Below are 1028221 nucleotides of genomic sequence, written 5' to 3'. Positions count from 1 at the left end.
CCTTCGTAATAAACTAAGAATGAAAAGCTAAAAAAATAAACAAAATAAACTGTGCTGGCTTCTAACTTGAAAGTTGCTAAACATTCAGTAAGGGCAGGCACACAGGGGCATGCTTATTTTTCTGTCTCTTGAAGTAACACAACTAGAAGACAGCAAATCAGGGACTTCCCTGGTGGCCCAGTGGTTAAGACTATGCGCTCCCAGTGCAGGAGGCCGGGGTTCCATCCCTGGTCAGCGAACTAGATCCCACATGCATGACTCAACTAAGAGTTTGCATGCCACAACTAAGGAGCCAGTGAGCCACAAGGAGCCCACGTGCCACAACTAAGGAGCCCTCCCGCCTCAACTAAGACCCAGCGCAACTAAATAAATAAATAAAACAAATATTTTTTCAAAATCCAGTTAAGGGCTCCCTTGGTGGCACAGTGGTTAAGAATCCGCCTGCCAATGCAGGGGACACGGGTTCGAGCCCTGGTCTGGGAAGATCCCACATGCCGCGGAGCAACTAAGTCTGTGTGCCACAACTACTGAGCCTGTGCTCTAGAGCCCACATGCCACAACTACTGAAGCCCGTGTGCCACAACTACTGAAGCCCATGCATCTAGAGCCCGTGCTCCACAACAAGAGAAGCCACCGAAATGAGAAGACCAGGCACCGCAACCAAGAGTAGCCCCCGCTCGCCGCAACAAGAGAAAGCCCATGCGCAGCAATGAAGACCCAATGCAGCCAAAAAGAAAAATAAATAAATTTATTTTTAAAAATCCAGTTAAAAAAAAAGAAGACAGCAAATCATGCCCATGGCTACCAATAAAATATGCTAAAAGGAGGCACCCACCTTTCATGGGTTATGCGGCCTCCTCTTTGTGACTGAAAGTCTCAGGGCCACCATGCCCTTCTGGACATTATCTCTCAGACTGGGATATTCTTGGAGATCTATGAGGGTGGTGTTTTTTTAATTAATTAATTAATTTTATTTTGGGCTGTGTTAGGTCTTCGTTGCTGTGCACGGGCTTCTCATTGCGGTGGCTTCTCTTTGGTGCGGAGCACGGGCTCTAGGCGCATGGGCTTCAGTAGTTGTGGCACGTGGACTCAGTAATAGTGGCTCGCGGGTTCTAGAGCGCAGGCTCAGTAGTTGTGGCGCACGGGCTTATTTGATCCGCGGCATGTGGGATCTTCCCGGACCAGGATCGAACCTGTGTCCCCTGCATTGGCAGGCAGATTCTTAACCACTACGCCACCAGGGAAGTCCAAGATCTATGAGTTTTTAAAGAACTTTGGCAAGAACTTTTAAATGACGTTTTTTCATTTACGTGATAATCATGAAAAGCTGATGTGTGTGCATTTGGGGTGATCTGGACAGTGCCCCCTATTGTATAATTCCTGGGGGCAGTGTCCACACTGTGCTGATTTGGGCTTCAGGAGAGCTGTTCACAAAGACAGTGATGTGAAGGGGCCTCCAGAGCAGTGCTGTCCTCTGCTTCTGCACCCTGTTGCTACCTTAAAGCCATCGACTGCATGAGGTTTTAGTGCTGCATCTGCATTTGATTCATTCATTCTACAAATGATTACTGAGAACCCTCTATGGTGGGCTCCATTTTAGGAGCTGGGGATTCAGGCTTGTTCTCCTTAAGACTGTGGTCAGTTGATGTAACAGATAATCTAAAAATAGAGGTTTAACCAAATTGGGGGGGGGGGGGTTCTGTTTCTCACGTAAAGCGGAGTTCAGAGTCTAGGGCTCATGAAGCTGCTCCAGGAAGTCATCCAAGTCCAGGTTCCTTCTGCAGGTCTGCTGTGTTTCCAGTACAGGGTGCAGCTTTTATTTCCATGACTGCAAGATGGAAGCAGCATTTCCAGGAAACAGGTCCACATTCCAGGGATGAAGAAGGGCAGAGGGCAAAAGGCCAAAGACAGAGAATCAGAAGAGTCGTTTCCTTTAAAGAACATTTCCTGAAGGCCCACCCAGCTTCTTCTGTTTACCTCTCATCACTTGGCCACCCCTGACTGCAAAGGAAGCTGGGCAAATGTGTATTTTAACAAGGCATATTGCCACCCCCAACATACTTTGAGGTCTGTTAATAAAAAAAGAAGGAAGGGAGGGAAAAAAAGAAGGAAGGTAGGAAGGAAAGAAGAAAAGAAGGAAGGAAGAAGAGAAAAGAGGGTAGAAAGGGAAAGGAGAAGCAAGAAAGGGGAAGGAAGAAGGCATTTGGGTAGGTAGCCAGGAGTATTTGCCACAGTAGTGAAGAAGATGGGTAAGATGAGATATCTGCCTTCAGGCAGCTGACACTCTATTAGGGGTGACAGATGACAAATTTTCTTTATTTTCTTTAGCAACTTAAGTGCTATCACATCCAGATTAATTTCTAGTCACATCCAGATTAACTTGAACACATTCAGGATTTTTTCCCTTATTTCTCACTACTGTTAAATCTAAGCCCTGGGATTATGGGCTTCACCATTAAATGGGGAGACAGTATCTATTTCCAAGCTTCTATTTGGTCTGTGCTGGCCTTGGCAGTATTGTGCAACTGTGTAATCCTTGTCTTCTGTTGTCAGCATCTACTCCACACTGGCTGAGGTGACTCTAATTTCTAAATGCACAGTCCAAGACTCTTTCTCATTAACAGCTGCAAAGCTAGGAGCTGTAGCAGCCATTTTGTGACCATGAGAAGACCAAACAAACTAATAATAATAATAACAATAACAACAAAAATGCTATATGCTATGAACAGTGGAGCAAAAAAAGAAAAAATAGAAAAGACTGACTCCGTGTTGCCATCATTGAGTGGCTGAACTACCCCTGGAATCACCTACACCTGGACTTCTTAAATAAACGTTTTTTAGGTATAAGCCAGGGTTATACAAACTTTTTCAGTAAAGGATCAGATAGTAAATATTTTAGATTTGTGGGCCATTTGGCATTGACAGCAGGAAGAAAACCTGACTCAGTTAATATTTTTTCAACACATTTGCTATTGTCTTACAATCTTCAGATCAGTCTTTGAATGTAAAATTCAAGACTTTATTTGTCCTCGTTTCCAGTTTCCTCTCTCTTTTCCCTTAGGCAATTATAGCTTTGTGTCTTTTGGGGATTTGGGGAAGGAAGGGTGAAGGAATGTGAAGTAATCAATACTTCAAATATCATCCCATCATAGAAATGAACAAGATAATGAGAGGCTGTTATAAGTGATATGAATGGAATACGCTCCTTGGTTAGGAAGTAAGTGGGGGGGGCGGGCGGGCAGGGAGGACTACCTTAGATAGGTCATGTGGGAAGGACCTCTCTGAGGAGGTGATACTTGATCTGAGACTTGAAGAAAAGAAAATGCAAGCCACGTGAAGGATGAAGCAGGGGAGGTGGGGGTGAGGGGAGAACCAGGGGAGAGGGAATAGCACGTACAATGGCCCGAGGTAGAGAGCACTGAATGCATTCCAGGAACAGAAAGGAGGCCAGTGGGGAGGGTCTAGGAGGGGAAGAAGAGAGTGGGACAATGTGAAACTGAGGAGGCAGGCAAGAGCGCTGTTAACCAGGGGGATTGAAGACATTTCAGTGAGGAAGGGAAATGACAAGATATGCGTTATAAAAAGACCACTCCGCTGTGGCCATATAGGAAATGGATTGAAGAGAAATAAGAGTAGAAGCAAAAAACCAGATTGTTTCCACAGTCTAGGTGGTTTGTGTTAGGGTGATGACATTGGGAGTAGAAGTGGACTTAACGAAGATACGTTTTGCTTTCTTTGTACACGTATCACTACCTGGCGTTTTCTTATTTGCTTGCTTAGGGCCTGTCTCTCCCCTAGCAAGTAAGGACTTACTGTTTAACTGACTACTGCATGGCCAAATACCTCAACAGTGTCTGGCACTAGAAGGAGTTGGAGGGAATTTTGTTAAAGGAATGAATTATGATGAAAAAATAATAATTTAACCCCCCCACCCCAAAATAATAATTTAACTCCAATAGTGGAGTTTTGCACATTTTTTTTTCTATAAAATATGTTGGAACAGTACTCAGATCAGGAAACACTAGATTATAGGGGCCATGAACTCCCTTAAATTGTATGGTATGAAGTATGTGTACGTTGAGGGAGAGACAAAAGAGAGAGAAAGAAGTATTAGTGTGCAGACACACATGCACTTTTCTGAGAGAGGGATCATAGCTTTCTTCAGATTTTCAAAGGAGTCCTGGACTTCAAAAACAGGAAAGGCTGTACTCTGGCTTGAAGCATTAGTGGGCAATATTCTAATTTATTGCTAAACATTTCCACATCCTAAGGGCCCTTTCCTCACATGCTAACTGAAATGTTTCTTTCCTAGAATAAGCAGTTTCCTTCCACTGAGTAACAGCCAAGTCATGACAAGTCCCGGTGCTCCACGTGGTCAGACAAAGCACATGGTGATCTAATTTCCCTTTTTCAATAGCCTTGGGAACTGCCATTTGTCTGAAATGAGAACAGTGACACCTGCTGGTTTCCCTCAGGAACTGCCACCTTAGCCACTCGTGGTGAAAATTTCAGAAACATCCCAAACATATGCTCAGAAAACACAAATTGCTTTTTCCCCTTTCGAGCAGAACAGGGTTTATTATACACCATGTGTGCCTGGACCTGATGGCCCAAAATGGCGGCAGTAAAGTTTCAGGCAACAGGACGAGGGAAACAAGAAGGCAGCACGTAGGTTCGGACCCCTAAGGAAGTTCCCTGAAGTTACCCTACAAAAAGTAAAACTTTTGCTTACCCACTTGGCCAGGATTTAGTCACATAGCTCTTAGGAAAGCTGGGAGATGTAGTCTTTATCCTGCAAGAGCGGCTGAGCCACTAAAAATGGTTATTAGGGGGCAACTAGCTATTCCTGCCACAGATTATCCCTTCGACCTATGCAAACGCACGCTTCTTACCACAGAGTAGTATATTCACCCTTCCCCAAGGGTGACACCCCAAATACCCATCCCCTTACTGCAGTGCGCCAGAAGTCCAAGACATCTGGGTCTACAGTTCTTCGCAAGAACAAATGTTATTTTTTCACTGTCCAGCAAACAATAAAAGATGTTATCTGCTCCAATACACCCATTGTAAAATGGAGGTGCAGGAACAGAATCACAATTCAAAAATGGAACAAAATGGAAATTACATATTGTCATTGCGTATCAAATACCACTCGGCGGGAATCTCAAGGTCTCCCTACGCTGGCAGTAGAATTTGTTCTTTGGTTAGTCCATGGGGCAGCCCCTGATTCTACTCTTTGGGGAGAACCCCTTGTCCATTCTTCCCAGGAAAGTTCTTCATTTTCCATCATCCTTCCGGGCTACAACTGGAGCTGCACAGCATAGCTTCCAAAGCTCACACACAGCAGCTTGCCTAGAAGGGTACCTGTCTACACCTGTTGTCAATGTAATTATTAAAGCTTCCCTTTCTCTCTAAAAAGGACTCCACTTTGGATAATAAATTAATCTTCATTCCTGAACTCAGTTGACAAGGAACTGTATTGTGCCAACCACGAGCTTGGAAGAGGACCCCAAGTTTCCGATGAGATTGCTGCCCCAGACATCACCCTGAGTTTAGCCAGGTGAGACCCTGAACAGAGGACCCAGCTAATCTGTACCTGGACTCCTGACCCATGGAAACCGAGATAATGAACTTGCACTATTTTTAGATGCTAACTTTGTGATAATGAATTACACAGCAATAGAAAACTAATACACCTTCTCAAACAATGGGATTGGGTGGGAAGGCAATACCCTTACTTTTATCTGCCTTCAACCTTGCCTGGTTGATGTCATCACTTTGGACCTGCAATCCATAAATTACCAGTGAGAGAATGAATGATCCTGACAATCAGGTTCGGTGGACTTGGGAACATTTTTGGATCGGTAATTAGTGGCTGGCAATCCTTGCAAGATTTGATACCGTAAGAAATTTAACTGGGCTTGGCTCTACACGCATCTCAGAAGTGGGAGGAGGGATTAAGTACAGCTGTCTTAATCTTCCTTCTGTCTTCCATCTCAGCTTGTAGAGGAGCTATCTTCAGCCCTAGGGCACAGGTCACCATTCAGAATCTTCCTTGTCATCTTGCCTGTTATTAAAGCCATGTCATTCTACTTCCCGAGGTATTCAGAGACAAGCATTTCTATTTTTTGTCATGGCCCAGCAAGGGTCACCAGCTTTTCAGCCTGCAATATCTGTGCCCTATGGAATCTCCCTAGCCAGTGGATCAATACTCCCTTCCTCTAGGGAGTTATTTCTGATTGTCTCAGGATTGGGAGATGTCAGTGGCATTTGGTGCCGGTAGGCAGAGGTGATAACTGCACCACAGAGTGTAATATGAACATTGTACTGTATTCAAATGTCAGTAGAAGTCCTGTTGATATACTCTGCCTCTAGCCAATGCCATGTGTTAGGATACCACTTCTGGTACCAAATTCTGTGTAGGATGAGAAGCAGAAGTGATAAAAAAAAAAAAAAAAGCCTCAAACAGAAAACAGCAGTGGCTTAAACAAGTTCCTTTCTCAACAAGTCCAATTAGGCAGACCAAGACCGGTAAGGCTCTCTCCATGTCAGGGACTCAGACTTCAGAGCATCTGCTTTTCAACATTCTATTGGACTCTTAATTACTGTGTTGTAGGTACTCATTAGACACTAGGAAAAGTAACCATTTGCCAAATATGTTGCAAATATGTTTTTTCCTGTGGGTAGTTTGTCTTTTCACTTTGCTTAGAGCATTTTAAACTTACAGAAAAATCTTAATTTTTATGAAGTCCAATACATTTTTATTTTATGGATTCTGAAGGTTTTGTCTTAGAAAACCTAAGAAAAATAAGAGTATTTGTCTAATACTCTATTATTCTGAAATTATTTAGAAATTGTTACCATGATTTATTCAAGAACTTTCATGATAGTTTACACCAATAAAACTTTGATCCAATTTTAACTTGGTGTTAACTTGTGGGGGAACGGATCCAATTTAACTCGTTTTCCAGCTAGCCACCCTGCTCTCCCAACACCATTTATAGAGTTAATTCATCTTTACACCCCTGACTTGAGATGCTGCCTTCAAAATCAGGACTGGGTATAAAATTTTATAAAATGTTTTACTGAAAGGATTATGTGTGTTCTCTCCTTTAATATGTTATTGTAGTGAGCTACATTGCTAAATTTGCTAACAAGGAACACACACTGCATTCCAGTGACAAATTCTACTTGGTCACAATGTAGTATGCTTTATTATTGTATTAAGGAATTTTGCCTTTAACTTTACAGGGAAACAGGGAAATTTCATCAACAGTTTTCTTTTTTGGTTCTTTTTTATTTAAGGTTATGCCAGGCTCATAAAATAGATGTCCATCTATTTGTATAACATTGAAATAATCTGAATATGGAAAGTTTGATAAAATTCACTATACAACAATACTGATCCAATGACTTTAAAAAGAGGTATTAGTAAACTTCTTATTCAACTTATTCTATGGTTATGACCTTTGACATTTTATTACCTTCAAACTGAGTCCTTTCATAAAGTCCCAAATGTGTCAATGTAAGTTGTATAATATTTTAAATGACCAAAAAAAGGATTATGCTGTAATGAACACCTATATACCTACCACCCAGTTTAGGAAACAAATCTTACAGACACAACTGAATCCCTCTATACTGTTCCCCAGCCCCACTCCCCTATGTTCCTCCCAACACATATACTATCCTGCTTTAGCTTTTTACTGTATACACTTGCTGAACATAAAACAATACACACACATACACACACACGTAGTTTCAGAGGTTTTCAACTTACACTCAAAACTGTACTTACCTTTTTGCAACTTGCTTTTTTCTCTCAATATTTATAATCTGTTGTATATGATAAGCTCTGGCTAATAAGTTTTTAAAAGCTGTATGCTACCTTGTTAACAATCCATGGTATCTGTATTCATTCTTTGTTACTGGATATTTAGACTGGTGTAAGATTTTGCCAAGTCTCTGTCATTTCCTTTTTCTTTCTCCTTCGTAAAGGGGCCCCAAAGGGGAAAGCGGTGCAAGCAGGATTTTCTTCTCTTTAAATTTTGCCTTTTCCTCATTTGAGATACTTTCAGTGTCCTGAACACTGATCTGTATTTTCTTGTGCAGTCTAAAAGAACTAAAGTCTTAGTGTTTACTATACTTAAGAGACCTGTAGCTCCTTGATATTCCTCTTTAGCGGTCTTTTGGGAAACAAGGGGCAAGGCCTCAATTTCAGGTAGAAATCTGGAAGAGAACTGCATCAGCGTTCAGATTCTACTAAGTTAGCAAGTTAGCAGCACAAAACTTGAAGTCAAGGAGGAAGGCAGTGATTTTTGTGGTTTAGTCAAGAAGACTTTAAGGGGTATCTTTTAGTAAGAGAACTCCTTGGATATTTATTTGGTTTAAGAGCTGGGCATTCTACAAATTTCCCGAAGAAATCATCTTCTAAGACATACCAACCAACTTTGTTTCCTTAACAGTCTTCTATTAATCAGACAGCTTTAAGTTCATGTAGTGAAGATGTTATTAAAATGAAAGGCTGGTTTGACATCTGTGACACATGTGCTCTCTAGTCAGTTTGCAACAAACAGTTAGTTCTCCGATAGTCACACTACAAAAAAAAAAATGAATATCGAGTTTTTAACACTACATGTTACAACTAACATTAAACTAACTAGTACAATTTTCTTAGATTATACCAAAACTAGAGATAAAAATGCTTTAGTATCTTATTAGTCATACTCCAGTTTTATAAGAACACATTTAAAATTTTACCCTTTGTGTTGACTTCATTTTGTACTGTGAAATGTATAAAGAAAGAAACAAAGTCAGATTTCGTTTTCAACTGGATAACGCTATTTGACCTATGACATACCAGAGAGAGTGATATGCTGTTATCTGTATTTTGATGCTTCGATGAAATACAAGAGGATGTCCTGCCTACCAGTTACATGCATAGTTACAAAAAAAAAGTGTGAAGTACAGTTTAAACTCGTCCTTTCCAGGAAAACTTCCTTGGCCTGACATCCCTTTAGAAGGATGTCTTACCTTTAACTTACCTTTGGTAAGTTAGGCTTGAAGTGCATCTTGTAAACAACCTTAAAGTATTTTACACACCTTCCTAAATAGGCTCAAGGTGTATGAAGATTCTGATCCCCTCAACCCTAGGACAGCTGGCAAGCAGACTCATCTGTTTCTCCCAGACTGTCTTAAAATTACCACCATTTTTCCATACAAGTTATGATGTGAAAAAATTAGAAAACACTGTTATAGTACCATGACTACCTTGTAGACTCCTTTAAGAAACAATTTTATATTCTCCTGACTCTACAATGCCTAGAACAGTCCTCTGAACACAGTGTGATTAATCTTGAATGACCTGACATTAATTTCTAATACCAATTAGGCCTTAAAAGTTTAACTGGTTATTTTAATTAGTGAATATTTTGCATATTCTCTAATAGCTAGCATTACTAGCCAATCCTACAATAAAGCTTTTGCATAATATGCAGAAAGTGAAATTTGAAGATGCCTATACAAAGAGCCTTGTTAAAAAGTTTTCAGTTTCAGGCCCAAAACACTACAACTTAGGAATAGCATGGACATTGTGATTCTGCTTTTAAATAATCTTCCGTAGAGAAGTGAACAGAAATACACCCTCTTCTTAGGAAATTTAATAACATACATGCATTACCAAACTCCTGTGTCTGGCAAAATATGCCTTTATATTTTATAACCACCAGTTGGCAAAAGCGTAAACTGATGATCAGTATGGAAGATATTTTCAAAGGATCTTGCATTATCCCGAAGTTTCTGGTGTGATTAAAAGTCAAAAATGGTTTTAATCACATAAAGGGCCACCCCAATGCTAGAGAATTATCTGTAATTGTCCTTAATTATTTTCCTAAGAATTTCACTTTCCAAGAACATTTTTTCTTCCTAAAGGAAGTGTTTTTTTTTTTTTTTTTTTTGGTCGTGCTGAACAGCATTCAGGATCTTAATTCCCAGACCAGGGATCGAACCCATGCCCCCTGCAGTGGAATCTTGGAGTCTTAACCACTGCACCACCAGGGAAGTCCATCCCAGAACATTTGTAATGAACCAGAACTTCCAGGATACCATTTTAATGCTCCTGTCCCCATTTTAGTTTCCAAAATCCCAAATGAGGAAAAACCTCATAAATACCTGTCAAATGTATCACGTCAGAACATTTACTTCTATCGTAATTCTTGACTGCAACATCCACAGCAAGCCCGGGCTTCATGGCTCCTGAACTCCTCTCCTCTCTGACTCAGCCAGTCACCCCCTTGATCGTACTTGTCAAGACAGGTAAGTCTAACTCCTCAAATTCTCAATTTTAAGCATATCACTCTAACCCCTACCTCCTACATTTCCAGGTCATTCCTTCTAAACATACCTATAATACATTGATGGTGCCACATTTTCACTATCCCTCCTCTCCTCTCATGTCTGCACTTCCCCGCTTACCTAGCTGAAGTTTCCAGGTTATCATTAAAACCCTGCCCCTCTTCATGAGGGCAGTCAGACTCACTTGGTGAAACCACAGCCTTGGTTAAATCCAATTCACCTACTCTGTGCCTGCACTCATGCAGTGTTACATGGCTGAAGAAAAACATTCAGTCATACTTAGTGGTCTCATTAGATCATCACTAACTTTGAGTAGTCCTTCATTTTGCCTGGCTATCAAAGTATGTTTCCCAGGTCTGTCTGCTCCCCCATTCTTCTGGTCCAGAGCACTCCTCTACCTCCTATCTCCAGTATCTAACTGCTACATGATATTTCCCCCTTGAAAACCAAGTTCCCAGGCCTCCCCAACCCTGAATCTTCCCCAATTTCTCAACCCCCAAATGTCCTTGACATCCCTCACATTCCACAACCAATCCTGGCAAATACACTTGCTTTTATCTTTAACATATATCCAGATATCACTACCTCTACAGACTACAGCTACCACCACAGGCCAAGCCAGCTTTCTCTCTCCACCGGATTCCTGCAGCAGCCTCCTAATTTCGTTCTAATTTTGCCTTTATCTCCACACTTTGGCCTATTCAACACAGTAGACATTACGACTCCTATTAAAAAGACATCCTTGAGTTTTAGGATACTTTGTGTTTCTAATCTTCTTCCACTTTAATAAAATGCTATTCTTAGACTATAGAAGACGAAGTCTATAGCACAACCATTATTTCAGACTGTACTCTAAATTATTTTGATAAATATGACCTTTTACATGCACATCACCTTAAAAACAATTACATAAGAGAACAAACGTATGGACACCAAGTTGGGGGGTGGGATGAATTGGGAGATTGTGACTGACATATATATACACTAATATGTATAAAATAGATAACTAATAACCTGCTGTATAAAAAAATAATAAAATTAATAAAAAATAAAATAAAAACAATTACATATATTTTTACAACAGCATTCTAGGTCATAAAACAGAGCCAAAGAGATTTACCTTCAGGGGATATAATCCCATGATAGCCCAGTTGACACGATTAAGCTAATCAATTAAAGATTCACCTAGTGTTTAGTTCAGAATCATTATCAGACCTTTGAAAATGTGTTTTAAAAAAGAGAATAATTAACACTGCTAATTCATTTTCTTCCAGAATCTCAATATGACAAAACTTGTATTTTAAAACTAGAAAAAATGATTTAACCAAAAATGTCATAATTTCATATTATATTCTCAATGCTTTCAAAGCCCAACTGTGAGTTTTAAAAAGAAATTAAACAACATGCTTTGAGAGAATTTTTAAAATCTATACAATTCAAGCTAATGAAATATTTTATTGTACAAAATAAAAGTGGTGTTTTTTAAAAAAACACTTCCAGGCCCAGACATCCGCAGGAGTATGTGAGGAAAGGATTCCACTGGAGTATAATAAGCAATACTCAACTGAATGAAACCACAAATCCACCCTCCCTATAGTAAATACTAACATTCACCACAGGCTTGAAATTCCTGTACCATCAGTAAATGTATTTTTTAAAATATTACAAACATGCTTATGATGCATAGGAAGATGGAAAAATTTAGACTTAACTGCACACCACATGTACTCCCAACTTTTCTAATTTACAACCAGTTAAGAATCACAAATATCCAAAGAAAGTATTTTAAAATAGTATATATGATTCACTGGTAAGTGATTTTTATACTCAAATAAATAGTATAAAATGAAATGTTCTCATTTCATTTTAATGTCACATTGAATTTTAGTACTTTTCAATCCAAGAAAAAAATAAACTGAGACATGGTCATGAGTTCAGGATTATATATATTACAATTTGCCTTGTTATAATACATTTGTGGCTTTATGATAAAAATAACTCAGGGACATATGGAATCCAAGCTAATTTGCATAACTGTCACAAGAAAAAAGCATTAAATGCATTTCTGAAATAAGTATTTTCATTTAATTCAGAATCTCAAAACAGCATTAGACCTTGGTCTTTTTTAAAAAAAGTTTAGTTAAACACTAAGCTAGCTAAATAACCTTCTTGAAAGGTTTAAACACAATTGATATAGAAAATGCTTTCCCTCTAATCTCAATCTTACATAAATGAAAGAGGTAAGGGGGAAAAGGCAGACAATTTCTTTAGCAGCATATATGGCTAAATCCATCAACCACCTTAAACTAGAATGTCCATTATTGACCCCATTAAAAAGAACTGGGCATATATCAAAAGTTACCCACTTCATAAACCAAAAGACAATAATTTTAGGGTTACGGTAAGTAAAATATTTTTGAAACACTTCAAAAAACTTCTGACATTAAACTAGAGGAATCATGTCTTCATTGTAAGAAAGAAAGGCATAAAAGAAAGTAAAAGACATTTAAACTAAACTGATTTTCAATCTTCTTTGAACAAAAGAAATAAAAAATAACGGTTGATTAGCTAAGCTCTGTGCTCTAACCAAACTAATTAATTACAGTGATTTTAAATGGCAACAGCCCATCTGACTGGGTAGCTTGACAGTTCTGAATACTTTTGCAATGATTTTTTTTAAAACGCAAAGACACTAAAATGATCCGGTCATGCAATGTTCATCTTATGCATTCTGCATCTCTTTGCCAATCTTGTAGCTAAGGATCTTGTTCCAATCAATCTTAGTGCGTGTAACTGGCAACTGTCGACGTAAGGCTTTGAAAGTAGTGTCCGACATTGTCTGATAATTCTCACTGATGGCAGTCTATGAAAAACAGTAGTTAAAAGTTTAAAGAAATAAAAGGAACAGAACAATGTATAAAACACACAGATGTTTTAGGAAACATCTTTGTTTAAGCAGTCTGTTTCACTGTTTTTAAAAAGCCAAATAAAAACCCCAATATGGTTTTAAAAGCTATTTATAAAAGCAGCTAAAAGCTTATAATCATTTTGAATAATTAAATTTAATAAAATGAAATTATGAATTATATTTACTATCTGTGTGTCCTCATTTTGGATCTATTTTACTATTTCTCTCAGAACAATTTCACAAATTACTGTTTGCAAGGAGTGGAAACGTGTCCAATACACAAATTAAATGCTTAAATTCAAGAGTGCAATTTAGAAGCAGGTAAAGAATGTAAAAGAGTACAAAATGAAATATGATCTAAGGAGATCACATATAATTCAAATGCTTTGGGAAATACCTCCTAAAGTAGAATTTCCAATCAGAAACAAAATAACCACTTAAAATCTTGGCCTATTTTGACCAATACTCAGAAATTACAGTTAGCTAAAACTGAGTTTTAGCTACATTTTCACAAGTTTGCCCTTGAACTAAAACAAACAAAACACACACAAAAAAGACTGTATCTTATTATAGTGAAACAATGAAAAAATTCAGGCTTATGATTGAAATTAAAATTTCAGTGCCATTATTTACAAGCAAATATAGATTATACAATATTTTTGAAAATCATACCTGGTATTCATTTTCTGCAGCCTCTACAATCTTTATAAATTCTTTTGCTGTTTGCACCTCATTCTGAATGAAAAATAAAATCAAAAGTAAATAAAATAGTAATTTAAAACTACACCACTATTACTTTTAAATAGGTATGTCAATAGATGTATGGTTAATGATTTCTTATAATTTAATAAATAACACAGATGGATATTATGACAAAGGGAAAATATTGTAAGATCAATTATTCTAAATTCAAGGGGAACTAGGCAAAAATGTTTTAAAAGTCTACAGAATGAGCACGGCTTTAGTGTTTCACTGGTTAAGGAAAGCGAAATCTTAATAGTACATGTTGATGAAAAATTCAATTATAACACTTAACAGCATTTCAAAAATCTTTACGGGTAAGATGTTAGTCACAGATTTCTAGTTAATGACTATATTGCTAAATATTTACTGAACAATATTTACCATCATAATGATACATTTAAAAAATATTACCAATTAGAAAAAGCATATTTTAAAGTTTAAGGTGCATTTTTTAGTGTTTAAATATTTTCTGGAAAAAATTAAAAAAAAAAATTTTATATTGGAATTTTATTCCGATATAATGCATTTCTTTGCTTCTTTCCTAACACTAAAAGTTAACAATTGTTGACGTAAAATTATCTAACACCTTACTTTACGTATATTATTTATATATATTTACATATGTATTTATATAATGGGTACATTTTTTCTATCCAAAAATAGTAAAACAACAATGAAAATCCTCTAAGATAAAGTGAAAAGGTAATTCCTAAAACACTCAGTACAAATTGGCATATTAGTCAAGTTTAATTACTATGACGAGATCTCACAACTCCACAGTCTATAATTTTGTAGACAAATCTCTCTTAGGAAGACTCTTTACTCAGTGTAAAACTCCTCAAAGAATACTAAGTATCTTGTTACACAAATAATATTACACATATACTCACAATATAGAACTATATTGAGTGGAGACCAGACATTAGTAATTATCTTTCCTGGCAATTTTGCAAGAAGAATACTACTTAGCAAGAAAGCAGAAATCACCTAAGTGCTAATGAAAACTTGAAAAAAACCAAAAAAAAAAGAAAAGAAAATCCAAAAATCCCACAGCTTTCACTTCTTTTCAGGTAGCATCTGGCCTAACACACTCACACATGTTTCTTAACATTAAATCAAATGCTTTCTTTTTTTTTTTTTTTTGTGGTACACGGGCCTCTCACTGTTGTGGCCTCTCCCGTTGCGGAGCACAGGCTCCGGACGCGCAGGCTCAGCGGCCATGGCTCACGGGCCCAGCCGCTCCGCGGCATGTGGGATCTTCCCGGACCGGGGCACGAACCCGTGTCCCCTGCATCGGCAGGCGGACTCTCAACCACTGCGCCACCAGGGAAGCCCCAAATGCTTTCTTAAATTAAAAATAAAGTTTTAAAAACATTTGTAAGTTAGCTAATTTTAAATATTAGCAGTTGATGTTTATAATATACTAATGCTTTTAGGTATACAACACATTTGATAAACAAATGTTCATCAGAAATGTCACTGTTAACATATTATAATATCTTTGGGACAAAAAAATTCTGCAAAGAAATACTTGCATGTTCAATGAGAAGAATGTGTGAAAAGACCTCTGCAGGGAAAAAAAACCAAGTTCAAAATTTCCAGAATTTGAAAGCTGAACTTCAGAAAAACTTCATTAAATCATACTCCAAATAGAGAAAAAAAATACAATACGGTTTAAAAGTTAAGTACAGGAGCACAGATGTAAATTTAAAAGCTAAAACTATAAAATTCGTAGAAGAAAACACTGGAGTAAATCTTCACGATCTTGGGTTAAGCAATGGTTTCTATTAATATTCCAAAAGCATAAGTTACAAAAGAAAAAATAAACTGGACCACATCAAAACTGGTATCTTCTGTTTTGCAAATGATACTACCAAGAAAGTGAAAAGACACACAGAATGGGAGAAAATATTCGTAAATCATATATCTGATACAGGACTTCTATCAGAATACATAAGCAACAATTACAACAACAATAAAAACACAAGTCCAATTAAGAAATAGACAAAGGATCTGAAAAGACATTTTTCCAAAGAAGCTATTCAAACGGCCAACAAACACACAAAAAGATGCTCAATATCATTATCCATCAGGAAAATACAAATAAAAATCACAATAAGATGCAATTAACAGGGGCTTCCCTGGTGACACAGTGGTTAAGAATCCACCTGCCGATGCAGGGGACATGGGTTCAATCCCTGGTCCAGGAAGATCCCACATGCTGTGGAGCAACTAAGCCCTTACGCCATAACTACTGAGCCTGCACTCTAGAGCCCACGAGCCACAACTACTGAGCCTGAGTGCCACAACTAGTGAAGCCCATGTGCCTAGAGACCAAGCTCCAAAACAAGAGAAGCCACAGCAATGAGAAGCCTGCACACCGCAACGAAGAGTAGCCCCTGCTTGCTGCAACTAGAGAAAGCCGCGCACAGCAACGAAGAACCAAAAATGCAGCCAAAAATAAATTAATTAATTTCTTAAAAAAAGATACAATTAATACCAACTAGGATGGCTATAATAAAAAGGCAGACATAAGCTTTGGTGAGGATGTGGAAAAACTGGAAACCTTATATACAACTGATGGGAATGTAAAAACAGTGCAGCAACTCTGGAAGCAGTCTGGCAGTTCTTCAAAAGGTTAAACAAAGAACTACCATACAACCCAGCAATGCCACTGCTATGTATACATCAAAGAGAAATTAAAACAATGTCTACACAAAAAAACAGTATACACAAAGGTTCACAGCAGCAAAAAGTAGAAAACACAAATGCCCATTAACTGATAAATATATAAATAGAATGTGGTATATGGATTATTATTTGGCTACAAAAAGGAATGAAGTACTGACACATGCTCTAACATGGATGAACCTTGAAAATATTATGCTAGGTGAAAAAAGCCTGTCGCAAAAAATCACATATTGTAGGATTCCATTTATATAAAATGTCCAGAACAGGAAAATCCAGAGTCAGAAAGTAGATTCATGGTTGCCTAGGGCTGAGAGGGGTTTGGGGGAAGGGCTGGTGGGAGGGAACGGGGAACGACTGCTAATGGATACAGGGTTTTTGGAGGATGAAAATGTTCTAAATTACATTGTGGTGACTGTTGTACAACCCTATTAATATAATAATTTAAAAAAAAAATTATACTTTAAATGGGTGAACTGAATAGTATGTGAATTGTATCTCTTTAAATAAAGCTGCTAAAAAAAAAGTTAGGTACCAATTTCCAATTACTTACCATCTTTAATCTATCTGAAAACACTTTAATCTGAAGCAGAAATACTACTTAAAATGTTAATTCCAAAACCGCTCTAGTTGTATAGAAGTATTAGGCTGTTTAAATTTTATTTTGGAATTAATTACTTACAGACACTGTTAGGGAATCTTGTATATCTTTATGACTCACTAGCTGAACATTACCATCTTCATAATAATGAACCTATTAGAAAAAGAAATTACAGAAACCATATTACAGGAGTTATCAAGATCCTCATGGCTTCAACAATCACATCAATGCAGATGACTACCGATTTCAGCTCTAACCTAGTCTTCTCTACTGAGCTCCTGACCTTAAACTCCAGCGAGCCTCTTCCTGCCCTTAGGCTAACGAGGAACTAGGTAGCAGTTCCTGCAGTTACTCAGGCAAGCCCTCCATTGACTGGACTGCTGCACATTTCTACCTCATAGATGTTCTACTGGTATCTAAACTCAAGATTTCCAAAATCAAACTCACAGTATTATCTCCCAACACCACTCTTGTTTTGTGTATTTCCACCAACCATTTAATTCCTCAAATTCAAAGACATGAATTTATTCAATAAACATTAACTGAGTGATTACTATATATGACTGCTACTACAGGAAGTTCTAGAGACACAAAGCTTTTAAAAAGACAGCCCCTGACCTCATATTTCAACACAACACAGTAAGAGGTACGTACAAAGTACATTAGCAATACTCCAGACTCTCTCTGAGACATAAAAAAGGACTTCAGAAAAGAGGTAACACTGTACTTGGGCTTAGTAAAATGAGTTTAACAAACTAGGGAAGGTGAGGAAACTGAGCTTAGTAGAGAAGAGCATACTTTAGGAAAGGCCTGCAGGCACTTAGGACTGGAATGTGTGCGAGTTTGGGGAGTAGGAGCTGTGGCTGGCGGAATATACAGGTAGGTGACAAGTCAACCCTGGGCCTCCTATGCCATGCAAATATGTCTGGACTATCTAGTAGGTGAGTGTACCACTAAAATGGTCTCAAGTGGCAAGTAACATATCCAGATTTAAATTTTTAAAAATCACCTTTCTTGATGGCAATGTAAAAAAGTGGATTAGGAGATGGCAAAGGGTCCAACCAATCAACAAAATAAAGTAACCATTATAAACCAGGCATCATGCCAAGTGCTGAAGACAGAACCAGCCAATCCTGGCTCTCAACAAGCTCTGGCCCAACAGGGGCACATCTCACATCTCAGAAATCATCCAGGTGAGAGCTAGAGGCCTAACTGAAGGAAAAAATAATGTCAACAATAATGGCTACCATTCAATAAGCACTTTATGTCTGGCTCTGTTCTAATCATTTTGCCCATATTAACTCATCTTCAAAAAATTGCATGAGCTATTTCATTGTTGCTGTTTTCTTTTTTTTAGCTGATGAGGAAACAGAAAGAGCTTAAATGACTTCCTGATGTCATACAGCTAATAACTGGCAGAGCTGGGATTCAAACTCAGGCAGTCTGGTTTCAGAATCCATGCTCATAACCTCTATTTTCTAGCCCCTAAACGATAGCCACACCAAGACATACAAGTAATAGGATAAAAGACTAGAAATAATGTATGCTGGAGTCAAATGATAGAGCAGTGCATCTGATTCATTTTTATTCCTTTATGGCTCTTAGCATAATACCTTTCATGATAGTTAAGCAACAAATGTATTGAATAAATAAGTGATCCAAGATACAAAGAAATTAGTCAGTATTCTTCTTTAACTTATTTAGTAATATTCATATTTAAATCCTCTTAGTTATCAAATTTCTTCTATAGAAACATTTGAGCTTACACTGAGTCAATTCTAGTGGGTTTCATATAAGAAGCCAAATATGAGTACAGAAGATACTTAAGATATATGTAGTATGTACATGTGTTAACATATATATATACTTATACATCTATACACACACATATATTAATATTATACCTCACTCAACTCCACTCCAATTCAAAAGACAGAACAGCACAACTCAAACTCAGAAGATGCTTGGATGAACAAATTGTATGAAGAGCAGACCAAATGGTAGCATCTAATTTTAGCTGTGTTTTTAGAATCTGTCAGCTATCCTTGCAGATTTCTGATGACTAGGAAATGAACTGCAAGGTTATTTAAAAGATGAAATCAGCACTACTTGTTTTTCCCATTACCTCAAAACAAAGACCTGGAAAAGAAACAGTTATTGAGTACTATGAAAATGTAAACATATGAATTAGCTGCTTCTATGCTCAGAATCATCTAGAGATCAGCAAATTCTTTTTACTTCATACCTGAATTTTCAAGATGCCAACCACCTGAGTGGTTGAAGGAGTGATTGTAAACTTCCACTCTGACCTCCAACGACCATTCCTTAAAAATAAAAACAGCCGCTATAAATAAGGTAGGGAAAATAATTTGAATAAATTTTAAGTTCCAGATTTAAATTTCACGCTACAGTATGAGAGAGTGTGGGGAATGGATGCTGGACATTCTTTTTTTTAATCCCTGAAATATTCAAAAGAATCAAGAGGTTACGTTCAGTTATGAGCTACATTTAATCTTCATCCTGCTGATAAAAAATGACCTATATAATGGATGCAACCTCAGAACTCTAAAGCTAAGGCTTAAAATACAGTTCAAAACTACATCAGTTTTCTGACTTACGCTTTAATTAAGAAAAAACTGAATAAATGTTCAGATTACCAGGGGCTTTCACAAGTTTACCATCCAGTGAATGATACAAAGTCCTGTAATTTTAAAAGAATAGATAGTAATGCAATATTCTTAAGGAGATTTTGATATCTGGAAAGAGAAGGGCTTTAAAGGGTTATAATAAGCATCAGATTTTTTTCCCTTTTCCAATTTTAGACTTAAAGTTTCCACATAAAAGGCACATACATCCTCCTCCTAGATCCCAAAATGAGTTTTGGTATAAAATTGATACAGATTAATCGTAAGAAACTGTGAAGTGACATTACAAACAAGCAACAGGCATGTTATTCATTTTTGTCTCCTAGATAATTAATTTTATCCTAATTTTTTCCTGACAGCCTTTTCATAGCAACTCCTTTTCTTCTGACCTCTATTTGCTCTTTTGCATACTAAAGACATATTCTGATATGTAAACTTATACCTGTTTTTTTTAAAACAGTATATATTTCTAAAACAGTCACAGAGCTAATGGATCACTATACTGGCTTTGCTACAGAATTATTTCTGGGTTCCCTTCAATATTCTTGCAGTCTGCCCAATCACAAAAACCTGCAGAATGATAGCACTCTCATACTTAAAGTTAACACTTATCATTTGAAAAGTACTATTATTAGAACAATGTATATGTTCTACAAAATAAAAGATAATTTTATAACATGTTTTGATTTTGAGTGACTTAGCCAAAATTATCCATTGAAGCTTGACTGGAAAAAGAACTTAGATCTATTCATTTTTATTTCATGATTCCAAAAGAAGTTATTCCTTTTATTTAGGTATTACTATCAAGCACTGGTGAGTTCTAAGCATACACATTTCTGATTTATAGTGACAACATACATATATCACCACTGATCGTGAAAATTAAAAAAAAAAAAGGAAAAAGGAATTCCAAATCAAGTAATCATACCAATTTGAGACCTATTTCAAAAGATCCTTCCAAAGGCATTACTATATAGTAATAGTAAACTGCACTGCATAGACAGTACCCTTTCTTTCATCAATGGAGTAAACAGTCAAGATGTCCTAGCCTTTAATTATATTCTTCCCTTCTCTTCTATTAATGCTTTAATTAGAAATGTGTATTTATTCAACAAACATTTATTGAGCCCTCAATACTGCTAGATGTTAGGGAAACAGCAGAGACCAAGAAAAGAATGTCCCTAGTGAAATCTAAGAAATGACCATGACTAGAATCTTGTGATTTTTATGCTATCTGCATTTGAGGTGAACTGAAGTAATTTCCTTGTACCAAAATATTTAGATTTTACTGAGGTTATTGTGATATGTGATGTCTAGCACTTTGGAATGTCATAAAAAATTATCTTTTCCAAAAAGTGTAAGTGATTTTTAGCTTCAATGATATAATGTTCATAGTGGTAGTTTAGAAAAAAAATTCAGATATGTGAAGTGAAACAGACTAGAAAATTCAAGGACATCATTTTCATTATATATGCTAACACTCAAACTGTATTTCTGAAAACTAGTAAATTTACTATTTTATTTTATATATATATATTTATATATTTTAAACTAAAACTTAGTAACGAGTTCAATCCCAACAAAATTGATTTTATTATATATATCCTGGCACAAACAGCACAAATTAATAGCAATTTTGTGAAGACTTATTTCTTAGGATACTGGTAAATTAATGCTACAAGTTTTTAGGCCAAAAATGGAGAAACTACATCTATATCAAGGCCATACAAGTGAGTTAATACAACAGAATATTTAGGAAACTGCAGCTTGTCATTAAGGCCTATGTTTACAAATAGAATTTATTTTCCTTCAGTGATAATGGATCTCTTTCCTCCAAAAGTTCCTGTAACCTGCCTCTATTCCTGTGATGGTTAAGTAGTGGAGCAACCTTGGGCCATAGACCAAAGTGGTCCACAGGGGTTACTGATACCTGCTACTCTACCCTTAACAGCACCACCAACCAACTCAGCTAACAAGTCAAAGACTAATATACTTAAAAGGTAAACACTATGACCATACTTACTCTGATGGCCTTAGAATGTATTATCAAAAGTGAGGATAAAAGTAAAGATTTCATTCAATTCTGAATTTATAAAGTCTTGGAGAGCCACAGAATTTTGTAACAGGAGATATCTCAGAAATAGTCTTGTCTAAGAATAAAAAGGCCCAACAACTTGTTAAAGTGCAAATCAGTGCTTTGGGGAGCTGGACTTTTACAAGGGATAATCAAATGATTTGTATAAAAATTGTAAGGCATGACTGTAATTTGCCTCGCTGGACAAAACATATCATTACTTCCTCACATTGGCCAACCAAGCAGAAAGCAATCCACACGAAAACATCTACTTCAGAGTCACCAAATTCACGTACCAAAACGCGATCATTCTTCACTTTGTAAGTACATCTGCCTTCCTCCCCCATGTAAGTCTCATTCAGGAACAACCCCTTCACAGAATGGGCATATGGGCCTGCCAACTGGTCTGCTCACAGGCACACGTGTTCCCTCAGAATGCTGCTTGCTAGTCTAAAAACACCCCATGCTCTCCCACCTTCTTTTCACTGAGTGTCAATAGATTTACTGCCACCTCTGAAAGATCAGGTTGATTACGGAACAGATATTTTTCTTATATAAAAAGGCTGAAGTTTTATAGTATATTGTTCTTAGTCAATTATACAGAAACAAGGTATAGGCCCAATCAATAAAGAACTACAAAGAGAATAAGCAGTATCAAAATTCCCCAATACACAAATTTTTAACTTACCAAAAGTTTTTTGCTTGAAACTGATGGCTTTCTATGCATGCAATAATGGTCTGCTGTCCATCTATTTTTTTACCATATACCTTGTTGGTAAAGAAAATAAACACAAGAGTGAATTTAGGGCCACAGAATGTCCAACTTTAAACATCTACAAAATACTGAAAATTGTACAGCATTTTGGCAAGAACATATAAAAGAATACAAAGTAGGTCATCATTCCAATACAGTAGCTAGAGAAACAAATACTTAAATATGTACACCTAATCACAGATTCTTAGTGAATCATAAAATAGCTCACAATTAATGAAGTACAATTTATTGGAAAAAAAAAACTGTACTCTCAAAATATGCATAAACATCCCACAATCTCAGGGGTTGCCATTTCTCTAGACATTTAAAATAAAAAAGTAGTGAGATAGAAGTGAGAAAGTTAATTTACTTACAACTAAGAAAGTTCACTAAGAGAATGCCTGCAATGGTATGGTGATGTTATTTCACCTCTTGCCAACTGCTTTAAAAAAGTAATGAATAATTTGTCTTTCGATCCCCTGGGAACAAGTAAGGACCCTCTAACTCAACCTCACCACCTTATTCTTGAGGTATTCTTCCAAAATAATCCTAATCAACACGGTTATAATTCAAAGAACCTGTAAGGTATTTTAGGTTATGTTGCTATACTTCTCAAATAATTATTGAGAGCTAGATACTTAAGGCGACCATATGAATTTTTGTCCTAATCAGGAATCTTCTGAGTGAAATGAGGTGGCTATTGGTAATACTAATAATTATGTTGGGACAGCAGGTATAAACCAGGATGTATGGTCATCTTAGGCTGGAGAGGTAGGCAGAGGCCAGGTTCACAGGGCCTTGAAAACCACGTTCAGAAGCCTGGACTCTATCCTAAGTGCAACACGAAATCTTTGAAGAATTTCAAGCAGGAGATTTCATGATCTGATTTGCATTTCAAAAGATCACTGGCTATGGAGAAGATCACAGAAACACAAATGTGGGGGACTAAAAAGCATAGCTAGGCACAGGCTATGAAAGAAAAAAAAAGTACTCCTACTTTCTATCATATTTTATCCTGAAAATAAAAAATAGGTTAAACCTATGAAAGAACCACATTTAAAACCTTAAGAAATTTGATTATAAAACACACGAGGACAAGAGTTCACTTCCAAATAATTTTATTTGTTCTAAGGTTTTGTAATTTAATGAAAAGAAGTTTGATGTAAACTTAGGGAGATGAGTCATGAACATGAAATTAAAGAATCTCATCATATCATGTTCCTCAAATCAATGTATAAGAATTACTACTTGGATTTAATTCAAGGTACAACCATTTTTCCATTTTTGACTATCATAATACATTTACTATTTAAAGTTTCTTGAAAAAAATAGTAAACATTCTTAGAAATATTTACTTCAAAAAAAGGGAATATTAAATTATAAAATGTCCACTCTGTAAGTTACTATAAATTTCAAGATATCACAAAATCACTGTCATATTTACATAATACAAAAGAAAAAAGTGCACACTGGATAACTTACAGTGCAGACCCCATTTGGATAATGTTCTTTTACATAAGCTCGCAGAGCAGCTTCTACTGAAGTTCTCCAAGATTCAATTGCATTTTCTGCTTCGTATGGTCTTGGATCAGTTGCTTCCTTTCTTAAGTGATCAAATTTGAAACAGATTCTGTTTTTTGGATCCAAAAACTTTCCATTTCCCAGGTCACCATGTTCTGTAATCAATACCTTCAATGATGCAATGGATTTTGGGAAAAAAAAATTTTAAATAGCATTTAAATACTGATATATTATACATTCACTTGAACTTTTTCCTTAAAACTATAAAATAATTCTATTCCAAGCAACTGGTTTAACTATATGGCCCAAGTATAATACTTCAAATGAGTAGACTATAAAGACAATGAGCCTGCTCTCACGCAGCTCAGATCAGTGGATCTGATTTTCTCCCAATATAACATCCAGCTACCTGGTGGGGGAAAAAAAATCCATTGTCTAATACCCTACTGGAGTCAGGTTTTGTTTTGTTTTTGAGAACTATGGACAGTCTCCAGCTCCTCAAAACTAAGGAACTGGTAATAACCTTCACTGAGAACGGTTACAAGTGAATGTTTTGTTTTGTTTTGTTTTGTTGGCTGTACGCGGGCCTCTCACCGCTGTGGCCTCTCCCGCTGCGGAGCACAGGCTCCGGACGCGCAGGCCCAGCGGCCATGGCCCATGGGCCCAGCCGCTCCGCGGCACGTGGGATCCTCCCAGTCCGGGGCACGAACTCGTGTTCCCTGCACTGGCAGGCAGACTCCCAACCACTGTGCCACCAGGGAAGCCCCAAGGGTATGTTTTTAATCCACTTAGAATCCTCTTCGGTGTGTCCTACATTACTGCTGGGCCCACAATCTCATCTACTGTTAAGTGCCTGCTGCTTCTTTTTATTAAGATAATCACTGACAGTTGTTTTCAACTGACTTCCAAATTTTAACAAATGTAATTTCTTCATTTATGTGCATTTAAATTATACACGCATAAATTTGACGTTCTGTGCTTTCTTTTAAAAAATTTCACTCTTTTTCCTTCTCATGCGACTCTCCCAATCTTTGACTCTATACCTATGTCAGGACTCCCCCACCCCTTTGATGTAAATTATGCAAACACAGGATGTACCCTTCTGAATTTTTTTCAGTCATATTATCCTACACAGATAAATACATACACATCTATATATACATACACACACATCCAGGGGTTTTTATTGGCCACTGTTCTACAAGAATGGAACGAAAATGCACACATATTTTTCTGCATCTGGCTTTTTTCAACATCAACACTTTATAGAAATCCTTCAGAGTCAACTGGTAAACCTCTCATTATTCTTTTTCATGGTTGCATACTATCCCATGATGTGGGTATAACAATTTATTCTGCCATTCCACTACTGTTGGACCATCTCTTTATTTCCAGGTTGTTCTCTTTTTGGGAGGAGGGACAGGCACATTAAAAATGTTGAAGTATTATTGTACATATATTCTAACATACTAATGTTTCTATTTCCACTGGATGCTTCTATTTTTCTTAGATAGATTCTCAGCAGTGAGGACAGTAGGTAAAGGGTTTGTATATTTTTAATTTTTAATACATAATTAGACTGCTTTCCAGAAATGGCTGTGACAATCTACATTTCTGCAAACAATATATGAGATGCTTCCCTTCAAATTATCACCATCAACAGGTATACAGATCTTTTTTCAGTCTGATGAGTATAAAATATATCTCATTACTTTCATTATATTTCTCTCGCTCACAGGTCTAAATATCTCCAAGTTTGTGGGCCATTTTCTGTGAGCAAATATTTTTTAATATTTTTCATCTGGGTGGGTTTTTTTATTACTAATTTATAAGAGTCCTTTATTTGAGGTATTTGTTTTATTCTACAGTTAAAATAATTGATATGTAGCAAAATGTCCATCTTTTCTTTTATAGTTTCTGGGTTTCCAGTCTTATTTAAGATGGTTTCCTCTGCCCTTAATTATACATGTAGACTCTTTTCTCCTAAAATTCTAGTCATTTTACAAATTTTTAATCCACCTGAAATTTATTTCTATATATTGTAAGACAGAGGACTGGTTTAACTATATGGCATATGTAGTTGACAGAAACCAGTGGTACCAATACCCTTTATTATATGTCTGTCTAAATTATAACCTTATCATGTATAAAAATATTCATATATTTTGGGACTAAATTCTGGCTTGATATGCTGCTTTATTGATCTATTTGTCTACACAATACCACGCTGATTTGACTTTACATTGGTTGTAAAGCACCTTCTGCTATCTAGCAATGCAATTGTCTCTCACCACTCTTACATTTTCTTGTGTTTCTTCAAGCATGTTTTTCACATAAAGTTTATGAAAATTTTGACCAATTAAAAAACTATCAGGATTCTAATCAAACTGCATTAAATTCATATTTTAGTTTTTAAATAATTTAACTTTCTACCTCAAAATGGAATTCAGCGTGCTCTTCCATTTGCTCAGAACCTGTTTTATGTGTTTCAAAATAACCACCATTTTCTTCACAATCCTATGCATTTCTTGTTAAGGTTTATGTTCAGTATTACCACTATTTAAAATGAAACTCCTCCTCCTCCAACCACTACTAGTGTAAGTCCCTACTTGCCACAATAGAGGAAAGTTAATGCATTTTGTACACTTACCTTAAATTCAGCCATCTCACAAAATTCTGTTAAGTCTAATAGGTTATTTTGGTTGGGAGGTTAATTTATGGGAGTTTCTCACTATTTCTAAATATATAAATCATGTCACCTAAGAGTTTTCTGTTCTTTTCCAAAGCTTTAAGAGTTCTCATTCTCTTGTCTTATTTGCTATACTTCCATTTATGATAAATAATAATGGTGATAAGTTGACATACCTGGCTAATTTTCTATGTTAACTAAAATTATATTAGTGTTTACAGTTTGATATTTACTACTGTTTTTCGTTAAACAGTATATTATATTTAAGAGGTTTTCTTCTATCCCTATTTTACTTAGGGTTTTTGTAATGAGGATTAGCTGCTGGAGTTTTCAAATCCCTTTTCACTGTCTATTGATGTATCATAAGGTTTTTCTCTTTATTTGTTGATTAAGCGATAAGAGCAATATATTGCCTTACATGGAACCACTCCTGCATTCCTGTAATAAATTCTATTTAGTCTTGGCATATTATTCTTTTGATATATTTCTGGATTCTGTTTGTTAATATCTGTTTAAAGTTTTAAAACCTATAGTCATATGTGAGATTAGTATAGTTTGCTTTTTTTGTTTTACATTTATTAGGTTTAAGTATTAAAATTACAGTAGGTTCATAAAATGAGTTTGAGAGCTATCCGACATTTTAAAAGGATGCATCCCCGGATCCAGCAATTCTTTTAGGGATTTACCTTAACAAAACAATGGTCCATGTGCCCAGAGGTACAATGATATTCAGTACAGCACTGTTTATAACAGTTAAAAAAAAAAATCAAAAACACAAAATCTCCCAAGGAAAAAAATTTAAGAGCTTCATGAAATGAAACACTACATGCCTTTATATGTATGTGTGTGTATACACACATGCATAAATCTATCTACCTACCTACCTACCCACGTTTACTTTTTCCCTTCAGTTATAAGTCATCTTCTGTCTGGTCTTTCTTTTTCCCCTATAACTACGAGACTACATATTACATAATGAATAATGCCAAATGCAAGCTTTAATATAATTTGCCACTGAGAACTAATTGTTACTACTCTCTCTTATGTTTTACCTCCAGTTCCTTCTTCATATTGTTTTATATAAATTGTGCTTCATGTAAGCATTATAGAAACACAATCACTGTTCAATTACTAGTAACTTTAAACCAAAAAAATAAAAACTAAGAATGCTAGTGACTTTTGGGGCTTTTCTTTGCTTAGCAAGTCCAACTTGTACTTTGGAAAGAAAAGATTTAATAATTACTAAATGCTAAGTTACTCACATGAAGAACTGTAGAATTCCGGAGCAACTAAATTATGACATAAATCTTACTAATATAAACTCTAGATTTTGGATTAATATAGGATTGATTTTTTTCCTATAAAAAACAAGAAAGTAGATTTAAAGCAATTATCTTCTAAAATCTTAAAATAATTACATTTGAATATTTCTAAAAGGAACTTTCTGCTAATAGCATTATTGGTCTCAACAAAAGAAACTACATTTTCAATTACTTTGCTCCTAAGTGGCTATGATTAAAATGAACACTTTTTTTTTTAACCTTTAAACATACCACTTCACAATTCTTGCAGGATACACTAACCATTATAAATGAAATAAAGAATATCAGATCCTGTGTTTATATGAAACATACCTGATCTTCATAACCTTCAATTTTTACTGGAGTAAACTGGTCCAAGTTATATTGTGCAAATGCACTAAAAAAGAAAAGGGTCAATTATTTAAAATTACGTATTTAATGTTCTCAAAAAAATCACAAACAATTCACTGTCAAATAAAAGTCTCCTGCACTGCACATGGCAAGTTAAATAAAAATGTAATTCTCTACTACTGATCTTATATTAGGTATAAATATTATATAGGTATGGCTTTTTAAAAACTGGAGAATGACATCCAGCTTTCAATGCTTAGCAAAAAAATTAAATCAGTAAATATAATCAGTCCTTTCCTTCAAAACCCTGAAAGTAAAGGTTAGCCACTTATAAGACATATCCAACTATTCAAGTATATACTAACATTTAGTATACAACATACCGGGAAACAGAGTAGGTGCTGTGAGAGATGCAAAGAGTAATTAGACAGATCAAAGGGCTTACAGTTGAATAGGAGCTATGATAAACATAATATAACACAAAGCAGAAAGTACCATAAGAGAATGACCAATAAACATCACAGAGAATATATATTTTTAAAAACTACATTCTGTTGAGGCAAGGGTAAGAAGAAAAGAGAATCAGGGGTGATATCATAATGGAAGTGATACTGAGAAATGGCCTTGAAATAATAGGTAGGCTCTCTGGTCTTGCAGAAATTGGAGGGATGAGAAGAGTAATTCAACTAGAGGGACCAAGATGAGCAAAATACAAGAGGAGAAGATAGGTTAAGTCCAACATCATAGAAAGCACCAAGCTCAATGCCTGGCACATAGCAGGTGTTCAGTTATATTTACTGCCTTCAACTGAAAGGCCCTGTACGATGGAAAAATTACTTCATTTGGGAGGCAAAGCAGAATTACAGAAGCTTTTTGAGAAAAGACAGCCGCGAACTACTTCTGAAGATTAATTTGGCAGCAGTGTATATGACAATTGGGTGGTGGAGCAACTAGAGCCAGAAAAGCAGTTGGGCTATCATTAGGCAAACATCCATGTTAGAACAGCTGAGAGTCTGAACTAGGAAATGGTGACGAGATAGATCCAAGAATAAAGCCTCTCTCTACTCTCATATGAGTAAAGAATAATGTATTACATAATTACATAATACATTTGTAGGAAAAACTCTCATAGCACAAAAAAATTACCTAAAAAATAAAGATCACACTGTATTTTATTAAGTCTATAACCTAGGAAATTTCTTCCACTTACTAGGAAAGATACTGAGAATTTTTAAATTTAGGAGTACATCTCTAAATCTAATCTACTTGGAAGCTTTTCAGATTACCCTGGATGGTAACATGTCCACTGAATTTTTAGGTGTTAGCTACTGAATCTCCTCGAGAGAGGAGATTGAGCAAAGCATTACTGATGAGTTAACAGGAGACTAGTAAATGTAAAAACAGCAAAGTAGGATTAAATTCCTAGCTGTCAAATTCCTGACACTGCATGTCAAAAAAAGATGGGGGTAAATATAGAAACATATGGAGGGAAAGGGAGATTTCTTTATTCATTAAAACTGTAATTTTCCTAGGAATAGCCCCAGCATACCTAGGCAGTTACTATCCCTTAAATGAATTTATCTCAAAAGTATGTTTGAGATTAAAAAGTATTCTAAATCACTTAGAATTTAGGGTTCCCTTTCCAGTAAAAGACATATTTAAATAATAAATTTAGATAGTAATTTGGTCTTGGGTCCTTTACTGCTCATATCAAACCCCGTTCATCTATAATCTGGGAGCGGGGTAAGAACAGGAAATCTGAAAAGAAGACAATGAATATGAAATAAGTAAAACTGTATCTTAAATGCTCAAAGCAAGTTAAACAGGTGACAATTACGCAGTATGGCAGGAAAGGTACTCATTAACCTAGGAGTCAGATTACAGAATATCTAGGTTTTGTTCGAACCCTGATATTAGCTAGTATGGGCCCCACTTACCATATCCACAAAAAAGACGGGTTTGAACTAGATGACTTCCAAGTCCCTTCTAGTTCAGAAAACTTACTCCATTTACCCACTCATCATCCATTTACCTACCCCTCTACCCATGCAAATATTTAGGTGTTAAGCACTCTATTAGACACAGTGAAAACAATAATTTCTCTGCCCTTGTAGAGTTCTGTAGCCCAATCACCCATTTCTAAGTCACCTGTTCCTGTATTTAGATTTTTTTTTAATACCCTTTACCATTAGTCATTCACATCTTATACTTTTCACCATGTGTTTCCACATCATCTCTCTTATTTACTATTTGAATTGCTTTCATCATTTAAACTTAGCTCAAAAACCATCTCTAAATAGAAATTTTAAATTTCTTCCTTTGGGCTCCAAAGGTCTTTGGTATGCCTCTATATTTTATTTCAGGTGGCCAGAAATTCAACATGTCTGACTCCCCATTGGAAAATCCCTAAGAGGTTTATTTGTCTCATCATCACAGTGAAGTCTGGCATTCATACGTCTGTTGAATAAAAGGTTATTTCTAGATATTTCAAAGTTTTCTAGACTTGAGAGTACCAAGTCTTCAGTATGCCTAATTTTACTATGAAATACACTGAATTTTATGCCCTTCAGTAAAGATGTCCCATTAGAACCACTTTTAAGAATAGCCATGTTTTCCCCCCCCTTACAAAAAGACAGGAAGAGGAATTTCTCAAAAATAAATTTAAAATTAAAAGAGTTAAAGCAACAGGAAAAAGGTGGAAGAATGGAGGAAAAGAAGTACACAGAAGGAGCTGTACTTGTATAAAAGAAATTCAGTATCAAAAACTGCAATTGAAGAAGCAATAGGACTATGGCTATGCACTTACTCTGGTGAAACTGCCACTAGGACACATTTTAAATGTTTTTATAATGCTTTCCAAGCTTATGTTATATAGGTCTGGACAGTCTCAATGACAGGTGATACATTATCTTTTGAGGATGAAACCAGGTTTGGAGGTATTTCAGAAGTAATTCAGAACCAAGTCAAGTGAACAATGGGGGTAACAGCATGTTTGTTTGAAAATTATTTCACAGACAGGACACTGTGAACCAGAGTAATATAATTCTAAAGTCAATCAATGATTTAAGGTGTATTTCTGTACTTCACAGATAACTTCAGATGTCTGCAAAATGAATCTGAACAAAGAGTTTTGAGAAATTCTTCTGTACAAAGACCACTACTGAAGTCAACTAAAAGAATCAATTCTTTCTATTCTTGTTCATCTAGTTAGCAATCACTTACTGAGACTATAACAACATGCAAGAAAACGTGAAGATTCTACTGAAGGTTTTGATGTTTTTTGAGGTCATACTATAAACATCTTGTTTTATCATTAGGTGCTGATTTCCTCAAAGACTAATCTCCTTAAAAGATCAGAATATCAGGCATTTAATGTATATACCTCTTGAAACACGGACCAAGACTGTCCCTGAAATTTGGTTCATAATAAAAGAGAAATATAGCTCACATTCCAATTATTTTAAAAAGAACTCCAATTTATTTAAATGTAACAGTCATCAGATAAATACTCCTTTGGACAAATAAAATTTCAATGCTTTCATCATTTTTTATTCAAATGTGTAACTGTTTCATACCACTTATATAATTATGAATATTTTTCTGACCTTCATTAAACTTTACTCTGCAGGGGAAAAACTCTTCTTTCAAAAAACAACTTTGTTACAAAGCAGAAACTAACACACCATTGTAAAGCAATTATACTCCAATAAAGATGTTAAAAAACAAAAAACAAACGAAGTTTCTCATTTCCTTAACTTTAAAAAAATTCACTAATTTTTGCACCTACATGAAACAACCTACACATTTATTTACCACAGAGAACTCAGAGGAAAAGGTTACTTTGAAAGTACTGGGGGGGGAGGGGAAGATTGCGTAAGAGTAAAACGCGATCACCTTCCTCCCCACAGATACATCAGAAATACATTTACACGTGGAACACCTCCTACAGAACACCTACTGAACGCTGGCAGAAGACCCCAGACCTCCCAAAAGGCAAGAAACTCCCCACGTACCTGGGTAGGGCAAAAGAAAAAAGAAAAAACAGAGACAAAATAATAGGGACGGGGCTTCCCTGGTGGCGCAGTGGTTGAGAATCTGCCAATGCAGGGAACCCGGGTTCGAGCCCTGGTCTGGCAGGATCCCGCGTGCCGCAGAGCAACTAGGCCCGTGAGCTGGCAGCTACTGAGCCTGCGCGTCTGGAGCCTGTGCTCCGCAACAAGAGAGGCGGCGATAGTGAGAGGCCCGCGCACCGTGATGAAGAGTGGCCCCCGCTTGCCGCGGCTGGAGAAAGCCCTCACACAGAAACGAAGACCCAACACAGCTAATAAACAAACAAACAAATATTAAAAGAATAGGGACGGGACCTGCACCAGTGTGAGGGAGCTGTGAAGGAGAAAAGGTTTCCACACACTAGCACGTCCCTTCGCGGGCGGAGACAGCGGGTGGCGGAGGGGGAAAGCTTCGGAGCCGAGGAGGAGAGCACAGCAACAGGGATGCGGAGGGCAAAGCGGGGAGATTCCCGCACGGAGGATGGTGCCGACCGGCACTCACCAGCCTGAGAGGATTGTCTGCTCACCCGCCGGGGCGGGGGTGGGGGGGGCTGGGAGCTGAGGCTCGGGCTTTGGTCCGCTCGCAGGGAGAGGACTGGCGGCGTGAACACAGCCTGAAGGGGTTAGTGCACCACGGCTGGCCAGGAGGGAGTCCGGCAGAAAGTCTGGACCTGCCGAAGAGGCAAGACACTTTCTCTTCCCTTTTTGTTTCCTGGTGCGCGAGAAGAGGGGATTAAGAGCGTTGCTTAAAGGAGCTCCAGAGACGGGCGGCTCAGCGCGGACCCCAGAGTTGGGCATGAGACGCTAAGTAAGGCTGCTGCTGCCGCCACGAAGAAGCCTGTGGCAAGCACAGGTCACTATCCACAATTCCCTTCCGGGGAGCCTGTGCAGCCCGCCACTGCCAGGGTCCCGGGATCCAGGGACAACTTCCCGGGGAGAACGCATGGCGCACCTCAGGCTGGTGCAACGTCACGCTGGCCTCTGCCGCCGCAGGCTCGCCCCACATCTGTATCCCTCCCTCTCCCCGGCCTGAGTGAGCCAGAGCCCCCGAATCAGCGGCTCCTTTAACCCAGTCCTGTCTGAGCAAAGAACAGACACCCTCAGGCGACCTACATGCAGAGGCGGGTCCAAATCCAAAGCTGAACCCCAGGAGCTGTGCGAACAAAGAAGAGAAAGGGAAATTTCTCCCAGCAGCCTCAGGAGCAGCGGATTAAGTCTCCACAATCAACTTGATGTACCTGCATCTGTGGAATACCTAAATAGACAACCAATCATCCCAAATTGAGCAGGTGGACTTTGAGAGCAAGATTTATTTTTTTCCCCTTTTCCTCTTTTTGTGAGTGTGTATGTTTCTGTGTGAGATTTTGTCTGTATAGCTTTGCTTTCACCATTTGTTCTAGGGTTCTGTCCATCCGGTTTTTCTTGTTTGTTTTTTACTTTTTTAAAAAATTATTTTTTATTTTAGTAACTTTATTTTATTTTATCTTACTTTATTTTATCCTCTTTCTTTCTTTCTACTTTCTTCCCTTTTATTCTGAGCCGTGTGGATGAAAGGCTCTTGGTGCTGCAGCCAGGAGTCAGTGCTGTGCCTCTGAGGTAGGAGAGCCAACTTCAGGACACTGGTCCACAAGAGACCTCCCAGCTCCACGTAATATCAAACGGCGAAAGTCTCCCAGAGATCTCCATCTCAACACCAACACCCAACTTCACTCAACGACCAGCAAGCTACAGTGCTGGACACCCTATGCCAAACAACTAGCAAGACAGGAACACAACCCCACCCATTAGCAGAGAGGCTGCCTAAAATCATAATAAGGCCACAGACACCCCAAAACACACCACCAGACGTGGACCTGCCCACCAGAAAGACAAGATCCAGCCTTCTCCACCAGAACACAGGCACTAGTCCCCTCCACCAGGAAGCCTACACAACCCACTGAACCAACTTTAGCCACTGGGGACAGACACCAAAAACAACATGAAATACGAACCTGCAGGCTACAAAAAGGAGACCCCAAACACAGTAAGATAAGCAAAATGAGGAGACAGAAAAACACACAAGCAGATGAAGGAGCAAGGCAAAAACCCACCAGACCTAACAAATGAGGAGGAAATAGCCTACCTGAAAAAGAATTCAGACTAATGATAGTAAAGATGATCCAAAATCTTGGAAATAGAATAGAGAAAATGCAAGAAACATTTATCAAGGACCTAGAAGAACTAAAGAGGAAACAAGCAACGATGAACAACACAATAAATGAAAGTACTGTTGTTACAAGTTCATAAACATTGTATGTTTTCTTTACTTCCGTAAGACTTTTGTCAACATGCTATATGCTATTGTAAAGAAAACTAATTTTAGTTGGGTATATAAATAACTTAAAAAGTTTTAAAGAACTTAGGAATAAGAGGCCATTCACCCAGAAACTAATAACTAAAGTCAAAGATATCAAGTAAACTGATTTTTATTATGTACTTTAATATAATACTTAATGGGTGGAAGCAACCCGACTGTCCACTGACATGTGAATGGATAAACAAAATGTGGTGTATATATATATATATATATGTATATAAACACACACACACACATTCAGTGTTAAAAAGGAAGGAAATTCTAACACATGCTCCAACGTAAATGAACTTTGAAGACATTCTGCTAAGTAAAATAAACCAGTCACAAAAGGACAAATACTGTATGACTCCACTTCATACATTAAATAGAATATGGTTCACAAGGGCTAGGAGGAGGGGAGAATGGGAAATTATTGCTTAAAGGGTATGGAGTTTCAGTTTGGGAAAATAAAAAGTTCTGGAGATGGATGGTGGTGATGGTTACACAAATATGTGTATGTGCTTAATGCCAAGGAACTGTGTGCCTAAAAATGGTTAAAACGTTAAACTTCATATTAAGTATATTTTCCCCACAATAAAAAATAATAAATACAAATTGCTATTAAAAGATAAAAGTGGGCTTCCCTGGTGGCGCAGCGGTTTAGAATCTGCCTGCTAATGCAGGGGACATGGGTTCAAGCCCTGGTCTGGGAGGATCCCACTTGCCACGGAACAACTAGGCCTGTGAGCCACAACTACTGAGCCTGTGCGTCTGGAGCCTGTGCTCTGCAGCTGGAGAGGCTGCGATAGTGAGAGGCCTGCGTACCGCAATGAAGAGTGGCCCCCGCCTGCCACAACTAAAGAAAGCCCTGCCATAGAAATGAAGACCCAACACAGCAAAGATAAATTAATAAATTCCTACCCCCAACATCTTCTTAAAAAAAAGATAAAAGGACATAAAAGACCCCTAATAGCCAAAACAATCTTGAGAAAGAAGAACGGAGCTGGAGCAATCATGTTCCCAGACTTGACTTATACTATGAAGCTACAGTAATCAAAACAGTATGGTGCTGACACAAAAACAGATACATAGATCAATGGAACAGAATAGAGAATCCAGAAATAAACCCACACACTTATGGTCAATTAATCTATGACCAAGAAGGCAAGAATATAAAATGGAAAAAAGACAGCCTCTTCAATAAGTGGTGCTGGGAAAACTGGACAGCTACATGTAAAAGAATGAAATTAGAACACTCCCTAACACCATACACAAAAATAAACTCAAAATGGATTAGAGACCTAAATTTAAGACCAGACACTATAAAACTCTTAGAGGAAAACATAGGAAGAACACTCTTTGACATAAATCACAGCAAGATCTTTTCTGATCCACCTCCTAGAGTAATGGAAATAAAAACAAAAATAAACAAATGGGACCTAATGAAACTTAAAAACTTTTGCACAGCAAAGGAAACCATAAACAAGACAAAAAGACAACCCTCAGAATAGGAGAAAATAGTTGCAAACGAATCAATGGACAAAGGATTAATCTCCAAAATATATAAATAGCACACGCAGCTCAATATTAAAGAAACAAACAACCCAATCCAAAAATGGGCAGAAGACCTAAATAGACATTTCTCCAAAGAAGACATACAGATGGCCAAGAAGCACATGAAAAGCTGCTCAACATCACTAATTATTAGAGAAATGCAAATCAAAACTACAATGAGGTATCACCTCACACAGGTTAAAATGGGCATCATCAGAATATCTACAAACAACAAATGCTGGAGAGGGTGTGGAGAAAAGGGAACCCTCTTGCACTGCTGGTGGGAATGTAAATTGATACAATCACTATGGAGAACAGTATGGAGGTTCCTTAAAAAACTAAAAATAGAATTACCATATGATCCAGCAATCCCACTACTGGGCACATACCCAGAGAAAACCATAATTCAAAAAGACACATGCACCCCAATGTTCATTGCAGCACTATTTACAATAGCCAGGCCATGGAAGCAACCTAAATGCCCATCAACAGACGAATGGATAAAGAAGATGTGGTACATATATACAATGGAATATTACTCAGCCATAAGAAGGAACAAAATTGAGTCATTTATTGAGACATGGATGGATCTAGAGACTGTCATACAGAGTGAAGTAAGTCAGAAAGAGAAAAACAAATATCGTATATTAACGCATATATGTGGAACCTAGAAAAATGGTACAGATGAACCGTTTTGCAGGGCAGAAATTGAGACACACATGTAGAGAACAAACGTACGGATGCCAAGGGGGGAAAGCAGTGGGGGGGGTGTGTGTGTGATGAATTGGGCGATTGGGATTGACATGTATACACTGATGTGTATAAAACTGATGACTAATAAGAACCTGCTGTATAAAAAAATAAATAAAATTTAAAAAAAGACCTAAATGTAAGACTGGAAACCATAAAACTCCTAGAGAAAAACACAGACAACACTCTTTTACATAAATCGTAGCAATATTTTTTTGAATCCATCTCCTAAAGCAAAGGAGATAAAAGGGACCTAATTAAACATAAATGCTTTTGCACAAAACAGGAAACCATCAACAAAACAAAAAGACAAAATGAACGGGAGAAAATATTTGCAAATGATATGACTGATAAGGAATTAATATCCAGAATAAATAGTTCATACATTCAACAGCAAAAAGACACATAGACATTTTTCCAAAAAGGACATACAGATGGCCGACAGGCACATGAAAAAATGCTCAACATTGCTAATCGTTAGGGAAATGCAAATCAAAACCACAGTGAGATACCACCACACACCTGTCAGAATGGGTATCATCAAAAAGAACACAAATAACAAATGCTGGAGAGGACGTGGAGAAAAGGGAACCGTCCTACACTGTTGGTGGGAAGGTACATTGGTGCAGCCACTGTGGGAAACAGTATGGAGGTTTCTCAAAAAACTAAAAATAAAACTAGCACATGACCCAGCAATTCCACTCCTAGGTATATATTGGAAGAAAATAAAAACAATACTTCAAAAAGATACATGCACCCCAATGTTTGTAGCAGCATTATTTACAATTGCCAAGATATGGAAGCAACCTAAGTGGCCATCAACAGATTAATGGATAAAGAAGAAGTGGTAAATATATACAATGGAATACTACTTAGCCATAAAATAGAATGAAATTTTGCCATTTACAACAACATGCGTGGACCTGGAGGGCATTATGTTAAGTGAAATAAGTCAGAGAAAGACAAATACTGTATATCACCTATATGTGAAATCTAAGAATACAACAAACTAGTGAATATAACAAAACAGAAACAGACTCACAGATATAGAGAACTAGTGGTTACCAGTGGGGAGAGGGAAGGGGGGAGGGGCAAGATAAGGGTAGGGGATTAAGAAATACAAACTATTATGTACAGTATAAAATAAATAAGCTACAAGGATGTATTGTACAACACAGGGAATATAGCCCGTATTTTGCAGTAACTATTAATGGAATATAACTTTAAAAAATTGTGAATCACTATGTTGTATATCTATAACATATGTAATATTGTACATCAACTATACTTCAATTTAAAAATGGGAAAAAAATAACAGGAATTTAAATCAGAAGCAAAATCAGGTATGTCTAGAAGTCTGTTGAACCTCTACCTTCATTAGGATTAACAAATTTACTCAATAAAGCCTTACAAACATTACAAAAATAGAATTAGAGCAAATTTCCCCCATCAGTCAGGACTTCACATTTTGGGTACTACACTAAGATGAAAGTAGGTGACTGGATGATACTGAACACTCTTTGTAAGGCATCTAAACGTTTAATCTCCTCATTTTCAAATGAGTAATGGAGTCCATTAGCCTAAAATACAGGTCCACAGGCCTTATTTAGGGAGGTGAGAGAGGGAAAGAGAACCAATTATTTCTCTGAAATCTTAAGATAGTTGTGGCAAGTCATGATTGTGGTCATTGGTCTAAAGATGATGTACTAGGATTTAGAACTGCTTAGTTCTTTGAATCACTCACAAATCTAATAAATACTTATTAAGTAAATATGTGTCAGATACTATGTTAGGTATTTATGGATGAATAAAATAAGCTCCTAACCCTCAAAAATCTATTTCTTTTTACTGAAGTACAGTTCATTTACAATATTTCAGGCGTACAGCAAAGTGATTCAGTTATACATACATATATATATTCTTTTTCAGACTTTTTTTCCATTATAGCTTATTACAAGATACTGAATATAGTTCCTTGTGCTATACAGTAGGTCCTTCTCAAAAATATATTAGGATCAAGCATTTAACAGAAAGTAAAACCTGCATAAAATTTAAAGTATCACAATTTCACAAATCAAAGTTTTTAAAATAATTTTATCCAACTTTGCAAATGTCAAAATACAGTATTGAGTATATAAGCCACTGCCAAACACACAATAAATAGAGAATTTCATGTTATAATTGTGTCTCTATATCCTGTGATGAAAAATATTTCTCCTCTAACCTAGTACATACATATTATTACATATATTTGAACTTGATGTGCAAATATCTATTTCATGGATTAGTACCTAAAAACCACTTTTAAAATATTTTTTCCCATGTCACTTTAATTATGTTAATATAATGCATAATACTTACTGGGCCGCTCCTTCCCTGAGAAGATTATCATTATTAAGCAGTAACCGAACATCTGCAAAACAAACATTATTTTTTCTATATTACTATTTTCCTATATTTGAAATTTCTATGGAATGAATTTAGGTTATTTTAGTCATGTGTCAGTATCCTACCCACCCCCCAAAACATATATGGGAGATCAAAATATCACTGTGATGACCAAAGTAACCACAAAAACATATCATGGTATTAATAAAAAAAGAAAAGATTTTGGTAAGGAAATAGCAGATGGAATGAGATAAAAATATATGTTATTTCATACTCTTAATAGTCAATGCAGGCAGACTATAACATGTCTCCAAAGAACTAAAGTGGAGATAAGCTACACCAAAAAGATGGTGTGATAAGATCTGCGGAAGACAGCACTATGCCTCTCAGTCTGACAATACTATCATGAGTTTCAAATGAATCTGCTCTATGGAAAAAGTGATTAAACAAGAAACAGCTTGTGAATGCAGTACAGATGTAGGCATTTTGTTTCTCAGACAGCTCATGTTCAACAACAGATGAATGTGTTGAGTTAGATATGGATAACTACTTTATTTGATTTAGTAATCTCACTTTGGTTCTGATTCTTAACTCTGTCCTAACTTCAGTCTCAACTATGTAGACACATGCCTTTTAATCATTAAAACACAACTTTAAAACTACAATTTTAATTGGAAAAAAAATCACATAATTTCACCAACAAACAAACAAAAATCTACCCTAGTCTTGATGTATTTTCTTTCATTATTTTCCCTATACACTTGGCTGTTTTACATAATTGCTATCATAAAGTACATGTAACAAAGTATCCTAATTTTTTTCATTAAATGAAAATAACACAAATAACTTAAGTACCTTCTATTAAGAAACTGGTTAAATGTAACATAAACAGACAATAGTTCTTATAAATAGTGTAAAATTGGGCATCCAACAGAAATAATGTAGATAGGTATTTATCAACTTGGAAATATATACATAATATAATAAACAAGAAGGGGAAAACCCAGCATGTACAGTATATTTATGCAATGTTATATATATGTGTCTAAATTGAGAAATGTTGGAAGTATTTCATTCAAACAGTGGAGAAGAGAGGGTAGAATTTTGTGTGATTCTTAGATTCTTTTTTGCTCTTTGGAAATTTTAGAATATGAATCATTTTTACAAAAATAATAAAGCTATTCCAAAAAAATATATATTGCCTATTCACATACCTCTTTTTAGCAGTAAGTCCCAATTTAAAAAACAGTATCTGGCTAACCACTAAAATAATACTAATTTGATTTCTAAATTAACTGATTTTAAACAATGGAAGCTTCTGCCTAAAAAATTAAAACACAGATATTTACAATTATAGGTATTCTTATCTCACAAAGTAAACTGGGAATTCGATTTGATAAATATGATTATTGTATCTTCAATATTTAAAGCATAATCATTAACAGCAGTATTGCATGGTAGGTAGTATATCTTTTTCAGTTCTACCTAAATGGGAAAATAATTTAAAAGCAACGTCTACATGATCCAGTTATCTTTACTCTGGAAAAAAAGTCCAAACTTCTATCATATGAAGAATACAGTGAAAGAAATAGAGAATAATTTGAATAAAATAAAAACTACTCTTAAGAAGGGATGTGGTTTCAAGTCAGACCACACATCAGAACAATGCGTGGGTGGGAGTCTTAATAAAAAATTTTTTAAAAGTATACATTTCAGAGCTCCAGCCCAGATAACACATCAGTTCCTGAGAATGAAGACCAGAAATCTATGTTTTAATGATTCTTACATAGCCAATCTAGGAAATAGCATTTGGGAACCACTGATCTGACAAGATTTTATGACTCTGAAATTCTAAAATTTGTGGCTTCAATGGAATCATTCTGATGTGGCTTCAATGGAATCAATCATTTTGTATTATCAACAAAAATAGCATGAAAATAACCAAATGCATATGAGATTTCCCTCTCAAATACTTAACTCCTTTCTCACTCTAAAATACTCCCTCATTTAAAACTTACATATATATTCCCATTTCCATTCCACAGTTCCAGCCCAGGTCTACTGAATGGCTCATCCTGAATGCCCAAGTCCTTATCCAAAATGCCTACTGTACGTCAACACAGAACATATCAACTCAACATCAATTTCCAATGAGACTTAGAAAAGCAATTTCTGGGACTCATACATTCTTTCAGGGTCTTTCTGATTAACAAATCTGTTGGGCATTTAATTCAGGGTAAGAATAGTAAGTGAAAATCTTTTCTTAGAATTATAATTTATTCCTGGCCCTATAAATTGCACGGGAGTTTGGGGGCTACTGACTTTAGCACAGTTTCCCCATTATCAACTTAAGTTAAATGCCAACTTTTGACCCTATGGAGAAAAGACTATCTTCTTTAATGCCCCAACCATCAAACGTATTAACCTGTATTTAGGTTATAAAGGCTGAATATTAAAACAGAAGTTAAACCCTATAGGAAGAAGAAATACTTCTGAATTCTCCCCAATTTCCCAATTCATTGTTTCAGATTTTATGGTTATCTTGAAAGGAAGAATATTTTAACTTCCAGATTTTTCACAATATAGACTGCCATTCTTCCTCTAAGTGTAGCTCAGTGGTTAAATTTTTAAATGTATAAAAATTACCTATGTAACTGTATGTACTAAATCATATATTAATCTTGTCTGTGGATGATTTAAGGGATTTTCTAGGGTATTTTAACTTTATACAATTTTTGCCTCATTTTTTGACTTTCAAACCTAATCTTTTCTGAGGTGAGATTCCATTATATCTTATACTATGAATGAAAATGAGAGATTAAACTTCTCAAAAAACAGGTTTAAATAGCTTACTCTGGAGTAAAATGTTTAAAAAATGAAACTGAAGAGCACTGTATAAATTAGTTTTAATTTAAGACATAGTGAAAGCCAAATATATATGAAGTAGAAATTACACATTTAAAGTACTTGTGGTAGATTATTCTTAAAACTGCTTTTAAAAAGTTTTGTATAGGGCTTCCCTGGTGGCACAGTGGTTGACAGTCCGCCTGCCGATGCAGGGGACGTGGGATCATGCCCCGGTCCAGGAAGATCCCACATGCCGCGGAGCGGCTGGGCCCGTGAGCCATGGCCACTGAGCCTGCGCGTCCGGAGCCTGTGCTCCGCAATGGGAGAGGCCACAACAGTCAGAGGCCCATGTACCGCAAAAAAAAAGTTTTGTATAAAAATCACTACAGGTCATTTTCTGCACAACTATTTCAACCACTTCATTCTGTTAAAGAGGAGCTATTGTTACAGTTTTTACAGCAACCAGGAGACTATGTTGTATTTAAATTTCTCATCTATGGGTGAATAATTATAAAACTGTTTGCCAGTGAGGTGTGAGGTTTAAAGAAAGGTATACTGTGAACTGATTTATGAGATATAATTTAAATAACAAATTGTTTTTACATGTGATGTCATCTTCTAAGCCCAGGAAACAAGCACAGTGAAACAACGTTCCTCCCTTCTTTTTTGGCTGTTCCTATTAATCAAGTAGGCTTTTCTTTAAAAGAAACATAAAAAATGTATTTCACAACTCCAAAAAAAAATTAAAATTAAAATTTTCTTGTCTTTTAAAATGATTTAATGTTATTCTTTAAGAGGGTTAAAATTTGCAAACATAATTATCATATGTCATAAACACATTATATTCTCGACCTTACAAAATCCAGATTGACAAAAATTTTCACTGTAATTCAAAAAATACAGATTTTTCTACCCACTCCCCTTAACTTAGTTACTTTGGTTATGTAACTTATTCTTTAAAAAAGGAGTGCTTGACATATCAAGGCGTAAGTGTTATGAATTAAACACTCACCATTAAAAACCTCATTAAATTCTCCAGGAGGGGCATGAATGATGAATTTTGCTGCTATACGCACCTAAAACAGAAACAAAGATATAAATGTTCCACAGCATAGGCCTCTGCTAAAACAACCAAAAACCATGCAAAATTAAAATACTTCAAAGTTCTACTGAAAATGGCTTAAGAAGATTTTAAAGACAGTGACATTTTTTCACTCAAACACCCTAAGTTTATTACTGTTTTAATCATTTAATATAATCACAATGCATAGACTGAATGCAGATAAAATATACGTATAACTAATGCATTTAAGTATTCAAAGCTGCCTATATATAAATATTTTCTTATAAGCAAATTTTTCTTTTAAACTAAAATGGAAAAGAATGATCCATCAAGAAAATTTCTATGTGTGAGGAAATAAGATGCGTTTAGGTACTATGAAGAAAATATATTGTGTGTCCATACAGTCACAAATGTGCATGTCTATAAAGTCACAAATTAGTTTAAAAAAATGTAGAAAGGAAGAGGGGAAGAAAGGTCTAAATTCAAAATGTTTTGAACATGAGATCTGACTAGATCTTAGGAAATTTTAGTTCAAAAATAATTGAGAGACAAAATATCAACACGTATACTGACAGGTATATTTTAAGAGAATAAAGGCTATATTAAAGAGATTAATCACTAATGACTATATATGAGAGTTTGATGACATGCCCAATATTATAATTTAGTGAAGAAGTTCTGAGTATTTATAATAGTTTTCCAATCACTATACAATAGCCTCCAACTCAGCTGATCAGTGATCTTGTCAGAAATGGACATTCATGAGCCTTACCCAACCAAATGAATTAGATTCTGGAAATGAGGCCCAGAAAACACTATAAACAAGCTTTCCAGGTGATTTTTAAAATACACATCCAAGTATTCACTGAATTAAGGGACCACACATGACAAAAACAAAGGCTTTATTTCATATTGTCCACTTTACTAGCACTGTCGCTGCTCTGATGTAGAAACTAAAAATAATGGAAAAGGAAATAGTTATATATGTTTGCGTATATATGTTCTATGTGTGTGTGCATGCATCTAAGTACACATATGGTTTTCAGAGGAGAGACACAGATGAAAAAGGGATTTACAGTTAAAAAGAAGATGTTCCTAGCTAGAGGCCACATATGTGACAAGGCCAGTTAGAAAACTGTTAATTTAAAACAAAAAGAAAAGCTTTTGTAGTCTGGAACACCAAAAAGTCTGAAGCAAAACCTACGACTGTTGTTGGATACCACCGAGAGATTACACTGATGAAGATGATAACAAAAATGGGATTATTTAAATTAGTGTTTACCAAGCACTTTACACGGATTATGTCATTTACTCTTCAGTCATCAGACTGAATATACTGAATATACACTTTATTTACTACATTATGCTGCTTCTCAGATTTAAAACAGTTTTGTTGAATGGGTAAAATGCTCCCACCAAAAGATGAACAGGGCAGAATGTGACAGGGTGGCCACCAACAAACTGCCAAAGTATAAACATTTTTTGGTATTTAAAATGTCAATAGCAGCAACTTAAGGGAAATAAATTCTTCCCAAGACAGAAAAAACCAGAGTTCACTCAAAAAGAAGTATGCAACCTGAATAGTCCTAGATCTACTAAAGAAATTGAGTTTGTTGTTAAAGCATTCCAACAAATAAAACTTCAGGTTTTCTTATAACAGGCATTTAAGGAAGAAATATTACCAATTCTCCACAAATTATTCCAGAAAACAGAATTGAAGAAACTTCCAACTTATTTTAAGAGAATAGCATTATCCTATACCAAAGACTAAAATACTACAAGAAACACAACTCACAGACCAAAACCTTTCATAAACACAGAAGCAAAAATCTTCAATAAAGTATTAGCAAATTGAATCCAACTATATAGAAAGGATAACACATCATGACCAAGTGGAGTTTTTCCTAGAAATGTAGGGCTGTTTCACTATTTGAAAAGCAATTCACAATATAAACTGATTAAAGATGAAAAACCAAAATCACCTCAATAGACGCAGAAAAATTATTTAATAACATTCAACAACCAATCATGATAAAAAAACTCTTAGAAAACTAAAAAGACAATGTCTTTAATTTGATAAAAGGTATTTACAAAAAAGCCTATAGCTAAGATGATCCTTAATGGTCATGACTGAACGCTTGCCCCTAACATCAGGTAAGAATGTCTGTTCTCATCCCTCCTGTTCAACATCACAGTGAGATCTTAGTGCAATAAGGTAAGAAAAACAAATGAAAGTCATTTCATAAATAAAATAAAACTTTCTACTTGAGGACAACATGATTGTTTACAATGAAAAATCCCAAGGAATCTTAAACAAACAAACAAAACTACCCAATAACCTATAAAACTTAGGTACAAATCTAACAAAATATGTAGAGGACTAATATCCTGAAAACTACACAAAACTGATGAAAGAAATCAAAGAAGATCTAAATAAATGGAGAGACATGTATGTTCACGGATTGGAAGGCTCCTTATTGTAAAGATAACAATTTTTCCCAAACTATACTACAGATTCAATGAAGGCCCAATCAAAATCCAAGCAGGATTTTTTGGATACACGTCAACAAGCTGATTCTAACATTGATGTTTCCTATATTGTTATTTTTCTATGTTTGAAGAATGCAATGAATGCAGGCTATTTTGGCCATGTATCAAGATTAACACTCCCTCCCCGCAAATGCAAGCAAGATCAAGAAATCACTCTGATGCCCAGAACAACCATAAACACACACATGAACACACACCATGGTATTAAAAAAAAGATTTTGGTTAGGAAATGAGAGGGAATGAATATTATTTCATACCCTTAGCAGTAAATGCGAAGTAGCAATGGCAAATGAAATAGAATAGCCAAAATAATTTTGAAAAAGAACAAAGTTGGAGAATTCACACTACCTAATCTTAAGACTTAATATAAAGCTACAGTCATATATGGATCATAATGGAATAGAAGAGAGAGCCCAGAAATAAACCCACACACCTACGGTCGATTAATCTTTGACAAAGGAGGTAAGAATATACAATGGAGAAAAGGCAGTCTCTTCGGCAAGTGGTGTTGGGAAAGCAGGACAGCCACATGTAAATCAGTGAAGTTAGAACACTCCCTCACATCAAACACAAATATAAACTCAAAATGGCTTAAAGATTTAAATATAAGACATGACACCATAAAACTCCTGGAAGAGAACATAGGCAAAACATTCTCTGACATAAATCATACCAATGTTTTCTTAGGTGAGGCTCCCAAGACAAAAGAAATAAAAGCAAAAATAAACAAATGGGATCTAATCAAACTTTTAAGCTTTTGCATGCAAAGGAAACCATAAACAAAATGAAAAGACAAACTCGGAGAAAATATTTGCAAATGATGTGACCAGTAAGGGCTTCATTTCCAAAATATACAGACAGCTCATACAACTCAATAACAAAAATACAAACAACCCAATCAAAAAATGGGCAGAAAACCTAAATAGACATTTCTCAAAAAAAAGACATACAGATGGCGAATACGCACATGAAAAGACACTCAACATCGCTAATTATTAGAGAAATGCAAATCAAAATTACAATGAGTTACCACCTCACCTCAGTCAGAATGGCCATCGTTAGAAAAATCTACAAATAATACAGGCTGGAGAGGGTGTGGAGAAAAGGGAACCCTCCTACACTGTCGGTGGGACTGTAAATTGATGCAGCCACTATGGAAAACGGGATGGAAGTTCCCAAAAAAAACTAAAAATAAAGTTGCCATATGATCCAGCAATCCCACTCCTGGGCATATATCTGGACAAAACTATAATTCGAAAAGATACATGCACCCCAGTGTTAACAGTAGCACTATTTACAACAGCCAAGACATGGAAAAAACCTAAATGTCCATCAACAGATGAATGGATAAAGAAGATGTGGTGCGTGTGTGTACATATATACATATACACACACACGCGCGTGCGCACATACACATGGAATACTACCCAACCATAAAAAAGAATGAAATAATGCCATTTGCAGCAACATGGATGGACCTAGAGATTATCATAATACGTGAAGGAAGTCAGAAAGAGAAAGACAAATACCATATGATATCACTTATAGCTAAGTGAAATTAAAGTGAAACCATAAATCTTAAAGTAGAATCTAAAATATGACACACAAATGAACTTATCTACGAAACAGAAACAGATTCACAGACACAGAGAACAGACTTGTTTTGTGGTTGCCAAGGGGGAGGCGGAGAGGGGAAGGGATGGATTGGGAGTTTGGGATTAGCAGATACAAACTATTATATACAGAATAGATAAACAACAAGGTCTTACTGTATAGCACAGGGAACTATATTCAGTATCCTGTAATAAACCATAATGAAAAAGAAAATAATAAAATAAAAAGTAAAAAACAAAAAAAGCTATAGTCATTAAGACAGAGGGATAGATAATGAATGGAACAGAACTGAGTCAAAAAATATACCCTGCATACATATCGCCAAATGATTTTTGACAAAGGTGCAAAGGCAATGCAATGTTTAAAGAATATCTTTTCAACAAACGATATCCAAACAATTAGATATCCATGAGCAAAAAATAAACTGCAATCTAAACCTTACCCCTTACCAAACAAATTACCTCAAAATGGATTATAGCTCTAAATGTAAAATATAAAACTTAACAAAAAATTAAAAGGAAACAGAAGAAAACCTTCATGACCTGGGGTTAGGCCAAAAGTTATTAGACATGATACTAAAACCATGACCCATTAAAAAAACTGATAAACTGGACTTCACTGGAATTAAAAACTTATGCTCCATTACAGACATTGTTAAAAGAATGAAAAGACAGCTACAAACTGGAGAAAATATCAGCAAATCACATATCCAATAAAGAATTTGTATCTAGAACATATACTATCAAAACTCAACAGTAAGAAAACAGTGAACAAAAGACTTGAGCACACTTCACCAAAAAGGATATGCAGAAGACAGATACATGCACAAAAGGATGTGTAATATCATTAATCATTTAGGAAATCAATATTAAAATCATAAAATACCGCTATATACCTAATAGAACGGCTAAAATAAAGAAGATTGATAATACCAATGTGAAACAACTGAAGCTCTAATACATTTCTGTGGCAATGCAAAATGGTACAATTGGTACCGAAAACAGTTTAGCAATTTCTTATAAACACACACCATATGACACAACAATCCCACTTCCAGGTATCTACCCTATGTTCCCACAAAAATCGATTGAAAATTGTTCAAAACTAGAAACTATCCACAACCTAAATGTCCACCTATGGGTGAATGGATAAACAATAATGTGTCTATGCAATGGAATACTACTCAGCAATGAAAAGGGACAAACTATGAATACATGCAACAACTTGGATGAATCTCAAAAGCCTTATGCTGAATGAAAGAAACCATTCTCAGATGGTTACATGGCAATGATATAAGATACCATTTACATGACATTCTCCAATAAACAATATTTTATAGCAATGGAGAACAGATCAATGGCTGCCAGGGGCAGGGAGGAGGAGTGGGGATGGGTGTGAACACAATGGGAGAAATGAGGGAAAGGAAGAAAATTGGAGAGTTTTGGGGGGTGATGGAATTACTCCATATCTCGATTTTGGTAATGGTTACATACATCTACACATGTGTTGAAAGTCATAAAAAAAAAAGAGAAGGGGGTATTTTACGATATGTTAATTAAAAATATATATTTCATGTGTTTTCAAAATTATTTTCTTCTGGGCTTCCTGGTGGCGCAGTAGTTAAGAATCCGCCTGCCAATGCAGGGGACACGGGTTCAATCCCTGGTCCAGGAAGATCCCATATGCGGTGGAGCAACTAAGCCTGTGCACCACAACTACTGAGCCTGCACTCTAGAGCCCGCAAGCCACAACTACTGAGCCTGAGTGCCACAACTACTGAAGCCCGCGTACCTAGAGCCCATGTTCCGCAACGAGAAGCCACCGCAACAAGAAGCCCGCACACCGCAACTAAGAGCAGCCCCCACTCGTCGCAACTAGAGAAACCTGCGCGCAGCAACAAAGACCCAATACAGCCAAAAAAAAAATACATTTATAAAAAAAATTATTTTCTTCTAAACTGTTTAAAAGTATTATTAAAATCAAAAATGAAAATATAAAAAATAAGTGATTTTAAAAAGGCGAGGGTGGAGTTGGGAATGGAAGACAGTCATACTAAATATACATTGGCATCTATTATGTTTCCATAAAATGTCTTAATTTCCTTTGTTCCCTTATTCCTCCCTCTCTTCTACTGGGGTAAATGTTAGAAAGCATTTAAAACAAAGTCTTAATCACTACCACAGGCAACAAATAAAAATTGTGGTAACCTGTTGATGAATTTATCAAATATTTCTTTTGGAAACTTTTAGAATTTTGAGGAAATTGTTTTCAACACTTCTAATGACTTACACCCTACCAATAAAACTGAAAAAATTAAAGTACTGATAGCAAGCAGTATATATATATATATATATATATATATACAGTATAGCATATTTAGTGATATGATTAACTGTTGAGCTTTAAATTTTTTAGTTGTTTCAAAAAAAGGTACATATCATTTAGACTTTTAGTCAGTTCTATTTTGGGTTTTCACCTAGAAAGCAAAAATGCTCTATAGTTTTATCTTACAGACTTGTTTGCCCTTACTATTGCACAAAATGCATACAGTAACCAAAAAGAGTTAAGACTGCTCACAATATCCAAAATGAATGGTGGGTCAAAAGAAGTGCCACTGAGGGTTGAGAAGTCATGGGAACTGTCTGGCTGAGAACCCAAAACACAACTTGGACTTTACCAGCTATGCCCGAAGTATCTTAATCTGGTCTTTGTGAATTTCACAAGCTAAGAAGAATCTGTTTTTTGGATTTCTCAGGTGCTGAAGAAAAGAAAGTGTCCACCACAGCAAAGGCTTAATTGTCTTCCTGCGAAACTGTTCAATCATCTGGGTATTTTCTAAACACTGCTACAGACTGAACATTCCCCTACATCCATCCTTCCTAGCAGACATTTTTTTAATTTTAAAAATTATTTATTCTAGCCACTTCCAAATCCAAGAAAGAAAAAAGGTTACACAAGTTAACACATATGGAGCTATACTCAATTTACCCCTGGGAATACTATCATTTTTCTGGATGAGCCCAGTGAATTATTAGATACATCCCTAAGGCCCACAGCAAAATCTCCTACATTAACCACCGTCTTCCTCCACGTGATATTATTCGAAGTCAAGTCCTTCTAAATTGGAGTAGGATTCAGGAAAGAGTTATTACTTTTTTTTTTTTTTTCCCCGGTACGCGGGCCTCTCACTGTTGTGGCCTCTCCCGCTGTGGAGCACAGGCTCCGGACGCGCAGGCTCCGCGGCATGTGGGATCTTCCCGGACCGGGGCACTGCGCCACCAGGGAAGCCCAAGAGTTATTACTTTTATTTTATTTCTAGACTGTAATTCTAGATTGCGAGAGGGAGGATACCTTGGTTTTGTTGGGAAGGTTTGGCTAGATGGGAGATTAACTCTTACCTATGTCAGTGACTGGCAGTTTACAGGCATACTTCATAACAATCACATCAAGAAGAACAGTTTTAAAAAGTTAACCTGAGACTGCCCTGGTGGCACAGTGGCTAAGAATCCGCCTGCCAATGCAGGGGACAAAGGTTCAAGCCCTGGTCCAGGAAGATCCCACATGCCACAACTAAGCCCGTGCGCCACAACTACTGAGCCCACGTGCCTAGAGCCCGTGCTCTGCGACAAGAGAAGCCACTGCAATGAGAAGCCTGCCTGCTGCAACGAAGAGTAGCCCCCGTTCACCGCAACTAGTGAAAGCCCGTGCACAGCGATGAAGACCCAACATAACCAAAAATAAATAAATAAAATAAATAAATTTATTTTTTTTAAAAGTTAACCTACTAATATAGAGCTAGAAGCTAAAAGAGCTATATTTTTTCTTTGCTTTCTCTAGGATCCAAACATTACTTGGTATAAAACATACAAAAAGATAAACATAACATAAAAAGTATGTTCCACTCTGTTGTGCTTCTTGGAAAAAAGCAGATACTCTAAAGTTACTTATGCAGAAGACAAAGCAGTATATTCAAAACAATATCCAAAATGTTAGTATACACTATCTCTGAGAAAAAGTAATTTCTGCCCGTCAACTTTCTGAGATAACACAAAAATACTACTAAACTTTTTGTTTTGTACTTTTTCTTATGGGCTACAATTCAAGCAACAAATTAAATAATGATAGCAACCCACAGAATAAAATAAGAATCCATGAGTCCATATTGACATAAAGAAATGAATGAACAAACGGGGGGAAGCTCTTCATTACAGTAGAATTTCAATTAATGTAGAAGGAATGATTGAATTAGAAAATCACCTGGGGTGACCAACAATGGTAATTGTTGCAGGCAAAAATCATCAAGAGATGCTAAAATTAATGGGTAAAAGTCTAAGAGCATATTTACACAATGTGAATGAATCTTTCTACATGATACTTAATTAAGGGATAAACAGTAACTTTATATTGAGGAAACTTGCCACACCACCTTTACCAAATGACCTAAGTTATCATAATAGTAAAAACTGTGCCTCCTAGTAGGATGTACTGAGGATACAACATCACTTGTTATGCTCCTGCCAAAACTTCATAGGCTGATCTAATCATGAGGAAACATCAAATAAACTGAAATTGAGGTACAGTCTACAAAATAACCATTTTGCACTCTTCCAAAGTGGTAAGGTCATGAAGGACAAACAATGCTGAGAAACTGTTCCAGATTAAAGACCAAGGAGACACTACAACAAAATTCAATGCGATCCTGGATTAGATCCTGGATCTAATTGGAGCAATTGGTGAAATGTGAATAGGGTCTGTAGATGAGACAATAATGTTGTATCAATATGAAATTTCTTGATTTTGATAATTGTACTGTGGTTATATAAGAGACAGCCCTAAACACAGTGAAGTATTTAGAGAGTGGGGAAAAATATTCCTTCTCTACTCTTAAATTGTGGGGATTTTCTCTTACATTTTTCCTAAAGTTTCTTCAAGTTTTGCTCTTTGAATTTAGGCCATTAATCTATATGGGACTGATTTCTGTATATGATGTGGGATGGAGATCCATTTTTTTATTACATCGTCATAAGGATAAATAAGCCATCCTAATGCTATTTGTTAAAATGGACTTCTTTGTCCCACTGAACCAAATAAATAAACAAATAAAAGAAAGAAAAAAAGGAAAGTAACTATTTTCAGTACTATTTTTAAAGTGTGAATTACTTTTTTTCAGTCTGGGACATGAAAAACACATCATAATTTTTAATAAATTCCAAAGATAATTCTGAAAAGTGTCTAATGAATTTAGTAGTCAGCATTCAGGTAGTAACTGCAAAAATGTAACTTCCTCAAGGAACTTCTGAATATTCAATAATATCAGTAGGCAGCCCTATACTCTAAACTTGGTAGGTAGTTTTTGTTGAATCAATGTTGAATCAATCTATAAGCAAGAATAAACTCTCATTTATTTAGGATGGTCAGGGAATATAGTATTTTAATGAAATGAGCATTCTAAGAGTTATCACTAATGGAATTCTGTATGTAGACAGTTAATTTTTAAATAATGTACATTCAAAACCATAAAAACTTATGCTAATATAAGGAAGCAGTAGAGTGTATGATCTCTGGAGTCAGATTGAATGAGTTGGATTTTCATTTCTACTACTCATTAGCTACGTAAACTTGGGTGAATATATTAGTATGAGCAGTAACAGTAGTAGAGAATAAATATATCTGCATTAGTATAGTTCAGTATTCCTAAAATTAGCTCTGGAATACAGGCATTTTCACACTACACGTGAAATGCTTCTTTGTGCCCTACAGTGGTACAGCTGTGGCTTACGCCCATGCATTTCTGTGTTTTCTGCAGTGCATTCAGTTCCCACATGCCAACATCCTTTCTCCTCTCTTGGAAATCATCCCTTCCCTCTGTACTCTGCTTACCTCAAAAACCAGTGGTAGCAAAACAGGAGAAAAAGCCAGTTCCTAGTTCTGTGGTGGCAATGTGCAGTTAAGATCTGGGTTTTCATCTAAGCTAAGACAAACCATCTGTACCCAGATTTTGATTTAACTTCTCTAAATCTCCATTTCTCATAGGTAAATTAAGGGAGATGAAATATATCATCATTTCTTAACCTTTTAAAACCCCTGTGGTCTGTTAGATAAAATATCATCTACAGTTACTTTCCTAGATGGCTGTTATTACCTTTAATTCATGAAAAGAGAAAACAGAGATCCAGATTTGGGATTTGAATGAATTCTTCAGATGAAGTCCAAGGCTTTTCAGAGCCGCCTCCCAATATAGCATCTTTCTATGATGGTTCAGAAGAAACAACCAAAATATCTGGGTAATCTCATTTACTTCCACTGCTTCTATTATCACCACATAACAATAGCTCTCAAATCTATATACCTATCACAACCTCTCTCAAGATCAAGATCCATTTTTCTAAATGTAACTCATTTATTAGAAATCTCCATTAAATGCCTGACTGTCTCACCCAAACCTACTCCCTCTGTTCTTCATAAAATTATCGGCACCACCTACATTCAATTCCACATTTCTCCCTTTCTCCCACAGTCAGCCACATTATCGAGTGTCTGTCTGTCTTGCTCAAATCCAATCTCCTTTTCTTTGATTCTATTTCATTCGGACCCATTCCCTTTCTGGATTGTTACAATAACTGCCCTGCCTCTAATCTCATCTTTCTCCGAAAGTCATTTTCCACTCTGCCACCAGATTGATATTTTTCAATGAAAGTTCCGATCATTTTCTTTCCTGCTTAAAATCATCTAATGGTGGCCCACTGCCAACAAGGTAAGTCCAAAGTCCTTAGCATGACATATAAGGCCTTTCTGTATTCAAAGGCTGTAAAAATGTACTGTTAACAGCATAAACCCTAAATAAGACTGTGTGTACTCAGACTACAGCTCCACTGACTTCTACCTATAGGACCAAAAGCAAATTAAATTCAGTTTCCTCACCTGCAGTAAATGAGGTAATACATTTAGAAAAGTACTTGGCACAGAGTAAGCACTCAATTAACAGCTATTACCTTTTTACTCTTTCTGCTACTTGATAGCTCCTACAACCAACCCACGCTTTTTCTCATCCCACCTATACAATACTAGAGCCTCACCACTCCATTCAGTCTTTCAGACAAGAACTCTTCTTTCATGCCTCCATATCACTGCATGTATGTTTTGGCCACCTTTCATCTACTGTGACTAAATTGTACACAGCAGCAGAATATCTTAAACTTTGCAAATTGTCAAAGAAAAGGTCACACAGAAAGGAAAACTCAAAGGTCAAATTATGCTATTAAAAACTTCTTGATGTATTATTCAATACAGCAATCATTAGCATACACTTCTGATAAAAGATCAGTACTACTACTGAGAACTGTAGTATAAGGCCTAAAATTAAAGCCCAGTATTACGTGTGCCTTGACATCTGGGGAAAAACGGAAGGACCTTGAACGGCCTAACTGCAAGTTCCCATCCTCAATCTCCTCCTGCAGATAAGGTCCCTAGCCAGACAACCCTCTTTATTACAGGGAACAGGCACAGTTCCTGCTCATCCCTGAGTATGGGGCTTCAGTTCCCTGCCAGCCTGTGGAACTATTCAAACTAGCCAATCACATCCTCCTGCTGGAACCCTCACTCTACCTTCTTGATACTACAAAGCTTGCCTCCCTTGGCCTCTGCTTGTTCACTCTGTTCCCTCCACTGTGTCCCTATCTCCTGGGCTGAGTATTTGTATTAATAGACTGCTATTCACCGCATCTTTCCAATGTCAGGTGCTGTGTGTTCAGCCATCTCCATAACCCTACAGCAGGAACCCCTCCCTCACCAACAGAGCGCAGAGGAGGCAAATAAACCGGATCTCACTTATCTGTGAAGCTCAAATTTAAGATATAACTGGGGACCAAGAAGCAAGGAACTCAGTTATTTAAAATATATTTTAAGCAAGCAAATAAGCTGATATATAGTCCCAACATTAGAAGGGCATAAGAGAGATTCTTCGTATATCTTCCCTATTTTTATTTCAGACATAAATTCACAAGTGTGCTTATCTAGTTTCCGATCCTCCATGTATTTGAAGGGAGGAGGGTAAAATTTGACAGTTATATTTACAACATTAAAAAAAAGGGAAGGAGCTGAGTCAATCTGACAAAGGCTGCAGAAAACAACGTTCTTTTATAGGAACAAAAAAATTACAAATCAAATCTCTTGAAAAAAGAGCTCTAAAATTCCTAGGAAATGAATTTTTATTTAAGAATAACTACAAGCTTACATCAATAAACTTCTCAGATGAAAATAAAGATCAAGATTTTCAATTATTGGATGATGCAGATTAAACATTTCAAAACCTCCAGACTTACTGCAAGTCTACTAAGTGACTAACTGGGAAAAATCTTGTGTATGTGGCCAGTGGAGTGGAAGATGAATTTCAGGCTCTTCCACAATTTTAGGCAACCTTCCTCCACTCTTCTCTATTCCTTGGCCTACAGAGAACGCCTTGCTAGTTCAGAAATAAGAAGATAAAGTTGGTTTATTAAGTAGTTAGAAAGGGTCTCTGATGGAGCAAACTAGAAGGCCTGAAAGTGAAATGGACCTCCTCTAAAATGACCACTGTGCCATCGTGGCAGTTTGTGACTGCTCAGACTTCTTTGGATCAGAATCCTCACAAACATCTGAAGAAAATGGGCAGAATTCAGTTGTAAATCATTAAATCGTTCAGACAAGGGAAAACGTAAGGACAGTCACCTTTCCATATCAGACAAAGTTGATTCCACTATTCTTAGAGAGAATTTACCAAATCCTTTCCCTACGAAAGGAAGGAATGCTATCTTCTCCACTGAGTAAAAATACAGTTCACTCGGGCTTCCCTGGTGGCGCAGTGGTTGAGAGTCCGCCTGCCGATGCAGGGGATGCGGGGGACACGGTTCGTGCCCCGGTCCGGGAAGATCCCACATGCCGCGGAGCGGCTGGGCCCGTGAGCCATGGCCGTTGAGCCGGCGCGTCTGGAGCCTGTGCTCCGCGGCGGGAGAGGCCACATTGGTGAGAGGCCCGCGTACCGCAAAAAAACAAAAAACAAAAAACAGTTCACCTTTGATAATCTTACAAGAAATTGTCTCCTGCTTTCCACTACACGTTACTTTCTTTTTGTGAATGTCAGCAGATAGTCACCTAGGATCAGAAGTGTCTCAAATTGCAGTGAAAAAAGTACTATGTTAACGATGGGAAGCTGCCTGCACAAATTGTTCCTCATGTGCTGCAGGCAACAGAGAGGAGCTGGTGCCCCTCATATTGTGTAGCGCATCTTACAGCCTGAGCCAACAGAGAGCAATCAGTTTCTCTACACAATTTTCAATTTGATTGAGACCAGGTGATGAGCAAAGCAAGTAATACTGATGAATTATGTGGCATTTGCACATGATGTTGGACCAATATGTGTAGAAGCCAAACTACCACAGTGATGGAAAGAGATTAGTCACGATACCCAGAAAAAGGACTACCTGTGGCTAAATCCTGTGGAGTAACGATGCCTTACTTTTCTAAAGAAGTTCCCAAGTCCTTGGTTCTTTTTTTTTTTTGCGGTACACGGGCCTCTCACTGTTGTGGCCTCTCCCATTGTGGAGCACAGGCTCCGGACACACAGGCCCAGCGGCCATGGCTCACGGGCCCAGCCGCTCCACCGCATGTGGGATCTTCCTGGACCGGGGCACGAACCCGTGTCCCCTGCATCAGCAGGCAGACTCTCAACCACTGCACCACCAGGGAAGCCCTCCTTGGTTCTTTAAGTGCCGCAACAGATGTAAATGGAAGATAAGCACATTTGGTATAAGAAGCTGTGATCAAAATCCTTGGTAACATTATGGCATAGACTGATGATCCAGACAAATATCAACAGAATACTGAATTGCTGCTTTTGGTCCTGGGTGATCCCTCAGGAAAAATAGGTTCCTCAGAAAGAACAGATCCCTCAGAAAGAATAGAACACATCAAGTGTTTTTATCACCCTGTGCTACCTGGACTATAATTTTAGGACTACACTCTTAAAATTTACAATCTTATCTTATACCTACACTGCTGAGTAAGACTGAAGAACTTCTCAGGGGAGGAGAACAAAGGGAAGGTGGGCTGAATGCAAATAAACTCCATATGTAGCTTTCTGCCTTGCAGTCCTTCATTCTGTCAGTCTTTGCATTACTGTATAGAAAGCATCTTTCTCAAGTAAAGCCAAGCTTCATGGTGAAATGCCAAAGATAGAAGTGACTAGATTCCCTTGGCCTTCATTGCCTCTTTAAGATATGTCTGTTACTGGAAGATGTGAGCATCTGGCAGTGCTACTTCAACTTTATGATTACCAGCTAGAACAGGAAAGTACAACAAGGTGGGGGAATTTACCACAGGTTGTCAATCAATTGGCACAATTTATAGAAGCTGTTGACAAAATTAATGTTACTTCAACTACCTGTGTCTATGAATTCTCCAGATTTTTCTGATGCTTTTGCTGGGCACTGTAAATTGGCAAAATTTTTACCAACACGAAGGTAAAATCCAGGAGATTTTGACTGTCTGTAGAAAACATTAATTCTTTAGCAAAAAATGGAGTCTTCACCAAAGCAGATATAAATATATTAAGCTGACAAAAATTTTAAAAAGCTTTGAGCAACTAAAAAAAAGGGGATAAAAGTATAAAAAGCAGACAGTGCCTGTGCACAAAAGCACATGCACACCACAAAAAATTGCTATCTGGAACCATTAAATCTAGAGGCGAACAGCCCTGCACTCTACATTAGCCCCAAAGTATACTGCACTGGGAATACTTATACTAAAAATTATTTGTTGTTTATCTTAAATTCAATTTAACCAGGCATCCTATATTTTATCTGAGAACACTGCCTACAACCCCTCTAATTTCCATACATTGGACATTTTCCCACATAGTTATCTCCTCCATGATCAAGGCAGGAGACACTAGCACAGAGATTTCCCAAATCTGGATGCCTGGTTGATTTGCTGGGAAAGCTTCTGAAAAAATACAGATTCCCATGTTCCATTCCAGACCTACTGAATCAATCTCCAGAGGACTGACACCTAGAAATCTATATTTTTGAAAATCTCCCCACCTGATTCTGATAGGCTGCCAGATATTGTACCCACTGCCCTGTAAGGGACTGTATGTGCAAAATTTGAGGCATTTGGTCCTCTGAAGAAAAGAATCATAGGTCTCACCTGACTCTCAAGGAATGTGATTCCCAAAAAGGGTCACTGTCTTAGAGACCAGCAGTAAAGTTAAAAAGAGCTATTATGAATTTTTCTACTTCAACTACAAGAATTATTTGACATTGTTTCCCATAACTCTCTAAAAATTCCCTATGCCTTTTTGAGAGTTAAAAGTAAAATAAAAATAGAAAAAATACTTTTTAAAACTCGATCATTATTTAAATAGTTTATGATCAAGTGATCATTAATTGCATGTCTGTGTTATAGACTAATTTATTTTAATCTGAGTATACGTAAAAGACGTAATTTGTTTTGATGTTTTCCTTAAGAATTTTTTTCCTTTATAATTATCATTTTGAATAGTAATTAAAAACAGGGCCCATATCACTTAATCAACAACTAGGTCATCCACTGAATTCAACAACTATTTCTTTAAATATGTTTTTACCATTTATTTAAAATATTAAGAAATCTATGAATCCAAAGTAGGCATTATTAACTGAGAAAGTTATACAAACTATTATTTATATTTTCAATTTTTTTCTGTCCTCTGAATCATTCACCTCAGCCCACAAACACTCCTAAAGTTTTTCTATCTAAAAAAAAAAAGTATCCCTAAAATGAAACAGTAGGAAAAAATGAAGTAGTATCTACTCTTTCTCTTTGGTTTCATTACTGAATTTTTTTCAAGAATGATTTATACTTTAATAGGGGAAGGCGATTAAGATGTACAAACTTCCAGCTGTAAAATAAATGAGTCACAGGGATATAATGTGTAGCATAGGGAATATAGTCAATAATATTGTAACAACTTTGCGTGGTGACAAATGGTAACTAGACTTATCGTGGTGACCATTTTGTAACGTATAAAAAATATCAAATCACTTCATGGTACACCCAAAAAGTACACCCCAAACTAATACAATACTGTAAATTATACTTCAATTTTAAAAAGCTTGAAAAATTAATTAAAAGACTAATATAGGGGGAAAAAGTAATTTATACTTACTGTCTCCTCTTCTTATCCTTTAGTCAACATTTATTGAGCACCTAATACAGTGAAACTCAATCCTGGTGGCACATTCAAACCATCTGGGAAACTTTTTTTGAAAAAAGTACAGATGCTCCAGGCCTCACCCATGAGTCAAGCCTGTGCATCCATGTTTGTTTATAAACTCTCCAGTTGACTCTTATGTGCAACCAGAGTTGAAGTCACTGATAATAATATATGCCACACACTCTACTGCAATTACAAAGATGAATAAGACACAGGGCCTGTCCCTGAAAAACGCAGGAAATAAGAACATCAGGAAACCTATTAAAATGGGTAAATGTTATAACAAAGGTATGTACAAACTGCTAAGGGAACAGAGATAGGCAAGAATACAAAAGAAGGTGAGGGAGGTCTTTGAGTATGGTAACTGAACTACAACGTACACAGACTGAAAGGCCATTAAACTGCTCTCTTAAAGGCCAGCAACGATCTCTAGTCTACCACTTAAAATAGTTGGCCTCATCTACACCAGTCTTACCATACGCAAGATACAGATAATAACAAGGTTGCTCTGACAATTGAGAAATTAATTAATACAGTAGATATTGGCATACAGGAGATATAATTTGTTTCTCATCCATTTCTCTTAAAGCCAAAGGCTCTTCTCAATTCTATATTCCTTTTTAATCTCTCTGCAATACTTCACTGCTCCTTCTGGAAATTCTCTTCAAGTTCTGTGAGATGAGCACCTACTCTGTGCTAGGTATACACTTCTACTTCAAAGATCACTCCTCACCTTCTAGTTTCTCTCCTTCTCTTATGCCTTAAATGAAAGTATCCAAAAGTATATGCTCTCTGCCCTCTCCTCCCCTATGTCTGAACTTGTTCTCCTAAAAGCTATTCCAATCTCGTGGCTTTAACCCAGAGAGGATTTCCAAATCTATATAATCTCTGGGCCTGATCTCTTTCCAAGCTCCATTTCTACATCTCCCTATCTGCTACGCATGTTCACATAGACATTCTGCTAGCATCTCAAACTTAGTAGAACCCAAACAAAATTCACCATTATTCCCCCGAGCTGTGCATCTTCTCTCCTGTGTGTTCTTTAGCTGTTAGTGGTGGTTCCACTCCCCAGTCAACCAGATTTTAATGTTCAGTTACCGCTGATTCTTCCCTTTCTCTACATTCACTCACCATGTCTTGTTGATTGCAACTCTGAAATGTTAGCAATCATTTTTTTCCTCCGTGTCTTGTAAAACTACTTTAAATCTGGTCCTAACACTTAACTCAGTTTCCCAACTGGTCTCACTAGCTCCAGTCTGTCTAGACCCGTGGTTCTCAACCAGGGGCGATTTTGTACTACAGGAGACATTTGTGACTGTCGTGACTGCGGTGCTACTGGCATCATGTGGGCCAAGGATGCCCAAACATCCTAAAATGCACAGGACACCCCTACAACAAAGAGTTATCTGGCCCAAATGTCAATAGTGCTGAGGCTGAGAAAATCTGTGCTGTTTAACAGCACAATTCATCTTTGCATCTCTTACTTGCAAAGTACTTGAGATATAACTCATATTTCCTGCTCATTCCCACTTTTCTGTTTTTTCTTCCTGTGCTGTGCTCTCTGACATGAGCTTGTACCTCAACTGATATCTACCATCCTCCTAGGCAGAAGTAACTTTTCCATCTTCTGAATGTCCATGGACTTATTGCTTTTTGACCCTGTATAATATATATGTTACATATGTCTGATTCATCCTTGAATCTGTAGTCTTGCACTGTGTCTACCAACCAGGTAATCAAATCACCAACCTTCAGTGAGTCTAAAACTTAATCTATAGAATCATTACTGCTATTCACAAATACTGCATTTCTCTTCTTCTTCCCTGCCCCCTCTGAAATGAGGTTTATAGATATAACTTGCTTAAGCTAATTGAAATCTGAGCAGAAGTGCAGTGAGTCTCTTAGTGTGTGTGTGGGTAGGGGGGGAGCTTTAAAACCCAGTATGGTATTCATTGCATTTCTTTCCCACTGGTGTGGGGACAGTGATAAAAAGCCTAAGACTTTTTTGGGGGGCGGGGGGAGGAGAGGTAAATTTCACATGCTACATTTTGTAAATTTAAGGTGTACAGCCTGTTACTTTCATACATTTATATAACCTAGTATGATCGCGACTAAAGCAATATTTATCACATCACTGTAGTACAATGGTACTGTCTATATTCATTATACTGTGCATCAGATCGCTATGGTTTATTTACTACTCATTACAAGTCTGTACCCTTAAACACCATTAATCTTATCCCTCCCACCCTCCATTCTCTGGTAACCACCATTTTATTGTTTTTTTAAACAGGTTTGACTTTTTTAGATTCCACATATAAGTGATATTGTACAGTACTTGTCTTTCTCTAACTTATCTCACTTAGCACAAGGTGCTCAAGGTCCACGTTGTTGCAAATGGTAGGATATCCTCCTTTCTCATGGCTCAATAATATTCCATTGTGCATATGTATCATATCAAAAAGCCTACGTTTAGACTGAAATCCTCCAAGAGCCTACAACTATGTGACTTTGCGGAGCAGGGCCCTTCTGCTGCTGACCCACACTAGACACACACAGAACGAGTGAGGAGATGCCACGAAAAGCCCCCACCACTAACGCCCTCACGTTGAGATTTTAGTTTGTTTGTTATTGCATTATATCCTTGCTTACCCTGATTCACAATCAATGAAAGATGCATAATTTCATGGGTCACTAAAAAAAGGAAAAATGCTACCTGTATCACAAGCCATGATTGTACAATGCAGCCTGATTTCAGAGATCTTAAAATATGGAAAATGATGAGTAGTGAAATCAATGAAATATGGTATATTTGGTAAATGAATAAATGTAGGGGTAGTTTTCAAAAATTAATTCTATTCATTTTCAGTAGAAACATTATGAACTAAAATGTGCAAGAGAAGTTCTCAGCCATAGGGTTCACAGTAGAGCATGTAAATAAATGTCTTAAGAGAAAGAATATGAAGACTGTAGTTCTACCCTTCAGAATAAAATTAATGAAATTCTCCTTTTTTGACAACTATAAGTGGTTCCATGGAACCCCTATTTTCTTTGATATGCATCAATCTCTTGCAATAAATTACTGCTTCAGGCAATTAAGCTTTTAGGTCAGGACCACAGGTCAAGTTTTCCCATCATGCTTTTCAACCTTAAAAACTACTTTGTACTAAGCGTTTTTATTGGGTTGGCCAAAAAGTTCGTTCGGATTTTTCTGTAATATATACCATGTTCTTCTATGTATATAGCCACCTTTATTTTAAGTAGAAATGACTCCCCAGTGCACTGAGAATGTACTACAAATTTGCTTTAGTGTGCAAAGTCTAAAAAACTCCACTAATGCTGCAGCAGCTATCAAGTTTCTGCTTGCTGTAGGAATTTTTACATTTTATTGGTGCAATGACAGAATTCATTCACCTACAGAATGAAATTAGGAATGAATAATTTCTACATTAATCGCTTACTGGTTGAGTTTACTTTTTAGTTAATAAGAACACTACTGATTTTACATTAATCATGATGGAATATAATGGCAGCTTACATTGCTTTTATCAATACATACAAACAAAACTTCTGAAGCCACATTATGATTGTGTGTGGGGGAGAAGTATACAAACTGCTTATAATTTAGCATGTGTAAGTGATTTGAACCATAGCCAGTATCACCACCTGCACCTCAAGGAGCACCAGGAATTTCATTTAACTACCTAAATCTTTAAAATCTGTAACACTACTTAGAAGTGAAAAATGTAGGCATACTAGATTTTCCCTCCAAAACTTACCTTTATATGCTACTTCTTTTCATAAAACTGTTATTTTTTTCTTAATTTTGTAAATTCATTACTCCTTTGTTCATTCACTCACTGAACCACTGTACTCATCACATACATTGCACTGACAGATGCTAAAGATGACATTTCTGCACTAACGAATTCAACAGAATACAGGAAAAAAGACAGGTAAACAGATAACTACTATGCAAAACTGTATTCAACATTAATGATGTGTTTCAGCGTTCAGGAGAGAGAGAAAACAGTTGTTCAGGAGAGAGAGAAAACTAGCCATGTGATCTGAGCTAAATCTTGAAGGAAGAGTAATTTTTCATCTTTCAAAAAAGGGGATAGATCGGGGAGCAGTACCAATGCTCAAAGCAGGTAAGTCATGAGCAGAGAAAAATAACTAAAATTTATTGTGTTTACTACATGCCAGGCAACATGTGCACTTATAAAAGTTTAATGGGGAATATAATTTGTTATATCCCCACATTTTAGAGGAAACTGAAGCTGCTGAGAGATTAAATAATTTACTCCATGTGCTAGGCATGGACTAGCATGCAGGTCTCTTTGAATTCACAGCATGATTAAATAACAGTATATATTGGAAATGTCAGAACTATTTAGGTTAGAATGGAATACAAGGACATGAACACCATTTTCAAGAGTTGGGCTTCCTTGTAAAGGCAATGGAGGATGCAGCAACTAAAAGTTTGGGAGTAGAAAAATGATAGGAAGATGGAGGGATTTGTCTAGAAAGTTTATAATAAAAGTCCAGCAGTGGCAAATAAAACAGATATGAGTCATTCTTCTAACCTTACTTTTCCTCCCTTAGCTTTGTTTCTTCCTCAACTGTGTAGTCACAGAACAGGTACAATCAATTTGCATTCTGTTCATACAGTACAAGTTTGTTACTAAACAACAGTAGTTCATAACATAAATTGTTAATCGTCTGTCAATTGAGAGGTTATAAATCAAATATTAATATAAATGAACTTTTCAAGCAAGAAATAATTTCTGTAAGACATATTCTGATGGAAGTGACAAGGTTTGGAAACTAAGTGTAAGGTACAGAGAGCACAAGGAAGAAAAAAGTTAAAGCTGAAGTTAAAAACCTGGATAACTTGAATAATGGGAACAGAGTCATAAAGAGAAATATGAGCAGAAAGAGATGGGTATCTGCCCTGCTTTGTGTAGGGACAGAGAGGAGGGGAGTTTATGAATTTACTTTCAGGCAGGTTCCATCTGAGCATATCTCCTTAACTGACTTCTGTGGAAGAGGACCAGCAGATAAAAATGTGTGACCAGTGCTAAGGGGAGAAGCAGGGCTGAGCTAGGTACTTGAGACATCTGCAAAGATACAAAAGCTGAAGCTTTGCGAGCGGATCACTACTCACTGGGGGGAAGGTAGAAGAGGTTGGTGGGGGGCGGGGGCGGTGGTAAGGTGTCTTCCAAAGCTTCAAGTGACTTCCAGGATTTCTCACTTAGAGAGCAGTTTGGGAATAGTTCTTATCTGAGCCTTATACCACAATTTCATATAATTTCAATCACAAAAAATGCTTTACTGTACAGTGCAGCTGACCCAGGAGGGGAAAACATGAACTGTTCTAACCTAGAGTTTCTGTAACTATGTAAAAAGGTCTGTAGGACACACCACGACAAATGAATAACTAAACAACTTCATTGTGCTTCTTAAGATAATTTTATTTCCTACTAACCCAGTGGCCAAAAGTGAAAAGGTTATTACATTTCATACCGGTATCCTCAAAAAGCAACTGTATATAACTGAAAAAAGCAAAGATATTATTCTAGATTAATTTCTAAAATGCTTCCTACCACAGGACATATATGAAACTACACCAACAGCATAAAACTTTTAAATGTGTCTTTTTTTAGAACTTTGTTCTAAAACGATCAAACACAAATTAAATTTAAAACCCAACACTATTTAGTGTTTGGCATTTACAATTTCTATTAAAAACAAAGAGAACTATTGTTTCTCCCTTTTCCAAATTAAGCTGTCAAATTTAACACAAAGAGGTAAATCCAGATAAGGATTCTATCATCAATTGTTAAGAAGTGTAATGTCACAGAGCATCAACTTTGGATTCAGACAAACTCAGGCTTAAATACCGCCTTTGCACTTCCTACTTTGGTGTCCTTCCGTGAATTACTTAAAGCTTTTAAAAATTTATTTTACTTATTTGTGCAATGGTAATAATCAAACCTAGCTCAAATTTACAACAAATTAACAAATGTATTGTCTAACTGAACCAGGCATATACAAAGTATGGTACTACTAAGTGTTAACAGCTTCCCTTCCTTACTTCCACAGTCAGTAATGGAAATTCCAAGAGCTTTAAATTAAGTATTAAAAACTTATTTTTGAAAATTACAAACAAGGTGGCAGGAAAAGTAAAATGATTTAAATATTAGTTTAAAAAATAACACCTTTAAATCCTATTTCTGATTCTATATGCAAGGTCCTCCTCCCAAGAGATTAAAAAGAACATTTAAATAAAGTGACAAGACTGTTAGAATTTCACTTTACCAGTTACTTCAATTTAACCTCACAGTTTGGTTAATATTTTTCTTAAATTACTAAAAGATGTGATCAGAAATTTATATGCAAAATATCCACAGAATAGTCTTACAAAACTCGAAATAAAAACAAACCCACAAAATTCCTTCAAATTGGAGTGTTCATTCATTTACTGTTAAAACATGGTGTTGGGCGAGCATAGAGAATAAGACCCCTTCCCACCCAGCCCCACACCTTTATGGAGCTCAGTGCCCTGAGAGTGCCGGATGACAAGAAATCCTGTCATATCATTTTGAAAAAACTTTGCTATTTTAGGTCTTTACAACACATGGCAGGCCTATATTAACTCCCACACTGAGTACTCTCTCCTCAGCTAGATTTCTAGCCACTTGAGCTACTAATCACCACTTACCAACAGCAGAATAAAAAACATGACAATCCCTTTAAAAAACTTTTTAGTACTACTTAATTTTAAATGTGTGTGAGCACCTGCATACATTTTCAGTTACCCATTTATGGTTATTTACCAATATTACACGTGTGATTACTGCACAGCAACTTTTGTGTATACAGGGATCTGCCTACCAGGACTGTGGATTATGGAGAATCTTGCTGCTCTCCCCATTTTGTCGTTTTATTATCACTTTCACCAAAGAGCACAGAGGTAAAAAAGATTTCCGGAACTGAAGATAAGGCTGACTGCTGCACGTTCACATCGAGAAGAAGACAGAACATGACATTTCAGTACAAGAACACAGGATATAAAAACACTTGGAGCAGAGCGTTCCAACCGAAAATACCCGTAGGCTTACATGAGGATTTCTTAAACACCAGTTATTTTTTTGTGTTTCATACATGGCTTTACTGCTTTGGAACTTAAAAATGAGCCCTGTTAAATTAAGAGTGGAGTCTTCGAAAACTTTAACTATCTTATTCATTGTTATGTCAGTTACTTCTGAGTTTGAGAAACATCAAGGACCTGTGCAGGAAATACTTAAAATTAGGAGGGTACCCCTGTGTCCCAAAACACACTCTGGAGAATGGGGCCTCACAGAGGCCAAGGGAAACCGCGAATAAGAGAGATCCAGTTCAATGATCAGATTTCTTACTTCAAATGCCTGAGAACTTAAGTCGTTCATCTGGTTCTAATGCTGTCACAGCATCTAAGATACAGTAGAAGGAGTTCCACAATCTCCCCTCTTCGGAAGAAGTCCTAGCAGGACCACGGGGCGCTACCAAGTCGGCCCCCAGAGCGGCTACTGCCAACAAGAGTAGCAAACAACCGTGGGGAGGGGGGTGTCTTTTTATGAGCAACTTCGTTGCCTACAGCTAAAACCGAAAAAGAAAAAAAAAAAAAAGAGAGAGAGAGACTTCCACGACTAAAGGAAAAAAAACGTAGGACCCAGGAAAGAAAGCAGTTTGCTTGTGGGAGGATAGATTAGAAGAGAGAAGTCAAGGTCTGCTTCCTAAGCAATTTTTCCCCCTTAGCCCTCACCCCGGCCACCCTCTCCGGCCAGGCCATCGGGCTGAGTACTGTCCTTGGGCCGCTCCCAGGCCGGGACCCAGACCCCTCTGCAGTCCCCGACCCTGGCGCAGGGCCCCCGTGGCCCATGCGCGGGGAGAGGGTCCCCAGCGGCCGCCGCCCTCCGCGCCCCCGGCCCCCGCCCGCCGCCGCCGCCGCCGCCGCCGCCGCCCAGCTCCCGCTACCTATTTTCGGAGCACACACCCTACAAGGAGCGGAGCGAGCAGGCCTGGCGGAGACCTGCCCCCGCGCGGGGCCTCGGGTGACTGACAGGGGCAGGCACTCGGGCGCAGCGAGGAGAGGGGAAGAAGGGCAGCCGGGGGCACCGACCAATGCCCTTCCCCGGCGGCCAGACTCCGGGCTGATACGGCGGGGCTCTACTGGCTTCCCGGACCGATGGGCTCTGCCGCCCCCGCGGCCCTTACCTTCTCCTCATCAGACAACTGCTCCTCCAGATCCGCCATTTTCCTTCTGGCGACAAACCGCGGCGGCGGCGGCAGCAGCGGCCACCTGACTTCCCCCTTTCGGTGCGGTCCTCCGCGCCGCGCGACCCCGACAAGGGAGGGGCCCACAGCCCCGGCCGCCGCGCACGCGCCCCGTGAGCTCCGCCTCCCTCCGCCCGCCTCACGGGGCCAGAGCACGGCTGTGCGCGTGCGCGGGTGCCTCCGAGGCCCAGGAACCGGGAGGAGTTGCTTACTTCCGCCTGAGGCAGGCTTGTCGGTATCCTGAGTCTAGGATTCCTTCCCCACCAGTGACCGTATGGACCCAGTCTGCGATGAGTACATGCTGAGCCCTTGATTATACTCCCATCAAATCCTGAACTCCGCCAGCTAAAATGTGAGAAAGTGCACAAATAGCTTTTAAACATTCTGGTTTAAAAAAAAAAAGATTACGAGAAAAATATTCGGCCTTCTTTAAAATATGCACATACAACCCAGTACATAATTGGAAGATGTTCTGGATATATTCATTAAAGAAATAACTGCTGGTCCTTTATTGTGTGTGGGATACTGTGTTCGCTTCTGGAGATATACAATGTTAAGTAAAAGCCAGAGAAACCTCAGTTCTGAAGAAACTCATTGTCTGTTCCTTAAACGAACATATTAAGAAGTTGGGGAAGGCTCTGCACTATTGCAGGGGAATAAAGAGTTATGTTAAACATAGATCGTACCCTTCTGAATAGGGTTGCCAGATTAAATACAGAAAAGCCCAGTAAAAGTTGAATTTCAGATAAACAATGAACATATATTTTAAGTATAAGTATGTCCCATGAAGCATTTGAGATATACCAATTATTCATTGTTTTCAAACTTTATTGGATGTCTGCTAATTTTATTTGCTAAATCTAACCCTACTTCTGAATCTTCAAGTTTAGCAAGAGAATGAAGATGTAGTTAAAGCTGTATATATGAATTGGCTAGGAATCTTGTTAAGTGCAGTTGCTGATTCAGCAGGTCTGGGATGTGGCTGAAGAATCTGCATTTCTAACAAGCTCCCAGGTGGTGCCAGTGCTACCAATCTGGAGACCACAGGTTGAGTAGCAAGACCTTAGAGCTCAGATAGGAGTTAAGATTTTAATCATTTTGTTGTACACCTAAAACTAATACAATGTTACATGTCAATTATATCTCAATTAAAAGTATATTAAATACAGACTGGGAGAAAATATTTGCAAATGATGTGACCAATGAGAGATTAATTTCCAAAATATACAAACAGCACATACAACTCAATAACAAAAAAACAAACCAATCAAAAAATGTGCAGAAGACCTAAATAGACATTTCTCTAAAAAAGACATATGGATGGCCAATAGGCACATGAAAAGATGCTCAACATTGCTAACTATTAGAGAAATGCAAATCAAAACTACAATGAGGTACCACCTCACACCAGTCAGAAGGGCCGTCATTAAAAAGTCTACAAATAGCAAATGTTGGAGAGGGTGTGGAGGAAAGGGAACCCTCCTACACTGTTAGTGGGACTGTAAATTGATGCAGCCACTGTGGAAAACAGTATGGAGGTTCCTCAAAAAACAAAATAGAGTTGACATATGATCCAGCAATCCCACTCCTGGGCATATGTCCAGAGAAAACTCTAATTCGAAAAGATCCACGCACCCCAACATTCACAGCAGCACTATTTACAATAGCCAAGACATGGAAGCAACCTAAAATGTCCACTGACAGATAAATGGATAAAGCAGATGTGGTTCATATATACAATGGAATATTTCTCAGTCTCATAAAAGAGAATGAAATAATGCCATTTGCAGCAGCATGGATGGACCTAGAGACTATCATACTAAGTGAAGGATGTCAGAAAGAGAAAGACAAATACCATATGATATCACTTATACGTGGAAACTAAAATGTGACAGAAATGAATTTACTTACAAAACAGAAACAGACTCACAGACATAGAAAACAAACTTATGGTTACCAGGGGATAATGGGGGAAGGGATAAATTGGGAGATTGGGACTGACATATACACACTACTATATATGAAATAAATAACTAATAAGAACCTGTTGTATAGCACAGGGAACTCTACTCAATAATCTACAATGGCCTATATGGGAAAAGAATCTTAAAAAAAAAAGAGTGGATATATGTATAACTTACTTTGCTGTATACCTGAAACTAACACAACATTGTAAATCAACTATACTCCAATACAAATTAAAAAAAAACAAACTTATGGTTACCAAAGGGGAAAGGGGGTGGGGGAGGATAAACTAGGAGTTTGGGATTAGCAGATACAAACCAGTATAACCAGGACCAGCAACAAGGTCCTACTGTATAGCACAGGAGACTATATTCAATATCCTGTAATAAACCATAATGGAAAAGAATACGGAAAAGAATATATATGTATAACTGAATCACTTTGCTGTATAACAGAAACTAACACAACATTGTAAATCAACTATATTTCAATTTTAAAAAGTATATTTAAAAAAGACATTATTCAGTAGAAAATGAGACACTTGGCAAGTTTTGAACAGTGACATGACACCATCAGAAATATGTCTAGCAAGATGAATCTGACAGCTGCATGTAAATGACACATGTGAGACTACCTTAAAGAGCTCAAATAACTGTTCCTATGTAAAACTTTGTTATTGAGTAATCTATTGAATGGTCATGGTGTGCAAATCACTGTTTCTTGTGGATGGAAAGCAAACAGAAGCCATGCTACTAAAAAGCTCATAGTCCGTTAGGGGAGAGAAAGGAAGGGGAAGCTTGCTGACACGTGCAGGCAAAAGCAGGTGTCCTGTTAAGGGTAAACCGTGCAGAGAAGACATGACAAAGAATAAACCACACCGTTTGGTCAAGGACCTCACTGGATGTAAATAAAATGTTTACTTTTTACAGTTTAAAAACAATTTCTTCATTGATTTCTCACTGCAGCCTCCTGAAAGAAGGTATGTATCAGCATTATTATACCCATTTTAGAGGAGAAAAAACTGAGACAAAATATTTGTCCAAGGTTGTACCTAAGTGACTAAACTGGGATTCGACCCCAAGCATCATATTCCGTATCCCATGTTCTTTCCACTTTGAGATCTTTCTTTCATCCTCTCTAAAGCCTAGGCACTCTCCACCAAATAAAACTGAATGAAGGTGATTACTCTCCCATCCCATCAATTTTCTTCACCACCACCTACTTCATCAACAGTACTTCTGTTGTGTTTTGTTTTGTTTTTTGGTTTCTGTTTACTCAGCAACGCTTAATATTAATAATTTGTACTCAGTGGGTACTCAGTAAATGTGTTGCTTGACTAATTGCTGCTCTCTTCCTCTAGAAACCTCACCCAAATCTGGTAATGTCTGGTAATAATTTGAGTCAGACTATGTTTATAATTGTAACCTTGGTGATACTTTACATGGGTTCCCCATAGTGACACAACCAGCAATTATGTATAATTTCTGATAATCCTTCCAAAAACCTCCCAATATAACCCTCTTGATACAATTAAAAGGAATTGTAGAATTCACATAATCTAGGAATTCTAGGACGATTTCAAGCCATCACACAAAATAGGTACATATATGGAATGACATTATAATGGCTGCAGGTAGAAATGCTCTGGTATTTTTTTTTTTGCGGTACGCGGGCCTCCCACTGCCGTGGCCTCTCCCATTGCGGAGCACAGGCTCCGGATGCGCAGGCTCAGCGGCCATGGCTCAGGGGCCCAGCCGCTCCGCGGCATGTGGGATCTTGCCGGTCCGGGGCACAAACCCGTGTCCCCTGCATCGGCAGGCGGACTCTCAACCACTGTGCCACCAGGGAAGCCCTGGTATTCTTGATAATCAGTTATTTTATGATGAAGAGAGGAAAAAAAAAAAAACATTTTCCCCTTATACAATTCTATCTACTAAGAATTGCTACCCTTCTTTAATTTTTTTTTTTTTTTTTGCAGTACGCGGGCCTCTCACTGTTGTGGTTTCTCCCGTTGCGGAGCACAGGCTCCGGACGCGCAGGCTCAGCGGCCATGGCTCACGGGCCCAGCCGCTCCACGGCATGTGGGATCTTCCCGGACCGGAACACGAACCCGTGTCACCTGCATCGGCAGGCGGACTCTCAACCACTGCGCCACCAGGGAAGCCCTCTCATTTAATTTTTAAACTCACCTGTCTTCTACTTGTTAGTGGTGTAATCTTGACCTTCCCAAATATCTGCACCAGAAACTGATTAAAAAAAAAATTCTTCCCTTTTTAGTGTTTGTTTTTAAATTATTCATATGCTTCTTAATCTATTTTCCTGTGGATGTGATCTGTGTCCTCAACTAATTTTAAGCTTGCCAAGGTCAGAGGTTACCTAATTTCATAGAATCACAATCCTAGAATCCATCTAGTGCAAATCTCTCATTTTACAGGTAAGTTGAGCTTTGGATAAATTAAATGAATTGATAAAAATTGCAATCTAGCTGATTTTTTTTTTTAAAGATGTTTTTGATGTGGACCATTTTTAAAGTCTTCATTGAATTTGTTACAATATTGCTTCTGTTTTATGTTTTGATTTTTTGGCCAAGAGGAATGTGGGATCTTAGCCCCCCGACCAGAAATCAAACCCGCACTCCCTGCACTGGAAGGCGAAGTCTTAACCACTGGACTGCCAGGGAAGTGCCTGATACTATTTTAGAACCCAAGTGTCCTTATGGTTAAACTCATGTTCTTAGCTTAACACACACACACACACACACTCATGTATAAATATGTATAATCTAAATATATATCACAATCATATAATGTATAATAGAATAAACATCCTTTAAGTATCAATGATGAACTACTAAATAGTTGCACCAGATATAGATTTGTGTAACACCATGTTAAAACTAATATCCATAGTTTTAAAAGTATGGCTTACCTCACTTCTGAGAAAAACTGCCAGTGTTAGACAGTGTTATTTGGTTGTTAGTCTTTCATGATCAATGAACACAACTGGTCTCATATAATGTCCTTTATGGCAGTAGAAAAGTGTTAAAAATCATGTATATTTTCAAAGTAATTGCTAAGTCAAATAATTGCCTGAACTATTTGTTACTTGCAGCTGTGTGTGTCCTACCTGTAGTCCATTTCCTCAGATGGATTTGAAAAGGTCTATACAAGTGGAACCCTTGGAGAAACCTGACATGGATCATTCCAGAAATACCAAGGAATCTTTTTTTCTTGATATTGCAACTTTTTTTTTTAACATCTTTATTGGAGCATAATTGCTTTACAATGGTGTATTAGTTTCTGCTTTATAACAAAGCTCTACATATACATATATCCCCATATCTCCTCCCTCTGGCGTCTCCCTCCCACCCTCCCTATCCCACCCCTCTAGGTGGTCACAAAGCACCGAGCTGATCTCCCTGTGCTGTGTGGCTGCTTCCCACTAGCTAGCTATTTTACGTTTGGTAGTGTATATATGTCCATGCCACTCTCTCACTTCATCCCAGCTTACCCTTCCCCCTCCCCGTGTCCTCAAGTCCATTTGAAGAAGCTGATTTTTAAATTCCTCCTCCTTCCTGAATATGTTGTCCTTCATAATTTTGTTCCTACCAACCTCACTAAACCCTCCTCTTCCACTGCCCCAAATGCAAATGTCTCTGAAACACACAAAGCTATTTACTTATGCATCACATTCTCTCAGGTCTCTGCAGAAACTCTTTCTGGAATGTTCTTTGCCACTGCATATCCTTTTAAATTCAGTTCAGTTATCCCTTTTTTCCATGAATCCCACATTGAATCCTCTGGCTAAAGCTAATAATTTCTTTTTCGAGATTCCAATGGAAAGTTTTCCATGGATTTTTGCCATGTACTCTAGTGGTAAGATGTACAGATTTTATAATCAGTAAATCCTGGGTTCTGATCTCGGTTCCAGCTCTAGTTAACTGGGCAATTTACTTTGGAAGCTTCGGTTTCTTCATCTATACCTTGGGAGTAACAATGGTCCCTCCCTCATAGGACTGTTGTGAGGATTTAATGAGATAATACAGGCAAAGTGCTTAGCACCCAGCACAGGCATTAGCAAAGGTTTCAACAAATGTTAGCTATAATCATCATATTATAATACTAATCCACTCCTTAAGAACATAGCCTGTCTTAATTAGCTGTCTGATAAATACAGAGTCTGGCACATAAGTGCTTAAAAAAATTATTGTTGGAAAGCATATTGATTGAAAGACTCTTTCATTTCACATCCCTAAATGGGAGCTAAAAAATTGAGCTAGCCACCCATGTGGGGTCTAGAGATTGCCCTAAAATGTGGCTCTGGGACTCCAGAACAGGAAAACAAACTTCTTCCTCAGCAACCCCCAAATCATACCTCCTACTCTTTACTACTCCATTATTTAGTCGCCACTTAAATATCTAGTTAATTTTCTGCTCTTTAATTTCTCTGTTACTGTAAGTTCAAGCCTTCAGTATCTTCACACAATGTCCCAAATGAGGTATAGAGCATGGTGACTGACCAAGGTGGTCCTTTACGGTGAGGCAAGGAAATACTAAAGCTTCTATTTATTTACATTTACTTAATTATTATTAAGATGTCAGATATACAAAAAAAAAAAAAAAAGCATGTTTTACCCCTTGTAGATCCCATTCCCTTTCTTCTTCTTCCCATGGGTAACCACTAACCTGAATCTAGTGTTCATCATTCCCATGCATGTTGTTTCTTTTTCAACACAGGACTGTTTCTTTTTCATCTTTTTAATCCACTTAATGTGGTACCTAATTCAAACAGTATTTATGGAACAAATTAATAAGTATGATTTCTTGCATGGTCTTAAAAACAACATGGATAAAGAATATTAGACTAATTTCTCACTTTAAAAAAAATCTCCCTATATGACAAACGTAAATTATGGGGCATGAGTAAAAATTAAGGCAGACCACTGACCTGGAAAGATGAACCAACACAATGAACAGATTTGCTAGTAGCAAGTAAAAGGAGGGGTCCGACATCTTTGATTTTTTTACCCTTTATGTCTGGTAATACTTTTAACCCTTATTTGGACTCAGTAATAGCAGAATAACAGTATAGCAGAAAAAGAAGCTTGTCATTTGTGTTTCCCCAAGCCACACCAACCTACAATAAAACTGTACGCTGACTCAGGTCTAATCCAAAGAACTGTAGGAGTATTTGCCCAAATTACTTCCTCTTAGTTCTCTGGGGGTACCACAGTGGTTCACGTGCATTCAGAAATGTTTACACTGCCGTGTTCCTCTGTCTTTTGACATTGGCCTTTACCACCTCTGCTGCTCTCTATCTCATCAGAACTCTCCCAGTGTTGTAGCTCTGGCATCTTTTCTGATGCTCCCCCATGGGATGTACGGCTCAGTGCTCGTGTCACCTGATTTTCCTCTTCCTATGACTTTAGATGCAGCCATTGCAGGTAGGTGTTGGATGATCCCCAGCCACTGTCCAAGGCTGTGTGCTGGGGTATTCAATTTTCTGCAGTTTTCTCCGGAGAGCTGCTTCCGATGGATAGAGCTGTAGCACACACTGGAAGTGCTCTGACCAGATTCCCTCGGATCACTTTGACTATTTCTGTACTTCAGTGCTTTTTTGCCTCCACTTCACAGAACTTTCAATTATTCTTTGGAGGACTGCTCTTGTGCTACTGTGGCTGCCGTGAAGCAGCTCTTAGCCAACGACTGTCAGATGACCGAGTATGAAAACCCAGCTCCCTAGCCTCAGGTCACAACAACTCTGAGGTGTAATTTACCTTCCAGATTCTCCTTGAGGGAGAAGGCCAACCTCTACTTGCCTCTTCCCCCTTTCCTGGGAGTGACTGAGGTATTATGGAAAGCTTTCCAATTAGGAACAGGAGAACAGCAATAGAATAGAAGTAAGGTTTTACACACGGGGGCACTTTGGGGCTCCAGATTGGGGATGGGAGGCCAATTATCAAACTTAGAGCACCTCATGAGGGTTGGGATACCCTTGAATATGAACCCCAAAATATTGATTTGGAAAGACTTTAATCGATTCTTGCCTCAGTAAGATTAGCCCTAGGAATACAGAATTAATTTTGCAGGTGACTTTAAATGTGGAGAGAAAGCCAGGAACTTACCTGACATGGGTCTGACACTGTGCATAACAGAGAGGTGGAGAAGAGAGAATTTTATACTGCGGGACATAATCCATGTCCTAAAGTAACTTATGTTCTGGTTGTGAAATGCTAGACTTCAATATATAAAAATATGAGTCTACAATGCAATGTGATGAGTTCAAAATAATTGGCATGGATGAGAAATGTTTTCCTATATGTATGAGATTAGATGTAAAACATATTAAAACAGTGGATGAAAGGAGGAAATAGAGACTACTTTTCTACTCTTTGTATTTCTTAATCTGCCACACTGCCTATCTCATGACTGAAGCGTGAATTTAAGGCATATTACAATGTTAAGCTATTAATACTTATTTTTAGTTTAAGTCAATACTTCCAGAAGAAATCTATATTCTAAAGATATATACATGTGGTTGCTTCTATGAGTTCATATACTAATCACTTCTTAGATGAGTTGGCTTATTTTAGAAAAGTTTCCTAATTTCACAATACTTGACATAGTAAGCCAAAGTAAGAGATTAATGTACAGCAGAACATATTAGAATAGACTGTTTTGAGTGGTATTGAAGAAAGGGATGTCTGCTTCTTGGGAGAGTAATTTCTTTTTATAAGAAAGTTTCATATTTTCAGCCTAATATTTCTGTATTTTAACTTATGGGACAAATAGTTGTATGATTTCTGCCAATTAGTGAAATCATTCTAAGCCTCAATTTTGTCATCTGTTAAAAGGGAAACAAAAGTAATACCTATGTCATTGTGTAGATTAAAATATGTGTAAGTGTTGTACACTTTTAAAACATATAAATCACTGCAATTTGTCATTCATAGTCTGATGGAAATTGAATTCTACTCATTCATATTCACTGTGACAAGCATAATGAATATATAAAATATTGCCATGTACATATATACAATGGAATATTACTCAGCCATAAAAAGAAACGAAATTGAGTTATTTGTAGTGAGGTGGATGGACCTAGAGTCTGTCATACAGAGTGAAGTAAGTCAGAAAGAGAAAAACAAATACCGTATGCTAACACATATTATGGAATCTAAAAAAAAAAAAAAGGTTCTTAAGAACCTAGGGGCAGGACAGGAATAAAGACGCAGACGCAGACGCAGACGTAGAGAATGGGCTTGAGGACATGGGGAGGGGGAAGGGTAAGCTGGGATGAAGTGAGAGAGTGGCATGGACTTATAAATGCTACCAAATGTAAAACAGATAGGTAGTGGGAAGCATCCACATAGCACAGGGAGATCAGCTCTGTGCTTTGTGACCACCTAGAGGGGTGGGATAGGAAGGGTAGAAGGGAGATGCAAGAGGGAGGTGATATGGGGATATATGTATATGTATAGCTGATTCACTTTGTTATAAAGCTGAAACTAACACACCATTGTAAAGCAATTATACTCCAATAAAGATGTTAATAAACAAAATATTGCCATGAATGTTTAACTTTTGATTTAAACAAAACATTAAAAAGATATTTCTCCCAGTTTGCTTTGACATTGTCCTACCTTGTGTCATGGACAAAAAGGCCTTATGAAATATAAGAAAGAGTATTGGCTTAGAATACCCAGATTTTGGCCCGTTTTTTTTTTTTTTCACTTAAAAAAGTCACTTATCTTGGACAAGTCTCTTAACATCTTCATTCTATTCAAAGATTCATTGTGAAACTTGCATGAAATAATATATGAAAGGTGCTTTGTAAAATAAAAAGTGCTGGATGAATGTAAAGAATTATCATTAAAGTACATTATATCTTGTGATATCAGTAACCTATCATTCATCTTTCTTCTGGTTTTGTCTCTAGTGTACTCAAGTCCAATAATGCACGAGTCCTTAAAAAAATTTATTGTGCTTCTATTATATATCAGCACTTACTAGTTATTGGAGATGCAGCAAAATAGACATGGTCCCTGACTTCACAGAGCTTATTATTGAGAGGATCACCTCAGCATTCAACCCTCAGATTATAATAGGCATTTTTACCCTCAACATATCCTATTTCTTGAGGCACACTGTGCTCCAATCTGGACATGTGCCTCCCCTTTTCAGGGCCATAGGTAACATCTTGGTGTCTCTCTTTCTCATTCTCCTGGAGACTCCTTTAGTACTATGTGTTGAATCTGTTTGAGATCTCCTATTTTGTGTCAGATCTCCTATTTTCTGTATCCAATGATTTCCTCTTTTTTTCATTTATTGTTGTATTCGTAGAACATATTGTCCAGAAGCTTCCTGAGAAAAGGGATATAGAAGTATAGACTGCACATGAGGTAAAATTTTACAACTGTATATATCTGAAAACATCATTATTTGACCCTCACACTTGATTGATAGTTTGGTTGTGTATAGAATTCTAGATTGGAATTCATTTTCGTTCAAATTTTTTAAAGCATTTTTCCAGGGTCCGTAGATTTTTTTTTTCTTTTGGTTTATGACATTTTCTTTGTCCTCAGTGTTCTGAAATGTCAAAATAAAGCGACTTTTGTGGCTCTGTTTTCAATTATTTTAGTGGGCTCTGTGGGTCCTTCCAATCTGGAAAGTCATGTCCTTTAGTTCTGAGAAACTTTTAAAATTATTTCATTGATGATTTTCATTTTTCCACTTTCCCTGTACTTTCTTTCTGCAACTCCATTTATTTGTACATTCCACCTCCTGGATTGGTGCTCTATTTTTGTTTAATCTTTTCTTTTCCTGTATTTACATATCTTTTCTTTTTTGCCCTACTTTTCAAGTAACAGCCCCGACTAACCTGACTACCGAGTTTTTCCTTTCATTTGTTATCTGCTCATGTTAACTAGTTTAGTTTTATTTTAGGAATATCTGATTGGTATGTTTTGTGATTCTCATCTTCTTTTGGTCAGAAGCCCCAGAACGGACTCTTCTAATCTTCTGCCAGAAGAGGAAAGGCCTGGATAATAGTATTTTAGAAGCCAAGTAGAGGAGAAAGGCTGGGTGTTTCAGCATTCACCATCCAGATGTTCCTTTAATTCCCCTCAACTATGCTTGGTATCCAGCCGTCCAGAATCCCTTTACTTTACCCTCCCCAGAGGATAATTTTCCACACTTCTGCCAGGGTGGGGAAGCAGCACAGACTAGGGGAGGGGACCAAAGGATGTACCTGCTTCTTAAACAGCCTACAGCCGGTCCTTCTGATTTCAGGTCCCACTTCACTCCCATTTTCAGAAGGACTTGGTGCTATCAAGTCATGGACCCTTGAGGATCTTGTGGGTACAAATGAGGCTGATTCTTGGTTTTTGCCACCACCAGGATTTGTCTTTTTGAGGTCCTCAAATCTGCTACAATCCTCCATATACTTTCTAGCCTTAAAATTTCTGGGGCTTTTGTATCTTTTCCTTTTTTCCACATTGTTGCATGTTTATTAATTAAAAAACAAATCCTTTTAGTGACGTTTTGTCAGGGAGGAAAAACTAGATAAATGTGTTAACTTTACGTATTAACTTTCCAATCCACTTACTATACTGTAACTGGAAAGAGAATCCTGTTTTGGTTTCAGGGGTGCAATATCTTATCACGTGAGGATATGATCCAGTTTTGCTTTTGTTTTCTTTTTTAGTTTTGCAAAACACTGTATTTTGCAAAATACAAATCTGTTAGAAGCAAGGTTTATACTCTCCATTTTACCATAGGTTCTGCTCCTCCCTCTTGTCATTTCACACATTATCTGTCCAGTCCCTGAGGTAGTAGAGTCCTCTGCCTCTGCCTTGTATGTTTTCGCATCTCTAGCTCACGTCTTACCACACTTCCCTCTTTCTCTCAGCTTCACCACACTGGCTTTCTCTTGGTTCTTTGTAAGCCCCACAATCACTCTTCCACTGGGCCTCTGCATGTGCAACTCTGCTTGTAACCTCTTCTTTTTCCTTTTTTTTTTTTTTCTTTTTCCTCTTTAATGCTACTCTTCTTCAGATCTCTATTCAGTTGTTTCTTCTATCTTCTGACCTTCCCAACTAGGCCAAATCCCCACATCATAGGCTCTCCCAGCACCATGGAGCTGTTTTACGTTTCTTTGGATGCTATTTGGTTGGTGCCCACTTCCCACGACTAAATTATAAACTTCGTGGGATAGGATCTAGGTCTGTTTTGTTTCCTGTGGCATTCACAGTGCCGAGCACAGAACATGGCTCAAAGTAGGTACTTAATAATTATTGATTAAATGACTAAATAGAACTGATACCTTAAGGATAAATAGGACTGATAAGATGAGAACTGAGGAAAGAGTCCTCAGACCAATAAAACATATGATGGATATGTCTGTTGGACTTGAGGAAGTGAAAGACAAGGGCTGTGTCCAGAGCCATGTGAACTAGGGGAAGCGGTGCTGGGTGAAGCTGGAGGGATCAACAAGGGCCAGATCACAGGGGGCCTTTTAATCAATGAAAAAACTTCTGGACTTTTTCTAAGGGCAATGAAAATTTTAGTAGGGGAGTTACATACTCCAGATACTATGTGGAGAATGGGTTGGAAATAGCAAAAGTGGACAAGGGTAAGCCAGTTAAAAGGTTATTGCCCAAGTCGAGGAAAGACCTGATGGCTTAGACAGGGGGAAAGTTACTAAAGATGGAGAGACATATCAAAGGATATTTTAGAGCGTACAACATTTGATGATGGATTGAATTTGGGGAGTGAAGAAAAGAGAATTGTCAAAAGTGACACTCAGCTTCCTGGTCTGACCAACTAGGTGAACATGGGTACCATTTACTAAGGTGGGAAAGATTGCTTAGCCTCGTGGCCCCCCACCCAGGTGTCTGAAAAAGCAAAAATAAAATAAAAAAATAAGTCAGAGGGGATGTGGTTGGAAGGTAAGTGACACTCACTAGTCTCCACTTCCCTGAGGGGTTTCTGGTTACACAAGGATTTTGCTCCCTCACAATCTCATTGGTTAACTACTCTCTGTGTCTCCAGTTCAAGCTTGCAAGAAGGAGAACCTGATTGGTAGTACCCGTCATCTTTTCTGGGTAAAAGAACTCATTCCATGTGGCCTCACTGTCTAGTCTTAGGAGCCTTATTCTGGCCAGATAGCTGGTGAAACATTATTTCTGGGTGTGCCTATGAAGTGTCTCTGGAAGAGATTAGCATTTGAATCAGTAGACTGAGTAAAGATCTCCCTTGCCAGTGCAGGGGGGCATCATCCAATCCATTGAGGGCCTGAATAGAACAAAAAAGGTGGAGGAAGGGCAAATTCACTCTCTCTGATTGAGCCAAGACATCCATCTTTAATTTTTTTTTCTTTTTGCGGTACGCGGGCCTCTCACTGTTGTGGCCTCTCCCGTTGCGGAGCACAGGCTCCGGACGCGCAGGCTCAGCGGCCGTGGCTCACGGGCCCAGCCGCTCCGCAGCATGTGGGATCTTCCCGGACTGGGGCACAAACCCGTGTGCCTTGCATCGGCAGGCGGACTCTCAACCACTGCGCCACCGGGGAAGCCCAAGACATCCATCTTTTTATGCCTGTGGACATTGGTGCTCCTGATCTTTGGGCATGCAGACTCAGACAGAGCCTTACACCATTGCCCCTCTTCCCCTTCTCAGGCATTTGGGCTGAATTATACCACCAGCTTTCCTGGTTCTCTGGCTTACATTTGGCAGATCAGCAAATCGTGGGACTTCTTGGCCTCCATAACCACAGGAACCAATTGGCATAATAAATAAATAAATAAATACATGTATATAGAATATATATATTCTATTGGTATGGTTTCTCTGGGAACCCTAATAGAGTCATATGTAAAAATTTCCATTCATTGATAAATGATAGCAGTGATTTTCATCTTGGATAATAATCAACTATACAATCCTTTTGTTTGTTTGTTTTTAATCACAGACAAGGCCTATTCTTCAAAGTGTAATAGTAATTCTTCTGGTTCCTAGTACAGTTCTGTTAAAGTAATTCATAGGAGGAGTCTCCTGATTAAATCCAGTACTCACCGGAGGTAAAGGTAGCCCAAAGAATGTACAAAACTGCAAGGCACATTTTAATCAAGTTTAATCTTCTCTTGCCCCTAGCCATCCTATCCTAGAGCTAAAGAGAGCTCTTGAGTTTCACTTTTACTTCTCTGGAAGAGATGGTGATGAGTGCAAAAGAAAGAAAAAAGTACTTGAGTGCTTACATAATTTGAGATGTGTAAACCCTGGAATGTTCCAATCTTCTGCTTAAGCAAAATACTAAATTTATTTTTGTTAATTTTAGTGAAGAAACAAGAATATATTAAAAAGTTATGAAACTCATACTGATGCCAAACTAAACATTGTAAATCAAGGCAATAGCTCCACTGAGGTAAAGTGTCTTGCAGTTTGGATGTGCAGTGGGTACGGATCTGTGGACTAAGGTAGTGGTTTGCGCAGACAGGCTCAGAAGAATTTACCGCAACTCAATTTTGTATGCAAATCAAGGAGGCAAACTCAGCAGATCTGAGATGGGAACAAAAGATTGTGATTCTACCCTTACAAGTCACAAAGGAGGTTACATTTCATAAAAATTATCCTGCATTTTACTGTGCTTATCTTCATATATAAAATCCTATTGTGAGGTAAACAGAGAATGTTGAGGAAGCTGAGATTCTATGTTCTTAGAACTTTTTTCTATATTTTTTGACTGCAAATTCAGAATTGTTTTTACTAGAGTCCAGAGCCTACTGGGAGATAAGAAAGGTCTTCTAAGGCTTTCTTTGGGTAGGAGGAGGCTGGAGCCTGGGGTGTGAGACACTGAGGGTACAGAGGGGAAAGAATATAGAGCAGAAAGAGGAAAAGGAAGAGTTCCCCGCCCCCCCACCCCCCCCCCCCCCCCGTGGCTCATAGAAAAGGGACACTGCAGGGGAACCAGAATCTCCGTGGTTAAAGGAAGTCCAGTGCAGGCAGAAGCACCAGCAGCCTGAAAGATGTTTAACTCTAGCTTGACACAAATCCCGAAGACCGAAGACCTGGGAATCCATGCCCAAGCCTTGGGAGAGGTGTCTGTACACAAATCCAAGATGCAGAGTGAAGGGTGGGGGGGCATTGGCAGCAAGATGATGGCTAAAATGAAGAGTTGGTCGAGCATTGTATTTTAGAGCTTATCTTTAAAAAGTGTTTTCTCTAAGGGTGCTATAAAAGAAAATAAACAGTGGAATAAGATGGTAACTAGGGGAGACCTCTCAGGTGGCCAGGGACAACTTCTCTGAGGAATGGCATTTGAGCTGAGGCCTGATGGGTGAAAATGAGCCGGCCAAGTGCATGGGGATGGGTAGCAGGAAGAGGGAAAGAAACACAAAGGGAAGAAATGGGTCAGTTCTGGTTTATACTCTAATAGTACTAAGTAACTTTCCCTCATAGCTACTGAACAAGAGGAAGTGTGAATAGGTATAAGAGTATTGGAGACATGGGTAGAATTTAGTTTACATGGACCGAAACATGCAATAAATTCACTTGTGACATTTTCCTACTCAACATTCCATGATATTTTCTTATCCCTCATCTTGCTTGCTTTGTGCCAAACACACTTCTGACAAAACTTTGCTTTGTCTTATAAGGAGCCTTAGAAATGATCTAGACCAGGTGTTTCTGTAAGGCCAACTGGCCCGAGGCAGGGGAACACAATCAGATTCACAGGTTGCATCAGACCGAAATTCTCCGGACCACCCAGTTCCAGAAACTGCCCTGGAGACATTCCGGACCACCCAGTTCCAGGAACCGACCTGGGGACTTTGAACCCAGCCCAGCCTTCCCGCCTTTCGAGGGGCAGGACCAACGGTCCCCCAGGATACCCGAAAAGACCGCCAAATAAGGAATACCCTGCGCCCTCCCAGATTCACCACACCCCTTTCCCTTCTTCCCCTATAAAATCTTGCCCAACCCTCGCCCGGGTGCGACTTCTCTGGCCCCTTTCTCTCGGACCAGTGAATCTCGCCCTGGAGCGCTCCCTAATAAAGCTCACTTGAAGCTTTCCTCTGTTTCGTGGTGGTGCCGTTTGTTAAGATACAGTTTCCAAAGCTGACTGCAGTTCAGAATTACCTGGGGAATCTTGCTGAAAAGAGATTCTTCAGGTCCTGGGAGGAGTTCAGGCATCTGCATTTTGAAGCACCTCATGTGATTCTGATGCAGGTTTAGTACCCTAATCTTGACAGTAATTTCCAAATGGTCCAGCAAAACCTTGGTTCCAGGAGATGTTATCAGTGCTCTAAGAATAAAGGATTCTCTTGTCAAATAAGCTTGAAGAAACTTAGATTCTTCTCTTAGCATTTCACAAACCACCCTAGGATAAAGGCTCTGGGACATACTGAAGTGCCTAACAGCTAAACAATAGGATCGTATTAGATGTTTCACCCAGAATAGTTCTTTGTAAACAAAAGTATGGACACCAACGATCTAGAAAAAGTCTTATTTAATTTCCACAAATATATGTATGTTTATTATTACATTATAAATCTTATTAACTCTAACTGGGAAAATGCTCCTTCAGTTAGGAAAGTAGTCCCAAAGAAGGCATCTAGTCCTAGTTGCAGGTAGAGCTCTGACCAGCCTCACAGCCGGTCCTGAATGCCTTCCTTACACCTCTGCTCTTGTCCTTTTTTCAGGCTCTGTCTAAAACCTCTATGCTGTCTCTCAAATGTACACTTCTTACATGTTTATAAAGCATCTCCACCTGGATGTCCTAGGCTTACTGTCTATGATTCTGACAACTAATTCCAAAAAGTGGGTTATTTTCTCCACACTACCAGGCTATTCTTCAGTGGCTGGGTGTCCCACCATTTAACTCTGACACTATCTACCCAGAGACTGCATCAGATGCCACAGGTTAAGGGCTTAGTCTCACAAGACTACTCCGACTTCAGATGCCAATTGCAACTACGTTTTCACCTGTGGTTCTGACTGACTGGCTATAAATTAGAGGTTCCCATGACCCTCTCCTCAGGTTCAATTAATTTGCCGAATAACTCAGGAAACCAGTTTACTCATTAGATTACCAATTCATTACAAAGGATATTAAAGGATACAAATATACAGCCACATGAAGAGAGACATAGGCTGAGGTCCCAAACGAAGGAGTTCTGTTCCTGTGGAGTTGGGGGCCGGCACCACAAGCTCCAAATCCTGTTCCTTTGGGCTTTTAATGGAGACTTCAGTACTTGGGCAAGACTGATTAAATCATTGGCCATTGGTGATAGAACTCAATCTCCAGCCCCTGTCCCCTCCTCAGAGGTGGGGCTGAAAGTTCCAAATGCTCCAGTCACAAGGTTGGTTGCCCTGGCAACAGCCTCCATTTGATTACCTAGGGGCTTTCTAATAGCAGCCTCATTAACGTAACAAAAGACACCTTTATCACTCTCCTCACTAAGGAAATTCCTGGGGTTTCAGGAGCTCTGTGCCTTGAACAGGGACAAAGACCAAGTATATATTTCTTACAATATTATAGTATCACAGTCTCTAAAACAGAAAACAAAATTCATGTTCCCTCCTAGTTGCTCAGTATGGTTTCTCTTCTCAAATTCCCCAGTGGTGGCAGAGACTACTACTGTCCTGAAGATGTAAATCTCAAAACCGTTGTAGTAGCCTTTGCTTCCTCACCTGTTGGAAATTCAAATTCTGCTGCCCATCATCCTTCAGTGCCTCAGTGTTATTTCTTCCTTCCCATTTTTACTGTTAATGACTGTGCTTTTTGTTCTCCTTACTTAATGCATAGATGATTTAAATAACCTCCTACTGGAATTTTCACTGCATGTTTTCTCCCCACCAAAATGGTGGTAAAATACCTTGTTCCCCTGCCAGGTTATTTAAAAATCTAGACTGTTCCTAATGACCTGTTGGATGAAGAAAGAACATTTAAAAATAAAATCCCTTAGTAAATAGTCCCACTTGCCAGACAAACTTCTCACGTCCCTTGCAACAAGCTGCACTCTGTTCATGTTCCGCTTGACTTGCTTTGTGACATTGCTATGTTTTCTTCCATTTCTCCAAAAGCCCTTCTTACTCTCAAGTGAAATTAGCTTAGACCAGTGGTTCTCAAATTTTAGTGCCTATCAGACTCACCTGGAGGCCTTGTTAAAACACATGTTCCTAGGCTCTACCTACCCCCAGACTTGCTGATTCAGTAGGAATCAATAATTTGCATTTCTAACAAGTACTCAGGAGATACTCTTGCTGCTGGCCAGGAACCACGCTTTGGGAACCATTGACTTGGACCAACGGCTCTCAGCCTTGGGTTCCACAATAGAATCATCTGGTATAGTGGATGTTGTGATGCTCTCTCTGTCCAGATCTCCCTTCCAGGACTAAGACCCTTGTTTCCCCCAGATACTGGGTGTGTTGGTACTGATGTGCTTCACAACTGAATTCTCCTATGAGAATTGTCCTTGTACATACTGTGTGTAACTGCTACCTAGATCAGGATTGAAAAATAACAAACATCTCTAGCTCCCTAGAGAGCTCTGCTGTGTCTCCTTCCAGTTTAGTCACCAAAAGATGATGTGGATTGCCATAAATTAGTTTTATCTGTTCTTAACATTTTAAATAGAATTATTCAGGATATACTCTTGTTTCTGGCTTCTTCCACTCAGCAAAATGTGAGATTCACCCATTTTGTTCTATGTATCAGTAGTTCATTCTTTTTTATTGTGTGTAGTATTCCACTGTATCAACGTACCCCAATTATTTATTCATTCTCTATTGAGGGACATTTGCACTGTTTCTAGTTATTAGGTATATTCATTGCTAATATCTTCACCCAGTCTGTGGTTTGTCTTTTCACTCTCCTTTTCACTCTCTTTTAACAATCAGAAAATCTGAATTTTAATGAAGTCCAAATTATTCTTTCTTTTATGGTAATTTTTCAAGAGATGGTGACTTACTCATCTTTGTTTATACACCCCAGCACCCACTGCCTGACACAGGTGGTGCTCGATAAACACCTGATCATATTTGATGAGTTTAATCCATCTTTCCCAGATCATCTCAATTTCTAATCATCTCAATCATCTCTATTTTCTCTATGAAATCATTCTTCACCATCTTATTCCCAATAGCATTGTCTTTCTCAGAGTATTTTGCCCTGTAAGTGTTTCTCAATTGCTTTGTTTGTATCTTCACCCTAACCAGTTTGCAAAGCTGTTAATATAGAGAATGTTTAAGGGGAAACTTTATTTTCTCTTCTTCCTGTTTCTGTGAGGAGATTAGCCTCCAATCTCTGGAAGGAATAGTTTTGGCGTATTATTTCTGCCTCTTCTCTCCATTCTCTCATTTTCCCTCTCCCCTGTGCCCCTTCCCCTGAGAAGTAACTAATACACTTGGTGAGCTGGAGAGAGTTCAGTGGACATCTCACTCTGTGGACAGTTGGACAGTGAAAACCAGGTTTCCTTAATTTCTTCTCTTCCTCTAGTTGATACACACATTGGTAAGCATGCTAGGGCTCTGCTATGGCCTCTTCCTCTTTGTAGTTAGCCAACTAAACTTCTCCACCTGCAACTGGTTGGGGACGTTATATTCTTACAAACCTCTAGGTTCAGGGTGTCAAAGGCTCTCGTGACCCTTATTCAATAATTGAAATAAAACAATAAACTGAATTGATTGCTAACCATAGTAAAGGAGGCACAGTCTCTCCAAGCAGACTGCTGATAAAACTGCTGATGGCGTTTTATAGGGCAAGTGCAGAGTTCAGGGATTGGAGGCTTTGCAGACGTTTAGGAGTGAAGACATCACCTGCGGAAGCCTGGTTACTTGGATGTGGCTGCTGTTGATTGGCTGTTGCTGTGGTGTATTTATCGGGGGTGAGTCTGTGACTGGCTGACTTTTGAGTAAGGGACTGACACTGACTGGCTGGTTTGTAAAAGCCGTTTACCAAGGTGAGCTGTTGATGGGTTGAACAGGTTTTAAGCAGGTTCTGAGTGCCACCTATTGCCTTGGTATAAGACAAGCAGGGCCTTTCCCAGGGGTGTGGAAATTTGTTTTTATTTTCCCATTCAGCTTCACCAGTAATAAAATTGGTATTGTCCTTTTATCATCTTCAGGCTCCTGTGTACATTTTTTCAACTGGTTAGAAGCTGGAGAGAGGAAGACAGTGACTAGTACTCCCAAACCTCCCCAGACAGAGAGGAGTGGGGTCTGAAACAGGCCGCATTACAGCTGGACGGAACTTGAGAGTTCATTCCCTTTAGAAATCTTTCGAACATTTTAAACAATGCAACCACTTCTTCAAGAAGAAAACTTAGATGAAGCCTAATATAACCTGCGGGCTAGTGTCCACATCCCCTTTGTCTAGGACACAGTGGGAAAGCAGAAGTTTTGGTCTTACATCCCTGTTAAGATGGTTACACGGAAGCTATTCTTTGGTGTCTCTCCATCTTCTGTGTTGATTCTGGCCCTGCCTGCACCACAGCTCCCTTTGCTGCTGGTCACCTCCTGGAAGCTCTGGGCACTGGCCCTGGTGGGATGTGGTGCCCTCGCCTGGGCCCAGGTTGGAGAGGAGAATGTGGTGATGTTAACTGTTGATTCTACTGCGCTGTGCCTTCAGCCTCTGGAACACCATTGTGCCGGGTGGTCAGGTGTTCAGACTTCCAACACGGACAGGAGGAGTTAAAGAGCCTTTTCCGGAGTCCAGTGGGGAAAGCGCCATAAAGGCAAAACCTCTCTAAAGAGTTCCCTTGGGGCTTCCCTGGCGGCGCAGTGGTTGAGAATCTGCCTGCCTATTCAGGGGACACGGGTTCGAGCCCTGGTCTGGGAGGATCCCACATGCCGCGGAGCAACTAAGCCTGTGAGCCACTACCACTGAGCCTGCGTGTCTGGAGCCTGTGCTACTCAACAAGAGAGGCCGCGATAGTGAGAGGCCCGCGCACCGCGATGAAGAGTGGACCCCGCTTGCCACAACTGGAGATAGCCCTCGCACAGAAACGAAGACCCAACACAGCAAAAATAAATAAATAAACTCCTACCCCCAACATCTTAAAAAAAAAAAAAGAGTTCCCTTGAATTCCATTCCCACTTCCTTCCTGGCTCCCCTGCCCTCAGCAGTACCTCTCTACCTGAGCTGCTACCCTCCAACTAAGGAAATCCTCAGTGACTGTCAGGCATTGATCTTGACCCAGGGGAAGACTTTTCTCTGTGCAGCCTCAGCTCAGTATAACTGAATCATCTGGCCTTGTCCTGTGCTTCACATACTTCAATGTGCTTATAACTCACTCAGAATCTTGTGAAAATGCAGATTCTGATTCCTAGGTCTTGGGAGGGGCATGAGAGTTTGCATTTCTAACAAGCCCCGGGCTGATGCTGTTCCTGGTGATTTCCCACTCCAGTTTGAACAGGAAGGATCTCATAACATGCTAGGCAAGGGGTTCATCAGGACAGACAGGCAGGGCTGCCAACAAGACCAAGTTCCATGACACAGTCTCTGGGGATTTGGCCCTCCAAGGGGAATCTGGGCTGGGCTGGGGCTCTGTACATCAGGGCTGTGACCTGTTGCTGTGGGCTGTAAGCCTCAGGGCTGCATTACGATATTAATGGGCTGCAGGTGTGATGGCCTTTGTGGATAGCTTCCTTCATAAAAAAATGTTAAAAATTACATTTTATGATTGTGTTGGTGCAAAGATGAATATCATCCAGGCTGAATTTGCTATAGAATGTAAAATGAGTAAACAGAAATCTCAATTAAATAGTGTTGGGAAACCAGAAGGGGGCGCTCTCACACCCTTGACATAGCTGAGTCCCACAGGAAGAAGAAAGACTCCTCTTCTTTCCTGGCAAGGACTCGGCCAATGAGAAGCAGGAGACTCTTTTTTTACTCTAGCCCTCCCAGCTTCCTCCTTCTCTCTATAAAAACACTTTCCTTCCCTTGCTTTGTGGAAACTTGCACGTTGCTTGCCATGGTTGCAGACCCTGAACTGCAATTCTCTGCTGATTCTGAATAAACCCATCTTTGCTGGAGAAATATCTGGCAGTCTGCTTGTGTAAGGTCAACAGTAATAATGTGCATATACTTTTCTTCTGATTTTAAAAGAAATGAAAATGAAAACATTTCGGTGGGGCCCTAAAAGTGTCACGGGCCCTCGGCACTGTGTCTACCGTGTAAGTCATCCCTTGTGGGCCTGCCTACTGGACCAACCACACACATCTGCCATGAGAAAAGTACTTCTCAGACATGGAGCTGTCTAGATTCCCAAGAAGGATAAAAATATTTTCTAACTGTCTTAAATTTGTGAAGCATCTCCCTTTCTGTGGCACTACATTAATATCTGGCACAGGAGTTAATTCAGTTTGCTCATTCCCCTCCTTGCTGCTGTCCAAATTGTGCTCATTTGGATTTGTCATGAATTAAAGGAAAGGGTATAATACTTTAACGGCTGCGCTCTTAATTACAAAAAAAGGAGCTTTGAGGCTCTTGCTCTGGGAAGAACTTGATTACATTTTTAGACAAGGGCCTGTGGTTCTACTGGTGTTTTGTTCTTATGGTTACGATAATATATAAAACAGATGCAAGTAGAGCCACTTTGGCTGACATGGGGGCTGGGGTCTCACCTGCACAGCTTCTCCTCCATATACCGCCCCCCCACCCGCACTGCTCTGGGAGGCCTCCGACACCTCTGAGGAATACCACGACTCTGCAGAAGCCAAGTTGGGAGCCACCAGTTCAATCCACAGTCTTCACCACACTTTACCTATAAGGAACCACAGGGCCAGAGTGTGGGACTGTGTCTTCTGTTTTTTTTTTTTTTTTTTTTTTTTTGTGGTATGCAGGTCTCTTACTGTTGTGGCCTCCCCCGTTGAGGAACAGGCTCCAGATGCGCAGGCCCAGTGGCCATGGCTCATGGGCCCAGCCTCTCTGCGGCATGTGGGATCTTCCCGGACCGGGGCACGAACCCGTGTCCCCTGCATCAGCAGGCGGACTCTCAACCACTGCGCCACCAGGGAAGCCCATCTTCTGTTTTTTAAATCATAAACTTTGATGTGTTTCCAGGTATTAGAACTAGCCTGATTATTCTATAATCACAATAGAATTAGCCTGCCTATTAGCTTGGAGACTTGCCTTCCTTCCAGACAGAGGAATGGTTAGTCACTTTGTTACTCTGAATGGTTTTGATCCCAGAACCACACCCTGATTTCCTGGAGAAAAAAAAAAAGACCGGAATGGAATTGTCAAGGCAAACAATGCCCTGCTACCCAGGGAGAGATAATAATAGCACATAGGTACTTAGAACAACTCAGGTCAAGTCCAGTTCTAAACACTTGACTCGGGTTAACCCTACAGGCTTTTGATGGTGGTGCTATGAGGTGGGTGCCGTCTTCTTCATGATTAAGGCACAGGGAGTTTCAGTATATTGTCCAGGGTCCCTGGTTACTCAGTTGTGGAGTCAGGCCACGGACCCAGACCCTCTAGGGTCTGGTTCTTAAACCCTCTGTTATAGGGATAGCTCTGAAAGTTCCCATTCCAGTATTGACATTTTCTGCCTCAGAGAACAGATTTTTTTTCCCCTTTCTTTTTCACTCAGCTTCTGCTGCCTTTGCAAGAAATTGAGAAATCTTCAACATCCTTCCTTGTCTACTGATACTATATGTCTTACTCTCTCAAAATCCACCTGCAGACAAGAACTTCAGGTCATGATCCTAATTGTTTCATAGTTTTGTACTCACAGGGAGTGATTGTGATATAGAACAGCCTTGTGGGCTCAGGGTGGAGCTCCTGGGGGCTGCTATGGCCTCAGAGTGAGAGCCAGGGTTTTGCTGTCTCTGGTTCTTATAGTCCTTGCCATCTTGTCACCTCACAGCCTTCAACACCAAGACACACCCTCCATGTCTTGATGCTACATTGGCATCCCAGCACTGAACCCTCCCAACTTGACCAATAAGTCACTCTGCAGTTCTGCCCTGATAGCTGTGCAAGACAGAGGTCTTGTCACCACTGAAATTGATGCTTTCCCATCTCTGGGAGGCAGTTGAGTGTTCAGACGGAAGATAGTCTCTGGGACCAAACTGCTTAAATTCACTGATGGTCCTATTACATGCTTGGAGACACTGAGTAAGTGATTTAATTCACCCATGCCTCAGTTTTCTTATCATTGTAGCACCTACCCATTTAGCTGCTGTGCAGAATGAGTGATCCAACATACATAAAGCACTTAAATAAATGCCTGGTTCATAGTGACAGACTAATAAATAGCATTTATTGTGATGAGATGATTGGCAGTAGAAGACAAAATGATTCCTTGTTATCATATGAGCATTATTTCAAGACAAGAATTCTTTTTGTTTGTTTGTTTTGCGGTACGCGGGCCTCTCACTGCTGTGGCCTCTCCCGTTGCGGAGCACAGGCTCCGGACGCGCAGGCTCAGCGGCCATGGCTCACGGGCCCAGCCACTCTGCAGCATGTGGGATCTTCCCGGACCGGGGCACGAACCCGTGTGCCCTGCATCGGCAGGCGGACTCTCAACCACTGCGCCACCAGGGAAGCCCCAAGACAAGAATTCTTGAGCTGTCTTTCACTATCTTATTGGACCCCCTTCTGTTGTATAATCAAAGGAACACAGATCTCTCAGACTCAGAATAAAAGTCCTCATCCACATTTGTCCCTTACAGTTGGTGGGGACAAAGCAGAGGCCCAATTTTCAGCATTAGCTTCCTGGGAGTTGTCAAACTAATTCACCGCCTGACGCTGACTCCACTCTGTCTGTTAATCATGGTAGTTGGGGTAATATTACCCAATCACGTCTGATTCACTGGTTTCACCTCTACCAGCAGAAAACCCACATATTACTCTATGGACACTCCTAACTCAGTGTTCAGTTTTCTTTCACATCCTACCTCATCACATTAGGTTCCTGACTTTGTCCTGTCTTGTCTGAGATTCGGTACCACTTCTAAATGATTCCCTTTTACAGCTTGGCCTTCCTGCCTTACCCATTTTTCTTTTCTTTAAGATATTTTTTTATTGTGAAAAATATCACACATAAACCAGTGTTGTGGTGGACACTGTGATGTGCTGCTTGGTCCCTTTCAGGACCTAGTCTGAAAGGACCTAGTCTCAGTTGCTAGAAGCATGGCCAGCAAAATGCCCTCAGTTTTCAGTCCCCCATGTGAATGGCCTCAGCTGAAGAGAGCTGCTTTGCTCAAGGTCAAGACCTTCTTCCAAGGGTGGCTTGCATCCAATGACTACTCAATGACTACTCAATAAAGACCTGTCCCCCACCACCAAATCACGATAACTTTGGAGGGCCATTCCCACTTCAGAACTCCCTAGACGGTTGGCTGAGACCTCCACTAAGACTGCATTGCAGATAACTTCTTTCCCATCCATCCTGCTTCTTTCAATTCCCTTCACCAGTTGTTTGTTCCAAGGACACTGCCAAATAAATCTCTTGCATGATAATCTCCATCTCAGCGGCTGCTTCCCAGGGATTCCAACTTGTGACATGTGTATAATGCTTTATACACATTTATAAAGCATTGTACACATGTTGCTTTCCAAACTGTACTCTTTGGAAGGAAGTCACAATGCTATGACTACACAGAGGGAGTGGGTAGTTATTTTCCACCTCGTTAAGGGAGGAGTAGTTATATAATTATTTGGAATTCTTCTGCATGAGAGATTTGTCTTTTCTCCCCCAGTTTCTTTATTGATTAAATCCATTGTTTATGTTAGTATCAATTTATGGATTAGAAAATACTTTGCCACTGCCAATGCCACTATATTTTATTGCTCAAATTGTTCCAGCTTTGTTCATTGGGAAGTCTTTCAGTTCACTCTCTTGTTCCTCCTTACTGTGTTCTGGTGTGTGTGTGTGTGTGTGTGTGTGTGTGTGTGTGTTAGCGCTTTCTTGCTTTCTATCACTACAAGATGTTCCAGGCTCATCTTGTGTACTTCCTGCCCCAGTCCTAGACTCAGCCATTTCTCCAAAGAGATCTAGCTCCTCTTTTTTTTTTTTTAATTTTTATTGAAGAATGTGTTGTATTGCATTCTTGTATTAGAAAACAAGACCTGGGAGCTGGGTGTGCAAATAGAGTTTTTTGATTACCACTTTTTCTATTTTATGTGGGCTGAGTCTAGAGTTAAGGGCTAGCTTTTCCTAGGGCAGTTAAGCTAAACCTGCTCATCACACACACAAAAACTGAATCCTGTGAAACAATATACCTACTGGGGTATCATATTGATTAGTTGTGCTTCTATCAGAATATAGGATGGCATGGATAGCAAGTGAAGTTGTAAAGAGTTTTGAATCCTGCAGTTCCTCTTCTTTCCATAGAAATAAATATTCCTATTGACTAGTGGTCTTCAGTGTTGGTTGTACATTACAATAACTTGGGAAGAGATACCTATCTCTGCCCTCAGAAATTCTGCTTTAATTGGCTTTAGGGGGAATAAGTATTTTTTAAATGTTCCCCAAGTGAGTACAATATGCAAATAGAACTGAAAACCACTGTTGTAAATCATGTGCCAATTATTTGGGTCAAAATGATTATGATTTTATTTTGTATAAAGTGTGTTTATTTTTAATGATTATTCTGTATTTATCAAGGTAAACTGAGATCAAGAAAGCATACATAACAGCCATGAAAATAATAAGGCATGTCTTTTCTCAGTTGCTTCTCTTCACTAAGAGGTTGCCTTGCCCAATGATCCTGAAAATGAACCAGTCATTTCCTCAGCGCGTCTATGCGCTCTTCCTTTCTTCAGCCTAATAGGCTTTCAGTTTGCCTCTTTTATTCTACAGTATGTTACTTTTAGCATTCTATGTTCAATTATGATCTCTCTTGTTCGAGATCAAGTGAATTACACATATTCAGACTGTCTGGTTTTTGTTTTTTCACTGAATTAGGAGTATATTTTAGTGATAACAGGGACACTGATCATCTCACATTCATCTGAAAAAAATCCCCAAAAGCCAAAAATCTCCTTCCTAGGCTGACTCCATAGGTGGTAAATGGTAACACTTGTCTCCGCTCTTTAATTTATGGCCTAAAGTTTCATTCACTTAACCCTACTCTCCTACAAATCAAACCACCCAACAAACTCTACAGATTAACTGGATGAATCATTTCCAGGCTGGTGGAGTCCTGTGATGATCCTCAGAATCACTGTGACAGAGGCCAGAAAGGTGACTAATGGTTAATTACTAGGTGAGTAGAGCCTTTCAGGAAGTAATGGACAATTTCATTACAGTGATGTTTCCTTTGACATTTTTGGCTTTAAGTATTTGGCATCAAAAGGAAAAGCATTACTAATTCAAGAAGAGAAACTGTCCTTGATGAAGAGCCTGAAGAACAAGTAACACTTTCAGAGACTTTCTACACCTGGAAAAATGTGTATGATATTTGTCCTAATGCATTCTGTTACATACTATGTCATTCAAATACCTCTAAAACTGTGGGCTTTGAAATCACAATGCCTGGGTGTAGATATTTGGCTCTATCACTTATTTTGGGCAAATTCCTTAATCTCCATGAGCCTCAGTTTACTGATCTGTAAAATGGGGGTAATAATATTAGGCTAAAATATGAAATTGTCATTTTTATAGGTTATAGGCAGTCAAATATCGGCAATTTCCTATGTTAAACTTGATAATTCCTAGTTCATAAGGTTCTTGAGAGGATTACTTGAGATAATGACAGTCAAATACTTGGAACATTCTTGATACTTAGCAGGTGCTCAATATATACCAGTCATGATTAATATACACTATTTTATTCTCTGCAAGTTTTGAACATGTAACATAACAATTTAGAAAAACTACTGTTATCATGATTAGACACATGGATGGTCAGTCCACTTCTTGCTAGTCATATATACCACGAGTTTAACTTAGTCCTTCCTGAAGTCAAGAGAACAATCAAATCAAGGCCTGGAATAGAGGTAGAACAGCACAATGCTTCATGGCAGGATTTGAGGAGCACCAAAAGATTTCACTCACCAAAAAAGATCTCCCTGACCATCCCAACCATTTAAATATCCTCAACATTTATTCTTTTATACATCCACTAGCATTACATCCACTAGAGCCCACTTAAACAATTCAAATATCTTAATTACATAAACATATATACACAACAAGAGATTAGTGAGAAATTCATCAAAAAACAGAGAGGATGAGGTAAAAATGAGAAGTGTGAAGGACCAAAGTCGAACTTTTCACTTGTCAAGATGGCATCAAGCCAGCTCTTGGCAGCGATAGCCTCAAAAGCTCTTCTGTCTTATGACAGTACTTTGAATTCATTGTATAAATAAATTTTTTGGAAAAGAAAGGAAGAAAAGAAGAAAGGACAAATAAAAAGCAAAGCAGGGCTTCCCTGGTGGCGCAGTGGTTGAGAGTCCACCTGCCGATGCAGGGGACACGGGTTCATGCCCCGGTCCGGGAAGATCCCACATGCCGTGGAGCGGCTGGGCCGGTGAGCCATGGCCGCTGAGCCTGCACGTCTGGAGCCTGTGCTCCACAACGGGAGAGGCCAGGCCACAACAGTGAGAGGCCCGCGAACCGCAAAAAAAAAAAAGTAAAGCAAAAGATTGCATCTGAAATGAAATTTTTAGTAAGGGTTACAGAGTGGTATTTGATTCCATCCCTCTTGATTTTATGCAGCAAATAGTATTTGTGTACAGTGATTTTGAAAAAGTACAGTGATTTTGAAAAAGAAGCCATATATCAGTAAATGATATATTTTTTTCTATTCAAACAGAAAGGAAAAATAGCCTTGCTGACCGAATGAGGGTAGATTGATACACACTTTAAATGACTGATTTACAACAATTATCATCAGAATCTGCTATGTCCTTGATGACAAAAAATCAAACACTAACAAACATTTTCCTCTTCCAAAGAGAATTCAGGGCAGTACATAAATCTTGCAATAGAAAACTGTTTGGTTTACATGTTTGGAATCTACATGTCATTTTTTACTTTCTGAAAATCTGACAAACACAGCCAGCAGAATAATGAGAATAAATTTTTGCATGGGAGAAAATTTCCTAGGTGCTTTTAACAGGAATTTTATAAAGATTTTAAAAAGCTTTATTTGTACCTCTTCCCCTCTCCTTTCCATTTAGAGAAAATGGAAACACTAACATTATTATTTTAAACTTAGTATTCCTATTTTCACTCTTTCCCCACCTTTCTCCTTATTATTAGGCTCACTCATGACATTTTTGGCAAATTAAGTGTCTAAATTATTCCTTACAAATAAAGTGAAGTAAAAACAAATAGGAAACAGCTCATCTAATTGGGCAAAGAGCAAACTGGAGTTGTCTGGAGGAGAAGCATATCCTCAGAGGGCCATCTGTGCTCCCTCATTTTTCTTCCCCTCTTAACTTGATTTTGCACAGTTTCCCTGCTTAACCAGGAGGTTTTCAACTGCCATATGACCTACAGCCAATACTGCAGTACTTATCTTTTCTTCCTATACATATAACTTGTCTTTATAACACAGCATCTTACCTGCACCCCATCTACCAGCTGCTTGTGGGTGAAGTTAGGTAAGAGCCTCCTGGAGTCTTCTGTGTCTTCAAGCAGCTAGGTTTCCTTGGATGCCATGACATCCTGTGCTCTGCCACTTAGTAGCTGCGTGACCTTGGGTGAGTAACTTAACATCCTTGTACTTCAGTTTTCCTTATCTATAAATAAGGATGATAAAGTACTTGTCTTATAGGGCTTTTGATGAGAAAATACTTGTTAAGCACTTTGTAAATGATGACAGAAATTATTATGATAATGATGACAATGAAGAAAATATTCCTGGACCACTTAAACAGATTTTCAACTATATCTCTTAATTTGTCTGGGTCCCAGGAGTGTCAGTGGAGAGAACCTGGCTCATGGCCATATTTGGTGTTTAGTCATATACAGAAATGTTTGATGTACTCATGGGAGGATGGGTTTAGGGAAACCAGATTAAAGGGAGGGCAATGGGATCTCTGAAATAAAAATCTTTATAAGGGAGTAGGGAGTTTGTCATGCTTAGGTCACTTGGGTCAAAGTCCGAGTTAGAAGGTAAAAGAAGGTTCCAAATACAATGTGTGGCTGCATGTGAACCTACCCTGGCCTAACGTCAACCCGTCAGACTGCTATGTATGAAAGAATTATATCTTTAGGGGTCCAAAGAACTCTGCTGTAGAAATCCCTCCAAAGAGCTTAACAGGAAAGAGGGAAGAAATCATTAATTGGTCACTGCCTTCTGGGAGCTCACAATCAAGAATAGACATACATGTAAGGGAACTATAGATGGAGCAAAAGAAACATGAATGTATAAAGTATTGATCTATTTACATGATACGTAAATTAAAGGTAAAGGTACTTTAGAAATGGAGCCCATATGATGAGTGCCATAAGATTACCAAATGAATATTAGTTATGGTGAAAGACAGATGTCAGCTCTCATTTGGAAGCAATGAGCTTGAAACAAATTTATTTTAGAGCTTGGGACAATTTTATTTTAGGGCTTAACCTATTTTAGCTTATCAGTGGAGGCTGGATCAAGGGAAAGGATCCCAGGTCTTATGGGTTGAATTGTGTCCCTCAAAAAGATGTGTGGAACAGTGTTCACTGGAGCACTATTTACAATAGCCAGGACATGGAAGCAACCTAAGTGTCCAGTGACAGATGAATGGATAAAGAAGATGTAGCACATATATACAATGGAATATTACTCAGCCATAAAAAGAAATGAAATTGAGTTATTTGTAGTGAGGTGGATGGACCTAGAGTCTGTCATACAGAGCGTCAGAAAGAGAAAAACAAATACCGTATGCTAACAGATATATATGGAATCTAAAAAAAAAAAGGTTCTGATGAACCTAGGGGCAGGACAGGAATAAAGACACAGATGTAGAGAATGGACTTGAGGACACGGGGAGGGGGAGGGGTAAGCTGGGACGAAGTGAGAGAGTAGCACTGAAATATATGAACTACCAAATGTAAAACAGATAGCTAGTGGGAAGCAGCTGCATAGCACAGGGATGTCAGCTTGGTGCTTTGTGTCCCCCTAGAGGGGTGGGATAGGGAGGGTGGGAGGGAGGCATAAGAGAGAGGGGAAAAGGGGGTATATGTATACGTACAGCTGATTCACTTTGTTATACAACAGAAACTATCACAGCATTGTAAGCAATTATACTCCAATAAAAATGTTAAAAAGAAAAGTTAAAAAAAGAAAAGATATGTGGAAGTCCTAACCCCTAGCACCTATAAATGTGATTTGTCTGGAAATAAGGTCTTTGTAGATGTAATTAACTTAAGATAAAGTAATTAGGATGGGTACTAATCCAGTATGATTACTGTCTTGGAAGAAAAGGAAAACATCACATGAAGAGAGACACACAGGGTGAATGCCGTGTGATGATAGAGGCAGAGATTGGAGTGATGCAGCTATAAACCAAGGAACACCAGGGATTAACGGCCACCAGAAAGAGGCAAGAAAGGCTTCTACTCAGAGCCCTGGAGCACAGCCCTGCCGACACCTTGATTTTTGTACTTCTAGCATCCAGACTGCGGGAGAATAAATTTCTGTGGTTTTAAGCCACCCAGTTTATGGTACTTTGTCATGGTAGCCCTAGAAATGAATATACTCAGGTATGCTGTCGGCAGTAAGTACTGTCACCATCAATTTACCACTAAAGAGTGTTCTTTTTAGGCAGCTTAGTCATAGCTTTTTTAAAAGTCATTTTTAAAACCTTGAATGTGCCCTCATAAATAAATTTTCAGTTAATAGTTGCTCTTGATAACCATGTCAAAATCTACTCTGTGTATTTAGGTCTTCTGCCCATTTTTTAACTGGATTGTTTGTTTTTTTGATATTGCGCTCCATGAGCTGTTTGTATATTTTGGAGATTAATCCTTTGTCTGTTGTTTCATTTGCAAATGTTTTCTCCCATTCTGAGGGTTGTCTTTTTGTCTTGTTTGTGGTTTCCTTTGCTGTGCAAAAGCTTTTAAGTTTAATTAAGTCCCATTTGTTTATTTTTGTTTTTATTTCTGTTACTGTAGGAGGTGGGTCAAAAAAGATCTTGCTGTGATTTATGTCAAAGAGTGTTTTTCCTATGTTTTCCTTTAAGAGTTTTATAGTGTCTTGTCTTACATTTAGGTCTTTAATCCATTTGGAGTTTATTTTTGTGTATGGTGTTAGGTAGTGTTCTAATTTCATTCTTTTACATGTAGCTGTTCAGTTTTCCCAGCACCACTTATTGAAGAGGCTGTCTTTTCTCCATTGCATGTTCTTGCCTCCTTTGTCATAAATTAGGTGACTATATGTGCATCGGTTTATCTGTGGGAATTCTATCCTGTACTATTGATCTATATTTCTGTTTTTGTGACAGTACCATACTGTCTTGATTACTGTAGCTTTATGGTATAGTTTGAAGTCAGGGAGCCTGATTCCTCCAACTCTGTTTTTCTTTCTCAAGATTGCTTTGGCTATTCAGGGTCTTTTGTGTTTCCGTATGAATTGTAAAATTTTTTGTTCTAATTCTGTGAAGAATGCCATTGGTAGTTTGATAGGCATTGCATTGACTCTGTAGATTGCTTTGGGTTGTATAGTCATTTTCACAATATTGATTCTTCCAATCTAAGAATATGGTATATTTACCCATCTATTTATGTCATCTTTGATTTCTTTCATCAGTGTTTTATAGTTTTCTGAGTACAAATGGAAGACCTAAATAGACATTTCACCAAGGAAGACATACAGATGGCCAAGAGGCACATGAAAAGATGCTCAACCTCACTAATTATTAGAGAAATACAAATCAAAACTACAATGAGGTATCACCTCACGCCAGTCAGAATGGCCATTATCAAAAAATCTAGAAACAATAAATGCTGGAAAGGGTGGGCACTGTTGGTGGGAATGTAAATTGATACAACCACTATGGAAAACAGTATGGAACCTCCTTAAAAAACTAATAATAGAACTATCATATGACCCAGCAATCCCACTACTGGGCATATACCCTGAGAAAATCATAATTCAAAAAGAGACATGTACCACTGTGTTCATTGCAGCACTATTTACAATAGCCAGGACATGGAACCAACCTAAATGTCCACTGACAGATGAATGGATAAAGAAGATGTGGCACATATACACAATGGAATATTACTCGGCCATAAAAAGAAAGAAAATTGAGTTATTTGTAGTGCGGTGAATGGACCTAGAGTCTGTCATACAGAGTGAAGTAAGTCAGAAACAGAAAAACAAATACCGTATGCTAACGCATATTATGGAATCTTAAAAAAAAAAAAAAAAAAGAGGTACTGATGAACCTAGTTGCAGGGCAAGAATAAAAACGTAGACATAGAGAATGGACTTGAGGATGCAGGGTGGAAGGGGGAAGCTGGGGCAAAGTGAGATTAGCATGGACATACACACACTACCGAATGTAAAATAGTTAGCTAGTGGGAAGCAGCAGCATAGCACAGGGAGATTAGCTCGGTGCTTTGCAATGACCTAGAGGGGTGGTATAGGGAGGGTGGGAGGGAGGCTCAAGAGGGAGGGGATATGGGGACATATATATGCATACGGCTGACTCACTTTTGTGTACAACAGAAACTAACACAGTATTGTGAAGCAATTGTACTCCAATAAAGATCTATTAAAATAAAATAAAATAAAAATAAAAACCATGGCAACAGCAAAAAATCTATTCTGTGTCTGGCAAAGAGACTCTATTTAAAAATTTTTTGCTGGTCAGCCTTTAGTCTCTCCGTTTACACTGCCATTTATTTCTACCTCAAGTGTGTTTGGTCTTCAGTTGCCCATTCTAATGTACCTGCCATTTTAATCTTCAGTCCGCTGCATGTTGGGTCTATTCCATCCTGGTGTAGTAAGTACAGGCAGTTCTGTGTTCATGTTGTTTCTTATGTTTCCATAAGCAAAACATTTCATTACTGTGGGTCTCCCTTCTAGTTCTGACATTTTAGAAGGAGTTCTTGATTTTTTAAGGTTTTCTCACACTTTTAATGAAAAAGCAAATGTAGGGTGGTCTCATTCAGTCAGGTCCCATGTAAGGCATTATAAATGAAGCCTACTCCAAGCTAGGAACCCTATATTTGCTTTTAACCTTTGATGCTTTTGCAGGTCATTAACTTACGAGTTCTCACTTTGTCACTGCAAGATAAGCATAAAACAAAGACTGCTTTTCTTTGGAGACTGAGAATCATCTTGAGCCCCAGAGACTCTTAAGGCTTAATTTGTAAAAATTAATCAACAGAAACCTCAATTAAATACAGTTGGGAGACCAGAGGGGGTGCTCCCGTGCCCTGCAATGATAGTAAAGCCCTGCTGGTAGAAGAAAGACTCTTCTTCCCTGGAAAGACTCAGCCAATGAAACAGCACAGACTCTTGGTTTACTATAGTCCTCCCAGCTTCCTTTTCCCCTCTATAAAAGACTTCTTCCCTTACCCTGCAGGAACCTGCCTGTGGCTTGCCATGCCTGCAGACCCCAAATTGGGATTCTCTACTGATCCCAAATAAACTCCTCTTTGCTGAGAAATATCTGGCACTCTGTTTCAGGTCAACAAACCGTAACTCTTATCAGGGTGTCCTTTAGGAAGCCATTGCTCTGGTTCTTTCACATGCAAGTTTTCATCACATCTGCTATGTAAAAATTGAGGCCTGCTTTAGTCAAAAGTAGACTGAATTTTGCCTCCAGTTGTTCTTCCCTTTTCAGCCTTCCTTTTCTACCAGCAACTTCTTACCCCTTTTACCTCTTGAGAGCTGGTTTCTCTTTGAAAATCTGACAAACTAACACAGCCAACAGAGTAATCAGAATTAATTTTCACATGGGATAAATCTTCCTAGGTGATTTTTAACAAGGATTTTAATAAATATAATATGCTAACTTTAATGGTAGGAAGAACAGGCCTTAAGAGGTAGGGAAGATTATTTTCTGTTTTGTTTTGAGCAGGAGAGACCTCATGGTACAGTTTAGATGTACATCTTATATTAGGTTTTCAGATATTTTTAGAGGATAAAAGTAGAAAAAAGAGGCTTGTATTTATAGTGTGCTTTTCCAGTTAACACTGACTGTCCAGTGCAATGGTTCTAGCATTTTCAGGCTCCACCAAAAGAACATCAAGCATCTCCCTTCCTTTTGGTGTCTGCTCCGTTGCTCTGTATTTCCAAGGAATGTTAGAAGAATAGTCTAATAGTCGGTTCAGGAATTCCAAAACAACCCAGAGCTCGGTGTACTCGGTTCAGGAATTCCAAAACAACCCAGAGCTCTCATAATAAGCAGAGTGCTGGCTATTTTTTCAATCAAAGCAAGAATAAGATGCGTGCAAAATAAAAGATTTTGTTAGCTGGCCATTTTCAAAGTGGCAAACGGAGGGGAGAGGCACTGTGCTGACAAACAGTTCTCAAAACTGTGTGATTTCCAAGTCTTGGAGCTTCGATCAAAATTATTAAGCAGGTTTTCAGAATATATAATTTCTATTTTTCCATCATTCCTTTCTGGTAAATACTGAAGAGTAATAGTGTATGACATCTTTTATTGATGCTTTTTAAATGATGATTTGGAAACACAACTTATTTTTTTATAATGCATGTTTGTTGGGTTGTTGAATGCATTTATTTTTAGCTTCTTCGCTTTTCTCTATCAGCAAATGTTTATTAGTGACATTTGATAGCATTCCAGGACGAGTGCTAGAGGTGCAAAGATAAAACATAGTTTCAGACCTCAAGGATTTCACAATACTGTATCAAGATAATAAATAATTATCATATTGCTTGAAAAGTAAAATAACAAAAGTATGTGTACGTTAAAGAGGCCACACAGGACAAAAGGACCAATGTGGATTTGGTAGACTGGAGAAGATTTTGCAGAAGAGGAGATCCTTGAGTTGGGTATTAAAGGCAGATCATGAGTTTAACATACAGATGAGAAGTGTATAGGCCGGTGGAAGGCATTTCCAGAAGGAGGAATAGTCTGTACCAGAGCAAAAAGGCGGAATTTGGAAGCCATTTGAAAGTCATTTTGGAATGGTTGGAGCACAGGAGCATCTGTGAACTGTGATGCACACAGAAGGCAGGGGCCCAATCGCAGAGGACCTTACTAAGGAATCTAAGAAAACGTGGAAATTCTGAAGGCTGTTATCTGAAATGTGTGTATTGGAAAATTGGATATTGGATTTAAGAATGATGAAACTGGAGGAAGATAGAACAATTAGGAGACTATAATGTTAAGGTAAATAATGATGAGATCCTGAGGTTAGGCAGTAGACATGTGTGGGAGAAGACAAGATAGAAATAAGAGATGTTTAAGAGACAGAATTTAACAACTAGTTGGGCCTTGGGAAAGAGAAGAAAAGGCATTTAGGTAAAGCAGAAGGAATGGGTTAAGTAGCAAAAACTGAATCAAGAGAGGATGATATTCCATAATACCTGAATCTCAGCTTTGTTCATGGGTAGAGCAATAACAACTACTGTTCACTCATTCATTCACTCATTTGACATATTTTTGGGAGTCTGTTGTATGTCAGCCTCTGTCTAGGTTCTAAGGGTATAGAGATGAATAAGGGAGATCTATCATTGCTTTCCTGGAGTCTATAATCTAGTGGAGGGGAGACAGATATAATACAGAAGGAAACATATAGATAAACAAGATAATTTCAAATGGCTATAAATAATAAAAGAAAATAAAGCAGGGTCATGTGATAGCGCATGACTGATGGGGTGAGTGCTATTTTGGACTGGGTGATCACGGAAGGTCTCTCTGAGAATGATGAGAAAGGACCAGACATGAAAAAATCTGATGCAGAGAGTTCTAGGCAGAGAAAAAGACTAGGGCAAGACGCTGATGGGGAAACAAGCTTCGAGGAAAGAAGGAAGGCTGGTGAGGCGGGAGAGTAGTGTGCTACAGGGGGTGAGTGGAATGAGAGCGGTTGGAGAGGAAGCTGAGGCTCAATCATGTAAGCCTTCATGAACCATGGTAAACAACTCAGGCTTCATTTTAAGTGCAACAGAAATCCATTGAAAGATTTTAGACGTGAAAGTGATGTGACATGATTTATTTATTTATAAAAATAAATTTATTTTATTTATTTGTTTTTGGCTGTGTTGGGTCTTTGTTGCTGCACGTGGGCTTTCTCTAGCTGTGGCAAGCAGGGGCTACTCTTCGTTGCGGTGCGCGGGCTTCTCACTGCTATGGCTTCTCTTGTTGCAGAGCATGGGCTCTAGGCGAGTGGGCTTCAGTAGTTGTGGCACGTGGGCTCAGTAGTTGTGGCTCGTGGGCTTAGTTGCTCTGTGGCATGTGGGATCTTCCCAGACCAGGGCTCAAACCCATGTCCCCTGCATTGGCAGGCAGATTCTTAACCACTGCGCCGCCAGGGAAGTCCCATGACATGATTTATGTTTTCAAAAGTTCATTCTGGATGCCATGGAAGAATGGATTGTAGTGGAATCTTGGAGACCATTTGAGCAGTAGTCCAGTAAAGCAGTGATGGGGTCTTGGGGTTTGGCAGCACAGATGAAACAGTTTGTGGATATATTTTGGAAATAGAGTTGATAGTGTGTGCTGGAAGGTAGGACTTTGGTAGAGTACCATTGGGTGGATGATAACACCATTTTACTAAGATGGCAGAAGACTTGAGGAGTGGGGGAGGTCAAGAGTTCTACTTTTTATCTGTTAAACTTGAGGTGCTTATCACATGAAGATGTCAAGGAGGTGCTGAATGTATTACTTTGGAGTTCAGGGGAAGATGGAAATTTGGGAGTGTATAGATGTATTTAAAACAATAGGAGTGGATAACATTACTTTGGAGAGAGTGAGGCCACAAAAGAAAAACGTTTCTAGGACTGAACCTGAGATATTGAGTTTGAGCTGGGAAAAGGATCCAGCAAAGGAGACTGAGAAGGAGCTTTCCATGATATATATAGGCAGGAAACCAGAATGGTATGGTGTCACTGAAGCCAAGAGAAGACAGTTAATCAATGAGGGAGAAGTGATCACCTGGGTCAAATGCTGCAGAGAAGGGGTGCAAAACTGAGGACAGATTTAACACCACTGATGATTTGACAAGAGGAGATCCAGTGCAATTGTAGGGATGGGAAACTTGATTGGAGTCAAGGAGAGAAACGAGGTATGAAAGTAGAGGTGGTGTCTTTCAAGACATTTTACGGTGCAGTGAAGGTAAAGGAATTTAATGTTGCCACTATTCGCTGAGCACCATCCTGTGCTAGGCATGTTTTGCATATATTATCCATAATTTTCACAACAACTCTACCAGGTAGGTATTTTAATTTTCATTGTTTAGATAATCAAGCAGAAGATGAAAAGAACAAGAAACCTTCTTAAAGCCACATAACTTGGTGATGAGAGAGCAGGAGTTCAAGCCCAGGTCTGTCTTGGTCCAAGTTCTATCTCATTCCAGTTCGTCATATCCCCACCAGAGTAGCAGATCACTCCATAGGCATAACTTTCCAGAACCTAAGAAATCCCTCCCAATTTCTGGCCCAAAATATTCTTCCTGAAAATTACAATGCTCCTGAAATTTCACTAATAGGGATTTTAAAAATCCATTCTTGATAGTTTTCAGACTTGTTATTGATTAAAATGTCAACAACCAAAGGAAAACTAATATGCAACAGCTTAATGTGGATTCCTATGGTTTTAAGTACTGTCAAGACATCCCAACTTTTTTTTCTTCAACCTAGAACTTTCCTTTGTGCTCTGGGTTCACACTTCCAACTTGACATTTGATTGCCTTACAGGCATTTAAAAATCAACGTATCCCAAATGGTAGTCTTGACTTCCAGAACCCCTCTTCCAATTCCCCACAACAGAGCAAGTAAATAGTGAGATAGTCCTTTCAGTTGTTTATTGCAGAAACCTCGTAGTCATCTTCTAATTCTCTTTCCTTATCCCTCTCATCAGATCCATCAGGTTATGCCGGTTCTGCCTTTAAGGGAGACCTTAAATCTGTCTTCCCTTGTCCATCTTCAGGATCCCACCTTTACTTCTACTACACCATCCAAGATGGGTCTCTCCTACTCTACCTTCTCACTTATTGCTATTAATTTCCTTCTAGCACTTATGCTGTGCTCTTATCATTTGGTTTAATTTTTGTTTACTGGTTTATCTTTTGTTTATATCTCTCCTCTAGAATGTAAATTCCATAAGGACAGGGACTTCATTTCAATTACATTGTATTCCCATTGTTTATCATGATTAGCACAATGCTAGGCACATGGTAGATGCTCAACAAATATATTAGTACTTGAATGAAAAGATGGATGAATAAATAATTTCCATGTGGTTGGCAGGGACTCAAGGTTAGGAAATAGCCCCAGCCAACTGTGGTTGGAAAAAAAATGTGGCAAAACCCACGGCCATCAAATTCAGGCTCTCCAGTGGTTTTGAGGCACAGAAGCAAATGGGGTTGGCTCCCTGCCAGTGGCACACTTTCCTTCTCCCTCTCCTGAGTGAGCTGTGCATTACTCTTCTCTGACATGGCAGTAATACAAACAACAGCTTATTGTTTGGTAGTTCACAAAGCACATGCAGGTATGTTACTTTCATAACCTGCGAGATGGGGACTAGATTTTACAGATGCGAAGTTTGAAGAATAAGAGAATATGTCATAGAGTTGCTAAGAGCTGAAACCAGTGTTGGGCCTGCATCTCTGATTCTGGGTCTCCTATGCATTCCACATGCTACACTTATATTTTCTATCTACAGGACATCATCCCCACCTTCAAAGTACAGCAATCTTGCAAGGTCAATGCCAGGTGATCTTGCCTAACTATAAACCCTTCTGTTGAAAAGGGACACCTACTTTAGAATTTTACCTAGGATGCATCTTGCTCATTTCTAAAAACTAGGAAAGAAACCGAAAACTGTAATGATTTATAACTTACTGAGATTTTTACATACAATGATCTCAGTCCTCAAAATGACCTAGGGAAATAGGTAGAATAGGTTTATTATCCTCATGTTCCAGATAAGTTATCTGAATCTTAGGAAGGAAAGGGCTCAGGGTTACCCATTTACAGAACACTGATTAAAAGCATGGATTCTTGGAGGAACCCTGCCTGTTTGATTCCTAGTTCAACTATTTATTAGCTATGCAATCTTGGGCAGGTTCCATAACTCTCTGTGCCCAAGTTTCCTCATCTATAAAACAGGGATAATAATAGTATGTACCTCATCAGGTTATTGTGAGGATTATATCTGTTAATCCATGCAAAGCATTTTGTGTAGTGTCTGGCACATAGTAAGCTCTCAATAAACACTGGTTATTAAAAAGTAACTGAGCCAGGCCTTGGCCCTATTTGTCTGGCTCCAATTCTAGTGGTCTTCCTATCATTCAAGTTAGTCCGCATCTTAGAAAAACAAGTCGAAATAGATTTCTTTTGAAATGCTCTTTTCAGGAGCATCTGAGCCAAAGATGTCTTGTTTAGATTTTTACTTAACTCGTGACTGGATTGCGGAGTAGTGATAAGAACTTAATGTTGTTACATCTTATGAAATCACTGCATAGAATGTAATTTGGCAGAGGGTATGCTGAGGATCCTAATATAAACATAAAGAGTTGTTCTTTTTCATTTTAATTTTCTTCTCCAGATTTTCAGATCTGGAGCAAATGTGCCATGTCTTTTTGTAATGAAACATGCTCGGATTTACTGGGCGTCAAAAGAGAAAACTTCTCTTTCAACTTCAAATATTTAACACAATATCACAGGATGCCCCAACTATTTATTACTTTTCTGTGTGTTTAGGGCTGTATCCTAGAAGAATAAAAGGCTGGCACATTAGATTATACATTACATATGAGAATATTTTTTGCAGCATCGTTTCTAATACTAAACAAAACAAAACAAAAAACCTGGAAACAACCTGAATGCCCAGGAGGAAGGATATGATTAAGTGAATTTAGAAACACCCATTCTAAAGAATATTAGGCAATAAAAAAGACTGAGCTATGTACTAGAGGAATACCTGTGATATATTGCTAAGTGAAAATAAATCATGTTGCAGATTATGTACATAGAATGATCCTGTTTTTGTTTAAAACCTCTAAAGTCAACATATACGTATATTTTTCAGTAAGTATGAGAAGCATGAAGATATGAAAGTGACAGTATCTATTGGAACAGGGTAGTACTGGAGAGGATTGCTAGAATCTGCAAGAATGCTACTTTTTAAAAAACTACATCTGACATTATTTTACACACAGGAAGCATACATTACTTATGTAATAAAAAGTCTAACAAGAACAAATTAAAAAAATGGTTTTCTTTAGCAGTGGCCAACTTACACATTCACTCTCCTGAAGCCCACTGAGGAAACATTGATTAGATGCCCAGAGGCACCCAGCGGTGAAGCTGTCTATCCTGTTTAGAAATCAAACCTCTGACCTTGGTCTCAATAGTACGAAGCTCCAAATGAATTAATACCCCCTGTTTATACATAATCATAGCAAATTGTAAAAATATACACTGCTACAGGATCACATCTGTCCTTAATTAAGCATGAGTTAATTATTTAATTGTTAGCCTCCCAATTCATAAAAGTTATGATACTTGAATTTCAGTATATTGTGAAGCTAGAACTATAAAATCTCAACCTCAGGTATAATAAATGTAATTGCCTTTTTTCCGCTGATTTACCGGTGTTCTTTAAAATTTGTGTTTGATGTCATTTAAGCCATATCTGCTATTGTCACAACCGACTATAGGTTTCAAATTAGTAAAGTCTTTGAAATATGACTCTGCTCAGCAGAAAGGAATCTGCAGCACTTGGCATAAAGATTATAATCTTTGGCCTTTCTGTGGCAAGATTTACAACTGTGACCTTAGGCTCTACACTCTTTTGGAGTGTAGTCACTTTAAGTTACCAGTGATGATTGCTTTGAGTTACTAGGTCAGTGTGAATTGCCTAATATAATGTCAGATTCGTGCTTGCCAAGGGCTGGGCAGTATTAGGGACATGAAACAAAGTGAATTTTAATGTCTGTAGAAGGCAGTGCTCTGATATACGAGTGGCATCAGTAACAGTGAATTTCCACGGCAGGAGACTTTTAACACCAGTTCTTAACCTCTTCCATGCTACTCATTCTTTAATTCATGAAATATTATGAGTTCACTTTTAATTAGGTGAAAAAGTCTGAAACTACCCAGTTAAAGAGATAAAAAGAAAGAGTTAAAAGCTAGCTCTATCTTAGAGCCAACCTTTTCCCAGTACGATAAAAAGAGAGAGTTGTATGAGGGATGATGCAAAGCTGCAAACAGTGCCCTCCAATTCCGTTAACGCACCACTACCTAGAAGTTGAACTTAAGCCTTGGTTCCGCCGCAGTTCTAAAATGAGTACTTTGTTTAAAATTCAGAACTATATCTGGATGACAAGCAATACAGGCGGTGGAAGAATTTGCTTTTTAGTAGTCAGAAGTTGCCTAGTTTTTAACGGGAAGTCGCGCACAGTATCTGAAACCAGACCTTTCTTTGATACACTGCACTTAAATATGTTACAAACACTAGATGGCACTCTAGGGTCACTTTTCTAGTGTCTTCCTCCAGTACCAAGTTCCTTCAACCTTAATTCCCTCCTTTAAAAAGAGCAAACATGCTATTTAAACAAAGGTCCCTGTAGTTGCTCTGTAGTTCTGTTTTTATATTTATAGTCATGTAATCAATATGTTGGAAGAGTAATTAATTTTTAACCTCAGTCCACGGGGAGATCAAATGTTAGTGGAGTTAATGGATGGAACAGACTTCATTATTCTAAAGTAACACTAATGATAAGGCAGGGAAGAAAGTGGAGGGTTGTAAACAATTGTGTCATCAAACACCATCATAAAGCAACAGTGCAATGTGAGCACTGGGTGCTGACCTATTGTCACTCTCCATCAGTGCAGCTGCAGTTTCCACTTTAGTTAACTAGACAAAATTGAAATCGTCTCCTAATAGAGCTTTTAAAATATTTCCTTTTCCAATCAATGCTGTTGGAGTTATTATTCCAAATGACAGTTCTGATTTTGTTGCCCCTCTGTTTTGAAAGCATTTTGTCATTCCCCATTCCCTAACACCTTAAGGTGATATGAAAGGCCTCTGATGATTTGAGTCCTCTGTGCTCCTGGAGCATACACCCTAGCTCCAGGAGAGCCATGTGAGCCTTCAGCCACAATATTTTTCCAGTGCTATGTGCCTGACTGCGTATTATGTTCTTCCAAGAGAGGTAACAACCCAGTGCCGCTTCTGTACTGCATCATATCTGTGGGCACGGAGGGTTCTGGATGGGCTCGTTCACAGGACAGGAGTGGGGTGGCACGGCCAGAGATGAGAGGCTGGAAGCCAAAAAGGACAACACCCACACTCTTTTATCCTGATTGTATCCTCCCATCACCCAACCCCACCTTGGAATTTCCAAGCACTTCCCAGAATCATGAGAGAATAAGAAAGATTGTTATGTTGCAGGCAGTGGAGGCTTTCAGTCAACCAGGCACCAAGGCCTATTATCAATAGACATATTATTATGTCTTTCCCAAATATTATTATGGTCAAATGAATCTCTCTTGTTCCTTAACCATTCTTGTACTTTGCTGACTTCTTTGCTGATATGACTCTCTCCATTTGGAATATCCTTTTCAGGTCTATCCATCTGGGCCTAATTCACATGCATCTTCTTTTACAAAATCTTCTTTAGCCCCTACACTGTTTCTTATACACTGTTTAACCAAGTGCCTCATACAATGCTGACAGTCCACAATGTTAAATTTACTGAAATTAGATAGAATTAGATAGAATAAAACTGGATCAAAGGACCCAGGGTGGATGGCTGTGTCTTTTTCTTGGATTAATCATTAAAAGAGGATGATTAAATGGTTTATTCCATAAAAAACACTGGTTGATACTGGTCTTGTAGACACACTGTGTAAGAAACTATTAGTTGCCTATCAACATCCATTCTCCCCTTATTCCTTAACAGAATTCTGGTTTTTAGCTGGGCCATTGCTGTGAAAAAATAAAGGACGACATTTCCCAGCCACCCCTTGCATCTAGCTGTAGCTCTAAGGCTACATTCTGGCTGAATTTAGCAGTAGAACAGTTTTGCAGGCCTTTCAGGGATGTTCTTAAAGAATGCTGATTCACATGGACATAGAGAACAGACTGGTGGTTGCCAAGGGGTAGGGGGTGGGGGAAGGATGGAGTGAAAGACTGGGGTTAGCAGATGTAAGCTTTTATATATAGAATGGATAAACAACAAGGTCCTACTGTATAGCACACAGAACTATATTCAATATCCTATGATAAACCATAATGGAAAAGAATATAAAAAAAGAATGTGTATATATATACGTGTGTATAACTGAATCACTTTGCTGTACAGCAGTAATTAACACAACATTGTATATCAACTATATTTCAATTAAAAAAAAGAATGCTGATTCTGAAACTCAGGAAGCCATTTGCACCACAAAGGAGACCTTGAGGATAGAAGCCATGCATGGGGATGGCAGAGCAGAAAGACTAGAGCCTGGGTCCCTGACAACATCTTGCAGCCTCCATCCCAGTCCTCCACTACCTGTCTCCCAACCTGTTTTGTGTAAAAGAAGGAAACTCTTTTCTCATTTAAGCCACATTGTTTTGGGATTTTCTGAACCTAATCCTGATGCACAGAATCTAGATTAATTGTGGACCATTACTTTTTTTGTTTTCGGGGATTTTCTCTAAGTATGATAATGATCGTATAAATTTATCATCTAAGTATGAGCAGGAGTTGGGGTGCTCAAAGTGAACAGGTAGATGCAGGATGCACAATTTTCCATTTCAAAATGAAAGAAGACAAGCTTGAATATAATTTGTTAATTATATCTGGATGGTGGGAGTGGGTGTGCAGGGAGAGGGTTAAACAAAATGGAAGAAATTAACAATTGTTGAGGGTCTTTACCAGCTAGTAGCAAAACATACATACTTTTATTTAATCTTTCCAGATGATAACTTTGCATTTTATGATGAGGTAACTCCTTCTCAAAGTCCCTGACCTCTAAACACTGTAGTGCCCTGAGGTTCCATCCTTGGCCCTCTCTAGCTTCCATCCCTAGATGACCTCATCTGGTTCCATAGCTTTATACCACCAAATGTTGATGTTTTTGCCTCTCCAGGCTTTAGACCTACATATTCAAATGTCTACTTGGCATTTCCACTTTTTTGTCTAAAAGGCATCTGAAACTGACTTTTCTGAAGTAGAACTCTTGATCTGACCTGTGACTCTCCCCGCTTTCTCTCTCAGTAAGAGGGGACACCATCCTTCCAGTTGCCTCAGCCAAAAATACAGGAATCATCTTTGATCATTCCCTTTCCCTCCTTACCCACATATAATTCATGAACACGGTGCATTCATTTTATCTTTAAAATGCATCTCGGACTTCCCTGGTGGAGCAGTGGTTAAGAATCCGCCTGCCAATGCAGGGGAAACGGGTTCGAGCCCTGGTCCAGGAAGATTACACATGCCACGGAGCAACTAACCCCGTGCGCCACAACTACTGAGCCTGTGCTCTAGAGCCCACGAGCCACAACTACTGAAGCCAATGCACCTACAGCCCGTGCTCCGCAACAAGAGAAACCACTGCAATGAGAAGCCCGCGCACTGCAACGAAGAGTAGCCCCTGCTCACCGCAACTAGAGAAAGCCTGCGCAGCAACAAAGTCCCAACGCAGCCAAAAATAAATAATTTTATATTTAAAAAAATGCTTCTCAAATCTATCCGCTTAGCTCTACTTCCAATCCCTCTATCCAACTTCAAGCCTGCCCTTATCTCATGCCTGGCGTTATTCAATGGGCTCCTGCTTCTCTTGCATTGCTACAATCTATTTTCACTCTGCAGCCAGACTAACCTATTAAAAATAAATCATGTTCTCTCTTGCTTAACACCCCTCAGTAACTTCCCATTGCTGTTAGGATAGAAATCTAAGTGGTTCTTGCTTACATTTCTAACTCTGCCTCATACCATGCTTCCCCTTCAACATATTACTGCCGTGCAGGTTGGTTTCCGGGGCCTTCAACAGGCAAAGCCTTCTTCTTCTCCAGAAGCGGACTCTGTACAGGTGTCCTCCCTGCCTTGACTGCTCCGCACCAGCTGTTCACACTGTGGGCTCCTCTTCATCTTCAGGTCTTAGCTCATGTTTTGATTTCTTAGAGAGGCCTTTCCTGATCCCCCTGTGCCAAATAGTCATTTTAATCTTAATTTTATTATCCTATTTGTTCCTTTTGTAGCACTTATAACAATTTGAAATTAACTTTTGTATATCTATCTCGGTGCATCTATGTATCTATCTATCTATCCATCCATCACCTATCTATCTACCTATCTCTATCATCTTTCTTTCTCTCTACTTTGGGATAAAGGCCCTATGGGGGCCACAGTCTGTCTAGTATACCCTCTGCTGCATCTTTCCTTCTTAGGACAGTGTGTGTTACGTAGAAGGCTCTCAATAACATGTTAAAATGGAATAAGTGGACAACCATATTTGTTTACAGGCAAATGGTGAGTAGATGGCAGAGCTGGGATGGGAACCTGGTTCTTTCTTGCTTTCAACCCTTATTTATTCATTACAAGATCTTCCTATCAGCCAACCAGGACTCAAGAGTTCTTCTCTCTGGGCTTCCTTGGTGGCACAGTGGTTAAGAATCTACCTGCCAATGCAGAAGACATGAGTTCGAGCCCTGGCCCTGGAAGATCCCACGTGCTGCGGAGCAGCTGGGCCCATGTGCCACAACTACTGAGCCCATGTGCCACAACTACTGAAGCCTGCACGCCTAGAGCCCATGCTCCGCAACAAGAGAAGCTGCAACGGTGAGAAGCCCACACACCACAACGAAGAGTAGCCCCCACTCACCGCAACTAGAGAAAGCCCGTGCACAGCAACGAAGACCCAACACAGCCAAAAATAAATAAATTTATTAAAAAAAGAGTTCTTCTCTGAGCAAGACTATTTTATTAAAGCAAGGACTATTTTAGCTAAATATAGTGAAGAACTGCAGTAATAATTTGGTTCACTGTGTTTACTCTATATGATTTTACCTAAATATCACAGGTGCTTTACTTTTATATTTTATTTGAATTATTTAAATAACTGCCTCAACTCTCATTTTTCTTTGCTATCATTTATTATTCTTTCTATGTATGAAGAACCATTTCCTTTTAAAAATAATGTTGTCCATACCCTTATGAACTGGTTAATTTTCTTTCCAACATTTTCTTTTGGGCTGTGTAGATATGACCTAACAGCCACCACAATAATGCTGTTATTTCAAAGGGTAAAGACCTTTTTTTCTTATAAAAAATTGAATGCAAAAAAAAAAAAACCCACCTCATATAGTGTGAGAATGCCTGTTTTTCTTGGTCATATTTCATTTCCTTAGCAAGACTATTTTCTTCTGCTTTCCATTGTCAGCAGACAAAAAAGATACAATTAAATCAAGGAAACCTGGCAGAGCCGATTTTGGAAAATAAAGTGAATTCATTTTCTGATTTGAACAAAGAGCAATTTATTATGTTGGAAAAACACTGCCGTGATGAGATTCAAACTCAATGTGTCTCATGTTAGCTCAGGACACCACTTCAGATCTGCATTTGTGTTTATCTTTGAGAAGGGGCAGTGATTTCACCCCAAACTTTAAACTCTGAAGAGGACGTAGAGTTGTTTAAGGGTCAGCAAGCAATTAGCACCCAGAACCTTTGAGCGGAGGCTGGGGCCAGATTTGCAGCCTTCTCCAGTCCTGAGCCGTTTGATTCTAGGTACAGATTTCTGTAAACAACTCCAGCCATTCTGTTGGAGCAAATGAAGCACTAGGGTTGGTTAGAGGGAATTTTATGAATCAGATGAGTTCTAAAATATATTTAAAATTAAAAATATATTTTAATGAATCTAATAACCATAATAATACCATGTATTTGTATAAAACATTATATCATTTAATATTAACAACCAGCATTGTGAGGTATAATTATCTTCATTCTTTATAGACAGGAAAAGTGCAACTTGAAAAATTAAGGGACGTTGAGAGTCACACAGATAGTAAAGTCAGCTGGGACTAGACTAGGACCCTGTTCCTAGTGTCACGCTGGTATTACTAAAAAGGATGAAGAAAACTAGCGTCTGTTTTCATAACTTTTTCCTTCACATATTTCTAGATTGTGCCAAACTTTGGACCTGTTTGATGGTAATTTTATTCTAGCACCTTCCATGTAGAATCTTTTTGTGGAGAAAGGCAGGTAATTAATAATAATAATGAAGATGATAGTAAAAATCAAGGTCCCTATAAATATTACTGCCACTTCATTAAACTTTTGACTGTATCATTTCATTTAATCCTCACACAATCTTATGAGGAAGCCACTGTTTGTATTTTCATTTTACAGATGTGGAACTGAGGCTTAGGGGGGTTAAACAACTAGTCCAAAATCACGTCACTAGTAAGTGGTGGAAATGATGAAAACTTAGAGTGTCTGATTCCAAAGTGTGTCCACCTAAGCTCTACGCTATAGCACTTCTATCCAGAATAAGGGGGTGGGGGTGGGGGCTTGCCAGGTCACTGGGCCCTGAATTATGACTGGATTAAGTCAGTAATATGATGTCAGCCGATTCAGGTTTCCACATGTGGCCCCTTATGAAACAGACGAAATTAGGCTGGGCATGCTCCTGCCAAAAGGACAGTTGGAGTGAAGCAAAGTAACCTGCTACAGTAAACAGCCCATCTCTGTGCTGTATGTTTACCACGTGTAAATACAGTTCCACTCAGTTAAAAGTTGTCAGCTGAAATTCTGAAATAACCCTCACAGAATGCTGCTTATCAGGAATGGGTGTTTTATTTTTATTACGTAAGCTGAAACCTTTATAACTTCCAAGGAGTCTAGTTTTGAATATTGCAAAAGAGAACTAGAATTTTAGAAAAATGTAATGTTTTGTTGATTTTTTTTAGTATGTTGATTCTGCTTTGTTAAATGGAAATAAATAAGTAAATCTGTTCTTTAATTATTTTTATTAAGAGAAAAATCATTGAAATCTATTTAAATAAAGATTGAGAAAATATTTAGAGAACATCAGTTTGAAGGGACACCAAATTATCAGCCAGCTAGGGAGTGGGGGGAGCATGGTCCAAATAGCTCAGTCTAGCCCTCTTTACTAAAATCAAAAGGGGGATTTCAGTGGAATTTCAAAGTCACAGAGGTTGAGAGACAGTTTCCTTGACTGGGGAGATTATGCTGAGTAGTAGTTTGGTCAGTAAAATGGAGGCTTGTGAAGGATGTTCTGAAGTGTCTGGCTTAGTTTTAGAACTAATGCAGGGTGTAAATTTCTGCAAGAATATACATGAAAGTGTTAACATCAGTTACACTTAGGGAGTGAGAATGGAGAGTGTGGGAGAGTGGTCAGAGGATATTTCCTGTCCATTTTGTATGTTTTTGTAAAACTAAAATTTTTTTTCCATGAGGATATATTTTGTAATAAAAATAAACAAAACAAAACGAGACATAGCAACATAAAGACTTGATGCAGGGAATGTCTAGGAATGGGCATAGGTTTTCAAGCAGGAAAATGACATAGTCAGATATATAATTTTGGCAGCTGGTTTTAGATTATAAGAGTCAGTATGGAGAGGGCAGAATAAGGAGGTCAGTTGTTAGAATAACCTTGGAATAAGATGTTGAGTAATGACTTCTAAGCCAACTATAATTTGGAGGCAATATTCTAAAGCCCACATGTGGAGGATCCACATTTTCTTCACATCAGAGTAGTTAAAATAAAATGATTCAAAGTAATCATAATTTAAAATTTGATATGCTTGCACTAGAGGGAGTTACATTTTTATTAAGAGCTTAAATCTCTGTCAGTATAACAATCCTTAAGCAAACATATCCTCAGAGTAAAAGTAGGAGAGAGATGTATGAAAAAAAAATATAAAGGATATATTACAACTGAATAGAAAAAATGAATAAGAGCAGCACATGACTCATTAACTTTTTTTTTCCCTGTGAATCAGGCAGGCTCGATGGTGGCAGCTCTGTTTTTTTACTTTGTCATTATAAGCATTCGTTTACTAAACTAACAGCATTTTATCAAGCAAGACTAATTCCTGAGAGCATTACCTTAGCCCATTAGCTTCCAGACAGTCATTAATTCCTATGACATGTCTTGGGATGAGATCATTATTATTATCATTATTGTTTTATCAATTAAGTTCATTTTCAGAAAAAGTACCTATGTAGTTTTAACAGTGGGTATTTTGTTTCTGAAACATGTTTTTATAGTATCTTTGTGATAGTGATTTCTTGCTTTACCCATGTGTTTCCATAGATCTTTTGGCTACCACTGAAGCTAGTTTAAATTCCTTACATTTAATTCTCATAATCTAACAAAAAATCAGAAACAGGTTTGCAAAAGTATCCTGATAGGATATTTGGGTTTCTCTGTATTTTTCTTTATTGGTACTTCTGAAGTAATCTCTAAAGGTGATCATGTGCCTAACTTCAGAAGTGTGGGACAGGATTTCACAAAGGCTCTGAATTTGGCATTTCTTGTTTACAAGAATTGTTGCCACTGATGAATATGGTGGTTGTTTAGTCACAGTTCTGTGGAAGGGAAGGCCCTGCTTGACTATAATGGAAAGAGCAGATGTCACCGTAACAGTGGCAAACATCAAAGTGATGGCTTGGGTTGGCAGACAGCAGTCTGTCCATTACCACTTTCCAACACTTCTAGAATTAGAGACAGAAAGAAAACTCATAAAACAACTGTGAAAAGTATAAACAACCAAGAAAGGTAAAGGAAAATGAGATGAAATATGGTGCTTAAAAATTCCAGGCTGCCCAATAAAAGCAGGAACTGATGTTACAGACTCCATGGACCATGATGGGGAACACAAATGGTTTGGGGAGTCAGTGAAAAACGGTTCTGACGTGTTTGGATGCCAAAGATTTTTAAAGTTGATCTCTTTTGGCTTGGTAAGATTTTATGCATTTTTGTCGTTCCAGCCCAGAGGTCTAAGGATTAGTGGACGTTTCTGCCAGCCTGGAACTCGTGTGGTGGAAAAATATGTACCCATGTGACAGTGAAAGAGTGAACACATAAAGACAAAAGGCTTCTTTTCAAGAAAAGGATAAAAATTAATTATCATTGTAATTTGGGACCAGTGCTTCAAAATAATGTTAAATTAGTAGTTTACTTAAATTAAAAATTTCCGTTTGTGTATCCTAAATATGGCCATTTTCATCTCAGAGTTGCTTCCTTAATGCTAACTAGTTTTTGTGGAATGCTTAACCAGGTAGGATTTAACTGCCCAGGAGAGTGGGACTTGAGCCCTATTCTAAATTGAGTTATATGGAGAACTAGCTCTTTGTTAAAAAAATAATAAAGGATTAGGAGCTATTTGGATGATTGATGCTACTTTTATATGGAAATAATGAACTAATTAATTCCTATCAGTTTTTTAAAAAAACCTATACCTTTAGTGATAAGAGGGAAAACACACTCATCAGAGTAGCTCAGAAGCATGCAATGGAAAAAAGGGTGAAGACAGAAGTACCTTCTGTTTCTAGCATTAGTTAAATATTTGCCTTGATGCCAACACAGTACTAGTTAGATGACAGGATAGTACGTTCTATTAATGATGGGCTTTTCATTATCGTAGATATGCTTTTGCAATTTTCCTAGATTTCTGCTCCAGGGTCACATGGTAAGTCAATAGTAGTTATAAACCTCTCAGCATTGTGATCAATACCTTTGGCTGACGTAATCTAGACCTCTGGTGTAATTTACAACAAAGGACAGTTTGGGCGAGCCTCTATTTTATTACTTTCAATTCACCAACTGAAATATTTCACTGGTTTATGACTGGAGTTATTTCCAAGTTTTGATAGATAGGGAATTGAGATAGTCCTGAAGAAAAATGTCAGGTATGAAGAAGAAAAACACTTTATGGAATTAAAAGCAATAAGCATTTCTTCCTTTGGGGCATAATGTCTGCATACCTTTCTCCTGAAATTGTCTAAAGCACCACAAGAGTGCATCCTACGTGTCTGCATAGTCAGCTATGTATGTCTAGTCATCCAGATGGATCATAATATTAACGAAGTATTCCTTATCTCCCAAACACTACTTTTCCTGAGTTTGAATAATCATTAACCACCCATTTGAGCAAAGCAAGGAACAGTAATACTCTCAGTGATACTCAGTATTTCTCAGTAATACTGAGAATTGGGATTCCTGTCCTTGTGCCTTCCTGCAACTTTCCTATAATTTAGACAGGTTGTTCTTTTCCATGTCTGTTGTGAATTCTAGGTCTGAAGGCTAAACAAGAAACAAGGAAACTAGTCATTGGAGAAGTGATTAAAGGACTAATAGAGAGTTTGGAGAAACAAGAAGGGATAGAGGTAGTCTTTGGGTGATCGGCACTAAGAGGAAAGGTGCCACCATCTTGTCATTGTTTTGTCATGCTTCTCAGCCCCCACCTGTACTGTCGTATCAATATTCAAGGACGAGGTAGAATCACAGCTTTATTTCCACTGTATAAAGCTGGTATGACGTGAGGGATGGGGTAAGAATTTGTATTTAAACATCTGTAAGGTTCCTTTCAGGCTTCATTTCCCTTTCATCAACTGCAGGCTACATTTACATGGGCTTTTACTGAAGATAATAATAATATCACAATTACTGAGCAACTATGGTATCCAGGTGACTATATACACTATTTTTTAGTCCTCGTACAACTTTGTGCAGTAAGTAGGACTAACCTACATGACAGACAAAGAAACTTAGGTTGAGAGAGGTTCAGTATTTTGCTCAAGATAAGTCAGAGCTTGATCTATTTGCTTTACTAAGAAGCTTCACTTGGTATGTTTAAACTGTGATACCCGCCTTGATTTCAAACTATTTTACAAAGCTATAGTAATCAAAACAGTATGGTATTGGCATAAACCTGTCACATAGATCAATGGAACAGAACAGAAATCCCAGAAGTAAACCCACGCGTATATGGTTGGTTAATTTTCAACAGAGGCACCAAGGATATACATGGAGAAAGGATAGTCTTTTCAATCAGTGGTGCTGGGAAAACTGGACAGGCACATACAAAAGAATGAAACTGAACCACTATGTTACGCCATTCACAAAAATCAACCCAAAATGGATTAAAGACTTGAATGTAAGACCTGAAAACGTAGAACTCCTAGAAGAAAACATAGGTAGTAAGCTCCTTGACATAAGTCTTGGTAATAATTTTTTGAGTCTGGCACCAAAAGCAAAGGCACCAAAAGCAAAAATAAAAAGTGGGACTATATAAAACTTAAAAGCTTCTGCACAGCAAAGGAAACCACCAACAAAAGGGAAAGTCAAACTACTGAATAGGAGAAAATACCTGCAAATCATACATCTGATAATGAGTTATATCCAAAATATACAAAGAACTCATACAACTCAGTATCAAAATAACAATCCAGTTAAAAAGTAGGCAGATCTGAATATACATTTTTCCAAAGAAGACATATAGATGGTCAACAGGTACATGAAAAGATGCTCAACATCACCAATCATTAGAGAAATGCAAATCAAAACCACAATGACGTGTCAGCTCACACCTGTTAGGATGGTTATTATCAAAAAGACAAGGGGAAAAAAAAGGCAAGAGGTAACAAATAATGGTGAGGATGTGGAGAAAAAGGAACCCTTGTTCCCTACTGGGAATGTAAATTGGTGCAAACACTATGGAAAACAGTATGGGGGTTCCTCAAAAAATAAAAAATTAGAACTACCATACAATCCAGCTATTCCACTTTCGGACATTTATGCGGAGAAAATGAAAATTCTAACTCAAAAAGATATATGCACTCCCATCTTAGCATTATTTACAACAGCCAAGACATGGAAACAATCTAAGTGTCCATTGGTGGATGAATGGATAAAGAAAATTATATGTATATATATAATTCAGCCATGAAAAAGAAGGAAATCTTGCCATTTGCCACAACATGGATGGACCTCAATGACATTATGCTAAGTAAAATAAGTCAGACAGAAAAAGACATATGATCTCACTTATATGTGGACTCTAAAAAAAAACCTCTAAATCCCAAAACCAAACCACAAATAAAACCCCAGAAAAAGAGCTCATAGATACGGAAAACAGATTGGTGGTAGCCAAAGGGGATGAGGGGGTGAGAGAAATAGGTCAAGGGGTCAAAAACTACAAACTTCCAATTATAAACTGTGAAGCCTCTTCTAGATGGTTTACAGATCTAAGAAAATGCACAGTTCTAATATTCACTAACTGTGTAATACTGTTTGTCTCTTCAATTAAATTCCTTGGAGGGGGAGAGACTGTTTATTTGTAAATCTCCATTACCTAGTACAATGCCTGACATACGCAGATGCTCACTACGTATTAGTGGAATTAAATTAAATACTAATTAATTTCTTTTACATAATGTTAACTTGTTTCCTGAACTAAACTGGGTAAATTAACAATGCAAGACGTCAGCAATTAAACAGTTAATGTGCTTGTACAGGTTTTGTATCCTTTCATCAAATTTCTTTAAGGATGCAATCTCCTGTGTAGGTCAGAGAGAGCAAAAATATAATTGATGCCTACACTGTAGAGTGAAAAATCCTGTGGTAATTAAAAATACAGAGCATCAAGCAAAACTTTGTAAAGGGATATCTTTTTATCCCTCTCTCCCTAGAAAGATTCCCTTCCACCCCCCATGTCAGTGATTCACCAAACATCATGGGAGCTACCTGGGTAACTCTGTATCTGTGGTGGCTTAAAGTGATTGACTGAAGACAAGAAAATCCTGTTTCAGTAGAGCACTGTTTGACGACATGCTAAAAAAGTGACAGACACTTGGGATATAAAGATGACAAGTTCTTGTCCTTCTGGGCATGGGGTCTGATTGAACTTCCTATGGAAATGCATCTCTTGGAGGGGAAGGAGTTTGACTGGGTACAGGCGTTAAATTCTCTTTCACTAAAGAATCAGCCCCCACAAAGTAGTGCCTACTTTGTAGGCACTAGTTTAAACTCAGACCTTTTTTTAAAAAAAAATTTCAGACTGCCCCAAAGCTTAGATGACTGAAATTTCACCTTTGAATCCCTTTACCATTACAAGAATATTCATGGATATAACCTGAAGGTAGTTGCTCTAGTCCTTGGGGGCACCTGAAGAGTGGGAACCTGTGTAGATGAAAAGAGTAGTTTTAAGGGGGTAAGAAGGTCTCTCTCCTCCAACACCCAACTAGCTATCTCTGTGCCAACTGTGGGGTTGCAGCTCCATTGTCATGTCTTCTGGTCCAAGGATGCATCTTGCTGGAGAAGAGGATCAAGCTGAAGTAGGGGCCAGGTGCTCCAGCAGTTGAAAGGTTGTCAGGGAAATGTTAGGTAATTCAGCAGCGCAGGGGAAACCACCCTTAGAGAGACAGACTTCCTGAGAATCAAGGATGAAAATTCTTTTAGATGTCTATGCATTAACTTGACTAACACTCTCATAAATGGATGAGTTGGTATAGTCAGATGAAATCAATCTTAGGCTTCCTCTGTCATTATGTAAATGGAGTAGGCAATCAGGCATGACTAGCAAAAACCAACTCAGTATACAAGATGATACATCACTTTAATTGTACGATTTATCAGAACAACAACTATTAACATACAAAGTACCATTCAGCTCAACTGCAGGTATAGGCAGTGACAAGTATCTAATTCTTCGAAGAATCACTTAACTCCCACAATCTGTCCAGACACATTAACCTAAGGACACGTTTATAAATAGCAAACATGATTTTCACATTGTAGCTTTCTCAAGCATATATACAGGTGTGCAGTCTTGTTGATGGGTTGATTACATAAGCGCTATTCTCGATGTATTCATTCTCTTACATCGGTGGAGACAGTTATTTCTTTCTGCAGAGTGGATTTTTTCTTCCTCACCATCATTTACAATATTCTGTGAATCAGTATTACTCTTTACACTTCTGAAATAGTAATATTTGAATTGAAGTATCACTGCAGTACAATTCCTTGTGTCTTCTGATAAGTTCCACCATTGTCAAAGAGCTTTTGGTTGTAATCACTCTCTCTCGCAACAAGAGCTCAACTCTACTATTGGGTTTTAGCATAACACAACCCTCTTTATAGCTTGCTGTGTTAACCCTTGGCTTCAAGTCCTGATGATGTAATGAGGGTGGGGTGTACTGGCAGTCAGTACATTTCCTTATCACTATTTACAGCCATTTAAAACCATGCTGTTATTAATCCAAGTCCGACATACCTTTTCTGAAATGTTCACAGTGCAGTATTTTTGTGGCCTAACAAAAGTTTTTTTACATCATTAAAAATAAACCTTTTTATAAAAATATAATACTTTAAATGTTTACATCGACAAAACCAGTTAGAGTATACTGTGCCACATGCATTATACAGTAGTAAGCACAAAATCTCACAGAACAAAACATCACAAAAGTCCCGACCAGAGTAACTGTTCATCCAGGTGAAATGGCCAGAACTTTCAATTGCCTTTTTTTTTCCCCTAAAATATGTTTTGCTTAACACAAAACGTCCTAATGCAAAACTGGACTCCTCCTGATTTTATTGTCTCCAATTGTTTGTGGGGTGGAAGGCTGCCACCTGAGAAAGAGGCTAATATTCCCAGTCCATCGATTCTTTCTCGGCTCTACTTATGAGCCATGATTGGAACCAATAAAGTTTTAGTCAGACGTATTTTGCTTTAAAAACATGCTGAGTTACCTTTAAAAACATTTATCATCACAAATTACTTGTTTCATTTTCAGAGTCATCATTAAAAAAAAAAAAAAAAAACAGACAAAACTTCTAAATGTCCACATCCAGATCAGAAAGGCATCATTCTCAAACAGTTGATTTTTAAATGACAAATATTTCACTGTGACTAAGCTATTTTATGAAAGCCTTAACGTTGTCTATGTACATATGTAAATATTCCTACTAATTTATAAACACATTTCATGTCCTGCTGTTTTGAAATGTTGACCGTGTTGTCTATGGATAGTTCTCCAATAAAAGGAATGTGTAGACAAAAATTTAAAAGGGAATGTTTACCTAATGGGCAAATGACAACACCAGTAATAAAAAAATGTGTTGTTCATACAACACATAAAAGTTATTTGAAACGCTTTAAGTCTAAATGAGTGGCCTGGTCGCAGGGCTGCCATGTCTTTCCTGGACATGACCACTTCTTTTGAATTTTCTGTGATCAAGAAGCCCTCAAAATGCATTGCTTCAGTTCCCCATATGAAATCAGGTGGGATCCCGATTTTTAAAAATTTCAACCCAGCATTCAGGTTTTGGCCTGAATGTGACAGGAGCGTCATCACAGTTGCAGGATTGCTGTTGGTCACTGGCCTGTGGGACCAAGCTTCTGGCTCCGATGCTTTGTCAGATGAGAAATTCCGTAGAATCCAGTCATTTTAAATAACAATATAAGGTCCTATAATAGTGCAATTTTGGCAAAAGCAAATAATACCTGGTGGCCTTTCAGTGGCCAGGCAGTGAAAAAAATATTGGACAAACTGTGGACTGTTGTTTGGACAGTTCAGTAATGCTTCTCAGAAGGGGGCTGGTGGTACAGGTGCCTCCATCCATCACGTATCCCCCTCGCCATCAACATTATCTTGTGATGACAACAGAGAAGGATATGGAGCGACACATTTGACATTCACGTATGTAGCGTTCACATGGACATAGTGTTCCCCAATGAAAGCAGAGAATATCGTTGATATCCTGGAGACCAGTTCAGAAAAGGATGGGCGCAGTTCAGCTTTAGGGTGCCAGCATTTCAGCATCACTTCATACCTGTTTCAGAAAGGAAACAATGCTGTAAGGACTCTGAAGGCAAGTATTTCTGTAAAAGAAAAGAACGTAAGAGCTAAAGAAGATCCTGTTGGAATTCTTACTTACAAGGGATCTGGGCAGTACTCAGGTTGTAGGAGCCTTCTGCCTTGCAACAAATATACTGTTATATCAAAGGTGTTGACATCAGGATAAGGTGGTGCTCCTCTTGTCATCAGTTCCCAGAGGAGCACGCCAAAGGACCACTGGTCAAACAAGGGAAGGGAGAATCCAGGTGAGGGAAGGGTGACCACACAAATATGAAAGGTGATCAGCAGGTCTTCATAACTAAACTTGGTTTAGTGTATTTAATACTATTGCTGTTTTGGGCAAAATCTTCCTTAAAGGCAATCAGTAAGCTACATAATTATGACTCGTTTAAACCAGAATTGGATAAAGTTTAGATTACAAGTAAATGTAAAGTTTTCAAAGTCCACATGATGACTAACATTTCATCAGTAGTTTGTAGAGTGCATTTTCCAAGTTCTCTCTTACAGGGTCAAAGCATTAAAACATTTCTATCCTCCTTTTTTATAATAGCTTCACTACAATTTTAGATTATTAGTAAAGAAGAAAAGACAAGGCTTCCAAAATTTAAATGTGTGGGATTTCCAAATGAATGTAAGTACTCCTTAAGAAATGTAACCATATCTAAAAGTTAATGCTAAAAGAGAAGGTCTAAGTCAGTAAAAGTAAAAATCCATATTAAAAATCAGAAGTAATAAAACTGTTAGGCATCAAGGCTCTCAACTGAAAATGAATTTCAATAAAATATATTTTGAAAATGTTAAAGGAGGAAATTAATATAAAACAGCTGTAACAGTACTTTACAGGATGATCACAAGGCCACAGAGAGGTTGACTGATTTGCTAAAAATTCCCCAATAAATCTGAATTCACACAGGGATGAACATTTAAGAGTTCTTGACTCTTGGGTCTTGCTTGGTCTACTAAACTTCACTAAGTATGCAATTTCTTGATTTAGAGCACTCTCCTTGGAATAGATCAGGTCATACATATTATCTCGCCCTGGACGTGTGCCAAGGTGAGAATGACACAATGAGAGTAAGTCAGCACGTGTGGGTCACCGAGGACCAAGGAAATCAGTTCTCCCCTAGCAACACTTCCAGGACACTCACAGACCAAGAAGCACATGGCGGCAGGAATGAGGCACTGAGAAAAAAGAAGCTAGGAGGGCAAAGAGAATACAGATCAGACATGCAGGGCAGGAAAACATAACACTGAGAAGCAAGTGTAGCTTGTAACACTCAGCAAGAAGGAGAATAAAGCTTGTGTTTCTGAAAGAAAGAAACCAGGTAGACACTGTGGTTGCCGATACAAATCTCCATTAATGACTTTTTCCCTTTGCCCGAGTGTAAGAACCCTTTAAGGTCACTGACTTCCTTGATCCAAATAGAGAAAACAAACTCCTTCCCAGGTGGGCACTAGATAACTTTGCCCTTCAAAGTCAAAGTTTTCAACGCCTAAAAATCTTATGAGGCACTTCTGACAACTTCATTGTGTTAACCTTCAAGTTCCAGAATTTGCATTAGAATTTAAATCAATTTAACAAGTATCTACTGATCCTTGATGATGCACAAGTAGGTCACTGTTCAAGTTACTGGATAGGCCCCAAGGCTGATTTAACAGGGTTAAGAGTATTATGCAATTAACTGTCACATAGAACAATAAGATCTAATAACTGTGATACAGAGCAATTATAGAAAAGAGGTACAAATGTTGTGAAAAGGCAAAGGGATAATAGTGGGGTACTGAGAAAGGCTTTAGGAAGAAAGTGACAGTATAGCGGGTCTTGAGGAACAGGGAGAATATGTTAAATAGATACGTGTATTGTAAGGGCAGAAAGAGTGTTCTGGATGGAGGGAGTGGGCCCAGGGGTAAGAGTACTTGTGTGTTTTTTTGAACCATAAGGACAACAGGTCACTCTTGATGTGTGGAGTAGATGAAGGGACGACGGATAGATAAGGTTGAAAGGGGACCATGTTTTTGAATGTTGAATGTGGGTTAAACTGAAATAGATGGGATGTGACTGGGGTCGAGCTCCAGGAGATTGCATCTGTAAACACTCTGCTTTAGACAAATAGGGGAAGCCGATCCACAACATGGAGACCAGTTAGGAGCTTTCTGAACAGGAGTAGGTGAGGGCTGCTACTGTTTACTGGCAACACAGAACCTTATGAGACTGAACTCCTGAATTGGAGTGGTGGGAAAGAGTACGTGTCATCGAATGAGCCTGGCATGGGTGGGTGTCATGCCCTTTAAAAAAAAGATTGTCTTATTTAATCTTTATCAACAACCCTGTAATGTAATCAGTTTTGTAGATGTTTTAAGGATGAAGAAACCAAAGTTCTGAGAGGCTGATAACTGGTGTGTGATCAGGTTTCCCTAACCAACAGCCTAAGCTATAGGACGCCTGGAGGCAAATTTGCAAAAAAGGGGAAAGAGTTGGATAAGTTTATAAGGAATGATAGGGCTTGGACAATAACTGGGTATCAGAGGAGTGTTGGAGGAATCATGGGACAGAAGAGGTGAGAGGGAGGCAGTTTCCATGAACAGTCTGCATTCCAAACTCCCCATAACGGCTTGGACCGCCAGGCTCGTAGCGGGGAGGGGCAGTGAAGGAGGAGAATGATGCTGACCAAGAAGACAGAGGCTGATGGGGGCCAGGAGAGGGAAGGGGAGAGAGAGACAAAGGGAGGGGGTGGTGTACAATACCTGTGCGTTGAGAAAGATGGATACAACATTGTAAAGCAACTATACGCCAATAAAAATTAATCGAAAAAGAGGAAAAAAAAAGAATGATGGAAACAAGTCAGTTTAAGCTTCAAGACAGGAGAGCGCTGCCATTCTTGCTTATTGTGTGAATGGTCAAGTCTTTCTGAATATCTGAGCACCAGCAGTGAGCTCACCTGAAGAATCTCTGCCTCACTTTATCAAAGGTGATGCTCAAAGCAGTTATTAGAGGTGAGAGATTGTTATAAGCTATAAAAAGTGATAGAAAGGCACACTGCCAAGGCAATCAAGGAATAGACACAGCCAAATTTGAGCATTTGAGAATAGGTAAATTGAGATACAACACAATTTATAAAAAAGCACAACTGATTAAAAAAATGGATAAATTGATAATATTTAACAACTGGTAAACTGATAACATTTTCAATAAAATTTAAAACTTCTGCTCTTTGAAAGATACCATTAAAAAAATGAAAAGGCAAGCCAAAGACTAGAAAAATATATTGGTAAAAACACATATCTGATAACATGTACCTGTATGCAGAATATATAAAGAACTCTCAACTCAACAGTAAAATAACAAACAACCCAATTTAAAAAACACCAGAAAATAAATTCTGAAACTTAAAAAATGGGGAAAAGACTTGAGTAGACGTTTCACAAAAGGTGGAATAAGGATGGCAAATAAGCACATGAAGAGACGTTTAACATCATTAGTTATTTGGGAAATACAGATTAAAAAGAAAATTAGACGCCACTACAATCTATTAGAATGGCTAAAATCCCACATACTGAAAATGGTAAATGCTGGTGAGGATGCTGAACAACTAGAACTCTTATATATTATTGTTAGGGATATAAAATGATACTGGCACTGTGGAACAGTTGGCAGCTTCTCATAAAGTTAAACATACACTTAACTTACAACCCAGTAATCTTACTTCTAGATATCTACTCAAAAGAAGTAAAAATTATGTTCACACGAAAACTTTTAAGCAAATGTTACAGCAGTTATACTTATGTATAAGCAATTGCCTAAAACAGGAAAGAACGCAAATGTCCTTCAAGCAGTGAATGGATAAACACAATGTGGGACATCTGCACAATGGAATACTACTTAGGAATAAAAAGGAGTGAATTATTCTGCTATGGAAAAGAGTATTCAAAAAATTAAAAATAAAATTACCATATGATCCAGCAAGCCTACTTCTGGGTATATATATTCAGAGGAAATTAAATCAGTATCTAGAAAAGATATTTGCACACCCATGTTCACAGCAACATTATTCATAGTAGCCAAGAGACAGAAGCAATCTAAATGTCCATTGACAGATAAACGGATGAAGAAAATGTGGTATATACATACAATGGAGTATTATTTAGCCTTAAAAAAGGAAATCCTGTCATATGCTACAACATGGATGAAACTTGAGGACATTATACTAAGTGAAATAAACCAGTTACAAAAATACAAATACTGTATGATTTCACTTATAATGAGGTATCTAAAGTAGTCAAACTGTTAGAAACAGAAAGTAGAATGGTGGTTGCCAGAGAGGCTGGGGGGAGGGGGAAATATGGAGTTGTTCAGTGGATACAGCGTTTCAGTTTTGCAAGATGAAGTTCTAGAGATCAGTTGCACAGCAATATGCATATAGTTAACACTACTGTACTGTACCTTAAAAATGGTTAAGATGGTCAATTTTATGTTTTTGCCACAATGAAAAAAGGAATAACTACTGATACATTGATACTACTGATACCTCTCAAACACATTATGCTACGTGAAGGAGACAGACTCATATTTACTGTATGATTCCATTTATATGACATTCTAGAAAAGTTAAAACTATAGAGACAGAAAACAGACCAGTGGTTTCCAGGTCTTAGCATTAGGGCAGGGGTTGAATACAAAGAGGCACAGGAAATTTTCCGGGATGATGAAACTGTTTCATATCCTGGTCGTTGTGGTGGTGAATATACAACTGTATGCAATCTTTAAAACTTAAAGAACTGCACAATAAAAAGGGTGAAGAATTGGTATGTTGCACAATGGTGATACCATTAATAGAAATAAAGAAGTGAGGCACTGACAGTTGGCAGGAAAGAATTTGACTTTGAACATGGTAGATTTGTGTTGCTAATGAAAATATCTAGGAAGAGAGATTCAAAGGGGACCCTTGATGGGAATGGTTGAAATCGTTGAGAGAGGCTGACACCTGGGGACCAAAATCCTGGGGGAGAGTTGTGTGTAAGGCTGTGAGAGAAGAAAGAGAAGCTGTCAAGGTAAAGAAAACACAGCCTAAAAGCAGGAGGAAAACAAGATGGTACAGTGTCCCCCGAAACCAAAGAAGGAGGAAATTTCAAGAAGGGAGGAGTAGTTGACGATATTAAACACTGCAGAATGGTGAAGCAGGATGAAAAAGCCAGTTGGTTGAACAACTGAGAAGTCAGTATTGACTTTAATGGAAGCATTTGTACTAAGTGTGAGACACTGTGTAATACTGGGTATGAATAACTGCACATATAGAGACATTCCAATTTTGTCGGAAAGGGCTTCAAGAGTATTCAGACTTTAGCTGAACTCCATCTGGCATTTGCAAGACAGTACACCTTTCTACAAACAGGCAAGTTTTTGCTTGTAGGTCTCAACATACATAAGGTTTATTACATGCTTTTGGAAATGTTCCATGTCAACATTCAAAAGATTGTGCTGTCCTGGAAATGAAACTTTATGCAAATTTATCCATGCAATCAATAACCATTTTCCAAAGCAGCACTGTATGGATTACTCAGGTTCACCCTTTATGTAGTACAGTATAGTGGCTTTGAATAAGAGGGAGAAAGACATAGCACTTCGTATCTATAGAAGCCTGTGTAAATTTCTAGTCAAGTATCTGAGTGACAGCTGTTTTATAAGAAGTGCTAAACCTCCCTGCAGTGTGCGTGTATTTTTGTGGAGATAGTAGTGTGTGTACAGGGTTGTCAAAAAGCTCAGAATCCCAACTCTTGCCTTGAGCATCCAAAATTTCATCAGGCTTCTTTTGTTTTAATAACTTTGCTGAGGTATAATTTATATATCATAAAATGTGCCAATTGTAAGTGTACAGTCGAGGATGTTTAGCAAATTATATATAGTTGTGCAGCTATCATCACAATTCAGTTTTAGATCAATTACAACACCCCAGAAACTTCCCTCATGCCTGCTGGTAGTCAATCTTCGCTCCCACCTTCAGCCCCAGGCAACCGCTGATCTGTTTTCTGTCTCAATCTTTTGCCTCTTTCTAGAAATTTCACATAAATGGAATCATTCAACGTGTAATATTTTGGGTCTGCCTTCTTTAACTTGATACAATGTTTCTGAGGTTTATCCATGATGTAGCATGCATCAGTGGTTCCTCTATGTTACCGAATAGTATTATTCTGTTGTATAGATATACCATGTTTTATATACCCATTCGCCAGTTGATGGACATTAAAATCGCTTCTGGTTTTTGGACATTATGAATAACACTACTGTGAGCATTCATGTGCAAGTCTTTGTGTGGGCATATTTTTTCAAGTGCTTATTAGCTAGCTCTTCATACATCTCCGTGGTAAATATCTACGTAATCTTTTGCCTATTTTTAAAAAATGGGCTATTTTGTCTTCTTATTGAGTTGTAAGAGCTGGTTCTGGCTCTCACCAGTAGTCAAGTCTGGATGAAATGTATGTTCTTTGAGGATGAGTTAATTCTCCCTACCTTATGCCTTCACTTGCCACCATCATTAATGTGTCCTCAAGCCTACCTCTCTAGCACCTGCTTTTTTCATCTTTTTCAGAGTCTTTTAGGATCAGAATCCCAGGCATTAAGCTCTAGCATGGGCTATCACATCCTCTTACCAATCTTATCCACCCTGAAGTCCCATTCCTCCACCTTGTCCTGTGATACACCTGCTCATTGAAAAGACTCCCAGTCACCCTCAACTTATTCTCTAATGACTCCCCCACTTCCTCAGGAACTGAAACTCTGCTTTCACTTAAAGACCACAACATCTTTGAAACTCTTACCAATAGAGGCCACACCTCTCTTTCTTGCTGATTCACAGGGAGGAGGCAGATGACTTCCCGCCTCCTAACACTGCACTCAGATCCCGGTCCCCTATTATACCTTAAGAGCTGCCAACCCTTTCTCTTTTGCAATCTATGTCCTCCATTAACGTTATTTTCTCCCAATCTTGTTTGCTGATGTCACCAGTTAACACTTTTCCTGTTTTCAGTTGTTATCCTCAAGGACTGAGACATTAACATTTTTCTAACTCCACATATCATAGTCCTCTTGACTTATTAAAGGCAAATAGAATATTCCATCCACCACCCAGGCTCCTCAGCACACTCTGGACCAAATCACTTAGGTCACTCAGCTTCCAAGACCTTTCTTGTGCACTGAGTAGCAGTGGACTCTGCTGACCATATCCCATTACTTCTTGAAACTTTCTCTTCCTCTGAGTCTCCCACCTCTCTCCTTTTCTCCCTTACTTCATGTATGTAGGTTCCTCTGAATAATTGTATTTGGACTTTCAAAAGCCTATTTCCAGCCTTGTCCTCTGCTATGGATTGAACTGTGTCCCCCCTTTCCAAATTCATATGTTAAAACTCCAACTCCCATTGTGATGGTATTTGGAGGTGGAGCCTTTGGGAGATAATTAGGTTTAGATGAGGTCATGAGGATGGGGTTAGTGCCCTTACAAGAACAGACACCAGAGAGCTTACTCTTGCTCTCTCCCTAGCATGAGGCACAGTGAAAAGGTGGCCATGTGTTTTCCTCACCGGAAGCTGACCACACTGGCACCCTGATTTCCCACTTTTACCCTCTAGAACTGCGAAAAATAAATGTCCATTGTTTAAGCCACCCAGTCTGTAATACTTTGTTATGGCAGCCCTAGTTGACTAAGACAACTAAAGAGTTTGTACAAGCTGCAGATCCACATTTCCAACTGCCTGACAGACACTTCGCCTGTTTGTCCTACTCCCAAGTCAAACTCAATATGTTCAAGGTTCAATTGGTATTTTTCCTCCTAAACCGGCTTTTGCTCCTCTGTTTCACATACTTGTAATTGCACCAGTATATAACTTTGCTCAGCTTTGACTTTCATCAATTTCTTGCTAAATATTGTTGATTCTACCTCTGAGATGCCTTTCCTTCCAACTCTTTTCTGTTCTTACAATTTCTATATTATTTCAAATTCTACCTCTCACTTTGTCTTCCTGCATCTACTCCTCTCAAAACATCTTACAGAATGAAGAAAGGCTGTAGTGTAATCTGATTCACTTTAATGTTTCCACATGGCCAGAGAATAAATTCCAGACTCCCTAGTTTGCTTTCCAAGGATCTCTATGACCTACTATGAAAATATTTTTCTCAATTTAGTCTCACAAGTTCCCTTTGCGCCTTCTATTTTTGCTGAATCACTGCTGCTTACTGTTTCCTTAGAACTTTACAGATCTGTATACTTTCCTGCCCCTTTGCCTCACCTGGATTGGCATTTTTTCATTGTCCATCATTTCCATCCTCCTTTAAGGCCCATTTCAAGCACCACCTCCTCCACCAGGTGAAAGGGCAGTGTGGTAGATTTGGCTGCCCAGGTGAGTCTGCCCATGGTCTTGCCTACCCTCATAGCTCAGGTGCACGCCTTTAGCAGCTTGTTCTGTGACAGGAGGATGACCATTGCAGATAAAGGAGGGCACTTTTCTAGCTAGGCCCACACTGCTAGACGTGCCTCAGTTACAGCTTCTTCTGCCCTTGAGCTATGAGTGGCTGGACTAATCCCAGTCTACTTTGTGTGAGTTAGTGACGGACATGCCTTCCCATTCCTGCTGAGCAAAAGCTCCTGGAGGACAGGGTTCATATCTGGTTCAGCTCTGGGCTTCCCAAGGACTTAACATGCTATTCTTCTGGACAAATGTTTCCGAATAAATGAATGAATTTATGGAAACATACTATGGGTACCTGTTAGACAGTCAAGCCCGTTTTTACTTCTGAAGAAAACTGAAATTAGTGGTGCTGAAGGTATCTTTTTTTTTTTTTAATTAACTTCCTGGGACTTCCCTGGTGGTGCGGTGGTTAAGAATCCCACTGCCAATGCAGGGGACACATGTTCGAGCCCTGGCCCGGGAAGATCCCACATGCCGCGGAGCAACTAAGCCTGTGCGCCACAACTACTGAGCCCACATGCCACAACTACTGAAGTCCGCGTGCCTAGAGCCCATGCTCCGCAACAAGAGAAGCCACCGCAATGAGAGGCCCATGCACCACACCGAAGAGAGGCCCCTGCTCACAGCAACTAGAGAAAGCCTGCGTGCAACAACGAAGACCCAACGCAGCCAAAAATAGAAATAAATAAATTAATTAATAAAAAATTAAGTTCCCATAAAACTACTAAAAAAGTTAGGTATGAAAGTAAAAGAGGAGGTTGGGGTGATCAATACATTACCACATCTGACTTGGTGGTAAATTTCTGAGTTTGCAGGCTCTCTAAAGCCATCCACTTCACCGGCAGTTTTGCACCTGTTTTGTTGTGTACGCTATAGTATTCCTTATCATACACGTCTCTGGCAAGGCCAAAATCAGCAACTTTGACAGTGAATTTTTCATCCAGCCTACAGAAAGAACAAAAATTATTACTGGTGGCTGAAATAGAATAATTTACAGTGATGCTGAACCTCTAAAGATTAGAATAAGGGACTTCAGTATTTGAAATCCATAACTTCTGAAGGGAGGGCTTCATCTGGCCTGTTTTGACTAACACTAAATTACAATGGAATTCTTGACATTTCCATTTTAAATTCAACAGACCAAGGAAAGAGATTATAAATGATGCGGCATAAGAAAATCTTTTTTGCTTTCATGTAGATCTGGAGAAGTAGTAAAATTGGCCACCCTCCCAGCTTTCCTTGGTTGCTAAATCGAGTATGCCAACTGACTACCCAAAGCAATCACTAATTTTCACTTGCCAGCTTATTAGCAATACTTAGTTTTATGGGGGAGATATGAGAGGGGACTGTTATTTTCCTTTTTCATTCTCAGTGGGCGAGGCTAGTACGTACAACTCTTATGTTCCGCCAGTGAGGTAACAGAGAAAAACGATACACAGTAAAGCATCTAGGAAAACAGCAAGGTTCAACAAAAATCAATTTCTTCTATCTGAGGCTATGTACCTTTTGTTTAAGCTGGCTTTTATGTTGTTACATTGACCAAAACCAAGGTAGGAAATTAATAGCACAGTTCTTTCATTCACACGTACCATGAGCCATGAATCAGTGCCATGTAAGGGAAAGCACAAATCAACTACAAACTGTTGACTGTTGTATTATACAGCCCAGGCAGACAGACACAAATAAAGTTCTTTGTATATTCATTCCCAAATACCATTTTTGGTAGGGTTTCTGCAGGCTGACTTCAAATCCACTCTTGGGAAGTTACAATATGTTGGTATTTGTGTTACCAGCCCTCTCCTTTTCACTGCAAAATGCTGAAGATCAAATTCTCCCTCCCAAAAATTAATGCAGTGTGAAACCACAACACTGGGGGCCATGGGTGGGAAGGAAAAAGAAAAGCAAGAGCACACAACAGCTGTTTAAGACCCCCTCTGGAGAATTCCTTTTAAATTCTGTTTGATAAAGCCTGAAAGCCCCACCTACATCCCCAGTGCTTACATATCGATTTAAAACTGTAACGGAACTAACGGACTTTTGCATGAGAAGAGAAAACATCCTCTCTAGCCTTGAACAGTGGAAAACAGATTCCTCCTTGTCACTTAATTTGGACTGCAGGCACAGAGATTCTTCTACTTACATACAGTTTCTTGCAGCCAAGTCTCTGTGGACAAACTTTTTGCTTGCAAGGTATTTCATGCCTTTGGCTACTTGAAGACCAAAGCCAATAAGATCTTTCACAGTGGGGTTCTGTAATCAAAGAGAATTGGAAACGCATAAACTAAGCATTTACTGTTCTAGCTATGAGCTCAGAATTATGAAATGTTTATAAGAATGACCTTGTTTCAAATAATAACTTGTGCCCTGTTGATAACAGCAATAATTTATTAAGTATCTGTTATTTGCAAAGTACCAGGCTAGATGTCTTTATAAACTCTGGCTAATCCTTATATACTCACGTCTGTGATATGGGCTCCATTTTCCAGATGGGGAACTGGAGGTGTTTTAAAATGTAGGTTTTATTATTATTTAGGTGTGGTAAGGCCAGCAGATGGGAACAACTGCCATCGAAAAGGCTGTTACTCACAACTCCCAAGAGAAGGAGGCATGCCATGTCATACAAGGCCACTCAGGGAAGCACCAGGGTTGGTTAATAAGGAGGCAGAGGGAGCAAGGGGAAAACACAAGCAAGAGTCTGTATTGTGGTTTCTGTGGGAAGGAATGGGTGAAGCAGGCTTAGAATTGGCTGGTTTGAATAATTTCAGTGGGCTCTGGGGTATAGGGACTGTCCCTAGTAGTCTGGTACCTGGTCTTGAAGTGATCAGGGCAGGTGGATAATGTCCCAGAGTGTGAGAGCACTTTAAAGGAGGTGGCTGGGGTATGGGCTCTGGAGTGGTTGGTTTGGTGATGAAAGGCATGCTCTTTGAAGGTGAGTTGTTTAATACCTCTGGGAATTTGCTAGTCCTGGGAGGGGCAGTCTCTCCAGGGTCAGCATGTCCCCACAAGTCAGAGCATCAGAAATACACGGTTAATACAAGGATGTTCCCAGAAAAATACATCACCCCAAACCACTCAGATGCTAAGTTGTGGAGTTAGGGTTTTAACCTAAATCTGTTAGACTCCAAAGCCCACACTGTAGTGAAATCAATCACATCAGAAGCCCTCCTACTGGTACTGAAGCACCAGTGGCCTGGACCCAACAGAGAACAGGAAATCTCATTCTCCATAAGCTCAACACACAAAATTGGATGGACAGAGTAATGCCTTTAGTACCTATGAGAACTGTATCTGAAATCACATAGATGTCACTGTGGCTGATAGCCCTACTGGTGCCTGGCCATCAGGAACAGGATATCTCTTCTTCAGCAGCCACTGTGGAGTTTGTGAACTTAAGAGGCAGACAGTGGGGACTCTGAAAGGAGGGCTACAGCCCTCCTTAATGCATACAGCACGTGGAGAGGCCATTTCCTGTGTTTTAGGCTTCTCTAAGACATATCTGTTAGTGGTTGTAATAAGTATAGACTCCTTGGACTATAAAAGGCCATGATACTGTATAATAGGAAATCTCTATCATGCTTTAACCCCGGGGGAATAATACCTAGAGAAGATGGCATATCCAACCAGATGAACTCATCAGGGTAATGGCAAGAGTTAGAGTGGAAAAGTGGGTATGGTAAGGCCAAAGCTCTGTGCTTTGTAAGGTAAATTCATCTTATTTGCAAAAATTCACTGCCAGGGAATATTTTATTCTTTTGACTGAATGCAAAATATTTCTTTACTGTCCTAGAGCTTATTTCCTCCGAGAACCTGACCTCATGTTTATGAAGCTGTTGATCAAGAGTAAAGCTACTCCGTAACTCCCAAAGAGGCCTGATCACAGGAGCCAAGAAGCAGCCAGGGGCCATCTGTGACTTCAGTTCTGGAGACTCCTTCTTCCCTCCCTGGTCCTGGCCTGGCCATTGTTTGCTCAGCCTTTAGGAACCAGCATAAATGTCACTTAGAAAACCCTCATTTGCAAGCATCTAAGAACCTCTTTTGTAACCCTGAGCTCATTCATTCAACAAATAGCTCCTGAGAGTCTATGTGCCAAACACTATTTTAGGTGTTACTGCTACAGCAGTGAACAAAATTAGCTACCCTCATGTGCTTGAATTCTAATGGGATATGTGTGTGTGTGTGTGTGTGTGTGTGTGTGTGTGTGTGTGTGTGTATACATATATTATTTATTTATTGCCTAGTAGAGCACTGTTCAATAGAAATATAATACAAGCCACATATGTAATTAAAATTTTTCTAATAGTCACATTAAAAAATTAAAAAGAAACAAGCAAAATTAATTTTCACAATATATTTTCAACCCAGCACATCCCAAATATCATTTCAACATGTAATCAGTATAAACAGTTATTGATGAGATATTTTACTTTCTTTTTTTATACTAAATATTCAAAACCTGGGATGTATTCTATACTTACAGCACATCTCAGTTTGGACTAGCCACATTCACGTGTGGCTTGTGGCCACAGTATTGGATAACTCAGGCCTAGTGTATGATATGAGGGTAAGTGTGATGAAGAAAAACAAAGCAGCGGAGAGGAGCAAGAAAGAGGGCATGAGGGTGTGGTGGTCAGCTGCAACTTCAGACAGGTCAGGGAAGCTGCATTTTGAAGATGACATTACAGCAAAAAGCTGAAGTTGATGACTGAGATATGTGGATATTTTGGGGAAGAGTAGTCCAGGCAGAGAGAATAGCAAGTGCAAAGGTCCTGAGGTAGAAGAGTGGGTGGCAAGCTTGAAAAATAGTAAGAGACCCATTTATAATTAATTTTCGATGTATTTCTTCCTTCTAGGGTTAAAACTCCTTGAAAGCTGAGGCTCATTCTGGCTCTACGTCTCCTGTGTGGTACTTTTTCTGGCATATAGTAGGTACTCAAAGATGAGTACCTATCCAGCAGATGGTACAGCAAGGATGTTGCAGTGCAGGTAAGAATCACTGCCCCCAGGAGACCCTTCTAAATATCACTATCTTCCTACTAGGATAGAGGATTTTGAGGAACCAGCGAATTGAATTGGCCTCTGTCCATTTGAATGGTGCAAACATTTTATATGTGCTTCTTTGGCTAAAAGCTTTTAAAAAGGTTCAGAACAGGCACATTTTGGAAGACTCGCTGGCTTACAGCTAGTTCATGAATTAGTAAGTTTGGTAATATACTTACGTGAGTCTCATTTCTAATGAAATTTCGAAGATCCCCATGTTTCATGTATGGTAGGACCACCAGTGGAGACCCCTCACTTCGAAGGCAGATTCCCAAGAGCGAGAGAACATTGGGATGACTAAAATCTTTCATGATGATTCCCTCGGTCAGAAATTGGGAAACTTCTCCTATGTCAGTGATTCCTGAGAAAGCCAGCAGTGGAGACATTAACCTCATTACAGGGACAACGATTACTTTGTCAAGTTCAGAGAGGGAGAGCAATGGAATGTAAAACCATTGGGCTACATCTTGCCCTGATGCCTTATCATCAGAGTGTTTCTTTACAATACTTCTGAGTGAATGATGTCACCTGTGCTGCACTTTTTTTTTTTTTTTAATTTTATTTTTGGCTGCGTTGGGTCTTCATTGATGCGCGCGGGCTTTCTCTAGTTTTGGCGAGGAGGGGCTGCTCTTCATTGCGGTGCACAGCCTTCTCATTGCAATGACTTTTCTTGTTGCGGAGAATGGGCTCTAGGTGTGCGGGCTTCAGTAGTTGTGGCATGTGGGCTCAGTAGTTGTGGTGCACGGGCTTAGTTGCTCCACAGCATGTGGGATCTTCCCGGACCAGGGCTCGAACCTGTGTCCCCTGCATTGGCAGGTGGATTCTTAACCACTGCACCACCAGGGAAGTCCCTGTGCTACACCTTTAAGTCACCACCTGTACCTGTTTTTGTAAGAGTCTAGCAATCTGTTTGTCTCATGCAGAACCATAGTTTGTCTCTTACAGAAAAAGGAGACAGAAGCAGGCCAGTCCATTTCTGTAGTGATTGTCTAGGGCAGGGGTTGGCAAACTTTTCTGTAAAGGGCCAGATAGTAAATATTTTTGGCTTTGTAAGCCTTATGGTCTCTGTTGCAAATACTCAACTCTTGCCATTGCAGCGCAAAAGCAGCCACAGACAATAGTGGCTGAGTCTCAATAAACTTTATTTATGAAAACAGGCAGCAGGCCATAGTTTTCCAATCCCCGGAGTAGGAGGATTTGAAGACCAAACGTTGTCTATGGTATCTAAGTAGACTATTTTGTTATAATAGTTTCTAATCATTTCCGGATAGAGATCCCGAGGGCCTGACAATAGTCAGCACTAATAAAGAGTTAACAACCTTTAATTTATTAATCTGATTAGTATCAGTGTCAGTGATGATATTCTTCTACAAATGCAATGCATTCCAAGACCTGGAAGTCCATCTGGACCAAACAGAGATCAGCACACACCAGGGACAGAGAAAGATTTGTTGGCATTAGGACTGTTCTGAGTACAACTGGCAGGGGTACTCTTTAGTGAGGCAAACTTATTGACAATTATACTTAATCCATCACAGTTTGTAGTTAGATTTCATATAAACTGTCCCTTTAATTACCTTGTGGTTAGCCTTTCAAAAAAATGAACCATACAGAACACTGCTCAGCATGGAGATTTATGTTTAAAAAAGCTGAAATATTTCTGGCAATAATGTATCTTGTAAGAAAACCTTTCACGTGCGCATTGAATGCTTATTAATTCCAATATAAATCTGTAATATATCTTGTTAACATTTTTTCAGGCTGCCTCAAACTATGAGCAGAAATTTAGAAATGGGGGTAGAAAAGGCAAGCACACTGACCTGACATGTGAGACCTGTCAGCAAAGGTGGAGCCAGGAAAGCTCTAGTATGAGGAGTATATTGGGTTGTACAAGACAGTAATTTATGCCATAATTATGGCTCTGGGTCATTAATAAAGTCTTAGTTTATGTTTGGAAGCATTCCATGTTTCTTTTCTCTTTTTTTTTAAGCAAAGTTTAATAACATGCATACATGGGAGAGACCCAGGAAAACTGAGTAACTCCAGCATTCCCTGCTTCTTAAAAAGAGTATGCATTCCATTTTAAAAAGATTTTCTCAATAGCAGATAATATTAAAAAATATATGTCTAGCACTAAAAGAGGGTAAGTATCACTTGTTAAGGAAGTACATTTATGTGGAATACCTCATTCACCAAAAATGTGGATAAATGAGATATTACCACATTTACAATTTTTCAATTTTCTGCTGGCATATTTTTTTCCTGTTTTCTTATTTCATCTTTTATTTTTTTGATGGAAGTCATGGTTAAAAAATAATTATAGTAATGTCTTTGGGTAAAATGAGTCATTATTACTGTATGTGCCAACATGCTTCCCATAGTTTCCATAAATATCACTTGTAAAACAAATATTATAAGCCAAACATACTTAAATGATACTTAGGCTCATCCAAGAACCTCATTTCTCCTTCATTCTTACTTATGAGGGCTCTGAGGGATAATTTCTGAGGAAACATTTCAATAAGAATTTTTTAAAATAAATTTATTTATATATATATATATATATATATATTTTAAATTTTTGGCTGCGTTGGGTCTTCGTTGCTGCATGCGGGCTTTCTCTAGTTGTGGCCAGTGGGGACTGCTCTTCATTGCGGTGCGCGGGCTTCTCATTGCGGTGGCTTCTCTTGTTGCGGAGCATGGGCTCTAGGCGCACGGGCTTCAGTAATTGTGGCTGCAGGCTCTAGAGCACAGTCTCAGTAGTTGTGGCACACGGGCTTAGTTGCTCCGCGGCATGTGGGATCTTCCCGGACCAGGGCTTGAACCCGTGTCCCCTGCATTGGCAGGCAGATTCTTAACCACTGCGCCACCAGGGAAGTCCCATCAATAAGAATTTAGATCAAACGAATTTTCAGGATTAGATCCATAATTCCAGCAGCTGCTGATTTTTCCACAAGGGAAAGTGTAAATCAACGTTTTATTATGAACTATTTATTAGTTTGCAAACCACGAAAGTGTACTCCACTGTTAAATAAAATATAACTTACTATTCAAGGATTTCACAGCACAGTGAATTTTCTTATCATCGTTGTCCAACAAAGTCCCATGATATACACACCCGAAATGTCCTACATGAAAGAGGGAACTTGGTTAGTGCCACATTACTTTTAATTGTACGATATTATTTATTAAGCTCTTCATGATCTTCATTTCTCTTTTTTTCCTACATGGAAAAAAAGTGCATTGTTTCTTATGCTTTTGATTAACAATACCACTATTTGTGTGTGTTTGTGAAATATGTATACGTAATTAATTTCACCCAAAGATACAAGCAATATGATTATTTAATACATGGCAAATATTTAGGTGATGTAACTGTTACTAAAGGTTAACATAATAAAATATTCAACCACAGTGGAACCACTGAAAACAGGAGTAACATCTGCCTCGTAAAAGAAACATTAGTTTTAAGGATCAAATAACATCTTTTAAATATAAAAAATGAAGTTTTACCCACATAAAGAAATACAATAAAATAAGCTCCCTATATTCCAATAAACTGAAATGAAATAAAAATGTCACCATTAGAAATAAGATTAGCATTACAGAATAAGGATTTCCCCCTTTAGTCACCAGTTAGTTTGTAATCCAGGTTGGCAGAAACTGAAAGGCAATCGCCCAAATGAAGCAAATTCACTCTGAGTCATTTCATCTAGTTCTCTGGTTTTAGCCACATCACTTTCCCAATGGTAGCCTTTCATCCAGTGGCAGTAATTTTCCCCAGAGGTGCCAAATGTCTGATAGCTGTGTAAGTCATTAAGTTGTCCAGCTGGCCAAGACCCCCTGAGTGCCTAGCATGTGAGTGTTGGGCATTAGTCTACTCTCTTGTAATGCAAAGATGACTAAATAAATGCTCTTGAGGGCTCACGTTCTACTGGGGAAAGCACATAAATAAATAATAGTTAATACTTATAGAATCATTCATGATTTTTACTTTATAAGAGAGATAATTGCCATTTTTAGCACCTTTCATGATAAAATACTAATTTTACAATATGTAGAATTAGAACATAATTAGTGAAGCCACACACTCTAAAACTGGTACAATTACTAGGATTTACAGGCTGGTAAAAGAACTATATATTACTCTGATGTGAAACACGTTTGTTAACAGCGAAGCTGCTACTTGGGAAGGGGAGCATGCTAAGGATTAAAATCTGGAGTATGCGATAGAGGAATGTGTTGATGCTTTCACAGGAAAATGGGAAGGCCTCGTGAACACAAAAGGCAAATTGTCCCATCAGCTTCTTCTGCATCATGCTGGCTGATGTCTCTGCTACCTCTTGCAGCGCACACTGAATAAAGAGGGATCAGAGGCCATTCAGTATTAAAGGTAAAAGCTTTTTAGAAAAAAAGGGAAGAGTGGAGTTCATTTCCTGGCTTCCGGTTGGTTTCTTTTCCTGCTCAATATTTCCTCAAATACTGTACACGCTAGCTGTTATTGCTGCTCTGGCTGGCTTATTACAAATATTCATTCCTCTTTGTATAAAGAAATTGGAGTGCATTGTAGTGATGACGTATGTTGCTTCAGATCAAGGGAAGGCTATAAATTCCCTGTCTCCTGATGCTGTCCAGCAGTATACAAATTGCTATAAACCAGGACTTCATAGAGTTAGTCACTATTCTCAGGGTAGAGAAAGACTGGAAGGAGAGAGGAGTAAAAATATTGGAACTTAACAGAATGATTTTTAGAAGGAAGTAAAAGGCACGTTTCAAGAAATTATAGTTGTCATTATGAAAAAGGTGAGGGAGGAATGTGATTTATTTCTAATACGTTTGGGAGATTATCAAGTTGTCTCCATGCACAGGGACAAATCCCCATGGATGTGATTTGCAGGGCTGTATGTCTGCAGAACAGAAATCAAGTGCACTTGTTATCACTGTTCTGTCAGTTGCTTTCACCATTGTCTAATTCCTAATCTGCAAAGGCAGAAGATAAAATGCTTACTGGAAAATCGTGTTTAACAAAAAGTTGAGTGGAAATACTTACCTCTTCCTATGACTTCATTGAAATGCACAATCAGGCTGCTTGGCCCAATCACTACGTGCTGAACTGCCTGGACCAGCTCTGGATTTAGAGCACTGAGGTCAATGTGGACAGTATTTTGCAGTAATGGACTGGATATATCAGAGTCCCCACTAGTTAGGATGGGGGATAGGTCTGTCAGAGGATACTGCACTTGTCTGCATGACCCATTCTGAGATGAGTTAGGAAACTGGTCTGCAAGATAAAGCAAAATTATTAGAAACAATAGTGAAACCTCACTTAGTGGGGACTGTAACAGGGGCAGCAAACTGAATTAATAACAAAACCAAAGTTTAAATTTAAATTTAAAGAAATAATGGTTGTATCATTGAATGAGGCTAGGAAAAACCCTTACAAAGGAATTGGTTTAATAAAATTGGGAAAAGATACAGGTATGCGTGTGTGTGTTTAAAAAAAAATTATTGATTCTCTTGTAAGAATATCAAGCAGTAACTTTGAAAGCTTGTTTTCCCTCTTCATTTCCTTAGACATTTCTCTTTTTAGGTATAGCAAAAACCCAAGCTTGAGATTTGTTTTTTAATATACTATATTCGTAAGAATGCAAAGCAGCAAAAATAGTAAGCAACTGCCTGGCCCCCACAAAAATCCAACTCAACTATAAGAAAATGAAAAAAGATGCCTTTTGAGAGACAAGTGTTTATTAATGGAATGAATTAGTATTGCTCAAAACCTATGTGGATTCCTGGTCAATGAAAAATATGTAAAGTGAAATATATATCTATATCTCTCTATATAAATATACACCCATACACACAAACGACTAGAAATATGCAATGGCTAAAATTTCAGAACTGAAAGTTTTTCACATTTGTGGTAAGTTCTCCATACTGTGGTGATGGCAGCAGATCTAGTGTTATCACTCTTTAGAGAAAGCAGATTAGAATTGGGTTAGTGTGCCATTCTCATTGCTTACTTGAGGACACTTGGAAAGGGATCAGATCAGCATTCCTTGTAAATTGATCTTTATAACCAAAACGGTAAGAGCCTCAAGCAAGGTTCCCTTTTTCTAGGTGAAACTTTTCCATTTCAGGGGTAGGGAATTATGGGGCTGAGAATACATTTCTTAATGCCAGATAAGGCAAAAAAGCCACCAGTTGCTTCACCCTTTCCAAAGGGAATGCATACATGTCAAGGAGAGGGCATTATACTGGCAGCAACTGACTTGAAGACTAACTGGGTATTGAAATGTATTAGTATATAACACAGGGAGAGGGGAGAGGCTTATGAGGGGGTCCGCATTAGCACAGAAAGCTCCTTTGCAAAGGAGCAGGAAAATCAGAACTTAAGAGAGGATCATTAAAAAGAAAGTTGATGGTACCCTAAGTATTCCTAAGCCCACTTAAACATGTTTAGTATCTGCCACGTTGGAAGTTTGGTTAATACATCAATTTGGCCAGAGCAGTAAATTTCAACAGTGGTTCCAGAAAAGCTTTGGGACCACCTGTAGTTATAGTAATCACTAGCTGGAAATGAGACAGATGCAACCTTAAAAGAAGGATGTAGAACATCAGGGGAGTGCTTGAGATGTTGGATGGGTAAGGGAAGGAAGGAGCCTAGCTGGGTGTCTGTTCCTTTAATTCCAGAGTCCGGGTTTCCAAACCTTTCCTAGGGGATGGAAATGCGGATGAACCTCTCTAAACTCAGTTCCTTTGTCTTCACTTCTCAAACCTTTGCACCTAGAGATCAGGGTTCTAAATTTTCAGAGGTGCAGAGATTAAGGGAAACCCTTGATGAGGCACAGGAAAAAATCCTCTGGCATAGAAATTGTACTGACCTTTGGGCTAAGTTCAAACATACACACAAACCAATTTAAACCATCAGTGTGTGATTCTGGTCTGACACACAGAGAATTCTAGGTCTGCATGAAAGACTGATAAGGATGCTGTCCCCACCGCACACAGAGAGAGAAGTTCTGTAGGTGCCTCTTTATTAGGTGCTGGCTGTGCATTTCCTCATTATTCTATCTGGATAACTTTCTTTTGCCTATTTTATTTTTCCATATCTCCAAGGAGTAGGTTCAATGTAGGAAAGAGGATGAAACTCAAGCTTCTCAGCAATGATGACAGAGGTCTGGTGAGTAATGAGGTTGAAGGAAGATTAAATGTGCTTCTTTAAAAAAAATTGCTTGCGAATTTTAAAGATCTCAAATTAGAGCCATTAAATGTGAATATAAAATAATAAACAGATCTAAATTTCAAAACTATAAACTGGATTTGATTTGTCCATGTTGTTAAGGGCTTGAATTCTTAAAGGTAAAGGGAGTCATGTGGGAAAAGACAATATTAACAGTGTCTATAGAACATCTCTATAGAACTAACATAAACTTGAAAAAGTAAGAGGCAGTAAGTGTTGAAAAAGTTAAAATGTTAAGTGACTCATTGCTCTTGTACTTGTTTTGATGAGCAACTTCTAAGTTCTGCAGTATCCTCAACTGTCTGTGACTCATTTTATTTATCCACTGGTAAATATTCAACCAGGAAAATGCTTGTACTTGACTCACGTCCTGTAACTTCTAAAGATAATGGAGCAGATACAATACAGACATTTTGCTTTTACCAGGAGATTTTAAATAAAACAATGTGAAATGCTCTGGCTAATCTGACAATTATTAGGTCTAATGTTTTGCAAAACAGATGATGTTAACCCTCCCTTTTAAATAGCATAATTGAAGGTTTTTATTGGATAAGACTCAAAATATATTCAAGTCCTGGGATGCTGTGGGTAAAAAGCTGAGTACTAACAGTTCATTGAGAATCCTTCAAAGGAGGGCTAAAAGTATAATTTAAATGTTTGAGGATCAACGGGTAAAAAAATGTAGCTGTACCAACTTCTATTTCAATAAATATACGTTTCCTATCTTAACTCTTCCTGGGTTGTTAAAGAGAGCTTCACAATTTTTTAGCATTGCACTCAGATGATAAACACCTTATCTTTGCTCAAATGATTTTAAAATGAACCTTTTTGTGAGAACAGAGCTTAAAGACTCTAAAAATCTCATATAACATGTAAATGAGTTCATTTTAAAATAAGAGCCGTGTAACTCTGTGTCAAATTAAATACTTCTTTGGCCAAAGAAGAGGTGAATACTTCTTTTATATTTTTATGAAAATATAAAGGCAAAACCAAAAATAAACAACAATGCCACACAACCCACTGAGGTATATGTATAGGTATTTCTCAGAACAATAAACTGAAGTATACCTTCTGGAAAAGTAGCTCGGTAGTCTACAGATTCATTTGAAACCATTTCTGTAGTTGGGCTTACACTTCGGGCACTTACAAGCCTATCCAAATGAGGAGTGTGTACTCTTGCATCATAGCGAACTAATTCACTGCCCAGATCTTAAAACAGAAAGAGAGAAAGAGCTCGTTAAAGACTTGGCTATCATGGATCCCAGTAGTCTTTGACCCAGTGACCAGAACTCATGGGTTTTATGGATTGCATAAGACCGCACACATGAATCTATGACAATTTTAAACTGTAAAGACTGTATTCTTAAGGCAACTCCTTTAAAACAAACAATAACCAAAAAATGTACCTTTAATTTGCTTTCTCTTTTTCAGCCACAGGAAAAGCCCAAGTAATAATAAGAGTATTATTGATATTGAGACAACACCAACAATCAGTCCTGTGAAATTCTGATCTGGTTGAACTATCACTTTTCCAAGGACGGTTGAAGAAATTGCTTGCTTCCACTAAAAATGACAAATAAAAGTCAGAATTTAGTCATGATAGATACAAAATACACTACACAGTTGAATCACAGTCTCCCTGGGCTCAAAATACTACCTGGTTATTACCGTTCTAGAAGTAGCATAACTGCTTTCAGAGTATTAAGACATTCCTCAATTCTGTTTCAGTGTTCAAATAATTAGGGGCTACTAATCACTTAAGTACTTACATTATGCATAGCTGCTTGTACTTATAACTAGGTATTAGGGGGTAAAAAGATAAAAATCAGTCTCTGACCTTGAGGAACTGAAGTATGAAAGGGAGACAAACACAAAAATAAATGATTATAGTACGCTATGGTATGTACTGTAGAAGTATGAACATATAGTAAGAAAAAGAGACAACAGGACATTAATTCTGTCCTGGAGGGTAGGGTAGAGGACACAGGAGACTCCCCATAAGTAGTAATCATATTATTATTATGATGGGATAATAAAGTCTCAGAATATTTTTATTTCAGTTTTGATACATAGAAGTCTTTGACGTTCCTTCCAGCTCTAACATGGTATGATTTTTAGGATTTCTGGTCGTTTTAATTCCAAACTCTGATCTCATGATTCAGCCTTCTTTTTTTTTTTTTTTTAAATTAATTAATTAATTAATTTTAGTTTTTTTTGGCTGTGTTGGGTCTTCATTTCTGTGTGAGGGCTTTCTCTTGTTGCGGCCAGCAGGGGCTACTCTTCATCGCGGTGTGCGGGCCTCTCACTGTTGCGGCCTCTCTTGTTGCGGAGCACAGGCTCCAGACGCGCAGGCTCAGTAGTTGTGGCTCACGGGGCCAGTTGCTCCGCGGCATGTGGGATCTTCCCGGACCAGGGCTCGAACCCGTGTCCCCTGCATTGGCAGGCAGATTCTCAACCACTGCGCCACCAGAGAAGCCCCAGCCTTCTTTGATTTTTAAATTTTTTCATACATTCCCATTTCATAACTTTTTGGAAAACTTCAGGAACCCTTTAAAAATCACACATTCTTGGATAAACAAAATGTGGTATATCTATACAGTGGAATATTATTCAGCCTTATGTGGTGTATCTATACAGTGGAATATTATTCAGCCTTAAAAAGGAATGAAGATCTGACACGTGCTACAACATGGATCAACCTTGAAAACTTGCTAAGTAGAATAAGCCAGACACAAAAGGACAAATATTATATGATTTCACTTATACGAAATGTCTAGAGTAGGCAAATTCATAAAGACAGAAAGTAGATTAGAGGTTACCAGGGGCTGGGGAAGAGGAGGGATTGTGACAGTACTATTGAATGGTTCCAGAGGTTCTGTTTAGGGTGATGAAGAAGTTTTGGAATTCGACAGTGGTGATGGTTGCACAACACTGTGAATGTAATTAATGCCACTGAGTTGTACACTAAAAAATGATTGAAATGGCAAATTTTATATGTATTTTACCATAATTTAAAAAATAATGTTATATACCTAAAACCATTGAACTGTATACTTTAAATGTATAAACTGTATGGTATGTGAATTAATCTCAATAAAGCTGTTAAAAAAAAAAAGAATGAAAAAAAAATCACTCACTCCGGTTCCCAGTTATATGATTTAGCTGTTTACATGAAAGAAGTTACTATAAAATAGTTTAATTCTTATTTTACTTCATCCAGTGCATACATATTCTTTTACTTATGGGTCTCTGCATTTGAGATCACCGTAGCAGGCAGTAGCTTGTTGGCTCTGGCCTCTTGGAGTGGTGAGAGGTGGGGAAAGGGCCCTATTGAATGTGTCCTTATCCCTCCTGAGAATTACAGAAAATTTCGGCAAGAACGTGGCATGATGGAGAGGAGCGTGTCCAGTAAGGACTTTTGAGGTCTACCCTTTGAAGCTTGGGAAGGAGACAGTGCAACAAAAACCTCACTATTTCTAAAATAACAACTAAGAAGCAAGACTGAGATGATGAGCTAAAGCCAACAGACAAATGAGCTTTAATGATTTATGTCAAGCCTGCAAGTGACATAATTATGCTGGCATCTTTATTTACATCATGAGAGGAAAGCAGGAATCCCACCTCTATATTTAGTTCGCTGTTCAATTTCAGCAGGTCATTGGGGACCGTACATAAAACGGCTTCAGAAAGTGACTGTATATTCTCACAGCTCTTATTTCCAACTTTTAACACTTCACCTTTAACTGCTTCAGGGTCAATATCGTTTCCCTGGAAGAGAAAAAGAAAAAGGAGCTTGTTAACACTTCACAGTTTTGCAGGAATGCAAACAATTGTGAAGGAATATAAATATACTGCAAACACAGGCCATGTTGTTTACCAAGGCACATGATTTTCTGACACTCATTTTTTTTTTTTTTTTTTTTTTGAGGTACGCGGGCCTCTCACTGTTGTGGCCTCTACCGTTGCGGAGCACAGGCTCCGAACTCGCAGGCTCAGCGGCCATGGCTCACGGGCCCAGCCGCTCCGCGGAATGCGGCATCTTCCCGGACCGGGGCACGAACCCGCGTCTCCTGCATCGGCAGGCGGACTCTCAACCACTGCGCCACCAGGGAAGCCCATGATTACATTATTTTGAACAATTATATAGTTACATGAAGGCGTTAAAAACATTGTTCAATTTGACATATTTAGTTAATTGAAGTCACCATTAGGTATTTAAAATATCACTGTTTTGCTGAAGAAACCAATAATTAGCCTTGGTAAAGAAGTGGCACAATTTCTCATATGAAGACTTAATGAGTATGGCTATTTATTTATTATTTTAAAAATTTAATTATTTTATTTTTATTATTTATTTTTTGGCATTGGGTCTTCGTTGCTGCACGTGGGCTTTCTCTAGTTGCGGCGAGGGGGGCTCTTCTTTGTTGCGGTGGGCGGGCTTCTCACTGCGGTGGCTTCTCTTGTTGCAGAGCACGGGCTCTAGGTGAACGGTTTTCAGTAGTTGTGGCTCGCGGGTTCTAGGGCGCAGGCTCCGTACTTGTGGCGCACGGGCTTAGTTGCTCCACGGCATGTGGGATCTTCCCGAACCAGGGCTTGAACCTGCGTCCCCTGCATTGGCAGGCAGATTCTTAGCCACTGCACCACCAGGGAAGTCCAAGTATGGTTATTTATTAAAAAGTCATTATTTTGAGGGGAGAGAGATATCAAAACTTATTAGCATTTTTCTTAGGGACAAAGAGCAGCCAGTAACAAATACAGTACTGCTCCTTTGTTTCCCACTTTGTTTTACATGACCTTTAACACTTGGCAAACTAGTTTTACATACATTGTCTCATATGGATCTCGATACATTGCTAGGTCAAATATTATTCTCGGAAAAGAAGCTGGAAGAAAATACTTCTTTCTAACATGAATTTGGAGTTAAAAAAAAATGGATATAGACAAACTCTAGCCTTACGATATTTCTAGAGGCAGTATGTGTACTCCATTGAACCAGGTCAGCCCCACAGGGCAAGTCAACGTAGAAGCACATAAATCTAATAAGTCACCTTGGGGCTTCAAATGACAACTTGTTGGTTAGGACTGAGGAGGGCTAAGGCATTGGCTCACATACTGGAGGAAATTCAGGGAATGACAAAGGAAAGAGATTAAAGAGCTGGAGGGCTTGATTTATGAGGGAATGACTAAAATGTATCTTGCTTGCTTAGATAATGATGAAGGCTGGGGGAAGGGATGAACATACTGCGTTTACATTTCCAATACTCCTTCTTTTAGGCTCAGGGCTCCCTAGGATGTTGCATAAAAGCTTATCTAAAACAAAAACAGGTCACAAAGCTGAACAACGAAACCCCTTTTCATTTGTGCCTACTAAGAAAGCATAATAATTAGTGACTTACATAAGAAATTAATATCAGCTTTATATGTATAGTGATTATTTTATTTTTTTAAAATTTATCTTATTTATTTATTTTTGGCTGCGTTGGGTCTTTGTTGCTGCGCGAGGGCTTTCTCTAGTTGCAACGAGCGGGGGATACTCTTAGTTGCAGTGCACGTGCTTCTCATTGCGGTGGCTCCTCTTGTTGTGGAGCACGGGCTCTAGGCACGCAGGCTTCAGTAGTTGTGGCGCACAGGCTTTGTTGCTCCGCGGCATGTGGGATCTTCCCGGTCCAGGGCTCGAACCCGTGTCCCCTGCCTTGGCAGGCGGATTCTTAACCACTGCACCACCAGGGAAGCCCTGAATAGTGATTATTTACAAAATTTACAATCCAAGATATCAAAAAACTGATACTGGAAGCCCACTACTATATAACAGAGGGGACCAAATCAGGAAAAAAAAAAAGGTATAGGCTGGTTTTTGTGATTTAAAATAAACATAGCTTTATCGAGCTGTGGAAAAAAATGTTTATGTTTAGAAATTTTATTATTTACTTTTTATTATTTAATATTAGCTATTATTAAATAGTAGAACATATTTACAAAATTGGATTAGTTCTTCAGTCATTAAAACAGTAATACATAGGTTTTTAAATAAAGCAAAATAAAAGGAGCTTTCTGGTCTTTAATCCCCTACACCCATAGAGCAATTTAGAGTTATAATTATCTCATTTTATCCTGCAAAGACACTTCCCTGAGGTAGGTATTATGGTCATTCCTGCTTTACACATTGAGAACTAAGGTTCAAGAAGGGACTTGGTCGTGAAGCAAATCAATTCCATTTAATACAAATCTACTTACCATCTACTACTGTGTGTTAGACAAAACTCTATAATATAAAGATGAGTAAGAGTTTCTTCCCCTCACTGTAATGTTTAAATGAATATATTTCTAAAGTGAAAAACTGTTACTCCTCTGTCATATCAGGATGTCCCTTGTCCATTTCCTCTGAACTCTGGCCAGGTATGACATGTTTCTATCTAGGACTCAGGCCTGGGAACCCATGTCTGAGCTGGTTACAGAGCAGAGCAGATAGGAGTGGAAGTGGGTAGGATTTGAAAAATAGCATTATAACAGGCAGGGTCTTGCAAGTTTTCATGACTCCAGGGGGCCACAATGTTGAGTCTGGGCAAGTCAGTTAAGGCCATGGAGGGGATGGTAGCAGGACTCAGCCAGGCCACGGTCCAGGGAGGCTGGCAATAGAAAGTCAGTGAGGTGGGGTGGTGGTGGAGGGACATTTCCACTTTATCCAGAGGATATGAGCCCCCTCAGCTTGGGAACTAGGCCAAAGAACCATCACAGAAAGCTTTAAAACTAACTCCACAGGACATTAACAGGCATTTGGGGAAAAAAGTTCCCAGGTCTTTTGAGGAAAGCTGGATGAACCAAAATTAAATTGGTTTCTTCATTGGCTACTTGGGGCACTGGGAAACCACAGGTGCTGTCTATGTGCCCTGGAATATGGGTTTTCTTCCCCCACAGAATGCATATTAAAGTGTGTAGCACAGGGAAATACAGTTGACCCCTGAATAACGTGGGGGGTTAGGGGCACTGACCCCCGTGTAGTTGAAATTCCACGTATAACTTCACAGTCAGCCCTCTGTATCTGAGGTTCTGTAACCACAGATTCAACCAACCATGGATCACATAGGACTATAGTATGTATTTATTGAAAAAAATCTGCGTATAGTGGACCTGCACAGTTCAAACCTGTGTTGTTCAAGGGTCAACTGTACTAGTTTATGAGCACCATCAATAAGAATAGGTCTTGACACTGGACCAAATGACCTCTAAGAAAACAGCCCTTCATTTCTACCCTGTCTGGAGACAGAACTGGCCTCACGGTGGTTGTGAATGGGTTTGGGCCTACAACTGTAGGTATCTTAGTCAGAAGTGGGAGGAAGACAAAACTCTAGCTGGCTCTGGGCAGCAGGTAGACTGAGTTAGCTCAGAACTACTCTCCCTTCTAGATCCTTCTGATGCCCAGAAACTGACACAGGCCTCTAGCTGAGCTCTCAACCTTCGATCTTATGCTCCTAGTATCGTAGCCTGAGCCCCTGTTCCCTGACTTAGATGATCTTCCTGCTGCTTTTCCTGTTTTAACCAACTTCTCCAAACTGGACTTCTGAAGCATCTCTATTACCATGTATATCTATATGCTCCAGAATAAGATGAAGCCCCAGGGCAGTGTCAGGCAGTCCTAGTTCCAGCATTAAATACTGTGCTTCTCTAGTTTCCATAAAATATGATCATGAACAAAGAGTCATATAAGATAATTAGGAAAAAATTCAGGGCTTCTTTCAACAGAATTGACTTTTAGATATTTTTAGAGTTTAGAGCTATTTCACTTAAAGGATTGTACAGCTATCCGTATACCGTATGATAGAAAATTTCTCTATTATGAAAGGTATTTTGGTATTCATGAAATGAAAGTTAATATGAAAGCCTTTGTAATGTAGTGGAAAGAAGACCAAATTTGGAATCAAGAAATTTGAGTGTGAGCCCTAGTTATGCTGTTTGCTCCCTAGATGACCCAAAACAAATTACCTAATCTTTCTAAACATCTGTTTACTTATCTACAAATGGGGATGATTATCACTGACCTCCCAACCTCTCAAGTCCACATGAGTCTCAAATGAAACAATATATGTCAAAGTACTGTGTTAACTAAAATTCCACACAAATGTGAGCTGTTGTTGACATGAACACCGTACCTTAATGTGTACTCCTAAAGAGATGTCTACTTCTTTTTTTTCCCATAGATTTGTTTATTTTTTACTTTTGGTGGCATTGGGTCTTCGTTGCTGTGCACAGGCTTTTCTCTAGTTGCGGTGAGGGGGGCTACTCTTTGTGGGGTGCGTGGGCTTCTCATTGCGGTGGCTTCTCTTGTTGTGGAGCATGGGCTCTAGGTGCAGGGGCTTCAGTAGTTGTGGCTCGCGGGCTCTAGGCGCACGGGCTTCAGTAGTTGTGGCTCGCGGGCTCTAGAGCGCAGCCTCAGTAGTTGTGGTGCACAGGCTTAATTGCTCTGTGGAATGTGGGATCTTCCCGGACCAGGGCTCGAACCCGTGTCCTCTGCATTGGCAGGCAGGTTCTTAACCACTGCACCACCAGGGAAGTCCCGAGATGTCTACTTCTGATGGCCACTGTCCACAGCTGGTGCCTAAGCCTTGGATATAAACTACCTCCCACATTAATAGGGTTTCTGATTCGTCCTGAGGAATGACTGATCCCCGATCTCTATTATGTTCTCTTGATCCAAACTTGGCTGACCCTCTTGGCCATGGTGTAATCATTACACCAACTATTGACTAAGCCAATTCTCACAACTAGGGCTGGAAACTATCGCAGTCTCTTTTTAGCCAAGGAATTCTTGTATGCATGGCTGCTTGAGGAGCACGAACTCTTCCTGGCAACAAGAAGTAAATCTCACTCTAAACACAATTCTCTCCATAGTGTTTTCACTGACGGAACGCAAACATACTTCACATTCATGTTTTGAATGGTAATTGAACAAGCACAACATGAAATAAAATGACACCCTTTCTTTTGATAAAAAACAGTTCACTGCTTGTCCAGAAGAGGCTTTTTCTTTTCTTTTCTCTTGCTTTATGTTTCTTTGTTTCTGCCCTCAGAGAGGCAGAGGTTTTAATGTGATCAACTTTAGAAACTGATAAAGGGTTAAATTGTTATCACACAAAGATTCTCTTATACTAGATTTCCTCTTACACATATGTAAAATGGAATATGGGAGAAGACTGAATCATGACACCAAAATAGTCCCCCAAAACTGTTCCTTTTTTCCCCAGATTGCCACTCTGTGACATGACAGGTGCTAGACCCTTGTTAGAGAAAAGAATCATTCTGTATATAGGCAAGAAAAGAAAGTCTCTTGTGTCTGTTTCCAGAGGCCTCTTGGGCCAGGTTGGGAACAGCATTGAAAGGCTGAGGATTATGTCAAATCATACTTTTCTTGGTCCAACAATTTTGTAGGACATTGAATAATGGGTATGTAATTTACAGAAAAAGGAGTTTTCTCCTCCATATAAGACTGCTTGAAAGGGTAGATAAAGAACCATTCTTCTCTAATCCTTCCATCATAGATACAGGAACAGAAAAATAGAGTTTATCTGGGTGTAAAAATATTTGCAAATAAACCTTTGTTTTCATCAAGAAAAATCAAATGGAATCTTTCAAATGGCAAACACAGTAATTGTTGAAAGCAAAAGGTCACACTAGATTAATTTTATTGGAAAAAAAAAGAAGTGATAAAAGCTCTTTCTCCCTTTCTAAAACTAATTAAAGAAGCAGATGAAAGAACTCTGCTATGGTAAACATGCTGTTCGTTGAAGCAGGCTTCCATTTAATTTCACGCTGGGCTTGCTTAATTATTGTACAAAACACAGTTGCGAGGTTAGTAAACTTGTATGAGTATGAACATGTGCATGGGTTTAGCTGTAGATAAAATCTTGTTGAAAAAGCAGAAAAATTTTAGTAGAAACATATTCTTACTTAGATGGAGATGGTCTTTGGGAATTTATATTACATCTAAACAAGGACTATCGTATTACTTTGTGTTTGTTCATATTTGCATTCAGGCTATCTTTCAGGGGGAAAATCCTGCATGCCTAAAACATCATGTTGAAGCATAAATATTTTGTTGCTTCTAGAGACTGGGGCTACAGATAATTAAAGTTTTGATCATTTTGCCTCTTTTATTACTATTTGAAGTAAAAGTGACTGAAGCAACATAAAAGAGTTGTATTCTAGTCTTCGTTTTGCCACGATTTGATCACTTGTCAAACCACTTAACCTCTCTGGGTTTTAGTATTCTTTGTTTGCAACAGGCTGGGTTAGAAAACATGATTTGCTATTGTCCAATCAAATTATATTTAGAAGCTAATATATTTCTGAGGTAGAGGAAATCCAGCTCCATTTATAAATCAGCTTAGAGATAACCACACCCAGATACAAAATTCCAAATTAGAAGGAAGTACAGAACTACAATTGATGCGTTTACTTTCATGACTCTTACCTTTTATCTTATAATGAGCACATTTAGGTGTCCAGGGAAATATATAACGTTGGCAGAATAATACATCATAGGCAACTTTAATGGATTTGTGTCTCACATTTACTACTTTTTAATATATACACAAGAAAGAGTTTTTAAATGCTTCATTAAAAAGCAGTTCGTGATTATACATACCTTTTAGTCTTATGTCAAAAAGATTTGTTTCTCAGAGCTTAGATATTTGCCGATGTAGTAGAAGATAATGACCAAGTACAATTTTATTCACATAGCTATGAAGTCAATTAGGTGCAAGTTGATGATTTGAGAGATGATTTTAAGCATTTCTTACCTTAATTTCCAGTACATTTTTACTGCCTATTGAGATCATCACTGGCTTTTCAAAAGGCTTAAACACAGGATTATGTACATAAATGAGATCAAAGTATTTGGAATGCATCCCATCTAACATGAAAAAGGCTTTGGTTTTCAGGGGGAGTTGTAGGTTCAGCTGTTGTAGTGAAGGAGTTGTACAGCAGATTATCTCCGAATTAGAGCGATGCTGACATGCCTATAGTAAAACACAATTATCCACTGTAAACAGAACATAGCTTGACAACATCAATAGCAACTTTCACATTTCACTGTTTCAGACAATCAATTGAAAATGTACAATTTTGAAAAAAATCTACATTTAACTTCCTAATGTTGAAGAACACATTTCTGGAAACATGACAGATGTGATTCTCTAAACAACACGGTCTTTTTTTTTTTTTTTTAACATCTTTATTGGAGTATAATTGCTCTACAATGGTGAGTTAGTTTCTGCTTTATAACAAAGTGAATCAGCTATATGTATACATATATCCCCATATCCCCTCCCTTTTGAGCCTCCCTCCTACCCTCCCTATCCCATCCCTCTAGGTGATCACAAAGCATCGAGCTGATCTCTCTGTGCTATGCAGCAGCTTCCCACGAGCTATCTATTTTACATTTGGTAGTGTATACAGGTCACCTTATTAGTGTGTTTTAAGCTATCAATTACTGAGTGCCAGGTCCTGTGCAAAACACTTTAGTACAAGGTTGGTCTCATTTGATTCTCACAATAATCCTATGAGGTAGGTGCTACGATTACACACATAATTACAGATGAAGAAACTGAGCTTTGCAAGCTGATGTCATCAGACCAGGTCACACAGCTCTGAGTGGCAAAGCAGGGAACATAAATCCTAGGCCACTGACCCTAAAATTCACATAACTCCCACACTGGATGGCTTCTGGCTCACTTTGTATTCTCTACTGATAAATCTTTTCCTATGCTATTTTACAAAGGCTCTGTTATTATTATTTCATGCCCTTTCATCTCTCATTTCAAATCTTCCTCTTTGTAATTCTGATTTATAGAAGTTTGGAAAATGTGGTTTCCTCTTGATTGTGCTTAGACTAAACCACCAACACAAAGTGGCACATTTAAGGTTAAATGTTTGCATTTTTTCCCCCAAGGAAAAGACAAACAAGCAACAACATCCCTCATATTTCCTTTTCTTTGACAAGTAGAGTTGGAGATAAAACAATTACTTATGCCCACAATAGAAAAAGGACTCAGGATATACATAAAAAGCACAAACAAAATTGGATATTTGATATTTTCTTTTAAAAATAATTTAAAAAATTATCCTACATTAAAAAATGTGTTCTATAAGCAGATAAAGAAAACTGATAAATAGATATAATATGAATAAAATATTACTTAGTTTTGTATCAAATCCATATTATAATGCTAAAAGCTATTCTATCATCTTGAAAGAAAGGAAATGAACAATTTTACTGCTATTACGGTAATTCTCTACGTAACAAGAAATTTGAAAACTATACAATAAACTGCTGGCTTCTGGGACATAATGCATATTAACAAATTAATATGCATTTTGTTAAGAAGGTGATTAGTATTTTTATTTTAAAATATTTGAGTTCGTTAGGCTTAAAAATTATTGTGGCTGGATTGGTATATCTAAGTCAAACCTGACTAAGAGTTTTTCTCTGTTAAATAATGAATGGGTTCAATTCATCATGGTCAGCTTCAAATTCTGTAAGAAGCAGGGAACATGGAAGGAACACACGTCTCTTTAAGAGGTTTTTCACAAACAATAGTCAAACAGACCCACTGAATTTTTCATTTCTGTCCAATTTGAATGCATTGTTCTATTGTACTAATATGTTTGTGGCTAAAATAAGAGAAGTTTACATTTCCAGATATGTAAACAGATAAGATTTAAATCTTCTACCATTGTTTGAATCTTCCTTGGCACATCTAGGAGGTTTTAATAACTATTTGATTACAAATGAATGAATGATGCCATATGTCATCATAATGCTGGTGAGGAAGAAGGAAGAAAACTTAGCCATTATTTCAGTAACGCAGGCTCGGTGTGAATTAGATAAACTAATAAGTTCTCAGATTTCTACTTTAAAAAGTCACATGCCAACACCAAAGAGGGTTACTGTTATTTTTATAGGTTAATGAAAAATTGCTATGCCTGGCTGTGGAGAACCGATGTCCTTTAAATTAATAGCGGCGGTATTCTAACTTTGTTTGTGGCCATGTGCAGGGATTGGTTTCAAAGCTCTCTACTTCATACGGTGACTCCCTGGAGTACAATCTCTCAGAAATATTATAAAAATCTAATAATACTCTTTAGAGGTGATGCAATGTGGCTGATTGAGAAGGTCAAGAAAAATCTCATTTGAGATGACCTTATTGTTTGGTGATTTGGCTTGACATTTTTAGCCCCAAATTGGTTTTTGTAATTAAAGCACACTGTGGTCTTAGCCTTCACAAAATATTGGATGGGAATCTAAAAGGAAGTGCTGTAATTCAATCTATTGCCTCCCCAGTTAAGCCCCTGCTTGAGAGGGGGCACTTAGAACTTTCATTCTAAGTTGCGTGTACAAGTCCAACTAGATTATGGATATTTTATATCAAAGAAAAACAACAAAAATATGAAATCTTTGTAAATAACTCCAACCTTCCTAAGGTCTGAAGTAAAACTACCATTTTCATGTGATGTCCCAAAATTGTTAGAGCACAAAATAGGTCAATCACTTTTAAGGAGGAATTCAGTTAAATTCTGATTGACCTTGCAAATAAAAGAAAAAAGGTGGAGAAATACCAAACAACATACACAATCTAGGACATAAATATTCTAACGGTCTTTCTCATTATTTGATAACATGCTAACCAAGGCACAAGAGGAATGGTAAGAAGCAGGGATGTGTAAGAAAACACTGTACCACTTAGGAAGACAAGGATGCTGTGGCAAGATTAGAGGCTTTACCCAAGGGTTTTATTAGAGCAAAAGGGTTGATGTTCTATGGGATATTAAAAAAGGGGGGATAGGGAAATGCAATGGCCTGAATGATTGCATCCTCCCCAAATTCATATGTTGGAAGCCTAATCCCCAGTGTGACTGTATTTGGAGATGGGGCCTTTGGGAGGTAAGTAGGTCATGAGAGTGAAGTTCTCATGATGGAGTTAGTGCCCTCATAAGAAGAGACACAAGAGATCTTGCTGCCTCTTTCTTTCACCTCCATGTGGGGATACAATGAGAAGATAATCATCTGCAAACCAGGAAGCAGGCCCTCCCCAGACAGCCAGATCTGCTGGCACCCTGGTCTTGGACTTACCAGCCTTCAGAACTGTGAGAAATAAATGTTTGTTGTGTAAGCCACCCAGTCTATGGTATTTTTGTTATAGCAGCCTGAACTGACTAAGACAGGGAATGACGTGGTTTGCCCTTGTACTGACTGTCTTTAAAAAACACTGCCTCAAGTTGATAATCATTATTTGTGTCTAAATATTATGTGTGTGTGTGTGTGTGTGTTTTATAATGTTAGCCTGAGACTAGATAATTTTAGTTGTTGTATAAAAAATACTATTTGACCCATGCTGCAAGGAAGATAACTAGCAAACATTAAAGGCAAAACTGAAATGTCTCTGCTACCCTGAAAGCTGGTGGCAGAAGCAGAGATGCTGAGCTCTAAGCACAACTATCACTCAGAGGACTTACCACTGTAAAGTTCCTTCCTGCTTCGTGCACATTTATTACCATCCTCAGGATACTAACTGAATTCAGGTTTTTTCCAACACCTGTTATTGTGCTCCCACCACTGGCAAAATAAAATAGGAAAATAGCAATATTGAGAGGTTCTTTCTCTATCAAGTATTTTAAGAGAGAAATTAAATTAAATCACACGTACTGACTGCAAGTTATAGCCACAGCCAAAGTCAAATGAAAGTTCAGTGGTAGTTTTTCTTTGGCAATAACTTATTTAACTTGAAAATGTTTTAAAAGTTCATATTTCATAAGCTGAAGAAATGTATTTGTCTTTTTATTCACAAAATATGCAAAAGAAATATTTTTTCCTGTCTGAAAAAAATACAAAGGAAAAATGAACTTAACTGTTGTTGCTAGACTGATAGAATTAACAGAAACAAGGCAGACTGAATTGGGTCCAATGAGATATTGATTCAGAGGGAGTCTGGTATAGGGAAAAGCTGTGTGTAAAGTAGGCAGGGCAAAAATACACTGAAGAATGAAGAGAAAAAGGTGATTCCACTTTTAGGCACTAAGGTTAGTATAGAATTAAAATGTACATAATATAAGTGCATAAATATCAAAACTATGATGTCCAGCTAAACTGTTTTAATGAAATCTATTTAGAATAGGATAAAATGGCATGAACTAGCACTGATAAGGTCAAATTGTACTCAGAGCCTGAATGTAGTTTTCACTCCCGAATTGGAAAGGTAGCCTTCAAAAAAAATGCAACAGTATCAAATCCAGAGATAAAACTGTCTTCCTTTTGACTATTTGACAGCCAGTCATACTCATGTTCATTATTTTCTTATACCCATCAGAAGCTTTTACTTACCTAACAAAAGATTTGGTGGGATGTATTTCATAGACAATGGGGTCTTCCCGGTAAATGAAGCTGTTCATCTCTCGGTTGGCTAAGTCAATTTTCAATTTAATAGGAAACTCAGTTGGAGTGCTTTGGGCTGGGGTATAACATTCGAGAATACTATCTGAAACACTGAACAAAAAAATTAAGAAAATGGACCTTTGCTATTAGAGACACACATATATTAGAATTATATACATAAATCAAAAGGGTATCAGTCAGTGGCTCCTAAGTGGGAATTTTCTGATGTGGTCTAGAAAAAAACTCTTTCTAATCTAGAAATTGTAGTCAATTTACAATTGACTGGATCCCAAACTTAGGTCATCCTTGACTTAGAAATATTTGGGATTTTAAGCAATTTTAAAGTATCCTTTTGGCACTTGATTAAACTGAGCTCTCCCAAATCTAAGAAGCAGAAACATAACTTCCTAATCCAATCTCCCTCATGCTTCTCACCTCCTCAAAGTGATCTGACCTAACTGTAAATCTTGATGGAAATGTTTATCTTAATTTATTGTCAATTACCAGAATCTCACAGCTTATAGCATAGGTGGGATACTAAGCATAACAATAAAGAAGGTGGATGGGAAGACAAAACTTAAAAGTGGAATTAATAAACCATAAGGGAAGGGTAGAAAAATCAGCAAAAAGGAGTAGATGGATTTGGGAAGAGAAAGTTTTGTAAGATGGAGAGTAAATAATAAACATCTTGATTTTTCGTCACAAAAGAAGAACAATCTTTTCTTGATTTGTTAGGTATACATATTAATCCGTCTTGACTGATGCAACAAAAAATAAACTACAACACCTTTTTAAAGTACATGTTTTTCCACCAATTGAAATGTGTCTAGAATTTCCACTGTTTAGGTGCTTTCCAGTTAATGTAAGTAAAGTGCCACCAGTTTTAGGACCATAACTTGGAGAAATACTTGTTATTATAGGATCCTGAATGAGAGATAGAAACAAAACAAAATAACTTGTTAATTTTATAACTCTAAGTAGATTAAGTAATAATTAAATATCCTAGTTCATGAGAAAATTAATGCCTAGACTTACCACATAGGAAAATGTACTATAATGTACGGTCCCTCGACTGTTTGAAATAACTATGGACATATTGAAATGTTCATTCATTGCAGGACCAACTGTGCATTTCAACCTGAAAAAACAAAGTTTTATATGTTATAAATCCAAAGGCATTTTCTGGGTTGGCTGTTTTATATTATGGGCCATTATCTCTAAACAGTGAGCTGACTACTCTAAATAGCAAGCAGAGTTTACAGGTAAGCATTAGAATTGAAAATTGCATAATTCTGTTTCTGTACTATTATGCTAAACTTTATACTGACTGTCTCGTATTATTCATACAGACAAAACAGGAAATGTTAAACCTCATCAATGCAGACCTCACCAATTGAAAAGTTCATTATAATATAATAATATACAATTATAGGCATAATGTTTGGCATACTTAAGATGGAGAGATGGTGCTTCAACAGCATATGAAACAATGGGCTGATTACAACTAAGCAGAATCTCTTCTTTAAATTATGTCAAAAGATAACATTTCGGGCTTCCCTGGTGGTGCAGTGGTTGAGAGTCCGCCTGCCGATGCAGGGGACACGGGTTCGTGCCCCGGTCTGGGAAGATCCCACATGCTGCGGAGCGGCTGGGCCCGTAGGCCGTGGCTGCTGAGCCTGCGTGTCTGGGGCCTGTGCTCCGCAACGGGAGAGGACACAACAGTGAGAGGCCCGCATACCGCAAAAAAAAAAAAAAAAAAAAAAAAGATACATTTCTGGGTTACACGTGTTTATTTAAGTTACTTAAAAAATGATGAAATTGTGATAGGCTTTCCACAGAATTATTTTTGAATTAGTAATCTTATTATAATCCTAAAAAGTATAAATATAATTTGTTTTATTAAATAACTTTTTAAAAAAAAATTTTTTTTTTATATAGCAGGTTCTTATTCGTTATCCATTTTATACATATTAGTGTATACATGTCAATCCCAATCTCCCAATTCATCCCACCACCACCACCTCCCCTGCCACTTTCCCCCGCTTGGTGTCCATACATTTGTTCTCTACATCTGTGTCTCTATTTCTGCCCTGCAAACAAAAGAGGATGAATTATGTTTCACTTTTACAGGCTCTAATTTACAATGCAATGAGCAAGAACTTACAAGGGGGATTTCTAGAATGAATTTGTTTTGCCATTAAGCTAAACAAGTGTGACATTATTTGATGTTTTGGCCTCTGTAAAATGAGTAGATTTAGATCTTTGTATAACCCTGAAAGGAATTCTACTAGGTATAAAATAAGCACTTGAAAGAATAGGTTCAACTATAAAACTTTAAATGTTTGGTTGTTTTTACTACATAACTAAAAATTTCTGGGTTCTCTGTTCATTATGGGATTCAGATCTTATAGCAGTTACATGTAGAATACAGTAGAACAGGAACAGGTCTTGAATCATGACAGCTGAGTTTGAAGGCCTGTTCAGCTCTTACCCTCTGGATTACCTCTGCTAATCTACACTCCACCTTTCTGAACATCTTTGTAAAATAGGGATAACATTGCTATTTCCCAAGATTTGGGAATTGTTATATGAGATACAATCCCTCCATTACAGTGCCAATAAATATCAGGTAAATATAAATTTAAACTTATCATAAACAACAAGTCTCAAAAGTGTGATTCAGCTGCTTCATTACATTTCTGAGGTTTAGAAAGTGAATTTAGAAGAGAGGGTCCATATTGAGTGGTTTCTGATTTTTATAGAAAAAGCTGTTTGAGACTCTCTTTATTTGAAGACTTTAAAGATGGAACGACCCCAAACAGTGCTATTCTTTCAAATCTACTCAATTTCTCAAGAGTTGTTACAAAAATACTTGAAAAACTCCCAGATGCTAGATTCTTCTTTTCTTCACCTGAGTAATGTCACCTTTCTTCTTCCGTAATCCTGGTGAGTAAACAGTTTTAAAAACAAAACAAATCCTCAAGGGGAGTGATGGGCCAAGACCCTTTTTAACTCAAGAGATAGACATTTGGGGAGAGTTTTACAAGATTCATTCAAAGACAAAACCCGTTTTCCAAGCACACCCTGGCTAAGCGATTTCATGTCCTTACATGTTTATCGTGCTCTCACTTAAGGTCAAGGTGCAGCTCTCATTTCCAAGGAGAACTTTGGTTTTCTTCAAGTCAAATTTATTATTCCTCTTGAATCCAAAGTCCCAGCCACATATGGTCAGCGTTGTCCCTCCTTCAAGGGGGGCACTAGTTGGGAAAACCTATGAGGACAATATAGAACTTAAAAAAACCCAGTATATTATTATCTTTCATAGGTGTGGAAAACAAAGAAACAAACAAACAAAATATGTATACTCAAAGAGTTTGAAATCCTTCCCTTCTCCTATTATCTAAAAAAAAATGAATTTTCACTATAGGAAAAAGGGTCACAAATTTCAGAGAATCTGGAACAAACATTAAAACTATCTGACAGGCTGATGAAGCAAGCTGTTTTCAGGAGATCCAGAGATGGGAAGGAGAGCAGATTCAGCCTGGGTGGGGATGAAGGGCCCTCTTGGGCATAGACACACTTTGGGCCTAGACTTTTACATGCTTATAACCCCTCCATGGGCCTTCAGATTGAACTCTGATCAAAACTCCTTTACAGGCCCTAGAAGCCAAGCCCTAATATATGCCTTGGTCTGTATGCCAGGTGGGTGTGCGCTACATTCATGTTGCTATGGTATTCCCCACCCAGAGGAGAAAGTCACACAGTAAAAATACCTCTTTCTGCACCCAGTGTTTTCATAGCTGCATTTATCAGCTATCGTAATATCAACCACATATATGATATTCAATACATATCTGCCATTCATTCATTCACTCACTATAAATCATCTACTGCAGGCCAGGTATCAACAAATGAATAAGTGAACCCATTCCTTTATACTTAATTCACATTTATTACTAATCTGTCACTTTTATTTTTTCTTTAAATATGGTCACTATTTGATATATACCAGCTGGTTAGTTGACAAACTAAATGATGTAATATTTAATATATTCAATATATTATTTCTATTAGAAGTACATAAAAACAGAATTGGAGAGCCCCACATGAGATCTGTATTGTAGCAATGTTTCTAATTATCTCCCTTGGCATCACCGTACATCTCATTTCTAGGACTGACTTTTTTTCCTCAGGCTCAGTATTAAATAAGTAATAGCTTCCTTTTATTATTGCAGGCTCATCTTTGGTGTATTAAAAGTAAAACCTGGGCCTCCTTGGTGGCGCAGTGGTTAAAGAATCCGCCTGCCAATGCAGGGGACACGGGTTCGAGCCCTGGTCCGGGAAGATCCCACATGCCGCAGAGCAACTAAGCCTGTGCTGCACAACTGCTGAGCCTGCGCTCTAGAGCCCGTGAGCCACAACTACTGAGCCCATGTGCCACAATTACTGAAGCCCACGCGCCTAGAGCCCATGCTCTGCAACAAGAGAAGCCACTGCAGTGAGAAGTCCGCGCACCCCAACAAAGAGTAGCCCTGCTCGCGGCAACTACAGAAAGCCCGCACACAGCAACGAAGACCCAACACAGCCCAAAAAAAAAAAAGTAAAACTTGAATTCATTAATGAAAATTTGGCAACTGTGATATAAGATAGCATTAGGCTCTTATGAAGTCTATACAACAACTATTCTTAGGCTAAAACTATTAAAACAAAACAAGTTTCTATGTTGAAAATAAGCTTCTCCTCAGCAGCAGCTTTGTGACAATTGAGAAAGGAAATGCTCTTTTGGGGGGACATATTGTAAATTGTGCTGTAAAGTACAATGGTGGGAAAACACAGCACCGCTACAGAGGCAACTCAAAAGCCAGTAAAGGTATCTGCTAAAGACAAGTTAGTGAAAGTGTAAAAGTGATTCTTTTACAATTTAGAAGAGCTTTTAGCAAAATACAAATTTGCAAACATTCCCTTCCCTCCCAAGTAAATGACCACAAACCAAAGTCACACCCTTGTTGCCAAACCCCTTCAAAAGTCTTAGCTTAATGCCCTTACAATAGCTATTTTACCCATGAAATCCATTACACAGTTGTGCCTTTCATGAAAACTTACTTCGCCCCTGTCTAGCCAAATGAGAACTGCTAGAAAAAAAAATATCTGTTTATTATTATGTTAGAAATCCAGGAGGAGGAAAAAAAGACATCTAACCCTCCAGGACTCTCTTCAGCCTGAGGCAGTCACACAGCTGCTGTTTCCTCTTTTAATGAGGAGTCTTGCCCACTGAAAAGAGCCCAAGGCTGATGTTGGCCTGATCCCCCTGTCTGGATTCCCCCCTTTCTATGTAAAAATTGAAGTCTGTCACTCCACATTCATCATCACTTTCTATATATAAGGCAAAGCGATTGGGTGATGATTTCAGAAAGACACGGAGAGTTGTTTGGTTGGTGTGCTGGCAACAGAAAGAGATACTATAAAACCTCTGCTAGATCATCAGGATTTGAAAAGCCAGCTCTACTTAGCTTTCCTCTCCTGGCTGAAATATTAGAGGGGGGCATCTGAGCTTTTCTGCCTTAGCTTATGGGGTAACGTTCACTCTTCCAGGGGAAAAGGAAGGATGCAGTCTTGGACTACACACCCTTGGACAGAACCAACAATGCGCTGGCAAACTCTGAGTTATCCTGAGGGTAGAGAAACTCTGTGAGAAGGAAATGAGTGTCCGGCATAAAGCCACAGAGGCTGTGTCTGGATATGGTAGAGCTAGCCACAAAAGTAGCTACTGTCCTTTCACAGGTGAAAATGATTTAAATGATCATATTTTCAAAACCCATTAGGATATACATGAGAAAGTTAAAACAACACCACTACCACCAAAAACTTTGGAAAATTAAAATTTGTCTCTTCAGTAAATGTCACTAATATATTGGTGGCAGTATATTGCAGGCGTGAGATAAGATATCTCAGGTCCCTCATTAGATATCACTGTTGCTTCTTATCTGAGTCTTCTGATCAATTAATAAACTGTTTTATTGTCTCACTGGGACTGAACTCTAATCCTACAAGAATGACAGTTTTATCCTAATAAATTCAGAATATATTGGAAAGTGCTCTTCCTTTTCTGAAGCATTTTTCATTGCTCTCTAAGTACAAGATCAGATAACATGTTTGAAACAAAATAATGGGCTTGCAATCCTGAAATATTTCATATGTGGAACTGCAAAGAATTTCAGCCACTGAACATCATGTACCTTGAAAAGCAGATTGACTTAACATTTATTGGAAAGTGAAACTCTACACATTAGCTGGGTTTTGTGCCTGCAGCGTTTAAGACAGATAAGAAAAAGATGAATAATCTGTCTTATTTTTTGCAGTAAGAATGCTAAATGTCATGCTCTAGTGCAGCATGAAATCTTCCTAACAACTATGAACCGAAAGGGATTTATGGACTCAGCTGCATTACGTTTTTTCTAACTGTAGCACCCAAGCCTCAGTGAATCGCGCAGGATGCAGTCCAACCTTTTAAAAATTTCCAGCTAGAGTGCTGGAGTTAGGGAAGGTGTGGGGTTGGGGTGGGATTCAAATATTATGGGAGATTCTCTGGTTCTAGAAAATTCTAAAATATTTACTGTTTTTAACCATTTTAATATAGCTTTCATTACTAATAAAAGGAAGTACATGGGTCAAAATTAAATGTTTCATTTGTACAAGTTCTTAACATGCTCTTTATTTAAAACATCAGCTTGGCTGTTTTTGAAATGAAATTGTGATTTAGTTGCACACACACACACACACACACACACACACACACACACACACACTCCCCATATCTCTTTCATGGAATAGCTGGATTCAGAGGTCTGGTGTCTCAAATTGCCACGGCTACGTGTTTTAAAACGTATAAAACTGCATGTGGTTTTTAAAAGCATATTAAACACACAAAAAGTGCATAAATAATACAGTATAGATTTAAATTTGTTTTCTTAATATCTCCTAGTTTATTCTCGAGCTGATCAAGCTAAGTCTTAATAACTGTGTAACACCTAACATACAATGATTTGGTTTAAAACCCAGTCACCCGGTACAAATCTTTCCCCAAACCGTAGCTAAATGAAAACAGCCATGCTCTTGGGGGTGGTTCCTGTTCTGACTCGTACACTTTGTTTACTTGGGCTTGAACCAAGCGACCGACCAAGACCTTTAACTTGAATCTTTCACAGGAACCACTTAGTACTAAGTCCAACTGTTCCACATGCAGGCAGAGAAAATATACACTGGGTCCTCACCAGGGAAGTAGCTTCAAGCAAAATGTGTCTGGATCAAGAAAAAAATTTAAAAAAATTGCCATGAAGATTTTCATAGTGCCAAACACATGCTTAAGTAAATAAGGCAACAGAGAGTTAGAGAGTGTGGCTACAACGTCATGGCTGAAGTCCACTTCTAGAAGCTCAGTTCTCTAAGAGCAGGAGGCACTTCTGTCTTGTCTGGGACTGTATCTCCCCATTGTCTAGAAGAGTGTCAGCTGTGTGGTATGCACTCAATAAATGTTTTTGGAATGGATTAAATAATGAATTGGCTTACAGAGTATAGAGGTTACTGTAGTCATCAGCTGTGCTTTTACTTCTCTTCCAGGAACTTTGAGAGAAGGCACACAGTCACCCATTTGTCCACCATCCACTTGCTTCCCACCTTGCCCTGAGAGGTAACCTCTAGACTCATCAGTGATGAGACAGCCATCATCTATGTGTCAGACAGAACGAAATCTCCTGTTTTGCCTGCTCCAGCATGGCTGGGATCTCTAGCTTGCACGGTCCAGGTTAGGGTTCTGGATTATGCCATGAGTGGATCCCCGTGTGTGATGAAGGCTCATGCATGGGCACCTGGTAGATAAAGCAGCTGGTGAGGAATCAGAGAATGGGCAGGCCAGAAGGGAACAGCTCCCAGTGTGAGGAAATGGAGAGCAGTATTGCTCTCTAGCCACCACTCTTTTATTCACATAGCACTAAGGGAGAGCAACTGCCCAAGGAGAGTGTGAAGCAAGCACTTCAAGTGCAGGGCCTAGGGGCATGTGCCCAAACACCACTCTAAAGGAAAAACCTGGGGGGTAGGATTTCCCTGGTGGTCCAGTGGTTAAGACTCTGTGCTTCCAATGCAGGGGGCGTGGGTTTGCTCCGTGGTCAGGGAACTAATATCCCACGTGCCACGTGTTGCGGCGAAAAAGAAAAAGAAAAACGTGGAGGGAGATGGTGCTTGGGCTGATGGCTCACAGTTAAATGAATACATTAATTTTTGAATTTTTCCACCAATGGGATTTATGATTTCCAAAAAACACACATGACAGCTGACAGAGACTTCTACCTTGTAGATTGTAGGCAGACAGGTCTCTTGAGTCCATGTTCCACCAGGGCATTCCTCCAATCGCACACATTTATCATGGCACCAGCCACACTGCACAAAGGAAGGGGCGGAGAGGCACTGACTGCAGGACTGGAAATGTTCACAGCCCAAGCCATTCAGTGGGATCTTGGTGATCTGTGAAGACAAGTGATGGAAAGAGCTTCCAGAGGGTTTTTTTGTTTGCTTAATAAAAACTAAATACATCGAAGACACATATAAATATAATTTTACAGAGTCTGACAGGGATAGCACCTATGTGTGCTAATCGTAATAATGCTTACGTGATTAAAATAAAAAAAACAAATTTCTTCCTTCCTTCCACTGTTGGTGCATATGTGATAAAAGTTACCATTACTGTCCAGTGAACACAAGCATTACCATGCAATATTAGAGGTCCTATTTATTGGGACATTTTGCTCTGTCTGAGATGATTTTATTTTTATTATTTTATTAAAAAATTTTTATTGGCGTATAGTTGACTTACAATGTTGTGTTAGTTTCTGCTGTACAGCAAAGTGAATCAGTTATACATACACATATATCCACCCTTTGTTTGATTCTTTTCCCATATAGGTCATTACAGAGTATTGAGTAGAGTTCCCATGCTATATAGGTCTTTATTTTCTATTTTATATATAGTAGTGTGTATATGTCAATCCCAATCTCCCAATTTATCCCTCAAGAGTATAAATTAAGCTGCTGGAAAACACACTTGAAGCCCGGGGAAATTCTAAGTAAGTTTACATATCATTCTGGCATCAAAATGCACCTCCTCTCAGAGAAAAGGGATTACTGGCCAGTGTCAGATTCCAAGGTACACTTCAGGGTTTATCTGCCCGCACTAGAGTTCTGCCCTTAGGGCTGTAATTCTCATTCTGCGTGTTTGTTCTTCTCATTGAGAAATAGAGGACAAAAGGAGAAGTTCACATCATGAAGAGGACCTAACATAGGTCCAATCTTCCCCGAGTAAAAATTTAACTTGATTTCAGAAGATCTCTGGAATACTCAGGAAAGTACTTGATAGAAGAGAGGCGAATTCAGACGAAGAGAGAAGTTAAAAAGGACCAGATGACACTGGCTGTAAATATCCACTGAGGAGGAACCACATTCATGGAACCTCCCTGGGGAACAGGGCTTACCTTCTTCCCAGTGACAACGAGTGTATAGCCATTTTGGTTTAGCGGGTTCTCCACAATTGCTTCAGGAGACACAGGGTGGGAATCCAGGAGAAAATTCACATGTGGGGTTAACGATCCTGATCGAGAAACCACAACCTGAGGAACAAACCAGAAAGCACCCTTAGTCCAATAAGCTCAGTTTAAATATACTGTCAGGGGAAAATGTGGACGATAATGGTAATACCAGATTAGACGAGCTCATGGGTGTTTGAACTATAGGCCCAACAGTTCATCTCACTGTAAATCAATATGACATCTTCTAATCTCCTGCCTTGAAGACAATTCATCTGCACCCCCAAGACAGAGTTTTGCCTATTATCTTTTAATGATTTCTAGGGAAGGAGATCTTCCAGTCAATCAGCCAGCACATGCAGACAAATCCTCATGATTGTATTGGGAACTGGAAGAGCCAAGCACAGAAGACCTCCTTTATGCTACAAGGATACTGGATTATTTTTTTAATGTAGTCTCCTGACTCACCCCACTGAGCAGCTTCCCTTGATGTAATGGAAAGGGTAGTGAATGGGAAGTCTGGAGACCTGGATTTGGTTCCAGCTTTGCTATTCTTAAGCCATATGTATAGATCTTTTGAGGTCAAAATAGGCCCTCAGCTAACTTAGAAATGGTGTGCTGTCATTTCTTACAGACCATTGTCCCATCATACTTTTTTACTTTGATTATAACTAAAGTTCTGCTTCTTGGCCTGGTGTTACAATAAGGTTTTAACAATGCCTTGGAAATGAGGTTTGATGACTGGTGTGATTCTTGCTGTTAGGTATTTCTAATTTGGGATGGTTCTCAGTTATATAATTTCCATCTGCCCAGCTGCTAGAACCCAGTAATAATGAAGTCCAGGTATAAAATCAGATGACTATCTGAGATGAACACTCAGACTATAGGAGAGTTTAGGAGCACTCAGAGGGACTCTCATTCTTAAATAGGGCATAAGGTTGTATCTACAGGAGGGTACAGGAGGCTGAGCATAGCTCTGGGCTTGGAATTGACTTTGTGAAGTTGCCTGACATCCAAATACCCTTTTACATTTCACTGAAAGTGCGTTTATTTGCCATGTGTTTGAAATCATGGGACAAACGTGGGCAGCTGTGAGATTAGGATTAAATAATAAATAACTACTCCTTCTACCTCAGCTTTCTTATCCATAAAACGGGAATGAACTGCGTAGTACTCTAACAAACACACAACATACAAATGTTTTGGGGAACCAGTAGTAAATTTTTTCTTCAGTATAATAAAGGAGTCAAGTTGCCTGAAACAATTTGGGAAGATTCCCAAAGTCCCTAATTTGCTCCCAGAGAGTGGACTGTTGATAGAGAAACCAACCACGCTCACACAGAACTATAAAAATTAAACACCATGACATTTTTTTTCTAACATTTGTTCTATCCCAAACACTCAACACTTTGAAAACAACTCCATTAAGCAGGGTGGCTATATTTGCACAGAAGTTAAGTGACGGATCGAAGGTCATTTGGTCAGAATGGGAAAGGATGGAAACTACTGTTATTCCTAAATTTAGGGCCAAATAGTTATTTGTGACTTTTGTAAGGAAGTAAAAAGAAGTTCAATTACCAGTCCTACCTCCCTTTGGGTGCTGGTTACAAGCAGACTATCAGAACACCAAACTTCTGTCCCAAGTTATCCAGATTTCAGTTAACCAATTTTTCTATCTTGACGTACTTCTGGTGCTCACCACCTTTTGTTTTTCCTACCCCTCACTCCTCCCTGCCCCCCAGTTTTTTCATATTTCCCTGATTGTTGTCAATCACTTCAAACTGAAAAGGTGAAAAAAATTTTCATTTTCTCACACACAAGTAAAAACCAAAACAATACACCAGCCTCTCTTAATAACCTGACTCTGTTCTCTGCCTCATTCTGTGCTTTCTACTTCACTGGAGATCATTCATCCCTCTGAACCTGCCTATAGGTATTTGCATTTTGTTTCTGTCTCTCTTATACCTTCCATTCTATTCAGACCTGCTACATAACAGTCACCTCCTCCTACTGTTTTGTCTCCTATCTTCTTGCTCTCTTTAATATCATTTCCCCTATCTATAATAAGAAATCCCTTCTTAATTAATAGGTCATCATCTTTGACTTTATCAACTATCTTAAGCCCATCCAAATATTCATTTCCCAGAAAGGATTAACATTACTCTTTTCATAAAGGAGCTCTTTGCACCTCTGGAACTTGGATAGATTGATTTGGTGCATTACCAGTTAAGACTTTTTGTCTGAAGAACACCATATATGATGGTAACTGAGCCTTTAAATGGGTATTTTATTTACTCCTCACAATAATCCTACAGGGTAGGTACTATTGTTTTCCATAAAGAAAAGATGACAGAGAATCTCAGCTAGAAAGTACAAGAGTCAGGTTTCCAAGGAGCTTTATCTCATGCCAGAATCTGTTTGCTTGACCTCTTTTTAAACACTCAACTGATCTACTCTTGGAGCACCAGAGTAAATACCAATAAAAAACTTGAACTCTGAGCTCCCAAGAGCCACTTATGAGTCAAAGCATTAAAACAAATTTCACAATATATTTGCCTTGCCAAATACTCCTTGTTTCAGTAATCTTGGCTGCACAAGTTAAGTGTGCCTAAGGAGAAAGACTCCACATCTAACTAGTTTTTGACGGCACAGAGGAAATGTTATTAGTACAGCTGGCAAGCTCAACTTTTGATCATGAGCTAGGATAAGTGTGGCTTGTTATAGAAAAAGGAATGAACCAGAGAAGACAGGAAGGCTGTGTGGAAAAGTGAGACGACTGCTTAGAGTTTCAAGCAGAGGTCATATCACAGATGCAGATACATTTTTAGTTGATCATTAGCCCTTTCTCTGGAGGGATACCTATTGCTATTGTTTCTATCATTAATTCCTCACTTTCTCTTATTGCCAGAATTCTAAATGAGTGGGTAACCACTTTAACTCTCAAAATACTCCCGAAGCAATGTTTGCAAGAAGTTAGGAGTTCCTTTTGGTTGTCATGGAGATATTTCTAAGGACAGAACAGAATCCAGCATTTAAATTTAATTCTTATGATAAATCACCTGGCAGTCTTAGGACAATGAGCAAGAAATAGAAGACTGGCAACTATCTTTTGAGTTTCTACTGTGACAACTAATCTTTAGTGTTTAGTTCTCAAAACCATTTTCTTTAATGTTCTTGAAAATACAAGACTAGGGTGAGGGAGTAGGGAGGAATCTGAATTTACTTGACTGTGGTGGCTATGATCTCAAATTACCTGGGGAAGGACAGGGGAAGAAATATATGTAAAAATAAAATAAAACCTTGTGGCTAGGGCCCTAAATTCATGACCCTGAACAAAGTAATTCTATGTAATATATCTATAAATACATAAAGGCCAGACCTCTTCACCCCACAGACAGAGTTCTATTTTTTATTTTTATTTTTTGCATTACACGGGCCTCTCACTGTTGTAGCCTCTCCCGTTGCGGAGCACAGGCTCCGGATGCGCAGGCTCAGCGGCCCTGGCTCACGGGCCCAGCCACTCCGTGGCATGTGGGATCTTCCCAGACCGGGGCACCAACCCGTGTCCCCTGCATCGGCAGGTGGACACTCAACCACTGCGCCACCAGGGAAGCCCCAGAGTTCTACTTTTGATTAAACTGTTATAGAATTTAATTTTCTTTAGGAAGGATGAATACAATTTAACATGAGATACTGTTTCTCACATAACGTGAGATACGTGGTTTTTCTCCTCATTTTTTTAAAGTAGACAATTCAGTGGTTTTTAGCATATTCACAGATTTGTGCAACCATCTTCACAACTAATTTTGGAATATTTTCATTACCTCAGAAACCCCACACCCCTTAGCCATCATCCACCCTAGCCCGTCATACCCTCCAGTTCCTGGCAACCACTAATCTACTTTCTATCTCCCCAGATTTTCCTATTCTGGACATTTCATGTAAATGGAACCCTACAATATGTGGTCTTTTGTAACTGGCTTCTTTCACTTAATGTTTTCAAGGTTCATCCATGTTAGAGTATGTATCAGTACGTCATTCCTTTTTATTGCCAAATAATATTCCTTTGTATGAATATACTATATTTTATTTATCCATTTATCAGTTGATGGACATTGGGTTGTTTCTACTTTTTGGCTACTGTGAATAATGCTGCTAGGAACATCCAAGTCTAACTTTTGGTGAGAATATATATTTTCACTTCTGTTGGATATATACCTAGGAGTGGAATTGTTGGGTCTTAACGGTAACTCTATGTTTAACCTTTTGAGGAACCGCCAGACCATTTTCCATATGGGATGCATAATTCTACATTCCCATCAGCAATGTATGAGTGTTCCAATTTCTTCACATCCTTACTGACATTTGTTATTTTCTGTTTTCTTGATTATAGCCATCCTAGTAGGTGTGAAGTGGTACTTCATTGTGGTTTTGGTTTGTATTTATCTGCAAAATGTTTCCTTAAATTAAGTAAAAGACAAGTTTACTTCTGAAGGTTCACAGCCTTCCATCCATTCCTCCTGCCTGAGACTGACACTTGGGCATCACCTGCTCAGCCTCCCAACCAGTTCTCTGAAGAACATACCTCATGGTCAGACTGGACTTTTGTAAAACAGAGATCTAGAGAGGCTGGAGGTGGGGGAGGGGTAGAAGAAACAAAAATGGATTCTCACTAGGAGAAGCAGAGTGGGAGATGCAGCACATTCCCCAGTGAATTGAGAGAGGGAAAAAAAAAATGTAAGTGTAGGAGATGACACCATTAATAAACAAACTGGGTTATAACTGGATGTGAACTTACAGATCCAGGAAATGAGTCTGATTTCTCTCTAGTTTCTAGTACAGATCTGGCACATAGTAGGTCCAAAAGGCATATCTATTGCTTAAACATATGAATAGACTGAAATAATAAGCCTACGTAAGCCTTGATGAAGGGATGGTTTTTTTTTTAATGCTTCAGACATTTAGATAACCTTCAAGAGTTTGGTTTGCATTTTCAAGGTATGGTTTCTGATGCCTTTTGCAATGTACTGAATATTTGTGTCCCCCCCCCCAAGTTCCTATGTTGAAATCCTAATCCTCAGTGTGATGGTGTGAAGAGATAAGGCCTTTGGATGCTGCTTAGGTCGTGAGGGTGAAGCTCTCATGAATGAGGTAAGTGCCCTATAAATGGGACCCCAGAGAGTTCTCGTGCCCTCTTTCCACCACGTGAGGACACAGTGAGAAGATGGCAATCTGTGGACCCGGAAGCAGGCCCTCATTAGACTCCAGATCTGCTGGCACCTTGATCTTGGAATTCTCAGCCTCCAGAACTGTGAGAAATAAATGTTTGTTTTTTTAAGCCACCTAGTCTATGGTAATTTGCTACAACAGCCCGAACTGACTAAAACACCAGCTATAGGTGTATATCTTAAGTATGTGAGAGAAATCGGTATTTGTTTAGAAAGAAATCAGATATAAAGAGTTTTGTTTCAACCAAGGTAAACATCTAATTTTCTGGAATTAAAAAAATGAAACATAAGAAGTGGAAATTGCTGATTGGTGCTGACAACTCAAAATTAGAAGTAGTAAAACAAAGTACCAGGTGGCAAAAGTTGAATTAAATGAAACTTTGCTCTGTTCTTTCACTCTTTTTTTGGTAAGTGGGCACAAGAGCTTCTATACCAACCTGACACTATAAAGGCCAGGGTATGTACAAAAAGTAAAACAATTTTTTTAATGATTATAATACCGATGTGTATGTGTGTTTCAACTTTTTGAAATGAGTCAGAGTGAGTCAAAATGAGTCAATACCAAACTGAGAACTTTGTAAAAAATTTCAAGCATCTAAAAACCAAATAAGCTAGTAAATTTGTAAAAATTAAAAAAAATCCAATACTTTCAAATCAGTATTCCAAATACAATGATTGTGGGATTCGCCAATCTATATATAGAGTATATCTGTCTGAATTTTGAAAAAACTACTGATAAATATATTTTCTGTTTTAAAATGTCTCTCCATTTTTTCAAATAAGCACCCAAACAAGAAATTCCAGTTATTCCCTGCTACCAAAAAACCCAAAACAAACAAAAGGTTAGCACTTTCCCATGGTTTCAAATATGTATGGTGTTTTAAGTTTCTATGCTATAAGAGTTTATAAGATATATATATTTCAAGACCATGCATTAATTCATTTTAGGAGACTATATACGAGCTGGGCTTAATTTTTTGTTATGGACATAACTCTGAAATTATTATTTACAACAGGTACTTTTTCTCCCAAAAGAAATTTCAGAACCCATGAAGTATATTTTCCTCTAAAGAAATATAGCAAAGCTACCATTCTTTAGAGATGTAACTAAATCAATGATGTGCACCTTAAAAACAGGCAGATGATATTTTTATCTGAGCATTTTATAAAGGAGACGGGTAAGTTAGCAATTGCTGAAAAGGAATGTTCAAGTTCAAGCTTTGTTTGGCTGTGTCTCTGCAGGCTGCTCACAGCACTGATGAGTTGATGATCTGTGTCTACATAGTCTAAAATAGCAGTAATCCCAAATGAAATGTATGCTGCAGGCTTCGAGCACAAAGCACTGACATGCCATGATGGCAGCACAGGAACTGAAGAAATTTAGAGACAGGAGGTCAATAGATGAATCGATTCTTCTTACTAGAAGTGAGTAATTATTGTCAAGTTCACTGATTACTAACATAATCCTTTAAGTGATGGTCATAAGTAATGATCATGAGCTAACGATGTCTTTTTAGGTGGTCCCTACCTCTTGAAGTTTCTTGCTTAAGACCAACTAGTCCAGTTAAGAGGCACAAGAGAAAAGGGGTTATGGGTGGTAACAGCATCAAGGAATTGGGGAGAGGGGAAAGGGTGATGGGAGAAGAGCAAGGATAATGCCAAAGAACCTAATGAAATCTGTGACAGTGCTCAGGCAGTGGCCACTGTATATAGACAAGGCAGCTGCCCAGTGAATGTGGAGCTGAACTTGCAACAAGTCTTGAAAGTGCCTCCCCACTCCCACCCCACCCCCATCCACTTGCTCTCCCTGGCCTGACAGTCATGCACAAATATTTTAATAACGATGCTTGCATCTAGAGATTAAAGGCCTTATATAAGTGCTGTAAAAAAAAAATCAAGCAAGCATTGTTTTTGGATGTAGATTAGATGAGGAGCTCAGAAGGGGAGATGTGGGCAATCCCTGTGATTAGTCCTGTGATCTTCATGAGTATCCTGCTTCCCTCTCCCATGTAGCCCTGCACACTGTGCTCATGTTCCCCAGCCTTGTTCTTTTCTACATCCGCTCTGCCTCCAAAATTCATAAGAAGGCGTGTTCTTACTGTTTACTTATACTATCTCAAACATTGCTTATCATATTATTTTACTTCAGAGCATCCCAGAGTGATCACACAAATAAAAACTGTTTTTGAAATCTATATCTACACTGACATAGCTCTACAGATAGACTTGAATGTATGTACACATTAGTATATTTAGACATAGCTGCACCTGTGTAAGTTACACGTTTAAATGTTAAAAACATGTCAAAAATGTCTTCTCTTCCATACGTATAATATTGTTAGCTAAACAATATAATTCTTTCTAATCAAATAACCACTGTGAAATACCTGATTCACTTTGCACCCGACAGCTGGGGCTGAAGCTTGTATTCCCAGTCAGAGTTGAACATAAGCACAATAGGAAAGGCAGAAACAGCTGCAAACTCTTGGGAGAAAACATTTGCAAAGCAACTTTGCCTTTAGGCTTCAGGGTAGGAAGGAAGTAAAATCATTTTTCTATTCCTTTTCATGTATGGCAGCTGTCTTTGGGAAAATTATGTCCCTTCTATATTGTAACAGAAACTTCATAGTATTATTAAAACATGGGTTGTAGAAACTTAGGCTTGGCCACAGATTCAGCACTTCAGTGCAGTCAAAACATTTACAGAACTTGGCAGGTTACCGCTTGGATAGATTAAGCTGGATGGTCCCCAAATTTCTGCTGCACTCCTGACTCCGCCTCCACTTTATTTGCTGTAAACAAACTGGGTTTCAGTGATGTTGACTCTTTTATCCTTTAAATGGTTGAGGTTTATTTACATAAAATTTTACTAAGGAATTCTTCTGGGCAAGTGTCAGAGAAAGAGATCCTCTCTTTGTGGGTTTCAGTAGCCCTGTGTTTTTTATGTCTTTGTTTTCTCTACTCTTCGTGTCAGATACATGTTTTTATTTCCCCTACTGAAATTTCAGTTCCTCAGAGGCAGGTTCTGTGTCACTGCTTCCTTTGCTGCACTTACTTGCCTAGTAAAGCAAAGTTAGTACCTTCTTGATACATATTTGATGAATTAAGAGCCACCTGGTTTAAAAAAAAAATCAAGGATATCAGTGCTTTTCATAAAATAAATATCTACTCATATACTTATTTTCATCTTTGGTGTTATGGATGCAAAGGTGTACTATGGCTTCTTTTATGAAAATGCTGGGAGACAAGAATAAAACATTTGTTACATTTTTAATAGAAATGTTAAAGCATTTCTATTATAATGAGACTGATGTATATAACATATCACTTGGGTTGTGAAATCTGTCACACAGTAGAATTTACTTAGCTATTAAAGCAATCTATCTAAAAATGGAATTCTTTAGAATCTGGAAATAGGCTAGGAACCTTATGATGTGAAAAAGTGTCAGACCTAAAGTGACTGTAGAAAGTTTATTAATATGGAACTGGATTGGTGAGGTATTAGACAATTAAGAAAAAAAGAAAAGCAGAAAAAAGATAAAGGGAAGCAAATCAACATAGTGAACACAATAGGAATTCAATAGAGGAATTCAGTCATCCTCCTTTAGATTTTTCTTGGAATTCTACAGAATAACATCAACGTGAACTAAAAACACATATAAACATCACATAACAAACACATTTTACAAGGATAATAGGTACGATCATATTTCAAATATGTTAGAGTGCTTGTCTGTGTGGGAGGAGACTGGGCATCTCTCCTTCACATTTTGAGGAGTTAAGGACAGCATTGAATGTTCTGAAGTGGGTGAATAAGAACACTGGGCTGGGGGAGTGGGAGCAAAAGTGTAGTTAATTGTGAAGCAATAGGAGGAGGGGAGACCAAGTGTGGGATTATTTAGATAACAGGATCTACAATATATGATTCATTTTGAGGTGGGAAAGTTGTATTTACACGTTTCATGATTTTGAAAAAATTCCACCATGCCCACTAGTAGAAGAAAAACATTTGATCAGTACCCAGACTGCTATAAGACAGTGTATATTTGTTAAAGAATACAGATAGAGAATGTACAGATGGGCAAGTCATAGGAAAACATCATCGTCCTCAATTCGTTTACTAAAAGTCATTGCCGGACTGGGCTGTTAATTATGTCAGATGATTATGAAATAAACATCCTTCTTTAAAAGAAATTTCTAGTCTTTGTGGAAAGTCAACATTTCCAATAGATACCATCGTCACTGTGCCTTAACCAAGAATCTACTAATGAACTCATGTTGAAAGCACTACCAATAACTATTAAAGCAGCAAAACAGACCCAACACGAGAGCATTTTAATTTCTGCAAAGTGCTAGGCTTCTTGTATCTAGGGGACACGATAACTGCAAGTCTGAAATGTGAACTTTTACTGTATGGAAATACTGTTGCTATCCATTAAAGGTATTTCTTAACAAAATCCGGATCTTTTTTTCCCAGTGTTTGCACTTTTTTGTGTCTGACCCCATCATTTTGCAGAATCAGGAGAACTGGAGTTACAATGGGATTTTGATGATAACGTCCCTTCCTAACTCCTGCCAATATTTCTCAATGATGTGAATGTTTCTTCTCATGGAGACGCACGGTTCACACAATAGCTCTCTTTTGATCCGTAGCTTCCCTTGAAATAGGAAAACATCGCCTGGAAGCGCTTTAATTGTTTCATTTTATTTTCCAATCATGTGATAGAAATCATGAATGGAAAAAAAAACCCCAAACCGTTCCAGGCAAGAAAATTAAAGCAACCACATTTAAACTGAAAGCTTTAAGAATTTAACAACGGAAAATAGGCCTTACACTTCATAAAAAGTGGACCAAGCTTCATTGTTTTGCTTTCAGTCTATGCCTCTAGCTTCCACTGTGATTCTCACTTACAGTATTTGCAAACACCTTACTGTAAAAAGAGAAGGAAATTAACTGCATAACACCGGATAAAACAGACACAGACACTCTCAGAAAGTATGTACCTGCATGAATCGACCCTCTGACGTTCCAAGATTAGCGATGGTGAGGTCTCCTTTAATAAAGGTGGATATAGATGTTAAGAGGACTTGGTTGAACTGGCCCATGAATAAGTCAACGCGCTGCAAAGCTGTGGTAAACTCCGTTCGGTATTCATCACTGCGCACTTCGCAGCCCGATGAATTTCTCAAAAGTGTCTGGAATAAAATATGGTCATAGAATTAATGTGAGTCCAGATGTGAGCAAGCTATTAAGAAACCTTTTTGGTGTGTCTTTTTAGAGCTTGGAGGGAATGGCAAGGATAATAGACAGTTTGCAAATAGACAAATAGTCCCAGAGAGGCAGAAACAATTCTAGTGACCTAAATGACTCTAGTACCAGTAGGTGCTGCTGTGAATATACAGACTCTAAAACCAGGGGCAAATCTTTCCCTCACAGTTTGTATCATGGTTTGATATGTACGTACATAAAAATGGAACTTAGCTGGTGCTAGTAAAAGAAAAACAAAACTATGAATGTTTCAGGCCTGGACATGAAGGTAATGCTTCTAGCAGGCAAGTCCAATGAGATGAATATCAACTCGAATAATCATAAATGTCAGAATCACACTAGGACATTGTATTTTAAAACGTGTTCCTTTGTGCATTTGTGCGCAGTGGGGTGGTGGGGATAATTCATGGGGAGGCGGCAGAGCACAGACTCCAGACCTAGGTGCCTGCATTGAACCCTGGTCCTTAATGGTTACTCGTTGTATGTAATTTCTATAACCTCCCTGTGTTTGTGAAATTCATGTTATGTCTGTTATAGTTCCTCCATTTGTAAAATTGAGAGAATTACAGAAATGTACTTACCTTACAGAGCTGTTGTAAAGATTAAATGAGCTAGTTTACAGAAATCTCTTATAATAGAACCCAGCACAGAGAACACAGAGTATTTGTCCTCATTATGGTGAAAGGCTCCAAAAATGTAAAAGTTGTGCATCCAATGCTTTGTTAACCAGCTAACTAAAAGGCAATTACCACTAAATCAGGTATTTATCTTTTAGCTTTAACTTGAAGTGAAAGGCTTTAAAGAACGTTGTTCGCTAATACATGACAATTTAAGTACTATGGATCCCTCCCTTCACCTTGACACTTCAGTCTGCTGGTCTTCCTTCTACTACTTCTCAGATTGTAACATTTGTCTCCTTTGCAGGACCATCCATGCTTGCCTGTCAATGTTAGAGTTTCTCAAGACTCCATCCTAGGGCTGCTCCTCTGCTCACTCACTCTTCATACTCCCCACCCGGGATATCTCAGTTTTACTCTATTTAGTTGACACTCACATTTGTACCTCCAGGCTAACTTGCTCCTCTGAGCTGACTGTGCATTTATCAAACTGCCTATGAAATCTGAACTCAGATGTCTCAAAGACCTCAGGCTCAACATGACCAAAGTAGAAAACACAATCTTTCCCCATGCCTGACCTTGTGATATAATGCACCCCAGCAAATGGCTGCACCATTTCTCCAGGTGCACAAGTCAGAAATCTAAGTGTCATCCGTCATTCCTCCCCATACACAGTCCATCACCAATTCCCATCAATTGCACTTTCTAAATATCTCCTGGGTCTCTACAGTTTTCTCTATCTCTACCACGGCAACCTTCATCGAAGGCACCTCCATCCTTTCCTGAACCATGACAATGGCTTCTTAACTGGACCTGCCCCGTCCAATCTCATCTAATCTCTTTCTAGGTCCATTCTCCACACTGCAGCCAAATTTTCTTTTTAAACCACAAATCTCATCATGTCACTCTGCTTAAAACACTGAACATTTCCCCGCTGCTCTTCGGATCAAGGACAAAACTTTTAACATGCCCCATTGGATCCTGCATCATCTGGTTCCTGCTCAAATTCTCCAGACTCACCCTGCGCTGTGTTCTTCCTTGCTCTCTATGCTCCAGTGAGCTGGCCTTCTCTTAGTTCTCTAAATAGCTATGTGTCCTCCATGACAGGGCCTCTGCACATGCTGTTCCCTCTGCCTGGAATGCTCCTTCCACCTCCAATGCCTCCTTCAGATCTCAGCTTGTCATCAGTTCCTCAGAAGGCCTGCCCTGACCCCAATATCTAGGTCAAATGCTTCTATTATAGACTGTCATAATACCATTTACTATGTGAAATAGCACTCATTATAGCTGCAACTACTATTCGCTTGTGTGATATAAGAGTGATGTGAGACTTCTCCCAAGTGGCTCCCTGTCTTTAGGGACCCTGCTTGTTTATCACTATATTGCTAGTAGTAGATGAAATATCACACATAGTAGATGTTTAATAAATACTAATTGAATAAATGAACAAGTAAGTAAATCAATTATGGGTAGATGGGGAATGAGTGTGAAGATATGAACCAATATTACTAAAGCTATTTTTTTTTTTCAGGAATAGGGATAGTTTATGAGTTTATAAGGGACAAATGGAGTGACTGCCCCCGACTGTCCTGACAAGATAATTGCAAATTGGTAACTTTGGGGAAGATAATGGGGGCAAGAAGGTGTATAAAGAAGACAAAGTCTAACTTGAAGAAAGAGAGAAACAGCTCAGTTTTACACATCTTTGTATGTAGCTACAAGTCCAGGAAAATGATTTGAAGATTAGAGATTTTCTATTATTGTCCTATTATATTTGTAATAATCAGAAAGTTGTTAGAGCATATTTCAAACCAACTTAGTGCTTAAGAACAAACTGAAATAAAAAATTTAGTTACCCTTATGTAAAATAACCTTACTCCTTAATGTCAAACTTCTGTCACATAGAATGCAAAGTTCTTACATGTATTAACTTTTATGGTTAAATATCACCTAACATCCTGTTTTATACAGCAACAGCTACTTTTTTATTTTAAATGGTGATACGTTAGCAAACAGAGAGTCTCAGAGATACTAAACCTATGACTTTTAATAAGATGTTCTAGTTCTAGACATTTTTTGATATATTTATGAGTGCTATTTTACTATTTAATTGGAGACTTTTCTTTACTAAAGTGCTATAGATTGCTCTGAGGAGTAGCAGATAACTGAGATGTACTGTCAGTTCAATAGTTACCAATTAATTGGTAATTAAGTTTCCATTGGTGATCAATCATCCATTTTGCAGAGGGTGCTAGAACCAGGGAAGCTTCTTAAAGGAGCAGAGGACATTTTTAAATCAAAGCCCTTCTGAAGTATTCCGTTATAGAGGTGGCTGCTCTTCAGAGTCAGCTTCTGTGATTTTGTTCATTTCTTGTTCTCCCTTTTTTCCAATGTCTAGGTGGCATTCTGGGAACTTTAAAGCCTCAGACTTGACTTGGGGTCCAGTGCTGGGTGGAGATAGGATGGATTCATCAGCATATAAAACAATTGGCAAATTGCGGAGTAGAGTCTTAGGTTGTAAACTAGTAGCAGCCTACTATCAACAAGAGTCCAGCAACTGTCTCATTTATCTTTTATCCCCACTGTGTACACTGCCTAGCACACTGTAGGTATTTAACAACTGCCTGCTGAAAAATTAATGCAATTATACTCCAATTTGCAAAGTAACCAGGCATAAAGCTCATTTGCCTACCCAGCTTGCTTTGTGGTCTGCCTTGCTGAATAGGGCAAGCTGGAGAACAGAGGTTTAGATGCATCTGAGTGTCTGCAAACCTGCAGGACCTCACTGATCTTTTCTAAATGAAGGGAGAGAAACAGGACCAGAACTTTAGCTTCTATGTGTCTGTTTTCTCACATGTAGGGCTTAATAAGTGTAGAACTCTGCATCAGAGTTAATGCAATATTTATATTCCACACTTCAAGGCTTCTCCTTCAGGAAACAGTAAGGTCTCTAAATGGTACTTCCTCAAGGACTGAGAGGGATTCCTGTCCCCCACCCCCCCACAAACAAATTCCAAAGTATAGAACACTGAACAATGTTGGAATAGGATGTACAGAGCTCCTTGATCTTAAAAAATTGTGCAATGGAGCCGAAAACCAAACATCATGTCAGGGTCAAGTGGCATTCAAATTTCAGAAGCCAGGGGACCCCAACCTTTTTCTTTTTCATTTTCTCCTCAGCTGAGATCTGCAGGAGAGGGGCACTAACTTCGAGGAAAACGTAACATTGCAGTGTTCACTGCAGGAGAGGGGGACTACTCCTTGTCTCTTCCTGCTGAGAATCCTGATAAACTCGACGCCTGGGGTCAGGGTGGCAGGAACTGGCTTACAGAGCTGCGGGCTGTCGTTATGCTTGAATAGTTAGACCTTTAACTATTAGAGGGAGCCTTGGTTTAAACTCTCAGCATTGCAAAGGTATCTTGTAAATACTCCATCTGATTCACCATGTCCCTTACAGGTAATGAGTGAATGTGTTTGTTGCTCATTTGTGCAGGAAAGATGGGGTGACTTCTCACCACTTTACACACAGTTCCTGGTGTGATGTTGGAGTGGGACTGCGTCCAGCTGGAAGAACAACTACAGACCCACTGCCAGGGGTCTCCTTGCCACTCGTGCTTCTCTTAAAGCCAAAGGTCTCGTGTTTTGGGGTAAAAGTGAACGTATCTGGTGAAAAGCAGTTCTCTGGTACAACAGCTGCTTTGGGGCATTGCAGAAGAGCCTACAGAGAAAGTTTCCCCCCAGCACCAGTTGAGGAGCCAGACTAATGCTCTCTCTTTGGTAACAAAGGGAGGAAGAAGGAAGGAAGGAAGGAAGGGAGGGAGGAAATCAATCTTTACCCTGCACCTACACTGTGCCAGGCACTGAGTTGGGCATTTTCACGTACAAGCAGACTCACAGCAGCCCTGTGAGGTTTTATCACACTGAGTTTCAGGAGGAGACGCAGGGCAGCCAAAGGTGGTGGCCACAGGTTCACACTGGAACAGGCATTCGAATTTAACTCTCTCTGACTCTCAAGCTCATGAATTGCTTTTGCTACTGTTTACTATTCTGGGCAAAGTTCCGAGAGTTGTACAATTAGAAAAATGGAAAGGGCCTTAGAGACCATCTTACTCCAGTCCCTCACTTTATGTATGAGAAACTGAAAGTTAGGGAAGTTGTAACTCTAAGAGAGTTGGAATCACTTAACGAAAGTTATCATTTAACACGTAAACCCACAACGCTTCAAAGAAGGAAATGTATTGATAGATTTGCCCACCCCTGATTCCTCTTCTGAGAGAAAGGCTGGAATTAATCATTATTTTCTGGACCATGGCACAGAAATGACCACTAGCATTTTGGGCTGCTCTAGTTAGCATGGCTCTCAAATTTACCTCTTTGTCACCTATTTTGGTTAATGAACATTATTCCATCCCGGTCACTCGAAATTTCAGCCATCACCAACTCCTCTTTCTCCAGCATCTCTCACATCCAAGCAGTTGCTAGGTCTCGCTCAACTCTGTCTGCAGTGTCTCTCCTGTGCAGCTCTCCAGCCACCCCTGCACGCCTGCCCCAGGATAGGTGTTCCTCACTGGTCCTCCTGTCTCCCATCTCATCTGCCTTGAAGCAGTTACTTCCTTCTTCAAAATTTTAATTGCTTCCCAAAGGCCTGCAGGAAAAGTCCAGTCTCCTTAGTATGACATCCTAACCTGCCTTGATTAACATGCTCAGTCTTTTTTCCACTAAGGCATTAAGATTTTCCATTAAGATGGTCAGGTGACCATCTAGGACACCATGGGAATCTCAGAGTGACTATCCTGACACAAGACCCTTCCCATTTTTGGATTCTTGCATTTACTTTGGCAGCTGATGGTCCCCTCCCGCTGGCCACTGACACCCACTCCCTGCTCACGTAAACCTGAAGGCTGGCTCTCTCCTAAAGTCTCTCTTTACGATGTCTTTTGAATGACAGAAGTAATGTGTTTTGGGACTTCCCTGGTGGCGCGGGGGTTAAGAATCCGCCTGCCAATGAAAGGAACACGGTTCGATCCCTGGTCCGGGAAAATCCCACATATCGCGAAGCAACAAAGCCGGTGCACCACAAATACTGAGCCTGTGCTCTAGAGCCCGTGAGCCACAACTACTGAGCCTGTGTGCCACAACCACTGAAGCCTGTGCTCTGCAACAAGAGAAGTCACCGCAATGAGAAGTCTGCGCACCTTAACAAAGAGTAGCCCCCGCTTGCTGCAACTAGAGAAAGCCCGTGAGGCAACTAAGACCCCACTCAGCTAAAAAAAAAAAAAAAAAAAGTAATGTGTTTTATTGGATGGGGGAGGGGAAACAGTGACAAAGAATAAGAATAGTGGATAGTTCAAGGGCACAGGAAGATACCATAGAGCTCTAGATACTTGAGTCAAGAGGGAAAAAGAAATAAAATCATCCAGTACAATACGTTGTTTAGGTTATACACATGTGTAGCACAAGTAAAGGCAAGGGAAAGATGAACAAACAATTCACAATTGCCGCTTACCCACTTTTCTGGGGCAGGAAGGTAGGAATAAGACTGGGTGCGACACATGAGGCCTTCAAAGGCATTGGTAATATTCTCTTTTTTCAGCTTCGTGGTAGAGAATCAGTATCTGTTTTATTTTGCATACACACTCACAATACATACATGTATATAGTACATTATTCTTTTGTATATATTACTATATCATTATAAAAATAAATTTTAAAGAAAACAGTGAATAAATGGGAGGGAAGAAAGTGAAGAGAGCCGATTAACTACTCTCTCCACCCCAACTTTTTTTTTCTTTAACATCTTTATTGGAGAATAATTGCTTTAAAATCGTGTATTAGTTTCTGCTTTATAACAAAGTGAATCAGTTATACATATGCATATGTCCCCATATCTCTTCCCTCTTGCGTCTCCCTCCCTCCCACCCCTCTAGGTGGTCACAAAGCACCGAGCTGATCTCCCGGTGCTATGCGGCTGCTTCCCACTAGCTATTTTACGTTTGGTAGTGTATATATGTCCATGCCACTCTCTCACTTTGTCCCAGCTTACCCTTCCCCCTCCCCGTATCCTCAAGTCCATTCTCTAGTAGGTCTGTGTCTTTATTCCCTAGGTTCCTCATGACAATTTTTTTTTTTTTAGATTCCATATATATGTGTTAACATACGGTATTTGTTTTTCTCTTTCTGACTTACTTCACTCTATGACAGACTCCAGATCCATCCACCTCACTACAAATAACTCAATTTCGTTTCTTTTTATGGCTGAGTAATATTCCATTGTATATATGTGCCACGTTTTCTTTATCCGTTCATCTGTTGATGGACACTTAGGTTGCTTCCATGTCCTGGCTATTGTAAACAGAGCTGCAATGAACATGTTGGTACATGACTCTTTTTGAATTATGGTTTTCTCAGGGTATATGCCCAGTAGTGGGATTGCTGGGTCATATGGTAGTTCTATTTGTAGTTTTTTAAGGAATCTCCAAACTGTTCTACATAGTGGCTGTATCAATTTGCATAACCATCAACAGTGCAAGAGGGTTCCCTTTTCTCCACACCCTCTCCAGCATTTATTGTTTGTAGATTTTTTGATGATGGCCATTCTGACCGGTGAGTGTAGATACCTCGTTGAAGTTTTGATTTGCATTTCTCTAATGATTAATGATGTTGAGCATTCTTTCATGTGTTTGTTGGCAATTTGTATATCTTCTTTGGAGAAATGTCTATTTAAGTCTTCTGCCCATTTTTGGATTGGGTTGTTTGCTGTTTTGATATTGAGCTGCATGAGCTGCTTGTACATTTTGGAGATGAATCCTTTGTCAGTTGCTTCATTTGCAAATATTTTCTCCCATTCTGAGGGTTGTCTTTTCGCCTTGTTTATGGTTTCCTTTGCTGTGCAAAAGCTTTAAGTTTCATTAGGTCCCATTTGTTTATTTTTGTTTTTATTTCCATTTCTCTAGGAGGTGGGGCAAAAAGGATCTTGCTGTGATTTATGTCACAGAGTGTTCTGCCTATGTTTTCCTCTAAGAGTTTTATAGTGTCTGGCCTTACATTTAGGTCTTTAATCCATTTTGAGTTTATTTTTGTGTGTGGTGTTAGGAAGTGTTCTAATTTCATTCTTTTATATGTAGCTGTCCAGTTTTCCCAGCACCACTTATTGAAGAGGCTGTCTTTTCTCCACTCTACATTCTTGCCTCCTTTATCAAAGATAAGGTGACCATATGTGCATGGGTTTACCTCTGGGCTTTCTATCCTGTTCCATTGATCTATATTTCTGTTTCTGTGCCAGTACCATATTGTCTTGATTACTGTAGCTTTGTAGTATAGTCTGAAGTCAGGAAGCCTTATTCCGCCAGCTCCGTTTTTCTTTCTCAAGATTGCTTTGGCTATTAAGGGTCTTTTGTGTTTCCATAAAAATTGTGAATTTTTTTGTTCTAGTTCTGTGAAAAATGCCAGTGGTAGTTTGATAGGGATTGCATTGACTCTGTAGTTTGCTTTGGGTAGTATAGTCATTTTCACAATGTTGATTCTTCCAGTCCAAGAACATGGTATGTCTCTCCATCTATTTGTATCATCTTTAGTTTCTTTCAACAGTGTCTTATAATTTTCTGCATATAGGTCTTTTGTCTCCTTAGGTAGGTTTATTCCTAGTTATTTTATTCTTTTTGTTGCAATGGTAAATGGGAGTGTTTTCTTAATTTCACTTTCAGATTTTTCATCATTAGTGTATAGGAATGCCAGAGATTTCTGTGCCTTAACGTTGTATCCTGCTACTTTACCAAATTCATTGATTAGCTCTGGTAGTTTTCTGGTAGCATCTTTAGGATTCCCTATGTATAGTATCATGTCATCTGCAAACAGTTACAGCTTTACTTCTTCTTTTCTGATTTGGATTCCTTTTATTTCTTTTTCTTCTGTGGTTGCTGTGGCTAAAACCTCCAAAACTATGTTGAATAACAGTGGTGAGAGTGGGCAACCTTGTCTTGTTCCTGATCTTAGTGGAAATGGTTTCAGTTTTTCACTATTGAGGATGATGTTGGCTGTGGGTTTGTCATACATGGCCTTTATTATGTTGAGGAAAGTTCCCTCTATGCCTACTTGCTGCAGGGTTTTTATCATAAATGGGTGTTGAATTTTGTCCAAAGCTTTCTCTGCATCTATTGAGATGATCATATGGTTTTTCTCCTTCAAATTGTTAATATGGTGTATCACATTGATTGATTTGCGTATAATGAAGAATCCTTGCATTCCTGGGATAAACCCCACTTGATCATGGTGTATGATCCTTTTAATGTGCTGTTGGATTCTGTTTGCTAGTATTTTGTTGAGGATTTTTGCATCTATGTTCATCAGTGATATTGGCCTGTAGTTTTCTTTCTTTGTGACATCTTTGTCTGGTTTGGTATAGGGTGATGGTGGCCTCATAGAATGAGTTTGGGAGTGTTTCTCCCTCTGCTATATTTTGGAAGAGTTTGAGAAGGATAGGCGTTAGCTCTTCCCTAAATGTTTGATAGAATTCCCCTGTGAAGCCATCTGGTCCTGGGCTTTTGTTTGTTGGAAGATTTTTAATCACAGTTTCAATTTCAGTGCTTTTGATTGGTCTGTTCATATTTTCTATTTCTTCCTGGTTCAGTCTCAGAAGGTTGTGCATTTCTAAGAATTCACCCATTTCTTCCAGATTGCCCATTTTACTGGCATATAGTTGCTTGTAGTAATCTCTCATGATCCTTTGTATTTCGGCAGTGTCAGTTGTTACTTCTTTTTCATTTCTAATTCTATTGATTTGTCTTCTCCCTTTATTTCTTGATGAATATGGCTAACGGTTTATCAATTTTGTTTATCTTGTCAAAGAACCAGCTTTTAGTTTTATTGATGTTTGCTATCGTTTCCTTCATTTATTTTTCATTTATTTCTGATATTTATGATTTCTTTCCTTCTGCTAACTTTGGGGTTCTTCTTTCTCTAATTGCTTTAGGTGTAAGGTTAGGTTGTTTATTTGAGATGTTTCTTAAGGTAGGATTGTATTGCTATAAACTTCCCCCTTAGAACTGCTTTTGCTGCATCCCACAGGTTTTGGGTATCGTGTTTTCATTGTCATTTGTTTCTAGGTATTTTTTTGACTTCCTCTTTGATTTCTTCAGTGATCTCTTGGTTATTAAATAGTGTATTGTTTAGCCTCCACGTGTTTATATTTTTTACAGATTTTTTCCTGTAATTGATATCTAGTCTCATAGCGTTGTGGTCGGAACAGATACTTGATACGATTTCAATTTTCTTAAATTTACCAGGGCTTGATTTGTGACCCAAGGTATGATCTATCCTGGAGAATGTTCCATGAGCACTTGAGAAGAATGTGTATTCTGTTGTTTTTGGATGGAATGTGCTATAAATATCAATTAAGTCCATCTTGTTTAATGTATCATTTAAAGCTTGTGTTTCCTTATTTATTTTCAGCTTGGATGATCTGTCCATTGGTGAAAGTGGGGTTTAAAGTCCCCTACTATGATTGTGTTACTGTCGATTTCCCATTTTATGGCTGTTAGTATTTGCCTTATGTATTGAAGTGCTCCTATGTTGGGTGCTTAAATATTTACAATTGTTATATCTTCCTCTTGGATTGATCCCTTGATTATTATGTAGTGTCCTTCTTTGTTTCTTGTAATAGTCTCTGTTTTAAAGTCTATTTTGTCTGACATAAGAATTGCTACTCCAGCTTTCTTCTGATTTCCATTTGCATGGAATATGTTTTTCCATCCTCTTACTTTCAGTCTGTATGTATCCCTAGGTCTGAAGTGGGTCTCTTGTAGACAGCATATATATGGGTCTTGTTTTTGTATCCATTCAGCCAGTCTATGTCTTTTGGTAGGAGAATTTAATCCATTTACACTTAAGGTAATTATCGATATGTATGTTCCTATTACCATCTTCTTAATTGTTTTAGGTTTGTTATTGTAGGTCTTTCCCTTCTCTTGTGTTTCCTGCCTAGAGAAGTTCCTTTAGCATTTGTTGTAAAGCTGGTTTGGTGGTGCTGAATTCTCTTAGCTTTTGCTTGTCTCTTAGCTTTTGCTTGTCTGTAAAGGTTTTAATTTCTCTTCCTAACCTGAATGAGATCCTTGCTGGGTAGAGTAATCTTGGTTGTAGGTTTTTCTCCTTCATCAATTTAAATATATCCTGCCACTCCCTTCTGGCTTGCAGAATTTCTGCTGAAAGATCAGCTGTTAACCTTATGGGGATTCCCTTGTGCGTTATCTGTCATTTTTCCCTTGCTACTTTTAATATTTTTTCTTTGTATTTAATTTTTGATAGTTTGATTAATATGTGTCTTGGCATGTTTCTCCTTGGATGTATCCTGTATGGGACTCTCTGTGCTCCCTGGACTTGATTAACTATTTCCTTTCCCATTATAGGGAAGTTTTTAACTATAATCTCTTCAAATATTTTCTCATCCTTTTCTTTTTCTCTTCTTCTTCTGGGACCCTTATAATTTGAATGTTGTTGCGTTTAATGTTGTCCCAGAGATCTCTGAGACTGTCCTCAATTCTTTTAATTCTTTGTTCTTTATTCTGCTCTGCAGTAGTTATTTCCACTATTTTATCTTCCAGGTCACTTATCCGTTCTTCTGCCTCAGTTTTTCTGCTATGGATCCCTCTAGAGAATTTTTAATTTCATTTATTGTGTTGTTCATCACTGTTTGTTTGCTCTTTAGTTCTTCTAGGTCCTTGTTAAATGTTTCTTGTATTTTCTTCATTCTATTTCCAGGATTTTGGATCATGTTTACTATCATTATTCTGAATTCTTTTACAGGTAGACTGCCTAGTTCCTCTTCATTTGTTAGGCCTGGTGTGTTTTTGCCTTGCTCCTTCATCTGCTGTGTGTTTCTCTGTCTTCTCATTTTGCTTAACTTACTGTGTTTGGGGTCTCCTTTTTGTAGCCTGCAGGTTCGTATTTCATGTTGTTTTTGGTGTCTGTCCCCAGTGGCTAAGCTTGGTTCAATGGGTTGTGTAGGCTTCCTGGTGGAGTGGACTAGTGCCTCTGTTCTGGTGGATGAGGCTGGATCTTGTCTTTCTGGTGGGCAGGTCCACATCTGCTGGTGTTTTTTGGGGTGTCTGTGGCCTTATTATGATTTTAGGCAGCCTCTCTGCTAATGCATAGGGTTGTGTTCCTGTCTTGCTAGTTGTTTGGCACAGGGTGTCCAGCACTGTAGCTTGCTGGTCATTGAGTAGAGCTGGGTCTTAGCATTGAGATGGAGATATCTGAGAAAGCTTTCGCTGTTTGATTTTACTTGGATCTGGGAGGTCTCTTGTGGACCAGTGTCCTGAACTTGGCTCTCCCACCTCAGAGGCACAGCTCTGATGCCTGGCTGGAGTAGCAAGAGTCTGTCATCCACACGGCTCAGAATAAAAGGGGAAAAAAAGAGAAAGAAACAAAGTAGAAGATAAAATAAAATAAAATAGTTATTAAAATAAAAAATAACTATTAAAAATTTTTTTAAGTAAAAAAAAAAAAAAAAAAGAAAGAAGAGAGCAGCCAAACCGACAAACAAGTCCACCAATGGTCACAAGTGCTAAAAAGTATACTAAGAAAACAAAACTAAACAAAAAAAAACAAAAACGGACTGACAGAACCATAGGACAAATGGTAAAAGAAAGCTATATAGAGAAAATCACACACAGAAGCATATACATATACACTCACAAAAAGAGAAAAAGGGAAAAAAAAAAAAAGTCGTTGCTCCCAAAGTCCACCTCCTCAATTTGGGATGATTCATTTTCTATTCAGGTATTCCACAGATGCAGGGTACATCAATTTGATCGTGGAGAATTAATCCGCTGCTCCTGAGGATGCTGGGAGAGACTTCCCTTTCTCTTCTTTGTTTGCACAGCTCCCGGGGTTCAGCTTTGGATTTGGCCCCGCCTCTGCGTGTAGGTCACCTGAGGGCGTCTGTTCCCGCTCAGACAGGACGGGGTTAAAGGAGCAGCTGATTCAGGGGCTCTGGCTCACTCAGGCCGGGGGGAAGGAGGGGTACGGATGTGGGGCGAGCCTGCAGCAGCAGAGACCAGCATTACATTGCACCAGCCTGAGGCCGCCGTGTGTTCTCCTGGGGAAGTTGTCCCTGGATCTCAGGACCCTGGCAGTGGCGGGCTGCAAGGCTCCCAAGAGGGGAGGTGTGTATAGTGACCTGTGCTTGCACACAGGCTTCTTGGTGGCGGCAGCAGCAGCCTTTGAGTCTCACGCTTGTCTCTGGGGTCCGTGCTGATAGGCGCGGCTCACGCCTGTCTCTGGAGCTCCTTAACGCGGTGCTCTGAATCCCCTCTCCTCGCGCACCATGAAACAGAAAGGCAAGACAAAGTCTCTTGCCTCTTTGGCAGCTCCAGACTTTTTCCCAGACTCCCTCCCAGCTAGTTGTGGCACACTAGACCCCCCTCAGGCTGTGTTCAGGCAGCCAACCCCAGTCTTCTCCCTGGGATCCGACCAAAGCCTGAGCCTCAGCTCCCAAGCCCCACCCGTCCCGGCGGGTGAGCAGACAAGCCTCTCGGACTGGTGAGTGCTGGTCGGCACTGATCCTCTGTGCGGGAATCTCTCTGCTTTGCCCTCCGCACCCTTGTTGCTGCGCTCTCCTCGGTGGCCCCGAAGCTTCCCCACTCTGCCATTTGCAGTCTCTGTCCGCCAAGGGGCCTCCTAGTGTGTGGAAACCTCTCCTCCTTCACAGTTACCTCCCACTGGTGCAGGTCCCGTCGCTATTCTTTTGTCTCTGTTTTTTCTTTTACCCTACCCAGTTATGTGGGGAGTTTCTTGCCTTTAGGGAGGTCTGAGGTCTTCTGCCAGCGTTCAGTAGGTGTTCTGTAGGAGTTGTTACACATGTAGATGTATTTTTGATGTATTTGTGGGGAGGAAGGTGATCTCCACATCTTACTCTTCTGCCATCTTGAAGCTGGAGTCCACCCCAACTTCTTGATGTCCTAAGCAGGCTTTTCTCAGCTCACAGGAGCTCACAATAATGGTGTTAAATAGCATCTGCATGGTGGATCATGGTTTTCAAAGTACATTATCTCATCTGATCCTCTCAACAAGTCTGTGAGTTGGGTTTGTTATGATTATCATATTTCTACAGATGAGGAAATTGAGGTTCAGAGAGTTGAGAGTAACTATCAGAGCTTGAATCCAAGGTGTTGATTTCAAACCGTGTCTTCCTTATACTGCATCGTGCTACTTACTTACAGGCTCCTAAAGTATTTCTGAGGCAAATGCACACTCTAGGGATAGTCTAAGGACCAGGGAGGGAAGAAAAACTAGCATGCCTACTCGATAGGACTGGTTCTACCCCAGCTAGGATTTGATGAGTCCCATGAACTCAGGCAAATCACGTGATCTCTCTCGGTCTGAGTTTTACTTTACTTATTTAACGAACATTTGTTCATAGTGTGTACAATGTGTCAGACATGGTTCTAAGCACTTTCCAAATATTCACTCACTGAATCCTCTTGACAATCCTAGGAGGAAACTGAGGCACTGAAAGGTCACACGACCAGCAGTGGCAGGACAAGACTGCTGAGTTGATGACCTAGGTCATCTGGCCCTAGGGTCTTCACTACTACATTAGGCTACCTACTTCTTGTCTGTAAAGGGAGAGGTTGAGAGAACTGATTTCAAAGTTCTCTTCCAGCTCTACCATGCTGTGGCTCCATGGGTGACTTTCCAAAGTCCCCCTGGGCTTGGAATCACCAGACTGCCACCAGCCCACTGTTGGAACAAATGATTGCTCACGATGTTTAAGATGCCATGAATGATCACTGTCCCCCAGCCACCAGAGGCTGCTTCAAAACACAGATTCCAGATACATCTGCCTATTCTATAAGAAGTTTTGAAAAGCATTTAGCTTTGCAAGGTTTATCCTCTTCTAAAATAATTATGTGACATCAACTCTGAGAACCAATGGTAAACATTCTGTTCTGTTTTTCTTTAAACTTGTTAAAGACTTGCTTCCTTAACCTAAAAGCTTATATACTGTCATAGGGCTAAATAATAGGAATTACTCTACAATTCATAAGCCTTGAAACAATAGTTTAGTTTTTCTTCACCTTTTCCCGAGCACTGGACATATTTTTTTAACCTGACTCAGATGTATACTTTTTTTTTTAATGAAAAGAAAACCGAAGTGCTATATACCTCAATGTATTTGATTCAAAATGTTTCCCCTAATTAAAATTATGGTGCATGCAGTGAATATGCAATTACATTTAATTCAGTATAATTAAGGATGTGATATATATAAAATAGTGATTCTTCTAATTGATCTACAGGACAAATTTAGCTCATCTATAGATAATTTAAACCAGTCTTGCAGATAGACTTTTTAAAATGTACTATCTTGTGAGATCTTTGACAGTTCACTCATACCAGCTCTTCCCTACTTGCCCATGACTAAATTAACAGAAGCAATTTAATATTACCTTTATTCATAATTATACTTTGTACAAATTCTTTGGACATGTAATAATGGTTTTCAGGGGGATACATATTTCAAAATAGAAAGTCCCTCTTTGCCTAAGGCTTGACATATAGTTGGCTAAAAATTCAACTGCTTTAATTTCAGGAACTCCACTTTGCTTATTTCCCTAAATTTCATTCATGTGCTCTCTTCTCTTTGTTATATGGGACTTGGAGGCAGGTGGTGTGGAACTGACCGCAGGCAGAGACACAAAGCTTTGAACTTAGGGGTCTGCTTATGCTTCGTTCAACTTCTCTCAGTCTGTACTCAGATGTCTAAGATATTAACACTGAAGCCTGGATTCTTTGTAAAATGCAGAATCTCTCTGGCAGAGCAGGCCCTTCCCTTTGGGGTCTTTAATGCAAGGCCAGACTATTAGGATGCTATGGTCAAACCCTAAGAATGTGACTACATTGTTTTGTGCTATGAAGAGGATGCCTGATGTTGGCCTTAGCCATGATTTAAAAGAAAGATGCTTCCTCAGTATTTTTGCTGCCATGAATTCCCCTTGATGAAGTGATCTCGCCTCATGGCTTCAACAACCTGAAACCTCAGTTGGAGTTCTAGCAGAGGAGCAAAACGGGGGATCAGTTAAAGAAAGGTTGATTGTCTCTAGGAAGGAAAAAAGGGCATCCTCTCGGGCTGTGTGTAGAGCCTCAGACAGTCATGAACGTAGCATAACCAGGCATCTGGCTAGCCAGCTGCTGGCTCAACACTGGTGATTCACGAGGTGATGTATGCTGCCTCGTGATGACCTAACTTCACACACCCAAGCGCATTCTCTGTTCTGAGGACCAGCCCAGTCTCTGCAATTGCCTTCAGGCCAAGTTTGAATGTACCATTGATGACATTGAAACTCATCATTTTTCTTTCCAAACTGACTCCCTTTCTAGCTTCCTCTTTTTTTTTTTTTTTAATGGGAGTATAGCTGCTTTACACTGCTGTGTCAGTTTCTACTGTCCAGCATCTTGCTTCCTATTTCTATATGGCATCAATAGCCACCCTCTCCCTAAGCCTCAGGTATCAGCCATCTTTAACTCTTCTTCTTTTCCTTTATTGTTTATATCCACTTACCAACTCAAAAATTTTTCTACTGAATTAAAGGAAATCTCATACTTAGCCTCCGAGAGTCTGATTTCCTTGATTCCATAATCTCCTTCCTCAAGTCCACTTCTTAGTCATGTCCATTGGTAATCTCACAAGCCTAGTGGAGAAGAGCATGCGTTCAGGGATGACCCTGCCCTTATTGTCTGTGTGAACTTAGAGTGGATACTTAGATCTCCAAGCCTCAGTTCTTCACTTGTAAAACAGAAAAACACACACCTATCTAATAGAATTGTTTCCAGGTTCAAATGAAATGAATCCAGTGCCAGCAGTATATTAAATGGTCACTTCCTTCCTTCATTTAGTCATTCGAAAATATTTACTAACCCTGTAGTAGGGTGAATATAGAGTTCCCCCGCAAAGTCATATATACACCTGGAACCTCAAAATGTGACCTTATTTGGAAAGAGGATCTTTCCAAGTAATTAGTTAAGAATCTTGAGATGAAATTGTCCTGGATTTAGTGTGAGCCCTAAGTCCAATGTCTGGTGTCTTCCCAAGAAAAGGAGAGGACACAGAGAAATACACAGGGAAGATGGCCACGTGAAGATGAAGGCAGAGATTGCAGTTATGCTGCTACAACCTAAGGAATGCCTCGAACAACCAGAACTGTAAGAGGCAAGGAAGGATTCTTCTCTAGAACTTTTAGAGGGAGCACGACCTTGACGGACATCTTGATTTTGGACTTTTGGCCTCCAGGACTACGTGAGAAGAAATTTCTGTTGTTTTAAGCCACCAAGTTTGTGGTCATTTGTTGTGGCAGCTCTAGGAAAGTAATACAATGCCATACCACAGTACTGTTCTGGATAACTGGAAGAATACAGAAGCAAACAGAAAAGGCCTAAGTCTATGCCCTTGTGCTTAATAACTTAAATAGTTATTGTCATTATTTTTTGTTGGTTGGTCTAATGGGTCTTCATAATACCTAGAAGGACAAAGTCCAAAATTCTTATTATTTAGATTAGGAAAATAATCTAAAATGGAAACACTCACACCCATTTAATAGAATTATTTATAGATAGTAAGGTCAGACTTATTATCTGTCCACTATTATTTTTCATTATTCTCTAAAGCAGGGATTGGCACCCTTTTTTTGTAAATGGTTAGGGAGCAAAAATCCTAGCTTTTGAGTGCCATTGGGTCCCTGTAGCATATTTTAGTTTAGTCTGTGTGTGTGTGTTTTTTAAACCTTTTAAAAATGTAGGGGCTTCCCTGGTGGTGCAGTGGTTGAGAGTCCGCCTGCCGATGCAGGGGACGCGGGTTCGTGCCTCGGTCCGGGAGGATCCCACATGCCGCAGAGTGGCTGGGCCCGTGAGCCATGGCCGCTGAGCCTGCGCGTCCGGAGCCTGTGCTCCGCAGCGGGAGAGGGCACAGCAGCGAGAGGCCTGCGTACCGCAAAAAAAAAAAAAAAAAAAAAAAAGTAAAAACCATTCTTAACTTGCTGGGTGTACAAAAATAGGTCATAATTTGCCAACCCTAGCAAATGCTTCTACCTATAGTCCAGCCTGTTCCCTCAATATCCCTTGAAGGCACTGTGCACATAGGGAGACAAGAGGTAGACACACGAAATAGCTAATAATGCAAAGTACAGTATAAAGAACACTGTTGATAGATAAGTTCTGAAAACACAGGTAGTATAGGCTATAAGATTAGATAAGGATGAGATCAGAGTGGGCTTAAACAGCTGGGGAAGGCTCATGGCAGAGGCTAAAGTTGAGCCTGGTCTTGATACACGGTAAGAGAGAAAAACTTGGAGCAGAATATATTTTATGTGTATGTGTGTATGGACTTACATACACATGTGTACAAATGCATGTATAAATAAGTGAAATATATATATCCATTCTCCTCATGAGATATCCTTAGGATTCAAATTCTCAGAATTCTACAATGATAGGGGCTTTGGAATTCCGAATGTTAAAACGTTTGCTTCTTTATCATCATTTCCTAAGGTGAATCAGATCTAAAACAGACCAAGTCCATGTGGTTTTGGTTAGCAGCCTTCACATTGCCCTTCAATCACAATCAGGAGTGACGGAGTGATTCATAGAGAAAGTTGTTCTCAGTGAGGCAGATTTGAATGCTGAGTGTACAGAGGTTTTCTGCTTTTCTTTATTCAGTTAACAGAAAAAATTTAATATACTTACTCATAGAAATGTAAGAGATACTCAAAAGACAGAACACCAGGTACCCTGCACTAATCAATAAAACAGAAGCAGTTCCTCCTGTAGAGTGTAAGAGCCATGGTCTATTTGTGTGTCTAACAGTGTCACACTCAGCAGAAACAGGCTGATGAATGTCTTAGTGGAAGGCCAGGAGAGGTGAAAGATGGATGAAACCAGAGTCCTTCAATTGTGCCCCAATATGTTGTTTAAACCCATGAATGTATTCTAGCCTGCCATCGCTGTCATCACCTCTTATCCCTTCTTTCCATCTTATCATTGTGCAGTGAGACTCTTCACTCCTCTTCTCCACTTGTTCTTGCCCAGAACTGTTTATCAGGAACCTCAATCCGTGGGCCACCCTTCTCACTGGCCAAGGTCCCTGAGGCCCTTACCAAACTCTCTTCTAATTTTACTACAGCTACATCAAGTCCAAGCTCAAGAAAGTTTCTCTCTGTACCAAGCATGTACTTAGTGCCCATGAAGTGGTGCCACTGTGGAGTCTAATTCTGTGGCCACAGTAAGGGTGGTATTGAAAAAGACGTTCAGGCTCAACTTCCTTTCCTTAGCTCATACATTTCTACTTGAAATCATAGACTGGTGGTCAGTAGTGAAAATCTATGGATTCCAAAAGCAAACTTCATGGGAGGGCACTTCTACTGGTACCACTGCTTGAGCAATGACCACCAGAAGGCATTGCCTAAGTCCCTCTTACAGACCGTGTCACCCACTCAAAGGGGAAGCTCTGTTGAAAGGCTTGAGAAAGCCTTAAGGAGCACAGAGGTTACTCTGTCTTTCTCTTTTTAATGGCTTTAATTGTGTTTTCCCAATTTTGACTAAGTACGAAGCTCTGGAATTTCTGTCTATTCACTGTCCTTATCTTCATCTTTTCTTCTCCTTTCATTTTTCTCCTTTTTGTTCTTTGATTCCTCTTCCTCCCAAACTGGTGGATGGAGGAGAGTGCGTGTAAGTATGAACGTGTGTGTGTGTGTGCGTGTGCGTGTGTGTGTGTAAGGAAGGGGGCATAGGTTATGGTGAATAGAACTTTCCAGAATTTCTTCAGTGCTCTTTAACTCTTGGAAAGTCCCCAATTCTATAAATTAGTTTTCAGGGATCTGGGGGAGAGAAAGAAAAACTGTTTTATCTAAGATTATTTTTGCTAATCAGCATTTTATTATATTATTTGAAATATGAGGATTTGTCATAACTAATTGCTCTTTTGATAAATATATATTTTGTTCAAGCTATTCTGTTAGGTACCAGAGGTATGGAGATAAAAGCTATAGGCCACATCTTCAAGGGGCTAATGAAGGACCAGTGAACATATTATCAATACTATGAAGTATGGTAAAAATATGATAGAAATAAACAAAGGGTGCTAACTGGAGTACACAGGAAAGGCAGCTTATTCAGAATGAGGAGTTAGGGGAAAGCTAGAGAGGAGTTTCTGGGGAAGAAAATGCCTTAATGGGTTGCAAAAAAATAGGGAGAAAATGTTAACCTGACAAAATGAGTGTTAAAGGGAATTTGAGGTAGGTGAAATAATATGTGTTAAGGCAGGGCTGTGAGAGAGACTGATGGATTCTGGGAACTGCAAGTATGATAGGTTGACACATATCAAATAAGGGGTTAATGTCCAAAATATACAAGGAGCTCATACAACTCAATAGCAAAACAAAACACAATTAAAAGATGGGCAAGGAACCTGAATAGACATTTTTCAAAAAAAGACACAAATGGCCAACAGGAACATGAAAAATTAATCATCAGGGAAATGCAAATTAAAACCACAATGAGATATCACCTCATACACATTAGGATGGCTATTATCAAAAAGACAAGAGATAGCAAATACTTGTTAGAATGTGAAGAAAAGGGAACCCTTGTACACCTTTGGTGGGAATGGAAACTGGTACTGCCAGTAAACACTATGAAGGTTCCTCAAGAAATTAAAAATAGAACTACCATATGAGCCAGCAATCCCACTTCTGAGTATCTATCCAAAGGAAACAATACCATTATCTGTAAGAGATACTTGTACTTCCGTGTTCATTGCATAACTATTCACAAAAGCCAAGACACGGAAAAAACCTAAATGTCCATCAATGGATGAACAGATCAAGAAGATGTGGTATATATGCATATATATACAATGGAATATTATTCAGTCTTAACAAAAGAAGGAAATCCTGTCATTTGTGACAATGTGGATGAACCTGGAGGGTACTATGCTAAGTGGAATAAGTCAAAGAAAAACAAATGCTGTGTGATATCACTTATACGTGGAATAAAAAAAAAAGTTGGATTCACAGAAACAGAGAGTAGAAAAGTGGTTGCCAGGGGCTGGGGTGGTTGGGGGAATAGGGAAAGACTGGTAAAAGGGTACAAACTTTTTTTTTTAATAGATCTTTATCGGAGTACAATTGCTTCACAATACTGTGTTAGTTTCTGTTGTACACCAAAGTGAATCAGTCATATGCATACATATGTCCCCATATTCCCTCCCTCTTGAGCCTCCCTCCCGCCCTCCCTATCCCACCCCTCTAGGTGGTCACAAAGCACCGAGCTGATCTCCCTGTGCTATGCTGTTGCTTCCCACTAGCTATCTGTTTTACATCTGGTAATGTATATATGTCGATGCTACTCTCACTTCGCCCCAGCTTCCCCCTCCCACCCCGTGTCCTCAAGTCCATTCTCTATGTCTACGTCTTTATTCCTGCTCTGCAACTAGGTTCATCAGTACCATTTTTTTTTTAGATTCCATATATATGTGTTAACATACAGTATTTGTTTTTCTCTTTCTGACTTATTTCACTTTGTATGACAGACTCTAGGACGATCCATCTCACTACAAATAACTCAATTTTGTTTCTTTTCATGGCTGAGTAATATTCCATTGTATATATGTGCCACATCTTCTTTATCCATTCATTGCTACAAACTTTCAATTAAAAGATAAATAAGGTCTGAGGATCTAATATATAACATGGTAACTATAGTTGATAACACTGTATTGTAAAATTGAAATTTGCTAAGAGAGTAGAAAAAAAGAAAAAAAAGAAAGAGTAAGAATGAGACAAAAAAAGAAAGTTGAGAGTAGGGTAGGGTGGCAGTGGTGTGCTTGATCCATCTTGTACCACCTTACAGAGCCAACTGTGAACATTTCTTCTTAACTCTTATTCAGTGACTTTACCTTCTTTGCTTGAAATTGGCTTGGGGGGGTATTCACACCACCTAAACCGGTAAACATTACAAATCAGGGGCTTCTACTCCCCCTGACCCCAGAGTTAAACATTTGCCAGAACACCACTGAGTGTGGGGAGCACCAGGCAATAGCCAGGGCCAAGCTAAGAAACCCTTTGAATATCATACTAGAGGGTGTGGATTTTACTCAAACCATTGGGGAACCTTCAAATTATTTTAAGGGATGCAGTTACATACACGGGTTGGCTTTCAAGAAATATTACTCCAGCAGCAGTCTGGAAACAAACAGATTGCTTGGGGACGAGGATGGAGTCAGGGAGATCTAGCTTTATCTTATTGGTATTGTTTTCAACACACTAATAAAACAAAAAACCTGTAAAGGATGATAATATACAATTTTCCGTTTTCTGCTTTGTGTATATGCAGAAGGCGAGAAGAAGTAAAGATTTTTAAAGTTCGTATTTACTATGAATGAGATCAGGTTTTCTTCTGGAGAAGTCATAGAAGAAGCAGACTTAATAAGATTGTGTTAATGAAGAATGTTGAGATAGGTAAAATGATTTCTTTGGAAATATTATTTCTGGATTAAATAGGTGTTGTTAGGTGCACCCAAAGACCAGCAGCTGGTATGGTACTTAAGAAGGTCTTAAATAAGGCTAGTGCACAGACTGAGAATGTCCACATGGGTTAATGAATGGGAGAGGTTGTGAAAACTATTACTTAATCCCAATTGAGAGTTTCCTGAGCCACTGGGGAACTGAGTTGACGTTGATAGACAAGAATAAGGTTAGAAGGAAACAGAGCATTAAACAAACAAAACAAACAATAGTTCAGTTTGACTTGTGATTTACCTGGAATTTAGAAAGCCTTGCTAGTAGCAAAAAATGTAAAATGAAGCTATGTCAACATTTTTGTTAAAATAATTGTCCAGCCATTCACTGGAACAGAGACTTTATTATATACTGGCAGAGAAAACAGAAAATTTGACTGTTTCTTAACTAGTTCTTGAATACTCAGAATACAGAGTATTAAATAATGCATTGGGAGCATAACAGCTGGTTCTGAGAGCCCAGAGACTGCAGAGAAAGCTTTAATAGCTAAAGCTCACACAAAGACTAAATTAATACTTACTTATGAAAATTTAGGTGTTTACTTTTCAAATCTTTAATAATCCTTTTTTCATGAGTTGATCTTCATTCAATTGGATTGTTATCTTATCACCAGGGTCAAAAGATACTCAATATCATATAGTTTACACCATGGTTACCCTAGATCCTGTAATAATTTGGATTTTTTTTTGAAAATAAAGAACTTTTTGTTAGGTGTGGTAAAGTCCTGGTGTATACTTTTCTAGGATCTATAACTGTGCACAAAAGGTGAACTTCAAATTTTCAACACTGAGGTGAATATGTTTTCCTGTGCAGAATCCACTAAAAACAAAAGGAGATAGGAGAGGAGGCATGGGGGCAATTATTGCACCATCATATCACATACCCAGGATCATAAAAAGTACTGTTTGCCTAAAAGTCTGAAATTGCTGCTTATGTTTTCATAAGCATTTGATTCTAAAAAAGTATCTAGATAGAAAATACCATAATCGTCAAAATTTGCTCTATCATTTTTTTTTTTTTTTTTTTTTGCGGTACGTGGGCCCCTCACTGTTGTGGCCTCTACCATTGCGGAGCACAGGCTCCGGACACGCAGGCTCAGCGGCCATGGGTCACGGGCCCAGCCGCTCCGCGGCATGTGGGATCTTCCCAGACCGGGACACGAACCTGTGTCTCCTGCATCGGTAGGCGGACTCTCAACCACTGCGCCACCAGGGAAGCCCTGCTCTATCATTTTTTAAAGCAGGCACATATTTTAGTCCTCTTTGTACATGTCAAAACACTGTACTTTGACCTTTCAATGTTTTTTGCTTTTTTTTCTTTTTTTTTTTTGAGATGCTGCTTGGTCAAGCACAGTGGTTTTTTTTATTTTTTGAATTTTATTTTATTTTTTTATATAACAGGTTCTTATTAGTTATCTATTTTATACATGTTAGTGTATATATGTCAATCCCAATTTCCCAATTCATCCCCCCACCCCCCGCCGCTTTCCCTGTTAATTACAAGTAATACCTACTATTGTTAAAACACCACTTACATATTACTCATCATTTTGCAAACACTGACTAGGATCCCTACTACTGGACCAGTAACAGAACTGATCTTGTGCTTTGTCTGCCCAATTCTACTTGGAATCAATAGTTTTCCTATGACTCTTCTGAAATGAGAATGAGTTTAGTTGAGAGTATGAAACACTGACCGTTTTTTTCCACATCAGCTCTAGATAAACACAATGTAACTGGTGTTTTTCAAATTAGAAATACTTCTCAATTACTCTTACTAATATATTGACTGATTCTTGTTTACCATGATGTTGAAGTTACAAATAAGTTTATATTTAGTGAATCATCAGGAATATTATATTTTATTATAAATTCCTCTTCTTTATTAATTTAATTCAGTTCCTTAAGGATCACTTAACTTCCAGGATCACCTAACTTGACCTCATACTTGCCTCTGTTATTGCACTGTAGAACATTTCCAGAGTCTTGGACCTTCTCATATTAGTGACTATGAAGAAAAATAATTTCACCTTCCTATTATTTCTGAGGTTTCGTATAACTCCTGCTCACGCTGTACTCTTATAAACAATCTCTTATATTCAAGATTCTGGTCACTTTACTGGAAAATAAACAGTCCTCTGCCTGTAATTACAGCCTTCAGGAAGGGGCAAGCCAGTGACCTCTGTGACTTTAGGCACAGGAATAAGCCCTGAAGATTAAATGCCTCCTATTCCCTCATCTTTTCCCTTGGCAAACTCTACTTCATTCTGGGCCAAACAAATGTGAACAAAGTGAAGAGAGAAAAAGGTGAGAATTTCTTTCTACTCTTCATACATATTTTTTGCACCTGCATTTCAAATAAATCTTTGTGGCTTGTGGAGATGACAAAAACAATGCTTTCTGTGATCCAGTCACAAAAATATATTTGCAGATTTTATCAAGGACTTTTATCCAAACACTGCAGCAAATCAGACGGTCTCTGTTTACTGTGTAAATATATATACATATTTTTTGGAAAACAAAACTTTTTGTCAAAATCAACACTAATGTCTATGATCTGCAAAGCACATGCTTAGGTACAAAAAAGCATGACGAAGTGCCTAAGACCTTAAACCTATTTAGATATTTGCAGGATTAAATATATATAGATAAACATGAGTGTAACAAAAGAGAAAGGCAAAATGTGTCTGCAGCTAGAGATGCATTAAATCAGCATAAAGGCGGTACTAACCAGAGCGCATGCCCCTGTACATTCAGTAGGTGCTCATGACATCCTCGTGAGTCCTGGGAGCACTTGCCTCTCACTTGGCCCTCTAGGCCACATGATTCTCATGAGAAGGAAATGGTCTAAAATGGATGTAGTTGTGTAGAGGACAGTCCACAGATGTTGAAAGACAATGAGACTCAGCATCACATTCCTTTGAATTCTATCAACTTTTATAACTTTGACAGTTTCAAAAGACCTTATTTTGTGTGTTTTCATAATTATATGACTCTTTTTTTTTGGTCATAGGACTTACTGGTAACAGGACAATCCCTTCCATCCCTAAGAAACACAGGTTTTTCTGATGAGTAGGGTCCCAAGTGTTGGCCACAGAAGACTGAAGCGGGGGAGAAGAAAGAAACAACTTTGATTGATATAAGAAATTTCTGCTTTCAAAGAAGGTGATTAAAGTGATAGGCTATGACAGGCAGTGAAAGTGAGAGCTACCTAAATTATGTCCTTAGCTTCTAGAAATTCACACATTATCTTCTTCACACTAAGAATTACTTAACGAAAAGTGACTATTTAGAAATCAAAGAAAAGACAAAGTTCGGAAACACTGACAACTTTTCTAAAAAAGATAAAGTGTTTAAAAAAGTTAAATTCTCCAGCACAGTTTTACCTCCTGTGATACATTTCTCTAAGTTTAAAGTAATATGCATTCACGGTCAGAACCCACTTTAAAAAGCTGCTTAAATGCCACAGCAAATAGTTAAGACCTCGAGCTTATGATATAGATAAAAATTAGTTTGTTAAATACTGGCTATGTACTTGACCATGTAGTGAAGACATAACTGCTTTTTTTTTTTTTTTTTTTTGCAGTACGCGGGCCTCTCAACGCTGTGGCCTCTCCCGTTGCGGAGCACAGGCTCTGGACACGCAGGCTCAGCAGCCATGGCTCACGGGCCTAGCCGCTCCGAGGCATGTGGGATCTTCCCGGACCGGGGCATGAACCCGTGTCCCCTGCATCGGCAGGCGGACTCTCAACCACTGCGCCACCAGGGAAGCCCCATAATTGATTTTTTGAGCTTTATGTAAGTTAACTTTTAGCTTCATGAAAAAGTTAACTTTCACCTCCTCAGGGTGGCCTTTTGTGACTATACTACCAAATTTAGATCTTCCTCCTCATTTGCATTCACAGATGTTTATTTCCCTCGCATTATATTTCATGAATTATTATGATGTATTTGTTTGCTGGTATGACTGATTGTCATCTCCTCCCCAGTAGGTTTGCTTCAAAAAGACAAGAACCAGGCCTATCTTACTCACCATTGTAATACCAGTAGGTTAGACATTCAGTAAATTCCTGTTGAATTTCTTGTTGAATCTTAGTTGTCTGAATAAATCCTTTCCTCTGTCTCTTGCTGAAAATGATGATTACAAGTTTCTGGCCATTTTATGCACTAAATAAAATGGTTAGGATTCTAGCACTTGGCTTAAACTAATAAGATGAAAGAACAAGCATGTAACGTAATTAGCTTAAATTAAATGGAAACTATTGCACGTTTTATTGTCAAGATAATTTTTAGAGATATTCGTTTTTGCTATTGACTGCTACTGCATTAGTGCTTGTAATCTGCTTAGTGCATTAGCACTAAATACTATTGATTCACTCAGAGCTAACAGACCAATTTAATCTTTGCATTTTTCCCATTTCCTGAGTAGTACTTCACCTATAGTTTAGTTAGCAGACTGGTTGCTAGATGCAAGTGTTAATCAGATTTTAAATTTAAAATGTCATCAGAAAATTTAGTATCCTACAGATTTATATTTTCTGGTACATGGATTCAAATTCTAGCAAATCATGAATAAGCCATAGATTTTTAGAAGACAACTAAGCAAGTTTAATTTTCATAAAATCAGCTCTAGAAAAGAATGCTTCACAAATCAAAACTGACCTTAATTCATGCCTTTAACTTACAGCACCATTGGAAATATCACCATTTTAATGTCCTTCGGTTGATGAACATTTTGGTGATTTACCCAAATCAAACAACTGAAGTCAGACTTTAGCCTGAATTCAGAATTGTTATTTTTTGTTTTATAGTTATATACTGTTCATAAAACACCTTCCCCTATGAGTGAACATCAGGAATAGTTAAAAGAAGCCTTTGCCCTATATTAGCATGCATTTTTAAGATATTTTTCTGTCCTCTTGTTGAAAAACTAGAGAATATTTTTGAAGTATAGAAGGTAGACACACTTCATCTGCCCCACCTTAGCCTAGGTCTAGGGTAAAGTGCAGGAAACGTCTTTTCCAAGGACTTTACTCAGCAAGTCATTCATATGCAAATGAACCTGCCCGGACCATTTTAGTTAGAAAAAATATATAATTATCAGACTGGAATGTAACCAGGATCCTAGAATCACTTACCACATTCACTATTATATTAAAAAAAAATAAAAGAGTTTTAATGACTTCAAGAGTAGCTGAGCCATCGGTTTCATTTCCCTGATAAATGAGCCCTTTACAGTCCTCCCTGGATGCTGGAGATATGACTTACAGCACATATCTGGGCACTGAGTCATCCTGGATGCTGGGTGCCCACTGATTCAGTATCTGTGCCAATCTATGAATAAGCAACGGCAGAAATTCCTGGTGGATTTTCTATCCAAATTCTGGCAGCTCCTCATTTTTCTTATTAGAGTGAGGAGATAATAATGCAGGGCGGGATGCCATCAATGAGATAGAAGTCTGAAGTAAGGGTGTAACACCCAAAATTTGATACATTATTTGGAATAAAAACTCCATTATTACTCAAGGAGCTTAATATTCTTATCAAAATGCAAGATCCCGGGCTTCCCTGGTGGTGCAGTGGTTGAGAGTCCGCCTACCGATGCAGGGGACACGGGTTCGTGCCCCGGTCCGGGAAGATCCCACATGCCGCGGCGCGGCTGGGCCCGTGAGCCATGGCTGCTGAGCCTGTGCGTCCGGAGCCTGTGCTCCGCAACGGGAGAGGCCACAACAGTGAGAGGCCCACGTACCGCAAAAAAAAAAAAAAAAGCAAGATCCCATATGCTTTCAGAAGTCTCTAATCATGTAGTAGTACGGCAATGAAAGTATGTATCAGAGCTGTGGCTTCAAAGTTTTATTAACACTTCAGCTTTTCAAAGACCCACTTTAAGATTTATTTTTTTGCCCGAACTCCTTATTGTTTGTTCCACTAACTTTACCAAATGAGTCTCCATGTAGAAATCAACTACTTAACACAGATCACACCACTTGCTTCAAAGGATATTAAGAAAAATGAATTAATTTACATATTAGCATGTCTTATCATATATGATAATATAATCCACACGTTAAACTTATTTACATTTTTGGCGACAGTTTCAGCATTAACTGTGTTTCTTTGCTTAGTTTATTAAAACGTCATGTCTTTGCTTTTTCATTCTTTCCTGGGCTGTACCTGTGAATAAACTATAAAATGGTTTAAAGAAGGGTTAGCAGGAGGACGAGAAAAAAGCAAACGGCTTTAATGGCTCGCTCTGTAACATGTTTTCTAACACCCCCAGGGTGTGCCCTGTGATCTCAGAAAGTGTTATAAATTCTGGAAAGAAAATAATTCAAAATTCCTCTTAATAAACTAATGCAATATGGCACTTTTCATGGGATGGATAGCATGAAGAATTCAAGTAAATAAGTTAGGGAGCAGCGACTCCCTGAGCCTGGGAGACAATAAAGAAGAGTTTACAGAAGGAAAGGAATCAAGTGTAAAATTAATGAATTTCTAATTAATTTTTTTTAAGTATATTGAATCCTTAGACCTCAAGGATTTTCTTTCTTGAAAGATTTTGCTTTGTTAGCTATTACATTTGGCATATGGCCAAGATATTTGGTGTTTAGAATGAAGAATCCTCAACATTTTTCATATAGGATAACATTCTCTCATTTCGAAGCACAGGAAGTAAAAAACCCTGAAATCTGACTTCACATTTTTCATCCCTAATACAAAATACGTTCTCTTGAGAGTGCTAGACTGTTTAAATAAGACATGCCAAACCAGTATAATTACATGGATGTTATTTGTAACGTTGACTCCACATTCCCAGTTCAAATGGTGTGGTGTGGGAGATTATAGATATATGGCCTATAAAGAGTTATAAATCTTTGTTTATTTTATTAAATATTATGAGACATGCCCTGAGGATGACAGATCAATAATGGTCCTTGTGGTTTCCTGATGGAAGGCTGCAATTATTTTCTTCCATTACAACTTGAATGTAACCCAATTTTACTCATCTATCATCTTTATAATAGTAATAAAGAAACATCACTGTATGTTTATTTTTATGCCTATTCCTATTATCCCTTGTTTGCATCTTGTTTTGATTTTGTTTTCATTCAAAATTGTTCTAATCATTTTACTTTCTTCCTTTGATGGTTCTGAGTGGTGACCCTTTAACTTTGGCACTCTTTAAAACGGAGATGGAAAATTACTACTTTAAGTTTCCTTTATTTTGGGAAGCAGTTGGCTACTCTTTGAATTAGAGTATAAATGATGTTTAAAAACAAGGAAGCTTAGTACAAACAACCTGTGAGGTTAACTTTTTCTAAAACTGCATTATCTGCAAATTCTTGAATGCATAAGATAAATTACATTAGCATAGTATCTTATAGTGCCATAGGTAGTTAGAATTGAAAGTCAGGTAAAGGAGCACCTTACACCTTTTAGCTTGACTATATAGCACAATTCTGATTTAGCTGACTTTCTCTTCACCCTCCAAACCACCACCACTCCCATATCTCCCTTTTTATTTTTCTTTTGGAACTACTAAGTGTTAAGGAGGACTTACACAAATTAAGCATTATGGAGGTAGGTCCCTCATAAGTTAGTGGGGGAAGTAAAAGACCCTCATGAGCAATAGAACCAGAATGTGTCTCTTCCAGGAAACAATCCAATAATTTGAGTTTGACTTTCTTTACACAAACAACAATACAATAATAGCTGTTAATTATTACGTGCCAAGGACAAAGTTACAGCCTTTTAAACATTATTGTACTTGTCCACACCATAGTCCTGCATGGAGGAAAACGGGTTCAGTGAGTTTAAATAATGCCCTCATGGTCAGGCAGATAGAAAATCATGGGGTACAAGTCTGAACCCAGATCTCTTTAATTTCAGTCTTGTTCCATTAGGCTATGCTGCCTCCCAAAGAGATAAATTTATGGTCATCTTATTGTGCCAGGTACTTTATATTTATTATCCCACATTTTTACAAAAAGGCTGAGAAGTAGGTATTGTTATCTGCATGTTACGAATGAGATTGAGGCTCTAAGAATTAAGTAACGTGGCAGAAGTTACACAGCTGGTACGCAGGAGACCATGAGTTCCAACCTGGTGAGTCTGGCACCAAATTACATGCTTTTCCCCTACAACTGATCAATCACTGGTCATAAGATGACCAAGATATTGGTAAAAATATTTGCTACCAGTCTATTTCTATTCTTTCAAATGCTTATATGTAGAAAAAATTTTGGTAATGGGATTGCAAGAAAAAGTATAATGTCGTAACTATATTTCCTGGGTAGATGAGAGGTATTTCAAGGACCCTTTTATATTTCAACTTTGATTAAAAATCTTTCCAAAATGTATAACTCCACTTCTCTTAGTAAATATAATTTAGGGAACAGGATCTTTGTTGATTTGAGGACAAAAAATTCCCTTATTCAATATTCATTCTTATTTGGAAGAAACTGGGCTAATGTGTACTGATTCTAGTTTTTTCCTGGAATAATTGTCATGTTACTAAATCCCGTATATGATACTATTGGAGATTCAGTTAATGTGCTTAAAATAAATTTTTAATAGTTTATCCCCAAGTAGAAGGTGAGGTTTTCTTATGCTCAAATTTGGGGATTTACAAAGTCTCCAGATTATGTGGCATTTTTTCAGTTACTCTATTTTGAATAATGTGCTGTTTAGGGAACATACATTAGCCTAAAACAACTTCAATCACGATTAATTTAGGATGCTTATAGAGGTTAAATGATGAATGGGTACAAAAAGGCGGTAAAGATATTTAAGACTGAAGATTTAATTATTTGTGGGTGTAGAATCTCATAATCCTAAATGTTGGAAATCACCGTGAACAAACCCTTTAGGAATCACTTTCAAAAGCAACATAGAAAATGGTTACACTGCAAAGATCAAGAAGAACAACTAATAATCAACACTGTATTACATGAATGGATATCTGTGGCTTGGGATAAGTTTCCGAAAACAGCATCATATGTGGAATTAATGAGTTCTGAAGCACAAATAACTAAGAGGTGAAGATGATCTGCTTTGGAAACTATCAGATGACTCAAAAGACGGTTTTAGTGATGTCATCAATATAAGAAGTTGTACATGAAGAGTTTGCACAGATCCTTTCATAAAATGTGAGAGTGGAAAAAGCAACATAATATGTGATCTAATATGTGATCTAAGCAAGTCAGGTCTGATACACCTGTTGGACCCACAGAATCTAAAAGACCCTTTCTTGGTCCTCTGTCTGATCCTGTGATAGAGACACATTTTGCGTAGGGTGGAAGCTCACGGAAGGCCAGAAAACCCCTGCTGCTGAGAATGTGCTCTCTAAGTCCTCGGAAGGTTACTGTTGCAGTTTTCTTAACTTTGTCCACGGAGCACACAATGGTCCCTCCATAAAGATCTGACTGATTAGTTTTGTTAATAACGAAACTACAATATATGTATCTATTCACTAAACGTTATGCCAAAATAAAAACTTAGTTCCAAGAAATTGTCAGAAGGGTCACCTGATATCTTTGCCAAGACAAAATGGAGTTGTATTGCTTAGAGTATTTCCAAACTTTTTTTTTTTTTTTTTTTTGTGGTGCGCGGGCCTCTCACTGCTGTGGCCTCTCCTGTTGCGGAGCACAGGCTCCGGACGCACAGGCTCAGCGGCCATGGCTCACGGGCCTAGCTGTCCCACGGCATGTGGGACCTTCCCGGATGAGGGCACGAACCCGTGTCCCCTGCATCGGCAGGCGGACTCGCAACCACTGCGCCACCAGGGAAGCCCCTCCAAACTTTTTTGATCTTGTAAATCATTTTGTTTTTGTGTGAGTAACAGCTCTAGGTGCCTTCATTTTAAGATGAAGCTGGGAAATGACTGTATGCTGACTATTGGAACAATCTGAGGTCTTTCTGTGGCGGGTATATGAAAACTGATAACGTGGGTAGTTTCATTCTTGGAAGAATTCTGACCTTTAGTAACCAGAGAAGATAAACAGGCAAATAAATAGAAGAGATTGGAAGGTATCTGTCTCTGTGGAATTTGGCTAGTGTAAAAGTTGCCTTCCCTTGTAAGAAGACTATGTTGGCCAGTTCCACCTTGTTTCCCACAAGAATTTTTGTGATGGGAGTGATAACAGTTTCAGGTGTGGTTGGTGCATTTTGGGCATTTTTCCTGGGTGATAAACCTGCCCTGAATTTCATTGGGTAACCCTGCCTTCTTGTTCCCTTTGGAACACTAAAAAAGTCAAAGGGGTAGGATAAAGTTCAGCTGTGTTTTGAGAATTTCTAGAATTGATAAATACTTTTACATCTGGGGGCTGAAATGTACAAAATAAAACAATGAGATAAGATATCAGTATACCCTTGTAAGGTAAAGTCTCTTTAATTTTTAACAGAACAAGATTTAAATAGCAAAGTCGTGTGCTTTAGAGGCTCTGAAGGAATTCCCAGTAGACTCTTTTTTAAACTTGTTTCTGAAGCAATTCATTGGATGCAGGAAAAATGTTTTCTCTGAAATGCTATTAATATTACACTTTTATGTCCTAATTCCCAGGTTTCTGAAAGTCTCTTTGTTTCCTTTCATTCTTTGTCTTTTCCAGTGAGGAAAAGGGACAGCCTCATGAGCAATCCCATTGCTTCTTACAGATTTTGCAACATATATTAAATGTATCCAGGGAGAAATAAGTCTTAGTTGGGATATATATGTATGTATATTATGTATATTCATAGACTTTTGAGAGAGAAGAAAGTTATGTCTTTAGTTCACTATAAGATGGATTCATTTTCTCAGAAGCACTTTTCTAACTTTATAAATAAATTACTTAAGAGTTTCCATCTGGAGAAGTATCCTAGACATTTCAGCAAAAGTGAAACAAACGTTTCTGAATTATTATGCCCTTGTTATCCATCTGCAAATTATATACTTTCTTTTATCAAGGACATGTTTAATGTTCTTCCTGCTTGCAATTATAACCTTTACCACTTAGACTGAAAACTGCTAGAGTAAGTGAGATGTACATTTTCAAAGTCAAATTGTCTTTAGAAAAGCTATAGAATTTGTTCATCCAGTTATGATCACTAGTGGTCATTATGTTAGGAGGCATAACCAGGTCTGTATGTTCAAATCTGGGTCCCCACCAAGAAAGCCCAAGGCCACAGTGGACTCCCAGTTTGATGCTCTTCCTCTAGCACCAAATGATCTGAGGACTAGCAGGATAAATCCTCTGGGTATAGCTGGTAGCCTTTACTATATCTAAATCGAAGCAATAAAGAATTTCCCTAACGATCACAGGGAAAATATCATTTCATGTAAGTACAAACAATCATCAATCGAGAATATTTACATCTATAAATATCAAATGCCAACCAGGTAAAAAGCAACAAATTAGAACTTGGTAGACACCTGCCCATTCAAGCACGAAGTTTATGTATTAAAGTCAAGATCCAAAGTATGGATTTGAGAGCAAAAATTTCCTCTGTAGTTTTCTAATTTATTCAGAGAGTATATTAGTGCATTTAAAAATGTTTAATTTATCAACATTTTAGAAGAGTTTTTTTGTTTGTTTTTAGTGAAGTTTCTTTAAGTAATGCCAAGAATAGAGACTGTTCACTCATATATCAGTGAGCGAATGGGATCTCATTAAAAAAAAAAAAAAAGCCTTCAAAACCTAAAAATTAAGCATCTTATTCTAAATGTTGTAAAGACTGCATGGCATCTCAATAATTGTGCTTTACAGGAATTGCTGTTGTGTTAAACTTTATGTACATCTGACCAGAACTACTAAAGCTGATATGAGAAACAAGGTTAATAATCTGAAAAATACTGGCAAACCTGTAAACCCAAATTGTAAAAGTATTTTATATTTTCTTTTAGTTATCACATTAACTTTTTCTCAAGCTATGATTCTACCTTTAAATGAAGATTCAATTTCTAAATTTTCTTGGAGAGAATTGGCAAATATTTGGATAAAGACCATTTACCAAACACCAGAAAGCCCTTTATATTCTCTTCTAGACTGATACCTATTATGACTTGTACCTCATAATTTGTAAGTAGGGAACCTGTATGACTTACCCTATTGAAGCAGTGGTCGTGGTTGGGGCCATAAAAATGCTGGAGACATCTCACATTGTTTTTGTTGACGATCTTGTTGAAGAACTCATTGACATATTTGACAGGGAACGCACAGACAGCAGAGCGATTCATTGGTTCGACAGAATCTGGTTTGCTTTGTGCAAACACCCCGTAGAGAATATCATCATTCAGGTTGGCACCTATTTGCTTAGCGAGCTGGGTCCCAGGCTTACTGACATACGCAGCTTGGAGAATATTAAACACTTCCTCCCTTGTGGATCTCTTTCTTCTCTTTTCTGTGAGAATACACTCCAGAGGCATTTCCATGTACGAATGCAAACCAGAGTCTACGGAACAGAACCTGATTATTCTTGTGTGAAAAGTCTGAGCATCTAGAGTTTCCCGTTGGACCGTCAAAAAGTAAATAAAATGGTTGCTTTCAAAGGCGTGGACATACTTAATGGGGTAGGAATCTCGGAACTCAGGTAGAACATCAATATAGGATTGGTCTGTCAAAAACTTAAAACCATCTTGCGTTTCCTTTAGTCTTCTCACAGATATCGAATGCAATGAATGATCTGGAAGGTAAGAAGAATTTATGGTATTGCCCACGAAGAAGTTGATGAATCGATCCTTTTCAGACAGCAGGACTTTGGTTCCCAGGGCACTCACCACACAGTCAGGACATTGGCTGGGCTCTTCATCTGCCTGTGGAGAGTACATGCAATGAACCTCCGACTGTATGTTAGCAGTATTGTCAGGTGGAAGGACGTGTCGCTGGCAGGTCCCTCTGTGGACACTGCCGCAGCTAATGAGTTGGTCATCATAGTACGTGTCAACAAGCAGAGCCATGTTGATGTTATCTTTCCAAACACCACCTGATAAATTGGCTTTGTGGCTGCAATTCTGACATGGGAAACAATCTGGGTGTTCTAGCACAGGCCCAGTCTTGTACTCAGCAACCTTCTGAAGGTCTTTGTCATTTAAAACGTAAAGGTAGTTAATGGCACCGAGGTAAATGTGATGCTTGTGGGAAACGACATTCTGAATGGGTGTTTCTGCTGTGAAGTTAGGAAGCTGATACTGCATGTTCACATTCATCTTGGACTTTACTAGTGCCTCTTTACACTCCCCATTGCTCTTCTGCACCAAGGTAAACAGAAGCACAAGGATGCCAGGTGCAAGCACAGCAGGGGCCTTCATGGTGAGAAGTTTATCTGCCAAAACATGTTTAAGGCAAGAGCAGTTTAGTTGTCATTAGAAACAAAGAAGAAACTGAAAGAACTATACCAGTTAAACTATTAGAAACAAATCTTCCTAACTGGAATTTTTACATTGAGTGAAAACAAAAAACTCTAGCTGGTTTCACATAAAGATGCATTGTGCAGTTGGACATGACTCTACATAGTCTAATTTTAGAACTCAAGCCATGAACAAGTAATTTTAGAGAACCATTATGAGATGCAAACAATGTTCTGTTCTGTAACAGCAACTAGGTTAGACTCATTCAGCAGCGAAGTCAGAAAAATAGCAAACTTCTTTCTTAACCTTTTGCTGGTTGTTTAATGTGGTTTAATATCTGTGGTTAATGACTAGGTTGATATTTAAACTTTCTCAGTTAGTCAAGTAAAGGAATTGTGGTTCAGATTCATTTATTCTACAAGTCACAGCAGGCATTGTTTCCTTGGGAGCATGTAGAATTACTAGGCTAAATTTAGCTTCCTTTTGGTGGAAAACAATCATAAATTCTAGAAGCAATATGATCACATGCTGTTTATAGGATTTTGTGTGCAGAGGAAAGGTATGGTTATAATTTGGCTATAACTGACCTATTGTTTTGGATAGACAAATGCTTAACTTAATGTAAGATCACTGGGAATGTAAAAACAGAAAGCTAAAAATGTATAAAATAAAATATAATCTTTAGGGCTAAAGTCCTAGAGTGATTTCTCAGGGAAAAACAACATATTGTTCGTTACCAAGTCAAAAGTTATTTAGTTAAAAGAACATTATTTTAACATTCCATTGTATGCACACGGACAGTATTTCTACTAGGAAGCATAAGTGGATTTGTTAGTCAGGTTTTAAAAAGTTAAGGTGCACAAGTTATAAACATTGTGAGTTCTACTTATAACAGCTATAGGCAGGGTTAGAAAATAAAGGCCTTAGAGAAATAGAAACCAAATAGTTATTACTTCTTTCCCCCTTTTGAAAAAATACATAATTCTGACAGGACAAAGGGAGCCTCTAAAAACATACTGGGCATTTTAACTATGCCAAAGACTAACTCTAGGTCCACAAAAACACAACAGAATTCACTGTGCACGGCTCTGTGCTTACACTGTGGGAAATGGGACATGGCACTTACCCTTCAGTGAACTTACAGTGGGGTTGAGAGATAATACATATATGCAAATTACTATAATACATGGTATTATAATTTCCTGCATAGCAAAAACCAAATGTTAAAAGCATCAAGAGAGGAAGGCATGGCCTGTACTTAGGATTACTATGATCATGAGAAATATGGACAAGTCCAATACATTTCAGGTCCAGAAGACAAAGACAATGTCTGTTTGGTTCATCACTCTATCTCAAGGACTTGATATAGAACCTAGAACAGAGTAGGTGTTCAATAAATATATGTTGAATAAATGAGTGAATAAAAATTAAACAATAAGTTCAAAGTCGCAGAACAGATAAGAGTAGTAGCCAGAGATTAAAACCAAATTTACTGACTCCAAAATCAAAGATAATTTTACCCTACCAAACTGATAGGAATTATAGGCATTATTTAAGAGGTAATAGAAAGTCACTGAAGGGTTTTGAGCTGGAGAGTCATATGAGCAAGGTTTTACTCTAGGAAGATTGATCTGGAGGAAAAGTGGCTTAGAGCAGGGAGAACCTGGCAATGAGAAGACCAGATGACAGGCATTATAGCCCATAACCAGGTAGTAAGGGCCAGAAGCAAGATGGTGGCCCCAAGAATAGAAAGGAAGGGATGAATGAGAGACATATTTGAATAAATAAGATTGGACATCTAAACTGGTGGAACACAAAAGAGAAGGTAAAGATAAGCAGCGTCATCTGGGAAAAAGTGGAACAAGTCACAAACTAGGGTGGTCAGTAGGAGGAAGTTAGGCTAAAGATCAAGGAATATGATAAGCTGGTTTTGAACATGTTGAGTTTGATGTGTTATTGAAATGAGTGAAAACGTTCTACTACAGGAATGACTAGTAGGTTTTACATTGTTTCCAGCAAGCAGGTTATCTGAAGTGAAGAATGAAGATTCCAAGCAGACAGCATATGTGCCAAGCAACAGAGGAGAATAATGAGAAGGATTTTGAGGAGAAGCCTGCTCTTACTGGGAAAGTGGCACAATTGGTCTTGGGTGAGGTAATATCCATCTTAGATGAGACAGAGGCAAGTATAAGCATAAGTGCCAAGTATCTGCCATCTGTGCATTAGAAAGAATGAAACTTCAGGACTTGATCTTAGTGGGGCAATTGGGATTCTAGTTGGAATAGAAATAAACTTTGCATGTTATCTGCACAGAGGAGATGGTTAAAACCAAGAAAGAGTATGTTCATGGAGGGAAAAGGTGAAGGAAGAGAAGACAAATGAACCAGATCTCGGAGAATACGCACATTGGAGAAACTAGTGAAAGAAGCAAAGAAGGTAAGTTAGTTCAGGGAGGCGTCATGAGAGCCAAAATTGCACTGCGTCACAGAAGGCAGGCGAGGGCCTCAGGAAGGTGGATGTAATCCACACAAAAGCTCCTTGTTGACCTTTACAAGAGTAGGTTCAGCAGATTCAACAGTGGTATCAGACCACTAAATTGCAAGGGTACATGTGATGAGGAAGTAGAATGTTTGTCAAAGGAAGGACAAGCAGAAGGCAATATCAGGGTTGAGAGGACTTTAAGTTGCAGGAAAGACGTACACTTATTTGTAGGTCTCTTTTTCTTCTACTAACGTTTGTTGGGTATCTACTAAAGGCCAGGCACTGTGGTAGGTCTTGGAACCCAGAAACACGGTACCTTTCCCAGGAAGCTCACAGTCACTTGGTGGAGGCAACGGGTTGACAGAAATTATGGGAAGGTGTAGTAAGGGCAGCCAACCAGACTGGAAATGAGGCTAGAGCTGAGTCTTGAAGGAGGATGAGGAATGGAAATTCCTAGTGGAAGAGCAGTTTGTGCAAAGATATAGTGGCAGGAGAGAGTATATGATACAATCAGGAAAAATGCAAGTAGATGGGCCTAAAGAAGCGGGGAAAACAAAAAGAGAAAATGAGGGAGATAAAAATTGTTCAATCAACATTCCAAGGGATCAAAAAGAGGCATTTCCAAGAGCCCTGAAACATAAGAGAAGTCACTCTTTCTGAGACAGCAGGAGAAGATGAGAAGTCACATAAAGATATAGGGACATTTAAGGAGTTCAGGGAATATGATCTCAATGTTCGAAAAAATAAATTAGGGTATATGACCATCTGCTGAAATTGATGGTTACAGAGGAGTGACCAGGGACTTCAGGGTAAAGGAGGAGGTTTAGAATATCTACAGCAGGGTATGCAAACTGAGGTCAGCAAGAAAGAAAGGATTGTATAGTAGCTCTGAGGGCTTCCTGAAGACACAATGTATATGACTTCCTCTTCACATTCATGAGATATGGAAGAAACCCAAGAAAGAAGGCCAAGGACACAATGATTTTAAGGATCCAAATGAAGACATCTGATTGAGGATATAGGCTTTAAAGGCTACAAAATTATAGTTGGACCAGAGGGCAAAGCAGAGCTTCAGCAAGGTATAAACCATATAATAATAAAAATAACAATAACTTGTATTGAGTGTTTACCACGTGCCAGGCATTCTGCTAGACCCTCTGATATACTCTCTGTAAACATCCTGTGAAGTAGGAAGTATTATTATTCTCCATTTCTAGATGAGCAAACTTGCCAAAAGTCACACAGAACCAGATTCAATCCCACGTCTGACTGACAGGAATCTGTCCGGGATGTTGAATGCTTCACTAACACTGGAGCAGCTTCCTGAGCTAAGAGGGAGAGTGCACTGGAGCAGAAGTTAGACAGAGCTCTGGTTCTGGCCCTTTCCCTCTCTAGCTGTATGACTTTAGGCAATTCATTCACCTCTGATTCCCAGGGTCCACTAGCCTCACATGACTGCTTTAAGTATCAAAAAGAGATCTTATCCTTGAAAGCACTTTGTTTGTTACATAGTGTATACATATGTGTGTGTGTATATACACACTTAAACATGTCTAACTATATGATTGTTACATATGTGCATATATATGTATATATATGCATAAACTTGCTGTTTTTGAATGTAAGTCTCACTATTTTAAAGTATACTAGAAAAGTTTTGGCACTGGTAGGGGGAATAACAAGGAGTAGAAGAAAAGGATTTGGGACAAGTTGTTCTATTACAAGACAAATACAAACTACAAACTACAAATATGTGTCTAAACCTTCTAGAATACATTATGCAGAAAAATTAAATGCACTTCTCAAAATGCTATCAGTGTATCTTCTGAAATTGGGAACATTAGCCTAGTACATAATTTATCACTGTATTTTCTCTAGGAAAGATAATACGGGAAGAAAATAAACAAACTCCCATTGTCAAAAGAAAAAAAAGCATTGCAACCAATTTGCATCTTAGTTGATGCCCATTAATGCAGTGTGGAGTGAGAATGACTTTTTTCTTCTAGGCTTTTTGAGGGAACCTTCAACATGATCTTAAAAAAAAAAAATCTGAGGTATTATGTTTAAAAAATAAGTTTCCTATCTGAAGGTTCGTACATGTCTTTCATGGTACTAATCCTCAATCAACTAGAATCCAAGAAAATGTACAAACTGTTATCTCATTTGATGAGATGGCAAATCATAAGAAAACCAGTAGGGAAGGAGAAAAATTTTTTCTATTTAAGGAAAAAACCCTGCAGAATAACCCTGGAGTTAGTAACCCAGTCTCCTATGCTTTCTTCATATTCTCTTGATAGCAAGTGGTGACGCCATTTTTCAGGTTGAGAAATCAAAAAAATGTTAATTAAAAAAATTTTTTTTATTAAAGCAAAAATATAGGACTAGGGCCCATTGTCAACAATAGAATTTTTAATTAAAATATGGGTTCTGTTTAACCCTCAGCTAACGAGAAAACTTAAACATCCTGTTTTATTAATCATTCCAATTAATTGAGGCCCTTCCCTGTTAACAATGGTGTGTGTTGGTCAGATTAGATCTTCTCCAGGAAATGTTTGTGTCCCTCACAAGGAATGGAGGAATACTTTGGGAAATATCTGTTGCTGAGCTATGCACACTGATGACACTGCCAGTTAACTGAGTGACAGCTGAGTGATCAAGTGCACAGGCTCTGGAGACAGACTGCAGGGTTTGAACCCATTCACTGTCTGTGTGACCTTCGGTAAATTTTTCTGAGCATCTATTTTCTCATTTGAAATATCGGAGTGATTATAGTACCTGTCTCACTTATGATGGTTACTCTGAGAATTCAATGAGTTAATGAACATAAACCACTAGGAGCAGTGCTTGGCACAATAAATATTCTCTATTATTGCTTGTTCATGCCCTCAACAAATAGTTTTTGAGCATGTACTGTGTTCCAGATACTGTGCAGAAGATATGAAAATAAATAAAGCATTTTCTAATTGTGAGATGAAGAGGCAGACAAACAGACTACAGTTTAAACTCAACGTGGAAATGTCTATGGGAGCCCCTCAAGGGGAACTTACCCAGGCTAAGGGAGTCAGGCAAGTTTACTAATCAATCAGACGTAGTCCTTTCCTCACCATGCATTCCCAATACTGAAGCTCAGCATGGCGGGCGAGTGGGGTGGAAACCTGAGTTTTGGTTGTGGCAGTGCAGCTGAATGGTTGTATGACCCAAAGCCAGTCACCCAACTCCTTTGGCCTTAGCTGCTTTCTTATTTGTAAAATTACAGTGTTGAACAAGTTGTGTGCTGGAGGCCCCTGGAACAAGCTAATGACGGCTTAGCGTACGCATCTCTTCCCAACCCGTGTTCAGTGACCTCATCTTGGTTGCTTGAAATCAGCCTTGGTGGGAGTATTTACCCCATAGAAGTTGGCAAACACTAAAAATCAGGGCTTATTTCCCCCCTGGAGGGATGGTTGTTAAATACTTACAAGCATACCCCTGGGTTGAACCAATGAACGCTGAAGTATTTTCCAACTCCAATAATTTTCAACTCTGAGATTGTTTTTCTACGTTTTACTCCAATGCCATTGAACTGGCATATATTGCTCTCTCTTCTCTATCTATATCATCTGCCAGATCAGGCTGTGTGAGCAATTTTCATATTTATATTGGGAGTGACTCCAGAACTACTTTCATCTTTATGTATTTTTGCCTTGATACATTTATTCCTGTGATGTGCTTGGATCAGGCTTTACAATATAAAATGTCTTTTTACTGTTTGTTTTTTCTTTCTTTCTTTCTGAAACAGCACTGGCCATTTAACCAACTTTGAGTTCCTTACTAAAAGGAACATGTAAAGATGATTCAAACAGACTGACTAATTCATTCTCTTAAAACGTCATGCACGTAGCAGGTGAAACTGAATCACTCATAAAACATTTCCGTATTTCTTTTCAGTTGATAGTTAAGATAAACTCACTGGCAAAACATTTCCTGGGAGTGATTATCTCAGTGGCACCTTGGTCATTAAACTATTGGTATTTAGGGGTATTTCCTTTAAAGAGGGCTGCTCTATTAGCTACAAATACCAGCTTAACCTAATGGTAAGACCACATACTCAACTCTGTCTGCCATCTATCTACCTCTAGTTTTCTCATTTAACTAGCTTACATTGGGCTTTTCATGCCCTAGAAATCTAGAAATACAGTTAATTCTCTAAGAGTTATTGAGTAACTACCTGTGCCTAACACCACTACTACTGTCACCATCATTGCCCTCATCAACAAAAACCTGTCTCAAAGCATATACCTGTGTTGTAAGCAAGTACTGATGGCTCATGAAAAAACACAACAGGTGTCATGGAATAGCTTTTTAAAAGAGAGGGACTTTCAAAACTTTGACACAGGTAACTCTGCTTTCCTTAGGAACTGATTTTTCTTAGAAATCATAATATTTTATAACTATATATATAGGTAGTACTTTATAGTTTACAAGATGCTATCAACTACATCACCTCTTCTAATCTGAACGTTTTCTTAGAAGGTAAGCATTACTCCCATGTTTTCAGGGTAAACTGTTTCAGGGGAAACTCCCATGTTTTCATGACAAAACTGAGATTCAAAGAGGATAAAATATTATCTAAAATATGATAAACATGCAAGCTAGTTCTTATAAGTGTATTTCTAATTTTTTTAAGTATGATGCTTATTTGAGCTGTTTCAAATTATTTGAATTTCCTGGAAAAGATTTTTGTTCTAAAGGCACAATATTTTGAAAACTTTTTCTGCATTTACCTGCCCAGCCCCTGCTCTACTACTGGCAACTCTTTTGAAAACTCTCCCCTATCTAATGGGGCTGTCAGCCACCTGGCTTATCTCTTCCCCACAAGATGAGCTTGCAAACCAGGCTGGCCTTTTAGTGAATTCTATTCCTTTGACCCAGAGCTTGGACAGGGGTGAGCATGTGACTAAAGCAAGGCGAACCAGGGTCTTTTGGGGTTTAATATAGATACTGGGAGGGGACCTCTCTCCCTCAAAAATCACTAGCACTAAGAATGATATTAACTTGTACTGTCTGATGACCATCTTTGTCACTGTGTGGAGAAAGCCTGCCTGAGCATGAAAGTGACCCAAGAGGCAGGGGATCCTAGACATGAAGAAAGGCAGGCCACTAATGCTATTGTGTAAGCATCTGCATCCACCATGTCTTCAGCTAATGAGAACCAGTAAATTTTTCCTTTCCTCCTTTCTTTCTCTTTCTTTTTTCCATCAGCAGTTTCATTGTGATTTTTTAAAAGATTTTAATTAATTAATTTTTAAAATTAATTAATTTATTTTTGGCTGCTTTGGGTCTTCGTTGCTGCACGCGGGCTTTCTCTAGTTGTGGCGAGCGGGGGGGCTACTCTTTGTTGTGGTGCGCGGGCCTCTCATTGCAGTGGCTTCTCTTTGTTGTGGAGCACGGGCTCTAGGACTGAGGGCTTCAGTAGTTGCAGCACGTGGGCTCAGTAGTTGTGGCTCACGGGGTCTAGAGCGCAGGCTCAGTAGTTGTGGTGCACAGGCTTAGCTGCTCCGCAGCATGTGGGATCTTCCTGGGCCAGGGCTCGAACCTGTGTCCCCTGCATTGGCAGGTGGATTCTTAACCACTGCTCCACTAGGGAAGCCCCTCATTGTGATTCTTTTATTCCTTGTGCCTGAAAGTCCTGACTAAACAATGTCCACTCGAAGATTCTACAAACTTGTGAATTCAAACACAAAGTCAAGTGCATAAAAGCAACTTTATAGAAAACATTCAAGTAATTGGCAAAGACAGTTTCTTTATTTACTTGAATAATTTCTTTAAATATTTCACTTTGCATTTGGAGATATATCTACTAGTTAAAATTTCTGAGGTACTACACCAGCTTTTTTCTGCTCTATAGTTTCAAATTCTTCTACAATATTTACTTAACATAATCTCAAGATAGAAATAATGTATCTAAGTGAAGAGTCAAAATATAAAAACTAGAAAACATTTCAATCCTGCTTATAAGTGTATAAAGGATTTATGATGATGGAAAATGGCCGAGGCCCCGTATTAAGGAAACTGCAGTCATAAAAACAGTCATGGCTAAATTCTCCAGGAGGACTTGCCAGAGTGAAATCCTAAGGAAAATTCTTAGCCCTTTCTACATTTATATTATTTCCATTAATTTGAAAAGTAGGCCCATAAAAACAAAGCTAAGGAGAGAAGATTCCAATAGGAGATTCCTGATGACATTTAAAATACTGTATTTATAAACACTCACTGCTTATGAAGAGTCATATTATATCACATAATATTAATCAAATATTTGTGAGCTCCCATTGCATACCATGCCCTTGTCTAAATACTGAGAGTTTCTACCCTCAAAAAGTATACAATCTGTGGATTTGAACATAGCAAGATAAATGCTAAAAATCTAAATATGTAACCTAAATTGAAAAGTGACAGATCTACTGGGCTGTCGAGAAAGCAAATTTTAAAACATGCCTTGTTCAACATTTGATTCCTAGGCCTAAAGCTTTAACACTTAGTGTTATCATCATCAAAAAACCTAAGCTGGGCTTCCCTGGTGGCGCAGTCGTTGAGAGTCCGCCTGCCGATGCAAGGGACACGGGTTCGTGCCCCGGTCCGGGAAGATCCCACATGCTGTGGAGTGGCTGCGCCCGTGAGCCATGGCCTCTGAGCCTGCACGTCCGGAGGCCGTGCTCCGCAACAGGAGAGGTCACAACAGTGAGAGGCCCGCGTACCGCAAAAAACACAAAAAATGAAAGAAAACCTAAGCTGACTTTAGAAAGATAAAACAATACATGTCCAAAATCCCTTCTAATGTAGACAGACACTACCTTGACAATGATTTCTAACAGTAAGTCAAAAGGACAGAAGAAGTCTTCAGGGTTTTTCAGCCCACACAACTGCTCATTTATATGACCACATTTAAATGATTCAAAATACCCATGAGTTAATCTTATGCCTAATATTTACAGACTAGTTTGCTTAACAACATTGTTCCCAATAACTCATAAGCCTTCTGGAGAACAGGTGGGTGTAGTGGAGAGAGCATGGGCCTTGGTGTCATCACACTCTGATGTGATGTGAATCTGGGCTTTACCATTTACCTACCTTCTGACTCTGAGTGTCAGTTTCTTCATCTAAAACATGGGGATAATAATGGTACACATCTGTGGGTTGGCCAGGAGTGTTAGAGATGAATTATGAGACACTGGCATTCAATTATGCAGTATACACTGGCATCCAATAAATGTAGCTATTATGCTTACCCTCCTAAGTTGTGTCTTAGCCAGTTTCTGCGTACCTTCATCAAAAATGAGGAACTTGGCACAGTCTACTATGTGAGCCCACTCCAAATACTTGCTATTTCATCACCTTGGCCCTCTCATCTACAGTTTAAATAGTGTTATTTCTTATTTTCCCACCCTTTGGCCATCTTGTGGTTTTCCTCTAAAGCTGTTTCAAGTTCCTGAAGTCCTTCTTAAATTATCCTCCAAGAGATATGGGGATATATGTGTATGTATAGCTGATTCACTTTGTTATAAAGCAGAAACTAATACATCATTGTAAAGCAATTATACTCCAATAAAGATGTTAAAAAAATAAATGAAATTAAAAAAAAAATTGTCCTCCAAGACATGGTAAGGGCCTTCCATACTAACGAAGAACAACAGATAAGGAACCATTACTTTACCTCTTTAAAGAAGAGCAAACCCATGCCCCCACTGAGGTTTAGGAAATGAATATATAGGATGCTCAGTTAAATTTGAATTTCAGATAAACAATGAGTAATTTTTTTAGTATAAATATGTCTCATGAATGTATATTATATGACATTATGAGTTGTAAGCAAATGGAGAAAAATAAGGGAATAATCACCCTTTTTACTAACAGAACTTAGATTGAAAATATTTTGGCCAAACCTATTTATCTGTTGGAATAGAACTGTATTTTTAAGGTTTTTGTAGCACATGTATGTTGCAAAACTGCATACATTTTTTTTGTCGTTGTTGTTGCTGTTTTGATGCTGTGTGTCTAAAACATGCTGTTTTCAAAGTGGTTATCAGGGTAACCTGTTCCTAACAGGTGGTTTTAAATATCATGTGAAGGTACAACTATGTAAAAGGAAGATTTTTTTTTTTCTACTAAAAATCAAGGAAAAGATTTGTGTGCTTGTAGAGAAAAGTTATAGTGTATATGGCAACCTGTCACTGACATTAATTTCTGAAACAGAAAAAGTATTCCTATATTAATATGTATACTTTATTTATAATAAAAAGCTTATTAAAATTCATATATAGGTCACTATAGGAGAAAACAAGTTAAACATGGTACAAAAATAATTTTCATGTGTTATAAATATTGTTTTAGCAGCTCCTTTAAACATTTACTCTTGATTTTTATACAAATGTTGCTTCTTTGAGAGAAACCTAAATAGTGCTCTTATTCAGATTCTTATCTAATATTGTATCCCTTCTTCCAATAAACATTTTAAAAGTTGAAAATGACTGAATCATAGCACAAGAAAAAGCCAACATGCATTTTCTAGTTGTCAAACATGATCAAGATAATTGTCCAACTCTGATATGGTAACAGTAAAGATAAAAACAACAGAATTCCATTATATTCTCAAGATTATCCCTCACACAGTCATAATCTGTTAGTAAATATCTTTGTCCTTTTAAGAATGGCTGAAAGTATTCAACTTCTGGGAAATAAGAATAAATGGACATTTGTTTTATCATTGTGCATATTGTAAGAAGTCCTGTTCAGAAAATACATTGAACTGTCAGTCTTGATTGATGGACAGGGTTTTGTCCCATTAATAAGCCGTAGGTCAGATAAGAATGTTTCACTGCCCTTGAAAATGTGAAGATTGAACTTTCAATGTTAAGAAAGTGCTAAGATTCTTGAAATCCTATAAAACTATTCAAAAATATTTTTCAGCCTAATGGATAGATGTAATTTTATAATTCAGATCGTGTAGAAGTGCTACCAGATTTTATTCAATTAATCCAGGAACCCTGAATAACATGAATCCACAAATCACATTTGAGAAACATTTTTCTAACTACACAAATTAAAATAAAAATGAAAAAAAGCCTAGCAACCTCTTCCAGTTGCATTCAAATACAGGGTTTGAACAGGATAAACCTGACTGAATGGTCAGAATGTGAACCACAAAAGGGAGACACAGAGAGGAAGCCGGTACATCACTCATTAATAAATCCGACATTTCCCTCCCTCAGTGTTTGAAAATGTCCTCGGCATAAGGCACGGTGAATTTCAAATGGGAAGAACTGTGCTCAGGATTGAGTTTATATAACTGATCAATCTCCTCTGGTGTTACCCAAAGCAGAAATCAAATGGCTGCAGAGAAATGCTGGTGGTTAGTGGACCCCATTCGTGTCATGGCCGCTGTCACGTAAAGAAAGAGAAATCAGCATCCAGGGAAAGAGAGAAAAAGAGGAGACACATGAGGATGCCAAAGGGCAGGCTGTGACCCTGAAATATGGAGTGGTCAAGCAAGGGGGGCATTCTCCTCTAACACTATTTGCACCTAGCTCTTAGGGTGTGGCTGAATTTTATTTTGCTCACATCTGAGAACTTTTCTTCGAAATCAAAGTTAACTAGTAGACTCTCTGTCAGTGAAGTGAACTAGGGACCCTTTTCAAGGTGAATTTTGTCAGTATATGATGTTTTCTTTTCAAGCAAAGTAGAAAAAAAAACTTTTAGAAATCATGAAAATAGTATGAATGGAAGAAATAACAAAACTGGCCATATTTTGTATAGATGTGGATTCCTTGGGTGAACATAATGCAATTCTAACAGTGTTGAGAGAAAAATTAAAAGCACATAAATATCACGACGTTGAGATCAATATGTAATCAGAGAATAAAAGAACCAAATAAAACTTTCTACAAAAATCTTAAATACTTTAAAATGAATAAAGAACGCCAAGCAAAGCTATCTTCATAAAAACAGAGCAGTACAGAAAAATAAGTACAGAATCCAATATCTAAAACTCTGGATCCTTGAAAAATTGATAAACTAAAAGGTTAGGACAACTTAAAAACAACTGTGCTCAGGACTGCATTTATCCAAGGAAAAATAATCCAGGGTGTGTGTGTGTGTGTGTGTGTGTGTGTGTGTGTGTGTGTGTGTGTGTGTGTGTGTGTGTGTGTGTGTGTGTGTGTGTGTGTGTTTAGGGAGAGAGAGAAAGAGAGAAAAGAGAGCAAGGCATTAAAAAACTTTTTAACCATATAGGTGCTGCCCACTGGTTGGCAGTCCCAGCCTCCTGGCACATTGTCCTCTAGTTGTGAACTCCAGATGGGTGCACATCTCTGGAGGAATACAGGGAAGGAGAGTTAACTACAGCAGACAGAGGCAGGGCCAAGTAGTATCCCAAAGTGAAGATATTACTTGCAGGATAAGCTGGAGTTGCTCAGGCACAGTGGAGACGGGACAGACACTCTGGACTGAGAGACCATACATGCAGGCACGTTGGGGAGAATGTGCAGGGCTGGTCAGGAAGATGTAACTGGCACAGAGGCTATGTGGGCTGGGCTGGGTGTGGATGAAGCCAGAAGGTTAGGCTGGGGCATATCACAGAAAGTCTTATGCATCCTATTGAGGGGCCTGTACTCTTTCAGTAGTGGAGAGGCCCTGGGAGGTTTTAATCAGGACACGGAAACCAGAATACTTATAACTATATATTAGACAACTTTGGTGACAGTGTGGTGAGTGGACTGGAGGGGAAAGGAGCTACAGGCCAGAAGACATAACGGAAGGTCACTGAATCTTCCAGGCACTAGAGGATGAAGACTTACAATAGAGTGAAGACTCCCAGATCTGCATCCTCATCTCTTTAGCTCCAGAGAGTCCAGAAATCCATCTCTCAAGCATCAATTTTGTATGCTCAACAGCTATTCAAGACTAAATTTGACAAATATTTATTGAGGAGCTAATATGTGCAAGGTGCTTGGGGGTACACCAGTAAACAAAACAAACATTCCTGCTGTTGTGGAACTTACTCTGTAGCAGGTGCTCCAGACAACAAATACATAAAACAATTAAGTCAATCTTGTACTATATTAGAAGTTGATAAGTAAATGTTGGAAAAAATGCAGGGCTCCATGTGAAAAGTATTTATTCTATTTGTTAACTGTCCTCAACAAATAAAGAAGTTTCAGAATGTGAAAAAAAAGAAGTTGATGAGTGTTATAGGCAAAAAAAAAAAAAAAAAAAGCAGCATTGGGGGATCAAGAGTGCCTGGAGGGGAGGTGGTGGAAGAGGTCTGTAACTTTGAAAAACTGGGAAGGGGGAGGAGCTTCAAGATGGTGGAAGAGAAAGACATGGAGATCACCTTCCTCCCCACAAATACATCAGAAATACATCTACATGTGGAACAACTCCTACAGAACACCTACTGAACGCTGGCAGAAGACCTCAGACCTCCCAAAAGGCAAGAAACTCCCCACGTACCTGGGTAGGGCAAAAGAAAAAGAATAAACAGAGACAAAAGAATAGGAATGGAACCTGAACCTCTGGGAGGGAGCTGGGAAGGAGGAAAGGTTTCCACACACTAGGAAGCCCCTTCGAGGGCGGGCAGAGACTGCGGGTGGCAGAGGCGGGAAGCTTCGAAGCCACAGAGGAGAGCGCAGCAACAGGAGTGCGGAGGGCAAAGCGGAGAGATTCCCGCACAGAGGATCAGTGCCGACCAGCACTCACCGGCCCGAGAGGCTTGTCTGCTCACCCGCCGGGGCAGGCGGGGGCTGGGAGCTGAGGCTCGGGCTTCGGAGGTCAGATCTCAAGGAGAGGACTGGGGGTGGCTGCATGAACACAGCCTGAAGGGGGCTAGTGCGCCACGGCTAGCCGGGAGGGAGTCCGGGATAAAGTCTGGACCTGCCGAGGAGGCAAGAGACTTTTTCTTGCCTCTTTGTTTCCTGGTGCACTAGGAGAGGGGATTAAGAGCACCGCGTTAAGGAGCTCCAGAGAAGGGCGCGCGCCACGGCTATCAGCGCAGACCCCAGAGATGGGCATGAGACACTAAGGCTGCTGCTGCCACCACCAAGAAACCTGTGTGCAAGCACAGATCACACCTCCCCTCCCGGGAGTCGGTGCAGCCCGCCACTGCCAGGGTCCCATGATCCAGGGACAACTTCCCCGGGAGAACGCACGACACGCCTCAGGCTGGTGCAATGTCACGCCTGCCTCTGCCGCAGCAGGCTCGCCCCGCATCCGTACCCCTCCCTCCCCCGCGGCTTGAGTGAGCCAGAGTCCCCGAATCAGCTGCTCCTTTAACCCCGTCCTGTCTGAGGGAAGAACAGACACCCTCAGGTGACCTACATGCAGAGGGCGGGTCCAAATCCAAAGCTGAACCCCAGGAGCTGTGCGAACAAAGAAGAGAAAGGGAAATTTCTCCCAGTAGCCTCAGGAGCAGCGGATTAAATCTCCACAAACAAATTGATGTACCCTGCATCTGTGGAATACCTGAATAGACAACGAGTCATCCCAAATTGAGGTGGTGGACTTTGGGAGCAATGATATACATATATTTTTTTTTCCCCCTTTTCCTCTTTGTGAGTATGTGTATGCTTCTGTGTGTGGTATAGCTTTGCTTTGAACATTTGTCCTAGGGTTCTGTCTGCCCGCTTTTTTTGTTTGTTTGTTTTTAGTATAGTTTTTAGCACTTGTTATCATTGGTGGATTTCTTTGTTGGTTTGGTTGCTCTCCACTTTCTTTTTATTATTACTTAAAACATTTTTTAATAATTACTTTTTATTTTAATAACGTTATTTTATTTTACTTTATATTCTAGTTTGTTTCTTTCTTTTTTTTCCTCCCTTTTATTCTGAGCCGTGTGGATGACAGGCTCTTGGCGCTCCAGCCAGGCGTCAGGGCTGTGCCTCTGAGGTGGGAGAGCCAAGTTCAGGACACTGGTCCACAAGAGACCTCCCAGCTCCAAGTAATATCAAACAGCAAAAGCTCTCCCAGAGATCTCCATCTCAACACAAAGACCCAGCTTCACTCAACAACGCTACAGTGCTGGACACCCTATGCCAAACAACTAGCAAGACAGGAACACAACCCCATCCATTAGCAAAGAGGCGGTATAAAATCATAAGGCCACAGACACCTCAAAACACACCAGCAGATGTGGACCTGCCCACCAGAAAGACAAGATCCAGCCTCATCCACCAGAAAACAGGCACTAGTCCCCTCCACCAGGAAGCCTACACAACCCACTGAACCAAGCTTAGCTACTGGGGACAGAAACCAAAAACAACGTGAACTACGAACCTGCAGCCTGCAAAAAGGAGACCCCAAACAGAGTAAGTTAAGCAAAATGAGAAGACAGAAAAACACACAGCAGATGAAGGAGTAAGATAAAAACCCACCAGACCTAACAAATGAAGAGGAACTAGGCAGTCTACCTGTAAAAGAATTCAGAATAATGATAGTAAAGATGATCCAAAATCTTGGAAATAGAATGGAGAAAATACAAGAAACGTTTAACAAGGACCTAGAAGAACTAAATAGCAAACAAACAGTGATGAACAACACAATAAATGAAATTAAAAATTCTCTAGAAGGGATCAATAGCAGAATAACTGAGGCAGAAGAATGGATAAGTGACCTGGAGGATAAAATAATGGAAATAACTACTGCAGAGCAGAATAAACAAAAAAGAATGGAAAGAATTCAGGACAGTCTCAGAGACCTTTGGGACAACATTAAATGCACCAACATTCGAATTATAGGGGTCCCAGAAGAAAAAGAGAAAAAGAAAGGGACTGAGAAAATATTTGAAGAGATTATAGTTGAAAACATCCCTAATATGGGAAAGGAAATAGTTAATCAAGTCCAGGAAGCACAGAGAGTCCCATACAGGATACATCCAAGGAGAAACATGCCAAGACACATATTAATCAAACTATCAAAAATTAAATACAAAGAAAAAATATTAAAAGCAGCAAGGCAAAAACAAATAACACACAAGGGAATCCCCATAAGGTTAACAGCTGATATTTCAGCAGAAATTCTGCAAGCCAGAAGGGAGTGGCAGTACATATTTAAAGTGATGAAGGAGAAAAACCTACAGCCAAGATTACTCTACCCAGAAAGGATCTCATTCAGATTTGATGGAGAAATTAAAACCTTTACAGACAAGCAAAAGCTAAGAGAATTTCAGCACCACCAAACCAGCTTTACAACAAATGCTAAAGGAACCTCTCTAGGCAGAAAACACAAGAGAAGGAAAAGATTTACAATAACAAACTCAAAGCAATTAATAAAATGGTAATAAGAATATACATATCGGGCTTCCCTGGTGGCGCAGTGGTTGAGAGTCCGCCTGCCGATGCAGGGGACACGGGTTCGTGCCCCGGTCCGGGAAGATCCCACATGCCGTGGAGCGGCTGGGCCCGTGAGCCATGGCCACTGAGCCTGCCATCCGGAGTCTGTGCTCCGCAATGGGAGAGGCCACAACAGTGAGAGGCCCGCATACTGCAAAAAAAAAAAAAAAAAAAAAAAAAAAAAAGAATATATATATCGATAATTACCTTAAATGTAAATGGATTAAATGGTCTAACCAAAAGACATAGACTGGCTGAATGGATACATAAACAAGACTCGTATATATGCTGTCTACAAGAGACCCACTTCAGACCTAGGGACACATACAGACTGAAAGTGAAGGGATGGAAAAAGATATTCCGTGCAAATGGAAATCAAAAGAAAGTTGGAGTAGCAATTCTCATATTAGACAAAACAGACTTTAAAATAAAGACTATTACAAGAGACAAAGATGGACATTACATAATGATCAAGGGACCAATCCAAGAAGAAGATATAACAATTGTACATATTTATGCACCCAACATAGGAGCACCTCAATACGTAAGGCAAATACTAACAGCCATAAAAGGGGAAATCAACAGTAACACAAGTATAGTAGGGGACTTTAACACCCTACTTTCACCAATGGACAGATCATCCAAAATGAAAATAAATAAGGAAACACAAGCTTTAAATGATACATTAAACAAGATGGACTTAATTGATATTTATAGCACATTCCATCCAAAAACAACAGAATACACATTCTTCTCCAGGATAGATCATATCTTGGGTCACAAATCAAGCCCTGGTAAATTTAAGAAAACTGAAATCGTATCAAGTATCTTTTCCGACCACAACGCTATGAGACTAGATATCAATTACAGGAAAGAATCTGTAAAAAATACAAACACATGGAGGCTAAACAACACACTACTTAATAACCAAGAGATCACTAAAGAAATAAAAAAATACCTAGAAAAAATGACAAGGAAAACAGGATGACCCAAAACCTATGGGATGCAGCAAAAGCAGTTCTAAGAGGGAAGTTTATAGCAATACAATCCTACCTTAAGAAACAAGAAACATCTCAAATAAACAACCTAACCTTACACCAAAAGCAATTATAGAAAGCAGAACAAAAAAACTCCACAGTTAACGGAAGGAAAAAAATCATTAAGATCAGGTCAGAAAGAAATGAAGAAAACGATAGCAAAGATCAATAAAACTAAAAGCTGGTTCTTTGAGAAGATAAACAAAATTGATAAACCATTAGCCAGACTCATCAGAAAAAAAAGGGAGAAGACTCAAATCAACAGAATTAGAAATGATAAAGGATAAGTAACAACTGTCACTGCAGAAATACAAAGGATCATGAGAGATTACTACAAGCAACTATATGCCAATAAAATGAACAATCTAGAAGAAATGGACAAATTCTTAGAAATGCACAACCATCTGAGACTGAACCAGGAAGAAATAGAAAATATGAACAGACCAATCAAAAGCACTGAAATTGAAACTGTGATTAAAATTCTTCCAACAAACAAAAAAGCCCAGGACCAGATGGCTTCACAGCCAAATCCTATCAAACATTTAGAGAAGAGCTAACACCTATCTTCTCAAACTCTTACAAGATATAGCAGAGGGAGAAACACTCCCAAACTCATTCTACGAGGCCACCATCACCCTGATACCAAAACCAGACAAAGATGTCACAAAGAAAGAAAACTACAGGCCAGTACCACTGATGAACATAGATGCAAAAATCCTCAACAAAACACTAGCAAACAGAATCCAACAGCACATTAAAAGGATCATACACCATGATCAAGTGGGGTTTATCCCAGGAATGCAAGGATTCTTCAATGTAGGCAAATCAATCAATGTGATACACCATATTAACAAATTGAAGGAGAAAAAACATATGATCATCTCAATAGATGCAGAGAAAGCTTTGGACAAAATTCAACATCCATTTATGATAAAAACCCTGCAGAAAGTAGGCATAGAAGGAACTTTCCTCAACATAATAAAGGTCATATATGGCAAACCCACAGCCAACGTTGTCCTCAATGGTGAAAAACTGAAACCATTTCCACTGAGATCAGGAACAAGACAACGTTGCCCACTCTCTCCACTATTATTCACCATAATTTTGGAAGTTTTAGCCACAGCAATCAGAGAAGAAAAAGAAATAAAAGGAATCCAAATAGGAAAAGAAGAAGTAAACCTGTCACTGTTTGCAGATGACATGATACTATACATAGAGAATCCTAAAGGTGCTACCAGAAAACTACTAGAGCTAATCAATGCATTTGGTAAAGTAGCAGGATACAACATTAATGCACAGAAATCTCTTGCATTCCTATACACTAATGATGAAAAATCTGAAAGAGCAATTAAGAAAACACTGCCATTTACCACTGCAACAAAAAGAATAAAATATCTAGGAATAAACATACCTAAGGAGACAAGAGACCTGTATGCTGAAAATTATAAGACATTGATGAAAGAAATTAAAGATGATACAAATAGATAGAGAGATATTCCATGTTGTTGGATTAGAAGAATCAACATTGTGAAAATGACTATACTACCCAAAGCAATCTATAGATTCAATGCAATCCCTATCAAACTACCACTGGCATTTTTCACAGAACTAGAACAAAAAATTTCACAATTGGTATGGAAACACAAAAGACCCCGAATAGCCAAAGCAATCTTGAGAAAGAAAAATGGAGCTGGAGGAATCAGGCTCCCTGACTTCTGACTATACTACAAAGCTACAGTAATCAAGAGAGTATGGTACTGGCACAAAAACAGAAATACAGATCAAGGGAACAGTATAAAAAGCCTAGAGATAAACACATGCACATATGGTCATCTCATCCTTGACAAAGGAGGCAAGAATTTGCAGTGGAGAAAAGACAGCCTCTTCAATAAGTGGTTCTGGGAAAACTGGACAGCTACATGTAAAAGAATGAAATTAGAACACTCCCTAACACCATACACAAAAATAAACTCAAAATGGATTAGAGACCTAAATGTAAGGGCAGACACTATCAAACTCTTAGAGGAAAACATAGGCAGAACACTCTATGACATAAATCACAGCAAGATCCTTTTTGCTCCACCTCTTAGAGAAATAGAAATACAAAGCAAAGTAAACAAATGGGACCTAATGAAATATAAAAGCTTTTGCATAGCAAAGGAAACCATAAACAAGACGAAAAGACAAGCCTCAGAATGGGAGAAAATATTTGCAAATAAAGCAACTGACAAAGGATTAATCTCCAAAATTTACAAGCAGCTCATGCAGCTCAATATCAAAACAACAAACAACCCAGTCCAAAAATGGGCAGAAGACCTAAATAGACATTTCTCCAAAGATATACAGATTGGCAACAAACACAGGAAAGAATGCTCAACATCATTAATCATTAGAGAAATGCAAATCAAAACTACAATTAGATATCATCTCACACCGGTTCGAATGGCCATCATCTAAAAATCTACAAACAATAAATGCTGGAGAGGGTGTGGAGAAAAGGGAACCCTCTTGCACTGTTGGTGGGAATGTAAATTGATACAGCCATATGGAGAACAGTATGGAGGTTTCTTAAAAAACTAAAAATAGAACTACCATACGACCAGCAATCCCACTACTGGGTATATACCCTGAGAAAACCATAATTCAAAAAGAGTCATGTACCAAAATGTTCATTGCAGCTCTATTTACAATAGCCAGGACATGGAAGCAACATAAGTGTCCATCAACAGAGGAATGGATAAAGAAGATGTGGCACATATATACAATGGAATATTACTCAGCCATAAAAAGAAATGAAATTGAGTTATTTATAGTGAGGTGGGTGGACCTAGAGTCTGTCATACAGAGTGAAGTAGGTCAGAAAGAGAAAAACAAATACCGTATGCTAACACATATATATGGAATCTAAAAAAAAAGGTCATAAAGAACCTAGGGGCAAGACGGACATAAAGACACAGACCTACTAGAGAATGGACTTGAGGATACAGGGAGGGGAAGGGTAGGCTGAGACAAAGTGAGAGAGTGGCATGGACTTATATATAGTACCAAATGTAAAATAGATAGCTAGTGGGAAGCAGCCGCATATCACAGGGAGATCAGCTCGGTGCTTTGTGACCACCTAGAGGGGTGGGACATGAAGGGTGGGATGGAGGGAGACGCAAGAAGGAACAGACATGGGGACATATGTATATGTAAAACTGATTCACTTTGTTATAAAGCAGAAACCAACACAACCTTGCAAAGCAATTATACTCCAATAAAGAAGTTAAAAAAAAAAACAAAACTGGGAAGTTGCCTTTTAAGTGAAGAGTTGGAGGAAGAGAGGACTTAGCCATCTAAATACAGCTCTGCCTGGTGTGTCTGAAGCACAGCAATGGGGCCAGTAAGCCTGGACCTTGGTGATTAGAAGATGAGATCAGAGAAGACAAAGAATCGGATCAGGCAGGGCCTTGTAGGCCACTGTGAGACCTTGGCCTTTATCGGAGTGAAATATGAAGACACTGCAGAGTGTTGAGCAACGGATTGATTATATTTGAATGGAATCACCTTGAGTGGGTGTGGGAGATTGCTGGTGGCAGGGGGCTGGGATAGGGCTAAAATGGAGAAGTGAGGCTGTTTGGGAGTTGGGAGGCTGCTGTTAATAGTGTAGGTAAATGATGGCAGTGGCCTAGGCCAAGAGGAAGGAATAAGTGATGAGAGGTGGCTGAATTCTGGTTATATTTTGAACGCAGCTAAAAGGATTTGCAGATGGATTTGGAGATGAGGTGTGTGAGGAAAAAAAGGAGTCAAGAATATGCCAAGGATTTTGGCTTTTGTAACAGGGAGAATGGTTCTGCCAGTTACAAAGGAGCTGGAGGGTGGAGCAAGTTTGGCAGAGATGTGTGAAGATCAGTAGTTTTGTTCATGTTTGACATACTTTTTAGACATCTAAATGGAGATGTTTACTTTGCAGTTGGATATTTGAGTCCTGAAGTTTAAATTAGGAAGTTGTCTGCATATCAATGGTATGAAAGCCATGAGACTGGATGAAACCACCAAGGAAAGGAGTGTAGGGAATGAAGAGAGGAGAACTGCGTGCTAGGGCTCACTGACGCCAACAGGCTGGGGAGAGCAGGGTGACCAAGAAGGAGCAGTTGGGTATACCGTCTGGCACCTCCGTCTACTCCCATGAAACTTGTTCTCCCATTCCATATCCTATCTCGGTGCCGAACATTTCCCACATTTCCAAGACATCATGCTTGACTCCCACCTACAGGTCTTTTAAATATGTCCACCTGCATCCATCCCCAGGGCAGCATCACTTCTTACCTGGATTATTACAACAGCTTCCTACCTGGTCTTCCCTCTCCATTCTTGTCCCTGATCATCCATTCCCCAACGTAACAGAGATATCTTTTTAAAAAGACAATCTGATTATGTTATTTTTATGTTTAAAAACAGTTCAACTCCTTAGCACAGCTTAAAAGCCATGCATGATTTGGCTTCTGCCTAATTCTCCAGCCTTGCCACTTGCCATCTCCTCCCTAGAAATCTAGGCTCCAGCCACCCTGTCCTTCTTTGAGTTGTTGAAGCAAGCCATGTGTTCTTCCACTCTGGGTTTCAACACATAGATCCCTCTTCATGGAACACGTCTGCCCTCACCTTCACCTGGTTAACTCTTACTCTCTCTTCAAGTCTCATCTTAGGGAACATTTCTTCTAGGAAGCCTTCTCCAATGCTTCTCTTGCCCTCTAGGAAGGGTTTATGTATGTGCTCATACATCAAACCTGCCTCTGCCTTATCTAGACTTTATAATGTTGTGTTGTAATTTGCTTATTCATACTTCCCACTAGACTATAAGCTCCATCTTTAGCCCCTGGCATACTGCCATTACATGGCACTTGGTAAGAATTTGTTGAAGAATAGATAATGGAATGAATTAATACATGAAAGAATGATCCTGAATAAAAACTCTGGCAGTATGGATATAACAGAAAGAAAGGACTAGATTAGAAATTTATGTGACAATGATGCAACATCAATACTGACCATTGAGGAGACTGAGAAATCAAAGATGGCTAAAAAATGTCTACCTTGGGTGTAATAAACAAAAGTAAGGAAAGCAGGCAGAGAAGAGTTTTGGGCAAAAATAATAGTTCAGTTAATAACTGAGTGTCTGTTGGTCATTCAAGTGGCAGTGTCTTTAAGGTGACTAACAACATGGGCACAGTGGTTTAGAGAGAAGAGGGGGTTAGAGATAGCAATTGGTGAACCATTGGTCCATTAGTGTATTTGAAGTCATGGAGGTAAATGAGATCACCCATGGGCATGTTCAGTAAGAGAAAGGAGGGATTCAGATGGAACCCTAAAGACCAGAATCTAAACTTTATATCTAAAGGCTGAAGGAAAGGTTTGAGTGGTATTTCAGAAGCTTGAGAAATTTTAAGAAAGGAAAAGCAAGATGTATAGTGTCAAATCTCATAGAGGGGTCAAGTGGGATAACAGAAGTGTCTGTCAGATTTGGCAATGAGGTTTCCAGTGATTAGAGTGAGGATATTTTCTTGGGAGTGGGGAAAAGACTGCTTGAGTTGAATAAGTTAAAGAATGAATGATAGTAGAAAAAATGAGATAGTGATCTTCAAGAATTCTTTATTTAAAGGATAAGGCAGAAATAGGAGTGAATACTTAAGGTAACTGTATATTAAGGATCTTCTCAGGGTGTGTGTTTCTTTCTAGAAGCAGCAGGTTGAGTAAGGGCTGAATGAAAAAAGGCGATGGAGATTTTAAAGATGAGAGGGATTGGCAGGGAAGGTGGGATAGATGGAGCAAGGTGTTGGAAGATGTGGGGAAGAATGGGATCAAAACCATAGGCTGAAAAGACCATTTCATCATTTGACAGAGAAGCAAGGAAGTAATAACGGGTGACACAGAAACTATTCAGGCTTCTGTTTGCTCTCTAAACTATGAGGGAAGATACTACACTGAGAAGAAGGGGAGCCAATGAGATTCAAGAGCTTGAGGGAATAGTGGAAGTTTGTAATCATTGTGGTGGGAAAGGGTAAAAATGAGACTAGAGACAAGTAAACAGATTTGCTGGTAAGAGAAGCAGGTGCTATGAATTGGCCAAAATGGGCAATGACCAAAACAAGAATAAAGTTCTCTTGAGATAATACTTATCCTAATGCACAATGCTCATTTTCATTGAGTATCTAAACAGTCAGCATGGCAGATTTGGGGATTAAATGGTCCCATAATCATAACCTCTGTAGTGAATCCTTTGTAATGTTTATTAATTCATCAGATCTATGAACGTTTATTAAGAGGAAACGCCAGCATTTGATTATTTTTATTTAAAAACCATTATTATTGAAATCTGTAAGGAATAACTTCAGGGAAAAGAAAAACATATTGAAACAGATACTCTGTTCTCTTTTCAATAAGACCAACAGTCTAAAGATGTTAAAGAAATGAATCAGATATAATAATTATCTAAGTCTGAAAATGAAAACCCATTTAGGAATTGTGAGGGAGCCTTGATCCTAAATACAAGTCTTGTTATTCATTTAGAATCTTTAATAACATTTGGAAAGCAATTAATCAAGTTATGACACAGATTCAAGAGCTGTCGCCTTTCATTGTCATTAATGAAACTGGGGATCTATCTGCACTTTTCTGGTGATTTAAAGAACAACTTTTTGGTAAGCTATTTGAAGACTATAAGAATGTTTAAAGTCATTGGACCTTGATGTACAAATTTCAATGAACAATCCAAATGTGTGTTAGTGAGACTGAAATAAAATTTAGAAGTATCTTAATTTTGACATGACAGAAAGTGAATTTTAAGAAGTCCAAAATGCATATTCATTTCTGTTAGGAGAAAGCTTTCTTCTGTCAACAACCTTTGCTTTGATTGCTTCTTTATATAATTCAATAGAACTTAAAATATTTTACTGTACACTTATACTCTCAGTTAAAAAAAAAACAGCTAGGGTAATATTTTAGGTCCAAAGTTTCACACAGGCCCTGAATGATTCTATTTGTCTGCTGTCTTTATCTTAACTAGAGAGTGGTCAGGCCACGAGCTCAGTTTGGACAGTGTGCCCTTCAGCAGGAGCTGGAGGGATTCTGCCTGAATGTGAGGCCAGAATCAGATGACAGCTGCTCACCTAAGACTCTCAGAGTAGCAAAAAGACAGGAAGTGAAGGCAGGCCCTGATATAAGCTTTCCTTAACTCTTTAGACTACTGTATAAGTTTAGAACATGAGAAGTACAATTCTTACGCACACTAAAGCATGAACTCTGTACAATCAAGACCCAAAGAAATGGTCTCAAGATAATATCCCCAAGAAAAGCTAATATACATACACTGCAGATGATATCCAAATGGAAAATAATTATTGATATAGTTTTAAGGGCCATAACTTTTGATCCCAACAGTAGCAAATGGATTATAATGCCCTGATATGCTAGAAAATTTTAGTCATGAAAATGGTATAAAACATTTGTAACCTGGGTTTTTCTTTTTTTGCGGTACGCGGGCCTCTCACTGCCGTGGCCTCTCCCGTTGCGGAGCCCAGGCTCCGGACGCGCAAGCCCAGCGGCCACGGCCCACGGGCCCAGCCGCTCCGCGGCATGTGGGATCCTCCCGGACAGAGGCACGAACCCACGTCCCCTGCATCGACAGGCGGACTCTCAACCACTGCGCCACCAGGGAAGCCCTGGGTTTTTCTTTTAATACTGTGATTCCTTCTGAGAACACGGAATTTCATTTACAGTGTTTTTGAGTAGCTAAAAGAGTGCATAGGACACGCCTCTGACACTCAGAATAGAAGTCCCTCTTTTTCTGCTACATATTCCTGCTATTCTTACTGGTAGCTAAGGGTAGGATAGACTAAGAGGGCTGATTTAGAAATGGGTAGATGATAGCCTAGTTTCTCCCAGAATCAAACCACCTGTGACAGAGTTGGAGGAGGCTTCGACTTTGCTTATCATGTGCCTACCATTTTCCTGTGAGCTTTCCCTTGATTCCCCACTCAGTTTTGACCAGCCTTTTTCCTATTTGGAAGGTGGCAGCCTGATTCCTAATGGGACACTCTCTTCATGACTTGCAATGCACCCAAATCCATGACCCTTAAGCGTATCCACCCACCTCTCCATTCCTTTAACCTTGCTGACCCATTACCCTGGCAAAACCTGCAGGTCTTCTCCTTCATTATCTACTTCCTATATTTGTAGCATGAGAGTTATCAGAAAAATGTCTTAAATTGAATTACATTTTGCCAAATGTACAAATACATTGGAATACTCTGTACATTTTCCAAATGTACAGAGGCATTTGACTGCTCATTTATCAAGTTGTGAGACCTTTTAATTAGAGTTTAAAAAATTCTCTAAATGTAAATGTGTACAAACACATGGATATATAATTATTACTGATGGTTTGGTCAACCACTGAAATTGAAATTAAGCATGTGAAAACTACATAAATAAGTTACTCCTTATACAGTGCTATCTACAATTAAATTTCAAAACAAGTTTTAATAATAATATATGTATTCAGCAGCAAACTTTCAGATTCACCTAAGAAAACCTCCATTTCAAGACCATAATAGCACACTTTTCCTTTTTGTTCCCACCAACATATAAAAAATTGAAAAATTCTGGCACCTCAGTGTCATAAAGAAACAACACACTTTTGATCAGGAAAGGTTTTCTGGGGACAAAATGTGATGAGTTGTTAGAAATTCACAACATGATATCAAGGAAAATGTCAATGACCATGCCTTCTATGCCTTCTAAATACTACTTTCTTTTAGAGAGGAGTTGCTGTCTCCATAGCCTTCAGTACTCTAATCATGTGGATTTCAATTGCACTTAAAGCTACATATTTATTTCAAGTCTATATGGGAAGTCTAGTTACCACAAAATACACACTCACAAACAGGAAATCTAACTACAGTAAGAAGGTGTTTTTTTTCCCCCCACACAATAGAGTTCAAAGATGTGTCATCTATGTAATCTGGAGCAAAACCCAACACCACTATTATTGTTGAGTACCCCTCTCTCCCCTCCTATATTATGGCAACTTATGATTATATCATTATGTTTTCCAAGCCTGTTTGAACTTGCTGCTCTTGCTTATAGATACAAATGACCTGCCCTTTTCTGTGCAAAGCTTTCAATCAGTAAGCATGTCAAGGTGGGAGGAAGGATGGCAGGAACAGTAAAAGGGAAAAAAAAATCAATTTTTAGAAAGCATATGGTAACAACTGAATATTTAATCAAATTAGTCTAGAAATTCCTTCCTATTTTCAGCACTGTTTGCAAGGCTGTTGTGTCATGGTACAGAATGAATTTCAATAAATGTCATATATTTAGTTAGATGGCTTATTTTTAAAATTTGTTGAACCAGGTCACTGACTCAGAATAGATCTCATTCCAAGACATGACAGATGGATACTGATACTGAATAAAAAGATTGACATTAGCTGGAAGGTTCTGGGCAGAAGAAGAAGTCATTCATTTAACATTTAACAAAATATTTACTGAGTACCTACTGTGTGCCAGGATAAAATGATAAACATTTGGACTTTATATTATAATAGAAAGAGGAGTTGTTCCAAAATAATTTCCTTGGGGTTAATAAGGATTACAATGGAATACCAATAGTGAGCAAGGTCCTTAAAAGTACTTACATTTTTCACATTGCATCAGAAAAATGCATTAGTACTCATTCAAACATCCATTTTGTTATGGTTGCAGGATTTTAGACCTAACTCAGATTTTTGAAGATGCTGTTTACTAACCCTTAACAAAAACCAACTTCCTATTTTTCTGGAACAAAAGGGGCCTTACATGGTTTCAAAGATTTCTTAGACATCAAAGAGCTTAGAGAGACATACAGTTTATGGGTAATGATTTAGGATTTAGTGAATCAAAAACACATGGATTAAATTTCCTTTAAAAGACCCCTAGGTTTAAATTTTAAGAGGTAAAATGTTGGTCTAAACACACATTAGTCCCCAAAAAGCCAAAATTTATTTTTAAAGATAGTTTGAGCTGTCTTATGGACCTAAAACTTGGCTGGGTTTTACTTTCCCACATGATTAGGCCTCAAAGGAGACAACCTGCCTTCTGCTCAACAAATTTACTCCACCTCTCTCATTTGTGAAGACTACATTACTTCAAAGGTCTCTAGCTCTGAATGCTCTTCTTGATATTTTCAATAAAATATTAAAAACCAGAAACAACCCATGGTCTTATCAAACAACTGGAGTACATTTTAATTCCTCCAAGTCAATTATGTTTTTTTTTAACATACAACTTTAAAATTGGACCTGAGATTCTAGGTGCTAGGTTCAGATTTCCAGCTATCAGAGAACAAGAGATAATTTGAAAACAGGAAAAGGCCACTGATCTTAATATGTGCACTGTTTCATGACATATTATTATATTTGCATTTAAAATAGTAGGAAGAAATACAGTACATGATCTTCCGTTCTAACACAATGGCTTTCCGGAAGGCCGCTAGCCTGGGTATTTCACCGAGTTTTTAGGATTAAAGGAAACAAGTTAGTGCACAACCTGTGAGCTTTTATTCCTTTGGAAAAATAGACTGCAACACTGATCTAATGGCTTTTAAAGGGTACTCAAAACCAACACAGTGCACGTTTTGAATTTCAGTGGTGGAGGAATAACAACTGGTGAAGTCCAGGCAGCTCTTAGAAATCAAAACAAAACAGAGAAAGCACCAGCATTCTAAACGGAGAGTTTATTCTGAATGAGAACCTGGAAATGAAACAGGAAATCTACATATAAAGTTATGATGAATTTAGATTTCAGGAAATTATTGCTGCAGTTTAAGAATGAAATGACTACATTACTCTTATAGTTTAGAAATATACAGAGTTTGATAGAACGTATGTGGGTTGATGGGTTTAGGAAAATAAGTATGTGCCGATAGATGATGAATTTTCCAGTGAGGAAAAAAGGCTGAGAACTCTACAAGATAAAATACTTTTCAGAAGCAGTCCTGGGGCTTTTGGGCTGTGCCTGATGCTGAATTAAACAGCACCTGCGGGTGAAACAGGGGACCACTTGGCAGGTATAGTTGTGGCCAAGACTGTAAATCTGGCCTGCAAATATTTTGTCTCTCTAGCTCAAACAATTTTAAAGATGCTGAGTCAACATGTTAAAATTGAGAGATTTCTAGCTTCTGAAAAGCTGAAAGACACCACCACATGGGCCCGTGCCACTCACTGAGCCTCACGGCAACTCTGATGATGCCAAGCAGTGGCTGCTCCCCCTTAGGCAGGACTTTTTCTGAGCAGGTTTTTGGTCCCAGTTTTTGGTTAGTTTTACTCATTTAGGTTACCTGTTTGCAAATCTTCATACAGGATATAGACAAGGCATAGGGGGAAGAAAGAAAAGAAGAAGAAAATCCAACACAGTGGTTTAACACTGGAAAGGGAAAAGGAAGGAGAGAGAGAGAAGGCAAAGAAGTACACAGCAGACAGAAGCTGTAAACCATCAGCAATTGTCTCCTTTGCCGTCTCCAGATTTATACTATGAAAGCGATCTGTGACAAAGCCACGGGTATTAGTCTCAACAAATTCCACTGGGTCAGGGTCATTGTGTAGAAAATAAGAAGGAAAATTGTATGAATGGAGCAATTTCCCTGATCAAGGATGGGGTGTGGGGATGGGACCAGGTAAATGCAAGAAAATTCCATGGTTCTTTTCTTTCATTGCCCTCAAACCAAGGGATGTGGGCCTCGCCTTCATCTTCACCTTAGAGACTGTAATGAAGTATGGCAGGCACTGTCCAGGTACTTCCCATAAAAGACCAGGGACTCCACGTACAGTTGTGCAGGCTGTGCATTGCACAATTCCAGAGATAAAATATGAGAATGACACTCCCAAGGAATGCGAAGGAGAAGCTCTGCCTTATTCTTTCATCTCCTTCAGGTTCTAGCTCAAAGGCCACCTTTGAATTAAGGCCTTCTCTGACCCCACTACTGAATTTTTCAGTCACCAGCCCATTATTCCCTCTTAGCCTTGACAGTCCGTACTCCTCTTTCCACTTTATGCTTCCTGATAGCTCTCATTACTTCACATACATCTTATTTACGTGCTTTTATTTACTGTTTGCCTTCCTCATTATAGAACAGAGCATCATAAGGCCAGAGACTTTTGTCTGTTTTATTCTCTGCTGCATTGCCAGAGTCTAGAATCACGCCTAGTAGGTGCATAACAAATTACCCTGAATGCCTAAATCCTTAGTCACATTCTTAGAGTACAGGAACCTGGCTTTCACTAGAACCTGTGATTCTCTGACCATTTTTCATAATTGCTTGGGCCAGATTTCCTAATAATCCTTTGTTATATTAGAATAAATACATTTCAAATCCTATGGACCATTATATAATCTATATGGCTAATAAACTTTTATATAATTTCTATTTGCCCTATAGCTACATAATTTATCATAGAAATTTAAAACAACAGGAGTAACCTGTATACTTGCACAAATTTATACAATCACAGGAGAAACATGTATACTTGGGTATGCAATTAGCCAGTTCATTTTTTTTTTTAATTTCACTGTACTCACACCTCCTGTTACAAATGCCACACGAGTGATTTTTCTCTCAATTATATTTTACAGCTTATAAAAACACATTCTTCATTTTGTCCCTTGAAAAGCAAAGTAGTCAGATTTTACTGGATGTTTTTATTGAAACAAATCCCAAGGGGAATATACTAAACTGTTAAACACAGCTGAAGAGATATCTGAGAATGCGCTTTCTGATAGAAGGGTAGATTACAAAATTACTCACAGCTCTTAATCTGATAATAGGAGAATGCCCCACACATATGAATGGAGCTTTTTCTTGGTATGCTTTACTACAAAAAGAGAAAGGGAGAAAAAAAGAACTGGAGAAACAGAAGGTGAGAAAAACTCCGGAGACTAGAAATGTTACAGTCATCATTTATCACTAACCTAAGGATCCCAATGTACGCCTCAGTGCAAAATGCTTCAAAGAGTTAAACTTCCTTGATGGCTGGGCAGAGGCTGTGGTGCTGTTGAGACAGCATGGGGGCTAGGCTCATGCACAGGTTCCCTGTCTATAACATGGGGAGGTTAAGATAGTGAAACCAGCCTTGCCTATTCTGTAAGGTTGTTGCAGTATCAGAAAGATGATATACTCAGAAGCAGCTTCAAAATTTTAAGAGTTAAGTTCCAATCTTTTGATTTAAAAAAAATTTCTATTATTTAATAGCAAGTGGGATGGTGTCCAAGGCTGTCACTCTTTTGTAACAATTACGGACCTTGATTCCATTTTGCACGAGATTTATTTATCTGAATATCTAATTCTTCAAAGGCAGATATTTCGCTTCTTCCTTTCTAAAAATGTTCCTCTAGTACCAGACACATATGATGTTTAACCTACAGTTCTTAGCTATTTTTGCTGAAGCAAATGTGGGCCTGGCAGCAACTCTGTTAAGAACAGGGAATCAAAGTGATCCTGAATTGACATTAGTTAGTATATCTATCATTTATTACTAAGAGGTGACTATTTGTTTTGCACTGAGCAAAGCCCATGAAGAAACTCTGCCCTGAGGGCTCAGAGTCAAAGACACCAGTTTCAACATACACCAGAGTGAGGTAAACTCCCTGGCACTTGAGTTTCTGCATATTTTCTCCCCTTAAGGTAGCACAATTAGGAAATTCAGTATCCCATGAACAAACATAGCAGCTCAAGAAAAATATTGGGGATGATGGGAAAGGAAAGCGTAGATGATTCTGGTGAGACTAATGACAGTGAAGAAAACATGAAATTAGAGGGAAGAAATGGGGGCACAGAAAGCTTGGAAGCAGCTCTGACCAAACCAAGGGGAAGAGATGAGGGGGAAGGGGGCAGAGAGATGGGAGGTGCTCTGAATTTGTAGGGAACTGTTACTCAACATGGGTGTGTCACTATAGGCACTAGTGCAGCCACTTAGAGAATGTTGTGTGTCCTGAGAGAATGTTAGCCCTTTTGAATTATTCACTTTGTTTTGAGATGACCACATTTGAGAAAAAGTTTATTTGAGGCTATCATATAGACGTGCAAAAGGAAAATCAGACTAATGCTATTTTGGACTATTTATTTTCTTTTTTAACCAACAGCTAAGGAAATTGATTTTTGAAATGTATTTCTTAGTCTAATTCTCCTTGGAACAAATTTTAAAGAATTTCAAGATTATAGTGGGTCATAGTCTTAAAAGGGATTTATAAGATAAGGGTTTTTCTGCTGCTTAGAAAAGTGTCATTTTTCTTTTATCATAGGTTTAAAAGGCATGAAAATATTAGTTACAAACTTTCATACTAACTGGCTATGGTTAATCTTATACATCTTTATCATTCAGATAAACCTCAACCACTAATTCTGAAGTCATGGAAAGTACATCTAATGTAAACCTCTACTGTGATGTATTAAGAGTAAAGCAATCTTTGAAAAACCAGTAGTCAGCAGATCATCTTCTAAATGCCATAAATTCCATTATGTTAAAATCAAAATATATTTAGGTTAATAACTATAGGTTTATGCACTGTTAAGTTTGAAACCTGAACAGAATTTTTAAAACACCAGTAAATTTTATAGGCAATCAGCCACATTTTTGGTACTACAAAAATTTCTTATGAGTGACGTAAATTTTACTTGTATTATTCAGCAACTCAAAAAGAATGAACACTGAATACACCACAGACTTGCAGTCTACAATTGGAACCAAAGCACCTCACTTTCTGTTCCATTATGGAAGTTTACATGTTAAAACAAAGCCCAATAAGCTTGGAGCCAGAAAGAAAAACTATGTACCTGTAAATAATCCAAGCACCACTTACAGTTTACATAAAAGCACAATTTATGTCCTAGAGGCACAGAGAAACGTGATGTACATCATTTTCAGATCATCTTCATGCAGAAAAAATTCATTAGTCAGCTATAATAGTTTAGCTGTAAAGGAAAATGTTTTTCTGAATCCATTTGCATGGCAATGTGCATGTGTCTGCCTGATGGAAATGACAAAATAAACCTCCACCCAACTCTACAAAATGTGAACAGTGTTCTTAAAATTCAGGAGAGGGTCCAGATAGTCTATATTCTCTCCAACGTCAGTTTTTACAATCCTCTCATATTCACCGACCGTCTTAACTTGTCAATTAAAGTATCCTGATTATTTTGCCTAAGAGAGTTGACAATATTTCATTCTGCCCCAGGACTCCTTTACACATAAAACTGTGATAAGGTAAAACACACTGGGCAGAACTATTCATGCATGAGCCACAGGAACTCTCTCCAACTGCCAAATTAGTAAATGGCTCTTTTAAAACATAAAAGGTATGAAATGAGAAACAGTACTTTGGAGTAAATTCTGCATTGTAGATAGTCTGTGAAAATTCTTTCGTTCGTGCTTTAATTATTGGGTCAGTAACAGTCGTAGCCAGATTGCCCGACCTCTGGTTCTAATCTATTTCACCTAATAAGACAGATGTCCTCCACAGAGCCCCAGCAGAGAGATAAGGTAAGATTGAAAACGATAGGTCACAACAAGCCCTGTGTATTTGCCAGAAATTAAGAATTCAGACCCTCACAGAAACACCTGCCCCTTGGAAGGGGCCCCACGTAATACAGATATAAAGCAAGGATGGGAACAAGGAAACTGCTGGCTCGAAGCTTGCTGGCCACATCACCCTCCGTCAGGGTGACCGGATCACTTTTGAGTCAGATCACAGCCTTGAAACTTGCTGGGCCATAACAGTCATACACCATCGCCCACCCCTGCGCCCCTCTCCTGAGTCACACAGGTGGCTGTCAGAAGCAACCCCCTAAAACGAAAAGCCCCATTCTAGTTTCGACCTCGCCCCTGGGGCCACAGCTCTTTAGTTTCTGAAGCCCCTAAACTCTCGCCCACCTCCCGGGTCTTGCCCTCTGGAACAGCAGTCAGGTCTCTTAGGGGAACAAAGAGCAGAAGGGCAGGGGCGAAAGACGGGGTGCAGGATACGAAAGGGGCTGTAGTTTTTACCTTGCGGCGCCCAGGAGCCGGCGGAGGAGACGTCAACCGGGCAGGGATCAACCGCGTAGGGATCAACCGCGTAAGGACCACCCGCGCGCTCCGCGCCTCCCTGCCTCTTCTCAGCAAGTCAGCTGTCGCCCCGCATCTGGCTCGCGCCCTCCGCTGGGCTTCGCATCTGGTCACAAAGCGCTGTGGGCGCCGGGGGCGGCGAGAGCCTCCGGGTCACCTGTGGCCGGGCCCAGCCGAACGCCCCGTCCTCCCGCCGGCCGTGCTCCCTCCGCCCCTTCCCACCCGCGTTCCCTCCGCCCCTTCCCACCCGCGCGCTGCCCGGGCCGTGACTCAGCCGGGCATCGGCGCGCGCGGCCCGCGGCGGCCCGGGCGCGTCCAGCCGGGAGGAACGGCCAGGAGACCCGACTCGTGCTCTCGTCCGCCCGCCCCTGCACGTGTCCGTCTGTCTCGTGCGCTGTCCGTCCACCTCGTCCACGGGTCCAAGGACCGCTGAGGTGGGGACTGGCAACAACACCCTGAGGGGGAAATCGGCCCCCGCCCTTCCTGCCGCCCGCGCGCCGCGCCGGGCCCCGCGGGGGTCTCGTTTCCTCCGCCCCTCCCCCGCCCACAAGGTGAAACTTTCTAGGTGGAGTAGAAGTTTTCTCGCCCTGGCCGCGCGCACTCTCCTCCCCACCAGCTCGGGCAGTTTGAACTTAGCACAGCGGGAGATAAGCGGGACCGAGTCTCCCCCTCCTGGTGCCCGTGCAGCCAGCGGCCCTGGCGCACCGAGAGTACTAGGCGCGCACACGGCGCCCCTCCTCCCCCCGGCGCGCTGCCGGCGCGAAAAGCGCGAGGCTCTGCTGTGAGGACCCTCTCCCGCGTCTCGTCTCGGCTAGCAGCCGGGCGCTGACGCGGGGACGCGGAGATTTGGCCGCCACACAAACAAGGAATTCATTGTCAGGGATGGAGGTAGGAGTGGATGGACGAATTGTCCCAATGATTTAATTATGCAGCGATTATCCCCGACTGTAATAACTGAGATTTCTGGAAGGAGAAACAACACAGGAGTTTAACCCTGAGGAAACTTGCTGTTTTAACTTTCTCCCCCCCCTCCCCCGTTCATAGCAGGAAACAGGCTGATTAAATAACAAACAGCAGTGAGGAAGCCCAACTGCGCAAAAGTTTAATTCTTGAATGTTGAAATCTTATGATATTAAAAAAGGTTGGGGGTTTGGTGGATTGATGTGCGTTAGGGTAGCTTTTAATATCTCACGTGTCTGAATATAAAAATTGGCATTAACCTTCAAGAGGAAATAAAACGCAGGTAACAAGCTCAGAGGAACAGCTTCTCCTGTGAGGACTTAGCAGCTCTCCTTTCCTACTCTCTCAAGGGCTGGTCAGATAATGGCGGCTGTTAGTGAGAGTCAAGGGGCGAAACAACATTTACTATGTGGATTCGGGAATGACCACAGAATGAAAAACAGAAAGTATAGTTAGGATAGTTACCGTTTTCCTGAGAGCTTCTTATCTGCCATGAACTACACAGAGCACTATCAACCCTCAAAAGTGATTACCTCATAAGTCCCCAGTTTTGTGGAAAAAGAAAGTTCTCGTTACATAATACTAGAGCCCTGCATGGATCCATTTCTAGATGAGGAAACTGAGTGCCTAAGAGTTCCTAAGAGGGTCACACAACTGGTTAGTAAAAGAGGAGTGATTAGAACCCAGCTATCAAATCCCAGCCAGGTGTTCTTCACACTGTGCCAAGAGGCTACAGGCTAGCAAGTTTGCATAAACAACCCAGTCCTACTGAAGACTTCCTCATATCACCTGACACAATTTAACAAGGACTACTTCACATTAAAATGCAAATTTACTGGTTGAAGGGCACTGGTCCTATTTTATGGACAGATCCGTTATATATTTGGGTTCAGGACCAACTTTAAATAAAAGGTGAATAAACTAATGAATTTAGACACACACACACACACACACCCACCCACCCACACCTAGCCATAGCTGTCCAAATGAATTAGAGTGTTGTTTCTATTTTTTCTGTTTCCTGGTTTCCATAGCAATATGTTAACTGGATTTTTAGATTGCATTATGTAGTTGCTGTAACAGGTTTTCTGAGTTTGTGTGCTAAGATAAAAATATAAAAGAAAAAAATTACAATTAAAGTGGTAGACCCAGCAAAGCCAATGCAAACTGGAAAATAAAATAGCTTATAAATCCACATAACCTATTCTGTATTTTCAGCCCTGAAGTTTCCTACTTTCTAGTTACTGACAAATTTCAATTCAGTTTTGAAACTGGATTAAAAATTGTCTTTTTGATTTATTAACCATAAATAAGGAGAAAACATTTAATAAAAATAACGTAACTAAGAATAACGTAACTAAAAAGTATCTGAGTGTGTGAAAATCAAATAGTTTTTACACACTACTAGATAGGTTTCCCTTTCAGGGAAAGGGTTAGAAGTATAATTTCACATGTTTGGTTTTGGATAGAAGCAGATACTTTAAAAAAGCAATAGGAATTCTACAATTCCATTTCGGTTTTGTGGCAAACTCTAATTGTTGCTGTTTAACTTTCCTTGGGTCCATGGCATGGGTGACATGCTGTATGATGAAGTTCTGTTGGTATTTTCTGAAAGAAACCAAACCCTTGTGGCTGACGCTCTTGGCTAGCTAGGCCAGCACCTGTTCCTAACTAGATATTCCCTTGCTTCCCTCCACTCTTAGGGCTGGAAAGGAGAAATACTTGCTTTCCCAGACTCCTTTGCAGTCAAACATGGCCATGTAATGGCACTCTGGCAGTGAGATTAAGCTGAAGTCTGTTTTCTGATTAAAGGGATGTAATAAACTTGTGCCACTCCTTCCCACTTCTTGCTTTCTTGATTTTATGTATAATATCCGGCAGAGAGCTAGCTAGCTTGTGACCATGAGGAGAGAAGTTGGCTCTGACACTGCTGAGCTGTAGCACCAATGCCAGTAGACACCTGCTTCCAGATTTCTTGTTTTGTGGAAAAAATACTCATTCCAGACACTGTTAGGCAGGGTTTCTGTCACCTGGGGCCAGCAGCCTTCAAAGCTGATGTACCTCTCAAATGGGAAGCAAGACATCTCCAAGACTAAGTCTAGCACAGTAGTTAAGAGTGTGGGTTTTAGAACGAGACAGCCTGGATTTCAATCCCAGTTCTGCTGCTTGCTAGCTATGTAACTGTAGGTCAGTGGCTTAAAGTCTCTGTGCCATATCTGCAAAATGGGGAAAATAATAGTGTTATTGTGAGGATGAAATGAGAAGCTATAAGTGAAGCGCATGAAATAGTGTCTGGTAAAATATAAGTGCTCAAAGGCATGAGTTATTATTTTCCATGTATTTGTGAATAACACATAGTGCTAAACTATAAAGAGGATCCCATCTCTTAACCCTGAGGTAGGCCTAATGGTAGCCATGGTCAAGAGGGAGAGGAACAGCTGCTCTAAATCTGCTCTAAACATGCCACATCCTTTCTGCTCTTCCTTCAACAGATACCAATTCGGATCTTTGATGGCACTCTTTAAGTTCATTCACATGGCACTGTTTTTGAAACAAAAATGAAAGCAACCTTCTTAGAACAGCGGCTTCTTGCTGGCAACCTGTGGAAGGCAGGGCCCACAGACATGCACAGGCCCATAGAATGCTTTTTAAAAGTTTGAGTTGTGTAGACAGAGGATATGTTCTGCAGTTTGCTGTTGTCTTCCCAGTGGTTTGCCATTGTTCTCCCATCTTCTCTTGTAATGCATCCAGCCTACCTCTGATCTTGAGGTCACTTTCTTAGGCATTAGGATTTGTGTCCCCTCTCTTATTTATTCTTGGATTCTCTTTGTTCTCCTCCCTTCCCCGGCCCCAATGCCCCTATTACTGTGCTTATGGAAAATGTGTCTCCAAAATGACAAGAAGAGTTCAGGTGATAGTTCCTCAGGTCACCTCTGTTGGCAAATACAGTTTGGGGATATAGGACTCCTCTTACCTTTTTAGAGATACATCATGCAAGTTAGAATATTGAAGATTCTGGAAATTCACATGGAAAAACAACAACAGAACAAAAAAAACCCCAAAACATGCTTTTTTTCCTCTTAACATGTTCAGTAGCAATTTTCTATAAAATTAGTTCAATAGGTAACGTATTTTGGGAAACCTTGCCTTAAAGAATGGATATACCAGCTACAAAGGGTTAGAAGAGGGCACTTTCAGTATGAACTGCTTTTATGTTGATTTATATTGGTCATTTGTTTGTGGCTGGGCTCTCTAAAAATAAAACATGCAATGTTAAGTTATCTAAAAATATAAGTAAGCATATTCAATATTGAGGACAAGTACAAGACTGCTAGGCTCTTGAAGTTACAAGTATCACGATTTTAATCGGAAGGTCTAGGAGACTGGAGGCAGAGAAATTGAAAATAATTTACCATCTCCAACAGGGTGCTGCAATTTTGTTAGTGATTTGGTTCATTTTCACATCTGGCTTATTGCCTCTTTCCCCAAATCAGGCAAAGGTATAACATACTTCGCTCTCATTTATTAAATGTCTTCTATGTATCAGTCATGTCTTTGAGTTCTACTTAGGTCCTCATAACAAAAAACTCCAGCATGGGTGTTATCCTTCCCAGTTTATGTCCAGGGAAATGAAGCTCAGAGAGATCATGTAACTTATCCAGGGTCACACAACAGGCCTAAGTCTGTCTCTTTCTAGAACTCTGCACTTCCCCTTGCAGCCATTATAAACTGTCCATGGTCCTATGGTGAATGATGCAGTTCTTAACGTGGGGCAGGATAACTTAAGGCTTCCTTTAATTTTCCCTTCTTTTCCATCCACAAAGTCAGCCACAACCTAAGACACGGCCACCCCTCTTCTTGACCCTTGGGGACTGGATGTTGCCATGCAGAATAAAGGTGCTGACACCACCTGCATTGTTGGTCTATAAAACACTACACAGGTTGGATCATGGGTCCTAGGCAGTCTGGATGGCCTACGTGGTGGACTATGGGTGCATAGGGCCAAGACCTCCCACTGTGAAAAGGAACAGGAATACCCTCTCTCCAATGTCTCTGTTTTCACAACTCCTGAGCTCTCCTTTGGGGACCTGGGGAATGTGAGAGAGAAGGGGAAGCACCAGATGACAGAGAGCCAGGAGTCCTAAGAGAGGGTCTTTGGAGAGTCTCTTGTCTTTTCAGAAGATGAGAAATAAAGACCAAAACTTGCAGAAAGTCCCAGAAGTCTGCCCTCATAATTCTTTCTATCAATACTTTCCTCCCTGAAACTGTATTAATTTTTTTTTTCTTTCTCTTTTTCTCTCCTCACCTTTCTTCTCCTCTCTTCTCCTCTTGTTTTCTGTTTTTTACCTTGTGGTAAATTGGTAAAAGCATTTTGGGAAAGAAAACAGGAAAAAAATCTTTTATTTTTATACAGCGTAGTACAGCATTATTTCCCAACTATCTTATCCATTTCATCTGTTAATCTAAATGGTTTGGCACTAATACAAATGGATTAACCCATCTTGTGAAATAATGCACTAAAAAAAGTGTTTCCTTCATTGATCAACTTTTCTTTATGAATAGCCCTTTACAAATGTGTATGTGTGTTTGTGTAATTACTGCAATTCTAGGCTTTACCATTAACTTGATGAGGGCTTTGGCGCTTAACCCTTGTGGATCAGTTTCTTCAGCTATAAAAACAGTTCCAAAGTCTGATGAAAATGACTTAAAAAAATTAAGTATCAACTAAAATTTTACTGAAACCAGTAAGTTTGGAGCAAATATAGCAAACAATTTACTAATTGTATTATATATAAGGGGACATTATATTAGAAAGAAAGTACTCCAGTGTGTGGTTCTTATTAACTACTGCCTTGTTCAAATATGATAAAATTCTTTTTTCTATTCCAATGACTGACTGATTTAATGACTCAAGGATAATATATTTAGTGAATCCAAAAGTAACTTTGGTGATTTAGAAAAGGCTACAATATTTAACAGTTTAAGCAGGAATATCTAGGTTTTAGTGACATTGAAAAATGATAGAATGTTTGAAAGGTTTAATTAGAGTCACTGTAACTATTACACATAACTAATGTATTCTGATTTATAACAAAGATGGTTCCAACACTTTTGCACTGGCCAGATTTTTACCTTTTGTTTAACAACCTCAGAGTCTAAGCATAATTACTATTAGTGTATGTACGTGGAAGGAAAGGCACTAACTCTGGATTAACCTTGGTTTGCCAACAAAGAATTAAAAAAATGAGAGCACAGACAAATGGTGACCAGTCAGAGGTCATGTTCAGAAAGTCAGTGGTGATGCAAACTGCTTCAACCTTGCAGTTTTTTGGTCTATTATAAACATTCATGCCTTTACTTACTTTGAAAAACAAAATCCAACCAAACTGTCCCCAAAAGGCAATTGCAAGCTAACCTCTAGACAGAACAGTCAGAACTAATAAAATCATCTGCAAACATTCTGCTTGTGTTGAAGGAACTTTCAAGGAGTGTGTAACCTGAATTAGAAAAGACATCTTTTAAAGCTTTCCCTGAAGTGTCTGGGCCATCTGTTTTGGCCCAAGCTCCCCATGTTAGAGCTGTTATCAAGTACTGTTGGCTCTCCCATTGCTACTGTTAACAAATGGATTTGTCACCCCAAAGTTAAGAAAAACCAGATGTTTCCTTTGTTGTTCTATATTCCGATGGCAGGTCAAGAGGCTGTTTAAACAGCACCAGTGAAATTGAGATTTAGAAATTGAGATCTTATTAATCTCGTCAGTGAGGTCATATGATTTAGGGCTGTTTCAAGATTTAGACTGAATTTCAATATTTCGCCATCCACATATACTGGATTACTTCCAAATTAATTAGTTCTTTATAAATATAAACCTGTATTTTATGGGAATCAAAATTTGTATGCAAGAAGTTATAAATATGGAATAAAATATTTAAACATGTCAGGTTTTGTAATCCATCAACTAAATTTCTAACCAAATGTTTATTGAGCCCCTGCCATGTGCCAGGGAAGTGCTAGTGTCTGGGGCTACAAAGATGAATGAGATGTGGTCCTTAACACTGAGGGGCTCATAGTCTAGCACAGAAAACCGGCATGTAAATTAGCAGACCTGATACAATGTGGCAAGTGCTAAATACTGTTAGGAGAGTGTTATGGACTAACTGTGGAGATCAGGGGGAGGTGAGGAAACATGGAAGACGCTGCAAGGGAGGCCACATTTGAGCCACATGTGAAAGGATGAGCAGGAGTTTGCCAGGTGACTGTATTTACAGGGTGATGGAGGTGAGGAAGTGAATCCTTAGCAGAGGGAGCAGGCACACAGGCTTAAAATAATTATATATTCAGCATTCTGCAAGTAGTTCAGAATAGTTGGGAGCACAGTGTGTTTGGGACAAGGGCAGGAAACGAGGCTAAATAAATAGGTGAGGATCAGAATATGAGGCATCTTATATACCACACCAAGAAAGAAAATCTGTGTGGTAGGTGATAAGGAGCCACTAAAATATTTTAAGTAAAATAATTAGAATTTTACATTTTAGACAGGCCACTCTGGCTTAATTTAGGGTTTGGAGCAGGGTGAGTTGAAGGCAGGGTGGCAAGAGGGAAAACTATTTCTTTAATGCAGGGGAGCAATGATGTAAGTTTGATGTAAGGCAGAGACTCTTGGGTGCAGGACAGAGAGGAAGGTTTGATAGATGCCTTGGGTGTGGGACACACAGGACCACGTAGAAATAATAGAAATTGAGCGATATTCAGAAAGGTTGCTTTTTATTTGTTTACTTTTTGTTATTTAATGAAAATCTGGGACACGATGACACTTTCATTTTGGACTTGTTGAGTTTGAGTGTTTGTATGTCCCTGCACAATGAGTTGTTGGAGGTCTGGTAGTTAAGTCAAAATACCAATGTGCCAGATTGTTCTATTGTCTACTTGGTTATTCTGGTAACTACGTTTCTCAGACTCTCCTTCTCCATGTAATTCCAGATTGGAGTTGGCCTAAAGGTAAAAACTGTGTGAGTTCTGGGACGTGGAAGAGAAGCAGCGGTCATTATATTCTGAAGGTTATCGTCAGACCCAGGGGTGCTGCTGGGTGCCAGTTTGTTCTTGCTCTTCCCGCCTTCCTGATGCTGGCCTTGCCCATCAAAAGTGACCTCAGGCCTCCACCGGACGCTTGGCTGACAACTCAGAGAGGTGGCAGCTATGAAGGGCCAGCAACCTTCCATAGCCTTCGTGGTCTCGTCCCAAGAGCAGGACGTACTGGCTCCCTGCAAGCTCTGACACGTTCGTGACATTTTTTCTGCTCCTTCAACTACATTTTTTGGATCTTTATCTTCCCAGCTCTTCCCACAATCGTGTAAGTACTAATTCCTATTATAAATTCCTTCTTCCGTATCACTCATAGTGGTTCTGCTTCCCAGACTGAATCTTTTTAAAGCTGCAACCAAAGTGTATTTTGCAACAGAACTCCTTGTAAAAAGCACTACATTTAATACCTGAAACTTATCGTTTGAAGTTGTTTTGATTTTGAGAGTTTGTTTTTTTCCTGACTTCTCGATGGTGATCACTGGTGCAGAATGATGATCTTACTGTGTCTAAATAGGAGAAATTGTCAGGATAACTAAGAGGAATTTCAAGAAAATTCAGCATTTCGTTCTTTTGCTTTTAAAAAAAATCATCATCATTATTATTTGTATGTGAACATTTTAATACAATCTAGTGCTCTAGAACTGTCTGGACCAAAGAGAGCCAGGCATGAAGATCTCAGGTGCCTTGGAGACAGGGAGGGAGGACCAAGGCAGATTGTGGCAGGAAAAGAGGTTTTCTTCCTGCTGGCAAGTGGAGCCATTGTTGGGGTGAAGTGTGTGGCGTGTAAGTTCTTGTTGGAAGAACAGCTGTGGAACAGAGGTCCTGATGCTATTGGCTCAATGAGGATCCCATCATGAGCAGCTCAAGAACGGGAATGAGAGGAAGGGGCTGTCCAAAACTCTGGAATAAGCATTTGGGTTGCTCTTCTTAGACCACTCCTGCCCTGGGAAGAGGGTGGAGTTTAACTCCAAGGATGAAAACGAAGAGGTATTGACTTTGTTGTCAGTTATGGGAAATGAGAATTGATCTAGAAAGGTGTGTGCCCTGGTGAGTACTTTTTTTTCCCCCCTGCTTTTTTTGCCTTTCTCCAAAGCCAGCAAAGGAGAACATGGGTATCTTCTATTGCAAGAAGAGACTGGCAAAGGAGGCAGTGTCAACAGCCTTGTCAGCAAAGGCAGTGGTATTGGCATTATTTATTCCTCTGGTGGGAATGACCTTCCTTCTTTTATTTGCACGGCAAACTTTGACTCATCCTTCAAGGTCCAAACCTAATGTTGGAAGGCTTCCTTGACTGGCCCTCTCCCACTCCACCTTGTCCCACACCCTGGGCAGGCTGACAGGTTGCTTCATCTGTTTTCCAGGGGCACTTCATACTCCTAATTTAGCATATCTCACACTGTATTACAACTCATCTTTTTTGTTAACAGCATAACCGCATGATATATTAATTTATGTGATTTTTTTCTATCTTCTCCTTTATGGATCAGAAAGCAGTAATGCAAAGAAAATGAGAAAAGCTGTCAGTGGGGCCAGGGGGAGGTAGGAGGTTTTACATCTCTTAGACTGCTGTACATTCAGAAGGGGCTGCCTTGCTGCAAATACAACATAACCTGGCTTTGCATTTGCTTGGTTAGGCAAGACACCAGAAATAACACCCTTTTAATCCATTTGCCTAAAATCCTTGGTATCTCTGTATTTACAAAGTTTTAAAACTGCATAAGCAATTCTGGAAATTGGACTATGTCCTCTGCATGCTACTGTGCAGGCATGGCAGGCATTGGAGACTGTGCTCTGGGGGCAGAGCCTTCATATGCAACCTGCTTTATGGGTCTCATGACCCTTGACCCATGCCTTTCCCTTCTCTTGGGAAACGAATAGGATTTGTTAATTAATAATCTTTACCTTCTCTTGGGAAACAAATGGGATTAGCAAATGGTGCCAATGTTGATTATTCTTAAGGAAGTCACACTGAGATGGGTGTCTCCTCCCCAAAGGGCGTAGTTAGTATACGTACTGCACGAAGGGGGAGTCATACAATATGTGCAAATTCTTGGACAATTTTTGTCCAGATAACATGCTTGCTAGCTGTTTTCTATCAGATACTCGCAAGGTATCCACTACTTAGTGCTGAGGAGGCAAAAATGTTGGGAATTGGATGTGTCCATTAAACTTATCACAAATGAGGTAAAGTGTGTGACTAGAGGGTACAGTCTTGTGGGCCTGGGGAAGGAGAGTTGTGCCTGGATGTCACCCAGGACTCAGAGTACACCTGTCCCTTTGATGTACTTGTGATCATGCCCATGACCCCTGGCTGTGGGGTGGGGAGAAGCCCTCTTGCCACCTGAAGGCTAAGTGAGCCATGACTGCTAGGGTTCCTGTACTGCTCAGGCAGGTAAGACTCCATCAATCTGTGTTTGTCTCTTGCGGTCCTGAAATTACTTTCTCATTATAATGAAAAGAAGTGAAATGAAACCTGACCTAGGAAGAATCCCTAATTTTGGCAACATTCAAAAACATGTAGCGAGGGCTTGGCTTTTGAAGGACAGCACAATCCTTCTGAAAAGGTGCTAATACACAATTTGCTGAAAAGTCTTTCATGGTTATATGATTCAAGTCCCATGGGGCTTGTCTGGGACTTGGTCACTGGAGTGAAGTAACTTAAACAGAAGTCCTCATGAGGAATTGGGCACAGCATAAGGTGCTGCAGGTCAGATAGCTCAAATAAAAGATTTACTTATGTACCTGTGATGGCCATGGTAATGTAGCCAGAGTATCTGAATTAAAGTTGAAAGGGGAAAGACAAAGGTAAAAATTAAGAGGCAGTTCTTTGTGTCAGGACTAAGGGATGAAGCAAGGGCACATCCTAGGCATGAGCCAAGAGGGCAGCAGTGGGATGACTGGCATTTCCATTACCTCTCACCTGTTTCCTAGGTCCTCTGTTTTCCTCTTTCTTGGTTTACTCTTTCATTTTTGGTGCAACACTTCCTCCTGTACCCTCCTGAAAAAGGGTGCATGTGGTTGGTGCATGTGGTATGGGGACATGTGATTGGTAACCCCAGATTGGTGGTTACCAGAGGGACAGAGGGTTGAGGGGTGGGTGAAATGGGTGAAGCAAGTCAATTATATGGTGATGTATGGTAACTAGACCTTTGGTGGTGATCACTTTGTAGTGTATATAGATGTTGAGTTATAATGTTGTGCTCTTGAAACTTATGTTAATACCAATTTTACCTCAATTAAAAAAAATTAAAGGGGAAGAAAGAGGATGCATGTGACGAGAATTTTTTGAGACCTTGCAAGTCTAGATATGTTTTTATTTTACCCTATTGCTTGATTGATAGCTTGTCTGGATATAGAAGTCTAGGTTGAAAGACAAGTGTCCATTATCTTCTAGCTTCATTCTTGTTCTTGAAAGTTTGATAATTTTTTACCTGATTTTTTTCTCCTCCTATTCATTTTCTCTGCTATCTCTTCTGGGACTCCAGAATTGAGATGTTAAACCTGTGGGATTTATCATATAATTTTTTTCATATGTATACAAAATATATATGTATATATGAAATAGATACCATGCCCCACATCTTGGCATCTTTGAGGATTAACAAAGAGGTCAGTGTGGACAAAGAAAAGTAAGTGAGGAAAACAGTCTCAAACATATTTATCTTAATTATTTTAAATAAGTCGAGGTCTTAATTTAGTAAATGATCTTTGACAAGAGAAGTAGAAAGAAAAAAATTTTTTGGTAAATATATTAAATTTTCTCTCTTGTACTGAATATTATCTGTTTCATCTTTAACTCTGAAAATTTGCTAGGGTAACTTGCTGGGTCACTTTGGATGAGTCACAACCTGTGCGTTTTCATTTCCCAGATAAAACAAGCAATTGGGTATGTGTAATCTTCTATATCACATTTGGCTTTAAAAGCTGAACTTGCATTGGGTTATCTCAATACTAATTAATAATTCTGTTGAAAGAAGGGGCACAGAGAGGAAGTTAAACTTAAGTTGTTTAATACTGGTGCTCATTCAGCATCTCAGGAGAAGGGTTGGTTAGAAGAGACTCACACCTCTAAGGTTCATTTTTATTTTTTTAATTTATTATTTATTTATTTATTTATTTATTTATTTATTTATTTAACATCTTTATTGGAGTATAATTGCTTTACAATGGTGTGTTAGTTTCTGCTTTATAACAAAGTGAATCAGTTATACATATACATATGTTCCCATACCTCTTCCCTCTTGCGTCTCCCTCCCTCCCACCCTCCCTATCCCACCCCTCTAGGTGGTCACAAAGCACCAAGCTGATCTCCCTGTGCTATGTGGCTGCTTCCTACTAGCTATCTATTTTATGTTTGGTAGTGTATATATGTCCATGCCACTCTCTCACTTTGTCACATTTTTAGATTCTAAAGTTCTTCTATATTCATTACATTCAAAGAGAAAAAGATCACAGATGCTACTCAGCCAATGTAGTTCTCATTTGAAGAATATAAATGAGGTTTTAATTTAGCTATGATCATTTTAAGTGCACAATTAATAAAACATTTGGAGCATTTAATGTACAATTATATGGCATAGCTCACTATCACAAGCATTGAATGAGTACTCTTTGTAATAAAAAGTGTATGGAAGAAGTTCTTAAAATCAAATCCAGTCTCAGGAGTTCGTACCCACACTTTTTTTTCTGGCTGTGCCATGAGACATGTGGGATCTTAGTTCCCTGGCCAGGGATCTAACTCTTGCCCCCTGCACTGGAAGCATGGAGTCTTAACCACTGGACCGCCAGGAAAGTCCCTGTACCAAACACTTTTAATGTACATATTGCAAGCTGAAAAGAAGAACAGTATTTACTCTGACCTCTTTCCAAATTTATATTCTATTACTTGGCTCTCTGCATTCTACTTTATACTACTCAGTATGTTTTAGACTTTCATATGTCCTGGCTTTGTTTTTGTTACCTGGAATCCTTCCATCACTACTGTCCACCCTAAGACTCCAAGCACCAATATCTTACCCATCCATCAAGGCCCATATAAAGTATTTTCTTGCTTAAGCAACCTTTCCTGATTCTTCCAAGAAACTCAATTTTTTTCTCCTTTAAAGTTCATAGCACACTTTTTTTCTTTTTTTTTTGCGGTACGCGGGCCTCTCACTGTTGTGGCCTCTCCCGTTGCGGAGCATAGGCTCCGGACGCGCAGGCTCAGCGGCCATGGCTCGCGGGACCAGCCGCTCCGCGGCATGTGGGATCTTCCCGGACCAGGGCACGAACCCATGTCCCCTGCATCAGCAGGCGGACTCTCAACCACTGCGCCACCAGGGAAGCTCCTAAAGTTCATAGCACATTGACTGTACTTTTCTAACGATACTTATGTTATTCTCCCTGGAAATATACCTCCTTATCTTCCTTTTTCATTGTAAGCTTCTTGAGTGCAGAACCCATGTCTTGCTCTTCTCCATATCTTCTACTATACTCAGTAGAAGACTCTCAATAACTGTTGTTAAAATGAATTTCATATTACTCATATGTAGACAAAAGTCTATAGTTTTATTAAAAAACAAACCAACAAAAACTTTCTAATCTGTATTGGAAAACATGTATATGTATCCTTAAAAAGTGTTATATCCCTGGATAAAGCTATTTCCCATTCTATCATAAATTACTATCATCTTTTCTATTCCACCTTTATTATTAGCAGAGACTTTCCATGTTTATCAGGTTTTGATGATGAGAATTCTTTTCCTTGGGTAAGTCATTAAAGTTAAATTTGATATTCCTTTGGAAAAGTACCCCCCACACCCCTGCAACCAAATAAAATAACCCATAAGTTTAAACTATTAGCTTTGAGATGGCTTTCGTTAGTTAGCTGGCTTAAAACTCTAATGTTTTGAGTGCGTCAGTCCACAGGAAAGGGTGAGCCAGGTGGAATGGAATCCCAGTTCCCTCTAGCCTAGCCAGGATAAATGTCCTAGGAGAAATTTTCCAAAAATTTGTTTTAAGTTTCTTGTGATTTGGAAAATGAGCAGCTTCAAAAGATCTTTCGGGATATTGTCCTATATCTAAACTTTGGATTGCCTTTATTCTAAGGGTTTAAAAAAATCTATTTAAGGAACATTTTGGAAAGATCACTGACGAAAGTCTGAGCTAAAAGCCATTGGTTCATATATCATTAGTCTTCATGCTGTTTGTCATCAGTAAATCTTGTATTGGATACTTGTCCAGTCCTATAAAAATAAATAACACGCTTGCCTTTATTTCTATATTTTAACTTCCATTAAAGTGAGGCTTAGACCTCATTTTTTTTCGGACATAGATCAGATTACAAGAAGTAAGTGTAATGTTAAAGCTTTTATTTAGTGACTGAACTAACCTTATCTGCCTCTTTAAAGGACCACGGTTGTATTTCCTTATGTATTTGGAAAATTAGTTCAAACATACAAAATGCATATAATTAATTTCTCCAATGAATAACAGTTTTGGGATTTTAAGTATTGTCAAGATGTTTCATGTCATACTGAGAAGTTAGCTCTTTGGATAGTGTATTCACAGTATTTTACCATATTTTTATTATTTATTCATCACTATAACTCTAAGATAGGTCGAGGAAGTACACATAACATACATTCATATATAATTTGGTTATTTTATTCAGAGAAATCTGATATGTGCTCTCCTTTCCTGACACGTGAAATGAATAACTTTTTTTAACAGCTGTTCTCTTCAAATTTAATCTAGAAACAAATGGCATCAAGCTTGGTGCTAAAAGTCTATCTGATGAGAATCTTTCCAATTTTATTTTTATATTTAGATTTATAGATAGAAAATTAGATATCAGTCATTTAAATTGAAGGAGCATTTTCAAAATAAAGTGTTTCTTTTTGTGTTTGTTTTAGTAATGTGACTCTGCTTGAATTGAATATAGGGTAATAATCACTTGCCAGCCTAGAAGTAGCTAAATACTCAATTTTCAGATTAACATTAAGTTTATAGTACTGCCCATTTGATGTCATTACGAGGCTGAAACCACGTAAGCTCCATATTGCTTGATCGTAATGTTCATCTGGCTTCCTGCCATGTAAATGGATGTATTAATTCTCAGTTCTCAAGAGTGTTGTGAAGTTCAGTTAATTAATGTTTATAAAAGCTTCTTGAGATTGTCTGCTGAAAGATATTATGTGCATTAAAATTATATAAAAAGCAAACATGTAGAGCACTCTAGAAACTGTTGCTTACAGATGTAGAGAACAAATGTATGGACACCAAAGGGGGAAAGTGGCAGGGGGCAGGTGGAGGTGGTGGTGGTGGGATGAATTGGGAGATTGGAATTGATATATATACACTAATATATATAAAATAGATAACTATTAAGAACCTGCTGTATAAAAAATAAATAAAATTTAAATGATAAACAAATAAAATAGAAACTGTTGCTTAGCCAAGATGAAAGTGCCCTGAATATCTATTAGCCATGTCTGAATCAATGACTTCTGGTTTCTTTATTATAGTATTTCATGACTGGTACATAAAGATGACTTAAAGATGCATCATCTCATTTCATAATTAAGAATTCTTTATGAAATTTTGGTCAGAGAGGTTTAGGTAAAGCATTTGTCTGGAGTTCATTCAGGCAGAAAATTCAAATCACTGATCTCATATATAGTAAAATGTTAGCTGGAAGATTCATTCTTGCTCCCAAGTGAGTGCTCCTGTGGTAAGCATACTAGTTGTTCCCCAACTTGTAATCTCCATTTCTCTCTCATAACAATAGAATACCGAATTTTTTTTCTGGGCACGTGGACATCCCGAATGAAGTCTACATATTGTCCACCTTTCTTATAGCTGGATGTGGCCTGTAATAACTAAGTTCCAGCCAATAGAAAGTGAGCAGAAGTGACCTGTGAAACTTTAGGTTGCATCCTGAAAGGGAGGGCATGCCCTTCTTTCATCCTATTGCTTGGAATGTAGATGTGGTGACAAGCCACCTTGGACATGGGGGTGAAGAAAACAGCCTAAAGATGGAGGAATAACAAGACAAAAGGAACTTGGGTCCCTGAGCAACTTGCAGAAGAGAGCTGCCAAAGCAGCCGTATAATGCCTATTTGTGAATGTGTTTAAGACATTATTAGCTTGAGTCTTGGTTATAAACCACCTATTATGTCCTAACTTATGCCTATCTTTACAGAAAGCAAGAGAACAAAAAAGTGATTCAATTTTCAGATCTCACACCAAATTGCCCACTCATGGATCAGGTCTCATTGAAAAATCAACTGTAATTTTTATTTGTGTGCTGGGTACATTAAAAAGTTTTAATTTGGGGGTGTGACTCCTCATCCTGAAATGGATAAAGAAAAATGTCTTTAGTTGTGCCTCCAAACAGGCTAGGGAGCTCTGCTTTGAAATGACTTCATCCTCTGAAAGCCCTGAACATTATACACGTAGTAAAACTGAAAGAAAATATTTAAACTAAAATTATACAATTCTGATACATTAGACAGATAAACCATCCTGACTGACCATTGCACTCTATCCTGCTCTGTCTTATTCTTTTGTTTATCAGCTGGGTGGTTTAGTGGCAGTAACTGATTCCTCTAAATGGTAAAACCCAACAGAGCTAGCTGTACATTGTTAGAAAAAATAGGTGATCTTTATTCTAAATTCCTTCAGAGTTCAAAAGTTATTCAGAGTTCAGGAAGGAGATACTATTGTATCAAATGCTTTTCAGGTATAGTTTTCATTTGCTTCTTAAATACTTTTTGCTTTCATGTGAATGAGGAATATATATACCCTTCTAGATATTTTTTACCAAATATTTGTGTCACTGGCTCTGTGCATATAGCATGATAAACTACAAAGTCAAGTACTAGTAATAAACACAGTTTGGCTTATTGTACTAAATAAAGATAGGCGGCATGTTCATGATATTTATATTCACAATATTTGACTACTAAAAATTCATTTGTATTTACATTTCATTAAGTCATCATTAATTTCTTTCACTGAATGTAACCTATTGCTGTGTAACAAACCACCCAAAACTAAATGGCTTAAAAATGTAACAGTTATTTTGCTCACAAATCTGAAATTTGGGCAGTGTTCAGAGGGGACAGCTCATTTCTGCTCCATGAAGCATCAGTTAGGACAGCTCAACTGAAGGTAAAGGATCTACTTATGAAATGGCTCCACTGAAATGCCTGGCAAGTTGGTGCCAGCTCTGAGCTGGAGGTCAGGAGGGCTATACACTAGTGGCCTTGATTCATTTCTCTGTTGGCCTCTCCACAGTGCTGTTTGAACTTCCTCCTAACATGGTGACTAATTTCCAAGAGTATGTATTTGAAAAGACAGGAAGAGGAAGATACCAGCCTCTTAAGGCTTGGGCCTGAAAACTGGCACAGCAGTGTTTCTGCCATGTTCTATTGGTCAAGCAGTCACAGAGCCCACTCAGATTCAAGAAAAGTGGCACAAACCTCATGAAATTGAACTGATGATTGTCAAAAAAAATTGTGAACATCTTTGATCTACTCTAGTATTAAACATTTTAAATTAATAATGAAGACACAACAACAGAAAGAAAAGTAATTAAGATAACAAGCAGTTGCATTCACTCTTCCTATAAAAAAGTGACAAAACACTGTGAAAAGAAGTAATAGAATGGATTGGTGAGTGTTCAGAAATGTTTGGAATCTTGTATTCCAGTGGTTCTAATCTTTTTGAGCACATGATATCCAGAGAATAGCAGAAATTTTAGTGACGATATGTGGCAGACACAGATGGTTGCCTACCCTGTGCCTACTCTCTGCTTCTTCCTTACTAAGAGAAAGTAGACCCTACAGTCTACTCTAGATTTCTTTAAACATGATGTAAATAATCTTGTATGTGGGTAGGCCACAGCAGTTGAGTTTCTGTTGCATAAAGTCAAATCCAGTTTCTAGTGGAATTATTAATCTAAAAAAGTCAGCAGTAATTATAATATAATGACTGCTAGTGAATAATCGTATACCACAGGATCTGTAAAAGCATTCACAGACTTGCCTCTGTTCACTGTGTTTCTTTATGAATGGAGCTGTTACTGCTTTGGCTGCCTTCTTGCTTATACTTATGAGGGAGAGTTTTGGCATGTTTAATAAGCGTGGGCTCTTTGTGCCAGCATTACATTATGACATGCTTCTTACTTCTTATTTGCAGCATATTTAATCCTCCTTTATTATGGGCAACATAGTCTACTCAGCAGAACATTCCATCTACTAGTAATATAGTTGTTTATAGCAAAAATAAATTTGATGAAGTGCTTGCAGTATGTCAACGATGGAACCATTTTTATAACTGATGAGGTACAATTTTGGCTAAGTTTGAAGATATTTTATACTACATTAATTTTAAGAGCTATACCCAAAGAGTAGAGTAGTATCAATAAATGAACATATGTTCGAAGTATTTGACTACTAGAAATTCATTTATGTTTACATTTGGATATGGATTTGGCTGCTTAAACAGAGACCAAATAACAGCGGCTTGAACATGATAGTTAATTTTTCTCTCATGTAAAAGTCTGAGAGGTAGGTGGTCGGGGGAGGGAGGATAGGCAGCTCTAGTTCACCAGGAAATTCAGGTTCCTTCTATGTCACTGCTAGGCCATCTCTAGGCTAGAGTGTTGTCATTATCCACATGGTAAAAGATGGCTCACTACCACCATGTCCATATTATAGACTTCAGGAATGGGAGAAGTTAGATGCAATGGGCAAGTAGCCTCCCTAAAGAATCTGATCTAGAAATTGTCCACATCCTTTCCAGTTACATCTTACTGGCCATTTTTTTAACAAGTTGCAACCAGCTGAATGGTCTGTTAGAAATGGCTCTAGGTGGGACCCCATTTGTCCAGCTAAAATGAGGAAGTCCTACAACTTAAAAGAAGAGGGGAAATGGATGCTGGATGACAATTACCTGCCACTTTTACAATGAATATGTCATCTGCATTCAGAGGAGGGATGGCCTATCATGCTGGCCCTGTTAGGCTTTTGGCTTTTATAAGGAGATGTTAAAGTGAACACTTGTAGATCTGGTATTGAAATCCAGTGAACCTGGCCTCAATCCGCATTGTTTTTTGCTCTTCAGTTCTCATTAATACCAGTTAGCTTACAATTGCCTGATTTCCTTTTATTCTTGGCTTCTGGATTCTTCACATTCTGTCACTGTCTTGCCCCACTGCCATCTTGACTGAAACTTAACACTCTTTGCTTTCAATGTGTATTGAAATACCCAAAGCAATTATGAGTTTAGCAACTCTACTGAGGACTGGGGGTGGTGGTAGGTGACGAGGGATCACTTGTTCACAGAACCTTCCACCTGTTCAGTAGCTTTTGCTCTCCCTTATTTCCTTTCCCACCTCAGCTCTGAGGTGAGTTCACCCACTCATTTCCAAGTTGTCCTAAAGACCTCCAAATTCCTTTTCTTCTATTAGACAGAACTATTTTCCTATTCCTCTGAGGCCTTCACAGCCCACACTGAACCCTTCTACCCCAACCGTTATTCTCAGCAAAAGTTGTTTTCTCCCTTAAAGGAATTATAGTGCCATTTGTTGAAATAATAAGTCTCCCTACCTCATTATAAAATGAAGCCAACTTCTGCATTTGCAATAAAAATGTTGCTGAGGGCATTGTCCATTGCATCATGCAATTTCCCCTCTATAAAGCACCACAGCAGAAAATTCTTTTAGATTTCAGTGCCAGAAAAAAATCTGCTTCTCCTAAAGCATGCTTCTTCCTTTCTGATAACAAGAGCTATATAACTTATCATGCTTTCTGAACCATACAACTCCAGGCCAAATTCACAGCTCTATCATTGCAATAATGTTAAGCATAGGATTAGCATATTTGTATTTCCCTCATTTGCTTGGGCCATTATATGTCTATCACATTGGTCTTCCTTTTCTTATAAGCCATTTCAAATCCTTTAAAAAAATAAAGATAAAAAGTAAGTTGATTGTTAATAACTAAATAAGCAGCTTAAAGGTCATTTAAGGCAATAGTGTGCAGTATTTTTGACACGCCCCCCCACCCCCTGCCACTACTTAAGGCAAAAGGGTCTGTGGACCACTTACCTTCCTCACTTCTACTTTCTGAGGGAAAAATAACTCAGTGAACATGCTCCCTTTAGATTTAAGAATGAAAAATTTAAAAATTTAACATAGGCTAACTCACGTGGTAGTCTGTACCAGACACTTCTGTACTGTTTTAGATCCCTTTGACGTCAGTTGTCTCCAAGAGTCTTTGGTCTCTCATTCCACTCACTGCATCTTGGTAAGGGTTTCAGCTGATTTCAAGAGAGTACCGCTCTCCTTAAAACACCTCTCCTTACACCTTCCCATGCACTACTCATCTTCTGCTCTGGGGCTTCCTTGCTGATGGTGAGGAAGAAGACACTATGGGGTCTGCTTGGTGCCCACATATGTGTGACCTAGAAATGAGGGGGAGCTAACACCCTGTAGTTAGTTCTGGGCCACTCACTAGGCAAGAATTCCAGACCATCCAAAGCTGGCCAAGAATGAGTGAATCTAGAGTGGATGGTGAAGGGGGGAAGATAAGATGATGAATACCAATTATGGCCTTATGAGACCAGCAATCGATGTAGGAACTGAAGCTGGTTTCACTAATTTTCTTGCCGTAAGTCTCCTGCTTTGCTGAACTGCACTCTGTAATAAAGTAGTTGCACGTGTGCTTTAACTTCTGTCTCTGCTTTCCAAGGAACCTGGCTAAGACTATGGTCTTTGGAAATTGGTCCTTGGTCCTATATACAAATGAAAACCTATAGAGGTGCGTATCATTCCCCTGTAAGAGACTAGGAAAGATTTTTGTCCTTTCTTGGCTCATGAGGAGAATCCTCATTGCTCACTCACCAGTGGACCATACACCATTCTCTGAGAACCACTGACCCATAGAATTTTATCAAGGATTGTCCCATAGTGCTTTCAAAGTTCTAGAGTTGGAATTCTTTGGACAATTTGTATAACTTAGTTTTCTGACAACTTTGGTTGATGAATTGTATTGGAAAAGTATTGCTGAAATATCTAAAATTCTCAATAGAAATTCCAAGAAGGAAGGTAGCTCTGGGGCAGCATTATTATTGTTGTTTTTGTTGAGGACAAGTTATCACATTGGAGCTGGGAATGAGCATAGATTGGTAAGGCAGGGTTGGAAGTCTGGATTGGGTTAGTTAAGACAACATTATGAGTGAAGTTTATGGGAATGATCAGAATTAAGAAATCATAGAAACTTGGGTGAGACTATAACAGATGCTCTGACATGAGATCAGTAGTCAAGGTCCAGGAAGCAGTCCAGGATTAGAATTCAGGAATAAACAAAGCCACAGGCTGAGGTGATGCACCTGATAAAAGTCAGGGTAGCAATAAAGGCATCCCATTAGGACACTTGGAAATTGAGACAAGATCTTTAGACAGGCCAACCTTTTATAGAGTCTTTCTAGAGTTCCAGAGAATTAGTGACCCAGGGTCTGAGGCTTGAAATCTTACGAAGTACAGCAATTCCCTACACAAGGAATTGTGAGAATTTTAAAGAAAAAGAGTTTCTTTACCTTCTGGAAAAATTTCAGTAACTTAGAGTAGATCCTGTCAAAGGGAGGGCAATGCAGAGTATGCACAGACCATGCTTTGTCTTAGCCTTCCTTTCGTCTTTTCTGGAGCCCTTGGCTTTTTATTTCCGGCTTGTTCTTTGAGGTGCAGACACCTCTCTGGGGACACAACATGGTAATTGCTCAGCATTTAGTTCTGACATGAACTAATTTAAGGTAAGACTGATAATGATCTGCTTTCTTCTTGGTTTATATTATAAACTGTCCTCCATCTGCTCCTGGCGACTCCTGCTAATAGGAAGTAACTTGCCAGAATAAATGGGAAGCATGCTACTGTTTTAGAAGACAGACTGATCATCTATAGTATGAATTATTATTTCTTGTCAGAAGCAAAAAGCATGGAATCCTTAGATTCTAAGGGAGAGAAGAACTTTCCTTGTATATTCTTATCTTGTCTCCTTTAATTGTAAGCGTTGCTAATTATTCTACCCATGTGACAGATGAGAAAAGTGATGCTCTGAGAGCTATACACATTGTAGAGTTAGTAAGTACAGATTTGACACCAGGTCTGTCAGTCTCCAAAGCCTGAGCTGTGTCACTATGTCAAAGGCCCTCTGATTATTTTTATAAGTTGTCTATGCACAAATGACAAGAGAATCTTTATGGAGTTTTCTTTTTGAAAAACTCACTCTTTTATCACTACTCCAAAATTAATGTGCATTTGATTTGGAAGTTCAGAAAACACTGAAAAATTTAAGTGAGGCAATATCAGTGAAATTGTTAAAATTATTTAGTACTGTCTATTCAAATATTGATCATATTTAGACAAGAAAAAGGACAAAGCCCCTTAAAAACTAATTTGGTTTTAACAGAAAGTCATGTTGTAAAGTGTAAGGTCTAGCTAAAGAAAAGTCTTTTTGTATAGTGGGAGCATTCATTAGAATAGGAAAAATAATGAGGATATATATGTTCAGTTTAAGGGAAGAATCATGAAGTCTTGGTTAACAGAGGCCTGAAACGTCTGAGGGACCCTACTACTGCTGCAAGCAACTTAAACTCTTGGAAATTTAATCACAAACAAGCCCTACATATTATTAATAGAAGCTACCACAATAAACTGACCTCTAGGGCTTTATCAGCAAATCCAATCCTATGTTGGTATTAGAAATGTCCCAGTTAAAAACAAACCGTATCTAATACCTTTTGTAGCATTCTTTCTGATCCATAAATATCAGCGGTCTGCAAATATAGTTTGGTCTATTCTACAGTAAGAATGAGTTATATCAGATGCTTTCTAATCCAGAGAGACTGAACATGAAAATGAAGTTAGGGATATTATAACAGATGCCTCATTCTTTACCTGTATTAAGAGAATATTTTCTTTTCCATATCTTTAAGAGTAACATAGACCCCTATTTTTAACATAGAGCTCATTTCATGGTTCAGTTATATCATGTAGCAAATCATATCATCAGCTACCTTAAAGTGTATATAGAAATATTTAATATTACACAGATCAGCTGTAAGAAATAGATGGTTTACATTTACTACTGAAAGTCTTTTGGTTCTAATCATGGAAATTTTTTCCCCAGAAAATGTTGCTAAACATTTTGTGGTATAACTTTTTAAAAATAATCCAATAAAAAACATGGCATAGCATACATAAGGGGCTTCTTTATTAGAAAGTTATTTAGGGAGTTTTCTTTAAAAAAAATTCCCAGAAGGGAGACAACTGAAATGACCTGAAGAACACATGAATAAGCAAATGTTTTTAAGGAATTCTAGGGAAAAAAGCTAACGGATAGGTTATTCAAGTGTGTTAATTATTCTGTAGTGAAGATTTCTTTTTGAAAAATGATAACATTCAAGAAGAATATTAGGATTTATTTATATTCTTTTTTCTTTTTTACAATTTCCAAAGATTTTTCTATAGTACTTATCCTGATGTAGGTCAAAATATTCTTAAAAAGTCAACTTCGAATGGCATTATTGATTTTTTTTTTTAACCATGTCAAAAACCAGTATTTTCTGCAGGTTTTCACAGGGTGAATGAAATCTATAATCTAATTTAAAAACATCTATAGGAAACAATTTCAGGAAACTAAAAAATTTCATTAAATGATACTGTACCTTAGCAGAAATGTTGTACAAAAGTGCCTCAATTGATGAAAATATTTGGGTATATGCTATTTTGTTTAATTACTTTTTTAATTTTTAATTTAAGATGAAGTGTTTCACTTTTAATTCTTACTGAAAATCTTTTAGAAATGTATTCACAATCTTTACTGTCATGGGAAGTACAAAAAGTGTATTAATCTCCTTGGCCACTGTGAATTTCCAGTGTCTGATATTGATCTTTCTGAATGTCAGTAATCATTGTCTGGTCAGAGATTGGGATGAATATATATATAATTTCAGCACATAACCAGGGAATTTATTATTTGACTAAATCCTTCATATAAACTTCCTTTCTTAAGATGTACTTCTTTTTCCTTTTCATCAAAATAGAGTTCTAGTAATGGTTTGGGACTGGAATTGTTTAATCAGGGGCTTAAAAGCCCTGATAGTTGATGGATAGATAGATAGATAGATGTTTGTTCAAATAGGATTTTACTGTATTCTTGATGGGATTTTGGTGAGTACAGGACTAGACTGCAGAGGCCTAGTCCATACACTGGCAGTGATTCACTCAACAGGGTGTAACTCCCAGTTGGGGAATGGATAGGAGGAAATGACCTGGATGTAGAGATGGGCCTTGAGTGAGGGTAGTCTGTTTAGCATGCAAGCACTGTTGTAAACTCTGGCTTTACTTTGGAAATAGGAGTTCAAATATGGTGGGATTGCTACCACTAGGAAAGTTAACCAGGTGGACAGTGGTTGATTGGTTCTGAAAGACTTGTATAGTGGTGCTTGTGAGTGGAAGATACAACATGGGGAAGGAAAGCTAGGAGACATTAGGGCCCATACATATGAGCTGGATTTAGAAAAGGGTCCCAGTGCTAAAGGGGGACTGGGAAAGTAAATAGGATCACCAGATGTGACTGTACATCACATCTGTTACACCAGATGTAACTGTAAGTAGTGAAAGGAGATGACAGTGAACATCTTTTCCTCCTGCTCCTAGTTATGGAAATACTGGAAAAAATGTATATTTTAAATGTAAACCAAGCTTGAAAGAAAGAAAATAAAAATCCCTGGTGCCAGAAATGAGGAAGGAACATAAAGTCAGATTTGCTAGGAGAAGAATAAAGCCATAGAGGCTCACAGGGATTTCCCAACCAGACAGATTTGAAAGTTGGGACTAGAGTCCAGTTCAGAGACAGGAGATGGGGGCCCAGTGAGACAGACACTGGGTCAGTCTCCTGCATCAATGGAGTCTTAAAGGGCTGCTCTTTGTATGAAATGGACTACAGAAACTCCACCCTCTGGGACATGCCTGAGATGGGTTGGGTAAAAAAATCTGCAAGGAATTGGAAACTTAAGTCGGCACAAACAGGTGTGAGTCCTGAATTTATAATACTCTCAGGGTGCAGGAATTCCAAATAGGGAAATTAACATCAGTATTGGCACTAGAACTCATGAACCTCCCAGGTCTCTGGAAGAAACAGGAGTGGAACAGCTCTTAAAGGATCATCCTACAAAGCAGAGCACATGGGAATTAAAAAATATATTAGAAAACAAAACGCCATGAGGGAGAGAGAACAGCTGCAATAACCAGGAGAATTTGCACTCCAAGAACTAGAGATTATAGAATGATCTGAAACATAATAGGCACACTAAAAAAGCTAAAAGAGATTAAAAAAGAAAGAATAAAAAAATAAACAAAGTGCTATAGAAAAATAAAAGGCATGGGTATAAAACACACATAATAAGTGAAATGAAAACTCAAATGTTAAGCAGCAGATTAGGCCCAGCCAAAGAGAGGATAAGTGATTTAGGAGCTATTCTGAAAAAATCAATTAGAATATAGCACAGGAAGATAAAGAGATATAAAAAAAATGATGAAGAGAGATGGGGGAGGCCCCGCATAGGGATTTCAGAAGCATAATATTGAGATAATAAGAATGAAGTTGTATGATTGAAAATTTTCTAGACCTCAAGCAAGACAGGAGTCCTCAGTTTGATAGAATACTAACATCTGAATGAGATAAATGAAAAAAAATCCAAATCTAGTCTCCTCAAGAACAAACAAACTCTTAGAAGCCACCAGGGAGAAATAGAAAAAAAAAAAAAAAACTTAAAAGAAATGACATTTAGACTGAAAGCAGTTTTCTCACTGAAAAACTAGATTCAAGAAACAATGAAATGCATTTTTAAATGTTGAAGTAAAAAAGGGGTGGAGTGTATTTCTTTACTGCTTGATTCTGAGCTCAGCTGTGCAACTTGCTGTAGCCAGTAGAATAAAGTGAAAACGACAGTGTACCAGTTTCAAACCTAGGCCTCAATTGTGAGTTTTTTCTGTGGTAATGCTATCGCCCTGGAGAAGAACATGCCTGAGCCACCCACTGGTCCCAGGAGGAGGATGAGAGCAGAGCCACCCCAAACTGACCGTGGAGGAGATAAGCTGACCCACAGATTCATGAAGATAAATCACTGCTTTTTACGTTCTTGAGTTTGGGGATGGATTATTGTGTTATTGTCCTATTACTGATGTAACAAATTAACACAAACCTAGTGGCTTAAAACAATACAGATGTATTCTCTTACAGTTTTGGATGTCCAAAGTGTGTCATATAGGGCTAAAACCAAAGGGTTGGCAGGGTTGCTTTTTCTGGATGCTCTAGGGCGGAATTTGTTTCCTTGACTTTCTAGCTTCTGGAGGCAGACTGCACTCCTTGGCTCATCCTTTCTTGTGTCACTCCACTCTTGTTCTGTTGTCACATCTACTTCTGTTGTCAAATCTCTTTCTACCTTCCTCTTATAGGAGTACTTGTGATCACATTTAGAGTGCACCTGAGCAATCCAGGACACTCTTCCCATCTCAAGAACCTTAACTTACATCTGCAAAGTCCCTTTTTCCATAAAAGGTAACATTCACAGGTTCTGGGTATTAGGGTGTGGACACTTTGGGGTGTAGGCATGATTTAGCAGACCACAGTTGTTATATAGGGTTTTATTTTAATTTTTATTTATTTTTTTCAGAGAATCAAAGTTTAAGAGACTTACTGGGCAGAGATCAATACGGAAAGAACAATTAAAGGATGTAGTTAATAGATAGCATTAGTATAGTGATTAAGCACAGGGATTTTTTAGACAGACTGCTTTGGTTCAAATACGAGTTTTGCCACTTTCTATACGTGCAAACTTAAGCAAGTTACTTACCTCCCTGTGAGCCCTGTGATTCAGTTTCCTCATGTGTAAAAATGGGAATAATGATGGTAGTACCTACCTCATGGGCTTCTTATGAGGATTAAATGAATTAATATTAGTAAAGTGCTTCAAACATTTATAAGGCTTTTTGTAAGTGCTATCTAAATGTTTGTTAAATAACAAAATAAAAAGGAAATAACCCAGAATAAGGGAGTGGGATAGATGAATCATTTCACTACCAACCTGGTAGCAAAATTTAAAATACCTGACATCAGCAAGTGCTGGAGATACTGTGGGGGAAATGGGAACTCTCAGATGTAGGAGTAGTTGTATAAATTGATCTTACTTTCTAAAGCAATTTGGGGACATCTAATTGAATTGAAGTTAAGCCTATCCTACTAGGCAGCAATTTTGGTATATACCCAAACAACCCCCTAACACATCTGCACGTGGAGACCCACGAGGACTGCCACAGAATTTTATAATAGTGTTTGTGATAGGGACCCTGTCTGAGATCAGGTTCCTCAGGAGCAGAGTCTGAGACAGCCCTGAAGATATATGCCATTTTTTGTGGGTGTGCTCACTATGAGGGAGTGAGGAAAGCAGGGGCAGTGTGGAGAAATGCCAGCCAGATTGTGGTCTTAGGTGAAAAAGTCTAGTTTTGGTCAGATCCATGAAGGGCTCTGGGACATAAATCATATCAAAGAGTACCTCCCTTGAGGTAAGGGGGTTGTTTTGTACACCATGCCTGGCGTGTGTGTATGGGGTGAGGTGTTGTCATCTCCAGGGCAAGGTAGCTCCTGTCAGCCAAGAGGGATTTCTGGATAAAGGGGTAGCTGTGAGCTGTCAGCAGTCAACCCTTAGAGTAAGCAGCTGGGGTAAATGCACTGTCTGGAAGAAAAGGGTGGGACACTACAACTCCCCTAAAAAATGTAATTCAACAAAACCTAATGTTTATCAATAGGAGAATGAGTAAAAAATTAAGGCATACGCATGCAGTGGAATTCTATATAGAAGTTAAAATGAATGAATGAAATTTACATGTTTAAATTTACGTTGTTAAATCTTGAAAGCACAATGTTGAATGAAAAAAGCAAGTTGAAAAATGGTACATGTAAGTTGTATCATTTATGTATATTAATAACACACAGAAGAATATTTATGTGTTACTATGGTTGCACAATATGTAGTAAAGACATTAAACTGTGAATTCACATTGACTTTGTTAGGATAGTAGTCACCTTTCAGAATGGAAGAATAGGAATGAGATTAAGAGGGATACAGATGAGCCTTCAGCTATATCTGTAATGTTTTATTCAATATGACACAATGTTAATATTTTGTTAAGCCTTGAATTGGGTACTTTTAAAAAATATTGTTCTCTTCAATTTTCTTTATATTTGAAATATTTTATGAAAAAGAAATAAGAGAAAACAATCAAAGGAAGAGGACCAGATCTGTGGGCTGTGCCAGTCTAGAAGGGGATTGAGAGGGTATAACTGAAGCCCTTCTTTCACATAATTCGGGCTCCTGGCACCCAGCTTATCCATCAAGGAGATTGTGGGTGCCCAGAAGCTATGTTTGGGCTTCTAATCATATCTTGGCTCTAGAAACACTGAATCAGGAACTAGAAAGGCCAAGACTTAAATGGTCAATCAGTGTATCAACTTCAGGGAGCTGAACTGGAAAAAAAAGGGAAAAGCATAATAAGATAGCAGTGTAATGACAATATCTTGAATAGAAATGTTTAACAAGTATCCTTAATATGTAGCAAACAATGTGCTAGGCTGGGGACTCAATGATGGATGACACTGCTGCCACCTTAAGGGAGATGAGGGTCAAGTGGGAATCTTATAAGAAAGGAGAGCCTGGAATCAGGAACATCTTTCCACTGGAGGCTAACAAATATATTTGTGGCAAGTGTCCTTTGTTTCTGAATTAAAAATCCCCAAATGATTTCTGTGTAACTTGAGTCCTCTGAGACGTTCTGTGAAAAAAGGGGCTTTAGAGTCAAACATTTGAGCTCTATGCCATATTCCCTTCTTAGAGATTCACAAGGCAGTTAACACAGGAAAATTATCAAGATGAGTTATGGAGAAGAAACCTGTAAAGAAACTTTGCATCGCCCCAAATTATTTGACACCAAAATGAATTTTTCGGAGGGGGAGGGTAATGCATATGACTCTAAAGTAATGCCTATGACACTAAAGGACTCTTTAGTGTTTGGTAGAATTCACTTTGGTCCTATGTATTTACATTATTATTTTCCTAACTTCCTTGAAATGTTTCTAAAAGGTTTATTTAAAAAATTTAAACTTTCATTCCATTATTTCTATTTAAGTGTTTAATATTGTGCTTAGGTTTAGTATAGTTATTTTGTTTGATTTTGTAGAAAGAATTAAAGCCATGAAGTTTTCTCCAAGTTATTTTAGGTCTTCAAAATAACAGCAAGGCAGGGGCTTCCCTGGTGGCACAGTGGCTGAGAGTCCGCCTGCCGATGCAGGGGACGCAGGTTCGTGCCCTGGTCCGGGAAGATCCCACATGCCGTGGAGCTGCTGGGCCTGTAAGCCATGGCGGCTGAGCCTGCGCTCTGCAACGGGAAAGGCCACAACAGTGAGAGGCCCGCGTACTGCAAAAAAGAAAAAAAAAAAACAAAAAACAAAACCCAGCAAGGCAGAGCATTTATGATAGGCATATAGACCATTGTACTTTCTGAAATTTGATTTTATTGTACCTTATTAAATGTCTAGTATAACACTCAGGCTTTAGTCTTTTGAACAAACATATCAATAGCCTTAAATTGGACTACCATGCTGAAATATATCACTGTGTCACACCCATTTGCAGCTATCCACTTAATTGCATCCTATAAAATGAACCAGGAGGTATAAGTTTACAAACATAACATCTGAGGTGGTGGTAAGATTAGAGTTAAATAACATGTGTAGTTTAAATTATCAATATAAAGCCATGAAGGGCTGTAATTTTAATATACTGCTGACATGGGGCACTTGAGAATTAATGTGCATTCCCAATAAATATTTTCAGTATTAGTATTATATAATACAGCTTCAGTTTTATATATAATGCTCACATACACATATTTTTTTGCATCTTTTGCTGGAGCATGGGAATATTCAGCTTACATATTGTCTAAGTTTAAGGAAATAATAAAAACATTTCACTCCATAGGATTATCCTTGGCACAAAATGGTTGCTTCATGACTATTTTCTATGTGGTTAAAGGTTTTTTCTTGTTTGATTAATCTAAACCCACTCCTCCCAGAAATTTCACTGAATTAATTAAATATGGGATATGAAACCAATTTTTGTTTAATGAAATGTACTGTTATTTATTTTTTACTTATTTTTATTTATTTATTAATTTGCACAATTATCTGTTTTCAGTCTCTCAAGTTTCTCAAGTTAGTGAAAATTTTTCTTGTATGTGTGTGACCTTGGGTTTGCTACTTATGAGCTGGGTGACTTTGGACAAGTTATTTAACCTTTCAATGTCTCTGTTTCTTTGTCTTTAAAACAGGGATTGTTGTTGTGACTATTAAGTTAATGTAATACATGGAAAGTGTTTAGAATACATGAAAGTGTATGGCACATAGAAGTATACCATAGGTGTTAGCTGTTATTACTATTATTCTGAGTGTACACTGGGAGACTGTAAATTATTAGCAATACACTGTTACTTCCACCAAAATCTACAATCACAGTTGATCATGATTAGATGTATTAGCCTAACTCATAGAAACAGCCTAGGTTAGATGTTATGCATAATTGCTTATTTGTTTATTCATTTTTGAAGGAAAATTTATATTAAGAAATTGGGTAGGTGTTTAAGTTTGGACAGGAAGGGAAGGCTATTGTTGGTTAGGGAACACAGATACTAAAAATTCTCCTACTTCTTGGTCTGCTTAAAGTCTGTACATTAGTTTCTAGTTAGTATCAAGAGTTCAAGAGCCCCATAGCTTACACCTGTACTTTCCTCATCTATCTCCTTTTATGTTTAGCCTTGTTTCTATCTCTCCTTAATAGCTGATCCCTGATTCTCTTCTATCCCCTGCTGGCAAATATACCAGTAGGCAGAATCAACAAGCATTGGGAGGCAGCTGGGGGTGGTGATATAGGTGAGGGCTGTGTAAATGGTATATTGTAGGCGAGAGTAGAGCTGGGAGAAATAGGTTGCCTTCTTTTCATCCTCCCATTTAAACCTCTGAACTTAGCAAAATGTTTCTTCATATATTTTATAGTCATCCTAAGTATACATAATTTTGTTTGTATTTTCAAGGCTATACTCTTAAAGAAAAGGCAGACAAGTTATACAGAAACTGCTCACTGAACTTTAAAAGAAATTAATAAAGTGAGACTATCACTTAAAAAAATAGAACAATGAGTAGAAATAGTGATAGCTATTTTTAAAAAATATACTGTATTAGGAAATGAGTTGCAATGTACACAAATATAAAAAGGAACCATAAAAATATTTCTTAACATATAATAGGGAACATATTCCTTAACTACATATAAAAGGGAACATATTCCTTAACTAAGTGGAAAAGAAGAAAAACTACAATTGGATTCCTAAAATAGTATGTATTTGGATATACTATGCATCGATTGTGTCATAAATATATACTAAAATATACTAATATATTAACTTCAGGCCTTTGTTCAAGACACCATAAGAGTGTAGAACAGAGCTTGGGACAAGAGTTAAAAGGGGTGAAAAGTTAAAATGTTCCAATCCTTATACTTTCTTTCCAACTTCCATTCTAAACATATTGAGACTAGCGTAAGGCAGGAAGTATACATATTAGAAGTGGAAAGTCACGCTAGGATTTGGAGGACTTGGCCCTAACCTGTAAAATAAAATATATTAAGATATTTATGTTCTTTAGCATTTTAATAATAAACTAAGTAACTGTAGTGATATAAGTTACCAGTCTTGAGGACAGAGGATGGAGAGGTTACTGAATGTGTGTGTGTGTATGTGTGCACACACACAATAATAGAGGTATTTTGCAGCTAAGGGGGAAAATATACATTAGCAAGAATGTAAGTCATGGAGAAATTCACATGACAACAGTTTAAAAACTGTAATTCTGTCAGCACAAGCAATACTGACCTAGATTCATATTTTATTCTTTATAACCAAACAGCTGACCTGGGTACAAAGTCCTATTCAAGGTCATTGGAAACTTTGAACGTGGATTGGCTCCAGGGGGACATTGGATAACATAATGATTGTCCTCCTGAGTGCCAGAAGTTTAGTAAGATTCAAAGCTGGTAAATATATTTTTTTTACAGAAACTCAACTCACTGTTTCTTACCATTGGGCTATTCCAAAATTTACATTTTACAGATTAAAACAGTGACTACGAAAAAGACATAGTACAGAGGCCATAAGTATGAGCTTGCTCTTTAAAACCCTTGAGAAGCTAATTTCCATGTCCAAGATAATGTTTCAAAGAGATTTCAACATGTTTTCTTAGGAGGACAAGATTTCAAAGAGGAAAATTAGCAAAGCAAGGTAACTGTGATACTGCCATCTGGAGTTTTCAATTAGCATTTCTGACTAATACTTTGGCAAAATTACTGACAAATATTTCCAGAGTTGAGAAATAATCTTGTGGCACTTTCTGTTCTTATTTTAAGGACACTAAGGCAACTAATAATAATAATACAGAGGGGTTTGCAAATGTCAGCTTTCTGGAGTGTTCTGTTTTTATTATCATGTTTAGTTATCCCATATTGCTTGTATGTAAAACAACATAACAGTATTTAGAACCGGTAAGGGAAATTATTGGCCCAAAACTTTTAATTCAATGACTAAAGTTTGATTAACATATACAATTGTGTAAAAATAGACATATTAGACCAATGGATGATTTAAAACATTATTATTGGATTTTAATTTTTAAAAGTGAGTATTAGCAAAATGAAATGAGCTAAATGGGCAAAATGAAAAACCTTAGAAGCACAGATTGAAGAACTGGAAAGTGCCTTAGGGATCAACGTTTCCATTCGCCTCATTTTACAAGAGAGAAATCTGAGGACTAGGGAAATGAAGTGACTTTCCTGGGGTCACATCAAAAGTCAACAGCAGAGCTGTGATGGTACTCAGATCTCCTAACCTCCTGGCTATGCTCATTCACCAAGAGTGCTTCAAAGAATGTTTGCAACATTTAGTCACAGTTTATCTTTTGGTTAATTCCACACTTACTCCTATTTTTGTGGCTGTAAAAATAGTCCAGAGTAATATGATTTGCTCCAGTTCAAACAGATATTAAGAAAAACGGTAAAGCTTTCGGTAGTCGTACTTCTCATGTGTAGTTCTTTATGTGTGTACATATATATTTGTGTGTGTGCATATGTGAGTGTGTATGCGCAACCTCTTATTCACCATTCCCAAATCCAAAAAGCTCTGAAAATTAAAAGTTTTTTCATAAATTTGTGACAAACTTCACGGGTGGTGAAACCTGGTGTGAACTAATGTGAGATTACTTATAGACTTCATATATACCAGAGAGTGTGACTCCTCATGCATTTCATTTCAGAAATAGTCATATGTTTGATTATAGTGCACTGCCCCAGACTCTGGATATGATGTATAACACAGCCTCCATATAATTTATTACATTTTCAAATCCTGAATAATTCTGAATTCTGGCCCCAATGGTTTTGGATAAGTGATGGTGGATCTTCAATTTATCTATAATGTATTTTCCTTATATTAGCTTAGACAGTTTTGGCTTATAGTCAGGCAACTCAGAAATCCCTTTCAATATATGATTCCTTTTGGTTCAAAGTATATGAACCAAAGAGAATTATATGAGATAATCAGAGTGCTGTCTATGTGGGAGTAGGATATAAAAATAAGGAGCTTAGTTTCACCAATATTATTTTGGTCAGGATGCCCAGGATAAATTTGGTGTTCAAGTGAGGCAACTGCCTCATCCTGGGTTTCTGATAAAATTATCTGTGTCTTTTTCCTTTTCCTCCACCTTTTTGTAACCTGTATTTTATGGTCTCTTTTTATATATGTTTCTTTATTCTAAGCTGCATCTAATGTTAGTGTATATGTGGGGAATGAATTAAAGATTTTCTACCCCAAGTCTCATAGTAACTCTGTGTGCTATCATCTACTCAGTAGTGAAATTGAAGACTAATCAGTCAAATAATGTCTATAGATTAGAGTTTAGAACGTGTATGCTGAGTTTAAATGGATTAGAGTTTAAATGGATTTGACCATATCCCACATGATGTATTCTTCCTTTATATTAAACCCTTATATTTAACCAAAGTCTAGATAAGCTCAGTGTCCCGATGAATCTGTGCTCATCCGGAACAACATTGACTGCAGAGTCCTTGGTACTGGATCTCATCCCAGTTGGAGTTCCAGCTTGACCAATGGCAGATGGAAAGGAAGGGGCAGTCATTAGGGCAAACTCACAACAGGGCCAGCCCTTTCCTTGTTTGCAGGAAACTTCACCAATTGAAAATTGTGACCTGTCAGATCACAATTTTGTGACCTGTCAGATCACAAAAAGCCTGTAGACACACACACACACACACACACACACACACACACACACACACACACACACACACACACCAGGTGGATAAGAGTTGACACTATCTTAGATTTTTCCATGCCCTTATTCAAGATCCTAAAAGTAAATTTTATACATAAAAGTCATGCTTTTGGTGAGCATTGCTCCCATCATAATTTTGGACGTATTCATAGAGACGTAGATTCACTTTCTAGGCAGTCAACTTAAATGTAAGACATTTGCTGATTTCACCATATGCATATCTCAAAGAGGAGGGTATTCCCTCTTTTTGTGAATGGTCCCTATAGTATGGTAGTTGCTTAGATTGTATTATTTAAAGGGACATGTGTGACATAATCCAACACTCTCTCTTTGTCCCTGGATCAAAACGGAAGAGAATAGTAGGATCAAATGGAAAAATCCTGGACCAGGCAGGAATCAGGTCCCTCCCAGATGCACCATGACCTAGCTGTGTGACCAAGCCATCAGCCTCTATGGGACCCAGATTCCTCTTGTATAAAATGAGAGGACTGTACCCTGTTTAGCTCTAAAGTGTTACGATTAGAGGTGAACATCAGTAGGGTCATAGTCTCTTTTGGATCTTTACTGAGAGGAGCCCCCTCAGGTAGCAAGTTTCTTCCAAGTATGGGACAACTTTTCTTTGCCTGAGGAGAAATTTTTAAGCATGGAGTTCTGAAATGGCTGGAGGGGAAGGAAGAGGCTTGCTGATAAGCCCAGTTCAAGAGTTCCTAAGTGCACGCATTGTAGTCTTGTGGCTACTGAATGACTCAGGGGAGGAACACGTCATAGCAGTCAAGCCTGTGACTCTGCTTGGTTAACCGACCTACTGGATGACTGGATTCTGCATCTTGGAAGAGTTCGTGAAAGTGGCCATGCTGAGCCTGAGGACTGGAGAGGAGCAGTCAGAGTGGGCACTCTGGGCAACTGCTTTGTGGCAGAGCCAGCTCTGTCTAAGAGAGGTGGGAGTGGGGAGCTGCTAAGTGAGGAATCATATAAAAGAGGAATTTATGAAAAAAACAGGATAGTAAGCTTTGTATAAGGGATGGGTAGAAAACTCAACTACAAACAATTATAAAAGAGAGTAAATCCCTTTAAGGAAGAACCCATTTTATAGATTTCTTCAGATGTGATTCATATCCATTGGCTAATGAGTAGCAATGGACTGATTAATTTATTTCCTAAAATAATAATAAAGGGTTTACCAAGTACTATTGACAGCCACTCTGGAAAATGCTTTATATCCACTAGGTCTTCTAATCATCATTATAACCATGTGAAGTAGGAACTATTGTTTTCATTATACAGATAAAAGAGACTGAGGTTTAGCGGACTCAAATAATGCCCAATGTCACACAGCTAATAAAATAGGGGGATCTGAGATTTGAACCTAGGTAATGTACTTCTGCTATACTGCCTTCCTCTTCCTTGTTTTCAGAATATTAGAGGTAGGCTATGGAGTCTATTCCTTTCTCCTCTTCTCTTCTCTTTTTCTCATTTTAATTCTCTCTTTCACTCTCACTTTCTTTCTCCTTCTCCTTGTTCCCTAATAGCATCATCATAAAGTGGGTTGACTGTGTTGTTGCAGGTTGTTGTTGTTCTCACATTTATTGGAAAGATAATTGTAGGAAGTCTTTTTTCCTGTACATTCTTAAAGATTATTTCCAGTTATTCCACTGGAAAATGTAAAATTGAGATGCCAAAAAAATTGCTGAAGTCAATTAATAGAAAGTTAATTTTCCATAAACTAACCTCAACCGCACCCTGTTCTTCATCATTACTATCCAAAAGATTTTAAGGGCTACAGACCAAGGTTAGCTGTTATCACAATAATTAAAATATTGTTAACTCATGCTCCTCAGAAACAAAATTGAGATTTATGCTGTCATTTATATAAACAAGAAGATGTGATGAGTTATTTTTTCTATTCATCAGAGGAGAAAGAGAATAACAAAGCCATAAAGCCTTCTTCTTTTCCTCCAGTTGCAGAGGCCCTACTCTCTGTTGGCTTTCAAGATAAGGTAGTTCTACTTTGAGTTCCCAACTTGCATAGAGAGAGAATATCCTCCTGATATAAACCCTAGAAACTCCCTGGCTTCATAATTGTGTTTGGGTTAGTTCCAGGCATCACCGTTTGTGATGAAGGATGCTGTTCCCTCTCTAGAATCAGGCTGTAAAGCAGGGGCAACTAAACCACTAGGCCAGACAGTTGGGGTCATAGCTAATGAGATGAGATCCACAGCCACAATCTTGTCTGTGGCGATAGACTGCAGTGATACCTCTTGTAGGTTTCATTGCTATTGTTACCAGTTCCGATCTTGCCTAGGGCATTGTGATTCTCCAACTTGCTGAGGGAAAATTCCCACCTTCCCCTGCTTTCTCTCCCTGTCCCCAGCCCCTTCAGTTCATTCACAGAGCCACTTCTTTGGTCCACAAGCCTGATCCAGGAGGGCAGGGCTGGGCAGTCTGCCCTTAGTTCCATCATAAACCCATAACCATCATTCCCATCTGACTCCCATCAGCCAGAATATTGGACTGAGCTTTACTCTGCCTCCCAAGTAACTTTATTTTAGTTATCTGTTGCCTTTTCCTGTCTTTGGGTCTTGATTGAAACCATGTTGGTCTGTCACAGTCTATTTCAATAATTTTTAATCTTAGGGAAGGAGATTGAACACTAAACATTTCTTCCCAGAGTGCCCTGCTCTTGAACCTTTATTCCTCTAGTGTCCCTCTCAGTATCCCAACTTCTTTCACAGGGATAGAAGAAGCTTCTGGATCCCAGATCATGCACAGGCAGAAACCAAGACCCATACCTCGTGCAAATCTCCCTATATACCTTCCTTCACCAACACTTCTAAGCCAGGTTGGATGTTGCTCTAGGTCAATGCCAGGCCTCTTTTCCAGGCTTGTAGGCCCCCCTGTAGGCTGCACCCAGGTAAGTGGCATACTTGCCACAGTGTTCCCATGTTCTTTCATTCCTTTCTGGGCTTTGTTACAGCAAACCCCTTTCTACCAAGATTTTAGGATAGAGAAGTTATGGTGTAGATTATGGATTAGTTCCCTTGGCCTCCAATTCCAACCTCCTTTTGTCTTGCCTTCCTGGGCTACGAGTGTTGGAAAACTAAATACTCAGTTTTCCTAGTTATCTGGTCAGAGGTGGCCATGGGACACAGTTCTGGCAAAAAAGATGAAGCAGAAGCTGGAAGGATTTCCTTTCCTTAAAAAAAAAAACAAGGCCACAAGAGGAGTAGGTTTTTTACTTCTTCACCTTTAACCCTGTGTGGAATATGGGCATACTGAAGTTTCTTAAGATCATTAGAGAGAGAGAGAGAGAGAGAGAGAGGCAGACACAACAGACAGGAAGGGAAGATGAGAGAGAGAAGAGAAAAAAGAGAGAGAGAGAAAGCTACAGAATAAGGATGTGAAAGCAGAAAGATAAAAGGATTCTAGATACTTGCTGACCTAGGCAGCTACATCAGCCCTCAGCTTCCCACTTCAAGGATTCTTGTTACAAGAAAAATAAACCATTTAAACCACCATGATAGAATTTTCTGATACATGCAGCCAAATGCTTTCCTGATCAATATAATGGGGATGTCAGGTCAAATGTGTATGCTTACTTGTTTCCATTCACTTTCTCCTTCATCTTTGCACACATCATAGGACTCTTAGCTCAGGGTTTTTCTTCTCTCCTGTGGTGATAGTTTGAATTATTGTGCAGCAAATTTCACTCTCTTCCTTTCCCAATGGGGGCAGAGTATACTTCCCTTAACTTTGGAATATTAGTAGACATGACATGGGCAGAAGCTTTAAATATGCTGTGCAATGTGGCTGGCCTCTTGCATTCTGCTGATCCACTATGAGAAGAACATGGCATGGCTAGCTGCTGCCTCATTAGCCTGAGCCCTAGAATGAGTAGACATGAGCAAACTTGAATGGACTTACAACCTGGAGCACAGCCCAGCTGGACCTCAGCCTGAAGTACAGTCACCCAGCTAAGCCCAGGCTAGATCAGCTGAATCATAGTTGCCTTCTAGGCATCAAGAAGATGAGAGTGAGTTCTTATAGTTGGAAACCACTGAGACTTGAGGTGGTTTGTTATTCAGCACTAAGGTAGCCATAGCTAAGATGTCATGTAGGAAATACTTCCCTTAAGATATATCCTGAACTTTCTTCTTTTGGCTTAGTGAAACTAAAGGTATCAGTCAGTCAAACCAGTCTCTTGGTATGTAAGGAGGAATAAGTAATTTTTTAAAAGTTTCACTGTCTCAGCTATGCTTGGCTTTAATGTTCTGATCTTACTAAGAACTGAAAATGTTTATTTTGGGAGTCAGTATCTAAGCGTAGATTCTTTCTTCTCTTTTCATTTCTGCTAAATAGTTCTAATCTACCCCCAAGGCAAATAGATGCCTTTGGCCAATCAAGGAGAAGTTCAAGTAAAATGAAATATAAATTGAAGAAGCACATTACAATTTTTATTGTTACTGGTTTTTGCTTTCTTCTGCTTTTTAACTCTTTGGTGGCACTAGTAGAAGTCTTTTAGTCAGCAAGCTATGGTGTGCAGGCCAAATCTGGCCATCTGATTTTGTACAACTATAAGGTAAGAATGGTTTTTACAAATGAATATTTGTAATTGATTTGACGATAGGGGACTCTAACTTTGAACCTCAATCCAATGAATTGTTATTCCCCCCAAAATAATTTCATTTTTCTCATTAATAGATCTGTATTTGAAAAAAATGTACTTAATTATTATCACTATATTTTGAATTTTGCCAATAAAAAATATGTGGAATGTGTTTTCTCTCTTGTTGTTTAAGTATCCACATATTATCCTTGATTTTGCTTCTTGTCTCACAAAGGCTAAAGTATTTACTACCTGGCCCTTTCCAGGAAAAGTTTGCTGACCCCTGTCCTAAGGTCTTAGGCTTATAATTGCTATCCTAAGAGAGATCTCTGTTCTGCATGTCCGAAAGAGACAAACTCTAAGGTGAGCAGAGGCTAACTCCCCTTCTCTTTCTGTCATTGACAAAGGACAGTCTTTGTTTCTAGAGAAATTTTAGAGAAAAATCAGTGCCAAACAGTTTTCATAAATTTTTGTGTGCTTTTTTACTATTCTTATAAAAGCTTTCTTCTGGAAAACCTAAACAGGATTGCATAGATACTCATCGGGCTGATGCTCACACTGTTCTGCTAAGGAAGTTAATGTGTACCCAGCTAAATCATGTTTAGAAATAAACTCCAACTGGTTTATTTAGAAATAAACTCCAGGCCTGGTTCAGATCACTTAAGTAGAAATAGTTGAAAGAGCACCTGAACTAATTCACACTTGGAATTAACCTCTTTTACTTGTATTTTTCATCATCACAACATATAACTTCAGGTAATCTCTTTTGTAGCTGTGACTCTTTTCCTAACCACTGTTCATACTTTATCACTCCAGTTAGTTGTAGTAATTACGAGGTGTGCTCTACTTTAATTTTTCCTTAATTACTCATATTTCCTTTTAGTACTCCAAACAGTGAAATGTGTTTTGTTTCCACTTTTCACATCATACATAGATCCATTTGAATGTACCTTGGCCTTTATTGTGATGAAAGTAAACATTTTTTGTTTATCCTTTTAAAATTATTGTTACAGTTATTTCACAGTTGATATTATATAGGTTGGTTGTACTGATTTGGTGCGTGCATAATCATAGAATTTCTTCACATTCGAGTTTTTAAGTTTTTTACTGAATAAATATTTTTTAGAGCTGTGTTTATTTTCCTGTTGGGATCTTCAAAAATCACTTGTGATTTACATTTCATTTTTATTATTTCACTTTGTTAGCATCTGTTTGATAATAATCATAGTACTTCCTATAATAACATTTCAGTCATTCCAGATTTGCCCACTACTCCAAAGCAGGCTGGGAAGTCTACCAACCATGCCAAGAAGTCTCTGTTAGAGGAGAGAGTTGGGGGTGAAGTTAATAAGCCTGCCCTGACATTTCCCAAGAGCTTCTCAAGGGTTCTGTGCTCTCAGTCTACAGAGACTGCAGTTTTGATCCGAAGGGAAAAATTGATTTAACTCCTGCATTTACATTTTTATGATGGTATCTTTAAAGCCTATTACCTTAATAATACCTCCCATATGCCCACTATTTTTCAGAGCCAGCACTCCATGCTTGTATTTTGTAATCAGATTTTCTTTTTGATTCCTGTCATTGTTCATGGACTTCTGAAGTTTTCTGCATTAGGGAAAGCTTATGCATGTAAGGAGCTGAGCACAGAGCTTGACACCTACCTAGTGCTCAATAAATGGTAGCTGTTGCTATAATTTGATTTTATTTGGCTTAAAATCCCTATGCATTTTTACAAAAATTCATTGAGATTATTTTTACAGTGAAATTCAAAAGTCTGTGGTTGGTAAAGTTCTGTATTTCTCAAGACCTCTAACTGGGGAATGCACTAATATCACTCTAAGCATGAAAGAGAATCGTTCTGATCACTGTTAAATAAATCCTTGCACAGATTTATTCTTGCCTGGATCTGTTCTATAATAAAAATAGGTTATTTTCAAAAAGCTGCTTGTTTAGAATACCAATTTCTTGGGCCCAGTGTGTAGCTGAAGTGTTACTCTGTATTTATGCATTGTGGGTAAGAATTAATTTTAGGGGATCTCTGTGGTGGTGCTGAAGACTACATAGAAAGGCCCAGAAGGAGGCTCATGCTTTTTCTGGATGAGAGAAACTTTTCCCAAAGATTTACCTACTTTTGTCAAGTTAGCACTGGAATCCCAGGAATCCTGGATCTCAATTTACTTCTGTAATCACAAGTTTACATGTCCTTTTATCGATGTCCTGGACTGTAATTACAACTTGAAAAAATCACACAAATTAAATTGCAATTGAAAAAAATATCCTAATTAATGAAAATATTCTGCTAATGAACTACAAAGTCAAATAATAAATTAGTCTCAAGGAGTGTAAGGAGTTTGGTGATATTATTAACTTTTTACTTCCCCTTTGTGGTATCAAAACAGCTCAGCAGATCAAACCCAAAGAATACTTGCTAAATTCATCTATTTTGGTAAATAGTTGACGCTCCTGCTTGTCTTTTTGTTGTTGTTGTTGAAGTATAATTGGTTTACAATATTATATTAGTTTCAGGTGTAAGTGTAGTAGTTCAATATTTTTATAGATTATACTCCATTTAAAGTTATTACAAAATAATGGCCATATTTCCCTGTTCTGTACAGTATATTCTTGTAGCTTATTTATTTTATACATAGCAGTTTGTATCTCTTGATCCCCTACCCCCATCTTGCCCCAACCCCCTTCCTTCTCTTCACTGGTAACCACTAGTTTGTTCTCTATATCTGTGAGTCTGTTTCTGTTTTGTTATATTCATTTGTTTGTTACATTTTTTAGAGTCCACATATAAGTGATAACATAGAGTATTTGTCTTTCTCAGTTTGACTTATTTCACTAAGCATAATACCCTCTAGGTCTATCCACATTGTTGCAAATGGCAAAATTTTATTCTTTTTTATGGCTGAATAATATTCCATTGTGTGTGTGTGTGTGTGTGTGTGTGTGTGTGTGTATGTGTGTGTGTATATATATATATATATACACACCACTTCTTCTTTATCCATTCATCTGTTGATGGGCCCTAAGGTTGGTTCCATATCTTGGATGTTGTGAATAATGCTGCTATGAACATGCATATATCTTTTCAAATTAGTGTTTTCATTTTCTTTGGATATATACCCAGGAGTGGAATTGCTAGATCATGTGGTAGTTCTATTTTCAGTGTTTTGAGGACCCTTCATACTGTTTTTCATAGTGGCTACACCAATTTCCATTCCTACTAACAGTGTTCTCTTTTCTCCACATCCTAGTCAACGTTTCTTATTTATAGACTTTTTGATGATGATAGCCATTTTGACTGGTGTGAGATGATATCTCATTGTGGTTTTGATTTGAATTTCTCTGATGATTTGCAATGTTGAGTATCTTTTCATGTGCCTGTTGGCCATCTTACAAGTGAGGTATGGTTAGGTTTGAGTCCAGGGGATACCTAGCATGCAGCCCAGTGGTCTTCAGCAAGATCATTTTCAGCAAGATTAGTCTTGTCTTAGTCTACAAGAAAGCAATTTATTTAGCAATCAGAATAATTTACATGAAGATAAAAAAAATAACAAATGGCCATAAACATCACCAGGAAAGCTTTATTGGAAACTCCCTTGGAGATAAAATACTCACTAGCCCAGCAAATGGTCCTCTAGTTACTAGCTGTTGTGAAAACAGCTAATATGTATATGGGTGGCTTGGCACCCACTTCTGCCACATTACTGAATGAAAATTAGCTCAAGTCCCATGAATTTCTTAAACTATGTTGCATGTGAGAAACCATTTTTGTACACTGGAGCAAACACAGGTCATTGTTTATTCATTTAACAAGTATTTATTTGAAATATACTCTGTGTCAGGCACTGTGATAGAGGTTAGGAAGTTAGCAGTAAATAAGTCAGATAAAAATCCTTGCCCTCACAAAGCTTACAATCTAATTGGTCAATAGTGTAGTAAGTGCTGTGTTTGGGGAAGTTCAGATTATCATATGACCACATTTGTAATTTAAAAAGATGGATCTGCTCTGGCTGATGACTGGATCCAAGTGTTGGGTGGTTGAATTGCTGGCCAGGGGGCTCTTATGGGCATTGATTTTTCCCAATATTTTGATTCCAAGTGTGGATGGAGACAGGACGTCCAAGATTTTGGTGAAAAGGGAAAGTGACTGCAAGCTGGTAGATAATAGTAACCAGGATAGGTAGCAAAATGCCGTGAGCCTCAAAGAAGTTAGAAGGTTCCCAAGGATACTGACCCCACCTACCAACTCAGCTTGAGAGGGTATAGGGAAAGCACTGTTCTCTCTGGCAGGCCAGGAGGTGGAAGGAATGTTTAGTGAGGAGGCTGGTGGACTTTGTTAACCACTGAAAAGAGTTCTAGGGGTAAATGAGGTTTAGGGGACCCATGGAAGATGTGGGAGGAGAAGAGCAGCAGAATGTCGGGTCAGTGGAGAGGAAGAAAAGAGTATGTTGGGGGTTGTGTCCTGGGGCAGACAAATGATTGGAGAAGCTTTTTTCTTGGAGGGTGACTATGGTTTGCAGGAATGTGAGGCACAGGGACCCTCAGATCCCTCTGGAATCACTGTGGGGGAGGGTGTCAGTTGAATTGCACTTTTGAGGGACATCTAGTCTTACTTGGGAGACTTCCCACTTCTTTAAGCTGTCAACCAAGGTCTGGATGGATTGTGTAGGCATAGTGAGTGGTTAGCAGCCATGTTCGTCTGGCCTCATGTGATAAGGAGCTTGGAAGCAGTAAGAGTCCTCCATGACAGTGTGCAGGGTGGGGATGAGAACCCAGTAAATTTTGTCTAAATCTTGCTGATGTGGTAAAGTTCAATCTGAAAAGATCACCATTGCTTATGCTTTTCTTATTGGTGCCTGTCTTCAAAAAGGGATTAGAAGAATCTAATAATTTTCTCCAAAATTATGAACTATTAAATAATTAAGGGTGTAGGGGGGAATCTGTAAGCAAGCACTGGGGAGGAGGAAGAGATGGATAAAAGCTGTGAAGGGAAGGAGAATATTGGGAAAAGCAGCATAAAGCTAAGACAGAGGAGCAAGCAAATTGCAGGCTACCTTTATCAGTCATTCTCTGTGAAAAGGTACTCTACGTGAAGTCCAGATTGGTACAAAGCTGTGGAGGAAATGGAGGATTAGGGCAGGTTTATTCCCAAAGCTTCCACACCCCTCCTAACGCTGCCTTTCAGGTTCACATACCATGTGTTGCAACTTCTTTAGAATGTCCCCAGAAGTGCTGTTGGCAAAAGTAGAATCACTCAGGATTGGGTCAGTCTCTGTGGCCTGAGTTGAGTTTTTCATGTTTTTATCCTTTCTTTTCTAGGCTTTTGTGCAGGGGAAAAATACATAGCATGATACTCAATTGCTAGTGCTAATATTAAGCATCTTGAAGTAGATGAAACTCTGCCCTCTCCCTCCTTTCCCCTTCCCTTCAACTCAGGAAATGGGTTGGCTGGGCAATGTTTTGCAACCTTCATCCAGAAGCCTTGGGTGTGACAGGCTACAGAGACGTGACTTGAGATCCTGGACAATTGCTTAAGGACTATGTTTACTTACCAGTGAACCCATACTTACTTTCTGGTCACATACTGTGACTTTCTGGTCACAGTATTAATAGTACTACTACTAATAATAACTAATAATAATAATAGTGATAACTCTCTCTACATGCTTCATGTGGAAGGCACTGTTCTAAGCCTTGTGAATTTTAGCTACAATATAAGCTCTATGAAGACTTAGATTTTTGCCTCTTTTATTCACTGTGAATGGCACCTGGTTCATAGAAGGCAATCAGTAAATATTTTTTGAGTGCAATTATTTATTACATTATCACCACAATCATTTGAGGTAGATAATATTATTGTCTCCATTTTACAGATGAGAAAACTGAGGGACAGAGTGGTTAAGACTGCATAGCTAGAAAATAGCAGAGGCAAGTTTTGAACCAGGCAGAAATGTGAAAGCACATTTTGCAAAAATGTGAAAACAGTTTACATAATAATCACAAAAGTAAGTTGGGTTGTATGCAAAATGGAATGCACTTGGATAACCTCACTTTTGGATAACCAAGCATTCAACAAATTATATTGAATCCTTTACCATATTTTTGCCACATAAAGACTATTAATTTAATAGTCTTTAGTTGTTGCTTTTTGAAGTAACTTACATTTTCCACACTACCATTTTGAATTGTGAGCTATTTTTCAGCCCTTAAGAATATACCTCATTTTGTTAATCCAGATGGCATTTCTTGAGACTGCCAAAATACACAAACAGCATAAAAATATTAACATTAAATTAAGATATTTTTAAGGGAAAAATATCTTCCCCCTTCTGAAATCTCAATAATTCAAATTCTGGAAACCTAAGAATGCAAATCATCAGCAAGTTCACCTATTGGTCATCAGAAGGACATACTCTTTTAAAGTATCATATTCCATAACACACACCTGATTTCCAAAAGTGTGGAGAATGAGAAGTTCTATGCTTTTCCATATTTAGAAGTTTCCAAAGACTACATCATAGCAGATGTTATAAGTAGCATTGAAAAGATGAAGTAATTAAATGGCCCTTCTTTATAGCTGAAATTAAAGATGAGTTTAGTGTGTTCTTAGATAGATGAACGAATACCTGACAACTCAGTTCTGATACCTCATGGAACAGTGCATCTTTCAGGGCACGCTTGTCATCAGATTTCTTTGAAGCAACACAAAACAGTTTGTAAAATGATTTAAACAAACATGGAAACATTCAAGAACGATCTTTGTTCTTAGCTCTAGGATACAGAGATGAGAGGTACTGTGTCTGTCCTTCAAGTAACTCATATCTAGACGGGAAGCAGAAAGGAAAAGTGAACAGAAACGTAAAAAAAACCCACATCATAATAAAAACAGTGCAGGTACTGATTTAGTGGGGGAAATGCCTACAGGTTTCTTGGTGGAGATGTCACCTGAACTGAGTTTTGAAAGGCAAATCCAGGCATTTCTAAGATGGAACACTTAGTAAAAGTACAAGGTAAGAAGGAGGAAAGCGCTGGCAGGAAACTGCCATTACCTAGGTATTCTGGAGAAGTCATCAAGAGCCACATTGGGAAGGACCTTGCCCAAATGCAGGAAGACTGAATTTTGTCCTAGGGATAATTGAGAAATAATGAAGGGTGATCAGCTGGGGAGGATAAGTTAGTTAAATTTGCATTTTTAGAAGGATAGTTTATTGAATATTTGTTGGGATAATATGAGAGACTAGCTGATATTTTATTTTGTCCCTGCATTTTCCCCTTTCTCTACTGTTTGCCTGCCTCAACCTGCCAAATTCAGACTGCTGTTCCTGTCCTCATTGCCTTAGAGTTGTAGCGAGAAATAAAGTACCAAAAGTCTAAGAAACTCTGTCTCTGAAACCTAAACCTTTTATTGAAAGTTTCAGAGGATTTGTGGAAAAGGTAAAAGGAGTTTAAGAGGATACAGCATATACTCAGGATGTCTTGGCCAGAAACATGAAGGGCTGAAGATTTTTTCTAAAAAGATTCTAACTCTCTGTGAGATACTAAGTTATGTTTTGTTCTCCATGTATTTCTTTCTCCTTTTCTATTTCTAGAAGGTGGCCAGGATTTTGTATTTCTTGTCCTTAGGGAGTTTTGGGTCTTAGCATCCTAAAATAGGGCTGCCAGAAGAAATAAATCTTACTGGGATGACACCTCACCTTGTTAAGGGGGTGGGCGGAGTAGGGAGGCAAGTGGTCCACCAACCTGGGAAGGGATAGAGGTCTTTAGCGCCCATTTATACCTGTGCTCCTTTCTTTTATAATGACCTAGGAAGCTGTACAGTTTAGGAGGGGAATAGGGTGGGGTGCCCTTAGAAAGTTGAACTCATGGTAATGGGTCTACCAGCTTCAGCAAAGATTCCTATGCTTTGGGAGAACTAGCTGTGCCACCTGTCATCAAGGGATCATATTTTAATCTACATAAAACTCTTGGGATCATCACACAGTCCTGGAGTGAAGGGTTGGGGAGACTAGGAGAAACTCAGTAGCAACTACAATTAAGATTTTCTGCTCAGAGTTAGATTTAATCAGGTTTTAGGGAAAATAATTTGATATTTTATCTGCACTTAAATTGGGGTCAAAATTCACACCCACTGCACATTATAGAATGATTTCTCTGGTGTCAGAAGAAGTACTCAAAAACATCTGAACTGGAAGGAGGGGACTTGTGCCAAAAGGTAAACTAAGAATGACAGGGGTCTAAATGCAGACAGGGACTCTGGGACTGGCGAGAAGTCAAGATCTGAGAGAGGCTCAGGAGGTGGAATTGAGATGGGGAGGTGTGTTAATCAGGCTCCAGTCAGGAGACAGAAACTACACAATGATTTGAACAGGGAAAGTTTAATATAAAGAATTATTAACTTATAACAAGGGATTAACTACTAAGGGGTATAGAAAACTCTAAAGAATACAGGAATAGCAGATATAAGGAGTAGCCACTGCCCTTGGGGATGAGGCAGAGCACCCGAGGAAGGAACAAATTTGGAAACACTTCCATTCCTCAAGGCTGAGATTCAGGTCTCAGCAGAGAGGGGTTCTGTAGCCCACTGATGATGAAGAAGTCTGCTTCAGTACAGCAGCCTGAGGCTGGCAAGCAGAAGAACATTTGCTCTGATAAAGCTTGCCATAAAGCTGGCTTCGGTGCTGGAGGAACTTGTTGGGAAGCTGTCTGGAGGAGTGTTGCTGGGGAGCCACTTCATGACTGACTTCGCTGGGATGCTGGTTATGGCACCAGTGGAAATCACTAGAAAACTGTCCACATTGAGGCTGCTGAAACTCTCTGAGGGTGAGCACCACTGTGTGTCCCTCACACTCGACAGGTAGCAAAGGAGCAAAAAGAGAAAAGAAAATGAGCCAGGAAGAGAAACCCCTTCCTTCTGCAGTGTCCCTCCATTTCCCTCCACTGACAAAGCTTACCTTTGGGCCAGCTTGCAAAGAAGAAGTGTTCACAGGATCCAGCTTCAATATCACAAACGGAAATGAAGGATGGATTTAGAACTTGAAGGCAAGAGGCACGAGGTTGGGGGAACCTCTAAGACGATGTATAGGTTTTTGGTTTGAGTGATTGAGTTTATGTTGAAGCTTTTCAGTAAGGAAGGAATAGGAGTTTGGGGGGAAGAATTGGATGGATTCAGGTCAAATTTTGCATAACAGTAAGATTGCATGTTGAATGTAAAAGAAATACGACTGATCACTGAAACATGAGAATACCAATATTTTAGGGGTAGGTGAGGGAGAGACCCCTATGAAAGAAACTGGAAGAAGGAAGTTTATAGGGAGTACAATTAGGAGGGAGTGGGGTTATGGAAGCCAGCAGAAGAGAGATTTAAAGAAAGAAAGGAGGGGTGAATAGTGCCAAATCCTACCAGTTAAAAAAAAGTAAAAATAAGAACTGAAATGTGTCCTAAGATTTAGGAGCTAAGAGATCTTGTGTAGAACCTTATCATTTACAGCGTTAGTGCTAAAAATAGATAAAGGAGTAAGGGTCATGCATGTTGAACTAGTCCATACTATAGAATTTTGTGAGATGGAGAGATGTATAAGATGCTATGACTGTTTTCAGAGAACTTACTTTAGAAATGGAGGAAAATACGCAAAATATACAAATAACTCCAATACAAGGTGTACTTCAGTGAATGCTGTATGAAACTACAAATGAAGTGTAATTCGACTATGCGGGAGGGGGAGCTTGTTGCATGCTGAGAGTATCATGAGAGGCTTGATTTCGAGGATGTATTTAAATTGGGCTTTGCAGGATAGGCAGAGTTTCAGGAGGCAGGGAATGGTACAAGTGAAGGTACTGAGGTGGAGAGGTGCAGGATGGGCGGGGGGAGGTTGTGAAGTTTGACCTCTGTGTGATATGTCTAATGGCAAATATTGAGGGTACTACAGGAAAGGAGGCAGAAAAAGAGGGATATTTATATGGCTGTTGACCATTTAATGTATACTCAGTAGGCATTGGAAAGCCAATGAAAGTTAAATCAGGACTTGACCAGCACTGTGCTTAGTAAGATTGCTGGGGACAGATGCATGGAGGACTGATTGGATGAATGACAAAACGGAAAGAAATATACCATATCAGGAGGCTGCCAAAGTAGGCAAGGGACTACCCCAGCCCAGGAACCAAGAGCTTTAATTGGGGAGTAGCTGAGGAGGTGGCTCAGAGGAGAACTAAAGGGGTTCTGCAAATGACAAGAAGTAGTATTGAGATGCTGGAATCTGGTCGAGGGGGATGTGGAAAAGACACAAGAGTTTACAGAGATTGGTCCAAGGAACGGTAATACTATTAGTCACCATAAGAAATGGAGAAGAAAAATATGGGTAGTTTGGGTTGGGAGGAGCTTTAGTTCTGGACAAATTGAGTAATTTTAGGAGATTAGAAAATTTTGGTTCTCATCTTTCTAGTCTTTAACATAGTAGCTACAATCCATTGGGTGTTTATATGCTATCAACTGTGTGGAGGGCTTTGAGAATGGGCTCTCACCTAGTTCTCAGGACTACCTGTGATAATATTTTTTCTGTTTCACATGTAGGGATGTAGAGACTTAGAGAATCTGTTATGTGACAGATGTCCTACAGGGCTAGGTTTCAAGGTCATGTTTCTCTGTCTCCACACCCAGGCTCTGAACTATTACATAAGACTCTACTTGTGCATATGTCTCCTTCCCTTAATCTACTAACTTAATTCCTGGTGACCAGGAATCATGTCTTGCACTGCTTGATAGCTCTCAGACTGCTAAGGACAAATTGCTCAGTTTAAGTATTCAGTTAGTATCTGTTGAATGAGTGAATGCTGAAGTCCACTTAATGGTCCCCAAAGGGCTCGAAGAAGTGTGAACTCCCATATTTACCAAATAAATATGTGCTTGGACTTAAGAAAATACAGCTGGTTAACTCGGTTGATTTGAGCATGATACTAATGAGGCCAAGGTCATAGGTTTAATTCCCTCGTGGGCTAGTTCACTTTGCAGTATTTTCATGCTCTCAATCTTAGACTTTCTAGCAAATACGAGTACATACACATGGTTCTAAGGGAACCAGCAAAAGAAAGGAGAAAGAATGAATCAGTGCAAATCCATCACTACTTTTGGAAAAACACCTTGAATAATATTACCTATTTATGGCTGGTCACCAGTGTCATTTATGTTTACATATGAAGAATTGCTCATAATTATTATGTGCTCTGCTTGAATTCGTTATACTGAAGTCCAAATTAGTACATGTGCCTTAAATATAAGAGAATTTAATAATTTAAACAAAACACTATTAAAATTATTTGCCAAAGAATTTATAGCAGAAAGAAACCGCTCTCGGGTCACTTAAAAATTAATTTGGTTTATACGTAAGAACACCTTTACTAAGTTAAGTGATATATTCCTGAATAGTTTCCTAGTCATTGTGATACAAGAAATTTGCTTTTGGAATAAAAGAGGAAAGAAAGAGAACTTTGGGGACTGATGTATTACGGTGGAAAGGTTATGACGGCTGTTCAGGGCAGATATTCCTTGAATATGTGACTTACTGTCTGTGTGATTTTGGTCAACTTACTTTGTCTCTCTGAGTCTCAATTTTTTGCCTGTCAGATAATCCTATGGACCCTACATGGTTTTTCTGTTTGTATCTAAATGTGTCTGAAATGATATATGTAAAGCATGTTGCATACAGGTGATCTTAAAAAATATTGTTCCCTCTTCTCTTTCTCAGAACTCCTCAGAGTCTCTCTGAATTGTAAGTGGTATGAATAATTATATTGTTGTAAATAAAATGGTAGCATTTAAAAAATCTGCATTATCATATTAGCATCAAGTATATCTTTTAAGAAGTTGATAAATTTTTTCGAGAAATTTTTATTTTAGTTGGTTTGTGTTCTCTGTGTGAAGTATTTGTTTTAGAAATAAGGAAGTACAACTTCATGTAATCGTTTTGCCTTTTGTTTGGCAAAGGTGTGTTTTATTTTTTTCTGAAGTAGTATAAATGGAATTGCAATTAAATTGGTAGATCCTTTGAGGAACAATAACTCTTCTCAAAAGGGACTGTGAAATACAGAAGTTTTCATGCCATTATCTGCTGAAGAAGATCATATCGTAACCCATGATACAGTGGAGAGTTTAGTTTATTCCCTATCTGTAAAGAACAGACTGAAGGATCAGGCATTATGTTTTCTGGGGTCAACTACCCTATTTATAGCACCAGTATCATTCTCCCCAAGAAACAGGCAAAGGGGCATCTTTGTAAAATTAGATTGGTCTCAAACACCGAAGGAAAACATAGTGATTAATGTAAGACTCAATTCTTCCTAAATAAGGTATTTGGAAACATTCATAGAAAGGAAGGAATCGGCCCACATCTACCTTTGGGTACCAGTCTCTCTAAGGTTTCTAATATGCTTCCATTCTGTAGCACAGAACACTCACTGTACTGAGCCCTTAGGCTCTAAGTGGTATCTATTAATCTCTGTTACTCATATTCTCGTTTTTCTGACTGATGTTGTACTTGTCTAAGGAAATTTACCAGAAGAAAGAATAAAAATGTAGTATGTGGGGGGGGGGAGGGATGGGGACAAATATATGAAATAGATGGAAGAATCAGAAAAAAAATCAAAGTGGAAGCATTAAGATGAAGAATTTATGGAGTACAATTTGTCATGAGTTGTATTGACCAATAAAGAAAATGAGAAGTTTGTGGATTAATATTTTAAACTCATAGCCTGAATTAGAATCCAGCAAATCAATGCCAGGAACCAGCAAATGTACTTAGCAATTAGCAGGAGGGGGAAAAAGTGAGCTAGTTAATCAGCTTTGGAACCTACCATGGTTCAATTTTGCATTCTGATTAAACAGTTTCAATCTTGTTGTCATTTACTTTTAAAGTGCTGGTACGAGGAGTTTGCTGTAAATAGCAGTACTAATTGCACAAACTTGAGCCAAACACAGATACTGCACGCTGTGTGTATTTGTCTTTCGTTGTGTAGATCTGCCAATGGACACGCTGCTGCTGCTCCTACCCTTTCCTTTCTTGGGCACAGCACACCCAAGAAACGTTCTCTGGTGTGTACGTAGGTGTGAATGTGTGAGTGAGTGTGTGTGCGTGTGTGTGTGTATAGTATGTGTGCATGTACTCTTATAAGTGAATAATAGTACAGACATTGAAAACAATTCCCTTTCATTTATTTCTAGGTCTTCAACTCTTTTTTCCTAAATGTGAAAATCTACTGTGCTAGCCTAATGAGCCACTACATCCTGGTATTACTTTCATTCTTTTATAGATGGCTTTCGTTTCTCTTCAGTTTCATTATTTTCACTAAAAGGGTTAGCCATTGCATTGCTGTGCACTCCCACCTCTCTCAAGCTTCTGCTTGTCACTGAATCACTGAGTTATAACTGAGAGAACCCTTTATGCTAACTCGATGGAATTGCTGATAATTGGGGACTGGTATGTCAGTCTCAGGTTGGGGCAAGACCGAAACCTGGGCTGAAACTGAAAAAGGCATAATCATCTAAATCTAACTGCATGTATACTTCCAGGAAATTCTTGGAATGTGAATTTGGTAAGTTATGAAAAGAATTGTAAAGAAATGGTTTACACACATCACATACCAACTGGCAAGAGATGAAGTAGCATTCTTTTCCTTTTTTAAATTGAGCTTACTAAAAGTATTTTCATAATGTGGACTAATTTCAGCCCACTGAAGATGAACATACACATGGGTGAATTAACACCAAACCTCGTTTTGACTATTGACAAGGAAGGTGCCCCTTTTCCTGCTCCATCAGGGTAAAGGTTAAATTTACAAAACAAATGCATTAATTACCATTTATTTCAAAAGTACTTTATTTTATTATGGTGTGCAGCATTCATCACCTAGACAACCAGCTCCTTGGGAAGGCCATGCCAATAAAAGAAAGTCTAGATAAAGCTCAGAAGTCAATATCGAGAGTACAGCATCCAAATCAAATTAAAGAAACACTGCTGAGGTTGCCAAACATTTGACTTGTCTATTGCGTAGGTCTCAGACACCAGGGAACATGACATCGCAGAGATTTCTTTTTGATATACATATGTATCTGCCTTAAATGAACTGTCTGTGTAGTGTTTACTGGGTCCAGAATAGAGTTCTCTCTGATTGTTAATAAGTTCAAATCTTTGACACTACCTTCATCATTTAATTGTTTTATTTCCCCTTAGTGTACCCTGGGATCATAGAGGAGACTCCTAACAAACACGTCTGGGCACAAAAGAAACACTGGGCTCATGAAGAATAGCTCTTGCTATTCTGCTCCCTGGTTGCCCTTCCTGAGCAGCCTGCACACCTGCAACCTCAGCTGGGAGAAAGGAACATAGCTTTTCCCAGTTCATTTGTTACTAACTAACAGTGAAGCCGAAGCCTGGGCAGTGTGATAATCTAAGGCACATGTTTAGGCAAATGAAATATAGTCTTACACGGTTTTCTTATTTAACTGGGACGGTTAGGTAATCCTTTTTCATATTCCCGTCCTCACTCTAAATAAAGATTATCTGAGAGAATCACAAGTAGTGGGAAGGGAAATCAGGGCTGAAAATTTAATTCTCCCATCCCAACCTCACATATAATTTGAACATGAGTCATTGGACATGGAAGGGACGGTGGCATCTGTTACGTCAGACACATCATCATTTATCAGGGGTCTTCTGGCTTATGTTTTTAGTTGCATTTGAGATGCTATTATTTTGAAAAAATTAGAGCTGCCAATGAGAAGGGCAGGTTTTTTTGAAAAACAGTTATTTTGGGGAAGGCTGTGTTTTGTGACTCTGAAATCAGTAATTCAAAAATAAGAAAGTTTTTTCCCCCTAGCCATTCCTATATGTGATCAATATGTGCAGTTTTATCAGGAATATCAGGTCTTCACATGAAAGATCTCCACAAAGACAAACATTCAGGAGAGCATCTCTGTTTCTCTTCATTTTATAGAGCTAGTTTCATGTTGGTGTTCTTAAATGTGCAAGCCCAGACTGTGTATAATTGAATGAATTAATAACTTATACTTTTAAAAAGTCAAAGCACTTAATTTTACTCCTTTTTATTCTTTCTTTTAAAGATTATCAATAATATTTTCTAAATTACCTACTACATTTAAATAATCCTCATTCAGAAGCAGTTCTTTCATTGCTATCCATTAGCTTTTTATATATATCTTTTAGTCATCAAAACATACGATATACAGAAAGTAGTTAAAGTCTTTTCTCCATGCTCAGGTCCTACTGCCTCAGTAGTATTTTCCACAGAGGGACACCCACCCTCTGCTCATTTATCCATTAATTTCTCTGTCCTATGGCTCTTTCCTTATTCTTCCTTTGTAAAATTATTTTGGCCATCTGCAGTAGTTCCTTACTTGACCAAGAAGTCCAGAGTGAAGGTAAGTAGTGGGTGGAGGGCACTGGATAGTCATGGAGCCTTACTAAATCTTTACCATGGTGGAGTGACCATTGCCCAGAGTCTTGTGGGATGAGAACTCTGGTTTCAGCTTCCAAAATTGACTTAGCAAACCTTACCCCCATAGAAAATGTCACCAGAAAGTGATGCTTATTAACTTGATTAAGTCAAACTGCAGTGAGATATGGAAGAACATGGGGTGCTGGATACACTTTTCTTCTGGTCAATGTGTTCTCTCTTTAAGGCAAAGTGTGAGGAAGCCAAGGTACCATCAACAGGTTGCATAGTGAGCCTGGGGCAGGAAAATGAGATGCAGGTTTTGTTATTGATCTTCACAATGGGCATGTATATTCTTGGTCTGGGGAAAGCATGTGTTCATGGGCCAGTGTTCCTTCTTCCTATGGGTAGTGCTTGGAGCTTGGATGAGTACAGCCACTATATGTCTCTGTGGCTCTTTTTCATCTCTGCTTCATTAGCTGATTCCCATCATAATATGTCCCACTTTATGCCCCCCTTACACCTTGTACATATCCCTACACCTTAACTGTTTCTTATGAATGGTCTTTCAGTACAGTCATATCTTCACATATATGGGAATCGTTCTATCTTCTGAGTTATTAGAAGCAGATTCTATAAAGGGTAACTAATTTAACTTATAGAAGTCTCATTTGTGATCTTATTTCCATGATTTCCAAGAGAAATAATGATTGTCATAGGTTCCTCCTTCCCTTATTTGTGCTATCCCTCATGTGATGTCATATAGTCAGAGGAGCATAGATTTTGCAGTCACAAATTTTCAGAGACAAATTTCCTTTCTGCCTCAGGCTAACTATGAGATCTCGGGTAAATTATTTATACTCCTGAGCTTCAGTTTTTTCATTAGTAAAATGGATTATAATAATAACTACCTTTTAATGACTTGAGCAATGTGGCTAATTTCCACGTTCTTCTGTCTAGTCCCTATCGTTCTTCTGAGGTCCAGGACTCTGTTACCAATTGCTTACTAGGAAACCCTACATGGATGTCTTACTAGAAACACTACATATCTCACTGGATGTCTTCAGAATATTCTGAAGGTGAATCTTCTCTCTCTTCAACTTGCTTCTTTTTCTGTATAATGGGATGGTAATAGGTGCTGAGTGGAACTTATTTCAAAATTGTGATTAAAGTTCAAAGCTGGAAAGAGAAGATTCTAAGTAGTCCTCATTCTAAATGCAAAGAGCATACTATTGTAGGAGTCAGGCGCTTTCCCTCAGGGCTTGACGAATGGTTTCACTGAATCTGTTGTGTGCCCAGCCCTCTCCAACTCCCCAGCCTTTCACCTGCCTACATCTCTCTCCAACCTCTTTCTCCATCTTTGTCCTAGAAGCAAAAGAATAGTGTAAAATTTGGTCTGGAGCCATAAAGTAAGGAGACTTCTGCCTCCACTGTCCCTCCTCCCCACCCTAAGACCAGAGGAGAAGCACAGGAGATGAGGGGTGGGAGACGTGTGTGAAACAGACGTTGAAACAAACACCCTAACCTCCACCCCAAGCTTCTGGAGCTGCAGGTCTAAGATGACATGGAGAGAAAGGGGTATTCAAAAGAGCTCTAAATCCATCTGATATTGAGGTGTCTAAATTACCAGGACTGAATTTAAAGAAGTAGAATAGAAAGTGTTGGGGAAAAAAATCAGATACCGAGTATTGGAGAGAATATGAAGCAGCAGTCTTTCTAATATCTTGCTAGAGGGAAGTGAATTGATAAACTGATTTGGAATTATCTCATGATGTTGAAGATATGCACACCCTATGACCCAGTAATTCTATTCCTATATATTTATCCAAGATAAACTCAGGAATATGTGCACCAGGACACAGGTACAAAAATGTTTGTAGCAGCACTGTTTGTAGTAGCAAAAACAAACAAACAAAACTCTGGATTACAAAAATGTTTATGGCAAAAAAAAGGGTAAATGAATGGCAGTTGTTCACACAAGAGAATATTATACGGCAGTGAAAATGAATTAATTATAGCTATATCCAAAAATGGTCATGAATAGTAATAATGTTGAGTTAAAAAAAAAAAAAAGCCAGACCTAGAAGATCGTGTATAGCTTGATTACTAAACTAGCATTTGCAATACATTATTTTTTTAATCAATGGAATGATAGACATAATTTGGGATAATAGTCATATCAGATAAGAGGAGGCAAGAGGTAGAATGGGGAGGTGAACATAGATGTAAGTTTTGTCACTTTTAATTCTCCAATTGGGTGGTTGATTTACGGGTATTGATTACATGATTAATAAATGCATAACAGGGACTTCCCTGGTGGCACAGTGGTTGGGAGTCTTCCTGCCAATGCAGGGGACATGGGTTCGGGCCCTGGTCCAGGAGGATCCCACGTGCCGCGGAGCAGCTGGGCCTGTGTGCCACAACTACTGAGCCTGTGCTCTAGAGCCTGCGCACCACAACTGCTGGGGCCGCTGCGTCTGGAGCCCGTGCTCCACAGCAGGAGCAGCCACTGCAGTGAGGGGCCCGCACACGTGGCGAGGAGTGGCCCCCGCTCTCTGCAGCTGGAGAAAGCCCTCGCACCGCAACGGGGACCCAGCGCAACCAGGAATGAATAAATACATTTATTTAAAAAATGCATAACAAATAAATAGAGGGCCATGAATCATGATAATATTTAATGAAACAAGTATTATGCTTTTTCCAATGTTGTACTCCTGAAGTCCATTAAAAAATAAATAATAAGAAAAATTATGAAGTGGGGTGGGGATAAATTCAGTGAGAATGAAAGGTGAGTGACAGACCATAGCTGAAGGCAGTTATTGGAAAAAATTAAGTTGTTGTAAGTTTATTCCCCAACAAATTGAGACTTCTCAATAAAATATTTTCAATTGCATGAAACCACCATTCTTCCAATTGCCTGGGTTTTAATCTGAGTCATCTTCTTTGTTACCATTATCCAGTCTAGTGAAACCACAGGTCATGACCCAACAGATTATGAAATCAGTTTAGTGGTTTATTCTCAGCTTTTAAATAAAGAAAAGAAAGCGAATAAAAAATAGAAAATATTAGTGTGCATTAAACGTAGTAAGGGATGTGTTTCTGTGAAAACTTTGTCTCATTTATGCATGTGTATATGTGTTGAATTACGATATAATTAGAGGGTGCATTAAAAAAGTTAGTGGTGGCCAAGTTCTATAGGTCCATTTGTAACAAACGTGTTCTCTCCTTCATTCTCACTGTCTCCACCTTTGGGCAGGTCCTCCACTACCTCACCTGGATATAATGGCCTTCTAACTGATATCTTAATTCTAAGCTATCCTCTCTTCAGTATGCCATAACCTCTGGAAGAATCTAGCTAAAACGCAGTTCTGATCATCACTTCCTTGCTCAAAATCTTTCAGTTATTTCCTTTCAGTATTTGCTGAAGTCAATACAGAGCACTCCACCCTGTTAAAAACCCTCTGAAGTGTAGTCCAAACACACTCTGTAGACTTACCCACTGATACTCTTCTTACTGAAGCCTCTCTAGATAACTTCAATTTCACAATATTCTTGTAGTATTTTTACGCTTTAACAGTAATAATTTAAATACATGTTTTATTCTACTATTGTATTCGAGTTCCTTGACATCAGTACCTAGAACAGTGCTTTGTACACAGTAGTTGTCCAATAAATATTTGTTCATGTGAGAAATAGAACTTGTAATACAGTCTTGGATTTCTATTTATTTATTTATCTAATTTATTTTTAATACAAGAATGTCCATAGCAACTTTATTTATAATAACCAAAAACAAACCAGATATCTACCAATAGGAGAATGTACAAACATACTGTGGTATATCCATACAGTGATTGCTTCTCAATGGCAAAACAGAATAAACAACTGATATGCGCAATCACATGGATATATCTCAAAAACATTACGGTGAATGAAAGAAGCCAGACACAAAGAGAGTGCCTTCTCTGATGATTCTGCTTTTATGAATTTTTTGAACAAGCGAAACTAATCTCTGGAGGAAAAGAAATCATATCGGTGGTTGCTTATAGTGAGGTGAGACAAGGGTTTACTGGGAAGGAACATAGGGGAAATCTAGGGTCATATAAATGCCTTATTGATAAAGTTCAGGTCACATAGTTGGATACATATGTCAAAACTCATTGAAAGGATGGCAAAACTATGTAAATAGTAAAAAGATCAGTGGTTGCCAGGGGTTGGGGAGGGAGGAGGGATAAATAGGTGGACCACACAGGATTTTTAGGGCAATGAAAATACTCTGTGTAATACCATAATGATAGATACACGTGATTATACATTTGTCTAAACCTACAGAATATAGAACACCAAGAATAAATCCTAATGTAAACTGTGGACTTTGGGTGATTATGTGTCAATGTAGGCTCAGTTGTGATGAATGTACCACTCTGGTGGGGAAGGTTGATAATGGTGGAGGCTATGCATGTGTGGGGGTAGCGGTTGTGGTAGATGAGAACTCCCTGCACCTACCTCTCCATTTTGCTGTGAACCTAAACCTGCTCTAAAAAAATAAAATCTTTAACAACAACAACAAATAGCCTCATTGAATGGTACATTTAAGATTTGGACATTTGGTTTATATTAAATTTTCTTTAAAAACGTTATAAACAAATATTCAATTATAATTGATGGTGTACATGCTGAAACACTTAGGGAAAAGAGTATTCATGTCTGTCACTTACTTTGAAAGGCATCAGAAAATAAGATGGATTGATGGGTGAGTAGAGGGATACATGGATGGATAGATAACAGATGAAGTAAGTATAATAAAATGTTAATGGTAGAATCTAGTTGGTATAGGTGGCTACCATAAACATTTTCAAATATTCCGTAGTTTGAAACTTTTTATAATGAAATCTCTAGTGGGGGAGGAAACAGGTAGAAGAATTTAAAATGCCTCTGGTTTATTTCCTTATTAGTAGTGGATTTCTCTCTTTCTATGATGTGCCTGCCTTTATGGTGCCAGGAAAGATGGGAGGATGGGATATAAGAAGTATATTCAGAAAAGTGGAGGTGGGGATAAGGTGGGGAATGTTGAATGGGGAGGGCTGGGGAGTCAGATGGCAAGATTGTTGGGGAGTGTATCAGTCGGGGTTCAAGCAGAGAAGCAGAACCAGTAGAAAATTATATAAGGAGGTTTATTGCAAGGTATTGATCTAATGAAATTTTAGGGGCTGATTAGGCAAATCCTAAATCAGTAGGGCTGGCTGTCAGGAAAGGCAGGCTGGAAATTCTCAGGCAGGAGCTGATGCTGCAGTTCCTGGGCAGAATTTCTATTTCTGTCTCAGAGTTCTTAATGGTCTAAAATTTGAGTTATTTAATTAATGAGAACAGTGGGAAATCTTTAAATGAATTTACCCAGTTATAAATTCTCAAATTTGCTCTTTATACAATTATATTAAATGACTTGAATGCAATTGTCATCTAACTTTCCCAATTATTGATAATTTACAGTGCACATAGCAAAAGTTATTAAAAATGAGAAAAACTTTAAAAAAAGTTATAGTGGATGTTGTGTTTACATAGGTAAAATAAAGTACAGAACTGGCCAGGCTATAGAGAGGAATTTTGTAATAGCTGGAATCAGAATGAAGAAACTAGAAAATTCCTCACTCTTGTGGAGACAAGTTTTCTGAATATGCTTAGCTATTTGGTTATGTAAAGTCCCAGTAAAATATCCTGCCTAATATATGTGAAAGGCAAATATACATGAGTTTTAAAGTAAAAAACCTCTTTGTACCATGCTTCTTTTGTACTCTATTAGAGATATTCTAGATTTGGATATTCTAGAAATGGAATCAGCATCTCTCCAAGCTAAAGAAATAGAAGCGTGCTCATAAATTTAAAGGATCAGGCAGATGTTCAATGAATATTCTGTTCTCTAAATACCTCTTTTTTAAAGTTTCATTTATATTATTTTCCTCTCCACAGTTTGACTAAGAAAAATCTTTAAATGATAAACTTCATTAAACATAGGGTTCTGAGATGCCCCAAGTTTACTTACCACTTATACTGTCTAGTTTCATTGCTAGAGTTTGTTTTCCCCTTTCCTTAACAAGACAAAGGATGCAGAATATTTCCCATATGAGACTGTGTCAATAGTCCAGGACGTGAAAAATAACTTAGAATTTTACTTGCCACACCCAAAGATTGTTTACTAATTTTTCCATCCATTTCAGGATGAACTTTTAAGGTGTATGTAACAGAACTGGGTGCTCTGAACCTGACCTCTTGCATTTCCTCCAGGGGAGAGCTGTAAAAGAATGACATGATCTACTAGATCTCAGATATTTATGTTCTAACACATATATAATTTTAACTTGTGGCACATAATGGCTCTGTAAGAATGTTTATCTTTTGGACCTTTGATGATGCGAACTTTATTGTGATATTTCATAAAGTCGCTGCTTTCTCAAGTTTCAAGGGATAGCTCCTCATTCTCATGTGCCAGAATTTGATGAAAGTTAATAATTTCTGTGTATTCATCAGGTTCACATAATTATACAACTTCAATAAATAATTAACAAAAAATAAGGTACAGAACTAAGACAAAATTACAGAAAAATGCAAGTACTAAAATATTTTAGGTGAACTAGCATTTGCATTGATGCACTTGTTTCTTTTTAACTTACCCTGATTGACTATTTATTTGAACATCACTTTTTTTCATTTTGCCTAAGTAGGAAAATATCTAAGATTTTTCATTGTAAAGTTATTACTAATAACCCCAACATTCTTTTCTTAACAAACAGTAACAGAAGAATAGTGAAATAATATAAAATAAAGACAGAGAATCTGGAAACCCATGTTAGTCCATGGTTTGGACTTTTCCAATCAAGTTACTAAGTGATTAAATAAATACTGAGTAGGAAATTTGAGCTAGATCTTGCACTCCTTATTCAAACTCAGTGGTTGTGACTAAAAGCAGTAAAATGCCCAAAATTCAGCCAAGGAAAGAAGATTCTGGAAAAACAAGGTCCTTTAAAAAAATCTCTGATTTGGTTTATCAATTACAAAATCACCAAGAATTGGCTGTATTTAAATCCTATCAATCGTGAGCTTAAAAAGAATTAACTATGTAGTCTACTTGTTTTTATAAATAATTTTCAGTTCTGTTAAGTAAGATTTTGCAGTTTATGTGGTAGCATTTCAAGGGTTTTTTATTTTGGTTTATATGAAAATTTTCCAAATGGTTTCTAGGCACCAGGGTTTTCAATTAGATAAGAAATTATTTAGCTACCCAGTCTTCCTTTTGTCTTTTGAAGAAAAATAAACATTATCGAAAGGCCTTTGGTAGGTATTTTTATACAGACATTAAAATTTTTTCCAATTCTGTGTTATAGGCCAGCTATAAGTCAAGCTATTTCAGCTAATGAAATTTGCTTTGATCAGAGGAGGCCAATCATCCTTCAAAGCATAGTATTTTGAAATGCAAGTAAGTGCCTAATAAATTGAGGGTGCTGCAGTAAGCAGCAGATCAAAATAGAGGTTGATGTTTCATTAGATCACATTAATACCTGACAAAAGGGATGACTACAAATCAATGGGGAAGCCTGCTCCTATGTGGGTCTGTGTAAGGGGAAGGCAGACTTTCTCCTCCCTCTCCTTCCCCACCTCTCTCCCACCTTTCCTCTGTCTCTTTCTTTTTTTCTCCATTCCTTCATCTGTTTCCCACTTTTGCCAAAGTATTTTAGACTACAGAAGTAGTGACTTAAGGCCAAGTATTCTTTATTTTTTATAGATATTTAGAGTGCTACATATTTCAGTGGGTGATAGGACAATAGTTGGTAGAGAGAACACTTTAAAAATAAATATTGGGACTTCCCTGGTAGCACAGTGGTTAAGAATCCACCTGCCAATTCAGGGGACACAGGTTCAATCCCTGGTCTGGGAAGATCCCACATGCCGCGGAGCAACTAAGCCCGTGCACCACAGCTACTGAGCCCGCGTGCCACAACTACTGAGGCCTGCGCGCCTAGAGCCCATGCTTGGCAACAAGAGAAGCCACCACAATGAGAAGCCTGCGCGCTGCAATGAAGAGTAGTCCCCCTTCGCCACAACTAGAGAAAGCCTGTGCACAGCCAAAAAAAAAAAAAAGAAATATTATAATAGTTTTCATAACTACGTAAAATCTTTTATACCCCCCCGAAATAAATATGTATCTATTCTCTCCTGAGGAAAGAGGCTTTAAATAAATGTTTTCGGAAGATGCAGATTCCTTGTGGAAAATTTCAAATATGACTTTTATAACAAATGACATATCTTCTCATTCAAAGAAGGATCAGATGACCTCGGCAAGCAAGATTGGAGAAATTCTTATACTTCTTTGACACCAGCTGGGTGTCCCAGAATTCAATTCAATTCTGACACTAACTACAAGGAGTTAATAGCACAGTCCCACGAGAGTGCCCTCACTTTAGACACCAGCTATAAATGGAGTCCCCAGGCTACCTACACTTCTGCCTGGTCAACTACAAATTCAGAGGTTCCTATGACTGCTCCTCAGGTTCAGTAATATGCTAGAACTACTCATAGGATTCAGGAAAGTTCTATACTTACAATTACAGTTTTATTTTCAAAGATACAACTCAGGAACAGTCAAATGGAAGAGATATACAGAGCTAGGTATTGAGATGGGTGGTCCAGAACTTCTGCACCCCTCTGGGCATGTCACCCTCCCAGTACCTCAATGTGTTCGTCAGCCAGGAAGCATCTCAAATCTCATTGTTCAAGAGTTTTTATTAAAGGTTCATTGTGTAAATGTGATTGATTAAATCATTGACCATGGTGATTGAACTCAATCTCCAGCCATTGTCTCTTTCCCAGGGGTTGAGGGGTGGGGCTGAAAGTTCCAACCCTCTAATCATGTACATGGACTTTCTGGTGAGCAGCTCTCATTCTGAAGCTATCTAAGGGCCCACTATGAGTCACCTCCTTACCAGCTCAGGTATAGTAGAAAGGGGTTGGCTATGAAAAACAAGACACTCCTATCACTCAGGAAATTCCAAGGGTTTTAGGAGTTCTGTGCTAGAAACCAGGGGCAAAGACCAAATTATGTGTTTTTTATTATACCACAGACATACATCCTGTTTGTAGAGTCCTGGTGCTGTTTCCTCTCTTAGATTTTAAGGCCTAATCCCTTAGCTGGCGCCACTTGAGATCAGCTTCAAGTGAGGTGAGGTGAGGTTAAGTTGGCCTGAGACTTAAGGCCACGGTGGGAGGGGGTGATGGGGAGGTGCTGGGCTGAGTGGTGGTAGTGGGAGGGCTGTTGATACCAGTACCTGCCTCACAGAGTTGTTCTGAGTGTTGAGTTATACATGTGAATTGCTCAGAACAGTGCCTGGCAGATGATGGCTATATAAGTGTTGGATATTATTATTATCTTTTTTGTTATTATTATCACTACTCTCTTTATTTTGCACATGAGAACACTGAAGCTCAAGAGGTAAAGTGAGTTGTGCAAAGCCCCAGTGGCTCTTACATACCTGAAGCCCAGGTATAAGCCACACTTCCTGGATAAGAATTGGAAGTGACACTTATAAGAGCTGGATTTCATTTGAGGGTCTCATTTAGCCCATGGTTTAAGAGGTTACAGAAACTCACATTGTATAACACTTATATACCACACCACATGCAGAGAGCTATTCATGATGGGGTTTTATGGCTGCTCTTGGCGTGTACGAGGCATTGAAGTAGTGTAATCACCACGTTTGGAGCTCTGTAGTGGAACAAGAATTTTCCTGTATTGACTATTAGAATCTCATACTAAAAGCCAGTAACTTGGACTGTGGTGTAAATGAGTCTGTGATGATAGTAATTTAATGGGAAAGTTATACTGGAAGCTAAGTTCCCTTTCAGCTGCCTTAAATTTTACCTTTATTGTCTCATTGCCTTTTGCATCTGAGCTTGGCAGTTAATGGTCTCTGTAATAAATTCAAAGAGGAGAGTTTAAAACAGTGGGGGCTGAATTTTCCTTTTTTGGTGGCTACATAAAACCTTCATAACCATTATTACTTAGGTTCTGCCCTAGCAGTTTTTATCAACTGGATCCTTTGATCTTTCTGGCCATATAATTAATAATTTACTAATTAAAATTTGGATTGGGTGCCAGTAGCAGATCGCAGTTTATGCTTAAGAATTTGAAGTCTCTTAGATGTTTCCTCTTTTGTTCCTACTTCCCCTTACCAACTTCTAAAGCTACAAAAAATACAAACTCCAGGAAGAGTAGGACTTATATCTGCAACCTCTTATTTTGTGATTCTTGAACTTAACTTCAAGCTCATAAAAAAACACTGAAAAGTGGGAGCTGCCTTGGAAAACATTTTTGCCTGAATAAGAATGCTTTAAAACTATAGCTCTACTTAAGAGGAATTGATAAAGAGGTCTTCATTATTAGCGTGCTAAATATCGCAGCTGTGTGCAGTCCATAAACCTTTACCACTTGCCTCAATCCTTTGCCTGATTTCTTTAATGCACAGCAATACGTGAAGTTGGAGCGAGAGAGATGATGCAGCCAGTCTCCTTTTGGCTGCTTTGATTCTGTCTCCTGACCTTCCGAATGGATATGAATAGCTCTAATGCCCCTCCCACTTTCTGTTCTCTTTCCCCTCTCTTTATCCTTTCCCTGTCAGTAAGGGATATGTGGGCAGATATCCTGGTTTCTTTTTTATCTTCACCTCAAATATTGACAAAATGTAGTCTCAATTAAAGAAAAAAGCTATAGATCAATCACACAGACTAGCAATCTTAAAAACACGGCTTACTGAAAATAAGGACCATTGTAGCCTTTTTCTCAGATTACCTTTAGCTAACTGACTCTGTCCCTGGAAAAATCACCACAGTGTTTTGTCTTTATTGGATGTCTATTTGTAAATAATTTGCCAAAAAGTTATCTTGCATGCATGAAATAATGTGCTCAAATGTTTGGAATTCATTGGGACAAAGATGCACTCTAAATCAAATTAATCACTGCTACCACAGGTAACATAATTTTCAAACTGAAAGCTGGTCTTTCATTCAGGCATTACACTTCCACCACCTCGAGAGACCATTGCTGAGCAGCCATAACAGGCAAGATCCTGAAGGGTTGCTGTGGGTGGAATGAGGGAATATAAAGCATGATCTCTGCTCTGAAAAGACCTAGCTGGGAAGACTAGGAAACCTTTAATCATAACACAGAATTAATGTGAGGATGCCAAAAATGTTCTGAGTAGGGATGTGATTTACCGGTATGAGGAGACTTTTTCAGGGGAGAAAAGGCAAAAGATGTTAAGCAGAAGGTATTGCAGAGACCACAAGTTTCAAAAGCTGCAATTTTCCTGTATCAGCCAAGGTGCATGGTTGCAGGCTCCTCTGTCCATCATGAGGAGGAGGAAGTTCACTGGACTGATGTATATGTTGAAATGGCTAGATATAAAATTTAAGTTGTGTTTTTGTGATGCTACTCTGTGTGATTGATCCATGGCTTTTTTTTTCTTTAATTAGGACTATTATTTTATCAAAATTTGAGGGGCACACATGCCAACACAGGAATAAAGGGCCAGGCTTGGAAGAGGAAGAAGCATGGGAATTTGGAGGTCTGGGTTGGAAAGACCATGGTGTATTAATCAGGATTTTCCAGAGAATTTTATATATCTATCTATATCTATATCTATATAGATATAGATATAGATAGATATAAAATAAATCGAGAGATTTAGGGGATTGACTCACATAACTATGGAGGCTGGCAAGTCCAAAATCTGCAGGGTAGGCCAACAGGCTTAGGAAAATACTGATGTTGCAACTTGAGTCCAAAGGCGGTCTCCTGGCAGAATTCCCTTTTTCTCAATGGGAGGTCAGTAGGCCTTCCACTGATTAGGTGAGGCCCACCCACATTATGGAGAAGTGTGCTTTATTCAGAGTCTTTTAATTTAAATATTAATCTCATCTAAAAAATACCTTCACAGAAACAAATAGAATAATGTTTGACCCAGTATCTGCCTACCATAGCCTAGCTAAGTTGACATATAAAATTAACCATCACAAATGGCAAAATCCTCTGCAGATGTGGCCTGGTTAGCCTGCCATGGATGAGATCTGTGAGGAATCTGTCAGTCAAGGATCAAAGTCCTGACTGGCCACATATCAGTCATATGTCCACCTTCCCGCTACAGCAGGGTGAGGAGAGGGAGGCTCTTGACCACTGGTTTCCATTGTGGGAGCTGGCTGTTCCTTCATCAAGAGGTTTCACTTAAACGGAGACCAAGTTGCTCAGGGGAAGGGAGGTGATAATCTGGACAGCTGAAGAACAAACACCTACTCTGTTTCTTTGCTGTGTGACCTAGTGTTCCAAAAGTTTTTGTATGTAATCTATTTTTTCTTTGAATCCTCAAAAGCCATGTATCTTGTTATTTATTCACTTGTTTATCATTTAACTCTCTTCTCCAGAATGCAAGCTTAATGAGGGGAGGGATCTTGTCTCTTTTCTTCACCACTGTTATCTCCAGTACTGCCTGACACATAGTTGGTGTTCAATATATATTTTCTCAATAAATAAATACATGGATAAATGTTTGACTATGGATAGTAGACAGTCTATGCTGTAGACTGAATGTTTGTGTACCCCCCAAATTCATGTGAAGAAACCTTATCCCCCATATGAGGGTATTTGAAGGTGGGGCCATTGGGGAGTCTGATAGGACACTAATCCCCTCAGGAATGGGCTTAGTGCACTGATAAAAGAGACACCAGAGAGCTCCCTCTCTCCTTCCACCATGAGTACAGAATAAAAAGATGGCCATATATGAACGAGGAAGTGGATTCTCACCAGATATCAAATCTGCCAGTGCCTTGATCTTGGACTTCCCAGCCTTCAGAACTGTCAGAAACAAATTTCCATTCTAAACTACCCAGTCAATGGTATTGTTACAGCATCCTGAATGAACTAAGACAGTCTGTAAATAAATGTATATGGTTACAAGTCTATAAATACATATATAAAGTTATATGTCCTGCTTGACTTTAACTGCTTGCTACTGTGATAGAGAAATGATGAAAATAGGGCTATCAAAAATTTTATCCTTATGTTTTAGTTGCACAGAACCAAGAGATTTAATAGTAGAAGTTCGTTTTGTTTGTTTTGTTTCATACCCATAAATTCATACACATATACAACACATATGATATATGACACTCCATATATGTTAAGAGAACAAGAAATACGAAAGTCAATTCCATATTTATGGGTCTTTGTCTTACACTTCATAGATTTTTCTAATCTTTTCCACAGTTTGGACAGTTTCTCATCTCTTGTTCAGTGATATCTGTACAAAGGAGGCTCTTTAGTAAAAGTCATGAATGTAACCTAGACCTAGGAGAAAATTGTTTTTGCCTCAAAAGAAAGTGAGAAACATCAGTAAGATACTGATAAAGCTTCTTCCAGATGATCAGTGTTTTTCACTAAAGAATGGTTTTTATGTTTTCCATGGCAGAGAATTCCACATCCAAATGTTCCACCGTTGCCAGTAAAGGTTTTCCCAGCCCAGCATGAGCAATACTCAGTTAACAATACCTAGCAATGTGTATATTGAGTCCCTCAGCCAATATTTATAATGGAGAGACTTACACTTGGATGACTTATGCGACAGAATACACTTTTCAGCATTTTGTTGCTGTTTGTCTAGGATGATCCAAAACCTTCCTTTTTTAGAGCCTTTGATCTCTTAGCCCTCCTGATTAATTTCCCGTTATCTTTTGCTGCATAACAAATCACACCAAGCTTCTGGGGGTGAAGGGGGGTGAAGCAGCAACCATCTTATTGTGGTCACTGATTCTCTGGTCAGGAATTGAGAACACAAGCAGGGATGGAGTCTTTGTCCTTTGATGTCTGGGACCTCAGCTGGGAAGACTCAAACAGCTGAGAGTGACTGGAATGGCTGGGGGCTGGAAGACCCCTGTAATCCAAGGTCCAAGAGGCTAGTACAGTACCTACCAGTGGCCTCTGCATTGGCTTGAGCTTCTCACAGCATGGTGGCTGCATTCCCAGGGGAAGAACCACAAGAATGAACGGTCCACATTTTGAATCTCAGAAAATTGTTTTCTTTGAGGCACGTGTTATTGTGGAATCAGACATGGGTTTGAATCTCTATTTCACTGTCTAGCTGAAAGAACTTGGGTATGTTTTCTCCTTTCTCCTTCCCCTCTTCTTTGTTATAACTTCAATTTTTTCATCCGTGTTGGGAGAGTCTGGCAACATGGGAGGCAAACATTTTTCTTTCTCTGTGAGATGAATAATAACTATTTTGGAATAGAGTAGGTAATTTTGTAATTTTGCATAAGGAGCCCAGAAGACTCCAGGGAGAGAAAGGGCCAAGATTACTTACTGTCCACACCCCTCCCCGCAAATTCCAATTTTTCTATGATTCAAATTAGCAAATCTATCACAGTGGACCAGGGTTTCCTAGAGCAAGGCCAGGGATGGGGATAGGTGATATGACTCCCAAAGTAAAATAATGATGAGTATAGAAAGAGAGAACCACTGGGCAGGTCATGATCACTTGTTCAGGGAATCGAAGGGGAGCTTGCTTTAGTAAGATTTCTCTGTGAACCACTTGAAAGGGCTGCAAGGTTGAGCCTGAGCTGCTTTGGCTTGGAGTCTCAGTGACTGTACTTTGTACTAGGAGAGAGGAGGACAGATACCTTCTGCTCTTCCTTGACAGAGCTCAGGGATGTGGAGCATGGTGGTGGTAGAAGTACAACCATGGACAAAACAGGAACAATGCCCTCTAGCGCTGGAGGAGAAGCCCTTGGTCTGCCCACTCTGTTCAATGGCCTCTCATTTTTGAGGCAGCACCAGGAGCACTGGTTTACTCTGGAGCAATGTGCTTCTGGTGTCAATTATGAGATTCCCCAGCCTTAATATGGCTCTTCTGAGTTGTAGCTCCAGAGATATCAATAGGTCTGGACCTTTGAATATTTTAGATACTGACCAGAAACCTTGAGCGTATCAGAGAAGAGAGTGTGAGGGTGGGTGAAAAGGGACAGGAGGGGATTAATGTGCTGTCACACCTGTGTAAAATTTACACAGGAAACCACAGTTACAAATGTAAAACATAACAAAAATACCAACTGAGGGGCTTCCCTGGTGGTGCAGCGGTTAAGAATCCGCCTGCCAGTGCAGGGGACACGGGTTCCAGCCCTTGTCCTGGAAGATCCCACATGCCATGGAGCAACTAAGCCCATGCGCCACAACTACTGCAGCTCGCGTGCCTAGAGCCTGTGTTCCACAACAAAGAGAAGCCACCGCAATGAGAAGCCCGCGCACGATAACAAAGAGTAGCCCCCATGCGCCACAACTAGAGAAAGCCGGCACACAGAAACGAAGACCCAACGTAGCCAATAAATAAATAAATTTATTTTTTTAAAAAAACAAAAAAACAACTGAATCTGTTGTTGTGAAGACTACATAATAAAAATAAATATATATGTAAGGTGCCTAACACAGTAGCTGATCTCCATTAGGAACTCAACATTGTTTCCTTCCCATTCTCCTCTCATCTCTCTCTTCTGTCTTATGGGAGGAAAGCATTGGTTTGGGGGTCAGACAAATCTGATTTTTGAATTCTGACTTTTTATTTGTTAGCTGTGATCTTGGGCCCATCTTTTACCTTTCTGAGGCTTGGTTTTGTCATTAGAAAAATGATTCAAAAATAATTATTTTACAAGTTTAGTAAAATTAGAGTAAAATTATAAAAACTGAATAAAATGATACTTCCACCCCTTTTCTAAATCTTTCTCGTATCTCCCCTTTACTACACACTCAACAAAAATCCATGGCCATTTTATAGTTCCAACTTCCAGGGGAATTTCAAATGCATTCCTCTCTACTTTTCCTGAGTGGCACTATCCTTGACAAGGATTTCTTTGGGACTGTCCACGTTTCCTAGACTGAATTTCCCCAAATCTCCCTGACTGAACATAACGGGTCATACTCACTTCCTTCCTTTATCCAGGAACAAGGTCACCTCCTGTAAATTTTGGAATGTGTCCATTTGAGGCCTACTCTGCCTTTTTTTTTTTTTTTTTTTCATTTTTGCGGTACACGGGCCTCTCACTGTTGTGGCCTCTCCCATTGAGGAGCACAGGCTCTGGACGCACAGGCTCAGCGGCCACGGCTCATGGGCCCAGCCGCTCCGCGGCATGTGGGATCTTCCCAGACCGGGGCACGAACCTGTGTCCCCTGCATCGGCAGGCGGACTCTCAACCACTGCGCCACCAAGGAAGCCCCCTACTCTACCTTTATGTTTATCACTCAACTTCCACCTTAGAGGAACTAGAGAGACCACAGGATTAAGCTTGAGGGTTTTGTTTTTGTTTTCACTTGGATGGCACAATGTATTATTATCTTCAGGGATGCTAAAACAATTAGGTATCCCACAAGGAGCATGCAAGTTCTCGGCATATGCCACAGTCAGTATTTATTGGGTGACCAGGAGCTGAAGGGCTCCCTATGATCATAGTACTTAAACCTAAGAGCTCAGATTAGCCTCAGAGTTTACCTGGCCCCAACCCCTGCACTCAAGGGTTTCCTTGAACTGAGAGCAACTCCACTCCAGATTCTAGTGTCTCATAATGATATAAAATTCACTCAGACTTTTGAGTTCTCTATTTGAAACCCTTGAGTAGTTTTAGAGCTTTCCATAGCTATCCTACCGTTGGACTAGATTTGTTATGCAGCATGTTATTGATACTAATGGGCATTCATCTTCTGCATTTTTTCTAGCTCCTGTACAAATGCAACTACCCTGAGATAGTACAGATTGCTGACTTATCCAGGCAGTTACTCGGTCTTTTATTTTGGTATTGATCTCAATGAAGAGTCTTCTAAGTATTCAAATGAAAGGTTGTGGTGAATGAAAGGTGTGAGAATGACATTAGCATGACATACACTGCCTTGCATTGTGAATAGATGATTTCATTATTTAGGCCTGTTATCTCGGTACTTATTCAGAGCTCAATTTCTGAAAAGAACAATACACACACACACACACACACACACACACACAGAGAGAGAGAGAGAGAGAGAGAGAGAGAGAGAGAGAGAGAGAGAGGGAGAGAGAGAGAGACCAGGCAGCAGGAAACCTGTCCACTCTCCCCAGTCTTCTTTTTCTGACACTATGACTGAAAGAAGAGTGTCCTGTTGATACAAGGGACACAGGCTTTGAGGTCAGTCCCATTTTCGGGATGTTCTGGATCTCTTATGTGTTAGTAATAGTGATCAGCTGAAGGTTATTTAGGACCCCCCCCCCACACACAATGAGGACTTAATTAATCTGTAGATTTTAACTCTCCAAAGGGGAATTGGAATAATAATACCCAAATGACATTGATTAATAGATCGTTATCACCTGGAAGAGAAGTTCCAGGTGGTACCATGCGCTTTTGTCCTTTGCCTGGATCTCAGGAAAATAAATAGGGACACATTGGATAAGAGAATCAGGAACCAAAAAGGTACTGAGAGGAGTGATGAGCCAAGTTTCACAGGATTAAAGGAGATGGTGATAAATGTAAAAATCTGTGCTTGGGTTCAAGAACCTGATTATAAGGGGATTCAGACAGGCATGTCTTAGCAATGTCATGTGTGGGAAAGTCTTTTGTGTCAAGGGATGACAATGCGGCAGCCACGTAGAAAGTAGGTAAACAGAGGGTTTGGTCCTGATTTGCTCGGAATTGGTCACAGGATGACCGTCACACATTACAAACCTGGAGAAGCAGAGAGACAAGCACGTTGAAGCATGCTCAGAAGGATTAAGGTGGCGATAGGGCTTGAAATAAAGGAAACCAGGGGTTCTTGGACTGGGAAGAGAAGACTCATGGGCATATTAGTGTTCCAGACACCAGTCTGTTAATGTGAATGTTTAATTTGACTTGTTCTGCTTGGCTCCACGTGGTTGATGATGAAAAATGGATAGAGTGTCAAGGTGATAAATATTTAGTTTACTTTAAGAAAAGGTGTTTCATAACTAAAGAGCTAATGGGTGATCTGAGAGTTGGTAAATTTTCTGTTATCGGGGGGATTTACTCAGAAGCTGAAAAAATCAATTACAGTAGGGATTTAGGCATAGGAAGCATGATTGGACTAATAATCTCTAAACTCCTATTGAAGTTGGAAATCCTGAATATATGATTCTAACACTTACTTGCCTTACTGAACATTTGTTTACTTGTGAAACATTTGAATCACCGTGACGAAGAAGGTCCAAACCCAAAGTTTTGTATATGAGATTTAAACATTGATCTGGGTAATTTTAGCCAAAGATTATTGGTAGTTTGGAACGTGTAATGGGATTGTATTTTACTGTGATGGTTCTGAGTTCCAATTCTGGTCCAGTCATTAGTGAACTCTGTAGAAGTGTGCTGGAACTGGCTCGTACCAGCTTGTGAGAGTTGACTGTGTGCATTTCCTCCCAAGTTTGTGTTCAAAGACTTCATGTTGGCAGCTTGTAATTGGCCATACTGGGAGTACTTACAGCATGGGAAGTGGAAAACACTACAAATCAGGGTTTTTTCTACTCTCTAGAAAGCTGGTTGTTAAACATTTACCAGTAGAACCATTAAAAATATATTTTTATGTGAACTCCAGTGTATGAAACAGATATACAACGAATGAAGCTAGCGGAATGGGGCCATAAGCCATACCCACTTAGCTTTCCCTCTTGCCAGGGCATGTCCTTCCCCAATAAAAGGCTCTAAGGCTCCCCTGTGGCACCCTATAACTCCATGGAATTTAAAAACTTCCAGAAAAATGATCCTTTTTACTCACTCTATGACTGTATTCTTTTAACCATTATTTTAATTTTCCTAGATCTAGGAATACAGACATAAAACAGCAGGGTTTCCTTCAGTTTTATAAGACTGTCTTTAAAATGCAGAGCCAAAGGTATCAGTTTGAGAACATTGGAAATCTGATTCCTATAAATACAAGAAGAAATGCACATAGGAAATAGTGAGTTTCCTAACTTTGTAAGTGTTCTTAATGTAATTGTGGGTTTTCTCTTGTAGTGCAGGGCTAGCCCAATGTGTAGTCATAAGTTTATGTGACTACTTAACCTTTCCTTTAGCATGTTACCTTTTTCTTTCTTCGTTAGCTAGAAACTTGATGCCTTGAGGGAATAAGATTTGGTGGAATATTGTAGTGTGTGGAGGAGAGGATATGGAAAGGCAGTTTTAAATGATCCACAGACTTTTGCATGGGCTCCTAAAAAACAGTGAGAGGGCATTAAAAGGATAACTCCCCAAGGGCAAACTTTGTCCACTTTTTTTTTTTTTTCTTTTAAAGAAGGTGTTGGGGGTAGGAGTTTATTAATTAATTAATTTATTTTTTGCTGTGTTGGGTCTTCGTTTCTGTGCGAGGGCTTTCTCTAGTTGTGGCAAGCGGGGGCCACTCTTCATCACGGTGCACGGGCCTCTCACTATCGCGGCCTCTCTTGTTGCGGAGCACAGGCTCCAGATGCACAGGCTCAGTAGTTGTGGCTCACGGGCCTAGTTGCTCCGTGGCATGTGGGATCTTTCCAGACCAGGGTTCGAACCGGTATCCCCTGCATCGGCAGGCGGACTCTCTACCACTGCGGCACCAGGGAAGCCCCTGTCCACTTTTTTTTTTCTAACTGCATGGCTTGCTTCCTACAGTACCTGAAAATGTCCCTAGGAGGATCATTATGATCATAGGATCATAGGCTGTTAGGCAACTGGAACATAAGTCTAGGCATCTAGAGTGATATGCTTGAGGTGACCCTGATGTTTCCAGAGTGTCCATACATCAGAAAATAGTAGCACGCATGGCATGATCTGCTGCAAAACTTATCAAGTCTCAAATCAACTTTATCGCTGATTGTGGAATTCCTGTTCTCAAATGCTAAAGTGATATCATCTGCCCATATTTTGGTTTGAATATTTTCATCTGAATTTCTCTGGTGCTCTGAACTCTGATTTCTTTAATCTCACCCTTCCCATTTTCCCCAGAATTAACAGTGGGTTCATGGGTTCATTTTCCTTTCAAGGTCTTCTAATTCTATTGCCTCTTTCCTTGACTTTGTACCCTGATTTCCCTTATACCAAGTTCTCATCTTCAGAGGGAGGAGCAGAGTCGTGGCTGGCTAGATTGTAGCCCTTATCTCTACCTACACTCCTTCCTGTTTCCTTCTCTTGCCAAGCTTCCCTCTTCTCTCTGCCCTTCAGTCCCTGAGCTGGCTTTGAACTCACAACCTTTTCTGCCACATGCTCCTCATGTTAAGCCCCTGTCCTAATCTGCTTTGCCATGGACTGTCTCCTTCCTCTGCCTAAATCCTTCCCTAGTGTCCTTGGTCTTCAACCTGCTATATTGTCTTCTGCCAGCTGGGGCTAGATCTCTATTTCTTGACTTACATTTGTGTCTTTTTCCATAAATTATCTAAAGGAGAGACTTTCTATATTTGCACTGGAGCTATGCCACCTTTCAGATATTCAGCACACAACATAAGGTGAAGTAAGATGCCACCTTAAGTCTCTTTACAGTGAAGAAGCATTGAATATTTTGGTTTCTTCTCAAATGCAGAGAAGAACAATTAAAGATTTTCCCAAATAATTAACAAAAATCAATTTAGTAAATATTATTCTCTTCTTAGAACACAGAAGTAGGGACCAACTGATTATATTGCTCTAATCCGCAGGGACAACCAAGTCAAACAAAGCTACTTTACCATACAATATAATTTTGAATGAGCTTTGGAAGACAGATAATTTTTTATCAAACCTGTGATAACTCTGTGTTTATCAGGTTTAACTTTTCAAATCTAATGATGTGACACCTAGTGTTAGTTTTGAGTACTGCTAAGTATTTCACATAAAGTGTATTAAGAGTTTCCATTTTAAAAATTTCATTTAATTTCTTTATATACCTTATGAGATTTATTCAGGTTATGATATAGTCTCAGGACAGATATAGCTTACTCTTTGGTATTCAAATTGCAGAATAGGATTTGAAGTCAGAAGGCTGGGCTCTAGATGTGGAGCTGGCTAGCTCCTGTGTTCTTGTGCAAACTATTTTCCTCTTCAAGTCTGTCTGAATGCCCTCATTGGTAAAATGAGAATGATGAAATATCTTATTTATCTATAGGCCCTTTCAAACTCTAGTACCCTGTGAGATATCTTTTTAAAGCATTGGATATGTATGCCAACGCCATTTTGAAGCTTGGTATATGTTCACCCAATAAACTGGCAAATAAAACAGTTGTTAGTTGGAGGAGTATTGTTATTCTTTTGCTTAAAAAAACCTGATGTTACAAGTTTTAACAAAGAAGTAAAATAGGATTTTAATGATTTATATTAACACTGTCTAATAGAGCTTCTGTGATGATGAGAATGTTCTATATCTGCTTTGCTCAATACTTGGCACTTGAAATGTAGCTAGTGAGACTGAAGAACTAAATTTTAATTTTATTTACTGTAACTTAAATTTAAATAGTCACATATGGCTAGTGACTGACATCTTTGACAATACAGATTTATAGAGTGTAGGAAATATGGGAACTTCTTGATGAATTTGGGGTGGTATTCACCAATATACTTACTCTTGTTACTATATTTCACATTCACCATCCTCCCCCTTTTTTTTCTTGCCAGAATTAACCATACAAGTGCTTTAGGATTGATTCCATAATTGTATCTTCCCTCATGGTTTCAGTTATGTAGGTCTGGTTTAATTGAATTAAGGTAAAGCAAAGATTTTTTTTTTTTGATTCACAAACAAGGATTAAAAGATGCAAAAATAGAGAACACTTTGTAACACTTAGTAAGTGTGAATTTCAATGCCTAACCCCTACAGTTATTTTTCTAAAGTAATTTTCTGCATTTGAGAGTTCAGGTTAAAAAAAAAAAAGCTTAGGAGTCCCATGAGCTATCGAAATATATGCTTTTCTTCTTATTATGGTGTCTACAAAGAAATAAATACTTGACAATTTTTAAAAATGTTATTTAACTTAAATTTTAGCTTTCTTAAAATCTATTCTGAAAACACTCAAGTATTTTGAATAGAAACTTCATCCCATTTTATTCATTCCAAATTATTTATCATTAGGTATACTTCCTTTTGTGCTCTTGCAGTTAAAATTAAGCCCACTCAACTAACTCTTTCATTAGTGTATAATGTCTTGATTTCTATTATTGGCATCATAGAAGATACTTTAATTTAACCCCTATTGCCAGATAAACAACTCCAGCAACACACACACACATACCCATACACATAGACATATACATTACACATACATATTCACAAACACATATACGTATACATTCATACACACACACACACACACACATTTTTCTAAGATTTAAGATGACTGGGAGCAACTTAATATATTGTCATTGAAAAGACCTCTCTAACAAGGAACATATGCATAGGAGGATCTGGTCCAAAATAAGTAGAAAAATGACATGTGACTTATAAAAGTTGGTTGTAATATCTATGTGTTTTATCTTTTCCATACCTAAGCCTGCTATACCCCAAATTTCTGCCTTACTATAAAGTTACTTTGCAAAAACTTCCACCTTGCCTCTCCCATATGTATGTACTTTGAACATTTAAAAATGCAAAACTCTTCTATTTTTCTGCCATCCAATCAAAGGATAGCACTTATCTATCCTGAGTAACAACAGGTCAAAGCTCAACTAAGTGTATTTTTTACAATATTATGAAAAATAATGTTTTCAATACTGATTACAAGGCAGTACAAAACCCTGGACTGCCTTCTGAAATGAAGGTTGAACTTTACTTATGAAAAATTCAGCATTCTGCATGTGATTTGAGTTCAATTTCTTTGAAAATGATAAGCTTCTGTAAATTTATTAAGTGTGTACACACTTATAATGTATGTTTTCAGAATGTGTGATTAGACAGAATGTCCTATTCTGCGATCATTTTAGAAAAAAAGAAAAGCTCCACATATCTACTTTTACTTTGCCACAGGAAGCACGATATGAGTTATCTCTTGTCTCTGCCATATCAAGTAACCACATTTTGAAAATCATTTTATTAGCTTGAACACAGCTATTCTATATTCATCAAAGTGGCAGATGAAAACTCCTTAGTAACAAGTATTTCCAGATGGAATATTGCTGTGACTGAATATTCTACTAATTTATTCCATTCAGTCATTTAGATACTTATCTTTATTATAAAAGTTAATAATATTTGTGACATATTTTTCTTTTACAGATCCTGCTTAAGTTATTAAATTCCCTGGTCCTAGAGCAGTTTAGCTAGCTTTCTATCATAAATGCACAGTAGATGGCAGTCTATGCACTAGAATTCACAGAACATCATCTTAAACCCTTAACTGCAGCTTTTTAAAAATCTGCATTTTGGAAATTCTGTTGAAGTTTCACACAATGAGGTTGAAAGTCAACTTTAAGCTACCTCCTGATTCATTTTTGGCCTTCGAGAACCATTATAAATGGAACATATATTTGCTTTTTTGTTTCATTTTGCTTGAAAACAATTTTGGCACAAAAAAACAGGAGAAATTATTAAATTAAAGTGTCCACAGACACTGAAATGATAAAGTCAATAAGCCAATTTTCTGTGAGTTTTCTTGATTTTTTAGAAAGGAGCAGACTAGAGGATGAGATTCCAGACCAAGATCTGTCCTTCTAAATGTGACCAGCAACATACAGTATGATACTTTGTTCTTCTAGAAAGTTTCCCCTATGTGTTGAAGACACAATTCACGGGTAATTGTAGGAAGAGTTATTAATGTTCAGTACTGAAAATTGGCTAATATAGGGTTCCAATATGATTTATCAAAAGGGAAATTTGAAAAGAGAGAGAGAAAATTATAATGGAATGTTTTCTCCCAAGGGACAGGAGTTTCCAAGAGGGCCTTTGCCTTGGGGGCTGTTCTTGCCTACCTCAAAAGACTTGGGCAAGGTAAAGAACCTATCCCAGTCCTCTGGAGAGCAGAGAGGAAGAATCACTGTTTCCAGGAGTCAGTGCATTCAGAGCATCTATTGTGAGTTTGTCAGAAATAAGCAAGTATGAGGCTGCTGGAGGTGATGAGACGGCTGCTGCTGGTGGGTCAGAAGAAGGGTCAGAGGAGGGTCAAGGAGAAACCTTTCTTGGACAGAGGATTTGGGAAGTACCGGGTGGCATCACTGACTCTGTGTGAAGCCAAGGGCTGAGTGGACTGATGTAGAAGAGCATGTAGCAGAAAATAAGGAAAGGTGAGAGGAGGTGAAATCAAGTGTAAGTCTTCACACGTGACGTCTACTTGACTTTGAATGCTCTTCTACCCTCCACTTTGCACTGGCCGTCATCTTCTCAGTCTTCATGTGTCAGCGTCACAGTCAATATTTCTTCAATAAATGAATGAATGGATGATCATCCAGAAAAAATTAACATTCTAATCCCAAGAGTTTGAAGGTACAGCAGAGACTGCAACTACAGCTTTGGTAGTGGTAGCAGGGGAGAGCTCTTCCATGGGAAGGGTAGCAAGCTCTCATCACCCTGAGAAAAGCCACAGAGATTCTATAAGGAGGCATGGAGGTCAGGTTGAGAGCTTAAGAAGAGATCAAGGCAATTCTATGTCTGAGTATTTATCCAAAAGAATTGAAAGCAGGGTTTCGAAGAGATATTTGTATACCCGTGTTCATAGTAGCATTATTCACAATAGCCAAAATGGAAGTGATTCAAATGTCCGTTGACACATGAATGGATAAACAACATCTGGTGTGTACACACCATAGACTATTATTCAGCCTTAAAAAGGAAGGAAATTCTGACACATGCTACAACATGGATGAACCTTGAGGACGTTATACTAAGTGAAATAAGCCAGTCACAAAAAGACAAATACTGTATGATTCCACTTAAATGAGATACGTAGAGTAGTCAAACTCATAGAAACAGAAAGTAGCACGGTGCTTGACAGGGGCTGGGGGAGGGGGAAATGAGGAGTTGTTGCTTAATGGGTACATAATTCCAGTTTTCAAGATGAAAGTTTCTAGAGATTGGCAGCATGGCAATGTGAATATGCTTAACATTACTGAACTGTACACTTAAAACTGGTGAAGAAAGTAATTTTTATATTATGTGTATTTTACCATAATTTTAAGAATATTAAAAATAAAAAAAAAAGAGGATGGTGCAAGGCAGAGTGCTTCAGCCAGCATCTGTATCTACCTTTTCCTTGGGGCTGAGATAGTTCAGCCTTGTTGAAATCTTAGGGATTTAAGAATTTTAGCACAATACTCATGCCACCTATTCTCTAGTTGGGTCTTGACCTTATAATATTACCTTCTTGAATTCCAGTTTTGTTAACGGGTTCTTGCTTTCCTTAAAAAGCACTGGCTTAATGTCTCTAGGGCTGCGGTCTGCCTTGTTCTTACAGTCCCTTCTCTTGTCAAACTTCATCCTTGTCCAGGAGTGGAGCCTAACCTTGAGACCCTGACTTCCTGCTAATTGATTTCCTTAAAGATAACTCTTGCCTGCATTGATTTCCCAGATGCTCCAAATAGGCTGACCAACCATCCAGGGTAGCCCCGGACTGTCTCGGTTTTAGCAATGCAATTCCCATAACCTGGGAAACTCCTCAGTCCTGAGCAAGCTGGGACAGTTGAGCATCCTACGTGTAACTGTCCTCAGTCTGTCGGTGTGTTCTTCACTGTTGGACCCTCCAATGCCTGTCCAATAGCCCTTAGTGGAGGCAGGGGTGAGCCTGGCCAGAGTGCCAGCTGCACAGCCTAGAGTTAGAGGCAGTGCCCAGAGCCATACCTAAAGCAACTTGATACGGAAGGACACAGAGGATGAGGAAAAGCTTAAGTATTTGGAAGGTACTGAAGTTCAAAACTGGGAAGCCAATAAGAAGATATTTGGTGCTAAGAGCTAACATTTAAGAACTATGCTGAGGTTTAGACGTGAATTAACTAATTTAATCCTGACAGCCTTATAATACACATACAGTATATCTATAGACACTGTGATTATCACATTTTATAGATGAGAAAACTGAGACTTAGAATAGGTAATTGGTTTTGCTGGACTTTTAACTCAGGGCATCTGATTTTTAACCGGTCTCCCAGGGAGCTTTAAAACAGACTGATACCCGGTTTCACACCTAGAAGTCCTCATTTAATTGGTCTGGGATGAGAACTCAGTATTGGGATTTTTACAAACTCCCCAGGTAGCTTTAATACGATTCCAGAGTTTAGAACCACTGCACTAAAGCCTGATTTTTAAATAGCTACTTGATTCCACCTTCCTCAAGTCAATGTTCAGAAGGTGGGCAGAGCTGGGGAAGTTGGATTGAGAGCAAGGATGGAGTCATGAGAAAAGGTTCTCAGCTGATTACCATGAACACAGTCACATGCTATTGCTTCCTTCTGTTGGCTACTGGTGGTAGGTGAATCAAACAGGCTTAGACATCGGTGATCAGGACAAATGCCACTGGGGTATTTATTGCCTCTTGACCTCTTCCCCTGATGTCATATTTACTTATACACAGGCTGGATGCCCCCGACTCTGTACCTGACCTTCACAACTGGGCTGGATCAAAATCAGGCCCTGGTCTCTTTCATAATTCCTGTCTTATAAAAGTTAGACTGACTTAAAGAGAAAAAAGACACTCCTCTTTTTTCATCCAACTCCATGCTTTTTGCCCTATGAAAAGAGACAGAACAAAGACGTAGATTTTGAGATTTTACTTGGGATGGTAAGAATTTACCATTTCCTTGGGAAAAATGTATTAGTTATACATGCCTAAATGAGTTATTTATAAGCCTGCATTCTGTTATCAGGTAGGTAATTCCTTTTGTTATTTTCCTAAAGAACTTCAGCCAGGTACTATGAAAACAGAAATGGCCACACTTTGGGTAGACCACTCAACCATCCATTAATATTTTTTTAGGCAAGAACTAATTGAATCTACCATGCTTCCCGTTCCACAAATACTGCTCACACACCTCTGGGTGTGAGTGCTTCCTGGAAACCAAATCTTGTATAATGGCCCCAGAGCATGGTCCATCTATAATCACAAAAGCCGGGTCTTACAAAGGCCCAACTTCATAGAAGTTGGCTAAGAGTCCAGTTCCTGTTGGTGGATGCAGGAGTTGCCAGAAACTTCATTCTGTCTTCAGATTCAAACTTAAAAAATAGCGGTTATTTCAGATTTCCAGTAACTTTCTGTTTCCTAAAAAGTTAACATTTGAAGTGATATACTGTGGTGCTGGTAGAAACACAGGGATAGGTTCACTTTCTCTTGCTTGGCTTTCTTGGACAGGACAGGGATTTTGAAACAGCCTGCTGGAGTGCGGGTGGGGGGAACATCCCTGGCCATAGGACAGGGTGAAGCCCTGGGTAGTATTTGTGAGTGTGGCCTCAACAACACTGGCTCTGACCACTAAGTCAGGGATCAGCAAACTGTGGCCACAGGCCAAATTCAGCCTGCCGCCTATTTTTTCCCCATTAAAATAGAGTTTTATTGGAACACAGCCAATGTGTGGAATGGCAAAGTTGACTAGTTGTGACAAAGACCATATGTCCTGCAAAGCCTAAAAATATTTACTATCTGGCCCAGAAAAGGTTTGCCAACCCCTGCACTAAGTTATTCACAGATTTAGAAGAGATTGGGTTGAAAAATATTCAGTTTGTCTCTGACCTCTTTTGGGGGTCAAGACCAAACCAAAACAGGCCACCACTTGGCTTGAATGTGGCACCTCTGCAATTTGTAGTCAGCCTCTCAAAGGCTATTGGCAGTGAGACATAATGCTGTCTGTGGTCAGTACTAACAGTTTTTTGTTTTGCAAATACTCATTATTAAAGTAGGCTTATGTTTTTCAGAAATCATTGGAAATTATAAACTAGTGTTTGGTGCAATTTGGGTTTATGCTCTAGTGAAAAAAGAGCTTATTAGAGGCCTCCTGGAAAACTTCTAGGACTGTCACTTTTTTATTCAGCCTATAAAGGAATGCTCAACTGTTTCTTTTATTATTATTATTTTTTTGGAATTCTCTTGTCCCCTTGGGTCTTATTGTTCTCATATATTTTTTAAAACTAGTGAGTCAGAGCCTTGCTACAATGAGAAAAACGTTCGGTCTCACAGGCCTTTGCTAGCGTGAGAGATGGCGTTGAGGTGCAAAGATGTCACTGGACAAACTAAATATAGGCCAAGCAAAGCACTCCCAGGCCCATCGTTTCTCTGTAAACGGAGGCCTGCTACGTGTCATGAGCCTCCTCCCCCTTTCTTTGCCCTGTGCCTTTTGCACTGCTCTGAGGAATTTTTCTCCTCAGGGTGAGGCTGATGAAATGTTCCTAAATTCCCTGAGGACACACAAAACTGCGCGAGCGGCATGAATTCTTTTTTGGAGGAAACAAGCTGGTTCTGGTGACCAGGCACAGAGTCCGGAGCCTCAAGACACCCTGCTAGCACAAGTTTTCTTCCCAGTTCTTAAACTAATTTGCTGTTGCATTTGGATGGCAGCACTTAGCAGCTAAGTGTGGTGACACCATAGGGTGGAACTTTTCAATTTGCTTCTTTGTATAAGTGAGTCCGGACTATGTAATTTACAGCTTAAACAATGAGAATATGCATTTCTAAAAACATGCAGATACTAATGGGGTAAAGTCACTTGGGAGAGGGAGTGAACAGTGCTATATTTAGACCAAAAAGGGATTGTACAGCTGATTTTAAACTTCCTCACTTGTCTGAGGCTGGTGGGCTTAAAGTCTGCTTGGTGGTCTACGCTGGAAGGTAGAATCCTAATTTCATGACCCTTCTTGTGATTGATTCCCCAAATCTCTCAGCACAGAGCCTAGACCCCATCCTGGAGGAAGGGAGATGCCCTAGCAGAGGGAGAATACAAATCCTTGCTTTGCCTCTGACTCACCGCATGACTATGGAAAATTCTGGTTACAAAACATGGAAAAGTGCAAGTTTTTTCCCTTGTGAAACAACTCCTTGACAGTGTCTCGCAGCCATCTTACACACCCCATATGTCTAAAACTACCTCCTTTGGCAGTCAAGAAAGCTGGGACCTCCACAACTGCGAGGAAGAGGGGAGCAGGCTGCAGACAGCTGGGGTAACCAACTTGGCTGTGAGCCTAGCCTCTCTCATGGGGGGGCTGTGTTGTTTAATGTAGGTGCAGCTGCTGTAACAGATAAACCCTGAAATTTTAGTAGCTCAGCTTTAATTCCTGTAAAAGCCCATTAGTGCTGGAGAGTGGGGTAGGGTAGGGTATGGCGCTTTCCTCCCCACAGTCTTTGGAGGACCCAAGCTGAGAGATGCTCTGTCGTTTCAACACGTGGTTTTCATAGATGCCCTTAGTCTAGACATCCAGCCAAAAGATGGAGGAACATATGGGAGTTTTTTATGGCTCAGACCTGGAAAGAGAGCACATAATTTCTTCCTAGATTTCAGTGCCAGATCTGAGTCACATGGCCACTGCAAGAAAGGCTGGGAAATTTGGTCTAGCTGTGGGTCCAGGAGGAAAGGGAAAAAAGTTTCTTGCACAAACTAGCCAGTCTCATGCACAAACTACGCCACCTGATGGAGAGGAGTCTCTAATGCTTTATCAGAGTCCATGGAATTAACCCTGGAGCTTACTAGGGCAAAGGTGCTGAATTTCTTCAGTTGGTTGGAGTTGAGGAATACAGAATTACATACTCCCTTTTTCTCTTTCTTTGAATCTAGTTGACATTGTGGTTGAGTCTCCAAGGTTTATTTCACTACGGATCTAAACCCATCTTGGTAATTATTTATTTATTTATCTGGCCAGACAACTTGACAGAGCCAGGAACTACCTTGTGAATCTGCAGCTGAATGAGTGATGAGAAAGTATGGAATTACCAGTCCACTTGGTAGTCCTGTGGAATTGTTCCACACTTATGAGTAACACCTCTCACAGGTGAGACATTCCCTGCCTAGGATATGGAGATGCCTTGGATCTGTCCATCTTAGCTCAGTGAATCCAAGTGACCATGGAACTTCAGCAAATCCCCCTCCCTTCATGGTGGCAGGGTCCCAGTATCTGCATTTCAAGGTACAAGGGTTTTTTTTTTTTTTTGTGGGAGGAGTGGAAACTTCTCTGTCTCACTCTGCCCAGCAGCAGGGCAGGCTAGAAGTGCCAAGGAATTAACACCTGCCACTTCCACCCCCCAGCCCCAGCAGCAGGCTTCAGCTGAATTGGAAATTGGATATAAATGCCTGCTGTCTTGCTCCTTGGGTGGGATAATTCTCTGGTGTGTACTGTACCATTTACCTGAGTTTCCCATGTACATAAGCTGACCATGGTAACTGACTCATAGCTGTCTTCATTTCTCTGTATCACTTTCCTAACTCCCAACCGATGTTCCCTGCTCTTCTCAAACAAACCATTTGCAAGTGAATTCTTGTCTCAGTGTCTGCTTCTGGGAGAAAGCAAACTAAAACTCTACTATTCCAGAAAATAGCCTGGGCTTAATGAGAGGGTTATTCTGACGCTTTAAAAATAATGTTTTCCCAGGCAGATATTTTGGGATCATGGTGGTATTTGCTCCCAACTTTCTTCTCTAGCTAATTTTAGTAGGTACTTGGCAGTTTCCCATTAGAACTATCTTTTATTTTATTTGGGACCCAAAGAAAATTTATCTCCATATAAATTATGATAGTGGCTTAAAAGATTTTTTTGGTATTATCCTCAGTAAGAAATACGCTTTATATTGCAACTCACTACACACACATACCCACACTCATAAAAGTGAAACAAGTCTTACTGAAGTCATTCTATTACCCTTGCTATGTGTGATCTACTCTGTTATTTCTATTCTACCCTATCTTACCCCATCCCATGCCGTCCCATTCCATCTCATGCCTTCCTATGTCATCCCATCCCATCCCATCCTGTCCCATTCTATTCTGTTCTGTTCTATTTTCATTTAAGAATGAAAGCCATTAACCATTAAATCAGTTTTACAATTCTGTGATAGATCAGCACTCACAGTTTGAGAAACACTAGCTGAAGGAGACACCTTTCAAAACAGATACTGGCATAACAGGATTCTTAAAGAAAGAAAGTTCAAGAAGAGGATTTGCAAAACTGTTATTCATTGTCCCTCAGGATAGCTGTGCAGTGACCTTTGTTGATAGAATCCACCATTTATTAACATCCTCTGTTCCTGGAAGAAAGAAAAAAAATCAATATATTGCAGCTACCAGGATTCTCCATGTGGGGATTTTTGCAGGTATCCCCATTCCAGCGAGAACAAGCACTGTGAGGTTAAATGGAACAAATAGATAACTGGAAACTGCGAGGCTCTTGAAAGTTCGGAACAGTACGACGGGGCTTGCACTTGCTTTTAAGAATGGGTCCAGTGTTTTGGCTGGGAAAACCAGGAGCAGGGCATACACAAGCTGTGTACTCATCATCATCTCACATATATGTGGTTATCAATAGCCAGCCCTGTGATTCACCAGAGACTTATTTGTATAGGAGACTTAGAGGAAAGACAGCGAAGGGGAGCTCTGAACTCTAAGGTTAAGCCCTATGACTGGGAAGAAGCAAGAGTTCAAACCTCTTAGCCATCCAGGAGAGAACTCTTCAGAAGGGAGAGCAGTACTATTGTAGTCTCCGAGTTACTTTATAATTCTTTAGCACTAACAGAGGGATATGTGTGTGTATGTTTAGAGTGGATAGTGGTGGATAGTTAACTTCTGAAATACTGGACTAAGGAATTTATACTCCGGGGGTAGTCAACTAGCATTGAAAAACCATAACCTGCAATCCTATTAAAACTTTATCTCCAATAAATACAAGAAGGTTTGCTAGTTTGTGTAAGGGATACTAGAATGGTTTTTCATTGGTGAAAGAGTGGTGATCGAGTTATGTGGATTAGCTGGAAATGTTGTACATGCATTGCTGCCTTTGTATGAACATCAGGGAGTAAGAATCTAGAGAGAGCCTCATAGGGGCCTTCTTGGACAGGTCTTCATTCAGGTTTTGTTCAACAGCTTAACACAGGATCCTGTGGCTTGACTTCTGACCAGAAATTTAGCTGAATTCTTCACTAGGACACTGATGCGTCTGCCTTGAGTGACCATTTTATACATAGATAGTGTTTCCTGGGACTTCATTGCTCATGTCAGGTTATCTAGTTGTTTGGGGGCCTTATTGTAATGAGTATTTGAACAGGTGGCTTCTTTGATCTGATATGTGTTTTCAGTATAATATATCACTTGGTAATGGATTGTGGGGGAGGATAATTACAATTCTCACCCATAGCTACTGGAGGTGACCGATATCTGCCAGAATAACCTAAAACTCATGAGCAACCAAATTTGCTTGTCAATTCCTTAGGTACATGCTCTTGATCTAAGAAAATTGTTTGAGGGTTGAAGAGAAACAGTGGTTTTTGAACACAGCCTAGTGAGTGTAACTGGGCTTGTTTCCAGTTCAGCCCTCACAGTTCTATGGAAATAGAGGCTTTGACGAAGGGTGGGTCAAAAAGCCACCTCACTATGGCCTCTATAAAAAATGTGGAGTAGAAGGAAGCCCTGCTTTGAGACACAGTAATAAAGTTGATAGCAGCATGATTTTTCTTCAAAACACAGGATATGAGTAATATTACATTTCTTTCCTTTTCCTAAATAAATTTAAAATGCTCCAAGCTCCCGTTTAGCCTGACTGGTAGAAACGTCAAACCTTGTCATGATAAGGTCTTTTTTGTTGCCATGCGAATGTCCTGAGGGTCTCTTGTACTTGGTCTCCAAAGATCACAGCTGACGTAGTAGTCAGTGTTCAGATTTGTACCATTCCATATCCTTCTCAAACTCTTCCAAAAAAAAAAAGATAAATAAAAATAAAAAAAATAAAAGACTCAGATTTGTACCATTCCTCACGGCTGGGGGTTCTCCTGGGGGACTGAGGTCATTGCCAAGGCCAGGAGCTAGGTGCCCAGGGTCCTGCCTCTTTAGGAACTTTAAGATCCCTTCTGAGGTCCTGTCACATATCGAGGCACTGCAAGACATCGGGAGAGGGACTCCCAGTGCTTGTGGAGTCTACACACAGCTGCTGTCTCCCTAATCTTGAAGGATACTGTCCAAATTGCCTTCCAGTCTTGCTTTTTCCATTCCTTTCACTTCTGAGAGGAGCCCATATAATCATTCTTCAGGGGGACCTTTAGAAACACAATGTGAAATCTCCTTCTTGGGGGAGTGGCTGGGAAAATAATTTGCCAATACATTTTTTTTTCTACAAACACAGATCCTGTAACATAACCCTGTTGTGCCAACAGCCACATCCAACAATGTTGAGAGATGGGTGAGAGGAATAGCTTCAGAATTGTCACTTGAAGCCACCCAGTAAGCAGGGTGTGACCTTATGAGATAGGAAATGGCGGAGAAAAAACGGAATTCAATTTAAAGTGGAAGAAAGTAATTTGACCTTTTTGGAGGGCACATATATGTTTTTCCTGTGTTTTTCCTGTGCAAGAAAGTACATATCCAATCATTTGCTAATAGCACAAGCACCATTACTATGATAATCATTATTCTTAGATATTACTTAAAAATAAGTAACTTTTAAACCTTTGTTTAGCATTATATATTGTCACATTATAGCATTGTATATATAGCATTATATATTGTCACACATGTGATCTTATTTGCTGTTCACCACATCCTGGGAAGTGGGCAAGGCAGATAAGATTCCCTCATTTTGCAGATAAAAAAAGTCAAGTGTTTTTTATGCTAACTGAGCTCCAAAGTATATCAGGCAGTAGGCAATTCAGTGGGATTAGAACCCAAGTAGATTGTTTTTCTACTTGACCACTCTGCCCTAAGCTATAACACTGGGATTGAAAATATGGTTTGTAGATGACTTATTCTTAAGCAAATCAGTTACTTTTAAGTGTATCTTTCAAATTAGCCACAAAAGGCTTTCCTCACAATATCCAGAGAATGATCAAATTCACTCTTCCTTTAGATCACATATTTAATCCCAACTCAGCCAAGTTAATGATTAGGTATTGAATGCTTCCAGTACTCTGCAGCTGACAGCTGTTTGGAGGGATGTGGTTTTAGGAAGGATTAGGTAGTCATTCATTCATTCAGAAACATTTGAATAGTAACTACTATGTGCCATGCATCACTTTAGACTCCAGTGCTGCTCTGTCCAACATAGTAACCATGAACCACAAGTGGTGACTTAAATTTAAATTAAATACAATTTAAAAATTCAGTTCCTAGTCACACTACCACATTTCAAATGCTCAGTAGCTACATATGGCTGGTGGTTTCTATTGGACAGTGCAGATACAGATTTTTAGAGGAAGAAAGTTCCTTCAAGTGCTTTCCATTTATTATACTGGAAATAGAGCATTTCTATACTTGAAGAAAGTTCTATTGTATAGCACTGTTCCATAGTGACAGAGATGTAAAGGGATCAGACTGGGCCCCTCCATTTTAAAAACATAATTATTGTATGCCTGTAGCACAACAGAACATATCATGGTAAGTTCTATAACAGAGGGTCAGTTCAGTTTAGCAGATATTTATTGTCAGTCCTTATGCTGACCTCTGTGGCCATACTGATGGCTAAAAATTGGTCTCTGCCCCCCAGTAGCTTACAGTTCAGTGGAGATATGAATAAAATGTCTCAAGGCCTCGAGGGCAGAGCAACTGTCTCTGCCTGGGTAAGTTACAAGAGGAAAACACAATTATGCCCATTTTTTTCATATTCTCTATCGATGAACATGCCTTGTTTCCTGAACAACACAGAAAACACTTTAATAACTATATTATGTAATAAGCAATTATTATAATTTTGCATTGACATTCTCAAAGCACTGGACTCCCTTTGCTCTATTTTACAAATGAGCCTGGACCATAGGGTGGGAACCATGACAACTCCCAAATTCGCTTGGCGACATTATTCGTAAGGCAGGCTATTAGACCTCATCCCAATGATGCTTCTCTTTGCACTCTGCTGCTTAAAGCTGGGAGAACCTTCCTCCCATCTCCTCCTCTACCCACCATGGGTCAGGTGCAGAAGACATTTATGTTTAACATGGTCCCAATGTACTAAGAGTGGCCAGCAGTGATCTTTTATTGAAATTTCTGACAGCGGCTGTTTTGTGTCTCTTCTCCTTTTATCATGTGTCATTTAAATTTGTACAAATAATGAAATAGTTGTCCTTTAGAGTAAGATAAATCCTCATTTAATTTGAGGGTAGTGGCTGAATATTAACTGTGTTTTCTGAGACTTTTATGAAAGAGACTCCTATTCACTGGCTGAATTATGGGGGGAAAAGTTCTCCATTGCCCTCTAGGGTTAGTGCCAAGGATTTAACCCTTAGGTTCTTTCCTGACTGGCATTAATATAACTCTACAGAAGGAAGTTGCCCAGGAGTGAAAGCACAGCATTGTTGAGACACAAGTCCATTTCAAGCTGATTTATTCCATTTAATGAGCTGGGGTAGTTCCTTCTTCTAGTTGTGCCTGTGTTTCTGTCTTTACAATTGATACTGATTCAGCATTTGTTGCCCTTGCTGTATTTAGAAATCTTTGCAATCTTAATTGTTAAAGAGAGACCAGGCTGCCTAAGCTCTCAGAAAATCTGGATTTATTTCTTGCTCCACCAGTCACTCATTAAGTGACCCTAGGTAAGTCTTTTGTCCATGTTGTTTTATTCTTTCCGTATGTAGGTTACGGGACACCTCCATTCCTATCTCATGGGAATATGGAGGACACAGATGTGGAAGAGTTTGGAAGATTAGAGTTTTATGGATATTTAGATTGTAAGAGACATGTTTGCTGGTTTGCTGGCCATATCCCTATTTCTAATTAGCTTCCCTTCCTTCCATAACCCCTTGAATGGATAACCTTTCAAACCAGGTGACTCTGCTGCCATAGCTGTCACTGATAGGATTAGAATGGACAACAAATGTAGGAGAAGCCAGTCTATGATCTAGGCTGAGCCAGTCAGATGTCCCTCCTCTAGTATGAATATAGAGACAAGAAATGGAAGTCGGACAATGATAGGTCCTTGAAATAAAACATCGGGTAGATTTTGGACATTTTGACTCAGTCCATATTGATAAGCACAAGAAGAAATATGGTTTATGAAGACAGGCAAGAGAATGGCTAGGATGTGTGTTTATATATATATATATATATATCTTTATTGGGATATAATTGATTTACAATGTTGTGTTAGTTTCTGCTGTACAACAAAGTGAATCAGCTATATGTATACATATATCCCCATATCTCCTCCCTCTTGAGCCTCCCTCCCACCCTCCCTATCCCACCCCTCCAGGTCATCATAAAGCATCGGGTGCTATGCAGCAGCTTCCCACTAGCAGCAGCTAGCTAGCTTCCCACTAGCTATGTATTTTACATTTGGTTGTGTATATATGTCAATGCTACTCTCTTACTTCGTCCCAGCTTCCTCTTCCCCCACGACGTCCTCAAGTCTGTTCTCTACGTCTGCGTCTTTATTCCTGCCCTGCCACTAGGATCATCAGTACCGTTTTTTTAGATTCCATATATGTATGTTAGCATACGGTACTTGTTTTTCTCTTTCTAACTTACTTCACTCTATATGACAGACTCCAGGTCCATCCACCTCATTACAAATAACTCAATTTTGTTCCTTTTTATGGCTGAGTAATACTCCATTGTATATATGTGCCACATCTTCTTTATCCATTCATCTGTTGATGGACATTTAGGTTGCTTCTATGTCCCGGCTATTGTAAATAGTGCTGCAATGAACATTGTGGTACATGTCTCTTTTAGAATTATGGTTTTCTCAAGGTATATGCCCAGTAGTGGGATTGCTGGGTCATATGGTAGTTGTACTTTTAGTTTTTTAAGGAACCTCCATACTGTTCTCCATAGTGGCTGTATCAATTTTTATTCCCACCAGCAGTGCAGGAGGGTTCCCTTTTCTCCACATCCTCTCCAGCATTTATTGTTTCTAGATTTTTGATGATGGCCATTCTGACCAGTGTGAGGTGAAACCTCATTGTGGTTTAGATTTGCATTTCTCTAATGATTAGTGATGTTGAGCATCTTTTCATGTGTTTGTTGGCAATCTGTATGTCTACTTTGGAGAAATGTCTGTTTAGGTCTTCTGCCCATCTTTGGATTGGGTTGTTTGTTTTTTCGATATTGAGCTGCATGAGCTGCTTGTAAATTTTGGAGATTAATCCTTTGTCCGTTGCTTCATTTGCAAATATTTTCTCCCATTCTGAGGGTTGTCTTTTTGTCTTGTTTATGGTTTCCTTTGCTGTGTAAAAGCTTTAAGTTTCATTAGGTCCCATTTGTTTATTCTTTATTGTATTTCCATTTCTCTAGGAGGTGGGTCCAAAAGGATCTTGCTGGGATTTATGTCATAGAATGTTCTGCCTATGTTTTCCTCTAAGAGTTTGATAGTGTCTGGCCTTACATTTAGGTCTCTAATCCATTTTGGGTTTATTTATTTATTTATTTAATTTATTATTGTTTTTGCGGTACGCGGGCCTCTCACTGTTGTGGCCTCTCCCGTTGCAGAGCACAGGCTCCGGACGCGCAGGCTCAGCGGCCATGGCTCACGGGCCCAGCCGCTCCGCGGCATGTGGGATCTTCCCGGACCGGGGCACGAACCTGTGTCCCCTGCATTGGCAGGCGGACTCTCAACCACTGCGCCACCAGGGAAGCCCTTGAGTTTATTTTTGTGTATGGTGTTAAGAAGTGTTCTAATTACATTCTTTTACATGTAGCTGTCTGTTTTTCCCAACACCACTTATTGAAGAGGCTGTCTTTTCTCCATTGTATATTCTTGCCGCCTTTGTCAAAGATAAGGTGAACATCTGTGTGTGAGTTTATCTCTAGGCTTTCTATCCTATTCCATTGATCTATATTTCTGTTTTTGTGCCTGTACCATACTGTCTTGATTACTGCAGCTTTGTAGTATAGGCTGAAGTCAGGGAGCCTGATTCCTCCAGCTCCATTTTTCTTTCTCAAGACTGCTTTGACTATTCGGGGTCTTTTGTGCTTCCATACAAATTGTAAAATTTTTTGTTCCAGTTCTGTGAAAAATGCCATTGATAATTTGACAGGAATTGCATTGAATCTGTAGATTGCTTTGGGTAGTATAGTCGTTTTCACAATGTTGATTCTTCCAATTGGATGTGTTAAGAAAAGCAGGTAAGGTACCCTGAGACACTGGAAAGAATGAGATAGGGTGATGGAGTGAAGGGTTGTTTAAAACTTTCTATTTCCCATGAGGTTTGGCTCTGTTTTAGGCATTTTTACTTTTTAATTTGAACCACAGTCTCATGAGATAGGAGGCATTATGACTGCTGATTTAGGAGAACATAGTTATGTGACTTATCCAAGGTCACATAGTTGGTTTTGAAGTTGGTTGAGGATTTTTTTTTTTTTTGTGGTACGCGGGCCTCCCACTGCCACGGCCTCTCCCGCCCTGGAGCACAGGGTCCGGAGGCGCAGGCCCAGTGGCCATGGCCCACGGGCCCAGCCGCTCCGTGGCATGTTGGATCCTCCCGGACCAGGACACGAACCCGCGTCCCCTGCATCAGCAGGCGGACTCTCAACCACTGTGCCACCAGGGAAGCCCTGGTTGAGGATTTGATTACAGTTCCCTGCTTCTAACTTCAAAGTTTTTTCTGCTACAGTATTTCTTATTATTTACATTCATTGTTGTTTAAGGTTGAAGGTGAAATAAGAACTAAAGAAGTTGTTTTAGTCCAATGTAGATACTGAAGGCTGATATTTTATTTGTAAGTTACCTGAGCAATATTTGATGTCATCCCAGATATTTGTCCTAATGCCAAAACCTCACTGTTAAATTTGTTTCCTCCTCAGGATTATAAATGACGCTCCTAGTTTTTTCCTATTCATCCCACTCAAATTATTACTCATTTCTGTAAGATCTGGAGTATGAGAGTTTACAAGGCTATTGTATATTTTTTCATGGTTTTGATAGATATTTTCTGAGCTTGGTCATCTCAGTTTAGCTTGGATTTTCAAAAAAATATTATTAGGACATATTTGAGTAATAATCACAAAAGCAAGCACTAGTCTTTCATTTAAGATCTAAGTTGCTATAAAAGATGTATTTATTTCATCAAGGCAGTGGTTTTCAAATTTTCTTAGTGATGGAACTATTTAATCAAATAAAATATTATGCTGAAAATTAATATGAAAAGAAATTTAAATGGACCTTGTTTGTTTGAGGGAAAGTGGTAGATACTGTTCCTCTCATCTCTACCCCTAGCCCACCTCTTTTCTCTTAGGGTATCTATCAGTACTTCTGACTTCTATAGTTCTATATTCCACAGTTTTAAGGCCACTATACTAAACCATAAAATTTATTGTCAGTAATTTTTATTTTACAAAAAGCTATTTTCTCAGAGAAAAATAACAAAATATTAATTCTAAGAGTCGCTTGCATTGGTGCTTCACTGAGCTTCCTTGAAGACAAAGGCCTTTGTCCTACCCATTTTGTCTTGCTTGTTTTTCTATTTTCTACTGTACCAAATAGTTGCTTCCTGCGAAAGGAAGAAAACGAACAACTATGTGAACAGAACCTTGGACTAGGGAATATATTATCTACATGACTTTTAACCATTTACTGTCTTTTTTCCCCCTTGATGACACTATTTTAATACTGCCAAATAGTATTTCCCTTTTGCAATTTCTCCCAAGAACATAGTGAGTTTCTCCGTAAAGAAGAGCTTTGGAGCTAGTAGTCATGGGTGTTAAATTTTCTGGGAAACCTTGAGTAATCTATTTAACCCCTCTGAGCTTCTGTTTTCTGATCTCGAAAACAGAGCAGTGGCATCCAGTTGACTTAGATAAGGTCACATAAGCCATAGGGTTGTTGTTAGGAATATTTGTAAAATGCTTAGCATACTGCTCTGCCTTATGTGCTCAGTAAATGAAACCTATTTTTATTTTGAGGGCAATAGGAAAGGCAATGAAGAAAAGGACAAAAATCACAGTGAAAATGCAAAGTCAGCGTCAAGCCAAATTATATCCATCAATGTGAACATTGTGCTGTGTATTTCACAGAGTGCTTACTTGTGTTATACAGTTGATAGAAATTTGTTTTAGAGTTGGCGGGTAACTAAATCTCACCTTTTCCAAGTGTTCATGCAATGTGATGAAGAGCTTAAAAAATATCCTCTCAAAAAGGACTTTGACTAATGCCTGAGATAGTTATTATCTCATTAATAGTTAGCATGATATTAATACAAATGCAGTAGAGGAGTAGGTTTCTTCGTTGCCCATTCATAGAGTGGCTCAGACTGGCAGCTGTTACCTTTTTTTAATGACTGCCTTCTTCCTGCTGCAAGTACCCCACCCTTTATGCCAGTTTCCACATGTTTTTCACTTGTTCTGTTAAAATACTAGGTAGATTATAGTTTTTTCCCTTTGACATATAAATTACTCAACTTTCTATAGCGTCAAATCTGTCACTCCAGTTGATTTTATTCATTTTCCCCTATCTAACTCTTCCCACTCCTCCCTCATTACAATAATAAAATTTCTCTTCCTTACTTGTAACTTTCTAGCTCTGTAGAAGTTTGAGTGACTCATCACATAGTGGAGTTGATGAAGTCAACAGCTGCTGGAAAATCATCTTTTTCCTTAATAACTGTATCAACATGTGTTTGCCATTATTCAAGTAAGAAAAACTGTATATATCAAATATCCATGGTAGTCCTTGCTAAAATTTTCATAGGGGAAACTCATGTTTTAACATATCAGAGTGTTCAAATGGGTACAATAGAGAAAGTTTCAATGGGGGAACAAAATCATGGAGAAAAGAATGAAGTTGGGGAAGAAAAACAAATGGCAAGTATGTTGTTGGTAATGCTATAATTTATTTCACAACAGATTAGGTGACCTTCTTCATGACACTATTAGCAGTAAAGCAGAAACTTGGCACTTCATGCCTTCATATTTTCCATCCATCTATCCAGCAATCTATCCATCTAACAAATACTAATTGAATGTCTATTATGGTAAAAATCTCTGCTTCATGCAGTTTGTATCCTAAGGGAGGTAAAGACAAAAAATTATAAACCGAAAAATAAAATAATTTCTCAATATTATGTGCAGTGAAGGAAATAGGCAAGAGGCTAAGATAGAGACTAACAAGGGAGGACTTGCTTCAGATAGGGAAGACATGGAAGACCTCTCTGAGGAGTGATATTGAGGCTGAGACTTAAAGGATGAGAAGGAGGTAGGAAAGTAGAGAGGAAGGTATAAGAGCAGTCCAGTCTGATTGAACAGCTGTGCAAAGTCCTGTGACGAGATGGGACTTAAAATGTTCTTGGGAATGAAAGATCAGTGTGTCTGGAGGACAGGTAGTAAGGTGGTGGTGCTATGAGCTAAGATGGAAGAGACAGGTAGGGTCTGGGTCATGTAAGACTCTGTGGGCCTTGGTAAAGGGATTGGATTTTATAATGAATACAATAAGAAGCTACTGGAGGGTTTTAAGCTGTGTTATGTTTCTACGTATGTGTGACAGTTTGTGTTGCTGTGTAGCAAAATGACCAAGTGAGTTAGATTAGGGGGCAAGAGTGGAAACAGAAAAACTAGCTAGGATAGTTCAGGATTTAAATGATGGTTGCTTACATGGAGGTAGTGACAGGGGAGATGAGGCAAGAGTTTAAAAGCACTGGAGGTGGAACTGACAGAATCCTATGAGTTAATGATAAAAGAGAAACCGTCCTAAGAAAAAATTGCTCAATGACATATAAGTGATATCATATGATATTTGTCTTTCTCTGTCTGACTTCACTTAGTATGATAATCTTTAGGTCCATCCATGTTGCTGCAAATGGCATTATTTCATTCTTTTTTTTGGACACAGCAGTGAATTTATTTATTTAAAAATTTTTTATTTTATATTGGAGTATAGTTGATTAACAATGTGTTAGTTTCAGGTGTACAGCAAAGTGATTCAGTTATACATAGACAAGTATCTATTCTTTATCAAATTATTTTCCCATTTAAGTTGCTACAGAATATTGAGCAGAGTTCCCTGTGCCATACAGTAGGTCCTTGTTGGTTGTCTATGTATTTTAAATAGAGCAATGTGTACATGTCAATATGGCTGACTAATATTCCATTGTATATATATACCACATCTTCTTTATCCATTTATCTTTTGGTGGACATGTAGGTTGCTTCCATATCTTGGTAATTGGAAATAATGCTGCTATGAAGATTGGGGTTTGTGTTTCTTTTCAAGTTAGTGTTTTTGGTTTTTTAGGATATATACCCAGGAGTGGAATTGCTGGATCATATGGTAGTTCTATTTTTAGTTTTTTGAGAAAGCTCCATACTGTTTTCTACAGTGGTTGTACCAATTTACATTCCCACCAACAGTGTAGGAGGGTTCCCTTTTCTCCATATCCTCTCCAACATTTGTTATTTGTGTTCTTTTTGATGATAGCCATTCTGACAGATGTGATGTAATATCTCGTTATGGTTTTGATTTGCATTACGTAATGATTGGTGATATTGAGCACCTTTTCATGAGCATGTTGGCATCGGCATTTCCTCTTTGGAAAAATGTCTATTCAGATCTTCTGCCCATTTTTCAATCAAGCTGTTTATTTTTTTTATGTTGTGTTTTGTAAGCTGTTTATATATTTTGGATATTAACCCCTTATCAGTCATATCATTTGCAAATATTTTCTCCCATTCAGTATGCTGTCTTTTTGTTTTGTCAATGGTTTCCTTTGCTGTACAAAAGCTTTTCTTTAAAGTCACTACACTGATTCTTCTTGAATAACTTTGGCATAACTTTGGCCAAGATCTGACATGCTGCCACGGTCAAAAGCATGTCTCCACACTGCATACGAGAAATGGATTTACTGGGTAAACACAAATGCCAGCCTGGGTTACTAAATAATCAGCCTCAGTGCTTGCTTGAGAGCCCAGCAAAGGGAGGGACTCTGTTAACAACATGAAAGGAGTTTCAGGGGGAGAGAAATTAGGAGAAGATCCCTTTGCAAAAAATGTTTTTGGAAGCTGTGATGGTTAATTTTATGTGTCAGCTTGACTGGAGTACCCAGATATTTGGTCAAACATTATTCTGGGTGTTGCCATGAGGATGTTCTCGGATGAGATTAACATTTAAATTGGTAGACTGGGAGGGCAGACAGCAGAAGCAAGAAGAACTACAATCCTGCAGCCTGTGGAACAAAACCCACATTCACAGAAATACAAGATGAAAAGGCAGAGGGCTATGTACCAGATGAAGGAACAAGATAAAACCCCAGAAAAACAACTAAATGAAATGGAGATAGGCAATCTTCCAGAAAAAGAATTCAGAATAATGATAGTGAAGATGATCCAGGACCTCGGAAAAAGAATGGAGGCAAAGATTGAGAAGATGCAAGAAACGTTTAACAAAGATCCAGAAGAATTAAAGAACAAACAAACAGAGATGAACAATACAATAACTGAAATGGAAACTACACTAGAAGGAATCAATAGCAGAATAACTGAGGCAGAAGAACGGGTAAGTGACCTGGAAGACAGAATGGTGGAATTCACTGCTGTGGAACAGAATAAAGAAGAAAGAATGAAAAGAAATGAAGACAGCCTTAGAAACCTCTGGGAAGACATTAAATGCAACAATATTCGCATTATAGGGGTCCCAGAAGGAGAAGAGAGAGAGAAAGGACTCGAGAAAATATTTGAAGCAATTATAATCGAAAACCTCTCTAACATGGGAAAGGAAATAGCCACCCAAGACCAGGAAGCGCAGAGAGTCCCATACAGGATAAACCCAAGGAGAAACACGCTGAGACACATAGTAATCAATTTGGCAAAAATTAAAGATGAAGGAAAATTTTTGAGAGCAACAAGGGAAAAACAACAAATAACATACAAGGGAACTCCCATAAGGCTAACAGCTGATTTCTCAGCAGAAACTCTGCAAGCCAGAGGGAGTGGCATGATATACTTAAAGTGATGAAAGGGAAGAACATACAAACAAGATTACTGTACCAAGCAAGGATCTCATTCAGATTCATTGGATAAATCAAAAGCTTTACAGACAGGCAAAAGCTAAGAGAAGTCAACACCACCAAACCAGCTCTACAGCAAATGCTAAAGGAACTTCTCTAAGTGGGAAACACAAGAGAAGAAAACGACCTACAAAAACAAACCCAAAACAATTAAGAAAATGGTCATAGGAACGTACATATTGATAATTACCTTAAACGTGAATGGATTAATGCTCCAACCAAAAGACACAGGCTTGCTGAATGGATACAAAAACAAGACCCATATATATGCTGTCTACAAGAGACCCACTTCAGACCTAGGGACACAGACAGACTGAAAGTGAGGGGATGGAAAAAGATATTCCATGCAAATGGAAATCAAAAGAAAGCTGGAGTAGCAATACTCATATCAGGTAAAATAGACTTTAAAATAATGTTACAAGAGACAAGGAAGGACACTGCATAATGATCAAGGGATCAATCCAAGATGAAGATATAACAATGATAAATATATATGCACCCAACATAGGAGCACCTCAATACATAAGGCAACTGCTAACAGCTCTAAAAGAGGAAATCGACAGTAAAACAATAATAGTGGGGGACTTTAACACCTCAATTACACCAATGGACAGATCATCCAAACAGAAAATTAATAAGGAAACACAAGCTTTAAATGACACAATAGACCAGATAGATTTAATTGATATTTATAGGACATTCCATCCAAAAACAGCAGATTACATTTTCTTCTCAAGTGCGCACGGAACATTCTCCAGGATAGATCACATCTTGGATCACAAATCAAGCCTCAGTAAATTTAAGAAAATTGAAATCATATCAAGCATCTTTTCTGACCACAATGCTAAGAGATTAGAAATGAATTACAGGGAAAAAAATGTAAAAAACACAAACACACGGACGCCAAACAATATATTACTAAATAACCAAGAGATCACTGAAGAAATCAAAGAGGAAATCAAAAAATACCTAGAGACAAATAACAATGAAAACACGACCTTCCAAAACCTATGGGATGCATCAAAAGCAGTTCTAAGAGGGAAGTTTATAGCTATACAAGCCTACCTCAAGAAACAAGAAAATTCTCAAAAAACAATCTAACCTTACACCTAAAGGAACTAGAGAAAGAAGAACAAACAAAACCCAAAGTTAGCAGAAGGAAAGAAATCATAAAGGTCAGAGCAGAGCTAAATGAAATAGAAACAAAGAAAACAGTAGCAAAGATCAATAAAACCAAAAGCTGGTTCTTTGAGAAGATAAACAAAATTGATAAACCATTAGCCAGAATCATCAAGAAAATGAGGGAGAGGAGTCAAATCAATAAAATTAGAAATGAAAAAGGAGAAGTTACAACAGACACCACAGAAATACAAAGCATCCTAAGAGACTACTACAAGCAACTCTATGCCAATAAAATGGACAACCTGGAAGCAATGGATAAATTCTTAGAAAGGTGTAACCTTCCAAGACTGAACCAGGAAGAAATAGAAAATATGAACAGACCAATCACAAGTAATGAAATTGAAGCTGTGATTAAAAATCTTCCAACAAACGAAAGTCCAGAACCAGATGGCTTCACAGGTGAATTCTATCAAGCATTTAGAGAAGAGCTAACACCCATCCTTCTCAAACTCTTCCAAAAAATTGCAGAAGAAGGAACACTCCCAAACTCATTCTATAAGGCCACCATCACCCTGATACCAAAACCAGACAAAGATACTACAAAAAAAGAAAATTACAGACCAGTATCACTGATGAATATAGATGCAAAAATCCTCAACAAAATACTAACAAACAGAATCCAACAACACATTAAAAGGATTATACACCATGATCAAGTGGGATTTATCCCAGAGACGCAAGGATTCTTCAATATACGCAAATCAATCAATGTGATACACCATATTAACAAATTGAAGAATAAAAACCATATGATCATCTCAATAGATGCAGAAAAAGCTTTTGACAGAATTCAACACCCATTTATGATAAAAACTCTCCAGGAAGTGGGCATACAGGGAACCTACTTCAACATAATAAAGGCCATATATGACAAACCCACAGCAAACATCATTCTCAATGGTGAAAAATTGAAAGCATTGCCTCAAGATCAGGAACAAGACAAGTATGTCCACTCTCACCACTATTATTCAACATAGTTTTGGAAGTTTTAGCCACGGCAATCAGAGAAGAAAAAGAAATAAAAGGAACACAAATTGGGAAAGAAGTAAAACTGTCACTGTTTGCAGATGACATGATACTATACATAGAGAATCCTAAAGATGCCACCAGAAAACTACTAAAGCTAATCAATTAATTTGGTAAAGTTGCAGGATACAAAATTAATGCACAGAAATCTCTTGCATTTCTGTACACTAATGATGAAAAATCTAAAAGAGAAGTTAAGGAAACACTCCCATTTACCACTGCAACAAAAAGAATAAAATACCTAGGAATAAACCTACCTAGGGAGACAAGAGACCTGTATGCAGAAAACTATAAGACACTGATGAAAGAAATTAAAGATGATACCAACAGATGGAGAGATATACCATGTTGTTGGACTGGAAGAATCAATATTGTGAAAACGACTATACTACACAAAGCAATCTACAGATTCAATGCAATCCCCATCAAATTAGCAATGGCGTTTTGTATGGAACTAGAACAAAAAGTCTTAAAATTTGTATGGAGACACAAAAGACCCCGAATAGCCAAAACAGTCTTGAGGGTAGAAAACGGAGCTGGAGGAATCAGACTCCCTGACTTCAGACTATATTAAAAAGCTACAGTAATCAAGACAATATGGTACTGGCCCCAAAACATAAATATAGATCAATGGAACAGGATAGAAAGCCCAGAGATAAACCCATGCACCTATGATCAAGTAATCTGTGACAAAGGAGGCAAGGATATACAATGGAGAAAAGACAGTCTCTTCAATAAGTGTTGCTGGGAAAACTGGACAGCTACATGTAAAAGAATGAAATTAGAACACTCCCTAACACCATACACACAAAAAACTCCAAATGGATTAGAGACCTAAATGTAAGACTGGGCTCTGTAAAACTCTTAGAGGAAAACATAGGAAGAACACTCTTTGACATAAATCACAGCAAGATATCCTTTGATCCACCTCCTAGAGTCATGGAAATAAAAACAAAAGTAGACAAATGGGACGTAATGAAACTTAAAAGCTTTTGCACGGCAAAGTAAACCATAAACCAGACGAAAAGACAACCCTCAGAATGGGAAAATATTTGCAAGTGAATCATCGGACAAAGGATTAATTTCCAAAATATATAAACAGCTCATGCAGCTCAATATTAAAAAAAAACAAACAACCCAATCCAAAAATCGGCAGAAGACCTAAATAGACATTCTCCAGAGAAGACATACAGATGGCCAAGAAGCACATGAAAAGCTGCTTAACATCACTAATTATTAGAGACATGCAAATCAAAACTACAATGAGGTATCACCTCATACCAGTTAGAATGGACATCATCAGAAAATCTGCAAACAACAAATGCTGGAGAGGGTGTGGAGAAAAGGGAACCCTCTTGCACTCTTGGTGGGAATGTAGATTGATACAGCCACTATGGAGAACAGTATGGAGGTTCCTTAAAGAGCTAAAAATAGAATTAACATATGACCCAGCAATCCCACTACTGGGCATATACCCAGAGAAAGCCATAATTCCAAAAGACACATGCACCCCAATGTTCATTGCAGCACTATTTACAATAGCCAGGTCATGGAAGCAACCTAAATGCCCATTGACAGACGAATGGATAAAGAAGATTGGTACATATATACAATGGAATATTACTCAGCCATAAAAAGGAACGAAATTGTGTCATTTGTAGATATGTGGATGGATCTAGAGACTGTCATACAGAGTGAAATAAGTCAGAAAGAGAAAAACAAATATCGTATATTAATGCATATATGTGGAACCTAGAAAATGGTACAGATGAACTGGTTTGCCGAGCAGAAATTGAGACTCAGAAGTAGAGAAAAATCATATGGACACCAAGAGGGGAAAGTGGCAGGAGGTGGGGGTTGTGGTGTGATGAATTGGGAGATTGGGATTGACATGTATACACTGATGTGTATAAAATGGATGACTAATAAGGAAAAAAAAACATAAAAAAAAAATTGGTAGACTGAGTAAAGCAGATTGCCCTCTCATGTGGGTGGGCCTCATCCAATCAGTTGAAGGACTGAATAGAACAAAAAGACTGATCCTTTCCTGAGTATGAGAGAATTCCTACTGCTTGAATTCTTTTGTACTGGAACATTGGTTTTGTCCTGCCTTTGAACTCAAAGTGAAACATCAGCTTTTCCTGGGTCTCAGCCTGCCAACTTTTGGACTGGAACTACACCATCAGTTCTCCTGGGTCTCCAGCTTGTTGACTTACCCTGAAGACCTTGAGACTTTTTAGCTTCCTTAACTTGTATGGACCAGTTTCTTACTCCTTAATCTCTCTCTCTCTCTTTCTCTATATGTAGTTTCCTAATATATTCATATATGTATATTTCATATATGTATTTCCTATTGGTTCTGTTTCTGTGGAGCACCGTGACTAATACAGAAGCTCTTAATGTAAATTTAGCCAAGGCCAAAATAAATTATTTCTGAAATGTGCATCTTAAAAAATTCCAGTTAAGAAATGGCAAAAATTCAAAGCAAAGCCCCCTCCCTGAATGTATCATTTATCAATGGAGAAAGTTAATATCTATCACATAAAGTTGTTGGGAGCTCAAATTAGGTGGCATAAGACAAAACATTGAGTAAACTGCTAAACAAATATTTCTTATTAATTATAACTTTCACCTGAAGTAACTCATGAATGTTGATGGCCTTAGAAGAAAGAGCCCAACTAAATGTGGAAAATGTGGTCTTGAAAACTGGAAGACCACCACCCCCAAAAACATACTACAAATATGTACCCACACCATGAATATGCTCATTACACACACACACACACACACACACACACACACACACACACACAGAAATCAACACATACAGACCTGTTTTGAGGAAAACTAATAAAGCTGACAAACTGTTAAACATTTTTATTGTGCAGACTTATAACTTTACAGGACATGCAGGATAAAAAAGTGTAAAATATCAGTAAGCATATAAAATTTCAGCTGTCTTTTGGACCAGCACTTGATTTGTACAAGGGACTAAGCATCTATATAGAACAGACATGTCTTGGGATACACAGTTTACAGATTGAATCACAAAGCAATTTCCCAAGTGATTTTCCTCATATAAAGATAAAAATATCTTTGCACTTAAAAATATTTCAGTATAGTACATTTTCAGTTATGTACACAGTTTAAAAGTAAAACTATGTCCATGCCAGTGTCTGTTTTAAATGCAAAAAACCTAAGTAGGTAACAGGTTGGCAATTAAAGTGTCAGGAGAACTGGAAGAGGCCAAAAAACAAACAAACAAACAAAAAAACAAGCAGAATTCCAACAGTTGTATGGAAATAAAAATAAAAGCATAACTGAAGGTTAAAAATAAAGTCCCCCTGGGAAGAATCTTAATATGAGCAGGAGGAATAAAAAGCTTTTTGATGTACCAGGCAGCTTTCTGTATGACTCAGGTTTACAGGTAAAATTCCTCAGTTTGAGTTCAGAAGAATTTGAATTTATTCCAGCAAAATTACCTCAATCTTTTATTACTGCCTCCTCCCCCATCTTCTCTCTGAGCAAAGTGATGCTTGGATTAGGTCCAAAGCTCCTGGCAGGGGGAGGGGCCATGTGTCACAGCATTACAGACAGTTGCAAGTGCTTTACTTTGAAGAGGTCACATTTGCAACAACTCTGACAGTCTCACACAATGGCCTCCATTTTATGAGCCCTTCCCCAGAGGCCCACTGATCAGCTGAAAAGGGAACACAATGTTCAGCCACTAAACCACCCCAGTGATGGATTAGTTTGGAGTCAGGAAAGCGTGATTATTCTTGAAAATAAACGAAGCTGAATAGACATGCTGACCTCATTCAGCTGGTGAGAGACGGGGACAGTTGGCTTCTACTCCTGCCAGCCCAGAGAGGGCTTGGCCCCATTTATCCACCTTAATTCGTTTAATGGGGCTGATGTGGACCATACTCGATATGGGTAAAGATGTTGTGTCAAGTGCAGACATGAACTTCATCTGATTCTGTATCTCAGAGTCAGAAACAAGTGTGAAGAACTAGGTAATGGATTTTTCTAATTTTGGTCTTCAGGGAGGCTGCTGACCTAATGAAAGTTGGTGAGGTGGACCCTATTTGAAAAGGAAAACCTGAAGAACAGGAAGGCACTTAGGTGTCACCATCTATATAACAAATATTCAGGCACAGAAAGTATCACAGGTTAAAATTTCAGGAGAGTAAGGCATTAGTCGGATCATGTGCAGATTATATTTTCTAACTTGATAAAGATCACTAGATTCCACTGGATCATTAAAGTGAATGGCAGCAATTCACCAACAGTTCAGAGGGAAGAGTTGTTTGAAAACTGCCCACATACCTGTACACTCAATGGCAATAGCCTGGAATTCTTCCCTTACCATAAAATGATCAACATTTTAGAATAGGCAGTTGAGGTTGTTAGTTCTTTTTTTTTTTTCTCCTCCTCAGTTCTTCATATTTCTCTCAAATTATCTTTCAACGATAGGCTCATATCTCAGCCAATAAAACAATGATCCAAATGTAAGGAAAATATTTTAAGTGGGTTTTAAAAATTCATACCCCCCCAAAAATAGAAGACATAGCTCAGAAGAGACAAATAAAAGTTATGAAAACTGAGTGATTTCTTTGCTCTGAACCAAGAAAATTCATTCATATATTGTTGCTAACAACTTGAAATTGGCACCAAGAAAATTAAAAGGGAAAAAAAGAATCGGATATACTTCTATCCTTGAAATGTCATTTATATTTCTTTCTGCGTGTTGATGTGGATATTGCTGAATATTTTGCCAATAGACTCAAATAGCGGGTCACAGAAGGCGTGGACGTAGATGGAATAGACACGGCTGATGCACTGAATCTCAATCAAGAAACTCTTAATGCACGGTACAACTGCCCAGATGTGCAGAAAAGAGAGAATGGCAAAGTAAATGCCCCAGATGAGTGCCATTGGGATGCCAAAGAGGGCAGACAGCAAACGGTAAAACCAGTACTTCGTCACAGTGAAGGTGGTGAAGCTGGCCTTCCAGATGCCATCGAAACTGTGTGTCCCTTCTGGTTCTGCAATCACATCTTCAAAATCAATCTAAAAGGAAGAAGTGACAGAACATGAGCATGAAATAGAAGAAGAAAAGAAAAAAAAAACATTTCTGAGTATGCATAAATATATATTAGCTTTTATGTACAGGTTCTGTGTAAGATGCTAAAAGGCACCCAGCAGCATAAGCCTCGCTTGGAACTTGTAGGAAATTCAGAGATTTGGGCCCCACAAAAATCCCTAGGAGTGGCATCAAGGAGATTTTCTAACATGTCCTCCAGGTGCTTCTTTGCTGTGTGAAAGGTTGAAAACTGCTGCTCTGAGGGAAACTAAATGGATATGATAAAATTCCTGCCTTCAAGTAAAACCCAGCAACATGGATAAGTATACATGGCACTCAATAAAATGTAAATGACATGACCTAAGTTAATTGACTCCAAGACAACTACACACACAATGTTAAATGGTAGTTAGTTCATAACTGATTATCAACTCTTCAAACATTCAACTGGTAGAATATCTTCAGGAAATTAGATCATCGTGAGCTCTGAGGATTCAAGAAGTCTTCATGGGGTGGTGGGACCTGAGCAGGGATTGGAAAATGGAGTATGATTTGGAAAGGAAGGAAGAAGGCATCTTGAAAATGCAGTGAGCAAGGCCCCAGGAACAAGGAAGGATGATACAGTGAGTGTCACAGGCAGATAGACCTGTGTGGCCATGGCTGGAAAGATGGGTTGAGGCCAGATTCAATTTTATTTTATATACAGTGGGGGTCTATTGAAGATGTTGGAGTGGAGGAATACAGCCACAATCAATGCAATCATTTATCAACATGAATTTGATATCAGTGTCCAGCCTGAGAAAAAAGGAAGAGACTCAAGGCAGAGAGATTCTTGCTGTATCTCAAGTTTGAGATGGTAGGGCCAAAACTGGAATAGGCCATGAAAAAGAAAAAAGAAAAGAATAAATAATGAATTTCAGGATGTTAAAGGAAGAATCCACAGGACTTAATTACTTCAAGGATAGGGAGAGAGAAAAGCCTAAGGTGAGCTTTGAGCTTTGAGCTTCAGGTTTTCCTGCTAGAGAGAGCAGAGGTGACATTAAAAGCAAGAAGAAAATTAGGAAGGCAGTTAAGAAAATGTTAAGAGAGAACTTAATTTTTGAATTGAGCAAACAGTAAGGTTTTGAATAAGGACAGATGCAAACATCAGTGATCCACACCTGTACTAGTCCCTTTTGGTGGCCACTAGGAAGTAATCAAATGAGTTTGCAGTCACATAGCACTTAATAGTTACCAAGTGCTTCTACATGCATTGTCTCCATGTGATCTGGGATTTCAAACCAATCTGGGAAGGTAGGTTGTCATTTTACAAAAGAAGATACTTAGGTTTAGAGAGGTGAAGGTGACTTGCTGAAATCAAACACAAAGCAATGGTGGGGACAGAATGCAAACTTGGCCCCTTTCCCAAATAGCGTTCTCTCCCACAGTATGTGTTCACTTAAGCAATTAATTCCCAGGAGCTTTTATCCCTCTGGAAGGATTATATAGACTAAACTGAAGCATAGGGTAAAAAAATTACCACCAAAAGAATAGGACAGAGCCAGCTTAACTGCTTGGTGGTGGCAGCAATATGAAGGGATCTAATGTAGTTTGAAATCCAAACAAGTTGATGACTGCTAGCAGCAATCCAGCTAATCTCAGGATTAGGGAATTAGGACTTGGGTGACTCCATGGAGCCTCTCAGTGCCAAGGAGCCACTTTTGATTCAACACAACAAAACCTCTTTCGTAAAAAGTACGTAATACTTACCAATAGTTAAGGTTTATTTTCTAGAACATTCTGTTTCTTGATCTGTTGTCCAATGTCCTAAGAATATGTAATATATAAAAATGGTATGTCCACAATTATCTAAATGAAGCTAAGTAAATTTATTGTTGTTCTAATGTTTTCTTTCTTCATTTAGATCTAGACTCAGAAGTAAACATTTACCTGTGTGTTTTCAAAGGCTGTTCTAAATATGTGGCAAGTCAGATCAGTCCTTTAATGAAGTTTCTGTGCAGTTTACTTGTCTACTGTGGGGTTTTGCTCAGATAATGCATTTTCCTAGAGCTATTAAAAATAAAGCCCTGCTGTTTTCCTTCATCCAACTGAAAGGTACCCAAAGAATTGAGTATTTTTTAAAGATGACCTTATTTTGTAAGAGGATTTGGTGAAGTCAGAATGAATGCGCTAGAGCAGGTGTTCTTAATCTGAGTCAAAGGATGGGCAGTGTTGGTCCACGAATGCCCTGAAGTGGGTGCATACATTTTGAATGTACAATAGAAAAGGGTCCATTGCTTTTTCTTAGAAAATAGTCTATTACCAAAGAAGGCTGGTAAGCACTTTATGGGAACAGAGGATTCCTATCTCTTTACAGAACAGAATTTAAGCACGTCTGCCTAGAGATTCTTTTCCAAGGGAATGGATAGTTACTAACATTTGTTGATTGGCTATCATGATCAAACACTGTTCTCATTTAACTTACAGCAACTCTGTAATTTATTATTCCCATTTCATAGAAAAATGTAAGGTTTAATAAGTTGTCCAGGTAAATAAGAGGTGGATTTGAATTTCTAATCTGGTTTGAAAGATACCGACTCTTTCTTCAATACCACATTGCTTAAAAAAATATTTTTCAAATTTTCTCTAAGACGATTATAGTATTTCATAATTAAATGGTACATTAACAAAAAAGAGTTTATTGAATTTAACCCTTTGGTAACTGTAAGAATTCCCACAGTGTGGTCTCTGAGGAGCGTGTTACGATGAGGTCATACACATATATACACAATTGGTCCTTAGTGAAGATCTATGAACATATGCATGTGTGTAAGATTTCTCAATGATAAGTTAATTTTTCTAAACATAAATATAAATGCTTTTTTCAATGAATATTTTAGAAATTCTTAAGCTTTATTTTAACTTGCTTTGATTATTTCAAAGCAAGTTTAGTGTTTTTTAATGCTTTCCAGAAACTGCAGTGAGCATGATTTATTTATCCTCAAATATCCAAGTAAATTTAGAGCAGGTCTCCAGGGGTGGACAGCAACATGACAAAACTAACATGTTATATAAATATATTTAGTTAGTTGCTGCTTTAGTCTTAAAAACTTTAAGTGGCTTAAAATAATATTAAAAGTAGAACCAATTAGATGCAGCTGAGAAAAAAAATAAGGCAGGTTAAGGAAACACAATGAAGCCAGAAATAATGTTTCGTTTCTCTCCACCTCCATTTCTGCAGCAGTAATAGTAATAGGTTTTTGTGAAGAGAACATGAGAAAATTTATGCAAAGTGCTTAGCATGGGGATAGAGCATTGCAATACAGTAAATGCTTAATAAATGGCATTAAAAAAGTACTTGCTCTGGGTGACTAAGCTTTTTAATTGCAATAAGAGAAACTATCAGCTGAAAAGTATATGGTGGCTGTGAATTCAAACCTCATCAATGCTTCAAAAGAGCTAACTTCCATCTGTAATCATCTTTAACACAACCCTCTGAGATGCGTGCTCTTATTCTCATTTTACATATGAGGCTACTGTGGGAGGTTAAGAAATTACCCAAGGACACAAGGATGATAAGTGGCAAAACTGGAACTTGTCCTACCCCAAGTTTGACCTTTTTCTGCTTATGTATCCCTAGGACTGTAAGCTCTTCCAGTAGCCTTAATTCGCTTAATTTTCACCCATATAGATATGCTTTCTAAAACATTCACATTTTGATTATTAAAGGAATTACTCTTGTTAATGTTTCCATTTTAAGTTAGGACATCTAGTAACTAGGATGTTTTGCATTTTTGGTACTGATTGAATTTCCATGGCCCTGAACATTATGTTCTCACAATCCTGGGCACCTAGCCAAGGACTCTTTCTAAATGGCAGATAAGGAAACTGAGGCACGATTTAAATGGGCCAGGCATTCTCAAGGTCCCAAGTGAATCAGTGGAAAGGCTGAAATTAGAACTGTAACTTCCTGATTCCCAGGCCTAGATCCAGCCCTGCCCTCCACATAATTTCCCTAGGAACTTACATCTCTCTCCCCAGGTCCCTTCTCTGCCTACCCCATTCATATCTCTAGGTCTCTTTTAAGTCTCTCACTGTCTTCTAAGACATAGACTTGAAATGTATCTCTGTGTGAGGTTAGGAGAAGTGTCCTTTTCTCAACACTAATACAGACATTTCTGTACATTTATCTAGGGTGAAGAAAACTGGAGGGAATATTTTGAAAAATATCCTTATTGTACATTTTGATATGTATTCATAATGCACTGAACCCAACAAAGTTCTGTTAGTAATCAGTCATTCCATCTAAAGGTAGTTCACAATTCCATCCGTCAAAGCATAGTTGCTTTAGCAGATTCATAGGTATTTAAAGCTGAAGGAATCCTTAAAGAAAAGGAGTCCCATTTGAGATAGAGAAATCGATGGGCAAAGCTGTCAGATGACTGGATCAAGAATACTTTCCCACTTAATGGCAGGCACAGGATTGGAATTCAGACTTAGAAACTCTCCTAGGCTCTTCCACAGCTGTCTGCTGTCACCATACATCCTCAATCATCTGGATGCTACATTCTGTAGTCAATGTAAAAGGCAGCTAGGCTTGTATGTGAATTTGAACATCACTGAATGAATGATGATGCCTGTTTCTGACAATCTCCAATGTGCTCATCGTTCACATGCATCATTGGTTTGATTTTATCCCTTATCAAAGCTGTCACTCTGGCGTCCCGTTCCCTCAGGGATATGCTCCTCTTATCCCTCTATAGGAGGGCAGGTCTTGCTCAGAGCAGAACTTTATCTGCTCACCTAGATTTGGAGCAGAACAGCAGTTAGAGATTTGCTTTTAAACAAACACAAAAACCAAGACATGCAGGTGCCATTTAGTTTCTTAGAATGGGATGCCTCAGATGAGGTTGAACAGCTTCTCCAAGAACTGATTTTCTGTTCTGTGATCTATGGAACAAGTTGCGCCTCTGGCCCGAATCATTATGCAGACTGCAAGATCAAAGACATAAATATGCTTCAGTGATATTTCTGTGTCTTAATAGATGCTTTATAAGGAGTCAACGGTTTATATAACTAGATTTTTATAAATGACATTAAATACTTTTGTGCAACATTGACTTATGATGCTATAATTTTGGAAATGTAAGTTAACAAAAATCTATCAGCAGATGTTCAAGAAAAGCAATCTGTCTCATTGTGTTTTAATAATAGCTGGCTAATACAGTAAGTCTCAGAAGATTTCATCTTGTTAAATGTATGCAATGGAAATATTTAAAAAACATTTTATATGTACACAGGATTAAAAAAACATGGGGTCATTTTTTGTCTCAAAATTTGGACATTTTATTTATGAATAAGGAATTTTCAAGAAGGAAACTTTAAGTATATTTGAGATTTAACAAGCAATGATGCTTGCCTTGTCTGTTTCTGTGGGAAAATATCTTTTTAGACTTTTGTCAAAATTGTGAAAAAATCACAAAATTGTGATTGTATTGGATATAAGGAGCACATAAATAATAACAAACAAGATGTTTACAGAAGATGTGTGTTGCCTGCTCTAAATCCACAGTCCCACTTCTCTGCCAAGTGAATCTCCGTTTATTCAGGTCTTGGAAATAATTCTTTTATCTCAGAGTTAAGTTATAGTTGGTTATAGACTTGCCAGGGTAATCTTAGTCTCCTTGGTGAGTGGTCAGTTTAGAGTAGACATGTGACCCAATTCTGGCCAATGAGATCTAAGTAGAAGTCTGCTGGGCAAGACTTCCAGGAAAGCTTTATCTTCCTTATGAAAAGAAGCAGAGATATATGGTGTGGCCCTTTGCCCCTTTCATCCTACTTAGAAAATGATGTATTGCCTTAGTGTAGAGAAGTCATCTTGTGATCATGAGGTGACATGTATAATTAAGAGAATAGAAGATGCTGCTTTTGCTATTACCGAACTACTGAAACAATGCCAGTAGCTGTCTGCCTCTAGACTTCTCCTTATGCTCTTATTTTTAAGCCACAGCTCTTCAGATTTTCTATTACCTATAGCAGAGAGCATTCTTAAGTGATATAGTAACTAACACTCTTTCCTATTGTTGGCATAGTAGGTGTACAGCTCCTCATATAGAAACCTGAATTCAACTAATAACCTCAAAATATCTTTTCAACACTACTAGACTCTACCCCCAGAATGTACTCCTTAACCTGTATCAGAAGAGTTTGTTTTACATTAACATTTAGTTTTAGCAAAGTGTAAGTAGGATGATAAATTGACTATGAAAAAGCAAATTCATGTATTCTGTGATAGCATCTAAGATGACTCCCAGTGATCCCCCCTCCCCCACTTCTTGGTATTCATGCTTTGTGTAACACCCTCCCCTTTAGTGTGGGCTGGATTTATTGATTTGCTTCTAAATAGTAAAATGTGGCAAAAGTGATGGGGTGGTCACTTCCAAGATTAGGTTACAAAAGACCATGGCATCATCTTGCTTCCTTTCTTGCTCTCTTGCTTGCTTGCTCTGCTGGAAGCCAGCTGCCATGTTGTGAGCGGCCCTATGGAGAGGTCTGTGTGGAAGTTAACTGAGGGAGAACTCTAGCCAACAGCCACTGAAAAACTGAGTCCTCAATCCAGCAGCCTGGGAGGAACTGAATCCTACCATTGGCCATGCAAGTGAGCTTGGAAATGGGTCTTCTCCTAGTCGGGCTTTGAGATGACTCCAGCCCTGTCCCCTGGACTGCAGCCTGTGAGAGGCCCTGAACCAGAACTACTCGGCTAAGTCACACTTGGATTTCTGACACACTGTTAGATGGTAAATATTTGTTGTTCTAAGCTACTAAATTTGGGGGTCATTTGTTATGTAGCTAGAGATGACTAAAACAAACCATCTTTATTTTGATGATCATGTTCTATTTTCTATTACATTGCTCTTTTTTCTGTTAGATAATTTAATTTTTAAGCTTATAGAAAAATGTATATAATGAATGTACATAAATATCCTGGAATTTGGTCCTGGAGCAAAGTCTAGAAATATATGAGAAGGAAATGCAGCATTTTCAACTTTCTACAATTCATATCAAACTGAGTATTAGAAAAGTTTTAGGCAATTGATAGTGCTATCAGCGCATATCCATAAAGTGCTTGGCTTTCTACCCAGATATGCACCAAGGACTAAGAGCTAGCTCCACCTGGAAGACGCATCACTGAATCTTGACTTCTGAATATAATGTCTTGAATGCACCAGCACAGGGGTAGTGTTGCAAAAGAATCAACTGGAGGGAGGATGCTTGTTAAAATGCAGATGCTCAGGCCCATTTCAGACTCAGATCACACTCTCTGGGTTGGGGCCTGGGGAATCTTATGCAAATGATTCCTAGCGAATGACACATCCATTTGGATTTAGTGACAACTTCTTTTTGTTGCCGGTACTCTTTCCCCTCCATGCCTGGAAGCCCTAGTCTGCTTCCTGCTTCTTTCTGGAAACTCCTCATGTGCTGGCTGGCATCTGGAAGTTGATGGATAATGAATGAATGGAAATTCTCTTGAAAAGCTATTCCTAATTTAAACCTATAAATATTTATTATTGGACAAGGATGAATGACTACTATTTATTATGAAAAACACAAAAACTGGCAATAGAAATCCTGATTTATTTTTCATGACTCTAAACCCAGTATAAACAAATGAATGTTTTAAAAATCAAATACGTACTTCTAAAATCCTAACACATGAACCAAACCCACACATACAGAAGGAGGGTTGAGACTAATTTCAAACTCCCCTCAGTGTTCTCTCACATATTTCCAACATGTTGAACAGCCTTTGAAGTCAGTGAAATAAATGTTGTCCATGAGTGTGTGGGTGTAGAGAGGGCTGAGAACCAGCACAATTAAATGTTACCAGAACACAGGAACTTTGCTCTAATGCCTATGTGTTTTCTCAGGGGCAAAGGCAAAATACCCATTTGTTTACTGGGCTGAACTAGCACCACTGTAGGAAAAAAGCTGCAGTGTTCTTCCAGCCCCGATTGAAAAGAGGAGGCCTGGACTGTATTCTTAATGCTTATGATTGCTTGGATTTCCAGAGGATCCACACACGGTCCTAGGAAAAATGTAAACCTGGGGTGGGAACATTGAAGTGTTCTTGGGCTGCTTTGGGGTAGCAGGTGCTAGGCAACTTCACCTTGTGGGAGAGCACAGGATTGCCTGAAGGGAGAGGGCTGCATTACTAACCAGGGTTTCAAGCTGAAAGAGGACAGAAAGGTGGGTATATACCTACCTCTGAGTGAGAGAAGAGGGCTGGGTGTAGAAAGAGGGGTGCAGAGGGAACCTGCAGTCCCTGGCCTGGGCCTCTAGCTGGGACCCTTGAGTGTCTCTCTTTGGATTGACCTCCCTGTTGTTGCTTCTCAGACATTACAGAGACCTCAGAATAATGATATTTTATACATATAGTGTCCTATTTCACTCATCTGCTTCTCTTCACAAACTTGTGAAGTTCTAGGTTATCTTCATAACAAGAAAGGAAAATAGTCTTTTATTTCCCCAATAAGGAAAGGTCACTTAACTAATAAATGAATGGATCAAACCAGGACCTAGGGTAGGTCTGTATCTGTTGTACCCATCTTGGTATCCTCCACAATTCCTAGTAGTACTATGCACACATTAATTAGCAAATATTCCTTCAATATGTATAATATTTTAAAGGAGCTATAAATGTCCATTGAAAGAATGTAGGCATACATTAACTATCATATTATCTACTATGAATTCTTTTCCAATTTCACAAGTGCACTTTTATTTATCGATATTTTTGGTATCCCATTTTATTAAAAGAGATGTTCTTTTCACCATAGCTCTATAATACCACGATCTGATCAAAATGAAGTGTAGGGTTGGTTATCATTTAAGTTACTTGAACGGCATGGAAAGCCTACAGAGGAGGGGGCAATTCAAGCTCAGAAGTCTTCAGCTTTAAGGAAGAATGATTTAGAAAATATTGGTTAAAGCATGTTGTTGCTTTGTTGGGTTTTGCCTCAATGATCTGAATAACTACAGTTGTGTAGATCTGGCCCCAAAGCAGGGGGCACGCACTGGAGTTTGTTGAGGAGGGGAAGCAGGGGTGGAAGCAGAAGTAGCAGCCCAGCTCTTCGGGGAATCAGTAGAGCACACCAGTGGGGAAGAGATAGAGTGAGGAGAGTGAATTTGTTCTTTGGTGTCTCTAGTCTCCACTTTTCCTCATGTTTTCGTGTGTGTGTGTGTGTGTGTATGTGTATGTGTGTGTGTGTGTGTGTGTTTCCCCAGTGCAGGAGGCCTACATTGTAATTTGTACTTTAGAATGAATTTAGGTGACTATGTTCTTTTTCCTGGCAGGGGTATAGGGGGATGCACAGAGCAAGGCAGAGCATCATCTCCAACTGTCCTTTATTGTGTCATTAATGGACTTAGGGCATGAGTGTGGCGGATATATTCTGAGGCAGAAGAGTTGTACAGAGGTTTTGGAAAAGCAATGACATACATTATAGAGTACTATATGCCTCAATTGGTTCATCACATCCTGTATGTGAGGACCTTCAAGGCAGGTGTTATTTTCCCCATTTTACAGACCAGGAACTTGAGTCTCAGGGAGGTTGTAATCAGTGACTGAAACAAACGCAGGACTTAGGTCTCTTGGATCCTCCATCACACAACTCTCTTTAACCCCACACCAGTCCTTATTCTGCTTATGAAGCCCTGCTCAATCAGAATCACATAGGAATTTCTGAATCCACGTGCTCTGGTTGCTCTCCCTTGCCTGCAACCATGCTTCCCATCCAAACTAACAGATAATGCTGCCCTGACTCAGCATAACCATTTCTACCAGGACAGGGCATGTGAATCCAAGCCAGAGGATGTGGCTGGCCTCCTTCTGCTGTCAAACCTCCATGCTCAGCATTACCCTCACTCTCCAGCAACCAAGCTCTTCTCTGGTCAGGACCCCCTGAGTCATTGACCATTGGTTACGAGGGTCCCCATTGCCTTGTCACCTCTCTGTGGCTTTTTCTGGTTTACCATAACATTGTACCTTTCCCTATTCCATTCCTGTAGGGCCAGTGGTTCTCAAACATTAGTCCACTCATTTCTTTGTTAAAATGCAGATTTCTGGGCACTGAGATTCTGAGTCGGTTGTGTCTGAGAGTAGGGTCCTGGTGTCTGTACCTCCTCCCTCATTTTGATGCAAGTGGTTATAGGTAAGACACTTCGAGAAAGAAAAAAAAAACTGTCTTAGGCTGTCTTAGCTCTCTGCTAGGTGAGAGGATCTGAAAAATCTAACACTCAGATCTGAGTGGGCATGATATTAAGTTAGTTACTGTGTTGCTCTCTACTGTTGAAAGGCAATATGGTACCCTGCTTGATAGCATGAGGGCTGCTTTGAATCTCAGCTTTGCTAAGCTACTAAACCTCCCTGTGCCTTAGTTTCTTATCTGTAAATTGTGGGTATAATGGTACATACTTCATAAGATTATTCTGTGTATTAAATGACTTAACTTATGCCAAATATTTGGGACAGTGCCAGGGGCAATGGTCAATACTACATCAGGAGCTTCTGGCCCAGGCACCCAAACCAGGAGAAGTGGGGAAGTGTCAGGGATTTCAGTAGCAGTGTTGGGAGGATGGAGGAGCTATCTTGGAACAGGAGAACCTCTTGGCATTCCTGAAACCATTTTGTGCAGGTGGGTGCTTATTTTCCATTCTGCCATTAAGCAAATAAGAAGGATTAGCTCATCTCTTGCATGTGTGTTAGCCTTCTGGAGTTTATTGTAAACATGAGGCATACATGCCCTGGGGGAGAAGATGCTCCAGCTGACTGAGTGACCGGATGTGTCTCAAAGTGGCAGCAACATCAAGCAGACAAGACTCTCTTTGCTTTAGATTAATTCCTTTTTGCCTTATTCTTCCTTTCCTTTTGCCTTTCACCTGAAGGCAACCACCAGGTTTTTCCATCTTTTGCTCTTCTTAGGAGGGAGAATAAATGATCCTTGGGTTTGTATTACACTTTGAAAATTTAAGTTAAATTTCCCTGCTCTGATAACAAAAATATACACTCCTAGTTTACATCCTGTTATGCATTGAATTGTGTTCCTCTGAAAAAAATACGATGAAGTCCTAATCCCCAGTACCTCAGAATGTGACCTTATTTGGAGACAGGGTCTTGTAGATATAATTAGGATGAGGTCACACTGGTGTAGAAGTGGGCTCCCCATCTGAGATGGCTGGCATCCTTATAAGTAGATGGTAATGTGAAGACACAAGGAGAAGGCCATATGATTGATTTGAGTTATGCATCTGTAAGCCAAGGAATGCCAAAGATTGCCAGAAAACCAGAAGCTAGGGAGAGACAAGGATGGATTCCCCTGCAGGTTTCAGAGGGAGCATGGCCCTGCTGACCTTTTGATTTTGGACATCCAGACTCCAGAACCATGAGACTGTAAATTTCTATTGCTTTAAGCCACCTAGTTTGTGATACTTTTTAAGGTATCCCTTGGAAACGAATATACATCCTTTTGAAATTGCTAAAAACTGTCCTTGATGATGAGATGATTTGGGGATTCCAGAGCATTTTCATACCTCCTTGAGTATGCTGTGCACTCTTTCTTCTGGGGATCCCAGTCAGGAACCTAAAACCACATTTGGTGTACCTAGACCAATTGGCCGTGAGCCTTCTTCAGGAATCTGGAACTATCTCTCCTGTCCACATGGCCTCACATTTTCATTATTACAAAAAGCACCTAGTTTCAGGTGGCTTGGTACAAAGCAGGCTACATATCTTTTGATTCCTTTTTCTTTTAATCTTCAGTCTTCTGGTATTGATTTGGTGGCACTTGTTGATGTTGAATGTTACCAAACAAGTGACATGGAACAGTTCACAGTGTAAAAATAGGCCAAGCAAGGGCCAGTGATAGGAGCACTGAGACTAGAGCATTGAACTTGAACAGAGAGGAGCCATACCTTGGGGGCGCTTATGTTTGTCATCCTTGAGGAGAAATAACTGCAGCCCTTCAAAGTGTTGGAAGCTTACTTCTCAAATAGAAAGTCCTGTATTGTTTAATGCATGGAAATCTTATTTTATCCAAACATACAATGATAAGGATTCATCCAGAGGGCTCACTTTCTCACAAAATTCTGTGTTTACACTTGGGAGTTTGTTATTCTTTAAACTTCTGGGCATGTCATGGGAAAAATATGAATGATCACTGCACTAAAGAAAATAAAAGCTCTTTCCATTCTATCAAAGACATAAGAGACGGAAATGTCTTCACTGTTTTCAAACTACCCATTGGTTCACATAGACATTTGTTTGAACCAGAGCTTTTTAAACACTCTTAACTTTTTTTCAGTTTCTACAACTCACTTCCTGATGGCAGAGGTTGTTTCCTACCATTCACTTAAGTCAACCTAGTGTTACTAATAGTTTTCGTCTTACCTCACTGCTTGAATATTTTTCCCTCCAGTGCTTTAAGTCTGTTTATTAAACAAATAGAAAATTAATGAAATAAATCTCTGTAGGTTTGAACATTGCTTGGCTAGTGAGGAAAAGGATTTACACTAGGGTCCTTGTAAGGTCTAAGCAAGGATAATCACAGCCCATCATGTGGCTCCCAAGACATAGCTGCCAAGCTCTACCACAGGGTTACTCCATCTGGGCACTTGTTGGCATTTTGGGCCAGATAATTCCTTGTTGTTAGGGTGAGGGTGCTGTCCTGGGAACTGTAGGGTGATTCTCAACATCTCTGTCGTCTACCCACCAGATGCCAGTAGCACCTCCTAAATTTTGACAACTAAAAATGTCTCCAGACATTGCCAAGTGTCCCCTGGGAGGGGGAGCAAAAAATAATCCCTGGTTGCAAACTGGTGCTCTAGAAAATCAGAATACAATTTGCTGAGACAGTACCTGAACTTTAGAAACATTTATAGCCTAGAATGCATGCATATTTATTGTAGGCACTTTTGGTTTACAGTACTGTGGCCTTGTGAGTTCATTCATTCCTTCATTCAGTAGTTATGAAATACCTACTTTTTGAGGATGGAATAAATGAACCAAGCAAACAGAGCCAGGATAGGGTCTATGAGCTGGCTACGGGTGTCACTGAAAAGGGGACAGTGCCAATAAAATAGACATGGCCTCTGGCTGCTCAAGCTTACTTTTAGGGTAATAGAGGAAGTCACTTTCTTGCCCCTCCCCAAATCACTAACCTCTTGAATTTAGACCAGACCATTTTTTTCATCCCGCCTACCCCAAACTTATTTAATGGTTTGATTTTGTATGTGTGTGAGATTATTTCTGCTACTAGACTGTAAACTCCCTGGAATCTAGTAGATACTAAATTAATATTTGTTGAATAAATTAGTGAATGCTTCCATTTATTAAGTTATATTTCTCTTTCTCCTATTTACAAGAGCACAAACACGATAAAATCTCCTTTAGGAAAGAAAGTTCTGAATGTGTTATTATCTGGCCAGGGGCTAGTGATTGCATTTATTGATTGCATTCTATTATTCTAACCCAGTCATAGTAGTTTTGGTAAAAGAATGATCAAAAGGTGAGTAATGACAGGGAAGACAGATCTATTCAGTTTTTGTTTATCATGAAATTTGGGTTCATACCTACAGATTTAGGTTTAGATTTAAACCTATAGCTTAGCTTAGGGAGCTGATGAGCTCCCTGAGAATGTTCAGGGGGTCTGGAATTCAAACAACCTCATTTTTACTTTCAGATTCATACAGCTGGGGTGCTAAATGATGGGATTAAAATCACATAGGGTCCTAAATTCTGAACTTTATATGGGTCAGAGAGAAACAGACTCTTTATAGCTGGGTAATGGGAAAATATGATTCAAAGTAATAGTGCTTCCGTCCTGTAGTTCTTAGTCATCTGATCCTATTGCTCACAGTTGGGCTGTTAAAAGAACTTCAGAAATGTGGCCATATATGAACTAGGTGAATTTGATAACTGTCGGCACTCAGAAAATCTGAGCATTTTCTATTTAGCTAGACATTTTTAAGACCATTGCTCTAACTAAAGCTGCAAATAATTATGAGCTTCTTTGTTATGTGAACTAAGAGAAATTGGCTGGTTACAAAAAATAAAAAACAAAAATTACTGAAAGTTTGTAACCAACTTTGGAACTGATTTTCTGATCCATCTTTGAACACAAACAGCCAGTTTGGAGGCAAGGGCAGTAAAAGGAAAGACCGCAGAGTTCTGAGCCCAAATGAGAAGGGGAAATGAACTCCAGCTCTTGATCTTCTTCAGGACCAAATATTTATTTGCAGTATATTTGCATTCAGATGCCATCTGTTGATAGCTCAGTATTTCAAAGATGATTTAGTTAAGTCCCACAGCCTTAATATTAAGCGTAAGAATGACAATTGGTAAAATCTAGGAAGAAGGTAATAAAAATAGTATTGATGAGGGGGTCCTCCACCGTTATCTCTGCATGGACTTTTATACACGTTTACAGCGTTCCACACTTTTATGAATACTGGTTAACTGGAATCACAGAATTTTAGAAATATAAGTGACTTAGCGATCTTCTAGTTCAACTTATTGATTGTTAGATGAATAAACTGCTGTCCAAAGGGTCCAAGTGACTTTTCCAAGGCCCAAGGTAACACTTGAGGTCAGTGTCCAAGAGAGATCTGGAATTCAGGTTTCATCTGAGGCTCAGTTTCCCCATCTGCTCTGAGGAGTGATTGGCATCAGTAAAGCACTTCTCAGTGAGTTTTCTCTTCTCTGTGCCAGGCCCTGGAGAAGTGTGGGACACCTGCCATCCTTAGGTCCAGTGAAGTTTCCTGTGGCCTCTGCACCATTAGGAGAAAAACCAGTGCATGTTGTCAGCTCCATTCCTAGTATGCCTGAACCATGAACCCAAGTGAAAAAGAGGGATAGGGATGATGTTCTGACACTCTAACCTGCTGATCTTCCTCTTGGGGAGAATAGAAAGAATGAGCAAAGGAAAGGGAAAAACACCAGGACTGAATTACATAAGTGACATGAGATTTATCCCACATACAAAGTCTATCTTTTTTTTTGGTAATAGGAATTTGAGTGATAAATATGATATTCTAATAAAAATTCTAAGGACTCTGCAGGATGAGGACCTAGAGAAGTAATAATTTCCCCACTGTAGCCCTTACAGTCCTGAAAGTTTTGTCATGATACACAGTTTTATTATTAAGAAATTCTGTGAGTCGAAACCAGACTCAATTCCAGCTGTACATTAGCATCACCTGGGGAGCTTTCCAAAGAGAAGAGAATACATAGGCCTGGGCCCCATCCTAGACTAATTCAATCAGAATTTCTAGGGATGGAGCGTGTACAACAGTATTTTTAAATGTTCTCCAGATGATTTGTAGCTAGGGTAAAGGACCACTGGTCTAAAGTCACAAAACAGCCACCCTTTGCAGAAGCCACACTCTCTCATGAGTTTAAATCACAATAGGGATTTATACAAGCTGCAAAATTGTGTGACTATGCAATGTGTAGGAGGGATTGGATGGGCAGGCTTGCCATAAAGATAATGTTTCATACTGACCTTTTGGTACATACAATGCATGCATTTTGTAGTATTCTATTTTCAGATGTTTACCACTTGCATTCTCAACCACTGTTAACACAATGCCACATCAACTCCTCTTTGCCCCCAAACAAACCAGGTATCCTGCAGGAATAGAGGAAAGTGTTCATACATATGCTTGTGCTTAATTATGAGACTGTGTCAGTATTCTTATACACCAAATTGTAGCTGTAGAGGTAGAAGGATTTGAGAAGCTACATAGACAAGTAATTTAACACACTACTCTTACAGAACAACCTCTTGTGACACATTCTTCGGATTAACTGCTCTTATTACTTGGAATTTCTTCTCCCATGTAACCTAACTTTTCTTTTTTTTTCAACTAACCCCTTCCTCCTTTTTCCTTGTCCTGAATGGTGATTGTGTCTGAGCAGTATTTTCCTTGTTAAGTCTCATAAGAACCTAGCAGTAACTAAAGGCAGTTGTCATTTTATGTTCACTTTCAACTCTTCTAACAAACTGCCAGACAAAACAGTCCCTCCCCAGCCCTACCTGGGTGTTTCTCTTCATCTCTTATCTCCTTCCTTTTGCTCTTCCCTAGGATCTTTCCAGCATCTCTACCTCCTTATAAGATCAAAACAGATCCTATATTTAATAAGTCTGACCAATAGCAAATAAAGTAGAGAATCTTGTCTGTGACATTTTTGTTTTTTTTGGATTAATTCTCCTTTTGATTCCATTCATTGTGCTTCCTTTAAAATATCATTAAATTATTGAGATGTTTAATGTTCAGACACAATTGATAGACTTAGTTTTGGTCCCCTATTGCTCAAGGGGTGTGGAGCATGATGGATTCATTTAAGGGTGTGTTTACAATAGTGATTCTCACCCAGGAGATCTTGGTCCCTTAGGGGCTGTGGAATTATTACAAAGGGTTTCCATATCCGTTGTGTTTACCAAGCATCTTGATTTTCCACATCACAAGCTCCCACAGAAATGACAACCCTCTCCTGATATTTTCTTATTTTTCATATATTTACCTATTTGTTTCCCGCTTAATAGCTATACGTTTTATTCCTAGTCTTTTAACATTATCTTACTTTGTATTGGTTTTTATCTTATTTTTATGGGCTATTTGTAATTTGCCAAAAATCACTTTGATGTTATTTTTTATATATGTTAATAAGGTCATTGTAATTGGTGTCATTTGTAAGTTGAGAGTCCTCTTTAACTTGTTCATTCCAGTCATTGATAAAGCATTAAATGTGCTACGACTGTGGTCTTGGCTGTATATTAGATATCAGTCACACCTAAAATTCACATTACACATCATCACCCTTTTTTAATGGCAACTTTCTAGTCCTACCTATGCTTAACTGAATAATGACCCTGATTTCCTATACTTAGCTTATTGATGAGAAAACTATTTGGGGTCAAATTGACACATCTTACTCTTATCCTTATTATAGTAAATCAACCTCCTATCATGGGAAATGATAGAAAGAAGCATATCTGGAAAAGGAGCTAACATTCATTTCACTTGGTCCAGACATCAATAATGAAACAAATGATGTCTGACCCCTTCTACAAACATTTAAGTGTTTTGCTTGTTTTTTGTTTTTATTCTTCTGAGAAGAGATCTGAGATCTCTGACAGACCACCTATGAGGTACAAACTTCTATGCTTTTGAAATAGTGGATACCACATCCCAGCTAGTAAAATCTCAGATCTCTGTGTACTTAATATCTAGAAGTAATAAAGCGCAAGAATAGGAAGAAGAGGCTTGGGTTTCTCAAAGCTGTTGTCTCCTTTAGGCTTTGAGAAAGGTTTTAGATTTTTCTTCAGAACTGTCTCCGGACCTAGTCATTTCTCTGATGTTTGCATTTGTCCAAAGGTATATGGGGAGTCTGACAGGGAGTCCTTCTACCCCTCTCTTGGCAAGGGAGCTCTCATGTGGCCTGAGACCCAACTCTCAGCCTTCATACTTCTGGCCCCAGGGGGCAGTGCCAAGCAGCAGCAATGGCATCTTTTGGCATTCTAGGAATCTGCTTGCCCTGCCTGCGAGATACTTAGGAGATTAGCCTTATTCTGCAGGCCCTGGGAAGTCATCCAGGTGCCTCAGCCTGCTTATTGGAAAGCTCAGGAGAGATGTATCTATGTCCTCTTCAAACTGGAGATTAAAACATTCTAAATAATAAATTTATATACATATTAGAGCAGGTTGTCTCTTTACCTTAGCAAACAGAGTGAATGTTTTTGGATTTCTTTCTTAATTATTTGGATATGTTTTTCCTTATAAGGCTTTAAATGTGGCAGCTGCAGAGAAAAGGAGCAAAGGAATACACTCAATGACATAATCCTACTGTCTTTTAGCTCACTGAAGACATTCAATTACTTAAAAAAGAAATTTCAGTTTCTTTTCAGCAGATTCAATTTGGCATCCATTTTCTTTCTTTCTTTTTTTTTTTTTTTTTTTTACTAAAGTACATGCATATTTTTCTTTAATTGGTCTTTTTGCATGTCCACTTTTCCTCTAGACATGAAGTTTTGTTTTGTTTTTTTTTAACATTTTTATGGGAGTATAATTGCTTTACAATGGTGTGTTAGTTTCTGCTTTATAACAAAGTGAATCAGTTATGCATATACATATATCCCCATATCTCCTCCCTCTTGCGTCTCCCTCCCTCCCACCTTCCCTATCCCACCCTTCTAGCTGGTCACAAAGCACCGAGCTGATCTCCCTGTGCTATGCGACTGCTTCCCACTAGCTATCTATTTTACATTTGGTAGTGTATATATGTCCATATATACACTACCACTCTCTCACTTTGTCCCAGCTTACCCTTCCCCCTCCCCGTGTCCTCAAGTCCATTCTCTAGTAGGTCTGCGTCTTTATTCCCATCTTGCCCCTAGGTTCTTCATGGCCATTTTTTGTTTTTAGATTCCATATATATGTGTTAGCATACGGTATTTGTTTTTCTCTTTCTGACTTACTTTGCTCTGTATGACAGACTCTAGGTCCATCCACCTCACTACAAATAACTTAATTTCGTTTATTTTTATGGCTGAGCAATACTCCATTGTATATATGGAGTATATCATATATATACTTCTTTATCATAATAAAGAAGTATATATACTTCTTTATCAATTCATCTGTCGATGGGCACTTAGGTTGCTTCCATGTCCTGGCTATTGTAAACAGAGCTGCAATGAACATTGTGGTACATGACTCTTTTTGAATTACGGTTTTCTCTGAGTATATGCCCAGTAGTTAGATTGCTGGATCATATGGTAATTCTATTTTTAGTTTTTTAAGGAACCTCCATACTGTTCTCCATAGTGGCTGTATCAATTTACGTTCCCACCAACAGTGCAAGAGGGTTCCCTTTTCTCCACACCCTCTCCAGCATTTGTTGTTTGTAGATTTTTTGATGATGTTGGCATCCATTTTCTGACAACAGACTCCGTGTGGGGCCCTGGGTGGGCACTGGGCAGCCATAGTCCTGGGGCCACCAGGGGCCACTGTTCTGTCTTGAAGGACTTGCATATGATGTGGGAAGAGAAGAGGGGAGAGAGGCATGGGGATAGAGAAGCAGAATGCTTAGAGGGCTTTGATACATGCTAAAATAGAAACAAAAACAGAATGTGGTGGGAGCCAAGAAAAGAGATGACCAGTTCTGATGAGGGCAGTCAGGGAAGGCTGACAGAGGCCCAGATATCTGAGGTGAGCCTTGGTGGATGGCTGTGGTTCTGTCAGGCAGGCTCTGGTGCACAAGGATGCATGGCAGGATCCATGCATAGTGCAGAGTAAGTGCTTCCTAAATATTTGCTGAATGGCCTTTCTAGGGAGCACCCATCTGAGAATGACTCTCATTCCTACCTTTATAACTAGAATAATAGGCTTACCCAAAATATTTTGGTGAACTGGTGGTTATTAACCATTTTAGACAAACAATTTCTCTCCCTACTAAAAAGCCTGACACTTAAGAACAAGTGAGAAAGACGGCTCTGTTGACCTAACCAAAATAACTGGCAATGAAATCCAATGAATGCAGTTGCATTTCCTTGACACGTTTTGGTATGCCCACTTCCAGCTATATATTATTATTACTAATATAGAAAAAAACAGTAAGCCATGATTGATGGAACATTTTAATTGTTCTTCTGAGAGATTAATGGTACGTTGTAAAAATGCACTGTTCCTTACTTCTGGTATTTGTTTTTGAGAACAAATATGTAGTTATTAGGGAGGAAGTCTCATAGAAACTACTTTCAGGATTAAATAGGCATTTCTCCCACTAGCATAAAACTAGGATTTTTCTCAATTGTTTCCTATTTTTACAATGTATTGTTGTAATGGCACGAATATCTGTAGAAACTGGACAGAAAAATCGAGAACCTTAAATGAAGCTATTAGATGCAAAGTGCCTGTCAGGACCTGCTTCATTTTCTCACACCTAGCCCTCCCTGCACATCCAGGCAGGATCAGCTGCAGCCCAGGAGCTGTGGCCAACCTGGGCAGTCAGCGTGCTTTAAAGACTCAGGTAATTCAACACAAGCCAGCGTTGCAGCTTGTCTGGTCCTGAGTGTGTGTTCCACTTCTAATCACTGGGACACATCCCCACTTTGTACCCCACTTCTGTCTTTGGGATTTGACCCTCCCTGCCTTGTTGGGAGCTCACCCAGCTTGCATATTTCTTGAGGTGTGTGGGGTTTTATCTTGGTCTTTACGTTGGTCCTTCCTCCTCCTTTCCCAACTCACCTACCAGGATCTAAAGTCTGACCTTAGAACTGTAGGCCTGTCACTCCCAAAACAGACCATGTCTGGAATCTCCCTGCCGAATGCTGCTCAGCCACTCTGAGAACACAGTCATGTCTTTCCTCACTATGGAGACACCACTGTCTGCTTGGATCATGATCTATTACAGAGAGGCACTGGAGCACAGTGGTTAAGAACCCTGGTCCTGGGGTCTAACTGTCTGGGTTCAAATTCTGAGTGTACCATTTCCTACCTATGAAATCCTGAGCAAATGGTCAGGTCTGAATCTCCTTATCTGCCAGATGAATATAACTGAAAATGATAGCACCTCCTCAAAGGGCCGTTGGAGGAGTAAGTAAAATAATCTGTGCCAGCAAGCTAGCCTGTAGAAAGTGCTGGAGGAAGCCTTCCATGTCCTGTTTCACTCCCACCTGCGCATTTGGCATCCCTTGGTTTGCCCCGTTGCACTGAAGTTAGCCCTTTCTGTTAGCAGATGTCATATCTCATCAGGTCACTTCCTGGCCTAAAAACACCTCTGTGGGTTGCTGTGGCCTACACAGGGACAGGTGCTTTGACTGGGCACAGAAGGTCATGCGGATCTGGCTCCTGCTTGTGTCCCTTGCTCTGGCTATACTGACCTGCCACTGGTGCCCAGAACATGTTAGGTGCCCTCAGGTCTTTGTACCTTTGCTCCTGCTGCTCCCTCTGCTGGCATCCCTTTCCTGCCACACATGCCTGGTGCTCAGCCTTGGAGATTGTTGAGAACTCTCTGCTTTGTGTCCAACTATAGCGCATCCCTAAGTTACAGTGACCTCACTCAGATTTGTTTATATATTTGCTTTCCTGATAAACTCTTCAGGGCAGGAGCTGAGAGTTAATACTCAATCAATGCCTGAACCTGATCGTGTCATCAGACATGACAGCACCGTGCAAAGCAATGGATGTGGGGGGCTCCTGGAGTTGGCACGTGCAAAGCCCAGTCCAGCACAGGGTGGGTGGCAGGGCAGGGAGAAGGAGCCTTGTTGTCCTTTCTTTGTCTTTGCTTCTTTTCCTCCCAGTTTCCTACTTTCTCACTTGGGTTCAGAAATCAGAATCTTTCTCAGTTCTTCATTATAAATGAGAAACCGTAATTGTGTTTGATGCCTACATCAGTGAGATGACCCGGTGTAATCTCAGGATGCAATTTATCTTTTTACATAGAATCTATCAATGTCCATTTGTATTATAATGTCCTTGCTGGGCTCAAGAAAGATTTAAATACTGAATGCACCTTTTAAAATTTTCACTTTTAAATTGCTATGAAATAATATATTAAGCACATACATACACCATCAAAACTTATTTAAGCCTTCTCAAAATTAAAAATGCCTGCTTCTTAATTACCTAAATAACTAACAGTGGCTAAAGGGAAGCTCAGTTGTGTCTTTAGGAATATGTACTTCCCCTGCTATGAAATAATGACCAACAAGAGACATCTTCTCAAGGTTTAATAAAGAAAACAAAATGTATTTTATATCTAAAACATCAGCATAGGAGAGGCAGGAAATATGTATTCTGTGCAGGTGTAAATCTGTTCTACCAATTAAATTCCCTTGGTAGTTGCTCAGTACATGGATCATGCAGATTTCCTTTAAGACAAAATTAAAAGCACTTCCCCACTCTAAACAATGGCTCATGTGAAAGCATGCCATTTTATGTTTCCTGGACTAACTGAAAAAAATTAAAACTATTTTAAACATTTTAATCTTTGATTGAGTAGTTGACAAAATATGTGATGGAAGGATGTCAGTTTCATTAACCCTGTGTTGCAGGGAAAGAAACTAAGGTCTGAGGGTAGAGTAGATTGGCACTTAAGAGCAACTCCTCCAAGTTACAGTACAGCTTGGTGGCCAGTGAAGGATAGGAGAGAGGTGACAGTGGAGACTGGAGAGGAAAGAAAAGCATGACATTCTTAAATGGAAATTTTGCCCATTTTGCTAAAAAAATAGTGCAAGTAGGGACTTCCAATGTATTTCAGGTACAGGAATCAGTGACAGGTCATTGCCAATTCATTCATGACCATATTATTTTTCTTCCAAACTGGGACAATTCTGAGAATGAAAGGGGCATTGTTAATAATTAATTATAATTAATAATTAAAAATAATTAATAGTTATTCAGGATAGCTATTGACCATTATTAACTTGCCTGCATGGGGCAACCTAGAACATATGGCCACCCCACCCCTAGGCCACTCTGAGGCTCTAAGCTTGCAGTGGGCTGTAAGCCCAAGTGGCCTCAAGGGATGGAGGACCACTGAGCAAGGCTGACTTGGGAACCCTCTATGGTGTTTCAGAACTCCTTGGCAGAGTTTAAACTGGCCTAACCTTCAAGTGTTCTTCTGGCAGGAGGAACATCTAGAATTACATAGTGTGACTGAACTGTTCTCTTAGGGTAGAACCATTCAAGTGTATATCTTTAAGCCAGCCTTGGGTACAATAATTTCTAAACCTGACTTCACAATCTAGGGAGCTTAGAGGCCCTAGATTAGGCCCCATCCCTAGATACTCTAGTTTAGTAACTATGTAGTGGGCCTAGGCATCTGTATTTTTAAAAATTCCTGTGATGATTCTGATGCTCAGGTGAATATGAGAGCCCTCTTGGGTTTGTAAAGAGGATATGAGGTTTTAAAATGGTTGAAAATTTTAAATTTTCAATAGGATGATTAAAAGTCAAGCAACAATATGGGAAGGGAGAATATTAGAGAAGAACTGAAATATTTTCTATAAGTTAATTATAATTTTTATAGGACCCAAACAGGGGCAAATTGTTTAAAAAATATATGTTCCTTTGGTGTTTTCCTAAATAAAAGTGGTACATTGGACTCTAAAATATATATATATATATATATTACATGTTTTATATATGTATATATTATAAATATATGTTCCTTATTTTCCCCTAGCCTTACTTACTGGCTCAGGAACAATTCGAGGCATTAGAGATGAGGCATGTTTTAAACTATGCCCTAAAGATTTTAAGATTTTACCATACAGTAGAATTTGGTAATGGAATTTCAGCAAAAGTTTTCAAAGGAAACTGCAATGAAGAGAGACAAGGAAGATAGTCATAAACTCTTTGTGGGCAGTGCTCATATCTGTCTTTGTTCCATATTGTAGTGCATGGCACATAATAGATATATAGTAATCATTTATTGAAAGGTGAATGGGTTTGGGAGGGGAATGCTATTATATGAGAATGACTCTCATTCTTTTCTTTATAGTTAGAGAAACTGAAGCATAGAAACGTAAAATAGCTTGCTCAAAATATTTTTAAGGCTGGTATTTATTAGCTTTGATTAGTTAAACAAGTTTGCTTTTTGCTTATGAGCTCCACTCTCAGGGACTGCTGAGGAAGAGAAATCTGTTGCCCTGACATCCTTCCCCCTCCTTCCTTGGTGTCCCACACATATGGGACTAGACACTTTCTAGTTTGGCCCTTAGGTTGAAACCAAAACTGATCTGATTACTATGTACATGCCTTTTCTTGATTTTTAAAGAAACAGAATTTTGTGTCTATATATTTAAGAATTGTTAACATTCAAGTTTTAAAAAAGAAAGTTAACAAAAGTCACAAAAATTCCTTTTCTTGGCACAGTACTCTTTCTACTCTGTCCAGGTGCCTCTGAGCACCTGTGGTTAAGCATATTTCTAGGGGCTAAGGGCTACCTTTTTAGAAAACTTCTTTTAACAAAAGTATAGCATGCAAATCTTTTTCTCCAGGGCCTTAGTGTATAGTAACTTAGATAGTATACATAGGGTCCAGAGAGTGGAAGACGAGTGTGTGTTTCTTGGCCTAAACCATCTTTGTATGAAAATAACAGCCCTACCCTTTTCCCGCTGCAAATCTGGCCAGGAGGATCATGAAAGGGCCCAGGAGCCCATAGCCCAGTGCACACAGCCCTATTCTTCTAGGGATCAGCGCACTCTGGATATTTCATCATAGAGAACAATAACTTACGGTTAAAAGTAGGGCAAACTAAAAAGCAGTTTAATTTAGAATATGAAAGTGTCTGTTATTTTATGAACTTGAGTGGGCAGGATGCATAAGCAGGTGGTTTTTGAAGTTATTGGACTTTCCAGATGCAATAGTTTGCAGCTGCTCTTACTTCAAACCCCTTTAAAAGGTAGCCAGCACTGCTGTCGATTGGAAGAATAACCCACATCATGAACTTTTTCATAATTCAAGAATATTTGGTGTATCTTATCTTAAATTTTAATAAATAATATGAAATTTTATTCAGTTGGAACCAAAGTTGAGCTAATTCTTCAAGTTTTTTGGACAACAATTTGGAGGTGGAGAAAGAAAAAATACTTTCTTTTAATAAGCATTTAAAAGGTATGTCACTGTTGACTGAAATTGAAAGTGTTTCAGATGGTTATGAATGAATAATGTCCCCCATTTTAATATTGTTATTTGCTCAGTGATGTGAGAATAATTTCCCACCACACATGACCATAGTGCTCTTTTACAAGCTGGGGATTCTGAACTCCATGCATATTCTCATGTGTGGCAGAGTATTAGTCACCATCTTGTGAGGCTATCTCCTAAACAAACAAATAAGCAAAACCAATTCCAACAGAAGAGACTATTAACATGGCGCTGAGTGCTTTGGGCCAGTCTGACCTTTTAAATCTTATGCTTTGATTATATCAAGCAAACATGAAATTTAAAATCTCTGTTATATTAATATTAATTACTAATTGCTCTAGAATGCTTTATAGTTGAAAGGGATCATGGCGGCATTAGGCCGTTATTTTGAAACCCAAACTGATTACCCTGCGCATCCCTTTTCTTGACTGCTAAAGAAAATTTTGTATCTGTGTATATTTAAGAATCATTAATTCAAATTTTAGGAAAGAAAGATACAAATGCATATTTTTATTTTTAACAAAGATCTCCTCTCAGATGTACTGATTTGTCTCAGAGCTAGGCTCAGAATCATCTCAGCTCATTTCTCCTCTCATGACAATAATCCATGAAAATCACATAATCTTATCTATTCATGCCTTATGTTATATTTCAAAATATCTGTGAAAACGTAGATAGAAATTTAAACTTTTTTAACCCTTAAGTTTCTCTTAATGTTAAAAAAAGGAATTGGGAATTGGAGGTTAACCTGGTAACCATTACATTCTCTTCCAATTCTAAAATTCTGTCATTTTGCACCTATATGGTTTTATTCCCAGTGCCACCGCATATTGTTCTTCTCATTTCATGTCCAGACCATGATGCAATTACATCGTAACTGTTTGCTCCTCATCCAGACTGGCTATCTTTTATTATATCCTGTACCTTAGCCAGTCATCTTCCAAAGAGCCCACCTTCATCATGTCATTCTAAGCTTGAAGTCTTCTTGGCTTCCCACTGCTGACATGATAAAGTTCAAACTTATCAGGAGTACTGGATTCAGGATTCTATCATCTGGCCACGATCAGTCGTTTCATCTCTATAACCTACCACTATGCCACATGAACTCTAATTTCAGTCAAAATGGGCTGCTAAACCTTCCAGACTTATGCCCTGTGTGTGACATTCCCATCTCCATGCCTTGTCATTTAGAATTACCTCCTGTACTTTTCTCAGCTATTTGCATTCCATCTGTCGATTATGACCCAACTCACATTGCACCTCCTTCATGCCCTTCTCCATTAAACTATCTATAATGCATCCTTCTCTCACCCTAATGCCCTATCCAAGTAGGGTCTCCCTAACACTTAATATCAGTACCATTCACTTTCAAAAAAACTTTATTGAGGAATAATTGACAAATATAATATTTAAAGTGTACAACATGATGACTTGATATACATCCATATTGTAAATGATTACCAAGATCAAGATAATTAATGATTCACTTTTAAATAAACTTTTTATTATGCAATATTCAATACTACTTACTTTTGATTTATTATAGTATATATTTGGTATATTTCCAAAATGATAATGAGAAACCTTATGATAGAGACTACATAAAAACACATGCCAGTTGAAAAAGAAAGTGAAAATTCAAACCCATATGTGAGAGAGAATAAGTAACACGGATTAATGAAACTTAAAAATCTAGTTATATGTTTCCTGGCAAATAAAAAAAGGACCAATTAGATAGCATTTGGAAGTGACTTACTGTTGTGATATTGTGTGTGTGTGTGTATGTATGTGTGTGTGTATTTTTAATCTGTATGCATCTTGTCTTCACTAACTCTAATCTTTGTGATTTCTAGGACTTATTTTAGGAATTACACTTTGTAGTACGTAGCACAGTGTCTAGTCTAGCATATGATGAGTTTAACAAATTGATTGATGGCTAATGTGATATCAGAACATAAATTTGAAGTCATTTTCTTTATTAGAAAATCAAAATAGTACATAATAAACATATGAATGAAATGTGAGCATAAGAAAACATAGAAATCTCAGAGGGAGAATGGACAGTCTGAAGGTATGACCATTTTAATTAGAAGAAATTTAAAAAAGCGTTCATAACTTACTCTTTTTTTTCGATAAATGTCTATACAGACATCTCATAATATGGTGTAGCAAACCTTTAGTGAAATAAGAAACCAACTTTATTGGAACTAAATTGTTCAGTCTAATTTATGTCATTATCACTAGTGGAATAGGTGATAATACTCTACCTTCTTGAAGTATAAAATCACAACACATCCATCTTCTGAGTTTTCTTCCCTACCCTAAATAGCTGTTTTATGGGACTAAAAGGATACTGTGCAGATACACTATGCTGCTCCTCACACTGTACATCAGTGTTTCATTTCATCTCCATCTACAAGTTTCTAAACTTGATATGGGGACATTTTTAATATAGAGAGAATGAACACTCTAGTCCTCTGCTGTCCAATAGTAATTTCCATGAAGGTGGAAGTGTTCTAAATCTGTGCTGTCCACTACGGTAGCTACTAGCCTTAAGTGCTGAGAACTCAAAATGTAGCTAGTGTGACCGAAGACTGTATTTTAAATTGTATTTAATGTTAATTACTTGGAATTTAAATTGAAATAGCCAAAAGTGGTTAGTGACTATAGAATCGGACAGAATTGGCAGCTTTTACAGAGCTGCTTGCTTTTAGAACAGACCTTTTCTTACCTGATTTGGTAACTCTAACAGTAGATTCAGTTGGCCACTGTTTCTTTATTATCATGTGAAGTTTTAAGCTACCATGCATTAAGCGTGACGCTTTGGGTGTCTTTATTATTTTAAGAAGTCTGTGTAATCAAAAGTAAAATTTAGAGAAATTTATTATTTACTGTCTCGGTAACATGGAGAGGATCATCACTGTTTCTATCCTTAGATTTGTGCTTGGATTCAAAGAAAAAAAAATTATAAAATAGGAGTCTCCACTGGGTGTAGGCCCCCTTTCCTGGCCCTACTGGCAGATGTACTCTTTGCATCTCTCTTTGCAGGGCATTCTCTGAAGGCCTCTTTAAGCAAGACATCTGAATAAGTGGGCCTACCAAATTCTTCTCGAGGTAGATTTTTTTCTGTCTGATTGTCTTGTTTTGCTCACAGTTCTATGAGCAAGTGGGTGGAGTTTGCTTTCTCTAGGCCAGCAGAAGCTTGTTCTAACTCTTCCTTTTAATTTCTTTAATATGAGGATCCCCACACTTGCTCTTTGAAATGCTATTATGTGAACTATTTCCTCTAAGTCTGTTATGCCTTTTTTCCATTTGTGTTGAAGTCTCTTTTCCCACTGGGGCCTTTCTTTCTCAACTTAGTCATGCTATGTGTGGAGACCCACATCTACACTGCTGGCTTCTCTGAGTCATCCTGGGAGGTTCACTTGCTTCAGGAATCCCACTCAACGCTGCAGTGGAACAACAGGGAGGCCCTAATGAAGCTAGGCCCTTCTGAAATCTGCATCTTTTCCTGGCACTTTTCCTTCTTGTCCAAAGCTACATGAGAAGGGAAACAAGCAAAAATGCCCTTTCCTCCTTTAAGGCAATGTTTTTAGTAAATAGTTTTTAGCAATTCTAATTTCCAGTTTATAAGCTATTTTTGTTATTGCTGCTGCTTTTAAATATTCCATAATCTGGTTAGTAGAAAAGCCTGCTAAGGCTCCAATTTTCCTTTTTCCTCCACCAGCAAGCCAAGAGAGTCAATTCTGACAGTTACATTTTCCTTCCAGTTGCAGATTAAATTGTTCCCCTTTTTGAAATATATTATTCATAAATGTGAACAGTCTCTGAACTATGGCCCCTCCCATCCTGGATAGGAGGCTGCGTGGGCGGAAACTGCTCATCCACCCCATTGGCTGCTCTGGGGGTCTTCACACTTTAATCTTCCAGGCCAGGAATTTCCTTGGTCATCCCCCTTCCTGAAAGAAAACCCTCTGCCAAGGATGGCTCAGGCCTATGATTTCCCAATCAAGATGGGTTTAAGCAACAAATTCCTCTGATGAGATTTGTTCAAAGGGTCAAAGTTGAGTAACATAATCATAATCAAAAAGTGACCATCCAGTCAGATCTAAGTTTAGCCAATACCCATTCAGTTAACCTATTTTTAATCTCACCAAGCACATCCTTAAAGTATGAAAAGGAACTCCAACCTGAACATCCCATTAGCTCAGGGAAGGCTTACCCAAGCAGTCACTAAAGAAGCAACTTTCCACACCTAACTAGAGGTCTATAGGAGAAATCAAAAGGCACATATTATTTTGGTTGTGTAACTATGCATAGCTGTGTACAACAAGCGCCATGTTTTTCCAGTTAAATACCCTTCATATAAATATTAAATATTTGATTCTATTCTGTATATATATGTGTGTATAGATATACATATATATATACATACACACACATATATATATATTTCATCTTTAGTCAGAAGTGTTTCTACCTACTTTGTTATTTTTAAGAAAATCACTTCAGGTTATCTTAATTTTAGCTGAGGGAACCTGCTCACTTAGTATTCCGGTTGTCACCTTTGGCACAAGACCTTACCAAATGATCTCACTGCTTAATTCTATATACAGTGGAGAGCCACCCTTCACTTAGACTTTCAACCTGAAAACGGAAAAAGGGTGACCTGCAGCGCAAACATCTCACCCTCTCAAGGAGTGTGGGGCTGTCTCTTGCTGAGATCCAGAGGTTCATTTGCCAGGAGAAGGGTGCAGTTAAATGAACTCTTACAAAACTCAAGTTAGCTAAATTCCAGCTGAACTAACCGGCAGGAGTGGGGAGGGGAGATGTGACATTTCTGACAACCGCGGGAGTTCCCGCACATCAAGCCCAGAAAATGGTGAGTGTGTGGCAAAGACAGGGAAAGATACACAGGCTGCTGGCCAGAGGAGAGCTGTCCCAGCCCTCTCAGTGTCTTCTCGGGGCACATCCCTTCCTTGCTGGCCGTCTCACCTTACCTTGACCACGTCGTCGTTGAGATGCTTGGGGTCGCGGTTGACCAGGTCGATCTCCTTGGTGTGCGCGTCGTACATTTGCTTCTCGTTCATCTCTTCTGCCATGGCCTTGTTGTTGGGCTTGTAGATGTTGCCCTGTTCCCGGATGGGAACAGTGTAGAGATGTCCCTGCGGAGGGCGGACGGCCAGGAGGGGGAGGGTGGCACCGGCGGTAGGAAGAAAATTTCAAAAAGAAAAACCGGCGATCAGAAAAGTCAGCCTAGTAGCGCGGCAAACCTCGAGGCTCAAAATCGAACTAACCGCTTCGGAAGCGGTGGCTCCGCGCACAGTAAACTCCTTGGAGCCGCAAGCTTTTTAAGAGGATCGAGGAGAGGACACCACACCCCTCGGTACCAGGCAGGGAGCTCCTGCCTCCCCCGCCCGCCACCGCCAGGGGTCAGGGCAGACCCCGCCGTGCGGTCCGCCCCGGCCTCAGCCCTGTGCACGCCCTGCCCGCGGCACCCCGCGGAGACCCCCGCAGGGGAGAGGACCAGACTTCCGACTTTTCTCCAGCCCCTCTCTCCGCCACGCCACCCTCTACCCGAGCTCTTCACCTGTTCCCGTCCCTGGCCTCCATTTCCCTTCTCTCCATAATCCCTTCTAGCTTCATCCTTAAGACCCAGCTGGAACCCCCCGACCCATGGAACATCCTCCGCACCTGTCCGCGTCCCCCACCCTCCCTTTGCAGTCTCTGTTCCTGCGCAGCTCCCACCACTCCCCTGGTGCTCACAGTCCCGCATCCCCCATCTTTGGGTCGAGCCAAGTGTCAGACCCTCCTAAGCTCTCTAGAACGGTATCTAACCTGCACAACCCCCCGACCCACCCTCAGGTCACTCCTAGGCTGCCGGCCGGTCGCTGAACGGCGGCTGAGTTTGGGAAAACGAGGTCTCGACACCCAGGCGGAGACAGAGCGCCGAGAGGTGGTTGGAAGGGCGGGGGGGGGGGGGGAGTGGTAGTTAGGGGGAGGGGAGGTCCGCTCCTCTCCAGACACCCCTGCCAGGCGCCGAGATGCAGGAAGAGTTCTTGAGGTGGCCCAAGAGCTTTGGAAAGTGCAAACAAGACGCGCGCTGTCGCCCCGGCCAGCCGGTTCAGGCGCCTTGTTCTTGTCCCCAAGACTGCGAGTGAATGAGCTCCCACCCTCTGCTCTGGCTCTCTGCCTCCCAGAAGACTGGGGCCGGACCGTGGGGGTCCCGCAATAAGGCAGTGCCCCTGAGCCATTCAGAAACGCGCCCTCGGTCTGGCAGACCCAACTTGAGGACCCCGACGACCCCCTTCTCCGCGATCCTCTAGCTTAGGGGCTCCCTTGACCCCCTTCCTAACAGGAAAACATAAAACATTCCTGCCTCCTCTTCACCTCCCCGCCCAGACCCATTCCTCAGCAATGCCAGGGGAGAGGAGTGCTCCGACGTCGAGAGAGGGCTGAGGCAAGCAAAGCAGTCGGAATATTTGGAGTGGGTGATAGCAGAAGCAGCACATCTTGCGCGCCGCGATACCGGAGCACACCCACCCGAGCCTACCTCTGAGTCTACGTATTTGCCCCCCGACATTCTGGCCCGTGGCTGGATGAAGGCTCTGAGGAGATTTCCCTGGGCTGTGATTTAAGGGAACTGAGAAAGGAAGATCTTGTATTGTATGGGGGTGGGGGGGTGGGGAGGCTCTGGCGGGGGTGGGGGGGGCGGTGGCTGGGAGGGAGCCTCCTGGCTCTCCGCCAAGGGTTTGTTCTGCTCGCGGTTGGCCGGGATGTGTGCTGCGCCGGGTCTAGGCACATCCCCAAGGTTTTGGCAGCAGAGGGCGGGGAGCGCTCGCAAAGAGTAAAGAGCAATGAGAAAGCGTTTTCACCGTCTGGGCTGCTTGGGCAGATATTTTAAACCTGGGGCAACATTTTTCCAACTATAAGCCACTGAGAGGCGTCCGGGCAGGGGAGCTAATGTTTTCGCAGTGCATCATCCCAGCAGGGGTGGGGAGTGGAGGAAGTCGACTGCCTGCAGAGATGCCCAGTATGGGCAACCGAGCTTCTTAAAGAATTCTGCCCTGTTCTAAGCCTTTTCTTCTCATCGCCCACGTTCCATCGCTGCTTAAGACACAACTATCTCCCTGTTTCACAGAGGAAGGGATGAAAAATGACCCGGAACCTTTAGGTGCATTTCACATCTAAACACAAGGAAGGAATCTGTGTGGGTGCGTGTGTGGTGTGCTTTTGGTGACACTGGTTTACATCTAGTCTGTGTGGATGGAAATTTGGAGAAGCAGGCATGCAGAATTTAACATTTACCAACCGCTTCTGAAATGTCTCTCAAATGCTTTGAAATAAGAAATACAAATGTTTAACTCTTCCATTAATTTATTACTTTTTCCCCCCTGGAACTAAAGAAACAGGTGATGCCATATTTACAAAATACATAAAATATTTACAATTGTACAAATATTTAATTGGAGTTTCAAGTTTACCAGAGAAGATTCTTTTTTTTTTTTTAAGTGCTTGGCTGTGAGTTAGAGGAGGCTTAGTTTTTCTAGTAATTGATTAGAATTTTTAAAAAAGTTGTTAGCAATGAAAATATTTTATCTGTTCCTAAATCGGGGTTTTCTTTACCTTATTATAAAGTGGCACAAGATGAATTGAGCAATAATCAGTCATTTTACTTTGGGGCAATAATAAGGAGATTCACTATCCTAAAACGGAAAGGACATTTTGCATTATGTTCCACATGCGATCGAAAGTCAAATTATGATTTGAAATGAAAAAGCTGGTACTATACCTGAAAGGGCACAGGATACATTAAAAATACTGGCAGTCTAGAAGAGGGAAAATGGGGATGGACACAAAAGGAGGAGGAGAAAGGGAATTAGAGGATGGAACTCCTAGAGTTGATTATCAAGGTGGAGAGAAGACATAAACATATAAAAGAGAATGACAAAGCACAGGTTTTTGTTATTGTTGATAGCAGAAAGGCAATACAGTTTTTGGAGAAAAAATCAATTTCAACTAGATGGCAGAGAAAATGTCACAAATGTTGGCATGACTTTAATTATGCTGACTAGTCATCATTAGAATACTAAAGATCTTCCCAAAGTTGGGTTTTCTTAATTTTACTTCTGCCAAATTGCATTTCTAAATGCTTTGAACAGATTACATGTTAACAAACATAATATTCTAGAAAAGGGAGGTGTCAGGCTCAGTGTGTTGTGTAGTGCCTAGTCTACCTCTAATGATTGCGAAAAGATTGCTATTCCTCTAACTCCTCCTTCATAAAAATGTTGGCTGCAAAGCAGTTGAGTTTTGTTCTATGGAAAAATGTGGAAGCTGTTTCCCATCTTTTGTTATTCAGTCTTCAGCTGCAGTGAGTAATCTTGACTGTGAAAAAAGTCAACAGGAACAGGGAGAGAGCATGTCCTGCATTCCAGCAAGGAATGGACTTTGTGGGGAGGCCTGTGAGTGAATGCTTAACTAGCACTCAAAGGAGGGAAAGCAGCCTCCCTGGGGAAGTCCACCCCAAAGTCAGCACAGCACATGGAATCATAATGATCAGTGAAGCGTTGTCAATGCCAAAATGAATTCCTAATGAGAAGAAAAACCACAAACTCTTCATTAACCTGCCCCAACAAGAAGCTGGCACCAAAGAGAAACAGATCATATTCTGGTTATAATAGCTGATTGGGATAATTGGCTCCATCCAACTTCATGAGATACAAAGATCTCATGATGAAGATGAAGTAGAACACTGTTAGCAGAGATTTGAAATGAATAGATGATGTAAAGAGATATATATATTTTTTGATACCCACAGATATAACTTTAGGCTTAGAGGCAAGTTAATAACTTCTCCAAATCACTTACTAAAAAAAAAAAAAAAAATGGGTAAATGGCAACTCATTTGCCCTCTACGTTTTTTTTTTTTAGGAAGCAGCCTTAAAGGTCAGCTCATGCATTATATGTTACTATATAGAGAGCTGAAAGGACACAGGTCATCAAACCAGCCGTCTTCGAAATAAGGAAACTGAAGTTTAAATACATGAAAATGATGTGTTCTTAAGGAGTTTTGTGGGGCAATGAAACATTTTAAAATTCATAAATAACTATAGCACCTGTTAACAACTTGCGGGGCCTGGGATTCTTAAGTAGTGTAATGAGGACGGCTGTGGCAGTACTGTGACGTTTGTTGCCTTTCGTGTTCTCTCATCTCTTTCTCTAGGCTCCCTAACCCCTGAGCACAGCTTCGTCTTCCCATCCCTTCCACCCTAGGTCCTCTTCATACTCTCAGCTGGCTTCATCTCATTCCCACTCCAGGATTAGGAGTCTAAGGTTTGACCGCTTATAATGATATGAAGGTTTAAAAAAGCAGTCATCTTTCCAAGATTTCTCAACACTCAGAAGCTTGATACTGCCCAAATGTGCCTTTGTTGATGAGTTCAAAAAAGTGAGTGTAGCTTAGATTATAATAAGAAATATCACTAGGTGTGATATAAAAACAATTTAATAACTAGTATGGCAGAGCCACCAAGCAGTCATTCTAGGCTTGAGTCACAGCTCTGGAGCTGTGCCTTAGTGTCCTGCCAGCTAGCTGCTGGCTTATTGGGAGTTGGGGGCCCTTGGGAGAAGGACAGGAGGGGAGGGAGTACATTTTAGAGCAGTGACTATTTATACACAAGTACATAAATGGCAATATTTTTACAATCTGTGTTTCAGCTAGTATTTACCCTGTTTTCACCATCACCACCTCTCATACCTTCCCCTATTCACCCTCATAACCCAGATCCCATTCAGGCCTTCTTCCCATACCTGCCATACCTTCTTCCATACCTTCCATTTTATACATGGAAAGAAATGGCTTTCTAGAAGAAGACTTTGCCTCATCACCCAGTCCCTTCCTATCCCTGTTCTGGTTTGAAGGCCTCACTGGAATCTTCCTCAGTTTGAGGAATTCATTGGTCTTTACATTTTGACTCTCTTAAATGATTTTTTTCTATTTATTTTCTTAAAAAAAAAAAGGACAACTATTTCTACATCTTAAAAATCTGATCAAGATGGCTGAAAAAGTATTCTTTTTATACTGTTTCTTTAAATTAACTTTACTTTCTTTATTTGTAAAATGAAAAATGTAATTGACGTCTACCCAAGAGGGGTGCTGTGAACATTCAATGAGGTGATGCATTTAAACCACTGAGGATACTGCCTAAATCAAAACAGATGCTAGGGTTAAGGAGACAAATTTCAGTCCACAGATTCAGGATTGAAATAAGTGTATTTTCTTTTATAGTATTTTTATTGTAAAATAGTTCAACCATCTAAGATATACCAAATAGTGTAATGAACGCTCACCATAAGCCTGATCAAATACTTTTGTTTTGCCTGGTTTGCTTCAGATTTTTAAAGTGGAAAACATAGATATTATTCTGGTCTCCTGTGAGGCATAACTTTCTCTTTTATTAATAACTGAACTTAATTTCTTTTACAAACCCCATTCCTTCAGGTGGCAGAACCTTCACCTCAATCAAGTCCTAGTTTCTTCCATTTTGTTAAGGTTGTATTGCATCTAAGTTCCAGGGGCTTATTGCCAAGGAGTCTCAGGGTGGGTCTGTGGAGGAGAGTCTCTTCCTTAGTTGTACATCTTGGATCTGCTGATAGGTACATATCCTGTCTGTCATTGGTCTGTTCAGGATGCTGCTATAATGTCCTCATGCTGATTCAATATGACCCTTAGGGCTAGAGACACCTTTTGCTACTTCTGTCCTTTTCTTGGGGCTCTGTGTAAGTCTGATGAATCTGGGTGGGCAGGCCTGATGCAGCATCATGGAGCCTCCTATGGTAAATGTGGTGTAGAGAACAGAATAAATGCCCTACCACCGTGCAGAGGAACTCTAGAGGGTTGCTATCTCTACAGGCCCTACTCAGAAGCAGGAGGCACAAGTACCTCTGCTCTCAGATCCTCTTTTATCTGGGTTCATGCTAGGGATACACATGTGTCAAAAATTACTTTGTTTACTTTCCTAATTTTGTCTCCCTTGAGCAGGAAGCCTTGCTCATATATCACTCAATTTCTTTAATGCCCTGAATTCCCCCAGGACCAAGGCTTTTGGAATCAAGAGAAGCCTTATCTCTGCTTTTTCGTTGTAATAATCCTTCCCTAGGTATGGTGGAAGGTGAGGTAGGGGAAGGCTCCATGGGCATCCAGAAAAGAACATCAGTAAACATTTCAAAAGTGTCATCATTCACTAGTTTTCCTCTTTCCCTTGGAGGGGGAATTAGATGAAGCTAGTCAAAAGGTACAAACTTCCAGTTATAAGAGTAATAGAGATGTAATGTGTGAGTGATAAACATAATTAACGCTGCTGTATGTTATATATGAAAATTGTTAAAAGAGTAAATCTTGAGTTCTCATCACAAGGAAAAACCTTTTTTTCCTATTTCTTTAATTTTATATATATAGTAAATGATGAATGTTCACTGAACTTATTGGGATAATCATTTCATGATGTGTGTATCATCATGCTATATACCTTAAACTTATGTAGTGATGTGTATCAATTATATCTCAATAAACTGGAAGAAAACATAATCCTGGTAAGATTTTGCTGGTGACATATAAGATCTATCTGGTTTTTCTGAATTATAACAAACCCTCAAATTCAAATTCCAAATATGTAACTTTAGAACTTCTGCCAACATTTACATTTCATTGATAGCCTTATATTAAGGCTTATATCCTTCTAATTAGCTCAAAATATTGATGGTGGAATAATATCTTTAGGCTTTAGCTTTTACTGTATCAGTTTACTATATAATTTTCCTGTAAAATCTTTGTTATTCAAGACCAAATCAATCTGACTGGTTATTCAGTATTATTGAAATAAGTTTAATTCTTGCGAAAAGTTTTGAGTAGGAAATCTTGTGTAGAAAAGTACAATTCTTGTCTGTGTCCTAAGTAAAATTGGTAAAAATATAGTTGTAAGTACTAAATCAGTACAGATGACTATGTCTGAATTCACAACAGCTAATTAAAAGCAAAAGATGCAGTGAACTGATTCTTTGTCATCATATATCTAACACATATTTTAAAATTGAATTTTAGGGTGTATCAATTATTGCTACAATAATTCAGCACAAATAAAGTACTACAAAGCTCAGTGGTTCTAAAGAACAACCATTTATTTTCACAGATTCATGGGTTGGCTTGGCTGGGGCTCAGCTGGTCTAGGCTGGGATGGCTGGGGCAATTCTGCTTCCCATGGCAGGCCTGTGCTGGCTCTGCTCCGTATGTCTCTCACCCTCCTTGGACCAGCAAGCTAGTTAGGGCAGGTTCTTCTCATGCTCCAAGGAGCAGCAGAGGCACAAGAGACAAGATAAAATGTGCAAGACTTCTAGAAGCCTACACTTGGAAATGACATACTGACACTTCTGTCCTGTTCTGTTGGCCAAGGCAAGTCATATGACTCAGCCCAAAGTCAAGGGACTGACAAGTAAATCCCACCAAGATGAGTCCAAGGTGAGGGTGTGAATGCAGCAAGATGTGAGAAGCCCAAATCTACATCACCTGTGTGTGGTCTTCAGCGACTGGCTTTCAATTTTTCAAGTTTTAATCTAATTTCTGCGATATACCCTTTGCTATCTTTTATTTCATTCTCAGAAAGCTTTACATATGTTTTAAAAATCTTTGTATTAAACAGTTGGTAACAACAATAACTAAATCTCTTAATCTTACATTAAATGCAAATTTTCTATATGAGGATTCTCAAATACAATGCTTGACAGAGGGCCTCAGATCAAGGGGCCCAGCAGGTCACAAAATAAATTCTCTTGGCTTTAAGCAGAATATGATTTTCAAAGCAGCTGACAATCTACCTTACTTTCAAAAATTAGGCCATCTTATTGTCATCGTCATTATTATTGTTCCGGATTTAGAATTCAATATGATGAAACTTGTGATTTTTCCTTGAAAATGCAGCGAAATTTTGTCTCTAAGAGTAGGTATTCAAAATCTACAGACTTCCTTTTTCTTTTATATGTAAATTTTTCCTTGAGTTTTTCCCCCATAAATTACATTAAAAACAAAATCATAATACAATCTGATTTGTCAGCGTACAAGTAAATCTAAATATTGAGAAAATGCTAAATGTAAGCAAGCACAAATCACTTTGAATTCTTTCTTATTTGTGCTAAAATTCCAGGTTCAGTTCATCATTTCTTCATGATAGCAGTGCTCTACCTACCTTGACTATTTTAATAACTGGATAATAGCCCTACCAAAATAATTGTTCCAACATTTATTAAAGAGAGGAAGTCTTAGTCCAAACACTGATATAATCAAGGAATAATATGTTCAGAAAACGTGAAAAGAGAGGTAAAAATATCAACATTTGGCTCATTTTGTTTTTTACCTAGGTAGATTTATATAAATAATAAAAGTAATGCTAATTACAGTCCTAACTAATCCAAGATTGAAAATGTTTAATATGAGGCTCGGGCATAGCAATGTTTCAGAAAAATTGGTGTCAAGTGGTGAGCCAGATTGCTACATTACATCTAGTTGAGAGAAGCAGAATTTTAGATATGTGGACGATGACTACATTTCCTTCTATTCAAGTGAAACAAAATTCTGATCACCCTTTATAAATATGGAAACTCCATAAATCTTATTCAAAGTGTGACTAACTCTCAGCAAACCTAATAGGACAACAAAATGTAATATAATATATATGAGATAAATGGCATTTTATAGTATACTAGTAGAGTGTTTGAACAGCCTACAAGTAAATCTAAATTTAGAACATCACATATTTTATTTTAACAAATAATTAATTTAAAAATTCTATTTTAATGAAGTGATAAAGAACAAAAATGGTAGTAGTCCCTGAATACTACCATGAAATTGTAAGGAGATATACACTGTAAAACTTTCATATTTTTCTTAAGTTAATGTAAATATTTGGGAGGAGTCCTTTACAAAAGTCCTTTGTTTTGTAACCAACCCATCTGGCTTTGTCAGAGCTCCATTATTTAACAAAGGAAACTCTCTTTCCTTTTGGCCCTTTCCCTAGTAAATAAACTATTTACCAGGAGTTGCTTTTACCTGGGGGAAATTTATGTCTACAACCACTCCCTTTGAGGCAACAATGCTTAATCATAAAATATTTCACTCTTCAAAAAGTATATATCAGTTCATATTGACCATTTATTAAGTGGTCTGGTCTTTATAGAGAACTTTACTTTCTTATAATTATATATTGAGTATATTGAAGGTTTTTTTTTTTTTTAACCAATTCCAGGGAAAATTTTGGTCTGTAACATGAGCTTTTGTACATACTGGAGGATGGGTTTAATTCGGCACTGCTGGCTTTGCTGTCAATCAGTTCAACTTACTTCAGAGGGAATGTGAATGTGTTTTAAACCTAGTATGGGGGATTATAGTTATGGGACAGACTGTAGAATCTTTCTTTTCTTTTTTCTTTTTTGATTGTGTTGGGTCTTCGTTACCGTGCACGGGCTTCTCATTGCGGTGGCTTCTCTTGCTGAGGAGCACGGGCTCTAGGCCCGGGGGCTTCAGTAGTTGTGGCTCTGGGGCATGTGGGATCTTCCCGGACAGGGCTCGAACCAGCGTCCCCTGAATTGGCAGGCAGATTCTTAACCACTGCGCCACCAGTTAAGCCCTAGAATCTTTTCAGAGCGTCAAATAATCTCTCTTTCAGTTTCTTCTTTTCTCTGTCTTTAGCTACTTCATCTTCATCTCTCTCCATGTCTTACTCAAGCTAATTACTAGGGCCTTGCTACACAAAGGGACCTGCAGCCTCACCAGCAGCATCAGCTGGGAGCTTGTTATAAACCAGAATCTCAGGTCCAATCCCAGATTTATTGAATCAGAATCTGCATTTTAACACGATCGCCAGGTTATTCGTATGCACATTAAACTTTGAAAAGCAGCATTCTAGGGGAAACTTGAAAATGCTTATTCTCTGAAGGTGTTAGGGAGGTGTTAGGCAGAAGCTGGGCAGGGAGTGAGTGTGCGCACACGAGGGTGGGCCAGTGAAACCCGTGGGCCTGGCACATGATCCCAGACCGGCTCCGTTGCTTGGTGGCTCAGTCTGTATGTCCCTCAGTGGGTGCCATCATGGCGGACGCTACCAGTCAGGTGCTCCTGGGCTCTCGTCTCACCATCCTGTCCCAGCCACTCTTGTATGTGAAGGTGGGATATGAGCCTCTTCCTCCAACAGTTGGACGAAATATTTTGGGGCGGCAAGTATGTCAGCTTCCTGGTCTTTTTTGTTAGGCTCAGCACATTGCAAACATCCATGGAAAGTGTGGGTTGTGCACAGGCTTAACTCCAAGACTGTGTTCAGGGGTCCTTGGAACTGTGGTCCATGGTAAAGTTTTACAACATTACCAGTAGTGTGACAAGGTTGAGGAGTCATGATTTGGAAATGTACAGAAAGAAGTTTCATCTCTGACCGAGTTATCAAGGAGACAACTGGAGAGATGATGGCTTCTTCTGCTGCTACTCTAATCACTCATCCCTTTCACGTGAGCACCCTGAGATCTATGGTACAATTCATTGGCAGAGAATCCAAGTACCATGGACTTTGTGACTCCATAGTAACTATCTATCAGGAAGAGGACATACTAGGATTTTTGTGGGTGTTATTCCTCGCCTCCTAGGTGACATCACTTCTTTGTGGCTCTGTAACTCAGTGGCCTACCTCATCAATGTCCTTGCACCAAACGGTGGGGTTTCCCCTATGAATGAAATGAGTTATTCCCTAGCTGTCACAGGATTTTTTTGCCAGTGTGTTGATCTATCCCTTTGTGCTTGTCTCTAATCTTATGGCTGTCAACAGCTGTGGGCTTGCTGATGGATGCCCTCCTTACTCCCCAATATATACTTCTTGGATAGATGGCTGGTGCCTGCTACAAAAAGAGGGAAATATGAGCCGAGGAAATAGCTTGTTTTTCCAGAAGGTCCCCTTTAGGAAGACTTATTGTTGTGACCTGAGAATGTCAATTTGAAGATGTGGGACAGGGACAGTGACATTTCTGTAGTCCCATATACACAGAATTATGGGAGAGAGTGTTGGTTTCTATACAGTGTGGAATGCTTTTTATTAAATAATCATTCAGTCTTGGGAAAATGAAAAAAAAGCAGAAGTTATGTCAGCAAATAAACTAAAAAACAAAACAAAACAAAAAATCCTCATATATAAGAACCACGGATGAAGAAAAACCTCCACAAATACATGCATAACAGAGCTTGTACATCATCATAGGAAGAGCAGTAGTAAGGCAGCCTGGATGACTTACAGGGAATCCCAACTCTGAAAAGGAAGTAACATACTATTAAAGAAATATTTGAAGGAAATTGAAGGAAGCATCATTTAAGGGGAAACCCTACAGGCTAAGTTGTCCAAGTTGCTTACAGGGAACTGGCAGTTCTTTCCATTTCTATAAACTGAAGTCTTCTTGGGATGTGAAATCAGGAATTACAAACTGGACAGCAGCCAGGATGGGTTTTTGTTGTTGTTGGTTTCTTTTTTTGCTTTGTTTGTTTGCTACGAAAGGAGTTGAGCTGTATTAAATTCTCCCATTAGCCACACCCAAAACGTGTTGGCTGTGGCAAGAGCTGAGGCAGCACTGGCCTTAGGGAGGGCTTCAAAGTAGCCCAAACCCACCCTGCACTAGAAGCGTGTCATGCTGGGCCAACTTCATTGAAGATTTTAAGACTGGGAGGATTTTCCTTTCCAATTCTGAATATTTCTTCAACTCTAAGAATCATGAAATCATGGAAATCTTTACATGAATCCCTAGTTCATCATGCAGCATAGAGACTGCCTGCATATGATCTGTCTCATCTTTCCAAAAGTTCTAACATGAAAAGTAGTTTATGATCTTTTTTGCCATTTCCTCTTGTTCAATATATTTAGGATCACAATTCTTTTTGCATGTGCCTACTCTAATAAAATTATCACTTAAGATGACCCCACTTAGTCTTTCTCTCTCTCAGAAAAAAAATAGTTTTAATAAAATCGTTCTTTGTACAATATTTTTCATCTTTTATGTGGCCCTTTACTCACCTTTAGAATAAATAATATCAACAACTCTGGCTCTTTTTCAGGGGTCTATTTTCAAATTTATAATCATCATAAGATCTTCCTCTTGTCTAAATAAAATGTACATAAATAATTCAGTTGATTGCTCACTTGTTTTTTCTATACGATAAAATTTTTTTTTTGATATTTTATTTCCAATGCTTTGATCATGGCCCTCCCTCACCCCTTCCGCCCTCTTCATGGCCCCTGCACACGGAGGCTACCATGAAATTGATCGAATATGCTAGATACTCTGTGGAGATTTCATTTAGTTTATATTACCTAACCCTAAATAATGTGTGCTATTTCTGTGACTGCCTCAACACAGTCGTATCTAAACTGGGAAGGAAGGCTTGCTTGTATCTTACGCTTTTTATATATTCCAGTGTGATGACTTCTCATTTTCCATATGGCTCCCTATTATGATATTGACTAGTTTATCACAACTGCTTTGTGAGAAACTATGTATGTAAAAAATGTTTGTTTTTGCAGACATGTTCATTTGGTGATTTCTTTATTTTGGTGCACTATTTGCAAAGTTTCAATCAGAAAGAATATTAAACTTTGTGAGATCATTTAAGACAGAGTTCTAAAGAAATCAAGATCATGTGTGATCCACTGAATTTTTCTTTGTCTTATAGCAAAACATTGTAAGCCTTCACCCTTCAAAGCCATCTAAAATATTCAGTTCATTGGACTGGATGAGAGCAGAGAGGAGGAGAAAGAGGGAAGGAAGAGCAGAAGAGTGGGTGGATCTCTGCTCGCCATTGCCAATAGTGGGAAATATAAACACCATGCCCTATGATAGGTGTTCAGCATAACTGTTATTGCAAAGCACAGACAGCATTACTATATTAAAGTGAATGAAAAATTAGGGGAAAATGAGTGTGGGGATCACAGTACTAGTTATCACTGTAGAAAAATGTTTGTTAAAATTTTATGTGTGCAAAATGGAATACTATAATGTTGTTCTATAATACCACCTAATATCTTAGTAAAAATTACATATATATGTAACTTTTACTAATATACATATATACACATGAATGCTGATAATGTGTGGAGACACATACACTGCTATTGCAATTGTAAATTGTACAAGCCTATTGAAAAGCAGTATGACAATATACAACCAAGCCGTTAATATGATTGTGTACGCCAATCTGGTTTTTCTGTTTTTAAAATTTCTCATGAGCAAATTATCTTATTGGAGGAAAATAAAATTATATATGGTTTTCCCTAGAATTTTCAAGGTAAAATAAATGACAGTAGGATTGCATAACATATTAAAAGCTGTACAAACTGACAAGAAATTTCCAACCAAATGAAGATATGAAATATGGCCCCTATATCGAAAGGTATATGCTTAGCCTAACGAGAAATTATTACTGTAATTATTAAAATTTTACATGTCTAGGTGTTTAGTATTGAGGAGAAAGACCATCATTGTGTTTCTGATACATAATAAGAAAGTTTTTGTTAAAGGTAGTACAATTTTATGAAATTTATAAAACATGGGAATAATAGCATGTGAAAGATAATTTTCTTTTAAAAAAATTTTTTTTAAGATTTTTTTTTGGTGTGGATCATTTTTAAAGTCTTTATTTGAATTTGTTACAATATTGCTTCTGTTTTATGTCTTGTTTTTTTGGCCCTGGGGCATGTGAAATTTTAGCTCCCTGACCAGGGATAGAACCCGCACCCCCTGCATTGGAAGGCGAAGTCTTAACCACTGGACTGCCAGGGAAGTCCCTGAAAGATATTTTTCTGACATTAGCTGGAGTGTTAGGGCCTAGGGCACAGATCATACAGGGAAGGAAATGGTGTGCTCAGGAAAGTAGAGAATAGGGCTGGGGGAGGGCTCAGGGATCAGAAGGGGGCAGAGTGAGGAAGGTACAGGGAGCCCAGATACCAGGTTGTAGGGCGCTCCCACCACTGAGGACTTTGTACTGACTCCATTTATGGGAGAAAGGAAAGAAAAAAGGTGCTTCTCATAGCAGGAAAGATGACATGACTGAACAACGAATAAAAAAGAAGATTTTGGTCGGAAGGCAGAATTAGTCATTAGAACAGCCATACCCACATCCTAGAAATAGCCGATAATCTCTGTAGTGATTAAGAGCCTGAACTCTGGTGTCAGACTCTCTTGGCCCAGATCTTGACTCCCATGTGATCTTGGGAAAATTCTTCAACTTAAGGACATCAGTTTTCTCATCTGAAAAACAATAATAGAACCCACATCATAGAGTTATTGTGCAGATTAAATAAATGCCCAGCAAGTAATAAATGCTTAACAAATGGAAATGTTATTATTTGTACCAGAGATCAGGATTCTCCCACTGTTGTAATGCATGAAGGATTCCAACTGGTGTCCTCCTCAGTAAAAGAAACATGTTATCTTTGCCACCTGCCTCCCTGGGAAATGCTGTGTTTATCCCTGCAACTTTCCAAATGACTCCTTGTTTCACTGTCCCAGTTAGCTGAGCCAGCACTTGGCTGGAACTGGTGTGCCATTCAGTTAGAGGCAGGTCCTGCCTCCTGCCCTTCTCTCCCCTTTTGTTACTGGCAGGTGCTCGATGACAAGCTACTCAGAGGCAGGGAGAGAAAAGAATGCTCCAAAGATGACCTGTAGCTCCTATCTCTTCCTGAACCATTTATGTCTGGGAGAAATATTTGCCTTTGGTTACATGCTCTTTCCCACTCTGAGTCATGTCTCTTCCTTTCTTTCATCATTCTCCACCCCTACCTTTTCCTATAATGGCAAAACAACTTCTCCAGCTGTGCAGCCAAGCTGAATGACCTGACACGTCCAAGTGCAGGCAGATAGGTGTCTGTCCTATTTTTGGATAATTGTTGAAGTGGTGTCCTCTGATTTCTCTGACTGCTGCATGGTCTTCTTTCTTTGCCACAGATACACGGCAACAGTCAACAGCACAGAGAGGTGAGGTGGAAGAGAGACAGATGGTCACAAGTTGTAGTACAGTTTTCATTTTAACTTTTGCTCTTCTGCCATTTTCTTTAGGGCACCGGGTTCTAGGAGAGCCCTCATGCCCCCTCCCAAGGCCCTTTTCATTTAACAAGATATAAGGAACTTTCCTTTATGGTCTTAGCTGACTTCAACTCCTTCCACCCTGTTCAGACCCCTTCGCTAGGGGTTTGAACAGAGGTGTCCAAAAGCAAAACTGTGAAGGGTAAAGATTGTGTCATTGGAGCCTCCTGTTCTCCCTTTTCTGTCTTGACTTTCACTTTGGTGGCGTGTCTTTTAATCAGTGTAAGATGCTCTCAGGTGGCACTCCACTCAAGGCCCTCATGCTAGGGCCCCTTATATAGTTTTCAGCATCCCCTTCTCAGATCATCCATTCACAGTGAAGTAATGGATGTCTACTAGTAGACTGAAATGTTACCTCACCCAAAGGTATCATTCATTTAAACAAGCATCAAGGTGTAAGGCTGCAGTGGGAGCAGTTCAGATATAGTCTGGAGAAAGAAGCTGAAGAGTGGGTGCAAAAATGGTTTTAAAATACAACAGGGTGCCTTCTTTTGCTCATTTGGCAGTAAACAGGGAGAAGAAATTGGGAAGATTAGCTATGGAAGCCGAAATTATTTTTATTCCTAAAACATATAACCTAGATATCTAGTATATCCTTATCTTCTGCTCCCTCCTCCTTCAATTCCTTCTCTTGTCCTCCCTACATACACATATACCGTGAAGGAAGGAAATATACCAAATCCTGATTTATGATAAGTTGCATTAGTGGTGCAACATTTTCATTGCAACACTACCTACTTTTTTTTTATCTGAAAGTAATATGTAATCTTGTAAAAATTCTTTAAGCTCTTGTTATCTTAAGTAAACATTCAAAAATGATGAAATTGCAAGCTAAAGAAACTGGGCCATTATTTATGTGATTTCTCCACTATGCTATTTAATTTGTCCTGGATTCAAGTGAGACAGTGTATGGGACTGTGTTTTCTAAAATGTAAAACTCGATAAAAACAATGTTTTAGTATAAATTTCAAAATGGGAAATAGGATAGTAAAAGAAATAGCAACATTCTAAAATGCCAGAGAGAATGTTTCCAAACCAGTTTTAAGTACTAGCATTTCCTACCCCTGAAGCCGTGAAAATAAATTTCAGGCAAGAAAATTGAGAGTAAAGATAGGCATTACCCCAAAAGATGAAATATACTTGATATGCTTTACATACATTTTCATTTTCCCAACTTAATGATTCATGAGTGAGAAAATGATGAGAAGGAAAATCTTATTAGGATCAGTACTTTTCAAACCCCTCATGCAAATGAAGAAAATTATGATGTCAAAATGTGATTCCCACTCCAGCTCTGCAATCATCCCAAATTTTCTTCAATTATTTATTCATGTAGTTGTTCATTCAGAAAATATTGATTGACCTCACTAAGTGCTTGGCACCATTTTAGAACCCCAGGAAACAAAGATGAAGTCATATTTTTGGTTCTCAAAGACCTAACCAGCAGTCTAGTGGGGTTATTTAACAGGGTTAGTTTTACCATGTGGTAAGTGATAATAGGGGTTTGTACAAGATTTTATATGAAGACATAGAAGAAGCACTTAATGTGGTGGGGTTCTGGAAACAGGAAGGGTTAGACAGGCCATGAGGGGAAGAGTGATGCTGCCATGGACAGGAGAGGGCTGGGCACTTCAGTGAGGGCTGCAGAAGATAGTTGCTGAAGACAACAGTGGGTTGATAGTGAAGGCCTTGTGAACACTGCTCAAGAGTTTGGATTTTATTCTAAGGGCAATGGCATATAATTGATAGTTTAAGCAGGGGAATGACATGGAGTCTTCATGAGATCACTTCTTTTTTGAAGGGGAAGATGGATTGGAAAAGATCATATTGAAGCTGGGAGTGAGACCAGTTAAGAGGCTGTGGCAACTAGGCAGGCAAAAGATGAAGATGGCCGTGATTATGGTGGTATAGCAGTGATTTGGGTAGAAAAATCTATAAATAAAATAAATTGTAATTAATTTAAAATAGAGTAACATATTATTGGGGGGAAACTGTCACAATAATAAAGACTTAGAATTGTTGTAAATCTAGGAATCCCTGTCATGAAGAATCAAAGCCACATACAGTCTCATAATTAACAGAACTGTGAAAAGTGAATGCATTAATTCCTGTGTTTATAGCATGCCAGTCCTTTAATTGATAAAAAATTCATGATTTTAAAAAATGCCTTTAAAAAAATTCCTGGACTGAACAGCAAGATTGCATATACATGCATGTACATAGCCAAGTCTTCATTCTACAGCAGTCACAGGAAACAATGAGATGGGACGCCCCTAAGAGATCCTTGAGTCTAATCCTCTCATTAAAGATAAGAAAACTGAGACCTTGAGATTAAACCATTTGCAGGAGGTGACACACCTCAGTAATGGCAGTGCTGAGACAGGAATCCAGATGCCTGACCTGGAGGGCAGGGCTCTTTTCACTAAACTCCAACAGCTTCCCAAGAAAGGTATTTAAATAAATTCATGGGATGTAGACAACTATTGAAAAGAGGGACTTTTAAGTTCTTCACAACTTTAAAGAGCACTTTAAAAAGCTAAACGCATGTTTTATTATTGGAGATTGGTCATTTTTCCAGATTAACTCACAACAAGAAAATCTATGCCAATATCAGCAACTACTTTTCACATATTGACTTTCCAAAAATAATTTTGGACTCTGGTCTGGCTTCATGGTACTGGTATGCAAGAACATGTGACTTATATTGTTTTATTTTCTTATTTAAAAAATTGAAAACAAAAATATGAGTTTATTTAGCATTAGCAAGATACTTTATTTCATGAAGAATATGAAGTATGGTTGGTTTAAGAACATGCTATTCTATCATATTCATCAAATGATAGAAATGTTTATAGGGAACCTCTTAAATGCTGGGAAAACAAAAAAGTTAAATTACCAATCTTGTAATTTTCCACAAATACATTCCTGAATAAGCAATAACTCATGTATTTTTATATATTATGAGTTTTTTAAATAAGGAAAAATTAGTTTTAAAATGTTCTTTATTGATGAGTTTGACATGTAGTAAAAGCAATAAACACATTTTATGAGTTTTTAAAAAGTTTATTATGGATACTGGGAAAGTCCCATCATCACCCACCTCTTCCCCACCCCCAAATAAAAGAACCAACATATTTGCACATGAAACCTGGATTCACTTGGTACAAAATTTCAATCTTTGAAATAAAATAGTTAATGGCAAATCTCAATAAAAAGTTATTTTGAAAATGATCAACGTTATTCAGAAATAAGGAAATCACATATTCTACGTTTTGCAAGTTAATAGGTTTTGTTATATGACTGTGTATATATTTTGGCTTTAAAACTTGCCAATAACTAGAAGATAGAAGCTCATGATTTATTTAAATAGATATTTTATTGATCAAATACATTTGCCCAATCAACATATCCAAATATTTTTTAAAAACATCTTAAATATAAGGTATAAAGTCATGAGACTTATTGACCTTTTTAACTAACTATATAGTAACATCTATATAGTCAAATGAGTAGTAATGCTTGAAGTTAATGATCATGAGAGTGTTTTCTAAGGATGAATGGCCTAAGGCAGCTTTGAAAAATCTCTTTTGTAGCTACCTTCAAAAGGATATGAGTTTCATAATCTGATCATTCATTTGCTTTGGTCCCCAATAGTATTCCAGTACAGTCATCCTGTATATTCACCAGCCTTAGAATTTGGGAAAATAAAATTAATCTTCATTGAATGAGGAGTTGTCCTCTATGAAGATATTCAAAGGAATGTTAATCCGAGTTCTAATAGTAATTCTGAAATTTGAGCATTTATACACTTTTAAGATATGCAAATTATAGTTAACCACTCACATCAGAGACATCTTTTGTACATGCCTATCATTTTGCAATAGAGATTTTTAAAACAACAGTGACTCATAACACTGAAATAGGACTCTACAGTTCAAAAATAATAAGAATAATTTTATACTGTGTAACAAGACTCATATTAGATAACATCTTGAAAGTTTGCAGCTGTTAGTTTTTAATTTATATATACGTAGCTCAGTAGCATGGACCCAGTAAATTGACAACTCTCCTGAAATTACTATGTGAATTACTGTAGTTGAAATTGTACTTAAGTGTCAGAAATAGCCTTTATTTTAAAATGTTATTAAATAGCAGCAATATTACTTGAAGGTAAAGCGAAACATTAATAGGAATGCAGAATACAGGTTTAATTTCTAATTACAAGACAGAAAGCATCTCCTAGATGAAATATCAGTTGGGTTTGTATTAAGATCACAGCCAGATAAACATCAGCCATAAAACATTTCAGGATTTTGCTTGGAAAAGTTAGAAAGAAAAGCCTTGTATATCTCTTTTCCATTCTATTACCAAAGAAGATGCATATGCTTACGTAATCAAGAGAGTGCAATCTCACCAGTGAAGTTCCTTGTGGAAGACACATTTACTCCTCCTATATATTAACTCAACAAGATAACAAATATAATGAGTTCTTTAAAGCAAATATAATGAGTTCTTTAAATCTGATTAGAGAAACATTTACAATAAGTACAAAATATACAGTAAATTGAAACATCTTGTTAAATATGCCTGTAGGTTAACTATGCCCTATTTAAAGGAACATACTTTCATGAATCTATTTTCACATTTGTTTTATCATATTTGAGAGCCCCTATCATCACTGTATACTTTTGTTACTGTAATTTCTAGAATCTTTGTATTATCTTATCTCTAAGTATCCCCATGACTTTACCTGCAAAGGTAATTTAAAAAGTATTACTTCCAAAGTAAAAGAAAAATAAGAAATTCCATATTTTTATGAGCAGTTGTACACAAAACTATTGTAGTGTTTGAGAGAAATGTCCCTTGATCATTATAGATTCATCATTACAAAATGTATACTCACATACTAAAGCAAGAACTGTCTGCCTTCAAAATTAAGTGTTGCCAACCTACTGAGTAATTCTGGTTATAAAGTTAGATATGAAATCCTTGGCTTTTAATATAGAAAAGTATTATTTGAAAAGATCTGAAAATAAACATTTCTACATGTGGTTGCCCATCTTAATAGCTTTCTTAATTTGAACGTTTGGGGAATTAACAGAACAGTAGTGCCTTTATGTTATAACAACAAAGAAGTATTACAGTATCCAAATCTCTGGACCTGGGGTCCAAGTATTCAGTCATGGCTCAGTTGCAGGCTGACAGAAGAGAAGCTGCGTCCTACGCTCCTACACAATGGGGCAATGACAACATCTGTCACGCTCTTCCATATTGTCTGCACTGAAGGCAGGACCATTAGGCAGGTCTTTACAAAAGGCATTATAATCCTGGAATGGAGGAAGAGAGATGTGTAAAGATTATTAGTGTTACCAAATAAGGCCACTGACTATTGCATATGCATGAAAAGATATAACAATGGCCCAGTTCACCTAAGCCGGATTAAGCATTTGAAACAAATGAACAGTGACCCACATCATGATAAGATGCACAGAAAATATGTTGCTTAAAAAAAATAAACAAGAATGTACATGATAAACACCAACATTCTTTCTATTGGTAGCAGGCAATCTAAAATAGTAAAGCAAAAGATAAACAAAATAGTAAATTTATATACCTGATCTCTGCCCCTAAACATTAACCTGCCTAAATCTTCATATGTCTCTGAGGTCCTACTTCCTGGTAGCTTTTCCTGTTGTCTCATCCCACTTCCTCCCCATTGGACCAGGCTGGGTTGGATACCCCTTTTTTGTGCATCTAAAGTACTGCAACAAACTTCTTAATCCTCAAATTTACCAAAAGATATCATAATGGATGCTAACTGCTTATATTTCTGTCTTTCCTATTAGAATGTAAGCTTTTTAAGTTAGGACATCCTTTACCCTTAATAAATGTTTGAGCTGAAGTGAATTTAGTATTCTCATATGCTTTATATTATTAATTTTCCACAGTAATTACACACACTGAAAAAGGTTGTGTAGTACAGTTAAAAGAGCCCTTCAATTATGTCAGAACTCTTAGACAAGAAAAACTAGAGTATCCTAAATTTATTTTTTCTTTATGCCTTTTCTTAAGATAACCACATATTTTCATATTTCTGAGGCTGGTTAATTTTTTCTGTAGTCCTCTGAATAATGTTCTTTGTCATAGTAATGCTTTTTGGGCACAAAAGTGTTTGTGAACTCTCAGGCATTGTTGGAGGGCTTCAATAGAATTTTTATTATTACTCGGGTGGGCACAAAGAAGTAAGGTTGATTTTCTTGGTTTACTATTAAAATGTGACTTAAATAAAGGTCTGTTGTATTTAGCCCAAAGTAAAGAGAAGATCAGGCATTTGAGTGATTGAGATATTTTTAGAATACTGAATTATTCATATTGACTGCCTGCATAGATTATATTTATCTTGTGTTTTGTTCCAAGTGCTAAAGACTTGAAGCAATTTTTTAAAGAAAATTAATTACTAGGTGTTTCAGAATTACATAGTTGAACAGAAACCTGAATGATAGCAACTTTTAACTTCTTATCCCATTATGTTTCTCACTTGATATGTGGCCTTGGGCAAATCACTACAAATTAAAGTAAGAATAGGAAATCTTATAGACCAGCTATCAGGATTAACACTTATTATGCATCCCTGACAGGTCCATATGATGCTGTCATTATAATGAATAATAAATAGAACTATTTTGAAGTCAGAATATATAATGAAACAATTATGACAAAATAATCTCAATTTGACTTAAGTTTAGTTTGGAAAGCTTCCTAGCCAAATTCACTTCCCTCAGAATATAATGCACTTTCCATTCTTTCTTAGGCTGAGAAATTTTCTTTCCCCTAACTCTTTAGATCTCCATGTCCTAAGAGGGAATTAAACACAGGACAAAAGTGCAGCAAAGTGCAATTGCCCACATTTGAGGACTCAGTTCATAGGATGTGGTGAACTCATTTTATTTTCTTCAAGTTGTTGTTCTCTCACTTTGGATCAGAGGATCCAGTGATCCACTGACAACAAACTTAAATTGTATTATCAACATCCCAGTTAGTTTCCTTTCTGAAACTCCAGGCAATTTGGAGTGACCCAAAACTTGGTTGGGGCTCTATGTGACCAACCAAATATTGCTTAAATAAATCTTATAATTAGCAAGATTATATATTTATCCATTGGATAATAAATCCATTAGAACTGGGACTTTTGTTTAGCTTTGTATTAACTATAGTTCCATAAGACTGCCTTGTCACAGCAATTTGCTGTATTAAAAAGTTTTCTGGGAAATGAGACTGCTACTACTGAATTTCCATCAGTTGGACCATTTATTTGAATTGCATCCCAGCAAAAATAAAAGGTAGAGGGGTCCACGCCACATTTCTTTGGTATGATCCACTTATGACCAATAACCTGTGGTTGCCAAATGGCATATACCTCAGTTTATGGTATGGACTCAAACCAATTCACCGGTCCCTAATGACCTGTACTTCTGGCCTAGGATCCAGCATCACCAGACTGAGTTCTGAGTGTTTTGTTTTTGTTGTTTGTTTGTTTAAATAATCTAAAGTCAGATCCATTGTGACCATGCAGTGTGGTTCAAAGAACTTATTACTGCATATTTTCATAGCTTTTATCACCAAGAAAAAAAGTTTACTCAAATGGGTTTGCTCTTCTATAAGGCCTCTCCTTGATCTGGTCTTATTGTGTCACTGGAATGTGATCCATTAATGATAAATCTATTTTATCAAGGTATAAACTAACTTTTAAACATTTTTGTTTGAAGTTATTCCTCTACTTGCAGTCACAGCTGCCTGATGACAAATGTATGACAGTTAAATATTAATGTCCCACATGAATGTAATTTGAAAAATAAGCTATAGTTAAGTAATACATTTTCTGTGGCTGAAAAGGAAGTGGTTTGATGATTCACCTCTGGAAGCACTACACAAAAAACATCTCCCATTCTCAGGAGAGCCAGGTGGAGAGAAGCATCATTTGGTTAATTGTAGTTTTACTTATATCTCTCCGCCATTTAGTAAATGGAAACCTTTTTGTTGTCAGTTATTCCACAAGTGCTTTAGGAAAGCCTAGCTTTGTTGACTGGCACTCTATGTTTCCAAATAGCTTCATAGCCAACATTTCACAATATGTTATGTGGTCACTCAGTTTTTCACATTTTGGAAGGTGAGAAAATGGACATAGAGTTTAGATGACTGGTTTTATTCAATTAGGAATCCAAAATTTTATGCACTGACTTGGGCATCTTTAAAAAAAATTCATGTGCTAATGTCAAAATATAAGCTTAACTATATATATCCTTTGTTGATCTGCTCATGTAAGCAGGCAAAGATTTTCATTCCTCTGGCAGTTTTCTGGCACTTTCAATATAGTTTAATTGTTTACAGTTTTTAGTGATCAAATTAAATTGATGTTTGTTATTTATCCTTTACTTGTTGGGTGAACTTCAATTTATCCTTTAAAAGCCTTTGTAGACCCTTTTCTTTTTAAAAGCCTTCCCTGTGCTTCCCTCCTCCACAGATCTAGCTGGGTTGTCCTCAGCAGCCACCTCTGTACCTAGCCAGTTGTCCTGATGTGCTGTGAGTAAGCTGAAGGCAGATCTTGCATCTTATTCATTCTGGGCCCAGTGCCCAGCACAAACTAAGCACTCAATAAATTTTCTTGGTTGAACTAACTAGCTAGCTAACTGACTAAAGAAATTGATTCAGATGGTAAAGGGGAATGGAGAACAATTTCATAACTTCTAACAATGAACACAACATGTATTAGGGTGTGGCAATACCATATAAAGTGATTATGAAAGACATGGAGATATCTGGGGTTATACATTTCTGCAGGACTGCCCTAAAAGACAAGCTTGGCAATTGTTGCCATACAGGGGATAATCTGAATGTTCTTCCTCTCAGAATAAAGTGGACATTTTTAAAAACAACAATAACAAAACTTCTTGGTAAAATATGACATTTCCTTTTAAATTTTTTAATGCTTAGAAATGTTCTCTATAGCTTTATGATGCATTTCGTGTGTGAATAAAGTTACTCAAAATGTCCCAAAATGTCCAATAGGTTTCTATATTTATTTCCCCTTTTACTAGATGCCACTCCTGTTGGTGCCTCATAGGTGAAAAAGTAACTTGGAAGCCTTCTCATTTCATTATCCTGCAGTTTGAGTTTCATTCATTTGTGCTGGGGACCCCTTCACCTTAACTGCACACATCTTGCCTCTCCTCTGTTCTCATCCTTGCCATTTGCCAGTGACAGGATTGGAGCTGCCTCTCCATAGCACTGCTTAACCAGGTCTGACATCCCTCTGCAATGATACTGTCACTGGCATTCTGCTCAGAGATCTCTTTTGTTTTACCCCAAGCACGGGTGGTGACTGAATAAAAGGTGATGAAAGAAATAAGAGCCCTGCCCAGAACCATGGGCACAAGTCAAAACAGGGCCCTATGAGAGAGCAGCCTGTGGCTGGAAGCATGGCTTCCAGATCTCCACCTCCACAGTCAGCTGGGCTATAGCATTTGAAGGAAGATCACACCCGTGGACAGAGGGACCTTCCTTCTTCTGTTTAAACTCCTAACCCAACCTACAATTCTAAAGAAAGCACACTACCCTTCAAGGCCTCCCAGTTCTTCTACTGCGTTCAGAGATGATGCGCCTTCTTTCGCCTGCAAGCCGGCCTGGGAGAAGGGGAGGGCAGGGGGCAGGTGGCAAAGAACATTCCTACGTTTCAGAAAGCCGGCCCACCCCAGTGTGCCCCTTCTCACCAGATGTGCAGACAGCTGAGGATGGCAAAGAGAATTCCCGCAGCGAAAGCCAAGGGAATGGCCAGGAATACCGTCAGGAACTTGTAGATCACGTATTTGCTGATTTCAAAGAGAGCGTGGCTGCAGATCCACACTTTGTCAGAAGAGTGCGTAGACGCGGGCTCTGCAATCACATCCTCGAATCCCACCTGCGGAGACAAGACTCAGAGATCCTGAACTGTCGCCCAACCTGCCTCTCCAGGATACGGGAGAGCTCGGGGTGGGAGAAGCAAGAAAGAAAGACTTGGCTGCGGTGCCCCACCTTCTCTTAGGGTCATGGTGGGCGGACAGGAATTTGGCTAAGAATTCCTGGCTACTCAGGCGGCCCCACAGAGGGAATCCGGATCCCGTACCCTGCGGCGCTGACCCAGTGGCGAGGGTGGGAGTTGGGGTCGGAGCAAGTTAGAGGGGGCACCCCCACTCCCAGGCCTTAGCGGGGACTTGGGTCAGCCTCAGGTCCAGGGTAGGGCCCGCCCCAGGCTTCACCTTGAGATGCGAGTTGAGCCGGTGGGGATCTCGGTCGCTGCCTGGATCCACGAACTTCTCGGGGTCGGCGTAATCTACGCTGCTGTGGCGGCTGTAGGAGTCCTCGTCCATGAAGAGCTGGACATCCGCCTTCTCGGTCTCCAGCCCCATCTCAGCGCTTGGTGCGCGGCAGCTGCAGCCCGGCTGGCGCAGCGCGGCTCCCGGCCCGCGCAGCTTCGCCTTCCCGTTGCGCTCGGCCCCGCCCCGCCTCTCTTCGCCTCGCCTCTCCCAGAGCGGCCCGGACGGCGGTAGCTTCCCGCTGCCGGCTTCTGCTCCCGGGCCCGCGCGGCCCGAGTCCCGCCCCTCGGCCCGGCCAGGGGGCGGGGGCCGAACGCAGCCCGCGAGATGGCTCCCTCCCCGCGCACCCTGCCGCCCGTCCCTGGTCGGGTTCCAGTCCGGCCCAGGCCAGGAGAGGGATCAGGGGGATGTCCAACCAGGCAGATCCCGGCCCTGCCCAGGTGGGCGAAGCGCGTCTCGGGGATGAGGACCCGAATTCGGCCCACAAGGGGCAGGAAGGCTTCTTGGGTCACATTGGGGCAGGAAGGCTTCTTGGGTCACATTGCACGACACCTAGAACTGTATGTGTAAGAGCCGGCAGGTTGACCCAGGGATAACGGACACACTGCAGCGAGGCAGCTTGGTGGTTAAGAGCGTGGAGGTATCGAATATGAAGGCCTGTGTTCACCTGTAGGCTCTACTGTTTACCTTGTGTGCTCCGGAGCGAGGTACCGAGCCTCTTGGAAGCCTCCTTATAAGGAGCTGCCTCCTTGTAAAATGGGAGCAGTGGTGCTTGCTTCACAGTGTTGTCCCGTGAGAATTAAATGAATTAATTCAAGTAAACCTCTTACGTGGTCCCTACACACAGTACGCTTCCAATCAACGTTGTTACTGCTGCACTGTGAGATAAGCAGCCATAACACACCTGAATGCCAGGCAACCTTGCAAGTGCCAGGGGACCCCGCAAGCACATCAGCTCTTCAGCTATCCCAGTACCCAGAGTATGTGAGTCAGCTGGAGGCACCATGAGAATATGAAACTTGGTACGTGAGCCTCCTAACCCCTATGGGTTTGCATCTTCAGACCATAAGGGGAGGTCTGATTTTTTTTTTTTTTCCACTCTCTCTCTAAATTATAACTTACTTTTCCTTTGGATCAGATCCTGTTGAAAGATTTCAGGTATCTCTAAGATGCAGTCACATCTGCAACTACCTTGTAGGAACCATGTAAACAAACCCCTATCATAAAGCCACACTGCAGTAGATGAACCAGCCTGTGAACTACTCACACAAACGCTTTCAGAAGGGAGGAGCTTGCACGTTCATAAAGGGTTTAAGGTCTGGTGGACTTACACATGGGGGAGGAAAAGCACCTAGTGAAAATTTGCTGAAAGCAAAATAATGAGTCCTAGACTTGAGGGGGTGCCTGCAGCTTGCTCAGAGCCTAAGGCATAGTAGGCACCCCGTAGGTATTGCTGAATACAGGAACTCACTGCACATATCAAATCCCCTTGTGTGAACTAGATTTGAAGAATTACTTCTTCTGAAAGAAAAAGACTATTTTTGAAAATATACGAAAAAACAGCAGGATCCGAATTGGAAAAATACTTTGGAGCCAAAACTCAATAGTCTAATAATTAAATAAAAAGTTTACGTACTGCTACTACTGCGTATGGATGGCAGTGTTGTAACGCTGTAGAGTGTTAACATAGTTGAATGTTATGCAAACTTTGCTCCTTCTCTCCCAGAAGTGGTTCTGCTTGCCCATTCCCTTATTTCTTATTTTCTTTCCCAATTTTATCTATGTTCAATTAATTCCAAAGTGATGACTTAGACATTCTGCTTATTGCTTTTTCTATATTTCTCTACTTCCTCTATTCACCAACGCACACTTGACTCTGAGAGTTGGGACTTTTCTAGAGTTGTTGCCCAACAACTGTTTATCAAAGTGAATAGAAAAATTAATCCTTAAGGAAATCCGTTATATCAATTACCAGGAGATGGAAAAGAAGAGAGAGTTTACAGCTAAATAACATTTTGTACAAACTTATTTTCCTCAAACTTAAAATTCAAGTTTCAAGTTTAAGATTTCCAGATGTTTCATCCAAAGAAGAAAGTCATTCCCATAGTGCTAGAGTGGGCTTAAGCAGTGGCTGAAAATCTGGCGTTAGGGCTTCTTTCCTTATCCTTCTCTGTCCTCTTGCCACATTTACATTTCTAGTGGGATTAGTAAGACATTTGCAATAGTTATCACAAGTAATTGACTCATTTTTTCAGGTGGCAGGGAGAGGAGGCCAAAAGGAAGGTAAAATTAACTTGGTTTTAATGGGATAGCTTATAGATTCATTTGTAAAATGGTAGGTATCGATGAAAAAGTGTCTCTAAAACCTAAGTTAAAAGAAACTCATCCAGACTCATCTAGATTTGTTGTATTTAATGTGGAGCTTAAAAGAGAACAATTTATTTGTCCATTTGTTTACAAATTTCTCTCTCCCCCACCCCTTCTCCTTTGGTAACCATAAGTTTGTTTTCTATGTCTGTGGGTCTATTTCTGTTTTGTATTTATTTAAGTTCATTTGTATCTTTTTTTTTTTCAGATTCCACATGTAAGTGATATCATACGATATTTGTCTTTGTCTGGCTTACTTCACTTAGTATTAATCTCTAGGTCCATCCATGTTGCTGCAAATGGCATTATTTCATTCTTTTTTATGGTGAAGTAATATTCCATTGTATATATATACCACATCTTTATCTATATAACTATCAATGGACATTTAGGTTGCTTCCTAATCTTGGCTATTGTAAATAGTGCTGCAGTGAAGGTTCTTATTTGGATGAAATTCTTGTCCACCTCACCATTCTAATACATAAAATTTTTTGAGATGAGCTGTAACAATGATTTTGCTTATCTTATTAGTAAATGCTTAGAAAATCTTAGCTACTATTGTCCTCAAGGAGTTTAAACCAGAGTGATTACCACAGCAAGTAGTATCCTGCTTCCTCTAAGTGGGAGATCTACCAGAAAAGGGGGAAGAGAGGAGGTGGGCGGGAGCTAAATGGCTGAGCACTCTCTAGGATCTTCCATACCACAGAATAACTCTCCAGTAAGCTCTCTTTAATTTTTTAAAATTGCCCTATAACCCAAGGAACTAAAAAATTTCATAACAAATCCCATACCGGTGCATTTATTTTCTGCACTGGTACAAGAGGGCTGATTTTCCAATGGTTATTAATATATTTGAAGAATAACAACTTGATAATGTATTAGTATTTTTGAGTAGGATAGTTTATAACCATTTTGTTCGTCACCTTTCTCAGCATAGTGTCTAAGAAAGAAGGTTATATTTCTGGTTCCTTGAAAATTGTGTGTGAATACTTTTATGAATAAAAATATCTATTTTTCTCTTCAGTTTTTAAATTTTTTCCAGATCACATATGTATATATATATATTCCCTCTGTATGCTTACATACAACTTTAGGCAGGTTCTGTTCAAACGACCTTTGTGAAAACTGGTTATTAATGAAAATAATGACTTCTTGATTTCACTATTATGGTTTGATCATATTTAAAGCATTTGGATTAGGCAGGGTTTCTCAGCTTCAACACTATTCATATTTTGCACCAGACGATTCTGTGTTGTGGCGACTGTCCTGTGCATTGCAGGATGTTTAGCAGCATCCCTGGCCTCTACCCTCTAGAGGCCAGTAGTACTCACCAGTCGTGAAAACCAAAAATATTTCCAGACATTGCCAAATGTCCCCTGGAGGCCAAAATCACCTTTTCCCTCCTTTCCTGGGGTGAGAACATTGGATAAGATACTGCTGAAACAGGTCTTCATGTGAATGGGAATAATTAAGCTCCAGCTGTCTATTTACAAACCCATGCTTAAAGCTCAGAATTGTAATACCAATTTGTCAGAAACTCCAGGGATTTTTAAAATTAACCTTAAGGATACTTGTTTGCCCTGTAAAAATTTCAGAACTTATTATCATCAGTTAAATTGCAGATTTTCAATATAATGCTGGTATTATTTGAGGGATGTACATATACCTCATTAAGAGACCAAAAAGAAACAACTGCTAGGCCCTATCTACCTTGCAGCCTCCTACATTTTCCTTACAAAGGCCAGGGCTGTTTGAATGATTATAGCTGGAAAAATGAGATTTGGGGACTTCTTGATTCCATCTTAAGGCTGTAAAGCTTAGTAATTTTTGACACTCTTCAGCACTTTTGCAAGCTTTAGGTGACCTTAACTGAGAAGTTCATGGATTTGTTGGTGGAACAGCTAGATGGTTGCTTACCAAGTCCTTTAAGCATCCCTTCCCAGAATTGTTTGCTGGCAGCAAGGCAAAGCCTGAGAAATTTGGAAGACCTGCAGTATCTTGCATGAGTCATTCTCTTTGTGGATAGTGGGCTTTGCATAAACTTCCCTCCATAACTTCCTGTCCCGTACTCCATCTTCATTCATGTATCTTTTCATCTTCTCCCCCCTTCACCCCTACTCTCCAATTATCCCCTCCCCAGGGCCCCCACAAAAAAGTTTAAGGGAACAGATAAAAAATGTCTGTTATTAAAATTATTCAATAATTAACTTTTGTGGACTGGTGCCAGAGAGTTGTATGGTATTTAATAAAAGCTTTTTCATTTTTTTTCTTACCTATCACTTGTTTCTGTTCACATTTTGGGTAAAATTAGCCTTTACCAGCAAATTCTGAGTGAACCAGCAAATTCTGAGTTTAGTATTAACGCACAGTAGCTAGTTTGTAATTGTTGCCAGCTTAATCTTCTGGCTGTTTCAAATAGTACCACCTCTGGCCATAACCTCTTTTCATACACAAGAATTTCCAGAATTAACTTTTGTTTGGGAATACTTAGCTATTAGAAATAGACGAGGAAGAAGGTACACTCCTGAAAAGTCTATATTCATGACTAGAACCGATAGGATCGTCATTCTATTCTCATTCAAAACAATGCATGACAATTAATTTTGGATTTTTTTTATCCTGTCTTCCATAAATAAAGGATGTTCCTGTTTAATCTTTTGAGCATCCCATTGATTTCTGGCATACTGTATGTATAAATAAGACATCTCCCCAGGACTTTGGTATTTTATCTTTCCAGAACATGAAGTAGGCACTAAGTGTTGGTGAGCACTAACTTTCAAATGAAACTCTTATTAAGTACAACTTCCTCTACATTCAAATGGGAACATATTTCTGCATAGTTAAATGTTTTTCAAATACCAACTGAAATGTGCACAATAAGATTACTAGTTATCAAAACAAAAGATCAAGAGGTTGTTTTCTTAATTTGGGGTTTTATTTTGGACAAAAAAATATTTTAGTTCAATTTGAAGCCTTTGTTTTCTCTAGTAATTCTTGTTTTTGCAAATGTTATTCTACTTTTCATTTAGAGTAAATGCCAACTTTTAAAAATGACAGTGAATTTACATTAGTCAAAAGTATGGGAAGTTTTTTGTCTGCTTGTTTTGTTTGTTAGTTTTTGTTTTTAATAAATTTTAGTCTTACTGCATATTTCCAAAAGAAGAATAAAGACAAAAACACAGAATGCCTTCTACCTGGTTCTTGTAAATTACTGCTTTGGTGTCTGTTAGGTGAACTTTAATTCTTGCGAGAGTCATCTGGGAGTCAAGAGCAAAGGGAGGGCTTCCCTGGTGGCGCAGTGGTTGAGAGTCCGCCTGCCGATGCAGGGGACACGGGTTCGTGCCCCAGTCCGGGAAGATCCCACATGACGTGGAGCGGCTGGGCGCGTGAGCAATGGCCGCTGAGTCTGCGCGTCCGGAGCCTGTGCTCCGCAACGGGAAAAAAAAAAAGCAAAAAAGCAAAGGGAATCCAATTGCCTGGGGCAGATGGAAGACTGGGCGACTGCCAAGGGGCTGGGCAGAAGAATTTTTAGATTATATTTTCCTATCAATAAATATCTGGGAAGAATTTTGTTTCCAGAGAGTTTACTAAAAGAATGTCTATTTTTGTTCCGTGGTTACATGAAACTGTAAGGCACATTTCTACACTACATAAAGACATGAAATAAATTAGTCAGTTCAGGTGTCTGTATCCATTCTTTCTGGGCCACTGGAGCCTAGTTAGACCCTCACTGCCTGCCAACTGCTTATTAACTTCCAGGTTCCTTGTTAGAATAGGGAGAGGATTGGATCCAAATATAGATTTTAAAGTTACTTTATTAAATTCATTACCAGTAGGACTATTGACATTCTTGTATGTCTGAATAAGGTAATTCTTCTCTAGTTAAATAATTACTAAATGAATAAATGTATTATTTCAAAAGCAACTTCAGTAGATGTTTGCATTTTCTTAAAAAAAAAGATAGGAATTCTTTGAAGCATTCAGAACATTCTCATCATGCTAACCTCAAGAGAAACAACAAACTTCATTGAAATATACACAGTTTCCTGTAACATCTGTATTTATGTCACCATCTCACTTTGGGGATATGATAACAATTATTTACCAGATAGGTAGAGTGACTATTTTCCCCTTAATAATAGTAAGTGAATATAAAAATCTTGCTTCTCACTTATTATCAGTCTATATATATTCACATAATTACACATTTTACTAACAAATACGCTTTTTTTCCTTTTTAAATAATATTATGGTCATTGGAAGCTCTTGGATAAACAAGTCACTGAAAATAAACTTAGATAGTAAAACACTGTGGTCCTGAAAAACTGCACACTACTTTATTTGGAAATAGTAGAATTTGCAGAATGTTGCTGTAAAGGGCATGCTACTCAAATTACTTGGTTCTGAAGACTCTTACTATGAAAGCAAAGTATTTTCTGAAGGAGTAGAGCACAAATAGCTAAATGTTTGAGCCAAAAAATAGAGTTATTATTTTACTGTCTTGGAAAAGCGTATCCAATTTCACCATGTATGTATTGCAAGTCTTTTTTATTAAAAAGATAGCATAATAGAAGAAGCAAGAGGTGACAAATAAAAACTGTTTAGGCTTAAGTTATTTTTAGCTATAGGATGCTGATAATCTATAAGAGTTGGACTGTCCTTTAGGAAAAGATTAAAATGCAGTTAAATTTCTTTTAGGTGTAGGGAGATGTTTTGGGCTATTAAAACCTACTTTAGAAGTCTACATTCCTGCCATGGATCTTATTTTCCCCTAAGTTTCTTCAGTATTTTCTTGTTGGTTTGTTTTTTCCTGCCAGAGAAAGAGCTTCCATGACAGAACTGTTTTCCTTTTTCTCCCCTTTCTTCCTCTCCTTCCTCTCTCTTTCTTGCTCTCTTCCTTTTCAAAGTGTTATTTTCCCCAGTCACAGTCTTACTAACAATATCTCAGGGTTGGGAAGAACTTTAGAGGTTCTAGACTAATGATCACCCATCAATGAATCTTCATAAGTGGCATACAGGCTCTGTTGGAATAGTTAGCAATGGGGAATTTATAAAGCAACCCAATATGGTTGTTATAACATTCTTCATCATATGTGCCAGGGTCATCTATCTACCTAAAATTCTCCCTCTCTCCCTCCCTTCCTCCCTTCCTTCCTTCCTATTCCTTCTTTCTATCTCTTTCTTTCTTTTTCTTTATCTCTCTATCATCTTCTGACTTCTACAGATAAAAAAAAGTGTGAAATGTCAGCTCTTGAAGTATTTGAAAGTAGTTTCTGAACACCAACCCCTGTCCCTACTGAATCTCTTTTCTAGCTAAACAGATTTATTTCCTTCAGTTGTTCTTCACGTGTCACTGTTACCAAATGCTTCTTATAATTTTCTTATTCTCTGGACCTGCTCCATATCTCAAAAACCACACTTAAAGTATAACACTTGGTCTGGGGTCTGAGCAGTGCAGGGTAGAGCAAGAATACTATATTACCTTCTTCATATTGGCCACTAGACTGTTTTGATGTTTTTGGCTACTCTCTCCTAGTGCTGATTCAAATTAATCCTATTGGATATTGAAATCTCTGAGTCTTTCATACTCATTTGTATTTTGGTTAGGTCACACTGCTAGTATGAAGTAATTAATGATTTGAATCTAAGAGGATGACTATATTATTCCTATTAAATAGTGTCATGCTTTGAGTTATTTTCTTATTTTTGACTGTTTTCAGTGTCTTAAATTACTGTTAAACCATGATTTTGCTTATACCTTTTTCCAGAGTCACTGATAAAATTTTGAAAAAAGCAGGGTTGAGAACCAAGTTATGAAGCATTCCAATTTAATGGCTATAAATAGAGATGATTTCTAAATTTATAGCTCTAGCTGTTGCTGTTTCCAAGCTTCAAATTCATATATCCTTCTGACAACTTTGACATTTCACACTTTATATTTCCAAAAAACTAGATGTTGATGTCCACCCCCATATCCAACCCTCTGGTCATTCTCATCACACAGTTGGTCAAACTCAAAAATTATGAGTCAGCTTTATTTTCTTCATTTTCTTCACTGCTTCCTTTCCCATCAAGTCTGTTAGTTCAATCTTCAAAACCAGTGCTTTCACTTTCTTCCATTTTCACTTCCCTTCCCTGGTCTAAGTTCACGTCTTAACTGAACCATCTCAACAGGCTCCATGTTTGATTCTGCATCCACTCTTCTCCCAGAAATTGCTTTCTCCACACAACAGCCAAAGGATCTTTTAATGTAGAACTACTACATGATCCAGCAGTTCCATTTCGGGTTATTTATCTGAAGAAAACAAAAACACTAAATCAAAAAGATATCAGCACCCCCATGTTCACTGCAGCATTATTTACAATAGCCATGACATGGAAACAATCTAAGTGCCCATCAACAGATGAATGGATTAAAAAACTGTGGCAAATATATTCAGTGGAATATTATTCAACCATAAAAAGAAGAAAATCCTGCCATTGGCAAAACATGGATGAACCCTGAGGACATTACGTTAATTAAAATAAGTTAGAGAAAGACAAATACTGTATGATCTCACTTATGTGTGCAATCTAAAAAGAAGAAATAGAACTTGTAGATACAGAGAAAAAATTGGTCGTTGCCAAAGAGGGTGGGGAGTGGATGAAATGGGTAAAGGGGGGCAAAAGGTACAAACTTTCAGTAATAAATAAATAAGTTCTGGAGATGTAATGTACAGCATGGTGACTATAGTCAATAATAATGTATATTTGAAAGTTGCTAAGAGAGTAGATCTTAAAAGCTCTCATCACAAGAAAAAAATGTGTAACTATGTGTGATGATGGATGTTAATTAGACTTACTGTGAAAAAATGCATAATTTAATGAATATTCTTGTTGAAGTATTTAATGAATATTCTTGTTACAAAGTACAATATATACACAGCTTAATATATATACAGCAATATATATATATATATATATATATATACCAAATCATAAATATGCAGCTCAATGAGTTGTCACAAGGAAAACATACCCTATAACCTCCACACAGATCAAGAAATAGAACACTACCAGACCTCAGAAGTCTCTCTTGCCATGTCTCTCACCAACTTCATTTCCTTCCCAAAGTAACTGAACTTTAACATGATGCATTAGACTTGCCTGTTTCAAATTTTACATAAAAAGAATCATACATAAAACTTTTTTTGAGTCCAGTTCATTTCATTAAACATGACTGTGAATAGTACATCTTTGTTATATAGAGGAGGAGTAGTTTTTTTCATTTTCATTTCATCTCATTTCATTGCTGTATAGTGTTTCATTATATGACTAAACCACAATTTATTTATCCATTCTAACGTTGATGGATATTTGGGTTGTTTGCTATTAAGGGCTGCTATGAATAATGCTGCTGTGAACATTTCTGAATATGTCTTTTGGTGCAGATATGGACACGTTTCTGCTGGGTTTATATCTAGGAGAAGATTCACTGAGTTAAAGGGTAATTTATGTTCAATTATAGTAGATACATCGAATTTTATAAAGTGATTATACTAATTTATACTCCCACCAGCAGTAAATGAGAGTTCTAGTTGCTCCACATCATCACCATGTGTACCTACAACTTTGAATTTAAATAGCAAAAGCATTGTAAGAATTAGATAATTCAGCAAGAATGAAGAAAATATTAAGATTGGCAACATCAAGAGTAAAAAGTGACATATCCCTGTGGTTATTTTAAAATCAGGAGGTAGATGAGAAGCAAACCAAGTACTGGTTTGAGACTGATACTCTTTCTGAGGGGTGGGTCACTGGAAACCATACAGGGGCCAAAATAATCAACCTAGCTAAAATGTCCCTTTGGGGAGTGGGAAATGAATTCTTATTCACTGTACTTGCTTCCTGGGAAGGGATAATATCAAGTGTTAGGGGAGTACCTTGCTTTTACAAACAGTCTTTTAAAATATCTTATGAGTAAGTGAGTTATTTTTCTACAAATATGTTGACACATCCAGTATTGCAATTCTTCATTTACATTTCCATGACTTCTTTATTTCTCTTGTCTTTGTTGTCTCTTCAGTCTAGTTGCTCACCTGGTTTTTATCTTCCTCAAACATCTATATTCCCTTTTAGCTTAACTTCATACCACTTTAAAAAAATATCTAAATCTGTAGCACATTTACAAATCTATAATTTTGATGTCCAGTAATGACAGTTGAGAAGTACTGATCTAATTCCTTGATGATCCTGATTAACCTTCATGGTGTAAAGACAGTGTTAGCATCTCAGGTCCAAACCAAAACATTTTTGAGAGTGAAAGGGGGGCACTGTTGATAATTATATTAGAACAACCAGCAAAGACAGAGATTGTCATGAGCAAATTGGGACCTATTGCCATCCGAGCTTGATAACAATCTTCAGATAATCTTGCCTTCCCATTTCCTGGTCTATGGATGGTGGACACTGTAATTTGGTTGCTTTAAAGGAGATCTAGGAAAGGAGAATCTGCCCCCCACCCCAAAGTATCATGTAGTAGAAAAAACATGAATTTAGGGTTAAGTTTTAATTCCTGTTCTAAAATCATTATCCATGTAGCTTTGTTACTCAATCTCTTTTATCCTTGGATTCTTCAATGAAAAATGCAATGATGTAAGAATGAACCAAAATGCCAGAGAAAGTGTTTAAGTCTGTCATTACCAGGAAAGATACTCAATACATATTACTCTTCAAAGGGAGTCAATGCTTGCAAATAAGAAGGTAATCAAAGGGAGAGGAGGTGGCCTCATACTGAATACGGTCCAATTCTCTCATCCAACGTATAACTCTTAATATTGTATGTATCTTTCATATTTTTCTCCAAATACTTTTATATTTGTTTCTAAGAACTGTCCTGTGGTAAAGGCAGGGCAATTTTTATTATACCCATATTAGAGACAAAGAAGCAGAGGCTCAGAGATGTTCATAGTTTTGACAAAATTGCCATGGTTATTAAATGTTAGGTCCAGGATGTAAACTCAGGTCTCTTGCATCTTGGTCTAGGACTTTTTTTTTAACATGTCTGGCTCTTCCTGCCTTTTTCAGGTGCATGGATGGGTAATTAATTAACTATGGTCCCCAGGCTTGAGATAAGACACTGGTTTGAAAGAAACCATTTAATAAAATATTTAAGGTATATTTGCTTGTATGATATGCTTTGCTTTATTTTTTGACACGAGTGAGGTGTTGATTATAGTTCTGGAAGCAGCTAAAGGATAAAAATCACTAACTTTTTATTATTTGCATATGTGTCACACATTTTATGGTTATTCTAAAACAAGTTCTGCAGTTGCTTTTCCCTGAATACTAGAAACACCTCAGATATTTTTCCATCAACCGTCTATTCAGTGAGAGTATTATGCTCTGGGAATGCTGATATTACATCCAAAATACAATTAATAATTTCAATCTGTGATATAAAGCACATAAATTATTTCAAAGGCAAATGAAAAATAAATCAGGGCCCGACTATGTTTTAGCATTATTTTCCACCACATTCTTCAGCTGATAGTATGAGAAAGCTAGAGTTAATCCTAAAACCTTTGGAGCTTAATAGTCAGGACATTGCTATTCAACAACAAAAGAAAGAAGGGGAAACAGATGGACAATGTTCCAAATCAATGGGAGTGGCTCATGCTTCTTCAAGGGGAGTGGACTGACCCTGAGCACAGGGTGGGATGGGGCCACCCACATGGCTGCAGGTTCAGCCCAAATAGTTCTAAAGTGCCTCAGAAAACACTGGACTAAAAGAGTAGAAATAAGTACATGTCTTTGTATGACTTGAGAGAATGGTCCAAAAAGAAGATAGAATCCATGTGGAAAAAATTTAGACTTCCTTTTTAAAGGAAGCTTCCTTTTTTAAAAAAAGTAACAGCTTTATTGAGCTATAATTCACATACCATACAATTTACAAATTTAAAGTGTACAATTCAATGGTTTTTGGTATATACACAGCATTTTGAAACCATCACCACAATAAATTTTAGAACACTTTCATCACCCCAAAAGATATTCTTTGCACATTAGCTATTATCCCCCAATCCCTCCATCTCCCCAGCCCTAGGCAACCATGATCTACTTTCTGTCTCTGTATATTTGCTTATTCTGGGCATTTCATATAAAATAATTTATACAGTATGTGGCCTTCTGCGACTGGCTTCTTTCATTTAGCATAATATTTCCAAGGTTATCCATGTTGCATTAAACATCAGTACTTCATTTCTTTTTATTGCTGAATAATATTCCTTTTTACTAATATTATCTATTAATTAATTGATGGACATTTGGATTGTTTTTCCTTTTTGGTTATAATGAATAATGCTGCTGTGAATATTTGGGTACAAGTTTTTGTAGAAACATGTTTTCATTTATCTTGCATCTATACCTAGGGGTGGAATTGCTGGGTCATATTGTAACCCTATATTTAGTATTTTGAGGAGCTGCCAAATTTTTCCAAAGTGGCTGCATCATTTTACATTCCCACCAGCAGTGTAAGAGTGTTCCAGTTTCTCTACATTCCTTTTTTTTTTTTTTTTTTTCCCGGTACGCGGGCCTCTCACTGTTGTGGCCTCTCCCATTGTGGAGCACAGGCTCCGGACGCGCAGGCTCAGCGGCCATGGCTCACGGGCCCAGCCGCTCCGCGGCCTGTGGGATCTTCCCGGACTGGGGCACGAACCCGTGTCCCCTGCATCGGCAGGCGGACTCTCAACCACTGCGCCACCAGGGAAGCCCAGTTTCTCTACATTCTTACCAACACTTGTTATTTATCTTTTTGAATATAGTCATCCTAGTGGATGGTAAGTAGTATCTCACTGCTTTAGTCCTCTTGAGATGCTGTACTAAAATACCATAGACTGGATGGCTTATAAGCAACAAACATTTGTTTCACATATTTCTGGAGGCTGAGAAGTCTAGGATCATGGTGCTGGCAGACAATGTTAATTGAGGGCTTCCTGGTTCATAGACAGCTGTCATTTTGCTTTGTCCTCACATGTTGGAAGGGGCTAGGGAGCTCTCTGAGGTCTTTCATAAAATCACTCCCATTTTTGAGTGTTCCACCCTCCTGACCTAAGCACCTCTCAGAGCCTCACTTAATACCATTACATTGGGCATTAGGATTTCAACATATGAGTTTTCAGGGGACATAAACATTTAGACCATAGCACTCATTGATTGGCATTTTTCTGATAGCTAATTATAGATTTCATTTTTGTCCAGAATGTTAGCCAATATATATGCCCTTCAGGGGCAATATTGGCTAAATATTACAAATCCCTGCATATTATCTCCACTGTAAAAGTTCTTTGTTCATTTCATGTAATTCCTATTCCATAGTTATGTCTTTCCCTTGGACTTGTCATGTGGCAATTAAGTTATAGTGTGTTTATTATATTGCATTAAATCGTATTTATATATTGTATTGTTATAGGGTATTGTCTTATTAGTTACATCTTTTCTAGGGGCACTATATAATTTTCTCCAGGAAGACTGCAACTCTCAGAGGATAAGGTCCATGCTTCTCGTTTATTTTGAGACCACTTCATGATTTAATACAAAGTTGAGCATGTAGTTTGCACCCACTAAGAATTTGTTTATTGACTAGTTCAGCTGATCGCTCATTTTTGCTAGGCTAGTTTAAATGAAGTCTTAAAGCTAAAAAGATGTAAATGAACCAATATTCACAAAATGTAAACTTCATCAAGTATTGGGTAATTAGGATTTTACCAAATTAATTTTTTAAATTCATAGCTTAACAGAGCTTGATAATTAAGTACAGTAGCATCCCTAAGATAAGAGGATTGGGGGTGATTCCCTGTGGAGGTGAGGGTGTTGCACAGGGGCCCTGTGCTGCTGTTTCATAGAGTGATGTGGGGAGTTTTCTTCATCTCTATCAGTCAGACAAATAGAACCACATCCACAGATTATACTGGGAGGCATTTGGAAGCTTAACAAGGCGTATGTGAGTAAAAGTGGTTTTAAGGGTATCAGTTTTCATTTGTTCAACTTCCATATGTACTCTAACAAAATTGATTTGCTTGATAACTCATCTGTTGTTTTCCATTCCCACTTACCCTTTCAAAGTTGCTCCTTTTCCATGTCATACCAAAGAAATGCAGACCTCTCATCCATCTTGAACTTATCACGCTGCTGTGCTCAGTGCTGTAAAAGCCTCTGGAGAAGAGAGTGGGGAAGGGACAAATTCAAAGTATTGGTGTTAGCAGTCTTCTTCAATCAAGAAGCCATAAGCACTACCCCTAATTCATCTTATTAAGATAAACATTTCCAATGCATTTTTCTTTTTATGTTTAGTAATTACTCACCAAAATTTGTGAAACATTTACACTGTCTTGATCAATTATTTACTACTAATACCTTTAATAGTAATTATTATTATTTATTATTATGATGTAATTGTTATAGCAATACCTCATTCCAGAAGGAAACTTATAATTCTTAGATGTTTAAAATCACAGGCAATAAAAATCAATTTCAATTTATAGACATATTTTTGTAGCAAAGAAGTATGCTAAGGTGGTCAAAAGTAGTTTCGAGCATAAAACAATTACTTTAAAATCATGTTCTATAGATGCTGAAGGGGAAGCCACATGAAATAATCTTCTCAAGAAGAAAAAGGACAAAGACAAATTTTTTATAATTAAAGAAAAACTTGTCATGTATTTGCTTATTTATTAATAAAATAGATGATGGTATCAAATTGATGATACCTATATGCCATTGGCTACATTTAAAACAGTAATGTTAGTATTTATAATATTCTGGAAATTTCTTTCTTTGCAGCTATTTAAACTGTGGTGAAAAAGACTTTTTATGTGTCAACCTAGAAATTTACAAAGTTTTTCTAAACTTTTTCATGGGGTATTGAGCAAAAAAAGAATAAAGAGAAGAATATTGCTATGGTTCAAGGTAAGGTACTTTCCAACTGCACAGGCTTCGTTTTTGTAACTTCCTTTCCCCATTATATTAATTTTGGTCCTGATTTTATCTGAAAAATCTGATGTTGGGGGAGGGTGAGGGAGGAAACAGAGCAGCAGCTGTCCAGTCTGAGCACATTCTGCTGCTGGAAGTCATCCCAGAAGATGCTCCTCAATGATTCCAGTGTGATGTGAACCAAGTCTGCTTTCAAGACCTTCTGAGAAGGCCCTTGATCTTTTCCGCTCAGACTGATTTTCACAATTTCTTAGGGTTTTTGTCAAAATATTAAAAGCATTTAAAAATATTTTCAAGTTAAAAGAAAACCCTCGTTATGTCTAAATTATAGAAGGTAAAATTTCAGAAAAGTGGTTACATTTAAACATAAGAGCGTTGCAAGTTGGTAAGTGTATTGCAATGTTTGATTTGGCGGCTGAGGAGCAAAGCTTTAACTGAGGGTAGGATTTTCATCTTTTCAAGCCAAATATGGTCAGTTTTAAACTCCTGACAGTGTCCATATATATATGTCTCTCTTAATAGTTTGACTTGGATTTATCACTCATACAACTCAGTCCTCCATGTGGCAAAATGGGGTTTTCCTGCCTTTGACCCTTTCTTGTGGTTCGGCACTTGCCCTGCTCCCTCTGGGGTCCAGGCTCACGAAAAAGTAAACTAATAGGAGGGGATCCTTGTTTATCCCCATATAAAGGGATTTGCAAGGCATAAGTGAAGAAAAGTATCTTAAATTGCTTTGCAAACTCTACAGTGCTTTCTAAGGGTTACCTTTATTACAAATAGCCCAGGGGTTCCTTGAAGACAGCAACCATACCTTAATGAACTTCAAATTTTTCACATCTAGCACAGTGCTAGATATACAATGTGTAGTTAATTTATGTTTCCTGAGTAAATTTCAGGTTTTTTCTCAGAACCTCAAGTTAATCTGGGCAGCTTTGAGGGCAACCAAATAGAATTAATGTTCATTGAGTGTCTACTAGATACCTTTTTTAGTATGAAGGTACCTCAAGTGAGAAAATTCCTAGTGTCATAACTACTTGGCAATAAGAAACTCTGAGAGTTCATACTAGGTTAATGTTGGGCCTGCTGGACTGGGAGAGGCTGAGAGAGATGGGCTGGCTATGGAGCTGGAGGTGTACCAGATTGAGTCCTCTAGGAACGGATGCCAAAATGGCATTATATACTAGATGTGCAAGAGATTTATTGGGGGGAACACGTGTAAGAGAAAGAGGAAAGGAAGAAGAGTTGCTTAGGAAGAGTCTCAGACTGCAGCAGAGTTATAAGAAAGCTTGGGCTGGCCTCAGCATCCCCATGCTCAGTCATTGGCTGGGGGCAACCAGTGGAAAGTGTGGTCTCAGCAGGAACAGGGGGGTGGATTCAGAAAGCAGCAGTTAGGGCCATCTATCAACTATGTTCCCCATAGCAAGAGATCTGAGTGGTGCATTTTTCAGGGCCACAACAGGCTTTTTGTGTGGATGGAATTAGAAGAAGTATTCCAAATTACATTGACAGGAGGCTGAGGCAAACCTGGTTTAATCTAGCCAGCTGATCCTGAGAAGTGGGTAAAGAAACAATTAGTAAGGAAGAATGGTAATCTGGAAGCACAGGTTAAGGAAGAGCCAGTCTTTTGGGGTTGAAATAAGTGAAGTAGGGAGTGAGTAGAAGAGACTCATGAGTGTTTTATGCTGAGTGAAGTTAATTGAACAATGAGATGCAGAATATACTTAATTATATAGAATTTGAAACTTCAGATTATTTTCAATGTGTCAGAATGATTGTGCATTTAAAAAATGGTTGATGGAATGTGCTGTATTAGAATCTGGAGAAAGGTCATCAAAGAGCATTAAAAAGGGGAAAGATCACAAATCTATCCCAATAGTATGAGAAAAGAATTAAGTGGAAGCTTGGTGAAGAAAGTCCTAAAAAGTTAAGGGATGTGTTTTGTTATTTCTGTCTTTTAATGTTCCTGCTAGCATTCACTTGTACTTAGTTACATTTCTTAGAAAATTATAACATATCTTTTATATTTTGTTGACTTAGAAACTTATCATCCCCTCCTTTTAAATTATTTGCATATGCAAGTTTGATCACATACCTTTGATTGTAACATTTATGTACTCCGGTTGTGACAAATGATTTTATAAGGCAAATTTATCTAATCATACGCGAGAACAGGGGATTCCCTGGTTGTGCTCTTGTCCTCCCAGTTCCTGGAGTAATTGTGTGATGACCTATCTTGTCGTAACCTGATCTTATCAATTAAATTATTTTGTTTTTTAGTGTCAATGTACTAAGCTTACTCACATTTAGGAGAAAATATATTATCATAAATTTCCATTTTCTTGACTTACTGAAATCAGTGGTGAATAAATGACAATAGTTTTTTGGGAGTTACTGTTTATCAAATTGTGGCTAACATTGATAGAAGAAGTTTTATTTAAAAGATTTTATGTGTTGTAAATTTTCTGTAAACAGTGTAAATGCTTTGCAAAATTGATATTAGGCAGTCTTCTTCATATTTTACATGGCATGGTAGATTCTGGTATTTATCTACTTTAATTATCGGCATTGTAGAATTTATTATGTGGTTCTACGAAAGTTATTTTCTCTTACATATTTTCTACATTTAAAAATCTTCTAACTCATGCATTATGTAACCCATTTTAATCAGTTGTATTAAAATGACACCTGGGCTTCTCTGGTGGCGCAGTGGTTGAGAGTCCGCCTGCCAATGCAGGGGACACGGGTTCGTGCCCCGGTCCGGGAAGATCCCACAGGACGTGGGGTGGCTGGGCCTGTGAGCCATGGCCGCTGAGCCTGCGCGTCCGGAGCCTGTGCTCCGCAACGGGAGAGACCACAACAGTGAGAGGCTCGCGTACCGCAAAAACAAAAACAAAAACAAACAAAAAAATGATGCCGTACTGAGCATCTAAATTGCTTATTCTAAGTGTCTTAAAATGGTAATTGAGATTTCCACAATGTTAAAAGGGTACACATTATGAAATATAAAATATGTAGGCATCATTTTGATGGCCTCTGAAATCTCGATGAGTTTTAATGCCCTATTATAAAAGTGTCTTTTTCACTGTCTAGATTGGGATGCAGGTGGCTTTTTGTTTTTCCCCAAGCTCTGAGTCTGGTTGAAGAAGGAGTCATAGGAAATGGGGTGAGTAGAAAAATGGAAGGGATGACATGGTATATGTTCCCAGTCTGGCTCTTTGGACAAGAATTGAGACCTTGGAATTAGAAGGGAAGAACTAGAAGGTGGAAGAACTGTTTTCTTAAAAGATGTAAAATTCTGGATATATTGGAGCTATTTTGGTACTCATTCTTTCAGGCTCTTTGTGGATTCCAGTCCTGCTCTGATATCCCAAAGATTGATGGCTTTGAGAGCTTCAGGATTCAGCACATGGCGCAGATTTTGGGTTAGTGGGCATTATCTGTGGGTGCATTCAGTGAGGCTCAATGAAATGGGAGAAGAAAGGACATTGGATGCCACTAGGTGACTAGAGCTAATGAAAATAGCTATTGGTCAAATGGAAATATTGGTGGCCTCCATTTGGGAGTGGTAGAAATAATCAGAGATCACTTTAAATAGGTTAGCATTTTTAATGGAGCTATCACAATTTGTGTATGTATATGTGCATAGATACACCCTGGTGAAACAAAGTGGTGTCCAGTTTTCCCAGCACCACTTATTGAACGGCCGTCTTTTCTCATTGTATATTCTTGCCTCCTTTATCAAAAATAAGGTGACCCTATGTGTGTGGGTTTAACTCTGGGCTTTCTATCCTGTTCCATTGATCTATATTTCTGTTTCTGTGCCAGTACCATACTGTCTTGATTAAGGTAGCTTGGTAGTATAGTCTGAAGTCACTGAGGCTGAATCCTCCAGCTCCGTTTTTCTTTCTCAAGATTGCTTTGGCTATTCAGGGTCTTTTGTGTTTCCATACCAATTGTGCAATTTTTTGTTCTAGTTCTCTGAAAAATGCCAGGGTAGTTTGATAGGGATTGCATTGAATCTGTAGATTGCTTTGGGTAGTAGAGTCATCTTCACAATGATGATTCTTCAAATCCAAGAACATGGTATGTCTCTCCATCTGTTTATATCATCTTTAATTTTTTCCATCAGTGTCTTACAGTTTTCTACATACAGGTCTTTTGTCTCCTTAGGTAGGTTTATTCCTAGGTTTTTTATTCTTTTTGTTGCAATGGTAAATGGGAGTGTTTCCTTAGTTTCTCTTTCAGATTTTTCATCATTAGTGTATAGGAATGCAAGAGATTTCTGTGCATTAATTTTGTATCCTGCTACTTGACCAAATTCATAGATTTGCTCTAGTAGTTTTCTGGTAGCACCTTTAGGATTATCTATGTACAGTGTCATGTCATCTGCAAACAGTGACAGTTTTACTTTTTCTTTTCTGATTTGGATTCCTTTTATTTCTTGTTCTTTCCTGATTGCTGTGGCTAAAACTTCCAAAACTATGTTGAATAATAGTGGTGAGAATAGGCAACCTTGTCTTGTTCCTGATCTTACTGGAAATGCTTTCAGTTTTTCACTATTGAGAATGATGTTGGCTGTGGGTTTGTCATATATGGCCTTTATTATGGTGAGGTAAGTTCCCTCTATGCCTAATTTCTGGAGGGATTTTTATCATAAATGGGTGTTGAATTTTGTCAAAAGCTTTTTTCTACATCTATTGAGATGATCATGGGGTTTTTCTCCTTCAATTTGTTAATACGGTGTATCACATTGATTGATTTGCATATATTGAAGAATCCCTGCATTCCTGGGATAAACCCCACTTGTTCATGGTGTATGATCCTTTTAATGTGCTGTTGGATTCTGTTTGCTAGTATTTTGTTGAGGGTATTTGCATCTATGTTCCTCAGTGATATTGGCCTGTAGTTTTATTTCTTTGTCTGGTTTGGTATTAGAGTGATGGTGGCCTCATAGAATGAGTTTGGGAGTGTTCCTCTCTCTGCTATATTTTGGAAGAGTTTCAGAAGGATAGGTGTTAGCTCTTCTCTAAATGCTTGATAGAATTCGCCTGTGAAGCCATCTGGTCCTGGGCTTTTGTCTGTTGGAAGATTTTTAATTCCAGTTTAAACTTCAGTGCTTGTGATTGGTCTGTTTATATTTTCTATTTGTTCCTGGTTCAGTCTCGGAAGGTTGTGCATTTCTAAGAATTTGTCCATTTCTTCCAGGTTGTCCATTTTACTGGCATATAGTTGCTTGTAGTAATCTCTCGTGATCCTTTGTATTTCTGCAGTGTCAGTTGTTACTTCTCCTTTTTCATTGTTAATTCTATTGATCTGGGTTTTTTCCCTTTTTTTCTTCTTGAGTCTGGCTAATGGCTTATCAATTTTGTTTATGTTCTCAAAGAACCAGCTTTTAGTTTTATTGATCTTTATTATTGTTTCCTTTATTTCTTTTTCATTTATTTCTGATCTGATCTTTGTGGTTTCTATCCTTCTGCTGACTTTGTTGTTTTTTTGCTCTTCTTTCTCTAATTGCTTTAGGTGTAAGGTTAGGTTGTTTATATGAGATGTTTCTTGTTACTTAAGGTAGGATTGTATTGCTATAACCTTCCCTCTTAGAACTGCTTTTGCTGCATCCCATAGGTTTTGGGTCATTGTGTTTTCATTGTCATTTGTTTCTAGGTATTTTTTAATTTTCTCATTGATTTTTTCAGTGATGTCTTGGTTATATACTAGTGTATTGTTTAGTCTCCATGTGTTTGTGTTTTTTACAAGTTTTTTCCTGTAATTGATATCTAGTCTCATAGCATTGTGGTTGGAAAAGATACCCGGTACGATTTCAATTTTCTTAAATTTACCAAGGCCTGATTTGTGACCCAAGATATGATCTATCCTGTAGAATGTTCCATGAGCACTTGAGAAGAAAGTGTATTCTGTTGTTTTTGGACAGAGTGTCCTATAAATATCAGTTAAGTGCATCTTGTTTAATGTATCATTTAAAGCTTGTGTTTCCTTATTTGTTTTCAGTTTGGATGATCTGTCCATTGGTGAAAGTGGGGTGTTAAAGTCCCCTACTATGATTGTGTTACTGTCTATTTCCCCTTTTATGGCTGTTAGCATTTGCCTTATGTATTGAGGTGCTCCTATGTTGGGTGCATAAATATTTACCATTGTTATATCTTCTTCTTTGATCTATCCCTTGATTATTATGTAGTGTCCTTCTTTGTCTCTTGTAATAGTCTTTATTTTAAAGTCTGTTTTGTCTGATATGAATTTTCTTCTGCTTTCTTTTGATTTCCATTTGCATGGAATATCTTTTTCCATCCCCTCGCTTTCAGTCTGTGTGTGTCCCTAGGTCTGAAGTGGGTCTCTTGTAGATAGCATATATAAGGGTCTTTTTTTGGTATCCATTCAGCCAGACTCTGTCTTTTGGTTGGAGCATTTAATCTATTTACATTAAGGTAGTTATCAATATGTATGTTCCTATTACCATTTTCTTAGTTGTTTGGGGTTTGTTATTGTAGGTCTTTTCCTTGTCTTGTGTTTCCTGCCTAGAGAAGTTCCTTTAGCGTTTGTTGTAAAGTTGGTTTGGTGGTGCTGAATTCTCTTAACTTTTGCTTGTCTGTAAAGGTTTTAATTTCTCTGTCGAATCTGAATGAGATCCTTGCTGGGTAGAGTAATCTTGATTGTAGGTTTTTCCCTTTCATCATTTTAAATATGTCCGTCAGTTCCTTCTGGCTTGTGGAGTTTCTGCTAAAAGATCAGCTGTTAACCTTATGGGGATTCCCTTGTATGTTATTTGTTGTTTTTCTCTTACTGCTTTTAATATTTTTTCTTTGTATTTAATTTTTGATAGTTTGATTGATATGTGTCGTGGCATGTTTCTCCTTGTATTTATCCTGTATGGGACTCTCTGTGTTTCCTGGACTTGATTAACTATTTCCTTTCCCATATTAGGGAAGTTTTCAACTATAATCTCTTCAAATATTTTCTCAGTCCCTTCTTCTCTTCTCCTTCTGGGACCCCTATAATTTGAATGTTGGTGCGTTTAATGTTGTCCCAGGAGACTGTCCTCAATTCTTTTCATTCTTTTCTCTTATTCTGCTCTGCAGTAGTTTTTTCCACTATTTTATCTTCCAGGTCACTTATCTGTTCTTTTTCCTCAGTTATTCTGCTATTAATTCCTTCTAGAGAATTTTTAATTTCATTTATTGTGTTGTTCATCATTGTTTCTTTGCTCTTTAGTTTTCTAGGTTCTTGTTAAACGTTTCTCTGCATTCTATTTCTGAGATTTTGGATCATCTTTACTATCATTACTCTGAATTCTTTTTCAGGTAGACTACCTAGTTCCTCTTCATTTGTTTGTTTTGGTGGGCTTTTATCTTGCTCCTTCATCTGCTCTTTGTTTCTCTGTGTTCTCATTTTGCTTAACTTACTGTGTTTGGGGTCTCCTTTTCTCAGGATGCATGTTCATTGTTCCCATTGTTTTTGGTGTCTGCCCGCAGTGGCTAAGGTTGGTTCAGTGGGTTGTGTAGGCTTCCTGGTGGAGGGGGCTGGGGCCTGTGTTCTGGTGTATGAGGCTGGATCTTGTCTTTCTGGTGGGCAGGACCACGTCTAGTTGTGTGTTTTGGGGTGTCTGTGACATTATTATGATTTTAGGCATCCTCTCTGCTAATGGTTGGGGTTGTGTTCCTGTCTTGCTAGTTGTTTGTCATAGGGTGTCCAGCACTGTAGCTTGCTGGTCGTTGACTGGAGCTGGGTCTTAGCTTTGAGGTGGAAATCTCTGGGAGAGCTTTTGCTGTTTGATATTAAGTGGAGCTGGAAGGTCTGTGGTGGACCAATGTGCTGAACTCAGCTCTCCCACCTCAGAGGCACAGGCCTGACACCCGGCTGGAGCACTAAGACTGTGTCAGCCACACAGCTCAGAAGAAAAGGCAGAAGAAAACAAAGAAAAAAGAAAAATAAATAAATAAAGTTATTAAAATAAAAACTAATTATTAAAAATAAAAAATTAAAAAGTAATTAGAAAAGAAAAGAAGAGAGAAAGAATAGAGTAACCAAACCAAAAATGAAATCCACCAATGATAACAAGTGCTAAAAACTATACTAAAAAAACAAACCAACCAACAAACAAAAAGACAGACAGACAGAATCCTAGGAGAAATGGTAAAAGCAAAGCTATACAGACAAAATCACACAAAGAAGCATACACATACACACTCACAAAAACAGAAAAAGGAAAAATATATATTTACCATTGCTCCCAAATTCCACTGCCTCAATTTTGGGATGATTTGTTGTCTATTCACGTATTCCACAGATGCAGGGTACATCAAGTTTATTGTGGAGAAGTTCTTTGTGGACATTTAATCTGCTGCTCCTGAGGCTGCTGGGAGAAATTTCCCTTTCTCTTCTTTGTTCGCACAGCTGTTGGGATTCAGCTTTGGATTTGGCCTCGTCTCTGCGTGTAGGTCGCCTGAGGGTGTCTGTTCCTGCCCAGACAGATCGGGGTTAAAGGAGCAGCTGATTAGAGCGCTCTGGCTCACTCAGGCTGGGGGGAGGGAGGGGTACGGAATGCGGTGAGCCTGGGCGGCAGAGGCCAGCATGACATTGCAACAGCCTGATGCGTGCCGTGTGTTCTTCCGGGGAAGTTGTCCCTGCATCACGGGATCCTGGCAGTGGGGGGCTGCACAGGCTCCCTGGAGGGGAGGTGTGGATAGTGACCCGTGCTTGCACACAGGCTTCTTGGTGGCTGCAGCAGCAGCCTTAGTACTTCATGCCCGTCTCTGGTGTCCACACTGATAGCCCATGCCCATCTGTGGAACTTGTTTAGGCTGTGTTCTGAATCCCCTCTCGTCACGCACTCTGAATCAATGATCTCTTGCTTCTTAGGTAAGTCCAAACTTTTTCCTGGACTCCCTCCCGGCTAGCTGTGGCGCACTAGGCCCCTTCAGGCTGTGTTCACGCAGCCAACCCCAGTCCTCTCCCTGGGATCTGACCTCCGAAACCCGAGTCTCAGCTCCCAGCCCCAACCCGCCCCGGCGGGTGAGCAGACAAGCCTCTCAGGCTAGTGAGTGCTGGTCAGCACCAATCCTCTATGCGGGAATCTCTCCACTTTGCCCTCTGCACCCCTGTTGCTGCGCTCTTCTCCGTGGCTCCGAAGCTTCCCCCCCACCCACCCTTCATCTCCGCCAGTGAAGGGGCTTCCTAGTGTGTGGAAACCTTTCCTCCTTCACAGCTCCCTCCTAGTGGTGCAGGTCCCGTCGCTATTCTTTTGTCTCTGTATTTCCTTTTTTCTTTTGCCCTACCCAGGTATGTGGGGAGTTTCTTGCCTTTTGGGAAGTCTGAGGTCTTCTGCCAGCATTCAGTAGATGTTCTGTAGGAGCTGTTCCACATGTAGATGTATTTCTGATGTATGTGTGGGGAGGAAGGTTATCTCTACATCTTACTCTTCCACCATCTTTAAGATCTCCTCTGGATCTCCAAGCTTAATGTTTAGTCAGAGGTGACTATCTACAACCAGTTATAACATGACAGTAAATGGTTTTTTGAAATATTCAAGTAGTAATTACAACACATTGCTTCAGGTAGCAATTTATAAAAGAAGTTGTCATATAAACTCCACCTAGTCTGAGTCTGTACCCATATAGTCCCACCCGGGAGTAAATCCTATATGAGGGGTATGCTAAAATCGAAGTGTCAAAGAGCAGCTCTAACCTCCCACAGTAAATAATTCAGAAACTGAACAAATTAATGAAGCAACTGTTTCTAATGTTCGGAGAATAAACAGCATAGAATTGTGATCCTTGTAAGAAAGGAAGCAACTGTGACCCATACAATCTTCTTGGTTCTCTGCCTGGAGTCAAAACCAAGGGAGGGAACACAGGGGTGGAAACTCAAACAGATCCTGGAAGGCTTGCTAACTTGAGAAGATGAAGATCAGAGTCTGGGGAGGCTGAGACAGCTGGAAGTTACAGGGCAGAGTTTTGGAAAGGGGGCATTTATAAGAAAAGAAGTCCATAAATCTGCATGGGGTCACCTCTAGTTTTCATTGAGTACTAGGCTACCCACATAGAGAATAAAGCTCCACAAAGATGGAGAAGGAATGACTATGGGTCTGTAAGAGGAAATATTCAGAGCTCACAAAGGGCAAGAAGACATTTGAGCTCTGGCCATCCAGAATGGAGAGTTCTTAATGATCATCTGGGAAATTTAATGCAGACCCCAGGATTCCTGCCTTAGAAGTAAGAATGAACCAACATTGGAGTGGATGCTGTTGTTGACCCACCCTAGCAAAATGTATAAATAGACCTCAGAGGTGATGGAACACGAAAATATGCTCAAAAGCATTAGTCATTAGGGAAATGTAAATTAAAACCACTATGAGGGCTTCCCTGGTGGCGCAGTTGTTAGGAATCCGCCTGCCAATGCCGGGGACACTTGTTCGAGCCCTGGTTATTTAACTCTGTACAGGAAGAATGCAATGCAAACACTTAACAACATAACACTCACAATATCCAGCATCCAAGAAAAAAATTAATAAACAAGCCAAGAAGAAGGAAAAGGGGACCTTTAGCCAGGAAACAAATTAGTCAATAGGAAAAGCACGAAATGAAGGTGTTATTAGAATTAGCAAAGATGTTAAAAACATGAACACAGTAAGTAGAGAAATGTAAACTATTAAAAAAGAGGCAAATGGAATTTATAGAAATAAAAATGTGATACATAAAAATAAAGAAATGATGGCTCCAAATTTGATGAAAATTATGAACCCACTGGTTCTAAAAGCACAATGGACCGAAAGCAGGATGAACACACTCATGCTAACATAGTTACATCAAGGTACACCATAATCAAGTTTCTGGAAACACTTGAAAAGAATATTTTAAAGGCAACTAAAGAAAAAAGACATTAGATAAGAGAAATAAAGATAGAAATTACAGTAGATTTGTCATTTGTAATTATATAAGCCAGAGCAGTGGAATGACATTTTTATTTATTTATTTATTTTTATTTTTTGAATATTGATTTAATTTATTTATTTGGTTGTGCCGGGTCTTAGTTGTGGCTTGCCAGCTCCCTGGTTGCAGCACATGGGCTCCAGCTGTGGCATGCGAACTCTTACTTGTGACATGCGTGTAGGATCTAGTTCCCTGATCAGGGATCAAACTCGGGCCCCCTGCATTGGGAGTGCAGAGTCTTAACCACTGCGCCACCAGGGAAGTCCTGGAATGACATTTTTAAAGTGCTAAAAAAAAAAAAAAAGCCTTCAATCTAAAAGTCTATAAACAGAGGCATTGCTCCTCAAATAAGGGCAAATAAGGACAATTTTCTGAAAAAAATTGTTTTCAGCAGAGGTGAACCACAATAAAAGTTAAAGGAAGTTTATCGTGTGAAGAAAAAATGATACCAATGGAAATATGGATCAATAAAAAGGAATGGAGAGCACTGGTAATGCTAAATATATGCTTAAATATAAAGACCTTTCCCCTTAATTTTTAAAAGTATTTAATTGCTTAAAGTAAAAATAATACAATGTATTTTGGAGTGTATAACATACATAGAAGTAAAATATATAGTAACAATAGCACAAAGGAGAGGAGGGAGAAGCAAAAGAAGATATGCATATGACCAAGACATACACGAAAATATGCTCAAAAGCATTAGTCATTAGGGACATGTAAATTAAAACCACTATGAGGGCTTCCCTGGTGGTGTAGTCGTTAGGAATCCGCCTGCCAGTGCAGGGGACACTTGTTCAAGCCCTGGTCTGGGAAGATCCCACATGCTGTAGAGCAACTAAGCCCATGCACCACAACTACTGAGCCTGAGCTCTAGAGCCTGCAAGCCACAACTACTGAAGCCTGTGCACCTAGAGCCTAAGCTCCACAACAAGAGAAGCCACTGCAGTGAGAAGCCTGCACACTGCAGTGAGGAGTAGCCCCCACTCGCCGCAACTAGAGAAAGCTGCACGCAGCAACAAAGACCCAATGCAGCCAAAAATAAATAATAAATAAATAGATAAATTTATTTAAAAAAAAAACCCACTATGAAATACCACTACACACCTGCTAGATTGTCTACATTTACAAAGACTGCCCATACCAAGTGCTGGCCCAGATGTAGAACCATTGAAACTATCATATATTGATTTGGGCAATATAAATTAAACAGGCACTTAAATTAATCACTTAAATCAATAACAATCACTATAAATTAAACAAAAATAAAATAATCACTTTGGAAAATAGATTGACAGTTTCTTAAAAGTTAAGTGTACACTTACAGTGTGATTTAGAAATTCCACTCCTCGGTTTTTACCCAAGAGAAATGAAGTTCACATAGACTTGCACATGAATATTCATAGCAACTTTATTCATAATAGCCAGAAAATGAAAATAACCCAGATGTCCATCCATAAGTGATTGATAAACAAATGATGGTATATTTATAACACAGAATGCTACTCATCAATAAAAGGGAACAGAGTAATGGTGCAAGCAACAACACAGATGAATCTCAAAAATACTACACTGAGTGAAAGGAACCAGATTCCAAAGAGTACATACTATATGTTTCCATTTATATGAAATTACAGAAAAAATAGAACACTAATTTAGAGTGACAGAATACAGGTCAATGGTTACCTGGAAACAAGGTTTGAGGGTAGGGGGTTCATTGATTTAGAAGTTACACAGGAACTTTCAGAGATGACAGACATATATCATATTTTGACTGTAGTGGTTGTGTAGTATATACATTTATTAAAAATAATTAAAATGTATACTTAAAATGGGTACCTTATATATATGTAAATCTTACTCAATAAAGTTGATTAAAAATATGTCATCAGCTCTCTCCCCTCACTCCTCACTCTCGTGCTGCGAAGAAAGACCATCTGCAACCCAAAGGGAGAGCCTCACCAGACACTGACACTGCTGGCACCCTGACCTCGGACTTCTAGTCTCCAGAACAGTACATCATGGAATGCAACTCATCTCAAGCTAGAAAAGCACAGTCCTTTCAGGATTTCAGCACCCAAATGAGAGTTGTGAGGACAGAAATTGGAGGTGGACCAAGGCCACATACTGGAGTGAGCATAAGCAGAGCACAGAGCATCATACTTGGCAGGGTGTTCCAAGAGTGATTGTTGGGAGAAAACCAAAAACAACCCAAAAGCACTGGTTGCACATGACTTACATAGGTGTGGAGCCATGTGGCTGACAGGATCTCGGTGCTCTGGCCGGGTGTCAGGCCTCAGCATCTGAGGTGGGAGAACCGAGTTCAGGACATTGGACCACCAGGGACCTCCCGGCTACATGTAATATCAAGCAGTGAATGCTCTTCCCAGAGATCTCCATCTCAACGCTAAGAAACAACTCCACTCAACGAGCAGTAAGCTACAGTGCTGGATACCCTATGCCAAACAACTAGTAAGACAGGAACACACCACCACCCATTAACAGAGAGGCTGTCTAAAATCATCGTAAGGTCACAAACACCCCAAAAATGCACCACTGGATGCAGACCTGCCCACCAGAAAGACAAGATCCAGCCTCATCCGCCAGAACACAGGCACCAGCCCTCTCCTCCAGGAAGCCTACACAAGCCACTGAACCAACCGTATCAAGTATCTTTTCCAACCACAATGCTATGAGACTAGGTATCAATTACAGGAAAAAAGCTGTAAAATATCCAAACACATGGAGGCTAAACAATACACTACTAAATAACCAAGAGGTCACTGAAGAAATCAAAGAGGAAATAAAAAAATACCTAGAAACAAATGACAATGAAAACATGACAACCCAAACCCTATGGGATGCAGCAAGAGTAGTTCTAAGAGGGAAGGTTATAGCAACACAATCCTACCTCAAGAAACAAGAAATATCTCAAATAAACAACCTAACCTTACACCTAAAGCAATTAGAGAAAGAAGAACAAAAACCCCCCAAAGTTAGGATTTCTTTCTTTAGGAAAGAAATCAAAAAGATCAGATCAGAAATAAATGAAAAACAAATGAAGGAAACAATAGTAAAGATCAATAAAACTAAAAGCTGGTTCTTTGAGAAGATAAACAAAATTGATAAACCATTAGCCAGACTCATCAAGAAAAAAAGAGAGAAGACTCAGATCAATAGAATTAGAAATGAAAAAAGAGAAGTAACAACTGACACTGCAGAAATGCAAAGGATCATGAGAGATTACTCCAAGCAACTATATGCCACTAAAATGGACAACCTTGAAGAAATGGGCAAATTCTTAGAAAAGCACAACCTTCCGAGACTGAACCAGGAAGAAATAGAAAATATAAACAGACCAACCACAAGCACTGAAATTGAAACCATGATTAAAAATCTTCCAGCAAACAAAAGCTCAAGAGCAGACGGCTTCATAGGCAATTCTGTCAAACATTTAGAGAAGAATTAACGCCTATCCTTCTGAAACTCTTCCAAAATATAACAGAGGGTGAAATTCTCTGAAACTCATTCTACGAGACCACCATCACCATGACACAAAAACCAAAGATGTAACAAAAAAGAAAACTACAGGCCAATATCACTGAGGAACATAGATGCAAATACCCTCAACCAAATACTAGCAAACAGAATCCAACAGCACATTAAAAGGATCATACACCATGATCAAGTGTGGTTTATCCCAGGAATGCAGGGATTCTTCAATATATGCAAACCAGTCAATACGATACACCATATTAACAAATTGAAGCAGAAAAACCATATGATCATCTCAATAGATGCAGAAAAATCTTTTGACAAAATTGAACACCCATTTATGATAAAAACTCTCCAGAAAATAGGCATAGAGGGAATATACCTCCACATAATAAAGGTCATATATGACAAACCCACAGCCAACATTGTTCTCAATGGTGAAAAATGGAAAACATTTCCACTAAGATCAGGAACAAGAGAAGGTTGCCCACACTCACCACTATTATTCAACATAGTTTTGGAAGTTTTAGCCACAACAGTCAGAAAAGAAAAAGAAATAAAAGGAATCCAAATCAGAAAAGAAAAAGTAAAACTGTCACTGTTTGCAGATGACATGACACTGTACATAGAGAATCCTAAAGATGCTACCAGAAAACTACTAGAGCTAATCGAAGAATTTGGTAAAGTAGCAGGATACAAAATTAATGCACAGAAATCTCTTGCATTCCTATACACTAATGATGAAGAATCTGGAAGGGAAATTAAGGAAACACTCCTGTTTACCATTGCAACAAAAAGAATAAAAAACCTAGGAATAAACCTACCTAAGGAGACAAAAGACCTGTATGCAGAAAACTATAAGACACTGATGAAAGAAATTAGAAATGATACAAATGGATGGAGAGATATACTATGTTCTTGGATTGGAAGAATCATCATTGTGAAAATGACTATACTACCCAAAACGATCTACAGCTTCAGTGCAAATCCTATCAAACTACCAGTGGCATTTTTCACAGAACTAGAACAAAAAATTTCACAATTTGTATGGAAACACAACAGACCCCAAATAGCCAAAGCAATCTTGAGAAAGAAAAATGGAGCTGGCGGAATCAGGCTCCCTGACTTCAGACTATACTACAAAGCTACCTTAATCAAGACAGTATGGTTCTGGCACAGAAACAGTAATATAGATCAATGGAACAGGATAGAAAGCCCAGAGTTAAACCCACGTACATATGGTCACCTTATTTTTGATAAAGGAGGCAAGGATATACAATGGAGAAAAGCCAACCTCTTCAATAAGTGCTGCTGAGATAATTGGACGGCTACATGTAAAAGAATGAAATTAGAACATTCCCTAACACCATACACAAAAATAAACTCAAAATGGATTAAAGACCTAAATGTAACACCAGACACTATAAAACTCTTAGAGGAAAACATAGGCAGAACAGTCTATGACATAAATCACAGCAAGATCCTTTTTGACCCACCTCCTAGAGAAATGGAAATAAAAACCAAAGTAAACAAATGGGACCTAATGAAAGTTAAAAACTTTTGCATAGCAAAGGAAACCACAAACAAGAGGAAAAGACGACCGTCAGAATGGGAGAAAATATTTGCAAATGAAGCAACTGACAAAGGATTAATCTCCAAAATTTACAAGCAGCTCATGTAGCTCAATATCAAAACAACAAACAACGCAATCCAAAAATGGGCAGAAGACCTAAACAGACATTTCTCCAAAGAATATATACAGGTTGCTAACAAACACATGAAAGGATGCTCAACATCAGTAATCATTAGAGAAATGCAAATCAGAACTACAATGAAGTATCACCTCACACCAGTCAGAATGGCCATCATCAAAAAATCTACAAACAATAAATGCTGGAGAGGGTGTGGAGAAAAGAGAACCCTCCTGCACTGTTGGTGGGAATGTAAATTGATACAGCCACTATGGAGAACAGTATGGAGTTTCCTTTAAAAAGTAAAAATAGAACTACCATACGACCCAGAAATCCCACTGCTGGGCATATACCCTTAGAAAACCATAATTCAAAAGGAGTCATGTAGCACAGTGTTCATTGCAGCTCTATTTACAGTAGCCAGAACATGGAAGCAACCTAAGTGTCCATCAACAGATGAATGGATAAAGAAGATGTGGTACATATATACAATGGAATATTACTCAGCTATAAAAAGAAACGAAATTGAGCTATTGTAGTGAAGTGGATGGACCTAGAGACTGTCATACAGAGTGAAGTAAGTCAGAAATAGTAAAAGAAATACTGTACGCTAACACATAAACATGGAATCTAATAAAAAAAAGGTTCTGAGGAAGCTAGGGGCAGGAGAGAAATAAAGATGCAGATGTAGAGAATGGACTTGAGGACATGGGGAGGGCGAACAGTAAGCTGGGACAAAGTTAGAGTGGCATGGACATATATACACTACCAAATGTAAAATAGATAGCTAGTGGGAAGTAGCCACGTAGCATAGGGAGATCAGCTCGGTGCTTTGTGACCACCTAGAGGGGTGGGATAGGGAGGGTGGGAGGGAGACTCAAGAGGGAGGCGATATGAGGATATATATATATATATATATATATATATATATATATACACACACATATATATATATATAGCTGTTTCACTTTGTTATAAAGCAGAAACTAACACACCATTGTAAAGCAATTATAGTGAAATAAAGATGTTAAAAAATATGTCATCAATGAAACAGAAATGTAATTAATTTACTTCTATTTTGCTGAATAGTGGAAACATTTTAGAGTCCTGTGGTAGACTTGGCCAGGCCTGCTTTAAGCTTGTTTACTGTAAGAAACATGGTACAAAAATATGTAACTATAGCAAGCAAGGAATTGCATCCGCTCGCTACTTTGTATCCTTTTAATGCTTGTTTCTGGTTGGAAGTGAAAACAACCTTGAACTAACCTGGCACTCTTATTCTTGCTCATTTTAGAAACAGGTGCTGTGTTTTGTAGTCTGTTCTAACTTAAGTGTCTATTGCAACATCTGGATTAAAACAATAAAATAATGTGTGAACATAAGCATAGACATAGTGGAATAATTAAGTAACGAAATCTTAGAAGAATAAACACCTAGAAATTACTTTTCCCAATATCTAAGGCCAAGGAAGATGAAATTACTGTCCCAAATCACAAAACTAGTGGGAGGCAAAAGCTTCGATTTTTAAGCTGAAATTGCTGTTTTTAACTGATGCTGAATTTTAAAGTATAGTCCTTTCTCTCTGCTTTTTGTTACTCTGTCCCTGTCCGTTTTGCTCTTGTATCTCCCTAGATGGGGCTTCTTGCCTTTCTCATGCTTGTTTTTCCTGTTCCCATCTCTGTGCCTTTGCTTATATTACTCCCTCATCTGGAATGTCCTTTTAATTCTCAGCAAATACAGATGGTGAAGAAAAGTGACCATGATGTTAGAGTACCACAGCATGTCTTTCCTAAGAAAAATATATTAATATACTTAAAATACATTCACCTCTATGATTTAAACCTCAATCTTTGTGCCTATCATTTGTGTTGTGAACTAAACTGTATTCCTCCAAAATGTGTATGTTGAAACCCTAATTCTCAAGGTGACTGTTTTTGGAGATAGGACCTTGAAAGAAGTGATTAAGGTTAAATGAAGTAGTAAGGGTGGGGACCTAATCCAATAAGACTGGTGTTCTCATAAGAAGAGAAAGACACACCAGCAGTGCACATGCTTGGAGAAAAGATCCTGTGAGGACACAATGAGAAGGTGGCCATCTGCAAGCCAAGGAGAGAATCTTCAGGAGAAATCAACCCTGCCAGGACCTTGATCTTCAACTTCTTAGCCCTCAGAACTATGAGAAAGTACATTTCTGTTTAAGGCACCCAGTCTGGTATTTTGTTATGACAGTCCTACCAGACTAATACAATTCCCTTTGAGTACTTTCTTAGACTCCATTTACTCCAAGAAAATATTTCTAACCTATAGTTAGCATCTCCTCTATTCCTAGTATCTATTTTGTAGTTTATTATGTTTTGTTTGCTTTAGTTTTTTATAGGCAATTATATCATAAACATATATAAAATAGTGCTTTTAGAAAATTTATTATTTGGTGTCTATGGGCATTTATGTTGTGAACTAGAATTATTTGCTGGTTTGACTCAAGGTCTATGAAGCCTGATTATAAGCATTGCTCTATGGTTTTAAGAAAAATGCACTTAAATTGAATAGCTATGTTTGACTTGTACAATTGATTTGCCTATCAAAAACTCAATCTCAGTCAATACTTAAAAAAATTCTCCAGTAAAACACAAGGTCTTAAATAACAAGTTATTTTTCATAGTACAGCAGAAACAAGACTCTAATTAGTCCATTTTTTTCTCCTTTAGATGTCCTTTGTAAACAAACTGTTTTAGAATTCTTTAGACTTATATAGGCATGTCTCATCTCCTATGAAGGCACATAGCACATATTTTATTTCTTTTATACTATATTACTTATTGAAGGGAGGGAGGAAGGAAGGAAATGATAGCTCCATACTGCAACAATGTTTTTGGCTTCTTTATAAGTAGGAAAAAATTCCAAATCCAGAGGTATTGGTCAGTGAAAGATCCAGCTAATGTGCAGTATTAGGTAGAGGGTGAAATACTCAAGTTCAGGATTGAGGATGAGTGGGAGTAAAATGATTCTGTATGAGGGAGGCTAATAGAGAAAATTATCAAAGAAAATGAGACCAGAATGGAGATGGAGTGACTGGTGGGAGAAATGAATGGATAGAAAGGGAGATCAGGTGACTGGGGAGGGTGGGGAATTGAGGCTGAGAGAAGTACTAGCTGCTGACAGCTGAAGAGCATGGGAAAAGAGACACGTGTTAACAAGTAATATTTGAGTGAATTTGTGTCTCTCTGTTTTAGAAATATTCATTAAAATGTACATTGCTTCTAAAGTTTTTGGACACGTAGGGTTGTTTTCTTAAGTATTGAAAAAGAGAACATGAGGAAAACCTTCTGTGTTACATAAGTAAAAATAATGCATAAATCTAGAAATCTCCACAGTGTTCCTGACTGTAATGAAAATCAAGAGCTATTTAAAATACTTAAAATATTCATAGCAACATGAGGGTGTGGTCATATATACCACATTATCTGATTCCTTGATTTATTGTTTAGCAAAGTATTTAGAAGACTATCGTATTGGAGTAAAACTTTGGGGTCAGACTTAAGTAAATAGGGAATATGTCAAATAATTTGTAAGCACCAAAATGGAAATTCCTTTTAAATCATTTGAAGCACAGCATATTTTATTGTTCCCACTCTAGTGGGAAAGATATTTAATAAATAAGGCTGAACTTACAGAGGTGCTCCTGGAAACTGTATCATATCCCAGAAGTATGCCATTGCATGAATATACCACAATTTGTTTATCCATTCACTTATTGATGGAAATCCAGGCTATTTCCAGTATTTGATTGTTATGCATAAAATTTCTATGAGCTCTCATGTACAAATCCTATTTTGGGTATATATGTTTTCATTTTTCTTTTTTTTTAAATGTGTTTACATTTTTTTGAAGTCTTTATTGAATTTGTTACAATATTGCTTCTGTTTTATGTTTTGGCTTTTTGGCTGTGAGGCATGTGGGATCTTAGATCCCTGATCAGGGATTGAACCCACACCCCCTGCATTGGAAGGTGAAGTCTTAACTACTGGACTCCCAGGGAAGTCCCTCATTTTTCTAATATAAATACATAGGAATGAATTGTAAGGATGTATGGTAAATAGATGTTTAGTTTTATATGAAAATGCCAAACTGCTTATTTGGACCATTTGTTACTTCCAGAAACAATGTACAAAAGTTCCAGTTGCTCCACACACTCACCAATACGTGGCATTGTGTCTTTTAAATTTTAGCCATTCTAGTGGGTGAGTAGTGGTATCTCATTGTGGTTTAGTATTTTCCTGATGACTAATTATTTTGAACATTTTTATGTCCTTATTCACAATTCATAACCTATTTTGGTAAAATATCTGCTCAGCACTTGTCACTTTTTAAACTGAGTTTCTTGACACAAGTCCCTTGTCATATATGTATTGTGAATATGTTCTTCTAGTCTATGGCTTGTCATTTCTTTTTCTTAATCATAGCTTTCAGAGAGCAGAAGTTTTAAATTTTATCCAGTTTATCAACTTTCATGGTTCATGTCTTTTGTATCCTTCCTAAGAAATCTTTGTTTACCCCAAATATATTCTGAATATATTCTCATATATTTTCTCCTAGAAGTTTCATAGCTTTAGCTTTTATGTTTAAGTCTGTGATCCATCTCAAGTTAATTGTTGTTTATGTGAAATAAGCACTGAGGTTCATATTTTTTCATGCCCAAATGCAACTGTTTAACAACATTTGTTGAAAAGAATTTCCTTTCCCATTGAATTATCTTGGTGACTTTATTAAAAAATAGTTGCTCATCTATGTGTGGTCTCTCTCTGGACACTGTTCTGTTCCATTGCTCTATAGTATATCCTCATACTTCACTGTCTCAAGTAATGTAGCTTTAAGTCTTGAGATCAGGTTATGTAAGTCCTTCAGCTTTATTCTTTTCCAGTAGTTTGCTGAGAGTTTTTAATCATGAATGGTGTTTAATTTTTGCCAAATGCTTTTTCTTCATCTATTGGAATAATCATATGACTTTTTTTCTTTATTCTGTTAGTGTGGTTATTTACATTAATTGATCTTTGAATTTTGAGTCAACGTTGCATTTCCGGACAAAATTAACTTGGTCTTAATGTAATATCGTTATTTTGCTGCATCTGGTTGGCTCATATTTGTTGAAAATTTTTGAGACTGAGATATCACAGTTTGTTTATTGTGACATCCGCTATCTTATTTTGCCCCATACAATTGCTGATCTGTCCCAGATTCTGCCATTTTCTATTACAATTTATAGCTTCTGTGGATTCTATGCTTCCCGCACCTCCCACCCCAAGTGTTTAATGTTGGGATGTTGCTTCCTTATTGATTTTATCTTTCCTTATTGCCAGTTGCAGAAAATCCACAATCTCTTTCAAGGTACTTGCTCAAAATTTACATTAAGAATTAATTCTTCACTTTCCATATCTCACCCTGCTCCCTGTGCTCTTGATCTAGGATTTCTTTAGTTGTATTATACATAATGACCTTCATATCTGATACAAGATATTTTCACATGGGTTGTTACACAAATAGTTTAACTTAAATGTTTCCCTCCCTTTCATCAGACCCTACCATCTGATTCTCAGTATTTTCTGTTATTGGCAGCTCCATACATTTTATTTATTTACATACATTATTTTATCCAAAAAAAGTGATTCTCCCCCTCTGTAATTCTCTATTTTTGATCCATAACCAAGTCTTGCCAATCCTGTATCTTGAAAATCCCTCAAGTTCACCTCCTCTTTTGAATCTTCTGTCATTGCCTCCAGATACTCACCATTTCTCTCCTGGATTACTGAAACCAGCCTCCAATTGGCCTCTTTCGCCACTGCCAACCTGTCCTTCACACTGCCACTAGTTTGATCTTCCTGAAAAGCAAATTTACTTTTCTGCTTAAAATTATTTAATGTCCTTTTTTTGCCTTTAGAATAAAACATGAACTCTTTGGTACAATCTCCAAATTCTTCAAGATCTGTCCCCTGTTAAAGAAATGTCCAAAATGGGCTTGAGCTGAAAATGAATTCTACATAATTTAGCAAAATGAAAAACAACTTCTGTGCAGTAACCCTAGTCAACATTTCCCCAACAGTAGCATAACTGAGAGTTTCACACCTAGTTTAGCACAGCTAAGATGTGGGAACCATCTTATTTCCAATATTGTATGGGCCAGTAATTACATATTGAAAAAAAAACTTGTCAGGGTATTCACATTTATTTGGCTCTAAATCTATTTCAGTTTGTTTGAGGCAAAAAGTCTCATGACCCTAAAGGAAAACTCCTCTTAATTATATTCACCTCGAAAATTAGGCTGCATTTGATGAAATGCTAATGATTGAAATTAAACAATCGTTTTAGCTCAAAAGTCTTTTCATTCCTAATTCCTTACCCTGGTCCTGAAGTCAGAAATAATCCATTCTTCATTTGTGCTCTGAATGCCCCTTTAAGCTTGCACTGCCTTGCTCTGCAGTTAATTTCTTTTTTCTATACATGTTTCCACAAAAGGTTGACATTTTTGAGGCAAAGGCTTAATGATGTCTCATGAAGAGTTTGGCTCAAAGATGTGACTTAATAAGTATGAGTCAAGTTTATGCCAAGACTAAAAGTATAAGAGTACAGACACAGAGCTATTATAGAACATAAACATTATAGGAAGCCAGCTTTGGAACCTCTAGAATGTTATACTGTGCCTCCCTTCCCACCAAATCCAGAATTTCATGGATCCAATATACGTCATTATTAGAAATGCAAATGCAAAGGTATACAAAACAACTTCTTACATGTGTAATAGTTAGTCTTTAGTACTTGTTTATATTTATGCAGTTTTTACTGAACTTTTAGGGGGTAATGCTCATGTCTTGCCAAAAAAGCCAATGCAGCTTTTGGTTTTTCTATCCTCTTAGACTTCAGATATTTGGTTTTGGTATGTTATTTTTATTGTTTGCTATTATTGGCTTAATTTTGGTTAGAGACAATATTTTTTCCTTATTTTTAATTTTGCCTAACAAAAACTGTATGAAATTAATTAAATCAAGTGTTTTTTCATATGGGTGAAGAAAAATTTTAATGAGCAATTTGAAAAACATTTTGCATATGGTCAACATATTTAAAATCTTCTTTTGCTTTTTACTTTAATCTTGGATATAAGAAAGGCATCATAAAAGCAAAATCTTAACAGATGTATGATCTTCACATGTGGTTTATGAGCACAGATCACTAATGACTAATATGAACTTGTTTATGATTTCCATCCCTTGTGAAAACTTTGATGAGTAGAAAGTTAGATCATGAGCCAATTGTAGCTTTCCCCCAAATGAGCAATTTGTATTATGGTACAAGAAATAGATACATAAATTTATTTAATGCATCTACTATACTAGTTTTGTCTTGAAACTGTTTTCTATCTACATAAAATCCTCTGATAAATTTAATTGTTAAAGCCAGTGTCATTCTGGCATATTAATCCAGAGTATAAACAAGCCAATTAGGTAGGTTCATACTCAGTATTGGGATGAAACTACAAGATTTAAACTATCCAGTGAATTTAGAGAACATAGACACTTACCTCTGTGATTCTGGGAAATTGTGCTTTTATGTCTTTTTTTGTGGGGGGATACACTTATTAACTGGAGTGATTTGGGGCAAGTTGCTACATTGTCTCTGAGTTTGTATTTTTACTTATGAAATGTAAAAACATGTCTGCCTCACCCATGCTAGGTTAATCCAGTAAATATTTATTTAGCTTTTATTATGGGACATATACTGTTCCAGGCATTTATGTTACATAACAGAAGAGAAACAAATGAGTAAGGGTGTACACAATAAACACAATAAATAAATCATATAACAGGCTAGAAGATGGGAAGCAGTAGAAAAAATAGAGTGTAAAGGCAGGAAGTTCCTGGTGGAAGGGGTGGGTTCCTTGCAACTTAAAATAGAATTGTCAGAGTAAGCTTCATTAAGAAGATGGCAGGGCTTCCCTGGTGGCGCAGTGGTTGAGAGTCCGCCTGCCGATGCAGGGGACACGGGTTCGTGCCCCGGTCCGAGAGGATCCCACATGCCGCGGAGCAGCTGGGCCTGTGAGCCATGGCCGCTGAGCCTGCGCGTTCGGAGCCTGTGCTCCGCAACGGGAGAGGCCACAACAGTGAGAGGCCCGAGTACCGCAAAAAAAAAAAGAAAAAAAAAAGAAGATGGCATCTGAGAAAAAATTCAAAAGTCATAAAGGAGGCAACCATCAGGGAACATTCCAGGCTAAGAGACTCACTAGGGCAAAGGCCCTAAGGCATGTTTGGTGAGTTGGCAGAACAAGAAGACCAGTGTGACTAAAATGGAGTGGGGGGGAGAGTAGTAGAAATCAGAGAGATAAAGAGGACTGGGGTACAGGTTGATTATACAAAGTCTTGTAGGCCATGGTAAAGATTTTGCTTTGATTCTAGGGGGAGATGAGAAGACTTGGGAGGATTTCATGAGGAGTGATATGATTTGAATTGTATTTTAAAAGGATTATTCTGACGACTGTCTTGAGAGTATATTATAGGGCAAGAGTAGATGAAAGGAGACTATTAGGAGGCTATTGGATCTGAGAGAGATGATGTTGGCCAACAGGCCAACATCAACCTAGGGTGCTAGTGAAGATTCTGGTTGAATGAGTCCCACAAGGTTTTTGTGTAACTTGAGTGTCCGAAGCTGAAAAGCCTGTGGCTGTTTTGAAGAATTGAGCATTTTATTAAACTTTGGTACAAATTTCAAAAAAAGAAAACTACCTAAGATGCCACGACAGGAAGTGGGATGAAGTGCTTGAATTGTAGATGTGTTCTCAAGGCAGAGCCAACAGCATCTCCTAATAGACTGGATGTAGGATGTGAGAGGAAGTGAAGAGGTCAGGGTTGTTCAAATAATTTGACCTGAGCAACAGGAATGATGGAACTGACATCAGCTCACATAGGGAACCTGCAGGTGGAGTAAGTTTTAAGGAGGAACATCAAAAAAATTCAGTTTTAATTACAGTAAGATTGAGATGTCTTTTTAACATCTACCTTAGGATAATCTAAATTATGCTAGGTCTCAAAATGTCAGTGGCTTAACACATCAAAGGGTTACTTCTCAGTCATGGTACACTTAAAACAGGTAGTAAGGGCTCTGCTTCAGACATATACTCAGGGACTAAAGCTGCCATATTGTTAACTGCATTGGAGACATATGGTTTCCACGTTCGTAAAACAGGGGAAGAAAAGAACTAGAGAATCACATGTTGTCTCCTAATATATCAACCCAGTGACACAAGCTGTCAGGCCCAGAGTGCGTACCTAGGATCCTGACAGGCTATTGCAATCTCCATTGCCTTAGGTATTATCATTTCTCTTGGGAACAAAATTGAACAACACAGATATTTGCTTCGGTGGTGGTGGTGGTCATGGTGGTGGGGTGTGTGTGTGTGTATATATATTTTTCATTAATTCAAATTAGCAATAATTAACCAATTAAATCCATGCATCATTGGAACTTTTCTAACTTTTTGAATCTATAAAAACCATTTTCTCTGAAATTAATAGATGCTATATGGTAAAGCTGCCACGTTCTGAAAAATCAAGCTATTTTTGCTGTTACAATTCTAAACATGTCTAAGAATAGTACTAATAATTGAACCACAGAATTATCCAGAGTGTTCCTACACTGTAGTGATTTGTACCCAGAGGAGAGAAGGAAAAGATTTTAGAGGCCATATGGTAGCCCACTGGCATCGTCTATATTGCCCAAAGAAGGCAAAGACTGTGAAATGGAATTGCCAGTGGAGCCCCTCTCTGGTCTTGTTGGCAAATCTTTTATGAAAAACACATTTAATTAATTCTTCCACTCCAGACCTTTTAACGGGATAATAGTTGACAAGCTGCCAGGCTTTATTGGCCAGAATAGAAACAGACACCATTATGTCATAACACTTAGTCCTAAACAGGAGCTTCTACACTCTTTAATGCAGCATTTGAAGATTCTGAATTTTTAATGCATTTGCCTTGCTTTTCCGCCTTGCATATCAGGCTTAAATTGATAAGCTGAACATATAGATATTCACAGCATTTTATTTTTTCTTACATACATTGAAAAATCTTATAAACATAATACATGTCCATGTTTAAAAATAACATATAGAAGAATTTATAGTTAAAAGAATCAGCCCCCTGCCCCATCTTTTCCTACACGGAATTCTGTTTTCCAGAGGCAAGTGTTTCTTCTCTCTTAAGTGTTCCCATCTTAAACTTCTTTCCTAGTTAACTTCATATATATGTATACTGTGTATACTATGTCACTATCTCCTAATTTTCCATGTAGACATTATTCATTGACTTTCTGATAGATGACAATTAGCCTAGGTAATCCCCTCTCCACCTCCACCACCATCACTACCACCTTCCAATTTTTTGTTACAGCACTGTTTATGACTTCTATTGGTTATTTGTGTTTTCTACCAATTGCAGACAGTATCTCTAGACTCCTCACTTTATAAAAGAACATTAGTGCCCCTACCCTTGATTTAAACTCTCTTCCTTATTTCTGTCTCCCAAATTACATTATTTATACCTTTCAGCATTTGTATTCTGTTCCGCACCCATAATTAACGCCTTTCTGATGTATATTCAGACTGATTTGAAAATCAACATATTCTGGGCTGTGATTTTTTTTTTTTCTGGCCAACTCTAGTAGTTATCCCATCTCATTTTACTTTTTGTCTCCTGAAAATTCATTGAAAACTCTTATTTGCTGATGGTTTGTCTCTGGTTTTCTCTGTTTTTGTGTTCTTTTTGTTTAATGCCTTCTTTATTTCTTTACTTTTAATAAGATCTAGAGAAGGAAAGAGGATAAACAAATGAGCTCAGTCTACCATTTTGCACCAGAAGCTACTTTTTTACTTGAATTTTTTTCCTGATACATATGCAACGAAGTGTTGTACCAGCAATAATTTAGCTAGATGTTCATATTTCCAGTAATATACTATTGGAACAACATTTTATCCATATTTTCTTTTTACTTCTGCAGTCTAATGTTTCATTATTTCTTTAAATTTTGAAGAAAATGTTCTAATCCAAAACACTCTGAGAAAGCAAATTGGAAAAGCAAATCCGCACTTTGGAAAATTTAATGAAGCCTAAAAAACTGACCATCAATTTTAATTGTCTATTTACTTACTTTGACATTCTTCAAATATATTGAAAACAAAGATCCTTTCTTTTAAAGTATTGGCATGATATTTTGAGTCTTCATTCTTCTCCAACTACAGTTTATAATACACCTGGCAGGCAACTACCTGTTTAGATATCTTTATCTGCACTGCAGGATAAGATACTAAAATGCTTTCCTCTTGCCTCTGCTTTTTGTGAAGTCTGGATTAGAGTTTCAATAACTCCTTGGAACAAGTTACTATACAACATAAACATATATTCCTGTTTATTCAGAGTGACAGATTTGTTATTGCTGTATTATGAAAACAATTCTGATTCCAAATAAAATATACTCATAAATTAAAACCAAGAGAGCAACGTAACTACAGTCTATACACAATTTAAAGTCCCAATAATTTTGTTTCACAAAATTCAGCTAGCCTGAAACACATTGCCTACAATAAAGGCAATGTCTGCATGATTCATTTTTTTAAGTATGTCAAATTTACGTCTCCCTGTTTTCTTACTGACCTCTAATAGTACAATCTTCTTGGATATTTTCATTACCACTTTGTGAGCTTCGGGGCATGTCTTGATGTACCAGCTTTATCCTGGACTGAAGGTGATCTTTTGGAAAGCTGACTTCAAGAAAAGAGAGGCAGTGCAGCTTGGTGGTGAAGGGGCCTGGCTTGGAGGGCAGGCAGTGGGTGCCAGTCCTGGCTCATCATCTTACTGACTGGGTGACCTTAGACACTTGATTTACTCCCTTGAAGCTTGTGAAATGGGAATATTAACAATATTTACCTTAGAGAGCCGCCAAGAGTCTAAAATAAAATAATACATGTAAAACATAGCAAAATGCCCACACTTATTACATACACATTAATTGTTAGTTATTTTTATTCTTAGTAACAATAATTATTTGAAAGTATTAATCTGTCCGAGCACACAGAAGTACCCCTTAAGTTTTTTGAGGACCTAAAATACATCCTAAGGATAGCTTTTCAATATTAGGAACTTTTCCTGTTTCACTTTATGGACATGATTTTTATTTTGGGGATTACTTGCACTAGGCAGAAATATTAAGTCCAACTTTAACTTTTCCCCCACTTAGGAGGTCAAGTTTGTATATAGCTTATTTATATCTAAATCCCTGTTTTTTTAAAGCTGACTTCAGTGAATTAACATGTACATTAGTTTCATAAAACCTGTTTAACCTTCACTTGACATAGTAAACAAATTTCTAAATGTCTAAGAGGGAAGTTTTTGTATCCCTAACCAGGTAAAGGAGAGAAGATGAGGTAGAGGCAGGACAAATACTAAAAACTCAATTTAATTCTGGTTCTACCACTAAATTTCTTTGTAACTTGTCAAGACACTTTATTCATCAATTCATGCATGTTTATCCTGTACCATGTACCAGGAACTAAAGTAGAAACACAAATAAAATCCCTTACCTTGGGAAACACACAGCTTGGTTTGGAAGGCAGAGCTAGTACAATAAAACATCGGTCCCCAGCCATTTTGGCACCAGGAACCGGTTTCGTGGAAGACAGTTTTTTCACGGACTGGGGTGGGGTGGGGAGGGTGGTTCAGGCGTAATGAGAGCGATGGGGAGCGGCTGTAAATGCAGATGAAGCTTCGCTTGCTTAACCGCTGCTCACCTCCTGCTGTGCGGCCCGCTTCCTAACAGGCTGCGGACCACCACCAGTCCTCGGCCCAGGGGTTGGGGAGCCCTGCAATACAACATATGTGACAGTACATACACAGTGTGACAATATATTTATCACCGAATGACACATGATGTGATGTGTGTGAATGTATGTGGCATAATACATGTACTATGAAATCTATTTTACTATATTTTATTAGTTTTTTTTTCATTTTTTAGTTTTTTGTGTATATATCTTGCTTGATATTTGCTGAATTTCTGAAATCTTTAAATTTATATCTTTGACAAAATTTGGGATATTTTGTCATTATTTCTTTAAATATTTTTTCTGCCCCATTATCTTTCTCCCTTCCCTTCTGGGATTACAAATACACACACACACACGAAATCTTTGCTATTCTCCCACAGATTCTTAAGGCTCTGTTAAGATATTTTTCCTTTTCTTCAGATTAGAGAATTTCTGTTATTTTATATTAAAGTTCACTGACTTCTGTAATTTAGAAGTATTAAATAAATATTAAAGTTAATCTGTCATCTCTAATCTGCTGGAAGTTTTATTTTAGATATGTAGTTTTCACTCCTAGAATTTTCATTTGATACATTTTTATAGTTTCTGTTTCTCAGATGAAATTTGTTACATTTGTTCATTCATCATGAACATATTTTCTTTTATTGAGCACAGTTACAATACTTGCTTTAAAATACTTATCTGCTGACTCCAATATCTGGGTCATCTCAGTCTCTTCCCATTGACTGCCATTTTTCTTGAGCATGGGTCATGTTTTTCTGTTATAAATAAATCTAGGAGTTTGGGATTGCATCCTGGACTTTACAGAAGCTGTGTTCTAGAGACTCTGAGATTTTCTTATATTCCTCAGAAGAGTGTTCATTTTTCGGTTTTAGCAGGCAATAAACTTGTCTAGATTCATACTTCCAGCCCTGTCTCCCCTATAATGGGTAACAGCTAAAGTATCTATTTAGTTCTTTCTATTTAGCCCTAACTGGGCTGCTTGCAGTCTGCCCTATGTTTATATAGTACAGGGTTCAGCCAGAAATTTGGGTAGAGTTTATGAACAGGATTTGGAGCTGCCCCTCTCTTACTCTCTCCTTTTCAGGTCTTACCACCACTTTCCAGCTGCTGTGGTTACCTGAACTCTGTTCTCTCATTCTTTACACCAGAAAGACCATCGGAATCTATCAGAGTTCTAGACATCCAACACTGAGCCACACTGGGTCCTCCTCTCAGATAAAAGGCTCTAAAAAATGGGAAATCCACCTAGTGCTGATGTCTTCTTTGTGTAGATTCTCCCCCACATCCAGATTCTGCCTGCTTTGGCCTGTTTATCAGTATTTTCAAGCAGTTATTTTCTGTGTTTTGTCCAGAGTGTATAGTTGTTATCTGCAGTAGGATTGATCCAATAGGAGCTCCTCAGCCATTACCAGAAAGGGAATCCTCAATTTGTATTATCATACATAGAGCTAGAGTAGTTAACTTGCTTCTGTAATTAGCATTGTATCTCAGCAAGTAAATAGTAAATTCTATGTGTTCAATTTATCTCTTTTATAAGTACTAAATCCTTCACAAATGGTCTGTGGCTATAGATCTAAGAAGTGTAGCTATACCACATTTTAGGATTAGTTAATTTAAACATTTACCTATATCTGTGCTGGGTGTTGTAGCATGCTGTAATTTAAGAGTGATGCAAAGTACTTGAACTCACCTCTAAAAAATATTATTATTTTTGGAGTAATGCAGAGTGATGAAAGAAGTTTGTTTTAAATATGTGACTTCAGTATGCTGTTTATTTATATTATTCTATAGGTGTGCTATCTAAAACAGTAGCCATAGCACATGTGGCTACTTAAATTTTTAAAAAGTAAAATGAGAGTCCAGTTCCTCACTTACACTACCCACATTCCAATTACTCAATAGCCACGTGGCTAGAGGCTACTTTATTGGACACAGAAGAATAGAACATTTCCATTATTAGAGAAAGTTCTGTTGTTTAACACTGTTCAACAAAGTGCTGCTCTGTGAGCAGACAAGTATACTTACTAGGAATTATATTTGTTCAGTTGGTCATCTGAAATCCACAGGTGTAGAGTCCACTGCCAACTAGAGCCATACCTCGATGGACACGGATGTTTACCCTCTTCTGTCACATTTGCTATTTTTTCCTTTCACGGGTTGATCAACTATGTAGATCACTGCTTGTTCCTGTGAAATATCTCTGTAGACTTAAAGCCAGTGATACTTTGCATGGCTTAACTATATTGTAGGCACTGTGCTCAGCACTTTATCTGCATTATCTCATTGAACCATTATAACAACTTCATGTCATACGTGCTGTTAGTCTCTCCATTTTACAGGTGGGGAAGCCAAGACAGAGAGGCTACATAACTTGCTCACAGTCCCATAATAGGTGGGAAGTGAAGCCAGGATTTAATTGTGGAAGAATAAAGGAAGTGAAAGAATATATATATTTTATATTCCCTGTGGGAAACTTTCTGAATATCAAAACTTGGAGATGACATTGTTTTACTTTTATGAACAGAAATATAGTACAAAAGGATTACACAGAAATTAGTCACATCTTTTTAAACTAACGTAAAAAAATTCAGTTATATATCGTTCCTTAGTCACATAAATTCCTGATCTAGGACTGTTTGTGGAAAATATTTATATTCCCTTCCCTTTTTCACCTCTCTCAGATGCCAAATTTCCTTTCAAATTACCAGCTTCTAGATCACAGAGTATCATTCTAATTCTGATCCATATCACTCTCCAGCCTATTTTAAACTCTTTTAACAATATAATGTTTTGTTTGTCTTTTATTTTCTATTTAAAGATAATTAACATTTTAATATCTCCTACCAAATACACATTTCTATGTTTTAAACTTCTTTCTTTTACATAAAAGAATTTCTTGGCTAAATTAATTTCTTTTCATTTAGAAGATTTCATCTTTTTTATTAGCATGTATTGATTCTATTTATTTATTGATTGCTCCTCCACCATTACCCTTCCTTGTTCTCAGTAACATTATATGAAAAATGTCCTAGTGGTTTTGGACTCTTAATTTAATGTTGGGGTAAAAGTTCCCTTTCTTAATGAAACGATCCATCCAAGAGAGGAAGCATGGTGACCACAGTGCTGAAGCTGGAGCATAGAACCACTTTCTTGCTCTGTTTTTTATCTCTCAAATACTATGCCCCTCTTGCTACCATTAAATGTGTCTTGGTGGTGTCACCAGCTCAGGCTTCATCAGCCTTCTTTGGAAACAGAATAGACAGAAATGACCACTTAAAGCTCATTTAGATGAATATTTGTAATAAAAGAGTAACATCTGTAAAATATATTTTGCCCAGAAAAGGAAAGCATGACATAATTATTATGACATACTTTTTCTTAGATATGAATAGAAGAAAAAAGCTCTAAAAGGTTCAGAAAGATATTAATAAAGAGTACTTAATAAGCTTTTATAAAACACTAAAAAAATCTGAATAGTTAGAAATACAAGTAGAACAAAGTTTTTATAGTGGCCTGGCCTTTGGTCACTTGGTAAATGAAGTGAACTTGTCCCCATCAAAATGTTCTTTGCTTATTCCGTAGCCATCTTATAAAAGAGGAAAATCTGCAACGAGATCCTGTAGGTTCAAATCACTTAACTCTACTTATTTTTATTTAGAGAAAAAAACAGGAGAGCCCTCATAATTCCATCATGAACCACAAGAACAATAGTTTTAGAAACATGCAAATTTCCTTTGGTATTCAGCTGCAAGGAGCTCTTTGAAAGAACTTCCCAGCCATACTTATTTTGGAGATGCAGCTGGATAATTATATACATGTGGCAGAAACAGGAAGGCCTCATTTCCTCAGCATTTTACCACTCTGCTCTTCAAAGGGAATGTGAAAATATTTTTGTTAAAGGATGGGATTCCCTGCATTTCCTAATAGTTGAAATTAGTTACTCCTCATTAAAGTGTTACATTTTCCCCCCCTGGATGGAGCACCTGTGTTTCTGCAAACTCTTTTTTTTTTTTTTTTTTAATTTGAAGGAATTTTTTGTAATTACTTAACAAATGAGCATATTAATATGTAACGTTGTACTAGATTTTTGTGAGGTTCACTGCAGGTCAATTTATTACCTACTGAAAAAGTCAAGGGAAAAAGTGCCTTAAACAGAAAAGTAGAAGAGTCAATCATTACTCTATTTAGAAATGAATTTCTACATCAAAGCATCACCCAATTTAGAGTGATTTGTGAATTACTTCCTTTTCTTTTTACTTCTTTGTATTTTAACTTTGTCAATAATATTTGTTATTTGTGTGATAAGAAAGAACAAGAAAATGAAGCATTTACCTATCTTATTTTACTCGTAAGACAAGGAAGACAGGATTTAACAACTTAAAAGACTTTAGTCTGGTCGTTAGCATATTATTCTCTCTTACAGATATATTTCACCATTATTAGCACCATCTAGGTCCAGGTTGTCCAGTATAACTTTCTGTGGTTATGGAGACATCATTCTGTATAATGCTGCTTATTACTCTAGTCACATGTGCCTAGTAGCTGTTGAGCACCTACGATGTAGCTATGGTAACTGAGGAATTGAATCTTTAATTTATTTAATTTTAATTAATAAAAATTGATATAACAATGTATTGCTAGTGGTTTCCATATTGGACAATTCAGGCTTAAGAGCCAAAACAAAAATCATTCACAAGCATCTAAAAAGTATTGTAAGATAGGGATATAGGATTAAGAAATACAAACTACTATGTATAATATAGATAAGCAACGAGGATATATTATACAGCACAGGGAAATATAGCCATTATTTTGTAATAACTTTAAATGGAATATAATCTATAAAAATATTGAATGACTATGCTTACACCTGAAACTAATATAATATTGTAAATCAACTATACTTCAATTAAAATAAGAGTATTGTAGCACTATTTGTGGTTACCAAACCTGTATTTATTTACAGATAGTTCTTTGGATGTTTATTTTCTCTATAAATGATGTGTCTATAAAATGGAAAGTTTGTTAAGTAAGTTTTGTTAAGTTTGTCCATACTTAACAAAAGTGAACTAGAATTTTGCTATAATACTATTAGTTATAGGAGAAATTAAGAAGAATGCAGGTCATAACTAAAATGAAATACTACAAGAATTTTAAAAATCTGTAAGATAGCCACAAGCCTTTGTCCTTGATTCTAATATTTCAGAAAAGCTCGGGTATGTGTAAAACATGTTAGACCTTCAACAACTCTAGTAGTAAGGGAAGGGAATAAGCTAGGAGTAAGCAGGACAGAGACTGGTGAAACTCCCAGCCATGGGACCTGACCTTGCATGAGTAGTGAGTGGTATATAGCAAGACTGATATTGGTTTTAACAAGTGTCATTATGGAAGGAGGTATATGTAAGCGTAAGCTAGTATTATTAAAACAACTAAGCATTTGAATTTATGGGTAGGGAGCCTTTAATCACTATTATTGTTTCCGGTAGGTGCAGTGGGTTTTCGTAAGTCATAAGGCAAAGGGTCAGAGAGAGAGATAAGGCATGAAAATTTGGGAGTGGCTGAGGGCTTGAGGAGTAGATAACATAGATAACATTAGATTCTTTAAGACTAGAACGACTTTAATAAAGGCTACCTCTTATTGAGACATCGACAATGCATTAGGCACTATACTAAACACTTCATATACATTAACTCATTTTTATTAATTTATGGTTACTAACTCATAACATTGTGAGGTATATATTATTATCCGCATTTTACAGATGATGAAACTGAGGCACAGCAAGTCTACGTGATTCCCTAAGTTCACATAGCTAGAGGTCACATAGAGCTGAGAGTCAGCCCAGGCAGTGTCTCCACATTAGCTGCTCCTTTGTGATGTCTTTATAGTCATTTCTATGTTAACAACTTATACCCCTGGGGATCCTTTCATTGTAGGTTACAAAAAACCCATTTCACAATGGCTTAAACTATGTAGAGGATTTATTGGCTCATGTAACCAATATCCCCAGAGATATATAAGACTCTAGAACAGCCTATCTTGCTCTGGTTTGGTTCCCTGTGATTTTCATGGTTCTGCCTTTCTCAAGATGTCATCATCAGCTACATGGAGGAACTGGTAGGGAGTTGACTATGGTTGTTCTAGGTGCCATCATCCAAAAGGGAAGAGACATTGTCTCCAGTTGTTTCCCAGAAGAGAAAGTTTCTACTATAGAAGCCCCTGCAAATACCTCTTCTAGTCTTATAGAGAGAAATTAGGTCATATAGCCTCCAGTACCAATGGCCAATGGATGGGCTTGTCCAGGTTGGTGTATGCCGGAGCTGCCTGCCTCACTTCTAGATCCAGGATGGAGTCAGCTTTCCCTGAAGCATGCAAGTTCCTCATGGGACATGTGAACAAGCAAGCTGAGGTTGGTTATTACCAGCAGACTGGGGAGTGGATGGTAGGTAGGGAACCCCAGTGCTTACTTCATCTCTCATATTGAGGATGTAGACCCTCAGAGATATGGTGACTTACCACAAAGTTGCTTAGCAATCCATCTATCTTTGAGCTATAAACGTCTAAATTCTAACAGCCTCTTCAAGGAAACTTTTAAAATCATGTCTTATTGGAACTCTTCTGGGGAAATAGCATTTATCTCTAAATACTTTTTATAAAATATGAAATAATCAAGGTATCTAAGAAATTAGAATTTTTAGTTAATTATGAAAAAGAAAACAGTATGAAAATAAAACTGATAATTATCTAATTCTCATTGTATATTTAGAGATTATATACATTATATATACAATATATTTTATATTGTATAACACCTCGTAATTATAAAAACAGTATAATATACTACTATGTAGTACAATACAATTGGCAGCATAGCTTACTACTTTATATTGATTTTAATATTTTTGTGAGCCCATATACAACTAAAAATGATAAAAAAAAAACTCTCTGAGAAGTAAGTGGTTAAGATATATTGTAGAATATCTGTTAATCAGCCCATTGCAACCTCAGTTCTCTTTCACTAAAACTGTATTTGCCGTGTTTAAAATTGATATCAAAGCAAACTCTGATAGACATGCATTCATCTGTTCCTTCATTTAGTGAATTCTGTATTTATTGAGGGCAAAGCACTTGGGGAGAGAGTGTTGAGTACTTGTTAGCTGTATTTGAATTCTTTGTGGATTCTCAGCATTTCTTTCCTGAGAGGCTAATTTGCTCCTCTGTATGTAACTGAGCCTTTTTACATTCTACCAGCAAAGCAAACTTTATAAAACTCAAATTCAAAAATACTTTGTTTCTGCTTAAATAACTTCAGTAGTTTCCCGAGAACTATAGGAAAATGTTCAAAATCCTAGAATGTCTTAAAAATGTTTTCACAAGCTAGCCTGGACCTGACTCCCAAGCCACATTTTGTGTTGCTTTCTCACACATACACGCCTAAACCTGCCCTACTGAACTCCTCACTGTGCTTTCAATAGAGATTTGTTTGTTTGTTTGTTTGCTTTGCGGTACGCGGGCCTCTCACTGTTGTGGCCTCTCCCGTTGCGGAGCACAGGCTCCGGACGCGCAGGCTCAGCGGCCATGGCTCACGGGCCCAGCCGCTCCGTGGCATGTGGGATCTTCCCGGACCAGGGCGCGAACCCATGTCCCCTGCTTCGGCAGGCAGACTCTCAACCACTGCGCCACCAGGGAAGCCCAAATAGAGATATTTTTAATGCTAAGGCTTTGTACATGCTGACCCTTCTTTCTGGGAGATCCTTTCTTGCTCTTTTCCATCTACCTACATTCTACTCATGCATCAAAAACTAGCTCAAATATTACTCATTCTGTGGCTACTTCGGCAAACTGTCTAGGCAGAATTACTTATCCTTTATTATATTTCCATGAAACTTGATGTGACATTATTGTTCCATTTAATACAGTGCATTGTAATTTTTTTGCATATCTCTCTTGTGAAATGAGATAGTGTTGATCTTTGAACCCAGTGTTATCATTCACTGATATACCAGTCTGACCAATATGTCGACCAATGAGCATTTTCTTTCATTGTTTCTAAAAATGTTTTTTGAGTACTTTTTCTAGGCCAGGTTACTGAATTGGTATTTAGCTCCAAAATATGGCACAGGGACTTTTTTTTATTTTTAATAATCCATGTGCTTTTTGGACAGTTGGATGTTTATTTTGGCTTTGGTGATTTTCCAAGATGTATCAAAATGAGAATTGCCATTGCCAGAAATTGGTTGTGTACTAGTTATTTTTTTTCTCCCTGTATATAGATATGTACTAACAGGGCAATAGTGATTTGCTATCATTCCAACATACTATTTATGATGATGGCAATCAATACTAAAATATTTGGTGTTTCTCTCTTTTCTTCCCAGATAATTCTTATGCCTCTCAGATAGTTGAATATAACAAACTTTTAATTTAATTTTTTCATATTTCTATCTGCATATTATTGACTGCAAAATTCCAGGTTAAAAAGAAATGAAAGTGTATTTGTTTGGAATTAAGGCTCTAACTTGGACTTCAGATTATAAAATTTTACTAGAAGAGTTTTTGAATTACTCCAAAGTTTTCTGACCTATTAATTTGAAAAATGTATTTCACAAAAGAAAACTGTGGTACACTTAAGTGATTTTTTAAAAACTTCCATTGAAGAACAAACTTTGAGATCGTAATTCCTGATTCTGAATCAATGAAGTAATGCTACTTTTGCTTATAAATATTCTTACTTTAAACATGCACAAAGTATGAAAAGCTTATGTCATTTCCCTATCAAAAAAAAGAATTAGAAAAAGCATCACATTAAAAAATTGTTAGGTGATATTTCAGAATTAGTTCAAACAGTTTTAGTTACTATGGAGTGTATTAATCTTCCTTCTAATTAACAATTTTAGGAGTGAGATTGGACTTTCTTTTCAAATTTTCAAGCAGTACCTTGTTGTAAATGATTTTCTTACAAAGAAGGTTTTGATTCTTTTCCCTTCACAATTATTTGTTCTTTGCCTAGAGGATGAATATATTCCATCAAAACATTAAAAAAATGCTATCCTTATCCTTGTGTTTGTTAGTCCTGAATGTTAGAGACCTAGGATATGACCTTTTGGGTCTCTCTCTCTCTCTTTCTCTCTCTCTCTGCCAAGCCCTGAGGAATGCAGTCTTGCAGTACAAAGTGGAACATGAGGCAATGAAAAACAGAGTGCGATAGGCATGATTGTTTTAATTTGCCACTGCCAATTTTCACTAACAGGCATTAGACTGCACCTGTGTTTCTAAAAATTGGACTAAGGATCTCACCACAAAATAAGAGTTAACTATGTTAGGTGACAGATTTGTTAATTATCTTGATCGTGGTAATCATTTCACAGTTCATGTATATCAAATCATCACATTGCACACTTGAAATATATGCAGTTATGTTTGTCAGTTAATACCTAATACATCTGGAAAAAATGCAAATAAATAAAATTCGAAAAAAAAAAAGATATTGAGACAAAGGAAAGATCATTCCAGAAAAAAACAGGGAAAAAGTTTAACATTATATCAATGAGTTTCATCACAGACCATCTCAGCCTCTCCTGAGCTGACCACACTTGGCCTACTCAAAGACTGACATGAAGACAAACTACAGTATACCATGAAGGTTGAAGTTTATGATTCCAGCCTGATTCAGACTCAGGCTAAAAGCCCATTGGGACAATCCCATCCAGTCTCATTGCAAAGACAAGAAATGTATGGCAAGATGGCATAGGAAGTATTAATCTCTGGTGGGATAACAGTTCAAATACTAACTAATGTCAACTTTCTTGTTTTCCCTGTTGTAATGCCACCTTCTTCCTATTAGGCAATGAGGGAGGGGTGCACCTGCTGCTCAGAGAAGGAAAACCCCACTCATGAGAACAAAGAGCTTCTACATCCTATTCTAAGCTATATTTTAAGCTTCTACAGTCAAAAGATATCTCAGTTTAAGACCAAGAAGATTTGATGCAGCTCCACTAGCAGGGAGAATAGGTGTGTCTTTCTGCCCTTCATACTAGACAAAGGAACTTCACGGGAAGTGGAGAGTTTAGGAAATAAGTTAGAAGTATTGCAGGGGCCATGAGTCTGTCACTCCCCGATGTAGGAGTCTGGTGTGTGTGTGGGGGGTGTGGTGTGGGGAGGAAATGATCTAATTAACTTTAAGTAGGAATATGAGGATAAAGGGTCTCGTGGTCCACTACTCATCTAACATCTCAGAAGGCAGCAGCGTCATGGATGTGGTACACTCTGTCTACCAGGGCGCTCTAGTAGGGACAGTGAAATGATGTATCCACATTTGAGAGAAGGGACAAGTTGGCTAAGAGGTCTTGGGACTGGGAAAGCAATAAGCAGAGATGTGAGTGCTTTCCCAGCGACAGATAAGAAGGATTGGCAGTGCTAAAGTGCCAGGTGATCCACCCGTGGGCAGTTGCCCTCTGAGTGTAACATATGCTTCACACACGTTGTCCAGTTCCCTGTGAGTCAAGTTACATCACTAGAAAAGTTCTCAACACAGGACAGAGAAAAAGGGAGACTGAGAGAAAGACTCCCTGTTCCCCCCACCATGACACAGTGGCCGTTCTCTAATGACCACCTCTTGACCAAGGAGTATGGGTTAGGGATAAAACAGGAGCACATATACCTTAAAAACTTGGAATTGGTTAAAAGGAATCCCTGGATAGGATTGAGAAATATGGAAGTTGACCAAATTGATGTTTTTTTTTTTAATATCATGTAGATATGGGAGCTCATGATAGATAATAAAATTGTTAGTGGGAATAAAGTTATTTTTACAACACTGAGAATTTTGTGGACCATTGTGTCAGAAAAATGCACACACACATATAGAATGATAATCAGCAGAGCAAGATGGCAGGTTATGTATGTGTGTACAGAATAATTGACTCTGGAAAGCAAGGGTCTTGTGAAATTCATGTCAGGAATGCTGTCAGAATCAGATTAGACCGTGGCATTTTTAAAGTGCATATTTATAAAACTGTATTTGGCACAGCTGAGCCAGTTATCTATTTTCCTTTCCAGCGTTTCTGCTGAAATGTGAGGGGTTTTTTTTAGCAATGTTTTTCCCCACAGTGAAGGATAATGAGCATATGTGAGCATATAAGACAAAGAGAGACAGAGACAGAGGGAGACAGAGAGGTTTTTGGAGCAGCAGGAAGCCCCCAAAACCTAAAAGATACATTGCTAGCTCTGCCCTCAGCCTGGTAGCACAGACCATCCTTCCTCTGTGATAACTGATTGCAAAATCCTATAGTAAATGCCTGTAACCACAGAGAGCAAAAAGGGATTCTCAAACACACCAGGAACCACCAAAAAACTGAGAAAAATCAAATTGAAGAAATGGAATTAATGGAGAAAACAGAAGACTTTAAAAAAAATCATTACTATCTTCAGAGACACTCAAGAGATAGCATATCAATAAAATAAGAACAGGAGGTTCCAAGAAATAGACAAAAGATTTTAAAAAAGAAAACAATTGAGGATCAAAATATGTATCAGTTAATGGCTATTGAAATAAAATGTAGCAGTATTAATATCAGGTAATATATAATGTAAGGAATATATTAATTTAACATTGCTTTCCATTTTATCCTTGTTCTAAATTAATTCTTCATACTGTATACCATGGGACGTGGTTCACTATTGTATCCTAGAGAATTGCCTTATACTTAATAAGTACAGTAACTATTTCTTTAATTGAATTTAATTTAACCTGAATCACAAGATCTCTTTTTTCAGCAAGCTAGACTGAGGAGGAGGGCATATAACTTCAGTTTTTTGTTTTTGTTTGTGTGTGTGTGTGTGTGTGTGTGTGTTTGAGAGAAAGAGAGAGAGATGGGGGATAATTGTTAGTGAAAATTTCAGATTCTTTTGTAGCAATTTCATGTATATAGTGATGCAATTTTTCCAGTTCTATGCCCTATCCATATTTATTCATTTTATAATAGAGTGTCAGCTATCTCCTGGAATGCTATTCTAAATTTATCTTTATGATTATACTCCTGAGGTCACAAGACTCACAGCTACACTGGATCCATTAAGGCTATGGTATCATTGGCTTTAAGCCCAGATAGAAAAAAATTGTGCCTTTGACTTCAAGTGAATGGAATTTCTGAGTCACACATCCTTGCCCTGCTTCATATGCAGATGCATCCTCAGAAGATGAGAGCCATTCTGAAGAGGCATTTCCCTGTTTTGGTCAAAGGTATCCAAAACAATGAACTAATTATTTAATTTATTCAAAAGGTATTTTTTGTCTTTGTACAGTATTATGAGATTCATTTTGGACCCCTTGATATATTTATCACATAATTTTCTAATGCAATTCAGAAGTCCTTAAGAAACTATTATCTAGGCCTCAACTTTCTATTCCCTGAGGGGCCAGATGTTACCAACAAGATTGTGGAAGAATCCTGCAGAAGCTTGCTATGTGATGACTTTATTGTGACAATGTGCTGACTTCTCTTGAAAACCAAATCTATTCAGTGAAATTATATCACATACACAAAGGGATAATGACTAAAAACCACACCTATCCAGTGCAGGCAGGCAGTCTTTATAATCTAGGCATACTTTAAATTTAAAACACCCACATACTATGTCAAAATGCATTTAATAGCAGATTTGCAGGTCCCTACTCTACTGGTATTATAATTATGATCCAATATATCCTAGAATCCCAAAATTTTATGGCAGGTACTCTTTTTCCAAATCTCTCAGACCTTGACATTTCTGTTCATTAATCTAGATTTATTGAGGGTGTGCTAAGTGCCAAGCATGGCTCTATGCACCATGGATGCAACAATGAGTTAGATACACCACTGTGCCAAAGAGCTCATATTCTGGGGGTGGGTGGGGGGAATCATAAACAGATAATTAGAAACAATCTGATGGTGCTGTCATAGAAGTAAATGGAAATATGGAACTACCAATGAGGAGAACTTCACCTGACTTGAGGACTTGAGGAAGACTTCCTGCTGGACATGATAACAGAGATGAGTTAATTAGGTGAATAGTGGGCAGGAGGCCATTCTAGAGACAGTAGACTGCATGTGTTAGTGCATAGAGGCAAGACAGCATGGTATGTGAGGAATTTACAAGCAGTTCTAAGGAATAAGGGAAGGCAGGAAGTGATGAATGATAAACTGGAAAGATGGAGGGCCATATGTGAAAAGGTAGCTTTAACCTTATCGTGTGAGTTAGGTGGACTAACATGGTCATATTTTTATTTTAAAAATTTCCCCAGCTTTATGTGTAGAGGATGGATTTTAAGTCCAATTCTGGAACCAGGGAAACCATTGAAAAGGCTCTTACAAGGGATAATGAGATACTAAGCTAAGGATGGAAAAAATGGGATAGATCGGTGATATTTTTAAGGTGTTAAAACAGCAGGACTTGACATTTATATGTGGGGTTTAAGGCAGGATATGGACTCAAGAACAACTCTGAGATTTTTAGAGTGGGTGACTGGATGGATTGTAAATTATATGTTTGTATATGGAGCTCTGAAGATAAGTCTGAAATGGAATACTAGTTTAAGTTTCATAAGCATGTAAGTTTTAGTAGAATTCAACACCAGGGGAAAAAAAGGAGATCTCTATCTGTGTTCTAATGTATTTTTTAGAATTTATACCCATTGGATCTTTTTATTTCCTTTCCTTTTTTAAAAAAAATATTTATTTATTTATTTGGTTGCGCTGGGTCTTAGTCACGGCAGGCAGGCTCCTTAGTGGCAGCTCGTGGGCTCCTTAGTTGAGGCATGCAAACTCTTAGTTGTGGCATGCATGTGGGATCTAGTTCCCTGGCCAGGGATCGAACCTGGGCCCCCTGCATTGGGAGTGCAGAGTCTTAACCACTGCACCACAATGGAAGTCCCCTACCCATTGGATCTTAATGATTATGATTTTAGAAAAACAAGATTATTCTTCTACCCAACTCTCATACACTGTTGCTGGAAATATACAATGTTACAACCACTTTGGAAAACTGTCTGGCAGTTTTTTAGGCAGTTAAACAAACTTACCATGTGATCCAGTCTTTCTACTCCTAGGTATACCCAAGTGAAAGATAGCATGTATTTATACAAAAACTGGTACACTGACACTGATAGCAGCTTTACTTGTAATAGTCAAAAACTGGAAATAACTCAATGTTCATCAACTGGTAATGAGTAAACAAACTATGGTATATCCAATGCAATGGAATACTACACAACCAATAAAAATGGTTTTTGATAGTGGAACTATTGTTACATGTTAAAGCATGGATGAATCTCAAATAATTATGCTGAGTGAAAGAATCCAGACAAAAAAAGAGTACTTATATATGATATAATTCATAGAAAAGTCTATGAAATGAAAACCAATGTATAGTAACAGGAAGCAGGTCAGTGTTGGCCTGGGAGGGGTGGGGCAGGAGGGAATGATAACAAAAGGATACAGGAAAACTTTTGGAGGTATGGCTATATTTGTTATTTTGATTGGGTTTTCTCTTTTCATTTTTCAGAAGGCAATTTGGACAGATTTTCATATTTTCTTAAAAGAACACAGGAATATTGAACTGATTAAGAGTATGGGTTTTAGAGCTGGTTTGGAGCTCAAATCCAAACTCTGTGATTCAACTTTGGCAAGTGAATTAATCTCTCCAAGTTTTAGTTTCCTCACCTTAAAAATGGGGATAACAGTAGTACATATCTTACAGAGTTATTTTAGGGACCAAATAAGATAACACATAAAAAACACAGCATAGTACCAGGTATAACACACAAAATGTCAGTTATTATCCAGAATCCTTGAAAAGTTCCCACTGCCTGTGGGGAAACCTAGAACTGAGCCTCCTGACATGGTAGGGGGCAAAGAAGGAAATTAGCAGAGACCACTATAAAATTACACTTTGGTACATTTCCTTTATTTAGAGAAATAACACTGCTCCGCTGGTTTAAAACCAGAGGAATAAACATGGAGGGAAGACTCGATATAAGAAGTAATAAAGAGACTAGCTAACATCTGTGCGGATAAATAAGCAATCTCGAAAAAGACATTGGGAACACCATTATCTGTGCTGCTAAGCCACTACTTTAAACTGAAGGGAACTTTTTTTTGTGGAGGGGAGGCATGCAGGTGGAAAGTTGTATTTTAAGAATAGATGTGGTGAGTGGAGAAAGAAGAGGATCGAGAAGGTGGTTAATTCTTGTCTATGCTTTGGTTCCACATTCGCTCACTCACTCCTTTTGCATTTATGTTGTTTCCATATCCTTGCATTGCTTCATCTACTACCCCACACTCTTAAGTTAAAATGAACTTCCTATGTTAAGGCAACAAGTGTTTTCCTCATGAAATGATTTCTAGTGAAAACTTTAAAAGGTGAGGCTGAATTCCTTACATTTCTTTTGTCTACACCCTGATTTCTTTGGCAAAGCATCAGTTCTTAGGTTTTGGACATTAAAACATATGTTAATAATCATTGATTAGACTAATCTGGCAAATATGCCAAAAGATGACTAACTTCTCTGCAAATGGGATAATAATGAACAAATATAGGAAATGTCTAGTATCTTTCTAATGTGAAGTGAAATATGTTTTGACAGTTATTCTAACCTTTCCAAATAATAAGATATTATTATTAGATTTTTCAATTCTTCATCCTCCTCTTTTCATATTTAAACATTTTTAAATGATTTAATGGATTTTAGTTTGAGATTTTGTTTTGGAAATTTTCACAAGGCCTCTTTGGATCCCCCCACTTTGGAGAACTATTTGGGCAATAGTTGATGATGATAATAAAATGTGGACAGTTCAGGTTAGTCCTCTCATTTAAACACAGGGAGTATTTCCTCTGCATCAGTACTTATAGTGTGCCAGGAACTGGGTGAAATATTTTACCTTTTGAATATTTTTTCTTTGCCAATGTCTTTTCTATGGGCTTGTTAGCAGCATCTGATTTGGAGGAAGATTTTTGTTGTTGTTTTTAATGGATATTCACTTCCTGGGATGATGGTCTTTCTAGTGGCATTCTGATTAAATTCCTGTGAATGATAATGTAGACAAGCTTATTTTGTATTAGGTTATAAAAGTGGTTTGGGGAGATGATGGGGAACGGATTGGGCAATAGAATCCGTTGGGGCCTGTGTAAAACATACTTTCCTCTGGTCTTACGTGTTGTGGCTTAAGGCATTAACAAATTTTGCTGAAGGCACACTGGAAGGCAAAACAATAGCCAAGCTGTGTGCTGAATGCATTTGTAATTGCATATACAATTTAATTGTTCAGGTAATTTGCATGTGAGCTAATTATACATGTAACTGTATATTCAAACATGGCTTTCTTCTCTAATACAACTCCCCATCATTTGGTAGGATGGAATATAAACTTATTAGCAAAATAAAATAACAGTTCCAAGTTATGCTACAAGGCAGTATATTTACAAGAGGATGATCTGTTTCTTGTCCACCTGTCAGTCTGAAGATCATGTGGTCCTCAGGTCCCTTTCAGGGATATGCAGGATCTGCAGAATATGATTCTACTCCAAAATAGAGCTAGGACCCTAGAAGGAGAGGAGAGTGGAGTAATTCAGGTGTTGGTGCTACTAGGGGGATGATTATTATACATGGAGACACACATTTAATATGGTTCGTGTGTTTTGTATGTGTTTTATGCTAACAAAGTCGCTTACTCTTTAATCTACTTTACTGAAGACCAGGAGTGGGATTGGGGTTGGAGAGATGGAAGAGAAAGGCAAGTCCTTCCCCCATATTTAATGTACATAAAATATCTTTATACAACATGGTGAGGAAATTGCTCTGACATTTAAAAAAATCTATTTAGTTAATGCTACCATTTTAACTCTGCAGTTTATTTAAGTGCTGTACTTAATTGGGAATAGGTTTTATATAACATGATGCATGGTTCAAATAAGTGCATACCTTCTGGACTGGTATACCCTGAACACACCCTATTCTTTCATGGCCAGTTCTTCTAGGAGTGTCTTGTTTGCTAATTTAACATTCAAAAAGATAAGATAAATTGCTTTTATGGTATGAGACATTGGAATTGTCTGCTCTGAACACAAACACAATAACTTATTTCAAACTGGCAGAATGAATATTTACAAACACTTTAAAAGAAGGATTTTATGTTTTCTAACCCTCCATCCCATGAAAGAAAAGCCACCTCTTTACTTTGTAAATATTGACAATGATTAAGTTATTTGGCATATAGTAGGTGGTTCCTAAGTTTGATAACTGAGTAAACAAATGAATAAGAATTTAGAATCACCAAGGAGCAGACTAAGTCTAAAAAGGATTTTTTTTCAGAGTAAGCATGCTTCTAAAAGGGCCGTTAGCTATGCTGCTGGTACAAGTCCTCTGAGTATGTTTTTCAGCTGAAGTTGCTGTAGGAATAATGCTTTCCTTTACCCTACTCCACCTCACCATACTTTTTATTGAAATTACCTGAAAGTCAATTGATTAACATGTTTTAAACTGATTAATGAGTGAAACAATGTACTAACTACAACTAACCTCTCCCAGGCAATGCTTGTCTAATTTCCTGATTCCAAGGGAGACTTGTCTTTGGAAGCAATCCCTTCTCTCATTCTTTTGGATCTGCCCCCTTTTTCCTGCTACCCTCAATCTGGCTCAGTGAATATGGAGAATATAGTGCCAGTATTCCATCATTCAACTTTAACAGGTCCACATTCCTGGTCTTACCTCTACACCTTCTTTTCATTCTTTGCCTGTCATCCCGTACTTAGTTCTTGATACAGCCCTGCCATGCAGCCATTTCTGCTGTTTGAGCCTTTTACCACCTGAACCACCGGACCTAGGGATGATATTTGTAGTTGCTTATCATAGGGGTGAACCCTTGAGATGTAGGTGATTGTGAAAGAGCTCAGAATTGGGCATCAGGAACCTGGTTTACAATCCTGGCTTTACCACTCACAAACCGTAAACCGTTGGGTGTTTGTTCACCTTCTGTGGCTTCCATATTCTCATCTGTAAAATAAGAGTTAATGCTAGATAATTTTAGACTTCCTTCTGGATCACATATTTCTCTATTAACATAAAATAGCTGTTTCAAGGAAGAGAAATATAATTGGAAATTTTTTGATGCATGGGTTGTGGAGCATTTACTTATGTTAATTTTCTATAAATATTATGAAAACTGTCCTGGGCAAAATAATCTATTATTAAATAGTACTGCAGCCTTGCTTTTAAAAAACATTTTTAAAGAAAAATGTGCTTTTAAAACCCTGCCTAGTATATTCTATGATTTTTAATAAAGGGGCTTAAGAACTTTGTGTAATTAACAAATCATTTAAAATTAATGAAAACCCACCTCAGTATAAATTAGGAGAAATGAGTGACCTGATTTATTTTGTTCCAGACTGCAGACCAAAGTCTGAAGAATACATAAATAAGCAAGCAAAATAGAACTCATTGGAAAAATCACATCTGTCCCCCATCATCACACAAAAAGGCACATTGTGTGGTCTCGAGAAAGATTACACATCTTCCAAGGGAGGAAGCTCTTTCTCTAAGACAGAGGTGAATAACTAGAAAAGCAAAAGGTTCTGTGAGAAAAATGAAAGACTGGGTGGGTAGAGCCGGAATTAGAGGAAGAATTGAGACAAGAGGAAAAACCAAGGACAAATAGTTTTTACCTGGACATTCAGGCTTGCAGGTGTCATCTGAAATTGCAAAAGGAAAAAAAAAATGAGCTTGGGATGTGATTAGGATAGTCATATTGTGTTTGTTGAACAAAATATAATGAAAGAATGAACACAATGATTTAAGAAGGAACATATATATATATTTTTCATTCAGTTTCCTGCATTTGAATTTGAGTATAGAGTATATAGCCTGAGTATAGAGTATGTAACCTCTATAATAGCTGGATCATACCAAACTGGGTGGCAAGGGCACATAAAGATAAAACTGCAGGCCTCCAAAACATACAACATGCTCAAATTCTACGAAGCAAGAAAGAACTAGCATTTATAAGTGGACAATGTTATTGGGAGTTGGGTATTGCTGAGCATCAGGAAGGATGATGTGCTTCCTGGATATTTCCAAGAAAAATAAAAATAAGTGGATAAGTTTGAGCCTGGGATCCCTTCTGTGGCAGATGTTGTTGACTGGCTTGCCCAGCACGTAATCTCAACTTTTTCTTCCTTTCCAACCCCAATTATAGAGACTGGAAAGTAAAATACTTGCTTTCCCAGCCTCCCTTAGAACTGAGGGTGGCCATGTGACTAATGAGAGCTAGAGAGACATCTGGTGGGGATTCCCCTTGTCCCCCCCTTCTTTCTGCTTGAATGAGGACATGTTCCCTATGGCTGTGGCAGTTATCTTGTGACTATGAGGGAAAGGGTAAATGAATCAGACAACAGTCATCACATCACTGAGCCACTGAATCCATGCTACCAGTAATTTACCTTCAAATTTATTGTCTAATAAAAATAATTTCTCATTTGTTTAAACCCCTGATAACCAGTTTTATTCTTTCTTGTAGATAAATGCATCCTAATACACCTTCCAGAGAAGCAAATTCATAATGCTTCCACGTTATGCACTCTGATTCCACAGTGAAGTGAGACTTATTTTGCTTCAGGTCTCTTATCCTCTTTCCATGAACAAATAGAGTCTCTTCCCAGGGCATCTTGGCAAATAGACACAGGAGCTTGCCGAGGTCATTCTGGCATCCTATGTGTTGAAAGGAGTAGAGGTAAAGACTGTTCCCAGAAACGTAAGCTCTCTGTTCTCAGAGCAGAAGCAGACTAGGGTCCTAGAACCTAGCATGTTCCTTCCTTTGCATCTCCCTTCTTTCCTCATCCACAGGACAGTCAGAAAGACAAATAGCTCAGGGTCTCTGTGCCTGAGAAACTGTGCTCTGTGGGTGTGAGTGTGTGTGTGTGTGTGTGTGTGTGTAGTCATCTCTGTGCTTCCTCCACTCCCAATAAGTAAGGCAGGGAAAGCAGGAATGGAGTTCAGTACCACAGCTACGAAGAGCAAAACTCAACTTGAGATCAGCAGTAGAGAGGGGACTCCAGGTTTGCTGTGAACAGCAATAGTAAAGGGAAAGACTTTGGGGTGACTTAAATGAGCCACAGAGTGGCTTAAATGTAGTGAATGATCCATTAAAAAAAGTTGAGAAAATTTATACAGAATAATCATTTTGCGTGGAAATTAGGGGCTGTTCACAAAAAAGAAGAAAGTGTGGAAATGTTATTCTGGCCTCATTTTCTCCTCCAGTTGCTTAGATTATATTAGCAATGAAAGTAACTGGTCATGCAGATGAAATGTATACAAGTGAAACCTGAACCACTTTGGAAAAGTCTACTCATGGAGACATCTAATTGGTAGAACTGCCAAATCGGTCAGAGACTTTGCAAATATTGATACTAATGGAAAGTATCTGGACTACTAGTTTGGCCTGCAAAAGGGAGAATAAACTTGATTGAAAAATAGCACTCACTGGAGACATCTGTCCTGTGTAACATCCACACATAGTCTTAACAGGGGTAAGAAAACCTTTGCCCCAGCCTTCTGAGGTATTGCTTAATAAAAATTATGAAATCTGTGACAGAGATTGCTGTCATCATAGAACAATCAGAGCTATTTAGTATCAAGCCATTCATATTTAGTAATATTAATATTAAATTGTAACCTGGTATATTATTTGTGCTGAAATAAGATGGTATCTAATGATATTAATATGGAAAATCTGATTTACTTCATTTAACTCAAACACATTTGCGGTGAACATTTTTAATCATGAAGGAAATGTCACTTCACTTGTAAAGAATTTAAGAGTTCTTGTGATCTGAACTGGAGATCAGATTTCCTCTATTAATTATGAAAATTTGAAACTAACCTATATATGCTAGAGAACTGAGACAATTACAGATATGAATCTTTATGCCATAGAAATGATAGCTTCAATGGTATTTTGGGAAAGACTTACAAATCGTTTATTAACCAACAGTACCCTTTTCTGATTAAAATTAAGTAGATTCATATATCCACTGATACTGGGAGTTAGTATTGAGTACTTCTCATTTCCACTTTGGCTACCTGTCATCTTTACTAGTTCTTCTGGTTGTCATTGACTTTTGATGAAGGAGGAGTTTATAAAGAAAATAAGCCCAAAACCTAAAGAACTCTGCTGTTGTGGGCAGCACACATAGTTTCTCAGAGTGAAAGGTTGAGAAGTCGAAATACAAGGCTTGGTTAATATTCTGAACAATGTAGTTTTATATGACCTAATTGATGGATTTGTCCATTGACTCCCTAGAGGCGGACAAGGTTTGACTCTCAGGAAACTTTTCTTGTGTTTATTCTTCAGTTTTCCTTTTCATATTTTCCAGTCATCATTCCTTGTTAATATTCCTCTATGGACTACCTTAAGTGATTTCTCATTTTAATGGCATTTTGCTCTTCTATTTCCTGATTAGTTGCTATCCTGCCAAATTATACATTTTCTTAATCTTCATTCATAGCTTAATTCCTTCAACAACATTTCAACGATCATTAAACATTTCTTTCAATATGCCTCTGTCTTTAAAATACCAGATATGAATGTAACAGTGTCACCAGCATTATCTAGAGAGTTTTAATTTTAAGGAAATTGTACTACAATGATAAAATCTAGCATTCCATATGATTTTCCACTATTGTATTTAACCATGGATTTGTATTTAAGTTCATCAACATTTGTTCTTAAATAATTTCTTTCAATGGAATTCCCACTGAACCAAATAATTTGCCTTTACATTCTTTTAAAATACCTCATTTCCCCCCAATGAAAGTCTGAAATGTTCATTTAACATTGTGTGGTGTGTGTTTTCTGTTTACAAAACAGCAAAGTGAACATACCCTGTACCCTTAGCATTTTTGACATATTTCAGTCTGTTGCAGGCACAGTATTTCTGAGATTTCCTCTTGGGATTATTAGGGATAATCCTGGGGAAGTTCTTTGGAGAGTACTTGTTATTCTTCTTTACAGATGACTGCAAGAGTCTCGTACACCAGAAAAACCTCTGTTGGAGGAAGATTTTGACTGTTTGCTCTAGTGACTAATCTCTGATAGGAGACTCCAGTGTTTGATATATTAGATAATTTATCAGAGAAAATATGGGGCTCCCAAAATGGCCAGAGGGGAATCCCTTCCATCATCAGTTGTATTGAGAAATATTGTGACTCATTTTAAAGGGAGTTTGGCAGTAATAGTGTCATGGGCAGGGGGTTTGAATAAAACTTACGGCTACATGTGATCTCTTCTTGTTCTAGTCAGAATAATTTTAGTCTTGTTCTTCAGTGTTTCAGGTTGACAGTCATGAGATTTGGGGAGAAAAAAAGATTGAGGTAAAACAGGACTTATTCACTTCAGGAAACATAGACTTAGTTTTCTTTGCAGGTGTTTGTTACCCCTCTTCTCCTCAGTCCACCAATTTGGTGAATGAGCCTTCCAGCCAGGACGAGTAAGAGATGATTGTGCCTCTGTCCAAGGGGTGCCTTCTAGGCCTATGGCTAGCACAGTGGCTGCTACCAACTGTGAGGGGCTTTGGAGGCTCCATTGAACATATCACCCACAACTTCTTGATCCTAGGCATCTTCTTTATAAGAAAGGCATCTTTCTCATGATTCTTTGTAATATACTAACTTATTTGGTTTATAATTGGTGAAAACAGAGCATATATTTTTGAATAACTCCTAAGTTATATAACTCCAGAATTTATAAGAAAAAATAAAGTAACAGAGCTCTTCAAGATTTAAAGAAATGTAGTATGGTACTAGTGGGCTATTTTACTACATCAGGGAGTTCAGAATTAAGCTTTATTATCCTTAAAAAAATGATCAAAGCCCCAGGAAAAGCTTCCTTTGGCTTCTAAGTATTTTACAAATCCAGGGAGTCTCTGTGTCAAGTATCACTTGCTTATTTATTGAGTGTTTCCCTAAATGACTAGTGTCATCTCCCAATGGTCATTAATATTCTTCTCCAAAGGTTCCATCTGTCAGAAATGGTGAAATGTGATCCGTTGTAAATAGCATGAGGTATTTTCATTGGTTCCTGTGGTCTACCATGGCTTGCTGCTGCTCCCAAGGGGAGACAGAGGTTCTGTTCAACGCAGCTGGAAAGTTTCTAGCCTCCAAGTGTCAAATCAGGAGCAGAGACACAGCAGTTTTCAAAGGAAAACAAAACAAACAGCTGATACATCTATCTCTTTTTCTCTTCTAGTACATATTCTATCACCACCTCATTTAAATTTCACTCTCTCACCTTTGTTTGAACTAAAGCTTGAGTTCACTTTGAGCCAATAAAAATTACAAGAAGGAAATATCTGTACTGTTAAGTAACTAATGCTACTGTGGTAGTACAGCAAAGTGAAAATCTAATTAAAGATCATATGGACAAGGTTTCAGTGGATGATGTTTTCAAGGCAGAAAAAAATTGACACTACAACGATTAATTTCACATATGAAATTAGATTCATGTCAAATTTGCATTTGTATTGTCTTATATTTTATATCATTTAAAATATATACTATTCTATGACGTTTGATCCTTGAAATAAATGGAAGGATAGGTATGTTACACAGATTTAGTTTACAACGTAAGTAGAAGAGCCAGTACAAGATCCTAGTAAATTCTTTACAGAAGTTATCTGCCTGTGTTAGAAAACATTGTTGAGTTGTAAAGTGAATTATTTAAGAAATTCTCATTGATTTGCTGCTAAGTATTTTAAATGCTTTCTGGAAGGCAATTTGATACACGTTTTCGTGGACCCAGAAATTCTACTTCTAAGAATATATTCTAAGTAAATAATCAACGTTTGCACAAAGACTTAGCTACAAAGTGGTCTTCTGCAGCATTGTTCATATATTATTTAGATTAAGTAACAGTAACACCAGCTGCTGTAAAAGAAATCCAAAAATTTTATGACTGGACATACAGAAAAGCATATTTCGTGTTCATACAAATTCCAAAATGGATGTCCTTAGGGAGTGCACATCCATATAATTATTCAAAGACTCAAACCCCTTCCACCTTGTGATTCCTGATGCCTTCCTCCTCTGAAGGAGATCCTCTGCCTTTGGCTGATCTATGTGATCACAAGAATATTGAAGTCACATGGAAGATGCTTTATGCTGAGTGTGCAAGTGGCATAGATCACTTCTGCTTCCTTTTCATTGGCTAGACACAGTCTATGGTTACCCAACAGTATGGGAGGCTGGGAAATGTACTCCAGCTTTGTTCTTAGACAACAGAAGAAATAGATTTTGGTGAACATGTAATAATTACACATTTTAATTGTAGATACACTTTAAAATAAATTATATCCATATAGTAGAACACTGAGCAGTTAAGAAAAAAAATTTTGTAATACTGAATGCAATGATAAGGTGTTCTTGATGTATTGAGTGAAAAGCATGTATTACAAACAGTACTTTTGGCACAAATGTTATCATTGTTCACATGGTCACCATGACTTATGAAGATCCTTTAGTTATAGAAAGCTGACAGAGCAAAACTTCTGAAATGATATCATCTCAGTGATGTTATAATTACTACTTTCCCAAGCTTTCCTTCTTTTTCTTTTCCCTTCTAAAGCCACATATGTTTGGTAATGAGACCATAACACGGCAGAAAGATTTCACACTGTGAAAACTGATTGGTATAGGTTTGAATATGGATTTTTGTCATTTATTAGCTGGGCTAACTTAAATCCCAATTTATCAACTTATATGAAGATAAATTTCTTTTCTTTTTGAAAACTGAGGAAAATAATGATCCACTTCATATGTTTATTATGAAGACCAAATGAAATTTCATATGGAATACACTTAGCAAATTGTCTAGCACATAGAAGGGGCTTAAAAAAATACTGCAAATGATGGAGAGATGTCAGTTGTTATTTTTGATATCATATAGCAAGTCCAGTTATTCTAACTGGATAGTAATTTGTTGAAAATATCATATTCAAATGAAGTACTTTTCTCCTGCTTTTTCCTTATCTTCTAATAGTTTGATATACATTTTTATATGAAATTTTCTTGTCTTAAAACCCAGCATCTTATCTATCACAAACCTTCCAAAGTATATATCACAGACTCAATATTTATTCCTGTTTTTGGAATATTTTATTTTTATTATATTTGACATTGGGTGGTCCTTCTATTCTTGACTAAGTACTGAGAACTGCCTTCTCAAATTGAGGTAAAAGATTGGACATTTTGGAAGACATGTAGGTTGCCTACCAAACAACCTTTTTCTCCCTTCCCCTTAACAGTGGAAAAGTCTGTTTGTCATTATGGACCTGAAAAGGTCAGACTCTGGCTATCCAGTCTTTCATGCAGCTAGGGTGTGGACATGTGATTTAATCCTTTAATCCTGTCCAGTGAGCCACAGGAAAAATCTTCTGGGGAAGTCTCAGAAAGGTGTTCCTCCTGATCGTGAACTGACTGTGGTCTCAGCTATCTAAACTTCCTTGTATCCAGATCCTTCGCAATAGAACTTTGTGGTTCTCCTTAGCTAGAGATGGAGCCTATTTCCTCACTTCCTAAGTTTAGGTTGATCTTGTGACCTAGTTTTGGCAACAAAATATAACAGAAGTGATGGTGCACCATTTTGAAACCTAGTCTCAAGAAACCTTGAAAGGTGGGACTTCCAGAGTAAGTGTCTAGATGGACTCTATCCCCAGAAAAATGACAATTTAACTGGTGAAAATTTAAAAAAAAAAAAACAATTTTTTTAAGTTTCTGGAAATTGTCCTAAGAGGATAAAGCAAATGGAGAAACATTCGTTCAATAAAATCTACTAAATTGGTGAAAACAGTAAGAGTCTGTGAAATTGCTGCAGCCATTTTGGAACTATGAGGGGAAACATTGGCAACACCCTGAAAAAAGAAGAATGGAAATTATAGAGAAGAGATCCTTGATAACATCATTGAATCCCTGAAGTGGCTACGTCTTGAACTGTACTTACTAATTACTTTTTTTTTTTTTTTTTTGGCGTTACGCGGGCCTCTCGCTGTTGTGGCCTCTCCCATTGCGGAGCACAGGCTCCGGACGCGCAGGCTCAGTGGCCATGGCTCATGGGCCCAGCCGCTCCGCGGCATGTGGGATCTTCTCGGACCAGGGCACGACCCCATGTACCCTGCATTGGCAGGCGGACTCTCAACCACTGCGCCACCAGGGAAGCCCCTGATTACTTTTTGAAGTGAGAAAATAAATTCCTATTGTTGAAAAAATTTTAATTTGAATATTTTATTTTTTGCAAACAAGTTGATATTCCCATGATTATTCTGAGTAGAACTGATCCATGGCAAAATCGTGTAGATTGTAAAGTTTGCATGTGGGTGCGTTCTTTCTAAACTGATGTCCTTTATTTACCCACTCACTTCCATGTGCCTGCAAAGTGCTTCATCCTCCAAAGGCTTGCTTTTCCCAGTACAGTATGTGTACATGTCTGCATGCTCCCACTTTTAATATTTATGACCCATTCAAATGCAAGATGTTGAATAAGTCTTTGCTAGTTCAAACAGGATTACTTGTACTTTAGCTTTTGCATCCCGGGGTCTACCAAACTGTGTAGTCAGGTATCATAAGACAAACAAGGGACTCATTAGAGTCCTTAGATAAACACTGAATGCTGGCTATTTTCAGAGGTCATTTTTGTTGACCTAGGTGTGTGCATGCTGGATCTCTCTGCAAAGAGTCTTAAAAGCATGGCATGGCCTTTATAAAAGTCCATATGTAATTTAGTATAAGAATCCAACTTTTCTGACTTCAAAATTACTGCTGCCTTCATTGGGTCAGGTGGAGCCTGAATGTCAGCCACCTGGAACCCACTTAGACTCTATCCTGGAGGAGAACCATTTTTAAATTCTTGCCTTTAGACTCTCATAATTCCTTCAAAATTTATTATTATGTTTTACTGTGTTTCTCTTTTCTTTGCAAGAGCAATCACCATCAAAAGAATATGAATTACAATGGATGAATAAATGTTTGGTAATCGTGTTTTTATCTTTAGTTTTGGAAAACTTATCAGTCTCTTTTTGGTATTTGAAATATAGATGAAAAGAAGTTATATACATGAAATAAAACAGCTCCCTTGAAAAAGAAACAATGACATACCAGCTTTTTATTTTTAGTAAATGTAGCTTTCCTAGGTGCTATTTCAGTTTGCTTCTCAATAAGAAAAGATAACAAATAAAGCTCATGATTATATGTAGTACCAAGAAAGAAGATAAAGCCTCCTACCAATGTAGCTGGGTAAGTGTGAAAATCCATTTCAATTTGTATTCCTTTCATGGGTTGCTTGCTCAAGTTAATCACTTCCCCTGTGTTGATGTCTTTGCAGTATTTGGTTTCAGAAACTGCCTCTTGAAGGCCTTGCACTTGGATGTTGGCCTTTCATTTTACGGTAGTGGAGTGCTCTCTGTGACTGGCCTCAGATTCAGACAATCTTAAATCTTCTCTGCTATTGTTTCCTGGGTGAAATAATATTTTAGTATATTCTCAAAGTTATTGTGAGTTGGGCCCTTTGTTAATTGTTGCTAAAAATATCCTAATACATATAAGTGGCAAGGCAACAAAATCATAAGCACTGGTATCTTAAGGTAGGAGATTGAATAAGGAATAAAAATCGGTTGCAAGAGACCAAGCTGAAAAAAGACAACAAAAAAAGATGGTAAATAAGAATGGCATAAATGCACTTTTATAAGCATGTTTGTGGGTATAGGATAAAAATTCTGGAAGAAAATGTTTAAAAACTCTTTTAAGATTAAACTATTGTATATGTATAAGAATGATTATTATGGAATAATTATAATAGAAAAAAATTGTACACAATTTAGAAGTTCAATAATAGGGGATAGGTCATGGTTGAGTTGCCTCATGCACAAGTGCTTGACCATATAATGGTGCTTCATGTGCATGATACAATGCAAATGTAAATTCAAAATATAATTAAAAATGAAATGCAAATGCACAAATACAGTGCAAATTCCCTGTGGAATTGTGCAACACAATAGCCCTGGAACTACTTGAGTAAATGATGGTATATCCATCTAGACTGTTGTATGTCCAATAAAGGGATATCATAAATGACTAATGACATCAAAAAATCTCACCGCAAAGGTTGCAATGCAAATATATTCTGCAATTGTAAATATATTCTGCCATATAAAAAATACATAGAAAGAAAGGGACGAGGATATACTGAAATATTATTTGTACAAATATGAGTGATTATAATTCTCTTGATAGTGTAATTATGCATGATTTTAACCGTCTTCTTTATAAGCTTCTATATTTCCATTTTTGTACACAGAACAATTGTTACTTTTATGATGAAAAAACCCCCCTCTTTTAAGTTGTATGGTTCATTGGCATAGTACTAAGTAGAAACGAAAAGAAAAAATGGATTTAGTTCTTCTCACTTCTGTCTCTAATCCTGAAAGTATGGCTGTGTCATTTGGATAACTCCTCCATTATATTTGATAAATGACATTCTTTCTGTTGTTTCCCTCGCTCCTAAAACAGTGTCTTTCACGGGAATCAGACTTATTTGGCCTCTATTTGATGTAAATAAATGGTCTACTTCTGCAAAGTCAAATGCAAAGGTTCTGCAGATATCAGAGTCTCAGCAAGAGACGGCCTCTGCATTCAGGAAGTGTGAAACACACAGGCTTCAGGTGGCTGCATTTCCTTCTGAGTAGTCTATTCCCGTAGGTACATCATTGCTCACACCTTTGGTTTTTTCTTATCTATAAGAATCTGTCAGGACTTTTTAAAGGAGTATCACATTGTTATCTAATAAAGTGCTTTGATTTGGAGAGTAAATTCATTGATTTGAGAGAACAGTTTGTGAGGTTTCTGTAGGAAATGGTATTACTTAGGAGAGCTCAAAATTTGTGGCAACCTCCTCCTAGTCTTTAAGGCTAATCTCACAACAAACTATGGAACTTTTTAAGAGGCATTTCAAAGGAATTAGAGCCACTAGAAGGCAATATATTGTGAATTTTGGGAGCTCAGTGTATTTAGCAACATTGGAAATTTGATGGCTCCAGGGGAAAAAAAATGGAAAAAATAACTAAGAGGTTGTTTTATCTTATATACCATAAAGAAGAGAACATTTCTGTTTTTAATTTCCTTTTGAAGTATATGGCTTCAGGCAATCAAATAAATTGTTACAATGTCTATGGCTTACTAGTTTATTTCATTTAGGCATCATGTTAATGAGTCCAAGTTTCAGATTCACCCCCAGGTAAGCCAATAAATTTACTCTGGCTTAGAACCAACAACTCCACCCAGATTCAGCCAGCCAATCTTGCAGAATTGTTTCTTGAGACTGGTTGAGTATGGGTAGATGGATTAGTGCAATTCTCACCACCTCCTGGAAAATCCACTCATACCCAATGTTGTATGAAGAGTGAATTAGAACCCAAAAACTCAGCCTCTGTGCACTCGTGCCGAATCGAATCTCAGAGACAGAGTTTTGGGTGAAGTAGAAAGTAATAGCTTTATTGCTTTGCTAGGCAAAGAGGGACACAGTGGGCTCATGCCCCTCAAAAACTGTGTGTCCCCACCTGGGAAAATTTGGTGAGGAGTTTTATAGAAATGGTTCAAGGACAGGGTTGCTGATAAGATTAGGGTGTGTGCAGGGCCTGCACTCTTTTAATCTGGGCTCAGGAAATCTCTTGATGAGCTTCTCTGGTTCCTTTAATCTGGCCTCAGGTGGTCTCTTGATAAAGCTTCTCTGGTTCTTTTAATCTGGCCTTTGATCTTTTCTGGAATGAAGAATGCTAACACTTTCCATTTGTTGGGGAGTTTAGTTCCTAAAGAGCTCAAAGATATTGTTATGTGTATCCCTTGAGGAAGAACCAGGACCCTGCCCCAAGGCTGCACTATTGTTTCTTGGCTGCTCCTCCCTTGTCTCTGCATCCCCTCCCTTCCCTGATTACAAACTGTTCAAATCTGCCCTTTGGAACTCAGGGAAGGTCATGGAGGCTGGAGTCTGTTCCTTACAAGCAATGAATGGGGGACCCAGAAAGGCTTCTGTGCCCAGGAGCCCCACAGGGTCCTGCTTGATTTCAGTTTCTTCATAGAAAAACAGCAGCTTCTTGGTACAAATGCTGCAAAGCCCAGTGGTTGAGCATATGGACTTTCTAGACAAGCTATCTGAGTGTAATATCCTGGCTTCAGGATTACTAGACATTCAACTCTAGGCAAATTACTTAACCCTCTGCCTCAATTGCTCCATCTGAGAAGTAGATCAGATAGTATTATATAATTCATTGGGTAGTTGAAAGGATTAACTGAGGTGATACATTTAAAGTTCTTAATGTAGCTTCTGGCACGTTAGTAAATGCTTAGAAAATGTTACTACACCCAGTCTCTTGTTTTAGAAAGCAGCTTCTCAACCTCCATGATGGTTGTGGAACTCAAAGGATTGTGCACATTGTTTTTGTGACCCTGTTTGGGTTCAATACAAAGGGTGATCACTGTGGGTTTAACTTAGATAGTGTTCTTTGGCAGGCCTGGATCTCCATTCTTTATGGAATGTAGTAAGTTCGATGTGACCTGCCATCAGCCTATTGCCATTTAAATGAATGCAAATGAAAGCCCAGACTTCTGTCCCACAGATGAGTGAGTCAGGGATTCCAACCCAGCAAACTGCCTGTTTATGTAATAAATCATTGAAAGCTCTCTCTGTGTGGCATTTTCTAGTTTTACTTAAAATCTGTTGCTGAAGCCAGAGGTGCCCTGAGAGAGAGGTTGTGTGAGAAGAATTTAACCATGAAAAAAGCTTATCTTAATCTTTTTCACAGGTATTCTGTGTCTTGACAATCTCAGGGAATTTTACTGGCAGGTTGTCTTGAGCCTCCTGTTGCAGAAATTGGAATGCATGCACCACCAGATGAGACAAACAGATGGTGTAGATCAGAGATTTTCCACTTTCTACTGAGAAATTTGAAAAGATGGGGAAAAATTAGAACCACCATTGATGGAGAGAAAATTTCCAGGTTCCTTATCATTACCTGAAGCAAAAGGTGCTCTCCTACAAAATTATGTTTTATTTAAAATGAATTCTTTTCACTTTCTGTAATGTTCAAATAATTCTCCTAAGGATAAAAGTGAAAATTATATAGTAAATGGAACAGCTGCAATTTTGTTATGTGGCTATAGCATTTTCCTTATAGTAGTCATTAGATCTTTTTTTTTTTTTAGCGGTACGCGGGCCTCTCACTGTTGTGGCCTCTCCCGTCGCGGAGCACGGGCTCCGGACGCGCAGGCTCAGCTGCCATGGCTCACGGTCCCAGCCGCTCCGTGGCACGCAGGATCCTCCCGGACCGGGGCACGAATCCACGTCCCCTGCATCGGCAGGCGGACTCTCAACCACTGTGCCAGCAGGGAAGCCCAGATCTATTTTTTAAGTAGTTTTGTCTAAGATGTACATTTAATTAGGTTTGCAAACCTCTATAAACAGCACTGTTGACATAAAGACTTGAAGCCCCCATACAGCTTTTGTCAAACTAGTTGAGTCTCAGAATTTTCAGGGCCTCTTTCATTCTGTGTTATAGAAATAATACATTTGGGGCAAAGGGAAAATACAGCATCAGATGTATTATTTTATTTAAAGTTTTACTTGCTAGAAATACAGTGTTATTATTCTTCAGAATAGTATCTTTCAGATCCTCCTTTCTTTTTGGTGAGAAGGTACAGAGGGAGGCTAGTCTATAGAGTCTGGTATGTCTGGTTTATTTCACTTAGCATAATGCCCTCCAGGTTCAACCAAGTTACAAATGGCAGAATTTCCTTCTTTTTTAGGCTTGAATAGTATTCCATTCTCTCTGTCTCTCTGTCTCTCTCTCTCTCTCTATACACACAAACACACACACACACACACACACACACATACACACACAGTAAAGTTATTGTATAAAGATAATGTATAAAATTTTCTTTATCCATTCACCCATTGATGGACACCTAGGTTGTTCCATACCTTAGCTATTATGAATAATGCTGCAATGAACATAGAAGTATAGATAACTCTTGGAGATAGTGAGTTTCCTTTGGATACATACCCAGAAGGGGGATTGCTGGATTATATGGTAGTTCTATTTTAAATTTCTTAAGGAAACTCCATACTGTTTTCTGTAGTGGCTGCACAGCTTTACATTCCCACAACAGTGCACAAGGGTTTCCTTTTCTCCACAGCCTCACCAGCATTTGTTATTGCTTGTCTTTTTGATGATACACATCCTAACAGTTGTGAAGGTACAGCTCAGGAGTAGAACATTTGATTGCAGATGTGATTTAAATGAATGGAAATGGAAGTTAAAGATCTTGAGATGGGATGATTATCCTGGATTACCTGGGTGTAATCACAAGGGTCCTTATAAATAGGAGAGGGAGGTGGGAGAATCAGACTCAGAGAAGGAAATGTGAAGGACGGAAGCAGAGGTTGGAGTGATGTGATTGCTTGCCTAGATACAGAAGACTTGAAGATGGAAGGGGGTCACTAACCACAGAATGCAGCTGGCCTTTAGAGGCTGGAAAAGATAACAACAAAAGGATTCTCTCTTAGAACCTGCAGAAGGAACATAGCCCTCTTGGCACTTTAATTTTAGCCTTATAAAAAAACTATTTTGGACTTCTGTCCTCCAGAAGTGTAAGATAATAAATTTACGTTGCTTTAAGTCTTTAAATCTGTGGTAATTTGTTACAGCAACAATAGAAATCTAATACATATAGGAAACAGTTCATGAACTGCACTATTGAGAACTAAGAGTTTAGAATTCACTTACTCTGGTGAATATAGAAGAAGCATCCAGCATCTATTGCCACTCCAGGGGCTGTCAGTGTTCCCAGCCAAACTGGATCTATTCCCTAATCTCCAAGCGTGTTCTCCAAGTCTTCCTGCCTCTTTGCTGATGTTCTCACTGCCCCTCCTCCTGAACTATCCTCTTGTTATTCTGTACAGACTATTTTCCAGCCACAGGTTCGCTTGTTTTTATAGATATACTGCTGTCTCTTTGTCCTGCATTACCGTCATTTAGCTGAGAGAATAATCACTTTCTTGGTTTAGCTGTGGAAAACTGCACACTCCTTTTGTGAGCAAAGATTGTAAGCGTAAATGAGTCTCAAATGTAGTTACTGCCTAAAGTAGGGATGAGGAAATTCAACTTATAAACATTTGGTGAACAGCCATTATCTTCAAGTCATAAGGATTATACGAGAGGAAATATGAAGAATGAAGTCTATACCCAGGGAGCTCACAGTGCTATGGGTATGACAGATAAGGTCATAAGTAAGCAAACAAGGCAGTGTGTGACAAGTGCTGTAGGTGATATTAAATGGAAAGAATAAGGCTTTGCCATCAGAAGGACCTGGATGATTTATTTCACTTACTAGTTTTCTGTTACCCTTGATTTCCTCGTATTAATTTTTATCTGAAAAAATGTGCAAATTAATTTCTACTTCACAGATGGCTGTGAGGATTAAATGACAGGATTGATTGGTTGGTTTACTGATTAATTTAACAAATATATGCTTAGTGCCTACTATGTGCTGGACCCTATTCAAAGTTCTGGGAACATATTTGCACATGAAATAAATTCCCAGTGCTCATGGATCTTATATTGTGGTAGGAAGAGACATAGAATAAATATATAAATGGATAAAGATAATATCAATTAATGAAAAATATTATACAGTTAAAAAAGAAAAAGTCAGAGCATGACTGACGGGAGGGAGATGCAAAGGAGACTATCCCCAGCATCAGTGTACAGTTCCTGATATTGAGTTAAGTTCCTGTCACTTAGGAAAGGATTCCACTTTGTGAATTTTGCAAAATTTGATGAGGAGGTAGTGTTTGGATTTTAAAGTTGAGGAAGATTTCAGCAGGAAGGGGTGGCAGGGAAAGGTATTACAGACTTGAGATGAAAATATACATAGGCGCACAAATCCTAATGTGTGTGTTATTTCTGAAAAAGTACATTATTTCTCCCATTCATAGACCCTATTTCACGCCAGTTGGGTTCCAATTTTGAGTAAGGGGCATTAAACTCACAGGGCTTTGCCTAAAGTTGGGAAGCATTCTCTCCTCCAGTGATCTAGCTGATTGGCTCTGCTGCTTTCTATAGTTCAACCAGCTCTGCAAGTTTGGACCAACTTGTTGACTCAGGAAACTGGGCCACCAGGCAGGCACCTGGTAATCAAGTTTTATCTCTATTTCCTATGTAACTTTCCTTCCTTCCCTCTCTCTCTCTTTTTAAAAATCTGGCTGTTGTTTCCAGTAGAACGAATCCCTCCTTGACTGCCAGAGATATTTGCCTAGCTTGTTTAATAATCTCAATTTGCTAGGTTCAAATTTGCAAGACAAATTCAGCTTGAGGGAAAAAAAATGGGAGAGGTGGAGTGAGGGTGTGGGGTGCTGGAGGGAAGAGAGGGCAGGAGAGGTCAGGAGAGGTCAGGGATGCCTTTGGTTCACCACAGGATGTTCAGATGCTCTCACCAAAGGAAAAGCAAACAAATAGCAGACTGCCTGCATCGTGGGCTTAAGCCCACGCCTGTAACAGAAGGGGAGGGAATTCCTAAATGCTGACGGATGTGGCCTGCATGAGTGTGTGCGGGAACAGCCCAAACCTTAATTTTTGGTTCTTTGGAATTTTAATTTTTTTAAATAGACTTTTTATTTCCTTGAGGATAAAGGATTCCTATCCTTCTCATCTCTGTTCAAATTTCACCACTAGAGCTTTTTTTTTTTCAAATGCGGGAAGCTGCCCTCCAGCTTTCTCCCCTCTCGAAGGTTGTGTCTTTTCCTTTTCCCCCTTATTTTTTTGAATGAATTATCTATTCATGTTTCCTCCATTGCCTAACCACTTACTCATTTGCAGTCCAGTTCTTCTAGCAGTCTAGTTTCTGTCCTCAGCAGTCTACTGAAATTGTTTTCTCTTTGTCAAAACCTATTTGCCAGTTTTGATGACCTGCATCATGTCCTGGTCACCTCTAGGTTTATTATATTCTCTTGGCTTATCATTTTATTTACATAGATATTAATAAAATTATTTGTTTTCTTCTCTCTTCATTTTCCAAATATAGGCATTTTTTGAGACTTTGTTTTCAACCTTCTTATCTTTCCTCTCCTTTGGCATTTTTTTCTTGTGTCAGTAGCTCCAATGATCTTTCTCTCAAACTCTCGGTCCAAATCCCCAACTACCTGATAGATGTTTCCATCCATGTTCTCTCATCAGCTTCTCAGTTTAGCACATCAAAGATGCGGTTCACTTTCTTCCTCTGATGCCTCCAATCAGATGTATAAAAAAAGTCTTATAATTAATGCATTTTTTTCAAGGAATATAGATGAAAAATGATACATGAAAACAAGATATTCAGATCTTCAGTTGCTGGTGCTTTTCATTTTAAGTGTTCCCCTGGTAAAGTTTTTAAGGCAGTCTGCTACACATTTTTAAGGACAATTTTCAAAAAGGGGTCCAACACACTCTTCTAAACTGAACATAAGAATTCAAGCATTTGAAACCCATTTCTAGAAGGTCCTGTAGAAAAGCTACTCCATCCTAATACTTTTATCATTCTATTATGGAGCCTCACCACATCTCTTTACATGCAAAGTTTCTAAGTTTCTAGCTGTCTTAGACTGAAAATTATTTTATTTTGTACTTTTAATAAGTTCTTTTGTGAATATCATAATTCTCTCTACAATCTGGGGAAGCCTATGGTGATATGAGTATTTTAAAAAAATCCCCAATTAGCCTTCCCATGTCACCACCACCTGATACTTTACTGCACAAAAACCAGGTTTAGAAGTTGTTTTTCTTCCCAGGTCTCTAGCTGCTGCCCTGCCAGCATTGAGCAAGGCTTGTGCAGCTAGTCACAGGCAGGGTTTCCTGTCAATAGGCAAGAGGAAGCAGTGCTTTTGGATGAACCCTCATTGTCCCAGCTGGAACAGTGATCACCAGGCAGTGATAAGGACATTTTTCAAACCTACTCAGTCTGCACGAATCTCCCTGACCTTGTTAGGGAGAAGAGAAAGAAGGGGCGGTTACTAATAGTGTTGGGAACACATATCCTTCCTTGGCCCCTCATATCCCAGTCACCGAAAAAAGCTAAAACACACTGAGTATGATGATTCTTTTAAATAGTCAGAACGTTTATCTTGCCAAGGCTTTGGATCTTGTTGTTGTGCAAAGTGAATATAAAATTACATCATGACATCAATTATAAAAAAAATAGTTAATAGACGATCTTAATTTTAATTAAAAATCAGATATTGTAATGTGTTCCAGAATGTATTTGACTTACCTATATGCTTTTATTTGGAGTAATTCATGAGTTTAGCATCTTCCACTTAAGAAAGCTATGTCACAGAGTCTCCTTTTGTTTCACCTTTATATATTCCTCACTCTTTCCATCTCATTCTTTTTTCCTTCAAGGGTTCTTACATCTAAAAGATGTTTCTTAAGTATTTGTTGAATAAGTGCTTGATACAATGAAATACGTATCATCAACTTGTCTTTTCTTCACCTAAAACTTGGCATAAGTGTGATATCTTCTCAGTTATTTTAAAAATTACTTTTAATATGTTAAACCAAAACCATTATTCCCATTTTCCAGATGACAAAACTGAACCCCACAGAGCTTACATGACTTTGTGTGTGTATACACGTTATGGTGATTCAGGGATTTAGGGAGTGAATTGGCTTGTAGATAACAAGTACATTAACAATAGTCTCTGACTTTGGCTGTTGTTGCCAGTGGCCTATGATCCTAAAATAGAATGAAAAAACTCCCATAATTTAAATAGCTTTCTTTGTAAGGAGTATTAACTTAGTGATATGCTAGGAGGAAAATTTAAGCAGTTAAACGATGATTTTGGTGTGTCTTCATTACCCACAGATTGACAGCTAGCATAGCTCCATCGTTCACAAGTATTTACATTGAACCTGTCATCTAGTGAGGGTACATCCAAAGTGCTCCCTACCATGAAATTCTATTTAAAATTTATAAGGGCTAGAATGGGCTCCTAATTCTAGGTGAACTAGGATTAAAAAGTATTTTCCAAGCAAGTGTAGGAAAGCAAAAAACAAAGCAAAACAAAAGTTCTATTTTATTTCTTGGAATCACTACTATATTTTAAAATAAAATATTTTGAGTTCTTCCCATAGACAGTAAGCACAGGTTTGAGAGCTTTGGATTTAGATAATCTGAGTTTGAGTTCCAGATGCAATATCTTGAAATTTTCTTTAATCACTCTGAACTAAATGACATCATTTTTGCAATGTCAAAATATAAATGAGCAATAATGCATGATAAGCACAGTAGTAATAGTAGGTGTTTAAAAATAGTAGCTGTTATAATTATTCATACTTAATATTTGCTATCATTATTAATTTAAATATGCTTATTCTGTTTTTCAGTCAATGGTTTTACCTCTATCTACCAATTTAGGTACTAACCTTTTTTTTTTTCACCAGTAAATGTTATACTCTGAATGAATATATTAGATGCCATTCATATTGATCGTGTGGGAATAATGTCTATTTATAAAAGAATGCTTTTCTCTTATTGAAGAATCATAGAAATGTGTGATAAATATGTGATCTTATTTACTTCTGTTATTAACTGAGCATTCTTCACTTGAATTTATATCATAAAATAGCATGTTACTTTATAGAATTCAAGACTCACATTGTGTGTATGGTTGTGTGTGTTTTTGTGTATGTGTTGCCGATAAGCTGTAATATAATATCATGCAGATATATATCCTACATGATATATGCAAGACTTAAGTAAGATGTGGTTTGACTTGTTTAAGTAAGATGTGTTTGATTTGACTCAAATTTATGGAATTTCCAGAAATACACATAAATGATCTAATATAAAAGATCTGGTGTGATACCAGCATGACAGATTTCTTAAAAGCCAAAAACCTTCTTAAAGTTTGTTACAAAAATAAGTGTAACAGCATGTAAGGCAGAATTTTCAGACCATATTCAGCATCTACAGAACATTCTGAATATGTTCTATAGATATTCCACACTAAAGGGGCATGTATTTTCAAATTCATTTGAATCTAAGAAATGAAAATTTTCAGATCAAATAGTTTAGTTTTAAATGGTTTTATAAGGATGCTAACACAATGTCATATGTACTGCCATTACACAAAATGGCAGTATGGTTATTTGGGAGTATATGTTTGAAAACTGTACTATGTGTCTACATATACCCCCAAATCCCTGTTAAGGGTATATGTAAGTATCTGGTATAGTTCCAGATTAGGTGCTCAGGTCAGGGATGTCTGGATCGTGTAGGTCTACTGGCCTTCCTCCCCTACAGCATTCTGGCCTACCTCATAATTCTTCCCCATCTCACCCTTCCTCCGCTGCCTTGCACACAGAATAAAGGCTACTATGTTATGCAGCTCCAGAGGGTGACATTTATGTTATAGTTTATGTATGTAAATGGTGCCCCCTGGAGTTGTGCGATGCTTAGCACGTTGACCACAGGCAGGAGCCCCTCCAAAAACTGGCTAAAATACACAGCTAATGAAATAGCAGCTTAGGAGTCCAAATTCATGATGCAAATACTTTCTTCTTAACAAATCTAGGTTTTTGTTTGGTAGGGTGTACCACTGTTAAACTTTACACCCTCCTGCCATCTTGCTCAACCAACCTGCACCTCCAGGTGTAAGTATAGGCAATTACATTGCTGATCACTTGACCTCTCTTTAACTATTGCCTTGTGATATAGTTTTGGAAACCTATTTAATATACAAAGATTTTTGCATTTTTCTACTTCTCTTTGATGTTTGAATGGTGAGGAATGTTCTACCTAAACCTCTTAATATCTCTCATGATTAAAGATAATTTATAAGACAATCAAAAGAATCACCATTCTTCATTTGGTTTGGCCAGGACAGTATAGAACTGGGGCTTGTAGAAGGGCCTGAAGAAATTCCATGACATCAATCTCAAAAGCTAAATGTTATTTGCTAACATGTTTTAGTCTCTATTAATAGTCAGATTTTAATTTATTATTTATGAGTTGCCTAAAATCTTCTTGTTTAGTTTTTTGAAGTACAACCAAACAGAGAAATAGATTCTATAAGTTTGGATTCATTATATGAAGTAGACTAATAATACAATCATCTTGTGGGGTAGAAGCCATAAAGGCGAATTTTCTGATTTTCTTATTCTTACTGTATACTGACACTTAACAGCAGAGTATTCATTCTTCCAGATAAGTGGGCTGTTTTTAGCCAGGAATTACTTGAGGTCAGGGACTCTGCTTTATTTATCTCAATTTCCTTAATGCCTAACAGAGTGTTGGGAATGTAATAAGCATTGAATGTGTGTTTGTTGAAGTTTAATATCCTTTTTTGGATCTATCCTAGTTCCATTATATCTTTGAGGTAGAGTAAGGAGATGTACAAAAAAGTATTGTGGATTTAGATGTTGATTATTTTTATTTATGTGTTTCCAGGGGCACATAAATTCTTTTTATTTTGCAGCTAATAGAACATTATGATAAGGTGGCACCATTTTTATATTTTTGAGCTATAGAAGTAAATTGAGCTAAAGCATTATGAGTTCGAGTATATATTAAAATTTCAACAGGATAATGTCACATTGCTGTACTGTATTGTTACTAAGATATTTTTAATCTTGGTAGTTGAAATAGCACACAGTGTATAGGCTTAAAAAATCTAATGTGCTAGCTATGTAGAAGTTACAACAGCAATGCTTACATTTGGATGATGCTTTACAATTTCATGGCTAGTATCTAATTTTATCAAGGCAACAACCCAGTGAGATAGGTCCTTTTTATATCCCTTTTACATAAGAGGACATTGAGATACAGAGAAGGTTAGTCATTTGCTTATGATTATACAGCTCACAAGGTTATAAAAGATTATCTGATTCCAAATACAGTGCTTCTTCCTAGACTTGGGTAAGTCATTGGTCTTTCTCAACCTCTATTTCTGCACCTGTAAAATTGGCATCATAATATTTATCTTTCAGGGTTGTTATAAGAAATAAAAGTAATCAATGTTAAGTATTTGACACTCAATAAATAGTGTCTATGCTCCTAGTTTGAACATAAAGGGCATAATCATCATAAAGGGTATCATCAGTTGATGAGACAACCAGCTAGTCAGAAGTACTTATATTCCCACCAAGAGTAGGAATGAAACTGTCAAAAAGAAAAATAGGGGTAGCCTTAGAGTGAGAGATTGGAGGTTCATAAAACATTTTCTGTAATCACACTTTGTCTCCCCATGAAGTAAGTGCTTACGTTCCATAAGATGTCAAGTATATTCCCTTGAGCATAGTAGATTTTACATAGGTATTATTCGCTTGAGTGATTGTCAAGAGACTGTGGCAGAACGCATTTGCCTCTCTTGCTTTGGACTGTCCTTTAAGAAGTTAGGTTGTCCAGTCTGTGGAAAGTAACCTTTGGTGGCCCATGTTTTCTTTCAGTGTAGTTGCTTTCATCACAGAATTTAGAAATGTTCGTTAACCCCTGCATTAGATAGAGGCATCTTCCATTGGTTTGATTCTTGGGAAAGTACTTTATTGGCCCACTATTTTACTAGTAGCCTGCTATATTACTAGACTACTTATTCGCCTGCTATATTCCTAGATTTTCCCTGTTGTGGGCATGGGACTGGCCAACACAAAGTCTGAGAATCATGCCAAGTGGGAAAATGGAGATGGGAGCAATGATCAAAAAACCTGATCATTCACTCTTCTCTTTTCTGTGGAAATAGATACGAAAATGAGTTTCTATGCCTTTTTTGCCATCATTATGATATTTTTAAAATTATTTAAAAAGACTGAGAACTTTTAAAAGAATAATTTTGAATAACTTAATCATGATTGCTGTCTAAAACCAGAATAGATTGACTGACAGGGAGCAGTGAATCTTCAGTCAACAGGAGCATTCAAACATACTTCAGAGACAGGATCTCTAAGATAAGGTTATTTCTTGAGTCAAGTCTATGATTGTAAGCATGGTCTCTCCCTTTATGTTACTATGAAAGAATTGACCTAAACCTTTATTTAGGATGTTATGAGAAATTGTCCCCAAGTGAAAATCTCCTGAGAATTAGAACACTTGAAACTCACATTTTCAAAAAGCCTTGTCAAGATCGGAATGCTGGAGAAGAATGAACAACAGTAATCTGGCCTAAGCCATCCATGAATTTTCTTCTTGGTGAAATGGGTAATGCTGATTCTCAGAAGTTTAATTTGTGATCATTGTGGCTGGAGGAGAGCATTTTTCTCAAAAGAAGGCTTTTGGATTGTTCACTTTTTCCCCATTAGGCAAACTAATAGGATTAACAGTTAAATTTTTAGGAGAACACAATTTGGCAGGAGTTTAAGTCAGTCTATATTTGGGATTGGGAAGTGATTTTAGACATTGCATCAAGAGACAAATAGCTCAATTTGCCAGGAATCTGATACCATTTTATTTGTCCTTTCTGCCATGGCAAAATATGAAAATTTCTTTAGGAAAGGTAGTTTACTGTGACCTAGGTTACCCATTAAATGTCAAATAAAAAGTAAAACATTTATACAGACTGAACCAAAGCATATAATTTATACAAAAGAACAGTGTATTAAGATGCTCTATTAGTTTTCTACTGCTGCCTAACAAATTGCCACAAACTCCGTGGCTTAAAGCAACACAAGGTTACTATCTCACAGTTTCCATAGGTTAGGAGTTCAGGTATGGCTTAACTGAGTCCTCTTCTCAGTGTTGCAGATGACTGCAGTGCAGGTGTTGGCTGCAGCTGGATTTTCATCTGGGTTCAGGGTCCTTTTCTAAGCTTACTGATTGTTGGCAGAATTCAGTTCCTTAAGCCCTCAGCTCAACTAGCAAGTGGGAGGAGGATGAGACAGTTTGGGAGTGACAAAAGTGGGACAAAAGTGGTCAGCAGAACATCATGGGAAGCATGTGAAAGGTGGGAAGGAGCTGGTCAAAAGGGCTGAGTGCTACAGAGAGCAGAAACAGATACCCGTAGTCACTGGGTGTGATATTTTGGAAGTTATCCATGATCTTTGAGGTGGCAATTTACAATTGTTAAGAATTAATAACCTAATGGTACCAAGAAATGAGGTTAAAAGACAGAAGAGATTCTTTCCCAGTGTCATCAAGTGTGCTAATCAATTGCAGCTATTTTTCACAATAATACATTTGCCACCTCTGTCACCTTCAGACTAGAAGACACATGTAGTGGGTATGATATTTCTCAGGTCATAGCTCGCTTCTACAAAAATTAAATTTTCTATAAATGGAATGTATTTCTAGTGCAAGTCTCCTTTCTACCTGATGGTAGGAAACTCAGTTATCTTCAAGTAAATTCAATCCATATGAGTTCTTTCATTTTGAGTCTTTAACTTGGTCAAAGAAGAGGTCAGTGACTTGCTCTGGGGATTCAGGTGCACATGTGATAGCCAGCTTTTTCTTTCAGGAGGGTGCACTTGGGCCTCAGCAGTTCTCTGACATGTGCCATCATGGGCTATGATGAAAATCATCTGATTTGCTTGTGGGTCTATTTCCACTGCATTCACTGCGATGTTGCAGTCCTATGGACTCTGCCATCAGATCTATGTGGGTCTATTTCTACCCTGCTTCCCTCTGTCTTTTTTTCCCCCTGTACACCAGACATATCTGGTATTAATAGCTCACTCTCAGTCCCTTCCAGCTTCCCCTAGGGAGCTCAGAAAACTCAAAGGTTCACCTGAGCTGCTGAGGGCCAGGGTGAGGTGGATAAGGATAGTGCTTTAGGTCCTCACTGCCCAGACCTACCCCGTGGTCATTTCTACCTGATGGCTACCACACATACTGGGGCAGATGGCATCTCTAAGGAGTTCTTTGCCTCTTTCGGCTTTTCTTCTTCCCTCAGATAGCCTCAAACATGTCTGGCTGGATTATCCAAAATCAGCTCCCATCCCCAACCTACTGTACTCAGAGTAGGGTATCCCGCCACTTCTCAGGACCTCAGAGATGTTTAAGCTGTCTTCCATCCTCCACAGAACTTCCAATTCCTTTATGTTGTTTTCAGGGGTAGGATTATGTAGCTCATCATAGTTTTTTCTTTTCAGTCTATTTTTTTTTAAGATTTATTTTATTATTTATTTATTTATTTTATTTTATTTATTTTTGGCAGTGTTGGGTCTTAGTTGTGGAGCGCAGGCTTCTCTCTAGTTGTGGCATGCAGGTTTTTTTCTCTTCTCTAGTTGTGGCACGTAGGCTTCAGGGCTTGTGGACTCTGTAGTTTGCAGCATGCAGGCTCTCTAGTTGAGGCGCACGAGCTCAGTAGTTGTGGCGCACGCGGGTTTAGCTGCCCCTGGCATGTAGGATCTTAGTTTCCTGACCAGAGATCAAACCCGGTCCCCTGCGTTGTAAGGCAGATTCTTTACCACTGGACCACCAGGGAAGTCCCAGTCTATTTGTTAAATGATATAAAATGTATGTTAGACTTAGTCTTCTCTAGAGATTAGTCTTTTGATTTCAAAATACTCAGATCTTCTGAGTTAGAATCCTTGGCTTTCACAACAATGACCCTTGCTATGAGTTGCAAGAACTTATTTGGAGCTAAAGCCAGGAACTGGCCTCTGATTCTGCATGCAGCTTAGTCATGCCTCAATCCAGTGTGTGCTGCTCCTTTCATGAGGCGATGGTCACAGGAAGTGTGTGTTGAGGATTGGAGATGGGGAGTGGGTCAGGATGGTGATGCCAAGGAGTGGAGGACCTAGTATCTCAAATTCTTATCCTTTAACACATTTATGCAATATATGCAATTTAGGAAACTTCTCTTTGACTCTTCGTATGAAGAATTTTCAAAGGACTTGGGGCCTTTTAGTCTAGAGAAAATGAGCCTCTAGGAATTGTTGATTGGTGTTTCACTGAGCTGTTATTGGGTGGGGGAGCCACCAGAAAGAAGGAGGAAGGGAAATCGCATGTATTGAGTCCCTATTTTGAGTCAGTACTTTTAGGCATTTTGCTTCTGTTATTAGAGTATTCTTTACAAAAACCATATGCGGATAAGTATTATCACCCTATTTTTATAGTAGAGCAACAGAGGCTCAGGAAAAGTAAACGGCCTGTCTTAAGAGAAGCAATAAGGCAAAGTGGTCACAAGCACAGTCTCTGGAGGCTGATGTTAAACCTGGCTTTGCCAGTTATCAGCTGTGTGACATTGGACAGTTTGCTTAACCTCTCTGTGCCTTGGTTTTCTTAACTGTAAATGAGGAAAATGATAATACATACTCTTAGGGTTGTTGTGAGAATTAATGTGCTAACATATACAACGTAGTTAGAAGAGTGCCTGGCACTCAGTAATGCTATAGGAAGGTTTTATACTATCATTATTATTTTAAGTTATCCTAGCCATAAAGCTATTAAGTAACAGAGGATGAATTTAAACATAGGTCAGTCTGACTGTTTTAAAGCAAACATATATTACCACACATAATGTAATACCATATATTCATATGTGTTGTTTTATTTCTTCAAGAATTTCCTTCTGTAAATATTTATTAAGCTTTTCCTATATGTTGGAGCTGTACTACATAGCATTGAGGAAGCTATCTGTATACACACAATTACATGTTGAGTGCTACAGCATCAAGAAAACTGGCTTAGATGGATTGTCTCAAATTTGGAGGTTATACTTTAGGTGGGCTGACTTAATACGTGGACTCCAACAGCATTCTTGGGAGAAGATCTCAGTGTTCATTTCTTCTCCCAAGAAGCTGCTACCACCAACTGGGAGAAACACACCAAACATATTTAGAAACTTGAAGAATGACCCTAAATAAAAAGTCATGTGAGTACAGCCTCCACAGAGCAGGAGTTGATTTATAACCAAGTTACCTCTTACATGGTTAATGCCATAATAGCATGGGTTGATTTATTCAAGGATGGTGCCATAGGGTCAACTATACATGCAATAAAAGTCAGATATGCAGAAGGAATCATAATTTCTAATCTTCTGTAACTGAGGTAATGTTGCCCTCAAGCCCCAGTCCTTCCCAGTAATTGGGTGGGGAGTGAAGGAAGTGAAACAGGGGATTTAAGATTGCCCATTGACATTGTCTTATTTTCTTCTAGTCTCTTTCTTATTTCTTCTAGTCTCTTTTTTGGTAAATACTTTATCTTTCAGGGTTTATTTGTTTCTCTTTCATATGGTGGCATCTTATTTCAAGGGGAAGCCTCTGTGTCTTTAGGTCATAAAGGAAAGGGCTTTTAGTCCATGCACTGTCCCCTGGGTTAAAAAAATCTCATTTCCAAATCATCAAAATAGGGAAGATAATGCAACTAAGTTAATTTCTAAATTCGCATATTCATAAGAGCTTTGAAAAATGTTAGTACATTGATCTGACACTCGAGATTTCAGATTGTGGCTACTACTTCATTTATAGGGCCCTAAGATATAAGAACAACAAAAAATCCCCTGGTTTTTTAATAATACTGGCTGTGGCCTTAAGATCACTTTTATATTTTCAAGTTCACGTCTCATTATTTTGCACATATTATTAAATCTAAATACTTTTGCTTGATACCCAAACTGCTTTTGGAATAGCAAAGAAAGCTGTTTAAATATCCTGTGACCTATTGAACAATGTCAATTCAAGTCTCATAGCAACATTTTGCTGATTTGGGGCATTGCTTGGGATAATTTAATGTGAAACACAATAGAATGAGTAGATTTTTTTCAGTCTCTGCTTTTTTTTTTTTAATAAATTTATTAATTTTATTTATTTATTTTTGGTTGCTTTGGGCCTTCGTTGCTGTGCATGGGCTTTCTCTAGTTGAGGCAAGCAAGGGCTACTCTTCGTTGAGGTGCGCGGGCTTCTCATTTCGGTGGCTTCTCTTGTTGCGGAGCATGGTCTCTAGGCACGTGGGCTTCAGTAGTTGTGGCTCGTGGGCTCTAGAGTGCAGGCTCAGTAGTTGTGGCACACGGGCTTAGTTGCTCCACGGCATGTGGGATCTTCCCGGACCAGGGATCGAATCCGTGTCCCCACATTGGCAGGTGGATTCTTAACCACTGTGCCACCAGGGAAGTCCCTCAGTCTCTGCTTTTAAATTTGAGTAAATGAATGCCCCAAATAATATGACATTCCATTTATAAATGGTCTAGTCTTATAGTGAGCATTGGAGGAAGGCATCAACTCATAGCACCCTAGAAGAAAATTTAGAAAATATTGTTGAATTTACTTAGTTTTCTGCAAGAGCTAAAATTTTTCTCCATGAGTTCTTTTCAGTAAGAAAAAAAAATATTCTTTTGTGGTAACATTTTCTTTTTTACTTTATTTTGAAGGTGAAATGCACACCATCCAGATTTTTCTCAAACGCTTTAACTGTTTAAATAATCTATTGAGAAATATTTTTCCTTCCTCTCTGAATTTAAACAGTTTTCTTTGTAAATTAGAATAATTGCAAGTGTCCTTTTGTGAAGAACAGGGTTAATGTAGCCGATATGAGACGTCTATCCTTAGAAAGCCCTGCTTGCAGAGTTGGCCTTTGGTTGATGTCTGATCATTTGAATTTCAGGAGTTGATAAGGTGGTTCATTGTGCCTAGACTGCAATACAGTGTGGTTATGCTGAAATCCTGCTTTCCTTCTGGGGGTCTGGGATTTTGGTACATGCTAAGCAGAGGGTGCCTACATGACCAGCCCCCAGTAAAAACCTTGGATGCGGAGTCTCTAGTGAGCTCCCTTCAGTAGAAACACCACACACGTGTTGCTGTATTTTCTCTTCAGCGAAGAACATGCTCTGTGTGACCTCTCATAGGAGGAGGTGAGCACAAGGAAGCCTGCACACAGATCCCCTAGAATGCCTGTGTCTCTTCCCTTTATGATTAAGTCTTAGCTGTGAATACAACTGTATGCTGAATCCTGTGAGTCTTTTTAGAGTCTCTAAACATGGAGTGGTCTTGGGCATCCTAACACACCTTGGCAATATTTTACATTTTTTAAAGAAACAACAAACTATAAAAAAAATAAAAATGAAAATGTGCTGTAACTGCTGATTTATAGTTTTTCGTCACAGAGATTGATCAGATTTTATCTCATCATTCTCACAAGCAAATAGGTCAAACTTTATTTCTTTTTCCAGTGTTACAGTAGTAGCATTCCACAGTCCCTAAAATATGATAGGACATCAGAGATATCTGGTTTCAGTAGAAATATTGAATAAAGAAAATGAAAATTTTGAAAAGAAACTCTGTTGTGTGAATGGTATAAATTTTAATCCAAATAAGGTTAAGAGTGGCCCTTTATAACTATTCAGCCCAGAGGGGGGAAAAATGTAGCTGGGCTGGTAAATGTGTAACAGCTGGCAAGCCTCTGTTGCCAGCTCTTATTTTAGATTATTCAGAGTCCTGGTTCTATGAAGTGTAACTCTGAATCTTGAAGAACCTTCAGGGGAGATTTTTGAAACTTCATTTCCTTTTCATTTTCTTGGGCTCATTAAGTTAGTAAAAGCAAAAGAAAGTGTAACTTAAAAGAAGGTATGTATGGTGATGAATAACAAGTTAGAAAAGCAGAGAGCTGTAGCTCTTGGTGTAATGAGTTTTAAGCTGATGCCTTAACGTTGCCCGTTAAACTATTGTGAAAACTTGCCATTGACTACTTGCATGCTGGCTTATTTGGAAGAGAAAGTCTGAAAGCCAATTAAATAAATCTGAAATGGTTGTATTCCCTGAGCTATCTCAAAGTACCTATTTATAAATATGCTGGGGCTTGGAAATACATTTTTAAAATGTTAGTAACAGATTTCAAAATCCTATGAATTTTATTATTATTTCATTGAAGGAAACTGTATTACAGATCTTGCTGTACTAAAAAATAGAAATTAAAAATAAAAACTCAGTTTGCATAATGCAAAGGGCTGTCTCTAGTTGCAGACTGCTTGCTTTCCCAGACTTCATCCTCCTGTCTCTATTCCACCCCATGTTAGTATTAACTATTAAGTTATCAAAGGACTGGAATGACAATGCTCAACTAACTTAACCTGACCTGAGTGTGAATGGAAAAGTTATTGTCGTCTGTAGTATAAAACATTTATACATTTATTTTCTAGTGTTTTGAAGTGTTAGGTATAACTATAAGAACCTATTTTATTGCCCTTGTTGCACAATTAATTCAATCAGTCAAAATGTGCCCACTGATACTTACCAATAAAAACCCATATCAGTAATTTCCCCATGAATGCATAGGGTTCCACACATTTTTTTCCCTAACCAGTGAGAATTCTTACCTTTATTTTCATGCCTTACTACATTTAAAATTCTTTGCCTCTTCCTTGAAACATATGTCTGTCTCCCTGATCTCAACCACTTTTCTCCAGCGGTTGACAGAGGAGTATTGTAGATGTGCTTGATTGAAGAGCTGTATTTTATGGAAATAACAGCTTTCTCTTGTGTATACCCTCCCAAATTTCCTGGCTACTCTGAGGAAAAGCACCATCATGCTGAACCCTTGGCCACTACTCTGATTTCTAAGTGTTATATTATTCACCCACCATATCCAATTCTCTCCTTTCTGTTCATTTGTAGGAGAATGTACTTCATGCTTCCAGCAACTTCATGGCTCTCCCCTTTACTCAGCTTCTCTCTCATTCACTGATTATATATATCTTGCTGCAAGAATTATTTCACATAAAAATATATATTCTATTTTTTTCCTGCTCAGAAACTAAGAAAATCAACACCAAATAACACACACACACACACACACACACACACACACACACACACACACATATATATATTTCTTCCTTCTTTCCCATATTATCATCCATAGTCTTTAGACAGGGCCTACTGCTCTAGTCCAGTGAGCCCCAATCTTCAGTCATTTGAGTAGGGCCTTCATGATTGTTGCTTTATCTGTATTCTTCCTTTATTGTTATTTACTTAATGATTTTATTTAAATCAACTCCCTAACTGGGGTTGCCTATTTCTAATTTAAATAAGCTCACTACCTCTTGTAACCTTTGTCTGATAATATTGGTACAATTGTGGAGTTAATGTCCTCATTATAATTTTTTTATTTTAATTTTTATTTTTTAATTAATTATTTTTTATTGAAGTATCATTGATTTGTAATGTTGTATTAGTTTCAGGTGTACGACAAAGTGATTCAAATATATATATATATTCTTTTCCAGATTCTTTTCCCATATAGGTTATTACAAAATTTTGAGTATAGTTCCCTGTGCTACACATTAGGTCCTTGTTGTTTATCTATTTTATATATAGTAATCTGTATATGTTACTCCCAAATTCCTAATTTATCCCTCCCTCCTACCTTTCCCCTTCGATAACCGTAAGTTTGTTTTCTATGTCTGTGAGTCTGTTTCTGTTTTGTAAATAAGTTTATTTGTATCATTTTTTAAGATTCCACATATAAGTGATATATGATATTTGTCTTTGACTTACTTTACTTACTGTGATAATCTCTAGGTCCACCCATTTTGCTGCAAATGGGATTATTTCATTCTTTTTTATGGCTGAGTAATATTCCACTGTGTGTGTGTGTGTGTGTGTGTGTGTGTGTGTGTGTGTGTACCACATCTTCTTTATTCATTTGTCTGTTGATGGACATTTAGGTTGTTTCCTTGTCTTGGTTATTGTAAAGAGTGCTGCAAGGAACATTGGGGTGAATGTATCTTTTCGAATTATGGTTTTCTCCAGGTATATGCCCAGGAATGGGATTGCTGGATAATATGGTAGCTCTATTTTTAGTTTTTTAAGGAATCTTCATACTGTTCTTTATAGTGGCTGTATTGATTTATATTCCCACCACCAGTGTAGGAGAGTTCCCTTTTCTCCACACCCTCTCCAGCATTTATTATTTGTAGACTTTTTGATGATGGCCATTTTGAGTGGTGTGAGGTGATACCTCATTATAGTTTTGATTTGCATTTCTCTAATAATTAGTGATGCTGAGCATCTTTTCATGTGCCTTTTGGCCATCTGTATGTCTTCTCTGGAGAAATGTCTATTTAGATCTTCTGTGCATTTTTTTTTTCTTTTTTTGCGGTACGCTGGCCTCTCACTGCTGTGGCCTCTCCCATTGCGGAGCACAGGCTCCGGACGCGCAGGCTCAGCAGCCACGGCTCACGGGCCCAGCCACTCCACGGCACATGGGATCCTCCCGGACCGGGGCACGAACCCGTGTCCCCTGCATCAGCAGGCGGACTCTCAACCACTGCACCACCAGGGAAGCCCTTCTGTGCATTTTTTGATTGGATTGTTTGTTTTTTTGATATTGAGCTGTATGAGCTGTCTGTGTATTTTTGAGATTAATCCCTTGTCAGTTGCACCATTTGCAAATATTTTCTCCCATTCAGTAGGTTGTCTTTTCATTTTGTTTATGGTTTCCTTTGCTGTGCAAAAGCTTTTAAGTTTAATTGGGTCCCATTTGTTTATTTTTGTTTTTATTTCCGTTACTCTAGGAGACGGATCCAAAGGATAGTGCTGTGATTTACGTTAAAGAGTGTCCTGCCTATGTTTTCCTCTTGGAGTTTTATAGTGTCCAGTCTTACATTCTGGTTTTTAAATTTTCTAATATACATTGAATTAAACAACATTTGAAATGTAAAACTATCTTATACAGCTCTAGTCACACTGGAATTTATTGAACCTTGTATTTAAATTACCTATTTATAATTTTGAGTCTTCCAATGTTTTTTTCCCTTATTTGAACTCTTCTTTCCCATCTCCCCAAAACAGGTGTTCACTCATGACCCTTTATACTTATGCAATCTGGCTTAAGTCAACTCCTCTGACCCTACTCTACTGATCTTTCAGCTTTTTTCCTTCTGTACTTCATACTTGCATGCTATAATATTCTAAATTTCACTTATTTTTATTTTCCAGTAGTTTAAAGGTTTTACATAAGTATTTGTGGATTTGCTCCCCCATCCCTCACGCCTTATAGTCTTTCTCAAAAGTCTTAGCTTCCAGAGGACAGAGATAATTATTGTTTAGTTCCGTGATATCTCTCCCCTACCTAATACAAGGATCTAAACCCCCATAGACTTCTAATGATACTGATAGGCTAATAGCTGTATAATGGATGGATGGACAAGGCCACAATATTTGATCTTTATGTTTTTACAGCTTTTGTTGGGGAAATAGAATCATTTCTATGATATACAAGTTAGGACTCCTTGATTTTTTTCAGGCCAGATTAACAGCATATATAAAAAGTTTAAAGGTAAGGGAAAACATGGAGTGTTGGGGACATGGAAAGAAACTCAGAGTATCTGGAGCACAGAATGTGAGAGCAAGTGGGGAAAGGTATCATTGGGGAGGTAAGCAGGGACCATGTCACATAGGGCCTCAGAATTTGCACTAAAGAGTCTGGATTTGGTCCTAAGAGTCAGTGATGAGCAATTGAAAGGTGACGTGTTATATAGGAGATGGAGAGAGGTGGCCCCAAAGAAGAGCCAGAACTGAAAACTGATAGGGCCTTCATTGTCCTGAGCCCTGAGAAGGCATCTAGGCTGTAACACAAAGGAACAAGCACATCCAACTCCTTTAGTAAGAAACTGAAAGAAAAGATTATTAGACAACGAAACTAAGAACATTGAGGTCAGTCCTCTCATTTCAGTCTAGTCAGGAACCTCAGATAATCAGGGAGATGATCTTTTTTTGCTGTTTTTTTTTTTGTATTTTTTTTCGGTACGCGGGCCTCTCACTGTTGTGGCCTCTCCCGTTGTGAAGCACAGGCTCCGGACGGGCAGGCTCAGCGGCCATGGCTCACGGGACCAGCCGTTCCGCAGCATGTGGGATCTTCCCGGACCGGGGCACGAACCCGTGTCCCCTGCATCGGCAGGCGGACTCTCAACCACTGCGCCACCAGGGAAGCCCAGGGAGATAATCTTCATTGGAAAGTGTTTCATATTTGGAAGTTATATTGTATGCCAAAATATCTCAGAGAAAGTACTAGTATTACAAAAAATTATTAAATTTTATTGTTGCAATGATGTGCAATTCACTTAATAGTGAACATGATATCAAAGAGCAAGTGCTATGAGTATCTACAGAAGCTGAATTATTAAGGGAGAAAACAGAAAGGTTATCTACAGAAGATGACTGGAGATAGACTGGTTAAAAAAATAGTCCCAGGGCTTCCCTGTGGTTATAATCACAGGTCCCAAGAGGAGGGGGCATGCCACACCATGTAGGGCCACATGGGGAAGCACCAGGGTCACTCAGGAAGAAGGAACAAGGAGAAAATGGGGGCAAGAGCCTTTATTGTGGTTTCCACAGGAAGGAATGAGCAAGGCAGGGCAAGCCGCCTCAGGATTGGCTAGTTTGAATAATTTCAGTGCGCTCTGGGATGTAGGGACTGTCCCTAGTAGTCTGGTACCTAGTCCTGAAGTGATCAGGGCAGATGGATAGTGGCCCAGAGTGTGACAGCACTTTAAAGGAGGTGGTTGGGATATGGGCTCTGAATTGGTCGGTTTGCATGTAAAAGGCACACTCTTAGATGAGTTGTTTGCTATCTCTAGGAATTAGTTAGCCCTGGGAGGGACAGTCCCTTCAGGGTCAGCAAGGCCCTAAGAGAGCAAAGCATCAAATACAGAAACTAGAAAATGTGATGATTACAATGTACAAATGCATACAATTATACAAATTTAAACCAACAGTGAAATAAGAATTATTTCTTTACTCTCGTTATTGGCCTTATTTTATTACAGTCTTTTCTTATTTCATTGTAAGAACAAATATATTCAAATTACTACTTTTTAGCCTCCTTTTTTCGTTTTTAGTTTAAAAGCTTAATCATGTTCAGAGCGTGATGGGCTTTGGCATATAATACGTCCTCAAGGAATGTTAGTCCTCTTCCCTTGCCTTCCCTTTCCCTTTTTTCATTCATTTACTAAATATTTATTAAGAATTCTAGACACCAGGGATGCATCTTTTAGTCTTCACAAAGGGGACCATCTAATAGGGGATACAGATATTCAATAAATAACCACACACAGAATTAAGAACTTGGCACCCTGAGATGTCAGAAGAAGGCACTGCAAGCAAGCATTATGCCCTCATTAGTCTGAATCCAAGACCACATTATGTAAATAACTTTTAATATTATTTAATACAGTTGAATTATTTATTTTTATGCATTTTGCAAAGTTTGGACTTGTCTTCTGAAGTTGGCAAGCAATAGAAATTTCTTTTAAAATTTGTATGTGACATATTAAAAATATATCATATGAAGAAATTTATGAACAAGATATAAAGTAGATTTCTGAATTAGGGGTTTCCATTATTCCCTTAAAGCTGTTCTATTCTGTTGTATTTATTGGGTACCTACTCTATGCCCAGAAGTCTTTACTGGAAAATTCCAGGTAAAACAAAGTATAAAGTGTGACTAGTTTGATGACTTTGTGCTTTCCTTTGAAAAGGTGATTTGATTTTTGTTTCAGTGGCAATTATTGTCTCCTGATCTATTGGCATGACATACTAAACAATAACAAAACCTACATTTTAAAACATAGATTCATTGTAAAAATTCTCTCCAGTATAAATATTAAAAGAGAAACAATGATCAGATCACAGTATATAATATATAATACCTGCTAATTAGAACTTCTACCTTATGAGTTAATTGAAGTTTTCTAAATTATTACAGTGAGAAAGCCCTCTTATTATGGTATTTCATTTAATAAGATCATTACACAGAAGCTTCTCAGTAAGTTGGTTTTTCACGAAGTTTTGTCCTTCCAACTAATACAATTTACTGACAAGTTAAACAAATGCAGATTAATTTTATAGGAATAAAGATTTTGAAAATAGACTAAAATTCTGATGATAGATACAAAGAGTATTTTATTCTGTTACTGTATTTTTGTAAGAAATAATAATATTTTGTTCCAAATCCAATTTGGAGTGCATTCAGAGGGGGAGACTTGATGAAGCACCAAATAGGTTGTATTATCCATGTCCCCAATCCCTTATTCACAATTTGAAGATCTAAAACATTTTGAAAACCGAAACATTTTTCATAAGTTTGGGGCAAAGTCATTTGGTGGCAAACCTGTTCTGAATTAATAAGGTTATTTGTACCTTTACTTACTCTTCTTGAAGGTAAATATTTGTACTTTTGCCACAGAAATATTAATGTGTTTTTGGGGGGGGGTGCTGAACAAGACCATGGTGGGAATATTAAATATGTGCCATTTACATGCTGTCATATTCTGAAATTTATTTAAAATTCTGAATTTTGAATACAGCTATCCCCAAGAGTTTCAGATGAGGGTTTGTGGGCCTAATTCAGTGTGTATGTGTGTTCATATCGCTTGTGTGTTTTTGTTTAAACATCCTTATTGGAGTATAATTGCTTTACAATGCTGTGTTAGTTTCTGCTTTATAACAAAGTGAATCAGCTATACATATACATATGTCCCCATATCTCCTCCCTCTTGCGTCTCCCTCCCACCCTCCCTATCCCACCCCTCTAGGTGGTCACAAAGCACCAAGCTGATCTCCCTGTGCTATGCAGCTGCTTCCCACTAGCTGCTTGCATGTTTTGGTCATAGGGACATGAACTGTTTCCCCTTCTTTGTTTAATATTTAATTTTACTAAGTATTGTGACTCCTGTATTAATTTTTCTTTAATTAACTTGAAAGAATGCAATAAAGTTACTGGACCAACATTTGAAGACAAATCTTGGTGGTTCCCTGTGTAGGGGGCACTGAAGGTACAAAGATAACTAAGACCCAAGTTACTGCACTCCAGTGAGGACAGATATGAAAAAAATAATAGTGACACAGTGTGACAAATTGCTGTTAAAGTGGTGTTCAATGTGCTTTTGGTTCAGAGAGAAGGGAACTACTACTTGCCTGGGGGAATTTGGTAAGACTGCAGGGAAGAGGAGATTTGGCAGAAGGAAAGAAAGGAAAGGCAGTTCACGAGGTAATGAAATGGGAAAGAGTTACTCAATCCCAGTACTATTGGATCTCAAAACAAATGGGAACTATTAAAATGATCCATTAAATAACTTGACATACTGTAACTCTTGCTAAAGTTTAAACTCTTCTCATTAGTATTGTTCTGTCAGCAGTGAGAGACATTGTTAAGCTTTTCGGCATCAATAGAAGTTCTTAAAGAAAAGCAGCCCGGGATTTGATATGTCATTGCATTGAAGCAGAATATAACGCTATTTGCAGGATTTATAATAATAAAATGCCAGTGCAGTTTGGATTATCTTCAAGGAGCCATCCTCAACCAAATGCCACATATCCCTGTCCCACAAGGCAGTTCCTTGGACGGGAATGACTGTGAGACACTTGAGTGCATTTTACTCATCCATAAAAGTCATATTAGTAAGGTAAATATAGGAGCCACTTTCTTCCTCATAAATGTAACCATCTGCCTGCAGTGGTGTGGTATTTAAAGCTCAGGTTAGACTTGACAGTGCTGAAGTTCAACCTGGTATTTTCAAATGCTGAACTCCAAGAAGTGCCAACAGCAAAGATAGGATGATCTGTTGGGTGTCTTTCAAGGGAGGAAGATGACAATGTGGTTTTAAGCTGTGGTGCAAAGGGAAAAGGTTATAGGCAAAACTAAACTAAAATAAAAATCTAAAAAATCCCCATTCCCATTTCCATCTGCTAAGTTATTTTGGGGGAAATCTTTAACATTATTATTAACAGTGTCCCTAATTTTGCAGCTGGAGCCCCTTTTCACTTTGCATCATGGCTGACACAAATCACAGATAATCGCTGTACAATAAATCATTTGAAAAATACAGAGGCAATGAGCCAAGAAAGGTATTTAGCATTTAATCGAAGGTGACCTAGTGTTTTTCACCTACCATCTATAAAATGAAACATTCAATTTAATCACGAAGCAGTGTTAATTCAGAGGAAAAATGTTGATCCTTGCAACAAGCAGGTAGTTTGGAATAGATTAAAATAAAAAATACTGAACCAAGTGTGTAGGGGCCTGATTTCCAGTTGGAATTCTGTAACTTCATAACTGATTCCCTTAGGTAATGTATGCAAGTCCTGGGAATTTCAGATTATGCAAATGTAAAATCTACAAGGTTAGATTATATGGATTCTAAGGTCTCTTTCAACTTTAAATCTTATACTGCAGACTATGACCATGTATGGATCTAATAGTGTTGATACTTGGCTTTTAAGGTGGGTTATTTGCCTCACAGCTTCATTCTTTATGCAATTGTTAATAAAGTAATACTGGCTAATCTTTCATAAATGATGTCAGTTAAAACAGCTGACATAAATAATCATCTCAATTCTTTACAGTTTTTGCAAAGTGAGTGCCTAGCTTTCTGTCACTCAATGTATTACCCGAGGATAATTAGAGAATACATTATGCATAAAAGGAAACCATTTATCTGATAAAAAAAAACTGTAAAGCCCATACATATTATACCTTATTTGAGAAACCATTATAGCAGTAAAAAAAATCTTTGATAGCAGTCCATTTGTCATCTAGCCTAGGCCCCTTAGCAAACTCTCATGAGATCAATCCTGTGATAAATGAAGAGGCACTGAAATCTGTGTCAAAGTCTGACACATCATGCAAAACATTACTCACGGAGAACAGGTAAATCAAAAGACTGGGAATTGTCAATGCTACATCCCAGGCATATCTTTTCCAGCTTTAAAAAATAGATCCCATTGCTTTATTGTTAATTCATGCTCTTAAACACAGCTGCCTATCCCCCAAAACTTCTGCCGTCATATTTTTTTCCAGTTCTTAAACGACACGTATTATGCGCTTGAAACTATTTTAAGTGCATTACATATATTTGTTCATTTAATTATCACACCAACTTCTGAGTTGGTACTATTAGTACCTTCATTTTACACATGAGGGAACTCAGAACAGAGATATTTAAGTAACTTGTACTGGTCACATAGCTAGAAAGTTGTTGAGCTGGGATTTAAGGCTAGGACTTGAAGGGAAATGCTGTAAACTTAACTAGTATGGTCCACTGCAGTGATGAATAGCTGCTCAGATATATATCTGTCTGGTTTTCATGGTCTCATGTATAAATGTAGAACTGTTGTAGGTTGCCTACACATACGATATCTTTTGCAGTAGATTATTTTGGGTTGGTAATTTTAAAAATAAAAATTGTAGCAGAATGGAAACAAGGAATTTCTTTAACTCCAAAGTCCTTAAGTCCTATAACATGGTTTTGTTAAATGTGTTACTGATCAAGTGCAACATGAGGTAAAAGAAGCACTGGTTTTCTAGTCACTCTAAAGACACTGTCTCCAATAATAAATAGCAAAATTGTATATTCATGATTTTGTATCACTGTATGAACTTCAACACATTTTTTAATGTTTTTGAATATTGGTACACTTCAGGGACATACTTTAAAAAGTAGATATGACTAAGTGTATAATAATTCTAATGGGATATGACAAGACTTTCAATCTTTTATAAATGTTGTTTGATTAGATTGTGGAAAAAATTTTTATCATAATTTTTTTATCCATTTGTTAATCTGAGCAGAAATCTCTTTTAGGGTCAATGGGTTAGATCCTTAGAGGTGTGTACCTCAAAAAGTTGTTGGTTGATGGTAAGCAAGTCACATAGTTTAAAAACTCAATTTTTACCCGTTTGTTGAAAAAGGTCATGTTGATAAGTATTTTGTGGGAAAGAATGATGGACGTATTATCACTAGAAGGAAGTACCATAAATTTCATGGAAATGTATTTTCAGGTGGCTATTTGACATAGTTTAAAAAATTGGAAAATTGGTTAAAACACAGTATCAATATAAACATTTGTTTTGTAGCCCAAATTTCAGTGTGAACTTCTGGGGGAATGTCTTAAGATGTGGATGTGTTGTAATAGTTTGTGGAGATGGATTGGTATGATGATTGTTAGCTAATTTTCCAAGTGAAGTTCCCCTGCTCTCTCTGTTTATACAGTATTTCTAATGTAATAGGAGAGTTGAATCACAGTAGTGGTTGTTAGTAGGAACAATTCCTTGCTTGTAAAAAACATAAAATATTATAAATATGTGGATATGGAAAAACAGTGATTTGAGTTCTTATGATATAATATCCCAAACCACAGCTGAACACTCCATTTTTTTTTTTTTTTTACAAATTCAACCACTACCAGACTTTGCTGATAATCCCACTCTGAAGGGTAGACTTGTTAACCTCCAATGCCTAGAGCTGCACATCACTATTTTTTTTTTTTTTAATGTTTCTCAAGTATTTTGCAAAGTCTAAGTTTTGGGTTGTACTATTAACTCAATTTCACAAACATAATACTTATGTTTGATAAAAACCAGCAACATTCATATTATTTCCTCAACTCTTAGCCTCCTGGCATGTCTGAGTTGTGAAAATAAAGTATTCTACTTTTATCTGAAAATATCTGTTTCATACTTTATGGATAATTTTATATGCCACCCAATATAATGCCAAGTTGGATTTTTAAAGTTAGAATTATTAGTAATACTACCATGCTACTACTATTAATGATAATGAGGATAATCACTACTATGTAGTAGCATATTTTTAAAATGTAGTATTTTGGCTTAGGCTTTACTTAAGATATACATTAATATGCTCAATGTTTAGCATTAAAGCTTCCTAGTCTTAAAGGCATTTACATGTTTTAGGCCTCTTTGTTGATCCAAGTTAAAGAACCAATATTTTTCCTTTTATGCATATCATAGCTACAAATTAATAAAACTTCCAAGCTCAGAAACAAAAAGCCAATTATATTCAAAGATGGGAAATGCTTGGCAGGCATCCCACCTCTTTTCCTCCCATGCTCATGGCAGACATTAATCACTGATCATGGCCAGAGGCAGCCTCTGACCTCTCCTCAAAATAGTGCTCTAGGAGCCACAGTCAGTCAGTCAGGGATGGTTAAGGGAGCAGACTTATCTATCATGAACAGATAAATAAAGATAGAGTGTGACACCTTATTATCCATAATTCTCTCCTATCTGTATCTATAAACCAATATGGATCCATTATGTACAAACTAAGTGAAGGAAATGAGTCATTAGTTTGTAAGAAAGCAAATGGAGAGACACAATCACGCAAAAGTTATTTTAATTTTTCTATGTCCTTTTGGACCTACAGAGAAAGCATGTCCCTATATGAAGCAATCAGTTTTGGAAAGGGAAGTTAGCAAGGATTTTAGCCTCAAGAATTCCTTCCACAGGAAATGTGGCATTGCAAACTTAAGGGCTGGGCTACTCAGAGGAAATCTGCGGCTGTGTTTCCATATGTCAGGGAAGCAAACCTTTGGAAGACCCATACCCAGGCTGCCTAAGAATAGAAATGGGCTGTGTGGCAGTGAAACTGAAAATATTTTCCTCTTGTCCTTATTTATTCAGTTTTAGGGGGGGGCCTTCCCTTTATAAATTACACATTCTTTTTTTTTTAACATCTTTATTGGAGTATAATTGCTTTACAAGGGTGTGTTAGTTTCTGCTTTATAACAAAGTAAATCAGCTATACATATACATATATCTCCATATCTCCTCCTTCTTGTGTCTCCCTCCCACCCTCCCTATCCCACCCCTCTAGGTGGTCACAAAGCGCCGAGCTGATCTCCTTGTGCTATGTGGCTGCTTCCCACTAGCTATCTATTTTACATTTTGTAGTGTATATATGTCCATACCACTCTCTCACTTCATCCCAGCTTACCCTTCCCACTCCCCATGTCCTCATGTCCATTCTCTACGTCCATGTCTTTATTCCTGTCCTGCCCCTAGGTTCTTCAGAACCTTTTTTTTTTAGATGCCATATATATATGTAAGCATACGGTATTTGTTTTTCTCTTTCTGACTTACTTCACTCTGTATGACAGACTCTAGGTCCATCCACCTCACTACAAATAACTCAGTTTCATTTCTTTTTATGGCTGAGTAATATTCTATTGTATATATGTGCCACATCTTCTTTATCCATTCATAAAAATATGGAACGCTTCACGAATTTGCATGTCATCCTTGCACAGGGGCCATGCTAATCTCCTCTGTATCATTCCAATTTTAGTATATGTGCTGCTGAAGTGAGCACAAATTATACATTCTTGATTGTAAGTTTTAATGGTGACCTATTTACAAGCATTAGAAATTGAAAACAGCTATTAAATTTGAAAATCTTTTTGTGTATGTTGGGGAAGAGTAGGATGAGCCTACTAGGAAAAGAATGTAGTATTTGATCTGTACCAAAAAATCCCAAACAAGCAAGCAAACCATAATTTCAAAGTATTAAATCTGTAAGTTTAACAAGTAAGTGTTACATGCTTTCTTACTGGGGTCCCAGTAATAATCCCAGTATGCTTAGCATAACATAAACTCACTGTCTTAGCTTGGACTCTCATGAAAAAAATACTATAGACTCAGTGGCTTAAACAACAGTGGTTTATTTTCTCACAGTTCTGAAGGCTGGAAGTCTGAGATCAGGGTGCCAGCATGACTGGGTTCTGTGAGAGTAGTCTTCATGGCTTGTAGATGGCCACCTTCTTGCTGTGTCCTCATATGTCCTTTCCTTGGTACATGCACTGGGAAGAGGTCTCTCTCTCTCTCTCTCTTCCTATTCTTATAAGACCACTCATCCTATCATGAGGGCCCCACCCTCCTGACCTAATTATACTCTTAACACCCCATCTTCAAGTACCATCACATTGGTTGTTAAAGCTTCAACATATGAATTGTGGAGGTTGAGCACAGACATTCATTCTATAACACTCTCAAAGGATTACTTTGATTGGTTGATCTTAAAAAACATGTGTTTCAAGTTTTACTAACTCCCAACAATTAATTTGAGAAATATATAAAGTTTTCTACCAAGAAAATTGGAGGATGATAAGAAAAACTGTTAGAATTTTAAGAGAGTACTTTAAGAGTATAGTAAGGTGATCAGATATAAAAGTCAATATACAAAAATCAATAACTTTCTTAATATTAGCAATACTCAATTAGAAAACGTAATGTTAAAAGGAATCTCATTCATAATAGCAACAAAATCCATTTTATACTTAGAAATAAATAGGAAATGTGCAAGATTTTTATGAAAAGGGTGTTTAAAAATCTACATAAATAAAATATTATTCCATATTTCTCAATGGGAAAACTCAACATTGTGAAGATGTTGACGAGCTGGTTCTCAAGCACGTATGAAAGAAAGAACAGCAATGCTTAGCAAGTTACATTTTTAAAAAAGAGAATCATGGGATTTGAACTACTACTACTAAGAAGAACATAATATAAGGCAATTTAAACAGTGCATTTTGGCATAGGAATAGACAAACACATTGGTAGAAAAAACTAGAATGGAGGGCTTCCCTGGTGGTGCAGTGGTTGAGAATCTGCCTGCCGATGCAGGGGACACGGGTTCGAGCCCTGGTCTGGGAAGATCCCACATGCCGCGGAGCAACTGGGCCCATGAGCCACAACTACTGAGCCTGTGCATCTGGAGCCTGTGCTTTGCAACAAGAGAGGCCGCAACAGTGAGAGGCCCGCACACCGCAATGAAGAGTGGCCCCCACTCGCCACAACTAGAGAAAGCCCTCGCACAGAAACGAAGACCCAACACAGCCATAAATAAATAAATTAATTAATTAAAAAAAAAAAACACTAGAATGGAAACCCAAAAATATAGTTTAAGTAAAGATGTCATCTCTAATTAGTAAAGTGTTCAAAGCTTCTCAATTCATCACATTATGACAATTGGCTCTCCTTTTGGGGAAAAAATTAAACTCATAGTTCATATCATAAGCAAAGATACCTTTTGGAGAGACTAATGAGAATAAATGTTAAGAACAAATTATAAAAGTATTTGAAGAGAATATAGAAAAAAATCATAACTCTGGGAATTGGGAAGGCTTTCCTAAGTAATACACAAAATTAATATGTCATATAAGAAATTATTTATAATGTTGACCTCATAAAAACAAAAATCTTCTATGAGACAACAATAAAAAAGAAGTTAAATGATAAGCTACAGACTAGCAGAAATATTTGCAACAGGTATAAAAGATTTGCAATATATAAAAGGTGCCTGCATATGAATATTTAAAACACAAAGAACTAAACAGAAGATAGACAAAGGATACAAAGGACCACTTACAAGAGAAATGCATATGGCATACATGTGAAGCTCAGCATGTGTAAATTAGATAGTATTTACCAAAATTTCAAGTAACCCTAATCTTTGACCTTGCGGTCTACTTCTAGGAATCTGTCCCACAGAAACACTCACTCAGAGTAAAACACGTTTACAAGAATATTCTCTTTTATAATAGCAAACAGTAGAAACAAACAGAATATCACCAACAAAGGAGACAGTAATAAAATTACAGAACATTCCATTGTTATAGAGAAAGAATAAGATCTGTACATATTAAAATAGAAAATTCTTTAAGACCCAGGTAAAAAGAAGTTACCATAGCATAATAGAATCGTATATAAATGTATATGGCCCATAAATGTACAAATACTTTGTGTTTATTTTTTTGTTCTATATGCTTTTGTATGGATTGATTCTTCTACTGTGAGAATATATTCATGTGTTTCTCGTTTAACTGAAAAAAAAAAGTTTTTTAAATCAGAGAGACGAGTATTCAAGGAAGATCAGGCCTGGTAGCTCAAACTCTTTTCACATGATAGACAGCTGCTTCAAGGAGGGTTTGAGAATCACATGTCTGTCACTAATGTGGTTTGGGACTCTCTGTACTTACATTTTCTCTTGACCTCTGGCTTTGCTACCAATTTTCCTTTTCTGGAGGGTGTTGAAATAGGCATAAAAAGAAATTCTTTAAGAAAGTTTAGGTCCTTGTTATGCAAAATTGCATTGCTGGAAGGGGTTTTAGATATGATCTAATGCAACTCTCAAGTTTTACGTGGGATCCTGATTTCTGAGATGGCCAGGAAATGTTGATGGGATTTTCACATTTCTCATGCTTGAGTCACATCCTCTTATCCAGAAACCTGGGAAAACTTTACCACTGAAAACTCAAATAGGGTGGTACTACTCCCCCAACTTTTAAGCCAACAATGTAAGAAAACAAAAAGGTAATTTCATTCAAAAGAATAAAAATTAATAAATATTTTTTCAGCAAACAAATGAGTACTGTGATGCCACCTGATGACCCACAAAAAGTGACTCCCAGTATTATTTCAATTATCTGTATTTGTACCTTTTAATCCATAAATTCCTGCCATATTACCTTCCATCAACTCTGTCCATCACTAGCCTGGTTGTTTTATCTCCATTTGTCAAATCATTATAGTGGGTCAGTTGGCCAAGTTGGTATGTTTAAGCCGTGTCATATTCTCTTAGCTGGGTCCTGTGTGTCCTAAGGGCCCTTCAAGAAACTCACTTGTCTCCTTAGATATTGGTAAGGAAAAGTCAGAAATCTCTCCTTCCAATATGGTGATTTTTGTTCTTAGTGAGAGCACTGCTTTGGCAATTATGTGCCCAATACCTTTGCTCAGAGCCTATCTGATTTTCATCCAGCTAAACTGCCTCTGTGCACTCAGATATGTGTCCCTATAAAGAGACCACCTCCTCACTTTTAGAACTCCAGTGTACCTTGACCTATGCTTGAATGGACTACAGCTCCGACTATAAGATCAAATAGGTCATTAAACCCCCTGAGCTCTTGAATTGCTCTCATTTAGTCCTCAAATGAATAATTTGTGTACTGCAGAAGTCATTGGGAAGCCATGATTCCTCTCTGGAGCTCCAAGCTGGCTTCCCATAGGGGCCTGTGTTCCATTCTAACTGAGTTTATCAATCTATAAATTCCTGACTAAAGCCCAGAGCATTGAGACACAAGGAGGTTAGGAGAATGGCTGCTCCAGCATCTCCCGTCACCCAGATATTTGCAGAGAATGCAAAAGGACCTTGGACTCCTGAATCTAAGGCCAGTATAATAAATTTATCACTTAAGAAACATGGTTTTCAATTTTTAAAATTTTTCTGTGAAAATGAAAATCACTGTGATGGAAATGTTCTTTCTTTTCTAAGTTCTTTAATGTTATATTATCTTTATTTGTTTACAATGGAAGGAAATGATCCTACTGGCTGCCAGTGAATGAGGGAGTGAGTAGAGCTGATGAAACAGAGCTAATATTCAGCATAAGCTTCTATAGTTTCGTTTGTTTGATGTGGTGGTCCTTGGGCCTACAGAAATACACCTTCTGTTTATGCTTCCAAGTGTTCCTTTTATCTTCAGATAAAAGTGTAAAGGGGAAGTTGCCAAAATTAGTCCACCTTTTGGGCCCAAGCCACAGTTAAACTTAGATGTAAAAGAGATCAAAGCATTTCCATTCTGATCCAAATAGCTGCAGCCCAGCAGTGTAGCTGGTGGCGATATAAAAATGGCTGAACACTTTCTGATTTGGAATATCTAAGTGATACATTCTAGACTACAAGGCAGAAAAAGAGGCAGTATGCATATCTGCTTTTGAAATGACTGCCTGCCTTCTAGGATTTGACAAAGAAACACTTGTTTAGACTTTGGTATATAATCTAGTAAGAAGCCCCCAGGTACTCCTGAAGCTTCCTTAGGGGGTTTCTATGGATGGACATTTTCTCTCACTTCCCCTAAGTTGATTTTGTGCATGGTCCTTCTATGCTTCTTTTAGGTGAAGCCAAACTGTTGAGGATTACTCTTTGCAAAATGGCAGCAACTCTCCCTTCCCCTCCCTTTTTTTATAAGTGCTTGTATGTTCTGAGATTGATAAAGCATCAGACTGGTATCCCTGGAGGATAGAAAGAAGACTCTTGGTCTCTGCAGGAGTAGGGTCTCTAAATTATTTGTTATCCAAACCACTTTTGTGAGTGAAAGGGGCACTATTAGTAACGAAACCTGGATAATTGGAGTAAGCTGAGACTGTCTTGGCAAATTGGAATGTATGGTCACCTGGTACGTAGGGCAATGTGTGACGTCTGGTGTCTAGAACCTCAATTCTAATGCTTCTTTACCTGTGCAAAATTGGACATTTTCTAGTTACTCCCTTAGATTATTACAGATGATCATTTTATGCTGTTGATAACAAATTTAGCAATAAGATAATTAATTTCCATATGACTCAGAACACAGCCCCCTTGTTAAGTAATATAGCTCCAGAACAGAATTTGTTGCAAAGAAAATGTTCTGTGAAAATTCTTTAAAGAAGTCTTTCAAGTGCATTTTTTTAAGGATGCCACCACCCACTGTTTACAAAGAAAGTCTTTAAGGGAAGCAACAGACCCCTCAGGCCATTTCTAGCAAAGAGATGTACATTTAGTACCAACAACACAAAAACACTGTTGTAACTACACCCAAACTGATTTTTGCACCCAACATATTTTTGTCTTCAAACTGCAGTCGGTTTGCTGTGTTTCCCTTCTGTTTGTTTCACCACTTTCCTTCTAAATATTTTGCATCGTCCTGGAGGTTTTCCCAAATGTGGTCTGCTCACTGGAGGGCCATATTCCTCTGACTTGTGGCATTAGGTTGTGTCGCCATGGCAAGGCTTGTTTATCATAAGGGAATACTTTATAGGATGGGCACCTCTCACAACAATTTCAACCTCTTTTCCTCCTCTTCTTGCACATGCTCAGATATTCTGAGACAGCAGCCCAGATATGGTTTTCTCTAATCATAAGTTGCATTCCTAGAGTGTGAACTTTTCTTTGCTCTGCTTTCAAGATAGGGAAATTTTTGGCTCTGTTTATTTCTTTCAAACTGGGCAGTACCCTCTTGACTGTTATGACTAATTCACTTGACAGGGCTGGAATCTCCTCATAGTTCTCTCCAGGTAAATCCCGTTGCTCAAACTTGTGGGGGAAAAAATGCCAGAGGGGGCAAAGGGTGACCTCGTGGTGGTCGCAGCCTATCCACTGGACAGAGCCCTCTGTTGACCATGGGGATTTTTTCCAAGAGAAGGAACGCTTAGTCAGAACCTGACAGTTCTTATACTCTCACATTCCTGCAGAGGAACCAGCTTGGGGAGAGATAAGAGCCCTGGGTTGACACCCTGATTATGCCTACCTTTTTATTTGTTAAACGTGGAAATTGACTTCATCCAATTAATAAGAGCAGGAAACAGTTTTTGTTTTCTCTTTGTAGGAAAACATGAAGTAACAGTTTTATCTTAATTTGTCAGGCATTGCCCAAGAGACTACAGCCATGTGGGCTGGTGGCCAAAAAATCTCTCTAAGTCCCAAGTACTAACACCCAGATATAAAAAGAATGCTAATTGGTTTTCCAGCTGAAAAATAATAAGGTACTTGGTGCCAAAAATGCTGTATGGCATGGAAACCCCAAGTTTATACAATAGGGCCTGATTGCAATCTGGGGGCTCCATTTGTACTCATATGTAGAGCTAAACAAAGGGAGGTGTTTCGCTCCTCTGCCTTTGTAGAAAGCCTCTGCTCCAGATCTCAGCCTGGTGTTGCACCAGGCTTCCCACAGTCTTCCTGCCAAAGTTCCAAGATTTTTCCTGGCTGCTGTTCAGGAAAGTACAGCTCTGTCCGTAGGGTGGAAAGTTAAAAAGCCCTTGCTTGGATACGCCGAAATATATACAAACAGTGCTTGACGTATGGAGCAGGCAGGCTTTGCACAGGCTGCTCCTGCCTGCATTCTAAGGGAAAAGAATGCAAGATTTTTAAAAGTCATTTTAGTAAAGCAATGGAGCTATTAGCTGGAAGAAAAAAAAAGTATTTTTTAAAGCAAATTCAGCATTCCCCTTAAGCCCAACAATTAACTATCTTAGTTTCATTAGTAAAATATCAACTAATTTCCAAGAGCCCATCCAGCTTGGGCCATTTTTAACTTAAGGACGCGTTTAGTATAAATAGGAAGATACTGAATGTAAAGAAGATCATTGGAAGTGACCTGGTGAGAGTCACTCTTGGGCTATTGGTACAGCTCAGGCTGGGGCTGGTACTCTGATGCATATTGGCTGATTGTCAGCCTTGCCTGTGGCTTCACACCTTGACTCCAGGTCTACATCACTGATGAGAAAGTGCTTGAATTGAAAGGATCTCTTAATACTTAGAACCCTACTCTAATTATTTCCAGTTGATGGTAAATACCACTGTTGAATTCACAGCATTTAACCAATATTATCCAAAATGCTTTTTAATTATAGTTAATACTAAGATACACTATTTCCTGTCACCAATAATGGTTATAGACTATGACCATTACACTAGTTATGTATGTGAAGATGCAACTAAGTTTAAAATTTTGTTAAGAAAAGAATTACTTTGATAATAGAAGTAAAACATAGTCTCAAAATAACCAATGTTTGCCAAAGTGTACAGAGAATAAAATAAGCTATAAGAGTCCATTGATGTGTAAAAAATAAACTGTTTTTAACAGAAACTGGCAAGCGTTGTCTGTTCCTTTCTATCAATGCTTTTCTCTTGTTTATTACTTTTTGGTTGTTTGTTATTATTAGTGCATTTCCCCTAGAGTAGTGGGACAGATGGTATGTATTTAAGAATTTAGAAAGCATTTATTTAAAAGTACTGGGCATCAGGATTTTTTACATGCAGGAGAAACTAAGGAGTAGAAGACCATTGAATTAGCATGTCTGGCCTTTAATCGGGTTCATCCCCACCAAGCTAAATTAATTTTCCAGTGCGCCTCTTCCTTAAGTGTAGGCTTCCCCTTTGGTACATTTCTGCTTCTGTGACTTTGTGCTTGCTCTTTCCCTCACCTGGAGTGAGCTCTCTTTCCCCCTCCATCTTTTAGGTCCCAGTGCAGTTCCCACCTGATCTGTAAAGCCTCCCAGACAACTCCTCAACCCTTTAGTTTCCCATTTATCTGAACTCTTACTGCTCTTACTGTTTTCAGGAGACAAGAGAAGGATGTGGAGGGCTCACAGATCACGTGGGAATCAAATTGGGACCCAGAATATGAAGAGGAGAAAGGAGCATTTTTTATTGCAAGGAGCAGAGACTCACTCAACTAGCTTAAAATAAGGAGAAGGTATTATAAACCTACAGCATCCAAGAAATGGGCCTTGCAGGGTATGCACTGGAACCTGTCAGAAGCCTAGACAGCTCTCTCTCTCTCTCCAGTTCTCAGGATCATACAGTACCCCTCTTGACTCTTTCCCAGGAATATCTACTTTCGTACTCTTCCCTTGTCTCTCTGCCTTATCATTTCAGTTTTCTTTCAGCTCAACTACCGCCAGCCAAACGACTGAATTAGACTTTTGGGATCTTAATTCGAAACTTTCAGAGATTTGGTTGTCTTATCTTGAACTGTATATCCAGTCATTTAATCAGTGTGGTTAGCAGGGTCAGTGATTTTTGGTACAGACAGCTGCCTAAGCCCATTCCTGTGGCAGCCTGTGGGTGAAGTTTCAGGGAAGGGGGAAATTAGTAGATAGGCACAAGATAAGTTGTATTGTTCCTCCAGGGCAGATTCCTTAGGGGCAAGGAATAGATTACTAGGTGCTTATTTTCATTACTGTGTTTAGCACAGTGCTGTTCATTCATCACAGTGATTCACAACGCTGGCTGCACAGTAGAATCACCTGGGGAACTTTTAGAAGCATTTCCATGTCCAGTCCTCCCCCTTGCCACCACCAGAGATTCTGATTTCATTTGTTGAGGATATGGCCCAGACACCTGACGTCAAGGACTACTGTGCTTTCCAGATGCCAGACTTATTTTTACTGAGGTTAGGGCCATAGAAAATATTACTCCTATAGGTGAAAAAGTGATTACCCTCATAACTAAAACATGGTAGAAATTCAAGAGCTGTTAAATAGCTTAAAATTCTTGTTTGGCTCAGCAGAAGGGTAACTATAGTTTACATTCATGTTGTCTTAGGTAGGGTGAATACCAGTAATATTGGTAACTTTAGAAAGTGACATAAAAAATTTTGATTTTACACTTTTTATTTTCCCCCATTCCTGTAACTGATTTCATTAGATCGTCAGTGGTTATTTCTGCAAGGTTTTTTGACTATGTAATTCCATACATCTACAAAATGCAGTCCTATTCCTGGATTCTTTGAAAAAAAGGTCTCATGTAACTAGGAAAATTTAAGATTTAATAGTAAATTCTGACATGATGACAATTCAGAGTGCCACTTGGATGATAATTGTTTTATTAGTTTTTCAGTGGTAACTCTGAAATTGGCATTTGATTAATTTGGACTGAGTAAAGTTTGCCTCCAGAATAGCAAGGAGCAGGTTTATTGCAGGCACTATATAGAGATGCCTTTTCAGTGCACTCTTTGTAGTATCCTTGGGGTTGCTAAGGTTTGCCTTGAGCTTTAGAACCATAGTTGTGATGACTAGTTGGAGAATTCCAGGGGAATAGTTTTTGGAGTTCTTCAGTATGATTAGTGAAACCAAGGGGTATAGTCCAAGCTTTCAAGTAAATTGACTCAATTACTGTGTCCTGAGGAAATCACACCGTACCTCCTGGCAGTTGCCTCTGAGACTACTTTAGGACATTTGTGAACAACTTCTAGAAGTCAAGCCACCCCAATCTTATGAACACATTGGGCATTGATTTCTGTATAGAATGTGATTCATGGATCTTTACACTTCCTACCCCAATTTCCTTCTCTAAGAGGGAGCCATTTTGCCCAATTCATCTGAGGTACTCCTAAGGAAGACCTGGTGACATTGACCTCTTTGGCAAAGAGTCTAGAGAGAGAATACTGTGGAAGACATCTTTACCAATTTTTGACTGAGCATAATCAGACTCAGTTTCCTTCTTGTGTTACAGCGCAGACCAGTGCAGTACTGACACTTCGTTATCCCAGAGCATATTGTCCTGCCTGGACCCTCTGGATGTGAGGACCCCTTCATGGAATTACCATCGTATATCCAATGGTGAGTAATGTGAATTGCGATGCTAGTTCTTAAGCTTCCTTTGGGGGCGATATGAATGGTTTACCCCTTTTCTTGCAAGATATCAGCTTTACCTGGAAAGGAGCAGAGATGCCACTCTTGTAGGCTAAACAGGGTTTGGTGTGTCTGCACTGAGTGGCAGGTAGTCTGGAGTACACATTGCTGTGCAGCAGACCCTGGTGACCAGCTTGTCAAGAAAGCTGTGCTTGATTGATGTGCACAGGAGGTAAGCAAGAGGTTGTGTCCTTACTTGCTATGAACTCTACAATCTTGTCTGAAAAGCTGATTCTAGGACCTTTGCCTATGTGAGATTTAATCCTAAGTCAGATGGTACAAAGAGAAGTCATTAAAGGTTTCATTGTAAACTCCTTCTCTAACACTATTCTGCTATACATCATCAAAGTAGTCCCTTGAATTGTAAAGTACATAGATGGCACAAATCAGAACTATAAACATTTTGCTAGTTCTGTATTGAAAATCTAAATTTGAAAAATTTGACCATCACTGATGAGGACTATACTTCTGTTATCCCACAAGACTGTCAGTTATGCTTATGAAGCAGGAACAAAATAGCTGAATGTAAATTATATTGTGCGCTCCACAAACTTTCAGAACAATATGCTTTTTCTTTTAAGGACTTTTGATTTTGTTGCCTCAAGATATGAATTCTTGTCATCATGTGATTCCCAGGGAGCAAATTTCTGAGCAGAAAACATTCAATATGCCCCCTGAACAGCATTTTAAATGCAGGACATTAAAGTGGAATTTGAGTCAGTTGATTTCCAGAATTATTTGTTGTTTTCCAGCTTAATTTTGAAGAAGGGCTCCCCATTATTTTCTTCCTGTCTTCTTCTCTCCCTCTCTCCCATCCTCTCTTCCATGCTTTCTTTCTTTCCTGTCCTTCCTTCCTCCATCCTTCACTCCCTGACTTCATTTTTCTTTCAACAAAAATTTTTGAGTTATCTACATTACGATGGACTTTTTCTGAAAATACAAGCATTAAAATACTATCATGATCCTCAGAAAACTTTCTTCTTGGTGGGGAGGGAGTGGAGAAGTAAACATGAAAAGCATCCTATCTGATAAAAATCATATCCATGGTGTTGTGGGGAAATGTAGTTGGATACCTAAGCCATTCTGGATGGAGCCAGGCAGTCTGGGATGGGAAGATGTAGTGTTAGGAAAGGTATCCTGGAGGAGACAACTTTGAGTCTCTTTGGGAAGTGGAAGAGAACCTGTTTCAAGATGTGGGGGTGGAGAAAAGAAGGAGACAAACAACTGGGCATAAAGGTAAGAGAATATGTGGCATTGAAGGAGTGGCAAATAGTTCTGTGTTACTGAAATATAAGGTACATGGGGTGGGGGGAGTGGAGGACAAGAAGTGACTCTAGTGATGTTGGAAGAAACTAAATCAGGAATAGCATTACATTTTTGTTAAGGATTTGGAATTTTCCTAAAGAAGTGTGGACACATTAGAGAATTTTAATGATTAGATTTTCCTGTTACCTAGATCATTCTAGTGATATGTGGAACAAAGACTGATTGGTGAGACTGAAGGCGAAGAGACCTATTAGAAAGATATTGGCTGTAGTCCAGGGAAGAAATGATGAGGGTCTGACCTAAGGCAATGATAGTGCAGTAGAGAAGAGGATATAGACTGAAAGAATTTGAAAAGGCCCAATTGACAGGACTTATACTTAAATAGATTTGGTGAAAAAGAAAACACAAGGCCTTCATCAATTAGGTCCTTATTGCTGCAAAGACCATCTATTCCAAACACATCTAAAGTTACTGGAAATTTAACCAGAGGAATTCAAACTGAACAACTGCAACCAATATGACTATTGAACTGATAATCCCATGATACACGTATCATGCACACTCTATGTCACATGCTCGCTGAGACCATGTTGGAGATTCCCTCAAGTTAACGTTTAATTTTTCTCATGAAAAATCCTCTCTAAACAACTGTTGTAGATATCACAATATATCTTTCTAGCATACAGCCTCAGGATTATCTTTCATATACTTTTCCTTCTATAGGTAATTTGTTCTTTTTCAGACTCTATCATAAACAATGCCTATTAAACAGTTATTTCCATAACAAAGACACCTGTCTAGTGAGTCATGGCAGCCAGCATAATTTGACCTGCTGACAGAACTTCCCTTCTTTTCATGTTTTTTGCTCTTCAATGAATTAAAACTAATTAAAACAAAAACTGAAATATTATTTTAGTTTCTAAATTGCCATGTTACCTTTATTGATTTACTTTCTTCTCATTCTGCAAGAGCGGATGTCCACATGTGGTGGTGAAGTCTGCCACTGCCACTGAACTCTTGTTAGCTATTCTTCTTGAGCCCTGGAGAGTTTCCATGTTCAGAGTGACCAGCTGTGGTGTGCAGGAGGGGCATGCAGGCAGGAAACATGGTAATGGGTCACAGGACTGTCTGGGGAGAAGCTAAGCCAATTACAAATTTTCCTTTGTGTAGAGTGAATGGTGGCAGTGACTTATCACTCCCACTCTAAAACCCAAGTTGTAGTTGTCCAGAGAAATGGAACAATGAACCTGAGAAGGACTATGGCTTCCTTCTCATTTATTAAGAAGTCAGAATTTGTACAGCCGTAATGTAGCTCTGAACATGGGTGTAGGAGAGGAAAGGCTACTGCACACCAGAATGGCTGTTGGGAAGCTCAGAGCCTAAGTCTAGGCCCTTGTTCTAAATTTTGGTGCCTTGAATCTAACATATCTTATATATAACTCTTAGCCAGCTCAGTTATCTGTTTTCCAAGCCCAGAAAAGATTAGAAGCAAATTAAAGGCAGGCATTCTGGCAGAAACACACAGATTTGAGAACTAACCACTTGATAGCAAGGGAAAAGCCTAAGACTGGAAAGTAGGTACAGAATTGTGTTCTGCATTATAACATAGTGCAGAAAAAGACAGATAAAATTATGGACCACTGCTATCAAGGAAAATTAAGCTATGACTTGTGTTTTTTATTTGGAACACAGGAAGATGGCTGTCAAAATTTGTTAAAATAAACAGAGCTTAGGAAGTCAAAGGTTTTCATTGCTCAAAGAATTAGTAACATAAAACATATTTCCTTCTCCTATAGTTTCTGCCATTAAACCTTGCAGAGAAGTCAGACAGAGACCATGGAAATGAGTGTCTCTCTTTTATGAGCATTCTTTTTTTCCTGCCATTTGTACACATCAATATTCTATATTTCCTTAGCTCTTCTGTTGGTAGTTGAGAACCTAGTTGCTATGGTTTGAATATTTGTGTCCTTCAAAAATTCATATATTGGAATCCTAACCCCTAAAAATGGTGATATTGGATGTGGACCCTTGGGAGGTGCTTAAATCATGAGAGTAGAGTGCCTCATGAATGTGATTAGTGCCTTGTAAAAGAAGCTCCAGAGACATCCCTAGCCTTTTTCACCATGTGAGGATGCAATGAGAAGTCTGCATCCCTAAAGAGGACCCTCACCTGATTATGCTGACACCCTCTTCTTGGACTTCCAGCCTCCAGAGCCATGAGAAATAAATTTCTGTTGTTTATAAGCTACTCAGCCTGTGATATTTTGTTATAGCAGCTCTAATGGATTAAGATACTCATCATTTTCCAAATGGTCAAAAATGGTAAATGAAATCATTATTGTTATTCTCTTTGTAACTAATTTCAACTCTTTTCAATATTTAATTAGTCCAGAATGAATTGTTGCCATGAAAGCCAAAGAATGAAAAACAAACAAAAAAATTCTCATTTACAACTTTTACATAGAATATTAAAATACTGAGAGATAAAAGACTTGAATTTCAAGTGTTAGAATAATTATTAATAACTTGGTAAACTAACTCTGCCAGAACAGATAAAGCTTCATTCTATATTAAAAAGCAACACACTCACCAATTCTCATAAATTATATCTCTTCACTTTGTAGCAGGTATTTCTACTATAGATTTGTGGTTGAATTTTAAGTTAAAGTTAATGTATCAGTTTACTCAGAAATCATAATTCTGTAGAAACAAAGCACTCAACTTAAAGTTGCAAATATACTCTTAGAAATGACTCAACTGTTATGGAATGAATGTTTGTATGTGTGACCCTTGTGTTGGAGATGCCTGGAGCAGAGGAACTGTGATTAATTTATATGGGTATTACTCTTTCATTGGGTTGAGTTCCTACTTAAAAGTCTGGGAGAAAAAATCTCTTCACTGGTCAGTCAGTCCAGGAAATTGTCATCAGCTTCCATATTTGGGGGTTTAACCAATGTGACACAAGATCAGAAGGAAGTCATAGCAGAGAAAAGAAAGCTAACAAGTCCTGTAGTTACTTGTTACTCCCAAGTGACATACTCAATGCCTTCTTCTGCAAGCTCTGTCCAGGGGTTTTTCTAAACCGAATCCAGGGTTTCTCACCTCAGCATTATTGGTATTTTTGACTGAAAACTTCTTTGTATTGTGGGGGCTATCTTATGCATTTTAGGATGTTTAGCAACATCTCTGGCCTCTACCCATAGATGCCAGCAGCATCTCCTTGTACTTACAACCAAAAGTATCTTCCTACATTGACAAATGTTCCGTGTGTGTGTGTGTGTGTGTGTGTGTGTGAGAGAGAGAGAGAGAGAGAAAGAGAGAGAGAGAGAGAGAGAGAGATAGAGAGGTAGAAGAGAAGGCAAATTAACTTCAGTTGAGAATCACTGCCCTTACCATAATGCTACCACTTGACTTAACCCTATTATTGCTCTTGAAACATAATATCCCAGAAAAGTTTCTGCTGTCCACTGAGATAACAAAAGGGATACTGTTCTCTAAGCTGTTCGACTTGATTGTAACTCTATTCATTACCTGTAAGATATCCTGGTTGCATCATGCCCAAGGTACCCAGGTGGGTATTTTATATCTCCTCACAGAACAGCATACTTCTCTCATCTCATTTTTTTTCTCTTCTTTGGACTAAAGTCTTTTTGCAACTGATCCTGCACCTAGTTAGGCTTACCTGTGTAGGGTGACCATGCATCCTGGTTTATCCAGATCAGTCCTGGAGCATGCCTGTTAACCAGGCATCATTATTAATAGAACCCAGTCACTCTCAAAGTGACCCAGTTTGGATGATTAATCAAAGTCATCTTTTTATGCTACTTTGGAAAAAATTATTCCTTTTAATTTTACCAAAAAAGAGTGGGATAAAATTCAGTTTAAAATAGAATGGTATGAGAAAGTAATTTACCTCTTCCCCCACCCCGTGTCCCATTTTCTTATTCCATTAACCTGAAGAGAAAATCACTTAGGATGGAAGGGTGCTTGTGAATATATCCAGAAGTTTGAACACATTCCAAGGCAGAGCATCTAAATACTTACTGATAGATGAATCAGAATGGAGCTGGAATCAGGATACAACTTGCAGTAGAGAAGGTAGCCTCCAGGCTGTAGCCCTTCTTTCTGACAGGTCTCTGTAAATTTTCCTGACCCCTCAGCAGCTGTTCTGCCAGGCAGAATTGGGAAAGAGTAATTAATTGAAGGGCTATCCATGGAACAGCTAGCTGTGTTGCAACTCTTACCAAATGTGTAATTTTTTTTAATGTGTGCCATCTTTCTACTCCATGGCTATGTATTATTTTTACCTTGATGAATGCTATATGTGTTTCATCAAATGTACAGTATATTCCATTTAGAATGTGTATTTATTTAATGCACTAAATTATGACAAAAAAGTATTTTAGTATGCAAAAAATTGGAAGCTTTTAACCCATCCCCTTCAGCCCCTATCTAAATCAGAGGACTGATCTCCAAAGAAATTGACCAATCATCCCAAGTCCTACAGCTTCTAATATGGATTTTGGCACTTCAGAACAAAATGTGGGATGATAGGGAACTCAACTTGCATCACTTTCTCCCCCATTCCCTACTAAGGTATAGACACTACAAACGATGGAGAGACAGAACTCCTGAAGAAACTCATACCAACTATATATACTAATTTAGTTTTTTGTCAGCCAGTATGAATGGCCAACTGTGCACCAACAATTATTAAGGAAAATCAATAAGGCAAAAGGCATAATACAAATAAAAAAACAGAATAACTGGCTACAAAGGTAACAAAACAAGTGAAAAAATTAAAATTATTATTTGTATCTTCAGGAATATCGTACTAGACATTGCAAACATAAAATAAGCTTAGTTTGCTATAGAGGATGACCACTTAGGGAATAAGCAAGAGATTTTGGAATCAATTACCCAAATGTAAAAAGTGAAAGGAAATAGTAGAAGATAAAGTCAGTTAAATATCTCAGAATATAGAGCAAAAAAAATATAAAAGTTAAATATAGAGAACCAGTTTAGGACAGTGAGCACCTATTAGAAGTTCTAGAAAGAGTGAACAGAGAAAACAGAAGAATGAAAATGATCAAGGATGTAACAGAGGGAAATTATCCAGAGTTGAAAAAGACACAAGTCTGAAATTTGAAAAAGGCCACAAAGTGCTAAATGGGATCAATGATAAAAAGCCCCACCTGGACTTATCCAAGTAAAATTTCAGAAATTTAAAGACTTTAAAAGAATACACAGAGAAAGAGCATACTATTCACTTCTATAGTAAATAATATTGCTAAAATCATGACATTGTAAATGCTGCTTATTGTTTTCCAGCTTCAATGAATCACCTATAGACAAGGCTTTAAAGATTCATTATAGATATGCAACAATAAAATGTAAATATGATTGGGGCATCTATGTGAATCCACATGGGCTGTGCACTGCCAAACTCTAAGAGGCACCATCCTCAAAGGAGGCAACAGCACAGCAGCCCTAACTGTTAAAATCCTTGCTGAAAGTAAAGATGCTATAGGGATGGAGAGAAGGAGCAATGGAGGTGAAGGCAGTGTTGAGACAATATGCAGGGCCTAAAGTTGAAACAAGGAATAGAGGTTTGGAATATTATTTAACGATTATTGAACTATAGAAAGGCTAAAAGATTGTGTGTGTGTGTGTGTGCGTTTGTGTATTTGTGTATATATGTGTGCATAAAACAAAACTCAGGAGAAAGGACAGATGAGGAGCAGTGTGTTTGCTGAAGTATGAACATATCAGTCAGAGTAGAGAACACAGAGGAATCCATCAGAACTAAAAACAAACTCTGGAAAGTGGGATAAGTGGCAGCAGCTAAGCCAGGAAATGTAACTTCTTTTAATTCCATTTGAATTTGTTCTATATATGTATGTTGTTAAATTAGTTAAACAAGGAGGCCATTAGACCTGAGGTGGCTCTAATGCCATGGCGGCCTACATGTGCAAATCAAAATCTAAGCCAGTAAATGCCTTGAGGTGATGGAATCAAGATACTAAGGACAACCAGTCACAGCCAGCCAACTAGGCTTTAAGTTATAGTCAATCAATAATTTCCTTTCTTTGCTTCTGCACTTTCTCTACGTAATTCATTCCCCTGGGTCCTGTCAGGCGGAGTGCCTGGGTCCTGTCAGTGCTCACGTCCAATTTGGTGCTGCCTCATTGGAATCCTTTTTTGCTCAAATAAACCCTTAGAATGTTTAATATGATTCAATTATCTTTATCAATGTATTATTTGATAATAATAATGGAAGCGGAGAATGGGGGGGAGGGGACGTCAGTCTGGTTTTTTTCACATCATCAACAGTCACCCAGTTGCCAGTGACTTTGTAGAGGGGCATATGCAAATGGTACAAAAATCAAATAGATCCCAAATCACTTGAGATTTACTATACCTCATGTTTTTTTGACCCTGATGAAGTTGAGGCATGGGGTACTATTTTTGTATTATAACTTTGTGGACAAATTATCAATGGATCATATTTCCCACGGGGTATAGAACACTTTTTTCCCTTTGGATATTGGTGAATTTATCTATTTCAGATATAACTTACTACGAACACTTCAAGATCTTTATTACATAGTGATTCTTCAAAATATTAAACATATACATTTTATTTGAGCCTCACCAAAATTATGTGACAATTCAGGGCAGGCCTTACTATTTCCATTTTATTGATAGAGTTGAGTGAAGTTAAGAAGCTTGTCTTAGGTCACTGAGATGGATAGGGAAAGAGCCCGCACTCAAACTGTCTCTCTTCCCCTACCCAACATGGTTTCTTAAGGGGCAGGGAAGATAGAATAATATTAAAACACACAGGCAGCTTTTTAAAAATATCAAAAACACGTTATCATGGCGGAAGAAAGAGCCACCCAAAACAGGAAATCCTTGTGAATGCCTCAGCTGTAATCTTCCTCACCCTGAACTCTTTTTCAAATTGAACAATATAGTAGTTAAAAATGTATCCTGCAGAAAAAGCTATTGAAAGACACTAAATGTGAAGAGAAGTAAGTTAGAGGAAGAAAAGCAAAAAGCTTTCCTTAAAATCTATAATTTAATATAATTTAATAATATAATTTAATTTAACATTTAATTTCTGTGCCAATCTCAGTGTTTGCCTATGTCTTATGAAGCATCATCTGACTTAAAATTAAAAATTGGTTGTAATGGAGATTTTAAAAAACAGTATAGGATTAATCTACCTCCCTCCCTTCCCATATTCATTAGTCTTTTCTTCCTATGCTCAGTATCTGTGCAAAAATGGGGATGGAGGAAAGGGGTAGGGGGTGTGGGAAAAGTGGGAGGGTGTTGAATAGAAAATGTAACTTATCTTTCATACCATTTGAATTTGCTTAATATATGCATGTATGGAGGGAAGTGATTAAACCATAGGTAGGAGCATGCAGACACTGATGGATCCTTTTCGATAATGCTGTCTGATTCCTTTAAAGTTAAAATCTTATTAGAAGAACACAAATCCAGTCAGAAATTTCAGATAATATTCTATTTCTGTTTTTCTATTAGAGATTTGAAGCTCTGCCTTCATAACATAGAACCCTTGACTTAAATTGAACATAAAAAATTTTAAAGCACCTCCAGTTGCAGTACATTCTCTTTCTTCTGTGTGAATGTTTGATGAGATTTGTCCAAATTCTGGTTCTTCCCACATTGACTCAGTTTCTATCCACTAGAACAAGGTGACCTGCCAAGCTAGAAAAGACAAAATGCTGTGATCACAGAAATGCTTTTTCTTTTATTTCTAAACAAGTTAAGTGCAAAGGCCATCGATAAGGGTGATTTTAACAGCCTTGTTATCAGTTTGTAGTGAGGCAGTCCCTCTTCCTTCCTCCCCTACCCACCCACCCCTAATCATAAAACCCTCACCCAAGAGAAACATTCTACAAAACTTTTAAAGATATACTTGTTGGTTTGAGTATAGATATTAATTCTTGGAATTACTTTGGATTTGGAGTGCTTAACTAAGTTGTTACTGAAGTATACTCTTTTTTTCTTGACAATTACCATTGCAGACAAAGCAAAATGATTCTTAAAGTGGTACCTGGCCATAAAGAGTTCAAATGTAATTTAGCTTAAAGCCCTCACTGACTGTTTCGATCTCAATGACATAAAGAGATGTGTTTGGATCAGGAAGTAATTTACATTACTGGTGTTTAATTGGCCTGATGGGATATGTATAATCAGGAATTATATAACTTTCATTGCATCCACATTTATCAAATACAAGTGAAAATAATAAGGCTTATTTCTTCCATAGGTTTCAGTGTCTGAAAAAAATGGACTATCAATTGCTGCTATAATAGAACAACACGCTTCTATTATTTTCAAAAATCTGGAGATTAATAGTATCATTTAAAAAAATCTAAAGTGCTTTTACTAAGGGCCAAAAGAGTATAAATTTAAGAAGGGGGAGAGAAAAATAGTTCAATATTTTTTCTGTTATCAAATATGTCAGTATGAATGTCACTGTCTTTCAGATTTCTTCTTCCCTGAATTGGTATTGATGACAGAGATTCTAAGATTTTTGTAGTCCACCAATTAAGACCTTTTCGTTCATTTCTTTGAAAAGGTTGAGACTGTTTAATGAAATATATTATTTTCTTCTTCCTTTAGTAACTATTTTCTCAGTACTATGTATTACTCAGATGATGCTGGAACCTCCTACTGGGCAAAATTTTGAACACTGCACATCAAAGCCTTTCATAATGACATGCATGTGTCTTTCACCTAGGAAGAGCTGATTATCAGGTACCATGAAGGCTCTGGGATGTTACTTTACTTGCATGTTAACAAGTTAGCCTGCCACAGTTCCATGATGCTGGCAGAAGACACAAAGCTTCTGGTTCAGAGAAAGGACATTGTTATGGCACAGCAGGCAGCATGAGATGTTTGCATTGATTCTCCCTTGCCTGAGATTCCCATGGGTTTGATATAAAGAGGCCTAGGTGGATGCTGTTTATGCAGTGGTTATCTGTCACAGCTGAAAAACTCCAACCTTAGTGAACTTAACTCTTAATGGGAAGTAATCAAATTTGCCTGACTTTTGCTCTGGGGGAGAGACACTCTCTTTATTATAATAGACAATTAGCAAAGGTGCTCTGTGATCCAGAGGGAGACCTGTCTCCATCTTCCAAGGCTGTTAACCATACAAACACTCTGGAAAAGATAAAGTCAGTCAGTGCCACTGCTCACAAGACATGGAGAAAATTGAGAGACCCGTACAGAATTGTCTCCCAACACTGGTAACCAATGTGGTGTGACTTCAGGGGACTGGCTGATATGTGAACCAGCTGATATATGAATATTGAATTTAGCTGATTTTATCTTAGCTTCATCCCTTCAGCAGATAATTTTTATATACACCCCACATTTTGCTTTCAGCACCCTTCCTCTAATACATTACCTAGGGTTGTGTGTTGTCACTACCAGTGTCCCATTAGTCACTGTTTCAGCAACCATGGTGGCTTGGCTTACTACAAATTTTTATTCGTACCCTATTTTTATTCCCATTTTCTTCATTCTGCAGAATATACTACACAGTGAACTTTATGAACATTTTGATATTTTCTTCGAGCTTTTCTTCTCTCTAATCATAAGACTTGAGATAGTTGAAGACATGAGTCATATTAGCACTTATATTTCTTCTTTTATCTATTTAAATAATGAACCCTAGATTCATTTTATATTCTTCTCCTTCTGTATCAGAGTAAGTTATAGTAGAGGAAACAAGATCTGAGAGCAGATGGAGAAGACAAAGTTTAGGGTACAGGTACAGAAGTAGGAATCTTAGAAACAGAAAAGAACCCAATTGCATCTATATTCTCTTTTTTGATATTGGCTTTTAACTACCTATAACCACACACACACATCTCTTATTTTTCTATTGTCTTACTGAGTATACTTGATTATAAGTATAGCAGGAATTAAATGTGTTCTCTATAATCCGTATGTGCAAAATATTTTGTAACTTCCCTTATTTTCCTTAGCTGATTTCACCTTGCTCACAAGATTCAATTCCAGGTAGAGATTCAATTCCAAGTACAGCCTTTTCAAGTATAGATATCTCAGACTCTTTTGAGGAAATACTCTCATTTTCAGCAATTTAGAACCCAATTTTGACTGTGTCTTCTGCTAGCGAAAGCTCTCTCCTCCTCACCCTTCTTCCCAATGTGCAAGTGGAGGTTTTATCTGTCTTCACTTGGCAAGATTTGGGGCCACCGTTTTCCATATTTTTTTGTGTTCTTTGCTACAGAGAGGTTGGTCTGGTCCCCAAGGGTTCTGTGCTCGTGTCCTCTGCAGTATGGCTGGTTCTACCCGAACCTGTTGAATATTTTGCTGGTACTGACTTCTAATGTCTTTGTTCCTGCCAGTTGCCTCAACTTGTGAGGTTCCTATACTATGTGGTCTCTTTTTCCCAATCCAGAGTCCCTTCCAGGCCCTGTGACATCTCTACATTCCCCCACTGGCCACACAGGAGCTGCTGGGTCTCTGGCATGCCATGCATAGGCTGAGGGAGGATTGGGGCACCCTCTTGGGTATGTCATCGAGGGTTGAATGTCTCCCTCTGCAATCCCTGCTATACACCTCTTTGGCCTGTTGACAGAGAAGCAGAGCATCAACCTTTCATTTAACCTATTTCAGCTTTCAATGGACATTTTGAGTTTCCTGGTTCTCTCCCTTTGGCCGAGGCACAGGGATGGCAGTGTGACTGTTCTTGTTCTGACAGGCACCTCCTCAGCTTAACTGCGTTCCCTCTGAGGTGTGTGCTTTCTTTTCATGGCAAAGACTTTCTTCCTTTCCCTCTTCATATTGAATATATCCCTTGCAGTAATATACTTTGTCACCTCTCTAGAGTTCTAATAAAACTCTAGGATTAGCGTCTATTAAGTCTATATGCTTATATGGGAATTGGAGTTTAGGGGATTTAGAAAAATCTTATCCCTTTACACAAAGCCTCAGTTTCAAGAATATCACTGGGGGTTATTCCCTGGCAGTCCAGTGGTTAGGACACAGCGCTTTCACTGCTGTGGCCTGGGTTCAATCCCTGGTTGGGAAAACTATGATTCCAGAAGCCACATGGCACAGCCAAAAAATATACATACATATCACTGGGAATTCAAAAATCTAATTTTGGAAATCAAAAGCTGAACATGGATACCTTTTCATCTTACATTCCTGTTTTAATTCCAAGCCTCCCTAAGATAATGGCCAAGGTTCCACTAGCTGAAGCGGGGAGGGCATCAAATACAAGGAAATGTAAGAAAGAAAAGCACATATTAACATATTTTGAAATATTCCCATAAAACTGGCTCTGGCTAATTTAATCAAAGGAAATACTTTGGAAGGCTATTGAGGTCCCAGAAAACTAGGGGGAGGCTGAGCAATAAGTATGAGAGTAAGCTGGATCCCAGGGTGACACAGAGTACCAAAATGTGGAAAGCATGAAGTGCAGATAGGATGCCATGATTTAAGATTCAAAGGCCAGGGAGAGGGCTGAGCTTAGGTGGGAGTCTATTCTCTGCCTTTACTAGGGAAGGGGAGAGGTGGTGTCTGTCAGGTTCAGCTTCTATAGTGAGTTGTGTGCAGCTAGATTACCCTGTCACCAACACAACAACTGTTGGTGGTGGGTTCTGGAGTCTGGTCAGCCTCCCAAAAGGAAATTAGGGTGCTATTTGGAAGCCTTTCTCAGGAAACCCTAATGGCAAATATATACAACACCTAAATGAAAACAAGGAAAATGTGGGGAGGAAGGGCTAAGAAATAGAAGGTGAGGGGGTCTCCAAAAATGAGCTCCTTCTTTGGATTCCGTCAAGGATACAAGAACACTGGGGTTTGATGCATGGCCTTGGCCCCAGCATGCACCCAACACTGCCTCTCCCCACCTTGCTTTTCTCTGCTTCTCTGCTTCATTGTTCTTCTCTGGAGGCTGCTTTCTCTCCTTCTCTGTGTAAATGTCCCCTCTACCGGAGTTCACAGGTCTTCCATTTAAGTGAAGTACAGATTTACTAGAGACTCTTAATTCCAATTCTAAACTTTTAAGAGAACAAATTTGATTGGGTTAGTTGGGTGTATCTACATCTTACTAGCTATGGATACAGGCAGAATGGGTGGGTGCATTGGGTTATGTGGCACAAATGCTCCTGTGGGTGGTGTGAGGCTGGCAGTGGTTCTGAGAGGACAGAATGGGGCATAGAGTGGGAACAGGCTAAAACTGTCTATTGCAGGCTAATAGTATTTTAAGGTGTGACTATACCATAACTTACTTTAGTAACCCCTTATTATTGAATATTCGTTCATCCGCATTTTCGTCTTTTATAAACAAACTGTGATAAAAATACTTGGAGCTAAGTCCCATTTGATCCCCCTTATGAGTAATTCCTAGAAATAGAATTCCTGGTGCAGAGAATCATTACATTTTAGAACTTTTGATATTTGTTGAAATTGTCTTCCAGAAAGTTTGTGTCAACTTATGCCATCTCCAGATACTTAAAAGTACTAATTTTTGTGTACTCTCGCTTCGGTATATTAATTTGGTTATTAGATATATTAAAATAGTTCATTGCTTTAATTTACATCTTTAATTTCGAATAAAGTTGAGCCTTTCTTTTCATAAGCATATTAGTCATTGTGTTTCTTCATATCTTTTATTTATTCTTCTATTATTGTGTTAATCTATATATTACTGATTTTAAAGACTCTTTAATTATTAAAAAAACAAACAAAACAATCCTTTGTCTTATATGTCCCAAGTATCTCCCCAGGTTATGGTATGCTTTTCTAGGTTTTATATCTAGATTTTTAAAATGTAGCTCTGAAGTAGCTTTTTTTAAAACCCATGATTGTGTCATGTAACTCAAAATTTATGCAGAAGGAAATTCTTCCTTACAGAGTTATTTGATTTATTTTTTTTCTTTGTGGAATACTATGATCTTTTGTTCTACTTTCTGCCTTTAGGGAACAGAGTGTCTGTTGGCCAAACCTACCAGAAGTGAAATATAGGGAGAGTAAAGCTATAAATTTATGCACAAGTGATGTTATTGATTTGTTGAGAGATTTGGTCACTTAAATCCAAGATATAGATGATCTATGCTCATTTTATTTAGTCACTTAGGGATAGGAGAAGAAGGAAACAAAGGGAGTGGGTGGTAATGCAGCACCAATTTTTAGCATATTGTCTCTGTTTCTAAATCTCCCTTCAATTTTCCAGTGATATTCAAAGGTCAAGATTTTGCTGAGAAATGACCAGAATTAACTTTTGTGTGTTAGATGGAAATTGGCTCAGGAGCTAAAGTGTAGTGGGAGGTATTACATCTTCTTCCAAGAGATATTTGGCAGAGAAGCTGCCAATTTATGTGCTATGGAGCTTTTCAGATTAGGAAATTAAATTATTTTATCTTTGGCTTTAAGGAATAAACATGTATCTCCACGCTTTCTAGCCCTGTCTGAGTGACACCATACATACCTTTCTAAGTTATATTTTCATCACCACCTGACAAATATTATTTCATTTTTTATTGTCATAGTAAGGATTAGTCCTCTTGATCGTATAGACATCCAGCACAAGCTGGATAAAGGAGGATTATGGGATGTAGTAGTTTAATTCAAATTGCTATCAAAAGTTCACTAAGGACAGAACTTTTCAGATGCACACTGTCCAGTTTATGGTGACTTTTTCATCAGAAGGCTCCTCTAACACCTCCAACACAACGCATCTGAACTGTGGCAGACGCACCCTAAGGTGGCTTCCAGTGAGTCCTGCTCTCCTATTATCCTCTCTTTTTGAACATTGGGAGAACTCGTGGCTTGCTCCTAACCAATAAAATATGGCAAAGGCAATGGGATTTCACTCTTTTGATTAAGTTATATGGCTTAATATCGCTGCCTGAATTAAGCTATGTTGTGCAAGACTGAGGTGGAGGGCCTTCCATTGGCTTTGAAGAAGCAAACAGCCATGTTGTGAATTCCCTGTGGAGAAGGCCATGTGACAAGGAACTCCTTCTAAGACCTGAAGGCAGCACACAGCTAACAACCAGTAAGAAACTGGGACCCTCAGTCATTCAGCCACAAAGAAACAAATTCTGCCAGAAACCTGAAAAGGCTTGGAAAAGTGGATCTTCCCCTGTCAGGCCTCCAGAGGAGAAAACAGCCCAGTCAACACCTTGATTACAGCCTGAGCTGTAGAGCTCCTGAGCAGAGAATCCATCTAAGTCATGTGCAGACTGCTGATCCACAGAAACTATGAGATAATAAAGGTATATTATTTTAAATTACCAAGTTTATAGGAATTTGTTACACTGCATATTAAACTAATACACAAACCTAAACTCATTACTATCTTTCCCAGGCTTCTTGTATTTTAATCAGTACAACAATTTTCCCAGTGAAATTCATCTTTGATTCCCAAAGTCAAGCTGCTACCCAATCCTGCTGATTTTATATTTAAACTATCTCATCTGTGATTCCACTTGTTCATTTCCTCTTCCATGTTTCTGGTTTATATCCTCATTACTTCCTACCTAGACCACTGCAGATCTTTTCCTTCCCTGAGCCTTTACTGTATCTTCATCCTGTGCAATGCTGGCTCATTACCCCACCCCAAGCTATGCTTCCCAATACACCTTCTACAGATACCAGTCCCATGAAATACCCACCAGAGTGTAAGCTCCAGGCGCGGAAGAAAGGGGGCTGTTTGGTCCACCACTGCATGCCTAATGGGGCAGTGTGTACCTCAGAAAATAATGAGCACACACATCAGAACATTTCTGGCAGAAAACTGAGAGCATCATAAAAATAAAAAAGCATGGTATTTTTTGCTTCAGGTTCCAAGAGTCAGAATAGACTCAGAACAGATGTGAGATGTAAGTGGAATGACCATACATCCCATTTTAGGCTCTCTTTTTGACTTTAAGTCGTCTTGATTGAGACGATAATTTTAAGTTGGTGGGTGGTAGGTAAGGTGCTAGTGCATGAGAATACTAGATCAGATAACCAGGCAGTTTTCATAATTCAAGCTTCCAGTACATACTTCCCTTTTAAATGTAAGTGAATTGGGAAGAAATTTAGAAACTTATGAAGTTGAATATTCTTGATTTTTTATTGTTAAACCACTGCAGTTTGCCAAGTCCTTTCACCCTGATTGTAAATCTCAGAGGGAATCCAGTCCCATGTGTTTCTGATTAGTCTGCAGTTGAATTATCTAAAAGTTTTGTAAGAACCATTTGAAGTACAAAAGGCTTTGTAAAATTTTTTTTAATTTAAGTTTTTATTCATTTATTATTTTGCTCACCGTTTTGGGGAAAGGGAGTTAGTGGCATACCAAAAAAGAGTAGTGAGAAGGAGTATTTTGAGTTAGAATCAGGATCATGAGGAAATCTCCTTAAAATGGTGAAATTCACAAAATAATCAAATTGAGTCTTAAAACATAAAATCTATGTTCATATCAATATTGAGTGTGGCACAGTAAAACTGCTTCATTTTTGGAAATTAACCTCTGTCTATAATTAACATCCACATATTTTAGTAAATATAGCATTAATATTGTATTAGATTTCAAGATGTCTTCTGTTTTCTTTCCAGATTAGAGATTACTTTAAATGCTTGGTTGTATATCACTGAATATTAATGTAATCTTTTCTCCATTAAGTGAGTCATGAGAATGTCCAAAAGCAGAGAAAGCAAGGAAGTATTAAACAGGATAGAGATTACCAAGGTTATCAATCTGTCTAAAGGACTGAAAGTTTATATGTCAAATTCTGATATGTGTACAGTAATATCATCTACTGAGTAAATTTGAAATTGAATGACTGTGTATAAAAATAAAATAAAAGTTTGTAGAATTGTTACATTTTAAGAAGCATTGCAAATGTATTATACCATACAGAAAGCATACAGACTAATGAATTGTTCTCAAAAACTCCTTTTGTCCCATTTTTTGCTAAATTTCAGCATCTCAGATCCCTGACCGAGAGTACTTAGTATGTCAATGTGCCTGAAACTCAGGGAGTGGTTTTCTCACCCCATTGGCTCTGTCAGTTAAAGAATATATTTGGTCCAAATTTACTCCATTGGATATTGTGTTTAAGTATAATGGCAGATTTCATGTATAATGAGAACAATAACTTAAAATTATGAAATGAAGTTGTCTTGTGCAATATTATTTCTTAATGTTCTGAAATCTGATGCCAGGAAACATGCAGGATTGGAGCATACCTCTTAGTGCACAATTTTCTGTTCCTATTTTGAACCATCACCTACTACATTCAACACCTCTTAATCTGGCAAAAAGGATCTCAGCACCATCATTAACTTGTAATGAAATTCATGCTTACCATATTCTATGAACAGAACAGGATTTTGTAGTACATATTTGATTCCTTTGGGAAACGTGTTTATTTTTGGGTGTCTGAGCAGATGCATTTCTGCAGTTGAATAGCAGCTTGCCAAGAAGTTTCCGAAATCTAGCTGTTTTAATTTTAAAAAAGCCAAAAGAGGTGGTATAAGTTATTGACCATCTGTTAATGTTCTTACACCTTGGGTGGAGTGAAGTAGACAATGAATTCTTAGATGCCATCTGGTTCTAGTATTCTATTATTCAAGCATCTCAGATTCATTTATTATTTCATGAAATTTGTAGAAGTTTATTTTGGGACTAGCTATGCATAGATTTGTGTCATTTGGGATGCATAAATAGTCTTCTCAAGGCTTCTTCTCTACTTTCACTAATATTTCTTCTTAATATCTGACGTTCAAATGTTTTTTCAAGAGTGGGGAGATGATACTTCCCATGTCATGTTAGGCTTAAAATATAAATCCTTTAAGGAGAGAATATACAGCAATTTAAATTTTCACTGAGATAATAATGACTGAGCCTGTTCAGTGAGCAAATTGTGATAGCAGTCGCCAGACACTCTTGAAGGTGTGAAGAAGGATAGACACCTCACAGGGGAAGAGGAGACACAGTGAATAGAGGGTGGGGAAGTTTTGTTTTTAGAGTTGGCCTGTCTAGTTTTATGCCTCCTACAGACAGAAAAGTATTACATTCAATCCACAACTTTATTCCCTTTTTTTTTTTTAAGATTTTTTGATGTCGACCATTTTTAAAGTCTTTATTGAATTTATTACAATATTGCTTCTGTTTTATGTTTTTTGGCCCTGAGGCATGTGGGATCTTAGCTCCTGACCAGGGATCAAACACGCACCCCCTGCATTGGAAGGCGAAGTCTTAACCACTGGACCACCAGGGAAGTCCCAATCCACAACTTTAGACTTGATACTTAAGTACCCCAAAGTGTAGGAGAGTACAATTAAGTGGTTAGAATGCAATATTATTTCTCTCTACAAATGTTGTAATTCTTTCATTATTTTCTTTAGGTGAAAAAGGGCAATCAACCTACAAATATTTAAGTTTAGCAATGAATTACATGCTACAAGAAATGTAAAGAAGTACAAAAGGCAACAACCGCTTAAAATAGTACATAAGGAAAGGGAAAGCTAATCTTAGAAATAAATTGCCATTCTAATGAATTAAGACCAAAAATGTATTTTTGCATCATTAATTAAAGTGTAAGTCTTATCAAAATTACTTTGTCACAACATCTACATTTATTGACCCAAAGTAGGCTATTGGGTATTTTTTGGGTTTTTTGGGTTTTTTTTGCGGTACGCGGGCCTCTCACTGTTGTGGCCTCTCCCGTTGCGGAGCACAGGCTCCGGAGGCACAGGCTCAGCGGCCATGGCTCACGGGCCCAGGCGCTCCGCGGCATGTGGGATCTTCCCGGACCAGGGCACAAGCCCGTGTCCCCTGCATCAGCAGGCGGACTCCCAACCACTGCGCCACCAGGGAAGCCCAGGCTATTGTTTAATAGGAAAAAAAAAAAAAAGCAATAACTACTGACTTTTCATGTACAGTAATAATATTACAAGCATAGGGGCAAATTGGTTTCTGTTCATTTCAACAGGCCACTTATGACCCTATTAGGAGATGTTTTAAGGGTGTTTCTTAGCATTTTGTACAAAGTATTTGTACTCCCTACTGAAAATAGCTTAATATGAAGTCCCAAAGGAATCCTGTCTGCCTCATAAAGTTGCTTTTAAAGTTTTGAGTTTCTTGCCTCCTCCTTCCAAATGCACAGTGGATATACATTCTAATTCCAAATTCAAATTTTGGATAAATAGTATATTTCTCTTCTGAAATAGTGGACTTTTGCCCAATTCTTTCAATAGGGGGCAATTTGCTACATTGAAATACTTAATCTCTTAATCCATAATTTTTAAGTGGGGGAATATAAAAGAATTCCCTACCCTATGATTCCTAATTCAGTCAACACAACTTCCCTTTTTGTACATAAAGACACACGTACACTCTCTTACCACCATCTATATACCGACCTGAGAGGCCATGGACTATGACTGTTGAAAGTATGGCATCAAACTCCTGCTCTACCACTTACCAGCTGTAAACCTTTTAGCAAATTACTTACCCACTGGAACAATTCCACTTCCTGATCTGTAAAATTGTATCACAGTAGCAACCACCAGATACAGTCTCTGTGAGAAGTAAATGAGATAGGGAGAGGTAAAGTTTGCAGCGTTGCACCCTGCATGTAGAATGTTCTCCATAACTTTTAGCATTTTTTTCCTTAATAATTCATCCCTTTCCAGGAGTTTGTTAACTACATCTTATTTTGCTAAAATGGACACTCTGTTTACTTAATAAAACAATCTTGGGCAATTAAGAATTACAGACTGAATGTCAATTCATGACCAAGTACAGGATATACTGAGGCCATTATCTGGTGAATGCAGGGAATGTAGATAGACAATCTAAACAATTTGGAATCTAATGTGGATGTTAAAATTAATTATTTTTAATTTCTTAAAATAGAACTGGTTGTTACATGATATAATAACAAATTTGACCCTCCAAATCTTTGAATAAATGCATGCCGATGGCTCATGGTGGATGTAAGCACTCATTTCAATATGTTAACAATTTATTGAGATAAGTAAGTATAAATATAAAATGAACCCTGTGGGAAAGTGTGCTTGATATTTTTTTAAAAAAATCTCAAACTATCTAATTCAAGTACATCATTATGCATCAAATTCTGAAAGGGCAAACCAAACAAGATTGAAGAAAGAGGGATCATCAACTTTTTAATTTGTAGGTCATCTTCTAATTTATTAGCATGTTATACATGGCATATCTTTTTATTATATATGTCCTCTTTAATTCCTATAAAAAAGTTTTACATACACCTTTTGTTGAATTTATCCCTTAGGATCTACCTAGTTTATATTTTCAGTGATATGTTTTTTTTTTTTTAATAAATTTATTTATCTTTTTTTTTTATTTTGGCTGCATTGGGTCTTCGTTGCTGCTCATGGGCTTTCTCTAGTTGCGGCGAGCCAGGGCTACTCTTTTTTTTTTTTTTTGCGGTACTTGGGCCTCTCACTGTTGTGGCCTGGCCTCTCCCGTTGCGGAGCACAGGCTCCGGACACGCAGGCTCAGCGGCCATGGGTCACGGGCCTAGCCGCTCTGCAGCATGTGGGAGCTTCCCGGACCGGGGCACGAACCTGTGTCCCCTGCATCGGCAGGCGGACTCTCAACCACTGCACCACCAGGGAAGCCCCGGGGGCTACTCTTTGTTGCGGTGCGCGGGCTTCTCATTGCGGTGGCTTCTCTTGTTGTGGAACACGGGCTCTAGGCACGCGGGCTTCAGTAGTTGTGGCTCATGGGCTCTAGAGCGCAAGCTCAATAGTTGTGGCTCATGGGCTTAGTTGCTCCGCGGCATGTGGGATCTTCCCGGACCAGGGCTCGAACACGTGTCCCTTGCATTGGCAGGCGGACTCTTAACCACTGTGCCACCAGGGAAGTCCCCCAGTGATACGTTTTAAATTTAATTTCTAAATGTTTGTTGCTGGTATATAAAAATGGAGTTAAATTTTTATATTGATTTTGCATCCAGTAAACTTTGTTAAAAGATTTTTGTTTTGCTTAATAATGAATGAACAATAAATTTCATCAAATGATTTTTCTGCATTTATTGACACAATTATAAGGTTAATCTATTTATATGATGAATTATATGAACTGATATTCTATTGTAAATCAACTTTGTAAGGCTGGGATAAACCAACTTTGTCATGATATTATAGTCTTCATAATACTTTGCAGGATTCATTTGGCTAATATTTGGCTTAGGATTTTTGCGTGTAGGTTCATGAGTGAGTTGGCCTGTCATTTTCTTTTCCATGCTGTCCTCAGATTTTGACATCAAAGTTATGCTGGTATCACATAGAAAGTATTTCTTGTTTTTATATTCTTTGAAGAATTTATATAATATTGCAAATATTTGTTCTTTCAGTGTTTGACTAGAATTCAGTGGTGAACCGTCTTTGGTGTTTTCATTTTGGGAGAAATTTTTCAAAATGATGCAATTTCTTTAACCATTCTAGAAAACTTCAGGTTTTCTGATTTTTCTTTCAGTTAGTTTTAAGGTATATTGTCTTAGGAATTTGTCAATTTTATCTAAACTTTCAAATTCATTGGAATAAAGTTTTCTTTTATATCTTCTTATCATCTTTTAAATATCTGCAACAAAGAAGCTATACCTTCTTTTCCATTCCTAATATTGACTACAGTTGCCTTTGCTCTTCTTTATCGATCTTATGAGAGGTTTATCAATTTTATTAATGTTCACAAAGAATCATAATTTGGCTCTTTTTTTAAAAAATAAATTTATTTATTTTATTTATTTACTTTTGGCTGCACTGGGTCTTCATTGCTGGCTCACGGGCTTCCTCTAGTTGCAGCAAGCGGGGGTTACTCTTAATTGTGGTTCATGGGCTTCTCATTGCTGTGGCTTCTCTTGTTGTAGAGCACAGGCTCTAGGCGCGCAGGGTTTCCATAGTTGTGGCACGTGGGCTCAGTAGTTGTGTCTCGCGGGCTCCAGAGTGCAGGCTCAGCAGCTGTGGTGCACAGGCCCAGCTGCTCTGCGGCATGTGGGATCTTCCCCGACCGGGACTCGAACCCACGTCCCCTGCATTAGCAGGCGGGCTCTCAACCACTGTGCCACCAGGGAAGCCCCTAATTTGGCTCTTTTGATTCTCTCTTTTATATATGTCTTTCTCTATTCTTAAAAATACAACTTGTACTGTTTTTATGCTTTATTTTTATTTCTTTTTGGATGGTCACTTAGCATTCATTCTGAACTTTTGTTCTTTTCTGATGTTACAGAAGTTCAGACTTAAGGACTTGTCACACGAGTTTTGATGCGTAGCACTTTTATTATCTTTCATTTCTAAATATTTTATAATATTTATAATGATTTCATTTTTTGACCCATAGGTTATTTAGAGGTGATTTCCTTCCAAACATAGTTTTTCTAATTATCTTTTTGTTTTGATTTTTAACAAAATTTCATTGTAGACAGAGAACATGACCTGCATGCCTCAGTTCTTTGAACTTGAGACTACTTTTGGAGCAGAATATGGTCACTTTTACAACATGTTTTGTGTATGTTTCAAAGCTTTTGTAACTGGGAGTTGGCGGATATAGTGTTCAATAAATGTCCATTAACTAAATTTTGCTAATTATGTTTTTCAAATCATCAATATCATGTTAATTTTATTTCATCAGCTGTTTCTTTAGCTTTGAGATATATATATATATATATATATATATATATATATATATTAAACTCCCCCATTATTATTGTATGCTTATCTTTTCCTGTTTTTCTCTCAATTTTTTATTACCATATTTTGAGGCTCTGTTGGTAGGTTCATACAGGTTTAAAACTATTAATCTTCTTGAGTTATTGAATCTATTAACATTATCTAATTACCACTTTATTCTCTCTTAATTATTTTGCTATTAAATCTATCTAGAGTGATGCTAGTACCTTACCACCTTCCTTTCTGCTTAGATTTTGACTAGTACATATTGTTAGTTTTTAAATCATTTTACTTCCGAATTTTCTGAATCTTTAGGTTTTAACTGTGTCTCTTATAAACAGCTCTGGGCTTTTTGTTTTTTGTTTCTTTTACCCCCTGAGGCTCAAGCATTTTATTTTTATTTTATATTGGAGCATAGTTGATTAACGATGTTGTGTTAGTTTCAGGTGTTACAGCAAAGTGATTCAGTTATACATATACATGAATCTATTCTTTTTCAAATTATTTTCCCATTAAGTTATTACAGAATATTGAGCAATGTTCCCTGTGCTATACAGTAGATCCTTGTTGGTTATTTTAAATATAGCAGTGTATACCTGTCAATCCCAAACTCCCAATCTATCCCTCCCCGCTACCCTTCCCTCCTGGTAAACATAAGTCCATTCTCTAAGTCTGAGTCTGTTTCTGTTTTGTAAATAAGTTCATTTGTATCATTTATTTTTAGATTCCACATATAAGTGATGTCAAATGATATTTGTCTTTCTCTGTCTGACTTACTTCGCTTAGTATGATAATCTCCAGATCCATCCATGTTGCTGCAAATGGCATTATTTCATTCTTTTTAATGGCTGAGTAATATTCAATTGTATATATGTACCACATCTTCTTTATCCATTCATCTGTCAATGGGCGTTTAGGTGGCTTCCATGTCTTGACTATTGTAAACAGCACTGCAATGAACATTGGGGTGCATGTATTCTTTTAAACAGAAATATAGATCAATGGAACAGAATAGAAAGTCCAGAAATAAATCCACTCACCTATGGTCAATTAATCTACAACAAAGGAGGCAAGACTACACAATGAAGGAAAGACAGTCTCTTCAATAAATGGTGCTGGAAAAACTGGACAACCACATGTAAAAAAATGAAATTAGACCATTCTTTAACACCATAAACAAAAATAAACTCAAAATGGATTGAAGACCTAAATGTAAGACTGGATACTATAAAACTCTTAGAGGAAAACATAGGCAGGTTCACTCTTTGACATAAATTGCAGCAATATCTTTTCTGAGGAGTCTCCTAGAGTAACGGAAATAAAAACAAAAATAAACAAATGGGACCTAATGAAACTCAGAAGCTTTTGCACAGTAAAGGAAACCATAAACAAAACGAAAAGACAACCCGTAGAATGGGAGAAAATATTTGCAAACGATGCGACTGATAAGGGATTAGTCTCCAAAATTTACAAACAGTTCTTGTGGCTCAATATCAAAAAAACAACCCAATCAAAAGATGAGCAGAAGACCTAAATAGACATTTCTCCAAAGAAGACATACAGATGGCCAAATGCCACATGAAAATATGCTCAACATCGCTGATCATTAGAGAAATGCAAGTCAAAACTACAGTGAGATCACCTCACACAAATCAGTATGGTCATCATCAAAAAATCTACATACAATAAATGCTGGAGAGGCTGTGGAGGAAAGGGAACCCTCGTACACTGTTGATGGGAATGTAAATTGGTACAGCCACTGTGGAGAACAGTATGGCACCTTGGCGACGTGGGCCATCTGTTGGCATTTTGTGGGTTGGAGGAAGTGGAAGGTCAAAATATAGGAGTAGAGAGAGGATGTGGCTTTTCAAAAGTGTGATACTAAACTTTCTGATTAGAGTGATTGAAGTTATTAAACTAGAAAAGTAAAATAGACATGACTATATTTGTCTCTATATAGGACTTATATGAGATGTTTATCTTAAGTTTTTTTTTTTTTTTTGCGGTACGCGGGCCTCTCACTGCTGTGGCCTTTCCCGTTGTGGAGCACAGGCTCCAGACGCGCAGGCCCAGCGGCCATGGCTCACGGGCCCAGCCGCTCCGCGGCATGTGGGATCTTCCCGGACCGGAGCGCGAACCCGCGTTCCCTGCATTGGTAGGCGGACTCCCAACCACTGCGCCACCAGGGAAGCCCTATCTTAAGTTTTTATGACAAAAATATAACCATGCTGTGAGTGCAGTTTTTAACTTGTTATTTTTACTAATAAAATATATATTTCCTCACACAATTTTCTATAACATGGTTTTCTATGGATCCATAATTGTCTATTGTATGACTATACCGTGATATATAGAACAATTTCTCTTTGATGGAAATCTAAGGCATTTTTTTCTATTTAACAAAAAATCTCTGCTATATATATGTATACATACATAAAAAAATAATATATAAGTGTAATATACAATATAAATATACATTTATGTAATATAAATATATACAAATATATGCACACATATATCCATATGTATGAATTATATATATCTAACATATGTTGATCATATCTTTTGTATGCATTCAGGATTATTTCTTTAGGATAACTTTCTAGACATAAAGCTTGAAGCTTCTGAAATATATATTGAATACAGGTTAATTTTATCTGAATGTGAGAAATCAGAAGAAATTAAATAAATTTAGTATAAGAACTGTAGAAGGTAGATCTTAGAAGTTATTTAGGCTTGGATCTTTGATTTGCCTGATATTAGATAAATTTTTCTTTTTCAAAATATATGATTCTAGGCTCACAACTCTCTGTCTTCTTTTTTTTAGGTTCTCTTTATCGTAGATGAGTTTCTTTTTTCTTCTAATCAGCATTTAAACCTTGATGATCACCAGACTTTAAAGCTTGTCTCACTGTTCTTACTTTATACACTCAACTTGGATGATCTCTTTCACACTCACTGACATATATGTACATGAAGAATCCTGAGGATTCCCAAGTCTAGCTATATAGACATTTCCACATGTGTATCTTATAGACAAACTGAGCTTATTATTTTCTCATATCTTGTATTTTGTAGTTAATAAATGACACACTATTCAATCAAATAACTATGCCAGAATTTCAGTAATCTTTGAATCTGTACCCTGCTTCATCATTGGCACCCAATCAGAACCTAAATTCTGAATTTCCCTTCTAAGTATTTGGTCTAATTATCCCTACTATTCATTTGGTTAATGCTTCTCTGATTCAGGCTCTCACAGTCTCTTGCCCAGGCTTCTGAAATAGCTTCTTGATTGGTCTCTTTGCCTACATTTTTATCCCCTCCAGAGTAGCCAAAGTAATATATTTCAAAATGTGAAGACTCTTTATGTCCTTGCCCTCCTTTAAAACTCTTCTGTGTTTTTAACATGATCTTAAGAGAATGTCTAACAATAGCCTTTATTTTCCTTATTTGTAAAATACAACAGGAATAAACTTAAGCCAGCAGGGAAAAAGGGTATTCTTTATCATCCCCATTACTTATTATTGCCCAGGAAGCTTTAGTCATTTTAATAAAGCAGAAAAAATAAAAATGAGATATTTATCAGTCAGGGTTCTCCAGAGAAACAGAACCAATAGATTTTATATATAATTATTTTAAGGAGTTGCTCACACAATTGTGGAGGTGGCAAGTCCAAAAATCTATAGAGCAGTTTAGCAGACTGGAAACTCGTAAAGGATTGATGTCCTAGTTTTGAGGTAGAATTTCTTCTCCATGAAAACTTAATTTTTGTTCTTAAAGTCTTTCAACTGATTAGATGAGGCTCATCCACTTCATAAGGGTGTTCCTTATTTAAAGTTAACTGATTGAACATGTTAACCACATCTACAAAATACCTTCATAGCAGCACCTACATTAGTGTTTGATTAAATAACTGGGTACTCTAGCCTATATTTGTGTATGTGTGTGTGTGTGTGTGTATTCTTTTTCTTCTCCCCTCAGAAGAGTTAATAATAGTTAACTCTATATCTTGGTATTTAAGACAGATTTATCAAGGAAAGAATATAACTAAAAAGGAGTAAACATCACTCAGAGATGGGTAAGTTGAAGGTTTTGTCTTCACTTTTAGTGAGAGTGAGCATATCTTTGGTTAGGTGGAAGTATAATGTTATTGTTATCTTTAGTCAGAAATTAACATAGGTAAAATGTGAAATGGAAGCTGAACTGACAGTGGTGTGGATGCAGCTAGATTGTTAGCTGTCAACTTTGCATTATTCCCATTTCTAAGGAACCGAATGTCCCAGAATCCCCTTCTCTAGTTTGCTGATCTCGTGTGAGGAACTCCTGTAAGATTTGGAAGGCAGGGTGGAGAGGCCATTATTCTAGGGAGGTGTGGTGGCCAGATGTAGTGGCTTTGCAGATATTTCCATGAGCTTCTCTTTGAGGTCATGGTGACCTGATGTGGCAACTTCATAGAATTTACTGTCAGCTCACGTTTCATAGTTACATGGTGTCATAGTGACACTGAGTCATAGTGACAGCCAGATGTAGCTTCTTAGACTTCTCTGCAACCTCTAATTTCTCCAGTCTGTTCTAGGTCTTTGAGCAGAAGTCATTAGTAACTGATCCTCCAATCCTTTGTTTGCAGTCTCCAGACTACCTTCCACATTTATGCAAGCCCTAATTCCTATATTAAATTCCTTTTATTCTGGTAATGTTGTAGTGTATCTGTGCTTACTGATTTTATCTAGACTGCTGCATATGCTGAAACTCAACAATTATTCAGTGGATTATTTATACAAAAATGGGCAGATTAAAGCTATAGAATAAACAATTCATAAACAACTCTTAATAGGTAAAAGAATTTAGTATACAGTAAAGCTAGCAATTCAAATTAGAAAATAAAGGCAATATTATTTAATGAATGGTAATAGGATATTTGGTTAAATATTTGGAAAAAATAATGATAGACATTTTATAGTTTGATTCAAAAATTTTTCAGTACATTAAAGAATTAAATTAAAAAATTGAGCTAGCAGAAATTAGGAATCAATATTTATTTTTTGAGGGAAAGAAATGTTTTTATGGCATTCAAGCAAAGGAAAATACATGTAGGAAAAGTTTAACATAAGTTTAACAATATGAAATTTTAAAAAATTAAAGGTAAAAATATACTAATAAAGATAAAAGGAAATTTAAAAACTTCTGAAGAATTTTAAACATGTATAGCAAGAATTATAGCTTTACAGATTAACAACTAAATGTGTGAATAGTATTAATTTTCAATTTAGAAAGAAAAATAATGGTTAAACAAATTCTTTAACATCATTAGGAATACAAGAAATAAAAAATAAAAATAGTAAAATCTTATTTTCTTGCTCCTCAAGTTAAGCAGGGCTTTTATAAAGATAATATATATTGCTAACAAGGGTGTGGGTAAGTATTGGTAGTAGAATTTTAAACTTACACAAACTTTCTGAAGGGGTATTTGGTGACTAGTAAAAGGAACTTAAAAATTATTGATATAATTTGATCCTTTAATTATTCTTGTAAGATCTTATATCAATGAAATAATCTCAAATATGCAAAAATATTTATGCACTAGGAAAATAATCAAAATAGTATTTATAATGGGAAAAAGTAGAAACATGATCAGCATTAAGACATTGATTAAACACACATGAATATTTACATGGTAAAATCCTATGCAACAATTATATATAGTACTTTCAAATAATAAATGACATCATAAAATATTCAAGGCATAATTTTTAAAACTAGGATACAAAAAATGTATACATTAGGGTAAAAATTTATAAAAGTGTAGGAGTGAGTGTGTGATTATGCATAGAGAAGAAAAAGATTGAAGAAAATACTGAAAATCTTAATACTACTATATTTTATAATAACTTTAAATTGAATATAATCTATAAAAATTTTGAATCACTATGTTGTACATCTGAAACTAATATAATCTTGTAAATCAACTGTACCTCTATAAATAAATAAATAAATAAAATTCTTTTAGGGAAAAAAAATGAAGCTTAACTACATAAAGCATAGGCTCTGGGTTCAGGCAGATATACATTGAATCCTGCATTTATTCACTTATTATTTATATACCACTCCATCTAAATTTTTGCCATGCTCTGGTTATTATTTTGTACTCTACCTAAGGATCAGCAAAATCTTTCTGAAAAAGGCAAGATGATAAATATTTTAGGTTTTGTGGGACAAGGGGAAAATCACAGATATTATTTGGTAAATATGTGACAAGGGAGAAAATTTTCCACAAATTTTTTACTGACAAAATTAAAAATATAATGACAGTAATTGAGTATAATAATTTTTTGTACTACTAATCCACTGAGAATAATGGCATTCTTTTTCCTCTGAATAACATTTTGTTTAATTGAAGCTCAAAGTTAGTATTCTCTATCATCAAAATTGATCACGAATGTACATCTGTTAATGTTGGTGTGTAATGAGACTTCATGTACTTCACTTTGGAAATGCCTTTTTACATAGACAGGTATTACCAAATGCTGATATCTATCCATGAGCATACAATTTTAATTAAGCATAATTATTATTTAGAAAGCATTTATAGATTTGTATTCTTCTCCATATTTGTTTTTTAATATATCACTGCATTGCAGATTAATTGCTTCCAATTGAAGAAGGTTAGGTGGAAGCTATTTAATTGAACAGATAAATGGATTTTGAAATAGTATGGAAATTTCCTTCTTATTTGTACTTAATTCTGAAAAATTCTTCTGGAACTGTAGTTTGAGGTCAGGATATATATCTGTTGTAAAGTTGTATTGGACTGGATCTCACTTCTTGTTTTAACTTTTGAAAGAATAGAAGTATATAAAGCAGCTTAACATTTTTTGTGATTCAAGATCATTAGTTGTCATTGACATTACTGAATATAAGTTTCACATATAAAGCACTGGTTTGCCTTGTAATTTAAGATTAAATTAATTAAGAAACATATTCAATTCTTCAGCAAAAGCTAATTTCTAAAATATTCTATTTCAATAATAGTGGCTGAGAGTGGCTCTTTTTCATTCAGAAAAATTTCAGTCTTAGCCCTGAGCTCAAAAAATTTCAGTAAAAGTTCATTACTGCTAAGCCATTGCACTTCTGATGGTAAGGCAAGTCAGGTTTTTTAGCTTCTATTTCTGACAAAAATTCACAGAAATGATGATTAAATCCATGAAAGTGAATGCAGTGCACCATTGATACTTCTAGGTCAATGACAAATGATAGATTCAACTATTTTATGCAGAATATTTGCTAATTAGTATTACAATGAATAAACACTTTACAGTTTCACAAATTTTATAAATGTGTCCCATTTTATGCTTCATACATATATTTACCACTGTCAGTTGTATCACATCTTAGCGGATTCCACTTCAGGTTGTATTGAATTAGTATTCTCTCAACTTCTATGAAAATATTCTCATCTGTAGTTGTTCCAATGCGGACTTTCTTGGAACTGTGAAGCTAATTCTTTAGTCAGTTCAAACTCAGTGATAACTCTTAAGTCATCAAAAGCCAAGAAAAATCACTTGAAATTATTTGCCTTATTTCTCAATTGACTATTGATGTTGCTTCTAATGTCCTCAACTCTTCAAGCAACTGTTCTCATAGAAAGGCTAGTAATTTTAAACAAGTTTATTTTCTCTGGACACGTTCTTCAGTTGCTACAATCAGATATGATTTGACCAAGTCACCATTGATAAATGACTTTCCTTGTATGGCCAACAAATGAGTTGCTCAGAAGCTTAATTTGGTTGCGACTTCATTCTTGATTTTTAAATTTTGTGTAGAAATTCTGCTGTGATGAGATATTCCATTTTAAGTTTTCTAATTTTTCTGACTGTTAATTTCCTGTGAGTTGAGAATATTGCAACAAGTTCTTAATCTGGAAATATTAACACATATTGTACTCTATTAGTAAAGCTATAGTGTCATTGCATTGCAAATGCAGTGCTTTGCCATATAACTCAGTTAAAAAAAAATCCACATTTCATTGTGCCTTTAAAATCATGTCTTATACCGCAGATCTGGCCCTACCCACCAGCAAGCCAGAAGCCACCACAGCCAGCTGGGTCAGGGGACAGCCCCATGTACCAGCAGGCTCCACATTAGTCAGCCCCACCACAACAGAAGGGCCCATGCAGCCCACACAGGGAGCACCCCTGCAGCATAGCTCTGGTGACCAGAAGGGAGTGTGCTGCTGGGCCCCATAGGACATCTCCTACATTAGGCCACTTCTCCAAGATCAGGGAACATAACTGACATACCTAATACATAGAAATAAACACAGAGAATCAGGTAAAATGAATAGACAGACAAGTATGTTCCAAATGAAGGAACAAGACAAAACCCCAGAAGAACTAAGTGAAATGGAGATAAGCAATCTACCTGATAAAGAGTTCAAGGTAATGATTATAAAGATGCTCAACAAACTCAGGAGAAGAATCGATGAACACAGTGAGAAATTTAACAAAGAGCTAGAAAATGTAAAAAAAAGAACCAAACTGAGCTGAAGAATACAATAACTTAAATAAAAAATACACTAGAAGAAATTTAAAAATTAGGTGATACAGAGGAACAGATCAGCAAACTAGAAGACAGAGTAATGGAAATAATCTAAGCTAAACAGAAAAGAGAAAAAAGAATCTTAAAAACTGAGGATAGTTTAAGACACCTCTGGGATATCAAGCATACTGACATTTGCATTATAGGGGTCCCAAAAGGAGAAGAGAGAGAGAAAAAGGGGAAGAGAAATTATGTGAAGAAATAATAGCTGAAAATTTCCCTAACCTGGGGAAAGAAACAAGCATCCAGGTCCAGGAAGAGCAGAGAGTCCCAAACAAGGGCCCAAAGAGGTCCACACCAGGACACATTATAATTAAAATGTCAAAAATGGAAGATAGAGAATCTTAAAAGAAGCAAGAGAAAAGCAACTAGTTATGTACAAGGGAACTCCCATAAGACTGTCAGCTGACTTTTCAGCAGAACCTTTGCAGGCCAGAAGTGGCACCATATATTCAAAGTAATGAAAAGGGAAAGCCTACAACCAAGAACACTCTTCTAGGCAAGGCTACCATTCAGCTTTGAAGGAAAGACAAAGAGTTTTAAAGATAAGCAAAAGCTAAAACTGTTCAGAACCACTAAACCAGTTTTATAAGAAATGTTCAGAGGGACCTCCCTAAGTGGAAAAGAAAAGACCACACAAAAAAGAGAAAGGAATCCAAACATAACAAAATGGAAACAGACTCATAGATACAGAGGAGATATTGGAGGTTGCCAGAGAGGAGGGATGTGGTGTATGAGGGAAATGAGTGAGGGAGATTAAGAAGTACAAACTTCCAGTTATAGAATAAATAAGTCACAGGGATATAATGTACAGCATAGGGAATATAGTCAATTATAATGTAATAACTTTGTATGGTGACTGATGGTAACTAGACTTATTGTGGTGATCATTTTGTAACGCATAAAAATATCAAATTACTATGTTGTACACCTGAACCTAATATAATATTGTAAGTCAATTATACTTAAAAAAATATGGTCTTCTATTTGAAGTCCACGTTTCTATTCCTGTTTTAACATGGTAAGTATGCATTGGTAATAATAATAAAATAACGTTGCAATGTGGTGATATGCAAGGCACTCAAACACTGTCAAGTTCTAAGTACTTCTTTGTGATTTGTAGTACACCAGACAGCACTGCAATGCAAGGGGAGTACCACCTTCAGTCCTTGTCCTGACTATTCAACTGCATTGTAGCAGGAGAGCAGCTATATAGGCAACATCTAAAAGAATGAGTATGTTTCTGTTCCAGTAAAACTTTATTTATGAACAATGAAATTTAAATTTCATATAGTTCTAATGCAAAATATATAAAATAGTATTTTTGTTTTGATTTTTTTAAAACCACTTAAAAATGCAAAAAGCATTCTTAGATCATAGGCCATATAGGAACAGATGGTAGGCCGGAGACCTCGCAGACCTTAGTTTGCCTCCCCCTACTCTACCTGAGTCAAAGTGCTTTTGTTCCCTATGCATCTCATGCAGTTTCTTTCCTGTTGCCTTTTTGATTTATGCTGTCTCCCCTTCCTGGAATTCCCTTCACTCATGGTCCATCCCTCCCTCCACCTTTATAAGATTAACTGCTAAAAATCCTTTAAGATCAGCTTACTTCTCCCTTTCCCAAACCTTTTCTTGATATGCTCCCCTCCATTAAGATTTCCTCCCTTGTTTCCATAATAACTGGTGAAGAACTGTTAATGATCTTTTCTCACTATATTAGAATTTTCTGTTTATGTATTTTCTTCCCCAACAGACTATATAATTGAGGACAAAAACCATGTCTTTTTTAAAATTACTGTATCGTTAGTACCTCTACAAAGAAAACATGGGACATATATGTACATATGTTAGATATACATAATCATATATATGTATATATGTGCATATATTTACATATATTTGTATTACATAAATGTATATTTGCATTATATTTATATATATATTACATTTATATATGTATGTGTATACATATATGTAAAAATTAGTCTGTTTTTATCATTTCCATAAAACAAAAATATTCAACATCATAATTTATTAAGGTCACTGCCCATGCCTAACCTTATGAAATTTAGAAAACATTTGGAAAAAATTTTTGAGCTCATGAAGCTGACTTATAAGGAAAGCCAGGTTGAGAGCAGCAATGTTAATTCCATATTTTCTAGGACTTAATTGAAAGCCTATATGTAGATATTTATCAAGACAATTGTGATGAGTGGGCCATTTATATATTCATGCAAAATTTTCTAGTTTTCTTCCATATTTATTTGTGTCTCTATTAGTATTTTCCTCTCTAAAAAACAGACTATATTACTGGGTACATTTTAATACCACAATTAGTCATGGATGTGGTGATTCATCAGGTTGGCTTAAAAAGCGAAAGCAGCCTTGCCCTTCCTAAGCATTGACTGTTGGCAACTCTCTTTTTCCCCCTCTGAATCAGACGTGTATTTGTTTGAGTAATCAAGAAAGAACTGTCTGTCTTGTGACCTTAGACGCTGGTGAAAGGGAGCAACTGAATGTTTTTGGCATAGGAAAGTTAGCAGAACAGTGCAAATCTGTAGAGCAGAGAGTGCTCTGCTTGGCTGCTCACTCTGGGCAGACTTGAATGTCACACAATCCTCTAATTGCCGGCAGGATTTTTACCCTCTGCAGAAAACTATTTCAATATAAGCAAAATGGATTTCAAGTCTTATAAAAGACAATTCTTAAACTCTGTGTGCATTTTACTGAATTTTCTACCATCTATTAAGACTTGCAGTCTTTCCAAAGTGAGCATCCTGAATCCTACTGTGATGAAAGCCAGTAAGAGACTGCTTTACACCATGGATGCCATTGGTGAAAAAGCACATCAAATAACCCTGCTGGGGAATGAATGAATCAGCCTAATGAAAATTTAGGTGAGGCAATTGGATCACACAGAGGAAACCTATGTCCTATGTCTTGAAATCTTTAAGCCATCTACAGTATTCTTTTGCTTGCTATTTCAGTAGCAGAGCTGTTTATACACCTTCTTTGACTCATGTTCCCAAGTGATCTTATTCCAGATATGATTTGGGGACAGTTATGTTTGCTGTTCTGATATCTTCCTAAAAGGAAATTATTTTGGAAGTAAAGTCACTGATAAAATCAACTCAGGAATGCACTTTGTAAATATGAAGATATGAGCATTACTAAAGCCCATGCTATAAAAATACCAATTATTATTTCTACGGGATAGCAGTTACAATGGAACAGTGACGTAGCTTTAAAGGAAGGGTGAAAGGGCCTCAATTTGAGAAATATGAGGCATAATAAATTTTAAGTAAATATATTTGAGTATTACCCACATTGTAAAAGACAATTCTCTGTATAAAATGAAACACAAAAGGCTAATATGAAGGGAACAGTAGTTAATGTTATCCAAGGAGGCAAAGCTAAATAAGGTTTCTTTCCCAACATGGAAGAATCTCCTTTTTTCCTGGCCTCCTGTTTCTATGTGGAGAAACTTCCTTGAACATGTCAGTCCCTGCTCTGGCTGCTCTGACTCACTTTTCCCTAGAGGGATGAGCAATTCAGGCCAGTCTCTGGCCCTGTGGGGATGGCCTAGGAAAAGCCTGTGATTCCCCAGCTCTGCTTTGGACTCACTGGGTCCAACTTTCTCATTCGGGGACTAAGCGATGGAGACCAGTTATGGCTACAGATCTAAAGCTAAGTTCTAAATCACCTTCTATGAGCCCACTGGTATGACTCTGCCTCTCTCTCACAGTTGCTTATGAATTCAGTTCTTCAGAAAGGGAAGAGTTGGTTTTGGATCTTAATAAAGCTCCAGTAGTTGATTAAGAAACAAAGTTATGTGAGATGCAAGATGTGTATCTAAGTATCAGTCAGAAAAATTAAATAGAATTTATCTTTCTGAAAAGAAGCAAAAACGAGAAGAAAAGAATACAAACCAAATCTCTTCATGTTTATTTGTTTATACTGTTGTGTGACATCAGACAGGCAGATGTATAAAAGAGAATCAGCATAGAGAGAGCATAAGGCTCCACTTTGATGAGTATTAATTGACCACAGAAGAACCGGAACATCAAAAATCCTGAAAGAAGAAAAGAATTATGAATTTTACTCCTTCCTCTCCCTTCTAAAAGAAAGTAACTGCAAATGTTTAAGAGGGAAGCATGGCCATAGACATTGTCGGATCATGCAGTAATATCAGATCCCAGACTAAGGGTAATTTATTTCAGGATTGCAATAAGGATCAATCGCAATAGGGTATGTGAGATGTCATGGGGCTGTGCTTGAAACATTGCCCAGTAGGACAGGGGAGGGAGTGTCCTCTAAGGGAAGGAGAGCGCTTCCCTTCAGAGAGAAAGAGGAGGAACTAAAAGGGTAGTTACAAGGAAGCTAGAGGCTAGAGGGAAAGAAGGGAGTGGCAAATGGCTTGACCAAAAACAGGCAGAGCAACTGAAATGCAGATGTCCAATGGAATACTATCTGTACTTAGACTAAGGAAGACAATGACAGCCCCTTAACCCTTGTCATAAGTTGAGCACTACTCATCGAAAACCCTGCTTTCAACACCAAAGAACCCAGTGAGGACTTTAGAATGACAAAGTCTTTAACTAAATAACAAGTGACTGAGATTCATTCCTTCCACAGCTGGTTTCTGACAAGACTGTCTTTCTCTCCATCTCACACCCCTTCATCTCACACCTCTCCACCATCCACACCTCCACTTCCTAACCTTCCACCTCCCATTCTTCTTCCTCACCCTTCTACATTTCATCCCTCCTCCACCCACCTCTCCACCTCCCACCCTTCCACCACTACCTCTTTGGAGGTGGCCAATTCCTACTCATTAAATATTCAGTTTTTTTTTTAACTGAAGTATAGATAGCTTACAATGTTGTGTTAGTTTCAAGTGTACAACAGTAATTCAGATATATATATTTTTTCCAGCTTCTTTTCCATTATAAGTTATTACAAGATATTGAGTATAATTCCCTGTGCTATACAGTAGGTCTTTGTTGTTTACCTATTTTATATATAGTAGAGTGTATATGTTAATCCCAAACTCCTAATTTATCTCTCCCCACGGCCCCATATCTCCTTTGGTAAGCATGTTTGTTTTCTATATCTGTGAGGAAGAGAGAGAAAGACAAATATCATATGATATCAGTTATAGGTGGAATCTAAAAAAATTATACAAATGAACTTATTTACAAAATAGAAATAGTCAATACTTAGTTTTATGGCTTCTCCTGCTAAAGGCTTTCCTCAGGCTCTTCAATTCCCACTCACCCAGCACCACCTCCTCTCAGATTTAGGTTGGCTGGCCCAGTGTTTAAGAATTTCAGCTCTACTGCCAGAGACCTGTGTTTGAAAACAATCTCTGCAGTTTGCTGTCTGCGTGATCTTGGGCAAGTTATTTAATCTCTTCTAGCCTTAGTTTCTTCATTGATAAAATCTGGCAAATGATAGTATATATTCCATAGGGTTGCTGTGAGCACTAAACAAAATAATATACATAGAGCACTTGACATAGTGCCTAGTACACTGAAAGAACCCAGTAGAGGGTGGTCATGATTACTGGACTGATTCTTCCCATTTTCTAGCATACACTTATGTTGCATTTCAGTTGTCTGCATGTCTATCTGCATGTCTGTTTGCATACAGAATGTGAACTGGAAGTTGACCTCCCAGTGTCTGGTACAATGTAAAGCCCCGTAGGTGTCCGTTGAATGAATTCAAAGAGTAAGCTTACCCCATATGCTGCCATAAATGATGCTGATGTTGGTGGTTGTATTTTAGAAAGGGCATGCAAGGCAAGAATCTTCCCAAGTCAAACTATATCATTGCCTAGTCTTTCAAAATATCTAAAAAAGGAGATTCTACAATCCCCTTTGGTAACATTCTCCTGTCAACATTTTCTCTAAGTCAAACATACACCTACACTTTAAAATGAATGTCTATCATTTAATTTTTATATCAGTGGAAAAAGAAAACAACTGCCTTCATTCCCTATAAAATAACCTCTCCTACATGTAAACATTCACGTTGGCTTTCTTTCTCACTCTCCTCTTAGTAAAATAAACCTTTTTTTCTAACCTTTTTAAATAGTCTTTTTTTCTTCAAGCCCTTTAATAATTGTGGCTCTGAAAAGTACTGAGTTACAAAGCATAAAAACAGTGAAAAATTTTATGAAGCCTCTGACGTGGGACATTTAACACCTGAAGAAAGGACACCCATTTTAAAATAGAAGAGTTACATTTATTTGGAAACAGTAGTCTTCAAAACATTATTATACTGGTGATTGAAGTCTTAGTAGTTTCAACCAGTTGTACTAGGTAATTCTTCTTAACTTTTATAAAGTATATATGCAAAGGGTTGACATATTAAGTGGCTATATAAAGAATCTTAAAATGTTTAGACATATTAACTACATTTCTAAAGATCTAACCAAAAATATAAATTTGTACAGTCACCATGGAAAAGAGTATGGAGGGTCCTCAGAAATTAAAAATGGAACTATCATGTGATCCAGCATTCCCACTTCTGGGTATATATCCAAAGGAAATGAAAAAGGGATCTCAAAGTAATATCTACACTCCCATGTTCATTGCAGCACTATTCACAATAGCCAAGATATGGAAACAGCCTAAGTGTACATCAGTGGATGAATGGATAAAGTAGATGTTTGTATGCAAACATACACATACTCACACACACAGAGGAATATTATTCATCCATAAGAAAGAAGGAAATCCTGCCATTTGTGGCATCAGTGAACCTTGAGGGCATTATGCTAAGTGAAGTAAGTCAGACAGAGAAAGACAAATATTATATAATATCACTTATATGTGGAATCTAACAAAGCTGAACTCACAGAAACAGATAGTAGAGTGGGGGTTATCAGGGACCGAGAGCTGGGGGAAATGGGGAGATGCTGGTCCAAGGGTATAAACTTTCAGTTATAACATGAGTAAGTTCTGGGGATCTAATGTACAGCATGGTGATTATAGTTAATAATACTGTATTATATACTTGAGAGTTACTAAGAGAGTAGACCTTAAATGTTCTCACCACAAAAAAGAAATAGTACTTATGTGATGTGATGGAGGTGTTGGTTAACCTGTGTGGTAATCACTTTGCAATATGTAAGTGTATCAAATCAACATATCGTACACCTTAAACTTATACAATGTTATATGTCAATTATATCTCAATAAAACTATTTTAAAAATATTTTTTAAAATAATAAAGACCTGGCCTAAGAAGAATTATCAGCAGTTTCATCATAACATGATTCAAAATAATGAAAAGTTAGAAACAATGTATATTCTAACATTAGGGAAACGGTTACATAGGATAAGAAATGATTTTTCAGAAAAATTCTTAGCACAGCATTTCCTAAATAACAGACATTACTTTAAAAAAATTATTATGTGTACATTTAGAATAATATTTTAAACACTATTTTTGACACTTGAAAATGTTTATGATATAATGTAAAATTTTAAAGCAGGCTATTAAATTGTATATTCAATATAAAAATTTGTTTTAAACATTTTTTTTCAATTTTTAAAATAAATATACTATGGTAGGCATTTGTCATATATGTGATATAAGTGGTATAAGGCTTAAAATTAAGACTCAGTATTAATGTGCTAACTTGACATCTGGTAAAATCAGGGGGACCTCCAACGGCCTAACTGCAAGTTCCCCTCCTCAATGTTTTCCCATGGATAAGGTCCCCCAGCCAACCTTGTCCCAGGTTAGCAGCCCTCCTTATCACAGGGACTAAGCACAGTTCCTGCTTATCCCTCAGTGTTGGGCTTCAGTTCTTCACTAGCTCGTGGATTATTCAAACAAGCCAATCACATCCTTCTGCAGCAACTAAGGGTCACTCCACCCTCTTGATTTTACAAAGCTGGCCAACCATAGTCCCTACTTGTTCATTCTGTCCCTGAATGCAACCCTCGCATGGCTTTGTGTGGCGTGTAGTGTCCCCCTTCTCCAGACTGTGAGTATATGTAACTAATAAATTGCTGTTGGTATCATCTATCCAGTGTTGGGGAGCATGTATTCAGCCATTCCCATAACTATAGAGCAAAAATTTCTCCATCATCAGCAGGGTAAACAGGAGGTGATCAAAACACCATCCAACAATTGTTTATTAAATATCCTTTTTATAGTTGGTGAAATTCTCACTACAATATAAGGTGTCAGAGTCAGAAGCCATTTTCCCAGCCTTCCTTGTTGGACACCTGTATATGACAAGGTTTCCACCCATGCAACTGCATGAGACTTTTTGACCTGGAACATGTGTGATTAGGCTCTCATGATGAGAGCAACAGTGCTGGTAACTGACAGTTCCTGTGCAATAGTTGTGAGGTTCTCTTATTTAGTCCCAAACGTCATCACAGAAAGTCGCAGTATTTGTGAAGGATGCAGTGATACAGTCAAGATGTGGCAAGAATTGCATGATTAGACATGGTTCCTGGCTGAGTGGCTTCTTACATTGGGTCTCTGACTCTCACAGGTTCTCTGAGGACCCAATATCTTTTAATATATTTCTTTACGATTTAAAGTTGCTCAAGTTGATTCAGCTATTCACAACTTAGTTCCCTGACCAAAATAATAAATGGTATCAAAAAAAGTTGTAAGCATCCAGATCCTTATGGAAATGGAGATCTGAAATTATATGACCTGCTTATGTCTGAAGGCCTTAGAGTAAAACTGTTAGCAGATAATGGGACCCTGCCATCCATGACAAGCAATGGAAAAACAGTTCTTCACCTGTGATTACCTGGAATGGCAGGCTTTAGGAACCAAATGTCCACTGATCTGGAATAGTAGGATATGTGTGAGAAATGCAAGGATTGTGGAGTAGGCCGGTTGTTTTTAAGTGTGCTGGAGAATTTATAGAAATTAAACAATATGCTCCGCATGCAAAATTCTTGTTTTGATGCATCCAAGAGTAGATAATTTCCTTGACTGTTTGAAATTATCTTTAAATTTTTTCAGTAATGGAACAATCATAGTTGAAAATAAAATGCAAAATTTTATACTGAGGGTCACCAGATTACAGTCAGTTTAATTTGTAGCCTTGTTCTCAAGTAAAAGGGCATTTCTTGGTTTCAATGGAAATCTGTGAGTTACCCTAGGGCTAAATGAGAGGAGTCAGATCATGAGACATAAACCCACAAGTTCCATGGAATTGCCTCTACAAGCAGAAGCAGCTCCTTCTCCCCTTTGTCAAGAGCCTTTCCCTGGTTTGCTTCAAGATCTGTGACAACCTTGCCTGGGACAATAGCCTTGCAGAGGGAAGCTGCTTTCCCTCATGCCTGCCTATACCACCTTTCACTGCTGTCAGTATAACTAGAGTCAGATACCAGCCGCTTTCACATAAAAGGAGGAGGAAGTTTATATACCAGCTGATTAAAAATACTTTATTAATTTGCAATGGCAAAAATCGTGGGAATTAATTCTGAGTGGGCTAGACTAGGAAAGTGCTAGTTTCATGTGTATTTGTTTTGCAAAAATTCATTGAGCTGTTCATTTATTATATATGCCCCTTCCTTTATGCATATTTTATTTCAATCAAGTTTTTAAACATCAATAAAACTGCATGTTCATTCAAATCTGAACATGATGCCTGACCCAACTAAAGCTTTGTCTTCTTTTCTTTCTGCAAATTGCTCCCCAGTAACTTTTGAATTTACCTTTTATACCTATCTGAATCCCTTCTGACAAACGTTCATTAAATTCATCTCCTTTTGTAAGTGCTGGCTTCCATAATTAAAACAAAGCAGTTCCTTCCAAGATTTGAACAGAAAAGGGTTCACAAGTGTTCTGGTTATAAGCCAACTCTGATTCTCTCTCCAGGTCTCTTTCCCTCTTGGGAGTCTGGTACATTGATGGCTGCTGCCACAATTACCTCCCAACTTTTTAACACCCTGGCTCCAGCCCACAAAAGCCCTTTCAATTGTTTCCGCTTAGAAAAGCTAAGACTAGCTGATATTTTCAAAATAAATTCTACTAAATAGAAATAAAGAAATGCAAATAGGGCTTCCCTGGTGGCGCAGTGGTTGAGAGTCCGCCTGCCGATGCAGGGGACATGGGTTCGTGCCCTGGTCAGGGAAGATCCCACATGCCGCGGAGCGGCTGGGCCCGTGAGCCATGGCCGCTGAGCCTGCGCGTCCGGAGCCTGTGCTCCGCGACGGGAGAGGCCACAACAGTGAGAGGCCCGCGTACTGCAAAAAAAAAAAAAAGAGAGAGAAAAAGAAAAAAGAAGTGCAAATAGAAATCCAGGAAAAAAATTAATCCTGCTTAGAAATAATTGGGTTTCCAATACAGATCTCTCATCCTGTCGTAACTATCCTATTTCCACCTTCATCACTCCAATTTTCCTGCTCTTTTGTATGCGGACGGGTTGGTAGTAGGCAATCTTAGTATTTAGTCCACAGCTCACAAAATATAAAGACAAGATCATGATGGAATAGAGGGGAAATACTATTTCTGAGAGATCCTAACTGGAAATCAGTTATAGTGACTAATGAAATTTGGATTGTCTCATTTAACAAAGAATGAGAGTGTTTTATTCATATGATAAATAGTGGTATAATGTTGGATGAGAAAATAGTGTTGTTTGGAATTTTAAATGCAGAAGGGCAAGTGCTGACATTGGGCAGCAAAGGATTGTTAATTAACACACCTTATATTTGTGGCTGACCTATATATTTTTTGAATACCCTTTCTATACTTTGGGAAGCCATAACTATATTTCCCAGTCTTCTTTGCAGCTAGAATTTAGGCATGTGATTCAGTCAGATGCATCCATAAAAGTAATTAGGTGAATTAAAAGCATCACTTTGAGGCACTTTTGGTTCTTATCTGAGAGTGTGGTCTCAACCTGGGACATTTATAAACCATAAGATAGGTATGGAGCTTGGATGAAAGGAAACTAGATTTTATCCATTTCTGAAGTTGGACCATCTTATGAGAAAATTCATATGGGCACAAATTTGGCTTTATATGTCTCTATATCCCCTATAACACATTGATTTACAGATAGTAGAGGTTCAGTGAGGATTGTTTATATTATTATGTTAAAAATCACCCAAGTATTTTTGCAGTTACTCCATGTCAATGTTAGTTTGACAAGATATATGTTAATATATGTTATACCAACATATACTGAGGGATTTAGTAACATTTGTCATTTTAATTCCATAATAGTGGGGTAGGGAGAGGGAAAAAGAAAATATCCCACTCTGGAGCTGGGAAATATTTTGAATCTGACATCACAATTAATATGAGGGGAAAATGAAATTTTCCTAAAGCGTGAATTCAAAATTCCACATGTTCTTGCCAGGCAGGGGCAGGCCTTGGTCCAGCTGCAATAGTTGTATTAGAGCCAAATCCTAAGATAGAAGAGATAAGACTAACACAGGAGCCAAATATGTAATTTAGAAAAAGGAGAGACTTTTTAAAGGAAAAGTGTGAGGTGCCCAAGAAGTCGTATCCGTTGTTAGAATGAAATTTAGCACTCTGATAAATTGAAATCTTACCTGACTCCATGTAATGAAAGGTCACAAGTTATTCCAAAGCCTGTGCCCTTCATATTAAGTCATTAATCAAAATCTGCAAAGGTACACTCAGAAAGTCAGATACCTTTTTATTTCAATTAAACTTTATGCTTATATACTTTTGAGTATCAGACATAAAAAATGTTTATTCATTACCCATACTTTTGTGAAGGACAGTTTTTCCTTGTCAGCATAGAGATGGAGAAGAAATGGTAGTTCTTGAAATCATGTTAAGAGGACTATTAGATAAATTTAAGTTAATGTAAAATACACGAAGACTGAAACTGATTGACTTAGCTATGGTCTCCCTTGTTGGCCCACTTCCTTTTCATACATTTTCAATGAGATTAGTTAGCCAGTAAGATTTTGAAAAGAAAACTCTATCTTTACCATTCATTTGACTTTTCCATAGATCAAAGAGCAACATTTGCCTCAAGGTTACTGGGGGTTGGAGGAAAAGCTTTCCATAAAATGGTATATTTTATTGGATTCAACAAACGTGGTGAAAAATATCATTTATCTCTAGTTGGTCCATGCAGTCTCTTTAGTATATTGTTTGGTTACTTGGCAAGAGTTTTAGGGAAAAAACCTATAGCTACCCACTTGTTCATCACTCATCAAAGAGGTTTCTTAGATGCTCAGTGGTGGGAACAACAGAGGGTGAGGTGTGAGCCAATTGCCTAAATGAAAAGAGTACACTGTGTCATCATCAGTCATACTCCCAGGCTTTTCTAGAAAGTTTTAAAACACCACAAAGCCCTTTGAGTTCTGAGCTGTTTTGGTAGTATTGGGATAAACAATTTTGCTCTATTAGTCGCTTACGGTTAGACTCAAGCATAGTTGTCTATCTAGTCCCAGTTCAGGGCTTGCTATTATGTGTTCAGAAATACTAAGGTATGTTTGCAGTTGAATTTTATCCTTCTGAAATTTTTTCTCACTGCCTGCTGCCTGAAATATTTTCTCATTGCCCAATCGCCTCTGCCCTTGATCTGGTCTGTTTCTGCTAACATGACACCTGGCTGCCCAGGGTGGTCTGCTCCAGGTCTGAATCATTCAACAAATATTTAATGAGCAACCGCAAGAAGCGAGATCCTGTGCTGGTTGCTAAGGATGCAGAGTTAAATAACACTGTCCCTCCTCCTGAGTTACCCACAGTCTAGTGGTGTGGAAACAGTTATCTATTCCTCTTTCTTGACAAATTCCTTGACCCCCTAGAAGGCTTAAAATGATAGCTTTAGCAGTGAACTGAAATAAACAAATAAAAAGAAGACATGTCCTAAAAATAACAAATAAGATGAGATGGCATTACAAGTGACATGTGAATGTCTCCAAGTCGGTCTAGAAGACTTGAAAAAGACAAAATCTTAGCTTAAGTTAGATTTGGGTCAATAGTTTCTAAGAACCTATAGGATTCTCAGTTTTACCCAAGATCTGAGGCTAGTTTTATCAGTTGGTGCAGATTTCCCACCTGGTCCTAGTGATATTAGATTTTCATACTCTATGGCTCTTGCCTAGTCCCAGCATGAGAAAAGCATCATTCTCTTTTATCTCCAAGTATTTCTCCTTTGAGTTTTATTCTACATTGAAATGACCTTGTGATGTTTTCTCTCCCCTTCCAATACGTTCCCCACCACTCACAGCTCCTTGCTTTTCTGGCTTATTCTCACAGATTGTCTTCTACTTTCTTAAGCCCACCTCCCCTTGTAATAAAGTTTGGCTTTTCTACCCACTGCTTCAAACCCATAGTGTTAAAGACTCCAGTTTTTTCTTCCTCGTTCATATTCTTCTCTTAGAAAAAAACCGTCCAATTACAAGCCTCCAGTGGAGGGAGCTCCATTATCACATGGACCATGACAATAACTAATTGCATGAAGAGTGGAAAACTGACTCAAACTGGGCCAAAGTGTGCAAGCTTAAGAACTTACATTGAGGCACACCTGTGTCAGGTAACAGTGAAGCACTGACAGCAAGGTCATGGAGAGTCCATGTTGGAATCAAGGCTGCAGTGAGCCAGAACCACGTGAAAACTAAGATTATAAGGCCAGAGGAGCCATGAAGAAGGCCATTATGGAGAATATTAATCTTCAGACAAGGAAGAGAGAGAAAGAGAGAGAGAAAAAGAGAGAGAGAGACTTTCATATGAAATGTAAGGTAATAGGAAGGCATTTGAGTAGGAATCATATGGTTTCAATTGTCAGATTTTTCTTGACCTTCACAGATCATTTGTTCCTTTTCTGCTCTGAATACTTTGGGGAATTTAGAATAAAATAACATTTAACCTAACTATAGGTTTCTCTTTTTAAAAAATTTTTATTTATTTATTTTTACTTTTGGCTATGTTGGGTCTTCGTTGCTGTGCACGGGCTTTCTCTAGTTGCGGCGAACAGGGGCTACTCCTCATTGCGGTGTGCATACTTCTCATTGTGGTGGCTTCTCTTGCTGCGGAGCATGAGCTCTAGGCACACGGGCTTCAGCAGTTGTAGCATGTGGGCTCAGTAGTTGTGGCACACAGGCTCAGTAGTTGTGGCTCGCGGGATCTAGGGTGCAGCCTCAGTCGTTGTGGTGCCTGGGCTTAGTTGCTCTGTGGCATGTGGGATCTTCCTGGGCCAGGGCTCGAACCCGTGTCTCCTGCGTTGGCAGACGGATTCTTAACCACTGTGCCACCAGGGAAGCCCTAACCTAACTATACGTTTCTTTTTTTTTTTTTTTTGCGGTACACGGGCCTCTCACTGTTGTGGCCTCTCCCGTTGCGGAGCACAGGCTCCGGACGCGCAGGCTCAGCGGCCATGGCTCACAGGCCCAGCCGCTCCGTGGTATGTGGGATTTTCCCGGACTGGGGCACGAACCCGTGTCCCCCGCATCGGCAGGCGGACTCTCAACCACTGCGCCACCAGGGAAGCCCTCTATTTATATTTTTAAGCACTAAAATGAATAGCATATTTCATAGAATTAACTTGGAGAATTTCCCCAATGTATATGAAATCTGATCCTAGAAATACTAAAAATCACTCCAGCTGGCTCTGTTTACTCCAGTTGGCTCTGTTTATTTACTAACATGTAAACTGGGCAAGTTGCTCAATGTTCCTAAGCCTCCATTTCCTCATCTGTAGAATGGGAATAAAAATATCTGTATTGTAAGGCTTTTGTGAGGGGTAAATGAGATAACATGTAAATGAGATCATACATAAAAAGGCTTATCAGTGCCTAGCTCTTGGTTAAACACACCAGAAATGCTATTCATTTTTGGTTAGTGGCATTATCAACATTATTTTTATAATCAATTCCACTTCCACTGCCATTTCTTCACATCTTTCCAGACACACCCTGTGTGATGATGGACACCCAGGTCAGCTCTCTTCCACAGTGTCTATACTCTAAAATGACCTCTTTTCTCATTTCCCTTTCCCTCATTCCTTCACCCACCAACCCTACTCCCCATCCACAATACCATTGTTTGAGATCTCACTTAGAGTTTAAGGTGGAAGCAATTTGATTAAAGTAATTCACATCAAAGGTAGAATTTCTAAACAACTCAGGAGGATTGCCTCTTAAAAATAATGCTTGTTAAAGAGACTTCAACCCGGAAAAAATTCAGAGAATATGAAGAAAGAATGAAATGTTTTTGGAAGATTTTAAAGAAACAGGAGAAGGCCAGAAAAGACTGATTAAAATTGTTTTCAAAATGCGTTGAAATACGTGTTATGGCCCATTTTATAGTAATATTGTATTTATAACATCTATGAGCAATGCAGTGTTCTGGACCAGTGAATTGAAGAGTTTCTGAAACTTGCTATTTCAGTTCTAAAACTGAAAAATAAAGGGGAGAGGACATGCAAGCTTTTCTAAATTACCAGATAGGTAGAGAGGAGGTGTTGTGATAGAGTGGAAAGAATTGAAATACATAGCCCCACTAGGCCCAGAATCAAATTCTGATTCTGAGACTTATTTATAATATGGCCTTGGGCACTTATAGCTTTTTACCCTCAGTTCCTTATGTTGAAAATAGTGACAGTATTGTTTATTCAATGTGGTATTTTTATTAATATTTTCCGATTGTATTATTAATCTGAAGACTGGTAAATACCATAGCAGTTAACTGTTATTATTCAAGTAGTCAGTTATCATAATATTGAAGGTACACATATTGGATAACCAGAAGCTATGTGGGTTAATTTTTTCAAATCTCTATGACTAGTCCAAATATAATATCACTACATTTTACATTTTGAAGTTCCAGGATGCTTGGTGATATTTATGTCTAACATAGTATGAGAAGTATAACCTATATTTAATAAATGCTTGCTGATTTATGGATGTTGACCTGATGACTTCTTCATTTGCCAGTAGTATCTATAATCTGGCACCTTTGTTAATGGTAAGGAGAGTTTACTCAAAATTTTTAGTGGCAATGAAAGAGAATAAATTTTTAGTATTATATAATAAAAAGGAAATGAAAAATTTTAAAGCCTTATAATCCATATGGCATTCAATTTCATTTTCTGGCTCTGTGGGTTATAAAACCCCAAACTTTCAAGTTATAAAAGGGTGGATTTTTATCACAACCTTTTATACAACACATAAGAATATTCTCATTGTAAAGTTTAATCAGCTGAGAAGTATATCTAGAGCATCCCTTCAGCACTGCCTCCCCAGTCGCACTTGGTTTCCCAAAGTATATTATTAATAGTTTGTTGTACACACTTCCAAAGTGCTTTCTAGGCATTTATGCAAAATCACACACACTTTCACCAATGGAATCAGACTTTCTATATTGTTTTGCAACTTCATATAAAAACTTAACAGCATCTATGGATCTGGCATGTCAGCATGTAAATTTTACTTATAATTATTGCACAGTATTTTATGGTATTGATATATCATAATTTAGTTAACCCTCAGTTGATTAGCATTTGGATAATTGCATATATTTTGCTTTTAAAACAATGTTCCATGAATGTTCCTATTCTTTTTTTGGAACCTGTTTTGGCATTTATTTAATTTTTATGTACCAGACGTATCAAAAAAGGGAAGTGGACCTGAATATTTTTTAAATGTTTCTGACAATTTTACTGAAGTATAATTGATGTACAAAGAACTGCATATATTTAATGTGTAATTATTCAATGAGTTTGAATATGTGTTAACACCCATGATACCATCACCATAATCAAGGTAGTGGACATATGCATTACCTCCTAGAGTTTCCTTGTGTCCTTTTGGGATTTCGGTTGTAAGAACACCTAATATGAGATTTATTCTCAACAAACTTTGAAGAGCACAATACCATATACATTTTTTAAATTTATTTATTTGGTTGTGCCGGGTCTTAGTTGCGGCAGGTAGGCTCCTTAGTTGCAGCTCATGGGATCCTTAGTTGCGGCATGCATGTGGGATCTAGTTCCCTGACCAGGGCTTGAACCCGGGCCCCCCTGTATTGGGACTGCAGAGTCTTATCCGCTGTGCCACCAGGGAAGTCCCACAATACCGTATTTTTTGATGCACATGTGCAAATGTTTTTCTAGGATTGATATTTATAAGTGGAACTGTTGGCCCAAAGAGTATAAATATTTTTAATTTGCATAAATCTTGCCAATTTGGGAACCCCTTTTTTGCACTCCCACTTCTAGTTTTCATATATTTGAAATAATGTCTGACCTCTCTCCAAAATCGTTGACTGCCTTGCAGACCACATTCCTAGAATAATATGGGTTTAGCAAAGGTGCCAGGGCTCTGGGGAGGGCATCTAGGGTCATCACATTGAACAACTCTGCCATCTCCATCCTTTTTTGTATACATAGATGGGTTCATAAGAACATGAAAAAATCAGATGTGCTGTTTCCATTGCTAAATGTAAAGAATTTCACACTGTCTCTTCTACTCCTCTTGGAGCTTGCTATGGATTTCAAATATAAAGAAGGTACTTTCTCTTCTCTGATGAATAATTTTGGGGAAAAAATCATTTTATTTTCTATTTAGCTTACAGACATGAATACAGATATGTCAAGAAGCTTACCTTCTTTAAACATAGAATATAGATTTCTTTCAAATACCATGGAATATTTATTTTTAAAAACGCCTAAAATCATTTTTAAGGTAACAAAGAAAATTCGAAATATTTCGAAGGGTAGGAATTACTCAGGCTATATCCTCTTCTCTGAAAGCTCAGTTTAGTTAGGTAAATACTAAAATTAAAAGAAAACAGTGGGCATGATTTATATTGACATGTTCGTTTATCTTAAAGATAGTAAACTTTTATATGCTGTGTAACATAGCCTTGAAAAGCAATTTGTAAAAATTTGTTAAAAATAGAAAAGAAGCTCTAGAGGAAAAAACAGGCATGCTTTCACATAAATTACTGTCCCCAGTAGATTAAGAAGGCTAAAGGAAAATGTATATAGCTTTTCTTGAATAAGTTTGGCTCATTAGGGTTTGATATAAAGCAATTTTATTTTTTTCCCATAGTTCCCTCAAGCTCAAGCTCGATTAAGTTTTTCCCCACCGATGAATGACAGCTCAGGTTGGTCACTCAGCCACAAGGAAAATCACAATTTGATAATTAAAATGCCCAGTCCAAGGCAGTAATCAGAACTCCAGATTTCATTTAAGCTGAAGCTTTCTCCCTTTCCCCAGACATGGGGAGAGGGAGGTGGAGGGTGGAGGTTGGTCTGGGTGGGATGGTCCACCCCCCACAGACTTCCTTTGTTGGGGTCTCTTTGCATCTCCAGGCATTTCTCTTGAGTGGGGGCCTTTTAAAGCTTCCCAAGTGGTAGCTCCCTCCCAGGCAACTACTTGCCTCTTGAGAAACTCAGGTACCCTTTCCCTGTTCCTTGGAAAGTATGGCTTGTGCCCAGTCCTCTGACAAAAAAGACAGCTCCAGACACTAAAAATCTCTAGGGAAGCCTCAGACACCACTTCCTCTAAAGGACATGCCAACTAGGGCCTTGGGATGATTCCCTCAGAGCCCTTCTCACCTGACTGAGGTGATGGGAAAGCTCTTCTTCATAGGTAGGGTAAGGGGTGGGGGAGTGTTGTAGGGACACAGTGATGTAACCGCGTCTCCAGCTTCTTGATTCATCACGCTTGTGTTTATTTGGTGTAAGGTGGGGGGATACAAGTGAATCTTCTCTTTAATTAAACCCTTTGACACTTCATTCTTGAGTCACTGAAGGTGTATGATCACCAGGGAATAATTCACCTTTTGTGGGGTCTGAAGCTGGTACAGTTTTGTGGGGAGGTTAAGAAAAAGAATACAAAAGAACAAATGCAAAATTAAGAATTAATGTGAATGTTTAGTAAAGTGAAAAGAAATCAGAACTTACTATCAATTTTAAAAAGCTTACAGACACACTCAACCTCACAAAATAAAAAATAACCTTTTTATTGATGGACTGCCTGACATCTCTCTAAAATACCTTTTTCTCTAACATCTTTCACTGCATATTCTTTGATCTCCTCTTCATATGCCAATCATTTGGAAATAGATCTGTTTTCAATAGATATATTAGGAAGGTATTTCAATTTTCTCTTGCCATGGTTAACTAAAATTTGTTTTTTTATTATAATTTTAAAAGTTTCTTCCACCTTTACACTTCTTTTTTGGAGCAGCATGTAAATTTTTGAAATTCTTGAAAAATTTCGGAAAACCACTATTAAATTTCTTTCATACATGAGCTGTAAGATTTCAGGGTGTTTCCAGAGTTCTGGTAGAGCACTTAATATTAAATACTTTTTAATAGACATTATTCATTATCTGAGGAGAGGCCTGTGCATGTGAAGGGGCCCAGAAGCTTAATCTTCATTAACTCGCAGTAAATCCACTGTAACCTGGTAAACTTGGAAGAACTGGTTTGGCTTGTATCAACTAGGTCATCCAATCCCTTAATTTAGGATACAAGAACTCTCAGCACCTAATCTATTGTTCTTAGCTTTTAGGACCTCAACTGAAACAGAGACTTTAAATGGTATTACATAAAAATGTATGACATAATAATGTATAGGATCTGAATAAGAGGATTAATGTAGTTTAAAAGACTAAATCGATCTCTGTACTCTGTAGACAGAGAATAAATATCTCACCTTTCAAACATGGGACTTATAAGACATTGTGAGGGTCACAGCCTCTGCCAATAATGCAATGAACTTAGAAATTCATTATATAGGGATATTAGAAAAGGTCAACCACTCGTACACTGAAAACTATTTTTCTCAGTAAGTCTAGGGCCATAAAGGAAATAAAAATTTATAATTACTCAGGAAATAGTATTAATGAAATAACTGCATATAAAGGTGTACTGTAACTAAAAGAAAATTGAAAGTATTATATTTGTTATTAAATAAGAAGGATCAAAATAAATAAACTATACATTAATTAATGAATTAATCAGTAGTGACTACCTCTCACAAGGATTTGCTTTGTTTTCTACATACACATAAGTTTGATGTCTAGGCACTTAAAGGAATAATGTAATCAAGCATGCATTAGCCTATTTATGTGGCAATGCTGGTTTAGACAAGAAGACTAAGCAGAAAGTTAGGAGAAACTATCAGGAGAAATGTTTGTATTTTGAACTTATTTTATTGGACATCTCTTGTTCACTACAGTTAGAGAAGGAAATGTGTGGGCCCTAGGAAACATGACATAAAACTTTCCATGAAAATGTTTACAATACTTTTTGATAATATTGTTATAAGAATATTGATTTCCTGTGGTTATGATGCTTTTTCTCTCTGGGTTTTAATTTAAACCAGAGATAAGATAGAAGCAGACATATTTTGTTTTTCTATTTTTCCTTTGCATGTATTTTTATAATGCTTTCTTATTGTTTTATAATCTTACACAGAGGTCTTGGATGGGTTTGCTTGCTCAGAGAAAAAAGTATATCAAATGTATATCTCTCAAGAGTATGATTTATTTTATTTGGGGGGACTTTGTTAGCTCATCACAAAAATGTTTTCAATAATAATGACACTTTCGGGCTTCCCTGGTGGCGCAGTGGTTGAGAGTCCACCTGCCGATGCAGGGGACACGGGTTCATGCCCCGGTCCGGGAAGATCCCACATGCCAGAGCGGCTGGGCTCGTGAGCCATGGCCGCTGAGCCTGCGTGTCCAGAGCCTGTGTTCCACAATGGGAGAGGCCACAACAGTGAGAGGCCTGCGTACCGCAAAATATAAAATAAAATAATTACACTTTCTTTTAAATTTAGAAACATTGTGAAAACACTGAAATAATTGTGTTCAGAAAAAGTGTTACGCAAAAATTAGATTATTTAACAATACCCCCCTAACTTCATCCAAACCAGAAGATAGTGATTCATCGGTTTTGAAAAGTTCTCATACAGAGTTGGTGGAAGTGAAAATTGGTACAACCTTTTTGTAGTTGCCAGGATTTCTCCACCAAAATATGGAACACATTTGATAAGAATTATTTGAGGGGCACTGATGCACTCGTGCAGAAGGCTGCAGTGTGGTCCCGAAGCCCCGGGTGCAGGCAGGCTTTTCTGCAGGGCGAGAGGTCAGTCGGAACTGTCCCTTCCTATGCTACTTCGCGATGCTTTGCTTTTCTTTGTTCCACATTGTCTGGGGTGTTTTGTCATCTCCCTCTTCCGGACTCAAGTTGTAACCACAATCACACGACTTAGTAGCTCCCTCGTCCGCTCCTCATCTAGCCCCATTGGGGTCCCAATTGTATTCCAGCAGTTCATAAATTCTTTAAATAATCCGTGGACAACTCTGCAAAAGGAAAAAAAGGATCTGTACCAAAATACTGGCTTCTCATAGTTGGCAGGATACGAACCTGCGTGGGGAGACCCCAATGGATTTCTACTCCATTGCCTTAACCACCTGGCCACAACTACTGCTGATATTAACTCTGGAAGTGGGATCTATGTAGAGTCTATATACAAGTATCTACTCCAGTAACAGCTATGCGGCTGACAGGGTCTTGGTGCTCTGGTCGGGTGTCAGTTCTGTGCCTCTGAGGTGGGAGATCCGAGTTCAGGACATTGGTCCACCAGAGACCTGCAAGCGCCACGTAATATCAAATGGCGAAAACTCTCCCAGAGATCTCCATCTCAACGATAAGACCCAGCTCCACTCAGCGACCAGCAAGCTACAGTGCTGGACACCCTATGCCAAACAACAAGCAAGACAGGAACACAGCCCTACCCATTAGCACAGAGGCTGCCTAAAATTATAATAAGGTCACAGACACCCCAAAACACACCACTGGATATGGTTTTGCCGGCCAGAAAGACAAGATCCAGCCTCATACACCAGGACACAGGCACTAGTCCCTTCCACCAGGAGGCCTACACAACCCACTGAACCAACCTTAGCCACTGGGGGCAGACACCAAAAACAACTGGAACTATGAATGTGCAACCTGCAAAGAGGAGACCCCAAAACAAGTAAGTTAAGCAAAATGAGAAGACAGAGAAATATGCAGCAGATGAGGAGCAAGGTAAAAACCCACCAGACCTAACAAATGAAGAGGAAATAGGCAGTCTACCTGAAAAAGAATTCAGAGTAATGATACTAAAGTTGATCCAAAATCTTGGAAACAGAATGGAGAAAATACAAGAAACGTTTAACAAGGACCTAGAAGAACTAAAGAGCAAACAAACAATGATGAAAAACACAACAAATGAAATTACAAATTCTCTAGAAGGAATCAACAGCAGAATAACTGAGGCAGAAGAACAGATAAGTGACATGGAAGATAAAATAGTGGAAAAAAATACTGCAGAGCAGAATAAAGAAAAAAGAATGAAAAGAATTGAGAACAGTCTCAGAGACATCTGGGACAATATTAAACACACCAACATTCGATTATAGGGATTCCAGAAGAAGAAAAGAAAAAGAAAGGGGCTCAGAAAATATTTGAAGCAATTATATTGGAAAACTTCCCTAATATGGTAAAGGAAATAGTTAATCAAGCCCAGAAGGCATAGAGAGTCCCATACAGGATAAATCCAAGGAGAAACATGCCATGATACATATTAATCAAACAATCAAAAATTAAATACAAAGAAAAAATGTTAATAAGCAGCAAGGTTAAAATAACAAATAACATATAAGGGAATCCTCATATGGTTAACAGCTGATCTTTCAGTAGAAACTCTGCAAGCCAAAACGGAGTGGCAGGACATATTTAAAGTGATGAAAGGGAAAAACCTACCACCAAGATTACTCTACCCAGCAAGGATCTCATTCAGATTCGACAGAGAAATTAAAACCTTTAGAGACAAGCAAAGGCTAAGAGAATTCATCACCACCAAACCAGCTTTACAACAAATGCTAAAGGAACTTCTCTAGGCAGGAAACACAAGAGAAGGAAAAGACCTACAATAACAAACCCAAAACAATTAAGAAAATGGTGATAGGAACATGCATATTGATAATTACCTTACATGTAAATGGATTAAATGCTCCAACCAAAAGACGTAGACTGGCTGAATGGATACAAAAACAAAACCCGTATATACGCTGTCTACACGAGACCCAGTTCAGACCTAGGGACACATACAGACTGAAAATCAGAGGATGAAAAAAGATATTCTGTGCAAATGGAAATCAAAAGAAAGCTGCAGTAGCAATTCTCATATTTGACAAAATAGACTTTAAAGTAAAGACTATTACAAGAGACAAAGATTGACACTACATAATGATCAAGGAATCAATCCAAGAAGAAGATATAACAATTGTAAATATTTATGCAGCCAGCATAGGAGTGCCTCAGTACATATGACAAATGCTAAAAGCCATAAAAGGGGAAATCGACAGTAGCACAATCATAGTAGGGGAATTTAACACCCCACTTTCACCAATAGACAGATCATCCAAAATGAAAATAAATAAGGAAATCAGACCAATATCACTGATGAATATAGATGCAAAAATCCTCAACAAAATACTAGCAAAGAGAATCCAACAGCACATTAACAGGATCATACACCATAACCAAGTTGGGTTTATCCCAGGAATGCAAAGATTCTTCAATATATGCAAATCAATCAATGTGATACACCTTATTAACAAATTGAAGGATAAAAACCATATAATCATCTCAATAGATGAAGAAAAAGCTTTTGACAAAATTCAACACCCATTTATGATAAAAAACCCTCCAGAAAGTAGGCATAGAGGCAACTTACCTCAACATAATAAAGGCCATATATGGCAAACCCACAGCCAACATCATCCTTAATGGTGAAAAACTGAAACTATTTCCAGTAAGATCAGGAACAAGACAAGGTTGCCCACTCTCACCACAGTTATTCAACATAGTTTTGGAAGTTTTAACCACAGCAATCAGAGAAGAAAAAGAAATAAAATGAATCCAAATCAGAAAAGAAGAAGTAGAGCTGTCACTGCTTGCAGATAACATGATATTATACATAGAGAATCCTAAAGATGCTACCAGAAAACTACTAGAGCTAATCAATGAATTTGGTAAAGTAGCAGCATACAAAATTAATGCACAGAAATCTCTCACATTCCTATACACTAATGATGAAAAATCTGAAAGAAAAATTAAGGACACACTCCCATTTACCATTGCAACAAAAAGATTTAAATACCTGGGAATAAACCTACCTAAGGAGATAAAAGACCTGTATGCAGAAACCATAAGACACTGATGAAAGAAATTAAAGATGATATAAACAGATGGAGGGATATACCATGTTCTTGGATTGGAAGAATCTACATTGTGAAAATGACTATACTACCCAAAGCAATCGACAGATTCAATGCAATCCCTGTCAAACTACCAATGACATTTTCCACAGAACTAGAACAAAAAATTTCCCACTTTGTATGGAAACACAAAAGACCCCGAATAGCCAAAACAATCTTGAGAAAGAAAAACTGAGCTGGAGGAATCAGACTCCCAGACTTCAGATTATACTACAAAGCTACAGTCATCAAGACAGTATGGTACTGGCACAAAAACAGAAATATAAATCAATGGAACAGTATAGCAACCCCAGAGATAAACCCATGCACATATGGTCACCTTATCTTTGATAAAGAAGGCAAGAGTATACAATGGAGAAAAGACAGCCTCTTCAATAAGTGGTGCTGGGAAAAGTGGACAGCTACATGTAAAAGAATGAAATTAGAACACTCCCTAACACCATACACAAAAGTAAACTCAAAATGGATTAAAGACCTAAATGTAAGGCCAGACACTATAAAACTCTTAGAGGAAAACATAGGTAGAAAACTCTATGACATAAATCCCAGCAAGATCCTTTTTGACGCAGCTCCTAGAGAAATGGAAATAAAAACAAAAATAAACAAATGGCACCTAATCAAACTTAAAAGCTTTTGCACAGCAAAGGAAACCATAAAGAAGACGAAAAGACAACCCTCAGAGTGGGAGAAAATATTTGCAAATGAAGCAACTGACAAAGGATTAATCTCCAAAATTTACAAGCAGCTTATGCAGCTCAATATCAAAAAAAAAAAAAAAAAAAAAAAACTGAAACCAGAATTGAGCAGAAGACCTAAATAGATGTTTCTCCAAAGAAAATATGCCAATTGCCAACAAACACATGAAAGAATGCTCAATATCACTAATCATTAGAGAAATTCAAATCAAAACTACAATGAGGTATCACCTCACACCAGTCAGAATGGACATCATCAAAAAATCTACAAACAATAAATGCTGGAGAGGGTGTGGAGAAAGGGAACCCTCTTGCACTGTTGGTGGGAATGTAAATTGATGCAGCCACTATGGTGAATAGTATGGAGGTCCCTTAAAAAACTAAAAATAGAACTACTATATGACCCAGCAATCCCAGTACTGGACATATACCCTGAGAAAACTATAATTCAAAAAGAGTCATGTACCACAATATTCATTGCAGCTCTATTTACAATAGCCAGGACATGGAAGTAACCTAAGTGTCCATCGACAGATGAATGGATAAAGAAGATGTGGCACATATATACAATGGAATATTACTCAGCCATAAGAAGAAATGAAATTGAGTTATTTGTCATGAGGTGGATGGACCTATAGTCTGTCATACAGAGTGAAGTAAGTCAGAAAGAGAAAAACAAATACAGTATGCTAACACATAGATATGAAATGTAAAAAAAAAAAAACAATGGTTCTGAAGAACCTAGAGACAGGACAGTAATAAAGACGCAGACGTAGAGAATGGACTTGAGGACACTGGGAGGGGAAGGGTAAGCTGAGACGAAGTGAGGGAGTGGCACGGACTTATATATACTACCAAATGTAAAAGAGATAGCTAGTGGGAAGCAGCCGCGTAGCACAGGGAGAGCAGCTCAGTGCTTTGTGACCACCTAGAGGGGTGCGATAGGGAGGGTGGGAGGGATAAGCAACAGGGAGGAGATATGGGGATATAGGTATAGCTGATTCACTTTGTTATAAAGCAGAAACTCACACACCATTTTAAAGCAGTTATACTCCAATTAAGATGTTTAAAAGAAAAAAGAATTCTTTTAGAAAAATAACCACAAGAACAATACACGATATATGACATGATAAGCTTATTGACATGGTACCCAATATACCTTACATATAACCTTAAGTTTAGGCTTTTTCTATGTTTATCCTTCAGAAATTTAGGTTGCCCTTACCATAGTCAAAAGATTTATTACAAATATCTATAAATTCAAGGTTCATTTCTTATTCCCTTAATACTTCATTAGTTTTGTCCCCTAGTCTATAAATAATTCATAAAAATACATGTTCTTTACATTTTAAACCAGATTTTAATAAATCTAGTGCCATTGTTTCTACTGTGCTCAAATAATTATTTACACTTATGTCACAGGAAGTAAACATGAGACCCAAGACCTGGACTTTTGCATGAAGAACATTTGGAGCCCCTTTCACACAACAAAATTTGAAGTAGTCCAGTAAAAAAAAAGCAGAGTATGTTAGATTTTTATCTGAAATCCTGTTTTTCAGATATTCAAGAACTTTTCTATATACATTTAGTATCAGAGATAATTTATTATTTTAATGTGTTGCTAGTCCTTTCTTAATGCAAATATAACATTTTTTTTTTTTGTAAATTTAGCATCCTCTTATAAGAAAAATACAATTGGGGGCATACTTATGTTTTTAAAAATTCTTGATTTAATGGTAGCAATCTTGAAAAATAAATCTACAACTATTTCTTATAAACACTTCAAACTCTGAGAAAGATAAACAAAGAACAATATTCTTTTGAGTCATATATTTATAAAAAAGGAACCGTAAAGCACTACTGCACAGGCACACACTGCCTGGATTGAAGGTGAGGCTGATTTGAGGCTGGGGTGGTGAATGTACTCACTGTGCTGTTCCCAGAGAGCCTCAGGGCACAGCCCTCCTGACCTGGCCTGGAGGGTGAGTGTGAGTGGACCTTGCCTACAAGCCACCAGAGCACAGTGGGAATGAAACTTCCTCCTTCTGGATGGCAGAGGTAGAGATGGCTCAGTGAAGAGGGTTCACAGGCTATATTTCTCCTAACTAACTTGAAAGAAAAAACAACAACAACAACACAAAAACAATGGTAAGAAAGTTAGCAGCAGCCTAAGCAGAAAAAGGCAATCTTCTCTTCATAAATTTGGAAAGTGTCAAGCTGAGAGAGAGAGGGGGGAATCCTTTCAAAATATGTCATTCCTTTATGCAAAACCCTCCAATGGCTTCCCATCTTCCTCAAAGTAAAAGCCCAAGTGTCTTCTGGGGCTCCCACAACTTATCTGACCTCACAGCCAATCAGTCACCTTGGCCTCCTCACTGTGCCTCAGTTATGCCGATCACCTTCCCAGTGCGGGGCTTTTGCATTTAGATATTCTCTGCCTGGAGAGTTCTTCCCCTCAGAGCTACCTGGCTCACTTACCACCCACTTTCTTCTGGTTTATGCTCTGTCACCATATCAGAAGTCCTTTTAGACCACCCTATCTAAAACAGCAAGCCCTGTAACTCTCTATTATGCTTCATTTTTCTTCATCACATTTATACACCCGACTTACGTATGTTTTGTTATTTATTCATTGTTATCTCATTCCCACTAGAAGGTAATCTTCATGAGGCAGAAACTTTGTTAATTTTTTCTTCACTGATGTAAACCTAAGATGGAGCTCGCCACAGAATTGACACAAAAAAATATGTGTTGAATAAATGAGTAAATTCTGATGTGGCACAGAGTTCTAACCCTGTTTCCATTCTGCAGAAACAATACTCAGTTAATATTGTGAATCCACAACATCGTGACATTCTCACCAACTTCTTCCACAGGGAGGGAGGTGGATTGAGGAGGCATCCTTGGAAAGTCAAGAGATAAATACAGGAAACATTTTGAGTGCATAAGCTCTCACTGCAAGATCTCAGCAAAGGCAAGAAGTTGGGCATTTCCAGGAATGTGTACTAAGTGGAGAGAGCAGAAGAAAGTTGCAGGAGTGAATGCATCCCTGGCTGGGTGCAGGGGCCCTGCTAAAGTATCTTTAGTAACAGTATTTCAGGAGGGAAACAAAGTATGCGACTTCATTTAAGCATTTCTTCCTTGGTACCTTCAGTATACAGAAAATAGAAAGAGAGATTCAGATCTCAAAATTCAGATCTTTAAGTGTCATACCAAGAGATAAGGAAAGTGGCTATCAAATAGATTTTACTATACAATATCCACATTGTCATGTTACAAAAGAACAAGATGTAGAAGTGTGATCCATCAAACAATAGCTGGATAAATCTACATATAGATGAGGAACAAGGTATGCAATAGACAAACTGATGAGCTCAGTCTGGAGAAGAAAACCAGAGAATGGAAGACAATTTATTTGAGTGCCTTGAGTTTATTAAAAAAAAAAAAAAACTTGTAAAATTATGAATTCAAAAATAATTATGTAAGATGACATTAAAATAATAAAACAGTAAGATGACATTAAGGGGGAGATTACTACACTAAGTAAGCAAACTGTTAACCACAACACTACTGGACAATTAATAAAATGGAAAAAGCAATATATACAGCAGGAAATCTAAATTCTGGTACAGTGAAAATTTTTATTTAATTAAGTATTTATTTTCAGTAGCTCAGTTTAATGATGAAATATTGAAAACGCATGACTTGCACTCACTGGAAGAAGAATAGCAACATAAACCTAAAAAACTTATAATAATAAAACAAAGGGCTATAATGAAGTAGAAAACAAAAACTTATAGGGAAGATAAGTAATTTTGCAAAGGTCCTCATAATGAATATTTATGGAACTCCTATTATGTTCCAGAAACCTCGTTAGGTGCTCAACATGTCATACATCATTTTTACAACCATTTAATTTCCTTCTTGGGGCAGAATGGACTTGGACCTGATGGTGGAATCATTGGGAAGTCATTTTTAAATGTGTTTTTTCATGGTGTTTAAAAGTTCCCAGCTGACAGAAGGTGCTGTTACACTAGGGACATGTATAAGGTTTTAGTCCAGAGTGGGTTTGTCAGTGAATGTTGAGGTTCCCTTTGTGGCTTAAAGCTTTCTCAAAGTCTTCACATTGGTACGGCTTCTCCTTTGTGTGGATCTTCTTGTGAGCAGGCAGGGTGGAGTCGTGGGTGAACTCCTTGGTGCAGAGTTCACAACAGTATGGCTTCTCACCTGTGTGGATTCACTGGTGAACTTGGAGATCTGAAAGCTGCATGAAACCTTTGGGGCAGATATTGCATTTAAAGGGTCTCTCTCTCCTGTGTGTGTCCTCTGGTGAGTGACAAACTGAGGCTTATAATGAAATTTTTTTTTGCATACCCTACATTCATATGGTGTCTGTGGCTTCTTTTCCAATATGATGACCGGTTGGTCCCACAGTGCTTGGTGAAAGAACTGAATTTGACCCAAGTTGTCCTGAGAATTTTCCTTTCTCCAAATATGTGGCTCCTTCTTGAGGCACTTCTTGGGAAATGGAACTGTTGTCCTGTTTTCTTTTGGAACTTCTTAGACTCTTCTGAGAGTCTCTTTTGTGTCCACTCTGAGTCAAAACTTCCCTCTCAGGACCCTTCAGAAGCTGAGGCTCCTGAGATTTAAGTATTCTTGTCTCTCCCCTGTCTTCCATCAGACCCTTCTCCAATTTCTGTTTGAGTTGTAGAACCTCCAGTTTACCTTTTTCAGGAATGGTCTCTGTCAGGAGAATATTCTGTTCCTTCTGTCATCTGAATGTATCTCACTCATAGAAGGTTCAGGCTTCCTGAATAAGTTTCCCCCATTGCTCATGTCACTGATCTCAGCTTCCACCATCTGAACATTTGAATTTTGCAGAAGAAACTTCTCTCCTTGTAAGCTGACTATGGTCTATTTTGGGGTTTCTTGTTATTTCTTAGCATGTCCTCCAGTTCTTTGCAACTCTCCACACCACTTTCCTTGACTAAGACCTGGAAATCCTGCAACAAGAACATCACAAACTGCTCCATCACCAGCTTATCCATAATCTGCTCATTGGTGTGAAGATCTGGCCTCAGCCACAGATGGCAGAGCGCACAGTCTCCTCAAATCCTTGAAGGGTCAGATTCCATCAAGCTGGTAAAAGCTCTGAATCTAATGTGCCAAGTCTCAGAGTTGTAGTCTTGCTTTTCAGCGTGTTCCTTGGGATGCTACAGACACTGGTGGCTCTGATCCAGGGCTGTCTTGGGGTTTTCTGTGACCCCATGAAAATGTCTGTTCTGTGGCTTTACTTACTGGAGAATTTTCCAGTATGACTCTTAGCAAAATGTTCTATAACTGGTGCTTAATTGAGACCTATCAAAAGGGATTTACCCTGGTTTTCCTTAGTAGCATAATAGATTCACTGTTTATTCAGAAGTCTCCTTTGAATCCTCTTGCCTTCAGCCTCTTTGAGTCTGGGACTGGATCTTAAATTGTTTCTTGGGCTGAAATGTCTCTATTTTTATATAGAGTGGTCGAAACTCCTAGCCTCTCTTCCCATTACCTCATCAGCCCAATGACTAGTTTAAGGCCATGGAAGGAACCATTTTAGATGATCTGAGTGGATTAAATTTCCCATTGAAACTCCACCAAAAGAAAAAAATAATTTATTAAATAAATCTATATATTGGTTTTATTGTAGGCCATTTATTATATTATTTCTTGTAGACTTTTATTTATTGTATTTAGTGGCTACAAGATTGGTTTTTCTAGTCTAGTGAATTTTTTATCATATGCCTGCAGTGTTTGAAGGAGGTAAGGGATATAACTCCAAAAGCTTTAACCAAATTGGGTCACCTACTCTTTTTTCCTTTTTACAAATGTAAATGAGTCTTAAAAGATTTTATCTAAAATCAGTTGACAAGGCAAAGTGCGAGAAGAACATATTTTCTGAGTAGGCATTTAGAAAAACAGAGGTTGTACACAATAGAGAAAAAGAATAATGTCATATAATTTAGAAATCCTTACTTTTCCTAAATGCCTAAGGCAGCAATAGCTTAACAAGTAAAAAAATGTATGAAGAGTTGGTGGGCTGTTATCAAATCAGTGATTTAATCTAGCTCAAACAAAGCTTTAACATGGTGATTCTAAGATGCTGAAAAATAGCAAAGAAAGTTTAAAATATCATTAATATTCCTCATGCATCAAAACTTACTTTGCATTTTTCAGTGAAAATGTATGTATAAACACATTTTCTTTATCCACTTCTCTGTCAATGAACATTTTGTTTGTTTTTGTCTTTTGCTAACTTTATTTGGGTAACTCTTTATTGTTTTATGTTTTTCTATTGAGGTATATTTGAGTTATAATATTATATTAGTTTCAGATGTATACCAAAGTGATTCAAAATTTTTATACAGTATACTTCATTTAAAGTAATTATAAGATATTTGCTGTATTCCCTGTACCATACAATGTATCCTTGTAGCTTATTTATTTTGTACATAGTAGTTTGTATCTCTTACTCCTCTACCCCTGTCTTGCCCCTCCCTCCCCACTTCCCTATCCCCACTGGTAACCATTAGTTTGTTCTTTATGTGAGTCTGTTTCTGTTTTGTTATATTCACTCATTTATTTTATTTTTTAGATTCCACATATAAGTGATAACATACAATATTTGTCTTATTCTGTCTGACTTACTTCACTAAGCATAATACCCTCCAGGTCCATCCATGTTTATACAAATGGCAGAATTTCATTCTTTTTTATGGCTGAGTAGTATTCCAGTGTGTGTGTGTGTGTGTGTGTGTGTGTGTGTGTGTGTGTGTGTGTATACCACATCTTCTTTATCCATTCATCTATTGATTGACACTTATGTTGCTTCCATATCTTGGCTACTATATATAATGCTGCTATGAACATTGTGGTGCATGTATATTTTCAAATTAATGTTTTTGTTTTCTTCAGATATATACCTAGGAGTGGAATTCCTGGATCATATGGTAGCTCTATTTTTAGTTTTTTTGAGAAACCTCCATATTGTTTTCTACAGTGGCTGCACTAACTTACATTCCCACCAACAGTGTACAAGGATTCTCTTTTCTGCATATCCTTGCCAACATTTGTTATTTGTGGTCCTTTTGGTAATAGTCATTCTGACGTGTGAGGTAATATCTCCTTGTGGTTTTGATTTGCATTTCTCTGATGATTAGCAATGTTGAACATTTTTCATGTGCCTGTTGGCCATCTGTATATCTTCCTTGGAAGATGTCTATTCAGGTCTTTTGCCCATATTTTTTATCAGGTAATTTGTTTTTTTGATATTGAGTTGTATGAGCTGTTTATATATTTTGGCTATTAACCCCTGGTCATATCATTTGCAAATAGTTTCTCCCATTCAGTAGGCTGTCTAAAAGCTTTTAAGTTTAATTAGGTCCCATTTGTTTATTTTTGCTTTTGTTTCCTTTGCCTTAGGAGACAGATCCAAAAAAATATTACTGCGATTTATGTCAGAGTATTCTGCCTGTTTCTTCTGGGAGGTTTATGGTTTCAGGTCTCACATTTAGGTCTTTAATCCATTTTGAGTCAACTTTTGTAAATTTCATCTTTTTTTTTTTTAAATATGCATATAGCTGTCCAGTTTTCCCAGCACCACTTATTGAAGAGACTGTCTTTTTCTCATTGTATATTCTTGCCTTCTTTAATTGACCATAAGTGTGTGGGTTTATTCTCTTCCATTGATTCTATTCTGTTCCATTGATCTATGTGTCTGTTTTTGTGCCAGTACCATACTATTTTGATGACTGTAGCTTTGTAGTATAGTCTGAAGTCAGGGAGCATGATACCTCCAGCTCTGTTCTTCTTTCTCAAAATTGTTTTGGCTATTTGGGGTCTTCTGCGTTTCCATATAAATTTAAAATTACTTTTTCTAGTTCTGTGAAAAATGTTTTTGGTATTTTGATAGGGATTGCATTGAATCTGCAGATTACCTTGGGTAGTATTGTTATTTTAAGAGTATTAATTATTCTAATCCAGGAACACGGTATATCTTTCCATCTGTTTGTTTTGTCTTCAGTTTCTTTTATCAGTGTCTTATAGTTTTCTGAGTACAGATCTTTTACCTCCATAGTTAGATTTATTCCTAGGTATTTTATTCTTTTTGATGTGATTGTAAATGGAATTGTTTCCTTAATTTTTCTTCCTGATAGCTCATTGTTACAGTATAGGAATGCAACAGATTTCTGTATATTAATTTTGTATCCTGAAACTTTGCTGAATTCATTGATGGGCTCTAGTAGTTTTTTGGTGGCATCTTAACTGAGTAAGCAAATTGTTAACTACAACACTACTGTACAATAAATAAAATGGAAAAGGCCATATATATACAGCTTGAAATCTAAATTCTGGCACAGTGGAAAAATTTTAGGTAACCACAGTGCCCACAGGGATTAAAATAATTAGAGAAATAATGATAGATATAGAGGGTGAACAAATAAAATTCAATATAAGAATTCTAGGTGTGCCTAAAATAGAAATGCCAACAAAAGACATAAAAAGTTATTTAAAATACATAATAGAGGAAATTTCCTCTGAAATGAAGCATAAAGTCTGCAGATCATGAAAAAATAATAAAGAACAATCAATATTTAGATAAATGGTATTGAAATAATTGAACTTTAAGAAAGAAGAAGATAAGTCTTCACACACTTAGAAAACAAAGGAAGTTACTCATGAGAGCAGGAATTAAGACAGCTTTTGTCTTGTCTCTAGTAGTATTCAATGTCAGGAGACAGAGGAATAATGTCTGCCGAATTTTGAAGTCAGAGATTTTAACCAGAAATATTATACCATGCCAAAATATTCATTTATAAAAGTCACAAGCAAATTTTCAAACACAGGAGAATGCAGGGAATATAGAATCTATGAGTTCTTCTGGAAAACCCTATTTGATAGCAACATTTTTTCAGCCTTATTAAGGTGTAATTGATAAATTAAATAATAAGATATTTAAATAGTATGTCATGATAATTTGATATACAGATATATTGTGAAAGGATTCCTCCCATCTAGTTAATTAACACATCCATAACTTCACATATTTATCTTTGTGGGTGGGGGTGGTGGTGAGGACATTTTAGTTCTACTTTCTTAGCAAATTTCAATTATACAATACATTATTATCAACTGTAGTTACTAGTTATACATTAGGTGTTCAGACCTTATTCACCGATATCAACCTTTAATGAAGTTGAAAGTTATTTCTTTCGAAACAATGTAATCTGTTTCTCGAAAGAAAGCTCACAAAGAAGTCTTCTTCAAATCCAGATACCAGGTATCTGTAATTGCAGCATCAATGAAATTGGAATAGCTGGATTCTGTTCTTAGTACCACTATTGATGAGTTGTGTTATCCTGGAAGGTTGTTCAGCTTCTATGTGACTCAAGGGGGGTGGCATGAGTTAGCTGATTTCTACAGATATCTTTAAAACCTAAATTTCTGTGAAATAACTAGAAAGCTTGTTGTTTTATACATTGTAGCAAAAGATTTGCTAATGTAGCAGTCTAAAAACTGGTTGTACTAATTTTGAGGGGTTTTCAACATTATTTGTGGAATCAAGTTTTGAAAAACCATCGAGATTTAAGGTGCTGGGGGCATTCATTACAAGACAGAAGGTACTATACCTTAATTTTAATTTGGATAGCTCTTACTTTCTAAATTTATAAAATACTCATACTGAAGAAACAAAACAAAACAAAAAAACAACTAAAATAACAACAACCTGGAAAATACAAAGCAGTTATTTGGGAGAATGGTTCTCAGACAATTTTATCTGTAACTTTTCTTAAGTATTTGTGTAATTATTTCCCTTTTCCCTACATTTTTATTTGCCTTTTTTATTCACCTCCCTCCAAGATCACAGCTGGGACTACTCTTATATAAAGAAAGAGAAGGCACAGTTCATGCTTCCATTACCATCTTGACTTTATAGATCTCAACAGAAATGGAGATGGGAGGCCGAAGAGGCCAAGGAGGCTGGTCTGCCCCTCCACCTGACCTCAACGCTGCCACCACCAGCCACACCTTGGAGGTCAGCCCCATGGGTCTCCATCACCCACTCAGAACTAGGCTCTAATCCCCTTATATATCAGAACTCCAGTTGGAGGGACTCGGAATCAGCCTAACTGCAGATCCACAATTAGAGATCTCTTAACTGGGAGGGAAGCGAGAACAAAATCAGTGTCTCCATTCTTCACATGTATTTTACAGGCATCTTATTTACTGTAGTGACCATACTCAGTACTGAGATTTTCACCACTTTAAATAACTAACCACTTCTCACCACCTAAAATTAAGCTAACAAAGTGAAAGAAAACAAATCCAACATTTGGTAAATACCTTTTTGAATACCTATTATGTAGCAAATATACCTTATTTTGCTTTCTGAATAATTTGTCTCCTTGTTTATAGTTGGAGAAATTGAGACTAAGGAAGGTTTGATGACTTGCCTGAGGACACTCAGCTTGTAAATGAGAGAGCCATAATTTGAACCCCAAACCTCCTCATTTCAATTTCATCTGTTTTCAACTCTATGGAAGCTGCCCTGGAAGGGACCATCAAATGCATGTCTCTCAGCCCTGTCTGCTGAAGAAGCATTGTCACCTGGGAAACTTAGCACATATATCAACACCTTGGCCTCATCACAGAGAACCTAATTTAATTGGTTGGGGCAGTAGGAGACAGACAAAGGTATTCTTAACCTCCCCCCCACACTGCCAAGTGTAATATGTAGCCAGAGTGATCTACTGTTTCTTATATTTACCAAGTTCAGTTGCTTTCAAAAGAAGTAAGTCTTGAATTGTTGGGGGAGGGGTATATAGTTAGATCAGTAGTATGGTAAGCACTGCTATTTCCTAGCCTGGCATGATTTACTCAAGGCCACTACTTGTTAAAACTCTGACATTTCTTTTATAGCTTGCCCAGCATACATTCCTGTATTGCTGTTTTGGAGCTCCCACACAACTCATTAATTGCTGGAATAATGCCCCAGAAACAAACTTTAACACATTATATTAATCATTTCATTTTAATTCAGAAATACTTTACTCTCAATTTTTAAGGAACAGAAAATAAAACTGACCATCTAAATCCCAATCCAGCACCAGGGTTCAGCTTTCTACAGTAAACGTGATTAGGCAAATCTCCACAGGTTAGGATCACCAGAGAGTTGGCCAAAGTGAGAAAAAAATCCCCAGCAATAAGGACGGGGCTGGGGGCATGGGCCCTGTGTTGTAAGGACTATCATCATTATACAAGGAGAGCCTTGGAAGAGGAGTTCACCCAGGCTTCCGGATGCTCCAGAATCAAGAACGAGCCGGAACAAAGCCACACTCTATGAGTCATATTGATTCAGACTTTTGAGCCAATCAGAAAGCTGTGCCTAGAGTGTGTATAGTATTAGATGAGAGAAAGTCTCATGGATCATCTAATAAAAATCTGCCATTTTACTGATGAGGATAATGAAGATCAGACATAAAAAGTGACTCGCACGAGGTGCAAACTAGATAGAATCCAGGATTCTGGTCTCCAAATCTGTTCAACTGTCACCAGCCCATGCCATGCCAACCCCTAGCATTCTGTATGCACACAAACACGTCTTCCGTTTGCTCCTAGTATTCAAGTTTTCTTTTTTCCGCCTTTTTAAATAGGTTTCTTCATCTCTTGATTCCTTAGGTATGGAATCCTAAGTCCCACACACTGAGGAGTCAGCTACATTGAATAAAAATATGGCCATGGACTGATTGGCCAAATCTACTCTTACCCGAGCTCCCACGGTGAATGACCTTGCTGGGTTTTACTCCCACTATTTTTCCAGGGAGATCAGCATCACCTCAGCTACTTCAAAGCAGATCTAACATTCCAGCCAAGGGAACGACTGTTTCTTCTGGGCGTGTTTCTGTGTGCACGGCTTGTTCTTTTCAGCAACCTCCCTATGACTTTCTGGAGTATGAAGAAAGCTTTCTTCTGAAGAAACCACTGGCCTACATATTTCTATTAAAAAAAAGAGGGGTGCGGGGAATGCTGTAACAAGCAATATAAAGTCTCAGACAGTTTCCTAGTTATCTTTCTGCCTGAACTTTATCTGCCTGTCTGAAAAGGGTGGTGTAATTTTGTGAGCCAGCTAAATAAATTGAAGAAATTAACAAATAAGTATATAAAGGAATAGGCATTAAACTATAAACCCAATGCTTTAGTAATGAGCTCTTTCTGTCATATAATTTTCTTCAAAAATATTTTTCCCTAACCACTTGTACTTCTGCATTTCTAGCACTCCGGCCTCCTCTTCAGCCTAGTCACTCCCTGTTCTTTCTCTCCTTTCCCTCCTCCCTCTCCCCATTGCCCACACTTCCTTCTTTAACCATTCAAATGAAAGAGCAGTTTTAATTATTGAATCATACTGATGTTGGGTTGCTATCAGTTAACAAAGCCATAAGCAACTTTTAGGTCTAAATTTTATTTTGACTTTTTGCTCAAATTTCCTCGTGGTGGTAGAGGATTTTTATAATATTAAGAATAAATGTAGAAAAAGAATGGGTATGTGTGTATATATGTGTGTGTGAGAGAAAGAGAGAGACAGACAGAGGCAGAGAGATGGAGACAGGGGCAGAAACAGAGGTTTCAGATGAATGTTATTTTATATTATTTGGCCGTATTAAAAACAGAATAAAACTCAAAGGACATAAGCAATATCAAAGCTGTGTAATACTTTAAGTGAGGTGTGAAGAAAATAGCAAAATATAATGAAAATGAATTTTAAAATCATATAATTACTCTATATCACAGTGATTCTTTTGTTTGTACTAACTTTCTAGTTACATTTTAATGTGAATGATTTACTCCCACCCCATACTCAGTTTCTGTTACATAAAATCTTGTTTCCAATGTGCTAGTAAGAGAGGTAGAAGAGTCAGGCTGGTCTCAAAGTGACATGTGCCATTCCACTCCTACCCATCTGTTATAACTGGTCATGTGGCCCCACTGGAACTCTAAGAGAGGCTGGGGGATGGAGGGCGTGTCCACAGCCCCTGCCACCCTTGGGGTAGTTGAAAACACATGGGTCTTGAAGTACAGAAAAAATCTGGGTTCCAATCTACCTCAAACTCAACAGAGGAGATAGCACACTTCATCTTTGATCAAAAAGCATGCTCTACTTCCCCATATTTCCAATCACATTTACAGTCATGCTACTACACCTAGCCTTTAAATAGACACTTGTTACTGAAGAACAGAAAAGCCCTTGGTTTATTGTTTTTATTTTCATTGAGAGCAATGGCATTATATTCTAATAAGTGATATTCCAAGAAAATAAATAAATAGAAGGAAGGCTCAGAAAGAAAAGTAGGGGAAAAATTTATTTTACAATTTTTTCTCCTCTGTTTAAATTCTTTTTTTAACATCTTTGTTGGAGTATAATTGCTTTTACAATGGTCTGTGGGTTTCTGCTTTATAACAAAGTGAATCAGCTATACATATACATATAACCCCATATCCCCTCCTATTTGCATCTCCCTCTCACCCTCCCTATCCCACCCCTCTAGGTGGTCACAAAGCACTGAGCTGATCTCCCTGTGCTATGCGCCTGCTTCATACTAGCTGTCTGTTTTACATTTGGTAGTATATATAAGTCCATGCCACTCTCTCACTTCGTCTCAGCTTACCCTTCCCCTCCCGGTGTCCTCAAGTCCATTCTCTACGTCTGTGTCTTTATTCCTGTCCTGCCCCTAGGATCCTCAGAACCATTTTTTTCTTTTTTACATTCCATATCTGTGTGTTAGCATACGGTATTTGTTTTTCTCTTTCTGACTTACTCCACTCTGTATGACAGACTCTAGGTCCATCCACCTCATGACAAATAACTCAATTTCGTTTCTTTCTATGGCTGAATAATATTCCATTGTATATATGTGCCACATCTTCTTTATCCATTCATCTGTCAATGGACACTTAGGTTGCTTCCCTGTCCTGGCTATTGTAAATAGAGCTGCAATGAACATTTTGGTACATGACTCTTTTTGAATTATGGTTTCTCAGAGAATATGCCCATTAGTGGGATTGCTGGGTCGTATGGTTGTTCTATTTTTAGTTTTTTAAGGAACCTCCATACTATTATCCATAGTGGCTGTATCAATTTACATTCCCACCAGCAGTGCAAGAGGGTTCCCTTTCTCCACACCCTCTCCAGCATTTATTGTTTGTAGACTTTTTGATGATGTCCATTCTGACTGTTGTGAGGTGATACCTCATTGTAGTTTTGACTTGAACTTCTCTAGTGATTAGTGATGTTGAACATTCTTTCATGTGTTTGTTGGCAATCTGTGTATTTTCTTTGGAGAAATATCTATTTAGGTCTTCTGCCCATTTTTGGATTTTTTTTTTTTTTTTTTTTGCAGTACGTGGGCCTCTCATTGTTGTGGCCTCTCCCGTTGCAGAGTACAGGCTCCGGATGCGCAGGCTCAGTGGCCATGGCTCACGGGCCCAGCCGCTCCGTCAAAGGACATAAGCAATATCAAAGCTGTGTAATACTTTAAGTGAGGTGTGAAGAAAATAGCAAAATATAATGCTATTTATGGGATATGGGATCTTCCCAGACCAGGGAACAAACCCGTGTCCCCTGCATCGGCAGGCAGACTCTCAACCACTGCGCCACCAGGGAAGCCCTGGTTGTTTGGGGTTTTTTTGATATTGAGCTGCATGAGCTGCTTGTAAACTTTGGAGATTAATCCTTTTTCAGTTGCTTCATTTGCAAATATTTTCTCCCATTCGGAGGGTTGTCTTTTTGTCTTCTTTATGGTATCTTTGCTGTGGAAAAGCATTTAAGTTTGATTAGGTGCCATTTGTTTATTTTTGGTTTTATTTTCATTTCTCTAGGAGCTGCGTCAAAAAGGATCTTGCTGTGATTTATGTCATAGCGTGTTCTACCTTTGTGTTCCTCTAAGAGTTTGATAGTGTCTGGCCTTACATGTAGGTCTTTAATCCATTTTGAGTTTATTTTTGTGTAGGGTGTTAGGGAGTGCTCTAATTTCATTCTTTTACATATACCTGCCCAGTTTTCCCAGCACCACTTATTGAAGATGCTATCTTTTCTCCACTGTATATTCTTGCCCCCTTTATCAAAGATAAGGTGACCCTATGTGTGTGGGTTTATCTCTGGGCTTTCTATCCAGTTCCATTGATCTATATTTCTGTTTTTGTGCCAGTACCATACCATGTTGATGACTGTAGCTTTGTAGTATAGTCTGAAGTCAGGGAACCTGATTCCTCCAGCTCCGTTTTTCTTTCTCAAGATTGCTTTGGCTTATTCGGGGTCTTTTGTGTTTCCATACAAATTGTGAAATTTTTTCTTCTACTTCTGTGAAAAATGTCATTGGTAGTTTGATAGGGATTGCATTGAATCTTTGGGTAGTAGAGTCATTTTCACAATGTTTGGGTAGTAGATTGCTTTGGGTAGTAGAGTCATTTTCACAATGTTTATTCTTCCAATCTAAGAACATGGTATATCTCTCCATCTGTTTATATCATCTTTAATTTCTTTCATCAGTGTCTTATACTTTTCTGCATATAGGTCTTTTGTCTCCATAGGTAGGTTTATTCCTACGTATTTTAATATTTTGTTGCAGTGGTAAATGGGAGTGTGTCCTTAATTTCTCTTTCAGATTTTTCATCATTAGTGTATAGGAATGCAAGAGATTTCTGTGCATTAATTTTTGTATCCTGCTACATTACCAAATTCATTGATTAGCTCTAGTGGTGTTCTGGTAGTCTTTAGGATTCTCTGTGTATAGTATCATGTCGTCTGCAAACAGTGACAGCTTTACTTCTTTTCCAATTTGGATTCCTTTTATTTCTTTTTCTTCTCTGATTGCTGTGGCTAAAAGTTCCAAAACTATGTTGAATGATAGTGGTGAGAGTGGGAAACCTTGATTTGCTCCTGATCTTAGTGGGAATGGTTTGTTTTTCACCATTGCGAACGATGTTGCTGTGGGTTTGTCATATATGACCTTTATTATGTTGAGGTAAGTTCCCTCTATGCCTACTTTCTGGAGGGTTTTTATCATAAATGGGTGTTGAATTTTGTCCAAAGCTTTTTCTGCATGTATTGAGATGATCATATGGTTTTTCTCCTTCAATTTGTTAATATGGTGTATCACATTGATTGATTTGCGTATATTGAAGAATCCTTACATTCCTGGGATAAACCCCACTTGGTCATGGTGTATGATCCTGTTAATGTGCTGTTGCATTCTCTTTGCTAGTATTCTGTTGAGGATTTTTGCATCTATGTTCATCAGTGATATTGGACTGTAATTTTTTCTGTGTGTGTGACATCTTTGTCTGGTTTTGGTATCAGGATGATGGTGGCCTCGTAGAATGAGTTTGGGAGTGTTCCTCCCTCTGCTATATTTTGGAAGAGTTTGAGAAGGATAGGTGTTAGCTCTTCTCTAAATGTTTGATAGAATTCGCCTGTGAAGCCATCTGGTCCTGGGCTTCTGTTTGCTGTAAGATTTTTTAATCACAGTTTCAATTTCAGTTCTTGTGATTGGCCTGTTTATATTTTCTATTTGTTCCTGGTTCAGTCTCAGCAGGTTGTGCTTTTCTAAGAATTTGTCCATTTCTTCCAGGTTGTCCATTTTATTGGCATACAGTTGCTTGTAGTAATCTCTCATAATCCTTTGCATTTCTGCAGTGTCAGTTGTTACTTCTCCTTTTTCATTTCTAATTCTATTGATTTGAGTCTTCTCCCTTTTTTTCTCGTTGAGTCTGGCTAATGGTTTATCAGTTTTGTTTATCTTCTCAAAGAACCAGCTTTTACTTTTATTGATCTTTGCTATCGTTTCCTTCATTTGTTTTTCATTTATTTCTGATCTGATCTTTATGATTTCTTTCCTTCTGCTAACTTTGGGGTTTTTTTGTTCTTCTTTCTCTAATTGCTTTAGGTGTAAGTTTAGGTTGTTTATTTGAGGTGATTCTTGTTTCTTGAGGTAGGATTGTATTGCTATAACCTTCCCTCTTAGAACTGCTTTTGCTGCATCCCATAGGTTTTGGGTCGTTGTGTTTTCATTGTCATTTGTTTCTAGGTACTTCTTGATCTCCTCTTTGATTTCATCAATGATCTCTTGGTTATTAAGTAGTGTATTGTTTAGCCTCCATGTGTTTGTATTTTTTACAAATTTTTTCCCATAATTGATATCTAGTCTCATAGCGTTGTGCTCTGAAAAGATACTTGATATGTTTTCAATTTTCTTAAATTTACCAAGACTTGATTTGTGACCTAAGATATGATCTATCCTGGAGAATGTTCCATGAGCACTTGAGAAGAAAGTGCAGTCTGTTGTTTTTGGATGGAATGTGCTATAAATATCACTTAAGTCCATATTGTTTAATACATTATTTAAAGCTTGTTTCCTTATTTCTTTTCATTTTGGTAGATCTGTCCATTGTTGAAATTCCCCTACTATGACTGTGATACTGTCGATTTCCCCTTTTATGGTTGTTAGCATTTGCCTTACATATTTAGGTGCTCCTATGTTGACTGCATAAATATTTACAATTGTTATATCTTCTTGGATTGATCACTTGATCATTACAGAGTGCTCTTCTTTGTCTCTTGTAATAGTCTTTATTTTAAACTCTGTTTTGTTTGATATGAGAATTGCTACTGCAGCTTTCTTTTGATTTCCATTTTCATGGAATATCTTTTTCCATCCCCTCACTTTCAGTCTGTATGTGTCCCTAGTTCTGAAGTGGGTCTCTTGTAGACAGCATATATTTAGGTCTTGTTTGTGTACCCATTCAACCAGGCTGTGTGCTTTGGTTGAAGCATTTAATCCATTTACTTTAAAGGTAATTATTGATATGAATATTCCTATTACCATTTCCTTAATTGTTTTGGGTTTGTTATTGTAGGTCTTTTCCTTCTCTTGTGTTTCCTGCCTAGAGAAGTTCCTTTAGCATTTGTTGTAAAACTGGTTTGGTGGTGCTGAATTCTCTTAGCTTTTTCTTGTCTGTAAAGGTTTTCATTTCTCTGTCAAATTTGAATGAGACCCTTGCTGGGTACAGTAATTTTGGTTGTAGGTTTTTCCCTTTCATCACTTTAAATATGTCCTTCCACTCCCTTCTGTCTTGCAGAGTTTCTGCTGAAAGGCCAGCTCTTAACTTTATGGGGATTCCCTTGTTTCTTATTTGTTGCTTGCCCCTTGCTGCTTTCAATATTTTTTCTTTGTATTTAATTTTTGATAGTTTGATTAATATATGTCTTTGTGTGTTTCTCCTTGTATTTTTCCTGTATGGGACTCTCTGCACTTCTTGGACTTGATTGACTATTTCCTTTCCCATATTAGGGAAGTTTTCAACTATAATCTCTTCAAATATTTTCTCAGTCCCCTTCTTTTTCTCTTCTTCTTCTGGGACCCCTAAATTCGAATATTGGTGTCTTTAATGTTGTCCCAAAGGTCTCTGAGACTGTCCTCAATTCTTTTCATTCTTTTTTCTTTATTCTGCTCTGTGGTATTTATTTCCACAATTTTATATTCCAGGTCACTTATCCATTCTTCTGCCTCACTTATTCTACTAATGATTCCTTCTAGAGAATTTTTAATTTCATTTATTGTGTTGTTCAGCCTTGTTTGTTTGCTCTTAGTTCTTCTAGGTCCTTGTGAAATGTTTCTTGTATTTTCTCCATTGTATTTCCAAGGTTTTGGATCATCTTTACTATCATTACTCTGAATTCTTTTTCAGGTAACCTGCCTATTTCCTCTTCCTTTGTTTGGTCTGCGTTTTTACCTTGCTCCTTTATCTGCTGTGTGTTTCTTTGTCTCCTAATTTTGCTTAACTTTCTGTATTTGGGGTTTCCTTTTCACAGGCTGCAGGTTCATAGTTCCTGTTGTTTTTCGTTTCTGCCCCCAGTGGGTAAAGTTGGTTCAGTGGCTTTTGTAGGCTTCCTGTTGCAGGGGACTGGTGCCTGTGTTCTGATGGATGAGGTTGGATCTCATCTTTCTGCTGGGCAGGACTGCATCCGGTGGTGTCTTTTGGGGTGTCTGTGACATTATTATTTTAGGCAGCCTCTGTGCTAATGGGCGGTGTTGTGTTCCCGTCTTGCTAGTTGTTTGGCATAGGGTGTCCAACACTGGAGTTTGCTGGTCCTTGAGTGGAGCTGGGTCTTAGCGTTGAGATGGAGATCTCTGGGAGTGCTCTTCCCAGTTGATATTACAAGGGGCTGGAAGGTCTCTGGTGGACCAAAGTCCTGAACTTGGCTCTCGCACCTCAGAGGCTCAGGCTTGACTCCTGGCCAGAGCACCAAGACCCTGTCAGCCCCAAAGCTCAGAAGAAAAGGGAGAAAAGAAAAAGAAAGAAAGAAAAAATGCAGTAAAGTTATTAAGGTAAAAAATGTCATTAAAATGAAAAAGTAATTAAAATAAAAAGAAGATAGCAACCAAACCAATAAACAAATCACCAGTGATAACAAGCACTAAAAACTATACTAAAGAAAAAACGGGGCTTCCCTGGTGGCGCAGTAGTGGAGAGTCTGCCTGCCGATGCAGGCAACACGGGTTCGTGCCCCAGTCTGGGAAGATCCCACGTGCTGTGGAGCATCTGGGCCCGTGAGCCATGGCCGCTGGGCCTGCGTGTCCGGAGCCTGTGTTCCGCAACGGGAGAGGCCACAACAGTGAGAGGCCCGCGTACTGCAAAAAAAAACAAAAAAAAAAAAAACGGACAGACAGAACCCTAAGACAAATGGTAAAAGCAAACCTATATAGACAAAATCACAGAAAGAAGCATACACATACACACTCACAAAAAGCGAAAAAGGAAAAAAAAATATATGTGTATATATATATATATAAAAAGGAAGAGAGCAACCAAATCAATAAACAAATCTACCAATGATAATACACTCTAAATACTAAACTAAGGTAAACATAAAACTAGAAACAAATTAGACAGAGAAAGCAAACCCCAAGTCTACAGTTGCTCCCAAAGTCCACCACCTTAGTTTTGGGATGATTTGTTGTCTATTCAGTTATTCTGCAGATGCAGGGTACATCAAGTTGATTGTGGAGATTTAATCCGCTTCTCCTGAGGCTGCAGGGAGAGATTCTCCTTTGTCTTCTTTGTTCGCACAGCTCCTGGGGGTCAGCTTTGGATTTGGCCCCGTCTCTGCATGTAGGTCTCCCTCTGGCTTCTGTTCTTCACCCAGACAGAAGGGGGTCAAAGGAGCAGATGATTTGGGGGCTCTGGCTCAGGCCAGTGTGAGAGAGGGGTACAGAATGCAGAGAGAACCTGTGGCAGCAGAGACTGGCGTGATGTTGCAACAGCCTGAGGCATGCCCTGTGTTCTCCCGGGGAAGTTGTCCCTCGACCACGGAACCCTGGTAGTGGGGGGCTGCGCAGGCTCCCAGGAGGGGAGGTGTGGATAGTGACCTGTGCTTGCACACAGGCTTCTTGGTGGCAGCAGCAGCAGCCTTAGCATTTCATTCCTGTCTCTGGTGTCCACACTGATAGCCATGGCTTGTGCCCATCTCTGAATCTCGTTTAGGCCGTGCTCTGAATCCCCTCTCCTTGCGCCCCCCCGAAACAGTGTTCTCTTGACTCTTTGGCAGGTCCAGACTTTTTCCCTTACTCCCTCCCGGCTAGCTGTGGCACACTAGCCCCCTTCAGTCTGTGTTCACGCAGCCAACCCCAGTCCTCTCCCTGGGATCTGACCTCCGAAGCCCGAGCCTCAGCTCCCAGCCCCCACCTGCCCCAGTGGGTGAGCAGACTAGCCTCTCAGGCTGGTGAGTGCTGGTCAGCACTGATCCTCTGTGCAGGATTCTCTCTGCTTTGCCCTCTGCACCCCTGTTGCTGCGCTCTGCTCCATGGCTCCGAAGCTTCCCCACCACCCACTCCCCATCTCCGCCAGTAAAGGGGCCTCCTGGTGTGTGGAAACTTTTCCTCCTTCACAGCTCCCTCCCGGATGTGCAGGTCCCGTCCCTATTTTTTCTCTGTTTTTTCTTTTTTCTTTTGCCCTACCCAGGTACATGGGGAGTTTCTTGCCTTTTGGGGAGTCTGAGGTCTTCTGCCAGCATTCAGTAGGTGTTCTGTAGGAGTTGTTCCACATGTAGATGTATTTTTGACGTATTTATGGGGAGGAAGGTGATCTCCACGTCTTAGTCCTCTGCCATCTTGAAGGTCCTCCCTGACACATTACTTTTTGAGAGGTAACAAATGCTTTGAGTAATTTTCTTCAACTCACTTCAGGTCACAATGTGCTCTCCAGTTCCTTTGCACAGACCTTCTGTCTGCCCTCCTTAAGTAATACTTTTCCTGCCTCTTCTAATGGCCTTTGTGCTGGCTTTCCTGAACATAGCATTGGGATAAAGATATTTTTCCAAGATGGGAAATTTATTGAATTTATATAAATTGATGAGTACAGTTTATTGAAGAAGTTATTTTAAAAACTTTTTTGGCTGCATTTGGTCTTTGTTGCTGTATGCAGGCTTTCTGTAGTTGCAGTGGACGGGGGCTACTCTTCGCTGCAGTGCACGGGCTTCTCATTGCGGTGGCTTCTCTTGTTGCAGAGCATGGGCTCTAGGCATAGGGGCTTCAGTATTTGCAGCACGCAGGCTTAGTAGTTGCGGCACGCGGGCCCTAGAGTGTGCGGGCTTCAGTAGTTGTGGTGCACAAGCTTAGTTGCTCCGTGGCATGTGGGATCTTCCTGTACCAGGGATCCAACCCATGTCCCCTGCATTGGCAGGCAGATTCTTAACCACTGTGCCACCAGGGAAGTCCCTGAAGAATTTTATTTAAAAAAAATACCAAAATAGACTGCTCAATAATTTAAAATTATTTATTGATTAGTTTTTGGAGTTCTTGAATTGCAGTGATAGGCTTATAGAATTACAGTTCTTGGGGCAGATGGGTAAAGAGGAAAGTTGGTTTCTCTTCTTTTAGATCAGAGCATGGTAATGTTAACAAACACAAGCAGAGCATGAGCAGTTGCCATAGTTACTTCTAGAAGCATCCATAGGTCATGGTAGAAGTGACAGCGGTCACAACAGCAGGACAGAGGGCATTTGTTTCTGGAATTGCCATCATATAAATAGTGTTGGTGGAGTCCTCTTGTCCCAGCATTTTTTTTTTTTGAGTATTTGTCGTCTTTAATATGGTTTCTTTATTTTTTTTAATTGGGGTATAGTTACTTTACAATGTTGTACTAGCTCCTGCTGCACAGTGAAGTGAACAAGCCATATGTATACACATACCCCCTCCTTTTTGGACTTCCTTTCCATTTAGGTCACCACAGAGCACTGAGTAGAGTTCCCTGTGCTATACAGCAGGTCCTCATTAGTTATCTATTTTATACCTAGTAATGTATATATGTCAGTCCCAATCTCCCAATTCATCCCACCCTTCCCCTTTCCCCCGCTGGTGTCCACACGTTTGTTCTCTACATCTATGTCTCTATTTCTGCTTTGCAAATAGGTTCATCTGTACCATTTTTCTAGATTCCACATACATGTGTTAATATATTATATTTGTTTTTCTCTTTCTGGCTTACTTCACACTGTATGACAGTCTCTGTAGCTTCTTGATGAGATACTAGGGATTGGCCCCTGGAGGAAGCTGGAACTTCTATTCATCTAGGCAGGTGGGATTAATTTTACTTTGGCTAATTGATATGGCACATACTGTGACCAAAGCTCTAAGTACTGTCATTGCTCCATTTATAGATGGGAAAACAAGGCACAAAGAGATTCAACATCTTGTTCAAGGTCACAGTTAATAAGGGGCAAAGACAGAATTAAACCCAGGCAGTCTGGCTAGACATTGTTTGACATGCTTTAAACAGCATTTAGTTCCAGTAAAGAGAGTGGAAGGATTACTCTGCTGTTATTCAAATAATTGATCCAAAAGATGGAAGGAAATCATGCATGAGCTATTTATATGTTAGGGTGAGTTGGTGTCCCAGCATGACAGGAGGGTATCTATGGCATTTTGCAACAGGCAAGAGTCATCAAAAATATTTTGCATTTAGTCTTGGAAAAGTTGAAACTGCCTTACGTACACAAAATTGAGATAATATTTATTTCGGCAAAATATTTTGAGCCTGTTCATTTTTATACGCTGAGGTTTGGAAAAGCTGACATTTTTTTAGTCTGGCCAGTTGAATCTACTTTAGTGTTAGTGTTCTCCATTTTCTAATGAAATTAGAGGTTTAGGTTAAACGGAAGTCTTTATTAAAATAAATGTTTTCACTGTAATGTTGTTTAACTTAACGAAACCAATATTCAAGTTGCTCCTGAAACGCAAGCTCTGTAGATCATGAAGTTTAGGAAGGTTAAAAACACCACTGGTATTTTTGAGTCAACTCAACTCAATCTCAACTAATATGTTATTATTTTCAATCAACTTTTGGAGCACATGTACAGAATCTTAATCGCTGTTAATGTCTAGGAAGCCAGGTTATGGCTGTTGATCCCTAATATTCATTGAGAATCAATTATTTAATATAATATACCTGAATTTTCTTCTAAACTTAATTGTAACTAAGTCATTTATGTCAGTATCCTTTTTGGGAGTGTCTAGCTCATCCAAAAGGTGGTAAAATTTCATATGTCATATTCAGAGATTAAAAATTAAGCCCAAGTTAAAGTTGTAAATTTGCTCTGGCTCAACTAAAGTTGTTTGAATGAAAAGGGAAACTGTCATTTAATTAAAAATACCAGCAGGTGGAGACTATCATATGTAAAGGTGTCCTCAAAATCTTTGGCTCCAGTGTCCTCTCTTTCCAGAACTTCAGGTGCATCTTACCAGCTGTGTTCCCCTGGACATGATACTGGCATTTTAATGAAACATGCCCCAAACAAAACTCCACCTTCTTCTCTCAAACCTGCTCCTCCCTAGTCTGTATGCTCAATCCATCACTGAAGCTAGAAACTGCAAAACCATCATTAACTTGTATTTTGTACCTATTGGCTTTGCAAGTGAAATGGCTGAGTTTTTTTTTTTAACATTTTAGTTTGAAATAGTTTCCAAAGTTGCCAAAAATATCCAAAAGTTTCCAAATGCCCTTCAACTAGATTGGTCACCAATTTTTAACATTTTCTCATATTTTCTTTCTTTCTTCCTCTTTCTTTCTTTCTTTCCTTCTTTCTTTTTCTTTTTTCTTTCTTTTTCTTTACTTCTTTCTTTCTTTCCTTCTTTCTTTTTCTTTCTTTCTCTTTCCTTCCTTCCTTCCTTCCTTCCTTCTTTCTTTCTTTCTTTCTTTCTTTCTTTCTTTCTTTCTTTCTTTCTTTCTTTCTTTCTTTCTTTCTTTCTTTCTTTCTTTCTTTCCTCCCTCTCCCTCTCTCTCTCTCTCCATATATCTATATGCATACATATAGTCATATAAATTTTTCTATTCTGTTTGAGAGTAAGTTACAGACCTCATGCACCTTTCCCCCTAAATATTCATTGTTATTTTCTAAGTATAAGAACATTCTCCTACATAATCACAGTAAAATTTTTAGAATAAAAAATTAATATTGGGGCTTCCCTGGTGGCACAGTGGTTGGGAGTTTGCCTGCCGATGCAGGGGACACAGGTTCGTGCCCCGGTCCAGGGGTATCCCATGTGCCGTGGAGCGGCTGGGCTCATGGGCCATCGCCGCTGAGCCTGCGTGCCCGGATCCTGTGCTTCACAGCGGAGAGGCCACAACAGTGAGAGGCCCGCGTACCGCCAAAAAAAATATATATATATAGATATAGATATAGATACAATGCTATTATCTAATCCATAAGACCTACTCAAATTATTCCAATTGTCTCTTTTTTGTTGTTGTTGTTTTGTTTGTTTGTTTTGTTTTTTTGTTTTGAGTCCCCTCGCATTGGCAGGCGGACTCTCAACCACTGCGCCACCAGGGAAGCCCTCAATTGTCTCTTTAATGTCTTTTTTATCATATTTTAGTCCAGGATGGAATTAAGAATCACACTCACACTTAGTTTTCATATCTCTTTAGTCTCTCTTGATCTGATGTGGTTCTTCAGCTTTTCTTTGTCTTTTGTGACATTGATATTTTTGGAGAATACATTCTGTTAATTTTACATCTATCAATTTGGGTTTATCTGATATTTTTAAGATTAGTTTCAGATTATATATTGTTTGGAATATAATGTAGGTGATAGTGTGTCTTTCTCAGTGTATCACATCAGGAAGCACATGGTGTCAATCTGTCTCATTATGGATGACGTTACCTTGGATTACTTGGTTAAGTTATTATTTACTTTTTCCTTCTCATTCACTTCTTTACTCTCCATGTCCAACTAGCCTTTTGGAGCTGTCAATTCTGAAAATTTCCCAAATTCAGACTTTTTCCTCCATTTTCATGGCCTTTGCTTAGATTGTTTTCTTAGCTTCCCCATTCATCTTCCAACTCTGACTCACTTCCAACCCCCCTTCCCTAATCTTGCCAAAGTTGCATTTCTGAAATACAGATTTGGCCACAAATCTCCCTGACCTTTAACAATTAAGACTTTTAATTCCACTCAACTCCTTATAGTAGCATTTCCAAATTACCTTATGTGGAACACTATTTCTTTGAAATAACCTGTGCAAAACAGGGTTCTTTGGTCAAATAAGTGTGGGAAATTCAGTCTTTATTACCTTGTCTTGTATAGCCATGTGGATTAGTGTACTGAGGACTCTGAGAACTTCTGCAGAAAAGAAATCCAGCATTCCTCAAACTTACTTGAATAAGAATCCTTTTATTTACCTCAGTTCACTATAAATAACCCAAGAAACAAGTGGTCTATGAAATTAAGAGTTCATAAAACACCTTTTGGAAAATATTGCTGTGTAGTCCATTCTCCTTAGCAAGCTTTACAGTGAAACTCACCTTGCATCTCTGCTTGGCCAGCCCAAAATCTATCACTCTCTCCACCAATATTCCCTTTCTTTTATTAATCAAAAGCTACCGCTACCTCATTTCACTCCATACTCACATGTCTTGTTACTGCACAAACAGTGTCTTCTTTTTATAAAAATTTTTATTGGGGTATAGTTGATTTACAGTGTTGTGTTAATTTCAGGTATACAGCAAAGTGAATCTGTTATATATATATATATATATATATATATATATATATATATATATATATATATATATATATCTCCACTCTTTTTAAAATTCTTTTCCCATGTAGGCCATTACAGAGTATTGAGTAGAATTCCCTGTGCTATACAGTAGGTCCTTATTAGTTATCTATCTTACATATAGTAGTGTGTATATGTCAATCCCAATCTCCCAATTTATCCCTACCCCATCTTATCCCCTGATAACCATAAGTTTGTTTTCTACATCTGTAACTGTTTCTGTTTGTGGATAAGTTAATTTGTACCCTTTTTTTAGATTCCACATATAAGTGATATCATGATATTTGTCTTTCTCTGTCTGACTTACTTCACTCAGTATGACAATCTCTAGGTCCATCCATCTTGCTGCAAATGCCATTGTCTGAAATGCCCTTTACTGCTCCATGTCTCTTCTGAAAACAAAACAAAAAAACGAACAGAAAGACCACATTCCTGTGTGTTCCTTTTCCTGCTTACAGAGAACACTTCAGTGGCCAGATGTGTGTTTCCTTGCTCTCACACTGCACTACTTTACTTCTGGTATTTCTGATCACCAAATGTGTGGTAGTTTTCCCACACCAGACAATTCTGTGACACCAGTTGGGTACCCTACAATTTACCTCAATTCTGACACTATCTACCTGGAGATTGCAGATCCCACAAGTTAAGCGCCCAGTCCCACAAGACTGCTTCTCCACGTCCCCCACTTCAGATGCCAGTCACACATCTGGGTTGCTACCTGTGTTCTGACCACTGGCTGTAAACTGGGGGGTCTCTACAACCTACTCCTCAGGTCAATTAATTTGCTAGAGAGGCTCATGGAACTCAGGAACATAGTTTACTTATGAGATTACTGGTTTATTATAAAAGTCTATAACTCAGGAATGACCAGCTGGAAGAGATGAATGGGGCAAGGTATGTGAGGAGGGGCACAGAGCTTCCATGTTCTCTCTGGGCACAGCACCCTCCCTGTATCTCCAAGTGTTCAGCAACCTGGAAGCTCTTAGAACCCCATCCTTCTGAGTTTTTATGGAAGCCTCATTACCTAGGCATGATTGATTAAATCATCGGCCATTGGTGACTGATCTCAATCTCCAACCCCTCTGTCCTCCCCAGAGGTCAGGCAGTGGGGCTGAAAGTTCCAACCCTCTAATCACGTGGTTGGTTCCCCTGGCAGACTAAAGTGTGGTTGAAAAAGGCTTGTTATGAATAACTAAAGACATTTTTACCTCTATTATCACTTAGGGAATTTCAAGGATTTTGGGAGCCCTGTGCCAGGAACTGGACAAAGACCAAGTACATATTTCTTACTATAAATCACATTATCAAAACCTCCCACCCGTTCTCCTGGGTCACTTACACTCCTGTTCACGACCCAGTTCAACTATTGCCTTTCTCCCGAAGTCTGCCCTGGTCTTCTTCTCTCTGCTCCCTTCATGTTCCACTCTGTTGAGGGCTTTTTTTTTTTTTTTTAGAAACTGAAAAAGAATTTATTTATATCTCTGTGTAAGTGACTCAGGTGGATGTACAGCAAGAAACACAGCATTGAAAATCAGCTATACCCCATTATAAAAATAAATTTAGAAAAAAAGAGCAAAGACTGAGAGAGAAATTCTTTTTTTTTTTTTTTATAGCAGTTTCTTATTAGTCCTCAATTGTTGAGGGCTTAACATGCTCATGCTAATTACTTGTTGGCATGTCTGCCTCTCTCCCCAAATGGTGAGCTTCCTGAGCTTATAGGCTCCTTGTACACCTTGTAAACATCACAAAATTTGGTAAGCCCTGAGTGATTGATTGTTGAATAAATGAGTGAACACAGGCTTGATAGTTTCTACATACTGATGAGACTGCTGACATCAGCCATATCCAGTGATTGTATTAGATGATTGACACTGAAGGGACTTCTGTATCAAGCCAAAATTATGAGTATCCAAAATAGATTACTTATTATTATTATTCATTCCTCTTTTCTTACATCACTTACCTTTACTTGGAAATATATGTTACAAGGTATATAAGCAAAATAACTTGACTTATTTCTTTGAATTAATCAAAGTCAGCAGGTATCAGACTTATTTCCATTTATAAGATTTGTGAATTAAGAAGGTATAATCATTTTATTGCCTAGTAACCAGAGAAAACTTTATGACATATGTGCATTTTACATTTCTGAAACATGATTTATTCTCTGTAGTTTGGGAGAATATGTGAGTTTGATACATTTAGCTTTTAGGGCAAATTCTAAGCTTATAGCCACACATTTCCCAGTTTTTCTGTTCATTCAAAATGCCTTTATCAGTCTTTTTTTTTCATTCAAGATATTTGCGTACTTAGTGCAATCTAAGAAGAAAATAAAAGATTTGGTTAGTACAGTGTATCTAGTTTCTTTGAAATGAAATTTAGAACTGGATAGCTAGTTGCAATTCATTTTGCCAGGTAAGTGCATGTTGCTGATAAGTAAACCCCTTTTCTTTAACATAACGTAAACAGGTGATGACAGGTGATGGGAAAGTGTTCTCACATTTATTCTGACTTTTATAAACACACCTATCTTATAATATTCTTAGCCTTCGTCTTGCAGTTATAGATGTGATCCATCAGACTTTACATTTGTTCAATAGAATTGATGAAAACTGTTGTCTATGGCAACTGTGTATTCTTAACCACACGCCTTTCCAGTTCAGCCCACCAAAGGATGTAATAAAAGTATATTAACTGAACAGGAAAGTTGGGTCATCTAAAAGCGTCGAGAAATGGACTCCTTCCTAATCAGAGACCTCAGAGCCTGAAAGTGCGCAACTTAGTTCCTGTCCCTTTGGAGACAATGTTAATGGGAATAAACTTTTCCACAGCAGTAGAGACACAGTGTTTTTTCCACATCGCACTCCAATTTTTTGAGAATGTGCTTGAAGTCAGATGTTGAACTAAACTCTAGATTTCTGTCTTCTATTTCAAATACATTCCACACAGATTATGGCACAAGTGAGGGGTATACCACTCAGCCTCCCCACGCACTATGATTCATAAGGAAACCCCTTTTACTGGCTGCCAACAAATCAAGAGCTTGGGAGAGCAGGGTTTGAGAGCGGGCGGATTCAGAGTGAGCTTGGGCTGGGCAGGAACACAGTGTGCATTCCAAGTTGGCAAAAGTGTGCAGTTTACAATTACAAGGCAAGGAGGAGCTGCTGTTGCTGAAGAACAGTCAAAGAGGCTAATAAATACTTAGTAAATGAAGCCAAAAATTGAACAGTTCTCTCTGTTTCTCTCTCTCTCTCTTTCTCCCTCTCTCTCTCTCTCTCATTTCTCCAGTGTGTTTTCAAAACTGAGACATTAATTGTAAAATTTCCAAAGTCCCTTATTAATTGTTAATGGGCAAACCACTGTGTTATACTTAGTAATCTCTGCAGCTACACACTGATCCATCCTTAAAATTACAGCTAAACTTACAATGCTGAGCTATGTGGTGGTTTGAATCAGCATTACCATACAAGGCAGCTTTGAATTCCTCATGGTAATCTTTTGTTACTCTTTTTAAGTTTCCCTAGCAGTGCCAGACGTCTTGAACTTTGTGGAATGAATATAAACTTTATAAACATAAACCTTTGATTCCACTTTGAAATCTGTTAAATAATGCCAAAATTATATTAATAATGTACATTTCAAAATCAAAGGCCTAGATTACTTTGTTTACTTTAACCTTAGAAAACATTTGTTGTTATCTTTGGACGACTGATAATTGGGCATCGCAACAGCTGCTTTCAGGAAGAAGATTATACAACCCAGAAGCGATACTTGGGCTGCAAAGCTGGCCTGTGTTTCTGGGTTGTTTGCAAATGTCTCAAATATTTAGAAAGTTGTCCCTTTAAAGTCTCCAAAACATTTGTTAGAAACAGTTCATAATGTAAGTATGTTTCCCTTGGCACCTCAGCAGGGCAGTTCTTGTTTTCTGCTCAAAATATGAGGGATTTGGTTGAGAAACAGAAAGGGTTTTGTCTTTAGAAGGCTGACATGGGGCTGCTGCTGGCTGCATGGCCCAGAATCAATGTGATGTGGAGCAACTTCTTAAGGAGAGAAGACCTTTCTTTAAAGGATGCGCTAATAAAGCTTTTAGAAGATGCAGAGGTGCATGGGAGAAATTCCTGTACAGGGCAAACAAGCCAAAGAAACTATTTTTATGTGGTCCTGACATAGTTTATATGAAAGGGAAGAGACATGTACTCACTATGGCAGTATAGTGAGGTGAGTAAGAATTCAGACTTTGGGGCCAGATTGCCAGAGTTCGAATTTCAGTTCTTCCCCTTCCTAACTCTGTGACTTGTGCCAAATTACATAATTGCACTGTCCTCAGTTTCCTTATCTGTCAAATGATATAGTAAAAAATACCTACCTGAAAGGTTTGTTGTAAGGATTGAGTGTATATGTATAAAACACTTAGAACAGTGACTAGCTTTGCTGTTCAAAAGAATGTTAAGGTGGGGCTTCCCTGGTGGCACAGTGGTTGAGAGTCTGCCTGCCGATGCAGGGGACACGGGTTTGTGCCCCGGTCCAGGAAGATCCCACGTGCTGTGGAGCGGCTGGGCCCGTGAGCCATGGCCACTGAGCCTGTGCGTCCGGAGGCTGTGCTCCGCAATGGGGGAGGCCACAACAGTGAGAGGCCCGTGTACCGCAAAAAAAAAAAAAAAAAAAAAAAAAAAGAATGTTAAGGCAATTTTAAAAAGGAGAAAGTGACTATGAATGAAATTTGTTTTAAAACAAAATGTTCCAGCCCAAATTTGCTCTCATTTAATAATGCTTGCCCCAACACACACAAATAAGAAATGTCATTTTAAAGCTTTAAACTCTTCCTTTGGTAAAATCCTTATTAAGTTCTCCGAATAAGGCTCTGTGATTATCCCGCAATGAGTTTTTTGCTGGAGATAAGTAATGGAAATTCCTATGTTCATTTTATAAGTGAAGAAGCAAGAGTTATTCTCAGTCTTCGATGGGAATACTGAACTCTCCCTCTAAGATAAAACACTTTATGTCAGCAGCTCCGCCTGTAGTGCTTTCTCTGCTTTATGCTGCCATCAGTAGGAATGGGCAGAGAAGAATCCTTAACAAATATTAAATGGTGATGATGATGATTTCACAATAATTCCCTACAGTTACTTCAAAGATTTTGCAAAACTGCAAAGGGATTTCCTGATATTGGAAAATGCTGGGTGCAGTGCCATTTGGTGGAAAATAGAGTGAGGCATGGAAAATCGATTCAGAATGAAAGTCTTGTATGTTGCTATGGTCCTATGTTGTCCTCTAGCTTCTCTTCCCCGCACCTCCCCCTGCTCCATTTCAAGTCTGTTAGCAGAACTTCGTTTGGAACAAGAAAAAAAAAGAGAAAATGTGTGTGGAAATAAAATAATGTACTGTATGCCTTTGTTAAGCAGGACTGTCAAAATTCACATACTCCCTTACATATGCTTCAATACTTTGAAGGTATTATATAAACTGCAATTAAAGGGAAGTAATGCATCTTAAATTTGAGAAAGAAATTATAAGAAATCGAGTAAATCACTGATTGTGATAGTATTATTTGTTGATAAACTGTAAGTATTGATAAACTCCTGAGCTAATTTCCAGATTTTATCTCTACTCTTCTATCACAATGGATTGCTATTTGTTTAAGTGTCTGTCTCCTTTATGCGATTGTGGACTTCTTGAGGGCAAGGCCTATATTGTATATAGTTTTATACCTACAGTACTTGGGAACTTGTGGGTTATTAATAAATTCCCCCTCAGTCTTCCCTAAATAAGTGACTTTTATTTCATAGGATTCGGAGAATAAACAAGGCCCTGTATTCTGTATTCTAAGTTCTTTCCCTGAATCTTCAGCAGCATTGAAGGTGTTTCTCACCTTGGCAACTGGAGTGCTGAGGATTTCATTTGTCCAGTAGGAATCAAGACCTGAAGACTCCTCATAGGGATATAGGCCTTCCACTTGCTCCAGGACCATGATCCTAACCCATGGAATGTACTGTCTTGAAATACTGATCACCAGGTTTTCTGAATCCAGATTATTATAACTGTTTCTGATGTTTATAAACTCTGCAGATGGAGTTTATGGATTTACATTTATTGACTGTATGTCTGCAGAAATCCTTAAGCAAAGGGAGAGGAAAGGTAGATAAAAGGATGAAAGTTAATATCCCAAGTAGTACATTTATATAAGTAACATTTTGTAGTATCTGGAGCAAATTTACATGTTTTGTAGAAATGCTTCTTTATGTATAATGTTATGTATTATGTATAATAATGCAGAAAGGAGAATTCTTGCAAAACATGCATATAATAATTCTGTTCAATAAGTGTTACAGATATCATGGCTGCATAGCAAATTACCCCAAAATTTTGTGACGTCAAACAGCCGTTCATTATGCTCATGGGTTCTATGGTTCCAGAATTTGGTCAGGACACATGGGTTTAACTTTTCTCTGCTGATGTCAGGGTTTCAGCTGGAAGACTCAAGCTGGGGACTGGAATTATTTGAAGAATCATTCACTCATGTTTCTGGTAGTTGATGTTGGCATTGGGCTGGGAGCCTTAGTTCCTCTCCACATGGGCCTCTCCACATGGACTGGGTGGGCTATTTTTGGTTTCCTCACACTATGGTGACTAGGCATAACCCTTGAGACAGAGAGCCTGGAGAGGTCATATCACTTGTTATGACCTAGCCTAGGAAGGCACGCATGCCACATTTTCTTCATCTACGTAGTCACAAGGTCCTGCTCAGGTTCAAGGGGAGGGAGGATAGACTCCAGATGGTGAGTGGCAAGGTTCTGGAAGAGCATATGGGACCAGAATTATTACCACAGCTATTTTTCAAAATGCAGTCTGCCACATAGGGATTGATATTCTCATTTTATAGAGGAGAAACTGAGACAAAGTTTAAGTGGTTGTTCAGAACTTGCAATGCCTATTGTGGAAGTACCAAAACTGTTTGTATAATTTTTATTTTTTCAAGAGAAAATATACTAAACTTGTCATAATTTTACCCTGGAAAAAATAGAGTAACATGGAAATCATTTCAAAAGTATCTTTGACATATAGTCATATTTCATAAGGAAACTCGGGCTCCTTTTTGAAAGTTAATATGAGATGCTAATGTAACTTTTATCCATTGACTTCTTTTTTTTTTTTTTTTTTTGTGGTACGTGGGCGTCTCACTGTTGTGGCCTCTCCTGTTGCGGAGCACAGGACGTGCAGGCTCAGTGGCCATGGCTTACGGGCCCAGCTCTGCGGCATGTGGGATCTTCCCGAACCGGGGCATGAACCCACGTCGCCTGCATGAGCAGGCGGACTCTCAACCACTGTGCCACCAGGGAAGCCCCTCCATTGACTTCTTTATCTACATCTGCAGCCACAGGTTTTTCTTGAGCATCAGATTTCAGGTTCTAAACTGTACCCTTCCACCTGCCTCAAGTTCAACATGTTCCAAAGCTAGCCCATCATTTTTTTCTCAACCTAGCTCCTCCACAAGTGGATTTCCCATCTCTGTGGTTGTTACCATCATCCTTCCAGTTGGCGGGGCTGGGGCTTCGGAGCTGTCCTTGACTCCTCCCTGTCCTTCTATCCCACTGTGATAGGTCTTTTAGACTCTGTATTTGCAGTGTTTCTTCTATTTATCCATCCACTCACCTAAGAAAACAGTGAAAATAACTTCTGCTATCAGAGAAGACATTTCAATATCACAGTCACTCTGGGATCATTTCCATTGTCTTCTCTTGGGGACAGGTCTTCATTATTTTATTTTATTTTTAAAGATTTAATTTTATTTATTTTGGGCTGAATTGTGTCTTCGTTGCTGCATGCGAGCTTTCTCTAGTTGCGGTGAGCGGGGGCTACTCTTCATTGCAGTGCACGGGCTTCTCATTGCGGTGGCTTCTCTTGTGGAGCATAGGCTCTAGGCACACGGGCTTCAGTAGTTGTAGCACACGGGCTCAGTAGTTGTGGTGTGCGGGCTCTAGAGCATAGGCTCAGTTGTTGTGGCTTATGGGCTTTGTTGCTCTGTGCCGTGTGGGATCTTCCCAGACCGGGGAATGAACCCATGTCCCCTGCATTGGCAGGCGGATTCTTAACCACTGCGCCATCAGGGAAGTCCCCTTCATTACTTTAATTTCTGTTTACTTATCTATCTCTTCCATGAGACTATGGAGAATTGAGAGCAGAAGTCTTGCCTTGTTCACCCCCAGTTCCCCAGCATCCCAATATAACACATGACCTAGTCAAGGGATGTTTGTAAAATGAGTAAAAAGTCTGCTTTATTTATCTGTATTAGTTAGGAAAGGTTAACTCCTATGACAAACAAACGTAATCTCAGTGGCTTAAAACAGTAAAAGCTTGTTTCTTGCTCACATATGTTCCAGTATGCATGTCCAAGGGCCTTCTTTGTTTCTTGGCTCCACCATCTTCTAGGGGATCTTGAGTTTTAATGGCCAAGCCTAGAAGGGGACTGCTTTACTTTTGTTCATGTTCTATTGGACAAAACTGCATACTAAAGCTTGTGAGCCACTGAGTTAGAATGAGGGTGAGAGGGTGAGACTATCAACAGGAGGGCTTGAAAGGAACTTACAATATCCCTGATGAGAAACAATGAGGTTATCCACTAAAGTGTTGGTTATGGTCTTGGAGAGACAGGCACAGACAGACTGAAATGTGTTTCAGATGGCCAGATAAGTCAGCATGGTAGGGGCACCAAGGAACAAGTTATAGGTTGAGAGAGAGAGAGAAATCAAGAGAGTGTGAGGGAGCTTGACAGGGGAAGTAACAATGTCCTGCAGCTTGAAAATGGATTCGGTAGAGTGAGCTGGTGGGGGGAGCAAGCCAAGCAAAATCTAGTAATGTCACCCCAAGGACTTCACAGTGTCTCTGACTCCATGTCATCTCTCGCCACGTAAGTGGCATCCTGCCTAAGAAAGGTGTCCCCAAATGATGCCCCTGGCTCATCTCACAGGCCAACAGAAACCCCAAGCTTCGGAACTAAACAGCTGCCTGGGCATCTCATACCTTCCAGCTAAAGACTCTGAACTCTAAACCATCATTCACCTTAGTGGTTTTTGTCATTCGCCTACTCAACGGCCATTTCTTCTCTTCCTCTATCAGAACATTAATTTTCTTCTGGGTGGCCATATGCCCAGCTCTCAGGGTATGAATTATGACTGGATAACTCAACCATAGCTACTATTTTCCTTTTCTTCAGATGGGGACGAGCATGTGAACTAGTTTTAGCCAATGAAATGGAAAAGTTATGTAGGTCTGCTGGTGCCTCCTGGGAAAGATTTATCTCCTTGTTAAGAAAGTAAAACCTTTTGCCATTGCTCTGCTTTGTATCTTGGATGCTGTTATGTGAGGGAGTGGTGCTTGAATGAAAGGACAAACCTGAGAATGGAATGCAACACATAGAGGATAGCAGAGCACAGAGATTAAAAAGAGCTTGTTCTGAGCCAAATTTGGGCTAGCCTATGTCTTTAAGCTACTCTTAACTGTTTACTTACAACCAAAAGCATTCCTAATTGATTACTTCTCCTCCTCTAGCAAACTAGCCTTGGTATGCCCCTCAGTCCCGTTTGCCCCAGGTATCTAGATTTTTTTTGGCCTCGTTTGGAAACCTGATATCCATTCTACTTTGCAAATCCCCTAATTTGGCTCTATCCCTTCCTATACTCCCTAAATTTACCTCTATGCTCAACTTCTGTGAACTGCAAACTCCCTTGTACTCTCAACAGCTTCATCTTGCTCCAACTGACTCCTGGTTTTCCTTCCAGACCTTTCAAGTAGAGGCCAGTTACTTTTCCTCCCATATGGGCATTCCACAATGCCAGTGGGGTAGGTATCGTCCTCATTCTCCATTGTTATTTCCACTAATTCCTTTTTGTTTCCTCACAATCACAGCTCTTTGAGGCATATCTAGTATGTGGCCACAGACTTTACCACCCATTTCTACCCTTAGATGCCATCTTCTATCAAATTCCAGGACACTCCTTCATGGGTTTTTTGTTTTTTGTTTTAAATGACTTTAGCCTCTGGCTCACTCTTCTCTCCACTGATTTCCCTGTTTTTATTCTTGGTGACTTCAATATATTCATAGATGTCCAACCCACACTTGGGCCTATTATTTCCTAGACTCCTCAAATCCAACAATCTTGTCCTCTGTCCTACTCAGTGTAACTGTGAGGAGGAGAGGATCAGTGGGACTTAGCCAGAAGGTCTCTAGACTCCTGACCCCAGCCCGCCTTTGAACTATACCATGTTGCCTTCACAGTTAGTCACTACTTATGGGGACATCAACTCGAATGTCTCTGCATTCAATAATGGCTGGCTCTAGTAAAGGTACCCCAGGGTATAGGTTGGTTTTGCTATTTGTCTGAAGGTCGAGATATCCTGGGGGGAAGTATCATTGAAGAAAAATCAATAGCATCCTTCAAAAATGTCAGCATAAAATGCCATTGAAAAGAATATAAAAGGTTAATGATACCTTGCTTTGAGGGTTTCAAAATACATTATCAGATTAAATAGAAGCTACAATGACATGTTGTCCCCGTGAAGAGACAAAATAATTAGCTAAAGCTATTTAAACATGTAGTAAATATATGAAAAAAATCTATTAATCAAGCCAGAATGTGTTTCAGGTTGTTTGATCAAAACACACCCATGTACCCCTTTCATATATGTGAATATTCAGTACAGTCGTCAGAGTTGTCATTGAACACTTCAATCGGGAGACGTCAGGGAGGGGCAGGGCATATCTAGTAAGAATTTGTGGTAAAGTGCTATTTTATGGAGACATTGATGGAGTCGTAAGTTTTCCAAGGAATTAAGTGAATAGCCAGAAGACAAGTTCAGATATGCCAGGGCATCTTGAGACAGAGGCTTAATGCTGATCTTGGGCTGTGGTGTCTCTTTGGTAACCATGGTGAAGCTGGATGAGCTTAAACACTGCATGTTGAAAATTCCTTAAGAATGAGTCAATAATGAATTTCTTGCCTTTGGTGAAATTGGGCTGAAATACTTCAAAGTCAGATTTGGAAACCTGTGCTTGAAGACTTCAGAGTCACAGAAGTTTCAGATAGAGTTCATTAAAGGAAAAACAACCCTCATCCCCTCATTTCCAAAAAAATTTTTAAAAAATAAAAAAAGATACCATACCAAAAAGTATGATGACTAGAGTCTCTTTGAGTAACTTGTATTTCTTAAAGGGATTGGATAACCAAATCCACTGATTTCTCAAAATTACAACTGCATTCAAAGGTTAAGAGCAAAATCCTTCTGCTTAGAGATGAATAGGCTATGTGCAGATTCTGTGAATGAGTTCATGATTAGTCATTCTAACATGTCTGATTCTTCCAATAAGGATGATAAATGTATTACTTCAATATACTTTAGCAACTGATGTGTCAAAATCTTCTTTTGAACTTCCTGGGTCTCAGGAAAGAAATATCTCCCTTCTCTTTCCTCATCCAACATTGTTATTCTCAAGTACCCACGGCTGAACAGGGGAATAAGAGAATCAGAAGTCATCATTATACCTTTTAATATCCAAGATGTTGGCTCCTGCAGAAGGGAAAAAGGCATTTCTTTTCTTACTGTCTGTGGTGCCTTTATCGTGGTTCATATTCTGGTATTCTTTTCCTCCCTGTCTAGTCCCTTTCAGGGTAAGGGTCTCTCAACTGCTAACTACATAGACATGTTAGTCAAATGCCTGCTATATTGAGTACAAAAAATGGATAAGCTATATGTATCTGAAAAATAGAACGTAAATGAGATTTGGATGATAGAAATTTCTATTTATTGACCCCATAAGAAATAAGTAGACCAAAAGTTTATTCTTCATTATCTATTTTTGAAGAAAAAAATGCACACATTCAGATAGAAATATTTATTACTTTCCTATCTTTTCCCCATTGCAAAGGAAGGATTTAACTCTGGCGCCAGTACCAAGTAAGCCATTATCTAGAATTGAGGTCAATGCAGAATATAAAATGATGGTGGAAAGTGAGGCGGTGAACATATCCTAAGGGCTAGAGGAAAAATAAAAATTATAGAATCTAGTAACCATCTTACACTCTTGTTAAGTGCTTATAGGACAAAGTATTTGAAAAACCCCTTTAAAAAAAAATCTGATTAACAATTAAAAATGGTGCACATTCTCTTGCATTACATTTCATTACAGTTCATTCTGTTGCATTAGAAAGCCAAACTAAAACTTAGTCAGGGTAATGAGTCAAAACAAGTGGTTCTGTATTTCTCAGGCAAAGTAGTTTATTCTTTTAGGAAATGCCTAATAGACACGCAATCAGTGTCTCAGGTAGTAAGTGATGGATTTAGTCAAATTTCTTGAGCCTCTACATCTCCAAAACAGCCTGATTCAATCTCAGCCGCAGGAGAGTGCAGGCTGCGCAGGCAGACACGTGGAGTAGGCCTGTTAGCATGCAAAGAAATTTTTTCAATTTATTCCCACTTAGCCATGTGTGGGAAAATTAAGTTGTTCAACTTCATGGAAAAGATGGAAATATATCTGTTGCCATTTGAGATAAGGGTAAAAGAGAGAAAGCATAAAGTGATATTTATAGACAATGATGGATATCTGTGATATCTGTGATTGTATGCAGGATTAGAGTACTTCTTAGATAAGGTGATGTGTTCAAGACACTCTTTTCATGGCTGGGGAAGGCATAGTGCAGAGGGAATAAGTGCAGATATCTGTATGTTAGTGAGTGTGGGGTAGGGTGGGCCGGGGGAGCTGGCTGTGGAATTTAGGAGAAGCGCTATTAGCCAAACAGACATGAGCTGAAAAAAATAAAAATCAAATTATTCTGGGTATGTATCAGAGAAAAGTGCTACTCCTGCTATGACAAATGCTTCAGACTAAGAAGAAAAGAAATCTCATGACCTGCTAATATTAGGAAGAATGAAGTTAAAACTATTCCACATTTGCTTCCCTTTTCACAATAGGCTGCCATGAAAAAATTCTTAGAAAACCAGAGTTGCAATTTGAGTATAAGAGTAATACTTGTTAGACTTACCTCAAGAAAATACAGCTTTCCCAAACTTCAATTAAAATGACATTTTTTTTCCTGAAAGAAAAAACTCGTGCATGACTTGAAAACCAACAATTTAAATGCTTTCATTTATTATAAAGTTTCATAAAATTTATCCCTTCACCATAATGAAAAGCCTAGTTTCTGTCCTGTTTTGTCAGAAGTAGCCTTTATGTGGGGGATTATTTTTTTATGCTTGGAAACACCGCCCCCTGCTGTAACAAATGCTTAATTGCAGAAGGATTTTTTTGCTCTGAAATGAAAAGGATATGAAGAATAAAGATACAAGTACTAAAGTGAAAGAGACTTTATTTTGAATAATAATATACATATCATTCATTCCATTTAATTTTCATAGTGCATAGCTATGTATGGAAGTAGATAAGGCAGAATTAACATTAGAAATATCTAAGGATGGAAGTATACAGGCAAAGAAGGCATTTGATATATACCCATGAAAAGGCATCATAGGACAGTATCCATTAGAAAAGAAAGAAAACCATGCAAAAAGTCTATCCAAACCACAGCAGGCAAGTGCAAACAATACAAGTTATAGTTTCTTGGATACAAAAAGTATGCATGTTCTTTGGATTGAAAGCATAATATAAAGGAGTGGCTTGGCTTTTACGTCCAAGCCAAAAATCATCTATAGAATTAAAAAGTGTGGATGCCACATGTGACAATAAAATATTCAAGGCCACAGATGGAGGTCGTCAGCTTACAAAGAGAATACTGAGAGGCAGAGCAAATAAAAAAAATAGAGATATGCGATAAAGCCACCTCTGCCTAAGTTAGGAAATAGCAAATGCATAGGCATTAAAATGATAACGGCTCTTCATACTATGCTGCATTTCTATTTTCTCTGTCAAAAGAATTCATTGTGTATCGCTACAAAATTCAGTGAATATGATGAGGCAATAAACGTAGAACCTTGGCATTAGGGCAAGTTTAATTTCCTTTTCATTTTATACAAGAAGTGAAAAAGAATATAGAACATGAAATGCTCATCTTTCCATTCAAATACTAACTTTTAAATGTTTCATATATGCTGTGTTTGGCACAAAAGGGGCAGGAATATGAAGAATGATTAAACCCAAGCTTCCAACTCAAAAGATTTTACATCTGGAAAGCCAAGAAAAGGTAAAACTCTTTACCATTTTTAAAATCAAATGCTTAAAGCAGGTTTTAAAAATTGATATGAAAAATTTGATAAGGAAAAACATCAAAGAAAGATACTGAACAAAATCTCCTGGTTTCCTTTATAGTTTCTTTTCTTCCTTTTGTTTTTCTAAATTGCATTTTACAGTAGAAATGCAGACCACTCTGGTTAGCTATGGCTCAATATTGCTTGGTACCCTCCTCTTAAGACATCATCTTCTTACACTCCACTGAACAGAAAACCATCCCTTCTACTGGCATGAACTTCTGCCCAATGAGACACTTGCTGCAGCAGGAGCACAGAAAGCACTCTGTGGACGCGTGCCAGCTGAAGTTGTTATAGGTCACCCGCTGCACTTCAGGATCAATGGCATTGTGGCATCCTTGACATACCTGTTAAGTCAATTATACAAAGAAGAGAAGAAGATGAGAGATCGAACTGTGATGGTAACATTTTCATGTTAGAACAAACTCAGCGCATTGCTTCAGATGGCAGATTAAACTGAGAATGACAACCTCAGAGATATACAACTGAGAATGACCTTCTTCTCGTTCACCTTCATAGCCAACAATTGTTAATGGGGGTCTATATGTGGAACACTGTGAGAAATAACAGTTGAAGTCCAAACAGGACTCAGTGCTTGTAAGATATCCCCACGGCAAAAAGTCTTGACAGCAAGTTCCAAAGCAGTGTGTTTGGTTCTAGTGTATTCTATTAGATTGTACATTAGCAATTATAAAAAAAAGTTTTATGATTTTTCCTATACTACCAAATGCTGACAAGGATGTGGAACAATAAGAACTCTCATTCATTGCTGGTGGAAATGCAAAATGGTTCAGCTAATTTGGATGACAGTTTGGCAGTTTCTTAAAATTAAACTTACTCTTATCATACAATCCAACAATCATGCTCCTTGGTATTTACCCAAATGAGTTGAAAACTTACGTCCACACGAAAAACTGCACCTGGATGCTTTATTTGTAATTGCCACAACTTGGAAGATGTCCATCAGTGGGTAAATGGATAAATAAACTATGGTACATTCATACGATTCAGAGCTAAAAAGAAATGAACTGTCAAGCCTTGGAGGAACCTTAAATGCACATTACTAGGTTAAAGAAGCCAATCTGGGAAGGCTACATACTGTATGATTCCAACTATATGACACTCTAGCAAAGGCAAAACTATGGAGAAAATAAAAAGATCAGTGGTTGCCAGGGGTAGGGAGTAGGGGACAGGGAGGTAGGAGAGATGAACAGGCAAAGCACAGAGGGCTTATAGGCCAGTGAAAATATTCTGTATGATACTGCAATGATGGATATATGTCATCTGTCCATTCTATACATTTGTCCAAACCCATGGAATACACATCAACAGTGAACCCTAAGGTAAACTGTGGACTTTGGGTGATTATGATTTATGTCCATGTAGATTCACCCTTGTTAAAAAACGTACCACTCTGGTGAGTGATGTGGATAATGCTCAAGGCGATGCATGTGAGGGGAGTAGGGGGGATATGGGAAATCTCTGTATCTCCTTCACAATTTTGTTGTAAACCTAAAACTGCTCTAAAATATAGGCTTAAAAAAAAGAGATTTTTCGTCACTCACTAAAGCTTTGAAGTGGTAATTTTACCAGTCTTACCTATGACAAATGAGATTATTAATACCACTAATTTCTACACAGTAGTAGATGAAAATCATGTTCAAAGTAATTAAGGACTCAGTCAAAAAATACTGACAGTGTTTGAGAATAATTAGTTTGCACTAAAAATATAACTTGTAGTTAACTGGCTTCTGTCATGTCATAATTTATGTATAATCTAATATCATGGAACATTAACACTTACATTCCATATACCATTCAGTGTACATGTATGTTATGTACAAATAAACATGACATACACACATCCACAAACACACATAATTTTCTTCTTTAGTTGGACATGTATAGAAAGAAAATGAATAACTGGCAATATTACAGCAGAAAACAAAACTACCCAGTTGAGAGCTCCAAAACACTAGATAGTTCATATGCCTTCTTGTTTATATATATTATAAATCAATGTGTCTAAAGTTTTTGTTTTAAATATTTTATAACAAATGAAGAAACCCACAAGATTGTCCAGCATTACATCAAAGTGACTAATCTTCCACACCCTTGGTCTCTTAATGTGATTGTCAGGAATTCCTGAGAGATGCGGGTGGGTGGGTTGAGGAAGGTCATTTAGCCTAAGCCTTCTTACTTGAAAAGACCTGAAAGTGTGGCTGCCACTCAGTGGGTGAACTGGCTTAGGGTGTGAAGTGAGGCCTTGTTATAAATATTCACTTCAGACCCGCAATATACTTTCCATATTTTTTAGAACTACAAGACTTCTAATTACAGAGATTGTAGCTCCTTAATTCACAGGTTATGTCAACCCAATCTTCCCTGAGAAGCAAGGGAGATACTCTCTTTGCATTATCGATCCACTATTCCTGAATACAACAAAAATGAGTGTTTTGATTACAAACATACTCCTAATTTGTAGCTGCACCATGCAAGCAATTGCTTTTGTGTATATTCATTTTTTATAGCTTTGTAATTTATTTAGAATGTTGCCCTTTGTTGTTTTCTATATTTCATATTATTTTTTCAATATTTTAAAACTTGTTTGTGTACAATAGAAGCATTTCACACTCAAGTTTTTATTCCCTTGATCTTAGACCATGATCTACCTTCTTTATCTCAGCCCTCTCATGTTTGTAGATCTTTTTATAATTTTTCAAAACTCACATTTTCATTTGTAATTAAAAAAAAAGTGATAACTACTGTTCAACTGCACATAAAACTAAGGAAATTGTTTTGGTAAAAAAAAAATAATTAGCACACTGAATGGTATAGGAATTTAGGGTTTGTTGTGGGCTTCATGAAATTTAGTTTTATTAATAATTTGATTGCCGTTCATCCCAAAGTCTGACATGATCCCAGGTGAAAACTACCAATCCCTCATTCTTCATAGATCTGAAAGCTGCCCAGGTCCCAACCAAAGGTCTGGAGACTCCAGGACCAGTCAGGGAGATGATGTACTTCACCACTTTCTGCTTGGCATTAGATTTTTCCTGCATTCTTTTTTTTTTTTTTTTTTTTTTTTGCGGTACGTGGGCCTCTTAACTGTTGTGCCCTCTCCCGTTGCGGAGCACAGGCTCCAGACGCGCAGGCTCAGTGGCCATGGTTCATGGGCCTAGCCGCTCCGCAGCATGTGGGATCTTCCCGGACCGGCGCACAAACCCGTGTCCCCTGCATCGGCAGGCGGACTCTCAACCACTGCGCCACCACGGAAGCCCTTTCCTGGATTCTTAATTAAACCGCTAATAATTCAATAAGTTCTTATTTCCTTCAATCCCTCCTACTTTTTATTTATTTGTATACACAATATAAAATTAATAATGACACTTGTAATGTGCTCTCTAGCAGGAGGATCCTGTGAAATCTCAGAGATGTGAATTCTGGGGGTGGCCATTTGAGACTAGAATTCCAGAGACTATGAAGAGACAAACTAAGTTATTTCTCATTTTCCTCCTTCCACGTTAATTTTTTCCTCAGAAAAGCCCTGTTTTGAATTGGGTTCTTGGCTTCAGGTCTAAAAATAATTTGTATACTCACTCCTTTTTTTTTTTTCTTTTTAAGATTAAAAGATCTAAGCAGATCAATTCCCTGAACTAGATAATCTTCCAATTTTTATATCATTTAGCATGTTGCATGGGTACCTCTCTTTGCTATCAGCTAAGGTTTATTCAGGTGATGGATAGATATGTTCATTTTAATATTAAGCAAATGGCAATAGTGTATCTTACTGAGAAAGTAAACCTTCTAAAAGAAATCATGCCATATTATAAAGCTAAATAATTTAGAGATTCTCATTCTCTTTTTAATCATATCTGTGGTTACTCCTCTCCAATGATTATTGCAATGCAATGGAAAGAAGCTTGTAACAATAAAGGAGCTTCATCTGTTTACAGCTTTGTTCTATAAATATCTGAGTACCTACTGTGTTGTTCTAGTGTTGGAAATAGAACAGGAAAAAAGCAGACAAAATCCCTGCCCTCATGGAGTTTACATTCTATTCCTTGAAACCAAGGTAACATACCTGTAATGTGTAAAATGCACATTATGATAATCTTCTTCTGTAGAGAAATTGTTGCAACAACATTTAGAGAAGCGTTTTTTTTTTAGCTAAATGACGTATCAGGCCATCTGATGATTCAACATCTTATCCTCAGGTATAAGGAAGGTCCATGTTGACCCCCAAAGCAAATGAGAAATGTTAAAACACAAGTCAGTCACTCAAATATTTCCTAAGTACGAACACTGAGGGTGTGAAAATAAAGAGGCAAGCTCTATCCTCCAGCTGTTTACAGTCTGGTGGAAGAGACAGATGAATGATATTAACAATTACACACACGTGGGCAAGCATACACAGAGTCCTGTGGGAAGAGAGGCATCCAGCCTAGCCAGAGAGAAAGGGGTGGAGCTTGGGGTAGGGAATCAGGAAAGGTGTTCTGGAAAAAAGTTAAGCCTAAACTGCGTCTGGAGGAATGTGCAGGCACAGTCAAGTAAAACAGGGAGGGAATTCCCTGGCGGTCTAGTGATTAGGACCCAGCGCTTTCACTGCCGCCGGGGATCTGGGTTTGATTCCTGGTTGGGGAACTAAGATCCGACAAGCTGTGTGGCGTGGCCAAAAAAAAAAATTATAAATAAATAAGTTAAAAAAACAACAGGGACTAGGAGGACATATCAGACAAAGGAATTAGTGTGAGCAGAAGACAAAGCACAGTGTATAAACTATGAAATGCAGGTAACTTGGGAAATGTATGATTTGGGTTAGATAACTAGTAGAAATGGCTGGACAGATAAGAAGGGGCTGGATCTATTAAGCAAAGGCTTAATGATCAGACTTTCATTTTAGAAAGATTATCTTCCATCTTTATGGAAGGTGGCTTTGAACAAGAAGAATGGAAGTGGGGAGGCCAAATTTGAGGTCACTACAATAATCCAAACAACAAAAAAATAAAGATCTGAAGTAGAGTAGTTGTAACTGTGAGAGTCTGAGATATATCGATGAGGCAGAGTTGATAGAAGATGACAGCTGATAGATTATATCTGGGGGCAGTGGGTAAAGGTTGAAAACTGGCACTGACACCAAAACTTCTTACCGTATTTTTATTGTATCATACTCCGAGAACTATACATAATAAATATGTCATTTTATTCCTTAGCTAGGAGTCTCCTCTACTTGATAGCTCAGGGAGATCTTTAACTAGTACTTATTTATCTGCATATAAAGTAAACATCTATCCTTTTAATACCCCCTGGGTTATAAGCTTTACCACATATGGCCAACTCTTTCTTTATCTACTCTTTATTTAATTTATCTATCTCTGGGCAATCATTCAACAGAAGCTCTGTGTAAGCAGGGTGTATGTGTGTGTGTGTGTGTATATATATATATATATATATATATATATATATATATATATATGTACTTTCACATTAAATATTTGAATGTTTGGCTCATGCAAATAAATATAAATATGCAAGTCAAATTTTGTTATATATATAAATTCAATGAGAGTTTAAGAAATAGGCACTGTACAATCTACAGGTAGCAAAAACAAAGCCACAGTGGGTGATCTGGTAACAAGAACAGAAATATAAACATTAAAATAGAACTAAAGCAATATGAAAAGCCCCTAAATACCTTAATTTAAGTGAAATCTGATCTGTATGATGAGAATCAATCAATCTCACTCCCATTAAGGAACTTTTTTTTGGTGGGGATTTGATTATCAAGTAGCAGTTTATAGTGTAAACTGCACAGGTAGAATCTTGAGGTGGTTCATCCTAGTCAGTGCATGTATTGTTTTGAATTACCTGGATTTTAACACCCTACGGTAGGAATCACGTGTTTCCTACTTAAGAGTAGTGCTTTCTGTTTCTCCTTTGTAGGAGGCTTAAATAAGGCAGGTCAAGGCTACCACATCCCAAGATGTCTCTTACCACAGCATGGTTCTTCACGTAGCAGGGCTTGCACACGGGCTTGTCATTGACCATCACGTATATTTCCCCAGCTAGGATGTTGTCACAGTCAAAGCAGCAGAAGTGTTTCAGATGCCAGTTCTGGTTTTCTGCCTGGGTATACTCATTGCTGAATATTAGCTGGGAAGAGGATAAAAATAAGATCAATCATGTTTTTTCCTTTTTACTACAAATAACCAAGCTAGGTTCTTTAGATCAATAAGGGATTTAGATCCACAAGGAATATCAGTCAACTTTTTGGGGTGTGAAGTCTGAAAACAACCGAAAGCTTGAACTTGGGTGATTATTTAGTTTAGTTCAAATCAATCTTTTACGTTTCTGGACAGTATTTCATTAGGTAACTCAGTTAACATGGACACTCAGAATGACTGAAATTAAAAGTTTTTTTCATTCAACTTCTTTGGATATAAATAAAGCAACTAATGCTTGGTTAATTCATCTTACCTTCTCGCTAAGGGTGGCCTGGTTACCATGGTGGAGAAACCATAGATGGGTGCAAAAAGGAGCCTGCATTTAGGTGGCCCCAGAGAACATACCTCATCACAGCCAGCACACCGGGGTTTCTCACTGTCACAGTAATGTCTGCCACAGTACAGCTTGCCATTCTTCCAGAAATAAATCATGTCAACCAGGAGTTCATGGCACGTACTGCAGACGAAACAAGCTGGGTGCCACAGTTTATCGTAGCCGGCCCTTTCAGCATAGATGGCTGGGTCTCCTTCCTTCATACTCAGTTTGCAGCAGTAGCAGGACTGAAAGCGAAACCAGCCAAAACAATCTAGTCATCCTAAGACTGGCATTTCTCATCAACAGTTTTAGTAGGAATTCAGAGAAACCACTTTCAAGAGAAATAATTTCTACTGAAATCAGTAATTTGTCCATGTAGGCAATATGGTGTTAGTATTTGTGAAAAGGAATCTCTAGGCTTTCTCCAGCTTCCCCAAACCTAATTCTTGCACCCTATGTGTAACAGAGCACTGTTTTCTGAATTAAAGCTGCTTATGGAAAAAGGCTAATAGTAATTTTCACTTCAATTTTAGTAGTTCTCTCAAAAATGACTACTTTAGAAATTATTGTACTTTTTTCTTCTTTTTTTTAACACAGGACTAAGCCTTGTTGGTTGATGTGCTAACGGGATCTGTGAGAAACACATTACAGTAAGTTTAGTTCTTATTTTTTGTTCATCTGTGTCACAATTTGCTTTTACTTTCAAGGCATTAAAAAAAAGACTTCAATATCCCTCTCTAGAGAGACTTTTTAAACGTATGATTGACAATATATCCACATAAATTTAAGTTTGAATTTTAGGCATGTTCTCACAAGCAAAACTGAATTAACCTAAGCATGTATTATTCTTATTTATGGGAAGAGATAGACAATTAACATCAAAATTATGTTTAGAAACAGACTCTAGATTGTATGTTGTATTCCAGCACGACACCAATGCTAACTGCTATGTATACATAAAACTCACAATTATCTTCGGCAACAGATAATCAGAAAACCTGGCTTTAGACCAAGGCTTCAAACATGGTAGATAATTCTCTAAAATAAGCCTAAACTGAATTATAATTCAATTTATTTCCCTCATCTACTCCCTTTTGGAAACAGAGTAACTGTATTCCTCCCCGTCGGCCCCGCCCCCCCACCAGCCATTCAAAGAAATGGAATGAACCTGTAAAATATACCAATTGGCCCAACATGGTGACTGTTATCACTTACATACTGAGTTCTTTTGTGTTCGGCTGATTTGTCCTCCATGGCCCCTACCGCTGTCGTGGTGCTTCTATCCCCTCCAGGAATGTATGTTTTATTGGGCCCTTGAGCGTTCATGTCACAGGGTAGTTTGACATCTCCTACTCCCAGAGCCTCGCTCTTATATTTCTTCACAAACTGCTCCATCTCCTTCACCTCTTTGGGAGACAACTCATGGCACTTTGAAGGGTCCTGGTCATGAGCAGGGAGTTGCTTTGCCAACTGCTTCTTCCGGTACTGCGCCCCCTCTGAGCCTGCCACTGGCTGCTTCTCTTTGGGCAGCATCTGCATGTACTGCCTGGCCTAGACCACAAGGAGACCGGTGTTAACTGGGAGATGCCTTGGCCATCATATAAATGATATTTTACAACACTCATTAGAATCAAAATACTGAAGAAAGAAGTCAGTTTTATCCATTACTAACAATTGATCTTCATAATATTAATATCTTGAGATGTTAACACGTTAAAAATGGTACAATAAATAGATTGAGGTCAGTAAAAATGAACACATTTTTCTTCATGAAATTAAAGCTTTTCTCTTTTCCAGTTTCTTTTAATGTTTACATGTGCTAAAATCACTTTGCTGTACACCTGAAACTAACACAACATTGTAAATCAACTATACTCCAATAAAAATTTTAAAAAACAAACCAAAAGGGCTTCCCTGGTGGCGCAGTGGTTGAGAGTCCGCCTGCCAATGCAGGGCACTCGGGTTCGTGCCCCAGTCCAGGAAGATCCCACATGCCGCGGAGCGGCTGGACCCGTGAGCCATGGCCGCTGAGCCTGCGCGTCCGGAGCCTGTGCTCCGCAACGGGAGAGGCCACAACAGTGAGAGGCCCGCGTACCACAAAAAAACCCCCAAAAAAACCAAAAAAACACAACTGTATAGTTGCAAGAGAATACAATTTTTTAGGCAGCATGTTTAGAATGGTCTAAGGATCATCAGTATTTTCATCACTATAAGAAAATGATATCACAAGATTCACTCTTATGATTTAACTAACCTTCTTAAAAGATTTCCAAATGTCTCCTCTAGTTGTTGTATTAGTGGAAGTACCTTGACACAAAATTGCATTTTTTTGCCTTACATAGTAAAAGAAATATAGTGTTGAACATCTTTTGAATTATAAAAAATGAAAGAAAATTCTATTCTTTAGATATTCTTAACTATCTTAAGAGAAATCTTCTCAAGAGTAACATAGAAGTTACTAGATTTATACAAAACATCTGTTTTTCATTTAATTATTGAAAATGTCAGACCATTTCTTTGAATAAGTTAACACAGATTATCTAGGTAGTCAAAAATTCTATGAGGTATCTAATCTTACTTTCAAAAGACCAATAGGAGTTGTAAGTCAAAGTAATGGGGACCCCAGAAAAATAATAGACCTGAGGTCGATTAGGGTCACTAAAGGAATTGCCCTAAATAAGTAGCCCATGAACTTTAATACCAGGACTTCCCATCCCCTTATTATTTACCAATGCCTGATTCTGGACAGGAGGAGCCCATTCATAGGTAACTGTGTTGATGGAGACATTCTTCTTGGCAGCAACTGGATTGGTCAGTATCATAACATTGCGTTTATACATGGGAATTCCATCTGATTTTAGCTTTGCAATCAGGGTGGTATACTTGGTGTCTTCAAAAAGTTTCCCCACTTTTCGATCCTCTTCATTGCTCAAGAGGACATCATGCTCTTCTTGGCCACACTTGCAGTTACGACATATTTTTCTATAATTTTGGAGATAAGTAGGCAATGATTAATTAGATCTAATCAGTCATACATATATAGTTCAAAATATAATTTTACAAATATTCCACATAATGGTATGCAAAGTCAAGTCTTGGGGAGGGTGAGGAGATTACAAGTAGCCATCCATAAATTTAAACAAGGAAACATATAAATGCATCTTCGCTTTATAAGACTTTGAAAAAAGTTAGGTTTTGATTAAAAAGTGCATGCTCAAGGGGGCATGTCTGAGGATAACCCCATCTGGTATTCCTCATTCTCTCAACCAGATATATAAATAAAACAAAATCACCAAAAAACTATCAGAGTAAGCAGTTTCATATTTTACTGCATGATAACAGCCATTGCCCATGGGTTTTTGTTTTTGTTTTTGTCCCTAAGTGAGAGAGAAGGAGGTTGATATATCCTTTTCTGATCAAGGATGGTAATCCAAGATTTAGGTTTAGCTTTTATCATTTCCTTTCTGTCCCCTTTCCAATTTCCTTTCCTCTCTTTTCTCATGTTCTATTTCCTTTCTCCTTTCTCTTTCCTTCCCTTTCCTTCCCCCTTCTTTTATTTCTTCAAACACGTAGTGATCACCTATCATGCGCTCCCTTATGTATAAGAAGACAGATAAAGTCTCTGGCCTTCTTATAGTTGAAGGACACCAACTCCCTTCCCCAGACTGGTCTGGCATGTAATCTTTCATTCATGCAATGTATATGAGTGTCCATGTGCCAAGCAATGAACTTGATAGTAGGACATAATAGTGAAAAAATTAGGCCCAGTCTCTGACATTCTAGAACTTACCACCTGGTGGGGAGACAGATATTAAACAAATACACACACATACACACACACACACACACACACACACACACACACCCCTATAATTGCATTTGTGATAAGAAAGAGAAGTACAGGATACTTTGAGAGGGTATAATTTTTTTATTTTTTTAATTTTAATTTATTTATTTATTTTTTTGCGGTACGCGGGCCTCTCACTGTTGTGGCCTCTCCCGTTGAGGAGCACAGGCTCTGGACATGCAGGCTCAGCAGCCATGGCTCACAGGCCCAGCCGCTCCGCGGCATGTGGGATCTTCCCATGCAGGGCATGAGCCCGTGTGCCCTGCATCGGCAGGCGGACTCAACCACTGAGCCACCAGAGAAGCCCGAGAGGGTATAATTTTGACTTAGAACTGGTAAGGAGAGGACTCCATAAGAACATTACTCCATAAGAAAGTGACATTTACGTTGAGATCTGAAGGATGTGTAAAACAGGTGTGAATTGTGTATGTGTGTGTATTTGAGAAGAGGTAATGAAAGGAGAAGAAAAGCCTCCAGACATTCTGGGTAGAAAGAGTATTTGTGGTGGTCCTGAATTAGGAAAGAGATTGTGCCCTTAGGTCCCATGATCAGATAAGTCTGGTATGACTACAGTGAGGTAAGTAAATGGGGTGGTGACAAGGTTGGAGAGGTAGGCAAGCCTGAGATCATGCAGGGGCTTGTAGGGCACATTAAGAAATTTGGCTTTCATTATAAGAGCAATCAGGAAGCACAGAAGGCTTTTAAGTAATGGAATAACATGATTAGATCATTTTCAAAAATTGTAATACTTGTCACATGGAGAATGAATTAGGGGTAGACATAATTGAAAGTAGGGAGACCAGTTAACATGTCAATGGTGCATCCAATTTGCAATGGCAAGGTTCTAAATAACAGAGATTCTACTGCTTCTTCGCAAGTGGAATTTACAACTTGGATGGTTATTGTTTTGGCCTGGGTAAGATGTGTAATAGCTTGGACTAGATTATTTGATGTTGGAGATAAAAAGAAAGTAACAAATTTAAGATATCCTTGAATGTGAAACCGACTAAACTTTGTGCATATAGTGATGGTGAAGGGAAGGTCCAGTCTGTTAAAAAATTAACCCAGGTTTCCAGGATGAGTAAGTTGGTGAAAGGAATTAATTTCTTAGATCGTAAAAGCAAAAGAACAGATCTGAGGTATGGGGCAAAAGGTTGGTGAAAGTTATCCAAAACTGAAATAATAAGTTTGAAATGCCTATGAGACAGGGTAAAGATATCAAGTAGATTATAGGATATATAGATCTAGTGTTAAAAACTGTAGCCTGATAGAAAATATAAGTTCGGAAGTCAGGGAGTTAATTGAACAGGTCACTTTCACTTCCTGGGGGAAGAGCAGAGGAAGAAGATGAGGACTCAGGAAGGAGTCTGGTAAAGGAGCAGAAGCTGGAAAAGGTGACAGAGGAAAACAGAGGAGTAGAGAGACTTTGTGGGGTTAAAAACATATACTGGTACTAAAATACAGGGCAATGATAGCATATAAGTTAGAGGGAGGAATCTGAGTTTTAAAAAAACATTCTAATATCCTTATATTGTTCAGGAAGATACTGAAGATATAGATTAACATTAGAGGTTAAACATGTATGTTAAAATATCTAGATAACTAAAGAAAGAAATGTAATTTCTAAACTAAAAGAAAAAGGAATGAAAGTATAACGATGTAATTAGTCAAATAAGAGAGGAGAAAAAAATAAACGGAGGCAATTAGGACATGCAGAAAGCAAAAATTAGATGGTTGATCTAACCCAAGTATATCAACAGTCACAATAAATGGACCCATTTCTCCAGCTGAAAGATGAAGGCTTTCAGAAGGATAATACAACAAAATTAAGCAATATGCTGTCTGTAAGAAATGCTTAAAGTTTAAACACACAGAAGGATGAAAGTATAAAGATGCAAAAAGATTAACCAGGTAAATGCCAACAAAATGTAAGTTAGATACCTATACGAATATCATACAATTAATGCTTTTTCCTTTAATGACTAATAAAGAGAGTCACTTCATTGTAACAAACATTTAAAAACACTTCTATGATATAACAATTCTGAACTTAATACAACCTAATAACCTAACTTCAACATATATAAGCAAAAGTAACAGAACTATAAGAAATAAATGAACAAACCCATCATTATGGTGAGACTAAAAAAATTAGAAATGAATATTTGAATAACACAATTATCAAGCTTGATCTAACAGACACATAAAAATATCATATCCAGTGATTGGAGAACATATATTCTTTTAATAAGTATTTGAAACACTTTGAAAATCTAAAAGTCTACTATGCCATAGAGCAAGGCTCAAGAAATGCCCAAGGACACATCATCAACCACATTATCTGAACAGAATGCAATTATGTTAGAAATCATCAGCAAAAATCTAACTACAAAGTACTTTTTTTAAAAAGCCTCTTAAAAAATTCAATGTTGAAAGAAAAAATCACAATAGAAATTAAAACCAAAATCATTTTAGGAAAAAAGAAAGCAAAAATATTACTTCCTGAAACTTGTAGAACACAACTAAAGGGATGCTGAGGAGGAAATTTATAGTTAAGGTATGCTCAAATTAGAAAGAAGAATAAAAATTAATAAGCTAAGTGTTTAATTCAGGAAGTTAGGAAAAATTCAGACTAAACCTAAAGTAAAAAAGAAGGAAAATAAAGATAACAGCGGAAACTGATAAGGTAAATGTTTGCTTCCCGTCAGATATAGGAAAAGGATTCAATACATTTCAACATTTCTTCTGATTACATTTTAAAGTAATTTTAGCTGTAGAAGGGAATTAGGATTTTAGAAAGGGTTTCTGGAAAAAAAACCCACAAGACTCAGCATCCATCACACTTAGTGCATTCATTTTAGGATCTGAAGCAAGAAAGCAACCTTGCCATCGTGACTTCATTCATTTTGTCCTGTGGTTACTAACCAGAGCAGTAAGAAAGTTCAAAGAAATACAAGTCATAAGGATTCATCAGAAAGGAAGAAGCTAAACTGTTGTTAACCACACATGCTATGACTGATCATATAAAAATGTATCACCATCATTAAGAGTTTAATAAGTCTTATGGATTTAAAATTAATATAAATCATTGGATTTCTCTACATCAGAAAATTAGCAAAAAACAAAACAACTAAAAAACTCTTTGCCAAATAACACATTATTATATAATTATTGATTTTTGTGTCCTGTTTTCTTAAGGTGAGGTACGCAAACTGAAAACATTAGATCTGATTTATACAGTCCCAGAAAGAGAGAGAAAGAAAGAGACAGAGTGTCAGAGATATGAAGGTAGAGAGGCTAAATACTTCCCGTGTGCACACACTGGTCAGAATTCTTTATTTGGTAAGAATTCGCTGAAGAGTTTGCATATTCCAGTTCAGCTATAAAAGACTCTTACATCTGGTTATCTCATACTTCCATCTAGTGGAAAGGAGCATACTATTCTACTACAGTATGTTCTTCATTCTTGTTCTTCAGTTAACAAAAACAATATAATTATACATAAAACTATCACATTGCTTTTGGATCAAGTTTTAAATCACACCTTCCTGAGGGTAAAGAGGTGGGTTGGGAATTTAGTTCTTAATATAGATAAATAGATCCTTATATGGCTGTGAACTATGGCATGCATCCTAATATTAGCAAAGTGGTTCTCTAAAGAAGGAAGTAATAATTTTACAAGGATGTGATGAATACTGGAGTTCCTTTGGAAATGTTTATTATCCAGTTCTACACCAGTACAACATGTATGCTATGAAATGAGGGGAGTTAGATTCTAGAATCTGAAAGACAAATAGTAAAAGAGTAAGTGAAATAAAGCCTGCGGGCTTTCTAAAGCATGAACTATACTACGACAAGCTGTAGCATGGTTAAATAAATTATATTTACTGTGAAAATGTTATATAAAAGAGGTATATTAACCAGTGATATAATAGCCATCTCTATATTTTTTCTTATTTTTCATCTTGTGTATTCTTGGAATATTTACATTCTGAGAAAATCTATATTCCCTGTCCACCCCTTCACCCACCTGAAATACCTTTATTAAAGCAAGAAAAATCAGGTTAAAACACTACACCAATAGCAGCAGTGATGAGGGAAAAAGAAGTAGCTAAAGAAGTCAGACTATGCCTGATTATCAGTTTTCTAAGTGGGGAAAACCTATGATTGACTCATGATAGTTTTGAAAATCCCAATATATTATTAGCCTCATCTGCATCCTTACGCCAGCATGGTAACCTGCAGTAACAGAGCACTTGGCAGGAATGTGACTCAAGAAGGGTAGGATGGTTCTTTTAGTCAGAGTTGTCATCACTGAAGGAGCTGGAATGACCACATCCCTTCCAGACTCCTAATACCAGAGCTCCATTTCTACAATAAAAAGGGACAGCTACAAACCACTAGGCAAGAAATAAACCCATAAAATCTGGGCCAGGTGCCAAGGGCTAGCCATGTGGAAACGTGTGCCATCTACTACTTATCTAGGTTTAAAAAAATGTTTTAAATCCTTTTCTTGGGATTTTAGTCTATAGTGTTTTATATTTGAATCTCCCATATTTAAGTTAAAATTATTTTATTTTTAGAAATATCATTTAAGAACTTTCAAAGTCATCTGGAAACTAGCCAATACATTTATTAAAAGGAGAATTTTGTTAAGGAATTAGGGAAGAAAGAGATACCATTATCTTTGTATCTAAGAGAAGGCGTGAGGATGAGTGGGACATTTATAATATATTTAATTTCAGTCTAAAATAACCCAGATTCCATCCCTTTTAAGAAAACAAGGAACTTTAAAAAATTGGTTTTATGCCAACCGGAAACAAAACAAAAACAGGGCTTAGGTGAGCTCAGTATCCATGTGCTAGGGGCTATGTTTGTAAGGTTTGTAGAGTATCTTTCCTCAGATGATTCACACATAACTTCTGATGATATATGTAGACTTAAATAGTTTATTTTTATTAAATTTATTTGAGCTATTCCAATTCAATAGCAGTTTGGGGGAGTATATAACTCAGTTCCCATACTTAGCACAGTTGTCTTACCTCTACATCTTCTAAACTGCCCTAAAGCAATTCTCCCCAAGCTCTCCATGGGATGTTAATTAAAGTTGTGTGAAGGGAAAAAAGGGTGGGGGGGATTCTGAGTTAAGTTAGTTTAAAACAGTCTTTTTTATGACTTTCTAAAAAAGATGTGAGGGTACACTGGTAGACTGGGAAGCTCTAAGATGTGGGAGGAGGAGGGTTATTTGTACTAAAAAGTTTTTGTACAAAAATGTTTAATGCTGTTAACACATACACATGCAAAGATTAATATGCATGACAAATCAGAACTGTGTTCTCAAAATTTTACATTACAACTTCAGAGTTCTTGAGTTAAGTCCATGAGAGAGAGTACCAAAATTTACCAAAAGCATTGCCTCAGAAAAGTAGATAGATTTACAATTTCAGGCTGAAAGCAGTCAAGAAACTATCCCTCATCTCCTCAATAGAGAAATTATTTTTGTAGTACTATTTGTAAAAATTATTATTTTTCCAAGGCAAGTAGTAGCAACTGGAGTGCTTTGACATGCTGCCAGCAGTCACAGTGATTTAAAGGAATGGTCATGGCACTGCTATAAACCAATAATTTAAAAGAGTTGGAAGCTGCCCTTTTACAACAGGGATATACATATATGGACTTAAGCGTGGGCCTCTGTTATAGAATTCAGCACAAGCATTAATCCATTTATGGTGGGGAATTTTCAGTTTTCAGCCAGCTCTAACCCAATCAGAAATTCTCCGGAGAGATGTATGCTATATTCAAGTAACACTTTTCTTGTAAAATGTAACTCTTTTATTGGAAGGATTTATCAAGGATAAGACAAACAAATAATTATATTACTTATATGATAAAGAACCTGTGGTTCCAATGATATGAAATAATTGGCTATAAACTCTTTGATATCTTAGGTTTCTGCCTTGCATTTCATAAATATTTGTTATCTCTAAATATTACTTAAAAGTGTGCCCAGAAGATAGTAGCTCTTATGTGATGAGTATCAGGTCTCCTCAACCTTTTATTTTTCTCTGGTCTTGTAATTACTGGTGCACTGAAAGAAAAGGAGAGCTCACAGTTAAAATATTATTGTCCACCAAAATGTCTATGCCGCAAAAGTGCCACACGTAGGGTGGATAGTCTGGTGCAGTCCACAGTTCACTGGGCAGGAGAGTGTAAAGATGGTTCTGAGTTTCTGTTCTGTCCTGTAGAAAGGCGGTGATAAGGAAGGTTTTGGCAAGTTTTGGGTCCAAATTCCAGCTCTGCCATCGATAAGCCTTGCTTAGTAAGTTATTTAACTTTCTTAGTCTTTGACTTCTTGTATATAAAACAGGAATACTACCAGTTATCTCAAAAGGTATTATGAGGATTAGGTACAATCAGGTAAATAAAGCGATAAGCAGAATTTTAAGTCGTCCCATGACCTTCACCCCTGGTGTTATTCCTATTATTATGTTACTTTATATGGCAAAGGGGAGATTATCCAGGTGTGCCTAATCTAATCACAAGAGCCCTTAAAAAATATTGTTTTCTCTGGCTGGGCGCATGAGAGGAATTCAGAGAGATCGAAGGTGCAGAAAGGATTCTAAGCAATGTTGGTGGCTTAGAAGATGGAGGTTGCCAAGTACTAAGGAATGTGAGTGGCTTCTAGAAGCTGAGAGCAGCCACTGGATGACAGCCAGCAAGGAAACAGGGACCTCAGGCCTACAACCACAAGGAAATGAATTCTACCAACCTGAGGAATGAGCCTGGAGGCAGATTCTGACCCCAGAGTTTCCAGATTAGAGCTCAACCTACCCAACCCTCTGATTTCAGCCTTTTGGGACCCTAAGCAGAGACTCCAGCTAAGCTGCCTAGACTTCTGATCTAAAGCATAAATGGATATTGAGTTAATTAACAGGTGTTATTTTAGCCTGCTAAATTTGTAGCAATTTGTTATGCAGCAACAGAAAACTATTATGAGTGCTTATTGGTGTGTGACACAGAAGATGTTCATGTATTATATTTCTTATAATAACTAAAAGGCTCAAACAAGTCATTTTTAACTCCCTTGGGTTTTAGTTCTTTGATCTGTAAAATGAGGTTTGGCTAGCTAAGTTACTAGTCCCACTCTAAACTTCCATACATCTAACAGTTCATTTTCAGCTTTTTACAACTTTCGAGACACACCTTGAATAGACAGTCATGCCTGTTGGATCTCTTCCACTCACTCTCTAGATCCATTCTGCACAGAACCCTGTGTTGTGCCCTAGGAGGCTGACCCCTAAGGACTGAAGCAGTGTGTTACCCTGTCCCCAGCAATGGAAAGCACCAGCAGGAAGTCTAAGTGATGAAGAAAATGAGGTCTGAGTATTTATTTCCTGGCTTCCTACAAGTGTACAAGGTGCTAAGGGGGGAAATGATTTACTTTACTTGGGAGTGTGTGGAAGCAGGGACAGAGGGTGCTATGGACTGAACTGTGTCCCTCCCCAAATTCCTATGTTGAAGCTGTAACCCCCAATGTGACTGTATTGGGAGACAGAGCTTTTAGGAAGTAAAGTTAAATGAGATCATAAGGGTGGGGTCCTAATCTGATACAATTGGTGGCCATATAACAAGAGGAAGAGAGAGATCTTTCTCTCTCTCTATGTACACACACAGAGAAAAGGACATGTGAGGACACAGTCACAAGGTGGTCATCTACAAACCAGGAAGTGGTTCTGGTGAGGATGCTTTGATCAACCATGCTGATGCTTTGATATTGGACTTCTAGCCTCCAGAACTGTAAGACAATAAACTCCTGCTGTTTAAGCCACCAGTCTATGGTATTTTGCTATAGAAGCCTGAGCTGACTAATACAGGGAGCAAAGAACTTCTCAGAGATAGTGCTTGGGCTAAGACTTGAAGAGAACAGGAAGGACTTTTTGTTTCCAGGTGGTGAGATGTAGGGTCTTTCCAGGCAAAGGGAACATGAGGCAAGGCACAGAAATTTCAGGAAACAGCATGTGTCTAAGTAGTTGAAGCACAGATGCCTGAAATGGGAGGGGAGGCTGGAACAGTAGCAGAGGCCAGATATTGAGGTTTAACATCAAAGGCCAAAGACTTCGCTTAAAGGATCAACTCCAGTGGGAAAACACTGAAGGTTCTTAAGCTATTGGGAAGTACAAAATAGTATCCATTTTCAAAAGGCCATTCTTGTGGCTGCATAGAAGGCCAGACTAATAACAGTGAAGAATAATTAGGCTCTGATTTTCACAATGTGCTCCATGAGGCCCTAAGGGTCTCAGAAGTCCAGGGTCACCGTGAAGATGGAGGAGGAAGCTAAGTGGACAGGATCCTGAGACCCCATGTCCACTTCAGTCCCAGCCCTGAAGTTCTGTGGCCCTGGACCAGACCTGGAATCTTTGTTACACTCAGGACAACCAGCCTTAGAAAGTCTGTAAAAAGTCTTCAAAGACTGTACTGAAAATGGCTCATCTGGAGGTAAAGGCACTTACCCTCAAGCCTTCCAGTTGTGGTGAAAAGGTCAAGGAATTATCAAAAATTCTGAGAAATGTGTCTGGAATGCCAGGAATAAGACAGCACTACTAAGTAACACCATTTGGACAGACTATATAAACCCAAGTTAGATTAGAGGCCATGACAAAGCCCTAGTCTTTTATGGCTCTTAGCAGATTCTCAGACAATACCCAGGTAAGGAGATGAGATTGTGTGGAAAAATTAAAATAAATAAGTGATTTTCATGCCATAGATATCTGTTCTTATCTGACATTTTTATCTGAAAATATCAGATGATAGTTATCTACAATACAAAAATAACACAGAGCAAATAAGAACTACTATAAACTAACCTGCTTTAGAGAAAAGACGCCATCACTTAGGAATGAGCTTTAAAAATCTCATCAGCAGTTTTTGGCAAATGTATAGTCAAACTAAAAAGAGTATATTTTAAGACTGTGAAGCAAGCACTGTGCCCAGCAGAGGGCAGTGCAGCTCTCCACAAAACTCAGTACAAATGAGAGTCGCGCTCACATTAGGAGCTGAAATATTCTAATCCATGAAAACTATTTTGTGTCTAGTGACTTTACCTTTCTAAAACGTGACAGACATATTGACCAACTGCTATGTCCCTTGAAGAGGCAGCACAGGAACAGCTATTAAAGTCCTGTAAATTTGAAATTCCCTGGAACATATTAGCTCCTTCCAGATAAAGAACTGTATCATCATTTGGGGAGGGCTAAGGTTTTCCTTTGCCTTCACTATTTAAAACAACTGTCTTTGTTTCCTAAAACTTACTAAATAAATGAGCTTTTAAAAGAGGCTAATATCCTAAATTTTATTTTACATTCTCCTTTAACTTGCACTGTATACAACCTCAATAGCTGAGGACATTTTTTATTCTAGAGCATTTCCTATGGAAATACGCAGTACAAAAGTGGCTCTCAAGTAAGATTCATTCCAACAGGCAGCTTCCATCCTAATAATGTACGGTTGATCGTTTTAATATTTTTCTTCTAGCAATATTGTGCTAATTCTAACTTTGAACAGACTTATACTTATACTTATACTATTACGGTCTTGACAGCCGCTGATGAACATTTATGTTCTTCAAAAGAACAGGTTTAAAATACCAATTTTAGGTTTATATGATGTATGATAATTTTTTTTAAAAACATGCAAATAAGAGCTATACAAAATACACATTTTTGATCCACTAACATTCATCCTCCACATATAGGCACTTGATTCAAACAAAAACAATGGCGATGAATTATTTTTTTAAACTCAAGTGTTTCAAAGTTTTTCAGTAGTAAATTTACAGCTGAAAATTTTGGAAAGACCTAGATTCAAGTCAATTTCCTGAGAACTAGGACATGACTGCTCAATTCATCATATTTATTGTTTATCGCAAATGTACAGGTGAGATGTGCAGTTATACATTTTTAACAAAAGAATAACTAATAAATAGTCCTTCAAGATTACCACAAAATAGTCCTTCAAGATTACCACAAACTTATTTGCCACTCAGAAAAGAGACGTATTCAGTATTGCAGTCTCATAGGGAAACTGAAGAACAGCAAATAAATCAAACAATTCTAAATATAGTTACTATGGCCCAATTAGCTCGAATAATGATGGGAAGTCAGAATAGCTTTACTTCTTAGAAAAGAATATAACAGAGCCACAACTTAGCAACCATGCTGGGTAGCCTGTAAGCGATCTCTGCTGTCTGAGGAAGCAGTGACAAAAAGCAGGAATTACTATTGTGGTTGTGGTTTTCAAAACATTACCTCCAGAAGTGCAGTTCGAACCCCTCACATTTTCCTTTGCATTTTAAACAGGGGGCTCCAAATCCTTGCTCATGTCCTAAGCCCATCTGTTAAAGAGAAAACAACGTGAACCTGTTATTACATTTTTTAAAAAAAAATCTTAAAAAATTCAATAAATTATACCTTTAATTCCATTTACCACTCCTGTTGATATAACTTGCAAATAAATCTTTTATGAGTGTCACATTGTTTAGTCAGTGATGACACCCAGGTACACTAAATGGCGATTCCAAGTACACACACAACATACTTTGTATTCTTATTGCTTTTTTTCATGAATAGAAAAGCATTAGAATACAACTACATAGAAGACTACAAATATTGCAAGTGACAAAAAGTCATGAATTCATCTCTTTGGCCACTTCATGCCCTGTATACAATAGATACAGGGAGCAGTCAGAGGAGCCAGAGCTCGGAAAGCAAGCCTAGCCCCAAATGACATATTTTTTGGCAAACATGGAATATGCAAATGATTTAGGGAAATACAATTTAATATTATTTTATTTTTTGATAAATATAATAATAATAGCAACAACAAACATATTGAATGCCAGGAATAGAGATAAAGTACTTATCTCATTGAAATCTTACAGAACCTCATAAAATGCTTATAAAGTAGGCAATATTGTTCTCCATCTTAGAGATGACAACTGAAATTCAGAGAGGCTGTAGAGCTTGCTTAAGATCAAAATGTTAAAAAATGGTAGAGAAGAGATCTGACTCCAGGTCTACCTGACTCCAAGGTCTGTGCTCTTATGCCTGAGGTAGGGGTGGAGGGGTTGTACTACTGTCCTCATTATAGCAGACTATTTCCCTTTCCCGTATTGAACAATAACCCTCTGGAACTCCTGAGACATGACTTAATAAGCAGAAGAGGGGGGTGCAGATGAGGGAAGGACACAAGAAGGCAATGGAACCTCTTTTACCCAACTATTGATACTAGAGTAAAAAAGATTGACTGGCTTTGCTTCAGCACATTGGCAAATCACCAGTGCCTCAATTATTCTGTAGCTTAAATGTCACATCAGTGACTGCTGACAAATTTGTTACTGCCTAGTGTCTGGAGTTAGAGTTCAAGCCAGATGAGAGATTTTTTTCAGTGGCTCCCTGTTGTAGCTTGACCAAGTTGTGTTTCTCCTGTGCAGTCAAAACCACATTGTAACTTGTTCCTTGAAAGATCAGCTTGACCATGCCCTGAAATTTAAATGAAGCCCTTCCATTTTTCCCTGAAGAAAATGACCACATCCTCTTATGATAACTAAGGGCATATTCAAAACCAGCTGGTCCACCCAGCTGCTTAGGAGAACCTACAATATTTTAAAGGTATACCCTTTCAAGAATACTTTCTAAAGGGGATAAAAATCTGTCCAGCATTAACTAAACTTTGTCACCTTTGCCATGTCTCCATTACCAATTTTCAAAGATTTAAAATTCTCTAAATTGTATACTTTAAAACTAGACACTTTTTTTTGAAAGAATCAAATTATTTCCTTGTCACTGATCATTATAGTTCACAGTACGGAAATAAAGTGGGTTACGCAAAAGACAGAGAGAATCTAGCTATTTTAGTTTTCTGGTCTTTTGCAAGGAACATAATTAAAGAGTTTTCTCCATTACGATATCCACAGTAAAATGAACAGCAAATCTAAAAAGAGGTCTATTCTTTTTCAAGCCCTTTCCAGTTTTCCATTATAGGAGAGGTAACAATCCTGAATCCTCCTGGTATATGGATTTGCCTCATACTGTGTTTCATGCATCTCCTGCTAAACTCTGATCCCAAATGAAAATTAAGATTACATTATTAAGGCTTAATCACATAGCTTAGCTTAAATCAGCTGCTTCAAACTCTCTTGTATATAATTCATAGTAAGAAATACATCTTATCCCATGAAAGAAAACATGCAGACATACACAAACTTATATGTAAGTGTGTATAAAATCCTGAAACAAAGATTTACTGGCTTATATAATAATGGAGAACTAAGTATGCTTCTGCCTCTAAGTTAAATGGCCACCTAAACAAATTCTTGCCTGCCTTCCAATCTAAATCATCTGGTCTGAGCAACACTGGCCTTAATAAAATACCAGAAACATACTGGACCAATACCATCTCATTCTGTATTTCTGAATGAAACTTGGAAGCTCAGCTAATGTAACTAGAACCTCAATTAGTCACCAGAGATTTTACACTAAGGCCTCAGTGTAGCTCATTGCTGATTTACAAAGTCAGCCTTGGAAAGGGGCAAGTTGTTTCTTTCCTACCTGCTTTTCAATCTTCTTAAAATGGTTATCAGTTTATTTATTAGAATTATTAGAACTGGTGGTGTCTCATGAACATCTACTCTTTTAAAGTGCCCCACATATTCTTAGTGTGGGACAGGCCTAGGCATCCCCCTGGTGTAAGAGATCAGGAAACTAAAATTCAGAGGAGAGTTGATTTGCTCCTGGTCATACAGCTAGTCGACAGCAAGCTAACCTAAAACCCAGTCTGACTTGTGCTGCACTGTGCTAGTGCTGCTGGGGCAGACTCTATAGGGTGTCCAGTGGGACCCCTTCCGTTTTCTAAAAAGATTCCCTGCCTCATTTCTGCTTCAAGGAAAAGAACTACAGGCCCCAAGCCTCCTGCAACATGTCTCAGTGGAGATGAGTTTGAGGCCTCTATAAAGAGAAGCCTTGAATCAGGCAGGGAGGTTGGGAAAGCTCTTTTGAACAAGTGATAGCTGAACTGAGCTGGAAAGGATGAGCAACATCTAACTCAGTAAAGAGGAGGAGGAAGTACATTCAAGGCAGAGGGGACACCATATTTGAAGCCTGTGACAGAAGAGGGATGGTTAAAGCTGAGGACATCTTAAGAGTACTTGAGAGGTGATACAGCCAGTCTTGCAGCAGGCCAGGTGGGGTTCTCTCTCTTTTTTTCCTTTTCCTGAGGAAGAAATATATCTCCTGAACAATTTGGTACGGTGTCTTAGGCCACCAGATTTAACAGAGAAGACATTCCCAGAGAAAGGATGATACTCTAAGGAGGAAGCTTTAGAGAAAAGCCATGCAGGCAATGGGGGTGGGGTGGAGAATGGGGGGAGGGGGGCAAGAGCCCCTCTTAAGTTCTGCTGGCCAAACCTCAGGGTTAGGGAGACCCACGGAAATAAAGTGCGTTATGCAAAAGACAAAAGAATCTAGCTATTTTAGTTTTCAGGAGACCCGACTCTGAGAAAAGCAGTAATTTGAGAAAACGGCTCTGCAGTCTGCCCTGGAAAGCTCAGAAAGCACTGCTCCAATGTTCTTCCACCCCTGCCGGCCGGCCTGCCTGGAAGGTCACCTTAATTCCATACAGGCTGTTTCCTGCAATTTGGGTTTGTGACCACCTTAAGAACATGTCCCTTCCCACCTTCCCAAACACACACACTTTCCTCTTCCCCCAGGGCCCAGACATAAGGAGTGAGGGGACTCTCAAAAATCACAAAGAGACAACAAGTAAATGAAAGAGAGTGGAATGAGGTCATGGCAATATGATACACTCTCTCCTGCTATAACCCAAAGGAAGCAGTTCTAATTAAAAAACAACACTCAAACCAAAAAAGCACCTAGTTTTCAAAACCACTGTTAGCAGCTAAAGTGATTAGAGAGTTTCAGACTGGCAATGAATTTACTCTCTTTAAGGGAATTTCATTAAATTTCCCCTGTAAATGAAGCTATAAAAAGTCAACCTCCTTGACACCCAGCATTGAAGATCTCTAACTTATGCCACTTACTGGGTGGATACGTCTTCCATAATCTTACCCTTTTTATCAACCTCAGTTAGGATACAAAAGCACAAAGCCACTCAGACAACAAAGATCTGTGGGTCACACTCCAGCATTTTCCCTGTTTCGTCGATGTGCCTAGTTCCAGGCTAAGTTATAATCCAGAGTGCAGTGTGTTCTCTAATCCTGTTCAATCCAATTTAGATGATAAAATTGCACCCCCAGCAGACACATCCCTACTGGTGTGAGGCAACTTTCTTCTGCTTTTGTTCCCACGCCAATTTAGGCATCCAGGAATCTGCTACTCTCCCTTTAACAAGTCAAACATATATCAAATGAAGTAAAATGTACGGATTTTACTCTGTAGTAAAATGAGTTTCAGAGCCAGAGCTGCCCTAGGCACAGTTTCTCAAGACCTATTCCGAGACCTTTTGGGCAGAGGTCACAGGAGCTGGGATTCCCCAACTCTTCTTAGTCTCAGTTTGAGGGTCTGGAACCCCATCTGTCCTAAGGGCTCAGCCAATTTCTCTTCCTCCTTACTCTGTGTTCAGGATTCCCTTAAGTCCAGGATCCAGAATTCTTCTCACTATACCTTGTCCCTCCCCCTACCCGCAGCACAGACTGCATTCTTTGGTCAAGGTCCTTCTCCTTTCCTCAAGGGCCATGGCTGTTACTCTTAGACATCCGGATCTTACCGGTTAGTTTCTGCCCAGGTTTCTGGGCTGGAGAATTCTTGGTGAGGGATGAGAACAGGGAAGGTGTTATTTAATGATACCCATGGTGTGTGGGAGGGGGTGGTAGAGAGGAAGGGAAGTCCAGAAAGTATTAGCCTCAGCTAAGATAGCCTAGCTGCTTAGAACGTGAAGTTCAGATCCTTGGAGTAATATAAACACCAATATATGTGTGCTCATATGTCGTATGTCACGAGAATTAGCTACACCAGGTATTAAGGAAATGATCAAGAATTACATGGCTAAACAGTGAAAATGTAGAAAGAGCACTGGAAGAGAGTCAGGAAAACTGTGATCTGGCCCCAAGGTATTATATCACTGCCAAGTCCAGTGATTTTAGAAGTCATTTTTCTTCTTTAGGCTTCATCTAGGTAATGAAGGAATTGAACTAGATCAATTCCAAGACACCTTTTAATTCTAAAATTACGACTGAAAATCATGTTTCAGATTAACTTCATCTTAGTTGTTATTCAGCATGGTCATCTGCTCAACATTTAAACACTAAATAGAAAATAATTATTTGAGAAAGCTAATATATTATTGGCTCTTACAGGTCAGAATCATTTGGAATTCAGCTTGGAATAGTAGTTTATAAAGTACACATAGGAAACAAAAAATTTACGTTCTGAGGGATAAGACACAGTTCTGTTGCACATAATTATTTCAACAGCAAATGTGATACAGTATTCCCTGCAGAGTCAATGCTTGGTGCCTGAAAACACATGCTTTTTCATAAGCACACAAGTCCCAAAGCTGTCTTCTTCATATAATTTTAGTAACGCATTCTGGTCAGCATCAATACAAGGTTATGACAGATTAATTTTTCTTCTTCGGTGTCCAAGAAAACAGGTTCTTTGGATTGACTATATTTGGAAAAACTACAGTCACGCTTTAGGAATACCTATCAAGGTCCTTTGAAAAAATAAAAATGACGTATAATATTTATTCTGAAACACTAGTCATAGACAAATAAGACTTTTAAAATATCCTTAATTATAGGATCCGGATACTGAGCTTATAGCACTATGATCTGTGCCTCCAAACATCCATCATCTCCTGCTTATTTTAGAGTAAGAAACGGGAATGGGTTCAATTTCTCCATATTCATAATTTCAGGCAACCAGATAGGTTGGCAACATTTCAAGTGACCCTTATGACCCAGGAAAGGGTACTGCATGTCAGATACTTTAAAGAAAGAGGAAAGAAGAGTAGAGAACATCTGGTATTTCAAACACAGTCTGAGTTGATTTGGATACAATTTGGGTCTGGAAGATATTATTCAGTATTCATGGTGAGATCATCTGATTCATGCTGTTTTCATAACCAAATTTCCCTCTGGAGCAAAAAATCATATGTGGTTACTAAACAAGCAAGTGTTACTAAGACTTCTTTAATCATCTTGGAATGAAGCTGACCAAGGTAGATTATATGAAATACACATATATTCTCTCTCTCTGTATATGTGTATCTGTATTCATCTACCTATACATATATATGTATACATACATGCATTCATATTACACTCTTAGGTATTTTAGATCTTGTTCACACGAATGAATATTCTGGACAAAGGAACTGCATTTCTATGTAAATAATTCCTCTCAGCACGTGGCTCTTTTAGAAACCTGGTATAATCTGTGAAGTTCCCCCCACCCAAACCCAAATCGATATGTTTTCATTAATCTCTCTGACAGATTTTAAACAGTTTTAGATTTTTAGCTCAATGCCTGTTTCACATTATCTACTAAGATTTTCAGTAACCACCCCCCATAGAAAAAAAAAAAAAAAGGTTAGGTTGCATAGAAAACCAGACTTAAAAGTAAAAAGAGAGGCATCCTTTAACTTCTATAGTTTGCCAAGTGTTTTAGGTGAGAACACTTTATAGGTGAGAATAATTTATTGTGATTAAGAGCCACGATTAATCATTCCTACTAAAATTGCTGTTATCTTTTCCTTTAATCATAAGAACGAAAACTTCCCATCTCTCACTTACTCAAGTCTGAAATACATGAGAACAAGAATGAAGAAAAAGTCATTACTTAGTCAGTCACTTAGTCACGAGGCCTTCTTTATCCTCGTCTAAGCCATGCTTTTTAGGTCCCTGTCTTTTCTGGTCTCTTCTCTAAAACCTACAGTTTCCTCCTTCATCTCCACTCCACAGTTCGTGTTCAAACTTCTATCACATCAACCTGGGAACATACTCTCCAAACTAATCACTCCTTTCATATAATGTCATAGTGCTGCTCCCAAAGTTATTTTAATAAAACCCAAAGATGATCATAACATTCCCCTTGTTAGATGTTTTTAATGAGTGCAGTGAATTTCACATGTCTTAGCCTGGCAGAGAGAAAAAAGCCTTTTCAACCTGGCACCACCCTTGCTCCTACAGCTCCCTTCCTCACACCCCTCCCCTCCAGCCATGCTCTGCTTCTAGACGAGCTTTCTCCTTGCCTGGATCTCATTCCTCTTCTCCATCTGGTAAAATGCTACTCTCTGTACACCCAGTTCAAACAGCAGTTACTTGGTGATACCTTCCTTGAACTATCCTCAGCAAAGTTCTTCTGAATTCCTATTGGTCTTGGTTCAAATTCTATTATTTAGTCCCTTTTTTCTATACTATGACATCCATTTACCCCACTAGACTGTGAGTTTCTTGTTCATATTTGAATTCCTGATGCCTGCTACACAGCCTGAGATTTGTAGAAATGCCAAAAAGTGTTATCTATTTATTTAATACTTGTTTTAATTATCAAATGATTTATGACATAGCACCTTTACCCCAAGGAATTCCCATTGCTTTTCACAAGAAAAATAAAAAAATTTTTTAAAAAACGGCTCTAGGGCTTCCCTGGTGGCGCAGTGGTTGAAAGTCCGCCTGCCGATGCAGGGGACAGGGGTTCGTGCCCTGGTCCGGGAAGATCCCACATGCCGTAGAGCGGCTGGGCCTGTGAGCCATGGCAGCTGAGCCTGCGCGTCCAGAGCCTGTGCTCTGCAACGGGAGAGGCCACAACAGTGAGAGACCCACGTATCGCAAAATAAATAAATAAAATAAAATAAAATAAAATGGCTCTGGCAGAGGTGATGGTGATAATAAAAGCAATGTCAAATATTTATTGAGCAATTATATTATCAGGCATGGTTATGAGATTTTTACATGGATCATCTCATTTTATACTCATAACAATTCTATGAAAACTATTCATTATTATCTGCATTTTCATCCAGATGAAGAAACTAAAGCAGAAAATTGTTAACGGACCCAATGTCAGTTGCATTGCCGAATGCCTGTTCTTAACCTCCAGTGCCTAAACATAGGTCATGAACATGGAAAGACCCTGGGTTAGATAAATATTTAGTAACTAAATTTTTTAAATAGAAAGAAATATAATTTTAACTTGAGATCAAAATATTATAGCCAAGAATAAAATAATCAATGAAGGGTCTTTAGTTTTCAAGACCACTTATTCAGAAGTAAGTGGGAATAAAACTCTTCATAGCAGATTCTAGGATTCATTTCCACATCCCTTCAGCTTTTCAGCACATGAAGTACAAAGCCAGAGCCCTACATGATGAATTTGTATCATAAAATCCACTGTGAGACAAATGGACTGACACCTTTTTGTTCACACATAGTAGTAAATCATCACTAACAAATCATTGTGGTAGGAAAGAAAAGGAAACAAGTGATCTTTCAGTCTAAGTAGTTTATAATAAATTCTATTCTGGAGGTACTGGGTCAATCTTCCTGGAACTTTAACAAATTAACTAGATAACTCCCACCCAGTCTTCCCCTACATTTCTTAGGTCAGTACCAGTATTAGGTAAGTGATACAAGGACTGTAACCAAGGCAACCTGTCTACTTCGATCTGGGATGTAATCAAATTGCAGCAGATTACCTAAGACATCCATACAACTTCAATAAATATGGTAACGTTTTTGATGAAGATCAGAGGTAGATCCCGCTGCTTTTTTCTAGGAAACAATAATGAATTTTAGTTTTGGTAGGTTACCTTGAAGCGATTCTAATTATTCTTTTTCTTAATGAGCACTGGTAGTTGTGAAGGTGGAAGTGGTAGTAAAAATACCTCAACCACCATTTGTTAAGATGTTAATACCTACCAGGCACAATACATACATCACTTTATGAAACTCTCAAGACGACCTGTGGGAAAGTGTTATCACTCCTATTTCACAAATAAAGACACTGAGACTTGGAGAGATTAAGAAATTTGTCTAAGATTGCCCAGCTATCTTGTTGGCAATATGCCAAGTGCAGAGCTGAGATTTGAATCTTGGCATTTCTAACTCTAAATCCTGAGCTCTTGACTATAAAGTCACCACTTTTTTTCTCCAAAATGAGACTCTGAAGATAAGTAATAATTTAAATGAGTAATATGCCTCATCTGTAACTTCTGTAGAACAATAGATTTTGATCTGAAAGACTGCTTATTCGTCACCAGCCAGGAGCGCTCCTTCCTAGACAAACCTGAGACTGATTATAAGAAACCTGTGTCAGCTGCACTAACACTGAATGCGCTGAGGTGATTAATCACGCACACAAGAGGGCCCTCAAAAGAATGGGTCAGGAGTCAAGGAAAATATCCAGGGTCCCGATGCAAAATAGGTCTCTTCCAATGTTATAGCAAGAGAAAAAACGTTTTAAAAGAAACAACAAAATACAAACGAACAAATTGAATCTCACAGTTGAAAGATCTTTATTCAAAACATGGAGACATCACTAGTACTCAAAATTACTTACTACATTATAGAAACGAATCCGTACATTTATGCAGTGTCCAGGCGTTACATAATGAGGCAAAAACTGCAATAATTCTTTTCATTTTTTTTTCAAATCATTAAATTCCTAGATTTATAATGGAAAACCTCTGTATTAATTGCAAATTACCCTAAAACTTAGGGGCTGAAAATAACAAATATTTGTCATCTCATAGCTTTCTGTGGGTCAGGCAGGTGGGAGTGCCTTACCTAGGTGGGCAGGCTCAGAGCCTCTTGCAAGGTTGCAATCAGGGGTCAGCTAGGGCTGCAGTCATCTCAAGGCTCGACTGGAAGGAGATCCACTTTTAAGCTCTCTCACATTGGCACCTGTGACATGGCAGCTGGTTTTCCCAGGGGCAAGTGATCCCACAGAGAGTGAGAGTACCCAAGACAGAAGCTGCAGTCTTTAATCTTGAAAGGGATATACATCACATCTGCCATGTTATATTCCTTGGCAGCAACTGACCAGGTCCAGCCCACACTCAAGGGAAGGGGAATATACAGGAGTATGAATTCTAGGAGGTGGGGATCAATGGGGGCCACCTTAGAGACTGTCTACCACGGCCTCTATTCTGTTTTGATTTTAAATACTAAGCGATTTGTGATGACAGACTTTACAAAGGGAGAGGATATAGGGTGTGCTTATCTACAACCCCTGACTTTATTTTTTTCCATTTCAAATATTTAAATGTGTCTTCACCCCAACGGGCATAGTAAAACAAAACTTTGCTCATTCCTTTATAAATGCTCTTATTCACCTCAATTTAACTGTTCACTCAGTCAAGATCAGGGAACAGTCTTCCAGGAGACAGGGTAGAATATGATTTTTAGTCTCTAAGTCTTATTCTCTAACCATCTCAATGTATATACATACACACTTGTGTGCACACATACTTGTGTTTTAGAACACAGCCACAAACCAGAATACAAAATATCAGGTTTGACTAGCAAGAAATTTCTAGAAATATATTTAAGAGAAAATTTTCACAATTTTTATATGTCATAGTCCTCCTTAATGAATAGAGAATAAAACTGGAAAAAGATTGATATAAACCTTATTCTATTACATAACTCTTCTGGTGATGGAAAGTAAAGGAAAAAATATATAGCACTTCTTTGTGATATCAGAATGTAAATTACTTGATTCAAATTAGGTAGTATTTATAGTCACCAGTTCATAACCAACTTGTCAGTACTGTATACTTTTTCGAAACCTAATGTATCCTCACCGTATTATTAGGGACAAAATAATTTAGATTTTTTTTAAGAGACTGCACTTATTTTAGGTAGCAAATTATAAAAAGAAATGTATTGTGTCTGTTCAGTTTATGCTGGCTCCTTATAAACGTTTTTCAAACTGACTACTATCAAATTATTTTTAAACTCTTACCTAAAGGCAGTCACTTGAGATGTTCACCAATAGAATACCTCTTCTGCGAATTCTACTCAAAAAGGGCCTCCTCCTTACTCTGTTACTTTGAGAAAGACAATGCAGGCTATAAAAATGTCACAGGCTACAATTGCTGATGAAATGGCTTCTTAATTAGGATAGGCTGAGCTCTGGCTCAGTGGAAAGACTCCGTAATGCGTTTGCTTTTATACACAGGTCTCAGAGACTCCCAATTATTAGCTATAAAAGGGATTTTAAAAACTTGATTCCAAAAGCCATCTGTAGGAGTCTCTTAAAAGAATTTAGATCATGACAAACAGTTCTAATTTGGTCTTGTCACTACCTCCACAGCTGGCTCTAAAGAGTGGATTCCACAGATAGTGCTGTGTATTGAGAAGCCTTTAATAAGACTGCATATCCCAAAACTTGAATATTACCATCATTGTTTACCAGGCCTAAGGACTACAGAATTATTTCTTTAGGAGTAACCTGTTATAGGAGTGGGGTGAGGATAACTATACAATTAAATGATTATTGCCACTAATTGCCTATCTAATCAGAGCACACGCAGGAAAAGAGGACAGTACAGGCATGTTTTCAGAGCCAGAATGAAGGGAAAGGCCTGTGGCACTGGCTGAGAGAGCTGTTAGAGAAGGATGCCCAGGGAATCATGATCATCCAAAGGACCTGGAGAGAAAAGCCCAACGGAGAGAAGGCTTTCACAGAAAATTGGGGGTAAAAGGCACAAAAAGACAATCTTCTCATTTTCCACTTTTGCCCAGGATTGGCATTCAGGTGTATTTAGAGCAAAAACAAAGTCTTATAGCACAGATAGGGGTCTTGGAAACTGGGAAAGGAAGGGAGAGATACAGAAACCCTACTGCCAGATGCCTTATGCTTATTTACTTATTGTTCAGCCTTTTCACACCATCCCTTACTCTGGAAAAAATGAATTATGTTTATATGATGTGTTGTGTAAACATAAGTGCCTTAACTAATTTTTGATCCATCTTCTGATTTTTGATCTATTAGAGAAATGGTTTAGAGTCACATGCTTTTTGTTCTATATTTAAACTATAGCCCAAGGACTTTGTCACTACAAAAGGTACACAGACATCATCTTAGATTTGTCTAGGGTTCAGGGGAAATAGACAACTTTCAAAATCAAAATTAGATTTGACTAGGTTAGAAAGGGGGCCCATTCTCAAGTGACCAATGATGTCAGGGAAGCTACAGTGTCCTGATTCTTTACTCTTTCTTATGTACAGAGGGCTATGAGGGTAATTCTGAATGAGAAAAGCCTTCTCTAAGACCTTTTCCATAGCTTTCACTGTGGGAGGCTGAGAAGACTTACATCCTAGCAATAGAGGGGGTATAAGTTACGATCTGTTGCCTAACAAACGACCCTTAAACATCGTGGCTTAAAATAACAATCATTTATTCTGTAGTTTCCGGTCATGATATTCTGCTCATGCTTCTGCAGTTTAACACCTTGGACTGGGTTCAGCTGGATAGTTCTTCTGGTCTGAGCTGGGCTCACTACATACGTAGTCACCTTTCAGGTGAGCTAGGGACAGCTAATATAGGGGAACCTCAGCTGAGATGTTTCATCTTTTCTATGTCATCTTTCATCCTCCAGTGGGCTGGACTAGGCTAGTTCACATGATAGTAGCAGGGTTCCAATAAAGTAGTTAGAAGCAAACAAGCCCTCGTGAGGGCCAAGCCTGCAGCACACACAACATCAGTTCTACCACTGTCTACCAGCAGCCCAGATTCAAAGGGTAGGAAAATAGACTCCATTTCTTAATGGAAGGTGCTGCAAAGAATTGCAGCCATTTTTGCAATTTACCCCAAAAACTCTGAGGAAGATTCTATTCAGGAAAACATACCTATTTCCTATACTGGACCAAAGTACCTGGTAATGTTAAATCAAGTGCCCCTGCTAGGGAACCTAATTAATATAGCTTTGAAATCTTTCCCATAATGACTAGCACATGGCATGTACTCAAACAAGTACTAGAAACACTTATAAATTTTTATCATAAAAAATTAAAATCAAAATAATTTGCAAATTATAAAAAGGAAAAAATGAAATCTAGTAATTTAATAAATTCCAGTTATTGAATTTTAAATATTTCTTTGTGTCCAACAAAGCATCAAGTATCAATAATTTTCTGAAAGCGTGTTGTCATAAAATTCTTGATGATAGATTCAGGTGCTTGTTAAATGGTTTGAAGATCTATGCAGGATTTTCTTCCCTCTAAATTGGATTTCTTGATAACGATTATGATACATCTATTTATTGTATGTGCAGGCACCATACTTTGTGCTTTAAAATGTTCATGTCAATTATTCTTATACCCCTGTGAGACAGATGGCTGCAATACATTTTCAGATAAAGATCCTGAGGATTAGAGGGTTAAATAATTTTGCCAAATTCACATAGCCAGTAAGTGCCAAGGCTAAGACTGAACCCAGAATTCTAAAGCTGATAACCTTCCTGCAATTCTGGTTCTCCAAACATTTACTTATTGATACTAAGGTCTCGATAACTAAACAAAACCGATCAGAGAACATTAATAATAACACTGATCAAGTACTCTCTATATGTCAGGCACTGTTCTAAGTGTTTACAAGCATTACTTTATTTAATCTCACAATAACCCAATAAGGAGGTATTATCGATGTTTTACCGATAAGTCCCCTAAAGCCAAGGAGGCTAAGAAACTTGTCCAAATTTCTAGAGGAGTGTCAAACTGGGATTCAAACCTATGAAAGTTCTGTTCTTCTCCCTCTAAACTCCCTGTGTTCCAGAGGAGTGGGCAACAGTGGTCCACTGGATGATTCCATCCTCTGGCTTGATTTCATCTGGTCCATGAGAAAAGTGCCAACAAATAACATCTCAATTGTTTTCACCTGTGACATCTTAAAAGAAATATGGATATTAAGCCACTCAAATCTGTCTTGCCTCCCTCTACCATTAATTTCTGCCTATTTCTCTTGGGATAATTTTCTATTCTGCTACCACTGGCAGAGTCTAACACATGGCATCATTTGAATATCTGTAGAATCTATTTCCAATTTGTTGTAGTATTTCAAAGGTCAGATTTTTTAACTCCTCTTAAAAACCTTTGGCAACTTGACATTTTCCAAAGAAATGAGTTCTACATTTCTTCACATGGAGATCATATGACCTAGCTGGGATGAATTTGGAGAAGTCTGTTAGTCTCAAAACTAACAGAAGACTGACTAAATGAAAAAAAGAACCCTCTAAAAATCAAGTAAAGGATACCCCAAGGTCAATTTTCCTTTATAATTTTTCAGAAGGGTCAAAAACTACCCTGCTTTGAAATACCAGCTGTCTATGAAACTGTGCAGAGTATCTTCTCAGAATGGACTCCTGATACATGAGAGAACTTCAGAAAAGTATACTTACACCCCCAAATTTAAAAAAAAAATCCCACTGTAGAATATGTGATAGGCTGAAGTAATGATCCCAATTCTTCATTCCCAAGTAGTTATTAAACATCCATACCCTTGCCTCATAGTCATTAAACTGGACTTTTCCTCCCCTTGAGTTTGAACTTGGACATGTGACTGCTGTGACACAAGCAGAGGCTTAAAATGTGCTCCTGCAGTTGGACATGCCCGCTATTGCTCCAAACTTTTGCTTAAGATATCCAATGATCTAAGGAAGATGAAAGATACGGGGAGCCAACGTAGTCCCAACCCACAGCTTGGAACCAAGCCCAGACTATATCAGCTAGACGCCAGTGAAATTTCCTCCTCTACCTCAAGAGATGACAAAGTGTATTAAATAAGAATCAAGATTAGGATAAAGATATAGATCCTCAGCAGTAGGTTAGGTTCCTGTACAAGCTCAGTGGCACACTTCCTAAATTCAAACCTGAAATCTAGGAAAGTCACAAATCACTACAGATCATGTACCTTGGCTTTGTTTTAGAAGCGTCAACACTGAAACTGTTATGGTGTGAATACCAAGGGTTTACCGACTTTTTGCAGCCTTGTTTCTTTGGTTCATTTATTTATTCTTCCTGGAATTCCTTCTTTGCCTACTGAAACCTTATTTATCCTACAGAAGTTAGTTTGAATGTTGTTTCCTCCATAATGTTGTTCCCAATCTACCCAATTAAATTACTTCTGCTTCTGAAACTTCATAATACAGTAGCCACCCCATATCCACATTTTTGCTTTCTATGGTTTCAGTTATACACGGTCAACCATGATACAAAAATATTAAATGGAGGGCTTCCCTGGTGGCACAGTGGTTGGGGGTCCGCCTGCCGGTGTGGGGGGCGCGGGTTCGTGCCCCGGTCCAGGAGGATCCCGCGTGCCGTGGAGCGGCTGGGCCCGTGGGCCATGGCCGCTGGGCCTGCGTGTCCGGAGCCTGTGCTCCACGGGGCGGGGAGACACCGGCGGTGAGAGGCCCGCGTACCGCAAAAAAAAAAAAAAAAAAAAAAAAAAATATATATATATATATATATATATATATATATATATATATAAAATGGAAAATTTCAGAAATAAACAATTCCTAAGTTTTAAATTGCATTCTGAGTAGCGTGATGAAATCTCCAGCCTTTGCTCAGTCCTGCCTTGGATACGAATCATCCCTTTGTCCAGTTTATCCAGCTAGGTAGTCACTTAGTAGCCAACTTGGTTATCAGACTGACTGTTGCAGTACATTGCAGTGCTTGTGTTCAAGTAACCCTTATTTTTACTTAAACACATTATTGACTGGAGACGTATTAATTCGTCTTTTGTTACCGGAACGTTATTGACCGAAGACGTATCAATACGTTTTTAGACAGTGGTACAATTAACATAACATGAGAAGTTGTTGGAGCTTAAAATTGATCAAGGGTTCATTATACAACTTATGATTGTCATTATCATTCACATTTTGCTCCGTTAGGTTTTTGTTCCAATCTTGTGTATATTATAAACGTAAAACTTTCAAAAATGATGCATTGCGAAATGTTGAGTGAAGAATTTTTCGGTGAATTTTATGCAGATACTTTCTCTGACTGTCTGAGCGACATATATACTAGTGTCTCAGAAAATGATAGTTCTTCAGAATATAGTTCTGATTCAGATGATGTGAATATTAGACCAACAAAAAGACAAAAAAACCTTAGTGATCTATTCTGATACGGAAAGTGAAAATGAAACTCACAGTGCTAGAGAATGCTCCTTTGCTTCTACAGAAGAGTGGATTGAAGACAGCACTTCATGAAAACTGGAAGAATTTACAGCTGTGTCACGTGTAACTATAGACTGTAATAACCTGCAAAGTGTTAGTGAAATAACAGAATTAATTTTTGGCCAGCCAAAATAAAAATTGCTGGCCAAGTGCAGAAGCAGCGATGCTAGCAATTCGGATCTGCCAAACAGGAGCCTTAAAGTGCTTCCTTTAGGTGAAAAGGTGAAAGTTCTCCACTTAACAAACAAACAAACAAAAATTGTATGCTGATGCTGCTAAGATCTATGGTAAGAAGGAATCTTCTATCCATGAAATTGTGAAGAAGGAAAAAGAAATTCATGTTAGTGTTGCTGTCGCACCTCAAACTGCAGAAGTTATGGCCACACAGTGCATGCTAATTGCTTATTTAAGATGGAAAAGACATTAAATTTGTGGGTGGGACACACAAACAGAAAACATGTTCCAGTTGGTAGTAACATGTGGCACCAGAAAGCAATAGAGCCCACATGAAGACTTCAGCAAGGGATCCCCTAAAATGTGTTAACAGCATTTACTGCAAGTAAGGGATGGTTATAAAGATTCAGGAATAGGTTTGGAAAGAAAAATATAAAAATTACTGGAGAGGCTGCGTCTGCCAATAAAGAAGCCACTGCTGAATTTGTGGCAGAGTTGAAGAAGTTAATTAAGGAGAGAGGCCACATCCACAAAACTTCTATTACTACAGCATATGGCTATAATTTTTCTATTTTATTATTATTGTTGTTCATCTCTTACTGTTGCCTAATTTATAAATTAAACTTTATCAAAGGTATGTATGTATAGGAAAAAGCAGTATATATAGGGTTTGGTACTATCTGGGGTTTCAGGAATCCACTGCAGGTCTTGGAACATATTCCCCGCAGATAAGGGGGGGGGATACTGTAGTTGTCTATTCCTATTATTGCACTGCTACAAAGTGTGGCTGTCTGCAAACTGTTGGTTACCAGTCTGTGATCAGACATAGAAAGAAACTGAGAGAAAGCAATTAGGAATTGTTAAGCAATTTGACAGTAGTTTTATGTCTGATATACTTATTTTTTTAAAAATTGGCCTCGTATTTGTCTTTTTTTCCTTTTAGTAATTCATTTTTTTTTGTTTTAAAAGTATCGGCCCATGACAGATTCAGAGTTTTGAAAAAATGGTTCTTCAACATAGATATTTTGAGCAACACTGTATTACAGCATACAGCACTTATTTCATTCTATCTAGCACTGTAGTTAACGTACATGTCTTGCCCACTAGCTAGCTTGCCTACCTTCCTTCTTTTATCCACCAAAGCTGACATCACAGTATTTTGGGGGATACAAGCTCCACAGGTAATATTGATAGAAAAGGAGTTGAGATTCTGTAGTCTTACATTTAAACTAAACTTTTAATATTCTCTATGAAAAACAGAGGGTAACTTTGTTTTGTTTAACCCCCGATTATTTTTATTGTAGCCAGTACCCCATGAAGGAAATACATTCTTTACCTTTACTTTGTGACTCATTCTATCAAGACTTCTATGATGTTACACTTACAGAAATAAAAATCCACCTAACATTTGCCTAATCATTTTGCAATGAAACATGATATCATTTCATCTTCAAACAAAGCACAGGCAAGTTCATGGTGGCGGCAGACTTATTAATGGACTCAGCACCAAGGCATTGGTGCTAGGCTTTCAGCCTCCTTTTTGCTAGGCTCACTGTTCAGATAAGAACCTTTATAACCAACAGACAACCTGAAACCCCTTTTTAAAATCTGTATGGTGGTCAGAATGTCACCGTAATAAACACAGGCTGAATCACTTGTGATTTGAGGATGATCCAGCCTCATTCAGAGATTAATTATATTTATATACTGGGAGCCTGGCTGTCATTTGGCAGATAAGCTCTCAGCAATGCTCAATGCCTGGCTTCTCCTACAGTTCCCCGCCTCAAGCCGTGCTCAAACCCAAGCAGTCCTGCTTTCTTGGCAGACTAGCCAAGGGTAAGAGAAATTGGCAATCCTGAGCTATGCTCTTCTCCTTTGTTGAATATGACCGAAATAAAAGTAACGATACCTAGAATCAACCAGTTTTTATAGCTAAATACTCATTGTGATAGAAACATGAAACACTTTCATAGCACTGTTCCCAAATTATACCAAGTAAGTTTCTTTTCGTTCTTTCCTCTATCACCTTCTGTTCTTTCTTAATGTTCTTGTCACTGGCAATGAACAGTGATTAAAGTGGTTGAGAAGAAAGAAAGAAAAGTAATTAAAAAGTCATTTTAGGGTCACAGCATGAACTTTCATTAGAAAATTACAGTCAGGCATATTATTATCTAATTTCCTATTATTCAAGTAGGGAGTTAGGTAGATCAGGTACTTAGAAAAATAAGTGAAACCAAATATGACTTGAGCTCTTTTATAGGAAAATCAAAGATTGGAGCTAGACAGCTGAAAAGCATAACCTCTAAATTTAATCCTCTAATAACAGTGCTTAAGGCAAGTTTTAATATATGGATTTTACTCAAAGACTAGGGGTGAATTTATCAATTATCAAACTATTTTTCCTTAAGATCTTGAAAATTTATGAGGTTTTAAAACCCATTTTGATATTGGTTAGTCTTTTCTCTATTTTCCTCTCCTTGAAAAAGTTGATTTCATAATTCATAATTTATATAATGCTCCCTGAACATCACCACTTTGTAAAAAGCAAAATAATTTCCTAAATGTACTATATATTAATGATCTAATAAACAGATTTTTAAAAGTCATTCTTTCAGGTACCATGACAGTAGTTACCAAACAAAAATTAGTAATGACTGTAAACAGTAAACGCAATACAGGAATGACTCTTGCAGAGCATTTGTAATCAGGCAAAAGACAGTTTGTGTATTTTATAGGTGTAAGATTGTAAATATTTTAGCTTTATCTAATTATGAGCTTTTTTATATTCTAATACATAAAAGCTACCTTCTCATCTCTTTTTCATTTGCCATTACTTAAGATAAATAATAACCCCTAATTACAAAGTTTGCAAAACCGGGAACCAATACCAAGAATCACCACTAAATTAGGATATTCTGGGACTTCCCTCGTGGCGCAGTGGTTAAGAATCTGCCTGCCAATGCAGGGGACATGGGTTCAAGCCTTGGTCCAGGAAGATCCCACATGCCACAGCCTGTGCGCCACAACTACTGAGCCTGTGCTCTAGAGCCCACACACCACAACTACTGAAGCCAGCACACCTAGAGCCCGTGCTCAGCAACAAGAGAAGGCACCACAATGAGAAGCCCACACACCACAACGAAGAGTAGCCCCTGCTCACTGCATCTAGAGAAAGCCCGCATGCAGCAATGAAGACCCAACACAGCCAAAAATAAAAAAGTAAATTTATTAAAAAAAAAAAAAAAAAGAGGACATTCTGTGTTGGAAATCTAATGTACTCCTGACCTGTAAAGAGTTCACTAAGGGGTATAATCCCATTTGCGCTTACTTTCTATCATTTATTTTGTCATTTACTTTCATTTACTTTTTTTTGCTCTATCATTCCTCTCAACAGTGTAAGTTCTATAATACAAGGTACCTTGCCTTTTTGTTCACACTATACCCCCAGAGTTTAGAACAGTGCTTTGCACATAAACTACTCACATAGTTTTTAAATGACTCATCTTATTTGGGGAGAGATAACTTTTAAAGACAATAAAAGCTCCATTATTTTTCACTTTCCTGTAATTAAGTACCAAGGAAAGTGATACATCATGCCTAGGCTCATTTGACTCATGCTAACAGAGCAGTTTATATGCCTTTGAAGCTTTATACTACAGATTTAAATTAATTAAACTTAATGTCTTCAAATCCCCACAAATATTTAAAAGGCAAACTAATTAAGTAAAAACAAGTTGAAAAACAGCTAAGATCTATGAAAAAAAATTATTTCATTTTTCTCATGGACTTCACAGGAGTACATACATGCCATTTCATTAAAATCACATATATTTATATATTCTTGGCTTGTATGATTTTTAAGCACTGTGGAACACTATTATACTTGGTAAACTATAATGTTTTCCATAGTCAAAAAGAGTAACAGCGTTTTAAGAAATCTTAGAAATCATTTGGTTCCCCTATTGATTTTTTTTTTTTTTTTTTTTTTTGCGGTACACGGGCCTCTCACTGTTGTGGCCTCTCCCGTTGCGGAGCACAGGCTCCAGACGCGCAGGCTCAGTGGCCATGGCTCACGGGCCCAACCGCTTCGCGGCATGTGGGATCTACCCGGACCGTGGCATGAACCCGTGCTCCCTGCATCGGCAGGCGGACTCTCAACCACTGCTCCACCAGGGAAGCCCCCCTATTGATTTTTATAGATATGAAAACTGAAATCCAAAGTAGCCAAGATCACAAAAACTAGAGTGGACCCAGATCTACTAACTCTCAGCCCAGAGTGAATTTAATGATATCATACTGATAAACAGGAGTGAGAAAGCTGATATAGTACAGAAGATCTTTCTGTATACTACTACAGCTCTTTACCTATACTGGCACTTACTGACCTTTTCTAATTTCTGAACACATTGTAGTGATCTGGTTTGTAAAAAACATATTCAGATTAGCATGGGGCAAACTACTTCTGGTTCTCAGAAAAAGAACATAGGAAGTAGTACTCTTTTACCAATTTATCATTCTCTTTCTACTAAATAGGCCCCTCAGAGTTACCCTGATGGTCCATGATGTTAATTTCGTGCTCACAATGCTGGTATCATCCTAGAGCTCAGTGAGAGCCTCACAAAACAGTTCAACATTTTGGTGTTTCCTACTGCTTCTCGGTAGCTCTTTAATGAACAGTTCTCTTCCTAGCATTGAACTTTTTTTGTTTTTAACTGCTCTATTCTAAGCTGCCTGGTCTGCCATTCCAGTGGCACTTTGAGCACTTTGCTGCTAGGAGAAAGAGAGGTTTAGCCTACCATGCTATGTGTAAGGCTTTCTATCAAGTCTGGGCTTCAGCAGGTAGAACAGATTCTTGAACAGGCCAACCATGAGTGCCTCTATACAATTCCAGATGTCACTGGTTGAAATCCCAAAGCAGAGAGCCAAAAGCAGGGTTGCTATTGTTCAGAACCATATTAAGTAGCTAGGAGGCAGCATTATCATTGCTCCCAACAAAAGCTGGGAAGTTGGAAGAATCCAGAAGATACGTTCCAGAATATTATTGGAGCTTATGGAATTTCTTTGACTGTAAAAGTCTCGCAGAAGTTCCTTTTCATGATATTTTTACTTATTTAGACTTGTTTCCGTGCAAGGAAGGTCAAAGGCAACTTACACTAAAGGGCATACATATAACCATGGATAAAGTATAAATAAAATGTAGAAAACCAGTAGGGTGGTAATTTTATTGGAATAGAAACCATTTCTTCCAATATAATTCCTTTAAACAAACCAATAAAAAATGTTGAAACAGACCTCAGGTTATTTCTCTTTTTATATTAGGGTACTTCATTCAAACATACATGTAGTGATCAAGGCAAAGGATATCAGAGGACTCAGGCTAGGTGGCATGATGGGAGTTGCATGGATTCTGAAAACTATGGTTCAAGATCACAGTTAGGTTCTGCCAGTTTCAGATTAATGTATCTAAGCCTTAGTTTCTTTATCCTTAAAGTGAGGCTAAGATCTACTTCATAAATTGCTTTGAACAGCAAACAAAATAACTATACAAGTATAAATAGGATATGAATTTCACTCTCAAGAAGCTTGCAATCTAGGTAAGAAGAAGACTATAATCTAGAGGGAGAAAGTGATGAATGTCCTAAGAGTTATGATGCCATACTTTGGGAATACAGAAGAAAGAGATTTTCCATCCAGATAGGAACAAGAAGAAAGATCACCTGGAGGGTGATGTGTGGTGTGGGTAGGGTAAGGAGTGTGTCTTTAAAGATGAGTAATATTTAGTATTGAAGGTGAGCAAGCAAAGTCAAGGAGAGAGATGATGGTACACAGCTAACAGCCAGCAGAGACATAAATCACTAATTCTACTTCATAGGATAAAGTTAAGGAACAAAATCAATAGATAACCTACTACAGTTCTATTCAAACCAATATTCAGACCAAGTTAGAGAAAGTGACTTTTCACATCCAATTAATGTAATGACTGATACTATGGGTTGGAAGAGATAAAAGCCCCACTGAGGACCACTTTATTCTATACTTGTTCTGAGAGAGTAACTGCCTCTAAGGTAAAGCCCTGGAAGTACGCTGCCCTCCCATTACCCCAAGCCTTGCCAATGATTCTCGCAGAAAGAATGGCTTCAAGCAGAGAATTCAACTGTAGATTTCTGCCTCCAGGTCACCATTTACTTGCCTTTTCCATTCAATCAGGGGCCACCTTAGAGAAAAGGCTCATTCTAATTTCTAATGGAAACAATCTTTGTGGTTCAGTACTCTTTCCAAGCGCAATCACTTGGTTTCATTTTGTTTTTTTGGCAAATGACAGAAGCTTTCAAAACATGTTTGGATGCTGAGAAAGGGGGTTTTTAGTGACTTGTAATCTTTAAAGTACATCTCATCTTTTTAAAATTAAATTAAAGAAACAAAGAAAAGAGTCCTAAGAAAAAAAATGCAAGACATCAGGAAGGATCAAAAGATGGAGGTTAGAATGGAGACAAACAATGAATAAGGTGTAAAATTTAAAGCTCTGCAGCAATTCCAGGCAGCATAAGGGAAATTACTAGAGTTCTCTTTCTCTCTGGTATGTTTTTAAAGGGAAAAAAAGTGATTCTCATGGAAGAGTAACACAGAAAGGAAAGAAGAAAACATCTGGCTGTGGGCCATGATCTACCAGTCACCACCAAAATGAGACTCTCTTTCTGCTTCTCAAAGTCCATTGCTTTTTCCAAGCAAACATAGGGTCTACTTACACGAAGTCAATTATAATGAAGAGATCTAGACAAATAACTCAGACGACAGGGCCAATACGTAAAAGTCAAATTCTACTCTAAAATATTATTGAAACAAAAACTCTGTATAACCAAACTAGCTCTCACATCCTAGCAACAGCTCACTTACCTCAAACAAAACAAAATATAGTAAAATCTAATTATAAAAATTCCTTGCCTTTGTGACTGTGTGTTTTAACTGGTAATGAATCCAAATTTATGCCAATGATATGGACACCCAAGTTCTCATTTTATAAACAAAGAATCTTATAATAGTATCATCCACCTAGGTGGTTGTGAAATAAAGACAACCCTTTTTAATTCTTTTTACACAAAATGTTAATGAGAAAGGAAAGTAACATTTATCATCTGCCTGGAGAAAATTTCTTATGAAAACAACAGTACAAGGGTTTTAGCAGGAAAAAATGCCATGTATCTTAAACCAGAAGTCAAATTTAGTTTTACTTAAATGGTTGTGTCTTTGTTCCAACTTCCAACCACGCTTTTTAAAAGGTACATTCAAACTATTAGTTTTCTTGTATACCCAAGTCAAAAAGAAGGGACACCTGAAAACTATCTAGGTACCAAAATAGGGTAAGAAGGCTCTGATCATAGATCAGAGATGATCTTGTAATGTTTCCTTCTTCTGGTGTCTTAGAAAGCAATTTCTAAAGGGAATGCAAGTTTCTTTTTGAGATTATGAAATGTGTTCCTGGGACCTCTAAATTCTTTGTGCTGGGAAACATTTTGTTGAATTCACAGAACATTAAGTCTGTCAAGGGTCCTGCACAGACACAGAGGGTATGGTTGGCAGTCAAATTGGACAACTTTGGGATCTTTTAGTACTTTGCAATTTATTAGTTAAGGACTCTGTCCTGAGAATCACCAGTGATGACAAAGTAGTGAAACAAGGATTTGTTACAGTCATGGTATTGTCTGTAAAAGCTTTAAACTTATGGAATCCTTTTTCTTGAGGGTGGGGGAAGGGGAGAAGGAGGATTAGAGAGGACGATAAGATTCTTGGTTGAAAAGATAACCTTTTAAAGTAAAGGGGAGATGGAGGAGAAAAATTACACCATATATCAAGAGCATTACTTATTATAATCCACATTCTAAAACTAAGTAAATTGTTTATAAATAATGTCTGGATTTTTCCCTTCCTAGCACATGTAATTCTTAACTCTATACTTTCTCCCTCAGAATTACTTGTTCTTTGTCTCAAATAATTTCAAAATCACTTTTGGATGTTGATTTTTTTTTTCTTATAAGTAGATGTTATTTTTCAGAGCAGTTTTAGGTTCTCAGCAAAATTTAGCAGAAGGGACAGCATTCCCATATATCTCCCTACTCCCTTTCGAAGCTTCCTCCAGTGTCAATATCCCACATCCGAGTGGTACATTTGTTACAAATGATGAACCTACACTGGCACATCATCATCCCCCAACGTCCATAGTTTATTTTAGGGTCCACTCTTGGTGTTGTTCATTCTGTGGGTTTTGAAAAATATATAATGACATGTAACCACCATTATAGTAGCATACAGAGTAGTTTCACTGCCCTAAAAAATCCTCTGTGCTTCACGCATTCATTCCTCCCCTCCCAAAGGATGTTGACATTTAAAAAGTAATTTTTGAAGCAATATATGTTTAAGCATAGACAAGACCTCCCAAATTTTTGACAAGTACTAAATTACCCATTCTTTCCCACTTGAAAAACAAAATAAGAAGTGTTCATCAACAGAAGACTAATTAGCGGCAAACAAAATGCTTTCCTAGTAGCAAGCAAAATTAACAAAAAATTTTAGTGTCACCTAAAAGCAAAGAAAATAAGAAACCAAACTGGAAGATAACAGAATACAATCAGGACTGTCAGAATTTACACTATGTTTTCCCGTCCTTGGATTCCGTTTTGAGTGCCGGTTCTAGCCATAAGGGGCAAACTTTTTTTGCCACCGCAGGTTTTCATTTTTCAACAGCCTCCTGACCTACTATTTTGCACTTGCATACATTTTCAAAAATCCAGTTCTGGGCATGAAACAGAATTAATGCTCAGGTCAGGAACTTTGTCTTTAGAAGATGAAATAATGGCAATGTTGGCAACCCACAGTGGGCAAGAGAAGAAAATTAGGTTCTATTTTTTCCCCTTTTTCTCTCTGCAAAACTTCCTTCCTTATTTGATAAGAAGCAGCTAGCTTAAATTTACCGCAAAGTAAATATGAGCAATTCCCTGGAATGAGACCTTTCACACCGAACGTTACACTGGCATGTGACATCAGCATTCCTTTTCAGACACAGTGTGGTCCCCCACCCCTTTCTGCCAAGAAACGTAAGGCTCCCCAAATCAGGGAGCGGCTCAGGTAGGGCCGTGGGTACTGACGCCCGGAGGGCAGCCAGGCAGGAAACGTCTCCTGGAGCTAAACCACTGGTGACAATCGTCCTTTGGGGATGGCTGCCAAACAGGGAGAACATTTTCTTTGGAAGAGGGAGGCAGTGCTTTGGAAGTCAAGTAATGAATGACCAAAAAAAATATAAAAAACATCATCACCTTTCACGTTATCACCAGCCGCGGGTGCGAAGGAAGCGCATTCAATCAACGCTCACTCTAGAGAGCCTCGGACAGCCGAGCTGGGCGGGGAGGAGGTCTGAGCTGTCAAAGTCACATCAGTGACCCCAAACCACAAAGGCTTAATAAAGTTGAACTTCCTGAGGCAGGAAGAAGTAGTGTCACAGCCTCGCCTTAACGCGCCCTAACCTCATCCTTTTCTTTTAGGGAGGCACAGGCGCAGCTGAAACATCTTAAGGAAAGTTTCTAACACTTCCAACCGTTGGACGTGGTTAGACGGGGAGAAATGTCCCGTGCCACCCTCGCGCGCGCGCGCGCGCACGACTCTCCGTCGCTCCCAGGTTTCAGGAGTTTGCGAGGCCGCCGGGGATCCCCTCTACCGGGAGGGTCGGGTACCTGGGCTCCGGGTTCCGGAGACCCAGAGCTGGCTCGGGCCCGGTGGCCCGTGCGCCCCACCCGCCAATGGCAGCCAGAGGGCGGCGCCCCGCGCAGGTGAAGCGGCCGCTGCCCCGCTGCCCGCGCCGCCCTACCTTCTTTACTTTGGCCTCCAAGTCCATATCTGTGTGTCAGAGGGGTTTCTCCTGCTGTCCGGGATCTAACACCCAGGCTCGCCTGGCCTCCGGCACCGCTGCAGGTACTAGGGGAGAACTGCTGGGTCTCCGCCGCCGCTGCCGCAGCCACTCGCCCGGCGCCGTCAAACTTCCGCCGCCCAGTCCGCTACAGACGGCCTGAGGCGGGGACCGGGAACAAAGAGGCCCAGGCAGCCAATGGCAGCCTGGCCCCGCCGGGCAGCCGCCAATCACCGAGCGCCGCACGCACCTTCGCGGCCGGAGCGCGGCGAAGGCAAGGTGAGGGGCGGGGCCCCGTCCGGGGCGGCGCCCTGCAGAGCGCAATTCAGTATCCCTGACCTGGTGTCTGAGGCTGCCCTGGCCTTCAGCCGACCTGCTGGTAAAGAATTGGAACCCAGCCTACCTCCAACTGAAGAAGAGCCCTTCCATTCAGTAAGCTTGTACCTGTTTTTGCTTGGGACCTTGGATATGTGTCCAGCGGAGTAGTATACCACTACTGGCTTCTTGGTTTCTTTTCCTAGCAAAGAAATCGTGGAGGTTGTTAGGGATCCTTGTGATGGGTGTTGCACCCTAATTTCACTATTAAGTTGTGGAGATGGCCTTTTCTTAAATGCTTTTCTCCAAGTCCCAAGCACTGACTGGGAATCTCCTCTCACAGCCTTAATGTCAATGAAGATGGTTATGTGTTTTCTGAGCACTTGTTAGTTCAAAGATGAGAATGATGTGAACCACTTCAGAGACAGGTTATGTCATTCCTTTGGAAGTAGAGGTTTGCCCTTTGTCCTTGTTGTGTGAAATGGTGTGAGGGTGCTCATGTGCGTCATGTTTTGATGAAGCAGTTTCATAGACATAACAAGCAACACTGAAGCACTAGAGCTGGATACAAATCATGGCCTCATTCAGGAGCAGTTGCAATGAATATACCATTAGCTTGGTGGATCTGAAAGGGATCCTAAGGATTATTGAGTCTAGCTTTCTCATTTTGCAGGGAACTGAGGACCCCAGAGGTATAGGGACCTGCCCAATTTCATAGTCTCCTGGGGGCAGAGCTAGTGCTCATGAGTCTTTAAGCAGTGTCTCCAGCATGTTTGGGACAGCAAACACAGAATTTTGACTAATTAAAAGAAAAGAATCCTTTTTTTTTCCCCCCAGTTCACGGTAATGACAGAAAATTATAATGGTCAGGTAGCAGGTGACCTCTTAATCTGGCATCTAAATTTAAAAAGGAAAAAGTCCCAAATCATGTAGATATATAGGTCCAGATTTCTCTCCCCCTTACCTCTGGAAATTTGGTAACTGAAAACACCCCAAATTCATTTTAGCTAACACTTTTAACCTTTTGCTTACTTGGCTGTTTATTAATGTTGTTCAACATGAAACCAAGCAAGACCCTGCAGGACCTTCCCAGGGACAGACCCCTGGTGTCCTCTGCTCTTTGTCTGTAGAAGAGCTTTAGCCACCTAGGCCTTTCCCAAGTTCCAAAGAGCAGATTTAAACAGAGAACTGAGAAAATGCAGAAACAAAGGAAAACAGTCAAGCAAGGCTAAATAATAATAGTTTAACCATAAAATAAAGTCAAGGACCTTTAGTTCCTCCTTAAGGGCTATAGATAATATCCTGAACCATATCCTTGAGTTGATTTTGCAGAAAGCAGACCCTCCCCCCCAAGATGAAAACTGCTGACCACCAGAGTGTAGACCCCAGACCAGTTGGAATGAATGAATCTTCAGGGATTCCTGAAACAGCACCCTGTTAATTCACCATTGACCAATCAGAGAATTGTGCACAAGCTGGTCAGGCACCCTGCAGCCCACACCCCTGATGTTGCCTTTAAAAACCCTTCTGTAAAAGCCATTGGGGAGTTCCAGTCTTTTGAGCATTAGCTTCCTGTTCTCCTTGCTTGGTGCCTTGCGATAAACACTATACTTCACTTCACCACCATCTCATGTCAGTAGATTAGCTTTACTGTGCATTGGATGAGCAGACCCAAGTTCAGTTCAGTAACAGAACATTGATTTATAATGTGATGTTTTCCTTATCCTATTAATAAACTAAAAATGGAATGACCAAAATGGTCATGAATTTTTCTTCTCACTCAGTTTAAGTAAAACTTTCCCATCCCATTTTCCCAAGTCATCCTACAATGTTTGGGCCCCTGCAAAGTTTACCCAGTGTAAGCTCCAATGAGCCTGAGGTTTAGTTATGACAAGGCAACTTGATCTCTTTCAGAGAGCTTAAAATGTCTAGTGAAACAGTTTAAATAAGGCATCAAACAAATGTTGTAACATAAATTTTGGGCTTATTTGGTGAGATTTCAGAGACAACACTAAGAAAGATATCTGGAAACATTTTATTACCATCATATTTTGCCCTTCTCTCTCTCTTCCCTCTCAACCCTCCCAGCATCACTTTGTGTATCATTGGCAAGGTGAAATGCAGTGATTTCTACCTGGAATCATTACTATGCCAATTATGTAGAAGGTAACTTTGAGGTAGATAAATATTAAGTTAGGAGGATTAGATTTCAATTTCTTATTTAGCTATTCAAGTGTTAAGATAAAGAGATATTGAGGAGTTAGAACTGGCATTGTTTGGTGACAAGATGTAGTTGATAACAGAAAAATGAGTAGAAGATGACACATGTTTCTGGCTTGATCATTTATATAGCTGGTTCAGGAAAAGGGAAAATACATGATAGGCAGTGTTTTTTTAGTTGTGTTTTCTTGGGGGTGAGGTGGGGACAAAGGGTACAGTTTTGTTTTTTAACATCTTTATTGGAGTATAATTGCTTTACAGTGTTGTGTTAGTTTCTGCTGTATAACAAAGTGAATCAGCTATATGCATACGTATATCCCCATATCCCTTCCCTGTTGCGTCTCCCTCCCACCCTCCTTATCCCACCCTTCTAGGAGGTCGCAAAGCACGGAGCTGATCTCCCTAAGGGTACAGTTTTTAATATATTGGGTTTGAGGTTGGGGTATTGAAGTAAGGTATCCAAATATAAATCTTAGAGATGAGACTTGGACTGCTATGGTAATTTAGGAGTCAACATCTTACATAGACAAATAATTGAAAGCCATGGATGGAGTAAGATCAGCATGGGATATTGCAAAATAAAAGAATATCAAAGACTACAATTGAGCAAAGCTGAGCAAGAAAAGCACAGGGCTTCCCTGGTGGCGCAGTGGTTGAGAGTCCGCCTGCCGATGCAGGGGACACGGGTTCGTGCCCCAGTCCGGGAGGATCCCACATGCCGCGGAGCAGCTGGGCCCGTGAGCCATGGCCGCTGAGCCTGCGCCTCTGGAGCCTGTGCTCTGCAAAGGGAGAGGCCACAACAGTGAGAGGCCCGTATACCGCAAAAAAAAAAAAAAAAAAAAAAGCACAGAAAGGAGTTGAGGGTTAGTCAGATGGTAAGAAAAAAAAATTAGAGTCCCAACAACTAAGAGAAGAAATTCAAGAAGGAATTCATCAACAATGTCAAATTGTGGAGAAGTGTCAAATTCTCATTGGGTTTAACAAAAAGGAAGTCATTGGTAAACTTGGGAAGTGATAGCTATATCCCATGTGAAATAGGCTGTGGGCCAAACTGAGGCAGCAACAATTATGGAGAGTTAGAAGGAGTAACCAATGATTTTAAGGCAGTAGAAAATTGGAATTGACTGGTTGAAATGAAGGGAGGGAGGATGAACATAGAGTGACTCTTAGGAATCTATTTTGGTAACTGGTATGATGGCTGTAAATCACTCAAGATAGGAAACAGGAGGAGGAAGTTTGATTGAGAAAGATGAGGGGTTTCATTTGTATGTAATGATTTTGCAAGGCCAATTGGATCTGAGTTTGGCAGTCAAAAGAAACATCTGGGCTGGAGATACAGATGACTGATTATACATATGCAGGCACACACATCTACATATACACATGTGCATATAAACACACACACATGGTCAACATACTGTAAACACGAGGAAAAGGAAACACCAACTGGAACGTTTTCTATACCAGGTAAGGTAAATTTTCAAGGTAAAGATGACTGTACCTGTCTCCTCAATTATTAATGTGGTCCAAGGTGGCCTCTTTAGTGAATATTAATCATTTATTAACACCTGTTAGAGGAACTCCTGTGCTACTGACATAGCTATTATTGCTCATTAGCAGCTTGTATAGGATTACACATTGTTCTATAGGGATATACCAACATTTCTCAGAGCAAACTATTACCTGTAAAAATTTTTTTAATTGACTAGGCATTGGGGATTGGCTAAGCAAATAATGGATGATTCACATGATAGGTTTATGTTAAATTGTTTTGTAACAGTAAACAATTATAATGTTATAGGAACAAAATAGAATTTATATAGATTGTGCTCACAACTATGCAAAAACATCATGCACAGGAAAGAAACATGAGGAAAATTCACTAAAATGTCAGCAGTGGTTTGTCTGTGATTGGTGGGTCCATAGGGATTCCTTCCTTCCTTTAAAAAATATTCCATGATGATCATGGCATATTTCTTAATGGAAAAACCTTATTTAAAAATATAATATAGTGAGTCCCCTACATACGAATGAGTTCCATTCCCAGAGTGCATTTGTAAGTCCAACAAAGTTAGCCTAGGTACCCAACTAACACAATCAGCTGTATAGTACTGTACTGTAATAGGTTTATAAAACTTTTCACACAAATAATACATAAAAAACAAATACAAAAAATAAAGAAAACATTTTTAATCTTACAGTACAGTACCTTGAAAAGTGCAGTAGTATAGTACAACAGCTGGCATACAGAGTCTGGCATCAAGTGACAGGCAGGAAGAGTTACTGACTGGAGGAGGGAGACTAGGTGGCGGATAGTAGAGCTGAAGGGTCATCAGCAATAGGAGACGGAGGGCAAGCTGCAATTTCACTCACCTGACATTGATGGCACAGGTTCTGGTTCCTTGCTGTATTCAGTTCTACCCTCTTGAAAAAATGATCCAGTGTTTCTGGATAGTAGCTCTTTTCTTCTCGTCATAGATGATACGGTAGCCCTGGATTGCATACTGAACGGCTGCTGCAACCTTCGTGTACAATTCTACATTCGGTTCCTGTGCCTCAGAAACTAACAGTGCCTCCTCAAATAAAGTAAATCCCCTTGCTATTTCCTGCATCGTGAATCTCTTAGTTCTTCAGTTACTTCTTCTTCCTCTTGTCTCTCTTCGTCCTTTCTATGGACCTCCAATTCCATCAGGTCTTCATTAGTAAGCTCCTTGTATTGCACAGCAAGGACGCATCTTTGAAATTTCCCAACTTGAAGGTTCCTATGTAGGGGACTTACTGTATTCAAAGCATTTTAGGAAGATAGGGCAATGGCAGCATAATTTTTCAATCTGCCTGAAAATCTACATTTAAAAAAAAAAAACTGGTTAGCAAAACTGAAAGCTGTGGACAACCTTTACAATAAAACTGGGTGACAAGGTATGTCCATAAATCCCCAAACACAAGAGGTAAGGACAAACCACCAAGAGCCACAAGACATGCATGTATAAAAAATTCTGTCGGGGAGGGAGGGAAGCAATAAGTTGGTGCCGGATGGACAGGAAAATTCAAGATGTTCTCCTCCAGTTACTCATTTTAAAACATTGCAGGCCAATTTTCTAACAGCAACTGAAACAGTGAAAAGTGACTGAACAGGCTGAAGCAATCTCACCCTATGATATCTGAAAACTAACCCACCAGGACTCCTTTCTAGGAGAGGATCCCACAACAAGAAACTTTGTCGAAGGAAATCAAAATCAAGTAGGATGGGGCAGAAGAGACAGTGTAAAGTGAAAGGCTAGAGAAGTTCTCTCCATTAGAGTAGCCAGTAATCACATGTAGTTGTTTAAAATTTAATTAGATTAACTAAAATTAATTAAAATTTAAAATTTAGACATATTTCAAGTGCTCAGCAGCCAGAAAGGGGAACAGAGTCAGGAAATCCTAAAAGTCCTGCTGTATTTTTAAACACTCCATAAAAACAAGGGAAGATGGAGCTCTCTCAAGTTGGACACGGTTTTCTGAACGCTGCGTCATTGTAAAAGTTTAGGAAAATTAATATCACATAAAAATAGGTAACAGTAAATGTTATATTAAGGTCAAATCCAATACAAGGTTATAAGAAAAGAGAGAAAACAGAGCAGAATAACTTCCCTACAGATAAAGAAAGAACATCAGAAAGATGTGTCCACAAAACAGAACAAAACTATAAGCTATTACTTTAAAACAAGTTAAAGACATTACAAAGTTAATGCATGTCATGAAAGAACCACACAAATCAGAGTTAGAAAAACTCAGAAGTGAGGTGATAGAACTCAGGAAAGAATTAGAAATGAAGAAAATAATATTACATAGATGAAAACTAAAGTAAAAAGAATACCAGGCCAAAAAACTGATAATGCCTACAAACAATGGATAGTAAAAATTCTTTTTTCTAACAAAATAAAAAAATAATGAAGACAGAAATATAAAGTTTTCTAAAGAATGTAACAAATATTGAAAATAAGATAAAGAGATCAAACATATGGATGATAGGAGTCTCTGAAGAAGCAAACCAAACCAAAGGAACAAACACTAAAAAACTGTGATTCAGGAAAATTTTCCTGAATTAAAAAAAAATGATATGAAACTAGATATTGAAAGATCATACTGCATACTTGAGAATATATTGACTCAAAATAACCAGCACAAGACATATTCTAGTGAAGCTACTGGACTTTGAACAATAGGAAAAAAATCCTTTGGGTATCCAGCTTTAGGAAGGGGTGTGACTTACAAGGGGAAGACAATTATATTAACATCACACTTTTTCTACAGCAATGCTCTAAATCAGAAGAAAGTAGAGTAACATATTTAAGCTATTCAAGAAAGATAGTGTAAACTAAGGATTTTGTATGAAGTGACTTTCAAGTATAAAGGGCACAAACTTTTATAAACATAGAACTTAGGAAATACAATTCACATGAGCCCTTCCTGAGGAATCTTCACGTGGCTGTTTTCTCTGTGTCTGAGTCTAAATCTCTCCTGTCTCTCATGAAGACACCAGTCATTTGATTTAGGGCCAACCCTAACCTGGTGTGACTTCATCTTAACTAATTACATCTATAAAAACGCTATTTCCAAATAAAGTTGTATTCTGAGGTTCTGGGTGGATATGAATTTTGGGGGGACACAGTATGACCCATTACAGTGGGGGAACAAAAGTAACATACCCACAATAAAACTGCTACTTGGAAAAAGCAGAAGCAATCAGTGGCCATTGTTCCACAGCAAACACTATATCTTGCAGAATTGAGAATATAAGAACTAAATTTACTGTCAGTGGGGCTAGTTCCTTTGTCTTCCACTATAGATGCACTGGATTATTACTTCTGGAAAACTCTTCCTTATCCAGTGTTCCCTAAGGTGAATTTCTAGAAAGGCATTGATTGAGGTTTTCCTTCTGGAGAGCTGTGCTAGCATACACACCTTTTTGGAGGACTGAGGTATTTGGGGTAACATAACACCTTTTGCCAGGCTTGAGACTTAAGGTAACTATATGCCTGTCATTTTTATTTCAGGGGAACTTTAATTCGGCATTTCTCAAGCATGAGACCAATGACATTTTGAGCCAGATAATTATTGATATTTGTTGCAGGGGGCTGTCCTGTGTATTGTAGACTGTTTAATAGCATTCCTGGCTTTAACCCACTAGATGCCAGTAGCATCCCTCCCCAGTTGTGACAACCAAAAATATCTCCAGACATTGCCAGATGTCTTCTGTGGAGCAAAATCATCCTCGGTTGAGAACCACTCAGCTTTAAATGATTCCAGAAATCTATTATCTATTGTTGTGTAACAAACCACCCTAAAACTTAATGGCTTTACACAATAAGAACAACAAATTTATTTTGCTCACAAATCAGCAGTTTGAGCAGGAAAGGCCAGAATCCCTTGTCTCTGCTGCATGGATTATCAGCTGAGATGGCTGAACTGGAGTACTGCAAAATGGTTTTACATGACTGGCATGTTGGTGCTGGACCTCAGTGATGTTTGTAGGGGGGCGCCTCAGATCCTCTCCAGCTAGGGCCTCTGTGAGCTGATTGGACTTCTTTACAACTTGGTGGCTGAGTTTCAAAAGCAAGTGTTCTAAGAGAGTTAGGTGGAATTTATGGCATTTTTATGATCTGGCTATGGAAGTCACATAGTGCCACTTATATAGTGCTCTGTTGTTTGAGATAATCATAAAGATCTGCTCAAGTTTTAGTGGAGGAGACATAGACCCCCACCTTGATGGGAGGGGTATCCAAATCACAATTTAAGAAGAGTATAGAGGATGGGAGATATTGTTGCAATCTTCTTTGGAAAATATCATCTTCTACCTTCTGCCCTATTGTCAAAAAAACTCACATCCCTTCCACATGCCAAATATAATTATTTCATTCTCCAAGATCTTCAGGTCTTCTCAGTACAAAGTCATCTAAATCAAGTCTAGATGTGGATGATACTCAGGTGTGGTTAATTGGTTACAGCTCTTTGAATACCATTCCTCTTGATCTGAAAAACTCTGAACTAAAGAAACAAGATATCTGTACCTCACATACACTTAATATATAGTGGGCCAGTCCTAGAATACCTGCTGTAAACCATCCCTTTCAAAAATGGGTAAAACAGGAGGCATATAACAATCACTGTTCCATAGCAGTTCTGAAATCCAGCCAGGACCATGTTGTGACTTTCTTGATTAGGACTCATTTCTACTCCCTGGCAATTGTTCTTCATGGATCTTGGCTCCACTCTTTGGAATCTTGGCTCTGCTCTCTGAGGCATTCTTCCTTTTCCATCAAAAGTACTCCATGTTTGCTTTTGAGTCATTGTCTCAATCTGCCTCCTGAATGCAAAAGTTAGGAATCCAAAACCCTTTGCATTTTGTACTGACTCTCTCCCTTTCAGTCCAAGCTGGTATAATTATTTGAAAAATCATGTGTGTTTTCTTATGTGTCAATGTATAATCTATTTTATTAAGCCAAAGTCGTATCCACAAACCTCTCTGATACTATCCTTTCTTTATCTTGTCCTACCAGTGTGAAATTTCCATGAGATATCACATTTAGTATTCTTAGAAACTCTCTGTTTTAAATGCAGAAGATTTCTGAGGCACACCCTTAAGATCCTTAGGGGGCCTTCCATCTGTCTAAAAGTTTATATATGAGTCACTCTGTTAAACCTTTCTGATGTCTTAACAAAGGCTGTTACACAGCAGCCTGCATTTGATCTTTTCCCAGAAGTCATTTCTCAATTCTTAATTTAAAAATTATTTGACATATGGAAATGTTGGGTACGGGAAACAGTTTTACTTTTGAACGCAGACAGTACCAGTCCCTTTTTGTTTAACAGTGCATTTCAGTCTTTAGTTCATCTCTCTTCTCACATTTTATCATAGATGGTAAAAAGAAGCCAGATGGCACTTTCAATATTCTTCGGTCATCAAGTTCTAGGTATTTTCTGTTTTCTACATTATTGCAGACAACAGTCTTGGCAAACTTTCTGCCACTACATAACAACTGCTTTCTTTCTTCCAGCTTCTAGTAACACTTTCATACTTTCCTTTAAGCCCTCACTGACAGCTTCCTTTAGCTTCAGATAACTGTTGCCTAGAAGCCCATTAGACTTTCAGATAGTATCCTTAAGGCCCCTTAAGTTTCTTCTCACTTCTTCCCAAACCCAGTGCCACCTGTTTTATATTTTTTTGGGGGGCTGGGGTGGGGCAGGACCCTACTTCCAGTGCTCAAAAGCTGTTGTTGTATTTATTGCTTTGTAACAAAGCATCCCAAAGTTAGCTGCATAAAACAGCAATTTTAGTAGGGTTAAAAATTATGTGGGCCAAGAATTTGGAGAGAGCATAGTGGGAAAGTATTGTTCCATGATGTTTGGGACTTTAGCTGGAAGTCTTAAAGGCTAAGGATGACAAAATGGTTGGGGAACAAAATTCTCTGGAGATGTCTTCACATGTCTGATTAATGATCAATATTGACCAGTACTATCAGCAAGAACATCTAAATATGACCTCTCTATGTGTTTTTTCTGCATAGGCTAGTTTGAACTTCCTCACAGCATGGTAGCTGAATTCCAAGATCCCAGACAGCAAGGTGGAAGTGCATGGCATCTTTCTGAACTAGCCTTGTGCTCAGTAGAGGGTTAACTCAGCAGATCTGGGTTGTTCAAACCCTGCACATTCCACATATAAGATTGGCTTTAATTGTCACCTAGGAGATAACCTCTAAACCTTTGGAATATCCTTCCTGAGAACAAAGTCTTTGTATATCTGGAGACTTAGGATATACTAGATGGTTTATATTAAAAACGTGACTCATGGTAAGGGCCTTGGACTGTGCTGTATCAATTTGACCTCTTGAGGGACTGTAGACTGAGTAACTAAGATCCATGCCTATGTGAATGACTACTAATAGTAACGGTGGACACTAAGGCTCAGGAGAGCTTCCTTGGTTGGCAATACTTCATGAATATTGTCACACATCATTACTGGGAGAATTCAGTGCTGTCCTTATAACTCCACTGGGAGAAGACAACTAGAATCTCATGTCTCTCCTGGATTCTGCCCTATGTGCCTTTTTCCTTTGCTGAAATTAATCTGCATCTTTTCATTGTAATAAAACATAACCATGAGTATAACAGCTTTTCTGAGTTCTGTGAGTCTTTCTACTGAATCATTGAATCTGAGAGTGGTCTTGGGGACCACAGACATAGGAAAAGGCTTGTTTCTGTTACATCATGTTTGACACTTTTGCTGGAAGACTTGAAAGCTGAGGTTGTCTCAATGGTTAGGGTTAGAATTATCGGATGGTGTTTCATGTGTCTAGCTGATGATGGCTGGTGATTAGGACTATCAACAAGAACATCTATAAATGGTCTCTCCATGTGTTCTTTCAGCATGAGCTAGTTTGAACTTCTTCACATATGGTAGCTGAGTTCCAGATTAAACATCAGAGAGCAAGGTGGAAGTGATTGACCTTTTTCTGAACTAGCCTCATAAGTCTCATGGCATCGCTTTCACTAAATTCTGTTGGTCAAAGTAGTCACAACGGTCCACTCAGGATCACGGGGTCATAGACTTTACTGTGCAATAGGAAGGATGTCAATATCACATAGTAAGAATATAGCATGGAAGATATTTTTGTGGCCATCTTTGGAAAATACAGTCTGCCACTCTTGTCAAGTAAAATCTTTGTATCTCTAGCCTATAGCCATAGATTTGATCTCTTAGCAGCAAGTTTGGGTTTCTATCTACCCCCTTTAACCTCAATTTAATTGCCTGCTCTAGGCCACTGTCCTCAAACAGAGATAATAGAAAGCTTCACCTTGCCACAGGGCTAATCCCAGGTTACTGTGGCTTGAAATGAGGGTTTTGGAGAGTACTGTAGTAGGGAGTACACAGGAGATAATTTGGTGAATCATGGGAGATTAAATGTTCCCCATTTCCTTCCTATGATTCCTTCTGAAAGCACCACTCTAAGCCAACACACTACATTTAGTATGGGACAAAGTGTTCAGTCTTTGTAATGAGCAGAACACCTGATTTTTTGACCTTCTGCTATTTTGGATTTCTGGCAACAGGTGGAAAGTGCTTCTCTTAAAAACACTGTTGATTGATCCCAAGGGATCCTTTCTTCTTTCTGATGAGCCAGCCTGGATCCTAGCTTATCTCTGTCTTGTAACTTATGAAGACTTCAAGATGTCACCCATACCCTCCAATACCCTGACATTTGCTATGGAATTCTTTTAAGTGACAGCCTTGATGTGTATGGCCTGTGTCCTAACAGAAAACTGGAAAGAAATTTGACCAACTTTCTTAATATCATTTTCAAAGAATTGTATCTCATTGTCACCTCCCTCCACCAACAGAATCACATATTAAAGCCTTTCCTTTGCAATACCCCATTTTCAGATAGTAATTTCTCAATGTCTTGCCATTATCTAGTTGCATAGGACAGAAACATAATTTGAAATAGTTTAAGCCAATTAGGTTTATTGACTTCATTATAATTCTCACTCTCTCTCTCTCTCTCTTTCTCTCTCCCCCCCCGCCCCTTGCAGTATTTCAGGTTCATTCTCTCAGACAAGCTTCTCCATGTCATGGGTGACAAGGCTACGGATAGTTCAAGCTCACATCTTTCATAACCAAATAAAATAAGGCTCTTCTTTACAAGTTCAATTTTGAAAAATTCTGGGAATGATCTATGATCAGTCAAGCTTTCTTTTCTTATTATACTAAGGAGTCACAAGGTGTTATCATTTATTTAAGTCCCTTATAATCTTAAGGAAGATACTGGCACAAAATACTCATTTTTCTATTCTAGGAAAAAAAACATTTTTCTTCTGTTATTTTGGTTGAGAAAACTCCATACTATTGCACCAAAATTTAGTAATATTTATTTTTACCCTAAACCTAGAGCACTGAATAATCCCTCTTGAATTGCTGGATGAATTTAGAAATGATGTAAAAAGCAGAAATTATCTGTTTCTCCCACAAGTCATTGTTAAATGTTAATAATAATGCTAAGTATATGCTCACTACTTTCCTAGGCAAACAAGGAAAATGTGATATAAAAGGGTTGTAAAATAAAAGGATGAGACATTATAGCATTGGAGTTTATTGAGGTAATTGGCTAGGAATCCCTGTGTGTCTTGTAATGGAGAATTTCACATCATTTTTAGAATAAATATTTTCTTGTGGGCAAATGCAGTGAGTGCTGAATGGTATTTGTGGAATTATTGTCTAAGGCAGCATGCTCCCTGGGTAGAATAATACCTTTTAGGAATAAGCAATGTGGGCTTCTTTAGTTTTGCTCAGTAATTAAAACAGCTGTGGAAAAGAACCATGAGCACTGCCATAGACTAAATGTTTGAGTCCCCCCAAAATTCATGCTGAAACCTAACCCCGATGTGGTAGTATTAAGAGGTGGGCCTTTGGGAAGTGATTAGGTCATGAGGGCAAAACTCTCATGAACGGGATTAATGCTCTTATAAAAGAGACCCCAAGGAATTCCCTTGCCCCTTCAACAATGTGAAGACACAGGGAGAAGCAGGCTTTCACCTAATCTGCTAGTGCCTTGAACTCAGAATTCCCAGTCTCCAGAGCTATGAGAAATAAATATTTGTTGTTTACGCCACCCAGTCTATGGTATTTTCATTATACCAGCCCAAAAGGACTAAGACAAGTAACATGCAAAATTAAACAAATATTATTGTCTTACATTCTTTTAACTATTTTAGCAGTTTATATTCTAAACAATGTAATTATGGTTTTTCTAGTACAGTGTTTTAGTACAGAAAAAGACAAGTTGGCTTGTACATAAGACACAGTACTATGTGCAATTCCTATACAGCTCAAAGCTCACAGATATTTTAATTCTACATTAATTATAACACAATACCTTGCCTTAAAGGAGTATTATTACTTAATAGTAAAATCATAATTTTACTTTATAGGAAAATATTCTTCTATCTAATATATTGTCATTTAATAAATTTTCTTACCTTAAAAGTTTACACAGATCTCATTTTTTTTTAAACTGATTTTCCTTGCGTATACCATTTCCTGAGAGCTCAATATGATATGGCTAATGGAAATGTTGTACTTTTAAGACTGCCTCTTAACCATAGTATAAATATGAGTCTCTGGTAAGCCTAAGTGTGAACACAAGCTACTAATTTATTTTTCATAAGTTGAATCAGTCCTAAAAAGGGATGACAACAGCCTATTGGTGAATATTTTAGTGTCATGCTTGCAGTAATAGCTGGATAAGGAGGAAAATCAATTATAGTTCTGAAAGAGATGTAGATTTTGTTCACTTAAAACTCAGGCTTTTAATCCCTGGACAAAAACCTAGCCTGGAATGCATTCTAAAAGGCTTTTCTTCTACCATAAGAGGATGTAGTAACTCCTAGAAGCCTATCATTTAAACAAAAGGATTAGTCAAAATAATGATGTGAGAGGTATGCCAAATAAGGCCAGCATGTTCTTTTTGAATACGTGAAAAGGAAATTGCTCAATAAAATTTCCATCGTATCTCATCTGTTTTTGATAGGTCATAGAAGCTGTATCAGTATTCATATGCGCACAAGACATTCCAAGAGTATCAAAGGTGAATGAATTAATTGACTGGTATGCTTCTCCTTAAGACTCAAGTTCTCTGTAACCTTAAAAAATAAACACCTATACATATTCAAAATAGGTATACAGTTAATTTTGTCCTGGTGCTTTTGCTTTTGGTGAATAAAAGGAAAGAATGTTACGTTTCACTGCCTACAGCAGGCTACTAATTCCATTCAATTTAATTCAACTCATTTCAATTTATTTACTTTTTTTTTTTACATCTTTATTGGAGTATAATTGCTTTACAGTGGTGTGTTAGTTTCTGCTTTATAACAAAGTGAAGCAGTTATACATATACATATGTTCCCATATCTCTTCCTTCTTGCGTCTCCCTCACTCCCACCCTCCCTATCCCACCCCTCTAGGTGGTCACAAAGCACTGAGCTGATCTCCCTGTGCTATGCGGCTGCTTCCCACTAGCTACCTATTTTACGTTTGGTAGTGTATATATGTCCATGCCACTCTCTCGCTTTGTCACAGCTTACCCTTCCCCCTCCCCATATCCTCAAGTCCATTCTCTAGTAGGTCTGTGTCTTTATTCCTGTCTTACCCCTAGGTTCTTCATGACTTTTTTTTTTTCTTAAATTCCATATATATGTGTTAGCATACGGTATTTGTTTTTCTCTTTCTGACTTACTTCACTCTGTATGACAGACTCTAGGTCCATCCACCTCATTAAAATAGCTCAATTTTGTTTCTTTTTATGGCTGCGTAATATTCCATTGTATATATGTGCCACATCTTCTTTATCCATTCATCTGATGATGGACACTTAGGTTGTTCCCATCTCCGGGCTATTGTAAATAGAGCTGCAATGAACATTTTGGTACATGACTCTTTTTGAATTATGGTTTTCTCAGGGTATATGCCCAGTAGTGGGATTGCTGGATCACATGGTAGTTCTATTTGTAGTTTTTTAAGGAACCTCCATACTGTTCTCCATAGTGGCTGTAGCAATTCACATTCCCACCAGCAGTGCAAGAGTGTTCCCTTTTCTCCACACCCTCTCCAGCATTTATTGTTTCTAGATGTTTTGGTGATGGCCATTCTGACTGGTGTGAGATGATATCTCTTTGTAGTTTTGATTTGAATTTCTCTAATGATTAATGATGTTGAGCATTCTTTCATGTGTTTGTTGGCAGTCTGTATATCTTCTTTGGAGAAATGTCTATATTTACTACTGAGAGCACATTCCTCTCCTAGTCGATATGGTATATAGCCCAAAGATGTAAGACTATCCTCTTTTTCTCAAGTCCTAGAGTGAAAGGAGTGAATGCATAGTAAGAAATAGTTAAATATCAGTTCATTTATTCAATTAATGCAAGTTATAAGTGATAGAAAGTGCTACAGACTTTAGAAATAAGATGTTATAAGCACATTTACAAAGCTCTGCTTATAACTGCAAACTTCTGGAGATAACCAACATGTTCATTATCATTGGAGAAGATAAGTTGTTTATATTCACACAGTGGAATTCAACATTTAGAATGAATGAACTGTGGCTACATGCATCAACACTAGTGAATCTTATACATAATATTGGGGTCGAGCAACCAGGCAGCTCCATTTAGGAAAAGATGCAGTTAGAGTGAGTCCTTGTACTACGCACTGATATAAACTCAAAGATTTAAATGAAATTATGTAAATACTGGAAGAAGACATAGGAGAAGTCTTGATAAAATTAAATTAGGAAAGTACTTTGTACCTTTGATTAAAAATCCAGGGCTTCCCTGGTGGCGCAGTGGTTGAGAGTCCGCCTGCCGATGCAGGGGACACGGGTTCGTGCCCCGGTCCGGGAAGATCTCACATGCCGCGGAGCGGCTGGGCCCGTGAGCCATGGCCGCTGAGCCTGTGCGTCCGGAGCTTGTGTTCCACAACGGGAGAGGCCACGACAGTGAGAGGCCCGCATACCGTAAAAATAAAAAAATAAAAAATATCCAGAGCTATGTTAAAACTGTCAAAACTAGTTACATTTAAAAAAATTTCTTGGTGACAAAACTACAATACCCAAGGTGAAAACACAAATGACAAATCAGAGAAAAATTGCTACTCATGTAAGTCTAAGAATTAATATGCTAGGAATTAATTTGAAAAAGTATCAATAATTTAAGGGAAAAATGTGCAAAAGACATGAAAAGCTATCTCACAGAAAAGACAGACCAATGGCTTTAAACATAAGAAAAACATACGCAACTTTAATTATAATACAATAGCTGCATTTTACACCTATTAAATTAGCAAAAATCTAAGTTTAATGAGATAGTGGGAAACAGGCACTTATATATCATTGGATAAGCATAAAATAGCACACCCTTTCTGAAGGGCAATTTGGTAATGCCTGTCAAAATTATAAATGTATTTCCCCTTCGACCCAGGAGTCCTACTCACAGGAATTTATCCTACAGAAATATATGCACACAGAAAAAACATGGCATATGTTATTATCTGCAACATTGTACTAGTAAAAGATTAGAGAATATCCAAGTGTCCATTAGTAGAGGACTAGTTATAAAACTATGGTAGATGGACACCATGGAATGTTATGAAGTTATAAAAAAGAATAAGAAAGTGCTCCAAGATTTATATGGAAAGATTTATATGTGATGTCAGGTCCTTTATAAATTAAAAAGGTTGGGGGGGGGGCGAGTAAGAATACAATTGTGTTTGCTTTTATTGGAAAGATTCAAAAGAAGCTGATAGGAGTGATTACCTATGGGGACAACGTAGAGGGGGACATAGGTTGGCTGCAGCAGGGGAGGAAGTCAGGCTTTCAGTATTTTGTATTGTATTGTTTTGCTTTTTGAACCACGTATGTAAAACCTACTCAAGTTAACTGACAGACCCATGATGATAAGAAGGAACAAGGTACAGAAGAATAAATACATTATGATTGCTTTTATGTGAAGTTAAAAAAAGACAAAATGTAGCAGTTTATTATTTCAGGAAATATACATGAATGATAAATTCTGTGAAACAAGCCAGGAAGTAATAAACGTAGAATTCAAAATAGTGTTTACCAGGTTTGGGGAGGGGGGGATAGAGGTATAGAACAAGGAGAATACAGTTTTAGAAGGGAAAAAGGAAGGAAGGAAAGAAGGAAGGAAGGGAGGGAGGGAGGGAAGGAAATATAGAAAAGAAAAAGAAATAAGAGATCAGTGAGGACTATAGGAGTTTAGAAGAAGAGGAGACTTAAACTGGTTCTTGAAGAGCGTGAATTCCAATAAATGTAATTTACATTAATGTATTATTATGGTTTACAAAACTTTGCATACACATGATGTCATATTGAGTCTCATACTGAGGCAGAGAGGTGAGAGCAGGCATTCAATAACATAGCCAAGGCACAGAGGATGTGAAGGCATAAAACCTTGAGGAATTAACCTAGCTGGGCAGTTGGACTGGCAGTAATGAGTAATAGTCTAATAGATTCACAAGGTTTGATTATAATGGGATTGAGAGCTTATCTCAGAAGCCATTAAATGTATGTTTGTTTGCAGACAAAGACAAATCCAAGAAATTTTTCAGAGTTGAACACAGCAGCATTTCTTAGGCCTTACTTAACACTGCCTCTAGCCTTAAGGCTTATCACCAATAATCATCTACAGGAGTAACATCTCCCAATCCAGCTGTCCAGCCAGGTAGATCCACTGATTATTTAGGAGTGTGTTGTTTAACTTCTGTATGTTTGTGAATTTCTCAAATTTCCTTCTGTTATTGTGATTTTCTAACTTTGTTTCATTGGAGTTGGAGAGCACACTTTGTATGATTTCAATTCTTTTAAACCTGAGACCTAACATATGATCTCTCCTGGAGAAGGTCCCATGTACATTTGAGAAGAATATATATTCTGATGTTGAGGGAGTGTTTTATAGATGTTCTGTGTCTGTTACTATGTTTATAATTTAATCAAGTTTCTATATCCATGTTGATCTGTCTAGTTGTTATGTCCATTATTGAAAATGGGATATTGAAGTGTCCAACAATTATTGTTGAATTATCTATTTCTCCCTTCAGTTCTGTCAGTTTTTCTTCATGTATTTTGAAGCTCTGTTGTTAGGTGTATACATATTATTGCTGTTTTATCTTCTTAATGAATTGACCCTTTCATCATTATGAAATGCCCTTTTTGTCTCTAGTAACAATTTTTATCTTAAAATCCATTTTGTCTGATAACAGTACAACCACTCCAGCTCTCTTTAGTTACTATTAGCATTTGTCTTCTGGGACAAAGTAGTGTATAGGAAAGAGGAGGAAACTAATGTTTATAAAGCTTCTAAAACTTCCTGAACTATGCAGGAAAATTCCCGTATAAGCAATATTCTTTAACTGAGGATGATAATGCTTGCCAGGAATGAATACTTTCTGGCTTACCTCAGTGTTGTTATTATATAATAAAGGCCTAAGTTTTGATAGAGAAGGTATAGAGTTTTTGAAAAACCTCATTCTATGACATGAAAATTAGTAAAAATCATTCAATTGCATAACTACTTAAATACTGATGGGCCATGATTGTGTTTATAGTTCAATACAATAGACCAGGTATAACCTTTAGGAACATATTATTTGAAATATGACTGATGTAGAAAACACATACACACTTTCACTCACATCCCTCAATAAATAATTGATTTAGGTATGTATACAGATGGTCCCCTACTTACAATGGTTTAACTTATGATTTTCAACTTTATGATGGTGCAAAAGCGATATGCATTTCAAACCATACTTTGAATCTTGAATTTTGATCTTTTCTCTGGCTAGTGATATGCATTAGATCTTCTCTTGAGATTCTGGGCAGTGGTGAGCCGCAACTTCCAGCCAGTCATGTGATCACAAGGGTAAACAACTGATAAACTTACAACCATTCTGTACCTGTACAACAATTCTGGTTTTTTACTTTCAATACAGTATTCAAAAAACTACGTGAGATATTCAGCACTTTATTATAAAATAAGCTTTGATGACTTTCCCAACTGCAGGTTAATGTAAATGTTCTAGGCAGGTTTAAGGTAGGCTAAGCTATGATGTTCAGAAGGTCAGGTTCATTAAGTGTATTTTTGACTTGATATTTTCAGCCTACAATGGATTTATTGGGTGGTAACCCCATTGTAAGTTGAGGAAGATCTGTGTTAGTTTTCTATTGCTGCTGTAACAAATTGCCACAAATTTAGTGGCTTAAAAAATACAAATGTATCATGTTACAATTCTGTAGGTCAGAAGTCCTACAGGGGTCTCACTGGACTAAAATCTAAGCTGTCAGCTGGGTGCATTCCTTTTTGGAAAGTCTAGGGGAGAATTTATTTCTTTGCCTTTTTCAGTTCCTAGAGGCTTCCTGAATTCCTTGGCTCATGGATCCCTTACTCCATCTCCTGACCCTGCTTAGGAGAGCAACTTAGCATCTCTCTGACCCTGGTCTCATCACATCACTTTCTCAGACTACATGTGGGAAAGGTTCTTTGCTCTACTGGGAAAGGTGATTAGACTGGATTCATCTCGATATTCCAGGATAATTTCCCTATCTCAAGGTCCTTAACCTTAATCACATCTGAAACTTCTCTCTTTTTTTTTTTTTCATGTAATGTAACATATTCATAGGTTCTGAGGATTATGGCATGAATATCTTTGGGGACCTTATTGTGCCTATCACAGTAGGGAAAATTAATGAATTCTAAAACCATTAAATAAATGGTTGATGGGGAATACAGATTATATGCAGGTCCCAAAAGAAAATAATTTAACTTTAAAACCGAGAGATTAGCTCGTCTCCCCTTTAACTCAGTAATCCCATTTACTGTCACTAATAGTGGGACATCAGACATGATGTGCCTTTCTATGTGATGCACAATGTTGTCCACAGTATCACCTAGGAAGAATTCTTGTTAAGAGTATAAACCTGAACATAATTCAGGAGGTCCAGTTTTAACCTCCAGTATATAGGAAATACAGGAGATAGAGTGTTAATTTAAAGGATACCGCAAGGAAATGAACAAAGCAAGGATATGTAATATTCTACAAGACAACTTGTCTCAAGTCTGTATTGTAGAGGAAAAAGGAAGAGGGAGTTGTAATTGTTTTAGATTAAGGGAGACAACAACTAAAGACAATGCATGGTTCTTGCTTAGCTCTTGGTTTGAAAATAAAAACAGTTATAAAATATGCTTTGGAAATAAGTAGCAGTATTAAAATACAGACTGGGAAATAGATGACATTAGGAAGTTTTCTAAATTTATTAGATGTGATGACAGTACTGTCAACAGGTAGGAGAATGCTCTTATTTTCTATAAATGCATGCTAAAGCAGTTAGGTTGAAGCATCAGAATATTTATAATTTATTTTATAATGGTTCAAGAAGAAAACATATATAGAAGAAAGAAATACGGCAAAGTGTTAACGATATAGGGAGTCTCTGGGTGATATTTTGGTATTTCTACTTTTCTATATTATTAAATATTTTCATGTTAGTAAAACTTTAAATATCTAATATAAAAGTACATATACACATAACTTAATTGCATTATAACCTGTTGGAGATAATGAGGTTGTCATTACAGAAATAATGTCATCTGCAGGAATAATTAGAAAAAGGAAAAAGTTTAAGAAATAAATGTTCGTCAGCTTTGTCTAGTCTCATCTTTTCTCATTGTTCTAGGGGGACAGACTATTTTTCCTCTCATCTTTTTTTTAGAAGAGAGAGAGAGAGTTTCTAGAGTCAGTATAACATGATGAATTTTTTAGAACATTCAGTTGTTTTTTTCAGTATGCTTAGAGGGCTCACCAAACCTTATACAATCTATATGTTGGGCTCCAGTGTGTCCTAGGCAGATAACCAGCCCCAATTCTTGAAATGGGAAGAGGATGTATCATTCATTTATCATGTGATAAAGCTGCCCGTTCAAGAGACTACACGGAGGTCAGTAAACCACAGACCACTGACTCACTTGAAGGACGCATCTGAACTTACCTCAGTCGAGGGTCAGGCATCCAATAAACTTCTACTGCCGTGAGGTACATGGTCTTCTTGATGAGTGAATGACACTGCTGGAAAAGCCCTTGTAATGATGTAGTGACAGCTAAAAGATACTTGTTGAGGGCTTGCCAGACAGATATTGCAGGAGTTGTTGGAGACCCCTGGTGGCAACATAAAGGAAAAACAGATAACCACAAAATTCCAGACTTTTTAGTTTGCAAATCAGAGTAAATGGAAACTGAAACCAACTTCTCTAAGTCTCATTTACTTCTCTGACCTTTCCATTTCATTTTTCTTTCTCCCATTCTTTAAAAACTTTGTCATTCTTTAAAGGTTTTTTTCATGACATTCTTCTCATTTATATGTTCTTTAATGATCACATCCATTCACCAAATCATAATTTTAGCATGGTTTTCTTTATTGAGCTTGTGCTCGTACTTCTCACTCCCTGCTAGATATTTCCATTTAGATAGCTCTTAAACTCAGCATGCCAAAAGAAAGGTCCTTGGGCAAACTTGCTAATCCTTTATTTCCTATCTCAGGAAATGCTGTCATAATACAGCCAAGCCAGAGGGCTTATACTTCAATAAAGCATAAAGGTACAAAGAGTCTGGCACACTTACCATGTACCAAGCACAGGGATAGTTGCTGGGATGAAGAAAATTAAGACATATCTTAAAGTGGAGTAAAGAAAACAGCCCCTTTAATGTGACAGAGGAATGTGTATCCTGCTTTGGGAGTTCTGAGGAAGGAAACCTAACCCAGCCTGAGATGGAAAGATTCAAGATGAAGGATTCCTAGAAGAAATTACAAGCAAGCTATACACTGTACACAGTAAGAATTTGTATTATGGGCTGAACTGTGTCTCCCCCCACACACACACTCCACAGTTGAAGTCTTAACCTCCAGTACTTCAGAATGTGATGGTATTTGGAGATAGAGACTTTAAAGAGGTAATTAATTTAAAATGAGGTTATTAGGGTAAGCTCTAATCCAATATGACTTCTGTCCTTGTAAGAAGAGGAAATTTGGACAAGATGGAAGACAATATGAAGACATGGGGGAGAAGACAGCCATCTACAAACCACTGACCTTGTCAACACTTTGATCTCGGATTTCCAGCCTCCAGGAAGTAAATTTGTGTTGTTTAATCCATGTAGTCAGTGGTATTTTGTTTTGATAGCTCTAGCAAACTGACATATTCTGATTTCTTTTTCAAAATAAAGGCAAGACTTTTCTAAGCAGAGGGAAGAGAATATGCAAAACAAGTAACCATGAACGATAATATCTTACTTGTGAAACTAGAGTAGTTCAGTATGACCAGATTACTGGGTATGCAATGGTGACCAGTTGTGGGGAATTGGGGGGGATGAGGCTAGAAAGAGAGGGGGAGGCCAGATTATGGGAGGCCTCATGTGCCAAATTAAAACAGTGGAAATTGAGGGTGAAGATGCTATGGAATTAAAGAAGGTAGTATTAAAGAACATCTCATATTATAGTTAGTTCCCTCTAATTAAAGTTTATTACTGGTGTGCAACTCTTAGGGCTTTGTCTAATCCAGTTTTCCATGTTAATACTATTATTTCATGATGGCAGTTGCCAGGTGTTCACTAGATAAAGGACTGCTTTTAAAGAACTACATTAATCCTTATGTCTCACAAAATCTTTATCCCCTGCTGAGCGATCTAAATATTTTTTTTACTGAATTTTATGTCAATATTCTTTCCTTCACTTTTTATTCCCGCTTCAAAAATTTCTTCTTTCCAGTGTTTATATTTTAACAATATCTGGAATTGTTACAGCAAGGCTGTCAGGCTGATGCTTATATAAACTGTATCTAGCTAGAATATCATTACCTTTAAAAGTCAGTATTTTTATTTCTCAAGTCTTAGTATTTATTTTGCTTCTTTTTAATTATGATTAATTTTCCTAATATCTCAGGTATGGATAATTTAGCTTTGTTGCCCTTTCTGCAATCTCTCTACTATCTTTCAATGCTTGGATAGGACAGAATTGTTATGCCTAATAAAAAAAGGTATAAGCTCTCTGAAGGCAGTGGTCCTGACCCACCTGTTTATCAGTATGTTCCCAGTGCCTGATATAGTGCCTGACATATGATTGATAATAAATATATTTTATTTTATTTTTATTTTTTAAAAATTTTTATTGGAGTATAGTTGATTTACAATGTTGTGTTACTTTCTGCTGTGCAACAAAGTGAATCAGTTATACATATATCCACTCTTTTTTAGATTCTTTTCCCATATAGGTCATTACAGAGTACTGAGTAGAGTTCCCTGTGCTATACAGTAGGTCCTTATTAGTTATCTATTTTATATATAGTAGTGTGTATATGTCAATCCCAGTCTCCCATTTATCCATCCCCCTCACTTCCCCCTGGCAACCATAAGATTGTTTTCTACATCTGTAACTCTATTTGTGTTTTGCAAATAAGTTCATTTGTACCATTTTTGTTAGATTCCACATATAAGGGATAATTGATAATAAATATATTTTAAAGGAAAAATACTGTTTGCTCACAGCCATCTATCAACAAATCCTTATAAGACAGTTGTTCTTAAATTAGAGAAGTACTTCAGAATCCCCTGGATTTTCAGTATACATATGTGCTAGTCCCTCCCTATACCAAATACGAATTTGGGAGGAGGAGATAGAGGGTTCTAGGCATAAGTACTGTACAGTGAAAAATCTTCCAACATTATTTTGATATTTATTACTAACTGATAAGGGCAGAAATTGTTACTACTTTCATCTCAGTTAAATTCCTCCTGACCTGGGTACAAGGATGAGGAAATAGTGAGTGAGTGAAATGTTTTGGAGGAGGGGATTTTACCTAGAGCTTCTCAACACACTCGTTAGCTGCTTGTACTATTCATAAGGCTGGTCTCCATTGAGATCAATATCCTGTGTAGTCTCATCTTAAACAAATGGTGGCTCTGGAAAGATGGGTAGTCCAATAGACTTAGAATCAGGGTTTTATGGCTAGCTTTTGCACTTATTAGGTTTGAGATCTCAAGCAAAGTGGTTAGCTCTCTGAGATTCAGTTAACCTCATCTGTAGAAAGGGTGTAATAAGGTCTACAGTTGACCTGTGAACAACGTGGGTGTTAGGGCCGCCAACCCTCCAAGGAGTCCCCAGGACCCATATAATTTTAGTCAGCCCTCCATATCCGAGGTTCCTCTTTTTCTCTGTTCTGCATCTGTGGATTCAACCAATTGCTGATTGTGTAGTACTGTAGTATTTACTGTATATAAAGTCATGAATATTTGACTATCAAGCTATAAACACTGATATGCTCCACATTTTTGTTTTAAGATTTACTTTGAATTTTTTGTTTATTTTAAAATTAATAGGACTACTTTACTCAAATACTGGTAAATGGGAAAAAATAAATACAATCCCCCGTATCCCTACCATCGTAGCACAATAACTGTTTGTCATTTAGAGTACGTTTTCTTATGCATTTTCCCCCTACGGTTACAAACATGAAGGTAGGTAAGCTTGGTCAGAGGTTGGAGTCAGGGCACCCATAGGAATTCCTTTCTTTGTGACATTTAAGGGAAGCTGTTAGAATTTAAATTCGTAATTTCTTTCTGAGATTGCTCTGATCTGCCAGTGAACCAGCCATTCATGTTTGGCTGATGTGCTGTGAATTCTTACGAAGGTTCATGAAGGGAATGGTCTCTCAGGATCCAGTGCAGAAACCATGTCAGCCTGTTGGGACACCTACTCCAGGATCCCAGATGGCACTGGGCAGTGCCAGAGAGTGTCCACAGGGTAGCTGGCAGTGGAATTTCCGAGGGCCTTAGAGAAATGTGCAGAGGAGACAGCGCCACTGTCAGCTATTGAAGACACATGGAGTATACTCTTTGGACAGATATTTGTGTAAAAAATCAGAGAGAAAAAAGTGAGATATAAAGGGTAAATCCAGCAGACCCAGTATATGGTAGAAGTTCTATAAAAAAGAAGAGGTATGGCAGGAAGAAAATTACCAAAGACATAAAGGAAACATCTCAAATTAGAAGAAGACAAAAGTATGGAGATAGAAAGAGCATATAGAGTTCAAAACAGAGTATAAGAAAAAAATGACTCATACCTACACATATTTCCATGGAATTTAGTTAATCCCAGGAAATAAATTCCAATATCAATAGCTTTCTTAAAATATAGGTAACACCTGAGCAATTCAAATCATAAAAAATAATTTATCTGAGTTTCAATAATAGATAAAAACAAAATTAAGGGATGTTTTACTATATCTTGAAATCTTATTTTGTGTGCTAAAAAACTATTTATGCTTGCCTCTCTATAATATAATAGATGAACCTCTGTCTCTTTGTCTGCCTCTCCTAAAACCAGTGGTAAGGGATGTGAGAGGTAGGGTGCTTTTAATTTTCTATAATTGAAACAAAATATAGACCCTCACCATCAAAATAGAAAGTAAATAGGACTTCATTGAAAACAAACAAACAAACCCTTTTGACTAATATTTCTCTCTTAGAGCTCTAGATCTTTCTTCACACTCTCCTACAAAAAAAGAACTAGTTAATTAAGAGCCCAATAAAGAGAAGGGAGTCCCCCTGCTAGTTGGCCAAGAAGTTCCCTAAAATATTTTTATATCTTTCTTGGTTTTTATTCCCCTTCCTAGTGGCTAGTCCCATTTTTTCAAGTTCCAGTTAAGATAGTCTTCTATCAGTCATATTCTTCTGTTTCTCACAGCTCATCTCTCTCAGATACAAGATCAGAATGATATTTATGATACCCATGAGTCACACTCCTGATGCCTCAGAATAATTGCTGTAGGAATCCTTCCCTCACAGGCTTCCTGTGAGACTCAAGTCAGGTTAAGTATTTGATATCACCTTCAAAATGTACTTTTTTGTTATTTTTTAAATATGTGAGCAACTATGCCTTTATTTATATAAATCTACACTGTACATATAAATCTACATTTATAAACACATCAGTGAAATACAAAGCTGGAGTTTTGACCACATAAAATGGATTATCTTCCAAACCACAAATTATCCTTGTATTGCAGCAGGTTTTTTTTTTTTTTTGCGATACGCGGGCCTGTCACTGTTGTGGCCTCTCCCTTTGCGGAGCAACAGGCTCTGGACGCGCAGGCTCAGCGGCCATGGCTCACGGGCGCAGCCACTCAGCGGCATGTGGGATCTTCGCGGAACGGGGCACGAACCCGTGTCCCCTGCATCGGCAGGCGGACTCTCAATCACTGCGCCACCAGGGAAGCCCTGTAGCAGTTTTACATTTAATAGTAGTGTGTGGCATTTTTCTATTTAATCGAGAGGTGTACTGACTAGGCATATAATAGATTTTAACTGAGTTATTTTTATTCATGATATTTAAAAATGATAAGTACTTATAAAACACCCAAAGACATCTAAAATAAAATTCTAGTCATTTCTGTAAATCAAATTTGACCAAAAAAATTCTTTATATGTTGGCAGACAGGATATACTCTGGAAAGGTGAATTTATGAGTAGCCTCCTACCTATTTCAATTACCCTGTTGATGCAGACCACGACAAGAACTTCTAAATACACATTGAGTAGATTTGCATGCCCTTAAAAACAGATCTTTGAGATATCAGCAAAATGGCAGAGCAGGCAGCTCTAAGCTCCTGTCTCTCTACAGAAACACTGAAAAGAAACAAACATTGGCAGAATCAACTTTGTCAGACATCTGGAAAACAATCAAAGGTTTACAGCAGCCAGGTGAATGCTGAATCAAAAACAAACAAGCAAACAAAAAGCAACTTAGCAATGACAGAAAAGCTCTGTGGCATTTTTTACTTCCCCTTGCCCCACCCCCTCCCCAGCTTGGTAGTGTTCTTGAAGGTGGTAGCCCACCTACCCAGTGTAAGACTCTGACCCCCAGTTCCATAGGGAGCAGAGCAGATCTAATTGGCAAAATATTATGTTTGTCTGTTCTAAGCTCTCTGGGGACTGCCTGAGACACTTATGCAAGGTCTCTGGTTTGCCTAACTTGGAACTCACTCAGGGTGGAAGTGGCCAGCATTGCTCAGAAACATTGTAAGGTGAGGAAAAACCCACAGCCAGCTAGGGTTAAAGATTACAGCTGAGACACAACAGACTGCCCAAAGGTTGGGAAGAAAAGCTGGGGAGAATTGTTTTGAGAAATAAACATGGAAAAGTATCCATGTATATTGGGGAATTTAGAAAACCACACATTTGCTCAAGGAAGGTCAGATGCTCAGAAAAGACCATAGAATGCCCTAAGATTTTACCTCTGGCTGACCTCTAGTCTCAGTGTAAGCAGGAAGTAAAGTTTAAGTCAGAGTTGTAAACATCCTGGCTAAGTGTTGAGGGAGTGACTCATCACAGAGCCAATCTATGAAAACTGGGAGAGGATTTTTTTTTTTTTTAAGTTCCTAGTGTACAAGGAAATTGCTGTCAAAATACTAGCTGAACACAAGATAAAGGAACAAAGACTTCAGTGGCAACACACAGAAATGGAATAGTTTATATTCATTTGGAATTGTAAGGGGCCCTGAATAGCCAAAACAATCTCAAAAAAGAGGGCAAAGTTAGGCAACTCACATTTCCCAATTTAAAAACTTACTATAAAGCTACCATAATCAAAACAATATGGTATTAGCATAAGGCTAGACATATAGAACAATGGAACAGAATTGAGTGTTTAGAAACTAAACCCATACATCTATGGCTAATAGATTTTCAACAGAGGTGCCAAGACCATTCAATGGGTGAAGACTTATCTCTTTAATATATGGTATGCAGAAAACTGCATATCCACATTCAAAACATGAAGTTGTAACCCTACCTCACACTATAAACACAAGTTAACTCAACATGGGTCAATGACCTAAATATAAGAGTTAAAAAAATAAAACTATGAGAGGAAAACATAGGGGTAAGTCTTTTTGACTTTGGATTTGACAATGGATTCTTAGGTATGACACCAAAAGAAAGACTGACAGAAGAAAAAAATAGATACATTGGAATTCATCTGAAACTTTTGTGTATCAAAGGATATTATCCAAAGAAGTGAAAAGATAATCTACAGAATGAGAGAAAATATTTGCAAATCATAATCTGACAAGGGACTAGTATCCAGAATATATAAAGAACTGTTACAACTCCACAATAAAAAGAAAAACAACCCAATTAAAAAATGAGCTATGGATATAAATAGACATTTCTTCAAAGAAGATATACAAATGGCCAAAAAAGCACATGAAGAATGTTCAACATCGTTAGTCATCAGGAGAATATAAACCAAAACCACAGTGAGGTACCACTATACATCTCTTGGGATGACTATAGTAATAATAATAAAACGGAAACTAAGTGTTGGCAAGGATGTGGAGGAATTGGAACCCTCTTACAGTGCTGATGGGAATGAGAAATGATTTGGCCATTGTGGAAAGCAGTTTAGAAGTTCTCAAAAAGTTAAACATAGAATTACCTTATGACCCTGCAATTAAACTCCTAGGTATACACCTGAAAAAATGGAAAACAGGCACTAAAATAAGTACTTGGACACATATGTTCATAGCAGCACTATTTGTAATAGTCAAAAAGTAGAAACAGTCCAAATGTTCAATCAACAGATAAATGGATAAACAAACTATGATTAAAAATGTACATTTCAGGGACTTCCCTGGCAGTTCAGTGGTTAAGACTGCACTTCCACCGCAGGGGGCATGGGTTCAATCCCTGGTGGGGGAACTAAGATCCCACATGCTGTGCCACACAGCCAAAAAATTTAAAAAACCTGTCTTGTTGTCATTAACACACACACACATACACACATACACACACATATATATATTTCAGCCATAAAAAGAATGAAGTACTTATACATGGTACAGTGTGGATGAAGTGGATGAACCTTGAAAACAGTATTCTAAGTGAAAATCAGACATGAAAAGTCAAATATTGTATGATTCTATTTATATGAAATATCCAGAATGAATAAATCCATAGAGAATTCAGATGTCCAGGGGCTAGGGAGAGGTGGAAATGGGAAGAAATGGCTTAATGGATACAGGGTTTTACTTTGAAGTGATGGAAATGTTTTAGAACTAGACTGAAGAGGTGGTTGCATAACATTGTGAAAGTACTAGATATGTCACCAAATTATCACTTTAAAAATGCTGAATTTTATGTTACATGAATTTTATTTCAATAAGTTATTAAGAAAACAAATAAATCCAGGAAACACTTGAGACTGGCTTGAGGAAAATTTTCTTGTCTCCAGAAGCTATATCTCAACAGACAATTTCGTAGGAACATCCAGTCTGTTCTTCCCTGATGTTTCATGATAATGAAACTTCTTTCTCCAGGAACAAATGCATCACCCGTTCTAATCATTTTACACCAAACATGGTCTCTAGCAATGGCACAAGGAGTGTGAGGCAGGTTGTTACAAGGTGATTGTTGATCCAGTGTTGCCAGAGTGGGTTTATAAACATCAAAGATAAGAAAAGGGCCCAGAATGAAATGCTTCCAAAGAAGCTTCCCCCCAAACACAGTGAGCTAGAGTCAATTCCTTCCCATGACACCATGATTCTGTAACTGGCAAGTGACAACACGTGGTGGAGGCGGGTTTTGAAGGGTATATGAGTGAGCTTAGGAAGCCACAGGGGCACATCCTCCCTAAATGTGTGCTTCATAGCATATTTATAAAATAGAAATGGAAGGAACGAGTTTCTCTAAATTGACCACTTTATGGACCTTCTTGTGAACAGTGATGTAGGGCTGATTTATTCACGTGAAAAGTTACATAACTTTTGCCAGATTTCTAATTTTACACCACAGGTGAGTCCTGTGCTTAATGACAGGATCTCAGGATGTAGTAGACCCATTTCAGAAGTGTTTTCTAAGTCCACTACTGAATCTTCTCTGAAACTGCTGCTCCACCGGGGCCTTCAACCCCTCCCTTGCTCCCAGAATAAAGAGAGAAGAGTAATACAAATGAGGGGATGCTGGTTACTAATTAGGTGCCAAAAGATTCTGACTGAAACTGACACAACAGGACAAGAAGTAGAGGCTTAAGTATATGTCTTAAAAAGCTTCCCAGGCTGTTTCGCGTGGCATATACTGAAAATGCTGTTTGTATGGCACTTGGAGGTAAATGGATGAGACCCTTTGATCTGGAAGTGAACATCCTGGGACATCTGGTAGTCCTAGGCCTGGAGACCCTGAGAGCCAAGGAGATAAAGTTATCTGTACATCTGTTATACGTACGTGGTACAACCACCATGCCTCAGCTCACCTATTTATAAGTTCTTATTAAAATTATGTGGAGAACTAAGGGGAGCCTTAAAAATAGTAGCATTAGAAGATATACAGATGGCCAATAAACACATGAAAGAATGCTCAACATCACTAATCATTAGAGAAATGCAAATCAAAACTACAATGAGGTATCACCTCACACCAGTCAGAATGGCCATCATCAAAAAATCTACAAACAATAAATGCTGGAGAGGGGTGGAGAAAAGGGAACCCTCTTGCACTGCTGGTGGGAATGTGAATTGCTACAGCCACTATGGAGAACAGTATGGAGGTTCCTTAAAAAACTACAAATAGAACTACCATACGACCCAGCAATCCCTCTACTGGGCATATACCCTGAGAAAACCGTAATTCAAAAAGAGTCATGTACCACAATGTTTACTGCAGCTCTATTTACAATAGCCAGGACATGGAAGCAACCTAAGTGTGCATCGACAGATGAATGGATAAAGAAGATGTGGCACATATATACAATGGAGTATTACTCAGCCATAGAAAGAAACGAAATTGAGTTATTTGTAGTGAGGTGGATGGACCTAGAGTCTGTCATAGAGAGTGAAGTAAGTCAGAAAGAGAAAAACAAATACCGTATGCTAACACATATATATGGAATCTAAAAAAAAAAGGTTATGAAGAACCTAGGGGCAGCACAGGAATAAAGATGCAGAAGTAGAGAATGGACTTGAGGACACGGGGAGGGGGAAGGGTAAGCTGAGATGAAGTGAGAGAGTGGCATGGACTTATATACACTACCAAGTGTGAAATAGATAGCTAGAGGGAAGCAGCTGCATAGTACAGGGAGATCAGCTTGGTGCTTTGTGACCACCTGGAGGGGTGGGATAAGGAGGGTGGGAGGGAGATGCAAGAGGGAGGAGATATGGGTACATATGTATATGTATAGCTGATTCCCTTTGTTATAAAGCAGAAACTAACACACCGTTGTAAAGCAATTATACTCCAATAAAGATGTTAAAAAAAAAATAGCATTAGAGGGCTTCCCTGGTGGCGCAGTGGTTGAGAGTCCGCCTGCTGATGCAGGGGACACGGGTTCGTGCCCCGGTCTGGGAAGATCCCACATGCCGCGGAGCGGCTGGGCCCGTGGGCCATGGCCGCTGAGCCGGCGAGTCCAGAGCCTGTGCTCCGCAAAGGGAGAGGCCACAACAGTGAGAGGCCCGCGTACCGCAAAGAAAAAAAAGAATATTTATATGTATATATATATATATATATATATATATATATATATAGCATTAGAAAACTTAGGATGATACCACTTTATACACATTAGAATGGGCAAAATGAGAAATACTGACAATATTAAATGTTGGTGAGGCTGTAGAATGACTGGAACCCTCACGTATTGCTCACTAGTGTGTAAAAGTACATAACTCTGGAAAACGGTTTGGCAGTTCCTTAAGGAATTAAGTCTTTCACTCTATAGGTACTTTGAGTCCTTGTACTTGGTATATTTCTGACTCTATTTGGACCTTTTTCTGCTATACCCCAAGATATTAATGTAGGCAGGGGCAAGACCGGCATCCCATACCAGAACTTCAGGGATGGACGTGGGCCCTATAGAACAGCTGAATTTGGGGATGAAGGAAGTGGATATCTTTATTTTATTCAGGAAATCTTAGACAAGCAATTTTGACAACGTGTGTTATAATGATTCAAGCTTGAATTTCTAGTTAAGAAGTACCTTTTTAGAAAGAGGGTAATTTCACTCAGATGACACAGGACTGGTGATAGAGGAGATGAAGGTTGCAGCCTAATATTTTTGATGTTGCTGGTATTTATCGATTCCATGTTGAGTTCTTCCCACTGGAACCAACTTCATAAAAATAGAAAACTCCTAGAGTATTATTGGCACATATCATCGACAAAGTCTTTGGATTGAATTGAAAAAGAAACTCTGAATTTTTTTAAATTTGAAAGGTAATTTTCTCTAACCATTAAGCCTTTAAATTCAATACACTGTTAATCTTGATGTTTATGGAGCCCCTTCTGCTGAGAGGTAACAATTGAACATGTTTATTTCTGTGTGCAGTCTAACCTGTCAAACCTGCTATGAAGGCACTTAAAGACAAAGGCTTTTGAAGTGTTTTGCTGCCACCTAATGGAATAAGTGGAATATTTTTCATTATTCTGCAATAGACAATTTCCCTTTTACCTCATTGAACGTTCATATAAACCTCTAATAATTATTTTAACAAATATACTTGAATTGCAAATAATTTTTTAAATTTATATTAATTTTAACATTATTGGTGTATGTGTGTATTCTGGTGGTGGTAATGCAGTGCGTATGGTAGAATGTGAAAATAAGTTTGATTAACCAGGTTTTAATCTAAGCATCATGACTCATTTTCTACAATTTTATTTGAATTAAATTTACCAAAGGCTTAAGGATCTGATAGATTGTTTATGAATACTGATCTTTTTTTTGCTCAATGAACTTTAAGCAATTCAGATAAACCTATGAGTGAAATGAAGAGTTAGTCATAATGTGAAAGGACCCTGGGGGAATAAATAGGAAAAGCATATATATATATAAATATGTGAGAGGGAGAGGGAGAGATATCTTCCTGCTGAGCTTGAAAATATTCAGAGTTGTCTTTTTCTATTTATAATCTAATCTCACATTGTATTTATTTTTTAAAAAGGCAGGGATTGATTTTTGCCTCTTTTGCTCACTGATGAAGAATGCCTGGTATGTTCTAAGCATTGGATAAATAGTATTTATGTGAGTATGTAAACTCTAGAAAATAAAGGAAAGAAAGCAAAATCATCCATAATCCCTCTTGTAACATAAACCACATTAGTCTTCTGATGATACATAACTATGTAACTTGCAGTTCACTAGGCCCCTTCTGTCCCTTAAGTAACCTGAGGGTTGCTAGAGGATTTGACTGCAAAGTTTTTCATCTGCATGTCCTTCTGGAGTATTTTTCAAATCCCAGGGGTCCTCCTCCATTGCCAGTTTCCCTTTGGACTCTGGTAGTTCTCTTCCCCCTTTGGGATTCTGAGGTATATTTACCCCAATATATTAACACTCTTTCCATTGGATCCATGGAACCTCTTGGCTGTCCTATTCCTTTATCTTCCACAAAACCATCACATACGGTTTTCTAAGAGTATGTGACTTCTTTAGGATAAAGGCAATTTTAGAAAGGAATTACAAGGTTGAAAGGACCAAGCTTAAAGTCTTAGTTAACTTGAAGTTTCTCTTGAATCCCACATGTTAAGGAACCTAAATACTTAGGGCTTCACGGGGATGGGACTTTATGGATGACTTCTGTTCCACTTTCTAAAGATTACCGGCCAGTTGTGTCTCCCTTCTAGCTTCACACGCTCCTTCTTTGACACTCTTCATTCATAACTCTACTATTTTCTCTTGGAAAAACCACCACTTTCCACAGGAATGGCCATCACTCCCTGGATTCACCTGGGTCTGATACTCTGGGCTTCAGTCTAATGGACATTGACATTCATCACTGCCCAGACTCTAGGGGGACTGGCTGCAGTCATAAGAGACAATGAATGCAGATCCTTCAATTAGAATTTCCTTTTTAACACTTTCACAGCAAGAACTGTGTTTGCTGGTCCCTTTATTAGATGACCTATTACCCAAAGTACCTTTCCTCAAAGTAATGACTAGGAATGATTATGGGAAGTTAAAATGTATGCTTTGCCATTCAGATGTGCAAGAAAAACCAAGTAACCTTTCTTTACTTTCTTTATTTTTATGTTGTCTTGCTTACAAACCCCCATCTTTGCTACTGGGAGACTTGGGGGATAGGCATAAATATAAATTAAACAGCTCATGCTCTTTTGTTTTAAAATAGTCTCTTTTGGTTAAATTCAGTGTCTCTTTTGTTAATCTCAGTCTTTTATATATTATCTTCTACTTTGTTTTACAAAACTCACATCAGAGCCAAGGAAGAATATTTGCTTTGTACTTTGTCTCAATCTGTGGCTCCCATGGACCTTGGGTTGGGTTCTTTGGGCATCAAATTACACTCTCATAACTTAAATCACATCAGTCTTTTGTTGACACATAACTATGTAACTTAGGGTTCACTAGAGCCTTCACTGGGCTCTCCACATCCACTGCCTCTTCTTATGTGTCCTCAGGTGGTGTAACTTGTGTTCTCTTCTCTTGGCATTGATATGGTGTGAGATTAAACTTGTTCCCCTCCGCCATCTGACCAAATCCTGTCCTGACTCTGTCGGAGAGGAAGAAATTTTCCTCCACCCTTCTAAGTTCTTATGGTTGGTCTAAGAATTAAATCGACATGAGGCCGATTAACAGGAGCAAATCACACAAAAGTTTAATAACATGTATACATACAAGAGACCCAGAAAATCTAACCCACCAAAAATTCTCACCTTAAATACCACCTTCAGCTAAAGACAAAAGAGGATATTGAGGGAAGTGGTTTGGGACCTCAAAGGGGAAGAAGGCACTTGACATGGAGATGGAAAAACAAATGTTTGGTAAACAGATATTGCTAGGCCATGCAGAGACACAGAGAGAAATTTTAACAAACAGACTTTGCTAGTTTCCTCCCTGTCTACGCACCTAGTTCATACCATAGTTTTCTATGGTGACAGCTCCCTTCCTGGAGCAGGTCCCCGTCTACATTCCTTAGGCAGTTAGGGGGAAGGTCAGAGTTTCTTCCTGAGTCTTTTGGCCTTGATTGTTGTCATCACGAAATAATCCACATGCCAAAGAGACATTTTGGGGTGGCAAATTTTGCTACAACTCCTTCCCACTATATGTGTCCCTGAAGGTCCAGCTATGATTCCAGTTCAATCCCTTACATGGGTATTTAGCCTGAAAGCTGTGTGGTATAAGATAATTTCCTACTCATCCAGACCCCTCAGGTAAGCTCACTTCATCTACTTTCCACCCCACATGGGAACTTCTGGATCACTTCTCTGTTACTCAGGAGGCAAGGGGATGATGCAGGAATGCCCAGCCCCATGTACCTAGACCCTTTTCTCTGGCCCTGCTGATGTAGGGTTCCCCACGGTAAACTGGAGTATCAGCTCAGTTGCTCTCAGATTCATTCTCAACTTATTTGGAATTTCTATAAACCACTGGGTTGAGGCCCTTTTCAGGTACTTGCAGCTTCCTTACCCTGGACTTGTCTCATCTGACTTTCTCTGCTTACTCCCTGCATCTCTCATCCCATCTCCTATCCTCACCCCCAACATTCTCTTTCCCAATCGTTCATTTGAAACTGATAGGCGGACATGAGCTCCAGGATATTATGTGCTATCCTAATTCTTCTCTACTCATACCTTATAAAAAATTATATATTCAGACCTCTAAGCTTGATATGCAAAGGCAAACTTCAGATTTAGATTTTAGAACATTCTTTACTCTCTCAACAAAGCCTGACTTTCAAGAGTATTCTCTTGCTGTGGACTCAAAAATTGAAGCTTCGAGCTTCAAAGAGAAACAATGACCTCTTTGTTCCAGGCTTTTATCACGTTCTTTTTCTAGGACATTGAACTCTGTGCCTTAGCCTTAGTGGTAGAAGGAATGGCTTTTAAAAGAAGGAGAAAAATAGGATTAATACAAGGGAAAATACAATGTGAGGTTTTTCAAAATGCTTTTATTTTCAAAAATTTATTTATTTATTTCTTAGAACATACTGAGGAAGGAAATACTCCACATGAGCAAGGCTCTGAGAAACCCTTGATATTATAGGTCCCTACTGCAGTGCTGAAGAGATGGGCAAAGTCACAGAAGAAGATCTGTTTGCAGTCGTTGCTGCTGCTGTTACATGGGGAATGGCAAGGCCTGGATTGCATTGTTTTGCTTTTGCATCACATTCAGATAGAAGATGTGGATGGGGGTTAAGGGGGAAGGATGTGTAGCTAATTCTTGCTTTTGTTAAAATCACAGAATAAATACAATTTTAAACTGGGATGTAAATAAAACTTAGTGATATATATTAACAATAATAATTCTTATTTGCATAGTACTTGACAAAATATTTTTGTTTCATTATATCATATAGAACCTTCCAAACCTTTCATTTAGGTGTTGTAAGTCCTACTTCAGAGATGAGAAACAGAATCCAGGGGATATTAAGTAACTTCTTTCACGTGTGTAGATAATCAATGCCAGCTAATGAATGGTGTTAATCCATATATAGTTGTTGATGTTGTTGTTGTTTAAATCATACCATAATACCTCTGCTGATAAAAGATACCATAATAATAATAGCCTTATCTCTTTTCTGCATAACAACCCTTCACCTGTTTGAAGGTCTTTATTATGTGTCTCTGTCAGATCTCTCTTAGTTTTCGTAACAAAAAAGGTAAAGAAAGCTGATAGGGAGGGAATAATCAAAGTGGGTGGAAGAGGAAGGAAGGAAAGAAGAATATGAGTATGTAGAATATGAGTATCAAAGGAAGAATATGAGTATGTAGAACCAGGAAGCTGAGTCCAGAGGTCCCACTCTGAAGGCATTTTAACTTCACTTAGAGTCTTCTCTCTTGATTTTTCCCTCCACTAAATCATGCCAAATAGAATCTTAGACTCATAGAATTGGGAGTAAAATTGCAAATGTTGAACTATTCAATGCTGGAATTCTATAATACGTAGTAGTGTGATAGTAAATGTTTAGCCACCAGGTCTTGGGGGAAAACAAAGACCCTTGTTTTCAGTGTTTGCTGATATTTTTGGTGTAAATACTACCCTGATGGCCAGTCTCAACCTACTGAAATGATGTCAGTGAACATGGAGTTTGGAAGAGTTGCTAGCAATTATCTCTTGTGAGCCGGTACAAGACAACTTTAACAAACCATTCGTAGGTTGATTGGAACCCTAAAATGCTACCTAGCCTTAGCTTTGAATAGTACTGCGTCCAACATTACCATTCCACTGTTTGATAGTTCCAATTATTATTGTTCTTTTCCTGATAATGCTTCTAAAATTACCTTTGGTCCACTTTGGCCTTAGTCTTCCCTGTTTATTACCGTCTTAAACCTTCCCTTCTCCAGGATGTGTATTTTTTGCTAATTAAATCATATATATATGTGATATTTTTCACATGCCAAACCATTCTGATAACCCTGCCTTGGTAATAATAACCCTGCCATTGTTAATGTTCCTTTACAAATTTGATGTTTATAACTGACCACATAACACAGCTCAGTAGGACTCTCATCCCCTTTTAGATAGATATTTCTAGCATAGATTAAGTCTATGTTTTTTTTCTTTTCTTTCTTTTTAACTAATTAATTAATTTTTTAGCACCCACATGACTTAATTGGTTACTTTTGAGCTTGTGACCAACTACCAAAAATCCCCTTGGTCTTTTTCATGAGAATGGCTATTTTTACATATCTTCCCAATCAACCAAACTAGAGAATGTTATCACAAAATGATCTACTTGCAGATCATCTAGTCCAAGTTCCTCACATTAGAGATGAGGGAACTAGAGATCACAGGGGTTAATTAATTGAAATAAGATTGCACGCCTTGTTGGTGACAAAGTCAGGTCTAGACCAGATCGTATGGCTGCTATAATTTCCTTGTATTCTATTATTTCCTCTTACTCTTAGAACACCATCAGATAAGAAAAGCAAGTTCTGTTAACTCCATTTTAAACATGATAATATTTAGAGTCAGGAATACCAAGTAATTTGCTAAGGCTACATGGGCAATAAATGGCAGCTGATTTTTTGAGCCTGAGTATAAGGCTGTTATAGTTTATATTTTTGGTTATGGCCCCTTACATTCATTAGACTGTGAGATAATTTTTAATTTTGGCTATGTAATCCAGGGTTTTAACCATTCTTCCATCTTCCCATCTTTTATAAGTGTAATAAGCATAGGTCTCTGTCAGCCAGGGTCCCGACAGAAAACAGAAGCCGACTCAGATGGTTCAAAAGAGTTTAACAAAGGTATTGTATTAGTTTCCCAGGGCTACCATAACAAATTACCACAAACTCAGTGGCTTAAAGCAAATGTTAAGGAGGCCAAAAGTCCAAAATCAAGGTGTTGGCAGATTTGGTTCCTTCTAGAGCCTCTGAAGGGAAAAAACTGTCCATACTTCTCTCCTAGCTTCTAGTGTCTGCCAGCAATCCTTGACATTCATTGGCTTCAAAAGGTATCTTCACATAGCCTCTTCTTTGTGTATCTTTTTGTGTCCTCTCCTCTTTATATAAGGTCATTGGATTTAAGGCTCACCCTAAGTCCAGGATGATTTTATCTCAAGATCTTTAACTACATCTGCAAAAAGCCTGTGTCCAAATAAGGTCACATTCTGAGGTTCTGGGTAGACATGAATTTTTTTTTTTTTTTTCCTTCGTTGCGGAGCACAGGCTCCAGACACGCAGACTCAGTGGCCATGGCTCACGGGCCCAGCCGCTCCACGGCATGTGAGATCTTCCTGGACCGGGGCACGAACCCATGTACCCTGCATCGGCAGGCGGACCCTCAACCACTGCACCACCAGGGAAGCCCAGACATGAATTTTTGAGCAACACTATTCAACACACTACAGGTACCATGTATGAAATTGTGGGTGGAATAAGGAAACAGGCAAGATGTAAAAATGCTTACCAACCCTAAGCTTGAAGGGACAAGAAGATGTATTGTGCCCCAGGGTCCCACTGAGGTGGACCAGTGAAGGAGGGGCCCACGGCAGTAATTCTAGCTGTAGAGATATGAGTGCCCTGCCAGGACATTGGTTTCAGAACAGGTAGAGAAGAGGAAGGAAATATGCCAACCACTTTCTCTTCTCAGTTGCCACTCTTCTTCAGATGATTCCCGTTAGCCACATCCAACCAGAAGCCAGGTGTATAAGTTTCCTATTACTGCTGTAAAAATTACTACAAACTTCATGGCTTAAACCAATTCAAATTTATTATCTTATAATTCTGGAGGCCAGAAGTCATACAGAGGTCTCACTGGGTTAAAAGCAAGGTATCAGCAGGGCTTGTTCCATTCTGGAGGCTCTAGTGGAGGATCCATTTCCTTGCTTTTTCCAGCTTCTAGATGCCATCCACATTCTTTAGCTCATGGCTCCCTTCCTCTATCTTAAAGCCAGCAACGGCAGATTGAGTCCTCATATCGCATCACTCTGACCTCTTTTGCTATATAAGTCAACATATTCACAAGATCCAGGGATTAGGATGTGGACGTCTTTGGGAGGAGCCATTCTTCTGCCTGCAGTATCAGTTGACAGTCTTTAGGATTTAGCCTCCTGGGTAGGGTTGGATACAAGTCATGTGGCAATGAAGCTTATACAATTAGGAGGTACTCTACGAGAAAAATAATTCAAAATTATCTTAGGCACAATGCTTGGAAGGGGCAATACCTGAGGGGCCCTGAAGAGGAAGCTTCATTAGCTCAACAGTAAATCAGCCTCTGCTCCTGGGCACAGAACATGGCAAAGCAGGGCAGAGAATAACCTGGGGTGGGGCAAATGGGCAAGAGTCAGAAGAGCATGCCTTAAACATTCCTCCAAATAGCTGATTAAAAGTTTGACTTGTGTGGAATCTGCTGCATTCTACTAGTGCCTCTACTTCAGAGTGATATCAACCTTCTTCAGTCAGCCATAAGTCAGCTGATTTTTGATCATCTTGTTCATGAGGATAGCATAAGAGATGGCCAACAGCTTAGGAAACTGATTTATACCATGCCTTCATAGAAGCCATTTTTTACTCTTACTGCATTTAGGCAAATGTATAGTAATGGTATTGGGGTTGGTGTATTCATACTCAATACTATTCCTTAGCCTTTTAAGCCTTTTAAGGCAGTGTAGATTTCATGGGCAACTTTCCCTCCAGTCTTCCCCTCAAATGACCTGTAACAAGTTGTCCACTCAATCCACAAAAGGTTCAACAGAACCTTAGGTTTTATAATAAGCAGTTCAGTCTTATTGTGTCACCCATGGAAGTTCCATCTAGCCATAGTCTATTCAACTCTAAATTTGCTTCTCTCTTGTGACTATGTAGTGTATTTGATACAGAATTTTTCTTCTAGATCCCCTAAGTTCTAGGACTTTACAGTGCAGTCATATGAGAGTGAGTCAGCAGTTTAATTCCAATATCTGTCTCGCCACTGCCCAGGGACTTTCTAACAAGAACCAAGACAGTTATTAGTTTTATTTTCACCCAAGTAGAATAAAGAGGAACTACATTAACAAGAATAGAGAAGTGAAGAATACCAATTGCCCATGTCTTAATAGTAAAAAAATAAAATAAAAATAAAAAAGGAGAAAGGGAGTAAATTCCACTGTAGATTTTACTTTATGAAAATAGAGTGACTTCCTGAAGAAAGTGTGGTTTTCAGGGTATTTTCTTGTTTTATTTATTTCCACAAGTAAGATGAATTCTCTGATTGCCATAATTGAACCAAACTTCCAAATGGGAATTGCACTGAAAATAGAAAAAGGAAGAGAACTAATTGCACTTATAGACGGTAGAGGTTAGTGCATATAACCTAATGATGGACATTCTGGATAATGTTCTTCTTTCAATTTAGGTCCATTGAATGAACAAGTCACAAATAACCATAATGAAGTTAGGTGTTGGTTCAGTCTCTTATATCTATCAGCCAAGGTCTTTATTTGATATTAATATCTTAAAAAGAGAAATTTCTAACTCTGTAGTGAACATTTCTTAGATTTTTTTCTCCAGATACTTAAACAAAATATGAAAGGAAATAGCAATGGAGTAAAAATCAAAGGAAATTCAGGGAAAGGAAACTTTTAAAATGAAAGTGATGGTTATTTCAAGTGCTGGCACTTTCCAGAAGCTCATTGTCTGACTTAAATAGTCCATGGAGCACAACTTAATCTTTGATTCAACAGCAGTGCCAACACAAAATGCTACTTTAACATGTCCTATGCAAATGTGACATAAATACTGAAAGACCTCAAATGACCTTCTGGCTCGGTCACTTACTACCTGTGTGATCTTGGGTAAGATACTTAAATTTTTTAACCATCTATTTCTAAGATTTAAAACGGGGATCATGTTATTTTCCTTAAGGTGCTGTAAGAATTACAGGTAATATGTGTAAAATGCCTATCGCCACTGTAGGCAATTATGGTACAGTATTACTCATATTACAAATTGCATAGAAGTTTTTAATTAGTTTATGTGACTCTTTTTTTGTATATTTAATTTTAAATAAGATTCAAGATTTTAAAATAATCTCTAGCTGGGGACTTATATGCATCTGTTTGTTAATGGGAGAGATAATTTTGGGTGAAATAGATAGCATACATCTTTCTCAATCTTTCTCAGTCAAAGGGGCTTTCCTTTAAGGATATGGTCTGCAGATGTTTATTAAAATGCATCTCTTCTTTAGTAGAAGAAATAGAGAGCTCAATTATAGCTAAGTTTTACATGGTATATTCTATAATTCTTAGTCTTCAGACTCCTGGGCCACAAATAATTGTTACACTACTTTATGGAAGAACAAAACTATTTTCAGCAATATTTTGTGTAATTACAAAGGATATAAATACTTAAGGAAAACAAGTACATGAACATGGAATTTTTATAGTGAATGATAGCAAGGAAAGTCACTCACTGATTTTCCAGATATTTCCGAATAAGTTAAAAGCTTTCATAGAACTGTATTTTAGTTTCTTCATCTATAAAATGGGAGAAAACCCCATAAATCTCTTCCTCTCAAATCTCACATTTGTAACACTTTGTCAAGTTCCCTATGGCAGAGTCTCCTAGATGTCACCAAGATGCATTCTCCCCTTCTTTATTAAAAGAAACTCTGAGTTTCAGCAGGGGGCGTGGCTGCTTGGCTAGGCATTATGTTTCCCAGTTTCCCTCACAGACTTATTTCTGACCAAAGGGATGGGAGAGAAAGTGATGTGTGCCAATAGAAGATGAAGGAAATGGGACAGGAACATTGGCCCAGAGATGGAAACCCCCTGTTGAGAGTGGCAGATCACTTATACCAGTCCTGAGACGTTTTATCTCTGTACAATTATATGAACACAAAATAAACTACCTTGTTTAAGGTACTGTATTTTAGGTGCCTATTGAAGCTTAGCCTATGCCCTCCTAATTCGACTCACCAGAGGAAGATAGCACTGTCCCAGAGAAAAAGTAGGCAGTTTCTAGATAAACATTGTAGTGGGGTCTTTACCACACTGAGTGTACACTCCTGACTGTCGGTAGTGGCAGTCAGAAAAGTCAGAGTTTTTCTTTTATAATTAATTAATTAATTAGTGGCTGTGTTGGGTCTTTGTTGCCGCAGGCGGGCTTTCTCTAGTTGCGGCGCGCGGGGGGCTATTTTTCCTTGCAGTGCGCGGGCTTCTCATTGTGGTGGCTTCTCTGGTTGCTGAGCATAGGCTCTAGGTGTGGGCTTCAGTAGTTGTGGCACATGGACTCAGTAGTTGTGGCTCATGGGCTCTAGAGCACAGGCTCAGTAGTTGTGGCACACGGGCTCAGTTGCTCCACAGCATGTGGGATCTTCCCAGACCAGGGCTCGAACCTGTGTCCCCTGCATTGGCAGGCGGATTCTTTTTTTTTGCGGTACACAGGCCTCTCACTGTTGTGGCCTCTCCCGTTGCGGAGCACAGGCTCCGGACGCGCAGGCTCAGCAGCCATGGCTCACGGGCCTAGCAGCTCCGCGGCATGTGGGATCTTCCCGGACCGGGGCACAAACCCATGTCCCCTTCATCAGCAGGTGGACTCTCAACCACAGCGCCACCAGGGAAGCCCCAGAAATGTCAGAGTTCTTTAAAATTTCTCGAGATTCTAACTGAGCAGTGATCCATAGTTCTGAGCTATGAAAACATTAGTACTCTCAGAAGTTCTCAGTAGTTATTGGAGCTGGCTCCTGGCTGCATTGACTTCAAGATGTAGACTGACATCAGCCTTAACTCTTCTTCTTTGCTTCCGGACTGCCCTGTGGCTTCTTTGGCATGCACAACCCACATTATGCCTCTCTACCTTCTTCCTGTTTCCCTGGGGCCTGACCCCCAACCAACCTGAGCAACTGACTTTGGAACTGTCCTTTGGAACTGCCAGGGAATATAGGTCCCTGTTTGGCTTCTCTGGCAGTAAATGCTGGGCTATAGCTTAAGGGTATCACTTTTTTTTTTTTTTTTTTTGCGGTACGCGGGCCTCTCACTGTTGTGGCCTCTCCCGTTGCAGAGCACAGGCTCCGGATGCGCAGGCTCAGCAGCCGTGGCTCACGGGTCCAGCCGCTCCGCGGCATGTGGGATGCTCCCGGACCGGGGCACGAACCCGTGTCCCCTGCATCGGCAGGCGGACTCTCAACCACTGCGCCACCAGGGAAACCCTAAGGGGGTCACTTTTCGATTGGCTCACATTTCTCTGAAGTTTAGGAAAATGCCTTCTATAGAGAGTTTGAGATTTGTAAACCCAGACACTGGTAATAATTTTGCTGGTTGTATGTAACAAAGGGAAATGTTCTTGCAATAATAGAAACCAGTAACTATTGAATATTTTGCAAAATGATGTGCCACAGTAATTCCATGATATCTCATGGTTTGTTTTACCCCCTGTTAGTTATAAGTGTCATAGAAAATTCGATTGATTTAGAGGTTCATCTTAGACTTCTAGACTGATGTGTCTGTTGTCCTTCATAAGCCTACATTGCCTCTTGCTAGCTGTTCTTTCTAAATAACTTGTCTGATGTCTCCAGTAATAATAGGTCCACAGGTCATTTTTTTTTTTTTAAGCCATATGTGTTACCTCCATGTTCTTCTGTCTGTCTGGATTGTCTTGATTCCTAATCTTCCCATTGAAGGTCACTTTTTGAAAATAACCAACCTTTAGCAAATATAATCTCTCCTTCTCCTCCTCTACTTCTTCTCTTTCTTCTTTTACACAGACTCTGTTCCTGTGCATCTCTCTCTTTTTTAAAAAATTTTTATTGGAGTGTAGTTGATTTACAATGTTGTGTTAGTTTCAGGTGTACAACAAAGTGAATCAGTTATACATATACATATATCCACTCTTTTTTTAGATTCTTTTCCTATATAGGCCATTACAGACTATTGAGTAGAGTTCCCTATGTTAAAAAGTAGGTCGATATTAGTTATCTATTTTATATATTGTAGTGTGTATATGTCAATCCTAATCTCCCAATTTACACCCCCCACCCCCCGCTTAACCCCTGGTAACCATAAGTTTGTTTTCTATATCTGTAACTCTGTTTCCATTTAGTAGGTAAGTTCATTTGTCCCCTCTTTTTAGATTCCACATATAAACATTATCATATGATATTTATCTTTCTCTGACTGACTTACTTCACCCAGTATGACAATCTCTAGTTCCATCCATGTCACTGTAAATGGCATTATTTCATTCTTTTTTATGGCTGAGTAATATTCCATTGTATATATGTATCACATCTTCTTTATCCATTCCTCTGTTGATGGACATTTAGGTTGCTTCCATGTCTTAGCTATTGTAAATCGTGCTGCTGTGAACATTGGGGTGCATGTATCTTTTCGAATTATGGTTTTCTCCAGATATATGCCTAGGAGTGGGATTGCTAGATCATATGGTAGCTCTATTTTTAGTTTTTTAAGGAACCTCCATACTGTTCTCCATAGTGGCTGCACCAATTTACATTCCCACCAACAGTGTAGGAGGGTGCCCTTTTCTCCACACCCTCTCCAGCATTTACTGTTTGTAGATTTTTTAATGATGGTGTGAGGTGATACCTCATTGTAGTTTTGATTTGCATTTCTCTAATAATTTGTGATGTTGAGCATCTTTTTTTTAGCCATCTGTATGTCTTTGGAGAAATGTCTATTTAGATCTTCCACCCATTTTTTGATTGGGTTATTTGTTTTTTTGATATTGAGCTGCATGAGCTGTTTGTATATTTTGGAGATTAATCCCTTGTCAATTGCTTTGTTTGCAAATATGTTCTCGCATTCTGAGGGTTGTCTTTTCGTTTTGTTTATGGTTTCCTTTGCTGTGCAAAAGCTTTTTAGTTTAATTAGGCCCCATTTGTTTATTTTTGTTTTTATTTTCATTACTCTAGGAGGTGGACTGAAAAAGATCTTGCTGTGATTTATGTCAAAGAATGTTCTGCCTATGTTTTCCTCTAAGAGTTTTATAGTATCTGGCCTTACATTTAGGTCTTTAATCCATTTTGAGTTTATTTTTGTGTATGGTGTTAGGGAGTGTTCCAATTTCATTAGTTTCTATGTAGCTGTCCAGTTTTCCCAGCACCACTTATTGAAGAGATTGTCTTTTCTCCACTGTATATTCTTGCCTCCTTTGTCATAGATTAGGTGATCATAGGTGTGTGGGTTTATCTCTGGACTTTCTATCCTGTTCCGTTGATCTATATTTCTGTTTTTGTGCCAGTACCATACTATTTTGATACAGAAATCTCTTGTGCGTCTCTTAAAGCAAAGCCCTTCTTTCTTCCTTCACCATGTCAAGAGGCTATTCCTGACACACATATAACCCTGCATATCAACACATTCCTTGGCTCTCTCGTTTGACTAGCTCTGAGAATGGCTTCAGAAAGGAAATCTGATCCATGTATATATTATATAATCTATAAATATATTTATATGAATTTATATTAATATATGAATTTATATTAATATATAAATTATATATATATGTATCAAACTACTTGGAGCCAGTTGTCTCACCTGGACTATTTTAATAACCATCCAACTTATCTTCCTCCTTCCATAGTTGGCCTCCTACAATCCATTCTCCACGAAGCAGCCTTGATGATCCTTTGAAAATGTAAGCCAAATCATGTTCTACTCTGCTTAAAACTTTCCAGTGCTTTCTATCTCATTCAGAAAATTTTCATTGCCTTCATCACTGCCTACAAGAGACTTGGTTCCTCCTCCATGTCTTTGATCGCATCCTTTGTATTCATCCTCTTCTCAAGGTGCCTCAATCTAAATGGCTTTCATGCTGTTCTTCAAATACACTAAGAACATTCCTGCCTCAGGGCCCTTGCATGTGCTGCACCCACTGCCTGGAAAACTGTTCCCTCCAGTATCCACATGGTTCACAGTCCTTCATTGAATTCTCTGTCAAGTGTCAGCTTAACAAGGAGGTTTTTCCTGAACATTTATCAAAATCACCCTTGCCTCCTTCTTTTCCCACATACAGCCTCTGCTTGTCACTGTCTGTTTTCCTCCATCGCAGCAGAAAATTTGCCTAATTTGCTTAATTATCCACTCCTCCAATGCATAGAACAATACCTGACATGGTAAATAATTAATAAGTATTGAACACATTAAAATAATTAAACACTTGGCTAGTGAAAAGTATTACCTGAAAGAGATGTTCTCAATTAGTCTATAAATCAGCATTAGACATTGATTAAAGGCTTAAATAATTGTTGGAGTAGAATTTGCCTTTAATTACTAATATTTATTTAGTATCCATTGTGATATAAAATATTTTACTTGGTGATAGGGCATTTAGAGAAGAATAGAATATATTTCTATCCTTTAGTAAGGGCAACACATAAAACTTGTATATTATTTTATTTGTTACTCAACTTTGTTATATAAACACAGAAGCTATTATTGTACCCATTTTACAAATGGAAAACTTAAGTTTAGAGAGCTTAAATGACTTGTCCAAAGTAATGCAACAAGTTAGTGAGAGGTTCAAGCTTTGCTACTAATTAGTTTGCATTACTTTGGACAACTATCCAAATCTCCAGGCGTTGTCCTCTTTCCATATGATTAGTCTGCACATTCATTGTAGAGGCAAGATAGCTCACAGGAGGGAGTGGAGGCTTGTTCTTATAGACACAAGTATTTAAAGGTACACTACTTTTGAAAATAGAGTAATTATAATTTCATCCCCTGAGCCAGTTAAAATTGGTTAGGTTAGGGCTTCCCTGGTGGTGCAGTGGTTGAGAGTCCGCCTGCCGATGCAGGGGACAGGGGTTCGTGCCCCGGTCCAGGAGGATCCCACATGCCACGGAGCGGCTGGGCCCGTGAGCCATGGCCGCTGAGCCTGCGCGTCCGGAGTCTGTGCTCTGCAACGGGAGAGGCCACAACAGTGAGAGACCCGAGTGCCACAAAAAAAAAAAAAAAAAAAAAAATTGGTTAGGTTAGACACATAACTTCCAGATATCAGTAGTTAATAAAATAGTTTATTTTTCATTTGTGTTACAAGCCCAATGTAGGTGATAGGAGGGTTTTGTCTACCAGAGTCAAACCCAGGGGCCATGGGTTGATGGAAGCTCTTTGGACACTTGCTTCCATGATCACCAAGGCAGCCAGAAAGGAGGGCTGTAGAGCCAAGCACCAGCAAGAAATGTTTCAAACCCTCTTATTTCACTGGCCAAAAGTTAGTTCCATGGTCACTCCTAACTTCAAGTGAGTCAGAAGTATAGGAGAATGGAATATGAATGAAAATGGTGAACATTAAATGATTACCACACCCACCCATTGACAAATACTCATACAGATACACAGATGTATGTATGTTATTTTTCTTTTCTTTCTTTTTTTTTCTGGAAACATAACTCACTTGTACTTCCAAATCTTTGACTGAAGCAAACCCAGTGTTTCCTATGTGAGTTTATTTGTTAACTTTTCCAGAAGACAACTTGTAAAATCCAGAGAAACTACAGCCAGACAATGATGACAGAGGAACAATTTATCTTTTCCTAGGAGCCTTCACCTAACAGTGGCAATATTGTCCTCTTTTTACACATTGAAATTTCTGCTTACTTCTCAGTTTTTATATTAATCACTTCTAACTTTTATTTGTATATAGAGCATTGTTGACAAAATAATAAAATATTTGATAGGGGGAGAAAAGAATTGGGTTGTTCTTTGTAATTACAAATTATTAAAATCATGGTTAGTTAAATATTACTCATTCTCTTCAAAACTATAGTCAGGAATATGAGAAATGAATGTAATGCCAAAAAGAGGAACTAAATCATGCTTTATATAGCTTGGCCTCCCTTAGAAGTAGAACAGGTAGAGAAGTAGGAGTCAACAGTACAGTACATAGAAAGCAAATGGAGAGACTGACTCTTACAGATTATGTTCCTGAGACATTACAAAGGTAATTTTTTCCTCCAAATTATTTAATTAGAACTATAAAATTACATATATCTAGGGGTTTAAAAGCACAAAACTATAAATTTCAACTTAATTTGAAATGTTTACATATTAAAAACATTTAGATCTTAACTTACATTTTGCTCTATAAATTAGAAATAGATAAAATTTTAGTGCTATTTTTAAAATTATTGGTAACATTTGATTATAATGCTTCAGTGATGAATTTAATAGAAGAAAAAGGAAATGATGAGTTGAGTAACTGATATGTGAGATTTCTAAATAGTTTTCTCTTTTGGCTGTGCAAAAATGGTTTCAAATTTTGCTAAAGTTTATAGAGAATTGGCATGAGTATGTTTATCTCATTTTATGCAATATATATGTTTACAAAGAACTGGTTGATATAATTATTATCTGTAATGTAAGGAATATAATCTATCATCTCTCAATCATCTATCTAATTTAAAGAAAGAGCACCAGACAAGAAAGTTATTCTATAGGGTATATTTTTGATAAAGAAGTATGCATTATAAATCTGAAACTTTGAAAATTATATATCCTTAAAGTGAGGCATAAATAGATTTGAATTTCATAATTTAATGGGTGATATTTATTTCTCATTATTCACTGCAGTAAATACACTTGTAACTTAGTGTTCATTTCATTTAACACATTGAATCCTAGTTCAGATAGCCCTTAAATGGAGAGAAATGAGTTATTTAAAAATAAAAGCAGTTAAAATAAATTCTGTGGATTAGATATATGAATGACATGAAATACAGATTGTTCATATTCGTATTTATAATGATAAATTTTATAATAAATAAATTAGCACATTTTATAATCTGTTAAGATAAAAAATTAAAGAATATTTGATTATATCTTTTTGTCACTTCATATTTTTAATATAAGCAAACATCAAAAATAGAAGCAAGGGCTTCCCTGGTGGCGCAGTGGTTGAGAGTCCGCCTGCCGATGCAGGGGACACGGGTTCGTGCCCCGGTCTGGGAGGATCCCACGTGCCGCGGAGCGGCTGGGCCCGTGAGCCATGGCCGCTGAACCTGCGCGTCCGGAGCCTGTGCTCCGCAACGGGAGAGGCCACAACAGTGAGAGGCCCACATACAGCAAAAAAAAAAAAAAAAAAAAAAAAAAAAAATAGAAGCAAGTACAGTTAAGCAAAGGCCCTCTTCAAATAATAATGTTAATGAAGAATTGTGAAATACTATAAGACCAAATTTACATTGTTATAATATGACATAAGTACTATGTTTTTACAGTTGTATGAGATCATACATAAAAGAAAGGAAAAACAACTGTTTATCCATTATTGTTTAAGCAAGGCCAACACAGGACTTCATAAAATATTTTTATAGCTCAGAACTTCATTCTCAGCTCCACACTTACCATCTCATTTTTTGTTTTCCCTCTGTTTCCTGGTTTCTCTTCCCCCCCCAACACTGTTCATTCCCTACTAAATGTATTTTGTCATCACATATTATTTGTAATAACTAATCCATTTCACTTATAGCATATGTTTTCCTTACTATGTTATTTCACATGCACTGAATATAGTATGCATACTGTCAAGTAAAATTCAATTTGTAATGTTATTTTACTTGCTCATATATTCTGAACTAAACATCTAGGATCTTCTCTACTGTCATAAAGGAAGTTAATGAGAGAAAAAGGAAGAAAATGGGAAAAGCAAGCCAAGGAAGAAAAAAGAAGAGAATGGAGAGAGAAAAGACAGGGGAAGGAGGGAGAGAGTGAGAGAGAAAGAAAGGTTTCTTAAGAAATATAAGCAGCACTAAGCTAGTTCTTTTCATGTGCTTGTGAATCTTCTGCATGTGAAAGGAAGGTGTTCTGAGATAGGACATTTTAGGGAATATGATAAAAGAAGGACACAATTTAAAAACAGAACATGAGAAAGTATAGGAAAGATCATCTGAGACATGTTAGAGGCCTAATATATGATATCAAAACTCTTGCTATGATTGGAAGTCCCCAAATTACTTTCTAAGTGACCAATTTTAATTGCAGATACTTCAGAATAAAGTTTAGTACACACAAAAGCAGAGATGAAGAGAGAGTGCCAATAAGTCCAACTTAAGCTAAGTCTTCCATATGGTCTAAAATGTGTATGTGTAGCAGAATTACTTGGTCATAGGATGTGAATATGACAAAATATTTTAATGACCTTTTAGTCCAAAAACTTCATTTTGGAGATGAGGAGATGGAGGCCTAAATATCTTTCCCAGCTACAAACAAGGAGCCAATAGGAGACCTGCCTAGATTTCATAGCCTGTATTCTTTTCCCATTAAATTGAGGCCTATTAACATTACTATGGAAAATGTCAGATTTGTGGGCTACACTCAGGAACTGTAAAAGTAAGCCCTTGAGAAACCAAGCAGAAATTCTAGAGACTCACAAGAGAGAGCTACAAAATACATGTGACCCATTTATTTGTGGCCAAACTGTTTGAGAGACTCAAGGCTGAGGATGGGTGCAGTTATGGGGAAGCCCACATGAAATAAAATATTTCTCTAGTTTTTAATATCTTGTTTTCCCATGTTTCAAATGTATTTTGCTAGTTGGGCGTTGATTGTAATCTTAGAAGTAGGACTGAACATAACAACTCTTTGCGTTAGCCCTCTGAGGTAGACTCTGGCAAGCTTGTTGTAGGTTCAATGGCACAGTAAGAAGTACAACATGGAACTATGTCAAGTGTATATCAGGGAAGTGCCTTTTGTAGAATAGTCCTTCTTTGATATCTTAAATAATGTGATATTTGATCATCTGATGTCCCTTCACCTGGCTAACTTCTATTCATACTCTAGTTCTTAGTTTAAATATTAATTCTTAAAGGAAACTGCCTCTGATTCCCCAGTATAGATTAGATCTCCCATTACATATATTCAGTGGGCTATGTACTTGGCATTTATCAATATGATACGTGTATCAGTCAGGAAAACAGAAATCATACTAGATCTTTCAAGGAAAGTGAAATTAATAGAACAAATTAGTTACACAATTGGCAAAATAGTTGATTTCATACTCTGGGTTCTTTCCGTACTGGACTGGGGTCAATTAACAATGATATGGAAGATGTCAGATTTGTGGGCTATACTTTGGAACTGTAAAAACAAGGTGAGGTAACCCAGATTGGGAGTGTGTTTATGACTTCTTAGGGTGCCTATCAGAGTGCTAGAATTGCCAAAGGGGACAATTTAGCATGGGCTACTATAGCTGAGTTAGGGAAATCAGAGCTAAGGATGGGACCCCAGAAGGGTCACAGCCACTTTCATGGACACCACCACAAGGCAAAGAGAGAGGAATAAATGCCCAATAGAGAGGAAGACCCATGACTTTTCCCCTCCTGTCACCTTCCAATATTGTATCAATTCCTCTCATCAGCCAAACTTAACTGGAAGTCAGTTAGCAAGGAAATATGGGAAATATACTTTCTGGGAGTCTCTGGCCCCCTGTAGATACGGCACAGAACATGGAAGAAAGTGATTGACCTCAGACAAATAATTAATGTTAGTATACTAAAAAGTATATGTTAATTAATGCTATTATGAGGGTAATGCCAATCTTTCCAGGCAGTCTCTAATTTCCATGGATCAAGAATGTATCTGCCTTATTCACTAATATATTCCTAACACATTTCATAGTGCCTGACCCATAAGAGATTTTGAATAAATAAAAAAAATATATGGATGAATATTATTATTGCCACTATACTTTCAAGAGTCATGATCTCCACTGAGAGTCATGTGCTCCTTCCAGTGCCAGTGTGAATAGGAGCTCTGTGATATACCAAGAGATAGTAAAGTCTCCATCTGAAGAAAGTGGGGGATAGAGATGAGAGCAAGGAAGGAAAGGAAGGGCTTTAATAAGTGACAGAGTTTCATAGCTTATAAAGTTTTCTTCAGCCTGAGTCTTAACTGCATTATCCATCTCTCCCTCACACCTTGGAGGCCACTCTAGTACATGTATCAACTGGGAAGATTTTTGTCAAAAGTGGGAAGACAGGCATCATATGAAGAATGGCCACTGTAGCTCAATACTCTTAACTAAAGTTAAATGATGATATTCCTAATGTCTGTTGCCTGACAATGTTTAGTGAACACTGTGTTCTTTACCGTTATGCTAGGGCAGGATAACTCTTCTCTCCTTATGGTTTTATCTAATCCTCTGCTTCAAGGGATGGGCCACATGCAAAAGCTTTCAAAACCTAGGGACACTTTTTTGTTTCCCTTTTCCTTCTGTGACTCCAATTACATGTATATTAGCCTGCTTGAAGTTGTCTCATAGCTCACTGATAACCCCTTAATTTTTTCAGACTTCTTCTGTTAGTTTAATTTTGAATAGTTTCTACTATTATGTCTTTAAGTTCACTGATCTTTTCTTCGGTGGTATCGAATCTGCTTTTAATCCTATCCAGTGTTTCTTTGTTTTTTTTTTACTTCATTATAAATTTTATTTGGTTTGCTAACCAGTAACGGAAGAGAGAGCTTTTTTTTGTCCTTTGCCTAACTATTGCTAATCACTATGGGTAAAGTGAATGATCAGAGGTAGAATGCAAAACACAAAATAAGTAACTACAACTATAGCATCAAAGAAATAGAAAATAGCCAGATTAACAATCATCTTTGTTGCTTAATTTGCTCAAAGGATAAGGAATAGCAAGGCTATTTGTCCAGCCTGTTGGTGTTTCCTGGTTGCAATGTACTCCAGTTCCCAGGCTAAGATTTGTATTATCCAGAGTAAACTTTATTTTCGACATTATATTTTCCTTTTCTAGAATTTAGAGTTAGATCTTTTGTAGTATCTGTCATGTCTCTCCTTAAAAGGCTCATTCTTTCCTCTGCCTTCTTGAAAATATGGAGTATGGTTATAGTAGTTGTTTTAATGTGCTTTCTATTGTTGCTGTCATTTGTGTCATTCATTGGTCAGTTTTTACTGAATTAGTGTTTTCCATATTGTTCTTCATATTTTCCTACTTCTTTGTATGTCTGGTAATTTTTGATTGGATACCAAGCATTGTGAGTATTGGCACTTTTAGTACTTTTTTTTTTTTAATTTTATTTATTTATTTATGGCTGCTGGGTCTTCTTTTCTGTGCGTGGGCTTTCTCTAGTTGCGGCGAGCGGGGGCCACTCTTCATCATGGTGCGCGGGCCTCTCACTGTCACAGCCTCTCTTGTTGCGGAGCACAAGCTCCAGACGCGCAGGCTCAGTAGTTGTGGCTCATGGGCCTAGTTGCTCCGCGGCATGTGGGATCTTCCCAGACCAGGGCTCGAACCCATGTCCCCTGCATTGGCAGGCAGACTCTCAACCACTGCGCCACCAGGGAAGCCCAGCACTTTTAGTACTTTTTAGAAATATTTTTGAGCTTTGCTCTGGGATGAAGTTAATTTGCTTGGAAACATTTTGATTCTTTCACAAGTAGCTTTAATTTTTGCCAAATGGAATCGAAGCAGTCTTTAGTCTAAGGCTAATTTTCTGCCTTAGTAAGGCAGTACCTTTCTGAGTACTCTTCTTGAGGTACACCCTGTGTATTTTCTACCCCCTGGCTCTTGGGAACATAAACCATTCCCAGCTTTGTGTGATCTCTAGAAATTATTCCTACTACTTCTTTCCGGTAATTTGTTGCCCAGCCAAAAGGTAGTTTGCTTATGCACGTGTTCTGATCAGTACTCAGCTGAAGTCTGTAGGGGAACCCTCTGTGGATCTCAGGAGCTACCTCTCTTTGTAACTCTCTCTGTTGTGGTACTCTGCCCTGCAAATCCTAATTGCCTTTGCCTCCCCAGATTCTTGTCTTTGTCTCCTCAATTCAGAGAGAACTCTGGGCTCTGCTTGGATTCTCTCTCCCTGTGGTGTGGTTTGGAAACTCTCTCCAGGAAGTAAGCTGAAGCAATCATAGAGTTTAAGTAGTTTATTTTCCTTCTCTCAGGGACCACTGCTCTCTGCTGCCAGTTGTTCAATGTCTGAATATCATTGTTTCATATATTTTGTTAGACTTTTTAGTTGTTTAAGATACAAGCATAAATCTGGTCCTTGTTCCTCTTTCTTGACTAGCAATGGAAGTTCTTGACATTTTTCCCAAACTAAAGCTGATGAGCACATTGCTCTTAAATGCTACTTTTTAAATTCAAAGTTTAATCCAGGTATACTTACAGAGATCTGAGTATTACTCTGCACCGTCACTTCAAAAGGTTTTAATACTTTGATAAAATGACCAGAGAGATCTACATTTATGTTTAAATTATCCTATTTCCTACATTGGGAAATAATTAAAAATTTTTCCAGGAATTTAATCTTTGCTGAAGTCCAAGGTGCTTACTGAATTAGAATGGATATCTCAGTGAAAAAAATGTTAAAATCCAGTGAAACAAATCAATTCAGATTTTTTTATTATCTTATGAACCAATTAAATTGATGACTTTATGTTATCTTACACTACAGATGTTCATTCACTATTTCATCCATCAAAAATGCAAATCTTCCAATTATGAAAATTTGTATAATGATATAAAGAGTTAAGTACATTTGTCTTGCTGAATAAAAGAAAATTCCATTGTAACAAGTTTTCATTCTTGTTGAAAAAAAACAAACCCTGTTAAGATAAGGAGAAAAATTCAACTGGAGAGTAAAAATTTCAAAAGCTAATATCAAATGAAAATGTTCTGTGTTCAGATTAATGTTAGAAAAAATCTATTTTGAATTTAACTGAGATTAATCAATCAATCTTTCAAAAGAGATTCAGACTTTGTCACACATTTATTCATTTTCATGTGCTAATGATGGAGTATATGCTACACACAACTTGCTAAAAATCTACTGCTTTATTTTCAAAGGAAATCAATGAAAATATTGTAGTGTGAATAAAATTATGTTTAGAAGTTACAATTTTAAAACCTCAAATGTTGGTTTTATACTATTTATTATACTCCCTTAAAAGAGATGCATACCAAAATTAATGTTTATCAAATTAAGCTTTGAGCCAAGACAAAACCATACATCACAAGGGCTTTATTTCTATATGAACAAATATAATTTGAGTTTGAATCAAACTCACATGTCTTCCAATCACCCTTACTCTACCTCTGAATGCTAATATAAGAACACAAAAACTCTTCTCACGAATTTTTAAATGTTAGTTTCACTTCCAGTTAACACACTAGTAAAATAGTATTCCCCTAACTATACACTCTGCAAGAAAGAAATGTGACAGCAATAAAAATGCAAACATATTCTTTAAACATGTAGATGCCAGGGTAGTTTTTGTTGTTGTTATTGTTATTGTTTTAATATCCTTAACCATTTGCATATCACCATGTGACTGTGGTGGTTTAGTTTTTGAGCAGGAGGGTGAGCTGTGGATTTTTTTTTTTCTTTAAGGCCATTTAATCATAGTTCTAGTGACTCCACAATAAAATTTAAAGACAAGGAAGCCCATAATCATTGTATTCAATATTGTAATAGAGGTCCCAGAAGATATAATACAATTTATTCCCTGACTTCTAATTTAAAAACAGATTTAATTCTTCTTATTATAAAAATAATTCATGCATATCATTGAAAATCTTGAAAGTAGAAGTTGGTAATTGGGAAGTCATAATTCCACTGCCCAAAGAAGAGAGCTTTAACTGAAGTAAGGTCTTCTATTAACATTAAAAAAATTTAAGTAAGAGACAGAGATTAGTAGTAAACTGTAAAAGTAAACAAGGTATAACAAAAAGGAAATTTTAGATTGTGTGAAAAATGTTTCGTCTTTTGGAATGTGAAATTATTTGGATTTTAAAAGTCAACAGAAACTAACATCTAAAGCCCAGAATTAATTTACTAGGTGGTGAATCCAGATAGGGAGGAGGAAGTTTTTTGGGTTAGTCTGATTTCCATCTGGTTGCACATTGGCTATTGTAAAGGAATTACAGTATGGATGCCCCATTACTTAGAGGCAATGCAAAATACTTGAGGAGTTAGTGGTGAACTGCTGAGTTCAGTACCTCTTAATGTCTTTTTTCCAGTTCTTTATTGTCCCAAGGCTGAAAAGTTGTATGAATTTTTGTTTTGTTTAGCTGGATGTAGAATGTGGGAATCGGGAGAATGAGAGAAAAGTGTGAATTTTTCTGCTGAAATTTGAAGATATCACCAAATATAACAGCAAATGTATTATTATTTAGAAATAACTCAAAAAGCCTCTGTTCATCACTGCAACTTGAGAAATGATGGTGCTTGAACTTGTATATACATACATACACCAGTCATACCCTCTCCTTACTTGTGTGTTATTCTTACACAATATAATAGTTAAACATTGATTATTTGTAATCCTCAAAATTAGATATTGTTATTGATTTATTTAGATGCTTATTTAGATTTGACTGCTTTTTTAACTACTTCTGTGCTCACCATTCATTTTAGCCCCTCAGACCTTCCTTCTCAGATCATTTTCTTCCTAATTCCTTTAGTGAGGGTATGTTGGTAAAAAACTCTTTCAATTTTTATTTATCTTAAAAATGTCTTTATTTCATCCTCATTCTGAAAATATTATTGAAAGCCTTTTTTTGGGGGGGGTCTTCTCTTCTCTCCTCCAACGCTCCCTCCTCCAGCTTTACTCTCAGTTGATGATCTTGCAAGATCTGATCCATGTGATGGAAGGAAAACCAAAAGAGGTACTGGCAAGTCAAATGTGTGGTGTGGCAAGTCAAGAAAATATATTAAAGAGTAGTGATTGTTTTTGTCAAATGCTACTGATAGTAGAGTATAATGGAAATTGGGAATTTAGTGCTGGATTTAGCCATGTAACCTTGAAGTAAGCACTTTGGTGGTGAGGCACAAACCTGATTGGATAGTTGGAAAAGATAATTGAGAGAAATGGAAATAGGCCTTGAATAGTAGTTATTTCAAGGACCCTTCCTGCAAAGGGAACAGGGAAATATTGTGGTAGCTAACCATGCAAATAAGGGTGAAAAAAACTTTTTAGAAATATTTGGAAGAAAGAAGAACATGCTATATGCTGATGTGAATGTCCAGTAGAAGAGAAACAAGTGATTGTGCAGAAGAGAGAGGGAAGAATTGCTGGAGGAGTCAGCAAAAGGATATGGGGTCTAGTACCCAGTGGGTCATGGTGAGTTCACCTGAAGTTTCAGCCAGGACTGTCCTACACTTTCACTGATATGTCTAAGTATGGATTTCTTTCCATTCATTCTCATTGGGACTTACTGAGGTTCTTAAATATGAGGATTTAGTATCTTTCATCATATCAGGAAAGATCTCAGCCATTATTGTTTCAAATATTTCTTCTGCATCTTTTCTCTCATTCATCTCTGGAACTCCAATTAGCAGACATGTTGGAATCTTTCTATTTCCATGTCTCTTAACTTTTATATTTTCCATTCTTTTGACTCTTTGTGCTCCATTTTGAATATTTTATCCATATATGTCTCAGAATTCACAAAATTTCTCTTCACTTTGTCTAATCTGTTGTTTAATCTAAACTTTGAGTTCTTAATTCTAGTTATTACATTTCTTCATTTCCAACAATTTAATTTTATTCTTTCCTCAAATCTCTCCAATCAGCTCCCATAATTTCTTCTTCCTCAGTTGTAGTTGATAATGGTCTCTTTTATTTATTTAACAGTAACAAGTAAACTCATTTTATAGGCTTCTTCTGATCATTATAAGATTAACCATCTTTGAGAGTCTTGTTTGGCAGTTTCTTGATTTATATCTTAACTCTCATTTATAGTTGTTTGATCCTTTAGTGTTTGGTGACTTTTCACTGTGAGTTAATCTTGAAGCATTAACTGTGAGACTTCTTTGAGGTGTGTTAAAGTGAGTTTGTCTATGTAAGACTTTTGTTTGCTTTTGTCAGGAACCTGTGTTTACTACCAACCCTGGATCACTTTAATCGACATTTCCAGACATGGGTATTTTGGACCATAGATAGAGCCTGAATTCTTGCTTTAGACCCCTGAGACTGAGGCTTGTGGTTAGGAAGGGAAGACCATTAAATTTCACCACTCAGAGGTAAAGCTGCAGCATGCAAGTGTCTCCACAGGCTCTACAAGCAGAGCAGTTTCTTTCAGGCACTGACCATAATGTCCTTTCTTCAGGGGTTCTGGCTTTGGTGGATTTTCTTTGATCAACTTAGGTCCCGGACCTTTGTCTCTCTTGCCGCAACTGTGAGCCTTTTAAATTTTGACTGCTCGTTTGTCAGGGATGGCAAACAGTCCTGGGCAAACTCCTGCTCTGGGTTTTACATCTAGATTTGCAGGTTTTTGTGTTTCTGGTCGTTGAGGAATTTCTTGATTGTCTTCTCTTGCTCAGACAGGTATTGAAGTGATTTCTAAAAATGCTATTCAGCTGTATTAGGTATACTACACTGGTAGGTTTTTCCACTTAATTTCTTGTCCTTCATAGTTGCTACAAACAGAATTCAAATTTTTTCATTTCCTGTCAGTGTTTTACCTTTGTCTGTGATTTTAAATTTTCTTTCTCCATATCCTACTTTGAATTTGAAAATGTAAAGAAATTGATGATGACCAATTTTTATCATGTACCATACTTGAGTCTTAAAATATTACTATTTCAACTGTCACAGAAATTATGGTATTTCAATTTGTAAGCAACCTGAGAAGTTTTGCCTGCTCTAGAATTATCTTGTTTTAGTGGGTGTCATGGGTATTTCTGAGACAATGTTACTGAGGAATTCAGGTCCATTCGTGTGTGGACCTAAATGAATCCAAAATAACTTGATATCCTGCAAGTATTTCTGAAACTGAAACTACTTGAGACCTGATTGATTATAGCTCCTGCATCCCTTAACAAATCGAAACTTCATTTTTGACTTTGCAGTCTTGGTACTTGGTTGGAAATACTCTGCTTCTCAGAATTGCCTGTAATCCTTGAGCTTAGAGTGTTTGCTGGATGTGAGTCTAGCAATTATGATATTCTACATATATGCAGAAAAGGAAGTGGCCTCTGTGGTGTGATTTTTTTAGGTGCTGCCAGGCCCCTCCTGACTAAATGATTTCCTCCTATTTTTAACTGTGGTTCAGAGGTGACAGTTTTAGCCACTTTACATCATACAGCAAAAGCAGAAGTCACTATCTTCAGATAGTTTGGGGAAAGAGCAGGATTTCTAGATATCAGCCTGTTCTCTCCTTAGCATGGATTTGACTCTAAGATGAAGTAAATGCCACTTCCCAAGGTTGAGAGCCTAGGGGGAAGAGATTTAGGACGGGTGAATTTCTAGGGAAAGAAGAGGAATCAGTTTTATCTTGTTTGGACAATTTACTGTTGTGAAAGAATAAGCATACAGAATTTCCTGAGATCAGGGAAAAAGGGGGTAATTATTAGTAGTATACTGTTTTATTTGTATTTATTTTTACTTTTTTTGCCACAGTTGGCCAGGATTGCATTTTCCCCTAGCAATACAATTTGTATTAGTCAAAAAAGTTCTCCAGAAAAACAGCGTGTGTGTGTGTGTGTGTGTGTGTGTGTGTGTGTGTGTGTGTGTGTATCAATCTTGAGTCTTCATGAGTTGATGTTGAGTCTTGGAGTCTGAAATCTGCAGAGCCAACCAGCAGATGGGAAACTCAGGCAGGGTTCCTATGTTGCAATCTTGAGGCAGAATTGCTTCTTCTATGGGAAACCTGTCTTTTCCCTTAAGGCCTTCAACTGATTAGATGAGGTCCACCTACATTATGGAGGCACTCTGCTTTACTAAAGTTTACCAGTTTAAATACTAATCACATCTAAAAAAATACCTTCATAGCAGCATCTAGTTTGGTGTCTGACCAAACAACTGGGCACCACAGCCTAGCCAAGTTGGCATAAGAAATTAATCATCACATAATCCTATAAAATTTTAGTGGACTGCTTGCCAATTTCATTTAGCATGATTGCATTCACTATATCCTCATAACTTTTTTGTCATGCCAAATTTAGTAATACCCAGATGAGTGATATTGATGGAGTTTTTGTGTTAAGACACTCTACGCTTTCCGAGTACCTGAGTATCAGTGAATCAGGAACTAGTTAAAAAGGGCTTGCAGATACCCTTCCAGGCAGAGGAAGGGTATCTGCAAGCACTTCATCTCTAGTCTTCTCTGGGCCTCTTTCTCCCCATAATCCTGTACTAAACTTTATAATTAGAGGCATTGCGATACGTTTGTAGAAAGAGTAGAGACAGCACAGAGGATAGGTTTCCTCAGTTTTCTCACTCTTCCCAGATCCCATACCAATGGTCAGGATGTTGCAGTTCCATAATAGAACATCAGTAATATACACATCAAGGAGTGAGGTGCATAATTCAGTTTGGCAAGACATCTATTCATTTCTTGATTTAGGCTTCAGCAATTTCAGTTCATTAAACATATTTTCTCTATCTGCATCCAGATGGGAACTCTGGACTGTTTTCCTCTTTTATGTTGTACTTCATTGATTATCACAAAGAGTAGGTATCACATTTTAAAATTCTCACTCTAAACAAAGAATTCTCCTAAAACATTGTCATCTTTGGGGCAATATCATTCGAATTCCCAGACACTATAGGTAGGATTTTAACTAACTGCTTCAGCATCACGTAACATAGACAGTAGGATTTTCATACCGAAATAAAAATTTCACCCCACATATTCTCTACTCAGCTAGCTCTGCATTTTCTCTGAAGGTCTATTATGGCAACCTCTCTGTATTGATTAGGGGAGTCTTGTCTTCTGTAGCAAAAAGACCTCATGATATAGTGGTGCAAATGAGATAGAAGTTCACTCCTCTCTTGTGCTGGTCAGTCAGGCAGGTGGTGTGGGCACAGTGGCAGAACCTTTTCTCCTGAAGGTCAACCAGGTACATTGGTTGGTGCGTTGGCTTTGTCATCCCAATTGTGTTTCTGTTTCTGGTCCAAGACAATTGTTCCAGTGGTCACCATTTTCCAGTCAGTGAGAAAAAAGGAAAATTCAGGGTAGGCAGCTTGCCTAAAGGAGATAACCATAAAGTTGCATGCATCAATTTCACATACATACTATTAGACGGAACACAGTCATATGGTCACACCTAGCTGCAAAAGTAGTTGGGAAGTGGAAGCTTGAATACCGGGCTACAGTCAGTGGTCTGTGCTACACTTACACCTGGCATTAAATTGTTTATTATTGCTAGCTAAGAGTTTTTGTAAATTATAATAATAGAAACATGCTTGAGTTGGCTTAAACAAAAATGGAGAATGTATTATGAAGATACAGGGAACTCAAAAGAGTGAGAATTCAGCTGGACCTCAGGAAGAGACTGGAAAGAGGAACTGAAAATTGTCAGGACACTCCCATGTTCGTATCTCTGCTTTTTTCTGCAGTTCTGATTCATTCTGTCTCCATAACCTGGCTTTTTGTGATTGTCAGGCCACATAAAGAAAAGAGCATCTACAGAGCTCCGGAGTTAACCTGCGACAATTCCAGCTGCATGCAGAACTCATTTGGCTTCTCTGAATCCCAATTCCAGGTTTCTAGGAGGGGGAATTTGGTCCAGCTAGGGTCAGGTATCTACCACTGTCCACTTAATTTTGGCAAAGGGGTATCAAATAATGCAGTTGTAGCTGGTAGAACCCAACAATGTGTGGGAATGCGTTCTGAAAAATAAGGTGGTGCTCCCTAGAATGTATCTACAATGCCAGCCTTATCAGTCTTCTTAGAAATCCAGCACTTCAAAGAGGACCCTTATCTTTTGTGCCCAGCTCTTCCAGTTTACTGATAAAGTGAGTGTTCCTAGGGACAAGCAGAATTCATAGCAAATCCTCATCAGTTGGGAGTTTTGAAGAAAATGAAGAATTCCTTCAGAAGATGTATATTTTTCTCACTGCATGGACAATCCTTGCATCACAGAAAATAGTGCTTGACAAAAAAGAGCAGCTCTGACAGCTGTCAGCTGGTAGCTGGCCTGATCCTAACAGCTAAGGTATGGTGTTCTGCTTATCCTAAGCAGCACCAGCATCTGCTGAGGTTACTCTGAGATTATGATAGAATGAGACAAAAACCAAACCCTGTGCCAGCCACAAAAATGACCAAACGACTCCCTCTAATGGCTGACATGAGTGGCTGCATTTGTTTACCAATTACAGTTTTAGACAATCTGTGTTTTCCTTGATTCCTAGAAACTTACTGGTACCCAACCACTGAATTACCCCCAATTCCTGATAACATCCAATCTAAAGCCAAGGATGCTTCTTTGAACCTTTCTTAAAAATCACCTAATGCAAGCCCACCCCTCTAACCAGCTCCCTGTAACATCCTTGAACTGAGGTGCTCCCTAATTCCTCATGAAATGTGGTCTCCATGGCTGCAGCAAGTAATCGATGTAACTTTGTTTGACCTCAGCGGTACTTCCATAGTCCTTGGTTGGTGATGCTTCTCTAAGGCATCTGACTGAAAGAAAACCAACAAAATGAAACACTCTAAGCACACATGTACATACACACAGAGGCTCTTTTTGTCCCTTTGATCTTCTGTCCAGATGGACTGAGCATGTTTTCAGGCTGGTGAGTTGGTTTGTTTGCAAGATTATTAGATATCTATTTTAAATCAATTGGCTCAATAGTTTGTTATGAGGGAGTGTGTTACAGAAACTTCATTCTTTACTTAGTTTTTAAAAATTATTAAACATTTGGACAGATACCCATGAAAGACTATTTATTATTTGTGACATTAAGACAATGATGAGAATATAATAGCTTGAACGGCTCCAGCTCCTTTACGGAGTTCCAGATATTTAAAATTACTCAAGCAATTTAAGTTTGAAAGTGGCAATTAGCCTTTTAATTTTTACTTTTACTAGTTGCATCCTTGCTGATATATCCCTCCTGTGAATTCCTGGAACAACTTCTGCAGCACTTACTTACTTACCCTGCATTATTAATTAACATGTAATGCGTAGGCTTCTGTTTATGTACTTGTGTAATTTGTTGATTGTAAATTTCAGAGAGTATTGACCATGTAAGAGGGTTTCTCCCAAGTCTCCCACAGGGCTTGATACTTTTATACAGAGTAGTTGTTTTATTAACAAGTGGCTGGTATCTGGAAGGTGGGGAAATTCGGTGGCAGTCTGGAAAGGACTAGATGGGGCAAGTGCCTTGAGGGCATAGATTGTGTCATATTCAACTTTATGAAGCTGCTCTATAAATATTTGTAAAATGATGAAAAGACTGCAATGGTATGACCTCTAGAGTGTGGAGAGTCTGGTGAGGGTCACAGTTGGGAAGGGAGAAATTGAAGATAGTTTCCGCCTGATATATCATTTGCCTCTAAGTCTGGGTGTGTGGACTACAATATCCCTTTAAGTAATACATTTAAAATAGTTACGGCCATTCATATGCTATAAGGCACTGCCAATATATCATTGCTTTAGTTTATATTGCACATAACTTATTTTATTATTATTTGTTTTAAGGATATAATATTGATACCTTGAAATATGAAGATGTCCTCAGCAGAAATTTAGGATATTTACTCTAGGCTATCTCAAAGATGTTTGGGACATAAAATATCTCCTCATGGGATGGAGTCACTAAAAAAAGGCATATTTATTGAAATATGTTATTTATTCTGTGGAATACTAAACAAAATACAGATGAAATTGGCTCTACCCTGGGGAGAAGAATGTGAAATTGTAGTATCTAAACAAAGAGTAGGTTCTTTTCCTGTCGAAACCACACTTTTCTTTCATTTATCTCTTTTTTCACCAAGCTTGATCTCTCAGATTTGCCTGTTTTTCTATGTTGAAAAACCAATCATCTGGTCTTGGCCCTTATTATCAAAACCACAGGTTGTGTTAATAACCAAGTAATGCATTTTCTGACAATCCTTCACCTCTCCTGGTACACTTCCTCTCCTGCCTCGACAGCCAAATCTGCTGTGACTATATTTCTAGAACATTCCTTCTATTGCCTCACATCCCAACATAAAACACTATAATGGCTCCCCTCTGCTTTTTAAACTGGTGGACCTTTTTCTCTTGAACCTCTACAATCCAGCCTACTGGAGGTTATGCCCATTTCTGTTCAAGCGCCTCTGGATGCCTGGTCCAGCTGGCTTCTGTCTGTCTTCTGCTTATGCAATGGTCATTTTTGTATCTGTGTCCTTTCACTTGATGATTTCTCACCTGGTTTCTCCTTTTGCCTCCTTTTTTTCTCCCAGGTCCCTGAATCCTTTAAAACTTTGTTCAAGCTCCCACTCCTCTCTAACACCTTCTTTTCCAGGACACAAATATAATCTCCTGTGAATTACATTGGTAATTCTTGCCAGGATCCCATAGTTTATCACTAAATTGTTTTCTAGTTGCTTCTTATGATTGGATCGACATTCCTAACCTTGATAATTAACTAGATGAATCCAAGGCTCATTGGTTTAAACTCTTTTTTTTGACGTTACCTCCATTCTTGGAATGCGTTGTAAATAATAACAATAAAATGTTAGAGAGATGAAAGGTGAGCTTTAATCAAAAAAAGCACTATCAAGAAGTGGCTCCCGAATGGAGAAGGTTTGTTGAAAGGCTGGGGACGGGTTGGGAAGCGGTGAGGATTGCGCACTGTTCCGACACAGTGCGGGATGGAGTGCTGGGCAGTGAATGGAGCTGTCAGCTCTGGTTAGACTTGGCCATTGTTCCTGGGAAGCCCGTGTTAGCTCCGAGTAAGAGATAATTCATCAGAATGCTCTTGTACTTTTTCTCTCTTTTGCTCTGGGGCAGAAACTGTTCTACTTCACAGGCTGAACTTTTTACCTCTTGCCCTGTGAGGCAGAAACACGCTGCCTGAGTGCTTCCATTTTGAGACACCTTGTAGGAATCCTTATTGAATTGCTTTAGAAGAGTAGATTCCCAGCCCTCTAGTGCAGCCATCTGCCACAGTAACCCCAGAGGGTGTTATTTTTCACTCAGAGGCAGAAGCCTCCTGTAATATGGGCTCACTGGGCTCTTGAGGGGAAAAAAAGACAGCATTTTGCAAGCCTAGTTCTAATTGAATATCCCCACGTTGCAATTATTATTGTATTTCAGTCTTGTAGCCTTTGTTATAGAGGTTTTTGTGTGAGTTAGGAGGGGACGCTTTGGGTGACTGTTCAGGCTTTTACTTTTCTTCTTTAATTTATTAAAGTTCAAATTAAACAAGGCTCCTGCTGTCACCAAAGTTTTCTGAACTATTTTGTGTAAATGTTATTCACCCTTTGAAACCAATACAATTAAAAGTTGTGTTAAGAGTCGTTCTTTTCAAGGCTCTGAACTTTTTCTCTAAGGATTTTGAACTTGTTTCAGGTCTTTGATTTCTTCAACGCGCTTCAGAAAAGAAGATATACATGTTCTTTAATTGCTTCTTACATTAGCAAAGTTATACTCTGTCTCTTAGACAAAAATCTTTAAATGATTGCATTTCTCTGTAGATTAGTAGCTTGCTAATTTTCAGGATGAAATGAACTCAGGAAAAAAAATCATTTGACAAGTTATCTCAGAAACTCACTTCAAAAAGAAACAGTAGATGCAGATTCTAACAAGGCCCCATCTGAGATCAGAGCTTCTGTATGACGTACTGGGGACATCTAGTGGACGAAAGACAGAATGGAATGTAAAACTACCCTCAAGCAGGATCCTCACTTTCAGATAACATACTTTAAAAAAAATCAGAAGAAATTTCCCTCCTATACTAACATCAGTATGCTTTCTCTGAAGATAAGATGTCGGGTTCATTTTAAACCTGCTTTTAACTTTGTATGTTATTTTGAACTCTTTATGACTATAATGGCTTATCTTTCTTGATTAACTTGGTATAGTTTATTGTGGCAGTATCAGATGTTAATTTAATACAACCTATATGTAGAAGGAGATATCTTACATCAACCATGGAGAGGTAGATTTACATAAAACAGATAAACGTTGTATTTGGCTAGTTACGTAATCTTGGGAAAGCCTGTCTGAATCTCTTTTCTTTCACATTTATGGTTTTCTTCTGGTTTAGAAATCTGGAATACTATTTGTATAATATTATTTTTGTTTTCTATACTATTTGAAACGGTTCAAGGGTTTTTCACAACTATCATCTAAATTGATTCTTAATAAAAATGTCCTGGCTATTTAGTTCAAATTTTATTCATTGATGCTCAGGAAGGTGAGGTGACTTGTGAACTGAAAAAAGAATCCAGGTTTCTTGGCACTCATTCTGGCACCCTTTTAGGGGCTATCACTGTTGGTACAGTGCCGGTAAACTTCTTAATGTTTGGGGGAACCCAGCTAAACTGTCAACAACTAGTCACTATCAGCTAGCGTCTACCATTACCATATCCCTTACATACATCATTTCTAATCATCTTAATAGCCTTGCAAAAAAGGATTGTTTAAACCCAGTTTAAAGTTGAGAAAGTTAAGACTCAAAGAAGTGAAATAATTTGCTCAAGCTCATCAGAGGGTCTTGTGACAGGACCTATGTTCACACCCAGGTCTCTGACTTTGTTACAGTAAACTGAAAAGCATCCCTTAACCAAGCCAGGGAACCCAAGAAAGCTGGTGCTGGGTGTGTTTATTTCCCCTGAGGATTTAGAAGCATGTGGGTAGGTATCCCCAAAGTCTCAAACTAGACCTCTGGACACAAAAACACAGGCACATAAATACAACTTAGAGTTGAATAGCTCAGAAGATCTCTTAAAAATCATTTTAAGAGACAAATTAAAGCAGCGTGGTGAGTCTTTTACTGAGAGGAAAAGATCAAGAAAATTTATGACAATTGCTGGTCACTACGAGGTCTATATTAATGAAAAAAATATATTTAAGATATGATAGAGACACAACAGGACATGTAAATATATTTTAAGATTAGTCAAAGACAAATTTATGGAAGAAACAATTCTAAACAGCAAAATTGATTAAATTTGAAGGAATAGTTCCTGAAATTAACAATTTTTACACATTCTTGGTTGCCATCAAAATGTATAATGCAATGAAAAATATTCATTAGGAAGCAATTTGGAATAGAGAAAAGGATCAATTAAGTAGATGTGATGACTTAAAAAGTCACATAATTTATTTTGCTAACATTGATTTGATTAATTTTACTTGGAAAAAAATTTTTTAAATGTGGCTAAAATGAAATATTGGTCATATCATTAGAAACAACACCTTTTTGGTATTTATTTTCCTACAAATGTTTAATTTTACAAATAAATCGAGGAATTATTTGGATAAATTGCATATTTATATAAAACAGTGCTCAAGAATCAACTGGTTTTTGGGGGCTTCCCTGGTGGCGCAGTGGTTAAGAATCCACCTGCCAGTGCAGGGGACACGGAGTCGAGCCCTGGTCTGGGAAGACCCCACATGCCGCAGAGCAGCTAAGCCCGTGCACCACAACTACTGAGCTCGCGTGCCACAACTATCACAGCCTGCACGCCTAGAGCCTGTGCTCCCCATCAAGAGAAGCCACCTCAATGAGGAGCCTGCGCACCTCAACATAGAGTAGGCCCCGCTCACAGCAACTAGAGAAAGCCTGCGCGCAACAAGGAAGACCCAATGCAGCCAAAAATGAATAAATAAATATATAAGAAAAAAAAAAAGATCAACTGGTTTTTGAAAACTTGAAAGTCAGTGAGTTACTATTTTAAATAATATTAATATTTAAATTTCTATTGAGTTTGAAAACATACTATGATTCATTAATGGTGAAATATTTACATTATTATCTTCGATCCTTTTAAGAGAAATTCATTGTGTTCAGTAATTACATCTTGAAAGAGCAAATCTTCCATGGTGATGAAATAATTCACTTATTAGTATATAATTATAGATTTCACCTTAACTAGATCTGTAATCCTTGAAGTATGTCCTGTTTACAGCTATACCATTGGCTTGATGAAATTTACCAAAATTTAATCAGTTGTTAGCATTTAGCCATATGTGAGTTTTATGTAACTCCAATTAATATAAATTAATATACATTTTAAAACAATACTTTTGAATCATTAAGCTGTTGGAATTGTTTTCATTAATAAGTTCAAAATATTACTGCTTAAAAGTCATATCCATTAACAATGTCTTATTATTATGGTTTCCCCTACCCCTTCTTTTTTCCTGAGTAAATTAAATGCATGGCTTAAAACCAGTTTCCTACGTAATGCATACAATAATCTCAACACCTTCTTGGTAGTATAAAGGAATATATAGAAAAGATTCATATCACTGAACCAAAGAAACTGCAGGGGTATGCAAAATAAACAAATGAGTCACATACATACTAATAAGCTTTAAGTAAAGCCTTCTTTTATTCACGGTAAGGAACCAATCTGTCTTTGCAGAGAACCCTAAAAACTAATTTTCTAAAGCTATACTTTTTTCACATAGTTTTAGTGATCAGGCACATTATAGAAAGGTAGTAACTAAATAAATATCATTTTAGTTTAATTAGATTAAAAATTAGAAATGCAAATTCTCCTTGTACTATATCTACAAGCCCTCATCTCTGTTTTTATGGTAATACCCTTTTAATGGTTTAAGCCTATGAAGAAAAAACACTGAAGATTTTTAACTAGCTGCTTTGCAGGGGGCAGAAAGGAGCAAAGAAGATTTAGTGGTGAAAAGAGCAAATAAATAGGTGCTCCAAGATTAAAAAGAGGGTAGAAGTGCATGCTGAGCTGTTGAAAGACCTCTCTGTGTTTAAAGAAAAATATTGTTTGGTGCTTTCACCAGTGCATGATCAAAATAAGAGGTACAAATTAGTTCATGGCTGCTGAAGCTACAAAACATCATGCAGAGCGCTGTCTTTGGGAACGTTTTAATGAGGAGAAGAGGTCATCAGACTGTGACATTGCTTTTCAGAATTCTTCAAGAACAACACAGACTTCCTGTTCCAAATGTGGTAGAGAATAAAACAACCTTAGTAGTAATCGTACAACTTTTGAACCATGTTCCTTGGAAATGCCGTACAGTGCTCATTTTGTAGCTTTAGTTAGCCATCTCAAAGGAAACGCTTCCATATTTTCCATGTGCCCTTATTTCAAAAGTACAGTGAAACGGTGGAGCTTTAACATGGATTATATTTATAAAATAAAGTTTTATTCAGGCTTCTAAAGAGATTTTAATGTTTTCATTGCTCCAGGTGAAATGGTACACGGTGGCTCTGTTCATTAACATTTAGCATCAGCAAAAAATCAAGGATTACCACATACAGCATAAAAGGAGGGATAGTATGACTTTGAAATTAAATTCACTACAGTCTTAGTTTTGCCGCATTTCAAAACGTGGTTTTAAAATGTATAAGTTGTTAATGACATTCTAGGTCAAATATTCATAGTCCAATATCAGTCTTACAGAGACTGGCATTATTCAAATGTTGCAATGTATTTGAACAGAAGCTGAAGAGGTTTTCCTAATGCTTAATAAATAAGACATTTAGTTTGGTTTCAAAGACCAGTATTATAACAATGTTTAATACTTCACATATAGGTTGGTGCATTTTTGCCACTCCACTGTGAAGCTAAAATATACCTTTTGTTTTCCATTAGTATGGTCACATTTATTAGATTTGTATAGATAGAAAAAAATATTTATGTCCATATATTTAACTCAGATATCAAAATAAAAGATGCAAAAACAGGACTTCTAATTTTTCATATAGTAATGCTTATAATCTTATTAATTTCAAAGTTGTCGAATAATATTTTTTCTCCAAAATAAGGGATTCACAGATAATCACATTTCCTCTTGATGTGTAAAATTAATTGTCAAATGTGTGAAAATAATGTCAGAGACCTAAAGAGAAGAGTTTGAACTGGAGTTGAGAGGGAAGACAGGTCATTTCTGTATGCAGTAATATTTCTGATAAACTTATAAGTAAGAGGTGATTCAATTTGTGTACAATTGATTGAGAGGGAGCATTTTTCTCCTTCCTCTTTCTTTATCTTCTTTTCTTTTTTCTTTTTAGCATAGAACAGAAGTCAAGCATAGACTCCCTGCTTAACGTGTGATAAAGGATAAAAGCGGTAATTCTAGTTTTACAGCTTTTCAAGTATTTAATGAAAGTTTCTGAACTTACATAGATCATTTACTTGACTCAGTCTTTTATATTAATTTATTTCTTTTAATGTATGTAGTCTTGTTCTTAAATATTCTTATTTATAAGCCAGACACATTTACATTGACATCCTTAGCATGCAGAAGTTTTCTACAAAGACTAGTGAGGTAGTTATTTTTATCTTAAGCTTTTAGTCTGCTTTGCCTGGCCTACTACTATCTTTTGACTTGATTTGCAGGCTGTTCCTGTCAATGATTACATGTTAGGAGCTTGTGTCAATCTGGGTTTTTTTTTTTGTTTTTTGCATTATTATCTTTCATGACCTATTCTCTTTTATCTACTCTATGAATTCAATGGTGCTCTACTTCATCAACATTGTTTTAAATCTTAAAGAGGTCTTAGGCATCTAATAAGCTGCTATACATTAGACTTCAATTAGCATTTATTACAATAGCATAGGTTAAGCCCTGAAAAATAATGCAAAAAAATGAAAAATAGATAAGAGGTAGAAATCTAAAATTTTCTTTTAATTATTTCAAAATACAATTCAGTCAAGAAAGAAAAGGCTGAATTTTCTGGAAATCAACAAGGGTGGCATGAAGAATCTTTAATGTAAATGATTAAGTTATGTTATAGTTTCCAAAACACATTTATCAGTAAAGAAACTTTCTAATTAAGAAAGGAATTATTTTTTGTTTGCTAAGTAAGAAATGTTTTCACTTTTTGTTACCAGGAATCTTAACATAAGGCATTGTGATTTAAACAAATATTAAATTACTATTTATCACTATATAAATAACTATATAACTTTTGAGAATCAACAGAAACAAAAATATTATAAGCACTTTAAAGATTTACAATAGCTTTTATTGCATACATTTATTTCTTTTTAAGTTACTGTAATAATGGCCTTCTTCATCTCCTAATCTATAAGAAAACCATTTTGAAGAAAAATAAAAAGTAACTGGCAAAGCTTTAAAATTGACATTGTTCTGTACCAGAGCTGTGTTATAACCATCCTTTGGGCCCTCTGCTGAAAAAGTAGAATCAAGTCTCAAATAGTGCCTTTTTAATTATATTCTCTAGTATTATAGATGTAGGACCGTACTGTATCATACCTCTGTGAATGTAAAATATCTTGTACCTGCTTTATGATACGTAGTAGTGACCGTGCTTTATCAGATCTGTTTTTAATGACGTTATTCTAGAATGTTTTCTTTCCAGATAATAATTGAGAAGGTAATTAAAAAAAAAAATGGTGCCAGGTACCACAACAGTAACAGAATTTGCTGTTTTCTGAGGTTTTGTTTTTAACCTTTTTTTTTTTTTTTTTATGGAGTGCGCTGGATATCTCTATAATTTTGTTCTGATGACCGCAGAACCTGGAAAAGCTGTTGCTGCTATTGATGCATAACATACTGCTATTGCTCTTTTTATATAAATAAATAAATCTATCTATCTATCTATAATATATGTATAATTTGAATTTTTGGAAACTTTAGCTGTGCTGTCAACTTTGGAGAAGTATCCCAGTTGTACCGTATTGGGTTGGCATTGTACAGAAATCAACAGCCATATTGGTCTAGAAACATTAAACATAATTTTTTCCATTTGTACAGGTGTAATGCACTGTATAAAATATGTAAGGTCTTATCTACATGGGTTTGATTACAGAAACTAATAGAGTATTCTCTAAATAAAAAAAATAAAATTGTTCTGGAAAAAGGACAAATAAGAAATGAGATAAAAGCAAAAATAAAAGTGATTTCAAAGTGTTACCTATTATATTGCTTACATTTTTACATAAATATTTATTATATAAACATTCACAATAAAATGAAAAGATATTTTGCCATTAGAAAAAAGAATTCTCACATTTTTTCAGCTACTAATGTTCTGTAGTTTGTTGAAATGTTGAGTAAATGCTATAGTTCTCAAAGTGTTCCATAATCTCCAGGGAGTCTCTTAAGACACTTTCAGGAGGCCCACAATGTCAAAATTATTTTTATATTAATTTTAAGATGTTATTTGCCATTTTCACAGTCTTGGTATTTGCGCTGATGGTGCAAGAGCAATAATGAGTGAAATTTCTGGTGTCTTTTCAAGAATCAAGGCAGTGGTACCAAACTGCTAGTAATTACTGGCTTCTTCACTGCCATTTACTGACAGTTAAAGAAAAATACTGCCAGTTTTACTTAAGAATGTCTTGGATGAGGCAGTAAATATTATTAACTTTATCAAATTTTGACCCTTGAGCACATTCAGTTTTTTAAGAGCTGTACTTATCGATGACATTCCAAGTAACTCCTGGATAATAACTTTGATCTGTTCTGCATTTGTATTTTCCATTCAGTGTAGACCTAAATGGCCAAGTATTTCATCTGATGCCCAAAGAAGCAGAAATTTGTTCAAATCCTTGAGAAAACACAGAGAAATGATATATTTGAGCAGTGTTGTATAGATGAAACTAAGGGATACAGCTTATGGTTGACTGAAGGGATTTACATGAGTAATTTTTTTTTTTTTGCGGTACGCGGGCCTCTCACTGTTGTGGCCTCTCCCGTTGCGGAGCACAGGCTCCGAACGCGCAGGCTCAGCGGCCATGGCTCACGGGCCCAGCCGCCCCGCGGCATGCGGGATCCTCCTGGACCGGGGCACGAACCCGTGTCCCCTGCATCGGCAGGTGGATTCTTAACCACTGCGCCACCAAGGAAGTCCCTCCCTCTATTTATTTTAGAGTATTCTTTCTATGAGGTAATATTTTACCTGCATTTAGTAAAAATAATATAAAATAATATGACTACACTTGTTTTTACAATAGGTACAATGTTGTTAGACTGGTAAATGAGAAATCTATTCTACATATATATTTTCATGATATCTTTGTGGCCAAAGTGAAGATATATGTACTGAATGATGATATTGTTAATTCATTTTAACTGATTAACAGACCAGTCTTGATTAGTGGATCCATATTATCCAAGAAAAAAGTCTGTAGTGGCTGATCTTAGTGCCCTGTCCTTGTTTTTAACCTTTCCAAGATATTTATAAATTATTTGCATGAGGGTTTGGATGACTTACTGATGGCATATTGACCCCACTTACAGATGGTCTGAAAGCACAGCCATATCTGTTTATCATCTATTGCATATTTCAAAATTAGTTGTAAATAAACTTACCTAAAAAATTTGCTGTACATAAACAATACTATAAATGAGATCATGGGTCTTAATGTACTGGGTACAAATTTGTATTAATACACACTGATGTAAATTCTACTAAAGGAAAAGGAAAGTTTGGCCATACAGTTATGTCATATAGTTAAATTAGTGTTCATAATACATTTTGGGAAATTTTGATCTAGGCAAGGCTTGGCAAAAGGAAAGATAAAGGGACATCTTTGAGAAATAATGTACAGAGTAGAGACAGTAGGACTGGAGACACATAGTTTAGCTCTAAATGAACAATTTTACAAATGATATGTCTGATGTGCCTGTGGTACATAAGTGGAGCTGTCCACTAGTTGGTTGCAAATATGGGCTATGGAGTCATAGTTATCACTGGTGTGAAATTATATTATGAAATATATATTGTATCTATAACTATTTGCTCTTCACTACAAACCTGTGACTGAGTTACTATTCTCATTTTATATATTTATTCATTCACTCATTTATTTATGTAACAAATAATTGTTAAGTGCCAATAACTGTTTTAAGTGTTGGGATGCAGCAGTTAACAAAACATGCAAAACCCCTGTCTTTCTGAAACTTCATTCTAAGATGAGGGAAAATAAAAAGAAATTTAAAGAAAGATTAACTAACCTAAGCTAGTAAGTGGTAGAGTCCAAATTTAAACCCAGGTCATCGTTATTTTAAAATCTCAATTTGTTGATCTTTTCAATATAAATCAACCATATGATGTCACAGGAGAGACAGACAGAAGGTTGGGGGGGGGAGAGAGAGAAAAAAGGAAATTACAAAACACTAATAGTGGTTATATGAATAGATATGGCACACAGAATGAGGAAATGTACATTTCCACCACAATTAAATTGGTCATCTTATGTCTGGGGTGTTATATTCCATTTTTGGCACTTTAATAATTCTTATGAAGTGAATTTTTCAGAAGAGATACCATGATAAACTATACTATATGAGGAAATGGATAAACTTTGCATAAAGTCAAAAGACTTTTCTTAGCCTTGGTGGTTGTATTATAACTATGAAGGATTGTTAAGTGATAGAGATTTGATTGGTCTGAAACCAATAAGGTTGCCCAATCACAACAATTAGGGTTAGAGTTAGGGTTAGGGTTGCATGACAGTTTTCAAGCACTTTGTGGAAATCTTTTATTATATGAAATATGAGATGGACAACTTCTAAGTCCCCTTCTAACATGTGGAATATTAGATGGATAACATAGAAATTTATGATTCAATTCTAGAATTCAAATATATTATTGCTTCTGCATGGTTTTCCATTACTTTTAAATTAATGAGGTTTTTCTATAAATTGAAATATAGACTTTTCATAACAAAACTTTTTACAATCCCTCCTTTTGTTTCTTTCTTAAAAATTTGATAAAATCTCTACTGACTAATGTTTCCTGTCCTAGTCTTTTGTGTTTAGAGATTCATCACTTTTTAATTTTTCTTTAATCATTTGGCATCTTAGAAAGGAATGTAAACAACGATGCGTGATAAATTTGGAATGAATATCTAGACAGTTTACATATTTTTTAAACTCTTTTTTAAACTCAGAATTCTGACCACTTGTCCCTTATAAGTCTCTTCACTGGATTTTCACCAAGTCTTAAATATAGAGCATTAGTTTTTCTTGTAGGTTACCATATTATCAATTTCACTTCCTTCTCTCTGCATTCGATAGAACTCCTTCCATTTGCTTACATATTTGTCATGCTGTACTAGTTGGCAACGGTGAAAGAGACAGGTTAGGTTTCAGTGCTCATGGAATTCATAGTCTAGCTAATGAATGCATAAGAAAACAAAATGCCAGCATTCTGTGATAGGGCAATATTAGTGAAACTACAGGGAACTAACAAAAGAAAATAACAGCCCTGACCTACACTTGATTAGTCTGAGGAGACTTCTAGTGGATACGGCTTCAAATTAGTAAGTGAGCAGAAAGGAATTTGTCAAGCAAATGTGTGTGTGTGTGTGTGTGTGTGTGTTTGTGTGTGTGTGTGTGTGTGTGTGTGTGTGTGTGTTCTTGCATTTGTGGTAGTAGGAATATGGTGATATAAACAAGAATGCAGAAAAAAATATTGAATCATGAACATCATAGTGTGAGGGCAAGGAGAACACTGGGAATTGAAGGTGTTAGACAACCACCATTGAAGGGGAAAAGTACATCAGGAAAAGACATCTGGGGGAATGACAATAACTTTCTTCTTCTTCTCAGTTTGGTTAAGAATTGGCCTCAGAAGTTATAAATATGTAAAAATATTAGGAACCACAAAGCTAACAAGAAAAACACCTTAGAAAAAGGGTTGTGTTCTAGATCTTGTTCTTTCACCACTTTATTGGTTAGTCTTGGGAATCAATTATATTACTTTCACTACACAAATTACATTTGATGTTCTCTGTATGCTTAGTAAAATATGGTATGCCAATGTAAAGGCAACATATGAGAAAGAAAATGTAAATTTATGCTTGTTTCCCTTACATCTCTCAGTAACAACTCTTACCTCATGTTATACAGGTTGCCTTCTCAAGCCCAGTCACCTACATACCTGTATTATTCTTTACTCACTTGACTTTAAATAACATTTTGGTTTTTTTGGTTGAACTAGTCTTTTTTACCTATTTTAATATTTGTATAGTCTTTGGGTTTATAAGGCCTTTCAAAATATAAAACCAAAGCCAGGAAAAGATAAGAAGATGAACTACTAAAAAAGAGGTAACTCAAAAAGGATATATAGCTTTTTAAAAACACAAACTAAACATGCTCTGAAGCAAAATTCAAATGGCCGATAAAACTGAAGCTGTGAACATACTAGTTTGAAGTCACATTCCCCATATTCAGGAAGTTAAACCAACTTAAATACATACCCAGCAGAACATCTTATATAAAGCAGAAATATTTAAAGCTAGTAGAGAGAAAAGAATGATTACCTTAAAAGGGACGAGAATTAGAATAATTGAAGATTTCTCATCAGCAACAATAGAGGCCATAAGATAATGGAGTAGTGGAGGGAAAATAATTATAATGTAAAATTTTATATCTAGCTAAACTATTACTCTAGGGTTGGAGCCCCACCTTTATTTTTTGAATCCTAATCTCCTTTTTCTTGGTATACTTCCACAATTGGTTAAAGTACGTTATTCAGTAGTGGTCAGAAGAGTATGTAAGGAAATGAAATTTCATGATCTCACGTGTTTGTAAGATTTTTTTTGACCCTGACACCTAGGCCTAAGAACTAACTTGGTAAAGATTTCTAGACCAAAAGTCATTTTCCCTCAGATTTTGAAGGAATCATACCTCCATTGTGTTCTAGCTTCCTAGGTTACTGATACCAATTCCATCTGCCCATCTGGAGTTCTAACTCTTTTTCACTGAAATTTCTTGATAGTGTGACTTTGTCATTCCTTTGATAGGTTCACGAGGGCCTTTTCAATCTGGAAATTGATGAGCTTCAGTTCTAGGGAATTTTATTTATTAATTCTTTGATCATTTTACCTACCCCTCTTTTTTCTTTCTAGAATTCCTTGTTGTTTACCTAGTGTAAACAACTAAGAATTCTTATTTTTTTCCTCTCCTATATCCATCACTCCTTTATTTTTGCATTTTGGATAGTCTCATATTTATTTAGTTAGTTGAAATTGATTTTTTCTGTTTTTAGTGCATCCTGATTTTTATTTCATAAAATATATAATATATTATGTATTATATATATTATAAAATATATAATATATAAAATATATTCTTTTATCACTCTGAGGCTAATTTCAAGCTTTATTTATTTTTTTCTTTTACCCCCCCCCATATACATTGTCTCATTTACTTTAAGTTTTTTTCCTGTGATGTTCTTATTGGGAAATACTTTTGTACACTTGGTTTAATTTCTCTAAAGAATGAATTTCCTACCTCCTACCATGTTGGAAGAGGACTAAATGCAGAGCGGGGACATGGAGAGCTAACTGTTTCTACTCACCCTTTCTTATGAGCTTCCTATTTTCGTTAATAGGTTTCTGTGGTATCAAATTAGCTCTTCTTGCTGCTTTTTGTACAAGGTCTGAGATTTCAGTTTTTTCAGTTCTTTTATACTCACTCTGGTTGTTTTCCAAATCTACAACTTTAATCTCTGATCTCAATTGTCCTACATTGTAATTCCCGTCTGGATATTTCATTCTGAAAGGCACTTCAAGCTGAAAACTATGTCTGAATGAAGTCATCAACTCTCCATAGATACTAACCTTACCCCGCTTCTGTTCTTAGTTTCCCTAAATGGCATTATCTTTGAGATGATTCTCTTGGTTCATATTTGATCTAATCAACCAAGTCTCAGTTCATTTTATCTCTGTAGGATGTCTTGGAATTCTCTTCCATTTTGTCCTGGTCACTACATATACCACCAACTTTACTTCTTCTCTAAACTAATGTAATATAGCCTCTTAATGGATTCCCCATGTCTCCACACTCAAGGCCATTCCATGCATTGTCATCTGATTAATTGCCCTAAAGCACAACTGTGATTGTGTCCCTCTCTTGCTCAAAATTTCAAGACTCCTTCTTTGCTAGATTAAAGTCAAATTCTTAAGCTTGGAATTGACTGTCTTCTATATTCCTGTTCCAATCTAGCTTTCCAATATAATTTCTCAGTGTTTCATTTCACATTTTCTGTATATCCCAGTAAAAAAATTAATGTTCTCATATTCATCTGTGCCTTTGCACATGATAAAATCTCTGCCTGGAATGCTTTCTCTAATACTTCCCAACCCTGCATATTTAAACCATACCTGTACAATAAGATGAATCACAAATTCTGCCTCTTCTATCAAGTACTCTCTTGCCCTATTTAATGTACCTCAATACATTTCTTGTTAGACATATTGCTTTTGAGGGTCAGTTGTGTAATTGATTTACTTCTTATTCCCAAATGACTAATATAACATCTTGCTAATTGTGAGCCTTTAATATTTGTTGAGTATGAAAATATAGACTATCTGCATAATATGTGGTATACTTACTTAAAAGTTACCATGGAAGTTTTTACTATCTGTTAAATTTTAAATTGTATAGGCCTTCTTGCCCCAGTAAGAAACTTGAGAGCAGGGTCTCTGGCATTTATATTCTTTGTTTCCCTCTACAGTATCTTGCACAAGGCCTTGCATATGTATCACTCTTTTGTGGTGAAATAGAAGTATATATACAGCATATAAGTAATTGTCCTTTTTTAATCCCTTTGAAAGTGTCAAATTAAGGAATTGGGGAGGGGGAGATTTACATAGGAGAGACATTTTTTTCTCTCTCTCCTCAAGATAGAATCAGCTGCTACCCCTTAAAATAGTCTAATTATTTTACTGGAAGCCTCGTTATAAAACTACTTGCAGTTGCACTAGAAATAGAATTCTGGTGTCACTTAATGAGATTTTTCAAGTTCACATTACTTATTCTGCAGACTTCATTTGAGTAGATTATTTAATATTTTATTTGTTTTATTATTCACATTTTGGGGGTAAAATATTTCTGTTCACATTCGAAGTTGTTTGAATTGTATGCCAGAGTTTGAGTGCAGAGAACTTTCTCCTGGTCCTGTTATTTCCAAGTGTGCAGCTGCCTAATCTGTCTGTAATTCATATCCCTGGAGCAGATTTTCTGCTGCTACCCAAGAATTAAAACGTTGTCTTACCTTAGAATGCAAGTTAACATTTCATTACCTTTTAAATAACAATTTCTTTTTCTTCTGTGTTTCTCTTCTTTTTATCTGTGAAGTGAGCTCCTGTCACTGGCTGCACCCAAAGCAACTATACTCTACTGCAAACTTCCATGATTAAATTGTTCTACATATTTTGAAATATTAGTTTAAATGTATCCTGGCATTTTTTTTCAATTTAAATTTCTAATTTATTATTGTATGAATATACTGATTTAATATTCTGGCAGCTGACTTATTATGTGCATCTATGATTACTTTTTTTTAAACATCTTTATTGGAGTATAATTGCTTTACAGTGGTGTGTTAGTTTCTGCTTTATAACAAAGTGAATCAGTTATACATATACATATGTTCCCATATCTCTTCCCTCTTGCGTCTCCCTCCCTCCCACCCTCCCTATCCCACCCCTCTAGGTGGTCACAAACCACCTAGCTGATCTCCCTGTGCTATGCGGCTGCTTCCCACTAGCTATCTACCTTACGTTTGGTAGTGTATATATGTCCATGCCTCTCTCTCGCTTTGTCACAGTTTACCCTTCCCCCTCCCCATATCCTCAAGTCCATGCTCTAGTAGGTCTGTGTCTTTATCCTGGCATTTTGAGGGATACTTTTCTGTTTGTCACTGCTATTTTACATGATAAAGGAGGATAGAATTAACATTTTTCAATTCATAGGGTATAATTCCGGCAACCTTTCCGCATTCTATTCTCCCTCCTCTTCCCTTGTTCCCCACTACCAGACCACCAAGAGCACTTTAATTACAGGAATTCTTCTCTATCCTTTTCTAAATAAATCATTTATTTATTGCATTCTATGTTATGTTTAATACCATGCTGAGGTTTGTGGGAGATACAGACATGTTTAAGTTACAGAACGGGGCTTCCCTGGTGGCACAGTGGTTAAGAATCCTCCTGCCAATGCAGGGAACACCAGTTTAAGCCCTGCTCCAGGAAGATCCCACATGCCGCGGAGCAACTAAACGTGTACACCACAACTACTGAGCCTGCACTCTACAGCCCAAGAGCCAAAACTACTGAGCCCACGCGCCACAACTACTGAAGCCTGCGCACCTACAGCCCATGCTGTTCAACAAGAGAAACCACCTCAATGAGAAGCCCACACGCTGCAACGAGGAGTAGCCCCTGCTTGCCACAACTAGAGAAAGCCCATGCACAGCAACGAACACCCAACGTAGCCAAAAAAAAAAGAAGCTATGGAACATTCTTTGCAGACATAAAGCAATTAGAAAATAATTAAATAGTAAACAGTGGTAATAACCATGAATGTAGGAAGTTAGAGAAGAAGGAAGTGAGCTTGGCAGGGGTAGTAGGTGAAAACTAATAGAAAAGGTGGAGTTTGAGTTGGATCTGTGTACTCAGTGATAGGTAAAAGCGTGGTTGTGTCTGAGATTCGGAGGTTGTGAAGCAACAGTGAGGAAAGTAGCCTAAGGGGCAGGCAATACATTTACTAAGTGGAGTGTGGGGTTATGTGGGTTAGACCAAGCTTGTTAAAGATTACAACAGGATTCACTTAAGCATTCAAGCTTTTGATAGGGAAGTGGTATGACAAAAGTGATGTTTAAGGAAACTGACCTCATATAAGACTCATAGGGGCTTATGGCATAAAATGAAAGAAGAGGAACTCAAAATGTGACAAAGTAGACAGCTAATTGTAAAGATTAAAATAAAGATAACTGACTATTTAGAATTATAAACTAGAAGAGACCAAGTATGAAAGGAAAACGGGAGGTTGGAGTCCAAGAGACAAAAGGAGCTTCAATGTTATGTTACATTCTTGTAACAAACCCCAACATTTTTGAATTTCAATGCACTTTGTTCAAGTGCAATTATCCTGCTGGGGCCACTAGGTGGTGATCTTTGTTAGTTGGTAACTCGTGATTCCTTAATGATATGAGTTCAACAGTTACAAGAAAACCAATATTTTTGTTTCAAACAATTCCCGATGTACAACACTGAAACCTATGGATATACATCTATAAATGATTTTCCTTCTCCTTTATTCTTTTATGTCTGTGCTCTCAGGTAATGAGATAGGAAGGAAATAAATATTTAGGTCTCAGTCCTCATACCTGTTTGGCTTTAACACTATTCCTGGCATTTCCCACTCCTGATCACTGCTGTATGGGAGAGTGAAACAGGAAAAAGCATCCTTTATCTAACTGACCTTTATTGGTATCATCTCCTAGGGCTTTCCTACTGTAAAGCCAATGTGGCCACGGTGTGGTGAATGGGGACAAGGGTATAGACGGCTTGGTTGGTGGATGGTTCCTATGCCATCACCTTGTTTTACTGATTCCCAGCCCTCATTATGTCACCTTAACCCTAGAGTCTCATCTTTGCCCCTAGAGGGACCCCCACCATGATGGAGTTTATAAGCTAGGCCACAAGGTACTTACTCCAAGTTGAAGAAAGTCTGCTACCTGGCAGATGGAAAGGGAGACAACTTGTCAAGGGGCCTGGCACATAGCAGGCACTACCAATGCTTGTTAAATGAGTGATGGAATGATGAATGAATGAATAAGCATCAGTAATGCAGTGGAGGGAAGAGATGGTCTTGGTCCCAGAATGCTGAATGAATGTTTCCACGAAATCTTTTTATGTGTGTGTTGTACTCTTTAGTACTGTTGGTGCAGGTGTGTATCGATTACCTGTTCCTTTGTACCCCATGGATGTACAGCTCAACAACCATGGCTAACATTGATCTGTGGGGAAATGCTTTCTGAGCTCCAAACATTTAACTTACTAATGAACTTTTGTTAACCTGTGACTTTATTCGAAGTTATTATTAAATTAAATAATAGCACAGTTCATAAAAGTCACTTTTGAAGTGCTTAGTCACAGCAACATGTAATTAACAGTAAAGACTTAAAGTGCAAACAGGAGTCTTATCTATCTAAACACTTTTTTAATGTCAAGCTTCCTGATGATCTTTAATAAACCCTAGCAATTGTAACAACAATTACAACTTCAGTGGCTTCAGTAAGTCTGAAGGCTCCTCCTAAATTTATTTCCAACATTTCCCAGTAGAGAAGAAATTCTGGGCACCTTGCTATAGCCATACATCTGTTACCTGTTCTGAAAATTAGGTTGTCAATTTTCTCTTTAGTAGAAGAAAGGAAGGTTATTTCCTTTCCTCCCAATAGCTAAATTTAAATGAATTTTTTATTTTACTGATTTATTCTTGACTGCTTTTTCCTTTCCATTTGACCTTTTGGGCCAATCAGGGCTTTTAGCCGAGAATCAAAGGAATCTGAGTCCTGGCTTAGGCAAATCCCAGACTCATTTCGTTTACCTTATTTCCCTGCTTTATCTGTCTGGCAGAGGTAATCATCACATAATATTAATCATTTGGAACTCTGACCCCTGAAATAAGTGAGTCTGTAGCACAAAGTTTCTTGGTAGCAAGTCAATACATTTATGCTATACTACATTTTAAAATAGTAATTTACTTTTATTTATTTATAAAATTCCTATAACATAAAATTCACCATTTTAAACTGTACAATTCAGTGACTTACAGTACATTCGCAATAATGTACAACTATCACCACTATCTAATTCCAAAACATTTCTGTCACCCCCAAAAGAAACCCCATACCCATTAAGCAGGCTCCCCATTCCTCCTTCTCTCCAGCCCCTGACAACTACTAATCTGCTTTTTCTCTCTGTGGATTTGCCTCTTCTGGACATTTCATATAAATGGAATCAAGCAATATGTGCCTTTTTTGTGTCTGGCTTCTTTCACTTAATATTTTCAAAGTTCATCCACGTTGTAACAGGTATCAGTACTTCATTCCCTTTTATGGCTGAATAATATTCCATTGTATGTATAAAACACATTTTGCTTATCCATTCATCCATTGATGGGCTTTTGGATGGTTTCCACTTTTTGGCTATTATGAACAATGCTGTTATTAACATTCATGTCCAAATTTTTGTTTGAACAGCTGTTTTCAGTTCTTTTGAGTATTTACCTAGGAGTGGAATTGCTGGGTCCTTTGGTAATTCTAGTTTTAACTTTTAGAAACCTCCTTTTATTTTATACATGCTAATATTGGTTATTCTTCAGAAAGTTATTAGATAGGATTTATTATGCACCAACAAATATTATTTTCACATGATGTCTTGGACTGGAATATTTATCCAATAGCTTTTGTCTCCATATACAATAGGAAGGTTTGAAAGACAGAGTAACTTAGATAATTAAGGAAACATGAAATAGTATATTTCTTCAATGAAAATCACTGAGGTATCCCTCTCCCCATCCTATGCTTTCATTCAACAGATATTCACTGTGTTCCAACTGTGCATCAAGAATGATTTTGAGAACTAAGGATACAGGCAAAAAGACAAAAAGATTTTTGTCCTAATGGAACTACATGTAGGAAGGAGAGGGAATTTTAGAGATGCATAAGAGCTATGAAGAAAATGATGAAGGAATTGGTATGGGGTCTCTATCATAGACTATAAAATCAGTACTTCTCAAATTTTAGTGTACACGAGAATCACCTGGGGATGATATTAAACTACAGATTTGAATTCAGTAGGTCTTGGGTAGAGCATGAAATTCTGACTTCCCAACAAATTCCCAGGTGATGACCATGCTGCTTTAGGTGGGCAGAAAAGACCTTACAGTTTACTAAATGACTTTTAAGTGGCAACATGTATGTGGAATGTGCGTCAGGAGCCAGCCAAGTTAAAATCTAGGAGAAGAAATTTCCAGGAAGAGAAAACAGCCTTTGCAAAGGCTCCATGGGGAGAGTACGTTTGGTGTATCTGAGGGAAGGTGATGCAGAGCAGCAATCCCATCTCTTTCCCTAACATTTAGGGGTTATACACAGAACAAGCTACAATTCCTTGACCCTCTGTTACTCCGGTGACAACTATTCCCCACCAGCAAATGAACTAATTCATTCCTAGACCCAACTATGCCTTCATATCAACTTCTTTTATCAATATATTTTTGCAAAAAATCCTCTTCTCTCATACCATTTATTATAGCTCTAATTTCTTTTTAACGTTTATTTTATTTGTATCTTGCCATTTTCACTTAACATTGTGAGCATTTTCAATGTAATTATTCTGAAGCATGATTTTTTATGGATATATTGAAGTAAATTTAGAAGTTCCTGGATTTGTATAGCTTCCATTGTTTTAATTCTTTTCGGGGGAACTGTTATAAATAATAAGTATTATTGAATGAATATTATTGTGTATAAATCTAATGGTGCATCTCCAATTAGTTTCCTAGAATGCATTTTTAGACATTTATTTATTTATAATAACTAGACTTTTGATAAACAAAGCTTAATTACTCTCTAGAAAAAAAATTCTAATTTACATTTATACCATCAATGAATAGTTCTTATTTCACCCGCTTTCTCTCATATTAACTGGTAGTATAATCATTTATTTTTTAACTTTTATTGAGATACAATTTACATACTATAAAATTCATTCTCTTAAAGTGTTCAATTCAGTGGGTTTTAAAGTATATTCATAAGTTTGTGCACGTAATTAAGATTTTAAAAAATTCATTGTATTTAAACTCTTGTTATTTACAATTTTTTTGGTTGTTGTTGGTTTTTCTTAGGTTTTCTATATAGCTATTTGTATCATTTACAGATAATAATCATGTATCCTTTTAGTAGTCTTAACTCATTTCTCTTTCCTGACCTACTGTAGTGGGTGGATTTGTGTTTTTCTCAATTATTGCTAAGACTATTTTGCTGTATAATACAGGAGTTTGGAAGCATATATTTTGAAGTCAAACTAATATGAATTTAATATTCAACTTACTAAATATGTAGCATGGGACAAATTACTTGTGATTATTGAGTTTCAGTTTCTCCATTTGATAACAATAAAGAGCATTAATAAATAGGCGTATTGAAACTGTTGAAGGAGATAGTAGATACAAAGTGCTTAGCAAATTTTCAACGTATGGTGATATTGATATTTTTTGTGTGTGGATTTCTAAAGATTGATTCTGCCCAGGAAATAAAAATATGTGAGATGATACACAATAGAAGACTTGTGCTACTATTAAATTATGTTCATATAAACATAGTTGCTGTTGAACAGTTTCTTCTAGACATCCTTGAGCCAGATTAGATCTACTTCTCCTACACTATTATTTTATTTTATTATGCTGCCTACCCGTAACCAGGATCCTATTTATGCCCGCTCAGAAATATAGCTGTTTATATCATTAAAAACCTGCAGAGAATCTGCATTCTCCCTGGATAACTCACAGAGATGCCTCACAGTCCTTATCACCATAAATTCTTAATCCCTAAATTAGATACCTCCTACTGTACTTTTGGACTTTTCTCTTTGGTATTGTAATCTTTCATAATATGCAACTATTAAATTTGTTTTTGTTAGAGAAGGACTGTTAGACTATACTAATCATGTCTAAATCCTTTAACTATACCTCATTTATTACTTTCAAAATAATGGGATAGACCTGAACAATTGTGTATAGGTGCAGGACTTATCTGGGGGGTAAAAGAGGCACCAGAATGCCTTGAAATTAATTTCTCCATTAGGAAACGATGCCAGCAGGCAGCCAAGTGATCAAAAGAAACTGTTGTAACTTTTTAAAAATGCAGACACAGTCAGTTGGTTATCTTTAATGTATAATTGAGCACAAACATTTTAGTGAAGAGCTTAATAACTCTGAATAATGCATATTATTTTGGAATTTGCAAATATTTTACAGTTCTGAATGTATTTGAAATGGAGGAAACACATAATTGAACAGAAAGTTTTAGTGTTCTTTACATGTTGAGGAATGTTTTTTCTTTGTTAGACTGACCATCAGCAGTGGTATAAAACAATGATTCAGAGGCAGAGATGTCTATTCTTGTCCCAAGTCAAGGCATTCACTGAAAAAATTGCTTCAGGCCATAACTTTGGCATGCCATGGGTTAAATAAAGGCCAACTCCAAGTAAAAAATAAAAATCAGTTGATCTTTTGGTGTTAAATGGACAAAATAGTTATCATTTTAGATTTTTTTAGTGCTCTTATAATTCAAGGATTTTGGATTTCTTTTTCCCTCAACTGAGAATTTTCAGGCCAGTGAGGTCCATAATGTATACGAGTGACTTGAGGCATTTTGAAGGGGAAGAGAATAAAATTTACCATATTTTAAAAATGTTCTTACCTATACTGGCTCTTGCCTGATGTTTAATAACTCAGTGATGTCGCTAGCCCATGGGGGCTGACAGTGGTTTTCATATTTAAATTAGGCAATAGTCTGGAGAACTAGGTTCTAACCCCATCTTTGGCACACTGTTTATTTTTGTAAAAGATATCTAAATACAGACGTGTAATTACTTTGCTAACTTATTTATCTTTGTTAGGGAAGTAGTTAAATGTTGTGGTTTATCAGTCAATGGGAGCTCAAGAGCATGTCCCTTTGTATTTTAATCTTGACCTCATCACATTCGTTAGACAAGGATAAAGGTGATACCTGCTCAACAGGGTGTTGAAAGGATTGCCTATGATGGTTTATATGATGTGACCATCACATAGTAAGAGCTCATTAAATGTCCACTTGTATTAGGGTTATTATTATCCGTGCTTTGTGTCTTCTGCAAAGAAAATATTATAAGCACCAAAAATCAAATAGAGGGCTATCCAATTATCTGGTCAATTCTGACACATACTAACAGCTGTATAATAAATGCTAGTGGGTGCTGTGTGATGAAGTGTCATACGGGTGGTGTAGACACTGGGCACATTCTGCTCCGTGGCTGGAGACTTTCTTGGATTACCTGTGTAATTCAGGTAATTCTCCAAAAGCAATCTCCCTTAGCCAGAGAGATTAGGTGAGAGGTAGGTAGACAACTTCTTAATAATTCCCAGGACAAATCAGACTTAATAGATTTTTACCATAATTAATTTATTTGTGGGTCCACGAGAGTGAGTAAAGTCTCTGCATATCTTTGCTGGAGACAATGACAAAGCACAGACTGTTCCAAAGTGGCTTATGCCTCAGATCAAATGAGAAGGGTCCCATCTTTTCCCCTTCTTTGGATTAAAAGAGGTTGGTTATTATTATATTTGTTTGCCTAGGCTGAAAGGAAAAGTAAAGTAAGTAATGTGGAATAAAATTCTCTTCTCTCCTTTTAAGAAAAGCCCCTGCTATCAGAATGCAAAATAAGTGATTTTTCCTATTAAAAACTGACTCTTTAGTGCAGAAAAAGTCTCCCTGTGACTAGTGATAAGTGATTGTGAAAATAAAGGCTTACTGCAGATCACACCAGACCAGCCAGAGAGCCTGGGAGCTGAAGAATCAGTAAATCCAATGGGAATCAGCCTGAAATTATGTCTATTTTTGTAACATGTGTTCTTATTTGTTCGTTCATAGAATAGGAGATTCTATTATTTTCAGAGTTGTAAGGGGCCTTACAGGCGGTACACACAGAAGATGTTCAGTAAATATTTGCTGAATAAATGCATGAATGTATTCTAATGTCCCTCTCATTATTGAAATCCTTTCCATATTTTATATACTACAGAAAGTCACTTAGCTTGTGCTTGAACATTCCAACGGACTAAAAGCTTACAATTCTGAGGCAGACTTTTCCATTGGTGGATTGCTCTAATTATTAGATCTTTCTCTCTCTTTTTTTTTTAATGTAGACCATTTTTAAATTCTTTATTGAATTTGTTACAATATTGCTTCTGTTTTGTGTTTTGGTTTTTTCGAGGCATGTGGGATCTTAGCTCCCCAACCAGGGATCAAACCTGTACCCCCTGCATTGGAAGGCGAAGTCCCAACCACTGGACTGCCAGAGAAGTCCCTTTCACTTTTTTTGAGCCAGATTGTATCACCCTGTAATTTCTACCTTTAGGTTTTAGTTTGGTTTTATGGAGGAACATTAAAATAAATCTACTTCCCCTTTCACGTGAAAGCTCATCACATGTTTCAAGACAGCTATCATGTCCCCATAATTCTTTTCTTCTCCAAGCTAAACTATCATTGTCCAGATCATAGCATTTCCAATCCTTAATCACGCTTATTCTTCTTTTCCTGTTTTGGGTTGGTTTTTGTTTTGGTCAATGCTTCTGATATATTTATTTATTTTATCATTTACCTTGTAATGAGTACATTTTGAATGAACAACTGTGCTATCTATTTTATATACATTATTTTATTTAATCCTTATAACAACTATATAAAATAGGGTTTTCCCAGAGAAAACACTGTATCAAGGCCACCCAGCTAAGAGGTATTATTTGGATTCATACTGCCTCTAAATAACCACCAAACTATCTGTGAGTAACTTATCCTTTCTGTACCTCAGTTTTCTCACCAGTGAAATGGGAATTATAATAATTCCTACCTCCTAGGGCTATCATACAGATTAAATGCGTTAATAATGTAAAGCATTTAGGAAAGCAGCTGGCCAATAAAAAGCATTATAAGTGTTTGTGAAACAAGCAAAACTAGCTTATGCTTTCATGGACCTTGCAGATGTAGTTAAGTATCTTAAGACAGAGATATCATCCTGGATTATCAGAGTGAGCCCAATGTAATCACCACAGTACTTATAAGAGGGATGCAGAAGTCAGAGTCAGGGAGAAGGACAGGTGACCACAGAAGCAGAGATTGGAGTGCCCCACTTTAAGGATGGAGGAAGGAGGCACAAGCTAAGGAATACGGGCAACCTCTAGAATCTGAATAAAGGAAGGAAATGGATTCTCCTCTAGAGCCTCCAGAAGGAACCAGCACTGCTGACACCTTGACTTTAGCCCAGGGAAACTGATTTCAGTGTCTGTCCTATAAGAGAAAAAAATTAAAATTGTGTTTTTTAAGCCACCAAAGTTTTGGTAATTATTTTACAGCATCGATAGGAACTAGTACAGTGAGTAATCAAAGCTGTCTGAAACCTGGCATCGAAAGAACTCAAGTATAAAGAACCCGAGTTACTTTCTATGATCAGTATCATAGGCACTGTGTTCTACTCAACGTCTAAGAAAATACATTTTACATACAGAAGGTTCCCCATTGCATGTAATGTTCCTAAAAACCTTGAGATAGAGGTTTAATTAACAAAAAGTCACACTAACAATATTAGACCTGCCCTTCTTTGTCCCCTTTTCTTGGATATCACCAAAACTCATGGCAGTGTGAGCTTCTCTTCTCATGCCTTTGTCTTCATTCTCTGGCAAATGTCTTCCCTCCCTCCTTACTTTTGGTGTCTCCTTTGGATATTTGGGAGTGATATGCTCCAAATTCTCTTCCTAACTGGTGTCTTTCTTTTAGCCCCTCAAATGCCTGTGGTCATTCTTTGCACCCTTTGGTCTTAGCTGAGGGAGACTCTGGTGGTTCTTAAAGCAGTTGCATTTCTCGGATGCCACTATTATGAAGCTTCAATTGTTTCAGTGTTTCAACTGAAGCAATCCGGCCTTCACCGGATCTTCGTGTGACACTGATTTGCATGCCTTGGGAGCCTACCTCTTCTTATCTTCCTGAAATTTGTCTGGGAATGTGCAGAAACCCTCCATCTCCTTTGGAGCTCTCTCTTCTTTCTAAACCATGTAGGCTGTTGTCAGATATAAAGAGGAGAATTGCTGCTTTTAGAAGAACAAACCTCTCACCTCCCCCTTCTGCAAATTATCACAGGCTTACGTACACCTATTAATTCACCCCAAGTTTTCACCTTTGTTGTTTGTTTAGTTTTGTTTATGTTTTAGAGGCCACACAAACACTGGACAGATTGAGACTTTGGTCAGCTGAAATGTCCAAATCTATTTTATGTGAATTTATGATGAACCTGGATATTTCCCACTTCACATACTTTTATAATTTTGAACCCAAATGAAATATTGTGTATTTTGCACCTAAGTGGGATTGACCCATTATTCTAGGCTATAATGCTATTAATAATAATAGTAGTTTATTGAGTATCTATTATGTATCAAGTACTATTCGGAGTACTGTTAGTGGTTTAAATTATTAAATTGTTAATCGTGATTACTAAATTATACTGTTATAATAATAAATAATTATTAAGATAATAAGAATTTTATTTTTAAATGTTGTTTGTTTTTCAGTGAGTGTTATTTCTCCGACTTATCTTTTTCCTTATATTTGAGTAGCATCCATTCTGTGTATTTCTCTAAGTCTTGTTAAATGTGTTAAAAGTAACAGGTGAATGAAGGTCCTGTGTCCACCATTACAAATATTACTCAAGATCAGTTTCCCATCTTCTGTCCATTTGCCTCCAAGAGCCCTAAAATATAGACATCCAAGGCCTGAGAGCTATTTTCAACGTATCAATAAGTGATTTTTTTGGAAAACATTAGATTTATGTTGAGTTATTAGTCAGCTCTCTTTGGGAGTGACAGTTTTAACATCTTTGAACCTAACTCATAATTGAACTCACATAGATTGATTTTATTAGTAAATGCATTACAAGAAACTTTGTGAAATGTTTCACTGAAATTAAGAATTGCTGATGTCTTCCTGACAATCACCTTAGGAAGATATATCACTAATTTCATTTTATAGAAGGGTATATTAGTTTAGTAGGGCTGTCATAACAAATTACCAAAAACTTGGTCACTTAAAACAATAGAAATTTATTCTCTCACAGTTCTGGAGACCAGAAGTCCAAAATCAAGGTGTCAGCAGGAGTGTTTCCTTCCTGGGAGTCAAGAGGGAGATTTCCATGCTTCTTTCCTGGCACAGTTCCAGTCTCTGCCTCCATCATCACATGGTGTTCTTCCGGGTGTGTCTGTCTTCTCCGTGTCTCTTCTCCTCTTCCTTTCAGATCACCAGACATGTAGACTTAGGGCTCACCCTCCTCCAGTATGACTTTATCTTAACTTGCACCTTAATTACATCTGCAAAGACAGTGTTTCAAAATAAGGTCATATTTACAGGTACCAGAGGTGAGGACTTCAACATATTTTTGAGGGGGACACAATTTATCCCACAACAAATAAGAAAAAAGAGAAATCACTAAAGTAACCAGGGTACACATATAGAACATGAACCCAGAACTTTTGTTTTCATACAATACTCTTTTGATTTTATGCAATACTATCTCCTACCGAATTCCACTTTATTTTTCACGACTTCCTAGACTATATATTTAATAATCTGCTTTGAATTTCACGGGGGCTAAAAATCAAGCTCACTAGTTCTTGGTATCCAAATGTATCATTTCCCATTTTTTAATAAGTTATTCTTATCATTAACTTAGGTTCCTCACATACTTTCCTTGTTCTAAGCTTACATAGTTGTTCTGGGCCTGGCCAGTTTAATTTATTTAGCTTGGTTTGCTGATCCCTTATTATCTTTCCTCCTATACTGGGCTTCAGTTTCATTTTAATAATGGCTCTGTATATTTGAGTTTAAAGCATAGTTCAGAGTTGAGTAGTTCTGCTCTTCTATATGTATATCCATTGTTTCTGGACTGTAAGTTTTCACAGAAATTGTTGATGTCTTCCTAGATCCACCTTCCCTTTACAATTCTTCTGCTCTCTTCCAGGAAAGGGTTGGTAGTTCAAAAGGGGACACAAATTGTCAACCGCACAACTATATTTAATAAGTTAACCACCCAACGAATTAAATTATTCAATTCCTATTACATGCCAGGGGCTGTGTGAGATGGGTGTTCTAAAAACATTAAAAAAATGACATAAGAAATCTTGCCCTTGAAGAACTTGCATTCTAGTTTGAGAATCACAACAAAGTAGGCAATTGCAATAATATCCGGTAACTGCTACGAAAATCGTTGAGCAAAGATGTCCCTGTATACAAGAGGAGAGCCTTATCCAGCTTTGAAATAATTGTTGGTACCACATTTTGTAATTAGGTACATTTTCTGAAATATTGTTCCCTTATTGTTCCAGATTATTATCTGCTTTTTGAAGGCATATGCTTTTTAAAAATATATCCTGCTGTGCTGAGGACTGGAGCTATCACACTGAGCATCCAATGTTTATTTTTGCCTTACAGTAATATGCAACATACTAATCAAATAAGAACAGTATTATTAGAGTTGAACAACATTAACCTTTTTTTTTTTTTTTTTTTTGCAGATTCATATTAATGATATAGTTCTCTAGAGAAAAGTCAGAAAAGCAAAGGTTGGTATGATGTCTTATGAATGCTTAAACCAGACTTTATCTAAGAGGGGTTATTTAAAGATATGTTAGAGCATTAATTCTAAATTCCCTGGGCTACGTTTGTTTAATCCAGCCACTTCACATTATTACAATGTCTTGTGTGGTGAGAGATTTTATAGAGACTAGAAAGAAAAAATGTTTTTCCAGATACACATTCAGTTCCTCTAGCAGCTTCCTCGTTTTACTTTCATAGCTTTTTAAGAGGTGACTTCTAGGACAGCACTGCTCTTCAGTCTGTGATAGCTTAAGTCAGAAACATACTGAGGGAAATGCGGCATCTATTGTGGTCTGTTTTTCTATGTGACAGTTGTTCCTATTTTGTGTTTGTTTCTCCTTTAATGAGGATACAACTTTCATCCAGGGAGATGTATGGGTCACTTGTTAGTGCACTTAAATGCACTAAGGCACTCCAGCAGCTGGAAATTGTGACTTGTAGTTGAATTATTTTTGCACAGCGAATGGTTTTCCTTTTGACATATTTTAATATACTTGCACACTGAGAGCAAGAGTGGGTGAACAGAAAACAGGCTGTTTTATTAACCCAGCAGTCACCTTTGAGGTTTGTACATGTCCACTTTTTTTCTTGCCTTTGTACATAATCCCAAGAGACTGGTACCTGGCTTTGCTCAGAATAACAAAGTCAGGCACAAATCTCCAAACACAATTGTTAGCTGAATGCCAACTGTTTCTTCTCATCTTTTTTTTTTTTTTAACTTGAACATTAAGAATTGTATTATGGGTGAACCGTAACCATTAAAGAATGAATTTGTTTTTCTATTTCAGATGCTTCCCCTATCATTTACTAGATTATTTTACAATATGTAATCTCAGGTGATAAAAGAAAATAATTTCTTGTATGTTTTTTGGAGAGCTTCTTTTTTTCAAATCATTAATAGTGAGAAGAAAAGAAGAAAAATATGTTACAAGCTTTAATTGGATTCCAATTTCAACTGAAAGGACAATTAGGAGAAAAGCAGAGGAGACTTCAACTCAGCCAGGAAGCCAGGACCCAGCACACACAATTCCACATGCAATTTTCATACAAACCAATGTTTCAGAGACTTTTCCCAGTAAGACCAGAGATTTCTTCAAGTCAGTTACCATCCTTTCCCAAGGCACATATCTGTATACATAATGGCCATAATTTCTAAGTAAATATAGTGGGTAATCACCTACTTTTTAATTCATACATTTTAAATGTACTCAAAAGTTGAAGACAAAGTAAGGATATAAATCCAGAACTTCCTCTCAATACCCAGCAAGTGGTTCATTTAACAGCATGTAAATATTAGGGCAACAAAACCTCCAAAGTACATAATTTTCTCTTTCCTATCATCATCATTATAATCAACATCATCATTAAGATAATAATACGGCATTTTATACTATAGAGAGAAGTTTCATATCATCTCATTTGACTATCTAAACCAATCAGTAGGTGTGCCATATGAGTAGGAAGATTATTAAGAATGATAAGCTTTCTAAAGTCATTCTAAGACTTTAAAACACAAGTAAGTGCTGGAGTGTAAAGAAAGGATGCCATCTTTCAGTTGGAAATCTGGATCTCTCGCTGTCTCTCTGATAATGGGTCTTTTAAAGCATTGCTTTGTTGAGTTGTTCAATGTGAGAGATAATAATTATGCGAAAAAGTGGTTATGAACTTCATTGAAGATTACTTTTTTGTAGAGGGTCTGAGTGTGCAAACGTATTTTATTTTTTATTGGAGTATAATTGCTTTACAATGGTGTGTTAGTTTCTGCTTTATAACAAAGTGAGTCAGCTATACATATACATATATCCCCATATCTCCTCCCTCTTGCGTCTCCCTCCCACCCTCCCTATCCCACCCCTCTGGGTGGTCACAAAGCACCGAGCTGATCTCCCTGTGCTATGCAGCTACTTCCCACTAGCTATCTATTTTACATTTGGTAGTGTATATATGTCCATGCCACTCTCTCAATTCGTCCCAGCTTACCCTTCCCCCTCCCTGTGTCCTCAAGTCCATTCTCTATGTCTACGTCTTTATTCCTGTCCTGTCCCTAGGTTCTTCAGAACCAATTTTTTTTTTTTTTTTAGATTCCATATATATGTGTTAGCATACGGTATTTCTTTTTCTCTTTCTGACTTAACTTCACTCTGTATGACAGACTCTAGGTCCATCCACCTCACTACAAATAACTCAATTTCGAGCAAATGTATTTTAGAGGGGATTTTTGCACTGGAGTAGGAGGTTAGAGTACCTAACTTTGAAGTCCACTGCAGTGAGTATATGACTGTAAGGCTATTGGCTTTTTTAAGGGAACACACTGAGTGAATGACAGAGGCAAGATAGGAAACCATTTCTCTGACTCCCAGTAAACTTCTAGAGTTCAGTTTAATTTAATACTTTGAGCAGCTACTTTCGACCAAGTTCTTGAGCTATAATTATAGGGTACAAATATGAAAAAGAGAGACATTGCTATGTAAGTTTTATAATGTAGAAGGTAAATAAATAAATATCAATGCAATGAAAGAAAGACTAAATACCATAGGTATGGTGTCTAGTAATTGTACATAGGTTTGGTGAAGTCATGGAAGGCTTTATTATTATGGAGACATTTGAGTTGGGCCTAAAACTATTGTTATATCCATTCTCAGGGAATAGCTATATCAATCACATTTGCTTGTTTTTACATTAAACCTATTCTTAAAGGTAAGACTATTTCATTAACCCCTAGTAAACTTTTGACCATGAATGCTTATTTGTTGTAAATTAAGCTCTTAAAATCATTGCTTCTTAAGGTAATGGAGATGTTTTGTTTATAATTATCTCTGACTATGTTACATTTTTCTTTTCAGTTCTTGTAACTTTCTTTATTAAAATATGTTTGATCAGGCATGCTTTTAATAGAAAAATCACATAAGATTCTGAGTCCTGTAATCTTTGTCTTTTCAGGGTCATCTTCATCATTATCCTCACATCCTCACTTTCAGAAAAATTAATTTTTAGCACTTTTTAAGAAGTGCCATGGAAAGCCATTATGCTAATACTTTACAACATTATTCTTAATTTTTCAATAATCCAGTAGAGTAGCTGTAAGCCCTATTTTCCAGATAATATACTGAGGCTCAGAGATTTTAAGAAATTAGCTCAAAATTGCACAATGAAAAAAATGTTATTGTTCTATGACCATTACAGTGTTGGCAGTTATTATTTGTCCATCTGGTTGGGGTTTACCCACTTTCTCACTAGCTTTATTAGTGAAGACTCAGATGATGTTCAGTAAGAACAGCCCAGTTGGAAGTTGATTAAGTCAAAAAGAGAATTCGTTGACCCCTATTACTAGGAAGGATATCAGGGGTGACTGGAACCAGGACTTTGAATACCGTTAGGAAACTTCAAATATGGTTAAGAAGTGTCTATTTCTCATCTGTGCTTTTCTCTGCATATTGTCTTTGTTCTCAGACCAGGTCCTCCTTGTAGCACACTGTGTGGGCTTCATTCCCTTTAGGCCTGCATCCTCACAACATGTCACCTAGGAAAATGGGGGCTTATGTTACTTGGCTCTAGTGTGAAAAATTCCAGATAAAGATTTGCTGGGATCACATTTGGAATCCCAGCCTTTTTTTTTTTTTTTCAATTTTATTTATTTTATTTTTGTCTGGGTCTTCGTTGCTGCACGCAAGCTTTCTGTAGCTGCGGTGAGCGGGGGCCACTCTTCCTTGTGGTGCGGGGGCTTCTCATTGCAGTGGATTCTCTTGTTGCGGAGCACGGGCTCTAGGTGCATGGGCTTCAGTAGTTGTGGCTCGCGGGTTCTAGAGCGCAGGTTCAGTAGTTGTGGAGCACGAGCTTAGTTGCTCCGCGGCATGTGATCCCTTAGGCTGGTCATTAAGGTGATGGTGATGCTATGATCAGTTTTCATTAGTCAGGTATTCACTTTTGTGGCTGTAGGGAGAGATGGAAGGGATAGTATATTATTAGAATGAGGAGGGGGTGCTTTACAAACATGGCTCCAGAAATTACTATGAGCCAGGCAGTCATCCCAGTTTGTGGCTATTAACACAGGCCATACCTGTTCTCGTTGCATTAGTTAATTCTATACTGGTTAACAGCCTAACATTATATTTGTTAAATCACTTATGCAGGGTAGAGGGGCTTTGTCTAATTTTTTCCATTAGTTGAAGTCTGTCAAATTTGTTTGGAACGTTTGAAGGTGGTTTGACCTAAGAACCAGGCTTCCTGTTAGCTCCCCTTGCTAAGTCTGTGGCTAATGGGGTTCACGGTCTACCTCCAGCAAGGGTAGCATCAGTGGTCAATGCCAGTGGACCTTGGGGCTCAGTCACAGAGCCTGGGGCCTGCTGGAATATTTGTCATCATTTCTTATATGCTGTGGTGACTCAACACCATCATAAATGGAAAATGGAGCAAAAATCCCTCTTTTTATGTTTCTTCTTCTCTCTGACTCTCCACTGCATATACAAAAATGGTTTTGTCCCAGAACAGGGAATTAGAACCCTCATGTTTGTCATCTTGTCCCCCTTTGTCCTCTTACTATATTTTTTTTTTTTTTTTTTTGGTGGAAATGTATACTTCTCATTGCTTGATCTGCCAAGAACTTCCTACATCTTCATTTTTCCACTGTTGGCATTTGCCTTTACTTTTCTCTGGAGTCATAGGACAGGAGGGATGCAGGGAAAGGATTTGGCATACAAAAAAAGGAAAAATCCACAAGAAGTGTATATCAAGGATACTAACTCTGATGCAGAGGTAAAACTTAGAGAACAAGAGAAAAGAGTTAGAAACCAGAAATCCAGTTACAGAATCAGTTGCTAAATCTTCCATGCTTAGATAGCATTGTCTAGTTGTCCTTTGGATGTTCTAAATTTGTTAAATAACCTGTAGGATTTGTTCATTTCCTCCAGACATAGATTTCATTTACATCTATGCTGAGCAAACTTTTGAAGTTATCTATTCCAAAAACCTTTTAAAACCCTTCTTTCTTTTTCTAATAAGACTCAGACTTAAAACAGAAATTATGTCAAGTGGCCTGTATATTACACCTAACATACTTTAAAAACCCCTCTGCCTCTAGTGTTGATGAAAGGGACAGAAATTACAGAAGCTGTGGAGCTGAAAACATAAAGTGAGAGCTATACACTGTCTATAAAAAGATTTTTTGATCAGAGTGAGGACATGTTTTCCACAAACATGTATTTCCTTTTTTTTATAAAAATGAGGAATGCATGGTTGAACCTGAGCAAATGCAGCTACTACTAACTGATGATGAGTAATGGGTGAACTAAGATGGTAGCTGTGGCTTAAGCTGAGTTCATCCAAGTTACGATCAACTTCATAAGCAAGAGTCTCAAGAAGACAACTAATCCCCATGGTGTTGTCTGAATAAAACTTATTATACACCTGAGACTAGTAGCATCTAAAACCCTATGAAATATCTTTATAGCTCAAAAGCTTACTGATGGAGGAAAATGGCTCACTGAAGTCAAAGGGGACAAGGGTGGGAGTGACCTGTTTCTTTGGAAACCTCAAGTATAAGATAGTCTGGCACTATGATTCTTATTAATCAATACCTGCTTTTCAGGGCCTGTCTTGATTTTAGGTAATGAAGCAGAGAGAATTATACAACCTTCTGGGTAATATATTGTGGCATACATAGAAGTTATAATATTAATCTTCTTCTTCACTATGATTGGCTTATAATTTTAACCTAATTTCCTTTTACTTATCTTGAAACATAGAAAATTGGTCACCTTTAACTTTATAATCTCCCTCCATAAATGTGAATACTGTTGTTCTTTTTCAACTTTTCCTTGTATGTCTCTTTCTGAGGCTTTTAATAGATTATTATGACTTCAAATTATTATGATTTCAAATTTCAAGGAATCTTCAAATTTCTCATAGCTACTTGAAAATGCATCATGGGGATTAACCAAAAATTTTTTCATTAGAATTTTAAAATAATGTGCGCTCAACCTATAACTTTGTTTTGCTAATTTTTAGTGGCAACACAGCTATCATCATTTTTTAAGTATGTAAACCCAGATATACAGATGCTAATTATTTCAGTAGCTTCCACTAGATAAATCATGATGTCTAGATGTGGTAACTAATCCTGAGCGTGAAATATCGAACATGAATAACTGAGAAAAGCAGGAATAGTATACATTTCCATTCTAAGTTACATTTTTGATATTAATATATAACTAAATTAAGGAAAGGTCTTATCTCGGTGTTTTGTTAATTGTTTTAGCTCACTAGATTCAGCAGTTCCCAAACCCTCCTTGCTTTCCTTTTAACTTTCTAGACTTTAGATTCAAGGCACTGTCTTTCTACAACTTTTCTGAGACTTGTCCAGTTTGATTACACACTGTATAAGCAGCAGTTTTGGCAGAGAAACTTTTGGTGGCCTTATTAGAGAGAAAACTAACTTTCCGTTTTCTGCCTCTTGGTTGGCTCTGAGTTGCAATAGTTTCCCTCTTCCAATAAAACACCTGTTCCTATTGCTGTTCTCCTTCCTTAGGGCTCCTGCTTTCTTTTGCATGCTGCATCTTCTTATCCCTCCCTCAGTGTTCCACCATGTTCCAGGCACTTGTTATCACCATGTGCTCTTTTATTTTCTACACAGTTTCTCAGAGTATCTGAAAATACCTAACTTATCATGTTGGAGGGTTTTGCTCTTATATGTTTACTGGTTAGCTGTTTGGCTCAACTCCTGAAAATGTATGCTACATGGGAGAATACACCTTATCTGTTGTATAGAGCGAGATAGATCGAGCTCTGGGGACTAGAACAGAGTAGGTGTTTACAAAATACTTGTTTAATAAATCTTTTTCCTTAAAAGTGTTTTTGAGATTCTTTGCTTCTGATTTTTCACGTTATCCTCAGGCAGATTTATCCACTACCATGGGTTCAATAAAGTAAATGCTGCTTACCTAAAAATATTTGTCTTCAATTTGCAGCCCTCCTCTTAGCTACACATCCAAATATCCAACTGCTTCTATCTAGATGCCTCTTCAAACTTAATATGGCCTAAACTGGATTAGTAGTGTCTCCCAATGAATTCACACACACAAAACAACAAACAAAGACCCTGCTCCTTCTTCAGAGTTTCATATTTCATAACTGGAATATTTACCCATGCCCTTGCTCAAGCCTTAAAACAGAAATCATCCTACCATCCTCTCTCTCTTTCATCCCTGTTATTGCAAATTCCTGTTTGAGCCCCCCTCATAAATAGTTTTCAAATCTCCCCACTCCTCTACTGCTGCAGCCACAACCCTAGTCAAGGTCATCATCATTTCTCATCTAATTACTACAATGCTCCACATTGGTGTCCTTATTCGCTGTCATGTTACCCTCCAATCTTTCCCCACCGTGTATTCCCAGGGATCTATGGTAATATAAATGTGACTGTGGTGCCCTTCTCCCAAGCACACACCCCAACAAAAGCTTTTCAGTGGCTTCCCGTTCCCTTGAAGATAAAGTCCAAACTCTTTAAGTGGCCTCAGAATAGTGTATGATTGCTCCTTAGGCAATTTCCCTTACATTATACTTTTGTCAGCTGGACTATAGCTAAAAGAAATTTTGAGCTATAGTCTCAAATAGGACCTTGTATCCTGTTTCTCCATATTAACAATTGTGGATGGGTTATTAAACTTTGAAAACAGATGAACATGGTAGGATTAATATCTTATGATAAAAATTATATTTCTTAAGATTAAATTACATACAAAGGGATATAGGCAAGCAAGGCTTAGAATTTTCCTTAAGAATCACCTTTGAATCTGCTCTAACACATGAACAAATGTTCTGTTGACTCACAGTTTCCAGACATTATTGAATGGCCAGATTATTTTTGTCCAAAAAATTCTCAAAGCACTTATTACTTGTGTCTAATTATACTCATAGAAATGTATCTGTAACATCCTCGAGCATTTTCTAATTCTGAGATATCAATTAATGCTTGTTGATAATTTACAATTCATTATTGTTCACTGCCCCCAGACCCAAGCTTTTTTCTGGAGTCAATGCTATTTTAAAAGTAAAAATTCCTTTGCTGGTTCTTGTGAACAAAAACATTCCTCCTCTTTCTCCAACCCATTATTTGGATAGTCAGTCAGGTCTGCTATGGAGGCAAATAGTTTAAATATTTTTAAAACTTTAATTCTTGAATTGTGAAAGCTACATGTATGTTAAACTTATTTAAAATGGTTACTTTCTGATTCTACCTTCATCTTCTTTTCTTCCATTACAGTTGGAGCATATTGCAATTGCCTTCTTTCTTCACTGTTATTAACTTTTCCCCTTTTATCAGAAAAAGGATCTTGCTTTCTTTGATTCTCTTATTGATATTTTAAAAGAACTTTTTTTCCTCTCTTGCTGTCTCTCTCAGGCAAGTCCCATCTCAGTTGTCCTTTGTCATTCATTGTCAGTCTTTGTGTCCCTCCTCTTATCCCAGCTTAGTTTTTTCCTTTTTCTTTTTTCGGGGGAGGGGTGGAAGTAGCAGGCACTGGTGTTGGGAGTCTCACATCAGTTTCAGGCCTAAAGCAAAATGCATTCATTTCAAATGGAAATTGCAGTTTATACCAAAAAGGCAAGGTTTCTTTACTTCAGTAAATTGGAGACTTATGTAACACATACTCATCTAAAGAAATTTGAGAATAGAACTTCTAAATAACTAATAACTGGAAAATTCTGATCTTGAGCTTTAGTTGCTGAAGATAAGGAAAGACATCTGCTTCAGTACCCCCATCTGGCTTTTACATATCTATTTCAGACTCAGTATGCTCTTGCTCTTTCTTTTATCTAAGCCCATCTGCTTGTATGGTGTGTTCCCACCCTAACATATTTTCAGACCCTTGCCATAGGGCAAAAGTGCCAAGCAATTATTCGTTGAGATAGATAGTCCACATAATACTGTAAGTGACATCTGTTCTGTAGGAAATCCCTCCCTTGTGGCAGCAATGTCATATTGGCTGCTCATAGGAATATCGGAATTGACATACAGGAACAATTGAATGTTTCATCTTATCCTGAATTCTCACTCAGAAAGCATCCAATACCAGATGCTTTAGAGGGCCGTGTAACCCCTGGACTCTTTCTCTTGTTCTCTCTACACCTATGGTAATTGGCAATACTACACTATGGAGAAAATTTCTTCCTGACCCCAGCTGGTAACCAAATTATGCCCTAAAGCATGAAGATTGGCATATTTTAAAGTTTATTGTAGCTAAGATGGCGAAAAAGGAGATGTTTTTCATATTAATGTGCTTACTAGATTGACCTAAATAATAGCTTGAATAATAAATTCCACAAATTACTCAATAACTTATTTGGCAAAATTACAATGACAGATGAACATTTTAATCTTTTTAGTGTTGATCTCCACATTTGGCAATTGGTTCTTCTTCTTTAAACTATTTCAAAAGATGATAAGAAAAACAGTCCACAGTCCACAATTGTTCAAGACTTGAACTTTGTATAAAGGTATAATTGGTAAAACTTACATTAATTGGTTCTGAGTAAACTCTGAATTTGCTGGTTTTTGGCCATTTGATATTCTGAAGGCAGGCAGAATTTGAAGCCAAAATCATTATTGGCAAATTAAAAATACATTATGTAAGGTAGGTTCTGAATAAATTCACACAAAATTCAATTTCCCAAACCAGCTACATTGATGCTGTTACTCTCTTCAGTGATTCTCATAATACCATGAACAACTTCAAATTTTAAAAAGTTAGAGTGTATAATTATGAAGGGCTTTCAAAATTAGAGTTGAAATGAAAGTACTCAATTACATAATTGAGTCAACCCATTTACTTAAGTTTAAGTAAGATTTAAATATTTAGTAATAATAAGCTGTATCAGTTACGTGTTGTTGCGAAATCTACCACTGTGAAAATTAGTGACTTAAAACAACTATTTTACCTCTTTATCATTCTCTGGGTCAGCAATAGTAGTTCATTTTAGTAGTTCCTTTGCTGCTAATTCTGCATACTATCTGGTGACTATCCTTGGGATTGATGGTCTAAGACAACCTCACTCAAAAGTCTGGTTGTTGGTGTTGGCTGTCTGCTGGACCATTTGTCTCTAGTAGGATAACTTGGCTTCATATGTAGCAGGGTTCTAGAAGCAGGAAGAGATGGGGCCAGCCTGAATGTGACATCATTTTGCATGATGTCTCATTGGCCAAGCCAACATGGCTAAGCCATAGTCAATGTACGAAAAGACTACATAATGGAGTTAATACAAACAGGTGTGATTTTTTTTGGGGGGGTACTCTAACTGTAATAATTTATCACATATTGCTATCCCAGGATTATCAGTTGGCAGAACCTTACCTTCCTGATTACTTAATACAGTGTAGCCATTACTATTGTGCAGAGTTCTGTAAGTCTGTAAGAAAACTGTGTAAATAACATAAAGATCAGTGAAGCTAATTCTTTATCCTTCTTTCTATACATTTTAAAGGTATAAGTCATTTGTCAGATATGTGATTTGCAAATATTTTCTTCAAGGCTGTAGTTTTTCTTTTTATCCTTTTAATAAGATCTTTCACAGGACAGAAAAATTTAATTTTGATAAAATCCAATTTATCAATTATTTCTTTTATGAATTGTGTTTTGGTGTTATGTTTAAGAACTCTTTTTATACATTGCTAGATTCAAAATGTTCATATTTTGTCAAGAATTTTTTGCACTTAAGTTCATGAAAAATATTAATCTGTAGTTTCCTTCGTTTCTTTCTCTCTTCTTCCCTCCTTTCTTTTCCTTCCTTCGTTCCTTCTTTCCTTCCTTACTTCCTCCCTCCCTCCCTTCCTCCTTCTCTCTCTCTCTCTTTCTTTCTTCCTGTATTGTTTTTGTCTGACCTTGATATCAGGATAATCCAGACCTCATAAAAAGAGGTGGAAAATGTTAGTTTCTCTTCTATTATCTAGAAGAGATTATGTAGAGTTTGTCCCAATTCTTATTTATTGTTTGGTGGATTCCTCCACTGAAGCCATCTGGGTCTACAGAGATTATTTTTTGTAAGTTTTTAATTTACAAATTAAATTTCTTTAACAGTTATAGGGTGTTGAAACTGCCAGTTAAAATGATTTGTCTTCTTTTCCTTTCAGTTCTATTCATTCTTGTTTCATGTATTTTGATGCTCCATTGCTTGGTGCATATACATGTTGGACCACTATGTCTTCTTGGTGTAATGACCCTTGTAATATGCTTCTTTGTTGTTGATAAGGTTTTGGTGGGGTTTGTTGTTGTTGCTTGTTTGTTTGTTTGATTTTTTTCTTCTCGGAAGTCTACTTTACATGATATTAATAGAGCTACTCTTTTTAAAATTAAGTTTTGTATGGTGTATCTTTTTTCTGTCCTTCTAATCTGCTTATATCATTATGTTTGAAGGAACTTTCTTGTAGACATCATATAATTTAATCATTTTTTAATCCAGCCCACTAATTACTGTCATTTAATTAATATATTTAGAACAGTTACAATTGAAATGAAATTGTTGATATATTAGGAGATAAATCTTCTATTTTATTATTTGTTTTCTATTTGTTCCCTCTGTTTCTCATCCTCTGTTTCCTTTTCCTTTCCTTCTTATGGATTACTTGAATGTTTTTTAGAGTTTCATTTTCTTTATTTACAGTTTTTTAAGTATATATCATTGTATAGCTTTTCAGTGTTGACTGTAGGTATTAAAGTATATACATATATATCTACCATCACAGTCTACATACACCACAGTCTACTGGTATTGACATTTTACAACTTTGAGTAAAGTGTAGAAAATTACTTCCATTTAGGTCCTTTTACCCTGCCAACTTTTAAAATGTAATATTTTCTTAATAAGTTTTTCTACATACTTTGAGCATACATCAAACAGCACTATAATTTTTGCTTAAACCATCAAATATGATTTTAAAAACTCATGAAGAAAGAACTCATAAAACTCAACAGTAAAAAACAAATGATCCAGTTAAAAACTGGGCAAAAAAATCTGAACAGGGACCTCACCAAAGAAGATACAGAGATGTCAATTAAAAGTGCTCAATGAGTATTGAGCATATTGATATTGAGCATATGAGAAGTGCTCAATATCATATGTTATTAGGTAATTTGAAATTAAAACAATAATGGAATACCACTACACATATATTAGAATGACCAAAAACTGAAACACCGACAATTCCAAATACTAGTGAGGACATGGAGCAACAGGAACTTTTATTTATTGCTGGTAGGAATGCAAAATGGCTCAGCCCCTTGGGAAGACAGGTGATTTTTTAACAAAACTAAATATTCTCTCTCTCTCAGATTTTCTACATAGACAATTATATCATCTGAACAAAGTTTTATTTCTTCCTTTCCAACCTGTATATTTTAACTTCCTTTCATATCTTACTGAATTTTCTAGGAGTTCTAGAAGGTGCTGTAAAGCATATTTGAAAGGGGACATCCTTGGTTTGTTCATGATCTTGGTGAGAAATCTTCAAGTTTAGTTGATATTAGTTGTAGGTTTTGTGTAGTTTTTCTTTTATCAAGTTAAGGAAGTTCTTCTTTATTCCTAGTTTGCTGAAAGATTTATCATGAATGGGTGTTTTATTTTGTCAAATGCCTTTTTGCATCCATTGATATGATTATGTGATTTTTCTTCTTCAGCTTTGAAGTGATGGATTACATTAATTGATTAATTGATTTTCAAATGTTGAACCAGCTTTGTGTACCTGGGTTAAATCCCACTTGGTCATGGTGTATAATTATTTTTATGCATTGTTGGATTCAATTTGCTAATATTTTGTTGAAATTGTTTTCATTTATGTTCATAAGAGATATTTGTCTGTAGTAGTTTCCTTTTCTTGTTTTTGTCTGGGTAAAGCTGGCCTCATACAATGAGTTAGGAAATATTCCCTCTGCTTCTGTCTTTTGGATGAGATTGTAAGAATTGGTATAATTTTTTCATTAAATATTTGGTAGAATTCACCAATGAGCCCATGTGAGCCTTGTGCTTTCTGTTTTGGAAGATTGTTAATTATTGATTTAATTCATTTAATAGATGTAGGCCTATTCAGATTGTCTATCTCTTCTTGTGTGAGTTTTGTCAAATTGTACCAAGAAATTGGTCCATTTAATCTAGGTTATCAAATTTGTGGGCATAGAATTGTTTATAATATATATTTATTATATTTTTATGTCCATGGGCTCTTTAGTGATGTCCATCTTTCATTTCTGATATTGATCATTTGTGTCTTTCTCTTTTTCTTAGTCTCACTAGAAGCTTATTGCTTTTATTGGTATTTTCAAACAACCAATATTTTCAAAGCTTTTGGTTTTGTTGATTTTCTCTGTTGATTTCCTACTTTCAGTTTCATTGATTTCTGCTCTAATTTATTATTTATTTTCTTTTGGTTACTTTGCATTTAATTTGCTCTTCTGTTTCAAATTTCCTAATGTGGAATCTTAGATTATTGATTTTAGATATTTTTTCTTTTTTAGCCTGCTCATTCAATGCTATACATTTCCCTCTAAGCACTTCTTTCACTGCATCCCATAAATTTTGATAAGCTGTATTTTTGTTTGCATTTAGTTTAAAATATTTCTTAATTGCTCTTGAATTTTCCTCTTTGATTCATGTATTATTTAGAAGTATGTTATTTAATCTCCAAGTATTTTGGGATTTCGTGCTATCTTTCTTTTATTGATTTCTAGTTTAAATTCACTGTGATATGAGAAAATACAGTGTATGATTTCTATACTTTTAAACTTGTTAAGATGTGTTTTATGGCCCAGAATATTGGTGACTGTTCCGTGTAAACTTGAGAAAAATGTACATTCTACTATTGTCAAATGGAGTACCTATAGATGTCAATTATATCCAGTCAATGGTTAGTACTGTTGAGTTCAGCTATGTCCTTAGTGATTTTCTGCCTGCTGGATCTTTCCACTTCTGATGCAGGGATGTTAAAGTCTGCAACTATAATAGTGGATTCATCTATTTCTCCTTGAAATTCTAGCAGTTTTGCCTCATATATTCTATAGTTAGATGCATACATGTTAAAGACTGATTCACTTTGTTGTACAACAGAAACTAACACAGTATTGTGAAGCAATTATACTCCAATAACGATCTATTAAAAAAGAAAACAGATTGTTATGTCTTGGAGAATTGACTCCTTTCTCATTATGTAATGCCTCTCTTTGTCGCTGATAACTTTCCTTGACTGAAGTTCACTCTGTTGAAAATTAATATAGCTACTCCCACTTTCTGTTGATTAGTGTGAGTATGGTATATATTTCTCCATTCATTTACTTTGAATTTATATATTATATAGTATATAGCTATATAAGTATAATCTTTATATTTAAAGTGAGTTTCTTATAGACAACATAGAGTTGGGTCTTGTTTTTTATCCACTTTGACAATCTCTGTCTTTTAATTGATGCATATAAACCATTGATGTTCAAAGTAATTACTGATATAGTTGGATTAATATCTACCATATTTGTTATTGTTTTCTCTTTGTTGTCCTTGTTTTTTATTTTTGTTTTTGCCTTCTACTCTTTTTCTACCTTTGTGGTTTTCACAGAGCATTTTATATGATTCTATTTTATTTCCTTTTTTAGCATATCCATTATACTTTTTAAAACTTTTTTAGTGTGTGACCTAGAGATTGCAATATACATTTACAAGTAATCCAACTTCATTTTCAAAAAACACTATATCACTTCACAGTAGTGCAAGTACCTTATAATAACAAAATAATTCTAATTCCTCTCATTCTTTGTATTGTTGCTGTCACCCATTTCACTTACACATAAGCATACAATAAGTATACAAAATTTAATATATTGTTATTATTTTGAATAAACTGTCTTCTATTAGATCAATTAAAAATAAGAAAAGCAAAAGCTTTTATTTTACTTTCACTTAATTCTTCTCTGATGCTCTTTCTTTATGTAGATCTGAGTTTCTGACCTATATCATTTTCCTTCTCTCTTAAGAACTTCTTTTAACATTTCTTGCAAGGTAGGTCTACTGGCAACAAATTCCCTCAATTTTTGCTTGTCTGAAAAATCTTTATTTCTCCTTCACATTAAAGGATAATTTCAGAGAGTACAGAGTTCTAGGTTGGGTTTTTTGTTTCTCTCAACACTTTGAATTTCTTTTTTTTTTTTTTTTGCGGTATGCGGGCCTCTCACTGTTGTGTCCTGTCCCATTGCGGAGCACAGGCTCCGGACGCGCAGGGTCAGTGGCCATGGCTCACGGACCCAGCCGCTACGTAGCATGTGGGATCTTCCCAGACCGGGGCACGAACCCGCGTCCCCTGCATAGGCAGGCGGACTCTCAACCACTGCGCCATCAGGGAAGCCCAACACTTTTGAATATTTCACTCCAGTTTTTGCTTGTGTGTTTTCTAAGGAGAAGTTGACGTAAATCTTGTTTTTGCTCCTTTGTAGGTAAGGTGTTTCTATCCTATGGCTTTTTTCAAGATTTTTCTTTGTCTTTGATTTTCTAAATTTTGAACATGATATGCCTAGGAGTAGTATTTTAAACATTTATCCTACTTGATATTCTTTAACCTTCTTGGATACATGGTTTGGTGTCTGACATTAATTTGGGGAACTTCTCAGTCATTTTTGCTGCAAATACTTCTCCTGTTCCTCTTTCTCTTCCTTCTCCTTCTGGTATTCCCATTACATGTATGTTATACCTTTTGTAGTTGTCCCATGAGTATTGAATATTCTGTTCTGGTTTTTTCAGTCTTTGCTTTCCTTTTCATCTTTGGAAGTTTCTACTGTCATATCCTTAAATGCAGAGATTCTTTCCTCAGTTATGTCCCATATGCTAATGAGCCTATCAAAGTCTTTCTTCATTTCTGCTACAGTGTTTTTGATTTCTGACATTTCTTTTTTAGAATTTCTACCTCTCTGTTTACATTATCCATCTGTTCTTACATGTTGCCTACTTTTTTCTACTAAAGCCCTTAGCATGTTAATTGCAGGATTTTTGTGTTTTTTTTAATTCCTGGCCTTATAATTCCAACATCCCTGCTATATTTTATTCTGACTCTGACACCTATTTAATCTCCTCAAACTGGGTTTTTCACCTTTTAGTATGCCTCATAAATATTTTTATTGTTGAAAAGTGGACATGATGTATTTCATGAAAGAATCTGCCTTAAGAGGTCTTTAGCAATATAGTGGTAAACTGTGGGAGTTAAGGGACAAATTTTAAAATCTGTGATTAGGTCCCAGTCTTTTGGTGAGCTCAGGTCTCTGGACTGTGAACTTCACACCTTCTTAATCTCCACTTCCACATACTCTATGTGGGACAGGATGGCTAGGTGGGGCTGAAGTTGTATATTTCCTTCTCTCAGGAGGTTAAGATCTGGTAAAATAGTTTCTTCTGAGGGAAGTTCTTGTTAAGAATAACAGAATGCTCCAGTGTATTTTAAAATGGCCACTATCCCCCTACCTTTGCCAGAAGCAGGAGGGAATTTGTCTCTGATTATTCATTATGAGAACCTGGTAGAGCTCCTGGAGGTAAGACGCATGAAAGTGGGAGGTCCCTATAGGTCTGTGTACCTTTAGAGCTTTTAACTCGCAGTCTTATACTTCCTGAGCTTCCAGCAATTCATCAATTACAGTTTAGGTTTCTCTACCATACTACTGGTTCCCAAGGAGATTTCTGCTTATGGATTTCTGCTTGAGTAAGTTGTGATTCTCTGTATCTGCCTGTCTCTCTTTTCAATTTGAGGGGCAAGAGTTTGCCCTGTGAGAGGTCTTTTTGACAGATCTAAGAAGAGTTGTTTATTTTTCAGTTTGTTCAGCTTTTCACTTGCTTTTAGGAAGGAGTGGCTACTTCTAAGCTTCTTACATTTGGACCAGAAACCAGAAGTCACACACTTTTGTTTTGTTTGTGCCATTGGTATAGTGGCATTAGTGAAGTGTTTTTCATCTCAATAAAACAGAAACAATTCACAGAGAAAATAGGTTTTAAGGTGAGCTAAGGCAACAAAGTTTTGAAAATTCAGTGCTTTTATGCTTAAATATTAAACTGCATTTTGAAAAGGTCAACCTATAAAAGGAATATTAAACAACCAACTTTGTATTATAAATTCTGTAAATCTTGGATACAATTTAATGATATCTTTGCAAGTGGGTATTACACCTGTTAATTAAAGTTGAAAAAATAACCAGCATCCTTATTATTAGTATCTATAAGTAGCAATTCATCTGCTGGGTATCCCAGGCATATATATTTAAAGCACAATGTGCTACATAAAATCAATAATAGTTTAATTAGCATCTGATGGGAGTGAGCAATTTAACTTCAATTTACAGCATAAAGCTTAGGTGTGGTGAGCTCATTCTATAGTACTGGTGCTATTATAATAACGAAAAGTAAATCAACCACTGAATAAAAAAAATAAGAGTAGAGGAAAACAGTTCACAAGTTTGGTAATCTGTAAAGCTACTACAGCCCAATAAAAATGTATTCTAATTTTTAATTTCAAAATACATTTGTCATTACATGGTAGTGCTTATGGGAAGCTAAAACCTGAAGTCTAGTCTAGTCCTAGGCATAATGAGAAAAAAGTAATCACATTGACAGCAGTTGGTCTTACCCATCTGACTTCAAACCAATTCTGATTTTTATAAAATTGTCCAGGTTACCAGATGTTGGGGAAAATTCTCTGTAGTGTTTATATCTCATACTCAGGAATCAAGATTATTTATGTCCTTTTTTTACCTCCTTGATGTATTTAAAACTGCCTCATACATTATTTTGTTGGTCTCCAAACTGTCTCAGTGGTTTTTAAATGTGTTCTTTATCCTTTTAAATAGCTCTTGTGGTGTTTGTTTTTGTAAGCTCACCTCACTTTTATAATAAATACTGTCAACTTGTACAGTTTGGAAAAAAACGGAAAATGGGGGAGACTTTCAAGATGGTGGAGGAGTAAGACGTGGAGATCACCTTCCTCTCCACAAATACATCAGAAATACTTCTACATGTGGAACATCTCCTGCAGAACACCTACTGAACACTGGCAGAAGACCTCAGACTTCCCAAAAAGCAAGAAACTCCCCACGTACCTGGGTAGGGCAAAAGAAAAAACAGAGACAAAAGAATAGTAACAGGACCTGCACCAGTGGGAGGGAGCTATGAAGTAGGAAAGGTTTCCACACACTAGGAAGCCCCTTCGCAGGCGGAGACTGCAGGTGGTGGAGAGGGAAAGGTTCGGAGCTGTGTAGGAGAGCACAGCAACAGGGATGCGGAGGGTAAAGCGGAGAGATTCCTGCACAGAGGATCGGTGCTGACCAGCACTCACCAGTCCGAAGGCTTGTCTGCTCACCCGCCGGGGCGGGTGGGGACTGGGAGCTGAGGCTCAGGCTTCGGAGGTCAGATCCCAGGGAGAGGACTGGGGGTGGCTGCATGAACACAGCCTGCAGGGGGTTAGTGCGCCACGACTAGCCGGGAGGGAGTCTGGGAAAAAGTCTGGAGCTGCCGAAGAGGCAAGAGACCATTGTTTCGGTTGCACGAGGAGAGGGGATTCAGAGCACCGCCTAAACGAGCTCCAGAGACTGGCGCGAGCCGCGGCTACCAGCGCGGACCCCACAGATGGGCATGAGACACTAAGGCTGCTGCTGCCGCCACCAAGAAGCCTGTGTGCGAGCACAGGTCACTATCCACACCTCCCCTCTCGGGAGCCTGTGCAACCTGCCACTGCCAGGGTCCCGGGATCCAGGGACAACTTCCCCGGGAGAACACACTGCGTGCAATCAGCTGCTCCTTTAACCCCGTCCTGTCTGGGCGGGAACAGACGCCCTCAGGTGACCTACACGCAGAGGCAGGGCCAAATCCAAAGCTGAACCTCAGGAGCTGTGTGAACAAAGAAGAGAAAGGGAAATCTCTCCCAGCAGCCTCAGGAGCAGCGAATTAAATCTCCACAATCAACTTGATGTACCCTGCATCTGTGGAATACCTGAATAGACAACGCATCATCCCAAAATTTAGGTGGTGCTCTTTGTGTGATTTTGTCTGTATAGCTTTGCTTTTACCATTTGTCCTAGGGTTCTGTCTGTCGGTTTCTTTTTTTTTTTTTTAATATAGTTTTTGGCACTTGTTACCATTGGTGGATTTCTTTTTGGTTTGGCTGCTCTCTTCTTTCTTTCTCTTTTTTATTTAAATTACTTTAATTTTTTTTATTTTTAATAATTTTCTTTATTTTAATAACTTTATTTTATTTTATTATTTTTTCTTTCCTTCTTCTTTTCTCCCTTTTCTTCCAAGCAATGTGGCTGACAGGGTCTTGGTGCTCCAGCCGGCTATCAGACCTGTGCCTCTGAGGTAGGAGAGCCGAGTTCAGGACACTGGTCCACCAGAGAGCTCCCAGCTCCATGTAATATCAAATGGTGAAAGCTCTCCCAGAGATCTCCATCTCAAGGCTAAAACCCAGCTCCACTCAATGACCAACAAACTACAGTGCTGGCCACCCTATGCAAAACAACTAGCAAGACAGGAACACAACCCCACCCATTAGCAGAGAGGCTGCCAAAATCATAATAAGGTCATAGACACCCCAAAGCACACCTGATGCGGTGCTGCCCACCAGAAAGACAAAATCCAGCCTCATCTATCAGAACTCAGGCACCAGTCCCCTCCACTAGGAAGTCTACACCACCCACTGAAACAACCTTAGCCACTAGGGGCAGACACCCAAAAAAATGGGAATTATGAACCTTCAGCCTGTGAAAAGGAGACCCCCAAACACAGTAAGTTAAGCAAAATGAGAAGACAGAGAAACACACAGCAGTTGAAGGAGCAAAGTAAAAACTCACCAGACCAAACAAATGAAGAGGAAATAGGCAGTCTACCTGAAAAGGAATTCAGAGTAATGATAGTAAAGATGATCCAAAATCTTGGAAATAGAATGGAGAAAATACAAGAAACGTTTAACAAGGACCTAGAAGAACTAAAGAGCAAACTAACAATGATGAACAACACAATAAATGAAATTAAAAATTCCCTAGAAGGAATCAATAGTAGAATAACTGAGGCAGAAGAACAGATAAGTGATCTGGAAGATAAAGTAGTGGAAATGACTACTGCAGAGCAGAATAGAGAAAAAAGAATGAAAAGAATTGAGGACAGTCTCAGAGACCTCTGGGACACATTAAATGCACCAACATTCAAATTATAGGGGTCCCAGAAGAAGAAGAGAAAAAGAAAGGGACTGAGAAAATATTTGAAGAGATTATAGTTGAAAACTTCCCTAACATGGGGAAGGAAATAGTCAAGTCCAGGAAGCACTGAGAGTCCCATATAGGATAAATCCAAGGAGAAACATGCCAAGACATATATTAATCAAACTATCAAAAATTAAATACAAAGAAAAAATAAAAGCACCAAGGGAAAAACAACAAATAACATTCAAGGGAATCCCCATAATGTTAACAGCTGATTTTTCAGCAGAAACTCTGCAAGCCAGAAGAGAGTGGCAGTGCATATTTAAAGTGATGAAAGGGAAAAACCTACAACCAAGATTACTCTACCCAGCAAGGAACTCATTCAGATTTCATGGAGAAATTAAAACCTTTACAGACAAGCAAAAATTAAGAGAATTCAGCACCACGAATTGAGCTTTACAACAAATGCTAAAGGAACTTCTCTAGGCAAGAAACACAAGAGAAGGAAAAGACCTACAATAATAAACCCAAAACAATTAAGAAAATTGGTAATAGGAGCATACATATCGATAATTACCTTAAATATGAATGGATTAAATGCTCCAACCAAAAGACACAGGCTTGCTGAATGGATACAAGAAATGAGACCCATATATATTCTGTCTACAGGAGACCCACTTCAGACTGAGGGACACGTACAGACTGAAAGTGAGGGGATTGAAAAAGATATTCCATGCAAATGGAAATCAAAAGAAAGCGGGAGTAGCAATTCTCATATCAGACAAAATAGACTTTAAAATAAGGACTATTAGAAGAGACAAAGAAGGACACTACACAAAGATCAAGGGATCAATCCAAGAAGAAGATATAACAATTGTAAATATTTATGCACCCAACATAGGAACACCTCAATACATAAGGCAACTGCTAACAGCCATCAAAGGGGAAATCGACAGTAACACAATCATAGTAGGGGACTTTAACACCCCACTTTCACCAATGGACAGATCATCCAAAATGAAAATAAATAAGGAAACACAAGCTTTAAATGATACATTAAACAAGATGGACTTAATTGATATTTATAGGACATTCCATCCAAAAACAACAGAATACACTTTCTACTCAAGTGCTCATAGATTTTCCAGGAAAAATCATATTCTGTGTCACAAATAAAGCCTTGGTAAATTTAAGAAAATTGAAATTGTATTAAATATCTTTTCCGACCACAACGCTATGAGTCTAGATATCGATTACAGGAAAAAATGTGTAAAAAATACAAACACATGGAGACCAAACAATACACTACTAAATAACCAAGAGATCACTGAAGAAATCAAAAGATACCTAGAAACAAATGACTATGAAAACACGATTATCCAAAGCCTATGAGATGCAGCAAAAGCAGTTCTAAGAGGGAAGTTTATAGCAATACGATCCTACCTTAAATAACAAGAAACATCTCAGATAAACAACCTAAACTTACACCTAATGCAATTAGAGAGAAAAGAACAAAAAAACCCCAAAGTTAGCATAAGGAAAGAAATCATAAAGATCAGATCAGAAATAAATGAAAAAGAAATGAAGGAAATGATAGCAAGATCAATAAAACTAAAAGCTGGTTCTTTGAGAAGATAAAATAAATCGATAAACCATTAGCCAGACTCATCAAGAAAAAAAGGGAGAAGACTCAAATCAATAGAATTAGAAATGAAAAAGGAGAGGTAACAACTGACACTGTAGAAATACAAGGGATCATGAGAGATTACTACAAGCAACTCTATGCCAATAAAATGGACAATCTGGAAGAAATGGACAAATTCGTAGAAAGGCACAACCTTCTGAGACTGAATCAGGAACAAATAGAAAATAAGAACAGACAAATCACAAGCACTGAAATTGAGACTGTGATTAAAAATCTTCCAACAAGCAAAAGCCCAGGACCAGATGGCTTCACAGGTGAATTGTATCAAACATTTAGAGAAGAGTTAATACCCATCCTTCTCAAATTCTTCCAAAATATAGCAGAGAGAGGAACACTACCAAACTCATTCTACAAGGCCACCATCACCCTGATACCAAAACCAGACAAAGATGTCACAAAGAAGGAAAACTACAGGCCAATATCACTGATGAACATAAATGCAAAAATCCTCAACAAAAACTAGCAAACAGAATCCAGCAGCACATTTAAAGGATCATATGCCATGATCAAGTGGGTTTTATCCCAGGAATGCAAGGATTCTTCAATATATGCACATCAATCAATGTGATAAACCCTATTAACAAATTGAAGGAGAAAAACCATATGATGATTTCAATAGATGGAGAAAAAGCTTTTGACAAAATTCAACACCCATTTATGATAAAAACCCTCCAGAAAGTAGGCATAGTGGAAACTTAGCTCAACATAATAAAAGCCATATATGACAAACCCATAGCCAACATCATTCTCAATGGTGAAAACTGAAAGCATTTCCACTAAGATCTGGAATAAGACAAGGTTGCCCACTCTCACCACTCTTATTCAACATAGTTTTGGAAGTTTTAGCCACAGCAATCAGAGAAGAAAAAGAAATAAAAGGAATCCAAATCAGAAAAGAAGAGGTAAAACTCTCACTGTTTGCAGATGACATGATACTATACATAGAGAATCCTAATTATGCTACCAGAAAGCTGCTAGAGCTAATCAATGAATTTGGTAAAGTAGCAGGATACAAAATGAATGCACAGAAATCTCTGGCATTCCTATACACTAATGATGAAAAATCTGGAAGAGAAATTAAGGAAACACTCCCATTTACCACTCGACAAAAAGAATAAAATACCTGGGAATAAAGCTACTTAAGGAGACAAAAGACCTGTATGCAAAAAACTATAAGACTGATGAAAGAAATTAAAGATGATACAAACAGATGGAGAGATATACCATGCTCCTGGATTGGAAGAATCAACATTGTGAAAATGACTGTACTACCCAAAGCAATCTACAGATCCAATGCAATCCCTATCAAACTGCCAATGGCATGTTTCCCAGAACTAGAACAAACATTTTCACAATTTGTAATGAATCACAAAAGACCGCAAATAGCCAAAGCAATCTTGAGAAAGAAAAACAGAGCTGGAGGAATCAGGCTCCCTGACTTCAGACTATACTACAAAGCTACAGTAATCAAGACAGTATGGTACTGGCACAAAAACAGAAATATAGATCAATGGAACAGGATAGAAAGCCCAGAGATAAACCTATGCACATATGGTCACCTTATTTTTGATAAAGGAGGCAAGGATATACAATGGTGAAAAGACAACCTCTTCAATAAGTGGTGCTGGGAAAACAGGACTGCTACATGTAAAAGATTGAAATTAGAACACTCCGTAACACCATAGACAAAAATAAACTCAAAATGGATTAAAGACCTAAATGTAAGTCCAGACACTATAAAACTCTCAGAGGAAAACATAGGCAGAACACTCTATGACATAAATCACAACAAGATCCTTTTTGCCCCACCTCCTAGAGAAATGGAAATGAAAACAAAAATAAAGAAATGGGACCTAATGAAATGTAAAAGCTTTTGCACAGCAAAGGAAACCATAATCAAGACGAAAAGACAACCCTCAGAATGGGAGAAAATATTTGCAAATGAAGCAACTGACAAAGGATTAATCTTCAAAATTTACAAGCAGCTCATGCAGCTCAGTATCAAAAAAACAAACAACCCAATCCAAAAATGGGCAGAAGACCTAAATAGACGTTTCTCCAAAGAAGATATACAGATTTCCAACAAACACATGAAAGGATGCCCAACATCACTAATTATTAGAGAAATGCAAATCTAAACTACAATGAGATATCACCTCACACCAGTCAGAATAGCCATCACCAAGAAATCTACAAATACTAAATGGTGGACAAGGTGTGGAGAAAAGGGAACCCTCTTGCACTGTTGGTGGGAATGTAAATTGATACAGCCACTATGGAGAATAGTATGGAGGTTCCTTAAGAAACTGAAAATAGAACTAGCATACGACCCAGCAATCCCACTACTGGGCATATACCCCGATAAAAGCATAATTCAAAAAGTCCTTTACCACAATGTTCATTGCAGTTCTATTTACAATAGCCAGGACTTGGAAGCAACCTAAGTGTCCATCGACAGATGAATGGATAAGGAAGATGTGGCGCATATATACAATGGAATATTACTCAGCCATAAAAAGAAACAAAATCGGGTTATTTGTAGTGAGGTGGATGGATCTAGGGTCTGTCATACAGAGTGAAGTAAGTCAGAAAGAGAAAAACAAATACTGTATGCTAACACATATATATGGAATCTAAAAAAAAAAAAAGGTTCTGTAGAACCTAGGGACAGGGCAGGAATAAAGACGCAGACGTAGAGAATGGACTTGAGGATGCAGAGAGGGGGAAGGGTAAGCTGGGACGAATTGAGAGAGCGGCATGGACATACATATGTCCATATATACTACCAAATGTAAAATAGATAGCTAGTGGGAAGCAGCCGCATAGCACAGGGAGATCAACTTGGTGCTTTGTGACCACCTGGAGGGGTGGGATAGGGCGGGTGGGAGGGAGACGCAAGAGGGAGGGGGTATGGGGATATATGGATATGTATAGCTTATTCACTTTGTTATAAAGCAGAAACTAACACATCATTGTAAAGCAATTATACTCCAATAAAGACGTTAAAAAATAACAAACGGAAAATGAAATAAAACAACAACAAAACCCTTTGTTTTACAACTACCTTAAAAAATGTGGAATATCAGGAAGATGAGATAAGTGAACGTAACTAAGTTTCTGATATTAATTTTTTTCTGGGTCAGGTTATATCTATAACAAACTTTTAGAGCTTGCATTTTTTTCTTACATATACCAACCTATGCATGTATTTTCCAACATCAGCTTAGATCTTGTTTCACTATTAGAGCTTCAGAAATCAATGAAGTTATGAGTCGGGAAAAAGGTAGGGTTTTTTTTTTAAATAGAAAGTGAGAGATTATTTTAGGTATAAACAGATGTGAGGGAAAAGAGTGTAAAACATGAAATCACAAAGAGAATATGCATTTGGTATGTGCAAAATGACAAAGCAACAAAATTAAACAAACAAAAAGAAGCAAAGAACAAAAGTGCACCTGCTCTAAAACCGCATAGCAGGGTAAGTCATGTATTAGATTGTAGACTAGGTAAATATAACCTTCAGAATTCAAAGCCTCAAATTCTGCATTCTTTATTTTTTTGCTAGAGCCCTTTTTTGCTCATTTTGTTTCCTTGTGCCTTTATGTTATCTCTTCCTCACACGTATGTTCTTGAGAAATTTTCTTTTGCTTTAAAAAACAAAAATGAAGCCTCTTGTATGAACTGTAACTGTAGATTTTTCTTTTACTTTCCATTTTTTAAGCATGTATTTTCTATAGACCACACTGCAGGGTTCAGGTATCCTCTTACCATGGTTTCATGGATGTCACGTATTGTCTCTTACTAGGAAATTATCCCTGAGGACAAGGCCCAAGTTTACTGCTTTCTTTGAAACTTCAAAGTATTCATCTGCTGATGTATTAACTCAATAGGTACTCAGTAAATTTAATTGGTTGAATAAATGAGCCAATGAAAGGGATGCAAATTCTTTTACCTTCGTTAAGAATGGTTAATCTATTCTTGCTTAGGATCTGTTTAAATTGCTATAAGGGCATTTGGTGGTGCTGTTTGTTAATCTAACTTGCTTTTTGTTTGTAGAACCTATGGAAGTTGGCTGATTAGCTAATAATGATCATACTTTGCAATATACTTTTTGGACACAGGATTAGAGATCCAGTTTGGCAATTACTCAGTGACTATTCAAGTGGCCTATATTTTTTACATTAAAAACATATGGCTAAAGAGAGCAGTAGTGACCATCATGGAAATCTGCCTTGTTTACTTGGTGGAGATGGCCCAATTCAAATTAATTAAAGTTATTAATGTTGTGAGTTTCTCCTTTAGCCTTGGCCATTATTTTAAGTCAGAAGAATACTACCAAGCAAGAGTGTATATTGAGCAAAACTTTAATTAATACACACACACACACATACACACACACTAATCTTCCTTTTTAAAGTTTGGTTTTAAAACTTTACCATAATGGAAAACAATACTTTAGCTAAAAAGCAAAATGCTAAAATATCTTATTATGCTTATTTTGCCTCAGGTAACATATTTATTTTAAAATTCATGGGATACATGAAAGATGTATTTGGCAAGATTTTTGTCTATTAAAATCTGCAGTTCCAAGGCAGTGTTTTAATCCTATTAAAGCTAATTGAATGGATTCTACAGGCTTTGTCAGTAAGGTGAAGTTCAAGTTGTAACTAGTATTAAAGGAAGAAAAATGTAAGAATCAAATAGTAACGTGTAACTTCTGCCATTTATTCTTTCCACTTGAACCTAGGGCAACGTGCAAGAGTGCTTTCTGAGTTCACAGGGCAGTTCGTTGGAGACACTGGATGAGATCTGATCTCTGAAAGGACAATTAGTAGGTAAAAAAGACCCCTGTGTTTGGAAGTTTAAATTATGTCTTTATGGGTCCAGCAGCTCTACTGGAGACAAAGGTCTGACAGTGTTTCCATTAAAATACCACTTTCCAGAGCAAACACTGTCAGTGTAAAAATTTGCTCCAGGCTAAAGTTGGCATCAAGATTCTAGCCTAGAAGCTATTTTGTTTCAGAAATTCATTTGGGCCAGTTTAGCTTAATGGTTAGAGGGGATAAATATATGTGTCCAATTGCTTTTTATTTTAGTGAAGTTATGAAATATCTTTTATCAATGCCATGTGCAACTGGACAGTTTTTTTCTATACAACTAAACAGACTGGTTTATAAAAAGAACAGTTTGGAATGAAGCACATTTTCAGTCTTGGATGATTTTGTATATTGGGCTAAAGGATTAGTGTTCTTGTTTATTTTTATTTTTATTAAAAAAAATTCATGTTGAAGGTGTTTCTCCATTTAGAATGCAACTCAGTCAATTTTGACATCCATTTTGAAGCTAAATATCTTTGAGTCTGTGTTCTTATTCTCCCATGGAAAGATTTTGTGTACAAATAATACTGATTTTTAATAGCAGAAACATTACCAATGTTTATGGATTGCTTATATTAAGAATCTCATGTTAGTGATGACCTAACTGAGGGAAAAACAAATTGGGGGAAAATACAATCCTAAACTTTTATGTGAAAGGCAGGACGATTAATTTATTTCACCATTTACACAGTATTTATTTTTATTTAGGATCTTACATTATTTAATAGGTTTTACAGCAACTGGAAGCTTTGTATAGTCTAACCTGTAAGATTTTAGAAAGACCAGTTTTCATGCTAACACTATTTCCCACTGTATTATTCCATGTTCTTCACACAATTCTGATCTATATAATGAATTTTTCTGGAGGATTTTTTTATGCATAAAGTCTTGCAAAAAAGAGTATTTTCTGTGTATTCTCTTTTAAGTCCACAATTCAGATCTCTAGAATAGCCTCTGATCTTTTAACATCACATGACTATTGGTAAAACATTTTTGAGCATCTGCAAATTATGTATGTCTTATTATATTTAAAAATGTATACTGGTAATATTATACTAATATACTTCAGATAAAAATAGTTTTATCTTTGAGGAAAAAAAGCAGTAGTAAATATTCTAATGCTTTCTCCTTCCACCCCAGTGATAAGACCTCACCTTGAAGACAAGCACCCTTGATATCTGGAAGAAGTCATATTGGTCCTCTGAGGTTTGGAACTTCTTCGCAGAGGGCTAGATTTATGTAATCCAAACCTTGACATGAGTATTCCTTGAAATTTCCAGGGATACTGGCTAGTAGAATAGGGAGAAGGACTTACCCTCTTCATTTTAAAATCAGCTTCTTCGTACATTCTTATCTGTGTGCATCCTTCCACCATAGCTAGTGCTTGACATCTACCTAAATCAAGGCCCAGCTTCAATAATCCTCCTTCAGAGATACTTTGCTTAGTTTTTTTCACCCTCAATGGGAATTAATATCTCTTCTCCTAAATCATCATTTTAATCTCTATTTTAAGAGTAATCAAAGCTGCCTTCTATCAGCTTAAAAAATATATATCTATATTCCTCAGTTCACTTGATTATTTTTTAACCTATAAGGCTAGTGTATATTTCATCATTATATCCTCATCAATGTCAGTGATTGTGATTTGTACCTGATGGTGGTTCAATAAATACTTTTGGCTAACCTCTTGCTCAGGCTACTACAAAAACTTTTAAGTGGTCTCCTTGCTTAAGAGTCCACCCTCTGCCATCATCTTGCATATTGTGACACATAACATTCCTGAATTAGAGGTCCAGTTGTGTCATTCTTCAACTAAAAAGTTTCATTGGCTACTCTTCCAAATAAGTGTTTACTCTTCATCTTTGTATTGTAGATCTTAAATAGTCTGGCCCATTCCTACCTTTCCAATGTTACTTCTTTACTACTTGTTGTGTACCATATTTTCAGGACCAGGTATGATACTCACTATTCATCACATATGCTTCAGGCTTCTCTGTGATAAATACTATAGAGTAATTATAGGTTCAGAGGATAGAGATCATTTCCAGTTACTATAGATTTAAGCAAATACATGCCAAAATCATAATGAAATATTGATCTGATGATAATGCACTGTAGTGTGGTAAATTTATAGTTGGCTAGACATCTACAACAAAGAGATTAATAATGGAAGGAAGTAAGCAACTTTTCCAAGTTTGTACAATCATTAGGTGAAAGAACTGAGACTTGGACCCAAGGCTGACTGTGTCCAGAATCCTTTTACATAACTAATACATTTCCCTCTCTGTCTCTCCCATTTTCTCCCACCCTTCTCACTCCCATCTCTCTGTCTGTTTCTATTACATACATATATACATATAATATATATATGTTTCTTTATTCATATTTTAGGTGAAAATACTAAAGGCATACATATTTCAATTATCTTGAACAATTGGCTAAGATGAAAAGTAACTAATACAAATGTTAAACTTGTCCCTTAATTTTTTTAAATCAACACTGAAAGTACAAAATTGTGTAGACACTTTAATATTAAATTATGTGAAAAAGAAAGTGGTTTTAGCTGACCACACACAAAAAAATAACCAAGATTTATCTAAACCTTCCTGTGTACTAGGGAATTTTCTAAGATTTTTCATATATTGTTTCAATTGATCTTTTCAACAAGCTCAGTAAGTGGATACTGGTCTGATTTCCACTTTACATATAAAGAAACTGAGGAACACAGATGTTCACTATTCTACCTCATTCTTTAGTTTTCCAGTGCCCAGTTTTGGAGATGTATCAGTGATTAAGGCAGCTACTTTCATCAGAGAGCTGGCAGTCTATTTGGAAAGACAGAGGAAAAAGGGAGAATTACAGGACAGTATGAAAAGTTCCATAATGGGTCAGCCCACAGTTCTATAGAGATAGCTATGGGTGAAGGTGAGAGTGGTTATCCAACCCACGTTTTGAGAACACGAGAGAAAGCTTCTCACATAAATTTATCCCAAAGTTAAAATCTGGTAAATGAGAGATAGATAGCCTGGAGCAGTAGAGGGTGAGGAAATAGTGCTCCTGGCAGAAGGAGCAGCAGGTACAAAAGCTCTGAGGTGAGAGAAATCATGAAGAACTTGACAATAAAGTCATATAAAGCATCATGAAGGAATAAATATAGTATCTCAGAGACTGGATTTAAGGGAATTGTGATAGCAAGTATTTTTTGAAGGACTGTTGTAGAAAGAAAATAATCTTCTTCCACATTTTTCCAAAGGAAGAATGAGAAACAGAAGTTAAGATGTTAATTACCATGTTAGAATGTGGTGATTTACAGTTTAAGATTAAAAATAAACACTTAAGCTATTAGATTGATCCAACAGCAGAATGGGTTTGAGATCTCTGTTACTGGAGGCATTTAATAGCAGTCTGAAAAATTTTCCTTTTTCATGAATAATCAAAGGTTATATTTTTCTTTCTCTCACTGGGAAGGAACTTAGAATGTTCTCAAAGATACTTTCTACCTCACCCACCCCTGAAAACATTACTAGATTGGAAAGTGTGCTGTTTAGAAAAGGACAATGGAATGTAGCACTCTAAGTTGCTGACTACAGAATCTATAGAAAAGGGGATATATCTGATAATACTTGAAGTTCAGTTTGTAAGCAGTCTTACAGTTCATGGATCAAAGCCCTATGTACTTTGGAGAAATAGTGAAAGAATATAAAATTATGGTCTTTGTTGTATACAATTTCAGTTTAGATATGAAGAGTAGGATATATTACAGACAACACTAGTCAATATTTTTTAGGATTCTAGACATTCTATTTTGATAGGGTATTTGTTTTGGAGGGTCCTAACATTAATGCAATTTTAATTTTTAAAATTTTCATCTGAAATAGTCCCTTAAAAGAGAAATAATTTCATGTGAAATATGAAATGGTTTAGTACAATATTTAAACACCATTTTAGGTTCTGAAGAACCTAGGGGCAGGACAGGAATAAAGACGCAGACATAGAGAATGGACTTGAGGACACGAGGAGGGGGAAGGGTAAGTTGGGAAGAAGTGAGGGAGTAGCATTGACATATATACACTACCAAATGTAAAATAGATAGCTAGTGAGAAGCAGCTGCACGGCACAGGGAGATCAGCTCGGTGCTTTGTGTCCACCTAGAGGGGTGGGATAGGGAGGGTGGGAGGGAGACGCAAGAGGGAGGGGATATGGGGATATATGGATACGTATAGCTGATTCACTTTGTTATACAGCAGAAACAAACACACCATTGTAAAGCAATTATACTCCAATAAGGATGTTAAAAAAAATTAAACACCATTTTAAATATAGTTTATGTTGAATAGATGTATTTTAAGAACAGTTTTATTGATATAAAATTGAGGACCCAAGGGTGTGAGTTGGAGGTATGGAAATTTATAACATTGGCTGAGATGCCTTCTCTTCTTTGACATCTAACTGATTATGGATCATGTACCAAAGAGTTTTGCCATAAAACTCCCAGTGATGGTTCAAATAATGGCAGATTAAGCCAGATAGTTAATGAATTTACCAATGGAAAATAGCTCAAATATTATTGTTGCTGCTCTAAGGATGTCACTTCACCTCTTTTACAGCATTTGGCAGATTCAGAACTATCTCACTCATACATCCAGAGGGGATATATCAGAAGAATACCTTGTGAGATATGAGGAAGCAAATGTGGAGGCATAAATTACATAACTAAACAGTTTCCAATCTATATCAGTTCAAGCAGTTTACTAGTAGCTTATAAATAGGGGAGGGAAGTTTAAAGTCATGAGTTGGCAGTACATTCTACTTTCTCTCTTTCCTATGGAATGCTGAATTATCATTCTTCTAGAATCTGATTCCTAAAAATAAAATGCAATGTTCGTGAAGTATTGATATTGTCACCCTGCATTTGCTAACACTTCATTGCAGGACAATGAATTTATTGTGTCTTATAGAATTACAACTTGGGAAAAAGTGGGGAGGGTAATCGTAAAGAAACATTCAAGATCTTAAAAAATGAGGATAAGAGCAATTGAATGGTCATTTGGAGTTGGCCTTTTTTCAATTTCCCTGGTCCTAAATGTGGCATCATTATTTTAGGATAGTACCCATAACATGACTAGCCAGAAATAGAGAGAGGAAAAATATTTAGTTTGACAAACTGCGCCAGGGGAGATGAAGGGGTTTGGAATGAAGCAAATAAGTTCTTTGAATTCTGCAGGGGGCAAGAGGGAGTTAAGGGGGTGCTAACATCAATCTAGAGCGCCCCTCTTTACTTCAAATGTGGAACTTTGAGTTAGATGAAAATCATTAGAATGAAACTACATTTTAAAACTATCATTTACCTTTCATTTATATTAAGAAAAAAGAGCTTAATACCTTAATTAATCATGAGTGAAAGAAGTTAAATTTAAAAGAGAATAATTGGCATTCTAAAAATTAGAAATAGGCAAGTCACAGACTCTGAAAAATGTATTTTTGCAGATGTTATGTAAGAGTCAATTAATTCATGGAACTATTTTTGCCATCCTAGTGTTAGTGTTACAGCATCTTATGAAAGAGAGGTTAAAATGATACATTTAATAACTTTGGAATCATGGTTGGTTATTTTTGTGTTAGCTTTATTAAAAGGTCAATCTGAAAAGTTCTGTCATTGATAGGACTGTGAATGAACTAACCAAACACATTTAATACAGGGTTGCAGCTAAAGGTGACATCTATGTAACTCTGAATGAATGATTGGTATAACTTCACTGGCACTAATCATTTCATTTTGGCTTCATCTTGGGCTTGTATTATTCTTGTGACATTTAATAAAATCTATAAACCAACTTAAAAAGCTTATTCAACAATTATGTACTTTGGGCTTTTAAACGTATTTTATTTAAGCCAAGAAGTTATTGGCCTCTTCTTTTGACACAATTGCTTTGTGGAGTGTAGGATTCTATCATCTGTTTAATGGAGATTAACAATTGGAATCTATGTGGTCAAATTAGTTCTGTAAATTAGAGTCAAGTAAGTTTTATGGGTATATGCAAAGAACGCTCTCCATCACAGAAGTAATTAGAAGATTTATGGAATTCCTACTTAAAAACTGATCTCTGGCTTCGCTTCTCTTTTAGTTAAAAAACCCATTAATGTATTCTTCTCAGCAGTATAAAAAATAATCACATCATATGCATTGTTCCTTAAATAAGTTCTTTTCATAGTCTAGAACACCCTGCATGATCTGGTTCCTATTTTCCTAATCTAGCCCCCAGTCATTCTTTTCCCTCTCACTATACTGCAAATTGGCTTAACAGTTTTTCAGACTTAGCTTGCTCACCTCTAATGGGGAGCTTTTGCATATACTATTCCATCTGCCCTGCTCTTTGCATGCAGGGCCCCTTTTCATTCTTCAGGTTAATGGTTCTGTTTGTCAATGGGCCTCCTTCTTCAAGGCAGCTTCTGTTTGTTACTATTTATGTTAGCATTTGCTTATCTGTTGAAATTTTGACAACTCCATTAACCTAAAGTTCTGTGAGAGTAGACACTCTTTTAAGCTCATTCACCCTTTGTCCACAGCAGCCAGCAAATGCTAGATATGTAGTAGCTGCTTAATTAATTGCTATTCAATGAAAACACAACTGCAATAACTGAAAATAAATTGAGTACTTAATTAGTGCATAGCTCTGAAATAGATGCTTTCAAACAATTGCCAGATACTATTGAAACTGATACATGAAAAGCAATGGATTCTTGAAGGTTTTGAAAAAATATAAAGACGTATAAGGCATACTCAGGAAGCACTACAAGGCAGGATTATTTACTTTTGGAATTATATTTCAGAATTATAATAATGGTCAAATATTGAAAATTTACAGAAACTGTGTAGACTCACCACAGGTGATTTCTTTAAATATCCTGATAATAATTGGGATTAGTTCATATATTACGGGGACCTCAATACGACATGTAAAAACTAAATCTCAGTTCAGATCTTGGCTGACAAATGTGCAAAAAGTCATTTTTATTAGAATGGGCTGTGACTCAGTGTAGGAAGGTGGAATAAATAATTTAATATTGCTGAATGTTCAGCAATTTGTTAAAGAATTTTTATGTTATAAATAATGTATTTATGACAATTAGTACAGAAGAAAATTTAATTGTGTCATTAGAAGTTTATGAAAGATTATATCATGAAATAAGTTTTAATCAAATCTTAAAGTTGCTTGGTTTATTCTGTAGGTAACCCAGTGAAAATATTTTAGGCAAAGCTCGAAAAGATGCTGGAAGGCCAAGCAAAAATGCCAAGAATTGGGTTAATTGGCATAATACAAGGTGGCTGGGCACAGTTGGGGAAAGTGTCAGAGTAGGGAGAATCCCTACCAAGAAAGACTGTTTGTGCAATTAGCTCTCTGAACTTTAACCCTTCCAGAATAATTAATGAGTAACAGAGGGGATCAAGACAAAGACACAAAGTGATATGGTGGGTGCTAGCAAGTAATACATCAAAGAATGCTTGTAATTGGCCCTGTGGCTTTCATTCTTTGCCCTATTTCTTTCAATCCATTGACTCAAAATAATGGGTTCAGGTTCATTATCAACAGGTTTTTAGCTGTAAGAGTACAGCATTACAACAAAGCTTGGATTGTGGCAGTGTTGATGGCTAAGTAAGAAGTTGTAGTTGGTAACTACACTTTGAGGAGGGAAAATAACAGATTCCTTCTAAATGAATCAACAGCTTTTACGCACATATTCAGAATCTTGAAAGCCTTAAATTCTCCAACTCTACAATGCTGGAATATGATTGGTGTGGGCAGGTATGTGTATTTCTATTTGAATGATTGATGTTTGAGGCTGTGGTGAAAGGTTTATCATCCCTATATTATTTTAAATGAAACTGAATTATTGGTATATGACACACAAAGACACCAAGGGTTTTGTCACTCTAAGCCTGTAACTGTAGATTATTTCTTATATAAGTTTGCAGAAATTTTGATTTCCTTTAATTATTTACTTTAGATCATAATGGGAGAAAATTTGGACATTTCTAATACAAGTGGTCTGATTTCTTTTAATTTAGTGAGCTAAACTTAATAAGAACTTATATTGTATACAAGATATGTATATAGTTTCAAGATTTATACTTTGTTATTTTATTTAATTTTGTGTGATCATTATGTAAGGCAGGGTAAATTTTATTTTTGTACTTCAATACTTAAAAATATCTTTATTAATCACTCTAAAGTCTTTAAAAATTAGCATTGCAGTTATTAATTTATATTACTATACCAGTACAGGTAATTTCAGTTGTAGAAATTAGATATCATTATGCAATTACAGATATCAGAATCTAAAACTAATTAATGCATCTAATGTTTATCATTTAAAATTTCAAATATTTTCATGGTGCTTAATATTATCATTTTATCTAACTAAAAATTTAGCTGTATATTTTGAACTAGAATTTTATTAAAAGCTTCTGTATTTTCAGCTATTATATTGTCTTTCTCAAAAGGATATCATTTACTGGTAAACAAGCCATCTATTTGTTGTTAATGTTGCAATCAAATTTCTGTCAAACTTTAAATACATATTGGAGTCAAATACTGAATATTAGATTGACTGAGTTAGACATTTAGCTTCGGGATTCTCATTCATTAGACATCTATTAAAATGTATTGAAAATGATTGATGGAGATGAGATTCACTAGATATATATGTATGTATATGTATATGTATTTTTGTATGTTATATATGTAATTTTATTGTGAGATAATAAAATTATCTCACAATAATGAAATTATACTAATTACCTAGCATGTATCTGCTGAGACTACAATTTGCCAACAAAATATTTATGACATTATCACTAGTTCATATGAGCATATCATTGGAAATCATTATGCTTATGATCATGATTCACTCTAACAAATCTATGAATTTACAAATTTAGCTTTTACATTTCCTGGTGGACAGTGTTTCACTTAGCATAGTTTCTTTTGTTTTAGATCATAATGGTACATTAGATTTTAAAAGAGGAAGATACTCATTTTTAAAAATCAGTAACAGAAAGAACTTTTTCATTTGGTTAGTAACTGATTCATTAATACATAATATTGGCCAAGTATTTCCTATAGTGAGTTAAAATGTCCTTGGGCTTAAAAGTTTAGAGTTTTAAAGACTCCTTAGAGAGCATTCTTTGACTTTAGTTTATCAAGTTAATCTAGAAAAAGGTCCTCCTAGCTCTAATATGCTATGCTAAATCTGGGTGAAATAGCAAATTTTGGAGTGAGGCTTTGGAAGATTTGTCTTTCAGCGTTAAATTCTCCACTTACCCTGAAGCAAATGTGTATGTATAACATTCATTAATTCTGTATGTGTTTTATGCTTTAATAAGAATTAATTAAGCATTTCCAAATATAACAAGGATTCTAATGGACGGATTGGAAAATCAAAGATGAATAAATGTGTTATCACTAAGCTCACAGTCTACTGAGGAAAACAGATGTGTAAACAAATAATAACAATACAACAGTGTTCAATACTGTAATGAAGATATGAATAAAATTCTTCCCAAGCAGAAGAAAAGAACCACTAAATATACCTGAGGGGGTCTCCTAGAAGACTTCATAGAAAAGGTGGCATCTAAACTTGGGTCTTGATTGAGAAATAAGAATTAATCTAATCAGACAGGAAAGGTGAGAGGTGGAGAGGATGTATTATACAAGGTTACTGAGGCATAAAGAGCATACTAAGTTCAAATAGCAGCAAGTTGCTTGAAAGATTACTTTGAGTACTGAGTACTGGTTGGGAAGTTGTAGGGATATTAGGCTAATTTGTTGTATGGGGTCAGGTTGAAAAATACCTGAATCTATGCTAAAGATTTTGGACTTAATTCTGGGAGCTATGGGGGAACTCTGGAATATCTCTCAGAGCATGCTTTAGGAAGACAAGTGTATCGGCAGTGAGTAGCTAGTCTGGAGAGAGCAGAGACTGGTGGCTGACAGCAAGGACTTCTGGGAGGCAGCTATGATTATTTAGACAGTAAACTATGACCTAATCAACTGAGGCAAGGGCAAGGAGAAGAGTAGGAAGGATTTAAAGAAGATTGCTGAATGGTTCCACAGGATTTTGATACTGCCATGTAAAGAAGATGGTATAGCTGAGAGAAAACCCTGAGTTTTTTTTTTTTTTTTTTTTGGTGTTTGAGACATTGTAGGTGTAATATTTCTTTGTGGGAAAATAATGAGATGGACATTTAAAAAATAGCATCATTGAGATATAATTCATATACTATTCAGTTCACCCACTTAAAATGTACAATTCAGTGTTTTTTTTTTTAAGCATATTCACAGAGTTGTGCAAAATCACCACAATCTAATTTTAGAATGTTTTCATCATCCTCCCCCCAAAACACCATAACAATTAGCAGTCACTCCTTGTTATCCCCATTTTCCCAACTCTGGGCAACTACTACTGTGCTTTCTGTTTTTGGTCTATTCTTGTCATTTCGTATAAATGGACTCATACAATATGTAGTCTTTTGTCACTGGCTTCTTTGACTTAGCATAATGATTTCAAGGTTCATCCATATTGTAGCATGTATCAGAACTTTGTTCTTCATTCTTTTTTGTTGGCAAATAATATTTCATTGTATGAACATATTTCATTTTATTCATCCATTAATTGGTTGACGGATGTTTGGATTGCTTCTACTTTTTGGCTATTTTGAATAATGCTGCTATAATATATGGGTATAAGTTTTTATGTGGAGGTATTCTCTCATTTTCAATTCATGAAGGTGTCGAATTACTTGGTTTTTATAGTAACTCTATGTTTAACATTTAAAGAACTGCCAAATTATTTTCCAAAGTGACTGCACAATTTTACATTCCTACCAGAAATGCATGAAGGTTCCAATTTCTCCACATCCTCACCAACACTTGTTATTGTCTGCCTTTTTGTTATAGTCATCCTGGTGTGTGTGTGTGAAGTCCTTGTGGTTTGGATTTACATTTTCCTAGTGAATAATGTTGTTTAGCATCTGTTCTTGTGCTAATTGGCTATTTGTATATCCTCTTTGGAGAAATGTCTATTCAAATTCTTTGCCCATTTTTAAATTGGGTTCTTATAATTTTTTTTAAATTTTTGAGTTGTAAGAATTCTTTACATATTTTGGATAAAAGCCCCTTGTGAGGTGTATGATTTGCAAATATTTTCTCACATTATGTGGGTGGTCTTTTCACTTTCTTGATGGTGTGTTTTGAAGGACAAACATTTTTAATTTTGGAAGTCCAATTTATATATTTTTTCTTGTATCACTTGTGCTTTGAATGAAACCTCTAAGAAAGCATTGCCTAACCCAAGGCCACAAAAAGTTGTTTCTATGTTTTTTTCTAAGAATTTTATAGCTTTAGCTCTTATAAAGTCTAGGATCCCTTTTCAGTCAATTTTTGTGTTTAGTGTGAGTAAGGTGTTCAGCTTTATTCTTTTGCATGTGGATATCCACTTGTCCCAGCACCGTTTGTTGAAAAGATGATTCTTTCCCATTTTACTGTTTGAGCACCCTGTTGAAAATCAATTGACCATAAAGGTAAGGGTTTATTTCTGGACTTTCAATTCTATTCCATTAATTTATGTCTATCCTTGGCTAGTACCATTGTATTGATTACTGTAGTTTTATTGTAAGTTTTGAAATTGGGGATAGTAAGTCTTCCAACTAATTGTTTGTTGTTCTTTTTTAGTACTTGTTTTGGTTATTCTGGGTCCATTAAAGTTTGATATGAATTTTAGGATCAGTTTGTCAATTTCTGCAAAACAGCCCACTGGGATTTTAAAAGGGATTTTGTTGAATCCGTAGATCTATTTGGTACACATTGCAGTTTTAACAGAGTTGAATATTCTTATCCATAACCATGGGATATCTCTTCAAATATTTAGAGCTTTGTTTTCTTTCAACAATATTTTATAGTTTTAGTATACAAGTCATATTTTCATTAAATTTATTCCTAAGTATTGTTTCATTTTGGTGCTGTTGTAAATGATATTGTTTTCTCAATTTTATTGTTTGCATTGCTCATTGTGGTTTATAGAAATATAATTTTTGTTTATTGATCTTCGTATCCTGCAACCTTGCTGAATTTATTTATTAGTTTTAATAGTTTTTCAGTGGATTCCTTAGGATTTTCTGTGTACAAGATCATGTCATTTGCAAATGTAGATAACTTTTCTTCCTTTCCAATCTGGATGCCTTTTATTTATTTTTTTAGCCTAATTGCTCTGGCTAAACTCTCTAGTACAATGTTGAATAGAAGTGGTACAACATCCTTCTCTTATTCCTGGTCTTAAAGGGATAGCATTTAGTCTTTCACCATTAAGTATGAGCTATGTTTTCTTCAAAGATACCCTTTATCAAGTTGAGGAAGTACCCTTCTATCCCTAGTTTGTTTGTTTGTTTTTTTGTCATAAAAATGTGTTGAATTTTTTCAGATTCTTTCTCTGCATCTATTAAGATGTTCATGTGGTTTTGATGGGATGGAATGAAATTTAAAAAGAATTAGTCCATGGATACACATAAACACAACATTATAAGACTACTTAAACATTTTTGTAGCAAACATTTTATTGTTAATATGTATTTTTAAGAAAAATGTTTGGGCCCAAATACAAAGGCATGATCTGTGTATTCCATACTTTAGTCACCCATACTGAATATCTCTTTCTGTATAAGATTTAAAATACATTCTTTTTGTCTATAAAATAAAAATTAACCAATTTTATAAACACGCACAGGTATGAAACTGCAGCTATGTTTTTTGCATGTGTGCATTTTCAATAGAGAAAGAATAAGGGCTAATCTTTGGGAAAGAAGTGAACAATGAATAAATTTACTTCATAGAGTCTTGTTTGTATTTCAGTTATGACAAAAACACATTTTCTTGTTTATGTAGTACTAAGTATTTTACTTAAAATGGTGGCATACATTACTAAAAATGGGTTTCTACTTTGATATGTGGTATTTAGACTTGAGAAAATCAAGTGCATTATCATAGACAGTGAGGCATTATAAGCAGGTGTTTAGATCAGAATATGCAATTATTAACATTTATAGGAGAATTATTTAAAATGAGATTTGTGTATTATGTGGCAGCTGCAGAATTTCTCACTATACCCTTTACATAATTATAACAATCATTATAAATAGACTAAAGAAATCTCTTTATATCTAATAAAGTATACGTTTTAGGAAAAGGAAAGAGGGATATTTTAGAAATTCAGTAGTTATTCTTAAAATAATAAGTCATTCTGAAATGTACCTTTGATTATATAGTCTATTAAAATCTCAGTTCAAGATAAATATTTCTGTATTGCTACATACCTGAGTTGCCCTTTAAATGCCTAATACCTTGATTCATATTCAGGGTTTTTTTTTAACTTTAGTCTGCCTGCTGTGATGAAAGAGTCATCTCATCTTGTATTAATTTCATTTGATATATAGAATATCATTATGTCATAGCTGTTGGGTAAGCTTAAATTTCAGAGAATCTCTAAATTTTAAAAGTAATATTTTACATTTTTCTTGTGTTGGGTGTATTTTTCCTTTTCATAAAAATATCTATTTTAGCATCACCTAATATAGTAAAAATATTAACTTGTTGAGCATCAGAATATTTTAAGAATTCCCCTTCTTATACAATAACCAAATAAAATAGCTTAAAATGTGTATATGCATATTCCTTATCATTTGAATCTTTGCCTTTTTTTCCTTTAATCATTATGCATGGAGAATACAGATCATGTTCAGATTTATAGCTTAGAGGAATATTTTAAGTCGATTTCATTGTGCATTACTTGAGTGAGCATGTGTGTGTCTATGTGTTGCTTTGGGGTTTATGCCCTTACTTTTTTGTTCTGTCTTGCTCTTCTTAGAGGATTATTTCTTCAGATACATTTTTGAAAAAGTATTTTTTCATGCTTCTCTGATAATAGTAACATGAATAGTCACATTGTTAAATTTGATTTTAACTACATGATAAAAATATCGAAGAGTGCACCACAGTTTGGTCATAAGAGAACGTTATTACTTTAAAATGAAATTTTGTCATTGAAACTTCAGTTTAGATCTAATAGACACTTGTGTTTATTGTTATATATATTAAAAGATGATGTTTCTAACCAACTGCCAAATAGAATATGTATGTTGAATGTGTTTCTTTTTATTTCTAATGTGTTTATGTTTTCTTCAGATTTATCTCATAACCTAATGATACTCATTTCTGAGAGTATAATACTAGATTCTTAAGTACCAAAACACTAAAATACCAAACTCTATAACTTTGTATTAGGTGATTGGAGAGAATTTATTTGTTTATAAATATTACATTTATAAATAACCTTATTTTTTCAAACAAATACATGTTAGGAGATTTTTGTAGAAGTCAACAAAAATGATCCATTTGTTTGCTTTATTATCTTGTTTTGTCTGGTGACAAAAAAGTAATAAATGAATATACTTGACATTTTAATACAAGGAAGCATATTGAATTTTATAGGTTTTACTAACAATTAACAAGGTTGGATTTCTTTGCAAATTTTGAAAATGGCTTTGTACTTATACACACACATTTATATTGCTTTTATATTGCTTTATATACGCATACATTTATGTATATATAAAATAAATACATATGCATATTATATTTTTATATTATTTAATAATGATTTTATTTTATTTTATATATGTATATGCTTATATATGTATTTATATTGTTCTGAAGAGCATATCTCAGAGAAAATTAGAGTATACATCATCACTGGAGACTAAAAATGGTTAAATATCTTGATATATTAAAATTAGCCCAGACCAGTAATTTGAGGTAAATTTCTAAAAATATTTTAAATTTGATTAGTAGAAAGATTAATTTTGGTTGGCAAAAGACCATTTAGGAAGCTTTCATAATTTTTCAGACAAAAAACCATGAACCCATCAACTAAAGCAGGGGCAGTGAGAGTGGAAAAGTGGGAAGGTTTTTAAACTATTGATTAACACATAATGATATAGGATTAAACATTAATTATGACATCTCTGGAAAAAGAAGCAGTGCTCACTAAAAACCTATATGCATAAATCATGCCAATCTAAAATTATCGTTAAGAATCATGACAGCAGACTATTACTTTGTTGATTAATAGTGTTTTATCAACCTGGCAGTAAAGCTTTAGCAGCATTTCAGAAAATATAGTCTTTGAACTTTTCCTCTTCAGGATTTTTTATCATCAACAAGAAGAGGAAATGTGCATCAAATGTGTGCATAGGATTACTCGACCTCTTCATTTCTTATTGAGTCAATTCTGATGAGACATAATTTTAGGAATTTGTAAATTTTATTTTCAAAATCAGAGTCTTATAATATTCTATAATATTCTCTCATTACTTTTTTAGTCTCTTCTTTATCTTTGGTTATGTTCCTCTTTTAATTGATTATATTGTTTATGTTTTCTTTATTCTTTTAATCCATTTTGTCAGAGATTTGTCTGTTTTGTTAGGCTTTTTTTTTTGCCCCTCAAACAACCAACTTCAGCTTTGTTGATCTTCTCTAGAGTACCTCTGGGTGCTATTTCATTGAATTTTAAAAATGATCACTCTTTCTATGCTCAACATTTTAGCCAAGAATCAAGTATGGAGAAATGTAACGTTTGCTAACCCCACATTTAACAAATATTAATGAATTGTATGTATCTATTTTTCCTGTTGTCTAAAAGTTGTGTTCTTATTTCTGTTACTTCTTCATGTTGTGTTTGTATTCTTTTTTATTATTTCAATGTGTTCAAGTACAGTATATCCTATTCTTGGAAATATTCTTAGAAAATATGTGTTATTAAAAATGAGAAAGTGGATCTTTGTTACATAGCCTGCATATAAATTAAAGAACAGCTAACAGATTTTCTGCAGTTGCTTTATGACTTTGGGATGTATGTTTTGCCTTTTACTTTTAGATTTATTATTTATTATTAAGATTTGTGAAGGCAAAGCATTCTTTTCTGGTAGTGTTAAAGTAATAATTAAAATTTTATTTCATAGATGATCTGTTCATATACAAGTCAACCTTTCTCCCACTTTATTAGTTATTCCAAAATTTTCCAGTCAAATTATCTAAAAAATCTATAGCTACAGTGTATTGTAATATTGTTTGGAATATTAGAACTTTTAGTGTCAGGGACTCAGCTTAATTATTTCTTTGACATAGATGGTATGTTTTCTAGCTTTTTGTCTTCCCATTTATTTATACATCCACATTATACACCCACAGTTTACTCTCCTACCCTTTTAGGTTTATAGAGTCAGAATCTCTGAATCCTTGTTTTTAAGTTGCACTTAATGTAATACTTAAACTATTTCCAAGCTTAGCAACATTGAAATAGTTATTAACCCTGATTTAGGGAGATCAGGGCTGGGCTTACAGGAAAAATAATTAATCATCCTGTTATACAATGTAAGGGAAACAGAGACCTCCAAGTCTCCCCACCGCCCTCAAAAATACAAAAATGTAATTGCTTCTGTCTTGCTAGAAATCCTCATTTCATTTGGCAACACTCCTTGAAAGTCTACCAATTAAACATTCATTTGTGATATTAAGTATTCCCTTTCAAAACAAACAAGAAAAAAATTCTCAAATAGTGCATATTTATGTGGATTTATTCTTTTTTAAGTATATTAAATTAGAAAGATAGAGTAGGACTTCTGAGAGGAGAAAATGGTGAGCAAATTCTAGGTCAAGATTTTCAGTGAAGGAAGGGCTTAGGTGATGTCAGTAGTGCACTGTGAGTTAAAACTGAGAGGAGAGCTCCTCCCTTTTCCTACTCCCTCAGGAAATTTAATTTACCGAAGATCCATTTGATAGCACTGAATGTTGCAGGTTAATGGCCAAAGAGATTATTAGGTGGAGGAGGACTGTGGTATTAGTGCAAGAAAGACTTTAGTCAACACCATACCTTTTCACTAAAAGATAGATTATTTGAGTGAGTTTGGGAATAATAGCTATGAGTAGTACATAGTAAATCTTTATGTATGTATGTATGTATGTATTTATATATGGCTGCGTTGGGTTTTCGTTGCTGCACGCAGGCTTTCTCTGGTTGTGGTGAGCGGAGGCTACTCTGCATTGCAGTGCATGGGCTTCTCATTGCGGTGGCTTCTCTTGTTGCAGAGCACGGGCTCTAGGAGCGCAGGTTTCAGTAGTTGTGGCTCACGGGCTCTAGAGTGCAGGCTCAGTAGTTGTGACGCACAGGCTTAGTTGCTTCGTGGCATGTGGGATCTTCCCAGACCAGGGCTCGAACCCGTGTCCCCTGCATTGACAGGCAGATTCTTAACCACTGCGCCATCAGGGAGGCTCCATAGTAAATCTTAATAAATATTTGCTTAATTAACAAATAAATGCATGATCAAAGAAGGTAGAAGCAAGTGTCAACATTCAAAGCCATTGAGACAGTATAATGTGTCATTAATTGCCCTGTGCACTTGCTCTAAGCAATACAATGTGAAAATCAGTTGAGCAGAATGCTTGTAGTCATGGATATCCAAAATTCTTGGTGGTTTGACTACAGGTTTTTCCATATTTCTCTTGTCCTCATTTCTTGTCTCACCTTCTCTTCCATAATCCAGAGCTAAGAATGGTCAACATTTCACTCAAGGTGCCCTTGTGGTTTTGCTGAAATCAGAGGCTATACAAACATTCTCAAATTAGCACTTGAAAATCATTGGTTCATCTCTGCCTTATACGTGGAAATATCCATGAAAAATAGGTCTTGCCTAATCATCTGAAATGAGTAAATCAAAGTTTGTGGAAAATCAGGGAATCCTGAGTAATAAAAGCAATGAAAGATAAAGAGCTTGTCCTGCCTCGTGTTTTACAGCCTTATCCTTCTGCACTAGAGGGGCTGTCCCAAAGATCCTTCTAACTCTCCCCTTTATAAAACTCTATATTAGAACAATAATAATTAGAATCTAAGAAATGTTAGTAGACAAATTGGAGTTTAAATGTTCACTTAAAATGTATTTTACATTTTATATAAACTGATCACAAAGCTCATTATATTATTTAATTTTTATCCTTAAATACAAATTATTCTTAGGTGAGAGAATGTTAAACTCTCAATATTTCACTTGAAATCACCTCTTGGCCAAGATGAACTATGGTCTTACATAAACTGTACATTGACTTTAATGGGTCATATATGCCTACTGTGTAAACTATGCCTAGGGAATAATTTAGTAGACTGTAGATTGCATTATCTTCTCAAGACTACTAGGGTACCATTCAGCTTCCTGACACAGTAGACATAATTAATGTTATTTATTCAGTTTCAGATATTTAAAAAAAAATTTAAGTTCATTTTTTAAACATCACATAAAATAATTACAGTTTAGCAAACTTGTTTTATCTGAACTAGTTTAACACTTCCCCAGCTAAGTTCAAAGTTCTCGAGCATTTTATTTAAACTTTTCCTAGGCTCATTACAACTCAGAGAAAAAAAAATTCTCAAATGTAATTGAATATTTTAAAATTAGTATATGTATTGCTATTCAGATTTATCTCAAACACATATTCCCTGACAGTTTAAAAAACATGATCTCCTATTTCATCTCCCCTACCCAGAATTACAAACTAAAAAAAAGTCTTATTTTCTAACATATTAAATGTTGATTAATCTCTTAGGGAGGAACCTACTTTAACCTAGATCTAAAGAAACATTGTAAATTGTATTAATTTCCAATGAGAAATGCAAATACCAAGGGTGCTATATATTTGTGTCCTCTGATGAGTGCATATAATTTTTATAGCTTTGTGATAGGCCTGGTTCAAATGTCTAATGGCGGCAGGTAATGAAAGATGGGTAAATTCATTTCCTCAATAGGGACAGAAGAGCCACCAGGGCCATCAGGCTGTGTTATGTAAATAGGGCAGCTTCTTCCTTGGGTAGGCCTTGAATTGACATTGCCAGCATTCACCAGGAAGATTCTAATTTTACTTGGCTCCCTTTGCTGAACAAGGCTCCTTCTGTTTTATGTATTCTTTCTTTAGGTAAGATAATAACCTCAATCAGGTTGCATTCAATTTTTTTTAGCTGACCGGGAAGCCCTTTTCTCTAAGATGACATTGTAACTTCAGTGTGGTCTGTTATGTCTCAGTTCTCCTGCAGATGACAATCTTATATTCCTAGTGGAACATCATCCACATCAAAACCATATATAAGTGTGCACATATGTATAGACACTTTTGTATTAGCCACTATCATACAGTAGGTGAAGAAGACTGGCAATTTCAAATGGTGAGATAATCTTTGGTTTCAGTTTATAATTCATGCTCTAGTAAGTGAATGTGTTATAATAAAAGTCTGTACTGGATATAAAACTTTTTGTTGGTTTCCAGTTTAATCAAAGTTGTACATATTCAAATAGTTCAACAAGGCTTTTATGAAAATCAGTAGTCTACCACACTCACCCTCTTCCTCCATTTTCCCTGTGCCAGAAGCAACTCCATTCATGACTTTAGTTGATTTGTTTGGTACTAGTCTCTAAATAATGTGATAAAAATTATACATTTTGGTTTCTCAGTTTTATGCATTATCAATCGCCTTCCCATTCCTAAGACTTAACTCTTCTCTACCCACCCCATAATGCATATACATATTGCATAATATAAAATCTTCCCAGTCCCCCCACCCCCAATTTCCCTATATGATTATGTTGTTATTTAGGTTAGATAAATATTATGTTTAGATTATTATGACCATGTAAGCACTATCCAGAACTGAACAATATGGTAAATCATGATTAATTTCCTTTACTGTTCAATGTTCTGTTTTTCCTAGAGATATTACTTTCATTCCTCATTCAAATGATTTTTTTAATGTATTTGTAACTTATTTAGTACCAAAGACTCCCCAACATTGTCTGTGTCTTCCTTCAAGATGTTCAAGTACATCAGTATACTATCAATTTCATCTTTTTTTGGAGTAGCCTGATATTCTCCAGTACAGACTAGTTGTACTTTATACCTGGTGCATAACAGTCATATGGAACTTCCTGCACCATCACCCTGCATGCGCCCATTGTCTCCACCATGTTGGGTCTGCTATGTCCTACGCCATGTCTTCCTTATAGGTTTAATCCCTTATCTTGTATATAAAATAACATATCCATTTTTTCATGTCTGCAAGTATCTTTTGCTTGGAAATAATTTTCTTTCAGAATTTTCTTGAACCAATTCTCAGTGATGGTTTATTGAGAAGAGGCCATTTGATACTTAATCTTGCTGTATTGCTGAGACTTTTTATCAAGAATGAATCTTCTAGTTTGTCAAATGCTTTTTTTAATGTCTTCTGAGATGATCGTATCATTTTTCTTTTTAATTATGTTAATAAGGCAAATTACATAGATTAAGATTTGAATGGTAAACCAACCTTGTGTTTGTAGGATGAACTCCACTGAGTAATGATTATTTCTTTCATTTGATATATTGTTGGATTATATTTGCAAAAGCTTTGTTTAAAATTCCTGCATTTGTGTTCATGAAGGATATTGATATGTAGTTTTCTTGTTTTGTAACATCTGGTTTTGATTCAAGGTAATACTGACCTCATAGAATAAGTGAGAAAGGATTCCCACCTTTTCAGTTGTCTAGAAAACTTTGTGTAGAATTGAAATTATTTATCCATAAAAGTTTGGTAGAATTCATCAGTGAAGCTATCTGATTTTGGAGTTTTCTTTTTGGTAAGAATGTTAACTTCATATTCTTTTTTTTTTAGATAGACGTAGGCTATTCAGGTTATCCATTTCTTCTTGAAGTCATGTTTGTGCCTTTTAACAAATTTGTCCATTTAAGTTTTTAAAAAGTTTTGAGGGTTTTTTGGAATAGAGTTATTTGTAATATACATTGATCATCTTTTCAAGTAGCTGTAGTATCTGTAGTGATATCATCTCTTTCATTCCTTATTGAGTGATTTGTATTTTCTCTTTTTTACTCTCTTTTTGGATCAGTATGGCTAGAGTTTTATCAATTTTATTGATTTTCTCAAAGAACAGCTTTTGGTTTCATTTATTTCTTTATTTTATCAATTTTCATCCTGATCTTTATTATTTCCTTTCTTTTTTAACTTAATTTGTAATTTGTTTCCTTTTTCTAGTTTCTTAAGGTAGAAGCTGAGGGTTGATATGAGACCTTTCGTCTTTTTAAATATAGTCATTTAGTGCTAAAGATGTATCCTCAAGTACTGCTTCATTAGTACTTCACCCATTTATTTAGCTCACATCGTTTTGTTTTTACTTTTATTCAGTTCAAAATACTTCCTAACTTCCCTTTTGATTTCTTTTCTGATCATGAGTTATTTAGAAGCATATTACTTTGTTCCGGATATTTGGAGATTTTCCATAAATCTTTCTGTTTTGATTTCCAATTTAATTACACTATGCAGAGAACCATACTTTGTATGACATGATTTCTGTTTATTTATTCACATTTATTTATTGCCTATAATATGTTATCTAAGTAAATTTTCCATGTGAATGTAAAAATAATGTGTATTTGTTGTTGCTGGGTGGAATGTTCTGTAAATATCAATTAGGACAAGTTGGTTGATAATCCAACAGCTTGCTCACATATTCTATATTCTGATTTACTGTCTTCTATCTGTTATTAAAAGAAGATTATTAAAATTTCTAACTAAAATTGTAAAATTTTTTATTTCTCATTGTAGTTCCATCAGTTTTTGCTTCATATACTTTGAAGCTTTGTTATTAGGTGTATAATTGTTTAAAATCATTAGATTGGTTTAAATGAATTGACAGTTTCATTATTATAAAATTACCTTCTTTATCCCTGCTAATATTCATTGCTGAATAACCTAGTTTAACTGATATTAATACAGTCACTCCAACTTTCTTTTGATTAGTGTTAGTAAGGGTATAGCTTTTTCCACCCTTTCACTTTAAAACTATTTCTTACTGTATATTTAAAGGGAATTTCTTGTAGGAAGCATATGGTTGGGTCTTGCTTTTAGAAACAAATGCAATCCTACAATCTTTGCCTTTTAATTAGGGTAATAAGACATTCAATGTGATTAGTAACTTGAGTGGTTTAAAACTATTATTTGTTTTCTGTTTTTTCCATCTATTCCTTGTTCTCCTTTCCTCTTTTTCTGCCTTGTTTTGGATTAGTCAGATTAAACAAATACTGCTTATGATTGCACTTTATCTCTTTTGTTGGCTTATTCTCTATAACTCTTTATTTATTTCAACGACTACTTTAGGGTTTATAGCTATGTCTTTGACTTCATACAGTTTTCCCTCAAGTGATATAACTTTATGTATAGTGAAGAACCTCACAATAGTATACTTCCATTTCTTTTCTCCCAGCTTTTGTGTTATTTTTTGTTAATTTTATTTTTATGTTATAAACATCACACTGCATTATTATTTTGTTTAAATAGTCAATTATATTTTAGAGAGATTTAAATAATAAGAAAAAATCATAAATATGTACCCATAAATTACTATTTCTAGTCCTCTTCTTTCTTTAACATTTCTGATAGTATGGGTCTGCTGGTGTTGAATGCTTTCAGATTTTGTATGTCTGGAAAAGTATTTCACCTTCATTTTCAAAAGATGTTTTTGTTGAGTTTAGAAATCTAGGTTTACCATTATTATCTTTCAGCACCTTAATGACGCTGTTTCACTATCTTCAGTGACAGAAATCTGCTGTCATCCTTATCTTTGTTCCTCTCTACCTAACATGTTTTCTCTGGCTACTTTTAAGATTTTGTCTTTATCACTGGCTTTGAACAATTTAGTAATGGTATGCCATGATGTTTAGGGCTTGGAGTTATTTAACTGAGCTTCTTGGGTTTATATGGGTTTATAGTTTTTACCATATTTGGAGAGTTTTGGGCTACCATTTCATCCTTTTTTTTTTTTTTTTTCTGTTCTCTTTCTCTTTCCTAACTCTGGGAACTACAATTACACATATTTTAGGCTACAAGAAGTTGTCCCATAGCTAGCTGGCACTCTGTTCATTTTTGTTCTTATTATTCTTATTTTACTCTGTGTTTCATTTTGGATAGTTTATTTTGTTATGACTTTAAGTGTACTAATTTTTTTTTTTTTTTTTTTTTTTGCAGCAGTATCTAATCTGCTGTTATTCCCATCTGGAACATTTTGCATCTCACACATTGTAGTTTTTATCTCTAGAAGTTCAACCAAGTCCTTTTTATATCTTATATGTCTTTACATAATTTTTCAAACATATCATATGCAATACAGTTGTAATGTTTTAATGTCATTTTCTTCTAATTCTTAACATCTGTGTTGGTTTTTATTGGTTTACTGATTGATTGATTTTTATCCCCATTATGGGCTGGGTTTCCTTGTTTCTTTGCATGTTTGATAGTTTTTTATTGGATGTCAGACATCATGAATTTTATCTTATTGGATGCTGGATATTTTTGTATTCTTATAAATGTTTTTAAACTTTGTTTTGGGACACAATTTAGTTACTTGGAAAGAGTTTGAATTTTGCTGGTTATGTTTTTAAGATTTCTTTTAAATGGGAGCAGAGCAGTGCTAGATCTAGGGCTATAATTATCCTCATAATTGAGGCAAGATCCTTCTGTATTCTCTTCCTGCATACCTGTGAGTCATATGATTTTCACTATGGTTCTCAGCATTTACCTCTAATCATTTCAAGTGGTTCTTTTTCTGGTTTGGAGTATTTTCATACAAGAATGCACTTATCAGTACTTAGCTGAATGCTTTGAGAGAACCGCCTACAGATATCTGGAGTTCTCTCTCTGTGCAGCTCTTTCTTCTCCAGTATATTTGGAACTCTAGCCACCTTGGTTTCCTCATATTTTCAGATCTTCCCCACTCAGAGTCTGCCAGCTTCTGCCTGGGTTGACTTACTGTGTACCACAGCCTCAAACTCTCTCATGGCAGTAAGCTAGGGAAATCATTGAGCTCACTTTTTCTCCTGAATGTTTCCTGACTCTCAGGGATCATTTTCTTTTATTGACTGATGCCCAGTCTCTTGAAAGCTAGCGTTTCAAATATTTTGTCTGTTTGTTGGTTGTTTTCGTTAGGAATGTAGATTTGGCCCCAGTTACTCTGTGTTGGTCAGGTGTAGTAACATCAAGTTTATGCTTTCTTAATATTTTTATTAAGGTTTTAGTGAGATTTCAACAATGTGCTGTCAATAATTATAAATTGATCTGTAATAGCTGCTAATTATAATATCAATAAAACCAGAAAAAATATGGTACAGTATGCATCAAATAGGAGCATCTGAACATGTAGGTTATCGGAGTACAAAGATCACAGAACCAATAATAAGAGTATCTGGTCCTTGAATGAAACTTGCCATTGATCAGTGTGTCACCCTTTAAGTTTTCTGTTTATTCTTGATTGTCTTATTTGCAAAAAAGATATTATTACAGCTATAGTATCTTCTTCAAAGACTTGTGAAATCATGTTGCATGTAAAATTTCTTTGAAAAATCAACATTTTATGTACATGTAAGACCTCTTTAAATATTTTCGATATTAATTTTATAAAATATTTATTACAAATATTTTTGTAGTATATAATCCATGTATGTTTCATATGTTACTTATATATTTTTCAGGAAAAGCCCATAGTATGAAAACATTAAAAGATCCTAGTAGATTGTAAAATCACTATGTAAAAAAACTTAAAGATAAGATAATGTGAAATAGTACTGGAAAAAGCAAAAAAAAAAAAAAAAAAAAAAAAAACCCCACAAAAAACACATTTAAATGACAGAGATTACTATAGCATTGATTGCAAACTGTGGGGTCTATTGCTTTTAAAAGCATAACATCAAGCACAATGCTAAATTGTTTTAAATATAACTATGGAATTACTGAGAGTAATCTTTTCCCATTTATGTCAAAGATAAAAGATAATTCGTGATGATGCATAGCTATTTTCCTGTCATCATAATCGAACTTATTCTCTAAACTGTGTTAACAACAGGAATGATCAGGGAGCCTACCCACTGATATCTTACTACACATATAACTAGTGATACAAATTTTACACCACAGTTTATGCTTTCAAAATGCTTTCACTTTCATAAAATTCCATGTGCATTTATATAGTCATATGAATATCATATTTAAGATCATGAAATGCATTTACTCTAGTTTAGCAAACTAGGAGTATAATTTTTGACTTGATAAAATTTATTCAATACTTTATTTGCTTAAATTAATACTAGCAATAAAGATATGTTATCAAGTTTAGGAACTAAATCTGTGAGTTGGAAAAATCTGAATTCAGATGCTGGCTCCATTAGTAAGGTTGCCAGATAAAATATAGCGTGCCCAGGTCTACATTTATTTTTACATCTTTATTGGAGTATAATTGCTCTACAATGGTGTGCTATTTTCCGCTTTATAACAAAGTGAATCAGTTATACATGTACATATGTTCCCATCTCTCTTCCCTCTTGTGTCTCCCTCCCTCCCACCCTCCGTATCCCACCCCTCTAGGTGGTCACAAAGCACCGAGCTGATCTCCCTGTGCTATGCGTCTGCTTCCCACTAGCTATCTACCTTATGTTTGGTAGTGTATATATGTCCATGCCACTCTCTTGCTTTGTCACAGCTTACTCTTCCCCCTCCCCATATCCTCAAGCCCATTCTCTAGTAGGTCTGTGTCTTTATTCCTGTCTTAAACCTAGGTTCTTCATGACATTTTTTTCCCTTAAATTCCATATATATGTGTTAGCATATGGTATTTGTCTTTCTCTTTCTGACTTAGTTCACTCTGTATGACAGACTCTAGGTCCATCCCCCTCATTACAAATAGCTCAATTTCATTTCTTTTTATGGCTAATATTCCATTGTATATATGTGCCACATCTTCTTTATCCATTCATCCGATGATGGACACTTAGGTTGTTTCCATCTCCTGGCTATTGTAAATAGAGCAGCAATGAACATTTTGGTACATGACTCTTTTTGAATTATGGTTTTCTCAGGGTATATGCCCAGTAGTGGGATTGCTGGATCACATGGTAGTTCTATTTGTAGTTTTTTAAGGAACCTCCATACTGTTCTACATAGTGGCTGTACCAATTCACATTCCCACCAGCAGTGCAAGAGTGTTCCCTTTTCTCCACACCCTCTCCAGCATTTATTGTTTCTAGATTTTTTGATGATGGCCATTCTGACTGGTGTGAGATGATATCTCTTTGTAGTTTTGATTTGCATTTCTCTAATGATTAATGATGTTGAGCATTCTTTCATGTGTTTGTTGGCAGTCTGTATATCTTTGAAGAAATGTCTATTTAGGTCTTCTGCCCATTTTTGGATTGGGTTGTTTGTTTTTTTGTTATTGAGCTGCATGAGCTGCTTGTAAATTTTGGAGATTAATCGTTTGTCAGTTGCTTCATTTGCAAATATTTTCTCCCATTCTGAGGGTTGCCTTGTGGTCTTGCTTATGGTTTCCTTTGCTGTGCTTTGAAGTTTCATTAGGTCCCATTTGTTTATTTTTGTTTTTATTTCCATTTCTCTGGAAGCTTGGTCAAAAAGGATCTTGCTGTGATTTATGTCATAGAGTGTTCTGCCTATGTTTTGCTCTAAGAGTTTGATAGTTTCTGGCCTTACACTTAGGTCTTTAATCTATTTTGAGCTTATTTTTGTGTATGGTGTTAGGGAGTGATCTAATCTCATACTTTTACATGTACATGTCCAGTTTTCCCAGCACCACTTATGAAGAGGCTGTCCTTTCTCCATTGTACATTCCTGTCTCCTTTATCAAAAATAAGGTGACCATATGTGTGTGGGTTTATCTCTGGGCTTTCTATCCTGTTCCATTGATCTATCTTTCTGTTTTTGTGCCAGTACCATACTGTCTTGGTTACTGTAGCTTTGTAGTATAGTCTGAAGTCAGGGAGCCTGATTCCTCCAGCTCTGTTTTTCGTTCTCAAGATTGCTTTGACTATTTGGCGTCTTTTGTGTTTCCATACAAATTGTGAATTTTTTTGTTCTAGTTCTGTGAAAAATGCCAGTGATATGATAAGGATTGCATTGAATCTGTAGGTTGCTTTGGGTAGTAGAGTCATTTCACAATGTTGATTCTTCCAATCCAAGAAATGGTATATCTCTCCATCTATTTGTATCATCTTTAATTTCTTTCATCAGTGTCTTATAATTTTCTGCATACAGGTCTTTTGTCTCCTTAGGTAGGTTTCTTCCTAGATATATTATTCTTTTTGTTGCAATGGTAAATGGGAGTGTTTTCTTTATTTCACTTTCAGATTTTTCATCATTAGTGTACAGGAATGCCAGAGATTTCTGTGCATTCATTTTGAATCCTGCTATTTTATCAAATTCATTGATTAGCTCTAGTAGTTTTCTGGTAGCATCTTTAGGATTCTCTATGTATAGTATCATGTCATCTGCAAACAGTGACAGCTTTACTTCTTCTTTTCTGATTTGGATTCCTTTTATTTCCTTTTCTTCTCTGATTGCTGTGGCTAAAACTTCCAAAACTATGTTGAATAAGAGTGGTGAGAGTGGGCAACCTTGTCTTGTTCCTGATCTTAGTGGAAATGCTTTCAGTTTTTCACCATTGAGGACGATGTTGGCTGTGGGTTTGTCATACATGGCCTTTATTATGTTGAGGAAAGTTCCCTCTATGCATACTCTCTGCAGGGTTTTTATCATAAACGGGTGTTGAATTTTGTCAAAAGCTTTCTCTACTATTTTGTCAAAAGCTTTCTCTATCTATTGAGATGATCATATGGTTTTTCTTCTTCAATTTGTTAATATGGTGTATCACGTTGATTGATTTGCGTATATTGAAGAATCCTTGCATTCCTGGAATAAACCCCACTTGGTCATGGTGTATGATCCTTTTAATGTGCTGTTGGATTCTGTTTGCTAGTATTTTGTTGAGGATTTTTGCATCTATGTTCATCAGTGATATTGGCCTGTAGTTTCCTTTCTTTGTGACATCTTTGTCTGGTTTTTGTATCAGGGTGATGGTGGCCTCGTAGATTGAGTTTGGGAGTGTTCCTCCCTCTGCTATATTTTGGAAGAGTTTGAAAAGGATAGGTGTTAGGTCTTCTCTAAATGTTTGATAGAATTCGCCTGTGAAGCCATCTCATCCTGGGCTTTTGTTTGTTGGAAGATTTTTAATCACAGTTTCAATTTCAGTGCTTGTGATTCTTCTGTTCATATTTTCTATTTCTTCCTGATTCAGTCTTGGCAGATTGTGCGTTTCTAAGAATTTGTCCATTTCTTCCAGGTTGTCCATTTTATTGGCAAAGAGTTGATTGTAGTAATCTCTCATGATCTTTTGTATTTCTGCAGTGTCAGTTGTTACTTCTCCTTTTTCATTTCTAATTCTATTGATTTGAGTGTTCTCCCTTTTTTTCTTGATGAGTCTGGCTAATGGTTTATCAATTTTGTTTATCTTCTCCAAGAACCAGCTTTTAGTTTTATTGACCTTTGCTATCGTTTCCTTCATTTCTTTTTCATTTATTTCTGATCTGATCTTTATGATTTCTTTCCTTCTGCTAACTTTGGGGTTTTTTAATTCTTCTTTCTCTAATTGCTTTAGGTGCAAGGTTAGGTTGTTTATTCGAGATGTTTCCTGTTTCTTAAGGTAGGATTGTATTGCTATAAACTTCCCTCTTAGAACTGCTTTTGCTGCATCCCATAGATTTTGGGTAGTCGTGTCTCCATTGTCATTTGTTTCTAGATATTTTTTGATTTCGTCTTTGATTTCTTCAGTGATCACTTCGTTATTAAGTAGTGTACTGTTTAGCCTCCATGTGTTTGTATTTTTTAAAGACGTTTTCCTGTAATTGATATCTAGTCTCATAGCATTGTGGTCAGAAAAGATACTTGATACAATTTCAATTTTCTTAAATTTACCAAGGCTTAATTTGTGACCGAAAATATGATCTATCCTGGTGAATGTTCCATGAGCACTTGAGAAAAATGTGTATTCTGTTGATTTTGGATGGAATGTCCGATAAATATCAATTAAGTCCATATTGTTTATGTATCATTTAAAGCTTGTGTTTCCTTATTTATTTTCAGTTTGGATGATCTGTCCATTGGTGAAAGTGGGGTGTTAAAGTCCCCTACTATGAATGTGTTACTGTCGATTTCCCCTTTTATGGCTGTTAGTATTTGCCTTATGTATTGAGGTGCTCCTATGTTGGGTGCATAAATATTTACAATTGTTATATCTTCTTCTTGGATCGATCCCTTGATCATTATGTAATGTCCTTCTTTGTCTCTTCTAATAGTCCTTATTTTAAAGTCTATTTTGTCTGATATTAGAATTGCTACTCCAGCTTTCTTTTGGTTTCCATTTGTATGGAATATCATTTTCCATCCCCTCACTTTCAGTCTGTATGTGTCCCTCGGTCTGAAGTGGGTCTCTTGTAGACAGCATATATATGGGTCTTGTTTTCATATCCATTCAGCCAAGTCTGTGTCTTTTGGTAGGAGCATTTAATCCATTTACTTTAAGGTAATTATCAATATGTATGTTCCTATTCCCATTTTCTTAATTGTTTTGGGTTTGTTATTGTAGGTCTTTTCCTCCTCTTGTGTTTCTTGCCTAGAGAAGTTCCTTTAGCATTTGTTGTAAAGCCGGTTTCATGGTGCTGAACTCTTTGAGCTTTTGCTTGTCTGTAAAGGTTTTAATTTCTCCATCAAATCTGAATGAGATCCTTGCTGGGTAGAGTAATCTTGGTTGTAGGTGTTTCTCCTTCATCACTTTCAATATGTCCTGCCACTCCCTTCTGGCTTGCAGAGTTTCTGCTGAAAAATCAGCTGTTAACCTTATGGGGATTCCCTTGTGTGTTATTTGTTGTTATTCCCTTGCTGCTTTTAATGTTTTCTTTCATTTAATTTTTGACAGTTTGATTAATATGTGTCTTGGCATGTTTCTCTTTGGATTTATCCTGTGTGGGACTCTCTGTGCTTCCTGGACTTGATTAACTATTTCCTTTCCCATATTAGGGAAGTTTTCAACTATAATCTCTTCAAATATTTTCTCAGTCCCTTTCTTTTGCTCTTCTTTTTCTGGAACCCCTATAATTCGAATGTTGGTGCGTTTAATGTTGTCTCAGAGGTCTCTGAGGCTGTCGTCAGTTCTTTTCATTCTTTTTTCTTTATTCTGCTCTGCAGTAGTTATTTCCACTATTTTATCTTCCAGGTCACTTATCCGTTCTTCTGCCTCAGTTATTCTGCTATTGATCCCATCTAGAGTATTTTTTTTTTTTTTTGTGGTATGTGGGCCTCTCCCTGCTGTGGCCTCTCCCGTTGTGGAGCACAGGCTCCGGACGCACAGGGTCAGTGGCCATGGCTCATGGGCCCAGCCTCTACACGGCATGTGGGATCTTCCTGGACCGGGGCATGAACCCGTGTCCCCTGCATCGGCAGGCAGACTCTCAACCACTGTGCCATCAGGGAAGCCGCCATCTAGAGTATTTTTTATTTCACTTATTGTGTTGTTCATCGTTACTTGTTTCATCTTTAGTTCTTCTAGGTCCTTGATAAATGTTTCTTGCATTTTACCTATTCTATTTCCAAGATTTTGGATCATCTTTCCTATCAGTATTCTGAATTCTTTTTCAGGTAGACTGCCTATTTCCTCTTCATTTGTTAGGTCTGGTGGGTTTTTATCTTGCTCCTTCATCTGCTGTGTGTTTTTCTGTCTTCTCATTTTGCTTATCTTACTGTGTTTGGGTCTCCTTTTTGCAGGCTGCAGGTTCATAGTTCCTGTTGTTTTTGGTGTCTGTCCCCAGTGGCTAAGGTTGTTTCAGTAGGCTTCCTGGTGGAGGGGACTTGTGCCTGTGTTCTGGTGGATGAGCTCCATCTTGTCTTTCTGGTGGGCAGGTCCACGTCTGGTGGTGTGTTTTGGGGTATCTGTGGACTTATGATGATTTTAGGCAGCCTCTCTGCTATGGGTGGAGTTGTGTTCCTGTCTTGCTAGTTGTTTGGCATAGGGTGTCCAGCACTGTAGCTTGCTGATCATTGAGTGAAGCTGGGTGCTGGTGTTGAGATGGAGATCTCTGGGAGATTTTTGCCATTTGATATTATGTGGAGCTGGGAGGTGTCTTGTGGACCAGTGTCCTGAAGTTGGCTCTCCCACCTCAGAGGCACAGCACTGACTCCTGGCTGGAGCACCAAGAGCCTTTCATCCACACTGCTCAGAATAAAAGGGAGAAAAAGTGAAAGAAAGAAAGAAAGAAAAGAAAGAAAGAAAGAAAGAAAGAAAGAAAGAAAGAAAGAAAGAAAGAAAGAAAGAAAAGGAAGGAGGGAAGGAAGGAAGAAAGAAAGAGGATAAAATAAAATAAAGTAATATAAAATAAAGTTACTAAAATAAAAACTAATTATTAAGAAAAAAAGTTTTTTTAAAGAAAACAGCAACAAAAAAACGGACGGATAGAACCCTAGGACAAATGGTGACAGCAAAGCTATACAGAAAAAATCTCACACAGAAGCATACACATACACACTCACAAAAAGAGGAAAAGGGGAAAAAATCATAAATGTTGCTCTCAAAGTCCACCTCCTCAATTTGGGATGATTCGTTGTCTATTCATGTATTCCACAGAGGTAGGGTACATCAAGTTGATTGTGGAGCTTTAATCCGCTGCTTCTGAGGCTGCTGGCAGAGATTTCCCTTTCTCTTCTTTGTTATCACAGCTCCCAGGGGCTCTGCTTTGGATTTGGCCCCGCCTGTGCGTGTAGGTCGCCGGAGGGCGTCTGTTCTTTGCTCAGACAGGACGGGGTTAAAGGAGCCACTGATTCGGGGGCTCTGGCGCACTCAGGCTGAGGGGAGGGAGGGGCACGTAGTGCGGGGCGGGCCTGCGGCGGCAGAGGCTGGCGTGACGTTGCACCAAGCTGAGGCGCGCCGTGCGTTCTCCCGGGGGAGTTGTCCCTGGATCACGGGATCCTGGCAGTGGCGGGCTGCACAGGCTCCCCGGAAGGGGGGTGTGGATAGTGACCTGTGCTCGCACACAGGCTTCTTGGTGGCGGCAGCAGCAGCCTTAGCATCTCATGTCTGTCTCTGGGGTCCGCGCTGTTAGCAGCGGCTCGCGCCTGTCTCTGGAGCTCCTTTAAGCAGCGTTCTTAATCCCCTCTCCTCGCGCACCAGGAAATAAAGAGGCAGGAAAAAGTCTCTTGCCTCTTCGGCAGGTCCAGACTTTTCCCTGGACTTCCTCCCGGCTAGCCGTGGCGCACTAACCCCCTGCAGGCTGTGTTCACGCCACCAGTCCTCTCCCGGAGCTCCAACCGAAGCCCGAGACTCAACTCCAGGCCCCGCCCGCCCCGGCCGGTGAGCAGACAAGCCTCTTGGGCTGGTAAGTGGCACGGTCGGCCCTGATCCTCTGTGCGGGAATCTCTCCTTTTGCCCTCCGCACCCCTGTTGCTGTGCTCTCCTCCACGGCCCCGAAGCTTCCCGCTCCGCCACCCGCAGTCTCCGCCTGCGAAGGTGCTTCCCAGTGTGTGGAAATCTTTCCTCCTTCACAGCTCCCTCCCACTGGTGCAGGTCCCGTCCCTATCCTTTTGTCTCTGTTTATTCTTTTTTCTTTTGCCCTACCCACGTACGTGGGGGGGGGGGGTGTTTCTTGCCTTTTGGGAGGTCTGAGGTCTTCTGCCAGCGTTCAGTAGGTGTTCTGTAGGAGTTGTTCCACGTGTAGATGTATTTCTGGTGTGTCTGTGGGGGGGAAGGTGATCTCCGCTTCTTACTCTTCTTCCATCTTCCCGATTCCCTCACCCAGGTCTACATTTGAGTTTCAGGTGAACAACACATTATTCTTTGGTATATATATGTCCCATACAATATTTGGACATACTCAAAGAAAATTTATTTTTCTTATCTGAAATTAAAATATATCTGTGCATCTTATATTTTTATTTACTAAATCTGGCAACTCTATCCATCAGTCACCATTTTAATGACAATCTCCTTATTCCCTCAACATTTTAGCCCCTGGATCTATGTCATTTTCCCTTCAAATTGTTCTGTCTTGGTGATATTAATTTTTCTGCAGATAATGTCTCCAGTACTTTGGTCTCTTACGTCCTTAACCTCTTTTCCTCCAGTGATCTTTCTCTATTATGTTAACCACCCTTCTACATTAATTATTATATTCTAGACCTCACCATTCCAAATATATGCACTTCCCTCATAATATTTAATTCCAAGAATTCCACTCTCCAGCTAACACTTCTGATTTTTTTATTGTACATCATTGAAAACCCACAGCTGTAGTATTTGTTCTTTTTTACTCCACTGGAACCTACAGTCCACTGATCCTTCTACCATTTCATTCTTCATGTTCTTAATTCGCTCCTTATTTGATAGATTCCACAGTTGTTCATGGCAGTATGGAATTATTATTATATGGATCCAGACTACCTGGAATTAAAGGACTTAAATCCTGCCTTCACCATTCACTATCTATAACTTTCAACAATTTACTTAGTCATTCTGCCTCAGTTTACTCATCTATAAAATGGCAATACTAATAGTTAAACATGCCACATAAGGCTATGGTGAAGAATAAATAATTTATGTAATGTGTTTTGAACAGTTCCCTCCTGGTACAAAGTTTGCACTATAAATTTAGCTTTTGTTATCATTATCATCATTAACATTATTACCATTGGCAACATCAAAATGCCCTAATTTACACTCTTAAATCCTTTGTCCATCTCTCCCTTCACTTTTCTTGTCTGGCAAAACCTAAATCCTATTCAAATCCAACTGTACTCTGTACATGAACATAGAAAGTAGAGGGAAAAATTGCAAAGCAAACAGGCTGTCTGGTTTCACTTTAAATTAATAATTGTGAACTTCAGATTGTCCCTTACTGCTCCCCAGAAATCCAATTACATGTCCAAGATTCATTCTGTCTCTGTTTCACATGTCTCCTTTCTCACCAACCTTAAATGCTTCTCCTCATTCTTACATTGTACTTCACTGAGGAAGTGTGAACTGTCAGAAAAGAACTTCCAAAAACTCACAGCCATGTTTCCCAGCCTCTTGGAGTCTGTCCACCCTTTGGCTTCCCTCCTTTCACTCTGAATGGACTCTCCGTGACCCTACCTTGACCAGTCCCCCCATTTGTGCACTGCATCTCCTCCCCTCCTGGATGTTTGCATTTGGATGGATGTCTGATAGACACCTCAGAGTTAACACATCCAAAACCACACTGCTGAATTTTCCAGCAGATTATCTCATCTCAGGAAATGGCAGCTCCAGCCTCACAGTTCCTCAGGACAAAGCACTTGGCTTCTCTCTTCCTCTCACACCCCACATCCTTTGTGTGAGGCTCTGAAGAGCACCTGATGTACCCAAAAGTTATTTTATCCAATCTTTAGTTTTATAATTTGGAAAAGTAGATGAAACAAATAGTATCATCTATCAAAATTTGGGGAGAGAATTCAACCAATAATGCCTGGAAAGTGTTGGCCGCTGTGTCTGGTGTATAGTAAATATTCAATAAATGTTTGTAGCTATTTTTACTATTATTCATACTACTCCTTTTTCTGTTTCTCCTCCTCCAGACTATGCTAATGTAGGTAAATATACAAACACATGCAGCTGAATATAAAATGCTATGGGCTTAAACATCATTAGACGTGTATTAATACAAAATATACTATTTGCCCCAGTTTTGTAGAAAAGTTATTCCTTTTGGACTGCTTATATGAATTTAGTTTGAGATACCCAAAGAATCTCATCATTTAGTAATGATGTTGTATAATGTAAAAATTCAACTGGAGCCAGACTTCCTGAGCTTGTATTTTGCCTCTAGTATGACTTTGGTCACTTACTTGAACTCTATGCCTCAGTTTTCTCATCTGTAGTATGGGGATTATAATAGTACCTCCTCATAGGATTGTTCCACTGTTTTTCATATTTGTGCAGTTTTAGTGTGGTTACTGAGATATTATAAGTGCTTTATAAGTGTTCACCACTTTTGTTTCTATTTTATTTTTGTTTCTAAGAAGGGGTCTTCTTCATAAGCTTCCAAGGCATGAATTCAAAGGATTGTATTCTAGCTCATTTCTCTTGCAGGTATTATGGTCTATGTATATGAGTATAGTTTTTTACAACTTCAGAAATGTAAAGTACAGTGTGATTTTGCCCCAGATGCTTTGCCGTTTTTTTTGTTTTTTTGCGGTACGCAGGCCTCTCACTGTTGTGGCCTCTCCTGCTGTGGAGCACAGGCTCCGGACGCGCAGGCTCAGCGGCCATGGCTCACGGGCCTAGCCGCTCCGCGGCATGTGGGATTTTCCCGGACCGGGGCACGAACCCGTGTCCCCTGCAGCGGCAGGCGGACTCTCAACCACTGCGCCACCAGGGAAGCCCCGTTTTTTTTTGTTTTTGTTTTTGTTTTTTTGACATACATGTTTCTGAAACAAAAATGGATGACTTTGGCTGCATTTAAATTATAGGGAGTATAATCAATACCAAATATCTGTCAATTTCATGCATTCCACAGAGAGCTATTAAACACTAGTATATATATTGTGCACAAAGTTTTGTAGTGGGGTACAATGGTGATTAAACTGAAAAAGCTTTTGCCCTCTTTGAACTTATGGTATGAAACAAGGAAAAGATATTTTTCACATAAATAAGTATAAGCCTATTTCTTTTCTTTTTGCTAGTTGTGTTGGATTAAGGATCTGGCCAACTTTGTAGCATCATATGGTGCCAATTTTTAGGCAGCACTGCAACAACACGGGTTCTTTGGATCTGGTGTGCTAGTTTGCTCAGGTTTTGCCCACGCAATTCCTTACATAACTGGAAAAATTGAATTTGGTCTCCCTTCCACTGAAGTAGACAGTGCTGCTCAGTGTAAACAAATTTGGAAAAGAGAAACTTCTTCATGGGTGCCGCTTGTCCCAGTCAAGTATTTTAGATCTTACACAGGCAAGTTCCAGGTAGAACTACAGATCATGCCTCAGAGCCTGAGGCTGGGAAGCTGTCAGTTGCCTGGAATCAGCAGGTATAGGCAGTCAAAATACTGAAGAAGAGAATAACATTCAGCATCTGGCTCTTTACCAGGAACCAGTGATTCATTTTATTACCTAACATTTAGACCCTTAAATATGCTTCCCAAGTGGTTGCTCAAAAAAACCTAGAAAACAAACACTAAAGGATTTGAAGGACATTTTGCTGATACAGTAACCAAAGGAAAATAAACTTACGTTCTAATAAGATTTTTTTTTTATTAATTAATTTATTAGTTATATTTGGTTGCATTGGGTCTTCGTTACTGTGCGCGGGCTTTCTCTAGTTGTGGTGAGCGGGGGCTACTCTTTGTTGTTGTTGCGGTGCGTAGGCTTCTCATTGCAGTGACTTGTTGCGGAGTACGGGCTCTAGGCCGTGCGGGCTTCAGTAGTTGCAGCATGTGGGCTCAGTAATTGTGGCTCTCATGCTCTAGAGCGCAGGCTCAGTAGTTGTGGCGCACGGGCTTAGTAGCTCCATGGCATGTGGGATCTTCCCAGACCAGGGCTCGAACCCATGTCCCCTGCATTGGCAGGCAGGTTCTTAACCACTGTGCCACCAGGGAAGCCCCTCTAATAAGATTTTATAACAAAGTAAGTGTAGGTCAGTTTATCTATTCTTGGTAACTATAACACTGTGAAAGGAAAATATATTCTACATAATTTAAATTTTATGTTCAGAGCATGTAATAAATCTCTTATTTTGAATATAAGAGCTACACGATTAGTACTAATTTAAGAGCAAATGCCTATTCTCATTAAATAGATGCTGTACAAATACCTTAAAATATCAGTTAGAAGACAGTAACATTATCCTACTGCATGATATCCCATAAGGCTTGTTCTGACCATGATGGAGAATGTGCATAGAAGGACTTTAGAATGCTTAATGAATCCTACTCCTGTCTTCTTTGGGGCAAGTCACTTCTTTGTTTAATGTTCAGAGGCCCAAGTTTACAACTCCTGAGTAAAATTTAACATCGTTCACATTGGAAAACTTAGATTCTAATTCTGCCATAAATTTAAGTGATATACTTTTAGAGATTGTGGATTACCTTTTTATTTTTGAGAAAATAACTAAGCATTATTTGGCAGCTAAGGGTCCCGAAATTGGATACTAGTGGTTTTGTAGTTCCCATTCACAGGAAGGCCACATTTAGCACCCAGAAGAGTTTTCTTTCATAGTGTCACGATTCTCACCCATATATTCTACTTCATTAATCAAAGAATTCAGTAGTGTTTAGTTCATTTTGAGCCCTGCATAGACTGAATATGCATAAGAGGTTGACCTTGGATTTGTCAGGGTATGAGTGAACCCACTGGTGACCTCTCATGACATTTTTAGGTAAAGCATCTCAAATAGTCATACTCTGTTAAATACTAAAATATGCATTTTCATATGGGTTTCCTTTCCTTTTTGTTCTTAACTATTATTTGCAGGTAAAACTATATACTGTTGTTGATACTTTTTCTTTGAAAAATAAGAAATGGTTTATTTTTAACACATTTTGATAAATGTAAATAGAAATCTCAAATTTAATCATAGCTTGTTCAGCAAGATTTGCTAGGTGAGAGCCCCTTATTTTTACTTAAACCCTTACATATTGATTGATACTATGACAGTTTTAACAATTCATGTTTTAGCCCACCATCTTCTCGTAGGAATTTGATGAAGGATTTTTAAATGACTTTTTCCATTCATAAGCTTATTCCCCTTTGTATAACCTTCACTTATAGTGCATATACTTTTCAAAAACTTTGGTCCTCTGTTTGTAGAGTGTGAGATATCTATTATTAATGAAATATTGGTGGATTTTTTTTTCTGAATTGTCTTGAGAGAATAATGTTCTCTTACTCAGAAGAAAGTCCTTCAGAATGAGGTATTCTAACAAAAAAATCATTATATCCACATATGTTCATAAGATACACTATTAAATTTAGTAGTCCCATCACATGTAAGCTTCAGATATTGTTGCTTTAATGCATTCCCTCACTACTTTGATAAAAGCCTTAAGATGTTGCCACTAGTTCTTTGATGATTTCCTCTGATGTTACAGTACCTTTCTTTTTTTTCTCCAAAAAATCTGTTTTGCATAAACATGAGAAGTCAAGGCAGTTTGAGTTAACCAGTAAAAAGATTCAAGTTTTTGCAACAAAAGTACATATATTTGTAATCACATATTATAGCCCTCTCTCTCAATGTAAGGGAAGTTTATTTTCTATTTCTGGAAAATTTGAGCCTTTAGGTTTAAGAGAAGCCAAATATGTTATTCAGCTTTATAATTTTGAGCTTTATTCAGTTATTTCCATGTTGAATTCATGAGGTTTATTAATGGAATTTAGAAGGAGAAGAGGCATATTGACCTAGATATTGACTTATTCATTTTTCCCCATCATCCCTGCCTGACTCCTGAATGAGTCCTGCATTCTGTTGGATTCAGGCATGGATAGTTTTCTTTTTAATGTTTAGTTCTACCTTCCAAATCTTTTTGCGGCAATTTCATTTAATAAAAAGCCATTCTGGATTACTTATTACATCCATAATTAGGTTTAATATTCCTATAAGGATGAAATATTAACAAATTAATAACAAACTTAAGTTTGTCCATTTTAACTACAAAGTTCTGCTTTCAACTAGACTATAGTTAATAATATGGTGTTACATACTTGAAATTTGCTGAGAGTAGAAAAGTGTTCTCAGCATTTAAAAAAAGAGTTAACTAAGTGAGGTGATGGATATGTTAATTATTTTCATCATGGTGATCATTCCACAATGTATATGTATATCATACTTCTTTTAAAGCCAAGCATGTTCTTCTGTGACTCTATTCTAGAAAAGAATGCCATTCTACCAACTATCAGTGGTACCTGTGGGTTTGCATTCATCTCGTTGTGCTAAAATGTCATTTTTCACTTTGCTACCTATATTCTGTGACTTGATAGTACAGACATCTAAAATCTAACTATTGCATCTGATACTTTTACCTGTATTTCCTTTTCTTTAAAATGAAGCTTACTAGGCACCACTTTCACTATTGTTTTTCCCATGTCACAGTTGTTTTTCTCTAATAACTGATCTGTAGCTTTATATCAGCTTGCCAGCAGAAGGTGAACAGTTGTAGGTCTATATATGGTGTGAGAGATGCATCTTTTGCCCCTTGTTTCAGGAACTGGCTGATTGTGAAGCTTTGCCATATTATTTTTGTGCATGTGTGTGTGTGTGTTTTCCTTGTTTCAGACCTGTCATCCAACACAGGGAGCATAGAACCTCTGAAATCCCTGGGTTTTTCAAAACTCAGCTCTGCCTGCTTTGAGTTGAAACCAGAAAATGAAGTATAGTTTTCTACATGATTAGCAAGATCCATACACATGAGAAAAGAATAACTTCTGAGCACACTATTACTTGTTATAGATTTTCAGATATACCAGCTCTGGTCACTGCCACTTACCAGCTCTCTTTTTCTCTTATTTAACATAGGAAGTTTTCAACGGGTTGAATTTTCCAATATTCTAACTTTATAATTTCTGAAGTATGTTACCTTTTTAAAAACTTTTAAATTACTGCATTTCATATTCAAGTGAAAGCACCTAGCATAGCTCCTGGCACATGACACACATGCCCCAAGTTACTTGAATCTAGAACTGATATCTGAATAGAGTTGTGCTTATATTTTGTAATACTTGGCCGACCTTCTCTAGCAGTTTAGTTGGATATGTATATATATATATATATATATATTCTACTTTTCCCTCATTAGTTGATAGCAAAATGAAAGGAAGCATTACCATATGGGAAATGCAATAAATACAAATGTTATATTGAAAGATAAGGCAATTCACATAGCTTACACCCAGTGTAATTAGTATGCTTACATGCTAGTCTAGATACACCCAGTTATTTATGTTTCAAGAAATATTTCAGTATATTTGACAGATCCTTCTCATTTCAGTGTCACAACAGGAGATAGATACTCAAGTTATGATATTCAAGTTACATTAACTAAGTATCCTGGGAAATTAAGTCTTACCGTTCCCTTGAGGGAAACCTCTACCTAAAAGAATGTGTTTCATTTTAAATTTCCTAAGCCATGGCAGTGTATTTAATTTATCCTAACATTTGAACTCTGACAAAATGAAAGTGAATAATCCAATGTTAATTCTTTAATATCTGGCATAAGAATCACAGTTCCTACAAATGCAAGAACCATTCATGGATTCTGGCGAATCTGGGTTAACCCATATCAGATAAGTCCCAAATGGCAAAGGTGGGGATGGGAATGTGTTTTAGAAAGTGTAGGATGGTTTTCATTGGCCATGATGTTAGTGGCTCTGTGTCGTGAATATGTGGCTGAACGTTTGTGCTTGCCAGGTTTGATGTCGTTAACCCAGGAACTCAAAGCTGACCATCACAACACTGTGCAATTTAAGCATTACAATAGATTCCTAATATGGGGAAAGAAAATAAATAAAAATGGAGTACTTAAAATGCAATTGTAAAACAAAAATAATATTAAAATATCAGGTCTTTCTATTTGTAATTTCTATTTTATGTGCCCTGTAAAAATGGAAATGAAAAGATATTTCCAAATCTAATTTGTGAATTTAGTTTGGCCTCTCTCTTCTGAGCCCAAATGAGGTGAAAAATCTTATTAATAGAAAATATTAATGCTCTTTCTCTCTTTCTCTCTCTGTATGTACATGTCTTCCTCAACTGACGATGGGATTACGTCCCAATAAACCCATTGTAGAAAATATTGTAAGTCGAAAAGGTATTTAATACACCTAACTTACCAGACATCATGGCCTAGCCTAGCCTACCTTAAATGTGCTCAGAACACTTATATTAGCCTACAGTTAGGCAAGATCACCTAACTCAAAGCCTATTTTATAATAAAGTTTGAATATCTCATGTTATTTATTGAATACTGCACTGAAAGTGAATAACAGAATGGTTGTGAGTGTATCTATTGTTTATCCTTGTGATCATGTGGCTGACGGCTCTGCAGCTCACTGATGCTGCCAGCATGGGGAGAGAGCGTCTTACCACATATGGCTAGCCTAGGAAAAGATCCAAATTCAAAATTTGATGCATGATTTCTGCTGAATTCGTATTGCTTTTGCACCATTGTAAAGTCGAAAATCATAAGTTGAACCATTGTAAGTTGGGGACTATCTGTATACATTTTTTTAAAAAATTAGGGAATAAGAACAAATTATGTTGGCTAATTACTAAAACATTATCAATTAAACAAAGACTATTCGTGCCAGTGCCATCATTTTCCTGGCATTTGTTGACACCTTTATTGAAGTCCTATGAGCCCCATTTTCCTTTGTTGTATTCCCACATCATGATGCACCTACTGACCAAAGTAAATTTAAATACCACTAGCATTTCTTGTCACCAAGTGTATGAAGTATCCCCAGCAGAACATTTATACCTTGCTTTATTCTACTCTCTTTGTCTAGGTCACACCTAGACTTTGTAGATTATTGCATATTACTTCCTATCTTACTTGAGGAACAAGACAGTCTTACTCCCCTCTTCCCCCTTCTATTTCTTCTTATTTTACTTTGTCAGAGTGTAGTTTTATCGTAGTTAAAAATGTCAACCAAAAATTATAGATTAAAACAAGAGGTATACTTTTTTTTTTTTTTTGCGGTATGCGGGCCTCTCACTGTTGTGGCCTCTCCCGTTGCGGAGCACGGGCTCTGGACACGCAGGCTCAGCGGCCATGGCTCATGGGCGGGCCCAGCCTCTCTGCGGCATGTGGGATCTTCCCGGACCGGGGCACGAACCCGTGTCCCCTGCATCGGCAGGCGGACTCTCAACCACTGTGTCACCAGGAAAGCCCCCAAGAAGTATACTTTGATGATTCTTTGGTGTGCATGGGCATTTTTTTAAACCTCTAAAGGAATTTTAAAAACCCTCAAAATGGAAATAGGAAACACATTTCTACACTTATCCTTTCTCTATCTCTGATCTTATTACCTTTCCAGATTGTATTCCTTTAAAAATTATTATACTGTTATAATTATTATAGTTTACTCAGGGAAACTTCATGTTTGCTTATAGCAAACTATGAATTTGTGAAGTGTCTCATATTTTTATACTTCTTTGAAAGATGGCAATTCCCTCCTTGCGGATTCCGGAAAGCATTTTGGCATAGGTCTTAAGAACAAAAATAACAATACTGATAAGCACATATATACTCATACAGAGAGCTTTTCTTTTATTTTAGTTTTTATCTCCCCAAATCATGGTAATCAAAATTATCATCGTCATCTCTCTGTCAATCTACTCCCTCCCTTATTCCTGTACCTACTCTCTCTTCCTATTTGTATTTATAATGAGTTTCAGAATAAAGTTCATAACTTATTATTGCATGGACTGAATTTGTTTCTTAGGTGACAATACAGGAGAACTAAACTTTACTAAAGAGCGATTCCCTTGGGAAAAGTTGATAAGTTAAAGGCTATTAGGAGAGTTTTATAGTCATTGATCCTAATAACAAATATCCCAGTTCTCTCAATATATGGAAGGATTATGCAGGTTAATTTCCTTTGAAGTAGACATGGTCATTGACAGCTTTGGCCAATGAATGACAAACAGAAGCTTTAAGAACCTGCATATGGTTCATTGCATCCTGTTTGCCTGCCTCAGTGGTGTTGAAAGCGTATATGGAGATGGAGCCTCCATTATCCTGGGTTCTTGAGTAACTGTGTGGAACACAGCCTCCCTTCCCCCACCCCCCGCAATCCACACTGGACTTATAGAGTATAAAATAACGTTTTGTTTTTAACACTATGTATTTTTTGAAGGTTTTTGTTACCACAGCATATCCTGTCCTCCCCTGTCTAGCAGAGAACAACTGTACAATTTTGGCAGACTGCAAAAGAATTATAATTTTCCCAATCTCTAGGGAGCTGCAGTGTTAATCATGGGAGATGCCTTCTCATTTGGAACTTCCTAATATTACAAAGGAAGAAGCTTTATACTTTTACTTATTTTATGGATAATAAATACATTGTCTCATCTGAGTATAGGTTAGATGGTAGCCTCCATGGAATATTTCTGATTTCTGGAATTTTATATATAATTTTCTCTTCCCAATTTTAAATATATCTTCTGTCTTTACCTTAAGGATTTATTACCTTCCAAATGCAAATGCTTTGGGGAAGGAGAATATTTTAAGTCTTATTAGGCATTTATACCTTGGCGAATAAAGTACATAATGAATTAATTAGAGAGTTTCCTAAAAATAGTTTTAGATAGTGGCAAAGTGGGGAGATGATAAGGGATCATGGCACCTGTCTGGCAAAAGGGAAAAAGACATAGAGATTGCATGTTAAAGACAAATTTTGCCTACTTCATAATTTTTAGAAGAGCCGATTCTTTGTTTAATTCTCTGGTGTATGCCGAGATTAAACATAAACTCTAGAGAATTCTTAAAGCCCTTGGCATCATAGAAGAATTAAATTATATTAATGCCTTAAAGGTTTGTAGAGACTTCGTGCTCTTCAAAACTGATTTGTTGGGGACAGAAAAACTTGCAAAAGTCATTTGATTCTCCATTTCTCACAGAGCAATGTTAAGTCATGCACTTCTGCTGACACTGTGGATTGATGAGTTGATGTTTGTGAAGTTCATTGAAGTACATGAGAGCATTTTAGAACTGAAAAAGTACTACTATTGCAATTGTATATTTATACTGATCTTACACGTGTTCCACAGCTCTCATGCCTAGTATGCTTCTTAAGGACATAATAACTTTGATGGAATAAAACCTAAATGCAGTTTTAAAAGATATATTGAAAGTTTGCAAATACTGCACTTGCTAATGTGCCAGTGAAATAGTAGAAATCTAGGTAAGTTTCAGTGTTAGTATTTTAGTGGGATGAACTCCTATATGTTTGATGGTCTGTAATTCTTAAATGATATTGGAATTTAAGATCAGATTTGATATTTAGTGTTTATCTTAAAGTGCTATTCAGGCAAAGTGTAGAGTAATCACATACAAACAGGGAACATTCACTTTCTAACTTACGCACTTCTGGTAATGAAATCAGACTTTTGAATCATCAATGTGAATTTTTTGCCAAATGACTTAATGGTAATATTAATCTCTCTGTAAAAGGATAATTTCTATCCCTGAGGGACATATAAACTCCAGTTCTATATACTCACATCTGATTTTGTTTGTTTTCTATGGTAATATTGATTCTGGACTTTTTCTCCAAACTTCTTAGGAGAGTTGTATCTTTTCCTTGAATATAGCTTTTTAAAAGAGAAGTTAGATTTCTTCAGTGTTTATCAGGTTGGAAGTTTTTAAAAAATTAATGATTATCTTAAACTAGGCTACTTGTTGCTAAGAAAAAAGGCATACTTATGGGCATAATGACCCTCCACCTCCAGGTATATATGTACAAAATCAATTGCCATTAAAAGGATTCTTTACCAATAATCTTTTATCTTTGAGACTTCTATGAAAGCAGTCTGAAGTTACAATGAATGCATTGTTTTTCTTCTTTGAAGAGCTGATATGCAATCTTCTTGTCTGCTTTCTACATACTTGTAGGAATGTTTTTTGAGTCCATTTCCAAAAGTGCATTAGCTGCCATTTGGCAATCAGAAAATTTTTTCTTCTATGGTCTGTTCATATGTTTTTAACTTAAACATTATTTATCACAGACATTATCTATTACTGATTGTTACCTTTGTGCCCCCAAATATGTTTGACTTTAGAAACCAAGCAGCCTCTACTTTTGTGGCATTTCTCATTTCAATATCCCAGTCCTTCACAAAATCAGATGTAAGAAAACAATCCATTTATTCCTTACATCATTTTTGTTTGCTATTTCATATATTCATCTACTAAATTACTGTTTCTCCGCCTTTAACTAACTTAAACCATAGGTAATGTATCTTCCAAATTCTATTAGATTTTAATCTCCTTGAGGGTAAGGATCACAACAGCTTGTCTTTGTATCCTACTGCCTGATACATGGTAGACATTCAGTAGAAGCTGATTGATTAATAATAGATAAAATATTGGTTTTGATGGAGAAGCTACTGTGAAGAACATAAGGCTTAGTATTTAATATACACTGTCTATTGTGTGACAGGACTAATTATAAGTACTTGGAGCATATGCTGTCCATGTTCTGTCTATACTTCCATATACCACTTACCATCTCAGGCTTGTCTTCCAATTGCCTGCAATGGAAGTTTTGTCAGAAGGCTGCCCTCAGCAGAACAGATTCCACTTGCCCAGCTGCAGCTTGGGCAGGATATGCTTGGGTGTTAATGTTCCCTTGGAGGCAGCCTGAAACCAGTGGCTGATGGATTTTAGGGGGGGTCTAAATATCCCAGGTCCTTTGTTCCCTGCCTGGAATAAATCTAAGCATTTTACATAATTTCCAGTGTCATGAAACTAAGAATTACCAATACAAAGAAGAAAAAGTTATGGTCCAATCTATCAATAAGTACATCTTTAGATAAGAAGACAATCAAACCTTTATAATACAGTGTAACGATTACCTACATGTTATGTGATTTAAAGCTAAGGAATAAAAGCATTTCCCAAGATTTTTTTAGTCATTAAAAAGTATTTTTCTTAGATTTTAATCTGTATGTGGTCAAATACATTAGACTTTCTTGATATTTTTCTCTACTTTGTGAATTACAAAATAGTCACATTTTGGGGGGTGATTTTTAAAATTTTATATTTGCATCTTTAAGATTTTGAGATTGAATTTTTGGTATAGTAGAAGTATGGGTCTCTGTCTACTTCTCTCTTCCTCTCTCCCTCTCTCCCAACAAATTGTTAGCTATTTGCCCTTAAAGTATTTATTGAGAAATATACCTATTTCCTACTGATGTGAAATACAACCTTCAACATATACTAAATTTCTAAAAATGCATGTTTGAGTTTTCTGTCTACTGTATGCCATCAGTAAGCTGTTTTGATTAGTGTAGTTTTACAGTATGTCCAGTATCTCATTAGTCAAGTCCTTCTTCACTATTTTTTAATTTCAAAATATTTTGGCTATGTTTTTCATTTATTCTTCTTAGTAAATAATAATAGAAACACCAATAGACTGTAACTAGAATTTTGATGGATATTATATTGAATTTACAAATTTATTTGGGATTAAAATATACTGACATTAATACTTATAGTAGAAAGATATGTAAAGTTCCGTTTGTTCACACACACAAGAGCATTTAATTCTTATCTTTCAAGAAAAGCCTACAGACAGGAGGTCAGACACAATCTAGACTTTGAAAAAGGGAGAGTCTTGCATCAGGACATTCTAAGCAAAAGGAAGGAAGGATGTTTATGATGAAGCTTGAAATCCAGACTTAGATTTGGTTGTGAGGACTTTTATATGTTGTTCTAGAGTAATGGGAATCAGTTTAGGCAGTAGGAATCTTCTGATGGTTACAAGTAAGGAGAATAAAATTATCAAATCTGTGATTTAGAAAAACAACGTTCTAATCACGTGGTTGTTTCCTCTGACAACCAGCCCTCATCCGGAAACTATTTTGGGGCCAAAGAAGTCACCTCTTCAACATAAACTAAGGTACTAGTTGAAATGGGCTTACATGATTAACAAAAGATGCTCTTCTCACCCCTATTAAGAACCGTGAACCAGGAACCAAGGATGAAGACCAAATATTTATTTCTTATTATATCACAGTATCACACAAAGTAGTATACTATCCTTAAATGTTTTGGTGTACAAACTATTTTTAAAATCAAAACTATATTTTAATACAAATTACAAACATGATTATTATATAAAATATAGAAGCTATAGGTAAACAAAACTTTTAAAATATCTTAAGTGCTCCTCTAGACCACCATTAAGATATAAGCACTGTTAACACATTGGTGCCTTTTGCTTCAGGTGTGTATGTCCACGTTTGCATTTCCAACTTTTCAAAAACCAAAATGTATGCCTTTATAATAATAGAGCTTCAAAACTTACCTTCTGAATCACACAAATGTGTTTTAAATTATAATTCTATCTGAAGTAGTTTCTAATATGAGTTAAAATCCCATATGTTTCTCTTTCTTAACAATGTTTCTTATTAATCTTGTTTTCTTTATTTCTAAAATTAGCTTAAATCAATCACCTTTGCTCTAAATTAAGTACTTACTCCTTCCCATCACCTTAGGAGATTTAAATATGTGATAACATCATAAGAAAATGTAAGGTGACTCAAAAATTAGTTATTGATAATGAGAGAACTTTTAAAATTTTTACTTAATAGTTTTGCAGTTCTTCAGAGGAGACACAAAGTGCTGAGGCATTTTCACATAAACCTCACTCCTTGACAAACATCAATGTCAATTTAATTGCATGATTTTGTATATATTTTTATTTATTTATTTATTTATTTATGGCTGTGTTGGGTCTTCATTTCTGTGCGAGGGCTTTCTCCAGTTGCGGCAAGTGGGGGCCATTCTTCATCGCGGTGTGCGGGGCCTCTCACTATCGCGGCCTCTCTTGTTGCGGAGCACAGGCTCCAGATGCGCAGGCTCAGTAATTGTGGCTCACGGGCCTAGTTGCTTCGCGGCATATGGGATCTTCACAGACCAGGGCTCGAACCCGTGTCCCCTGCATTGGCAGGCAGATTCTCAACCACTGTGCCACCAGGGAAGCCCAATTGCATGATTTTATAAAACACAAAGAGAGGAATTTGAATGTAACCTTTGCATGAAACTTTAGTAATTATGTTATATGTAATGATGTAACTGTTATAAAATAAATGCAGATTTTCACAGCACAAATTATAGTGTGGGAACAAAGTTGTATCTTTAGGTTTTTACTTTCATGCAGGTAACTAATATATAAAATGAGACCTCTTTAGATGTTTCATTTATAAAGGTAGTGAGTGAGTAACCAGTACTCATGTCCCTTAAAAATATGTCACACTGGGATATGAAAAATAATAATAAAAATTAGAAATCTTGTAAGTTGAAATATATATCTTCCAACTACATAGGAAAATAAAATATTCCTGGACAAGATGAAAATTATCCTGGAATTTGAGAGCAAAATCATATGTAAGGAAAATGTGATTATATGAAATATGGGAAATTTAATGGCCTAAAGCAAAAACTCAAAATCTTTTAACACTGTTAACAAAACTGCAATTCTTAAAAACTGAAAATTGGTGCAGGTCAGCTTTTTGAAGAAACGTTAAGTGTGAGACTTGACACGTCGCAATAAATGTGGGACCTTAGTCCATTTTGATAACAACCATTTACTGCTTGTGTTTATTCTGGGAAGAAATGTTGATTATGGGGCAATAATGGGATCAACTAGAGCTTTTACTGTGGTCACATTACTGTGGAGTACTTTTGTTGGAGTGCTATTTCTCAAATTGGTAGCATATTTCACATAAAGAAAGGAAGTCCCCGTACATGAAACTGCTGTGTCATTTCTTCTTCCTTAACTGAAATTCCAACCAAGGTTCAGGAAATGCCCTAATGAGCCACTTCTCTTTTCTCTTTCCTCAACTAAGTGGATTCCAACCAGTCCAAACTATTCATTATTCATGATCAGGACGTTTACTTTCGTTGTCTCCTGTGGCATGGTGCTTATGTTATGGGAAGAGGGATTATAATTTGGTGCTGTTTGTAAAGGTGATAACACTGATAGAATCCAGTCATTGCTGGTAGGTAACTAAACTGGCAGGTTAGTTTTCTGTACTTTAAACTGTGAAAGACAAGTCTAATCAATACCTATTTTACTTTGATATGTGTGGCTTGCTGATAATTATAGTTTCATCTTGCATGATCACTGGATATCAGGATATTAGAGTAGTTGAGCTATGATTTGCTGTAATTTGGGTAAAATATGTCTAAAACTCAATCTTTTAATGTCTTATTTTAATCAAGATGTAGAAATCACTGTTTTATTTCATAATAACCAAAGGAATTTCTTCTTCCAGTTTAATATTCCTGGATATTTACTAAATTGGAACATGATTTAACATTTTATTGCATGTTTTATGTTATTTTATGAGTAAATGTTAATTTCTGTTTACATTTTAACAATATATATTTTATTGTCTATTAAAGGTAAGAAAATATGCATACTATTCATAGCAGAAATAACACCAGATAGTATTTTAGCATATATTATTTTTCCAGCATTAAAAGTTATTCTGTTTTTTATGGAGATTTGAATCTGAAAAATTTGTGTAGGAGATGTCAAAATCCCAAAGCAATAACTTTTTATTATAATAGTTTTCAATTAGTTTATTAGTAATAGTTTTCAACTGTAATAATTAGCAGAGTTGTAGTAGGGACTGGAAGATTATATATATATTTGTTTATATATATATGTACATAAAAATATATTTTATATATATTTGTTTATATGAATTATAATCCCATGCTTTCGGTATCATCTTAAAATGTTTCATTGGGAATACACATTTTGAGAAGAAAATAAACCTGAGGTAATCTTTAATTCATTTTGGGTAGCTTTTTAGTAACTTATTTACTAGAAACTTCATTTAAAGTTAAGAGAATTTAAAATAACTTTCACAGTTCTTCCCTGTTCAGAGACTGTGTCAACAAAGCAAAGTGAAACAGAATATAGAGTTCATTATCAAGATTATTCAGACAATTCTGCTTCACTTCTATTTTAGATGAATCTGCGTGTAGCTTTACACTTTCAAGTAACTTTTGAATTAATACTAAATCTTTTACTTTTTTTGGTGGAAGCTACCTTAAATAGGCCAAACTTTGTAATCTCCATTTTGAGAATAAAAACTTTTTTTAGCTATAAAACAAATGGAATAGAGATAATTTTCATGTTGTCTATTTCTTTGGTTTGATTATCATTACTTTTTTAAAATTTTCTATTTCATTACAAAGCAGTAGAATAGTTCAATGTATGAGTAATTTTTTTGAACTGGAAGTTGGAGCTGATGTCAAAAATGAAACAAACTGAAAAAAGTTCCTTAAAAATCAGCTTAATTTTAATGACTGTGACACAAGTGTTTATTATAAGTTTTAGATAGCCAAAATAATTATGAGGTATTTAAATCTGATGGAAATGTCTAGCATTAGTGACATTTTCAGAAGTTGTGGTAATTAACACAGTGAAAATGGAAAATAATTTTGAAAACAGTGGTTTGAATAGTTAGAAAGGAGAAACTGAAAGAAATAAAATATTCTTACATGATAGTTTCAAATAAACTAGTGAAATATGATTCAAAGGAATAATGATGGATACTGATAAAGTAATAAATATACAAGTGGATGTATAATCATCAATTCTTTATTAATCAATTATAAATAGAAGTCAATTTTATTTTTGTACAAATCATTGTATAAAATGAAATTCACTAGACATACCAGATTCTTCATGGAGGAAAATTTAATTAACTCTTTATAGTAAAAAATATTGGATTAAGCAATGGAGTGATAGCAGATCCAGAGAAGCGATGTTTACAAATAGCAGATTGCAAATTTTATACTATTTGGCAAAAAAAACCAAAACAAATGTATAGTGCAAAATATAGTTCTTGCTCAGGTTTTACTGATTATATTTACTAAGATTAGGAAGAAGAGTCAGTGAGACATAGAGCAGAGGTTGTATGAGGAAAACAGTAAGAATCACAAGTGTTTTCAAAAACATAACCTATGAGGGGAGAGCTTAACAGTAGTCTTATAGAAAAATGAGTATCAATAAATTAACATACAAAAATATCCCTTATTTTCTAGAGTTGTGAATTACCAGACTGTTCAGGAATCTGTAGGTCAGGGTATAGGTGTTTGGAGATACACCAAAATTGGTCAGACATTATTCTGCTTGTGAGAACTTAGTTGATGATAATTTTGTGATTCCATTAAATTGTAGCTATTGGAGCATGGATGTCTTGGCCAATTACTCATCAGCAAAAAAGAATGATATGGGAATGTATTACAGGTAGTTTATGTTAAACATTAGGAAAATTGGGGGGATCTGTATTATTGAAAAGTGAGATAGTAAGATAGGTTGTGGAATTTCCTTAGGTGACAATTTTAAGAACAGATTGGTTAAGGACAGAAAACCCTAGGTTCTAATTTTGTAATTGTTCTCAGAATACAGCAGGAGGTTGAGCCTAATGATCTTAAAGCCCATTAGGTTGCTGTTTTTCTTTTTATCACTTCACATTTGAAAGAACATGTGAAATTGAAAAATAGAACTAAAAAAAGGCAATTGAAAGGAATGAGTCTAGGAAAGAGATTGAGGTTTAATACAAATTTCCATATCCCCTTACGTTTATTCCCAAGAGTTACCATGGAAGAGTGTTTCCAAATCATTTCTTGCCTTTCCTGAAACACTCCTCCTCAGCCTGTGTACTGGAACAGATTGTGATTCACTTTCTAGCTTCTTCCACTGGACCAGAGAATTCTTCTATCCCTCCCTTTGTTCCTTTCTTTATTCCTTATTTTGTGAACATGTTTCCAATACAAAAGTTCTATGCACATGAACAATTAAGTTCTGAAAGATATTTAGCTTCCTTGTGTGGATTTCCATCCAGAAAAGCATTTGAGCCAGGGTTATGTGTTCAGTCAGACATTTCACTGTATCCCTTTTTTTCTCCATTGGTGAAAACTCATTCTATTAGACATCTTTCCACACTCCCCCAAAATCTAGACCAGTACCTATTTGCCTTGAAAATCTCTCTATAGACAGGTAATGCTGTCAGCTAGTGTCTGCAGGGAATTCCTCAGCAGCTAGGATGTTTACATTCTCTGCTGCCTTTGATCCTGTGCAAATTCAAATAGATTTGAACCTACTGAACTATTGAGGTCTGTAACAGAAGTTTTGTCAGTAGCATTTTTACCATCAGACTCTAAGGTTTGGTAAACTTTTAGGCTTCTCTTTAATTAGTCTTAGGCTAAGAGTCATCTCTCAAATGTTTCTCTCCATTTAATCAATCACTTTTCCTCTTCTATAGCTTATGATTGTCCTACACATATGTAAGGCACTTTTCACATGATGGATGATTTGCTCTTTCCATCAGAGCAGAGATGTGAAAAGCATGGCACATTCAGGGGTCTTTGATTATAGCTTGGAATCATTGTGGGGAATAACATAAAGAAGAGCTGGAGAGTTAAGGTGGGGGCAGACCATAAGAACTATGCTTTTAAGGGTTGTACAGTTTTAACAAGAGTAGCTTGTTCTGATTGTGTTTTAGCAGGATATCTCTGGCCATTTGGAACACAGATTGGTGGGATGAAAGACCAGAGTCATAAGTTTTAGATTTTGTTTGTAGAGTGCTCCTGTATCTGCTTTAAGACAGCAAAGACAATTATATGTCTCTGGATAATACTTTGCAAAGTGGTTGAACCTCTGGCAACAACAGAAGGCAAGTTCTTTACTAAAAATATTGTAGAACCTACTTCATAAGAAAATCAAAGGTGGTGGACTGTGTCATTTTCCACTGTAAAAATAACCACTTAAACTGAACATGGATTAGCTCCCAAACCAGTGGGCCAAGGAAATATTTGCAAGTGATTCAGTGATTTCTTTGTGGTTGCTTTGTTTAGTGCTGATAGAACACACTGTAAAATAGGAAGTCAGAAGTTCAGCATTTTTAGCTTGCTACTAACTTGCCATGTGACTTTAAGTAAGTCTGTGTGTGTATATGTGCGAGTGTTAGCTGAATATTTTATATTGAATTAATACCTAGCGTGGAGAGTGAATGAACAGCTGGGGCTGGGCCTGAGTGTGAAGGAAGAGGGGTCTGGTTGTGTTAAAGTCTCCTGTGCTTGAAGAGTAGTTCTGAATTTGCTCCTAGGATATCAAATTTAGATTGGTCATGGGAGCTCTAAGATTGGAAATAAAGGTCACAACCCAAAGGGAGGACTTCTCTGCTTCTTCCTATGGGATCCCTGATCTCACATTTCTGACAGATTTCTAGAGCACAGAACATAACCAGGGGCTACTGTCTCATATATTCTCTCCTATGAAAATAGCCTTGGAGGACTCTGCCTTAGGACAGAGCTCTCAGAGCAAAATGAAGTAGAGAATGAAGCAACTCTGCATAATTTGCCTTTTCTTCATGGGTCACATCTACTGTTCCATATTTTCTAAAACTGCATTGCCAGTTCATTTTCATTTCTATTTGTTTCAATAGGAAACACTGGTGTACTAAGTAGTATCTGAATTCATTTAGATTCAGCCCCACTGAACACACCAAGTGAAATATGTAACACAACCAGTTGCTTAAGATGTATTTGTCTAAAGACAAAACAAGCAGCAACAATGACAAAATAGCAAGCAAAAATATCCTATAATATGTTAGGAGAAGGAAAGAATTTATAAAATAAATGCATAAGCTGAAATATTAAGTCCTCTATTGAGGGATAAAAGAGAGACAGTGAATGTTAATTACTTCTGCTTGATAGCAGTAATCTTAGAAGGAGTTTTAACCAGTATCAAAATCAGATATTGTACATGAAATAGTCTTTTCTCTTCCACAGTTGATAATAGTTAACATCCATTGGGCTCTCAGCATGTAGTAAAGACTTTATCACCTCATTTGAGCCTGACATGCCCTTGAGGCAAGTCCGCTATTGCCATTGTTGAGAAAAGTGAGGCTTTTGAAGGATAGGTAACTTTTCCAAGGTGACCAGTGGGTAAGTGATGGAGCAGCGACCTAGATCTAGGTCTGTAAGGGTCTTAGACCTAAGTAAACTCTGTAGTCTTTTCTGGGGAACTTTTAAACTTAAACTGTATCTTTGTTGTTCTACTTTATTCATTTTGAACAAATGTTCTACTTTATCCCATCTTTATAGCAGAGAAGGGGAAACAGTTCAAGGGAGAAGGGTTGGGGGAAATCAGAAATCACAGCTCTGCTAAAAGTGGTTCCTAGGCTTATACATGGATAACGAGGTCTTTGACTACATTAAATTTGCAAAAATGGCAGTTGCAGAGGTAACAAGGGACCAGAATAGATGGCTCTATTTCATAAAAGAAAGGGGCAAAGTGAAGAGACTCATTAATGTTGAAGCAGTAGATGGATAACCAGTGACAAATATCAAGCAGATTTGCTTCAGTTTGGTCAGAGAAAGGTCATTGATTATTTTTGGTTAAACTGGTTCACAGAGGCCAGGTCTCCACTAAAAAAGGGAATTAATTGCTTCCATTTCCCACTAATTGCCTCAACATTTCCCTATGCTTTGTCATTGGAGATTTGGTCAGAGAGGCAAAAAGTCAGAAGTCAGAGTTTGATGGAATCTACATAAAAAGGGAATCTGAGGAGACCAAATTATGGCATTTGGTGTAATAATGATAATGATATTTAGCATTTTTCCCTGGGAGTGCTGTGGATTTTTAGAGACCTTTTCAATCTTTAATCAGACCATAGGGCACATTTAAGAGAGTTCACTGCTTTTATTTCCATCTAGAGGATAAGGCATCACAGAGAGATGAACTGACCTAGGGCAAATCTCCTGAGATGTTAAACCTCTATGTTGGATTACACCCTCTATGTTGAGTTTTAGCTGGAAGGCTGGGCACTTCCCAGAGGTATCATTCATTCATACTCCTTCAGAGTCTAGACTTTTTGTACATTACTCTCTGAGATTACTACTCTCTGAAAAATCACCCAAGAAATTGGCATGAAATAGTTTTGATGTCACAAGAATTACTTAGTTTTCAGGCTATTAATTGATTCTTGAGCCATCTTCAATTAATGAGATATTCTACCTGTATTTTCTTAATTAACCAGTCTTTAAAATCCTTTATAGCTCTAAATCCTTTGGAATCTGTGAGTTTTGTCGTCCAGAAATTTTGTACTTTTTTGGAACCCAAAGTGGCAGTGTAGAGAATAGGAAGAACATGGGCTCTGAATATGCCAGGTCAGTGTTCAATCTTCCTGGTTCCTCTGATTTACTTGTAATACCTTTGGAGGCCCAATAGACAAATGTTGCTCTTTAGGAAGTCCCAAACCTGCAATATCAGCTACTCTTCTTTGCTGGAAGAACCAGAAATATGTTATTATTAGTTAGATATTTATTACATTGTAGGTTCTTAGAAACATGGTGTATTAGAATGAGCATAGGTTTTAAAGCAAGGCACTTAGGTTTCAAAACCAGCTCTGTCATAATCACCTGTTTGATCCCAGACAGGTCATGTAATTTGATTGAAACTCATGTGTAAACTCATTTCTTCATGTGTAAACCTGATATACCTCATTGGGTTTCATATTAAATAAGAAAGTAAAGGTAAAGCACCCAGCTCAATGTCCACATATACTTATCAGCCATGTATCTATTAACATCATTATTAGAAATGATAAAGATATTAAATGGTAAAACTATTAATTGGGGCATGACTTAAAACATAAAACCCGAGTATAAAAGAAGTCTAGTACTTTATAAAAATCCTTCCTTTGAATAAGATACTCTCACAGTTATGGTGAACTTGAGGTGGACCATCTTCTGGTCAGATGCCTCACTACAGCAAGTCTTCCTTACCTTCCCCAATAAAAGTGCTTTACTCACATTAAGTCATTTAGTAATCAGAACAATTCTGGAAATTAAGCAGTATTATTGTGCTCAGTGAACAGGTAAGAGTGTTTACATATGGGGAGGGAAATACGTGGTCCAAAGTCATACAACTTGTCAGTGAGGAGCCCAGCTTTGAAGCCAGGTGGGCTGATTCCAAACCCTATAATCCTAACTGCTCCTCTAACACTGCTTTGGAAACATCAGACTGCAGTTCAAGGTTGTCATTTGTGCAAGCTGAGAAATTAAATAGTCCTCACCCTCATTTTTAAATTAAGGGGATTCTTAAAGCTTATCTTTTGTCTGACAGAAATGGCTCTTCGCACCAAGAATCAAAAACCATTGTTAACAGTGATATCTGTGTCACCAAACCCTTCCTTGGATTCTTTCTAAGTGTTTCTATTTAATTTCAAACGGTACAACCAGCCCTTGTCAGAACACATATCAGCCCTCTATAACCAAGAAATGTTAGGAGCTGGGCATATGGTTTCTTCCTGCTCCCATGGTGCTTTTCCCTTGTCTGCCCCTGCCCTTGCCTCCCAGGCCCCATGAGCCTTTTCTCCCCAGTGCTGAAGCTGAGGTCCAGCTCTGAGGGGAGCCCTAATTGTCAAACTAGGTGCTCATAACTTTTTTGACTTGTTTCTCTTAAACAATGTAACTTAATAAAACTCTTTCAAATACTTAAACAGGGCACAGCTACTAACACAGGAAGAGCTAAGACCGTGTACACATGGGAAAGCTGGTTTGACTGTTTTGATTAACTTGACTGCACAAGTCAGTCAAAAAGTAATCACCAGTGAAGCAAACCATTCTGACAGATTTTTGACCCACTGTGACTGCTTATTTGACCGGCTTCAGCTTGAAGTGGTCAGATTGACTGGAGACAGTCTAACTGGAAAATTTAACTTTGGAGTATGTGTATACCAGAATCTACTTTAAATAACTTTATTCTAAATCTGTACATATTTTCCTGGGACCAGTGAGAGAAGTTTGAAAGTGACACATTGCAGCATTTGACTTTCTAGAGTGAGATAGATGTCTTGCCACTTGCTAGCACTGGCAATATATTTATAGGCTACAAAACAATCACATTTCACCCCATGCACATATAGAGTTCAATAAAATTGAAACTCTACCTTAACTTGGCCAAGTCCTAATGTAAGGCATTATATTCTCTTACTCTTCTGAAGCGTTGGTGATAGACTTATGACAGCAAATGACTTCTCAGATATCAGGTTACCAATTCAGTCATTAGTGACTAGGGTAAGGCAAAGTTGACCTTGCCACTAAGAGTAGTCCTTCTAAGAAGAATTTATGAGAGAAGGAAAAACAAAACAAAACCTTTGATGAGAGGCAAAAGAATCTGGTTGACATTATTATTTGAGCTGCTTTTTCAAAGCAAGCCCCTTTATATCTATCTATCTATCTATCTATCTATATACCTATCTATCTATCCTTATGTTCCTTTAGGAAATTTACTTTGAAATGAGCTCCAGCTTTGGGCAAGACATAAACAACACTATAAGGATGGAAAGAATGATTTATTCTCACATTATAGTGTTGGATTTTATGGGGAGAACATAATGAGGTTATTGTCTGCTGTAAGCACATTTTTATAAGGTCTGGTTTATGCTGGTTGAACATCCTAATACATTTATGTTGAGATTTTGAAATATCCTGTTACTGTTTGAAAGACATTCATGTGCTGCTCTTCAACACTCCTAAAATTCTAGCTTTTCCCATGGAAATGTTTTGTAAATGTTCAGGACTTAGATGCTATCTCATGTACTTCTATTAAAGTTCAGTGGTAAGGCTAGATAGAACTTAAAGCCAGAGTGTTAGTAATGACTAAAATAATGATACTTTTCTTAAAATAGCTTGCTTAATAGTCATATTTTCTCTTGTGTTAGAGTCACTTGATATGTAATTCTATTTTAAAAATTTTGTGATTAATAGAGAGAAAGAAAGCTTACTTTAACTTTGCTTTCAAAGTTTATGCTTTCTAGTCATTTTACGATTAAGTGGCTTTAGCAGTAAAGCCCTTTGACCTGAGTAAAAGAGAGAAATAAATTAAATCTCACCGTTTGAAGAATGCTATAGAGAGTCCACTGGGGTATATATTTAAATTGTATATGTTCCCTACATTATAGAATCATTGTTAATAATGTTTCGATGATCATCTTGATGCTTCAAACCTTTTACACATCTAGGATTATTTCCTTAAGCTATGCAAATGTACAAATTTACTTCCCCGGCAGCAACTCACACAGATGCCTATTGCATTGTTCCCTCCTCAGCCCTAGGTATTATCATTTAAAAATATTTGTTAATTTGAAAGGAAAACAGCTTCATTTTAATAATCAATTCTGATGAGGAACAAAGACTCAGTAGTGAGACCAGTGAGGCTTTGAACTCAGGCTTTGCTTCAGAGCTCCTCAACCTATCCTTTATCTCCACTTTCTCATGAAAGTGCGGAGAAAGGCTACTCACCTCACAGCTTTCTGCGAGGATTATATGAGACATGGTGGGTAACACTCCGTGCTCTGTGCCTGACACAAAGCAAACTTTCTATACTTATCAGCAATGTATGCCATTATTATCATTATGATTATTAACATACTTTCCGGAGAACACCAGCATAGAGATGAGCAGACTTCGATTGATTTTAACTCTGCGTGCTGCTTTGTTAACATGCTTAACATGAGCCTTAATTAGCTGATCAAAAAAATGGGTCAAATAAGGGATCATAATCATAAGGGATCAAATGAAAAATGAAGTTGAATAGGTAGGTGGGGGACAACCTATCCATAGGCCACGATAAGGAAACTGAACTTTATTCTAGATGAAATGGGAAGCAACTGAAAGATTTTTAATCAGGAGAGAGGTTAATCCATTTTATGATTTAAAAAGTCCATTCTGAAGGGTGTATGAAGAATGGTTGAAGAGAGCAAAGGAGGGGGCTGGGAGATGAGTAATGAGAGAGTCACAGTAAGGGATGATAGTGGCTTGTACTAGAGCTCTGGTAGTTAGAGATAGAGATGACTATATTTGAGGTCCATTTGTGAGTTAGAATGGATGGGGTGGATTATATATGAGGGTAAAGGAAAATGAAGGACAAAAGGAAGACTGCTCAGTTTCTGAGTTGAGAAATTGGATGAATAATTATGCCATTAACTGATTTGGAGAAGAATGAAGAGAAACAGGCTTTGGGGAGGATTATCACAAGTGGTTGGACATGTAAATTTTAAATTTTGCGATATTTGTGAGATATCTATCTATTTATCTAATATACATAAACCTCGGCCTCCCAGAGAGAAACTTTGGGATTTATGTTTTGTTAGTGTGTAACTGGTATTTATAACTGAGGGGATAGACGATATCATCCACATACATGAGAAAGAGAAGGTGTCTGGTGCTGAGTCCTGTGTCATCTCCAATTCACTTTTCAAGTTACTGCATTCCAGTTTCCATTTCATAGAGAGTTCTGGAAGAGAATTGCAAATTTGGGTATCATTAGCATATTGGTGGTATTTAAAGCCAGGGGAAGAGATGAGACCCTCTTTGGGGAGAGTGTGGAGAGAGAGTAGAAGTGCCTAGTGCTGAGCCCCGAGGTCTCCTCATTTACAATTTGCAATGTCCCTCCTGTCCCTGCAGGCTGACTTCTATTCTCACTGTGTCCCTGAGATCATTCTCCTGAGGGTCACCAGTGACCCAGTTATTTCCCAATCTGCCAGCAATATCTCCTGCTCTTTCTATTTCCTCATCCCTGTGCTATTTGACTCTGTTAACCACTTTTTCCTTGAAATTCTATCCTACTTTGGCTTTGTTATATCATTCTGTCCTAATTTTCATTATACTTTCTTGAGATTTCTTTAGTCTTTTCTGCCCATTACATGTTGATATTCCTCAGAGTTCTTTACCTGGATTTTGTCTTTTTAATTCTAATTCTTTGTCCTGTGTGATTTTAACTAAAACCCTGATTCAATGATTTGTTCTAAGCTGGCCACCATATCTGTTTCTCTAAATCCACACATCTAGCTGTTTACTAGGCATCCCTGTTGGATGTTTCACAGCCACTCTGACTTCATTATGTCCAATACTGAAGTTATCATCTTTCCTTCTAATCTTTTGCCTCCACTTTTATTCTTTATTTTGATAAATGCCATCTTCTCCACCACTTCATCATATGTGAATCTTCCCCTTCACCACATGTATAAACGAATCAGAAATCCTGTACATATTTTAAAATTTTTATCCTCTATATTATGGGTAGTATTTAACCTATCTTTTTAATATCAAATACTATTGCCTTAGCTTGGGCCCTCTATTCTTCTCTCCTGGAATATTACTAAACACTCCTAATTGTTTTCTTTGTGCCTTGGTCTTTCAATAATTCAGTTTCCATATTGTTGCCTAAGGGATATTTCTGAAATAATAGTTGATCATATTACTGTCCTGCTAAAAGTCTTATATGGGACATCAGGGCTATAAGCACAAAGCTTAAGGTTGTATTTATTTCTCTTTATGAGCTGGCTTCTGCCTAGTTTTCTATTTTCATTTGTCCTCACCTACACTTTATTCAGATCATACTGAGGAAGAAAGGAAGGGAGGAAGGGGGTAAGAAAGAACATTTTGTCTTTATAACTTCTGCTATTGGAGCATTTTAATAACATTGAGAGCTTAATTAAAGACATGAGATTTGGGGAACTGAACTCTGTAGGATTTTCCTCAAATGACTTCAGCTATGATGAGGAAATCCCATAGCACTAGAATTTCCAGGCAGGGTGTTTCCTAGAAGCCATCATCAAGATTCTTAATGCTACAAGAATGAGAAACTCAGAATTTAAAAGGAGTACCTATTAGTTTCCTATTGCTGCTGTAACAAAATTACCACAAACTTAGTGATTTAAAACAATACACATTTATTATCTTACAATTCTAGAGGATAGGCATCTGAAATCATTTAAACAGGGCTAAAATCAAAGTGTCACCAGGGTTTAGTTTGTTTCTGGAACTTCTAAGGGAAAATCTGTTTCCTTGCCTTTTCTAGCTTCTAGAGGCTGCCCACATTCTTTGGCTTAATTCTCATAACTGTGTCATCTGCTTCCATAGTCATATCTCTCTCCTTTGTCTAATTCTGACACTCCTGTCTCTCTTTTATAAGGACCCTCCCTTGAGGTTACATTGGACCTATCCAGATAATCCAGGGTAATTTCCCCATCTCAAGATCCTTAATTTAATCACAGCTACAAAGTTCCTTTTATAGTGTAAGGTCAGATATCCACAGGTTCTGGGGATTAAGATGTGGACATCTTTGGTGAAGGAGGCATTATTTCACCTACCACAAAATAATTGAAAATAAATGGAAAAAGTTTAAAAAGGCTAAAACAAATATGTTCAAATATATTTTTGTTTTCAATGAAAAAGTTTTGTTTTACTTAGTTTGTCTGCTCAAATTAGTGTGGAAAATAGAATCCTGTATCCTCATATATGAAGTTTCAGTAAGAATATTTTCCATATATTCCAAAGCTATAATATTAACTAGCACTTTGATTTTTCTTTATTTCTCAAAAGTAATTGACATAAAAGAAAGCTCTTACAAAGAACTTCTTTATTATTTCAACTCTTACCAACGTTTTATATGCAGTTATTCATTTCTTAAATTTATCCCCGAGAGCAGGAAGTTTAAATATACTGAATAGAATAGTCATGATATTTATTTAGAATAAGCCAAGCTGAAACTAATATTATTTTCTGCTCTTTCCACCTGCTGCCTTCCCATCCACCCTTGTGAAAAGGTTTTTGGGAAAGGTAACAGTAAAATGATATAAGGGAAATAAAATTTCTCATGGGTAAGGAGGCTAATACTCTTCAGAATAGTGTATATTTAATACATAGATCTAGAGACTAAAGTGGAGAAAGCATCTTAAAAAAGGAAACACTTATCTAGAGTTCATATTTTCTGATGGTAGCTTTCAATTATAGCATTACCCCACTTGTATGGAAAACCCAGGTCTTGCACCATAAGGTGGTTACAACATAGATGAAGTGAAACACAAAATAATACAAAATCAAAAGTGAATCAAGCCAAACTCAACTAATAATGGGGAAGCAACCCCAAAGGTTTTTCCACTACAGAGTAGAGTCAATTGATTCATATTTGTATACAGATATGGGACATATTTTTTTCTAATTGCAGGGCCTGGAGTTTTACTATTCTTGTGCGCTGATAATAAATAACTTGCAATTGAAAGAATACCCTCCTTGTACTCAAAAGACAAGAAGTCAAATTCACTTTTCTTCCTGTGTGATTGTAAGCGAGTCTGATAACCTGTTTGAGCTTCAGTTTCTTCATCTCTAAAATGAGGATAAAAGTCTTTACTTAAATCGTTGGAGTGTTTGATTCAACTTGTGCCTGTGGCTACTATTATCTTGCATTCTGGGGCTTTCAACTAGTCCATGAAGTCCTGTGATCAATCTTCTCAACAAATTGATGTTTCATGGCTATATACTTTCCATAACCATAAAAAAATTAAAATGGCAGTATATTTTTTTGATTCTAAAGGAACATTATTCTTCAGGGATAAGTGGAAAGTAAAACTGCAACTTTGTAACTGAAGGCCTTTCGTACATGAGGGCACAATTACTTGAGGAGTTTGATTTATGTAAATGTAGTAACAGGTGCCTTTAAAACATAGAGAACCAAAAGTAATTATATGTACTAGTTAGGTAAAACAAAGACAAGATAAATTTTACTTTTTTTTTTTCTCCAGAAATACTAGTAATATCTACGAAAATTGAGTGATAAAATGTACTTATGAAACAAAGCCATTTTCTGCCGTTTGCCAATCAAAATGAATAATTTTAAAGTCTCATTTTCAATTAGATTATTTTAATATTTAACTACCTAAAATGCCCCAATCATATTTTTTAGAAAATGGTTACACTATAATACTGCAGTTCTAATGATGACATTTTATTATGATAAAAATGACTTCATTAATTGATGACCATATATCAACTCATAAAGTAGATAAGGGATATAAAAAGTTTTCAAGTCTTAGGTAATATAAACCAATTTGAATTGTTTAGATTTTCTTTTTTAGGAATAAACATTTATGATCCTTTTATTCTTACAAAATACATAAATTTGTTATAAATTTACCTGCATTAAGTGGCCTATGAATTTCTTTTATAAGGTCTGCATAAGTCGACAATATATTGATATTATCCAAAATCTTACCATTAAGATATACTAAAAATTAAAAATGTAATGTATTTGCAGCATAATGATACAAGAGATGACAAGTATTATATGGAAGTTTGTCCCAGATATTCCTATTTATGGCTTTGGATCTATTTTAGAATGTGTAAAAATTTTTTTAAAAAAACATTGATGACTTTCCAAGATATTTGAAATATGACCTTTTGAAGAAGTCAGTATTGTTTCTCCTTTATTCTCTGCATCCTTGAAAGAACATTCACAACTTCATAATGAAAATGATATCAAAAAGTCACTATACGGAAGATGAAAAATAGTACATTTAAGCATTACATGAGAGCTTTGTTTTAAGTTGAAAGTAACTGTGAAGTATAAGTCATCATTTAAACACAATTGTTGATTTCTGAAGCAAAATGTCTTTTGTTTTATAAAAGTCTTATTAATAAATATTAATGTTTAAGTCTTAATGCCCTTAGATAAATATTTTTTTAAAGAAGTTAAGACTTTTTACTGAATCTAGCTTAAATAATTAGCTTGTATATTTCCACATTTACAGGAAACAATTTAATTGTATGAGAAGCTTCTAAAAAGAATATAAACTGTAGTATTAACTTACTTAAATACAGCCAAAGCACTAAACATAAATATGTCTAATAATATCAAAGTATAATGTTACAACTGGACAATTCTTTCTTATTAAAGGAAGAATACATCATTCATTCATTCAACTGGTTTGTTGAATTGGAAAGGACATTTCCTCATCTTGTTATTTCTCCAAGAGAGAATATGCTCAATTTTAATTTAATTTTTTATACTCTATAATTTCTGAAAACAAAATGCAGTTAAATATTGTACTGAAGTTTTAGAAAATAATTGTGGAGGCCCAATTGAGTATTTATTTATGATATTGTAGGATTAAATAAGATAATATATGCAAAGTATATAGCATAGTCCTTTCTATAGGCTGTTCACTCAATAAACAAGAAAAGGTACAAAATCTATTATTTAAAAACCTAGGGCTAGATGTGTTTCAAAATTATCAATACTTTAAATTTTGAAAGGTAATATGGTACATATTCCTTGATACCCTGCAGCAGTCCAAGACAGCATCCCATAATCAAACACATTAATATACCTGCAATAGTACATGTGAATATCTACTGTAAGTAGGATAAAGAAAGACTTTAACCTTACTTCATTTCAAGTTTGATTTTGCCACCAATTGGGTTTGTGTCAAACATAAAAAAAAAAGAAGAAAACTCCTACTTTCAGAGCTTTTTGGATTTTGGAATTGCAGTTAAGAGGTAGAGGACTGATAGAATTGTAATGCAATTGGACTAGGAAAATAGGGCTGTATCTACATCAAAAGGTTGAATGCATAATTTTAGAAATAGGGCAAACTAACTATTAATTAAGGAGGATTTACCTGACAATGTAACACACACAAACTTCAAATAAGCATTTTGCAAAATGTGAGAAAAAAATCAATGGAGCCAAAGGGAAAAATAAACTTTAGAATCGGAATAGATTTCCCTATGTGTAGTTAGAACATGGGAGTTAACCATCTTTGGCACTAGGTCCTCTCATCTTCTATTCTGTACGTCTTCCAACGATCATCTCAGTTATCACCTCAGTGTAGATGTTATGTAAATTTTATCCAGAGTCCATACCTTACCTCTGAATTCCATACCCATAAATGCAGCTGCCTACTTCACATACCTTCTTGGACACTTGCAAAACATCACAAACTTAACGTGTTCAAAACTGACCTTATAATTCTCTGTCCCCCTCAAAAAACTTAGTCTTCTCTGTGAAAGCCATCACTATCTATTTAGTCACTTAAGCCAGAAACCTCAGGTGTCATTTCTTAATCCATTTCTAAACATCTCTTGAATCCATCTACTTGTTTCCATGTGACTATGCAACCCTTATCACATGACCCTAGTTCAAGCAGCCCTTTTTTCTTTCCTAGACTCTCTCATTTTACCTCTCTAAAATTCATCCCACTGAACTGCTACTGCCCCTTTTCTTATGATAAAGAAAGTAAGACATCTTTGTATACCGAAAAGATTGCATGAATTGGCCCTACTGGCCTCCCCAGCCTCATACCACACTCTGCTCTAGTCCTATCATCTCCTTTCAGTGCATTTTTTTCATCTTGTTTCTTCCCACCAGGGTCTTCACATATGCTGCTTTATCTCTCTAAATGTTTTTTCTACTCTTCCTCTCTTTATTTCCTACTCATCCTCCAGATCCAGCCCTATCATCCCTTCTTTAGGAAAGTTGTCCCTAACTTCTGTCTGGATAATCCTTTTCTACAGGCTCCTAGTCATGCGTTATCTCTCCTGCCTATCACTTGTTACACTTGAAAATTTACAGTCATTTGTGTGATTATTAGATTAAAATCTGTCTCTTCCACCTGTCCATAAGCTGCATGGGGAAAGGGACCATGTTTCACTTTATTCATCATTGTTACCCACACAACTGGCTACTACTATATATAGTAGCCAGTATATATATATATAGGCACACACATATCTATTAAGTGAATGAATCAGTGAAATTAATAGCAGAAACTGTCATTTGAATGACTCTTTCCCATTTTATCTAGGTCTTTCTGCTTGATTTTGTGACACCTTTTACTTTCACAGGGTTTATCACATTGTGTTATAATTATATTTTAATTATCTATTTCTCCTAGTAGACTGTAAACTCTTTGAAGACTGGGTTATGTCTATTTTGTTCATAATTATATCCCCAGAGCTTATCACAGTTGCATAAAACCTGATGTGTAGTGGCACTCAAAAATATTTATAGAATTAATGAATACTAATCCTGAGAATGCATTGTCAAATATATTTTAAAGTATTATGGCTTAAGTTATCTGCATTTTTCATATTAACTTATTTTCGTTATTGTTGATATTGCCGGTTGACTTTAGTGTGTACATGGCTGCTCTGTAATTTTGAAGTCAGTGGGAAGTGGTCAGTGTCTGCTGTGATTCTTAGTTGCTATTTATGGCTCTAAATTTCTATATACACATACACTTATAAAACAGATCAGACTAAATAAACCACAGTTATTTCTGGCATTAGTTCTAATTCTTTTAAAGATATAAAATGGTAATTTTCCTGAGATACTAACATAAACAAATCAAATCAATGCAAGTATAAATGGAGATAGATGGAGTTATAAGGGAAGCTTAGTCTTTACAGTAATAATATAAGTGCTCATAGAGTGCAAGCATTTTTACTGCTAGAACACTATCGAATTAGGAAAACTATGCTTAATAATATTCATGCCTCTTTAAAGTCTCTTAAGTGTGGATCTCTTCTAAAGACACACCATTGGAATTATCCAAATTCAAGTGATAGGGACTGAAGGAATATGTTACAATCACATTTTATATTATTATCCATTAAATAGCTTTGGATTATATAATGCTCCGCTGAAATATGCTGACAGTTATTCAGAAACCTAAGTAAAACTTTTGATGAACCCGGCCCTACTTTGTTCAGTAGTTATATCTCAATCAGACAAGCTCGACTGTATAATTTTAGGTTTAGTCAGGATGAGATTTATGGGTATATCATAGCCAAAGACTGCTGTGAAGAAAGTAAGATTTGAAGAAACGAGTTATTAATCTTTGCTACAGAATATTAACAAACGTCATGTGGCTTTTATGAGTAGGTATCTATGAGGTAGTAGATTCATAAGCCCCCCAAAATAGATTTCTTCTTATATACCTCTGCTACTAGGAACATAATTAATAGTTACCTATTACTCACTTGTGAAGTCCAAGCTTTTACTTCATTTATTAATTTCAACCTTAGTACAAAATTAACAAAATTAAATGAGGGTTGTCATGTTGTAGTGAATGGGATTGTCTATCTTGCTTTTTGATGGGGCTGTGTGTATACACCTGCCTGTATGTGTATGTGTGTGTGTTTAGCGGTAGTGCATGTGTTTTTATTTACTATCACTACATAGTAAATATGTATAGAATAAATATTTTTCTTGCTGAAAATATTTCTGTTTCTCTTCTTGCAGATAATCTAAACACACTCATTAAGTAGGTGCCCACATTTGCCTGATTGATTTGTTTGGCTAGTCAAATTAATGGTGATAAAATGTCTTGTTATTCAGATGATTGCTTGTGTGATGTTTGCCACGACTTCTTAGTTTTGAATTTCAAAAGGCCAGTACCCAGAGGGTGTTTCATCTCCTCCCAGGTTCTGTGCCCTCAGTTTAGATAAGTGATCTCCAGGTGGATGGTGACACATGGATCATAGACCTGCTTTCTGGAGAGGAATGACTTTCCCTTGGGACTGGCGTTAACAAAGAACAAACTCTCATTAAATGTTTGCTGAGTGAATGTTAAAAATTAGCTGAGGGCTTTTATGATTATCTTATGGTTTCTCTATAAAAAGGTAACTTTTTAAAGAGGCTATCATATATATGCATATATATGAATTATGTTTAAAAGTATTTATATGATTTGTAGCAATATTTAAGAAGATATGATACAAGTAGACAATATTATAGACAGAGAATCACAGGGTTGGTGTTTTTGTTTTTGTTTTTTTGTACAACTATCCACCTAATTGTTTCTAAAATTTCCTCATTCAAAATACTCTCCTTGTCCGCCTGCCGATGCAGGGGACACGGGTTCGTGCCCCGGGCGGGGAAGATCCCACATGCCGCGGAGCGGCTGGGCCCGTGAGCCATGGCCGCTGAGCCTGCGCGTCCGGAGCCTGTGCTCCGCAACGGGAGAGGCCACAACAGTGAGAGGCCCGCGTACCGCAAAAGAACCCAAAAAACAACTCTCGTTGTTGTTTATCTACTGGATAGGACTGAAACCCATATGAGAACTAAATCAAAAGACTACAGTGTGGAACAATGAAACGTAAATTGGGAGAATTAATTCATGTATTTAGGAGCATAATTTGAAAACCACTGTGTGAAAATAAGAATGCCTCCTTCTAGCCAGCACTGCTTGCCTGGACCGCATTACTCCATAGCTCTTCTACCTACCAGGAGATTTTAAATACAAATGCATATAGGGCCACATAACATTTTGTTAGCCTTAATTTCTAATTAAATATTTGCTGATTTACAGAGTTGAAACCTCCCAAGACTGGATCTAAACTCTGGAATTAAAAAACAAAACAAACAAAAGAAAACTTCAGGTATCAGATACCCTAAATCATCTTCTGTTGTGTCAGAGAATGAGATCTGACCTTTTTCTATGGCATTGGGCTGCTGGCTCATGAATTTCCATCAATGCTCTCAATAGTCAGGATTCCTGCATCTATTCTAGTCTAAAAACAGGGGAAGGAAAAAACACCCTACAGATACATAAATTTTTTTAAACATCTTTATTGGAGTATAATTGCTTTACAATGGTGTGTTTGTTTCTGCTATATAACAAAGTGAATCAGCTATACATATATCCCCGTATCTCCTCTCTCTTGCGTCTCCCTCCCACCCTACCTATCCCACCCCTCTAGGTAGACACAAAGCACAGAGCTGATCTCCCTGTGCCGTGCAGCTGCTTCCCACTAGCTATCTATTTTACATTTGGTAGTGTATATATGTCAATGCTACTCTCTCACTTCGTCCTAGCTTACCCTTCCCCCTCCCCATGTCCTCAAGTCCATTTTCTATGTCTGCATCTTTACTCCTGTCCTGACCCCAGGTTCTTCAGAACTTTTTTTTTTTTTTAGATTCCATATATAGGTGTTAGCATACGGTATTTGTTTTCCTCATTCCTCGTTACTTCACTCTGTATGAGTCTCTAGGTCCATCCACCTCACTACAAATAACTCAATTTTTTTTTAATGGCTGAGTAATATTCCATTGTATATATGTGCCACATCTTCTTTATCCATTCATCTGTTGATGGACACTTAGGTTGCTTCCATGTCCTGGCTATTGTAAATAGAGCTGCAATGAACATTGTGGTACATGACTCTTTTTGAATTAGATACTTACATTTTGTATTTGTGATTGTGATTCCCCAGTGATTATATTTTCTACAACCAGAATGCTTTTTTCTTCCCGACCAATTTCTTCCCATTAGCTTGTTGTACTTGCAGGAATTTATGTATTTCTAATTTAAAAAAAAAATACTTCAATTGACCCATTAAGCACATTGCTCGGTTCTCTTATTAATGAATCTAAGCATTTTTTAAAGCTCATCAATACATGCATTTCTAATTTTTAAAAATATCCACATCCCTTTATTAGAATATGAGAACTTAACTACATTTGAAACATATTTTAAAAAATAATTGGATGTTTTAAGCTAAGTTTCATTTTTGTAACTCCAAATAATGGAACTTTTTGAAAAAAAACAACATAATTTCTATTGAAAGCCTAGGTTGAGATAATTGATATTGGGTTAATGGTCTAACCAGGTGATCCTCTAGGTTAGTGTATTTAAATATGGAGTCTGAAATATAAATTGATTTGGAAAATATTGCTCTGCCTGCTCTAAGTGCTGTCTAAGGTATCTAAGGGTCAAGTCAGATCACTATAAAGTTATATGTTTGGGCTTTCACTTGAGCTGATTCATATTATGCTTTGGCCCTTTGATCAAGAATAAATGTAGTGGATGTTACGGTGCATGGCCAACATTATCCCCTTCATGACTGAACCACTCTTGCCTCCACCTGATTCTGTTTCCCTCACCCTACTGCAGCGCCGATTCTGAGAGCACCCCCCAATAAACATCCTACAGGCAAGTTTCAGATTATGTTTCCCAGCTAACTCAATTGAAGACGATAAATATTTATTTTTAAATATGGGCATATAAAGAACTTCACTGCCTATTTTGCAAGTTGGAATTTTGTTCAAGATATCATTCAAGTCTTCCATGAAAATATCTGGTTTATAAATTCTCAGATATTATTCTGAAAAATATTTGTCTTTCCTCAGAGCTGGCATGATTTAATTACTTATTAAGAAATATATATTAGGTTGAACTATACAGAAGGGACAATTCGTAGATCAAAAATTGTCAAATATCTGCAATTTCACAAGGCTCCACCTAATATGTTTTTAAAATTTTCCTTTTTCCTTGGCTGTCAGGATGCTCACGGGTAAATTTTGTACTCGATTGCAATATTAATCTTCAGCCTACATTTTCTGGTATAAATACCTCTCACCACATTTATGCCTCATATTTATTTATAATGTTTTGGAAAAGAGGGAGAATATAAGTAAATAAATTCTTTTAATTGAAATAAAACAGATCTCTGCACATAGACAAAACCTTGAACTTAAGCTGACCATCATTATTTTTAGTTTGCAATAACAGCATGCCAGAGAGATAATGCTGAGACATAATTCAGAGTTAGGAGATAATGTTTTACTTATTACTCTCAATAGCAAAACTTCCCTACATCTGGGTGGTCTTAATCTCTTTGATAGTCCAAAGAACAAAATCACGATCTACAGCTGCTCTAGCCTTCTAGGTGAAGACTTTGGTATTCTGATTATGGTTTACCTGCTTCCTCTAGTGGGTTCCCAAAGCTCTCTGCAGTCACCCATAGTTATTCACACACTGTACTTTAATGATTCATTCATAAAATCACTCATTGAACACATGTGAACACATATTTTTAAGTGCCTGCTGTGTGCCCCTCTCTGGGTTATGTATAGGAAGTATGGCAGTCCAGCAGCCAGCAAGATAAATGCAGCCCTTGCCCTTGGAGAGCTCTTATTTTTCTTCCCTGACTAGACTGCGAGCTCTTTGAAGGCAGATACTGTGGTTATCTCCCTTTTACCTTCAATGCACGACTCAGTGCATTTGCTGCCCAGAATACTCAAAAATATTTCTTAAATAAATGAATAAATGAACAATGGCAACATATAGTTTCATTTACTTCATCTCACCAACTACCAAGACCTTCAGTGAAACCAATCCAACAGATAGTTTTATAGTTGTGTCTTCAGATCCCAGGCAATTTAAAAGTATTTTAAAATTGACTGCACATGGTTTAACTGATGTTTTACAGTTAGTTGTCTCATTGTTCTGATATCAGTCCATGCTTGGAAAAGACGGAGGTTTACTGGGGAGTAATTTCATTGCATTCCATTTAATCTTCCCTGGCTCCACTGATCTTTCAGATTCTCATGCTTAGTTTATAGATGTTGTATACAGATGTTGTATATAGATGTAGGATCCAAGAGAGTCTTCACTTTTGCCTGCTAAACCCTTGTAATTCCCTATAAATAACCAATAATTTAAGCAGAATTAGAATTTCATATTTTTTATTGCGTCTCTGTATAGAGTGATCTAATGAGATGGTAGTTTTGCTTTGAGAAAGGAAAAGTATTCATGTGAATTCCTTTTCATGACTAATATTTGTGACTGTCTCCCAACTTCTTTTCTTCTTTCATTTTGATCTTTTACATTTGAGTTTTCCTTCTTTCTGTCCCCTATCCCAGGACCATCTCCTTCCAACACCTGATTTATAACCATTTTCTCTTTCAATTAGTTTTTTAAAACCACTGCTTCTTGTGGCATTCTAAATTCATTGTATACATTACTGAGCTTTTTCTTTGTATTCCAGTCATTTCAATCAGGAGCCAATATCATGTAGTGTTTAGGAAGCCAGGCCCTGTATTCCAGTTCCATCTCTTACTAGCAGAGTGATAACAGCCACACCATTTAACTTCTCTAAATCTCAGTGGCTTCAATTATATGGTGCAATGGGGGTAATATTGATACCTATCTCCTAAGGTTGTAACAAGGATTAAATGAAACAATGTGTGTAAAATGATTAGCACAGTGCCTGATACCTGCTGCATATTATTATTTTTATCATCATCATCATTTTTGCTGTAGTTGATATTAATATTGCCCAAGTATATTGTAAATTCCTAGAGCCCTAGGATCACATTTATGACTTCCCTTGGACTCCTGATGTAACACAAAACACAATAAGTACTATAATGATGCTTTTAGCATCCATAGATGAAAAGTGAATTAGTTAATGAATGTTGTAAATTCTGGTTCAACATACTTTTCTTAAAATAATATACAGTGTTCTTTAGCATTCAGTTACATTGTGTGAAAGTCATTCAGATTTGTGAATCTGAAAATGCTGTTTATAGTGTATATTTTGTAAATGTATGTGGATTAAGGATTAATTTAGAACTATAGGATAATCTAAATAGCTACCCCCCAAAAATTACCACAGGCATTTTAATGAAATGTTGTTTTACAACTTTAAAGCTCACAGCAATATAATTAGTAATATGTGTAATCTTTATTACCAATCTTAATCTTTTTTATATGACTGAAAAATTATTTTATGGTAGTACAATTAAAATAATGCTAAAAATGTCAGCATAACAGAATTAAACTAAAGTAACTACTACAATATTGTACCCGAAACCAGCTAATTTAAATGCAAAATACTTTGTAAAGGCTATTTATCTGAGCTAATGCATGTTAAGGGATTTAAGGAGTAGTTTGTGTAGCTGAAATAAAAGGAAAAATAAGCACTGTACAGCAATCTTTACTATTGTTTAACACGAGGGAACTATTAAATAGGTTTATATATAGGCCACTTGAGGAAAATGTATTAGAAGTCACATGGCAGCATAGTAAATATAAAGGGGACTGGCAGGCAATACTATTTTCAGAGGTTTTTAAAGGGAAAGCTTGAAATACTTAAAATTGTCCTTATACAAATAATGGTATATCATTAACTATGATAGCTACACTGAAGATGCCCAGAATTTTATGCCTATGATTTGAAAAAGGGATTTCAATATACTGGATAGTTGCTTAGTTGGCACATGACACTGGTTAGATTTTTCTCTGAATGCTGCTTTCTGTCAATTCATAATTATTCTACCAAAGTATTGTTATTATAAAGTGAGAGTATGGAAGAGTTTAAAATTAAGATTTTTTAAAAATTAAAATAAAACTCAGTATAGAAACTCTGGAAAATACAGAAAACTGAAAAAAATCACCTAGATTTTCACCACCCATAAAGTATCAGACAATATTTAGTATATATATTTCTAGTCTCTGCTCCCTCATGGATAATTTTTTAAAATCTTTCATTAAAAATAGAGATTATAGCCAATGGAATATTTATATGTAATATAAAGGAATATAAGAGATATATGTTATATAAAAATCACTAATAATAGTAAATCAGCTGTGTTTTCCTTTTATTATTTTAGTCATTCTTTTTCAGACCCTCAAAAAGTTTTGCTGCTTTTGTATTTATTCCAAGTTGGTTTCAGTTGCATATTATTTTAAGAGCTATTCTTAAATACTTGGTTAGCATTTAAAATATTTTAGTAAAGTTTTAATGACTTCTCAAAAACTATAGTCCATTAATATCTTATGTAAATTATGACAGAAGCATAGACAATAAATTAGAAACAAACTAGATGTTATAGTGTTTATTGTCATAATCCAGTTGTTGAAAGTGGAACTCATTTACCAGATGATGTTACACATTGCATTTGTTTGGTTTTTATTTGGTAGGTCCCAGCACACCTGGAAAGTTCTGCTAGGACTCAGCTACAGAAAGTTCAGAGACAGCAAGTAAAACCTTTCATGACCCTTGACCACCAGATCGTCCATCAGACTCTTAAACGGTCACACCCTCCAACACCAAGCAGTGCACTTCTGGTACAGCATGGACACCAGTCTCCTGAGAGTAACACTGGACCCACTGGAAATCCACTCACCAAGTTGCTAACTCTTGGGAAAGAAGATGACAATGTGGAATGGCATGTATGTCTAATGGCTGCTTATGAAAATATATCATCAGTTTCTTGGGAAAAAAAATACCTCAAGAAATTGAAGTCAAATTTTTATAGTAAACATTCCATATGCAAATTTATTTAACAAAAGGATGTCTTAATTTATTAATTTGTAATAATTAGTTATGCCCATAAGAATTGTTATGCATAAAATATAACAATTCATTTTTTAACACTCATTTCAGTTTTGTATCAATGTGAGTCAAAGCAGGTTCTAATAGTAATATGTTAAGAAGAATTAGCTTTAATTGTAATGGTTTTCTGATAACTTTAGTTAAAACATTTATCAACAGTTACATTATCTGAAGTACCCATTAAGATAAAACAAGCAAAAGAATAAATAACAGTAAACATGTGCTCTAGAAATGTTTATCAGAATGGGACTAATAATCTTCTTGCACTTCATATTTTGTAGAATTATATCGGAATTTATTACTATTGATTATCTATCCATTCATTTCTATTTTCAACAAATACTTGCCTACCATTTACTAAATAAGAGGAAATTAGAGGTGCTGAGGATACAAAATTAATGAGTGTCTAGCTTCGTGGAGTTCATAATTATTGTGACTTGCTTGTAAATGAACCTTCAAAAAATACTGAAGAATGAGTAGAAGTGGGAGAAAACTAGAACTAGAAAACTAGAACTGGGAAAAAGAGTTCCTTTAATATCTCAATGTAGAAAAACTACATCAGTAACTGAGCTTTCTATTCTTTTCTTTTTCTTTTTTTCCATTTGATTTTTAGATGGAGACATGGTTCTATGATCTCCCAGATTTAATCTCCCAATCTACATTCCTGGTGATTATTACTGATTTCAGGTCACTGCTTTTTAGCTAAGTCTGTAGCCTCCAGGTACAAAATAGATGTTAAGTATATCATTATTTGAATTCCAAATGTTAGAGGAAGATTTTCTTTTGCAAATTTTATGTTAATCTAGAAAAGAGAAAAGAATAAGGACCTGGTAGATTGTTTAATAAAATATAAAACAACCACAAAACAGGACTAGTTGAAATCTAAAACTAAACATAGATCTCTACATGTATATTTACTTAAACTTTTCAGTAGTGGATATACAAAGAATTTTCAAAAAAAAATGTAGAACTAGGTTCTCTATTCACTCTATGAAGATAATAAAAATATATGTAGGTTGAAAATCATCTGTACAGTAAATATTAGAACTCACCCAATACAACTTTTCTTACAACCACCTTCTTCCCAAGTTCATTTCCTTGTGTGGAAGAGTGATTCCCAAAGGAAAAAACAAATCGCAAAGGATATGCATATGCCAGCCAATTCTAGGCAAAACCCAGAAAATGATCTTATTATGTGTCTTATGAAATATGTCTTCTAAAAGATGAGAAAGGATAAGTAACATATATCAGTCTTCTCGGTTTTTCTTAGATAACATTTTTATTCCTTAGGCACACAGATTACCTTTTATTTTATAATAAGTTTGTATAAGAGAAATTTACCTGATCTTAGTGGACCTTTAGGTGGTGTCAGTCAAAAGGAGTTGCATGGCTGGGAAGGGTTGAAAGCCTCATTAAGTGCAGTGGTCTAGGGACAACATGCACATTGGCTGCAGACAAACACTTTCTATTTTTTTAACCATTGTTCTTTAAACAATGTATATAAGTCTCTTCAACCATTAATGTCAATCACAATTTTATTCCATCTGTTATAGTTTTAATGTGTGTTTTCTTTGAATTTGACTTATCGTGTACACATTTTCACATAGTGCCGTCAATTCCAGTCTTGCTATCTTTAGTAGCTAAGATGTATCCTACCTTGTTGCCATTTCCTAATATTCTTTTTTTTTTAAACATCTTTATTGGAGTATAATTGCTTTACAATGTTGCGTTAGTTTCTGCTGTATAACAAAGTGAATCAGCTATATGTATACATATATCCCAATATCCCCTCCCTGTTGCGTCTCCCTCCCACCCTCCCTATCCCACCCCTCTAGGTGGGCACAAAGCGCCAAACTGACATCCCTGTGCTATGCAGCTGCTTCCCACTAGCTATCTATTTTACATTTGGTAGTGTATATATGTCAATGGTACTCTCTCACTTCGTCCCAGCTCACCCTTCCCCCTCCCTGTGTCCTCAAGTCCATTCTCTACATCTGCGTCTTTATTCCTGTCCTTCCCCTAGGTTCATCAGAAACTTTTTTTTTTTTTTTAGATTCCATATATATGTGTTAGCATGCGGTATTTGTTTTTCTCTTTCTGACTTACTTCACTCTGTATGACAGACTCTAGATCCATCCACCTCAATACAAATAACTCAGTTTCGTTTCTTTTTATGAGTCAGTAATATTCTATTGTATATATGTGCCACATCTTCTTCACCCATTCATCTGTGAGTGGACACCTAGGTTGCTTCCATGTTCCAGCTATTGAGAATAATGCTGCAATGAACATGTGGTACATGACTCTTTTTGAATTATGGTTTTCTCAGGGTATATGCCCAGTAGTGGGATTGCTGGGTCATATGGTAGTTCTATTTTTAGTTTTTTAGGGAACCTCCATACTGTTCTCCATAGTGGCTGTATCAATTCACATTCCCACCGACAGTGCAAGAGGGTTCCCTTTTCTCCACCCCTCTCCAGCATTTATTGTTTGTAGATTTTTTGATGCTGGCCATTCTGACTGGTGTGAGGTGATACCTCATTGTAGCTTTGATTTCCATTTCTCTAATAATTTGTGATGTTGAGCATCCTTTCATGTGTTTGTTGGCAGTCTGTATATCTTCTCTGGAGAAATGTCTATTTAGATCTTCTGCCCAGTTTTGGATTGGGTTGTTTGTATTTTTGATATTGAGCTACATGAGCTCCTTGTATATTTTGGAGGTTCATCCTTTGTCGGTTGTTTCATTTGCAAATATTTTCTCCCATTCTGAGGGCTGTCTTTTCATCTTGTTTATGGTTTCCTTTGCTGTGCAAAAGCTTTTAAATTTCATTAGGTCCCACTTGTTTATTTGAACTGTGATTAAAAATCTTCCAACAAACAAAGCCCAGGACCAGATGGCTTCACAGGCAAATTCTATCAAACATTTAGAGAAGAGCCAACACTTATGCTTCTCAAACTCTTGCAAAATATAGCAGAGGGAGGAACACTCCCAAACTCAATCTATGAGGCCACCATCACCCTGATACCAAAACCTGACAAAGATGTCACAAAAAAGGAAAACTACAGACCAATATCACTGATAAACATAGATGCAAAATCCTCAACAAACTACTAGCAAACAGAATCCAACAGCACATTAAAAGGATCACACACCACCATCAAGTGGGGTTTATCCCAGGAATACAAGGATTCTTCAATATTCACAAATCAATCAATGTGATACACCATATTGACAAACTGAAGGATAAAAACCATATGATCATCTCAATAGATGCAGAAAAAGCTTTTGACAAAATTCAACACCGATTTATGATAAAAAACTCTCCAGAAAGTAGGCATAGAGGGAACTTACCTCAACATCCTAATATTCTTTGATTGGTGCTAAGAGTCATTGTCACAAAGCAGAAAGTTTGGAGTCTTCAGAGTCAGGCACCATGAGATTAGTACCACCACTTAGTTGTTGTGTGGTCTCAATCCTTAACCTCTCTCACCAACATTTCTATGGTTTGAAGTGTTGTCTTATATATAAATTTATATATTTATTTACATTTTATTTTTGGCTGTGTTGGGTCTTCATTGTGGCAAGTGGTGGCTACTCTTCATTGTGGTGTGTGGGCTTCTCATTGCAGTGGCTTCTCTTGTTGTGGAGCACGGGCTCTAGGCACACGGGCTTCAGTAGTTGTTTTATGTGGGCTCAGTACTTGTGGCTCGTGGGCTCTAGAGTGCAGGCTCAGTAGTTATGGCACACGAGCTTTGTTGCTCCACGGCATGTGGGATCTTCCTGGACCAGGGCTCGAACCTGTGTCCTCTACATTGGCAGGCGGATTCCTAACCACTGCACCACCAAGGAATTCCTTGAAGAGTTGTTTTGATGCTTATATTTCCAGTTGGGTTGGGGGGAACTTCTGTCATCTTTTATTTTTATAATTATTTTAACATTATTTTATTTTTTCAGCTTGATTGTGAAATAATTGACATAATCATTATATATGTTTGAGGAATACAGCATGATGATTTAATTTACACATACTGTGACATGATTACCACAATAGGTTCAGCTAACATCCATCTTATCATATAGATACAGTAAAAAAAAAAGCAGAAAGAAGAAAAGAAAAAAAATTTCCTCTTAACGACTTTCCTGTATGTCATACAACATTGTTAAATATAGTCATCACATTGTAGTACATTATATTATATAAGTACTAGTTGTAGTACTTATATAAGTACTAGGGTACTTATTTATCTTAGTACTGAAGTTTGTACCTTTTCACCACCTTCCTCCAATTCCTCACCACTCCGACCGCCAACTTCTGGTAGCCACAAGTCTGGTCTCTTTTTTTTGTTTGTTTTTTAACATCTTTATTGGAGTATAATTGCTTTACAATGTTGTGTTAGTTTCTGCTCTATAACAAAGTGAATCAGTTATACATATATATATGTCCCAATATCTCTTCCCTCTTGCATCTCCCTCCCTCCCAACCTCCCTATCCGACCCCTCTAGGTGGTCTCAAAGCACCAAGCTGATCTCCCTGTGCTATGCGGCTGCTTCCCAATAGCTATATATTTTACATTTGGTAGTGTATATATGTCCATGTCACTCTCTCACTTTGTCCCAGCTTACCCTTCCCCCTCCCCGTATCCTCAAGTCCATTCTCTAGTAGGTCTGCATCTTTATTCCTGTCTTGCCCCTAAGTTCTTCTGAATATTGTTTTTTCTTTTATTCTTTTCTTTTAGATTCCATACATATGTGTTAGCATATGGTATTTGTTTTTCTCTTTCTGACTTACTTCACTCTGTATGACAGTCTCTAGGTCCATCCACCTCACTACAAATAACTCAGTTTCGTTCCTTTATATGGCTGAGTAATATTCCATTGTATATATGTGCCACATCTTCTTTATCCATTCATCTGTTGATGGACACTTAGGTTGCTTCCATGTCCTGGCTATTGTAAATAGAACTGCAATGAACATTTTGGTATATGACTATTTTTGAATTATGGTTTTCTCAGGGTATATGCCCAGTAGTGGGATTGCTGGGTCGTATGCTAGTTCTATTTTTAGTTTCTTAAGGAACCTCCATACTGTTCTCTATAGTGGCTGCATCAATTTACATTCCCAACAACAGTGCAAGAGGGTTCCCTTTTCTCCACACCCTCTCCAGCATTTATTGTTTGTAGATTTTTTGATGATATGGCCATTCTGACTAGTGTGAGATGATATCTCATTGTAGTTTTGATTTGCATTTCTCTAATGATTAATGATGTTGAGCATTCTTTCACATGTTTGTTGGCAATCTGTATATCTTCTTTGGAGAAGTGTCTATTTAGGACTTCTGCCGCTTTTTGGATTGGGTTGTTTGTTTTTTTGATATTGAGCTGCATGTGTTGCTTGTATGTTTTGGAGATTAATCCTTTGTCAGTTGCTTCATTTGCAAATATTTTCTCGCATTCTGAGTGTTGTCTATTCATCTTGTTTATGGTTTCCTTTGCTGTGCAAAAGCTTTAAGTTTCATTAGGTCCCATTTGTTTATTTTTGTTTTTATTTCCATTTCTCTAGGAGGTGGGTCAAAAGGATCTTGCTGTGATTTATGTCATAGAGTGTTCTGCCTATGTTTTCCTCTAAGAGTTTGATGGTGTCTGGCCTTACATTTAGGTCTTTAATCCATTTTGAGTTTAATTTTGTGTATGGTGTTAGGGAGAGTTCTAATTTCATTGTTTTACATGTAGCTGTTCAGTTTTCCCAGCACCACTTATTGAAGAGGCTGTCTTTTATTCCACTATATATTCTTGCCTCCTTTATCAAAGATAAGGTGACCATATGTGCGTGGGTTTATCTCTGGGCTTTCTATCCTGTTCCATTGATCTATATTTCTGTTTTTGTGCCAGTACCATACTGTCTTGATTACTGTAGCTTTGTAGTATAGTCTGAAGTCAGGGAGCCTGATTCTTCCAGCTCCATTTTTCTTTCACAAGACTGCTTTGGCTACTCGGGGTCTTTTGTGTTTCCATACAAATTGTGAAATTTTTGGTTCTAGTTCTGTGAAAAATGCCAGTGGTAGTTTGATAGGGATTGCATTGAATCTGTAGACTGCTTTGGGTAGTAGAGTCATTTTCACAATGTTAATTCTTCCAATCCAAGAACATGGTATATCTCTCCATCCGTTTGTATCATCTTTAATTTCTTGCATCAGTGTCTTATAGTTTTCTGCATACAGGTTTTTTGTCTTCTTAAGTAGATTTATTCTTAGGTATTTTATTCTTCATGTTGCAATGGTAAATAGGAGTATTTCCTTAATTTCTCTTTCAGATTTTTCATCATTAGTGTAGAGGCATGCAAGAGATTTCTGTACATTCATTGTGTATCCTGCTACTTTACCAAATTCATTGATTAGCTCTAGTAGTTTTCTGGTAGCATCTTTAGGATTCTCTATGTATAGTATTATGTCATCTGCAAACAGTGACAGCTTTACTTCTTCTTTTCCAATTTGGATTCCTTTTATTTCTTTTTCTTCTCTGATTGCTGTGGCTAAAACTTCAAAAACTATGGTGAATAATAGTGGTGAGAGTGGGCAACCTTGTCTTGTTCCTGATCTTACTGGAAATGGTTTCAGTTTTTCACCATTGAGTACAATGTTAGCTGTGCGTTTGTCATATATGGCCTTTGTTATGTTGAGTTAAGTTCCCTCTATTTATTGTCATTTGCTTCTAGGTATTTTTTGATTTCCTTTTGATTTCTTCAGTGATCTCTTGGTTATTAAGTAGTGTGTTGTTTACCCTCCATGTGTTTGTATTTCTTACAAATTTTTTCCTGTAATTGATATCTAGTCTCATAGTGTTGTGGTCAGAAAAGATACTTGATACGATTTCAATTTTCTTAAATTTACCAAGGCTTTATTTGTGACCCAAGATATGATCTATCCTGGAGAATGTTCCATGAGCACTTGAGAAGAATGTGTATTCTGTTGTTTTTGGATGGAATGTCCTATAAATATCAATTAAGTCCATCTTGTTTGATGTATCATTTAAAGCTTGTGTTTCCTTATTTATTTTTATTTTGGATGATCTGTGTGTTGGTCAAAGTGGGGTGTTAAAGTCCCCTACTATGATTGTGTTAATTTCCCCTTTTAGGCTGTTAGTAATTTCCTTATGTATTGAGGTGCTCCTCTGTTGGGTGCATAAATATTTACAATTGTTATATCTTTTTCTTGGATTGATCCCTTGATCATTATGTAGTGTCCTTCTTTGCCTCTTGTAATAGTCTTTGTTTTAAAGTCTATTTTGTCTGATATGAGAATTGCTACTCCAGCTTTCTTTTGATTTCCATTTGCATGGAATATCTTTTTCCATTCCCTCACTTTCAGTCTGTATGTGTCCCTAGGTCTGAAGTGGGTCTCTTGCAGACAGCATATATATGGGTCTTGTTTTTGTTTCCATTCAGCAAGCCTGTGTCTTTTGGTTGGAACATTTAATCCATTCACGTTTACAGTAATTATGGATATGTATGTTCCTATTACCATTTTCTTAATTGTTTGGGGTGTTTTTTTGTAGGTCCTTTTCTTCTCTTGTGTTTCCCACTTAGAGAAGTTCCTTTAGCACTTGTTGTAGAGCTGATTTGGTGCTTTTGAATTCTCTTAGCTTTTGCTTGTCTGTAAAGCTTTTAATTTCTCCATCAGATCTGAATGAGACCCTTGCTGGGTAGAGTAATCTTGGTTGTAGGTTTTTCTCTTTCATCACTTTAAATATGACCTGCCAGTCCCTTCTGGTTTGCAGAGCTTCTGCTGAAAGATCAGCTGTTAACCTTATGGGGATTCCCTTATGTGTTACTTGTTGTTTTTCCCCTGCTGGTTTTAATATTTATTTTTTGTATTTAATTTTTGATAGTTTGATTAATATATGTCTTGGCATGTTTCTCCTTGGATTTATCCTGTATGGGACTCTCTGTGCTTCCTGGACTTGATTAACTATTTCCTTTTCCATATTAGGAAGTTTTCAACTATAATCTCTTCAAATATTTTCTCTGTCCCTTTCTTTTTCTCGTCTTCTTCTGGGACCCCTATAATTCGAATGTTGGTGTGTTTAATGTTGTCCCAGAGGTCTCTGAGACTGTCTTCAATTCTTTTCATTCTTTTTTCTTTATTCCTCTCTGCAGTAGTTACTTCCACTATTTTATCTTCCAGGTCACTTATCTGTTCTTCTGCCTCAGTTTTTCTGGTATTGATCCCTTCTAGAGAATTTTTTATTTCATTTATTGTGTTGTTCATCACTGTTTGTTTGCTCTGTAGTTCTTCTAGGTCCTTGTTAAACATTTCTTGTATTTTCTACATTCTATTTCCAAGATTTTGGATCATCTTTACTATCATTATTCTGAATTCTTTTTCAGGTAGACTGCCTATTTCCTCTTCATTTTTTAGGTCTGGTGTGTTTTTGCCTTGCTCCTTCATCTGCTGTGTGTTTCTCTGTCTTCTCATTTTGCTTAACTTACTGTGTTTGGGGTCTCCTTATCGCAGGCTGCAGGTTTGTAGTTTCCATTGTTTTTGGTATCTATCCCCAGTGGCTAAGTTTGGTTCAGTGGGTTGTGTAGGCTTCATGGTGGAGGGGACTAATGCCTGTGTTCTGGGGGATGAGGCTGGATCTTGTCTTTCTGGTAGGCAGGTCCATGTCTGGTGGGTGTGTTTTGGGGTATCTGTGGCCTTATTATGATTTTAGGCGGCCTCTGTGCTAATGGGTGGGGTTGTGTTCCTTTCTTGCTAGTTGTTTGGCATAGGGTGTCCTGCACTCCAGCTTGCTGGTCGTTGACTGGAGTTGGGTCTTGGCATTGAGATGGGGATCTCTGGGAGATTTTCACTGTTTGATATTACATGGAGCTGGGAGGTCTGTTGTGGACCAGTGTCCTGAACTTGGCTCTCCCATCTCAGTGGCAGAGTCCTGATGCCTGTTTGGAGCACCAAGAGCCTGTCCTCCACATGGCACAGAATAAAAGGGAGAAAAGAAAGAAAGAAAGAAAGAAGATAAAGTAAAATAAAATAAACGTATTAAAATAAAAAATAATTATTTAGAGAAAAAAATTTTTAAGCAGTAAAAAAAAAAAAGGCAAGACAGAACCCTAGGACAAATGGTAAAAGCAAAGCTATACAGAAAAAATCACACACAGAAGCATAGACATACTCACAAAAAGAGAAAAAGGGAAATATACATATATATATCATTGCTCCCTAAGTCCCCCTCCTCAATTTGGGATGATTCGTTGTCTATTCATGTATTCCACAGATGCAGGGTACATCAAGTTGATTGTGAAGATTTAATCCACTGCTTCTGAGGCTGCTGGGTGAAATTTCCCTTTCTTTTCTTTGTTCTCACAGCTCCCAGGTTTCAGCTTTGGATTTGGGCCTGCCTCTGCGTGTATTTCGCCTGAGGGCGTCTGTTCATCGCTCAGACAAGATGGGGTTAAAGGAACCACTGATTCGGGGGCCCTGGCTCACTCAAGCCGGGGTGAGGGAGGGGTACGGAGTACGGGGCGAGCCTGCGGCAGCAGAGGCCGGCAGGACGTTGCACCGTCCTGAGGTCCGCTGTGTGTTCTCCCGGAGAAGTTGTCCCTGGATCACTGGATCCTGGCAGTGGCAGGCTGCAGAGGCTCCCGGGAGGGGAGGTGGGGATAGTGACCTGTGCTCGCACACAGGCTTCTTGGTGGCGGCAGCAGCAGCCTGAGTGTCTCATGCGCAGACAAGCCTCTCGGGCTGGTGAGTGCTGGTCGGCTCCGATCTTCTGTGCGGGAATCTCTCCATTTTGCCCTCCGCACCCCGGTGGCTGCACTCTCCTCCGTGGCTCTGAAGCTTCCCCGCTCCGCCCCCCGCAGTCTCTGCGCGCGAAGGGGCTTCCTAGTGTGTGGAAACCTTTCCTCCTTCACAGCTCCCTCCCCTGGTGCAGGTCCCGTCCCTGTTCTTTTGTCTCTGTTTTTTCTTTTTTCTTTTGCCCTACCCAGGTACGTGGGGAGTTTCTTGCCTTTTGGGAGGTCTGAGGTCTTCTGCCACCGTTCAGTAGGTGTTCTGTGGGAGTTTTTCCACGTGTAGATGTATTTCTGATGTATTTATGGGAAGGTGATCTCCGAGTCTTACTCTTCCGCCATCTTGAAGGTCCTCTGATCTCTCTTTTTTTTTTTTTTTTTTTGCGGTACGCTGGCCTCTCACTGTTGTGGCCTCTCCCATTGTGGAGCACAGACTCCGGACGCGCAGGCTCAGCAGCCATGGCTCACGGGCCTAGCTGCTCCGCGGCATGTGGGATCTTCCCGGACCGGGGCACGAACCCCTGTCCCCTGCATTGGCAGGTGGACTCTCAACCACTGCGCCACCAAGGAAGCCCCTCTGATCTCTTTTTCTACGAGGTTTTTTTGTGTTTGTTTTTGCTTTAGTTTCCACATATAAGTGAGATCATGCAGTATTTGTCTTTCTTTGTCTGACTTCCTTCACTTAGCATAATGCCTTTGAGGCCTGCTTTTGCTGTATCCCGTAAGTTCTGGGTTGTCGTGTCTCTATTTTTGTTTGTCTTAATAAACTTTTTAATTTCCCTTTTAATTTCCTCTTTGATCCATTGAATGTTCAGGAGAGTGTTGTGTAATTTCAATGTGTTTGTGAATTTTCTAGTTTCCTCTTGTTGATTTCTAGTTTCATGCCATTGTGATTAGCAAAGACACTTAGTATTATTCCACTCTTCTTGAATTTGTTAAGACTTGTTTTGTGGTCTAACATATGGTCTATCCTAGAAAATGTCACATGTATACTTGAGAGTACACATGTGTATTCTGCTGTCAATGGATAGAATGTTCTTTATGTATCTTTTAGGTCCAGGAAATCTATAGTGTTGATCAAATCCACTGTTTCCTTATTGATTCTCTGTGTGGATGATCTATCCATTGTTGAGAGTGGGGTAAAAAAGTCTTCAACTATTATTGTTTATAGTAACTATACCATTTATTTTTCTCTTTAGCTCTGTTAGTTTTTTCTTTATATACTTAGGTGCTGTGATGTTGGACTCATAAATAGTTACATCTTTTTGATGCATTGACCCCTGTATCATTATATAATGACCTTCTTTGTCTCTTTTTACCATTTTTAGTTTAGTCTGTTTTGTCTGATGTAAGCAATATAAGCTGTCTACCCCTGCTTTCTTTTGGTTACCACTGCTTGAAATGTCGTTTTCCATCCCTTCACTCTCAGTCTATTTGTGTCTTTAAGGTGAAAGTGAGTCTCCTGTAGACAGCACATTTTGGATCTTCTATTTTTAATCCATTCATCCATACTATGTCTTTGAATTGGAGAATTTAATTCATTTATATTTAAAGTAATTACTGATAGAAAAGGGCTCACTACAATAAAATGTTTTTAGTTGTTTTCTGGTTATTTTGTAGCTCCATCATTCCCTGTTTCTTATCCTGCTATCATTTTTTGTGTTCTGCCTTTTGGTATCAATATGCTTTGACTTCTTTATTGAGTTCTTTTGCGTAATTACAATACTATAAGATTTTCCTGTGGTTATCATGAGGCTTACATAAAATAACTTAAACTTATAACACCCTATTTTAAATTGATAGCAACTTAACTTCAATAGAATTTGTATTCTTTACACTTTTACTTCTTCTCCCCATCACACTTTAGGTTATTGCTGTTAAAATTTATACTTATTGGGTTATTAATAATAGATTATTCTATTTCTTAATTTTGTTTAGTTATCTGTCTGTGTTTTCATGTAGGTCACTAAACTTCCTTAAAAGGATTATTCTGAATTCTTTATCTGACAGTTCATAGATCTCCATTTCTTTAGGGTCAGTTATTGGAGTTTAATTAGTTTCCTTTGGTGGTGTCATATTTACCTGATTTTTTATGATCCTTAATTCCTTATGTTGGTATCTGTGCATTTGAGTAACAGGGCTCCTCTTGCAGACTTTACAGGTTTGCTTTGCCAGAGACAGTTCTTCATCAGTCTGCTCACTTTGGGTTTCTGGATGTGTCTGCCACTAATGCCTTCGGGCAGGTGGAGCCTGATATTATGATATATTTGGGTGAGGCAACTGTTAGAACTCTGAAGACAGGGATTGGGGGTTGTGCCACTAGCTGAGAGCAGTTGGATAGGACTGTTGGCTTTGTTTCTTATTCAAGTGAGGCTGTAGAATGGGCTCCACAGTTGCCTGAATTCTCTGATCAGGCTTACTAGATGGTTGGGACTGGATGTAGCAGTGGGGGCTATGAATTAGCTTCCCTGTGCTAGCAGGGAAGTAGGTTAGGGCCCAGGGCCTGTGCAGTTCATTGTTTGGAGGCCTGAATAAGGCCTGAGTATGCACTGAATACCCTGGTCAGATGAGGCCACTGAGTTTGCTCTGCAGATAGGGGAAGCCATGGCTGTGCTCTCTGTTCAAGTGCCACTGTATGTGGGACTGTTGAATGAGCTATGCAACTTCCCATGTGTTCTGGGTTAGGTTTCCTTGTTGGATGGGCTGAAGGCTGTATTCAATGATGAGCAAGACTATGAATTAGATTCTCTGCCCAGACACAGTTGCAGAAGCTGCTCTAAAACAAGTAAAGCTCTTTGTTGTCTTAACTCAAGCTGACCCACGCCCAAGCTCCTTGGCTGAACAGGGCTGCTGGCTTTGCTCTCCAGACTATCAGTTCTGTCTGCCCTTTGCTCAGCTTGAGTGCTGCTGTGCTGCAAAACTTTCAGGTATTTTTGCTAGCCCTTCTGATCAGTTGGGGCCAGAGGAATAGCCTTCCAGACTATTCTCAATTTTCCAAGGAGGTTCTCAGTTTGAGAGATGCCAAGAGCTACCCTTGGCTATGAATTAATCTTCCTGCCTGTGCATAGCATGGGAAGACCCCATGACTGGTACTGGCTTTGCTCTGTGGGTGATCTGCTCTGCCTGTCCACCTGCCTCTTGACTCAAGCCCCACTGTGCCACACAACTTCCAGGAGTTGTCACTAGCTCTTCTGTTCAGATGGGGCTGGAAAGTACTTTTCACTGTGGGTGGGGCCATGACTCAGCACCTTGACTGGGTGTGGACAAATGGGCTCTAGGTCTGATAAAACTCCTTGAGGATCTGAATCAGTCAGATCTGTGCCCCCTCCCCCCAAGTTACCTGGTAAAAGTGTACCCCTGATTTGGTTCTGCAGACCAACGATGTCGCTGGTTGGATTTACTACACAGGCACTGCAGATATGAACTGTCTGCCAAGATCTGTGTGTTGATTGTTGCAAGCCCCTCCCTGCTTCTCTGTCACAGATTCCCAGTGGCTGGGCCCCATAGATTCCTCTGCAATTACCGTAGTGCGAGATCAAAGTAGGGGCTCCCACAGAGCAGCCCACAATGTTGAAGGAGATTGGTTGTCCGCCCTGGGTTCTCTTTTCCCTCTGGACGAACCAGTGGCTCAGAGAAGACCTCTCTGCATAGTGTTGCACTGTCCTAGGGGAGGGTCAATGTGGTCAATGTGTAGCTGCTTCTCTCACCTTCTGATGCAGTCTGCCTTGATCTCTGAGGTTCAGTGGGTATTTCAGCCTCACCCCCGTGCTCTAGGATTCTCTTAGTGGTGTCTTGTTTCTGAATAGATGTTAATTGTTCTTCTCATGATGGTGAGTGAATTCAGGAGCTAACTATGTTGCCATCTTGGTGATGTCACTCTGATGCTTACATTTTTTGAAGTTTCTAACACGAGGGCAGTGAGATTGCTCAGGATTTGGTGGCTGTTGCCATATTTTTGTGTTTCTTTCTTCTATGCTTGTCCTCCTGTGACATCACGGAACATTTCATTAATTCAAAGACCCCAGAAATCATAGCTACCACAGAAAAAATCTATGAGAGCATCCATAGATTTAGGATTTGGGGGTTGGAATTAGGAATAATTAGGTGATTAAAGCGCTCCAAGACAATCAGATATAAAGTCAAATAAGCATTTTATAGCATGGGTCTTTCCAAGATAAAATTCAAATTTGTACTCACGGCACACAGGACTCTTCCACACTTAACCCTTGCTACCCTACCCAGACTTATCATTACACATCTGCATGGTACTGTGTTCTTCAGCCATATGGTTCACTAGTGATTTTCACAGCGGCCAGGTTCTTCCTTATATCCTTTCTTTACCAACTACTCATTCAATCTCCATTTATCTGGATAATTCTGACTGACTCTTCAAAATTCGTCTCAGGTTTCTTCTTTCCCTGGGGGTATTCTGTGTGGATTAGGTACCTATTCTCTGAGTTTTCATAGTAACACCTATATCATGTGGATAAAAATTGCTCTTATCGTAGCATTTTTACAGCACATGCTATATTTTAATTATTCCTTGTCTTGTTTTTCTTATCTTCTGTACTCTGCTAGAACTCTAAGTTGAAGGGAAGAGAAAAAAAAGGAAGCAAATACTTATACTATTATGTAGAAAAGGCTATGGTATATGTAGAAGTGCAGAAGTGCTGTTCTGCTTCAGAAGTATGTCAAGTAGACTTAGAGGAAAATGGCTAGTGGGGCAATTTAGCCAAGTAAAATAGCATGAGCAAAGAATAGGAAACAGCATGAGGTGATGACAAAAGGTCACACTAGAGAAGCAGGTAATAGACAAATCACAGAAAGGCTGGTGCTCCATGTTAAGTAATTTCAAATCCTTGAAAGGCTTAAATGTAAGGGCTAGGGCGACATAATCAGATTTGACTTTAATATCACTCTGTCAACTATGTAGAAGAAGAAACCTGGAGGGAGGGAGCGACCAGTGGGGAGGTTATTTCTATAGTACAATGAGAGATGATGAGGCCTTATATTAGAACATGTTAGAACTGAGGTATCTGTGAGACCACAATGTGGAGATGCTGGTAACAGCTAGATATCCAAGTTTGTCTTGAGGAGGAGTAATCTAGACTGGAGGAAGAGATTTAAGAGTTGTCAGCCTATGGGTAGAACTTGAAAATTTGAATGAGGAAGAAAGCTCCTGAAGAACATGAAAACAATGAGGAGAGTAGGAAACCAAGGGTGGGATTGAGGAGATCACCCACATTTAAGGGGTGGTCAGAGGAAAAGGACTGTAAAGGTAAAGTAAAAAGATAACTAGTGTGGTGCCACTGAAGGAACCTGTTTAAAGAAGGAGGAAATGACCCACACACTCAAATGTAGTGACTGAGTCTAGTAAAATAAGGACTGATAAATATCTATTGAATTTATCAGTCAAGCAGTCAAAGAAAATAGCAACAAAAGGAATTTCAGTAAGATGGTGAGCAAGAACCATTCTACTTTGAATTCAGAGTTAACAGGAAGTAGAGAGAGAGAACTCCTGGGGAGTTAGGGGTGGTTGGGCAGAAAGATAATAGCGTAAAAGCATAGAGAGTCATAATGAAAATTGTTCAGTTGATTTGCCATAGGGGGTCTAAATTGGATCTAAATGGAATATTGCATTTGATGAGTGAGATAATTGAATTTAAAATTTCAGAAATGGAGTGGTATAGACTAGAAGGTGATAGGACTCAGGCATGGTCTAGAGAATAGGTGAAGAGAAGGCTAAATTCAGATTTATGACTTTGAGAGTGGTGAGCTAAAATATTCAACTACAATTGAATTTATTTTTCATAGATTTCTGACAGCTGTTGCTACAGAGTTTTTTAGGTTTTTTAGGTTTCATGGTTACTTGGTATTATTTTTTTATTATTTTTGCTTTAACATTTGATCTTGAATTTTATATGGTCTAATATTAACATTGTTACTGTTGCTTTCCTTTTGGTCATTTTTGTTGTTCATCTTTGCACTTTATTTTCTGCTTTCTCTATTGTTTTATTTTAAATGTGTCCCTTATAGACAAAGTATTACAATACCTTTGAAAAATCCAATTTGAATGATAATTTCTTGAGCACTATGTTAACTCATTTACATTCTTGTAATTATTTTACCATTAGGATTTAATACTTACCTTTTTCACATTTTTTTTAAATTACTATGCTTTCTGTTTCCTTATTTGCCATCTTTTTTTCTATCCTCTATTGGATAGGTTAAATTTCTCTCTCTCTCTTTTTGGTTACACCTAACTTAAGACACATAGCTATATTTCTTCTTTATCTATGTCATTGTTTAACAATATCTATGTCATACCCTTAAGTAAAAGTCTATCTGAGTATGGTCTTCTCCTTCTTGTTCTCACCTATCTTTCTGAATTGATATTTTTAGAATGAATACACACACATACATTCTTCTTATTTAGACCACAAACATTTTACTGTTACTTCCTCATTCTTATATTTTGTATTGATTTCATAGTTTTATTTATTATCTGACTAGTGTACTTCCTGAAAGAGTGTTTTCCGAAGGTCTTTTTGCCCTAAAACTTCTGAGTTTTTATGTCTAAGAAAAGCTTTATTTCATGCACACACTTAAAGGATATTTTATTGGTTATAAATGTCTAGGTTCAAAATTCTTTACCTTTAACACTTCAAATGTTATCCCATTGTTTTCTTGCACCCAGGGTTGTTGAAAAGCTTGATTCTTAGTCTTTTGTAGACCTTTTCTTATAATCTTTTCCTTTGTCCTTGAGCCTCATTCTTTCCATAACTATTATTTCCATTTTTATTTTAGTAAAAATATTGTGTTCTTCCTTTGTATTTCATCATCTTCATTTATCACTTTGAGGACGCTTATTCTGCTGATTTGTAATTCTTCTTTTGTCTAATCTGTTCATTCTGTTTCATCTGATATAAAATGATGTGTTTGTTGTCTTTCTTAAAGTAGCAACTGGATTCCAAGGTGATTAATTATGAAGATTCCTGGAAGCTGTGAAGCAAAGTTTTGGTTTAGATTTTAAAGTCAATTTAGAATAATGGAAGAGACAGCAACTCCAACAAATTAGGGGAAAAGATAGTCATGTAGGTGGATGACAGAAATTATGGATAGAAGTGTTAGAGGCAAAAGTAGAGTCTCCAAGGAGGATGAACTTTGACATGTAGGAAAGAAGGGTTTCCTTCTGGAATAGAAGAAACCTGAGTATGTTTATAGGTAAGAGGAAAAAATGAGAGATGCAGGAGACTGAGTAATTTATGATGTAAGCTTCCAGAAAGAAAAGGGACAAATGACATGTGTAATTTTTATTGAAACTATCAGAAATGCTCCAAAGTAAACCACTTACCATGAATTGTGTTTAGCATCCTTCTTCCCTCAGGTTTTCTTCACATCTGTTCAATACAAATTTGTTGTCCATTTAATGGTGGAGTAGTAATAAGAAAAATGTCATGAAATTAAAATTTGAGTTTGGTAACAATCAATAATATACTTGAAAACTTTCAGAAAGTGGACTAACCAAAAGAAAGAAAACATGTATATTTATTTTCCTAGATCCTTTAGAGATCTCTCAGTGCACATGGAATAACATCTAAAGTCCAGAACAGGGCCTAGAGCCACACTCTGGAATATGGTACCCAATGGCCACGTGTGTGTGTATGTGTGTGTGTGTTTGTTTTTATTTTTTTGTGGTACGCGGACCTCTCACTGTTGTGGCCTCTCCCGTTGTGGAGCACAGGCTCCAGACGTGCAGGCTTAGCGGCCGTGGCTCACGGGCCCAGCCGCTCCGCGGCATGTGGGATCTTCCCTGCCCGGGGCACGAACTCATGTCCCCTGCATCGGCAGGCGGACTCTCAACTGCTGCGCCACCAGGGAAGCCCCCTATCAAAACATTTTAAAAGAAAAATAAAGTTTGTAGGAAGTCATCTCTCTACAAGCTAAGTATATGAGCTCTGGCTCAAGGTATTCATGATAATCACTCTATTTATGCAGATACTAATTTCCAAAGGACTAACCCAGGGTGATTTGCCCAGCCATCACCTGCCAGCTGGCGTAAGCTAATGCAAGGAAAAGCAACACAGATCAGAGTGTCAGGATTACTTCATTTTAAGTTCTAAAATATTCTGCGTTTTGATACACATATAATCTAAATATTCTAAAAAAACTTTTAAAGATTGCTAAAATTTTTCTCTCTGAACTCAGACTGACGTGCAACTTTTATCATTATGCACAATATTCTAAATGTATTATATTTTGCTAGATGGAGGACGTTATTGAGGATATAACCGGTACGGAATCGAGTTTTAAAGAGGAAGGAACAGACTCTCCTCTGCTAATGCAAAGAACAGTAAGTGTTTCCAGACCTGAGGAGGTCAATGAGATTAAAATCAATAATAGCATATGATGATAAAACAAGAAATTTCATTTGATTAATAAGTGGTGTTTTCTTCTGCACTTTTGAAACAGGTACAAGATAGATAAATATTAAAAAATATTTATTGGGGCAGAAAAAAAGATACATAATTTTATTGAGGAAGATAATAGGACGTGTACTATTCTATCTGTCTATCTATCTATCTACTTACCTACCTAATCTCTATAAACACCATCTAATTATATATCTAGTCTGCTATAGCATTTTCTGTGAAATCTTCAGATTTCCGTTTGAAGCACAACATATCATAATACCCTCATAAGTTCATGGCTAAATTTTAACTATTTTACCATGACTAACAGCTATCAGATTCAGAGGCTCTACACCTTATAGAGGAAAGAAAAAAATTATAACAACAAAAATATAACTTTACTTCTGAGCCAATAACCAAAGGTTAAAGATGAACTGAAGAAAGCTAGAAGAGCCTCACACTACTTTAAGGCATGTAGACAGATTTCTGTGTTGAAATCACAAATTCCTGGAATAATATGCAGTGAAGAGTTATCTTATCTCCTATTTGATTACTGTTGCCTTCTCATTGTTCATTTATTAATCTCTAGAAATGAATCTGTAAAGGGTGTGCAAGCTCTTTCTATACAGTTTGAAGGGTTGTTGTTGGTTTGTTTATGGTTTTAGACCTTTGAGAAAACATGAGAAAAAATATGAAAGATTGTGATTTAATTGTTAAACATTTCATTTAAAGAAAGTGAATTCTGACTAGATACTGTTCATCAGTAAATCAGTGGGCTAAGTTGTATTAATATTAACAATGGACATTTTAAATTTAAAACTTTAAGAAAAAAATTAGACAAAGCATCCCTCTTTTCTTTATTAATTCCCAAATAGACTACAAAAAGGAGAATTATCTCTTTCCTCCTTTTCTCTCGTACAAAGGACCTCCACTTTATAACAAGTCATTAATACCACTATTAGACAAAGATCAAATGAGGTTTAAAATCTAGGTTTTTTTTTGAAGGTTTTTTTGGTGGATTTTGTTTGTTTGTTTTTTGCCTGTTTGTTCGTTCGTTTTTTAGAATGAAGTGACAATTCTTTCTACCTCTTCTCTCTTCAGGTTTTTAGCAGCATATTTATAGGAAATCTAACAAATTATCTATATAAATGTTATTAATGCTAAGTTTCCCCATCTAATTCAACAGCATGAGGTTACTATTTTCTTAACTAGTATTCAACTTCTGGATCTGAGGAAATGATATTAATTTCCTGCAATCTTCTCTTCCTTGTATGTGGTACTTATTTCATTGAAATTGTATATTGAAACATTCTCTTTGTCAAATTATCTTACTTGTTTTGTAGAGGTTGCATAGATTGCTTATTCCATGCAAACTGGTGACAGTGAGTATTGGGAATTTGCTTTTGATATACAGAATGTAAAAGATAGATACTACTGGCCTATTTGTACTTATATAAAGAAGTATCTGCTGTTGGCCAATCAATAATCATTGATAAATCAAGATCAAGATATAACCCCAAGCAGTTCAACTGACCAAATATTTATTCAATATATTATATGCAAAGCACAATACGTGCACTATAGGAAACTAAAAGTTGAGTGAGACACAATTCACATATCAAGAGGCAACATGATAGTGAGGCAGTGCAGTGAGGCACACCTGAGAGACAGGGAGGGAAAGAATATGGATCTTGGTATTAACCCAAGTTGTCATCTAGGTATTGTGCAAGTCACTTCTCTTTATTTCACTTTCTTCTTCTGCATTATGAGAATAATTGAAAATATTTATTGCCAAAGCTATTTTTATATTAAATCTTGGTAGATGGCATATATATATATATATATATATAATTTTTTTAAATGCTAGTCAGAGAGTTGCCCTGGAGTTTGACTAAAGTAGAAACCATGCGAAATTGAGATATTTTTGGAATGCTTTAGGAAAAGATGATATTTGAGATATAAAGGAAGGTTAAGATTTTAAGAGGTAGACATGAAGGCAGCAAAGTATAACAAGTTGAGAGAACAACATAAGAAAAGGCAAGAAGTCAGAAAAAAAGAATGTATAAGAATAGGTGGTAGAACAGAGATAGGAAATTCTGAAGGATATTTATAGTTCATGTGGATAAAAATAAAGACCTGTTAGATTCAGAGGAATGCTTTGAGTAAGCATTTTAGCTAGTGAACTTTTGGTTGTAGATGATAGAACCTGGCTAATATGGGGCTTAAGTATGAAAGGAATTTGTTGGCTCATGTCATCCACAAATTCCTAAGTAATATTGTATGTGAACATCCCTCCATAACTTTGCCTTTGTTCTGTACTGGCCTTATTCTCAGCTGTTGAGCAGACACTATCACAGCTTATTCCTAGCTATGCACACAATTCTTCCTTGCTAACCCAGTTTTTTTTCAGACATCCACTCCTTCACAAGGAAGAGGAAGTTTCTGATTAATTTAAGCCAACCCTGGTGACCCTGTTTCCCTGGCCAGAGATTGTTTTAAGAATGAGCTTGTGTTGCAATTCTGGCAAGTTGAGCAGGTTCCTGTGGTCTTCTAGAATTTACTTTAGCCTTTAAAGGAGACCCAAGAAAGAGAAGGTTTTGCCTCTCCATGATGTTGTAAGACAATGTGACTTATGTAGTCATTTTATTGCCCAGAAGGTAAATAAACTGAGGAAAAACTAAAGAAACAAAGGGAGAGGAAAATCCAAACGGAATGCAAAGAAATACTGCTTATATGCCCCTGGAGAATTCTTTACCTATGGATCTCACACATTAAGTAAGATTTTTTTCCTTTATTTTATAAGCTAATTGTGTCAGGATTTTCTGATTGTCATAACCAAATGCATCCTGGTGGATACATTAAGTCAAGCTTAAAAACTTAAGAGGAGAGCTGCCTTTCCCGCTTAGTTCCAGTTCAATCTCTGGGCTAATTCCTTGTGGAGCAAGTTCTGTCATATATCTAACTGTCAGCTAATTTTTCTGGGTCTTGGGCCCACGCTAGAGCTGTGAATCAGGCAGCTCCACAAAACAAATTATCTAGGTTAAGAGTGAGAACCAGGAGAGCAGGAGTTGTTACCAAAATAAATGTAAATGAATTCTAGAGAGGCTGAAACAACAGATGCCCATAATGGTAAGCTTCAAAAGTGAGGATATTTATCAATAATAATAATTTTTCTTAATGTCTCACCTACTATGTCACAGGCACGTTGCTGAGTATTTTACATATTTTCTGTAGTTCTCACAGAAATTGCAAAATCTTAGGGGCAGTCTACTGATTGTGCTGTTAGTCACTTTGGGGTTCTTTTGCTGTGACTTAAGCAGAAAACCTTGAGTGTAGATTTATCCCAGGACCACTGCATATAGGCTTAATTAAAAATCATGTTCTAACTTCTGTTGGTGGAAAGCTTGGAAGCTGCTAAGGATCCACTTGTGGTGGTCCTTCACATTTCCCCAGATTGAATGGAATAGTTCAAGGTTTTCACAGATCAATTTAGCCCAGGTATTTCTGACCCAGAAATGAATATTGAGTGATTAGTGACTAGACTCAGAATAATTAAGCAGAAGTTACCTCTCAATTTCTATTTGACCAAGAGAACTAGGCAACTGTCAATTCGTTCTTACTGCAACAATTTTGTAAATTGGACTGAAAAGACCCAAAGTGCAAGAAACATTCAGTGAAATCAGCTGTGTTTTCATCAATACCTTAACCTCTCAGTTTCTCAGTCTCCTTGGTGTCAATGGTATTTTTCTCCTTCCTATCCAGCCATCCCTTCACATGATGATATCTTAGATCTTGTTATTATGTATTTCTCTATCCTATAACATTTTTATTTCATACTTTTTGACCATTACATTCTGTTTTTCAGTGCACCTAGTCTAATGTTCTTACTTCACCAATTGCTCAAGCTTCTGGAGACTCCAAATCAATTGACTCTACCACTGTTTTTCTCAAGAGCTATTATTTCTCACTCATGACATCTTTTTTGATATAGAATATGTTTATTATACATAATCTAGGTATATTGAGTATAAAATAACTATCAGTGCAAATAATTACACACACACATTATTAGGGTTAAGCGTCAGGTTAGGGTTTTTGTGTCTCAAAGGCTTGTGTTGTGCGACTTCTCAGTCTGTTTTCCAGATGATCGCCATTCTCAGATACAACATTTGCAAATCAGTGTTTTCTCACATTCGGTCCACTGCCTCTTTCGTCATGCATACGCTTGCCTGTGCTGTTGAAAACCTTTTCAGTCACCTGGAGCCCCAACTGGGTTTATTGTGCTTCTCTTTCCCTTGCTTGGGGACACCAATCCACAAACATGGTTCCAAGACTGAGGTCCAAGAACGCAGTACCTATGGGTTTCTTCTAGGCCTGGCCTGGCTTCAGGTTGTACGTTGCAGTAGTCGATTTGGTGTGAGTTTCTTGTTGTAGGTGGCACGAGAAAGGAATCCATTGTGATGCTTGTGCATGGAGCGGTCCTGTTTCCCCAACACCATTCATTGCGCAGGCTATCATATCCCCTCGGGACCTTCTCACCTCCTTTGTCAGAGACGAATAGACACATAAGCGTGGCTTTCTTTCTGGCCTCTCCTTTCTCCTCCATGGATCTATGTGGATGTCTTGTGTGCCTATACCATGGTGTCTTGATGATGGCAGGTTGGCAGGCTAGTTGGAAATCAGGCAGTGTGGGAAGTCCGAAGTCTGTGCTTCTGTCTGAAGAGCGTATTGACACTCTCTAGGTTCTTTTGTGTTTCCAGACGCATTTTGGAATTCTTGGTTGTACTTGTCTGAGAAAATCCGTGGGTATTTTGAGAGGAATGGCATTGCATCTCTGGATTGCCTTGGGGGTGTGGAATCATTTCCACAAGACGGACTTTTGCGATCCATGAGCACCACCTGTCTTTCCATGTTTTGTGTGTATCATTTTCATTTTCTTTCATTGGTATGTCTCTCATCCAGTTTTCTGAGTTATGGGTCTTGTAGGTCATGGGTTAGATGGACTCCTAGGTATTTTTTTTGTGTTGTTACCGTCATTGTCCACAGGGTTCTCTTCTTCCTTCCTCATTCAGATAGTTTGTTGTGAGTGTACAGAAAGGCAACCGATTTCTGTAGTGTCGATGAAGTTTCTACCCTGCAATCAAACTGAGCTTCCTGACGGGTTTTGTTCTGTTTTGTTCTGTTTTCTTTTGGGGGCAGAGGGGGTCACCTTCAGCATTCTCTGTGCAGAGAATCAGGTCCATTGGACTCTTTCCTCTGCCGTTGGATACCTCTTCTTTCTTTTTTCCATGCCATTAATATGGTGAGGATTTCCTCCATCTTGGAAAATGAAAGCGGCCAGTGTATGCAATAACTGGCCCCCTTCTCCTTCCTCCATCTCTATCTCTCTGAGACCTCCAGGAAGGGCAGGACAAGGCCAGGGCTGCATAGAGCTCAGCTTGGTGAGCTGGATCGCTGTTCGTCTGCCCCTCCATCCAGGGCGTAATTTGCTCTACCATCTGTGGCCGGGGGTGTGGTCGTGCGGGGTTGGGGGTCCTGTCAGCCTTTTCCCTCTTTGAACCAATCTTTTCTTCGTTATGTGTTGGCAAACTGCAGTCCACCAGACGGGTTGTCTGAGGCCAGCCTTTGGTTTGGGCCGAACACCAGCCTCTGTGGGTCACCCTGTGGTGCCCAGCATACAGCCCCACCCTGCTCACCTTTGTACTCCAACTGGCTGTACTCTGGGTCCTCCAGCTGACACTGGGGGAAGCATGGCATGGTGCTCCAGGTCAGTGCCAGATGTGCTGTGCTCTTTTCAAAGCCCAGGATTGGGTCCCGTGGACCTCTGGGCCCTGATTCCGGAGAACCCTCCATGGCCACACTCACCCAGAGCCCTCGCTGGCCCTCGTAGGCAGTGGGGACAGGGATGTGGGGTGGGCTGCCCCGGCCCCTCACTCATGACATTTTGACAATTTCTTTTTTAACCTATTCTTGGTCAAGTACTATAACCATTTCTCTTGCGAACACTCTTAGCATATACCCATTTTTCTTCATTTGATTCTCCTAACAAAAGCCCAACCCTGATTAAACTTATTTTTCATCTTACTCCACATCTTCACCTGGGTAGCTGAATGGATAAAATTTTACCACATTGCTCGTAGTACTCGCCTCCAATACATCACCAAAATTTCATAGGGGCTTTCGCTACTACCAGACAATACTACAGCTATTCCTTGGTGAAAATTCTCATTAATTAAGACAACATTATACTCTCTCTTCTCTTCTCAAATCTCCACCATTCCCCATCCATTCTCCATTTTCTAGCTGATTTCTCTTTCACAACATACTTCAGAGAGAAAATATATGCAATCAGGTTAGAACTTACTTGTTAGCTTTGCATCACAAATTCTATAAGACCACCTGCATCTGTTTTGATTTTCTCTGCCATCCCTTCTGTTAGAATAGAATTGTCCCAGCTCATAATCTGAAGCCAGCCCAACTACTTGTGTCCTAGATCTCACAAATTCTTACCTTCTCAAGCACTCTCCCTCTAAATAGCAACTCCTCCTATATCATCGGTCTATTCTGATGTATTGAATTATAAATATCAGCATTACACTTGTCTTTACTAAGATTCCCCCCAAATAAAACCAAATCAAACAACTCCCTTTGAATGCAGTTCCTCTCCAGCTACCACATCATTTCCTGACTTCCTACCCCTCAGAACTCTCTCTGCTTCCATTTCCTTACCTCCCATCCAAACTACTCTCCAATACAGCTGTTGCCCTTACAATTCTAAAAGAGCTCTTAAAACCAACCAGTACCAAAGCCAGTAGTAAATTCTCCATTCTCACCAGGCTTGGTTTCTCTGTGGCAGTAGCCATGGTTGACCACTCCCTCCTTCTTGAAGTATTATCTGGGATTCTGTAGCGCCATATTTTTTGGCTTTTCACCCACCTTACTGGTTCTTTCTCTTCTAATAGACATCTACATGCTAAAGTGTTCCCAGGCTTAGACTTCAGTCCTCTTTTCTCACATATCTATACATTCTGTTGGTGATCTCAACCCTTCTCCAGCCTAGCTGTCTCCCCTAATGCTAGATTCGTATGTCTTACTGCTACCCTAACATCTTTTGTGCTTCCAACAGACATCTCAAACCTAATCTGACTGAAAAGAAGTTTTTGTCCCCCTCCTTATCCATCTAGAACCAACACCCTCCAAAAAAAGTAATTCTTCTTCTCTCTCTTACTTCCACACAACCACATTTACCAGTATGCCCTCCTACTCTGCATCCCAGATTTCCTGAATCTCACAGCTTATCAGCTCCTCTAGTAAAACCCTTTTCCAGGCTATGATCATCTCTCACTTGAACTTCAGAACTAAGCTCTCTGCTACTTCTTTCCCCCGTACAGCTGTTGATCACAGAGCAGCCAGAACGATCTTCACATAGCAAAACTCAGATCCTGTTTCTCTGACTGCTGAGCATTCTGTTAACTTCCTGAAATCCTCAGAATATAACCAGGACCCTTTACCATAGTCAGCACTTCCCTGTAACTTTAGGCTCTGGTCTTGATAGCCTTCTTCCTACTCCTTGAATATGACATGCATATTATCATTTTAGGACCATGGAATTTCCTTTTTTGGGCTTGGAATGATTTTGTCCCAGATCTTTGCATGACCATCTCTTTATGCCTCAGATCTTTAGTCCATATCAACTTGTCAGAGAGGTCTTCCACAATCACCCTATTTGGAAGACCCCATCCCACACTTCCTAAATCAATATCTTATTTAATTCCCTGGGACACTTAGGATTAGAGTTACAAAAATTATCTTGTGTTTTATTTTATTTACCTATTTATTGTGTGCTCCCACCCTTAAAATGTAAACTCCTGGACTGGTGATCTTGTCTGTCTTGTTCACTGCTGTGTCCCTAAAGCCTAAAAGAGTGACCTGTTCATTATTTTATTCTCAGTACCCAGCACAAATGTCTAGCGCATCATAGGTGCTCAGCAAATACATATGAAATAAATACTTTAAAATTCACACACAATATTTTAAAAAATTGTTCCCATTATACATTACCATTTAGGAAATTTTTTAATGGCTAAAATCAGCAGCAATAAGGATAACAACAATAATAACAGCTACTATGCCTTGGGTACTTGCTATGTGACAAGGATTGTGCAAAACACTTTTCATGAAAATTTAATCACCACAACAAACATATGAGATAGAGACTATTATTACGGATTATCATTTTACAAATGAGGAAAGAGGCTTAGAGAAGTTCAGTAACTCACTCAAGTTCATATAGTTAGTGAATGTCAAGAGAGGGGTTTGTATCCAATCCTGTATGACACCAAATGCACAATCTTACCCACTCTGCTGTGCTAGCAACCTCAGAAGGAAGCCATTTCATAGAATTGTAGAATCTTAGAATCTTAAGGGACCTTAGCCTGATCCGATCCTCTGTCACATTCCAGCCAAAGGATTGTTTAGCCTCTGAGTTTAAATCTGTCTCCCTATAATTTCTACCCTTTAGTCCTAGTTTCACCTCTCCCTTTCAGAGATGTGGTTGTGCACAGTAACTCATTTCTTTTATCATAGATGGGTATTTTTCAATCAAGTGTCTGTAAATGCTGGTGGCGTTTGACAATCTCAGTATACTGTTATAGTTCAAGACTATTTCAGAGACAAGGACTGAGTAAATATTAACAACCCCCTGTGCTTGGTTGGAACTTGAAAGGACTACAGAACACCAACAAGCAAGCTTTTGTCACTCACAATCTAGAGCAGATTAGACTTAAAGTCCAAGGAAGAACCAAAGTTCACCTTAGAAGTTTCTGCACAGCTCTCCCAGTTATTGCTTGCAAGTGTAAGGAAAAGAAAATGATGAAGGAGAAAGAGAAAACCATTGCTATTGTGAAGGTTATAGACACTTCAAAGTTAAAACTGGTGAGCAAGTGCATTTTGGAATTCTTTCAATGTTTGGAGATGAAACCACCTTAAATACTGAATTTAAACTTTATAAACTAATAGTCAATAAAATAAGGTATGTAGAAGTTGAGCATTGAAAAGTGTAACATATAGTCTGCTGTACTGACAAGCTTATTTACTTAGAAGATAGTTTTTAATGCTTTGGCTACAGTAAAAATATTTTTATAGTCTATTTAGTTAAACAATTGTTAAAAATAATGTTATATTGTGACCTTTTTATCAAAAAGTGAAGGTTCTACTAATTATTTGTTGCAGCGTTTACATTTGGTACTAAACAGATTATATATATATAAAGTGTATGATGCAAAAGCATTTATTATGTTACCATTCTCTGTTTTGTATTTTATCTTTTCTATTTGCTTTATGAACCAGCTGGTCAAGGACAGGAATCTCCCACTCCCGCCCAAAAGATTATTTTTATTCACTTATAATAGAACGAAAAAAAAAATAACTCAGTGGGATTTCTCTTTTCAATGTTTATCATTCAAACCTCATAGCCCTGCTTCAGCAAATAAAATAAAGTTAGGGGGAGATCAATTGTACATGTCCTAAAACTGGAAAAATCTAGTTTACTATGTTTAAAGGTAAACTAGAAGAAAGAATAAATACACAAAAGGAAAGAAAATATTCTCTTAAATGCCAGTTTTTATGTATGCTTACATTGTGTGATATATGCTCTCCTACAGTGTTCACTCTTTATTCCTGAAGTTTATCTTCTTTCTATGCCTACAATTATTCTATCTAACAGTATCAAGCTCAATTTTGCCATTTTGCATTCACAGTAAATGTCTTCAGAGAAAAGCAAAATAGAGGGTCCAAACAACTCAAAATCCCCTCACTTTCCCATGAAACTCACACTAAATATTTGATATAGATATAGATATATAGACATCACACATACACATCTATGTATGAGTTTAGAAGTTTTTCTTCTTTTAGTCTCTATACTGAAAAATTGTCTGGAAATATATGTATATATATATATATGATTTTATATCCTTTTTTGTATTTATAATGAGATTATCTGGGGGATAGATACATCACACACACACCACACACACCCATATGTAATATACATATATGCATATTATATGTATATATGCATATACACAAATGCACATGTATGTATCTCCAGGAAATTCTCAGGGTTTTACATAATCAGTTTTCAGAAACATGATGAGTGTTCCTGGGTACTATAGTACCCTCTCCCTTGCTGAGTGAATATAAATGAAGAGGGGTAAAACAATAAAAATGAATTAAATTATTGAATTTGTGGTCAAGTTTCCTCATACTATAGTGTTTTGGTGAAGAAAAAAATTAAGCCAGGTTGCCGTAGGGAAGGTGTTGGAGATGTTTGGACCTTAAGTTGAGCCTTAGAGAGTAGGTTGTAGTTTGATACTTAAAGAAAGCGTGAGGACATTTGAGGTGCAGAAAATAGCAGTGGGAAAGAATAAAACTGAGAAAAATATTCTCCAATGGCCTCCAACTTTTTTGAGTTTTCAAAACACTTCTTACCATTAAAAGTGTTAAGGCAAGAGCCCTTCCACAATAGGATAGGTAGTAAAGAATCCAGCCTCTGTGTTAGACGGACCTAGGTTTTAATCTCAAGTCTTTTATTTATTACAACTGTATGATCTTGAGATAAGTACTTAATTTTTCAGAGTTTTAATTATTTATATTTAAAATGGGAACTATGAGACTTCACTCACAAAGTTATTATAAAGATTACCTGAGAAGCTGTTTTTTGTTATTACTGTGAAACATGCTTATCTGAATATCTGGTGTATAATAAATACTCAACTATCTATGATGTTGCATATATATATTATGATATTGCTTGTATTTTATTATCTTTTAAAAATTCTCCATATGTGGATTCATAGGTTCCGTTTGGCAACATTCTATCTTCTTGCCTCTTCCCTCCCACTGGAGTGGGAGATCTATTTTTACAAGCTGTGACATAGTCTACATATGTGTATGTGGTGATGAGAAATCTTTCAGAACTTGAGGGTAGTGGGAAATAATGTTGACCAGATAATGTGGGGCCATTTAATGAGATTTTGAAAGCTGGACACAAGGGTTTGAACTTAATATATGAGTTAAAGGGGAGAGGTTTAAATTTTAGGTTTTTGAGCTGGGAGAGATCAGAAGAAAGTTGTATTTTCTAAAACATGAGTTGGTTTGAGAGGAGCAGTTGGAAACTAACTGAGAGGGATGGAGGGCTACTGGAGGGAGGGACATATCTTAGGCTGAAGGCCCTGAGGATCTTGAGATACGAGGATAGGGAAGACAATTTAAACTGACTAATGATTTAAAAGAAAAAAATGTCATAACTGGGTAATAGATTGGACCTAGTACATGGAGAGGGAAGAGGGCAAAACAGAAAAAACATATGTGGAATTTAGGTCAGATCATTTATGCTGCCCTTTACTGTATTTGGCCTGAGAGTAAATGGTTGTATGAATATTTGTACAATAATTTTGGACACAGATTTTATTTTCTCATAGGGAAACACTGATTTTAAACACTGGCAAAGCTATATTTTTCTATTATTGAAAGTTATTGTCCTCTCACAAACTAAGAATTTTATAATAAATGGGATTGAATTTTATCAGATACTTTTTTAAAAATCTATTGAGATGATCATAGAGTTTATTTTTCTTTTTTAACGTCATAAAATATATTTATGGGAAATCCAACTTGATTATGGTAAGTTACCTTGTTTATATTCTCTTGAATTAAAATTACTAATAATATTTTGCTTAAGATTTATAGAATGAATGAAATGGGTCTATAATATTTGTTTCTAATAATGTTTTCATATGGTTTCAGTCTCAATGAATTGGAACATATTTCCTCTTGTCTCTATTGTCTGGAAATGTTTGTACAAAATTGAGATGGTATGTTTCTTGAAAATGTGACAGTTTTGCCCATAAAACTGTCTAGTCCAGATATTTTCTTGTGTAATATGTTTAAAGCTTGTTTTGATTTCTTCAGTAATCATACGACTATTCAAGACTATTAATTACTTGTGTAGTAAGTTCTACCAAATAATACTTTTCTAGAAATTTATGTATTTTTCCTAAGCATTCACAGTCATTGGAAAATTATTATAGGTAATCTCTGTTATTATCTTTTTTATTGTGGTAAAACATGTATAACATAAAATTTGCTATTATAAACATTTTAAAGTGTACAATTCAGTGGCATAACATAGATTCACATTGTTGTGCAACCATTACTGCTATACATTCCCAGCGCTTTTTCATTCTTCCAAACAGAAACCCTGAACCCATTAAACAATAACTTCCCATTTTCCCTTACCTCCAGCCCTTAGTAACCTCTATTCTCCTTTCTTCCTGCATAAATTTGACTATTCTAGGTACCTCATGTAAGTGGAATCATACAATATTTGTCCTTTTCTATCGGCTTATTTCACTTAGCATAATGTTTTCAAGATTCATACATGTTGTAACATGTATCCGTACTTCATTACCTTTTATGGCTGAATAATATCCCATTATATGTATATACCACGTTTTACTTATCCATTCATCTATTGATGGGCATTTGGATTGTTTCTACCCTTTGGCTCTTTAATGCTTCTGTGGACATTGGTGTGCAAATATCTGTTTGAGTATCTGCTTTCAACTCTTACTGGTATATACCTAGAGGTGAGAAATTGTTGGTCATATGCTAATTGTATGTTTAACTTTTGAAGAACTGTCATACTGTTTTCCACAGTAGCTGCATCATTTCACATTCTCAGTGGCAATAAACAAGGGTAATATTTTTTCCATAGCCTCACCAACATGTTTTCCTTTCTTTTTTTTTTTTTTTTTTTTGCGGTACACGGGCCTCTCACTATTGTGGCCTCTCCCTTTGCGGAGCAAAGGCTCTGGACGCGCAGGCTCAGTGGCCATGGCTCACGGGCCTAGTTCTCTGCGGCATGTGGGATCTTCCCAGACCGGGGCATGAACCCGTGTCCCCTGCATTGGCAGGCAGACTCTCAACCAGTGTGCCACCAGGGAAGCCCTCCTTTCTTTTAATAATAGTCATCTTAATGAGTGTGAAGTTGTAAAACATTGTGGTATTGATTTATGTTTCCCTAATGACTAATGATGTTGAGTATCTTTCAATGTCCTTATTGGTCATTTGTGTATCTTTTTCAGAGAAACGTCTATTCAAGTTCTTTGCTCATTTTTTAAATTAGATTGCTTTTGTTGTTGTTTTTGTGAGTCATATGAGTTTATTTTATGTAGTCTAGATATTAATCTCTGAACAGATATGTGATTTGCAAGTAATTTCTCCCATTTTGTGAGTTGTCCTTTCACTCACTTGGTAGTGTCCTTTGATGTACAAAAGTTTTAAATTTTGATGAAGTCCAATTTATCTGTTTTGGTTGTTGTTGTTGCCTGTAATTTTGCTATCACATCCAAAAAATCATCACCAAACCCAATATCATGAAGATTTTCCCTCATCTTTTCTTCTAGGAGTGTTATAGCCTTAACTCTTATGTTTAAGTCGTTGATCCATTTTGAGAAATTTTTGTTTATGGTGTAAGAATCCAACCTCACCTTCTGCATATGGCTATCTAGTTTCTCAAGATTGTTTGTTGAAAAAACTGTCTTGGTCTTGGCACTCTTGTCAAAACTCATTTGACCATATATTTGAGGACTAATTTCTGGGCTCTCTATTCCACTCTCTATGTCTGTCTTCATGTCAGTACCACACTGTTTTGATTATTGTTGCTTTGTAGTGAGCTTTGAAATATGAAAATTTGAGTCCTCCAACTTCGTTCTCTTTCAAGATTGTTTTTGCTATTCAGGGTCCTTTGAGATTCCATATGAGTTTTAATATGGGTTTTTCTATTTCTGCAAAAACCACTGTTAGGATTTTAGTAGGGTTTGGATCGCATCTGTAGATTGCTCTGGGTAGAACTGTCATCTTAACAATATTAAGTCTTCTCATCAAAAAACATGGGATATCTTTCCATTTATTTATATCTTCTTTAATTTCTTTAAGCAATGTTTTTTAGTTTTCAGTGTCTAAGTCTTTTCCTCCTTGGGTAAATTTATTACCAAATATTTTATTCTTTTTGATGTTATTGTGAATGGAATTGACTTCTTAATATCCTTTTCAGATTGTTCTTTGTTAGTGTGTAAAGATGCAACATATTTTGCATGTTGATTTTGTATCCTGCAACTTTGAATTCAGTTATTAGCTTTCATACTTGTGTGTGTGTGTGTGTGTGTGTGTGTGTGTGTGTGTAGCCTCATGATTTTCTAAATATAGGATCATATCATCTGTGAACAAAATCATTTTACTTACTCTTTTCCAATTTGGATGACTTTCTTTTCCATGCCTAATTGCTCTGGCTAGGACTTCCAACACTATGTTAAAAAGAAGTGGCGAAAGAAAGTGTGTGGTGTCCCAGTCTTGTTTGTTCCTGATTCTTGAGGAAAAAAACTTATAAATCTCAACTTGTACTGTGTTTATATCTGCCTTTCATTTAAGATATCATTGGTTTAGTCTTCATTCTTTTTAATCAGTCTTGTAAGAGGCATGTCAAGTTTGTTAATTGAAAAAACAAAACAAAACTTTTCTTTTGCATTGTTTTGTTTTTCACTGATTTATGATCTTATGTTGCTATCTATTTTACTTGCTTTGGGTTTATTTGGTTATTCTTCTAACTTCTTGAGAAATTTACTTAGTTTATCAAATTTCAAATTTTTATCTATTTTTCTCATATTTAAGGGCATAAATTTCCTTCAAAGCATTATTTTGCCATATTCCAGAAGTTTCTTTATGTGTGTTTTCAGTATCTTTCATTTATTTTTAAATTACAGTATGATTTGGTCTTTACTCTTGAGTCACTTAAGAATTTCTAAATATATAGGAAATCAAGGACTCTATGAAATGTTTGAAATTTTTTTGGGGGGAGGAGTTGGTTTTAGTATTTTTTCTGAGTATGTGATCAATATTTATGTACGTTCCATACGTACTTGGAAAACTGTGTGTCCTCTAATTTGTAGATGTAGAACTATATACATGTATTAGGCCAAGACTTTACTTTTATTGTTCACATCTAGAACATTACTGATTATTTTTGTCTACTTGATTTTTCAAAAAACAGGGAGAAATGTGTTGAAATCTCCCAATATGTTGATGGATTTATTAATTTCTCCTTGTAGTTACAAACACTTTGTTTCATATTTTGAGGTTATTCTATTAGGTACAAGCCTGCTCATAATTGCTGTGCCTTTTTGGAGAATTGAATTCTTTATTATTAGATAGTGACTCTCTCTAGCCCTAATTTTTCTAATTTTAAAGCCTATTTTCTCTGATATTAATGTAGTTCGCTGGTTTCCTATGGTTATAATTTGCTGGACATATCTTTTCCCATCTTTTAACTTTCAATCTTTTGTGTCCTTTTGCAATGTAGTGGTGTCTCTTGTAAGCTACATAGATCTAAATACTGTCTTTTTAACCAAACTGTCAACCTTTTAGCTGAGGAGTTTGACCTATTTACATTGATTATTCTTTTTTTTTTTTTTTTAAATTTCATTTATTTATTTATTTTTGGCTGTGCTGGGTCTTCTTTTCTGTGCGTGGGCTTTCTCTAGTTGCGGCGAGCGGGGGCCACTCTTCATCGCGGTGCGCGGGCCTCTCACTGCCGCGGCCTCTCTTGTTGCGGAGCACAAGCTCCAGACGCACAGGCTCAGTAGTTGTGGCTCACGGGCCCAGCCGCTCCACAGCATGTGGGATCTTCCCGGACCGGGGCACGAACCCTGTCCCCTGCATTGGCAGGTAGACGCTCAACCACTGTGCCACCAGGGAAACCCTACATTGATTATTCTTATTGATATATTTTCATCTGTTCCTCTCATCTTATTTTATTATTTAAGTGAGTCCTATATTTTAATATGTTTTTCTTTAGTAATTTTTTTTTAACCACTTTCACATCCATTGGCTTTTTTACTACTCCAATCCAATCATACTGATATTATCTAGACTTTAATACTGAGTCATATGGTTATACATTTTTTTTTTTTTTTTTTTTGGCGGTACGCAGGCCTCTCACTGTTGTGGCCTCTCCCATCGTGGAGCACAGGCTCCAGACGTGCAGGCTCAGCAGCCATGGCTCACAGGCCCAGCCACTCCGCGGCATGTGGGATCTTCCCGGACCGGGGCAGGAACCTGTGTCCCCTGCATCAGCAGGTGGACTCCCAACCACTGCGCCACCAGGGAAGCCCTATACATTTTATTTTATCTTTGATTTTGATTACCTTCTTCTTTTTTAGACTACAACCACTTTACCAAGATATTTGATTATTTTTTATGACATATTTTATTATATCATATTTACTTCATCCAAAACTGTTTTCAGTGTTAGTCTTTGAGGGAAAATATTCTTAAGCATTTTATACCTCTAAGAATATTTTTCGTCATGACCTCATATGTGGATGATATTTGGGCTGGATATAAAACTCTGTATTTTAAATCCTTTTCTTTAAACATTTGAAAAATACTGATTCACTTTCTTCTTTCATCCATTTTGCTATTGAAAAATTTTATGTTAATCAGATTCTTGTTCCTTTGAGCATAATCTTCTCTTTTTCTCTTTAGGCTGTTTGATCTTTCTCTTTGTCATTGTATACTCTTAAATTTCACTATAATGTGTCTGGGTGTAAGTTTTTCTTCTTTGATATTCTATAGGCCCTTTGATTTTTAAATCAAAATAAAACAATGATAAAATAAGATGAGATAAAATAAAAGACTTTTTGGTCTTTTATTTAGTGTTAATTCTAGGAAATGCATCTCCATTATTTCTTAAAATTTTTTCTTCCTTCCAGTTTTATTTATTCTTTTTCTCTGAGAGTCCTAATACCTGTCTGTATTTTAGTTCTAATAATTCTATCCTACATACTAATTAGATTTTCTTTCATATGCTTTGTTTCTTGGTTCTTTTCATCACCCTCCTGAGAGATTACTTTAATTTGGTAATTCCTTTATTTCTTTCTAAGTATATGCATTATGCTGTTTTTCCATAGTTTTATTTTGTTCAAGTATTATATTTTCATGGCTCCTATTTCTGCTTCATCACTTCAGCCATTTTATGCTTTCTTGTTATTATTTTATATTATAAATTATTACAAGTTATTTTATATTATAAAGATATTACAAATATCTTTATTTCTTTTAGAATGTACACTAGGTCAATTTTAAAAACTTGGTTTCATGTGATCTTTTACTTTTTATTTCTAAAATTTTTGCTTTTGATGTTATTTCTAACACTCCATATTGTTTAACTTTTAAAATAGTCATTTTCCTCTAACGTTTTGATATATTGACCTGTGAGCTAATTTTCTTAGGGAATATTGGCTACTCTGAAAGGTAGCATATGTGTGGAAAGGCCAGTGCTCAGTCCACTTAAGTCTCTATGATCTTAGTAATGAGATATGACTAAAATCTAGGGTAGAGAATCTTGGACATCAGGAACCACTGCCAATCACTTCTCACTTCAAAGCAACTTCTTAGATCAGGAGTTCACTTTTTTCCTACTAGAAAGAAGAATTGTCTTTAGGAGTATGTTTTTTACCTTGTTGAAAATATTTTATAATTAATTCTTTATTAGATGTCTTTAAAATTTGTGAGTTTATTTCTAATAATAATATTTCCCTATTGTTATGTCAATGATTTTGCTTTTCTGAAAAAGTAACCTGTGTTTTAATCAGAATAATAAATACTTCTTCATAAAATATCTATCAAGTTGCCTACTACTCTATAAAATAAAGCTAAGACTTAGACCTTAATACCTAAGTAACTTATACCTTTAAAAAAAGTAGTTATAATTTTGCTTTGTAAGCCTTTTCCAATGTCTATGTAATCTTTAAATTTTCACTAACACTGTACCCTTATATCTTTTAATGGAGAAAAGGCTCTTTAGATTATGTGAGATGTATTACATACTTTGAAATTGAAACCAATTGTTTAATGATATTCAAAAAGTGATTAGCTATTTACATGAAATAGATTAGTACCTACAGCATAAAATTAAATAGGATATTAATCATTGTGCTTCAGGGCATAAATTGACAATAACCAAGGTCAGGAGAGGATGTAATATACCACAGTTAAGCAGGATTAGATTCATTTTCAGAATTCCAGACCCATTTCTAAGGAAAAATGCATTGGGTACAGTCTGACGAGGTAATATGGACCCAGTGAGATGCTATAGTCAGGAATCTATCACTTTATTGTTGCAGTGTATATGTAATATGGCTCCTTTTCTTCTCAAACATTTCTGCTATTTGCCACTGCTGCATTGAAATCCATCAGAATTCAAACTCTTCAGAGAAAAGTCCCCTTTTCCTAGTTCTTTCCCCCTTTCTTCTCCCTCACTCCCTGTCTTTTTGTTCAGCATGTCCATTATGTTTCTCAAAGGCACAGTGGAAATGAACAATTAAGGTTCGTGATGCCCCAGCTTATAACCAACAGGGTTTTCAAAAAAAGATTTTGGAAACTTTTAAATTTTACCAATATAACTAAATGACTCACATGTTAGGGAAATATCTGCCTTTAGGATTTCTTCCTAATTGTGTTGTACTGATACTAATACTCATCATCTATCCAATTTGGTCAACTTTGTCCCTGTCCCTACTTTTCAGATGAGGAAATTGAGAGGGAATAAATATCCCACTTAAGGCACTCCCTTCTAAGGTCCCAGAAGCAAAAATACATTTTAAAACAATGAATTTATATAAAATAAAGATGGGAGTCCAAATAGAGTAAATAATGAGAAGAACCAATATATGAAAACATACATCAGAATACCATATGCAATCTATAATGTCCTTATTGATATGCACATACACTTAAGTATTAGCCTGATTTCCACTGTATTTTCAATGATTTTTTTCCCTCAGAAATATACAATATTATTATATAGTTTAATAGATTATTATGTCAGAAACTAATTTTGGTCTTTCTTCACATTTATTTTCAGTCTGATTTTATAAGTATTAAAAAATTTCCCTCAGTTTGAACTGGAGTTTTACAAAAAGTGGGAATAAGATGTTAGAGTCTCCATAATAATCTGGTTATAGCTTTGCTTGGTTACTTGTATTATTTTTAGTTCTTTAGGGAATTAAAAAGATACTGCTTATTCAGCTCTTGGTTGACTTCCCAGAAATGAAATAAAGATACTTAGAATGGAAATATTTTCAACATTCAAATCATATATTTTAAATGTAGCTTGTTCTGGAATAATGAATATTAACTTGAGTTACAAATATTATTTAATTTTTTTTCTTGGGAGATCAAATCAATAAGCACATTTTAACTAACAAATTGGTACGATTTTAAATTGTGTATAAAGTACCTTAGCTTTCTGAAAAATTGTTCCCAAGAAGCACTTTAAGAATTGCAGTGTTGCTATAATTAGACATACCCTATATCCACTAGAGGTAAAAGCAGTTTTAGACTACTTTTGGTTACCAGCTAGGATATTTATAATAATCTAGAACATTAGGTGTACATTGAGAAAAGTATGCCTTCCAGGAAGGAAAGAAAGTTTTTCACTTAATTAACAGTGTAGAACACCTCTTGACTGTGAGTTGCTGGTAGCACTGATGGTATTAAGAAGGCTTCCAAAATGTTCAACCATTATACCTAATTTATGATATGCAATGAACTTTCCAGCTTTGCTAATATGTATATTGATTTTTGTCAAAAATGATATTTTCAATCTTTTTCATTTATAACCAGGTAATGTGCTGGATCAAATTCCCATAACTTTGTAAATATTAATCAAAATTTTTCTTAGTGAGTGAACTAATTTCTCCTTTTGCTTAAATAACAAATAGCTTTTTTCAACATAACTTATCCATAAGCGTGCCACAATGATTTTACAAAGTTAAGGCATACTCACTTTTGTTTAAAATTAAAATGCTCTATATTACAAATTACTATTAATAAAGTGGTAAATTTAAAACGAACATCTAAATACTTTGTCAATATCCAACGAAGATTTGATTGATCTTTTCTTCCTTTTTCCTCTAAAGCTTTCTGGAAGTATTTTGGATGTGTATAGTGGTGAGCAGGGAATTTCACCAGTTAATATGGGCCTTACAAGTGCTTCTTGTCCAAGTAGTCTACCAATGAAAAGAGAAATTACAGGTAACATTGCTTTTATAGTTTTATCCTTTTTAAAAATCAACTACATAAGACATGAGTGACATATATTTCCAAGCTAAAGAGGATTTTAAAAATATTATTAAAATAGTTAGTTAAAATGGAAGACATTTAGAGAGTAAATCTATCTTTTTTTCCTCTATGACAACCAAACAGCAAATTAGCATAACTTACAGTTCAATTGAATTAATTAATTATTCTAGGAATTGGGTGAATATACACATAACTTCTATTCATATGTATATGACAGTTTGACTAAGTTCTTCACTTAACATAGGTTCATTTTGATATTGAATAGATGCAATTTATTAACATGATTGCAAAAGAACAGATTAATAGATTAAGGAAAATTAGATTTTCCCCTTTTTAGCTTGTTTTATGGATTTCATGATTCACATTTAACTTTCTCATATGGGTAAAAAAACCCTCAGTTTTCAATAGTAAATCTCAAAATTGTTACAACTCAAAGGAATTATAGGGGCACTGTCAAGTTCCTCCAATATGTTGATGTGGGAATCAAGAGTCAGAGGAGTTATTTTCCCAAAGTCATACAGCTGATTAGAAGCAGAAGTGGATCAAAATAAGGATTTCATGGCTTACCAGACCAGTGTTAGTTTCTCCATAAGAATAAAATAAAACTCAGTCGAAATTTCTATAACAAATTTTTAGTTTGGAGCTCAAACACTGGTCTTTAAATATTTTTATACAGTTAATATAAACATTTTTAATAAATGCAATATATCCATTCTTCGAGTCTAACCAATAACTCAAAAATATCTATGCATTCAAATTATTTAGACTAAAATTAATGAATGTAGCCTTAACTAAATTTAAATAAATGTATTTTAAAACTAGAATAATTCAAAGAACATTGTATTAATTATCTATTGCTGTATAACAAATTACTCAAAATTTAACAGCTTGAAATAATAAACATTTATTATCTCATACAATCCCTATGGTTCGGAAATTCCGGGGGTGACCTATAAAACTGGTTTTGGCTCAGAGCCTCTCATAAGGTTGCAGTCAAGATGTTGGCCAGAGGTACAGACATTTGCCACTTGACGAGCTAGAGGATGCACTCCCAAGGTGGTTCACTCACAGGTCTTCCAAGTCGGTGCTGCTTGTTGGCAAGTGGCCTTGGTTCTTTACCACATTGACCTCTCCACAGGACTGCTCAGGTGTCCACATGACATGACAACTAGCAATTCAAGGGACACCAAAGTGGGAAGCTGAAAATGTCTTTTATGATGTAGTCTGGGAAGCCACACTAATCATTCCCACAAAATTCTGTTGGTTTCACGGGTCAGCTTATTCAGTGTGGAAGGGCACTAACAAAGGTGTGAATATCATGAGTGAGAATCATCGTGGGCCATATTGGAGACTGACTATCACAAATGCTTACAAGTACATAGCACATGAAGTGTCACTTACTGAAAGTATGGAGTTGTCCAGTAGGAATATCTGAGAAATGTAGTTAGTTCCAATTCTTGGGATGTAGAAATCATAATTTTTTTATAAAAAATTTAGGTTGTAATAATTTTGAATAATCTTAAAATTCTGAGAACAATACTAATAAAAATGATTAAGCAGTTTAATATTTTCTGTGTGCTGTACCCATTTTAATCATCACAGTGATTATCAGGTAAGTATTATATTATATCAGTTTTACAGATAAGAAGCCTGAGACACAGAGAACTTAGGTAACAGTTCACAAGGCTATTAAATGGAGGGCCAGAATACAAATCCAGGTTTTACTCCTCAAAGCCCATAGGTTTTGTTACTGCCTTCTTACTAAAGAGCACTCTGTTCCAAATTTCTGAATATTTGCAAAAAATATGTATATATATTTTACCACTTGGAGCAAGTAATATTGTATTTTCACTAGTATTTCTGAATTATGTTGACTGGAAGGATTGTAAGGTAGCAATAAGTACTGTTTCAATTGTCTTCCTTTTGATCAGAAACTGATACTCGAGCTTTGGCAAAAGAGAGACAAAAAAAGGACAACCACAACCTCAGTGAGTATATTTTCCTTTTTTCGAAACAAAATTAATTAATGCAAGAGGAAATGCAGAATTTAAAATGTGTGATGTTTTATTGTTGCCCCATAAATATTTTGAGGTCAGATGACCAGAAGTGTACATGCTCACTGGTAGAGCTATGTTGGGAAATTTAAATGCGAACTCTCAGAAAAGCTAGACATTTTTATGAAGTTCAGCATCTCAAGTTCTCTCCTTGATCATTCTCTCTTTCTCTCTCTCTCTCTCTCTCTCTCTCTCAGACTGCATGTGAGCATTGAGTTATGTCTGAACTCAGTTGTGACTCATGACTCCAAGGTTTAAAGAGATAAAAGTGACTTTAGAAAATATACACCATTTAAATAGCAAGAAATGTGACTCCAGGTTCTTATCTTTCTGTGTCAATCTGCTCCTCCCTTCCTAATGATAAGGCCTCTTACCTGGGGGTCAATTTGACTCTGATAATGGGTCACATGAGATGGGTAAATGCAGTCCAGGGAAGTTGTTGAGGGGCAAGTTGAGCTTTAGAGTGCTTTGTCATGTCTCAAATGCTTAACTGTCTTAAGTGAGCTTGACTAATTGGGTGTGAAGCTTTTTTGTTCTGGGAGCCAAATCAAAAAATGAGAAAAAAATAGAATAGAATAAAATTAAGTAAAAACTTTAAAGCCCTAAAACAAACCAGGAATTTCCTTACATGTGGTTAGTTGAAATTGATTCTACATGTACCTGTGAAACCTGCATATATCTGTTCATCAAGCATCTGCCTACGTCACAGAGTAGGTTGACTGTGTGACTGAGGAGAGGGCTGACCTGTGGTTATAACGGTCCTTAGAGTAATTGTGGAGAGGGAAATGATTTGATTCTGATCACTTAGTGGCAGAGCAGATAAGTGTTGGTGCAGTTTATGAGACAAGTAGAACCTGAAAGACAGAGCTAGTTGTTGCCGGAAGGAATTAATGATACATCGAGGAGATAAAGGCTTCTCTCTTAGTTTTAAGCCTGCTAACTATTACCTTCCTTGCTCCTTTCTTCTCTCCTCTATGTTTGCACTTTAAATAACAGGTCATTTAATGTAAAGTATGATAGGTGCCTGGTATGACCATTATCTAAGAGTTTTCTAATTTGGATTCTCTTACTTAGGGATCTTCCTTTTTGGAGATATCAATGTTACAAAAAATTAATATCACATTTTAAATATGAATCTAGGATATCCCTTAACATTTGCGAGGATCATGGCTGGAGGACAAATAAAGTCCCACTTACCAGATGTCTAAATACTTAAAAGCTAGAAATGCTAAATTAAGTATGTTCTATCCTTCCTAAAGATTGGAAGGCCAGGTGTGAAATAACAATTCTCAGATCCTTGGAATTCTGAGTAGGAATGTCAGGGTGGGGCAATGCCAGCCTTTAGCCAGCAGCCCATCTCACTTCTCTGTCTACCCCCTAGAGGCCACTTGCATGTCTATGCTGCAAGTGGCCTCAAACACGACTGGGAACCCCTCATTCTGTATATTCAAGTTCTATACATATCTCTGCAAACAGCTGCCCCTTGTCTGCATCTTGGGACTAGGGTAAGCATCTTGGTGTCCTGATCCTCCCTCAAGAGGATGGACCTGGGAAGCAGCCTGAACAGGCTCAGGGTGTTTGGGAAGATATTCCTGTTGCAAATTACCTGGAATGTAGTTTAGAAGGGGGATCCCTTTGTCCTGTGGCTGCCTTGCTCAGTGTGGATGGGTGTGGTAAGAAAAGGCAAAGGGGGCTCCTCATCAGTATGGGGTCTGAGAAGAGAGGCCCCTTTTGCTTGGATCTAAGGACAGGAATGAGTGAATATATCAAAAACTTGGTGACGAGTGAAATCACGTGTAGCATGAAATAGTTTAGTAATTTCTTAAAACTTGACTCCTTTACAGACAACTAGTACTGGAGATGAAAACATTGAGGAACGAAACTTCTCATCATAATTAGCCATTAAAAGTTTTACTGGGCACAATCTAAGAAGAGCTGGGTAGGAATTTCTGATATTTTACGTAAGGTGCATCTAAATAATAGATTTTGATAAAACATTATAGGACTAAACCAGTCTCCTATTTTGAGATAAAACTGTGAACATCCTTCCTAGCTGCTCTTCATCTTATATTTAAAAGTCTGTTTTATAATATAGGAGTGAATATGTGTGAACATAGACTTACTAATAAATTCTCACTGTAAAATATAAATGTATTTCTATCAGCATTATCTTTGTTTATTTTCTTTTCAGTTTTTTATATGGTGTCAGTTTTTTGAATCACATGCATAGGAAAACAGGATTGGTAAAGAGGGAAAATAAACTCTCCCAAGAATCAATTATATCCTAATTTCAGAGGAATCCCAATGTATTATTTTTGAAGGTCAAGTTCATTCATGGTAAATTGCTTTGTAGAGTAGGTTCACCAAGACAATTGATATATTTTTCATGACTTTCCTTGTTTCTAGTAGCAGATCTTATTTTTGAAGCACGTATGGTTTAATGTTTTTGACATAGTTTTCTTCTCCTTCATGACATTTTACTTCCTTCGTTTCCCTAAAAAGCTTTAAAAATGTTATCTACTTAAACAATATTATGCATAAGTTGTGGTTCCTGATACTGGAAATATAGAGCACTGGGAATATAGGACTACTCTGTGCTCTGTAAGACTGCTCTTAGGTAAGGGTCAATATAGAAAACTCTACTTATTTGTATATTTGACATTTATTGAACATTTACTAGATGCACAAAATTTCCATAAGCAATGGATGCATAGAAATGCAAACAGAGAAAACAGTCTCTGAATAAAAACTTACATCAGTAGTTCTCAAAGTGTGAGCCCTAGACAAGCAGCGTCGGCATCACCTGGGAACTTGTTAGAAATGCAAATTCTTGGGTCCCAACCCAGTCCTACTAAAATCAGAATCTCTAGGTGCGGGGTACAAATTTATTTTAACTATCCCTCCAGGTGTGTCTGATGCATGCCAGAGTTTAAGAATCACTGCTCTATGTATTATTGAAAGTTGTTAAATTAGAAAACTATATTTATAGTCTAATCAACCTACATTTATTTAGCACCTTTTACATGCCAAGGCCGCTGGAGATACAAAAGAAATGGTCCCTGCCCTCAAAGAGGTCATAGTCTATTTGGGCACACATACCTACCATGTAGCAAACTTTGTGTTAGCCTTTCAGTGGCGTGTATGAGAAAGGAGAGTATATAAATATATATATATATATATATATATATATATATATATATATCAGTATGAGTAAATATTATTGCATTTCAAAGAATGATAAAAATGTTGTTTTTGAGAGAAAATGTTTTAAAATAATTGTGAATAATAGACTCACAATTCTAATATTGTTATTTTTACTTTTAGAATAAAATGTGTTTGAATTTTTTATTTTTGAGAAGTACCCTTTTCACTAAATGAAACTTTTTTGCTCATTGTTTTTCAAAGATTGTTAAGAAAGTTTACAGCTGACCAAAAATGAATTATGCTTTAATGAGAATAATCAATAATATTTCTTTTTTAATAGTTGAAAGAAGAAGAAGGTATAATATTAATTACCGAATCAAGGAGCTTGGCACTCTTATTCCAAAGTCTAATGATCCGTGAGTTCACCAATCATTTATTAATAATGTTATGGTTTCAATCCCCCCCCCCAAAAAATGGGTGTGAGAGAGAGGGGGAGGGGAGAACCAAAGACTAGGAAACTAACCAGCTGTGGTAAAGATAAGGCTACTGCTGGTCTCATTTTTTAATATCTATCCAAGGCTGATCGTTATTAAGCATCAACGTTGTTACTAACACTTGTCCTATTGAGCTATAGGAAATAAGTAAATTATTTCTTCTCAGTATTTAGTGGATTTTTCTGTATGGCACCAATATTTGCAAATTTAGTGGTAGTACCAAATGCTTTCATGATACTGACTGGCATCCTCAATTTATGATTATAGCACTCCTTCCAATTTAAGATTTATGTGTACGTGAAAATTGGAATGTTGAATTTTCAGAGGTTCCAAAATTCTGGCGATATGCAAACAGAAAAAATAGAACTGTAAAAACAGGCTGATTGATGCCAGTCAATAATCGGTTATTGCAATTAAATTTTCAGCTAGGTTATGGTGTCATACAGTCACAAAGTCAGTTAAACGAGATGTTTGAGGTTGTAAATTTCAAGAAATAGTTGATAAAACAAAATATCAATTTAGCATGTTAAGTGTTTCTCTAAAAACATGAAAACATTGTAGCATTAATAATGACTAGAAAAAAATGTTTTGTTCAGACTGAGAACTGGACTCTCCAGACACTGGCAAAAATCCATTATTCAGAAATGATGATGTTTGATAAAGTGATATTTGTGAAATTCGAAAGTATCCTTTCCCTAAATGTAAATGTGCTAGTTCACTTGGACAATTCATCCATTTATAATAGAAGGGAATGCCATATTTATTCTTATGGGCATAGTAGATAGTGAAGGCATCTCCAGTAGAATGGCAGAAAGCACTGGACAGAAAGTCTGAAGAGCTCAATCTTGGTGTAGGCCTACCAGTAATTTTTCAAATCTTTTGAAGTCTCTAAGCATGCAACTCTTTCTGTTTGCAGAAGGGAACATCCGTTTTCCAGATAAGACTTTTTTTAACACTTAAAATATAAATGCACATTTATTCACCAAACATTTCATGTAAGACCAAGACCTTTTAGTTTGAATGTGTTTCAATTTTTCTTTCTTACATAAACTGCACAAAAATGTATAGTCTATTTCAATTTCTTAAAGATAAAACAAAAACCTAAGGGCCAACCACCTAAGTATAGATGGATATTTTTTAATGTTTGCACTCTAATTTCTTACAGCATAGTTTTTAGCAACCTATCTCTACCTACATTTTACTTCAGCTTTTCCAAAGCTTTTAATATACTTTTCCTAAGAACAATAGCTATCTTTATAAATGCTTTTTCTTCTTTTGCATTCGTATTTCATTAGTTAACATACATATAATTTAATTATACTATCACAATAATAAGTACAATGGGCATTCATTTAACAGCCTGTCAGTAAGTACATGTCACCACAAGGATAACAGAAGTACCTGGGTGTCTCAGAAGGTAGCCTAGTGTCTACTTTGTTCTGTCAACAGTCAGTGAGTATCACAAAGGGAATGGAGAACATTAATTACTCCTGAAAGTGATTAGATAAGGTCAGTTAAGAGAGCTTCCCTTGTAACCGGTAGAGCTAACCCACAGTGCCAGGCACAGGTTATATGCAGAAAACAGATGAGACTCTAAAATTGGACTCTGAAGCCTGACTGAACATCTTTAGATGTCACCATGCCTGTAAAGCACCAACTATATGGCTGGGTTTTTATAAAAATAAAATCAAGTAATATGTATGAGAATATCTTAAAAATTATAAAGCTTGTGTGAGGGATAATTATTACTCTACACTTTTATAGAAGCTTTGGTTGTAAAATGGCTCCTTTCTGGTTCTAATTCATTGTCCAGAACAGGGGATGGAAAACTTTTCCTCTAAAGGGCCAGATAGTAATTATTTCAAGCTTTGTGAGCATAAAGTCTCTCAAAATTATTCAACTCTACCATTGTAGCATGAAAGCAGACATAGACAATATATATATGAAAGAGCATGACTGCATCCAATGAAACTTTATTGACAAAAACAGGTTGCAGGCTATAGTTTGTCTACCCCTGATCTAGAATATGGAAAATCAATTTATCACAGAATCACATCTGAAAGGGACCATAATTGGGAAAGCTTCATTTTAAGTATTCTTAAGGGACTTTCTCTTCTTTGTGGATTTCAGAAAGAGGAATTATTAATTGTTTTAATTCTATTATATGTAGGCACTGAAAACATCAGAGTATTACATATTACACGTTAGAAGGATAGTAATACCACATGAATCCTTTGTTGCTGTTATAAGTACAAAGAGCGCACTGGGTCACAATAGAAAACACATTTCTTATGGCAGATGCATTTGAAAAAGTGGGAAAGCCACAGATTTGCAGATACAGCACTGAACTGAGAGAGGAGACCTAGGACTCATCTTCTAAACACCGCATGCTCTTGGGCAAGTAGCAGGAACTCTGAAGCTTTGGTTATAAAAAGGCTCTGAGGACCTTTCCAGCTCATGGCTAGAATAAACTTACGGTTTGGCTTAGCAAATGAAAGTTAATACCTGAAAGCATTTTGAATTCTATGACGTTGCCATTTTTGTGTATGAAAAACATTCAGAAATTTGTACTTCTTTCTTCTTTGCTGGGTCAAAATAGTATGGTCAGAAGGGAAAAAATATAGTAAAGAGCTATCGTTGAGGTATATATGTTGAGAAAATGAAATGAAAAGCACACAGTCTCTTAACCGTCAGTGAAAAATAAAACCAAACAAAACTAGCAAATACAAAAAGTGAAGCATTTCTACAGACGTGTGGTAGTGATTTACTTCATATGTGTTTTTAATCATATTTACAAAAAAATCATATTTGTAGATATAAAAATGCCAACAGAGCATGAATTATTCTAGTTGTGCTATCAAATTATTCTTTTCTTTCTACTTTTTTATATATAAAATTAAGGTATTTTTGTATTGATTTTTTTATCTTCTACAGTCAGAACTTTCTCTGGCCTTTGTGTAAGAATGGCAGTTGAGGTAGTAAATGAGACCTAACAAGACTTTCTAAATCAGAAGTTATAAAATGTTGATCAAAGCAAGAAGAATCAGACGTGTCTTGGTGTTTTCTTTCTTTTTTATTTTTTTAATGTTTCTAAGTGAATGGGCACTCCTAAGATGACAACAGATTGTACATTTTCCATAGTTTTGCCTGGCAGCATTCTTACTCCAACTTACATATTTCTGTTACCTGCTTTAGCCCTATATACATTCAAGCTTTTAACTTTCTCAACGATGTAAGTTCTTCAAAGAAAATTATTTTGTAGAAAATGAAAAGCCAGTATCAACATTCACTCCTTAGGTATGTCTTTGTATGTGTTAGTGTTTATAGTATAATGTCATATATAATGTTTTTTAATGCCTAACTGCATGAAATTATCTTGGGAGAGAGGTAAACATCTCTTTAATATATTTGGAAAACTTGAAATATTTTCAGAAGCAACCTCATATATTAAAATGGCTTTAAATAGAGTGAACTTTTAAACATTTAGTGAAATGACATCAAGTAGATATTGTAGCAAAACCCATTGTGTGTTTTCTACCACAACTTTTTTTTTAACATCTTTATTGGAGTATAATTGCTCTACAATGGTGTGTTAGTTTCTGTTTTATAACAAAGTGAATTAGCCATACATATATATATATCCCCATATCTCCTCCCTCTTGCGTCTCCCTCCCACCCTCGCTATCCCACCCCTCTAGGTGGTCACAAAGCACTGAGCTGATCTCCCTGTGCTATGTGGCTGCTTCCCACTAGCTATCAGTTTTACATTTGGTAGTGTATATATGTCCATGCCACTCTCTCACTTCGCCCCGGCTTACCCTTCCCCCTCCCCGTGTCCTCAAGTCCATTCTCTATGTCTGCATCTTTATTCCTGTCCTGGCCAAGGTTCTTCAGAACCATTTTTTTTTTTTTAGATTCCATATATATGTGTTAGCATATCGTATTTGTTTTTCTTTTTCTGACTGACTTCATTCTGTATGAGAAAGACCATATTTCAAAAAGAGTCATGTACCACAATGTTCATTGCAGCTCTATTTACAATAGCCAGGACATGGAAGCAACCTAAGTGTCCATCGACAGATGAATGGATAAAGAAGATGTGGGACATATATACAATGGAATATTACTCAGCCATAAAAAGAAATGAAATTGAGTTATTTGTAGTAAGGTGGATGGATCTACCACAACTTTGAAGGTTTATTTTAGATCTAAATAAACAGTACCTTAAACTTCAAAGTTGACTAGGGTTATTGTTTTCATCCTATTCCTTCTGTCCTTCAAGTTTTTCTTCCCATGAGCAGAAATAAAACAAAATTGGGGCCTTTAGGCTCCTGTTGCTGCTTAGAGTTTTAACTCAGGAATTCACTACACTTTTCAGTGACAGATAACTTCTTGGTTTAATGACAAAAGTAGCCTCTTTTCCCCCTACCCTTCCCACCACTAGATAATTCACTGTGCTTGGAAAGATATCAACAGCAGTAGTGGCCCCAGAGAACTGACAAAGCATTTTCAAGCTTGAGACAGACGTGGCAATGGTTTGGTGCTTTTCAGTAGAGGATGGCTTATTCCAGCATTCTCACCTATTAAGCATTTTCACCTGTGGTAGAATAATGTATCTTCCTTTAATTTGTTACAGCTAATGAATTGTCGTCTAACCTGAACTTCCAATGAGGCACATGCCAGTCAGGTTTTTCATAAACTACATTTTCCCATTTCTGAACATTTAATAAATACATATTAAGTTCCATGTATTTCATGTAGATCACGTAAACCAAAAATACATGCAGTGTAATGTCTTTTAAAATTTTCCCTACAAGTTTACTTTCTGTTGTATTAGAAGAAATCTCGTGATTCTAAATGGAAAATTCATCCAGATTTTTCAACAGCTCTAACTTTTAGCAATCAGTTTGGCCCTATTCTCCATACATATTATGAATTGTCAGATAGTATTAAATATATTGATGTATGTTTTTAGATATTAAACTCAGTAGCCTGTTCTGTAGTTCCAAATTTATCATCTCTCCTGTCTAAAAATAAGTTTTAATAAAATATTTTTTCTATGCTACAGTCTGAAGATTATTGGCAATGTTCAACTGTATTTACTTATTGTACACTTACTTAAAAATAGATATCCAGCTTTTTAAAAAAAATGTTGATGCTTTTTGTGCAGAAAAATTTGCCTAATGATTCTAGAAAGTTTTGCTCTATTGCATAAAGTGATGTTGCCAAACTCCAATTTGTTTCACAATTACTCAGGATCACCATTCAGGAGGGACTTTATTTTTCTTTTCCTAGAATCATAAAAGCAACCTTATAGAAAGTAGGTTAAAAGATTGGTGCATTTGAAATGATCTTAAAAAATTTAGGCTTAAGTCCTCAGTAATGTACATTTCCTCGTTCATTAATGCAGAAATACCGCACATAGATTTTAATCTCAGAGTTAATAATAAAAGCAATTTTCACTAAAAATATAAAAACTGTAATGGTAGAATCATGATATTGCATTTAGCTCTCCCACAAAAAGTCACTTTATTACTTTCTTTTGACACTTATTTTCATTCTGGGATTAATTTTACTATATAAGGGCTTCTTAACTATTCTATTAAAATTTCTATTCAGAAGCAATAATATCTAAGAGTGAATAATAGTCATGTAAATCATTATTTCATATTAATGTGAAAGATTTTGTAAGTTCTTATGAATTCTGCTGACATGCACAATTGTGAAAAGGTTATCTCTCCTTTCTACAGTGATATGCGCTGGAACAAAGGAACCATTCTAAAAGCATCAGTGGAGTACATCAAGTGGCTACAAAAAGAACAACAGAGAGCTCGAGAATTAGAACACAGACAGAAGAAATTAGAGCAGGCTAACAGGCGCCTTCTACTCCGGATTCAGGTTTTTATAAGAACGTTGCCATGAACCATGTAGCTTACATATGACTTATCCATCATCAGTTTTATTCATTGGTCTCATTTATTTTTTTCTCATTAACAATTATTTTTTCTTCCCAAGGATAATTTTATTGCCTTTTAGAAGTTCATGAATTAGATTGATTCAATTAGGTTTTGATTAGAAATCTAGGATCAAGTTGGCTTTAAAAGTATATAATGAATGACAACAACTAATTGCAAAAATGCAGAAAATAGAATTAATTTTATAAACACACAAATATTATCCCAGTCAAAAAATAATAATAAGCAGAACCTTTGTTTCTCTGGATAATATTGGACATTAAGTTCTCCTCTCCCCCTTTTATTTCTATAGTAACATTGCTATGGATTTCATTGCCTTAAGGCATATTATGCCAGTTTATATTGTTACTCCTCATCTGTTCATGTGACACAAAATCTCAGAATATAGGTTTTCATAAGCCTCAAGCTTTTTTCTTTAATATGTGAGCAAGCTTACTGCCAGGTAAAACACTCCTGTTTCCATGAAATGGACCTATAGAGAGAAATTAATCAGGAAGAATGACTGGAAGATTTCCACTATCTCCAAATAGTTGTACTGTAGCCTGAGCCACTATGGGACCATTATATGTCATGTATTCCTTTAACGAACAATCTGAGTAGTTTTTAAAAATCTGAGTATTTTCCTCAGGGTTATTTTTCAGGCATTAGAAATATACCACACTCTGTTATTTGCAAAGAATATTTATAATATGTATTAGTCTTCATTTTGAGTGCTTGTTAATATTTTAAATCTATTTGTGGCTTATTCTATAGAGTTGAGTTTACTTTCAAAGTCGTTATTTAATTATTCTTGTTTGAAATTGCAGGAACTAGAAATACAGGCTCGTGCTCATGGTCTGCCAACCCTGGCTTCACTTGGCACAGTTGATTTAGGTGCTCACATCACCAAACAACAGGCCCATCTTGAGCAGAATTCAGTAGACTATTGCCAACAATTGGTTCTGTCTCAGGGGACAAGCCCTGAGCTCTGTGATCAAGCTATGGCCTTCTCTGATCCTTTGTCACACTTCACAGATTTATCATTTAGTGCGGCTTTGAAGGAGGAACAAAGATTGGATGACATGCTACTGGATGACACAATATCTCCATTTGGAACAGATCCTCTGCTATCTGCCACTTCCCCTGCAGTTTCCAAAGAGAGCAGTAGGAGAAGTAGCTTTAGCTCAGATGATGGTGATGACTTATAAGAAATAAACAGGCTCAATTCATCAACTGGGAATCAATTCTATGCTGGTGCTATGCAGTGAAGTTCTGTGTTTCATATATTGCTTTGGCTCAATTTTTCTGAAAGGAATATATTGTTCATGAAAAACTGATTGGTTAGAAACAACAGAATTCACAGGAAGAAGAAGCACAGTGTCGAAGGATTATTAAGAGCAAAAAAGACTTTTTTTTCTCTTTGACTACTGAGTCCAAATCTACTTAAATTTTGTTTTCCTGGAAAGAGGCACAACATAAGAAAAAGCTCTCTACTGATATTTTAAAAGTAGTGACTTGGTGGTGTACTATTGGAACTAACAGACTGCAAAGAATAGACCTTCTGAAATATACATTTTCTTACTTCCGTCTCCTTCCTATTCAGCTCTGACAATGTTAATTTTCAAGAATCAAGATCGACAGATCTGGTTGTTCATTGCCTTTTTTCCACTGTCTGGGGGATAGTTGTCTAAAGTTCAAGCCTTATAGGGGAACTAATTAAAAAATAGATTATCTACCACTTATAATTGAAAAGTGAATCTACAATAAACATTAGAATTTTCCACAATAAAATACAGAAAATTTATAGAAACTTAGGATTCTAAAATTAGACTCTAATTCCCTTGGTCAGTTCAATCACACTAACTCTAAAAGCATCTTTGCATATTTATGGAGACATGCTCAGTTCAGAAAAAGAACACATTGAATGCTGTCCTCAAGAATACTGGCTAGAATTGTTATTGCTTCACACAAGCATACCCACCACCCCCCCAAACAGGTACACAATGCAGATAATACATGTTCTTTTTTTCCCCCTTCATTCTTCTAATTTTCTAATCAGCATCTGAAATTACACTCCAAATCCTTTTTACTTTGTCAAGAAGAGATATTGGATAATCAGTTTCAGCAAATAAAATATCGAAAGCCCCCCTACTAGGACAATTTGTTAATTTGTTAAATAAAACTTATCACTATTTCCAAAATTGGATTTAAATTAATTAGTTGATATAATTTTGCTCCAAATTGATGAAATACTGAAAACTGGATTGCCAACTGACAAAATAATTAGTAAAACAAAAAATCTTTCTTATTACATTCAGCTCTGAGCAGAGGATAAAGTTCTATTCCTGTGAGTATTTAGAGTACCCTACGATCTCTGTTAGCCTTGTTAGCATTTATTATTTATATCTATGGTGCTTCACTCAAATTATTCTCTCTTGAGCTTCTTCAAAGCATTGGGAATTGACTTACCAAGGATATTACTCTGTGCTAGACCTGCATGAATGATCATCTGATCAATGAGTATTTATGGAGGGATACTCAAAACTGCAGTAAGTTCTGTGAAAATATAGAACAGATGAGCAAAATATGGTCTTACTCCTCAGGGAGTTAAAATGACTGCATGAGAAACCACAACAAAAGATAGAAGACATTTAAAATTAAAGCCTACATGGTGCAGCATAAGCTGCAAATACAGGAGGTCAGAAAAACTAAACATGAAGATTGGAGAATCACAAAAATGTGTGGGCATAGCAGAATTTAACTTCTTTTAAAAAGCATACATTTGGTGGAGGGGAGGCTATACAGGTGAATAATATCAACCAAATGATAAAAGCGAGAATAAGTTGGGGAAGTGTCTTCATGATACATTCATTAGAAAGATCTGACCACCCTAGAAGACGTCTGTTCGGAGTCCTGAAAAATACTGGCAACAAGTTATGAAAGCCCTTGAAAACCAAGATGAAATGATGTAGCAGGAATAGATTTTTTAATTAAGAGGAAGAAGCCTAAAAATTAAAATGCTACTGTATATTACTAATGTGATTGACATGTAATCTTTCATGAATATTAACTTTGGGATAAACTTTTGAAAGGGTGCTTCAGGTATTACATGAAAAATACGTCATCACAAAATTTGAGATTTTAATGCTAATGAAAGTGGAAAATATTAGATCTTTAAGGTGTGCTTATTATCTCAGGCTTAGCTTACAATTAGCTCAGAGTTTGGAGAATTAAAATAATTTTCATTTTTTGACATGAAAAAACTCTTGATTTATAGGAATAGTTGTCAAAGCCAGATAAATAAATTCATCTGAAATAGATCACGTGAAAGAGAGCCATAAGATACATTTCCTCAAGAATTTTCAAGGGAACATTATATACTTTATGACAAAATTCCACTTTATTATCCGAGTTGATAAGTTAACATTGCAAATCATAGAGAAGGAATATATCTTGAAGTCAATGGAAAACACATCATTCTAGATAGAGGCTAATTTCTGTTCTCATTTTATACATTATTCTAATTTCTTCATATTCTGAGAAAACTTACACTGAGGATTTCTTCACTCTGTCATCATTTTCCATTCTGCTAAAATACTACTACTCAGCCTTGAAAGCCATTTCTCATAATCTTAGCTAGTGAATGGCTTGACACAGGATGGTAGAGTCTGGATGAAGGAGATCTGGAAAGGGTAATAATATTTGCTACTACTTACAGATTATAATAACTATCAGCGGATTGTAAAACAGGTAATGGATTTTTAAAGAAAGAGTGAAGAGTAGTGTTGTGTCACAGTCAACTGAAGTAGATTAAAAAATTAATTTTAGTCATTAGTTCTTAACTTTTAAGGCCTTGATAATCTGTTGAAAGTTACAGACTTTCTCCCTGGAAAAGTACAGAATATATATATATATATATATATATATATATATATATATATATATATATATATATATCCCAAAATTTGTATGTGTTAAGAGGTGTGGGGGATCTCCTAAATATCTCCTTGGATCACAGATGAAGAACTCCCACATCAGGTCTGTTGCTCAACTGATAGCATAGTAGCTGTGTATCTATCAAGAGCTAAGTGTACAGTTAATGTCATATGTAATGATGGAGGAGGGAGCCCTAGTTATCTGAATATCATTATCCCAGCCCCAGAAATGATAAGGTTGCATAGGTAAGTGAAAGTGTACCAAACACTAAACTATTCACTAAAGAAGTTGTTCACTTATAAAGTAGCCCCTTTCTAACATCCCCTGTTGTATATATGCCTCTGTTATATGCTTATACATTTATGGGTCAGTTTCTCTATGACACATAGATGTTGTAACCATCTGACAATAACATTTAAAAGTTATATAGATATATATAACTTTATATATATCTATATAACTTTATATATATATATATATATATATATAAAAGTAGAAATAATGTAAATTCACAGGCAAATTATTTGAATATCTAAGAATCAAGAGTGATCCTTGGGAAAATTGATGCCTACAATATGTTTTCAGAAATGAGACTTACAACAGTAAAAGAGGCATATTGTTTACCAAATAATTTTGTCACAGAAAATATCAGCTACCACTGAACTATTAATACACAATTAACCGAACCTTGTTCATTCAAATAATTATTACATAATTTCTATAATAATAAAAACTTTGTTAAAAATTAAATAAAACAATTTAAAAATTATTGTTAGTTATCTTTTCAAGATAAGGTCCCATGCAATCTTTTTTCTCTAAAATATTGGCTTCCTTTTCGTGGACTCACACTAAACAACCTTTCCAACTCCCAGTTGTCTTGAAATAACAAGGGCCTCTTACGAGTAGATGTAGCTTTTCATATTTTTTTCTTCTTAGTGTCCTTTCTTATTGAATTTTCCCCATAACTGGAGAATATATATACAGATCATATTTTCTCAGTTTACAGATGTGAAGTCAGTGACTATAGCTTTCTAGATGTGGGTACAAGAGCTCTAAATAATAAATAGCCAGATGAGCTGGGGACATTGAGAAACAGCCTTTCTCCTCCTTTTTAAACTCATTCTTTTCCACTCATATGACTGTAAATAAAATAGTTAATAGCTCTTACTTAAAAAAAAAATAGACATAATGAGTTTCTTGATTGGTGTGCTCATTTACCTTCATTGTCAGGGGAGAAGTTAGATTACACAAGGTAAAAAAGAATTTATTTTTTTCTTTGTTTTGATAGATTGAGCCATGCTTGAATTTTCTTATACTTCAAAGTATCATGAAAATATTTTTTGCTGCTCTGGTATCGTGGAATTTTGATATTTAAATAAATGGCATAACTAAATGTTCCAATGTTTTTACAATATCTCTAGGCTGATATTTATCGACCTTATAATATCTAAGATGTAGATGAAAACTGGAATCAATTAATCTTTTGCTATGTTATCAACACTAGATCAACCATCTGGGTTTCTTGAAAATACCTGAAGGATTGAATTTTGCTTCAGTATTGATAATGGCACAGCCTATATCTGCTACATGGAATTACATCCTTTGCCCTTCTGGTGCCCTGCTTGTTGATAAATACAAGATGTCAATTTGAGTTAGTGTAAGTTACATATACAGAGATTTCATTTCATTTACTTAATAAATACTTAATACATTTAGAGTGTTCCTGATCTAATGCATCTTATGACCTTTCTGTATCATTATTCATTGTATACACCAATATCTTATCATTTGTATGATTTCTAATTTGTAAACAAAGTATTCAAAATGATAAAAATAGTTTTCTTAAAATTTTTCTGTGCTACATTTGTTTTCTGTGAGAGTCATAGAGAATTTTAGTATATAGGAGATCATCAGGAAATAATTATTTTGATTAAAAAAACCTCCCACTGGATTCAATCAATTTAATGATGAAATACTGCTATCTGCTGCTTTATACATAAAAGGGAACTTTTAATCTTTTTCTTGTAAAGGGATCTGTGTATGTATTTCTGCATATCCAAATGATTTCTATTGTGTTTTCTACTGATGAAATCTTCAGTAGTATATCTTTTTTCCTACATTTATCCAACATGCTTCAAGAATAAAGTTAAAGACTTTTGTGTTTCCAATTCTACCTCTCCTATTCCTGCACTACCATTTTATTTCAAAAGTTCTGTATTTTCAACTTTGCTTTTGCCACAGAAATAAATTTTATTTGTACATCGTTTAAAGCTGGTGATTATATATAACAAACAAAATAGGAAATATGCAAAATATGCTGAAAGAATTATATGCAATCAGGAAGTTACATATTATATTATTCTTTACTACATCACTACTGAAGTTTAAGAGCTAACTAAATTCAAGGATCCCATCTAAAAGCACTGCAGTTGCTTATGGCATACAAGGCTACAATTAATTCAGCTATTTAATCTTAATAATAACAATGTAGTTAAAAATCTTTGACTTTAATAGCATTTTATATATATGAATAGCTGAAGTAATATTCCTATAATTTTAATCTAACATTGGTTAGATCAAGAAAACATTGTTAGTATAATAAGACTGTAGAATTTGTAACGATTGCTATTTTTCATTTTTAATAACAAAGTAATGTCTTATTTTCTAAGAAAATAGAGAGCACTGGTGTTCTCTAACACATAAATGAATGCTTATACACATACTTTTAAAAAATGTACCAAAATTTTCTTTGCATATGTATAAAATGAAAGCATAGAATCATTAAATGCTTTAACATACTTTTTGTTCTGCCTTTGTGTATAGATTGCACTGGAAAATATAGAATGTGGGTTAATCATCTGAAAGGATACTTAACAGCCATGAGACTTCACAACTGACAACTGCTTACTTCATAGTCCATGCTGAAAACAGTAATCCAGTATTTCCTTATTAATGAAAATAATTGTTACATTTTAAAATATAGTCTCCTGCCATCTGCTTCTTAAGCTGTTATGATTTTGATTTATGGAAAATGTTCATCAAAATGTTGCAAAATTGCTAACAGGCATACTTGTAGCAATGAAATCACTAAGAAACTCTGCAAAATCTTTTAATATACTAGATAGTCCCCAGACAATCTAGGATAAACAGAATACTGTATTTTAATATGTAAAACATTTTAAAGCTGCTAATTGGTATTGACTAGACCTATCCCTTGATAATGAAATTAATAAGAATTTCAGTTAAATGTTAAGACTTTCTAATATTTAATACCATGTTTGTGAATTTTTTTCTACACACCTGCCTCAGAAATAATAAAAAGGATGGCTCTGAGTTGACTATAAAAAGATGCTATTCTGTGTTCAAATATAGGTTCATTGATTTTTAAAAAATGTTATATCAGATAAATTTTTTTCTTAATGCATTATCAATGCCAAAAATACTGATCAATACAATAATTTCTGTGTAGAAAGGAATAACCACTCTAATAAGGTACAGGTAAGTCAGGATGATTTTCTGACACTATATAGACTGAAAAAAGGATGACTGAATGGGTTCTATACTTGATTGTTTATTGTATGTGTATGTACATATGTGGTGTATTTGGATACAGACACATGTCTGCCTATGTGGGAGCTTATAAAAAAGTCTTCTAATCTCTTGATACTAGGAAAGACTCCACATATAAGAATATGCTATTCTTATGTTATTTTTTTATTGGAACCTACATGTAGGCAACATTTGAAGCTATCCGCAAATCCCTTCTGCTAGAAACACACACACACTCACACACACACACAAACACACACACACACACACACACACACACACTCCTTACTCTGAGTTGAGTCAAAAAGATGGAAAAAATGAAGAAAGTTGTAAAAAGTTTTAATGTTTTTGTTAAAATAAGTGATGTTTGCAGCTATAAACCTTTTAAATATATTACAAACATTGATTTTATTGACCACCAAAAGAAATATTGAAACCCACCTAAAAAATTGTTATTATTATTATCGCCTGCAGAGTTCTAGCTGTGGAGTGGTTAAGTGGTAAAATACAATAAGGTTTATGGGTTAAGGACTGTTAAGTATATATCAGTTTCATTAGTTGGCATCATGTTAAATATATATCAGTTTCATGTTAAATATATATCAGTTTCATTAGTTGGCAACCATAAGACAAGAGTACAGCATTCTAGATGGTGATGATTTTGATAGGACTGACCACAATATGGTTAAGTATATAATTCATGTAATAAGAAAAAGGTGCCTGCAGCCTATTGTTCCTAGCATGGATTAAAATTTACATTTTGCTTCTCCTTGTGTCAAAACATCTGGTGCCTGCAAATGCTAACATTTTGTTGAAAAGTTTCACAAGCCAAGAAAAGTAGATTGGAAACATTGCATGTGAATCATTCAAGCATTATAATAGAATAAGAGCTATGTTCAGAAAAAATTAAATTGCTGCAAACAATACCGTAGTCAAGATTATAATTTATTTGCTTACACAAGTGAAAGGTGATGCTGTGTGTTTCTGTGGAGAAAAATAGTGTTTGAGTTATATGGTTGTCTCTTCAAAAATACTTATTTCATATAATTACATAGAACAAGTAGGTTTCTAAGTCCTTCAAGACTTTAAAATCACTCTAACTATGTTAGAAGCAGTATGTAGTTGTATAAAACCCATTGTAATATTCCTAAGGACAGGAAGAGGGGATCCCTGAGACTTTATTCTGACATTAAATTTCTATTTATTCATTGGTAAATATAAAAAGTAGGTTTCAGATATAGATGAATTACCTTTTCTTTAAAATTTTATTTTTATTGAATAGATGAGTCACCTTTTCTACCTAGGTCCTCAAATCAATAAAGGTAGTTCTTCCAGCTTCCATTCTAGTCCGGCCTTCTGTTCTTTAATCTAAGACCACTTTAAGATTTTCCAACTTTGAGGATTTTTCTCACTACCCTAATCAACGGTTATCATTGTCATGGTCCTTTATGGCTATAGCAGCTAGCTGCTACTTAGAATCTATCTTTGTATTGCTGTTTTTCATAGCCATGCATATATTACCTTCTTCAGTAGATGGATGAGCATTGGAAGCAAAAATTAGCTTTCTCTGTATCTCACATTATTTAACACAGTGTCTTGCTTAACATGCTATTTTATTAATAAATGATTAAGTGATTGTTAATTATAGGTGAGGGAAGTGTGCAAGTGTAAGATTCTTCAGATAATGAAATGGTGATCACTCAAGGCTGTGACCATTCATTGAAATGAATCTCTTCCTGTCTCTCTTTGTCAGTTCTTTCAATTGCAGTGAGATAAGCATTTGTGTCTTCTTTTGGTTTATCTAAAAGGTGAGGTCAGAAGTGAAAATAATATCTAAATGCTGCAACAATGGATATAGAGAAATCTTCTACTCTAGAATTCATCCTTTAATTCATTCACTGTTTCTTTAATAAGCATCCCCCAAAGAACAGTGATTGTTGATGAGGGGAATATAAAAGGTGATATTTCAGTAAAGTGTAGTATGTGCTATGCTGGCAAGATTAAGTGTGATAGAGAAGCACAGGTCAGGGCATCTGGACCAATCTCAGGGAAACTGAGACCTAAAGGCAATGTGAGGGCTAGCCTGGTTCAAGAAGGGGAGGTGAGAAAGAGAAGGGGAAGGGTTCCTTAAATAGAGACAATCAGTCAGATTACTATGACTAATTCAGGAGGCTCGTGAGTGCTTTTGGTATAAGGAATGTAACTCTTTGGGGTCAGAAAATTTAGACGTTTTTGGAGTAATTAGCCTTAAAATCTTCTCAATTCTTTATCACATAAGACCCAAGTTATTCAGGTACTAGGTCAGAGGACCTTTGAGTCCCTTCTCCTAGGCCCAGAGTAAGAAAGTACTTTGTGTGTGTGTGTGTGTGTGTGTGTGTGTGTGTGTGGAGGAGGTGGAGGAAGAAGTATACTGAGAAGGTGAACCGAGACATACTATTCTCAAATAGCTTCCCAGACGGGATCTTTTTCTTATTAGTATTAATCAAGGAGATGGAGACTGCTCATAGTAGACTTCATATTCAAATCTATGAGTGTGAGTGAGGTCTCAGAAAAAGGAAAAAGAGAAAAAGAAGGATGGAGGGGCTAAGAGTAAAAGAGAGTAAAGAGGAGGAAGAAAGAAGAAGAGGGAAGGCAAAAGATAAGGGGAAAGAGGGAGTGGAAGACGAGGACAATGATGAAGAAGAGGAGGAGATGAAGATGTATCATTTCAATGAAAAAAAGCCTATCCGTTTTCTTTTTTAAATTACTCATGAAAGGAAGAAGGTTGAGTTTCTGAATGACCTTTTGCTTTTCAGTTTTTATTCTCCACTCTAGATCTTATTGCTTTCAGCAACTCTTTTGAGTAACACCAATCACTTTAGGTATTTTTCCAGAGAGATCACATTCATTTAGTAGACAAGAAAACGTGAAGGTTCTTAGAGACTTTCATATCAGATGCGGAGACAGCATGTAATATCTGAGATATCTGTAATAATTTGAGAGCCCCACAGTGTTTGTAGTCAGACAAAGTTGGTTCAAGTCCCTGCACTACAATTTAAGGTCTATGTGACCTCGAGGATTCGCTTCATCTCTCTGTGCATCAATGTGTAAATTGGCAACATATTAAGTTGTTAGTGAGGATTAAAAGAGAGAAATTGCATAAAGAATTTAGCACAGTCCCCTGCATATGTTTAGTTAGCACCCAGTAAATAATAGCTATGGCAACTATTATCAACTATTTGCTATTTCCTAACAAGTTTGTCTTTATTTAATTTTTAGGTAAGCTATTTGGTGGCATGCTGTTATCATAGTTTCTGTTAACATATTCAGCCATGTCTTTCTGTCTGTCTATCTAGCCATCTATCCATCCATCAAAAAAGTTGATTATTACAGAAAGAATTTGAAGTGCATAGAATTTTTATAATTTTCAAGGAGCTTCCCTATACAATAGTTCATTTATACATCATAAATATTCAAAATCTCAGCATAAAAATGATGAATGACAGGCCTTAGATCACATAACCCAGATCACAGCTTCTCACTCTAAACTATTTGCACTTTTCACCACAAAAATGGTGTTTGTGCTTTGTTGGACATTATTACAGATACAGAGACATTGTAGTAAATAAGACCAAGATGCTGCCTTCATTTAACTTAGGTTTAAATAGGGAATATAGGCAATTAACAAATTAAAAAATAGAAAACAGCAAAATTTAGTAAAAATATAATACTCTGAAGTACTATTAGTCCTATGAAGAAAATAAAGGATGATAATATTATAGACTGTGATGAGAATAGAGATATATGCTTTGAACACATAATCAGGGAGAGTACCATAGGTTAGGTGACATCTGAACAAAGATCACAAAGCTATGAGTGTACAAGTTGCACAAAGGACCAGGCTAGGTAGAAGAGAGAGCAAATGTGAAAAGGGCTCACTGTGGAAACAACTTGGCCTGCCTGAATAATAGAAAGGCCAATGTGCTGTATTGTAGAGAAAGAGGAAGAATATATTAGGAATTGTGGGTACAGAGACAGAGTCTTCTAGTTCTGCAGGTATCAACTCCATAGCTTCCTGCTACAGCATAATCTTCCAAATGGATCTCATAATAATAGGACAGTCTGGACTTCCTTGTAGGCTAAAATTATGGCCATACGTGTCTGGTAATATTAAGCTGTTTATTCTCCAATTTTACCATGACTAGATTATTACCTGTTAGGATATAAGCAAGTTATTTATTACAACTTCTCCTTTACAGTACTAATTAAAGTAGTGTGGTTAGCACACTAGTGTCTAGGATATTTCTTGTCAGTCATTTGTAGTACTGAATGTGTTTCTCTGCCAAATACCTTGCAGATAGAGACGACTCATGAGTATTAGAAGGCATTTACTGCAAATATGTCAAAAGTCTACTCTAAAACATTTGAATGTTGGCAAAAGCATTCAGGGCCTTCTTCAACAGTATGGAAATGACGTAGATCATCATTCATTCCAGCCCTTCCCCCTTGAGAAGAAGCTGTGTCACTTTGGCAGAACAGATTCCACCCCGAGTTTCGATTATGTGTTCTTGCAATAGGGGTTGGTTCAGGTAACTCAGGCTTACAACAATCAGCTCATGGCTTTTCCTTGGCAACATAATTGGTAGTAAAGGGTAGTAAAGTTCAGGAAGCTCAAAACTCTCATTTAATCACTTCGAAAAGTGATTTGCTTGCTGTCTCTCCATGTTTGTGAACAGAGCAATATGTGGGACCAGTTAATGCTGGTGGCCATTCCATCATATGGAGGAAAGTCAGCCCAAGAACAAAGCTGATATATGTGGGGACGAAGGAGCTTTGAGAATTCCAGAGAAACATGGCAGGGAGACCAACTGACTCCCACCTAAAGCCTACATTATCACATGTCTTTTTAAGTTCTGTGGTTTAAAAAAATTCTTCTTTAATATTTCAGCCAGTTTGGGTGGGAATTTCTGTTACTGGCAAATGAAAATATAGTAATAGATACACCAGGACTAAGGGGCCATTGCCTAATCTTCTGACAGACTTGGCCTTGTGTGTAAGACATGGTCACTTGCAGAGCAGCAGGCGTGACTCCCATGTGTTGATGTTTAATTCGGGAACAGGGGATTGAGAGATTCTCCATCTGAGCTCTTTGCAAGCATCATAAAGTAGTTCTCATACTGAAACCCCCATTTCCTTGTCTTAGGGACATGTGTCCAATATGATAAGTCCCTCTAAGCTTGAGATATGTGCATGAGGAAATTTAGGATGTCAGAGAAACACTTCTTTTTCCTTTTCAAATGCAGCAAAACTTGGTCACAATTCTTTTTTGCATCCCCCCCCCTTACTGTTCCTAGATTATTTCTCCTATTGGTGAAAATAATTTATATCATTTAAAAAGTTGTTCTCTTGATATTCACAGAATGCAAGTAATTCTGAACACAAAATGGGCAGAATCACTGTGAAACTGTAGCTTCACCCATTCACTCATTTATCTATTTATCAAACATCTCTTGATTTCCTGCCAGGTGTCCTATGTTTTACATTCTATCAGTGGTTAACAGTGATAATGTTTCCTTAGTACCCATCCTTAAGGAACTCACTGGTGGAGGAGAGGAACCAATATACCCACGATTACACACAAGATCACATAGGAGGACCCAGTAACCCAGACTTACGGGGGTCAGGAGAGGATTCCTGAAGGAAGTGTCTTATTCCCTGAGTGTATGGTGAATGCCGCTATTCCAAGTCATGGTAAGCAGATTTCTTATAATTTTTAGTAAATTATTTCTTTCATTTTTTAAAGTAAACTAGTATTTATGATTTTTAAAAGAAAGAGTTAATAGCTAAATAGCCCAAATATATAAAATAATATGAACAACATGATATATAAAAAGATAAATGTGAAATTATATATTAGTTCAAACTTCTAAAATATATACAACTGATTTATTAGTAAAAATAAATACAAGAAAATTTAGATATGAACACTCATATTCCCATTATGTAAAGAAAGATTTCTACTGATATTTTATCTATGTGTATATGTGTTTGTGCATGTGTGTGAATATGTGATTCAGTGTACATAACATGTATAAGATTTGTTTTTGCAAAAATAAGATCATATTACGTTTTACTTTTTTCACTTATTGTGTTAGGGGAATCTTTTTTGTCATGGAATAATCTACATTGTTATAATGGCTTCATAAGTGTGTCTCCTAGTATACATGTAGAACTTTTTCTCTAGGGCACATATCTAGACAATTAATAGCTGGAATATGGGGTAATATCCTTCAAAGTAGGAGTATTATTTTGTATCCCTAGTTGAAGCATTTGATCATTCTCTGTGGCCACAACTCAGCAATGCTTAGTTTTGTCTTCTGTTTTATTTTTATCAATTTAATGGGATAAAATGTTACTGTTTTGCCTTATTTTACATTTCACTGACTACTCTAGGACTAAATTTTTAAAATATTTTTGGCCATTTGGGTTACTTTTGTGAGTATTCTCTTTCTATCCTTTGCCTCCTTTGGCTGTTTTATTGTTTGTTGTCTGAAACTATTTTTAATTGATTATAACGATTTTAAATATATTCTGGGTGGCAGTTCTTTGTTGGTTGTACCTTTGTAGGTATGTTTTGCTAGTCTGTGGCTTTTTTTTTTTAACTTTGTTGGTGATATATCTTTTTAAAAAGAAATTTTAATCTCTGATGTAGTCAAATTTTTCAATCATTCTTTCTGAGATGTATTTCTTACATCTTATTTAGGAAATTTTTTGCACTCTTGTTGATTGAAGATATTTCATATAATACCTTTTGATAGTTTAAAATTTTTATTTTACACATATGAATCAAAATCTTCTGGAGTTTATTCTTGTATATATTGTAAGACAGCAATTTTCTTTTATTCCAACTTATTTCAATATCATTTCTTCAGTAATCTCTCTTTTCTAAAATGATTGTATTGTACTATGTCATGGTATATACTTGGGCAATTTTCTGTGTTCTCTTATCCTTTTTGCTTTTCTGTTAAATATAATTTTGCCAGTATCACACTGCTTTTCTGCTGCAGTTTTCTAATAAGCCTTAATAATAGGAGAATAGGTTCTTTCCTTCAAAACTGTCTTTTTGTCTTCATGTGAGTATGAAAAATAGCTGTCTATTTTTGCAAATCATGTACATATTTTTATTAAAATTACATTTAATTTAAAGATTAACTGAGGGAAATTTACACCTTTAATGTGTCAAGCCTTTCCCTCTATGGCAAGTTTCATGTAGCTAACAGTGTTTTGTAATTTTTTTCTAAGATCTTCCACATTTTTTATTAGGTTTATACCTCTGTTTTAAAATTTTTTCTTCCATCAAGATGCAAATTTTTTTACATTAAAATTTTTCTATGCTTACATTTGGGGTAGAGGAAAGCTATAGATTTTTGTATTTCTAGGAACTTGTCCATTTCATCTGAGTTTTCTAATTTGTTAGCACACAGTTATTCACAGTATTTCTTTATAATCCATTTTATTTTTGTAAGATTAGTAGTGAACTCTCTTTTATTCCTGATTTTAGTCATTTGAGTCTCTTACTCAAATTTCCTTTTTTTCTTGGTCAGTCTAAGCCAGTGATCCTTGTATGTTGACATTTAATCAAAAGAATCATGCTGGATTTTTTTTTTGTTGTTGTTATAATAATACATTTGTAGATGTTCTTGAATTTTCTATGTTGACAGCCTCTGAAATTTTTTTTCTTCCTTTGTAATGCTTATATCTTTTAGTTCTTTTATAAGTACCAGTTTATTGACTTCTATCAACAGTAGAGTGTTAAATTAACAATGACTCAGGCTTCTTGACTTTAGCAGTGTAAATAAAAATTACCCTTTCACGAAAAAAGTATTCAAAATTGGAAAAATGTAAAAGAGAATACTGGATGCTTTTCCAGTGCTTGTAACTTTGATTGACTTTTTAATTGACTAAATGATTTTACAACTCTGAAGGGGTAGATCAGAACCGGCAGAAAATTGATTGTGATGTAAATTATTCTTGTATTAGAGAAAAGCAAATGATCCTTGTCCATAGCAGCACAAAGAAATTTTGTCTGGTAGTCATGCAATTGGTTTTCTTTTTTGATTTTTTTATACTCATTTTATTTTATTTTTTTACATCTTTATTGGAGTATAATTGTTTTACAATGGGGTGTTAGTTTCTGCTTTATAACAAAGTCAATCAGTTTTATATATACATATGTTCCCATATCTCTTCCCTCTTGCGTCTCCCTCCCTCCCACCCTCCCTATCCCACCCCTCCAGGCGGTCATAAAGCACTGAGCTGATCTCCCTGTGCTATGTGCTGCTTCCCACTAGCTACCTACCTTACGTTTGGTAGTGTATATATGTCAATGCCTCTCTCTCGCTTTGTCACAGCTTATATCCTCAAGTCCATTCTCTAGTAGGTCTGTGTCTTTATTCCTGTCTTACCCCTAGGTTCTTCATGACATTTTTTTTTCTTAAATTCCATATATATGTGCTAGCATACGGTATTTGTCTTTCTGTTTCTGACTTACTTCACTCTGTATGACAGACTCTAGGTCCATCCACCTCATTACAAATAGCTCAATTTTGTTTCTTTTTATGGCTGAGTAATATTCCATTGTATATATGTGCCACATCTTCTTTATCCATTCATCCGATGATGGACACTTAGGTTGTTTTCATCTCTGGGCTATTGCAAATAGAGCTGCAATGAACATTTTGGTACATGACTCTTTTTGAATTTTGGTTTTCTCAGGGTATATGCCCAGTAGTGGGATTGCTGGGTCATATGGTAGTTCTATTTGTAGTTTTTTAAGGAACCTCCATACTGTTCTCCACAGTGGCTGTATCAATTTACATTCCCACCAACAGTGCGAGAGGGTTCCCTTTTCTCCACACCTTCTCCAGCATTTATTGTTTCTACATTTTTTTGATGATGGCCATTCTGACTGGTGTGAGATGATATCTCATTGTAGTTTTGATTTGCATTTCTCTAATGATTAATGATGTTGAGCATTCTTTCACGTGTTTGTTGGCAGTCTGTATATCTTCTTTGGAGAAATGTCTATTTAGGTCTTCTGCCCATTTTTGGATTGGGTTGTTTGTTTTTTTGTTATTGAGCTGCATGAGCTGCTTATAAATTTTGGAGATTAATCCTTTGTGAGTTGCTTCATTTGCAAATATTTTCTCCCATTCTGAGGGTCATCTTGTGGTCTTGTTTATGGTTTCATTTGCTGTGCAAAAGCTTTGAAGTTTCATTTGGTCCCATTCGTTTATTTTTGTTTTTATGTCCATTCCTCTAGGAGGTGGGTGAAAAAGGATCTTGCTGTGATTTATGTCATAGAGTGTTCTGCCTATGTTTTGCTCTAAGAGTTTGATAATTTCTGGCCTTACATTTAGGTCTTTAATTCATTTTGAGCTTATTTTTGTGTATGGTGTTAGGGAGTGCTCTAATCTCATACTTTTACATGTACCTGTCCAGTTTTCCCAGCACCACTTATTAAAGAGGCTGTCCTTTCTCCACTGTACATTCCTGCCTCCCTTATCAAAGATAAGGTGACCATATGTGTGTGGGTTTATCTCTGGGCTTTCTATCCTGTTCCATTGATCTATCTTTCTGTTTTTGTGCCAGTACCATACTGTCTTGATTACTGTAGTTTTGTAGTATAGTCTGAAGTCAGGGAGCCTGATTCCTCCAGCTACATTTTTTGTTCTCAAGATTGCTTTCGCTATTCGAGGTCTTTTGTGTTTCCATAAAAATTGTGAAATTTTTTGTTCTAGTTCTGTGAAAAATACCAGCGGTAGTTTGATAGGGATTGCATTGAATCTGTAGATTGCTTTGGGTAGTAGAGTCATTTTCACAATGTTGATTCTTCCAATCCAAGAACATGGTATATTTCTCCATCTATTTGTATCATCTTTAATTTCTTTCATCAGTGTCTTATAATATTCTGCATACAGGTGTTTTGTCTCTTTAGATAGGTTTATTCCTAGATATTTTATTCTTTTTGTTGCAATGGTAAATGGGAGTGATTTCTTGATTTCACTTTCAGATTTTTCATCATTAGTGTATAGGAATGCCAGAGATTTCTGTGCATTCATTTTGTATCCTGCTACTTTACCAAATTCATCGATTAGCTCAAGTAGTTTTCTGGTAGCATCTTTAGGATTCTCTATGTATAGTATCATGTCATCTGCAAACAGTGACAGCTTTACTTCTTCTTTTCCGATTTGGATTCCTTTTATTTCCTTTTCTTCTCTGATTGCTGTGGCTAAAACTTCCAAAATTATGTTGAATAAGAGTGGTGAGAGTGGGCAACCTTGTCTTGTTCCTGATCTTAGTGGAAATGCTTTCAGTTTTTCACCATTGAGGACGATGTTGGCTGTGGGTTTGTCATATATGGCCTTTATTATGTTGAGAAAAGTTCCCTCTATGGCTACTTTCTGCAGGGTTTTTATCATAAATGGTGTTGAATTTTGTTGAAAGCTTTCTCTGCATCTATTGAGATGATCATATGGTTTTTCTCCTTCAATTTGTTAATATGGTGTATCACATTGATTGATTTGTGTATATTGAAGAATCCTTTATTCCTGGAATAAAGCCCACTTGATCATGGTGTATGATCCTTTTAATGTGCTGTTGGATTCTGTTTGCTAGTATTTTGTTGAGGATTTTTGCATCTATGTTCATCAGTGATATTGGCCTGTAGTTATCTTTGTGATTTCCTTGTCTGGTTTTGGTATCAGGGTGATGGTGGCCTCGTAGAATGAGCTTGGGAGTGTTCTTCCCTCTGCTATATTTTGGAAGAGTTTGAGAAGGATAGGTGTTAGCTCTTCTCTAAACGTTTGATAGAATACACCTGTGAAGCCATCTGGTCCTGGGCTTTTGTTTGTTGGAAGATTTTTAATGACAGTTTCAATTTCAGTGCTTGTGATTGGTCTGTTCTTATTTTCTATTTCTTCCTCATTCAGTCTTGGCAGGTTGTACATTTCTAAGAATTTGTCCATTTCTTCCAGGTTGTCCATTTTATTGGCATAGAGTTGCTTGTAGTAATCTCTCATAATTTTTTGTATTTCTGCAGTGTCATTTGTTACTTCTCCTTTTTCGTTTCTAATTCTATTGATTTGAGTGTTCTCCCTTTTTTTCTTGATGAGTCTGGCTAATGGTTTATCAATTTTGTTTATCTTCTCCAAGAACCAGCTTTTAGTTTTATTGATCTTTGCTATCATTTCCTTCATTTCTTTTTCATTTATTTCTGATCTGATTTTTATGATTTCTTTCCTTCTGCTAACTTTGGGGTTTTTTTGTTCTTCTTTCTCTAATTGCTTTAGGTGCAAGGTTAGGCTGTTTACTCGAGATGTTTCCTGTTTCTTAAGGTAGGATTGTATTGCTATAAACTTCTCTCTTAGAACTGCTTTTGCGGCATCCCATAGATTTTGGGTCGTCGTGTCTCCATTGTCATTTGTTTCTATGTATTTTTGTATTTCCTCTTTGATTTCTTCAGTAATCACTTCATTATTAAGTAGTGTATTGTTTAGCCCCCATGTGTTTGGATTTTTTACAGATCTTTTCCTGTAATTGATATCTAGTCTCATAGCATTGTGGTCGGAAAAGACACTTGATACAATTTCAATCTTCTTAAATTTACCAAGGCTTGATTTGTGACCCAAGATATGATCTATCCTGGAGAATGTTCCATGAGCACTTGAGAAAAATGTGTATTCTGTTGTTTTTGGATGGAATGTCCTATAAATATCAATTAAGTCCATATTGTTGAATGTATTATTTAAAGCTTGGGTTTCCTTATTTATTTTCATTTTGGATGATCTGTCCATTGGTGAAAGTGGGGTGTGGAAGTCCCCTACTATGACTGTGTTACTGTCAATTTCCCCTTTTATGGCTGTTAGTATTTGCCTTATGTATTGAGGTGCTCGTATGTTGGATGCATAAATATTTGCAATTGTTATATCTTCTTCTTGGATCGATCCCTTGATCATTATGTAGTGTCCTTTTTTGTCTCTTCTAATAGTCTTTATTTTAAAGTCTATTTTGTCTGATATGAGAATTGCTACTCCAGCTTTCTTTTGGTTTCCATTTGCATGAAATATCTTTTTCCATTCCCTTAGTTTCAGTCTGTATGTGTCTCTAGGTCTGAAGTGGGTCTCTTGTGGACAGCATATATATCGGTCTTGTTTTTGTATCCATTCAGCTAATCTGTGTCTTTTGGTGGGATCATTTAGTTCATTTACATTTAAGGTAATTATCGATATGTATGTTCCTATTCCCATTTTCTTAATTGTTTTGGGTTCGTTATTGTAGGTCTTTTCCTTCTCTTGTGTTTCTTGCCTAGAGAAGTTCCTTTAGCAGTCGTTGTAAAGATGGTTTGGTGGTGCTGAACTCTCAGCTTTTGCTTGTCTGTAAAGGTTTTAATTTCTCCATCAGATCTGAATGAGATCCTTGCTGGGTAGAGTAATCTTGGTTGCAGGTTTTTCTCTTTCATCACTTTAAATATGTCCTGCCAGTCCCTTCTGGCTTGCAGAGTTTCTGCTGAAAGATCAGCTGTTAACCTTATGGGGATTCCGTTGTGTGTTATTTGTTGTTTTTCCCTTGCTGCTTTTAATATGTTTTCTTTGTATTTAATTTTTGACAGCTTGATTAATATGTGTCTTGGTATATTTCTCCTTGGATTTATCCTGTATGGGACTCTCTGTGCTTTCTGAACTTGATTAACTATTTCCTTTCCCATATTAGGGAAGTTTTCAACTATAATCTCTTCAAATATTTTCTCAGTCCCCTTCTTTTTCTCTTCTTCTTCTGTAACCCCTGTAATTCGAATGTTGGTGTTAATGTTGGTTCAAATGTTTAATCTTGTCCCAGTGGTCTCTGAGACTGTCCTCAGTTCTTTTCATTCTTTTTTCTTTATTCTGCTCTGCAGTAGTTATTTCCACTATTTTATCTTCCAGGTCACTTATCCGTTCTTCCGCCTCAGTTATTCTGCTATTGATCCCTTCTAGAGAATTTTAAATTTCATTTATTGTGTTGTACATCACTGTTTGTTTGCTCTTTAGTTCTTCTAGGTCCTCGTTAAACGTTTCTTGTATTTTCTACATTCTATTTCCAAGACTTTGGATCATCTTTACTATCATTATTCTGAATTCTTTTTCAGGTAGACTGCCTATTTCTTCTTCATTTGTTAGATCTGGTGGGTTTTTATCTTGCTCCTTCATCTGCTGTGTGTTTTTCTGTCTTCTCAGTTTGCTTATCTTACTGTGTTTGGGGTCTCCTTTTTGCAGGCTGCAGGTTCGTAGTTCCCGTTGCTTTTGGTGTCTGCCCCCAGGGTCTATGGTTGGTTCAGTGGGTTGTATAGGCTTTCTGGTGGAGGGAACTAGTGCCTGTGTTCTGGTGGATGAGGCTGGATCTTGTCTTTCTGGTGGGCAGGTCCACGTTTGTTGGTGTGTTTTGGAGTGTCTGTGGACTTATGATGCTTTTAGGCAGCCTCTGTGCTAATGGGTGGGGTTGTGTTCCTGTCTTGCTAGTTGTTTGGGTTAGGATGTCCAGCACTGTAGCTTGCTGGTCGTTGAGTGAAGCTGGGTGTTGGTGTTGAGATGGAGATCTCTGGGAGATTTTCGCCATTTGATATTATGTGGAGCTGGGAGATCTCTTGTGGACCAGTGTCCTGAAGTTGGCTCTCCCAACTCAGAGGCACAGCACTAACTCCTGGCTGCAGCACCAAAAGCCTTTCATCCACACGGCTCAGAATAAAAGGGAGAAAAAGTAGAAAGAAAGAATTAGTAGAAGTAGAAAGAAAGAAAGAAAGAAAGAAAGAAAGAAAGAAAGAAAGGAGGGAGGGAGGGAGGAAGGAAGGAAGGAAGGAAGGAGGGAAGGAAGGAAGGAAAAAAAAAAGAAAAGATAAAGTAAAATAAAATAAAGTAAGATAAAATATAATAAAGTTATTAAAATAAAAAATAAGAAAAAAAAGAAAAAAATTTAAAAAACAAAACAAACAAAAAGTGGACGGATAGAACCCTAGGACAAAGGGTGGAAGCAAAGCTATACAGACAAAATCTCACAGACGCATATGCATACACACTCACAAAAAGAGGAAAAGGGGAATAAATCTTGCTCTCAAATCCACCTCCTCAATTTGGGATGATTGGTTGTCTATTCATGTATTCCATAGATGCAGAGTACATCAAGTTGATTGTGGAGCTTTAATCCGCTGCTTCCTTTCTCTTCTTTGTTGTCACAGCTCCCAGGGCCCCAGCTTTGGATTTGGCCCCGCCTCTCCATGTAGGTCGCCGGAGGGCGTCTGTTTTTCGCTCAGACAGGACGGGGTTAAAGGAGCCGCTGATTCGGGGGTTCTGGCTCACTCAGGCCGAGGGGAGGGAGGGGCACGGAGTGCGGGGCGAGCCTGCGTCAGCAGAGGCCGGCGTGACGTTGCACCAGCGTGAGGCGCGCAGTGCGTTCTTCCGGGGGAGTTGTCCCTGGATCCCGGGACCCTGGCAGTGGCTGGCTGCACAGGCTCCCTGTAAGGGGGGTGTGTATAGTGACCTGTGCTCGCACACAGGCTTCTTGGTGGCAGCAGCAGCAGCCTTAGCGTCTCATGCCCGTCTCTGGGGTCCGCGCTGTTAGCCGCGGCTCGCGCCCGCCTCTGGAGCTCCTTTAAGCAGCGCTCTGATCCCCTCTCCTCGCGCAGCAGGAAACAAAAAGGGAAGAAAAAGTCTCTTGCCTCTTCGGCAAGTCCAGACGTTTCCCTGGACTCCCTCCCGGCTAGCCTTGGCGCACTAACCTCCTTCAGGCTGTGTTCACGCCGCCAACCCCAGTCCTCTCCCGGCGCTCCGACCGAAGCCCGAGCCTCAGCTACCAGCCCCGCCCGCCCCGGCGAGTGAGCAGACAAGCCTCTCGGGCTGGTAAGTGCCGGTCGGCCCCGATCCTCTGTGCGGGATTCTCTCCGCTTTGCCCTCCGCACCCCTGTTGCTGCGCTCTCCTCCACAGCTGCGAAGCTTTCCCCTTCCGCCACCGGCAGTCTCTGCCCGCGAAGGGGCTTCTTGTGTGTGGAAATCTTTCCTCCTTCACCGCTCCCTCCCACTGGTGCAGGTCCCGTCCCTATCCTTTTGTCTCTGTTTATTCTTTTTTCTTTTGCCCTACCCAGGTACGGGGAGGGGGTTTCTTGCCTTTTGGGAGGTCTGAGGTCTTCTGCCAGCGTTCAGTAGGTGTTCTGTAGGAGTTGTTCCACGTGTAGATGTATTTCTGGTGTATCTGTGGGGAGGAGGGTGATCTCCGCGTCTTACTCTTCCGCCATCTTCCCGGAAGCTCTGATGCAATTGATTTTAATACAAGTTTATGTTTATATGAAGGTTATGTTTTAACTTTTTAAAACTATGCTTTGACAATGAAAACATGTATACTTTTTTTAACTATAAACATGAAACTTGCTATAAATTTTTAGTAAATTGTTTTTATTAGTGTAGGGAGGTTCAATCTGTTCATATATGTGGTGGAGGAGGTGTATTTGTCTCTTTTTTATTTTTTACTTTAGTTTTTTTTTTCTGTCTTTTTATTTTACACATATGGATATCCAATTTTCAATTACCTTTTGTCAAAAAAATTACTCTTCCTCCATTGAATTGTCTTTGTACCTTTGTTGAAAATCAGTTGGCCATGTGTTTGTATTTCTGGACTATATTCTGTTCTATTGACCTCTTTGACTAATTTATGTCAATACCACACTGTCTGGATTACTGTACCTTTATAACTTGTCTTGAAAGCACATAGTGTAGGTTTAAGAACTTATTTCTTCTTTTTCAAGATCCTTTACTTTTCCATATGAATTTTAGAATCAGCTTGTCAATTTTGCAAATAGACAGCTGAATTTTTGATTGGGATTATTTTGAATCTATAAATCAATTTTCAAAGAAATAGCTTCTTAACAAAATGGAGCCTTCTGACCCCTGAATTTTGTAGAGTCCATCAGATTTTCTACATGTTGTCTGTGAAAAAGACAGTTTTACTTATCCTTTCTCAAAGTGGATTCGTTTTATTGTTTTTTCTTGCCTGACTGTTTCATCGGCTAAACCCACAGTAGAAATTGAACAACAGTGGTGAGAGCATAACTTCTTATATGCTTCTGATCTTTTGGGTAGAAAATATTCATTGTTTCACCACTAAATGTGTTTGGTGTATGTGTTTCATCAATGCCCTTTGTCAGGTTGTGGAAGTTTCCTTCTGTATTAGTTATCTTTTGCTACATAAATAATTACACCAAATTTTAATGGTTTAAAACAATATTTATTATCCCACAGTTTCTGTGGGTCAGGAATCCAGACATAACTTAGCTGTATCCTTTGATTCTGAGCCTCTGCAAGGCTGCAGTCATTTCAATGTTCATCTGGGAAAGAGTCACTTCCTGGCTCACTCACATGGATGTTTGTTCTGAAATGTAGTTGAGTTACTCGGAGAAAAGTTTGATCCTTTTGAGTCTTACTTTATGACTTTTCAGGAGTCTGGAGCAGTGCTCAATCTAGGGCTAAATATTCCCCATTGAGGCAAGACCTTCCTAAGTACTGTATGCAAACCCTATGAAGAAATTTTTTCAATTTGCTTCAGAAAGCAAAGAGTGATATAAAGAAATTAAAGTTCAGACTCAGTCAAAGAGTCGTCAGTAAATATCTCAGGCTTTTATTTGAGAAAGTTTATGCCCCAGGAGTCAGGATGCCTGACTAAGATGCCTCTTAGTCAGCCCTAAGAGTAATGGATCTGCCTTTGGAGTAATAGCAAAGCTGAATCATACTCATTTTAACAAGCCCTAAAAACAAGACTTGATAGCTGTAATTCACTTCCAATAATGTAACATTTTGCCAAAAGAAAAATTTACACTCTACAGAGGAAAATAACATAATCCAGAGTTTTTCTACTACAACTTTTACAACTTTGGGAATATAATTTGCTATCACTAGACCTGTGAAGAAGGAAAATGTTACTGATAAGCAAGAATTTTTTTTTAAGTCAATAGGAGCAAATCCAGGGATGATCCTGATATTGGATTTAGCAGAAGACGACTTCAAAAATAAGTTAACTTTTCAAATATTTTTACTTCTGCAAAAAATTTTATTTTGGATTGAGAAACTAATTAAAAACCTTTGTTTCTCTTTCTACTTCTGTGGTAATAATTCTAACATTCTCATAGGTAAATGAATGGCCTTGTAAAAGTAGGAAAGAGACCAGTGTAAGAACGTAAAAAGGAGAAACATCATAAATAAAGTTTAATAATGCCTTATCCTTGTTGAAATTGCAAATTTAAAGGTAAATAAAATGCAATGTTATGCCTGTCAAATTGAGAAAGATGATAATAATTATTAAGATGACACTATTACTACTTGAAGGGTTAAATTGTATATACTCAGCAACATGGTATTATATATCGAAAACCTTAAAGTCTTTAACATTTTTGACACTAATTTCACTTCTCAAAATATATCACAAGAAGACAATGTTAATTGCAGGCAAAGATTTATATGTAAGTTTGTTTATTCTAACCTTATTAACAATAGCAAAATGTGAGGAGCACATAAATTTCCCATAAAGTTGAATGATTAATTAATTGTTCATCCTTATTAAGAAAAAGTAAGAGCAGTCATTTAAAATATTCATCTAATTATTTAAAATAAATAATATAAATGTATATGACATACATGTATACACATATGCATATATGTGTATAATCATATATATACAATACATTTTCAATTATTTAAATAAAATTATATACATGAAACAACTATAAAAATGTATAGCAACATTAATATTGATCACTTTTAGCTGCAAGACTATAATTCAAAGTTATTATTTTCTTTTATACATCCTTCTGTATCTCCTTCCAATAGTGATAGGATAGAGTGTCTTATCCTCTATTTCACACACTCAGAAATTCCCACTTTCTTGCCCTTGTGCCCTAAGCTCCTCCAGAATGGGCATCCCTCTTATCTCTGCATGCTAGTTAATCTTCATGAATCAGTTCAAATTTTGTCTCCTCCAAGAAGCTTTCCATAGGACTTCTGGCTGGAAGTCATTTTTACCATGTCTAAACTGTCATAGCGCATTATCTCTACCTTCTTTATGGCTTTATCACTTTCCATCTTGGATTATAACTATTTATGTATAATAAAATTTAAGTTCATTGAGAAAAAGGATCTTTTAAAACTTTTTTTGTGTATTTCATAGCATCTAGCTTAGCATGTGTGTTTAAAAAATCTGTTGAATGAATAAATTTATGAAACTATAGATAACAATCAAAATCAATAATTCAATAATCCAGAATTTACTTTGTAAAAATTTGTGTTTATATTTTAGAATATTGGCTATTTAAGCTCTTTCTTAGACAACAATTTACTCTCTTAATGACAAACATATATATGATGATTTTCATTTATTAGTCATTGATGTGGGTATTCTATATAAATTAAAGTACTAAATCTTCTATATGAAGAAATTTAGGCATGGAGAAGTTAAGTAACTTGACCAAAGTCACACAGCTAGTAAGAATTGTAACCCAGGTAGTCTTATTTTTGAAATCTTGCTCTTAGACATATTACAGTGTTATAAGTCTTTCTTGCATCTTCTGAAATGTTGTATGCCTCTGCAAATCAGTGGCTATGAAAAATTTTTCTTCTGAGTGGAACTAAGGTTTGGGGATGAATTACATATATATACATATTTATATTTATTTATATGTATATGTGTGTGTATATATGAGGGTGTGTGTATAAATATGTTTATATATTTTTCATAATGAATGGAATTCAATGCCCAAACAATTCAAATTAAGTGCTAACACTGGCTTGCCACAATATCAACTGCCCATTCGATTTGCCTTCATGTTTAATCTTTGGATTAATTAACTCTAGAGTTATTACCAGAAAGTATCTTGAAAATGCTCTCCATATAGTAATCGATGCCTTTGCAAATAAATGCAGATCGTTTATTAGACAGTTAATTATTATCCTTCTCCTGCAGGAATAAAACTAGAACCAATTTGTTTCTGTGGAAAGGGAAGTATGGCCGCAACAAACAAAAATGATAGGACATGGCTCTGACAGGTGACAATCCAGAAGAATAGTTCTTGAGTACCCTATCTGATTCTTGGGAAACTAGAGGTAAGCTTGGGGTTGATGGACATTGCTGTTCAATGCCTGAGAGAGAAAAGTAGGAGATGCTCAAGTCTTAACTTATTTTAGCATATTCCTGGGAGATTGACTTCATTTGGGGTAATTAATCTGAAGAGCCAACCTAGAATATTCTGAAATTACTTGTGATATCCCGCTGTATATTATCTTAGTTTCTTTGAGAAAAAAATTAAAATAACAGATGGAAGAATTGTTTGGCTACAATCCAGGCCATCTGGCTTAGTCACATAGACACATCCACTAGGACAGTTTACTCAAAACAGAAAAATATAACTAAATGAGCTAGAAGACTGGAGTTCCTCTTCATCATCAAAGATATGCCCAGAATAGTTGAAGAACCACCATTGTCATTTTATCTTCCCAGAAAAGAAACTTGGAAATACATTATTTCAGAGTTTCAGAATGGCTATATGTCAACAAAAACCAGTCCGTTCAGTGGAAAATTAATTCCATCATAATTGTAATTTTCCTGTAGAGAGCACTAACAGGGTGGTTGATATTTTACACTCTTCAACTAGTTTTTAGAACATCATACTGTCATAGGCACTGTGGTGTTATGTCTTTTTGTGTACTAAGAAAACTTATTAAATTTGCTGGTAACACATATGCAGATAGTCTTTTGTACTTCTAGCAATTAGGTTATGTATGACTGGTCAGAATATGTTCTAACTATTATGGTTTACTCTCAGAGCGCACAAATACTTTCTCCAGAATGACAGATACTCTACAACCCTGAATTTCTTATTTTATCCAAAAACACATCTTCTTGCATAAAAGAAGCCTGTAAATACCAAGAAAAATGACATTCCCATATATGTGTTTTGTAAAACTTCATCCCCAATTACAAATAATAATAACTGCATGTGATACATAATTCTAATGATATAATCCAGTCTTAGTGTTTTACTACCATTCATAAACTGCTTCAGCAGAACTCCCTGTGATTTACAGCATCAATAGAACCCTTTAAATTACATCCTATATTATGTCGTAGGGCATGTATTGCCCTATGGTCTCACATGCAATGTCAGAGACAGAGCGAACAGGAAATGAAGAATTGTGATTTCACTGCAAATCAAAAGCTAAATGTTGTTTATGAGCACTGGGGTTTTAGCTCATGGTATCATTTCCCTTTTTTTTTTCCTTATAGCAGTTAACCTGATGTGGGACAAACTTAATCCAATCAATAATTATTTACCCTTTAACATCTTTGGTATCAATAAGCAAAAGGCAAGTACTAAACGTATAATTTATTTCCCTAAAATTAGTCTATTATTTTAAAAATTGGCTGGATTTTTACTGTAAGAATAAAAAGAATATTGAAAGATGTGTATACTTAGTCCCAATGTCATGTATATATCGTGCACACTCTATAAACATTTGTTGACTTTTCCCTTAGTTTTAAAAATAAAATTTCCAAATTAAACCAATTTATTAATTTGTATTTAACTAAGAATATAAAACAATGAAGGTTGCACTTGAGAAGCCATCTATAGTCACCAATGAATTTTATAATTTTGATTAAATGTTTTAATAACATTTAATAACATTTTCGATGTCACAGACACCCAAACACAAAAGTTGGATTCAGAGGAGACCCTCAATTTGTTTCACGGCCAAGTATTTGAAGTGTTCACATCAACTTCAGTGATTATTTTAAGACTTAAGAAGACAGTTACGATGTTTCAAAGCATTTTAGGACAGCTTGACCTTGATTTTTCACAGAATAAATGTGTCTTTTGACTTCAGATTTCCTCACAAAGTCTGAGCCTAGTAATAAGTAGTTATAAATGAGGGCAATAATAATATGTGATTCAAATGCAAGCATCTCATCTGAGCAAAACCATTGGTCTTGTAACCATGACTTAGCCCTGGTGCACACATAGGGAGGTATGCTGCTTCCTAATGAATTTTATCTTCTCTCTTCCAATTGTGATTTGATGTCTTCAAATCCTGTGCATACCATAAGCAGCAACTCTGTGAAATTTCCATGAACAAAAGATACATATACAGATAGAAAGAGTCGTTTAAAAAAATAGATCCTCAAGCCCATTTGGATTCACTTAGTCTCTAAAGAGGCTGGTTAAGAAATCAAAGAAGCAGATGGGGTTCTTTCTGTATTCTATGTGTCTAATATTTACCCGCAGGCGTATATGAAATAATTCTTAAATAACTGCGGCTACTTAAAATTTACAGAATTGAACCTATGCAAGGAGTAGTTGATCTTAAACTGACACAAACCAGATAGTCTCTTAATGTTACTCTAAGGAATTTTAAACTGACTCTGTTAAAGCTGAGGTTATTTGCCTTGGGGATGCCTAATGGAAGGGTTATTATAACATTGTCCACAAATAGGGGTCTTAAGAGAGTCAGGCCATAGCACTCCATTGACAGCTAATACACTGGGCCATTGCCATGTCACAGAGATCTCCAAGGTCAAAGGTCATATCTCTCCCTTAATATTTGAATAAAGATACTTGACAAAAGCAGAAAACACCTTATTGTCAGTGATGGCTGCTGCTCAACTTATAAGAACCTTTACAAAGTCATGCTAATTCTCGGCCTTCTTAGAATGCATGGTAACCTTTCATAAATCCATCTTTTCCAGATGTCCTTGGAAATGACAGTTATAAAACTACAAATGATTTGTAATGCAAAATGGGACTGACACACTTGAAGATTAGGGCTCTGTGTACTAAAATGACTGAGATTATAGCTAACAAAAGGCATAAAATGCATCAATAAATAGCTGCTGAAGTAACTCAAGATTATTTTAAACATCCCTAGTAAATGCTAGAACAACAACAGCAACAAAAACTTATGCTTATAATTTTACAAGTAGCAGCTTACTTCAAAATAATGGAACAAAATTCCTCTGTGTAGGTCAGCTGGAAGACAGATAGCAAACCAGTTATGCTTTTTTTTTTCTAGGCAGTATAATTTTTTTCTCTTATGTCATTTTTTTACATGTCAACATATGAACTTGATTTTTTAAATCTTTAAGGAACACTGGACAAGTTGAACTTAATTATATATTCTTTTTTCCTTAACTTTTTAAAAACGAATCAACCAAATGCCTTATCCTATTAACATATCTAAATGAGTCACAAATTAAAACCTAATGAAAAATAATTTTCATACTTAATCTTTACTGCTGAGATGACTTACGTTAACAGGGTAAGTTGGGGCAATCTATTTAAGCAATACACACTAATGGATATTTTCAACTGCCTGATTTCAGGGAGACTGAAAGTCAGGAAATAATTTGAGGCATATAACCTGAGATGCTATAACCTGAGCTTTTGAATAATACTTGAAGAAATGACTAAATACTACTTTTTTTCTGTATAATCTTCAAAAACCTACATGATAAGCCTCTTGCCCTGTTGCACTTGCAAATAGCAAGTATAAGACCTGCCTCTGAAAGCATCAGGAAAGTGCTAAGAGCTTCGATCCAAAGTGACCTTCTGCTGGAGAGGAAGCTCATGGCTGACCCATTTTCAATGCTTTGGTTCTGTTTGCTTCCTATCTCTTTTTTCTCCGTATGTCCTCTACTTGAATTTAATTCCTTCCATTTTATTCTCTCTTCTCCTCTGCCTAATGACTGTTCAGTAAAAATGAGACCGAGCCCATAGCTGTGATTCTGCTAGGTGTGGGGGAGAAAAACAACTTAAAATCCATCGAAACCTTCAAATATTAGTCCTTTATTTGCATGCTGAGAGCTTGAAAGTGAGCCATTAGCCTTTCAATATTAGTGACTGAGAACTAGAATTATAGTAAAGACTTTTTTGTAGAGGAGCTAATACATCTTTGGAAACAGGAAATAATACATTTCCAAGGAATCTCTAAGTTTTGCTGTGAATAGTTGTATTCATTAGCTCAACTTTACTCAAAGTAGGAAGTTCATTTCTGAACATTTCTGGAAACCCCATGTGTGCTAAGTTTAGTTAACTGTAAAATATATTTGACCAAAGCATGGAGGAAGGATATTTCCTTTCCTTGCTTATTTTTCCAGTGCCATAAAATACGCTATCACATTTACAGTATGTCAGAGTGATGTCGTATGCAGAACATAAAAACAGATTGTTTTCAGTATGTGGGTAAAAAAACCCTCAGGACTCACTAGGAGCCCTAAAACCAAGATATTACACTGAGACTGTATGGACTGTAAGGAGTAGGCTAGGTCCCTATGGAAACCAGGGTGTGACTTACCTATCACATGGTCAACTTATTCTCCTTTCTCACTTAGTCCATCTTATGAAATGATTAAGTTGTTGGGTGAAAAATACAGTGCAGTGTGAGGTCAAGCTACTCATGCAAGAAAACTTGCCATTTCTAGATATTTTGAGCACCAGGCCTGCAGTATATCTTTCATTCACCCTTAGCTTAACATTTATTTACTCACCAGAGCCAAGGAAACTGACTCTTCTGGGGTTCTTTGAGTGCAGTGTTTATTCACTCATTCATTCATTCATTCACAAGCCCCTGCAAAGCTTCCAGGCACCGCGGGGATAAAGATGAACGATGCAGTGCCTCCTTCTTTAAAGGCCTAATAATTACCTTGGCATTATACCCTCATCAAGTGACTTGGCCTTCTTCGTTTTGACTCTCATCTTCAATATTAACTGATATGTTTTCACTGAAAGAGACAATTGCATTTGTCTTTCTTACCTCACTAAGCTGTGGATTTCTGCTGGGAAAGAACTATGCTTCATCATTTTTATAAACCCAGAGTAAATGATCAATAAAAATGTATAGAATGAATGAGTGAATGAGTGGATGAATGAATGAATGAACAGGATACATAACAGCACAATTATACTTGCCTTGTGATCTGCAGCTTGCTAGTGTTCAGTCTGAGATGCTCAAACATCCCCATGGCACAGTATTTCCAGTAATCTTAAACATTCTTTTATTCCAAACCTTGGTTTGGGGAAATTTAAAAGAAAAAGCAGAAGGGGAAGCTCATGATTCAAATATGGGACAGAGGTGCCACTGCTTATTGTGTAGCTTAGCTATACTTGAGAATAAAATAGACTCAAAATCAGGATGAGATCCCCAGAACTTTCTACGTTTATTCCAATCAAGATATGTCATATTGACGTTTAGAACATTTAACACTCTTTAAATGATTCCTCAGTTGATATTTCCTTATGCAGCTTGTATCTCGTTTGATCTACTGTTTAATTATCATGAGTGTCATATGGTCTGATTGTCTTAAATGATTCTTTATAATATTTCTCCCGTATACACAGGATGTCATCGTCGCCCTAGCCCCCTGCGTCACCACCCCTCTGGTTGCAACACAGAAGCTTTTTGGGTAACATATTCTTTTTTCTCTTTTTAATACAAATCCAGCCTGGCAGGCACAGTGCTATGTATAGACTGGATTGAATCAAAGCACTATTCTCCTACTTTTCCCATGTATAGGAAGTGATACTAACAAGAATCAGATTTTCCTGGACCCGTAACAGAGGAAACAACTTCTGGCACAGTAATTCTTTGAACTGGAACCATGAGGGCAAGTACTAACGTATCCTTCTATTGCATGCAATGTCTTATGCACAAAAGCAGTTTTTTTGACAGTTGAAATGAACTGAATCAGATTTGTGTTACTAAATTTTTTAGGGTATGTGAATATTTTTATTTATTTTGAGAGATCCTGTGTTCACAATTCATCTGGTCAGATCAGGAGTTTCATTTTTATTCCATGTAATTTACTTATGGAATGGATTTAAGACAGATGTTTACGAAGATGTTTTATAAATATTTTCATTTGATCAGAAGAAGAAAACTAATAATCCAAAAATATTAGTAATCCAACAACACAATCTTGTATTGTTGGATTACTATTCGTTAAGCACCCACAGGATTTGGGGTAAGAAGCCTAGAGCCTGTGATCTGCCATTGATTAGCTGAGTGACCTGAAGCAACATAATTAACCTCTGAGAAACTCACTTTCCTCATCTGTAAAAATGAAGCTAATTATACCAACCTCAAATGGTTGTCAAGGTTCAAAGGATATCATGGAAGTAAATGTGCTTTTCAAACTGTATGGTTGCTAAAATCATGTAATATAATATTATTTTATTTCCATTAGACTGTGAGCTCTTTTAGGGCTAGGATCATATATTCATCTTCGTAAAAATTTCTACACTTAACAATATTCCTGGCATGTAGCAGGTGCTCAATAAATGCAGAATGAATGCACAAATGAATAAATTCAGGATATTAGAGCTACGAAGATTCCTATGATCCTTGCCCTCAGAAAACTCATAATCTAATAAAGGAGGTGGATATATGTACAGTATACTACAACACAATCTAAAATTACACCTGCACAACCTCAGCAGTGTTATGCTAATCACTATCTGGTAATTTCTCTATTCCTTCTTTTCTGTGTGCAAACATCTGCAGAACAACATGCAAACACAAATTGAAGCTCATGCTGATATGTGCTATTTTCAAATTACTATGACTTTTACCATATGAACAAAGAAAAATAAAATCAAAGGTTTTAGAGTTGGAAGAGATACTTTAGATAACGTATCTAGTGAGGAAAGTAAGCCCATATTATGTGCACGTTCTTTTAAAGAAGATAGGTGAACAACCCCCATTTACTATTTCCCTATATTTGATGTAGGAACAATGGTCTTCCAGAAAATCTATACTAACTGACCTTTGTGATTTCTCATGGTAAAGGGAAAGTAAGCGTAATGTTTAACTCTAGTGAAAAAATCTTGAATTGATTAAGATGTCGGGTATAATAACTTACATCTCAAGGATATTTCCTACGAGAAATGTTCTTGTTCACAAACCAGAGAAAGCTCTGCTTACTTAGTAGGTGCTTAAATAATTCCTGTTTTATGAATGAACCAGGTAACCTCTTAGGTCCTTCTTTCCTCTGAAATTCCTTGAGGGTGAAAAGCCTAGAACAATCAGGGATTAGACACTCTAGCCCTCTTTGATGCAGTTTGCATCTGGAACCTGAAATCGCTTCTCAGCTGGAAGATGGTGTTGAACACTAATTGGCCACAGCTGCTTTATTGGCAAAGGGAAGAAAACACAGGTCACTTCAAAGTTTGGCTTAGTCTCACCCACAATTCAGCGTCAGTCATTTGTGTGGCTCTAGTAAGGTCCCAAAGCAATGGGCAAAGGATTTAAGCTGGAGGATTTCAAGTGCAGCCATCAATTCTATTAAGCAGAGGAATTCTAACAGCATCCGACAGCTGCTGTCTTCATTTTCAGATGCATAATATTACCTTGTATTTTTATTTCTTCCAAGCATTTCATCTTTATATCAACATTCCATTAGGGCAAATAGTGGTATCTTTATATGTTGAGGATAGAGAAACCAAAAAACAGAGGAGTTAGGGACCTCCTAAGGTGACCTGTTTAGTGACAGAGCAGTGACAATAATCCAATGCTGCAGAAATGAGAAGTTGGGTCGACTGAGTGCCATTCCAAGGGTGTTTGTTTTTCGCTAGAATCTTTTCTGTAACAGCACATCTGGTGCCTACTTGGTGGTCCCTGCAGTTAGAATGGGAATAAGGGTGAGGATGACATTGAATGGTGGGAAATGATAAATTCTGAATCAGTTTATTGCAGCCTGAAAAAAGTGTATGAAAACACAGCCCCAAACTAAAAAGTGAAATGAAAAATATTGCCCATGTTTAGGGCAGAAAGGACTCTGATTCTCTTCCTTCCTTCTTTTCTTTCTTTATTCCCCCGCACCGTGTTTGCACCCAAAAGAGAAGCATAAAGGGCAATAGTAGGTGTATAAAAATTAATAATTAAGACAAGGGTCTGAAACAAACCTAAAATAAGAATGAAATTGTATTTGCAGAGTTCTTTCCTGTTGCCAGTATATGTGTGTGTGTGTGTGTGTGTGTGTGTGTGTGTGTGTGTGTGTGTGTGTATGAATGAGGCCCTCAAGCAAGGCATAAGGTAGTAAGTGAAGAATGGTTTGCATTTACGCCCCTTAGCCAGACCGGATTGTGACTTTTCGTTTTCCAACGAGAATTCTGGCAAACTCGGAAGGCTTTTGTTTTCACCTTCACTCTTTCTCGCGTACTATGGTGCTTGTGGAAATTAGTCTTTTTGTGGAACATGAATGGTGAGATCTATTAAGATCAGAAAGAGTGCAAGGAAACCATTCACAAGGTGTACATGCCGATAGAGACAGGGTTCAACATTGTTAGGGGAAATAGTTATAAACTGAAATGTGCAGTTTCATTTGAAGAACACACAGCAAGCTAGGAATGTGAATAGCTTTATTTTAAAGAAGAAAGAATCAGAAAGGACAGACAAATATGTTGCTTTATGTTCTTCTACCTTCGGACACTTTCTGTTAGCCATTATAATTATTTTAAAATATAAAAAAACCTCATTCAAAGCCTTTAAAATTTGAAGCTATTTTTTTCTCTGAAGAAATGCCATTCTAAACTGGAAACAAAGTCAGGGAAATAAAATTTGAGTGACACTCTCCAGTAACCCCTACCCTCCCTACTACCAATTCTCATTTAACTGGCTGCCAGCCACCAGCCCAAATTTGAAAAGATTCATGAAGCACGCTTCCTCGGAATTATGATGTCCTGTTTTATGGGATGTTCAGACTTTGGTAAGAATGGAAAGATAGATCCTCTTCAGCATTAACTGAGATATATTAGTATGAGGAATATAAGGGCTGTTAATAACCTGCCTTGCAAATAGGCTCTAAAATTTCATTGACCTAAGGAGAAATTGAAGAGAGTTTTATTAAAGACAATAGGAAGAATTAAAAATGGATAAGAAAACTAGGGACTACACTGAAAGTAAAAAATAGCCTCACAAAATACTCCTTTCCTAAATTTTGATGAACATCTGAACAATAACAAAACCTAAGCTCTATTGTGGTTAAATTTTTAAAAGCGTATGTAACAGTTGTCATTATTATAGAAGCGAATTTCAGAAATTGTTACTGTAAGCAACTGGTTCCCACAGCTATAATACTTTTCTTAAAAATTGTGACCATATTTCAGTGCTGAGTTAATACTACACCTTTGGATTATCAGCTTCTTTCACTTTCTTCCTTATGCCTGGAGCACTTTCTTAAATTACATAGCTCTGGGTCATGGTGTTTTTCTGAACTCAAGTGGATGTCCTAATTTAAATTAGAACTTATTACCTAGTTCGTAAACACAGTTAGTAGACCCAGATTTCCCTGGGATTTACTGCTATAGCTCTAGCCAGAAAACATATCCTAATTATCATATTTACCATTACCGTTGTTTAAAGTAGAAAACTGTAATAAGTGATTAAAATTAGTTATACATCAGAGGGAGAATTAAATGCAATCGTATGAAGGACAGAGGAAAACTAATCTTAAAACTAAGGAGCACCAGTTGAATGAGACACTAATCCAGAGGCAACTATTTTCTCTAAATAACCTGTACTTGGGTGCCTTCTTACACTGCATTTGCCAGCCTTTGCTGTTTCTCTTAAAAAATAACATTGAATTAATATTTTATTATTAAAAGTTATGGTGTATGAAAATATGGAAAATCCCCAATTCTTGCTCCACCCTCCACTCATAGAAAAGTGCTTTGATATTTTATATGTAAAACAATTACCTACAATTAAACTATAATTCAACAAACAAATAAGGCTATAGTTCCTAGCTTATGGAATGCCTCCAAATTCTGGTTGCCCTCTTTTACAAATCTTGTCTTTCTTCTTAGACACCTGTAACATGTTTTCCAAAATCTAATGTCTAAGAAGTTGTCTCCCTCAAACACTTTGTTGGCTCCGTTCGGAAAATCATTATTTGCCTAAACAAATCGCACGTACTCAGGATGAAAGAGGAGTTTAGTTTGCTGTCTTGTGGACACTGTCTTAAAATAACGTATGCAAGTTCCGTTTCTCAGATGAAGCATAAACAATAAAACCCCTTTCCAAGGCACTTGCATTTTTTTCCACTAGAGGTCTCTCTCGTAACAGCTTTCCTTTTGCTGGGCTCATTAATTATTTTACTCAAAGGAACAATTTTACCTTTTAGATTGGAATGCTGCACTTAACATGTTATGCTAGAGAAAGATATAATACCTTCTCAGCTTGTTCTCTTCCTTGATGAGTAGATATCAGGTTGACTGAATGAATCACCTTGGGTATTTTATTACACAATGGCTATACTTTAGTAAAGAAGTTTGAATTTTCACCTACGCTTCCAAAAGTCTCAAAATTCGACCAGTTAAAACAATGTACTACAATAAATATGCCTTACCAATGAGCACTAAATGGTCAGGCTTTGAATTCTTCAGAGAACATCCATGATTTGGTGCCAACTTAGATCATATAATTGCAAGCCTGAATCATTTTACATTCATTTCTTCCACTTTTGCAAGAAAAGAAAGCATATTTTCTCATTTGTGTAAGGGTATTTAGTTTTTGCCATTTCGTTTTATATCCCTTTTATAGAAAATAAACTATTCAAACAGATCTATATTATATTATGAAGGGTTTTTTTTTGTTTTTAATGTATGTTTTCTGGGGGAAATACTAATTAAGAACTTTGTTTTTTACTCAAAAAAGTCTTGTCATTAATTCAGACAAAAAGACCAATAAGATTCAACAGCATTGAAATAGAAAGAATCAGAAATGAAAATGAGCACTGACTACTCTCAAAGATTAATACAAAATTGTATTGAACACAGTACTATAGAATGAATCACACTGACATCAGTCTCAAAGCCACTTAAATATTCAGAAAACCCAAAGAGTGTTCAGATTTCTGAGGATGGAAGTAGAAAGATAGTGCTGTGCTCCTGACACAAGAAATTCAATGGGAAGATGTGAAATGTGAAGAAGCAAAGGAAAGTCTAGCAAATCAATTTTAGTGTTACACTGAAGGTAGAGTGTGTCTGCATGCATGGATACAGTGGCTAAGCACAGAGCAATGCTGTATAATGAAAAAGGGCGCGGGGAAATTTGACAAGCTGAAAAATGTACCACCACCTGGCCGGGAGAACACAGACCTGTCAGACAATAGTTTGGAGAATCAGAAACTATACTATAACAGAAGCAGAAAATAGATAATGTGCTATTTACATTATTGAAATTTTATTCTGCTACCCAAAGAGTTTACCTGATACCCCTTCCTCCAGTTGTGATTTATTAACCAGTTTAAGTACATATTTTCTTTCAACACCAGTTCAGACATATCAATCAATGTATTTTATAACTGAATTACTGGTCAATTAATAACCCAAAAAATGGTGAAATTAAATATAAGGTTGGTACATTTTTCAACTTGAGTGACTAGATTGAACAGATGTTTTTACAAAGTTTTGGTCTCTTTGTGGTAGTGACAGCCCTCCCATTCACCCTCCGTCCCCCTCCCCCCCCAAAAAAAGCACATGCTGGTGATCAGTTTGAGCTGTTCAGATGGCTGAAATAATAGCATAGGCATGACAAACAGGAAGGAGTCTTGGAGACCAAATTTTTATTTTACATTTGAAGAGATTGTTCAGATCGGTTAAGTGACTACTGTTGGACCCTTATATGACTGGATTATTCTGGTAGTTGAGAAAAAGACCTAATTTGTTGGAAAACAAATAAACAGTAGCTTGGTAGCATCATAGACAAAGGGTATACACCACAGAGAAATACAGATTCTAAAAGCTTTGAGAGTTAAGGACATGTTAATAGCATCTTATTATGGAAAAACTTATTTTTGAATATTAATTGGCTCATTTTAGCGGAATGTAAAATAAGCGCTATCTTTAAGAAAGATGGTTTTTCAGGATAGGCATTCAATGCAGGAGGGTTTTTTATCTATCAGAGGACACTATGCCCCTAAAGGTATGTTTCTGTTCTTAACTTATGAACTATTATCTCTGGTTTCAGGCAGATCTTCTTTATTTTTTATTTAATTCAGAAAATTCTAATTAATAAGCGGATAGATTGACCTAATCATCCACACCCAATAGAACTAACAACAAAATGATGCAAATTAGAACAATGAAGAAGCGTTCTATTTAAGTGTTTGTTTTTTCTTTCTTTCTTTCTTTCTTTTTCTTTCTTTTATTTTTTTTTGCTCTTCCTAAGCCAGTTTGTCATTGAATTTAGTCCATAGTCAAACTTGTGCATTTTGAAGTACAATTTTGAAAAAGGGATAATAAAATAAATTGTCATTAATATACCGAAGCTGAAAATCTCTACAAGAGAAATTAGAAGTGAAGGAACAAACCAGGCTCTTTCTTTGAAAAATATGATATTGCATCTTTATGAGATCTTTTTTCCACAAATCTACCTAAGCAGGGTAGTTGACAACTATATTTCTGTGTGTTTGTCAAGTCACTTTTATTCAGACAAATTATTGACATTCTGGTGTTGAACATATTATGGAAGAAAAATATTATAAGCAATTTCCAAACTTTAAAAAGTCACATTAAATTTTTTTCTTAGTAGCCCTTTAGGTAAAAATAATGTGTTTATTCTGTTAGTTACCAGGGAATTATAAAGGAATGCAATTGGTTTGAATTAGATTGGTTCAGACTTCAATGCAATCTTAATAATTAGAAGGCTTTACTTTTTTTTTTTTTTTTTTTTTTTTTTTTGCGGTACGCGGGCCTCCCACTGTTGTGGCCTCTCCCGTTGTGGAGCACAGGCTCCAGACATGCGCAGGCTCAGTGACCATGGCTCACGGGCCCAGCCTCTCTGCGCCATGTGGGATCTTCCCGGACCGGAGCACGAACCCATGTCCTCTGCATTGGCAGGCAGACTCTCAACCACTGTGCCACCAGGGAAGCCCGAAGGCTTTACTTTTAATATGTTATGGAGTGAGAGAAAAACAACCTAGAACCGTCCCCCTCAAATGCTTTTCTCATTTCTTCCTCCTTTTTCATTATTTCTCCCTCTTTTAATCCTTCTTTAATCCCTTTCTCTTTCATTGTTCTGTGATATTTTAGAAAGTTATTTGCTTAACTTTTGTTCCCACTTCCATTTTAAATCCTTGATGAGTTTCATGAGGTCAATGAAAACCATTTGGAAGACAACGTAAATTCATTTTGGTGATTTTTAAAGGATGTACTTCTTAATTCATGTGTATATATCGATTTTTTCCCCTTTTTTGTCTACCACGGGAATAGAACTATTCAGGTACTCCCTCCCAGTATTAAATTATACACTGTAGTAATCCCTGATCAGAGATAAAAATGCCAGGAAGATATGGATGAACGGTGTGTTCCCTCCACTGAGAAAACTGGGTTTACTGCCTAGGCAATAAGTTGAGCCTTCTTGCTGTGTGGCCAATCAGGGTGTGGGTGCAATTTATTAGAAAAACCCAGGAATAGGTTCTTGTTTTGGAAATTTGCATGTTTTTTTTTTCTCTGCCCATTAAGCTTTTAACAAGTCTTTCACTTGATGACGTGATTTACAGCTGGTTGTTAAGGTAAAATAGCATATTATCCTGCCTGCCCAGTGACTTTTCTCTGATTAAATCATGCAGAAGTTTGTGTAGGGAAGAGCAACAGGCACTTGGATTTAGCTCTGACTTGGGTGAACTTAAAAGGAGAATTTGTCTTTTCTTTCTTTAAAGGACTTTTTCTTAATGGAGAAATTATCTTTCTGAAGCAAATGTTTCAAACCATCTTATTGACAGTTCTTTCAGTCTGGCAGGTAACTAAAATGGTACAGGAAACAAATAATGATGGAATATCACTGGCTTTATTTTACTTTTAAAAGGAGCTACTTTATTTTCATAGGACTTTGACATATTTATGTGATTTCTCTTTCCTTTAAAGTACAAGTGAGTAGTTTTTTAAAAACTTTTTGTCAGTAGCCATCTGATACATCATTTCAATTGCTTTGTTTACAGCAAAATTTTGACATAAATAAATAAGAATATTGAACTAGTACAAATGCCTTGAGCAGTCAGCATAGTGAATCAGACATCAGCTGTCATAGTGAGCTGAAACACGTCTACATACTGAGTAGCATGTTTGGTGTGCCTAATCAGAACAGTATGTAATCTGCAAGTACATATGAGGACTTGCCAAGCCAGAATTATTTACAAGTTGCAGTTTCTGTCCTGGAAAGTTTCATAAATGAAGAAAAAAATATCTGAAAAGAAATGGGAAAGAAAAATGTAAGTTTCAAATATACAACTTAAAGAATGAATAAAAAATTTTTGAGCTTTTTATTCAATAGATGCTATCAAACAGCTGAAGTTTTATAGCTCAATTCCAATCAAAAAAAGTTTTCATTAAAATTTCTTGTTTGTATTATTTTTTATACTGATTCTCTGCTCCTGGTTTCTTGTGGATCTGGCCTCAGAAAAAATCTCTTTTTGGTTAGTTTTCTGTTTTCTAATTCTCAACTCAAAATGCCAAAGCATGATTGGTTGACAACTTAGTCATATAAAAGAATATGCCTGTGGTTGTATATTCCATGCAGGTTGAGGTAAACCTTGCTTGTTGAAGGTAAAATAACATGTGCAATATTAAGAAGGGCATATATGGATTCTTGAAAGAGAAGGAAGGAGACAGTCAAGTTTAAGAAGAGCTTGGATTGAGCAAAATTTATTTTTAAGGACCTCGGAGTCCTCTTCTATACCCTTCTTTCAACTTCAAACCCTAAGCATTCTTATGCTTTCTTTCCTTCTTTACATAATTTTCCCTGATCCCACTCACTATTTTCAAAGCATTTTAATGGCCATTAAATTGTTAAATAAAATGGGGTAAAAATGTGTCTTTGACATTTCAGAAAAATTTTACCTACTTCCTGTCCCTAAATTCACACCACAGATTATTTACCCATATATTAGCCTGTTTGAGCTCACTTTGCCTACATACATGTATTTTCAAATACAATATAAAAAGCTAGATCTCTATTTGACTAGTTTAATTCTATGTTTATTAAATAATCAATAACCATGATAAATAGTATGATATTTTTAAAATGCAACTTTTAAAGAAGTGGCTACTAACTGATAAACAGGTAATAATTTCATAATTACAGTTCAAGTCACTTTTTCTCCAATTAGTGTCTAAAGGTAGCTGGCATACGTAGATATCAAAATGTTGTAGTATATTTTGAGTGTCTCTTCTTCTTAGAAGAAAAGTTTTTCACTGTCTTATTTTTCACCTTATTTTCTCTTATTTTTCACCTCGTGATAAATTGTTCACACATGAGACACAGCTAGATAGAAGAGGTAGGGATGAAAGCATTTTGTGGTAAATAGGTTATTGGTTATTAGTTATATGAACATGAGGATTTCTTTTGAGTTTAACAATAGCATATCTAAAAGTGTCTTTTTTGAAAAAGGCTTGCAATTTTATGTCTCACACTACTTAATTATCACCTAAAATTTGTCAGTAAATAGGTCTATGTGAACTTTTTAAAACTTACATTGGCTGTTAACCCTTTCTTACCTTATGATATTTCAATCTGTTAAAACCTAATGTCTTTTCTTAAATTCATGCTGCCAAATCACTACGAGAATCATCATTAGAACTTAGCTTGAAAACCTGGCATTGATCAAACTTGATGAGAAAAGTTAGTGCTTTTTTTTGTCCACAAGAAAATAAGATTCCAAAGATTTTGTGTAACTTTAAAATAAAGCCTTAAAGTATGTACTTGTAGGGGAAAAAAGCAGAAATAGATCTCTTTCTTGTCAGTAAGAAATTAACTTTTAGAAGTGCTGGCAGCAATATTGGATAGTGACGCTCTTTGTAGAATCTTACTATCTAAGTGACTGCTGTGTCTGTATGATATTTGATGGTATTAGTAAAACAAATAGTTTTAGGTAATTAGAAATTTCAAGATGTTAGTCATTGTGTAGGGAATAATCTGGATTTGGGAATAATTCTGATTTGTTTTTGTTTTGTCTAAATGCTTACTTCTATGTATACATTGACCATAATATTCCAGTCAGTTAGAGTAAAAATGGAAGAATGTGCCCAAACAGCTCCTTATTTTTTGCAATTAAAAGTGGCAGAGACTTAAATTTTTATAATAAATAAGGACGATATTTAAAGATATAAATGGAGAGTTATAGGTACAAAGTTTTATAACTCAAGTGTTCATTCAGTAGAAAGCTACTCTATCAGTTCTTGTTCTCAAGTATTCCTCATAATCCACAGCATTGTTTAAAATAGGTTCTGATACTAGAAAACATAGAAGAAAATTTATTTTGAAAATAAATGTCCATTTTTCAGAAAATATATGAGAATATCTATGAAGCCAGAAATTTTGTTACTTATTTAAAGATGTAAAGAACTTAAAAACATAAATTTGTCCAGTTAAAGGAAATTACTAAATATATACTCCCCATTGAAGTAAATAAGAGTAAATAAAAAATGAGTGTAGTAAGATTAGTTATTCCATTTGGAGATGGGCATGTTTCTTGTCATGGTCTGTTCCATAAACATTTTTTTAGTGGTCACTGAGATTGTGAATCAGACCTAATTAGTCCTTAACCATGTTAAAACTCTGAGGCTTTTCAAGTACTCAGACTTGGCACTAAGATAATGAGAATTATTTTGAATTCTATGTAAGAAAAAAAAGTTCCTTATGCAGAAAAAAAAAACCAGTTGCTATCATAAACAATGTATTGTCTGTGTTTTAATGTGCCTTTAAGTGTGAAGGTGTGACAGCATTCCAGTGCACTGTGGGGTGTGCAGAAAGCCAGGCTATGGGCCTCCTGACTATAAGGCTCACCCAAAGTTGGAGAGGTTTTACATCCTCACAGGAGCAGTTAGGTAACTCCTACAAAGCAACACCAGCCATGAAACCAAGTATGTGGTATCAACTGTAGGGGCCATGGCAAGGTTTCTGCGTCTGCAGCAGCCCTGGACTATGGAATTTTAGAGAATGAGAAGAATGTTGTGGAAGAGGTGGGAACCTCTATAGAAGAAATCCATTGGTAGAGTCATGCTCTGCAAGATTGGAATATTCTTTGTTGTTCATTATCGTGTGTATACATTTCACTTATGTGTTTAAAAAATCCATTGTCCTGCTATATCAAATATTTCTCCTTGCTCATTGAAGTAACATAGTTATTGATTAGGTAAACATAAACATAACAAAAGTTGATGATGTCTCTTGTGGTAAGAGGTTACCACAGTGATTTTAATTTTGAAGGTATCTACTGAACTACTCATTGGTAACTACATAATCACTAATAATTCTGATGGCTGACAAAATAAATACAGAAAACAACTAAGCAGGTAAAATTTTATTTGAGAATATATCTTACATGAATTTTCACTTTCGAGCCAGATATTTTGGTGTTGCATAAGCACAGCCTATGTTTACTTTATGAACTATAAACTTAACTTACTTTATCATATATGCAAGATTTAGCCCAGGTGCTTTTTTACCTACAGTAAAACCTAATTTCACTTTACACTTGAAATATAATTCATTGTTTTTTAAAGAGTTTTCAAATAAACAATGATTCTCAAAATAATCATGATCATGTGAATATATAATGAGTCCCATTTTATAAACATGGAAATGAGGGCTCAGAGAGATGAGATGGCTATTCCAAGGCCAAACTGCTATTTAAAAAATAGAACTGGGTTTAGACATTGAGATATCTTGAACCAGTGCTCTTTTCTATTAAAAATATTGTCTCTTACATCAGAAGGTATATTTGAATTGCTTACCGTAGCCTTCATTTAAATATACATATACTTAACATTGTCATTAAAAATAATTGAACTCTGTAATTTTAGGGAAAGAGGAAATATGAAATGTATTCGCTCCTAGCGGGAGGTAGTCCTGGCTAAAAGAGCCAGGGGGCACTCTATCAGAAACTCCAGAAAGTATTTGTAAAATGTGTCACAGGAAAAACATCACTGGATGACAAACTGTAATGGCCAGTTTCACTTAAGAGTATCCTGGATGCTGTGTGACAGGGTGAATCAGCTATACGTATACATATATCCCCAATGTCCCCTCCCTCTTGTGTCAGCTAACACAACAATGTCAAGCAATTATACTCCAATGAAGATGTTAAAAAAAAAAATCACTGGATTCAGATATTAATCTTCACTTCTAGTCCAGAATTCACTCATAGGAAACAAAATTTATATTCCTCATAGGAAGGAGAAATATAAAACTTATCTGCCTAAATGCCTACAAAAGAGGCTGTGTTACGCTGAAGAAATATACATTTGATTTCTTCAGAGGGATGTTCAAAGTTCGTAAAACACATTAGTTAATAATGCAACCATATAGACAGTTGCCTGAATGCTTATTTAGAAATATGCATTAAAATGCTTGAAATTTCAAAACTGACTTGATGAAAATCCCAAAGTATTCCTCAGAACTTTAAATGAGTGCTATAAACTAAGGAATGCTAAAACTTAAGAATACGAAAACAAACCTAACGGTGATTGGTCTTCAACATTGTTTTTAGAGGTTCCTAGTTTCTATTATACTATTTGCCTTGTCTAAAAAAATATGGTGAGATTTCGGTTTCCATGGTGACACAACTCTTTTCATACATATTTATAATTGAAATGCCAGAAACCCACCCCTTTCTATCAAAGAATGCTACTTTAGCACTTAATAATTGAAGTTAAAGCTGATTTATTTTTTATGTCAGAGTGTTTTAAACAGATCCCTCTATCACTGAAAACTGAGGCAGCATTACAGTCATTTTCTCATAAGCAGTTTATTTCATACATGACTTCTGAAAAATGCTTCTGGTTTTTAAAAACTGGAGAAGACTTTGCTTCCTTTTTTCCTTAAGTCAGCACCACAGGGATTCCAAACTAAGCTTTCAAAATGTTGCAGAACATACACTGCATAAAGCACACAACCTTCAATTTCATTAATACAGTGTTCAAAAGGAGAACATGCACATCTTGCCTTTGCCAATAATCAGAGAGCAATGAAGTTATTACTTACTATGAAATTAATATTTTGGAAAGCAAAATGCTTAACTTTTGCTCCAATTACTGCTTTTTACAGTTGTCTAATTTACTTGAGTTCTGATGAGAGCTTCTAGTTTTTCTTCTACTAAGGTCCTTCCTTTTAAAAATAAACCCCATAATTGGGTATATACTTATATCATCTTAAATGGTTCCTCCGTTGTTCCTATATCTTACATGGCCTCTAATTGACAGTATTCTCATTTTGAGGTCTAAGTTTCATGGTGAACTTATTATTTAACTCATTTTGCATATTAAAATCACCAAAAAGGAGAAAAAATGTAATTAAGGCAGTTAATTGCCTTTGTTGAAACACAAGTATAGTAATGTATTTAAGAAATGAATGAAAATATGATGAGTTAAAAAAAAGGCTGATCCACAAATAAGACCTGTTTAAAAACCCTTTAGAATACATTAAAACAATATAAAATAAAATGTATTGGAACCTCAAAGAAAGAAAGTTGAATAAACAGGTAAAGGTCTAACGTGTCACTTAACAACTAAATTAGATCTAGATAGTTAAAATACGTCTATCCCCTATTAGGGTAAAATGTTCAGTAGCATTTATTTATTCCAAGGAGAAATGAGGGAACCTCTGAGTGTGGTACAATTAAATGGCTTTGGTCAACTTCCTTAGCATCATTTTAGGTATATATCCATGAGAATGCCAGCTCAACTGTATGACACGCCTTGATATTTGTTTTCTACAAATAAACCTTCTTAATGACTAAAAATTCAAGAATAAGAAGGAAAAATTTTCAAAATCTTTATATGAGAGGCTGACTTATTCCAATTTAGATGGTTCTCCCATTTTCATATTCTCTGGAGAAATTTTTCTTCTTAACAAGATGCAACAATTTTCTTTGAGGAAAGTAAATTCTTTGACTGGGATGATTATAAATGATAAGATTTTTGTGGTGTCCTGTGCACATTCCACTGTGGTCCAGAGACATTGCAGCTTTCACCAATATTCCTGAAATTAAGTGAGTAGAATGGGCTATTCAGAGAAAACTTAAAAAGGCATTAAAAAAAAGTACCACTTTAGAATCTGGATTTTAAAGCACACTCATTTATTATAAAATAATATATTCATTTACAGAAATTAGAAAACATTAAAGTATTAATAAATGTGAATAAATGTAAAAGTATGAAAAAATATATATGCCATGCAAACAACAACCATAGTAGAGCTGGAGTGGCTACACCACCAGACAAAATAGACTTTAAGACAAAACAAAAGAAAATGTTACTAGAGATAGAGAAAGATATTTTATAATAATAAAGATCTCAATCCATCAGGAAGTTCTAACAATTATACATATATATGTACCTTACAACAACGTTCCAAAATTCATGAAGCAAAGATGGACAGAACTAAGAGGAAAAATAGACAGTTCAACAATAATATTTGCAGACTTCAATATTCCACTTTTAATTACAGATTAGAGCAAATAAGTAGAAGATCAAGAATATAGAAGACATGAAGAACATTATCAACCAAACAGACCTAACTGACTTCTACTGAACATTCTACTCAAGCACAGTAAAATATACAGTCGTCTCAAGCACACATGGGACATTCTCCAGAATGCACCATATGTTAGGTCATACACAAGCGTTAATACATTTAAAAGGATTAAAATAATAAAAAGCATGTTCTCAGAACATAATGGAATTAAATTAGAAATCAGTAACACATGGAAAGTTGAGAATTTCACAAATATGTGGAAATTAAACAACATGTTCCTAAGCCATTGGTGGATCAAAGAAGAAATCAAAAGGAAAATTAGACAACACTTTGAGATGAATGAAACTAAAACACATCACATAAGAATTTATGGGCCGCAGCTAAAGCCATGCTTAGATGGAAATTTAAAACTGGAAAAATTTATATTTATTTATTTTTAGTTTAATTTTTTTCACATCATTATTGGAGTATAAATGCTTTACAATGTTGTGTTAGTTTCTGCTGTACAACAAAGTGAATCAGCTATATGTATACATATATCCCCATATCCCCCCCCCCCCACTTGAGCCTCCCTCCTACCCTCCGTATCCCATCCCTCTAGGTCATCACAAAGCATCGAGCTGATCTCCTTGTGCTATTCAGCAGCATCCCACTAGCCATCCATTTTACATTTGGTAGTGTATATATGTCAATGCTACTCTCTCACTGCATTCCAACTTCCCCTTCCCGCCCTGTGCCCTCAAGTCCGTTATCTACGTCTGCGTCTTTAATCCTGCCCTGCCAGTAGGTTCTTCAGTACCGCTTTTTTTTAAATATAAATTTATTTATTTTATTTTATTTATTTGTCTGTATTGGGTCTTCGTTGCTGCCCATGGGCTTTCTCTAGTTGCGGCAAGCAGCGGCTACCCTTCGTTGCATTCCGCGGGCTTTTTATTGCGGTGTCCTCTCGTTCCAGAGCACGAGCTCTCGGTGCGCGGGTTTCAGTAGTTGTTGCACGTGAGCTAAGTAGTTGTGTTGCACGGGCTTAGTTGCTCTGTGGCATGTGGGTTCTTCCTGGACTAGGGCTAAAACCCGTGTCCCCTGCGTTGGCAGGTGGATTCTTAACCACTGTGCCACCAGGGAAGTCCCAGTACCTTTTTTGTTTGTTTGTTTGTCTGTTTGCTTGTTTTTGCGGTACGCGGGCCTCTCACTGTCGTGGCCTCTCCCGTCGTGGAGCACAGGCTCTGGACGCACGGGCTCAGCGGCCATGGCTCATGGGCCCAGCCGCTCCGCGGCATGTGGGGTCTTCCCGGACCGGGGCACGAACCCGTGTCCCCTGCATCGGCCGGCGGACTCTCAACCACTGCACCACCAGGGAAGCCCCAGGTACCGCTTGTTAAAATTTCATATACATGCGTTAGCATACGGTATTTGTTTTTCTCTTTCTGGCTTACTTCACTGTGTATGACAGATTCTAGGTCCATCCACCTCACTACAACTAACTCAATTTCGTTCCCTTTTATGGCTGAGTAATATTCCATTGTATATATGTGCCACATCTTCTTTATTCATTTATCCATTGTATATATGTGCCACATCTTCTTTAACCATTTATCTGTTGATGGACATTTAGGTTGCTTCCATGTCCTGGCTATTGTAAATAGTGCTGCATGGTACATATATCTTTTTGAATTATTGTTTTCTCACGGTTATATGCCCAGTAGTGGGATTGCTGGGTCATATGTTAGTTCTACTTTTAGTTTTTTAAAGAACCTCCATACTGTTCTCCATAGTGGCTGTGTCAATTTACATTCCCACCAACAGTGCAAGAGGGTTCCTTTTCTCCACACCCTCTCCACCATTTTTGTTTGTAGATATTTTGATGATGGCCATTCTGAGTGTTGTGAGGTGATACCTCATTGTAGTTTTGATTTTCATTTCTCTAATGATTAATGATGTTGAGCATCTTTTCATGTATTTGTTGGCCATCTGTATGTCTTCTTTGGAAAAATGTCTATTTAGGTCTTGTGCCCATTTTTGGATAGGGTTTTTTGTTTTTGTGATATTGAGCTGCATGAGCTGCTTGTGTATTTTGAAGATTAATCCTTTGTCAGTTGCTTCATTTGCAAATATTTTCTCCCACTCTGGGGGGTGTCTTTTCATCTTATTTATGGTTTCCTTTGCTGTGCAAAAGCTTTTAACTTTCATTAGATCCCATTTGTTTATTTTTGTTTTTATTTCCACTTCTCTAGGAGATAGGTCAAAAAGGACCTTGCTGTGATTTATGTCATAGAATGTTCTGCCTATGTTTCTTCTAAGAGATTTATAGTGTCTGGCCTTACATTTAGGTCTTCAATCCATTTTGAGTTTACTTTTGTGTATCGTGTTAAGGTGTGTTCTAATCTCATTCTTTTACAGGTATCTATCCATTTTTCCCAGCACCACTTATTGAAGAGGCTGTCTTTTCTCCATTGTATATTCTTGCCTTCTTTGTCAAAGATAAGGTGACCATATGTATATGGCTTTATCTTTGGGCTTTCTATCCTGTTCCATTGATCTATGTTTCTGTTTTTGTGCCAGTACCATACTGTCTTGATTACTGTAAATTTGTAATATAGTCTGAAGTCCGGGAGCCTCATTCCTCCAGCTCCGTTTTTATTTCTTAATATTGCTTTGGCTATTCGGGGTCTTTTGTGTTTCCATACATATTGTAAATTTTCTTGTTCTAGTTCTGTAAAAAATGCCATTGGTAATTTCATAGGGATTGCATTGAATCTGTAGATTGCTTTGGGTAGTATAGTCATTTTTACAATATCGATTCTTCCAGTCCAGGAGCATGGTATATCTCTCCATCTGTTTACATTATCTTTGATTTCTTTCATCAATGTTTTATAGTTTTCTGAATACAGGTCTTTTGCCTCCTTAGGTAGGTTTATTCCTAGGTATTTTATTCTTTTTGTTGTGATGGTAAATGGGATTGTTTCCTTAATTTCTCTTTCCAGTCTTTTGTTGTTAGTGTATAGGAATGCAAGAGATTTCTGTGCATTAATCTTGTATCCTGCAAACTTACCAAATTCATTGATTAGTTCTCATCATTTTCTAGTGGCATCTTTAGGATTTTCTATGTATAGCATCATGTCATTGGCAAACAGTGACCATTTTACTTCTTCTTTTCTAATTTGTATTCCTTTTATTTCTTTTTCTTCTCTGATTGCTGTGTCTAGGACTTCCAGTACCATGATGAATAATACTGGCTAGAGTGGATATCCTTGTTTTGTTCCTGATCTTAGAGGAAATGGTTTCAGTTTTTCACCATTGAGAATGATGTTTGCTGTGGGTTTGTCATACATGGCTTTTATTATGTTGACATAGGTTCTCTCTATGCCCACTTTCTGGAGAGTTTTTATCATAAATGGGTGTTGAATTTTGTCAAAAGCTTTTTCTTCATCTATTGAGATGATCATATGGTTTTTATTCTTTAATTTGTTAATATGGTGTATCACATTGATTGTTTTGCATATATTGAAGAATCCTTGCATCCCTGGGATAAATCCCACTTGATCATGGTGTATGATCCTTTTAATGTGTTGTTGGATTTTGATTGCTTATATTTTGTTAAGAATTTTTGCATCTATGTTCATCAGTGATATTGGTGTCTGGTTTTGGTATCAGGGTGATATCTTTGTCTGGTTTTGGTATCAGGGTGATGGTGGCCTAGTAGAATGAGTTTGGGAGTGTTCCTCCCTACACAATTTTTTGGAAGAGTTTGAGAAGGATAGGTGTTAGGTCTTCTCTAAATGTTTGATAGAATTCACCTGTGAAGTCATCTGGTCCTGAACTTTTGTTTGTTGGAAGACTTTTAATTACAGTTTCAATTTCATTACCTGTGATTGGTATATTTTCTAATTCTTCCCGGTTCAGTCTTGGAAAGTTGTACTTTTCCAAGAATTTGTACATTTCTTCCAGGTTGTTCATTTTATTTTCATAAAGTTGCTTGTAGTATTCTCTTATGATCTTGTATTTCTACAGTGTCAGTTGTAATCTCTCCTTTTTCATTTCTAATTTTATTGATTTGAGTTCTCTCCCTTTTTTTCTTGAAGATTCTGGCTAAAGGTTTATCAATTTCGTTTATCTTCTCAAAGAACCAACATTTAGTTTTATTGATCTTTGGTATTGTTTTCTTCCTTTCTATTTCATTTATCTCTGCTCTGATCTTTATGACTTCTTTCCTTCTACTAACTTTGTTTTTCTTTGTTCTTCTTTTTCTAGTTGCTTTAGGTGTAAGGTTAGATTGAGATTTTTCTTGTTTCTTGAGGTGAGCTTGAATTGCTATGAACTTCCCTCTTAGAACTGCTTTTGCTGCATCCCATAGGTTTTGGATCACTGTGCTTTCATTGTCATTTGTTTCTAGGTATTTTTTTATTTCTTCTTTGATTTCTTCAGTGATCTGTTGGTTATTTAGCATCACACGGTTTAGCCTCCATATATTTGTGTTTTTTACTGTTTTTTCCTGTAATTGATTTCTAATCTCATAATGTTGTGGTTGGAAAAGATGCTTGATACGATTTCAGGTTTTTTGAATTTTCCAAGGCTTGAATTGTGACCCAAGATGTGATCTATTCTGGAGAACGTTCCGTATGCACTTGAGAAGAATGTGTATTCTTCCACTTTCAGGTGGAATGCCCTAAAACTATCAATCAAGTCTATCTGGTCTATTGTGTCATTTAAAGCTTGTGTTTCCTTATTTATTTTCTGTCTGGATGATCTGTCTATTGGTGTAAGTGGGGTGGTAAAGTCTCCTACTATTATTGTGATACTATTGATTTCTCCTTTTATGGCTGTTAGCAGTTGCCTTATGTATTGAGGTGCTCCTATGTTGGGTCATAAATATTTATAATTGTTATGTTTTTTTCTTGGATTCATCCCTTGATCATTATGTAGTGTCCTTCCTTATCTCTTGTAACAGTCTTTATTTTAAAGTCTATTTTATCTGATATGAGTATTGCTTCTCCAGCTTTCTTGTCATTTCCATTTGCCTGGAATATATTTTTTCATCCCCTTACTTTCAGTCTGTATGTGTCTCTAGGTCTGAAGTGGGTCTCTTGTAGACAGCATATATAAGGGTCTTGTTTTTGGATCCATTCAACCAGTCTGTGTCTTTTGGTTGGAGCATTTAATCCATTTACATTCAAGGTGGTTTTTGACATGTATGTTCCTATTACAATTTTCTTAATTTATTTAGGTTTATTTTTACGTGTCTTTTTCTTCTCTTTGTTTCCCGCTTAGAGAAGTTCCTTTAGCATTTGTTGTGAAGCTGGTTTGGTGGTGCTGAATTCTTGTCGTTTTTGCTTGTCAGTAAAGCTTTTGATTTCTCTGTCAAATCTGAATGAAATCCTTGCCAGGGAGAGTAATCTTGATTATAGATTTTTCCTTTTCATCATTTTAAGTATGTCCTGCCACTCCCTTCTGGCTTGCAGAGTTTCTGCTGAAAGATCAGCTGTTAACCTTATGGGGATTCCCTTGTATGTTATTTGTTTTTTTTCTCTTGCTGCTTTTAATGTTTTCTTCTTTGTATTTAAGTTTTGATAGTTTGATTAATATGTGTCTCAGCATGTTTCTCTTTGGGTTTATCCTGTATGGGACTCTCTGCGCTTCCTAGACTTGATAGACTATTTCCTTTCCCATGTTAGGGAAGTTTTTGACCATAATCTCTTCAAATATTTTCTCAGACCCTTTCTTTTCCTTTTCTTCTTCTGGGACCCCTATAATTCGAATGTTGTTGCATTTAATGTTTTCCCAGAGGTCTCTGAGACTGTCCTCAGTTCTTTTCATTCTTTTTTCTTTAATCTGCTCCTGGCAGTTATTTACACCATTTTATTTTCCAGCTCACTTATCCATTCTTCTGCCTCAGTTATTCTACTATTGATTCCTTCTAGAGTGTTTTTAATTTCAGTTATTGTGTTGTTCATCACTGTTTGTTCTTTAGTTCTTCTAGATCCTTGTTAAACATTTCTTGTATTTTCTCCATTCTGTTTCCCAGATTTTGGATCATCTTTACCCTCATTATTCTGAGTTATTTTTCAGGTAGGTTGTCTATTTCATCTTCATTTATTTGGTCTTGTAGGTTTTTACCTTGCTTCTTCATCTGTGACGTATTTTTTTTGTCATTTCATTTTTTTTTTTTTTTTTTTTTGGTAAGTGGAGCTGTATTCCTGTCTTACTGTTTGTTTGGTCTAAGGCATCCAGCACTGGAGTTTGCAGGCAGTTGGGTAGAGCCGGGTCTTCGTGCTGAGATGAGGACCTCTGGGAGTCTTCACTCTGATTAATATTCCCTGGGGTCTGAGGTTCTCTGTTAGTCCAGTGGTTTGTACTCGGTGCTCCCCATAAGAGCTTGGACCCGACCTTCAGCCTGGGAACCAAGATCCTGCAAGCTGCATGGCATGGCAAAAAAAAAAAAAAAAGGAGGAAAAAAAAGGAGCAGTACAATAACAATGTATAAAGAATAAAATAAAATTAGAAATATAAAAACTATATTAGGAAAAATAAAAATATATTTGAAACAACTGCAACAAGGTAAAACAAAACCACAACACACAAAAGAAAAAAATAAAAGGGGGAACAAGCCAAAAGGAAAAGAACAATAACAAAGTATAAGGAATAAAATAAAATGAGAAAAATAAAACATTTATTAGAAAAAATAAAAATATAAATGAATCAACAACAACAAGGTAAAACAGAACCCCAACCTAAAAGAAAAAAAAAGCAAAAAGGCTTGGCTATGGGTGGCAGAGATTAGATGGGGGTGGAACTTAGGCAGGGGTGGGGTTTAGGGTGGGGTGTGACCTAGGCAGGGTGGGTGGGATAACCTTTGAGCTTGCAGTAGGGAATAGGCTCAGGACCCATGCAGCCAGAAAAGGCCTTGAAGGCAGGGCCTAGGTGGACAACATTCAATTGTGGCACAGCACCTCTGCTTAGGACCTGTGCACAAGGGGAGAGGCAGCACGTTCAAAGTGGGGGGGCTCTGGAGTGTGGAGTTCCAGAGTTTGGAGATTAGGCCCTGGGTGAGGGTGTGTGGGTGGGGTTTAGGCCCAGCACAGTTGGAAGTTGTCTCGGAGGGGTCTTCAAGTGTAGAGGTAGGGCCTTGGGTTGGTGTTTAGGGGCGGGGCTTGGGCTCTGCACGGCAGGAGGGAGGCTCCGAGGGCAGAGGATTAGGCACGGGAGCTCAATAGGCTCCCCAGTGCCTAAGTGAACAGGGAAAGCACTGGTCGCATTCCCGTCAGTTCCTCCGTGCACCCCCCAAGGTCTCCCCCCAGGGTCTCCCTTTCACTGCTGGACCCCTAACTGTGGATGGGTCCCACCAGGTGTAGGAACTCCTCCCCTCCCCCAGCTGCCCCCCGGAATGCCAGTCCCATAGGTCCAGCCTTTACTTTTGCTCCCCCTTCCCTCCCTCCTACTCCCTCAGGACCTGTGCGGCTGGAGGGGGCCTTGGTGGGCAGGGAAAACCTGACCACACTCCCTTTTGATCCTCTGCCTTCCAATGGTTCCCCAATTTCCCCCTTCGTGTGTGGGATTTCTTCCCCTCCCCCAGCCGCTCCTCAGGGGCACCAGTCCTGTCCCGCCTCCACTTCTCCTCCCCCTTCACTCCTCCCATGCCCCACGTCCTACCTGGTTGCTGGGGGTCACACCTGTCCCCTTAGGTGTCCGTGGTCCCCCACCATTGCCTGGTAGGTGCCCTAGTTGTGCGGAGACGTGAATTCCACGTCCTCTCAGTCTGCCCTCTTGACTCCACCCCCAAAAATCTATATTTAAAAAGAAGGATCCCGGGCTTCCCTGGTGGCGCAGTGGTTGAGAGTCCGCCTGCCGATGCAGGGGACATGGGTTCATGCCCTGGTCCGGGAAGATCCCACATGCCACGGAGCGGCTAGGCCCGTGAGCCATGGCCGCTGAGCCTGTGTATCCAGAGCCTGTGCTCCGCAACGGGAGAGGCCACAACAGTGAGAGGCCCGCGTACCGAAAAAAAAAAAAAACAAAAAAAAAAAACAGAAGGATCCCAAATAAAATATCTTACCCTCTACTTTAAAAATCCAGAAATATAACAAACTGAACTCAAGTAAAAAGGAGAAAGGAAATAATAAATGTTAGAGCAGAAATAAATGAATTATAGAATAGAAAAACAATAGAGAAAATCAATGATACCAAGAGTTGGTTCTTTAAAAATATTAACAAAATTGACAAATCGTCAGCTAGGCTGACCAAAAAAAAAATAGAAAGAAAACTCAAATTAATAAAATCAGAAGTGAAAGAGGTATGAGCCATCACTACTAACATTACAGAAATAAAAAATTTTATTAAGGGAATACAATAAACAAGTGTAGTCCTAAAAATTAGGCAAATTAGATAAAATTGACAAATTTCTAAAAAGACACACACTGCCAAAACTGACTCAAGAAGATATATAAAGATCTGAATTACTTAAAACAAGTAACTGGGATTGGATTAGTAATTTTTAAAGTTCTCACAAAGAAAAGCCAGGTCCAGAGGGCTTTCCTTTAGATTTCTACCAAATATTTTAAAAATACTAATCATTCAGAAACTTCTAAAATAAGGAAATAGAAGAGACTACCCAAATCATTCTATGAAAACCATATTATTCTCATACCAAAACAATACAAAGACATCACAAGAAAATGCAACTATTGACCAATACATCTTATGAATATGCATATAACAAATCTCAACAACACACTAGCAAATTGAATCCAACAATATGTAAAAAAGATTGTATACCATGATTATGTGGAATTTACCCAAGGAATGCACAGTTGGTTTAATATCTGGATATCAATTTATGTAATGCACTATATTGATAGAACAAAAGGGAAAAGCACAAGATCATCTCAGTAAATGCAGAATAAAGCATTTCACAAAATCTAACACTCTTTCATGATAAAAACACTCAACACAAAAATAGAAGGGACCTTCCTCAACATGTTAAAGGCCATCTACAAAAAACCCACAGTTAATGGGAAAAACTTAATACCATCTACTTTTGCCACTTCTGTTCAACATTGTACTGATCACTCTAACCAGGATAATTGGGCAAGAAAAATAATTTAAAAAGAGCATGAAGATTGGAAAGGAAGAAGTCACACTATTTCTATTTGTAGATGATGACATGACCTCATATATAAAAAATTCTAAAAATATCCACAAAAAGTTTTTTTAGTAATAGTAAGTTGAACAAATTTGTGCAATGTAAGATCAATATATAAATCAATTGTATTTATAAAAACTAGCAATGAACAATCCAAAAGTGAAATTAAGAAAACTATTTCATTTATAATAGTATCAGAGAATACAATACTTAGGAATAAATTTAACAAAATAATGTAACACACTAAAACATGCAAAATATTGTTGAAAGAAATTAAAACTCTAAATAATAGAAATATATCCCATGTTCATGGAACCAAAGATTTAAAATGGTTAAGCTGGCAAATAACTTCCCAAATAGATCTACAAATTCAACATAATCCCCATCAAAATTTTAGGTGGCTTTTCTTAGCCACCTAAGATAAGTTTCTTGAGAAGCTAATCTTAAAATTCATATTGAAATGCAAGGGACCTAGGAAAACCAAAAGAATCTTGAAAAAGAAGAGTAAAATTAGAGGACTGACATCTCCCAATTTCACAACTTACTGCAAATCTACAATAATCAAGACAACATGGAACCTGTCCAAAGATTGACATATAGATCAATGGAATAGAATTGAGAGTCCAGAAATTGACATCTATAATAGTCAATTGATATTTGATAAGGACAGCAAGACAGTAAAATGGAGAGAGTATAGTATTTTCAATAATTAGTGCTGGTACAACTGGATATCAACCTGCAAAAGAATGAAGTTGAACCTCTTCTTCACAGCATACACCAAATTTTTTAAGCTGGATCATAGACCTAAGTGTAAAATCTAAAAGGATAAAACTCTTAGGAGAAAACATAGGAGTAAATTTTTGTGGCCTTAGGTTGACAATGGTTTCTCAGATATGATATCTAAAGCAAAAAAAAAAAAAAAAATTGGATCTTATCAAATTTTAAAAACTTCTCTGCTACCAATGATACCATTGAGAGAATGAGAAGAAAACACACAGGATGAGAGAATATACTTGAAAAGAGACTTGTATCCAGAATGTATAAAAAACTGTTACAACTAAATAGTAAGAAAAAGACAACCCAATTTAAAAATGGGCAAAGGACCTGAACAGTCATTTTTCCAAAGAAGACAATAGAAGATGACCAATAACCCCATGAAAATATGCTTAACAGTCATTAGTTCATTAAGGAAATGCAAATCAAAACCACAATGAGATACACTTCACACCCACTAGGATGACTAAAAAAATTAAAAGAAAGAAAGAACACAAGCATTGGCAAGGATATGTAGAAATTGGAACCTTCACATATCTCACATGTTGCTGATGGGACTTATCGCTGACAGGAATGTATAATGATGCAGCCACTTTGGAAAAACATTTGGCGGTACTTCAAAATTTTAGACATAGAGTTATTATATGACCCAGTAATTTTGCTCCTAGAAATAATGTTTATACAAAAGGTTATACGTGAATGTTTATAGAAGCATTATTCATAATAGCAAAAAGGTAGAAAACCCCAAATGTCCATCAATGGATGAAGGAACAAATGAAATGTGGTATAGTCATCCAAAGGAATATTATTCAGTAATAGAAGGGAATGAGGTACTGATACATGCTACAACATGGATCGGTCTTGAGAATGTTATGATAAGTGAAAGAAGCCAGATACAAAAGGCCACATATTGTTTGATTTAATTTATGTGAAATGTCCAAAATAGTCAGTTATAGATATAGAGACAGAAAGTAATTTATTGGTTTCCTAGTGCTGTGGGAGAGTTAGAGAGAATAGGGAATAATTGCTAGTGGGTATAGGATTCTTTTTGAGGTGACAAAATGTTCTTAAATTAGATACTGGTGATGATTGCACAATTCTGTGAATATACTAACAATCACTGAATTGTACACTTTAAGCGGGTAAATTTTATGTATGTGAATTACAGGTAAATAAATCTATTAAAAACAATATATGAGGAGAATTTTCTTATATTATTAATAACATATTATAGGAGCATTCCATAATTCATTTAATTAATTGTTGTACATTTTTGTTGTCTTTATGTCTCAGTTTTGTAAGTAACACTTAAATGAATAATAATTATACAAATATCTAGTAATTTATTGTTTCATTACTTGATGTAAATTTACTGGATGAAAGCGTAAAAACATTTTGTATGCTTTTGATTAATTCTGCCAAGTTGTACTCCAGAAAGCTTTGCTATTTTCACTAAGAGTATTTGAGAACACCTGATCCTGATAGAAGCAATCTGTGTCTGGGTGTTATAGTCTGTGTATTAATCTCTAATTTCTTCAATACATGTAAAACACTATTTTTTAAGTCATGTAAGAATGTTATTTAAAAATTTTTAATAAATGCCGCAATATACATGTTGAAAATATCAGACAGGAACTTCTGTCACTGCCTGCACAAGAGGCATAAGATTCAAGGACTTAGAATGGCCTCATTCCTATAAACTTTCATGCCTTACATCACTATATAAGAGATATAATACAAATTGTTTTTTAATATACATATGAAATCACACTAAAATATTGTTCTGAATTTTGCTGTTTTCAACTTCAGAATATATATCAAAGATTTTTTTATTAGCACAGATAGTTCAGATTCATTTTTTAAATGGCTATATTATACTCCTTTGTATGGATAAATTAAAATTTATTTAAACAATTCCCTACAAATGTGTTTTATATTACTTACTTTCCTTGAACTTTACTTTTATTTACCTCATATTTTTTATTCCCTTATAATTTTGCCATTACTACTAATAAGTAATGATCAACTTTATATACACATGTATTGGTGTAATTATACAAGTATATTCATTAAGAAAATTTCTAGGCATAGAATCTCCGAGATAAATATAATACATAATTTTAAAATAAATATTTTTCTAGTTAATCTTCAGAAATGTTGCACCAATTCTCAGTCCCACTCAGTGTGTGCTAATGCTTATTTCTCCACCCACTTAACAGTTGCTTTTATAAAACACTTGTATTTTATCTATATGTTGATGCTTTATATTCATAAATATTGTGCCTATAATGCACTTTATAGCCTTTATTAGTCTTCATTTTAAAATCTTGTATAGTTTTACTTGATTTTTCTTGACAAAATGTTAGAATCATACACAAAGAAAATTGATATTTTAATTTATATAAGCAATTAATTTGAGGAAGATTATACTTTTTATAATTGTGTGTCTTTCTACCCAGGAATATGATTTATCTTCCTGTTTATTCCAATCTTTAAAAGTTTCTGTCACATTTCATATATCTTTCCAATTTATTTTAGTGTTGAGTATAGTAATTAATGATTGCTTTTTAAATAGATTAAATAAAAAATATTTTTAACATTGCTTTTAAATAGATCACTTTAGAATAAAATAGAATTAGGTCTTTGTTTTCCCAGTTTCAGATTTGTGACTTGCACATTCCTTTTCCTCTATTGTATCACCTGCTTTTTTGATTACAATAAACATATTTTATTGTGAGTTTGTGTATTACTTTTAGATCCAAATTGTGGATGACAGTTCTACTGTTGCCTTTATGAATTTGTAAATTTTGCTTTTGTACTTTTTAATCCAATTCTTTTGTTTTTCTTTACTTTGATTTTGTTTTTTCTAACCTCTGGAAAAAGTGTTCAGTTTACTTATTTTATTTTTCTTGCTAAATAATTAAAGCTTTTAAATTGATGAATTTATCTCTATACATATTTCTGGTTGCATATGTCTTAGTTTGCAATGTTTTCATTTCTTTTTTCTCCTGAATATTATATAATAAAAGTTTTAAGTTTTTTCTTTGTACAAGGAGTTATTTAGAAGTTTTCCCCCCTTTTCATGTCAAAGTACTTAGTTTTTAATTTATGGCAATGTGGTCTAATAAAGGGTGTTTTTTGGAACATATTAAACCAAACTTTATATCCTAATATATTATCCACTTAACTCTATGGACACATAAACATCACATTTATTAAAATTAAACTATGATTTTTACATTCTTATTTATATTTTTGCAGTACGCGGGCCTCTCACTGTTGTGGCCTCTCCCATTGCGGAGCACAGGCTCTGGACGCGCAGGCTCAGCGGCCATGGCTCACGGGCCCAGCCTCACTGCGGCATGTGGGATCTTCCCGGACCGGGGAACGAACCCGTGTCCCCTGCATCGGCAGGTGGACTCTCAACCACTGTGCCACCAGGGAAGCCCGGTTTTTACATTATTTATCTTTACTTTCAAGTAAGGCTTTTTACAACTTTAATTTCTATTTTGTAATCAGGGTTTTGATGTTCACGACCCCAACCTTTTATATTATACCTACCATAGTCTTCATTTATTTACTTTGGCTCATCTTGGTTGACTGCCATTGATCATTGAATAACTACTTTCAAGATTCAGGAGAGGTCTGTAGGTGGCATACCTCTGAGTTATTATGAACTCCTTTTAATGACTATACACAATTTGGTTAGGTTTATAGTTCTTAATTCATAAAAATGTTTCCATCAAAATTTTGTACACATTATTTCTTTATGTGTTGTTACTGAATGTTACAGAGCAAAAGATTATTTTATTGTCTTCTTGTGTAAAATAGAATTTATTCCTTTTGGGGTATTTGGAAGATGGTTTTTGTTTGAGCTTGGATGTTTGTGTAATGTTTATTCATCTTTAATGAATATTTAATAAATTCAGACATGTCATCAGGAAATTTTACCTGAAACTCTGGAGGAGACCTTGTGTCCTATACAGCCAGGTCTATAGTATTCTGAATTAAATTTGCTTTTTTTGTTGTTTGCCCTGTCTTATCCCATTTGTAGTAATCTTTTCCCTCTCTTTAATTATGATTTCTCTTTATGTAAAACTTAATATCCACATATTTAATATCTCCTGACATTTGTGTCTACTACATTGTTTTATTGTTTTCATGTCTTAATCTTTTCTATTCTCAGGAGGGTTTCTTAAGTCTGTCTGTCACATCCCTATTCAGTTTTCTACAGTGTTTCTTCTAATCTTTACTTCATTTGATGAAAATTTAAAGTTTTAAATTTTATATTTTTACCTTGCAATCCTAATTTCCTCTACAGGTCTTTTTTTCAGCCTGTTCTTATGTCTCTTTGCTTCTCATCTCAACCTCTGTGGTCAAGCTTTTTGCATGTTTAGGCTCTGTCTCGGAAAACAGAATTCACTCTACCTAGCTTAAGTCAAAATGGATGTGTTATAGTGTATCTGGCTTACAGAATTGCCTGAATATCTGAAGAAACAAATCTCAGGTTGAGATTTCAGGAGTGACTCTGTAACCACACTGAAGAACCTGGTCACCATGGTAGATGAAACTTCCTGTTTAATCAGAGAGCCATTTTCCAGTGTGGATCATGGCTGCTGCTGCTGCAGAACTGCGCTGCCACTAAAACAAACCAGAAACCACTGTGATCAATCATTAAGGCACCACCATGAGGAAACTGTCCTGATACCAGCTCCAAACCAATGCTATCCATGTTGCAGTCTGTACAGCAAAACAGATGCCATACATCCTGCTTTGACATTCACAAATCTTGTGACCAGGCCCTGGGACTCTGCTAATGGTGCGGCAGAAAATAAAGCACATGCCTCTGACCATACTTGTCAGTAAAAATAGAAAAATATTCTGTTTCACTTCTACCTTCCAAATCTCGTTAGAGTGTATCTGAGTGGTGGAATCTTATTCATATCCAGCAACTTAGCTGTTGTGGCTCTGTGAGGAAAAAAAAAAAAAAATGTGGTTTTTAGTTTTCTAGTATCTGCAGTATCAGAAAAAACCTTGAGAGGCGTTTAGATGGATGTTGAATACTGAGCCACCATATCTACCTCAATTTACTGCTTTGGATACTCAAATTTCATCAAGTCCTTCTTTCCAACTTAACCTTTCAGATGACAGCAAGAGAACAGCGAAATACATCCTGCACTACTGTAGCTTTCAATTTACAAATGAAAATGCTTTCACCTTCTCTTTACAAAAGGAGGCCTAAAATCCCATTAGTCACCGCATCCACAAACTGGTGATATTCATTTCCCACATTCAGTCACAGTCCCACCTTGATATTCATTAACTTATGGACAAAATTACAAAGTAAACTAACCCTAGTATGCCCTATATAAAATGATAAGAGAAAATGGTGAGGAAAATAAAATTGTTCAGGGAAAATGCTATAGATACAAGCGCATAAGGAAGATAATATGAGTAGTTGTTTTAGTCTTTGTTTCTAAAATTGATCACCAGGTTTTAATTTTTATTTATAACTTTCCTCTTTCCAAAACCCTTTCCCAGGTCTCTTTCTCCTTGGGCAACATAACGAGCTGGGATTTTTAACTGGTGGAGTGACCCAAACCTTCACAGCTAAGGTGTACAAGCCTTTACTGATCCTACATGCTGTTCCATTAAGTTTTAAAATTGGACTTGGCAGAACCATAATGAGTGCTAGAGGATTTCCTGAGTTGAAGGTATGCTTCTCCCTGCCCCACATAATAACAGCAACCCCATTTCCCCTTAGTAGTCAGAATTAATCACCCCAGAAAACACAACAATCCCCCTTCTATTGGCCCAGTGGCATGTGTAGCTCCGTATTAAAAGGTGGCGATCTCAACTTTCAATTCAAAAAACCATTGATGTGTTCCTGGTGGAAGGATTCATCTCTTGGGTACCAAGTCCTCTAAACCATCATAAGCAAAGCCACAGAAATGAGGAACAAAGATATTGTTAGTAGGTCATTAAATGTACCAGAGCAGAAATGCCATTAGCAGCAATACTTCTACCCCTTAGTGCCCAGACAAGTGTGTTCCAACCATAAGAGAAAAAGGAATGCACATCATTTGCTGGCTGAAAGCACATGTCATCCTGTAGGGAAACATTCTATTCTAACAAGGTATATTGACTTGTTTTCAATGGTCTGTTCTATCTTTACAAAACGCCCCTTGTTTCTGAGCACATGCTAAGAATAGTGAATCCCTTGGGAGTCAGCCCACTTTCTCTCCTATTTCTTCTATATAATGAATGTCATGGCCAGTCAGGAGTTGTGTTGTGTGGTAAAACCATGATTTAAAAAGTAAACTATTCAGTAAATGAAAAATGCTGCTTTACAAAGTAGGCAGTAAAGCAAAATCCATATCCAAAATCAGCCAGTACACTCACTAGTCAGTACACCCACTTCCTCTTCCATATTGGAGGAATCCAATATAATCAACCTGTCCCAGTTCCTGGCTGCACCTCCCTGGCAATGGTTTTGTAGGTTGCTGAGTGCCAATGACCAGCAACAGAGACTCATGTTTTCCCTTAATGATGATTATGATTTAAGTAAATTTTCGTCACTATGTGTCCTCCTTCTAAGGCTAACAAGATCACTGTCACCTTCAAATGTAACTACTTCAGGGAGCTAATCACATATTGTAATTTTCTGAGTGTTTCATGTACCAGTGACTGCATCCATCACAGTACAGTGTGGAAAATGGAATAGCATTCCAGGTAGTTAAAGCCAAAGAGATTTATTATAGGATCTTAAGTTGTTCATAGAACTGTCGGACAGCCTGAAGAAAATGGACACACCTGCCTCTCAACAGCCACAAAGATATCATCCAGACACTAGGGTGTCTATTAATGTTGTTGCCAAAACCCAGATATCTCTATTATGGACTTGCCTGCAGTAGAATTGAGGCAACTGCCACATTTTTGCCTTTAAATATTACCCAGAGCCATTAAACTTTTGAAGCCTAAATCATAACCAGAATTTAAGCTGCAAAAGAGTCTGGGAGTTGATTTCAGCTTTCTAGGCACAGTAGAGGGGTTTAGAAAGCAGTCATCCTATTTACAGCCACCTCCTACATAAAGTTCCTCCTCCTTTCCTTTGGTTGGTTTACTGATTTATTGATTGATCAATCCATTCATTCATTCATTCCTCAGCACTTGACATTTCATTAATTTTATTAAAATTTATTTTACAAAAATTTCTTTGACGGCAAGGCCTCTGTTTCAGTTTAATATCACCAGAGCATGTCACATCCATAGTAGGAGATCAACTAATACTTGGTTTCATTGAATTTTTGATAGTTCAAAGCTGACTCTGTCAAACATTTCTACTTTCTGTAGATTAAAAAAAAAATAAAAGTAGACACTTCATAGGGATGGTTTCTTTCATACTGCAGAATCTCTTGGCAATCTCCACTTGGGTGTTTCTCATTCACTTATTCTTTTTTTTTTTTTTTAACATCTTTATTGGAGTATAATTGCTTTACAATGGTGTGTTAGTTTCTGCTTCACAACAAAATGAATCAGTTACACATATACATATGTTCCCATATCTCTTCCCGCTTGCGTCTCCCTCCCTCTCACCCTCCCTATCCCACCCCTCCAGGCGATCACAAAGCACCGAGCTGATCTCCCTGTGCTATGCGGCTGCTTCCCACTAGCTATCTACCTTACGTTTGGTAGTGTATATATGTCCATGCCTCTCTCTCGCTTTGTCACAGCTTACCCTTCCCCCTCCCCATATCCTCAAGTCCATTCTCTAGTAAGTCTGTGCCTTTATTCCTGTTTTACCCCTAGGTTCTTCATGACAATTTTTTTTTCTTAAATTCCATATATATGTGTTAGCATACGGTATTTGTCTCTCTCCTTCTGACTTAATTCACTCTGTATGACAGACTCTAGGCCTATCCACCTCATTACAAATAGCTCAATTTCATTTCTTTTTATGGCTGAGTAATATTCCATTGTATATATGTGCCACATCTTCTTTATCTATTCATCCGATGATGGACACTTAGGTTGTTTCCATTTCTGGGCTCTTGTAAATAGAGCTGCAATGAACATTTCACTACATGACTCTTTGAGTTATGGTTTTCTCAGGGTATATGCCCAGTAGTGGGATTGCCGGGTCATATGGTAGTTCTATTTGTAGTTTTTTAAGGAACTTCCGTACTGTTTTCCACAGTGGCTGTATCAATTTACATTCCCACCAACAGTGCAAGAGGGTTCCCTTTTCTCCACACCCTCTCCAGCATTTATTGTTTCTAGATTTTTTGATGATATGGCCATTCTGACTAGTGTGAGATGATATCTCATTGTAGTTTTGATTTGCATTTCTCTAATGATTAATGATGTTGAGCATTCTTTCACGTGTTTGTTGGCAGTCTGTATATCTTCTTTGGAGAAATGTCTATTTAGGTCTTCTGCCCATTTTTGGATTGGGTTGTTTGTTTTTTTTTGTTATTGAGCTGCATGAGCTGCTTATAAATTTTGTAGATTAATCCTTTGTGAGTTGCTTCATTTGCAAATATTTTCTCCCATTCTGAGGGTTGTCTTTTGGTTTGTTTATGGTTTCCTTGGCTGTGCAAAAGCTTTTAAGTTTCATTAGGTCCCATTTGTTTATTTTTGTTTTTATTTCCATTTCTCTAGGAGGTGGGTCAAAAAGGACCTTGCTGTGATTTATGTCATAGAGTGTCCTGCCTATGTTTTCCTCTAAGAGTTTGACAGTTTCTGGCCTTACATTTAGGTCTTTAATCCATTTTGAGCTTATTTTTGTGTATGGTGTTAGGGAGTGCTCTAATCTCATACTTTTACATGTAGCTGTCCAGTTTTCCCAGCACCATTTATTGAAGAGGCTGTCCTTTCTCCACTGTACATTCCTGCCTCCTTTATCAAAGATAAGGTGACCATATGTGCGTGGGTTTATCTCTGGGGTTTCTATCCTGTTCCATTGATCTATCTTTCTGTTTTTGTGCCAGTACCATACTGTCTTGATTACTGTAGCTTTGTAGTATAGTCTGAAGTCACGGAGCATGATTCCTCCAGCTCCTTTTTTCATTCTCAAGATTGTTTTGGCTATTCGGGGTCTTTTGTGTTTCCATAAAAATTGTGAAATTTTTTGTTCTAGTTCTATTAAAAATGCCAGTGGTAGTTTGATAGGGATTGCATTGAATCTGTAGATTGCTTTGGGTAGTAGAGTCATTTTCACAATGTTGATTCTTCCAATCCAAGAACATGGTTTATCTCTCCATCTATTTGTATCATCTTTAATTTCTTTCATCAGTGTCTTATAATTTTCTGCATACAGGTCTTTTGTCTCGTTAGGTAGGTTTATTCCTAGATATTTTATTCTTTTTGTTGCAGTGGCAAATGGGAGTGTTTTCTTGATTTTACTTTCAGATTTTTCATCATTAGTGTATAGGAATGCCAGAGATTTCTGTGCATTCATTTTGTATCCTGCTACTTTACCAAATTCATTGATTAACTCTAGTAGTTTTCTGGTAGCATCTTTAGGATTCTCTGTGTATAGTATCATGTCATCTGCAAACAGTGACAGCTTTACTTCTTCTTTTCCGATTTGGATTCCTTTTATTTCCTTTTCTTCTCTAATTACTGTGGCTAAAACTTCCAAAACTATGTTGAATAAGAGTGGTGAGAGTGGGCAACCTTGTCTTGTTCCTGATCTTAGTGGAAATGCTTTCAGTTTTTCACCATTGAGGACGATGTTGGCTGTGAGTTTGTCATATATAACCTTTATTATGTTGAGGAAAGTTCCCTCTATGCCTATTTTCTGCAGGGTTTTTATCATAAATGGGTGTTGAATTTTGTCGAAAGCTTTCTCTGCATCTATTGAGATGATCATATGGTTTTTCTCCTTCAATTTGTTAATATGGTGTATCACGTTGATTGATTTGCGTATATTGAAGAATCCTTGCATTCCTGGAATAAACCCCACTTGATTATGGTGTATGATCCTTTTAATGTGCTGTTGGATTCTGTTTGCTAGTATTTTGTTGAGGATTTTTGTATCTATGTTCATCAGTGATATTGGCCTGTAGTTTTCTTTCTTTGTGACATCCCTGTCTGGTTTTGGTATCAGGGTGATGGTGGCCTCATAGAATGAGTTTGGGAGTGTTCCTCCCTCTGCTATATTTTGGAAGAGTTTGAGAAGGATAGGTGTTAGCTCTTCTCTAAATGTTTGATAGAATTCACCTGTGAAGCCATCTGGTCCTGGGCTTTTGTTTGTTGGAAGATTTTTAATGACAGTTTCAGTTTCAGTGCTTGTGATTTGTCTGTTCATATTTTCTATTTCTTCCTCATTCAGTCTTGGCAGGTTGTGCCTTTCTAAGAATTTATCCATTTCTTCCAGGTTGTCCATTTTATTGGCATAGAATTGCTTATAGTAATCTCTCATGATCTTTTGTATTTCTGCAGTGTCAGTTGTTACTTCTCCTTTTCCATTTCTAATTCTATTGATTTGAGTCTTCTCCCTTTTTTTCTTGATGAGTCTGGCTAATGGTTTATCAATTTTGTTTATCTTCTCCAAGAACCAGCTTTTAGTTTTATTGATGTTTGCTATCGTTTCCTTCATTTCTTTTTCATTTTTTTCTGATCTGATTTTTATGATTATCTTTCCTTCTGCTAACTTTGGGGATTTTTTGTTCTTCTTTCTCTAATTGCTTTAGGTGCAAGGTTAGGTTGTTTATTCGAAATGTTTCCTGTTTCTTAAGGTAGGATTGTATTGCTATAAACTTCCCTCTTAGAACTGCTTTTGCTGCATCCCATAGATTTTGGGTCATCGTCTCTCCATTGTCATTTGTTTCTAGGTATTTTTTGATTTCCTCTTTGATTTCTTCAGTGATCACTTCGTTATTAAGTAGTGTATTGTTTAACCCCCATGTGTTTGTATTTTTTACAGATCTTTTCCTGTAATTGATAGCGTTCCTGTAATTGATAGTGTCTCATAGCGTTGTGGTCGGAAAAGATACTTGATACAATTTCAATTTTCTTAAATTTACCAAGGCTTGATTTGTGACCCAAGATATGATCTATCCTGGAGAATGTTCCATGGGCAATAGAGAAAAATGTGTATTCTGTTGTTTTTGGATGGAATGTGCTATAAATATCAATTAAGTCCATCTTGTTTAATGTATCTTTTAAAGCTTGTGTTTCCTTATTTATTTTCATTTTGGATGATCTGTCCATTGGTGAAAGTGGGGTGTTAAAGTCCCCTACTATGAATGTGTTACTGTCAATTTCCCCTTTTATGGCTGTTAGTATTTTCCTTATGTATTGAGGTGGTACTATGTTGGGTGCATAAATATTTACAATTGTTATATCCTCTTCTTGGATCGATCCCTTGATCATTATGCAGTGTCCTTCTTTGTCTCTTCTAATAGTCTTTATTTTAAAGTCTATTTTGTCTGATATGAGAATTGCTACTAGAGCTTTCTTTTGGTTTCCATTTGCATGAAATATCTTTTTCCATTCCCTTACTTTCAGTCTGTATGTGTCTCTAGGTCTGAAGTGGGTCTCTTGTAGACAGCAAATATATGGGTCTTGTTTTTGTATCCATTCAGCCAATCTGTGTCTTTTGGTGGGAGCATTTAGTCCATTTACATTAAAGGTAATTATCGATATGTATGTTCCTATTCCCATTTTCTTAATTGTTTTGGGTTCGTTATTGTAGGTCTTTTCTTTCTCTTGTGTTTCTTGCCTAGAGAAGTTCCTTTAGCAGTTGTTGTAGAGCTGGTTTGGTGGTGCTGAACTCTCTCAGCTTTTGCTTCTCTGTTAAGGTTTTAATTTCTCCATCAGATCTGAATGAGATCCTTGCTGGGTAGAGTAATCTTGGTTGTAGGTGTTTCTCCTTCATCACTTTAAATATGTCCTGCCACTCCCTTCTGGCTTGCAGAGTTTCTTTTGAAAGATCAGCTGTTAACAGTATGGGGATTCCCTTGTGTGTTATTTGTTGTTTTTCCCTTGCTGCTTTTAATATGTTTTCTTTGTATTTAATTTTTGACAGTTTGATTAATATGTGTCTTGGTATATTTCTCCTTGGATTTATCCTGTATGGGACTCTCTGTGCTTCCTAGACTTGATTAACTATTTCCTTTCCCATATTAGGGAAGTTTTCAACTATAATCTCTTCAAATATTTTCTCAGTCCCTTTTTTTTTCTCTTCCTCTTCTGGAACCCCTGTAATTCGAATGTTGGTGCATTTAATGTTGTCCCAGAGGTCTCTGAGACTGTCCTCAGTTCTTTTCATTCTTTTTTCTTTATTCTGCTCTGCAGTAGTTATTTCCATTATTTTATCTTCCAGGTCACTTATCCGTTCTTCTGCCTTAGTTATTCTGCTATTGATCCCATCTAGAGTGTTTTTCATTTCATTTATTGTGTTTTTCATCATTGTTTGTTTCATCTTTAGTTCTTCTAGGTCCTTGTTAAATGTTTCTTGTATTTTCTACATTCTATTTCCAAGATTTTGGATCATCTTTACTATTACTATTCTGAATTCTTTTTCAGGTAGACTGCCTATTTCCTCTTCATTTGTTAGGTCTGGTGGGTTTTTATCTTGCTCCTTCATCTGCTGTGTGTTTTTCTGTCTTCTCATTTTGCTTATCTTACTGTGTTTGGGATCTCCTTTTTGCAGGCTGTAGGTTTGTAGTTCCCGTTGTTTTTGCTGTCTGTCCCCAGTGGCTAAGTTTGGTTCAGTGGGTTGTGTATGCTTCCTGGTGGAGGGAACTAGTGACTGTGTTCTGGTGGATGAGGCTGGATCTTGTCTTTCTGGTGGGCAGGTCCACGTCTGGTGGTGTGTTTTGGGGTGTCTGTCAACTTATTATGATTGGGCAGCCTCTGCTAATGGGTGGGGTTGTGTTCCTGTCTTGCTAGTTGTTTGGCATAGGATGTCTAGCACTGTAGCTTGCTGGTCATTGAGTGAAGCTGGGTGCTGGTGTTGAGATGGAGATCTCTGGGAGATTTTCGCCATTTGATATTATGTGCAGCTGGGAGGTCTCTTGTGGACCAGTGTCCTGAAGTTGGCTCTCCCACCTCAGAGGCACAGCACTAACTCCTGGCTGCAGCACCAAGAGCCTTTCATCCACACCGCTCAGAAGAAAAGGGAGAAAAAGTAGAAAGAAAGAATTAGTAGAAGTAGAGTGAAAGAAAGAAAGAAAGAAAGGAAGAAAGAAAGGAGGCAGGGAGGGAGGAAGGAAGGAAGGAAGGAGGGAAGGAAGGAAAAAAAGAAAGAAGATAAAGTAAAATAAAATAAAGTAAGATAAAATATAATAAAGTTGTTAAAATAAAAAAATAATTATTAAGAGGAAAAAAAACAGAAAGCAAAAAGGATGGAGAGAACCCTGGGACAAATGGTGGAAGCAAAGCTATACAGACAAAATCTCACACAGAAGCATACACATACACACTCACAAAAAGAGGAAAAGGGGCAAAAATCATAAATCTTGCTCTCATAGTCCACCTCCTCAATTTGGGATGATTGGTTGTCTATTCAGGTATTCCACAGATGCAGGGTACATCAAGTTGATTGTGGAGCTTTAATCCGCTGCTCCTGAGGCTGCTGGCAGAGATTTCCCTTTCTCTTCTTTGTTCGCACAGCTGCCGGGGTTCAGTTTTGGATTTGGCCCCGCCTCTGCGTGTAGGTCGCCGGAGGGCGTCTCTTCATCGCTCAGACAGGACGGGGTTAAAGGAGCCGCTGATTCGGGGGCTGTGGCTCACTCAGGCTGAGGGGAGGGAGGGGCACGGGGGGCGGGGCGAGCCTGCGTCAGCAGAGGCTGGCGTGACGTTGTACCAAGCTGAGGTGCGCCGTGCGTTCTCTCGGGGGAGTTGTCCCTGGACCCCGGGACCCTGGCAGTGGCGGGCTGCACAGGCTCTCAGGAGTGGAGGTGTGGAGAGTGACCTGTGCTCGCACACAGGCTTCTTGGTGGCGGCAGCAGCAGCTTTAGCATCTCATGTCTGTCGCTGGGGTCCGCGCTGTTAGCGGCGGCTCGCGCCCGTCTCTGGAGCTCCTTTAAGCAGCGTTCTTAATCCCCTCTCCTCACGCACCAGGAAACAAAGAGGCAAGAAAAAGTCTCTTGCCTCTTCGGCAGGTCCAGACTTTTCTCCGGACTTCCTCCCGGCTAGCCGTGGCGCACTAACCCCCTGCAGGCTGTGTTCACGCCGCCAGTCCTCTCCCGGAGCTCCAACCGAAGCCCGAGACTCAACTCCAGGCCCCCCCCGCCCCGGCCGGTGAGCAGACAAGCCTCTCGGGCTGGTAAGTGGCATGGTCAGCACTGATCCTCTGTGCGGGAGTCTCTCCGCTTTGCCCTCCGCACTCCTGTTGCTGTGCTCTCCTCCACGGCCCCGAAGCTTCCCGCTCCGCCACCCGCAGTCTCAGCCCGCGAAGGTGCTTCCTAGTGTGTGGAAATCTTTCCTCCTTCACAGCTCCCTCCCACTGGTGCAGGTCCAGTCCCTATCCTTTTGTCTCTGTTTATTCTTTTTTCTTTTGCCCTACGCAGGTACGTGGGGGGGTTTCTTGCCTTTTGGGAGGTCTGAGGTCTTCTGCCAGCGTTCAGTAGGTGTTCTGTAGGAGTTGTTCCACATGTAGATGTATTTCTGGTGTGTCTGTGGGGAGGAAGGTGATCTCCGCGTCTTACTATTCCGCCATCTTCCCAGAAGTTCGCTTATTCTTGAAAGAAGAGAGATAAATCCAGCTGGAAGTCTTTCCATAAAGACAACCTCTCTTTTTGGGTCCCCTGTATTATTTTCTTGGTTGTTCCGAGATTTCTGCTGTTAGCTGTTCAGATGAAGGGCTGGTAAATGCAAATTTACATCAGCAGTGTAGAACCTTGCTTCCTGAGAGAAGCAAAGGGCAATTCAAATACAGAACTTTACAGCAAAGGAAGTAGCTCTTGTGTAGTTTCTTCTCTATTTGGTGAAGCTAGTGCACCAGGATAAAGTCCTTTGGTGTTTCTGCCCAACCTCCTGGCCAAGTGTATCATGAAGCTGCTCCTGTGCTCCTCCTGGCCGGGCTGCCTCCTTGTCATGCAAGATCCATGCCTCGGGTTGACAGATAAAATACAGAATGCTCAGTTAAATTTTAATGTAAGATAAACAACAAGTATGAACCAAAGTACATGGGAAAATGCAATTGCAGTAAAAATTTTTTCATTGTTCATCTGAAATACAAATGTTCCTGGGCATCCCGTATTTTTTTGTTTGCCACATCTGGCAAACCTAGCCATACTATATCCAGTGAAATTCTCTGTGCATCATTGAGAAGCCAATATAGCTAGTGGCATTCTTGACTTTCTAGGAGACCATATAAAATCATATCTGAGGGCATCATCTCGAGTCAGATTGCCAGAGTGGACATCTTGGTTCTTTCACTTATTGTTTTACTTTGGGTAAGATACTTGAGCTTTCTATGCTTTAGTTTACTTTCTTATGAAATTGGTCTAATAAGTGTACCTACTTCCAGGGTCAATAGGAGTACTAATTGTGATAATTCATATTAGGCATTTAGAAAAGTATCTGGCACATAATAAACTCTCTATAATTATTAAGTATTGTTATTATCTCTGCTAGGAAAACAAGGACATGCCAGGCCTCCCTCAAACAACTGAATGGAAATGCTTTTCCTCTAAAACAGTAAAAATGATCCCAAATTTAAACTCCCCATCTGCCCCATAGATTCTCCTTGCCTCCAATGTTCATGCTTCCAATTTAAAAAGGTGACAGGGGGGTCTGCCAGCCCATCCACTGATTGCTTCCTAAGAGTCTGAACCATTTTCTCCGGAGAGGAATTTTGAACCAGACTTCAGTGCCTTGTCATTTCATCTGCACTAAATCTAGCAGAAATACGCTGCTATTTCTGACAATGGAAATGATAACCCTTCTCTGGTCCTTTAACTGATGCAGATTAGTGTCTATTTTTATATTCCTTTGGTCATTTCAGGAGATATGTAACAGGATGGAAATTAAACCCATGGACTCAAGTTGTCAGCTATCTCAGTATTCCAAAGCATAAGCAGAACCTTCATTTTGTTTTAATCACTTGACTGTATTGATACTTAACAACTCATATGATACTTAAAATTCAGAGAGGCAAGGATGGAGAAAAGATCTTTCAACATAAGCTTCATTGACTGGCTCACTTCTGTGTTGTTTATAAATTTTGGCTCAAACCTCCTCACCAGTTCTCTATATGTTAATATATGAAATTCCCTCTTTCTGCAGTTAATGTAATACAGATCTAATCCTTATGCAATGATTCTAGCATAGGCTTCTTTCCAGTCCTCTGGAGTTATTTATATGCAATTTTCAAACAGAGATGATCTTTCCTATATGCACTAATAATATTTACATTTTTAAATGGAACACAGACTTAAAGTTGAGGTAAAAGGTTATGAGGTCAAAGAAACATAGAGATTAGATCTTTAACCAGGGCAGACAGTTACATATTGAAAATAGCAATATCATATTTTTGCAAATTTCATGCTCTCATTAGAGACATAGATGCCTAATTGAAGGAGGATTTCTTTTTTAAAAGAACAACTATGTTTATTAATACCTGTTAAGTAGCCCAGATGAAGGTCAGTGGCTATTAGAATAAAAATATATCTGAACAATTCCAAACAATGAAGTCTAAAACACTGAGTAAAAAAGAGATGGAGATAATGGAATAATATTTCAAACAATCAGTGATAACAAAGCAAATGTAAAATCATAACTAATAGAACTGGTTTTTCAAGGGGTGAAGTTGCTATTTACAGGAAATCTAAATATTGAAAGATTATTTTAATGGTACTGTATACAGCTCTTGATGAATTAAAAATTTTTTTTAAATCATGGGATGAATACAGAACCAAAGCAAGGTATGAAAGTAAAAAGCAGATTAACTGAAAAATGTTCTCACTTTTCCCTGGTTCTCTGGACTCATCCCTCCAGAGAATGAGTTTCATGAAAGAGCAGTCTATAGACCTCCCATTAGCTTGCAGGGGTCTTTCTGCCTTTTTACATTAGAATAAGGTTCTTGGTGGAATGGCTGACACTTTGTGCTCTCAACTGTATGAAGTTAGATCTTTTGTAGAGATGATGAATAGCTCCTTCAGTGTCTAACAGAAAGTTTCCTATAGTTTATCTCAAGTGGTAGAGGTTTATACTATCGACGTGGAGCATTTTGACACATAATGTTACTTTCTTTTACACATTGACTCTCGTTGCAGTCTCACACCTTGTAATCTGAAAATAAAATATATTTATAATTTACCCTCAGAAAATGTGACAGCTACCACATTCCACCTATAAATTTAAGGAATGTTGGTATACCAATATATGTGCTAGATAGGTCTGAGGTCAGCAAACTGTTTCCTTTTTTTTTTTTTTTTTTTTTTTTTTGCGGTACGCGGGCCTCTCATTGCTGTGGCCTCTCCCATTGCGGAGCACAGGCTCCGGACGCAGGCTCAGCGGCCATGGCTCACGGGCCCAGCAGCTCCGTGACATGTAGGATCCTCCCGGACCGGGGCACGAACCCGTGTCGCCTGCATCGGCAGGCGGACTCCCAACCACTGAGCCACCAGGGAAGCCCAGCAAACTGTTTCTTTAAATGGCCAGACAATAAATATTTTAGGGTTTTGGGGCCTTATGGTTTCTGTTGCAACTACTCATTTCTGCCCTTTTAAGGAGAATGCAGCCATGGAAAAGCTGAAGACAACATGTAAACAAATGGCATGGCTGTGTTCCTATAAAACTACATTTACAAAAACAGGTAACAAGCCTGTGGACCTTAGTTTGCCATTCCCAGTACTAGTTAACTCCATTTTTATGTAATGAAGTAATAGCTTGCTCTTTTATCTTTTGCTTTAAAATGTTAAATAGGGTGCATCATTTTGTTTCTTACATCTCTAAAGTAAGTATACGATACATAACTCCGATACTTTTTTATGCATGTGTGTTGCTTATATGTATAAACTACAAATTATATTTAAACTTTTATAGATTATTTTTTCATAATCAAAAGAAATATTTCATAAAATATGCTTTCTAACATCATAACTATTTCAAGAAACTCACCTCTGTATCTTTTATTTTTATTGAATTTACATGAATAAACAGCACAAAGGGAAAGGCAAAAATTCTTTTCTTAACCTTAAAAGGAATGGCCCAGGATAAATATAGTAGCTCATCTCAAACAAGCCCTAATATGAAAAAGAAAACAAAAGTTATAAATTAGAACTACTTTGATCAGATATCATCCAATAAAACCTAACAACATACCAGTTAAAGCATTCAGAGACGGGTAGAAGAGTAATGAAGAATACATAACTTTTCAAAATGAGGTTAGTCCAATCCCATACATCTGACATGTGAATAAATTCCATTTGAAACCCTCAGTAGAAGTACTGTATGTTAAAGAACAAAAGAGGCAGCTTCAGGCTGTTTTTCTTAATTTTTCTAATTCATTGTTTTAATGGAATAGAAGAATTTGGTGGGACTGAAAGAAAAAAAAGAAGAAGAAGCCCTCTCTGATGAGCTCTGCATTTGCAAATAGTGCCTGCCACCTGACTAAAGTACAGTACTTTGAATGATGGTGATATTGTCAGTGATGCATTTTAAATCAATGTAGCCTAAAAGACGGCAGGATCTTTTCTTCATTTCACATTACTGTATTTACCATCTTCCTGGCCTTTTCTTAGGTAATAAATAATAAAGGAACTTATCTTAGAAAAAAGTGACCATGAAGGAAAAATTTCTGAACCACAGTTTTATTAATAATAATTATTATTATATTATTAATTCTAACAAACTTTGACAAGAAATTGTAGTTCTCTTGTGAAGATTAAGAATCATCATGCTCCCATAGAATCAGTGTTTTTTCTGATGAGCCAGAAACCACAGTGGGGATTTCGATACTCAATTTTAGCCCCAGGTTAAGTCAGAGAGTACAGTGTCTCAAAATTAGAATAAAATAAAAGAACTCATTAAAGACATATTATAACCAGGAGCATTAAGTCTTAGTTAGATAAGACTTTGAAAGAAAGTGATAATAAATAACTCTTCCACTGTATTAAGAAATACATTATGGTTTCTGCCTAAGATACCATCATGTAAGTAAACCTGGTGACTATCTATGTGGAGAAATTAGTAATCATTCTATTTATTTATTTATTGTTACCAGAACTGGGAAGTTTGTTTCCTGATTAGAAATTCTGTCTTTTATTTTCCTGGTAACTGTAACAGCATGTGCCGTGTAGATATTAGAGACTCATGCTTGTTGAGATATTAGTTGATACATGTAGAAAATTTATTTAGCTGCAAAAATAACAGGAAGCCAACTGCTTAACAATAAGAAACAATTGAAAAGAATACTAAAAATGTATTACCTCTCTGTATCACAGAAGGTTCTTAGTTGTAGGTGATAAAAATCAACTCTAGATGATTTAAGAGAAAAAAACATCTCGAAGCCAAACCTTGCAAACCTTGTCCCATGAAAACACCATTGTCATTGCCGGTGGGCATAGACAGTCCAGTTTTCACCACTGGCACCACCAAAACTGAACTTGGGATACTGAGGCCAGCAATGCTGCCCAGTTGCCCCTGGAAAGTGAACATATCCACTGCTGGTTCCACTACTCTCACTCAAAGTGCTTTCTTCATGGTCCATGCTCGTTCATGTCACTGGCTCTTGTTAAGATCTAGTGCAGAGTCTAGCTTGCAGTCTGACCTGCAAGGGAATATGGGAAAGTGAGTATGTAGCAACTTTAGTTTTCTAATATAGGGCTGGCTCTACCTAATAAGAAGGAGGACGTCCTAGCATAGAAAAAGGATTAAAATTTTTGATAGTTAAAAAGAAAGACAATTGTCTACTGCTCCCATAGAATCAGAAGTCCAGTGGATGAGGAATTCTAGGTTGATAATTTTTTAACTCCGTGCTGTCAGTAAGAACCTAGATTCTTCCCATCTCTTCCCTCTGCAGTCCTCAGTAAGTTGGCCTTTAGTCTTTGCTTTTTTTTTTTTTTTTTTTCCTTAATTGTCTTTCTTCATCTACCCATAAGTTTCCTAAGGCAGCTGCAGAATTTCTAAATCAGTCTGTATTCCAGGCCCAGGGAATATAGCCAGGGAGAAAACTGTCTGGGCTTAAAAGCATGAAGTTTTCTAGATTGGTAGCCTGTAGCATCAAGAGAGACATTTGATATACTTGAAAGATATTCACTTAAAAGTGCCAGCCCTGGGAGTGAGTGAGCAAGACGTAAAGTCTCCAAGGATAAAATTGTTCTTCTTTTATTACTGCTTGAACCCCGGGGGAACAATAACAAGAAGCCTGCAGAAGCCCCTAGGACTACTTATTGATATGAAGTAATTCTTGAAAAGGGTTCCGACCAAAAGGAAGATGGAGAAAGGGATCAATAATTTCATTATCTATTATTGCTACCTCTACAATTATCCTATAGGGCTCCAACATGTACCCCACAGAAACTATCCAAACCCACTAACATACCAATATTATAACTTTATCCTTTTGAGTCTTAAAAAATATTCTATTAAAGCATCAAGAAACTGTCTCAGTTAAAACTCTTTCAGTTGTAAGTGAAAGAAAACTTAATTCACCTGGCTTAAGCAAAAGGAGAACTTATTGGATCACACTATGGAAATGTCTATAGGAGATGTTAACCACAGCTTGATACCACCAGGGCTGTGTTTATCTATTTCTACTGCTCTCTTGACTCCAGTCTCAGAGAAGCATCCCTCTGATGGTTACACATGGCATAGCAGCTCCATATTTTATGTCCTCACAACTTCAAGCCCAGTAAAAGAAAAAAATCAAACTACTTTGTTTCCAGATATTCCAACAATATCTCATTGGCTGTGATTAGTTCATATACCCATCCCTGAACCTCCCACTGACCTGACCTGGGTAATGTATCTACCCTGACATGTCACAAAGTCATTCTTGGAGACTGGAGTGTGGTCAACCCAACTAAAGAAGCCCAGAAACTAAGAGAGGGTGAGAGGATATTCTCTCAGATGGAATTAGGCCGAGGTTAAAAAAAAAAACAAAAAAAAAAACAGGTGAATGAATGCTGGGAATGAAAATAAACAGATGCCCCCCTAACACTTTATCAAAAATTAGCTGAACTCTAAAACGCAAAGATTAGAAAGAAAGTAGATATCTAGGGAAGAAAACAGACAAGAAGGAAGAAGTGGATGGCGGATGGAGATGGTTAAGAGCATCAAAGACAAAGAACCTAACTTACAAATTAAATGCCCATAGTAAGCACTAAAAGGAGAGAAGCCTCTGGACTTTTCTGCAGGATTCTAAACCTACAGAAATAAGAAATTGTTTTAAAGCTAGGTGTGAAGCTATTTTTATTTAAATCTGAACGTTGAAATAGTTTCTGAAATTTGGGGCATGTATTATTTACATTTGTTAACATTCAGTATTCTTCATATATTAAGAGCTTACTATGTGCTACTTCCTGTCCTAAATATCTGCGTGCATCTAGTAATGATTAGGAGGACAGGCTCTGAGATGAAACTATTTGTATTTTAGTAATCACTTGACAATTTACTAGCTTATGACTTTGTGCAGAAAACTTTAAACTCTCTATGGTTATTTCCTTATCTATAAAATGGAGAGAGAAAGGGTATGTCATTCATAGGGTTGTCGAGGGGATTAAATAATTTAAAGGGTTTAGAACTTTACTCACCACATAGTAACTGCTGAATAAATAATTATAAGCATTAAGTATTGTTATTATTAAGTATTAATTTCTTTAAGTCTCAAAACCTATGAGATGGCTACTATTATTATGAACAAGGAAACTAGAGAAAAAGAGTTTAAATAATCTTTCAAGCTGCATAGGCAGCAAATTAAGTTGAGATGAGTTGAGTTGGGATCAGAATCCAGGTCTCTCTCCTATATAACCTGCATTGTAAACCACAAATTAAATGCCTTTTAGGATATATCTTCTGCCAGAATTCAGGACTCCTTGCACACAGGAGGAGACAGAGGGGAAAACACAGCTGGGCTCTCTACCTTTTACTTTCAGTATATTTCATGATTCATGGTCTTCAGAAGCAGTATAGGCCACTGTACATTAAGTAATATAGATTGTACTCTGGGGAATAATTAGTCTTATGTAGGCAAGAAACAATCCACATTCTCATTTCGAATTCGTATTTGGCCATAGCCTGAAAATAATAGTAACTCCAAGTTCCACTCGAAAATGTAATAGATCAATCAACCAGGTAGCCTGCATACCATTAAAGACTTAATTTGCTGGGACCAGAAGTCCACCTTTTTCAGTTAAAATAAGACTAATGCTTAGCATATCAATATTTAAGCTGAATCTATTTTTATTAATTAGGATTTGAAGGTTGTCAGAAACTCACTGCAAATCGTCAATTACCTAGTACCTAGGATGTCCCTTATAAGAGTATCACATTATACAGACATAAAAAATTCAGAAATAAAGTGGAATGTGCAGGAAAATCTTCATTTAAAATTGAAAGAATGAAAATTAACCCTTATTCATTAAGAGGACTTATATTTAACTTTATGTCTTTCTAGGTTTTAAAACTATTAAATACTGTACATTTCAGTTCTTTTTTGTTCTACCTAATCCAATTGAATCTACTTTAAATAGCCATAATTGGTGATTTTCTAGATCAAAGTCTTCCTCAGATCAATGAGCAGAGCTTGTCTGTATTGATTACTAGCCATGCCTATGAAAATATCATTTGTTACCTCGGGAATGATAGTGGAATAAAGAGGCTAACACCAAATTGGAAGGAGATCAATGAGTTTCATGTAGATAAAAATAAGCATGTTACCTGAGAAGAGAACATCAATTTTTTATGGACCCTGGACCAAACAGCAAAGGAAAAAAGTGTCTAGTAGGTCAGTCCTCTGAATGCTCAGAATGTCTTCTTATTCATAGTGGAGCTTCTAACCTAACAATTTCATCAAAGAGAAAAGGAAAAAGAATGAAAAGGGTTGAGAATTCTTAATTTCTATTGATTGCTATACAAACAACTCTACATTTTGCTTTTTAAAGTCTAAGCCTCACATTCTCTACATAGTTACGAAAAACAATCAAAATATTTGATTTTCCTGAAGAACTTAGTTTCATATAATTGTTCCATATCCTGAAAACTATGGCTTCTGCTGCATTAAAATAATACGGTCGAATGAGAGAATTATTAATTTGAAACAAAAAAAAAAACTGGAACTAAGGAATCATCTGAACAAAATGGTAGCTTAAAAAAAAAAACTAAGATATCTGACAAAATTTTATTTTTCCTTGAATATGCTTATTGCCATCAGTAGGTTAAATTACCTCCAAATATAGAGGTATATTTTGTATATATATGTATGTATATATGTAATGTATATATAATAATACATATGTATTATGTATATATGTATATATATGTATATATGTATATACATATATATGTATACACATATATATGTATACATATATATGTATATACATATATGTATATATGTATATTATGTATAATGTATATATGTAATAATACATCCCTACTATCCTAAATGCCCAGAAAGTTTTGGCCAAGTCAGAGTTGATGTGAGGGGTGTAGCCAAGGTCTGTTGTAGGTGTTACAATTACCTACAATAATCAGAAGTAGCAGATTTGGTTGAGAGCCAGGCAACCAGAGGTGGAAACTGCAATTTTAGTTTGTATGGATAGGCTGAGGCTACTCACAAAAGGAAAATAACAAGCAGAACTTATATAAGAGAGATAAAATAGAAAATCAGGGATAGAACAAAGAGAGCAGGGACGTTGGTCTGACTGAGAAGGATACCTAAGGGAAAAAAAGGGAATAAAGGTAAAGGATCAATCTTAGAGCAAAGGCCAAGACAGCTCCCAATGGACTAACTAAGCTAACAGAGGCTTTTTGCCTAATGTCTTCTTTAGCAAGATGGTTGAGGAATTCCTTTAGCAGCCACTTAACTATCCTCTCAGATCTGTCCATTCTGATCTTACAGAGGTCTGTGATGTGTATTCTTCAGTCCAAAAGTTTTATGCCCCTATATCTAGAGGTCATTCCACTTCCTCTACAAACAAGGACCTTTCCTGGGGGCTAAGTTCTCAAACTCTGGAATTGTCCATTGGGGTATAGCTCCAGAAAGTGGGAAGTTTATAGCATATAAGAATCCACCACAGTAATCCCAGAATTGGAGTTACTGGCTTACAGCATAGAATGGACAGATTAACTGGGATGCATATATGCAGTGTTTAATTTCTAGGATAGATTGTATTCCATGACTGATTAGTGTGGAAGTCTATAGGATGTAAGTATTTAGGCAGAGACCACTCATATTTTTTGCTGCCATGGCCCCCCGGCTTCTTAAAAGCTTCTGTTCAAAGAGAAGTTGCCTAAGGCTCTTAAGACCAGGCATTGGGGAAAGCCAACAGACACAAAGGATTGGAACAGTTCAAACCACACGTCAAAATTAATGCAGAAAAATTCAACTCAAATGTAGGCTTGATGTTGAAGAGTCTTAACCGAAGATTAGTTGATGGGGCATGGCAATGTGATTTCTAAGCAGTGGCAAAATGTCTCAACATTGGGTGAGTGAACCAATCGCAGAAGATTATGTGAAGCATTTCTAAAATGTGATCAAGACCCAGAAGTTAAAGAAACTAGTAATGGCCTGAGGGCCAGTTGAAGAACCTACAGCCCTAGCAGGCAATTGGAATAGAATCAAAACCAGAGACCAGGTGAGAATGACCAGCCACCATTGGTCCTGAACCGGAAGGAAGTATATAGCCCACAGTTCCACTTCGATGTTCTGGACACAAGTTCAGATCCCTGTCACTAGTAGGAAAGAGCTACAAGGTTCAGAGTGGGTACCTGGGAGAGAAAGAGCAAAGTTGGAGCTTTCAGGTAGCAAGTCTTTGTTGCTGAAAGCTAAGGCAGAGCCGTGTCAGGTGGGAGTGGAAGCTGGTGACTTGGAGGTTTCATAGCACTTATCAGAGACCCTGATGAACTATTTACTTTGCAGACTAGGAGCAGAGCCAAACCTCTCAGCCAAGTAAACAATGAAAGACTAGAGGTAACCGCAATACTTACAGACTGCTCAGCAGTGCATGTGTTGGATGGGTTTGTCCAGGATTTATACTTTCTTTGTTCGTGTCTGTTTCTTAAAATACCTTTGGTGAACACTTACTATTATAATAATAAGATCTGACTTCAAATTGTACATGTTTTGAAACAGTCTTTATTACACTAACTGGATAAGGAATGAATACGTCAGGTAACTGATTATTTCCTCACCTTGGAAAGAGCATATTTCCTCCCTTTTCTTCACTTTCTCCAAACATATAGACCATTTTGACTAGAGAAACATTGTGCAGTAGACTCTTATAAACAGTTTGTGCATGATGACAGACCTAACTGATCAACTGCTAGTTTAAATTTATTCACTGAAGTAACAATATGAATAAGATATGTGTATAAATGTTATTGTTCACCATGGGGCTAAAGTAATATTCACAGCAGGAAGAATTATTAGAAAATTATTTGTGTAGAATTTAATTTATATTTTGGGTGAAAGGAAACAAAAACAATAAGTAGCTGTGTAAGTTTCTGTAACTTAATTGCAGATATCTGTATATAATAATATGTTAGCTGTGCTATTAAATTATAACATTAAGAAAAAACAAAACACTTGTAGAAATTCAAACAGATTACCTTTAGCAGCAAGAGTTATAACAGATGATGAAACTCATGATGTAAATAGTATTCTGATTAATTATGTTTCCAAATTTTTCATGCTATTAGCCAATTTGAATCTTTAGTCACTTAGATGTTGCTTTGGTAAGCCTTAAGAAATTATATCAATGATAAAACATGCTGTCACCTATGTGAAAACTCTAAAATTATTCTGAGTGATTAAGTAAGATTTGAAGCCTGGACAGTGCTGGTTATCTACTCCTGATACTTTAGTCACTTTCTGACTCATATTTTCAAAGTGTTATTTCTCCCTGTGTGTAAACTATTGACCAAAATCCTATTGGCCAATGCTCATTGCACCCCCTGATCATCTCATCGTTGTCTTATAACTTCAAGCTATTTCTTAACTGTTAAATATTCAGAGAAATGGGTGTTTTTTTTCCCGGTTACTTCACTCCAATTTCATCTCCACAATTCAATTATATTTAATTTAATTTTTCTCTTACAGTTTTATTGAGATATAATTGACATACAGCACTGTATAAGTTTAAGTACAGCATAATGATTTAACTTACACACATTCTGAAATTATTGCCAAACTAAGTTTACTGAACATCCATCATCTCATATAGATACAAAATTAAAGAAATAGAAACATTTTTTTTCTCTGTGGTGAGAACTCAGGAGCGTTAACAACTTTCATTTACAAAATACAGCAATTTTAATTTTACTTATCATGTTGTACATTACATCTCTAGTAATTATTAACCTTATAACTGGTAGTATGTACTTGGACTGCTTTATCCAATTCCCCTCCCTCCACCTCCCTACCTCTGGGGACCACAAATCTCATCTCTTTTTCTATGAATTTGTCTGTTTGTTTGTTTCTTTTTGAAGTATAATTGACCTACAACACCATGTTAGTTCCTGTTCCATAACACAGTGATTTGATATTTCTATACATTTCAAAATGATCACCACTATAAGTCTAGTTACTATATGTCACTATACAGAGATATTACATAGTTATTGACTATATTTTCCGCACTATACATTTCATACCCGTGACTCATCTATTTTACAACTGGAAGTTTGTACCTCTTAATCTTCCTCACCTATTTCTTTCCTCCCCGCCCCCACTCCCCGGCAACCACCTGTTTGTTCTCTGTACTTATAACTCTGTTTCTGTTTTGTTGTGTTTGTTCATTTGTTTTTTAGATTACACATGTAAGTAAAATCATACAGCATTTGTCTTTGTTTGACTTATTTCACTTAGGTCCATCTAGGTCCATCCATGTTGTCAAAAAGGCAAGAGTCCATCCTTCTTATGGCTGAGTAATATTCCATTGTATATATATACTACTTCTTTATCCATTCACCTATTGATGGGCACTTAATGTAGCTGCAACCATTTAATCCTTTTAAAAGAATTTAACCAGACCATGGAGAGGGGAAAGGCACTAAAATTGTTGTTACTGGAAAAAATCTTAATTGGGAAGGCATTAGGGCAATTTCTATCAAATGTTCAAATGTTTTTACCTTTCAACACAGGATTTGTACCTCCAAAAATTTATTCTACAGGTATACACACTTACCTGCAAAATAACATATGTAAAAGATTGTTGTCAATTATTTTTAGTTGTAGTATCATCTGTAACAGCAAGATATTGGAAACAACCTATAAAATGAAATTATTTCCAAAATACAATGCTGAGTAAAAGAGTGAAGTATAGAATAATATGCACAGACTGTGATAATTAGTATTTACAAGGACAGAAAATAGTATACATACATACTGGTTCATATACACATAAAATATCTCTGGAATAATACACAAACATTGATAACATTGGCTGCTTTCAGGACAGGGAACTGGATGGGACAGATGGGATGAGTGGGAGACTTTTCACCATATACCTTCAAATACCTTTTGAGTATTAAATACAAGAATGTGTTGCCTATTTGATAAATAGATATATATTTAAACAAAATTTGAAGTAACTCATCTTGGCAGTAATTAGGTAGCTAAAATAATACTTGGATAATTGAATGATTTGGAGGAAGAATGCACTGTGCATGCCTGAATATAAGAAGAGATTCCCATCTCCCCCGTTATCTTTTTAAAGGAGAAAATTAGTTGATTTACATGTAAGCACTTATAAAATATCTCACACTATAGGTGCTTTCCCAGTTACCTTATTTTGAACATCAACATTCTCTTTGCCAAGTCGCTTCATTTTTTTAAAGATCAATGCTATCGTTGCATGACCTTAGAGGTTAACTGATGGGATTTTTATAAACAAAGAAATGGAAATTTAACAAAGTTTTATTTCTCAATAGGTATTGGATCTGGTTTAAAAATGATGTACTTTATGGTTTGGAGATCAAAACAACAATGAAAAATATGTCTGAATGTTAAGCTCAGGGGTTCTTTATCTTTTGCAATATACTTTCCAGGGACAATTCACACAAGAATGAAAAAAGTGCTGTACAATCATAGGTGAATCTAAAAATAATATTCTCTGGAAAAAATTTGTTTAAAAACTTTAAAACTTTCCTAGTGATGACTAAGAGACTGAGGTCAAAGATATAGTGAAGGATTTTTAAAAACAATCATGAAATTAGAGTGGAATAAAGTAATATTAATAATTATTTTACATAAGTTTTTAATATGCATAAATAAGGTAATTATTTTAATATTGTAAGTAGACATTTGACTACCTCACTTGCATCCGTAAATATTTGTGTGTTCAAATTGACTAAAAAGAATCTTTGATTGGATCTTCTCTTGAAAAAGTGGGGAATTGCCTTATTTCATGATCACCTTATATTTGGTAATGTAAGATATCTTGAACTTTCCCAAATAAATTTATTTGCAACAGTTTCCAAATCTGAAAGTGAGATTCCTTTTGCTTTGTGCTTTTCTAACCATATACCTTTTAATGTACTGTTTCAGATTCAGACAACTCTTATTCCACAGCACTATAAAGTATCTTGTAACTACATAGATGGCATAAAAACAGGTAAAATTGCCTTTGAATCACATTATGTAAGACGCATGACAACCCAAGGAGTAGATAAAATCCAAAAATAAAATCATTTTAATAAAAGCTTAGGTCTCTTTGAGGCTTTATTTCCTGCAGTGTCAAGAAGACTACAGAATAAAAGCCTTTCTGTTTCATTAGTAAAGACCACTGTATTATCACGGAGTTTGCAAATTATCCACAGCTACTTCAAATAAATACTTCTTCACAGTGCAGCACTCTTAAAATATTTGGGGTTGTCTGAACAAATCAAATGAACTCATGCACCCATGGGAAAAAAATGCATGAAAGTTGAAAACACAAACACTACTGTGGCTTATGGAATTTGTAGTTTAATGTAAACAGGGTGGCTGAAATGCTAATCTTTTATTTATTTAAAACAACGAGGAAGGTCATGAAAATAATTCACCATACTGATTCTGGCATGTAAGGGAAAAGTGAAAACCCTGTCAGCAAAGAAAGGAATGTTAATACAAAATTAGTTTGCTGGATTCAGCTCATGTTGTTTACTGTAGTTTTGATGGTGAGAGCTCTCTTTTTCATGAAGGCTAAAAAGTGGTTTGTACGCTTTGTTTTATGAGTGATGCCTATATAGAGAGTAAGGATTTAATATAATTTTTAAGCCTAAAATTGGTACTCATGGTGAGCTAAACCATAAATCTTAATGAATATGTTTTTAAAGGACACATTTTCCTGTATATTGTAAGATCGTCGTTTACATGTAAATAAAAATTAAATTAAGGCATTCATTAATTTGATTAGTAATTTCCAACAAAATTTCCCTATTATTTTGGTGGAATTCCTGTACTTAAGGCTTTCAGATGAAGGTCACATGAGCAAATCTTGTTTTGTCAGGTGGATGGTCTACGGTATACAGAGCCTTGATAGAAACCAGCTGCAATGACCTGACATTGGTTCAGGCTGAAAACTCAGACAGTGCAAACAAATACTATATCTTAGCTCAAAATACTCGCCACATCTGCCAACAATTAGTTCTGTATCAAACCTAGAAGGGGGCAACGAAAAACAGGATCAGATTTCAGAGAAAGCAAATAAACAAAGGGCCGTGCATCATTAGTCATCAAATGGTTGCAGAGGTACCCAATTTCTAGAATAAAGCTCAGGCTGTCAATCCTATGGTTCAGCAGATAGTGTTAGTTAAGAGAGTTGCAGGGACGTTGCAAGTTGATAGACTAATCAGGCCATTGACTTATGGGTGCCACCCAACAACTGTTTATTATTCTAGATAGCAGAGACCATCCAGAGAGGTTAGAGCACTAACCTTCAGCAATGGGAGGTTTAAAAAGCATTCAGATGTCATCTACTGACATTTCTGGTCAAGATTTATGACACAGTTCTAGGTGGCAATAGATAAGAAAAAAGACCGATTTTTCCTGCTGTCCTACTTTCTCCCAGAAATTCACTTTTCTAACTCTCCTTTTAGCCTTCCTTCAACTTTTCTAAGACAATGGGTCTATTCAGGATGATTTTTAAATTTTGACTCTAAAATGTGACTTACTGGATGGGTTATTCCTGGTATCATGATTCATTTTGGTGGCTTTTTTGGTTCACTTTCCAAACCAAGAATTGTCAGTTTCCCCTATGCCCCTGTCAAGTTGGCTGTCACAGTTGGCTCTCCATGACTTAGCACATTGATGGGCAAATACTACTCCAGATAGTGAATTTTAGGCTCGCCTTCCAACCAGAGTCAGTAACTTTCTCCCCTTCTCCCCTCATGGTAGATACCCATCTTAGAGAGCTGAACTGCTGGATGGAATAGACCTACCCAGGGTAATGGGCTTTTCCCACAGAGCTTCCCCCATCACTCTGTTCCTTCCAGTAAACTTTTCTCTTCCCTTTTCCCTGACTTGTAGTTCATCACTTTTTCTGGAGTGTTAATCAACAAATTCACTCTTAAGTCTTATCTCTCTTATTTCTTTTTTTGTTTAGCTATGTATCAGAGATATCGGAAAATGAAGGACAAGATAGAGGAGATAGATATATAGATATGTATCTCTGTATATCTCTATATATGTATGGGGAAAAAGAGAGTCATATGTTGGATTACATTATCTGCAGAATGTAGGTAATTGAACTGGGTGGGGAAAGAGATTTATTAAACAAATAATTCTTTTAGATCCAATCAACGTTTATTCAAGAACATTATTTTAAATATTCATTAGTAATAAATGAAAAGTTTGGCTATAGAGTCTCTTCAATATAAAAAGAAGATGGACTTTTCTACTTCTATATTCCACTTGAAAGAATAATTTAATTAAAAGGTAAAGCTAGCAGGAACTTTATAATCTGCATGCAATGCAGGATATTATATAATGACCTTCATTTAAAACCCAAATCATTAAAACTAGTAAGTCTAACTGGTGACAAGGGAGATTTCAACATCCGGCCCAACAGCTTAAAAATATGAATAAAAATCATAGCTTAAATGAATCAGTCCATTGAGAACTTATCGCAAAGTAAAATGAGAGAAGAAGAAAGTTACCTAGGCAATGAATCCTTCTGCTGCACTATTTTATCTTTTGACATGTGCTTCTTTTTTCTTCTTTTTTTTTCAGAATTTCCTCCTCTGTATAAAATAAACCCAAATCTATTTCCTAGGAAAAAATTATTTTAGACAATTTGGATGCACCAGAGAAAATAATCTTTAGAGGTGGTTAAATCACTTCTTATCCACCCCAACCTCATTTGTCACATAATCTCCAGGGAAGTGAGCATTTGAAATAAAGTGGGGGAGCTGCAGCCCCATAGAGAAGCAGAGAGAATTGACTGATAACAATTTCTGGACATTTTTCAGCAGTAAAACACTAGCTAGAAGCTATGAGTTTCTTTTGTGTAACATATCTTTGTTTCGGCATTGACTTCATATGATGTGACTCTTTAACACAGATAGGATTAGATCAACATTTAAATGGAAGCAAAAATATCTTTTAGTTGTTGAAATTGTTTCTAAGCTTTGGAGCAAAGCAGCATAACTAAGTGAAACTTTTATTACAATTATATAGGTGATACTTCACATTCACCAAATTCTGTTTTCATACTTTTTCTCTCAGACTTTTTGTATCTGTTCTTTGTCTGTTTACTTTCTCATGTGAGTTATTACCCCAATTTCCCTTTGTCTCCTCCAGTCCTGAGTTCCCAGGTGGCAAACGATACCAACTTTTCTTCCTCATGATGACTTCCAGAAGTGAAAAAACGAAATCCAGAACACACTGTCTTCTTAGGAAACATGATGCCAGAGTTACTAGAAGAAAGATGAAAAGTAAGTCAAAGTGATTATTTGATGTCGTATAAAAAAAAAAATTGTCTTGAGTTTATTACAACCTTTAACAATTGACTATGGCCTCACTCAGAAGCTGAATGTGCACTAAAACAATAGAACAAAGAATAAAATATATCCTCAGCCACTGAATGTATTTATTTATAAGCAACAACCAGTTTGATTAGTTATTTTAGCATAAACTTACTAGCCGCTCTTGTTAACCAATAATTTAGTCATATAATTAGTCAAACTAATTGCTCAAACAGATTTGACTAAACAAATCAATTTATAGATATACTGGATATGTGGCATTAATGTAGTAAAGGCTAGTAAGTAACCTTAGAAAGGAAAACAAGACAATAGGGTAGAGTGAATTGTCTTTATCAAATCATTGTTCTATCTTTTCACTATTGAAAATAGGTTTAATTGAAAATAGGTTTCATTGTAATAGAAAAAATATTTACTGGGTTAGGAGTCTAAAGACTGAGCTGTAGTCCTTGGTCATCCTCCTTGTTTGGTCATGTTAGAAAAAGGATGTGTGTACTTTCTGGTCCTCATCTTTTTGTAAAAACATTATGCTAGCTAGATCATCTTATTCTCACTATCTATGGTTGGATGTGATGCTAGGTCTGGAATATGTGTCCCAAAGGACAATACAAATATGAAGCTAGACAGGTCTTTAAGTCACTAAATTTCAATGAATATGTATTACTAATTAATGGTATTGTTATTAACATTTCATAATGCAGCTAAAAAGGGAATAAGCTTGTAACTACGTGAAATATGAAAAGATTACCAAAGACATTTGATACTACATAGTACACTAATGGAATTTCTCTTGTTAAAAATAATCCCCATAAATTGTTTTTAATAATTGCCTGGATTTTCAATGACCCTGCTTTACAACAAAATAATTAAAGTTTAAATTAGGTTTATAACAATAACCTTAGGAGACACATAGCACAACAATCTATGTGTCTTTGCTTTACTCGGCATTAATTTTAAAATTTTGTTATTTTAACATTTAGTTTCATAGTATATTAAAGCATGTACAAATGAAACTTGGTATGTTACTTAAGAAACAGTGTGAAATATGTCGTTCAGTAGGTAAATTTAAGTTACTTTTTGGAAACTATTTCCTGGGCATTGTTTAATTCGGCAAAATAACGGATAATGAATTTAATTTGATGTAGTGATGAATAAACACTAAAATATCTCAAACGTTTTTAAAGAGTACTATATATAGTGCATACTATCCTGATAGTTAACTATGTAAAGACTGGCAAAGATTTACCTGACACCCTGTACTGATTTATTGAATCATTCACTAATTCAACAAACATTTAGTGAAGAAAATTTCAGTTTTATCATTTACTAATTTAACCCAATAATTTCACTGAACCTCATTTTTCTCTAATTAATAATCCCTAACTCATATGGTTGCTGCGTGGATTGAGAGGAATAACACAGTAAAGTCAGGACAAAATAAAGTTTTGTTGAACTAACTTATCATTTTCTCCATCCTATCATACAACAGGTATTGTGTTAGGGCTTTAAGATTCACATGTGAAACACCATTCCTGCCATTAAGAAGTCTCAAAATGAGTGCATGGGTCTATTTATTTTGGGTGTGAGAGAGAAACAGGGCAGTATAGTGATGTCAATGAATTGATAATTACTTTGGGAACCCACATTAATTGTGGAGATGAAGAATTCTCCAGACTGAGGTACATTTTGACCTAGATTTTAAAGAAAAAATGAGATTTTCATATCAGGGGGCAGAGAGAGGAATATTACCAGGAAGAAGGAACAGCAAGTGGCTGAACTAACCAGCAAGAGGTGAGAAATTCAGTTTGGCACAGTGTGTTGTAGCAGAATGATACAAGACGGCACATAAAATGGGTGTGAACCTGTTATAAAGATCTTTGCATGGTGATCTAAAGAATTTGGAATTTATCCTATAGGTTGGCCCAAAACTAAAAGAGATGTTTTTGGCAGGATCAGTTTTGCCTTGAGCGATGTTACTTAGGCAGTAGAGTGGAGGATGAAAGGTCAGGAGTGAGAATCTTATGACTAAAGTATGAAAAAGGAAGTTGATGTACAGACATGGAGACACCAGAATAAAGGAAGTAGTTTAGAATCCATGGGGATGTCTGGGATAACCTTGGAAAAATAAGTAGAACAGGATTAGAAAAGGAGCAAAGACAGAATCCTATGAATGAACAGTATTTCAGGAGTTCAAGGAGGTGACAGATGAAACAAGATAGATTGTTCAGGAAGAAAAATTTAGAGAGAGTCAAGGTGGATGGTATCAAACATCTCCATCCTCTGAGGCAGGCACAGGGAAGGTAAGTGGCCCCATGAAGGAAAACAATTTCTTTGCTAGTCACTGTGTTTATTTACTGATTATTAATCACTGATCTGATTTAGTCATTGTCACCCCAAGAGTTAGGCACAGGGGTTTCAATTGCCTAAGGAGAAATTAGAAGCTAAGAAATCTTCAAAGGTTTGCCCAGGATCACACAGCTATGTGAGGTGCAATAGGGAAGTATAGCAGCAGAAGGATAGTAAGTTGAGTGAGTTCTTCCATAGACTTTATTTTCTCTGTAAAGACTGGAATGTGGAAAAAGAGAATTCATGAATAAGGTATACTTTGGGAATAAGCTATCTAGAATGTGAAAGGGACTTTTCCAGAGAAAGTAAAACACTGCTGGACCCTGTGGAGATGGGAATTGGTAACCTCAACAGTAGTACCAGTTTTCATAACTGTGGTTTTCTGCAGCAATCTTTGCCTTCTGAGAGCAGAAGAGAGAATACACTCATGAAGGTTGTATTTCATCAGTTTTGCTCTGTTGGGGGACTTTCATGGACTCTTTAGGTCAAGGTCGTAACATGAAATGCTTATAGGAGTTTGCTAGGCAACTAAAATTCGAGGCACTTGGCCATTGGCTCCCTGGGGAAGATGGAGCTGTGAAGAACTGAAAATTTAAAGGAGCTTCAGGTACGTGGACCCTGCAAATTATTGCCATGAGGAAGCCTGGGTCACAAGATATCAGATCTTCAAATTTTTCAAAATAGAATGGAAATGCAGATTTTAACATAAAGTCTAATTTTAAAATATTGGCTCTTTAAAAGCAAAACTATATTTCATAAATAACCTACAGCCCTAGTTTGTGACTTGTACTTGAAATGACTCTCCTTGTGAACTTGCAGAGGCTAATTGTATATAAAATCAACAATTGTTTTTATAGTTCCGTATACTCCATTCATATGTTAGTCCTAACAGAATAAAGTTTCACCCAAGATTTGGACACCATTCAGAAAATATTTAAAGAACTTCATTTGATGACTTGGCTGTAACCAAACCTGAATCCAGAGACCATTTGGGAGTTGGGATGTCATCACAGTTTCTGTTATGTTTCCTGTATTCTGGTAAATCACATTGAAACGGAAAGACATAACTAGTCAAGGTTTTCCCATACTCTGCACAGTGACAGTCTTCTGGGATGCCTAGGGAAAAACATATTTTAAAACAATTGAAATTTTAGGTTGACATTTCTCAAAACTTTTTCCTATATGGGTAATAAAAAACTGAATATATTATACAAGATAACACTGAGAAGACTAATAAAATGTTTTTCTCATCTTCTACATGCCATCCATGTGCTATATGCTGGAAACACAGAGGTTCAAATCACTATCATCTTTCCCTGGGACTTAAAATAGTAGAAAAAGCACAGATCAGAACTGAACATTCTCCAAGTCTTGTCACTTGCATACAAATGTACAGGTGACACAGCACTACTTAGAGTAAATCTGGAGCAGAAATAACTCTGGCTTCTGACTGATTTCAGTTTCACTTGTTCCTGGTTTAGAGATAATAATAATAGATTAGTATTAAATGGAAATAAGTCAAGGTCATGGTTTTTTGGTCATAAGTGAAATTCATCACCCTCGGCCTTTTTTCCTATATCTCCTCTGACTTCTGCTGAAACTTTTCCTATTCAGATGACTTATGTGGAGAATTTGAGTAGTATTTCTGTAGTAGGCTTCAATACGATATTCAGTCCTTAGTAAGAAAATTACACTACCTATCAAATTGATGTTCAAATGCTACCATGGCTTTATGGGACAGCCTTCCTCTCCTTTGATATTAAATGTTTCCAGTAGAGCAGACAGATTTGTTTCAAGTTGAGATGAGACATTCATTATTAACTTAAAAGGGTTTCATTGGCTGATTAGTTTGCTCTCCAGTCAAGTTCTGAACACTCACATTTCTTTTAACTATTTTTGATCCACAAATAATTTCTTTCTAATAGCTTCAATTTTTCCATCTTCCTATAACTGGAAAGCGTTTTTTTATTTCCTTATTTAACATAGAGAAAATGGTACTTCCGGATCTTCATCTTCCCTTTATCTACGTGGGGATAACAATTATAAACTGAGGAGTTCTGGTTTTTTCTAAGATGCATAGGTTTTTGACCAAAGACACCATTTGTGCTCACAATAAAACATGACTAGAGATTCCTTTCCCATAACCTGGTGAAAGACAGTGACACAGATGGTGGGGAAGGGGTGTTCTTAAAGTTATTTGATGGCACAATGCCATGCTGTCAGGAAGTGTTGCTCAGGCATCCTCGCCGTGTCTGGTGGCAGTGTGGTGATAACTCGTGTATGGCAGACAGAGCTATGACCGTCTAAATTGACCAAGGTTTGAGCTACGGTAAAGGCAAGGCCCCAGGACAGAGTGTCCAGAAGAACCTCAACTGATGTGAACAGATGTGAGGCATGACTAGTACAGTGAGTTATGAATTCTGTTTGGCAGGAATCCCTTTACTAACCCCCTTGGTGGCTGTGTGAGCTTGGGAATGTTATTTACATTCTGTGACCCAGTTTTCTAATTTGCTTAATGATAACAATATTTCTCACACAAAGTCCTTATAAGGGTAATGGTAAGAAACAAAATGTCATTTAAATTCACAAATATTTACAGATGCTGCTATCTTCCAAGGGCTTACTTTTTTTTTCCCCTTAAAAAAGTTTTCTCTTTCGCCATTTGGTTGTAAAAAATTGAGCCTGAGGACATGTGTGGGAAGACCAGGATTCTATAGAGTAGGGAGAAGAATCCTAAATTGCTCTGCATGAAAAAGTAAAAATTGTGAAATTTCTGGGAAAAAGAGATGGACCTTTTCTGATTTATGAAGTATGAAGAACCCAGCAACTGGGGTGTAGGAGGGGTGTGGAATCTGTGGTTAATGAAAATGAACGAGAGTGAAAAATATGTGCTCGGGTTCAGGCTCTGACTCCAGACCGCCTCATTTTTACTTTTTAATTAGCTCTGTGAACTTTGGGCAACTTTATTAGCTTTTCTGTACCTCAGTTTCCTCATCTGTAAAATGCGGGTTATAATAAAACCTACTTCGTTGAATTGCTATGAGAACTAAATAAATTGATATGTGAAGAGTTGAGACCCATGCCTGGCACACAGTGTTAGATGTGATACATAATATATTTTCCCAGAGTCCAAATTATTAAATTTAGAGTGATACCATGGTGACTAGGAGTGGGGAAGGGGATGGTGGTGAGGTAAGATGCAAGGGCTGGTTTCAGCAAGACAGTTCAGGGAAGAGTTGACCACTCCTGGCCTGGGTAAACTCAAAGCCCTGTGTTATTCCTAATCTTTCATCAGATAATTGTTGCATCAAACCTCACAGACACATAGCTCAATGACAAGAAATAATCGTCAGAGACAATGCAGTCTGAATCTAGAGCTGCAGTGCCCCATAGAAACATAATATGAACCACAAATATAATTTTATTTTTTTGAGAGCCACATTTTAAAAAGTAAAAAGAAACAAATGATGTTTAATAAATATTTTACTTAACACCATACCTAAAATTTATGATTTCAATATGTGATCAATATAAAAATTATTACTGATATAATTACATTCTTTTTTTATATGCCAGGTCTTCCAAATCTGGTGTGTGTTTTACATTTACAGCACATTCTCAATTCAGGCTGGGCATATTTCAAGTGTTTAGTAGCCACAAGTGACTATTGGCTATTGTACTGGACAGCACAGAGCTCAGAGAAATATACCCAGGTGTCTTTTTTTTTAAGTATCATTTTAACTTTATTTATTTATGTTAATTAATTTACTTATTTTGGGCTGTGTTGGGTCTTTGTTGCTGCACGCAGGCTTTCTCTAGTTGCAGCGAGAGGGGGCTACTCTTCATTGTGGTGTGTGGGCTTCTCATTGCAGTGGCTTCTCTTGTTGCAGAGCGAGGGCTCTAGGTGCGCGGGCTTCAGTAGTTGTGGCACATGGACTCAGTAGTTGTGGCTCATGGGCTTAGTTGATCCGCGGCATGTGGGATCTTCCTGGACCAAGGATTGAACCCTTTTCCCTGCATTGGCAGGCAGATTCTTAACCACCACCAGGGAAGTCCCCAGATGTCTTTAAGTACATAAAAAAATCTACTACCACTAAATTCTCTTCAGTCAACAGAGCTTTCAGCCCCTTCATGCTTGTCATCTGGGTACAAAAAGATACAACAGACATTTTAAGACTGTTTTCTCATCCTTAGAACAGATAAATTCTGAGGTAAGCTCCCCTCTCCACTTTATTTTTTTTCCAGTTACATTTATATACAACTGAGTTGAATTTATTTGAAGCATCAAGTCATGCACATGTTAGTGCAAGTAAAGATCTTATTACATTTAAATATGTCTGCACTAATCCAGAGTTGAGACATAACAGTACTTGAGTAAAATCTTTGTAAATCTGCTTCCCTAAACTTGGGATACTGTGAGAAACAATTAGAAAAATGCAACATTATCCTTAGAAATTGTACATGTTGAAGGAGTGGATATTAAACAAAAGTCTGTCAATGACCATAAGTACAAAGTAAATACTAAAAAAATTTTTAACCAAGTAAGAGAAATATTCTTGCAAAAATATCTAGGTTTGCCAAAGATTGTTTCTCATTAAAGCGAGATATTTTATGACACGCCCAATTATTTGTTATATGATTTCTGTGCAAATCTTTATAATTGGACAAAGCCCCAATCCTAAAATGTGCCTCTCTAAATTTATCCAGACTCAATCAGAAGAGTCCATTTGAATTTGTTGTTTTACATAAACAACATTAGAATCTATATCTAAATATCAATAGGTCTCAGTTCACATGTATGATGATATGTGTGTGTGTGTATATGCAAACTAATTATAAAAAACTTTAAAAATATTTAACTATGTTCCTATTAGGCAGAAATTATGTTTCAAGAGAACATTGAAGTACAAACATAGGTTATACAATAGAAGATTTGACAGCACCCCAAGCAGCTAGTCAATAAAAATGAGAAATAGGAATCTATAGTCAGCCACATTATCTCAGAACTATAAGAGTCCTCTCAGGAGAGTCGATCTAAACCCAACGGTTAGGTAACTGGATTAAAGTCTCACAATTATTATCAGAATCAAGAACAAATCTAGATTTCTTACCTAGTTTCTCATCTGGACAGTTAAAGAGAAACAGTTGTAAACAGTCTCTGTTCAAAACAAATGCAACACTTTGGACATTGTTTCTGTTTATTTCTCTTCTTATGGAAATGCCAATTAAATAAGATAATGTGTATAAAGTACTTAGCAAAATGCCTGGTCCATAGTTCACACTTGATAAACTATTATTTTTTATCATTGTTAGCCTTGCATTGGACTTTTCTACATCAGAGATGTATGAATGATAATACTCATATGCACGATCTTCAGTCTTGAAGGACAACAGCATATGTATCTGTGAAATAATCTAAAGCCCTGTAATGGGTGTCATTAAATCTTGTCTACCTGAGGCAGTATAAATCATTCGGGTAAATGAACCAATTAAAAACCAATTACTGACACCGTCTGACAATGGAAGATTGAGGAATGGAGGGAAAGGCTGATAGGGCTTCCCTGAAGCTGGTAGGAAGGCTCTACCCCTGAGGTTCCAGGGAATGGATATGACAAGATGGTTAGATTGTGGCTGTTCTTCTCAGAGACATTGACTCCTGCATTTCTTAAAAATAAATGCTTGCTGGCTAGCTACAAAAATGAACTGCATTGAGTAAATGATCATGTACACGTTGGCTCTCCATTTGATATTTTATTCATTTGGTTTGAAATTCACTTGGAGCAAATAGTTTTCCTCTGAAAATTGTCTGGATTTGGGTCTCTGATTTAATATCTTCAAATCAGTACAAGCCATAAAATTATGACTTCATTTTCAAGGTGAGAAAATTTGGTTAAATCAGATGGGCAGTCTTAATGGAAGCTGAAATTGCCATTTCAGTGGCAAATTTATTTGATACAGTTGAGAGGAAATTGAACAGACATTTTGGGGTGTTTGTTTTACAATAGGCCAATACTTCATTGTTTCACATGGACTTTTAATTTTTCATATGTTGGCTATTTGCAATGGCACAAAACACATTCATATACTAACCATAAATAAATGTAGAAATCATCTTTGTTATTCATATGTAAGAAAACCAGGTCAATGTTTTCCCTTCATATATATAAAAAAGAAAACTTTAGTCTGCTTTATTATTGATATGTGGTTCTAAGGTCCTATGCTTTTATCTGTACTTTCTCCATTTCCAGTCATTGTAACATAATGACAACAGGAAAACACTGCCTGGGTTTTTCTCCTACACTGTTTTTGCTGCACTCTACACAACTGGATCCTTAATGTGCATGTATTGCCTCTCAACACTGCATTTTATTAGCATCCTAATAATGACAACCATTCCTCTAAGGCAGTGGCTCTCAATCTCTAACCCACATTAGAATCATCTGGGGTGCCACTTTAAGGACGTTCCCTTCACTCACCAGAGATTCTGATGTCCTGGGTCCAGGGTGGGGCCCAGGAATGTGCACTTTAGCAGTCACTCTAAGTGGATATGATGCAGGTATATGATGATTTCCTATAGAAAAATGTGGTTCCTAAATGAGTCCATCCTGGCTTTCTTCCCATTAAATTAATAAATCTATTGGGTGTTTGTTACTCTCTCTGACCACACAGTTTAGACTATCATTCTTGTCTAAATTGACCACACCGATCATCCGCTGACCATTACACTGATTTAGTGGAATTGGTCTGGTTGTTGAAAACATGTGTTCACCGAGCTCTCGGTTGCAGGTATAAGAAACCCATTTGAATAAGCTTAAATGTAGCAAGAAATTTATTGGAAAGGTACCAGGATATCATATATAACCAAGTTCAAGAAAGTGCAGGACTAATCCCCAGGATGACTGGTCCATAATCGTCTTTGCTTTCCTCTTTATGTTGGCTTTATCTTCTTTTGGTGCAAACTGACATTGCAGAGTTTGGGAACATGGTAATGAACCACTCAGTGTTATACTTCTCATACATATAGAAAGTACTGGCTAACATTACCTATGGTCCAAAGTAAAAAATCCAGAGAAGGGCTCTGACTGGTCTAGCCTGAGTCAGGTGTTCCTTTCTGCTTTGAGGTATAAGGCCAGTAACACCATGTCATCTCCCATTCAAAACACAAGCTTGGACTCAGGGCTGGGTCAAGTGTTTCCCAGAAAACGAATGGTTCTTCACTCAGAGAAGAAATGGATTCTGAGTAGCAATAGATGATCACTGTATTTTTTGGTACATAGGTATTTTGAAAGAGTCCATTATCTAATTGGCCCCTACCCTTATTACCTGGATGAGAAGGACTAACATCCAGAGAATGTGGCCCGAGAAAGAGCCTTCTTTCTCCATGTTTTCCTACTTCAAAATTGCCTTTTCTGCTCTCCATTTCTAACTCACTCACACGTGCACACACTCATATACACACACTTATGCTCTAATAAATTCAATGATGAATTAAAAAATTTTCGGCATTCTAAATCCTTTTCTGTCTACCATATTTCACTTATATTTTCATTAAAGGTATTGATTAATTTAATTAAGCATTCTCTGTCAAAACTAACTACAAATTTTGACAGAGAATGCTTCTCATTTTCTGTTTCAAAAATATCTTGAGAGTGATCATTTTTATAAGCTTCCATCTTTTCTTATTGAGATGTAACTAATATATAACATGGTATAAGTTTAAGGTGTACAATGTCATATATGTTGTAAAATGATTGCCCCAATAAGGTTACTTAACACATCCATCACCTTACATAGTTACCATTATTTGGTGAGAACTTTCAAGATCTATGCTGTTAGCAACTTTCAAGTATACAATAGATTATTGTTAACTATAAGTCACCATGATGTGCATTACATCCCCAGAACTTACTCATCTTATAACTGGAAGTTTGTACGCTTTGACCACCTTCACCCGTTTTTCCCACCCCACCCCTGCCCCTGGCAATCACCAATCTACTTTCTGTTTCTATGAATTTGGTTTTTTCTTTCTTTCTTTTCTTTTTATTTTTTAGATTCCACATATAAGGGAGATCATACATTGTATAGTTTTGTCTCTTTTGTCATAGATTAGTTGACCATATGTGCCTGAGTTTATTTCCAGGCTTTCAGTTCTGTTCCATTGTTCTATGTGTCTTTTTAAATGCCAGTACCATACTGTTTTGATTACTATTTGTAGTATAGTTTGAAATCAGGAAGTGTGATGACTCCATCTTTGTTCTTTTTCAAGATCACTTTGGCTGGTCAGGGTCTTTTGTGATTCCATATGAATTTTAGGATTTTTTTTTCTCTTTTTGTACAAAATGTCATTGGAGTCTTGATAAGGATTACATTGAATCTATAGATGGCTTGGGGCAGTATGGACATTTCAACAATATATATTCTTCCAATTCATGAACACAAGATATCTTTCCATTCATCTGTGTCTTCTGTCTGCAATTTCTTTCATCAATGTTTTAGAGTTTACAGTGTAGAGATCTTTCATCTCCGTGGTGAAATTTATTTCTAATTATTTTATTGTTTTTGCTTTTACTATAAATGGAATTATTTTCTTCTTTCTCTTTCAAATAGTTCATTATTAGTGTATATAAATAGAACAGAATTTTGTATGTTGATTTTGTATCCTGCCATTTTACTGAATTCCTTTATCAGTTAGAACAGTTATTTGGTGGAGTCTTTAGGGTTTTCTATATATAAAGTCATATCATCTGGAAATGCAGATATTTTTACTTCTTCCTTTCTGATTTGGAAGCTTTTTTTTTTCCTTTTTCTTTCCTGATTGCTCTGGCCAGGACTTCCAGTACTGTGTTGAAAAAGAGTGCTGAAAGTAGGCATCCTTCAAGCTTTCACCATTCAGTGTGATGTTAGACTGAGAAGGACTGCATTAGAAGAATGGGTTGCATTGCAAAGTGCTGGGCAAATGCCATTTTATGGCAGAAATCTCTTGAAAGATGATCAGATAGTAACTTAGAGGTAAGAGGAAAAGGAAGACACTAGAGACTTGTGTGCTGCTTCTGCATCTCCTGTGAAATCCTTCTTGAATAATACATATTTTAAAGTGTGATTTCCATGTTTTTGGAATTTCACAGTTAATTCAATTAAATATATTAAATCCAAGACAGTGCTCATATGTTTGACTCTGTATCCATCACAGAGTTTTCTTTTTTAAGGATCCCATAATCCTACTTAAGATTCTCTGAATCGCTGTTCTCTATTTTGCAATACATTCCACATTTTCCCTCTCAACATTTTTATTAGCATTTTCATTGTCTTCATTAGTTCCCCTTTATTTGTCTTCATTCTTTTTTAAAGACATTCTTTAAATGGGCTCAATATATCTGCCTTCTTAGTGTAATAATTCTTTGCTTCCTCTCATTTATTAGTTGTCTTATTTTCTCTTCTGTTTCTGTCTTTCCCCGATACATCTGTTACACATTTTTTCATTTTTTCTTCTCATAATGTATCGTCAGTATTTTTTATTTGCTTATTTCTATTTGATTTGTTTTGCTCTTCTATTTATATATCTATCCTTTTGTTGGAAGAGGGCGAATGAAAATGTATGGTAAAACTTACTATGATACTCTAACTTGGCTTTTTTTTTCTTTTTTCTATTTTTTCACAATGTTTAATTCCTCCTACTATAAAAGTGGTTCTTTGATTCCTTTTACTTTGTGACTTTTTCATAGACCCCAAGTTGCCTCAGGATGCCAATTAACCCTATCTATAACAAGAGAAAATGGACTCATTGGTATATTGAGAAAGATTGAGTTTTAATTAAAGATAGTGTTGTTGGGGTTTTTTTGTTTGTTTGTTTTTAAGTGAGTCTCTTCCCTTGCCCCCACCCCATACACAACTTTGTTCTTGTTAGGGCCTTAATTTAATCTTAGAAGACTTATTTTAGAAGATAAGACAAACATATGTTCTAGTAAGGACAGTAATCCTAATAAATGACAAAATACTGTGAAAAGGAGTTTTATATTAGATCTTCTTTGGATCATTTTAATTTAGCTCATGTATTCTAGGTTTGCAAATCTTTACATTAATGGAAATTTGTTCTTGTGAATGAAATCACGAGTTCTTAGGAAAATCTAGATAACACTAGGGGGCAGCATGATATCTAGAAAGAGAACAGAGTTTAACTTCAAGGAGCCTGAGTTCTAATCTCAAATTATCAACAAAGAGAATAACTCTCTGAGTTATTTTTGGCTCTTTTTTCCCTACATCTATAAAATTAGAAGTATTGACCATGTAATCCAAAGGGGACCTTCAAACTCCCAGCATCTATGTTAAATTTGCCATTTTTATACTTTATGCCAGGATAAAAATTAAAGCCAAGTCCAAATTCACATAAATTGGGTTTACATTAAACCAATATGTTCCTTCCATCACCGCAGTTTTCATCCTTTATAATTCGTGTGTTGGGGGGAGCTCCATACAGCAAAACCCTTCCCTTAAAAAGTCATATTTTATTTTATGGACAGTGAACTGACTGTGAACCAGGGAAGATTCAGAGAAATGGCCCAATTCCAACTGCAATACTAGGTAGCTGTACAAAATAACCTGGAAAAAGCTGTGCCTCAGCAATGCCTCAGTTGTGAACTGTGCTGAGAGAGCAATTATGCACTCTTCATTCTCCAAGGGGCTTGCAAGCTGTTGGCAAGGCACACAGGGCACTGTCAGAAAGAGAAACCCATGGGACACCCTATCACTGTTAGCACAGTCAACAGAAGCAGCTGATGGTGTTGACAGAAAGCGATAAAAGCCACTGTTGGGAACCATTGACTGGAACTTCTTTGGGGAACTCCCTTTAATCGGGATTTTTAGATTGAGTGTCGTACCAGAGAGGACCTTTCAAAGTCTCTGGTCTGCTCCACCATTCAATATCTCCCTTTCATGTGGACAGTGCTTTGCTGAGAACAACAACTCTATTTGATTTCTAACACAGAGGTGGTGACTATATTCTCTACCATATGAACTCATGCCACTGATTATAGGTGACTGAATTAGAAATTGACTGTTAACTCAATGAGAGCCAATCTATAAGGATGTTCAGGGTCTTATGAGGAGGCTTGAGGTTTAGTCACTTTCAAGAAGAGATATTATTAATTGACCAAACCAATCAAAGTCAAACCAATCAAAGGGAGAAGAAGCTAAAGTTAAGGATAAATTCTAAATTAGAATATTCTGTTAAGTCAAAACAAATCATGGCAGAGTAAAAACGTGAAGTATTTGGTTGGTAGGTGCAGAAGAAAAGATAGAGATCACCTGAGAAACTACATTGTGAAAGAATCATTCCCACCATTGAGGAGACAATGAGGTAATACTGTTACTAGTTCAACATTGGATTGTTCTACTACCTGAAGTGTGTTCTGATTTCAGAGACAACTAACTACATGATTTTTCCTACAATACATTCTTATGAAGACTGATCACATGGATAAGATTCCTATTTCTGTACTACTTATTCTCATGTACTTCCTTGAAATAGATTTCCTATTAATTGAGGTAACAGTACTGTAATATGCAGCATGACTATAAGCTGATCTCTTCAGGTGAAAAAGCCGGTTATAAAAAGCCATGTGAGGTAGCCAGAATTCAATCAGATAGCATTTTAAATGTAGATGGAATTATATGATGCTGAGAATTTGAAATTGTGCAGAATTCTGTCAAGTTCAAAAGTCTTTAAGCTTTTAGACAGGTATAAGGAGCAAAATGAATGCAGAATCCAATCAAGTATTTAACCTGGTGTTCCAGTAATCAATTATTTTCTTTCAGCTCCAAATCCATCTCTTTCCCATGCTATGTGATAATGAAACTGGGCCCTGTTAATATATTTACTTTGCCAACTGGCAAAATGTTAGGCATCATCAGTAGAGGGCACTGGAGAGATGCTCCAAGCGTGTAACAGCGGAAGATACCTTCCTTTGGGGCTCTGGTCTTGCATTATTATTATTCAATGAGAGAGCACAGCAGCCTCCTACAGAAGCAATCCAGCTGTGCGCTCTGATTATGATCTCCTATCAGTGGTCACTTATGAGCAGCTCTGTCCTGACCACATCCTACAGCAACTGCAGGGTACTTCTACAGACTAGTCCCCATTCCCATCCTCAGGAAGTTTCTTTTCCACTGGTAGTCTTCATGTTCACTGTATTTAAAAAGTTATGAATCTCAACCTTGAGGTCAGGGCTCTCCCACTCTTTCATGTGTCTGGTTTTGGTCTGTTTTTGTTTCAGTTTTATTGTCCACACACCCTCAGATTAGAGGTAGTAGTTGCTTTCTTGTATCTGTTGCTTCTGAGTCTTCTTTTACCCCTTTTGTCTACCTTCTACTAGTTAACAATTCTTTTTATTAAATTCAAATAACCACTATGGTTACTGTCTCCTGGTTGGACCCTGAATGATGTATTTGCATAAGTTTTACAGATTTCTATTAGTACTGATTCAAAGGTTTGGACTACCTGATCATTTCCTTTGAGTAATGAAATTATTGACACAACAAATATAAATAGGGTTCAGAGGATGGCCAACAAGGATCTAGTCAGCCTCCCATTTAAAAGCTTAGATAGTTGTCTTCACTAGTGAGAGTGCATCTTTTAACTCTGGGAAAATTTTAACTTAAATATAGAAAAGCATCTTAGGTTGGATTCCAGGAAAACAGAGTCTGAGATGGAGACTTGTGTATAGGAACACTTTTAGGGAATGCTTTCAGGATCAAAGCCTGTGGGGGAGTAAAGAAAGTAGCATTAGGAAAAAAGAGGAGTTGATGTGCGATATACCCCAAAGAAGGTCTCTTAGGATCTCACAGAGCTCAGGCAATTCAAACTCTTCCACTTTCATGGTGTTTAGGACAAGAGGATGTTAGCACCCCTACACCAACCAGTCATGTGGTATGAGCTGACTCCAAGAGGGCAAGTTACTTAGGGTGTTGTGTGGCAAATCTCTTTAGCTAAGGGCTATTTCCAGAGAGTGACTCAGCTGAAAACCTTCCCATCAGCTGCCCATACTCTCACCAGCTGGGGAAACGGGTGCCACAGTCCTAAAGGGGGTTTCTGAGCAGCTGTATTAGCTATCTACTGCTGCTTAACCAACCTCCCTCTTTTAGTGGCTTAAAACAATGACAACATGTATTATGCTTGCAAATTTGCAATTTGGGCAAAGCTCAGTGAAGATAACTTTTCTGTTCCACTCAACATCAACTGCAAAAGCTTGGAGGCTAGGAGCTGAGATTATCTGAAGACTTGCTCATTCGCATGTATGGTGGTTGATGCTGGCTGTCAGGTAAGACCTGAACTTGCTGTCAGCCTCTCTGTGTGGCCTGGGCTTCCTCACAACATGGTGGCAGTATCACTTTTTCTGCATTCTATTTTTTGCAATAGACAAAAACTTGCCCAGGTTTAGGAGGTAGAGAAATAGACTCTGACACTTGATGGAGAGTGAGGTGTGACCATCTTTCTGTGACCATTCTGGGAAAATATAATCTGCCACAGCAGCACATCCCAGAATCTACTATAAAAAGAAATGAAAACCATAGTATAAATATTTTGTTAGAAAAGAATGTATGCATGATTGACATTTTATTTACTCTGACATTTAAGAGAATCTTGGCATTTAAAGTAAAGCCTTATAACTCCAATTTAAAATGTATAATTGAGCAATATATTTAGAAATGATTTCAAGTTGAAATCATAGTGTTTCTTTACAGAGCAAGAACTTTCAAGAAAATGTAAAGCATACTACCTTTTTATGTTTAATTCTTAAATTGATAAAATCATATCTAGTATTTGGCAAGATCTGATTTATTAATTGGGTTAAAATATGTAAAAGTAAAAAAGAATGTATAAGTTTATAAATGCCATTTGAAATATGTCAAAATATGTATATGTGTGTGTGTAGATATCCATACATGTAAATAAGACCAAACATTATTCAAAGTTATCTTCAAAAAGTTTATTAAAATCTGTACTATCACAAATATAATATTAAACTTCGCAACTTGAACTTAACTATTAGGGGAAAACAGGAGATTTGAATGTGCAACTTTATTAAGTTGAATAACAGCCCTTGTTCCCAAAATGAAATTCTGAATAGTCTTTTGTGCATACAAAACCCACCTCTGGATGCCATTGTTTTCCTCCACTAAAAATTCTCATTGGGGCTTCCCTGGTGGTGCAGTGGTTGAGAGTCTGCCTGCCGATGCAGGGGACACGGGTTTGTGCCCCGGTCCGGGAGGATCCCACATGCCATGGAGCGGCTGGGCCCGTGAGCCATGGCTGCTGGGCCTGCGCGTCCGGAGCCTGTGCTCCACAGCGGGAGAGGCCACAACAGTGAGAGGCCTGCGTACCGCAAAAAAAAAAAAAAAAAAAAAAAAAAAAAAATCTCATCAATGTAATCAAGAGGGTCAACTAACATAGAGACATTAATTATAAATCTCAAATCTTTAATATAAGTTTTTGAGCTTGGAGAATAGGTTTGTACAAATTTACAATATCAGCACAGATCAACTCAGCTGTATGTATAATGCAGCAGACTTAAGATGATGATACACAAGCTAGTCCTTTGCTCCCCAAGATCGTCTTCCAAAGGTACTCATTTTCAGGAGCCTACAATGTGAAGTAGGCAAAAGCCGAGCTGCTTTGTTTATAGAGACTAGGATAGAGCTGGGGTTGAATTTGGCTCTGACCAGTGTACTTTCACCTTCTCTTTACAGCATATTTTGCAAACCATTGGTTGGTCTAACAGATAAAGAAATCCAATTTTAGGGCTCAAGGTATCCTTAGCAATTTTATTGTCAGTAATCTACTGATTAACTGGAAGTGAAATATTTTTTTTCCTGAACTTAAAGACTCACAGTGTCAGCTCTATAGATGAGAACTCATGCAAAATTCTTTCTTTTGGAAACTTTTGATTTTAAATTGTGTCTTTCAGTTATATTTTCTAGATATACTATAATTAAACTTTCAATGACTGTCTTTTATTCTGTAAATATTTCTTTTGTGTCACATGAATTTTACAGCAAAATAGTATTATGTTAAATAAATTGACTTGTGATGTAATTAAAGATTGTAGTTTTCCCTCCAGAAGAGAGATGAAACATGTCAAGGTTGTGGGTCCAGCTTCTAAAGCTCTCTTTTTACATTGCCCAGATGACAGATTCTAGATTTGAGATTATGTGATTTAAAAATGGAAAGGTTGATTCAATCCCAGATCTGCATGCTGGCATATTTGAGGTATTTCTCAGCAAGCAGTGCAATAAAATATCTGGAAACTGACTGTTGTAGTCCTAAACTGATTACACCCTAACTGTTTATTACTGTTCACCATTGTCATTTATCAGAATAACCTATCTGCTCATACCCCTAAAATACTACATATTGATGAAGTCTCAGTGGTAATATTTCTGATAAAGAATAGCAAGTTAATGCTATCATAGTTAGGCTGCATTATATTGTTTATATTTGATTTAGCAAGTTCTTTCAACTTCTTGTCTAGTTTCTATTATGTAAAGAAAATAATGGTTTTGTTGTAGCATAGCTGTTATTTTAAAACTTGCTTAAAAGTTGAAAGACATTAGATACCTGTTACAGTTGGGCTCTTCAGGAAGCAGCCTCTGAGACAAGGATCACAGACTTTGGTTTTAGATATATCTGTGGTTGAAAATGAAGCCATGTAGAGTTTATAGCAAGCCCCAGGAGAATAATCATAATTTAGACCCCTTGACTTCTAGACCAAAATATTCAGCAGAAAATTTTACACCACTCAAAAAATAGCAGCTGGGAGTTTCCTGGTTGCCTAGTGGTTAGGATTCCAGGCTTTCACTGCTGGGGCCTGGGTTCAATCCCTGGTCGGGGAACTGAGATCCCGTAAGCTGCAAGGCATGGCCAAAAAAAAAAAAAAAAAAAAGCAGCTGGATGCTCCTGGGCTCTAATAGTAAATGAGCATGGGACATGAATTGACCACGTAGCCAGAGCTGATCATCATGAGCTGGGCTCTGTTAGGCTTTCCAAAACATAAGATTCAGGGGGCCCAGCAATTTATTGTAAGACAGAAGTGGTACAAGTGGCAGCAGGCAAGAGCAGGGCCAAAGGGTAGACTATCATGTCATCCACCACTGTTGTACTTGGGCCTCTTGTTCATACGTGTTGCTCACAGCTATGGCTGCAAGGGTACCATAAAACCAGCTGATGGAGAGAATAAATTTCATGCTTAATTTATGTTTGGACTGCTGCTTCATTCAAGGCTAACCTGGAAATATAGAGGTGAGGGGAACTTCTCCCAATGGGCAGAACTTTGGGGATGATGTGCCTGATCATCTACCTTGTATGGGAAATGATGTGACGTAGACGAGGATATATATAGACTTATAGGCTGTGGTGACCTGTATTGGCTGGTTGGTCAGGGACCCAGAAAGAGAAAGAGTAGAAGATTAAGAACAAGGGAATCTAGGAAAAAAGCATATAGATAAACCTGTGAGACAGAAAATGAGAGAGTGAAGTAAATTAGGTGTGAAGATCTTTCCAGTAAAGCTCATAAGAGTTATGTATACTTTGTGTCTCCATTTCCTCATCTCACATGTTCTAAACGTACTTCACTTAACCTTTCAACCTCACCACTTTACTATCAAGGTCACTAATGGTCTCTGTCTTGCCAAATCCAGGGTCTATTCTTCACCTTTATTTACCTTATCGCAACAGCATTTGACATTAACCATCACCTTCTTTGTTCTTGAATTAAGGTTTTTCACGTCTTCTAGGATATCTAACTCCCTTGGTTTTCCTTTTATTACACTGAATACTAGTTTTCAGTCACTTTTTCAGACTTCTCGTCTTCTTTATGTCCTTTAAATGTTTAAGTGCTCCAATGCTAAGACCTTCGCCCTCTTCTCTTATCTATGTTTGTTTTTTCATTAGCTGATATTACATAGTCCTATGGCTTTAGATGCCATTTATAGCTGTCACTCCTCCCTGAGCTCCAAATTGGTATTATCTGCCTGCATGACGTCTGCACTCGAATGAATAATGGCTAAATTAAAATGTCTAAACTGGAACTGTGGATTTCCCTCTGGAAATCTGCTTCTCCATGGGGTCATCCTTGGATCCTCTCTATCACACATCACATCTGGCCCATCCACATCAGATCTCACATTTGCACTCAAGATACAGCCTAAACTCAACCCCTTCCCACAATCTTAGGCAACCTCCCCAGGCTAAGCCTATTAAACTACACTGAAAGCTAATGTATTGACACCCCACAGTTGTATTCTTGCTGTGCTATAGTCAGTTCTCAACAGAGCCATCCCGGTGACCTTTTTTAAAAACGGAAATGAAGTCATGTCACAGCTCAAAGCCCACCACTGGTTTCCATTCTGTTCTGAATAAAATCCAAACTACTTGCCATAGACAAACATGGTCTACCTGATTTAACCCCTGCCTATATCTCTGACCCTTTCTCCTAGTCCAGTCTTCTCTTCATTGATTCATTCCATTCCCTCTTGCAGAAATTCTTCTTCCTCCTATCTTTTTGTGGCCCTTTCCCTTATTTGATTCAAGTCTCTGGTCAAATGCCACCTTCTTGAAGAGTTTTTGCCTGAGTTGCTTATTCAAAATGTGCATCTATCCTCCCCTTAGCTCTCACTATTTTTCTTCAAAGCACTTACCATTATCTGACATGCTATAATCTTTTCGTTTGTTTATTTTCTCCCTTTTCATATAGAACATAAACTCATGAGGGCAGACATTAAATGTCTGGTTCACTGCTTATATTCATACCTAGAACTGTGCCTGAAATACTAAGCAGCATAGTAAACATTTGTTGAATTAAAAATCAATTTTGTAATTCATTGTCTCACCAACCTTGGAAGGTATACAAGATATACAATATTTAAGCCATTTTGCAGATGAGGAAGATAAGGCAGGAATGTTAAGTAACTTGGTGAAAATCACATACTTATATTATTCACTGTTTGTATATAGTGGCTTAAATTTCTTTTAGACTTTAGCACCAGGAGAAAAATGTCTGCTTGGGAAATATAATGAACATGATTTTTTTTTTCAAGTTTATGTTTCCTTCTTGAGCTTTGCTTTAGAAACTTATAGCCAGGTTTCCACTTAAATCACTGCATTTTTTTGGTTGTTGTTGATCCTTACGCTTTATTTATTTTATTTCACATTTTCAAACTTTCCTCATTTAAAAAGTCTTATCTCTTCTGCTTATGGTCAAAATGTGCTTTATTTTAAGGTTTAAAATTCAAGTGAATAAATTTGGAAAAGTAAGCCAACTTCAAATCAGAATAACTAAGAAAGAATAAATTGTAAGGTATGAATTTGTTGTCGTTTTAGGTAAAAGTGTTAGCAAGGTAAAGTGAGATGATTTCCAACAGTCTTTCAGAGACTTTACAGATTTATCAGAGAAGGAAGAGCTCAGGAAAAAAAAAAGACCAAATAATAAATGAGGGTTACGTATTATTAATAATTCTGCTAAAAAGGCTGATATATTGAGCTCATTTTAAACATCTCTCTTTAACAAGAAAAATGAAGAAGGTAACGTGGGCAATTAGCTACTGACATGACCACTGCATATCTAGGTAATGATCAAAAGCGTGTGGGTGGTATGACCAGCCCAACCTCTCAAAAGGGGATGCGCTTTCTGACATGAGGCATGGAGTCTGGGCATTATTAACTATTTAAAGTTCACAGGGAATGCAGGTAAATTATTAATTTGTTTTAAGATTTTGATATTTATCTTCTGCTTAGTCGTTTGACCTTACAACACACTAATGTGCTTTAAGTTTACTGCAAAAGAGTTTAAGCAATTAAATATGAAGTAAGATTTATAAATGTCAGTTTTTTAAAGGGGAGTAAAGCATATAGAATCAGCAACCAACAGGAATATACTTTCAGAATTTTTTGCCTCTGAAAGAAACTTTTCTATTTAAAAAATAGTATCCCTGACATCCTTAGGAACAAAATGGATCCAAAGGCACATTTAATTATCACACTACCTGATAATATGATTTGTAATGTTACATCACATCATGCCATATTTCTTATTATACCATACTGTATTGTATTATATACTTGTTTTTTATTTTGTACCTATATTCCAAGAAAAGAATATAAGTCCTATGGAGTTGGGGATTGTATCCCTTTTTTTATGGTTATATGTCTGGAATATAATAGATCCTCAATAAATAGTTATTGAAGAATGTGTCATCTGACCTAATTGAATTTGAAGGCACAAGGGTCTGGTTAGAAGTAGAGTATAGAACAATAGTAGTCTTTGTCAACCAGTGGCAACAGTTCCTTAAGAAGAAATGTCTTGCTGGAATAAAGTGTCAGTTAAAGGCATACCTTTGGCAGATCACACGGTAACTGTCACATCATAGAATGATGAGCATGAAGAATACAAAAATTTTGGATGGCCTGACTGTGTTTAACTGTACTTGGGAGTTAAAGGAAGAACACGACAGGCTCAGGGCGGAACAATCTCAGCTCAAGGCAACGTCAGAGGAAAAGAACATTTCATCTCTTATAACCCAAATTTACATACAGAATCTGATTCTACAAGTTGGAGAACCTACAATACCAAGTGAATTACAGCTACATTTTTATGTGAAGTTTAGGGTTTCCATTTGAAAAATGAGGCTCTGAGAATTAGAATAGTGACATTTGGAAGGATTCAGATGACTCTGAGTGACCCAGCTCCAAACTGTATTGAACAAAAGCAGTTCCACCTTCCAGTCTGAAGAGGCTTGTTTACCTTGTTTGGAGAACCTAGAATAACTTTATCAAGGATATTGCTAGTTATCCTTAGGCTCTACCACAACCATGCCCCACGACCTCCAATCTCGCAGCCAGAGTCAGATTTCACCATGCCCAAGGAAGCCAATTACCAAGTAAAACCAAGGATAGAAAGCTTACATATCAAAAGAATTCAAATATGAGATTAAAAGAATCCGAAACCTGAAGAATATATATGTGGATTCTTCAGTGATAGATAGACCATGGAGAAAACAACAAACTTTTAGATAGGGCAAAATTTATTAACATGGGGCATTTACCTAAGATGCTGGATTCAGTGTGCTAGCCTGAGCAGTTAGCATTTTCTTAGTTGGTTAACTAAAAGCAGGATTCAACTGTGTTCTACAGTGAATGAAATGAACACTCCTTGATAATTATGTACAAGAAGGAAGCCAAATACATAGAGAGATGGGGAGTATCGTGCAGTCCATTCACTCACCCTCTAACTGTCCTCACCTCCTTCATTTCAATGGGAGTTACGAAATCCTGGCGTTTTGCTGTCTGAGACAATGAAGGCAGAGTTACTATGACAGACACAACGTGGGAACAAGAGTGAGAATTGTGAGGATCTTTGCTGTGGGCTCATGGATCATGGGGTCTCTAAGACGAAATAGGTGAAAAGTACACTAAGGCACTGCTTGATCTCTTCAGTGAATACAACTAGGTTTGGTGTGAAAAACCTTGCCCTAAGTTCCATGAAAGAGTTATATCCCCCGTGCAATTCCCAGAACTGAATTACTGGGAAAGTGGTTATTGTTGGGGGAAGATCCCACAATGATATTTTACATCATCTTCCTTCAATTGCAACTATTTGCCAAAGTGACTGAGCACTGGAGAAGGGTAAATACCCAGACCTTTTAGGATTATGGGACATTGGCTCTTAACCAGCACTAATCCTTCGAGACAGAAAACATCACTATTCAGCGTGAGGGTTTAAGGGGTCAAAGGAAGAATGGAATTTCGCTCTGTGTTTGTCTTGTAATTGTCTCAGTGGATCTGTCACACCCTGCGGTTACTATTGCAACCCTGAATGTTAGATTGAAAAAGGGACAATTAGAAATTAGCAGAAGCCCTACTCTGACTCCTTGACCCATAGAGTCAGAATCATCATCATAGGAAGCAGAAGCTGCTTCCTGGTGCTGAGATAGTAAACCAAAAACAATACCATTCTTGGGTAAGTCAGAGATATTAGTATTGTCCTCAAAGACTTGGAAAACACAGGGGTAGTAATTCCTACTATCATATTTAATTTTTCTGGATAAATCATAGAGAATGACAGTGGATAATTGTGAGCTTAATCAGATGGTAATTCCAAATGCAGCTGCTGCTTCAGATATGGGTTCTTTAGTGGAGAAAATCATTATTGCCCTTTGCCACTGTGTGCATTAGTAATTTTGAAAGATAATGCATTTTTTTCTTTTTTTTTGAATTTTATTTTATTTATCTTTTATACAGCAGGTTATTATCTATTTTATACATATTAGTGTATACATGTCAATCCCAATCTCCCAATTCATCCCACCCCCCCAACATTCCCCCCTTTGTGTCCATACGTTTGTTCTCTACATCTGTGTCTCTATTTCTGCCTTGGAAACGAGTTCATCTGTACCATTTTTCTAGATTCAACATATATGCATTAATATATGATATTTGATTTTCTCTTTCTGACTTACTTCACTCTGTATGACAGTCTCTAGGTCCATCCATATCTCTACAAATGACCCAATTTCGTTCCTTTTTATGGTTGAGTAATATTCCACTGTATATATGTATCGCACTTTCTATTGATGAGCACAGACCATCAGAAACAGTTTGCATTTACCTGATGGAGACTGAAGTACACTTTTCCTGTCTTACTGTAGGGTTGGGCTAGCTCTTCAGCTCTTTCATAAGTTAGTACACAGACGCCATGACCTTCTCACCTTACCACAAGGGTTTATCATGTTCTGTTACCTTGATGACACCATGGAAGTTCTATAGGCTCAAGGAAAATACCACCAGGCAGAAACCTTGATCTACAGAATGGAATAAGGGTACCAAAAATAAGTGAGTGTATATGAAATATTTTTCTTAGTTTCTTTAAAAGGATATTAACTCTCTAAAGTAAAATACTGGTAATGTATGATGGGTTTATAAGTTATGGAGATGTAAATACATGACAACAGTAGTGAAAATGGCAGGGGGTATTGTAAGTTTCTTATATGTGAATTAGTATAAAATTAATTCAAGTAAGACTGTAATAAATTAAGTATGTACATTATTATCTCCAGAGGCTAAAACAAAGACTTATTGCTAAAAATCTAAAAAGGTGATAAATGGAACATACTAAAACATACTCAACTAATACCAAAGGAAATAGGAAAATAGAAAAAAAAAGATGGAGAAGGCAGTTAACAAAGAGCAAGATGGAAGAAATAATTGTCACATATAAAAGGAGATATAGATAAATCCCAAATCATAGTCGGAGAACTTAACACTCCATTCTCAGCAATTTATAAGACATGCAGGAAAAAGAAATTTCATTAAGTGTATAGAATATTTGAACAAATGTATTAACAAACTTCAATGACATTTAGAGAACACTACACACAACAACTTCAAAATAAATATTTTTTTCTGCAAGTGTATGCAGAGTAATCACCAAGATATACCGTGTGGTGGCCATGAAACAAGTCTCAATAAATTTCAAAGAACTGAAATTAGAAACAAACGAAGGCAGAAGAAGCAGTGCCACTATTTAGCCTCTGTCACTCTTGTCACCCTGATAAAATCAGTGGGTTCATTTCAATTATTCCTTTTCTCATCAGCATCTCTCTCACTGTG

The 1028221-nt window shown here is 37.4% G+C and overlaps 7 protein-coding genes and 2 pseudogenes across 34 annotated transcripts in view; 3 read left to right on the top strand and 6 right to left on the bottom strand.

The window, feature by feature from the left end:
• Positions 1–12281: 12281 nt before the first annotated feature.
• CAPZA2 (capping actin protein of muscle Z-line subunit alpha 2) lies at positions 12282–68438 on the bottom strand. The gene is made up of 10 exons (XM_079931455.1): positions 68268–68438; positions 43565–43628; positions 39679–39730; positions 28612–28675; positions 24250–24456; positions 22702–22781; positions 19540–19618; positions 17376–17447; positions 13934–13996; positions 12282–13216 (listed from the first exon to the last, which is right to left on the bottom strand). Exons 1-10 carry the CDS (start codon positions 68304–68306, stop codon positions 13076–13078), a joined length of 861 nt encoding a protein of 286 aa, XP_079787581.1. The 5' UTR covers positions 68307–68438; the 3' UTR covers positions 12282–13075.
• Positions 68439–123560: 55122 nt separating this feature from the next.
• On the bottom strand, positions 123561–252097 carry MET (MET proto-oncogene, receptor tyrosine kinase). Of its 2 annotated transcripts, XM_079931189.1 has the most exons (21): positions 251856–252097; positions 216690–217906; positions 182164–182355; positions 171881–172015; positions 170703–170876; positions 165470–165630; positions 163395–163497; positions 163147–163283; positions 162309–162470; positions 161444–161543; positions 157729–157947; positions 150557–150703; positions 148342–148498; positions 148004–148144; positions 144746–144976; positions 142743–142823; positions 139875–140056; positions 136799–136908; positions 135438–135603; positions 126281–126417; positions 123561–126175 (listed from the first exon to the last, which is right to left on the bottom strand). In XM_079931189.1, the coding sequence occupies exons 2-21, from the start codon at positions 217890–217892 to the stop codon at positions 125965–125967; spliced, it is 4149 nt and encodes a 1382-aa protein (XP_079787315.1). In that variant the 5' UTR covers positions 217893–217906; positions 251856–252097; the 3' UTR covers positions 123561–125964. The 2 variants fall into 2 exon arrangements, with proteins under 2 accessions (XP_079787315.1, XP_079787316.1); XM_079931190.1 differs by lacking the exon at positions 251856–252097 and having other exon boundaries at positions 216690–218123.
• Positions 252098–252423: 326 nt separating this feature from the next.
• Positions 252424–919781, top strand: TFEC (transcription factor EC). Of its 9 annotated transcripts, none has more exons than XM_079931383.1 (14): positions 252424–252803; positions 259858–260227; positions 527213–527319; positions 631475–631527; positions 717155–717208; positions 763537–763584; positions 790260–790343; positions 863714–863965; positions 882180–882266; positions 902367–902481; positions 904461–904517; positions 908068–908143; positions 913972–914119; positions 915003–919781. In XM_079931383.1, the coding sequence occupies exons 8-14, from the start codon at positions 863786–863788 to the stop codon at positions 915381–915383; spliced, it is 1044 nt and encodes a 347-aa protein (XP_079787509.1). In that variant the 5' UTR covers positions 252424–252803; positions 259858–260227; positions 527213–527319; positions 631475–631527; positions 717155–717208; positions 763537–763584; positions 790260–790343; positions 863714–863785; the 3' UTR covers positions 915384–919781. The 9 variants fall into 9 exon arrangements, with proteins under 9 accessions (XP_079787509.1, XP_079787512.1, XP_079787511.1 ...); XM_079931386.1 differs by having other exon boundaries at positions 790260–790347; XM_079931385.1 differs by lacking the exon at positions 790260–790343.
• On the bottom strand, positions 355659–389205 carry CAV1 (caveolin 1). Of its 2 annotated transcripts, none has more exons than XM_079932647.1 (3): positions 389126–389205; positions 387573–387737; positions 355659–357869 (listed from the first exon to the last, which is right to left on the bottom strand). In XM_079932647.1, exons 1-3 carry the CDS (start codon positions 389153–389155, stop codon positions 357528–357530), a joined length of 537 nt encoding a protein of 178 aa, XP_079788773.1. In that variant the 5' UTR covers positions 389156–389205; the 3' UTR covers positions 355659–357527. The 2 variants fall into 2 exon arrangements, with proteins under 2 accessions (XP_079788773.1, XP_079788774.1); XM_079932648.1 differs by lacking the exon at positions 389126–389205 and adding an exon at positions 388432–388494.
• LOC307191977 (mitochondrial carrier homolog 2-like) lies at positions 397709–398987 on the top strand (annotated as a pseudogene). Its single transcript has one exon. The product of its transcript is annotated as a mitochondrial carrier homolog 2-like (transcript).
• Positions 405643–413560, bottom strand: CAV2 (caveolin 2). Its single transcript, XM_079932646.1, has 3 exons — positions 413019–413560; positions 412494–412681; positions 405643–408053 (listed from the first exon to the last, which is right to left on the bottom strand). The coding sequence occupies exons 1-3, from the start codon at positions 413166–413168 to the stop codon at positions 407903–407905; spliced, it is 489 nt and encodes a 162-aa protein (XP_079788772.1). The 5' UTR covers positions 413169–413560; the 3' UTR covers positions 405643–407902.
• Positions 587896–588615, bottom strand: LOC307191747 (annotated as a pseudogene). The gene has a single exon. The product of its transcript is annotated as an uncharacterized misc_RNA (transcript).
• TES (testin LIM domain protein) lies at positions 623437–671110 on the bottom strand. The gene is made up of 7 exons (XM_079931382.1): positions 670960–671110; positions 645029–645114; positions 633607–633859; positions 632093–632428; positions 630907–631122; positions 630332–630490; positions 623437–624684 (listed from the first exon to the last, which is right to left on the bottom strand). The coding sequence occupies exons 1-7, from the start codon at positions 670984–670986 to the stop codon at positions 624496–624498; spliced, it is 1266 nt and encodes a 421-aa protein (XP_079787508.1). The 5' UTR covers positions 670987–671110; the 3' UTR covers positions 623437–624495.
• Positions 919782–974310: 54529 nt separating the features above from the next.
• LOC307192094 (uncharacterized protein) overlaps positions 974311–1028221 on the top strand; it is an 868937-nt gene continuing 815026 nt past the window's right edge. For 15 of the 16 annotated variants that reach the window (XM_079932631.1, XM_079932629.1, XM_079932628.1 and 12 more), the window contains exons 1-3: positions 974311–974615; positions 976678–976850; positions 1003040–1003173. The gene's annotated coding sequence lies outside the window, so the exon portion shown is untranslated. Of the gene's footprint in view, positions 974616–976677; positions 976851–984982; positions 985415–1003039; positions 1003174–1028221 lie in introns of those variants that run through there. The other variant, XM_079932637.1, reaches the window with a different exon arrangement.

This window comes from Stenella coeruleoalba, assembly GCF_951394435.1.
Source record: "Stenella coeruleoalba genome assembly, chromosome: 9".
NCBI classification, from domain to species: Eukaryota; Metazoa; Chordata; class Mammalia; order Artiodactyla; family Delphinidae; genus Stenella; species Stenella coeruleoalba.
This window is presented reverse-complemented; position numbering and strand designations above follow the sequence as displayed.

Coding starts and splice junctions, on each gene's coding strand:
- CAPZA2 (XM_079931455.1), bottom strand. CDS start 68,306: ATGGCGGATCTGGAGGAGCAGTTGTCTGATGAGGAGAAG. Junction 43,629..68,267: donor AGTTGTCTGATGAGGAGAAG/GTAAGGGCCGCG, acceptor TTTCTGTTTTAG/GTGCGTATAGCAGCAAAATT. Junction 13,997..17,375: donor AAGATTCCCTAACAGTGTCT/GTAAGTAATTAA, acceptor TTTTTCATTCAG/AATGAGGTGCAAACAGCAAA.
- MET (XM_079931189.1), bottom strand. CDS start 217,892: ATGAAGGCCCCTGCTGTGCTTGCACCTGGCATCCTTGTGCTTCTGTTT. Junction 162,471..163,146: donor AAAACATGTACTTTAAAAAG/GTGTTGTAGTTT, acceptor TTTTTTGTTCAG/TGTTTCAGATAGTATTCTCG. Junction 148,499..150,556: donor ACAGCGAACTAAATATAGAG/GTGGGATTCCTG, acceptor TGTCATTTTTAG/TGGAAGCAAGCAATTTCTTC.
- CAV1 (XM_079932647.1), bottom strand. CDS start 389,155: ATGTCGGGGGGCAAATACGTAGACTCAGAG. Junction 387,738..389,125: donor GCAAATACGTAGACTCAGAG/GTAGGCTCGGGT, acceptor CGCCCTCCGCAG/GGACATCTCTACACTGTTCC. Junction 357,870..387,572: donor TCAACGACGACGTGGTCAAG/GTAAGGTGAGAC, acceptor TCTTCCTTTTAG/ATTGATTTTGAAGATGTGAT.
- CAV2 (XM_079932646.1), bottom strand. CDS start 413,168: ATGGGGCTGGAGACCGAGAAGGCGGATGTCCAGCTCTTCATGGACGAG. Junction 412,682..413,018: donor GGCTCAACTCGCATCTCAAG/GTGAAGCCTGGG, acceptor TTGTCTCCGCAG/GTGGGATTCGAGGATGTGAT. Junction 408,054..412,493: donor CTCAGCTGTCTGCACATCTG/GTGAGAAGGGGC, acceptor CCTCCATTCCAG/GATTATAATGCCTTTTGTAA.
- TES (XM_079931382.1), bottom strand. CDS start 670,986: ATGGACTTGGAGGCCAAAGTAAAGAAG. Junction 645,115..670,959: donor TGGAGGCCAAAGTAAAGAAG/GTAGGGCGGCGC, acceptor TCTCTTTAACAG/ATGGGCTTAGGACATGAGCA. Junction 632,429..633,606: donor CTGTCCAGAATCAGGCATTG/GTAAATAATAAG, acceptor CTTGTGGTCTAG/GCCAGGCAGTACATGCAGAT.
- TFEC (XM_079931385.1), top strand. CDS start 863,786: ATGACCCTTGACCACCAGATCGTCCATCAGACTCTTAAACGGTCACAC. Junction 882,267..902,366: donor CTCTGCTAATGCAAAGAACA/GTAAGTGTTTCC, acceptor TTTCCTCTAAAG/CTTTCTGGAAGTATTTTGGA. Junction 904,518..908,067: donor AAAGGACAACCACAACCTCA/GTGAGTATATTT, acceptor CTTTTTTAATAG/TTGAAAGAAGAAGAAGGTAT.